Source organism: Carettochelys insculpta, chromosome 11 (genome assembly GCF_033958435.1).
Source record: "Carettochelys insculpta isolate YL-2023 chromosome 11, ASM3395843v1, whole genome shotgun sequence".
NCBI lineage: Eukaryota > Metazoa > Chordata > Testudines > Carettochelyidae > Carettochelys > Carettochelys insculpta.
The window spans coordinates 23,480,394-24,588,005 of record NC_134147.1 but is presented as its reverse complement, the minus strand read 5'-3'; the positions used below and the strand labels follow the sequence as shown (position 1 = coordinate 24,588,005).

At 41.9% G+C, this 1,107,612-nt stretch overlaps 3 protein-coding genes across 9 annotated transcripts; 2 read left to right on the top strand and 1 right to left on the bottom strand.

The window, feature by feature from the left end:
- The first annotated feature begins 25,367 nt into the window (after positions 1-25,367).
- Positions 25,368-84,464, top strand: TASOR (transcription activation suppressor). Of its 5 annotated transcripts, none has more exons than XM_075005600.1 (24): positions 25,368-25,907; positions 34,358-34,503; positions 35,639-35,731; positions 37,272-37,344; positions 38,889-38,980; positions 39,854-40,012; positions 46,025-46,152; positions 47,989-48,026; positions 51,523-51,628; positions 52,044-52,147; positions 52,230-52,333; positions 53,652-53,724; positions 53,811-53,885; positions 57,449-58,165; positions 59,631-60,067; positions 70,041-70,185; positions 71,713-71,769; positions 75,882-76,708; positions 77,913-78,035; positions 81,166-81,325; positions 81,979-82,087; positions 82,268-82,446; positions 82,533-82,688; positions 83,336-84,464. In XM_075005600.1, the coding sequence occupies exons 1-24, from the start codon at positions 25,517-25,519 to the stop codon at positions 83,887-83,889; spliced, it is 5,046 nt and encodes a 1,681-aa protein (XP_074861701.1). In that variant the 5' UTR covers positions 25,368-25,516; the 3' UTR covers positions 83,890-84,464. The 5 variants fall into 5 exon arrangements, with proteins under 5 accessions (XP_074861701.1, XP_074861699.1, XP_074861703.1 ...); XM_075005598.1 differs by having other exon boundaries at positions 75,759-76,708; XM_075005602.1 differs by having other exon boundaries at positions 83,062-83,372.
- On the bottom strand, positions 83,479-130,567 carry CCDC66 (coiled-coil domain containing 66). 3 transcript variants are annotated; one of them, XM_075005603.1, is made up of 20 exons: positions 130,466-130,567; positions 128,435-128,499; positions 122,773-122,798; positions 120,124-120,565; positions 118,731-118,902; positions 118,456-118,562; positions 115,259-115,392; positions 113,397-113,576; positions 112,669-112,758; positions 109,204-109,457; positions 108,884-108,968; positions 107,927-108,088; positions 106,524-106,677; positions 105,879-106,016; positions 100,304-100,803; positions 92,287-92,324; positions 90,205-90,491; positions 89,210-89,337; positions 86,616-86,705; positions 83,479-83,614 (listed from the first exon to the last, which is right to left on the bottom strand). In XM_075005603.1, the coding sequence occupies exons 1-19, from the start codon at positions 130,474-130,476 to the stop codon at positions 86,622-86,624; spliced, it is 3,057 nt and encodes a 1,018-aa protein (XP_074861704.1). In that variant the 5' UTR covers positions 130,477-130,567; the 3' UTR covers positions 83,479-83,614; positions 86,616-86,621. The 3 variants fall into 3 exon arrangements, 2 of the variants coding, with proteins under 2 accessions (XP_074861704.1, XP_074861705.1); XM_075005604.1 differs by having other exon boundaries at positions 83,479-83,611; XR_012646990.1 differs by lacking the exons at positions 83,479-83,614; positions 86,616-86,705; positions 89,210-89,337 and adding an exon at positions 93,619-93,689 and having other exon boundaries at positions 90,405-90,491.
- A 96,310-nt stretch (positions 130,568-226,877) lies between these two features.
- On the top strand, positions 226,878-1,095,629 carry ERC2 (ELKS/RAB6-interacting/CAST family member 2). Its single transcript, XM_075005383.1, has 17 exons — positions 226,878-227,534; positions 308,827-309,243; positions 388,591-388,665; positions 406,083-406,238; positions 416,403-416,570; positions 478,985-479,152; positions 536,616-536,753; positions 557,197-557,337; positions 559,222-559,362; positions 572,235-572,428; positions 587,339-587,350; positions 626,346-626,481; positions 705,205-705,365; positions 847,412-847,559; positions 875,873-876,007; positions 1,011,765-1,011,954; positions 1,095,600-1,095,629. Exons 1-16 carry the CDS (start codon positions 226,878-226,880, stop codon positions 1,011,819-1,011,821), a joined length of 2,904 nt encoding a protein of 967 aa, XP_074861484.1. The 3' UTR covers positions 1,011,822-1,011,954; positions 1,095,600-1,095,629.
- Positions 1,095,630-1,107,612: the final 11,983 nt, after the last annotated feature.

Genomic DNA, 1,107,612 nt, shown 5'->3' with positions numbered 1-1,107,612 from the left:
AAGAAAGCCAAGGAAAAGAAGCAAGTTTGGGCCACCAAAGAAATGTTCAAAGAAAGTCACAGTTGGTTTGAATGCTTAAAAGTGCATTCACATTAGCACAGGCTGCATAGTACAGGTGAAGCAGCATCTGCTGACATTCAGGCAGCTAACATTTTCCCAATTGCATTCCATCAATTAACTGATGAAGGGGAACATTCTACAGAACAAATCTTTATTGCTGACAAAATAGGGCTTTTCTGGAAAAAATGCTGTCGCAAACCTGTATTTCAAGGGACAAAACAAAAGCAACAGGGTTCACAGCCTTGAAGGATCAACTGACATTACTGCTTGGTGGAAATTTGGAAGGAGACGTGAAATTGAAGCCTCTCCTTGTTTACCATTCAGAAAATACAAAGGCACTCAAAGGCGTCATTACTTGTGGTATGTCATTCTAATCAAAAGGCATAGATGACAAAGCACGTGTTTATAGAGTACATAAGCTACTTTTTATCATTCACCTCTAAATATTGTGCTGAAAATAATCTGGATAATAAATGTCTGCTGATCCTTGATAATGCTCCCCGTCATCCTATCAGTGTTGAAGACTATGGTGATAACATTTGAGTGGGGTTTTTTTGCCCCCGAATACCATTTCTATCCTTCACCCAATGGATCAAGGTGTCATTGCTACATTTAAAACTTAGTATCTGCAACTGGTGATGAGGTATCTAATATTTGCATGAGACAGAAGACAAACCAACAATTAAGCAGTTGTGGAAGAACTACAGCATCAAGCTGGCTATTGAAAATAGCACAACTACATGCAATAAAATTACTCAAAGTATCCGGAATGGTGTTTGGAAACAGCTATTGCTGAAATATGTTCATGGTTAGTGTGGTTTTGAGGGTGAAGTGAAAGACATTCAAATTCTGTCATGCAAGCACAAATCAATCAGGAAGGCACAGATGATGATCAAGATCTGTTATTGTCACATGGTCAATGACTGACTAAAGAGAAGTTACTCACCGTAGTAACGATGGTTCTTCGAGATGTGTCCCCACGGGTGCTCCACATTAGGTGTCGGGCTCGCCCCGGCGCTGCAGATCGGATCTTTCCAGCAGTTTCTGCCGGACCGCGCATGTGCCAGCACGCACCGCTCCCCTGCGCGCTCCTGGCCGCGTGCGCTATCCGGTCCCCGCCAGTTCCTTGACCAACCGCCTCGGATGCTCCTGAAAAATACCAAACACAGATCCGAAGCGGGGAGGATGGGCGGGTGGTGGAGCACCCACGGGGACACATCTCGAAGAACCATCGTTACTACGGTGAGTAACTTCTCTTTCTTCCTCGAGTGTCCCCGTGGGTGCTCCACGATAGGTGACTACCCAGCAGTAACCCAAGAAAGGAGGTGGGTAATCGGTTTATGTGCAGCTGGCCCCAAAAGGACCGCTGTCGAGAGGCGGGTATCCTCTTGAAATACCCAGTGTAGGGCATAATGCTTGGTGAAGGTGTCATAAGATGACCAGGTTGCTGCTCTGCAAATGTCTTTTAGCGCGATGCCCTTGAAAAAGGCTGTTGATGCCACCACCGCCCGGGTGGAATGAGCCCTAGGTGGGGCCAGTAAAGGAGTCTTTCGAAGTTCGTAGCACATCTTTATGCAGGACACAATGTGCTTCGAGATTCTTTGTGAAGAGAGACCCCCTCCTTTTGATCTGGGAGCGAGAGAGACTAAGAGTCTGTCTGTTTTCCGGAAGGACTTAGTTCTGTCTATGTAGAAGGCCAACGCCCTCCTCACGTCCAGGAGTTGCAGGCGTGCCTCCTTGTTGGAGCTATGATGCTTCGGGTAAAACGAGGGTAAAACTATAGGTTCATTAAGATGGAACTCTGAAGAAACTTTCGGAACAAAGGCTGGGTGCAGCCGTAAGGTTACCGCCTCCTTTGAGAATACCGTGCAGGGTGGCGTTGCCATAACTGCTGCGAGCTCACTGACCCTGCGAGCTGACGTGATTGCAAGAAGGAAGGTTGTCTTTATCGTAAGGAGATGGAGGGAAACCGTGACTAAGGGTTCAAAGGGTGGTCCCGTTAGCGCCCTGAGCACCAGGTCCAAGCTCCACGATGGTGGAAGCGGTTTCCGAGGGGGGTACAGGTTTACCAGCCCCTTCAGGAACCTGGTAACAATAGGATGGGCAAACACCGTGGGCCCTTCGTCTTCATGCCGAAAAGCCGATATAGCGGCGAGATGGACCTTCAACGAGGAGAGGGAGAGCCCGCATTTCTTGAGGTCCAGTAAGTATTCTAGTATGACAGGCATAGGCACTTCAAGGGGATCTAACTGCTTGGTGGAACACCATGCAGTGAATCGAGTCCATTTCTGTTTGTAGGTCTTCCTGGTGGAGATCCTTCGGCTACTTTCCAGGACTTGTTGCACTCCCTCTGTACATGTACCTTCTAGGGAGCTGAGCCATGGATTAACCATGCTTGTAGGTGCAGGCCTCGGGGGTGAGGATGCACTATGGACCCCTGGGCCTGCATGAGCAGGTCCGGCGCCACCGGAAGGGGAAGCGGTGGACGATCCAACATGCGGAGAAGCAAGGGGAACCATTGCTGTTGATCCCGTGTGGGGACCACTAGGATCATGCGGGCTCTCTCCCTCCTGGCTTTCTGCAGGACCTTGTGGATGAGCACCGTGGGGGGGAACGCGTAAAGCAGTGGGCCCTTCCATGAAATCGTGAACGCGTCCCCCAGGGACCCCCGCCCTAGTCCTGCCCTTGAGCAGTATTGGGGGTACTTCTTGTTGTGCTGAGTGGCAAACAGGTCTATCTGGGGAAACCCCCATGCCTGAAAAATCGGTCGTAGCAGATCGGAGCGGATCTGCCACTCGTGTGTGAGTGCGAAGTGCCTGCTCAGCTAGTCTACCTTCACATTGTGAGCGGCTGGTAAGTACAAGGCTTTCAACATTATATTGTTGGCGATGCACCAGTTCCACAGCCAGACTGCTTCCGCGCATAAGGCACGGGATTGAGCTCCGCCTTGTCGGTTTATATAAAACATGGTGGAGATATTGTCTGTTTTGATCCCGAATACCTTGCCTTGTATGTGGTCTTGAAAGTGTTTGCAGGCGTTGAACACTGCTCTGAGCTCCAGAATATTTATATGCAGTGACTGTTCCGTAGGGGACCACAGTCCTTGTGTCACCTTTTCGCCAATATGTGCTCCCCACTCTATGTGGGAGGCGTCAGTGGTGAGAAAAATGAGATTTGTGGTTGGTGAAAGGGTACCCCTGTTAGCATGTTCTTGGGGTTTACCCACCATTGCAGGGATCTGCGCACCTCTGTCGTGGGCGACACCACCCTGCAGACGGTATGGGATGCCGGCTTGTAAACGCTCGCCAGCCAATGTAGGTTGCGCATATGCAATCTGGCATTCTGTACCACGAACGTTGCTGCTGCCATGTGGCCAAGCAGCAGCAAGCACGTTAAAACTGGCACCGTGGGGCTGTATGTAATGACTTGTACCAGGGAACCGATAGCGCGAAAGTGAGCATCGGGTAGATAAACTCTTGCTGTGATAGAATTTATGCGTGCCCTTATGAATTCTATGTCCTGTGTGGGGTCGATCTTTGATTTCGTAAGGTTGATGACCAGGCCCAGCGAAGAAAACATGTTTGCTGTTACGCGTATCATGCGTAGTACCTCCTCTTTCGAGGCCCCTTTCAGTAGGCAGTCGTCCAGATATGGGAATATAAATACCCCGTCTGTGCAGGTAGGCTGACGACACTGCCAGGGTCTTGGTAAAGACTCTGGGGGCCGAGGAGAAGCCAAACGGCAGAACCTTGTATTGGAAATGTTCTTTGCCGACCATAAACTGGAGAAAACGTCTGTGAGCTGGGTGGATCGTTATATGAAAATACGCATCTTGTAAGTCGAGGGCTGCAAACCAATCTCCATCGTCCAGTGCCGTGAGTATAGAGGTGACTGTGATCATCCGAAAGCGTTGTTTGCGCAAGTACCGGTTGAGGCCTCGAAGATCTAAGATGGGCCTCCAGCCTCCTGTTTTCTTCTCTGTGAGGAAGTATCGTGAATAAAACCCTTTCCCTTGAAGTCGCTCTGGCACTCTTTCGACCGCCCCTATAAGCATCAGGTGGTCCACCTCATGCTTGTGTTTCGCCTCTTGGGAGGCATCCCTGAGATGAGGCCTGGGCGGAGGTCTTGGCGGTGGGAGCGACTGAAAGGGGATCACGTAACCCGTGGCTATGATCTCTAGTACCCACTTGTCTGTGGTGATCTTTTGTCATTGTGAGTGGAACGGTCAGAGGTGATGATGGAACGTTAATTGTGGATGACATTGCGCGATGGTAGTAATAGTGCAGCCCTCGATCTGTCCATCAAACTTGTTGCCTTTGGGCCTGCCCCGAGGATGCATGGCCTTGTTGGGAACGTCGCCTGGGAGTTCTGTACTGTTGTTGCTGTTGATGCCGCCCTTGGTCGTAGCCCCGTTGGTACTGAGCACGCTGAGGTTGGTACGGGTATCGCCGTTGTTGAGGGTAATACTTTTTTTTCTGTATGGAGGGGTATAAATACCCAGTGTTCTGAGTGTGGCTCTTGAGTCTTTACTGGAATGAAGGACCGAATCAGTTGACTCTGCAAACAACTTCTGCATGTCAAAAGGGAGATCAACAATTTTTGCCTGCAGATCCCTCGGGATACCCGATGTCTGGAGACAGGATTCCCTGCGCATGACCACTGCCGTAGCCGTTGAGTGTGCCGCCGTGTCCGCTACGTCCAGGGCAATCTGGACTCCCGTCCTTGAGGCTGCATAGCCCTCTTGCACGATGGCCTTCAGCACCGGTTTCTTATCTTCTGGAAGCGAATCCATGAGAGAAGTAAGCCTGGAGTAATTGTCGAAATTGTGGTTCGCTAGATGTGCTGCATAATTGGTCATTCTCAGCAGCAGGGTGGAGGAGGAGTATACCTTTCTGCCAAATAGCTCTAGCTTCTTGGCATCTCTGTCTGTTCCCCCCACTTTGTACTGGGAAGTCTTCGATCTCCGCTGAGACGATTCTACCACCAGAGAATTTGGTTGTGGGTGACTAAACAGAAACTCCATGCCCTTCGCCGGGACGAAGTATTTCTTATCCGCCCTCTTGTTTATAGGTGGAGCGGAAGCCGGGTCTGCCATATGGTAGTAGCAGACTCCATGATTGCTTCATCGAGCGGGATAGCGATTTTGGATGAGGCCGAAGGCTTCAGGTTTTTGAGGAGCTTGTGGTGCTTCTCCTGCACCTCTGCTGTTTTGGATGCCTTGCGTGAAAGCCACCCTTTTAAACAGCTCCTGAAACTGTTTGAGGTCGTCCGGGTGGGCAACATCCGCGGGGGCCATAGCCTCGTCGGGGGAGGACAAGGAGGAACCACTAGGGTAGACCTCCCTTGAACTCTCAGGGTCCTGCTGCCAGTGGTACACCCTCTCACTAGAGCCTTGCGAGGGAAAATCTCGGGGTTCCAGAATCAGCTTCCCTTGAGACAGCTGTGTTTCCGTCCCCGTTCGTGAGTGCCCGCGGGGGTACTGGGCGGTCGAGGGGGACCTGCCCCTGGGTGTATGCCTGTGGTGCCTATGCCCGGCGTGATAAGGATGACCGTGGCAGCACGGGCACGGTTCCTGGGATGGAGACCTGGACCACTCTCGAGGTGTATACCCCCGATGTCTGGGGGAGCGAGATCGTCTGGACGATTGAGACAATGGTGAAACTGGTTTATGGTACTACTCCAGAGGGTCAAATCCCACAAAGGCGAGGGTGGCCCGAGCCATGGTGAGGCTGGTTGGAGGAACGGGGAAGGAGGCTCCAGGTAGGCTGGGGGAGACCCATGTCTCCTGGTTGGTGTACACAGCATAAGGGGAGGACTTGTTGAGAGCAGCCCTGCAGCCCTGTCCAGAGAAGGGCTGCGGTGCCGGGTTTTCGCTGTTGCCTTTCCCCTCCCCTGCGGGGCTGGCTCCGCCCCTCCCCGTGCCGGGGATCTCGGCCCCGCTGTCGGCGCTGCGCTCGGCACACTCATCTGCGGTGCTGCGCGGGTGGTCTCCTCCGGTGCCTGCAGGCTACGTGCCTGTTGGCCCTGCACTGTTGGTGTCGCGGGGGTCTGTGCTGCTTGCGGCAGTGCCGCCGGTTCTGGCGCTTGCCTGGCTGCCGCTCTGAATGCGCGGGCCGGCTGTTTAGTAATCGGAGGCTCAACCTCTGCCACGTGCGCTGCTGCGCTGCCGCTCGTTTGTGACTGCGGCTGGGGGCTATGAGCTATGCCCGTCCCGCTCGCTGTGACCGCCGGCAGGGATCGGGCTGGAGAGAGCTTCCTCCGTTTTTGCACTGAGGGGATGAGGGACACCGCCTTCCTTTTATGGAGCCCTGCGGGTCCCTCCGGTTGAGGCCTCTCTGGCACCTCTGGCTGGAGGGCCTTGTCAAACAGCAGCATTTTCAGCCGCATTTCTCTGTCCTTTCTGACTCTGGCCGTGAGCTTTGCACAGAAGGAGCATTTCTGGGTGACGTGTGGTTCCCCCAGGCATCTGATACATTGACTGTGCCCATCAGAGGCCAGCATAGCTTCACGGCAGGACTCACACTTCTTGAATCCTGAAGAGGACATTGCGGTGGGTCTTTGAGCTGTTAATAGGGTACTTAGCACCTTCTCTGTGCCTGTTCCCCTCTCACGGATTCCAGCCTGCTGCAGCAGGAGGCCTACTGGCCTTCACGTCCCCAGAGTGCCTCCACTCCTCCTCTCATTTCTAAGACTTTCTACTTAATGTGTGTGTGTGTGTGTGTGTGTGTATTATATATATATATATATATATATATATATATTTTGGCAATAAAGAAACAATTTAACTAAGAACTCTGACAGAGAACTCAAACTCTGGAAAAAAAACTCTAAATACGCTGACTCTGGCCGCAGCCTGAGCAGATTCCGTCTGCAGCCGATGGCGGTTAAGAAGGAACTGGTGGGGACTGGATCGCGCACATGGCCGGGAGCGCGCAGGGGAGCAGCGCGTGCCGGCGCATGTGCGGTCCGGCAGAAACTGCTGGAAAGATCCGATCTGCGGCGCTGGGGTGAGCCCGACACCTAATGTGGAGCACTCACGGGGACACTCGAGGAAGAATAAAGAATTAATTCAGCTGGATGCAGAAATTTTACTTCACACCTTTGCAGAAAGGTTATCAGAAAAGGAGGAGTAAAAATTGGATGAACCACAAAAAATGCTGGATACTAAAACACTCAAAACTCTTCAGTGCATTGGAGGCAGCTACACAAATTCTTGATGACAACGACCCAAACTTAATTCTCTACACTACCATTCCTATGCTACAACAGCAACAAAAGAAGAAAAAAGAAATCAGAGAACTTTTTTTTTTACTCTGTGACTAAACTATAGCCTCAATTACATCCACAGAAGCTAGAATTCAGTGTTGCAACTTAAATTGGCCATATTTCCTTCAATACCTAATTTCAAAAGGAAAACATGAGGTTGTTAAACATGTATGCAAAGGAATTCAAGACATGTGGGATACTAGTTTCATCTTAATTTCCTGTTTTAGTGATACTCCAGTGTCACGAAACCCTAAGGAAATTTTTCATTTGCTGCTGCTTTTTTTTTTTTTTTTGGGCATGGGGGAGTTGTCAAATTACTTCCTGTCAGTTATTATAATTGTAAAGGAAAAAGAGTGAAATTTTCAGCAACATATGAAACTGTTTACCACGCAAATTACAGGGTTTATTTATTTATTTATTTATTTAATTTGCCATTTTAGGTTTCAATTAGATATACACATTCTCCACAGACATGTATGAGATTCTATTTTTATCATGAACCTGCACAGGGAAACCCTCTTAGGTTTTTGGTCCAACACAGCTCACTTTCAACTGTCTCTGCTTGAACAGACTAGACTTCCAGAAACAGATCCCCTTGACGTTTCTGAATTCAACAGCACATCACACAAACAAAATGTTGATATTTTCCCCAGTCCTTACTTTGTAATCCTGAATAATGTTCAAGCAGTCATGTGGCTGAGAAGATTACTAAGCACTGGCTATAGAAAGTCTTTTTTCTGTCTGGAGATCCTAAGAGTCAAATACTGATAGATTAGTCATGTAGTCCGTGATTCTCAACCATTTTTCATTTGTCCCCTAAAAAATTTCTAATAAGGGTGAGAACACCTTTGGCAGTCTTAATCTACAGATCTCCTGGTGTCTGGACTGCAACATGAATGACAATTTTACAAGGACCTCCTGGATATAGTTTATATATCTGCACGGGTTTACAAAGCATAGATTGAGTACCACTGACGTAATCCACATTTTTCAAAAATTTTGAGAGTTACAGGTCCTAAAATATGGATATCTCCAAATATGAAGCCTCACAGTCTGTTGGTAGTTTTTTTTGTGCAATAACTTCTGGAGCAAAAAGACAAGCTTCTAGATCAATCACCGATATTTCTATCCATATTATGCACAGATTTTGCCGTATCATCTTCCACAACAGAGGAAAAGCACTGCAAACCAAAGTATCCACGCAGTAGAAATTAGGATATAACAAATATGTACTTTATCTTAAAGTCACAGATATTGATGATGGACGCAGTTGGATGAGGGCTTCACTCCCACTCCCCTTCAAACATCATTAGTATTGGGAGAACTTTTGCAACAAGCCAGGAGTGATCCAAAGCATTCCCCTGAAATATTTTAAACTGACTTAGCACCTCCTGTATTTATTGTCATGGGGCCAAGTTCTCTGACGGAATAGTTCCACTAACCTCAATGAACTCATAGCAGCAGTGTATATGACCCCATAGCCTAGCTGTCTGTTGATGACTGACATTTTACAACAGAAATTTATTTGATTCTACTAAGGGAACACTTCTCCAGTGTCAATAATCTAAACATATAAGCAATATGCAGTATCAACATTCTGAGAATAGCTATCCATAATCCAAAAACAAGAACTGCCGCTTTCACCTTCCCCCTCCTACCCCAAAACAAATCAACAGAAGACAGGAAATATATGAAGGAAAAATGTCTCCTTGGTCCAAAGTATTCTTTTTTTGGTTTAAATATATAATTAAAGGATTAAGTGGCAGGAGTGGAATCAAGAATACTCTTTAAAACAACCTAAATACTCAGAAGAGAAAAATGAAATGGACTGTAGCTGAAGAAAAAACATATGATACTGGAAGTGGCAGTTACATTTTCGCAGCAAGTAACGCTTCATCTGGATTTTTGTCTTCATGGGAGAATTAGCCCAGAATCTCACTGAGTTATTGCCGCAAACCAACTCCTATGCAAACACAAACACTAATCACTCAAGCTAAGAGGAGTTTGCAATGTGGGCTGTTTAGCATGACTGGGTTAAAGTCTAGTTCTGCTTTCACAGGGGCTGGTATTCCAAACATCTTGCACTGAGGATTTAGACTGATAGTCCAATGCCTTCCCACAATTCTCAGTGGGTCCCCAGAGGGACAAACAAGTTCTCCCACAATTCAGTTGGAAAGACTCAGAACCACTGAAATCTTACAACACAAAAGAATCTGGAGACATGACCCCTACCAAGACACAATAGGTGAGAAGAGCAACAGAGAGGGCAAAATAACTTGCGTAGGGCTTTGAAAGTGATTGCTCTGACCTGGACTAGGCCAACCTATTGTTCTCAAGCCTGTGTGTCAATCACTAACCTAACACTGCAGTGAGCCTCTCTCTGCTGTGAGGATATATCCTAGCAGAGAAAAAATGTAATTGCTCTCCAGTAACTGTGCTTTTTGAAGCATTCAGTATCAAGTGATACAACAATGCATAATCTGAAAAATAAGACTTGATTATCACAGACTGAACTGTCAAAAAGATTGCTGAAGTAGTGCTATCTGGTTATCAAATATAAACCTTTCCATTTTCCATGTGTAAAATTCAACAAAATTAGTTTTGCACAATATTGATTCCTTTCTACCACCTGCCTTGCTCCCATTTAAATCCCTGATGCAAGAAGAGTTGTCAGAGACAGTCTAAATAACCATAGTGTGAACACCACAAATGCCTTATACAATTTCTCAATAATTGAACAGCCAAGGTCTGCAATTAGATAAATATCTTATTTCTGTAAATTACAGCCAGAGAAACTATTTAACCTAATTAAAGTTGGCTACCACTCCAAAGACTTATAAGGAGGATATTAGTAATTAGTTTCTTTTTTTGTAAGCCAGCGGAGGGCACAACGACACCACATTACTTGGTTAGAAATTTTTTAAATATGCAACTTAAAGACGCAAGAACAACCAACCAGATATGAAGTCACAATTTTGAACGTGCACCTAGAGAGTGCCACATTTTAAGTCCAGTAGCATATAAAACTATAATAAAAAATACATATCTAAAACAAAAAAAAAATGTATCCCATAATCATTGCTAAAACCAGCACTTTTCGCTCAGAAACAATCATGAACTGCTATTGTTTGGCTCAGTGTTTCACAAATGGTGCACTATGGAACCATGGGGTTCTGCGACGCAAAAATGAGGTTTCCACAAGAAAATTCCCTTACATCAACATTTTATGATTTAAAAAAATTTAAGCAGTTATGAATTTTATTAAAAAACAATTTCCATTTGTGTTTGCCACAATAAGGCAGTGTCTACACTAGAAAAATAACTTCGAAGTTGCTTACTTCAAAGTACAACTTCAAAGTAGAGCATCTACACACACCCTACTTTAAAGTTAAACTTCACAGTAGGGCCCTACTCCATTCCCAGGAATGGAGTAAGGACTTCGAAGTTGGGCTCCCTACGTCTAAGTTAGCTTCAAAGTAAAGGAAAATGTGTGTAGACTCTCTGCTGCCTACTTCGACGTAATGCCTAATTTCAAAGTTAGTTTCCTAGTGTAGAAGCGCCCTCAGTGTCCCAGTGTAATGCCAGCTTAGCCAGAGAGTGGGGACAATGATGCCACTGCTCAGCACTGTGCATGCACACAGTGGTGCACTTGCCTATTTTATACAACCATAATTCCCTGTACTTGCTTCTCAGGGAGCATGGATCGTTTTGAAGCTGCTTACGTCAAGAATATTCAACATTACCAAGACATGCAAGTCGTCTGTTGTTACCCTTCACCAGCACATACTTGTGTGAAAGTAGGTTCTTGAATTACATAGCAACAAAAACAAAATGCAGAAATCAACTGACTGCTGCACTGGATGTGCAACTCCAACTTTCCAGTATTGAGCTAAATATAAAAAATTTACCAAAAAAAAATTAAGAAAAGTCACTCCTCATGTTGAATGTTGCCAATATAATGCTTATTAGTTTTTGAGCTTTTTTTTTCTTTTTTACACATTTAAATGTGATTTATATTTCTAAATGTGCCATTAAACTGAATGTTGATCTCATAACCTTATTCAGCATTTGTTTATTAGCCTTATTTGTGGTTTACTTTTTCAGCTCCACATATGAGACTTATTAGGTGTTCCATAAAATTCACGTTTAAAAGGATTCTGTGGCCAAAATAAAACTGGGAACCACTGGTTTGGATAATTCACGAAAGCACCAATAGGGTGGCCTGTATGTGACCCAGGGACCTCTTGGTGCCAACTACCAGAGCAGATAGGGCATAAAAGTTACAGGGATCTTCTGTAAGGCTTATTTTGGGCATTCACCATTTTGTTTGATATAAATGGTAGTTTGCTTTCATGTTTGGTCTCTGCTTGTTGAGTTGGTTGATGCCCTTTTTCTGCTAATGCTGGAAAAATGGGGTCATGTGACATATGCAGTCTGTCAGGAGCAAAAGTTACATAAGCTCTGGGCACGCAGTACAATGAAGTGTCCATTGCAGAGGCAGCCCAGAGTCTTCAGAATACCGTCAAGAATGATGATTAAATTGCACGTTTTCAAATGTGTTCTTATCCTCAATGCAGTCTGTGGTGTTCCTACTCACTGCTCTCCTCCTGTTTCAGCTGGTTCCTGATCCTGTTGTGGTGTTCCTGTTCCTCAGATATCCCTGTGAAATGGTGATATACAACTTACCTTGATAACCCATCTACAGTTTGGGCCTTGGCTTTAGCCAATTTGCATGTTAACTACTGAGCTATTTTAATATACCCTATTGCTATTTGCACATCATTAATTGCTTGTGCTCCTTTTGTTAGGAAGGTCTGAGATAAGAACTTATGTACATATACTAGAAAATTAGGTTATTGTGGTCTGTGGCTTGGGGATGGTTAACAGAGAAGGTGAAAAATTATTTTCTTTGAGGTGAAAGATGTTTATGTACCTGTCTACACAAAAACTGAGTATAGCATGGTTTACAATGAGCATGCATTTAAAGCCTAAGTAAACTCCTATGTAGCTCTGTTTTAGGATTCATAAAGTGCCTATCACCAGAATATATATATTGTGTTCAACATTTGCATCAGAACACTTGATGAAACTGTGACATGATATGGGCTCTAGAGCCATCAATCTGCCTGTGATATCTAGCTCTACTACATCTTTTTCCCCAGACACAATCAGCTCTGAGAACCACAAAAAGAGAAGGTAAAGGTGAAAATCTATATTGATTAAAAAAAAAAGGAATGGAATCAAGACACTGAGGAAATTCTTCTAGACCAAGTATCAGCCATATTTTTATGTGGATACTTTATTTGCAATTTTCTTTCAAAAAATTAACTGGCAATGTACCAAATGTTCAGAAAATATCAAAAGAAAGTATGGAAATGTTTACGTGAACAACATTTTGTCTCATCATCAACCAAACCATTATAGGACCTTTCTTATCACCTTTCTGGCTATATATTACTTTCTCATCTCAACTGAAACACCAGAATCTGTTCTCTACCCTCCACAAAAGAAACAGGACATACAGGTACAGATCAACTTGTCAGATGCAATTTTCCAAGTTCTGGAACAGAACTCAGATCCACCCAGCTCCCCTTTTTTTACCTCCAAATTATCAACAGAAAATATAATGAATGTTGAAAGGTACTATGAATTCTGAGTTTAAATCAGTTATGAAAACAACACTAAACAACAAATTTAAAAAAAACTGTTCCAAAATTATTATATATTTATTCGGTAAATCAGCTAAACTAACCAAATCACTAATTTTCCTAAAAGCTCAGTCTATGTGGCTCTGTCTACACTAGAGGGTTTTGTACACAAAACCTGCAGAGCATCCAGATTCCAAGACATTCTAACAATAAATCGACAAAATTAAGGACTTTTTTTTTTAACAGTCTTATCCCGCTGCTCCCTAAGTACGAACGCCTCTGTCGACAGATTCTGTCAATAGAAAGCCAGACTGGATATTCTGGGGCCCTCTGTCAATAGACAGGGCTACGGGGACACTGGGTAGCCCTGTCTGCTGTGCTTTCGGTTGGACTTTTTGTTGACAGAGGGGCCAGTCAGGCTATCCATTCTCTGTTGACGGAGTAGATCTCTCTTGTGATCCGCTTGGCAGTCTGGCCACAATCGGTCGACAGAAGTTTTGTCAAAAGATATCTTCTAACAGCAACTTCAGTTGACAGAACAAAAAGCAGTCAAGTAGCACTTTAAACACTAGCAAAATAATTTATCAGGTGAGCTTTCGTGGGACAGACCCACTTCTTCAGACCATAGCTATACCAGAACAGACTCAATATTTAGGGCACAGAGAACCAAAAACAGTAATCAAGGAGGACAAATCAGAAAAAAATGATCAAGGTGAGCAAATCAGAGTGTGCAGTGTGGCAGGGGAAGGTCAAGAATTAAATTAAGCCAAGTATGCAGATGAGCCTCTATAGCGACTCAGAAAGTTCCCATCCTGGTTCAAACCACGTGTTAATGTGCCGAATTTGAATATAAAAGACAGCTCAGCTGTTTCCCTTTGAATAGTAGTGCAACAATTTTTTTGCGGTAACACGCATACTCTTAAGTCATTAACAGAATTGTCCACTCCATTCTAGTGTACACATAGCTAAGAGAAACACATAAGAAAGTGGAAATACTCTAAATCTGATATTCTTAATTGCTCAGAAACGATGATATAAGCTATATCATCATGGTAGAAGACAAAATAGATATTTCCATTGTATACCAAAACTTTTATTTCCTGATTTAATGTTTGTTGCCACCAATAAAAAGTTCCTGTTCCATTATCGTTCATTGGAATGTTTACTAAAAATTTCCCAGTGATATTTCTACACATAGAAAAAGTTAAATAATATATGCTAATTTTCCTGCTTAATATCAAAGTTAGCTCAGGATTGGCTTATATGCAGCCATTCCAGCTTCTCCCAAGGCAAGCATGAAGAGGCCTTCATACAAAATGCATTTTACCTTCACAGTAAGGTTACTAAAGTCAAAACTTACTGTGGAATAGCCAACAAATATTAAGAAGCATATTAAAAAGTTCACACATTCATTTTTCCAGACATAACTCTTCCAAATATCAGCCATCGGCATTAGATTCAAAGCTTTGATTTTCCTTGGAAGCCAATTCACCTGCATGAGCACAAAGATGAGACATTTTCTCCTTTTTCATATCACTTATAATTTTGCAGAATAGAATATAAACTTAATGATGATTCCCGTTACAAAAACCTTAATTTCTATTAGCACTTTCCAATATACTTGTATTGGTATGATTAAGTCTGGAAATAATTGTTGTACCATACTTCATTTTCTTCACAGGCAACAAAGACCACTTCTACACTACAAATTGATACAAGTTAGTTGATTAAAAGTTACGTTGCATATATTATATGGTAGAAGTTCTATCTCTGGCATCTCCAGGGAACTGGAGGTTCTTCTGCGAGTGTCCCCGTGGGTGCTCCACATTAGGTGTCGGGCTCGCCCGGCGCCGCAGATCGCATCTTCCAAGCAGTTTCTGCTGGACCGTGCATGCGCCGGTACGCGCCGCTCCCTTGCGTGCTCCTGGCCACGTGCGCGATCCGGTCCCCACCAGTTCCTCTAAACCGCCGTCAGCTGCAGACGGAATCCGACTAGGCTACGGCCAAGTTAGCGTATTCAATGGTTTTAGCTGTTTTCTTTAAAGTTTTCAAGTTCTTAGTCTATTGTTAAGTTAGCCAGTTGTTATTTTCAAAAAAAACCCAAAAAAACAAGAAACAACAAGCGGGATGGAATTCAGTCCAGTCCAAGTAACAAGCGGAACACTGGAGGCCAGGAGCCTAGGGCCATTAGCCCTCCTGCCGCAGCAGGCTATCCGAGAGGGGGAAAACAGCACAGAGAAGGTGCTAAGTACCCCATTAATAACTAAAAGACTCACCAACAATGTCCTCTTCAGGATTCAAGAAATGTGAGTCTTGCCGAGAGGCAATGCCAGCGTCTGATGAGCACAGTCACTGTATAAGGTGCCTTGGGGAGTCCCATGTCACGCAGAAATGCTCCTTCTGTGCAAAATTAACAGCCAGAGCAAGGAAGGACAGGGAGATGCGGCTTAAAATGCTGCTATTCGACAAGGCCCTCCAGCCAGACGTGCCGGAGTAGCCGCAGCAGGAGGGACCCTCCGGAGTCCATAAAAGGAAAGCCGCCTCCCTCACCCCATCAGCGCAAAAATGGAGAAAAGTCTCCCCAACCCGATCCCTGCCGGCAGCAACAGCGAGCAGTACAGGAGGAGCGCATAGCCCCCAGCCGCAGCAACAGCTGATCGGTGGCGGCACGGAAAGCCACGTGGAGGCAGCTCAGCCTCCGATGATCAAACAGCCGCTCCGCACCGCAGGCAGGGCGGCGACTAAACAAGCGCCGGTACCGGTGGCACCGCAGGCAGCGGCGCCGACCCCCGGGGAACCGGCAGTGCAGAGCGTGCAGGCACGCAGCCTGCAGGCACCGGAGGGCACCGCCCAAGAGCGTGCCGAGCACGGTGCGGACGGGGCCGAGATCCCCTGCACGTCAGGGGGCGGAGCCACCCCCTCAAGGGAGGGGGAAGGCTGCAGAGAAAACAAGGCACCGCAGCCCCTCTCCAGACAGGGCTGCAGAGTTGCTTTCTCTCAGCCCTCCCGCTCATGCTGCGGACTCCAACTAGAAGGCAGGGGTCCCCCCAGCCTACCCGGAGCCCCCGTCTCCATTTTTACAACCAGCCTCGCCCTGGCTGGGACCACCTTCACCCTTCTTGGGGTCTGAGCCACTGGAGTACTATCACAAATCGCTCTCTCCAGTGTCCCATGTCTCTCGACGATCTCGCTCCCCCAGACGCAGGGGGTACGCACCAAGGGAGTGGTCCAGGTCACCTTCCCAAGAACAGTGCCCACGCTGCCATGGTCGTCCCTATCACGCGGGGCATAGACACCACCAGCATTCTACCAGGGAAAGATCCCCACAAACGGTCCCGTATCCCCGGGGGCAATCACGAACGGGGAAAGAGACTCAAGTATCTCAGGGGGAACTGGTTACGGAACCCCGAGATTTTCCCTCGCAAGCTTCCAGCGAGCGGATGTACCATCGCCAACAGGAACCAGAAGGGTCCAGAGAGGCGTACCCTAGTGGTTCCTCGCTCTCCTCCCCAGACGAGGCTACGGCCCTGGGGGACGTCCATCCTCTGGACGATCTCAAACAGTTTCAAGAGCTGTTTAAAAGGGTGGCCTTCACGCAAGGCATCCAGACAGCAGAGGTGCAAGAGAAACACCATAAGCTCCTCAAAAATCTGAGACCTCCGGCCTCCTCCAAAACAGCACTACCGCTTGACGAAGCAATCTTGGAGTCCGCCACTACGACATGGCAGACCCCTGCAACTATTCCGCCTGTCCACAAGAGAGCGGACAAGAAATACTTCGTGCCGGCGAAGGGCATGGAGTTCCTGTTCAGCCACCCACAACCAAATTCCTTGGTGGTAGAGTCATCGCAACAAAGATTAAAGACATCTCAATTCAAGACAGGGGGAACAGACAAAGATGCCAAGAAGCTAGAGCTGTTCGACAGAAAGGTCTACTTCTCCTCCCCACTACTGTTGCGAATGGCAAATTACGTAGCGCATCTAGCGAACCACAATTTCGACAACTACACTAGGTTAACCTCCCTCATGGACTCGCTTCCAGAGGACAAGAAACAGGTGCTCAAGGCCATCGTGCAAGAAGGCTACGCGGCCTCGAGGACGGGAGTTCAGATCGCCCTGGATGTTGCGGACACAGCAGCATGCTCCACAGCTACGGCAGTGGTGATGCGAAGGGAGTCCTGGCTCCAGACTTCGGGTATATCGAGGGATCTGCAGGCAAAGATCGTCGATCTTCCCTTTGACACGCAGAAGCTGTTTGCTGAATCAACTGACTCGGTCCTTCATTCCAGTAAAGATTCAAGAGCCACACTTAGGACCCTGGGGATTTACACCCCTCCATACAGAAAGAAAAAGTACTGCCCTCAACAAAGACGGTACCAGTACCAGCCACAGCGTCCCCAGTACCACAGGGGTTACGAGCAAGGGCGACATCAACAGCACCAGCAGTACAGAACTCCCAGGCGACGTTCCCAACAGAGCCGTGCGTCCTCGGGGCAGGGCCAAAGGCCACAAGTTTGACACACAGATCCAGGGCTGCGCCATCATTACCATCGCACAAGGTCATCCGAAGCTGTTATTCCACCATCGCTTCCGACCATTCTGCGACCAGTGGCAAAGGATCACCACAGACAAATGGGTGCTGGAGATCATAGCCACGGGGTACGCCATCCCCTTCCAGTCGCTCCCACCGCCACGACCTCCACCCAGGCCCCACCTCCAGGAGGCCTCCCACGTAGCGAGGCTCAAGCAGGAGGTAGACCATCTCATGCTCATAGGGGCACTGGAAAGAGTGCCGGAGCAACTGCAAGGGAAAGGGTTCTACTCGAGGTATTTCCTCACGGAGAAAAAGACAGGAGGCTGGAGGCCCATCTTAGATCTTCGAGGCCTCAACCGGTACCTGCACAAGCAATGCTTTCGGATGATCACGATTGCCTCCATCCTTACGGCACTGGATGATGGAGATTGGTTCGCAGCCCTCGACTTACAAGACGCATATTTTCACATAACTATCCATCCGGCTCACCAACGATTCCTCCGGTTCATGGTAGGCAAAGAACTTTTTCAATACAAGGTCCTACCGTTTGGCCTCTCCTCGGCCCCCAGAGTCTTCACCAAGACCTTGGCAGTGGTGTCAGCCTACCTGCACAGGCAGGGAGTATTTATATTTCCGTATCTGGACGACTGCGTACTCAAAGGGGCCTCGAAGGAGGAGGTACTACGCATGATACGCGTCACAGCAGGCACGTTCTTTTCGCTCGGCCTGGTTATCCATCTGGCAAAATCAAAGATAGACCTCACACAGGACATAGAGTTCATAGGGGCACGCATAAATTCTATTACAGCGAGAGTGTATCTACCAGAGACACGCTTTCGGGCCATCGGCTCCCTCGTGCAAGTCATCACCTTCAGCCCTACAGTGCCAGTTCTGACGTGCTTACAGCTGCTGGGCCACATGGCAGCAGCGACATTCGTAGTACAGAACACCAGGTTACACATGCGCAGCATGCAGCACTGGCTGGCGAGCGTATACAAACCGGCAGCACACACCGTTCACAGGGTGGTGTTGCCCACAACAGAGGTACGCAAATCCCTGCAATGGTGGGTAAACCCCAAGAACAAGCTAACAGGGGTACCCTTCCACCAACCACAAATATCGGTTTTTCTTACTACAGATGCCTCCCACATAGGGTGGGGAGCACACATGGGCGAAGAGGTGACGCAAGGACTGTGGTCCTCCATGGAACAGTCACTGCACATAAATATACTGGAGCTCAGAGCAGTGTTCAACGCCTGCAGACACTTTCGAGACCATATACAAGGCAAAGTAGTTGGGATCAGTACAGACAATACCTCCACCATGTTTTATATAAATCAGCAAGGAGGAGCTCGGTCCCGTGCCTTATGTGCGGAAGCAGTCCGGTTGTGGAAGTGGTGCATCGCCAACAATACAACCTTGAAAGCCTCGTACTTACCAGGCGCTCACAATGTGAAGGCAGACCAGCTGAGCAGGCGTTTCGCACTCACGCACGAGTGGCAGATCCGTCCTGATCTGCTACGACTGATTTTTCACGCATGGGGATTTCCCCAGATAGACCTGCTTGCCACTCAACACAACAAGAAGTGCCCACGATTCTGCTCCAGGGCAGGACTGGGACGGGGGTCCCTGGGGGACGCATTCGCGATCTCCTGGATGGGCCCCCTGCTTTACGCTTTTCCTCCCACAGTGCTGATCCACAAAGTCTTGCAGAAAGCCAGGAGGGAAGGAGCCCAAATGATCCTGATAGTCCCAACGTGGGATCGACAGCAATGGTTCCCCCTACTCCTGCGCATGTCAGACCGTCCACCGATGCCCCTTCCAGTGGCGCCGGATCTGCTCACGCAAGCCCAGGGGTCCATAGTGCATCCACACCCCCAAGGCCTGCGACTACAAGCATGGTTAATCCATGGCTCAGCTCCCTAGAGAGCACATGTATGGAGGAAGTGCAACAAGTCCTAGAAAGTAGCAGAAGGACTTCCACCAGGAAGACCTACAAGCAGAAATGGACTCGCTTCACGGCATGGTGTTCTACCAAACAGCTAGCCCCCCTTTTGGTGCTTATACCTGTAATATTAGAGTATTTACTGGACCTCAAGAGAGGAGGACTCTCACTATCCTCGTTAAAGGTCCACCTTGCCACCATTTCGGCATTCAGACACGAAGAGGAAGGGCACACGGTGTTCGCGCATCCCATGGTTATCAGGTTCCTCAAAGGGTTGGTAAACCTATACCCCCCTCGGAAACCGCTTCCACCTTCGTGGAACTTGGACCTGGTGCTTAATGCGCTAACGGGCCCAAAGTTCGAGCCTTCAGCCACGGTTTCCCTCCGCCTCCTTACAATAAAGACGACCTTCCTTCTCGCAATCACGTCAGCTCGCAGGGTGAGCGAGCTTGCGGCAGTCATGGCAACGCTACCCTGCACTGTTTTTTCCAAGGAGGCGGTGACTCTACAGCTGCATCCAGCCTTTGTTCCTCAGGTTTCTTCAGAGTTTCATATTAACGAACCTATTGTTTTACCCTCGTTTTATCCAAAGCCTCATAACTCTAACAAAGGGGCACGCCTACACCTCCTGGACGTGAGGAGGGCGCTGGCCTTCTCTATAGACATGACCAAGCCCATCTGGAAAATGGATAGACTCCTGGTCTCTCTCGCTGCTAAATCGAAAGGAGAAGGTCTCTCTTCGCAGAGAATCTCGAAGCACATCGTATCCAGTATAAAAATGTGCTACGAACTCAAGAAGACTCCTTTATTGGCCCCGCCCAGGGCTCACTCCACTAGGGCGGTGGCGGCATCAACAGCCTTTTTCAAGGGCATCGCACTAAAGGACATTTGCAGAGCGGCGACCTGGTCATCCTATGACACCTTCGCCAAGCACTACGCCCTTCACAGGGTATTCCAAGAGGATACCCAGCTCTCAACAGCAGTCCTCTCGGGGACAAGCTGTACATGATCCGATTACCCACCTCCAATCTTGGGTTACTGCTGGGTAGTCACCTAATGTGGAGCACCCACGGGGACACTCGAAGAAGAAAGAAAGGTTACTCACCGTAGTAATGGTGGTTCTTCGAGATGTGTCCCCGTCGTTGCTCCACTACCCACCCATCCTCCCCGCTTCGGATCTCTGTTTAGTGTTTTGCAGGAGCATCCGAGGCGGTTGGTCAAGGAACTGGCGGGGACCCGATCGCGCACGTGGCCAGGAGTGCGCAAGGGAGCGGCGCGCACCGGCGCATGTGCGGTCTGGCAGAAACTGCTTGGAAGATCCGATCTGCGGCGCCGGGCGAGCCCGACACCTAATGTGGAGCACCCACGGGGACACATCTCGAAGAACCACCATTACTACGGTGAGTAACCTTTCTGTTCCGGATGATCAAACGTGCCAGATACTGGAGTGGGGCCGCTGGCCCTGCTCCACCAGCCCCACTGCTGCCACTGCAGGCCAAGCAGCTGGCCATACTGGCTGGACTGCCAGTCCCATGGCCAAATGGCCCTAGCCCTGAGCAGGCAGCCAGCTCTGGCCCTGCTGCCACCGGCCCCCAGCCCTGCAAGCTGCTAGCACCAGCTACACAGCTGGCCCCATGGCCACCAGCTGTCCCAGCCATGTAGCAACCAGCCCTGCTTCACCAAACCCAGCTGGGCAGACACTGGCGGAGCAGGTGCTGGTTAATTAAGCATGGTGGTGATCTGACTTCTGGATAACCTGTTTTTTCGCATAGCTGCTAAAGTTTGTATATCATGTGGCAGCTGTACACTTTGCTGCTTGCATCAGTGCTGCATATACCAACAAAGACTGCTTCTGTCATCATAATGACAATGTAAAGTGCAAAGCATGTCTTTTGAGACATTTTCACAGAACTTTGTGTGATCACACCAAATTACCCAGGGAGTTCTGGGAAACAGAATTCAAGTCTAAGATAGGCAATCAGCAAAAGGGATTTCTAAATTATAAAGGGGGTTAAAATGCGTTTCTTTTTTCTGGGGGGGAGGGGGGAACCATGGGAGAATTCACATCTCTTTGCCCCCTGAACTGGGGAATTTAAAACTATGACCATAACAGTTACTGTAACAAGGGAACAGGCACTATGGGACAGGTGCTGGAAGACTCATAAGGCCAACAGAACTAATGCATTGATCTCACTTAAAGTTGGCAGAAAACAAATATAAACAGAGTGCAGTTTTAACCACCCTTGCTTACAATTGCTTAAAATTGTTTTGTGTCTATAATGGGACGAACTACCAGACATCCCACATTCCATGCAGAACTCTCTCATTCCTTTGGTTTCTCGATTAGCACATTTCCATGTAAACCCGCTTCTCTTCCACGATTATTTAGCCTCTGTAGTAAAAAATAATTCTTCCAAATACCAGTAGTCCCTGGTACCTTGATGATATAGACCTTTTTGCTTTGACCAGTCCTGTAATGCTTGTCCTCCTGATTATATGTGATGTCTTGTTAATTAAAATATTCTGTATGAGACATTTTGGTCTTACCCATAAAAGCTCATGACCTCATAAATTTGCTAGTCTTTAGGGTGCTACAGGACTGCTTGTCATTTTATATTTAGCATGTTTGCTTTGTCACAAGGGCATAAAGCATTAATCCTTGCAACACAAACAAAACAAATGATGCTCAGATATTCTATGGAGCAATTTTAACCCCCCTTGCAAGCCGATAACCAACAGCTTTGAAGTAACCTGATTTTATTTTATTATATTAGTTTATAACAGAAAACAAATTAAGGTATTTCAAAAGGAGAGAAAAAGTTAAAAACTGTTACGTTTAAACTGTACCTTTTTCTAGACCCACCTGAAAGAATTCTAAACATGAACTGTTTACTCAAGTTATATTCTTTGAGGTACACAGGAAAAGATTAACTTATTTCTTAATTGTTTGAAAAGCAATTGGTTACTCACAATTTATAGTTTTTCTTAATAAATTTCACTACAAGTTTCTAGCACAACTCATCGACCAAAGGAACCAATGATCATTTCAATAGTTTTCATGTAAATAAAACTGCCCTCAACTCTGATCTTAGGAAGATTTACACACATGCTTAACTTTACATATTTATGAATAGATTCACTGACTTCAAAATAAAAAAGTAAATGTGCAAATCTTTGCATCATTATGTGTTTCCTGTGCAGTTTCCAATTCCACAACAGAGCATGAGGCGGCACAACTAACCACATTGTAAACTGCTATTTCTGACTTCCTCCCTCAAAAACACCAGCAGCAGAGCATAGAAAATAGGTTATTTTCTGACATCTTTTGCTTTCAAAGTTGGAAGTCAAACTGTTCAGAACAAGTAAATTGCAACAAAAACAAATGTACTTACTGTATATTTTATACTTAAGCAGCTTACACAGTTGAAATTTTACGTAGAACAAAAATGAAGCAGCAGCAGAAATCTCAAACATCCACCATGTGGATTCATAAATGTCATGCAGACAATAGTTTTTTCCTCACATTTGAGTTAACAAATTCAGGGAAAGAAATCTTCAACATCCTGCAGTGTATTTATTTAATGTCTAAAACTGTTAACCATAGTCAAGTTGTTTTCTTAGAACTATTCCTGGAGTAAAAGACCAGATTCTAGAGAGAAAATAGGTTCTGAAAATGTCACACACATGAAGGTTTCCAACTTGCCAAGGCAAAAATATAGGACTCAATATGAAGGAAGCTGGAAATTACTCAGGCAGAAAATTTTAGATAATTTTTCTGTTTCTATTCAGGATCTTACACTACCTTCTCAATTGCAGTATCTATGCACCTCAGAAAAGTGCTTATCTTTCTCTCTTCATCACAGAGAAAAAAAGAGAGCAATTGTTTTAAATTATTTCTTAGAATATACTGTGCTGTGCTTACATAAGGAAGATCAAAGTGTGCCAAAGACTGTAAATTTAACAGGAATAAGCTTTAGGTTTTAAGTTTATTCCTGTCTTGACTAGGCACGTGAGAAAGCTGTCTCCCAGCATCAAAAGGTTTTGTGGTAGACAATACTATTGTGGTAGACAATGCTATTGTGCCAGAGATCTGGAGCTGTTGAACACTAACCTTGTCCAGGAGCTTTCAGTGACGTTTAGATATATTTGTGTCACAGTGTTCACAATATTTTGAAAGTGAGGATTAAAAACTTAAATTTGACATGCTATTTTACCTGAAATAAGTATAATGAAAAGTTGAAAGGTTTGATATATTCATTGCAGAACTTGTTGCTGTAGTGTACTGCTGCATTTTGAAGATGGAAGTTTCCAGAATCTGATGATTTAGTGTGTAGGAGAATGCACTGCTATAATATAACCAGAAAACTACAGAAATGTCATTAGAAGGCTAGGTCATCGTCAATCAGAACAGTTCCAATGAACAGTATGTGGTAGAGGACATTAGATGCTCATAATGTAAGATTTATTCTCCTTGTAACTCAGTATGACAATTACTTTTGATGAGATTTATTTTACACAGATAGGAGCAGACCAAATTTGTCTGGAATGTACATACTGGCAAAAAATGAATGACATCTCTAAACGATGTAATAGGGGACAACTATTTAATACGCACAAGTGAAATATCCAGTAGTTACCAAAAATTGGTGGCAAACTCCTCACAGTAGCTCTTATTTTCGGTTTTTGTTGTTGTTGATGATAGTTACTGATGCACTATAAATGTTCACAGATAAGCATATGACTAGACAGCAAGCTACCTAAGCAGCAAACTACACAGCAAAAGCACATTACCAAGATCACCAAGCTACACAGGAACAGTAAATTAAAAACCAACAGCCCTGCATCAGTCCTTGTCTTTCTAAGAAAAAAAACAACACAAAAAACAGAATTCTATTCAGTTTATGCCATTGAACATCTTTGGATGAGACCTTAAAACCTCATCTCACCTATATTGTATATGCAAGCAAGGACAAGCACCCATGCACTACTTTGCTGCCACTTCTTGAGGCAGAGTGGGAAACCAGACCTCAGCCATGCTCTCACATTCTCCAGAAATAACTTTGGAAACTAAGCCTCCACTTTCCTCTGTTCCTAATCATGAAAATGGGTGCTCATCAGACCAATAACTTCTTGTCTGTTATGATTTCTCAAGAGCGGGCTATTGCAATTGAATCTTCTCCTCCATTCTGACTGTTGGAAGGTGGTTTATGGTGCCCCTTTTTCTTTTGTACCCAGTGCTACCGAGGACAATGGCTTATTCCTTGGATTCTGGTGATGCAGGATAGCAACTGGTGAGATTGCAACGATACCTCCTCCTCTACTCCCATTCAGGCCCTTACTAAAGCCTATGCAGCGCTTTGCAGGCTCAGGCATGCATAGAGCAGCCGCAGGGCCAGCAGCAGGCAGTCCCACAGATTTCACCCCACTTCCACCATCGCAGTACAGCTACAAGAGCTAGCACCGAGGTTTCCTGAGTCTACGAGATACAAACATCGCCTTTCACAACACCGCTGTGACCCACGCTACATGCTTCACCCTCCTGGGCAACTGCGGCTGGTGCTACACTTTCCCTTGGGGGCTGCTGTGCTGCCTAAAAGAAAAAAAATCCTCAGAATCTTTGGGGTCTTGGTGCTAGGGCCAAATAGCGAAAACACGTCAAACAGGGACGGGAACCAGCCACCCCCGAAGAGTCAAAGCGTGGGAGAGAAAAGGACAGAAACGCGCCACAGGATGTACCACTTCACCATTCTCGCCTGACTGCGCCACGGTCTCACGCGGTAACCTTGTCTTATTTATAACCTGCCCTACGCGTTGATTGGCCGCGCCTGTCCAGAGGCTGGCCACGCCTCTCCCAGCTGCGGCGCTGCCGCCATGTTTTGAGGTGCGGGGTGGGTGGGGGGCGGCAGAGAGGCGGAGTAGCCATAAAGTGAGCAAACGTAGCGGTGGGGTGGCGCAGCGCGCTAAAGGTTAGCGGTTGGTGTATGGAGCTTGTGAAGGGGTGGTTTCGTAGGAGAAGAGAAGAAATAACTGTTAGCGCTTAGCTGTCTCCTCGCTGTAGCGCTCAATGGCGGATGCTGGGGTTAGTGGTGGTGGTGGCAGCGGCGGCAGCAGCGAGCTAGAGCCGGAGCAGCTTCAGCGGCTGGAGAAGAATCAGCGAGGCCTCAGTGTGGAGAGCAGCGGCGCAGCAGCAGCGGAGGACAACACACAAAATGGCGGCCGCTCTGATAGCACCGCGGCGGAGGCGCCGCTGGTGGCTGCTACCGCAGACAAGGCCCCCCTAAATCTTAACAGCAGTAGCCAGCGGAGGAACAGCGTCTCCACAGCACGTGAACAGCAGCAGCAGTCCCAACAACCCAGCGACGTTCTGGGGGGGCCTGCCCCCCTCTCTAAGCCTCCTGAAGATCTGCCTGTTAGGAGGAATTTTCAGATCCCCAGGAAGAACAGAGAAAAGAAAGGTTGTTCCCTTCCCCCACCCCCCTTCTTCACCCCCCAACCCCTCTTCATCTTATTCATTAGGGAGGCTCTTTATACAGTTCGCAAATCTGCATGCAAAATCCTGCGGGTGTGGAGGAAGCTCTGCCATGGCTCATAATAGAGACGCTTCTGGGGATATTTTAGTGTTAGGCATTTTAAATTCTTTTAGTCTAAGGAAGAATTCTCAGCTTGAATGTGAGATAGTGGCTTAATGGAAAAGGCTGGATTTGATCAGGGTGGGCTTGGAAATCGTTTATTACAGTCCCACTTCTGAGGCACAACACAGAAAATTGGGTTCTCTGGGGGACGCAGGCACGGACAGAGAAGATGGCTCTTTTCTTCTCCCTCGTCTCTCTACAGGAGAAAAGTGTGTCCATATTTAGCTTGAGCTGGTAAATACATGTCTACTTCAGAGACACATGCAGAGAAGATGGCTCTTTTCTTATTCATGGAGAGTGTGCATGTGCCCCAGTCTCTGCAGGAGGGAGGTGTGCATCCTGCATATGCCTCATGCTGGAAATGTTACTTGCTTGAGGCTTCTGATTTTTTAATGGAACATCCTCTGAAAGCCAGTGTTTTCTCATTTTGTTTCTGGGAGTCTCTATTCATTTCTCTTTGTTTTGTTAATTTGCCCAGGAGAAAATTGTTTGGGGTGTATATGGGGTGTTTTTTCCCCTCAAAGTCGCCCCTTTCTTGCCCTTCCCAAGTAGTCGAATAGGGTTCAATAATTTCATATGGAGTTTTTTGTCTTTCAAAGAGTCTGTTTAACTTTTGTAACTTTCATTAAAAATTTCTCCTGTAAGGAGGAAGTGAAGGTAGGTTTGTTTGATTACCCCCTTTCTCTTTATCATTTTGAAGATAGCAGTAATTCTTCAAGAAATACAAAATGTTAATAAGATGCTAGCAGAGGCTGATGTAAAACGACCAGGTTGATTTAAAGTAATGATGTTCTATCTTCCTTGATGGTCATCTCATAGAAAAGTGTCTGGATGAAACATGGCTCTCTCTTGTTTCGCATTGCCCAAGGCCAAGTGTGATTGCTTTAACACTAAACTTAACAGAATCAAATCCCAGAGGCATTCAGTCCGTCAGGTGGCTTTTTAAAATACCTGTCTAGCAATTGATTCCATTGTTAATCTGGATAAATCTTAAATAAGAACTGAAAAACACCTAGGGTGTATAGTACATTACTGGAATTCGCTGATTGTTTCCTGCAGTGTGTATTTTGTGACCAGTGAAGCATTTGAAATGGGATGAGTACATCACTTCCTTTAGGATGGAGAAGTAGACTTACCTGATTCCAACTGCCTTGCTAAAATGAAGAATTTTATTTGGCATTCTTACAAATTTCATCTTTTGCTATATCAGAATATCTTCTTTAAAATCTGAGAACTCCTTTGGCCAGAATTTCACTCATATTTAAGAATCTTTAAAAACATGGAACATTTCTTTCCATTCCATCATACATATATGTTTGTTATTCATGGAAGTTTGGCTATTTCCGTAATCATATCATAGTATAATCTTCTATGATGTCCTTGCTTTACCACATGCCGTAACAAAATTGGACCAGATCAGTAATTGGATGGAAGGCTTCCAGAGAGAACTTGGGTGATTCAGGAAGTTGTGGTATTAAATCAGCACTACACCAGTCCTCAGTTTATTGCACTGCTGGCACTCTAGTCTTTTGGATGTATTCTGAAACCAGTGTATCCTCATCTTCCCCTCCAAGCGCTTAATGGCTGATAAGTATGACTTTACCCTACTTGGAAGGTTAAGGATGTTGATATTGCTGTGCAGCCCAGATATCAACATTGGAAACACCAAGCAACACTGACACCCCTTGCTCTTAGGAAAGGAAAAAAAAATCTCTAACTTCCAGTGGGAGTTATTCTTGATCTGTTGTCTAAAATTATGTTGTAGCTTCCATGGTGCAGAATGTCTGTGTTCCACCATGAGATGACTCTCCTTTTAGTTAGGGGAGACTAATCCCTTTTTCGAGTTCTACCATGACAAAAGCACTATATCAGTGTAAGTCATAACTATTTTTTCTTCTCCATTTAAAAAATACATTAAAACCTATTATTTTGTGGATGGTTTTTAAATAACTTGTGCGAGGGGAAATTAAGAACTGCTTCAGTGCCTGAAGCACGAATAGTTGTTTCTTGATGGCTGAAAGCATGCGAGCACGGCTGAAGCAGCAGTCTGGAGACACACAGAATATGTTTGAACTTGAAATGAGCAAATCAGATGGCGTTAATTGAGAGGATAATATAACAAGACTCATTCTAGTAATTCTTTATGGGACTCTGACAACTGGGGGAACTTTTAATAAACTATCAGTAAATGGCAGGAAGAACTATCTTTATTTGCCTGTTTTCCCTTTTACGGAGAATTCAGAGAGCATAATCGTAAATATACACATGCAAACAGGAAGTTTATTAAATTCATTTTGGCTTGAGGGTTTGTTCTCTTGTGTATATATAATAAGTCGCTAATTGCAACAGTTCAATTTTCTAACTTGTTCATAATTCATATGGCCTATTGCCATATTATCTTGTGACTTTAACCATATCCTGCCAGCTGGCTAACTTGAGCCTGGCCATTGCTTTGAGCGGGCTTTCACCTTGTTGGGATAGGGACAGAGAAGTGGTCAAGAAATCCTGGTACAATTCTTTCTTTGGACTCCCCATTGGAGTAACTCATCAGGATTATCCCCCTCAATCAGAAAGGCATTTAAATAAGTGGTTGAGTAGTTCTGCTGCATGTACAAGTATTTAAAGGTAGTCACATGCTTGAGTACCTTCCTGAATGGGGACTTACCTTTGGGTGTCACTTCTGTCCCTGTATGCAAGATCAGGGCCTTGCTCACTTGTTGTTAAAGTGTCTGGCACTTGTAAGTGTTGGTATGTTGGACAGACTAGGTCATATAAGGATGGAGGGTATTTTTTTTTCCCCTCTGTGTATTAACTGATGCCTTCTTGTGTATCTATTCATTGTTCTTTCTAAACTTTCAGGAAGGGTGTTTTTGCATGCTGTTCACCATTGACAGCTTCCACCCTAGTGGATGAAGTGATTCCCTGGGTTTGTAAACTCCTTACAGACCTTCCAGGGTAAAAGATGTTCTGATAATACAAGCTCAAGACTTGGATCAACCATTGTGATGTTCTGTCTCATCAGTATGTATGTCTTGATGATCTTGCATTAGCAAGCCATGACTTCAAGAAAATGGTACCCTTCCTATCTTGGTAGCAGAAACTTTTTATTCTTGAAGAGCAGTATCATCCAGCTAATTTTTTTTTTTTTTTTTTTTTCTTAAAAGAAAGGAAAATGCTTCATATTCCCAGAAACCTGAAGCTTCAGGTGAAGACAGTGTTCTCCAAGAAAGTAGGAGCATTTTCCTGGCATAGTTGAAAGTATTAAACACCCTTTATTTTTTAATTAAAAAAAAAAAAAAGCAATCTGCAAATTGAATCCGATAACTTGAGAGAATTTGATATATTTACTGAATCCTGTATGGTAGTTGAGTAATGGTGGTGTCCTAGTATTGAGAAAATGTATAGTTGGACAGTCTAGAGTGGTCAAGCACCTATATCTGATTTCAAATATTAAAGTGACATTGTCTGTTTAATTTCCTTTTTAGCTAACAAAATGACTGGTCATAATACATGTCTAGCTTCTTTGCAAGTATAATGACACTTTTTCTGCGCTTCTAACAGAATATCGGCAATGGTAAAGCATAGTTCCTGTATGCCGTAAGGACACTATTCTCATTCCCATAACAGTATGCAGTTAAGAAAAATGCACAATATAAACAACTCAAGATTTTTCTGGTCCAAACATGTCTTTTCAGGGTATTGTTAAGGCCCTAGTAAATTTTGCAGCCATTTTGGCCAATTTCATAGTTAAAGGATTTCAAAAATCATAAATTTCAGAGTTCCTGTGTTTTAACTCTGCGGTTTCATGGTGTGGGGTTACAAGGTGGTTGGGGGGTATTACCATCTTTACTTGTGCACTGTCTTCAGAGCTTGGCCCTTGGAGTTCACCACCACTCTCTGGACACCAAATTCTGAAAGTAGTGCAGGAATCAAGATTGCAGTTCCATGACAGCCCACCTGCTGCTCCTTCCCCAAGGCCACAACCACACTTGGGTTTTGGACATCTAGCTTGCAAAACTCACCCACGAAATGTGTACGATATGGGGTAAAAATGAACAGCATGTGATTTTTTTTTTTTCAGGTCAGATGCATTTTGCACATCATGAATTTGGTAGGATTCTAGTCATTGTACATTGTTTCTTGAACTTTGTAAGCATAATAACAGAAATAAGCTTGATGACTAACATTAGAATGTGAACCATGTGCACATATTACAGGCTGTGGTGATGGTTCTAAAAGAAAACTAGTACATGTTTGTTTAGGCATAGAAACATGATCCAGAACTGGACTGGTGCAGTTAATGTGTATCTTATTGGAACAGAAAATTTAACAGAACGAAGTCTATATAGGAACTATATATTGCCTTGTTCTAAGGATATGTCCTTCCAGGAACTGTATTAAAATATTTTCTCTAGCTTACGCTTAAAGCGTAAGTAACAGGTGACATGGCAGAAGAATGCTTCTTGAGCTTGATTGGGTTTTTCCTGGCTGAAGTTGGGGTTGTTGAATGGCTGCCCCACCCCACCATATTGCTTTTCAACCACTAAACCCCCCATCTAAATGGGTGGTGAGCAAATAGCAGCTTGCCAGCCAGAATTGGGCCACCAGGGTTTGTCCCTGGTGGGTCCTCAGTTCTATGATTACATGTGTTTCTGCTGGTACCTGGCCAGCCCAGCTCTCTTTGACCACAGATTGTTTGCTTCCAGACAGTCCTGTTTGCCATGAACAGCAAGCTTTTGTCAGTGAGAGCTGCAATTGGAAGTACAGGTGAATATAGTGGGAGTGGCCCACCAGGGACTAACCCTGATGGGCTGTTCGAGTGTGGGTGGTTCCCCCCCCGCCCCCCAAATTGCTCACCCTGGTCCAAACAGTTCAATCCAACTACTACCATGGGTAGTGAGTGGGGCAAGTGGGGGAGATAAGGATTTAAGAGCCCTTCTCAAAGCATGCAATAAGCAGAGGGTTGCTTTTCTGATCAGGTGCTATTTCCTTGGGTCTGATTAAACCAACTTCAGTAGAAAAGTGGGCTTTTTTAAAGACAAAATGGAAGGCTGTTGCTCACATGTTACAACACCTTAAACATTACCAGTTACATAATATTTCCCCCCATCTTGTTACATGTGAACAGGCAGGAATTAGTCTATTTAAAATCCCTGTTCGATTACAGAGCATCACCAAGAGGTACACTATAAAGCCTAAACCCTTTCCTAATTTGATTAAATGAAATCCTGTTATACCAAATGAGAACTGCATTTTTTTTCTGCACTTTTCCCCCTTCAGATGAAATGTATGTTTCAGATTTAAAGCACTTTGAACTCAGGAGTTTTAGGCCCAAGATACTCAAACATTTAAGAGTGGTCTCTTTGGGTGTCTAATGTGATACTTTTTTTAAAAAGGGGCCTGATTTCTTTTTCCAGAGGTTGGTTGTTGAACATTCAGAAAATCCAAGGCGTACTTTTTTTTTGGGTGGGGGTGGGGTGTAGTGTCCCAAGTTGGACCCCCAAAAATCTGCAGTGAAGTCTGAATATAGAGACCATGAATCTCTATTAAGAGATAGTATCAACTCTTCAGCTAAATAAAATTTCATAACTTTTTAAAATAATGTAATACTTTTTCAATATCTATTCTTAGACAACAATTGTATGTCTTTCTCTGCATATTAAACTTTGTTCAGAGAATCAAGAAACAACTGTAGTCTGTAAAGATTAGGTGGTAATACCTCTGCAATCCATGTGACTATTTTCCTACTCAAAATTGGTTGTCAATAAAACATCATAAAATGAATGTTAAGCTTTCAAAGAAGCTGTAGTTAGAAAGTCTGCTATGTCTATCAAATCATTTTGTAATACAGGTTCTAAGAAAACACAAATGAGTAACGTAATTAATAATGTCTACACAGAAGTTGAATAGCAGGCAGGATTTCACCATAGGCATTAATGTGCCTTTTGCAGACTGGCATGTACTTCCTCAGTCTGCAGCTGTACCGTACAATAGTGCAAGCGTCATGACCTTTATACATAATATGGAGCAGTTACAGCATCTTTATTTATCAAGGTTACAGGTATTCAGCATCAGTCATAGTAATGTAGCTGGACAACTGCTCGAAGAAAAAGGTGGGTTTTTTGTTTTAAGATGCTCAACAGAAATACCCTAAGTGGTCAAAGTGCCACACAACCTATAGTGAAACAGTTTCCTGCATAATACATTGAATGGAGTGCACATAGAGCTTAATGCAGTCTTAAATCAGACTCCTGTTACTCAGGTGACTTTTTGACAGTTCTTTGTAGGTAATGTGGAAGTTCTCCAGTACTTTCAGGCAACTTAAGAGAGCTCTAATGTAATAGCAAAGCATGTGTTCTCTAAATCTGGAGAACTCTAGATACCATCCAATGTTTGCTACATCTTCTGCTATAATCATCTCCAGTAATGGAGTTAAAAACTAGTTCTCACTTTCCTCTCTCTGGTTTGATAGGTTTCTCCTCCCATTTCCATGTCTTGAACTAATACTGAGAGCTCTTTGAGTTTGGTACTATTTGACTATGTCAGAGTGATTTCTCATAAAATGGGACCATAACTTGGTTGTCTTCAGACTCTACTGTAATATTGATAATTCACATTCTAGGTAAACTTTGTCATTAATAGGGTTCAGATGTATACCAAGTTGGTCCTGTATTAATGCTTAGATGGCATTAATCTTCAGGTACAACTGTATATGGTGCAGTTCTTACAGAGCTCGTCCTTCTACCCCTGAAAGATGACTTAGACTTGTTTCGATAATGTATTCCTCCTGTTTTTGTATCTTTTTTTAAATGTGCATGCTGAAGTTTTTCTGCAAGAACTGTAATGTATGGCTCAGGTGCCCTTAAATAACTGAGGCACCTGACTTAATACTGTGTAAAGAAACAAATCCTGACCCCCTCTTGCATCTAGTAATTTCTTCCTGGAAGGATCTGGTAACTAATTGGATGCCACTGGAAAGCAGACTGTTTGTTTGTTTATTAGTCTTTTCCCATTACATTTTTTTTTAGCCTCATTCTTACAAGTAAAATGCCAGTCACTCCGTATTTGCATTTTGATGGACCCAATTCCATGACCATAAATACAGGATAGTTGCTGCTGTTCTCTTCTAACTGGCTGTTTTCAACAAACTTTCAGTAGCTGTTGATTGATCTGCTCTTGTAAATTGAAGCCTTTGTGGCCCTATTTATTTTGTGCACCTCTGCCAGCCTTTTAAAAACACAACCATACATGCGCAATTGCCTCATCTCTTGTAACCTTTGACGCCTGCTTAAATAATTTATTGCTATTTTAGTAAATATTTTTATTTGTATCTACATTTTGTTTTGTGTTTAAATACTTGTGCACTTTTAGAGCAGGAGGCAAGCAGTGATAGAAGGGGTTAAAGCATTATTTTGAAGGTATCTGGTGGAACTGTTTACAGACTAGCATTCCCATATCTTGCCAGGATAGAGCTGTACTTCAATGCTGCGTGTTTTTTTTTTTTTTTTTGGTTTTTAAAAAAAAAAAGCTGTATAGGGAAAATGCCTAGCACAGAGTGCTTAAGATATCTTAGAAACTCAGCTCCATTTTTTTTCTGGGACTTCTCTCTCCAGTGAGGTGCTTGTGTTTCTTGCTGCTCTGTTCTCTGCAGTGCCCTGCTAGTCTTCTGAACCACGTGCTGCTCAGCTAAAATGGTAGTTGGGGGAAACCAAGGAGTCTGCTACACAGATTTAGGCAACGGTTTAGCACAAAAAAAAAAATCCGAAGTAGCCATCTTTGTGAATGCATAACTATGCTGTAGACAGGACCCATGTTGTCTTGGAATTTCTTAAATTAGAGTATAAACAACCCATCTGAACCTATATGTACCCTCTGTTAAAGACCTTTATTGTTAAGGTAAGTAGCTTAGAGTTGACTAATGTCAAGTTTTTGGGAAAAAACAACAGCTACAATCTGAAACTACTGCATTCTTACAGTGACAAATTTATGCTTAACTGCACATTGCAGCTTTTTCAGTGTGTATGCTGTTTTCTTGGGAGTACTTGAAATTATATCTCACTGGCAAAACTCTTGTAAACTAAGGGAAACTGTAAATATTAGTGAAGGTTGGAGAAACAATGTGTGCCTAGCTATGATACTGATAGACCTAAATTCCATTTTTTTATGTGTAAAATGAACCAAGCCATTAAGCTTGATATTATGAAACAACTAGTGAAGTCATACTAGGAGGTTTTCAAACGTGTACTAATGCTAGCTTTCTTTTCTCTGTACAGCACTCTTTCAGCCGGTAGCTATGGGCTCCCGAGAATTTGAAGATATTGTGAAAATTTTGCATTCATCTTACTTAGAGTCAGGTTCTGTGGCCAATTTCAATTACAAAAGAGCCAGCTTAATCCATAATGAGCTGTTGGAAAAGGAGGTGAGTATGTACAGTTTGCCCTTTCTGTAGTGGTGTATAAGCCATATGCAATTTTAGTGGTTTTGCCCAACACCACTTATTTGAAGCCAAATGGTTTCATGTATAAGTTTTGATGTTAGGAATATCTGTGGTTTTACGGTGAGTGAGACTGTCGCATCCTGAATTGAGTGAAATGAATCGAGGGGGTGGAAATGTGAGGGAGGCTAGTGCCAGGGTTGGTGTCAGATCTGAACTTTGTGTTCCCTGTTCGTCTTTTGGTGTTGACATACATTAATTGGTTGTAAAGGAAGTCATGGTATTTTCTGGTACAGGTTTAGTGTCTTCTGCATAAGCTATGATTTATTTTGCTTTGAAGTCTTACTCTAGCACTAAATCATATAGTAAGTTTATCCGAAGCAGCAGCAAAACAACTTCAGTAGCTGAATCAGCAAATCAAGCTGTGTCTTTCTTTAAAACTAACAGCTAAAACTAAGTCATGAAGAAAATACTTGTATTTCCTTCCTCACTGCCATACCACAAAATACTGCATTCTATAACTAAAACAATGTTTTACTAGAGCTTGTGGATTTTGTTGTCAGCCACTTCACGAAAAGTTAAATTCCTGAGTGTTTGTGACTGTGTAACTTAGCCAAATACTACGAAATTTTGAATCATGGGGAGGAGAATACAGTCTTGTTAATGTGATTTTATTTTAAAAAATGAGGAGCACTAGTTAAAGGACAACTTCTTTTATTTTTATATTGTTAAAATAACTGCTGATTCCAGTGCCAGTTTGCTAGTAATTGTAAGTAACATTCTTGTACATAGGAAGACAGGCTGACAGCAGTGAGGCAAAACTTAACCATTAGAATTTAATAACTTTTTTTGCAACAGAAATTGGAGCTAGGACTTGTATTCTGGAATGCAAGTCCAAAATATGAGACTAAGCTGGATGTTTCCCACTTCTGCCCAGTAGGTGCTAGACTTTTCTGAAATTGTTGGAAACTGTGCTGAAATATTAACCTTGTTCAAATTGGCTTTTTGAGTATCTGCACATGCATTTTAGCAATTAGACTTCTTAGAAGCCAAGTGCTGCTTGTTTGTACCCATATTAGTTTCTTCATTCCATGTATCGAGACTGTGTGTTTGTTAATAGTTCACAGAAAAACGAAGAGAACTAAAATGTGATGGTCGCCTAGAAAAAGAGCTTGCGGAATCCTATGCGTTTCTGATGGTTGATCGACCTCAGGTGAGAGGAGACATTCTTTATAAAATTTCTTTTAAAAGTGTGTTTTGGTGTTTTTCCCCTTGCTTTGGGATTGTCTTTCAAACGGAATAGTTTGTTAATGACTTACGGATTCATTTTATTGATATGTATGCTGTATCTGCAAAAGTCAGTAAAAGACAAATAAAGGAAGAAAAGTATCTGTCACAGAACTGATCTGTTTCACTGTAATTAATGGAGTGCTAATTACAAACGTTTTATTTCGTTTTCTTTTTGGTGTAATACTGCCTAGGATTATGCTGTGTTTATTCTCTTCCTCCATCCATAAGAGGCATGCATTCTTAGTTTTACCTTTCATGTGTTAAAACATATATTTCAAAATACACAAACATTTAAACACTTCAGAGGAATGCTGTTTGCTCTTTTTTGCGGGAGTTTGGGGAGGATCCTAGGGTAAAGTGTACTCCTTTTCTCTCGATATGAATACCAGTGAGACATCTCTGAAAATTGTGTGGCAGGCTAGTTGGGACTATTGCAGAGATTCCCTTTTTCTGATGTAAAAGAGTAAATTAAAAAAAATTACATGCTGTTTTTCTGAGGTGTATGTCCTTTGTGATCAAGACTTTGTTTTAGTATCTTTAGATTCATATTGCCTTCCTCACTAGTGCTCAAGAGCTTCATATAATCTGCGATGCTTGCAGCCAGAATCCTATAGGAAAGACACCATATTGGAGGAGCCCTTCTGTTGCTATCCTTTGAAGGGTGTAGGATGGAGGAAGGAAAGCTGCTGTACCCTTTTTGATACAGAGAGAAGTAATATAGTAGTTACAGATACAAGTGGGTGGCTGTTTGTCAAGCACATCTTGCTTTATATAATTTTTAGGTGGACATGGTAAAGTTACTTAAAACACATTGTCTCCACAGCAAAGATAAGTGTCCACATCTGGTATGCATTAAAGTTTATGCCCTAAGAGTTGTATAGTAACAGAAGGTACATGCATAGTTGAGATTATACTAATTGGCCGTTTCTACACAGGCCGCTTCCTTTGGGAGTGGCATGCTAATACAGGGAGCACAAGATGCTAATGAGGTGTGGATGTAAATTCCCCTGTGCCTCATTAGCATAATGTCACGTGATTTGGAGTCCAGAAGACTGTTCTTCCGGACTCCAAAACACCATGTAGAAGTGTGGCCGCCTGGGGTGGGGGGGCTGGCTTCTGGAAGCTCCCCCTGGGGCTGTGCTTCTACATGGCTTTTTGGAGTCCAGAAGAACAGTCTTCCGGACTCCAAATCACGTGACGTTACGCTAATGAGGCACAGGGAATATGCATCCGTGCCTCATTAGCATCTTCCACTCCCTGTATTAACATGCCACTTCCAAAGGAAGTGGCCTGTGTAGAAATGGCCATTTTGCATTAAGTGTTTGTTTTGGTATGGAATAGACTTTAAAGTATGTATTCAAGAGAAGGAAAAGTTTATTCAAGTATTATTGCCTGTTCCTCGTGTATTCTAACTTTGAAAATATGTATGCATTTAAAATTAGATCTATCTTTATTCAATTCAGGTGCAAAATATATGTGAAAAAGGGCTACAGGTGGGCCATTCCAAAATAACAATTCTCGGCAGTCCTTCCATGGGTAAATATCTTTTTTCTATCTGTAAATTTGCATTCTGCAGTAGGAATTCTCTCTTTTTTTTTTCCCCCCCGCCCATATGGATAACGTGGTATTACTTTTAAGCTATTGTGCCTCATATAGAAATTCCTGAGATTAATGTTTGGGAAAAATCACGCCTACTTGATTTCAGATAATGACCTTTGGTTCAGAATCAATGAAGTTTACAAATAAATGAATTAAAAAAACAAAATTAAGCTCACGTTAAAAATGGCTTTCACAGAGGTAAGAATGAATTACTCAGTTACAAAATTTCAGAGATTCTAGGCATCCATAGGGAGAATTTATTTTGGGAGAAAAATAGAAAACCAGATTTTGGAGGGAGAGAAGCATGTGGAGCCTCTGATCTGTTTAGCTTGAAGTTGTAGTTCTGCACTTGTCTGTAGATTGCACCCGTTAAACCCAGCATAACGATATCTGCCACTTGGCTCAAATTCTTCAGGGAGGCAAACAGTTTAGCATCCTAATAATTCTTTTTCCTAGAAAGGAGAACCCAAACAGGGAGGAAGGTACCTGTGGAGGACTAACACCTTATCACTGCTGGCATAAGATGTAGAGAGGCTGCAGGTTGTCCTGGCTGGTGGCACAGAGCCCCCTTGCCGGGATCACAAGGAGGCCATATCACTGCTGGTCAATTCCTGGCTAGAGTTGGCTCCCATATTCCTGTCTGGTTAGTGAGTGAGCCAGAAACACTTGATCTCTTAAGGCACAAGGTGCTGTGTAGGCTACATTCCTGCCTGTCGGACGAAATCCGCCCTGGTGTCAGGGCTGAGTTTTCATCTCTGGCTATGGGCGTGGCCATCTCACAACTGAATCATTCTGTCCAGACAGCAGCCATATCAGTTCCAGAGTGGCCTCCTCATAGCCAGGTGCTTGCGGTCTTTCAGACAGCATTCGGCAGGAATCTGTGTTATGCCCTGCCCAGACATAGCCTTCCCTATAGCTCGTGCTTTCATGGGTTGGGTGTTCTGATCATGCAGGGATATCTTTGTGGTTCTACTGTCCTGTTCGTGATTTATCACTTACCAGCCAGAATGTAGGAGTGGTCTGATGGTCACCTCCACAGTCAATGCTCATCGTCCTTACAGTCCTGGCTGGAGGACTCTGCTGGGCCAGGACAACTGCAGCCACTTGCACACCTTGTACCTTGATGTCTTGGCTTTCTTTGCAGCACAGAGATACCCTTGCAACCCTTCTGTCAGCTCTGCCCTAACCCTATAATTAAATTTTTTTTAAAGAAAAACAAATTCCACAAAACTTAAGTGTGAAGTGTTGCCCACAGTCTAAACATAATAGCATGAAATGTGGCTGAATGCTGCAATCTCATTCTTATCAAGTGTTTAGTCTGTTTTCCTTTTCATGTTGCAACAGTATCGCTACAGCTTTACTGAATATATTTCTTATAGAAACAGCCAAAATGATTGTCAAGCTAGTTAATCTTCTAAAGGGCTGCATTTAATGTTTTTAACCTTTTTTTGTTTTCTTTTGTGCTTCATCTTCGTCATCAGGTGTATATCTGTCCAGGTATGCTGATTTATTACAGGCTAATCCCCTGGAAGCTGGTGCAACCGGTGATGTGATTATTTTTAAAATAATAAAGGTAATTTCTACTTTGCCTTTTATTTTTGGTAATAAAAATGTAGCCTTTGAAGTTTTCGTGCCTTTATTGATTTGTTACAGAATTTTGCTGCTTGTTGGGGAGTGCTTACTTCACATTTGGAGGGAATCTGAATTCATACAAGCTTTTTCTATAAACACTTGTAAGAAAATGTCAGTTATCTCATTCTTACAGTGCTGATATACTTGCTGTAGCTGCCCTAATGATTCATATACAGATTGAAACTCTCTCGTCAGGCAACATCCATAATCTGGCATGATTTTAATTAGCTGGACTGGCACTTACCATGAGTGTGGCCAAATTTCTGTGGTCCCAGAGGGTTGGTTTACAGCCCCCGAGTCCTGTGCCTCAGTATTCTTTGCTGTTGTTTACTTGTAATTTTGATGTACCCTAAATGTGTTCTAAGGGTACATCTATGCTACCTGCAAGCTCATCCTGGTCAGGGTCAATCTTCTGGGGTTCAGTGTTCTTGCATGCCTAATGGAGGCACATGATGTTGAACTATCAGAGATCGACGGTTGACCCCTGAACTCCCCATTCTTGTGAGGACTAAGGGATGTCCGTCCTGTCGACCTCCTACAGTGAGTACGACCAGATAAGTCGATCATAGATACTTCAATTCAAGCGACGCAATTGCTGTAGCTGGAGTTGCCTATCTACAGTCGACTTTAAGGTCTAGTGCAGACCTGGCCTAAGAGACTACTGAGCAGTAGAAGTGTTGGTGCTGCTGCTAGACAATATTGACATCCCATGGTTTGGCACCAGTCAGGTCCTAAGGATGCCAAACTAGAGGTGATTCAACCTGTAGTAAAAAAAAAAAAAAATTAACACTGAAATTCTTTTTTGGCTCTGTAGGGAAAAAGGAAAAGCATATATGACCATATGGGTGTGAAAACAATGGAATCAACAGTTAAAAGTGCATTAGATCCAACACCGAAGCACGAGTGCCATGTTTCAAAGAATGCAAATAAAGTAAATTCCTTGTTGGCTTACAGAGCATATGAGCTTACTCAGGTATGAGAGCAGCTTGGTTTATTTTTATATAATATGCATATATGAAAAGGCAGCACAACATAGTAGTACTATGGTTTTAAACACTTCATGAAGTCAGATATGAGACTACCTGATTCCTTACTGTAAGAGTAAGATAATCTGTCGGTTCTGAAACCTTACATATACCTTATAATATATTAAAACTTTTGATTCATTATGTAATTAAAATATTGTAATGGGTCCCGTATCTCTTCAAAAAACTCACAATAAGGTTTTTTTCTCTTTTACAAAGTTAATATTTTAGAATGTCTGTGTGGATCCCACTGTAGGTGAGCATACATCTCACATGTTTAAGGGTGGTGTTTTAAAATTTGAAATAGGACTGATGCCCTACTGAGTTGACTCATTCAGTGTCTGTCTTGACAACCACCAGCAACTCAACTGTGTTGCTATAGTATGCTGTTCTGGCACTATTGCACGTACTACACCCATTGTTTGTTTTTTTGACTTTGACAAATCTTATATTTTGCTAGTGAAGTGAAGATCTCCCTCCTCATCAGCATCCCTGGCCAGGCCCTCAGTGCCTGAAAAATTCAGCAGGGCTATTATCCTTATCCTGAGACAGAGCACCTCCTTCATCCTGTCACTGCCTGTGAACTTCCTGTATTGAAGCATTATCCTTGGGATCAGTACTAGCACCTGATTACTTGAAAATATTATAGGAGTTAATTTTAAGGATAGTTGAGACCCTGGCTAATAGCTATCTTTCATATTGGAGAAATACCATTAGCTGTTGGCATCTTGTCAACTTCTGATCCAGCCAAGAAAGCCCTCCCATTTTCAAGGGGTTGCATGATCTAAGTAAAGTCTCTTGTGACAGACACCAGCCACAGCAAAGCCAACTAAACCAGGACAGGATACCCCATATTGCGTTTGAATACTTGTATACTAACCCAACCCAGACTCTTCAAGTCATCTTGGTCTTGCAAGAGGAAAAAGACCCAAAATCCCCCAGTGAAATTCTTCATCCATCTGCATGTGGTTAGTTGCTAGTCCTCGCTGGTCAAACTTGGTCAAGATGTCACCCTTCTTAGTGAAGATCTCTCATGACAGCAGAGATGCTAAGGACTCAATTTACGAAAACAGGCTGGTGGCCAAGATCATCTTGCAGGTGGTGATGGAGGCCTCTAGCGCCCTGGCTAGATACAGAACAACCACGATGACCACGTGCAGAGCATCATGGCTCCAAGTATCAGCTATCCTAAGAGAGGTGTTGGCCCTAACTGAGGACTTACCCTTTGAAGTCTCAAAGCTGTGCAGTGAGGCAGTGCGCTGCACCCTCTAAAGTATTCAAACTCTATCCTGTGCTCTCTGGGGCGTTACATCTCTGCTTTATACTTTAAGAGACTTCTTGAGCCCAGGCTGTTTACCAACTTAGCCATTTTCCTGGCTCATCGGAAGTGCCTGAGATCGACTGTGGGACTCAGTCATTTAAGAATACAGGATTCTGTCATTTGGACTCCATAGCCTTTTTTTTAAAAGCATTCCCTTTTCCCAGACTTTTAGCCAAATCGGGGGAACCCACCTGCATATCAGTCTCCAGGCAGACTGTGTACCCCTTTTAGACTCAGCCTGTGAAGAGGGGGAAGGCCTCAGATTTTTTAAAGGCCCCAGACCTCTTAACTCATCTCACAAGGGTTTGCTTCAGAATGACCTCAGTTTCCCTGTAAGTTAACACTCCCAAAATCATTGACTTCTTGGTTTGGTTCCATGGAGACTGCAGGTTCCACTGGTGCAACTCAGAACTGGAAAATCAAAAAGGTCTTCCAAAATCAAACACTGTTCTGAGAGCCTCAGTACTGATAAGGCATAACAGAATGGCAAGGAGAGACATTCTTGCAGGTAAGTACTCTCAGATGCACCCCAGCCATTGGTACTGCTCTGTATGGTACTAATGGACACATCCATGTAAAAGTGCATATCTTAGCACCCCATCGGAACAGTCTAAATCCTTGCTACAGTTGATTTCCAGGGATACTATCACATCATTATCAGTGCCCTATTTGGTACTGCAAAAATTTGGGTATCTGTAGAACTTATACTGTAGTTCCTCCATTACAGTTCTTTTAATCATAGTCTCAGTGGGTCCCTTGGTACCGAGACTAGTTCAGTTTCACACGCATTTGTGACTTGCATGATTCATCACTTCTTATTTATTGCTCCACCACTACTGTGTCAAGAAGGTGATGAAGGGAACTTCCATCAGTTCAGCCACTTCAGTCTCAATACTCCAGTCTCCTGCCAACCCTTAGTTAGGAACCCTTTCCCTGCAGGCCACAAAAATAGGGACAAATCTAGGACAAGTTTTGGGAGAAATATTAGGTGCCACACTAATTTTCTGTATGCAGCACCATCTGATCCTCCATCCTTAGTGGTCATACTGGGCTCCTTACAAACAGGAGTTTCAAGGCTCTGAGCCTAGGATGCTGGGAGGATAGGGAAACAATTTCTCTGCAGCTCCCTGCAGGCTGCCAACTGCAGGGAGGGCAGGGCGTTCTGCTTCTTACCCAGCTTCCTGCTGTGAGAAAGCTCCCTGCTTGTTGGTCCAGCTCTCTGCTTAGAGGCTGCAAGCAGGGCTCCTTGCCATTCCCAGACAGGCTTGGGCCCTGCTGGGGATCTCTGGTCCAGCAACCACAACTGTAACATCTCAGATTTCTTCATCAGGGGAGACCTTTGAGAAATGTAAAGTTAGACCAGATAATAAGCTACTTCTTAAACCACTCTTTAGCTGATGAATCCATAATGTTCCTCTGCTATCTGTGACTGATGATTTAAAGCACTTCCAAGACCTCATCGGGTGCATGGCAAGCTCTTTTCACAGAGGTCAAGAAGCCACAACAAAAGTTGAGTGTTTTTCAACAGACACTTCTGTTCAGTGAGGAGCTGTTGAATCCAACAAGGACAGTTTGTCACTCTAGCATGCCACCAACTTGCAGAAGATCTAATAAAGAACTCTGAATTTATTTTCTGTCCATCTCCTAATGCGTTGGTGGTGGACGCAGTAAATAAGCAGGGAAGACTAGCACCATGACACAGATGGAAAACATCTCTACCTTTTTTTTGAGCAGAAATCTTATTTTTTCAGAGACACTCTAACTTTAAATTGTTTAGTTCATGCTTTTTTGGCCTGGTCATTAGCAGCGTGTAAGCATTTGTGAGCCTCTCTGGAAGTCACTTCAGGCTGTCAATGCTAAAAGATAACTCTTACCTCAGGTGTTAGTGTCAGCAACATCCAAGGACACAGACCCAGTCCACCTTTCTGATAGCTCTCATGCATATTTTGGTTTCTCAAGTCAGGCAAAGAGTGGTGAAGAACTAGTAAATTGTTTAGCCCCTTTACAGTTACTGGGAATTTTATATCCCTGAGGTAGAGAGGATAGTAGAATATGATGCACTGCCTAGAGATTTCTCCACATTTTAGAGACCCACAGCCCCTCAATAATTTCAGAATTTAGAGGAAGAGAACCATGAACCATCTCGTTGAAATACACAGTTAACTACTTAAGAGCACCAGTTTAGATGGGCTGGTTGAGGGTCTGAAGCCTTTTCACTCTAGCTTGCTTGCCTGTCTGGCTCTCTCATTTCCAACATGTATAGAATGGGATTACCACAGGCAAGTGGTTTTCAGAGATGATGATATTGGGCTCTGCCATCCAGAGACCCCCTCAGGTGAGCTCAAATTAAGAGGAGATTAAGTCCTTCCTTAGCTTTAGGGTTTGTCTACACTTAAGCAGGGATTGATCTCTTTCTGGGAGTTAGTTTAGCAGGTCTAGTAGGGGCACAGTAAATGGACCACTTGTCAGTCTCGTCAACCCCAGTGTTCCATGGGGTCCCAAGAAGTGTGGGAAGTTGACAGGAGAATTTTTCCGATCGACCGTGCTGCTCTGAGGGTGCTGCAGAAATTCAGCTTAAGGTATGTTGACTTTTTGGCTGTGCCATTAACACACGTGAAGTTGCATATCTTAAGTCACCTTTCTCCCAAAGTATAGACCTGCCCTTAGGAGCAGTTGTCTGCCCCAGCTCTATATGAAGAACGGTTTCTATGTGAGTTATTCATACCCAAGAGAAATGAGGCTGGAGACAGAAATTTGTAAAGTCCCAAAAATTTAGACTGACTCTGTGACAATTCTTAGATTCAGGCAGTTGCTGTTCAGCTTTCTGCCAACAAGAGATGCATTTCCTAATTGCTGTACAGCTGACTCTCAGAACATGCTTGTATTTTGTGATTCTCTTAGTTACAATGTTCAGATTGTAGTGAAGGAGTTTCTTCTGGAAAGTGAAAAGCTGTTCACTTGCACCATACCTTGCAAAATGGAAGCCGTTTACCATCTGGGCCCAGCAGAGGGGTTGTCTTTTGCAGCTAGTACCTATTCCCATGATGATGGACTATTTTGCATTAAAGTAGCAAGGTCTGACAGTATCCTCTGTAAAGGTGTACCTAGGAGCCCATCTCTGCCTTTCATCCAGGCAGGGACACAGAGTAAATGTGTTCACTAACCCCATGGTTGGGCCATTCCTGTGTGGGTTAGATCATAGTCATATGTCAGTTAGCCCACTCCCCAGTGGGACCTCAATCTTGAGTTGTCCAGGCTCATGGTTCTCCTCCCCCCCCCCCCCCCATTGAATTCTGGTCACTTACGCCCTTCATTTGTCATGAAAGGTAGAATATTTTGGTGATGATGTCATCCCAGGATACTCTGGGCTTAGGGCTCTCACCTCTGAGCCCCTATGCGCTATTTTAGATGGATGAGATGCAATCATGCACTCATCTGGAATTTCTCCCGAAAGTGATTAGTTTCATGTCACTCATAATATATCCTTGTCTATGTTCTTCCCTAAGCCACATGTTTAACCACAGGAAGTGAGAATTCAGATGTGCCCAAGCTGTTTATATTGAGCACAAAACCATTCCATAAGTCACCACAGCTTTTTATTGCTATCACCATTGCAGTCTTTCTCAAGAGACTGAAAGTACTTCCATTTCTTTCCAGTGCATGTCCTTTTGAATCACAGCCTCATCAGAATGTGCTATAATTTTGTGAAGCTCCCCCTGTCCCCCCAATCTTCTTTCACTGACAGCATGCTCTGCAGGAGCTCATGCTTCTTCCACAGGCTTTCTTTGTGCATGTCCCTAATAAAGAGATCCGTAAAGCGATGATGTGGTCCTTCATCCACACTTTGGCACCCTGTTATACTAGCACCTAGCAGGCAAGACATGATTTGGCATTGCTGTCCTATACTGAGCAGTGGGGAGGGCGCCAACTCCTCCAACGGAGTGCTCGTGAGTCACTTATTGGAATGCACATAAGCAGTCTCTCAAAGAAAAATCAACTGTTACCACCTTTTCACAGCTGTTGCTCTTTAAGATGTATCACTCCATGTCCTTCCCACCCCCATCCTGCCCCACCTCACCTCTGTCCAGCATATTCTGGCAAGAAGGAACTGAGCAGGCAGTGGGTTAGTAGTGTCCTATATACAACCACTCCAGACAACTCCACAGCAGACCCAATGGGTACAACTAAGATAAACATCAGCCAGTAGTGCATGTGGTGTATGCATGCACATATTGGAGGAGATGTGGCCAACACATCTTGAAGAACACCATTTATAAGAGAGGGGTAATTTTTTGTATTAAAAATGCATATGAACTTGCACTTTTTGGCTTGTGCTTGAGACACTAGGCTTTATAGAAAATGTTTTTTCCAGTTACCAAAATAGCTTATGCTGCTTAAACTCTAATCTGTAGTGCTTTTGTATTTTTTATAATTTAATGATTTAAAATCATTCATTCATTTCTGGATGACGATTATTTAAACTTATTTGGCTGGTGATCAAAGATTTGCAGGAGGGCTGAAACAAGTGACACATTTTCTAAAAGAACTCAAAATTGTTAATCAGCTATTATGAAACATAAATTACAGATCAAACTGATTGTACAATTTGATTAACATTTGTACTTTGCTTTCCTTTTAGTACTACTTTTATGAATATGGCTTTGATGAAATAAGACGTAGACCAAGACACGTGTGTCCATATGCTGTCGTTTCATTTGCTTATAAGGATGAAATGGTACAAGTACCAAAGTTTTTGCCCCAAGCAAGGTAAGGTAGGATCTGGTTCATAAAAAAAAAAAAAAAAAAAAAAAAAGTTAACTTTCAATATGAAGCCTTATAATGCCTAACATACTCAGTTTAGCATTACTCTCCCTAAACGGTGGTGCTCTATATATATTTGAAATTGGGGAAATAGAGGGCTTACTTTTCAGGGCATTCTTGCCTGCTATAAGATGCTGAGTTTTGGTTTTGTCGGGGGGGGGGGGGGGGGTGTTGGTGGTGGGTTTTTTTTTTTTTTTTTAAATAGCCAAACCCATTAATAACATAGTAAAACCATTTAAAATCCAGTCTTTTCATAGAAAGAAATGGACAGGTAGCTTCATATATTCTGCCTAACAGCAAATCCTGCACAAATATTTATGGTCTTATAATATGCTCTTCTGTCCTTTGTAACAATGAAAAATATTGTGTTTTTTAAATGCAAGCAAACAAGAGAGACCTATTTTACAGAGGAAACCAACTATAGAAAAAATATAGACTACTGTAATTGAAAGATCATTTTAAAAAAAAATCCTGGTTTTTTGTCACAAAGTAGGCTTAAATATTTGACCAATTGTGGGTAATGGTGTCTCTTTAAAAGAGTTCTAGATGTATTTGTACAAATTACTTGAGTTTGGTAAATATGAGGAACTAGACAGGAGGCAGAAAAATTGACTTATTCCTAGCAAAGGCATTTCTGTACTTGGTCTCCCAAAGTTTTGAAGTTGCAGTCCACAACTTAAGGATTCAAATACAGTGTGATTTTTTTTTTTTCCCCTGCCTCACCACCTGATGCTTCTAAAAATCTCAGCCTTAATTTTATTTTATTTGTAAACTGTTTTTATAGTAGTTGTACCCAATGACGTAACATCGGGGGGGGGCGGGGGGCATAGAAGATTGCTGTTGGGTTGTGTTTTTTTTAAATTAATGCTTGTAAAACCTGAGGGAAACTGGACCTTCCTCTCTCTTTCAACCTGGTGTGGGAGAAAGGGTTTGTCTAATTCTACTCTGGGGTGAAATATCCACCTTCTCACTTTGTTGTAGGCTCCTTTTGAACCTCTGTCAGAAGTACAGTAGTCTTCCTTTGGGTTAGAATTGCCAGAAGGGGAGCGTCTCTACTGCTCCTGAAATATGATAGCTACTATAGCATTCTTACAGTTGAAAGCAGTTACGCTTGTCCAGTATGTGAGGTGGTCTGACACATAGTTAAACCAGTACTCTTGAGGTGAAAAATCCCATTTTATCAGTTAACTGGTTTAACATTAAGTTTAACTAGTTAACCAGTTAAATGGTGGGAGGATGGCTGCAGTGTCCACCACGGACAGGGGCTGCTTCAGCCCTGAAGGGCTTGCTAGGGGCAGACCCCTGCCCACAGAGAACCCTGCAGGGCTGGAGCAGCCCCTACCAATTAACTAGTATCATCCCTACCCTAGTATGGATGCAGTTATTATGGAAGTTGCTTATATGAGATACAAACTGAAGCTATATTAGTATAACTGCGTAGATGCTAGGAGTTTGGTTGTACAGTCCTAGCTCTATTGTCATAACATTTTAAACAGATAAAGTAGTGCAAAACGTGTTTGTAGCAGAACCATTTCTCATTTGCTCTTGTCTGCTTCCTCACAATGAATAAGTGTGGTGTCCTAGCCACTCAAATATAGGATCAGATAATACATGATTTTAAGTGGTGGTCATGAAAGTGTTAGACTTGCCAACTAATAAAACCTACTAAATGTGAAGGATATTTTTGGGATAGGGAGTGGTGGAAAGGAGGGTTAATTGTATATTGAGAGAATTTTTCTTTAACTTTGCCTTGTTTTGTGCTCCTTTGTTTTTTTTTCTAAGGTCGAACAGCTTTAATAGCACCACAGATAGAAGTGCAGGTAAGGATCCGTTGTACTATAACCTATAAATGTTATAGGTATAAATGTGTGGTATATAGCAGTGTCTTGCCATGTGAGCTTTACTCAGGCTTTAACAGGATAACCTGTTTTGGATAACTGTAGTTGCAGAGAATAATGAACAGATACCACGTTGTGGCATAACTGATTGCTAAGGGTACATCTACACAGAGAAAGATCAACATTTTGTGGCCAGGGGGTTTGATTTTAGTGTGCCTAGTGGGGATGTGCTAAATCGAACTGTCAAGCCCTGGTGCTTCTGGAAGTCGGGAGGAGTGAGGGAAGTTGATGGGAGAGTTCATTCTGTCATTGTTCTGCTGTGTGGATGGCGGCAAAAGTCATTTTTAGATCAACTCCCAATATGCAATTCCCATAGCTGATTTGCATGTCTAACAATCAGTTTTACCTCCCAGTGTAGACCTGACCCAAGGATAAATGTAAACTGATCAGAGATGGGTTGATCTGATGACATTTAGATGGGGCCAGTTACAATGGGCTAAGATGTAGCTGGGGGCAATGGGGGGGGTCTCCCTATTCCGCTTGAGGCTCAAAATAGTACTACATGACAACCTGCTGCTGTCCTTGGTTTTTTACATAGATATATTAAAACTACAAGGAAAAAGTTAACGAACAACAACTGTCATGGGGTTGTGTTGTTTTGGGGCAACTTTCTTCCTCTCTGTGTATGTCAGAGCTATTTTCTGTTAGACTAATGAAATACAGCCTCCTGACTCCATAACAGGTAGTTGTTTTTTCTATGCCACCTGACTGTGCACATTTGTTTTTGAGTTTGTTTAAAATATATGTAAATAAACAGTTAAGAGTTAGTGTTCTATACTTCAGTAAAGATTGAGTGTCACCTCATTCACAGTAGAATTCCAGTTTTCAGTTTAAAAATGTAGCCTTTTCTGGTTTTAGGAAGATACTTTAATATAGAATCTGAAACAGTGCTGTTTTTTTTGAGTTCATAGATGAACATGAAACAACTTTAAAGTCTGAACATTCCCCATTTATTTCTAAGGCATGTCATCTCTGCCTAGCAATGGATTGCACACTAGCTAGTAGTTTCATTGCTGTCCAATTCAGCAAAAAATAACTAGGACTGGAAATGGAGAAGGGTTGAAGGTGTCTTGTTAGCTTGTGAGAAACTGTCTATCTCTTGACACTTCCAACCCTCTGTCTTCAATGCAGTAGACAGCTTTATCAAAGTCAGAGATCAGCTGTTGGAGTCAGGCCGTTTATGGCTAAGGCTATGTCTACATTATGAAATAAAGTTGAGTTTATTAAAGTTGACTTTATAAAATCTGGTGTTACGAAGTCTAAGTTGAGTGTCTGCATCTGTTCACAAGGTTGACTTTGTGCACCTCCATTAAATTGCCAAAGTTCAACAGTTGCAGCAGCGTACTATGGGCAGCTATCCCACAGTTCAGCCCTGTTGCGTTCTAAGGGGTTTTGCTGGTGCCTTTATGGGAGAAAAATGCCCTGCAAGCGGTTGTGGGTTTGTGGTGTCATCTTCCCAGACTGCATCCCCCTCATTCCCCTCCCTTGGAAAGCAAATGGCCATTTTTTCAGAAGGAAAAGTAGGAAATCTCGGGCAAAAGAGAACCAAACTCATGGGCTTCAGAAGGAGAGCACCTTTAGCAAATGCGCTCTGGGAGCACCCAGCTGACTGAACTATGGTGAATGTCTAGCTGTCAGCAGCTTTTTACCATGTCAACAGGTTGCTCAACTAGTTTTCCTCCAGTGAAATCACCAAACAGTGGAAGAAACTGAATCCATGAGACTGGGGAAAGACTTCATATTATTATATTAAAAAAAAAAAAAAAAAAAAAAAAGATGGAAAGTAGGGACTCCCGGGGGGAGAAAAACCACTGAACAGCTGAAGCACCCTTCACAAATGTGCTCTGGGAGCACTCAGCTGGCCATGCCATGTCAACAGGTCGCTCAACTAATCTCCCCCATGATGCCCATCCAACTTGAGAAGGAAGGAAAAGTAGGGAGGGAATCGCAAGGTGAAGCACTCAAATAAGCAGTGGGAGCGAGCACCCAGCTGACTGTACCATGTACCCGTAATGTCCAAGTGGAACAAACTGACTCCATGCGACTAGGAAAAGAGGTATGGGAACACCCAGCTGACTATGCTATATAAATTTCAACTAAACCAGGAAAGAAGGAAGAGTAGGGAATCCCAGGGGAAAGAAACAGGGACTTCTAAATAAGGAAGCTGATTGTGCATGTCAACAGGTTGCTCAGCTATTTTTTTCCCCCTTTGTTGAAAATACAGCAAACAGGCCACTGCTGAGACTGTGGCTTCTCTAAGCCACATGCTTTGGGAAGGGAGCGTACTGGAGCCAGAGGTAGGGGCCAGCTGAGGTACCAGCTGACATGGGTTGGTCTCTGGGTGCCTAGGTGGGGGCTGAGCCCCAAAAATATTAGCTTCTGAGGGAGCTATGTTGTGTCTCAGGGACCAACCAGCCACTGGGGGAGCCAGCCCCCTTTGCCACCATCCACTGGCGCTTGGTGAGCCCCAGAAAATAAGAAGTGAAAAAGCCTTCACCCTTTCCAGGCCAGGACATGCTGCTGTCTGAAAGCATAGTACACACTGCACAGCCAACATGTGGTGGAGTGGGAGCTAGCTCACCAGCTGCCTTTTGCCGGAGGGGGGGTGCTTCCCTTAACAAATATGAAGCACAGAAAAGATGTTTGTCAACCTTTCCTGCTAAATCCTGTAACATTGTTTCCACAATAGCATTGTTTGGGCCTTTTTAAATTCAAAGTTGGCATTAGGCCTCATTGCAGTATTGAGGCGAGCAAGTTGACCTTAGCGCCAGTTAAAATTGACCTAATGTTATTTGCAGTGAAGACAGTCTTATTATAAAATCAAGCTAGGTGCCTTAAAATCGACTTTGTGTTGTAGTGTAGATATAGCCTAAATATCCTTTTGAGTTACAAATGATGCTATGCTTCCTTAAAACCTAGCTGTTGCGTATTTCATGTTTATTGTAGAAAACCCTTTTTTTTTTTTTTTCCACTGGGGGGTGGAAATTGGAGCAATATCGAGGGATTTCTGCTTAATGCCGCTCATGAGTGGCAACTTTTTATTTCTCTTCTACTCTCTGGGCAAATACTTCGTACGCTTATCTTTTTGTCTTGTGTGTGCTAACATGTTGATACTGTTTTGGGTGTAGCTCCAGTAGCAGCAGAACTGCATAGACAGGACAAAGTTAACTTTTTTTTTTCCCGTCATACTGTCTGGTTCTAGTCCTAGTAAGACGTTATGAGAGTAAAAAGTACCTGTCTCCTGGATAGTCATGTACTCTTTTCGTTGTCATCAACAATAGGAAACTTCCCAAAACTTAGGCAGGCTGCCTCTGTGCTTTGTCTCACTTTCATTTCAGTCTCTCATTAGTGAATCTTCTCTTGAGGCAACATTTTTTTTTTTCCCTCCCCCGCCCCCATTCTCCCACTCTTAATTCAGATAAAACTAACTACACCTTATGGAGAGGTCAGCTTTTGAATAAAGGGAAACTTGTATGCCATGCTGCATTGAAATCTGCAACACGTCCTTACCTTCCATGTAAACTGTAAGTATCAATTTGAAAACTTTAGCAAATCTAGTGAATTCTGTTAGTTTAACAGAATTCTGGACAGTTTAACTTTCAAAATTTTAACGTGAAGATTTTCTCCTAATTTGGTTATTTAGGAGCACAAGTCCTACTTTGATTTTTTTTTTAAGAAACTTAAGCACTCAGGAAAATATTTGTCTATTAACACATGCATTTGGTTTAAACAAACTTATGTTTTTAGTGACACACAGGCTTTTCTCAACAACTCCTGTTCTGCTGGGAGAAAACTTCCCTGACTCATCTTTTTTACAAGGAATTTTCAGATCAGTGTATTTAAAAACAACCATTCTTCATTTTTTTTTTTTTTAATATTTTTGATACTATGGCCATGGGGTGGAAAAGAAGCTGACTTTTCCTTTCTCTCTGATTTCAGTCCAGAGAAGCTTAATGTTGAAACTGTTATGAGCATTGATCAATTAAAGAAGAAAATTGCACCAGCATTGTTCTATAAAGAAACTTATCAAGGGGCAAAAGAAGGTAAATGTTTTGTCTTTGAACTAAAAATTATATTTGTTAATAAACCTGAATTTTAAGACGTATTTCCTCTCCTTTTCAATAGTGTTCAAGAGTGGAATGTACTGTAGCCTTTATGAAGTTCTGGAAAAGACAAGGTCTGGAAGTAACTTGGAAGGCTTACTTCAAAAATTAGAGAGAGAAAAAATAGTAAGTAGAATGTTTGTTTGACTTCTTTTCTTGTCCAAGTTTCTGTAATATTTCAAGAAAAGGGAGTGAATCTTGCTGGCAGCTTGTCACAGATAGAAGGGCTCCATCTATGCTAGCAAGTTCTTTTGGAAACTCAGAACCCTTTTTTGAAAACACACAGAGCATTGACACACACAATACACTCTTTTTTGATCTGAAATGGAAAGAATGTGGATCTTCTTTCAGAAGCGCTCTTTTGCTCCAGATCACAGAGTGCTTTTTTTTTTTTTTTTTTTTTTTTTTTCCAAAAGCTGCTTTTGGGTGGGTGGGGGGAAGCATATGGTTGGTTGGTTGGCTTTTTTTGAAGAGCGGTCCTTGTGACACTGTGGCTGCGTCTACACGTGCACGCTACTTCGAAGTAGCGGCAGTAACTTCGAAATAGCGCCCGTCACGTCTACACGTGTTGGGCGCTATTTCGAAGTTGAAATCGACGTTAGGCGGCGAGACGTCGAAGTCGCTAACCCCATGAGCGGATGGGAATAGCGCCCTACTTCGACGTTCAACATCGAAGTAGGGACGTGTAGACGATCCGCGTCCCGCAACATCGAAATAGCGGGGTCCTCCATGGCGGCCATCAGCTGGGGGGTTGAGAGATACTCTCTCTCCAGCCCTTGCGGGGCTCTGTGGTCACCGTGGGCAGCAGCCCTTAGCCCAGGGCTTCTGGCTGCTGCTGCTGCAGCTGGGGGTCCGTGCTGCATATACAGGGTCTGCAACTAGTTGTTGGCTCTGTGTATCTTGCACTGTTTAATGAAAGTGTGTCTGGGAGGGGCCCTTTAAGGGAGCGACTTGCTGTTGAGTCCGCCCCGTGACCCTGTCTGCAGCTGTGCCTGGCTCCCTTATTTCGATGTGTGCTACTTTGCTGTGTAGACGTTCCCTCGCTGTGCCTATTTCGATGTTGGGCTGAGCAACGTCGAAGTTGAACATCGACGTTGCCAGCCCTGGAGGACGTGTAGACGTTATTCATCGAAATAGCCTATTTCGATGTCGCAACATCGAAATAAGCTATTTCGAAGTTGGGTGCACGTGTAGACGTAGCCTGTATCTTCAATCCCTGGCCCATTCTTTTGAAAGAATGGGGGCTGTGTGGATGCTCCCTTGAAAGAGCAGATCAATCTTTTGATCCACTTTTTTGTGTGTGGGTGTACTGTTTTGGAAGAGATCTTTTGGGAGAACTTCTTCTGAAAGATGGCTGTAATGTGGACATAGCCAAGAGGAAACTCCTCTCCTAATCTGAAGTGTGTACTTCATGCTAGCTGTGCTTTTTTGCTTGAAAACACAGGTACTCGTTAAACCACTTGGAGACCGAGGCTATCTCTTTCTTCTCTCTCCTTGGCAAATGACCTCTCCATATGGTATGTAGTGTGTTTTATCTTAATTGATTTTTGAAATATAACTGGCATCTCTTTATTAAATAACATAATTCTACTTTTGTGTGTAGAACACCAAACTGGAAGGTCCCGCATTCTACAGGCATTGTTTCTTTTTCAAGAACCAAGAGGTATAGTGACTTCAGGTAAGTCCATCTACTTCTGATTGCTTTCTTTTAGTTGATGTGCTCATCTGCAGAGGTCAGTTTTCGGTCAGCATTGCTCTTTTATAATGTATAAATGTAAAAGAACACCGATTGATTGATTCAGAGTGGTGATTACAGGACTAGCACCAAGAAAAGTCTTTTTACTCTTGTCATTGCAGAAGGTTGGTTTTTTCTTTTGGTTTAATTTTCTGAAAGGGTGAAATATTTATTTCCTCTAACCTTACTTCTGTCACTGAAGATTACCTTTTATATTAAAGCATATCATTAGTTATATACTTGACTCCTCAGTTTTGAAACAAATTATAAAGGATAAAATATATGCCTTTTAGATATGCAGCCATTAATTTGTTGTTTTGAAGTTATACACTTGGACACAAATGATGTTTTCTGTTTGATAAATGAGCAAAGGAAATATGCAATGAGAGAAGCATAGGACTGTCAGTTATCAATAAAGCCAGTAAAAGGACCTGAATTTTTAGTAGAACTTTACTAAATGTACTTGGAATGTAATATTAAAATGAACTATTCAGAGTTGAAGTTTTGTGCTTCTAGTATTATTTTATTGAGCTTGTACTGTTTACAACTTGCTTTGACATAGTCGCTACGTTAATGTAGCTAAAAATCCGGCCCTTCCCTGGCATTGTACGGTACTTAAACAAATAAATTAATAACCAAATCAACATGGTTCACCTCAGTTCCAGGCTTCTGAGCTCACCCTATACCTTATATCCCTTGACATTATCTAGAGTAGCCTACCTTTTATCTGTCAGCCAGGTAAATAGCACAGCCAAACAGTGGTTTATAGAACATTGACAGTCTATTGCCCTGAGGAGTCTACCATATACTCTTTTTAATTGTTATTCCAGTTGATTATTGTGTTTGCCTCCAGAACATCAATTCAGATCAAAATAAGTAGAGACAGATCCTTTAAAAATAGTATTTCGTAACCCAACATAAGTATGGTTGTAATGGGGCAGATCTGTGGTCCATCCAGCCCTGTATCCTGTCTTCTGAACAATGCTGGATGCTTCAAAGTGAAGGAACAGAATAGGGCAGTTATCATGTGACTCCTCCAGTATTGTTTAGTCCACTCAAGAGGCTCAGGAATAGATCTGCTGTGGGTTTGCATCCCTGACCATTGATGGCCCTATCCTCCATGAACTTGGATAATTGGCTTCAAAAAGAGTGATAGTTTTGGACTTCACAACATCTTTTGACAGTGAGTTCCAGAATCAACCCATATGTTCTGTGAAGAACTACTACTTTTTGGTTTTATTGTTAAACCTGTTGTCTGTCTTATTGGGTGTCCCCCGATTTCTTGTTTAAACAGCACTTCATTTTCTCCACGATTGATTGCTACTTGTTTTTAATAGAGCTGTCTGCTATTTCCCCCTTCATTGACTCCCACCTCCAAGCCAAACACTCCGTTTTTGTTTTAGGTTTTGTTTTGTTAAATACCTCCATGTATGGAAGCTCTTCTGTATTCTTAATTTTTGTTGCTCTTCTCTGTACCTGTTCCCTGATATCTCTTTAGAGAGAGAGGTGGCCAAAACTGCATGTAGTATGTTCTACATTTGGTCACACCATAGTTTTATTGTGGCTTTATGATATTTACTCTCTTACTATATATTCCTTTCCCAGTGGTTCCCAGCATTCTGATATTTCTTTTGACTGCTGATTATACGTTGAGTGGATGTTTTCAGAGAAGTATCCAGTTATTTCAAGATCATGTCATTTGAATGGTGAAGCTAATTTAGACCTCTTCATTTGGCCTGTGTGGCTGGGATGATTTCTGATATGCATTACTTTGTGATGTTAACAACATAGGTGAAATTCAGTTATTTTATTATCCAGCTATCCAGTTTAGTGAGGTCCTTTTGACTTCTATCAATCAGCTTTGAACTTTCTATCTTGAGTAATGTTGTGTCCTTTGCCACCTTACCGTTCTTCCTTTTTTCCACATCAATTATGAGTATGTGGAACAGCACAGGTCCCAGCACAGATTTTTGAGGGGGCCTCCCTGTTTACCTCTCTCCAGTATGAAAATGAACTGTTTATTGATACTTTGTTTCCTGTCCTTAAGAGTATTTTCGCTTTTATCCCAAGACTGCTAAGTTTGTGTCGTCTTGCTACCTTCTCAATGGATTTTTGAAATTCCAAGGATACTATATCCACTGGATCGCCCTTGTCCATGTGTTTATTGATCCCTCTCAGAGAACTCTAATAAATTGGCAAAGCAGGCTTTCCTTTAACAAAAACTGACTCTTCTCCAAACAAATCGTATTCATCTGTATATGATTCGTAAAGAACAGAATTTAGTTCCAGCCAACTTGTCTAGTACTGCAGTTAAATTTATCAGTCTGTCATTGTCTTTAGTTGCAACCAATTTGCTTAATTCTTGAAGCTAGGAGGCTTTAAAAAAACAAAAACTAGTTTTACATTAGTGATCACCTGGCACGCATACCTTTTTTGAGAGAGAAATTATATACCACAGCTAGTAGTACTGCAATTTTAGTTTCCTTCAGAATCCTAGAGTAAATAGTGGCTGGTCCTAGTGACTGTTTAATAGGGAGAAAAATAATATCCCTGTTGAAGTCTTTAGGCTGTGAGTTTTTTCTTCCTTCCCCAGGATCTATCATCTATTGTTTATATATGATGGTCATCTTTCTCAAGAGAATATAAACATGATAGGTGTTGAAACAAACAAGTAGATATGGTCCTCTCTTCTACCTTTTTATGTAACAGCCTGTTGCAGTTAAGAGGAGTTGCAGCACACCACACAACAGACAAAACTCTCTTAAAGACAATTAACTCAAATTTATTTCTCAGGGCTTTATCCAGAAATTTAATGAAGACAAGGGTTGTGTGTATGTTCTGTTTTTAAAAAAAAAAAAAAAAAAAAAAAAAAAAGATGGCGTTGAAAATTATACTACTAGTGAAGATTTTTGTCCAGTGATGGATGACTTCATCAATTCCATGATAAAGGGCTAAATATTAGGGCTGGATTTCAGACTGAACTAGGGAATATTTTTGAATCCAGGGTTTAAATTTTTGCCCTTCTCTAATCTTGTCTTGGTTTTTATATTTTGATTTTTGTGAAGGACTTAAATCTGGTAAGTGAAGTCTCCCAGTTTCTTTCTAATTTAGAAATCTTAATTAGAACTGGTATTAACTAAGGGTTTGGCAAGTTTTATTCTCAAAAACTTGTTGGCACAGAATGTGGGAAATAGTAAGAGTATGAGATACTAAATGAAGTCTATAGCATAGTTGAAGGCGGCCTTCATTGCCACAGTGATGAGTGATATAAAAGTGTATAGAAAGGCAATGTAGTGATGAAGGCTTTGAGGCTGATTTTTGTTCATCAGACTGTCATCTTTGTTTTGGTAAGTAGATGCAGGACAGATGATAGACTGGATTTAGATAATCTTGCCATAGCTATAATTGCCAGAATTTGAAAATGTAAAGTTTAACAGCCATATATATTGTTGGAGCTTTCTTAATGACTTTTTTTAACAAGGGGGCTTTCTTTCCTCTCATCACAGTGCAAAAAAAGGTTCCCTTCGCAGCACAGAAAAGTTCAACTAAATCAGTATTGCCGGAAAACCATGAGATTATGCCAAAACTTATGAAGTTTATTCAGTCACTACACTTTGCTTTAATTCAGTCTCGCAAAGACACTACTGCAGAGTTCAATGCAGTTGTGGAAAAACACATAAATGAATATTTGAAGCGAAGCATTAGTGGTTCGAGCAAATATAGGGAATTTGTATTGTACCCTTATGAATCACGGCTGGATGACAGAAAATTTCTATATCCTGCTCCAAAAAACAAATCCCATATTGACAGCTGCTTGCGTAATTACATCTTTGGTGCTGAAGCCTATCAACTGCCTGTTTGTAAAGCAAAAGAATTGATGGAGGGAAATCAGAAAGTTCAGCAGTTCAGTCCCATTTCAGATTATGAAGCCCCAGAAGAAGAAACTGACTTCACGAATGCAAAAGCTGGGAAAAGAAATGGTTCTAAATGTGAAGGTGCTGTTGCCAAGCAAAAATCCCCTCACTGTGGGGATTATGACCCTGATAGACTGAAAGAGCTGATTAATTTAATTCAGTGCAAGAAAAAAAATGTAGGTGGTGAATCTGATACAGAAGACAATAGAAATAAAAGTGGACTGAAACGAAGACTACCCAGTCACTCTGAAAATCTGCGGAAGCACTTAAAAATGAGTGAATCTTCAGAAAATAGTTGCCACTATGAAGGTGAGAAACATAAGTCACGTAGAACTTGCTCCTTAAATATTAAGACTGCATTCAAAATTTTGAAATAAAGTGCTTTAGGTAAGACTATTGGAATGATTTTTGTTGCTTAGTGCTGTTCAGGTTATCCACAGTTCCTTCACTTATAAATATTAGGAGGAAAGATTGTCATTGGACATCTTTCTAAATATATATGACCTCTCTGCCTCTCTTTTTAGCTGCCATGAGCCCCAAGCAACTTCCGTTGGCTCCAATAAAACCTAATGATGATCTGCAGCTCTAGAAATAAATCACTAACTCTTTGAGAATTTGCCTATAACATATTTTGGAGGCTGTAGATATGAACATGTTCTGTGCATTTAGGGTCTTTATACAAATTGATACCCTACATTTTTTTTGTAAAACTTTAGTATTTTAAATAATTGTCTGCCCAGCCAGAGGTTAATAAAGAGCTCATCAGCTTTATCCTCATTTCCAACATCAGCCCGTGGTGAGCAATCAGCCACTTAACTTGCACATCTGTTGGTATAGTTAGGCACAGCTCACTTTGGTTGCACATTGCTGTTCCTGGCCAATAGGCACTATGAGATGTGGCATGGCTCAGGATACTGCTTCTTGCTGCTCCCATTGGCTAGAAAATGTCAGTCTGCGGCCAAAGAGAGCTGCAGGTGGCTGTGCCTGCAAACACACAAGTAAATAATATGTCCGGAGTGCTGCCAGGGGCTAACCCTGGTGAACAGTAGTCTCCCTGAATGCGCATACAAACCTGACACAGTAGCTTGGAAAGGCAAGCCCAGCAGTCATTCCTAATGATAATCAACAAAACATTGAAACTCAGTATAACTGACACCAGCACTTTTAGCTATTCAATTTATCTAGGCAGCAGCTTACCTGATGTGCTTATCGCATTCTTTGCCGGGGGGCGGGGAGGGGGAATGAAGAAAACAAACTTGCAATTATCACATTACTGGTTTGTGTGTTTACTATTTTCCCCACGTCTCTAAAACAAAAGACATGTACACCTTACTGCCTGGGCACAAGATAGTAAGACTCCTGTGTTGCTAAACAAAAGATTTTGATTTCGGAAGAGTGCTGCAAATGTGTGTCTGCCCTTTTTAAAGTATCTTTTGGTCTGCTGCAGACACACACATTTTCTATAGCAGTGGTGTCCAAGACAAATTTACCCAATCACCTGAAAAAAATTAGGAAGGAGGACTGTTTTGGCTTTAGAAATCAGTTCTTCTGGAATCGAGATCCCATGTGAGCATGCAAATGAGGTGTGATATTAAATCCATGCCTCATTTGCATTCCTGATTGGCCACATTTGCATGTCCCAAGAGGGGCAGTATAGCCATAGCCCATGTGGATTATGGGGTTTTATTCTAGAGCCTAGGAGCATGTTTAGAAAGATGACTTGATAATCAAATTGCTTTTTTTTCCCTCTCCCATCCTCTTTTTTGTTCTGAAGGAGGAAGAACCTCAGAATCAGCACAGTCTGTTTTGTCATTAATTACTGGTCTTGGTGGACATGATACTGATTTGAGACAACAAGATGCCTCTGATCCTGCAGTTACAGACACGCATGGTCTCATTAAGTTACTCTTAGAAACACTAGCTAGTGCGGGACGCTTGGATACATCATTGGCGCGATCTGTAAACCAAGCTTTAGGATTGGACCCTGATGAAATAGAGGCTTTAAGGCAAAAACGTGAATATGAATCAATTCCAGTACAGGATAAGGAAGAACATGTGTTTCCTAATATTGCACAAGATGAAAACGTAAATTTCAAGGATCCACAAAGCCCAGTGATGTTGGAAACTGAAACACACGCAGCCTATCCTACTGATGTTGACCTAAGGCTTTCTGCTGGTGAAGTAAGCATGGACCACACACTGCATTTAAAAGTAAGTATTTTCAAGTGAAGAATCCAGTATACTGTACTTATGGTTGTGAGAATTTCTTTTTGATTGGTTCCTATGAATTGTGTCCAAGTCTACTTGGGCATTTGTTTCTCCACAAGCTTGTGCTTTTCTGTTTTCCGGGAGCCATACTTAAGATTTCTGTACACTAACATTTCTTTTTTTTTTTTTTTTTTCCCCAGTAAATATGTGCTCCTGGCTATTAGGTACATTGCTTAAGTAGAGAACCTCTGAAGAGTAAACATACCTCTGTTCTATCCTAGTTTTTCAACTAATGTCTTTCTGCTTGTGGGGGAGCTCCAGTAAAAAGAAATTGGTGCTCCTTTGCTTAGGCATTTAGCCCTCCTGTTAAATTTTAGATTTGCGCCCCCCCCTCCGCCCCCAGTAGGGACTGTTAGCTAACAGTCCATCTTTCTACTTCTTGGAAGGATCAGACACCTTTTTTTATTCAGCCTCTTAAATGATTCATGGTGTTGCTTGTTTGTGGAGTATTGATTTATGTTTTATGGGAGCAGGCATGGCAATGACTTTATAATGGGCCCTGTGTGCCACTCTTGCTTAGTCACCTCTTCTCTGTCTAGAGAATGGAGAGATTTACTGTTTTCAAATTTCTGCTACCATCCCTCTGGGATGACATTAAATCCTGCTGGGATGAGGTCTGCTGCACTTGGAAGCCCAGTAAGGAGAAGCTGGGGTGCCCAAGTTCCCTTCCCACCTATATCTAGGTATTGTGCATTCCTTAAATTCTGCCTTCCAGAACGTTATGGTGCAGGGGATCTTCCTTCTCCCTATTGATTCCTGCAACCAGGTTTTTGTGGGTAGGTTAATGAGCTCCCCAGTCAGATGTGTCCAGTTCTGGTGCGCACAATTGAATGGTTGAATGGATTAAACTGGAGAGTGTTCAGAGAAGAGCCATGAGAACAATTAAAGGATTAGAAAACATGCCTTCTGCTGATCAGCACATTGAGGTTGAGTCTGTCTTAATAAAGAGAACATGAAGAGCTTAAGTGCATTCCATAAGAATCTACATGGGGAATAAATATTAGATAATGGGCTCTTCACTCCAGCAGAGACCAGTATAACACTATGCAATGGCTGGAAATGGAAGTTGAATCCATTCAAACTGGAAATAAGACTACAGGGGTATCCCATCTGCATTTTCATGGGTGAGAAATTCAGGATCTATAGCCAGGCCTACAGTATAAACTTACCTTGGTATAACTACATTTGTTGGGGGTGTTAGCAACAGATAAATGTCACGGTACAGACAGCACTGTGTCAGTGCAGGGGCTTGTCCTATCTACACAAATACCTTCTCTCAAGGAAGCAGATTAACTGAGTTGACATAGTGACACTTTCTCTGAAATGCTGCAGCAGTTCTGTGCTACTTTGAAGGTTGACCTTCCCTCACGCTCAATGTCTTCTGACCACAGAAAAGGACAGTCCACTTCCTATTTAGTTATTGCTAGTGGGCTTCAAGTATATATTAAGGAAGCATGAATAGCAGATGAATTTCCATGTATTAATGGGAATTAAGCCTGGCATTTTTCAAAATGGTGCCCCCCCATTGAAGTCAGTAGGGGGGGAACAACTCCTGTTGATTTCAGTCAGGCAAAGAGTGCCCAGTATTGAAAATACTGCATTGGAAATCTCTCCTGAAACATGACCTACTGGACCTAGAGAGAATGAGTAGCCTGTAAGTCGCCCATACCTACTACCCTACATTATTGTTTGAATGATGGAGTTGCTCCTCCTTACAGTGTTTGGTTGAGAACTCCAGTCCAAGAATCTTCTAGGCAGGTTTTTCAGATTAAACAATGGGAGGATGTCAGCAGTTATTACCCAGTTCCTAAGTTATTAGAGCTTCCTGATGAGAGAGACAAATTGTGGTTCTAATTGTAAATAACACTTATGTAAGCAGTTCTGATTACCTGAAAATGTTTTTCAATGATGTTTCAGTTGTGTGTGGCAGGGTGGGGCCAGGAGAGGAAAAGACAGGAGTAAAAACAGCAGAAGTGGAGCTGACAAAGTGAGAGCACCTGAGGAGTAGGCTGACCTAAATCAAATAGGGCCAGCTGATGCCACTCAGGGCTGCCTTTTTATAAGCCATTCTCCATGCTGGGGAAGGGGAGGGTGATGAAGGAGAGTTTGGAAGGCAGGTGAGGAGAGGGAAGGAGACTTGGAGGAATGCTAGAGACTACAGAAGAGGAGAGGAGCCTCAGCCACCTGGGGGGCTGGACTGCCCCAGTCCAGGGGGGCCCTGAAGCTCAACCAGAGACTGTGAGGAACTGGTCAGCCGGAGGAGCCAAACAAAGGAGGGGACTTGCTGCCACGGCTACCACTAGCAGGAGGTGGTACTGGGGGAGTTGCTTGAGGAAGTGGCCAAGGGAGAGGAGCTGCAGGGGCAAGGGCGAAGGGAGTCAGACCTCCCTGGTAGAGGCCATCCAGGGTCCCTGGGCCAGAACTAGTGGGTGGGGAGCAGGTTCCCCCCTCCTGCCCCAAGCAAGGGTAACGTGGTTCGTATGGTGGGGCCAGTGGACTGAAAGGAGGACCTGGGGCCTAGGACTGAGACTGACCCTTCCACACCAGGATATAAGTTGTGTGTTTTTGAGGCTTCACAGAGTTACCTTCAGGCCTGCCAAAGGAAACCCGTGTGTCACAATTAAATACAATGTGGGAAACATTGTTAAGCAAAAGTGCTGTGTAACAAGCCACTTAATTTTAAGTGGGACCTTAACACTTCTGAAGCCCTAGAACAGAGGTGGTTCTTCAAGTGGTCCCCGTGGGTGCTCCACAATCGGTGTCGGGCTCGCCAGGTGCCGCAGATTGGAAATCTTCCAGCAGTTTCTCCTGGATTGCGCATGCGCTGGCGCGCGCCGCCCCTCTCCACACCCCTGGCCACGTGCACGATCCGGTCCCCGCCAGTTCCTTCTCAACCGCCATTGGCTGCAGACAGAATCCACTCAGGCTAAGACCAGAGTTTTTTCCCACGTGTAATTTGTTGTTTTTCGGTTATTAAACAAAAAAAAAGGAGAGAAAGCAAAGGCAAAGAGAATACCAGCAAAAAAAAAAAAAGGAAAAAGGGGAGCGGAGAAGAACAGAGCGGACGTGAAAGGCCATTAGGCCTCCCGCTGCCGCAGGCTGGTGGTCACTCTTTGCGGAGGAAAGGCATGGATTAAGTGCTAAGTACCCTCTTAACAATAAAGGACTCGCCACAATGGCCTTTTCAGGTTTTACACAGCGTGAGTCATGCTGTGAAGCTGTGCTGGCCTCCGTGGGGCATAGCAAAGGCATCCGACGCCTGCGGGAATTGCAGGCTACCCGGCCGCGTTCTCACTGTGCTCTGACCCCGCCCCTCAGTGCAGAAATGGAGGGAACTCTCCCTGGCTCGATCCTTGCTGTGCATCTGCAGCGAGCAGGCCGAGCGGAGCACACAGCTACCGGCCGTCTTCCCTCCCTGGCTCGATCCTTGCCGTGCATCTGCAGCGAGCAGGACGAGCGGAGCACACAGCTACCGGCTGCATACTCAGGCGGTGGCACCGTCACAGGCGGCACAGACCCCCGCGGCACCAGTGGTGCAGGGGTGCCAGGCATGGAGCGTGCAGGCACCGGAGGGGGATACCCGTGCAGCACCGCAGCTGACGGTGCCAAGCACGGTGCTAACAGCGGGGCCGAGATTCCCGCAGCGGAGGGGCAAGGCAACATCAAAAACCCGGCACCGCAGTCCATCTCTGGACAGGGCTGCACTGCTGTTAACACCAAGCCCTCCCCCTGTGATACACATGCCGCACCGAAGGCCTGTGTCTCCACCGGCCCATCAAGGGGGGAAAAAAAAACCGCCTTCTCCGTTCCTCCAACCGATATCACCACGGCTTGGGCCACCTTCACCATTTTCTGGGATTGGATCCCCCTGGAGTACTGTCACAAGCCAGTTTCACCTCTATCGGTGTCGCTGCGGAGGTCTCGCTCTCCCAGACATCAGGGGTACACACCCCGTGAGTGGTCCAGGTCTCCATCTTCGGACCCTTGCCATGCTGCCATGGTCGTCCCTATGAGTCTGGACACAGACAAACCACAGGCCTGCACCCAGGGGCAGGTCCCCACCCCAGCCGCTCAGTACCCCCGTGGGCGCTCCCGATCGGGGACGGAAACACAGTTGTCTCAAGGGGAGTTAAATTTAGAACCCCGAGACTTTCCTTCACAATCCTCCAGCGAGCAAGTGTCATCGCCTGCGGGAACCCGAGGGTTCAAAGGAGGTTTACCTTAGGGGTTCCTTCTCATCCTCCCCAGACGAGGCCATGGCCCCTGGGGATGTCTCTCCCCGGGATGACCTTAAACAGTTTCAGGAGCTGTTTTAAAGGGTGGCTTTCATGCATGACATTTAAACGGCGGAGGTGCAGGAGAAACATCACAAACTCCTGAAGAATCTGAGACTCCCGGCTTCATCCAAAATTGCTATTCCGCTGGACGAAGCCATTCTGGAGTCAGCCATTACTATATGGCAGACTCCGGCCTCTGTTCCGCCTACGAATGGGAGAGCGGATAAGAAATACTTCGTCCCGGCAGAGAGCATGAAGTTCCTCTTCAGTCACCCACAACCAAATTCTTTGGTGGTCGGGTCGTCCCAGCAGAGGTCAAAGGCTTCTCAGTACAAATCGGGGGATCAGACAAAGATGATAAGAAGCTAGAGCTGTTGGGCAGGAAGGTATACTCCTCTCCTATCCTGCTATTGAGAGTGGCAAATTATGGGCACATCTTTTGCAAACCATAATTTTGATGATTACTCCGGGCTTACTCCCCTCATGGATTCACTCCCGGAAGACAAAAAGCCGGTGTTAAAGGCGATTGTTCAAGAGGGCTACGCGGCATCGCAGACGGGAGTCCAGATTGCCCTGGACACGGCGGCACGCTCAACAGCTACAGCAGTGGTCATGCATAGAGAATCCTGGCCCTAGACGTCGGGTATCTCGAGGGACCTACAGGCGAAGATTGTGGACCTTCCCTTTGATACACAAAGCTGTTTTGCAGACTCAACCGACTCGGTCCCTCACTCCAGTAAGGACTCGAGAGCTACACTTAGAAGCTCGGGCATTTATACTCCCCCATACAGGAGGGAAGAATTTTTATCCTCAGCAAAGACGCTACGCTTACAACCACAGCATGCTCAATATCAACGGGGCTACGGCCATGGGCGCTATCAATAGTGGCAACAGTACAGAACCCCTAGGCGACGTTCTCAACAAAGCCGTACGCCCTCGGGTCAGGCCTCAAAGGCAACAAGTTTGATGGGTATGTCAGGGGCTGCACTATCAATACCCTCACTCAATGCCACTCTCATCTCATGTTCCATCATCGCCTCAGACCGTTCCACTCCCAATGGCAAAAGATCACCACAGACATATGGGTGCTGGAGATCATAGCCACAGTTACGCGATCCCCTCCCAGTCGCTTCCACCGACGAAGCCTCCCACCAGGCCTCACCTCAGGGGCGCTGCCATGAGGCGAGGCTCAAGCAGAAGGTGACCCATCTTATGTTCACAAGTGCGGTGGAAAGAGTGCCGGAATAATTCCAGGGGAAGGTTTTTATTCACGCTACTTCCTATCGGAGAAGAAAACGGGACACCGGAGGCCCATCTTAGATTTTCGGGGCCTCAACCGTTACTTGCGCAAGCAACGGTTTCGGATGATCACAGTTGCCTTGATACTCATGGCACTGGACGATGGAGACTGGGTTGCAGCACTCGACTTACGAGATGCTTACTTTCGTATAACAATCCACCCGGCACACAGACGCTTCCTCCGCTTCACGGTCGGCCAGGAGCGCTTCCAGCACAGTGTTCTTCTGTTTGGCCTCTCCTTGGCCCCCAGAGTCTTACCAAAACCCTGGCAGTGGTGTCAGCCTACCTGCACAGACAGGGGGTGTTTATTTTTCCCATATCTGGGCGACTGCCTGCTAAAAGGGACCTCGAAGGCAGAGGTCTCTCGCATGATACGTGTCACAGCGGACACGTTTCTTCGCTGGGCCTAGTCATCAACCTCGCAAAGTCAAAGTCTGAACCCACACAACATATACAGTTCATAGGGGCACGCATAAACTCTATCACAGCAAGGGTGTACCTACCCGACGCCCACTTCCGCACAATCAGTTCGCTGGTGCAAGTCATTACATACAGCCCCACGGTGTCGATCTTACCGTGCCTACAGCTGCGGGGCCATATGGTGGCAGCGACGTTTGTGGTACAGAATGCCAGGTTGCACATGTCAAGCCCGTAGCATTGGCTGGCGAGCGTTTACAAACCGGCATCCCACACTGTCCACAGGGTGGTGTCGCCTGCAACAGAGGTGCGCAGATCCCTGGCGTGGTGGGAAAACCCCGAGAATCTGCTAGTGGGGGTGCCTTTTCACCAACCACAAATTTCTGTTTTTTTCTTACTACCGACGCCTCCCATATGGGATGGGGAGCGCACATCGGCGACAAGGTAACGTAAGGGCTGTGGTCCTCTGCGGAACAGACACTGCACATATCCATACTGGAGCTCAGAGCAGTGTTCAACGCCTGCAAACATTTTCGAGACTACCTGCATGGCAAAGTAGTCGAGATTCAGTACCGACAATACCTCCACTATGGTCTACATCAATCGATAAGGAGCAGCACAATCCCATGCCCTATGTGCGGAAGCACTCCGATTGTGGAATCAGTGCATTGCCAACAACATAACGTTGAAAGCCTTGTACTTGCTGGGCACGCACAACGTGAATGCAGACCAGCTGAGCAGGCGCTTTGCAATCACACACGAATGGCAGATCCGCTCCGATCTGCTACAGTGCATTTTTCGTACATGGGGGTTTCCCCAGATCGATCTGTTTGCCACCCAGTACAACAAAAAAAGTGTCCCCAGCACTGCTCCAGAACAGGAGTGGGGCAGGGGTCCCTGGGGGACGCATTCATGTTTTTCATGGAAGGGCTCCCTACTTTACGTGTTTTCCCCCGCCGTGCTTATCCGCAAGGTCTTGCACAAAGCTAGAAGGCAGAGAGCTCGCACGATACTCATGGTCCCGCTTGGGATCGGCAGCAATGGTTTCCCTTGCTTCTGCGCATGTCGGACCGCCCACCGCTCCCTCTACCGGTGGTGCCGGACTTTCTCCCGCGGGCTCAGGGGTCCTCAGTGCACCCGCACCCTCGGTCTGCACCTACAAGCATGGCTAATCCATGGCTCAGCTCCTTAAAGAGCACATGTACGGAGGGAGAACAACAAGTCCTGGAATGTAGGCGAAGGACCTCCACCAGGAGGACTTACAAGCAGAAATGGACTCGATTTACAGCCTGGTGTTCCGCCAAGCAGTTAGCTCCCCTTGACATTCCTATACCTGTAATATTAGAATACTTATTGGACCTCAAAAGAGGCGGGCTTTCTCTATCCTCGCTAAAGGTCCACCTCGCCGCTGTATCAGCCTTTTCGGCATACAGAGGAAGGGCCCATGGTATTCGCCCGTCCTATCGTTACCAGGTTCTTGAAGGGGCTGGTAAACCTGTACCCCCCTCAGAAACCGCTTCCACCATCGCGGAATTTGGGCTTGGTGCTCAGCACGCTATCGGGTCCACCTTTTGAACCATTAGCCACAGTTCCCATACGTCTCCTTACGATAAAAACAATCTTCCTCCTTGCAACTATGTCAGCCAGCAGGGCGAGTGAGCTTGCGGCAGTGATGGCAACGCCGCCCTGCACAGTATTCTCAAAGGAGGCGGTAACCTTACGGCTGCACCCAGCCTTTATTCCAAAAAGTCTCTCCGGAGTCCAATCTTAACGAGCCAATAGTTTTACCCTCGTTTTACCCGAAGCCTCACAGCTCCGGCAAGGAGGCACGCCTGCATCTCCTAAATGTGAGGAGGGTGTTGGCTTTCTACACAGACAGAACTAAGTCCTTCTGGAAAACGGACAGGCTTCTAGTCTCTCTCACTCCTGGGTCAAAAGGAGAAGGTCTCTCTTCCCGGAGAATCTCAAAGCACATTGTGCCCTGTATAACAATGTGCTTCGAAAGACTCCTTTGCTGGCCCCGCCCAGGGCTCACTCCACCAGGGCCGTGGCGGCGTCAACAGCCTTATTCAAGGGCATCGCATTAACAGACATCTGTAGAGTGGCGATCTGGTCATCCTATGACACCTTTACCAAGCATTATGCCCTGCCTTGGGTATTCTGAGAGGATACCCATCTGTCGACAGCAGTCTTCTCGGGGGCAAGCTGCACATAAACCGATTACCCATCTCCTTACTTGGGTTACTGCTGGGTAGTGACCGATTTGTGGAGCACCCACGGGGACCACTCGAAGAAGAAAGAAGTTACTCACCTGTAGTAACGATGGTTCTTCGAGATGTGTCCCCGTGGGTGCTCCACCACCCACCCATCCTCCCCGCTTCGGATCTCTGTCTGTCTAGTGTTTTTCAGGAGCATCCGAGGTGGTTGGTCAAGGAACTGGCGGGGACCGGATCGTGCACGCGGCCGGGGGTGCGCAGGAGGGCGGCGCGCGCCGGCGCATGCGCGATCCAGGAGAAACTGCTGGAAGATTTCCGATCTGCGGTGCCGTGTGAGCCTGACACCGATTGTGGAGCACCCACGGGGACACATCTCAAAGAACCATCATTACTACAGGTGAGTATCTTCTCTGTTAGTGGCTTAAAATTCACTGTGATGGGCCCAAAAATAGTCTGAGACCACGATTTTTCTAGCAGTGTTATGAACTTAAGTTACCCTATGTCAGGGTAAAATAGCTTTTGTGAACAGTGTTGGTCAGAAGTGATAGGCTGCGTGTGTTGTGGGTGTTTTTTCCCCTCTTTGACTCATTAAGAGCAAATCCAACACAACCTTTCCTAGATTCATGTCTTGTACTCATTCCAATTGCAACACATAGCGTATCTCATTGAGTATATCAGGTGCCTCAACAACTGTACGTGAAATCAGACCTTCACTAGTTTCTTGAATGAATTCATTCATCTTTATCTCAATCTAGAATCTAGCTAGGAGTCCTACTGATTCTATAAATTGCAGTTAACTTGCAGAATTTATCAACTGACTAAGGACCAGGGATGTTAACAATTAACGCTACACCTGCCCCCCCTGGGCAGGGAGTTGCTCTAGACCTGCAGGGTCACCATGGGCTCCAAGCCAGGCTGCAGTAGTTCCATCCCTGGGGAGAGGGGTGGCTGGAGAGGCCACTCCAGCTCAGCTGGGCTGGAGTGACACCCCTCCCTCTTCCACCCTGCTGCAGACATAGGCCACTCCAGCTGGACCCCCAACCCAACAGTGATGCTCCTGAACCCAGGCCACCATGGACAGGGGCTGCTCTGGTCATGTTGGAGCACCCCTACCCAAAACAGTGTACTCCAGCCTGGCTAGAATAGCCCTGGTGCGCTGCAAGTGGGGGCTCTCCAACCCAGCTGGAGCAGTCCCTGTCTGCAGAGGGGCTCTGTTCCAACCCACTTGGTCTGGAGCAGTGTCCCCAGCTGTCCCCCAACCGGTTTAGTTGGTTAACCAGTTAAACCTAGTGTTTAACCAGTTAACTGATTTAAATGGGTTTTTTACTTCCCTTTGGAGGGTGGTGTACCTCTTCTGTTTTGGCTAAGGAAAGGAACATGAGAAATCCACTTAGACTGCTTGAAAAAGGAGGTGGTGGTGATCATCATCTAGCAATAGTGCCTAAAATGGCCTTGTGAATTACCAGAGACATCTTCAAAAAAGACACATTTCTGTCACTTCTTTTTCAGAAGGTTTGCTGATGTCCTCTCCTCAAACCTAGAAATACTTATGGTGAAATATTTGCCAATGTTCAGATTAATTTAAAGGCAAAAATTCCATTAGACTGGTGAGGTTACCTACATTCCTACAATTGTTGAGGTGGATAAAGTTGTTAATTGCATGTTAAGGACACACAGTTTTCTGAGAGATTTTTTTTTTTTTTTAAGGAACCAAGTACTGGAAGTGTTAGTAGCTTTGATGACTACAGCCCATGTCCTAGCACTCCCGTTGAACATGCTTATCGCAGGCAACATTCCAGCTCAAATAACATAGGAGAGGTGGGAATACATTGGAAGCTGATCCCAATTACAGGTAAGATGCATTACTACCTTTCTTTATGCTGCCTAAAATATAAAATAAATAAAAAGAACCCGTTTTCTAAAGGTCTCATCTTTCATAGATTCCACTCTTGGGTCACACTGTATGTAGTTTTATTACAGAAATAGGCTAAACCATAAGAACCAGGGATGAAACTCTGCTGTGTTTATGCTCATGTCACATCTCATTCTCTTTTTTTGAGCATGTTTAGCTGTATTGGAGAGAAGATTTTTAACCTCTTGGATGTGATGAATGCATAGGAATAGCTTTTTGGTAATATATTGACATCAAATAGTGTAGCCATCTAGAATTTTGATCTTTACAATCAGTAACTTGCTTGAGTCTGTATCTCACAAGATGTATCAGGCTGTCACTTTAATTATGTTGGTACGCTTAGTTGCAAGATTAAACAGGCTGATACCAGCATGGGGTTCAGTATAGAAACAATTAAAGTTTGTAGTTGATCTTATTGGAAGAACACTTCCTTTTCCCCAAATCAAGTTATCCTACTGGAAGTACTTCAAAGTCTTTTCATCTTTGACTATAAAAATAAAACCAATATTCTCAATCTTCAAAGAACCTTCTCATCCTGTCTCTTGATGACTGAGTCGACAGTATTGAGTCCCTGAGAAGCTTAAGAAGTGTTGACTTGAGGGATGTGGATGATGGGATAGAAGAGGTGAGATGTTAAGAGCTCTAAATGCATCTTAGAGTTCTGAGCTCTCTAGAGGGCCGAGTTCTTTCCTCCAGACCCCTGTGACTGACCCAAGTGAAGTGTATTAATCATCACACTCGCTGAGAAAAAGCAATTTGGTTTCTGTTCATCTTCTAAGAATCCTGACATGGTGGCTGTTGGTGAAGTTGGATTTGTCTTTCTAAGAGCACGTAGACTATTTTAATACCTATCTCGATTTATTTCCACAAACTTTCTAAGCTTTTCAATGAGAGGATAGCTTGCATAGCTGGCCTTGGGCATTTTTAAGCCCCAAAGGACAAAACCTCAATACCCATTCAGTGCTTTGCCAAATGGTGAAAAATAGAGAACTGTCAAGTGTGTGTGTTGGACAATGTGAGTGTTTACATTCTGGGATGGAAAAAATTACATATGTGCTGCCAACACGTGATTGTGGACATAGCAATTGCAAGGAACAAGATTATAGTTCTAAGCTGCCTTGTTTATTGTAAGCGATGGATATGGGATTTCTTGTGAGGATTTGCCAGTTGGCTGTTGCACAGTGTACAGCCAGCTACTTGATTTCAGGATTATGCAAGTTTTTATCTGAACTATGCAGTTTTCTCTGAAGTATTCTCTTGGATAAAAAGAGAAGGAACAGCCTTGATCACCAGAGATGAAGGGTGCTGTGTTTTCATTAACAGACATCACCTTCTAGAGTTTATTTTCAAGTTAGCTCTTACTGTATTTATCTACTGATTAGTTCAATAATGCATATAGTTTGTGAGAGGTGCTATATAAGTATCTATCTAGAGAAACTACAAATGCTAACTGCTGCTCTCCCTCAGGAGGGGCAGGAAGAGATGCAGAGGATCAACTGGAAAAACATGGCGTTAACCAAACAGGTGAGAAGGATGGCTTTTTTTAATCATATGCCACTACTTCCCAAATTATCATTTTTTCTGGTATTTGAATTTTTATCAGGAAACTGGGGAGTGAATCAGTAGTCTGCTATTCAGTGAATGGAATTGATTCACTGAAGCAACCCAAGAGGTTTTTTAGACTTTTGTCAGTTATTTGATTCTATCAAGCATACCTTCCTGAAAACATGATCACGTCAAGAAGCATTTGAATTTTCTTGTAGGGACTTAAGATCTTTTTAATACCATCAGTTAGAAGAAGCTTCTTTGCTTCTGTATTGTAGACTGCATCTCATGGTTTCTGGGTTTCTTTATTTTGTGGTGGAGTGGTGGCTGTGGGAAGGAAAGCGTATGTCCCCAGGACAGCAACTTCAGTTTTTCTTTTTTCCTCAAGTGTTAGGGATATAAATTTAGCAATTGGTCTCTTGCTATCAGTTTATAAATAGTAAGGAAAAATAGTAATTTGCCAATATAATTTTCCTACATTTTCAATCTGTTGTGCTTGTTGTGATTTTTAAGTTGCTAATTCTGTGGGTTTTTTTTTTTTTGTTTGTGATGCTTTCCAGTCTTTTGTCACTGAAAGATCTTGCTACTGAAGGAGATCTTGCTTTTAGTTATGTAATTTAAGTGGACATCTTGTGTTGCTAAGCATTGCATAATCTTTCATATCTTAATTACTATATAATCCAAACTCCACAGTGTTTCAGTTTTACCTATCCACTTTCTTGTTTATGATCATTTTGTCCTAACTGAAACCTAGTTTTATTCCTTAACTTAAAAGTTGGGGCTGTTTCTGACTCTAGAAATTCAGTCCCACTTGGTTCTTCCTTGGTTTTCTTTCCTTGATACCTTTGTATAAGAAGACTAAAGAGAGTAGCTAATGCTCTTAAAAATTATAGCTTTTGATGCTATTCATCTTGTACCCTAAGGTGTTTAAATGTTCTGATTTCCCCCCCCCACCCTTTTCTTTTGGCATATAGTACTTGACCTGCTGTTTTTGAAATAATGCATCAAAAATTCTCTTCCGTTTGTCATTATACAATGACTTATTTCTGTAGCATTTCAGAATCTTGCTGCAAATCAACACCGATAGCTTGGTTCTTAATTTTTAGAAAATGTTACTTTTTCAGGAAATACTTTTTTTTTTTTTTTTGTACAAACTTCCTTGTTCTGTCCACTTGAAATAGGAAGTTAGATGTCTGAACAGGAACAAATCATGGAAGTTATTTGCTCCATATACCTTTTTTGACAATTTGTGTTTGTGCCTAACACGTAGTACCCAGGAGAAACTTGTGACCCAATGGTGTAGATATGTGAAGGATGCCACCTTAAGAATGCGCTCACTAAAATTAACTTATTTTTCTCCCTTGTAAAGTGAATTAAAATGTTTTCAGCTTAAAATTCTGACTCCAAAGCACATGTTGGCAGTGTGTCTTGCACATCTGCTGTAGTTAAACTGGTCTTTGCAAGCAATGACGCTTTTCTTTCTTACATAAAGAATACTGTTACTCCCCCCCACCCCCCTTGCAAATAGGCATTTTCTCTTGTTAGCAAACTTGAATAGTAGCTTGGGGAATTCTGTGTACCCAGCCAGGCTGCCTTATTTTTAAAAGGCTGGATCCCTTCCTGGGTTTTTAAAAATGCATTGAACTCTTTTCTCTTGTACAAGAGCTAAACTGATCTTTCGGGTGTTTGTCTCAAATCAAGACTAATAAATCTTGTAGGATATCTTCCATATTTTTGGTTTTGGAAACAGCCACATTGTGTAGTGAAGCATGGGAAACTATATTAAAAACTTATTCCCAAAGGCTCTGGCTACACTGTAGCTGTAACTCATAATAACTTGTGCAATGCAAATTGTGTAAATTATTTAGAGTTAACTTATTTTGAACTTTGTGGTCATCCAAACAGCACTGAAGTTTGAAATAAGTGGCTCTTTCTAAGTTTGCTACCCCTCTCACCATAAGGGGCAGCAAAAAGAAATTGAATACCACACTCAAAATAACACTATTGAGTGTGGTGTATAGCCATGGGGTTGCTATTTTGGGATACGCTTGTAGACCAAAATAGCAGCCACCGTCTGGACATAGCTAACGGTCTGTATTTAAGCATGTAACTGTATTCATATATTGTATGGAAAACTTAAAGCAGTACAATTTTGAATTTTATGGTAATATTAATTTAGTGTCTCTTGGAAGTATATGAAAAGATTATAGCATCATAAATTTCTGGGTTGGGTACAAAGATAAAGTACAAGTTTTTCTGAAAGTACCATTTTTTTGAAAAGCAGCTTCAAACAAATGAAAGCCAACAAAGAAAATTTCACACTAGGGCAAAGGAGATTTAAAATAATAAGATTGTGTAGGGCATGTGTCTGCAGTGTTGCTACACGCTGGTAACTTTGCTCTGCCCTTCAAGGGGAAGAGGATAAGGGAGTATGTAGTGGGTTTTTTTGTGTTTTTTAAAAATCCTTGCATTTTTAGACTAAATCTGGCTCTCTAATTTGAAAATGTATATTGTTCATATTTGGGGAGAGTTTACCTTTTAAAATACATTTCTGCTCTAAAAATGATTTAAATGTTGGGGTAGCAGGTGACTTCCAGATTTAAATGCACCCTGCATAACTGCAAAAAGTACATAGCCCATCTTGGAGCCCAGCAAAACACAGGCTTGGTTCTGAGAAACAAGCTCTAGTCTCTTTTCTGCCTAATACCTAAAATAAAGAGCCTCAGTTACACCAGACAGCCTAGTTAACTAGAGTTGTAATTGCCTGAATCGTTAATTTTAAAAGAAGTCTGTCATGAAGGAATAGAATCTGTTTGGGTCTGGCTGTTGCGTTGCAGCGCTAACAGGATTTTAAAAAGAAACATTCTTTCCTTTCCCTCCTTTGGTCAATTAAGTAGATTGGTATCCTATTCCACTCAACTGATCTGTCTTTGTTTTGGGTTTTTTTTATTAGCTCATAAAAGTACAATGGCATTTTAAACTGACATGCACTTTTGACATACATTATTTTGGATACTGTTTCTGCTCCAGAAATGACACTCCTCAGTCCCATTTCTCAGCCAAATTTAGTGGTTTTATCATCTCATTCACTTTTTAATATTTTTTTTTTCTCTGTGGCAGTGCTTTTAGAAAGCCACTGAAAGAGGAAACTGATAGCACTTTCAGTTTCCCTAGGTACTACTACAGAACGTGCTATCGAATGTCAAGGAACTTTGCAGATTTGGGAAGGAGGAAGTGGATTCACCGAGCTTGAGATGGAGCTAATCACATATAGAAATTAACTATGTCAAACTTGGATAATTCAGTGAAACTTGTCCACATTCACTTAACCAAATTACCTGGTCTATAGACCAAAGCAGAGCTTCTGTTACTGCTGTTAATCTTACAACTTTTTTTATGAACATTGAAAGAAACTTGCTTAACAGTAAGAGGAGGCAGTCACCAAGATGGAATTCACATTTTCATAATTGCATGCCAACTATACTTGAAAGGCTCATTTTACATCCACACAATACGCACTGTGCACCATAGTACATAACCTGCTGGAAGTCTGAAGACTTCAATTTTGAAGCTAGATGGGGAGAAAATGTCAGTGATCTAACTGGTCACCTACTTACTTCAATCTGCTTAAGTATCCTGAGGGTTAGGGTGCTTCCTGTTGTGTAGTAGTGCTCCGCAGATACTATTGTTGTACAAAATGACTTACTTCTGATTTTCATTTCCCTAGCAAGAGTAATGAAATCCTGAAATAGTCTGGTTTTTCTCCCTTCCACCCAGAACCTAGGGACAGGCTAAGCTCAGCTAGTATAAAACTTCTGTACTAGCAGTTCGTATTTAATGCCTTGAACACTGAATTAAGTTGTTAGGTAGAGGTTGATGCTATTTTAAAATTATTACAACCTTTAATGTATATTTTTGTTGACTTTTTTCAAAGATTAGACTTATAATCATTAACTCTTCCTGTATAGGTCTGAAATCACCAGAAGAACAACTGGTGTATTTGCCACCAAAGGATGCCCTTCCTAATGACCCCCGTGTAATAAATAGACAAAGAAGTTCTGATTACCAGTTTCCATACTCTCCATTTTCAGACATACAAAAGGGGACAAAAGAAGATGGACTGTATACAATTCACATGGAGAAAAATGAAGACCAGTGTGCACTAACAGATCATCCTCTTGCATCTAAGCACTCCATAAGTGGAATAATAGAGACTACATTATTGGAAGAATACAATCTCTTTGCAAGAAAGGTTCAGGAGATTTTGCAGCAAAAGAATATTGCATATGTTAGTGGAATAGCCACACCTCTCTTTTCAGTCCAAGAGAGAATAATGAAACTTTCTGAATATATATGTTTACAGGCATCAGAAATCTCTGTCCAAGAGTATATAGAGAGACTGAGTGAAAAGCTCAATAATGTTGCTATGTCATCTTCATGTAGTAGGCATACTCCACCTCTTAACTCTAGTCCAGCTCCATCAGCAGATGCTGTAACTGAGGTTGAATTGAATCCTACACTAGAACAGAGTGTACCTGTTTCAAGTGACTTTGACACTGCACCGTTATCAGAATCACAGTGTAACAGTGTTGAGGAGCCAAACTGTAATGAGCAACAGTCATCGATGAACCTAACCATAGCAAAAGAGGAAGTGGACCATGTTACTGCAATCGGAGAGGTTTTGCTGCCTTCTGATAAAAACGCTCCCAGTAATGATCCACTGGAGCCATCAGAAAAGACTCAAAAATCACCAGATAACTTAAACATTTCAACCCAACCAGCACTCTCTGATTTTATAAGCCAGTTAAAACCTGAAGTATTCAACAGCTTGGTCAAAATCATTAAAGATGTACAGAAAAACACTGTGAAATTTTACATTCATGAAGAGGAGCAAAGTACACTCTGCAAAGAAATACAGGTAAATATGTTTACCATTTGGGAACTATCTGTGGCAACAGAATTAGTGTTGCTCAGCCTACAAAAATCTACGATACAGGCAGCATGCAACAGGGTTTTCTTGCATTCCTTCATTTCCCTTTTCCCATTCCAAGAGAGCAGAAAAATCACTCTGTCCTGCCCTACAATCCCTTTCTGTTTCAGGAATTCCTTGTAATGTCCATCAGTCTGTCCTTTTACTCCGTAGACAGTTGCAGAGGTGCTCATAGTTGTGGCTCTGTTCATTAGCTAGTATGGGCTGTTTCTCCACCCCCCCCCCCCCTCCATTTTCCTCCTTCTTGTCTTTTAGTTATTCCCCAAAATTCAAGGCTCAATGAGCAAAATCGTGTTGAACATTCCCGGAAATAGCGGTGCTCAACAATTGCACTACATCCAGACAGAGAAATGCCATCAAGTTTGAGTGTAAGACCTTGAAAACTTGTCCAAATAGTTCTATATTTAAAAAAAAAAAAGTTGTTATTAATGGTGCCATTAGATATTTCCAGCTGGACAATGGGGTTGGTTATGGAAGAACCCATGTTTTCTTTTTGAAAGTAGTACTTCGGAGCAATTCCTAAGACCTTTCAGGAATAACAACAAAGAGAAACATGATCAAAAGCATTGTATTCTCCATTCTCTTTGGTGTGGAGAATTTATTAAGGGGGGGCTTTGGGAATGAAAAATTCCTGAATTTTTCTTTTGCTTCTTGAAGCTGAAGATGATATGGAGAAATCAAACTTCTTTTACTGCATTTGACAAAAAGGATTTTGCCCACGAAAGCTAATGTCCAAATAAATATTAGTCTTTAAGCCACCATAGGACTCCTCATTGTTTCTGTAGATACAGACTAACATGGCTCTGTCTCTGAGTCATCTGTTAATGTTAAATATTATGGAGTTGAAAATAAAATGCTTTTGGAGTTTAGTTAAGTTATGAAACTTTCAGCAGAGACTAAGGTGGAAACACAAGTAGATGGAGTTCATTCTGTAAAAAATGACAGAAAACTAAAATCTAGTCAGTGGTGTTTAACTAGTCTTTTGAATACAGATTTTAAAAAATAGTACATAGTCTATTTAAAAATGCCTATGCCTTGTTTGAATAGTAGAAGGTGTCTATATGGTAAGCTTTGGAATTGCATTGGTTTAATAAGTTTTTAAATCTTTTTGTTGTTGTTTGTTGTTGGGTAGGAATACCTTACGAAATTAGGTAATACAGAATGCCACCCAGAACAGTTCTTGAAAAGAAGGGCTACTTTGGACAAGCTATTGATAATTATTCAAAATGAAGATATTGCCAGCCTCATCCATAAGGTACATTAAGTATATTTAATAGTACTAGTTTATTGAAACGCTGAAATATACAAAGCTGATTCAAAGTTTTAGTCACCTGCATTTAAGGCTATTCATGGCAGTGTTCATCTTGAGTAAAATGGAATAAACTTCTTTTGATTTACCACTCTTGTAACTCTTGCACTATTTTTTATGACACCATAACTTTTTAAATTTATATTTAGATAGAATGGAAGCACTGCTTATAGTTCAATATTAAGTTTCAGTAGCGTTTGCACTTATAGCAGAGATTTAACTATTTTATTTTAGTACTTGAGTATTCTGATCTTGGGTGTAAGTTGTTTTTTTTTTTTTTTTTCCTTTAAATCTAAACCCAAATGTTAGGGAATTTTGAAACAATTTCTTCAGTTAAGATTATTTTGGACAAAGTCTTATTAAAACAATGAAATTTTGTTCACTGTACACACAAAAAGCTTCCAGAAGATTGTTTTTCATTGCTTTTGAAAAGTGAAAGTTTCTTGTTCAGCAGGTATTGGCTGTTTCATAGAATATGCCATGTACAAATTTTTTTTTTTAAATGGAATTAAGGTCAACTTTATTATGTTAAATGCCCTTTTTTAAGTGCCTCTGTCTTCTGTGGTAAAGGACACCTAGGCCTGTCTGGGTGCTCTTGCTGCTGGCTTCACTCTAACTGGAAATCATGAATCAATGGCTGTATCCCTTAATTGAGAGAACGTGATGATAGTCATGAATGATGTGAAAAAAGCGAATAATAATTTCCCACAACACAAAAATTAGGGAGGGGTGACTCTATGAAATTAATAGGCAGCAGTCTTAATACAAATAAGAGGAAACACTTGCACACCAAGCAGTGTAAACCTTTAGAACTTAACTGCTATGGGGTGTTGCAATGGTCAGTAGTATAGCTGGGTTCAAAACAGAATTACCCAACTTATGGAGTTGAGGTCCATCACTGGCTGTTAGCCGTGGTAGTTAGAGATAGAACCCCATGCTTGGGATAATGGTAAACCTCAGACAGGGGGCGGGGGTGAGAGGGAGAGAAATTGCTCTGTTTCAGATGTAAGGTCCTCAGATTTGTTCAACAGAAAGATTAGGGAAGGGGAGCTGAGGGTATGTAGAGGAAGAAGGGGAAAATTGTTGAGGTTGGAGGAACATGGGGGTGGGGGGAGCGGGGAGTACAAAGAGACTGCAGTTTTACACTCTTCCTGCCTTGAGCAGTGTCAGAATGGCAGTCGGTAGAATGGAACAGCAAACTGAGAAATGTTTAAAATACAGCTGCTTGTGATTTGAACTGGATACTTAATACCAAATGATATTTGTAACTTAATATAGCATTCTTTTAGGTTTCTTGACCTATTTTTTTGGTGGAGTATTTTGATGTTAGAGCTCACTGACAAACTATTAAAATGGGGTAAAGATTGAGTGTGTGTTAATAATTTAGGTTAAAACACAAAGATGTTGCAGCTGTCCCAGAAGGTAGTATTATAGAGCCAGAATATTCCAAGTTAGGTAAATGCAAAATAGATACATCTAAAGCATGGGTGTCCAACCTTTTGGCTTGCCTGGGCCACATTGAGTGAAGAGGAATTGTCTTGGGCCGCATATAAAATATGTAATATAGTTAATGTATATAAATCACACAATAATGTTAAAAGTTTACGATCTTGTGGGGCCACATTACTAGCTGTCCAGGGCCACATGTGGCCCGCAGGTTGGACACACCTGATCTAAAGTGTTAAGAAAATAAAGACAAGCTTGCACTGTATTGATACACAGAGTGAGGGGTCAGAATAGAAGAAATGTATTTATATCAGTGTTGATTAAAAATACTGGTGTTCTACGAACAACTTGCAGGTGTGTTGTGAGCATCTGACACTTTTTTGATATCGTACACTGATGGCATATATTTTGTTGTTAAAACCAGATACAGTGTTACTACTTAATTACTCTGAAACCTGATTAAATTAAAACAAAAAAGCAGTCCAGTAGCACTTTAAAGACTAACAAAATAATTTATTAGGCGATGAGCTTTCGTGGGACAGACCCACTGCTTCCGATCATAGCCATAGCAGAACAGACTCAATATTTAAACCACAGAGAACCAAACATAGTAATCAAGTAATGTTTGGTTTTCTGTGGTTTAAATATTGAGTCTGTTCTGCTATGGCTATGATCGGAAGCAGTGGGTCTGTCCCATGAAAGCTCATCGCCTAATAAATTATTTTGTTAGTCTTTAAAGTGCTACTGGACTGCTTTTTTTGTTTTGATAGTATAGAGACTAGCAGGGCTATCTCTCTGTTGTTGATTAAATTACTTCATTTTATTTTTGCTGTATATCTTGCTGTTTTGGGCTTTTTGGTGTGACAGTTTGCTAAAGAAAATTTTGTATAGGTGTTCTGTATAAAAAGTGTTTATTGTTTTGGCGTTCCATGGTTTCCAAGTTGAAGAAACACTAGTCTGATGTCTTCTGATCTAGGAGCACAAATACAAAATGTCTTAATCAGTGGTTTTACATGGTGTCTCTACAGGATGGTGTTAAGATTGTTTGTTTGTAAGTTCTATCAACTTTATTTCCATTTTAACAATTTTGGCTTGGGACTATAGATAATAGTACTATTTGGTCTTTAGTTCAGCCTGTGGTATGAACAGAGATTGCAAGCTTCCCTGTACAGCTTTGTCAATGCACATCAGTCTTCATACGTATCTAACGCCACAAAGGTTTCATTTAAAGCTGTTTGTGCTGTGTATAGTTTTATGATGCATTAGATATGGGTGAAGGAACTTTGTCTGTGTGGACTTAAATCATGTGCTGATTATCATAGTATAAAAACTTATAGGACAGCAACTAGAGGTATTTTGCATTCACTTTTGTGTAATGTCATCACTTCCCAACTCCCTACCTTCATTCTGCCAACATTTCTCTGATAACTTCATTGTGAGATCAAGTACCTGTAGACTAGTCACTTCTGGAAAAGTCAGTCTCCTGATCCACAATGTAGCTTTCTGATAAGCATGGGAAGTTTGTAATATTTGATTATCTCCCACTCCCTCTCCTTATCAGCCATTCTTATCTGCTTGCATCATACTTGTACACCTCTAAGTCTAACTGTACATTTAACTGTTTAAACAGATACCTGGTTTAGTAACTCTGAAGAGGCTTTCATGCGTCAGCTTTGCTGGTGTTGATAGTTTGGATGATGTGAAAAACCACACTTACAATGAATTGTTTGTGTCTGGTGGCTTCGTTGTGTCTGATGAATCTGTTCTTAATCCAGAGACTGTACCAGTTGGTAAGAAATTTTGTTTAAAATCACGACTTTTAGTATTAGGAAAAATGTCTTTTTGACAGCATTTGAGAATGAAATCTCCTAACCACAGAAGAGTGGCAATGCAAACTACTTGTTGGTTTTATATATGTATGTTTATATAATATATATATAAACACTTTTTTGGGAAGGGCAACTCCATCATGGTTAAATCTGATTTTTTTCATATGCACTTCATTATGTCTTTTTCTGAAAACAGCTGTCTACAGCCAACTCGATTGGCACCACCAAATCAAATTTCATACTGCAGATGTAGTCAGTCTAGTGTCTGTGTGAGTCAGATTGAATGAACAAGTTGCCGCAATATGAAAAATTGTGTATGATGCTACCAAACTATGAATATTCTTCCCTAGGACTGCATACTTCTCTCCATTTTCTCTGTCCTCCATGCCCCCCCCCCCCCCCGCCAAAAAAAAAACAAAAAACCTACAGTGAGTTCACCTGTTAATTACAATAGCTCTCTGTCAAATTTTAGCCCATGTTTACACAACTAAATTGGGCCATTAATAGCAAACTAACTTATGGAAAACCAAAAAATCTGTTTTAAAAATGAGATTCTTACAAAGCTCAGTACTGTTTTAACTGTAACAAAATGAATTATTTTGTTTCCAAAACAGACAAACTTAAAAATTTCCTGAAATTCATTGAGGAACTCAATACCCCCGATGGAAAATGGCAATGGAAAGTCCATTGTAAAATACAGAAAAAGCTCAAGGAGCTTGGAAGGTAATAAGTGTACTCTAAATATTAAAGTATTGAAATTAATTAATATGTTAGAAAAACAGTACTTTCAAAGCTGTATAAATGTAAATTTAAGAAAATATATTTGAAGGGAGTTCTCATTGTGATACATTACATAATTTGAATGTTGATCTAATGGTAAGCCTCAAATCCTCTCTTAAATAGAATGAATGCTAAAGCCCTGAGTTTGCTGACGCTTCTGAATATCTATCAAAAGAAACACATGGTTGAGATTTTGTCATATCACAACTGCGACTCGCAAACACGAAATGCTCCAGAATTAGACTGTCTTATCAGACTTCAGGCTCAGAATATACAACAAAGACATGTTATCTTTTTAACAGGTAAAAAAAACACAACTTGCAGCTACATTTTTCTTATATTTGATATTATGTTACCAAGTCACCTTTCTTTCTCTTTGTAAATTCAGAGAAGAATGTCAAAACATTTTCCAATTATGCTGATAATGGAATAGTAGTTGCTACAGTTGATGACTTTATGCAGAACTTCAAAAATCTTGTTGGCTACCACAATTCAATTACTGAAGAAAACATTCCTTCACCTGGTGTTCCTGAGACACCATCAGGTAATATTCAGCGTATATTTTCACTTTTTCCAGATAATCAGAAGAGTAGGGTGGAGGTCTTAAGTGTAGTATGTCTTTAATCTTACAAAACAAACACTGTAGATTGTGAGGAAATCCCAACTCTCAAGTACTCTCACTTTAAACTGTGTGAAAGGGAAGCTGGGGTGGACTGTTTTAAGGTACCATACAGAAATTTAGTGTCCAAAGAAGTGTGGTGGTGGTCATTAAAAAGGTAATGTGTAAGCCAAATGACATTCCCTTTGGTTCTGAGAAGGGTAAGCTTAATGACAGATTTAGAAACTAGCAAAATGAACTTGGATGTCAGTAGTTGCATTTTTGTGTTATCAAATACTGACCTACTGTATGACTTTAGATGCTGTTTTGACATTAACCCCTTTGGAGCTGGGAGTTGGGATTTCCCAACACTAAACATGAACACAATGCGCAGAAGCTTTTTAGCATCGGAATATTTGGACATTCACACAAAGGGTTGAGTGTGTGTGTTGAGTAAGTGAACAAGAGTGACAGAAGACCAAGCCTTAAGTGATATTGGACTTACAGACCTGAAGCATAACACTGTGAGTAGAGTATAGCTTTTAAAAAAATTGTATATTTCAATAGAGTAGGACTTCTTTTTCTTAATATAGTTCTTGTAGAAAGCGATGAAAAGGACGAGGAAGACATGTCTTTGGATTCAGGGGATGAAACATCACAAATAGAAATCTGCAGTGATGCCTCAAAGTGTGATTCTCATTCAGAAGCTCTGCAGACAGAGACCAAAGGCTCATGTGGAACAGATTCAAAAGAGAACTGTCTAACTGATATGCAGCTGTCTTCTGAAGCACAAACTGGATTGATGGAAAAAGCTTCTAAACTTGACTTGGAGGAAATTCAGCCAGTAACACCTGTTTCTACATCATGTTCTGCTGAAGGAGACAAAAACAATTCAGTAGAACAAGCTCATTTGAACAACTTCCAAGTTTACAGTAGACAGTTAAGTATGTCCCATCAGTTTAGTCATTTCAATGTTCTCACTCATCAGACTTTTCTGGGAACAGCATACCCAATTTCCACAAGTCAAAACCAAGAAGGTGGAAATTATTTTCTGTCCGCTTACAGTCAGAGTATGGATACAGACAAGACATCATCTTCTAGCAATTGGGATGTAAATAGTGAATCATCCAGGCCATATTCAAAATAGAAACAAAACTAAAACTTTTTATAGGTTTGTTGTGGACTCTTCTGTTTCTAAAAAAGTGAATTAACAGTTTCTATTTTATTCTCTGAACAAGATGTTTTGTCCTTTAACTCAAATGTTTTCCTGTCCTATTTAAATCATGATGGCCTGTACCAGTTGACGCATCTGAAAATTGAAATAAATATATATTTTTTAACATTTATTGTATTTGAATTATCTTGTTTGTTGGCACTTTTAAGTTTTTACATTTGTATTTGACCTGTACTTGGCTTCAGTTAGAAGTCTGTTTTAATGTAAAACTGAATGTTTTGCCTAAAGCATGTGAAATAGCAAAGCTTCATTTTTTTAAAGTAAAGTGTAATAGAGCATCCAGGTCACTTTTCTTTAAATGAATATAAAAACTTATGTATTTATTTGATCAACTTTGGACAACTTTTGTACAAAATGTTTTTACATAGCGATAAGGCAGTATAGTTATTTTAATGGAAAAATATAAATACTGGATTTTGGCTAAATACCTCAGTAACCATTGGTGCAGTTCCATTTATAAAAATAAACTCTTCTTCATGCACATGGGAGTTACTAGCAACTTGCTTTGTTTTTTTTTTAATTTATTGTTAAATACCATTTCTAAAATACAGAACAGGGAAGCTAAAAAATTTTATTTCAATACCATTCTGTATACATCTGATATGTGCAGTATCTCCTTATCACAATTGCATGGAAACAGCCTCAGGGTTTAAATCTCAAATATCGCAACTGGCAGAAAGCTGACTTGTTTTGTCTTAATTCAAATTATCGATATTAGTGTAACAGGAAGAGCTATCACTACTTTTAGGCCCAAACTTAAATGTTCTGCTAAATGTGTTACTACCACTAAAATGAGCATCTCCAGAAAGTTTTTTAATTACTGTCCTCACCCTTCCCTTTAAAAATGATATGTAGTGTGCTAGATTCTTCCTCTCCCTGCCCCCCACTAATCTTTAATTACTGAACCACAAATGTATCAACTTTTTGTGCACAGTAACAAACTTTCAGAAAATATTATGGGGATGATAAACTCTGGCATACTACCTGTATCTTGACTTCAATATCAAATTTAAAAAACAAATCAACTAAGTTTTTGGATTATGTCTTCAAAAGGGCTTATTTTTTGTTACATTCAGTTTAGCTTTACAACAGCCATTGGACAAATCTTCTTAAAGGCACTTGTGATTTGTGGCTTAATCATATTGTGAACTGCTACTTATAGTTACACAACATTTTTAAAAGCTAATTCATTTTAAGCTGTTGTCCATTTCTTAAATACTAATTTAATGAAGCTTACTAAAACACTTCTATAAGAAGACAACTTCTAAAAACAGTTACAAAAGCTATTCCCTCCAGAATATCAAACTGTTTTAATGTATTAGTGAGGAACTAAACCACTGTGTGACAGGTTGTCATGCAGATGCAGTTCGTCTCATGAAGACAACCACTCAATTTTAAATGCTTCATTAAGCTTTAGACTAATACAATTGTTTCTATATGGCAAAGTGCACATTCAGAAGCGTGTGGTGTTTCTCATGTGTCTGAGGAAATTATCCAAACTCTTGGCTGTTTGTTAGGCAAATGTTTATTGCCTACACACGTTTAACAAACAAATACTCTGTGGATTTAAGTCAGTTACCTTTTAAAATTCAAGCCTTTCAACAAACTGTCTCAAGGGAAGTCTCAACTGATGTGTAATATAGCCTCTTATAGCAATTTTGAAAAAATATGGGGTAAGACCCTCAACTCCCTGGCATGAGTTAAAGCTAGAATTCCGCTCTATAGGAATTGCTTCTGACAAACAATTCTTTGGCCTGAACTGACTTGAAATGCAGTTAAGAGAGCTGAGCCCAGGCACTATTTTGAATCTATCTAACTTCAAAAACAGAAGTTCAAACCAATTTTGAATGTTTACTATGGGTTCATCAAACCTAGTTCAGAACTATTTTTAGAAAACGATTTCTGCTGTATAGAAGCAGGAACTAATTTTGATATAGCAGGGAGACTCTATCCCTTCACCCTCATTTCAGGGTTGTGGGCTGGCTGGGGACCTGGATAGGTAAAGGAAGGGCTGACAGGAGCCCATGGTTCTACACTGAAATGATCATGGAATTACCTGCACTGTACACTTCTATCTGCTGATACTCCCAGCCTTTTAAGAATACAGCTATCACCTAACAAAACTGTCCACTTGTCCTTGCATAAGTAGACAATAAGCACTGCCATTTCGTTTCAGCTAGCTTATTCAATACAGAACTTGTTCTTGCACTGGGTTGCTCACTAGCTCACACCATTGATCTAAGAGATCAGACAAGCTTTGGGATCTAGGCAACAGTGAAAAGAAGAGATTAGGACTACTGCGTGTGAGGCAAAAACTGGTATGTCACTGAAAATGATTTATTTATACCAAAAATACATAAGTTTTAAATTTGTACAAAGACATCGTAAAAATGAAATCTTTATAGACGGTGTTTTCCTAATACATAATCTTAAGAATTTCATAGCAGAAAACAATTCTGAACAAATGCATTAGAATTAGATTCAAGCATCTTCAAGTCAGAGACCCAGGCCAAATATCCTGTCACATTTTACATGAGAGGTTAGATCTTGACTTAAAAAAAGATTTAGATGCAGTGAGTAAATTACAGCAGCAAAGTGCTGTGCATGACAATTTAAAATGTTTCTGTATGCTCATGTACCTTTTTTTAAAATGGTGAAATAAAGTTCTCTTCTTTATTTATGGTTGGAATTAGACCAGTCTCCAACTCTTTCTGCTTCTGGAGGAGACCCTGGAATAATACATACAAATTGAGTGCTTGTCGTTCTCCACAAACTATGCATAGTTGCCGAGAATCTACTTTATTTCTTCATGTATTCATGTTTTTTATTGGATTAAAGTATATGTAGTTTTATATTTAAAAAAAAAAAAGACCAGAAGTCAAGCACTTAAAATATAACAGCCCCAATATGCTTGCGTGTGCTGTTTGAGTTCAGCGCTCTCTCACACAAGGAATTTGAGAACCTAGCCTTCCACATATAGGAAGTCTGTGGCAGAGCACAAAATGGAACCCACCTCTAACTTTGACAACAGTACCTTAGACAAAAGACAGTTCCTCTGTGCTTTGAATTCTACTTCATTCACTGTCTGTCCTGGGTACTGAATAAGGTAGAAATCCTGTACCACAAATATGGTTAGAAAAGACCTCAGGAGGTCACCTCGTCCAACCCCCTCCTGAAAGCAGGACCAATCCCAATCAGGGCTTTTGTCAAGATGGGATTTAAAGACCTCTAAAGGAGTTTATCCCCCTGCCCCCTCTATACTTCCAGCAATCAATTCTAGTTCTTCACCTCTCTGTGAAATAGTTTTGCATAAGATCCAACCTAAACCTCCCCCTATTGGTCCTTGTTCTGTTTATCTGTCACCACTGAGAATAGTCTCCCCCTATCATCTTTGGAACCGCTGCTCAAGTATTTAATGGCTGTTACCGAATCCCACCTCTCTCCTGTAAACAATATAAGCCCAAATCAGCCTTTCCTCATAAGTCATGTGCTCCAGCCCCCTAATCATTTTTATCTTCCTCTGCGAGACTCTCTCAGGTATAGTCGCAGAGAAGTAGCCATGGTAGCCTCTATCTTCACAAAATTTTAAGAAAGGCAGGTCTGTAGCAGTTTAAAGACTAACAAAATACTAGGTCATGAGCTTTTGTGGGACAGACCCACTTCTTCAGATCGGGAAAATTCTGATAAATGCTCTTCGTCTCAGTTTAACAGAGACAGCAAAAAATGAAATAAACTGACAAATTAGCTACACAGAACAGCAAGGGGTGGGGGAGAAAATTACTTACTGCAAGTGTCTGTTAACTTAAGTGGGCTGTCTGGGATCACTACAAATACCAGAGATAAGGAAACAGTCCTTTTAATGCCTAAAGTAAATGGTATCTTTATTGATACCAAGGTATAAAGTATCAAGCTTGAGAATGAATGCCAATTCAGCTGGCTCTCTTTATAATCAGATGTTATAGTTCCTTTGTTTTAGAATGAAGACTTTCAAGTCTTGAATGCTCAGTTGTCATTTATCAGAATTTTCCAGATCTGAAGAAGTGGGTCTGTCCCATGAAAGCTAATAAATTACTTTGTTATTCCTTAAAGTGCTAGAGGACTACTTTTGTTTTCTCTCCAGGAGGTCCAAATCCTTTCTGTAAGGGGGAGCCCAGAATTGGACACAATACTCCAGATGTGGCCTCACCAGTACTGAATAAAGGGGAATAATCACTTCACTAGATCTACTGGCAATGGTCCAACTAATGCACCCTACTATGCTGTTAGCCTTCTTGGTGAGAAGGGCTCACTGTTGGCTCACATGCAGCTTCTCAGTCACTGTAATTCCCAGGTCCTTTTCAGCAGAACTACTACTTAGACAGTTGGTTCCCAGCCTGTAATGGTGCCTAGGATTTCTCAGTCCTAACTGCAGGAGTCTGCACTTGTTGAATCTTGTCAGATTTCATTTGACCCAATCCTCCAACGTCGATTCCTATCGTTCAGCGTAGCAACCTCTCCCTGTAGTTCAGTGTCATCTTTAAATTTGTTGAGGGTGCAATCCATCCCCTCATCCAGATTATTAAAAAAGATGTTGAACAAAACTAACCCATGGGGTACTCCACTTGATACCAGTTGTGAACCATGGAGCCATTGATCACTCCCAGTTGAGTCCAATGATCCAGCCAGCTTTCTCTCCACCTTACAGTCCATTTATCCAATGCATACTACTTTAACTTGCTGGTGAGGATACTGTGGGAGACTGTATCGAAAGCTTTGCTGAAGTGAAGGTAATTACCTTGCCTTCCCCATATCCACAGAGCCAGTAACCTCATCACAGAAGGTAATCAAGTTGGTCAAACATGACTTGCACTCGATGACTATGCCTGATCACTTTTCTCTCCTCCAAGTGCGTCAAAATGGATGCACTGAGGATCCCCTCCATGATTTTTCCAAGGAATAAGGCAAGGCTGATTTGGTCTGTAGCTCCCCACATTCTCCTCCTTCCCCTTTTTTTTAAAGATGGGCACTACATTAGATTTTGCCAATCACCCAGACCTCCCTGACCACAAATTTTCAAAAAGATAATGGCCAATGGTTCTGCAATCATATCAGCCAACTCCCTCAGGTTCATTTGATTCAGCCCCATAGATTTTTTTTTTTTTTTAAAAGAACCAAGACTAGTGGTAAAAGTAAGGGAAATGAATAAGAAAATACAACTTTAAAAAGTTGGTTACAGATTTAAATCATACGGTACCTGGCGTAATTCTGATAGTCCTTTGAGGATTGCCTGCTGTCGGTCTCTGTTTTTTACCACATTAGGATTAAGAAGCGGATCTCTCACATGATCAGAGCTAAAAATCTGTCGTGCTGTATGGTAAGACTCTAAAGGTAAGTATAAAGCAAATTAATTAGATAAATAAAATCAATGCTATATTTTTTTCAATTTTAATTTCTTCCAATAAGCTTTACAGATGCTTCACAGGATTTGATTTGTTTGTAATTGCAATAGAAAAAATATCAATGCTTATTTTAAACACTTCTTCTATTTCCATTGATTTATCTTTCCACATTTGCAGGAACTTGAGAAGATCAGACAATGAGGGGTTAGACAATAATTAATGCCAGCAGATGCTGAGATTCAAAAAATTAAAGATGCATAACCATTAAAACACAATGGTAGACATTACATATCAAAATATATAAAGTAAAGATCCTTAAAACAAATTAAGTCCTCAGGCAGATTTTTTTTTTTAAACTGTGCATATCTGTAAATTTTATTATGGACAGAAATACTTTACTAGTCTATGATAAAACTGACGTTAATGGATATTTACCAATAAAAATCTAATCCTTCCAAGCCTGTCTTCATACCTTGTAAAAAGAAAGTTTTCTTCCCTGCCAGTTTTTTATCACTAAAACCATTTCACAAATGAAAGTATTTAATTTCCGAAGAAAATTCCAATATATCTGTATACATATGTATTTAATAGAGTACCATGATGCTTCATGATGATACATTGTTAATAAAAAATTAACTTTATTTTCTTTTAGTACCATCCACTGGTGGCCTACCAGGTACAGGCACTCTGTACAATATTATCCTACAAACTGTTAGTGTCAGGCATTTATAAGAGCAAATGTCCAGACAACAGTGTATTATTTACATCAGTATTCACACAACTCTTAAAACTAAATCATTATAAACCACACCCCACCCTCTTAGTATTGGTTTACAGTATGTTCCAGTACCATTAAACTGTCGATATTGTGGATCATGTGTTGAAGGTCTTGTCATTGGTGCATGTGGATCAAGGTAATAAATTTCATTTGTGCGCACATAGGGAATAAAATGAGAAGAGGGTGGTCTTTCAGATTCCATAATGGGAGAAGTTGATTTCCTTTGTTGCATGTCTGCATTGACGTTTTTGTCTCTTCCACTATTGCCATTTGGAATGGTTAAATTAGAAGTATTTATCTGTCTCTGTAGTACTTCATGTAATCTGTTTTTAACTGCTGGAACAGGTGGTGACTTAGATCTGTGCAAAACAAGGTAGCCATTTTCAAATAATATGCTTAATTTTATTAGCACTCTTCATTCTAATGAAATATTGTTTAATATCTTTAAACAAAATCTAAAATATCTTTTCTCCTTTTTGTGCTTTATATTCACTATAAATGTTTTGGTGGGCCCTCAGATCCACTCTTTTAGTGATACATGGCCAGAAACTGAATGGCTCATGCTAATTATGAATTCCCACATGACAATCAGTATTGTGACTGCAGTACTTCCACTGTCACTCCAGGTATAGGCTGCAAAGGTTGACAAAGGGGAGAAAATGCACAGCTCAGGTTATGCTCACTAACCAAAATGGTTCCTTGGGACCCAAGAGCAGTCTCAAGGCTTGGCCAAACCTGAGAATCAGGTTATGAATATTAGATTGCAGACAGTTGTGAGCTCTTTCCTATACTGACTAGCATCCTATATTTTTCCTTCTATAGAATATGACACTTATTTTTTAAAAAAATCAACAAATACAGTAAACTCTGTCTTAACCAGCATTCCATTATCAGGAACTCTGAGATAACTGGCATTTTAACCATAGTCAATTTTCATTGTTTTCCATAAGTACAGTATACTCAAAGTAAATACAAAAACACAGCAAATACAGTACAGGGTTTACAATGTACAATATTGCCGTTGGTAAATAAAACACTCTGCATTTATTTTTGTTGGTTTCTTAATATCTAATGTTATTTTTCTTTAGTGTTTGCTGCATTGCTTGGTATACCTCTCTATTACCCAGAATATTTGAATATCTGGCAACCTCGCAGTCCCGGAGCTGCTGGGAGTGAAAGAGTTTTACTGTATCTGTTTTCTAGAATTAGCCCTTTACTTGTTATTCTCTCTGTACCTGAAAACATGCTCTATGCAATTTATACAAGCAATTCATATTGTTTGAAGCTGTGCTAGTTCTTTTCAAGATAAAATGCATTCTAAATATTTTAATAAGGGTAAATGCACATAAATGTGCTAGGCAAAAATACATAGGCTGCACAAGGTCATGTTCCCTTCTGAAGCATTAGAAAGAAAGACCATACCCTGTCAAAACTTGCCCTTATTTTGGAACAGATTTTGCTCTGTACTATATGCCTTTAGCTCCCAAAGAAGCACATCAAAAGGCCATTTTTGATCTGACTCAATATCCTTCTTATAGAGAGAGTTGGCAGAAAAGGGCCCTTCAGTTAGGAATTTGGTTCATTTTGCACTTGGGTGCTTAAAGCAGTGTGAGGGAGGTTATAGTCACTGACTACAGAGGCAGTTTACGAAAATGTGTACTGCCAGTGTTGCCAATCCCAACCATTTAAAAATCACGAGTAAGATCCACCAATTATTACTAACTAAATTATCCAGTGCATTAATAAATATTTATTTTAATTGGCCTTATAGCATGGAAACCAGTCAACTTCCTGTTTAAAGCTCTTTCCCCCAGCCATAAAAGAATTGCATATTTTTTCTTTCATGACATTTTGACATTTGAAATTCCAGTTATGATGTGGGTAAGGGAGATCAGATCATTCCAACTCCAAAGCACATCCAAAGAACCTTTGGAAGACTCCAAATTTGATCAGCTACCATACTTTTAAGTAGAGGAGTCCAGGGTAGTTTAACCAAGTATAGTACTTGCTGGATTACGTCTTTTTACTTAAGAACGAAATATAAATGATGATTTCTTAATTAAAAGTATTTTAGTGAAAAAGCAAAATCTGCACTAAAAACATATCTAATTTCTCATTCTTAATTGTAGTAACTGACACAGAAATCAAACCTACCTTTCTTCATTTGAATGATTCCTTTCACATTGTTCTTCCTGGAATAAAAACAAAATAAAAATGCCTATTTTAGTTATATACATTTTATTTTTGTAAGACAAAATGTTTGCTAGACCTGAATTCAGGAGAAAAATATACTTATTTGATCCATTGGTCAAAGAGACATTGTTATAAACGCTGTAGACCAAATTCATTGCTGATGGAATTTTCTGAAGACAACTTACACCTTCACAAGGCAAGAAGAACCAGAAAGGCTAGGATTTGTCTACACTATGCAACTTTTAGAAACAAGGCTATGTTGACAGATCCATGCCACCAAAAGTTAGGGGGGTTTACTTTATTGCCAACAGAGCACTCCTGCCACCAAAATCGTGCTCACACTTTCACCTGTCACCATAAAAATTTACTGTTGCTGGGAGTGGTTGAGGGATAAGCATTTGTGAATAACTAATGGCTGGGTCTAGGTCTAAACTATTATATAAATTTGATTTTCTTAAATTTGATTTTATAATGCTGGGTTTTATAAATCTGAATTTGAGTATCCTCACCTCCCCGGAAAGTCGAGTTAGTGCTGCCACACAATTGCCAAACCGACTGTCCAGTGCATTGTGGGAACCTATCCCACAGTTCCCTCAGCCCCATAGCAGTCTGGGTTTTTTCCACTGGTGCAATATGGGAAAAAATCCCCTGCAAGTGGTTGTGGGTATGTGATGTCATCTTCCCACATTGCATTACCTTCATTCCCCTGCCATGGAAAGCAAACAGCCATTTTTTTTCAGAAGGAAAGAAGGAAAAGTAGGTAATCCCAAGTGAAAGAAAATCAAATAGGCTGGCTTCAGAAGGCAAAACTGTGTGGATGAGCCAAAGCCTCTCCGAACAGAACTGATGGCAAAAAGATACGCAAATGCGTGGTGCAATTTGCTTATCTTTTGCTGACTGTTCTCAGCAACCTAGACAGCCTCAGAGAAGTTCTGGCTGCTTGAGGTGGATTAAGCTACTCTTTACTATTACTACGACTAGGGAAATTAGGAATTAAAATGTCAGTTTGAGACTGGTTGTGTGTCCATATGAGTGGTACCCTGGAGTGAGTCCTTCATCTAACTCTGGTGAAGCCAAGAAACCACCTGAGATCTCTGATAACTGTCGAATTAAAGCAGGTGACTTAAAAATCAGCAACTCAGGAAAAGGGTTGGCATATTGGAGAAACACAAAAATAAAATCTAAGGGAGAAAAAGGCTGTAAATCAAAAATTCTCCATGGTATAAAACAGAATTAAAGTAGCTACAGGTGGCTCAAACAATCAAACACTGGACATAGGACCTGGTGTAGTACCTTTTATAGCTGGATCCATACTACTCAAAGCTTCAGGCTGAGCACTATTATTAAATGTAGGTCCTTTTTCCCTGACATAAAGAAAAAAAGGAAGTTACTCGCTTGCAGTAACGGTTGTTTTTCGAGATGTCCCCATGGGAGTGCTCTACTTAGGTTTTGCGGTGCCCCTGCGCTGCCAATCAGGAAGATTTTAGCAGAGCAGTACCCCGTCACACCGCATATGCACACTGAATGTCTCACTCCCCATCGCTCCAGAAAGTGCAAATGCGGTGTGAACGTTCCCTCCCTTCCTTTTCTACCTGAAGTCTCTGTAGACTCCAAGCAGAAGAAAGGAAAGGAGGTTAGTGGAACAGCCAAAGGGACACATCTCGAAGGGTTACTACAAGTAAGTAACTACTTTTCTCCTTCGAGTGCCCTGTGGGTGCTCCACTTAGGTGACTCCATAGCAGTACCCACTGTAAAGAGGTGGGTGTTGGAGTCTCTGTGAAATAGGAAAGGTTGCCTCTGCCAAAGCTGTGGCAGGTAATGGATCTTTCTGCAAAGCATAACACTGAGCAAAGAGATGAGATGAGGACCATGTGGCCACTGTGCGGCTTATCTGCTAAGGGAACATATTCAGGAAAGCTGTCACTGCAGCCATTGCCATGTGGAGTGGGCCCTAATAGTCTGTGGCGGATGTTTGCCTCTAAGTTGGTATGCATCACATACTGATTCTGCAATCCACTTGGAAAGGCACTGTGTTGAAACAGCTGTGCCTGTGTGAGGCTCGGACCATGTCACAAAGAGTCTGGTCTTTGCCCATGAAAGCTTATACTCCAAAATATTTGTTAGTGTGCAAGGTGCCACAGGACTGCTTGTTGTTCTCTTGGATTTCCTAGTTTCTTTGTCCTCTCAAGGTAGAAAGTACATGCCTGCCTTGCATCAAGTGTATATAGCATTGCCTGCTGGGGGGGTGGGGGAGGGGTGTTATGCATTCAGGGTAATGCACAAGTAGGTAATTGGGTTCATTCATGTGTAGTCTATTATAACTTTTGGAAGGGGCCAGAGTATCACCTTATTTTTAGTAAAGACAGCGCAAAGCGGTTCTGCCATGAGGACAGCGATTTCTCCCACCCTTGTAGCAGATGTTATCACTACTAGGAAAACAACATCGACAGATATCATGGTGAGGCAGTAGCTAAGTGCTCGAATGGTGGTCTGGTAAGTGCATCTAGGACCAGATTGCAATCCCATGGTGGTACAAGGACACATAATTGGATGCATCTTTTTTGCAATCCTGTCAGGAAGCATTTTACCATAGGACATGTAAAGAGGGAGCAGTAATTCACAGAATCATGGAAAGCTGACATTGCCACCAGGTGTACTCTGATGGAGCTGAAAGAGAGGCCTGCGTCATTATGGTACATAAGGTAGTCAAGCAAGGTAGCCATAAGGACTGTACTAGGGTATAACTTGTGTGTAGTGAACCATTGTTGAAAACGTGGCCATTTGTTTTGATAGGTGCTTCTAGTAGGAGGATAGTGGCTGTTTAGAAGGACTAGTTTGACCCTGTCAGAGCAGGTGAGTTCCTCATTCTGGAACCGTGAAGAAGTCATGCTATGAGTTTCATGGTCCTTATGTTGAGGTGACACGTTCTGCCCTGATGCTGTGTCAGGCGATTCAGAATCATAGGTAGAGGGATTGGCTGATTTATTGGTAGTGTAGATAGAGGAATCAAGGTTGTCATGGCCAGGCTGGAGCTATTAGGATCACTGCAGCCCTGTCCAAACAGATTTTGTTGATCACTCTAGCTATAAGCGGAATACGTGGGAACAGATAGAGGAAAGGGCCTGTCCAGCAAATGGTAAAGGCATCCCCCGCCCATGATCTCTTGCATAGCCCCACTCAGGAGCAAAATCTGTGGCATTTGTGGTTGTGAGGCATGGCAAAGAGGTCTATAGTTGGAAAACCCCACTTGCGGAAGACTAAGAGGAGAATATTGGCGTTGATCTCCCACTCGTGTTGATCTGAAAACCATCTGCTCAGTCTGTCTGCTCTCACAGTCTGTTGCCCCAGTATATACACTGCTGTTACTTGATTCTTGATGCACCAATTCCAGAATTTGAGATTGTTGCACAGAGTGTGATCAAGCACCCGTCAGTTGATGTATAACAGAGGGCGTGTTTTCTGAGGGCACAGATAGTTCTGCCTCTTATCAGTGGAAAGAAGTGGGTGCAGGCCCTGCGAATGGCCCTGAGCTCTAGGACACTGATGTGTAAACGCCTCTTTCACTGAGACCATGTTTCCTATATTGATGCTGTGCCACTGTGGGCTCCCCACCCTACGAGTGAGGTATCTGTTATAGTCACTGAAGAGTCCATTGACAGAAGGGGATACCAGGAACTTGGTTGGCAGGGGACATCCACCATTCCAGGGATTGTAGTACTTGTGGGGGAAGCACGAGTCACTTCACAGGATTGTGGCATGCAGGTATGTAACTGAGTGTAAGTCAATTTTATAGACAACACATATGTAACCTTGCAAACTGAACTACAAATGTGGTCGCTGCCATGTGCCCCAGTAGCTGGAGACACATCCTGGCAGTTGAGAAAGGAGCCTGTGTTGCCAAGGGAACAAAATCACAGCTTGACTGGAGCCTTGATAATGGCAGGTGAGCTGTGATGGAGTTTAGGATTGCTCCAATTAAGTCTGTTTTGTGTGGGCTACATGATGGACTTCTGTATGTTGATTAGAAGACCCACTCAGGAAAAGCATTCTCTGCTGGTAGTTGTCATGCTAACTGTTGACAGATAGGGCCCTTGATGAGACAGCCATCTAAATAAGCGAAGATAATGAGGCTTTGTTTTTTTGAGAAATGCTGTTACTAACAATGTTTTTTGAGAACACTTGAGGGGCTATGGACAGACCAAAAGGGAAGAACTTGTACTGGAAATGTTCATGACAGCTGTGAAACTGTTTGTGGGACGGGTGTAATAAGAATGGGAAATAGGCATCCTGGAGGTCGAGGGCTCAGAACCAGTCCCCCTTGTCCAATACTGGTATGATGGTTGCCAAGATTATCATTCTGAACGTCATGTTGTGAATAAACTTGTTCAGATTCCTGAGCTCTAAGATCAGTCTCTACCCCCATTTTCTTGGCTATAAGGAAATAATTGGAATAGAACCCCTTGCCCTGATGTTCTGTGGGGATAGGTTCCATACTCCTAAGGACAGTAGCTTCTGCGCCTCTTCTAGAAGTAGGAGCGTGTGAGATGGGTCCCTGAAGAGGGATGGGGGAGGGGATATGGCTGTGAAAGGGATAGTACAGCCCAATCTGATAATTTCCAGGACCCATTTGTCTGTTGTGATTTGGGTCCATTGGTGATAAAAGGGTCTCAGGCGATGATGGAAAATTATCTTTGGCTGCACTCGCAGTCACGGATGTTCGCTCAGACCCCTGAACAATGCTTCAAAATTTGCTGTTTTTGAGAGTTAGGATGGCTCACAGAGGAGTGATTTTGCTGGGGTCTCCTTCTGTTTGAATGCTGTTTAGATCTTTTGACATGTGGCCTCTGGTGTTGTCTATAGTGGTTATAGTTGTAATTTCTAGACCTGTGGTATAATGTAAATTTGTTTTTTGTTAGGTGTGGTATATATTCCCCAACATATGAAGTGTTGGTCAAGAATCTTTTTTGGAATGTAGGATCTCTTTTGTGCTAGTTGCAAAAATCTGTTCCCTATGGAAGAGGAGATCTTCCACCTTTGTTTGAAGCTCCCTTGGAATCCCTGATGATTGTAACCACGCAGCCCTGTGCATCACTATCGCTGTGGCAGTGGTTCTAGCAGCAGTGTCTGTGACAACCATATCTGCCTAGACTGCAATTTTAGCTATTGTTAAGCCCTCCTTTATAATAGAATAAAGGAGTAGCTTCTTATTATCAGGGAGATGCTGCACGAGATCCTGCAATTCACGTAATTCATATGGTCATAATTAGCCAGAAGGGCCGTATAGTTTGTTATGTGAAATTAGAGCACAGGAGACTAACACATTCTTCACCCAAAAGTGTTCAGACGCTTGTGCTCTTTTGTCAGTGAGGGTAGATTTAAACGATGGGTTTTTTTGCCTTATGGTTCAATGAATCCAGAACTAGTGAATTCTGTTGTGGTTGCATGTAAAGGAAATCCATATCTTTCGTGGAGACAAAGCACTTCCTGTCCACCCTGCAATTAGAGCGTGGCACAGAAGCTGGGTTGCATCCAAGGGCCTCTGAGAGTTTGAGGATGGCTTCATTGACAGGCAGTGCTACCTTTGAAGATGATGATGGTTATAGTACGTCTTGTGCCTGAACTACCCTTTTAAATAGTTCCTGAAATTGTTTCAGATCATCCGCCAGTGGAGACAGACAGATCTGGAATAGTGCCTCATCATTGTCAGGATCTGTGTTCATGTGAAGAATACTCAGAGCCAGAGTGAGGTAAGTCCCCTTGTCCAGTGGAACCCTCTTGGGACATTGAGGACAGGTGGGCAGGTGAGGAGTTTGGTGAACGTCTAGTAGCATGTTGTCTTTGAGGCATATTGTCTATTACCCTGCCATGCATCCCAAGGGCATTATTGCGGTGGAAATTGGTGCGAGGGATAAAACCATGGCTGATTTGCCCACACAGAGTGCTGCAGCAGGTGATGGGCCCTATATGAGTGCCAAGAAGCCTGTGAAAGTGAGGGAGATAAATGAGACGATGAGCACCTGCTTCTGTGTCCACTGCCATAATCAGATCTAGGGGATGATGGTGTGGATAAATGCAGGGCATTGTGTGATGTATTAGTTAGCTCCTGCACTGAGGCATTTGGTGAGGAAGTGGCTACAGCCATGTCAGGCTGTGTAAATTTTTGTAAATGTCTCGTTTTATGCTGAACCTTCTTGTGTTGGTGCATCCCCTGTTCAGGCACAGAAAGGGAGTGTGATAGAGCTGGTGGTGGAGGTATGTGTAACTCCTCTGAAACCGATGCCTTAGTAGTGCCATCTGCTGTGGCTACTCTGGTCTCTGCCTCAGCTGATCTGCTAGAGGCAGACCTGCCTCTCTCCGCATTACAAGACCCTGATGGCATTGGGGAACAGGGGGCTCTGGGCAGTGTTGATACTAAGTTTGCCAGAGAAACTGTAGCAGCTTGTGAGTCCTTGCAAGGTGATGGAGCTACCCTCTGAGGGCTTTCATGACACCCACATTTCATCTGGTTTGTCCCTTGGTGGAAGAAGGGACTTCTCCTACAGCACAGTGAGACAATGTGGGCATTTATGGGTCACATGTGCTTCTCCTAACCACCTGGGACTTGAAGAATGTCCATCAAATGTGGGCGATGATGACCTACAGCTGTCGCATTTCTTAGACCAAAGAGAATCTGGCATGGTGATAAAAACATAATCACTGCTGGAATAAACACCATTTGTTTTCTGGGGGTTTTTTGAGGTAAAAAACATTTAATGCAGTCTGAAGACCAAATTCCTGAGGTAAAGGGATACAAAAAATTTAAAAATCCCAAGTTCACTGTTGGGAACACGGCGCTGCTCTGATCTCCATCTCAGCCAGGCACCGGAGAAAAGGAACTGCGGGAACATTTACACTATACGTGCACTCCCCTGAGTGACCGAGGTGTGAGACACTCACTGCGCATATACATTGTAAAGGGGTACTGCTCTGCTAAAATCTCTCCAATCAGCAGTGCGCAGGCACCACAGGGCACTTAAAGAACAAGTTTTTATAAATGAAAATTATTAATTTAGATATGGGTTATTAGACTTCTGAACAAACACTTTATACCCTACTTCCAAGTTATCTTGTATTTTCAATGGTCAATTTTCCTGAATGTTGACTTCAGTGGTAATAACTGCCATCCCTAACTAATGCAATTGAAAACATATCTTCTGTTTTGCAATTCTGTCCTTCACATTCATTTAAGACACATACATGAGTACCTACAGAATTTCATTGATTTAACAGCCTTTGAAATAGTGTTATCTGTGGCATTCATTTTCAGCCAAACAAATAAACGGTCTCATGGCTGGCCACATGGATTTACTGAGGTCATTATCTCCCAGAGACATTTTTAGCTGGAATGTAGAGCTGGTGTGAAATGGAGGAATCAGAAATGTCTGTGCTGCGAGGTGCATGGTATCAGCAGCATCTTTTTTCACATGTGGGAAACAAATTTTTTTAAGCCATGAGCTACGGATGATGTGTGTGTAGTGGAATTGGAGAAGGAAGAAAATGTGCGATTATGAAGTATGTACACTGTTGTCATAAATTCTCACAAACCAATAGGGGCTTTTTTGACTGTGCAAATTAACATTGTTCTCCTGTATGTTTTCCTGCTTTCCCCTCACTTTGATGGACACAGAGGACCAAGTCAGTTTCACAATTACAATGTCTAAGAATACAATGATACAAAAACTCAATTTTTGATGCCAGTCAGAGTCCCTATTTATACAAAGAATAAATGACAGGGAATAAATAGACAGGGGACAGTCCTGACAAGATCAAAATCTAGATGACTAAAACCTGAATGTATTATGCACTAGAATACCCACGTTAGTGTTATAAGCACAGGAGTTGTGCCAATGATCTTTTAGCCCAGACACAAATGAGATACTAAGTGAGCTAAGGAAATGATTAAAAAGAAACCTCTTGCTGTTAAATACTGAATCATTACCTTTGTGACTGCATGTCCCTTACTCTTTGTATTACTGCCCCGGTGAGGTGAAGGAGATCCTTCTGGAGAGACTTCTTTCTTTTGACAGAGTTTGCCAGGATTATTTCTTTCTACCAATTGAAGCATCTCTATCTGTCGTCTTACTTTCTTTTCCTCCCTTTGCTTTTGCAGCTGTCTAGGGTATCTTTCTGATGCCGGGATATACCTTTTCACAGGTTTGTTTATGTTCCAGTCATGCCTCTTTCCATATTTTTCCATAGGTTTTGTTTGTTTCTCTGTTCTTGCAAAGTGATCATAAAAGTCAGTGTAATTGCCATTATTGTCTTTTTCTGAAATTTTCTTTTTATCTGAATATTGCACTCCTTTCTTGCATTCTTTGATGTCAAATTTTTCTTTGTATTCTATGGAAATTTCTGGAGATGTACTCTCCAAAGTTCTTCCTTCTACAACAGGCTCAGTACATGTTTCAGTGCTGATGTATGTTCTGGTGTCAAAGTCATCTAAAAATAAAGGTATCTCTTTTACAATTTTCTTAGCAGACTATGTGATTTCTTTGATTTATATTTCAGCATCCAGACTATAAATGCATTGCTACTCTATTCAAAACATTGAGTGCTACAATATTGACATACTTTTATTTCTTCTCATGTTCCTGAGTAAACAATTCGGGGGAGAACCAAATAAACTCAACCCATGTTTAAAAACATGGGAAGCCATATGTACAAAAACTGAAAAAATATGAATTAATTGAAACTACATTGTCTTATTAGATTTCATCCTGTATTGTGAGTAGCCCCATGACAAAGAACAACATGAAGCTTTTATATGAATATCTAAAGTGTGCTTTGTTCATGATTTGTCGGATCATATTCGCCACTTTAAGTGCTACTGAGTGCAATAGGCATTCCTAATCTGGTTTCTTCTTCTCTGATGAGACCTGCAAATTAGGAGCTGATTCAGTAACCTGTCACTTGGATCCCCAGCAATAAAGGTTAATTGTGATCTAAGTGGAAGGAATATTAACAAACAGAGCCACACCTGAAAAGCTGATTTAAGGGAAAAGCAATGATAGCAGCTGGGAGCAGATATATAAAGAGGAAGGAAACCCTGGAAAGGGTGGAGGTGCAGATCCTGAAGGAAGACAGATTTGGTTACTGTGAGTATTTCCCTTAGAAGTAGAATGGAGTTGACTAGAATTTGTATATATGTAAATTATGGGTGGTGGCCTGATAGAACACTAAAAAGGATGGTAGTGGGGAAGGTGCCTGGAGAGTGTGGTCTGTACCTAAGGCAAGAGAAACTCTGAGTTGTGTGTGTGTGTGCAGCCAGCTCCTCTGCTCTCGTGCCTGGTAGCTGCCACCCAGAGTGGCTCACCACGCAGTCATGTGCGAGTCCCGCCAGCAGGACACTGTTGTCATCTTAAAGTGGCTCCATGCCATCCCCGGTAACAGGGCAGCGGTTGAGCTGGGGCTGGAGGGCAGGGGGAGTTGAATTTTGTTAGTGACATGTTGCACTATTAGGCGTGGGAGGAGGTGGTGCCAGCAGATACTTCTCCCTCTCTGCTGTGACTGTCCAAGGTGATCATGGGGTTCCCTTCTCTGGTGGAGCTACTGGATGGGGACACTGACCCTTCCTGTGCCTCCCTCAGTGGCTCTCTATTATCTGGTATATTTGAACATCCAGCAACCTCCCAGTCCTGGGTTGCCAGGTATGAAAGAGGTTACTGTATATGTAAATAGTACCAAAGGAAATGGCTTGATAGAACACCATAACAATGCACAGTGGCAAGGAAAATGACCTGAGTGTAGCATGTGCCAAAAGCAAGAGAGACTTGCAGGGACTACTCCATTATATCCTCACTTTCTAAGAGAGACAGCTTTCTTTCAGTATTTAAAATAAGATACCTTCCCACCCTATCAGACTTTCACACATTACATGAAGCACACCCAAATACTTAATTCCTTAGACTCTGCAAATATTCACGGATCTCTTTGTACTTGCTATCCAGCCCATAATATAAATTTCTCATTAAAAACAAAATTAATGAAACTTCCCAACCTACCTGAGGCCCAGAGATTAGTGACTGTGCACCTATTCTAGGTATTGGCTACAAAAAAAAGAAACCTTATTGTGACTACTTAAAAATAAAAGGCATGCAATGGCTGTATATTTCCACTACACATAATTTTTGCCATTACTGTGGTGCTAAGGAATGTAAAGGGTTCTTGGTCTTCATATTTCTGGTAGTAACGTTTGACAGTTGGGAACAAATTGGATAATTTGAGTAAATGTTAGCCCAAGGACCCTTCATCACCAACCAATGAGTCCTGTCAGGCCAGACAACCTAATACGTTGCTGTCATAGTATTTATCTATAAAGAATACAATGTGAGGTCTTAAATGAGAGCCAGAATCGTGCTAATCCTTAATATCATTGTGAAATGGAAGTACTACTGATTTATATTTTAAATTATTTCTTTATATTAAACGTATGTCCCTATAATTTGTTTGAAGATGTTACTTGGCAGAAGAAGTTAAAAAAACAGTTTTGCCAAACAAAGGGACGTATGTCATCTGGCTACCTAGGGTCCTATGACGTTTAAGCCTTGTAAGCAAAACACAATGGGAGCTACATTTCCATTTCAAAGCAACAGGAGGATCTGAAGGCAACTTGGAGACATCATTCTGACTCTGGCCTTAACTCAATGAATGTTAGTTAATATAAGGAGAAACAATGCCATATAGTTGTCCATTAACTAAGGAAACCCCTTGAAGGGGGTGGGGGTATTTTCATGAAAATCTGGATCATGGTCTTGTCTGAAAAGCAACAGTTGTAAGACAAAATCACTGGGAGAAAATCTAATTTATCAAATAGGAAATATATATCCATTAACAAGTAATAAGCTTAGACCTAGGATTATGGTTTGTGATACTAGTTTTGTTTCTAACCATTAGCCTTATTCAGTATCTCTCCATATATTTCATCATAAGTTTATTATTTTTCACTATGTAGTTCACTGCTGTGGTGTTGTAAGGGACTTGATTTTGCGTTGCATGAGTCAAATTGAGTGCATAATGCTCCTCTGTAGATAGTGACACTAGTAATTACCATGAACACAGGTGCTGACTCCAATGGTCTTCTGAGGCTGGAGCTCCCATGTGAAAAAATAAGGGGTGCTGAACACCCACTGATGAGCCTCTCCCCACCCCACCCACAGTGGACCCTATCTGTCAGCTTGTCCCTGTCATCACCTTCCCCCCAAGCATCTGGCATGCTGTCAAACAGCTGATGGTGATGAGCAGGAAGCAGGAGGGTAGGGCAGGGCTGGGCATGGGTGAAGCTGAGACACTGCTCTGCATTCCTGCCTTGCAACTGCCTAAAGAGCTTGGCTAGAGAGATGAATTCTGTTCACAAGCACAGGAGAGGAACAGAAGCTGCCTTAGGATCTCACAGAGGGCTATCAAGCAGGGCTGCAGAGCATGAAGTGGAAGGGGATGGCATTAAAAGTCCTGAGGTTGCCTGCCAGGATGAGCAACAGAATAGGTCAGGGAGGGATGGTGAGAGGACAAAGCGTTACTTCCCCTGCAGTGTGGTGGCTGGGAGGCCAAAGAGATGAGACTTGCCCCTTAGCTCATGCTATGGGGAGGCACCAATTGAATATGGAGGACTCTTGGAGGAGGGGCCAAGAAGCAATGGACGAGGGGCATGGCAACCCCAGGAAAACTGGAATTTGGTGCCTATGATTGAACGCTCAGGGACAGAAACTGGACATTACAGGGAGCACTCAGTATTAGTGTATAAATAGCACTAACCTGAACAGAGAGGAGAGGTCTTTAGAAACCTGTAAGAGCTTGTGGAGCCAAAGGCTGTTGGTTTTGGGGAGCTGAACTACAGCAGGGACAGACAAGATTACTCCACAAAAAGGGCATGATGTGCTGAGGTAACTCACAGCCCTAAAGACCATCATAGTCTAGTAGGTGGATACATCAATTAATTTTATGCATGTTTTAGCAGGAGAAATTGTGGAAGGCTTTGCCAATTGTTAAACTCAATGTTTTTGTACTCTTACCCCCATAATCACTAGCCACAAGTCTCTAGTATTTTCACTACCTTGTAAGGGCCTCAATTCATAAGATGTTAGGCCTGTGTTTAAGCATGAGACTAATCCACTGAAGTTAATAGGAATACTCATGTGTTTTAAAGTAAGGCATGTGTTTAAGTACCTTGCTGAACTGGATCCTATTTGTTTGATCCTGAGTAGGCACCACCTTGCAGCCAGACCAATTTGTTATAAAACAGACCATACCAAGTACCCTTTTGCCTATGTATTCAAGCCCAGTAATAGTTAACTTTTTCAGCTTGTTTCCAAAGTTATTAATCAGTAGTCATGTGCCTTCATGGTTCACAAGTCTATGCATGCTTTCCTTGCTAAGGACTATCACATCTTGGCCACTTATAGGTCTCGCCTACACTACAGTTTTGTCAACAATTTATTGTCAATTAAACCATAGTAGTGTAAACTCCGCCTGCCAGCAAAATTTTCCACTTTGCTCATCTAGGTGGTTTTCTTTTGTTGGTAATGTAGTGTTTTTTGGGGCAAATTAGATAAACAAAGCATTAGTGAAGAAAGTGTTCATTACGTTGTTGTAACTGGCTATCCACGAGGTATCTCCAATACCCAACGTGAATGCTCTCCTCATTGTTTTGAACTCCAGTGCCCTGCATCCTGCTATACAAGCATGCACCACTCTCCCCTTTTAAAGCCCCAGGAAGTTTAGAAACAGCTCAACATGGAGAGGTCAGGTAGCTGCAGCCTAGCTGAGTATGCACACTCCCGCCTGAACTACTGGGGGGAGAAGTGGATCTTCTAGTTTTGTGAGGAGATAGGGCAGAGAGAGAACCCTGAAGGAATCATGGAATCAAAACGTTAATTCAGAATTCTGTTCTCCCTGGCACTGGAAATGCAGTAGCAGGCAGGCTGCTGCTGCAGAGGGAGAAGGATAGACTGCTGTACAGCGCAGGTGAGGAAGGTGGGGGCTGATGTCAAGAGTATCCTCTCTTCCTGCCAGCCTACCACTCTGCTGAGCTGGAATGGGGACAGAGGGACACCAGCTGTCGAGGCATCAGATTACCCCTCACAATTGTTTGCTTCCAGATGCTGTCTGAACTTCATAGACAGTGTCCTGACACATTCACTCCCCTGCTCCAGCACACTCTCTCTGTTGCAAATACACAGACTCCCCATCACACTCTATCCCCTTCCATTTCTGAGAGTTTCTTACATTAGTGTTCAGCAATGTCATTTTAGTTATATTACCAAGTGCTTGTTTAAAAAGTAATTTAAAATGTGTTATTTTTGGGGCATATGCAGCAATCATTACATTTAATTGATATTTACTCTTGGTATTCTCACATGCCTATACTGGTGTAAGCAGTCACTTCTTGTTTTACCTGATGCTGTGTAAACAAGATTTCTCTCTACCAAGAGCCTGAGTGAATGAAGGAGCTATTCTACGATTTTTTTTCTTACTGAGCATATTACCCCACTAAATCACACTGTTTTTGGAATTTATACCTGTCTGAACAGCAGTATCTTTCCGAGGAGAGCTGACTGGTTTTACATCTTGATGCAGCTTACTTCTCACTTCACAAGAACAATGATCATGACTTACATTTGAAAGGCCAGTATTATAACTCTCATATGTTTTATCACCTAAAAAATAAAAAAGTGACTTAAGCAAATTTCTATTAATGGTCTACTTATCTAAATCACTATCAAGTTAGTCTTTTTGCGGTATAATTATTAATGTAAGAAATTGGGAGATAGGAATTCTGGGTTCTAGTCCTGACTCTGTAGTTGGCTCAGTGCGACTGTGGCCACACCTCTTATCCTTTCTGGGGACGATCTTCAAAAGAAATTATGGGCCCCAGGCATGCATTTATAAAATATAAATAATACTTCATAATAATAATACTTATACTTCATAATAATACTTCATTTATAAAATATAAATAATACTGCTTGGTATATGGGGCTTGACTAGCATTATCTATGTTGAGCTTTTTGAGATACTTCACTCAGAGTTTAAAAAAACAGTTTTGTCAAGTTTCTGAAGCCAAGGAATGATGTCTGGACTGACTGAATTTTTTCTCAAGTAGTATACACAGCACAGGCTTATTCTACAAAACTAAAATGAAACATAGTAAAGTGTGAACTTGCCTTCGCCACCACCAAGATTCTTCTGCAGTTTTGAAATGTCATGTCCTTTTTGAGCCAACTCTCGAATGCGTTGTTCTTGTTTTAATCTCTGTGCCTGTTCTTGTGCTCTTTGCATTGTCTGATAGAGTTCATTTGTTTTAAGAGACATGATTTCCTATCATTGGAAAAAAGGAGACAAATGCACGAGATCATTAAATCTGAGAATAAAATAAACAAGACTGCATAATCGCTAAGTTTACACCTATTTGTAATTTTTTATATTGAGGTATTTTATTTGTGAGCAGCAAAAACAAGATAAAGGTCTTTATGTGGCACTAACACAGGGGAGCTTACTGCTTCCAAAAGAGGAGAAAAACTCACATTTAGTGCCTTAAAATCCAGCTATATCTTTTAACTTATTTTTTCTCATTCCACACATTAATGTAAAGGCCAGGAGCTAATAGTGGAGCACCAGAACACCATGTTTGAGTCCAGAAGGGGGTCAGAAAGTTCTTGCCACAGAAGACTGAAATAATAAGTAAATAGTGGTTTTTTTGTAGTACCTCCAGAATTTTTGATTTTTGACATGACATTATTAAAACTTATTCTGAAAAAAATTTCAGCCCCAATCATTAAACATCTAGTTAGGCACATTACATGACATGTCAGAAAAGCATCAAGCTACAGACCAATATTCCAGTTAGGTATTCTAGGATGTTACTGAAGCACAAAGCAGTTTTTTTTGTTTTAACTAAAAACTATTTTAAAATGTTATTTTGGGTACAAAACATTATATGAGATGTTAATGTTCCTCAGCTTTATTGAAAGCCATATTTGAGATTTGTGTTCATTTGTGTCCTTCTGTAAAAAGTGCCTGGACATCAAAAAACTTCCACTCACCAAAAACAAAAAACCCTCAAACAGGTGAGTAAACAAAATGAATGATATTGGTGAGGAGATGAGATTTCAGTTTAATGAATGTGAAGTTAGTAACTTTTTTTAATTACGGAAAAGTAGATGGACAATGTCCTTTCTTAAGTAACAGTGGATGGTGGGAGAGTAATCCAATACTTTCCCCCCTACAGTAGGATGCTATTAGTGCTGATAATTTTCTAGGCTTTTTAGTTTAACGAAGAACCACAAGTAAAATTTTTGAAGCAATCCTGCAAGTTCTGTCACTTCTTCCCTTTCATTTTTAATTTACTTTAACAGAAGTGTGGTCAAATCCCCCATATGATTTCAAAAATCTTGAGATTTCTGAATCTTTAACTATAGTCATAAATGGAATTTCAACACTTCTGCCTCAAGCATTCAATAATAGTATTATTTACTCTTTATTTCTGAGTGTTTTGGCAGTGACAGCTCAATGAAACAGTTATTTACTTGCGCAAAATAAAGGCTTAACAATGACTGCGGACACCCACTTCTTTTTGCTTTTGTTTGACCAAATCCTCTTCAAACTGTTTTTGCATCAGTTCCCGTTCTCGAGCTAAGCGGCGTTCTTCTTCTTGCTCTTCCCATTTTCTTTGCTGTTCCTCCAGCTGCTTCTTCCTTCGCTTTTCCTCTACTTGAGCCATTATAGCTTTCTAGTGATGTCAAAATAACAATTATAAAAGTAAAACTTGCTATGCATAATATAAAATATATTACATCATTTCATGTCTCCTATAGATATTATGAAATATATAACTTGTATTCAGATTCCATAAAATTCCTGCTCAATAAGAGAGAGTATTTTCTGCGCCACACAAAGTGAAACGTAGCTCTCTGGCAGGTAAACATATTCACCAGAAAACAGACCAAAGAAAAGTGCAATTTAAAAAAAAAAAAAGTCATGGTTCATGGGAGGGTATACAAACATGCCCCTAATCCTATCACTTTGATTACGTTTTATAAGCTTTAATTTCTCTGGGGAGATAAGGCATCTGGTGTACTGCAATACGTCTGTTTGCCCTGGAAGGTGTTAGTTTTGTTATGACTCCAGTTAGTCACATTGCTCTGCCAGGGAATGTGAAAAAAGAACCATAATGTTTTTAAACATCTCCTGACCAAGAACTACAAATCAGTTCAGCTAAGATATGATGTAGGAGATTGGAGGGAAAGGGACACACAAATCCTGTTAGTTCCCTCAGGATGTGTGTCATTTTTATGAGGCACTTGTTTAATAATAGAGGCTCTTAAAGCACTTGACAAACATTTATTAAGCCTTACACACTACTGCTGTACGTGTTACATACCTGGTTAACCAAGGTAATCTGAGTGAAGAAGTCACGGTTTCTATTCCCTCAGGTACACTCGCACCCGGACTCCTGCCCTAGTCACATCACTACACTTAATGGTTCTTCCCATTTAGTTTTTGTCAGATTAAAACATTATTGTACCTGATGTTCAAACTGTTTCTGCCGCCTCCTGTCTCTCTCTTCAATTTGTGCAGGATCCAAAAGAGCGGTCATTGACCGGAGAAACCTATGAAGAGAATAATTTAACTGCTTTTCAATTAAAAAAAGAGAGAAATCCCACAGTTCTACTTAATTTGAAATATCAGCAAGATTTAAATGCAATACTTTTGTCAATGTGCCTTTTTCATTCACTGGAGTAAATACCAAATTAATATCACTTTAAAGACTTCCTAACTTCTAAAGACATACCAGAAACAAACTGTTTGGGAAGACCACTGTAACTGAGGCATGCACTTACTCACCTAGCTTTTGGGCTTGGTTCTGAAGTAGTATTCTCAATAGCTTTTTCTACGTTCTCCACCTTTGAAGGTATGAGGTGGCCTGAAGCTGCAGGTGTAAAAGGATGAATAAAAGCAGTCAGGGCCTGAGATTCAGGGGACAGGCAAAGAATGTCGGGCTGCTTGGTGAAAGTTCCATTTATGGGGTGTTGTGGAGTAGCACAAGGGTGTTTCTTTAAAGAATCAAAATGTACTGCCCATCTCTCATGCTCCTCAGCCTAAACAGATATGAAGCAATAAAGGAAATGGGAATAAAGTCAGTTACTTTGTCATATATGGTGTGTTTGAGTATTTTGAAAATTTCTATTTTGATAAAGCTAGACAGCAGGACTTGCATTTTTAAAACTCTAGGAGCTTGTCTACACTAGCACCCTTCTTTGAAGGAAGCATAGTAATTAGCCTGAGGAGGGAGGTGCTGCGATGTATATGCAGCACCTCTCATTAGGGTAATTTTTCTGCAGGAACTTCAAAGTTAGCAACTTTGAAGCACCAGCAAGCTGCATAGCTGCAGGCACTTCAAAGTACCGACGCAACTTCAAACTGCTCTTACTCCCAAAAAGTTGCACAAGTACTTCGAAGTGCCTGCGGCTACATGGCTTGCCGGTGCTTCAAAGTTGCTAACCTCAAAGTTCCTGCAGCAAAAATTAGCCATATGAGGTGCTGCATATACAGTGCAGCACCTCATTGCGATTTCCCGCTTGGGCTGATTACCATGCCCCCTTTGAAGAAGGGGGCAAGCGCAGACAAGCCTTAGAGTTGTAGATTTGTTAAACGTATAAATAGAAAAACTGATTCACATGAAAATGACCTGACCAAAATTCACACTGAATCTTTGTGGTGAAAAAATGCTTACAATGCATTGCTACTATATGTAGCAAGACTCAAACTAGCAGGTGCAAATATTAAACTTTCCAAGAATCTTAGCCTTGTATAAAATAAGTAAATACCAATACAGACAAAGCTTTCTCTCCAACTTTATCTCTATGTATGTTATTTTTCACAATGTCTCCATTAAGCCAGAAGTCACCAGTGTAGTGCCCTGAAAGGTATCTTGCTCTATTCAGTGATGATAACCACTTAGCTGCAGGTAAATGGTATGTTGTGCTGGCTCTGCATGGCTAGACAGAACAACAGACTCCAAGAGAACCCCCCCAGAGACCACTAAATCAGAGAAGTCCAGGTTCACTGCAAAGAAAGCAGAATAATAGTTCCCTGGATCACACTGTCTACAGTTATGCTAAGAATGTGCTGCTCTGACAAGGGACTCAGCTCAGTCAGTGATGGTATTCTTTACTGCCATCTAGGCTGGACAAGAACAGTTCTGTTAAGATACACTTTTATACATAAACAATTTACATATATTATGTTGCCACCTTCTGATGTTACCTAGATACCACACATTACCTTGTACATGGCGGCTCAATCAAAGCATTGCTATCCATCATGCTGTCATTTTAGACCCTGTCCTGAACCTGGGTCAGTATATCCCTGTTATCTATGGGGAGTATATTGGTACCAAGATTTTCTGTTACCATCCTCTGTAATGGCCCCCGCCTAGTACCTCTCAGGCATATTTCTAAAATATCAGCCTTGTTCTTACAAAATTCTGTGAGCAGGTCCTACCTCTGGCTCACAACTTTGCTTTATAGAAGCAAAATCTTGACCGTTGTTGCCTAGGCCTCATAGCAGGCATGTAGCTTATGTTTTAGACCCTGGCCTTCCTACAAACTGCTCAGCTTTTCAGTTACCATTCTCATCACTCATCTATGCAGCTTCCTCTTGCTCCCCAGATACTCTCCCTCAAGCAAATGTGATCATGTGCGGCATGCTGCCTAAGGTTTTTGAGGAAGAGGAATTTTGCTTCTTTCCTTCAATACCTCCTTTTTTTTATTTTTGGCCCTACATTGTCAAATGTGCATTCTGACATGACACCCCCACAAGTCAAAAGGAACCCAGGTTTTCCCTGTGGTTCTTATCTGGGTGTGTATCTGCACTCTTCTCATTTGCCTCTCCTAACTTCCACAAGGAATTGCCTTTTTTGGAAGGCCTGGGGGAGGTTCCCTTAGTTTTTTTTTTTTTTGGTTCAGAGGGCAAATACTAACACATCCCATATAAAATCTTGCACAGAATCACCTCCCATAAGCATAATTTTCTCTCTGGCTAAAATACTGTCTGATTTTAGAGAGCCAAAAGAAGTAAGAAGTCCAAGAAAAAAAGGAAATTTGAAAATATGTTATCAGTCCTCTCACTGTTCCGTGAATTTCTTGTCATTCTGTCCCACCCCTCATCCGCCTCCAAGGATGAAAACTAATGAGCAACCTCAGTGTTGCTTCACTTATTATGCAGCGTTTTATTCTTCTCAAACCACAGAAGAAAGAGAGAAAAAAAGTCAGCAAATTCAGAATAAAGGTTAGTAAGAAACATCGCAATGAACAAAGTACAGAGATAAGAATTAAAGGACATTTACAGTATGAACAAAGTGACAAACTATAGGTAACAATAGGCAAAGTATGAGACTAAGAACCTTATTCACTTGCCAAGAAGCTGTGCCCTCGCCTCCCTCTCCTCCAGGGAAGGTAAGTTATCTGATTCAGATGAAAAGCTACAGTAGGATATTTGGGGAAATAAATTTATTTTCTGTGTATCTTTTAGAACAGGTTGAACTTCTCTAATCCAGACCTCTCCAATGTGGCAAACTCCGTCATCTGACATGGATTTTAGTTAGCTGAACGACCCCTTGTCATTGGTGTGGCCAAGTTTCCTGTGGTTCCAAAAAGTCTGTTTATGGCGAGCAGTCCTGGCTCTGTGTTCTGTGCTGCTGTTTAGCTGTAATTTACCCCTAAATGTCTTCTAAAGCCTAGTAAGCAGTTGAAGTGTTGGTAATATGCTAGAAAATATTGTCTTCCTGTCATCCAGCAAATTCTCTTGTACAGCATTGGTCAAACCCTGAGGGTTCTGGACAAGAGAGGTTCAACCTGTATAATATATAGAAGGACTACAGGCATAACACTTAAGATAACAGAACGGATTGTTCCCTTTTGCTGTCAAAGTACTAGATTGTTAGTTTTGTTGATGCTGGCCAGTTGTTTAGTGAATGCTCATTGAATGTCATAAACACTTGAGCTAAACTCCTGATCCTAAGGAAGTAAATGGGAATTTTACCACTGAGTTCAAAGGGGCCAGGATTTCATCTCTGGTTTTTCAGAAGTACTTGGTGCCCACAATTTCCACTGCAATCAGCAGAAGTTGTGGATGCTTATTGTCAACCTTTCAAGGTTGTATGATTTACAACTTATTGACAGACTTCCATCTGAGCAGAACTGAAAGAGAAAGTAAAGACAAAACAGACTGTATCTTACTTCAAACCACTGCTCTAAATCACAACTACCTTTGACAAACTACGTTCTTCCTCCATTTTTTGTAGTTTACCTCTTCCTTTTGTTTGTCCAAATCCAGAAGCCACTTCTTCTGTTGTTCACATTTTACAGTACTAAAGGGATCCTCAACTGGTGGAGTTTCCTGAAATAACACAGATGCTGGTCTTTTACCTGCAGCAGAGTAAATGTCTGCCTTACCCAGAGTCCTGCAACACCATTTCTCATTTTAAAATAAATAGCACTTACATTCATGACCATACTTACATTATTTCACATACTGCTATTTTATCTGGCATAAATTAAGAGGCATCATTTTCATAACAATCTGTCCCAAATTAAGTGTCCCATCAAGTTCTTCTGAATGTTCACCATAAATACAGCTGATAAACTCTCCACTCATCTTTATTTTTATTTATATCCTCAACAATAGTTAACTTTGTCATGTATGTTAGATTTTATTTAACCTCCTAATTTTCCTTTCTTTGCATGAAGTGCTACATAGAGTGGCTCAGAGACCAAGTACTTTCTTTGGTGTTAATTCTACTAATGTTAACTAAATAAATAATATATATATATATATATATATATATATAATAAAAAATATTTAATGCGTGATTTCTTAGAAATACCTCATAACATCAATATCTTTGTAAACACTGGATTCAGATGCAAGAATAAAAATAATAGGAGGAAAAACTCAGAACTGGCATGCTTAACTGAACTAATACAGATGAGTAAATTCTTCTTAGAAACAAGATATTGCATGCAGCTTAGTCTTACCCCTAACAAAGGTGCTGTACCAATGGCAGCTGGCAAGTCAGGAGAACTGATACTCGACAATTGTCCAGTTGGACCACTTGCAACAACAGTGGGTGCAACTTCACTAGCCTCTGTGACCAATGTGGTTCTAAAAATGTGATTTTCATCCATAGCAATGCCTAAATCAGCTGGAAATGTCATCTGCAAGTAACAGAATATCTTAGTCACTTAAAATAAATTCACTTTTTGACTGGTGGTTTCAGTATAAACTCATTTTAAAAATACTTCCAAATAAATTAACAACTTGTAGTTTAGGTTTGTACATGTTTTGGTTCATAGAAATTTCTACCAAAATACATCATGTACATGCAATTATCAGTGTCCAACAAGACAGAAAAAACATGTTGAATAAATCCCAATCCTTGAGGTCCAAGAAGGACAACTTTCAAAGGATTCTAAATGCTACAAATGAAAGCAACAGCCTGCTTAAGGGTCCAATTAAAGGAACAGAATGAAACTCAGTCCACTTTGGTTACATTGCCAAGAGGAGGCCATTATCACTTCTTTTATCATATCAGGTAACAAACATACAATAAAAGCTGGCATCCAGCTAACCAGCACATTTGGTTACCTGGAATGCTGTGGCCAGCTCCTGGGGAGGACTGACTACCTGGCTATAGCCAGCTGCTGCAGCTGCCAGAGGGTGGGGTCACAGAGCAGGCTGGCAGCCCAGCAGAGGCCATCAGAATGGGATGGTTGATGGCCCCAGCTCAAATAACCAGCACATTTTATTATCCTGAATCCCTGGTTCCCTGGGGATGCTGGCTTATAAAGCTTGTACTGTATTGTCACACCTTCAGAAAAAAGAGACATGCTTCCTGTGTTGAGACATATCCAGTATTAAATCTTTGGACAAGATTAATCTTTAGTAACAATTACTTTTCTTTTATATTAGTAGAGAATCTATCCTACTCAGACTCTCCAACTCTACACAGGTTTAGACATGTAGACACTTAGGCTGTGTCTACACTAAGAAGTTGTACTTCGAAGTAAGCAACTTCAAAGTTATTTTTGAAGTAAGCAACTTAGAAGTTGAGCATCTACACTCACCCTACTTCAAAGTACGGCACTACTCCATTTCTGCGAATGGAGTAAAGACTTCGAAGTTAACTCAAAGTAAGGGAAAATGTGTATAGACTCTCTGCTGGCTACTCTGAAGTTAACTTCAAAATTAGTTCCTACTGTAAACATACCCTTACAGATTAACTTGCCTTTAATTGGTTCTACATACTGTATTTACACATCAGGTAATTGTGCTAAACAACAAAACTAATGGGCAACCTCAGTGTTGCTTCACTGATCATACAGTGTTTTATTTTTCTCAAATCACAGAACAAAGAGAGGAAAAAGTCAGTAAGTTCAGAATAAAGGTCAGTAAGAAACATCAGAATGAACAAAGTACAGAGATAAGAATTAAAGGACAGCTACAGAATGAACAAAGTCACAAATTGTAGGTAATAGGCAAACTATAAGGCTAAGAAGCTATTTCACTTGCCAAGAAGCTCTGCCCTCTCCTCCCTACCCACCCAACACCATAAAGGTCCTTCAGGACTTTGTTAGGCCACACTAAGCTCTTTATCATAGTTCTACTAGCAGGGAGAGGAAATAGAATCTCCAAGTGCACAGGCTAGTAACGTGACCTGCCTGCTGGGATTTATCCCTAAATGCAGACTTTACAAATAATCAGTGGATGAAAATTGAAAACTAGCCCTTACAGAGCAATTCTGAAGTAAAAACAAAATATAGCACTTCAAAAAAAGTTAAATCAATTTATTCTCTAAAACACACAATGCTTTCATGGATTGGTTCCTTGATAGCCTTACTTTAGCTTGACTAACTGTCTGCAGTTTTTCCAAATGGGTTTCATCACCATCACCATCTGTTTTCTCCCAATGGAAGTATTTTGTGTCTCGCTCCAAAGTTTCTTTTAATTTCTTCTTTAAAGCTATCTGTTCATCTTTAAGACAAATTTTTGTTAGAAAAAGTAAATATAAATGCAATTTCTTAAAGAGTAATATGCAGTGCAGCAATGTATAAACATAATATAAGTCACTTAAGATGGGTAACTGGGCTTTGCCTGATTAACCTTTGTAACCTGATATTTGTTCTAAGGGTATGTCTGCATAGCAAAGTTATTTTGAAATAATGGCTGTTATTTCAAAATACCTTTGTGAGCATCACATGATGAAATTGCCATCTCAAAATAGCAGACAGCTTATTTTGAAATAGTAAACCTCACCGAATGAGGAACAGCACCTATTTGAAAATAGGGGCTGTGCAGACAGGGAATAGAGTGTATTTCATAATAAGCCATAGTGCACCCAAAGGCTCTGTTTTGACACAGGCTCTATTGTGTCTGGATGCTCTATTTCAAAATGCATTTTATGTGTAGCAACATTATTTCAAAATAAGCTATTTTGGAAAGTCTCTTCCAGAATACCTTATTTTGAAATAGCGGTGTCGTGTAGACGTACCCTAAATGTTGAAAGGCTCTGCCTAAAAGATGGCTACAGAGGGTGTGCATGAGCAACTAAGACAGGATAAAACTGTGAAGAACAATGAGTGATTCAGAAAAATATTTATCAAAAATATCATAGATGTTGCTTAAGAAACAGGTCCTCAATTCTCAATTCTTACTTTGTTTTATGCCGGTATGACTATACTGAACCCAAGTAAGTTACACCAGTTTAGAATTGGTGTGTCTACACTAGACATGGCTATGTCTACACTAGAGGATTTCCTCAACAAAAACCCAAAGAGTGTGCAGATTCCCAAGGTATTCTGTTGACAGTAAATCAACAGAATGCAGCACTTTTGTCAACAGTTATATCCCTCTCCCAGCCAGGCATAATGTCTCTGCCAACAGACATGTGTCAACAGAAATCCAGTCTGGATGTTGCAGGGGGCAGGGCACTGTTGACAGACAAGGCTTCCGGGACATCAGGCAGCCCTGTGTGCTGTATTTCCGGTTGACCGTTTAGTTGAGAAAGCAGCTGGGCAGTCCGGCTGCTCTCTTGTCAACAGAGAAGATCGTCTTCCAATCTGCTTGGCAATTTGGCTGCAATGTGTTGACAAAAGTTTTGTCAGATGATATCGTCCAACAAAAACTTCCGTTGACAAATTGCTATAATCTAGGCATAGCCCATGTAGGATCAAACCCAGAAATATGGTGGAAAAGTCTGGAGGGTTTTTTATTCAGACAGTTTACATCCAGGTTAAACAATATCTGCTGTATAGGACGTAATGGCTTTGTTATTAGGTTAGAAATTGTCACTTATCTTAGAACATCTTATTCTCCTGAAAACATTGATTCAAAAGAGGAATATCAACAGTTATGTTTTAAAAAAAGCCTATACCACAGCGGTGCTTGGAATTTGGACAGTAGGATTGAGTACTAATTCCTACATGTCTATTTTAAAATGGAGAAGGGACCACATTTACATCCCTTTCTACTACTTTTCCTTTCCCTACCAAAATAGTGTTTGTTTTCTACCTGCTGACTCTGCAGTAGTATTTGATACCTGTGAATTAGATTCAGTGTTATGCAGTGACTCTGTGAGCCAGCAAAACAGCCAAAGGGCAGAAATCAGGAAAATATCCACAGCACACAGAGCCTGAGTGGACCAGACTACAGAAGGAAAAAAGGTGAACTAAGGAGAAGAGGAGGAATGAAGGGGGTGGACCTGATCTTCTGTGGGCCATGGCACCATCACAGAATGCTACTGCAACAGAAGTAAAAGTTTTGGCTGCTCTGTGGATTGCCCTAGTCTGCTCCAGGAACTCCACTAGTTATTTCTACACTGCATAGGAAAGACAAGTCATAAGTTGACTCCTGTCAATTCCTACCCCAGCATAAGCACCAGAGCAAAGATGAATATTATTTCACATATATGCAAATTCTGTCTGAAATAAAGCAAAGGAGAGATTTTAAAAATAAAATGTTATTTTAGCCAAGACTAATTAGAAGCTACTACAATAAATTCTTTCACATCTGGCAATCCCGGGACTGGGAGGTTGCCGGATGTTAAAATATGCCAGTTAATAAAGAGCAGTTAATAGCAGAGCCCTACCAGCAGCCCCAGCCACTGGAACTCTGTCTGGGTGGTGAGAGACCCTGCCAGCCCCATGGCTGAGAGCTAGCTGGGGTGTGGACCCCCACCAGCAGCTCCAGCCCCAGGGAGCTGGCTGGGTCCAGGGAGAACTCCACCAGCAGCCCTGGGATTGGGGGGAACGCTGCCAGCAGCCCCAGGGCTGGGAGCTGGCCAGCATGCAAAGCTCCACCAGCAGCACCAGGGCTGGGAGCCAGCAAGGTCACAAAACTCCAGCGGCAGCCCCAGCCCCGGTGACCCTGCTGGGGCCAGGGAACCTAGCAGTCCTAGGCTCGGAGAACCCCAGGGCTAGGAGCCAGCAGGGGGCAGAAACCCATAAGCAGCTCCAGCCCTGGGGAACCAGGCCAGTGCTGGGGACGCCTGGCAGCCCCAGAGCTGGGAGCCCCTCCGTCAGCTCAGAGGGAGGCATGGTAAGCACTGAGTAGGCCAGCCCCTAAGGGGCAGGATGTCGCTCGTGCATTCAGTTCTGCTCTCAGAAGTGGAAGCAGCGTCATGTTTCTGCAGTTATTTGAAAGTTCTGGAAGAACAAATACCAGACAGAACAGTTTACTGTAATTAGAAGAGCTACTGAAATTGCAGAGTCAACAACTGGGATACTCCTGCAGTTAGTTACAAGGTTTTGTCCCACGACAGAGTGAAATGGAAAAGGTTTGTAAATGACCTATGCTCCACCCAGAGAACAAGGGTTTAAGTCAAGTAAGTCAATTCAAAGCTGAAGCAAATGTTTTACAAACAGAAAAAAACACAAACCAATAAAAGAATATTTAAAATGCTTTTAAACTCTAGTCATGACAATAGATCTACATCTTTGTAACTGGAAAAAGATGAAGCATTGTCTGTATTAAGAGACCAATGCTATAACATAATATGATGCTTAATATATATATGACAAACAATATTTGAATGCATACCCAGTTCCTTCTTCCATTGGGACTTCTTTGCTTCTAACAAAATTTTATCCCTTTCTCTTTCGCCTAGAGTACTAAACATGTCAGCAGGTTTCCATGCATTCTTACTCCTAGAAAAAACAAAATTAATTTGTTTTTAAAAGCCAAGATGCCTAACATTAAACTAGTTATTAATTGACTTTGAAACAAATCATGTTCCATTTATTACTAATGTAGTCTTATTAAAAATTGAATAGACGGTACAAGAATAAAAATATTTGGATGACATGTGTACATACATAATAATTTTCTGCTCAGCCTGTTCAGATGCTTCTTGTTTTCTGTGTGAGGCACAATTATTTTCATTTGGGACAGATGAAACTTCACCAACTTTTTGGAGTAATCTCATAGTGTTCTCCTCTTGTGGAGCCTGATTAGATGCAGTGTTATCAGAGTTGTTTTTGTTTTGGCCTACAAAGTAAAATGCATATGTTAATAAATATTGCACTAGTCTATCATTCCACATTGTGTGTAATAGTTTATATTCAAATTCGTAGAGCTGAAGCTCACATGAAGTCAACAGAGCTGCACAGGTTGAACCTCTCTAATCTACCACCCTTGGGACCTGACTGGTGTCAAACCAGAGAATTTGCCGGATCATAGGAGGTCATTATTGTCTAGCAGCATTACCAACACTTCCAATGCTTACTGGGCTCTCAGAAGATATTTTGGGGTAAACTAGAGCTGTTATTTAACAGCACTGAACACTGAGAGAGAGGCTGTAAACAATTTTTATGGGACCACAGGAAATTTAGCCACACACAGGATAAGTGATCATCTGACTAACTAAAATCATGCTAGATTATGGATGTTGCCAGATGAGAGAGTGCCATACTAGAGACATTCATCCTGGACCTCTGTTATATGTTCCAGTACGAGGTATGATATTACACCTACTACATAATCTGTTGAAGCATGAAACCAGTCATAGAAAAAGAAAATCTTCATATGTATGCTACCAAAGATCCAGACTCCACAAATACTCAACAAAGCATCCTAATGAATTATATCATGGGCTAAATCATGTCCTTATGCAAAATGTTAAACGGGTGCATGTCTGCAAGATTGGGGCCTAAAAGAGAACTTAACGCAGCTTACCTTCCCAAACATATCTGCTACAAAACAGATCCATGGAGGATCCTTGCAATTATATATTTTAGGCTCATGTCTAAATATTGTATTCCATTTCTACAGATGCACTTCTAAACAAGAGACTAACTTGTAAAATCTTCATACATTTAGATAAGAACAGTCATGAGAAAAATTTCCTTACGAAAACACAAATATCTGACTCAGTCTTCACATAACTGAAGACAATATACATCAGAAGATAATTTTAATAGGTGTGTAAACACAGTAAAAACTTACGGATGGTGTTAAGTTTTTTGATTGATAATGGAAAATGTGCCTTTCAAAAATTAGTTGAAATATTTTTGTACTCAAAGTGCCTTAGACATTTAATATACCAGATAAGTTTTTTGAAAACTGTATATTTATTCAATAGACTCCCTGAAATTTAAATCCAATGTTTTATTTAAAAAATCTGCTATTCATTTTCATAATACAAACCTTCTAAAGGCTACAACTAAGAGAAAAATTAATTTATTGCATCAGTATATACACATATCTTACTTGTTTCTTCTTGCTTTTCCTCCTTAGTTTGGGATTCAAATTTCGTTCCTTGTTTTACAGTCATCAAAATCTGTTCAAGTTGCTCTTGTGTTAAACACACCAAACTATTCCTTAGATCATCAGCTGAAACACAAGATTTTTGAGACTTCTGTTTGGGCTTTTTAACAGCAATTTTATTAGGGTTCTGTATATCAGGCTTTCCAGTTGCGTTATCTTTTTGGATAATTAAAGAATGTTTTTTATGTAAGGATTCCTTAGATGAATCTTTAGATGACAAAATCACACAGTTTTTTTCATCTTTTATTGACGACCACCTTGATCCACTTCTCGGTTTTGCTAAAATATGTTCATGCTTGACACACGAATTTTGCGTTGACTTCAGAACATGTCCAGGATGTTTTGCTCTCAATGGATGTTTGAGGATTTTAGCTTTATTATCCATCTGTTAAAATAATAACAGTTTATTTACTATAATATCCTGTAACATGTGAAACTATGTGCCCTTAGTTTGTTTCCTGCCTTCAAGAAGTAAAAGCATACTTATTCCGTCATCTCTAAATATTAAGAGCCAATTATGTTCTGTTTTATTAGTAGAAACTGTAGTTCACTGAACAGAATGACTCCAGATGAATGGCAATGTAACAGAGAGGAGGATTTGGCCCCAAGTATGTATTACTATTTTTAATTTGAATGTGAATACCTAAAGCAGTATGGAAGTTAGTTTTACAATATGGTCACCCGTCCTATAATGCTGGCATTCAAGATAATAATCCCACTTCTGCACTATGGGTTCTGCTAGCAAAAAACTCTTGATAAAATTTAAAAACTCTGGTTATGATCATAAGCACTAATTAAAATGAGTTTGTATTCAACTGCCAATTTTCAAACCTTCTGATGAACAAAACAGGACAATTTTCCTTTTAACTTATTTTCCTTTAGCCTCTTGCATGCCAGGGTCTCCTCCCTAATAGTGGGCCCAACGACTTCTATGTTATGTCATGGTATAGGGGCATATGAATGCCTTCCAGCTGGGCAAGCATCATAAATGCAAGGACATTAGGCTTGCTCTACACTAGGAAATTAAGTTGATTTCAGACATGCAATTCTAGCTACGACAATTGTGTAGCTAAAATTGACATATCAGAAATTGATATATCTGACTGTCTTCATTAAGGAAGGTTAATGGGAGCCAACCACAGAGAGATCAATTTCACCATCTTTACCAGCCCCTGATTGGGTTGATCTTCACAAAAGTGAAGACAAGCCCTTGGACTTTTTGGAAGACACACTAATCTGAACAGATATGAAGGGCCCAGGCAGATGTGGACGCTAAGGAAAGAGTCAGCTTTCAGGAAAATATTCTTTAAAAATACATTCACCCAAGATAAACTGCTAACTTCTACAAATTGAAGGACAACCAGAGTCCTTCTCACAGACCTGTAACTCTAAAAAGTCATGCGCATAGTAAAAATAATTTCTCCTCACCTGCTCCATTCTAGCCCACCCCCAAAGCGACCTAGAATCCATAAACATCAGAATACGTTATCTCAGGCTGAGCTGTTATGATCCACAGTAAGTGGCTAATTGTCCCTCAGAAGATTCATGTACAACCTTTATAGATATGAACAGGAATTATATGCAAGCATCTGAAGGCAAAATGTGTTTCTAAGTAAGATTTCAGAATGACAAACTTCAAAGCAGCTGTTTCATTACAATGGCTGCTGCTATGTATTATCTGCACAGGAGTTTCTTTGATACTCTTCTCCACCTCTCTATTGGAGTTCCCCCAAAGAGCTCCCTTGGTTCTCACTCTCTCTTTCTCCTCTTACCTCTTATGTATGTTCTTAGGTGACTTTATCTGGTTCCATAATCATTAGTTAACATTTCTATGCTGATGACAACTCTCAGGTCACTTCTGACCTCTCTACTTATATTCAAGCTCACAACTGTTTATCATGTCTTCCTGAAAGTCATGTTACTTTTCTACAAATTAAACATGGTTAAGAATGAAATTTCTAAAGCCTGGCTTGAATCGGGCATATTTCTCCCCTCTTTGGCCCACCCCACACATCAGTCTGTTTTCAAAATTTATTTTGTTTTGTACTATACAAATCTCCCTCTTTCTCATTTTCCCTTCAGCTATTAACGCTTGTCTGTGCTTTCGTTCTCTTTCCTTTGTGACTGAAACATTCTCTCCTGTGGCCTCCTCATCTGAAATCTGGCTTCATTCTAGTTCATCCAGAAAGGATGGCCTTTTGGTTAAGATACTGGAATAGGACTCAGAAAATCTGGCTTCACTACTCAGTTTTAACAGATTCTGTGTGGCTTCCAAGTCACTTAATGATCACAACATTAGCAAATATGGTTCACTGTACTTGTGTCTTTTTCAATTCTCTTCTGAGAATTTCTGTTAATTATTTTAGGCCCATTGCACGAAGAGTATTTTCCAGAGATAGTAGTGTTCAAGCCACCTTAATGCCATATACGTTGTCAGTTATGGCGAATTTTGACAATGGAACTTCAGTCTCTCATACTCAACACTGACCACCGACACAGCAGAAATCACTGTTTAGATGCATTTTTGAAAAAATATTAAATAATGTATTTTTTATTTTTATCTAAAACTCAAGGAGTCATTATTCCACTTACCTTCACTGTGGATTTTGATTTACCCGCTGCAAAACAAATAAAACATACCCATAAGAAAACTATTCAGCAATCAATAATTATTTCATTGTAAACCACATTATGAAGACAATTCATGGTCCCACCTGGCTTTAAAAATCTGATTGTTATTATCTATTATTATAATTACTATCATCTCTAGCCTAATGGATTCCAAAGAACTTCACCTGCAGTTCCTGCATCAAAAATGTCTGTTAGACATAGCATTCTTTTAGACTGATATAAGGTCTTTATTTTAAGACTTCAGTTGAGGGAAATTTCATTACTAACCTAAGTTAGCTGTTCAAATGGCTAACTACCTTCTTTTATTAAAAAAAAAAAGTATCTTATTTCTAATCTGAATTTGTCTTGCACTAACTTCTAGCCTCAGGCTCTCATTATAACATTTGGTACGTAACAAAACATACTATAAATGTATGGTGCACTATCTTGCTGTGCAGTGATTTGCAGTTTGGACCCTACTACTGCACACTAGAAGTCACAAAATGCACTTTGACATCAATGTGCAGCAGCAGGGTCCACCAAGGGCTTGTCATCTAGTATGGCAAAGGGCTTTAAAAGGTATGATCTGCAGAGCATGCTAACTGCCCTGTATTGACTCTACTAGCCCATTCTAAAAGGTACCTACTTTGTGATAACACAGTTCTGTGCAAGATCCACTCTGGGTAGTTAGCAGAGCATTCTGCAAATTGCAGCTCTCTAGAGCAGGGGTTCTCAAACTGGAGGTTGAGAGGTAATTACATGAGGGAGGGTATTGCAAGTTCTCAACACCCACCCCAAACCCCACTTTGCCTCTAGCATTTATAATGCTGTTAAGTATATAAAAATATTTTTTACTTATAAGGTCCATCAGAGTCAGAGGATTGCTAAATAAAAGAGGTCACCAGTACAAAAGTTCGAGAACCACTGTTCTAGAACACTTTTCCAAACCATGTAAACAAACCAGTAATGTGAGGTAGGCTGTACATTCACATCCTGGCTTGCCACACACTAAGTTGCCCTTTTACTGATTGATTTAAAGAACCAACTATCAGAAATCTCTTTTCTATGCAGATACTTGTAGAGTGGAATCAAGTCACCTCCTGACATTCAGAAATGAATGCAACATTCCAGTAGAGGTTTTACTAATGCCATGTTCCCTCTCCAGTTCATCCACAGTCAGTTCTTGATCCAGTTCGTCCATTACTGGTAGGAGCTCGACAGCATCGAGGGCTGTGTCAACCACAACATTCTCGCGTGAGCACAGCTCGGAGTAGTGCTCAACCCAGCGCTCCATCTGTTTGGCTTTGTCAGCAATGACTTCACCAGATTTGGATTTCAGAGGTGCCATCTTGTTCTGGGTGGGTCCTAATGCCTTCCTCATACCCTCGTACATTCCTCTGAGATTACCAAAGTCAGCACAGGTCTGGATGTTGCTGCATAGCTGGAGCCAGTGGTTGCTGGCACAGCGCCTGGCTGTCTGCTGTACTGTTCTTCTGGCCTCTCTAAGTGCTTCCTAGGTACTCTGGCTCGGTGAGCGTTTGTACTCCAGGAGTGCAGCGCGCTTCTTTTCAATGACTGGAATCATCTCATCGGAGTTAGCTTCAAACCAGTCATTCGTGTTTCTAGCTCTTCTTCCAAACACCAACAAGGCCATGTTGTGAACTGTATCCCTCAGATGTTGCCATTTGGATGTCGCATCGGCACCCCCAGGGCCACTGCACAGATTTTCCTGGAGGGTCTCTCTGAACTTTTCAGCTTCAGAGAGCCATCGACAGCATTGCAGCAGGAAAGGCCCCTGGTCAGGATGGTATACCACCAGAGGTAATCAAATGTGCTGCGGACACACTCCTGGAACCCCTACATGAGCTACTGTGCCTGTGGCTGGAAAGAGGGTGAGGTTCCACAGGATATGCACGACGCTAACATTGTAACGTTGTATAAGAACAAAGGAGATAGAAGCGACTGCAACAACTACCGTGGAATCTCCCTCCTAAACATCACTGGTAAACTGTTCGCTCGCGTCATCCTTGGCAGACTCCAGAAGATTGCTGAGAGGGTGTAACCCGAATCGCAGTGCGGATTCCGCGCAGAGAGGTCTACTGTTGACATGGTCTTCTCTCTAAGGCAGCTGCAGGAGAAGTGCAGGGAGCAGAGAAAGCCACTCTACATAGACTTCATCGACCTGACCAAGGCCTTTGACTTGGTCAGCAGGGATGGTCTGTTCAAACTGCTCCACAAGATAGGCTGTCCTCCACGGTTACTCAAGATGATCCAGTCGTTCCACAAAGACATGAGAGGAACCATCCAATATGACGGCGCATTATCGGATGCTTTCAGAATCAGGAGCGGCGTCAAACAAGGATGCGTGCTTGCTCCGACATTGTTCGGGATCTTCTTCGCACTCCTCCTGAAGCATGCCTTTGGATCTTCAACAGAGGGCATCTTGCTGCACACAAGATCTGATGGGAAACTGTTTAACCTTGCAAGGCTGAAAGCTAAGTCTAAGGTGCGGGAAGTCCTCATCAGAGACATGCTGTTCGCAGACAATGCTGCTGTAGTGTCTCACATAGAAGACCAGCTTCAAAAACTGCTGGATCAGTTCTCCAAAGCATGCAAGGACTCTGGGCTTACCATCAGCCTAAAGAAGACAAACGTACTCGGTCAGGATGTTGCTGAATCCCCATCAATCAGCACTGACAACTATACGTTAGAGGTCATCCACGAGTTCGTTTACCTCGGGTCCACCATCACTGACACCCTGTCGTTGGACACTGAGCTAAACAGGAGGATTGGAAAAGCGGCCACAACTCTGTCCAGAGTCAGCAAGAGAGTGTGGAATAACAACAAGCTGTACGCTCACACCAAAATGCAAGTCTACAGAGCCTGCATCCTCAGCACCCTCCTTTATGGCAGCGAGACTTTGACCCTGTATGCCCGCCAGGAAAAGAGGCTGAACGTCTTCCACTTGCGCTGCCTCAGGCACATCCTTGGAATATCATGGAAGGACAGAGTGACCAACACCGCCGTCCTTGAGCAAGCTGGAATCCCAACCATGCACACCCTCCTCAGGCAGCATCGACTCTGCTGGCTTGGCCATGTCCACAGGATGAATGATGGAAGGATTCCAAAAGACATCCTGTATGGTGAGCTAGCCTCTGGCAAAAGACCTCCCGGACGCCCCCAGTTGCGCAACAAAGATGTCTGCAAGAGAGACCTCAGAGAGGTAGACAGCGAGCTGGACAACTGGGAAGAACTAGCAGACGACCGCAGCAGATGGAGGCAGGGCTTACACAAGGGCCTTCAGAAGGGCGAGATGAAGATCAGACAGCTAGCAGAGGAGAAGTGAGTGCACAAAAAGCACAATAAGGACTTGCCAGACACCCACCACATCTGCAAGAGATGCAGCAAGGACTGTCACTCTCGTGTGGGTCTTCATAGTCACAATAGACGCTGTAAATGAAGTCCTCAATTGAAACTTTAAAGGGCGCGATCCATAGTCTATACAGACTGAAGGATGCCTACTACTACTGTTCCCTCTCCAGCAGTATTTAGTTTTCAGTTTCACCTGAAATAGAGGTATTTGGGATCACAGTAAATCCCAGCAGGCTCTGTGGTCTCCCTCCTTAATTGAGGGTGGAAAAGAGGCAGTTTATTGTCCCGTTGGGCTCTGTTTAACAAGCTATAATTGAATAGGCAGGAACAGCTGTTCTCAAAGAGACCACAAGAACAACAAGTTACACCAAAGGATGCTGGGACAAGAGGAAGGAGTATAATACCTCTGCCATCGTAACACTGAGAAAATAGAGGTAGTAGGATCTTTTGTGATACTAATCTGTCTTATCAGCAGGAGACCTACAAGGAGTAGGACTGCTAACTATCTTTCCAGCGAGGAGCTTAAACACCCCCTTGAAGGACCCTTTTGGTAAGTGTTTGACTTCTGACCTCCTTTTACTGTGAAATAGAATCTTGGATTTAACTACACTGTTACTCAGCAAGAAAAACTACAGCAGAGCCTACCTCTTTAAAAAAATAACTAAAGATCTTTTATTTAGAAGCACCATTATCTTGTTAGCTTAAAATAAACCTAATTAACTCAAAGTGTCTGAAGCTACTGTATATGGCTTACTTTGATTCTTCCTGCCTATATTTCTGACTCTACAATCTCACTTTCTTTTTAATTTTAAATGGCTTATTCTCTCCTCTGTTGCTGTATAAAAGACCCACACTTTTTTTATTGGGTCCTCTTAAACACAAGAGACTCTGAATTAACATCTCACTGTTGCTTTGAAAGTTTTCATATTGTCTAGAAAACTGAGATTCATAACCAGATACAATTCACTGAATATCAGTGCTATTTACAACAGTCTCATGAACTTCATAAAAAGCTTTTCTTGGACATGATTTTGTGTGTTTTTTTTTTTTTTTTTTTTTAATTCCATGCCAATCTAGTGACTAAAGGGCAGTGCTCAATCTTGCTTTGTGAGAGCATTCTTAAATGACTGCTGATTCCAACCCAACACTGAGGCCCACAAAGGTAGGGAAATAGGTAGCACCTACCATCCAAAAGGAAGAAAAGAATGATAGAGTGCCAATGTCAAAGTGGTTAGTAATGTCTATAGCAGGCTGACTAGCATTGAGTGGCTCAGAAAATAATCCCGTTAAGTCTTCCCTGGACAAAAATATGGTAAATACAAAATATGGCTTTAAAAAGGGGAAACAGCAGAGATCGTCAGGCTTCTGACAGCTACATAGTGAACTCCGGTAGATTCTGAGAGAGAGAGAATTAGTACTTAATATAAAATTGCAATGTTTTATTCTGAACAGCAGATTTGGGGCATAGTAATGAATGAATACAAGTTACCGAGTTGTGCTATTGTCTGCTCCACTTATGACATCCTGTATTTTTAGTCCAATACAACATTTGTGCTCGTCAGCAATGTGTATGGCTGACCCTTCAAGAAATAAGACTGGTTCCTAGCTGCCTTCTTAGCAGAAATATGATCATACACACTGATGCTGGGTTATTATTGTAAAAGCAATCTTTACCATTATAGCCATTTAATAATGAACAAATACTGGAAAAGAGACTTTTGCATCTCAGCAGCAACAATGGGATGTGGATTAAATAGATTGTGAACATTTTTACTTCTAAAGTTTTGGTCTGTAGTTAGTGATTCATTCCATGTCTCAAAAGGCAGTGCAGCTTTCTTTAACTTAGAAGGAACTAATTTTACAATAAGTTAACATGCTCAATCTGTAATAAAAAATACAGCACTGTAAAGGTATGGGAGTATTCCTCAAATTACGTCTATTTTGTGTATAATAAATTTATCTTGAGGCACAAGTAGAGCTGAAAGCTGCATTTCTCTTTCGGGAATTCATTTTATACTTTGTCAGATGGCATGTATGGCTGGCAATGCATATGACTTATGGACATTCAAATATAAGCCCTCACCAGTAACATTTTAGTGACTATCAGGGCCCATAAATAATATACTGAATAGTTCCTTGAGTAGTTCTTTCTTGGTACTACGCAAATTAATACCTAAGCAAACATAACCAAGATAGGATTAAAGGTTATAATCAAGATTTAAAATGCACTTGAGATGACTGAACTTAATGGTTTTACACAGTAAAATCTTACCATATGAAGCCAAAACTAGCCTAGGTTTTCCATCCAATATTTCTGTTTCAAGCTTTAATCCATCTCTGTAAAACAACAAAAACAGCTAAATTATTTAGTATCTGAAATCATCAGCAAAGTATGTGAGACTACAACACAAAGAGAGGGGTGCTCTCAGAAAAGTTGGGACTTACCACCTTTTCAAATTCTGAATACTTAGTTTTCTATGTTGATATTAAATAGGAATTTAAGCAGTTCCTTCTTGCAAAAGGCAAACATTGGCAGATAGCTATATTAAAGTGCTGGTTTTAAGCCTTCACATCTCAATGTGGTATCTTTGACTATATTTATACCTTGTCACGGATCAGGTCACAAATCATAAAGAGATGGATGAGATAATTAATAAAGTTATGGACTAAAGGAATATGGGAAAAAATATAAACTCAAATCTATCGCTAGTTTTAATATTAAATAGAACATCAATTGAAATACGTTGGATATTTAACTAAATTGAAAATGCAGAAATCTGTTACAATACAAAGGGTTCGGTACCAGACCAGGAAGGTACAGCTTCTACAACAGAACTTGCCAGTCCAGGGCTTCTGCCCCATGAGGTCCCAGACTCCTGCTCTCCAGGCTGCCACAGGGCTCTGGCCCTGCGCTCCCAAGGCTGCCAAAGGGCTAAGAGCCTCAGCTTATGTGCTGCTGGGTTGCTGGGGCTCTACCCAGGCCCCTATCTGTTTTGGTCCTGCAACAGCCATGGTCAGGCAGCCAGCCAAGAGTACCAGATTTAAGAGGTTCAACATCTACCATTTTTGCAGTACATGAAATAAAAACTTTCAATCCCCTTTAAGGCTTAGTAAAAGGGGTGGGGTTGGTGTGTGGATGGTAGGGGTGAGGGCAGAGGGTTTGGTGTGGGGGGGCAGAGGGCTGGGGGGCAGCTGTCTATGGGTTTTGTTATGAGGGTTCAGGGCCTGGTCTGGAAGGTAGTGGGAAATCCTAGGATTTCAGGCACTTCCTATGTTCCAGGCACAACTAAACCCTGACATTCTCTTAGGGTAAGAGGAAGCAGCATACTAAACTTCGTGGCCATAGCTCCTGTGGTTCAAAAGAAGTTCTGAGACAAACATACCACCAGACAGATACAATCTAAAATATATAATAGCTAATACTGCCCACTTCCGACTTTCAGGTGATATTGTAAATAATATGTTTAGGCATAGTATTTTTGTAGCTAGTATTACAAGGCAAAACAAAAAGCAGTCAAGTAGCACTTTAAAAACTAGCAAAATAGTTTATTAATATTTATTATTACCTAATAAACTATTTTGCTAGTCTTTAAAGTGCTACTTGACCGCTTTTTGTTTTGATAGTGTATAGACTAGCATAGCTTCCTCTCTGTTACTATTACAAGGCAGTTACATTCCCCTACATCAAACATTTTTCCTGCCACCAGTGGAGCCACTAACACTGAGATAGAGTAAAGCAAAAATAATAGTCTAAATTGACCATGGAGAGCATCATCCATGGCTATACACTGCATAGTGTTCACGCTGGAAAAGCACCTTTCGAAAATCCTAATGGAAAAAACTGAGAATAAAGGCTGACAGCTAAAGGTCAGAACCTTCCGCTACCTAGCCCAACGCTCAGGGAGAGATTAAGTGTCAATAGCACCACACGCTAGGCCTCTAGGCTACGACAACTGCAGGTCCAGGCAGGGACTGTTTACACCAAGTCACGAGCCACAGCACGAAGTAGCCAGAGCAACCCACTGAACGCCTTCAACAAACAGTAAACAAAACACTGCGGAAGAGAGCGCATCGGGCGTTGCCGGTGCGCCTGGGAGACGGCACCAGCCAAAGCAGACCCGGCGCCAACGCGTTACTTCGCACTCTTTAATGACTTCTGCTTTCAGGCCCCGGCCCTGATTCTGGCAGCCGCCGGGGCGAGGCACAGCCCTGGCCGGCTCTGAGAAGCGGGCGACTGTGCAGAACCAAGTCACTGGGCCATCCTCGCCTAGCGTAGAAGAGCCCCGCGCCCGGCCCTGCTTACCCCAGGTTCATGGCCGTTCCCTTTTCCGCACCCGCAGGACGCGGCGACAACCCGCACAAAAGAGCGAGACCGGCTGCCGCTGCCAGGAGACCCAGTGCGTGGACGTTGGTGGCACCCACCGCACAATGAAACGGGAGGCGATAGGCTTCGTAGCGGCTCCAGCCCTCCCGCCAATCAGCTCCCCTCACACTGCGAGGCTGGCTTCGACTGCCTCCGAGGCATTGTGGGGGCTGAAGTCCGGAGCTTCCCGAGCTGCGCGCTATCGCGTGGGTGATGCTGTGGAGCCCCGCGCAGGCGAGGCTATGCTAGTAGCTATAGAACTGGTGGGAGAGGGGGTTAGAACGGCCAGCGGGTAGGGCAGTGTTCGGCTGTATTGAAGGGGAGGAGAGTGGGGAGATGCGATACTATTTGTGTTGTTTTGGCTCCTGTACAAAACATTAAGCTGTGCAGGGGGACAATTTAAAAAAATCTGCAGTGAGCTTTGTATGGACAAAATCTGGTGTAGATTTCAGTGCTGGCGTGTGGCCGAAATTATTTTGTTTTGCCGTTGTCGTCGTTAGGAAGGGAAATCCAGGAGGTACAAAAGTGTTTAACAACGTTCGGGAGGTAGAGTAAATGCCCCCCCACAGTTCACTGGGGATACGAGCGTACGAAAGCTGGTTGGGGAAACTGGCATTTTCCAACTTACTCAAAATTTGCAGGTGGCTATACACCTCCTAAATAAGGGCCCAGTTGTGCAGTTACACATGCATAACTAGAATCTACACTATACTTACTAGGATTTGCTTGTTACAAAAATTATTTATCTAGAGGAACAGATGAGAACAGCAGCAAGCACTGATTGAAAATCAGGCTAATCATTTAGATGCACCTGTATGGAGTGGGGTGATGAGCTATAGTCAGGTTTGAAAACATCAGGGTAGATGTTTGAAAGTGGTCAAGGTACTAGGTTTGTAGAAATTTTTGATGGTACCCTGAATGCACAGAGCCTGCTCCCCCTCTCCCACCTAAATTCCATCCCACCCTACCTGCCTAAGACTCTGGGGGGTGTTTGTGTACAGGCTCTGGACTGGGGCAGGGAACAGGAGTGCTGGATCTTAAAAGGAATGCAGGTATGGGAAGAGGTTTGGGGTGCAGGCTCTGGGAGGGGGCAAGAAGTGGGTTGCAGGAGGGGATTAGGGCATAGGTAGTTTGCACCCCCATTTGCTTCAGCTTCCTAGCTTTAGAAAGAGGAGGGGTGAAAGAGGGAGTTATGGGGGCATGGGTGGAGTGCAGCAGTTACCTTTCTCCATTTCTCCCTGGTCAGTGGTTCCTAGATGAGGAAGTGGTTGCAGGGGATTATCCAGATACTTCTGCCTTAGTAGAGGGGCTTCATCTTACTTTGTCCTCCTTGGTCTTCTCTTCTCACCCTCTTTCCTTGTTTCCTACTGAAGACTTATAATTTCAGCTTCATACCTTTTTATTGCCATCAATACTGGTTTATAGGAAATGCTTTAGAAGTAGGACATTAAGCAGCCTGGAACCCACAACTTCCTTGACTTTTTCTTTTTCACCCCAAGTTTCTTTAATAATAGGGCGCACAAAAAAAAGTCAAAACTTTAGGATTCAAATTAAAAACGGTATTCTTTTTTTCAAGGGAGAATTACGTATGGCTTCATGAGTTCATTTGGCTCTGATTCGGGGGAAAAAGTGCTTAATCATCTTAGCTGTGTCTACACGTGCACGCTACTTCGAAGTAGCGGCACTAACTTCGAAATAGCGCCCGTCGCGGCTACACACGTCGGGCGCTATTTCGAAGTTAACTTCGACGTTAGGCGGCGAGACGTCGAAGTCGCTAACCTCATGAGGGGATCGGAATAACGCCCTACTTCGACGTTCAATGTCGAAGTAGGGACCGTGTAGATGATCCGCATCCCGCAACGTCGAAATTGCCGGGTCCTCCATGGCGGCCATCAGCTGGGGGGTTGAGAGATGCTCTCTCTCCAGCCCCTGCGGGGCTCTATGGTCACCGTGGGCAGCAGCCTTTAGCCCAGGGCTTCTGGCTGCTGCTGCGGCAGCTGGAGATCCATGCTGCATGCACAGGGTCTGCAACCAGTTGTCGGCTCTGTGTATCTTGTGTTGTTTAGTGCAACTGTGTCTGGGAGGGGCCCTTTAAGGGAGCGGCTTGCTGTTGAGTCCGCCCTGTGATCCTGTCTGCAGCTGTGCCTGGCACCCTTATTTCGATGTGTGCTACTTTGGCATGTAGACGTTCCCTCGCAGCGCCTATTTCGATGTGGTGCCGTGCAATGTCGAAGTTGAACATCGACGTTGCCAGCCCTGGAGGACGTGTAGACGTTATTCATCGAAATAGCCTATTTCAATGTTGCTACATCGAAATAAGCTATTTCGATGTTGGCTTCACGTGTAGACGTAGCCCTTATGTCCATCCCTAGCCAAGGTAACACTTAACATTCAAATGTGTTTATGTCCTCTTGATTTCATGGTAAGTTAAGCATATATTCTAGTACAGTCCTGAATTTGGAAGTAAGTATTTGGCATTAGACTGAATACTTATAATGGATCATATACTGAAGTTCTTAATCAGACTCCAACTAAAATCAAGACTTGTGCAAATAAGGGCCACAACATTAGGGCTGATACAAACCAGTGGCAGATGGATAATGATGGCTAATCAGGCTGAGTTCATTGTGCACACAAAACCCGATTTAGCTGATGCTATTTGGAATTACTTTGGATAATCAAATATGCCCTACTAAATCATCTCATATTTAACAGACTATCCCCTGTTTTCATCCAAATGTACCTTCCCAGGTATCCATGTGCTTTTGTTTATCAGGCTGTCTACCTTTTTTTAGTTACCGATCTTAGCTTGGTGCAGATCCTCAAAGGTATTTAGGTGCCTAACTCCTTTGGTCTAAGACTTCCATTTAAGGACCAGAATAAAAAAAAATCAATATGCCTGGGGGAAATTTTCCCACTAATCTGCTAAAACTGAATTTATCCCCGTGAATAGAGGAAATACTATATTTGATTACAAGATACAACTTTCTTTTCTTTTCTTTTTTTTTGGCTTCTCTTATTTCAGCACTGTTCCTTCAGCTTTGAATTTCACTTGAATCTGCCAAAAACACCAGCTGTAGCCCAGTTAAATATATTTATCTAGTTGATGATGTATTTTCAAGCTCATAATGATATCTGCAAACAGATTACTGAAGAAAATCAGACTTCTTCCTTTCAAAGATCTTAATATGCATGTTGCGGTTTAACCTTCATCTTCTCAGAGTATACTATAAACGTGAACTGTACTGTCTGTCTAATTTGGATTGTAAAACATTTGGGACACATGGACATGCCTTTTTCCATGTCTTCCCCAGTGCTAAGCACTCTTATAATGTTCAATACTGTATAATATTTTTCTTTCCACTGTTAGCAAGTCTGTCAGAATTACTACCTTACGTCCTCGTCCCTCCTCCAGTCCTCCATCTGGCTTTCGTCAAATAGCTGTGTTTGTGAAATTTGGTTCTCTTTCATTAGTTCCTACTCATATTCTAACTTTCATAGGTACATTTAGTATCTGTTTTTCCCCCTGGCATCACTCGTGTTCAGAACCCCATCCATTACATGCAAATTATTTTACATTGTTTGCCTATCTTTCAGTTGACTAAGACTGGCCCTATGCCCAATACCCTCAGCACTCCATTGGACACATCCTCAGCTTGTTGCTTTGAGGTGCATTTGTTACTGTATACAGAACTAAATATTGATTTGCTGTGCAAAGCCCAGACAAATAGGTTTCATCAGGGATGTGGAAGGCAGAAGAGACTCTTTCCCTATTAGCCAATGGTGAGGGTTGCAGCACCATTAGACCAAAAGCCTCTACTACCCCATCCTTCAACTCACGTCTTCCCTAGGAGGTTGCTTTAGCTACTGGGTTTCCATAGTCATGGATTCACTGCCTTGGCCATGTCCCACCCTGTACCCGCCCGCATAGTGCGCCATAGACCATTGATCTGTGGAGTGTAGGAGTGTGGAGGTCCTCAAGGCAGCCTTTCAAGAGCTGTTTCCTCTTCCTCTGTCCACTTTCTCTCTATGGTTATTGCATGGCCACATGAGAAGAGTTTTGTGGGAGTAGCGAGGGAAGAAGTTACAGTCCTAAATTCCTCAGTATGTTTTCGAATTATTTCTTCAGAACTTCAAATATAGTATTCCCAGCTGGAAAGGTGGTGGTTTTTGGTTTTTTTTTTGTTTGTTTGTTTGTTTGAATATATCAAAATAAAGGGTAGTATCCTTTCCAGTGTCTGTTTAAGCCAGCAGGTGGCAGTACAGTTTCAAGCATCTCAGGCAAAAGATGAATTTTTCTTGATGAGTCAATTTTATGCAGTGTGCAAAGCCATTTTAAAAAGTTTCCTGAAACAGCACTGAATTATTAATTATATTTTTTTTCAAGAAAGCACTAGTCATTTGCTAGACTCTTTCCAGACACTTGAAGAGAAGGTTCCCGCTTCAAAGAGCCTACAACCTAGAAAGAGGTTGCCATCTAAATAACATTTATCTAGCACTGCTATTCCCTTTTTTGGCAATGTCCCATATATTGTGATTCTATATCTGCACAAACAGCTACCCTTTTGCCAAGATGTCACTCTATATTGTATTTATATGTTTTCCATTAATTCAACAATTTCAGTTTTCCTGCCAGATGTTCTGATGGGAGTCGGTATAAAATTATAAATGGCTTTTTGCTTTTTAGTTTGTCCATCTGCCATTTTGTACTCGTGCTTTATTTTTACTACTGTAGTATTTCTCCACCAGAAGCGAGTTCAGTGAGTCCCAGTGCCTGCTGCTGCCTTTAACAGGACAAAGCTGGAGGCATTAATAGGTAGAGGCTTTGTATTTCAGGACACCAAAGATGAGTAAGCTATGCCATGAGATCTTGCCTCAAAAATAGGGAACAGGCAGCACTCTTTTTGAAAGTCAGGGCTGGCTTCCAAGGAAAGATGGCTGGCTATTTTTGTTGCATAATTCTCAGTCTGCCATACAATGTGGAGCAGGTCTGCCATAGAACAGTCTTATTTTGCAAGTCAGATCAAATAGACCTTACACATGACTTTGCTTTTACGATTTAAAAAATATAACCCTGGGACAATCTAGAAAATGTATACTGTACAGAGGAACTGTGGGTCCCAGAATGAGGTAAATGTCGGAGGCAGAATACATTAACTTAACAGTTATTTCCAAATGAATCTGAAAAAATCCTAGAATTCCTGCTGGAAAATAATTCTGCCTTCTAAAATCACTTTCTTCATTGTAGTCTATAGTTGGTGAAAAAGCAAGAATATGCCAAACTTTCACATATGAATCCATACCTGAAGGCTTTTTTCATCAATCAACATGTATATCTGCCACTATCTCTGATTGCTACTGCACATACACACAAGCTCAGAAAACAAGTAGAAGAGGTAGGCTAAAATATTGTCTTTTTAGGTTATTTTTTTCTAACCCTTGCAAGAAAGCTGTGCAAACTTGCTAGCTAGAGAGAAGTATAAAGATGATTGCATGTGGAGCATGTCATCGTTTCCATATTAAACCCTGATTCTGCTCGTTTTCTCCCCTTAATTATGCTTTTGCCAAAACAGTCTGATTACATATTTATCCAGGAGACTCAAAGGCTACATCTACACTTGCTTTCCTCTGTCAAAAGAGGAACACAAATGAGGGAAATTGAAAATGCAAATAAGGCAGTGATTTATGTATCCCATGCTTCATTTGCATAATCTCTTTTCAGAAAATATTCTTTCAAAAGGAGAAAAAAGTAGTGTAGATGAGACTCTTTCAAAAATAAGCCCCATCTTTGAAAGAAGCCTTCTTCCTATTATGCTTCCTGAAACAGGAGATATGGAAATCAGTGCCTCATTTCCATTTTCATTTTCCCCTCATTTGCATTCCTCTTTTGAAAGAGGAATGCAAGTGTAGACACAGCCTACGTGGTAAAGAGAATTAGAAGAGCCAAAATTAAGTTACCTCTCCTGTCCCTGAACCCATCCCACATCTCAAATATCCACTCTAACTTACATCATTACAAGCTACCCCAGAAGTATCATGACCTTCTTCGTTGCTCCCACAAGGCTTGTCCTCATTTCAGTGCTGGGGTGCTATCAAGAATAACCACCAGCTCTGAGATAAGAGGCGAAAGCAATATAGTTGCCTTCCTGTATCTGAACGAGTGATTCTGAGTCACCAAATTTTAAACTGTTCCCTAGTGAGTTAAATGAAAGAATAGTTTTATGCTGTCTAAGACTAAAATATTTGACTAAAGTTAATAAGCCTGGGGGATTGTTCTGTAATGTGTACTCTTTTGACTTTTTCTAGCAGTATGCCTATCTGTCAGAAAACAGCATGCCTGTGTCTACACTGGACAGTACTGTCGACAGAAGTACAATGTAGACACTTCTGTTGACAGAGAGGACTGCTGGTTGCCGAGCAGCCCTGTTTGCAGAGCTGCCAATCCACTTTCTGTCACCAGAAGGCAGTGCAGTCTGGTAGTTCTGTCAACAGAGCAAGTTGTTTGTAGCAGCTCTCTGTCGAAAGAGGTTCTGCTGAGATGTCTGTCAGTAACCTCTGTTGACAGATGCTTCTAGTTTAGACATAGCCCATATGAAAATGTATCTTTCATTGGACACTTATTCCATTATATCTAAAATCTGCCAATGGCTGTACACAAGTTTGACCACAATAAACAGAAGTTACGTGCTCACATCCAAGTGCAGAATATGTCCACTATCTCCCACAAGACTTTAATGTGAAAGTTAGAACTGGAGTAACTTGGTATGGTCAAAGTCAATAGTATTTCAAATTGTTTAATCGAGGACTGAATTTGAGTTGTGGTCTTATAATATATACCACTGAAGAGGCAATTAAGCACCTCTTTGTGCTTTTGTCTGTGTAGTCCATTACAAAAACAAACAGGTAATATTTAATCATAAGTAAGAGCCAAGAGTTATGAAGATAAAATCAAGAATTTTTCCCTTAAGTGATACTTGCTTTTCAGATGCCCAATTCTTTGTGCCCTGAAATACAACGTGGTTATGAAACTCGAGAGCAATTCAAATTGTTGTGTGTTCCCTGTCGTTCTCATTCATGACATGGAAAGGAGTAGATCTACACTGTTATCAGAAATTAATCTTTGCGTGTAAGGAGGAGGGAAGAATGTTTCATCAGCCTCCGTATCTCTAGCACTGCCTCCATTCCACTCACCCTGAAATGTCTCCCACTGCCTTTACAAATTCTGTCCATAATAGAATCTTTCACCCTCCTGGCACGCATGTACTGATATTTCTCAGCCTGTGCTGAATATATTAGAAATGTTTATGCTGTGAAGTACACCTGGCCTTACATACCATTATAAATCACAGGACATGAACATAGATCTAGAACATAAGAACGGCCATACTTGGTCAGACCAAAGGTCCATCTAGCCCAGTATCCCGTCTGCCGACAGTAGCCAATGCCAGGTGTCCCAGAGGAGGTGAACCGAAGACAATGATAAACCGATTTGTCTCCTGCCATCCATCTCCCGCCTTCGACAAAAGGCTAGGCACCATACCTTACCCCTTGCTAATAGCCATCTATGGACCTAACCTCTAAATATTTATCGAGCTCTTTTTTAAACTGTTAGAGTCCTGTCCTTCACAGCATCCTCTGGCAAGGAGTTCCACAGGTTAACTGTGCACTGTGTGAACAAAATCTTTCTTTTATTAGTTTTGAACCTGCTACTCATTAATTTCATTTGGTGTCCTCTAGTTCTGATATTATGGGAACAAGTAAATAACTTTTCTGTATTCACTTTCTCCACAACATTCATGATTTTGTATACCTCTATCATATCGCCCCTCGGTCTCCTCTTTTCTAGACTGAAAAGTCCCAATCTTTCTAGCCTCTCCTCATATGGGACCCATTCCAAACCCTTAATCATTTTAGTTGCCCTCTTCTGAACCTTTTCGAATGCCAATATATCTTTTCTGAGGTGAGGAGACCACATCTGCATGCAGTACTCAAGATGTGGGCATACCATAGTTTTATATAGGGGAAGTAAGATATTCTTCATCTTATTTTCTATCCCTTTTTTAATTATTCCTAACATCCTATTTGCTTTACTGACTGCCGCTGCACACTGCGTGGATGTTTTCAGAGAACTATCCACTATAATTCCAAGATCCCTTTCCTGATCTGTTGCAGCTAAATTTGCCCCCATCATATTGTATGTGTAATTGGGGTTATTTTTCCCAATATGCATTACCTTACATTTACCCACATTAAATTTCATTTGCCATTTTGCTGCCCAATCACTCAGTTTGCTGAGATCTTTTTGAAGTTCTTCACAGTCTGCTTTGGTTTTGACTGTCGTGAAAAGTTTGGTGTCATCTGCAAACTTTGCCACTTAACTGCTTACCCCATTCTCTAGATCATTGACGAATAAGTTGAACAAGATTGGTCCCAGGACTGACCCTTGGGGAACGCCACTAGTGACCCCCTTCCATTGTGAAAATTTACCATTTATTCCTACCCTTCGTTTCCTGTCTTTTAACCAGTTCCCAATCCATGAAAGGATTTTTCCTCCTATCCCGTGACCACCTAATTTACATAAGAGCCTTTGGTAAGGGACCGTGTCAAAGGCTTTCTGGAAATCTAAGTATACTATGTCTACTGGATTCCCCCCTGTCCGCATGCTTGTTAACCCCTTCATATGTGTTTTGAAGATAACACGGGCAAGTGATTCTCTTCCTGATGGACATTTATGGCTAACTTAGTAAAATGCCTGGGGACTGTCTCCACCTGTAGGAGACATTAAGAGGTTTGTATTTGATGGACTTTCCTATACCATATCATTATCTGTCTTAAAGTAGCAGTACAAACCCATCACTATGATATACAAGCACCTCCAAGGAAAATTAGATTGTCATAATAGGGCATCCAGTGGACTTCTTGAAGTCATTAGTCTTTCTGCCTTGGCAAGAGAACAGAAACAAGACCAATCTTTTTTATGTTTCATAAACATAGGATATGTTACTTGATGGTAGACATTGTTTCATGAGCTATATTTTGTCTGGATGTCTGCAGCAAAAATGGTGTGATTAAATGTTGAATTTTTGGTTGGAAGTGTGGAAATGCTTGGTGTCTTGACCTAAATATAACTCCCTTGAATGATGTGTTAACTGTGAGTTATCAGTGAAATGGAAGAACACTAATATATGGGTTGTTCAAGGCATGTGTTTTTTTCCTTCTTTGAAGAGGTGGCATCTATTTAAAATCAAACTTTCAGCATGCACATTCCAAGAAATTCAACATAAACTATATTACTAAATATTCCATTTGCATTTTGGCAAACTGTTGGTCAGTGTTCACAATTGCCTATAATGTGCCAACAGATGCAGTTTTACATGGTTTACCTAAACTCTGTTTTCAGATAAGAGAAAAATCTCACACACCCACATAGTCTGACTTACAAGCAAACTACACAATTCAAAACAAATATAAGGCCTTTAAAGCAGAAGTCACAATGGAGGGGGAAAAAATGCTGCCTTCAAGGTTTGCAACACTGATGAGCTATATATTGGAAAGTTTGATCAAATTCTTAAATGTGTATTTTTTGAGAATTTTTAAAAGCTGCATCTGAAGTGGTATAACTTCTAGATGAAAACATTATAGACCATGCGTGTCCAACCTTTTGGCTTGCCTGGGCTGCATTGAGTGAAGAGGAATTGTCTTGGGCTGCATATAAAATATATAATATAGTTAATGTATATAAATAACAAACTTCCTTTTTTATATTTTTTATTATAACATTAAAACAAAAGAGGGCAATATAAACATAAAACTAGTGGGATATTTGAGCTTGTTTTTGTGAAACCAATGCATCAATGTCTGGTTCGATGGAAGTGGTTGCAATTCTTTGTGAGTTCTCAAGGTGCTCGTCAGAAAATTTTGATCTAATTTTACTCTTTGTGTGCTTCATCCTTGAAAAAAGTTGTTCACAAATGTACGTACTGCCAAAAAGCGATGACATGAATAAGGCGTGATTGTGAAGCGAGGGATATTTTTCTCTGGGAAGATAGGACTTATAAAAGTCTAGTAAAGAGACATGATAAAATTTTTCTTTGAGTTGAATGTCTGATTGCAACTCTATACATTCCATTTGAAAATTCACAGGTAATATATTTATGTCGACTGAAAATGGAGTCGCAAATATACCAAAAAATTGATGATTTTTTTCGAAAATCTTGAAACATATTATCAAATTCCTGTATCAAAACAGAAAGCAAGGCTGCATATTTTTCACTGTTCACAGGACTGTGTTTAGCCAACATATGAAAATGCATAAAATTATTTGCCAGAACTTGAGCTAGCCATAATTTAAGTTTCATTTCGAACACTGTTATGGTTTGAAACATAGCACAGATAAGTTGATTTTCACCTTGAAGACGCATGTTTAACTCATTTACATGAGCGGTCAAATCCACCAAAAATGCTAAATCTGTGAGCCATTTTTCATCTTCAAATTCTGGCACAAATTTTCATTTTGATTCCATAAATGACTTGATTTCATTTTGCAAATTATAAAATCTTTTCAACATTTTACTCCGACTTAGCCACCTTACTTCAGAAAAGTAAATGATGTCCCCATAATCGGCATCCATACTATTAAGGAACTCCTGGAATTGGCGATGATTCAATCCCCTGGATCTTATGAAATTCACAGCTTTGATGACAATTTGCATGACATCATCCATTTTTAAAGCTTTCGCGCATAAATTTTCTTGATGTACGATGCAGTGATAGTTCATCAAACGTGAGTTGCTGGCAGCAATTGCACCATCTTCTATTAGTTTTATAAGTCCTTCTTCTTTTTTACCAACCATAGCCGGGGCGCCATCAGTAGCTATACCAGATATGTTGGCAAAGGTTAAAGAAAATCGCTTTAATGTAATTTTTACTGCTTCATACAAATCGAGAGATTTCGTTGTGTCTTTTAATGGCACCAAAGAAGCCATTTCTTCAGTGAGATTGTATTCGTTATCAATACCCCTAATAAAAATGGCAAGTTGAGCCGTATCTGTAGCATCAGTACTTTCATCTATCGCCAAAGCATAAAATTTGAAATTAGCAGCTTTACTCTCCAAATCTCTTTTGATAGATTTTCCTATTTCTTCAGTTCGCCTGGCTATAGTCTGGCAAGACAAACTGACTTCAGAAAAATCCGTTTTTTTATCAGGACAAATTATATCTGCCACACTTTCCATACATTGCTTAATAAACTCACCATCAGTAAATGGTTTTGATTTTTTTGCAATCAGATTTGCTATCACATAACTAGCTTTCACAATAGAGTCTGTTTGAGTTGTAATTTTTTAAAAAAAATTGTTGAGATGACAGACTTTTTTTCAGTTCCGCTATTTTGTCTTTACGAAACATTCCTTGATATGCATCGAATTTGGCAGCATGTTTTTGCATATAATGTCTTTTCAAATTGTAATCTTTGAAAACTGACACGATTTCCCTACAAATTAAGCATAGTGCCTTATTATTTGTCTTGAGAAAGAAGTATTCATCTGTCCATTTTTCATTGAACACTCTTCCTTCATCCACGATTTTTCTTTTTTTGGGTTCTGTTTTCTTTTGACACGACGTTGAAGCCATGCTCGGATAAAAAAATTAATAAATAAGCAACCATTTATTTTTCTAGTATTAGCGATGTTGTATATGTAATTATATCAATATCATGAGCAAAAAACTATTTGATTAGTTTTTGTACTTATTCCACCACAGCTGCTAAAAAACTATTTTAACTTATTAAATTATTTTAAGAAGTAATACAACAAGCCCAAGTGCAATAATTAAATCAGAAAACTTACATGTCTGCTTCCCAGCAAAAAAAACTTAGCATTTGTTTGCTGGGTTAATAACAATAAACGCCTGTCTTCACAGGCACACACACGTCATATTATCACACACGTATTATCGGTAATCGTTGCGTTTTACTCGCCAAGTTGCACAAGCGCATATAACGTCTGACACACGTGGGTTTCGATTCGACTGACTGTGTGTGGCGGGCGCAGGAGGCGAAGTTAGCTCTGCGCTGCGCCCTCCCCTACACAGCATTCTGTTGTTGCCTACGTAGTCCGCGCTCGAGTACCGCGCAATCGAGTCATGAAAAATATCGCTAAAAATCACATAATAATGTTAAAAGTTTACGATCTTGTGGGGCCACATTACTAGCTGTCCAGGGCTGCATGCGGCCCGTGGCCCGTGGGTTGGACATGTCTGCTATAGACCAAATCTATTAATTTCAGTAGTGCTATCAAGGATGAATTTCGCTCAATGAGTTTAACTTTGTACATGGCTGTAATAACAAATATAAAAAATTATCATGTACATTTTTCATAGATCTTTCTGTTTGATAATATCTTTACTAATTAGGATAAAACTATACATTTAAATGACCCTATTTTAAAAATGTGTAGTCCAAATATGCAGATTACAATATATAAAATGGATTTTCTACATTTTTTTTTTCAAGTTAACATATCCCTTAAGCCAAATGTGTTTGATATTCGTGTGAAGGCCAGATTTTTTTTAAATACTTGAGTTGGATTTCTGCAGGGTATCATGAATCATTCTGGGGATAATATCAAAGTATCCAGTTTCCTTAACAACTATTTCCTACAAAGGATTATCACTACATGCCATCTCCTATGAAAGATGTTCCCAAAATATTCATCTCTCAGAGTGGAGAAGAGAAGTACTGTATCCCACTATTATGGCAGGGCAATTATCTAACCAGTACTGAGAGATGCATTTCTGCTGATAAGAATTCAAAGGCAATCTAATTACGTCCAGCCTCTGAGATGCTGAAACAAGTTATATACATGCTGTAATTTAACTATTACAGCTTTGTCACAGTACAGAACCCTGCAAAAGATAAGCCGTGCTGTAGTCTGTTTCAAACAAGATCTATGTAATGTAAATTTTTATACTTACACCTGCTTTATTAAAATTTGGAGAGCTGTACAGAGAATCCTATTGTTTTAGTTGATGATCTTTAACACATATCGCAATAGAGACAGTACAGTCATAGAGTTTAAATTACAGATTACTTACCTCATTACCACCAGACTAATATAATTGTGATTAATTCCCATTAATGTACTGTAATGTGGAGGATGTGCCTAGAGATTCTAAATATAGTATCAAAGGGGTGAATTAAAAAAAAAAAGTGTAGGGATAAGACATTTCTATACTATGGATTGGAGCTCTTCTCTTCTCTGCCTGTGTTGTATTACCATTCATGAAGTTATTTGACCAAAGAGAGCATATAATTATCTCACTTTGTGTTCTGCATTCTAGTTGGGTTCAGTTCCTCAGCATATATTAACTTTCTTATATTAGCAAATCTTCTGTTTTAGGTACTGATTCTGAACTGCACATTTTCACATGGATAGTGGAATCCAAGGAATTGACCCTCAGTGGAGTGATGAGAGAAATATATTTGCAAAAGTATGAACATGACACCTCAAACTACTGCTTCCCCAACAGTTTTGGTTAAAGTAAATGAGGAGGCAGAGTACAGCAGATATTTGTTTTGGTAATGTAAGAGTTATTGAAATGCCTGCTGGAAAAGAATACTAGACCCTATTTCATTTAATGGTAAATTAATTTTCAACACTTTTGACCTTTTTGCAGGAAGATTTGCATTATATTAAAAATAGTGACTAATAGTATCTTCAAATTATGTGTCTCTTCTGGTGATCTTGAAAGCACCTGACTCATAAGTTGATAAAGCTTTCCAATACCCCAGAGATAAGAAAATAAGACGAGGCTGAGATTTTAAAGGGAATTAAGCACTTAGGCACCTACAGAATTTTCACAGGTGCAGACAAATGTTATATTTTTTTAGACATCTTAGAACTAGCACTGTCAGGCCCTGATATCGTGTGTGGGGCTTATCAGCATTACTGCAACATACATTACAATAGTAAAAAGGGTGCCTATATGTATATTGTAGATACCATTGCCACAACTTCAAAATAAATTTTAAAATAGAGCCATTACTCTGTACAAATGTTGTTTTAAAGAAACCAAGGTGAAATGTTTCACTGTTACACGATATTGATTTAATTTATATAAAATTTCTATATTGCAGGAATGGGGGATAAAAGGTAAATAACCTGCAGACACCAATGAACATGTGTGTGTCCTTCAGTGTCTCAAAACTTTTCTGTTAGTCTATAAGGTGCCACAGGACCCTTTGTTGCTGCTTTAGTGTCTGTGTTTTTTGTGGTGAAGAGCAGGCTTTTGCTAGCTGTACTGTTACCCTCAGGCAGATGGCTTAAGCCTTTTTTTTACAGCATTCTTCAGAAACAGCATCTCCAAGGGTGTCATTTTCAGGACTGTAGAAACATCTCTTGAAATGATCATTAGTTGATTCACTGTGTCAGATTTGGAAGTCCTCGCTCAGTTTTCCTTGGTGATTTTAGACATTGGCCTGCTAAACCCTGCGTTGTAAGTCTAGTCCTTTGGTGGGATCATGCATGAATTTGGAGCAAATAGATGTTTTTTTTTAAAACAAACAAACAAACAAAAAAAAACAACAACAAACACCGGTATGCTGTGAGGTTCAGGGGACTGGACTTGATGACCTCCTCAGGTCCCTTCCATGTCTATCACACAGGTATACCAAAACTTTTTGCCTATTGACCAATTAAAACCTGAGCAAAGGATTTCAGATTTGGTTTTCCATTTTGCTTTCCAGAACTACTTTCTAGAAGTAGCTGGCTCTAGGTGAAATTCTGATTCCATTGAAATAACTAGCTTTTGTCACTGATCTGAATAGGACAGAAATCCCCAAAGTATGGGAACCCCAATAGCGGTGTGGAGGTGCGTTCAAGGAGACATGTCTGTATTAATTTTTTTCTATCCTTAATTTTAATTTCACTTACAATAATAGTGCAACAGAAAAGGATACAAAGAATGGCATCCAGTAGGTGCTGAGAACAATACTCCCAGGGAAGGAGCCTGGGGTCTGAGTGTTTTATCACAGAGCCAGAAAGACTTCCTGCAACCCCTGCATAACTCAAAATGTTGCGCAAGTCAAGCGGAGATAGAAATCAGGGTGCTGCCTGGTTCCTGGCTCCCAAGGGCTTGTGGGATCATTCCAGTTTTAATATATACCAAATACCACTTAAAAATCAAAGTGATTATTTTCAAAGAAATGCAGCTGAGGCTGTCCATGACCTCTATCCTAACACAAGATGTTGAATATGGAAGACAGTGCTTTAAAAGGGAAAATTATCAGTTATTTAAAAAAAAAATGCTAACACTGTGGCCGTTTCTACACAGGCCACTTTCTTTGAAAGAGGCATGATAATACATGCCCCAAATATGCTAATGAGGCATGGATGCAAATTCCCCACACCTCATGAGCATAATGTCATGTGATTTGGAGTCTGGAAATCCGTTCTTCTGAACTCCAAAACACCATGTAGAAGCACAGCCCTGGGGGAGCTTCCAAAAGGAAGTCCTTCTTCTGGAGGCCCCTTCTTCCTGAAAATTTTTGGGAAGAAGGGGCCTCCGGAAGAAGGACTACCTTCTGGAAGACCCCCCCCGCCCAGGGGCAGTACTTCTAAATGCCATTTTGGAGTCCAGAAGAACGGTCTTCCGGACTCCAAATCACACGGCGTTATGCTAATGAGGCACAGGGAATTTGCATCTTCACCTCATTAGCATATTTCGGGCCATGTATTACCATGCCACTTTTGAAGAAAGTGGCTGTGTAGAACGGCCTGTGTGACACAATGCACTCTGTGCTCTTCTCTTTTCATCTGAAGGTGAGGAGGGGACTACTCCTTTCCCCTTCCAACCAGATTCATAAAGTAGTCTATGGTGTGCCTTCGTTTTTTTAAAATGTGAGAACCCTTTCTCTTGCAAGAAGGGCTTATTGCCTATCCCTTCCAGGTGGTTAATGTATCTCGGATGGCAGGAAGTGTTTGGAGCAAATCAAATATGTACTGTCCCACAGTGATATATGCCCCCTTCAGAAGGAGGTACATGGAAAAAAAAGCCAACTGTTTCTGTACCACTTTTATTTAATGGGAAGAAGGATACTTTTGAAAGAGCAGCATCTACACTGGCTTTCTTCTTTCAATAGAAGCACTTTTGAAATTAGAATACGTGAATGAGGTGCAAATATGCAAATTTATCTCATTTGCATTTTCAATATACCTCATTTGCATTCCTCTTTCGAAAGATGAATGCAAGTATAGATGCACCCTAACAGAAGTTGGTCCAATAGAAGATAGTAACTCATCTGCCTTTTTCTCTTTAGTGGAGTTTAGCAGCTGAACACAAGAGAACTTTCTGAGAGTAACCAGCAGCAAGTATTATACAAGTATCAGAGAGGTAGCCGTGTTAGTCTCTAGCTTCAAGAACAACAAGAAGTCTTGTGGCACCTTTTATAGACTAACAGACTGCCAATGGACCACAGACTACAGTTTGACTTCAGCTGTTTGTAAATGCAGGGTCTTAAGGCAACATTATGCTTTATTATGTGTCACTTGGCAGACTCATTCTTATTCAGTTTTTAGCTCTTCACAACTTAACTGTGGATTTATAAAGCATTTCTAGTATTGCCTTGCATTATACTTCAGGGAATGTAAATGTACATTTTTACACATTTTCTTGATTGCTGTACACGAAAAATATAATCAACTTTCTGCAAGCAAATGCAGCATGGAAATGTATTGATCTTTCGCTAGCACATTTGACAATTGATGAAGTGCACATAGGAGCTGTATGCCAATCAAACCTGTTGTTAAAGTCAAGCAAAAAAAATCTAAGAAAAGTAGTAATATGGATTGGCAGTACAGTTGGTATAGGACTTCTCATTCTGATTAGACAGCATATGAGTTCATGGCACAGTACGGGTTGAACTTCTCTCATGCAGCACCATGAGGACCTGACTGGTGCTGAATGAAAGAATTTGCCAAACCATGGGAGGTCAATATTGTCTAGCAGCATTACCACTGCTTACTGAGCACTTAGAAGAAATTTAGGGGACAATTGAAACTAAATAACAGCACAGAACACTAAGAGCCAGGACTGGTGGCTGTAATCAAACTTTATGGGCTCACAGGAAACTTGGCCATGCCCATGATAAGTGAACATCCTGGCTAACTTCAATCATTCCAGACAAGACCTTGCCAGACAAGAGAAGTTGAAACTGTAGTTAGTTTCTACACCCTAACATACTTCCAGTGTTCTAATTAAAAGAGTAATAGCACATGACTTCTGGTATTTCCTCCTGATTATTTTAGGGATTAAGTATGCAAAGGCTCTATTAACAGGCTGTCCTCCCCACTTCATCTCGTTAAAGCTTGTCACCATAAAAACATTCATGACGTGCAAGACTTGTATTTATTTAACTATATATACAGTATATGTCAATTGAAGCCTTTGAGATGCAGTGCTGATAACTCTTGCTTATCTCTGATTTTTGGGGGCACAAGAGATGAAAGCTTTAGAAGTATTGGGGGTAGAGAAGCAAATTCTTTTCAGAATTCAGAAATCAATAGGCACAGACATATGTACTTTGAACAGGGTAAGTGCACAGGTGGGAATAACATTGAGAAAATGATCACAGAAGGAACGGTGGCAGGTCATCCATAGTAGGGGCTGACACCGAGGAGATATGTGGTGGATCACTGGCCTGCTGGCTGCTGTGTGTGAAGTTAGCAGTGGATCAACAAGGCTTCCAAAACTTTTGCTATGATGTCATCAGCATTCAGATATAAATATGGCACCCACTTAAAAACTTGTCACACCAGAAAGCATAGTTGTCCTCACTCATTAAGGTTTATTACAGTAGAATTTTAAAATGAGAGCATGCCCCTTATGGAGCTTTTTACCTGAAATTATTAAATACAGAATTTATTGGCAAGTAGGTGAAGGGGGACCATATCTTCCTACTCCCATTTCACTCTTTTGTTTTAAGATAAATGTAACAAGTGTGGGGCCCGGTTCACAGCTTGCAAAGCTGTTACACTCCATTGAAGTAAATGTATTTTCTTACGCCACTCATGACTCTGACTCCCTGTTCTAGATATCTGTTGATAAGCTGCTTGATACTATAACTACACTTGCCAAAATTAGTAATTGAACATTGATTTCTCTTAATAGTCACCTTTTGTGTACCCAGTTTTGGTTTTTTTATGAATTCCCCAAAGATCACATACAAATGAATGTTCCAGTTGCCCGTTTTGAAAAAGCATCTGCTGACATCAAGGCTGGATTTACATCTTCTCTGCCCTTAGGTACAGCATCATTAATGCCTCCTCTGTCTACAGCTGACTTTTGTGTTTTCATAAAAAATGAAACTTATAACCTACTTTTGACTTTTAGGCACCTCTAGGCATGTTCCTGCTATTCCTAATTGGAAATCTGGCCCTGGTTGAAGCAAGTTTTGCTTCAAAAATAATATACTTTCTGGATATTTATTGTCTGTACATGTACTTGGTACTTTTGAAGTTCCAGAGAGTGAAATAGGTTATTTTTTTCCCCTCCTTTTATTATTTATCCATTCTGTCTCTTCATGGCAGTATTATGGAACTAAATAAACCAACTAAACATTCCTGCATGTTGTCAATTAAAAGTAACACTGTACAAATCCTTTTATCAGGATTATCAAGGCTAAATGGGCTGAAGATGGAATTTTTTGATAGTAACATGAGGAAAGGCAATAGAGTGAGAGTGTTATCACATGCGGAATGGATTATGGTCAAAGAGAAATCAGTATGAATCCCATGTTTATTACGTTCCTTTCTGCATTCAATTTAGAAGAGAAAGAAAAGTGCAGTATCCTGTACTATGTTTTAAAGCACAGTGTTTGGAACAGAAATAGCAACACAAGTGAATAGTTCAGGCTAAGTCTACACTACATTCCCTCATTTGCATTGCTCTTTCAAAAGAGGAAATCAAAAATACAAATGAAGCACTGAATTACAAATCTTGCACTTAATTTGCATAATCTTGTCTGATTGCTTTTTTTGGAAGACCATTTTTCAGGGGGAAAAAGCAGTGTAGACAGGATTTGTATGGGGCAGGGAACTTTTTTCAAAAGAACCATTACCCCTGAAGAAATAAGGCTTACAGGGGTTTCTCAAAAAAGGTGTTTTTAAAAAAAACTTTTCCAAAAAAGGAATCGGATGAGATTTACAAACCTCACTCTTCATTTGCCTAATCAGTGCTTCAGTTGCATTTTCAATTTCCCTCATTTGCACTGCTCTTCCTTAAAAGGAATGTAACATAGACAGCTTCAGGGAGGTAGACTTATTAGTCTGTATCTTCACAGGAAAAAAAGCAGTCATGTAGCACCTTAAAGAGAAATAATGTTGTTAGGTGATGAGTTTTTGTGGGCCTCTCACCATGCGGGGAAGGAGGACAGGACTTCTCACTTCAGTAAAATTTAGCACTGAGAGATGCTGAAATCTCAGTATCTGCTGTATAATGGAAAAATATGGGATTAACTTTGTTTTGGATGTTTTGTAGAATGACAGTGGTAAGAATGAATGATCAGTAACACTGAAGTCTTCAGATTAGCCAACGCTTTCTTGAAGGATACATCATTAATTTCAGGAAAAGCGTGTGTGGTTTTTTTATACAAATTTTAATGTAAAACCATAAAAGCAAAGATTTCCATTTAGCACTCCCTTCTTGTCAAAAAAGCATCTCATCTTCTGCAAAATAGTTACAAATGAGTCAGTTACTTCTCAGATCTTGACTGAAACATATTATGCACAGATCTGACAACTCTTCAGTATGATTTGCAAGCTGTAGAGAATTTCATACACCCCTATGTTCCTAGAAATAAATTAATTCCACTGCAGAGGCCTTGTGGAGACCATATGCATCTCATAAGTCCATATCAGCTTATTGCCAAACCTATAGGCTGGGTCTACACTGACCTGCATTGCCAGCAGCTTCATGGCAATGAGCAGTCTTGCAACTGCAAATGGCTGCTCATTAGTATAATCATGTGGCTAATTAGCATAGCCATGCAAGATCTCCCTGCTGGCAGAGGCTGCTGCCAGCAGTGAACAGGCTGTGTAGACATGCCTTTGCTGGCAAAAACTCCCTTTATTGCCAGCCCCTTTATACTTTCTTTTTTTGAGAAGAAGGCTGCTTTTGAAATTGGGATTTCCTTTTGAAGGAACCCCATCTACACAGCTAGTTTGCAATTTGAAAGCAGCACTTTTGACGTTCCATCTCATTAGCATTTTTCACCTGCTTCATTTACAGGCTCTTTCTGAAAGGGAGGGGCATGTGTAGACATAGCCACAGAGTGCCCTGGTTGATCCTCACAAGAAGTAAGGGAAGACCACAGGAGCATTAGCTCCTATTGGCCTCCCAATATGGAGACGGCATGAAAGCTTGAATTAAGGTAAGTCAAACAAATGTAGTACATAATTAATTTAGGTGGAGCTGTGTATCTCAGTTCAACCTTCCCCTTTAGTATAGACCTGACCTACTGTAACTTCTCTTAAGGAGAGACTTTTTCAAAGACTGCTACAAAACTGCATACTTCTTCCATTTACTGTTCTCTTTTTTCCTGCCAAAAACAGCAAGAAACCACCTATGTTTAGTAAAATTCTGTCTGCATTATAATTTCTCAATGTGCTAGGAGAAAATCAGATTTAAAGCAGCTGCATAGATGTAATAGAAAATGATAGCTTTAGCAAGTGAATGCTAGTAATTATATTTCCATCATTCCCTAGTATATTGTATTTTATCTTCTTGGGATAAAGCCAAACTTATTCGGCATCTGAATTATATAACTTTCTAGGTCTCAGGCTGATGGACTACATTTAAAAAAATCCACGAGGAAAAGAAGCTATAACTTAACACTATAAAAAGGACATGAATGGTAAAATGCATTCTGCAGCTTCTGTAAGCTCTCTAGTGTCTGTGTTTAAAAGAGAACTTTGGGAATTTTAGGTAATGTTTCTGTTGAATGCCTTATACATTCATTCAACTTTTGATTTGGCAGGGGAAAGATATCCACAGAAATACTACTACATGTTGAAGAACATGATGCATTTAAGTGCCATAGTTATCTGGACAAATCTGGTGTCCCTTTGCTTTTATTGTTGAAAACTACTTAAATTGAAGTCAAGTATCGGAGGGGTAGCCGTGTTAGTCTGGATCTGTAACAGCTAATCAGACCCCATCATTTCGTATTTGTGTTGTTGGTATTGTGTTTTGCAATGTGGATTACTTTGCATTTACCAACATTGAATTCAATCTCACACTGTTGCCCGTTTGCCTGGTTTGAGAGCCCAGTAGGCAGTGTTGGTGGTAATGGTACATAGTATTTGCCAGATGATGGGAAGATAATTCTCTCATTTGGTACTGGTGAAGTCTTGTGGGTGCCAGACTAGAAACGTTCAGCCTGTATTTTTATTTTGTATTTAATTCTGTTTTGTGCATTTAAAATGTTATCAAATCATGACCACTTGTTCCCAAGCTACCATTAAGTTTTAGTTCTGTGATCTGTCCGCCTTTATCAAGATGAGGTCTAATACAGAACTCCTCTGTATTGGTTGCAATGCTTTTTCAGTCTTTTTTTTTTTTTTTTTCAATTTTTCTGAGTATTGAATCCTCAATAAGGATGATCTGTCCTCCTTGGACGGCTGCAGGGCTTTGTGGGCAAGTTTTTCTTTTTTCTTTTAACCTGGGCCAAGCTACCACGTGTACATTTTCGTTGCTCAGCTTCAACTTAAATTTTTAAAGCTTTTGGAGCAGAGATCATGTGTTTGTCTTGGCCTTGCACAATTGGGCTCTGATCCCTACCTGAGGGCCCACAATCCTTATGGGTCACTTGGAGAGTCTCTGCACCAAAGGATAAAGGGACACAAATGAGATATCAGGAATGGTAACACATACAACTATGTAGGGGAACATCTTAAATCCATCCTTGAATGTCCAGGAAAATTAAAAGTAGCCATTCTTCCATAAGTGAATTTTATCACCCAGTTACAAAGGGAAACATCTGAACTGGAATTCACTTACAAATTTAATACCATCAATTTAGGCTTGAACAAAGATTTTAACTGGTTAGCACACTACAGGGCAATTTCTCTGCCTTTTATTCACATTTCTAAATCATATGCTGTGAATGACACACATCCAGCTTAATTTGCTTCATTAATTACTAGTGATAGGTAACTTCTTTTGTCTTTGCTGCTAGGTATACCCTGGATTCTATAATTTCCACTTCAACTCATCTGATGAAGTGGGCTTTACCCACAAGAGCTCATAACCTAATACATTTGTTAGTCTCTAAGGTGCGCTGGGACTGCTTGTTCTTTTGACCAAGTGCCATGCCACCTACCCTTTTCCCCCACTTAATCTTTCCAAAATAGGTTATAACCAACCATTGACTTTAACATGCCAGGTCTCTGACTCCATCCTACTAGGTTTCAGTAATACCAACTAGATGAAATTATGCTCCTAAATGGTTTATGTTGACACTAATGAGGCTGACAAGTATCTGTTGATGGCTCATCTAATAAATGAACAATTTGAGTTGATCTTGTTTGTTGTCTTGGCACTGATGTCTCTGCAAATAAAGAATTTATTCTTTTCAGCCACATCTGCACTCTTCTGACAAAAGTGAGCTTTTTCTCTACAAAATCCGGGAGTGTCTATACGGCCAAAGCACTTTGTCAGGAGTTTGCCAAAAAGACCCAGCTGATCAGCCAGCAGAGGTATACCTCTCCCCACTCAAGTACAGTGCCTCTGTTGAAAGTGTTTTGTTGACAGAGTGCCGGTGTAGACACTTCCCTTGACAGAGAGGGCCCCTAGTTCACAGGGCAGCCCTGTTTGCAGAGCTTCCAATTAGTCTACCCAGAGAGGGCTGGGTAGTCTAGCTGTTCTGTCAACGGACCAGATTTCTCTTTTGATCCACTTATGTGTAGATGCTATCTGTCAACAGAACTTTTGTTGGGGAACCAGTCTCCTCAGGGATTGCCCTTCTACTGAGGCAGAGGCCATCTGATCTGCACAGATCCCTCTCCACACAGAAGCACACCAATGTTCCACAAAATCAAAATCCTCTATCCTACATCACTTACCCAGACAGTAGTTCATTTCCAGGCTACTATAGTTTCTGTATAACTTTGCTTGTGAGACAAGAATATTTTCAAAGAAGATTGTTTGTTTGTTTGGACATTGGTCTTCAGCACAAGTCTGAGTTTCTTACAGCTCCTTATCTATGAGCTATTCTGTGATGCAATTTGATTAATTCTTATATGAATCATCATTAATTGGCCAATGACTTCAGAAGCTTATGTAATTTTTGCGGGACAGCACAGATCCTGGCTCCAGACAGATGTTATCATCCTGTTGTCTGTCTGCTTGTGGAACACATTTTCAATTGTTCTAAGTATTGAATCCATCCTTGGCGAGAATGGTCTGTTCTCCTTGGATGACTAGAGAAGTTTGTGGGAAAGCTTGCTTTTTTTCCTTAGGCCACACACCTATCCATGGATGTATCCCATGTATTTGTCCATTCTCTTGGACTGGCTGTCTGAGAGTTATCTTAGTTTCCACACTGAGGACCTAGAAACATGTAACTATATGGAATTTCTTGTGGCATTCTTCTCTGTGGTGGCCATAGCCTGCCCATTCTTCTCACTCCAGCTGTGAAGAATACTGACCAATCTCTTCCCTCATGATTACAAACTGCCAGGCTTCCTCTCAGATTTTATGTATTTCTGACTCTTGTGGCCAACTCCTTTCCTTTCTTCCTCAAACCCAGGGTGCTGATGGTTGTTTAGGAACTCCTCTGACTTTCAGTAACACTTCAACTTGCCCTTCCCATCCAAAAAATCTTCCTTTGATGCAGCCACGAAGTTGTACTTCAAGCACAGGAATTAGTTCTGGTTTTGGGTAGGAAAGAAAATACAGCACATCCACTGCAGGTTAACTTTTGTTCCATTGGCCTTCATGAAATCATAATTATATAATGACCCTGGAAGAAGAGCCCCTGACACTCTGTCTCTGAAGTCACTGATAAAATTCTGCCTCATTAGCTGCTTCTCCTCTCGGCTCTTGAAAATTCAGAAAATGACTATTATACCAAGTCTCCCTGCTTAAATCAGCTAAGGTCTACCCTCGCTATCAGGGAGTAAATAACTATTCAGACTTCAAATAGCAGGGCTGATCAAATTTGCAAGCATCAGAGCCTTCGGGCTCTCATCCAGACACCAAACAGACCTGTCCCAAGTGCTTACTCAGGGACTCACAACCCACGTATGTAGTCTGTATACAGAGAACAACTTGTATGTCATGGGGAAATAAGATAAGTATTTTATTTTCCTGTGGTGCTGAAACTTGCACCAAAGAGTGTCAAGGTTGTGAATGCTGCCCCAGTGCAATATGTCATCCCAGAGAAACATGTTTAAGATTAAGGCTGTCAAGCAATTAAATACACCAAATGCATACCTCAGAATCCTGCTGCCATCAATCATGGGAACTTTACAAAAGTAAGTTTGATTCTAAATGGCATTCTTATGTTTTATGGTCATTTATACCTGTGCAAAGGAACCAGGTCAGAATAGTGGCATTTTACACTCACTGTTTAGAATACAAGGTTCATGGTAACGGCGAATCGGCTCCCAACTTCTTAAAACTCTCAACTAAATGGCTACCAGTTTTATTTTTATATAATGTAAAAATAAATAATAGGTCCTAATTTGCTATCAATAATCATATTCAGTAGGGTTGCACAGGTGTAAATGAGGCCTAAATTCAGCTTAGTAGCCACATGATAGTCCATTGACTTCAAAGGTATACCTGATGCTACCTTTGCAGCCTTGTGTTCTACAAGGGTTCTAAACTGTGGCCCATCAGAGTAATCTACTGGTGAGCTGTGGGACATGTTTTTTGTACTGACTGTCTGCAAGCATGACCCCCTGCAGCTCCTATTGACAGTGGGAGGGAGTGAGAGGAAGGCCTGCCAGTGCAGGGGCTAAACAAGGCCTCTTTACCCAGTTAGCCCTGCCCTGTTTTTGCCCGCAGACAATGCCAGTCCTGGAGGGAGAATATAAGAAGGGGACCTAGCTCAGCTGGGGGCTGACTAGTGAAGAGGCAGGAACTGGTTCTGCTATCCACAGGACCTGAGACAGAGCTGTTGGCTGCAGGAGCACTCAAGCCTCCAGACCTTCCCCCCAGGTGCCAAGGGGGAGAACCAGAAGGAAAACTCCACTGAGTAGATGGAAATTGCACTCTTGGGGATACACCACAAATGGAAGGAACAGATTCTGGTTAAGCAGACAGAAGTCCTACATTCCAGGCTCCCAGTTAACATGGGGACCTAACCACTAGGTCACCCCACTGCCTGGGGGAGCCGGCCACACCAGTGTAGCAGAGGGTCAGCATAAACAAAATGTTTCATCTGCAGCATGGCCCTCTGCAGCTCTCACTTACTGTGGTTCACTGTTTCTGGCCAATGGGAGCTGTGGAAGGTGGTCATGGCTGGAAACGGCAAATCAGAGCTGTTGGGAGCTGCAAGGTGCCACATCAGCAGATGGTAAATGTAAATCAAATCTCGCCAGCAGATTACTCTTCATGGGTTGCACACTACTCTTCTACGGTGTGTCACTTCTTATGTGCAGTTCAGTAAGTGTCTGCCAGAGATTAATCCTGCTGCAATCTTTAGCAAACCCTTCTGCTGATTTCAGTGGTACAGGATTAAAGCCCTAAAGCAGCAGCATCAGAGTTCAGCTCTTGACTGAATAAAGGTATTTGTAGAAATTAATATGGGTAGAAGTCCATCTACTAGATTGAAATCTTCTTTCCAAAACCAGGCTATTGCAACTGGAAAATTGCTGCTTTTTATCCTTATCTGCCACTTTTTGAACCTGTCCAGCCCTGGTGCATAGTTGATGCAATGAAATTTCAGGGTAACGGAGATTTAGCAAACAGGAAAAGGATGCACTATGTAAATGTAATGCTCTTTCCACTCTTTCACATAAATGTCTGCTCTGTGTGTGTGAGAGGGAGAGAGAATCCAGTCTGGTTTTGGACTTGAATTCATCTAAAAAAAAATCTTTGTTGCATGTAAATGTTTTTCTTTGTGCTTTAGAATTTTCAAAGATGAAAATTCATTTACAAAATAATCCTTATCAAACTGTCTTTATGGAAGGGGAATTCATTATATCTGGTGATAATTGTTCTGCAGAAAATTAGGAAAATAACCCATGCAGTTATTCAGACTAAGACACTTCTGAATTTAAAAAAAAATCTGTTTTGTTGTTACAATAAAAGTCATTTTTTTTCCTGTTTTGTTCTGAAAGCTGGTGCTGTAGAATTAGATAAACTTAAACAGAAACATACTGAGACACTAATAAGTCAGGATATTTCTTTTGAACAGGCAAAGAAGCTTTATTAAGGATAGGAGATAAAAATGTGCCATAGCTTTTAGAAATGTTGTAGGTCTCCAAAAGGAAAATATATTTAGCTGGCTGACTACAAGATGAGACTGAACTTGTGATGACAAGCATGGCAAGTCGTCATATTGCCTGCTGTGGCACAAACCAGGCAGTCAACTCTTTCTCTTTTCATATTACTCCAGTCCCTTGTATCTAATAGTTCTGTTTTTAATACTCCTGGGGCAACTGAATTTTGTAGGCGATTATACAAATATCTGCAGGGCATTGCCTCTATAACTGCAAATTTTGCAGGTCATTCAACATAGTGGAGTTTCCAAAAGGGTTTTCTATTTCAGTTTTCTTTAATTTTGTATTTCACACTTGGTCTTATTTTATGGTATATGCTATGATAGTGAGTACTGTTCACAGTTACTAATATCCTTACTCATGTTGACTATTACCGTACTCAGAGTTGTCCCATTGAAACTAGTGGATTTAAGTGAACAGTAAGGTAAAGCATAAGTAATGATTATAGAATCTAGATTAAGGATGATTCTCATCCTGCATCTAAAAATTCACCCTGAAATTCCACATACTTACTCTTAGATTGGAGAATGTATGTGGGGCTTATGGACTAAGCTTAGTTTAGCTTGCTGATTTTATTTATGGCACTTGTTTTCTTTTCCCTCTTAGAAAATTGTTAAAACTGTTTTTCTTCTTATACTATAACTTAAGTGGTTAATTTAAGGATCTCCATATTTGTTTTATGTTTTGGCACATAAGAACACCAGCGCAGTACCTAACTTTTTAGGACTAAATTGAAGGTTTACAGTCTGCCCTGAATAATACCCAGTTTGCAGTTGCACCATCCCTTGAGCACACTCGAGAATGAAATGTGAGTCCATTGCTTCCTTTTTTTTCTTGGTGGTGGGGGAAGTAACTCCTTGTCCAATACTGTCCCTCTGAGCAAGTGGGGTTTAGAGAGACGGGGTGGGAAGAACTAGGATTTCTTCCACTCCTTGCCCCCTTGCTTGCAAGAGGAAGTATTGGGCCACTAGTTCGTCCTCATGCCTGAATTTAGTCTGAACCGAGGACAAAGTGGGAAGGGAGTTGTCTTATTTCCCCTTACTCATCTCTACAGGGGTTTAAGGTCTGTGACAATCTAGACCGTACCTACTTAATACATTTTCTATATATTCAACATGAGGAGGATATAAGGTGCATATCATATTTGTTGTGTAGAGACTGGCTAACTTCTAAACCTCTCCAGTTTATCAGGTGTTTCATTGGGAGCTGGGAAAACTACTGGGGCAGATAGCATCTTAGCTGGCCCTCTTCCCAGCACTAGATTGCTTATAAGTGGGAATTTCAAAAATACAGATGTGAGGCCAGGGCCAGTGGATTTAAGAAGGCCTGAGCTGCCACTGCCTGTGTCCTTTTAAATAATACTGCTGTAGCAGTGTGATAGGAGTTGTGGGGAAACCCGAGGGCTGGGGTCTGCAGAGCTGCAGGGCAGAAGATGAACCTGGAGGTTGTAACCATGTGAGTGAGCAGGGAGGGGAGAGCACATCTGGGAATGGAGTGGAGTGGGCAGACAAGGAAGAGAAGCAGGGAGCTGACCTGTGGGATAAAGCTGAGCATGGTATTGCAGAGAAGGAAGGCTGAAGGAGAGTGGAGGAACTGGGCTGGGAAGGGAAAAGAGCAGAGTTGTGGGGCAGAGGTAGGCAGGGACTGCTGGGTGAAAGGAGCCAATGGCGGTGGGGGGGGGCACAGCTGGGCTGGGGCACAGAGAGGGGAAGGAGCTGGGCACCTGTCAACTTTGCACAGCTCCCCCCCACCACAATGGTCAAGGGTGGCAGGAGGGTACAAGGGGTACCTTCACACAAGTGAGGGGTGGGGTTGTGGTTGACTAGGGGGTCTTCTGATTTGGGGTGTTCTCTGGGTGGAAGAGGACAGGGCACCCATTGAGTGCTGTCCTGGGGCCCAGAATTCCTGTCAGCAGGCCTGAATGAGGCAAATGAAAAGATAGGAACAGAGTCTAATAGCAGACTAATTTAGATTATCTGGCAGATTTTGGCATACAAATCAGTTAGGAAGAGAATGGAGAATTTTTTTTATTTCACTGAATGGTGTTTGTCTTCTGGAGAAAAGTGATAAATTATAGAGAGTGAGGGGTAAATTTCTCATTCCTACAATCCTATACCACCCTGCAAATGGTGGATAAAAATCTTGTAGCTGTTATTTATACATTTTGGGCAGGGACAGAGGACTTCAAGGTAAAAATTAAACAGCTATCTTTTGAGACTGTTCTGCAAAGTCAATCATTGCTAGAAAGCTGAAAGTTCTTACTTACTTTTTTTCCTCTTCTGGGCCAATGCCAGGAATGCAGTAACCATAATATTTGCACACTGGATAGATGTTAATTTAATCACTGTCTGTCTTAGCTAATCAAAGCTCCAGTAATTTGTTACCATAATCTACCCATTCATTTAAACATAGGTATGGCATGGGGGCAAAAGGGACAAGTATTTTATATTTCTATAGTGCTGAAGTTTTACCAATTAGTATAAAAAATATTGATAGATTGCACTGAGGCATCAGTCATCTCAGAGAAACATATTTAGGATTGGGACTGTCAAACTATTAAATTAATTTCAGAATAATAAAATATACTTGTTTCAATTTTTGGCTTTTTTATGTTTTCAAATATTGATTGCTGTTACAGCACAGAATACAAAATGTACAGTGCTCACTTTATTTTTTGATTGCATATACTTGTACTGTAAAAAGTACTATTTTTCAATTTCTCTGTAACAAATACTTAAGCACAGTGGTTCCCAAACCTTTTGGCATCATGCCCCCCCGGCCTCTTCTTTAGCATCATCCAACCCCCCCTTTAACAAAAAATTCAATTTGTAATTTAAAATAAACACACAATATTGATATGTGTGTTATTTAACATTGAAAATAAGCACAAATAGTTTTTCTTGGCCTAAAAATTCAATAACACAATTTAACATGAGAAACAGCAGAAGAAATTTAACGTGAAAGATGATGCTGCATTTTCTTCATAAGTTGGGAAATCCTATGAGACCAATTATGGACCATCCAGGCTAATGGCACAGGCCCCGTCTTGTCGGTGCCTGTCACAGCCCAAGCTGGCCACTTGCCCAAGCCCCGCGCTGCCAGGGCCGCCCACATGAGCCCCAGTGCTGCTGGGACCAACCGCCCACTGAGCCTCTTTGCTGCCAGGGGCAGGCACCCAAGTCATCCACACAAGGTCCCGCACTGCTGGGGCTAGCTGCCTGAGCCCCCTGTGCTGCTGGGGCCAGCCACCCAAACCGCTCACCTGCCAGCCATGGGCCAGCTGCCCAAGCTGCCTGCTCGTGCTGTTGGGGTCAGCTGCTGTAGCAACCCACCCAAGCCCCGCACTGCTGGGGCCAGCGACCCAAGCCCCCATGCTGCTGGTGCCAGCTGCCTGCTCACCAGCTGTGGGCCAGCTGCCCAGACATGCCTTAAATTGAGCGCTCTGTTTTTAGAAATCACACATGGGTACCTTTTGTGTTTTGCACTTTCATGATAGAGATGTGAATTGAAAAATATTAACTTTTTACAGTGCAAATATTTGTAATAAGAGTAATATATAATAAGCATTGTACTTATTGTATTGTAATTGAAGTCAATATATTTGAAACTGTAGAAAAAATCCATAAATATTTAATACATTTCAATTGGAATTCTGTGGTTTAACGGTGTAATTAAAGATGAATAATCACAATTAATTGTCTTCTGAATTAATCACGTGAGTTACCTGTGATTAATCAACAGTTCTACTTAGGATATATTATTCGAAAATATTTTTTTCCTCAGGGGCTAAAAGAGTCAGAACCTAGATCAAAATAACTGTAGGGTAAAGACTGCCTTTAAGGGCTTTGCCAACATCCTGTCAGACTGCATCTGCAATTAGCTGGCCAGGCTTCACGACCAATTGTTCTAACAGAAAAGAAACCTTCTGTTTGGATTAGATAGCCTGGGTAATTAATACCAAGCACTCTTAGCATCAAGGTTGTAGTAGGTTCAGATCTAGTCCAAGGTTTATCATGATGCCAAGGCCACCTGTAGGGACCATGGGGCCAAAGATCCTACTCACCCTCTTGCTTTGCCCTTGCTCTGACCCTATTGCAACCCTTTCCCAAAGCTCCTACCCCTGAGAGATGTGAGCCAGTGGCGGGGGGCGCTACTGGAGAGCCTAGTGTTGGGTGGCAGCTGGGGTTGGGACCCCATGTACCCACCGGGATGGCAGTAACTATGGAAGCAGAGCAACATAGCAGCCTGCCAGCTGTCTCCCAGCTCTTGGAGGAGTAGAGCAGGCTGAGGTGAGGAAGTCCACTTCCTGCAACCACAGTGAAGTGGTGCAACCTGGTTGGGAGATGGCAGTTGGGCCAAGTAGGGCACTGCATTGCTCTGTTTTCTGCAGCTCTGCTACTGCAGCGAGTCAGTGCCAGGGGTGAGGGAAGATGGTGGTGGACTCCTACTGCCAGCCCAGGTAATCTCCCAGGCTGCGCTGGGCCCTGTAACTAGAATCAGCATGGGGATTGTCTGGTCCATAGGATGGTTGGGGGAGCCACTGTAGCCCCCTCCCTCCACCCCGCACTGCCCAAAGTGCAGAGTGTGGGGCAGCCATCCCAAACCAACAGCTCTGCATGATGCTACTATTTGCAGGCAGTTTGATATACATGGAATGAATTTGGTGGTCTCAGTTGAGTTCCTAGTAGACAGTCATCCCACAATAAAAAAGGACGTATTTTGACAACTAAGGGAAATTTTGTTTAGTCATAACAGAGGGGGTCAAAAATTGAAAGCATTCTCTTGCACCTGTAGATGGATTTTCTGTAGTGGGAAAATAGATGTATATTGTTAAGAATGATCAGAAAGACTTTCACTGTGCCTATTCTGTGGGTAAGGGCATGTAAGAGCTATGGCAAAGTATGGTCATGTGACTGTTTGGGTTTGCATATGTCTTTTCCCTTGGTTGTGTTGTTTGTTGTTGTTTTGTTTGAGGAACCAATCCCTACAGAAACTTATAAGTTTTCTACAGAAGTTTAGGTCACCCCCCCAAATAACTTGCAAATCAAACTGCCCTGCTTTTCACCAGGTGAGGGGGTTCCCTTGTGGCTATAGAAGAAGGGACAGATTATACAGTGGACAGGGTACAAACCTGGAACTTGGAAGACTCAGGTTTAACTCCCTGATCTGAGACAGACTGTGTGACACTTTACCTTAGAACTCAAAGATATTTAGTCACACAACTCCCATTGCATATGTTCTACAGATAAGGAACGTAGAGAACCTAAGATCTAGATTGTCATATGGGTTAATGGTACTGCCTTACCTCACATGGATGTTGTAAGGATAAATGGATTTGAGATTGTGAGATGCTCAAGGACTACAATAGTGGGGGCCCTGTACGTACCAAAGACATGTAGAATAACTGGCAGCTCTTTGGTTCAGGAGCAGCATTTATACTCTGAATCTGCCAACCAGAAGGTACAATGGAGTCCATTTACAGAAACAGAATATTTTTATATCCTCGTATATAAAATGTTAAAACATAACTTTATAGGGATCAGGTAGCTCCAGTCTTTCTAGTGTTAATTCAAGCAGAATGTCTGAAATGGAGAGAAGGAATGGTTCTAGAAATGTTGTTTTTTTGCATTTATTGGCCTGGATATTTTTACAATGAGTAAAGAGGTGGTATAGAATATCTTAAAACAAATAAACAAAAAAAACCCTCTTCCCTCAGAATATAAGCTATATAATATTCTTGTTTTTACTAAACAGAAAAAAAAATACAAATTACTCTTACAAGAATGTAACTTGCCTTTATATATCCCTAAATAATTCTCTGAAAATGATCATGACAAAATCATGGCCTCATTTGTTATGTCAAGGTAAAGGAGTAACTTTTTTTCTAGAAAAAAACAATGTAATAAAAATAAATGTGTATAGGAAAGGTTATCCGCTTGCCTGGCTGGGCACGTCAATCAAAATAAATTCACATATGTCAGTTATTGCACAAAGTCAGAGAAGAGAAAAATCCCTTTCCAAATAGCTTTTGTGCAAAGCTTCGGTGCATCAGCTGCTTGAATTCCCTACTTCATTTCTGGCGGGGGGGGAGCACCAAAAAAAGGACAAGTATACAACCAGTGACTACAATTTAAATGAGCTAATGCCAGTGCTTTCACAGGATATACGGAAATGAACATTCCATAATATTGTTTGCCATTATCATTTTTAGTTTAGACTTATTTTCTCCCCACCAGGAGACTCTGATAAGGAAATATTGCCCAAGGCAGTCGCATCCTAGGAAAAGAGTCTTGAGTAGCAATTTAGTATGATTAAAGTGCAATTTTTTCATTCAGTCCATCCTTTTGAGTCCATTCTGCCAATGTGTCAGCTGTATCACAGAACTCCAGACTTTCAGAGTACACAACTTCTTCTGAATATATAATTAGTCAATAGTCACTACCAAGGAGACTTTTATATATGCCCTAGTTGCCTCAGACTTGGTGTCATGGCTTTTACAGTATTCCCAATACCTACAATCGTAGATGAGCATTAGGCCTGTGATCAGATTCACATTTGCATCTCTGTATGGCCGGGAGATGGGTCGGGGGAAGCTGATTCCCACTGTTATATTCACTTCTTACCTGACCATAAAATATTGATGTATCTTACTTTATGATCCTTACTAATGTGTTCATGCTTTTTTTTTTTTTTTTTTGAGGCCACGGCTAAAGCTGTAGTTGAAATAAAATAACCATACTCTAAAATGAGTACCATTCCATATTGTTACAACAGAGACATGGGCAGGAAAATTCAATTACTAGGATACATTTATTTAAAAAAATAGTGTTTACAATGGATACTGATCTATTTGACTCCTGCATTGATTGGCAGAGTCTTCTAAAACTATAAAAGGCCTCAGATGCGGGAGGGACCACAGAATTCAGAACTCAAGATAGCTATGGACAAAGACTGGCAAAACAGGAGCTGGGTGCAGGTCATGGTGTCACTTTTTTTTTTTTTTTTTTTTTAAAAAAAGAAGCCACTGACCCCCGTATGAGAAATGCTGTATTGTTGGTGATGTAAATTGCCATATTTTATTTTCATATCAAATATGGCATAATTTGTGGCAATGAGAACTTTTTGCACTCCCTCTAACCTTCTGAGTGCTGTATTTCTTTGTCACAGTTTGTCCCTGTTTAGAATTTAAACTCTGAGTTTGGACCTGCCTCTCATTTTATAAAGCGTCCAGCCGAGGGAGGTCTAGATCCAGATTGGGGGCCACTGAGCACTACTAAAATTACAAATTGTCTCAGCTAAAAACCAGAAGCCAGCAGTAAAGATGAGAGGACAGTTCCATCATTTTGGCCTTTCGATTTAGTTCTCTGCTGCTTAGTACTAGTTATTTCCATAGTGTTGTCTTCTTACCTATGCATTGTTGTCCTGAAGTTTCACCTTGTTTTGAGGATAATGTCAGATAATTTAGAAAGATTTATTTGCAAGTCTTGACATATGGATGAGCAGAATGACATGCACTTGCTTTCTGGCAATAAGTATTCCTGTGCTGAAGTACAGATGGCTGAACAAAGATATCTGAGGAACAAAGAGCTCCAAATTTTTGATAATGAGACAAGAAATAGAATATATTCTGCCATTTAGTGATTAGCATGATTGTAAGGTTTTGTGAAATGAGGAAACTAAAATCTAGCTGTTTGTTCAAGAATTATTTGATTTGCTGTGTATTCCATTTGTTAAACTTATTCACTTATGACCCTCTCTTTGTGTCTAAAATAGCTTTTATACCTCCCTACCACAAGTGTATATACAGTAAACCCTTGATTTAACAGCAAATGGGGGGAAGGGGTGTCCATTAATGCCAAAAGTTTGTTACATCCGAATGGTTATACTGTATAATGATGCACTGACCTTCCCAGCCCATCACTCACTCCTGTCCTCTGCTCCCCTCTTCCCTTCCCACTTCCTGCCCCATTTGTTCCTTCACACCTCCACCTCCATCTCCTTCTCCCAATCACCAGGAGAGGAGCTGACTGCTGGCTTGGCTCCTTCCATCTCCAGCAGCTCTAAGTGCTGTGGCTCCTCCAGCTCCGAGCCGCCGGCGTGAAGGTAGAGCATGGCCACGCCCCAGTCTGCCAGCGGACAGCAGTCTCCAACACCATGGCAGCTGCTGCTCAGCACCACTGCAGGTAGCAGTGGTCAGGTGCCAAGCATGTGGGGGTGGGGGAGGAGAGCTCCTGTGCCCTGCCACAGCACCCCACTCCCAGCTCTTCTGGCTGCGGTGGCCCCTCCAGTCCTAGTGACCCCAGCCATTCTGGCAGCAGGCCTGGTGAGTCTCTGGCATTTACTTGTGTGGGGGGAAGAGTGGGGAGGCTGGCAGACAGTGTCCGTTATTCCCGAAGTCCGTTATATCAGGGTCTGTTAAATAGAGGGTTTACTGTATATTGATTTAAATATGCAATTCACTACATATTAAACAATAAGTCATTGATTCAAGGCCAGTTTAATACACATTTAAGGTAAATTTTAAGAGAGACTGCTTAATTGGATCCCACTGTTAATACTGGGATGGCTGCACCTATGTGTGTGAAATTTGTTCATTTTTTGGTTTTGAATTATTATTATTATTTTTAAGCAGAGTCATTCCATTCAGGGTTGCATACTTGAGACAGCTGTCCAGAGACCTATTCTACCTTCAATTAAATGTTGTTTCACTCTAAACAGTTTAAAAGGCAACAATTCTGTGTAAGTTTAAAAGAAATACACCTAAATGCATAGTGCCATCTGACTACCAGATAAATCTGGAGGAATCAACTTTGCTAGTTATTCATTTCTGTGGTTAAAATGTGTGCAGTAATTTTTTGCTCTTCCCTCCCAGTTTTTTCTTTTGTGCACCCACCAAATACATTCTACAGCTTAACTTTGAATGTATTCTACATGCCTCATGTGTTTTGATGAGACTTCAGTTTCCACATATCATTTCTTCAATCTATGACAAAAAAATCATAATGATTCACGAACTCCTAACTCCATATTTCTATCCAAGATAGTCTTTTATGGTGGAAAAATGGTCAGTTAAGATCAAGACTTTTTCCCTTTCTGAGAGATTTTTCTGCAGGTCTAAGGAGTTCTTACAACAGTTAAATTAAAATGTGTTTGTATAGTTTATTCCACAGTAAACCCTTTCATGCAGCTAATTAAAATGTACTGACTGCGGTAGCACTTTAGACTAAATAGTTAACTTTGCCTGAAAACACACAATAATACAAACTTATTATATTCATTAATTTGCAAGTATACCTGTTTAAGATATGACTAGAGAACAGATTATGACGAAGGATATTAAATGCAAATAAATAACAGGAAACCTCAAAATATCCCTAATAATACACATGCTGCCTTTGATTTTTGCCTGTCTTCTCTTTCTTACTAATGGGTCCTCCACATTTTCTATCTTAGAAGCTGTAAAGCCATAGAAAGAGGTCACTGGGAAACATTTAAAATGAGTAGGGAGCCATCACAACAAAAAGAACCAGTTGTTAAGAAATGTATTGTCACATCAGTGCCTTCAACTATCAGATATTCTCAACTAGTTGCAGTAGAGCTCAGTCATACAACTCCTATTAATCTAGTAAGTGACTGAAAGAGTGCACAAAGCCCCAACACACTTGAAATTAATGCATTAAAGAACTACTATCTACCATTACCACCAACACTGCCTACTGGGCTCTCAAACCATGCAAACGGGCAACAGTGTGAGATTGAACTACTAAAGACTGAAAAAGCGTTGCAACCAATACGGAGGACTACTTTGGGCATGGGCAGACATGTCCCATTGTGTCTGCAGAGGCTTGAGGGACTCAAGAAGGGGAGCAGGCAAGCTCAGTGGCAGAAGACAGGAGAGGAGATCTGACTTCTACTCTAAGCTCCTGAGGCCTGGATATATAGATGTGACCAAGTCTATAAAAAGGGATCTGTGACTCTACACTTCAGATTTATTTTTGTGTTTTTAATTCTTTATTTTTCCTGCAGCATAGAGATGGGACTGGTAGCAAATGATCCAGGGAGGCAGCCACAGAACACGTGAGGGTGCAGGGCTTAGCTGCCTATGATTATGCCCTGGATTGGAGCCTGTTGGAGAAGGTGGGCCTAGGCTTTTCCATCAGCCACTAAACAGGTATAAATATGGAATATTGGCTTCAGTGTGTATATATCCTGCAAGTTGAGGCTTGAAAACATCACCTGGTCAGAGGGCTGATTCACTGAAAGAACAGACTGATGCAGGGCAGTATGCTAGTAAGAAAGTACCATGCTTGCAGGGAAGAACACAACCTTCCATTACCATGTCTAATCACTAGTTGGCTCTGATGGTGAGTGCTCCACTGTATAGAGCCACATCGTACACAGTGGTATACGACATCTACATTGCTGCAAATATTGCACAGACTGTGAGGATATCTGGTATCTGACTACATTTACATAAGAATGGCACTTGTAAAGTCATATAATTCCACAAAATACCATCACAATTAATACTAGCTGCATTTTCCTTCAACAGAATAGGCAAGGATATGATTGAATGTAAGAGCACCATTGACTTTCATAATGCTACTACAGACATAAATAGTGCTATGTATAAGATCAGTCCTCACCCTGGCACTTGTGGAGGGGGTAGAATTCAGTTCTTTAAATACTCTTCTTGTCCAGGGGAAAAGGGGAGTGGGAGAGAGAGATTAAGTGGGCTTGAAAGAAGTACTTCCCACTCTGTGCCTCTTAAAACACCCATGCTATTGGAAGAAGAGAGGGAGTGTGCTATTCTAATTTGGGGAAACTCTCTTCAATGATACTTAGAGGAGTGGAGAGGCCTGCCAGCCACAGCTTGGTATTTTAAATATTCCTGGCCCTTAGACCAGGGAGGCAGGGCTCTGTCTCCCCTGACGGTATCCTCAGATTTAGTTAATTTTTAGGTAATTTCTGTTAGCTATGGTGTGAACCCAGCATAGCTGATAGGCAGGGCTAGAACAGAAGGCCCTGGAGTTTGGAGAGCAAGTTGAAAATTTTATGTGAGTTTTTATCCACTCCTAAACAACTTTTGGGAGGCTGAAGGGACTCTTACCCTTTTAGCCAATGGTTGGCCTTGCAACATCCCTAAATTCATAGACCCTGCTGTAGTATCTCCCAACCCATTGCATCCCTAAAACATGACTAGCTAGTGGTGTGGTTTTTTGTAGTCACATTCATTTTCAGTTACTTTCCTCACTGGTTTGTGCTTACATGCTCGGAGTCTAATTGATCTCCCTATGTGGAGTTGGCAAGAAAATTTCCCCCAGATCAGGTTTGCAGTCACATTGTCATTTTATTTCGGCTTTTCTCTGCAACACAAACCGCATGTCCGTTACTGGAATCATCTGGGTATATCTAAGTTTGGCTCTGGACATTGGTGCACTTTGGTTCCACCTATTTTTACTTAAAGTATGCAATAGTTTAGCTTCCTGTGGGCTGAAATACTTTGGTTGTTGGGTTTAGTGTATGAGTGCTGGATAGTGCTGGTGGTCTGTGATATCCACTAGGTAAGACTACATGATTTGGTGGCCCCTTCTGATCTTAAAACTCTGACTGTATGACACTAGCTATGGCCTTATCCCATTTGCCACATCTCTGCACATTGCTTTGGAGCCGTGTTTCCCAATTTTATTTGGCCCTGTAGCCCTTTTTTAGCTCAAAAGAATTTTGTGGAACCCCGGATGAGTCTCATATGGCTTAACCCCTCTCAGCCCCAAACCCACCCCCGCATCCTCAAGATTAACATGCCTCAGCCTCATACTGGCTCCTGGGACTAATCCCTACACCCAAAGAGGTTCCCAGCCTAACACCACCTAAACAAACTTCATCTGAGTTAGCTCCTCCCATTACCTCACCCAACATGGCAAATGAACCTACCTTAGCCACCACTGTTTCTCTGACTCTAGGCCCAAGGGTTCAATTTCATTGGCTGCCCTATGGCAATGTGAGAGGCCAGTCACAGCCAACGAAAGGTAAGGACAACACAGAAACCACAGGACCTGTCTGGGTCCCCTTCCAGACAGCCATTGGCTCTCCTTACCCTGCCCCTATTGTATACACACTGGCTACTTTGTGAGTGAGGGGCTCTCTGACTCCCTGCCCTGCCACCACTGAAATAATGGAACTAAATTCAGTTGGTTTAATGTCCAGATCCCTCCTGCCACCCTGCTGGCTGTTAAATCTATTAAATTTAGTTCTACTGTGTCAGCGGTGGCAGGGCAGGGAGCTGTAGAGGAGTCAGTGGTGGCTGTGTTTAGAGCCACAAATGACTCCTTAGAGCTGCAGGTTGCCAACCCCTGATAATTTTCTTGTGGAACCCTTATTTTCACTTTGCAGAAACCCAGGGTTCTGCAGAACACCATTTGAAAAACACTGCTATGGAGGGTCCTTTCATAGGCCATTGTTTTCTGATGTGCTGTAGTCTGGCAGGGAGACATTCTCTGTAGAAAAATCAATCTGCTGTCTAACCAGAAACCACAGAAAACTGTCTATTGTTAATGTGGGTACATTTAAAGAGTTTAGATACAAAACAGCCTTACTATCAGCATTAACCCTTAATTCAAGTAACTTCCCTCATACTTGTTTGCCTGCTACTACAAAAGTGCTGTAATTTAATAAAGTAGTACAAACCATACATTGAACTTGATCAAGATCTTTCTCAACAGTAATATTTCCTCAAAGTCCTTCCTTTAATGCATGTTTAATAGATCTTTGTGCATTTTTAAAATTTGTATTACTGCAGCTCAGGGAGGTATTGGTATTCTACATATCAGTATATCAGGCAACAATTGTGAAATAAGTCATTTCCTAAAAAGCAAAGTCAAATCACTTACTTGGTACATTAATTATTCATGCACAGTTAAGGCATCTAAATACTGAGTTGCAGATTAACTAAAAACGAACATGTCCCAAGCATCAAAGGGCTCAATACAAAGCAGAAATAAAAAGTAGTTGTATAAGATGTCTTATGAACATTGTGCATCAAAAGCCCAAGAGACCTGTCCAAATCAAGTCCAAGCCCGTGTTCCCTTTACAGATAAAATATCACATTGTGCTGTTAAAATCTGGAAAACTGGTGGAATGAACTACCCGAGTGTATTTTAATATTCCAATGTACCAGGGGTCGGGAACCCGCAGTTCCAAGCGCTGCCACCACCGACTCTTCTTGCAGCTCCAAAGGCTGCTGCTACTTAAACAAAAATATCAAATTCAGTTGCCCACCATTAAACCAACTGAAATTAGTTGTGTGTGGGTTTTGTTTGTTTTTTTTTTTTTATTTTGATTTTGTTTAAGCAGTGGCAGCCTCCAGAGTCACTCAGCAGTCAGTGGTGGCAGGAAGCCCTGGAGAGGAAAGCCACGGCAGGGCAGGGAGCCTCAGAAAAGAAAGCCAGCAGGGCAGGGAGCTGCCCACAGTGCATGTGGGGGAAGCACTAAGCCCACAGGGGAGCAGAAGGGAGGGGCGGCCTAGCCTGCCCTTGCCCCTGCCGTAGCTGCACAGCTCTGAGAAGGAGGATGTGGCCAGGGGGAGAAGGTGACCACTGAGGAGTTGCACATGCTGAGGCAAGTTAATCCTGGGGATGGGGGGTGTGGGGCAGAAGTCAGGACTGAAGTAGTTTAATCCTGGGGGTGGGGGGTAGGCTTGCGGGATGGTGAGTAAAGCCTGAAGATAGAGGGTGGATTTGGGGCCTGAGGCAGGTTAAGCCTGGAGAAGGTGGTAACTTGACTTTCTAATGGGTAAAATCAATGTGTGTATGCTGTTCTTAAAATAGGGGTGGTAAAAAGTACAGTTTGACATTATTTATTAAAGACTTTTTCATATTCACATGTATTGTTGCTCCTAAAGTATCTTTTTTTTTTTTGGGTAACTGAATTTGGAAAAAAATGGTCTTCTCACTATTTTGGTTGCAGACCCCTGGAATATACCATCTGAGAGTGCTAGGTTATGTATCGCTTTTTTTTAGCTGGTGGAGAATGAATGCACAACAAAGAATGTCAAGGACCTTATATACCTGTGTGTCACTTGCTTGCAAATACTTCTTTTATGTCTCCAACATATGGAATGTCTAGGGTCATTCTGCAGTTCTGGGAGCCATGTACAGCTGGTCACAAAATTCTTAAGACCACTAACTCAGGAGTTCTCAAACTTCACAGTGCTATGACCTCCTCTGGGTTTTTAAAAAAAAAAAAAAATTCTGTGTGATCATGGAGGCCCACCCAGTCCCTGCCAACTTGGTTGGGGGGTCAACATCCCACTGCCCTGGTGTGTATGTGTTGCGGGGGGGGCAAACCCAAGGGCTTCAGCCCAAGGCAGTGGCACTTGGGCTTAGGCTTCTGGTCTCAGCAAGTCTAAGCCAGCCCTGGCAACTCTGTTAAAATGGGGTCATGACCAGTATTCCCTCTAACTTGTTCCATTCATGTACAGAATAAATTTTATTATGTGCACTGAACATGTGTGGCTTTGTACCACCAATAGAAACACATGCTGTTGGCTGTGAGTGTTCTGCCCATCATCTGGGCTGCATTTGAATCTCTCCTGGGTGGCCACCCAAGCACTCCACTTAAAAAGAACACTGGTTGTGGTCCACTTTAGGGTCCCCCCGTTTGAGAACCACTGAGCTACCTACAAGAAGTCCTGTGGCACCTTATAGATGAACATATTTTGCAGCATGAGTTTTCGTGAGCAAAGACCTGCTTCTGAAGAAGCTTCTGATGCATCTGGAGAAGCAGGTCTTTGCCCACAAAAGCTTAAACTCTGTTAATCTAAGACCTGCTTCTCCAGATGCATCAGAAGCTTCTTCAGAAGCAGGTCTTTGCTCATGAAAACTCACGCTGCAGAATATGCTTGCCTATAAGGTGCCACAGGACTTCTTGTTGTTTTTGCAGATACAGACTAACACGACTTCCCCTCTGAGACTGAACTAACTAGAAACCTTTATTGGAATTGTGGGATCATTAACCTGAGGAAAGAGCCAAGTGGAAAATTAACTCTTCAGTAGTGAAATGTTGCATAATCTGGAGCTGGAAAAGTGTACAGAACACCAGCAAGGCTACAAGTAAGCAGAGAAGTGTTCTATGTAGTGCAGGCCTAGGACAAGGGAGATCCAGGGACAGCAGCATGGTGAACAAACTATTGCTTCCTTCCAGCTGTGAATGTGGAGGTTGCTGTTTTGGGTCTTGTTACAGCTTTCTCTTTTTGTTATCATCTCTGGCTCATAGACCTTGGGTACACTTGAAGATTCAGCTCCATTTTTGGCTTGTGAAGAAGTAGTTCTTTCAGTTCTTCAACTCACTCCCTATGCCCAGAGCCTCCATACTTCTGAAAGGTGAATAGATGTGTAGCAAGACACGGTTACCAGTTTGGTGTCTGGACATCTGTTCTGCTCTCTGCTGTGTTGTTAACCTTTGGCTGCATGCATGCTCCCTTTGGATTGCTGTGCTGGCTTCTGCAGTTAGCCAAAGCAAGAGAGATCTGGCAGCTCCCAGTAACCACAAATCAAGCAAAGTACAAAGGAACTGGAACCAGGTTTATCTACCTATCTCACAATTTTTGCTTTAACCCTCTGTTCAGGCTTTAGCTTCATCTTAGGCCTGTTAGCTTGCTATATGTTAACAAAGTATTGACCGTTGTTCAGGCCTTATGCTTTTAGGATTCACACCAGGCCCTCTCATTACTATAAGATGGTCCTCTCCTACTGCTTTGTCCAGTCTCTGTCTAGGTTGTTCTTGAAGGATCTGTCAGTGCGGGCAGAATCGCGGGCAATAAACCCCCCGCTGACCCCGCACCAGCGTTCCGTCCGGATCCCCACGGGGCCTCAGACGAGGGCAAAGAAGAGACGGCAGAAGCCTGCCGACAGGCAAAGGCCGCTCCGCTCCTCAGCAGGCTAACCCCACCCACCTCCGGCAGGGGGCCTAGAGACCAGCTTTGTGCTAGAGGGGAGAGGCTGGGGAGACGCTAATTCCCGGTAGGTCAGGAGCTGGCTCGCTCGTTAAAGGCAAGGGTGAGACGAGGAGAGGAAGATTGAATAAAATGATGATTATATTTATTAACAGCAACTTACAAACAAACAACACAGTATGTAAACTAAACTTATAGAACTATTCACTAACTTAACTACGTCTAATTATATTCTAAACACTTACACTAAATACCAACAAGAGTTCCATGGAAGGAGTTTGTGAGAGACTTTTCTTATAAAACAAAAAGGTAAAGAGACTTAATGAGTTTTGAAGTGAGTTTTTCTCCGAGCTAGGGAAGATAAATTAGCTTTTTACCCCTATATGCTCTGGATGGCTAGATGAGCCACCCTATTGGAAAACCTTGAGGTCCAGCCTATCAAGGTTTCCTCCCAGCTGAGATAATATATGACGGATTTCCCAGTGGGGATTGGAGAGAGAAAGAGGGAAGGTTAGGAGGAAGAAGAGAAACCTTAGCAATAACAGTTAACTAACAAGGCTTTAACTATGGGCTTATTAATCAATTGCGCAGCTCGGAGCAAATAATTTTAACTCCGGGTTATGGCTCTTAGTTGATCCGGTAAAACTGCAACCTGAGCCACAGTCTGTTAAATCCCCCTACACAGCCCGAATTATTAGGTTTTAGAGTTAGTGTCTCAGGGCGTAGAGGGGTTTTACGTGTCCAATCAGGTGTAAGGGTCCAGTCCGGTAGTCTAGTTGAGTGCGTTGGTCACGTCCGGTGAAGAAGAATCAAAGCGACAAGCAGCGAGAGCGTAGGTGCTGCGAAGGTGGCAGGCTCTAGGCTTCAATTGATGTGTGCGCAGTACTCCACCCTAAGGGTGAAGCCAGTTCGACACACACCAAATTCACCTTTGAGCTGCTTGTCGGTGGCGAGGTCGGGGGTGCCGCAGTGATTGACAGGCTCTGGGTGCTAACGGGCGAGAGCGCAGTACCCCACCCTAAGGGTGAGGCCAGTTTGCCCCTCACCCAATTTACCTCAGAGCTGCTGCCTAAGCTCTTTTAGTGTGAGTGATTCAGCTAGTACCTCAGCAGGGCGGACCCTGCTGGGCGGATGTGGAATTGCTTCAGGGGATCTTCAAAAAGGCAGGAGCTCTTCAAAAAGTCTTCGCCTCAGCTGGTACCAAGTCTCTTGAGCGCTGTGTGGCGCTGCCTTATATTCCCTGATCTTATGCATTATTCATGAGTTTATTTACATACGGACGTTCTGAAGGTCCTGCTTTCAAACAGGTCCTTCTCTAGAAGCTGCCTCACCTTTGTCCAATGAGGAGCCTGGATTTCAAATCCATGATTTTGAAATGTTTGTGAGTTCAGGTTACCGGTAAGACCAACTGACACAGAGTGACCGTTACAGGGGGCTGCTAACTGGCAGCCTATGTACCTTTTAGAGTCTACCTGCCCCTGTAATGATATTAAAGGCCCAAGGCATGTTTCCCCTGGCCCACGGGGACGATTATGCCCGAGGGATGAAAAATCCCTGACAGGATCCTGCCATACTTATAGAGTGAGTTGCAAAAGAGTGATCATTACAAATACGTCCACTTGTGTAAGGAATGATGGTGTCTGCTTAACAGTACAGGGTTAAACAACTGAATCTCCCTTAAGTCCCCATAATCATAAACTTCCGTTCAAATGCTGTTCTATGCAAGGGAAGGGGACAATTCTGGGACTGACTCAAGCAGGGGAAGATTTTCTGTACAGGCAGAGCAGGGATTCCTCTCCATATTTATGGCCAGAAGAAAGGGAGCTCCCAGAAAATGCATGTTTCTGTCTCAATCATCCCGATGAAAGAGGGAAAAAGATACTTTGGTCAGTGACAGCCAAATGCTGCAAGCCCAGGATGAAACTGGACTTACTCTATAGATTGTCCTTCTTCTGCCTTATCAAATATTATAGTTGGCTAAGTGAGGAGAGTTCAAAATAAAATTACTGTTCTGCAGCAAGGTTGAAGCTTACAGTTGGAAGCAATAACAAAGAAATGACTAGCTGACTTTTGATCCTTCTTCCCTATCAGGAGAAGAGCATGGTACAAGTATTGCCATATTTTGTTTGCCAGCTGGGCTGAGGAGACTGCAACTTTAGAAAAATAGTGTTTTAGAAAACGTGTTTCTTTAGGAATAAAGAATATGTTCCTGTTCACTGTTACAAAATTTGTTTAAAAAAACTTTGTTATTGCCTTTATATTGAGTAAGTTACATGCCAATGTACTTATTGCTACATCTGATTATTCATAGAACTGTAATATGAACTTTGGTGCATAATTTTTATCTTTAAAAAAATCTCTAATTTTCTTGTGACAAAATGAACAATCTGCAACCAAACTATTAATCTATCAGGAAATTACATTCATACCATTCATATGGATTGTATGTGAAACAACTTCTTGCATTCCTCCCAACCATCATTCTGCATTTAGTACATAAAATCAGTTTTGTTGAAAACAATACATTTAGATAATTAAGTGAACCACTTATGAACTTTATGTTATGTAATAAAATATGCAACCATATATAAAATGGAAATAAGATTTCCATTAGACCATTTTATAGTGTTGGACAGCTTCCCTTAAAAAGCAGAGGCTTAATGAATGTGTTATGTAGAAGAAAATGTGGTGGGGGGAAAGAACAAGATTCAAAAAACAAAGTTACTGAGTCATGAGTTTGTGCCTGTGTAATGATAAACAGTACTAAAGCAACATTTATGTGGTAGGTAGAAATAGCTGTAGGGGAGAAACTGTAGTGTGAGTTCACTGAAAATATACAGCCTTGGAATATTGAGAGACATTCCAGCAAATCCAGCTTTAATCCCAGTGCAAGCTAAGCAACGGTCAGCACTATGAATGCAAAGAAGCATGCTCAGCCTATTGATTCTGTTTTATGACATTTCTTTTATTGGAATCTAGGCTAAAATACATTTCCCCTCTAAGGCTTCTTTAGGAAGTCTTACTGTCACTCAACTGCAATAGTTTTCTTCTCTAGTCACCATACAAATAAGAACTTAATTCTTGCAGTAAGTAAACTCTGCCTTAACTGGCATTCTATCATTCAAAACTCTCAAATAACCAGCATTTTGACCACAAGTAAATTTTACGTATGTTTTCCATAAGTATAGCATAGTGAAAGTACAACTAAATACAGTAAGTTTACATTGTACAATACTACTGTTGGTAAATAAAGTGCCCTGCATACCTTTTTGTTGCTTCTTAATATCTGATCTTGTTTTTCTTTAGTGTTATACATTGCCAGGTATACCTCTAGTATTATCCAGAATATTTGAATATCTAGCAACCTCCCAGTCCTAGGGCTGCTGAATAGGAAAGAATTTACGGTATTTTTCTTCAACTTTCCTTTTTTAACTTATTTTTTTTTCTACTCTCATACAACTATTCTTTCTTTTTATGCATCAGGTGGTGTGTTGTCTGCAAGGTGATCTAGAAAGGAACTCCTGAATGTACAAGTAAAATAGTAAGTGGGCAGGGTTTGGCTTACCAATTGGAAGAGTTTACATTTCAAAGATGGAAACGTGCATTTTCCCTATTGTGATTTGCCTGTGGAGACTTGTCTAGTTCCTTGTAGATTGCTTCCTAAGGCTTATGCAAGTGGATAAAATTTGTCCTTCAATAGCTGTGTGGGAGAACTTTAGTACCTCAACAATCTACTTCATGTTGAACACTAAAGCAGACAATTTTGCCTTCCAAAATGCTTCTGTTGTATACACTTGGATGCTGATTGAAAGTATTATCTTAAGAGACTCATGTCTTCTAAATTAAGAAAATTGCTCCTCTTTTAAAGCCTTTTTTGTGCTTTTATACTTCTTTTACTATCTTTGTAGCAACAGGAGATAACTAATAAATAGCATCATTCAATTCCATGGTGACTGTCTCCTTTTCTTATTTATTAAACTAATGAACACAAAAAAATAAACAAAAGCCTGAAGGTTCTTAGCAAGAACTAAAACTAAATGTCTGCTTGGAGAAAAGGATTGAAGCTAACGTGGGAACAAAATGGCAAACTACACTGCTGTGAAAATAGTGTAGTTCAGCTGTGTAAAGAGGTGGGAATGAGATTTGGGAAGGTCCAGTTATAAGGTATAATGCCTCTGTGTAGTCCTTTACCATTCAGCCTTTCTGCAAGGCATTGCTCAGGTGCTAGTCTGAACATCTGCCACTTTGTGTCCTGTGGTAGGAATACATGTTGTGGCAAGTAGGTACAGTTATGGAAAAGAAATCTTTTATGCATGCTAAGTGGCCAGTGTTACAAACTGTGGCTCCAGAGACTGATGTGTAAGTAATGTGGGCCCAGCTTGCATTCCAACACCCTCAAGTTACAGTGATTCTTACTGGAGACTTGACGCTCTTTTCTCCAGTTCTACTCATGATAAAGGGTGGATCTTTGCTGCCTCAGCATCAGTGATACATGAGGGCAGGGACAAATGAGGCCAATAAACAGCTGCTTCAGCCAACAGAGTGAAATAGTTTTTGTAGTTGTTGTTGTAGGAGGAAGTGCAGGGAGAGATTTCCCTTTCTCATGGTGGTGCAGCCTCTTGCTTCTGCCCACTGTTCAGTTTGGCTACTTAGGCATGAGATTTTGATCCAAGATTATTATAAGATATAGACAGAAATAAGGCAAAATCAGTTTACCCACTCACATGTTGTGTATTTGAAATTCTTCTCTTGTGATTGGGCTCATGTTCTCCTTAGTAACTGCTACAGGAGGGGAAAACTTCATAGGAAAAAAACATGGCAGAACGAAGTGAGAGTGAATTTACAAATAGAGAGACATTTCTAAGAAGAAGGCACACAAGATCCCTGTTATGCTGGCTTCATTTTGCAGAGGGAAGGAGTGACATGGTGGATAAGGCTGTTATGCCTGATACAGATTGTAGACTATTTTCAGCCAGAAAAATATATTCTATAATTACACCAGGCTGGATAAAAAATTAAACTACAGAACACAAGGTTGAAATATTTCAAACCCTATGAACACTTCAGGTTCTTATAATGTCTATGTACATCTAGATCTTGAAAGACAGTGTGAAACTATAACCCTTGCAGCCTTTAAACATGAATACTTTCCTACCAGGTGGGTAGTTAGTTTCAAGAAGTGGTCATCTGACTGATGTGGATCATCGCCCAAGAAGAGCTCTGGGTATTACTTTTCAACATAGGTGGAGCAAGGAACAGAAAGGATTATCGGGTCCAACAAAAATTTGTGGAGCCCAAGGTGGCACCCTGACAGTGGAGCCTGGCCAGTGGGTGAGGCCCAAAGCTGCATGCTAACAGTGGGGCCTGACTGCTTCAAGCATGGGGCCCTTCATCTTTAGGGCTCAAGACAACTGCCTTGCCCTAAGGCTAGGCCTGATGACTAATCATTTCCTGCTATGCTAATGGTCATATGGACTTGCTGGAAAGTAGAAAGACACTTCATGGTGTTTATCTGAGACAGGTACTCAGTGTCACCAGGAGAAATCCCAGGTGGGCAGTTCAGAACCTCAGTCATCATCTTCTAATTGTCTTTGAGTTTCAGACACAAACTGACAGAATCAGACAGGTCTTTTTATCCTATTTTTGTTTGATTCTCTCAAGTTTGCTTCTATTACGGGAGGTGGTAGCATGGACCAATCAGTAGGTGACCATTATTTCTCTGAAAGATTGGAAATGCCCAGCCAAAAGGTAAACTGTGCAATCAGGGAAGAGATATTCACTTTTGAAATCTTGCATCTGGAACTAGATTTTTTTTCTAGTCTTTCTGTGCAACATACATTACCACACCAGCTTGTATAAGAAAAATTATGCCATAAATGTTGGTGCAAACTTTGAATACCAACCAATTTGCTTTGGGCAGCAATTTACTTCCTGCAAGTTTTTTCTGGGAGCTTTTCTATGGTGCATTCCTTGGCCAATTTTGCAAGTAGACTTCCTCAAGCTGCAGTTTTCCCATTCAATACTCTGCTGGCTGTAGAAGTGTCCAGTTTAAACTTTATATGCAGTAGAACCCTGAGATGTGCACATCTCAGGTAAACATGACTCTGAGTGATGGGGAGCTGGTGCCTGGCTTCAGGCTGACCACCACTCAGGGGAGCTGGGAAACTGACCAGTGCTGCAGCTGTGAGTGAGAGGCTGCTGGGAGCCAAGCACCAGCTCCCCACCACTCACAGGACTGGGGAAACTGAGAGTTTCATGGTTCCTGTCAGGGTGGTGGCCTGACTCTCGGCTGGGGCAACTGACTAGTGCAGCAGGGCTGGTCAGTTTCCCCTCTCCTGTGAGCAGCAGGCAGCTTCACTGGTCAGTTTCCTGGCTCCCCCAGTTATTCAAAATTTGACTTATGCGGGGTTGCACAAGAGCTCAACCTCCATGTAAGTCGTGGGTCTACTGTATTTTATAGAAAGTTCATATATTTTGTAATTTTTTTTAAACTGGTCATTATATAATGCAGTATTTTCTGGAACTGTTGTTTAGCAGACCAGAAGGGATGTAATAAATCTTCAGTTTCTGTTCCTCTTGTTTAACAATGGTAGGACCTTAGTGGGTCTTGCTTAGCTAAGTCTGTGCATTATTAACCAAACGTTGTATTTCTGATTATTCCATTTTGTGGTCAAGTATTCTTATAAACATTCTGTGTCTTTGCATTTCTTTTTATTTCCTGCTTCTTTCAACATGGGTGTATTTTGCTAACTTAATAACATAAACATGCTTGATATCAGACATAACCTTATGTCTTTACTTTATCACCTAAATTAAAAGAAAACACGCATACAACTTTTTTCATAAAATTCCCCATGAAGTAAATCCTGTAATTTATATTTACGATATTTTATCCAGTGCTGTATCATCTATAGATGACTTAACTTTTATAAAAATAATTTCATTATAATATAATATTGGATTCAAGTTCCCCATTTTAATACTATATTTGGAACATCATATATCAGTGTTTGATATTAATTGATTAATTCATAGGAAAAAGGAGATGTCTCATTAGCGGTACCAATGGTTCACTCTATAGGAGAAAGACTGCAGCAACTCTTATTTTCTCTGAAATTTAGTTGTTAGCCTTTGGGGTTTTAGTCTCCCAACCCTCTGTTCTAGCATCTAAAAAAATTTAGAGACTTGGGAGATTCTTAAATAGTAGTGACTCACAAATGTTGCTTTCTTTACTACATATCTGAAGAAAATTAAACTAACCATTTCCAGGATACTGACACTCTCAAAAAGGTTGATTTAATTTGTGGGTAGGACTCTAATTGTAATTTTTTTTTGGTTGATTCATCTGATGTGTTTAGCATTTTTAAAGAAGTTCATAGTTTAAAGCTGGGGGTGGGAAATAGGCAGCCCATAGGCCAGGTGCAGTTCACCAGTATGAGCCCCTGATGGGCTACCAGATGCTTTAGGTACCTGAATGTCCACAGGTATGGCCACTCGCAGCTATTGTTGACTGCAATTCACTGTTCCTGGCCACTGGAAGCTGTGGGAAGTGGTGCAGGCTGGGACACACTTCTGACTGTCTTTTCCTCACTGTAGAAAATATAAACAGCTTCAATTCCCTTTTATTTTTAGTCAGTTTTTCTGCATGTCTGTCAGTACACGCAATAAGCCTGTGTTGGCTTTTAACCCTTCAAAGGAATTTAAAAACAAAACAGTCCATTACAAAATGTTCATTTATTCAAAATTTACATGCATATTGGGTTATTACAAAGCCAAAGCAATTTTTTCATGGTATTAAAAAAAAAAAGGGAAATGGAATGGAAATAAAGGATTCATCTTTGCAAATCAGACAAGAAGCAGACAACAGCGTACTGTAAATATTGCTATTATAATTATTGCCACCTAGCTGAGCTCAGGGGGGCTCTGGTTGCCCCATTCATATAAAATGATCGTAAACAGTGCTTATTGCAACATGGATGCTGTAGCACAGTCTGCTTCAGGATTCAGGAACTGATTCTCCATACTGCAGCTCAGTCTTTTGTGTCTTATAAAAATCTTTAATTGAGCTGTAGTTCAGTGCATAATGCATTTATTTTTGCCTTCACAGTAGCTCCCAATGATGTAACATATGCTTTGCTTGTCTGCTTCTTGCTATACATATTTGCTTTCCTATTAGTTTGAAGATTTCAGAATGAATCCAACACAGCATGTCAAGCCATTCCACTCCCTGCCCCATTGTGAATTGCTTTTCGTCCCTAAGGATCCCAAAGCGTTTTCAACATGGAAAAAAGGAGGTTTAGACAGGAGGCATCTCCTCACCTTCCTCCCACCCTCAGTGGTTGGCAGACTTGTTAAACTTCTGTTTTGTCCTCCCCATCCCTTGCTGGCAGTCTTATTGGAGAGTTCTTGTGGGCATTTCTCCACCAAGACTGGCATCTGGATTTGAAATAGTTCCTTTTATGAGACCTGTCTTTGCTACTCACATGTCCTCATAACAGGCACATTTGTGCTGAAGAAATACATGTGCTTAGCCTTGAATCTGCTAGAAATCATCTTGGGTTGCCAACTCCCCCACCTGAATGGATCAGATGCTATTTGTAGCAATGCTGTCCTGTCCAGGAGAGTTGGATACCCTATATCAGATGTGTATTGCGCTGGTATGGCATAACTGCATTGTCTATCACTATGCTTGTTCTTTTCTTCCCAGTAGGCTAGCAAGAATATCCATTTGTCCTACAGGCAGGGAAACAAGACCAATGACTTGGGGTGGTGGAAGCTTTGCTAGGAACACTGACTGAATTAACACATGGTTGGAGCAGGATGTGAAGTTCTCAGTGGGAGGAGGGAGTGGTTAGCCAGTAAGAAGGTGAGAGAAGCAAAACTTCTCAGTGGCACTGGATCCACATAATGGAGAAGACATAGAATAGGTAGTCCAAGTAGTTAGAACTTGGACGAGAAGAACGTGAAGAAGAGATCTTACTGATAACACTGAACTGATTCTTGGGCATAAGCATACCTCAGACAGAGGAGAAGCCACATCCACAACCCCCATCCTGTAAGTTGTCCTCCTTCAGCCACAATGTGGGTACTGATGGGGTTGGGTAGAGTAGGGTTCCCAACTTCATACTTGCACCAAACAAAGCTACCTTCCCTCATGGTTCCTCTGAGGTCCCACCTGCCCTTCTCCAAAGCCCTAGCCCTGCTCACTCCATGCCACTTTCCTCTGTTGCTCGCTCTCCTTACCGTCTCTTACTTGTTCCTCTTCCCCAGGCTGACTCAGAGGAGTGGGATGTATGGGGTGAGAGTTCTGCCTCAAGGTGTGGGCTCTGGAGTGCTGGGAATAAGGGTTTGGAGTGCTGGGAATAAGGGTTTGAAGTGCTGGAGGGTGCTCTGATCTTATGCCAAGGAGTTCAGGGAGTGTGAGGGGGATCAGTAGTGGGCAGGAGATGAGATGTGGGGGCCTCAGGGTGCAGGCTCCAGAGAGCACTTACCTCAAGCAGCTCCTGGAAGAAATAGCGCATCCCTGCCAGGGCTTCTATGCAGCAGCACAATCTGCTCTTCCACAGGTGCTGCACTACAGCTTCCATAGGTTGCAATTCCCAGCCAATGGGAGCTGCAGTGAGCACTTGGGGCAGTTGCAGAATGTAAAGCCACTTGACTTCCCTAGAATGTAGGATCGGGGTAGGGGATGTATTGCTGCTTCCAGGATATGCAGAGCCAAGACAGGCAGGGAGCCTGCCTTAGCCTCATTAGACTGCCAATTGGGCTTTAACAGGTCGTTTGTCAGTGCTGTCTAGAGCCATTGGAGTCACTTTTTGCTTGAGCATTTCTTGTTGAAAACCAGGCACATGGCAACCCTTCTCAGTGAGTACTTGATGGACATATAGCACGCCTTCAGAAGTAGCCCAGGCTGAGAACAGAGGAAGGGAGTGTTTCAATAAAGAGTTTGGTTCCAGATGGCTGAGACACAGGTAAAGGAATAGAAGATGAAATGAAAAATGGAATGAGAGACTTGAGGAAAGAAATGGTGGGGGGAAAAGAAGAAAAAAAATCAATTTTTTTTGGCGATGGCTCCTGCCATCACTGACACATCCTTCCTTCTCTGACACCTCTCTTCCATTTCAGCAGCCATTAGCAAGGTTTAAGTTAGTTTTAACAAATGTTGCAATGAGTTGGCAGATACAGCATTTTTAGCCTATTGTTCATGATGAGAACTCAGGTAGGGTAACCATGGATTTGTTGCCTCCCCAGTCACTACTACAAGTTCACTGTCAATCCTATTTTATAGATGTGGAAATTTAGGCAGAGAATTTAAAAGATTTGCTCGAGGTTACTGTTACAGGGTGGCACTCACCTACCACAAATGCCCCAGTCTGTCAAAGTGCATTTGCCTGCACTTGCTCTGTTCTTCTGCCCTTTTTGGCTACTCAGCCCCCCACCTGAGTCACTCTGTGTGAATCAAACAGCCCTTCTGGGGTACCTGTCTAACAGAGGCCCATCCCATTGCCCTCTGTGTAGTATCTGAGTTAGCTCTGTCTGATTCTCACTCTGCTTGAAAGTGGTGCCTCCAGGTAAGGCAGTCATCCTTACCCTATGGCTCTATAACCACTACTCGGGGTTTGCCCTTCCAAATGGCACAGGTCTAGGAAAAGCAGCATGATTTAAGTGCCGTTGCACTCTGATCATCTACATGTGTCAAAATGTCTGATGCCATTAGCAGGTGGGTGTAAGTTAGAGCAGCCCTAAGGCTCCAAGTTGGACTGGTGATTGAGCTGCATTTAACAGGCCACGGGAGGAGAGAACAGTAAAGGTAGCATATGTCCAAATCCTGGCTTCCTCTATGCTAGCAAGTTCTTTCAAAAGATTTTTTGAAAGAAGGGAGCTCTTTCGAAAGCTCGCACAGAGAATCTACACACACAAAAGTCCTCTTTTGAAAGTAAATCAAAAGAATGTGGTGCTCCTTTTTGAAATCACTCTTCCTTTGTTTCAGGAAGATCGCCCCCTTTCGAAAGCTTCTTTAGAAAGAAACCATGCATCAGCACTCAAAGAGCAGCCCTAATGGGGCCTGATTTTTTCAATCCCAGGCCTGCTCTTTTGAAAAAGTGGGGACTGTGTGGACGCTGTCTTTTGAAAGAGCAGATTGCTCTTTTGATCCGCTGTTTTGTGTGCGGATGCACTCTTTCAAAAGAAGTTCTTTCGGAAGAGATTTTCCAGAAGAGCTTCTTTTGAAAGATCTCTGTAGTGTAGATGTAGCCCCTATGTCCACCTTAGCTCCTGTGCTAAGTGCAACTCAGCTTCACCATAAAATCTGGACTTTTACTTCAATGGATTTGCAACCTTTTATACCAGCATAAAACTTTGTTGTTTAAAGCTTGGCAAAAGCAATTTAATACAAGGAAATTAATTTCATAATATATTTGTAAACTCATGGAAATAGAAGATGATGATGGCAGAAATAGTCATAGATATTGAACCATAGTTACATAAGTAGATTCTGCTAAGCTTAGATTTTAATTTTATTTACATTTTGTTGGCACACAATATGAATGACTGTTTATTTAGCATGGCATGTTACCCTTCAGTATTAAGTAGCTCCTTTATTTGTCAGGACTGAAAAGAGTGGAATAAAATTCAACCAAAAGCTAACATATCCTCAAGAAATGCTTTAAGCTGTGCTAAGAAAATTAAAAACTTGGAGACATTTTATTAACATTGAAGAAAATATGAACAATTATATTATTAAATGAATATAAACTGTCCAGCCTATTAAAATGTCAGACTTCTTTAAATCTGGAATTAGATTTTAAACAAAAAGTCAAAAATGTATTAACCAGATAGAAATCTCTAGTGTACCAATGTGGGTTTGTAGATTATATTTCACACTGTACAGCTAAATAAGTCACATAAAATGAAAAAGAACTGTAAGGAACTTATGCCAATGCAATTAGTGCTGTGTAACCCTGAACTAGGAGAAACTCAACTTTATTTTTTAACTCTAAACTCACCTCAGGTTTATTAAAAATTTTGCTAGGCTTCCATGATAGGGTGCATCTGGCCCTTCATGGGCCCCCTCTTGGACACTCTGAGGTCCTTCTGTACTCCTACCCAAGAAAGGAGTGAATAAGCTGGGGGTCCTCCAGGCTTGCCTAGAAAGGCTGGATGGGAACAGCCAATCAAAGCCCATTGGGTTCAGATTAAAGGAACTTCAGGGTGAGCAAGAGAACTTCTTAGTGGTTAAAAGGAGCTTGAGTGGGTGTATTTACTGGAGTGGAGATGAGGGAGGACCTTGGAACTTTAACCCTAAGGCTATGGAGGTAAAGGTACTAAGTGGGAAGAAGGACAGGAAATGCAGCACCAACATTTAACTTAAAGAAAGCAGTATGTGGTTGCTGCATTTAGAGTCCCTGGACTGGAAACTAGAGTACGGGGGTGGTCCTGGGTCCCCTGAGTATGTTAAGCCTGAGAAAGGAACATAGTCTCTTCAGAAGCCCAAGTGAAAGGCTGGAATTGAAGGGCCCAGAGATACGTTTAAAAAAAAAAGCCTCATAAGGACATATATCTTGTCTGAACTTTTTGTTGGCTTGGAAGTGATCTGTTCTTTGCTGTATGATTTGTTCAGAATGCTGAGCCCCTAAAAATCCACAAGTGAGGTTGATAACCTAGAGGGGGCACAAAGAGTGGAGGGGGGAAGACTGTATTCAGTGTAGCAAGTGCTGTATTCAGTGTAGCAAGAGGTGAGAGCCCCTTGTTCCAGGTTGGCATGTCTTTTAAATATTTTGAGAGAACCGAGTGCATGTGTCAAATCAGCTTTGTATCAAAACCATGTGGAACTTGTAATGTTTAAAAACTTATGTACTTACTAGGAATATTAGGGGTATGGAGTGACTGCAAAACACTAGTGAACACTCATAAGTTAACTGGAGTGATATTATAAATAAAATTTGCCTACTTCTCCATTATCCTTCACATTTAGTTACTTAAATACATGCAAAATGGAAGTAAAACTTTATTCAGATAGACTAGTATCACTTCACTCCTATGTTGACCTGTTGCCAGTCACTACCCAAGATGCAAGGTAACAGGCCCAATTTCTATAAATGTGCAAGCTCTGAGATATTAGCATGAATACTATCCTCCCATTTAAACTCAGTGACTGGCCAGGCCAGTCTGTTTTCATGACCACGTCTGTGCATGGATCCACTTGCAATTTATTTTCCCCACTCTGTTGTAAATTGTCAAGGATCAGGTTAGTTAACCAACACACTGGTATTCAAATGTGACACATTAACATGTGGTTTGAACTGGGATGTGAATTTTCTGGGTCATTGTAGGGGCTCTTTTGCAGACTTGGCTTAATCTAATTCTTGACCTCCCCTCCGCAACCCCTCTACTCTCTGATTTGCTCACCTTGATAATTTTTTTTTTGATTTGTCAACCTTGATTACTATTTTTGGTTCTCTATGCCTTAAATATTGAATCTGTTCTGGTATGCCTATGGTCTGAAGAAGTGGGACTGTCCCACGAAAGCTCACCTAATAAATTATTTTGTTAGTCTTTAAAGTGCTACTTTACTGCTTTTTTTGTTTTGATAGTATATAGACTAGCACGGCTTTCTCTCTTACTGGTACTGTAGATTTGTGCACCAACAGCTAATGCAGTAAAGCATCTGAAAGGTTAAATTTCTGCTTGGGACTTTTTTTTAACATTTGTTTCTTAATTTATTCTTTTACTGGTCTAGATGATAAGCAGGAAAGGCGCTCCTTCTCCCTAGCAGAACACAACTGGGGAATAGAGAAGAAATTCTTCATGTGGTTAATTTCACCTCCATGCATCTCTGTACCTAAACCCTATTTTCAAAAGGGAGTTAGGCACTTAGGCCCATATCCTCAATCTAGGAATATAATATGTGAATATATTTTTTGGGAGACTAAATCCCAGTGACTTTCAATGAGACAGAAATTCCTTAGACTAAATTGCTTTTGAAAATGTATACCCATAGTCTGGGAGTGCACAGGTTGGCAGGATCAGCAGCAGCATTCAGGCACTGAACATGAGGTACTGTCCATAGCAATATTGACTACCACAACATTCCTGTGAAAACAGATTGTCAGTTTTATAAAGTGCCATTGAGTAAATTAACCGATTTCTATGATGAATCCTGAATTTGATTTTCCACTCAAAATACTATATATCCTTGAGGGCCTCCTGAATATGAATTAGAGTAGGAGATTTTCAGGTTTATAGAATTTATTATGGGAATGCCCATTAGTAACCCCATTTTGGGACACGTCGCTTTTATTCTTAATATAAGTAAATATAACAATGTGGAATATAGGAATCAAAATCATTTGATTTTTGCAGTTATCATTAAAAACTTTAAAAAAAGTAGAATAAAATAGTTCTACAAGCTGTTTTGCAGTGAATTCCATGATTATTCCTTGTATTTTTGCATTCAGCCTGCGTAGCATCTTTTCCTCATGCTCTGTAAACATGAGCTAAAATTGTCCCTAAGCACAACACTGCCAATTTTTTAAAAAATGCTAACAATTTTTGGAAACCTTAGGTGACAGCATTGATTAGCTCTTGCCTAAGGGTAGCAAAATGTGAAGTATTTCTTGTGTATAAGGTAAAGAAATAGTTTCCCGTAATCAGAGTTAACTGCCATTTCTAGGCCTCTGCCTTGATTAAGGGGATGCAGAAGAGCTCCGATAGTCTACAAAACCTTTCCACTAATAATCAGCCTTATTCTCATCAATATACATTACAGAGCATTTCCAGTCCACATGTGGTTCTATATGACTTCTATTGGCGACACTGGTCTTACCACAGTATTCTGTTCTTTTTCCCCTTCTGGCTCTTTAACTCTTCAGAGCCACCTGTGGATCTTTTCTCATTCCAGTTCAACTGTAATTTCAATTAGTGAGAATTGCAGTAGTCAGCACATCTTCAGGACCAGGTTGCTAAAACATTATTCATGTAAGTTAATAGTGAAAATTTCCAGGGCTTTGGATCAGGCTCTTAATGAATAGCTGGTCTCTGCAATCTGGTAGACAATTTCTTAGACAGACATACACATCTGTTTGGTACACTTCCAGTTAAAGTTGTGCTGCTCTTCTTCTGTTTTTAATTCCAGGAGTATTAGCATAGTTATGTGGCCATAATTCTTTTCCTCTAATTTGGTCTCTTTTGTACATTTAAAAGTACGTAAAATACATTATTAACAGGATTCATAGACTCTCATAAATGGAACAAAGTAGGCTTTATGCAGTGAAGAGAACTCCTTCAGTCATTCCCCACCCCCTTTAAAAGTATAACTAAGGTGACCATCTGTCCCATATTTGGGATGCCTACTTATTTTTCAGAAGGGACTAATTGTCCTGTATTTGAGCCCAACCCTGCTGACCTTTTCCCATCAGCAGCTGCACAGCTGCAGCTGTGCTGGAAGGTTACTTCCCCAAGCCTTGGGGAAGTGGGGTGGGGGGAGCATGGGTGGCTGCTGTGTCCCTGCCACTTTCCCAGGGCTCAGGGAGTGCTGGCAGCTGCTGCTTTCCCTGGGGCGGGCTGGTAGCTGCTGCTTCCCTGGGCTCCTGGGGAGGGCCAGTGGCTGCCACAGCCTTCTTGGCTCCCTGGGGGTTGGTGGAGACGCCCCTCCCCACATATCTCCCTGTGCTGTATTTGGGACAGGGAGATATGGTCACCCTAAGTATAATCTGTATGCATATTTTACACAGTTGAGGTGGCCAGATATCCTCCTTTTAAAGGGACAATCTGGTATTTAAACCCACCTTCAGGGGTCCCAACTTTTCCCTAAAATTTAGCAAAGTGTGTCATATGTTCTTTCTTCCCACATTAGTACTGGTGGATTCTGCTGCTGGCTGGATTCCTGCTCACCAGCCATCCACCAAACATTGGTGAGTGGAGGATCCAATAGTCAATGTTGATGATAGGTGTGCAAGGATGGTGCTGGGGCAAAGCTATAGCACAAGGGGCCAGGCTGTCCCCACTGCCAACCTGTCAGTGCAGCCCCCACTGCATGCTGGCTGTCAGCAAGCAGGCCTTCCCCTGCCCCTATTTCCTGTCCCATTTCCAGCTGGCATTGGCTGTTCATTGCAAGCTGTGATGGCTGGTGAATGTGGGCAGGTGCCAGGTGGTGGCCACTTATGTGCTGACTTTGCTGCCCACCCATTAACCCTTTACATGCTCCCTCTCTAGCTGTCCTCTCCTACTTTGCCCTTTCTCCCACTAGGCCTGCTGCTGCTCTATATCCCCTCAGGAGGGACATATCCTACTACCAGAGCTATGCAGAGATCCAGTCCCTGGTCAGAGCACTCAGCTCACCAGCAACCAGCCTCTTTGCACCCTGGACCTGCAGACTTGACAGCAGCTCTTTGTGAAGGAGTTTAGCACCCTCCTCACTACCCTACCCCCACCAACCATCCTGGGTCCTGTCCACAGGAGGCACAGGGCTGCTGTGTCCCATAGGTACCCTCCCCTGTTGAGGCACTTCTGTGCCCAGTTTTGCTGAAGCCTCTGCAACTAGATTCTCTGGGCCCTGGTGCACAAGGCATCTTTAGGGATTAACCCCTTCCTCCCTGCCCTGTAACCAGGGAACAGGAGGCAGCTGGGATGTCAGAGGCCAGCAGCTGCCTGGAGGTGTTAGCTGCCTCTCAACAGTGTGTGTGCAGGAAGACACTAGCTGCTTTCAGAGGTGGGGTGGGATGGGATGGACGAGATGAGTTCAGATGTCTCCTGCAGCTAGAAGTGGATCCCCTCCCTTCCCTTGCACACAGTGCTGGAAGGCTACTGCTGGTCTGGTATTAACCCTGGCAGAAATCTGGAGGGCGGGCATGTCATTCTGTGAGCCCTGCACATGTTGCTTCAGGCAGATGTGTCACCAGATGCCAGGAGAGTTGGGTCTGTACTGGGGCTCAGCCCAGCAAGGAGGGTTGGGTAAGTCAGTCCTCTTCCACTCCTCCCATGTGAGAGAGGTATATGGGACAATACATAATGTGTCACCTCTCCTCATGCAAATCCCAAAGCCTTAAAGACAGGAGGTATATAAAAGGAATCCAACTATGCAATATTTCTCTTTAACAGGGGTTCAGTCAATTGAATGTTAAATTGAATGGTGGTACTGCATAGTCTTGACTGTTGTTGATCTCACCTGAATGAGTAATTTTACGAGGTGCCCTATATTCAGCAAAGGGAAATACGGTCACCCTATGCATAGCTTTTGTTTTTACTTCATTGTGCATTCTTCCTGTTTAATCAATTAAAACTTTTTAAAAACAATTTAAAATTAGTTCTTGTTTAGTGGTCCATCTCATTAAGTATGCTGCCCCCAAGAGTGGTCTAAATCTGATGAAAAGATGGGTGTGCATACAGGCGCATGTGCATGCACACACATGCATACATTCTCTTTCTCTCTTCGCATCTAACCAATTGTGTAGTACTTTTACCATGAAGGCAAAATTCCTTTGTGGAAATCGGCTGACATTATGAATTGTAACTTCTTGCATATCTAATGTAATAGCAGATTCTATTATTTTCAATAAAATATGTATTCCTGAGTTGCACAAAGTTAAATTTGTGTTGCTTATGATTATCAAGTGTGTCACCTTGAAATATACATTTAGAATAAAAACATGGAACAGGATTAAATAGGAGCACTTGGTTGGCCTTCATTATACAAGTCTAGTCTATACTAGTACTAGCTTCTGTAGCTGTATCCTTTTTACTTTTACTCCTTGTTAAATAAAATACACCTTGAAGCAGACTCACCCTAACCTTTTTATATTATTTTTCTCTTTAGGAAGCCTCCTATATCTCTAATAATCTCTATAACTTTTGCTGCATTATTTCTCATTTTGTTCTGTGCTTTGTAATAAAGTGACCCAAAACTTTTGTGCACAATACATTTATATAATGGGTGCATTACTTTACTTTTCTGAGCCATTTAAAACTTTTAATTTAAATTTTAAAAAGTACAATGGTTTGATATTTAATGCTCCAGGTCTAACTTCCATAGTAAATGGTGAAAGCTGAAAGCAGCTCAGCCTCTAGGGAGGCACAGATGAAAGTGGTAGGGACAAGGTTCATGTGAATAATTTTTTTTCATGCAGGTTTTTTTATCTTATTTTTAAAGCACGCACCTGTTGCAGCTTTCAATTATTCAGCAGCAGTGACTGGGCTCCATTCACACTTGAATTCCTATTTAAAACAGGTCTGCTAAACAGCTTCTGTCTTCTCTATTTTTATATAATCTAAAATATGAAAAGGGGCCAGCTGCTATTGAAGTGTTGTTGGCACAGAAAGGGAAGAGGAGACTGAGCTGGTGAGAATAAAGGAATATGTTGCAGATGAAGAGAAATAAAATTAATTTTGTGTAATCTTTACTTTGAATTTTTTTTAATTAAAAAAACTGAACAGAAAAAAATAAAAGAAACCTGACATAGTTTAGGCAGCAGAGATGGAAGAGGAAGATATAAAATAGGATTTTTTTTCTCTTTAATTTTTATTTTTATGTGTGTGTTTGGGCTTAAACTTGCTCCATTTAACTTGATAGGCCCTTTGCTATTAATTTCAATAGGCCCTGCACAGATTCAGATACTGATGTGCAAACTTGTGGAGTTAAGGCCCGCCCCACTCTTTTTTTCAGTGACTTTTTTTTTGGTTCACACAAACACTCAGCCCAGACAAAAGTAGACCAATACAAAAGGATACTTGATAGCTTATGTATAAATGTAAGATTTTCACAGAATTTTAATTAAATTGCCTGCATTGTAAGTTTCAAATACATAGATGGAAATGCCCAGTGGCACTGACCAGGATTTCTCAGCAGTGGACTGCTTCTACCTTGCAGTCATCCTGTACCACTAGAGCAGGGCTGGTACCTATTCTTTCCCTCTCTGGTTCCCACGGTGTGGGAAGGTACATGCAATAGTCCTGGGGACAGAGCCAGTGCTGGGTACAGAGGTAGTTGGGAGTGGAAATCAGTGGGGCTACAATGGATGTTGATACTGACCCACAGGCTGGGTTGGCTATGTGAGGTGAGTTGAGGGTGGAGATGGAGCTCTGCTTCCTTGCCACCACCCATGAGGGCTGGCATGAACCAGTTGGCATTTCTGCTTGCCTCTCTGAACACTTCTCCATGCTCCCTGAGCTCAGTGCATCCCACTGTTTGAAAACCTCTAATACATGGTATGTAAATGAAGAACTGTAGATGTAAGGTATTGCTACATTTTTAGCACAGAAAGTGCTTCAGAAACAAAAAATCAGAAAACATTCTACAACTTGCCTAAAATGTATAAAATATTAAAAGCTAAATTATGTAAAATCAAAATGACACTGCGTATTAAAGTGTGGCTTTTTTAATGTATATTGTTGCTATGAGCTCGATGAAACCTTGTTATAGATTTGAATTAAAATCTCTGAGTGAGTGTGAATGCATCCTTCAACTAAAATAATTATCATGATGTGTTAATTGGAAGCCTTTACCTAAGGCAAATGGAAATTGTGAACTCCCTCAAAAGCTTGAAGAGTGAAAGATTTGCTGAGTCTTGTTCATGGTTTGTGTGTGTTTTGAGGGAAAGCAGAACACTGAGGAACAGAGCAACAGGGAGACGTAAAAGAGCAGGAATGTTGAGCAGTAGCCAGTGAGGGGTGTGACCCAAGAGCTTTTGGGTCTGTTGACTAAAGAAGGTTGGGACTGTAAGCTAAGAAACTACTAACCCTGTTTTGGTTCTTCTTGTGATCAGAGAAGTAGGACTATGTGCATTCCTTGAATATAAATAATATTGCATCAGAGAAAATACCAGATTCCATCAACTTCAGCATCTACCCTTCATGCTTAATGTTTGTGCTTCTAGCAGCACAACACCAGAGAGTAATAAGCCTGATTTGGGAAGCTCAGAATCAGGTCCGAATATACTGAATGATTGGTAAGGTTTGGATCTGCTGTATTGGTCTGGGCCCATGTTGTCTCGAATAACCAACTCATGCAGGGTATCTGCAGAATCCTGACTACTCCCTTTCCTTGAATTCTACATTTGCCCTCCCCCACAACAATTTCTCTCTACCCTACTCCCCACTCATTATTTGACAGAACATATGTGTATGAGGTGGGGGGTTTACCCTCTAGAAATTCTCTACTAAATGGCCCTGTCTATAATAGGGAAATTTTGCCCTTTGATGTTCACATAAGGGCTCCAAATGTTGCTGATGGGTTGTTGGCTATGATTAGTTCTGCTCTGAGCTGGGCTAGATGACAGTCTAACTTGTGGTTGCTAAATTGGCCCCTGGCAACTCCCTTGATCAGGAAGCAAAAGATGCTTTCTCCATGCACTGTCACAGGGATATATCATAGCCAAAGTGTTTAAAATGCTGCCAGCAGTTGGTGACCCATCTACAATAAAACTCTCACTGTGAATATGGTAGAAAAAATTGGTGTTAACAATAGTGAAAACTATTTGTGAAATTTCTCAAGTGTAGACAGGATAGGATTTAACTTCTGAAAATAAATCAAAGTTCCTGTAAAATTCCACCCAGGAAGGTGAAATACATTGTCTGGTATGAGCATATTCTCCAAGACAACAGGCTTGATAAGTCCTTAAGTCGAGAAAGGAGATCACTTCCCATTTGCTTTTTTGACTATGTGAACATTCATTATTTTATACAAAGTCATACTTTTGGTAACTACCTACAACAAAATCTGTTCATATAGACATGCAGTTTTGGAAGAGTAAAAGTTGGATTCGTATCAGATTGTGATAATGTTTGCTGTCCATATTCTAGTATTGCTCTGAGCTCATGGTGAGAAATGGGGATTTCCAGCCCATATTATATTTTGTAACTAAAAGATACAGAAGCAAGTGAGGAGGGTTATAGTCTATACTGTCTATTTTCTTTGTTTTGGATTTTGCCTTCTCTTGAATAGTAACATCTCTGAATGAATATTCATGACGGAAAATTATTTCAGCTGGCTTTGAATAATGCAAATGTCATACCACTGATGGGATTAAATCAGTCTGCAATCATCTTCATTGGGCACAATATTTTCTTATAGAAATGCCACAAAATCTGTCCCAAGCAAGATTGTTCAACAGTGTCTCTGTATCTACAGGGGTGAGCCACAAATAGAATAACATAAAATACAGATTTGAAGTGCTCCATGAAGACACTATCTTACAAAAACATGGTTAAGAAAAGGCAGACAGTGATTTTATTTGCGAAATTCCTGGAGTGAAAAAATCTTGAAGCCATAGTCTGAGATAAATCTGTCGTACAATGATACAAATAGTAAATCTGTTCACAAAAAATATTATGAGCAAAGAGGGGAAGAAGAAGAAGAAAGGGGAAAAAGTACATTTTGCAACATGGAAAATCAGTGGGTAGAGCTAGGAAACAGATTGAACCAGGGAGATTTTCCTGGTTCACCACTATTAAATAAAAATAGGCAATTTCTTAATGCATTTTGCAACATAATACATTTCTTGTGAAACAGATTGCTGTCTGTATACTTGAACTTTTAATTTGGACACTGCAGTAATTAATTCCCTAATCTTTTTTTCTTGTTCCTCTAGTCTTAATTCTTTGTTCCCTAAAAACTAATTTTGAGGCATATATGGATATAGATACTTGATGTAGTCACCTGACTTTGAAAATGTTGGCCTCTAACGAACAGAGACAAGAGAAGTCCGTCCATTTATGGTTTTCATAACCATCAGTCCTGCTTTCTTTCAGACCCACAGATATTCAAGTGAGAAAGTGGAACCACTGAGTTTGCAATGGGTGGATAAAGACAAATACTTGTGTGGAAATCCATGGGCTTGCAGTGCCTGTGGTTCTGCTGCTAGAGCTCTCTGCCTTGTTATTAGGGAGTTTGCTGCTGCCCCTTGTGGTAGGTTGCTCAGCCCTAATGAAAAGCCAGCTCCTCGGGAATGCTGGGAATGTTGAGTCAGGGACTAGCAAGCCAGGGAGCCAGGCTCGCAGGTTACTGAGAGAGACTTGCTGAGGAACAGAAATACGAGGAATAGAAATACACAAACCTCTTCTGACTGCACCAGACTCCCTCTCTCCCTCCCTTCTTAAATGTTCGCCTGTTCCAGCTCTTCACGCTGCTTCTTTCCTCAGCGTAATCAGCTGTCAGCTAGACTTGATGTTGTAACATCCATGTGAGGAGGAAAGCAGATGCAAAGATTTGAAAGGTGAGAAGCTTAAGATAGAATATGACCATAATAGATTTCTATGTATTAATTTTGATTAACAAAATTGTTGTATATTGCTATCTAAAATGGTTTAGTGGCTGATTAGAAAAGAAATGGCAAAAAAGGTTTTTTCCACCCCTTCAGTACATTGCAATAAATGTGACCAAGTGCACATCTTATTCTAGTAGCAATGAGTGCCTCTCCCTACAAAACCATCATCTACCTACCTTTCTTGCAATTTCTTCTAAAAATCAGCCATATAATTTTGATTTTTTGTGAGCAGTTTACAAATAGGCTTTATGAAATAATACTATCCTAGAATTGATGATTGAAAATTCCTAGCTTTGTAGCCCATATAATTTGTAAAGCTTGATTTTTTTTTCTTTAAAGACAAACCGTGTCAGAAAACCCTGATTTATTTGTTTCTTTTTGTAACCAGGAAAAGGAGCTCACAGTCAGTCCAACGGGATATTATTTTGGAGTTATATAATGAATGAATGAATACTTAGTGGTGTTGCACGTTTACAATGCTATGTGGGGTTTTAAGGATCATTTTAGGTGGCTTGGGATTATGATGCAGATGATAAAACCCAGAAATTTATTTATCATGCAATTTTTTTCCATAAAAAGCGGAAGTAATAATGTGAAGGGGGGGGGGAAGGGTGGTGTCTGTTTTATTAGTGTGTGATTGATTTCTAGGCGGCTACCTGCTAAGCTTTGGAATGGATGGAAGGGAATCTACTCCCTTAGCAGCGAACTGATATTTCCCTTTTGATGGACAAGCCAACCGGCCACTTGCACAGCCAGAAAGAGGCTCTTTGCAAGGAGCACGGCCAATAAGCGTAGCTCAGAGGAGGGCAAATCCCACTTGTCAGGGATCGTTTCCTGCTCTAGATTTTTAAATCAAGGGTTTCACTGTACCATTTTTTTAACCAATCAGTTGCGGGCCCGTTCCCCTCTCATCACCTTCAGAGCCCCTTCCCAAAGCTCCACCGCAGGGAAGAGGAAACCTGCTCCAGTCCTCCCCCTCAGGCGGTCGGACAGCGTTCTCCTGCTAAGTGGCTGCTGCGCTGCTCCTTCGCTTTCTCCCTAGGGCGGGGGTGGCGGTTTAGAAAGCCTCGGTCCCCTGTCCTTGCCGCCCCGCCGGAGGGGCGGACGTGCTACGCCAGCTCCCCCGCCCTGCCCTGCCCTCAACTCCTCGAGTGCCTTCCCCAGGCGAAGAGGGAGAGAAGTCTCTGCACCCCGAAGCTCCCGCCCTCCACTCAGTGCACTGAGAGGCTGGACTCAGCTCGGCTCCCCCAGGGCTCCTCTCGCATGCTGGGGTGTGAAGAACACCACCAGCCCCCAGGGCTCTTGCAGCTTCCACGCTCCACCTCCTCCCCTGGCATGGCACGTGTGAGGACTGACGCCCCTCGGGAGGTGAATTCTCCGAGCCTGTTCCAGGACTGCGAAAGCTGCAGTTCTCCGCGCTGCACTGGTGGAGCGGGACATCTCCTCCTGCTTCTGTAGAGGCCAGAAGCTCCCACCGCAGCGTCCCAGTGTCCAAGGGAGAGTGAGTGTACTTCCGCCCCTCCGCCTCACAGCGCCGCCCGCTGGCTCGGGTGAGAGTAGCGCCCAGGGTAGGGAGGAAATGGGCTCAGTTGGGCTCCGTTCTCTGCTCGCTGGGGGAAGGAGGAGAGACATCGCTCCACGAACAACTTCCCCTCTCCAGAGGAGAGGAAAGAGAGCACCCATCTGCTGAAGGGGCGGCGTGGGCGAGAGGTCCCTCCCTGTCCTCTTCCTGCGAGGTGGAAAAGAAACTTCTTCCCCCCCACCAGTGAGACACTTCTTCTCTGGCGCTCTCCTTGTTCTGTGGCAAAGGAGGAAGACTCCTTTCCAGGCTCGCTGCTGTGGTAGGAAGAGTAGGACTTGCCCCAGCTCCCCTTACTGCGCTTGGATGGGTTAGAGAAACCATGTGTTGTGGTAGGCTCTTCTAGGTTGTGGAGGGAAGAAAGCACCCAGAGAGAGTCTTACTGACTTATGTGGTGCCAGTGAGTCAGATCCTTTCACTGCTTTGTGGTCTGGGGAGCTAGTTGAGACTCCTGTTAGCTCTAGTGCCTGCCCAGTTGGTGCCTGAAGCAAGTACATGCTACTAGGATGTCAATATGGACCTTCAATTCCCTAACTCCCCTATGGTAGTACAGGAAGTTGATTCTCTCCAGGTTTTCTCATTGTCCTATAGCAGTAGAAAGATCTCCAATACCTGTGTGTTGGGAACCCACCATCAGTAGTTCTTCACCTGCTCTGTGTGAGAGAAAAGGCACTGCTCCCATAATCTAGGAATGTATACTCTGGGTAAGATCAAGGGTCCATCAAGTCCAGTATCTTGTCTTTTGGCAGAGGCCAGTGCTAGATGGTTCACAGGGAATTACTAGAACAGAACAATGATTGAGATGTTCATTTCCTGTTGTCCAGCCCCAGTTTTTGCTCTTTGGAGTACTGCTGACACCCAGGGCAAGGAATTTCTTTATCTTGGCTGAATTTATCTAATTATTTTTTTTTTAACTGATTTATATTTTGGCCTTCACAATATCTGTTGGCAACAAGTTCCAGAAGGTGATTGTGAGTTGTATGAAGAAATACTTCCTTATGTTTGTTTTAAACCTGATGCATACTAATTTTCTAGTTCTTGTGTTATGTGAAGAAGTAAATAATACTACTTTATATACTTTCTCCATACCATTCCTAATTTTATAGAATCTATTCTATAAGCCCCTCTTATTTTTCTCTTTTCTAAGCTGAGCAGTCAAAGTCTTTTTAATTTTTCCTCGTATGGAATCTGTTCCGTGCAACTAATAACTCTTTTCTCTCTTCATTATCTTTTCTAATTTTAATTCACTGAGATGGAATGATGAGAATTACATGCAGTATGCAAGGTGTAGGTGTGTCATGAACTTGTGTAGTAGTGTTGTAAACTGCCTTCTTACCTGTCTCTCTTCCTAACTGAAAGGTGGTCTTTTTTGACTTTTTCTGCACATTGAGCAGATGTTTTCAGAGAACTATCCACAATGACACCAACATCTTTCTGGAGCTAATTCAGACCCCATCATTTTGTATGTTTTCCAATGTGTATTACTTTTCACTTTGCAACACTGAATGTTATTTGCTGTTTTGATACCCTGTCACTGAGTTTAGTGAGATTTTCTTGCAATTCTTCACAGCAAGCTTTGGACTTAACTGTCTTGAGTGATTTTATTGTGTTGCCCCTTTTTTGATTATTTATGCATATGTTGAATAGCGCGCATAGTGTGAACAGTCACAGTACATATCTTTGGGGGAGACCCTGTCACCACTGTAAAAAAACTGATCCTTTATTTCTACTCTGTGTGTTTTGTTTTTAACCAGTTACTAATCAATGAGTGGACCTTCCCTTTTACCACACAATTGCTTGGGTTGCTTGAATGCCTTTTGTCAGGGACCTTGTCAAAGGCTTCCTGAAAGACCAAGTGCTCTATTACTCTTGTCCATATGGTGGCTGACACCTTCAAAGAATTCTAATAAATTTAAAAGGGAAATCATGCCTCACCAAAAACAGTGTTGACCTATTGTGCTTATCTTATCTGTTCATGACTATAGGTTCAACCTACTTGCCTGATACTGATTTTTAGGCTGTAATTGGCAGGATTACTTCGGGGGCCTTTTTCAAAAATCAGCATTTCATTAGCTGTCCTCTAGTCATCTGGTATAAAGGTTTAAACGATGGGTTACATGCCACAACTAGTAGTTCTGGAGTTTCATATTTGAGGTTCCTTCCGTCTTGTCCATGCAATTTATTACTTTTTATCAGTTTGTTCCACAGTTTCCTTTATGGACACCTCAATCTGGGACAGTTCCTCAGATTTGTCACCTCAAAATAATGGCTTAGATCTGAGAATTTCCCTCACATCCTCTGCAGTGAAGACCAATGAAAAGAATTTACTTAACTTCTCTGTGATAGCTCTGTCTCCTTTTGAGTGCTTTTTTAGGACCTTGATCATCCAGTCCCCCCCCTGGTTGTTTGTCAGGCTTCCTACTTCTGATGTACTTAATTTTTTTTGCTATTCGTTTTTGTGGGTTTTGCTAGTTGTTCTTCAGATTCTTTTTTGGCCTGCCAAACTATATTTTGACACTTTGACTTGTCAGAGTTTATGCTCTTGTCTGTTGGACTGGACTTCCAGTTTTTAAAGGATGCATTTTTGCTTCTAACTGCTCTGTGGTTTGTTTAGTCATGGCAGCATTGTTTGGTCCTCTTCCAGGGTAGGTTTTTATTTTATTTTGGTGGGGAATATATGCTTATTTTGAACTTTTTTAAAGTTTTAAAATACAGTAAAAACCTATCAAGAATGATTTGTTTATGGGTGTTAGCAAAAATGCTTGCTTGTGTAGGGAATGTGGCAGAAGGAAAGCAATGCTGCTGAAGGCTGGGAGGAATGTGTCTCCCAGAGGTCATCTGCATGAGAATGCAAAGGTGTGCATGTGTGATACCTTTTCAGGCAAAGCCTAATGGGTAGCAAGTAAGCCATGAGATTTGGTCTATTGTAAACATGTAGTTGTAAAATCGCAATTTAAGCTGACACTTGGTGCGGGAGTTGTGAGATCTCACCAATGCTCTGGGTTGTTGTGGGGGACAGGGCAGTTGCCATAGCTGTATAAGACATTGATTACACAGGGCTCCCTGCTTTAAAGCATTGTAAAGGAGGAGGGGAGGGGTACTGGTTGAGCTAGCTTGCTGAGTGCCTTGGCCCTGCCTATGCCTTGGCCATATAGCTATAAGACTGGCTTGACTAACTCTCCCCACCTGTTGAAAGATAGAGCTGGATACTAGGGTGTTTGTGAAACCCCACACTAGCGATATCAAGAGCTGAAATCAGAGAGTGGCAGCTGGGGCCACGCAGAGCTGAAATCACAGGGTTCTGCCTCAGGGCGATCCCAAGCAGTGGGGTTAGGAGCGACCATGGCGGGCAGCTGGTAGGAGCAGTGGTGGACGATGGCGGCCGGCCAGTAGGAGCAGCGGCGGATGCCGGCGGGTGGCAGCAAAGGGAGGCTGCAGACAAGTGGACAGCTAGTACTGCCCTGGTGATGCATCTGTGGGCTTGGGTTTGGCAGTGCACTGCAGAAGGTATACCATATAACTGTGTGTGGGGTAAAGGGCCAAGAGCCCAAGCAAGAGACTTGGTTCTACTGCATATGGGGATGGTATCTTGGTAAAGGGGTTTGTCTCTTCTTTGCTTAGATATACTGCATCTGTCACTGTAACCTTGGGGTAGGTTATGGTCATTAAACAAGCCATTTCTATCTCAGACTCTGTGCTTGTGAGGGGGGGAGAACCGCCTTACAGGCACCCAGCACGGGGGTGAAATTGTCTCAGGCCACTGGGTGGGGGCTTGAGACGGTTGGTTGTATCCTTGACAGGAAAACCCCACAGGAGTTGAACCCGGCCCTTCTGGCAGGCATCTGGCATTAATAGAAGGGTTACACTTGTAAGAGGTGGTCTCTGTTCAAATGTTCAAACCATCACTCATTCCAGATCATCTCTCTTTGGAGGTTGTCTATAGGTAAGGTTTTATGGTTGTTACCATGAACATTGTAGGCATTTCACACTCATGAGTGTTCCTTTTAAATTCTGTTTAAATAGCTTTCTCATTTTTGTGTAGTTCTCCTTTTTTGAAGTTTAAATGCGTCTGTGGTGAATTTCCTCGGTAGTTCCCTTCTCCCTTAAACAATGTTACATTTAATTACATTATGATTGTTATTACCTAGCAGTTCTGCTCTTGGGCCAAATACTGTTCTGTATTTAGGACTAAATCAAGAATTGCCTCTCTTCCCGTGAGTTCCCAGACTAACTACTTCAAAAAGCAGTGGGGATTCTCAAACTTCATGGAACTGGGACCCCTTTTTACAAATAAAAATTACTACAGAACCCTACAAGGGAGAACTGAAGTGTGAGCCCACCTGGGCCTGTAACCCATGTCCCAGTACATGATGCTGAAACCCTCAGGCTTTAGCTTCATGTGGTGGGACTTCTGGATCACTCCTGGGCCTCAGAATATCTAAGCCAGTCTTGGCTACCCCTTTAAAATGGGGTCATGACCCGCAGTTTGCGATCAGCCATTCTAGAAAAATCTATCCCTGTATTCCCATCCTGAGATAGCTGAAATCCCTCATAATGATTGGGTTTTCTCATTTTTTCTTTATCTCTCTGAGCACTTCATAATCAGCGTAGTATTTTAGTTGTGCTGTAGAGTGACTATCTGTCCCATTTTTCCTGGGACAGTCCCTTATTTAAGCTGTATCGCAGCTTTCCTGACTATTTTAAGAAAATGGGCAAATTGTCCTAAATTTCGTGGGGCTCCTGTTCCCTGGCACCCAGTGTCTCAAGTCGGCAGCCCCGCTGCCCAGGAGCTCCTCTGCTTGGTGCGTGCCCCTATTTCTGGCACCCCACAGAGGCGGCCCGCACTGCCAGTGAACTCTGCCACAGGGCAGCTTCTTCATTCCCTGGCAGGAGGTTGTGGACCATCCCCATCCTCCACTCTCTCATCAGGAGGGCTGTGGAATGCCTATTCCTGGTGCCTCACTGATGTGTTTGACTTTTTGCCTTTCTGCAGAGAGCGCTACTCCCCACACATGTACAAGCTACTATGTTATTCCTATATGTATCCTGATATCAGCGCGTTAAACTGATTACTATCATTCCATGATGCTTGTTATTTGAGTATCTTCATTTAATACTAGGAACTCAAGTTCACTCATCTTAATATTTAGATTTCTAGCATTTGAAGACGGCACATATAAAATTTTGTTTTTATTTAGTTGCCTGCTTTTGTGTGATGTCATTGGATATGATTTTTTTTCTTTGTTTACTTATCTTCAGCTACTTCCTGTACTTTTTCAGCTTCTATCCTCTTTTCTTAAGCTATGGAGTATCTCGTTTAATAAATCTTTCCTGAGGGGTGTCACTGTCCAAACTGCATGCTTTTGCGCACTTGTTGGCTTTTCTTCAGCCCTTAATTTAAAAACTCCTTTATGACCTTATATATTTTGCATGCCAGCGATGTGGTTTTGTTTTGGTTTAGGGGAGCCCATCTTTCCTGTAGAGATTCCTCCTTTCCCAAAAGATTCCTCAGTTTCAAATAAACCTAAAGCCTTTCTCTTGTCTACTTATTTAGACCCTACAGTTCTGCTTAATTGGCAGTGCATGTGGAGCTGGAAGCATTTCACAGGAGCATTCCCCCCAAGTTAAAAAGGAGGAAGAGATGCAAAGCCACTAAACCCTGTGTGTCTTCTTCAGAGACATGAGCTGTTCCAACTACTTCTCTCCCAGCATTTATAGTACATATATCCCTCCTAGCATTATTTTTGATCCAGTTTAGACTATGAGTAGAGTCAGCAATTTTTATTCACTTTTAAAATACTGTGTATTTTTGCAGTGTTCAGGCTGGTGTGCTCTTGTATCTTTTCCAGTCTTTTGAGTTCTCTAGTGTGTATCCTCAATGTATTTTTTCAATAGAGATGGTAGAGTTTTGTATTCATAGAATCATAGAACACTAGGACCGGAAGGGGCCTCGAGAGGCCATCGAGTCCAGTCCCCTGCCCCGACAGCAGGACCGACCACTATCTACACCATCCCTGATAGACATCTATCTAATCTGTTCTTAAATATCTCCAGCGAGGGAGATTCCACAACCTCCCTTGGCAACTTATTCCAGTACTTGACCACCCTGACAGTTAGGAACTTTTTCCTAATGTCCAACCTAAACTTCCCTTGCTTCAGCATAAGTCCATTGCCTCTTGTTCTGTCCTCAGAGGCCAAGAAGAACAAGTTTTCTCCCTCCTCCTTATGACACCCTTTAAGATATCTGAAAACCGCTATCGTGTCCCCCCTCAATCTTCTCTTTTCCAAGCTAAACAAGCCCAATTCTTTCAGCCTTTCTTCATAAGTCATGTTCTCCAGACCTTTTATCATTCTAGTTGCTCTTCTCTGGACCTTCTCTAATTTCTCCACATCTTTCTTGAATTGGGGTGCCCAGAACTGGACACAATATTCCAGCTGAGGCCTAACCAGCGCAGAGTAGAGCGGAAGAATGATTTCTCGTGTCTTGTTCACAACACACCTGCTAATGCATCCCAGAATCATGTTTGCTTTTTTTGCAACAGCATCACACTGTTGACTCATATTTAACTTGTGATCTACTAGAACCCCTAGATCCCTTTCTGCTGTACTCCTTCCTAGACAGTCTTTTCCCATTCTGTATGTGTGAAACAGATTATTCCTTCCTAAGTGCAACACCTTACATTTATCTTTATTAAACTTCATCCTGTTTACTTCAGACCATTTCTCCAATTTATCTAGGTCATTCTGAATTATGACCCTGTCCTCCAAGGTAGTTGCAACCCCTCCCAGCTTGCTATCATCTGCAAACTTAATAAGCGTACTTTCTATGCCAATATCCAAATAATTAATGAAGATATTGAACAGAACTGGTCCCAAAACAGACCCCTGCGGAACCCCACTTGTTATGCTTTTCCAGCAGGATTGAGCACCATTAACTACTACTCTCTGGGTATGATTAGCCAGCCAATTATGCACCCACCTTATTGCAGCCCCATTTAAGTTGGACTTGCCTAGTTTGTCTATAAGAATATTATGCGAGACCGTATCAAATGCTTAAATAAAGTCTAGGTATACCACATCCACTGCTTCTCCCTTATCTACGAGTCTCGTTATCGTGTCAAAAAAATTCTTGTAGGTGTATCTGGCAGTCTGGCTTATCAGATGTTTTGAATTTTAGTTTTAATGTTAATGGTGGATTTTCTTATGTTAATGGAAAAGTAGGCGACTTCCTTCTGAGAATCATTGGTCAGTGGGGAAAACTTGGGAACTGTAAAATGCATCACAGTCTTAGAAAGTGCATAAGAAACTATGGGTAACTTTGGCTTCAGGCTTGCAAAATTAAAACCCAGTGACTGAGGCTTTACGAAAGTGAAAGCAAAAACATCACCATCTTTTTGTCCATCTCTAGTTCGTACCAGCAATAGTGATTCTTCTGGGTGATCCTAAGAAGAGAAAATATAGATCAGCAGAGAAATCAAATAAAATTTTCAAGAGCATTTTTGGGTTTATTTGGGTTCATCTTTTGTTGTCTTATGTATATTAAAGGCTCTTTAAAAACAATTGTTTTGAAATAATGTGGAGTAGACTTATGGTGGTCTATCACTGCCCATATCCAAGGTGAGAAATAAATTGTTTGTTTTTTCTGTTCTGCCCCGGGGAATCCTTGTAGGCTATCTAAGGAGTTTAGCTAGAGTTATAAACATAGATATTAAATTTGCATTTGTACAGAAAAATAGTGGGTTTGCATCTTCATTCTACTAAATATTGGTTCCTGAGCTTCAACTCTCATGCTCTGTGTTGTTCTTTATGCCAGACAGCTGGTGATTTTATCTGTGTGTAAATTCCAGTGGTAAGGACAGAGGTAAGAGCCTCAGAAGATATTTAAGATTAGTGTCATGTTTTGTCTTTTTTCAGGCAAATCTAGCAATTTACATGATTTAGTTGCCTGTGATTTCTAATTCCTACTTTTTAAAGTAATAATTGGCCAGATATGATTTGGAAGTTGGGAATGGTTGTTGTGGTTCAGTATATTACCTTTTTATGTAGCTTTACAAGGAAGGACTTGTATTAATTTGGGGTTTGACCTTGTCAGGTGCTTAAGTTCTTACCCTCATCTCCTACTTAGGACAATGGAAGTTTAAAATTTTTAGCACCTCCCAGAATTGGCCTTTTTAGATCAGTGTTTCTTAAAGTATGTTCAGGACACTGTTGTTCCCTGAACAACTCTGAGGTGTGCTGCTAGTGTTTGGAAAAATACATGGATGGAATATATCTTCTGTTATTAAAACCAGATACAATGTTGACGAGTATCAGAGAGGTAGCTGTTTTAGTTTGTAGCTTCGAGAACAGGAAGTCTTGTGGCACCTTATAGACTAAAAGCTATTTTGGAGACCGTCTAATGAAGCAGGTCTTTGCCCACAAAAGCTTATGCTCCAAAATAGCTGTTGGTCTATAAGGTGCCACAGATACAATGTTGTTTCTTCATTGCTATGATACTTGGTTAAATTACTTCATTTTGTTTTTGCTGTATATGTTGCTGTTTTTTTTTTTGTTTTGTTTTTTGGTCTGACAACAATTTCTTAAAGAACATTTTCATAGGTTTTCTGTATAAAATATTATTGTTTGGTGTTCCATGGTCTCAAAAAACTTAAGAAACTGCTTTAGAATGCTGCCTGAATGCTGTACTATCTAAACAGCAGCAAGATGGGCACATGGAGTTCCTGCACGAGTTCAGAAACTTACAGGATCTGCCTGTGGTATTTTGGCAATGTTAAGGATTTACGTTTTGACAAACATAAATATAAACTGGGTAAGTCACAGCCAGAGTCAGCAGGCAGAGAAAGCTACTAGTTCTGTTTTGAGTTCTCATGGTGGACATGGATGTCTTAGGTGAAACTGATGGCTGTAGGTAAAGTTAAGTCATATATTTCAGTAGCGTTAGGATAGTGACAGCACTCTGTCATATCCTTCAAATTTCCACCTGGCACATACATGTTTTTTTTTTCCTTTTTCCCCCATGAAGAAACATGGTCCAACAAGAAGTCCTGTGGCATCTTATAGACTAACAGATATTTTGGAGCATAAGCTTTCATGGGCAAAAGCTTTGCCCACAAAGCTTGTGATCCAAAATACCTGTTAACCTGTAAGGTGCCACAGGGCTGCTTCTTGTTGTCAAAGATACAGGTTAACATGGCTACCTCTCTGATACTGGTCCAACGAGGTGATTCTGGTAGAGCAAGTTAGGCCTTGCCAGCCACAGTGTCCACAATTTGGGGGGAGAGAGCTGACTCCCCCCTTCCTCTCTGGCACCATCTCCTGTTGTGCATTCAGTATGTCTATAGAACCCATTTATATATGTCTGTTGATGTTGCTGTTGAAAAAGTTTTCCTACCATGATAGTGTTTTGTAGCAGAGAGTCACTATGCTAATATATTTTTGGGCATCATACCACACATCAGAAATCTTTTGGAGCTGGTGAAAGACTTTAGTTTCCTGTCATTTCTAGTTTAAAGATATCCAGCCTCTTTCCAAGGGAGTCTGGACAGTGGAGAAATATTGATTTTCTTAGGCTCCAGGCAGCAATCTTTATTGGCATATTACCTGCCTTTGTTTCCAGTGGGAACATATTTCCTCTCTTTCCCGCTTGTGGATAGGGTGTATCTGAGGATAAGAGGTTGTTTTACGCTAAGTTCACAAGCTATCCGTGAATGTTTAGGTGGATTTGCCTTTCAGTTGCCTAGAGAAATTCCTCATTTCTGAAATCATGTTCTGGAAATAAGGAGCAGATGAATTTCTGGGCAAATACAGATGTTTTCCAAGGAAGTATAGCACTTGATTTAAGTGAGAATTTGGAATAACTACTTTCTGGCCAGCCTGCCTTTCTTTTAATGACCAAATTACCATTTTTTCTGGTGCTGTTCCATTTCTAATATGTCTATTTGTGTATTTAAAAATTAAATTATTTACATGTCATACTAGTACACTTTATGATACTGCCCTGGCTACTTATGGCCCTGTGCAGCAATAGAACCTAATGGCTCATGTTTGGAGAAATGGAAAATTATGTATCTTAGCAAGTAAAATGGTGTTACAAAGAAGGGGCTTTCGAAAACTGGGGATCCTTTTGGAGGGTCCATGTCTCCATTGGCGGTGCACAATTTGAAAGCCGCACTTTAGAATCACCGTGACCTCCATTATGCTAATGAGGTGCTGCATATTCATGTCAGCGCCTCATTAGCATCTTTCAAACCCACTCATTAACGGGCTCCTTCTGAAAGGAAGGGGCTCGTGTAGACACAGGGTATGTGTTTTTATAAGCCAGTGAGCAAAGTCCTGCCTCACAAATTGTTGCCATGCTTGTGTGTTTTGCCCATGCAAAAGGGGACCCTCATAGCTCTGGTTGACACCACCAACCTGTCCATTAAAAGTCTAGCAGGTGGTGCAGCAGGAGCTAAGTGCTAAGGCAGACTCCCTGCGACTCCCACAAGCAACTGCCAGATCCCTGTGGCCCTTAGGCACATGTAGTCCAGGGAGGCTCCATGCTTTGCCCCCACCTCAAGTGCCAGCTTCGCAGCTCCCATTGGCTAGGAACCATGGCCAATGGAAGCAGTGGGGGTGGCACCTACAGACACAAAAACAGTGTGTGAAGCTTCTCAGGCTGTCTATGCTCAGGGGCTGCAGGGACTTCATGGCTGCTTCCTGGGAGTCGTGGTAAGTGCTGCTTCAGCCCCAAAGCTCCTCCTGCACCCCAACCCTCTGCCACAGCCTCGATCCCCTTCTTGTTTTGCCCAACCTTCATCCCTGGCCCCCACCCAAGCACCCACTCTCCTGCACCTAAACCTCCTGTCTCGGCCCATCACATCCTCTTGTACCCCAGCCTCTCATTGCCATCTCTACCCCAGACTCTGGACCCCCAGCTGAAGTCCTCATCCCCTCCTGAACCGACTGTCTCCCAGAACCTGCACCTGCATACTCTAACTCCCTGACCTGAGCCCCCTCCTGCACTCTAAATTCCTCATTCCTGGCTCTTCCCCCAGCTGCAGCCCTCACCCTGCCCCGGCACCCAAACCTCCTGCCCCAACCTGGCAGAAGTGAGTGAGGGTGGGAGAAAATGGATGATGGGGGATGGAATGAGCAGGGTGAGGCCTTAGAGTAGGGGGTGGGGATGTTCGATTTTGTGCTGTTATAAAGTTGGCAACGCTATTCACAGATGGAACCAGTAACATCCTTTGATTCTCAGGAGCCATTAACTGAATTGACTTGGAGATTGTACTACTTTAATTCCTGGAAATGGTTTCTTCATGTGAAATTTTGAGGGAGACTGCATTGCTGCTGCTCCTTTAGTCTTCAGTGCTGTTATCCCAGCACCTTACACAGGCAATTCCATTGATTTTTAAAAATTAATTTGCCAAGTGATACAAGGCCAAGGTGATATTTCATTGTGTGTAGCTTATACATTCTGTGACTCCTGTTTTCTAAAAATAGACCTCTTAGATCTAAATTTTTCTCTGACCTCATGAACTATGTCCTCAAAATTTTCTCCTATCTTCTCCTTCCAAAAAAAAAAAAACATTTTAAAAGCTTCCTTATGTCATTCTTTGAATACTTGCACAAGATTATCAATATAGTAGAACTTCTTAAAGTATAACTGCACTCAGTCTTGGGTCTTTTTATGCTATTTCTGTAGGAAGATGCAGGTGCTTCTAAATGCTTCTTTTAGCCTTCTTTGGAAGAAACAGTTTTCTGTGAAGGACATATTGACTTTTGATTCTCAAATCTTGGCAGGCATGCTGTTTCTTGTAAAAATTTTTTCCACAAAATCCTTCATTTGTAAATGTGATCAGAACTCCTATCTGCTAAGAGGAATAACTTTGAAAACAGGTGTTAAGTGTTCATATTAGATGTCTAGAATGATGGATCACAATTGCTTGTGAAGTGGGATGGATAATGTTCAACCAGATCAGGCTCAACTTCTACACTAGGGCAGGGAAAGGGAGAGTACCATAGAAAAGTACTATGAAATATGTAACAAACCAATTTGGCTGGCAATTCAGTTATCTCTTCAGAAAAACTGTAAACTCCACTAGCAACACTAACACTGCTCAAGGGAAGTGGTTCTGTACTGACTCAGAGGGAACCTACTGAATCACTGGAATAGCTTCCTACAGCACATGCCTATTCCTTGGAGGGCTACAAATAAGGCTGGGTGAGGTCCAGCCCAGTTGATTTTGGTCACAATCCTGAGAAGTGAAATGAATCCTCATTTTACACTGAAGACAATGGAACTGAAGGGTGCTTCTCATATCACAGGATTGGGTTCCTTATTAACTTAAACACCAGCCTAAAGGTTTATGGTGCAAGTTACATACCCAGACGTATATAGCCTTACTGGCTCACGTGGCTTGTCTACATATTTTTGCTTTATATTTCATAACTTCGTAAAGGTAAGTAAGTGCGGATGCGGAGTTCAAAAAAATGTACATTACCAAGTTGATGTCTTTACACTCTTTGGTAGATTTTTCAATAATCTGGAACATAACTGCTAAATTTTTTTCACATGTAATTTCTCCAGTTTGAAAGAGAAAGTGATACATCAGAATAGAAGCATTTTGAACATCTGATGCTAAAATCAGATGCTATTTCATTGTTTTCCCAACTAGAAATAATGCTCCTATTGCTGAAAGGAAAAATGTATGCAGGATTTTGTTTTGCAAATAGTCAAAATTTGTGTATAATTTTACTGAGAGGACTAGTTCTAAAAAATTCAGTGGAAACTACATCTATGCATAAAGGGGTGGGGTGCTTGATGTGTGTAAGTGCATAATTTTCAAAGGCATTTTAGGAACTTATGTGTTGAAAGGATGACGTTTAAGGCATTTATTTAATAACTGCTACTAATTGCATAAAAATTGTACACAGATTTGTTCAACTTGTTATGAATTCAGTGGAGTACTCTGTGAGAGAGAGAAATCTTGAGGCAGTTTTATTACTACTTCCAACTCTTATCTATGAATTCTTTATATGAAAAGCCTATCTTTAAATTCCCTTCCTGTAATAAATAGATCTCACTGTATGCTTAGTGCATTGACCCTTTGTACTTCCAAAAGTTATTAATTTATAATCCTTGTGTGTATATATAATTAATCATAGATCTTTGATGTGCTACAAACATGTTTTGTATGCCTTTTGATTACTATTCTACCTTTAGCTCCTACATTATACAGATAATAAAATTTATTTTAGATTACTGAAACCTCCATTATGCAGCCCAAGTATGACTTTTCCAATCATCTCTTAATTTCTTTCCTTAGAAAGTAAATTATTTTCATATCATGCCATGCTTATTACTTTTTGATTGAATCAGCTATGTATATAAGTTCATTCTGTAGTTTGTGGAGCTGATGAATTATAATAGTGTTTTGAGACAGTCATGCATGGCTTATTGGATATCAACTGAAAAACAAACACAAAAAGTGATCCTCCATAATGAGTTGATATTGTGTTAAATGATCCTCTTCCAGGAAACAGTAGAAGTGGCTATTCAGTCTGTTTTACTTTTAAAAATCAAATTATTTCCTTTTCATCTTCATCACAAATTTCTGCAAAGCCTAAAATAATATAGTTGCTATATCCATAGTCTTTTACTTCATACATTTTATGGGTCTTTTTTCCCAATCTATATTTGTTACAATATTGTATAGATACAAACTCGGTGATTAAAGGAATTCCTGCTAAAATTTTCAAAATATATATAAAAAAGACTTTAAAGGAAGCCTATCAGTAGAAAAAAAATCCAAATTCTAAAGTACCTGAAAGAGAATATTTTTGTATATATTTTTTTCCAATAAGGAATTAGGTACATATATAAAATCAACCCTGTACTTAATAGCCTTTATTTGTAAATAAGATTTAACTCTTAATCTTGCAAAGGGATCTAATCAGAAAAGGTTCGGAACTAACAAATCCAATTGCAGGACTCGAGTCTTAATTTGTTTGCCAAGACTAACAGCTCTTTAAGCTTTTAGCAGATATTCTCCCCTGTAGTGGTGAGGTGCCAAATTATTTGTACTATTCTATGAGTATGCTGCATCAGTCCCCATTTTCTGTACCTGACTGCTTAAAATGTGTTTGGATACTCAAATACAAGTTACAGTCTCCAACTGGGGCAAAAGAGTGTAAATATTTACAAACTATAATATAAGCATAACACTTCCAGGTTCTCTGTTTTTGTTTTGTTTTTTTAAAGTCTTTCTCTTTTTAGGCCATTCTGCTAGCATTCCTACAATATATAAACCGGACCCTTATCTTCCCACTGAAATATGTGTGGCCTAATATAACAACCATTGTTTTTCACTGCATATTGTAGTATTTATAGAAGCAGTAGCTTTTCTTTAATCTGTCTGGAAGCCTTTCCATACTCCACTTGATTTTAAAAGTGATCTGCAAAAGAATTGAAAAATTGGGCATGTACTATTTTTCCTTCTTTATGATTTCCTAACCATCTTCCAGGCTTGGTGTTAATGCTTTCTAAGCTAGTAATATTGGTCTTCCCTAAGTTTGCTGTTTGACCTTCCCTGATCATATTTTTTGGAAGCTCTAACATCTTAAGTAAAAGAGGAAGTGTTACTGAATCTTTAATCAAGACAGCTTTTAATCTAAAATTTTACTTAATAACTGAAGTTAAATCACCAAATTATATGAAAACCATTGTGCACATTTTTCAGGTTCTGATACATTGTTTTCACAATATTAATTAAAATATTTTTGTCCCCAGAGGTGCTAAATATCACTGTGTACAAATGTCAGATTATTCAGTGTAGCTTTAAAATTGGGAGACCAAAAAGCATGATGTAAAATATGAACTTTTAAAGAACAATTTTAAAGTGATTAGCAGTCATAAAAAATAACAGATTTACTAGAAAGTTATCTGTGTTTTCAGTCTTTATTCAGAGATTGTGCTGTACATTTGGGGAAGATGAATTGTATCTTTAAACAATACAAAGAGAATGAATCCTACTGTAAGTGTGAAATTGAACCCAACCTTAATTAGGATGTAACTAGTGCTTTCCCACTATTACATATTTTAATAACAAATCTAGATCACAGTCTCTCATCTTTGGGCAAATTCAGATTCTCATACAAACTCTGTAAACTGGACCCATCATTCTCAATAAAGACTATGGATCAGATCTTCTGCTGGCATAGATTTGCATTACTTGCATTAATGTCAGTGTGCACTCACTTAAACAAGCTATCTCTAACTGTAGGTTTAACTATCATACATTCTGACCTTTGTCCATTTTATATGCTTACTAAGTTGCATGGTGATAGGTATGCTTTACAAGGGATGTGAATCCAAAAGTATCCACTTTTGCTTTCCCTTTATTTTGGGCTGAATCTTAACCCCACAAATGTGTAATTCTCTGACACAATTTAAATCTGCCTAGTGGAAATCATTATGGCTCCATCTACACTACATTCCTCTTTGGAAAGAGAAATGCAAATGAAGTGCTGATTTACAAATCTCACACTTAATTTGCATAAATCTCTTCCGAAAATGTGATTGGAAGAGATTTTTCAAAAAAATGAAAGCGGTGTAGATGGGGTTCTTTTGAGGGGAAAAAAGTCCTTTTTTGAGGGAACCCTTATACCGCATATTTTTCAGGAATAAGGGTTCTTTTGAAAACAGGGTTTTTTCCTGAGGGAACTCTATCTATACTGCTGTTTTTGTTTTCAGAAAAGTCTCTTCTGGAACTGAGATCGTGTGAGATTATGCAAATTAAGCATGAGATTTGTAAATCAGTGCTTCATTTGCATTTTCAATCTCCCTCATTTTGCATTCCTCCTCTGAAAGGGGAATGTAGTGTAGATGTAGCCAATGTGTGCTGATTTAAGTCCCAGTCTTCTATCTGTTTTGATGTGTGTGGGAAGGTATGTCTGAAAGACTGCTTTGAAGTTGTATATATTAATTAGTTGGATAAGCTGAAAATTTAAGATTTTTTTTTTTTAAGTAGGATTAATGTCAGGCTATAATGTAAAATCCATTAACTTGAAAATTGGGAGGGTTACAATAATAGCTGCTTTATTATATGTCATCTTAAATCTCTAAGTTGAATTGTGATGAGGGAAAAATCAGAATTCATAGCCTGAGAAGGTTATAGTAAAATCAGTGTCTTTGTACCACATTGGGTTTTTTTTTCTGTTTGTAGCTTTCAAATTAAAAACTGAAGATTTTATTCAATGAAATATCAAAGTTAAAATAGTGCAGCACTTGCTAAGCTAGTCATCTCCCTTAGAGACAATACTGCTGGAGAGAATATGTATGTCAGGAAACACTGACTTCTATGTAAAAAGGGTTAGAGAAGTGAAATGTATCTCTTCTCGGTGGAAATATAATTAGAAGCACCTCCTAGTATTTGCAGTAGTAGTCAGTAAATGTATGAAATGCAGAATAGGGTAGGGAAGTTAAAATAAGAAAACTATTGTTTTGGTTCAAAGCAAGGCTGAAGACTACTAAGACTAGGGATCTAATGGACTATCTGTTTACAAAACTAACCAGTAAGCATTTGCTTAATGGTTAGTGCTGTCAGTTACTTGCAGTGCTTCCCACCCAGGTAGGGTGACCACATTGCTCTGTGGCAAATATGGGACACTGGCTTTTGGAGATGTGGGGTTGCTCTCCCCTGTCAGGGCTCCTTGGCAATGGGGCTGCTGCCCCATGGTGAGGCACCCGGGACAGGGGCTCCACAGCCTCCTGATGGGGGCAGCAGGAGGATGGGGGCTCTGCAACCTCCTGGTGGGGGGTGCCGGGGAATGTGGCATCCACCTTGCAACAGGGGTCCCTGACAGCAGGGGCTACTGTGCTGGGGAACAGAGCAGCTTCCCCGTGGAGGAGCTTCTCCACACCAGGACCTGCTTCCCTATGGTGCAGGATATCAGGAAACAAGGCAGCTGTCCTGTGGAGGGGCTCCCTGACAGCAGAAGCCGCTTCCCCTAGGTGTGGGGCACCAGGAAATGAGACAGCAGCTGCTGGCAGAGCTCGCCGGCAGCAGGGTTTGCTGCTGTAGGGTGGTGGGGAATGGGGCAGCTGCCCTATGGAGGAGCTCCCAGGGAGTAGAGGGTGCTGCTCCGAGACACCAGGTGCTGGGGGACAGGAGCCCTGGAAAATATGGGACCATTTGCCCATTTCCTTAAAGTCAGGACACCTGTGCGACAGCTTAAATAAGGGACTATCTTGGTAAAAACAGGATGGATGGTCTCCCTACTCCCAGGTAGATTGGGAATGGCTAGCTTAGGTTCGATCTCTGCTTGCCCCAGGATCAGGCAGTTTCCCTTGCTGCTGCTCTGCATTTAAAAGGGCTAAGGCGGTACACAGGCTGGTTCAGCTTCTGTCCCCACTGTGGAGATCAGGCTCTGTCCCCATCCCTACTTCTGACTCTCTGCATTTATATACATAAATACACACACTAGCAAATTGAACTGGCATTGCTTGGGTATTTAAGTGAAGTAAGGGTTTTTTTCTTTTCAGTTTGGGAAGAACTAGTAGGAGAAATAGAAGTGGGTGGCAACCTGGGTTGCAGCAACCATGAGATGGTAGATTTCAGGATCCTGACAAAAGGAAGAAAGGTGAGTGGTAATATACAGACCCTTGATTTCAAAAGAGCAGACTTTGACTGCCTGGCCATTTCTACACAGGCTAATACACAGAGTAAAAGATGTTAATGAGGCATGGCTTCAAATGCCCTGCACCTCATTAGCATAACGCCATGTGATTTGGAGTCCGGAAGACAGTTCTTCCAGACTCCAGAACGCTGTGTAGAAGCATGGCCCCGGGGGGCGCTTCCAGAAGGAAGTCCTTCTTCTGGAGGCCCCTTCTTCTCCGAAGGAAGTGACCTGTGTAGAAATGGCCCCTGAGAGGACTGAAGGGCAGGATCCCTTGGGAAATGAAGATAAAGGGGAAAAGAGTTCAAGAGAACTGGCAGTATTTTAAAGAAGTCTTACTGAAGGCACAGGAACAAACCATCCTGCTGCATAGTAGGAAATGCAAATATGGTAGGCAACCAGTTTGCTTTAACAGGGAGATCCCTGGTCAGCTTAAACTCAAAAAGGATGCATATAAGAAATGGAAATGTGGACAGTTGACTAAGGAAGAGTATAAATACATGGCTGGAGAATGCTAGGCAGTAATCAGAAAAGCGAAAGCACAATTGGAGCTGCAGCTGACAAGAGATGCAAACGGTAACAAGAAGGGTTTCTTGCAGACATGTTAACTATAAGAGGGTTGTAAGAGAAGGTGTGGGGCTGTTACTGGGTGAGAGAAGTAACCTAGTGACAGATGATGTAAGAAAAGCTGAAGTACTCAATGCTTTTTTTTTTGCCTAAGCCTTCACGGAAAAGGACAGCTCCCACACTAGGTTGATAGACAATACAGTATGGGAAGATGGAGGGCAGCCATCGGTGGGGAAGGAACGAGTTAAGAGCTGCCTAGAAAAACTAGATGTACACAAAACAATGAGTTGATTTAATGCACTGAAGGGTACTGAGGAGATTAGCAGATGTCATTGCTAAGCCTTTCGCCATTATCTTTGAAGACTCTTGGAGATTGGGAGAGATCCCAGATGATTGGAAAAAGGCAAATGTAGTGCCCATCTTTAAAAAAGGAAAGAAGAACAATCCAGGGAACTATAGACTGGTCAGTCTGACCTCAATCCATGGGCAAATATTGGAGGGGATCCTCTAGGAATCCATTTTTGGAGCACTTGGAAGAGGGGAAATTGATCAAGAGTAGTCAACATGGATTCACCAAGGGCAAATCATGCCTGACCAATCTGATTAGCTTTTATGAAGAGGTAACAGGCTCTGTGTACATGGGGAAGTCAGTGGATGTGATATACCTTGACTTCAGCAAAGCTTTTGATACAGTCTCCCACAACATTCTTGCTCATAAGTTGAGAAAGTAGGGATTGGATCTGTGGACTACAAGATGGATAGAAAGCTGACTTGACGGTTTGGTCCAACAGGTAGTAGTCAATGGCTCAATATCTGGATGGCGGTTAGTTTCAAACGGGGTGCCCCAAGGCTCAATTCTAGGGCTGGTGGTGTTCAACATCCTTATTAATGACCTGGTTGAGGGACTGGATTGCACCTTCAGCAAGTTTGCAGATGACACTAATCTAGTGGGAGAGGTAGATAGGATCCAGAGTGACCTGGATAAATTGGAGGATTGGGCCAAATGAAATCTGATGGGGTTCAACAAGGAGAAGTGTAGAGTCCTGCACCTGGGACTGAAGAATCCAAAGCATTGTTTATAGGCTAAGGACCAACTGGCTAAGCAGCAGTACAGTGGAAAGGGAGCTAGGGGTTATGGTGGATGAAAGGCTGGATATGTGTAAACAGTGTTCCCTTGTAGCCAAGAAGGCCAAAGGCATATTAGGGTGCATTAGGAGGAGCATTGCAAGCAGATCTAGAGAAGTGGTTGTTCCCCTCTATTTGGCACTGGTGAGGCCACATCTGGAATACTGTGTTCAGTTTTGGGCCTCCTCTGTATAAAAAGGATGTGGATGTGCTGGAGCAGGTTCAATGGAGAGCACCAAAAGTGATGAAGAGCTGGAGCAAAAGGAGAGGTTGAGAGATTTGGGCTTATTTAGTTTACATAAGAGAAGACTGAGGGGTGATTTTAATAGCAGTATTCAACTTCCTGAAGGGGAGCTCTAAAGAGGGTGGAGAAAAACTGTTCTCAGTGGTGACAGATGGGAGAACAAGGAGCAATGGTGTGAAGTTACAGAAGGAGAGGAGTAGGCTGGATATTAGGAAAAAGTACTTCAACACGAGGGTGGTGAAGCACTGGAATGCATTGCTTAGAGAGGTGGTGGATTCTCCATCCCTGGAGGTTTTTAAGTCCTAGCTCGACAAGGTCCTGGCTGGGATGACTTAGTTGGGGCTGATCCTGCTTGAAGCAGGGGGCTGGACTAGATGACCTCCTGAGGTCCCTCCCAGCCTTATGATTCCATGAAATTTACAGTATTAGGAAAACTTCTACTATAATATCAGCAATCCAATTTCAGAGCACGATTTAAAGATAACCTAAATTTCACTGCTGCCATTCAATATATTGTAATGGTGTATGTTAGCAACATTTTAAAAAATCTGACTCTACCAATATCTATTTTTATCCTTCCTGTTTTTATAATTGTTTTTTAAACTTTTATTTTAAAACATTAAGGTCATGTCTACACATGCACCACCCTTTCTGAAAGGGAAGGGCATGTGTAGACACGGCTAAAGAATCATATTGTGTGGTTGTCTGACTGGTTTTCAACCCACTCCCTTATTTGATCCTTGCTCATACTTCTAGGTAATAAACCAAGAAAGGACACTTGACCATTAATTTTGGTAAACATAATGTCTGGTGCCTATATGAATATGCTTTTTGTTCATTATCTGTTTAGTCTAATGAATACACCCGTTTGTACAACCTATTGCACTTCTCCATTTTTTTCTCACATTTTGTATTTAATGCAGTAATGTGAAAATTAATACTCAAGGAAAATTACATCCTGCTTTGCTTGGTGATGTGTTGAGCCATAATTAAAACAAGAAATATTATAGAGAAGGCTAACAAAAAATCATAAACACCTCCAGTTCTGGGCCACTGGTTATAAAAGCATGCATCCCTGAAAACTTGAATAAGTCCTGCTTATCAATCTATGGTGAGGCTATGTTGTAAGGAATTCATAAAGGGTGCCAAAACGCTTTTATTTGTGAAGTAGGCATACATTTTCTCTAGACGTCTTTGTCAACCGAGGTGCTTAAAAATGTTGGAAAGATAAGTTATAATGGAGAGTAAAGAGAGTTTGGCTGTGTCTTGTTTCTTTCCGTCATTTTCCAGTCCTTTTTAGATCTTTTATTTTTTGTTTTCCTTATACCCTTAAAACTTTAGGGTTTGGAAGGCTTTGTCAGCATATTAAAAATCAGGTTGATAATGTCTCTAACGAACTGGCAATGCATATTATTTGTGTTTTTTTAATAAGCTTTCAGTAAAGTTACAGATTTTAAGGAATGAAGATATTAGCAAAACCTTCAGGTGTTTCATTATTTCTGGACTAACTTGTTACAAGGGCTTAGCGGTGACAGAAGATGCTGTGTAACATGGAGAAGCAAAGTATCAGAGGGGTTGCCAAGTTAGTCTGTATCTTCAAAAACAAGAAGTCGTCCCCTGTACAATCTTATAGACTAGCAGATATTTTGGAGCATACGCTTTCGTGGGCAAAGACCCGCTTACATCTGACAAAGCAGGATTTGCCCACAAAAGCTTATGCTCCAAAATATCTGTTCGTCTATATGGAGAAGAAAGAGACTGTAAAGGGTGTCTGAGATTCCCAAATGGAACTGCCAGGATTATAGTGGTGCAGCAATGCTATTGTAGTTATGGTTGAATCATAACTTCTGTTGAAAGATTGACCTACTGAAGCTGTCCAAAACTGATGTTTGGTTGGATCCCTTTTGAAAGTTGGTGTGCCTCAGAAGGCTGCTGGGTAGGTTTAGAGACCCTTGGGGCACAGCTATGTGCTGTTTGGGCCCCAAGCAGGCTGTAGGCTGAGACCCTCTGAGCTAGAGGGTTTTCTTTCACACCATTTTATATGTTTGAAAGGGCAACTCTTGTTAGTGCTGTAAAAGCTTAATAGTTTCTCAGGTTACTTTGAAATTTGGTGGGTCTTGTGGGGCTGCAGATGATCATCACATAACATATTTGTGATCATTTGACCAAAGACTTCTGGAATTACTGCCCCCCCCCCCCCGCCACAACCACTATCTTCTTTCCGATGTCTTGTTACTGATGTGTTGTTAAGCTAAGATGTCCTAAAGACAATATGAATCTCAGAAGTCATTGAGATTGATGGCTGTGAACTCACCCTTCAGTTAATGTTACTAAAGATCAGTTAATCATAAGCCCTCACCTAAGAATAAAGGAGTTTTGGACTGGATGTCTGGAAGTTGCTAATTGTGGGACAGGGGTTCCAATTTTATTTTGGAAAGAATGTAATCAAAATTGTCTGGAAGAATAATTAGACATATGAATGCATCTAGGTAGGATTGTCATGTGGTTGTTCTTTATTTTTCTGGAAATTAGCAAATCCATTTAATCTGCTATTTTGTTTTTGTTTTTTAACTTGGGTCTAAACATTTGCATTATTACAGCACATTGGGACATCTAATGTTGAAAGTTTCTGTGTCCAGCTAAGATGCTACAGTGTTTTCTCTTCTGCACCTTGAGTGATGATAGATCAAAACTGTTGAAAATACAGCAGCTGCCTGCCCCCCTGTATACAAGTGCACTGCATGTATATGCTGTATGAGAAGGTTTAAATAAGTATAAATGGCTGTTGAAGGGGGGAATGTTGCACAATTGCTGCAGGGAGGGGAGAGGGAAGGAGGAAGGTTGTACTTGGGTTTTGCTGCATTTCAAAGATGGTGATTCAAGTCCAGGGAGGGAAGTGATGATGTTTAGGAGAGAAGTGTGAAGACAGGTGCAGAGGTGATGGGGCCTGTAGGGAAGGGAAGGAGATTAAGAGGAGGGGATAAATATCAATGAAACAAAACTATAGGATTTTTTTCCTCAATAACAAAGACTAAGTCCTAGTTATCCTGAAGTAGTGTCCTTATTTGATCTCGAGGTCCTTTTCTGCCCTTTGTATAGCTTACACAATGAGGTTGAAAAGTAATTGATGACTTTCTTTTTATAATCTAACTATAATTCTCCCCATCCCCTCTGCGCCACCGCCCTTGGAATATTTAGCCTCATTTAACTAATGCGCAGTCGTGGTTTGCACTGGCTGAAGATTTCCAATAATTTTCCATGTGAAGTAAATTATGATGAATGGTCTGAACAGAAGAAACCGGTATTCCAAAATTTTGTTTCCCAGGTTTGGAAAAGAAAAACAATCACTTATGCAAAAAGTTCATTAAGGTTTTTATTTAATGTCTTTATTTTCTAACCTGTTCCTTTAATTTTTATTTTTTCGCATTTACTCTTTGTATTTAATCCGTTCATTTCGTGTTATGTGAAAAAGGGAAATAGGAGGTAAAGTAGGATACTGAAATGGGGAAAAAAAAAAGGTAAACCTTTTTGTCTTCTAATTTTGTCAAAAAATTGTGCATTTAAAGAATAAAATTATTTTTGCAAAACAGTTCAGGGCTTTTTTTGGAAAACTTTTTTTATTGGAAAAATGTCATCCAACTAAATCTTTTTTTTTTACCATGACCACTATCCTTTGCATGACTAGAGTTTGAAAGGAATACTATAACAATGCAGATAAAGAAGTCAAATGTTTGCGAAAGGAGCTGCACGATGGCATCTGAAGGAAAAATCTGGTAAAATCACACATATTACTAGAATATAGCCCCTTGCTATTTCAGTTATATAATAACAACTTGTGGCAAGTAAGACCAACTGTAAACTAGTTAGATTTGCTGATCAGGACACCATATAGTATAGTCATTGATGAAGATAGATATTAGCATAGAAAGTATGCTTATTAAGTTTGCAGATGATACCAAGCTGGGAGGGGTTGCAACTGCTTTGGAGGATGGGGTCATAATTCAAAATGATCTGGATAAATTGGAGAAATGGTCTGAGGTAAACAGGATGAAGTTTAAGAAGGACACATGCAAAGTACTCCACTTGGGAAGGAGCAGTCAGTTTCACACATACAGAATGGGGACAGACTGTCTAGGAATGACTACAGCAGAAAGGGATCTAGGGGTTATAGTGGACCACAAGCTAAATATGAGTCAACAGTGTGATGCTGTTGGGGAAAAAAAGCAAACATGATTCTGGGATGCTTTAATAGGTGTGTTGTGAACAAGACACGAGAAGTCATTCTTCCGCTCTACTCTGCGCTGGTTAGGCCTCAGCTGGAGTATTGTGTCCAGTTCTGGGCACCGCAATTCAAGAAGGATGTGGAGAAATTAGAGAGGGGCCAGAAAGAGCGACAAGAATGATTTAAAGGTCTAGAGAATGTGACCTATGAAGAAAGGCTGAAAGAATTGGGCTTGTTTAGTTTGGAAAAGAGAAGACTGAGGGGCCACATGATAGTGGTTTTCAGGTATCTAAAAGGGTGTCGTAAGGAGGAGGGAGAAAACTTGTTCTTCTTGGCCTGTGAGGATAGAACAAGAGGAAATGGGCTTAAAATGTAGCAAGGGAGGTTTAGGTTGGACATTAGGAAAAAGTTCCTAACTGTCAGGGTGGTCAAACAGTGGAATAAATTGACAAGGGAGGTTGTGGAATCTCCATTGCTGGAGATATTTAAGGACCGGTTAGATAAATGTCTATCAGGATGGTTTAGACAGTACTTGGTCCTGCCATTGGAGCAGGGGGCTGGACTCGATGGCCTCTTGAGGTCCCTTCCAGTCCTGGTGTTCTATGATTCTGTAGTTATAAAGGCAGTGTAAAATGGAGAATTTCTAAGTAACTTTATAAAATACTTACATTTACTATGTGACTTGTTTGGGAGATTGTCAATATTATTTTTATTTGTTGTTGTGGAAAATTGGTTAGTTAAGATTTAACATCATGCAGTGTAAGTAGCATATTGCTGCTTAAACAATAAATAATTAAACATTATAGAAGTTCAGTGTTTGCTGCTGTGGATAACCTCAGTAGTTAAGAGAGCAACTTAGTTTCTATTTTTATAGGTGTTAGTAGCACCATTGGATAGTAGTGCAATAGGGAAGTCTGTGTAGTTCATAATGGTAGTTTGTTTTTGTTTCTGTGGTGATGTCTGACACACAATTATTGCTATTGTCTTGTAACCTGTGTTACATTTTGTTGCCCGAATGAGTCAGCAATTTATTCAGATATTACTGTTTCTCTATGATTTTTAGTATACAATGGTTTGATGGTTGCTTAGTGCAGTTTTTAAATTTACTGTGGAAATAGATGTACTGGGAATCTGTACCAAGCTTCATGTATGCTTTGTTTCTTTTATGGTCTATAAGTCGCAGACCAGGGAATAAATGAAAAACAACACAGTCATCAACATTTTAAATGTAAACTGATTATCCAGTTTATAGGTAGTCAGATGCAACAATGAAGGATGTGTTAGATAGGTAACATCATCTGTGCATACAATGTGTTTGTGACTCATTATGAGGTAAACGTAAACAGGTACTATGTTGAAAATTCCTCACAAGCTTTTAATTCAGTGGAAGTTATTTAGTACTAGCAAAATCCGCACAGGATCTTAACAAAATTGATAGTTCTGTGTAGAAATATGGAAACAGGATGAAACTATAATTCTGAATATAAAACACATCCCGGAGCTTTGTGGAGATTATATTCTTGCAAAAAATTTGTATTATGTCACAAGAATGTCCGAGCACTTGGAAACATAGTAATAAGGCAGAACAAGAATTAAAAGCTTGAGTTTTTCAGCTAAGAAAAATAGACAGTTAAATTAAAATAAAATCCAGTGTGTGAGTCTGAGGTACGTAATGTCAGTCCAAGATATTATTGTCAGCATAGTACAGGTGATGAGATGAGGCAGAAATGTTGAAAATAAAAGAAACCTAATTTAGAACAGCCATCAGGAAGTACTTTCTCTTAAAATAGACTGTTCCCTATACTCTGAGATCTTCAGGAAGACACTAAAGTACCCAATAATTTTCTTTCTGAGCATGCATGCTTAAGAAGCCCCAAATCCTTTTATATGTTTTGTTAACAAACAATATTTTACATTAAAACATTAATATGTAGCTTTAGAAATTAATATAAATACACATTTAAAAGCTATTTAAATAAATTGTTGAGACAGTATATGTGTAGTTTTTATCATTTCTAGTGCCATTAAATAGAAGTTATAAGATTTTTTTTCCTAAAAATGGAATTTAACTGTTTAAAGAACATAGGTGATCCTGATCTATATTTACTATGGACCAAATCCTGCATTCTGTCCCAGGCCTGAGTAAATGAAGTGTAAAGGAGAAATGATGCAGAAAATTTGGGTGAGGAGGAAAAAGAATGCTGTACTGGAGCTGCTCCATGCCTCCTACTGCAGTCTCTGGTGGATGCATGTAGTTGTGGATCCCCTGACTTTGTCTCTAAAGCTCCCTCTAGGGTGATATGCAGGAGATGTTGATCATTGCTTGGCATGATCTCTTTGTCTTGCCCCCGAGCCTCCATGCACTGGAACTGGCTGGGTTTTGCTATGGCTTAGGACACTGTATGGTTGAGGGATGGGGTGTAGAAGGGTGCCTCTAAATTAACACATTTTTGTGCTGGTAGAATTTATTCAAGAGAGTCATTGTAAGTGGAATATAATTTCCATGCTGTATATCCTGTGTATATCCCTTCTCCTCCTCAGCCAAGCTCACTAGCTGGGTTGAGTGCCAGTAGGTTCTGTAAAAGGAGAGGGTGGCTGCTCTTGTGGGTCTGAGGTAAGTGTCCCTTGCTGCTCCTGAGGACTCCCTGATGGCCCCTGAATTCTGATACCTGGTGGATACAGGACGTCCCTGTGGCGCTAGCCTGTGTGGATTACAGGAAGGGGGAGCCTCTCTGTAGGTGTCTCCCAAACCTTTCTTGTCTTTTCCTGGTGGCAACTCTAAACTGCTTTTACTGCAGCTGAGGCTTGTCACAGCCATATAGAAAGGGGCAGAATTTACCCAGTCAATTCATTTGCTTTCATGCAAGGAAACATTTTTGTATGCTGCACTTCATGCTGGCTACACTTTGCATGCAGATGTGTATAATTCAAAATAAGATGGGCGGATATTTCTTGAGTAATTTTTCAATTGCTGTTCTTTCCATTTGTAACCCCCTTCTGTTCACTAGCCCAGTGCGAGGTTAATCAGCAATGGGGAAGCCTTGCAATTTCCTACATAACTTGGGAGACTAGGCCTGAGGCTCCTTGGTGTGCTCTGTGTTGTGTATTAATGTGTGTGTGTACCTCAGACAAACCACCAAGGACAGCCTTTATTCTGTAGGAAAACACAAAATAGGATCTCAGTTCAGCAGCCTGCTCCTCTGCCTGCAGCCTGCATGCTGTGTTAGCTCAGTCTCTGCTGAGACCCTCCTGGGGCAGGGTGCACTTTCTACAGCACAACTCCCCCTTTCAAACATGTTCTAACTCCCACAGTAACTAAGCCCCATGGTAGTCAAGTTCATGTCCTCCCTCTGTGTCACTTAAACTCTTCTCTGGGTGCCCAAAAAGCTGTTTTTGGCCCTACGTGTAGAAAAACACAAAACATGATCACAGTTAGCAGCCCTGCCCCTCTACCTGCAGCCTGCATGCTGCTTCAGCTCAATCTCTGGTGAGACCCTGCTGGGGGCAGGGTGCACATCCTGGTAGGAACTAGGGAGTTCTCCCAGCGTGCTGCAGGTTTGTAGTCCACAATTTGTAGTTCCTGGGCCTGGGGCTGAAATGCACTGCATCTTGGGCTACAAGTTCTTTTTTCATGTTTTTCAGAACATTCACATATAGATTACCTTATTAAAACAGAAATGTGAGCGTATCACAAAAGCACACAGTAAAGGAGAAGTCTAAGAAAAAACAAGGCCTCTTTCCATAAGGTCAGCAATAGGGAATGATGCAAAGAATCAGTGTTGTGCAAGATTCAAATTATTGCTTTTGTAGTCATTAATCATACAGAATTCTTACGTGGTGGAGAGGGAAAGTATTGGACAGATTACATCTTAAAATATGATGGCTAAGTGGCTTAATAAGTGACTTAAAGGAGCCAATATAAATCATATCCATATCAAATTATAATAGAAATGATGGTAATGAAACATCAAGTATGGTCGTGATACACTGTAGGTGAGTCCTGTGTTTTCTGAGAGACACAACCTCATTAGTGCCCCTCCCCCCCACATCTATAGCATTTAAGTGAGCTCAGTTTAAACCATAGTAGGGACTTCGGTAGTCTGTTACCAATGCATGGCTTATTAATGTGGTGGGAAACACATACAAATTAGCTACTCGACCTTTGAGTTGTCATCTGTGGATTCTCATTCCCCATGTATTGTGCTGTTACGGAGATTTCTGACTATATTACAAATTAAAAAATGTTACATGATTGAACAATTGGGGAATTATGAGAAGGGATCAAATTATCCCAACCCCGTTAGTCCTGAAGTGGTGGTGGTAGTGTCTTGTAACTTCACTCGCTGACTGTTTTGGAGCTGAGATGTAAGAAATACTGTGTACCCTAATGAATCAATTGCTATATGCTGTGTGGTAGCAGGGTTTATTTTAAACCATTTCCATTGCAAATCCCTGCAGGTGCTATTTCTGTAGTTCCTGGCACACTTGTCATAAAAACTGCATTCTGGAATATTTGAAAGGACAGTAATACACTGTACAATAGTACAAAGGGGACCAAAGTGAAATGTTTTATCAAGTCGAGATTCATGCTGGCAATGAAATAGTTCTGACGTGGTTTACCCTGTGCTATTTCTTAGATCTACTGAAAACCTAATCTATTCCTAACAGTTGTTTAGAATCCATATAAACCACTTGAAACACACTTGTAGGAGGTCACGGGTGGTTTGCAAATCTTGGAGATTAGAATGGTGTTTGCAATGGTTCTGTTTTTATACTAGAGAAATGTTAAGGGTTACTGCAAGTTTGTACTTGTTTTTGTGTTTTTTTTGCACTAATATCCATAATTGTTTTTTCTAAAATGGTTCAAACAATGGCAATGCTTTAATTTACTAGCTGTTTAAAAATATTTATATTCCTTCCCCTTCTCCTTCCCACAAAACCCCCTCAATGCAAATTTAGGAAGAACATAATGAAACTAGAATAGAGTATCTTGATGTAATAGTAATGTCCTAGGGAATGTTTAAATTGCTGCATTTAAGTGACTTAAACTTGGTGTGCTGCTTCTCTGAACTGAACACATTTTAAAGAAATTATTTTAAATAATTATTGCAGCCAAGTTACTTAATTCCACACAATGCTTGATATGCTTGTTTGTTGTTTAAAAAAGATCAATGAAGGCTCACAGTTATCACAGATAAATGTGGCTGAGATGTTCTTGGTATTATCAGGTTCTTTGTTATTTTATTATTTTAAAAAATTCTCTGTAACTTTAATTGTTCTGGTTATTTAAATCAATTCCAAAGGTAAGACTGCTACCAAAATACCATTATGACGACAAATGCAGAAGAGATTTGACGTGATTTCCTTTACTGGAGAAAAGAATTAATTGTTTATAATATACCTTTTTCTTTGAAGTAGATAAACAACAAATACCAGCAAGCCCCTGGTTCACAGTTCCCTCATCTTGCTAATAATAATTGCTAATTGTCTAGAAGACCATAATTCTTTGAAATTAACTGTATTATTGTAGATCTTTAAATTTATCTTAATAGTAATTTCAGCTTTAGCAAAGGAAGCAATCAGAAGTATTGTGTTTTATTTACCTCGTCTGTCTTGGCCCCCATCATGTCTCTGTCAATGTGGTGTTTATTCAGCTAATGTTATTAAAGAAAAAACGGATATGTTGTGTTTTTGGAAATTCTTGACTTCTGGTTTCAATTTGTGTTTGTGTGGACATCAGATTCATCCGTGATGTAATTTCATTGTGATTATTGATTTAAATAAATTGATTTTAAATGACTGAAGTTACATTAGGGATATATTTGGCCCACAGTGTTACTAAGTCAAAATGCCAAAAATAGTTTCTAGCAAGAAAACAAATAGACCAGTTTTTCCATTTGAAATTTCATGAAATATGGTAATTCGAGGGTAATAATCCTAAATGTAAAATACACTATTATTTTAAAAATAATTATTCCTAGACAAGTTGATGTATGCTGTGCTATCTGACCCACTTTCATCATTGTAGAGTTACTGAATACTGTATTTGTTTTAAGTTACTTTACTCAGTTCTCTTTTTTTTTTTCCTTCAGATCTTCAATTTTTGAGAAGACATCAGTTTTGGCCTGCTCGAAGAATGCAGTGAAACCATTTGCCAACATTATTACCTGAAATTATAGATTTAATATCCAACGTCAGTGTTACTAATTTCTTTTTAAATAGTACCTCACAGTAGTAGAAAAATGTATGGAAGTGCAAGAACCATCAGTAATTTGGAAGGCAGTCCTTCGCGGTCTCCTCGTCTGCCAAGATCTCCTCGTCTGGGACACAGGAGAACAAGCAGTGGGGGAGGTGGAGGAACAGGTAAGACACTATCAATGGAGAACATCCAGTCCCTTAATGCAGCCTATGCAACATCTGGACCAATGTATCTTAGTGACCATGAAGGTGTAGCTTCTACTACTTTCCCAAAGGGCACAATGACTCTTGGAAGGGCTACAAATCGAGCTGTATATGGTGGTCGAGTCACAGCTATGGGAAGTAGCCCAAACATTGCTTCAGCTGGACTTTCTCACACAGATGTCCTTTCTTATACTGATCAGCATGGGGGTCTGACCACATCTTCACATCATCATCATCATCAAATTCCCTCTATGCTGAGACAGGTAAGGGATAGTACCATGATAGATCTACAGGGTCAACTCAAGGAACTACAAAGAGAGAATGATCTTCTAAGAAAAGAACTGGATATCAAGGACAGTAAGCTGGGATCTTCCATGAATAGCATCAAGACTTTCTGGAGTCCTGAGCTAAAAAAGGAAAGAGTCTTGAGAAAAGAGGAAGCTGCCAGAATGTCAGTTCTTAAAGAGCAGATGCGGGTTTCTCATGAAGAGAACCAGGTAAGTAATCCTGAAAGTTTATTTTCACTGATTCACAACTAAGCACCTAATATTGTGCTTAGGCTACTATGACCTGTATTGGAGCAAGTTTGGTATCAAAAGGAATTCTGTGCCTTCTTGTATTTGCCTGTGGCTGCTAAGCAGTAGGAAAGCATGCTAATAAGAACCTGGACGTAGTTTATAATTTCTTTGGTTCAGCATTCCTTCATATTACTGCTGAGGAGAACAACTGTTTGCCACTACCTGTTTTCTTATTAGTGAGATACTCTGTAACACTTTTTTCCAACAGAAGTCTAAATACATTTTGAAGCCTTTACTGAAGAACAAAATGCACCACTTCTGCACATAGCTGGAAAAGTATAAATGAATACATAGGGACATATTTTGCATATATGGATGCATAGGGAAAGAAAAAGGAGACGTTATTAAATCCTGTTGCTTAAATATTATAATATTCTATATTATACCTACCACAAAGTAAATTGGAATTGTGCTCTGTCAGGTGCTTTTTTATAGACCTATGCTTAAGAAATGATCAATTTAAAAATGTTATATCTGAGGTGTAATTAGTAATGTTTCTTTTCTCTGTTTATAAAATGTTTGAATGTACAGTCATCACAATTCACACTATTTAAGGTTAAATATACAGTGCAATCAGTAGAAAATGTAGATAAATATATATAAATATAGCTATTCTGGGCTGTTACCATGAAGCTATATAGACCAACAAACAATAAAGCTGAGATTGCAGGTTCCTATTTTGCACAAATTTCCTACACATACTTTAACTAACAGTCTTGTACATTTAAAGCTGCCCCTTTTTAGAACAATCTGTTGGTTCTTTTACAAAAAATGTAATATATGTTATGTTCTTCCACTTTAGAGATCTCCAATCTGTGCTCCTCCATCGACAGGCAAGCAGCAGCAATCAGGCTTTTTTATGCCTTCTTTTCCCCAATTTTCTGATCACCAGTTTTGCTTTGCCTCTACAGAAGCACTACTAGTAGTGTGTCTCTTGGAATTTCCCAGTGGATTTAGATTTTTGAGTGTATATATTTGTCTCCACAAATATATAAATATTATACCTTATGTGCCTGGGCTAGCCTATAGTGATAATGTCATACTCAGGGCAGACTGGAAGATGTATAGCAGACAGTCTCCCCAAACTGGTAATTTATTCTATAAGTAGATTAATCACATCAGTAACACTTCTTCAGTAGGACATTGGTTAATCAGAAGCCAAATACAATTCCCTTTAGGCATTCCAGCCTTGGCTTGCATCCAGTCAGCCAACTCTAGTATAGTGAGAGGTTATTGAAAATCTATTTCACCATATGTGAGTTTTACTAATCTCAAAGGATCAGATGCTTATCCCCAGGTCAATGTAAATCTCAGATCTTACCCAAGTACCACACTGTCAGCCAATCTTTAGTAAACTAAGTAAAGATTTATTAATAAAACAATGAAATAGAGTTATAAATGGTTAATAGCTAGTTTACATACAATGATTTTGAGTTCTTATATCAGATTTGTAGCAGTGATGGTATAAACTGCTGGCTTTCAAAAGTCACTTTGGTAATTTCCAGAAAGATGGGAAGGTCCTCAGTCCGTATTTCAAGATATTCCCTTTAGTTGTAAATCCAGTCTAGAGAAGTAAAACACGAAAGAGGCAAAAAGTAGTTGTTGTTTTTGTCTTTTTATATCCTTTGCAATGTGCGTGGAAATTGAATGCCCTGAACAAAGATTACAGCGCAGGTGCATGGAAAGTTACTGGACAAAGATGGAGTGAGTCCAGGGTCAGGTGTCCTTATCACGCCCTGACATGTTTTGCTAGCTCACGAGGACAGCCATTGCCCATGTGTCTTCTGAAGTGTCCACATGAAAGTCTTACTGAATGAGATGAGCTTTTCTTCAACAGCCCATTGTGAGCTGAGTTTTCTTAATGAGTCATGAGCTGGCTAGTCCTGATGTGAGAGGCTTTCCCAGGAATATGACATGTTTAAAGTACAAGTGCTTAGCAATGTTCCTAGCATCAGATATGAGGATGATGTATAAATAAAAACAGAATAATTGTACTTGGAAAAGCATACTTTTCCATTTATGAATTACATGATGTAATTTGTGCAATCCTTATGGAAGTTGTGTTACAGTGGTAACAACAGTTATATTAGTGATCACCTTTCTTATAAACAACATCATAACACGTATGTTTGGTGTTTGCTGTCGCCAGACATTTAACCTGGGAACTACTTTGCTTTTAGAAAATGACCATTCTGTTTTCTTTTCACTCTGTTGAGGGAACCTTTATACTCAATCAGGATCTTCCAGATATTAGCAGATTTGAGGTCCATTGTTAGCTACATTGCCAACACGTATTGCCTTTTCACTGTCAAAGTTTCATTATAAGGTGCTTTTTATAGAGTGGATTGCACAATAGACAGGGGTAGACTTGTTCCTTCCAATGCAGAGCAGTACTGCCTAAGAAGAATTGCTCTTTAAAAATACATATGCATGTGCAGACTAACTTTAACTAGAATGGCAGGCTGAATTCTTGTTGTTAGTTCATCTAACCATCAAGTGTGATGCACAGGGAGACAGAACCTTGGAATTCTGATAAATTCTATGTCAGCATTGCAGACTTCATTTTTCAAGATAAGCCTCAAGATTTACGGGATTACTGAGCTAAAAAGGATTTTTCAAGCTATATCTCAAGATTTCTTTTAGTTAAAAAAACAAAAACAGTAACCCCCACCCCAAAAAATAAAAAAATTAAGATACTGAGTAAAATTCAGAGTTTGTATACTGTGGAAAATTCTAACATTTTACTTTCATTCTAAATGAGAATGAAAAACATTGCTATTTTTCATAGAACAGAAATTCAAAAACATTTCAGTTCAGAAATGTCAAGTTTCTGTCCTGTTTTGATCAATTGTTTCAATGTTTTAAATCAAAATTAAATTTCAGCGTTCCCATAGTCAATTGGTTTGTTTGGTTGAAATGTAGCTGACCGTTTCTTTTTTTTCTTGTGTTCCTTTCTGCATTTTGACGTGGCGGCTCTTTCCATAATGAACTTGTTTGTGAAAGTTTAAATTTAGAGAGACTGGGGCTATACATTATTGTCTAATACTCTTTTTTACAAAAATCTAGATGAGCATGTGATATTTATAATCTACTCCCTTGAGTTATATAGGACCAGCCCCAAAAGGGTTTAGAAAGGTGAGAAAGAAGCCATTAGTAAAACAGGCCACACGGTGGATTTAGACTGGAGAAGCAAGCCCTGACTGGAGGATGGAGTGCAGTTGAGACAGAGCTAGTGTAAAGCCAGCAAGCTAACACTGGAAAGTGCTGCACTGAGGAAGTCTACAGTCACCCAGTGCTTTATCGAGGGAAGGATGGCATTATGGGAAGAATATACCCCTAAAGGGAAGGGTGCAGAAGAAAGCCTGTGGAAAGTGGAGGAGGAAAAGCCAGTTACCCTCCCATTTGCAGAGACCTCTAGAGTGGGTATGGGTAATAAGCCAAAGGTGGTTTGCCGTGGTTTGCCACAGTTTGCCCCAGCAGGCTGCCAGCACATTATTTACCTGTGCAGCCACAAGTGTGGCAGCTTGCAGTTCCTGTTGGCCACATATCAACTGTTCCTGGCCAATGGGAGCTTCAGGAAGTGGTGTTCTGGTAAGCGCTCCTTCCTTCAGCTCCCATTGCCTAGGAGCAATGATTTGCAGCCAGCGGGAACTGTAAGTGTCCACACTTGCTGATGCTCAGGTAAAAAAAGGTTGGAGGCCAGCCAGGAGCTAAACCTGGCAAACTACCTCCAGTTTATTGCTTGTCCCTGATCTAGAGGTTTCTTCAACTAGGAGAGTAAGTAAATTAATAATTTTGAGTTGTTGCTTTTGTATTTATCAGGAAATCTTCCTGTTTGTCTCAATCTTTGTAAGAAAGGATATATTTACTGCTGCTTGGGCGCTTAAAGGAGGACCTTAACATTTTAATTACAATTCAAAAAAACTTACATTAATTGAGAGACTGGACTGGAATTCGTTGGAATCTGAATTGAAATTTATTTTCAAGTTTGAGTCCCTGGTGATAGGTATCAAAGATCTTAATTATATTACGCATTACAAGGAAAATTTCCCCACCTTTTGATATTTGCAGTGATCGCAGGCATCCCACTTAATAAACACATGAAGAGGGGTTTTTCTCCTCTCTCCCCACTGGCTTCCTTCCCCCTCTTTTGCTGATTTGTCAGGTCTGTCTTTCTTTTTTTTTCCATCTTTTTAAAAATTCTTTTTCTCTCAGGCTATGTCTACAGTAGCCTGAACTTTCTGCTGCTATACTAGTGTTCTGCCGCTCCCCCATGAGGCAGAAGGCCTCTGTCACCAGATTCTGTTGACAGAAAGCTGGTCTTGATGTTTTGTGGGGGCCCTCTGTCAACAGTTAGGGCTTCCAGGACACTGGGCAGCCCCATCTCCCGTGCTTCCGTTTGACTGTTTTGTTGAGAGAGTGGCTAGGCTGCCATCTGATTGCTCTCTGTCAACAGAGCGGATTGCTCTTTTGAGCCTCTTGGCAGTCTCGCTGCAATCTGTCAACAGAAATTTTGTTGGAAGATATCTTCCGACAGAAACATCAGTCAACAGATCGCTCTAGTGTAGACATAGCCTCAGTCATCAGTTATTCTCCAGAACTGAAGAAGTGGGTCTGTCCCATAAAAGCTTATCACCTAATAAATAATATTGTTAGTCTTTAAGGTGCAACAGCACTGCTTTTTTGTTTTGTGATGATACAGATTAACATGGCTACCTCTCCGAGACTAAATGAGAGGTTGTTTGCCTTTTTTCAGGACCCCAAAAAGCAGGCGCTGGTTTTTCCCTAGCTCAGCTGATTCATTGTTATTATATCTGAGACTAACAAAGCTGAAGAGGTGCTTTATTTGCAAGTTAGGGCCCTCTTTTGTCAGAGAGATTGAGAAGAAGCCTATGCAATGGAGGTCTGTAAGGAAGGCAGCCTGATCAGTCTTCCATCCCATTTTAAAATACTTTCCCCTGTGTGGCTGGGTCCTTTAGATTTCATGTTCCTTAGGCAGAGAAATTGGCTTCCTGTCTCTTCCGTGCTTGTACCAAACTTTTTTTTTTAAATCAGAGTTGCTTGGATTGTCTAAAATGTGGATTGTGATTTTTTTTTTTTTTTTAAATATATATATTAAAAAAAAAAAGGGGGGCAGGAAGTTGTGTAGGATTTTTAAATGCTGTTTCTGCATTTTAAAGTCACCAATACATGACTTCCCAACCAGATATTCTGTGTATATTTTGTCCTGATTTATTGTTACTCTTACTAATCTTCTTAGTTTGAGTTTATTATTCAGAAGGGATATTATAGAAGCTTTGTGTGGGGGATCAGAAAGCTGAGAGCAGGTAATGCAAAAATCTTTCAGTGCTACTTGTTCCCTGCTCTGCTGCCTGTCAGAAGAGGAGACAAAACTAGCAGCATCTATTTAGACTGATGATTCTGACATGAAGAATCAGTACATATAATTCTACTTTTGTGATATTGCAATAATTTAATTACATTGCATTCTAATGCTCATGATCAACAATTATAACTTAATGACATTTACAGGTAGGATTTTTCTCCAATTCAATTATTTGATAATTGATTATCAACATAAATAATCCAGTATGGCATAAAAAAGATGTAATGGGTGAAATTAATTCTTGTTGTTGACTTCTCTGTATTTACACCAAATATTGATGTGTTCCATTGATTTTTTTTTTTCTTCATAAAGTAAACTTCCTACAGAGGTGTTTATTTGCTTTTTGAAAATATATAATATCTTTTTATGTTGAATTTTCTTCTCTACTATGGTAAGAGTTTGGTTCTGATTAATGTGAAAAAATAAACTATAAAAAGGATAATAGCAAATCTTCTGAAAGTTTGATAGGTTTTATGTGAAAGTTTCTTAAAATATGTGCATGTTACAGAAATATGAATGAATTATGGATACTGCAATTACAAGGATAAAAGTGATAAAAGTAAGAAGATTTAACCAACAGGATCAGCATATACAAAGTAATAAAATAACTTGAATTTTGACTGGCTCCTTAAATGTTAACATTTCAAGACAAGTGTCTAGGACAAGAAAAAATAAATTAACAAATATAATAATTCAAATTCATTTGCACCAAAATCTAGCATGATCAGGCAAATATGAATTATAGACTTGACTCATCTGGCAATTTTGGTTGCATTATACAACATCCATGCAATACTTTTTGTGTTTATCATTTTGTTTGAGTGTATGATCTTATTAGGGTTGCCAACCCCACAGGACTGACCTGGATTTTCCTGGAATTTATCATCAATCACCTGGTGACTGTTTGAAAGCAGTCCTGGAGGTTTTAATAGGGTATTTTAAGAAAATGACATTGCATTATGTTGGGGAAAAGAAAATCTCCTAGAATAGCTACAGTCAGCGTTGACAACCCTAGATCTAATCTATGAATTACATGTTATCCATAGTGTATCTGCTGTCAAACTGAGGCCCAATGCTGCAATGAGCTTCACGAAGGTGAAGAAGCTTTACATGGACCTAACTGAATCTCTAATTTGCACTTTACCTGCTAATACAGTATTATATATTAATATAGTTTGTGTATGTACACACATACAATATCACAGTTTATGAAGTTACTGTACCTACCCATAGTAAAGTACAAGGCAACAGGTACTAACCTGAAAAGTGCAAGTACAGTAAGGTCTCGGAATATGCGACCCCAGAGTACGCAACCCTGCTTTTATGCAGCTGACCCCTGATTCCTACAGTAAACCCTGGAAATGTGTGATTTCCAGTTGCACTTAACTCACTCCCCCCTCGGCTCTGGCTCAACCCCTGCCCGGTCCGCATGGCCCCAGCTCAGCCCACCCCCTCAGCTCCACTCATCACCCATGCATAGCTCTTGCTCACCCCGCACCCCTGGCTCTAGCTCACCACCCCTCAGGTGTGACTCTGTTTCAACCTCCCCGTCTCCCATTTAACCCCACTGCATGCTCACCACCTGCACATGGTGTTGGCTCACTACCCCCATGCATTGCTCTGGTTCAGCCCCCCCATCCCTTGTTCAAACTCTTCACGTGCGGCCCTGGTTCCATACTCCTACCCCAGTTTAAACCCCCCAAGTGCAGCCCCTCTTCAAGCCCCCCTGGTGCATGGCTCCGGTTCAACACCCCTGCCCTGGTTCAGCCCCTCCATGCATGGCTCCAGTTCCATCCTCCTGCTCTGGTTCAAACCCTCCGCAGCCTGGCTCACCACCCCTGCACACAGCTCTGGCTAAACTCCACCCCTTGCCCCCCTGCAGCCCCAACCCACCCCAGGCTTAGCCCCCTGCACCTGCCTCCAATGGCCCAAATCCATTGCCAAGCTTAACCCTCCCCAACTGCCCCCTGACCCCAGGACTTACCTTTCTGCTGCTTCCCTGGCTGCAGGATGTGTGTTCCACTGGGGAGAAAGCCAGACCCTCACTTACAGAAAGTTCGGGTTATGCAAGGGTGCGTGGAATGGAACCCTCACGTAACTCGAAGGTCTACTGAACTCTTTGCTTCTCTTACTGGGCTTCATAAGATGTGTTATCACTGTGATAAATTTGTTACAAAACCCCAATAAAATGTACTACCTGAAATATTTTTACTGAATTTTTTTCATCAAGATAATTAGACATTTAAATTGGTTTTTCTCCACTTCAGAACTCAATATGAGACGTATATATTAAGACACTTCTTGGAGCGTGTAGTTCAGCACACTCATACGCCCTATTTTCTGTTCTGTTTTCAACTTTTCTATAAATTTTTTTTTCTTAATAGCTGCATGTTTACTTGCTGGTTTTAACTTTATTTTGGGTGGTATTTTCATTATATTCACTTTTATTCATTGAAGTTGATGATATCTGAGGTGAGTGAGACACAATTCTGGTTATCATCTGCTATAACTGTTTAAGATGCAGAAAGAAGATGAAAAAATAGGCCTATTAATAAATCTGTGAGATCATTCAATGACAATGTAGTAGTGCCTAATATATTTGGAACCTCTTGACTGTCAATCTATTGCCTTCTGTCATAGTGGCCTTTTTATACAGATGTATTTAGGCATTCTTAAGCAATTTATATCAATCATTTTAGAAAATAATTTTTATTATGAATATAACAAATCTAAATTGCTCATAACCTATGATTATGTGGAGTGCATTGAATATTCAAGCACAAAAATGCTATAATCTAAAAATACATCAGTACACAAGAATGGCCATACTGGATCAGACCAAAGGTCTGTTTAGCTCACTATTCTGTCTTCTGAAGGTGACCAATGCTGGGTGCCCCAGTGGAATGAACAGACCAGGTAATCATCAAACGACCCATTATCAGCCCCAACATTCGGAGGCTAGGGACACCATCTCTGCCCATTCTGGTGAATAGTCATTGATGAACCTATCCTCCATTAATTTATTTAGTTTTGTATTTTTTATTCCAGTTAAAGCTTTGGCCTTCACTGCAACCTCTGTCAGGGAGTTCCACAGGTTGATTATACAGCAGTGTGTAAAAATACTTCATTTTGTTTGTTTTAAACCTGCTGCCTATTAATTTCATTTGGTGACCCCTACCTCTTCTGTTATGTGAGGGAGTAGATAACTTAGCCTTATTTAGTAAGTCCACCCCAGTCATGATTTTATAGACCTTTATCATATCCCCCCTTAGTCGTTCCTTCTCCAAGTTGAAAAGTCCCAATTTTATTCATCTCTCTTTGTATGACAGACTTCTAATTTTTTGTCCTTTTCTGAACCTCTTCCAATTCCATTACTCAGCCTTCTGGTTTAGGCAAGTGCAGTATTACTGATGTATAAAGCAGGTATATTTTTTTCACAAAGTGTTTTATACCTCAGAAAGTAGCAATAAGAAAAGATTGATACTGAAACTCTCAACAGACTAGAAGAACTTCACCTTCTGCCTTATCACAAAGGGCCCTGAGTTCTTCAGCTCTGAAATTAAAACATAGACAGTAGATCTGAGAGTGCTACAAGAAGTGTTGGTGATTCAGATGTGGCTTTGTCTTCTGAGTGCACTGTTACTACTTGATGTCAGTATCCAGACAAGATCCAGAGTGGGTAATTTATCTTGTGTCCACTGTAACTAAATTTCGTTTGCCATTTCACTTGGGTACTATATTCTTAATTTTTCTTTCCTGATTTGTTTTAAATCAGTGCTGCGTGCTGTTCAGTGGTTGCTGTCTCATACCTTTCTGTGGCAAAGAAATTATTTTTGTGTATTGTATTTTTGCCTTACGCGTATACAGCTCAGAAGGTGCAGCAGCTAGATTTTGGGAAAACAGCTGTTTTTGTACTTCCTTGGTTCTGGGCTCCCTGAACAACTTAGAGAAACCTCTTTTGCAGCTTCCCACAATTGCTTATGGTATTTCTTATGGCCCTGAGCAGACTTAGTACAATGCCCTATGATTATGTCCCCTACCATCCCTTATTCTTCTTCTGAATAAGAGGTTGGAGGAAAACAGTATTACACAGGCAGCCATTTTATACTGCCAGAGTGATGTGAAAGGGGACAATATGAAGAGAAAATTGGGACCCTCGTGTGTAAATTCCTTTGAATTCTATTGGAATGAAAAATGTTGGCTGCAGTGCAGAAATAACTAGTTAATTGACCAACTGAAATCCTAAATCAAGTCAGGAGAAAAAAATTAAAGATTTTGATTCATGAATTAGTACAGATATCATAGATTGTACATCAAATGCAATTTAGATCCAGGATAGATTTTTCTTCTTCTTTCGTCTGGGGGGATTCTCTTTGATCATGATGAAGCTCTGAGGAAATCTTTCATTTTCTCTGCAGCTCTATAAAATGTTGTTCTTCTCGTTTTTAACCCTGAAGCCATAGGCTTAGTTTGAGGAACTAATTTTCAGAGATTGTCTATATTTTAACTGTCTGAGGTGGCAGGTTGGGTGACAAATGGGGAAGGTGAGAAATATGTTTCACTTCTTTCTTGTGTTTCAGACACTATGCCCCACTTATGTCCTTTCATCTTAATTTTCTCAGTGTTCCTCCTAATTTCTGTCAGATAGTCGACAGTGTCATGCTGAATTAGTTTATAGCAGAGAACTCCTCCCTGGAGGCTGTCTTATAAACAAAACCCTTTTGGGTACCCTGTAGAACATTTTATATTTACATAGAGAGGTGGCTGTGTGGATCAATAGCCAGCCCCACTCCACCTCCCCACACCCCAGAAGGGAGTCTTGTAGCAACTTAAAGACTAACAGTTTTATTTATTAGGTAACGAACTTTCATGGGCAAGCCCACTGTGGGGGGGGGGGGGGAGCATGCAGGAGGGGAAGAAAGAAGGGGGAAAAAAAAGCAAAGAAAAGGGGGCAGGGGGAAGACACCTGTCATTAGTTTACACTTTCCAGATGTCCTATTAAGTGGCATGAGCACCATTCCTGCCAGTATCAAAGGTGGGGAAGGAAATTGTCCTATCATGAAACAGCTGGGTTGATTTGTACTGTAGTTTCCAGGAAATGGATCTTTTGTGTGGAATGGTCAAAGCTGAGATTGACGGTGGGGTGCAAATCCTGGACGCTGCAGTACAAATCAACAATGGTCAAATTAATACCACTTTGTACAGGAAACCCACCGACTTCTACTCTTACCTGCCTGCTTTCATCTTCTATCCAGGACACATCACTTGATTCATTTTTTACAGTAAAGTCCTGAGATACTTAAAATACAACCGTATCTGCTCCAATCCCACTATCAGAGAAAAAAACCCAACAAAAAAAACCCTACAAGCTCTCTACCGTGCATTCATAAAACTTAATTACCCACCTGGACAAGTAAAGAAACAAATTGACGGCCAGACAAATACTCAGAAGCCAGATACTTCATGATAGGGCCAAGAAAGCAAACAATAGAACACCACTTATCACCTGTAGCCCTCAGCTTAAACCCCTCCAGTGCATTATTGAAAATCTACAGCCTATACTGTAACATGATTCCTCACTCTCACAGGCCCTGGGAAACAGGCCTGTTCTTTCTTACAGACAGCCACACAACCTCAAGTAAATATTCACTATCAGCTACATACTGTAGCACAGAAACACTATCTCAAGAACCTATCCCTGCCAAAAACCCCATTGCCAACTCTGTCCATATAATCTATATAGATGCACCATAACCGGACCTAACAACATCAGCCACACCATCAGGAGCTCATAAACGTGGACATCCAGTAATGTGATATATGCCATCATGTGTCAGCAGTGCCCTTGTGCCATGTACATTGGACAAACTGGACAGTTCCTGTGCCAGAGGATAAATAGACATAAATTAGACAGCAGGAATTGGAATACACATAAACCTGTAGGGGAACACTTCAGTCTTGCTGGACATACAATAATGGACCTTGAATTTAGTCTTGATTCAAAGGGATTTTAACACCAGATTACAAAGAGCGACATCTGATTTGGAATTCATTTGCAAGTATGACACATTTAAGTGGTGGTGGGGGGAGGCTTAACAGAGATCTCAATTATCTTGGGTATTATAAGGGCAGTTTCCTTATTTTTGATATTTGCAGGAATGGCACCCATCCCACTTAACTTACTCTTTCCAGAGGTCCTATCAATGATAGGTGATTCCCTCTGCCCCCTCTTTTTTTTTTCTCCAGCTTCTGTTTTCTGTCTGTCTTCCCCTACACTCTCCCTGCTGTACAGTAAACTCTTCCATATCTGGCATTCTATCATCTAGAACACTCAGGCAGCATTTTAACCATAAGTAAATTTTAGTTACATTTTCCATAAGCACAGTGAAGTGAAAGTAAGTAAAAATAAATACAGCAAATACAGTATATGTTTACAGCGTACAATACTGTTTGGTAGATAAAGTACTCTGCATACATTTGTTTGTTTCTTAATATCTAATCTTGTCCTTCTTCAATGTTATGCATTGCTAAGTATGCGCCTCTTATCCCGAATATTTGGATATCCAGCAACCTCTTGGTCCTGGGGTTGCTGGATATGAAAGAGTTTACTGTACATATACCCTGTTTGCTCATTTTTAGTCCACAGTCTGATGCAGTGGGTCTTACCCATGAAAGTTCATTACCTAATAAATAAAATTGTTGGCCTTTAAGGTGCTACGGAACTGCTTGTTATTTTATGTATACAAATAGATAGGCAACAACAGAACACCACTTGTCACCACATATAGCCCTTGGCTTCAGCCCTTAAACCCCCTCTTGCCTGCGACTTGCTGATTTTCCTCATTTCTTGCTTTATTTCTATACTCATAAGAAATGTGTTTGATTTGTCTTCATAAACACATTCAGATGTTTGCAGTGCTGTGTCAGAAGAAGAGAACTTAAAGATAGCAACTAATCATAAGAGGTGCTAAGTGCCTGCAACGTAGTAGTTGTTAGCAGCCAGTGGTTATTCCTGTCTCTCTGAATATGTTCTGCCCAGATACCGTAAGGTCCTCAGCAGAGCAGTTGGTCATGAGCTCTGACCTGCTACTTTAGCTTATTAAGTCTGTGTCCGTTTGTTCAGCTGTAGTAACATTCCTAAGTGTTCTAGGTATATGTTATGCTACAGGCAATAAATGGTTGTTTTTTTTTCTTTTTCCTTTTTTTTTTTTTTTAAATAGTACTTTTGGATTATTTAGTTCATGGGGTTGGCAGTGTATGTACTTTTCAGATTTCCCAATGCATCTGCCACAATGACTTACAGCATTCTGAGATGTTAGGCAACGATTTAAAAAAAAAAAAAAAGTGAAATCAAGGCTTTTCCAACCTTGAAGAGAATAAAAGTTTCTTTGCCAACAGCAGAATTCTGAGGCAAATAAATGTAAATGTTTTTAAATTAAAAGTCAGAGAGCAGCAAGGTCTTGTAAGCTGGTCTCCATTCCAGGCCCCTTTATAATAGAGTAAGAATGAGGAGTCTCCATCTCACATTTTTATAGCATAAGAACATAAGAATGGCCATACTGGGTCAGACCAAAGGTCCATCCAGCCCAGTATCCTGTCTGCCGACAGTGGCCAATGCCAGGTGCCCCAGAGAAGGAGAACAGAAGACAATGATCAAGTGATTTATCTCCTGCCATCCATCTCCTGCCCTTGTACTGAAGGCTAGGGCACCATACTTTACCCCTGGCTAATAGCCATTTATGGACCTAACCTGCAAAAATTTATCGAGCTCTTTTTTAAGCTCTAATAGAGTCCTGGCTTCACAGCCTCCTCTGGCAAGGAGTTCCACAGGTTGACTGTGCGCTGTGTGAAGAAGAATTTCCTTTTATCAGTTTTGAACCTACTACCCATCAATTTCATTTGGTGTCCCCTAGTTCTTGTATTATGGGAAAAGGTAAATAATTTTTCTATATTCACTTTCTCCACACCATTCATGATTTTATATACCTCTATCATATCGCCCCTCAATCGCCTCTTTTCCAGAATGAAAAGTCCCAGTCTCTCTAGCCTCTCCCCATATGGGACCCGTTCCAAACCCCTAATCATCTTAGTCGCCCTTTTCTGAACCTTTTCTAATGCCAATATATCTTTTTTGAGGTGAGGAGACCACATCTGCACGCAGTACTCAAGATGTGGGCGTACCATAGTTTTATATAGGGGAAGTATGATATATTTTGTCTTATTATTTATGCCTTTTTTAATAATTCCTAACATCCTGTTTGCTTCACTAACTGCCGCTGCACACTGCGTGGATGTCTTCAGAGAACTATCCACTATAACTCCAAGATCCCTTTCCTGATCTGTCGTAGGTAAATTTGACCCCATCATGTTGTACGTGTAATTTGGGTTATTTTTTCCAATGTGCATTACCTTACACTTACCCACATTAAATTTCATTTGCCATTTTGCTGCCCAGTCACTCAGTTTGCTGAGATCTTTTTGTAGTTCTTCACAATCCCTTTTGGTTTTGACTGTCCTGAACAACTTGGTATCATCTGCAAACTTTGCCACCTCACTGCGTACCTCATTTTCTAGATCATTGATGAACAAGTTGAACAGGATCGGTCCCAGGACTGACTCCTGGGGAACACCACTAGTTACCCCCCTCCGTTGTGAAAATTTACCATTTATTCCAACCCTTTGTTGTCTGTCTTTTAACCAATTCCTGATCCATGAAAGGATCTTTCCTCCTATCCCATGACCGCCTAATTTACATAAAAGCCTTTGGTAAGGGACTGTGTCAAAGGCTTTCTGGAAATCTAGGTATATTATGTCCACTGGGTGCCCCTTGTCTGCATGTTTATTAACCCCTTCAAAGAATTCTAATAGATTAGTTAGACATGACTTCCCTCTGCAGAAACCATGCTGACTTTTGCCCAACAATTTGTGCTCTTCTACGTGCCTTGCAATTTTATTCTTTACTATTGTTTCTACTAATTTGCCTGGTACTGATGTTAGACTTATTGGTCTATAATTGCCAGGGTCTCCTCTAGAGCCTTTTTTAAATATTGGTGTTATATTGGCCGTCTTCCAGTCATTGGGTACTGAAGCGGATTTAAAGGATAGGTTACAAACCACTGTTAATAACTCCGCAATTTCACATTTGAGTTCTTTCAGAACCCTTGGGTGAATACCGTCTGGTCCTGGAGACTTGTTACTATTCAGCTTATCAGTTAACTCCAAAACCTCCTCTAATGTCACTTCAGTGAGGTAGAGTTCCTCAGATTTGTCACCTAAAAAGGCTCGCTCAGATTTAGGAACCTCTGTAACATCCTCAGCCGTGAAGACTGAAGCAAAGAAATCATTTAATCGCTCCGCAATGGCACTGTCTTCCTTGATCGCTCCTTTGATATCTTTATCATCCAAGGGCCCCACTGCTTTTTTAGCGGGCTTCCTGCTTCTAATGTATTTAAAAAACATTTTACTATCATTTTTTGAATTTTTGGCTAGCTGTTCCTCAAAATCTTTTTTGGCTTTTCTTACTACATTATGACACTTAATTTGGGAGTGTTTATGTTCCTTTCTATTTTCCTCACTAGGATTTGACTTCCACTTTTTAAAAGCTGCCCTTTTCTCTCTCACTGCCTTTTTAACATGGCTGTTAAGCCATGGTGATTCTTTGTGTTTTTTGTGGTGGCTGTTAAGCCATGGTGGTTCTTTGTGGTCTCTTATTGTGTTTTTTTTATTTGGGGTATACATTTAAGTTGGGCCTCTAGTATGGTGTCTTTAAACAGTTTCCATGCAGCTTCCAGGGATTTTAGTTTAGTTACTCTACCTTTTAGTTTCTGTTTAACTAGCTTCCTCATTTTAGTGTAATTCCCCTTTTTGAAATTAAATGCTGGAGTGTTTGACCGCTGCGGTGTTCTTCCCAACACAGGAATATTAAAAGTTATTATATTGTGGTCACTATTTCCAAGCGGTCCAGTAACAGTTACCTCTTGGACCAGATCCTGCATTCCAGTGAGGACTAGATCGAGAATTGACTCTCCCCTTGTGGGTTCCTGTACTAGCTGCTCCAAGAAGCAGTCATTTAAGGCATCAAGAAATTTAATCTCTGAATCCCGTCCTGAGGTGACAGGTACCCAGTCAGTATGGGGATAATTGAAATCTCCTATTATTACTGTGTTTTTTATTTTGATAGCCTCTCTAATCTCCCTTAACATTTCAGCATCACTATCACTGTCCTGGTTAGGTGGTCGGTAATATATTCCTAATGCCATAGTCATATTAGAGGAATGAATTGTTATCCATAATGATTCTATGGAACATTTTGATTCCTTTAGGATTTTTGCTTCATTTGATTCTATATTATCCTTCACATATAGTACCGCTCCGCCACCCGCACGACCTGTTCTGTCTTTCCGATATAATTTATATCCCGGTATGATAGTGTCCCACTGATTTTCCTCATTCCACCATGTTTCTGAGATGCCTATTATGTCAACTTCCTCCTTTGATATGAGGTACTCCAGTTTACCCATCTTATTAGACAGACTCCTAGCATTTGTGTAAAAGCACTTTAAAAACTACCACTATTTATATGTCCGCCTTTCATAGACGCGTTCGATTTTTTTATATGCGATTGTTTCACATCTGATCTTGCCCATATATTATTTCCCACGTTCCCTATCTGACTAACTTCTAGGGAATCCCTATCTATGGAGCCTCGTGTAAGAGAAGTCTCCGTCTGATCCAGGTGCTCCCCCGCACCAATCGGCTTTCCCCCACCTCTTAGTTTAAAAACTGCTCTACGACCTTTTTAATGTTTAATGCCAGCAGTCTGGATCCACCTTGATTTAGGTGGAGCCCATCATTCCTGTATAGGCTCCCCCTACCCCAAAAGTGTCCCCAGTTCCTAATAAATCTAAAGCCCTCTTCCCTACACCATCGTCTCATCCACACATTGAGATTCTGAAGTTCTGCCTGTCTATCTGGCCCTGTGTGTGGAACTGGAAGCATTTCTGAGAATGCCACCGTAGATGTTCTGGATTTCAGTCTCTTTCCTAGTAACCTAAATTTGGCCTCCAGAACATCTCTTCTACCCTTCCCTATGTCATTGGTACTGACATGCACCACAACCACCGGTTCCTCCCCAGCACTGCCCATAAGTCTGTCTAGATGCCTCGAGAGATCCGCCACCTTCGCACCAGGCAGGCAAGTCACCATATGGTTCTCCTGGTCATCACAAACCCAACTATCTATATTTCTAATGATTGAATCCCCCACTACTAAAACCTGCTTCTTCCTAACACCTGGCACTCCCTCCTCTGGAGAAGTATCCTTGGCGCTAGAGGATACCATAGCACCATCTGGAAGGAGGGTCCCAACTATGGGATGGTTTCCCTCTGCTCCCATTGACTGCTCTCCTTCCCTGAGCCTTTCATCCTCCATAACAGCATCAGGACTGTCAGATTGGAGGTGGGACAGCCCTACTACGTCCCGGAAAGTCTCATCAACAAACATCTCTGCCTTCCTTAGCTCCTCCAGTTCAGCCACCCTGTCCTCCAAAGCATGCACTCGGTCTCTGAGGGCCAGGAGCTCCTTGCATTGAACGCACACATAACACCACCCGCCCACAGGGTAGGTAGTCATACATACTGCACTCGACGCAATAAACAGGATAGCCCCCACTCTGCTGCTGGGCTTCTGCCTCCATTTCCTACTCTAATTATATATGAGGGGTTAATTAAATAGATACAGATAGAAGTTGTTATAAAGGATTTAAGTTTAAGGGCAATAGAAGTCACTGGCTCCCTCCAAGCTCCCCTCTCAAAACTCCCTCCTGTTTGCAAGCACCCGGTCGCAAAGCTCCCTGGTCGCTTACTAGCAGGGTTTAAGTGCTCGGCCTCCCCGATAGCTCCTCCCTCTGCCTACAGCTCAGCCAATCAGCACACTGTGTTTCGATTCAAACCTAATCAAGACTCACAGCTTCCAACTGCCTGCCTGAGCACACGGCCTTTCAAACAAACACTCAGCTCAGCACTCCAAACCAAATGTCAGCATACACTGAGGTATGCGCAAAACCAAATGTCAGCATACACTGGAGGTGAAAGGATAACACAATGAGATTCTGTTACAGAGACAGTAAATTCTTAGACAACATCCCTTTGTTCTAGAGCCATGTTTTCCATGATTCTGTAACAGTGTGGTTTGCTACAGAAGTCACCTCTTACTGCATAATTAAGGTTTCCATATTTGGAATGGTTTTAACAGTTGTGAAAAACACAAAACTTCTGTATAAGAAGCAAGTGTAAATGGATGCAGTGTTGTCTCTTTGAATCTGGAGATGACAGCTTGAAACCGTGAGTTTGAGATGGGTGAAAAGTCCCTATTCAGCTGAGTATGATGATAATGTCAAAATCTGATCATAACAATTTAATGTCAAGATTAACTGTTTCTCTGGAGAAACCTCTAGATAATATATTTACCTGTTGCTGCTAGATGCTGTGGCAGATACTGAGTGCATGTGAGGGCAGCAGGAGGAAGAATAGTGAGTAAGTTGGTTGCTGCAGTGAAGCTGTGATCCACTGGTGTAAATACAAGCATGAGAATAGGTCCATTGAAATTTATTGTGCTATTCATATGCTTCAGTTTACAGACATAATTTACTGCCTGAGGATATAACTTACTGGAACAGGAAACTAAGAGTTCATGCATGTCTTCCAAATTTTTTCAAGGTGCCTAGATTGTCTCCTCAGAGCCAAAAACCTCCACTGCTCTTCAGCCACCAGAGACCTACTTCCCTCTGCTTTCTGGATGGATGCCAAAAAATCAAATAACCTCTTCACTAGCTGCCAGAAGTTGTAGGTTCCCCCCACACAACTCCTACAATGCACTTAACTTTTGCCAGCATTAAATTCTGTGGAAAACTGCAAATTTGTCTGTGTAAAAAAATTTAAAGCAATTCCAAAATAGAGTTCCGTATTTAATTTAGTACAGTGGTGGGCAACCTATGGTCCAAGGGCTGCCTGCAGCCCAGTGGGATTCTGTGTGTGGCCCATGAGACATTTTATTTACCGTTGCCCATGCATGGGATTGCCTGATTATGCTGGTTTTCAGCCACCTTTTTTTTTGTCCTACTGGTATTACAAACATGCACTTAAAGCAAGGCCATGTGAAGTGAAGTGCGTGCTTCAGAAAAAGTATATTAGGTTTAAGATTCCTAAAGTGACAGAGGCTTTTGTATCTTTATCTGCTACATTTATTCACACAAATGCAGTATAAAATATACCTCTGACTATGCCTATAGACAACACTGGGCCATGATAAGCAGCTGCTAAAATTTAGCAAAATATTGTAGAGTGGGGTAATTTGGGAAAATATTTGAAAAGGCTATAGCTGAGCATGCAGAAAAAGGAATCATTTTGTGCCTTCAGCAAAGCTCCCTAGGAAAGTGAATAAAGATCATTACTTTATGCCAGCAAAATTAGTTCAGCAAGCAAATCTGATATGGAAGAAGTAGATTGTGGAACAGAAAAGGTAAGCGAAGAAATTAGGCCTCTTTCAGCATTAGATCATCAACGTTATCAGAATATCTATACACTAAAGATGGTGTCAGCATTGGGGAAGTTGGGTGCTTTTTCAACGCCAAGAGATGATTATGTTTATTTGGTATCAGACGGCAGTGAGTACAAAAATGTTCTGTGAATTGTTTGAATGAGAAAAGTTCTACTTATTTTCACTCTTCTCACCTCTTTGTGTTTGGTTTTCACAAATATTTGAATAAGGTTAGGTTATGTTTGCAATGAAATTTCAAATTTATTTCAAGAATATTAGCATAAAAACCTGTTTCAAGCAAATAAAGAAAGGAGCTGAATGAGTATCTGAACACAGCTTTCGTAGCTAAGGCTGCATATGCTATTTCTTTTGTTATATTTTTACACAAACTGTGATTTATGATAGAAACCTACATACTGATACGTATAACCATGGGGCATATTTTTAATGGATGAGAGACTTTTTAACAGAGAAGGGGGACAGACTTCCCAAAATCAGAATTTCTCATCAGACTAGTCTAGCACAGAAACAATTCAATCACCCTGGCAATGCAATAAAGAAATTAAAATTATTTAATAACCAATAAGCATTTATGTAGCTTTTTTGATAATAGCCTATTTCATTTTGTCTTTTGGGAGTGATGCCTCTGGCAAGGCATATGTGGCCCAGAAAAGTTTTTAAAATATTTCTGTAAACAAGATTAACATAATATCTGTTTACTTTCTTCTGAGTGTGACACCACCCCTAAGGGATTCAAAATCTCGGTGATTTTCCCCATACCCAACTCTACTTAATTATAAGAGTTATGATCAGATAATGAACAAAAACAGTAACTTGTGACTCTTGGCTAACCCCAACTAATTCACATATAAATGTTAAGAACATAGAAATGGCCATATATGTACAGATTGGTGGTCCATCTAGCCCAGTATCCTATTTGGGACAATGACCAGCATCAGTCATTTACAAAGAAGGTGCAACAAACCCCATTGTAGATGGCTATGTAAGGGGAAGTTTTATTGCTTTGTAGCTTGCTTATGCCCTGAAGTATGTGTTTGTGTCCCTTCTAAAATTTTTTAGCCTATCTTTGGATGATGTTGTTATCCCTATAAATGTCTAATTGTTTTTATAAGGCCTCCTGAGCTCCTTATTGTAGTGATAACTTTGTAGTGCTGCATTCCATAGGTTAACTTTTCATTGTGTAAAAAATATTTCCTCTTTTAAATTTTTTATGTATTTGTTTTACTTATTGTTTTCTTGTTCTTTTATTATGATAGAGCTCATTTTACACCTTCTACGTCATTCATTATTTTGTATCCTTCAATCACCCCTGCTTTTATTCATTTTTTCCGAAACAGTCCTAGTCATTTCAGTGTCTTCTAATACCGCAGTTTTTACTCATGCCTTTAAATCGATATTGTCATCCAGTCCTATATAACTGGAATACTGAATATTTAGTACTCTGTAAACAGTTCTCAGAGCATCAGAAAAAATGCTTGAAGTATGAATAACTACAAGAACCTGATTGTCCCATGGACATTCTCCGAGCAGAAGACGATTCTAAAATTTGTCTGTTCATTCATAGTGAGTGGAGCCCTATCTGAAAGTCACTTTCTTATTATTTGTCTTGTCATTGGCTAGTGATACTGATAAATTGTCTTTTGGGTACATTTATAGGGACATTAACCCTACTTGACATGAACAATGAGCTCCAAAGATTTTCTGTGGCAAAGCTTCCAAATGCTTATGAAGGTTTCTAATGTTTCTTCTGGTGAAATTTCTCAGTTTAATTGTATTTTAGCCAGCACAGACTTCCCTAGTACACATGCCCTGCTCCTTGGACCTCAGAAAAATTGCTATCTCTGTGAATTGTAAAAACATCTGTTGGAAGATTGCTTAGCAGTGTTGACTTTCACAGTTGCTCCTGTGGAATTGTGGCTTCATAAACATGTTAAAGTTTTTTGACTTTGTGCATTGACAGGTGTTTACTTCCATCTTTGTTTGTTGGAGGATCTTCACAAAGTCTTGGGAGGATCTGAATAATATTGTAACATGAAGATATTGAGTGGAGAGCTGCAGTTGAAATTACATCCTTGCATGACATCGTTATTAAGGTCTTTAGCCAGGGTACTAGAAAAGGTTTTCTGATATAACTATACTAACAAACCCTCCTAGTGCAGACTTAGCATATTCTGGCAAAAAAGGTACGTTTCTCATGTAGGTTATACTGCAGGGGTGGCCAGCCCTCAGCTCTCTTTCGTCTATGAAATGCAGCTCCTGCTTGGAGCCATGCACCCAGACTCCCTACTGCGGCTCTCTGCATGTGCCCCAGTGCCTGAAGGGAGAAGCATGTGGCAGTGGCAGACCTGGTGAGTCCCAGGCATAATGGGCCTTGGGTTAGAGTGGGGAACTGGGGTTGGGGGTGCCTAGCTCTGGAGGAGGGGAGGAGAATTGGGTTAGGCAGGGAGGTCTGGAAGTGCCTGGCTCAGCCGTGGAGAGAGTGGCATTGAGCCATGTATTATATATTTATTTTTATCTGTCTATGTTACATAGGTAGATAAAATAAATATATAATACATGGCTCTTTGTACTCTCTCCACTGCTATTTTGTGTCTTAATTTCTAACTGGTTATACTGGTTCTCCAAGCAAAATTAAGATGCCTGGAAAAACGCTTTCATGCAGGCCTAAGCTGTCTCTGCCCTAGGACTTTTGCTTGTATAGAAACATCATTAAAAATCACTAACAACTGGAAAAGGTTTCTACTTTAAACTCAGTGCTTCAGAGGAGATAATAAAATGGTTCAGAAAAGGGATGAAAGTGCAGGCCTTATATTTCTAATGTAAAAGATAGCTATAAATGGCTGTTCTACAACATTTCTTTTTAAAAAGCAGCTTCCAGCCATGGAGGTTTGTAAGGGAGGTGACAGATCTCATGTAGGAAGGAAGTGAGAAGTCAGGAGTGAGGCTGGTTTACAAAGTCAGAAGTAGGGGCAGTCTCTGGAAAACCCAGAAAGCAGTTTTAAAATGTTGGATTTAAAACTAGATATAAAGAGATGATAAAAACTATCTTGGGGCCACATTTAAGCCCCCATTGTGGCTCCATTATATGTTCCACTGCTATAAAGTGGCCATAAAGAAGCCAGAAAGACCCGTGAAATACTCCAGTGCTGGGAGAAGGTTAATGTCTGAAGTAGGGAGACATGCATTACCCACCTGTGGGACAGGGGCAGGAGAGATCATACTTGAAGTGTCAGGAGCTGTGGGCAGATCACAATGTGCCCTGGCTACCTTACCTGTCAGGCAGAACAGTGCTTGGGCTATGCCAGCCTCCAAAGCACAGGAATAAGGAGACACAAAGCTGCCTTTCCCCTTCTGCACTGTGCGTTCTGTGCTGAACCAAGATGTTCTTGGATTATAGAATGTTGCCTCCTGAAATTTAGTGTTAAATTAGGGAACATCAGAAAAGTGGATTGCAATTTTGGGAGGTATGAATAGCATATTTCATGAATAGCATTCAGATGTATGTTTACTTAGAGTTTTGAGTAAATGGACTCTGTTTCCAAAACAAGCTCATTCATAGATGACCTTACGTTGTAGTAAGTACAAGTGAAACCTCTCTAATTTGGAACTCTCACATTTGACAAACTTTGTAATTAGGCATGATTTTAGTTAGCTGGATGACCACTTATCATGGGTGCCAAGTTTCCCATGATCCCATAATTTTTGTTTCCAGCTACCACTCCCAGCTTGCAGTGTTCTGTGCTGTTATTTAGCTGTAATTTACCCCTAAGTGTCTTCTAAGAGCCCTGTAAGAAGTGGAAATGTTGGTAATGTGCTAGAAGATATTGACCTCCCATCGTCTGGCAAATTCTCTCATCCAGTACTGGTCAAGTCCCAATGATGCTGGAGGAGAGAGGTTCAACCGCTATTATGAAAGTATTGTTTATAGGATAAAGACAGACTATATTTATTTTTTGTGAAACAGTGAGGATGGAGTTATTTTTAGTTATGCAGTAAAAATATGAAATTGTGGTGCAATGGAATATCAGAAGATTCTGTTTTGGAGAATTAACTAATGTTTTGTTTTTTATTTTCTAATGTTTTTAATAATTTGGTCAAAAAGAAATCACTGGAGTAGAGTGCAGTGACAGGATGATGATATTCCACTTTGAAAATGAATAGCTCTGCCAAAGAACAGTGTTTATGTTCTATGTATGCCTTTTATACTCTGTCATTTTATAGTGGCACAGGATAACCATTATAATATCACAGTTTTGGGACTGGATTGTTTTTAGTATTTTTCTTAATTTTATAGCTTCAGAAAATTCTTGTCAGTGAAATTGTTGAAAATGATTTTTAATTATAAAAAGTAAAGAGAAAATATATAAACATTTTAAAAAGAAAAATGTATTTGGATAAAACTGCAATCAAGAATTCAGTTTCACTCCTCCCCATCCTATTTTAAATTAACTGCTTACCCATTCATAATAAAAACCATACAGGCCTTGGGGAAAATATTGCCCTTTGGTAATAGAGCTGAAGACATTGCTTGTTTTAGCTAGCAAGCAGTCTAGATAATGATTTTGATGTAATGCAGTGCTAATGTTGATTCATATGAAAGTAGTTGCTTTATCTAAATGCATCCTAAATCATGAAGTTAACTCGATGTGAATGAGTGAATCCTTGTTTTATGATGATCAAATCATTTTCAGTCTCATTTTTAGATACAAATGTAGGCTGATCTCCCTGCAGGAAATTCAAGGATTGTAAATTCCAAAAGGCAAGACTGGGTCAGGGCTGAATGTAATATGAGTGACTTTCAGCTTGGCCATAATATGGGTATCAACCATATCTCAGCTATTATTACTTAACCATAAGTAAACACAGTGGAGTTTTTATACACTTTTATTACTCTGTGACTGGAGGGTATTACTTAAAAATAACAAAAAACAAGTGACGAGCCAGCTTACATCATTATTTAAAATATATCAACTACCTTGACTGTAGAATACCAAACTTTTATTCTGAAATGCTTACTGAGGCAGAACTCACATTGACTTGAGATTCAGTCTGAGCATTGGCTGACTACTCCTTCTAAGGCAGTGGTTCTCAACCAGGATTAGACATACTCTGGGCATACACAGTGGTCTTTCAGGGGGATACATCATTTGATCTCGATGTTTGCCAAGTTTTACAACAGGCTACATAAAAAGAACTGCCAAAGGCAATGCAAAGTAAAATATCTTACAAACAATTTGTTTATACTTATTGAGTCAGGGGGTGCTGTAGCCCAAGAGCTGATGGGAATAAGGGGACTTCAAAGTAGGCAGGGTTCTTTCGAAAAGGAGCCCCATCTGGACAAGACACGCGGCGGCAAGCCGTGTCAATTTCGAAGTGCCGTGGCCGCCCGCATGCTAATGAAGCGCTGAATATGCATTTCAGTGCTTCATTAGTAAACTTCGAAATGGCCATTTGCGTGGCCATTTCGAAGGTTGGGGCTTGTGCAGACACGGCCAGGATGGTTAAGCACTTGAATAAATTGTCTTGGGAGGTTGTGAAATGTTCATCAATGATGATTTTTTAAGAGCAGGTTAGATAAACCCCTGTAAGGAATGATCTAGTGAGGAAAGGATTTTGCCATGGACCGGGGTTTGAGTGTCTTTAATGTTCTCTTTAGAAATTCAGGTCAGTTCTGCACATTCCCATTCTCCCTTCCCTGGGTGGGGAGGGAAAAAAGAGTGAAAGAAAGTGTGTGTGTGGGGGGGGTGTTACTTTTTGGAGGGGGAGCTGAAGCGTAGACCCAGTAGATGCTCTAGGCTCAGATCCTCACTGGCTGGGTTTTAAGGTAGATGGCATGGATGCTCTAGGTTCAACTCCCTGGCAGGCTAACTGCATCCCCACATCACACTTTGATCCCTAGAGGTGAGCCTCATAAAGTATCAAAGACAAGACTCACTTTGTACCAGACACACACAGGTTTTCAGAAGATCTGTCTAGCATGATACCGAATATTAAGTTATACTCCCACATGCCACTGAGAAGTTTTGTATTCTCACTTTCTAACTCAACAGTAGCATTTATTAAGTAGCGATCACCACAATTAAGGATGTATGAATTAACAAGTAGGTCATTTTATAGAAACACTTTGCCTTTTTATTAGGGCTTGTTGCTCATCTGTTAAATTTTCTTATTAGTAGTTGGAAGAAAATGTTTTTTTCACAAATATCACAGCTCCCCTGACATAAAAGGAAATTTTGAAAAGGGTTGAGCTTCCCACTGATTTCTTAATGATGTATGTTCTTTCAACGGAGAGGATTTCCTTTGGAAATACTATATGTGGATGAAGTTTTTAATAAAAAGCCAAACATTTTCTAAAGTCTGTTTAGCTCTCTTGTGTTCCAAGAAATTACTTTGAAAAACTTATTTACACTATAGTAATTCAAGTAAAAGCAGTGGAATCAGGAAAAGATGGGAGTTAATAAGAACCAGCAGGGCCTTTGAGCAGAACTCATAATAGTGTAATAAGGATAGATAAATATCACAACTCTCCCACTATCTCTCCAAATAGCAAGCAAATTTAAATAATTAAACACATTCATTCAGTTTTCTTTATTCCACTATCCAAATTGTCCAATAAGAAATTTAAACAAAATGCATCAATTTGTTGTAAATACCATAAAGAACAAAATACTCTAGGGCTGCATGTAGGTTCATGAAATTGCAAATATTTGCTCATTTGCATATTCATGTAATTCATTTGCATATTCATGGTAGAAAACAAGCAGTGTAGACATGGTTCTGCTGGCAAAATCCCCCTCTGTTTCCAGTCCCTTATCCCTGATTATGTGAATGAGTGGCCATTTGCAATTTCCTGACTCCTCATTTGCATAATGCTGCCAGCAGCTGGACTGAATCGAGATGCAGCCTACATGTACAGTAGGCATTGTTCAGGTTTCATACCAAAAGAATTATGGGTTATTTCATTAATGAGGTTTTTTTTAAATAATAGTTAGAATCAAGGCCCTACGTCGACAAGATACTTAAACATATGACTTCATTGGGACTACTCACTTGCTTTAAGTAAATTTTCTATTCATGCTGATAATTTTTATATCTGGACAAATTCTCCATATCACCTTGCTTATCTGTTGTTGCTGAAACACCTTAATTTCTTTCTTTTCAATTATTGATTAATTTATGATGGGTTGGACTCACTCGGGATATCACCTGATGAGATGAGGCAGCCTCCTCTGCCATCTTCAGTCTCATTTTCCTAGTCTTGCTTACATGCCTCTTCCAGCTAACCACACAAGCGGGGCACATGTAGCTGCAGAATGATACAGACACTCAGATCAGTTCTGGGAAGACTTCAGCTTCAGTAGTTTGCCACAGCCATAGATGTACACCTCACTTAGAATACAACCCCAAAATTATGTGAAATTCTCCTTTTTTCTCAATGTGGAGGAACATATACACAACTTCCTGTCTCCACAGTTAGAAATGCCATAAACCAGGTTGTATTATAAACAACTGATATATTTATTAACTACAAAAGGTGTATTTAAGTGGTTTAAAGAAGTAGGAAACAGAACAAAGAATATTACTAAGAAAATAATACCAAGCATGCACACTAAGCTAGATTTGCTAAAGAAATTGGTTATAAATAATTCCCAACCCTAGATATTGGTTTATGTAGCGTCCCTTATATGTCAGAGATGTCTTTCTACCCTGAGTCCAGTGGTTCTTCCCCCACCCCACACCTCCTTTAATTTCCTTTTGTTTCCAAGTGTTTCTAAGCACCTCTCTTTGGGCGGGGTGGTGGAGGAGAAACAAATTGAAGATCTTGATTATTTTCCTTTCCATCTTTGTATAGGATTTCCATAAGGTGGGAATTCTTTGTTTTATTTCCCACCTCCCAATGGAACAGGGTAGCAGTCCAAGGTGGTTATCAGGTGACCAGGACACCTGACTCTGTAGTTCCACAGTGTCCACAAGTCAGTGACAGTATGGAGCATCCACAGAAAAGTCAAGCCTTTTCGTAGTCCATTGTCTTTGCTGGTGGGCCATCAGTGCTGTTTGGCTTTGTGATCATAGTACCTGAAGTGGTAACAGTGGGTGTCATCTAAGTAGCATAGTTGAACTACAGTGACATAGTCAATATTCCTAACTGCAGATGCAATAATAATAAATGCATATAAATAGGATAATCCTACTCAGTAAATCATAACTTTTTCAGCAACACCTTACATGAGTTATCTTCTATAAAGTACATCTGTTGTGTCGTATTTATATAATAAGCATAGTGTAATCAATAATATGGAATGTAATGACAGTGTGGCCTAATCTTTTTATTTATGCTTCAGCAATCCATATTTCAAACTGAATAATATCCTTTCAATGGAATATATTAATCTCTAGTGCAACATCATTAGTTGTAGTGCAGTTGAGACAGTGATGAATTTATATGAACTGTTCTAATGCATGTTATTAATAAACCACATAGGTTTATGAGACACTGGTGCATGAGGAGAACTGTCCAAGTGTGCCATGAACTTTTGTCAATTTCCCCTCACCACTGCTCTTTGCAGAGTCCTGGGGGGGTAAGATGGGAGAAGAATGCCCACCCTGTGCCAGCTGGGGCACAAGCAGAAGTCTGACCCCACAGGAGCCCGTTCACATTGGGAGGCAGCTGAAATCCTACTCCATGACCCAAAGTGGCTGGAGGGAGCCTGCCCCCAACCTTCATGCTGTGGCAAGGGGAGCGGGAGGCAGAACCCTGTTGGAGCTGCAGCATAGCTTAAATGCTCGCACCTCCTTCCCCTCTGTGAATAAAAAGTGGGTATGCCATGGAACTGTTTGTCTCATTGAAGCGTGCCCTGTTATTGAAAAGTTTGGGAACCACTGACATAGGGGATTGGTAATGTGATATGGAATCTTTTGATTCTAGAGGCCTAGATTTTTAAAGATATAGAGGTGGTACACAGTGTTGCAAAGCTAAAGTGACTGACGTCTGGTCGGCATTACATTGGTAGTTCAGAAGCTTATGTCAACCTTGTTAGGTCAGTGTACACCCTACACACTTGCTTCTTAATCCCTGCTGGGAGCAGTACTGCCACATTGGGCTTCTTGGCTTTTTGCCAATAACAGGATGAATTGTTTGTATTTAAAAAAAAAAGTTTGTATTTTACCTTAAACACACTCATATGAAAGCTCTGAGAGTCTCAAATAATAAGTAATAATAGGACAGCTGAAGACAGTGCACATGGATCTTCCTGCAGGAGACTGGCTGCCCCATGGTCTCTTGACTCCCCACTAGGACCATGGCTGTGTGTAGCATACCAAGTCCAGAGTCTGGTTGGCTGCTTGGTTCCAGGCAGAGAGCTGCACATAGAGTTATAAGGCTTGGCTTTCCGAGTTTCCATCCTCCCCACCCACTCATTGCCTTGGCATTTTTCACTATCTTGACCCATAGTGGACTATTCAACACCCTGGAGCTTCAAAAAAGGACAAAAAAATTCTCAGAGACACTCAGTTGACTTACCTTCCCAAACGATGAGATATACCTCATACCCTGAAGAATGGGCATTGACCTTCAAAAATGGGACCTAGTCACTTCTAAGAGCAGGTCTATACCGCAAGAGAAATTCAACCAAAGATAGGCAACTCCAGCTACGAGACTTTTATAGCTGGGAGTCAACACACCTCAAACTAAGTTTCTGATGTGGCCCCACTGTGCAAAGTTGACTGGAGAAACTTGTGTTGATCTTTCGCGTAGTGAAGAGGTACCCTGACTCACCCAAGACTGATTTTTGTCTCCTCACCCAGAAAAGGGAGATCAGATAAACAGAACTAAACATGATTTCAGATGCTGCTCCCTCTCTTTTCATCTAAGAAGGAGCTTAAACCTTCACTCTCCTCCAAGCTATAGAGTATGAAACTCACTCATATTAACAAGGCTACCTGCTCACAAGTGAAAAGACAGAAGACACTTGGGGCCTACACCTTACAGTGTTGGGGACTGCTAACTAGTGACATTGAAAAACAACAGGAGCTTTAACTGTGCAGGCTGACCTGATGTTAGAGGAAGCTGCTACATCTCCAGCATCATTGCTGGCTTTGCTGGCATTACGTTCAGCACCAGTACATACCTCAGACCTCATGGGACTGATGTCACCTTGAAGATTATCGCTAGATGTGTGTGCGCTGCCTCTTGCTCACAGGCACCCACATTCTGTATACTTTCCAGTAGGGAATCATCTTCTCTCAAGTCAAATATCTGGAGAGTCTTCAAGCCAATGATGCGTCAGAGTTTCCTGCAGCCAGTAAAGAAGATTCAGAGTTGAAATGCTATTTCATCAATTGCCAGATGACTAATTGTGGACAGGAAGCAGCAAGAACAGCTTGCAGATGAAGAACAGGAAGATCTTGAGCTATTTGACCAATGTCCTTCATCCTCTTCCAGAGATTTGTCATTGTGTTCTCCGAACAAGGCAGCCTTCTTGGCACTTGTATCAGCTCCTGATGTTTTTCTAAGTCTTCCAGGTGCTGCTGTCCCATATTGCTGTTAATCTGAAAATAGAAGCCTCAGTATTTCAGGAAAAATCTTAATAGATAGTTGACATTTTGCATTTTTCTCTTCTTTTAGAATAGCATAATCAATTAATGAGTGTTTTAGAAATTGATAAAACTCTGTGGTGTATGAACACCAGTAATAATTACCCTGGCTTATAAAATGGCTGCTGGTGGTGGTTGTGGTGGGGAAGCATCATGTATCTCAAAAGATACAGCTCCATTCTAAAATGGAGAAGACTGAACAAATATTTGATATCTGAGATTCAGCTTAGCCTGTCATCCCATCTTTTCAGGTTCAGAGTTGGTTTGTGGCTCTCAAATGCTAAGATTGAGGCTTCTGTTTCTGTTTGGCCTGTAGGAAGTACAGGTTGAACCTCTCTAATCCGGCATCCTGGGGACCTGACCAGTGCTGCATGAGAGAATTTGCCAAACCGCAGGAGGTCAATATTGTCTAGAAGCATTACCAACACTTTCGCTGCTTACTGGGCTGTTAGAAGGCAGTTAGGGGTAAATTACAGTAAATAACAGCATAGAATGTTGAGAGCCAGGGCTGGGGCTGTAAACAAACTTTATGGGACCACAGGAAACTTAGCCACAACCATAAGTGGTCATCCAGCTAACTAAAATCATGCTGGATTATGGATGTTGCTGGATGAGTGTGTTCTGGATTAGAGAAGTTCAACCTGTAGTTGCAATTGACTGATCAAAGCTATGCCTGATCAAGAAGGCACCACAGTCTTCACCTGTTCCTCCACCATACAGATGGGGGCTTCCTGAATTATGAAAAATAATTTTTCAACCTATCATAGATGAGAATTCAGAGGATCCCTACTTGATTCCAAGTCAGCAAAAGCAGTTCTTCCTGAGGACAAATTTCACTCTATCCAGGTGATTTATCATCAGTATCAATATCCATCCATCAGCCATAGTTAAAAACTTTCTTCAGACTTCAAGGCTACATGTCCTGCACGTCATGTACACGTGTGACACTGCTAGTAGCTAGGCTTCACTTATGTCCTTTACAAGGCAGCTATGATCCACGTATCACCCCAGGAGACATCAAATGCACATGCATGTTGTGGTCTGAGCTTGCATTCTGTCATGAAAAATGTGCAATGGGGTATCCTTCACAGCAGTCCAAAAAAGACACTGATAATTCAGGCATCCAAAACAGGATGGGATATTCACCCTGGACCATTTTCAGATAAAAATAGCTTAGTTTTCAAAAGGGTATGGCTTTATAGCTGCAAATATCAACCCCACAGAACCCACCTATGAGCCCTTCTGAATGCAGTTTGCACTGTTTTATGCCAAGACTTCTTGTTTGGCCTCCATTATATCAGGGAAAAGGGATAGCAAATCCTGCAAGAAAAGGAACTGTGTAAAAATTTCTAAGAACAAAAGTCCTAGGTCTACATTTCACAGAACATACACGATTGATAGCTAATTAACAAGTGGTTATGAGAAATAGCATAATATACTTAAATGATGGACTGTGATGAAAGTAGAGACTGCTTTGTAACTGCACATTAATTCACCACTGTATTCTGCCTGGTAGTTCATTTTATTTTGGTGAGCATTAGCTGATTTACCTTTTGATAGAACTGTAAAAGACGTTGTGAAAAGACATGATTTAACATGTTAAAATATTCAGGCCTATTTTAGGTTGCCTTGTAGACAGTCAGGTGCATGTTAAATCATTGCAGATTAGCAAATATTAAGACATGGCTTTCCAGAAAATATATTTCATTACCTATGATAGCCTGCTGTTTAAGATTCAGCTTTTAGCTTGCTCTTTTGGCTTAAGAGAATCCCTACTTTAAAAGATATTTTTATGCTAATATTTTTGTTGCTTATGGCTCTAAATTCTGTCTGCTGGTATCTAAAGCTACAGTGTATCGAAGAATAAACTTTTGTATGTAACACACTTCACATGCACAAAAGGGTCTGCACACTAGTTGAACTTTTTGGACAACCTCCCACTGCACTCTATTGAGACAGTGATTTTTTCAGTCATTTCCTGCTTGTGCTTTTGCTGGCTGGAGCTGCTGAGTTATGGAATAGGCAACATTTTGGTTTTGGAGCCTTGTTTTCTTGCAGAACCCTGAGTCTCTTTTCTGTTTTACTAGCATGTGCTGTATGTGTATATTGACTGAGCTAATAAAGGATCCTATGTTTAAGGTCAGTCTGCGTATTTTGAAGTGGTATGTGTACAGCTTTTGAAATTCAGCCTGCAAGAGTATCATAGGTATGTGTATATTAAAAAAAACAAAACAAAAAAAAGCAGCCAAATTCAATAGAATTATTGCCATTTTTCATCAGTATAATGGAGAAGAGAATTTGTTTCTGTGTATATGGGAATTAAAACCCCCTCCAAACAAAATCACAGAGAAGACACTCATCCAAACTTTTTAAAACAAACTGAAAAAGGTGTAAGTGTTGACCATAAGTAATTTACAGTAACTTACAAAGGATGGGGTATATTTGGGAAAATTATTCCGTAAGACAGTAGGGCAAGACACAGACTATCTTCTCTCTGTCTATTCAGGTTATCTAGTATGTGGAGATTTGTGTAAACTAAAATATGTTAAATTTATTAATGAATAAAATGTGAAATGATGACTTAGGTCTGATCTAACACCCACTAAAGTAAATGGAAATTTTCCCAGTACCTTCGGTGCTGGATCAGTCCCATTGATAGCAATGTTCCACTATACAACTTCTACCCCAAGCTTCAGTTTGTCTTATAGTATAGTAATCCCTTGAGATATGCACATTGAACATGAGAGGATGTGGGGTCAAGGTAGTGGGGGGTGGGCAGGGAGAACCTTCAGCCCCATCATTGGGGCAGAGCCAGCCGCAGGGTCCCTGGCTGGGGGTGGGGAGATCCTGCAGCCCTACGTCTGGAAGCCAGCTGAGCAGTGCCCAGCCTGCAGAGCCAGCCCCGGGGTCTCCGGGTGGGGGGCAGGGAGACTCTGCAGCCCCACGGCAGGAGCAGAGCCAGCTGCGGAGTCCCTGGACAGGGGGCGGGGAGACCCACAGCCCCATGACTGAAGCTTTCTCCCTCCCTTCTCCCAGTGAGCTGGGGGAAGGGGAGGGAGGGGGCTCACAGCCTGATTCCCAGCTCCCCACTAGTGGGAACCAGGAAGCTGACCACTTACAAGCTGGCCAACTTCCTGGGTCCGTAAAGTGGCCAGGAACCAAGCAGCAGCCTGTTCCTGTGTTCCCCGTGCTGGTGGGACCAGGAAACTGACCAGCCATGAGCTGTTCAGTTTCCTGGGTCCTGCAAGCCTGGTGAGGGGGAGAAACTGGAACCAGGCTGCCCCCTGGTTCCCAGCTTCCCAATACTCTGGGAGCCAGAAAACTGACCAGCCCTGGTGGGTGGGTCAGTTACATGGCTCCTGCAAGCCCAGGGGAGACAGGAACCAGGCTCTTGCCTGGTTCATGGCTCCCCTCGACTTGTGCAAAAATTTGAGTTACGTGGCGGTTGGAGGAATGCAATTCCCATGTAACTCAAGGGTTTTACTGTACTGGGCAATATTATAGGGTGAGGCCAGTGGAGCAACTTACAAGGGGAAAAGCAGTTCCAAAAAGCAGAAGCATCCCTGGCAGTCAGACAGGGGAAGAAGCTGCTATAAATCAGTTGGGGCCAACTGGCCCCACTTGAGGCTGCTGTGGGCCTTTTAAAAACCTTCACCCAGTCGGAAAGGGGGAGAGCATGTAGGAGAAGGTTGGAGGAGTGAGGAGATTCAAACAAGCGGGCCTCAATACAAACCCTGTGAGATGTTTAGTGGGGTTATCAGAAGCCAAATACCCTGTGAAATGTTTAGTGGAGTGTATCATGGGACAAGACATAGTAAGACCTCAGCTGAATAAAGTGGCAGTGGTACAGAATTGGTCTTGGCCTGTCTGAGAGTGTGAGAATGGTGAAAACAACTAAGAGCAACACCAGAGATGGCAGAGGAGGTGAGCAGCTCCCCCAGGTAACGTCTGGGCTCAGCCAAAGGCTGAGGGGACTGGGTACTCAGCCTGATCAAACCAGGGGGCTCCAACCTACTCCAACCTGGCCCTTTGCTGTAAGACTGTTGACTGAGCAGAGGTCTGGGATCCAGGAGTGACACTGACCCTGCCACATTGGACTCTTTTAGAAGCTTTTTTGGTGCTCACAATGAGCTAAATCCTGGCCACATATGCAGTGCTGAGCCCTCAGGACTTTGGTTACTGATTGGGGCTCCACAACTTGGAAGCTAACATGAACTTGAAAGGAGAAAGACCCTCTGTCTTCCCCTCTCTTGAAGTTGTTGTATCGTACTTACTTTTACACAAATTCCTCTACTAACCCCAGGCATCTTCAGAAAGCCCACTTGTTGAAAAGGTCCAGCTTCCCTCCCCTCATTTGTTTACTGGAGCTGGTTATTTTAAATTCAGATTGGCCTGGTAGCCAACTGATGTGGCTGTGTTTACTCCACAGGACTGCATAAAGTGCTTTCAGGGTTGTGCTTTGTATATTTGGCATGCAGTGTCAAAACATAACATGTAAATCACTAAACAGTACACTTTTGTAAGACACAATTTAAAACTACCTCCTGTTTCCACTTTTGACATGAGTGGTAAGCCGATATTGTGGATTGTTTCTATGAGCAGGAGAAACTGATGTGATATTATCCTGTTTTATGTTAAAAGATTATAGACTGTATTATTTCCCTGCATGCGGTAGGAAATGAAAAAGGATAAAGTTTCTTTGCTTTCAGTTCCAAATGTGGTTTTGGCAGTATACTACCCAAAAACTGCCTGTGGTGGTTTTTCTTTTCTTCTCAGGGTCATGCGAATGATTCTCTAGCTATCTGGGGCTTCCTTTCTGCCTTGTCTATGTACTTCTATGTTTCTGTTGCTTTACTCTCTTCTATACACCATACCATACACTCACATTCAGTCTAACTCCTCTGCACACACAGTTCATTTCGAGCCATCCCTGGCATGAGGCCTATGTTCTAGATGGTGGGTCCTGTTGTTTCAGCTATCTATTACATCCATGAGCTTAAGTGCTTTTTACATTTATCCTGAAGAAGGGTGGCTAAAATGCCCCCAAGCTTCAGCGAAATTCACCGAACCCCAACATATCTCTATTCATGCTCACATGAGAACAAAACTAAATTATTTAGAAAGTGGTTGTGCTGTAAACATTGTGTTAAGTGGTTTGGAGTATCTGTATCAGGGCATGAGGAACAAGGTCATAGCTATAGGAAAGCCTTGATCCTATTCTGGCCTACATCCAGCAAACACTTAAACATGTGGTATGTGTGAGTAGGCCCTTTGATGCCTTGTTGAGCACTTTGGCCTTGATCCAGCACTTTGCATGATCCAGCCATGAATTATGGTAGACAGAACAGTGTTCAAGAATAACTTAAACCTCTCTTCTGTTTCAGCAGGGATCTAACACAGACGTTTAATACTGTCAAAACATTGTTTTAAAATAGTACAATGAGGCTTACAACCTTGCATGACACCTATGTTCTGGATGATGAGTCCTTGCTTTTTAACTGTTAACAGTTTTAAAAATAGTAGTGTGAATAGGGCTTTTGTCTGAAACCTTGAAATGCTTATAAAAAGGGAGAATTTTATTTGATTTTTTTTTCCCCGTCATATAAGAGGCTTTTATCACTTCATTGTCCACCCATCACCTGTATTTTGTGTGTGTGTTCTATTTTTAACAATAGAAACACCTTTCATGGTGGTAATTTAAACAAGACATGAAAGAACTAAAACAACCATTGTCTTTTATTTTAGACAAAAGTTTCCCGAATGTTGCTTACCCACTTCCAGATCTACCAGCTGCCCACATACCCACACTCTGACTCTAGGAGTGGGCGTTGGGATGCAGGAGAGTACCCTGAGTTGGTATTGAATGGTTTTGTTGGTGGGAAGGGCATCAGGGCTGGGGCACAGGGTAGGGGGGGCTCAGGGGTGCAGGTTCCAGGTGGCACTTACCTGAGAAGGCTCCTGGAAGCAACATCTTATCTCTGTTCTGGTTCCCATGCAGAGATGGGCAGATGCAGTTCTGTGCACTGCCCCATCTGCAGGCACTGGCCTCAGAGTTGCCATTGGCTGTGGTTCCCAGCCAATGGGATCCTTTTATAGGGACTTGCTCCCTCATCTGCTCAACCATCATGTATCTAGATCCTCTGTCACCCAAACCTTCTTGTTGAATCTTAGCCCCCAGTGCGTTCAGAACCTTCCGATGAGCCCCGCTTTCTCTCCACCTGGACTACTCCAACCAGCTGCACCTGGTTCCCTGCCCCACTGAGACCCACTCCTCCAATATCTGGCTCCTGTATTCAGAGCCCCCACTGAGCTCTAGTCTCCATATCTGTACCCTTACTCATTACTGTTGCACCCAGAACTGCCCAACTAGGCTGCGGTGCATCCACATTTCCCGCTGCCCACATCCAGATTGACCCACACAGAACCCTCTCAACTCACACTTGGATCCCCCACACTAAGCCCCACTACACTTGGATCCTGCCTGCCCACACTTCTTGCGGCTTTGATACAATATTTTCATGTATATAAAAATATTTTATGTTCACATATTTGTGTCTGGATACTGAATTTTTAAAATAAATTGAGTAGCTAGGCATTTTAGAGGGGATTGGTCATAATTGCAAGATACTCATATTGCCACTGGTGCAATCCATAAATCCGCATGCTTTCTAGTTACTAATTTTTCTGAATTTTCTTATTAAGCTGAATTGTTTTGAGGTTAGAGGATTTTAAAATGGCCTCTTGTTGCCATTTCACTCTCATAGAATCGTAAGGCTGGAGGTTGAGTCCAGTCCATTTTGTTTGTGCTGGACACACAGAATTTTGGACACAATGATAATAGAGAAATCAATACAGAAAACTGAATCGCAACATGTAATAAATATTTAGCTTCCTTTTACTCATTTTCACATAAGGTGAATTCACCAGTAGTATAAATTAAAAAAACATAAGACTGTTCTAAAAGCCTGTAACCAAAGCAATACCTGGAAAAAATATAGAAAACACATGGAGACCAATACTAATTTTACAACCCCATGCACAGGTGCCATGAGTGGCACACACCTATTTTCATTGGCATGCTAGGCAAGAGCTCAGCCCTGCCCCTCCTCCCCAGTGCTTCCAGGATCTTGCTTAAAGCTATGCCACCTGTGGATTAACAAAAAACCAGCTAATACTACCAACCACCACCTAAATGGTAAAGCTCTGCATCTTTACTTGTTAATGAAGCTGTTTTAACTAGGACTATTAAGGACTTTAAAAAGTATCACTGGCGCTTGGACTGTACATAGAGGTCAAAAGGTCAAATTTCAGTACTCCACCTTGGAAAGGAATGCTTGGAAAGGTTAACCTCTCTCATTCGGGACCTGATGAGAGAATTTGCTGGACCACAGAGGTCATACCATCTAGTAGCATTACTAACAATTACTCTGCTTACTGGGCCCTTAAAAAACATTTTGGAATAAATTACAGCTGAATAACAGCAGGGAACACTGAGAGCCTGGACTGGTGGGTGGAAACAAACTTATGGGACCATGTGAAACATGGCCATGCCCCCAATAAGTGGTCATCCACTTGTCTACGTACTAACAACTAAAATCGTCCCGGATTACAGAGTTTACCAGATGGGAGAGTTCCAGATTAGAGAGGTTTGACCTGTAATTAGCATTTCTTTGTTTCCTTCTGTCTCCCCATTGACTAACATTATAGCATTACATTTACAAGACAGGTAGATTTTTGACGTGTATAAGAGAAATAGTACAACATGAAAGAAGTTCCCAAAATATGAACACTTTGTATGATTATCTGCCAATGAAGCTAATGACAAATAAGTCATTCTGACTGGAAATATTTTCACCATCAACCTGAAAACTAGCTTGGGCTGCTTTTACAAAGTGAAATCAGATTTCAGGATTTTGGTGAAATAGTTTGCATTCTTCACCAAAATACTAAGGGAATGTGCAGAGACACGTTTTCTAGATGGGGCAACTGAGTTGTTAGCTGATTTATTAAACTGGGTAAAGAACCTGAATTCCTCATTGGAAAATAAATATATTATCCTCTAGTCTACATTGTGTCTCATACAAAACTGTGTATTTAGATCAAATGTAAAACACTAATGATGTTTCTCTACCTTTGCCAAATACTTGGAGTTTTGCAGACAAAAAGATGTTGCAAGTCATTACATTTAGTTGTTTGTTATTCAGTCTGTCTCTTCTTGATAATCTAGTCATGGAAGAAACCCACACTATAACCTTAAACCCTAATTTCCATTGGCTGAGTTTCAAACCATGTCTAAATTGCTGGTTTTAGCACGAAAAGTCAGGTTTTTGTGCAAAAATCTTGCAAGTGCTGAGTTTAAGTGAAGAAATAGAACCACCTTAAGAGTCTCTTTGCTTTGTTCACTGACGTGCCAATGAAGTCCTGGGTTTATGTACTCCTCTCCTTTAGCTCTGTTCTGTGGGCAGTGTTCGCACTGCTCCAGGATACACAGCAAAAGATTGTAAGTGCTCCTGCTGCCTCCCACAATGTGAACAGAAGAAAGCAGACAGAATGTGCACTGGAGAGTCAGGGAGAGAGGCAGGTGTTGAGATTGTGGTGTCCCCCTCCTCCTGCCTCAGGACTAGTTGCTTTCAGTGGCTTCACCCACCCACACACATCCACCACTGCCACAATAACAATTAGCTTTGTGCACAGTGGGATAACTACCACAGTGCACTCCTCTCATAGGAAATCAAGTGGTGCCTATGTAAACATGCTCTGGCACTTGTGGGAAAACAATGTGACCACAAACTGTTGCTTTTCTTTTCATGATTTTTCTATTACTGACAAAACTGTCAGCAAAAAAATCTCTGCAAGTGTAGACATAGTCTGCCTATTAATACATCTCTCTCACCAACAGAAGCTGGTGCACTAAAATGAACAGGGGATAGTTGTGTGAAGAACAATTGGTCTCTGTTTCTTCCGGTCCTGTTTTCAGCCTTGTCCGCAAGACCCTAACAAAAAAAGACGATCAAGCACTTCTACAGGCAGGGGCGGGCTAAACATGGATCACCAGCCAGCAAGGCACACCTTACATGCCAGTCAGAGTGGCCAGCTGCTGGGGACATGTTCTCTGCAAGTTATGCTTTGGAGAGAGAGGGAGAGCTCCATGCACTCTCCATGCCTGCAGCACAATCATAGAGCTCCTGTAGGCTTTCAGACAGACAACGTGCAAAGTAGCTCCCTCCAGAGGCATGCAGTATGCAGAGGAAACTTGGCCCCCACAGCCAGTCACTCTGAGTGGCAAGTGGGGACATAGAATGCAGGGAGCCTATGTGAGGGTCTTGCTAGGCACCTGATTGGGAGCTGCCTTGGTAAGCATCTCCTGGCCAGAGCCTGCATGTGGCACCCCACTCCAGTGCCCAGGCTCCTTTCTTCCCTGCACCCTCAGCTCCCCCTCCTGCACTTCTGCCCCAGGTCATAATAACTCAAATCATCTTCACCCCTACTCCTGCACCCATATCTGTTCCCAGATCCTACATCCCAACCCTCTGCTCCACATCACAACATACACCCCTGCACTCCCTCCTGCACCCTTTGTATCAGTCAGAATCTTCTCCTGCACCTATACTTCCTCCCAGACTCTGCACACCAACCCTCTGCCCTGGGTCATAATCATCCTTCCTTAGGTCACAATACAAACCCCTTCACCCCAATCCCCTGCCCCAGATCACAAGCCCCTCCTTCACCCAAACGCCATCCTAGACCCCACACTCCCTCCTGCACTCTAATCCACTATGCCAAGTTCCTTTCTGCTCCCAACCTCTATTCCTGACCCCACGCCTCTTCCATTATTATCATGGAGGAGTATGGTTCTTGACCATTTACCAAAGGCTTGGTGTGCCCCTACCATCAAAAATATTACCCACTCCTATGTAAAGGGGCCTCTATGGTCCAAAAGAGATGGAGGAAAAGATATGAGTGTATTGGTACTTGTGCTCTTCTGATATTTTATCTCACAGAGCCGATGAGATTATCTACAGCATGGTAATTTGGGAAGCACTTTATATCTAACTGATGAAATAACCACAGAGGCTGCATCTACACTGAGCTATGCTGCCAGCAACATGATGCAAAGGAGGGCTCTTGAAAATGCAAATGGACACTCATTTGCATATTTGTGTGGCTAAATTTGCATATACATGCAAGTTTGCCTTGCTGCCACAGGCTGCTGCTGACAGAAAACAAGCAGCGTAGGTGTGGTTCTGCTGGCAAAACCCCCCTTTGTAGGCAGCCCCTTATGGCTGATTTTTTCCAACATTTGCATGTATTCTTTTGCGATATATAAAATATCACTGTGCGTAGATAATACAAACAATTTTACTTCGTGTTTCAATGCTTTGAGAAGATTTTGAAAAATGCCCAAGGGATCTGGGAGCAGGCATCATACTGATTTAAATGGGACTTGTGCTTCAAAATCCTTTAGGTGCTTTTTGGAGGTTGTCTCCTAAAATAATATACTATGTTTTAAGAAAGAGTCATAGAACTCTAGTATGACATTTAAGAATGTGTCACATGACTTGAACGCACTCACCTTTAACAATCTCTTGCTGTGTGTCATAACCTCGGGAAGGGATACCAACTGCTTGTAAGCTGTGTGGAAAAACTGAACATAAGAATTATCTATAGCTTCAGTTGTTAGTAAAGTTTGTACCTTTATTGAAAATCCTATGAGCACTGTATGGAAAATTAGTGGGGTTCTGTGTATGACTCTCTAAAACTTTTATTTTTCTATAAGTATTCTGAACCATTCTATAGAATTCTATAGCAGAATATTTTATATTAAGTCATTTTAGGATGTTTAAAATATCTATAAAATCTGTAAAACTACACTGTATTTCTGCATAAGTGAAAGCCCAAGTTTAGTGATATTTCTATAATTTCTCTCTACAGGAAGATATTTAAAAGGTCAGTTGTTGATGTCTTGACAGCTTACTGATTATCCACAGTGCATTCGTAGAATAGGTAACAGTTGCTCAAAGAAACCTGCTGAAAAATATATGTTGAGATTCCATTAAAATATAGTGTATAAAAGCATAATAGAACCTTTTCAAATGGATGAGTTAAAGGGATATTTCCATTTTGAAACAGACAAATTGCTTTGCTGGCTAATTGCTGTATTGTCTCAATAGTTATTTTCTATTACCTTTTGTAATAAGGATGCTGTTCTCATGAATAAGAAAGATGTAATTATTTTAAGGAATACACAGTAAGAAGAGAGACAAAACAGTAAGACTCCAGTCTCTCAGAGAAGTTAGAGACAGGAGCTTATTAGTAATTTATGGTTGGAGTTTACAGTATGTTGTAAAATATGTTTAATAATATATAGGACAGAGTGGAACCTGTTTAGATAATGTTATGTTGCAGGAACCAGAGAATGAAGTGCTGCTTTAGCCTCCTTTAATCATCTGTGCGGGTGTCAAAATCTAAAATAGGGAGTTGTCAATTTCCACCTCCGAATTTTCAGTGCACCAACCTTAGCTGTCCTTGTCCTCTTTATTCTTGAAAAATGCTCTTGGATGTCAGTGGAATTTTTGCCTCAGTATGGAATGAATAAGGGCTGGAAGAGTAGATCCATTGAAATCTTTAGTTTTAATTACAGTGTTAGTGTAGCTAGTCCGTCGTGTCCGACGATGACATCTTGAGCTTGCACAGGCTTATTGTCTGTGGACTCGCGTGTGGCTGAGGAGTCCAAGCTTTGAACAACATGGACGTTCACAGTGGGGGCAAGGGAATTGTCCTGGCTCTGGTGCGGCTGCTGCTGTTGCTTTCTTCCTCTCACGAGCATAAATGAGGCGTATGCATTGCTGCTTTTCCTAGTTGTCATATGCGTGTCATACGAGAGCACTCCAGCCCGTTCAGTCTTTTGCATGCTGCTCTAGCTGATCTGGTTTAAAATCAGCATGAGCAATGATAGCCTTCACGCAGTCTTTATACTTCTTGTAAGGCCTGCCTTGATTCTTTTGCCCTGGGAGAGTTCACCGTAGAGGAGTTGCTTAGGGAATCTTGACTCCTCCATTCGTATGACGTGCCCTGTCCAGTGAAGCTGGGCTTTCAGAATCATAGCTTCGATGCTTGTGGTTCCTGCTCTTTCCAGGACTTCCAGGTTCGTAACTCTGTCCTGCCATCGAATGTGCAGTATTGACCTCAGGCTGCATGTGTAGAAGCACTCCAGCAGTTTTATGTGTTTGCTGCACAAGGTCCAGTTTTCACAGCCCTACAGGAGACTGGTCAGGATTACAGCCTTGTACACTTTCAGTTTAGTGGACTGTCGGATATTGTGCTGATTCAACACTTGCACTCTCAGACGTCCTAGAGCCTGGCTGGCCTGGCAGATTCTGGCATTGATTTCTTTGTCAAGGGAGTCATCGTTGGCTATCACACTGCCAAGGTACCTGAACTACTCTACTGTTTTTAACTCTGTTCCTTCAATAAAGATTGAAGTTGGGCGAGCATCAGATCCTGGAGCAGGTTGACACAGTACCTTGGTTTTTCTTAGGCTGATGGTCAAACCAAAGAGGCGAGTGGCATCAGCAAACTTGTTGACGATGAGCTGGAGATCCAATTCCTTGTGTGCCATAAGTGCACAGTAGTCAGCAAAAAGGGCTTCAAGGATGAGCCTCTCAAGCATCTTGGTTTTAGCACTCAGACAACGAAGGTCGAAAAGTGACCCATCAAGTCTGTATTTTATGTAGACTCCATAGTCCAGGTCCCTAACTGCGTGGCTGAGGACGCACGTGAAAAAGAGGTTGAATAACACTGGGGCCAGGATGCACCCTTGTCTCACACCATTGAATATCTCAAATGGATCTGAGGACTCGCCATTTGAAAGAACAAAGCCAGTCATGTCATCGTGGAACAGGTGTGTGAGGTTAATGGATCTTCTTGGACAGCCAAGTTTTGACGGGATAATCCACAGGGCTTCTCTGTTGACGGTATCAAATGCCTTGGTCAGGTTAGAGTACAGATCCAAGTTCTGCTCTATGCACTTTTCCTGGACCTGACGAACAGCAAAGATCATGTCAGTGGTGCTGCAGCCTGGGTGAAAATCACACTGTGCCTCTGGTAGGCTCTCCTCTGAGAATGCTGTTGATCAGATGATTGAGGATGACTCGAGCCAAGATCTTCCCAGCAATACAGAGAAAGGAGATGCCCCGGTAATTTCCACATTCAGCTTTGTTGCCCTTGCTCTTGAAGAGTGAGATATGTGTCGCACCCTTAAAGTCTTTTGGCATGTCGTCTTCTTCCCAGATGCTGATCGAGATGTTATGAAAGGCTTCAAGTGACACTGGTCCTGCCACTTTGAAAATTTCAGCAGGGATACCGTCCATCCCAGGGGCTTTGCCAGAGCTGGTCTGGCTGATTGCCTTTTTGACCTCATCCATTGTAGGGAGCAGGTCAGGACTGTCTGTTGTGAGTTTCTGAGGGATCTGGTCTAGGGCCACAGGGTCGACAATGGAGGGTCTGTTGAGAAGGTTGCTGATGTGCTCTCTCCACCTATTGTTAATGCTGTTCTTCTCCCTCAGAAGGGTCGTGCCATCTGCAGACAGGACAGGTGTAGTACTTGGCTTTGAAGGTCCATATATAGCTTTGATAGCATGGAAGAATATTTTGGAGTTCTTGGTGTCAGCGCAGTATTGGACTTCATCAGCTTTACTCTATCACCACTCATCTTGCATTTTGTGAAGTGCCATTTGCGCCTGGCTCTGAAGGTGTTTGAAAATATCACATTTGGAGATTGCGGACTGATCGTTTTGCCATATCAGAAATGCGTTCTGTTTTTCCTCTAAGATCTTCATGATGGCTTTGTCATTTTCATCAAACCAGTCTTGGTGAACTCTCTTTTTCAGTCCTAGTGTTGATTTGGCTGACTCTGTCACCAGGGTTTTGAACTGGTCCCACTTTTGTTTTGGGTCTCCATTCAGAGGTCCATGGGACGTCAGCACTTCGTCAAGGCAGGCTGCGAATTTCTCACAATGACCAGTATGTTGCAGCTTCCTGATGTTGAAGGGGGGTCTGACAACCTTGAGCTTCTTGAGGTGACATTCAGAGAAGCACGTGGCTCCTGGAGCCAGACACTCTGTGTGGAGTATGTGGGCATGGAAGAGAGGGATTCTGTCTGTGGGACCTGCTGGGCTGCTGGCTGGAAGCCACCTAGGCAAGCGCCTCCTGGCTAGCTTGTGCCAGGCACCCCACCCTCTTGCTGTCCCCACAACCTTTTGCACTCCCTCCGGTACTCCTTGCCCAGGTCACAACCACAACCCTCTATACCCCTGCTCCTGCACTATTACTCCCTCCCAGGCCCTGCACCCCAATCTCCTGTCCCAGAACACAACTCAAGTCCCTGCACCCCTTCATTAATATCATGAAACAGTGAGTTTCTTGACCATTTATCAAATTCTTGCTGTGGCCCCTCTCGCTCAAAAATTGTCTATTCCTGCCCTAACGCCTCCATGTAGTGGCTGACATGGTATCTATTTAATTTGGGGAGTGGAGAAAGAAAGACTGTTAAACAGAGACAAATTTTATCTGTAATATAACTTGCATGCATGTTCCTAGAATGAATTATCGAAATTATAGAATATAATTATTTTTTAAAAATCATCTTACACTGCAACTAAGTAAAGAAGTATTTTTAGCATTCATGCAAACTACAGAACACTATGTGCAAAAAAAAAGAAAAAAAAGAAAAAAAAAGAAAAAAAGACAGCAAGGGAGACAAACTGAATGTGATGAAGTTTGCCTATTTTAAGGTGAAGTTGAAGGTTTCATGAAACCTTCTTACTGCACCAAAATCATATAAAGCTCTCACACAGATTTCAAAGCATGGAATGAAAAATCAGCTATGTGATGTGTTTGTTTAAAACTATCTTGGTTTAGCTTCTTTGGAGCCTTGGCTATTTGAAAAGTATTTGATTGCATGCCTGATTCCACTCTCACACTGTTTTTTCAGTGGCATATCTCATACTTTAGTAGAGACACTCCTGATTTAGCAAATAAGAGAAGAATCAGGCTGCGTTATTGCTTCTTTTTTTTCCCTCCTGCAGATGTCCCAGTTTCAGCTTGTAGGTGTAAATTAATCCTGTTTGATATTCAGTTATCTATTAAAATAATGTTGAATTGTTTAACAAGACAGCTCACCCACAATTTTCACATATAGATGGAAATAACTTCTGTTTCAGGTTATTTTTTTATTTTTGGTCCAGGAGCAAATTGAAAGATTAGTAGAGGCTCATTCTTTTATCACTCCCATTAAACATAACTACATCTTTACAAGTCTTTCATGACTTTACAATAGAGCACAATTATAACTATATATATATTTGTTCTGACTGAATTTAATTACAAATCTAGCAAGTTGATTTAGATTTTTTGAGTACTCTGACATTTTATTATACAGGTTGAACCTCTCTTGTGTGGGACACTCTCTGATCCAGCAATATGCGTTGTCCAGTAAGACCAAGAATGTTGCTGGACCAGAGATCCCCTCTCCTAGACATTGCTAGCAGCTGCGGGGCTCAGCAAGTCTGGCGGGCAGCCGCATTGGTTGGGAGTGGGGCTGCCACTGGCCCTGGATGTGGAGCCACTGCCACCCGGGGTGAGGAGTCCCAGCAGCCAGTGGCATGGACCTGCTGCTAGCCCCAGCAGGGAGCTGCTGGGTGCAAGGAGAGCCCTGCTGGCTGGCAAAGGGTGGCCCAGAGTGGCCTGACTGCCTCTGGTGTAGCAATCTTCTTCCTTTGGGATGGCTCATTCTACATATGGATTATTTTACATAAAAATTAGATTTGTTATTGTGGCCCAAACCTGAAGTCAGTGAGAATTTCCCATGAGTAAAAGATTGAGGGCTAGCCATCCCTCTCTGTTTTCACATAGGAAAATTTAAAAAGTTAGAAAAAAGAACAGATTCTTAGAGGGGGAATGAGCCGCTTCATGCAACATCCATAACTTTGTGACCCTCATGCAAAGACCGTAGGTTGTTGGGCTGTCAGGAACAGCATTACTATATATGATTTTTCCATTCTGTTCAATGAACTCTTTGACCCCAGCAAATACATTTGGGGCAGCAATTTGGGAATTTATGGGAGTATGTCTCCGAAGAGCCATGATGCCATAGAGATGGAACTGGTATAAGAATGGAATCAATCTGAGTGTCTGCACAAATGTCTAAGAACCCTGCATATATCCCAAAATACAGTGTCTTCCCCTGGATCTTGGAACATCCACAGGGTTGGAGAACCATACTTCCTACAGGGGTTGTCCATTCTGCAAGGAAGCAATCTATACCATTCCTTTTTCATCTTCTGATTTGTTTATTACAGGGAATCCCTCTTTATCTATGATGATCTGGCCCTGACTAAAAGTGATTGGATTTGATTTCAGTAAATAGAGGGCATTTGTGTATTGAACTATTGGATTATGAATTTACAGTCATATGCAATGTCACTGAAGTAGTATTTTTTTTATTGTCTTCAGTTTTATGTCATAGATAGTACTGCTTTCCAATAGTCACATCATTCCTTCTGGGTATCAAAGTGTGAGCAACATAATACCTCCAGCATGTACATGCACCTAATATATATACTGGAGATTATAGTGGGATCAATCTTAGTTGATTTGACCACTAAATGAATTGAATTTATGATGGGAAAAATCAGTTCTGAGAAGCTGTTCTTCTCAATATTATCGATCAGTTCAGGATGACAAGGTGATTACAGAATGGATACTACTGAAATCCCCAGAGTTTACGACTGGGCAGGTGGCGGCAGTGGTTGAGTTGTTTGCCAGAACAGAAATATATCATAAAACATCAACCCAGACAACATTGCTAACAAAAGAAGATACTGTATTTAAACAAGATTACTAAAGACGTGTGCTTCAAGAATTATCATTTTGCACTAAGCATAAGCACATCTTATTGTGTCTGAAACTTGATAACTGTGTAGACTAACTTTGAAGATATTCAAGGTTTGCAAAATTAATTTGAGTTCACAGGGGAAGACTGTGTGCTGCTCCATTTTGTGTGGCACAGCCCTGAATGATGGTATGCAATGGTAGCTCTGTGATATTTTTTTGTTTTTTTACTGTGTGAATAGCAAGCGCGTAGTATACTCTAGCCATGCTCTTTCCACAACAGACTTGATACAGCAGGCCTGTTGGTAGCCTCCCTCGCTCTTCACTGGTGCAATTCTCTGGAACTGATATGCCCCCTTTACGCAGGATCACCCATGGGGACTATAACAAGGCTGCTTGCCCTTGGTCTGGAGAACAATAGGGTTAAAATGACATTGATTACATGTTGAGCCCCACCTGTGAAAAATCAGATGCTTGTATAAAATGAATCAGATTAAAGTGCTGACAAGACCAAGCTGGGGAACAAGCAGAAGGGAAGTGATTGCAAGGAAATAACATGGCTCTTGTAGGCTGTGAGTCAGACAGAATCTCAGAGCAGGTAAGCTAGGCCTCCAGGAAGGGAGACCTGGCAGGGAATCTAACCAAGCAAGGAAGAGACTGGGAGAGCCTGAAGGGAAGTAAAGAGGTGAGACAGGAAGTGGTTTAGGGAAAACAGCTATAAAGGTAAAGGAGCAGACCTACTTGTGTACTATGGGGCCCTGGTCTGGAACCCACAGTAGAGATGTTGTTGAGCCCAGCAGGAGGACTGCAGGATGAATCAGGACTGATTGCAGAAAATCCAAGAGAAGACAGGACTATTTTTGTGTGTTTAAAGATCTTTTGGTGATTTTCAGTTTGGACAATTGTGACCCTGGAAAGGGTTAGCTAAACTATGGACAACTGAGTCACTGGGTGAATTACAGGTAGAGAAACCAGAATAACCATTGGTAGGGGTTGCTAGCCACTTGAGAGAGCAGCAGTGCTATTCCAGTTGTGAGTGGCCATCCAATGGTGAGTGGAATCTTGCACAGTGGCGTAATCTTTCCCTGTAATTTAAAATCACTTTAAGCTCAGTTCAGTTTAACAAAGTTTTTTCTAGTTAAAAGGATTCTTGTGATCTTTCTTACAGGTAGAAGAACCATCCCAAACATCTAGGCTGGCAAAAGTAGTTCCTCCTATATATTCTGTACCCTGGCTATAGTTGCAAGGGTTTCTTTCTGTGCTATATTTGAGTCATCTGTTAAGCAAAATGTGAACTGAATTAACTTTTCAGCTCATGATTTTTGTGTGCTTGAAATGGGACTAAGTAAGTTCAGTGTCTCCCAAATTAAATCAGAAGGCTTTTTGTTTTAATAAACTATATTTATGCTTAAAAGACCATAGAGGTTCAAAAAGTTATGCCATTGTGGTGACGGAATTAGGGAATCTTATGTTCATACCCGACCCCTTCCTTTTGCTTAAACTTTCAGCTGTACTAGATATTCTTTTTCAGGTAGCCTTTGACAAAGGGAATTCAGAATGCCTGATCTTATTTATAAGAGTTTAGAACTTTCAGTGGATGTATTTAGTCCCTTTCTTCACTGAGGTGTCCTGGAAGTTCTTCAACATAGTATTGGATGTTATTTTTCATGGGATGTTAGCAGAGGAGTGATCAGCATTTCTCTATTCAGTGTATTCGTAGCAAAGGATAGAGAAAGCTTCTGCACTGCTTAGGCTAAATTTTTAGGGTTTGACTCTTTGTATCTTGAAGGATAAAAATATCATCATTGTGGGATGAAGTACTGCTCCAAGTAGGTTGAATTTTTACCCTGTCAAAAGCAGCTGGCAAAGTTAGTTTTACTTATCAACTGTGGTACCTAAGTAGTTTGGTGATAAGGACATTAGAATATCCCTAGAAGAAAATTGATAAAAAGTTGATAGTTCAGTAAGATTGGTGGTGAATACATGGCTAGGCTTTTCACGTGAACCTCTTTTTCCCTGTCTGTAATGACAAAGTTTTTTCAATTTAATCGATGAAGCATTATTTAACCTTATAGCATTGCCTTGGGAGGAGGGGAGGACTCCTAGCTTGGTGCAGTTATGATATTGGTAAATAGGAATTACTGAGGAGCTGTCTTCATCCTTCCAAACCACACTCAAATAGGCAGCTTAAATAACTGGCACTGTTCTTCTGGTGGAATAAAATGGGCCAGTACCGTGAGAATCTAAAAACATATTTGAATAGTTTTGGGGTAAATGAGTACAATTGACTTAAGATGGGATTGTTGGTACAGCCCATGATTCCCTCTTGTTCCTTACAGGGAAAGTTCTGTTTAATACATAGCTTTTCATCTGGAAACTATATCAGAAAAGAATAGCTTCAGAGGTGAAGTTATCCTCTCTAAAAATGAATCCCCTGGGAGTAACTACCAACATTTACTTTTTGAGCTATCATCAAAGGAAGGACATGACACACAGCATGCATCTGCAAGGCCATATGATTTCTTTAGCAGAATGTATGCTGAGTATGATGAAACACTGAATGCTTTCATTAGAATTTATTTAACTTGTTAATGTGTTCCTTTTTTTTTTTTTTTTTTTTTTTTTTTTTTTAAACAAATCAGTTTTAATTGTGGAGAGGATATTATTTTTCAGGTAATACATTTTTTATAAATGTATGTTTCCAGGCTTCAGATACTATTTATGAACTTGATTATGAAAACACTCACCAATGAGTTATTAGCTAATAAACTTTTTTTAACTGTTTAATGTTTTCAATATTTGAGTCTTGATATAAATTTATATCGCTTATGACAAGAAAATCAAACTGTAATCAGGATTTCATGCAGGTTTATTTCAGACAGAATTGTGAAGGTCTAATAAGTGCTTATACAATGTGGAACAACAAATACATGCATTTTTTTTCTTTTTTTGAATGTCATTACGGCATATATTTTGATTATATATTTTTTATATGAACAAACTACAGAACATCCAGTCCCCACACTCTCTTTCTCACTCAGGGGTGTGCCCTTTTCTTCCCCTACCCTCCCCCAAACACAGCAGGATACAGTATTTTAAACTGCCAGTGTAAACAGACTTTGAATGCTATTAGTCACTCCTGTCTTGGAGTTGGTTTACCTACAGCATTGGGAGAGCTGTTTCTCAGTGCTTGTGCCATGGTCATACTTCCATGTTAGAGTGTAGCTATTTCAGTGCTGTCATGGTTGCCCTTTACACTGAGAAGTGTAAAAAAGTTTCAGTTTAGTGACAGTTAAGGATGCCTTAAGAAGTACCTCACCTATTTAAAGCCTGAAAGTCATATAAATAACTATATAGAAGAACAAGTAGTCCTGTAGCACCTTAAAGACTAACACATTTATTAGGTAATGAGCTTTTGTGGGTAAGACCCACTTCTTCAGATTATTGGAGTAGACAATTATCATACAAGGCTTATGTGCAGAAGAGGGGGAAGGAAGAAGATAATAAAAAGGGGTTGCCTGTCACTACTAGTACCAGTAGATGATGCAAATTAAGCTGAGCAGGATGTGTACTGTTTCTGTGAATATCAAAGGTGGGGAAATTGCTCTTGTAATGCATAAGATAATTGAGATCTCTGTTAAGGCCTAAATTAAATGTGTAAAATTTGCAAATTAATTCCAATTTAGATGTCTTCCTCTGCAATTTTGTGGTAAAATCCTTTGTAGAAGAATGGCTACTTTTTAAATCCACTATTGAATGTCCAGGGAGTTTAAAGTGTTCCCTTATAGGTTATGTGTATTTCGTTTCCTGATGTCAGATTATGTCCATTCATCCTCTGGTGCAGAGACGGTTCAGTTTGTCCAATGTGCATGGCAGAAGGGCATTTCTGGCATATGGGGTGCATCTACACTAGCCAGCTACTTCGAAATAGCTGGCACAACATCGAAATAGCATGTGTCTCGTCTACATGCGCTATTTCGACATTGAAATAGACATTAGGTGGAGAGACATTGAAATCGCTATTCCTATATGAAGATGGGAATAGCGCCCTACTTCAATGTTCAGCGTCGAAGTAGGGCACGTGTAGATGATCCGTGTCCCGCTACATCGAAATAGCAGGGTCCTCCATGGCGACCATCAGCTGAGGGGTTGAGCAATTCTCTGTCCAGCCCTTGCAGGGCTCTTTGGTCGCCGCATGCAGCAGCCCTTAGCCCAAGGCTTCTGGGTGCTGCTGCTGCTGCTGCTACAGCTGGGGGTCCATGCTGTGTGCACAGCGTCTGCAACTGGTTGTCGGCTCTGTGGACCTCGTGCTGTGCAGGCCGAGTGTGTCTGGGAGGGGCCTTTTAAGGGAGCGGCTTGCTCTTGCCCCAGAAGGGCTAGTCCAGCCTGTGACCCCATCCACAGGCTTTTCTGGCCCCTTATTTCGGTGGAGAGTGCTTGTGTGTGGGGACGCTCCGCATGTCCTTCTGGGGCGGCTCCTTTAGACATTCCCTGTCGCTACTTTGACGTTGAATGTCGATGGCACCAGCCCTGGAGGATGTGTAGACAATACGTGTCGAAGTAGCCTATTTCGATGTTCTTACTTCGAAATAGGGTACTTTGACGTAGTGTGCTAGTGCAGATGTAGCCATGATGGCATATATCACATTAGCAAATGTGCAAGTGTATGAGCCTCTGATGGTGTGGCTGATCTAGTTAAGTCCAGTGATGGTGTTGCTCGTATAGATATGTGGACAGAGTTGGCAATGGGGTTTGTGGCAGGAATAGGTTCCTGGGCTAGAGTTTCTTTGGAAAAGTGTGTGGCTGCTGGTGAGTATTTCCTTGGGGTTAGGTAGCTGTCGGCCCTCTGAGACTGAGTAGAAGAACTCCTACGTTTCTTGCAGGTTGCTGACAATGCTGTAATATATTCTGGCACTCCATAAGGCTTTTCTTTCGCCTCTAACAGTTATTGAAGAGCAGTATATACCCCAGCTTCATCAAACTTGCACTGTAGCACAAAACCTTACCGATATCTTTAATAACATTAAATCAGAATAACTTCCTCACTTTGCGCGTGAAGTTAGATCCCAAAGAGCAATATATGGAGAGTCAGCATTCACTACATAATTAAAGATGCAGCTGAGTTATTGTTCCAATAAAAATCATTTTTCCAAATTATTGTGGAATAGAATTTACTATACACAGTAAATAAAAAGCAGTCCAAATCCTACATTATTTAAAACAGTTACAGGAGACTGAAACATAAAGATTCAGTCAGAGTAAATTTAAAGCAGTGGGTAAAGATTTGCAAAATACCTGAATGGCAAAAGCAGGCAGCATATATTTTTCTGGTTTTGGAGGCCATCTCTTAATTTAGTATAATTCAAATGATTAGATTATCCAGTAGCCTCTTGGAAACACTTGGATCAGTGTGGTTAATGCTATCCTTTGGGGGTATTTCTGGTCTGAAGTTTAGAACAGTGGTTTTCAGATTCATAAAGTGGACCAAATTTTAACAGGGAGATGATTTTATGAGAACTTCTATTGCTGTTTGTATTCAAACAGAATACCTCCCCTGTCATTCATACTCCTACAGCACAGCTCACCTATGGTAAGGGGCAGTGGGTGAAGCTGCTACTTGGTTATGCAGACACTCCAGCCCATGGGCCTCCTGCCTGGACTGCACCCTAATGTTGCTCCAGGATCTGCCCCCCACTCTGCTCAGGCATTGCCCCCACCCCACTGTCTTCCCCACTTCCCTTCCCCTCTTTAGTCATTCCCTTCTAGCCAAATCCCTGAACCCAAAAGTTGTAAATGACACTTGAAAAAAAAACACTCTTCTACAATTTCTTTCTCAAGAAAATGGAGCACATTTTCCATTGCATGCTAGACTGAACACTGGGAATGCAGAAGGTCCCTAACTGGGAATAAAAATGTCTGTCACAGGTTTTTTGATATTCCCTGACATTTGTCAGAGATTTATTTGCAAAATCTTTATAGTAGGGGCAAGTTAGCTGTCCCATATTCTATAATTAAATATTATGAAATATATGATATAGCTCTTTTCTGTTTTATATTTTTTAGCTGATTTATATTTTAAATGAATGTTTAAACTTCATATAGTAATCGTCCAAGATTACTACATCTTCTTCACTTTGAAACAAATACATTGTTTTAAATTAGTCAGGCTGGTTTAGTGTGTTCATAAGAAAGTTCATTGCTTTTTAGAAAAAGGAAACACTATAACTTATTTTGTATCTCCATAACAATATATACATTTATGAAATGTTACCATATGTTTCTGTTAAAATACGTTTAAAAACATTTTAGGCATTACAAAGAATATTGTATCTTACTGAGGTACTGATTTTGGTGATATTAAAATAGTTAATCAAATAATCAGAAGTAAAGAACTCACTTGTTCAGCTATCTGGGAGAAAAGGAGTGCTCTCCCTATAAAGGCTCTTTAAAACTGGGGATTGAAAGGAGAAAGATTACAACAGGGATGGACAACAAGGACAGGAAGACTTTGGAAGTTAAATTTTTTTTGTACTACAGTAATTAAAAATTAAAGTGTTAGGTAAGGGTGGTCTTTTGAAAAGTTTATTGTAAAAGCTGTATGTCTGACAATCCAAGCATTTGGGGCTAAAGTTGAATACTCAGACTGTGCATCTTAAAATCTATGTAAAGATGTTTTAGATATGTTGTTTTATAACCTTCAGCAACAAACTACTGAAATATTTAAAGCAAATTTTGAACTAAGGTCCTGTAGACATATTACAGTAATGCACAATTATTTTGTTTATACTTTCAGTTTCTGAATTTATTTACATCTGGGTTAGCACATGCATGTTAAATGGTTTTGTTAAACCTTAATGTCTCTTTCACAGGTTTAATGTTATGTTAATATGTCTGGCAAGTGGAAGGCTTTTCACTATTAAGTCACTAGATTGCTCCTCCCAGCACCAAAAGATTTTGCCATAGAAGTGGAATGTTTTGGGTTCAGTCCTGAAAACATATTATCATAGTACTATTTTACTACTGTGAATCTCTGTATTGATTTTGAGATGTGGACTTGAGGCAGTTTGCTCACTGTGGTGATGCTGCTATCAATAGCCTGTGTTTGCAGGAGTAGACCCTTCTATTTATTTACTTTTTAAAATTTTCTGGAAATCATTTGAGGCATTATCAAGTTCATTAAAAGTTAAACCCCCAAAGTAAAGTAAGGATTGAAACCTTAAATAAAGATTCTTTTTGCTCGCCAGCCATCATTTATGTTCAAACAGTATGACATGATATGGGATGTGTTGGCTGGTATGTTACCACACAGTAGGTAGGATGCTTGGCAGAAGTGGTGGCCCTAAGCAGGGGGAGCTGAGTGCTCCAGGATACATCTAAACCTAAGTACCCACCGCTGTCTGAGAAAATACAACTTTGCAGCCTACACCTTCCTTCTCCATCTGCAATAAATACACCAATCTTCTGCATTTTGCCAAAACTTTCACATCTCTTGTGAAAAGACACCTTCAGTCTTCCCAGTGGGCACATCCATTCTCTCATGCTAAGATTTTATAGCCTAACCTAAATCCAGTATGTTAGACTTTGAACATATTATTTTCATAAAGCTTTTGGAAGATTAATCACAAGTCTCAAGGCAGAAAGCTGCTGTCATCCTGTGTGGCAATATCCCAGCACTATAGATGGGATATAGGTGTGGCAATATCCCAGCATGATTTGTCATATTGACTATGTCTACACTTGCCCCAAACTTCGAAATGGCCACGCAAATGGCCATTTCGAAGTTTACTAATGAAGCGCTGAAATGCATATTCAGCTCTTCATTAGCATGCGGGCAGCCGCGGCACTTCGAAATTGACGCGCCTCGCCGCCGTGCAGCTCGTCCCACCGCGGCTCCTTTTCGAAAGGACCCTGCCTACTTTGAAGTCCCCTTATTCCCATGAGCTCAATTTCGAAGTGCTGCGGCCGCCCGCATGCTAATGAAGTGCTGAATATGCATTTCAGCGCTTCATTAGTAAACTTCGAAATGCGTGGCCATTTCGAAGTTTGGGGCTAGTGTAGACACGGCCGTTATGTTTGTTAGAAAATTGCTATCTCTGCTTGTTTCTAGTTTTCCCACTTTCTTGGGAGGCACTTTAGTCATTATTTGAGAAAAGTTATTACATATGTTTGAATCAACAGCTTCATCAGGGATAGAGGAGAGAAATAAAGACCCTACTATACTTAAACCCTGTTGAGTGTTACTTTGGTTAGCTGCTCCAAGAGACTACCTGTCCTTCATTTAAAAAAGTAAAACACTTTTTCAGTGTATCTTTTAAGAGGCAATTCACTCAGTGCAACAGCTTCCAGGACCTTGAGGTATTTCAGGCATGGCACTAAGCCCGATTTATCTGCTACTCTTTTTAAGGAGGTTGTTCACAGATATACTTCCAGTATTTTAACGATCAAATAAGCTGTTTTCAAGCTAAAGTATACAGCTTTAACATTTAAAATCAGAGCAATTTTTGGCCTGGCTAACGATCAGCATCAACAACCATGGGCTCAGCACCCATTCATGTTTGATGCCTCCTTCACTGTTTCCTTCCATCTTTCCCTGCTAGTGCAGAGTGGTTTAGGTTCTGTAGACTAACTCCACACCAATCTACTATATCATCTGCCCATTCTCTGTGGGGTCTGCCTCTCCTAGTTGAACCATCCATTATGCCGAATACCATGGTCTTGACTTTTTTGCTCATCGTTCTTTCTACAGATATGCACTATTAGCTCTAACTTGCATTGTATAACCTTCTTCTCAGTATCTTCCTGTATAATTCCTCATTTGTGACCACTTACATCCATCCTATTCTCAGGATTGTTCTATAGCAACTCTGAAACACCTATATCCATCTCTTTGACTCTTTTGTTATCACCCATGTTTCATATCCACACAAAAAGCTGCTGAATACACACATTTTCAAGACGCTCAGCTTTGCCTGCCTAAACAAACCAATATAGTCCCTTCAGTTTTGCTTATGTAATTTGGCTGTTGTTATCAACCCAGTTGTAATATAGCCACTATGTTTCTCATGTCTGGGTCTATTATGATGTACTTCTGAACTCATGCAAAAAGCAAATGAAGTCATAGAAATCCCATATTGAGTTCAGGGTTCTAAACTACCAATACCAATATAGGATCGCAAGCAAATCAAATATGTAAGTACTGACTCCAAAATTCTAATGGGATGAAAGGTATGTTGTTTTAGAGTAGGTTGATTATACACATTTATTTAAATGAGATGTCTGTAAAAGGAAGTCATTTAGTAGACTAGATTTGTTTTGTGGATAGTGTTAAATTCCATTTGTCTAACAAAAGACGTATAATTTATGGTCTTGTCTAGCTACACATGATGCACACTGATACTAATGTTTTATTTGTGAGCATTGGCTGAATATACTTGTGAGGTGTTTTTGAGCAATATTTAATTATTCAATTATACCCACCCCTGTATCTATTACTAACAGAAATGAATAATTTATATGGACTCTATTCAAAACCCATCAATGATATAAATATGTTTTAAGAACAGAGCTACCGTAGTAAGTAAGGTCATTAATGCATGATATCTCGTGGGCATGTCTATCAGTCTGTGCTCCAGACGTTCTTTCATTATTTCTGATTGCCTCTATGAGGGATTTATCTTTAAAAAAAAATTGCTGCTGGGAGGACAGCTCTGTCAAGTGCCATAGTGACAATAAAACTAAATTGGTCCTCAGTAAATTTAAAACAAATACAATTGGACAGAGTGTGTTTGTTCTTTTGACAATACTTGCTTGAACACCAGAAGCTTGCAATCCTTAAACAAGAATTGCTTTTTGACTAAGTTAAATGGCCACTCAGTATCCAAACTGTGAGCAGTATAACCTTTTCTGGAATATGATAAAGGAGTGTGTTTTGGGTTTCATAATATGTGCATTTTATTCAGGTACATCAAATTTTTGGTACTTCTCATTCGTTAGGATCAATATTATCTTCAGCAACAAAGTTTTTTTCATGTGGTCATCAGTTATGGGCTATGTCTACGCTTGCATTACTCTTTTGAAAGAGGAATGCAAATGAGGTACTGATTTACATATCTTGCACTTCATTTGTATAATCTCTTTCCAGCAGATATTCTTTCAAAAGAAAAGAAACCCTTCTTCTTGAAACAAAATTTGCAAATCAATATTTTAAATAATTAGAAGCCACACTGACCCTTTCTTTAGAATACACCTACCCTTCCTTTCTTAGGCTATGTCTGCACAGCAGGGTTTTTGAGAAATAACTTATTTCAATGTTATTTCTGAAAAGAGTGCTCACACTGCAAGAGCATTTTGAAATTGAGTGCAATAGGCACACTAGAGATCCCAATTTCAAAATAAGAGCAATGATGGAATGTATCCCTGAATGCCAATTAAGTCATAAATACCTCTGCTTAGAACACAGAGTCAATTTTGAAATTGAAAGGTGTGGGGGGGGGGGCGGAGTTGGCCAAAGTCGTTTGTTTTAATGGAGTTACTATTTCAGGTTAAATGCCCTATTGTTTCAGAATAATAAGCTTTGCAGTGTGGATGCAAGGGCTTTTTTTCCCCAGAAAAAAGTGCTCCTCCCCCAAAATCTCACCTCCCAACCCAACCTTTAGCAGAAAAAGCTCATGTTGTTATGTCCTTAAGTGAGCATTGCCTTTGAGTCTGCTGGAACTCTGGATCCTTAAAGAATAGAGGAGACATCAGTATGGGCTATGTCTACACTAGCACCCCCCTTTTGAAAGGGGGATGCTAATGAGGCACTTTGGGATATGCTAATGAGGTGCTTCAATGAATATGCAGTACCTCATTAGCATAATAGCAGCCATGGCATTTTGCAAGTGCTGCTTTCAATTGCACGCAGCTCATCTACATGGGGTCCTTTTCAAAAGGACCCCACAGATGTCAAAATCCCCTTATTCCAATTTGGTTGTAGGAATAAGGGGATTTTGAAGTGTTAGGGGTCCTTTCGAAAAGGACCCCAAGTAGATGAGCCATGTCGAAAGCAGCACATATTCATTGTAGTGCCTCATGAGCATCCCCCTTTCAAAAGGGGGTGCTAGTGTAGACACAGCTATGGAGTTCTACTGTCATGTGCTGTGCACTCTGTGCCTTGATATCACAGTTAATTTGTTGGCTGTTTTGTCAGATGCTTTCTGTTTTGTTTTTTTCCCCTCCACCTTCATGGTGGAGAGGAGCACAAGTATTAGAAACTGTGACGTGTAATACAGAGAAGCATTAACTTTCATGGGGATTTCTGGATTAACATATGCTGTTTTTTGGGATGTCATGTCTAGAGCAGGGAGATCAAATACACTGGCCACTCGCTACATGTGGCATATAGGGCACTGTTGTGGTGAATGTTGCTCTTGGAGTAGGTGGGGAGTGCCGTTCGCCTTCTCCAGACACATGCCCCACTGCTTGGTGGGAGAAGTGTGTGGTGGCAGTGACCCAGGCGGTGGCCCAGGCGGCGGCTCTGATAAGTCCCTGGCACTGAATTTAGAATTGGGTTGGAGGTCTGGCTCTTGGGGAGAGGGAGGGCATTTATTTAGGGAGGGGGCTGGAGGTGCCTGGCTCTGGGGCAGGGGGAAGGAATTTATTTAGAATGGGGGTGAGGAAATGTGGCAAATATGGAAAGATGACAAGCAGCAGCCCTTAAAGTCACTAGGAAGAACATCTATAGGCCCAGACTCTTTGGACACTTGAGCAAGAAAAGTTGTTTTAAGAGATTCCTAGTATAGAGAGATTCCTAGTATAAATTTTCCATGGTTTATGGGGAGTCTCCACTGAAGCACAACTGCAAGAGGGTGGCATAGACACCTCCATTAACTCTATTCTAAGGCTAAAGCCATGCTACAGTGGAAGATTGACATCGACCCCTGTACTCCACACAAGAAGGATGGAAAGAGGATGCATATCTGTGATAGGATGGTGTCAAGGCTGTTCCCAACTCTGACATTTCAAGTGCAGCGGGTGGGGCCCATATGAGACCTTAAGAGACCTCCGGACAGAAGCCTGCAGTCTGGACATAGCCTTTGAGTGCAGTTGTGATAAGACTGAAATGGAGTGGAGAATGAATGACTTTGACTTCAGTGGCAACAGGACCAGGGCCTTAAATATGTGGGGGTCACTTACTAGTTTTGCCACTAGCCCATATGACTGCACCATTATGACTAGTGAGTACATTCAGAGTATTTAGCACTGTGCATGTGTAGAAAGACAGAGGCTCCTTCCCCATGGAATTTACCATTTGAATTGCGCCTACAAAAGACTAAAGGAGAGGGGCTGTTGTGAGATCTTATTTTAGGGTCTTGGGCCATGTGAAAATAGATGAAGGCTGTTCTGTGTTGCATTCACTGGGTAATGGACTCAAATGGAACATTATAGGAGCAGGGAACTCAAACTGATATATCTGGCCATACTCTTTTTTTATCCAGCAGTGCCCCCTACACCAATGCTTTTCAACTGGTGTGCCATGTCAAAGTGTGCTGTGAAGTTTCATCAGTTTCCCTTTGCATTCTTTCCAGAGTCATCCTGGAGGCAGGGATGGACAACCCCATGGTAGCTGGGGCTCAAACAGCAAGGCTGCCTGAATCCCTGCTGGTGTGGGGTTCATCAGTTTCCCTTGCAGCAGCTCTGCAAAGAGCCACCAGGAGGAGGGCAGCAGTTGATGACCACGCACCAGCCTTGCTGCCCAAATCCCAGCTGGCATGGGGTTGGTCAGTTTCCCCCATGGTGACGCCTTGCAGAGCCACTGCAAAGGAGAATGCTGATCCTGCATGAGCCTGTTCATGGCAGGAGGCAGCTGAAATGCTGTGGCAAGGAGGGAGGGCAAGAGCTTGTTGGAGCTGGGATGTGCTTCAAATGCCTCATCCCAGGTCCAATGGACTGGTGGGGCTGGTTCATGACCAATCCATTCAGCTAAAAAAAGTGGTGTGCCACGGAAAAGTTTGTCTTATTGAATTGTGTTGTGTTACTGAAAAGGTTGTGAACTGCTGCCTGACACCACTATGTATGACATGACATTGCAGGGGAGAAGATAACCAGTCCTGTGCTACCCTAGCTGTCCAGCTATTTAAGCCATGTTTTGAATTGGATTTTGTTGATATGACAGGACAAATCAACCAGAGCAGAGACAGAGTTTGTCCCTTAATCTTTAAACAAAAATCCATTTACTTTTCTTATTCATAAATCTTCTCATGTTTGTTAATTATATAGGTCATTAAGCAAAGGGTTTCTCCCTTAGACCTTCCTGGAGATTCTGCTGTGGAGTCATAATGATATATTTTGACTTCCGAATAACTTCAGTTACGGTAGAACCTCTATATAATTTAATTGTATAGATAGGATGCCATGAATGAATGTCTGTAAAGGGTTAAACTCAGAGAGGGAGAGTTCTCTATTGGTGAGCAGCTGGGTGAGCTGGTTGGAAGAGAGAGGGATTTTTTGAATTGAAGCAGGTGCCTGCTGCGGAGTCTATTTTGTGTGGCTGGTGGAGAGAAACAGAGATGTTTAGGCCTGAGCAGGGCTTAAGAAATGCAGTAAGTATCCAGACCACAAGGACATCTAGGAATACAGATACGTATGTAGAAGAAAGGAAATGGTTAGTCAGATGTGATCAGGTCATTGTTTGTTTTGGGTTAGGCTGGCTGACGTATCCCCTTGTACACTGTAATTTCTAAACAGAATCCCAAGGAAGTCATTCTCTGTGCTTTTATCTACCTTTTTTTTTTTATTTAGTTGCTCTGTAATACTTAGTAACCAACTATGCTTTATCATGTAAACCTTTTGTTTTCTTCATGATTCACCTTTTTTAAGGCAGTGACTTTATTTCGTTATTCCTAGAGAAGGATCTGTATATAGGTATGCCTAAAACAGAAACGTCAGCTTTCAGGTTGCTTCCTAATTCCTCTTTGTTTTCAAGATCTCTTCTAAGAGGGGGTTAACAGCTTGGGGTTACTCCACAAGGAGATATCCCAAGTGTGTCTTCCTGCATTTTAAAAAGGGGTTTTCTCACTTGGGTGTTGGCAGCTACCTCCCAGGGTCAGGGAATCTGTGACCTTGGGAAGCTTTTAAGCAGAAGCTTATAGAGGTGAGGTATTTTTAAGGTCTTTTGCAGTCCCCTACTTTCTGCACTTGGAGAAGGAGGATCAGGCTTGACAGAGGAGTTGATAAAACTGTAAAGTACATATAATTAAACAGTGAAATAATTGCTATACGCATAGTGCATAAGTTGCAGTATGGTGTACTGCCTTGCTTTCTTGTCTTTCAAATCACTACAAAGTAATATCTAATGTAGTAAAGGCATCTGAATGAGAAGGGATGTTTATTTTTTGCAAGCATAATTTTTGTTATGTGATTTATTTATTTTTTTCTCCCATTGGGGAAAAATACTTTGTAATATTGATTTTGGTGACATATATTGAGCTGTTTTTCTTTATCAGAATATTTGAGGTGGAAAATATTGTTTCCTTGAACATGAAATGCTTTGTGTAGATGTAATGTGTTCAACAAACTTTCTTTGACTCACAAGCAGAGTTCTGACAGAATCTTGCCTGGTTCTCTGGCAGGTTGCTGGAGAACCTGGGCTCTGGGACAGCCCTGTGATGCCAACGTCTCTAGGCTCAGTGCAGTGGAGTTGGGGTGTGAAGATCCTCAGTGCCCCAGCTCTCGTTGGTATTTGGCTCTTCCTTGGATCTGCAGCAGAGAATCTTAAGCCCTCAGAACACCTTAAATAAGGCCTTCCATACTCCCTATTGCATAGCCAGGCTCCTGGAAACTGTGGGGAGGAGTGGTTAGCCCTGGTAACCAGCTGGTTCCAGTGTCTGGAAGTCCTGGAGTCCACCCTGAAGACTGCAGACTGTGGGAGATCCTGGGAGCCTTGTGAATTGTGTGGTAAAACTGACAAGAATCATGTCCTGGCTTGACAAGGTCCTGGCTGGGATGATCCAGTTAGCGATGATCCTTCTTTGTGCAGAGGGCTGGACTCAGTGACCTCCTGAGGTCCTTTCCAGCCCTAGGATTCTATGGATTTCAGTCACTAAGTGCAGGTCGCAGGAGATTATATTGTTTTGGAAACACCATGTGATTGTGTTCCCAAAGCACTTTTGGGGGTATTTTCCAATTCACAGGAAATTTTCTGATAGAAAAATCATCTGTGAAACAGAAATCCAGAGTTCTTCGAGTGGTCCCCATGGGTGCTCCACAATAGGTGTCGGGCTCGCCCGGCACCGCAGATCGGAAATCTTCCAGCAGTTTCTCCTGGATCGCGCACGTGCCGGTGTGCGCCGCCCCCCTGCGCGCCCCCGGCCCTATGCGCGATCCGGTCCCCGCCAGTTCCTTCTCAGCCACCATCGGCTGCAGACGGAATCCACTCAGGCTAAGGCCAGAGTCAGATTACTTAGTGGTTTTTTTTCCACGTGTAATTTGTTGTTTCGGTTATTAAACAAAAAAAAAAATGAAAAAAGAGAGGAGCGGAGAAGAGAAGAGCGGACGTGAAGGCCATTTAGGCCGCCTGCTGCCCCGCAGGCCAGTGATCACTGTTTGGGGTGGAAAGGCACAAATTAAGTGCTAAGTACCCTATTAACAGTAAAGGACTCACCGCAATGGCCTCTTCAGGTTTCAAAAAGCGGGAGTCATGCCGTGAAGCTATGCCGGTCTCCATGGGGCATAGCGAAGGCATCCGACAACTGGGGGAATTACAGCTTACCCAGACGCGTTCTCACTGTGCTAAGCTCACAGCCAGGGCCAGAAAGGACAGAGCGATGAGGAGTAAAATGCTCTTGTTGATAAGGCTCTCCAGCCGGACTTGCTGGAGAAGCCTCACCCAGAAGGGCCCTCTGGGTTGCATAAGAGGAGGGCAGCTTTTGTCTCTCACCCCCTCAGCGCAGGAACAAAGGAAACTCCCTGGCTTGATCCTTGCTGTGCGTTTGCAGTGAGCAGGACGAGCGGAGCACACAGCCACCAGCCGCATACTCAGGCAAGCGGCAGCGCACGTGGCAGAGGCTGAGCCTCCGATGATTCAACAGCCGGCACGCGCGGTGCCTAGAGTATGAGCCAGGCAAGCGCCGGAACCGGCGGCACCGCCACAGGCGGCACAGACCCCTGCGGCACCAGCGGTGCAGGGCTGCCGGGCACGGAGCCTGCAGGCACCGAAGGGGGATACCTGCGTGGCACCGCAGCTGACGGTGCCGAGCGTGGCGCTGACAGCGGGGCCGAGATCCCCAGCACGGAAGGGGGCAGTGCCGGCCCCACAGCGGAGGAGCAAGGCAACATCAAAAACCCGGCACCGCAGTCCATCTCTGGACAGGGCTGCATTGCTGTTAGCACCAAGCCCTCCCCCTGTGATATACACGCCGCACCGAAGGCCTGTGTCTCCACTGGCCCATCCGGAAAAAAAAAAAAAAAACCCACCTCCTTCTCCATTCCTCCAACCAATGTCACCATGGCTTGGGCCATCTTCACCATTTCTGGGATTGGATCCCCTGGTGTACTATCACAAGCCAGTTTCACCTCTATCTGTGTCGTCGCGGAGGTCTCACTCTCCCAGACATCGGGGGTGCACACCCCGCGAGTGGTCTAGGTCTCCATCCCCGGACGCTTGCCCTTGCTGCCATGGTCGTCCTTATCAGGCTGGACACAGACAAACCACAAGCCTACACCCAGGGGCAGGTCCCCCACCTGGCCACTCAATACCCCCATGGGCACTCCTGATCGGGGATGGAAACACAGTTGTCTAAAGGGGAGTTAATTTTAGAACCCCGAGACTTTTCTTCACGATCCTCCGGCGAGCAAGTGTATCATCGACCGCAGGAACCCGAGGGTTCGAGGGAGGTGTACCTTAGTGGTTCCTCCTCATCCTCCCCAGATGAGGCCATGGCCCCCGGGGACATCTCTCCCCCGGATGACTTTAAACAGTTTCAGGAGCCGTTTAGAAGGGTGGCTTTCACGCAAGACATTCAAACGGCAGAGGTGCAGGAGAAACATCACAAACTCCTGAAAAATTTGAGACCCCCGGCTTCATCCAAAATTGCTATTCCGCTGGACGAAGCCATTCTGGAGTCAGCCACTACCACATGGCAGACTCTGGCCTCTGTTCCGCCTACGAACAAGAGAGCGGATAAGAAATACTTCGTCCTGGCAAAGGGCATGGAGTTCCTCTTCAGTCACCCACAACCAAATTCTTTGGTGGTCGGGTCATCCCAGCAGAGGTCAAAGGCTTCTCAGTACAAATCGGGGGATAGGACAAAGATGCTAAGAAGCTAGAGCTGTTTGGCAGGAAGGTATATTCCTCTCCTATCCTACTATTGAGAATGGCAAATTATGGGCACACTTAGCAAACCATAATTTTGATAATTACTGCGGGCTTACTCCCCTCATGGATTCACTTCCGGAACATAAAAAGCTGGTGTTAAAGGTGATGGTTCAAGAGGGCTACACAGCATCGCAGACGGGAGTCCAGATCGCCCTGGACGTGGTGGACACGGCGACACGTTCAACGGCTACAGCAGTGGTCATGCGTAGAGAATCCTGGCCCCAGACGTCGGGTATCTCGAGGGACCTACAGGCGAAGATCATGGACCTTCCCTTTGATACACAAAAGCTGTTTGCGGACTCAACCGACTCGGTCCCTCACCCCACTAAGGACTCAAGAGCTACACTTAGAAGCTCGGGCATTTATACTCCCCCATAGAAGAGGGAAAACTTTTACCCTCAGCAAAGACTCTACGCTTACAACCAGAGCGTGCTCAATATCAATGGGGCTATGACCAAGGGCGCTATCAATAGCGGCAACAGTACAGAACTCCTAGGCGACGTTCTTAACAAAGCTGTACGCCCTCGGGTCAGGCCTAAAGGCAACAAGTTTGATGGGTAGGTCGGGGGCTGCACTATCAATACCCTCGCTCAATGCCACTCTCATTTCATGTTCCATCATTGCCTCAGACCATTCCACTCCCAATGGCAAAAAATCACCACAGACATATGGATGCTGGAGATCATAGCCACAGGTTACGCGATCCCCTCCCAGTCGCTTCCACCGACGAAGCCTCCCACCAGGCCTCACCTCAGGGACGCTGCCACGAGGTGAGGCTCAAGCAGAAGGTGACTCACCTTATGTTCATAAGGGCGGTGGAAAGAGTGCTGGAATAATTCCAGGGGAAGGTTTGTATTCACACTACTTCCGACCAGAGAACAAAACAGGACACTGGAGGCCATCTTAGATCTTCAGGGCCTCAACAGTTACTTGCGTAAGCAGTGGTTTTGGATGATCACAGTTGCCTTGATACTCATGGCACTGGATGATGGAGACTGGGTTGCAGCACTCGATTTACGAGATGCTTACTTTCATATAACAATCCACCCGGCACACAGATGCTTCCTCCGCTTCACGGTTGGCCAGGAGCGCTTCCAGCACAGGGTTCTTCCGTTTGGCCTCTCCTCGGCCCCCAGAGTCTTTACCAAAACCCTGGCAGTGGTATCAGCCTACCTGCACAGACAGGGGGTGTTTATTTTTCCCACATCTGGGCAACTGCCTGCTAAAAGGGACCTCGAAGGCAGAGGTCTCACGCATGATACTTGTCACAGCGGACACGTTTCTTTGCTGGGCCTATTCATCAACCTCGCAAAGTCAAAGTCCGAACCCACACAACATATAGAGTTCATAGGGGCACGCATAAACTCTATCACAGCAAGGGTGTACCTACCCGACGCCTGCTTCCGCGCAATCAGTTCGCTGGTGCAAGTCATTACATACAGCCCCACGGTGCCAGTCTTAACATGCCTACAGCTGCTGGGCCACACGGCGGCAGCGACGTTTGTGGTACAGAATGCCAGGTTGCACATGTCAAGCCTGTAGCATTGGCTGGTGAGCGTTTACAAACCGGCATCCCACACTGTCCACAGGGTGGTGTCGCCCACAACAGAGGTATGTAGATCCCTGGCGTTGTGGGAAAACCCCGAGAATCTGCTAGTGGGGGTGCCTTTTCACCAACCACAAATTTCTATTTTTTTCTTACTATCGACGCCTCCCACATAGGATGGGGAGCGCACATCAGCGACAAGGTAATGCAAGGGCTGTGGTCCCCTGCGGAACAGACACTGCACATAACCATGCCGGAGCTCAGAGCAGTGTTCAACGCCTGCAAACATTTTCCAGATTACCTACGTGGCAAAGTAGTCGGGATTCAATTCCGACAATACCTCCACTATGTTTTACATCAATGGACAAGGAGGAGCACTATCTCGTGCCCCATGTGCGGAAGCAGTCCAATTGTAGAATTGGTGCATCACCAGCAACATAACGTTGAAAGCCTCGTACTTGCCAGGCACTCACACCGTGAAAGCAGATCAGCTGAGCAGGCGCTTTGCAATCACGCACGAATGGCAGATCTGCTCCGATCTGCTACAGCGTATTTTTCGTACATGGGGGTTTGCCCAGATTGATCTGTTTGCCACAAGGTCTTGCACAAAGCCAGAAGGGAGAGAGCTCGCATGATACTCATAGTCCCGCTTGGGATCGGCAGCAATGGCTTCCCTTGCTTTTGCGCACGTCGGACCGCCCACCGCTCCCTCTAATGGTGGCACCGGACTTACTCACGCAGGCTCAGGGGTCCTCAGTGCACCCGCACCCTCAGGGTCTGCACCTACAAGCATGGCTAATCCATGGCTCAGCTCTTTAAAGAGCATGTGTACAGAGGGAATACAACAAGTCCTGGAACGTAGCCGAAGGACCTCCACCAGGAGGACTTACAAGCAGAAATGAACTCGATTCACACCCTGGTGTTCCGCCAAGCAGTTAGCTCCCCTTGACGTTCCTATACCTGTAATACTAGAATACCTATTGGACCTCAAGAGAGGCGGGTTTTCTCTATCCTCGCTAAAGGTCCACCTCGCTGCTATATCAGCCTTTCGGCATACAGAGGAAGGGCCCATGGCATTCGCCCATCCTATTGTTACCAGGTTCTAGAAGGGGCTGGTAAACCTGTACCCCCCTCGGAAACCGTTTCCACCATCGTGGAATTTGGACTTGGTGCTCAGCACACTATCGGGTCCACCTTTTGAACCATTAGCCACAGTTCCCATACGTCTCCTTATGATAAAAAAAAAAACAAAAAACCAACCTTCCTCCTTGCTACTACGTCAGCCCTCAGGGTGAGCTCGCTCGCGGCAGTGATGGCAATGCCGCCCTGCACAGTATTCTCAAAGGAGGCGGTAACCTTAAGGCTGCACCCAGCCTTTGTTCCAAAAGTCTCTTCGGAGTCCAATCTTAACGAGCGAATAGTTTTACCCTCGTTTTACCCGAAGCCTCACAGCTCTGGCACAGAGGTACGCCTGCATCTCCTGGATGTGAGGAGGGCGTTGGCCTTCTACATAGACAGAACTAAGTCCTTCCGGAACGCGGACAGGCTCCTAGTCTCTCTTGCTCCCAGGTCAAAAGGAGAAGGTCTCTCTTCACACAGAATCTCTAAGCACATTGTGTCCTGTATAAAAATGTGTTAAGAGCTTCAAACTGCTCCTTTGCTGGCCCCGCCCAGGGCTCACTCCACCAGGGCGGTGGCAGCGTCAACAGCCTTTTTCAAGGGCATTGCATTAAAAGACATCTGTAGAGCGGCGACCTGGTCTTCCTATGACACCTTCGCCGAGCATTATGCCCTGCCTCGGGTATTCGAAGTGGATACCCGTCTGTCGACAGCAGTCCTCTCGGGGGCAAGCTGTACATGAACTGATTACCCACCTCCTTACTTGGGTTAGTGCTGGGTAGTCACCTGTTGTGGAGCACCCATGGGGACCACTCGAAGAAGAAAGAGAAGTTACTCACCTGTGGTAACGATGGTTCTTCGAGATGTGTCCCCGTGGGTGCTCCACCACCCGCCCATCCTCCCCGCTTCGGATCTCTGTCTGGTGTGTTTCAGGAGCATCCGAGGTGGTTGGTCAAGGAACTGGCGGGGACCGGATCGCGCACACGGCCAGGGGCGCGCAGGGGGGCGGCGCGCACCGGCGCATGTACGATCCAGGAGAAACTGCTGGAAGAATTCCAATCTGCGGTGCCGGGCGAGCCCGACACCTATTGTGGAGCACCCACGGGGACACATCTCGAAGAACCATCGTTACCACAGGTGAGTAACTTGTCTTTTGTCAGTTTCAGAGATAACCCTAATAATTATCATATGATGTCTTTAATAGTAAAGTCCAGATGTCATTGAGACAAGCATTCTCTGATAATATCTACGAGATTTGGTTGGCAACATGAATACTATGAGTTGAGAGCAAGATAAGGATGTGTATGGGAAAGGCAAGTGTGCAATGTGTTGCTTGACATCGCACAGTTGCATCTATGGCTATAACATGTGGGAAAGAGTTGGAGCGGTGCTGAATGTGGTTCTTTTTGGGCAGCATAAGCAGTAGTGGACAAAGTATTAAATTGCTGTTGCCCACAGTAGTGTTAAGTTCTGATATGGCAGGGGTGAGCAAACTTTTTATGTTGGGCCCCACTTTTCATCCCTGTAATTACCAACCCACTCGCCAACCTGTCTAATGCAATCCAAACCAATGGAAATTTCACTTATGTTCATATGGGGAGAAAAAAAAATCCTTTTTGGCACAGATAAGAGAGTAAATATGCAGAATGTAAAAACTTTATTAATTGGTAAATAAATGTGAATATACAAACAGAAAAACAGTTGCATATTTCAATATTTTATGAGATGATGAACCTGAGACCTAGCAGCCAATTGTGTTACGCCACCCTTATGGAGTTTCATGCTCCAACTGAGGGGTACTGCCCTACACTATGCGCACCTCCGCCATATACGGCTGTTACAAAGAGAAGAGGTATTATGAGCATGGACTGTTGGGGAGGGAGATTTGTAGAGGAGCCAGTTGCAGAATTGTGCTTGACTACTTTAATGAAAGTGGGGCGTGGACGAATATAGAAGCAAAGCAAAGATCACATCTACAGCTTGACATCTGTGGATATTCCTTATCTTTTGATGTGGCTCTCAGGCTAAAACTCCTATTTAAGCCATTCTGCTCTGCACAGCTGGTGCTCTTCCAGTCCCATGAGTATGGTGTGCCAGACCAGTATCTCTTCTCAAGCCATATGAACTACTTTTGAGGCCAGACCATTGGGTGAAGTTGAAGCTGTTGTGAAATTATTTATAGCTGGGAGTGCATGTCTATCCTTAATCACACACTTTTTTTCTGTGCTGTGTCTGATTAGTAAAACAGCACAAATTTAAAAAGTAAAACATGTTTTGTGAACATTTTATTAATAAAAGGTCTGTGTTGCATGTTTGCTATTTCTGAAACAGATTCTTAAAACAGGGAGAACAGACAATATACCTTAGGCTTCTTATTGACAGAAAAAGAGAATACAGATAGTTTAATATTCAGCACTAGGGAGTGCAATCAGCCAGTAAGGACTCCATGCTGAGCACCCTCGATATCCGCTTGCTTCGGTGCATTTGGCACTCAGGAGGCGCCCTGCTCTTAATACACAGATGGGTATGGTAATACTTTGATATTGTAATAAGACTGCTATGGATCCGATTAAAAAACACCAAAAGCAGGAAAATTTCACTATTAAAAGACTCTCCTCCTGGGTAATAAAACTGAACAGCACAACATTAAGAACACCTGTGGTTTAATATTTATTTTAATCCTTAACTGAATTTTTATGTTATTTTGGGTTTTTTCTTCCATCTCTATTTTGATATATTTTTTTGTTGGTGGCAGGGAATACAGAACAGGTTTTTGTAATCTTGTTTAACATAATTTTGTTAGTGCTTAAAGTTCATATTCTCAGGTATTGCTGTAACTGAGATTTAGTTAGACAGTCATTGCGTAGTACTGTATGCTAAACAGTAACACGTAACACATTTGTGGAGCTTTACCAACCAAGTGGTGGATATGGGGGTATTAATTTGTTGTCCATTATTATCAAATATATGGCTGTGGCCAAACTCGGCCAAAACTTTGAAATGGCCATGCTAATGACCAAATTGGAGAATACTAATGAGGCACTGAAATGAATATTCAGTGCCTCACTAGCATGCTGCTGGCTGCGGCACATCAAAAGTGCTGCGTTTCGATCGCGTGCGGCTTGTCTACACAAGGGTCGTTTTTGAAAGGACCCCGCACATTTTAGCTGTGTCTACGCAAGCCCCTTCCTTTAGGAAGGGGCATGTAAGTGAGTGAGTTCAAAAGATGCTAATGAGGCCCTGCCATGAATATGCAACACCTCATTAGCATAATGGCAGCCATGGCAATTTGAAAGTGTGGCTTTCGAATTGCGTACCGTGGAGACAGGGATCTTTTGAGAGGATCCGCCAGTTTTCGAAAGCCCCTTCTTCATGTCTGGTGTTAGGAAGAAGGGGCTTTCAAAAACTGGGGGGTCCTTTTGAAAGGTCCCCATCTCTACAGGTGGCGTGCAATTCGAAAGCCATACTTTCGAATCGCCAAGGCCGCCATATGCTAATGAGGCTCTCCATATTCATGGAGGTGCCTCATTAGCATCTTTTGAACTCGCTCATTTACATGCCCCTTGCGAAAGGAAGGGGCTCATGTAGACACGGGGTTTGAAATCCCCTTATTCCTATTAGCTGATAGGAATAAGGGGACTTTGAAGTCTGCAGTGTCCTTTTGAAAAGGACCCTGTGTAGATGAGCCGTGTGCGATCAAAATGTGACACTTTTGATGTGCTGCGGCCCCCAGCATGCTGATGAGGCGCTGAATGTTCATTTCAGCGCCTCATTAGTATTCTCCGATTTGGCCATTAGCATGGCCATTTTAAAGTTTTGGCCAAGTGTGGCCACAGCCTAAGTGTTAATATGTTTTAGAATGTTCATGAACAATACTGTTAAATATGTTTCAGTTAGAGACCTTGGCCTTCACTCACTGCTCAACATCTTTTATTAACCTTCTAAAGAGTGTTGCTAAAGCTTTGGAGGAAGCCATGAAGTCCTTATAAAGGAACCATGCTGCTCCAGAGCCTATATTTCTAGTTAGTTGCTTTTCTGGCCCTTATCATTATAGTGTCTGTGCACCTCAAAGTTATTAATGAATTTTTTTTCACCACACACCTGTGAGACAGAACTATTAATCCTAATTATTTTAGAGATGAAATTGTGGCACAGACTATACTTGACTGTGAGTGAACTTCAAAATGAAGTCAGATCTCCTGTGTCAAAGGCCAGTGTCCTGTGTAGTAGGACTTCTTTCCTAAGCCATGGGAAAGGTATCACAGACAACTCTGCACTATCAGAACAACAAGCAGTCAAGTAGCACTTTAAAGACTAGCAAAATCGTTTATTAGGTGAGCTTTCGTGGGACACACCCACTTCTCTGTTACAACTCTGCACTAATTTTTCTTCCTAATTTTCCATGGAGCAAAATGTGGGATGATGTGTGACTCCTCACTTTGGTTAGCTGAACAAGTCCTTTTTAACCCATGGTTGAATACAAAATGTCCATATATAAAAAAGGTCATTTTTAGCATAGTGCAGATCTTCCCTTAATAGCAATAAGAATTATGCAGGTACTTTCTATGGGGCGTAATAGACATTCAGTTTTACCTTAACTAGTTATTTAGTGGTTCAAACAGTGTGTGTAGGAGTATGGGCTGTTGTATATTGTAGGTATATGATATGCCATAAATGCCGTTTATCTTTGTGCCATCTGCCAGCATTGCTCTGAACCATTTTTATTCAGCCATTACTGAAGCTGCTCTTAAAAATCATTGAATCCAATTGCAGAAATTGCAACAGTGGAACATCTTGCAGTTCTCTCTGACTAGCTGATTGACAGTAAAATGGCAGAAGCTACCAATAGATTGTTGTACTGGTGAGCACTCTAGATTCTTTTTGTTCCTCTGTTTGGGGATAGTTTTCAAATACATCAGAAAATGTGTAGCCTTTTTTAATAATAAAATGTTTATCTCTATGTGCAAACCAGCTAAATGAAAAATTCTGTGTCAAGTATTTCGTGGAGTGCCTGAAAGACTGACACAGTGGATTATATAAAATATTAAAAGGGGAGGAAAAATACTTTTGTTAATTCCTTAAAAACGAGTAGTGTCAGAGTTTTGTCAATCTTTGTTGCACACATTGTTATATTTTAGAGAGGGTCTGGGGACTAGTAACAGGCTAGAGCACCTACAGGTCACTGGTTCAAATCCATACCAATGTGCTAACAGCCTACATTTGCCAGGATCTGTTTGATAGTCTGTGTAAAATGAGCTGATGTCTTGTTCAGTTCTTAACTGAAAAATATGTATAGCACAATGATCATATTCAGCATTAACTAGCATGTGTTAGTTTGCTCTGGTTGGAACATTATCTTAAATTCTTTCAAGTTGGTACTTGCAGTTCTGGTTGGGACAGAGAAGAGGTAACCTTATTTAGCTATTTTACTTGATTTGTGGATAATAATTAGCTTATGACTTTGTATCATTAATCACAAGCTAGTAAATTATTTTAAAAAGTTCTTGTGTGGTAAAACTATAGTTAGTTTGAATAAAAAATGGTGTATGTTTTGGTTAGCAGTAATGTTGGCCTTTCATGTGAGTTATGGTTAATATCTTTATCTGAATGCATTTAAACAAAGAAATAGTTCAGACCCACAAAATATCACTCTGTATTTGAGCCATCTCAGAGTTTAGGTACCCATTGATATTACTCCTTTTTACTTTAAAGGCAGGGCCAACTTGCCTTTTCATTTGAAGTTCCTGAATGCTTAAGGTATATTCTTCTTTGATTTTGGGTTTCTAATTTTAACAAAAAGATAAAACTGTGCAAGACTGTTGATCCTATTCTGGCAATACTATAGATTGGAAAATGAATAGTCAAGTTTTGTGTGATTTCTCTTAATATCTAAAATACTTTATACTCATTTATGAATAAGTTGGAGAATAAATGTTTAGATTTTAGAAAGCAGTTCATACTATTAAAATGTTTTCAATACTGGGAAAAATAGGTACTCTTAAGAAGGAAGGACTTGGTTTAGGCTATAACGTTGGGGTTTTATGATATTTAATGCCTCAGACAGAGAACGGAAAGGTTGTTTTAGGAAACATTGATATAAAATACAAGAAAGTGTTTTGGTTAGAAATCTGACCATGATTTTTTTTCACTGTTTCTTTCTCTTTGATCCTTATTTGTAGAATATAGATTTGGTGCCATCTTGTGGGAAAGTTGCACAGATGCAGCTTACTTATTTTCTTATTCAGGGTACAAGTGGCATTCAAGCCTCAAAGTAGATAATGTAGATGAGTCTGAGAGGGGAAAGTATAGCTTTAATGAAGTTATTCTGAAATCTAAGTGTCCTGTCTTCTGAAAACATGTTTTAGTCTATTTTGTGGAGTTGATAAATCAGAGAGATTTTCTTTAATAATCTCTCATTCATGTTTTAACTCAGGATGAGACATCTCCAGATAGTTATTGCAGGATTTGGCACATTGTTTTTCTCTGTTGGCTTTGTGATTGGAACTGCTAAAACCACTGTATATTGGTCATCTTTATTTTCTGTCTGTAACAGAGCACACAGTGATAGAACTCCTTTTCAAATGATTTGAATGGAAACTGATTATGTATTGTTCAGCTATCATAACTATTGTTAGTTTCAGCAGAAAAGAATAAGAGTTTGAGCCTAAAGAATATTCTCTTTTGTTATTTTGTCTGATAAAATATATGAGGGATGTGCTGTGATTGGTGCTTGAACCATCACTTATTTTATTTCTGGATCACCACATTTTTAAAATTGTAATTTCTCCCTCTGTAACATCAATTCATGTGTTGTCTAATAACTAGTAACAGATATAGGAGGAAGTTTTCAAAAGCATAGAGTTAGGTGCCCAATTTCAGTGAAAGTCAATGAGTTAAACATCTGATTGCCGTCTATGCCTTTGAAATTCTTCCCCAGAGCGCCTGGTTGGATACTTTTGCTGGTAATTAGAGAGCTTTTAGGTTAGTAGTGCAGCACTGAGATTTTGTACCTAGTATAGCAAGGTTGTGACATTTGCGAGTGCAACATTTGCAAATTCAATTATTTGCATATGCCGCTTCCCCGGGGCTCCAAGGCTGGGACTGCTGGTCGCTGCCACTTCCTTGGTTCCCCAGGGTGGCGGGGCGGAGTGCTGGCAGCCTCCACTTCCCCAGGGCTCTGAGACCCCTGTATTTGTGAAAATCAACATTAGTGAAGTTTCTGAACACTGAACCCCCGTGAATGTTGCAACCCTACTGTATTGAAGTTCTTCATAAGTGTCACTCTGACTTTCTATCTGTGGGGTAGCTGTGTTTGTCTGTATCTGCAAAAAACAATGCACAGTCCTGTGGCACCTTATAGACTAGCAGATTTTTTGGACCATAAGCTTTCATGGGCAAAGACCCACTTCATTAGATGCCTGTTTTTAAAGGGACAGTCTCATATGTAAGCCCTCCTGCTGGTGTCATGACTCTTTCTTAAAAACAGGCAAATTGTTACATATTTTCTTTGTTCCCTGCTCCCATCAGTATCTGCAGGTCCTGCTGCTGGCCAGATCACACCGTCCACGTGCCCAACAGTGGTGTTGGTTGTGGGGATCCAGGGACTTAAAATGATGGGGGTTGGTGGGTAAGGCTTGCATGGGGCAGAGATTCAGCACGCAAAGCCAGCCACTCCCACTGCTGGTCCATCAGCACAGCCCTGCTGTCTGCCAGATCTTGGCCTACAGCGCCCCATCAATCTATTTCAGGTCACCATTGTCTATAAACTACAGTGGCTGGGGCGCATAGGCTGGCATCAGGTGGCAGCCAGTTACATGTCCTCTCTGTTGTCCGCCCATCATCCAGTATGTGCTCCCCATCTTGCCGTCCTCTCTCTGCTTTGCCTCTTCACTCACCCACCTCCCACCCCAGCCCTGGTACTCTCCCATATCCCCTCCACTGGGACACATCCCACCTCCATTGCTGTGCAGAGAACTAGCCCCTCGTCAGAGTGCTGAGTTCACCAATAGCCTGGCTAATAGGCTCCTTCCTTCCTTCCCCTACTGCTTGTGGCTGGGCTGTTGTCCTGGGAAAGCCTAAGACTCTCCAGCAGGAGATGCTGTCTGGGAGGAGCCAAGCACTGCATTTGCCAAAGACCTGCTCAGCACTGACTTGGGAAAGCCTCTCTAGACTGCCACTGAACCAAGCTCTGGAGCAGCAGGAGGAGAAGAGATTTGCAGCCTGTTCACTCCCTGATCCTTCAGGTTCCGTAGCAGTCCTTTTGGGCAGGGGCTTAACAGCCTCTTCTTTTGCTTGCTGGGTCCTCTTGCAAGACAATGTGAGGCTGCTCCATCTCCTATGCATCCTTCCCTTCTGAGTTACCTCTCTGGCCAGGCTTTGTCTCTCCTGAAACTACTGCAGTCAGGTTTCCTAGGCCCTAGTGTGCAATTCTTAGGACTTGTGGATATGGGTTAAGTCAGAGGCTAGCAGAACCCTGGTAGTATTAGTTACCATTCAACATTGTGCAGGAAGGAAGGGCTGATCTCTGCAAAGACATAGGCCACGTCATCCCTCCCCTGCTTCCCTGTGGCTAGAGGAAGTTCCCATTTTGTGCCTCCCACATAGTGCTGAAAGGCTGCTCATGGCCACATTCTGTGGCAAACTCTGGCATAAATCCGGGGAAGGGGGGCAAGTGACTCCAAATGTGCCTTGGAAAGTCACAGTGACGGGTACTGTGGGAGGCAGATCTGTCTGTGGGGGTTAAATCAGTCATGGAAGGCAGAGAGAAGCAGGCAGGGAGGGTCTAGAAGGTTGGTCACACCTGCCCCCACCACCCATGGGAGAGCACACGTGTGTGTTGTTTCTCCCTGTATGAATCCTAATGCCTTAAATATAAGAAGATAAATAAAAAGAATCCAGTATTGCAGTATTTCTTTTTTAATGGGGGTTTGGTGAACTGATGTTGATTTGAAAGTTTATACTGCATAGCTCTGATCAATTGCTGTTCAAGCTCCTTGAGTCTGAGTAATTTTATCAAGTGTCTCATATGCATCATCGGGAAATACGGTCATCCCTATTCAGTACCACTAACAATGTCATTTAATTATATCTACTGCCTTGAAGTACTCCCAAGAAGACCTCAGTGATTGAGCAAGCTTTTTTAATTGTAAAAGTCCCTTAGGCTTATTTCCTTTATTTTGCCCCTTTAGCCTATAGACACCGAATTAACCCTCATTATGGTTGAGGAAATGTATGCATATTTCTCTTGGCTGAGGATTGTTTTGGCTGTGTCCATTCAATGTGAAATTGAAGGCTGCATAGAAACTACAGCTTGAACAATAAGCAGTAGCCAGCCTTTCTTATATAAAAAAAAGCTGCCAAGAGCACATAATCTCAGTCCCTTTATTCTGCTGTTTCTTCTTCTGACTGTGGATATACTTCAAGATTATTATTGTAATTAATCTTCAGGGTTCTGAATGGTTTATTGATTCAGTAGGAATACTGAGGATGATCCAGTCCAGAGTCAAAATCTCAGAAGCAACAGTTACAGAACTTTCTATAGAGGTCCCTTTACTATTGAACTCCTTAAAGCAAGATGCCAGAATGACATTTAGGAAAAATACAGATGTCATATTTCTTCAAAACATTCCTGGAAGCAAGAAGACTGAGAGCAGCCCATTATAATTTTGGAGGGGCATATAATAATTTGCATTTGGTTCCAAGTTGTTAGTGATAGTGGGTTATTTCAGTTTTATTGAAATGTCTGGTACAGTTTTACAAATCTACCAGCATTTCTTCTCAGCATTTATTTTATCCAGTCTACTTCCCCATACATTTATGGTAAGATTTATTAATTTTTCACTTTGTTACCATTTTCCAAGTATACTAATAGGATCTGTATTTCGTTTGAAACTATATTTAGATGCTGATTCCTCTTTGAAACATTCTCATGATTGAAGCAGTATGAATGAAGGCAAAAAACAGAAATTAGTTTCCATTGGTTTCAGTTTTTAAGGGCTATTTTCTCACCCAGGTAATGTTTTTTCCCCTTGATAGGGGCAGTAATCTGAGGGTTTTTTTTTAACTGTCTTTCTGTTCTGTCTGTGGTGGAAGAAACTAAATCTTTTTCTCCTTGACAAAGTGTCTTCAAGGTAGTGGAACAAATCCCAGTTCATAGGATGTTGTTCAAGAAAGCGTCTGCATTTAAGTTTTTTTTCCAAGGACCTTAACAAATATCATATTAAACATTCCCAAAGTCACACTTTAGGAGAAAAACACGAAAAAACAAACAAAAAAACCAAACAAACAGTCAGATAAGAAAGTATTGAAAATTACGTGTCCATGTGTATCTTCAGTTTTGCAATATGATCTTGATTGCTCTTATTAATCTCTTTTAGTTAAGTGGTTTGCTGAATCAGTGATTGGAAAAAATAAGTCCTTTTCATATGCATAATCTTCAATTTTATGGGAAACAGACCTCTCAAGCACTCTGAATGTTTTGCACATTCCACATCCCTTTGGCTTTAGAAGTGGTTGCATTAGGCTATGAATGTCACCTTTCTGGTAATGGTGGCTCTTTCCCTTTCTTTGCTTCTTCCACTTGAGGCTCCCCCCCATTGCTTGTTGGATTATCTTAGAGAGCCCTCCCCTGAGTAACCAGATGCCTGGTTCACATGCCTTTAGGGTTGTCAGGTCCCTGGCATCAGGCAACCCTAATGACTTCATATATTTTACCTTGAAATAGGTGACTCCAACCTTCAGCTCTGAAGCCACAAGTGGCTGTTTAAGGACTTCTTTGTGGCTCCTGACACTATAATTGCAAAGTTTAAAAACAAACAAAAAAAACCCTCTCTGATTATTTTGGATAAATGGTGAACATCTAGAAGCTCCAAAATTGAACATTTCATACCTAAATAGCATATGATATGTGATCTTGAAATGTTGGATAACTCCCCCTTTAATACGTGCACTGCATTGTTGGACATGATAGTCTATCTATTGTTTGATCAAGTTGCTAATAAAGTCTTGATTTGGAAAAGGAAATGGAAGCTTGTGTTATTCCAGCTGTGAAGGGGAACACTCATTTTAAGAAAGAAAACTGAAATGAAATGGGAGGTAAACCTGGCATAATTAACATGGGTTTGGGAGTGAAAGTCAGGAAGATAGTGGTACAAACACATGTAAAGTGTGAGGAAGTAGTATGTGTAAAAAGTTTTTGTGAATGTCCTGCAGTAAACATATATTGCATTACAAAGCATTGTGTGCATGCTGTTCTTAAAATAGGGATGATAAAACATATGGGTTGACCTTATTTATGAAGGACAGTCTTGTGTTCATGTGCATTGCGGTTCTTGAATTATTGAGTTTTTACCAAATTTGAAAAAAAAAAGGCTATTCTTGCTATTTGGTTGCTGACCCCTGCCGTAGAAGGAAGGCAAATATAATTCCTTAGGTTTTACAAAAGGGTTATTTAAAAAATTGCACTGTTGCTTTTCACAGAACTGGAAATAGAATATCGGTCTCTAATATGACAGTCATGGGTCTTATTCGTGAATCTCACTGCTTTTTTGCTTTCTGCTCCAATCACTAAACAACATTCCCCTGCATATCCACAGATAGGTTCTAGGAATTTTGATCTCCAAATTTCTTGAGCTGTCGAGATTGTGTAAAATATGCCACTTTCCTTCTAATTCCTGGCCACATGAAGAATATTATAGGATGAGCATCTCTACTCTGATACGCTCTTGTTCTGCAACATCCATAGTCTGGCATAATTTTAGCTAGCTGGATGGTCACTTATCATGGGTCTGGCCAAGTTTCCCATGATCCCATAAAATTAGGTTATAGCCACCAGTTCTGGCTCTCAGTGTTCTGTGACATTATTTAGGTCTAATTTATCCCTAGATGTTTTCCAAGAGCCCAGTAAGCAGTGGAAGTGTTGGTAATGTGCTAGAAAATATTAACCTCCCATTGACTGGCAAATTTTCTCGTCCAGCACCGGTCAGGTCCTGATGATGCTGGACAAGAGAGGTTCAACCTGTACTAAATACAGTGCAGTCATCATTATATACCATTTTCTTGCAGTCAACGCATGTTAGTGGCGCCCAGAGAGAAGGGGGCTGGAGGTGTGGAGAGTGGTACAGGCCAGACCACAGCACAGCACAGACAGCAGCACAGTACAAGGGGAAAAGACCCCAGAGGATAGTGGTGGGTGAAGAGGCCCAGAGAAAGAGAGCTGTTGTTGGGCAGGGGCAGAAAGCTCCACTGGCTCCTTCCTCCCCTAGTGTCTCTGGGCTGGAGTCCAGGGCAGTAGGTAGGACTGGACTGCCGCCCACCACTCTCCCTGGTAGGGATGACCACTGGGATAGGGCCGGAGCAGCTTGAGGGTGGTGGTGAAGGAACCTGCTCCACCCCAAATTCAGACTGGCCTGTGATGAAAATGGCTTGGTAAAGGGAGACACTTGCCTTTGGGAAGTCCCAGGCCAATGAAGGGGGCCTCCCTGAGTCTCTGAGGCCCACAAGGAGCTGCCCAGAAGCTCAGGACCCTTTAGGGACGTTCAGGGGGTCTGTCACACTATGTTTAGAAATCTTACATCGGTACCTTCTTTGTCTTTTGTCAGATCTGCTGTGAAAGTGTTCTTAAAATGAACAAAATATGCTGGATCATTATCTGAGATTGTTGTAACATTAAAATATGTGACAGAATGCAGGTAAAACAAAGCAGGGGACATACAATTCTTCCCTAAGGGCTACAGTTAAATACTTCTTGGAACACACACAAGGAATACAGTTATTAGTTTATAAACTAATTGAATGCATTATTTTTTAAAAAGAGCATCATCAGCATGAAAGCATGTACTCTGAAATGGTGGCCAAAGGATGGAGGCGCATAGAGATGTTTTGCATATCTGGCGTGTGAAATAGCTTGCAATACTGCCACAGAAGTGCCATGTAAATGTCCGTTGTCACTTTCAGGGGACAGTATAAATAAGAAGCTGGCAGCATTATCTCTGTCTCCTGTGAATGTAAATGAATCTGTTTTAGGAATTGACTGAACAAGAATTAGGACTGAGTGGACTTGTAGTGTCTACAGTTTGACATTGTTTTGTTTTTGAGTTCAGTTATGTACCAGAAATTTCTGTATTTGTAAATTGCATGTCCATGATACAGAGATTACTATTACTTTTGTTTCATTTTTACAGTGCAAATATTTGTAATAAAATACACAAAGTGATCCCCGTGAACTTTTTCTGTGCTGTAATTGAATTAAATATAACTGAAAATGTAGAAAGCATTCTAAAACATTTAATGCAATTCAGTGAGTATTTTATGGTTTAACAGTGTGATTAAAACAATAACTGTTTAATTTTTAAAGGTGTGATTAATTTTTCAGTTAATTATGTGAGTTAACTGTAATTAATTGACTTGTTTCTGACTATTATGGGAAGTTGAGGAGCTTCAGAAAGTGCTTCAGGATTGAAATACATGATTCCATGTTTACAAATTATGTGAATTTCACTGATATATTTTCTGAGATAGAAGAGCTTTTGTTTTAGATCATATGACTATCTAGAAGTTTTTGTTTGTGTTTTTTACAACATTTAGTACATTTTTTAAATAATCATGACTATATCAATGGGAAGTAGCAACTCCTGTGAAATCTGCAAATAATCTGACGTTATGCCATAACCTAACATAATTTGGGACTATTGCTTGTGATGAAATGTAGTCTTTATTTAGTGAAATCTCTTATGGACTCTGTCTTCAGTAAAGGCAGCAAGGTTTGTCAAACACTGAATAAAAAACCACTTTATGCTGGCAGTGTGTAGTAGTTACAAGAATATGTAAAGGCCTGTGTAAAAAATATATGCTAATCTGAAAAAAAGCAGTCAGATCAATAGACGTTATCTTTATTCCGTGATGGAATTACAACTTTTGGAACACTAATGTATCCATTTGTACTACATATATTGACTAGAGTATGAAATAGCATTAGAGTGATATGTTTAAATGCTGGTGCTGTACTGTGTAACACAGTTTTTTTTTCTGTTGAAAGTACTTTATGTTGAATTCAGTTCTTTCTTTGCTTGCATTTGACGTTTCTTTATGTTGATTTTGCTTCATTTTTTCCATTTACCATGCTGTTCAGTTTTTGGATGCCAGGAGAACAAAGGTTTGTCCACTATTTGCAGTCAACTTGTTTTGCAAAATTCATTATTGCTTATTGTTCAATTTTTGTTTGTTTGAGATGCAGTAATCCTGTTTACGAAGTTGTTCATAGGTTTCTTTGAATAAAGTAAATTAATTTCTATAGTGATCGCTATGATTTACACTATAGCATAAAAAGTCCCACTGATAAAAGTGGATGACATTTACTTTTAGTGTATGAAACAACTCAGGAAACAAGGGATACTGAGTCTCCAAGTTTTATAGGCACAAAATGTACTGTGTCACTTTGAGATTTTTGCAACAGTTCACTTTCTCTTCATGGCCTCACATTAGTAAATATTTATTTTACCTGTAACTGACACTATTTTGTGTGTGTGTGTTTTCATCCATGTTTTATGTTTGTCCAGTAGCAGTTGAAAAACCTCATTACAAATACTGTCACTGATGCATTTGACATTTTTACATGACCATTTGGTAGAATCATCAATGATTCTATTAGCTTATGTACCCTTTTCTGTCAATATCTTAACAGATGAAAAACAACTTTTAGATCCTTTATTGACCTTTTTTTTTTTTTTTTGTGTGTGTGTGTGTGTGTGTGTGTGTGTGTGTATTATAGCATTTGCAACTGACGATCCAGGCACTTCAAGATGAGCTTCGAACTCAGAGAGACCTTAATCACCTTCTTCAGCAAGAAAGTGGAAACCGAGGAACTGAGCATTTTACTATTGAGCTAACGGAGGAGAATTTTCGAAGACTTCAGGCAGAACATGACAGACAGGCTAAAGAGCTCTTTCTCTTGAGGAAAACTCTAGAAGAAATGGAGTTGAGAATTGAAACGCAAAAGCAAACACTAAATGCCAGAGATGAATCAATAAAAAAGCTTCTAGAAATGTTGCAAAGTAAAGGTTTGCCATCCAAAGGAATGGAAGAGGAGAATGAAAGAGCTCGAAGAATGGCTGAGGCTGAATCTCAGGTTAATAATTTAGAAGTGATTTTAGAGCAGAAGGAGAAGGAAAACTTACATCTTAGAGAGGTAAGTAAAACACTTTTTCATTTTAAGTCTGTTTAGATAAAAGGACATTGGGCAAGGACAATTGTCTTAATTTTGAAAATATATTTTGTAGTATTTTCAGTCTTAAAACTGGAGTCCATTTTCTTTTTGAATTTTCTTAAATTAAGAAGGTTATTGAAATATTTAATTTAAAACTCTTCCAGTCCACAAACACAGAAGCATAAGGAATTACTAGGCTATATAAACAAGTATAAGAAAATAAATTAGATCACATTTTGGGTTTTCCTGATTTGACAGAGTTGTCAACTGTCTACATGTATCAGTTTTACAGCTAAATGCTCCTACTCCGCCACTTCCGTGAGGCCCATCCCTTTCTCTGAGGCTCAACCCCTCCCCCGCCATCCCTTCTCCCTCCATAGCTTGCTCTCCTGCACCCTCAATCACTTTCACCTGGCTGGAGCAGGGGGTTGGGGTGCAATGTCTCGGCTGAGGCAGAGGGGTTCAGAGTATGGGAGGGAGCTCTGGGCTGAGCCTTTGGCAGAGGGATGGGGCACAGGAGAGTGTGTGGGGTGCAATCTCTGGGAAAGTTCAGGTGCAGGAGGGGGCTCAGGGCTGTGGCAGGGGATTGGGGTGAGGGAAAAGGTTTGGGTTTAGGCTTTGGGAGGGCTGGGACAGGGAGTTGAGAGAAAGCAAGAAACTGAGGTGGTGCTGGGTGTTGCTTATTTCATGTGATTTCCGATCAGAAGCACACTGGGGTTAAGGTAGGCTTCTGGCTAACAGGAGCTGTGGAATCAGTGCTCGGAACAGGCAGGATGTGGAGACACTGCCGCTTCCCAGAGCTGCAGCGATATGCCAGCCACTTCCGGGAACAATGCAGGGCCAGAAAAGGCAGGCAGCTGCTGTACTTTTAGCATCCTAAAAATCTCCCAGTTTGTCTTCAGTAGCCTACGGGAGATAGAAGCAGATTTCCAGGAGACTCCTGACAAAACTTGGGGTGTGGGTGTGAAGGGAGGGAGTTTGATAACCCTCTTTTTGTTAGTGTTCCTTTAACAATGATACATTTCCTCTGACAAGTCAAACTTATGGAGTAATTGAGAGAATGAATAGTTACTGATACAGAATATTAAATAAGGAAGAGTTGAGTAAAATGGTTCAAGCTTATGTTTTTATCTCCTTGGTTGTCTTGTTCTTGGCATTAACATGTGCAGGTTTCTTCTTCTGGTGTAAGACTGGCATTGAATCAGCCAAAGATCTGTTGCAGATCAAAGCATTGTGAGTTGAATGTGAGGTTATGGAACTGGCTGGTACAGCAAAAATGGTGTATTTGTCCTGAAAGGTTGGGAACATAAAGGAGCACACATGGTTTCTGATCGAAAGTCCGTATTGACCTTGTCATGGAGTAAATGTTTGTATTTACAGTTTCTTCAGTAGTGGGAGAGAACAGCAAGAAGAAATATTTAAAAAACATTTTTTTACATTTACAGCAAACTCTTTCATATCCAGTATTCTATTATCAGGAATTCTCAAATAACTGGCATTTTAGCATAAGTAAATTTGTTACATTTTCCATAAGTACAGTATAGTGAAAGTAAATACAAATAAATATAGCAAATACAGTATGGGTGTGTCTACACTAGGAACAAACTTCGAAGTAAGGTACTCCTTCACATTAGCCACCAGATTGTCTACACCCTTACTTTGAAGTAGGGAGCCCAACTTTGAAGTCCTTACTCTGTTCCTGGGAATGGAGTAGTGCCCTGCTTCAAAGTAGGGCATGTGTAGACTCTCAACTTCGAAGTTCTGAACTTTGAAGTTCTTTTTGTCATGTAGACACAGCCTGTAAGTTTACAGTGTAAAATTCTACTATTATTGGTAAATAAAATACTCTGCTTACATTTGTGTTAGTTTCTTAATATCTAATCTTGTTTTTCATTAGTGTTATTCATTGCTAGGTATACGTCTCTATTATCCAGAATATTTGAATATCATTGCCAGCTGTCAGATATGAAAGAGTTTATTATATGGGCAAATCAGTATGTCTATAAAATTAAATTAATCTAGTCTTCATCAGCCCCTCAAAGAAAGCCAAACTCAATTCTGCAATTCAAAAAAGTTTGATAACTTTTATATTTTTGTATGCCTCTGAAATTTTTATTAATTTTAGGTGAATTATTAAGGACATTCCTGTTTTGGTGGTGTTTGACCCATCTGAACCCCAGAAGTACTGGAAATCTCACAAGATTCATTCTCGTATGTGTAGACCATTGTTTTCCTTTCTTTGCAACACCCAGCCTTTTTCAAGGAGGTAGACTAAACTTTTTTTCTCTAGCCCATATGTGTGATGTTTCTGTTTCACATTAAACCTGTATCCTGAAGATCTTTCTCAGGCAAAAGTCCCATTAGAAAGAAATGTTATCCATTAGTAGGTTCTGAAGTTAATAGGAAATCAAAGGAGTTGTACCTGCTTGCATCAGCACTGAATTTGGCTCATTGGAGTCTGCCAAAAAGAAGCTTCTGTGTTGTACACTCTAGCTTATCAATCTAGATTTCTGGTTTTGATCAGCTCCTGTCAGAAAAACTTGTGATGTTTGTTTTAGGGTTAAATGATTTATTCATTTTTCATTGGCACTGTTTGTGTAATGGAGCTTAGTATCTCTGTTGTGTATGTCTGTCAGTAAAGCTATATAGGAATGGAATGCGTTTTACTTTAAGGGTTGATGTACTGCTTTGATGGAAGGTGGTGTTTGTTGCTTTGATTGAAAGATGGTGATATTTTTTTCTATTTTTTAAAAATATTTATTACTAAAGGGAATTAATCTATTTCTACTCTGAAGTCACAGATGGGAGAGTTCTTTTGAACATTCCATATTTGTTTGAATAATTGGAAGTGCTGGTGAGGTTTTTGTCCATTTAAAATAGCCTTCTAGTACTGTAAAACCAGATGGTTTATTCCTTGGTTTAGTCGTCTTAGAAGATTAATTTTTAACTGTTGTTTATTGTGACTGTTTTAGAAAGCGGTTGAGACTGATGCATTGTGAAACCAGTGCATGTATATTTTAGGATGTGTTTAGATTTTAATTTCCCTAACAAAGAATTGGGGACTTGAATTAAAATATCATGATTACCATCTCTTACAGATTGATTTGTAGGGCCCATGTTATGTCCCTTGGAAGTGTATTTTTGGACACTATATTGAACAAATTGTTGACCACACCCTTAAAGGTTTTTCTTTAATTCTTTCTTACTTCTGCTGTTTTGATTGCTTGATGTTGCACCTGGGCCAAGTTAAAGATGAGTGAGCCTCTCCACAGCAGCAGGTGAAGGTCGTACTTGTAACTGTGTGCTTTCTGGTAGTATTAATCCTTTGATGGCTAGTTTGTGCAGTAATCTCTATGTGACAGACGAATGGTGTTTTTAAAGAGAAACTCAGTTTCATATCATGTTAACACTCCTTCCTAAAGCTTTCCTTTGACTATACATGACATAAATACAATATGGTCTTCAATGTGTGTTTCAATTACGACGACTGTTTTGGTGTGCCTTAAACACTCCAGCAGCTGCCTTGACAATAGAGGTACAATTCTGTTGGAAAGGCATGTGTTCTGTTTCCCGTAAGTCTACTGTGATTGTTCTTTTATATCTATGCATACACATGATAATGTCAGCTCCGGTAGATAACTGCTGTCTGTGGTTTGATGGGTAGTTTGTTAGGTGGAGTAATTTATGATGGAGTCAGGTATTTCTTTGATGCATTCCTGTTCTGTTTTCAAAGAATGTGCATAAGTCCTGTTTTCCTGAACATAGTAGTTAATAAGTAGAAAAAAAGAGGCAGTTTCCTTCATAGTTCCGAATCTCTCTTCAGCCAACGCTGTGCCCAAAGTGCTGCGTCTTGGTTTTCTCTCAGGCTTATACTTTAAAGGCTGCTTTTGCTGTCTTGTTGGCTTTTTTGGGGGGTTCCTCTCTGCTTCATTTCTGATATCTTGGAGTGTTTTCTGTCATGTACAAATCTGCAACTAGCAATGTATAGAACTCTGTGTTTGCATTTAGACCTAAGGGAAAACTCAGACCACATGACTCAATTACCAGTCTGGCCTTGCCATGCTAATCTGAGGTTTGGGCAATGTTTTATTTTATTTTAGCTCTGGCTAAATGAAAGGCATTAACTGCTCTTTTGTTAAGGGTTAATGGACAGCTATCATGAAAATGAAAAACTCAACCAGACAATTATCCCTTCTCATAATCTGTGTGCTGCCTCTCAAAATAATGTTCAGGTATAGCTCTGACACAGTTCTGGTTCGTCCCAGAGGAATGCTGGAAATTGAGGTTTCTGGAGCTTGCAGACATAGCAAGACACAGTAGGAATATAAGTAACAGGATGCATAGCCTTGTATGAGAAGCAAGTTTTCTAAAAGATTTTGGAAGGAGCAGGAGGAGCTCTCTACATTTACACTACAAAATAAAGTTGAGTTTATTAAAGTTGACTTTGTAACACTGGAATTTATAAAGTAAAAGCTGAGTGTCTGCACTTGTCCACAAAGTCAACTTAGTGCATCCCCACTAAATCACCAAAGTTCAACTGTTGCAGCAGTGCATTGTGGGAACCTATCCCATAGTTCCCTCAGCCCCGTGGGATTCTGGGATCTTTTTTGCTGGTGAGTTATGGGGGAAAAATGCCCTGCAAGTGGTTGTGGGTGTGTGATGTCATCTTCCCAGTCTGCATTGCCCTCATTCCCCTCCCATTGAAAACAAACAGTCATTTTCCTTAAGTCTCTTTCCCCATGAGAGAAATTGCTTGCATCATCCACGTTACGGACCTTGTTACCAAATGTGTTTTGTGCTTCATTGTGTCCCTTTTTAAAGAAAAGTGACTTTAGAAAAATAACCTTACCAAATGTGTTCTGAGAGTACTCAGCTGACTGAACCATGTTAACAAGTTGCCCAAGTAGTTTTATCCTGGTGAAAAAGCACCAAACAAGTGGGCTTCAGAAGCTGAAGCCCATGATACCCAAGTGGAACAAACTGGCTCCATGCGACTAGGGAAAGGCTTTGGATACAATGCAAAAGTGGTAGTGTATCTGGCTGAAGGAGCCAGGTTTGAAGGTGTGGGGGAGGGGAAGAGAGAGAGAGAGAGAAATCTGTGACTTATCACCACATAGAAGTGAGGAATGCTCTAGGAAGGCCATTGCACTGATGTCTCCAACAGGAAGCAATATTAGAAATATTTGCTCCAGACTCATTATGAATCCCTAAGACTAAAACAGAAGAGAGGGAAATAATCCCAGAGGGTGTTGGTGTCTAGTGGCTGCTGGAAGGAGCCATTACCCTGTTAGAAATAGTAGTGGCTTGAGAAGACATGGAAAAGTTAAGGAAGCATTAGAAGATTGAATGGCTACTTAGAAGATCGAAAAGTTGAGGAAAGAATGAAGGGATTCCCTAGCTTCTTCTAGTAAAGAGAGAGAGCCCACAAGCCGCATTCCTTCACAGGAAATCTTCCCCTGAGCCACATGATTTGGGAAGGGAGAGTATGGGTGTCTTGCACACGTGGTGCCACAGGGCAGGCGGGCAAGCGAGTAAGCAAACAAACGAAAAGAAACAGAGCAGCAAATAATGAAGACAAAATAGCAAGCAAACAGCAATAACCATAACCTAATCATGTCTAACTATACCTTTCTCTTTTACTTATGTCTCTATGGCTGATCTTGTGACGGTCAGGATATTTGAGATTCATTCCAATTGCCTGGAAGCCATCCTTTCCCTCTGTCTTTTTTCTCTGCCATCCCAGCAGACAAGCCCCATAAACTGCAATTGTTTTCAGTTCAGAAAAGTCACTTGACTCCCATTTGCTCACCAGAGCTAAAGTTACCTCAGGAAGAGATTAACACCTTCCATAATCATTAATGACACTCCTCCTTTGATTTTTATTGAAGGTGAGCCATTTTGTTTTCAATTGAAAAATGTAACAAAAAGATGTCAAGAAGTGTTCCTCTTAAGACAGTTTGCTTTAGCCGTTGTAGTGCTCTTGAATTTTTCTGACACCATTGTCAGTAGCAACAGTCTGAAGAGACTAGTGGTAGGTCTTTATCCCTGGGTACAGCTGAAAGGGCAGGCCCAGAGAGTAGGTAGCAATTGAAGTAATGATAGATGCTTCCTGTCTGTGTGCTCCAGCTCCCCCATGACTGGTATTGTGGAAGAATAAGTTCTATGTGCTCCCTTCCATCTATTTCAGTTGCCTTCATGTAGATGAGAGTGTGGGAGACAAATATTTCAGTGACCTTCATGGAGATGAGTGTATGGGAGAGAGATGTGCAAACAGTATGTCTGATGATCAGGAATAGCATTACAAATAAAAATTCTTTTTTTCCTATTAGTTGATTGGAAGCAGCTTTGTGAGATATTGATTCTTCACAATCCATTTCACTCTCTCTGCTGGGTTTGCAGTGTATCAAAATGAAGTGGTAATCTTTCAGTCGTATCATAATGATTACTGACTGTTGCATTCCTTGCCATGAGACCAGAAAAGCCTGAATGTTGGAATACATGAAAACTGTGACTTCTAGATAATCAGTAACAGGACTCAAAGCTAAATGGGTAAGGCCATGCTGGGTCATGGAAGACTTTCCTATAGGAATGGAAGATTTGTAGAGAAGCAATTAAAAACATAGTTAAGTCCTGTGGAAGTTTGTAGGAGATCAACCTAGACTGAATTTGAAATCCTGCTTATCTGTCGCAGAAATGGAAAAATGTCGGTGCAGTTAGCTTATTTTTAGGGGGTTCATTTATATTCCATCTTTTCAGAAACTTTAATATAATTCTTTCTGAGAAAGGGGAAAAAAGGGATTCTACACTACTAGCGTGTATCGCACATTACATGAGGTGCTATTTCACAGTCAAATGTTATTCCTTGAACAAAAAGGATTCACATAAATAACCCAAACCATTGTATTAAATGTTGTATCCAGTGTTAAAGGACACAGTATTTGCAATAATTTTTAGAACTTCTTTACTCATGATCATATTTCTAAGCTTAAAACTGAACTCTTGTCTTGTTTGCCTTCATTGTACACACGGGTTCATTTTGTTAGGGTTTTTCAGTGTTAGGTGGATGGTACTGATATTTTTAAGAGGTGAGAGTGCTGAAACATTTGCTTGAAGAAGAAAAGCACAAACAGTGTAATGAACTACATTGTTCTTGCAAATATACACACACAGGAAAAAAAGATCCTGTTAATCATTGCAGTGTCCCTTTTTAAATTAAGCATTTTAAAAGTTTAAAATGTGTTTGAAGTCATATGAAGTCTTATTATGGTTTGCCTGGCATCCAGGATTAAATATTATGATGATCACTAAACATACATTCCAATCACAAAGTGCAAGATGCCTGCCTTATACTTTGTAAATTGGTTATCATGTATCTTTGCTAGGTTTTTAAATAAACATTTTTCTTCATGAGTTTGGGAGACCTTTAGGTGATATGGTGATTTTATCATGTGGAAATCTAGCGCAGATGTTTGTTATTACTTTTTTAAAACATGATGACCACACATGATTTACCCGAAGTACCATTAAGTATTTTTTATTATTGCTATTAAAAACTTGCCTTAGGCAAAGACCCACTACATTTCTAGTAAAGTCAAATGTTAAAATTCCAGAAAGTATTACTGTATGTAGAACACAGCATCTCTTATGTAATGTATAATTTCATTAAAACCAAATCTGAGATCATATATAGTTTCATACATGCAATACATAATGCAATGCAGTACAATGCAAGACATAATCCTTAGTTTATATGCATTCTTATAATAATGCTATAATGTTTAATTTATGGCTACAGTTTTCATACTTTGTAGAAACTGCTTATAATTTGTATGATTTAAACTTGTGCAACTTTTTCAAAAATTCTTCTGTTTTTGGACTAAGTTGGTGAAATAATGAAGGTTCATGATTGGACTTGAATTGGTAGCATGAATTAGTTATTGCATATTTTAAAAATTAAGGAAACATAATTCCTTCTTCCACTGTGAAGAGAACAGATGCCTTGCAGATTTTCAGTGTTTATTGCAAATGCCTTACATTGGAGCCAGTATTAATTTACTAAGGAAATACTTTAACACCAAACATTCCCCCTCCCCCACAAGTTAGTGATATAGATTAACAACCATTCTTGAATAAACCTCTTTATTAGACTCATTAGTGTCTCTTTCCTTTTTCTTTCCACTGTCCAGGCTCAAAATATTCGTGTAATAAGTTATTGAAAAATCCCTTTTATTTGAAAAAAGTAAAGTAAAAAATTTAAATTTGCCCTCCCTAGCCCGTTTTTGTATATGTCTCATAATAAGTTGGTTATAATTGTACCCTTATATCAAAGATCCTCATTAAGGCAATTATTTTCCTTCAAAATGTAAATAGTAATATGTACATTTTTAAGTTGACCTCTTAGGTTTGGAGGAGGACCTTACCATCTTAGTAGTCACTCCAGACATGAGAAAGTAGAAACCTGATTTTGTCCTGGAAAATAATAATTACTCTTTAATTAGTGCTTTTTTTGTGCCAGTACTTGCCAATATTGAGTACTGGCACCTCAGGAGCCCCAGCCATGGGATCGGCTGAGGATGGAGGGTAGGGACTCAGCTGAGTACCAGTTCCCCTTTTTCTTATGTACAAAAAAAAAGCATTGCTCTTAATGTTACATATTCAATCATATTTTCAGTAAGTGTCACTATTCTTGTGAGAGTGCTCTATAAACACTTAGACTCAGTTTTTTTAAAATCCAGAGTCACTCTCAATGAAACTTTTACAAGTTTCAAACTTGTAGCATGATAACTCCACCAGTTTTAAACTACATGGGATACTTCTGAGTACCAAAGGAAGAAATAGTTTGCAGTGTTGCAGATTTGAAGAAATTATTATAGACTCAGTAACACAGGTATTAAAGGAATCCAGAATTCACGAATAAGTCAGTTTTTATACCTTCCAATATGTACACACATTAAGACAGTGGTTGTCATCTAGGGGTATGTGTACTTCTGGTTGTACACAGAGGTTTTCCAAGGGATACATCACCTCATCTGGATATTTGCCTATTTTTTTAACAGGCTGCATAAATGCATTAACAAAGGTAGTACAAACTAAACTTTTATACACGCAATGACTTGTTTATACCGCTCTATATACTGAAATGCAAGTACAGTATTTATATTCCAGTTATTTTATAATTTCAGTAACAGCATGAAATGACATTTTTGCTTTTTTGTGTAATTGTAAACAATTACGTTTTAATTGAGATGGAACTTGTGGCATATAAGACCAATCAGACTCCTGAAAAGGGTTCAGTAGTCTAAAAAGCTTGAGAGCCACTGCATGAGGAAATTTTCTGAGTTTCCTTTAGGGCGTGAGTTATTGGCCAGAGGCTAGATATCAAACTTGATTGATTAATGGCCTAGTTTGATACTGCTAAACTGTCTTTGCATATAAAACCCAATAAAAAGGAAGTTAAAAATACTACAGTCATATTCAATAGGCTTCAGAATAACAACCATGTATGACTACAGGAATTTGAAGTAATTTAACCCAACCGACCTTCCGCCAGAGAGCATACAATACTTGAAATTTAATAGTCAGCTCTCAAACCTAAATGAACACATTTTATTCCAGTTGTATAATCCTGCAGTATACAGGAAAGAACATGCCTGAAAAATAACTCTATAGAATCTTTTATATAAAAGTTGTTAAATCTTTTATAATGAATAGGGCTCCTTTACTGTATAAAGTTGAAGAAGTACTTGCATATTTATAGCAGCCCTGCTCTCAAATTGACAGATTTATCTAGAGATGACCTAAGTAGAGCAGGTTGTTATTTTCCCCCCAAAGAAAACGTTAGAGCTGAATAGAAATTAAAGTTTTGTAAAAGGAATAGATCAGTAAAGTATACCTTTCATTAGCAATAGACTTATTTTTATATAGCTCTTTGCCTGTGCAGATGCAACCAAATTAGGTGAATAAAAAAAAAGTCCATTTTATCATTATTAGGGTGTATATTTCCTTTGTGATTTCTGAACCCCAAACTGAAGCTGCTGTTGGTAGTGCAGCATACTCTAATTAGAGTTAGACTGCTGACAGGAAGAGACAGAATGATCAATTGGCAAATATCACCTGCTACCTTATTATACATGTTGGAATAGCTCAGCTTTTATCCAGTCTTTGAACAATGATGAGCTGCAGGGTCCCCATTTAGGCTTCTAGCTCATAACAGTTACAGTGTGCTGACTCTTACTTAAAAACTTTTAAGAGCTCACTCTCTGCCTCATGGAGATGACTCTTTCCTAAGATATGTAGAGGATCAAGAGAAGAAAAAAAAAGGTAGGAGGACTTATTTTGAACTTTTAGAGAAAGCTGCCTATTGTTTCTATATGTGCATTCGTGAGCTATATGGTTGAAATCTATAAAAGGGGAGAACATTTTATTGCTAATATATTTTTACAGCCATTTAGAATACAAAAGTAACATTAATGAGGCAAAATTGTAATGATTGTAATGGTGATTGTATTGCAGATTTAGAGACTTATTTTATGTGTTCATTATCTAATTTTGGGAACTATATCTATAGATGTCAATGGCAAAACACCTATTAACTCTAGTGGTAGCAGAATTAAGCTGTCACAGAGCACCCAGGCTTGCACTGGCTCAACCCAGAGTTGCTTCAGCACCTACTGCACCTCCTCACAGCCATCCTTCTTTTCCTCTGGGAAGGCAAGCCAAACACAAGCTCTGAGAAACTTGCTGTTGCTGCTGCACGGTCCCCCCAGGTGAAAGGTGGATCTGGAGGTGCACCGCACCAGTTCCAACTGGTGGGATCGACTGGTCATTGGGCAGTGGGACAGCCAACGGCGGCTCCAGGACTTCAGCATGCAGAAAGACACCTTCCTGGAGCTCTATGCTGTCTTTCTCCCCCACACCCCCAGAGACAGGACACCTGGCTGCAGCCCACCATCCTTGTGGAGAAGTGTGTCAAAGTAGCCTTCTGGAAGCTTGATACCTTCGACAGCTACCACTCCATGGGAAACCAGTTGGGTGTGGGGAAGTACACTGTCAGGGCCCTCCTCCTGGAGGTAAGGCACTCTTAGGCTGCAATCCCTGCATGGGGTGGGAATGTCCCACCAAAGGGGGATCCTTGGGAAGCAGGGTTGGCGGTTCAAGGGGTGGAGTGGGAGGAAGGCCTGTCCCCAGCGTACTGTGGTGTCCCACCCTCACTCCCCCAGGGTGGGGTGAGGGTGGCCTCACAGGCAAGGATCTTGGGGAGTTTGGAGAAAGGGTGTGGGAAGGAGGAAGAGACTCCCTGGAGCCCAGGGACTCTTTCCCTCAGTCCCTGACGTGTGTTCGGTGCCCTCCCTTGCAGGTCATGATGGTCATCAACCCCATCCTGTTGCAGTCATCACCAGGTGCAGGATGGCCTCCAGAGGAGGAGATGTGGAGCTCCTGGAGCACTGGGTACGGGATGACTGGGAATGATGGTCGCAGATCTGGGACCAACACATATCCAGCTTTGGTGCTGCCACTGGCACCTGGTGGGATATGATGTCCCCGTTACCCCTGCTGCCCTGCCGCCCCTGACATCACCCCAACCAGCCATCCGGCAGAGCATTGTGTACCTTCTGCAATGGCTGAGGGCCATAGCTGCCCCCGCTTGTCCCCAGGACCAGCTGGTCCTCAGGATCACCTGCTCCCACTGCCAACCAAGACCCCACCGCTGCCCCACCACCTCTGTACCTCTGCTGCTGGCAGCCCCAACCCAGCCTTGATGGAGGCTCCAAACCTGCAGTGGAGCCTCAGGCTGCTCGGGATCCCACTCACCAATGGGATTGTGCTGCTCACCTACTCATGGACTGATGCCACCCAACCCCTGTCCTAACCCTCCTGTCCAATTTCTGATGCCCCTCACACATGTCCCATGCCCTCTATCCAACTTCTGATGTTCCAACTCCCTGTCCCAAGCCCCCCATGTAAATAGTTCCAAGGTGTTTGCACTTCATTTTCTTGTAAATAGTTTTTTTTAATACTAAGTTTCATTTGCACACATTTCTCCTTGTTCCATTAAAATAGTTAGTTGTTCACCATGCCTGCACCCCTTTTTATTGGGCAGGGGTCAGAGAGGGGTGAGGGGGCAAAGGGAGGGGTTGTGTTGGGGATGGGGTTAGGCTGTGGCCTGAATCCCCTGCTGGGGGGGGCTCCGGGGCGGGTTATTGGGAGCCATAGGAGAAGCTCTCCCTCAGGGCTTCCCAGATCTGCACACCACTCTTATGAGCATGGCGGATTGGAGATGTGCCCTGAGGCCAATGTCCACCACCCATCCTGGGAGGGAACCTCCCCCTCCCCCTCCACTATGTTGTGCAGGGCACAACATGCAGCCACAGCTTGGGGGATGTTGTGCTCCTCCACAGCTGAGCGGGTGAGCAGGCCTTGAGGCCGCTGAAGGCACACTCCATCTGTATCCAGGCCCGGTTGGAATGGCATTAAAGAGCTCCTTGCTTGGGTCCAGCTGGCTGGTGTAAGGCCTTATGAGCCACGGCATAAAGGGGTAGGCCATGTCCCCCAGGATACACCATGGCATGTGCATGTCACTGAGTGCCAGCTCATGGCAGGGGATGAATGTACCCTCCTCCATCCTCCAGCACAGGCTGGAGTTGCGAAACACCTGCATGTCATGTACCTTGCACAACTACCCAACATAAAATCTACAAAGTATCCATGGTGATCAATCAAGGCCTTCAGTACCATGGAGAAGTATCACGGCATGAACTGGGATGTGGGTCCTGTCAATAGGCTTGAAGCAGTTTGGGAACCTCACGGCAGCGAATCCAGACACAGTTGTGTCCATGTCTGCCAAATGGATGATCCTGCAGGATCTGGTGCAACTCCCTGTAGTAGGGGCAGGTGGCTGGTCCTGCCCTGTAGCAGTGGCTGGCATCATGGGCCCCAGTGTAGCCCTGCTGGAGCTTCTTAACTTTTTCCCCTACCTCTTCCATGCTTCGGGTGCTGTGGCCCCATTCTGGGCAGAGGCGAGGGTACTGTGCTGCTTACTCTTGGGGTCGAGGAGAGTCTCCTCCTTGCCCCACAGGTCCAACAGAGCCTGGACCTTGGGTCCAGTCCAGGATGGTGCCCAGTACTTAGTGTCGTGGGTGGCTCCTGTAACGCCTCAGGCTGCTCCCTTGAGGGCCCCGGGGGGTCTCAGGGTGCTTGGCTCTCTGCCATCTGTGACGGCTCTAGCACAAAGAGTGGCAGTTGGGGACTTCAGCCTGTAGCCCTGCTGCTTACATGCACTCAGCTTCCTGCCACAGAGTTTCATGGGCTCCCTGTGGCTTTAAGAGGGGCTGGCAGTAGGCACCGTAGAGCTCTGATTGCTGTGGACAGGGTGTCCCCTGGTGCACCTGCATGGTGCCCTGGAGGCCTTTTCTGTCAACAGAAGGCCACCTGGAATGCCCAGACTGGCTTTCTGTCAACAGATGTCTGTCAGCAAAGGCGTTATGTCTCATGGGGAGTGGGATAAGACTGTCAACAAAAGCGCTGTATTCTGTTGATTTGCTGTTGACAGAATGCCTTGGGTATCTGGACAGTGCCGGTTTTCTCAACAAAACCCATGAGTGTGGACATAGCCTAACAGTAGAAGGCTTCATTCACTGGAGCGGAGCTGCTTAGATCATAGATGTGCGTATGTGTGACTATTTGGAATTGTACGCTTTTCGAAAGTGTCAAAAAAGCAGCATTCAGAATCTAATTGCAAACTTAGCCAATCTGTTACATTAACTTTTTCTGTATTTCTGATAAATGTGAGCATCTTTATTCAGTAAGGGTCCTGGAGAAAATGAGGTAAATAGAGTTATTCATCTAATGGAAAAATTGTCTGTGGCCAAAGGGCTGGCTAGGGAATCCTCAAGACTCACCTATTCACATGTACAAAAGAACAGATGAAATGTTTTCAAAATAGGAAGGATCTGCTAATTCTAGAAGCACCTTTGGAGTCCCAGGGATGCCCACAGGGAAGGAGTTTCAATTGACAAGACCATACAACTGAGAAATGTCAGACTCTGGTCTGGTTTTAGAATGTGTGCTAAGAACAGTCCAATTTATCTCACTTCTTTTGGTCCAGTAGGAGATTTTAGGAGGCAAAAGACAGTTTTTCATGTCCATTGGCCCTAAATTATGAATAGCTCTATGTATAAATAAGACTTTAAAGTGCATGATAGGCTTACTTGCAGCCAGTGCAGTTTGTGGTGAACAGATGTGGTTCTGTATTATGTCACACTGTTGCATGATTCAGTTATAGATTTTGGTTAAGAAGGAGCAAAATTATGACAATTGATCCTGGAGGTGACAAGTGTAAGTTTGGATGTGATCAAGTTTGCAAGGGAACATAAGAATGGCCATGCTGGGTCAGACCAAAGATCCATCCAGCCCAGTAGCCTGTCTGCCAACAGTGACCAGTGCCAGGTGCCCTAGAGGGGATGGAAGTGTGAAACTAGAAGCTTTGGAGGAACCCTGAATCTCTTTCACAGTTTAGGTGCACTGGTGGCCTTAGATGCTTGATGGGGTCTTAAAAAAGTATATATTTGACCTAATAGTGCTGCCACTGAAATCCATGGCATCTTCACTGACATTTATAGGAGTCATCTCATGCACACAAAAAACAGTAAGTGTTAAAATAATGGAGCACTTAAAGACTGAACCTCTCTTGCAGGATTTCTCATAGCCAGTTTAAAATCTGAACCGATTAGGGCTGTTGATTAATCATGATTAAAAGTTATTCATGGTTATCACACTTAAACAGTAGAATACCAATTGAAATGTACTAAATATTTTTCTGCATTTTTAATATGTTGATTTCTATTAGAACATAAAATGCAGCTGTACAGTGGTCATTCATATTTTTGTTACAAACATTTGCACTGTAAAAATGATAAGCAAAAGAAGTACATTTTTTCATTCAGCTCATACAAATATAGTAGTGCAGTATCTTTATTGTGAAACTGTAACTCAAGTATATTTTGTTATAGAACTACAGTCAAAAACAAAACAATGAAAAACTTTAGAGCCTACAAGACCATTTATTTCTACTACTTCTTCAGCCAATCACTAAACAAGTTGGTTTATATTAATGGGAAATACTTCTGCCTGCTTCTTATTTAGAAAGTCATCAGAAAGTGAGAATAGGCATTTGCATGGCCCTCTTATAGCCTGCATTGCAAGGAACTTACGTACTGGCTATGGCAAACATTCATATGGTCCTTCATGCTTTGGCCACTATTCCAGAGGACATTCTTTCATATTGATAATGCTTGTTAAAAATGCATTAATTACATTTGTGATTGAATTCCTTGAGGATGAACTGTATGTCTCTACCTATTATGCTTTACCTGCATTTCTTGTTAGAGCAATCTTGATGATGACACAGCATACATTGTTCGTTTTTAGACCATTCATTTCATAGCATATTTAGCAAAATGCAAGCAAGGTGCCATTGTGTTATTTCTGCAGCAGTCAGCCCAACATTCAAGAATCAGAGTGCCTTCCAAAATCTGAGAGGGACAAGGTGTGGCACTTGTTTTTAGAATTTTTAAAAGAGCAACACTCCAATGTAGAAACTGCAGAACTTGAATGACCAAAAAAGAAAATCAAGCTTTTTCTGCTGGCATCCGACTGAGATGATGAAAACGAACAATGTGTCTGCTCTGTTTTGGATCATTGTAGAGAAGGAACCATCATCAGTATGACTCGTCCTCTGGATATGGTGGTTGAAGCATGAAGGGACATATGAATCTTTATCAAATCTGACACACAAATATCTTCTAATGCTGGCTACAATGGTGCCATGTGAATGTACAATCTCACTTTCACCTGACGTTATAAACAAGACGTAGGCAGCATTATCTCTTGCAAATTGTAACCAGCCTTGTTTGTCTAAATGATTGGTGGAACAAGAGCTAGGACTGGGTGGACTTGTAGGCATTAAAGTTGTACTTCATTTTATTTTTTTGAATGAAGTTATGTAAAAAAAATCAGCATTTGGAAGTTACACTTTCATGATAGAGTATCAGAGAGGTAGCCATGTTAGTCTGTATCTTCAAGAGCAACAAGAAGTCCTGTGGCACCTTTATCAGCGGGTCTTTGCCCATGGAAGATTATGCTCCAAAATATCTGTTAGTCTGTAAGGTGCCACAGGATTTGTTGTTTTCATGATGGAGATTGCACTACAGTACTTGTATTAGATGAACTGAAAAATAATATGCATTTTGGTTTCATGGTTCAAATATTTTTAATAAAAATAAAATGAGTGCTTTACACTGTCTATTCTATGTTGTAATAGAAACTAATATGTGAAAATGTAAAAATATTCAATAATATTTAAATGATATTATATTACTATTTAATATCATGATTGTGATTTTTAATCATGCAGTTAATGACAATTCTTAATCGCTCGACAGCTCTAGAACCAATATAAATTTCCAAATTTAAAATGAAGTCTTTCCCTCCTGAATACTGTAGATCCCTTTGGCTGTCCCACTGAAGAAATAACACTGATCATCTCATTTCCTTTAAATATATGTCTGTAGCTTTACATAATACAGTTATTTTCTTTCTCAGAGAGATTTTAATGATCATCATTAAGCTTGGCAGAATTTGATTTTTTTATAATTTTGATGAATATTTGTTATTTTTTCCTATTTTTATTGATTTAAATACTCATAACTGCACAAAATAACATATTTTAAACTTTTAAAATTATGATTTTATCAATTTAAAATTTCACAGTTTCAGGAAGATACGGGAAGGCGTCACACAATGGGTATTAGACGGTTATTTAATGACACATTGAGATACAAAAAGTTAAAGCTTTATAACTGTTTAATATGCAAATAGTCTTTATCACATGTCAGAATATACGCTACTATGTCCCCTTTTTGTCTTGAGAGATGGTGGTTAGCGGCAGTGAGGATCTATGGTCATAATATTCAAATATACATCCTTAAATCAAATTCTAATAAGTTTTCAAGCATTTCTTTTCTTTAGTTTTTCTCTAAGTTTTATTATTGAAGGAAATTTTTTGTTTATATGTGTACGGTGAAATCATCTTTTCCCCACAAATATATAATCTTTCCAAGGCTAACTATGATAGTATCTGTCAGTCACAGAGAGGTCAGTATACCAGATAATTTTTTATTTAGTCCTGTGGTTTTTGACTTTTGAATGCAATCCCAACAGAATTTATTTAACAGGAGAGTCCTGAGGTCATACATATCACAATGTATAGCTCATAGTATGATCTGAAGGACAGAATTGTAGTATCTACCTATGACAGTTATTTTAAGGTAGAATACTGGATCTTAAAAATGTAGGCTTTTAACACCTGGAACTCATTCTGGAAGACATTTATTAAAAGATAGATAAAAGATACTTGGCTGACCAAAAGAGTGTTAATACAAGCTGGTTCATTGCCATTTATTTAAATGCTCTGCAAATGCTTATGTTTTATAAATTCCAGTTTTGCTCGCATGACACTGGATCATTTAAAAAGTTTCCTGCTATCCTCAAACAGCTCCCTTTTCTACATTGTGTCATCCTAGCTGGTTTCTGTTCCTGTCTGCTAGTCTCATTGTGTGCCCTTGCATAAGTCACTTAACTTCTTGCTGCCTAAATAACTAGCCAGGTGATTCCTACTATCTTATGTGAAGCACTTTAGGATCCCTCATTGAAAGGGACTCAGTATATGTTATATGTGTCAAACGATATTATTTTATTTTAAAAGACCTCATCTGATGAGAAATAAGCTTATGAATTTAAAATGTTTGTATTTGTTAATTATGGGCAAATTTCTGGTTGGTTTTACTAAGTGTTTCGTGTGGTAAAGGCAGTAGGGACACTCTTCTTCTCTTTCCCAGGGCAGGACCCTGGGTAGAATACTACTTCCCAAGCAAGGGGTTTTTCTTATTTCTCTTACTCTAATGTGTAGGTACTCTAGCCATGGACCAGGGTACATGCCTAGATTCTGTAGAAGCATAATAAAAAGTCAGTTCCTGCCCTCATACCGTACAATCTGTTGACAAGGTTTTTAGCATGCCTATTATGGCCATAAATGGATGTGGCTATCAGGAGGGAGGCTTGACTGCAGGCCATGGGGGAAGCACTCCCAGCAGAAGTTGTAAGGAGTTCTATGAGCATTCTGCTTGTGTTTGCCTTGGATAGTCAGTCTATCTCAGAGTCTCTCTCTCCCCTCCCGTGACCCCATGGCTGCTACTTTTCCATGTCCTCGTTATCTCCAGAGAGGAGCTTAGAAGTTTGGTTCTGCCTCAGTTTTGAATCAGGAACACAAATTAAAATGAGTAATACATTTTAGGGAAAAGATTAAGATTGCAGATACACTGCATATTCAGTGAATATCCTATTAGTATTAATATTGTGCAAGTGTATGGAAGTATGAGGGCTGAATTTATAAGAGACTTTTTTTTTTCTTAAGAAAAAATCTGTCCCTTGGGTTTGTTCTGCTATGCAAAATAAAATTGCTAAAGAAAATTAACGAGTTACATAAAACTCCAAATAAATTATATCATAAATGCACTTAAAATATTCTTTGTTTTTCAGTTTCTGTAATTTCTCATTCCCACTATATCTGTCATCATAGCAAACTGGATTCAAGTACATTGTAAATGTACCATGACTTACTAATATCCATTAATATATTTTCTTTCTCTGTGTCCTTCTCCTTCTGAGTTCCTACTTTAGTGTGGTGAGGTGTTGTGGGTTTTCTTTTTTTTTTTGGTAAAACACATTAGTTTTCCTGAGTTTTAGGGTAGAATACATTTATTTTCAATTTATAGAAATGCAAACATTCATATCCACAGTCTAGTTTAACTGCAGACTATAAGAGATTCAATTGTGCAACTAACAGAACACAAACACAGAACATTTTTACTTAAAGTTTTTAATTTTTGTAGTTTATATTACATGTTATACATTTGTGAGGTCAGTAGATTCTGTGCATAGTTCAAATGGTTATAACTAGTAGAACAATAGTAGTAATATAAATAATTAAAATAAAAAAGACTGCTTACCCATTTTGCTGCTTCTGGGCTTGATAATTGCGAACAGATTCCAGCTGCTTTTGTTTTTCCATTAAACTGAATCTTTATACTATCATTACTCTGCTATGCAAGTGATCGCTTTCCTCACTCACTTTGAGCAAGCATTGCTTTCAAAAGCTTCCTGAAAGGGGATAGCCCTGCAGAAGAAAATGTACACCTCATTAAAGAGACCATGCTTCTCAACACACTTTTTCCCTCTCCTTCATAACCTACCATTTGCAACATGCCCTTTCTATTACCTCTGACTGCTGTTGATAGCATTATGTGTTCCTTCTACCACAGTACCTGAGGTACTAACTCAGGTACCTAATATGTTTATGGAACTACATGTACGGAGATGAACATGTTGAGACTACATTTTATTTTTGTAAACAAATTTTAAAAATTAAATCACAAGTCTCTCTTTTTCTGATGATGGCATAAATCTGCAATCCCTTTTTGTGTAGTTTTTTATTTATGGAAATGGCTGTGATCCTGATGACTAATCTATGAACTGGTGGCTCTCTTTTCCAAGAGGGTTTCACTTTTTTACCTTAACCTTCAAGCAGATCCTCATTACTAAAAATAATTAGGGGCAGTGAAGAAACTTGGGCTCTCTGGCTTGCATGCATGACATCTTATCCAAATGAGGAAAGCTAAGTTGATTGAAGAATGCCTCATGAATTTTAAGTTATTACTACAAATGTATTTTATGTAAATATCCCACTTTAGAAAAATATTTTCCCAGGTAGAGTAATGTCACTAATATGAAGTTTACTAAATCAACACAAGCTATTTTTGTTAAGGATGAAGACAGAAGATGATCTCGAATCTATTCCTAAAAAGTGATGGTAAGTTTGTTTGGATTTATATTTACCCTTTCTAGTCAGGTAGGTTTCCAAAAGATTTCCTGACTACAGTAGTGGCCTGTGTAATAACATCTCCTTGATTAGATGGTAGGGAAGACGTTCAAAAATAGTGAGATTAATTCATGCTGGCATTTGCCACATAATAAACCCTTGTGATTATTAGTAATACATAAGATTTTTTATGCTTGATTTAAGATCATCCTGTGACCAGGTTTCTCCTTTTTCTGTGAAATTGCTTAATTGCAAATGTCAGGAAAAGAATTAGGGTTAACACCTGTTCTGCATGAATACTTTCAATTAGAAACAGCTGCTTGGTAACCAAGTTGATTATGCTTTTAATTGTGTGTGTGTGTGTGTGTGTGTGCGCGCGCGCGCACACGCCTGCGCACGTCTATATAATATATATCTCACAACGAATGGCTCATACTGTTCTTCAAATTTGACTTCTTTTGAAGTATGGCAGTTGGGTTTTAGCTGGTCTGGGAAAACGTCTTGCTAACGGGTAATGTATTGAAGAGCCCTAGTGAAACAGGAAAGAAAAGATGTAATGTTTTTGATGCAATCATGTGATTTTAAAAACATTTTCAAGAATTTTTAAGAAGTTGACAACCTATACTATGTCTTTCCAGCGTGTGGTTAGTCCAATTATTGGGATAAATGGACAAAATAGAGGGTGTTGTTTTATGTGAGCATATATATGGAAAATTCAAGTAGAAATTATTTCAAACCAAAAGGAGCCTTAGAAAATGTAGGGGTCTTGTATTATTCTTTTGTATTCATAATGTTATATAGGGAAAGTTGTATGCCATTTTCAGGGTTTCATACTGTAACTCACATGTAAAAACAGAAGTAGAGAACAACTTGTATATTTTTTTTCATGTGTCTTCTGAGACACTGTGGAGGAGTCACATTTTAATAGAATGAATGAAAACTAGTCAATAGTCTAGGGAGCAAGGAATGTATAATTTTTTGTGTAAGAGTTTTGCCACGTTCATTGGTAAAATGAAAAAATGCAAGCTAAGGTTTTCAATCTTCCACAAAATAACTCCTTAACTTTATAAATAGTATATATTTTACAGTCATTTAGTCACTGAGGCTCTGATCCTACAAAGACTATGCAGCTGCTTAAATTTAGGGCCTCTGAGTATTCGATGTGTTTCTCAGTCTCTAAAGTTAGGTGGTCTGTGTAAATTTGTTTTTTTAAATTAACAACTTCAGTTGAAAAGAAAGCCACCACAAATCGTTTCTGATATTTGTGTAACTTGCAGAAAATGACTTTATTTTAAGACTTCCCCTAGCAGTCGGGAAGTCAACAGGGATTTTCTCATGCAGCATGGTGGGACCAGGATATGACCTTTAACTCTGACTCTGCCAAGAGTTATACACATGAACAATTTTACTTATGTAATTTGATGCGGGGTAAAGATGTACAATACTTAAGTGTTTAGTACTGGGACCATATTTACCAGTTTAAGATCCATGATACTCTTTTATTTAAACCACAAACCCATCAACACAAGTAGAGTTTTACTGGCACAATTGAGAGAATTTAGCTCAGCAGTTTATTCTGCTAGGTCACAACTGGATTCCATTTATAACTTTACAAGTTATACATATGAGTTGGTGTTGAGGGTGGTAGGGGGGCAGAAAAAAACCCAAACTAAAATGTTCATACCAATCGCTTGTCATTCTTTAAGACTGTCTGTCTGAGTCCTTTGCAGGCACAAATTTGTGTGCCCACATTCATCAGGCTCATTAACTGAGAAATGTGTGTGCATAAACAGATTGATACAAGATTGGAAGTATAGATGTTCAAATTTATATTCCTCATGCTTTAAAAAAATCTTTCCCATGCAAGCCCCGGATTGTGGCTACTGGGCTAGCTACTATATGAAATGGTATGGCCAGGTCGTTGGGGAAATGTCCCCAGTGTACCAAAATCTGCTTTCTAGCTGATAAAACCTAAGATCTACTGGTGCACCTCTGTCAACTGCTTCATCTACACAGGTAAGAGAGGCCATTTGACCAAGTATAAATAATTTGCCTTATAACATATTCTGTCTGCATAATTCATATAGTATGTGCAACTATAAAATATTTTTTGTCACTAGATGGCACTCTTGAATGAGGTTTGTGATTTATTCCCGTGTTGGTATTTCGTTCACAAACAGTCATTTCCAACTTTTTTATTTTCATCACTTCTTTTATAATGTTATATTATTATAAAGTGGCATCAGAGATTCATACTGGGCTTTTATAAGAGCATTTTACCTAAATGGAGAGTGGAATAATTGCACGTGAGAACTGCTGCAAAGATAACGCAATGAATACTGAAGCTTTCTTTGCATAACATGCAAGCTCAATTCTAACAAATTAACCAGATTAACTTCTAACTTTAAGTTTTAATGTTCTGAACATAAACGTTATAGCTGCATCTACAGTAAGCATTATTTCCGAATGCCCAGGCCCTCCTTCGAATGAGTGCACAGCACATCTACACATGCCACATGATTTTTGAAAATGGAAAAGAAGGAACGCACCCCAGCATCCGAAATCGCTCTTCCAAACATGAAGTAGGAAAAGCCGCCCCTTTCAAAAGCTTATTTTGAAAGAAGGTGTATGTAAATGTTCTGTGATCCACTCTTTTGAAAGAGCAGGGTCCTCCATGGCAGCAGTCAACTGTTAGGCAGAGACGTGCTGTCCAGCATCTGTGGGGCTCTATGGTTTGTGCTTGCAGCAGCCCTTAAAGCTGCAAGCACCTGGAAACCCCATTGCAGGAAGCTGAGAGTGTGCAGGCAGCATCCATCACATGTGGTGCCCCTGCATGCCTCAGCGAGAGCCCCAGTGGCTACTGGGGCAGCATGGTCACCAGCCAGGAACATAAGGAGCCCCAGCCCCCCCACCCCCGCCCGAATGTGCCTGGGGGTCCAGCCAGGGGGGAAAAAAAGAGAGCCCCCTCATGGACGAAGTATGAGGTCTGGGACTTGTTGGGCCTATGGCAAGAGGAGGAGGTCCTGAGTGAGATGGGTATGAAGCAGCAGAATGCATGCTCTCCAGACCAGGTATGCAGCAAGGTCAAGGAGTTGAGGCAGGGGTATTCCCAGGCTTGGGACTTGGCCAGCCCTTTGGGGGCTGCTCCCACTTTGTGCCCATTTTACTGGGAGCGCCGAAGCCTCCTGGACCCACAGGACACTGCCTCCCCACGCTCCATACTCGACACCTCTGTGGAGGAGCACCAGACAGAGGAGCCTGATTCTCCAGGACCTTCGGCCAGCCCAACCCTAGCAGGATCAACACCAGGACCTGCAGCAGTGGCAGAGTGGTCCCGCGAAGAGGGGGACCTTGCGATAGATCTCTGTCCCGCACCTCCAGCTGTGTCTTGGCCAGCTGGGCATCCCCCGACCTCAGCAGTGGACCATCAGGTATGTACCTGACGGGGTACACCCTGGACTATAGGGCGGGGGCTACATGCCTGACAGAGGTTCCCCCCACAGTCCCAGTGGACCTTGGCTGGCCACAGCCAGGCTGTGGACTTCAGGATAGCGTCACCACCACCAGTGACCTTCAGCACCCACTCCCATGGACAATGCTCTGGCCCACTCCTGGGGGGGGACGGGATGGCCGGGGCCAGACCACACAAGGCACCCCCCACCCGGGGAACAGGGACCCCCACCACCACCATGGGCCTCCAGGGCTGCCCCACTGTCAGACAGCAGATGGGGACCTGCTGCCCACCGGGGGTCAGGGGGCGTGGGCCACGGGGCAGTGGTCAGTACTCACAACCTGTCCCTCTCTTCCCTCCTATCTCTGCAGCTGTTCCATCCGACGCGCTGGGAGAGCCTCGCACCCTCCATAGTGCCCGACAGCCTCCTGAAGGTGAGGGATGTGGACTGTGCGGTGCCATTAGCTGAACCAGGGCAACCCTGCTCCTGGAGGAGCCTCAGGCAGGTGGTGGACAACCACCACCTCTCCGCTTCCGTCCACTGGTAGGTGGAGGTGGCGAAGTGGCACCTCTGCTTTGAGGAGGGTGAGGCCACCTGGTGCCGGGCGGCCTGGGCTGAACTGATGGGTAACCGGGGGATGTGGCAGGCACCTTCAGGGAGCTCCTGGTCTGGATGACCCCTCCTGCCATTCCCTCCTCTCCCACCCACAGCCCCTCTGCTGGGGCCCTACCCCGCCAGCCCCCCTGGAGAGGGAGAGGCCCCTGCTGGGGCTGATCGCCCATCTGGGGTGGACCCCTGGCCCGATCTCCTCATCCTCCCCACATCCTCCCTGTCCCATTGGGGACCCCGGCACAGGCCCAAATTGTGGCACACACATGTGTTGTGGGCATAGCCAGGCCAGCCCACGTAGAAGTCCTGGAACCAGCCCTGGCTGTCCACCATGGCCTGCAGGACCACGGAATGGTAGCTTTTCCTCTTTATATATTGTCCTCCGCTATGCTTCAGGGTGTGGATGGGTATGTGAATCCCATCGAGGGCCCTGAAGTGATTCAGAAATGCAAAGCCTGCAATGGCTGAGTCCAGGTCCCCGATGTGCATCACCCTCTGGAGGAGCATTTTATTGAGGGTGCACACCACCTGCAGAGGGTGAGACATGCGCACCTGCAAGGGTGGGCAGGGTGTGCCAGGCCCTATCCTAGCCCCACCCCGGATCCCCAGTCTTGGCCCCCCCGCCTCCCAGTGGGTGTGTGGCCTGGCCCTACTTACCTCCATCATAATGGCCCTGACCATGGCCTTGCCCACACTGAATTGGTGTCCCATGGAGCAGTAGCTGTCTAGAGTGACCAGCTTCCAGACTGCGTTTGTGACCCTCTTCTCCACAGGGAGGGCACACTGCATCTGGGTGTCTTCATGTCTCAGCGCAGGGGACAGGCACTAGCAGAGCTCCAGGAAGGTCTGCCGCCGTATCTGGAAGTTGTGCAGCCACCGGTCGTCATCCCATTCCCCCATGACTAGGTGCTCCCACCAAACTGAGCTGGTGTGGAAGCTCCAGAGCCAGCGGAATGCCTGGGAGGCTGGTGCCAAAGGAGCTGAGGGTCTGGGGCATCCCCAGCTGCCCCTGGGGGAGCCTCCCCCAGCAGGAGCTGCAGGGCAGCCACCACTCCTGTGGCCAGCAGGGTGACAACTTCACTGGTGGCAGCAAGCAGGGTCTCTAGCTGCTGCTGGTTCATGCTCTGTCCTGTCGGCACTGTGTCTGCGGGGCTGGTAGCATCTCTGCAGGCCTCATGCTGTACTCCGCTGCAGAATCAGGAAGAGGGCCTTCTTTCGGAAGATTTTTCCAGAAGAAGGCATGTGTAGATGTTCCTGGACCTCTTCTTCTGAAAGAAGCGGTCCTCCATGGTGGCGGCCCGCGGGAGAGCAGGGCCTCTTTCGGTGCCTCCATGGTCTCCAGGTCCTGCAGCTTTTAAAGCTGCAAGGACCCAGAGACCCCGTGGCAGGAACCTTGAGCAGGTGAGACAGGCAGCATGTGCAGGGCTGCCTGCCACACTCCCCTGAGGCCCTGCAGTGCCCAGTGAGCCCCAATCCGCAGAGATGGCCAGCACCCCACACTGCTCAGGGGACCCCAGGAACCCAGATGAGGGCAGCCAAGACCCCGACCAGGCTCCAAAATGGAGGGCCCCCTCCTGGACAGAGCCAAAGCTTCAGGACCTCCTGGGGCTCTGGTGCAATGAGGTGGTACTCCGGGACACCAGCGGGCACCAAAGGAATGCCCCAGCTTTTGCCCACCTTGCCCAGGGCCTGGCTGCCCATGGCCACTCCTCATGGACACCAGAGCAAGTGAGGTGTAATGTGAAGGAGCTGTGGCAGGGGTACCTGTGGGCCTGGGACAGCACCCTGAGATCTGGCCATGCCGCTGCCAGCTACCACTTCTACTGGGAACTTTGGAACCTCCTGGCTGTGGATGGTGCCTTTCCACCCCAGGCCACCGTGGAGACAGCTGTAACTGAGCCCCCTGCTACACTGGAGGAGGAGGAGGGACCTGCCACTGTGGACGTCCCATCTGATGGGAAGTTCAGAGATGGGTCCCTCGTCATCATGCTGCCTTCCACCACCAGCAGCCAGGCCCCCTGCAGTCGGGCATCATCTGACATATACAAAGCCACCCTGAGTAAGTGCGCACCATGGTAAAGCACAGTGGGGGGGAAGGGGACACCTGGGCCTGGGCCCCGAAACCGTAAAGCCTGTCTCCGGTCAAGGCCCAGGGCGCACCCATGCCTGTGGGCAGCACCTGGCTCCCTCCCTCATGGAGTGCCCCCGAGCGTGCTGAGGCCTCTACTGGGCAGCATAGCTGCATCCAGAAGCCCCCACGACCAAGCACCCCTCCAGCCCGCAAGCCTGTTGCAAGGGTGGGCCACCATGGACAGTGCTCCGGCCCTGGCCCCAGCATCATGCCCCAGGGGCCACTGCAGCAAGTGCATGCAGGCCCACATGGTGGCCTCCCTTGGCACATGCCTGTCCCGTGGGTACGTGGAGCGGTTAACCAGCTGGGGAGACTGGGGCCATACCACCCAGGTCCCAGATGTGGCACTGACTCCCCCCTCTACCCTCATCCTCTCTCTCTCAACAGCGGCAGCATCTGAGGGCCAGGGCAGCCAGAGTCCAGCAAGCCCTGTCCAGGCTGGAGGATCCAGCAGTCCACCAGCTGGGCCTGGACCAGTCCCCGTGACATGGCAGCCACGGGTGCGCTGGAGTAAGTGCAGCTGCCGTGAGGGTGAGGTCGCAGCCTACACTGCAGCCCTCCAACACCAGAACAAACTCACCGAAAGGCGGCTGGCGCTTGACAAGACTGAGCTGCGGTGGAGGCAGGACACATGGGAGGAGGTAGTGGGGATGCTGTGCACCGTGTGTGGGGCCCTAGTGGGCCAGCACCCAGCCCCGCCCGCAGCTTCCACCACAGTCCCCCAGAGCCCTCCCCCCCCACTGGACCCCCTGCTGACCCCTTGGCTGCTCCTGTTCCCCCAGCCCATGACCCTGAGGCCTTGGGTGACGTACTGCCTCTGGGCCTGCCCAACTCTGCGCTGAGGGGCCTCGCAGCATGGCTTGTGGCTATGGTGGGCCCCCCTGGAGGATCTCCTGAGCAACGACCTGCCCCCCTCTGGCCCCTCCACTGAGGCTCGGCCAGGTGCTGACTGGCCCTACCTGCTGGTGCTTCCAGCCCCATCAGGGGACCACACACCAGGGGTGGGAGGGGCACCCCTGGGTGCCGGGGCTTGTGGCCTTCCACCCTGTTCCTTGATTAGGGCCCCCACCATTCCTGCCCCAGTTCCCATCCAAATTCAAGTGCCCCTGCCCCCTTACCCCCATGTGTATAATTCACTCTGCAAGAGGTTTTAGTTGTCACTTTTATAATTCCCTATTTACTATTTACATTGTTCACAGTTGTTAAAAGTTGAGGGTTAAATACATGTTTACATTTTGCACCCCCTGTATCCCTGATTACTGTGGCGGAAGGTGGGGGGTTGGGGGTGTGTGGGATGTGCACATGGTGGTGTGTGTGGGGGGGGGGTTGTGGGGAGGGGTGCGGGAGTTAGTAGTCCCCTTGCCTGAATGCCTCCCAAAGTGTCTCCCAGATCCAGAGCCTGTTACGGTCGAGCTGCCTGATGGTAGTGAGGGGCCGGCTCCGCCATCCAGCTCTGGGGCAGAGTCCCCTCACGTGCCTCAATGAGGTTGTTGAGCGTGCAGCAGGCAGCCATGACCTGAGGGACATTCTTCACCCCCACACTGAGGTGCATGAGGAGATACCTGAACCATGTCTTCAGATGGCCGAAAGCATGCTCGATGGGATACCAGGCCTGTGTGAGTCGGTCATTAAACAGCTCCTGGGAGGGTGTGAAGTGGCCCATGTATAGGTGCATCAACCAGGGCTGGAGTGGGTAGGCTGGGTCACCCATGAGGCAGAGAGGCACGCTTTCTTTGGGGCACGAATGTCCTGGCCTCCATCCTGTGGAACAGGGTGGAATTCCTCAGGATCCGTATGTTGTGTGCCCTACCTGGCCAGCTGACATAAATGTCCTTGAAGTTCCCATGGGCATCCACCACTGCCTGGAGCACAATGGAGTGGTACCACTTGCGGTTGAGGTATCAGCTGCCACTGTGGTCCAGGGCCTTGATGGGGATAAGTGTCCCATCTATTGCCCTGAAGCACTGGGGAACCCGAGTGCAGTGAAACCCTCGACGACTGCATCCAGGTCCCCGATGTGCACCAGCCACCGCATCAGCACGTGGTTGATGGCCCTCGCAACCCACAGAGGAACAGGTGCACTCATGGGCATACGCAGAGAGGTCCCTGCCCCCTTCCTCTTCCACTCTCTCCCTCCTTATCACCCCCCCACCCCTCAGGGGGACCCTTCTGGCAACAGCCATGTGCTATCCTCTCTGGGCTAGGCCTGCCCCCCCCCTGGCTCTGTCCTCTCCCAATTGGCGCCTGGGGCCCCCGAGCCCACCGGTCCCCTCCCTTCCGCTGGTGGGGCAGGGTCTGGGGCAGGGCTTACCTGGAGGACAACGGCCCTGACGCATGTGCCCACACCAAGCTGCTGCCCAATGGACAGGTAGCTGTCTGGGGTGGCCAACTTCCATATGGTGATGGCCATGTGCTTCTCCTGGGAGAGGGCCGGCCTCATCTAGGTATCCTGGCATCGTAGCATGGGGGCGAGCCAGCTGCTGATCTTGAGGAAGGTCTCTTTCTTCATCTGCAGGTTCTGTAGCCAGTGGTCATTGTCCCACTCCCCCATGACAACTCTGTCCCACCAGTCTGTGCTGGTGGCATAGGTCCAGATGTGTTGGATGGGTCGGAGAGGGCCTGGCAGGGGCAGTGGGGGTTCAGGATCCATGGGCTTGGGCCTCTGTCTCCACAGGAGGCTGAGGAGGGTGGCCAGGAGGATGGCTAGCCTGTGGGTGAGGGCAAGCCTGCTGTCCTTTGGCTGCTGGGGGTCCGTGGCTGCTGGTCAGCGGTTGCTGGATGGGGACCTGGGTCTGGCTTGCTGTGCACAGATGTGGCAGGTCTTGGCAGCATTTGCAGGGAGGGGCTGTTTGGGTGGGGCCCTTTAAGGAGCCGTATGGCTGGTGGCCCTGGAAGGGCTCCCTGGCTGTGCGACACTGTCTGTGTTGTTTCCTGCCCTGTTCTTCTGGAAGACCACTAGTGCTTGTGTAGATGCGCTCTTCTGGAAGAAGTGGTGGCTCTTTCGGGGTCCTGTTTGATGTGTAGATGTACTCTTCTGGATGATCATCTTCCAGAAAAAGTGCCTTGTGTAGAAACAGCTTCTGAGTGCTCTCCTGTCCTCCCTATCTGCTCTCATTTCCTCCAGCATGGTTCATCTCCATGCATCTAACAGTGCCCTGTCTGTATGGGTGGCTTGTGTGTGCTCCAGGAACATATCTTCCTGTGTGTGTTTTCCCCTTCTGATCTGTGCCAGTCTAACAGCTGGGAGGGGCTGGTGGGCATCAAAGAGCCCTTTGTTGCACACACTGCAACAAAACACTAGTGAAGGCCAGACATTAGGGAGATATGCTTACTGTAGAGTTAAGTTTTGCAACACACACATAATTTCATGAAAGGGAAACAATAGTGATATGCTATATACAAGAACACACAGCACAGTAGGTACTATTCAGATCTTAAGGGGTTCGCTTGATTCAGTTCACTTCAAGTTATGGTAGGGCACAGATTGGGGCATACTTTCAAGCCATGTCTAGGGCCATGGATTCCAAGAGCAGACTCTGCAGCTGTGCATGCTGCAAGCAGAGGGGATATGGTGGCTTTTGGGGCTGTGGGAGTCTCAGTCACTTTGAAGTGCCCATGGCTAAATTCATGCTGGCACTTCAAAGTTGCCGCGGGGGAGAATTAGCCTAATGAAGTGCTGCATATTCACCACAGCACTTCATTAGTAATCTCCTGTCACCCTGATGAACATGCCCCCTTTGAAGTTGGGGGCATGTGTAGACCCAGCCCATGAGTCATACGTATGGTGTTATTTTGAGTTTTACTTTTAACTCATGAAATAAATGCGTTTCCTTCCCACTGTCACATGGTGTTCCTATGTATTGATCTTCCTCCCTCCATTACAGATTTAGTTAAAAACAGACTACCTATCAAATTCAGTGGGAGTTCTGTCAGTTTGGTAGCTGCAGGGTAAGACCCCTAATGTACTGTGAACATACATGTTACTTTGCCTAATAGTTATATTTGTTGACAGTCCACAATTTGTTTTAGAGCTATAGGTTGTATTGTCAAATTCAAAGTCCACAACAGTTTAGCAGAATAAGGTCTTGCCAACCGTTAGATTAAAGATTGGAAACATTTTTTTTTACTAATGCCTTAAATTTTGACACAGATTGGTTACTTAAGTGTATCATTTAATGTCCCTTTAAATAAACTTCTTAATATGTAGAGGACTGAATTTCATGGAGATTTTGATGTCTTTGGCTCTCTTAGTAGCTTTTATTCATAAACGTAAAGTTTTGATTGAAACTTTGGAAATGCCACTCTGTGGTGCAGAAGGATGTCTGGTACTTTGGTCACTGCAGGCAACACATCTGGTAACTATAGATTTTCCATCACTTGATATACTGACATGGGCACAGGTGTCTGGATATCTTCGTTATGCTATTTTAGTTTCAGAAGTGTTGATAAGAATTTGTGCTTATTGTCAGCTCTTGGCCTTTGTTTGTCCTGTGAAGTTATTCTACTTTTCCTAAAATAATAGCATGATCTAAGTCTAAAATGGTTTTCTGTGTGACCCCTTTCAAGCCTATATAGTTCAATTAAGTGTGAATAAGGAAAAGATGTGTAGTAGCGCTCTGTGGTAACTTTTCTTTTAAAGTTTTACAACAATGTTTACTGATTTAATTGTGGGTAGGCTTCCAACCAATATAATTATTCTATATTAACTTTGTTTTTCCATAGTAGACTCAGTACTCCTGAATTAGTCTTGCTACTATCACAGCAAGTATTGTACATATTGAATATAGACATCTCTTTTAAGTTAACCGGTTTAAAAATATTAAGAAACTAGAAAACTCAGGTTTACATTTCACAAACGACAACTTCGTACAAGTTAAACGTGAAAGTTATCTCAGTAAACAATATGCATTGTTTCTCTGCTTGGAGTTTTGATTTTTAAATGTTAGTCTTATTGATTTCCTTTGTTAAAATGATTGTTTTTAGATGGATTTCTTTCTCACACTGATAAGTATACAGTGTCCCAGAAGAGATTCATATGTGAGATGGTAGTTGCAATCAATGACCAATTAATAGTTTAATTTATATGATAGACATCATTTTATTTAACATGGAATTTCTGGTATTCTTTGGCAGTCTGTAAAAAAATGTTCTGAGTGATAGTTTTTATGACTTTTTTGCATGTCATGAATATTATGTGAAATGCAATATAATAAAGGAAAACTCTAATTCAGCCAAGAGTTCTCTCCTCAGATAATTTAGACAAATGTCTAAAGAAACATACTTAAAGCCAGTAAGTTAAAACTGTTACTTACTCTTTCCTTTAAAAGCTCCCACCCATAATGCTGTGCAAACTATAATAGCCTCACCTGGGCAAAAAAGTATATCCTCATATTTCTATACAAGCAACTTTTCTCTCTAGGGCCAGAGTAAAAATTGGATGAATTACAGAAAAGATTTTTGTTTAAATATGTGTAGAATGCTTTCCATATGCAGTACATATTTGTGATTCAAAAAGAATAAAAACAGATTGTCTTTACGATCCTAGCTAAGCTTTGCATCTTCCAACATATTTAGAAAAGTAGGTGCATGAATCATTCATTTCTCTCTTTTTAAGGAACAGGGTAAAGTTCTTCATTACTTTATCCTTTGGCCTAAATAAAAAACCTGACATTTTGTAGCAAGAATTGCTTTTGAGCACCAACCAGTATTCTCAGATGGAGCCCTGCACATTCATTAATGGAACGTCTTGCAGATGTGGATGGTATTAAGAAAAGATTTTTCCAACCATTTTCCAATGACTGACCTGTCAGAACTTTGCCAGGAAAAGGAAATGTATCCTTTTAAAATACTCAATATATTCTGAGCCAGATCAAATGTATAGTGTTCCCAGGGTTGGATTTATACACGGTCGTGCCTGAAAAATAAGAATCTGGAAAAAGGTTGCTTAACGGATGATGGAAACTGCAAGTGAATATTGCAGTAACAAATTAAAGTAAAAGGTAGGAAATATGTTGCATATTTCTGTAGTGATAAATACTTGTAGGATACAGGAATGTGAAATCACCATCTACAGAGACAAATTCACACCTATCCTGAAAAATATAAAGGTAATGAAGATGGAAACAGAGCGGCAAAGGACAGAGCTCATTGTGGGTTTTGATCCCTACAAGAGAAGAAAACAGGCACATAATTGATTTTGGGGGAGAGACTAGTAATGAAAGAAAAGGGAAGGGGGTGTCAATGGTCTTTCATTATTGTCCAGTCTGTGCAGGTGACAGGGGAAGTAATATATTGTTTATCTCCCAGATGCCCACAAAAGACTGTGCTAACGGTCTTCATACTGCTTTAATATCATGCCGAAGATTAGTTAAGATGTTTTTTTATTTTTTTTGTACCTTCATCTTGGCAGACTTAAAAACAGTGACTTTTTAATGTAACCATGCTGCTCCAGGGTCCCATCCGTGCTTGGCCTCTTCACCCCATTGCCCTGCCTGCCACTTACACCAGGACCTCAGGGGATGGAGAGAAGAATTAAAGAATGTTAAAAGAAAATTGAATGAAAGTATGAGACTTGCTCTTCTTGATAGATCTTCCATTCCTGCTACTGCTTTGGTATTGCAGAGGAAATGTGGCTAAGGGTACAATGTCTTAACCTAACTAGGGAATTCCACTACAATTACTGTTCTGCTTCTTTAAATGCATACTTTTCAGCATCCACCACACAGTATGTGTGTAAAGCACAGTTTAACAATGACTGGGATGGATAAGTTGGCTGAGGTTTTGAGTGCTAATCCGTTTAAGAAGAGTTAGCCTTGAAAATACTGAGGTAGAGTTTTAAGAAAGTCTGCTGAAGTTCTTTATGATTTTTCCTTCCTTGTCTACAAAACATTATTGATGAATGAGTAACTACTCTACTTTAGCCAAATGCTTTCTGTCTTTTCCTGCCACTCATTCACACTTTATAGCTCTTTTAAAGAAAAGTGCCTCATTTCATGAACAAGATAAACAGTGCTCAGTTATTAAATCAGTATTGTGTAGTAAATTAGGCTGTTAGTAGGACCACTCCTCATTTGCCATAGTTGGAAAACGTGTGGTGATTAAGAGGGCACATGAGAAGAAAGACAAGTAGCAAGCTGGGGTTAATGTAGGTGTGACCCAGGAGAACTGGGTTACAGGTATTCGTTAGGTGTCTGTTCCTCATTTTCTGGGGGCTCAACTTACATAGGGCTTGATCTTTAAAAATACAGAGAACTCAAAGTGCAGCAGTAGTCAGTGGGAATTGAAGATGCCCAGCACTTGTGAAAGTCAGATCTTGGGTGTCCCAGGGTATGCATCCGATCTCTGAATCATCTAAAACTTAGTTGGCACCTCTGAAAATTTTGAAATTAATGTCTCTTTACCACAGTTCTCCTACTGTAAAATGCGAATATTATCTCCCTGCTTCACAGAAGTGAAATCTCACAAATATTAATTAATGTTGCCGTCAGCATGATAATGAATGCAGTAGAAAGAAAAAAAAAAAGCTATTAATTTCCCAGTTAGCTTTTTCTGTGACACTCATCGCTACATCAACTTTTTCACAAATATTAATTTATCTTCACAAGGCCCCTCAAAGTAGGGATGTGGTAAGATGTGGAATTGAGACATAAAAGCATTAAGGCCAAAACTTTCTCATTCTTGTTCACTTTCAAGATTTCCCCTTCAGCATGTGGCCCGTGCTTTGTTTACTGCAGTACATTAAGCCTTGGCCACCTCTTTGAGAGAGACAATATTGAATACCTACTTCATTCACTAATCACTGCCCCTTTATTTCAATGAGTCACTAGTTCATCAAGGTAGCTAAGCATATTCATGACTAACAATATGAGCTATTTTGTCTGTATCAAGCTTAAATAAGCATAAGTACCTTTTTGAATCAGGGCCTGAATGAACCTGCAAATACAGTATGTGATCATGCTCATAATGAATTAGGCAATGCCGGCATATTCCTAACATTTGTTCATTTGAATCCGAGCTTTAATAATGTTCTTCTACAATGTTTTTTGGTGTATAATTATAATGAAAACTGTTTTCTCTTAGAGGGGGAACAAAGAATAGATAAGTTTCCCTAGCTGGTTATCTCTCAAGGATTGTGTGTGAAAATAAGTTTCAATTAAGTTCTGCTTTTGTCTTGCTTGGTCTTAAGCTTGATTGCGACTTGGAAATGGGAGGATCACAGATCAAATACGTTTAATTTTGTTTCACTGGAGTTTGCTACACACCAGATTAAATCAACTCAGCTCAAGAAGGGGATGTTTATATATTGTTCTGCCCTATGGTATTCAATTTCACTTTCAAAGAAATGAGCATAGGAAAAACAATGCAGAGTTGTATACTTTATAGTAAAAAGTCATATTTCACTTTGGTCTGACATTTTTAATTTTTTAATCAGGGAAAGGAATTATAGGAAGTAGTGTTTAGATTATTTGAGATACGTAATTGTTTTTAGCAAAATATATTTGTACATTATTAACCTGATGAAACCATTTTTACAAAAGAGAAATTCCACTTATTTCAATTTGACTTGAACTGAAGGGTGAAGGGAGGAGGGGAGCAAATTACTAGTAAGTGTCCTGCCTGAGATCACTATGAATATCAAAGATAGGGAAGCTGTCTGTGTCTAATGTGTGAGGTAATTGCTATCTCTGTTAAGATCTAGCCTCAATGTATCGAATTCGAGAGTAAACTTCAGTTCATGTTTCCCTTTGTAATCTGCTGTTAAAGTCTCTTTGTTGTAAAACACATATTCTCAGGTCTTTAACAGTACGGCCCACTCTGTTGAAATGCTCGCTGACAGGTTTATGTGTATTCAGATTCCTAATTTCTGCTTTGTATTAATTCATCCTTTGGTGAAGTGATTGTCCAGTTTGTCCAATATATATATAGCAGAGGGGAATTGCTGGCATATGATGGCATATATAACTTTGGTTGAGGAACACAAGAATGAGCCCCTAATCCTGTTTTTTTTTTTTTTTTTTTTTTTTTTTTTAAAAGACAAATCCAGTGGGAATTACAAAACATTTCTTTCTGGCCAGCATTTGGGCAAGGAACTTAACATACCAAACTTTAAGTAGGAGAGCAGTTTAGTTGACTTCAGTGGGGTTAGGGATATGTTGAATGGGGATCTCAGTATGCAGCTATGTCCCTGTTGATCACCTCATCTCCTGCTTAGTCTGTGGAGCCTGTGGGAGTTTCCAGAGCCAGCATTCTTCTTCCTCGTCACTGCCACCACTTAGGCAAAGACAGGAGGCAAATTATTCTTTGTGACCTAGTGGCCATCTGCTTTGATAGGGAATAGGTAATGGTTTGTAAAAATGTTGTTGACCTTTTGACTCTTTTCCTCTGGTTAAAATGATATGCTTAATTTTAACATGTCAGGATACATTTAGGCAGTGCATGAGTGGGAATTTTGCCTGAGTCAGGATGTGGGGATCAGAACCTGCAAGTATCGTATGCGAGGAATTCCAAGATTATTCTGTAGAAACACTCATGAACAATAATGACTGTTGCTTGACTAGTTTTCCACAATAAAATATACTCATTTTAATCAAATAGTGCTGTTATTTTTAGTGAACATCTGCTATTTTTAACATTCTTTTTGGGAGAAGAGAAAAACCTTTATAAGGAGAGAACAATAAATATTATTGTCTTATAGTATGTTTTAGACATGTGTTAGGATGAAAACAATAACCACGGGCTGGTACTACAGAAATCTTTCTATACACCATTAGAGTGTAGCATTGTTCTTTAATATTCTTCATTACAGTTATAGATTATTTAGAGCCTGTACACTTCTTAGTCAATAAACACACATCCAGGGCATGCAAAAAGTTCATTTTCCATGGGTTTTGGACAAATTAAATTAGATGAGAGAATGCAATGTAGTGGTAATGCAAAGGCTAAAAAGTAACACACATTCGCTGTAACTTGAGCACAACTCAAAATGTTTTCTGTTAAAAGTTTTCTGTTAGAAATAACTGACATTAAAAATACATCAGTATTTTTTTGTCCAAGGGAAACTCTTGTGAATTGCATCAGTGTTATGACAATGCTGCTTTTTCACCAATGTTTTGGGAAATTAACAAAACAAAAAAGCAGTCCTGTAGCACTTAAAAGACTAACAAAATGACTTATTACGTGATGAGGTTTCATGGGGAAGACCTACTTTTTCAGATCTGGAACTTTAAGGTGCCACAGCTTTGAGCATTCAATAGGTGTTTAATATTTAGCTAACATTGCAAATGCAAGGGCCTGATGGATGAGAGATGTTTGTTTTTGTTCTTGACATTTGTATCAGCCTGGACCTTGTTCTTGCTCCAAGTGAGCAGTCAATGGGAGTTCTGAGTATTTGCAATCTAACAGAATTGTGGGAACAACAGCCACAACAGGCTTGGGAAAGTTGCAAGTGGAACCTGGCTCCTCACGCCTGACAGAGTGTGGTCAAGGACGGAAAGGGTGGGACTTAGGGTATTCAGCCCTTAGCACCACTCAGACTATGACATTGCAAGCCCCTACCCCTGCTCCCTCAGAGCCATACTGCCATGGTTTTTCAAAAGGGCCTCCCTTTCCCTTCCCCACTCCCTCATTGGCAGGCCTGTCATAGGACTGATTTCTTTGAGCTCAGTCCTGAAGCCAAATGTGCCCAGTTTTTATTGTCATAGTCTCAAGCAGGTATGTTTTCAGATCAACTTAGCTATAGTTTAGCACTGCTATAACCTGCCACATAGAGGTGGCAATGTGCTATTCTCTTTCGTGCATGTTGGGCTCCCCTATGTTAACTACGTGTGGCTGCATGGGAAGTATGTTTTGTCTGATATATCAAATGCTGCTTGCTGTGATCAGTTAATCTCAGAGGGCCCCATTCTATTACGTTTTCTCACAATGGGTAGTATCTTGCATTATGAGTAATCAAGGGAGTACTTGGAAAATAAGATACATCTCAGCATGAGCAAAAGTGAAGAATCGGCCCTTTGTTAGCAGCAAACACACTAGCCAGACAAGCTCCATTTTGGCTTTTATAGAGTCCACTAGAAGGCTTCGTTTGATGCAGTAATCTCTAGGTATTTTTCATTTGGGTTGACCCGTCTGGAAAACAATTCCTGTCTGCATTTCAGTCTTCCAATTATCTGACTTAGAACACTGGACTCTTTCCATGTCCAATTATTGAGTAAAAGTATACACATTAAGTAGCATCCTGGCACTTGGCTGTCTCAAGTCGAAAAGGGGAAGGGGCATATTTTCCTCTTCCTATTAATGTAATACAGGTGTCACACAACAAAGCTTCATAATTTTTCTGTGATATTTCAAGGTATTCTGACAACACTTCATTATGTCTCGGTTTGGCTCCCTGCTAGATGCCTACAGACATCCTAGCAGATCACACTATTACAGCACTTTTATTCACGGATCCCAAAGCATACTAAAAAAGAAGACTTCATTTATTAACCATATCGTGCAGCTGGGGAAAGTGAGCCACAGGGAAGTTAAACGAATTACTTAAGGTCATGCAACCAATCTTTGGCAGAGCTGGGTAGTGAACCAAGGTTTCCCAATTTATAGTCCATAATTTTAAATACTAGACTACACGACCTCTGACAAACTTTATCTCAGACGATGCTACTGCGGAACAAATTTGGGAAGACACCAAAACAGCCTGGAAAGAAACCTGCAATAAAACATTGGGAAAGAGGACAAAGTGTCAGAAAGAATGGATGACAGCAGAAATTCTGAGAAAAGTGGAGGAACAAAAAGGACAGACAAGCAGCAATCAAAAACAGCAAACAGGAGCAGCCAAGTGGAAGCTCAGAGACGGTATTCAGAAGCCAACAGAAAATTTAAAAAGGCTGTAAAACAGGACAAGAAAAACCTTGCGCAGTAAGTGGAACAAGCTGCAGGACAGAGAAAGAGCTGTGTGACATCAAAGGTAAGCTAGCTGGGTCATAGCATACAGTGGATCAGCCAGTACAGGATGAGGAGGGGGTGTGTGCTAATGAACCCAACTGAGCAGGTCAGAAGATGGAAGGAAGACTTTGAAGAACTACTGCACCACCCTGCCTACATGGAACCTCCGGAGTTACCATCTGTAAATATACCTCTGCAAATGAACAGCAGCAGACCTACAGAACAAACAAACAAACAAACAAACCAGAAAAGCCATTGCCATCTGAAAAGCAGAAAAGCACCTGGTCCAGACAACATCCCCACAGAAGCAATCAAGGCAGCTAGTGAGACATCAGTCAACATGAAGTATAATCTATTTGGGAAAACTGAGGAGATCCCACAAGGCTGGAAACAAGTAGGGATGGCTGGCCACAGTATCAGAAAACCATCATCCAGCATAGTCCATCAAGCTCTTTCATGGAACTTGCAAGGAAAATGTAAAAGAGGAAGACTTTGAACAATGTGGAGAAGATCTGCTGAGGATAACAACTGGGGCACTCCTGCAGTCAGCTGGAAGTTTTGTCTCGAGACAGAGTGAAGTGGAGGAAATTTGTAGAATGTCTTATGGTCCACTCGAAGTATAAGGGTTTAAGTCAAGTAAGTCAAAGTGAGGTGCACATGATAGCTTGAATATGACGAAACAATAATGACTTGAAGCTATACAAAGCAGAAGGGTCAAGAATGAAGAGAACTGAATTTCATAAAACAGAAGAGAGAGCACTTCTTAGGGAGTTTTTAGAAAGAAGTGACAGCTGCACAACTCCCTGTATGTAACTCTGTTGAGCTCCTTCAAAGATCACAGCCTTTTCCTTTTATACAATCTGATATGAAAAATCTAATGAATAAAAATTATCTGCTCTGGTCTGAGTCCTGATTCTCTCTTGTTATATAGGGTCAGAGGTCTTTCTGAACAATAGAAACATACATGTGAAATCTTTTGTGATAGCTGGACAATAGAAGCTAATTTACTTTTTTTTTCATTCTCAGACAAAAACTAAAGATGGGCTACGACTGACTACATTTCAGTAATTTAGTGTACAAAACGTGGAGATATTGTTATTTATGCCTAAAAGAAACCCATAAAATCATGAAATTCAAACTCTAGATTTCTTAAGTTTAACCTTTGCATATTAAGGTATGGAAATGAACAGTTAAGGTACTCAACATGGTGCAATAACTTAACAGTTAATAATACTCATGTTGTACATAAGGGTAGATTGACTGATTTGGAGTACTCAGTTCCCACTTCATGGCCGAGTTATGGTTTTATACATGTCCAAAATCTCTGTTTCCATATCTTGAAAGAAAAACCCACCATGGTGAGGTTAACTCTGAATATTCTGGGTTTCTAATGCTTATTTTGGGCATAAATAAAATATCCCTGAATTTTTAACTCTAATTTTCTTATTCATACTTACAGCCTTATCTCCCATAATTTGACAATGATTTAAGAATTAATTTAAACACCAGGCCAGCTGTGTAATCTGGAACAGTTCCCAAGAATCCATCTTCAAACTGTTTTTGAGTTACCAGAGGCTCCGTAGCATGAGATTACTTCAGTTTAAATTTGAAGATATTTAGTTTGAGGGTTCTTTTTGCACCTATTAACATATGCAACAATAGGAATGGACTCATAAGTGAAACCTTGAGGCTGGTCCTGCACTCCATTTTAGCAAAGATTCCTCAGAGCCTGACAGTGTTTCTGCAAAACTGCAGGTGATCATTAAACAGCAGCTGGGTGTTTACTCTTTTAAATGAGATCATTCGATCAACATACATCAGCTACAGATATGAAACGCAGAAGTGTGTGGAAGAAGAAAAACAAAGGAGGTGCCTAAGCAGAGGTCTGCTTCTCCCAGTAAACGTCTCAGAAGGTATTAGGAAGAACCCTTTTGTGGTAAGTGTGTGTGTGAATATATTTTGAAGCTATAGTCATATTGATAGTTCAGTGATGACAAATGTAAAGAAACGTCACACATCATATGAAAGTTTTATTTTTTCATTTTTCTGTTTTTGTTGAATTTACATTCACATTTTTCAGTTCCTCTGCATCCATCTTCCTTTTTTAAGGGGGAAGGGTAAGAAGGAGCTTGGGCAAGGGTATGATCAATTCATGTTTTGATTTGTTTTGCAGGTTGGTATAATCTTTTTAGGAATTACATTGCTGTATGTAAGAGAAGAATAAGATTAAGGAATTTACAGTTCTTCTTCGAGTGGTCCCCGTGGGTGCTCCACAATAGGTGTCGGGCTCGCCTGGTGCCGCAGATCGCAATTCTTCCAGCAGTTTCTCCTGGATCACGCATGCACCGGCGCGCGCTGCTCCCCGCGCGCCCCCGGCCACATGCGCGATCCGGTCCCTGCCAGTTCCTTCTCAACTGCCATCGGCTGCAGACGGAATCCGCTCAGGCTAAGGCCAGAGTCAGATAAGATAGCTGTTTTTCGTGTAATTTGTTGTTTTTGTCACTTAAAAAAAAGAAAAAGGAAAAGAAAACAAGGACAAAGAGAATATCAGCAAAAAAAAAAAGAGAGAAAAAAGAAAAGAGAGAGGAGCGAAGGAGAGAGGAGCGGATGAGAAGGCCACTTAGGTCACCCACTGCCCCGCAGGCCTGTGATCGCTATTTGGGGCAAAAAGGCACTGATTACACGCTAAGTACCCTATTAACAGTAAAGGACTTGCCACAATGGCCTCCTCAGGTTTTAAAAAGTGTGAGTCATTCCGTGAAGCTATGCCGGCCTCCGATGGGCATAGTGAACGCATCCACTGCTTGGGGGAATCACACATTACCCAGAAGTGTTCTCACTGTGCTAAGCTCACAGCCAGGGCCAGGAAAGACAGAGAGATGAGGCTTAAAATGCTTTTGTTTGATAAGGCTCTCCAGCCCGAGTTGCCAGAGAAGCCTTACCCAGAAGAGCCCTCTGGGTTGCATAAGAGGAAGGCAGCCTCTCTGACCTCCTCGGTGCAGAAATGGAGGAAACTCTCCCCGGCTCGATCCTTGCTGGCGAGTTCAGCGAGCAGGACGAGCGGCGCGTAGAGCCCCCAGCCGCGAGCTCAGGGAAGTGGCAGCGCAGCAGCGCACATGGCAGAGCCTGAGCCTCCGATTACACAACAGCTGGCACACAGGGCACCGAGAGCGCCAGCAAGGCAAGCACCAGAATCAACGGCACTGCCACGGGTGGCACCGGCCCCCGCGGCACCAACAGTGCAGGGACACCAGGCACGGAGCCTGCAGGCGCCGGAGGAAACTACCTGCGTGGCACCACAGCTGAGTGTGCCGAGCGTGGCGCCAAGATCCCCTGCACGGGAGGGGGCGGTGCCGGCCCCGCAGGTGAGGGGCAAAGCTAAAGCAAAAACCTGGCACCGCAGCCCATCTATGGACAGGGCTGCGCTGCCTTTAGCACCAAGCCCTCCCCCCGTGATACACACGCTGCACCGAAGGCCTGGGACTCCACCGGCTTATCCAGAACCTCCCTCTCCATTCCTCCAACCGATGTCACTATGGCTTGGGGCACCTTCAGCTATGGTCATCCTCATCATGCTGAACACAGACACTGCAGGCCTACATCCAGGGGCAGGTCCCCCCCGCTGCTCAATACCCCCGTGTACACTCTCGATCTGGAACGGAAACACAGTTGTCTCAAGGGGAGTTAGTTTTAGAACCCCAGGACTTACCTTCACAATCCTCCAGGGAGCAAGTGTATCATCGACCACAGGAGCCTGAGAGTTTGAGGGAGGTTTACCCCAGTGGTTCCTCCTCATCCTCCCCAAATGGGGCCATAGTCCCCGGGGATGTCTTCCCCCCCCGGATGACCTTAAACAATTTCAAGAACTATTCAAAAGAGTGGCTTTCACGCAAGATATTCAAATGGCAGAGGTGCAGGAGAAACATCACAAACTCCTGAAAAATTTGAGACCCCCAGCTTCATCCAAAATTGCTATTCCGCTGGATGAAGCCATTATGGAGTCAGCCACTACCATATGGCAGACTCCGGCCTCTATCCCGCCTATGAACAAGAGAGCGGATAAGAAGTATTTCATCCCGGCAAAGAGCATGGAGTTCCTTTTTAGTCACCCACAACCGAATTTTTGGTGGTCGAATCGTCCCAGCAGAGGTCGAAGGCCTCTCAGTACAAATCGGGGGGATCGGACAAAGATGCTAAGAAGCTAGAGCTGTTTGATAGGAAGGTATATTCTTTCTCTACCCTGCTATTGAGAATGGCAAATTACGCGGCACACCTAGCAAACCACAACTTTGATAATTACTCCAGGCTTACTCCCCTCATGGATTCACTCCCGGAAGACAAGAAGCCAGTGTTAAAGGCGATTGTTCCAGAGGGCTACGCAGCATCATGGACGGGAGTACAGATTGCCCTGGACGTGGCGGATACGACGGCACGTTCAGCAGCTACAGCAGTGGTCATGCGTACAGAATCCTGGCTCCAGACGTCTGGTATCCCCAGAGACCTGCAGGCGAAGATCGTGGATCTTCCCTTTGATATACAAAAGCTGTTTGCAGACTCCACCGACTTGGTCCTCCATTCTAGTAAAGCCTTGAGAGCCACACTTAGAACCTTGGGCATTTATACTCCCCCATACAGGAAGAAAAAATTTTACCCTCAGCAAAGACGCTACATTTATCAACCACAGCGTGCTCAATATCAACGAGGCTACGACCAGGGGCGCCATCAACAGCAGCAGCAGTACAGAACTCCCAGGCGATGTTCTCAACAAAGCCGTACGCCTTCGGAGCAGGCCCAAAGGCAACAAGTTTGACGGGTATGTCGGGGGCTGCACTATCAATACCATCGCTCAATGCCACTCTCATCTCATGTTCCATCATCGCTTCAGACCATTCCACTCCCAATGGGAAAAGATCACCACAGACAAATGGGTGCTGGAGATCATAGCTACGGGTTACACGATCCCCTTCCAGTCACTCCCACTGACGAAGCCTCCCACCAGGCCTCACCTCAGAGACGCTGCCCATGAGGCGAGGCTCAAGCAGGAGGTGGATCACCTTATGTTTATAGGGGCGGTGGAAAGAGTGCCGGAAAAATTCCAGGGGAAAGGTTTTTATTCACGCTACTTCCTAACAGAGAAGAAAACAGGAGGCTGGAGGCCCATCCTTAGATCTTCGGGGCCTCAACCGTTACTTGCGCAAGCAACATTTTCGGACAATCACAGTTGCCTCTATACTCACGGCACTGGACGATGGAGACTGGTTTGCAGCCGTCGACTTACAAGATGCTTACTTTCATATAACAATCCACCCGGCACACAGACGCTTCCTCTGCTTCACGGTTGGCAGGGAGCACTTCCAGTACAGGGTTCTTCTGTTCGGCCTTTCTTCGGCTCCCAGAGTCTTTACCAAAACCCTGGCACTGGTGTCAGCCTACTTGCACAGACAGGGGGTGTTTATTTTCCCATATCTGGATGACTGCCTGCTGAAGGGGGCCTCGAAGGCAGAGGTCTTACGCATGATACGCATCACAGCGGACACGTTTTCTTCGCTGGGCCTAGTTATCAACCTCGCAAAGTCAAAGACCGAACCCACACAAGATTTAGGGTTCATGGGGCATGCATAAACTCTTTCACAGCAAGAGTATACCTGCCCGACGCCCGCTTCCGCGCCATCAGTGCGCTGGTGCAGGTCATCACATACAGCCCCACAGTGCCAGTCTTAACGTGCCTACAGCTGTTGGGCCACATGGTGGCAGCGACGTTTGTGGTACAGAATGCCAGGATACACATGCGAAGCCTGCAGCATTGGCTGGCGAGCGTTTACAAATCGGCATTCCATACTGTCCACAGGGTGGTGTTGCCAACGATAGAGGTGCACAGATCCCTGGTGTGGTGGGAAAATCCCAAGAATCTGCAAGTGGGGCTACCCTTTCACCAAGCACAAATTTCTATTTTTCTTCCTACCGACGCCTCCCGCATAGGATGGGGAGCGCACATCGGCGACAAGGTGACGCAAGGGCTATGGTCCCCTGCGGAACAGACACTGCACATAAACATACTGGAGCTCAGAGCAGTGTTCAATGCCTGCAAACATTTTCGAGAGTACCTGCACGGCAAAGTAGTTGGGCTCAATACCGACAATACCTCCACTATGTTTTACATCAATCGACAAGGAGGAGCACGATCCCATGCTCCATGTGCGGAAGCAGTCCGATTGTGGAACTGGTGCATCGCCAACAACATAACGTTGAAAGCCTCGTACTTGCTGGGCGCTCACAACGCGAAAGCAGATCAGCTGAGCAGGCGCTTTGCACTCATGCACGAATGGCAGATCCGCTCCGATCTGCTACGGCGCATTTTTCATACATGGGGGTTTCCCCAGATTGATCTGTTTGCCACCCAGTACAAGAAGAAGTGTCCCCAATACTGCTCCAGGGCAGGAGTGGGACGGGGGTCCCTGGGAGACGCATTCATGATTTCATGGAGGGACCCTCTACTTTACGCGTTTCCCCCCACAGTGCTTATCCACAAGGTTCTGCAGAAAGCCAGAAGGGACAGAGCTCGCATGATACTCATAGTCCCAAATTGGGATCGGCAGCAATGGTTTCCCTTGCTTCTGCGCATGTCGGACCGCCCACCGCTTCCTTTACCGTTGGCACCGGACTTACTCACGCAGGCTCAGGGGTCCTTAGTGCACCCGCACCCTCAGGGTCTGCGTCTGCAAGCATGGTTAATCCATGGCTCAGCTCCTTAGAGAGCATGTGTACGGAGGGAGTACAACAAGTCCTGGAATGTAGCCGAAGGACCTCCACCAGGAGGATTTACAAGCAGAAATGGACTCGATTTACAGCCTGGTGTTCCGCGAAGCAGTTAGCTCCCCTTGACGTTCCTATATCTGTAATACTAGAATACTTATTGGACCTCAAAAGAGGCGGGCTTTCTCTATCCTTGCTAAAGGTCCACCTCGCCGCTATATCAGCCTTTCGGCATACAGAGGAAGGGCCCACTGTATTCGCCCATCCTATCGTCACAAGGTTCTTGAAGGGGCTGGTAAACCTGTACCCCCTCGGAAACCGCTTCCACCATCGTGGAGTCTGGACTTGGTGCTCAGCACGCTATTGGGTCCACCTTTCGAACCATTAGCTACAGTTCCCCTCTGTCTCCTTACGATGAAAACAACCTTCCTCCTTGCGATTACGTCAGCCCGCAGGGTGAGCGAGCTCGCAGCAGTGATGGCAACGCCGCGCTGCACAGTATTCTCAAAGGAGGTGGTAACCTTAAGTTTGCACCCAGCCTTTGTTCCAAAAGTTTCTTCGGAGTTCCATCTTAACGAACCAATAGTTTTACCCTCGTTTTACCCGAAGCCTCACAGCTCCAGCAAGGAGGCACGCCTGCATCTCCTGGATGTGAGGAGGGCGTTGGCCTTCTACATAGACAGAACTAAGTCTTTCTGGAAAACGGACAGGCTTCTAGTCTCTCTTGCTCCCAGGTCAAAAGGAGAAGGTCTCTCTTCACAGAGAATCTCAAAGCACATTGTGTCCTGTATAAAAATGTGCTACAAACTTTGAAAGATTCCTTTGCTGGCCCCGCCTAGGGCTCACTCCACCAGGGCGGTGTCGGCGTCAACAGCCTTCTTCAAGGGCATCGCGTTAAAAGACATCTGTAGAGCGGCAACCTGGTCATCCTACGACACCTTTGCCAAGCATTATGCCCTGCATTGGGTATTCGAAGAGGATACCCGTCTGTCGACAGCAGTCCTCTCGGCGGCAAGCTGCACATGAACCGATTACCCACCTCCTTACTTGGGTTACTGCTGGGTAGTCACCTATTGTGGAGTACCCACGGGGACCACTCGAAGAAGGAAGAGAAGTTACTCACCTGTAGTAACGATGGTTCTTCGAGATGTGTCCCCGTGGGTGCTCCACCACCCGCCCATCCTCCCTGCTTTGGGTCTCTGTCTGGTGTTTTTCAGGAGCATTCGAGGCGGTTGGTCAAGGAACTGGGGGGGACCGGATCGTGCATGTGGCCGGGGGCGCGCGGGGAGCGGCATGCGCTGGCACATGCGCGATCCAGCAGAAACTGCTGGAAGAATTCCGATCTGCGGCACCGGGCGAGCCCCACACCTATTGTGGAGCACCCACGGGGACACATCTCGAAGACCCATCGTTTCTACAGGTGAGTAACTTCTCTTTTCTCTACCTGCACCTTCCTTTTCCCATCTGAGCCTCATCGTCGTCATCTACAGCCATGGGCTCAGCGCCCATTGGTGTCTGATGCCTCTCTCATGATTTCTGTCGATCTTTTCCTGTCCAGTGTGGAGTGGCTTAGTTTCCATAGACTAGCTGTGCACCAATCTACTATATCATCCACTCATTCTCTATGGGGGTCTGCCTCTTCTATTTGAACCATCCATTGTGCTGAATATCAGGGTCTTAATATTTTTTGTTCGTTGCTCATTCTGCACATATGCCCAAATAAATGTAACTTGCATTTTCAAGACACTCATCTTAGCTCCTAAGCTAATGAATTTCCTTTTCCAGATCTTATCCATCGCCTTCAAACTCACTCTTGCTTTCTCTATTATAGTTGCTATTTCCTTCTTACAGACTAGATCATACCTTATGTTGCTCCTCAGATATGTGAACTTCTCTACATTCTCTAGTTCAATTCCATTTACACTGATCTTCTTTCCAATTTCTTTATCTCCAAATACTATTGTATCAGGTTCTTTTTCTTAGTAAAAGAGCTAGAGGAACATTGTTAGGATACAAATCAGTGAGTGTAAGAATGATGGTAGGGAGATTCGAAACAAAACCATTCAACATCTCAGTCAGTCAGGTGTATGCACGCATGTCAGACAGTCACGAGGAAGAGATGGAGCTATTCTAGAAAGACTTGACAAAGACGTTGGAGGAGATGCCGAAGAGAGGTGTGTTGATCATCAGAGGAGATTGGAATGTGAAGGTCGGCACAGATAACGAAGGTTGGGGAGAGACATGGGAAGATTTGGGTACAGAGAAAGGAACAAAAGAGGCAAGAAACTACTAGAGTTTGCTATGGAGCATGAGATGGTGATCTGCAACCCAAGATTCCAGCAAAAGGACTGTAGGACATTGACATGGCAATTGAATGATGGAAAGTCCAAGAACATGATCAATATGATTTTGGTAAGAAGATGGGTAACGTCAGTACAGCAGTACTGAACTTTCCATGGAACAGATATAGACCCGGACCACAGTCTAGTGATCTCAGACAACAATATGAAACTCGAAAAAGTGTAATGTGCAGTTTAAGAAAAGAAGCAATGTGGCAAAGCTAGGCAAGGAAGAAATAGGGAATGTGTACAGAGCATCTCTCAAAGAGAAGATTAGGAATGTGGGCACAGAGAAATGCCTAGATAAGAGAGTCAAAGTGGGGATAGCCATGGGGCTAGAAAAAGCAATTGAGCGACTTTCTGGAAGAAGAAAAGATCAAGAAGAAGTGGATTACTCAGGAGATCCTGAAGTTGGTCCAAGAGAATAGAGTGTTGAAGATCAGAAGGGATGTTTCTGAGAGGGCAGAACAGCATTATAGAGTGAAATGCAATGAGATAAGGAAAGTTGCCAGACAAGATAAGGCAAAATGGTTAGAGGAGCCGTGTGAAGAAACAGAGAGGTATTATGGGGAACGTATGACCAGGGAGGTGTATAAAATGATGAGGAATATTAATAGGAAGTGGCAGCCAAAGCAGATTGCAATCAAAGATGAGAACGAAGAATGTGCAGTGATGGACGAGATATTGCACCAATCTATAAAAAGCACAGTTGGACCCATGTGTCTCAGAGAGACTGATGGAAGAACTGAAAGAAAGAACTCCACAGAGCATCCAGAGCAAGACTGATGTTTTTGAAGGAAGAAGTAGAAAGAGCAGTGAAATGACTAAAGTACAACCAGAGCGCTGGAAATGTTTAGATCATGGGAGAGATGATTAAATATGGCAGAGGAAGTATGGTTCAGGAAATACACCAACAATGTAACATAGCATGGAACGAAGGGAAGGCAGGTATGGAATGGTCAAGATCCATGCAAGTGACAATGCACAAGAAAGGAAGTGCATTGGAGTGCAAGAACTACAGAATGATTGCCCTAATGAGTTATCTGGGCAAGGTGCTGCTGCTGATACTGACAGAGAGACTAAGATTGTAGATAGAACAACATCCAGTGGACAAGGAAGCAGAGTTCAGGAAGGATAGAAGTACCATACAGCAGATATTGACACTAAGATTGATAGTGGAGAATGCTGGATGGAAGAACAAGAACATGTGCTCTTGTTTTATCTATCTTGGGAACGCATTTGACAGTATAGATCAGAAAGTGACTTTGGCAGTGTTGGAGTTTTACAGAGTGGATAGCAGGCTGATACAGTTGTTGAAGGATATCGATGACAATACATCAGAGAGGTAGCCATGTTAGTCTGTTCCTTCAAAAACAAAAAGAAGTCCTGTGGCACCTTATAGACTAACAGATATTTTGTAGCATAAGTTTTCACTCATGCATCTGAGGAAGCAGGTCTCTGCCCATGAAAGCTAATGCTCCAAAATATCTGTTGGTCTATAAGGTGCCAAAGGAGTTCTTGTTGTTTTTAATGGCAATACAGAGGCAGCAGTGAGAATGTGCAGAGAGTTGGGAAATTGGTTCAGAACAAGTACAGGTATGAGACAAGGTGCTCTGATATCGCTGAGAATCTTCATCACGCGTCTAGAGGGAGCACTGTACAAGATCAAGGAAGAGGTAAAAGGGATGTCTGTTCGTGGGATAAGAATTAACAGCTTGAGGTTTGCAGATGATGTAGTTCTCAATGAGGAAGATGAGGCGAAGCTAGCGAAAATGGTGCAGGTGCTAAATGAGAAGGGGAAGCAGTACAGACTGATTACGAACATCAATAAACAGCTGAGCCTGAAAGATTATAACCTGAAGCTGTTAAGTTTGCAGTTTCTTGATTTGATTTCTTTTTCATTTAATGTGAGGATTATGCACTACCTGTGTTGTAAAAGTGTTGTATGGGTGTGAGCATATAAGGCAGAATATTGATTATACAGATCATAAATAGGTAATGGAATTGTAAGCATGAAAGACAAATATTAAAGTAATAGAGTATCTTTTTTCTCCTATAGATCTTGTATATGATGATGTCATCCAGTTTTACTTGCCTGTTTCCTCTCAGAAAACATAGGAAAATGTGAGAATCTGAAGTTAAATTGCAGCTGATCTTCCCTACAGAAATACTTCCTTGCATTGTGAACTGATCTAAAGTATCTGATGAAGTGGGTCTGCCCACAAAACCTTATGCTCCAAAATATCTGTTAGTCTATAAGGTGCCACAGGACTTCTTGTTGTTCTCGAAGATACAGACTAACACGGCTACCTCTCTAATACTGATCTAAAGTAAATAGTAACACCCAAAATCATAAAAAAGTATTAAAATAACGATATTTAACCCACACACTGTTCTTTAGATATATATGTTTACATCAAGTGTAGAAAGCTTTTGTATATTGATGTAAATACTACGTACCTTCTGCAATGATTTCCCTTCAGAAAGTCAGATTATAATTAAAAATATGGAGGAGCTTCACTGTGTAGGAGATGTGCATAAGCAAGACCTAACTTCTGGTAACAAACATACTGGTAATACATTTTTTTAAAAATAGAAACTTTCTATGTATGTCCTTGTTGCTATCTCTAAGTGACATATTGTAAAGCTAAAACACAGAGATCAGATAAAAATGTGTATATCACTTTTTAATCTAAGGTGCTTGCTAGAACATGTAATTAATTACGATCTGGTTCTGATTTTGTTTATGTTGGTTTTATAACAGTGAAAAAGAGCAGTAAATAACAGCAGCATGTTATGATATCAATTAATAGAAAATATGAAATGTACTTTGAAGGGAGTTTTCAACCCCCTAAGATGTTGGCTTATTTACCTGTTTCTGAAGAGAGTTTTGGTTCAAAGGAGATAATATCAAGTCTTGTGGCTGTTCATGTGATGTAAGCCAGTTTGCAAGACCAGGTAAAAGACCAGCTCTTTAAGAATGGAGTTCAGGTAATAAAGTATATGGCCCCAGAAAATCTGTTACACTGTGTTCTGTGGAGAGAGTCTAGAGAACTATAAATAACAAGAAAGTGTTTAACCAAGAAGCAACAGAATGAGTAAAATGAGAGGCAAATTGCAGTGATATTATGTTAGCAGAATTAGAGAGTTGGAAAGTTTAACCAGGAACATTTTTATAGTTTATAACTTTTGTTACTTTTTTTACACAGTTTGTAATAATCTACTTTTCTAATAATATTAGAGCTTGATTTTTGCAATGAAGTGATACTTAGCACTCTCATTAATTTTTTTAAATGGGAGTTCCCTAAATGGAACTTAAGGTAGAAAACCTAGTGTTTGGAATACAGTTTCAACTTAATTTTTTGCCACTGTTTAGGTTTTCCTGTTGGAGAAACATTGATTTTCCCCCACTTTTTGTTCCTAGTGTTTTAAATTTAACTGAATTTAACAGGTGGAGCTTGTGTGTTTAGTTGCATCTTAAATGGAGTCTTGTGCCAAAACATCTTTATTCACTGCAGTAGCTTTAATAATTGGTGTCTGGACACCTTTGGGAATAAATGTTATAAGTTAACTACTATTTCAGAGCCAAAGGCAGCACAACTACTTATTTTTTTATAAGAGCTACTAAACAAGTGTCTGTTATTTGTCAGCAATTACATCATACAGTACATAAAATCTGATGCCTCTCAAATATACAGTAGTAATCAATTTCAAGCAAAAAAGGATTATATCCACAGTTTGTATAAATTGCTGTGTTTACACAGGTTGGGGACCTGGCCTATAAGAGGTGTTATATATTCTAGAGACTGGTGAAGGTGATAGGACACAGGCTCATGAGCTGAATTTAGGTGGAAATATGAAAGTCATAGGTCAACTGGCTCCAAAGCAGATGCTGTGAGCTGCACAAAGTACGCCACTGTGTTGAAGATGATTATGGCTGACCTTGTTCAGGACTATAAAGAGCTGATTAGCAGATGTGATGTATATGCAGAATAAAACATTCCAGGCAGTTATCAGGCAAAGACAGGACATATTGGGCTACAGAGACAATGGAAATTGACTGAATCAGTTTGGTAAGTCTATGTACAGTAGGATAGTTACAAGAAAAAATAGAATAGCCACTGTGAATTCTGAAGTGCCTAAAGAGGAAAAAGTGGCAGATTTTAACAAATGCTTAGAGAAATCTAAAAATAATGAGGAAAAAATGGTAATTAAAGTTGGTAAAAGAGCTTTGGAAAGTTTGAATACTCCTGAAGTTTAAGGGTGAACAAGAATAATGGTATCAGTTATATGTGGATATAAGCAGGATTCAGACTGAATATGTGTAAACATGGGAGGATGGGTGTTAACCTCCTCCAGCTCTTTTTGTAATTCCAGAGCTGATAAATGTTGCTGTGAAGATAAAGCACTGAATTAGTTAATGTCAACATCTACTTTTTCATAACTAAGCTCAAGAGTTAATTGGGCTAACTAATCTCTGGAGACTTGGCATCAAGGAGTACAATGCAAATGTAAAGCAGATTATACCCCAGTAATATTAGTACCAGTATTTCATTCAGTGATTTCCAAAAGCTTTACAGATGACTAAATGATGTAATATTTTTAGATAATAAATTCTTCAGAGCAGAGATCGTGCCTTTTGGAAAATACTTTCCAAACTCTGGATGCTATCAAATACAATTTATTAGTTGTGTGAGTTATTTATGGATATGGATTGGATAAATCAAGGCAGAGGGAAGTTACATAATGAGGTCAAGGCCAAACTCACAAGAAGTCACAGTGGCAGAATGGAGAAAAAAACTTAACTGTGGTTGAAAATCCCCTCCTCTGATTTTTCAGTGCTGCAAATTTATTAAGTGTGTTGAAAACTGACAGACCTGTCATTTTTTTGAGATTTTTTTTTTTATTGTTACAACTAGGAAGTCTTTAGCAAACAGTGTTCTCCAAAGATAATGCCTCTTATTAAATCAAGCTCCAAAAATGCAAGTCTCCATGGTAACACATGGATTTGTGTGCCAAACTCTGCTCTTGTAAGTCAGATGTATCTGCCCACAGGTAGTTTCACTGAGGTATAAAAATGGAGTCTGTGTCTTGTCATGAGAAAGAAGAGCTAATATCAGTAATTGTGTTTGCAGTTTATTCATGGTGGCATATATTTTATATGTTCACATCCTTTTGCACTGTAGATATTAAAGGTACCTGTGTTATAGCAAAAAATACTTTGAAGCTTTTCTTTTAAATCAGCGTAACGTGTAGCACAGAGTCAGTAAAAGAGAGAGAGGCATGAAAAGCTGCTTGTGGATTGAACCTTCCAGAAACGTTATTGGTCACATACTGTGATTGTTACCTATATTCCTGAGGGGGAAGAGAATATTTTCTCATCAGTGCACAGATTGCATGAATCTTTTACCCACATGCTGAGATTTTTAACTAGTCAAATGTACCCAGATTGCTGCACAGAAAAGACAGAACAAAATATAGCCATTTAGGATGTCTACACTACTGTAAAGCAGCTGTGGCTGGCCTGTGTCATCTTGCAGGGCTCAGACTTTTGGACTATGGTATAGTATTGTAAACAGTCAGGCTCAGACACGAGCCTGGAGTGTGGGCGCTCATGAGGTGGGAGGTTAGACGTGCCTTTAGTCTTGGAAAATGTCTTTAGGTAAATGCTCCATTTCAGACCTAATGCAAGAAAGCCTAGTGCCATTGAAGCCAGTAGTATTGTACCATCTTAAACCTACACTCCTGCCATGTAGGCATGACTAAATTATCTAAGTCCTTGCACAAGGAGGCACCTGTTATGGAGACATCTCCAAGGTAGGCTCCTAAAACTCACTGCAGATTGGTGCTCAGGCAATGTAAGGAAAAGAGTACAGTCAATTACATGTGTGATTAATGGTGATCCAGCACAGTGTATATCCATGTACTACCATAGCAGGTGGAATAGGAGGGAATGGTACTGTGCTGTTTGCACTGGTATACTCCTTTTTCAACTCTTTCTCACATCCTCAGAGGCAGGATAGATAAGTGCAATCATGTTTGGGAAAGACAGGCACCGCATGTTTTCTTAATGCTTCCAGAAAAAGGTCAGCAGTGTAAGTACTAAGAGCTGAGGATTTTAATTATTACTAATTGGGCTTGTCTACACTACCACCTTCCCTCAAAGAAAGGATGGTAATTAGGGTGTTGGGAGCTTACTAATGAAGTGCTGTGGTGCATACGCAGCACTTCATTAAGCAAATTCCCCCCTCCCCCCCCCACGGCAACTTCGAAGTTTTGAAGTGCTGGGGCAACTTTGAAGTCCCTTTACTCCTCAAAATTTTGATGCAAGGCCCTGGCAAAATTCCAGATGCTCTAGGATTGGCTCTGCCCCTTTACTCCTTAGTAGCTGAAATCAATAATTTCCCTTCAAGGAAAAGTAACCCTTTACAACCCTTTTCAAAACCTAATTTAGTCTTTACTTACATAGCATAGAAGATTTGCATATCCGAACAAAAATAATTTTCCTGCCTCTTTCTGCCTGTTGATTCAGTCTTGGCATCAATTCAAGAGTATTTATGGGCTTTGGTATATGGGTTTTGGCACTTCAGTCTCAAATTGTACCATATGTTAGATCTCACCAGTCAGGAGCATTCTTGGGCTTAGGTTGGAGTCTTCTGGATTGTCCAGGGTGTTGCCCCTGCAGCTCCTGGCTTCATCTGTGAAACATGAAGTGTCTGTCTGTCTGCTTTTTTTAGTCCTTGTTTTGTCTTGTCTTGTCCTGCTGTTAAACAGGACACCTCTCATTCGAACAAAGTCTGGGCATTGTGTATGAAGTAAGCAGGAGGGTTTATTGCACACAGCGCTGCTGGAGTGTCACTTCACTTGATTATATAGGATACTGATGGGCGGAGAGTGAAGCAACAGAGACCGGGGGAGACCCCAGAACCCCTGGATAGAAGGTAACAGCAAGGGAAATTTAGCACAATTAGCATGAGAAATTAGCACAATAAGCTGACAATGTAAGAAGGTTACAATAGTGCTCTCTGTCCATAGTTTACAGAAAGTTCTTTGAACAAAGCAAACATTAATTGACAATAATGTGTAAAGTGGTGATGTATATGTTAGTGTCATGGTGTTATCCTCACACGTATATGCCCATTCATGTTATACCTAAAGAATCAAAACAGAGGGTAATAGAGGTACATGACAATCAAGCATTTGTTCCTGCCCTTCCTCCCACCCAGGACATCCTAATTTCTCACTTCTAGGATTCTCTTCCTGGGGTGTGGTTGCCAGGGTGACACCCTCTCTCTCTCTCTCTCTCTTTTTTCAGGCTGGGATGACTTTCCAGGTGGGCTTAGCCAGGGGTGGAGTTAGAGGATGGACAAGACTCAAGCAAGTGCTGTAGGCCTAGTTTCCACACCCAGATTTAAAGCACTGGTTCTTAGCAGAATATCACAGCCTGTCTAGGAATTTCTACCCTACACCTCTGCTGCAAAAGCATGATCCTCTCTTCCCCTTGTTTGTCTACAGCTTCTTCTCTCTGGCTTTGTGAGGCCCTTGCGTTTACAAGTTGTACCACTATAGCCTGGTTCCTTTATATAGCTGTGGGCAAAAATGCACTCTTCAAATCCCAATCTCTTGCAGATAAGTTAGAGGAAACTGGCTCCCAACCACCTTCAGCCATCTAAGGCTAAGTCTACACTATCAAGTTTTGTCAACAAAACTTAGGCTGACATCTAAAAGTCCACAAAACAACAATCACTGGAGGGTGTTCAAACGTGTTCTCTCTGTTGACAGATCATGCCCACACTAGGGGCACCATAACTGACAGTGTGAACAATACACAGTGAGTATATATCCTACAGCTCAGTGTTGTGGGAAGGCAAAGCTGATCTCTGCCCATCTTGGAATTTCCTCCAGGATCTCCCACAGCCTCCTCAGTTACTAGGAGTGGCCTTGTGATTAGTTCTATGAGCACTTCATGCTGAGGAATGTCAAAGCAGCATATCAGTCCCCTCCTCTATTCCACTGCAGCAGCAACCTGCCTGTGACTCTGCTCCTAGTGTGGGGCAGAACAGGAGCATTTAGATGATTTACTCTTTGTGTTCCCCAAAGGGAGCAGCCCATCATCTGTTAGAAACTTCCAGAAGTTTTGAAAGGTGTACAGAGAAGCACATGTCTGCAGGGCAGCAAAGATCAAAACACTGAACACAGAGATCAGGGTAGGCATTGTGGGAGACTGGTGGAAGCCAGTTTTGTCAAAAAACAAACAAAAGTGTCTACACCAGCTCTTTATCAACAAAGAAGAGGGAAAAGAAAAAGGTCTCTTGTGGAGTAGAAGTTTTTTGTTGCCAAAAACTGGACATTTTTCCTGACAAAAGTTGTCAGCTTTTGTCACCCAAAGGCAGTTTTTGGTAACAAAATGTGATAGCATAGACATACCCTTACTGTTCTGGCAGAGACCAGTTCTGCTTCTTAGTAAAAAGCCCTAAACAACTGTCTCTGACATGGATTTATAGGCTTTATTTCCCTATGTCACCATCTCTTGGACCATCAGTCCAACGTGTAAAAAAGGCAACAGAGAAAGAAACAAGTCCCATATTCAAATGGAATTGTGGTCTGATGTAGTCTTCAATAGCAAACAGAATTTGAAAATGGCAAATAGGTAGATTCACCAAATCATCACATTGATATATTCATGCACTTGTTTGCTCACCATGGATATGAAAGAGCCTTGCTATGGCTATATGGCTGGTTGTGACCTCATTCCCCATCCACTATTGTGGAAGGGCTGGTGTGGGATGAAGTGGGGAGGACTGCACTAACATTGCTGCAGATGCTGTTACCTTGACTGACTTGACTTCTGCAAGCTGTAATTTAGTTTGTGTTTGATCTATGACAAGGGCATCAAAATCTGTTTATCAGGTTTTCTGATTGTATATAAGTTATTCCACTTTTTAAAAAAATGCAGTGAGCAGTTACTGACTTAATTTTTTTTGCAATAAATGGTGTTCCTGTTAGACGCAATAATCTTGACATCTGTGATCTGATATGCAATAGCCAGAATCATTAGCATGTTATCCTAGTTAAGATGATGTGTTATAAAAGTGATTGAAAGATCTGTTGTCATTACAATCTACCTGAAGAACCAACAGTTTCTTGCTACATAGTCTGGACTTATTGAAACTAATCACACATTTTACATGTCACATTGCTGCAAATCTTGACTCTATTGCCAAATTTGAATGCGATGAAGTTAGAAGGTTCTGCCTATTAAAATGTAATTGAAATAATAGAATTCTTTAATTATGTAGATTGTTGTCCTGTAATTTCTAAAACTGATTAAGAACAGTTAAACACACTTTTACAGTGGACTTAGGTGTATCTGTACTGATGTAGCTGTGTTGCTGCAATTGTTAGTCACTCTAGCCAATCCATGCCAATGGGAGAGAGATTTCCCATTGACATAATTAAACCACCAGTACAACAACTGCATTGTAATATACATTCTTAAGACACAAGTGTTGATTGTCGTCTTTTATGGTCTGATTCTGATCTCACTCAGGTTTTATATAGGTATAACCTTATTGATTTCAATTCCTTTTCATTTATGATAGAGAAAATGTAGTCAGTTAGACACCATTGCTGATTTTAGGTAGTCAACATATGTGGTGAGTAACAGTGCATAGTATAATAATGTCTAGGCTGGCGCACACTCACAACCACATATCAGTATAGTAAATATGCCCATGGATAAGGAAAACTGTTTTAAACACAAGTATTGATTGGAAACATCATGACACTGATTTCAAGAGCTTATTTCAAGTATTTTGTACCATTGTCAAAACTGTAGTATGGATGAGGATATAGTGCCATTTATGTATCACCAGGACAATCCACTGTATTCAGATACTCTGTTTCATGGGCTGACAACAATGGAAGCAGAAAACTGAGAGAAGTAAATTGTTCATCAGCTGCATTTGGGTTACCACAGCAACATCTTGTTCTGTTTCCTAGGCAATGGAGATAGATAGTAGCTGCTAAGTGGATATTGTTCCTTTAATTTTAGAACACTTTTTGCTTTTAGTGAGCTGATGTATGAATTTCACAAAACAAAATTTTGTTAGACATAATCATAGGATAAAAAAGCAGTTAAATATTAAATAATATATGAAGGTTGGATATTGGGATTCAGGTAGGGTAAAACCTAAGGATCTGATTTTTATAATGTTTCTCTTCTGTAATTTAAAATTCTTTTAGTTCCTTAGAATTTTAGAGTATACTTTTATAATGATGCATTAATGCTGTTCTCGGAAGAATATTTAGAAAGTAACAAAGTGTATGTTTAACATTGAAATCTTTTGAAAAACAAATCTTTGAAGTATCAGAGGGGTAGCTGTGTTAGTCTGGATCTGCAAACACGATGCGGGGTCCTGTAGTACCTTATAGACTAACAGAAATGTATGAGCATAAGCTTTCATGGGCAAAGACCCATTGGCACTCTCACTGCAGGACAGTCTGGTTATGTGGACTCTCTCCTCAGACCCTACCCCACCAGCACTCCCAGCTATCTCCGAGACACCATTGATTTCCTGAGAAAACTGCCATACATTGGTGATCTTCCAGAAAACACCATCCTAGGCACCATGGATGTAGAGGCTCTCTACACCAACATCCCACACATAGATGGAATAAATGCTGTCCGGAACAGTATCGCTGATGATGCCACAGCACAACTGGTGGCTGAGCTCTGTAACTTTATCCTCACACACAACTATTTCAGATTTGGTGACAATATATACCTCCAAATCAGTGGCACAGCTATGGGCACGTGCATGGCCCCTCAGTATGCCAACATTTTTATGTCTGACCTGGAACAGCGCTTCCTCAACTCTTGTCCACTTACACCCCGTCTCTACCTATGCTACATCAATGACATCATGATCTGAACCCATGGGAAGGAGACTCTGGAGGAATTACACCAGGATTTTAACAACTTCCACCCCACCATCAACCTCAGCCTGGACCAGTCTGCACAGGAGATCCACTTCCTGGACACCATGGTGCAAATACGCGATGGCTGCATTAACACCACCTTATGCCGTAAACCCACTGATCGCTACGCCTACCTTTATGCCTCCAGCTTCCATCCCAGACACACCACATGATCCATTGTCTACAGCCAAGCACTAAGATACAACCGCATTTGCTCCAACACCTCTGACAGAGACAAACACCTACAGGATCTTTACCAAGCATTCTTGAAACTACAATACCCGCCCGAGGAAGTAAGGAAACAGATCAACAGAGGCAGACATGTACCCAGAAGACTCCTACCACAGGACAAGCCCAAGAAAGAAAGCAACAGAACACCACTGGCCATCACTTACAGTCCTCAGCTAAAACCCCTCCAGTGCATCATCAGTGATTTACAACCCATCCTGGACAATGATCCCCAACTTTCACAGGCCTTGGGAGGCAGGCCAGTCCTTGCCCACAGACAGCCTGAGAACCTGAAGCAAATTCCCACCAGCAACTCTACACCACACCACAGCAACTCTAACTCAGGAACCTACCCATGCAACAAACCTCAGTGCCAGCTCTGCCCACATATCTATACCAGCAACACCATCACAGAACCTAATCAGGTCAGTCACACCATCACAGGTTCATTCAGCTGCACATCTACCAATGTAATATATGCCATCATGTGCCAGCAGTGCCCCTCTGCTATATACATTGGACAAACTGGACAGTCCCTATGGAAAAGAATAAATGCACACAAGTCGCATATCAGAAATGGCAATGTACAAAAGCCTGTCGGAGAGCACTTCAATCTCCCAGGACACACAGTAACAGATTTAAAAGTAGCTATCCTACAGCAAAAAAATTTTAAAACTGGACTCCAAAGAGAAACTGCTGAGCCGCATTTCATCTGCAAATTTGACACCCTCAGCTCAGGATTAAACAAAGACTGTGAATGGCTAGCTAAATACAAAAGCAGTTTCTCCTCTCTTGGTGTTCACACCTCCAGATCAACTGCTGGTGGTAGGCCTCACCCTCCCTGACTGAGTTAACCTCATTATCTCCAGCCTTGCTCTGGCCTGCCTACTTATACCTGCCTCTGCAAATTTCCACTGCCTGCATCTGACAAAGTGGGTCTTTGCCCATGAAAACTTATGCTCATACATTTCTGTTAGTCTCTAAGGTGCCACAGGACCCCTCGTTGCTTTTGCAAATCTTTGAAGGAGAGAGTTGTACCTCAGCTGTGGTATCAGGAGAAGTTGTGACAAGAAGAGATTAGAGATCCTAGATATCTCTGGTAGGATAGATTTTTTTTTTCCTCCCATAAATATTTTGCACAACCTTGTGATAAATAGTGCTTTTAGTCCAAAACCAACCTGTTTACTGATGTGCAATCTATACAAGGATAACATCTGTCTCTTAAAATTATTTTCAGTCACACCTCCTAATCAAAATCATATCCCTAATACAATTACTACAGATGAAGCTGCTTGGACAAAATAATAATTCTTGGCTAGTTTTGGATTACATATCCCTTTAGCATTTGAACAAAATGATAATGAGATGCTGTCTTTATTATATGAGTAAAGGGCAGTTCTAAAATTGTGCTTAGTATGCCATGATTAAGAGGGTCATCCTACACTGATTTCCATTTACTAAGTGAATCCTAGTAAGGATGAAATTGTGTGCGGATAGGAGTGTGTGACTGGCGATGTAGACTTTGGTCAAAGAGTTCTAGACACCATTTGACCTGGCATTCTTTTAGTGACTGAGCTGATTAGACTCAGTTGTGAGTTCTTGTTTTGTTTGGTGATTCCTTGAGCTAACATCACTGCTGAGGCAGTGGAAGCTAAGACGTAGGCTACTAGTGGGGACAGTGAACGCAAAAACTGCACTGGAGGCGAGGTTCTCATTACCCACTGAAATCACTGAGAGTTGGACAACTGGTGGCCAATAGTGCTAGAGAAACAGCCAGTTGGAGAGGCAGCAACTGAATTTATTGCTGAATTTCGGTATTTTTCTCTCCCAGAGTTGGAATTCAACCCTATGACCACATATTTCAATTCCTTGCCATCTCTATCTAAGGACAGCCAATTGTGAGTGGCATGATATGGAGCTAGAGGGGAAGGATGTGTTAAAGGGACATCGTTAATTGGACTTTCCCACTGTAGTGTGGGCAATTGAGGCAATGGACACAGCCTAATACACTGTGGCTATGTCTACACTATAGTGATCTGTTGACAGAAGTTACTGTCAGAAGATATCTTCTGACAAAACTTCTGTCGATGGATTGCAGCTGCACATGAAAGTGGATCTCTCTGTCCATCCAGTCTGACAGACTGACCAACCAGAAGCACAGCAGACAGAGCTGTGAACCGGCAGAGGTGAACCAGCAGTCCTGTCTTTTGGCAGAAGGTGCCCCCACAGAGCATCCACATGGCTTTTTTGTCAACAGATTCCGTTGAGAAAGGTGTTCTGCCTCTTCGGGGAGAGGCAGTAGGCTGTCGACAAGAGGGCTAAATTCTGTCAACTGTACGTCCAGAGAATGCAATTTTAGTGTGGATGCTCTGTGAGTTTTGTGGACAAAACCAGAGTTTTGTTGACAAAGTTCTCTAGTGTAGTTGTAGCTTGTGAGGTTGTTTGCTCATGGTGTCATGTGGTTGTAGTGCTTTCCCAAATTAATTCTTGGTTTCCTTTCTCTTGTAATAAACTTTCTCATTTGTTACACACAGTCTCAATATTTGCAAAAGCAGAAATGTTACTTCTTAGAGACAACTGGGATGGTGGTAAATTTTCCCAGATTACAATCAGACATCAAGACCTCATCACATGGGTGATGTGTGAACCCCCATTTGGGGAGGCTAACTGCCTGCCCTGCCCCTTCTGCCCACCTGGAGTAGAGGAGTCCTGATCTCTCCACTGCAGCCAGAGGAGTCCTGGCCAGCTGGGCTGAGCAGCCTCGAACCTCAGCTCATGCACCTGAGCCACCTGGAGGGGCTCCACCATGGCCTGGCCCCAGAGCAGTGGCAGGGATCATTAGTGTAGGTTTCACTTCCTCCAACCGCCATTATGCACTGCTCATACCTCATTGTGCTCTTCACTATTCAAAAAAGATGTTCTGAGCTCAGATTTTACAATTTAAAATTACTTCTGTCCTATGAGCTAGGAATGTAACTTCCTCTCCTCTTGTGAAGATACAAGGAATAAAAAGGAGATGGGGCAGGAAAAAATAACTGAGATGATTATGAAAGCATGATAAGAAGTGATTCTAGAAAAAAAAGCAGATGCTTAATCAATGTCTAGTTTTTGTAGGCATCATAGTAGGGGAAAAATGCTGTCTAATACTTAGGGCTCTTGGGAGACCTGGGTTTCAAGGATGGTCTCCTACTTTTTGTGTGGTGTTAGGTGTTTTATCATTCTTGCAAGAAAAGACTTTGTCACCTGACTCTGGGAGAGGGAGGAAGTGAATCCCATGTGGAGACAGGCAATTCTCCTCCAGCCCAGAATTAAGTACTGAGCTGCTGTGAGGGGTTGGATTTAGGACCCATTCCTTGTACCCTATTAGCTCCTATTGGCTAGTGTAAGTGGCTCCTGATCTAATATGCTGCCTTTTGTGGATTCCGTGTTTAGGTACCTCTCTTTCCCTTTGCATTGGATAGGGAGCCTAGGTGCCTGATCCAGGGTTTGTGGATTTTACTGAGTCGTGAGGCACCTAAAAGTTAGGTGCTGCAACTGCTAAGTCCCTTGCTGGATTTGGGCCTCTGTGCCTCAGATTTGTATCTGCAAGATGGGAGTAGTTATGCCTCTAGGAAAAATTCATTAAACCTTGTGAGGCATGAAAAGACTATTGTTTTAAGGGCTGTACAAGAATCTAACAGAGCAGAAGAAAGTTTTGTAGGAATAGGGGATCTTGCTGGAACTGTGGATGTTTTTTGGGAGAAGCTTGGGAGCAAACGCAAAGGCGATTGTAAAAAAATCACTAAATGGACAATCAAGACAGGCACCACTAGTAGAGCTAAAGAAGGAACTGATGTCTCAGTAGCAATCATCCACAGAGAAGGCATAGAGGTAGAAATTTTATTTTTGTTTTTGTCTTTTTTGTGTTTTTGGTCAGGGTTTCCTGTAACATCAAAGAAATAAAAAATCATCTATAACTGGTGTGTGTGTGTGTGTGTGTGTACACACATACATTTATAATATGTTATGTATATCTACTTCTACACATTGTGTAGCTGAGAAAAAGGGAAGGTAGGCTTGAACATCTCTATGCCCATTGATCTTTCACTGTTGGAATGGAACTTTGGGGCCATCAACAGGTGTCACATTTAAAAGCTGCTCTAATTTATAGTATAAGTCCCACAGCAGGATGTTCCCCCAGTCAGGGAGGATCAGAGTGGCCTAACATAAACCTACATTACATCCCCACGGCCTCCTTTTATGAGCTCTCTTCTGCTGCTGCTGAGGAACATGGGCCACAATGTTTTAGTGTTTTAATCAACGCGTCCTGGCTATTTGATTAACATTGAACAAACAATTCAGTATTATCTAATGCCTGGCATGAAATTAAATATAGTACAGTCAGTCATTTGCATTTGCTCGGTCCACACTGTGTATAAATTGTTCTTGGAAAATAAACGAAGTGATACTAAAATATTAATGAAATCATTCTACTGTGACTTAGATGAAAGATGTGCACTTCTTGAAAACTGCTCTTTCATGTCTGAATCACAGAGTTGAAAGACATAATGCTTAAAGAATTTTGTTTATATCTTTGAGAATCATTTTCATTGGTAAAGCTGAAATTCTCTAACTACAAAACTGATCATAGCAGTCCTGTCTGTTCCAACTTTTAAAATATTTAAAGCTATTGTAAGACTGAAATTGGTGATGCAATTGAATATCTCACAAGCACATTGTGACAGCTTAATTAAGTAAATAAAGAGACAGACACTGGGTGATCTTGTTCTTGATGGTCTTTGATAAGTTGTTAATGGACAGAAATATTTTCCAGTGGAAGGTTAGATTTCATTAGGACAAAGAGGCTTCTACTTTGTCTTTCTTGAAATGTCTGTCTAAAGACAATGTTAAGTTTTCTTTTTGCCAAACACACATTCTAAATAAGATGTAAGAGCAAAACCAGTGTGTTTTCAATAACGTTAAATACTTCTGTATCATTTTTGCTGTAGTGCAGCTAATGTCATTTATTTGCTTTTTCATTTAACTGTTTTGATTTGAAGACCCAAAACATCTCTTCACTACAGATGACAATTGTTTTTAGCATTTGAATGAAATTCCATAGCATAACAACTAAACAGAGCCCTTTTCCCCCCCTCAGACGTTTCCAGGTGTTTTGCATTAGAAAATCAACCATAGCCAACTCCATAAATTAGTTTAAAAAGCTACAGTAGTTCAAATAGGTTTTTAGTCTTTCCCTACAAGTAACCTATATTTTTGCATTCTTTATAAACAGAAGTCTTAATGCAGAAGAATGAAAACTTATTTTAATATCAATGTGGCTTAGGTATCTCAACATTCTGTGGCATAAACTATAAGTACAGGTTGAACCTGTCTGGTCAAGCAACATCTGTGGCCTGGCATGATTTTAGTTAGCTGCATGTTCACTTATCATGGATGTGGCCAAGTCTCCTGTGGTCCCATAAAGATTGTTTACAGCCACCAGTCCTGCCCCTTAGTGTTCGGTGCTGTTATTTAGCTATAATTTACCCTTAAGAGTCTTCTAAGAGCCCAGTAAACAGCTGAGATATTGGTAATTGTGTAAGACAATGTCAATCACCTGTGGTTTTGCATATGCTGTGGTTTGGCACCAGTCGGGTCCTCAGGGTTCTGAACCCTTTCGGAAGGGGCATGGTAATGAGTGAGGTCAGAAGATGCTAATGAGGTGCTATCATGAATATGCAGTGCCTCATTAGCATAATGGTAGCTGCGGTGATTTGGAAGTGCCACTTTCGAATTGCGTGCTGGCTGTGTAGATGTGGCCCTTTCAAGAGGACCCTCCAGACTTTGAAAGCACCTTCCTCCTAACATCAAATAGGAAGAAGGGGCTTTCGAAGACTGGGGGGTCCTTTCGAAGGGTCCCTGTCTATACGGGTGATGCGTGATTCAAAAGCGGCACTTTCAAATCACCATAGCTGCCATTATGCTAATTAGGTACTGCATATTCATGATGGCACCTCATTAGCATTTCCAACCTCACTCATTACCATGCAAGGAAGAGGCTAGTGTAGACACAGCTGTTACGTTCCCCCCAAAATGCTTGGATATTTACCATCTAATTCCCTAACTCCTTTTTTCTTTAAAAAATTAGTGATAATGTCTTAACCTTCAATCTTTTATTTCTCTCATCTGTCCAGGTAATGTAATTGTTAAAATTTTGAAGGGGTTCCAGTAATTTTTCATGCTTTAGATCTCTGATTAGGATAAGTATACTTAATCTAAACTAAATGTACATACCTTAGTAAAGAAGATTCAAGATTAGTCTATTAATATCCAATAAGTTACGCTTCTTGTTATAGAAGTGTAAAAACAATTCATAATTATAGAAGTTGCACTCTTAATCAACTTCTATAATTATGAATTTTTTACATTTCTATAACAAGAGGTGTAACTTACTGGATGTTGAATAGTAACAGAGAGAAAGCTGTGCTAGTCTATATACTATCAAAACAAAAAAGCAGTCAAGTAGCACTTTAAAGACTAACAAAATAATTTATTAGGTGAGCTTTCGTGGGGCAGACCCACTTCTTCAGACCATAGCCATACCAGAGGTGGGTCTGTCCCATGAAAGCTCACCTAATAAATTATTTTGTTAGTCTTCAAAGTGCTACTTGACTGCTTTTTTGTTTTTATTGGATGTTGATAGACTAATCCTGAATTTTCTTTACTGAGCTATGCACATTTACTTTCCTCAGTCCCTCTTTCTGATTTATTAATCCTGTAACTAATCATTATTCTTTTCCTTTATAGTCATTCTAATCTCTGAATGATCCTTCTGCAACTGAAGGGTCTGGATTTCTGTTGACACCATTTCTTTGTGTATACATTTTAGTTCAACAGTGGGATTTTTCACTACACAAGTGTTGCAAATTTGTTTTGGATTTCGTTCCCCTATTTTACTTTGTTTTCAGTGACTTTATTACTGTATAAATAAAGGACAGTAGCTGTCCCCAAATAGGTGAGTCTGTTTGTCATTTCAAAATACTGTGTAGTTTTTCAAATGTATTTGTACTGAATTTCAACTTGTATTGTGGACTGCTCTTCCAAATCTCTTCATGTGACCCAACAGTTTATATTTGTCATTCTTCATAACTGATATACATCAGATTTTTTTTAATTGTGGTACTGGAATGCCTCATTATAGTTTTATTTATGCCATATTCTGATTTATCATTCTGTAGTGTACTTAATCTAAACTGTCCTATTACAGTGTTGAGGGCAATTAAAGTGTTTAGAGAGAGAAAAATATCATACACCATCACTGCTCTGATTTCAATTTGATACTGATTCCCTCTTGAAAGTCATACTAGTAATAATTATCTTGTGTTCATCAATGTGACTATTCAAGTAAGGCTTTATAGTGAGTCATCATCTGCCCTACAAAAGATCTGCCATTTCAACAGACTGCAGTACAGCAGATAGTTAATTTTGGCTGAGGTGCTTCTGTAATCAGTTGGCATCCTTCTGAGCAGTTTAGCTAAAAGAGAACAGGAGCTATTATTCATCTGGAGATACAATTTAGTGGATGAGACTATTTAAAAATAATTTCAATGACAGATTCAGGCTGCATAACCATTCAATTTCTTTATTTTATCACTACTAACACAGAAATGTTCTAAACAAGTACTGATATAATTTATTCATAATCATAAATATTCCTTTAATAAGACCCATTTAGATAAGCAGTAGAACTCTGATGAAACAAACTTAACTTTGCCACTCAGTTCACACTGTTTTAAAATTTTTTTCCGAAGTCTCATTAAAGGAATGTTTGTTTAAAATACCTTTTGTAAAATGTCTGTGGATTTGTGGCAATAGACTTTTGCCATCCAGTTGATGTCTAAGAAAAATGTGACATCACAGAATTGGGAAAAAAAAAGGCCTTTTATGTCTCCAGAAAGAAATGAAGAAGCAACCAGCTGCTAAGACAACTACAGCTTTAATGCACATTTTGCAAAAAATAAGGGGAAGCAGTGTAGTTGCCTAGCATCAATCAAATGTACACTGACATTCAGTAGTTTCTTCTGATTGTTAATTCAGGATTTTTATTTACATTACCATTCAACAGAAAGTAATCCAGCCACACTGGACGTATCAGAGTGCAATAAAAAAAAATATTAAGTGACATTAGGATACAGGCCCTGTCTTTGCTGATTGGAATTTCCTGCTGACATTGGTCACATTAACATTGGCAGAATATTGCAACTTGCATCTTCCTCTCGACCTAAAAGAATACAAAACATTTGTCAAGAGCTACAGTCTCAGCTTCTGGATTTTGGTATATGCATTTTGAAATATTTGCAGAGTTGTTACTTTCTCTTACTTTGTTATTGCAAACCAGATTATTTAACTAGGCTTAGAATAGGAGCATGTATTCGTAAATATTAGCGGTCAGCAGTGTTTATATGGTTTGAAACTTCTACATGGTATGCTGTCCCAAGTCTTGTTCCCTATAAATGCATCTACTTTCTGTTGAAAGAGCAGGTTGCTGAGAAACATGACTAATCTTCAAGAATTATAATCCCATACAGTGGTCCTCCTTAAAAAGTCAGTGTTTACAAGATCAAAATATCAGAGATACAGTATTTAGCCTAAAAATAGAGAAAATTTTGCAGTCTGTCAGATGATCTCCTGTGATAACATGGTAAATTATTTTTAATAATTTAACTGAAGAAATATGAAATATAACACTGCATTGGCTATATAGTAAGATAAATATAGAGAAATGTTTCTAAGCATTCTGTTTCTCTCATATGCTTGACATAATTGAGCACATAGCAAAGAGAGTGGCTGAAAAGCAAATTCTGAATAGCAGAGATGCTGACTACCTACAAATGGAAAAGCCATATCCAACTACATAGCACTTTGTATGTATGAAAAAATGTAGTCTGAAGAACTTTAGAGCTGAGTCTGTACAACGATACTTACTTTGATCCTTCCCCACCAAATGGAACACCCAAGATTCATGAAAAGCCTCTGTCGACAAAAGTTACTTTCAGAAGGGATTCTGTTTGATGGGGTTCTGGGGCCCGCTTTGTCAAGTAAATGGCTGGGTGGTCTGGCCGCTCCCTGTTGATGGAGCGGATCAACAGAGCAATCCACTTTGCTGTCTGGACGTGATCTGTCAACATACATTTTGTTGGAAGATACCTTCCGACAGTAAGGTCTGTCGACGGATCATTCTAGTGTAGATGTAGCTCAAGGCTCCAATTTTTGCCAGCACAGAACTTTTTATTCTCAAAAGGGTTAATTCTCCACATCATCCAAAACTGGAATTAAGACGCAAATAGTTCATTAGCTTCTCACATGGGCCTTTTTTTGGCATCTGTATTTGGCATAATTTTTGGAAACTATATACTTGGGAGGTTGAAAACAATGAATAAGTTCTGAAGGAAAAATTGTTTATAGGAGAGCTGAACTGCAGAAGTTGCGTTGACTAATGTGGATTCAAACTACAGTAAACTCTTCCATATCTGGCAACACCAGGATTGGGATGTTGCCAGATATTCAGATATTCTGGATGATACAGAGGTATACCTAGGAATGCATAACACTAAAGAAAAAACAAGATCAGATATAAAGAAACAAACCAAAATGTTGGCAGAGTATTTACCAACAACAGTAGTGTTGTACACTGTAAACTTATACTGTATTTGCTGTATATATTTGTGTTTACTTTTACTGTACTGTACTCATTGAAAACATAACTAAAATTTAGTGATGGTTAAAATGCTGGTTGTTTGAGAGTTCTGGATGATAGAATGCCAAATATGAAAAAGTTTACTGCACTTGTGACATGTTACTGCAGATCTTTCAAAAAATGTTCTTGAATCTGTAAAGAGTTGGTAAGCAGCACTCTGCACTGATTTTGTGAATGCCAGTGGCAAATTTTCCAGGGACTTTGTGATGATGAAGCCAGGGAGTCTGTCCTGAGCATGTGAATGAATTTGCTTTTGAGAGTGGGCTTTGTTAGTATGATGACACACATCAGTAAAGGCTCTCCTCTTAGGACCTCTTGTATGGAATTCCAGTCATGATCATAATTAGGGCTCTAATCCATTTTCGATTATAAGCCTTGTTTTGATGTGCCTTTCTGCCCCACCTTTAAGGAAATTACTTTCCTGACAAGTTTTCTGTCTTGCTAAGCAGGATGGGAAGTTTTGTAAATTTCAGGTTTATTGGATAAGGATTTTTTTAGTTATTAGTAATTGAATCAAGATTTTTTTTAAAAAAAATTTTTTTAAATGTATCTCACAAATGGCTTGGCTTAGAAATCCTAAATTTGGCTCATTCATTTGCCCTTATTATAAGTTTGCACGTAGTTTTGTAAGACTGAGATGTTAGTATTTGTTATAAATGTTTTAATTTCTTAAAACACCACATTCTCCGTATTCGGATTTATAAGCTTACAAATTCTGCAAAGAGCAGAGAAAGCTATTGAAAGCAGAATATGTCTGGAGCTTATAAACTTCATAGGATTGTAGATTCCCCTTCTGTCCTTTATTTAAAAAAAACCCACCAGTCCTGGTTCATAAGTATTGTGTACTAGTCTGAGTGTATTCCACTTTCACAAGTCAATGATTTTGTACTGTTTTTCAACCACCCAAGGAGTTAGGGTGGAAACTATTTATTCTCAAATTAGCTTATATAAGAATATGCAGAAAGCAATCAGATCTTCCAATTCTTTTGAAATATCTTTTTCAATAGAAACAATCTTATTAAAATGAGAACAATATAAATTTTATTTTTGATAAAAGAAATTAATAAAAAGTCTATTAATATTCCAGAGCTGCCATAGCAACTCCATAGTAATGGTAATATATGCTTTTAATTACAAAATTGATTTTGACACACACACTTCCAAAACTTCCTCACAAAAACCTCCTTTTCACTTTCAATTTTTCGTGTGTAGTCTTTTGCCAGAAGACACTTATTTTTAATAAAGACAACGTGTGGTGGTTTGAAGGTGTTTTTGACATACAAGCAGTAGAAAAATGACTATATACACTCATTCATTAGCCCATTTGTTTAGACGTTGATGCCCCCAAGATATATAGGTAAAAATGGGAAAGCCTTTTCATAAGGGTTACGGCTATACTACATTCCCCTTTCAGAAGACAAATGCAAATATGGCCGGTCGTAAATGCAAATGAGGTGCTGGTTTACATATTGTGTGCCTCATTTGCATAATAGCGGTCACTTATGGTTCCAGAAGTACTATTTTCAGGAAAAAAACAAACAGTGTAGATTGGGTTTATTCATAAGGAAGCCCCGCTTTTGAAAGCACCCTTCTTACTAATATTTTTCAGGAAGAAGGGTTCTTTTGAAAATGGTGTTTGTTTTCGAAGTAACCCTTTCTACCCTGCTTGTTTGTTTTCTGAAAACAGTGCTTCTGGAACAGCGAGTGCCTGCCATTATGCAAATGAGGTGCACAATATGTAAACCAGCACCTCATTTGCATTTCAGATTGGGCACATTTGCATTGCCCTTCCAACATGGGAATATAGTGTAGGCACAGCCAAGCTGACCCTATATTTCAGGTGTATGCTGATTTCAATGTATAGCCAATCAGGATAAGTCACTGGTGCATTTAGATGTTTTATTTACCTGGAGCGTCTTCAGGCATGGAGCTCCACCAGTCCCAGTGGCTCTGATTTGCTGTTCTAGGCCAACGGGAGCATCAGGAAGTGACGGCCAATACATCCCTCCGTGTAGATTCATTAGCCTGGATCAACAAATCTCAGCCATTGGGAGCTTAGTGGCTCTATGCCAGTGCATGCTGCAGGTAAGCAAAACATCCCAGTGTGACAGCAGCTTACCCTGATGGGCTGGAAGCTTAAGCTTGCTGATTGTGATCAACAGCAGCAACATAGATCTGTTGATAAGCTGATCCCTGACCTTTAATGCTTCACTTTTCTACCAGCATATTCAGCTTATGAATGAATATATACAGTAGATTTTTGTAAATTAGTGGATTTCCACTGTGTGTTTAGGCACCATATACTGAAACCTGTTGTATGTTTATGTGCATAAGTTTCATAAGATCAGTTTTAAAGAACTGTTCTTCGATATGGTACGGTCTTCAGAGCCTTGTGTATAAATCGTATACTGTAACTTCACTTATAACCTGGAAGGTACCGTGTGGTGCCAATGATAATTTATTATTTTAGAGTACTGCTGTGCGTTTAATAGTTTATGACTTTAGGTAGTGATTAAGCAAAACACTTAAACATGTTTAAGACCAGCTAAGCACTCAGGCACACCTGTAACTGCTTTGCTGAATAGATGAAGTGAGTCTTTGCTCACGAAAGTTCATGCTCAAAACTTTTCTGTTAGTCTATAAGGTGCCACAGGGACCGTTCATTGCTGTTGCTGAATAGAGACAGTCTTATGCAACAATTCACAGATTCATAAAGTTTAAGGCTAGAAGAGATAATCTGATCATCTGAACTGGCCTGCTGTACGTCAGAGATTCTTCCACTTCACTTGCTTGCTCTTGTATTGAACCCAGTAACTTGTATGGCTAAAGTATATCTTCCAGAAAAGCATCAGTCTAGATCCGAAAAATTCAACAGAGAGTACACCACTTGGTAGTTTTATTCCAATGGTTAATCACCCAAGCTATAAAAAATTTTTGCCTTTTTCCTAATTGAAATTAATCTGTTTTCACTTTCCAGCTATGGGTTGAACCTTTCTGGTCCGAAAACATTTGTGTTCCCGTAGGATCACAGATATTACTGTACCAGAGAGTCTTCAGACCAAAGAGACCTGGCGTGTGGGAGCAGCGGCTAGTTGGAAAATCAGCAGAGGGGCCAGGGTCTGGGAGCCCAGCTGGAAGGTGTGTGTGTGTGTGTGTGTGTGTGTGTGTGTGTGTGTGTGTGTGTGTGTGTGTGTGTGTGTGTGTGTGTGTGTGTGTGTGTGTGTGTGTGTGTGTGTGTGTGTTGGGGAGGTGGGTGGGGGAGTGAAAGCTGGCTGCAGCAGTGGAGCCAGTTTGGCAGCAGGAGGCCAATCCAGGGACAGAAAGCTTGGTGGCCAGGAGTGGAGCCAGTCCAGCAGCCAGAGGGACCAGTGGTCTGGAGTCCGACTGGCGGTCCATGGCCAGGGAGCCTGACCAGGACTGTCAGTGTAGCCCATGGGCTGGTGCCAGCAGTAGCATCAGTGACCATGAGGGGAACCCAGTCAGGAAACTGGTGGCCCCTGGAGAGATCCTGAAGGCTAGTAGCAGGGGGGCCAGAATTTACTTCCCCTGTTCTGGCAAATTCCCTCGTGCAGTATTCCATTTTGCCACAACTTCATATTGGAAGCACGTGTTGCTTTCCTTCTCCACTGCAACTTGAGTCTTTTTTCAGAGTTAATGCTTTCCAGGATATTTTCCCTCATTCTGTAAGTATGGTCTGCATGTCATGTTCCTAGATGTATAATTTTGCATTTGGCTATGTTAAAATGTATTTTGTTTGAATGGAGGAGTAGTCTACCAAGTGATCTAGATTGCTCTGAATGACTGTCCTGTCCTTGTTGTTTACTATGCTGCCAAACTTTGTGTCATCTGGGCATGTTATCAGCAATGATTTTGTGCTTACACCCAGACCACTTTTTAATATGTTGAATAATGTCTATTACTGGTTCCCCCTGAAACTTCATACGAAGAAACATCCTCACTTTGCACTTCTTGAGATTTCAGTTAATGGCATCTTCATCCATTTAATGTTTGCTTTTTTAATATTCAGTAAGGCTGACTTTTTTTAAAAACTGGAGTAAACATGACACTAAAGTATATACCTGTTACATTAGTGCAGTTACCTGTAACGGCTAAACTTATAATTCACTGAAAAAATTAACTGTTTGACAAAAACTGGTTTCCATAAAACCAAGTTGATTGGCATGTACTTGGATTCATTGATGAACTGGGATTTCAAAAAATCAAAAACCATAACTTTAGAAAGCATTTTTCTCTAATATGATTGCCCCACTTCCAGAGGTCATTCATGTTACACCCAAATTTTACACCATTAATTCTGCAATCCTAATTGCATCTTGGGTCTTACATCACTAAAAAAACTGAATTAATGTAGCCTTGGCATATAAAATGTCTTTCAGCAACTTCCTCTGCGTAGTCAAGGCCCTTTAGCAGAAAATTAGTGGCAAGATATTGCAGAATGCCACCTAAAAATATTGTTTTGTTGTCTAGCTGCTGCAATCTGGCATGTAATATGTCAGTGTTGTCAGTTCATAGTTGTCAGAAAAATACTATGTGCTTGATCTCAATTCATTTTTTTTTTTTACTGAGATGATACCTCAAGTGCTTCATGACCATGTTTTGTTTTTTTGAAGAGGGAAAACGGAGAGATGAGAGGGAAGATATTCAGACCGATTAAGAACAATGTCACATTCTTTTCTTACATTGCAGAATTTTTTTAGGATCCTGGTTTAATAGATCTTTGTAATGGTGTTTTTGGCTGGAGGACACTCCAGTTAAGTCGACAATTTAGTTAAGTGCCTATGCTTTTATTTAAATGAAATCATTGATCAGAATGTTAAAATACTGCTGATCTTAAATATTAGAGTTCAGAGAGGCTGAGGCAGTAGAATCCTCCTGTTTTCCAGGAGACTGGAAGCCATCTGCTTTGTGGAGGTGTTGGAGAGAACTGGTTGTTCTTATGCCACAACTTGCTGTGACCTGCAATTTTTCCTGTGTTACTGAGGAATCTTGGGAACTAGGTTTACTGTGAGGCCCTCTCCCATATCTCCTTTAGTCATTGCCATCTTTCTTCTGTCCATTTTAATTTTTCTCTCTTTATCTGCCTTGGCTGTTTTTAAACAGTCACTTTTTTCTGTATTTATTTATTTGTTTATTTTCCTCTCTTGTCTTGAGGCTCATCCTGCCTTTGACAGAGCTAATTGAGTCACAGGGGTGTAAGAGAGAGAGGAAGGATGATTCACTGGCTAGGGTGTCAGCCTGTCCCTGCTGTCCTGTAAATAGGCTTGGAAGAATTTGATTTTTAATTTTGATGGGTATTACAGATGTTTACATTTAACATTTATTCATTTTTTTCTCTAATGTGGAAAATTATACATTCTGTCAAAAAGTAGTGGAGAGGAGACAATAAAGACAGTAGATGTTGAGACTCAAAAGGTCAAAGCTTTGTAAGTGTTAAGCTAATTGTCAATGTCACATCAAAATATGAAAAGTAAATGTCTTAACTTAAACTATGAAGTTCTCAAGCAGCATTTTTCTTTGGTTGCCTATCTGTAAATTTTCATTATTATCAGTGTAATTTTTTATTATTTATTTTATTATTTTTTTTCATTATTATCAGTGTATTTTTTCACTTGCTGTTGTGAGCACATCCTCATCCATTAACTATTCCCTTCTGCTACAACCAAACTAGTACTTGGGGTTCCATTTCAGCATTCAAATCCAGCAGCACAGAAGTACATATCAAGGGAGAAGTCAGCAATTTATAAGTTCTGGTTTAGGTCCCATACACCCTAAAAAGTAAAGTTAAAATCTCAGTGGATCCAATGAAAAGATCTGTCTATTTTTGGCATGCTTATCACCATAGTAACCAGGCATCATCATGGTATCTCTCTCCTAACTAGTATATAGTATTTTGTATAGCACTTGTAAAAAATTGTTTTGCTGTCTGCAGAATTATGGTTAGCTTGTAGATAAAAAGTAGTTAATCTGAAAGTTCAAGGAATTGCAACAATCCAGATTTCTGATGGGATACAGGGGAATAGTTTAAAGATTTTGTAATATAGGAGCTTCAGGCAAAAAGTCAGGGTCAAAAACTACCTTACTATGAAATGTTTCAAAAGGCTACCTGGTGCTTTTACTAAAGAATTCCACGCACAAAAGCGGTATCAATAACAAAAGACATAATTGACAAAAATGTGACAATTGTAACAATATTGAGAATGTCTCTTTGGTAACTGTTTAGTCAAAGCCCCTTCGGTGATCTGAGTTAGAAAAAATATATTATGCACATAAAGTAGTATCAACGTGTCTTGGAATAAATTTCCCTGTGGGAAAAAATATTCACAGAACAACATAAATTCAAGAATTGAGCCTTCTGATATCACCAAATGTTCGAACATTATTGGGCAAAACCCCACAAAAATAATAAATGGGCAGTCATTCTCTGACCTTCGCCAGAATCACAAAGTCTGTTGCATTTTACCAGCAGGGCTAGGAAGAACTTTTAACTTACTCTGAATCAAAGTGATTCATAAAACTATGAGGAAAAGTACTATGAAGCAAGGCTTTATGTTTTGACAGACATCTAGGAGTACTCATCTTTGGCAGTTTATGTCTTTGGCCAAAGAGGTGGATACTCTGGTTTGTTTCCCTGAGCAGTGTATGGAATTCTGTTCATACTTCAACTTACTTTATGTGCCCTCTTGGAATAGTGTCACATCTTAAAATTAGCTGCAGTTTTTGTTGATCAAATAGTAGGTTGATTAGACAGTTTATTTTCCCCCCCCAATTTCCATAGGAGGAGAACCTGATAAATCTGGGACATTGACTTAGTGTTTAACTCCATTGAGACATTTACATTTAATTATTTTTATTTTCAGCTGTCTGTGGAGACCATCAGTTTGTGTTTGAGAGATTTCCTCATTGAACGCAACCTGTACAGTTTTTTTTTTTTGTTTTTTTTTTAAAAAGAAAAATCATTTATGTTCTAAATGCTCAAAACCGAAAGGGTAAATGGGCATTCACAAATTGCCTTATTTTAAATGTACCTTTCAAAAATGTTTTGGACTTGTATTAGAAATTCACTAGTGCCATGCACCATAGTGGCCCAAAAACGGCAGTTTTAAACTTAAAAATTGCAATATATGTTTTAACAAACACATTTTCAACACCCCACTTTTTGCAGCAGTACATGCTACTCTAATTTTCCAGAGCCCTTGTGGCCGATGCAATTTCTAGTAGTTGTGACGTTGCAGATGATGCATTGTATGGCCTTGGTCAGTGGGATTCTACAGGCCGGAAGTAAGAATTTGTGGATGGTACATTGGGATTTAAGTTATTATGCCCTCCTCAGTGGAAGTCATGGGCACTGGGAGAAGTGATGGAATAAGACAAATCAGAGCAAATCTAGCTCCTGTGTGATCAGCAAGTAGTATGTAGTATTATTATTATTTGTATTGCCTTGGCACTTAGAAGTTGTGGACTATGACCCAAGTGTACTAAGTACTGTACATACATAACCACAAAAAAGACAATCCCTGTCTCCCTGTCACAAACTATATATTAAGAGACAACAAATGGATGCAGTCAGACTGTGATTTCAAGGGAACAATGAAACAATATTGGTTAGTTTGACATGCAGTTTTCAGTATACCAATGGCTTATCAGTAACTTTAATAATAAATTGTTCCAAAGGTCACACAAACGGATCATAAGCACGAATGGAACTGCATGTATTATCTACTGAAAGCCATCATTTCCTTCTGGTTAACCAAGATATATGGACTGTAAAAGATGAATGTTTCTGGAGAAATCTCATGACATTTAGTCCTGCCACATACTACTTTTTCTGTGTACTTTGAGCATAAAATGACTTTGTAAAAATTAAAATTTGGAAAGTTTACTGATTTGTTATATACATTCACATGTTTTATAAGTGTAGATTGTTGAGTTAACTGTCTTGCAGAGATATAATACCACATATAGGTATGGCAGGGTTAAGTAATACAATTAGCTAGGAAGCTCTGGGAAAATGCATTTCTTTTAAACCATTTGCTGGATGAGTTGAGTTCTTTTTGGCTAAAGATTGTTTTTCTTTTGTGTAGCAGCTTTTATTGAATTAATTTTTGGCATCTTCGTTTATATGCAACCATTTAATTACTGTTATTTAAAGTATTTTTGTTCACTTACAAATACAAATTATTTGCTCACTCACTCAGAACTAATTTGCTTTCCTTTTTTGTTTGTATAGCTATTTAAAATATTAAATCCTGAATTCTCCAGGATCTGTTTCTAGACATGTCTGCAAGTACTGTAGAAACTGATGTAATATCATGAGACGAATTAGTTATTTTTATTTAACAGATATATTGTTGTAGCAACTAAAATCTGCAACTGGATTGCGTTGCATTATATATAAAGATGTAATAAATGACAGCCTCTGTCACAAAAGCTTAACCTCTAAGTGTAGGTCTACAATCCAATAAAAAACCCTGGGGCACGGATTATTGGGTCTCAGAGCGGAGACACCAGTGTGAGTTCAGATGTCTACACTTCAGTTTTATAATCCCAGTTTATCTGAGTCAGATGAACTGAGTCAGCTCCTTACCTAATAAATAAATGTGTTAGTCTTTAAGGTGCTACAGGACTGCTTGTTGTTTGTGAGTCAGCTGTGGCCATGTCAGGGTTTTTTAACTGGAGAGAAGATGTAACCTAAAAGGTAAGAGTTTGTAATGGTTGGATAAGACTAACTCAGGTGCCAGAATGATAGTGGGGAGATGACGTAACAAATATAATGTATTCACTGTAACTGAATGCTGTTGGGCACTGCCTGGGCAGAAACAGCAAAATGGGAGAGGGATCCTACTGTATGTAGGTTACAGGGAGTGGAATCAGATTTATCTGAGTGGAGCCAAAGGGGGAGCAGTAAATGAGTGGCCCAAGTGGAAGGGGAAGGTATTTGCACATTCAGGAAAAAACTCTCCCATTAGTCACACACTTTCTGCTGGGATGAGATTAGGTCCATCTGTAATGATATGTTGTTGGAATTGGTTTGGCCAACTTTTCTTTTCTTTTCTTTTCTTTTCTCTTCCTTCTGGCATGGTTTGGGAAGGAACATTTCCCTCGTATCCAGATTGGCTAAGGCAGGGCCTTTTTTTCCCCACAGCAGATCAAGGGCTGATGAAGGAGGTGAAGAGGTTAAGATGTCAAGGAACTACATTTTGGATTTCACCTAAGTAATACAATATTCATGTTTCTTCTTTGTAAGCCCAAATAAATGTGCCTAAGAGACTCTTAAACTATAGGAGGGAAAGAAGGAAGGGAAAAGAAGAGAAAAGAACAGAAAAAGCAACTAGCCTGGTTCCAACAACATATCATTAAACATTGACCTAATCTCATCCCATGCACAAGAGTGACTGATGGGAGAGTTCTTCAGAAATGTGCAAATACCTTTGCTTTTCTCCCTGCAGTTTATTGTCCCTATCTTCCTGCTAGATCTGGTTGAAGAAAGGGGACAGAAGGGAAGATAATACATTCACAACATCATTTACCCTCCATTCTTGAGGAATATAGGAGTTGAGCTTTATGAATGTGAATGTGGTTGGAAATGGGCTAGAGATGTAAAATCCCATTTAATTGGTTAACTGGTGCCATGGACCAGGGCTGCTCCAGCCAGGTTGGAGTGCCCCTATCCATGGCATGCTGGGAGCTGGACTATTCCAGCCCAGCTAGAGCTTCGCTGCCACCGTTGGGGGGCACACCATTGCAGATGGAGAAGCCCCATTTCCTGGCATACTGCTGGTGGCGGCACTCCAGCCCAGCTGAAGCAGCACCCATCCACAGCAGCCCCAGGTGTGCAGCAGGCTCTAGTCCCCAGGCACTGCAGATGGGGGCACTCCACCCTGGCCAGAGCAGACCCTTTCTTCAGCAGGGGGTCTCTCCAGCCTGGCTGGACTGGAGCAGCCTCCCCAGCAGCCCCCTCCCATGGGCTGCCATAGACTGTAGCTGGAGTACCACCCTCCTGCAGCAGCCCTATGGGGCTGGAGCAACCCCATGCCCATGGTGGACGGGGGGGGCGCTGCTTCAGCCCATACCACTAAACCATAAGTGGTAAGCCTCGTCTATTTTGGATGAGACTTACTGGTTAAAACCATTAACGTCTCTTGAATGGGCAAGTTAGGACTTTCAGGAGACATTGACTGTCCATAGTGTAATTCCCACAAATCCTGCAAAGAATCATCCAAATACACTAATTCTGAACCCATCAGCATTATTTTAGTCATCTCTCCCTTCATTGCTATGAAACTCTGTGGGAATATTTGGTGGTAATATCCTACGGCATTATACTTTCATTTCAGTTAGTGGGACTGAGAGGGCCAGAAAGCAATAGCCTTTACACAGATGATACAGAATTCCAGCAGATTTTATTGGACCCCTGGAGTACCTCATCTGAAACCTACAGTCATCTGCGGTATTTGAGAAACATTCACATCAGGATCAGAAGGAACATTTAACAGATATTAAAATATTTTTCTATTAATGTTTGTACACTGTTGTCAATATCTATCTCCAGTCTTCAGCATTGAACAGTGGCTGATGTTGTTTACTTTTGTTGTACACATTGTGTAGCAATTGTAACCTCTGTACAGTATCTTTGTTACCTGTAGATTAAACTGTGGAAAAATAACCTACTGTGAATATGTGAAAACTGGAATACAAGAGCTACTGTAGATGGTGCTGCATCAACCCAGTATATAATTAGTGTTCTTAAAATGTCAAATTTGAATTGAATGGCTTTAAATTGCTTGCTTCAAATATTGGTAGAAAAACTCTAAGCAGAGAACTTCAGTAAAAGATTGAAAATGACATTTTTCTTAGTTTCTGAATTAACGCAGTGCACTATAATTGAATGAATTATGATTTGATGTCTGGGCATAAGAAGCAGTGTTGTATTTGGACTAAGAAATTACTTGCTGGCTTTGTCACAGATGACATTAATTATTGACGGATTTCAGAAATAGCGCATGTGCTGACAGTGTTGACTGTAATATAAGATAGAGACTGCAGTGATGCTTAGAGGAATCATAAGAAAGATGCACCTGTAGCATTTGGATTTGTGTACTTCTAAACATCAGACTTTTAATTTGCTGGGGAGTATAGTACATTTATATGAGAGGTAAAATAATGGAAATATGAGTCGTCAAGCTTATTTTTATCGTGTCCCTCCACAGGAACTACACAGAAGAACCCAACTTCAGCCTGAACCAGCAAAGACAAAAGCTCTTCAGACAGTTATAGAGATGAAGGTATGGACTTTGCATGTTTGCCAATGCATGGTGATTTGTCTGAACTCAATTAATACCTGTTAACATTAAAACAAAAACTTAATTGTAGCTTTTATTATAGAATTCATTTTGGTGTAAAGCAAGGGAATAATCTGTATTTCTGTCTCCCACCCACATACCTAAATTTTCCTAAATCTTTGAGTCTTTTTTAGATTCCTTGATTCCAGGGCCACAAGGGAATCATTGTGATCATATAGTCTGGCCAGGTGTATAACACAGGCCAAAAATATTTTTGCAAAATAAATGTTGATACCATTTGCAGTTGTAAACATTTTATTTACACTAACTGCACGTACATTTTTGCATATTGACTAATACTTCTTCTTGGTGCAAAGCTAAGGCTTGCAATTTCACAAATGTGAGTATAGCATTGCAGGAAAGGCATACAAGTATTCTTTGTTTGCAAACCATTCTTGACAAGTTGAATAATTTCCCCTTCCACCTGTTTCCTCAATTAACTATCCCCATATTAGAAATATGACTGACTTGTTGTGAACAAGCTGATTAACTCATTTTGCAGGTAGTAGAACTAGACTATACAAAAATTAGTAAACTTTTTCTGTAATCATACAGTAGAATTTCATAGTTTGCTAATGCATAGTAAACACTTTTTCCATTTATTAATCTACACTTTAGTGGTTCCTCTCCTTACACTCATGTCACTGCTCTTAGTAGTCTCTTTCAAAAAAACAGGCAAGTTCTAAGTGAAGTTTTACAAGGATAGTTTGGCTACTTTGTATGGCATGTCAGTTAAATAACATACAGTAAAAAGTTGGATAATCAATGCATTAGCAGTTAGACAACTTTAAAGGCCTGATCCTGCAAACCTTTACTCACATACATAGTGCCTTGATGGGGCTACTCACTTGAGCAAGAGTTAGTAAGATTGTCACATTAATTTATGAATAGAAAATTAGTGCAGAACACACACACAATCAATTTTTTCACAAGTAAGAATACATATTAAGGACTTGCTTTTGGTTGGATATTGATGTAATTTTGGAATAACGTCATCAAAGTTTACAAAGGTAAAATAGTGTAAATCTGGCGTAAAGGATGTTTGGATAAGCCTTGTGTTTTTATACTGCACATTTGCTGTATGATACAGTACTATAAATGGCACAAACCCGAAAACAGCGTTATCATCCACCCTAAAAGATAAATGACTCTTCAGCAGTCAGCTTCACTGCTGATTATTACTCATTTTTGGATGAGAAATTTTTGCATTATGAAGCTATTATTTCTTTCCCAAAACCATGCATGTGATTTGCCAAACTTGGCTATATTAACTGCTGTCAAAGCTGAACGGATAAATGAATATTAACAAAAGTTATATTTTTATATCAGCTTTTTTTTAACATGGCTTGTGGGTGTATATGCGAATAACTTTTTTGTATAATTCATTATTCTTTTGAATATTATATTTAATTATTGCATCTAAGCCACTTTTTCTCCACCTGTAAAACTCTGGGCTTCTTGCAACCTGCTGAAAGCATGAAAAAACTCAGGGGCAATGGGTGCAATAAAAGAATCTTATTTTTTGTTTGATGCTGAATAAAACCATGTATTCTATTGCTGAATATTGAGGAATAAATTCATTACATGGTTCCATGTGTGCTGAGCCCAAAGAGAATGATCAGGCATAAAAGAAAAATCAATAGCCTATTTTAGACCAAATAATTGAAATCTGCCTTTCATACAAACTTCTAAAAATCATTTTTCTGTTGAAGGTAAGTTGCCCATATTGCTTACATGTCTGTCTAAAACACTTTCACACAGGAGACAATTTATAAGTTTGTCTGAGGGGAAGAGTGCTATGACAAAGTTTGATTGTTTTGTTTGATAAGTGCATTTCCAGCGTCACACATTCAAAAATTATAATTCAGGCATTCAAAAACCATTAGATTACATAAGATTAGTTTAAAACTATGGCTATGTCTACACTAGCTCCCCCCAATCCCTTTTGAAAGGTTATAGGAATAAGGGGATTTCGAAGTGTGTGGGGTCCTTTCGAAAAGGACCTGGTGTATACGAGCCACACGCAATCGAAAGCAGCACTTTCGAAGTGTCGCGGCTGCCATTATGCTAATGAGGTACTGCATAGTCATTGCAGTGCCTCATTAGCATCCCCCTTGTGAAAGGACGGGGGCTAGTGTCAGCATAGCCTATGAGACTGAAAAAACTAATGTTGGGGTTTTTTTATTTGCCTTGTGGCATTTAACTATTTTTGAGTAACAGTGTCTAACATTTCTCCACAGCCTTAATTACTAGAAAATTTTAATCAAAATTGAGATTTTCACATACCTTTGTAGATGCATAAGTTGGGTCTTTAAGAAAAAAACTGCAAAAATCATGAGTCATGGTGAAATTTTGAGTTAGCAAACCCCCCTGAATACAGTAATGATCACTTTTTTCTTCTATCTTATAAAAGAAGTAAAAATTAAGGGCCTCAGTTTTGCCACATTGTTCTATTATAAGTGAGTGACTACAGGAGTAGCGGGCAATCTGCAACTTGTGGACCTTATGGAACCCATCAAGGTTCTGTGTGTGTGGCCCATGAGACATTTCATTTGCTGTTGCCCACATGAAGCATTGGCAGATTTCACTGGTTTCTGTCTGTTGTTTTTTTCCTACCAATATTACTAAAGTAACACATACGTAATGTAAAGGGCTCTTGAAGCAAGATGTGTGATGATTGCACACATGCACTGTGAGAACTGTGCACTTCTGCTGCATCCAATTAAAGTGCTGCTCTTGTTGAATAGGGGCACACTGCAAACTCTAGGTATGGAAGCACAGTTGGCAAAGCTTCCTTACTGTAGGAGACCATCTTGTTTACGGTAATCCTGCAGCCTACTGAGATGGAGGGCTTCTTAGCCGAGGTTGCCCATCACTGGATTATAGTATGTCTGAATGCTGAAGTAAATATCATGCTTGCCTTTTTAATGGATAGTCATTAGCCTAGATTATCCTATATGTCTCATATCTTATATAGCATTATATATTTTATGCGGAACTTGCTGTTGATTCCAGTCTGGGAGTCACTGTATGAGTTGAAATAAAGAACATTGTCCAGTATTTTTGCAATAATTCATCCACTATAGCATATTAGAAAATGGGATATTGTGTTGTGTTGGGATGATCATTTTGAATGCTTAATGTTGAATAAGATCATTTGAAATTTGTCAAGCTCATAGGTACACCTGTGACTATATTAACAAAAATGGACTCTAAAACTGCAAAATAAATTTTAATTCCTCTGCAAATGCCCAAGCCAGTTCTTTATTTAAGAGGCGGGATCAGCCAGCGACACAAGTATTCTGACAATTTTTCTGCCAGGAATTCAGAAAGTCCTGTCCTTTACCTCCTCAGGTTGTTAGGAAATGCATTGTTTCCAGTGAAAAAAGTTTGAGAACAATGCTTTTTACATGCAAGATCTGTGTAATGAGCACTCTCACTGGTTATTGCTGAGTCTGTAATGCAAGAGCGTTCTGAAAGGGTTGTGCACAGATCTGACGTCTGAACACACCCTTTTTGGGACTGGCCCAGTGAAATAGGCTCACCATTGAAGGAAAAAGGGACAAACGTCAATGGCTGAAGTCCATGTGATTAAACACCAGTTTTCATTACAATTTCAGAATGTGTCCTAGTAAATGTACACGTCTTTTAGTCCAAGCAGTATTTGTTCTGAAATAATGTATAACATTTGTTTTAAATGATGATGCTTATAAGCAATACTTTCCCTACAGTGTTGTGAGGGAAGGAGAGAGAGAAACATCCTCTGCTACAATTAGTCTGCACCCCCAGAAGGCCCCCAGCAGTATAAATTTCCTCCTAATTGCATCCTCCTCATTCTTGCCAAATCAATGTTAGTCCAGCAGCAGTTTCTCCTTCCCCATCAACCCTTTCTTTCTCTCACTGTGTTCCTTCCTCTTCCAAAACCTTTCATTTTGCTCCCTTGCCTTCCAAAATGCCCTCATTCTCTTCTCCTCCCCAGACCCTCACTGTCTTTCCTTCCTCCCATAGCCCATCACTTTCTGCTTCCTCCCCACTATGCCTACCAGCCTCTTAACCTTTCCTCCAATATCTTGTCTCTTTTTACAGTTCCAAAGCTTCATTACTACCACCTCAGTTCTGTTCTCTTACCTGACACTTCTACTGTTCCCCAAAGCCTTTTAACTTATCCTCTTTTCATCGAATTCCTACACTGACTCCATGTCTCTTTTCTTCTTCTGTACCCAAATCCTCTTACTTTCCCAATTGTCATTTTCACCCCACCCCTAACTGCTTGCCAAAACTCCCATGTTTGCTTTTCCTAGCTCCATTTTCCCAGATATCAACACCTTGCTCAGAATTCTTTACTTACTTTTTCCTTTCAAATATCCAGACTTCCCCAGATCCCTGTTTTTCCTGCTCACTTCCTCAAACAGCCTCACTCTCCTAATTTCCACTCCCTTCACTCTTCTTCACAATGTTCACTCCTGCGCCTCAGTTTCCCACTACACAGACCACATCTCTGTGTCCCTTCCTCCTCTACAAAAGCCCAGTTCTTCTAAGATGGTTCACAGCATGGGGAAGAACAGAGACACCCCTGAGAGCCAGGAAACTTCAGTGCAGCTTTCTGTTCCACACAGCTCCTAATTCCTTCAAACTTGATTGTCTCAAACTTTCATATACAGATTTACTCCTTGGTTTTAAAGGGTCCCTTCTCCCCAGGTTTCTGGTCAGTGAAAAGGGTGGCACGCAGATATATGTTCTTTATTTCCTGGCATCAATCAAACTCATGGAATGAAATACAAGATATTTCCGTCATCTGACAGAGGACTACATAGGCTATTGTTCCCTGGTTTCTAGGACTGGCAGCCTCTATTGTCTAAAGATCACAAGTCAGGGCTCCAACCAAGAGGTTTACTCAGTAGAACATTTTGTGTTAGTTGCATATGCCTTCTGGTTGCAGAGCACTAGGTTGCTTGGTTTAGATTTTCAAGATGTAATTTGCAATGAAGAAGGCAAGAATCTTACTTTTTAAGGGAAGCTGAGATCCTAATGTAGTTTCCTGATTTCATCAGTTAGTGCTCTAAGGAAAACAAATAATGCAGTTCTCACCTGCTCCTTTTACTTCTAAGCTCCCGTTTTCCCCCAAGGTTCCCCTGTGCTGTCTCTACCCATGTTCTTCCATCTTCCATCTCCTCATCTGTCTCCTCTGGCACAAAGAAGCAGGTAGAAAGCTAGTAGCTTGGACTCCACTTCAGCAGACTAATGTCCTTCCCATTCTGCTGACCTCATCCATTCCAAGCTGGAAGCTAGATGGCTAGGAGAGATTTCACCTCTGACTATAGGAATCCTAACTCTAGCCTCCTGCCCATGCCTCTCCAGCAAGGAGGGCAGCATCCGCTAGAGATGGGGACGCTTCATTGCAATGTCCTTTTGTCTGCAGTTGCCTCTTGTTAGCTGAGCAAATCAAACAACTGATCCTCACCCTAAGTAAAAAGAAGGGAGTATTTCCTGAACACTGATAGCTAAAGTGTCAGCTTCAGTTTCCCCTTAGCTGTCTTCCCTCGCTTTGTACTAGGTGGCTGAAAGCTGGTGGAGACAAACACTGATAGGGGGTTTTGTTACTTTTTTTTCAGTCTGAAATTTGCAGAGGGTTAGTCATCTTTTTCTTCTCTCTCATCAAAATTATACCCAGGCATAAGTGGATTGTTATAGGAGGAAAGTAATTGAAAAAAAAATCTGAAAATCTGAGGTATTTTGATATGTTAGCAAAATGTTAACCGAATAACTGCAGTATGGGTTATAATTTATGCAAAAGAATTTCAGGGGGTAGATGGCAGGAAATAGATTACTGGAAGTCAGGAGATAAGCATTGGGATGGCACTGGAAGAGGGGTACACCAATAGGGCCGAAGTTCTGAAAGGAGTATGCAAGGCTGCATCAACACGAGAGAGTTTTGTAAACAAAACTGGGGTTTTGTAGACAAAACATGCGGAGTACCTATACACAAAATGTATTTTGTTGACAAAAACAAAAAAGCTGCATAGATGCTCCAGGGAGCCCTTTTGTTGACAGAGGCTGTCTACACTTACCCCCTTCTTTGAAGGGGGCATGGTAATCGGGGTGATGAGAGATTACTAATGAAGTGCTGCAATGAATATGCAGCGCTTCATTAGGCAAATTCCCCCTTGCAGCAACTTCGAAGTGTCAAATTTCAAAGTGCTGGCATGCCGTGTAGCCACAGGCACTTGGAAGTGCCTGTGTTCCTTCAAAGTGCCTTTACTTGAGGAGTAATTTGCCTAATGAAGTGCTTTTACGTAGAAGAATAAATGGACGTAAATCAAACATCAGGAATGATAATGTACAGAAGCCTGTGGGGGAACACTTCAATCTCCTTGGACACTCAGTAGCAGATTTAAGGGTGGCAGTCCTGAAACAAAGAAATTTCAAAAATCAAATGGAGAGAGAAATCTCTGAGCTGCAATTTGTTTGCAAATTAGACTCTATTAATCAAGGGTTAAACGGAGATTGGGAGTGTCTCACAGTTTACAAAAACAGCTTCTCTGCCCTGGGTTTTAATATCTCCCCATTAGACTCTGACAATGGCTCATATCGCCCTGTCTGATCTGTCTTGTTTTTTCCTCTTTTGACACGTACTTTTGATAATGGGCCATTTCCACCTTGCTGAATAGACCTTGTCAGCTCTGGCCCTCCCTTTTACTGGGACCCCATTCTTTAAATACCCTTCTGAAACCACCCCTGCCCACTCATGCATCTGATGAAGTGGGTCTTTGCCCATGAAAGCTTATGCTCCAAAATACCTGTTAGCCTATAAGGTGCCACAAGACTTTTTGTTGCTCTGTATACAGAGGCTTCCAGTGTAGCCATAGGCTAAAGTTTTAAGTTTGGGAAACACCGATTTCTCTGATTGAGATGTAAGCCAAAATCATGTAGTACAAATGTAACCCACCTTGCTAAGGATGTGTTCACTGGAATCTATGATGTATGTGGATGGCAAATCTACTATGATTAAACTGTTGAATGAAAAATTGTTGATTAATAATACAATAAGTTTCAGTTAGCGGATGATACTGTAGGCCTGATATTATTCCAGCTTCTCCAGTTAGCTGTTTAGTTTAGTGTACATTGAGGGCATTGGAGAGGTGCGATAGTTGTTGCATAAAATTCAGGTTGGATTTGACAATAAACTACTTTATCGATTGCTAAGATATTATGATTGGTTTCCATAATCAGTGTTCTAGAGTTGCTTTGTCACATCCTCTTCCTGAGTTTTGCTCTTGCAGTGCTAATATAGATGATACATGAGTAATCAAGTGGAATGGAAGAAAGCTAGAGTGCTAGTGACGTAGAAATTTCTCAGCTCTTATGTAGTGGCTGGGCAGGAGTTGAAGAAAACATTCTTCATCTCCTTAGCTGCTTTCTGGAAGGTTCCAGTCAGTGGAAGTGTTCTGGTGATTAACCTAGTTAAAATGGATCATTTGCATCTGATGACAGATGTTGTTGTGTTTCTTTTTGAAAGGACTTTTCAGATTAGTTTTTGTATAAAATTATTCACGTTCGGACTGTGTTCTCTGCATCCATGGTGACTAAATATATCTGTTATTGGGGGATAAATGCTATGTCTTTGGTGTTTGGATTTTGTTTTCTGGTATGTGTGGCAGAAACTGAAGATGTACAGGACAAACTCTTTACAGTAGATCCATGTTTTTCTTGACGGTGAAAAGGAGCAAGCAGGTCTTGGGGTCCTTGTTGGAATGGAATATAAGTGCCTGCTTTAACAAGGGCAAGATGTCAGTTACCTTTAAAGAAGCAGTTGTTACACTTCTGTTGTGGTGCAGAGAATTTCTCCAGCTAGCATGCATCTCAAATCTCCCTTTTTGCGGAATGACATGAATACTGTTATATGAAGTGTTGCTACTTATTACATATGCAAACTTGAGACAAGTTTTATGTAATTGACAAAGCCAGGTGTAGCAATATAGTATCTATCTTTTCTTAAATATTTTGAAGAATAACAATACTACATAGTAGTACTATTTTATCTTCCTTTTTTAAATGTTAGAAGATATAATATGTTAATGCTAGGTTATTTACTGCAGCATGGTTTGTTATAGAATACATATTTGATGCTAAAGAAATAAGTTGAGAAATATAATAGCACCACGCTAACTATCTCCGTGTTCATATACATTATGATGCAGACTTTCATTACTTGCTCATACAGTGTTGTTATTCCCCCTGACTCATTCAACACAGCAATTGAATGATGTACACAAATGAGGCAGGGATATGTAGTGAGTGAGGCAGGTATATTGAAAAACATTACCTTCAGTGGAATTGCACCCACTTATGCTCTGAGTTTGGTATATATGTTGTAATAATTTAATATGGTTTAAATTCTTTGGCTTATCAGACTCTTAGGTTGGTTACTATTGGTAACCTAAACCTAAAAATAACCTAAACATTAAAAGCAAGGGAGGCTGAATATATTTTAACATGATTGCATTCATTGTTTATGTTAAAAACAAATACTACATACTTTAATCAACACTAGGTCAAATCTTATTTATGCTAAGTGCCACTTAAACTAATGAGACTACCTGTGTAAGTTTGGCAGAATTTTCCTACCAATTTAGCAAAATGCACATCTTCATTGTAAGCTAATGACAATTGTGCTCAAGTCTGAACTGTACAGAGACAAAATCAAAATGTATTAAACAAGTTCTTAACTGAATGAAAATAATTTTACCTTACTTGCAGAAACAACCATCTTTATATATTGACCCTGCTTTGATATTTCAGGTATGTTACTAGAAAACTGCTTGTGTGTGCAGTGCAAAGTATTCTTCTTGTTCTAATTGCATGAGTCTTCCTTTTGTCTGGTTTTAAAGGTTAACCTAAATATTTTCCACACTTTTCTTTTAACATCTATGCAGACATTGTCTGTATAATTATGCTTATGGACGTTTACTTTTTTCCTGATGATTTTTTTCTCTTTATCTCTCTTGCAATACCAAATGCTATTATGATTTATCCTATAAGAAGTGACTATTACCTGTTGTCTATAAAATTAACAATGAAGCCATGTCAATTCGTACTAGGTTTGGCAATAGCTTTCCTTTACAGAACTTAAATTTTGAGCCTAACCTTAAGGTGATACTATCTCCTTTGAAAATAAATGTTTTCAGAAGAAAGCAATGATCAAATGCTCAAGTATGAAACAAAAGACTGTTTCTTCTTTGAGTGGCTAGAAACATCACATGTGATATATATGTTCAGGTAAAACTGGCCAAGACAAATTGAATTTGCAGTTTCAAATATTAAATACTGACATTCAACTGCTTGTGAACACTCTACCAAGTTATTCATGGAAATAGTTTGATGAATAATTTTAAGCAACAAATACATTTGGGAATAGTGACACTGCTGACATTTCATGAACAGAAAGAGTCAAAATGCTTTGAATAAATTATTTTTTTGCAGATTATTTGCCCCGCTATGTGTTTTGCCATGTGTGTCAGGCAATATGCTACCAACAGTTTTATCATAATGTTCTGGGATATATATGAGTCATTATCACTGGAAACTAATCTGCAGAGTCAGTCTCTTATTACTTCAACTCCCTCACCACAGTCAGGACAAGCCTGTATTAATTAATGCTTTTAATTTACATTTCGAGGCAAAACTTGAGCATAGTCAGGACCAGGAAATAAGGAATCCAACTCTTCCCCCAGGCCAGATGTAGGCACAATTGGGTAGAGTCATTCGTGGGGGAGGAAAAATACTCCTTCTTCTGAAGCATTAGTTATTGGCACCTATTGGCAATAGCCTACTAATTCTGATTAATAGCAAATGTGAAAATAGGCCAGCGTCCTCCCCTCTTCCCCTGGGCTCCACACCAGTAAGAAAGGGGCCAATTCTGGGGTGTCTCTGTAGCAAGTGGAGGTGTGTGCTACCAGCCAGGCTCCCACTAACTCCAGGGCTCCCTGTCCTGCTCACTCCATACTGCACTGTCTTGAAGCAGGAGGCAGGAGTGTGCTTTGAAAGGGGCTGGCTGGGAGCAAGATGGGTGAAGGTACCCCTCCTGGTGGGGCTCTCAGCCAGTGCTGCTGGTCTCTCACCTGTGCTGATTGAATGCAGTGAAGGAATGTGCCATACCTGCAGAATGTGGCCCTTTAGGGGAAGGGAGGGCATGGGGTCTTCACATAACATTGCTGTTGTCTGTGTGCAGTGCCCCCAGAGCCACAGCTCCCTTTGGTCAGGACCAGAAGCATGGGGCACAGACCAGGTAACCAACCACAGCTGAGATGGTCCCTGCCCTGAGCCTCCACTGGCCAGGACTTCCCCAGCCTCAAGCTCCCACTTCCTCCCCTGCACTCTTCTACACCCTACCCCTTGCCCTGAGCCCCCTGCACTTCCTATCATACCTCCCAACCTCCTGCCACGATCCCCCTCCCGAAAGAGGGTTTGTGATACAACAGAATCTGTAAGATGTTTGTTACTTTCATGTCTGAAATGGCATGACCCAATACAGCAAAACGTCTTATATATTCTGGTGTCCTATTTGAAATAATGCAACCACACACAAAATGTATTTCAAAATAGCACCTAGCTATTTTGAAATAGCATGTCTGGGTCCATAGCACTATTTTGAAATATTGCCATTGGAGCCCATTATGGCTTATTTCAAAATTGTGTGATTCTGTGTCTCAATAGGTGTTTTGAAATAGGCATTATTCCTCTCACTTTGAGGGTTACCAATTTCGGAGTAAAGCACCTGCAATTCCAATATGATTTCAAAATAGAGTGTGCATAGTCTCAACAATAGTTCAGTTATTTTGAAATAACTGCAGTTAATATAAGAACATAAGAATAGCCAGACTGAGTCAGACCAATGGTCCATCTAGCTCAGTATCCTGTCTGATGACATTGGCCAATGCCAGGTGCCCCAGAAGGAGTGAAACACAGGTAATGATCTCTCTCCTGCCATCCATCTCCAGCTTCTGACAAACAGAGGAAAGGGACACCATTCCTTATCCATCCTGGCTAATAGCCATTAATTTACGTAACCTCCATGAATTTATCAAGCTGTTTTTAAAAGCTTGTTATAGTCCTAGCTTCCTCTGGCAAAGAAATTCCACATTTTGACTGTGTGCTGTGTGAAGAAGAATTTCCTTTTATTTGTTTTAAACCTGCTGCCCATTAATTTCATTTGGTGTTCTTTAGCCCTTATGTTAGGGGAGCAAGTAAATAATGTTTACTTGTTTGCTTTCTCCGCACCACTCATAATTTTATATACCTCTATCATATCCTCATTAGTCTCCTCTTTTTTTTAAGCTGAAAAGTCCTACTCTCTTTAATCTCTTTTTATATGGGACCCATTTTGAAATGACTGGGTAGTGTAGCCATAGTCTTAGTGAGCCAGCTTGCTGTGATGGAACTTCTTAAAAAAATCCTATTTCAGCTCTTCTAACATGGAATTTTTCAAAAAATCGTGGTTTGCAGAAAATTTTTGGTTTCTGTGGTTTATGTTCTGATTCCAGATGAAAAATAAATCAGTAATGTGTAATTTTCCCTGGACAGAAATTCTGATTGCTGCAGAGTTTTAGCCACAAAACTCTGTGTAGAAAATAAAAGGAAATGCTCATTAATTAGGTGAACAAATACATAAATAGCTACAGGTAATTTGACTGAGAAATTTCTTATGAGACTTAAACTTTATGATATGGGGCATGAATGGATCAATTATGGGAAAAGTAGGGAGATGTAAATATTTCCCCCTAATGATAAAATTACATATAAAATCAGTTACAGGTTTCTTTGGATTTTGTCATCTTCTGGAGTAACAGGGGAAAGAAGGTGCTAGAAACAGGATATGGAGTTGGCTGGAGTAACCTGGCTTGCTCCTGGATGGAATTTTCTGTATTGTAAGCACAGGTTGGACCTGTATGGTCCCACACACTTGGGATCTGAACCACCTGGAAGGAGGAAGTTTGCTGCAATAGGGGAGGTCAGGCCATTCTGAGTGGCCCTACTCCAGCCGGCAGAGGTCCATGCCCTGTGTCAGTGGGGCTCCCTGTCCTCAGCAGCTAGTGGCTCCCTGCCCCCATCTGCAGGGGTTTCAGCTCCTGGCAGCCAGCAGGTCTGTGTTTCCAAGCCGGCAGGGCTCCCTGCCCCTGGCCAGCAGCCATGCCCCTAGCTGTCAGAGACTCCCTGCTCCCAGCTGGCAGAGGCCCCATGCCCCCAGCTGGCAGAGCTTCACTCCCAGTTGCTGGGGTTCTCTGACCCAGGCCAGTAAGGCTCTGATCCCAGCAGGTGGGGCTGCCTGCTACCAGACCATATGAACTCCTAGCTACTGGCAACCTCTGTGGCTCTGTGGTCCTTCAGACCATGGATGTTGCTTGCTGGACCAGAGAGTCCCAGACCAAAGAGATTCAATCTGTACTACGGTCGTGTGTTTATTCACCCATGTCCTTCTTAAGGCTGTGGTAATTTGTTGTTCTTTTGCTTCTACCCCATTGGATGATTTATTCAAAACAAGAAGAATTAAATAAGCAGGCATCTCCTTTTTTCTTGACTTTCCACTCTACCACATCCTCTTGTAGTAGGTAGTCCGTCGTGTCTGACAATAACTTGTGCAGAGAACCTGTGTGGGAGAATGTGTAAAGTAGAAAAGCTGTTGCACAGGGGCAGTTCCACTCTCTTGATCTCAGAAGCCTGGTTCCAGTGGTACGAAAAGTCGTCACGGCTGGGTCTTCCTAGGCTGCAGTGGTTGGCCATGCCGTCCTTGGTGCCTTGTTATGCCCTTCGCTCTCAACAGAGCATTGCAGAACCACCTTCCTGGTCGTTGGATCTTGCTGTTGATCTCATCCGTCCAATCCGTGGGGGCCGACTTTGCATGCTGGGATAGACAATTCCCTATCTCACCGCAGGTTTCAGACATGATGGCTACCCTCACCTGGTTTAGCCTGCCTGTCAAAGCGGTTTATCACGGTGTGGTGGCTGCATACTACCACTTCTTGGAGCCACAGGTGAAAGCTGGGTGCCAGGTGGGGACACAACAAGTCCCCACATCAGAGGTGCCACCCCTCCCTGGACACCCCATACACCCCACATCCTCTTGTAGAAGAAGGCTTTTGCAGATGGCCCAGTAATGTCTAATTATAGATGTTTTACCTAACATTGAGTAGGTAATTTAATAGCAGAGATTTTTCTGTTAGCTTTTTCAGTATCTTAATTCCCCAAAGAATTCTCAGTATGAATATGAATAATGCTGATCCCATGGTCAAGGTTTAGATATGCTATATTCTGTCCATGGACAAATGCCACATTAGAGAATTTTATGCAGTACACTAAGTAATTTAGATTTTACCTGAATGATTATTACAAATTCCACTTAAAAAAAAAGTCCTTATAGCTGGTTGGAACTGTTAGCTGGAATGGTTTTCTACTGGAATTGATTAATTTGTCAAACTCAAACTTTTCTGTAGGAACATGCCAATTTTGATGGCGTTCTGATGAAATGCAGGGAGGATTCTGCTTGAACGCTACCTGCTAGGCTGGTTTCAAAATGTGCTTGTTTTTTTGCTAGCTTGCATGCCTAGCTCTTCTGCATCACACACCTGGGGAGCCAGGAATACCTGGGAGCCACAGCTCCCCAGCCGCCTGTCTTTCCTTGGCAGGCTATTCATCCCTCATCAAGTGAGGAATTGTCCTCTCCTGCCACTTGCCATTGTTATCTTAGGAGTTTTCCTAATTCCATATGCATTGCAGGCAAACAAGGATACCTGGATAGGTGGCAGCAGCATTAGTATGTTCTCACAGGGATGTATTCCATGTCACAGGACATCCTGAGATTTGAGTCTTTGTTCTGATTCTGAATGAATTTCTGAATTTCCTGTGGGATGGATATTGCATTTTATGGTCAGCTGTGTTTTACTTCCCTTATTGTCTGCTGTTGCTGGGGATGTGATCAAGAAGTTTTTTGGGGCAGTTTACTTGGGGCTTCTAGCAGCACCTCTGATAGCTCTTATGTTCAGCAAGGCATTATAATTTTTTTCTGTGTTATGAATTGGGTAAGAACTTTTGTTAGTTCCCCCTCAGCAGACAGAAAAAGGTAAATTATTCGCAGCATTTACAACAGAGTTTGTGTGTAAAAACAGCAATGCAAATGGAAGACATGGAATAACAGATGCTTATATTTTCTATATTATTTTCCAGTTCCTTATGCATCCAAATACCTTGTTTGCTTTTTTGATCATGGATGCACATTGAATAGTTTAGTGATGTCCAGGTTCTATTGTTGATCTATTACAATTAAATTGAATCCTGTAACGTGTCTGAATAGTGTGCAGTTTCTCTCCAAAGTGCATTACTTGGAATTTAATAATGTGGAACATCATTTGCGACCATGGAGAATATCACCTCCCTACTTCTATTCAGCATTCCTCTGGTTTATGTACCTAGGGATCATATTTGCCATCTTGCTGCAGCATTGCACTTAAAGTTTTTGTATTTGCTTAAAAATAGTGAAAATATTTTAAAATTCAGTAAGTTAGGTAAGACTTCACAATGAACGTGGACATATTTGCCCCATTCCAAACTCCAAACTGCTATCCTATTGTCATGTGAGTGACTTAAACTACACTGGGAAAAAGTTGGGTGTGTGTGTGCCTAATGTTATAGTTTTAGTAGGCAAGAGAATCAATAAACTACCTTTCTTTTTTCCCTGGCCTCCTTTGTCTGATTTTGAACCACATTGCACACTAAGTGGTTCATGGGTGGCTGGAGGAGTTCTGCTGGGCTAGACATTCCTATGCAGCTGTAATGAGGCAAGCAAATATTTACTGAACATTTTTATGAGGCTCTAGGTACCTGCCTGCCCTCTCTGTGTAATCCCGCATTGCTTTTGATTTTAAAATAAATCTTTTGTTGTACACAGAAGTTTTTTCAGAGTCACATGGATGAGGTATTTTTAATTGTTTAGTATGCTGTAGGATTGTTAAATGTACAGTGTGTATTTAATGAACAGTTACATTATTTCACAAAGCATGAGACATTGTATTACTTAGGTAGTGATTTTGTAAATGACTTGTTTACATTAAATGATTAACATAATTTTGAATCCTTTGTTTTGTGCTGTAGATGACTTGTGTTTTAAATAGAATAGGCCTGATAGAAGACTTGCAAGGACAAAGGAAATTAAGTAGATAAATTCACAATGTTTTCCAAGATGTAACATTTTGTGTGACTTTAGTCTTTAACAGAAAGTCTTGTTTTACATAGAAGGAAGGAAAAGCAAAGCAAAGCAAAACAAACCAAAACCCCAGTATACGTGTACACACACACACACACACACACACACACACACACACACACACACACACACACACACACACACACACACACACACACACACACACACACACACACACACACCCCAAAACCAAAAAATAAAAAAAAACAAGCCTAAACTTGACTACCTACAATACTAATGTGGGAACATCTACCCAGTTGTTTTTGTAATTAATTTCAATATATAACCATTTGCGATTTATTGGGGGTTTTAGTCCCATTTGGGGCTGTGCTTGTGTATGCTACAAGTCCCTGTAACTGAGCCCTCCAGAGCTGAGCTGTTACCAGTGTCTGCGCTGCTCTGTTGTAGGGCTGTTACCTTAACTCTGTGCCTTTGCTGTGGGATACCAAAACATCTAGCCATGTGGAAAGGGTTAGTGGGGTGCTCCAGAGCAGGGGTGAGCAAACTTCTTACATCGGGCCTCACTTTTCAGCCCTGCAATTAGCCACTCCCCCCCAACCTGTGGGAGGACCACAGGAAGTGGGTGGGATGCTCCGGAAGGGGTACTGATGGGGATCGGGGGGGTGCCTGGCAGGAGGACCCCAGGGGAATATGTGGGGGGGCTCAGGGGGACTTAGAGCTGCACTATGTTGAAGAGTGGTGGTGGCACCAGGCTGAAAGCAGCCCTGTACCCCCGCAGGCAGCACTAACTCCTCACCAGCATCTTGGGGGACTCTCAGAGGGCACCATTGTGACTGCCTTGCAAAGCTATCAACTCACTGGCTTGGCCCTGCTGCTTGACTCAGGGCGTCAGAAAATTCTTATTGGCCCAGTGGGGCCGGAGTGTGTGAGGGGGGAGTGTTCCCGTGACAATGATAGCAGTGGAGGCCACAGGGGAGGAAGTAGAGGGCTGGGGAGGCAGCAGAAGCTGTGGGAGTAGGGGGAGCCAATCGTACTGTGCCCCCACCTTACAAAATGTCACGTCCCTTTTTGGAGGCACCCCCCTCTTTGTACCTCTCTGCCCCAGATGGCAGGTAAACATGCTCAGTGCTACAGTCATCTCACCAGATGATAGTCTCAAGAAGGTCTCTGTGTTCCAGTCCATCACGTCACGTCACACTAGGGCGATTCTCCTGTGGCACGTTAAGCTGGTTTTACAGGCTGATCTATCGCTGGACAGCAGAAAGCTGCTGCACTGGCACCCAGTGATTTGGCCTCACATGTTATGTCTACACAGCAAAGTTATTTTGGAAAAATGACTGCTATACCGAAATAACTTTGCAAGCATCTGCACAATGCATCCTCTATTTTGAAATAATTTCAGATTGCCTACTGAGTGATTTTGCTATAGCTTATCAAAGTGAGAGTTAGGTGAGAACATACAAGTCCTAATGATTTCTATCCATCCACAAGTGGATTGATGTTTCAGTTTCCAGACAACAAATGAAAATGATAGCTGAATAACTAGGTTTTTTCAGTGCTGTGTTGACACAAGATAGTAACCAGTATATGAGGTGGTATTTCTGTAGCTGCATATGAAGTTGTTACATACTGTTTGCAATGTTCCTTGAGACAGCAGGATCCAAAGCACATATATGCATGTAGGAGTGGAGGAAAAGGATGTAAGCAGGACAGGATTGTAACTTTGTGGTCAGCAGACCACTAGATGGAGAAGCGACCCAACTCATTTGAGAACAGAAGTCTAAATAATAATTTTCTTTAAGCTATTGTCAGGGAAATTAACTGGGATTTACATTAGTATTTAAGTTCTGGAACTATGGGTGTGGCTGTGATGCATTCCCATGCTTAAAGAGGTTTTCAACATATGCAAGGTTTACAGTTTGGTTCACTATCTCTCAGCACCCACAGTATGCAAATTGTTCTACACCCGAGCATCAGTATAAATAAGAACAGAATTTTTTCCAGTTTCTTGGGCTGGGTATTGTTATTGTACTACATTGCCACAATTATTGGTTTTTAACATCCAGGCATCATGTAATTACACACATTCATTCTCTCTCTCTCTCTCTCTCTCTCTCTCTCTCTCTCTCTCAAATTTTTAACACAGGACACAAAAATAGCTTCACTTGAGCGCAACATAAGGGATCTCGAAGATGAAATACAGATGTTAAAGACAAATGGAGTTCTGAATATAGAGGACCGAGATGAAGAGATCAAACAAATAGAGGTTTACAAGAGTCACTCAAAGTTCATGAAAAATAAGGTACAGACTACTTTTAAAATAGCTTAATGGTATTAAAATAATGTGAGCAAGAGCTTTAATTGGACTCTGCAGTTTAAGCAGTACTCTATGAATATGTTTATGGTGGATGTGCAGTATTTGGCACTGAATGGAGTTGCTGCAGGAATCCTTTTTTAAATAATAAAAAAAGCAATTGTAAGTGTTAATTCAGGCAAGATAGAGAGAGGCCAGTTCATCACACTTCATCTGCAAAATCATTAATTCATTTACTACATTTCTCATGCTTTATGCTGTTTCTTTTGCTTTTTTACCCTCTGCATCTTATATGAGGTATCTTCATTTTCTCAGTTTTCTAACTCCTACTTTCACTGCCTAAAAACTCCTTTATGACTTTGTTTGTTTTCCATTCTCAGCTACATTATTTTTATACCATTTTAATTGTTAAATTTTTCAATATCTTGATAGTGTTATTGTGTTTAGCATCACTGTGCCATAAATGGTGCTGAGTTGTTGTTTCCATTGTGAATGTGTGTTTTACATACTGTACTTTAAAATTCTACAGCTGTCTGCATGGCACCTCCCTTTCGGAAGGGACATGCAAATGAATGAGTTTGGAAGTGTAAATGAGATGTGGATTTAAATATCTTGTATCTCATTTGTATATTCCTGCACAATCTGGCTGCTGGAAGAGCCATTTCCAGAAGCCAAAGCAGCCATGAGGAACAGGGCTCCTTCAAAAGGAAACCGCCACTTTCAAAAGCGCCTTCTTCCTATTTTGTTTCAGGATGAAGCGTACTTTCAAAAGGGTAGCTTCCTTTCAAAGGAACCCAGTCCACATGGCTGCTTTGGCTAGCAGAAATGCCTGTTCTGGAAGCCAGATCACCTGGGGATATGGAAATGAGGTGCAAAATATTTAAATCCATGCCTCATTTACATTTTTGATCCTGCTCATTTACATTTCCTTTCCAAAAAGGAGGGGCCATATAGATGCAGCTTAATATTTCTAAAATTTTAATTTTTTAATTGATAGTTTGTAGTCATACTGTGCCTTTCTGTTAAGAATCTCAAAGCATTTCATAAAGGTTTATACATATTCTTAGTCTGAGTTTACAGACAAAGAAAAACTAAATGGATTGGCCAGGGTCACACACCAATTAGGAGCAGAGTTGGGAATAGAACAGCAGGGACATATCTCCCAGACTCACCTGATTATGTTACTCACTTATTTGGACATGGTCAGAATTGAATTTAGCACCTGACTTTTGATGTCAGCTGCACATTTTACCACATTTAATTTAATTTTGTTTAACTGCCATGAGGTCAAAGAGTAGCTCTAACATTTTATTTTTGTACTTTCAGATAATTTTTTGGGATTTGTTTTTCTCAATAGATTTAAAATTGTCTTTTTAAAAATACATACTGTGATGAGTTTATTCCAGAACTTGTGTTCCTCATTATACTCTTGTTTCTTTATAACGGAACAAGGCAATGACATGAGGCTACCTTGTACAATAAAGGTACACGATGATCAGATTTTTAAAGTGAAACAACTGACAGCAATGATGGGGATGATCGGGGAGGGGATGAAGCGTTCCCATAGATAAATCTTGGGAAGTTGAGAAAAGAGGCATTTTATCTGTAAGCTCCTTTAAGATGACAAGGAACAGTGATTTGAGAGGGGAATGCAGGAGAGAAAGGACAGCCAGATGGCTGTTTTATAATGAAGTTGAAACTTTGACCATGATAAAGAGAGTAAAGCTGGCCAAAAGCACCATAGCGATTTTGTTTGTGAAACTATACTTTTTTTTCTTGATTTTTATATGCATTAATTCCTTTTCACACATCATCTGTTTTTATGTGAAAGTTTGTGAAGCTGATAATTTTGAAATGAAAATTGGAAGAGTCACTTGTGCACTTAAATTTGTATCTTGGGATTTGAAAAATTTGTGTGAGGGGATTGATGCTACTTCTGCTCCTGTGGAGCCCACATACTCGGGTGGAATCATGGAAATATTGGTTTGGAAGTGATCTTGATAGGTCATCTAGTCCAGTCTCTTGCACTGAAGCACAGAGGTAACTATTCTAGATCATTTCTGAAAGGGGTTTATTTAACCTGTTCTTCAAATTTCCAGGGATGGAGATCCATAGTCATTTAGGTAATTTTTCTGGTTCTTAACTGTTTAGTGGGGAAGTTATTCCTGTTGTCTAACTGTTTCTGCAGCTTAAGTCTATTACTTCTTAGTAATAGGGAGGGATAGCTCCATGGTTGGAGCATTAGCCTGCTAAACCCCGGGTTGTGAGCTCAATCCTTGAGGAGGCCATTTAGGCATTGAGGCAAAGAGATGTCAAATAGATGTCTTGGTGCCTAGTCCTGCCAAGAGGCAGGGGACTGGGCTAGACAACCTCCTGAGGTCCCTTCCAGTTCTAGGAGATGCATATTTCTATTTCTTTCTTGTTCTCACTGGTTAAGGAGAACTACCTGCCACCCTCCTCTTTATAACAATCTTTTATATACTTGGAGATTATCATCTCTCTCCTCAGTCATCTTTTCTCCATACTACACAAATCCAGTTTTCATCAATCTTGCCTAACAAGTCATGTTTTCTGGATCTTCCATATTTTTTGCTTCTCTCTTCTGGACTTTTCCTATTTGTCCACATCTTTCTCAAACTGTGGCCCCCACAACTGGACACAGAATTCTAGCTGAGGCCTTAGTACTGCTGAGGTATGGTGGATTGGAGAAAGGAGTTTCCCATGCCAGGGCTTGCACCTATAAAGCCTTCTGCCCTTACATTCCTGGGGGGTGTATCTGTTCTGCAAGCTGGCCATCACCCCCATTTTTGCACCAGTTTCTGACCTTGCAGTCCCTCCTGCCATAAAGCGCCACTGCCTTCTTCTGGCAAGCCTGGACAGTGCCCCCCTGCCCTGACGTTTTCATTGTAGGGCAGTCATTCTCATGGCTTGCTTACTGTACCATTCCTGCTAACATATCCCAGAATGATGTTTGGTTTTTTTTCAACATTATTAATTTGTGGATCCTCATTTAGTCTGTGAGCCACTGTGACCACCCTCCCCGCCGCAGATTCTTTTCTGAAGTGTTGCTTCCTCAGCAGTCATTGAACATTCCATCCTGTGTGTAATACTTAGCATATGTCATTAAATTTCATCTTCTGTTATTTCAGACCATTTCTCCAGTTTGTCAAGATCATTTTGAATTCTGAGTCCTTTTTCCAAAGCCCTTGCAACTTCTTCCAGAATGTTATTGTCCACAAACTTTATAAGTGTGTTCTCTATGCCAGGGGTTCTTAACTTTTTTGCCCTCACACCTCCCCTGAAAGTGAACTTAATGTTTATACCTCCTGTCCTTCCCCAAATTAATCATTGAACCAATCAAGACATAATTAAGGTGATAAAGGGATTTTATTTCTAGCCAATTCCTCACGTACACAAAAAATATAAAAATAAATAAATAAAAGTTCGTCAGGACCACATTAATGAGATGGCTGTTGCTGCTTTCGGTCAGTAAGGACAGAAATTCCAGGGACAGTCTTGGACAACGCTAGATGTATGTCATGCCTGGCATCCATCTGATTTCTAGCCTTTGTCTTCAAGCTGACCAATGTTGAAAATCCAGATTCACAGAGATAGGTTGTAGCAAATATGATCAAAGCTGAAAGAGCTTTCTTTGCCAGAACTGGGTAGGCAGCTATTTGAGAGCATCAAAATTCATCAAGATTTTGACTGGAGAATCCTTGCTTCAGCAAAGCTTTGCTCTGCAAATTGATGAGGTCATCCTTCTGCATGTCAGCATCATCCATTGAGTCCAAATTAAAGGTGAAAGGATTTCGAATCCACTCATCATTTTTCAATTCATCTTTAACAAAGTAATTATCAAAAGAGTCCATGAGATTTTACAGATGCCTCAAAATATCACCTGAATGCAATCTGGAACTGTCTCTAACAAACCCTCTCCAGAAAGAAGAACATCTTCCAGAGTAGGAAAATTTGCATATTTGTTTTTTGCCACACATCTCTTCCAAAGAGCCAGTTTTTGGTGGAAGGCAGCAATATTCTCATTTGCATCCAGAACAGTCAGTTCTGACCCTTGAAGTGAAATGGTGAGGTCATTCAATTGCGAGCATATATCTGTAAGATAGGCCAACGACGCAATGAAACCTTGGGTTTCAATCTCTTTACACAGTTTGTTTTCCTTTTCTTGAAGAAACATGGCTATCTCAATTCTAACTTCCATAACATGAGAGAAGACTCCTCCATGTGAAAGCTGGTGTACTGTGTGATATAACACTACTTCATGAGCAGCTCCAACTTCTTGGCAGAGTACTTGGAAGAGTCTGTGGTTCAAAACTCGAGACTGGATGAAGCTCACTCCTTGAACAGTGGCATCCATGGCTGATTTCAGTCTCGGAGAAAGAGTTTTTGATGCCAATGCATGACAATATAAAAAACAGTGGATGACCTCCACCTGTGAGGCCTCCACCTGCACCAAAGGTCCAAAGCCAGATTTCTTCCCCAGCATGGAAGGGGCACCATCAGTGCATGTGAAGCCCAGTTTCATCTTCCAGTCTATTTTTTGAAAAGAACTCCTCGATTAGCTGGTAAACATCAGCAGCTTTTGTGGTAGCCAACAGGGGTTCACAGAACAAAAACTCTTCTTTGATGCACGTTTCAGTGGCGTATCTCACAAAAGCCAAGAGTTGACTGCATTGAGCCTCATCAGTACTTTCATCCAATTGAAGTCCAAAGGCCAGGATAACTTTCTTGAGTTCCTCCATGAGTTGATCCAAAATATTAGATGACATATCCAAAATTCAACAACTGATGACGTCGTTTGACAGAGGTATTTCAGCAATCTGTTTCCTCTGTTGCTTTCCAAGAACAACTTTGACCATTTGAAGGGCACAAGGCTTGATCAGAGTCTCACTGATTGTGTGAGGCTTTTTGTTCTTTACAATGAGATATACCACTTTATAGGAGGCCTCAAGGAGTGGCTTCTGAGTAGATCCTAAATCCAACTTGGGTAAAGTGCCTGATGAGTGGAATCAAGCTTTCTTCTGCTTCAGCGACTCCAGCGAGTCTCCAGAATTTCCTGGGTTCACATTTGTGAAATGTTGTCGGAGTTTGGCAGGCCTCATGTTATCATTACAGAGAACTTTTGCACATATAAAGCATCAAGGTTTTTTGGTTCCATTGTGGTCAAGACAGCACGTGAACCTAAATTTCACATAATCATCACTGTATTTCCTTTTCTTTGACATTTTCTCATCTTCTTGAGGGGACACAAAAATGTAAACTAAACTATTGATTGTGGTAGAGTTAAACACAAAAACAACTACCTGTGCTGAAGACCGTCTGCTAACTGAACCAGTGTGTGTGGGCAAAGTACACAACAATACAGTGCGACGCAAGAGAAAGCGGTATGCCTGACCTTGAACAGGCGTAATGGAGGCGCAGGATGTGTGTGAAGATTGCAGTAATTCTACAAAGTCTCAATATTGTATCTGACCTAACTTTTTTTAAAAGTGTCAGCCTTGGGTAAAAAACTATCACCTCTTGTTGCATCAGCCAATCAAAATGTAACACTGTTAGCAAGATGTTAGTTTCTGTTACAACCAGTTTAAAGCAGTTTGGTGGAATATGGTTGAATAGTTCTAATGATGAAAGTAGACATTATTCTCTTAAGTATCTGATCTCACCTCAAGTTCCGCTATATTTAATTAATAAGCAATTAATGTTAATTTTAATTCATAACATTAATTATAAAGAATTCTCAACTTTAGAATTTTATACAGTGAGAAAGCAATTGCAATAAATTTTCTGGGAGGCACCTCACACCTCCCCTGTATCCCACAGGTTAAGAACCCCTACTCTATGCCATTATTCAAATAATTTATGAAGATAGTGAAGAAAATCGGACCCAAGACATACTCCTGTGGAATCCCGCTCAGTGGACTCTTCTAGCTTGATTGTGAGCAATTGCTAACAACTATCAGTTCGCTTTTTCTGACCAGTTGTACACCCGGGCTATATTTCCCTAATTCATTTATGAGAAATTCCTGAAACCCTGTCAATAGCCTTACAGAAGTCAAGAGATATCACATTTACTACTTCCTACAATCTACAAGGCATGTTGCACTCTCAAAAAGGACAATAGATTGATTTGATGTGATTTGTTAACAAATCCATGCTGACTATTGCTTATCACTTTATTTTCTTCTAGGTGCTTAGAATTAAATGATTATTTGATCTATTGTCTTAGTGGGTACTGAAGTCAAGCTGACTGGTCTGTAATTCCCTGACTTGCTTTTATTCCACATTTATGCCTTGTCCTCTGAGATTTCTCTCATTTGCCATGAGTTCTCAAAGTTATTTATCATGGCGCACAGATCTCTTCAGCCAGTTCCTTAAGTATTTCATCAAGCCCTGCCAAACGTGAAGACATTTAATTTGATGGTGTAAATCTTAACATGTTCTTTTTCTATTTTATCCTCAGATCTTACCCCATTTAGGCTGATGTTCACTATGTTAGTTATCCAATCACTGCCAAATTTTTTCCTGGAAACCAAAACAAAAGGACACACAAAAATTTGGACATTGGTGTGTTTTCTGTTGTTTTTCTCTCCTTGTTCAGTAATAGACTTTTCCTGTCCATGGTTTTCCTCATATATTTGTAAAGTGTTTTCTAGTTACTTTCTCTATTTCGGTAGTTTGATCTTGTTCCTTGCCTTGACCTTTCTCTCTCTGAATGAGAACAGGTTGAGAGTAATTGGTCCTAAAACTTACTTTTATATCTGGCGCTCACCAACCGGTTAGGATTTGCTGCCTCAGAGAAAGGTACAGTAGCTTAATTTTAGGAAGTGTGGGGTCTTCTGGGATAGATTCCAGGAAACTTCAGTATCCGGTGACACCTGCCGTGTTTTAGCTACTGTCTTCAATTTTCCCCATGGGAGAAATAAAAGGTTAAGGCCCTCTTGGCAGCTACCTTTATATTTAAAGTTTTGTGGGACATTTTTTGTGTTCAGTACAGTCTTTTAAAATTCATAAATGGGGTTACCTGTTGGTGAGATGACAGTATACTTTCAGATGTAGTTAACCTACAAGTGTGCAGTTCTCAGTGACTTAATGTAATTACTTCAATATCTCAGACAATATATTGAAGCTTTTAAGGCATAACTAATATCTGAAATCTTGCATATAAAGGGGAAGTTCCCAGGTTTTTGAGAGGAAGAGCTTTAATATATTTCTTTGCTCTAAAGACCAGATGAATGAGAAGAAGACTGTTTTTTGTACCATCGTTTTCATCACAACCTTCAGATCATTATTTTGATAAATATGTCACATTCTGATGAAACACTGTACAACTTCTTTCACCAGCTCTTTCCTTACTCTTATAACTGAGATTTGCAGCAAAAGATACTAGTTCTGCCATTCATCATAGAACCTTTCAAGGTGGAAAAAGTATTTATATGGCTGTCAGCAAGCAGATCTTATTATACCTGATCTGTTGAACCTGAGATTTCTGATAAGATGTTCTGATATATATGTCCTGATTGATGCCAAACAGTACAACAAGGCTCTTTTCATGATTAACATTAGGTGCAAGAATTATCTTTATATTTAAAGAATAGGCATTTAGTTTACATCTTCTCTTAATTTAAATCTAGAAGGGAAGGTGTTTCGGCTGTGTATGTAGAACATTATTGCAAATTGTATTTTGTTCAGCATGAAATATTTTCTTTTTTGTAAATTCCAATACTTTAATAATAAACAAACATCTCCAAACTTCTCCCGAGGTCAAGAACAGAGATAACTAGAGGTCTTGGGATACCATAGGTACCCCCAGAAGGACTGAGACCACGAATTAGGGAAAATGCAGTCTCTGCTTTACAGCCTTGGCTTTTAGCTCATGTGGTAGAGCACAAGGCTTTAGCACCTATGATTGCAGATTCCATCCCTTCTGCTGGCAACCTGGGTCTGTCGGCATAACACATATATGGCATATTCAGTCTAGCAGAGAAGGGTAAGATTCTATCCAATAGAGATGGAAGTTGAATTGAGTCAGACTGAGACCAGAAATTATGGTGTATGTCGTTATCCAAGATTGGCTGTTTTTCTAAAAATGTGATTTAGATATTGTTTTATGGAAGTTCTGTGGCTTGTGGTATGTGATAGAAGAGGTTAGACTAGATGATCAGATGGATCCCTTCTGACCTTTGATCTAGAATCCATATCCAGACATGCAGGTAAATCTTCTTTGAAGTCTTTATTTATAATACATATGGAATTTGTGCTTGTCGTTTTACTTTGAACCTGAGGCTATGTCTGCCCTAGCATCCCCCTTTCAAAAGGGGATGCTAACGAGACACTTCAGGATATGCTAATGAGGAATAGGAATAAGGGGATTTTGAAGTGTGCGGGGTCCTTTCAAAAAGGACCCTGTGTAGATGAGCTGCGCGCAATTGAAAGCAAAGTGCCACAGCTGCCATTATGCTAATGAGGCACTGCATATTCATTGGCATATCCCAAAGTGTCTTATTAGCATCCCCCTTGTGAAAGGGGGGTGCTAGTGTAGACACAGACCATTGGAGAAGCACGAGTCCTCACTTGGGTCACGTCAACATTATTCTTACGTTCACTTTTACATTTAATGGAGTAGGAATGCAAGCACATCAGCAAGGACACAGAATTGTTTAAAGAAGTCAGTATTTTTTACTGTAATATACAAGAAACTTTTAAGAACTAAAAGTACCAGATAAAAATTGTTTCTTTAAAAATCGTGTGGTCTTGTCCTGTACTGGACATTTCTTTTTAGAGGAGAGGTCCCAGTTCTTTTTCCTTTTTCCTTTTCTTTTCTGAGTTTGTCAAAGACACAGTTATCCTAACTTGGATCTTTTCTTTTGTGTTTGGGAACTATAACACATTTTTCAGAACACTTTTCAATGTGGAGATCTTCAAATTAGAAATACATACTAATGATCAGATTCATTTCTGGGCGATCAGGAGCATATCTGTGATGTAAGTAAAGCCATTTCTCTTGGCTGTTGATTTTTCGGGGTATTGGTAGCATCATGAACAAAACAGAAAAGAGCTTCCAATAGAGATTAGATGCCTACAAGGGTCTAGTATAAAACATGTAATAGAATTAAATTGGTCTCAGATCTAGGGCTCATCCTTCTTATTATATGCACAGACTTTTCCAGTGTTTATTTTGTTTACTTTTTTTGTCTTAGTTTCTATACTTGCTTACATGTGCTGGCAAAATAAATGAATGCTGGGGAGGCGAGAAGAAGGTTTACTTCCAAGCTGAAAAATCTTTCTTCTTTAGTAGTTTTGGGTAGTTTTAGTAGTTTCAATGGTGACCTGCACAACACCTTCAAAAGTTGATCTTGGGGAGCTTAAATTCATAACTACTATAGACATAACTCATGGACTGAATAGAGACACTTGATTTATGCATTATTACAACAATCTATAGCTCACTAACCCTCCTTTATCCTCTAAGTGCAAAGATGTTAATTGATCACTTCATTTTGATGTTCTGTTTACCTTTCCCAGACCTAAAGAAGAGCTCTGTGCAGCTTTTAGGTTTGTCACTTTCACCAACATAGGCTGGTCAAATAAAAGATACCACCTCACTCACCTCATGTCTCTCATATCCTAGGACCAGCACAACTATAACAACATTGAAAACACTAAGGGTACATCTACACTAGAAAGTTCTTTTGAAATATTTTTTCAAAAGAAGTGGCTCTTTTGAAATATCCAGAAGAGCATTCACACACAAAAAGCCCCCCGCTTTTTTTTTCCAAAAGAGCAATCCTCATGACACCTGATTTTTTTGATCCCTGTTGTGTTCTTTTGAAAGAGCTGGGGCTGTGTGGATGCTCTCTTTCGAATGAGCAGATCACACTTTTGATCTGCTTTCTTGTGTGTAGGAGAACTCTTTCAAAATAAGTTCTTTCAGAAGGGACTGTAGTGAACACATAACCTAAATGTAATGGAAATTGTGAGTGCTGAGTACCTTGTGGTCAGAACCTTAATGCTTCTCCTGACTACCCAGAAGATATCTGGGTTGCATCACATGAGATTCATTCTCATCTTTCTGAACTCATGTAAGTGTAAGGTGGAGATTAAATGATGCAAAACTGTGTGTTTTTGATTTTGCAGATTGACCAGTTGAAACAGGAACTTTCAAAGAAAGAATCAGAACTTCTTGCCTTACAAACTAAGCTTGAAACCCTTAGCAATCAGAATTCAGATTGCAAGCAACACATTGAAGTGCTTAAAGAGTCGCTTACTGCCAAAGAACAGAGAGCTGCCATACTTCAGACAGAGGTAAGCTGTTTTCTCTATATAATACAGTATAAATGTTTAGTTAATGGTCTGTGTCAGGGTTAAAATGACGTATTAGTTACAAATCTTTGCAGAAGATACACTTTGGACTTTCTTCAGTTTGTTAAAATAATGTAACAGCTTAAACTCTGCCGTATGCTAATACATTTGGCATATTTTCCCTTTTTCCTTTTTTTCCTTTTTGTAGTACGTTCGTTCTGATCCTGCAGTTTTTGAAAAGAACCTAATCATTTCAATAGCAGCCCTGAATGTATTCGTATTGCAGGACTGGACCTACATGTAGAATCTGCAACAGCAAGGGTACATAGCTGTAGGTGTGATTTCCCTTGTCTTTAGTGGAATATCTATATTTCTCCATTCAGATTTCTTCTTAATATTTTAATTCATAATTTCAAATTGTCTTGAGAAAGTTTGGAACCTCAGATCTGTTTTGTCAGACTTATTTCTCATTTTTGTATCTTCTATTGTACATATCAATTCTAAAGAGAGTGGTCATTCATATGTTTTGCACGGTGTGTGTATATATTTAGAGGTTATTGGTGTGAAGTATTTGTTTCTTGTGAGTTTTTCATGTGAAATGTCTAAAGTACAAAGGTTGAAAATATACATGCTGCCAAGCTAGATATTTAAATGTGGTTTACTCAGTTGAAATTTATTCAGATGTGATGAAATAAGCCACTTCAATGTTAAAAACAGTTTTCTCCACAAATTCCTTTCCTGTGGCTGTTTGTTATGGTGGAGACATGAAGCATCAATTAAGAATGAAACGTATTAGTATTTTAGCTATTATGTTAACAAATTTTGAATTGGCGTGCATATTAAAAGTTGAACATGAAAAGTTAGGCACTGTTTTTGTGAAAGGAAAATAAACTCTTCACATTAAGAAAAATATACAAATTATATAAGCTGGTTTCTGGTACGATAGTTGAAACTGTAATCCTAGGTAAAGGAATTCTAGGGGCAAATGGTCACTTTAGTTCCTTGTCTTCATGGGGAAAAGTTACCTAATGTTAATCTCTATTTATAAAGTAAATGTTCTGTCATTCTGGGTGCCTATTGAACTGCATGTCTCACATTCTATCTTCACACGTTATTGAGGTACAAATAAAATTGTGTAGATCTGCCTTCGTCAGTGCTAGGGAATTCCTTTTGCTTAGTCACCACCACTGGAACTATTGTCATTGATAACCCCATAGAAGTTTGGGGGCTGTGTGGAGTCACTGAAGGTTCAAGGCCTGTGGTCAGAATGGGAAGCTTCTCTACATATTAATATCCTGGAGCTTTATGCTCTCTACAATGATGGTAAGACATTTCAAGATCTCATCAGGAACTTAATGATTCCAAGAGTACCACTGCAACATATTATGTGAACAGGCAGTGGGAGCTCATGCTCCAGTGTGCTTTGTCAGGAGGCAATTGCATTCTTGTACTTTTGTGCCAGGGAAAACATTCCTCCTCTGGCTAATTACTTGTCTGTGATCCAGGCTCACTGGGCAGATCACTTAAGCAGGAATTTCTCCCTAAATTGCCAGTGGTCTACCCCAGCCTCCTACAGTCTGTCATTGCAGCTTGGTGCATGCTGACAATTGACCTTTTTGCAATAAGAGAAAACAAGAAGTAGCAATTTGTTTTGTTCCCATGGGGGGTGGGGGAATGTCTCTGTTCAGGCTCTTTGGTCAATGCTTTTCACTAGAGCTAGGAATCAGCACTTTTGTATCCTATTACTCCAATTCTGGTCATAAGCAGGCTCATTTTGATTGCTGCAGTATGGTTGATATGTTTGTTTTCCAGCTTCCTCACATAGAATCATAGAATGCTAGGACTGGAAGGGACATTGAAAGGTCATTGAGTCCAGCCCTTTGCCCTCATGGCAAGACCAAGTACTGTCTAGACCATCCCTGATATACATTTATCTAATCTGTTCTTAAATATCTCCAGAGATGGAGATTCCACAACCTTCCTAGTCAATTTATTCCAGTGTTTGACCACCCTGACAGTTAGGAACTTTTTCCTAATGTCCAACCTAAACCTCCTTTGCTGCAGTTTCAGCCCATTGCTTCTTGTTCTATCCTCAGAGGCCAAAAAGAAAAAGTTTTCTCCCTCCTCCTTATGACACCCTTTTAGATATTTGACAACCACTATCATGCCCCCCTTCATCTTCTTTTTTCCAAACTAAACAAACTGAACTCCCTAAAACCAGTGAATTTCTAGAGTACTAAGTGTATAAGGTATGTAATAATACTCAATATGTTTCTTCAAATTCTCAACTCATGCTGGCACATAATATGTTGTCTTTATTCTCAGAAATGAGTTTATTTTTGTTTTTGTTTTTATACAAAGGTATTCTTAACATTTCATGAATCTTTTTCATTACATAGTACATACCAACTTGTATAAAGTTGTTCATAGTTATAGTAGTGCAAAAGCTACTAGAGAATCAATAATTACTGATACCACTAATTTTGAATTAGTATGAATACTGTGCAGGTGTATAATGCCTTCACTATGTGCATCTTAAAGCATTTAACAAATGTCAGTGAGCTAAGCCTTGCAACACTCAGGGTTTGCCTATGCTATGGGCTGAATTGATGGGGCATTAATAAAGCTTGGGGGTGGGGGAGGGGAGTTGAAGTATGGCACCTAGTATACACATGATAAATCAACCACTGATTGCTCTCCTATTGACTGCAGCACTCCACCCCAATAAGAAGTGCCATAGGAATCAGTGGAAGAATGTTTGCAGTCAACACTCTGCTGCAAAGACACCATGGCAAGGATATCTAAGTACATCTACTTCAGCTATGCTATTTATGCACTGATCTCCAGCCTTAGTGTAGACAAGCCTGTAGTTTATGTTGCATTGGTGTCACATGGGCAGTTTTTGTTAGAGTGAGGAGTAGGGTGGCCAACTTTCTGACTTGAAAACTGGAGTTCATTGTAGAGTAGGAACTTTATGAAATATGACATTCTGGATATGTATTAAAATAAAGAATATTTGTGAGAGAAAAGAGGAAGGAATATTCTCCCATGTGAGACTCACAGATTCCCTGGAGACTTTTCAGCTTCCTTTTTAGCAGGGCCAGTGCGTCACTTGAAAGAGGCCTTCTGTCGACATAACTCAGGGAGTGTCTAAACACATAAAGCGTTCTATTGACAGAGTCTTGACACAAGTCTGCGTTTGTCTCAACAGTGTTATCCCTCACGAATTTGAGGAATAATACTTCTGTCGACAGTGTTCTGTTGACACGTGTACAGTGTAGACACCTCTGTCAACAATGAGGGCTTCCAGTCCACCTGGCAGCCGTTTGCAAGAGCTTCCCGTTAAGCTGTTCTTTTGACAGAGAGCAGGACAGTGTGGCTGCTCTCTGTCGACAGAGAAGATTGGTCTGTTGATCTGCTTGTGCATGTGGATGCACTCTGTCAACAGATGCTTCTAGTGCAGAAGTAACCACAGATATATTGGGAGCATAGGCTTTTGTGGGCAAAGACCCACTTCACAAGATGCTTTCATTTTCAGATGCACTCATTATCAGAAATGGTAACATTAACTTGTGGAAACACATCAGCACCCTAACTTGGTCTCAAACGCTCATATGAGATGAATTCTTCCTGCTGAAATGCATTTGTAAGTTTTTAATATATTTCCTAAGAGTAAATGTGTATGGTTGCTATCTTAAATGTGCATGTTTTTTGTTCTATTTAAGAAAAAAATCATGTTACTTTTTTTCTGTATGAAAGCATTGGTGCCTAACAGATTTCTTTATTCCTTTCGAAACTCTTTTTGGATTTTTGACCATCTCAGCTGAATTACTTTTCTCACAAGCATATTTACTTAACAGAAAAAAATTCTTTTAAAAATCATTTTGGTAATTATACTAAAAACCTGCTGCCTTTCACAAATGCTGTGTTGTATTTATTAATTTTATATTGGACACATCTTAAATTCTGTCATTAGGATTTGAGAATATATAATGAGGAAGATCTATAAACTCTTGAGTAACGTACTTAATGGGACTGTTTAGTAGAGAGACAATAAATCAGTATGTCAGAATTTTAAACAATCTCCAAAATTATTACCATCTGTGACAAAACAATTCAGAAAGCATTAAGAGGATGTGAGTATGGTGTGATTTGGATGAGAAGCAGGGCAGCTTATGATGGGTTAGAGCACCAGTTACCATTGAGAGGTTTAAAATCATTCTGAGTTATGCTTGAATGTTCATTAACCCTTAGCTCTCTAATTTTACCCCCATCCACAATAATCTGTAACAAGTGATTGTATGTTGAAGTGTGGTATTTGTTTTCGAGAAGGATTTTGTGTTACTAATGTTAAATGAATTTGGATTTTTACGTGACCTTTTCTGGAATATTAACAGTTGAAGAGATTTTCCAATGATTTTATAAAAAACAATGGTTAAATGTTACCTTTATGAAGGAATTTTTAATTCTGTTCCAGTGAATCATGTATGCTAACAAGTCATGTTTGCTGACTGTGTGTTATTGACCATGTATTAGCTACTCAGTTGTGTTATTGAGAGAGAGAGAACTTAAAAAGTGTGTTTGTTCTACATCATAATGATAACACGCTGTACCTGAAATTCATTTGAAATCTAAAGCCTAATCAATTTTGGCTGTGCTATAATCTTATTTATGGGGGCATGCGTAGCAGTGCTAGCCAGAAGCAGACCAGAAATCAGAATTGGACCTGGAGAATCATAAGCTATCCTCCTGTTTTCTTCAATTTTCGGGGTGTAATGAGCATAAACTGTATATCTGATGCCAAATGTCTGCAATAAAGCAGCACTGGCTATCAGATTGTGGGGTGCAGAGGCAATGTTCTACTCACTCTCTGTTCATATGCACTAGGAACATTTGGAGACTTTTAGAATGCTGCTGTCCATGGTATAGTTGGTGTAGGACAGGGTAGCCAATTACTTTTTGTCCAGGTCCAAGTTTCTCTGTCAAGGTATAGTTAAGGTCCAGAAACCACAGAAACATCTTCATTCCATAATAACAATAATGATAATAAACAAATAAATATGTTTCACATTCTTTTCAAAAGCATCTGATGGTCCAGATTTGGCCTGTGGTCTGCCTGTTAACTACCCCTGGTGTATGTCGATATGGGGGCATCTCCCCTGGGTCAGCATACCGGATAAGCCCTCAGATAGTAGCACACTATCTCACAGTGGGGAAATTGGATACTCAGTATCTATGATCTAGCACTTGTTCTGGTGAACAGAAGGAATTAAAAATGCTAATGACTGTAATACTGAAAATCACCCTTAATCTTAATAAGTATATAAAACCCAAGTAACACTTATTGCTGTTCAGAAAGAATTGTTTTGAACAAAAGAATGCATCTGCTTTCATGTAGTCAGTTAGGAAACAAGCCTACATTGCTTGAATTGATCCCTAGGCAGACCATGTTGCTCTGGTTTTGATGACATTGACATATTAAATTACATAGCTGAGTTGTCATGCAGCAGAGTTGTGCAGTGGTTTCAAGCACACTGAAAGTACCAAAAAATTTGCTCCTGTATAGGAATAGAGAAAAGTTTTCTGTAGATTTACCTTTTAATCCAAAATCTTCTCATTATGTTTTATTTCAACAGGAAATTTAATCTACAAATAAGTTGTAGACCCATATTGTGTAGGAAGTCCATGATTTAAATTCATGTTACCGTTTATATAATTTAAAAATAAAGTGTGACAAAGCAGATGATATATGAGCATGAGTTAGAACAAAATATAAATAATAATATGGAAGTTTGGATTCTCTTTTCAGATCTTGACAATTTGAAAAAAAGAAACTGAGAAACATTTTACAATTATTAATTATTAATATAAAAATTAGCCACTAAAAGTGAGCAGGTTGTTTATACAATTAAACTTGTGATTATTGCAGCCAGGAGACTTTTTTTTTTCCCCTTCAGCATTCCATCAATAGAAATAGCTTTAACTTAGAAAGCACAGTGTTATCTAGGCCTAATGCTGACGCCCTGTATAGGGGGATATATTTCATCCATCAGTGAGTATCAGTCACAGGGTATTCTGTTCACAGTGTCATCATTCCTGGAGGTAGAATGCTTAATTTTTCATATGAATAAATCTTTTTTTCTTTAATTTGGTGATACAGATGTTGCTTCATCTTGCTTATTAGAATTAAAAGGAAGTATTTAGGATGAAATTAGTTATTAAATATTAATTTTATAAGGCAGTGTAAGCAATCCTGAAATCTAATTAAAATGGACTTGTCCAAGATTATACATAGAAGTGTGTCTATTATTTTACCTAAATCCTGAACTATGTAGAAGCAACTCAAATGAGTTGTTTTTTGTGAGAGTTAGAGTAAAACCATATTTTGTGAGAAATAATAGAGAAAAGATTATCAAAACACATGAATGTATGGTCCTAATATTAAGGCTCTTATCTTACAACAAGAATCATGCTGGCAGAAAAAATTGGGTAACAAAGTTTTTAAGAAATTAGATTATGTAATAGTTGAAAACAATAACATTGTTTACCTTCAGAGACAAGCATACAGCTAGCTCTTAGGTCATAAATGAAATGCTTTATGGTCTGATTTAGTGAATTTCATTTTCCTGATGAACTTCAAATGGTAGATATTATCCATGGTGCGGTAGCACAACTTCATAGACATAAAACAACAATTGAACTGGATGCTTCTCCATGCAAATAATCTTCCTACGTGACAGGTACAAGGATGAATAATTTACTGCCGCAGTGATGAAAAAGAGAGGAAGACCGCTTCTGTCTGCCATTACCACTTACGGGCAATACCCAGCCGCTTTCTGACCAGTGCTAGCACACCTCAGGGCACTGGGACTGATCTACAGCAGCCCTTCTAATAAGGAAAGGCTGTCAATGGCCAGCACATACTGCATATTACCTTCTTAGCCCCACATAATTTAGGCTTATATAACTTTTGTAACCTCTCTTTATAAGTTAGTTCAGTATTATATAATACTATTTCCTAACCAAATACATACAAAGAATCTTTTCTCCTAAGTAACTTGATTCTGTCATTATTTTCCATATTCTAATAGGCATGTCTTAAACAGAACTATAAAAGTCATTTTTGGATTTTTTGTTGTTTTGTCAGCTTAACGGGAGTCTAATTCTATTGTGAACTTTTTTTTTACAGTTTAAAACAATAAATAGCATTCTATCTGTGTAAGATGAAACACCCAGACACAAGAGTGCTCTTTCATCTATTCAAACAAGGAGTAATATCTGTGGGCCAAAGGATTTCTTTCTGAAGTAGATCTGCTATTTCACAGTTTTGCCGTAGTGAGCAGTGGTAGCTGAGAGGTGTAGCCTGAAGGATTTAGTAAATAAAAGTCTATATGGATTGGCTGACACTGACATGTGGTAACAATTTTCTTAGTTTTCAGTTCCTGCAGGGAGGAATTGCAATTGTGGTGCACAGTCAGCCGTGAAAGTTGTGGTCTTATACTTGAGGAGAAACTGAGATAAATTACTATTGTGTATAATAACGCCTAGATAAAAATAAAATTTTGTTAAAGGTTGAGAATATAGAGGCCTTTAAAAGACAGAATTAATGAGATTTTGGAACTGAATAAAATGAAAATGCAAAATACAAAACTTCAAAGTTTGCTGGGTGTGTTTTTCTGGAAGAAAAATAAATTATGAGATCATAATTATTTAATCTCCCTGGATAAATTATCTGTTTCTACTTTTAGTTATTGAACCAGTTGAGATACTAGGAGGCTATTTATTCGGCTGACTCAGTGTTGTCTTTGTTAGCCATTTTGGGTATTGCATCCTCCCTATTGTGTAAGACTGTTTTCTTCTTTTCCTGTGATCTTTCATTTATTGTAATATAGTTTAAATCTTAGTCCTTTCAACAAATCAGTTGACAGGAGTGTTTCCTGTACAATCTTATATTCACATTCTTTGTATACTGCTACTCTATAACTTTGAATTGCACATTACTTCTGTTCTGTCATACTATTTCTATTTTTGTATGTCTAATTTTAAAGAGTGTAATTGATAGAAGAACTGGAACTGGCTATGTAGCATTACGTAATATATATATTTCAAAAGGACCTGGGTTACATCTGTCACATGAAAAATAAGGTGAAAAAATGAAAGTTTTTTAATCCCTCCACCTTTATGAAACACGCACCTAAAACTCTTCATCAAACCATTTCCCTCACCTAATTAAAAACTTTCCAAACACCCACTTAGTTATTGTACTTAGGAGACATGAGGCAGCAGGAGACACGAAAAGAAGGAAAAGTTAATGAAATCTTCAAGGCCTTTGGAATGCAATCTTCCATGTCTTCACCAACCTTACTTGATTTTATTTTTGTTATCTTTTTTAATGTTTTTTTTAAAACTTTGTTATCCTGTTCATTCTACCAGCACTTTTGTTTACTGAGGGACTACACTTGTCATGTTGAATTGATGAGGTGTATTCTTCAAAACAGAACTGTTTTTATATATATTTGGGGAGATATGTAGCACCTAAACCTTAAACCATGGACATATTTAGGTTTACAATAGTTGACAGTTTTCATTGTTAAATATTATGTAAGCAAAAACAAACTACACATCTTAAATATTTAAAAGAGAATGGAGTCAGTAACTATCAGGTGCAAGTTTAGTGTTCTTCAAGTTTGATTTGATAGTTGATGAGAGAACAATGAAGGCAGTAATGGGAGAAGGAGAAAGAAAGCAGTTTTCAATGATCTGAAGCTACAGGCTTGTTAAAGGAAGGAAGACCAAGTTGTCTAGTCAGTCAGAGCAGATTTAGTGAAAAAGGAGCCCTGAATGATAGTGGGTTACAGAGGGGGATAGTTGAGAAAGCCAAGACTGGAGGAATACTGTTACACTAGTGAGTTTTGCTGACAAAACTGGTGGAATATTCACATGCAAAATGCATTTTGTTGTCAAAACTCATCATTTTTGCCAGCAGCTTTCTGCCTCTCAGCCATGAGATATACCAATGCTGGTGACAGATTCGTCAACAAAAAAGATGTGTGGGTGCTATGGAGGGCCTTCTCTCAACAAACCAGGCGTTCAGAACAATGGGCAGCCCTGTCAGCTATGCTTCTGGGAGCCTGTTTTGTCGAGAGAGCAGCCAGGCAGTCTGGCCACTCTGTCAGCAGAGCAGAGCATTCTCCCGATTGGCTTTTGTGTGTGGCTGCACTCTGTCAACAGAAGATTTGTCAGGAAATCTTTTCCAACAGTTACTTCTGTCAACAGATCACTGTAGTGTAATCGTAACGAAGGAGTATGGGCTTGGTGAGCAAGGAAGCAAAGTCCCTCGTAGGAAGATATTTAAGCATGTGCCAACATTTACACATGAGTAGTCTCACTGAATTTAAATGTGTTCAGAGACTTTGCTGAATTGGACCCTCAGTAAATAAAGATTAATGAACTAAGAATCAAATACACAGAGAGTCTTCAAAATATAGAGAACCATTTTCATTTTGGATCTGGAAGCCAATATGAAGTCTTCAGGAATAAACAGGACAAGGGTATTTTGGTTGCTCTTTCAAAAGAGAAGAAATGCAAAAAAGAATGTTAGGATATGACTAAAAAATGAAAGAGTCTTCTTCGAGTAGTCCCTGTGGGTGCTCCACAGTAGGTGTTGGGCTCACCCCGGCGCTGCAGATCGGAATTCTTCTAGCAGTTTCCTCTGGATCGCACATGCGCCGATGCACGCCGCTCCCTCGTGCGCCCTCGGTCATGTGCACGATCTGGTCCCCGCCAGTTCCTTCTCAACTGCCAACGGCTGCAGATGGAATCCACTCCGGCTCTAACGCCTGAGACAGATAAGACAGTTAATTCTACTTGTTAGCTTGTTGTTTTTTTACTATTATACAAAAAAAAAAGAAGCAGGAAAAGAAAAAAAGTGAAAAAAAATAATAGAATAGTAGGAGAGAAGAGGAACGGAGGGGAGAGGAGCGGACAAAGAAGGCTGGTTAAGCCGTCTGCTACCCTGAAGGCCGTAAATGTTATTTGTTTGACGAACACAGTGATTAGCGGCTAAGCACCCTATTAACAGTAACGACTCACCGTGATGTCTTCCTCGGGGTTTAAGAAATGTGAGTCATGCTGCGAGGCTATTCCGGCCTCTGATGGGCATAGTAAGTGCATTCGTTGCCTGTGGGAGTCCCATGTTACCCAGAAGTGTTCGCACTGTGCTAAGCTTACAGCCAGGGTCAGGAGGGACAGAGAGATGAGGCTCAAAATGATCTTGTTTGATAAGGCCCTTCAGCCTGAGCCACCGGAGAAGACTTACACAGAATGGCCCTCTGGGTCGCATAAAAGGAAGGCGGCTTCTTTGACCCCCTCTGTGCAAAAGAAGAAGAAACTCTCCCCGGCTTGAATCTTGCCAGCGGTTTCAGCGAGCAGGACGAGCGGAACGCAGAGCCCTGAACCGTGGGCTGATGAAAGCGGCAGCACGGTCGCGCACATGGCTGGGGCCGGCCCTCTGACTATTCAACAGTTGGCACCGAGGGCACTGCGGGCGCCAGTGCGGCAAGCGCCGGAATCGGTGGCCCCACCTCACAAGGCACTGGCTCTCACGGCACCGACGGCACAGGGGCACCCAGCACGGGGCCAAATGGCGCCAGAGGAAGCTACCTGTGCGGCACCGCATATGACGGCACCGAGCACGGCACCGACAGCGGGGCCGAGATCCCTGGCACGGGAGTGGGCGGTGCCCACCCTGCAGGGGCAGGGGAAAGCTAGGGCCAAAACCCGGCACCTCAGTCCATCTCCGGACATGGCTGCGATGCCATTATCACCCAGCACCACCCCCCCCTCCCCCCCAAGATACACACGCCACGTCGCCGGGCAGCAACTCCACCGGCCTATTTCAGACCCCCCTCTCCGTTCCTCCAACCACCTTCGCCTTGGCTCAGGCCACCTTCACCCTTTTCGTGCACAGATCCCTATGAGTACTATCACAAACCAGCTTCGCCATTATCAATGTCGTCATGGAGATCCCGCTTTCCCGTACATCATAGGTACACACTCCAATCGTGGTCCAGGTCTCCATCACCGGGCCCTTGTCCATTTTGTTATGGCCATCCTCATCATACTGAACACTGACATCGGAGATCTAGATCGAGGGGCAGATCCCCACCCACTCCTCGCCAACACCCCTGTATACACTCTTGCTCTGGGAGAGGAACGCAGCTGTCCCAGGGGCAAATAGGTCCAGAGTCCCGAGACTTTCCTTCACAGCCCACGAAGGAGCAAACATACCAGCAAACTCAGGAACCAGAGGAGTTGGGGGAGGTTTATCCTAGCGGCTCCTTCTCATCCTCCCCAGATGAGGTAGTTGTCCCAGGGGACATTTCCCCTCTGGATGACCTTAAACAATTCCAAGAGCTGTTCAAAAGAGTAGCATACACGCAGGACATTCAAATAGCAGAGGTGCAGGAGAAGCATCATAAACTCCTGAAAAATTTGAGACCTCTGGCTTCATCTAAAATCGCTATCCCACTGGACGAAGCCATTATGGAATCAGCCACTAACATATGGCAGACTCCGGCCTCCATCCCGCCTACAAATAAAAGGGTGGATAAGAAATACTTCGTCCCAGCCAAGGGCATGGAATTCCTGTTTAGCCACCCACAGCCCAATTCTTTGGTGGTCGAATCGTCCAACAGAGGTCAAAGACGCCTCAATATAAATCGGGGGGGGGTCAGATAAAGATGCTAAGAAATTAGAACTGTTTGGCAGAAAGGTCTACTCCTCCTCCACCTTATTACTGAGAATGGCAAACTACGCGGCACATTTATCAAACCATAACTTTGACAATTACTCTAGACTTACCTCTCTCATGGATTCCCTCCCGGAGGACAAGAAGCCAGTGTTAAAGGCGATCGTCCAGGAGGGCTACGCGGCCTCGCGAACGGGAGTTCAGATTGCCCTGGACGTGGCAGACACAACAGCACGCTCAACAGCCGCAGCAGTGGTAATGTGTAGGGAATCTTGGCTCCAGATGTCTGGTATCCCCAGAGATCTACAGGCGAAGATCGTAGATCTTCCCTTCGACAAGCAAAAGCTGTTTGCAGAATCAACCAACTCGGTCCTCCACTCTAGCAAAGATTCGAGGGCCACACTTAAGACCTTGGGTATCTACCCTCCTCCATACAAGAAAAAGAAGTTCTATCCTCAGCAAAGGCGCTACGCTTACCAACCACAACGTGCACAATATCAGCGAGGCTATGACCAAGGGCGCCATCAACAGCAGCAACAGTACAGGACTCCCAGGTGACGTTCTCAACAAAGTCGCACAACCTCGGGGCAAGCCCAGAGGCAGCAAGTTTGATGGGTATGTCGAGGACTGCACTATCAACACCATTGCTCAGTGCCACTCTCACCTCGTGTTCCATCATCGCCTCAAACTGTTCTACTCCCAATGGCAAAACATCACAACAGACAAATGGGTGCTGGAAATTATAGCCACGGGTTACACGATCCCCTTCCAGTCACTACCACCAACGAAACCTCCCACCTGGCCTCTTCTCAGGGACCCTTCTCACGAGGCGAGGCTGAAGCAGGAGGTAGATCACCTCATGTTCATAGGGGCGGTGGAAGGAGTACCGGAACAATTCCAAGGAAAAGGTTTTTACTCACGATACTTCCTAACAGAGAAGAAAACAGGAAGCTGGAGGCCGATTTTGGACCTATGTGGCCTCAACCAATACTTGCGCAAGCAGCGCTTCCGGATGATCACAGTTGCCTCCATACTTACGGCACTGGACGATGGAGACTGGTTTGCAGCCCTCGACTTACAAGATGCTTACTTTCATATAACAATCCACCCGGCACACAGATGCTTCCTCCGCTTCACAGTTGGCGGGGAGCATTTCCAATACGGGGTTCTTCCGTTCGGCCTATCCTCGGCACCCAAAGTCTTTACCAAAACCCTGGCAGTGGTATCAGCTTACCTGCACAGGCAGGGCATGTTTATTTTTCCATATCTGGACGACTGCCTACTGAAAGGGGCCTCAAAGGCAGAGGTCCTATGCATGATACGTGTCACTGCGAACACGTTTGCCTCACTGGGCCTAGTTATCAACCTCGCAAAGTCAAAGACCGAACCCACGCGAGTTATAGAGTTCATAGGGGTGTGCATAAACTCTATCACATCAAGAGTATACATGCTCGACGCCCGCTTCCGCACCATCAAATCCTTGGTACAAGTCATGATGTACAGCCCCGCGGTGCCGATCCTAACATGCCTGCAACTGTTGGGGCACATGGCGGCCGCCATGTTTGTGGTACAGAATGCTAGGTTACACATGCGAAGCCTGCAGCATTGGCTGGCGAGCGTTTACAGACCGGCAGCCCATACCATCCACAGGGTAGTATCGCCCATCACGGAGGTACGGAAGTCGCTAGCGTGGTGGGCAGATCCCAAGAACCTGCTAGTGGGAGTACCCTTCCACCAACCACAAATTTCTATTTTTTCTTACAACCGACGCCTCCCACATAGGATGGGGAGTGCACATTGGCAGCAAGGTGACACAAGGGCTATGGTCCCCTGCGGAACAGACACTGCACATAAACATACCGGAGCTCAGAGCAGTGTTCAATGCGTGCAGACATTTTCGGAAATACCTGCATGGCAAAGTAGTCGGGATCAATACCGACAATACCTCCACCATGGTTACATCAATCGACAAGGAGGGGCACAGTCCCGTGCGCTATGTGCGGAAGCAGTCCGATTGTGGAACTGGTGCATTGCCAACAACATAACGTTGAAAGCCTCGTACTTGCCGGGTGCCCACAACATGAAGGCAGATCAACTGAGCAGGCGCTTTGCACTCACGCACGAGTGGCAGATCCGCTCCAACCTGCTATGATGCATATTTTGCACCTGGGGGTTTCCCCAAGTCGATTTGTTTGCCACCCAACGCAACAAGAAATGCCCTCAGTACTGCTCCAGAGCAGGAATAGGGCGGGGGTCCCTGGGGGATGCCTTTATGATCTCATGGAAGGGCCCTCTACTCTATGCGTTTTCCCCCACAACACTTATCCACAAAGTTCTGCAGAAAGCCAGAAGGGAGAGAGCTCGCATGATACTCATAGTTCCAACCTGGGACCAACAACAATGGTTTCCCCTGCTTCTGCGCATGTTGGATCATCCACCACTCCCCCTACCGGTAGCGCCGGACTTACTCATGCAGGCTCAGGGGTCCATAGTGCACCCACACCCTCAGGGACTCCGCCTACAAGCATGGTTAATCCATGGCTCAGCGCCTTAGAGAGCACGTGTACGGAGGGAGTAAGACAGGTCTTAGAGTGTAGCCGAAGGACCTCCACCAGGAGGACTTACGAACAGAAATGGACACGATTTACCGCCTGGTGCTCTTCCAAGCAGTTAGCTCCTCTTGACGTCCCTATAACTGTAATTCTGGAATACCTGCTGGACCTCAAATGAGACGGGCTCTCTCTATCCTCGGTAAAGGTCCACCTCGCAGCTATATCAGCTTTTTGGCACAAAGAGGAAGGGCCCACCATATTCGCCCATCCTATCGTCACAAGGTTCTTGAAGGGGCTGGTAAACCTGTACCCTCCTCGAAAACCACTACCACCGTCATGGAGTTTGGACTTGGTACTCCACACGCTATCGGAACCACCCTTTGAACCATTAGCCATGGTACCCCTCCGACTACGTACCATAAAAACAACCTTCCTTCTTGCGATTTATGTCAGCCCGCAGGGTGAGCGAGCTCGCAGCAGTGATGGCAACGCCTCCCTGCACAGTATTCTCAAAGGAGGTGGTGATCTTACGGTTACACCCAGCCTTCGTTCCAAAAGTTTCCTCAGAGTTCCACATTAACAAACCAATAGTATTACCCTCGTTTTACCTGAAGCCTCACAGCTCCAGCAAGGAGGCGCGCCTGCATCTCCTAGATGTGAGGAGGGCGTTGGCCTTTTACATAGACAGAACTAAGCCCTTCTGGAAAACGGACAGGCTTCTGGTGTCTCTCGCTCCCAGGTCGAAAGGGGAAGGCCTCTCTTCCCAGAGAATTTCAAATCACATTGTGTCCTGTATAAAACTGTGCTACGAGCTCCGAAAGACCCCTTTGCTAGCCCCGCCCAGGGCTCACTCCACCAGAGCGGTGGCGGCATCAACAGCCTTCTTCAAGGGAATCACGTTGAAAGACATTTGCAGAGCGGCGACTTGGTCATCCTGCGACACCTTCGCCAAGCATTATGCCCTGCATTGGGTGTTCGATGAGGATACCCGTCTGTCGACAGCAGTCCTCTCAAGGGCAAGCTGCACATGAATCGAGTACCCACCTCCTTACTTGGGGTTACTGCTGGGTATTCACCTACTGTGGAGCACCCATGGGGACCGCTCAAAGAAGAAAGAGAAGTTACTCACTTGTAGTAACGATGGTTCTTTGAGATGTGTCCCCGTGGGTGCTCCACTACCTGCCTGTCCTCCCCGCTTCGGATTTCTGTCCGGTGTTTTTCAGGAGCATCCGGGGTGGTTGGTCAAGGAACTGACGGGGACTGGATCACGCACATGACCGAGGGCACGTGAGGGAGCGGCGCGCATCGGCGCATGCGCGATCCAGAGGAAACTGCTAGAAGAATTCCGATCTGTGGCACCAGGGCGAGTCCGACACCGACTGTGGAGCACCCACGGGGACACATCTCGAAGAACCATCGTTACTACAAGTGAGTAACTTCTCTTTCCCACTGAATCTGAATTCTGCTTAATTTTCTTGTTACTGAACTGGAATCAGCAATGTAGATCCATGAAACTGGTTTATAAGGACAAATTAGTGTTTTCTGTCTACATTTTTCTTTTTGTAGTAGCAGGAGAATGGAATATGAAAAAATAATGAAAAGTAACTACTAACTTCTTTATTACAATATGTGTTCCAGTATGGCTAAAATCATACATCTAGAACAGGCAGACTTCGTTGTACTGCAGTCCCCGCTGACAGCAAAATTACTACACGACCCCAGGAGGGGAGCCTGAAGCCTAAGTCTCCCCAAGCCCCACTGGTCCTTGCTAGGGGGCAAAAGCCAAACCCCAAGGCCTTCAGCTTTAGGCAGGGGACCTGTAACCTGGGCACCATCACCCAGGGCTGACACCTTGCACTTTGGCCCCGGTGTTGGGGCTCAGGCTTTGACTTCAGCTCAGGGCCAAAATCCTTTTAAGTCAGCAAGCTTTGGTGATCCCATTAAAATGGTGTTTCTTCCCATTCTGGTGTCCTGACCCACTGTTTGAGAACTGCTAATCTAGAGAACAAAGAATGTAGGCCATATTTACAGGATGGCTGACTCTATCATGGAACGTAGTGACTCTGAAAAAGACTATGGCATTGCAGTGGATGATCAGTTCCTAGTGTGATACTGTTATCGAAAAGGCAAATGCAGCTATTGGGTTTTAAACAGGTGAATATTGAGTAGCAGAAGAGATGTTATATTACCTCTTTATTCGGCACTGGTGTGACCACTTCTTGATATTGTACCGTGTTCTGAAGCTGACAGTTTAATTAGGATGCTAAGTTATAAAGGGTTCAGAGAAGAGCCAGAAGAGTCATACTAGGATGGAAAATGCCTTGTAATCTGTAATGTAGTGCTAAATTTTAGAGAGACAGATTCCTGCCCCTATACACCCTCCCTGTGCCTTTCTCCAGACCTGCCCTAAGTACTCCATTCTATTCACTCTTCGGATATCTCACAGCCATTTTCCAGGGCAACTGATCAATGAATGCTTTTGGGAAGAACACAAAATCTTTGCATGGAGCTAATGGGAGAGAGGTAGGAAGAGGGGAAAATTTTGAAGAGCCAGAAATGTTGCTCAGTTTTGTTTTTCAGGTGCCATAATGATGCTCTAGACAGTTCCAGCAGTGCTATGCTTTTGTTTACAGAGAAGGGCTCAATATATTTACGTTAACAAAAAGGTTAAGGAACAGCTTGATCACCGTGTACAAGTACTTGGTTAAGAAACAGAAAAATGACAATAGCAGATACTTCTATAACAAGATCCAATGGCTGTAATTTGAGGCTAGATCTGTTCACATTACAAATAAGGTACATATTTTTAACAGTGAGGGCAATTAACAGTTAGAAATGCCATTATATTGATATTCACAGCAAAGTTGGAACTATTCTATTGTAGATACCTTTCTCACTTGAGCTAATGGAGTGGTTGATAGCAGCAGTAGTAGTTGGGATATCATTCTCTATGTATGTTGGTCAAACACTACAAAGAAATGGGACACTTTGGCAGGGGCTTTCCACAGATATTTGCTGACCCCTGTGGAATGGTGAGATTCAAGAATCTGCATTTGAGGTTCTAGTAGATAGTATGCTGTACTGGTAACGTACACGTCTGCCCATTTCCCTCCTTCTCTGTTCCACACACTGGTTCCTCACTCCAGTACTGTTCTCTTCATCAAGTCAGTCCCAGTTCTCCTTGACAGCAAGTTCTGGCCTTCAAGTCTTTCAAATCCAAGTCTTACTTGGTTCCATTGCCTTTAATCTACAGCTCCTTGTTCCCTGTCTTTATGTTGATTCAGATCTTGTTCCTCAGTCCTAGCTCTTCATCTGATTTGTCTCTGTCCTCTGCTTACATTCCCTATCCCCATTGTTTTCCAGTTCCAGTTTCCCTCCTAGGCGCCGCATCCAGTCTGTGTTGTCCTGCCTCTGCTTTTCCAAGTCTCCTTCCCCACTCCGTTCCAGTTATCTCCCTATAAACCAAATCCTCCTCAAGTCTGTATCCGTTCTCCCTTCTCCTCCTTTTTCCCAAGCTAGTGCTTGAAGTGATTGGAGGGTGGGGTGGGGTGGAAAAGCTCTCTGCAATCCCAGCAGCAGTAAATTCTCATGCACTTAGTACAAACCATTCACGTTATTTAATATATTACATAAACATTCAGGCTGTGGCCACACTTGGCCAAAACTTTGAAATGGCCATGCAAATGGCCATTTTGAAGATTACTAATGAGGCGCTGAACTGAATATTCAGCGCCTCATTAACATTAGGACACTTCCAGCTGCGGCGCTTTGAAAGCACCGCTTTCGACTGCTTGCGGCTCAGCGCGGCTACACTGGGGTCCTTTTCAAAAGGACCCTGCACCTTTCAAAATCTCCTTATTCCTCTCAGCAGAGGGGAATAAGGGGATTTCAAAAGGCGTGGGATCCTTTTGAAAAGGACCCCCATGTAGCCGAGCCGTGAGCGGTTGAAATCCGCGTGGCCATTTTGAAGTTTTGGCCAAGTGTGGCCACAGCCTCACTTCTTAGCTCATGAAGCTATTTATTCTTGTTTTTAAATAATGCAGTAGGTCACTTGCAAATTATTACAGTGCCATGTGTGTTTTTGGTGCCTAGATGTTTGGGTACAGTGATGTTCAGTGGCATAGCAATCTCTGGTGCATGGGTTGTGATATAATGAGATTGGTTGGAGTAGGGGTTCTCTTTGTGGATTTAGATGCAGTGAGAATCAGGACACCTCTGATTTGGGAGGTGTTTCTAGGAATAGGAGGCTGAGAGTGCAGTTAAATTCAGTAGGGTTGGCTTCTCTTGGTCCAGTGGCACAGAGAGTCTCATAGATTATGGTAAAGCTCATGGTCTATGGAATTTGCTGTCTCTCTCTGGGGATGGTGATGCAGTCTCATTCAGTGGGGATGGGGTTTCCTTCTCTACATGGGGGTGTGGTGAAAATGTGTGCTCAAGTGTCTGTCTGAAGCTGGTGCATGCAATGTACAGTGACATTCAGCATAACTGGAGTGGCTGTGGGGACTGATGTTCAGCAATAATCATTGGAGATTGGGCATAGAGAATTTTGGGTATAGATTCTCTGGGATTAGAGATGGGGCTGCAGGAAGGGTGAGTGCAGTGAGGTTCAGCATGGAGTGGGATCACTCTTGGGTTGAGTATCTCTGTGGAGATAAAGTGCTGAGGGTGCAGTGATGTCTGGAGGGTATTAGTCTGGGAGTAAAGTGACAGTGGGGATGGAGACTCTCTCTTAGTCCCTGGGGCTTCACATGAGCACCTCACTCTGAGCTCTTCCCTTCTGGTGTAGCTGTGAATGTCTCTTCCTGTAAGGTACTGGACAGCTGGTGAGGAGAGTCCATGCTCTATGCAGCTTCTTCTGGCCCCCCTGGCTTCTAGGTTTGTCCATGCCTGCTGTCAAATTGCTGCTTCTGCTCCACTTGCCCAGGGGCATAGTGCTGTGTGTATGGGAGAGTGTGAGAGAGAGAGATGCTGGGGGGCAAATAAATGGACAACAGCTTCCTGTGGGGGCAAGAAGCAGAGTCCTGGGGGCTGTTTCAGGCAACGGTAGAAGAATTGGCTGTTAGATGAGGCAGCTGTTCGAAATGGAGCTTTGTTCGCAGCACATATGCTTGGACTCCACAAGCATCAACAAGTGTGGGTGTCTGTCTGTCTAAGGGGCCAATCCTGCATCCCAACTTTAAGCACTACGTCATGCTACTTGCTCTCACTCCAGTCTTTTTCCAGCTAGTTCCAGTTTCCTTCTCCATAACTACCTCTTACAGTCTCTTTCCACTGTCCACACTACAGATCAGGCTTTTGTGCCTTCTGCATTCAAAGCAGGCTCTCTTTTCCAGGCTGCCAGGGTCGCAGGGGTGAATTATTGAATGCACAAGGTAAACAGTTATCCTTGCTTTCAAGTTCCATCCCTGGCATAGCCTGCAGTGGGATAGTCCTCATGTCCCTGGACTGGAGTATGCAGAATGTTCAGGAAAATTCAGCTGTTACTGTGTAAGATGTCTTTACTGTGCATGTGTGAAGGATGATTGTCAAAGAGCACATCAAGTCAACACTTGCATAACCATAGGGAAGAACTTTTCTTAATACCTACTTAGGTGATTACATTACCCTTATCATTGCAGCATCCGATTTAGTTTAGTTTTAATAACACAACATTTCAAATGGAAAATCTTCACTTTCCAATATTCATAGATGCTGATATGTAATAAAACGTTATTTATTTTGAGTCCATCCATGTTTCTAATGTCAAACCTATTACTGGAGAGCCACAAACCAGTTTTAATCTAATATTTCTATTTATCAAATAAATCACAATGGAATAAACTGGATCAAAATATGCTCAGCTTCTGTTAAACAATATAGAAAGCCATGGTTTGAACATTAAAGGCATGGATGTTTATTGCAAAGTTGCCAGGAGCTGGCAAAAGTATTGAGTTCACTTTTACATTTATACCTTATTAGGATGTTTTGAAAATTTATAAAGCTGTGGTAAATAAAATAGTATGCATTTGATATTGCTTGCCAATTTGCGTTTGCAACTGAGGGAAAGCAGTTCACAGCAGTTTTCCTATCCATAACTGTAAACACAGCTAAAGTTATGTTACCAAGTGCCAGGCCACAAATAAAGACAGATGTGTGGTCAAGCCAGCCTCAGATTTTATTAAATAACCAACTGAACCAAATAAGTGAACCTTAAATCATGCAGGGAATCCTTGCCAGACTTGATGCAGGTTAATATAGATTGGTAACCTGTGCCGTTGCTCAAACTTGCAGATATCTTGGTCTGTGACTCATGCCAAGGCCCACTGCACAGATCTACCAAGGCCCACATAAACTGGTGATGGTTCTGCTTGGGTTCGCAACCCAAGCTAGGTGTACCAGGCTCTTTGAAGTTACCTGCTGGAGGCCTTCTGTGCTCATCAAAAGACTGTCTGGTAGGCGAGGAGAGGAGATATTTTTGTACTATCTACGTGCTCCTTTTGGAGCAGAGGACAAGCACTCTGGAGAACAGTTGCTCAAAGAGAACATTAAAAGAAGCCAGATGTGTTGTTTATATGTTGCCACTGGCTATTCTGTTACCTGGCTTCAGACTCTGAACTATAAAGTAAAAGGGACATAAGTCTGGCAGATACTTCACACTCTCCTTTCCCTGCTCTCCAACTGCAGCTCTCTTCCAATCTCTGCAGGCTTCTCCAGCTGTTTCACTGACCCCCAGTGTCTAAAGAAGGAATTTGTCCAAAGTTTTAAAAGCTGGATTATTTGGTTTCAAAATACAGTTAAAAATGTTTAAAATTGAAACAAATAATCATTTACAGTTGCAAATGTAGTAGATGAGAGGGAATACAGGATGACAGCTGTGAAGTGGCAAAGTGATAATTTAAGAAAATATAAATTCAAAACACATTTTATGACTCCCAATAATACATTCCAGATTGTGTTTTATGGGATAATAATGGTACATCTCAAGTGCCAAAAGGTTATTTCGACTTTGACTTGATGCTTCACAAACATATAAGGTATACCATTATAATAGCTTAATGATAAGTCCTAGTATGAGTTATTGTTGCTGTCTACCTAATTTCTTGCCTAAATACAACTTAGAGGTTTGATTTATATTGGAAACTACTATCAAAAAATCTACAGCTGTCCTTTTCTTAGTTTTACAAGGTGGTGTTTGTATCATACAACAAGGCTCTTCACTGTGGCAAAGCTTTAAAAATGAGTATGAGAGCGTTTTTATAGAAGTGATGAGAACCTCCTGGACATGATTGACTTAAATTAGCTTGATTGCTTTTTATCAATGGCAGCTGCGCTATTTAGCATAAAAATGCAAAACATCTAAAAATCATTTGCCTTGTAGCTCAGTAAAAAGATGGTTTTGGTTAGTTTTAAGATGCTTCAAATGTTTATTCTACACAGTTTCTCTTAAAATGGATCCAGAACATATCTAGTTACAGAGAATTAGTATAGATATTGTAAACTTTGAGAAAATTAATTAAGAAAAATATGCTGCTTTATGAATTGCATATTTAGGATTTGGGTATTTTAACTTTTAACTGTTACTAAGTTAAACAGTTCAGAGATATTTGTTGTTGTGGCATAATCAAGCATCTGTTGTTAAATACTAAAAGAAAAGGACTCCAGAATTTTTAATGTAATGTGCAATTAGTTTCACTTGGCTGAACAGTGACATGGTTGAAAGAAAAATCCAGAAGTCATGTAAAACTAAATTTGTGTCAGAATCAGAAAAGAGAATTTTAGACAAATATTGTTGATTGCAGTCCAACTTTGAAAGCTGACTTGAGTAAGGTCAGTTACTACTGCTATTGTTTTTTAAAATTATGTTCTGTATAGTGAGTTTATACATAGAGAGGGTCCTGCTGTCCTTTCTGGATATCTTCAGTATCATGATTTCTGTTCCAGATGCAAACTCAAATCTGTGCCATTTTATATGAGTACCTGTTTTTCATCAGTGGCATACCTACTATATGACTGTAAGTCCAGGCAAATGCTCCTATGCATTTTGTGGATGCTCAGTGTTAGCTAATACAGGGGAAAGATGTGCCTGTGTGCGCGTGCGTGCACACACGCATGCATTCTCAAGATTTCTACAGAAATCATGTTAACATTACTCTTGATTTTATGTCAAATAACCAGAAACTAGTTATTCTTTATTATCTGGTGCTCTCTCATATTGTGCTTTGAAATGGGGTTTTGAGCCAAGATTTCCATATCAAGATGAAAACCTTTTATTATTCTTTGCATTAGCGTACCCTTAGTTCTTCTTTGAGTGCTTGCCCATGATCATTCCAGTGTAGATGTGTGCTCAACCTGACCTGTGTGGTACAGTATGTGACCTTGGATATTGCTACTTCTCTGTTACTTAGGCTATGTCTTCACTATGACATTAGGTTGAATTTATATAGGTTGATTTTTTTAGCATACAATTTTGTAAAGGCAAAGGTGCACGTCCCAATACTGCACATGACTTCAGTGGAGTTTGTCCCTAGTAGGGTGGTCAGCTTTGAATTTGACAGTGATGCACTGTGGGTACCTATTCTACCATTCCTGCTGCCCCCTTGCATTCTGAGTTATGTGCCCAGTGGTTCTGCGTATCTGTCATCAGCCTTCCATACAGTGCTTATCTCCTCTCCTTTTCTTTCCATTTGACAGCAACAGCAAACAATATTTTCACACTGTTTTTCCACTAGTTACCTGTACAGATGCCATACCAAGGCTAGCATGGTCCAATTCAGCTTCAAATTGTTGTGGCAAGTATTGTGAACACTTCCTGCGTTATTCTGTGGTATGTGCAGAGCCTGGGCAGCAGCTGCTAGAGTGAGGAAGAATGTGAGGAGGACACAGATACAGATGTGCATGAAACATTGGAATGGAACATTTGGCAGATGGTGACAGCAGTCAATCCTGTTCACAAAATGGAATGCTGGTTCTGGTTCTGTGAGACAAACTTAGAGAAACTGCATAGTTTTGCGTCTATAAGATGATCAGCAGTGGCTACAAAACTTTTGCATGTGTAAGGCCACTTTCATGGAACTTTGCAAATTGCTTCCTCCCACCCACTCTGAAGCATGAAACGTGCTCTGACAGTTAAGATGTGAGTGGTAATAACCCTGAGGAAGCTTGCAAAGCTAGACTGATACCAGTCAGTTGGAAATCAATTTGGAGTGCATAAATCTACAGTGAGGACTGCTGTAATCTAAGCAGCAGAGGCAAGCAATGCCTTGTGCTATGAAAGACAGTGAATCGGGGAAATGTACAGGACATAGTGGAAGGTTTTGCGGTGATGGGGTTCCCTAACTCTGGTGAGGCGATTGGTTACTCATAAAGCTGTTTTTCAAAGCCTCCCTGATTAACAGTGCCACCAGACAGCGAGATGTATGTATGTTTCTGTTAATGAGGTGCTCCCTGTATTATGTGTGCTGGCCTGTAAACCCTGCAGCCCTCCCTCACATGTGCAATGGAAGCAATAAAAATACCGTTCTTGAGAAATCATGCATTTTTATTTATTTTTATTTAGAGAACACAAGGAAGCAGTGACAGAAAAGGTGCTGAAGGAAGGAGCTTCAGGGTGGAGATGTATGTCTGTATGTGTGAGCCAGGGCAAGCAGCATTTTGCAAACCACCTGTTCAGCAATGACAGTAGTGGGAATAGTCACAGAAAGGTAGCCATGTTTGTATTTTCACAAAACTAAAAAGCAGTCTTGTAACACTTTAGGCTATGCCTACACTGGAGTATCTGTCTACAGAAGTTACTGTTGGAAGAGATGTTCCAACAAAACTTCTGTCGACAAGTCACATCTACACATAAAAGCAGATAATCTTTTGATCCACTCAGTTGACAAAAGGGCGCCCCAGAGTGTCTACGCGGCTTTTTTTTTTGTCAACAGTTTCTGTCAAAAATGCATTTTGTGTGTAGGCACACCATGAGTTTTGTAGAAAATACTGGGGTTTTGTGGACAAAAGTCTCTAGTGTAGCCATAGACTTAAAGATTAACAAAGTGATTTATTTGATGATACGCTTTCGTGGGATAAACCCACTTCTTCAGCTCTGGAGATTCTGTAAAAGTAAACTGACACAACCAGAATTTAATAGAAAGATAGAAAAAATGAAATGAAAACTGACAAATCAGCTACATAGGACAGAAGGAGCAGGGGCAAAAGGGGCAGAAGAGGAGGAAGAAAATTACTTACTGCAAGTGTCTATTAGATTAAGTGAGTTGCCTGAGGTCCGTACGAATATTAAAGATGGGGAAACAGTCTTTGTAATGTGTACTGTAATTGCTATCTTTATTGAGGCCAATGCATAAAGTATTGAACTTGAAAATAAATTCCAATTCAGATGTCTCCTTAGTAATAGGGTGTTAAAATCTCTGTTTGAGGATGCAGGTTTTCGGGTCTTGGATGCTCCATTGAAATGCTCACTAATGGGTTTATGTGTATTCAGATTCCTAATGTATGATTTTTGTTCATTCACTTTTTGGCAAAATGATTATCCTGTTTGTCCAATAGACATAGCAGAGGGGCATTGCTGGCACATTATGGCATATATAACATTGGACGGTAGATGAGGAAACATTGTTCTAAGTCGGCCATAAAAATGTTAGCATACTGTGGAGCCATGGTGGAGCTTGTCTGTGACCCTGGGCATTTGTGATCTGGTATGCTGCCTGCTCCACTCACCATGCTGGCCAAACAGGAAATAAAACTCAAACTTTTCTGGGAATTTTCCTGTGCACCTGGAGAGCAGCTGAGCTTAAAGTGCTGGCCAAAGTGGTCACTCTGCAGCACTATGTGACACCTCCAAGAGGTCAAGAATGTTGACTTTCACAATGCTGCATCTGCTCTACTCTAAAGTTGATCATGCAAAGATGAATTTAGTGTTATTCCTCATGAAAAGCAGGAGTACTGGAATAGACCTTAACAGCCCTTAAAGTTGATTGAACAGGCAAGGTGGTATGCATTCATTGTTAAGAAAGTTGATGCAATATGTCTAAGTTTGACTTAAACTCCTAGACCATGTCTACACTAGCAAGTTCTTTTGAAACATTTTTTGAGAGAAGGGGCTCTTTTGAAAAATCCAGTGGAGCGTCTACACACAAAAAGCAGTCTTTTGAAATTAAGTCAAAAGAAGGTGGTACTCCTTTTGAAAGCACTCTTACACTCCCGTTTCAGGAAGAGCACCTTCTTTCAAAAGCTTCTTTCAAAAGAAAATGCTTGTAGATGCTCCACAGGCCCTTTTTTCTGAAAGTAGTCCTCATGGTGCCTGATTTTTTGATCCCTGGCCCATTCTTTCGAAAGAGCAGGGGCTGCATGGATGCACTCGTTCAAAAAAACAGATCACACTTTTGATACACTTTTTTGTGTGTGGATGCAATCTTTTGAATGAAGGTCTTTTGGAAGAGATCTTCCAGAAGGACTTCTTTTGAAAGATTACTGTAGTGTAGACATAGCCCTAGTGTAGACCAGACCTTGTTTTGGTTTGGACTTCCCCAAGAGGGGAAAGATTTGGATGAGAGGAAGAGGCCGAGGCCCAGGGAGGATAGTCTTCTTACCTGCAAATTAAAGACAGAGGATTGCCTTTAGCCCAAATAAATAAATACAGGTTTTGTTGGTTCTAAGGTGGACCACAGAAGCACTTATGAAAAGGGATAAGCAATTAGACTTACAGTTTTTTGGGTCCTTAAGTGATTTGCAGACCAGGCTACAAATATTATGCTGTTATAACTCCTAGTAGCTTATTTAACTTCTTTTTTGGATGAAGCACTGAAAGGTAAAGGCATTGAGGAAACTGTGTGTACCTGTGGCTTTACTTAACCACTGCCACTGGGCAAGTCAATCTTTGATTAAGCCATTCAGAGCCTTCTAGTATGAGTGAGGGGACTCAGCAGACTAGCTCACTGAAGCTAGTCTTCATGACTTGTCAAAGCTTCATGCTAAAGGGGAGGCCTGTGATAGAAAGGACTGTTTTTTATACTGTGTGAAGTTGATGTGTAAAATGAGACTTTGAGTTGGAATAATAGCTTTGTATTACAGCAGTAGCTTTTCAATGTTATGACCTCAGGATCAGGTCTTCTATAATTACTTATTCATCAACAAGCAGCTGTGCCCTTGTTTGAAAACTTGACAATAAGTCCTAGCAGTGATACTTGGTCTTTTTCTGGCTCGCCTCTCTTTTGGACAGGTGAATACCACCATCTGTATCAGAGATCCATAATCTGAGTGTTACCAAACTTCTTACTATTCTGAACATAGTTTTCTGATCGTGCTAGTAGCACAAAACGCCACATATGCTCTATGACAGGGGTTGGCAACCAAAATAGCAAGAAGAACCATTTCTTTCGAATTTGGTAAAAAGCAAGAACTGCAATGCTTGTGAATATGAGATGGTCCTTTATAAATGATGTCAAACCATACTTTGCATAACCCCTATTTTAAGAACAGCACACACAATTGTTTTGTAATATGACACGTTTACTGCAGGACATTCACAAACTTTTTACATATTCTACTTCTTCAGACTTTACATGTATGTGTTTGTACCACTATCTCCTGATTTTCACTCCTGAACCTATTTTAATTATGCCTATTTTACTTCACGTTTAATTTCAGTTTTCTTTCTTAAAATGCGGGTTGTCCTTCACAACAGGAATGCCTCAAACTTCCTTTTCAAAAATCAAGATTTTATTAGCAACACGATCAAAACACAGATACAGTATCATATCCCACGATGCACTGCACATATTAAAGGGGGAGTTAGTCAACATTTTGAGATCACGTGTCATTTGATATTGAGATACGAGTTGTTCATTGTTGAGCTTTTAGACATTGACTGTTCATCAAAAGTAATCTGGAGGGATTGTTCCCCCCCCCCCACAATTATAATGTTGAGAGCTGTGTGCGGCTCTGGAGCCACAGGGTGCAGACCCCTGCTCTGTGATGAGCCAGACATAAAAGCACCATTGCAATTCCTTCCCCTATGATGCCCATATGTTCCCCAATATGTATTTTTGTTGTGAAGACCAGCCAAGTGGGATCAGTCAGTATGATCTTTCTGTCCATACATTTACAAGATTTGTAGAACAGTGAAACCACAAACCCTCATCAGGGTTGTCTTCTGTATTGCTGCTATGGTCCCCAGTGTGCTACTAGGCAATTATGCCATCACTCCTTTTCTTGGAGTGATGCAGGGCCAAAATCAATTTGACCTTTCTTTAAGCAGTAAATTAGGCATGTGTAATGGGTCCTAATCCCAACTGAATAACTTGCAAAGCTAACAATTGTATATGGGCAGGTGAATAGTTAATTGGCTCCTTGCAACAGTTTGTGGAGCTCATTTGAGGGTGAGACTATGGATAAAATAGGTCTCTCTGTCTGAAAGACGCTTAAGATTCTGGTAAAAGATAGCTGTCATGGCGGCAGTTTCCTAAAGGGGAGGCTCTGAGATCAGGTTTGTGCAAGTGCAAGGAGGGAGTGAGTAGCTCAAGCAGGTGTAAGAATTTCATTTGGACTTCTTTGTGATACACTGGAAGAAATTTGGATTTTGTGACTTGTTGTGGGTGCTGAGTCAGAGAAGATCTACAATCCTAGGCAGGCAGCTAGAAGGAGGCATTAAAGTCAAAAGTAGTGACAACATCCAACACTGGTGCAACTGGGCACTGTACTTATGTGATCACCACTAAGCATAGTTATCTGCTAGAATATCATGTGTATATAGGAACAGGAGGAAGCTGCAGGCATCAAATATACATACCCTCTCTTCAGCCACACCTAAACAGTTTCATCTAGCTCCATTAAAGCTGGTTGAAAACTGGTAATTGACTTTTTTCTGTTAAAAATGGCTTTTTCAAGAAAACATTTTTCATAAGAAGTATTTTAATTAAACATTTAGTTGTTTTCATTGAAGAAAACTCTTTAACATTAAAAAATTAGGGATAGTTAAAATGAATTGTGATAAATCACAGTGTTAAACAGTAATACTACATCTACACTGCAGAGCTTTTCCAGGATACCAAGGTATCCTGAAATAGCTACTCCACTTCTGTGAAACGCTCCCATTATTTTGAAATACTTTTTGAAATAACAGGCACACTATTTCATCATCCCTGTATACCTTGTTCCAGGAGGAGTAAGGGATGCCTTGAAAGACTGCAGTATTTAGATATTTAGTGCTGTGTAGTAAATGTCACCTGTGAGAAAAATGACGGCTTTGGCACATCTCATTGTAAAGTCAACAGATCCTGGTTGGCTGGCAGGTGGGATTGAACCTGTGAGTCTAGGGTCTAAAACCATGTGACACCACCCTGTGAGCTAAAAGCTATCTTCCTCTTACATAAGGCTGTAGAGCAGATGCCACTCTTCATTGACAGTGGTCTCAGTGCCTTTGGGTTACATGATGAACATACTTTGCTGCTGTTAGGGACAAATTCTGTCCCTTCTTTTGCAAGTGCAGAGTTCCTCTTGACAGCTGAAACTCCTTTCCTGCAGAAGAAAAGGTGAGGTGGAACTGTTGTTTTGGGGGCAGTGGCTGAGATGTGCACTCCCTTAGTGCATGCCAGCAGGCATTGGGTAGGAGACAGGCTGAGAGTGAGGCAAGAGGAGCCGTTGCAATGTAAGTTAGTGTAACCATGGCATTGCAAACCTCTTGGCTGCAGTAAAAGCTGCAGAGTAGCTCCACAACTGCTTTACATCTGATGTTGTAGATAATTCCATCCTCAGTTGTCCTGCATGTGCCCTGCATTTAAATTCTGATGACCTGGGTTCACTGCTCAAGCAAAATTTTAGGGCCCTCAATGAGCTGAAAAGGAGAGTTCTGCAACAAGGATGCCCAGAATCACAGAAAAGAGTACCTGCCAAAGGAGAAGCCATAGGGTAATATGTTTTTCATTAGAAAGCCCTAATTAGCCTTGAAGAATAAGAATATCCACATTAAAACTTTTTTTCCAAAAGATCTGGAGACAAAACAGCAATTTGTTTAGGCTTGAGCACCCAAGACTGAAATTACGGAGGCAGAAGCATATAGGCTACTTTATTTTCATACTAGTATGTGCTAAAGTTTTTCTCAAAAAGAAACCAAGGAAAATAAAGTCAACTGAAATAATACAAAGAAAAAAAGTAATGAAATAATTAAGAAAAACATTTTTGGAGACTTTCATATAAGTGTTCCCATTTTTTCATTTTTAATACTTGAGTTCGCAAAGATGGAGGAACAAATTAACATTGGCTTAAAATTTCTTAGGTAGTTTTAATACCAAACGTAAGTCATCCCTATAGATTTGGTGTGGGGAGAACTGTAACCTGGGAAACAGGAACTCTGATAACCATAGGGACCATCATTTAAAAAAAATGGGTGTAGTGAATAGTTACTTTTTCCCTGTGTGTGTGTGTGTGTGTGTGTGTGTGTGTGTGTGTGTGTGTGTGTGTGTGTGTGTGTGTGTGTGTGTGTGTGTGTGTGTGTGTATAACCCTTTTGTCACGTATTGGCTACATCTACACGTGAAGCCTATATCGAAATAGCTTATTTCGATGTAGCAACATCGAAATAGGCTATTTCGATGAATAACGTCTACATGTCCTCCAGGGCTGGCAATGTCGATGTTCAACTTCGACGTTGCGCAGCACAACATCGAAATAGGCGCTGCGAGGGAACGTCTACACACCAAAGTAGCACACATGGAAATAGGGATGCCAGGCACAGCTGCAGACAGGGTCACAGGGCGGACTAGCGCTTCCGGGGCAACAGCTAGCCACTCCCTTAAAGGGCCCCTCCCAGACACACTCAGCCTGCACAGCACGCGGTCTGAGGAGCCATAGGCACACAGACCCCGGGCGACGCAGGCATGGACCCCCAGCAGCAGCAGCAGCAGCAGCAGCCAGAGGTCCACCCAGCCCTCCCAGCAGGAGCAGGGCTTGCCCTGATCCATGCCATGCGGGAGGCAGCTGAGCACCTCCTTGCTACACCGGAGGAGGAGCTGCCCCCAGGGCAGCAGGGCTCAACCCCCAACCCTGCAGCACCCCGCGCCCCCCCCCCCCCCCCCCCCCGCCTCACACGCCGGCGGCTGTGGAGCTACCCCACCAGCACCGACTGGTGGGAGCGGCTGGTGCTTGAGGAGTGGGACGACGACCGCTGGCTCAGGAACTTCAGGATGAGCCGGCAGACATTTATGGAGCTGTGCCAGTGGCTCACCCCTGCACTCAGGCACCAGGACACTGCCATGCGGTGTGCCCTCCCTGTGGAGAAACAGGTCGGCATCGCTGTCTGGAAGCTGGCCACTCCAGACAGCTACCGATCCGTGGGACAGCAATTTGGTGTTGGCAAGGCCACCGTTGGGGCTGTCCTCATGGAGGTAAGAGAACCCATGGGGGGAGGGCAGGGCAGGGGAGGGGAGGGCGGGGGAGGGCAGGGCCACCCACACCCTGCTCACCCCTCATTGGTGCTCTCCCATGTGCTTTCCCTGCAGGTTGTGCGTGCCATCAATGCCATGCTCCTGCACAGGCTCGTGAGGCTGGGGGACCCAGATGCCACCATCGCGGCCTTTGCCACCCTGGGCTTCCCCAATTGCTTCGGGGCTCTGGATGGGACTCACATCCCCATCCGCGCCCCGCATCACAGTGGAGGACGCTACATCAATCGCAAGGGCTACCATTCTGTGGTCCTCCAGGCCTTGGTGGACAGCCGGGGCCGTTTCCAGGACGTTTACGTGGGCTGGCCTGGCAGCACCCACGACGCCTGGGTTTTCCGGAACTCGGGCCTGTGCCGCCGGCTGGAGGCGGGGACCTACATCCCCCAGCGGGAGATCCCTGTGGGGGACACCACCATGCCCCTCTGCGTCATTGCAGATGCGGCATACCCCCTCCGGCCCTGGCTCATGCACCCGTACACAGGCCAGCTCTCCGCTAGCCAGGAGCGCTTCAACCAGCGCCTGAACCATGCGCACCAGGTGGTGGAGCGCTCATTTGGCCACCTGAAAGGACGCTGGAGATGTCTCCTGACCCGCCTGGATGCGGGCCCCAACAACATCCCCCTGATTGTGGGTGCCTGCTGCGCCCTGCACAATTTGGTGGAGAGCAAGGGGGAGGCCTTTTTCCAGGGCTGGGCTGTGGAGGCCGGCAGGGCCGACGTGCAGCCACCCGCTGCCCCCAGTCGGCAGGTGGACCCTGAAGGGACCCAGGTCCGGGAGGCCCTGCGGGCCCACTTCGATGATGAGGCCGCGGGGTGAACTCTGCCAGGCCCCCCACTGCCCACCCCTTCCTCCACAACACTCCCTGCCCCAACGCCCACACCATGGAGCACCCAACCGCACCCCCCTCCCACTTTTGCTGGACAAATGACAGCACACACTTGTGGCTGAACTTAAACTGCTTTTTCTTTTAGAACTTTTTTTTTTAACTATAAATAAAACAAGAACAAACTATATACAACATGTGTGGAACAAAAGTAATGTGTACAAATAAAACAATAGTAATAAAAAAGTTTGTTCAGTAATAAAAAGAAAACCAGGGATGATAAAGGGGAGAATTATTTACATGGGGGGGATGGAGCAAATGGGGGGCACAAATTAATGTCACAAGTATATACAAGGGGGGGGCCATGTCCTGGGCCCCTCGCCCCTAAAGTCCGGCACTGGGCGTGGGCGGCCAGGAGCCCTGCCGCGGCCGCAGCCCTGTCCGGGGCTGGCTGGGGGCGGGGTGGACCGGAAGATATGCCCGGCGAGTCTCAGCTGGCTCCAGGGGTCCCTTGGCGCTCTGGCCCTCGGTGGTGCGTGGCGGGGCGACGGCGGACGGGACGGCGATGTGCGGAGCAGCTAGTGGTGCGGTGGGTGGAGCAGGCAGGGTGGGCGCTGCGGCGGCCGGCGCGGCATGGGGGGCCAGGTAGTCCACCAGGCGGTTGAAAGTCTCCATGTAGGCCCCCCATGCCTCTTGGTGCCAGGCCAGCGCCCGCTCCTGCAGGTGCAGGTGGCGTTGCTCCACCCGCAGGTGCTGCTCCGCGACCTCCAGCTGCCGACGGTGGATGGCCAGCAGCTGGGGGTCCGTCGCCGTCGGCTGGTGGTGGCGCGGGGTCCGCCGTCTAGCCCGCCATGGGGCCGGTCGGTCCTCGGCCGAGGGGCTTGCCTGGAGCGATGGCCCCGGAGGGGTCTCCGGGACCACTGATGCCTCGCCGGCGCTCTTTTCTGGTCCTTCCGATGGTGCAGCTGCGGGACACAGGAGAGGAGGCGGGGAAGAAGAATGGAGACAGGCGTTAGTGTGGGCCCTGAGCCGTGGCCTTTGTCCCCCCAGCCCTGTGCTGCAGGTTCCCCATCCCCGGGAGATGCTGCTGTGATGGATGGGGTTCAGGGGTCCCCCTGCACTGCACCCCGTCCCCTGGTGGGAGTGACTCTCACTTCACTCCGCCGGGTCTGACAGGAGAGGTTTCTTAGGCCACAGATGCCCAGTTTCTCCCAGGAGTGACAGCACCAGCTGTCAGAAGAGACAGTCCTTCCAACCTGTCCTAGGGAGAAGACCCCAAGGGGTGCCCCTCTGGGGTGTAGCTTTCCCCCTCCTCAGGCTGGCTGCCTTCCAGCTCTCCCTTCCCCTAGCGTCTACTTGTGGCCCCCGCCCCCCCCCCCCAATTCAAAGCCAGCTCGGCTCCTCCCTCCTCTATGTTCAGGGCAGAGGTGTCACCTGCCAGCTGTAGCCCCGGGATCATCCTTTGCTCCTGGGAGCTATTCGGCTCTTGTTGCTCATATCTAGCCTGAGTCTCCCTTTTGCACTCCCCCCACTCCATCACATGCTGCTGCTGCTGCTGCTGCGGGGTGTCCCACCCCCTCCTCCCGGGGGCCCCTCGAGGTTCCGCTCCCCCCTGCCCCGGGGATGGGGCATGGCACTGTCGTGCAGGGTGGCGGGGGGCAGGGGCTGATGCACTGCTGTGGGGGACATGGCCCTGCTGTCTTTGGGGCCATGGCCATGTGAGCATGTGGGGGGCCCTGGACACATATCTATTACCCCCACCCCTCAAGCCCAGGGGTGTACACCAGAGGGGGGTACATACCTGTCGGTCCACTCCCACGGTCCGGAGATCCCCAGGGGGCGGAGGCCTGGCTGTTGCTCCGGGATGGCAGGAGGAGGATCTGCAGTCCTCCTCCTCCTCCTCCTCCTCCTGCCGCGATGGCCCGGGGGTGGGCTCCGGGGGGGGCCCCCGGGGTGCGGGGCTTACCTCCGGGGCGGACTCCGGCTGCAGGGCCTGCTGGGGCTCGTCGGCCGAAGTATCAAGGGTGGCCGGAGGGGAGGAGGTGTGCCGGGGGCCCAGGATATCCCTGAGCTCCCTGTAAAAGGGGCAAGTGACGGGGGCGGCCCCAGATCGGCTGGCCGCATCCCGGGCCCGGGCGTAACCCTGCCGCAGCTCCTTCACCTGACTCCTGACGTGATCAGGAGTGTGGGCAGGGTGACCCCGGGCAGCCAGGCCCTCGGCCAGCCGAGTGAACGCATCCACGTTCCGCCTCTTGCTCCCCATTACCTGGAGCACCTCCTCCTCGCTCCAGGGCCCCAGCAGGTCCCACAGCTCGGCCTCCGTCCAGGAGGGGCCCCGCTGCGGCTTGCCGGCCTGGCTGCCAGCCTGGCTGGGCTGGCTGCCCTGGCTCCTCTTGGGGTGGGTCCCCTGGGGGCGCTGGGGGGGCTGCCGGGCGGCCATTAAAGGTCCTGTGCCTCCTGTGGCTGCTGAGGGACGTGCAGGCTGGCCGTGTGTCTGAGCTGCTGCCTGCACGTTCCCTCAGCTTCCTGCACAGGAAGGGAGGGGGAGGGGACCTTTAAGGGGCCGCTCCACTCGGCCACCATTGAGCTGAGGGGCTGGAGAGAGCGTCTCTCAACCCCTCAGCTGATTGCCACCATGGAGGACCCCGCAATTTCGACGTTGCGGGAAGCGCAATGACTACACGGTCCTTACTTCGACGTTGAACGTCGAAGTAGGGCGCTATTCCTATCCGCTCATGGGGTTAGCGGCTTCGATGTCTCGCCACCTAACGTCGAAGTTAACTTCGAAATAGCGCCCGACGCGTGTAGCCGTGACGGGCGCTATTTCGAAGTTAGTGCCGCTACTTTGAAGTAGCGTGCACGTGTAGACACGGCTATTGCTAACAGCTGCCAGAGCCTGGTGGAATATCTAGGGGCTCCTTTGCATTGAGCCAACCAGAATCAGCTCAAGCCCCCACCCAGTAACATGGAAAATTCATTCAGGTACCACACCGAGAACATCTGAGAGGCAGTACTTCCCCACTTGCAAGCACAGAGTGTAGAACATACATTTTTAATAAAAGGAGGGAATTAATTTTGGCATTGATAGGGGAAAACATCACAAATGGGTCATAAACATTAACCATGAGTAAAAGACCCACTGCCAAGTAGGTTCAGCAGTGTCCATTTTCCTCTTAGGTTTTTAAAACCACCAATATAAATCTCCTCATCATATGCCCAACCCTTATCTGCACCCCTTTGATAGTTGCTGCCCTTGGTCAGTGTAAACGCAGAGTTCAGAGGTACAGTCACACAGTTCACCTCCAATCCTGTGTGAGGGAAGTAGAGATGTATCTTACTCACTCTGCTGGTCACTTGCTGTCCACCTGCTCATTGCTCCAAGTTGTGTCTCTGCACTGCTTCTCTGCTGGCTGTCAGTCATAGTCCACTGCCGTCCATCTCTTGGCTCTGACTTTTGTCCATCAGGCTCATATGATTTCAGACCCCAAGGATTTCAACTCTTAGCAAGCAGGGTAGAAGAAACACAGCTCCAACACAATTAATGTAAGAAAGAGGCTCCTAATGATGCCTATTTAGCTCCAGTGGAAGTAGGGGGATGGAGGGGAGCAGGTGAAAACAATCCAGGCAGGGGAGGGCATGTCTTCTCTGACTCTTCTCTGGTTATGTCTACACAGCAGCATTATTTTTGAATAAACTATTCTGGAAGAGATTTTCCAGAATAATTTATTTTGAAATAGCTTGCTACACACAAAGCACATATCAAAATAGCACTGAGCTATTTTGAAATAGAGCATCCATGCTGATTGGACACTGAATTGCATTTAGGACACTCTGGGTAGGGCTGGAGGTCCCCTATTTCAAAATAGCTCCATTCCCTGTCTATACAGCTCCTATTCGATTTCAGAAGGGGTGCTACTCCTTGTAGAATGATGTTTACAGAACTCGAAATAAACTGTCTGCTGTTTCTGAATTATTTTGAAATAGTAGTTTTGCTGTGTCTGCTCACAAGGTTATCTCACAATAGCAGCTGTTATTCCAAAATAAGTTTTTGCTGTGCTAGCCCATCCTTAGAGCTCTGAAATTTGAACTCCTGATTAGCGAGGTTCTTTCTGATAACTGAGAGTCCTTTCCTTTGGAACAGATTTAGCACAGTCCTGCTTTTCTGTATTCCCACAAAATTATTAACACTGGTAACCATATTACAGCTATCCTGGCATTAAATACAAACATAGCTGGTGTTGGGTCACGAATTAAGTTGATTACAATGAGGAAAATGTCACTCCATCTGCTGAATAACAAACAAATCTAAGCAAACCAGATGCAAACTTTATACATACATACATACATACATACATATATATATATATATATATATATATATATATATATATATATATATAAAAAATCCAGGGTCACACTCTCTCCCTTCCCCCACTTTCCAGCTAGCTATAAGGTAACCATTCTTTCAGATCCTCCTTACATATGGCTTTGGTGAGACTGATAATAGAAAACTGTGACAAGTTCTGGTGTCCATATTTTACAAAGGGAAGGCCATAGAAAGTAGCTACAAAGTGTGATTTGTGCACTGTAGAAAATGCTTTATAGTAATAAACTGAATGAGTTCAGTCTTTTCAGTTTATTAGAATTAAGATTGCATGTGATTTGATTATGGTGTATAAGTACCTCGATGAGCAGAAAATACTTTGTATTAACGAGATCTTCAATTTCTTGGAGAAAGCAAGGCTAGGAGTTAAAGCCAAAATAATTCCAATGACAAATGTTACAAATTTTTAATGGTAAAGGCGATTAACTGGTTGAAGAAGTTACCAAGAGACGGATGGATTCTCTGTCTCTTAAGGTCTTCAGGTCAGGGCTTATGTATTTTTGGAAAATGTTTTAGCCAGACAAAAGTAATTGGGCTCAGTGAATTGGGAACAGTGTGTAATACTGTGACCAGTGTTGTATGGGAGGCCAGATCTAACCATTGTTACATTTCCCATAGAGCAGTGTGGGAAGAAGACAGCAACATTAAGTCATGGTCCCTCTCTCCTGACCTTCCTGCAGCTCTGGGGAAGGACTAACATGTGACACAGTGTGTGCTCCATGCTGAGCCATGTTATCCATGCTGCATGATGTGATGGGGTAAAGTCAAGGCATCTTACACTACCCCTGCTCCCTTGCACAAGTGCTCAGGATGGCTATGATCTGGCCTTTCATGTGGTAGACTCCTTGCTCTTCACTAATACATAACTATACTACAGGTTTTTGAGATTTCAGATGTTGTGCTCTGATAATATTGGAAAGCCAGCCATGCATGACTGTTGATGATCTGGGTGAGGCCAACACTAGGGCTGCATATACACTAGCCGCTTCTTTTCGGAAGTGGCATGGTACTGAGCAAGTTGGGAAGATGCTAATGAGGTGTGACCATGAATATGCCATGCCTCATTGGCATAATGGTGGCCACATGTGATTCAAAAGTGCCACTTTCAAATTTTGCACCACCCATGTTGACGGGGGCCTTTCAAAAGGATGCCCCTATTTGGTTCCTATTTCGTTTTTGGAAGAAGGGGCTTTTGAAGTCTGGGGGCTCCTTTCATAAAGCCCCAGCCTACATGGGTGGGGCATGATTCGAAAGCAGCACTTTTGAATCGTGCGCAGCTGACATTATGCTACTGAGGCACTGCATATTCATGGTAGTGCCTCATTAGCATCTTCCCAACTTGCTCATTACCATGCCCCTTCTGAAAGGAGGGACTAGTGTAGACTTGGCCTAGGAACACAAGCACATTCACGGTCTTCTGTTCTCTTATATCATCTCTACAAGCCAGTCCACATCAGTTAATTATCTTTCATTACTTGGGCCTTCTTAGCCTTAAAATCCGGTTTCCTCAGGGTTCTTCATAAACTCGTTAAACTGAAACAGTTAGAAAGAAACTTTCTTGTCATACTATTATCTCCTTCACTTGCAGAATTAGAAGACTGAACTTTTACAGCATAAGACAGTCCTCCTTCTGTATGGTTATAATTCTGTTTTGAGGCTGGATATGGGCACATTCAATAAAATAGTATTTTTAAATAGAAGATATGTCTGCAGAAGACTTCAAGACACTCTGGCAAACCTCAATGATTCCATGTTAGGGAACCTCAGTCACTTCACTTACCCCATTCCAACTAAACAGGCTTCTTTTCCATCCTTTGATCTGACCAGGAATTTTCTCCTTTACAATAAGTTGGGACTCAGGTTTTCTTCACAAGCTGATTTACCAAGTTTTACTTCCTCCTGGAGCTAAGTCTTGCTTTGTTGTGCCTCTTATAAAGAAGTGATTTAGCATGAGCTGCATGTGTTAAGCCCCTCTTTATTCCCCACAGGGAAGTTTGTTAATCTTCGAGATACTATACTTTGAAAACTCAGCTTGTCACACTGCTCACATGTCATCATGAATGCCTGGGTTAGAAATTTCCGTTTTGATGATTTATAACATTAAGACCACCATGGACTTGTAAAAGTAACTGTAGCTCTTTGGGTTACATCAATCATGAAGAAAGGTTAACAGTGAATTTTCTGTTTGATCTCAACATTTCTAGCAGAAATTATGGCATTTACAGTTGTTCTTGTGGAACCCAGGCATCTCTGCTGCAAGCTTCCAGAACCTTCTAGAAAACAGTGATCATTGTGGCTACTTGCCCATCCCATTGTCTCTGCATCCTGGAGGGTTCTACAGGCATGAAACAGTATCAGAGAGGTAGCTGTGTTAGTCTGTATCTTTGACAACAACAAGAAGTCCTGTTGCACCTTATAGACTAACGGATATTTTGGAGATGAAGCGGGTCTTTGCCCACGAAAGCTTATGCTCCAAAATATCTGTTAGTCTATAAGGTGTCACAGGTATGAAACAGGGAGTTGTGCTGGTCATCCCTTAATTCCTTTCTAATCAGCAAATTTTCAGCATCTCACATAGTACAGGGGCCTTTCTCTTTTTTCTGTCCCTTTGGCTATGTCTACACTAGCCAAAAACTTCGAAATGGCCATGCAAATGGCCATTTCGAAGTTTACTAATGAAGCGCTGAAATACATACTCAGCGCCTCCTTAGCATGTGGGCGGCTGCGGCACTTCAAAATTGATGCAGCTCGCCACTGCGCAGCTCGTCCAGATGGGGCTCCTTTTCGAGAGGACCCCAGCTACTTCGAAGTCCCCTTATTCCTATGAGCAGATGGGAATAAGGGGAGTTTGAAGTAGCTGGGGTCCTTTCGAAAAGGTGCCCCATCTGGACGAGCCGCGTGGTGGCGAGCCGCGTCAATTTCCAAGTGTTGTGGCCGCCCGCATGCTAATGAGGCGCTGAATATGTATTTCAGCGCTTCATTAGTAAACTTCGAAATGGCCATTTGCATGGCCATTTCGAAGTTTTTGGCTAGTGTAGACATGGCCTTTGGGGCATATTTCATTTAAAGTTAGCTGGGTTTTTCTTTTTAAAATGTGAGAGGAGATGCCCTTCCAGGTTGGGCTTTATCTGGAATTGCAAGAGTGGGCTGGGTAGCCTACTTTTAACTGGGGGGGAAGCTCTTGAGGCTCAGCCTGCTAAATTCTCACTCAAAGGCTGTGCCTACACTAGCACCCCCCTTTTGAAAGAGGGATGCTAATGAGACACTTTGGGATATGCTAATGAAGTGCTTCAATGAATATGCAGTGCCTCATTAGCATAATGGCAGCCACAGCACTTTGAAAGTGCCGCTTTTGATCACACATGGTTTGTCTACATGGGGTCCTTTTCGAAAGGACCCCACACATTTCAAAATCCTCTTATTCCTATAATCACATCTCTTCTCACAGCTCTACACAGGGAGCTATCTGAGTTGCCATTGTCAAGGTCTCTGGGTCTGTACTGGTTAATCTAGGTGATGCAGATGTATGCGTAAAGTGGCTATCATACTCAGCTTCAGTTTCTAACAGATCTCAATCTGCAAAACTCAGATTTGACAGCCGGGTGTGGATCCAAGAGCTGCAAAGCTCCAAACCACAGTGAGGGCACTGATCGAGAACTTAAAAAAGAAAACATTCCCACTATGCACGAATCTGTGACTGATAATAATGGCTTTGGATCCAGTGTCAAAGACTTAATCCAGAATCAGCAGTCAGGATCAAGGACTGCTGTGCACAGTTATCAAGAAGGGACTGATTACCTGGAATCCAGCAAGCATGAGGATCTGACACCTTTGACTGTTGTAATTTGTCTAGTGACTTTGTATCAATGAGGTCCCTGGCCCAGATCAATGGAGTCCTGTACTATATTTCTGAACCCCTGATCTTTGCTGAACTACTAAGCTACTGCAATTTCGTGATGTGAGCAAGCAGTTCAGTTTGTCCCTAACAATCTACAAAGGGGGTAGTGTTTTATAAACTGCTGGTCAGATTGTTGGAGCTCTGTTACATGATAGTGTTTTCATGTTGTGTTTCCTGTCTGGCCATTTTCAGATGCACACACTTGATGCTCTGTTTGCTTGTGGGAGAGTTTTTGCTTTCTGATGTGCCGTGTCAGACCCTCTCCTGTAGACAAGATGAGGATATATCTTTTCTCTGACTCGTATTACCAGAAATTATAGATGCCAATTTATGATTCCAGAACTGTCAGTTGAACTGATTCTAGGTAAGAATTGTTAAGGTCTTTTTGGGCTTCCAGACCATCATTCGGGCTAATTAAGCTTCCTAAGGCCAGATTTACAAGAATCAAACTGTTGAGAATCTGTAAGGCTGAGAACCAAAGGCAGGCTCAAAAGTCCCCTTTAAAAATAAGGGTACTATATCCATCTCATTCCTCTCAATTCTGAGATTCATGGGTGTGAAGACTTCTTTACTATGCAGTTACTGTAGGAGAAACAGGTACAGTGTCACAGTATACATCTGATGCTCCAGAAAGGACTGCTTGTTGTTTTCAGAATCTCTGAGTATGTCTCTGCTGCTTAAGTCCAGTGTTACATGCACAAATTGCAAACCCAGGGCTTGGACCTAGGATCTCAGATGGTGCATGGGGGACCGAACCCAGGTCAAGCCAGGACCCCGGATACAAGCCCTGTTGCTTTGCAATATAGTTTCAGGCCCATTAGACTCATGATCCACAATTCCATGGGCTGACTTTTTGTCCACTGGACATTAAAATCTGATGGAAAAACAAGTTTTTCCACACTGCACCACATACAAAGGGCTAGAGTGTCCATGTTTTGGGAGAGTGTTAGGAAGTCTAGGATATGTGTGGTTGGACTTGGGCCTGCATAATATAGTACTTGAATGGGAGCAAGTGTTCAACAGTTTCTAACCTGAGATTACAAATGAGTGCAAATGCTCACATCTTTTTTAGTTAAAGTTAACAAAACCAAGATCTGATAACCTGAGAGCTGCTAACCCTGGTCATACATTGCCGTATAGACATACTATCTGTATCATTCAAAGCCAAAGCAGAGGTACCTGAAATCCCTTTATTTCAGGGAATTAAAGAGCACGTTGTCAAAATTCTGGAGTCCCTATCTGGAGTTAGAGCTCTATGTTAGTGGCAGTGAGACTCACTCTACTAGTTAATCCTCAAGGAAGCGTCTGACTTCAAAACATGATAATTTCCTAAAATTGTAAAGGTTTCAGAGGGTTTTGCTCTTGTCTGATCTGCAAGAATCGTGTTTTCCGGAAATCTCTTAAATTAATCTGGAGAAATACATCCTAACGTTTTTGGGCATCATCTGATTCCCCTGGCTGACATTTAAAGCATCTAGTCTATGTCTGAAGCACAGTCTTCTGAGAAGGGTACCATTATGACAGATTATTGGGAACTAGTGTTTCCTAAAAGTTGTGCACCTTTGTGGCTGCTCAGGAGTGATTCAGATGCTGCCCAGCTGATAAACAGAACACCCACAGCTAGTTTTTTGTTGTCTACTGGTGGTGCACATACACACGTGCCTCCATGCACATAAAATTATTCCACACATGGATAGAAAAGATCATAGGGAACATTCTTGGGTACCCTTCCTCTTTTCAGGAGGATATTATCTAAATTCTACTGTTTAAAGAGCAATTAAGAGATCATGATTTTCCATTTTCTAAATAACTCAACAAAGCTAGCAATAGTCTCATTAGGAGAATTAACTCATTCAGTTACAGCTTGGTGACTAAGATAAATTTACCATTGCCATTCACATGAATTTAAAAATAGAGTAATTGAATCTGTGCTTATACCCCCTTTTTTGTTTACTTACTACCTGTGTTTCAATGATCGCATTTACTTTCATGAATTCATGTATAAGTATCTGCAACGGAAGTGGTATAATTTTACATGGAAAGGGACCTTAGCTGACGCAGCAGGAGGAGAGAGTTACTTTGGCACAAAGGAAATTAAACGAGTCAGAAAAGGATCTGAATGTACCCCTCACAGCTAGTTCCACACATGCAATTACTTTGTACGAAGGTGATGAGAGAAAATTAAATTTAAACTCTATACCAAGCCAGCAAATCTTACAGAAATCTAGTTTTTCTAGGAATGATGCCTTGGGCAAAGTCTCTGTGACCTGAAAAGGCAAAGGCTTACAATTTGCTAAAATTCCCTAACATCAGGAATATATGAGAGAAAACTGTTGTGCTAGCCTAATTATTCAGTAATGTCAAAAAGAGAGATTAATTGTTTCACCTTCTACTAGTTATTGATTTACATCTTTTAAAATTCTTTTAAAATGCACTAATTAATACTCTTAGCACATAAACTTTTTTAAAAAAATAACAAAACTTTATGAAATGGCATAATGACAAGAAATGACTCCCTCAGATATCAACTTGCCCTCCAACTTAACCTCTCTCAATTTCCACCTTATGCTCCATAACAGCTTTGGGAGAACAGACGCGTCCTGCAGCATGTCAGCACCCGGTGGTTTCTCCCCACGAGAGATGGCCAATAAGATGCGGGTGAACCAGGGCCAAAACCCAGGGTCCTCGGAGGGGGAATCCCACCAACCCACTGAGCAGGAGGATAAACGCAGTCACTTCTGGAGCAATATAAGTGCTGAGGTTTACACTCTATTTCCCTGGGAGGTAGAGGTCCGTACAGCAGGAGGGAGACCCAGGCACAGAATAAAGGGTTCTACTAGTAAACAGTTTATTAACAAAAAAGACAACAAGCAAACACACACAACAATAAAACATACACATTAATCTACTCATATTAATTACTATATTAACTATAACTATACTCTAACTTACAATTATTAAATTATACTTCATGACGCTCTCCTGTACACTTGTTTTTATTTTACCGGAAAGGAAAAATTTGGTTAGCGGATAAAGGGAAGAGGGAAGGTAAGGGGATCTGGGCCGGGGCACTACACCCGGCCCAAGTGGCTGGTGGTGGGGGCTGCTGGGTCTCAGCCGAAGTCAGCCCCCTTTTAACCCCAGCCCTTTCCCGGGGCCTCTGGCCCACTCAGGAGAAAATTGAAAGAAGGTAAAAGGACATAGGAAAAGGGAATTGATGCCTTTTTTGCCACCAAGTTACTTGTTATTTAATTACTTTTCCTTATACTATATTTAACTAAATATTAATACTAAAAATACAACTAACTATAACAACTAAATTTAATCGTGTGCTTCACTTGAGCTCTTTGTGGACTTCACAGGCGCGGAGGGGTCAGGCCCCCAGGCTCAGCCCTTCCCCCGCCGGAAGATGGCACAGCAGAAGTCGCAACCTTCTGCTCCCCTACTAGGGGTCCTGGTGCCCACTGAAATGTCTTTTGAGTGAAATATGTAAGTGTGTCTAGTCTGGTGTATGAGGCCCGGGCTTCTGCCATGGGCCTAGTAAAGGTTACGTGTCCTGATGGCAGTTGTAATCCAATCCGGTGGTAGTCTAATTCGGGTAGGTTGTCCGTTTCGGTGAGTCACAGATGGTGGATGTCAGTCCCAGCAGCGCGCAGGCGGTGGTGTGGCCAGAGGAGCAGCGTCGATGCAATGACGTTGGTGAGCCTCCGGTTTCCTCACCGGGTACACACTACCTGTGGCCGAGGCCACAGGCCAGTTCGCCACCCGGTGAGTACGTCTTGAAGGCCCACTTGCCGCTCTTGGAAGCAAGCGCGGTGCTGGGGTTCGCAGAGGCGCTTGAGTGATGGCGCCGCTTCACAGCTCAGCTGCCCCTGAGGTGAGCTGCGCTGCAGTGTTCAGCTCTGAGCGGCGCCGCCCAAGGGGCAGACGCCGCAGTGAGATCAGCTCTTCGCTCTCTACTGAGCTAGCCTTGGGATTAGCGGACGCTTTTCAGCCAGTGCTCTCCCATACTGGGTCTGTAGAATCCTTGTCTCAGTACCCCAGGGCCAGGGACTGAGCTGAGAGCTCAGAATTTATAGAAAGTCATCATGATTATGTATTAGCTCATTATAATATTCATGATTCTGTGCCAAGGTTTTCAGCCAGGTCCTCCTTTTGGCCGAAGGTTCTGGCAACCCTTCCCCTTCGGCCAATTGGAGGACTCCATTTTGAACCTGGCTTCATGAATCATTCATGAGTTCAGGTTACCGGGGAAACCAACTGCCTCAGAGTGACCGTTGGGGGGAGGGGAGCTGCTAAATAGCAGCCTGTGAGACTTTAGATTTTCCATGTACCTGCATTGATTTTGTAGTGCCAGAGGCTTGTTTCCCCTGACACACAGGGGTGATAATGTCCTAGGGATAAAAAATCCCTGACACAGCATATCTTGACAGTCCTCATCTCAAAATGAACTTTGTTAGTAGAGGGGAGAAGTAAATTCCATATCCAGAAATAATAGTCAATGCACTATCATTTTACAGTAGCACCCCAGCAAGGAAGTTTCTTTCCATACATTCAAGAAAGAATGGTCCCTGCTCAGAGAGCTCATGATCCAAAGAACCAGGAAGCACTGAATATCTTATGACAGATTCTGTCTTTACACAATTTTAGTCTTATTTCAAGACCAAGGAGGTATTTTAAGAATCTAACCTTTTATATGTCTGTCCCTGGTTCAGCAGAGCTAAGCCTGCAACTAGAGTGCCCATTGATTTGGAAACTAGAAATATAAAATAGAACTTAAGCTTTTATTTTATTTAAAAATAATTCTGTAACTCTTCATGTAAATAAAGAATTGACAGCAGAAAGAAATGAGTAGTTGGGCTGTACTTTTGTGGCTACGGTTATCTGAATTGTTTCTGCACACATACATCTGATGCCACATGACACAATTAAATGATCATCTAGCTAATTTTCTCTGAAATAGTGAAACTCGCCTTCTGTATAGAATTGTGATAATAGTAGAGTGGATTTGAGGATTGGGGGAGAGGGGCACCACCAATAATCAGCTTTATGGACATATCCAAAAATTCTGAGAAAAACTGTGATGTTTGTCACTTCTTCATTGCAAGAGGCAGTGATTTTCTGCTACAGACCCAAACTTCAGTCAATTTCACAAAGTAAATTTTTCCTCTAAAAATTAAAATATATATGGGTTTTGAGGAACTTTTCAATAATCTGTCCCATGATTATTACATTAAATTACTTCCTATTACATGCATCCCTGAAATACAGAATCAAAAAGAGCCCCTTCTGTTAACAGATAAATATAGCAGGCTGTGTGCAATGGTAAAGATATTTGCAAGTTACACATGGCCTCATAACCAGCAAGATACACACTGTGGGGGTTGAAAGTCTAACATTAAGGGACTTTAGGTTAGACTTATTTTGACATTATCCTACATGTGTAGATGGGGATTTTGCCAGAGCCTTTCTTCAAACTGCAGAATATGTACACAAGGTTAAGTCAGCATGAGTCATCAGGCTTTTTCCCAAAGTAGGGCATTCTGGAATAACTATGGGCCACTTTAATGCATGAGGCCAAAGCAGTCCATGACGTTGATTTCAGTGGGCATAAAGGTAAGAGACAGAACAGAGATTCTCTGGCCACATCTACACGAGAAGCCTCTGTCTACAGAAGTTACTGTTGGAAGGGATTTCCTGGCGAAACTTTTGTCGACAGATTGCTTCTACACATAAAAGCAGATTGAAAGAGCAATCCACTCTGTTGACAGAGAGTAGCTGTACTGCCCAGCCCTCTCTCGACAGAATGACTGACCAGAAGCTCTGCAAACAGGTTTGCCTGGTGAACCAGAAGCCCTGTCTGTCAACAAAAGTGCCCCAGACCATCTACATGGCTGTTTTGTTGACAGAACAGAGAGAGGTTATACCTGAATGTGGAGAGGTATAACGCTGCTGGTGGATGTGCCAGGTTTTGTCGATGAATTAAGTGCATTTGCTGCATAGACACTCCATGTTTTCTTCTGGCAAAAGCCCAGTTTTGCCAGGAAAAGCCGCTTGTGTAGATGTGGCCTCTGAGTTGAGGTTTGCATAGTTCTGTGCTTGCATGGTTCTGTCAGAGTGGTGGGGTGAAACAGTCATTTTGTACTCCAACAAAGTTTCCTTGTGTGCACGCGTGCTCTCTCTCTCTCTCTCCCCCCCTCCCCACCCCCCATTGTGTTACTCCTTTGGATAAAAATCTCAGGTACTATGTCTGCTTTTTATGCATTAAGATACGGGGCTAATTTATCTATTGCCTTCTGAATGCCCTGCATGCTAGACTGTGTGATGATGAGAGAAAAGGAGTTAAAATTAAATGTGTACTATGGTGTGTGCAAATTTGCACCATAGAAAATCATGTGAATATTGGCCTGCATGATCACAAAAAATATAATTTAAAAACAGGTAAAAGAAATAAGGAGCTTGCTGTGGGTACCCTTTGAAGAAGGTGGAGCACAGCCAGACACCTGTCGTTTGTAGTTGCATTGTGGAGTGCTGAATGTGGATATTTTGGATTAAGTTATCATAAGGTGGACATATGATGTTGTAAGGTGGAAGAGCTATGATTATTCTTGAGTGACGGTTGTTCGTATGAGTGAGGGAGTGGTGCCTTGATGCATTCTGATTGCGTAATCCAGGGAAAGAGGTAATGGGCCAAAAAGTTGGCATAACGTCAGTGAAGTCAATGGATTTACATGATGTGATAATTGGCACAATGCCTTACCACACCCAGAACAGTATATTTTCATCAGTGGCCTCTGCAGCGCCTTCTCTCCACTCTTGTTCAGAGGGAGAGCATTAAGCTTGACTTTTGGCAAGGACAAGGGTTTCCTTATGGCAGTTCTAATTTGGCCCTTTAATTTTTGTTATGATTGTATCTCTATCTTGTAAATGTCACTATAAATACCCTGTCAAAGACAGCCAAAAAGGTCCTTATATTATTCCTTTTAGAGAAAGCATCTCACTGCACAAGGCATTATAGTCATCGCTTAGTATGCAATTTAAAATTACATATTGTCAATCAGAGAAATATTGACTGAAGATACATTTTGAAGGGCACTGATTAGTATCTTATGATTCATATGCTTTTAAAATATAAGTAATGGATATTTGCAAAATTAATTATGTAACTTTACATTATATGAAAATAATCTCTTGGCATTTAATTGCTTTTTCACATTACCTTTGCTAATATACAATTGTATATACACTACAGACTCGTATTTTTCTGTAGTTATTCTATTCCTTGTTCAAAATGAATTCTGTGGGGGTTGGAGCAGAAGTTCTGACTCAGGCATTTCTTTCTGTAGTACCTTGTGCTGTTTTTGAATCAAAAAATGTGTCTAACTTGATCATTTCAGATTTTGTACCCATGTAACAACTCCCCCACATCAGTGTGTCAGTTCCATATTTACATAGACACTTATTGAAAAATGCCTATTACAGTCTTAACCAAAATAATGAATTATGCATCATACAAGGTTAGCATTTCTGTTTCAAAGATGAGTAAACCAAAGCACAGAAGGCGGAAGCAGATTTTCCAAAGTGTGAGCACCTGACTTGCATGAAAGCAAATTCTTATGTACATACTTATATACTCATGCAGATCCTTGGCTATGCACATACAGTGGATTTTGTGTGTGTACATTTGGACAACTGAATGAACATGCCTTAGCAGGACAATGGCCACTTTCTGGAAAGGCTATTTAGCTGGCTAATGACTCTGTCCCATGACCCCCTACACGAAACAAGAGTCACGTGAGTGCAGCACAGCTGGGACATGAGGTCTCATAATGGGACTCATAATCAAAACTGTGCTTATAAACAGGAGGACTTCCATGTGTGCTTGAGTAGAGTGAGACCAAAAGACAAGATTGGGATGGCAGAGATGGGGTACAAAAGAATCTTCAGCTTCCTGGGTAACACTGGGAAAGATTTGAAGGATTTGGAAGGGCGAGCCAGCTCAGGCAGGGTCTTGTGTATGGGTGTTTATTTTTTATAGGTCTGCATATTTCTTATGCTTTCTTTGAAAGTAGAGTAAGTGTGTGTGTGTGTGTGTGTTTGGAAATTCTGTTCAACTGTGTGTATGTGTGTGTGTATTGCTTGCTTTCACTGTTGTGCAACTTCCAAAGAGGAAAATATTAAAGAGAGAGTATACAAGGTTGATGGAATGCTGAGCATATCCAGCAGCTACTGGAGAGGTTGGGAGACCTGTCAGTAATTTCATGACTTAGGTTATTGGACAGTGGGAATATCACTGCCCAGAGAAGTCTACACCTGAAGCCTGTGCCTCGAGGTCAAGAGCCAAAGAGACATGGCTTAAACTCCCCCTAGCCTCAACAGGCCAAGATCATCTGGGACCCAACGTTTGGGTCAAGTAAAGCGGCTGGATGAGCATTCAGGAAAGAGAGGTCATCAAGGCTGTAAGATCCCCAATTGTTGGTACCTAAAATGTGTATAGTAAATCCTTTGAAGTTTACCTCCACTAGTATAGTACTGATAATTTGGCTTCCCAAAAAGTGGGGAAGAGGGTCCCTGCTTGTGTACTCAGAGCAACTCAGATGGGAATCCTGAAATAAAAAAATTGAAAGTGGTTAAAAGCTGAACCCATGAAGACACTTGTAGATTCCTGTGGAAAAAAGCAGGCTGTATCGAGACTAAAGAATAACTGCTTGAGGGGAAACATGACACTGAGGTAAGGCCATATGCATTCCAGCTCTTGTCATTTAACACTTTTACTATCTGTTTGTTACTTTGGCTTAAACAAACTGTCTTGTGTCAGTGCATTTTTCAGCTGGTCATAGCAGAGGAAAACACAGCTGGTAAATGGGGTGCTGTAGCATAATAATCCAGTCTCAGAGAAGGATCATGATACTCATTTCTGAGGAAGGGTAGGCCTGTCATTTGACAGAGGTGCTCACAGAGAAAAGGAGAAGTCAAAGGTATAGCTTGTCTCCTGAAATAGCACACAGACCTATTGCCTCTGAAGTACAGGGATTTTATCTACTTCTGAGGCCATGGTTTGAATGTATTTTGTTGTTGTTGTTGTTGTTGTGACTGAACAAGCAACCTAATAGTGGTATTTAGTAAAATATTGGTATGCCAACTATTAATAATAGTTGATCCCAACTATTTATAGTAAATAATCTGAAGCAGCAGCATTGATGCTATTTTCTTAGTACTTCTTATATATAAATATAGTATATATCCATTGTTACTTATTTTACATTATTAGTAAATTATACACTATTTTGGCATGAAGCAGTTCTGTGTACTGACACAAATTTATAGAAAAGCATTGTGGTGTGTTTTAATTTCTGTTTTTTAAAAATAAAATCGGAAGGTTATTGGAGACAGGATTTTCAAAAGTTAAGTTACCAAGATTGATAGTTTTGTAAATTGGTTTTAAGTATTTTGAATTTACAACTATCATTAGGTTGCAAAATAACATTGACTTTGGAATGACTTACTTCCTTTTGCAGTAATTCAGAAAATATTATGACAACTATAGTTTTATAGTGAGCATAAAAATCAGTGAGGTAAGTTCAGTGAGGTAAGTTTAGTGTTGGAAGTTTTATTAACAAAAACTTTAAGTATTAACACATGAGTTACAATTCCCATGTGTTTTCTGAAATTTGCTGGAACTGAACTGAACATTAAATTCTGAACGTTGGACGAGTCACTTAAAACCACCTAATTTTAGTGCTAGAAGTAGCCAAAATGTAAGTATTAATAAAACAGCTTCTTTTATACAGCTGGCTGCATTGTTAAGCCACATATGATCAGAACTTCTCGCTGCACATAATGCGGGGTCCAATCTACATTTCAAACTGAGTGAAGGAAAGACTTTTATACATGATTTAAACTCTCTTCCATTTAAACCATTTTCAGTGGTGTTTAGTTACCCAACATTACTTCCATAGGGAGAGGGCATGATAACCAAGAAGATATTTTTTCTAGAGGAGAGGAGCATAAAAGGAGGAACAGACTCATTGGTAGCACAAGGAGTTAGCTGTCAGGTTGGGGGTCTTCATTAGAGGAGGGGCTGGCTGGGAGTCTTCAATAACAGAATGGAATGATTCACTAGAAAAGTTAATAATCCTATCTCTTACGCTGAAAAAGGATTTTGCATCCCTTGCCTTATAGGATGATGTTGATCTGGTGTGATTCTTATGAAGAAAGCTTTGTGGACCTTCCTTTTTCCATATAAAGGCATTGGACAGTATGGCCCTGTGTTTACAAATTGTGTTCTAGCCAAGATCTCAGGCAGCCTCACTCCCGAGGTGAAAACTTAGTTAATTGCCATAAGGCTCTCTTCTTTCTGTCAATATTTCTTAAGTATTTATTGCTTAGTATTGCTAAGTATTAAAAGGAGGATACTAAATCAAATTACATCTCTAATGAATAAACAACTGTTGAAAATTAAAAAGACTTGCTGAACTAACAATGGAGCTAGATGTACACAACTACAGAATTGAAATTTAGCACTAGAACAGCAAAATGAGTACTTCTTAATGTATGTCTTCACTATGCAGAAGATTGGCCTGTTTGGGGTTAATCTTCTGGGGTTCAATTTCACACATCCAGTAGGGAAGCATGAAATTGAACTATCTGGGCTCAGCAGTTGAACCCGATACTCCTCAATATCACAAAGAGTAAGGGAGGTGGACAGGAGAGTTTTTCCTGGCCACCTCCCTCTGTGAGGATGGCCGTGCAAGTCAACTGTAGATAATTCGATTCCAGCTACACAACTGCTGTAGCTAGAATTGCGTATCTACAATCAATTGTCTAGTGTAGACTTGTCTTGATTTTCTTCAGGATGCTAGCTTAGAGCAAAAGGGCTAAGTCAGCCCGTATCACTAAAATTTGGAGGGATCAGTTGTGATACACTTATAGAAATACCAAGATATGCTACAACAATTAAGAGAGTGTTGATGACTTATATAAAGTATGTCAAAATATCTCATCTGGAAGAACTTTCAACTTCTTGTAAACAAGTTAAAATTTTAATGTAAATGTGGGTATTGAATGTAGATTGGTTTTTATATGGTAAAATTGAAGCATTTAAAACAGATCTTGATCCTGGCATCTTCTTGTATGGGGCAGACTGGTGTGTTCCTATAGACCCTTATAGAAGTCGAGGGGCTGGGGAGGTCACGATCCACTCACTTGCAGAAAATAACAAGACTGGAGCCATATATAATAAAATTGCCAAAGGATCATGGGCAGCATGGATTAGGGACGACTAATGTTGTGTAGACTGGGGTCATTGTAGCTGCCATAGTGCATACGTTTCTTTTTAAGAGGGAATATTTACTTTTAAAAGTTGTATGAACCTGTTTCTCTGGGATGGTCCATCTGACAGATGGTCAAGCCACTTACCAATTAGCCAGGAGTTCAGCAACTGAAAACTTCATGAGTAGTTATACTTGTATCCATTCCACATTTTAAAAGAGCATGAAAAACAGCTGCTGTGTCTATACTTCCATCATGTTTTAATATGTACAAGAGGATAAGCACCCACATTTCTGATGGGGGAGTCTATTTTTTATCAGATGGGGCACCACTTAAGGCAGCTGCACTCAAGTACCCATGTAAAGAGTGGCACCACAGCGGTGGAGCACACTCTGCAGAGCTGGCACAGGAGAGGACAGAATGAGGAGAAGAATGGACAGAACCCTGGCTCTGTGTGTTAAATAGGGTGACCATATTTCTCTATACTGAATATGGGACACATGTCAAAATTACTCATATTCAAACAAGTTCAATGGCAATCAAGCATACAAATGTTCAAATTAACATCAAGTTGATGGCGCCCCCGTTAAAAAGAAATACTATGTAGTTGGCGTCTTGTTATTTAACTTCTTATCTTTAAGGCTTTAGTGTTCACATGAGCACAGGTGAGATATACACACAATTTCTTACTCATACTGACGTATGTGTGTAACCAACCGACCCAGTCCTCCCTGTCCAATGCTCTCCATCCTCCATGTCTGACAGGGTCTCTGGGACAGACCCACCTCATTCTACATGTTAAACCTCTCTAGTCAGGTCTTGAGGGTGCTGGCCTAGGCTTACAGCTACACTGTGAGATAAATTCAAATTTAAGGCACTTAGCTCGATTGTACCAAGTGACTGTCTTCACTGTAAATACCATTAGCTTGATTTAGGGAGCACTAATATCATTAAAGGGCGCAATCCATAGTCTATGCAGACTGAAGGATGCCTACTACTGCAAATATCATTGGAACCGGGTGGGTGTTGTGTCAAATTTGAATTTAACTGTTAAGATGAAGGCTTGTGTGGAAGCACTGTGTCTTTGAATCAACTTCATTATCCTGCAGAGGCAGACTGGTGCTGCTGCACCTGGCTACCAGCTCCCTGCCACTTTCAGGTGCCGGGAAACTGACCAGTACAGCAGCCTTGGTCAGTTTCCCAGCTCCTGCAAGTGATGGGGAGCCGGGAAACTGACAGCGCTGCTGCATCTGGCTCCCTGCAATTCTTGGGAGCAAGGAAACTGACCAGCACAGAACATGGTTCCCTGCTGCATGTGGCTCTGAGCTCCTGTGAGCCAGGCGCAGCAGCACTGGTCAATTTCCCAGCTCCCCCAAGCTGTAGGGACCCGTGAACCAGGCAGAAGTGTGAGCGCTGCCAGTGGTGGAGTGCAGCAGGGCCTGGGGGGAGGGTGCAGAATGCAGAGCTGAGGGAACTGTGGGATAGGTTCCACAGTGCACTGCTGCAACAGTCAGTGTTTGGCCAGTCTAGTGTGGCAGCACTAACTTGACTTTGTGGGAAGTGAGATTACTCAAAATTGAATTTATAAAACCCAGAGTTGTAAAGTCAAGTTTATGTGGTAGTATAGATGTAGCCTTAGAATGGTTCAACCTGTACTGTGTCTTCCAAAGGCAATGTGTTTAGGGTAGGGGAGCATGCATGGCAACACCCCTCCTGCCCCAGTTTCTGCTAGAGTTTGCACCAGAATATGTCTGTCTTTTGGCACTGTGGGGGAGGGAAGGACTGGGAGCTGCTTCCAGCCACAGGGAAGTGTCCGGGGAGGAAGTGTGAATGTGAGACTGACTTGGCCTGTGTCTTTTCAGAGCTCATCTCTTTCCTTGCCTTATTGCTCCCATGTAGCATGAAGCAGCTGTCCCTTCCTGTTCAAATGGTATAAAAAGGCAGATAACACCTCGTGTGCTCCTAGCCATCTCCTGTCCTCCTTCTGCAGCGCAGGCAGGAAGAGGTTAAGAGTTATGAGAAACGTTGTGCAGCAGGGCTTAAGGAGCCAAACTCCAGGGCTTCAGAGAACTAGAGGGAGAGATGGCTCATCAGGGGAGGTATCTAGGGGACAGAACATGTGTGTATGTGTGTAGCTGGTGTGCTCCGGTTGTGATTGGGCAGGAAACTCCCCACCCTCCATCTCTCCAGAGCTTAGCTGAGGGCCGGAGAGGTTTCTCCATGCCAGCAAGGTGTGGGGCTGTGGTACATGCAGGACTCAGCTCTTCCCAGAGAGTACTCTAGGCCAGACACAGTGGGGAAGGAAGGATCCTTGTAGTCAGGTGGTTGGTGAGCTCAGCACTCCTATCAGAGGCTGTTCTCATGCTCAGAGCTGGGACTAGGACATGCCCTGTTGAATGGAGATTTGGAAGAGCAGTAGAACAGGGAGGCAAAGGGGCAAAACAGAGAGAGGACAGAAAGGGAGGAAGCATGTAAAGAGTCAGTGTTTGGGCAGCAGAATTGACGTGTAAGTAGCTGCTGCCTGGCACCTGCACACAATTAACCACAGCAGTTCTCAGCCAGTGCTAGCTGGAAACAGGGTGGGAGGGTATGGCCCTATTGGAAGACAGCTGGCATGCAGTGGGGGCTGTGCTGATTGACTGGCAGTGGAAGTAACCAGCCCCACTGGATCTCACTGATGGGGATCAGATATCTTGCCAGCACCTGGACCCTCCATACTAATGAGGGGAGACAGAAAATACAGGACAGTTTGCCCGTTTTTACACCAAAGGTTGGGACACTTACAAGAGGGTTTAAATATGGGAATGTTCCTTTAAAAATGGGATGTCTGGTGACCCTAGCCAAAAGTCCTTTATTACAAGGTCATAGTAGTAAGCCTCTTTCGCTCCTACATCTTGGAACATAGGCCATTGACAACCATACACCAGTGTCCCCTGTCCTAGGTGATCTTTTTGATTTCTGGCCAGGTATATCCCATCTTTTTAGTGTCTGCCTTCAGGTCTCTATGCCAGGTGTTTCTTAGCTGTCCTATTTTCCTTTTGCTTTGTGGGTTCCAACTTATTACAAGGGATGTCCTGTAATTTTTCATATTTGTACATTGAGATCAGGAGTTGGTGAGTGCTGTGAAAAGGAGCAAGGAATACTCCTAGCAAATGTATGGGAGTACTTAGCATTATGATAGGAGGAGGGGGTGCGATGAGGGTGCAAAGAAAAATACCCCCTTGTTTTTTTAAATACAGTGTTGTCAAACCTTGTGCTAAATGATGACATTCTATGCCTAGTAAAGACTCAGCAAAGTTTAGCGTCTGCTTGCATGGATGGAAGGGAAGGTTGTGACTCTGAAATGGACATTGCCTTTATTTAGCAAAGATTATTATCTCATGATCTAGTCCATCATGTTTGCTTTGTAAAGTCAGGGTTATTTTGTTAAGATGAAGAAATAGTCAGACCTCTGTCTTAGCAAATACTTTTAATTGTGATGATAAAATCATTTTTAAGAATAAAGCACTGTATTCTATACATGTTATTGCTAAAAGAGCTTCGCAACCTTTAAAGTAGTTTCATAATTTTTATACAAATAATATGGCATGCAAGCTAAACATTTAATAGTGAGGGATGCCCCAAAACAGATATCACTACTGGAACTGAACATGACTAGTGGTTGATGACATGCAGACTAATGAAGTTTGACTTTTAATTTGGCCTTTTTTTTTTTGCCACTGATACGAACTTCTCTTTTTTAAGAAAGTATACCCTCATACTGAAGTGTTTATAAAAGTGTTGCATATTGCCAGACCAAATGACAAATTTTTAATGTATTAAATATTTGAAATAAGCAAGAGGAAAAATAAGCGAAAAAATAAAAAGCAGTCTACTTATACTTGAAAAGCTTTGTGTGAGCTATTCCTTCTGCTTTTACTTTGGTTTTTTGGGAAGAGATAATATTCTCTAAATTGCCAAGTTTTGTCAGTAAGCGAGCTTTTAAAGCTAGAAGGAGAGATGGGGCTGTCGGGAACAAATGACTTTGAGTGAAAAAAAATGAAGAGAACATTCTTATGTAAACAAAATTGCTTATATATACACACAGAAGCATACACCTCATGCTGTAACATAATCTGTGTTCCAGTTCTTTCCGGATGTTAAAATAAATGCAGTTTAGACATAAGAAGACATAGAGAAGGATCAAAATGGCAGATAGTTTTTCATAGCATGCTGTAATAAGGGGTTTTTCATGATTTTGTGATGACATTTTTAGGGAAGAAGACAATTTGTGACCTTGGAAAATTAAGCTGGGCGTATACAAGACACTGTGACTTAGCCACTACAAAGCATGAAAAAAAATTAATACCTTTTGGTTTCATGCCATTTGGAAGTTCAGATTTGACTTATGAAATGTCATTCTTTCTTAGTTTGATAGTTGTATCTTTCTTAGATACAATATAGTATCATCTGTATTGTAAAAGGTTGAATACCGTTCAGCTAAGGTAGTTTAACTTTCTGAGAAATGGTAACATTTTGGTTCACGATCATTAGCAGCTGAGAGAAAAATTAAAGCCAGGGGAAATGATTGATCAGCATGACCAATTTTCCTGCAAACACCACATGTATGTCTTTGAATGGAAAATAAAGCAATACTCACAAGGCCACACACAGTATATATGTCTACTCATTCTTTCCAGCTGACTCTGTTCTCTGAGTAGGCTCAAAGAAAGCACTAATCACAGGGACAACTGCTGCTGCCTGTGTGATATGGCAAGGATCTGATGACCATTTGGAGAGAGGCAGACATTGGCCTGCTCACCTCATCCGGAGTAAAGGAATAAGTCCTAGCATGAGAGAGAACACCCTGAAGGATTTTCTTTTTCATCTCTTTTTCCTCTGCCAGCCTGGGAAGGAAATGCACTCACTAGCTTGAACTGGACCTCCTCCCCTGGAGAATAAGAATGAAGAGAGAGAGAATGTGTATGTGTAAGCTTCAGCATGTGTCCCCTCACCGTTTTCTTTTAGCAAACAGAAGGGCAAAGGGGATGTTACACATGGCATGTCATTTATGTACTCTGTCTCATATTCTGCCTTAGATCTGCAGTGGATTTTCTGTCACCTTCAAGTTTTAATCTGAGATCTCATATGTGTTTATATTTAAAGTCCCCAGCATACATTTGAAGCTGCATGATTTAAAAACTGGTTACAAAACAAAAAATTTCTGCACCCCCGCCCCTCCCCCCAAAAAGCCCCAACCAAACGAAGGAATGTTGAACATGATACTGGCAGGCAGACGTCACTGCATCAGTTACTCCTAGATCATATTTTTAAACTTTTATTTACAAGCACTAGAGAGGTGTGTTTTTGTTTTTGTTTTTGTTTTTGTTTTTTTTTTCAGAATGAAAGCTTGAAATACTGCGAAAATTACACAGTTACAACACCTGGGAATCTAAGCACAAATTTATAAGGATATAGGCACAGGCATTAGAAGAGTGAGGTATGTGTGTGGAGGGGTGCAGCAGCACCCCTGATTTTAGGGAGGTCCATGCTGCCAGCTCTCATGGCTCCAGGACTCTGGACTCTGCTTCTGGCCTCATGCCTGGCCCCAGCTCTGGGTCTGAGGGGAGGTAAAGGGTAAGGATGCTGGCTTTCAGCAGCCCCTGTATTCAGAGTGCTCTTGCACTATTGTATAGAGCAGTGGTGTCCAATGGCAGTTGAAAGATCGCCACACTTGTGGTTGTCTTACTATATTCGCTACAAGCCCTCTCCCCTACCAGGCTTCTCCAGCTTCCCCCCGCAAATAAATGCCCTCCCCTAGAGCCAGTCTCCTCCAACTCTCCCTTCCATCAGTGACTCACCAGAACCGCTGAAGTGCTTGGGGCCAGAGGAGCTGCTGGAGCTACCACATGCTTCTCCCACCAGGGGTGGGGCATGTGTGCGGGCAGATGGCGCTTGTGTGTGGCTCTAGGAGGCGCTGCATTTAAAGGCTCTAAGAGTCTCATGCAGCTCCAGAGCCTTATTTGCTACATCAGGGTGTCCTGTTTGTCACGTGGTGAGTGGCAACCATATTGGACACTGGGTTTAGAGGTTGTGTTTAAATCTATTCCTGCCATGAGCCAGATCTGACTCATATGGAAAAGTGTAATTAACCTCAATGAAAGAGCCTTTACGTGAGGAACCATGATCTACTCATTTTGTTGAACAGAATGCCGCACTGTGACCAGGTGCAAATATTCTGATGCACTTGAGTGTGGAGCAAGAATTTAGTCATTAAAGGTTTCAATAAGAAAAATAATACTTTTTAAAGTTTGGGTTCTACCTTAGTAGCAGAGAAAGCCGTAAAGTGTTACGAGAAAATGTGTGGAAGGGAAGTTTGCAGTGCATAATATGTGTATTAGTGTAAGTGTGGGAGTTTGTTGAACTGGTCTATCAGTTAACCCTCTAAAGGGATGTAAGAAGAAGGAACCCATGGACCTACCCTCTTTAGTCATGAGAGTCGGCTGTCTGCAAAGGGAAGAGTGTGCGCTCCACCCATTGAAGAATCATACTTCTCCTACCCAGGCAGAACTCTGAGAGGTACCAATTCTGATTTTCAGAGGTGCAGAGCAGCCTTGGCTTCTATTGACTTTAAGTCTGAAACTGCTGATGCTCAGCACTTTTGAGAAAGAGCCTCATGATGCCTTCCTGAGGAGCAACACTTGTAGGGTTCCTGCTGTAGTGATGGCTCTGACTTAGGGCAATGTAGCAGGCCTCTTGATTTTTAGTTTGTTTTAAAAGTCACATTGAAGCTTGTGTAATGCTTGTTGCCTGCAAGACTGTTATCATGATGTTGTACTTATTCAAAATCTTCATAAAAGGAAAAGAGAGAGAAATCCAATAAACTATAGTGTAAATCTTTTTTCCAGTATATAGAAAAGCAATGAGCCATTTTAAGAGCAGGAAGAACACGCATCCTGAGATTCAATAGATCATCTAAATTGGTCCCAAACTGAGTTTTAAAAATGGCTTTGCAAAGACTTTTGTGCTGAACAAATTTAGCATTACAAAACTCACAATATAAATCAAAATAAATCAGATTTCTTTGCTGATTATTTTGTACTCTTATAATGTGCTGTTTAACCACTAGAAAAATGGCTGATTGATTAACATACATGACCTTTTCTTGCTAAGCTTACTACACTGCTTAAAAATGCCAAAATAATATTTTTCATTGTTACTTAATGCTAGCTTTTTATTGCAAATTAAATTTCTCATATTTCAGTAAACTGTTGATTTACCTACAAATACATTACTTTCTGGTTTTGCAGATTATCTTTGGAACTTTAGATTTGTGAAACTAAAATATCTCACTTGATTGAGGTCCTGCAAACTCCCTGCTGGAGGGAAAACTCCTTTAGACTGCACTGCCATGTACTATAAACATATATTTTCTCTGAATGGATCTTACTGCATAACAGCATGATGAGATCCATTTAACACAGACACTGGCTGGTTTCAGGGATCAGCCATACAAAAACAAGTCTGGTGACAGGGTTGGGGTGCAAAAGAGGCAGGTGCACAGGGGCCCAGCATTTCAAAAGCAACACCAGCAGCAGTGGCCAGAGCTCCAGGCCCCTTTGAAGTGCCGTCGCAGCTGTGCTCTGCTACTCTGCATGGCTGTGAGGGAGCTAGTGCCACAGTGCAGGTGGTGCTAAGGGCGGATGTCCCTTGCTCCTCTCCTTCCAGGGACATGGAGCCAAGTCTCCCCACCCACTTTGCCCCAGGGCCTGCTGTGGCTGTTGGCCTTGTTGTAGAGAAAGAAGGGTCAGAAAAAATTTACCTTCATTTAAGTAGTATTGTGTGTGCACCACTGCTTTTATTTGTTGTATCATGGTAATTTAATCTGAATTCTCTAAGTGGTGATGTCAGCATACAGTATTGGTAGACTGTCTGTGGGCTTCCTCCATCCCAGAATCAACTCTGAGAACAACAAGAAGTCCTGTGGCACCTTGTAGACTAACAGATATTTTGGAGCATAAGCTTTCGTGGGCAAAGACCTGCTTCATCACATGCAACGCTGCATGCTTTCCAGACTTGAGACAGAGACTGTCCTCCCACTCCAGAGGAGAAAAAACAGATCTTGAAAGTAGGCTTCTAACTCCAATTTTGGCATCTCCTTTCCCATTCCAAGAAGGGCCCCAGCTAAATATTTGGGCCTAGTAGCCGTTACTGAAAAACAAACAGAGATTGCTCAGTTAAGATTAAATTGTTTTTATTTCTGTAACCCATGCTTGACTTTGATGAGAGTTTGGGGTGTGCAAGGAATGCAGAATTGAATCCATAAAGCTTAGCTTTAATAGTGGTTTGGTTTAATTGATCTCCAAAGGCATTTAAAAAGTAGGAATTTCTGAAGAGGAACATTTGAATGGATTTATGTGCAAGGATCAAATTTTATGTATTGCTGGTCTATCTTAATGTTTTTGTGGCTATAGATCTTCCAGTGAGCTGTTTATTTCATGACTGAATACAACATGTATTTTTAATTAAACTTCATAACAAGTAACACTTAATGTTTTAGCTATTTTGATCTAAAAAATAACAGAGAAGAGAAGAAAATAATTTGTTATAATTTCATAATGCCTTTACTCCATTTTCCTGGCCAGAACTTCCCCTCCCCCTCTTTACTGCCTGAGTGTCTGCTCACTGCTGCGTAACTAATTGCATTTCAGTGGAGCAGCATGTATATAGAGGGAAACCTGTTCTAAGTGATAATTCAAAGAAACAACTGTAACTCCCATGTAAGTAATAATGGTTACAGTTAAGTGTGTATTAAAGTGCTTGCTGAGTTGGGGCTTTGATGAGGATTTAATTGTTTCTGTGTTTCATTTTAAAAATATGGTTAATAAAGAAAAAAATGTGTAAACACCTGGGATTACCATCCTCCCTTAGGCTTTTGCTTTGGTCCAATAAGTTGCCAAAACAGCAATGCTTAAGGTAGGGAGAAAAATGAAATGCCTTTAATGGGTTTATTTTCCAATGCAATCTAATTTGTTGTTTTTCTTTTCCAGTTCTGCTCTATTTACCATACTGTTTATGCTATTTAAGTAATCTCACTGCATTTTCCAGCAGAGAGAGATTGCTTTTGCTCTTTCCATTTCAGTAACATTCATGTATAAGTTTTTCACGTGCAGAATATTAAGCTCAGCACAGCTGATGTAGCATATTTTGGATTCTTAAATTGCATAGTCATTCCAAGCTTGGATCTTTTGAGTCTAAAATTATGCCATTGCCAGATCGTTTAATTTTCATATTGTTCCTATTCTTTGGTTGCACATACAATGCTGTTTGTTTAAATTCTATATTGTTACATTTTCCAGTTGTGTGTTTACTGTTCAGCATGTAGGACTTCACTTTCTTTTCACCTCTGTCATCATACTTTGCAATCTGTTATATATCTGTATAATTAAGAATCTGTGTGAGTTATTTTGGCCCATATTCATTAAAATGGATAAGCATGTGCTTAAGTGCTTTACTTGGCTAGGATGGTGTTTCTTATGTACATTAACTTAAGTACATGCTTAAGTATTTTGTTGAATCTGAATAATTATTATTTTAAAGAAGCTGTGACAATAAGGAAATTTCAAACACAGTCATGTTTGATTGTTGATGGCATGGATAGTAAATATGTCAAGTTCCCACACCATGTCTCAGTTCAGACTGTGCTCATAGAAAGAGAGTCCGGTGGACCTCTTCCCCTCCCATTCACAACTGCATAGCCCAACTTCTGTTCCACTTGTAAGTATTCAATATCTCTGTGGCAGCTACTGTACAACACTTATTTATATAAAAATGTCTTATGAGAAAAGTTTAACATATTTTAACTGTAATGCAATAGTTGTTTAGTCCTTTTTGAAAAAATGTCAGTCTTTTTGTTCTTCAGTCATCCCTCTTTTTATCTTTTCTGTCCCCTCTTTCCCTCTGACATTTGCTTGTCTGCCCCCTCCCTTTTCTCGTCTTTCTTCTGTACAGTTGTACGTACTGCACTCTTCAGTGTATGTACTGCCCAATCTGTGTGGTTCTCTACTTCTTGGGAAGTACTGTGTAGCCACTGGTCATCTCCCACATACTTACTCTAGTTATGCTGCCTGGTTACTTTACTCCCTTTTCACTGGCCATTTCTCTCCTTTTGATTACGCCAAATAATGCGCCTCAGCTTCAAACCCATTGGTCCCTGAAAATGGCATCTTTTTTTTGACTCTCATATCTGATGTAGTTAGAAGGGCTTGCTTTCCCCCCTTGTTACCTGCACTCTTGTTGATATCTAGAATCCTAACTGCAATAATAAATCTAGCTGCCTTGTAAAAACAGTTCTATATGAGTAGGAACCAGTATCAAGTGACTTCCCAGTTCTCTCCAGATTACCAACAAGTGCTCTGCTGAACATATTTTGACAACTATTTCAATATGTGTTTTTATCTTATTAATACCTTTCACCAGCAACCTATGTTAAGAGAGGAGCAAAGTTGCATGTTTATGCATTCAAAAAGCAGAAAATGACAAGTTAAAGTTATATATGTGATTCCTGACTTGTGGGGTGCTTATTAGTGTAAATTTACCACTATATTAATAATTTTAATGGAAAGACATATTTTTTTAACCAAGAAATAAAAAAAAAACCCCCAAAACACATAATGTAGAGCAACTTTATTAGATACACCTGTCAAGGACTGGAGGAAAGGACCTTTCTTCTTCAGGGACTACAAATATGTTCATATATTATCTTACCAGATGTGGAGTGAATACAGACAGTACTCTTGTAGTTGTTATATTGAGAGCCTTACCAGACATACATCGAAGAAGATAAAGGCTCCTGTGGAAACTCTTCCTTTGTTCAGTGGCACTTTCATTATTCCACTCTACAGATACTCCAAGTATTGAGTAGGCAGGGTGACCTTCTCTAGCTGTACACTTGATGACTTCAGCAAGAAACACAAAATATATTGTTCAGAATACTGTTTTCAATGGATTACATATTTGTAAAATCAAAATAAATGTTCCCTGCATCATTCGTAAGCACCTCAACTTAATAAAGGCTGTTTTAATGAGAAATGTCAACATAGTATGTTACTGTTTTAGAGCTGTTAAATAAACAAATAACATCACAACTCTAAAGGATGTTTTAAATAGAGGGTATATTTACTTCATTCTCTGAAAGAATAAAAATCAGCTTAACCCAAAATGGATGTTTCATATGCAATGGAAAATGGGTGTGTGTGTTAAAATGAAAAAGTTTGTGTAACCTTAACTGTTCTTTACTAGCATTCTTTCCTAAAAGACTTTGTGTTTCATTTACTGACTACAGGTTGATGCCTTGAGATTACGACTGGAAGAAAAAGAAACTTTTCTTAATAAAAAAACAAAACAACTGCAAGACCTCACAGAAGAGAAAGGAACCTTGGCTGGAGAGATTCGAGATATGAAAGACATGTTAGAAGTAAAGGAAAGAAAAATCAATGTCCTTCAGAAAAAGGTAAGACTCCTGACAAAAGAATACGTTGTACAATTTTTCAGAATCTAGCGAGAGCAGTACATTCTTCGGATATACTGCTCTGAATGTGATATAGAACACAGGGACTAAAACAGGAATCCTGACTCCATGGAAGTCGTTCCTACTGACATGGTTTGTCTGATTGACTTTAGTGGAACTATTTCTGTAAGGATTATTTACACAAGTGAAAGGTTTGAGGGTGGGCCTTACAATTATTGAATTCCGTATAGAAAATGCCCTATGATTTTGTGTGTACACACTTAGTGAAGTTAAGGAAAAAAAACCAGTACATTCAGATGAAGTTCTTTGACTTTCAAAAGAATTGGATTCTGTGAACCTTACTTATGTTGAGTGGTGTGACTGAGATGAATGGGACTGCTTAAAGAATAAGATCCCATTCAATGAATGGGCAATAAAATGTGGCTCAGACTATTTTTGGATCACAGATTTCAAAGGTTTGAAGAAAAACCTAAATTCTTTGAGCTCTTATGTCCTGTGCTTTGTGAGTGCAAAAATCGAAGAAACCAAGAGCATGCCCCTAAAAGGAAAACAAATAACATCACAAATCAGTTTATTCCTTCCTGTCCCAAATTTTAAAAAATTAGCAAATTTTCCTCAGATTTTATTCTGGAAGTTGCTTGTACCTTAATACTATCCATTCTAGGGAAGGAAACCCTTTTGGAAAGCTACTAGCATATGGCACTGCATCTGTACTCTGTACAATCTCTCTCTTTTAAAGAAAAAAAGAGAGAGAGAAGAAAGAAGAGAAAACACAAGGCCCACTAGCAGTGTTCCCTCTTATTTATTCCATTCACGGGCAGAATAAATGTTATTGTTTGGACCAAGACACATTCAGATGTGCACATATGATGCTGGCTGTGGGCAGCTGTGGTGCTCTGCTAATCAGCTGGACAGCACTTAAATCTCCCCTAAGGGGTTACGCAAGTACTCATCTTACAGTGAACATTGCCTGCTAGTGCTGGAACAAGTAAGTTTTAATATAATGTAAATTCATGTTCAATTTGTTGCCTGTCAATGTGTGGCTGCTCCATGCTTTGTGATTTACAGTAACTCTTGGCTTAATGTTGTCCTAGTTAATGTTTTTCACTGTTACCTTGCTTATCTATTAGGGCACATGCTTGTTTAAATTTGTGCGATGTTCCCTTATAACATCATTTGGCCTCCTGCTTTGACCACTTTTTGCAGGATTTCTGGAAGAGCAGCCTGTCTTCGTGGGGGGGCTTGGAACCAGGATGGACCACCAGTCCCTGTAACAGCTCTTCTAAGTTCCCTATACATTACTGTATGCAGCTGGGCAGCTGCCAGCAGTAGTTCTGCTGTCCCTCCTGCCACTGCCATTCTGCTCTTTGCCCTCCATCTTAGAATTGCTCCGGGGAGCCCCCTGCTTGTAATGCAGAGGGCAGGGGTGAAGGTGGGGAGGAGTGTTGATGTCAGGATGTCCCTTCTCCCCCTGTTCAAGCCCTACCCCATCTCCCCAAAGCAGGACTATTGTGTTTCCTTCTATCTGCCTCTTTCCCTGCTGCCTTGTAGCATGTGAGGCTACATAACAACAATGTGCTAACCTTTGAGGGCTCAGCAGAGTGCTAGCTCATCATTTAGTAGCAAGACATTCCCAGGGAAATATTCCATCTTCTGACTCCATGACCTCAACCAAGCATCACATTGATCTCTGCTGTGTACAGTATAAAATTGTTTAAAACTTACACTGTGTGTATATATGTATATCTATCTATATATATCTATATATACACACACACTGTCTTGGACTGATGAAAAAAATTCCCAAAACCAAACCCTCCTTAGTTACATTAATTCTTATGGAGAAATTGGAGTCACTAGTTTTGCCTGAAGTAGCGTTTTTCAGGAACATAACTACAATGTTAAGCAAGGAGTAACTGTGTGTACGTACAGTAAACCCTCAATTTAATGGACCCTGACATAACAAACTTTGGAAATAATGGACACTATCTGCCAGCCCCTCTGCCCTGCCACAAATAAATGCCAAAGACTCTCCAGGGCTGCAGGGGCCACAGCAGTGGCTGGGCTCGGAGAAGCCGGGAAAGGGGCCCCATATGCATGGAGCATATAGGCGCTCATCTGCTGCTGTCTGTGATGGTGCTGAGCAGCAGCCATGGTGTTGGAGGCTGCTGCCTGTTGGAAAGCTGGAAAGCTGGAAAGTTCTTCTACGAGTGTCCCCGTAGGTGCTCCACGTTAGGTGTCAGGCTCGCCCCGGCGCCACAGGTCGGATCTCTTCAGAAGTTTCTGCCGGCGTGCGCATGCGCCGGCATGCGCCGCTCCCTTGCGCGCTCCCGGCCACGTGCGCAATCCGGTCCCTGCCAGTTCCTCTTTAACCGCCATCGGCTGCAGACGGAATCCGCTGAGGCTACGACCAGAGTCAGCGTATTTAACATTCTTAAAGTGTTTTAGAGGTTTTTTTTCAGTCTTTTAGATTGTTAGCTTGTTATTGTTTTCCAAAAAAAAAAAAAAAAATAGAGAAAGGAGTAAAGCTTCCAGTCTTAGTAACAAGCGGAGCACTGGAGGCCCGGGGACGTAGGGCCATTAGGCCTCCTGCCGCGGCTGGCTGAGTCAGAGAGGGGAACAGGCACAGAGAAGGTGCTAAGTACCCTATTAACATCTCAAAGACTCACCATAATGTCCTCTTCAGGATTCAAAAAGTGTGAGTCCTGTCGCAAAGCGATGCCGGCCTCCGACGGGCACAGTCAGTGTATAAGGTGCCTTGGGGAATCTCATGTCATGCAGAAATGTTCCTTCTGCGCTAAGCTCACAGCCAGAGCAAGGAAGGACAGGGAGATGCGGCTCAAAATGCTGCTCTTCGACAAGGCCCTCCAGCCAGACGTGCCGGAGCGGCCTCAGCAGGAGGGACCCGCAGGGGCCCATAAAAGGAAAGCTGCTTCCCTAACCCCATCAGCGCAAAAACGGAGGAAGCTTTCACCAACCCGATCCCTGCCAGCAGCCACAGTGAGCGGGACGGGTGGAGCGCATAGCCCCCAGCCGCAGTCACAACTGAGCGGCGGCGGCACAAACGCACGTGGCAGAGGCTGAGCCTCCGATAATCAAACAGCCGCCCCGCACCGCGGGCAGGGTGGCGGCCAGGCAAGCGCCGGAACTGGAGGCACCGCAGCTAGCGGCACCGACCCCTGGGGAACCGGCAGTGCAGAGCTCGCAGGCACTCAGCCTGCAGGCACCGGGAGAGACCACCCACGCGGCACCGCAGCAGAGCGTGCCAAGCGTGGCGCAGACAGCGGAGCCGAGATCCCCGATGCGGAAATGGGCGGAGTCAGCCCCACAGGGGAGGGGAAAGGCAGCACAGAAAACCCGGCACCGCAGCCCTTCTCCAGACAGGGCTGCAGGGCTACTCGCTCTAAGCCCTCCACTTATGCTGCGGACTCCAACGAGGCGGCAGGGGTCACCTCCAGTATACCCTGAGGCCCCCATCCCCGTTCCTACAGCCAGCATCACCATGGCTCGGACCACCATCGCCCTTGCTGGGCTTTGAACGCCTGGAGTACTGCCACAAATCAGTCTCTCCATTATCTCAGTCACCCAGACAATCTTGCTCCCCCAGACGCAGGGGGTATGCAACTCCAGAGTGGTCCAGGTCTCCATCTCCAGAACAGTGCCCGTGTTGCCATGGTCGCCCCTATCACGCGGGACATAGACACCATAGGCATACTCCCAGGGACAGATCCCCCCAGATGGTTCAATATCCTCGAGGGCAATTGCAGACAGGGACGGAAACGCAGATATCTCCAGGGGAGTAGATTCTGGAACCCCGAGATTTTCCCTCGCAAGTATCTAGCGAGAGGATGTATCACCGTCAACAGGACCCAGAGGGGTCCAGAGAGGCTTACCCTAATGGTTCCTCGCTATCTTCCCCTGACAAGGCCACGGCCCCAGGGGACGTCCATCCTCCGGACGATCTCAAACAGCTCCAAGAGCTGTTTAAAAGGGTGGCCTTCACGCAAGGCATCCAAACAGCAGAGGTGCAGGAGAAACACCATAAGCTCCTTAAAAACCTGAGACCTCCGGCCTCTTCCAAAATAGCTATTCCGTTGATGAAGCAATCATGGAGTCCGCCACCACAATATGGCAGACCCCTGCGTCCACTCCGCCTATAAACAAGAGAGCGGATAAGAAGTACTTCGTCCCGACGAAGGGCATGGAGTTCCTGTTCAGCCACCCGCAACCAAATTCTCTGGTGGTGGAATCGTCTCAACAGAGGTCGAAATCTTCTCAGTACAAGACAGGGGGAACGGACAAGATGCCAAGAAACTAGAGTTGTTCGGCAGAAAGGTCTACTCCTCCTCTACCCTACTGTTGAGAATGGCGAATTACGCAGCGCATCTAGCGAACCATAATTTCGACAACTACTCCAGGCTGACTTCCCTCATAGACTCGCTTCCAGAGGACATGAAGCCGGTGCTCAAGGCCATCGTGCAGGAAGGCTACGCAGCCTCGAGCACAGGAGTTCAGATCGCCCTAGACGTAGCGGATACGGCAGCATGCTCAACAGCTACGGCAGTGGTCATGCGCAGGGAGTCCTGGCTCCAGACATTGGGTATCCCGCGGGATCTGCAGGCGAAGATCGTTGATGTCTCCTTTGACACGCAGAAGCTGTTTGCAGTATCAACCACAGTGTCCCCAGTACCACAGGGGCTACAAGCAAGGGCGACATCAACAGCACCAACAGTACAGAACTCCCAGGCGACGTTCTCAACAGAGCCGTGCATCCTCGGGGCAGGGCCAAAGGCCACAAGTTTGACACACAGATCGAGGGCTGCACTATCACTACCATCGCGCAATGTCATCCGAAGCTACTATTCCACCATCGCCTCCGACCATTCTACGACCAGTGGCAAAAGATCACCACAGACAAATGGTTTACTGGAGATCATAGCCACGGGTTACGCGATTCCCTTCCAGTCGCTCCCACCGCCACGACCCCCACCCAGACCCCACCGAAAGGACGCCTCCCACGAAGCGAGACTCAAGCAGGAGGTAGACCATCTTATGCTTATAGGGGCAGTGGAAAGAGTGCCGGAGCAACTCCGAGGGAAAGGGTTCTACTCAAGATACTTCCTCACAGAGAAAAAGACAGGAGGCTGGAGGCCCATCCTAGATCTTCGAGGCCTCAACCGGTACTTTCGGATGATCACAGTCGCCTCTATACTTACGGCACTGGACAATGGAGATTGATTCGCAGCCCTCGACTTACAAGATGCGTATTTCCACATAACTATTCACCCAGCTCACAGGCGTTTTCTCCAGTTTATGGTTGGCAAAGAACATTTTCAGTACAAGGTTCTGCCGTTCGGCCTCTCCTCGGCCCCCAGAGTCTTTACCAAGACCTTGGCAGTGGTGTCAGCCTACCTGCACAGACGGGGTGTTTATATTCCCATGTCTGGAAAAAAACGACTGCCTACTGAAAGGGGCCTCGAAGGAGGAGGTACTTTGCATGATACGCATCACAGCAGACACGTTCTCTTCGCTGGGCCTGGTCATCAATCTGGCAAAATCAAAGATAGACCCCGCACAGGACATAGAGTTCATAGGGGCACGTATGAATTCCATCACAGCAAGGGTTTATCTACCAGATGCCCGGTTTCGCGCCATTGGTTGCCTCGTGCAAGTCATCACCTTCAGCCCTATGGTGCCGGTTCTGATGTGCTTACAGCTGCTGGGCCACATGGCAGCAGCAACGTTTGTGGTACAGAACGCCCGATTGCATATGCGCAGCATGCAGCACTGGCTGGTGAGCGTCTACAAACCGGCAGCACACGCCGTCCACAGGGTGGTGTCGCCCACAACAGAGGTGCGCAGATCCCTGCAATGGTGGGTGAACCCTGAGAACATGCTAACAGGGGTGCCCTTTCACCAACCACAAATATCAGTTTTCCTCACTACAGACGCCTCCCACATGGGGTGGGGAGCACACATGGGCGAAAAGGTGACGCAAGGACTGTGGTCCTTCACGGAGCAGTCACTGCACATAAATATACTGGAGCTCAGAGCAGTGTTCAACGCCTGCAAACACTTTCGAGACCATGTACCAGGCAAGTAGTCGGGATCAGTACAGAAAATACCTCCGCCATGTTTTATATAAATCGGCAAGGAGGAGCTCGGTCCCGTGCCTTATGTGCGGAAGCAGTCCGATTGTGTAACTGGTGCATCGCCAACAATATAACCTTGAAAGCCTCGTATTTACCAGGCACTCTCAATGTGAAGGCAGACCAGCTGAGCAGGCGCTTCGCACTCACACACGAGTGGCAGATCCGTTCCGATCTGCTACGACCGATTTTTCACGCATGGGGATTTCCCCAGATAGACCTGTTTGCCGCTCAAGACAACAAGAAGTGCCCACAATACTGCTCCAGGGCAGGACTGGGACGGGGGTTCCTGGGGGACGCATTCACGACCTCATGGAGGGGCCCCCTGCTCTACGCCTTTACTCCCACAGTGCTTATCCACAAAGTCTTGCAGAAAGCCAGGAGAGAGAGAGCCCGAATGATCCTAGTAGTCCCAACGTGGGATCGACAGCAATGGTTCCCCTTACTCCTGTGCATGTCGGACCGTCCACCGATGCCCCTCCTGGTGGCGCCGGATCTGCCCACGCAAGCCCAGGGGTCCATAGTGCATCCACACCCCCGAGGCCTGCGACTACAAGCATGGTTAATCCATGGCTCAGCTCCCTAGAGAGCACGTGTACGGACGGAGTGCAACAAGTCCTAGAAAGTAACAGGAGGACTTCCACCAGGAAGCCCTATAAGCAAAAATGGACTCGATTCACTGCATGGTGTTCTACCAAGCAATTATCCCCCCTTGCTGCGCCTATACCTGTAATACGAGAGTATTTACTGGACCTCAAGAGAGGCGGACTCTCCCTATCCTCGTTGAAGGTCCACCTTGCCACTATATCGGCTTTCAGACATGAAGAGGAAGGGCACACGTTTTTTTCCCATCCCATGGTTACCAGGTTCCTCAAAGGGCTGGTAAACCTATACCCCCCTCGGAAACCGCTTCCACCTTCGTGGAGCATGGACCTGGTGCTTAATGCGCTAACGGGACCACCGTTTGAACCCTTAGCCACGGTTTCCCTCCGTCTCCTTACGGTAAAGACGATCTTCCTTCTTGCAATCATGTCAGCTCGCAGGGCGAGCGAGCTTGCGACAGTTATGGCAACACCACCCTGCACAGTAATTTCCAAGGAGCTGGTAACCTTACGGATGCATCCAGCCTTTGTTCCCAAAGTTTCTTCAGAGTTTCATATTAACGAACCTATAGTTTTACCCTCGTTTATCCAAAGCCTCATAACTCCAACAAAGAGGCACGCCTACACCTCCTGGACGTGAGGAGGGCGCTGGCTTTCTGTATAGACAGGACTAAGTCCTTCCGGAAAACGGATAGACTCCTAGTCTCTCTCGCTCCCAAATCAAAAGGAGAAGGTCTGTCTTCGCAGAGAATCTCGAAGCACATCGTATCCTGCATAAAAATGTGCTACGAACTTAGAAAGACTTCTTTACTGGCCCCGCCTAGGGCTCACTCCACTAGGGCGGTGGCGGCATCAACAGCCTTTTTCAAGGGCATTGCGCTAAAAGACATTTGCAGAGCGGCGACCTGGTCATCCTATGACACCTTCGCCAAGCATTATGCCCTTCACAGGGTATTCCAAGAGGATACTCGTCTCTCGACAGCGGTCCTCTCGGGGACAAGCTGCACATAAACCAATTACCCACCTCCTATCTTGGGTTACTGCTGGGTAGTCACCTATCGTGGAACACCCACAGGGACACTCGAGGAGGAAAGAGAAGTTACTCACCGTAGTAACGATGGTTCTTCGAGATGTGTCCCCGTGGGAGCTCCACCCCCCGCCCATCCTCCCCACTGCGGATCTCTGTTTAGTATTTTTCAGGAGCATGTGAGGCGGTTGGTCAAGGAACTAGCGGGGACCAGAGCGCGCAAGGGACTGGTGCGCGCCGGCGTATGCGCGGTCCGGCAGAAACTGCTGAAAAGATCCGATGTGCGGCGCCGCGGCGAGCCCGACACCTATCGTGAAGCACCCACAGGGACACATCTCGAAGAACCATCGTTACTACGGTGAGTAACTTCTCTTTATCCTATATGAGTTGCATAAACACCCTCCAGAAAAGCAAATTCTCTACAGACTACATTCTGTGAAAAACCTTAGATTACCTAATAATTCTGTTAAAAAAATCTTCATTCTAGGTGATCCCACTGTTATACACTTTCATATAAAATTGACTAAAATGTAGTGTCTGTTCTTTTATAGCCATACATATATAAATTGATCTGTATCTTTTCGAAATACGTGACTGCTTACTGCAAATAACGATTTTAGAATTGCACTACCACTGCCAGCTGAATCCCAGAGTTAACTCACTGCAATCTGTTAAGTGCTTTCCCTGGAATGTATATGGTATACAGAGCAATAAAAAAAAAAATCCTGGTAAGAAGTAATTGCAAAATGAATCTATACTGAATTGGTTCTTGAATGTTGGCACTTGTGCCTGACTTTGTTATATTTGAATAATATATTGCATCATGTATGTCTGACGTTCACGTTGTTCACTAAGGGCCAAATTCTTGTTTTATTTACAGAAGTAATGATCAATGGGATTATATGCATAAGGATTTGGCATTAAATCATTCATTGGGATCACACAGCTAAATGTTTGCGTAGATTTAGACTATATGGGGTATTTCTAATGAGCCCATTGCCATAACATTTAGGTGTTGATTTACCCTGGTATGCCCAGACATGATTATTGTATAAATATAATAATTTTATTTTTACAGTAGGGATGTGATTCATGGAAAATTCTTTTAGAATGACCTTTGGGTCACATTAACAACTTAGTATGAGGCCTTCTGCGGTGTATGGACATGCTTTGGGTTAAATTGATTCACCGATGACTTATCTGAAGAAAGTTTCGACTGAAACATCATCGTCTCCCCAATTATTTAAACAAATTCTCATATTGATGCTGTAACAGACTTTTTTCTGTTTATTTTTTTTATGTCTGGTATACAAAGTAGAAATTCTACAGGTTTTGATAAAATGCAGACTTTTTTCTACCCAAAGATAAAAAGTTAATCTCTTTATTAAGCCCACCCATATTTAGACTGATTATGTAGAATGTCTTTCTTTAAAAAAAACAAAAAACAAAAAAAACCTTCCTTTTTTCTTTTTTCCTTTGTGACCCAAAGGGATGCCTCATGTCTTCTCCTGGGCTTAGTATATGATTTAATCCTTTTTTCACTAGAGATTTAGAGGACATTTTTTGTCTTCATGTTTCATAAACTTTTTTTGACCTCTGTCTTAGTTCTTAAAAGTTTGGCCTAGTTTAATCAGATACTGTTTTTTCAGAGTCATGTCATAAATAACTGCAATATTCTATGGTAATATTACCAAGTATTACAATAATGTTTTTGGAAAAATACTGTGAAACACGTATTCTCAAAATTTTCCCTACTGCAGGCTGAGAATTAATAGTAAAATTATCTGATTAACAAACTGCAGTTGTTTACAAGGAAGGAATCTCTTTGGAAAATAATAAATTTGAATTCAGCTATCTTTAATGCAGTAAGTTTGTCCTTTCTGAGAAGCTAATTATACTTAATTTTGTCTTCCCCCTTACATGGGTTCTGTTCGATACTTTTATTTTTAAATTTAACCTTCCTGTTTTATTTGTGCTTGGCTACTGCTGGGTTCCTTTATCCTCTTCTCCCCTGGTATATATATCCCTGCCATCATACTGCTGTCCACTTTTCTTTTTTGGTCTCTTGAGTATTTCCCTGTGCAGCCTTTACTCCACCCGGTGGAAGTCAGACATTTAGGTGCTTAAATTTGAGGTTTACCTTTCTCTTGCCAGAATTGTGTGTATTCCAAACACACTGTGTGAAATGGAATATGAACTCTTTTGTTGAAGCATAAGAGCTTCTGCAGAAATAGATTATTAGTCCTTATAAGCTACGTCTACACTGGGACGCTACATCGAAATAGCTTATGTAGCGAAATCGAAATAAGCTATTTCGATGAATAGTGTCTAAACATCCTCCAGGGCTGGTGCCGTCGACGTTCAGCATCGGCGTTGGGTAGCACTACATCGAAGTAGGCGCTGCAGGGGAGTGTCTACACACCAAAGTGGCCCAAATCAAAATAAGGGTGCCAGGAACAGCTGCAGACAGGGTCACAGGGTGGACTAGCACTTCCGGGGCAACAGCTAGCCGCTCCCTTAAAGGGTCCCTCTCAGATACACTCAGCCTGCACAGCGTGTGGTCTGCAGAGCCACAAGCCCGCACACCCTGTGGAAGCAGCATGGACCCCCAGCAGCAGCAGCAGCCAGAGGCCCCCGCACCCACCCCTGCAGGACCAGTGGCTGCCCTGCTCAGTGCTATGCAGGAGGCAGCTGACCATCTTTTATTTGTAGAAGAGGAGCTGCCACCAGGGGATGAGGAAGCAGCCCCAGACCTTGCTGCCCTCCCAGCCACCCCCAACCCGCCGCACATGCTGCCGGCTGTGGAGATACCCCACGAGCACAGACTGGTGGGAGCGGCTGGTGCTCGGCGAGTGAGACAACGACCGCTGGCTTCGGAACTTCCGGATGAGCCGACAGACATTCCTGGAGCTCTGTCAGTGGCTCACCCCTGCCTTACGGCACCAGGACAATCCCATGCGACGTGCCCTGACAGTAGAGAAACGGGTCGGCATTGCTGTCTGGAAGCTGGCCACTCCAGACAGCTACCGATCCGTAGGGCAGCAGTTCGGCGTGGGCAAGGCCGCCATCGGAGCTGTCCTTGTGGAGGTAAGAGGACCCAGGGGGAGCCCTGTGCGGGGGGGGGGGGAGCCCTGTGGGGACAGGGGGAGCCCTGTGGGGAGGGCCGGACACACCCTGCACAACCCTCACCCGTGCTCTCTCATGTCTTTCTGCTGCAGGTCGTCCGCTCAATCAATGCCCTGCTCCTCCACAGGCTCATGCAGCTTGGGGACCCGGATGCCACCATCGCAGGGTTTGCCAGCCTGGGCTTCCCAAATTGTTTTGGGGATCTGGATGGGACCCATATCCCCATCCGTGCCCCAGAGCACAGGGGAGGACGCTTCCTCAATAGGAAGGGATACCATTCCGTGGTCCTGCAGGCCTTGGTGGACAGCCGGGGCCGCCTCTTGGATGTTTATGTCGGCTGGCCTGGCAGCACCCACGACGCCCAGATGTTCAGAAGTTCGGGCCTGTGCTGCTGGCTGGAGGCGGGGACCTACATCCCCCAGCGGGAGATCCCTGTGGGGGACACCACGATGCCCCTCTGCGTTGTCGCAGACGTGGCATTACCCCCTCTGGCCCTGGCTCATGCACCCCTACACGGGCCACGTCACAGCCAGCCTGGAGCGGTTCAACACGTGCTTGAACCATGTGTGCCAGGTGGTCGAGCGCACTTTCGGCCACCTCAAAGGGCGCTGGAGGTGTCTCCTCACCTGCCTGGACGCAGGCCTCACCAACATCCCCCAGGCTGTGGGTGCGTGCAGCGCACTCCACAAGATGGTGGAGAGCAAGGGAGAGGCCTTCTTCCAGGGCTGGGCTGTGGAGGCTGGCAGGGCCGACTTCCAGCCACCCGCTGCCCCCAGTCGCCAGGTTGATCCTGAGGGGATCCGGGTCCGGGAGGCCCTGCGGGCCCATTTTGACCAGGCTGCGGGGTGAACGCTGGCAGGGCCAGCTGCTGGTGAGCCTCCCACTGCGCCCTCCCATCCTCCACAACACTCCCTGCGCCCACGCCCACACCACAGAGCACCCGAGAGCACACCCCCCCCACACTTTTCTTTGAAATAAATGGAAATGTTTTTTGAAGCAAAACAGTGCAATGGTATTAACAGAAGGAGGGGGGAATGATGTACGTGGAGGGGGGGGCAGAACAAAAACTATTTACGAACATGGGGGAATATGTACAAAGGGGGGGGGGCAATGTCCTCGGCCCCGCACCCTATTGTCCAGTGCCTGGTGTTGGGGGGCGTGACCCACGTCTCAGCCGGAGCCCTGGTCGAGGCTGGATGGGGGCCGGGAGAACTGGCAGATAGGGCTGGCCGGTGTCCGCAGGCCCATGGTCCCCCTCAGTAGCAGGCCCTAGGGTGGCAGACGGTGGAGGGACAGCAGGTGGAGCAGCAGGTGGAGCGGAGGGTGGCGCAGCGGGCAGAGTGGCGGGTGGAGCGGCAGGGGGGGCCAGGTGCTGCGCAATGTGTTGGAACATGTGCATGAAGGCCCCCCAAGCCTCCTGGCGCCAGGCCAGCGCTCCCTCCTGGAGCTCTAGCTGCTGCTCCTCCACCTGCAGGCGCCACTCTGACACCTCCAGCTGACGCCGGAGGGTCGTGAGAAGCTGGGAGTCCATGGCCATCTGCAGGTGGCTCCTCCTCTGTCGGCCTCGTCCTGGGGCTGGTCTGTGCTCGGCTGAGGGGCTGGCCTGCTGGGATGGCCCCGGTGGGCTCTCCGGGACCACAGACATCTCGCTGGCGCTCTCTGGGCCCTCCGATGGTGCAGCTGCGGAACGCAGGGGGGAAGAAGAGTGGAGACAGCCGTTAGTGTGGGCCCTGACCCATGGCACTTGTCCCCCCCACCCCTCTGCTGCTGCTTCCCCATCCCCGTCCCCCGGAGATGCTGCTGCTGCTGCTGCTGATGGGTGTCCCCCCCCACGGGGGACCCTAGGTTCCACTCCCCCATCCCCAGGGATGGGGCATGGCGCTGTCCTGCTGGGGGGCAGGGGCTGATGCACTTTTCTGAGGGACATGCCACTGGTGTCCTTGGGGCCATGGTCATCTGGGCGTGTGGAGGGCCCTGGTCATGTCTCTTGTCCCCGCTCCTTAACCCTGGGGGTGTGCACCGGGGTGGGTACATACCTGACGGTCTGCTCCCACATTCAGGGGACACCCATTGGGCAGACGCCCTGCTGGAGCTGCGGGATGGGAGGGCGATGTGGAGCCACCTGTCACTGGAGGAATCCCTCTTCTCCTCCTCCGGTGTCCCGGGGTGGGCTCCTGGGGGGGCCCTTGGGGTGCAGGGCTTGCCTCCGGGGCGGACTCCGTCTGCGGGGCCCGCTGGGGCTCATTGGCCGATGTGTCAAGAGTGGCCGGAGGGGAGGAGGTGTGCCGGGGGCCCAGGATGGACCTGAGCTACCTGTAAAAGGGGCAAGTGGCAGGGGCGGCCCCAGATCGGCTGGCCACATCCCGGGCCCAGGCGTAACCCTGCCACAGCTCCTTCACCTTACTCCTGATGTGGTCAGGAGTGCGGGCAGGGTGACCCCGGGCAGCCAGGCCCTCGGCCAGCCGAGCGAACGCATCCGCATTCCGCCTCTTGCTCCCCATTACCTGGAGCACCTCCTCCTCGCCCCAGAGCCCCAGCAGGTCCCGGATCTCGGCCTCCGTCCAGGAGGTGCCTTGCTGCCTCTTCTCCCTCTGGCTGGCAGGCTGGGAGCCCTGGGTCCCCATGGGGGGTGCCCTGTGGGCGCTTGGGGGGGCTGGCTGGATGTCATGAGGTTCAGGTTGCTGGCTGGGGCTGCTGAGGTCCGTGCAGGCTGTGCACGTGGCAGTGCTTCTGCCTGCATAAGCTCTCAGCTTCCTGCACAGGAAATAAGGGGGCGGGGAGCTTTACGGGGCTGCTGCACGTGGTGACCATAGAGCTCGGGGTTGGAGAGAGTGTCTCTCAACCCCTCAGCTGATGGCCGCCATGGAGGAACATGCTATTTCGATGTTGCGGGACGCGGATCATCTACACGTGCCCTACTTCGACGTTCAACGTCGAAGTAGGGCACTATTCCCATCTCCTCATGAGGACAGCGACTTCGATGTCTCGCCGCCTTACGTCAATTTCAACTTCGAAATAGCACTCAGCACGTGTAGACGCGGCAGGCACTATTTTGAAGTTGGCACGGCTACTTTGAAATAGCCAGCTAGTGTAGACACGGCTGTAGCGGAATATCTTGTCTCCAGGGATATCCAGCATTGCCTCTCTTGAAGTAGTTCCCATCATATACAAGATTTACAGTTTTGTTCAATGGCTTTCAGTGCCCCTACTTTAAAAATTGTTCAGGAACCACTGTTTGAATTCAGAGAAATGCATGGTTGCTGTGAACTGCAGCTTGAAAAACGTTTACACTAGTCATTAGACTTATTTCCATTCTAAATAACACCTGCCTCTTCCCAAAAAAAAAAAAAAAAGTGGTCCTGTAGCACCTTAAAAACTAACAATTTTATTTATTAGGCAGTTAGCTTTTGTGAGTCTTCATCAGGTTGTAGCCACAAAAAGCTCATTAAACTGTTTTAAACAGTTTTAAAATTTTTAGTCTTTAAGGTGCAACAGGGCCACTTTTTTTTTTTTTTGAGAAGCTACAGACTAACATGGCTACCCCTCTGAGGCTATTTACTTGGCTCTGCAAGTAGTCATATCGTTTCAGTGGGACCACTCGGAATAAAGTGCTACTCAGTGTAAGGAAGAGTGTCATAATCTGGCCTTAAATTATTGTTTCATATTGCTAGTTGCTCTGTACATGCTTTATGCACATGAGTGTGTAGTTTTGACCAAACTAAAGAACCACAACACTATTCAATATAATTGTCAGTCTTTGTGGAGACCCGGTATGCACTACTATGGCTTAGATCAAGGTGCATTGACATGGAATAATAATAAGCGTATGTCAATGTTAGAAGTGCGGAGTTACTTAATATTTCTTCCTTTTAGAATCTTTGGCACCAGGGTTTCATTTTAGTTCCAGTAAAACTGGGCATGCTGCTTTAATAACCATGTTTAAACTGGCAAAGCTAGTCTTACACCTCATATCTGTCAGTTTAGCAAGCAGAGGGGAAGACATATTTGTATACTTCTTATCAATATGTACATGGTCTATAGCTGTAGCAAAAAATGTAGATTGAAAAGCCAAGGGATATGCAGTGGTGCTGAAGTGGATGACGAGTCTTTTATGTCTTTCCATGTTCCTAATTTCCTCCTCCATACAGTGGCTAATCCTGATACATTTAGCCCATGGAATTCATAGGTGTTTGAAAGCCAGTTACATGTCACCCTGATATATGACTCTTTGGTGTTCAAAACAGGAGCTTTGTAGATAGAGACAAAAGTAGAGGCAGTATTGTTAAATTTTCTTAGGAGAGAAGCTTTCACAAATACTGTTAGGGAGGTTTTGTGGGGGGGATTATAGTGAGATAATACAAGTGAATTATGAGAATATTTGCTTTCATCTATAACATGCAACTTTTCATGTAAAGTTATATTTTCCATTTCTACTCATTTAAGTTTCATGACTGATGAAGTGTGACATGACTTATGACCCTAAGTCATGAGCTAATTATGATATTTCTGACATTATATTTTAGGCTTTAGAGGCTGTAATACTTAGAATATGCATGCATAGAAGCTGGATGCCGCATGGTTGGTGGTATTGTGCCGTTGAGAATAAATCATAATGTAGTGGGTACTGTGCAGTATGATGTGTGCTGTGTGGTTCAATGTCTTCTAAAACTGGTAAATTCACATCTTGTCTGAAGAAGGCCGTACTGAAACAAACAAAAACATCTTCATCTTGAATTTGAAAAGTTTGAAACTGTATTAATATTATCAATTTAAATAGACAAGAGGTTGACTGAGAAGCACAAAACAGCTGCATGTTTGAATTCAGAACGTTCATGCCTTGAAATAGAAATAACTGGTGAACCTTTGGACTTCCCTTGGCATATAAAACCTAAGCACTAATATAATTTGCCTCAGACTTTTGTAGATTAGTAAATTTGGTGTGTGGTCTCAGAATCCTGCTGCAGGCTTTAGAATATCTAATGATAGCTATTACAGTTGTTAAGGAACAGGAAAAATACACTGAAAGTACCCATGCCTAGATTTTTACATGTACTTAGCCATTGCTGCACTCAGTATTATAGCACCTAACTGATATGGGAGCCCTAATCTCATTTCTAAAAGGGAGCCTAAATCCAGTTGATGGGATTTAGGTTTCTAAGTGCCTTAATTTCCTTCTCAAAACAAGATGAGAGTCAGTTCACCATTGGAATATTGAGTGCAACAGTGCTTAAATACCTTTTCAGAAATCTGGGTCTTAACTTTAGCAAAACATTGTTCGAAGAGCCATGGATGTTACAGTAAATGCCATGTTACCTGGCACTCAGATAACTGGCAACCTCAGTTAACTGGCATCTGCTGGGGCTGGCAATAACAAGGCCAGCTCCCTGGCCAGGCAGGCAACCCCAGGTCAAATAACCAGTATGTTTGATAAACTGGAAATCCCAATTCCCTATGGATGCTGGATAATAAAGCTTGTACTGTACTATAAACTGCCATTTGTTGTAAGAGCATTCTTAAATAAGGTGCAGCATGAATTATGTTTGAAAATAACTAAATCATTGTGGTCTATGTTAGTGCTAGAATGAGACAACAGATGCTGCACTATGTAGTTGTTTCTTAAAACAGACAAGGGCTCTGACAGCAGAGTATATATATTTAAAAATTACTATTACTTGAAAGGTAGTGACGATATTAAAGATGCTAAGGTGAATTTTTGGTTAGTGTATCATATGAAAAAATAGTATCTGTAGAAGTAGATGCCTCAGATTAAAAATATTATCTTCAAGATAGTGAATATCAGAAAATGTTGTTAGAAATTGCTAATGGGTGAAGATATGCAACACAAGTTAATGTTCCTTGGATGCTCCAGAATGGAAAGGAAATACATCTATGAAAAACAGCTCTAGTGTGGACTATCTGAATTGCTGTCCTAGCAATCCTCATTGGTTGTGTAATGGAGCATAACTTCAGAGCATTCAGTAATGCTTGTGAAACAAATTGAGGCTGGCTGAGTAAATAAAAGAAAAACCAAGAAAGCACAGATTAGAGCCTAGGAGGAAATGATTTTCTTGTTCCCCACAATATTCTGAGCCTTCAGAAATGTTTCTTTTCTACTGGGATGAAACTGAGATCTGCAGAGTTAGCCACTAACCCAGTAGTTAGTGCATTTCCCTGGGATGTGGGAGATCTATGTTCAAGTCCCTGTGACTTCTGCAGTCATAGGGTTATAGACAAGTCTGCTCACAGAGGGGTCAGAGAGGGCAGCTGTCCCAGGGCCCAGTGAAACTGTGGTGTTGGTAGTGTGAGCTCTTTAAGTTGCTGCAGGAGCCCCATGTGACACACTGAGGGGCTGTGTGAGTAGAGGTGGCATGCTCTGGATGGTGTTGAGGCTGCCCAGGGGGAAGCTAGCCTCAGCTCTGCCTCTTCTGGAGGCATGGAGTTGGGCTGCCTTGCCTAGAAGTCTGGAGAGGCTGTTTTCTCCACTAGTTATAGAGACAGTCTTTTCTGTTGGATCTGATTCATTTGGTATAACTAAATGTTCACTGGGTCAGAGACAAACTGACTCAGAGCAGAGGCTTTAACTTGGATCTCCCACATCATGAATGAGTGCCCTAAAAACTGGGCTTTTTGCTCTTTGGGAGTATGTCATGAGAATTCCATTCTGTTCCTGGAAAATGTTCCCAACAAATGTTGAGTTGAAACTGATATACTCCTGGGGGGGAAAATTGATTTAAATGAATTTGTATTTTCTGACAAAACATTTTGTCAGCAATCCCTGACCAGCTCTAGCACAGACCCAGTCAGTCCGTCTAAATCAGGGCAGTTCTTAATCTTTGGGAGGTTCATGAAAAGATCTGTGTGGTTATAACAACTGCCTTATCTTCCAACAACACGTTTTAATCTTTTTGCTAAAACTGTGGTATTGGTCCTTATGGTTAAGGTGAAGCTGTAAAAAAAAAAAAAAAAAAAAAAAAAAAATGAGAGAGAGAAAAAATGAAAGCATAAACTAGTGCAGTTTAACAACCTTGCATCTATAGCCAGACAGAAACAATAGCTCAGAGTGTGCCTTTCTCAAGACCCTCTTGACTTTGATTCTACTGTCATTGATTTTTTCCACTATGCTACTGAACCGAACGTTATTGTTATGGATTTTGCCATTTTGTTGTGGCTGAGCATCCAAAATTTTGCTTTGTCTCTCACTGCTGCTAGGATGTGTTTATGCTGACTCTTGCTTGTTAGTTTTCCCTTCAAGACAAGATGACAATCTGTCCCGTTTTAACTGGGACCGTCCCTTTTTTTAGGTCCCTGGAGATCATCCCAACTTAAAAAAAAACAAAAAACAAACAAACAAAAAACAGGCTAATTGTCCTGTATGTTGCAAAACAGGGATCTGAATTTTAGAGACCGCTCCTTAAGCAGCAGGGGCTGCCTCTTACAAGAGGTAGTTGGAGGGGCTGGAGGAGGTGGGCAGGCTCCTTAAACAGATTGTTTACACATGCTGTTGTCGGCAACTCTGGGTCAACGGGAGGGGGATGGAGGAGGTACAAGTGGATCAGGCTGTGTGGCTGCTGTGCACTCCTTGCTCCCACTGCCTGATAAGGATGGAATAGGCTGTGTCTCAGAGATTCCCGCCTCCCTTCCTCCCACAAACACTGCTGGCAGGTAATAGGATTGCGTAGGGATGTCAGGGCCCTATGGTGAGGAATGGGAGCAGCAACTAAGGGGCAAGTGGGGTAGATGCTCTGGGGCTGCACTTAGCTTGGTAGCCCACAGGCAACAACAAACAGGGAAGTCGCTGGAGTAAAGGGCAGCTTGACTCAGGCCAGGGGCTAGATGGGGGATTATGGGTTTCGAGAAGACCCATAAAGGGTTTGAGGACAGGGCTCAGAAAGGGATAAGGAAGGTGAATCATAGAGGAGGGCTGGTGGGGCTGGGTTAACTCTTCTGGAGGCCAGGGCTATTAGATTTTGTGGGGAAGCTCTAGGATCTGGGGTGAGCACAAAATAATGGGTTCAGAATATAGTGGGGTCTCTAGGCTGTGACAAAAGGCTGGGATGTGGGAGATGGGGTGAGGGTGCCCCCTAGTGCATGCTCTGAGGTAGAGCCTGGGATGAAGGGCTTGGGGTGTAGCAGGAGGGGGTTCTAGGCTGGAGCCCAGAGGTTTTGAATGTGGGAGAGGGTTCAGCCTGACCTCCTCATAGATTGGGGGTAAAGGGGGCAAGTGCCAGAACCCCAGGCTATTTAAAATGGCCTGGGAATCCCAGACCCTGTTAAATTGCTCAGACAGTTGTGGCAAGTGGATCCACCCTGTATGGGGAGGTTGACCCCCTGCTCCATTCTTTCTGCATGTGCCTTCCCTCAAAAGCCAGGGCCACAGCCCCCACCCTTCGAGAGGAGCTGGAAAGAGGTGAGGTGATGGGATAAATAGTGTGGGGGTAGGGAGTTTGGCTGCCCTACTTTGCATAGGTGTTAATTGGTTAGAAGGGAAATACTTCTTTTTTACAACTTACTTCTTTTGGAGTTTTGGAACAAACTGAAAACTATCGATATATATTTTTTTAAAAATATCCTTTGTTACTTTACTAATTGGTGCATGCTAAATTAAAAACTGGAAGAGTTTACCATAGATCCCGTTTATTTGTTTGATCTTTCAATTAGAGTTGGGTTTCTAGGTAAGTGATTTCCATCAAGTTTTAGCATATGTTTGAGAAGGGGTATTTGAACCATTAGGCTGCAGCCCTTATTTTAATCTGGCCCTGCCCTGGGGAATTGTGGAGATAGGAGAGGGCTGCAGAATGGGGAAAGAAAGGGTGGTGCAAAGGCAGTTCTGGGAAACAAAGAGGCACTATATTTTATCTGTTGTAAATCCACTGACTCCAGTGACATTTAAATGGGGAGGGCTGTTTTAAATTGGTCTAGTAAATTTCATTTTTTTAATACTGCTGCAAAAATATCAAATGGTTTACATTATTCCAGAACCCATCCCTAGGGCTCTTCCCTTCTCCCAGCCTCCTGTCCAGACCCCTGCCACCCTGTCCCTGACTCCTCCTCGCCTGCACACGCACCCAGCCCTGATTTCCAGCAGCTAACCCATATACCTAATCTCTCCCTCATATGCCCCCAACCTCCTGTTCTGGCTCCTGCACCTCTCTGTCTCACTACCAGCCCACACTCTGGAGGACAGCAAGATGAGAACAAGGCAGACACTTCTATAGAGCAATAACCACTTAATTGTAGGTATATATTTTTAATTTTTACCTATTTTTGATATAATGCAGTATATCATTTAAATGGGTGTTTAATATCATCTAATGTTATTTTGAATGTTTGTACTACATAGTTCTAATGGATTGGCATTGAACTCGGTTAATTCAGAACAATTTTACCAGGTGTCCCATATTTCACCTAGGGAAATATGGTCACCGTACTTCAAGGTTAAGTTAATTGGATTCTAGCACTTTCTACCTATAGTGGTCTAAGGCACGTGGCACCAAGATGCTTGTGACCATTCATCATGCCTTACCATTTGCCCCTCTTCTGCAGATTTGCTGCTTACAACCTTTACTTCCTTCTTTGCAGACGTAAACCAAATCACATACTAGACTACCCTTCTCAGTAGCTGGTAAAAGATAAAACCCGTCCATTATCTAGGAAATGAACCGAGGCAAGCTGGCAGCTATGCTCACCACTTTACCACCAGTGCTTGCTCCTCACACTTGTTAGGGACCTACCTTTCCACATAGTTCCCAGAGGGAGGGAGGGAGGGAGAGAGCCTGTTATCTGAGGGACTTCTGAAGATTTTGTGTGTGTGCGTGAGAGAGAGAATGAGTGTGTGCATGCATGTGGATAAAGAACGAATGCTCTTTGGGACAGGAACTACTATAATATGTAATGTGTTTATACAGTACCGAGCATAATGAGGCCTTGGGTCCCAATGGCGCTATTAGGTACTATTGCTATACTAAGACATTGTAGATAGGCAAGTAGTTGGGGAAAATCTATATAGAACAGAGATAAACAGGCATAGAATAAGTATGAGTAAAGTATAATAAAATAATATTAAAATATGAGCAGCAGTTCATGTGTTTTGTGCGTAAAGGGCAAATGTGAAGGGAGTACAGGGACATTTGGCTTTGATAAGGAATTTTTAAAAGGATAAATACTTAAAAATAGTCCTAAACAAGTTGTGTGCGTTGTAAGCTTATAGTAGCAAGCATAGTTCATCTAAAAATTTGACTATTTAATAGTTCAGAATTGTTCAGATAGAATATATTCAATTCCTTTTGATGACTTGTATGACATTTGAAATGTGAAATTAATGAGACCCTTTAGAATCTCATGCTACCAATGCCTCATGGTAGTAAGATTGCTGCTGCTGAGCTCTGAAATGTCAATAGTAATTACCACTTATATTTAGTAAGTCAGTAGTAACTAATTACATTTAAATAAGATACTACATTCATTCATGCTGAGAAATGACTCCCAACATGTGAATTGACTATTAATCCAAGCAAAGAGAAATAATGGTATTTTATTTTCAAGAGGCTGGAGGAAATTTCTTTTGAAGAAAGTGTAAGAAAACTACAATACATAATATGTCTAACTAGTGATGGAAGAGTGTATATTTTGGAGGATGCTGAGGAATGGAGACTAGTGTGGCACATGGAGATGTAACAAGACTAATGGGATGCAATTAAGAAAGGAAAATTGATTGAATTACACAAAAACATGTGAGGCAGGGGAATAATCTCCTAGAGGACATGGTAGAATGCCTGGGATTTAAAAAACAAAACAGGAGAGAACAGTGCAAAATGTACTTGGGAAAATAATTTTTATATTGGTAGAGAGATGCTCTAACTTTTGTCATTTCCTCATATGCTTAGACTGTTTTCTGTACACTGTGGATTAAACCACGGACTCACTGAAATCAATGGAAGTTTTGGCCATGATTTCAGTGGGGGGGGGTCATGATTTTATCCTATCATCCAAAGAAAGATTGTTGTAAGTATCTAAAAACAGCATTTATAATGAAAAGCCCAAAAGATCCTTAATGATAACCATATCATCTTCTCTGGCAAAATCGCTGGGTGAATTTGCATCTGTTCGCTGTTGATTTATAGAGCTGATTGTCTGACTGTGTTTCAGATCAGAAGTAAATGTAATTAACAGGCAATTTTGTAAAGAAAATGGATTTTCTTCTATCAAACTCGCTAGTTTTATTAATTAGCGTAAATCAGATTGACTTTGTCAGAATTATGAGAGGCAATTTCATTTCAGGGTATCTGTGTGTTACTACTTACTAATACTACAGCTTGAACCTCTCTAATCCAGAACTCTCTCATTCAGCCACATCTGTAATCCAATATGATTTTAGTTGGCTTAATGACCACTTTAAATGGGCGTGACCAAATTTCCTGTGGTCCCATAAAATTTGTTTACAGCCACCAGTCCTAGCTTTCCATGTTGTGTGCTGTTGCTTAGCTGTCATTTACCCCTATGTGCTCTAAGAGCCCAGTAAGCAGTGGAAGTGTTGGTAGTGCTTCTGGACAAATTAAGAATATAAGAATGGCCTTTACTGGGTCCTACCAAAGTTCCATCTAGCCCAGCATCCCGTCTGCCGACAGTGGCTGGTGCCAGGTGCCCCAGAGGGGGTGGACTGAAGACAGTGATCGAGCAGCTTGTCTCCTGCCATCCATCTCCAGCCTCTGACAAACAGAGGCTAGGTACACCATTCCTACCCCTGGCTAATAGCCTTTCATGGACCTAATCTCCATGAATTTATCTAGCTCTTCTTTGAACCCTCTTATAGTCCTAGCCTTCATACCCTCCTCTGGCAAGGAATTCCCCAGGTTGACTGTGCGCTGTGTGAAAAAGAACTTTCTTTTACTAGCTTTAAACCTGCTACCCATTAATTTCATTTGGTGTTCTCTACTACTTATGGGAACAAGTAAGTAACTTTTCTTTATTCACCATCTCCACACTGCTCATGTTTTTTTTATCTCCATCATATCCCCACTCAGTCTCCTCTTTTCTAAACTGAAAACTCCCAGTCTCTTTAACCTCTCTTCATATGGGACCCATTCTAAAACCCTAATAATTTTAGTTGCCCTTTTTTTTGAACCTTTTCTAATGCCAAAATATCTTTTTTGAGGTGGAGACCACATCTGTATGCAGTATTCAAGGTGTGGGCATACCATAATTTTATAAAGAGGCAGTAAAATATTTTGTCTTGTTTTCTATTCCTTTTTTAATCATTCCTAACATCATATTTGCTTTTGACTGCTAGTTGTGTATTCACATTGCTGTTTGAGTTCCCTCCACCAAAAACTAATACTGCTCCCGTACAGAGGTCTGTTTGTGCTATCCTGTGTACTTCTGGTTCTCTCATTAGGACTTCAAGGGGACAGAGTTCTTCCTTCACTGAGGACTCTAGGGCTGTGTCTACATGGTGACTGTTATATATCTCAACATAGCAACGCTGTGGCTTTTCCCCACAGTCAAAATAGTGCTGGCTTTTCGAGGATAGTATTCTGGTTCTGGTTCCCCTCGTTGTATAAGGTGTTACAGAACTTTTGAAAAAAGCTGGTTATTCTGAACTTCAGTGCCGTTTGCATGGCACCAAGTTTGGAATAATGAATTTCAAAATAATTTACACAATTTCCATAGCACAAATTGTGTACATTATTTCAAACCCAACTCAGCATGTAGACATAGCCTATGTGACTGGGTTCAGGTAGCCTAGTTCCCCTTTTTTCCACAGCCCTGGCACTTCCTCCCTGTGTCTCGTAACATTTGGGGCTGATTCACTCTTTATTACATGAAACCTCCCTTCCAATTATTTAATTACTTCAGTTTCCTCTGGGGGAACCAATTGGCATCTCAGTGATCAGATTGCTGTCACTCCTGTTCACCCTGTGCACTCTGTCACATTACATAGGGAATTGTTGCAGAATAGCTGTTCCTGATTAATTCCTAGTGTAAACACTCTTGTTCCAGAATGGCTGTGGCCACACTTGGCCAAACCTTCAAAATGGTCATGCCAATGGCCAATTTGAAGATTACTAATGAGGCCCTGAATTGAACATTCATCGCCTCATTAGCATTAGGATGTTTCCGGCTGCAGCGCTTCAAAAGCACTGCTTTCGAACGTGCACAGCTCAGTGTGGCTGCATGGGGGTCCTTTTCAAAAGGACCCTGCACATTTTGAAATCCCCTTATTTGTCTCTGCTGATAGGAATAAGGGGATTTCGAAATGTACAGGGTCCTTTTGAAAAGGACCCCTGTGTAGCTGCACCGAGCAGCATGCATTTGAAAGCAGCGCTTTCAAAGAGCTGCATCTGGAAGCGTCCTAATGCTAATGAGGCGCTGAATTGAAAATAATCTTCGAATTGGCCATCATTTCGAAGGTTTGGCCAAGTGTGGCCACACCCAATAATAATATCTGATGCTGAATTATCTTAATTTACTTTGGAAACTTGCTGATAAATATGGAAAATAGACTTGTTTATTTATAATTTGTTTTACATATAATATATTATATCTGTGTTCTCTCATTGGCACAGAACTAAGCCCCCATAACTTTTGCATTTCTTGAACTCCTTGATGTTGCAGTCAGGCTTTTCTGGTCATCACTGTCCATGTTACTGTGTACACTGTCACTAGAGTCTCCACTGCTTTTGACTTTTTATCATGCTTGGAAGAGCATCACCCTTCACCTTGGAGTGAAATTATTATTGGTGTTATACAAGTATGAAATTCAAAGACTTGAAGATTTCATACTGTAGGTAAGTTTATCAGTAATGGTAAATGAGAAGTCTTTGTTATTGTTATGTTTCACTGTTCATATTATGGTTACCAGATGTAGTCAGAGCTAACAGTGCCAGTTTGGTCAGATTGCTTTGATAATTTTCTTGTTGCCAAGTAATATGTACTTTTAGGAGGTAGAATTAATGGTGGTATCTTTGAATAAATGGAGAATAAACCCAACTTCAGAGTAGAATCTGAAGCTAATTCACTTACTTCTCATACACCTGAATTTAATTTTAACACCTAACCAGATATAGTGCTAAGATCAAAGTGAAATAAAGTACATGGGGTGGAAAGTTACTTGGAGAGTCAAGAGGAAAATGGCATAAGATTGTCTGATCTTGAAATGTGAAAGAGATGCTGAGTCTGATCTTCTCACTTAGGTGTAAATATGGAGTGAGTCCACTAAAGTCGGTTATGTCGGTGTAAGACCTTGTGTAAATGAGAGAACAATCAGTCCCACTGTTTTTATTGCATAAAAAATGTCATGAATTGAAGACAGGAATCTGTTTCCAATCTTGGAGGGATCATACAAGACTGCCTTAGAGTTTTGTTCTTACTATTTACTCAGTGCCATGCAGGATTGACCATACTGCTGGACCTAAACAGAGACCACCTGGGTATGGCTACTTACAATGCCCATTGCTGTTTCTGACTCAGGGTGAAAAATTGCTAGAGATGTGAATTTTTAAAGAATCAGTCTTAAAAGCAACTAGTTATTGATAAAGAGGATGGAGAGGATGTAAAGATATATTATAAACTGCAGTGAAATACCTGCTGTGAGCTATCCTAAAATATTCATCCGCATTTAGGTCTGGATTTTTATCATGGCTGCCAGGGGAGTCATAAATAACATGATTTTAATGTTTGTTTAAAAAATGCATGACTTTTGAGAGTTTGGGATTTTTGCATGTCAGCGGGAGGATATGATGGTAAACAGTTGAACAAACTTTGAGAGCCGCATAGCTTAAAATCTGGATGGCATTGGAAGATAATAGAAAGCAGGAATTTAGTGATTTAGTTACATACAAGATCAGGTCAGAAAGCTATTACAAAGGGCATCAGTCCATTCCATGTGGTCATGAGATACCCCTATAATCAAAATAACAAATATAAACAAAGCTTGGTTGAGTTTACGGAGGGTGGTTGCTCTGATACAGCAATTTGTGTTACTATTATTACTGCCTTTGTACTGTTGTTACTACTTTTAATTAAAACAGAATAGGCTAGGTCCGTACTACGGCAGAAGAGCAATCCACTCAGGGTTGATCTTTCAGGGTTTTATTTCACGCATGCATGAAATGGCGCTTTCCAGGGTCAAAGTCGACCCCACAACTCCTCATGAGCAGTGAGAATTGAGGAAGGACAATGGGAGGAATGCTCCCATTGACGTTCTTTATAGACTGCCATTGAAGTCAACCTTGGGTGAGTTGATTTTAGCTATGCAATTGGTATGGCTAAAATTGTGTATTGATAGTTGGCTTCTATGTCTAGACATAGCCTGAGAAAGGTTTTCTTCTTCCACACTGGCTTGTGGAATTTTTAAATTAGTAATATTTTGCCTTAACATCACAGCCCTAACAAGTTTTAGATGCACAAGTTTAATTCCCTGGCAAAGCAATTTTAAGCCAGATTGTCCACACCCATGTGTGTAGTGGGATGTGGTGTGCTCACATAAGGAACCTCATCCTTAAGAACCTCTTCCCTGAGCTGCAGGCCACCAAGCACTCAAAAGGGGGCAGGAAGAAGGTTCACCTGCCATCAGTATTGCATCTCATGCACTTGACAGGCTGCTGAGCTTGCTGCAATCTGTACCAGTCCAACAGATGGCAAAATAAGTGTACTCCTTTTGACAGACTGGGGGAGGGCTTGTGCTTCTTGAGTCACAGTCCTGCCTGGAACTCCACCTTGGGAGTCATTACATCTATCCTTGTTGAGACTTTTGACGTGGTCTAGCTGTGTAAAGGCTAGATTGTTCTTCTCTGAGATGAGAGGCATGTTGAGATATACAGAGCGGTTCTACCCCAGCAAAACACACTGCTTAAAAAGTACTGGATGTGCAAAGGCTGCATTCCTGCTACTACATCCTTTTGTGGTGTGCCACTCATTTGTCTCCTCAGAGCTGCCTAGATTTTTGCCCCTCTCAGCTCCTTGCCCTCTGAATAAGGTTAACAGTTTTTCCCTAAATTGAAAATGAGATTGTCAGTGGTCAAGGGAGTTTACTTACAGCACACACATAGTAATGCTTTTTCGTTTATTTTTATATGTGTTAATATAGTTCATGATTTCATCTATTTATAATATAGATTTAAATATATTTTCATACATTTTATATATATCAATAGTCACTGGCACTATTCCTTGCCTTGCTTGTCTTCAGGGTGGGCAGCTGCCTGAGGCCAATTTTATTTTTCTGATGATGCTGTTTTTGTGGGGGGTTTACTTGTCTTTTTCTGCACTTGTAGAACACGTTATAGTTTAAAGAAAGGGTAACTCTCACACACAAGACAGCATTCCTGCTGGAAACATCCAGATGTGGTTTTTTCAGGAGACTGCACATCATTCATAATTGAAAATACATGGTGAGTTGGTGCTGCAGTACCAGGGAGAGAGAGCACAAATTCCACAGCCGTGGCTATGTCTGGGTGGTGTACTGCATTGTGGTCCATCTCCCAAAAACTCTTCTGCCACCTTTCAGTGATGGGCAATCTGTGATGGTTCCAGTCTGAAAAAAGGAATGGAGACAGTTGATTTTACACTAGTCCATTCATCAATGAGATGATTCTCTTCCAACATATTTAAGGTGGACATTCATTTGTGGCATGCAGCTAAGCTGTTTTTCCGTTGCTCTCATTGTACCATATTCTTCAGCAGAATTCACTCAGACTTTTCGTTGCACTCAAAGGTGGGTCTCCAGAGCTTTCTGAGCTTCTGTGTCTTGTCTCAGAAAAAGTCCTGGAACACATGCTGCTAAACACTTACTTTTATCAGCATCTCTGTGTTCCTTGCTTTGAAGGTGCTGGGTAATGTCATTTTGAATGCTGGGCAATGGAGAAATGTGCTCCACGTGTGTCACATAGAAATTTGTTGTGGTCAAATGTTGAGGGGTCTTTAAAAAAACAACCAAACTGCATCTGTTTTCAGAGCTCTTCATTACAATTATACAGATGTTTCCTGGACATTTTTATAACATAAAATGATCACATGGTAACTGTATGCACAAGCCCCCATACACCAAAAAGGAACAACATTATCACCCAGCAGCATCATGTGATAGGTGGTAGCACTGCCTTCTCAGCTGGGCAATGGAAAGCATCAGCTGAGTGCTTGGTTGCCTATCCCTGAAGAAGCACCTCCACAAGCAGCACAGAAGTAAGGGTAGCGTGGTGGTGTTGCCATCCTTATTTTTACAATGGGATTATGCGCATGAGGATTTGACACAAAATCATTCTTCTAATTGGTGACCTTGTACTGAGCTAATATGATATTAATTCAGTGCTTCTACAAGCTGTAACAAGCTACAGAGCAAAGCAAAAATGAACGAAAGAAAGAAAACTGCCAACAGCAAGCTAGCTAGCACTTGCTGTTGAGGGGGTGAAACAGGGAGGAGTGGGAGGAGACAGGTTTGAAAGATGTGCTGCCTGCCATGAGCAAATTCCTCAGAGCATGCTGCTGGTGGGCAGTTCTGCCTTCACAACAGAACCCCTGGCAGCAGCTGCTGCTCTTTCCTCTCCTTGCAGCTGGGGAGAGAGGGTGCTGGCCAAAGAGACAGCTCTGAAGGCAGCAGTCCCTGTATGAATCGGGTACAGCCGAGTTTTAGTTTAAAAAAAAATGTAGGGAAGGCCAGAATAAAGCTGAAAAGGGGATTGTTCCAGCCCAAGCAGGACATCTAGTCACCCTAACTTAGAGGCACCCTGTGAGTCATGTAGAGGCAGAGCAGACCTTGTGTGCCCTGGTGTGATAGTTGCAATTCTTTGCTCTTACTGAAACTAGTATGTAAAGAAATGGATATCTTTCCTGTTTTTGGTAAAGTTTAACACACTGTCTGTAAATACTATGATCCCTCTCTGTTTTGTGACGTTAAAACCAGAACTAGTGCTTGATAGTGCAATGGAAATTAATGTTTGTGGACATTTTAATTTCATTACTTTTGTCTGTTAGATAATGAAGAGTTTAGTGCAGTAAGTTCATAAGCATTAAACTAGACATCAGCTTGTCACTTTAAAAGCCAAGACAGTTACTGGCACCTGTTATCTCATGGCACATAATGCTAAATACTTATTTGCAAATTCAGGAACATTAGATCTTTGATTATAAAGCACTTCATAAAATAGATCTTGGTGCACAGACTTGTATTTATGACTTTCAGTGGCATATAAAATAAAAATACAGAAACATAAATATTTGGTAAGAGTTCGAGTTCTTTGTAAGGTATGTATTCTGGAAACTTCACAAGACAAAGATGATTAACACCAACAATTTCAGATAAAAACTTTAAAAGCGGTTTATAGAGGTCATGAAAAATACTAATGAACATCAAATTACATAAACTTTTATGTTATCCCTTTGAAGACTTAAGTAAACATGATAATATAAACTCAACAAAACAAAACAGTCTTTCTACCACCCACATAAAGAACAAAAATCTTGGTTCTTTTTTTTTTTCCCCTAGCTTCTCTCCCTAGAATCTGAAACAAGGTTCGACGAGCAGCTTTTGAGAAGCAAAACTATTTACTGCGACTCCAGTCTGCCCTATGCCATTATGAAGACTTACAATAAAAGAAATTAAAATTCATTAATTTATTACATGTCCTCTGTTATAAAAAATTAGCTTGCATAAGCAGCATTTAACCTAACAGATTAATTGTAAAGGCAATTATAAGGGGAGCTAGTCTTGTACTTCCCCAACTCCTCAAACAAAAGATAGTGAACATATCCATCAACGCTCAGGAAAAAGTCTGAAAATATATTGTTTTGTAATAGTGCCACTATTATGAAAGTTTCATATGGAAAGCAAAGTATTTTTTAGTACATGCAACATCATTTGAACTCAAAGGTCCCACACATACCCCTTATAGGAAACAGTAAAATAATTCAACCTAAAAGTCACACGAACGTAGAAATTTACAGTGAGATACAGAGCAGAGAAGTATTACAAATGCATTACCAGATGTAGATGAGAAATGAAGTGTTTGGCCCCCAATGTCAAATAAGTTTGCCACACTATATGAGATCTAAAAGCACCTCCAAATTTCTTTATCCTGAGTATCCATTCTTCTTTTGCAAGAATGGCTGGTCTAACAACTCTTCATCTCTTAATTTCCATAATAAATAGGATTTAAGAAGAGTGGGTAAACATACATTTGGCTGTTTAGGATAATAAATCTGAGACATACTAATGACATCACAGAATGTTTTATAAAAATTCAGACACTACACTAAGTTTTTTTGTTTTCATTGTAGATGCTATAAATTAGGCATATGTCTGTATGGCCGTGTCTACACTTGGCCAAAATTTCAAAAGAACCATGCTAATAGCCAAATTGAAGAATACTAATAAGGTGCTGAAATGAATATTCAGCGCCTCATTAACATGCTGCTGGCCATGCCGCGTTTTGATTGTGTGTAGCTTGTCTACACGGGGCCCTTTTCGAAAGGACCCTGCAAACATCGAAATCCCCTTATTCCTGTTATTTTTCATTATGTGATCTTATGATCATTTTATGTGAGAACTTAAGATGTTTGGTTTTTTAATGCATATTTTATAAGTATAGCTTAGAAAAAATTATATAAAACCTTTTCCTGGTAAAATCAGAAAAACTGTGTACATTTTGGGGAATGGGTTCTTGGGTGCTGTAACTTATAACTCGACTAAACTTGTGAAGCTATGTTTATTTACAAAGGATCAGGACCTATAAATATAATTCTTATGTTTAACTTCAAAAATGTCTGCTATATATCATTCTTACTATGTTCAGTGTCCCACCCCATCCAAGCAGTACGTCTATGGATCAGTAAGCAAGGCTGAATTCTGTCATCTGTTGCTTTTAGTGGAAATATTGGTCTATTATCAAGACTATTATAGAACAATTGTACAATTTAGAGAATTTTGACATTTCTGAAGGTATTTCTTGCACTGTGGGGACAAATACACATTCAGAAGTGCAGTTGACAGATAAACTTTGAAGAATTTGGCTCAGGGCTTTTTTCCCTTTCAACTGAGAAGCCTGCGATTTATACACTACTGTAGGAACACTTTATGACTTACGAGTTCTCTAACTCTGTGTGTGTGTGTGTGTGTGTAAAATTTACACATTTTCCGGAGATAATTATTGGTGTGTAGTAGTTTTACTTGATTCCTCCAGCTATAAGCCAGTGTTAAATTTCTGCTGTAAACCCACATCTAGAAATAAAAGTGTAATTAAAAATCAGAATTTAATTTTTGGCCAATTTAGTCACAATAAATTATATAATAATTGCATAGAAAAATATAAATTAGAAACTTGCTACATTTCTATGGTAATGGTGTAGTCTCTTGCTTAAGTGAGTTTGTGGCACAGCCTGGTGTTTAAATGTGAATTTCTTTTTTCCTTCTTAACTCCAGTATCTTCTGCAGATTTTCATAAGAATCAGATCTGGTCCTATGGTATGGTATGCATTAAATGCCAAAATCCAAAACTGGCAGGGTTTGTTAAATGCATTGTACACTATCTAGAAAAGGTATCAGAGGGAATCTTTTGCTTAATACAAATTATCTTGTATTGAATAATAGTAAAATATGTTATCAATAGAAAGCAGAGTGTATATTTAAAGTAGAAAGGGAATTTAGGTGGAAGTTCTGAAGAAAATTATGAAGAGTAAAAAATGGATATACTAAAATGTCTATGTGCAAATGTAAGGAATATAAAACAAACAAGAAAATAGTATTACTTAAATATGATGTTATAATGATAGTGAGTCTTATAACTGAAATATCAATACAGATTACTTAAATAGGAGAGCGGAAAGGGAAGAATTAGCAGAGCAGAAGCTTTCTGTGTCTCATATTTTAATACCCCCATTACTAAGTGAAGTTCTTTGAATAAAGATAAAAAAAATGAAGAATAAATGAAGAAATAAAAAAGGGAAGCATCACATCATCATCATCACAAATATTGTCACATAGCTTGAAAACTGGCTGCAGGCATTTTTTTATATAAAGCATAAATGATCAAATGTAACATTGTGAGTGTAGGGGAGACCTATCTAGAGTGCAGTGCATCAGGAGCATATATTAGGTATGTTCTTCTTTAGTATTTTTATATCTTAATTAATATAATGAAATAAAATGCATAAATAGCATGTTAATGAAATTTACAGGCAATACTACGTTGAAGGTAGTTGCTGACAAAGGAAACAAAAGAGATTGCAAATATGGGACGCTTCAAATGAAAAAACTACATTTTAACACAGCTTAATTTGACTCTTTTATTTAATGAGAAGGGGAAACCTGGAAAGCGCTAATGCTGAGAGGACCCTAAGAGCAATACTGGACAACAAATGACACAAGAGTTTACATCTTGATATGGCTCCAGAAAGCACAGATTCAATTTTGAATTGCAGATACAGAAGTGTCATGTAACAGAGTGAAGGGGTAATAATCCCTGTTGTGGTGACTCTGTTTGGGCTGCATCTAGAGGATTAGGTTGAATTTTGGACATCTCATTGCCAGGTATATAAGGACAAATGGGAAGGAGTTTATAGAATAAAAAATAGATTAGAGGCTGATGGGGTTTGCTTTTGGAAAAGGTTAAAGGTTTCTGGCTCAATGAAAACTAAGAGAGGCTATGGGCCTTTTAAATCTTTGAGGGCGTGTTAATGCCACGGTGGAAGAAGAATTATTTCTCTCTTCATTGGGGAGCCACAATGAATAGCATGAAATTAGACTGGCTGTTAGGTTGTAGGATAGTATCCAAATGGGAGCAGAAGAAGTGCCATTGCCTTGGATTTTTAAAACTGGACTAGGCAAAATATGAGTACATATACAATAGGGATCAGTCCTGCGCTGACAGGGAGACGGACTATAAACCAAACAGGCTGTTTTTCAATTCTAACATCAGTGAATCTATGCCCATGTGCCCTTATGTCCATAAAGCACTAGTAACTGCATAAATCAGGTCCTCTGTCTGTTGCTCAGGAGAGTAGTAGAGGTTATTCTGTCCTGCTTTAGTCATTAATTTGTTTGGTGGGGAGGGAGAAAAATTTGCTGCCAATCCTGTCAGTTTTTCTTAGTGCATCCGAAGCCACATAGCAAGATTTGGTTCTTTCGCTTCAGTATTAGTCACTAAAGGGATTTTTTAAATTATGTGTTTTCGGTGAAGTGCTTCTTTGTTCCCTTCCATGTGACACTTAGGGACCAAAATACAGACCCAGTTTTCAGAACAGATTGCTCATTAGTTTTTCAAGTTGTTGTGCTAATAATGCAAATTATACTGTGTGCACTCTCTACATGAAGATGTATGTTGTCATCTTTGCGTTCTGATGGGTCTGAAAGCCCACAAAAATTCCTGTTTGCTAAATATGTTTAGTTCTAGCTCCCCTTCTACACTTTTCAAGGTCGTCTCCACTGGGAAAAGGAGATTATCTGTCAGTCCTTGTGCAGCCATCAGCTCTTAACCCCCATGCTCCTGCTCTCACTTGTCTTCCACTTCAACCTTGCTTTCCCATGTTTCTGTCACCTGTATTTATATAGATACCTTCTCTACTTCCTCTCTCATCTGGAACAAAACTGTCCACTGTGGTTCTAATTTCTTTTTAAGAGCCTTTGTAATTTCTCTCTTTGGAGAGATGCCTCCAGTTCGTCAATTTAAAATTAGCATTTCTGGAAGCCCCTGAAGGTATCACCCGGAGAAACAAACCATACATAAAGCTAGAACAAAGTCAAAGGCAATAAGGGGTCAAGTTTTCAGATGTTCATTGTACACAACCAGGAGCAGATTTTTAAAAGACCTCAGAAACTCCTGTTGTAACAGTAAGGGTACGTCTACACTATGAGATAAATTCAAATGTATTAATATTGATTTTGTAATTCTGGAATTTATTAATTCAAATTTTACCATCCTCACCTCCCATGTGCTCCTCACAAAGTCGACTCATTGCTGCCACAATCAAATTGGCAAATATTGACTGTTGCACTAGTGCGTTGTGGGAACCTATCCCCTAGTTCCCTCATCCCCATACCATTCTGGGTATGCTTGCTGGTCTTTGACAGCATCTTCCCACATTGCATTTTCTTCATTCCCCTCCCGTGCTAAGCAAACATCCATTTTTCCTATTGAAAGGAAGGAAAAGTAGGGCATCCACACAGATGCCAAAAAAAGTTTACAGAAATGTCTTTCTTCTGTAGCTGAATGCTCAGTTTGCCATCCACTGTGTCTCCCCTCCTGTGATCACATCTGATCACTGAAAACAATACAGGGATCCTGACTGTATTCTCAAAGTTAGAAGAAGAAGAATAGAAAAGTCTAGAAAAAATATTTTTGACATTATTGAAAATAATACCGGGACCCCAATAAGTCTGAAGAAAGAAAAGGTAGGAAAGTTTTTTGTAAAAAAACAGTTACTGATGGGGAGTGTCTTTGGCTTTCCAGTGCACTGTAAGGCTTCTGTGCAATGACTGTGTTCTCGACTGGCCATCCACTGAGAGTCCCACCTCCTGTCATTGCACATGATCCCTGAAAATAAAACAGGGGCCTGGACTGTATTCAAAAGAGAGAAGAAAGAGGATAGAAAAGTCTAGGAATAAATAGGCAGTGCAGAAAAAAATAACAAGTTTCTAGACAGATCTATGAACTCCCTGCAGGGGCTATTTGTAATGGATAGATGCGGTCACAGTGCTAATAGCAAAGAAGGAAAGACATTTCTCAGGTTCTCATACAAACATGAACTGACAGCTGAGGGCATACTTTTCCCACTTTGAAATTCACGATCTTCGTGTTACCTAATTAACTGGAGAGCAGTGGCCAGAGAGGTGCACTGAGGTGTATTGTGGGTTACACACAGGACGCCTCTGGAGGCTAATAAATTCAATTTTAAGACGTGGTGCTTCCACATTGGACTTTAATCGAACTTCTGAATTCGAGCTTGATGCTATACCTGTCAGGTAACTGCAGTACTGTAATCTTGATATTAGTATTCCCTAAATTGGGCTAATGGTATTTACAGGGAAGACAGTCAGATGGTAATATTAAGCTAACTGCCTTAAATTCAAATATATCTCATAATGTAGACACAATCTCAGAGAGATTTTCAAGTGTTCTCACCCATTGTGCTGGTCTGTTGAATACCTGGCCCTGTACAACTACAGAAAATTACTACAGGTTGAATTTCTCTTATCTGTTACCCTTGAGACCTGACTGGTGCCGGACGAGAGAATTTGCCAGACCATGGCAGGTCAATATTGTCTAGCAGCCTTACCAAGACTTTCACTGCTTACTGGATTCTTAGAAGACATGTAGGGGGTAAATTACAGCTAAATAACAGCACAGAACACTGAGAGCCAGGACTGGTGTCTGGAAACAAAATTTATGGGACCACAGGAAATTTGGCAACACCCATAATAAATGGTCATCCAGCTAACTAAAATCATGCCAAATTATGGATGTTGCCAGATGAGACATATGGGTTAGAGAGGTGAAGCCTCTAGTAAGGAGGATTAGCCAGCTAGGACAGATTTCCACATTTTTATATAGCATAATATTAATTAAATTGTAAGATCATTAAGCATGTTTTCCTTTCTGTTTAGAAAGCACCTAATGCATTTTAGATATATCTGAAAGGAGGGTGTCTTGCTTAAAAAAGATCAAGAACAAAATTCTTTATTTCAGAGTTGACTGATGTCCTACGGAGAAGAGAACACAAAATGAATGAGTGTTTTCATGCACAAAATGTATATTATCAGTCTGTGCTTATTTTGGCCAGCTTCCTGTTAGAAGTCAATTTTAGCAATAAGGCCCAGTTCACTCTCAACTAGAGTCTGGCAGCAGAAGCCAGACTCTCAGTTTAGGAGCTCCTTTCCCTTTGACAGCTTTCTTTTTTCTGGGCTTAGTCTGCACACCGACCAACTTTTATATTTGTATAGAAGTGTCAGCACGCTTGAGGGTGGCTCAATCCCCAAGTCTCATTTTGGCTTTCTCGTAATCTTTTTCCTAGCTGCTCTGTGGGAACACAGCAGCCAGTCCCTTCTCTCTGAAGGCCCTGTGGCTGCTTCAGTATTCTGAACAGGAAAATTTGCATCCTATGTACTATGGGGGAAAGATGAAATCCTCCCATAGTATTTAGAGCTTGTTAGAAAATTTTCGGCATAATTTATTCATGGAAAACAGAATGAACACACACACTCTCTCTCTCTCTCTCTCTCCCCCCCCTAACTCTGTGTGTATAGATGTATGTCTTTTTATTGCTAAAAACAGTAAAAATAGAAGAGAAATTTTAACCAGTTCTGTTAGTACTGCTCATTTCCTAATACTTGTTGATAGGGCTTCATTATGGATATAGTTTTGTTAACTCAGTCAGCGGTCATGGTAAAATATATAAAGTCATGGCATGGTCATAGCAGGGCTGAAGCCAAAACTGAGCCCCGCTACGGGGGGTGGGGGTGGGGGTGGGGGTGTCTGAAGTTGAAGCTAGGGACGTCATGGGGATGTATTACAGATACAGAATCCATGACCAAATCATAGCCTTAGGCATGGCACTATTACAGAGTCTAAGTATGAGGTTTTAGCAAATTGGAGGTATATTTATTACAGGTAAACAGAAAATCTTTCCGTACATTTTTGTTTCTTAGAGACCCTTATTAAGATGCTATCCAATGTGTACAAGTACATGTTCTCAGCATAGTTACATAAACTTATTATCTTTTAGTGATTATTTGTAGAACTGTGGATATTTTGTAGCCAAGGGGATTATTCTCCTATTTAATGTCTAACCAAACTATATTTGTTTTTATAAAAGTATAGTTTATTTTTCCATAGAATTTTTATTTTGAGTAGTTTGAGCATTTTACTAGTGCTGAGGGATATTATCCCTACTTTACAAATTGATAAACCAAGGAACAAATAATGTCTGAGCTTAATCACACATGAACAGGGCTGGCCTTAGGGCAAGGTAAGCAAGGTGGTTGCCTTTAGCCCCATGCCTTCAGAGTTCCATGTTCCAATAAATTATAGCATCCACCTCCCATTGTGTGGGCCCCACTGTCAGCATGCTGCCTTGTGCCCCTCAAACTATTTGGCTGGGGCTGCATGTGAAGTCTGTGGCTGATGTCTGAATAGAACCCAAATCTCTTGATTCCTAGTCCTGTGTGTTTAACCACTTCAGTATTCATCCTCAATCTAGTTTACTAAAACTTGTTGAGCAGATCAATATTAATACCTCCTTTAATTTCATCTATGAAATATTATTTACCCAATCGCCAGTCTTTCCAGATTATTCAAGTCAAAATCACTGGTGTGTTTGTCACACAAAATTTATTCTATTGAGCATATCTTTCCTGTTTTTGGTAGTGGTTTTAGAGCTATTCTGGGGCTGATGGGTTGAAATGGAGTGGACTGTGAAATAGCAAAGTCAAAGATACAGTAAAGACACGTGACTACCAAATTTAATGTTTTTTTTGGCCACAAGATAATGTTTCTGAATTCATAAGTTAGTAGTTTCTTACTATTGAGCAGTAAAGCATAAACAAATTGTTATAAATGGCAAAATCAAGTTTAATAGAGATAACTATTAGGTCTATTCAGCAATTAGTTTGACTAATTCTTCTAGAGATGTTCCAGTGGGTGCTCTACTCCAGGTTAGCACTTCAACTAGTGTTTGAGAGACCCAGCCTCCTCAATTCCTTATCAGCCGTTCCAGGCCTGAGTGGTCCAATTGAAAACCTTTGTTTCAAATAAATAAGTGTAAAGATAAATTAGTAAGTTTACATGATGTATTTATGTTATTGTGGTAGTTTTGGACAACTTAAGTTTCCATTGTTAGAATTACATCCCTATATATATATATATATATATAAATTTCCATCCTGTAGTACAGTTAGCATTAGGTTAGGAATATCCTGGTTTATCAGGTTTTTAAAGGTGGGCAACAGGTAGACAGATGATGCCTGTTGCAGATGGGCATGCTCAGTGTGTTAGGTGCTTGGAGGAACCTCATATTCCACAGAAATGTGCCAGTTATAACAAGCTGAAGGCAAGGGTAGAGACCTGAGACTTAAATCATCATGATAGAGATGTTCTTAAGACCAGTCTCTGATCTGGGGCAGGAGCCTTCTTCCCAGTGAGGGTAACAGTTTTCCCCATTACCAAGTTCCTAGAGGCCAAAAAAACCAGAAAAAAATCCAGCCATCTTCCTTGCCTCAGAGAGAGCAGACCAACACAAAATGGTCACCAACCAAATCAATCTCATCGGCGCTGGATATGCTGTGTCTTGACACACCTGTGACACTTTGGGCATCTCTGGTTCAAAAAAGAGCTAGATAAATTCATGGAGGATAGGTCCATCCATGGCTATTATACAGGATGCGCAGAGATGGTGTCCCTATTTTCTGTTTGCCAGAAGCTGGAATGGGATTACTGTCCTGTTCATTCCCCCATAAGCAGCGGGCACCGTCCACTCTCGGAAGACAGGATACTGGGCTAGAGAGACCATTAGTCAGAGCCAGTATGGCTGTTCTTATAGTTAACACAATTCACATTAAAATTTGAATCCAGATTTACTCTAAATTCTTATAAAGTACTGTTGTAGACAAGTGTTAAGCAAATTCACATCACAGATGGAAAGCCAGATTGTGATGTTTTCAAATAATTGAGAAGTGTGTTGTCAGAAATGCTGCTATTTCAAATCTGAAACACTGTACATACACATAGGTTTTTCCTCTGCAGTTCATGTCATGGGTGGGGGCTGGTGCTCAAAGAAACATTTACTAGGTCTGAGGTCCCAGTTAACTAGTGCTGTAGGACTCAACCTGAAGAAAATGTAGTGCTAAAGGGAGTTGGCAACTATGTGACTGGGGAATGTTCTAATAACCGATATTTTGGAGAAGGAGATTTCAATGCAAATATTATATGTGAAAACATCCCTTTGGACCTTATGCTATTCTTATTAGGGTATGTCAGCTTTATAGAAAGCTCTCAGACATATGTAGGAATAGGGAAAACTTTCTCTTTTGGTAGCAAAGTGGATAATTTGCCAGCATTTGAAAGCCTAGATTATTTTCTCTGTATGTAAATGATTCAGAAATGTGATAAGTATTGAAATAACTTACATAAGTCAAGAAAATCTAACATACTTTAAAAATGTTTATAGACCATAGCCTCACTGATGAAGACTGGAGAATAATAATAAAAAATATATTACCATAACCTATGTAATTGAAAGCAGCAAAACATCATTGTTTAACTTTGCTTCATAAACAAAACCATGCATTTTTCCATGAAATGCTGTGTTTTAACATATTTTTAAATCCATGTTTATTGTAATTTTTATATCTAGATTTCTTATAACCATTTATTTTGATTTTTTTTTAAATTTATGTAAGTGTAGGCTGAATGATTTTTTTTTCCAAAGAAGAACAAAAGTTCAGTGTTATATGCTGAATCTGTAAGCACTTTCAAGGACTATTCTTTGACATTACAGTGTTCTGAAATGTCAAACTATTGAATTAAAAGAAGTGCGTAGTAGAAAGATTTTGTTAATCAAAGCACTGATAAAATAAATGTACATCTTTCATGGCTGCGGAGACAGATTGCATTTTGTTCTTACTGGATCAGGACCCTAACTAGTTACTGTAAAGTCTGTTAAAGTAATACTAAAAATTACTTTCTTGACTTCTCTGTCACTTGATGACTACACTCTGAAATGTTTCTGGCTATAACTCAATGCTGCTTCATGTAGCAGTGCATTTTTCTGGGCAAAAATTTAATCTGCATCTTTAAAATTTTTGGCTTTCTTCTGATTTTAACTACGAATGTACTTTATCTCAGCATTTAAAAATGTAATAAAGTACACAGACATTGGTATAACTTTTTGTTTTTAATCCTTCCATTATATATATCAGAGTTGTTTCTTTAGGGATACCAGATTCTCGAGTATGTTTGAGATGTGTCTGAAATGGACCATCTGAAGTGTGGATCAGAACATATGTAATGAGTCACACTAACCAATGTAAAATAAATTGTGTGTAAATAGCCATGTATGGTATTTGCATTTGAGCTATTCGTAATATTGTCTTTGTCAGCTGAGTAGTTAATTTTTGTATCCATTATGATTGTGTTACTCTGGTTGGAGGTTAAAAATTCTTAGTCATAAAATCCAACTCCAAAAACACTTTCCGAAGAAAGAAACCTGCTGAGGGAGGAGGGAGGCTGGAAATTCTCTGTTCATAGGCATATATTTTCTGTTGCATAAATGTGTTTTCTGTTAGATCTTTCTCAGATTCTGTTATCTTTTCATTCTTCTTCATGAGACGTCCCTGTGTATGTGCCATTCCAGTGCTGATGCACCCTTATGCCACTGATGAGAGATTTTTACAGTATTGCCTGCATAGGCTGCACATTCATGGTGCCTGCCTCACTCTCCTATAGTGTCTCAATAACATTCATGTGTGGCCTGGGCTCCTCACTTACTTCTGTACCGTCCCTGCCTTGAGATGAAGTTTAGCAGTCTTGCTCAAGAATTTTTGCTTTTAGCTATATGGTTGTGTATGCAGTTTGCCCAGTATCTTAGTCAGATAATTTTTGTTTCCTCTCCCCCTTGTCTTTCCCTAAGAAAACAGTTTTCCATCCCAGTTTTTTCTTTCAGTTCATATTGTGCCTGGCTAACCAGGTTTTAAGAGAGATACTTATAGAGACAGGCCATCCCTTAGCAAACCACTTCAATATTCCTACTACCTATCCAAACTTTTGAACACCATTTGCTTCCATTCTACCACTGGTGAGCCATCACTGTGGACAGGTGAGACCTAGAGGTCATTCAGTTGGGCTATTTCATCCCCTTCCTGTCCAGACCCCAACTTCTCCAATCCATTTCTCTTCGGGGACACTTCTCATGACCACTTACTCCACCAAGAAGTGCAACATCTTCTGTAAATAGGAGCAGTAGAGAGGAAAGATATTTTAATCCATTATTTTTTAAAAGAAAAGTGGGAGATGGTGACCCATTCTCAACCTCTGATGACTCAATGAGTTAATCAAACAACAAAAATTTTAAATGGTTACCCCCACAATCATAATTCTGGCTCTGGAGCAGAGAGAATGGTTTTTAGCCCTTGACCTGCAGATGTGTATTTTCATGTAACTATGCATCCTGCTCACAGGCTTTATCTCAGACTTGTTATAGGCTCAGATCACTACCAATATGAGGTTTCTGCCCTTGGCCTCTCAACAGCACCCCTATCTTCTCCAAAATTCTTGGGGTGGTAATGGGCCACCTAAGGGGAAAAAAAGGAGTGATATTTTTTCCTTACTTGGATGACTGCCTATTCAAAGCACAGATTCCTGAGGAGATGATCCAAACCCATTCAGATAGTAATTGTATACCCACAGGTCTTTGGACTACAAAGAAACAAAAACAAATCCAGATTAAGTCCTGCTCAATGACTGGAGATCATAGGTGCTCACCTTGATTCCATAACAGATACACATTTCTCCCATTCAAGAGATTCAACATCATAACAATTCTGGTTGTCAACTTGCAGAACAGCCCAGAGGCCACTATCCATGACTGTCTGCCATTTCTAGGCTATGTATGGCCTCTTGGACTACAGTGATCAAGAATTCATGCCTATACATTTGGTGCCAACAAGGATGGATGATCACCATCTACAGACCAAACGTGCATTGTCTAAACAGATTTTTAGCCATACCTACTAAAGTCAAGGATTCATTCATATGGTGGACTCACACCTCACAATCTCTGCTCTTCCCACCCACCCTTCTACTATAATTAACACAGATACTTCCCACGTGAACTGGGGTGGGGCCACACAGGCTCACTGTGCCATTCTGGGACAATGGTCCTCTACAGTAGTGTTTCCCAAATGATGTTTTGTGGAACCCTGGGGTTCTGCAAAGTGAAAATAAGGGTTCCACAAGAAAATTCCATTACAATAGCTTACTCCTCTGCAGCTCCCTGAAGTAAATTTAATTGGTTTAATGGCTGGCAAGGTGGTGGGTGGGGTCTGGCCATTAAACCAACTGAATTTAGTTCCGTTATTTCAGTGGTGGCAGGGCAGGGAGCTGCAGAGGGCCCATCACTAACCCTGCTACGCAAGTGGCCACAGCCTTCTGGTGGGTGTGGTTGGCTCACCCCTGCCAGCGGAACACCTCCATGCCAGTCTTCCTTCTGCTGTGTGGATGCTGCCCAGCCGGTGCCACAGATAGGTTAGTCCCAGGGACTGGTTTTGGGCTGAGAGCAGTTAAGCCTGGGGATGGGGGACAGTTTTGTGGGATTGGGATTAAAGCTTTGGGGATGTGGGTGGTTTTGGGGGCTAAAGGCTAAGGTGGGTAAAGCCTAGAGATGGGCGGTGGATTTGGGGTCCCAAAGGGGCAGACGCTGGGAATGGGGTTCCCCAAAATTTTTGTGAGTTTAGAAGGGTTCTGTGGCCAAGTAAAATTGAGAAGCACTGTTCTGCAGAAATCTCACTATACATAACTCCTTTAAATCTCTGAGTGGCCCACAACACCTGTCTCAGATTTCACCCTTACATCAAGCACTAAAACATCAGGATCATGACCAGCAACATTTATGGTTTTTATAAACAGGCAAGAGGGAGCTTGCACCAAGGCCGTGACATTTTGGATTTGGTGCCTGCCAAGACAATATTCAAATTTCAGCCTCCTTCCTACCCAGTTCACTAAACAGCATCTCCAACCACACTAAACACCAGTGAGGTAAAGCTCAGCAGACCTTTTCCCTCTAGATCATGAAAGGGAGGTAAACAATACCATCCTACATATCCAAAATATGGAGCTACCTGCAACTGAATCTTTTTTAGCAACTGCAACCAACAAGAAATACCTGTAATTCTGTTCCAGAGAAAGTCTGGAAGAGCACTTATTGGGAAACACGTTCATGATGAAGTGGAGTGATAATCTACTATAGACTTTCTCCCCTATACCACTTCTCACAAAGTATTACAAAAAATACAACAGATGGAGAGGACGAGGATCATACTAATAGCCTCTATGACCACATCTACATGAAGCTGTACTTGTGGCAGCTCCATGCTAATTAGCAGTCTCACAATTGCAAATAGCTGCTGATCAGCATAATCACAAAAGATTTCGCTCTCGGCAGAGCAAGCTGCCATCAGTAAAGAGGCCATGTGGTTGTATCTGGGATGGCTAAATGCCTCTCTATTGCCAGTCCATTATCCAGGTTTAGCCAGCAGAGGCCTCTTTACAGCTGGCAGCTCCGTCTGCTTAGAGTGAAATCTCATGTGGCTATGCTAATTAGCTGCACCATTATGTTAATGAGCAACTATTTGCAATTGTGTGAGTGCTCATTAGCATGGAGCTGTCAGGAGTACAACTCTGTGTAGATGTGGTCTATATGGCTAGATGGACATGGTACTCATTCATAACAAGGATGTCTGTTTACTTATCAGTTCTGCTCTCCCACTTCTGAATCAATTTATAACAATTCAGGGGTCATCTGCACCACCCCCACATAGTGATGCTACACCCAAAACATGGGTCCTCAGTGGTTCTCTAATGAGGAGGTAGACTGCTCTGAACAGGTACATAGAGTGCTATAACATGGGTGGCACATGTAAATTCTGTTCTGTTATCTACATATGTGGACTACCGTAGATTCACTCACTAGAGTTCTGCCACACAGTTCCTGCTTCCATGTCTCTTTCACTAATATTAAACTATATTTTAGAACTTAAAATGATCTTGGCTCTGCTATAGCTCCATAAAGGTATCTCTGGCAGCAAACACAGCATTTCACCATAAGACTTTATCCACCCCATCACAAAAGAGTTCCTCAAGGGCCATCAGATCATATACCTAGACATCAGATCGCCCACTAAACCCTGGGATCTTTACTTGGCCCTCATATTCTTTATGCAGCAAACATTTCAGCTGCTGGCAACATTTTCCCTCCTACATCTATCCAGGAAAACTGCATTTTTAGTTGTGATTTTATCTGCATGACATGCAGGTGGTCTTGGAGTGCTGATAGTGTGACTACCATACACTATATATTATTTTAAGCACAGAGGCACACTCCAGATGAACCTGAAATTTCTTCCCAAGATGCACTCATCTTTCCATATCAACACACCTATCCACTTACCAACCTTTTTCCTTAAATCACGTCAACACATCTGAATCTATGATTCACAAACTCAACATGAGGAGAGTATTGACCTTTTATCTGGATAGGACTAAGCTGTTTAGAGATTCCCCTAATTTTTTGTTTCAGTTGCAGAGCAATCCATCTCTAACCAGACAAATCCATCTCTAACCAGAGATTGTCTAGTTGGAAAGCAGACTTGATCTGCCTATGCTAGCAAGTGAAGATGAATCCTTCAGCTTTGGTTAGGGCGCACGTGTCAATGTCTGCGGCATTCTTACATAACATTTCCCTCACAGATATTTGCAAAACTGCCACCTGGGTTTCAGAGCACATGTCTGCTAAACATTAGGCTCCTTTCTCAGGGACCCTTGACCAACAGTCAAAGGGGCTGAATTATGCTGTCTCTAGCTTTCTTACCAGATCTGAAGCCACTGTCTCCTTAAGTGATACTGCTGTTCAGTCATCTGGTGTGGCGCATCCACAGGGAGTTCTCTCTGGCTGCGTCTACACTCGCCCCACCCCATCGGAGTGGGCATGGTAATGAGGTAGTTCGAAGCAGGCTAATGATGTGCTGACATGCATATTCAGTACCTCATTAGCATAATGACAGCCATACAAATTTTGAAGTGCAGACTTTGAAATGCAGACTGGCAGTGTAAGTGCCACAAAACTAATTCAGAGTGAGGGAACGTCAAAGTGGGGCACTTATTTCAAAGCTGCCTGCATCTACACTGCCAGTCTGCATTTCCAAGTCTGCACTTTGAAATTCATGTGGCCACCACTGTGCTAATGAGGTGCTGAATATGCATGTCGTCGCCTCATTAGCCAGCTTCGAACTTCCTTATTACCATGCCCCCAAATGTAGAAGCAGCCTCTCTCTCTTTCTTTCTCTCTCTGAAAGAGGAAGTTACTTCCCTGTCCAGTAACTGATATATCTTGATGTAAAAGACAAGTATCAGAATAGTAGCTGTGTTAGTCTGTATACGCAAAACCAACGAGAAATCCTGTGACACCTTATAGACTAACACATTTTTTTGGATCGTAAGCTTTTGTGGGCAAAGATCCACTTTGTCAGATGCATGTCATGCCTGCATGTATCTGGCGAAATGGGTCTTTGCCCACGAAAGCTTACAATCCAAAAAATGTGTTAGTCTATAAGGTGCCACAGGACTTTTTATTCTTCTTGATATGAGTATCTCTGTGTGAGCTCCACTACATGCTCTCCTCCCTTCTACTTCAGAGTTTGGAGCAGTCTCCGTTGTAGAGAAATAGCTGAGGAATCGGGGTTGAGCAAATGCTATTGATGCATTGCATTGTACGAAGGGCCCATGTGGATCCTGCTATAAAAATGTCTGAGCAAAGGTGCAGAGCCACACCAACGTGTGGAGTTGGGCACCCACAGAGACAGTCATCTTAAAGAACATCAGTTAGTGCACAGATGAGTAACTTCTTCTTAGAATGTTATAATAATTTGCAAAATGCTGTTTGGAAATTAGTTTCTTCAAATACATAAACTTTCTACTACATAAAGAATGAAAGAAATTGTAATTACAAGTTGTGCTTTTCTTGGGTTTTGCTTTTAGAGGAAAATGAAAATATTTTTTTTATTTACTTTGCTGGAATATAGTGATTCATGATATAATGTGATAGAAATTTCAAAAAAACAAACTAAGGCTAAGTCTACACTATTCCAAAACTTCGAAATGGCCATGCAAATGGCCATTTCAAAGTTTACTGTGAAGTGCTGAAATACATATTCAGTGCCTCATTAGAATTAGGGGTCGTTTTCGAAAGAGATAGATAGCAGATAGGAATAAGGGGATTTCAAAGTTGGTGGGGTCCTTTCGAAAAGGACCCACTTCTGGACGAGCCGTGCGGTGGCAAGCCACAGCACTTTCGAAGTGCCACGGCTGCTGGCATTCTAACGAGGTGCTGAATATGTATTTCAGCACTTCATTAGTAAACTTCAGAATGGCCATTTGCATGGGATAGTGTAGACAAGGCCTAAGAGGAGTCGAACAAAATTAGTTTTAGGGATTATCTGTATTAGTCTATGTAACCAACCAGGCTCGGGTTCCCCAGAAACGAGGCTGCACCCAGAAGGTGAGTGCTATATTTGGTTTATTGAAAGCGCATGACATCTGTGACGGGAGCCCCAGAGATGCCGCAGTCACCAGTGGGGGAAAACCCGACGCATCGGAGCTTCGCTCAGGGAGAGGCTCTGTAACAGGCCTCCTAACACTAGCTGATAAAGCTGAACTTGTTAACATAAGATTGCCTAAAATTGCCTATGCATTTCTTATCAGTATTTCTTGTGGCCTACTGCCAGCGTAGCCTTGAAGTCTTGGCAAGCGCGCCTTGTTCTGCAGTAGTTCCCATGGCAGTTATTTTGCAGCTTTTCACCTTGCACAGACTGGTCTGTTTAGATTCTGCTGAGGATTCACAGAGGGGCTGGACTGCACTATTGACCGTTACAATGTCTTCTCGCACTCTACAGTCTACATCTGCAAAACCAGCAAAGAATCCTGTGGATCTGTTAATCTCTAAAGTGTCACAGGACTTCTTGTTAGTTTTGTAATACTAATTTTAGGATTCAGAGAACCAGTATTAAAAAGTGTTTCATGTTTAAATATTTTAAAACCCCATATAAATCCAAAGCAGAGTGGAAAATATGTTGAGCTAAACTAATTTTATTAACAAATGCTTTTAAGCTTTCACAAGAAGGCCAAAGGACAATTTCTCTGGAAAATTCTGTTACACCTTAATGTAGATCTTTGAAGGCGCTATTTTGAAAAGTTGTCTTTATTATATTGTTTTCTTGCAAATTCCAGAATACTGTCTCTTAGTTTTAATTTGGGTAATGAAAGTTCTTCTTTATTTGAAAATATAGGTTTTTGTAGAATTACAAAGAATTTTGGCAGATGAGATTTAATTTAATCTGTTGAGTACTCAAGAACCATTCCTGAGACAGTGACCAAAAAAGTGACAGGATTAGCACTTGCAGTTTATTAACAGGATGCCTAATAGAAAATATTATAATCAGAGAAAATAAGGCTTTTAAAATATAAATAATATCAATTTTAAATTAGGAGAATATGCAAATTTATTAAAATACCAAAAGTTTAAATGAATTTATTTTTACAGAGATAATGGTGCAGCAAAGGTAGATAGGGATTATCTGTTAACAAGTAGATGGTAATGCATGTCCCACCTTGCCATAGGCATTCATGTGAGAAATAAAATTAACATCACTAATGGGCTAGACTGACTGCTAGTATCTGATTATATATATAAAATATGCACACACCTAAATTGTGAGAGAGAGCAGTACTCTTTCATAATCTATGTAATTGTCAATTTAAAAAGCCTGTGAAGAACTAGTTAATTTGATAAAACAAAGCAGCCCAAATGTAGCACTTTAAAGTCTAACAAAATGATTTCTTTAGTGATGAGCTTACATGGGACAGACCCACTTCATCAGATCAATCTCATTTCCAACACAGACTGACATTTATAAGTACAGAGGACCAAAAAAAAAAAAGCAATAAAAACTGACACATCAAATACATAGGAAGGGGATGTTACTTGTCCTACCTGTGACATCTCCTCCCACCCCTCATCCCCCTCCTATGTATTTGATGTGTCAGTTTTTATTGCAATTTTTTTGATACTCTGTACTTATTTCCAATACAGAATGACATTTATAAGACTGATCTGGTGAAGTGGGTATGTTCCACAAGAGCTCATCACTGAATAAATCATTTTGTTAGTCTTTAAAGTGCTACATTTCGGCTATTTTGTTGGAGTACAGACTAACATGGCTACTTCTATGTTACTAGTTAATTTGATGTGTTACAAGATTTTAATATTTAAGCATACTAAGTCCTTTTGCCCTCCCTAAACCTACTGAGAGATGTGTCCAAGATAGCTAACCATGAGATCTTGTCTCTGCTGGCACATCATTATTAAACACTTGTCCATTTCCACTTTTTACTTTAAAAAAAGTGTTTTTTTTTCTTTGTTTGATGTTTAATCTGAATAATTTTAATGGTGTTATCCCAGATTAGGCCAGTACCAGTGTAAGAGGAGGCAAAACAGGCCATTTGTATGGTGCTTTATCTTTGCGCCATGAATTGAATGATCTACCTTAAATCAGTTGTCATTCAGTAGGGATGGTTTTCATTTGCTGCATTTTCTCTTTACCTCTGAGAGAAGAATTTTGTTAAATGCTGTAATATTTTAGAACATGTTTTCTTGGTTAGGTTGGATTATATTTTGAAATTAGTTTTTAAGGGGAAGGAAATCATGTAAATGCTTTGGAATTCGGGTAAGCATTGCATATAGGAAATAAGTACCTTAATTTGGGGTGCCTACAATGGGTAGGTCAAGCTGATAACAATAAAAGAGCACACCTTGACTTTAAATAATGATTACATATTTTTGCAAACACTCTCCAGGTATTTTCCCCCCCTCCATTTGAAAATACATTTTGATGAAGCTGAAACATGCAATGGCTTAGATATTCCACAGGGGGTCATGAAGTAGTTATTGGAATTATTAATACTTGGATGAAAGTAAAGAAACCGGGTATGTACCAGTTAATATAATTTTGGATGTGACTATTACCATGCCATAAAATGAAAATTCTCAACTCATTAACACATCTCCTATTTTTGTTTCTGTATAATAATATACAACTGAACAAAAATATTACTATGTGTAAAATTGAGTTCACTTACAGTAAAAAGCTGATCTACATAGTATCTTCCCAGTGTCTTGTCCAGCCCCAGACGCTTTGCTTCATCAAGGAAAGATAGTTATCCATTAATACTCAGGGAGCTGAAGTATGTAGTCACTCTTGAGCTATAACTCTTTATACAGGGCCAACTACCAGATATAGAGCATGAATCAGGTCAGAATTTGTCCAATTGCTGTGATGCATATTTCTGTGTTTAAATACAAATATGGTAATCTTGTCAACAGTTCCACTGATCATGATGATGAAAATGTATGATGTATAGGTGGCGTGCCTTTTCTAAAGATAGTATTTTACTGTGTCACAGAACAAGTAGGGATTTCTTACCCATAGTAGTGTCATTTAATCACATCATTGTGCTGTAAAAAGTTGAAATCATGATATAATTCTGGTATAGTATTATCTGACATATTGACCTAACCTGGGGGCTAGCAACCAAAATAGAAAGAAGAGCCATTTTTTCCAATTCATTAAAAAACTAAATAATTCAAGAGCTGTAATGCATGAGACAGTTCTTAATAAATAACGTAAAACCATACTTTTTGTAACCCTTATTTTAAGAACTGTGCACACAATGGTTGGTAATGGGATACATGTTTCTTGCAGGACGTTCACAAACCTTTTACATATTCTATTTCCTCCCACTTTGCATGTGGGTTTGTACCACTGTTTTCCTGACTTTTATTTCTGAATTTTCAGGAAAAATTTTCAGGAAGACAGTGCTTCCAGAAGGAGAATTTCCTTCCAGGAGGTCCCCTGGGGGCCACGCTTCTACACGGCTATTTTAGAGTCTGGAAGAGCTTCTTCTGCACTCCAAATCATGTGACCATATGCTAATGAGGCACTGGAAGTTTACATCTGCACCTCATTGGCAATTTCTGGGCTGTTCATTAGCATGCCACTTCCATAACAAGTGGCATGGCAGAAACAGCCTTTGTGTATGTATCTATATTACACACAAACCCTAACTGCTAACTATAAATTATCTAAAATGTCTTCAATTTACTTTCGTCCTTATTAAGTAAACAAACAGTTTATTTCAGATATTTTTTTTCATGCCAACATGCATTCTGGTTTTGTGGTGGTTATACTTTTTTGCTCATTAAGGGTCAGATTTCAGCTGCCATAAGTCACCTGAATTCAGTACGGTTAAATGGGCAGATAATTTGGCTTTAGGTTTCTGATAAATACTCTAATATACTCGATAATGTAGTTCAGCTATAACAGTAATAGTGGATTCATCCTGCTCCTATTGAAATCTTTGTGCGCTTCTGGTTAAAAGTTGTTTTGCATTTTTGCAAAGTATTGCATTATTGTATGAAGTCAGTGCCAATTTTTCTATAGATTTCAGCAAGATCAGGATCTGGTCTAAAGTATACTCTGTTGGAATCTAAAAAAAATAAAGATTTAAGCCCTGATTCAAGACTGTGATTAAGGGTTTACTTAATTTTAAGCACACACTCTTAACTGCTGTCCTGACTAGGGATGCTTTCTGGAATTGGAGCTTTAATATGAAGTCCTTCAAGAGGAAGACTAATTAGTGAAATGAACTGGAGGTTTTGGCACATAAGGGCACATGTCAAGCTCTGATGAGGTAATCATTTTCACATAAAGACTGGAGCACTGATCCATTTAATGATTTTTCACTGGGACTGGATTTTGAATATAGTACTTACACAGTTTTCCAGATTAATATTAAACTAATGAGAGATAATGTTGGAGCAGCTGCATCAAGCTGTACACTAGACCTTTGTGATTAATGTGAAACACATTGGTCACCCATGAGTTTGATGTGCAATGATTTGAGAAGAGCATTTTTTCCCATAAAGGCCCCACTGAACCATTAGGGTTGCAGTTTCATAGCATATTTCTTTTGGCCAGTTTGCGAGCACCTACATAGTTTTCATATGGGAGGTTAAAATGCTATTTATTATTAAAAATGAGAGGATATACTTAATTTAATCAGTGTATTACTGCTTCAAACCAATGTTTAGTTAAGCATCTCAGAATTTGTTTTAGAAAATGTCACACCAACTTTCTGAATGATTAGCTCTACTATACATTGACAACCTACCTGCTCACAGTTTCCCCATTATTTTTTTCTTTTACTCTTTCAGTACACTGTGGCTATGTCTACACTAGCACACTACGTCGAAGTAGCCTATTTCGAAGTAAGGACATCGAAATAGGCTACTTGGATATGTATCGTCTACACGTCCTCCAGAGCTGGTGCTGTCCACGTTCCACGTCAAAGTAGCGACGGGGAACATCGAAAGGAGCCACCCCAGAAGGAAATGTGAAGCGTCCACACATGCAAGTGCTCCCCACTGAAATAAGGGGCCAGTAAAGCCCCTAGCTGCTCCCTTAAAGGGCCCCTCCCAGACACACTTGCCCTGCATAGCATGAGATCCACAGAGCTGACAACCAGTTGCAGACCCTGTGCATGCAGCATGGACCCCCAGCTGCAGCAGCAGCAGCCAGAAGCCCTGGGCTAAGGGGTGCTGCACACAGTGACCATAGAACCCCACAGGGGCTGGACAGAGCGTCTCTCAACCCCTCAGCTGATGGCCGCCATGGAGGACCCCGCTATTTCGAAGTAGTGGGACGCGGATCGTCTACACGCCCTACTTCGACGTTGAACGTCGAAGTAGGGCGCTATTTATTCCCATCTTTGGATGGGAATAGCGATTTCGACGTCTCACCGCCTAACGTTGATTTCAATGTCGAAATAGCACACGGCACGTGTAGATGCAACACATGCTATTTCGACGTTGTGCTGGCTAGTTCGAAGTAGCTGGCTAGTGCAGACGCACCTTATTATAGGATTTGATATAATCTGCATAAACCATAGAAAGCTGGAACATGATATGTTTGAAAGAGTTTTTTTTTGTTCCACATTAGTATTCAGATAGGATTCTTAGAAGGCTCTTGAAGACACTAGTTGTAAAACAAATTTAATAGCCATGAAATAATCTACAAATTTCAGCTTCATATATATATACACACTAGTAAGTTGGTGATAGGAAGTCTGTGGCAGTTGCTTCACCAGCCAGATATATAATATATTACGGAAGAAAACATGTTTTATAAGACTACCTAAAAAGTATGTGATAGAATTTTTGGAGGCACTTTTGTTTGTAAGTGAGCATAATATCCATAATATTTGTTGATTTTTAAATACAGAAAAATCAAAGTAATTCAACCAATGTGTCTTACTTCATGTATTGTGTCAACCTGAGCTGCAGTATCTGTGAGCATAAAAATTTTATCCTTCAACAGTACTCTGTGTATAACCACCACCAGCCAAATTGTTTCATTTGGAGGAGGAAGATAACATCCTTGACAGTGTCTTTATTCACCTCTCTGTTGTAATGAATATAAAACATTGTTGCTGTCCAAGGGCGGCCACTTGGCTAAATAACAGCCAGATGTAAAGTTGTTAATTTGTTCAATGATTATTGCCATAAAATGCATTTATTTTCACCTTTGATATGTATTTGAAGAACTACAGTCCACAGAAAAAGAACAACAGTAGAGCAACCTGACCAAAGGTTCTGTTATTGCAGGAACAGTTGCACAAATAGGAATGTTGTGTATAGTAGTGTGTTAATCTCTTTTTGACATACATAGGTATATCATTCTCCTTGTGCTAATCCACCTTTGAAGGCTGACGTGGACAACAGCTAGAAAAGTAAAACTGCTGTGATGGTTCTGCATTAGTGGGCAAATAGGAATTCAGATGGAATGAGTTCTCACTTTAAGAAAGTCTAATTAAACTCCATATTTTGTAGAAGAATATCAGCTTCAATAATGATTAATGGAAGTTGTGTTACTTTGTGGAGGCATTTTCTCACTATTTGGGGTGGCATTACAATCAAACTTATCCAGAGGCATAATTTTTGAAGGCTTTGCAGGCATAACTTTTGAAGGCTTTGCATCATTTGGGAAACTTCAGAAAGCTAAAGGTATTCTTTTTTTATACCCATTTTACATTGTAGCCCTACTGAAGCAGACAGGTAAAGCAATTTGCTAATATCTTATTAAAGGTTGCTTGCATAACTGGAAATAGAACCAAGGATTCTTGATTTTAATATGGCTGAGGCATTCAATAACATAAATCAAAAAGGAGTATCGTAACGAGGAAGAAACAGGTAAGGAGTGTAGGGGATAGCTCAAGTAAGTTGTACTGATTTTTTAGACTTTGTTTTGGATTGTGAATACACATTATAGTAATTGCCATCTGATCAGCTCTGATTTGGTCTGTCTTCACTCTTGTATATTTTAAATTTTTTTCCTGTTTGCATTCTTAATGTTAAGACATTTTATGTTGTTTGCAGCGTTGTTGCAGCTAGGCTTTGAGTCCATAGGCATAGTTTGACTGTATTATTTGGTGGGCATGGGGGCAAAGTGTACATGCACATTGAAGCGGGTTCCCTTGACTCACTGGCTCTCTGTCCCACCTGGAGTGATACATAGTCTGTGGTGCTCAATGGGATAGCCCTCGTTGCTACTGGTGGCTGCTCCAGCACCGGCTGATGCAGCAGTGTCATGGATCTGGTGCTGCTGCGACAGGGATACCACATGCCAGGCTCTTGCTTCCTACCCTTCAACCCCAGCTCCCTTATCTTCCCCCTGCCCTATCCCACTGTCTCTTCCCCTTTCCTTATCCTCCAGCCTCCTCTGCCCCCCTTGCCTTACCTCCTACCCATCTCCAGACACGCATTGTTCTTCAGGAAATGGGGGGGGCATAAGAACCCAAGAGGTAACATCCAGCTGCTGGGGAAGCAGACCAGAGTACAAGAGAACAGGTACTCTGTCTTGTTCCCTACACTCCCTCTGAGCAGAAATGTATTAGAGATGGGGGGAAGAGGCACAGCGTGAGAAAGTGAGAGCCCCCGCTCCCAGGAAGACTAAGTACAGCCAGCCCTGCAGGGCAGCTTGATGCTCTTGGAAATGTGTGGGCAAGGAGAGTGGCACATGTATCTGTAAGATACCTCCCCCACTGCTTGTGGGGCAATCCCCCCTTGTGCTCCCCCAAACTACACTTATGTATTAGCTGATATTGGTCACAGAATATGAGAGAGAAGGTAGGTGACGTAATATTTTGTTGGACTGTCTTCTGTTGGTGAAAACAGTGAAGACTAAGGAGCTGTTGACAAGGGTGGTTTTGATCAACAGAACCCTGTCTACACAGCTTGTTTTTTGACAATAGAAGCCTCTGCCAGGACAGCAATCTCATGTGACAATGCAAATAGTGTGCAACTATGCAAATAAGTATCTATTTGCATTATTGAGTGCCTCATTTGTGTGACCCGGCTGGCAGCAGCACACCATATAGACATGGCCAATGTCTCTGTTAAGTCTAGGGTTCTTAGTGTCCAGCAGAGGTATAAATTCAAGTTTCCAGGATTGTCTTTTGAAGGTGTTCTGCATGATTCCTTTGAGGTTGAGCATTGAGAGGTCACATACGGAGTGATCACTTTGTGAAAGGTGTTCACTTGTGAGCAATAGTGTTCTTTTTAATCTTTTTCATTTTTTCTGTGTGAGTTCATCTGAGAGTGCAGTGATTGGTTTCACCCATGTGGTTGTAGGTGCATTTAATGCACTGGGTGAGGTATGCTACATGTTGTGATAGGCATATGTTGAACTCAGGAATCTTGAGTGACGTGTTGGAAGGAGCAGTGATCATCAGAGCAGGAGGTATATCAGCATATTTTGCTTCTGTTCTTCTGGCAGAATCTGGTGCCACTTTAAGTCTGTGCCCCCTAATCTTCAGGAGAGCTTGCTTCTGGTGATCAGCTTGCTGAGAATGTGGAGTTGTTTGAAGGTCAGAAGGAGAAGAATGTTCAGAAAAGATATCATGGAATACATTGCCTAGGGCTGTTGTGGAATCTCCATCTCTGGAGATATTTAAGAACAGATTAGATAAGTGTCTATCAGGTAAAGTCTAAACAGTACTTGGTCCTGCAATGAGGGCAGGGGTCTGGACACGATAACCTCTCAAGGTCCCTTCCAGTCCTATCATTCTATGATTCGTGCTGTGGTCCTGAAGCATGAGCTGTAATTGTGTGATGATACTCTGTATGGGTTCTAGAAGGGCTCTGTATATGATTACTTTAAAAAAAATTCAAGTATATAAGGCAAAAAGAAATATTTTACAAGAATGTATTTTAAAGCTGTATTATTTTTGCTCCTTGGTATTTTAAGGTTGTAAAAAGGAATATTTTGCATAGGCTGGGTTTTCTTTAGATAAGAGGTGCATGATATGAAGTAAGAGAAATAAAAAAAAATATAGTCAGTGGTTACTAATGTAGTCCCCAGGAGAAGATCCAGACTACCAATCAAGTGCAAGAGTTATAATCTGCAGTTTAGTTTGTTTGTTCTCAGGCTATAGAAAATGGATAAAAGTGCCTGGTTGGCTGCCAGTACATGGTTTATTTGCCAAATATGTGGTTACATACTTGTTCAACTTAATCCATATCACAGGTTCTTCCTATTAAGAGCCTGCTTTACATGCAGTTACTTTAAATCAGTTACCCACAAAAATATTTTATGGTGTGGACTTTGCTGCAACATATGGCAGGTTTGTCATGGTTTTTTCAGTCCTGAAATCTTTATGTGAGCATGACTTGCATTGAAAGCAGTAGGAATTTTCAGTGCACAAGGAGTGGTTCTTGCAGTGTAATATTTAGGGATATTCTGACATATATATTGTAACTGATACCTCAACAGGTTTTCTCTGTTTTATATCATATTTATATCATAATTGACCCTTCCTGCCTTGTTTCTGTGTTTGCCTTTAACAGTTAAGGACCAACTTTACTTCCTAATGTTCATACATTCATGCCAGCAAAACTGTGACTAAGAGCAAGACTCCTGGTGGAGATAGGCTGTCCAGACTGTTCATTCCACAAAAAGTTGAAGATGAACTAAATTTCACTAGTTGTCTGTAAATTGCACCATAAAGAGATGTAATGCTGTAATGTCTGCAGAGGGCAGTGAGTGTAATCTGCATGTACATGCATGTGTGCAAATGTGTCCACCTTGTCAGACAAGTGTCAGAGAGGTAGCCGTGCTAGTCTGTAGCTTCGAGAACAACAAGAAGTCTTGTGGCACCTTATAGACTAACAGATATTTCGGAGCATAAGCTTTTGTGAAGCATCTGATGGAGCAGGTCTTTGCCTATGAAAGCTTATGCTCCAAAATATGTGTTAGTCTATAAAGTGCCACAAGACTTCTTGTTCTTGTCAGACAATGACTCCTATGCCCAATTCTCTATGTAAACTAAGATAGGGTGTTGTGGAAATAAAATGTGGTTGCGTACAGGCAAAGCCTTTATAGAACATTGGAGCATTTGTCTAGAGAAGCATTTCACTTATTTCCAGATACCGTTTGGGATGTATTTCTACAGGCCAATTCTCATCCAGCTGTAGTAAATGGAAGATTATGGGGGTTTTCTACAATATGAATATCAGGCCCCTGATCCTTAAGTACTGTTCCACTCTCTGCAGATTAATCTGGGAGGCGATGGAGGCAGGTGGCATAAAGCCACCTTTTCTCTTTTACAGCCCTTGGCTCACTAGAAAGCCACTTTGCTCTCCCTATCATTTCTACGGTTGCATGGAAGGGACTCTTGCACTTATGTTCCTGGTCCAACTCAGTTATATACCTGATTATAAAGAGGGCCAGGAGCTGGTGGTATAGAGCCAAATGCACTGTCTTTACATTGCACAGAAATTTCTGTGTCAAGAATCTCCAGGTGCTGTGAAAGGGCAGCTCGCTGCTTACTTTCTGCTGCCAGAGAAGTGCAGAAGGGACACAGCCAGAGGTGAGGACATGCGCTTAGATTTTATTGGAATAATTCAACATTTTAACAAAAATGTTTGATAGCTATAAGATGGTTACCTAATAAATTGCCTGAGTAGAATTAAAATGTAAACGAAATAGTGATTTATGATAGCGTGGTATTTTGCCAAAATTAATTAATACTGGCTAGTAAAGTTTACATGTTGTATGGTGGACTCTCTTCATACTTTATATCTTTCATAGGCTTTTGGTTTTGCTTAATTTGTACCTCATTTATCTTGGTTGTTGACATAATTTAAATGTGAGATGCTTTATGCCATTTTCCTGTTCAGGTTAGTTAACTCTGTTACTCTTATTGCCGTTTGGGTCATGTTCAAGTTAGATAATGGAGCACTCAGAAGAAAGCAAGAATTGTGTCAAAATATGTGTCATTTTGCCAGTTGCAATGTACATGATCAGTACTCCTGGTTGAACCTTTGAAACGCTAATGAGTGCTGGATGCACCTTTGAGGGCTTGGTTTGAATAAACATTCAGAAGTTAAGGCACTTGTCCATCGTTTTTGAGGCTTCCCTTCTTCTTCCACAACATGCTCCAAATCCTCCCTTCTGCCCCCAAATTTTCTAATATATGCCTATGAATATTGAAAGAATTCAACGAAAGAGGAGGTTGCTGTGTTGCTCATCATATGCAGCATAGAAGATCTTCAGTTACCTGAGTGGTACAGCACGGTACACATACCTGTAGCTGTTTTAATAATGCAAATTATTATGGTCCACCTCCCGGATTGAAAGATAAGAAGATATTGATTGATATTGTGATCTATTTTATTTTTAGATTGAAAATCTTCAAGAGCAACTTAGGGACAAAGATAAACAGCTAACCAATTTAAAAGACAGAGTGAAATCATTGCAGACTGATTCCAGTAACACCGACACTGCTCTAGCAACACTAGAAGAAGCTCTGTCAGAAAAGGTAATATTTAGCATGTAACAATGTTTTATAGTACCCTTTTAAGGAGGGGTTGAGGCATGTCCAGAAAAAAAAATGTTGTTGTTTAAAGAAGTCTAGCACTAGTTAAAAAAAATGAAAGAAAGTTTTATCTAACATTACCAAACTAACACAGAAAATAGCCCCCAATGTATTTTTATTTGGTATTATATGCTTTTCACCTGCAAATGACTTTATCCCACATTAAGTGGCATGTTGTTGGAGAAGGTGTGTGACATCTTTAAAGGCTTGAGAGACTGGAAGTTACCTGGTACAGAGGTGAGGCATGCAGAACAATGTCAGGCTAGTGTTGGGGAGTCCAGATGACCAGAAGAAGGCAGGAAACTATTGATACTTGAGTCTGTGTAGTTAAAAAAAAAAATCTGTTCTATTTTGTGTTTGTTTTTTTTTTCCTTCAAGACAAGGCTGAGCACCCTGCATCCATCAAAGTAGTTAAAATAACAGGTTTCATCATGACCCGCTGTGGGCATTACACTAGTTGCTCCTTTGTGGCAGTGGTGGTGTGTGGTTGGGCATGGGTTGTGGGGTCAGGAAGGAATTGCATTTACAAAGGCAAGGTGGGGTTTTAACCTTCTCCATCGCAGTTTGAGGACTTAATAGGGGCAGTAAAAAAGGGGGAGGGGTTAGACTGTGATGTCAGGACTCATTATGTAAGTTTGGGCAGATATCTAGTTCAGGTACTCAGCAAGGAATAGATACAGTAATTGGATAAAACAAATCTGGAAAATATTTAATGGAGGTATTCTTTATAGGAGTGAAAATGGGCAGGGTTGGGTGGGTATGAATGGTATGGCAGGGAGTTACCACCCCGCTTCTCTATAGCTCCCATGTGAGGAGGTGAATGGCAAGATTCCATTAGCTGACTAGGGACCACAATGGGCAAAGGGGAGGACTATGTAAATGTTTATGGTATTACCTGCACTGTATAGTTTTACCTGCTGAGTGTTCTCTGACATTTGGAAATAAAGTTGTGGCTTAATTAAACCACGCCCTTTGTTTCCTGTGCCTCTTTCAACATGGCTGGATAATGCCCAAAAAGCCTGGGATAAAATCCTAGCTCAGTTGAAATGAGTAGAAAAATTCCCATTGATTTCAGTGGGATCAGAATTTCTCCCATAAACCTTCAATATCCAAGAAGTGCTATTGAACTCAGAGGACTATTCTTGTAATTAAAGTTCATCACACATTTTGTTTTTTATGGAACAGCTAGCAAATATTTAAATAAACTTGATTGATTATGGAGCCTTCCCAGTGGTAAGTAGGACCCACTCATAGACACCAGTCTGAATACTGTGAAATGCTGCTCTTTGTTGCTCGGGTTTTCTGGAGTCTATAGGTACAATTAAAACCTGCGTTCGGAGGTGTAATTAGTGTAATCTATTGTAAGTAAATATATTTGGGGCTGTGTGTATATAATGCAAATTTTAATCATATAATGAGGTAGTATTATTTAATCATGTGAATAAATTGGAGAGTATTTAAGGAATATAGCTGCAGATAATAAGTGCACCATGGTGAATTTAAAGTTGCTTTGTTTGAAGGCATTGTCATCAAGTGTGTTTAAGCAGAGAACTGGGAATCAGAAGGCAAGTGATTTAAGTACATTTGTATTTGTAGAGAAATTTCTTTCTTCCATGTAAAATAGACCAGATTCTGAGCACATGTAAATCAGTATGCCATTTCACATCAGCTGAAGATATAGTCCAATATGAATAATACAGAGTTCTAAAAGTTACTTAATAGTAAGTTCAAACACACTTTCAGTTTCGGGCTTTGTCCCTCATCTTTCAATTTTTAATAGTTTATTTTTTGTAGACTGCAGTACTGTGGTTCAAATTAGAGAAGTCCATCAGAATCATTGTACGTGTGAAAGGTTACAGACCATGATGTTTATGTCTGATGTTTTCAAGACCAGATCAGGGAGAAAAGGTTAATGTAGTGGGAAATGCAAATAACAGGACACTTGGTTCTGTGGAACTCTAAACAAAAAGAGGAACTGCCTTGGAATAAAAATAGTGTTCTGGTTTGTTTGATTTGCATACTTCAGGTCATATGTGTTATTCCCTTTTGCCACACATTGCAGATCACATTTAGCTCATTACCTATTATAACTTTTTCAGAGTCCTTAGTTTTCCCTGGTAGAGCCTCTCCTCCCGCTCCCCCTCCCCCGGTAAATATTGCACACAAGTCAGATCTTTAAAGGTGCTTAAATCCCTTAAAGATACAGGCAGGTGCCTAGTGGGATTTTCAAAAGCACCAAGCTATCTAACTCCAATTATCTTTGGATGTGTTGAAATTCATGTTTACTTGTTCCCAGCTTTCCAAATGATCCTGATTCCTTTCTGATAATCTTTTCTTATACTTATTTACCTTTTCAGAAATCCTGGTAACATCAACAAACTTTATAAGCAATTATTCTTTTTATAGAAAATGTGTAAAAATATTTAATCATATTGAACTGAGAATTGATCTTCACAGAATCTCACCAAACCACTTTTTTTATTTTCCATCAACAGTTGTCTTTTGGATCACTCAGTTAGAAGTTTTTAACCTATTTGATGCATGCCATATGGATTTTGATTAGTGCTAAACTTTTAATCAGAATGTCAGGCAGTGGTAAGTTAAGTGCTTGACAGAACTGTAAAAGTATTACATCAACATAGTTACTTGATCTACCAGACTTGGAGTTCTGGTGAAAAAATGATTGTGAATTATTTCAATAAAACCTGGTTTGCTGGAAGACACATTGATCGGCATTAATTATATCATTATTCTTTAAGTCTCTTATCAGCCATTCTATTATTTTGTCTGGAATTAATGTCAGGCTAACTGACCTATAATTATCCATGACATTCTGTTTACTTTTTTATGTATTGCCACTATGTTAGCTTTATTTTAGTTCTTTGGCTCTTTCCCTCTATTCCATAAACCTTTAAAACAGGTGCATGCAAATTATCTAGACGAGCCAGGCTTTTTTGCTTTTGTTTTTTTTTTTTAATTTTAGTAGATTATTTCTTCCTTGGTTAATGTTAGAATAGAAAGCAATTGATCATCATTATGTGATAAAAGTTCATCATCCAGATTCTCTTAAATATAGAACATGAGTGTTTGTTGAATGTTATTGCCTTTTCTGCATCATTATTATTTTATGATCACCAGCTGTCACAGTTGCCAGACAACTGTGAGAGGATCCAGTTGCTGAATTCCTGGGTGTTTTAAGCCCATAGAGTCTGAAAGGAATTCAAACACTGTTGCTGTCTTAGAGCCATTGGGCAAACTCTTGGGGAGCAGATCTTCTAACTATATAATGACCTGTCCAGCTCCTAGAGCAAGTGTTCACCCTTCACATTCTCCCCATATCTTAAATTTTCTCACTCACAGAACTCCACCCAAAGGAGTGAGCCTCATTGTTTACCTCTTCAGTTTGAGATGGTGGCCCAACCAGGAGCGTAAGTCTCTGGACAGCATAGTTTTTAGGGTCACTAGGACTTGACATCAAGGTTATGATCCAAGTAGAGGGCTGCAGACCATACGTGACTTTCGTTGACTTGACCTCACAGTGGTTTGTCAATTTCATGGTGGCATGCTTGCTCACGTTGTGTACAATGGTCATATGAACCATTTTCAGTCATCAGTGGTATCAAGCAAGGCTGTGTTTTGGCCCTAACCCTCTTCAGTGAGGCCATTTTCTGTGAAAGTGGCATGCTAGTAAACGGCCTGAAATATGCTAATGAGGCACAGATGTAAAGTCCCTGTGGCTCATTAGCATAAAGTCACATTCTTTGGAGTCCAGAAGAATTTTCAGGAAGGAGGACTTCCTTCTGGAAGACCCCCAGGGGTCTACACACTGTTTTGGAGTTCGGAAGAGTTTTTTCTGGATTCCAAATCATGTGAATTTATGCTAATGAGGCATGGGGAATTTACATCCATGCCTCGTTAGCATATTTTGGGCCATTTATTAGCATGCCACTTTTGGAGAAAGTGGCGTGTGTAGAAACAGCCTATGATATTCTCTGGCATGCTAACAGATACCTTTTGTGACAGTCACACCAGGACTGGTATCAGATACTGAACTGCTGGCAAGCTCTTCAATTTGAGGAGACTGTAGGTGAAGACGGAAGATTTAAGGAAACAACTGATACCTTCTCTTTGCTGATAGCTATTCCCTGAATGCCATGTCTGAGACTGACTCTTTAGGGTGTGACATTTGTCTTTCAATTAACATCAAGAAGACAGAAGTGATGTACGAGCCTACACCAGCAAAGCCTCACGTAGTTTCTGTTATCACAGTAAATGACCAAAAACCCTAGATAGTGGATAACTTCACCTACTTCAGTAGTGCACTCTCACATGTAATTCAGATAGTTGATGAAATGTCAGATTGCTAAAGCAAATGTGGCCTTTGGTAGACTAGCTACCAATCTGTGGGAATGTAGAGGTCTTAATCAACAAACAAAGCTGAAGCCTTCTCTGATGTATGCATATGAAACCTGGCAATGTAGAGAGCTCATGCTATGAGACTGAATAACTTCCACAGGGGCTATCTGAGAAAACTGATGAGGATAAGATAGAAGACACTGTGGGCCAAGACAATGGGCGGGCACGTCAAGCAGAATGAGCATGGCATGTCACCAGAATGTCAGATGAGTGATTGCCAAAGATCTTTATGGCAAGCTAAAGGATGGAAACCAGCATTAGGGAGGTTAGAAGAAATGTTCACGGATTGCCTTGAGATATCTTTGAAGCATTTCAACATTGACTCAGGGTTTTGGGAAGATCTCATTCATGCTCATTCCACCTGCTGAAGCCTCATTCAGACTGTTCATACAGTCTCTGAACAGAGGAAAACTGCTGAGGCAGAGCAGCTGTGTAAATCTTACAGTATTAGCATATTCACCATTAATCAAGTATGCTATAGTGGCATCTCTTGTTCAACATGCCACATACATCAAGCCTGCTGAATGAAATGCTCCTCCTCCTAACTTTTGTGTTTTCCCGAGAGGACCATTTGAGATCAGGCAGGGAGGGTTCCTCCTTACATCATCAGGCTCCTGCACCAGTTTCTCCTGTCTTGAGTAGCTGAAGATGAAGACCTTCAATAGATAATCTTCTGGCCTTTTTGTACTGTACCAATGTCACTGTCAGATAACTGCTAGATTAGCCTTGTCGGGTGATGCCAAACTCCTGTCAGGTGACTTTATTGCCAGGCAACTTCTCCCCTGACAAACTGTCTCTTTGGGTGGGAGCCAGCATGTCATTTTGGGTATTTTCTATTTAAGTAGAGGACTACCTGGGGTTACCAGTGCTTTATTGTCAGCGCTATGTCACCAAGTCTTGGGATTTCAGTCTAGCAAAGAGGCAAAGGAGAAAACAATTAGTCTCTACAGTCCAAATAGACTCTACCTCAGTCTGATAGACATAAAGGGAATTTATAATTTTACACAGAATTAAATAATTGTACAGACAACTCCCTCAAATCACCACATTATCTAATAAAGGACTTATACCATTAATAGGTTTCTTGTTGTTCCTGAAGCAATCTGTGAGACAGCCCTCTCTGCACTATCCAATGCTGTGGAAGCAAATGCATTGTCATGATGCCTCTCGTTGTTAAGAACAATTCTTGCAGTTGTCAACAGAAAACATCAGCTAGTGTTTTGGCATTTAGACACTCACCATAAAAGTGAATTTTTCACTTTCCAAAAGTGATTATTTGCAGGGTCACTTAAAAAAAAAAGTAAATATCCTCTCTTTCCTGTCCTCCAGAAAAGACTCATTTTAAAACTTTTATGACTAACAACGATAGGGTCATCCCACTCTTTAAAAGAAAAATTATACACATAAGGAAATTTATGATTTGCTCAGCAGAAATTTAATCCCTGATCTACTGCTAATAGTTTCTATAAATTCTCACAGCTATGCAAACTATGGTCTTAATGAGCAGGAGTCAGCACTTGAGCTCTACAAGGTAAAGTGCAGACAGGCTTCTATAGCCCTGTCCATACAGTGTAAAATATGATTTATTCACTGAATGTGGTTTAACATAGGTCTACTTAATATGGTTCAAACCTCCCATTGAAGTAAGTGGTAATTATGTAGCTAGGCACTTTTGAAAGTCCCATTTGGGTCTCTGTGCATGTTGAGGCACCTAAAAAGCCTCACTTAGGGCCTGATTTTTACAGGTAAGGTCCATTGAGACTTATGCTTCTAATTCACAAACTTTTGAAAATTAAACCTGGTGTTTAGTGTACTAATTCACTGCTAGTATAAGGCTGTAACAGTTCCCAGAGCCTGCAGGGGAGGGGTAACCCACTGCAGACTGGTGGCAGCTCCAAGAGCTTCCTGCCCCACATCCTGCAGGCCAAATGGGCCATTAGAGGTTGGGGACAGCCCCCTGAGTCTTGTCCCTACTTCAGCAGTCCACAGGCTTTCTCGGTCTGCAGAAGAGAGGGGAAGCCCCTAAAGGCTGGTCCCATGCAACAGTCTGTAGGCTGCAGAGAGCACTAGAGGTTGGGGGCAGCTCCTGGAGCCACCTGATCTGCCACCTTTTGGAGACAGGACAGCGCTTTGTGGACTGACCCAGCCTCCAGCTGCCCGCCCCAACAGGTGGCAGAATGGGGTGGCCATTAACCCAAGCAAAGATCCCCTGGAGAAGCTGCAGACCTGCGGGGGTGGGCAGCAGCAGCCTTGGGGCTGCCCCCCTTAAGGATGCTCCCTCAGGCTTCAGACCATGGAGGGCAACTGCAGGACAGGGTCAACCCAGAGAACCTCACCCCCACCCAACAAGCATGCAGCCCAAGAGCCACCCTCCCAGGAGGAGCCTCTGGATGGGGAATGCTGCCCTGCCCCTCTGGGAGGAGCTGCTGCCTTGACAGCATCACCCTCACTGCCACAGGTGGCCCCAATTACCACCACACGCCTCCTAGCCCTCTGTTCTGAGACCCCCCCCGCCCTAACTTCTGTACCTCCCACCTGCCTTGACTTCTGCACCTTTGCCTCCTGTCTTGCACTTCTACCTCTTCACCCCCTGCTCCTCCTGTTCCCTGAAGCCTCACACCAGACTTCCTTTTTCTTCATTTTTGAAAAATGCAGTAATTGAAAAACATGTAATTTTTTCATTTATTTTTAAAAATACTTCACTTAAATAACCAAACAACACTGGGTACATCTGCTAGTGAGCTATATAGTCATTAGATTATGGTTTTCAAGTATGACTATATTTTGCAATAGTAGTAGTAGGCATCCTTCAGTCTACGTAGACTATGGATCGTGCCCGTCGTAGTTCCATTTGGAATCATCATTTGCAGCGTCGACTGTGACTGTGAAGGCCCACACGAGAATGACAGTCCTTGCTGCATCTGTTGCATGTGTAATGGGTGTCTGGCAGGTCCTTACTGTGATTTCTGTGGGCTTGCTTCTCCTCTGATAGCTGTCTGATCCTCATCTCACCCTTCTGAAGGCAATTTTGCAATATTTGTAAGTTTTTAAAATGTGCCTTTTAGGAAAGCAGTCCTCTATTCAAATAACCAAATGTTTATTGCTGTTCTGTTGTTGAATATAATTAGGATTGTTCCAGTTTCTGGTGTTAAATATCTTTCAATAATATGCAAGATTCTAAGAAACTAATTACTTAGGACTGCACAGAAATAATTCATAGATCTATTTACAGTTTGTGGGCATTTTAAAATGATCATCTAAATAACAAGTTTCATCTAGGAAATGAAAGCTCTTTAAAATGGCCTAAAGGTGCACTTTAAACTAAGGCTATGTCTACACGTGCACGCTACATCGAAGTAGCTAATTTCGAAGTAGCGACATCGAAATAGCCTATTTCGATGAATAGCGTCTACACGTCCTCCAGGGCCGGCAACGTCGATGTTCAACTTCCACGTTGCACAGCCCAACATTGAAATAGGCGCAGCGAGGGAACGTCTACAAGCCCAAGTAGCACACATCGAAATAGGGATGCCAGGCACAGCTGCAGACAGGGTCACCGGGCGGACTAGCGCTTCTGGGGCAACAGCTAGCCGCTCCCTTAAAGGGCCCCTCCCAGACACACTCAGCCTGCACAGCACGCGGTCTGAGGAGCCATAGGCACACAGACCCTGGGCGCCGCAGTCATGGACCCGCAGCAGCAGCAGCAGCAGCCAGAGGTCCACCCAGCCCTCCTGGCAGGAGCAGGGCTTGCCCTGCTCCGTGCCATGTGGGAGGCAGCTGAGCACCTCCTTGCCCCAGAGGAGGAGATGCCCCCAGGGCAGCAGGGCTCAACCCCTACCCCTGCAGCACCCCGCACTCCCCCCCCCGCCTCACACGCCGGCGGCTGTGGAGCTACCCCACCAGCACCGACTGGTGGGAGCGGCTGGTGCTTGGGGAGTGGGACGACGACCACTGGCTCAGGAACTTCAGGATGAGCCGGCAGACGCCCGGGTTTTCCGGAACTCGGGTCTGTGCCGCTGGCTGGAGGCGGGGACCACCATGCCCTTCTGCGTCATCGCAGATGCGGCCTACCCCCTCCCGCCGTGGCTCATGCACCCCTACACGGGCCATCTCTCCGCTAGCCAGGAGCGCTTCAACCAGCGCCTGAACCATGCGCGCCAGGTGGTGGAGCGCTCATTTGGCCGCCTGAAGGGACGCTGGAGATGTCTCCTGACCTGCCTGGATGCAGGCCCCAACAACATCCCCCAGATTGTGGGTACCTGCTGCGCCCTGCACAATTTGGTAGAGAGCAAGGGGGACACCTTTTTCCAGGGCTGGGCTGCGGAGGCCGGCAGGGCAGACGTCCAGCCACCTGCTGCCCCCAGTCGGCAGGTGGACCCCGAGGGGACCTGGGTCTGGGAGGCCCTGCGGGCCCACTTTGATGAACAGGCTGTGGGGTGAACTGTGCCCAGGCCCCCTACTGCCCGCCCCTTCCTCCACCACACTCCTGCCCCAACGCCTACACCATGGAGCACCCCACCGCACCCCCCTCCCACTTGTCCTGGACAAATGACAGCATGCACTTGTGGCTGAGCTTAAACTTTTTTTTTTCTTTCCGAACCTTTTTTTTGTAACTGTAAATAAATATTTGAACCAAAAACCAAAAACTATGTACAAACATGTTGAACAAAAGCAATATGTACAAAAATAAAACAATACAAAGAAACAACAGTCCTCAATAATCAAAAGAAAACCAGGGAGGATAAAGGGGAGAACTATTTACATGGGGGGGACGGGGCAAACTGGGGGCAGAAAAGAACAGGGTCCAACTATATACAGGGGGGGGGCCACGTCCCGGGCCCCTCGCCCCTATAGCCCGGCACCGGGCGTTGGCGGCCGGGAGCCCCGCCGCGGTCGCAGCCTGGTCCGTGGCTGGGTGGGGGCGGGCTGGACCGGAAGGTACGGTGGCCGGCGAGTGTCAGGTGGCTCCAGGGGTCCCTTGGTGCTCCGGCCCTTGCCGGTGGGTGGCGGGGCGACGGCGGACGGGACGGCGACAGGCGGAGCAGCTGGTGGTGGGGCTGCAGGAGCAGGCAGGGCGGGCGATGTGGCGGCCGGCGCGGCATGGGGGGCCAGGTAGTCCACCAAGCGGTTAAATGTCTCCATGTAGGCCCCCCATGCCTCCTGGCGCCAGGCCAGCGCCCGCTCCTGCAGCTGGAGTTGCTGCTCCGCGACCTCCAGCTGCCGACGGTGGATGGCCAGCAGCTGGGGGTCCGTCGCCGTCGGCTGTTGGTGGCGCGGGGTCCACCGTCTAGCCCGCCGTGGGGCCGGTCGGTCCTCGGCCAAGGGGCTGGCCTGGAGCGATGGCCCCGGAGGGCTCTCCGGGACGACTGACGCCTCGCCGGCGCTCTCTTCCGGTCCTTCTGATGGTGCAGGTGCAGGACACAGGAGAGGAGGGGGGGAAGAAGAATGAAGACAGGCGTTAGTGTGGGCCCTGAGCCGTGGCCTTTGTCCCCCCAGCCCTGTGCTGCAGGTTCCCCATCCCCGTCCCCAGGAGATGCTGCTGTGATGGATGGGGTTCAGGGGTCCCCCTGCCCTGCACCCTGTCCCCTGGTGGGAGCGACTCTCACTTCACCCCGCAGGGTCTGACAGCAGGAGAGGTTTCTTAGGCCACAGGTGCCCAGTTTCTCCCAGGAGTGACAGCACTAGCTGTCGGAAGAGACGGTCCTTCCAACCCATCCTGGGGAGAAGACCCCAAGGGGTGCCCCTCGGGGATGCAGCTTTCCCCCTCCTCAGGCTGGCTGCCTTCCAGCTCTCCCTTCCCCTAGCCTCTACCTGTGGGCCCCGCCCTCGCTCCCCAAATCCAAGCCAGCTCGGCTCCTCCCTCCTGTTTGTTCAGGGCAGAGGTGTCACCTGCCAGCTGTAGCCCCAGGATCCTCCTTTGCCCCTGGGAGCTATTCGGCTCTTGTTGCTCATATGTAGCCTGAGTCTCCCTTTGGCACTCCCCCCACTCCATCACATGCTGCTGCTGTGGGGTGTCCCACCCCCTCCTCCCGGGGGCCCCTCGAGGTTCCACTCCCCCCTGCCCCGGGGATGGGGCATGGCACTGTCATGCGGGGTGGGGGGGGGCAGGGGCTGATGCAGTGCTGTGAGGGCCATGGCCCTGCTGTCCTTGGGGCCATGGCCATGTGAACATGTGGGGGGCCCTGGACACACATCTCTTACCCCCGCCCCTCAAGCCCAGGGGTGTCCACCAGAGGGGGGTACCTACCTGTCGGTCCACTCCCACGGTCCGGAGATCCCCGGGGGGTGGAGGCCCTGCTGCTGCTCCGGGATGGCAGGAGGAGGATCTGCAGCCCAGATTCTGCGGAGGAGGAGTCCCCCTCCTCCTCCTCCTGCCGCGATGTCCTGGGGGTGGCCTCCGGGGGGGGCCCCCAGGGTGCGGGGCTTGCCTCTGGGGCAGTCTCCGTCTGCAGGGCCTGCTGGGGCTCGTCGGCCGAGGTGTCAAGGGTGGCCAGAGGGGAGGAGGTGTGCTGGGGGCCCAGGATGTCCCTGAGCTCCCTGTAAAAGGGGCAAGTGACGGGGGCGGCCCCAGATCGGCTGGCCGCATCCCGGGCCCGGGAGTAACCCTGCCGCAGCTCCTTGACCTTACTCCTGACGTGGTCAGGAGTGCGGGCAGGGTGACCCCAGGCAGCCAGGCCGTCAGCCAGCCGAGCGAACGCATCCGCGTTCCGCCTCTTGCTCCCCATTACCTGGACCACCTCCTCCTCGCTCCAGAGCCCCAGCAGGTCCCGCAGCTCGGCCTCCGTCCAGGAGGGGCCCCGCTGCCGCTTGCCAGCCTGGCTGCCCTGGCTCCCCTTGGGGGGGGTCCCCTGGGGGCGCTGGGGGGGCTGCCGGCTAGCCATCGCAGCTGTGTGGGGGGCTGAGGGTGGTGCAGGCTGGCCGCGTGTGCAGGCTGCAGCCTGCACGTTCCCTCAGCTTCCTTCACAGGAAGGGAGGGGGAGGGGACCTTTAAGGGGCCGCTCCACGTGGCCACCAGTGAGCTGAGGGGCTGGAGAGAGCGTCTCTCAACCCCCCAGCTGATGGCCGCCATGGAAGACCCGGCAATTTCGACGTTGCGGGACGCGGATCGTCTACACGTGCCCTGCTTCGACGTTGAACGTCGAAGTAGGGCGCTATTCCGGTCCCCTCATGAGGTTAGCGACTTCGACGTCTCGCCGCCTAACGTCGAAGTTAACTTCGAAATAGCACCCGATGCGTGTAGCTGCGACGGGCGCTATTTCGAAGTTAGTGCCGCTACTTCGAAGTAGCGTGCACATGTAGACGCGGCTGAAGAGAAACATAATTTTATTCCTATCCAGATAATTACTTAAAAATAAGAAATAGATTAAGAAACTGTTGACTTCCTTAATGTTAACAATAACTTTTCAAATATCTTAGCTTTAGTTCTGACCCAGCAGCCTAAGAGGTTGCTTTCATGAAGCTGATATTCATGAAGTTGGTCTTGCCATACAACTGCTGTAGCCCCATGTAGTAGATAAGCAATTGAGTATGTCAGATAATAAAGCAGTATGCTGCTACAATTCAGTTCCTGCTTCTGTGATAAAGTACAAGTAGATTAGACTTGTGGGGTACTAGATTAGTGCACAAGGAAAGCTTGCTAATGCAAATAAGATTAAAACAAGAGCACATTGTTGGGATTTCTGCAAGTTAGTTGTTAATCAAGTAAAACATGGTGTATTAGGCCTTTTTAACACTTTTTGACATCTGGCCCCCTGTGGCTGACAGTTAACTTAGCCTTCTTTTGTGATTGATTGAGAATACTTTTATACTATTTTACCATGAATAAAATGCTAGATTGAATATTATGTATATATTCAATATAGTTTATTATATAGAGAATATTATTTAAAGTGACTAAACCTTCAAGATAGCGTTGCTGTGGAAAAAATGATAAAGAACGCGTATACTTTAACATTTCTTAATTTACATTCAGTGCAGGAGGGTAGTGTTTAAATTTACAGTCTCAATATACTATTAGGAATTTATTTATTGTTAGGAGTAAATTTGAATTCTTAATAGCATACATCATCTAGGCCTTGTCTAGCACGCACAATGTGTGACACATTAAAAAGTAAACCTTGTTTGTTTCTGTCATACTGTTCAAATAAAAGAGTGGTGATGTTTCTGTTTAAGGGCCAGCTCTGCAGCTTCATCCACACTGACAAATCTCTATGCTGTGGGTCGGAAAACAATGGCCTGGCTTACTTTGATCTGGACCACAATCAGGCTCGCCCCCCCCCCCCCCCAACAGAGAGTTGAGCTGGTGCTTGTGCTCCAGCCCCACAGCATGTCTCCAAGCCCTGGGTCTGGAGTGTGAGTAGAGCTTGTTTTTCTTTTTTTATGCTTCTCAGTTGGGTGCCAGCTCAGTGAGGTGGTTGGTTTTTCACTTTGGTTTTTCACTTGTGTGCCCCTGAACGATTTTCCTGTGGGTCAGTAGCCTCTGACCAAAAAAAAAAAAAAAAAAAAAAAATTCCCCACTTTTGCTGTATGTCCACACAAGTCATACTGAAGCAGCTAAAGGAAATTGAGAGTTTCTGGATCAAATTGTGGCCTCACTGCATCAGTGGAAGTTTTGATATTGACTATATGAAGCCAGGATTTCACTGTCTCTTGAATATGTTGTACAGATCTGGGCAGCCTACCATTGTAAATATTATATCGTCTTTTCAGAGAATCATAGAACCATAGAACACTAGAACTAGAAGAAACCTTGAGAGGTCATAGAGTCCAGTCCCCTGCCCTCATGGCAGGACCACAAACCTTCTAGACCACCCCTGATATCTGTCAAACCTACTCTTAAATATCTCCAGTGATGGAGGTTCCACAACCTCTTTAGGTCATTTATTCCAGTATTTAACCACCCTGTCAGTCAGGAAGTTTTTTTTTTCCTAATATCCAATCTAAACCTCCCTTGCTGCATTTTAAGCCCATTGCTCCTTGTCCTATCCTCAGAGGCCAAGAAGAACAATTTTTCTCTCTGTTCCTTGTAATCTTGTTTTAGGTACTTGAAAACCACTATGATATCCCCTCTAAGTCTTCTCTTTTGTACACTGAAAAACCCCAATTTTTTCAGCCTTCTCTCATAGCTCATGTTCTCTACACCTTTAATCATTTTTGTTGCTCTTCTCTGGACCTTCTCCAATTTCTCCACATTTTTATTGAAATGTTGTGCCCAGAACTGAACACAATACTTCAAATAAGGCCTCATGAATGCTGAGTAGCGCAGAAGAATGATTTCCCATATTTTGCTCTCAACACTCCTGTTAATGCATCCCAGAATCATACTTGCCTTTTTTGCAACAGCATCACACTGTTGACTCATAGTTAGCTTGTGGTCCACTATGAACCCTAAATCCCTTTACGCAGTACTCCTTCCTGGACAGTTGCTTCCCATTCTATGTGTATAAAGCTGATTGTTCCTTCCTAAATGGAGTACTTTGCATTTGTCCTTATTAAACTTCATCCTGTTTACCTCAGACCATTTCTCCAGTTTGTCCACATCATTTTGAATTATGACCATATCCCCCAAAGTAGTTGCAACCCCTCCTAGCTTATAATCTGCAAACTTAATAAGTATACTCTCTATGCCAGTATCTAAATCCTGATAAACATACTGAATAGAACTGGTCCCAAAACAGAATCCTGCAGAACCCCACTTGACATGCCCATCCAGCATGACTGCAAACCATTAATAACTACTCTCTGAGAACAGTTATCCAGTGATTTATACACCCACCTTATAGTAGTCCCATTTAAGTTGCATTTGTCTGGTTTACTGATTAGAAGATCATATGAGACGATATCAAATGCCTTATTTAAGTCTAGGTATACCACATTCACCACTTCACCCTTATCCACAAGACTTGTTTTAAAGGGTTTTAGTCGATAGACAGCCTTTTATCCTTTGTCTTTGATAATTTCTTTGTCATATGCAAGATGGAAGAATCTAAGTACATACAGGAACATCATTACTCAGTAGCTTTTTTATGAAAGAGAACTATGTAATTGTTCAACATTGATTTCAGCCAAAGGTTCTCGTAGTAGTGTTAACTCTATAATATAGAGGTACACTTAACCAAAGGGAGAAAAGGTGATTTTCTCTGACCAGTAAATACAGGATGTAAAATGAGAGCAGGATTGTGAATTTCAGACTCTTTCAAAATTGCACATCAGAAGTGCAGTAGCAAATAATATCTGGTTTGTATCAACATTCTTATTATAAGAAGATAAAACTGAGTATTTATTATTTTATTATGTCAAAAAGTTCCCAAATGTTATTTTATTAAAAGTCCCTTTGATGAAGCCTTGCAATATAGTTAAAAAGCCTTCACTTGAATGTTAAAACCTTGCAACATTTTTAAACATATTATACTAATACAAATGGTTAAATTACAAGACATTCAATATAATATGTTTTTGCTTTGAAGTACTGATGAACCAGAAAGCAGAATAACCTGTTGAACCATATTGTATAACAAGAAGAAACAGTTCAACTTACAGGAAAAGCACTTGTCTTCACAGAATTCGTAAAATAGGGCTCTAATGACCACTGCTGAAACATAGCACATATTTTACATTTACATCTTATGTTCGGATCCAGCAAGAGACATGATTGAATTCTCAGTTAATATTAAAAGATGAATGTAGATACAAATAGCTGATAATATTGTTATCTTTTCAGTTGCAACTTTGCTAGTAGATAAATACACAGCTGCTAATACACATTTAAACATGGAAGTTAGGATAGGCAAGAACGGATTCTCACAGTCATACATGAATATACTCACACTGTACATACTGTGAGGCATACCTTTAGCATTGTTCAGTTATACTGAAAGAAAAACAGGAGATGCTTGATATGGTTTTAATTGTGCTCCAACTTTATTATTATTGGATAATAATTATCTAGGACTTACCCAGCCTGTAAACTTGTGCTTGTACACTTTTACCTCCATATTCATTCAGTATCTCTCTGAGGGGCTTTCACCAGTCCCCTTCTTTTTCCAACCAAGTCTCCCAGCCAGCCCATTGCTGGTACCTTACCATCAATCCACCCCTCCAGTGAGGGTGAATGTGAACTATCAGAAGGGGAGATTGTCTCTCTTCCATGTGAGTCATAGGAACCCTGAAACCTTTCTCCACTCTCCACTCTGGTTCTGTAACAAGCTCTCTTTTTCAAGTCATTTTACCAAGCAATTTATCAGGTCACTATATCTCTTGACTATGGAGTACCTGCACTGGGCTTCCTATTCATTTTCCATTTGAGATTTTTGAAAAAGAAACACCTTTTTCCTGGTCTCTATCATTTGGCTTCTTTTCACCTGTGTTGTTTAACCATTACAGGTTTGTCTAACCTCCAGCTCAGTCTAGGTCACTACAGCATGATTTTCTCAACCTTTGGCCTATCATACCTGAAAAGCTGTTTAGCCAGTTAGTTTTGGGAAGGGGATACAGTTGAGAGTTAGTGTCTTCTGACCTAGATGAATGGGTGAACTTTTCTTCCCACATTTGGAGATCTTCAAGTTCACATTTACAGGTGAACTCATGAGCATGAGAGATCTTCAGGACCACTATCTCCACAACTTCCAAACTTTCCCCTTAATGACTAGACCATGTAACAATATTCCTTGCACAATTAAAGTAATTAAAATATTTTTTTCGATTCAGAAGACCTCCTTTTGCTTGTTGAAATCTGCATCCTGTTAATTTCATTTGGGGTTCTGGTGTAAAGTGAAGGAGTAAACATTCTTTATGCGTCATTCATGATTTTATGGACATCTATCGTTATCACTCTTTAGTTGTGTCTTTTCTATGCTGAACTGTCCCAGTCTTTTTAATGTCTCCTCATACGGAAGCTATTCCATACCCTTTAATAATTTTTGTCATCCTTTTCTCTGTACCTTATGAGAGGTGGTGACCAGAACTGTATGCAATATTCCAAGTGTGGGTGTGCCACACATTTATTTGGTGGCATTATGATATTTACTGTCTTACTGATCGCCTTCCTAATAATCCCTAACATTTTGTTGGCTTTTTTGGCTGCCACATTACAGAGAGTGGATGTTTTCAGACAGCCATACAGTGACTGTACAATCTCCCTCTTGAATGGTAACAGCTAATTGAAACTGCCACCATTTTGTGTAAAAGTAGGTGAGACTATGTTTTCCAATGTGAATTACTTCACATTTATCAACTTTGAATCATCCAGTTTAGTGAGCTCCCTTTAACTCTTTACAGTCTGTTTTTGATTTAACTATCTTGATTAGTTTCGAAAATGTACAACCACACTGTATATCCCCTTTTCCAGATCATATATGAATATGTTCAACAGTACTGGTTCCAATACAGATCTTTGAAGGATACTATTTACTTCTCTCTAGTCTTAAAATTGCCCTTTTTTCCTACCTTTGCTTTCCTGTATTTTAATCATTTACAGGTCTGCTAATGGGGAAGGGGACAAAGGAAGTAGTAGTGCTGGGGCCCAGCAATTTAAAAGGGCTGGGGACTGGCTGGCGGAGGTTAGCCCCAGCTCTGCCCTTATGGCCTGAGCGCCTCCCCCTTCCATACTGTGGAAACTACCCCCTTCAGGGGCCCAGCAATTCCTTTGGCTGCTCTCATCATTTCCTGATCCTTAAAGGAACCTTCCTTCACATCCTCTCACTGCATATTTTGCTTAAAAGCCTCTGATGAAGGACCTTACCAAAACTTTTCTGAAAGTCCAAGTACACTGCATCCACTGGTTCACTCTTGTCTGTAGGGTTGTTGACCTCCTCAAAGAATTCCAGTAGATTATTGAGGCATGATTTCCTTTTACGAAAGCCGTGTTGACTCTCCATCAACAAATTGTATTTAACTGTATGTATGTCTGTTCAGTAATATAGTTCCAATATAAATTTACCTGGCTGTGAAGTTAGGCTGATTGGCCTGTTATTGCCAAGATCATTTCTGGAGCAGATTTTTTAAAAAATTGCATCACATTAGCTATCCTCCATTCACCTGATTTGTAATTCCGCAATTTCACATTTGAGATTTTTCAGATGTCTTGTTTGAAGACCATGTGGTCCTGATAACCTGTTGCTTTTTAATATGTTGATTTGTCTCAAAACGTCCTTTGACACCTAAATCTTTGTGTTAACTCTAAGCTGTTTTGGGCTTAAGTGAAGGGTGGGGCACTGAATGCTGAAAAGACAGATGAGACTTGACCGAGTCCTCTCTGTCTGATAGAAACTCCATTTGTCTCACCACTCAGTTCCAACACCTCTCATGCTGGGAAGTGAATAGATAGCACATGATGGCCATGGAAGGTAGTGTCAGGGAAGGAACGCATTGCAGATATGGGGAGAGAGTTAGGGAAATCATCTAATGGCTGAGGTACAGATGTTGGAGGAAACAAGGCTCCACCTCTTTTGAGTAAAGAGGTTTTTTTATTTTGATAGTTTGTGGAGTGGAAGGGAATGTCTTCACTGGAGGAAGGAGAGTAAAGGGGGAAAGGAGTAAGGAAGGGCTGCTGCAGTGGTAGGAGTTGATTTGTTAGGCTTACCCTCTTCACTTTATTCTCTTCCTTTATGTCTTAAAGGTTAAGGTTATGCATTTTATACATTTCTGTTGTGTTTATTGGGGTGCAGAGGGAACAGTTTTGAAGGCCCTCCAAGCTTCTGAGAAGGATTATGCTGAAAGTCTAGAAGAGGCTAGTTGACTAATAGAGATCCTTAATACAGTTAAATATAAAGTTCTGTAACTCAGTGAATGCCTTCCCCTCTTACAGATAGCTAAGCACTTTACAGATAAAGGCTATGTCTAGACAGTGCCATAAGCTCTAAATAAGCTATACAATTTGTGCTTCCCAAATTGCGTAACTTGTTTTGAGTAGATTTCAAAATACGCTATTTCAGCATGTGGTGCTATCTAAATGGTGCCACATGCAGAAATAAAGCCCTATTTCAAGGCATCCCTGTACTCCTCGTGATAAGGTGTACAGAGATGCTGGAGTAGCTCATCCATTATCTTGCAGACTTTTGAGACAATGGGCTCTTTGCATAGACACAGGCAGCTATTTTGGGGTACCACCATATCCCGAAATAGTGCCCACCATATACTCGTAGCTATAGTGAGCTAATGAGAAGCTACTGAGGTTGTGCTGTCTTTGTTTCAATATTTTTTGTAGTTTTGAGATGTAATAAATTCAACTGAGGGTAAATCATAGTAAAGCAAGCAAAAATAAAACATGTTTGGAGTAACAAGGTATGCATAGAGCAAATTAACATGAGGGCATATTACCAGAGAGGTAGCCGTGTTAATCTGTACTCCAACAAAACAAAACAGCAGAAATGTAGCACTTCTATGATTTATTTGGTGATGAGCTTTCATGGGACAGACCCATTTCATCAGATCAATCTCATTTCCAATATAGACTGACATTTATAAGTACAGAGGACCAAAAAAAAAATTGCAATAAAAACTGACAAATCAAGTACGTAGGACTGAATTAAGTGGCAGAGGGCTGGGGGATGTTAAGCGTGCTGCCTGAGATAGTATGGTGGAATATGTTATTCTGACAATATTGGACTTTCATATGGTCATGTGTTGCTATGCAGTAGTATTTTAAGAGTTGGTGATGCTTTTACACTAGAGAGTTCATGCATAAGTATTAAAAAACTTAAAAAGAACCAATCCACATCAGTAAAATGGCCCATCAATGGAAGCAGAGCTGGAAAACATGGATTAAACTATCTCATCCATTCTTCTGCCAGTGCAATGTTGTTTCTACAGCTCGTTTTGTCTAGTCTAGATGCAGTTTTTCCAAGGGACATGGCTTCTGTCACATTTTTGGGAGACCTATTTCATAGTCTACTTAATCTCTTTGTCAAAAAAGGTTTTTCCTGACATTCTGTTTAAATTGTCCCGTTCTTAATTTAAATTTGTCACCCTAAATATTTCCTCCTATTGATTTCTGTTTATAAACTTGAAGTATTGTTGACTGTTGTTCTCCAATTTATTCATTGCTTAGCTAAACAATGCATTGTCTATTTGTGTTTTACATGCATTTAAAATCAATTCTTTAGCCCATCAATTGTGCCAGTCCATGGCAAATACTTTCGAGTTTGTCAGTGTTTCTGTTGATGAGCCAAAAACAGAATACAGATTTTAGAGTTAATCCCTTCAAAACCACGAAGAAAAAAATTATAATTTTCCTTCTCCTTAGATCCAAATTTAGCACACCGTGAAAGAATATTGCCAACTTTAAGCATGTGTGTAATCTTTACTATTAAGATAGAAAATAGTTTTCTTTTGGGTATTACAATCAAAATGGTACTTTTTCTCTGTCTGATTTAGTATTTTTCTTTGGTGCATCAAAATATAATACCTGTGACTATAGCATTACTGATAATGGGCAGTCGTTGCTTGCATTCTAAGTTATTACACAGTCATTAACTAAGTCTCACTAAGACTCTATTGCCACCTGCACAGAACTTGCTAGGAAGCTAAACTGTAATGTGAAATTTCAAACTGAGCATAGTGGAAAAGCTGGCTTTCTCATTTGACCATTCCTTCATAATTTATGGATTAATAACAAATCAGGTACATGGTCCAAATATTTAGTGTTGTCTAAATATTTTAAAAGTATATGTCTTTTACATTAATATAAAATGTTATGGGTTTTTTTTCTGGGATGATACCATAATTCAGCATTTAGGGCCTGATGCAATGCCCATTGAAACCAGTGGAATATTTCTATTGTCTTCAATAAATGTTGGATAGAACCTCCATTAATTAGACATTTGCTGTCTTTTATTCCCTTATCTTAAAAATTAAGGCAATATTTGTGTTATCAAAGATATTTTAAGCATTTCAACTTAATGAAACAAAACATTTTTCCTTTTCTGGATTGCTGTCCAAAGCTTTCATTTTTACTTCTCTTTCTTGTTGTTAGGAGAGAATAATAGAGCGCTTGAAGGAGCAGCGAGAACGGGATGACCGAGAAAGAATGGAAGAAATAGAATCCTTTAAAAAGGAAAACAAAGACTTGAAGGAGAAAGTCAATGCTTTACAGGCTGAATTAACAGAAAAGGAGGTCAGTCTTTGCAGTAAAGTTAAAAATCTATATTCTTCTGCCTTCCTAATAGATTTCACTGATATAAACAAGTTAATTAGAGAAACTGTCAAATTGTCTAAGTTATTGGTTGTCAACTATTTTAGACGTTCCTAAAGCAGTATATTTTTGAGGATTCCTCAGTATTAAACTCTTACTTTCCATAAAATATTTCTTTCCTTTATTTCTTCTCTGTGTATATTACTTTCTTTGCCTTTGCATATGTCTTACAAGGCTTTAATATTGCACTGTTAGTCCTATTATCATTTTTATTTGGACTAATGGGATTAGCAGGAAGAAAACCTACTAGGAGTAAGTCCAAAAGTATTTGATCCAGTTGGACTAAATATTGACAAGAGGTTTAACTTGGCGAGTCCCTGGACAAGCTAACTACTTTGCAGAGGTTTGCTTGTGCCATTAAATGCCACTTCTCTGTGCTTGTTTCATTAGAGTCTTATGAACTGTTTGATACGCTTAAATCCTATTCATATCATGCCACAAGATACTTCATTTTGGCCGTGTCTACACGAGCCCAAAACTTCGACATGGCCATTTGCATGGCCATGTCGAAGTTTACTAATGAAGCACTGAAATACACATTCAGGGCCTCATTAGAATGCTGGCAGCCACGGCACTTCACATTTGCCACAGCTCGCCGCCGCGCGGATCTTCCAGACGGGGGTCCTTTTCAAAAGGACCCCAGCAACTTTGAAATCCCCTTATTCCTATCAGCAGATAGGAATCAGGAGATAAGAATAAGGGGATTTAGAAGTTGCCGGGGTCCTTTCGAAAAGAACCCCATCTGGATGAGCTGCGCTGTGGCGAGCTGCAGCAATTTCGAAGTTCTGTGGCTGCCAGCATTCTAATGAGGCACTGAATATGTATTTCAGCGCTTCATTAGTGAACTTCGAAATGTCCATTTGCATGGCCATTTTGAAGTTTTGGGCTAGTGTAGACATAGCCTTTTGGGTTTTTTCTTCTTGCATACTTCTACAGTAGGGTCTGAGTGCCCTTTGAAGTAAAGATATTAGATGAAAACTTATAGGTAGTGAAAACTGTGATGAATTTAAGGCAAATGTTTTCTCTCTTCAGATTTGTCTTGTTGGTTTTTTTGAAATCCATCACTATGGTAGTGATGATGATGAGGATGATTTAAAAAAAAAAAAAAAAAAAAAGCCTGTTGCCCTCTTTGCAGGGGCTGCAAAAGCTGATGCTCCAAAAGCCCATGAAAGCTTATGCTTCAAAATATGTGTTAGTCTATAAGGTGCCACAGGAGTTCTTATAATATTGTTGTGTGCAGGTACCTCCAGACTTCTGTCATAGGGTAACTTGCAAAAATAAAATCTAATAATAAACTAAATATAAAGGAATAGACCAATCAACATATGATATAAAGTTGACTATTTTCTACTTATCAAGGATTACATTCACAATACAGCTGAATCATCCATTTCTCCAATGAATTTTTTCTCAGTCCTTACAATAGAGTGAACATTATACATTCAAGAATTAAGTATATCTTTTCATAGATATTCAATTTTGTGTTACACTATTAAAAATGACCTGGTAACGTTTTATTATGCTGTAAATACCCATCTCCATTCCTGAACAAATGTACTATATAAACAGTTATTGACTGAAAACCTAGCTGATATAAAGTCTAGGAGGGGTAGCCATGTTAGTCTGTAGCTTCACTAATAATAAGCAGTACTACCCAGGAGAGATCATGACCAAATCAGTTTGTTTGTCTCTAAGGTGCCACAGGATTACTTATTATTAGCTGACATAATAATTTACCAACTGAGTGGCTAGGCTTAATGCTTTTTCTAACATCATCTCTTTTGTCTTTTTTGGATATTTTTTCAGTCCAGTTTAATTGATCTGAAAGAACATGCATCATCGTTGGCATCAACAGGGCTGAAAAGAGACTCCAAATTGAAGTCTTTAGAAATAGCCATAGAACAAAAGAAAGAAGAATGTAGTAAGTTGGAAGCACAGCTGAAAAAGGTAAGTGCCTTCTCAGAAAATTCTTACTGTGAAATGGACTAAAGTCTTTACTTCTCTGGTATATATGTGGCACTGAAGCAAGAGGTCCATTTTAAAATCTGGCAGTTTTCTGCTGGCTGCTGATACCAGCATCAGGCAGTGTTGACTTTTTCTTAAGAAGCATGTATAACAGCTGTCTGTGAGCCTGAAAAATTATCTTAAGTTTCCTGTCTAAGGGCTACTTGGAAAAACTGTGAGACAACAGGGTGAGAAAAATTATGGAAACCAGCCATTATTATATGTACAAATCTAAATTACTGTTAGAGATAAAGATACCTGTAAATCTTTGTAATGCGTTAAAAGAATTTTCTCATTAATAATGAACTACTCTTTCTAGTGAAAAATGTCTGGGTCTTATGCTGAAATTCTCCTTAATTTTATTTATTTAATTAATTTAATTTTCGAGGTAGCTAAATAAAATATTGTCTAATAGAGCACAGTTTGCAGTTCATTATTTATATCCATAAAGAAGCAGAAGCAAACATGTAAAGAAAAATATTTTAGAAATACAATACTTAGACAATGATTTTATGTGGATTGCTGCATTACAATATTAACTGTTTTACAAATTTTTGTTGACACATTTTCTTTCATGGGTTTCTTTGACTTTTTGCTGTGTCATTTGGTACTGTCTGCAGTCATCGTTTGAACATCAAACTCATGGCATACTCAGTGGGTTTTAGCATTACGTTTTCCTTCTTCAATTATTAAATAAGCCAGTTTTAACCCCCTCCCAGCCAAAATACCTTGGACATGGATTTGTATGCTGATATGTTCTTGAAGAAGTCCTGAGGTCACCAAATGGCAATAGGTTTAAAATAAACAACCTTTGGAACTCTTTGCAAGAAGATGTTTGAAGCAAGGCTGTAGCAGTTCTAAAAAGATATATATAATATTTAAAAGATACATAGATACATTTATCTAGGTATAAAGATACATTTTCATGCTACTTTGGAAAGAGAGGCTGCTGAACTCTCTTTTATATTCAAATTCGACACATTAACGTGGTTTGAACTAGGATGCGAATTTTCTGGGTCATTATAGGGGCTCTTTTGCATACTTGGATTAATCTAATTCTTGACTCCCCCCAACCCTCTACTCTCTGATTTGCTCACCTTGATATTTTTTTTTCCTGATTTGTCAACCTTGATTACTATTTTTGGTTCTGTATGCATTAAATATTGAGTCTGTTCTGGTATGGCTATGGTCTGAAGAAGTGGGTCTGTCCCACAAAAGCTCACCTAATAAATTATTTTGTTGGTCTTTAAAGTGCTACTTTACTGCTTTTTTGTTTTAAAAGATACATACATTCCTGGAAAATAGGTCTCTCAAGGGCAGTTAACTAAGATCAACAGGGATGGTCTCCCTCACTTCTGTTTACTAGAAGTTGGAAACAGGCAACAGGAGGATCACTTTATTATTACCTGTTATCTTCATTCCTCTGAAGAACTTGGTATTGGCCACTATCTGAAGGCAGGATACTAAGCTAGACTGACCTTTGGTCTGATCCAGTATGCCAGTTCTTATGTGGATGAAAGGAGTGCATTATTTTTAAATAAACTTGCATGCAAAGAGCTGTTAAAAAAATCTTAAATTTTTCTAAATATTTGATAGACTGTTTTTTAAATCATGGAAGTTAGGGAATTCATGATTTCCAGAGACCTCCCTGACATTTATTGCTTCAGCTGCTGGAGTCTCCAGAAGTAGAATGAGCAGATACCGGAGACTTGTAAATATTTCAGCACCAGGTGACATCCTCTTCACGTTCTCCCTAAAGGTTTCCAGTGAGAGGCAACAGCATCCTCAGGGGCCCCCAGTCAGGATTCTGGCAACAGCCTTACATGTGGGGATGAGAAAGAGAGTGGAGACGCTCCACAGCTCTCAGCCATCATGGTGGCAGGAGAAACAACATGGAGGTGCAGCAGTAAAAGTCAGTGTCAGGTCACAGCCTCCATGATGTTTTGTTTATTTGTTTATTGCCCATGACCTGTCCATGAATTTTAGTAAAAATAATCATAAAAGAATCTTAGCGTTATTGATAGGCTATCAATTTTGTTTGCACTGGACTCAAATTACATAAATAAAGTAGTAACAGGGAGATAGCTGTGCTAGTCTATATATTATCAAAACAGAAAAGCAGTACAGTAGCACTCTAAAGACTAACAATTACTGGTCATTTTTGTTTTATTGAAAGAAACATCAATATCATTTACTGAAGGTGTGAATACTCTTTATTTGCTCTGTAGTTCAGATCATCAGCTGATGAGTATATTAGTGTAGTGTAAGATAAATATATTTAAATGGTATTACATCTGTGGTTAACTTTCACATTTAATTTTGTTGTTTTTAGGAGATTTCGTTCAACTAAATTAACGTTTAAAATATTTTTCCAGTGGCCTTAGTTTTAGAAGGTGTTTTTTCCCTAACTAAATAGTTATTTAGAATTCTAAAGCACCCATCATCTTATATTCCTTATGAATAAAAATACAAAGGCTTTCTAAATGAAGGTTGAAAATTTAATAATTTTATTATACCATAAATACAATGTGCATTTCCAGTGGGAACTGGCCTAAGATTTGTAGGATACTTGGTATTTTCACAACAACTTGCAGATTCAGCATTCTTGGATATGTTTAGAAACACTGGCAGTCAGTGACAATGGACTGCAAACTGTAATTTTTAATTTGCATTTGCTTTAATAAAAGCTTGAATTTCAGCTAAACCCTAACATATCCTGTGATAAAAGTAACTGGCTCTCCAAAAGTCGAAACCTACCTTCAGTCACTGATTTCAGAATCCGTTTTCAGAGAATTTTAGTGTTACGTTAAATGGTGATGGAAGGGAGCATCCATATTTTTTCAGAGGGTAGGCGCTGTTAAATTAGTACATTTTATTAAGCATTAATTATGATTCTTTAGTTATGTCAATTTTATTCATAGAAGTCAACTAAATTTACCACATATTTTCAACAGTGAATATTTCTGAGAAGTCACAGTCATAAGCATTATACCAAAAAGAAAAGTTCAGTTTTGCCATGGAATTTTGTTCCTTTCCTTTTTCAGTTATTTTTAGATTTCCCCCTATTTTGAGGGTGAGAGAGAAAGAGAAAGGAATATATTTGCTTCTCCAGACATTTTTCTAGGGATTAACTCTAATTTTGCGTATGATATATTTGATGCAGTAAATATCTGCATTTATGGGGAAAAATATGTAGACTCAAAAAAGTAAAATCAACAGGAAAGCAAAAATCATTTAGGTAGACTCTTGAAATATTTGATTACAACAAACTGAACTGCACCCCCATAATTAATTGAAATAGCATATGTGTTTTAAAACAGTAAATAGAGCATTCAAATAGAATAATTGCTCCTATGTTCATACAGTATTTTTGCACACCAGAATTATTTTAAACCATAAGCATGCTTATTAAGCCTTTTGTTGCAATGACTGTGATTTGGAATTGATGGGAACAAAATTAGTGGAGAGCTCCCAACAGTTTTGTGCCAAAGCTCTACAGGCTTTTTTTTAAAAAGCTTATATTCTTTTGCTAAGTATGATGGAGCAGCAGGAAGTACCTCATAGGTGGCTAATTATTTTATGTTGCTTTCCTGAATCTTACTGTCCACATTAGAATTTCTTCCTTTTTGTTGTTTATCTTGGATTTTGAATCTCCGTGCTTACTGACATATTTGCTAAACTACTGTTTGCCAAGCTGTACTGTTCAAAAGTCACATGGAATTGAAGATTCAGGCTTATGTTAATACAAAAGAAAAATCAGAAGTTTAATTATAAAGTTTAATTAATCCTTTTATTATTACTGTCTTTGAAATGTTTGTGACAAATTGCTGCCTTGGCTAAAAGCGCTTTTAGTGATTCATTGCTTGAGACCAGCACTTAATGCATCATCAAAAGTGGACACATTTCTTTATTTCATGGGTTATTTAACTTGAGAAAGGGAAAGTAACACAAACCTTAAATTTTTTACTCCAGTTATTCTTTTTTAGGAGCCAAAGTCAACATTTATGTTTCCCCAGTGCCTCTCGCGTTCACCGAGGAATGTTTAGAAACTTAAATTTCTACTTTTTTATGACAAGTTCTTCTGTGCAAATGCACTGGATTTGTTGAGCTAATGCTATTTTCCTGGATCTTTCCTCTTTTCCTGTCTGTGCTTCACTCCTTCCCAACTTTGCAATGTAGCAAGCTGAACAGTTGTTCAATCAGATGTACAATCCAGTAAGTCCTTTCTGAAAGTGCCCACTGTAACATATGAAAGCATGAGGATCCATTTCCCTGACACTGTGTTGTGTTCTTACTCTGTGGAGCTTTGCAGAAGTTTTTTTGATGATCAGCTGCTTTAGTTTTTCCACAATAAAAGAGTTTTGTGGACCTCAAGGCCATTACTTTTGAATATTACATCTATTAAGCGGGAACAGGATTAACATAATATATTCCCATTTTCAAAAGTCTTTGCTTTCAGGTTCTCAACTTTTCCATAATGTATTCTGTTTTTTTAAAGCATGCAGATGATAGTTGTTTTTTTTTTTGGTTTGTTTTTAACAGTATGCTTGTGGAATACTTTATTAGATCCTTCAAATTCAACCTAAAGCATGGTACTTTATTTATAGTATTTCAACTGATTATATAAGTAATAATACCTAATAAAGGTTTGTTCAGCATATTTTTATAAATTTGCTGTGGGATCACATAAATTCAAAATGCACATGATCAGTTCTAGAATGAAAGATGTACATGTTCAGTATTTATTCATTTTAAAAGCGTATTTTGACCACGAAAAGGCTGAAAATACAGAACGTAGAAGACAAATGACAATGTTGTTCCATTAAGTGAACAAGAAAGTGTAATAATACTTTTTGTTTGGGATTATTTCTAATGCTGTCTTTGATTATAGTTTCTTAAGTAATTTCCTTTTGTCTCTACTATATTCATTTTTCAATTTGAGGAAGAACAAAAGCATATTCTTATCCGTAGAAGATTTTCTGGTTGCCACAAACTAGCACTGAAAGTATGCCATGAGCATCGCTGGGCAGAAATAGTGCTGTAACTGAACTGTGATAACAGCAGTTTATGACCTGCATAAATTATGTTAGATTACATATTAATTCTAAATATAATTACCATGTATTTCTAATCAGAAGATGTGAGAGAACTTGATTTTATAGAGTTCTTTACCAGTATGGTATCATACACTTGAAGTGACCCTGGTCCCACTCAAGTCAATTGGGGTTTTGTCATCACATTATGGGCAAGGATTTCATCCTTAGGGTCTGTTCTGTTGTTGTTTTCCATTGATGGAAATTTAATGTGTATTGATGGGTGAATAGATTCCATAGAATCTACCACATTTACTTCATGAAAATTGTGTAATTGCATTTGGAACTCAGTCATAATTTGTTTATAGAGAACACAAAGCATAAAAATATACCCACTTTCTCATCCAACATACTGTGGTTGTCAAATAGGTCACATTCTTGTATTATGGAATTGTTTCTTTTTATTAGTTTGGGTCATCCGTATGATGATTTTATAGGTAGACCACATGCTTCCGTGCGTATCACCTGCACTGTTACACTGCACACCTTGGCTGTGTCTACACTTGCCTCCTCCTTTTGGAAGGGGCACATTAATGAGGCAGTTTGGAAGATGCTAGTGAGGTGATGCGTATTCATGACATGAATATGCAGCACCTCATTAGGATAATAATGGCCACATGCAATTTGAAAATGCCGCTTTCGGAACGCACACTGCCCATTTAGACAGGGGCCTTTCAAAAGGCCCCCCATGATTTCAAAAGCTCCCTCTTCCTAAAACAAAATGGGGCTTTTGAAGTCGGGGGGGGGCGGTTCCTTTTGAAAGTCACCCATCTACACAGGCGGCCTGCGTTCCAAAAGTGGTACTATAGAATTGCATGTGGCCGTCATGATTATGAGGCACTGCATATTCCTGTCAGCACCTCATGATCATCTTCCAAACTGCCTCATTAACATGCCCCTTCCAAAAGCAGGGGGCAAGTGTAGACACAGCCCTTTTGTTTGTTGCCTTATCCTCAGTTACCTTGTCTCTTGCTCTTATATACCACTCCCCCCATTATTTCAGTTTTAATCACACTGTTGTAGTGATTGCTGTTTGTTGACCATTTACCCTTTTTTGCAAGTAGTATCCCAAATCTATCATTTTTTACTCTTTGCATACTTTTTTTTACAAGTATGATCAGCAATTCAAATCCCTTGGGTGTACAATCTTTTAAATTAAATTTATGAAGTAGGTAGTTATGTTCTATCCTTAATACACATTTTCTTAACTTATTTTTTCCAATGTGTTCTACTCTTGATAGTAAGAGAATAATATTTTTTGAAAGTGATCTAAAGACTTATTGTTTAAACTGCATGTTTGTCATTAATAGGAATTGAGCCAAATGTGAATTTCCAAATCTGCCACAAATGACATTATAAAAGGTGGATTGAAAAATAGAGTCCTGTTGAACTCCAATTTTGACTTTAAACCTTTCCAGCATTTAATAATCAATTTTTAAGTAAACCTTTGTTCTTTCATACTGTCCGTGCCTTTTTCGGCAGAACAATAAACCTTCATTAATTCACATTGTACTGTCAATGCTGGGGTACTCACTCTTCTCACAGAAGGTGTTTTTAAAAAATTCACAAAACAGACAGACAAATCTGTTTTCACACTTTGATAACAAAGTGGAAAAATATGAAAGAGGCCCAAATCCAACTCACCTCATCCATGAGAATATTGAAAATGAATTTAGAGGAACTAATTATCTGAATCATATGAACAGAATTTGGGCCTTGTTTACTTTTGTGTGTAGGTGTGAACACTTTTTAAATTGTGCCCTGATGCATTGTGATGATAAATAATGGTTAGAAAACAGTTATTTTTTTCTGTAATAAGGTATTACAATTAATAGCTTTCCATGCTACAAGCCACTTCTGGATATTGAGGACTTGATTCTGCAAATACTGCACAGGAGCAATGTTAAATCAACATGAGCTCTAAAGTACTTAGCTCTGTCTGAGGAATTTGCTTCAAAAGTAACTGAAATTTAAAGAGATGTTACAATTTAAGAGGACAAGAGATTGTTTAATTTATTATTGGACCAGATAAAATCTGAAGGATCTTAGAAAGTATTTACTTGCATGTACATTTCTGCTCTTTCATTTAATTATTATTTTTGATCAAGCATTAATTTGATCTTTTTTGCTAATTTAAATTAAGATGTATTATTCCAATGCATACATTTGCTACAGAAAAATGAATGCAGTATTGTGTGTATAATATGTAACAAATAAAATCGTTAATATATGTTTTAGCCAACTTTAATATTTCTGCAGACAATTTGCTACTTATATAGAAAAAGTTATTTTGTTTTCATTTGTGAAATGCTAAATAAAAAACATGGTTGATAATGTGAAATGTTTTTTAGAATCAGAAGTTCTATCAGAGGAGTCCTTTTTTTGGATGTTTTGACGATTTCCAAAAAAGTAAAAAAAAACACTATTTCCACAATTAAAATACAGCATAGTATCAGTTCAATATTTGTGTGTAGGTGTTATATGTTCTTTAAAATGCAATATCCCCATTAATAATTGGAATAAAAGTGTGTATTTATATTCAACTTTTATTATTCAGAAACTGTTGTTAGATTGTTACAGTACTGTGGAAATTAAAATAGTAGCAAGTCCCTAAAACAATTAACAAGCAAGCTATGAACATTTATATTTAATGTGTAAGTGGTGTGTTTTAATTAGAAAATTATGTTTTGAACTGTTCAGATGCAGCAGATTGTTTAGTCTGATTAGTAAGCACATTTAACTGTGAAACAGTGTATTTCCCAGACCACAAGAAGAGCTTACCCACCTTGTCTTTCTAATACAATAAACTCTTCCATATCCAGCAGCCCTGGACCAGGAGGTTGCCAAATATTCAAATATTCTGGATAATAGAGAGGTATACTAGCAATGCATAACACGAAAGTAAAACAAGATTAGATATTAAGAACAAAATATATATATACAGATTACTTTATTTACCAACGGCAGTATTGTACCTTGTAAACTTATACTGTATTTGCTATATATATTTGTATTTGCTCTCACTATACTGCACTTAGGAAAACGTAATTATAATTTAGTAATGGTTAAAATGCTGGTTATTTGAGAGTTCTGGATAATAGAATGCCGGATATGAAAGCGTTTACTCTATTCTCTAATGTGGGAGAATTGAATAATTTAGTGTGAACTTAGGCCATATCTGTATGTATCTCACTGCAACAGCACAATTGTTCTGTAGAAGCAAGTCTTGGTGAAGATGCTCTGTACTAACAGGAAAGAGATCTCTCATTGGAATGAAGAAATCCACCTCTGTGAGTGACATAAGCTATGATAGCAAGACACTTTCTCCCACTGGCATAGCACTGTGAACATGAGTGCTTTACGTTGGTGTAATTTAAATCACTCAAAAGTGGAATATTTGCACCTATGAGCAACATAAATTTTGTGATTTAGGCTGTAGTGTAGACATACCTTCACTTTCTATTTACAGCAAGTCTTTTGCAAAGTTTGAACAACAGCAAAATTGTTTTCGTTACAAAGATGTTTTATGATATTGCTCCATCAGCCCTACGTATATTTTGAACTTTTCCTGTTATTCTTCCATTTTGTCGTGGACATGGATTTTGTCTTGCATCCCTTCTGCAAAACTGTCCTTAGTCTCTCAGTTAGTCTGAAACTGTAGAATGGGTAATATCCAGGCAAGTAGGAACAACCTAATAATGGTTTGTATTACCAGGACCTACATTTATTTTCCTAATGTTTAGGTTTTTTTTATTCTGGTATTTGCACTGTGGTTTTTTTATTGCTTTATTTGTTATGCCTCTCCAATGATACAAGTAAACAAGTTTTTACCTGTATGGGAGAGGGAGGACACACCAGCTAAGGGAGGGACCTATGACTTTCCCATATAAACCCCTATGTGACTATGCTGCACCCCATCCTGGGGCTCCCACACTCTTCCCCTCCTCATCCCACATTACCTGGGGGGAAAGAGGGACTGTAGGGTAGTACAGCCACTAGAGGAACTACTGGCAGCGGAGAAAGGAGCAGAAATCCCATCCTCTGCCCCTTCACAGAGCTGTGGCATCTGTGTACAGATCTCTGGGGCCAGGGCTGGCAGTTTTGCTCTTTTCCTGCTGGGAGGAGCAGCAAACAGGGAAAGGAGCAGAAGAACATGAGCTCCTTCAGCTGCCATAATACTCCCTGACCTGTCCCCCAGGCCCTAGCCATGTACAAAGTGGCATTGCAGCCAGTGGAGGAGCTGGGGATTACCAGCAGAGAGCAGGCCCACTGATGGAGTGGGAGTAGTGGACAGTTCTCCCAAGGCCCCGTGATTCAGAAGGGTGAAGGACTGTCGACTGTCACTGCTGTTGTTGCAGTATTGGTGGTGTCCTGAGCCCTTTAAATTGTTGTTGGAGTGTCACTCACTCACTCTGGGCAGCAGTAAGTTATGTCTGGGAAGATGGAGCAGCTCTGAGTAGCACTGAGGGCTGACTGCCCTCAGCCTCATCCTTTCTGCCTGAGGCCTCACTCCTTCCAGGAGCTCAGAGCCCCTCCACCCTCACCTTGCCCAGGTGCCTGACAAGGCTGTTTTCTCCCTGTAGCAGCTAAAAATAACTTACTAATACAGTGGAATGGCCCACAGTAACACATTTGCACCACTGTGCATCACTGCGCAGCATCTCCAGAGCCTTGGTAGCATGGGGTTGGTAGTTGATCAGTTCTGAGCTTATTGGAGTGCCATGGGCACTGGCTCATACCTGGAGTGGTGTGCAGATGCATTCCTCTGAGGGGACCTAACCAGGAGGAACTATACCTCTGGAAGATGGAATTCCTCATGGAATTTGCCTGTATGTAGGATAATTATACCTTCGACTACACCTTTTGTGGGTGCAGCATATTCCTGCATGTGTGTGCCCATTTGGCTATGGTGCCTCTGCTTTGTGGAAACCTTGTTCTGATTTTACCCTTCCCCTTTTAAATTGTCTTCAATATTGGGCATTTTAGGAATAGCTCTTTTGTTGGGGGAGCAATTGGACTTTTATTTTGTCCACGTACTGAGCAGGAATACAAAGGGGAATAGGAAATCTGCTAGTGCCACTTACTTCTCTTGTGCTTCCTGAAGTCACCATGAATTATTATGGGCTATTAGTCATCCAAATAATTTAATTTTATGCAAATATTTTAAACACTAACATTTTGAAAATATTGGTGTTTTATCTTTGACATCTAGTACATGTATGTAATGTCCATCACAGTTACAATAATAAAAATCAGCATCAAACATTTACAATTTTAATTTAAAATTGACATACCGCCTCTTATTAATTAAAACATCCGTAATAATCAAATAGACTATTTCTGAAAACCAGGGTGGATAAAGTGTAGGACTGGGCTTCAGAAAAGTCAGATTCTCTTCCTAGCTCTCCCTTTGAATCCTTACTTGTGTCTACACTGGGCATGTGGTCAGCCAGATATGTGCTAACTCTGTTGAGTTAGCATGCTAAAAATAACAGTGCAGCAACAGTGGCTCAGGTAGCTGCCTGAGTACAATCCTTCCTTACTCATGGTATATACGCATCTGACTAGCCTGAGCCATAGCCCAGGCTGCCAGAGCCACACTTCTGTTTCTTAATAACAGTAGCTGAAGCAGAGTTTGTGTGTGTCTGTCGACCTGCGCCAGGAACAGTTGCTGTGCAGACATACCACCCACTCTGTGACACTGGGCAAGTTAATTTGTCTGACCATGCCCACACTTGGGAATCTTACAAAAATCGTCCCATCAATGCTTCCACTAGTTCAGCCGCATGATTTGTATATTAGGAGGTGCTCTAGTATGAACAATTCTTTTATGCTTAAATTTCTTTTAATGGAACTAGGGAACTGAACAAAGCATGTGACGTAGTATATAATAATAACTTGACGTGGTAATTTTTGTGCTGTTGTGTGTGTCAGGGATGTGTATGACACTCTCATATTTCACAGCCTGGTCCTGCTTCCCCACAACTGTAATGTGCTGTTGGTGCCTCCAGAAGGACTATATGGGTGTTAGCTCATTTACTTCTTTTGGCCACAGAACAATGGGGCAAAGAAGATGAAGCAGTTGAAGCTGTCATAAATCCATAATCCATCTTCTTCCTCTTTTGGGTCTAAGCCAGCATGGAAGACCTTCTTGAAGAAGGTCTCTTGCACAACTGGATTTTGGACCTTTATTGTGCTTAGAAGTATGGTTCCAGCAAAAAAATATTTGATCTGTAGCTAATCCCCACCTAGAGTGATACCAACTTGATATGGATTTCAAAAAGATAAAAAATAATTTGTTGGTAAATGTGTCACCAAAGCAATGTAGTTGAAGTACTATATGTACTAGACTCTGCAACGAGCTCAATAAAGAGACCATGGCACAAGATGTAACATTGTCTACAGAGGAAGGCTGGAGTCAGAAGAAGAAAAAAAAAACAAAAAAAACCCAAATCTAATGAGCTTCTCATGTCATTTCCTTGTTCTTTATATAGTTAGATCACCTGAGTGAATAAAAATCCCAAAGTAGAAAAACAATTTGAAAACACAATTATTTTCCTTATTATCCTCATGCTTAAATTATGTTACATGCAGAAAAAATATTTTTGTTCGGTAATTTAATTTATTTTTCTCCTTTAAAAACAAGACTTTTAACATATACACATTGAAAAAGTTCTACAAAATCATTGCAAAGACTGTCAACCTTCTAACTGTAATAGTTGGTAGTACTGATTTTGTTCAAAACATGCATGTATCATTTTGGCCAGCAGTTGTTTCATTGCTTGCTTGCCTTGTTTAGTCCCTAAAATTAAAAATAAAAACACAAACATCTGCTCTGCTTAAGATAGCAGGAGGACCATTCTAAATATCCTTATTTTTTGTGAGATTTTTGTACATTTAAAAATGTTCTCTGAATTTTCTGTTTAATGTGCACTGCAGTTAAACTACTTGTTTTTTCCCTGCCTGCTCTTTGAAGATGCCAATTAGGAATAATGGGAAACAAGGGGTAGGCTAAGCATTGCAGTGCATTGTTGTTCCCATCTGTCTGTGATTAATTCAGCCAACAGTTTAAAACACTCTGACCAGTCCTGCTCCCACTGAAGTTATTGGGGATTTCTGTTAGTTTTAGTGGGAGTACGACAGGACTCTGTACTACTGTTGTTGTTGTTTTTCATTGTGTTTCTTTCTTGTCTGTGAAATTGCCACCCACTCATGCATGTGTTTTCCAGTTATATTTGTTTGTGCTGTTTTCACCAGTGCGCTTGTTCCTCTGATCTTTCAGGTTAAGTATTAAGATTAGAAAAAAAGGATTTGGGTTAAAACTGTCATCTGAAAGCATTCTTTTAGTTTTACTTTTAAGAACAGCTTTTATTCCTTCTTTTAAATAGGATCCTATGAGATTTTTACAGCTATCTATTGGTTTAATCTGTGGCCAAAGGTACTAGGTCTTTTACAGTGTTAAGAAACTCTATAATGAAACAAAAGTTAAGATTTCCATGGTTATGTTCATGTATGAAAAATCCTAAACTGGGGTAAATATTTTTTTCCTCATAATTTGGATTTGGGAAAATAGACCTCAGACAGATGTTCTGTGCCTTTAGAGGAAAATGTTGCCAACTGACAGAAATACCCATAATCCTTTTTTCATGCAAACGTTCATTCTGAAGCTGCATAATAGCACCACCAAACTATCTAAATGATTGCTGTTTTTCAATACTGAAGGCTCATGAAGCTGAAGAAGAAGCACGACTGAACCCAGAATTTGCAGACAGAATGAAACAACTTGACAAAGAGGCATCTTACTACAGAGAAGAATGTGGAAAAGCTCAAGCCGAAGTTGACAGACTTCTAGAAATCCTCAAGGAAGTGGAGAATGAGAAGAATGACAAAGATAAGAAAATAGCTGAGCTAGAAAGGTAATTTTTATATTATTCACTTCATATCAAAATAATAATAAAGTCAATTCACTTTCCTTCACCTGTTATATTGTAAAAGCAAGTGTTTGTGCAGGCTTGAAGAAGATCTGGTATCTCCTTCTTTTTGGCTAGAGAAGTTTTGGTATTCTGCATATCAAGGAGTGTATATATGGAAATTCCTAGTAAATTTTGAAGATCTGTCTGTAAAAAAATGGATTAGATATTGTATTACGTGAGTAATTTTGCCTTTTTATTTTATTTTTTGTTAGTTTTGCCATGAGTGGCAGGTAATATAGTCAAGGGAACCTGTTGCCTTCCCAAATGACCAGGATGACCCTCCCCACCAGCTACTGGCTGCAGTGCAGCTGCCTGGCCAACCAGTGCTCCAGCCATCTGGAAAAGCTAGGCTCTGCAGTTTTCCAGCCGGCTGCAGCTCCTGGAGCTGGGGCTGGGGTCGCATGGCTGTCCAGCATTGGTGGGTTGCAAGGATGTGCTAGCCTTGGATGTGGATGGTCAGCCGTAATATAGGAGGTTAGGGGTGCAGGATATGGCCAGCTGCCACAATGGGGGCTGTGCTCTGGTGGGCATGGAAGGGGCAGTGTTTGCTTCTCTGAGCCAGACTTCTATTCATCACCCATGACTGACGTGAGTATGAGGTGAATCCAAGCAAGAACCATTCCAGACATTTCTCTTTCTCTGGAACAATACATATATCCCTGAGAGATTCTAAAAAGGTGTTGTCAGTCATCTTAGTCTGTCCTTTAATTCTGGCTTTGGATATTTTTCTGGGGTACCTCATCTTCTTCTGTTGGCAAGTATTATTTGAAGGGGGCCCTTATCCTATCTTACATATAGGGAAGTTGTTCATTCTCCTCCTAATGGAGGGAGAAGGATGGTGGGAAACACTAATCTCATTCCTTTCTAATTGAACAGTACTTTAAAGTCTCTCCTGCAAATTGTGGCTGAGGTTGGACTGTATATGTAAACTTCTTGCATCTGTGAGATTTTTCCATTCCTAGCCCAGATTAGTCACTGTTATAGGAAGGGGTGAAGGAAACAATCTCATGTGTTTGGGTGTTTCACAAGTGTGTATTCGTTGAGTTGTGTTGTGAGAGGAGAGGATCAAAGCACCATATAAATCAAAAAGGAGATCAGTGGGTTCCACTATACCAGTTACTAGATCCTGTCTGTCAGCTGCTTCTACTTTACCAAGCGGTGCACTGTCCCAGTGGAAAAATCCTGCTACAAAACAGACCCACTTGTAATTTCTATTATTACTGGTGGGGAAAAGCGAAGATCTGTTTCTTATGGAAGTGGACTTGTGTGAATTAAAGGCAAAATTTACTTGCTTGGTTTGAAATGTCAAATGACCTTTCAAAAGTTTGGTTATTTATTTACTTTTTACAGTTTAACTGTTGCTAAACATTTACCTTATTTGCTTTTTGTAGGCACTTGACAAAGATCTAGTTAGTAATAATTACTTAAACATGGTGCAGAATAAGATGCTTAATAAATTAATGAAAACATTCTGTTGAATATATTGTATAATGTATTTATTACTATTGTTATAGTATTATAGTTGTATGAGTGATGTGATTGTGCCACAGATATGTGGGATGGATGATAGGTGCATAATGTACACAATGACCACAAGTTACATGTTGAACCTCTCTAATCCAGAACTCTCTCATCTGGCAACAGGTGTAATCCAGCATGACTTTAATTAGCCAGACAATCCCTTATCATGGGTGTGGCCAAGTTTCCCATGGTCCTATAAAGTTTCTTGACAGCCACCAGTCCTGGATCTCTGTGTTCTGTGCTGCTGTTTAGCTGTAATTTACCCCTAAATACCTTCTGAGAGCCCGGTAAGCAGTGGAAGTGTTGGTAATGTGCTAGAAAATACTGACCTCCTATCTTCTGACACATTCTCTCATCCAACACCGGTCAGGTCCCAAGGATGCCAGACAGAACAAAAATCATGCTGGAATACAGGTGTTGCTGGATGAGAGAATTCTGGATTAGAGAGGGTCAACCTGTAACTTGCAGTCATTATGTTCAACCTGTATTGTGAAATTTTTGATATGCATGTGGAAATTTTTCCTTTCCCAGAACAGGAATTATAGTAATGGTGGGCCTTAACATGCAAACCACTGGCATCTACTGAAGTTAGTGGTGCTGAGCATTTCACAGGGTTATATCCCAGTTTTCCTTTTTAAACATTCTTGTTTTGGGAAATTTGGCAGAATAGAGATTTCAGTTCCCACACTGTAAATAATATGTTTAATAGTTTACTTCCAGCATAGTTAATACAAATGATATAATCAAATACAGAGACACAAGTATAAGAATAGATCATATGGTTTTCTTCATGCATATGAATGTGATTTCCTGTATGATATTTTTATTTGATTTATGTGAACCTTAGTCTGAACATAAAGTAGTTTCAGTCATTTACTGACAATTGATTATACAGCAAAAGGCCAGGATTTTAATGATTAGTGGATATTTTACATGTTTTGCTTCAATTTCCGCACAAAAAAACCAAATTGTGTGTATATTGAGTGTGACAAAATTGGTGACGTATTTCTGAGAAACATAGTATACAATATATTTATATAGCTAAGCATGACCAGATGGTGGCTGTAAAATGTTACAATTTTTAGGCCCCCTTGCCCCCATCCCAACCCCAGCTTGCATTGAGATCTGCTAGAATGGATCCTTGCCCCTGGGTGGAATCCAGTGAGACTATACACGTGATTGAAGTTAAGGAAGTGTTTAAGTATTGCTTACATCAGAGCTTGAGTAATCAGCAGTTCTCAGAATTGAGCTCTAGATATACAATGTACATAAGACATATTCCGCAAAGAAGTAGATTAAATATTCAAAAATACAACTCAAATTTTGATTTAGAAATTCTTTATTCATCTGTTTAGTATTTAAAGGTTAGAGTCTCACTGGTTTTACATGGCAACATGGGAAAATAAGGGAGCATAAGACTATTCATCCTTCTGCATGTGTATGGACTTTGAAATGGCGGTGGTGGGGGGAGTAAGTGGCCAAAACACCAGGCAAAGTGCCTCCAGATACAGATATAGTGAAAGGCCTCATTTCAGTTTTTGTTCTCAGGTCCCCCCCATGTGTGTGTTTTTGTGCAAATTAGGTTCCTTTAAGATGGCTCAAAATTTGAGGTGCTTGTAATTCCCAGAATTTTTTGAATTTTTTGTCCCTAGCATCTAAATCTGTGTATGGCTGTGCCACCTAGTGGTGCACCAGAGAAGGAACTGTGACACTGAGATTCCCTTTTGCTCCAAGAGACATAAGTTACTGCAGTTTCTTTACAAATAACAAGCAGTCCTGTAGCACTGTAAAGACTAAGGCCACGTTTACATGGCCCCAGTCTTCAGCCCCACTGCTAGCAGACCTATGCTAAGCAGGTTTCTGGAAATTGCCAATGGCTTTCCATTTGCATACTCACACAGCTAATTAACATAGCTGTGAGAGATCTCGCTGGCTGCAAAGGGTAGTGCCGGCTGTAAACATACTGTGTGGATGTGCCTCTGCTGGTTAAACTCTACTCTGTCACTAGTCCCTTATCCCTGAATTTTTTCAGGCATAAGGGACAGGCAACAGAGGGGGACAGGCAACCACCCTCTGCCAACAGTGAGATCTCGCACAGCTATGCTAATTAGCTGCGTGAGTATGCAAATAGAAAGACATTTATAATTTCCAGAAACCTGATTAGCATAGCTCTGCTAGCTGCGGAGCTGAAGAATGGGGCCATGGAGACATGGCCTAACAAATTTATTAGGTCATGAGCTTTTATGGGTAAGACCTACTTCCACTTACCTACATCTGTTGAAGATTTTACTGCATTGTATAATTCATGAAATGTGTTATGGGACTTGACTATCTGTATTTTTCCCTTCCTTTGTCCTCTGTTCAGTGATATTTCTGAGCATGTGCCAACACTGTCTCTTAGGCTGGGTCTACACTATGAGATAAATTCAAATTTAAGGCAGTTAGCTTGATATTACCAGGTGACTGTCTTCACTGAAAATACCATTAGCTCGATATAGGGAGCACTAATCTCAAGATTACAAAATTGCAGTTACCTGATGGTATAGCATCAAGCTTGAATTGAGAAGTTTGATTTAAGGCTTGTGTGGAAGCACCATGTCCAAAAATCGAATTTATTAGCTTCCACAGGTGTTCCCTGTGTATCCCACAAAGCTGTGTGTGCTGCACCTGGCTCCCAGCTCCTGGCTCCCAGCTATGAGCTGGAGTTGGGAAACTGACCAGACTGCTGCGTTCCTGTGTAGGGGCCAGGCACTGTGCCACCAGGTGGCTTGATCTGCTGTGGGGCCAGGAACCCCATGGTTGCGCAGATCGAGCCACGCAGGGCCGGGCACCCTGCCTCCAGGCTGCTCCAGGAGTGTTTCTGGATGTTTTTTTGGTGGGGGTTGTTTTTAGGAGTTGTTTTTTGGGGGGGTAGTTGGGGTGGGACTGGGGTCGGGGGAGCCTCTGGGGAAGGGGAGTAAACCCTCATATTTAAGAGACTATGGGGAAGAACAGACAACCCTACTAGTCTAGTAAATGAAAGGTTTACTGTACTAGCAGAGCCAGGAAATTGGCCAGGGCTGCTGCGCTGTCAGTTTCCTGGGTCCCCCAAGCTACTGGATCTGGGAAACTGACAGTGCTGCTGCTTCTGGCTCAGAATGCGGGTCTGAGGGAACTGTGGGATAGGTTCCTGCAATGCACTGCTGCTACAGTCAATGTTTGGCGATTTCAGTGTAGAAGCAATATGTCAACTTTGTTGGGAGCCTGTGGGAAGTGAGGATACTCAAAATCTAATTTAGAAGAATGGGCATTATAAAATCAATTTTAATAAACTCAAATTTATTTTGTAGTGTAGACGTAGACTCAGCAACAGATACAGGGACTTGTGTGGGATTTCATAGGAAAGTGAATCCTCTTTCTAGGCATTCATAATCTGCTGAGCTCCATGTGTATTCTTATTCTGACATCTTCCTTCCAGAATGGTATTTTAAAATCGTGCAATATCTAATTTTGTTGACTTGAACTATAAAAGTTGTGCTTCATTATATTATGAGTAATAGTGATTTACCAATATAACACATCTCCATTTCAAAGTTGTTGGGGTGTGTTTATAATTTAGTCCTTTAATCTGAGAGATGAAAACCGCTGACATAACTTTGTGTTTTATAAATTGAAATAGTGGGGCAGTTGCTTAGTAATCTAGAGAACATCAAATGTTTGAAAGAAGAGATTTCTGGTTTAGGATATAGAATCTGGGAAATGTATGTGCTGAATAGCAGACAGGCAGGAATGTTTAGTAAAACTGAAGGAGCTTTTTATGTATATGGTAATTCTTTTTGGCCTGAACTTGATATTTCTGCTTCAGAAATTGCTGAATTTCTGGCCATTTAATGAATATTAGTAACAAATGCCTGGAGGATACACAAGCTACATGTATATTTTCTATTGGTCTGTATGTTAATTACATTAAATATAGATTTATATAAAATAAAAGATTTCATTTTTCCAGTTGGCTATTGATACAACATGATAACTCTAAAAGCTTTTCCCACCATTAATGCTGTTTGGTAACTTACTGCACTGGATGTGCACTGCAGTATTAGACTATACCAGTCAAATATTCATTTTCAAGAGAGTCAAGGGTCAAATATATTGTACAATTAATAGTATAACTAAGTAACAACAATGTATACTATTAATAGCCTCGGATATGGTTTTTCCAGAACAATCTTATGTTATTTAACTTTGTATGAATTCACATCTTGAGTGGTTTGTTAAGCAAATGAGAACTGAGATCTTGTGCTTCCAAAACATGAGAAATGCAGTTATCTTGTTACCCATATTGTGCATGAGGGGCTCAATTGTGGGTGGATAGAGGGGTTAGCAAGTTCCTGGCCTTCCTCAGTAACCAAACAGGACTGGGATGTGTTGTGAGGAGCTTACTAAACATGGAGACTTCTGAGGCAGGGAGTTCTTTAGTTACTGCTCTTTAAAGAATGGCTTTTTGTGTTTGTTCTCCCACTACAGTGTGTAGAGGGTGAAAAACAGCATAGAGAGGCTGTTTCTGCTCATGGATGACTTGGTATTTGAGAAGTGTAAACAGAGTTCTCTGCAAATGCCTGGACTCCATTTGTTTAAACCTTAATAGAAAGGATAGTTGGAAAAGTTGTGGAAGATCTGGCAAGTCATCAAGCGACAGCTGTCAACAATGTGCAGCAGCTAAAGAGGAAGAATATAAGAGATGCTACAAAATGAGATGTTTTGCGATAGCATGCAGATAATCAAGAATAGTGAAAACTATCCAAGAGGGATTGTTATCAGATGACGTCGAGTCTACACTTGTAAGGACTGTGTCCTCAATAGAACAGGCAATATCTTTATACATAAGCATGAAACTAAACAATCAAAAACTTAAATTTAAAATTGTTGCTGGAGCAACAGTCACTGCAGTTCCAAAAATTTATAATCAATCCCAGATGAAGATCTGCAGAGCTCAGATAAGACTCTTCATGAGACTAATAACAATATATTGGATGTTAGTGGGCAGTTCCTTGGAAAATTGGGAAATGATAGAAAGTTCTGGTATAGCCAGGACTAACAACTCTCCTACGACAGTTGCCAGCAATACAAGGATTATACTAGTACAGAAACTGGAATACATCCATGGCAGAAAACAAACTGTCCAAGACACGTATCATACATCTGCCCAGGGCTAGGAATATTGGCAAGAGAGTACAAAGTAAAATCAGTGCCATTGCCAACTCCGGCTGCATCTACACTACAAGATAAATTTGAATTTATTAATATCAATTTTATTTATGTATTAATATCAATTTCTATTAATTGATTAATTATATTAATTAATTCATTAATTAATTTTATTTATTAATATCAATTTTTGAGAGCAGCAAGAAGTCCTGTGCCACCTTATAGACTAACAGATATTTTGGAGCATAAGCTTTTGTGGGCAAATGCCTGCTTTGTTAGATGCATGGGTGTGTGTTTCCAGAGGGGGCTCCCCATCAACTCATGCATCTGACAAATCTGGTCTTTGCCCATGAAAGCTTATGCTCCAAAGTATCTCTTAGTGTATGAGGTGCCACAGGACTTTTTGTTCTTGAAGATACAGACTAACACCTCTCTGATAATGTCAATTTTGTAATTCTGGAATTTATAAGTTTGAATTTGACCATCCTCACCTCCCCACGTGCGCCTCACAAAGTTGACTTATTGGGAAGCATCAACTGTTGCAGTAGTGTATTGTGGAAACCTATCCCATGGTTCCCTCTTCTCCGTAGCACTCGGGGTATGCTTTCCAGTCTTTGAGATCATCTTCCCAAATTGCATTTTCCTCATACGCCTCCTGTGCTAAGCAAACATCAATTTTTCCCATTGGAAGGAAGGAAATGTAGGGCATTCACAGAGATGGCAAAGAAGTTTACAGAAATGTCTTTCTTCTGTAGCTGAATTCTCAACTGGCCATCCACTGAGTGTTCCCACTCCCGTGATTGCATCTGATCCCTGAAAATAATACAGGGGCTGTGAAAAGCTTGAAGAAAGAGAAGATAGGAATGTTTTTGAAAAAAGAGTTGCTGAAAGGAGAGTCTTTGACTTTCCAGTGCACTATAAGGCTTCTGTGCACAGGCTGTGTTCTCAACTGGCCAGCCACTGAGTGTCCTGTCTCCCATGGTTGCATTTGATCCCTGAAAATAATACAGGGGCCCTGATTGTATTCTCAAAGTTAGAAGAAAGAGAATAGAAGAGTCTAGGAAAAATTATTTTTGACTTTCCTCTTCATTGCACAGACATTGCAAACACGGCTGATGGCAGTGAAATCTCATACACTGAACTTATAATGGAAACAAGAATCTCAACTAGCCCTCCTCCCTGTGTTTTTGGAGGGGGGAATCAAAGCTTGAAGACAGATAGGAAATGTTAGGAAAAGGATTTTATAACAGAAATATAAAACCAGCAGGTGTCTGCAATGGACAGCAAGCTCCTGAAAATATTTTTGGTGGGGTTGGGGAAGGTGCTGGGGTCTGCAGCTGCAGAGCTTGTTGAAATATTGAAGTAGCTGAAGTAGTCCCCCTGACTATCTTAGCTGCCATGAGGAGACTCCCCCTGGCAGCTGCAGGCACTACTGGCCCCTTGCTCAAAGTGTGGCGGGGCTCAGTGGTGGGGCAGTTGAAGTAGTCCACCTGACTATCTTAGCGGCCGGGGAGACTTCCCTCCGGCAGCAGCAAGCCCCTGAATACCTTAGTCACTGGGGGAAATTCCCCTGCCCCCAGCAGCTGCAAGCCCCCAAATATCTTAGTTGCCAGGGGAGACTTCTCCCTGGTGGCTCTATGTCCCCAAAATTCTTCCCTGTCCTTGGAGTCCTAAGCATGCACAAGCCAGGACATGGTGCTACCTGGCAGCATGGTAAGCACCGAACGGGAGGTACATCCTTTTATTGGATTGGGGGTTACCCATGTGAGCTGTGGATCCATGCTGCAGGCACAGGGTCTGCAACCAGTTGTCAGCTCTGTGTATCTTGTGTTGTTTAGTGCAACTGTGTCTGGGAGGGGCCCTTTAAGGGAGCGGCTACTTTGGCGTGTAGACGTACCCTCGCAGCGCCTATTTCGATGTGGTGCTGCGCAACGTCGAAGTTGAACATCGACGTTGCCAGCCCTGGAGGACGTGTAGACGTTATTCATCGAAATAGCCTATTTCGATGTTGGCTTCACGTGTAGATGTAGCCGTGATGTGTCAAAGCACGGGAAAGACCCTGACTATGTGGTGCCTGTGAGGGATGGAGGGGGGCTTCACACACAAATGTAAACTTCTGAGAAGAAGTTTCTTGGTGTCTTATGCAAGCATGACCCCCCACCCCCAACAACAGCCTTGTTGCCGTAAGGTGTGGTGGGGCGGCGGCTGGTGCCAGGCAGTGCAGAAGAAAATAACAAGTGTAGAGACGGAACCATGAACTCTCTGCCGGGCTAATAGTCAATAAAGAAAAGACATTTCTCAGGCTCTCATACAAACATGCCCACAGCTGTGAAATTCGTGGTGTTCCTGTTACCTAATTCTGGTGCACCTGGAGTGCAGTGGCCAGAGCAGAGCACTTGAGGGGCATTGTGGGTTACATACAGGACACCTCTAGAGGCTAATAAATTTGATTGTAAGGCATGGTACTTCCACACTGTCCTTTAATCAAACTTTTGAATTTGAGCTTGATGCTACACCCATCAGATAATGGCGATATTAGTGCTCCCTAAATCGAGCTAATGGTATCTGAAGTGAAAATAATCACGTGATAATATCGAGCTAACTTTCTTAAACTTGAATTTATTTTGTAGTATAGATGCAGCCTCCTGTGACTCTCTCAGCCTCATAATGCATCCTTATACTTTTACTAGGAAAAGTTGGAGAATTAAAGGGTATTTCCCAGACAGAAGAATTCACTGACTGGTGTGTGCCAGTGGTGGTTGTTCTAAAGCTCAATGGTGAAATCTTCATTTCTGTGGATGTTACACAACTTAGTAAAAGGATGTACAGAGAAAGACACATGCTTCCTGCAGCTGGCCAGGTATTAGCTGCATTATCAGAGGCCAAGTTCTTCTGAAAGTTAGATACTAGGACAGGTTTCTGTCGTAGCCTCCTTGCTAAAAAGTCTAAATAATTAACTACATTCATCAGCTGGTTTGGATGGTACTGTTTCCTTTGTCTTCCATTTAGCAGATTGTCAGTATCAGAACATTTCAAAGGGAGAGTCTCAGGTTTTCAGGTTTTTCTAGCATTCTCTTCTAGGCAGCTGAGGTGTTGGTACATGACAGTTTTGCAATGACTCCAAGAAGCCAGATTCACTCTGAATGAAAACTATAAATCTGGAAAGGAGCAGATACCTTTGTAGGACACATAATTAGCAAACAGGAAATTTAAGCAGATTCAAATAAACTGAAAACATTAATTGCATTACTCAAACCCCCAAACATTTCTTTTGTAAAAGGCTCCTGGTCACAACAAACCATTGGGAAATGTATTCACTTAACAAACCTTTTAATAGATTGCCATAATGGTCACAATTTGTGGATCTGGGAAAACACACAACAAAATACATTTAATATGCTAAAAGGTCCTCTCCATCTGTTTTGGCACAATACTCTAAGCTTCCCAGTATTAGTGGATTCGTCTTCATGTGGTTTAGGAGCAATATTCGAACAAAAGCAGCTAGAAGGAGATCAGACTTGTTGCATTCATATCAAGGAGCCTCTCAGAAACTGAGAAGTGGTATGCTCAAGTGTAAGAAGGATGCTCTAGCCTGCAGTTGGGGCTATAAACAGCTCAGAGCATATCTTTTCAGCTAGAATTAAACATAAAAATAAACTATGGATGCTTAGCTTCAAGACCGTTGGGTGACCTTCCAGCTAAACTTCAAAGGTTTCAACTACAGGTGATGCAATTTTATTTCAACATTAACCATGTCCTAGGGACAGCTCTCACCACAGTAGACACTTTGTCTAGAACCCCAATAAAGCAGCCACGAAAGGAGAAGATTTTTAGAGAAAGATACTGAAATCTGTATTGATCTTGCTATAGCAACAATTCCATCATCTGCCAGCTGACTTCAGCTAATTACAGAACAACAATTAATTAATTAATTAGAAGGGATTTGGCAGATACTTATTTACTCTGACAAAGGTTGTGGGATCAGGATCAGCTTCCAACAACCATACTGTTACATTGGCAGGAATTAAGGGATTTACTTGGGGCTGATGACCTGCTTCTGAAAGAATGGAACAATGTTATGCCTGTAAGGGTACAGAAAAGGATTCTTTCCATAATCCATTCAGGAAACCAAGGAATAAACAATTACAGAGCATGAACACAACAGTCCTGGGTGATGATTCAGTCTGAGTGGGCTAATTCAGACTTTAGTAGAGCTCTGCAAGGTATGTAACAAGATGGATGGGGGAGGTGGGGCGGGGGAACCCAGTGTCTGGAGCTATTACTCTCTCCAAAACTACCTGACAGAGAATAGCAACATATTTGCTTTTCTGCAAAGGACAGACATAATTGTAGTTGATTACTTTTCCAGATATATTGACATGGCTATGCTTAATGTAGATTTCTTCAGCACAGTACAACCAGAGACTGAAGTGAATATTTGCAAATCACGGAGTTCCTGAAGTCCTCATAACAAGTAATTGGCATCACTTTACCCATAAAACATGCCTGCCATTCACACAGGAATTTGATTTTTAATATTGCACCAGTAATGCACATTTCCTTCAGAGCAATGGCAAGGTGAAGAGAGCAGTGCAGACTTGTAAAAATATACAGTGTGGGTGTGTAAAGCACTCATGGTTTAACAGGGAACATCAATTGTGTCTTATCTATTCCCAGCAAAATGCGTGCTGCATGCCTTCATTCATAGTACCAATTCACTTAGGTCTAAATAGCCCAACTGGAAGGAGTTTTGAAATTCCAAATGTAGAAATTAGGCAGTGGCAAAACTTCAGTGTTTGGCACACAACAAAAGCATTACCTGAACTCAAATTTGGGAACAAAAGTTAGTTTAAATGTTTTCAGACATTGGGAACTGTTCAGAACCAGGCAGACATTCCCAGATGCTACCAAATGCAGACTCCAAAAGGACTTCTCTGGAAGAATCTGGTTCATGTTAAATATTTCCCAAAGTAACAAGGGCAGATCTGGGACCTGTAGGTACTCTCAGGAAATAAGTCCCTCTTCTCCTGCACAAAGTCAACAAAAGTGAGAACACAGCTGGGAAGAATGATCAGACCCCCTCAAAGGCTACATCTTTTTAATATTGGTCAGGCCTATATAAATGGAGTTGGCAAAAGGACACAGTAGTGTAAATAGTTTGGAGGAATTGGAAGTTTGTTTTGAATTGTATGTATATACATTGATCTATTATTTAAATTTTAATTTTACTTTATTTTAAAGAAAGGGAGGTGTTCAGTAGTTATAGAGTTTTTGGTCCTCTACGCATAGCAGCCATTACCATTATATCTTGTATCAGGGAGCTAAATAAATGAGGGAAGTTCCAGTTCACGGAATTCTATAGTTGCGACTTAAAGCATGTCTCTTCATGTTTGTCTTAATACAACTGTGTGTAGCTGAAAAAGCAGCATACTGAGGCTGTCCTTGCTCATTTGTAACTCAGAATTTTGGAATTATAAACAGTTTCCTGCAAAGGTCTGGACTCTCTTTGTTTGAAGTGCCCTGCACACTTCATAGAATGATAAATTCCATCCTATGGAGGAGGGTATTTGAAGAGAAGTCCACAAAGGAAATGGACTAGATTAATAACAAATTTATTTTTTGAGGGAGCTTCTGCTTGGACAGCCCTTTCCATGAATCATTTTAAGCAGCCTATGCAATGGGTGCCCCAAAACAGCCTAATTACTATGCAGAAGAAACCAGTTTAGGAAATGGTAGATCTTTAAGCTCTAAAACAGAGGTTTGGAGGGCCACCCTGAGGGAAGCAGAAACAGATCAAGCACATGTCGATTTTTAAAGATATAAGGAGGTTTAAGCTATGATTTTGTCCAGTTATGTGTGTTGCTTCTGTGAGCTATAATCCCCGAGTAGTTCATCTGGCAGTCTGCGAGTACATATATGAGTCATTCCAGCTTGTAGTTAGATAAAGAGTGAAGTACTATGAGAGGATGAAAGAGTAAATTGCAATGCTGAGCCCTAAAGCCTGGAGTTATGCCAGGGAGAAAAATATAGACTGCTTAACCATTTTATTAAATTGAATCCAGCCACTTAGCAGAACCTTTAGGAATGACAGATTTCTGACAGATTTTATATATATATATATATATATATATATATATAAAAATATATATATTTGTTGAGGCAAAGACACGAGGGAGGTATTTTATTTGATGTGATATCATTATGTTCTTTGTGTTGGACTTCAATTGTATCATGCATATGTGTGCTACTATTGCATGTCTGCCAGCATTTGCATAAAAAATCCTTCGTGGTGACCTAGGCTGGGGCTGGTCCTTAGGTGGCTGTGCACTAGGTAGGGAAGATTAGAATGACAGAATTGTGTCATCTGTGTTCCAGTAACAGTCTTCCTGGGAGAGAAACACCCCAAAGCTATGGATCTACACAATAAGCAGGTGTCCTGTCTTGTTAAGGGCTGGTGGCCAGCCACCTCTGTGCCCATATCAGCCCCAGCTGAGAAGGAGTTAGTAGAGGAGTGTTGCAGAAAAGTTAGCTCTTGTGGCTGATCCTAGAGCAGGGATGAGAGGTTCAAGGAGAGAGGCTTCTGGGCCCCTTCAGCCTGGTTTATTCAAGGCAATAACTATTAATGTGTTAGTTTCTGTGTTTTGTATTTTAAGAATAAAATTGTGCCCTAAAAGAAAGCTTGAATACATTTTTGAGACTGATTTTAATTCTTCCTTTGCTGGGCAAATAGACCAGCAGTCTACCTCCTCTACATTACCAAGCAAGGCTATATGCTCCACATCACCTAGTATATTGTATTCTCCATAGCACAACTGGGTTTTTTGAGGGAGAAATCCTGCGTCATTGGAGTAGCATGCCCCTGTGATCCCCTGCAGCATGTAGAGCAGCACTGCCTCTCACTCCTCTGTAGGTAGTCCATTGTGTCCGACGATGACGTCTTGAGCTTGCACAGGCTCATCGGTTGTAAACAGCCTAATCTGTATTAGCCCATAATTTTCAGTTCTTTTGTGCATGTTGTTAACTACTTCACCCCTGCTATGATCTGAAGAAGTGGGTCTGCCCCACAGAAAGCTCATCACCTAATAAATTATTTTATTAGTCTTTAAAGTGGTACTGGACTGCTTTTTTGTTTTCACACCTGCACGTGTATGTTTGCACATGCTGCCTTAAAAACGCACAGTTGTGAATATTCAGTGTCAAAAACCCTGACTTCTGTGAGAGTTAGACTAAAACGTATTTCACTGGGAACTTTTGCAGTAAATTGAGATGGAAACAAAATTGATGGCTACTGTATAAAAATTGCCAGCATTTAAGCTGTGAATCACTGACACAATTCAGTATGAGAAATACAAAGAACCAGCATGCTGAATTGTTATCCAAAGCTGTATGTGTATGTGTGTGTGTGTATTTTAATTACCACCCCTAAATAAATGCAAGAATGTGCAGCTGTGTCAAATCTAGGTATTATTATAGTTTGACATAAAGCAGGATTTTTTTTTGTCTTGGCTAATTGAAAGGGCACGTTAGATATTTTTGTACAAATAAATTATGAAGCATATGGATATTTTCAGTTAAGTATAAACCTGATTTTTAGAAGCAAAAAAAAATGGAGGCGCAGAAGCATGTGGAAGCAATACGTTTGATCATTGTTAGGTGTGGTACTTAGTGAACTTTTAAAATGAAAATCTTTGAACTTGTAGCCAAATTGTTCAGATGTTTTGTTTTCAGGGATGAAGATGATATGGTGAATGTGGATCATTCCCACTGGTTCAGATAATGGTTTAACAATGATTACTGCATGCTGCCAAACAAATGCCTTAACAATTTTCAACTATTTTATTAATTACAATGTATATATATATACACACAATGATTTCATAAATATATTTCGTTTTTCCATAGTCCATAAGTGACTAGGTAACTTAATTGCTTTGAAGGGTTTTGTTTAGTCCTTGCTTATCAAAGAAATGCAATATGGAAGTTTTAGTTTATGGTCTTTTGAAATAAAGACTGTTGATATATCATCTGCTCACTATACATTGGAAAAAGAAAACTAATATTTATCCTCCCTTTACTCTCTTTTTGCTATCTCCCCTTCTTTCTGTTTGTTCTCCAAACTGCTGCTTTCAATCCTACTCCAACCAGTTTGACTTCCAGGTGAGTACGTTCTGCTCTCTTCTCTTACATCACTCCTTGTAAAGTTAAGCTTGATTTTCTCAATAATATAAATACATTTTAAATAGGTTTCCTCTTACAATTTATATTTCATTGTTTCCATTGCACATTCAGAATTTTTTTCATATGGGAATTTTAGTATTAGAAATTATTGTTAGTGTTAGAAATTATTGAGAGATTACCAGTTGTGTTTCACGATCAATCATCATTATATAAAGCACTAAGAAATAAAAGGATTGGGCTAACACAATGATATAGACTTCCCATACAACAAAAATTGTGACAGTAGGAGACTAGTTATGTTAATATTGGATCTTAAACTGTTTTATTTTAATTAATCACACTGTTTTGGAAAAAATCAAAGAAAAATAGTTCTTCCTCGAGTGTCCCCGTGGGTGCTGCATGATAGGTGTTGGGCTCGCCCCGGTGCCGCAGGTCGGATCTCTCCAGAAGTTTCTGCCGGACCGCGCATGCGCCGGCGCACGCTGCTCCCTTGCGCGCTCCCGGCCGCGTGCGTGATCAGGTCCCCGCCAGTTCCTCTTTAACCTCCATCGGCTGCAGACGGAATCCACTGAGGCTACGGCCAGAGTTAGCGTATTTAATGTTTTTAAAGTGTTTAGAGCTTCTTTTTCAGTCTTTAGCTTAAGTTAGCTTGTTATTGTTTTCAAAAAAAAAAAAAAAGAAAAGAAAAGAGAGTAAAAAGTAAAGTTTTACAGCCTTAGTAGCAAGCGGAGCAGCGGAGGCCCAGGGACGTAAGGCCATTAGGCCTCCTGCCACGGCAGGCTGAGTCCGAGAGGGGAACAGGCACAGAGAAGGTGCTAAGTACCCTATTAACAACTCAAAGACTCACCACAATGTCCTCTTCAGGATTCAAAAAGTGTGAGTCATGCCGTGAAGTGATGCCGGCCTCTGATGGGCACAGAAATGCTCCTCCTGCGCAAAGCTCACAGCCAGAGCAAGGAAGGACAGAGAGATGCGGCTGAAAATGCTGCTCTTGGACAAGGCCCTCCAGCCAGATGCGCCGGAGCGGCCTCAGCAGAAGGGACCCACAGGGGCCCATAAAAGGAAAGCTGCTTCCGTAACCCCATCAGCGCAAAAATGGAGGAAGCTTTCACCAACCTGATCTCTGCCAGCAGCCACAGCGAGCGGGATGGGTGGTGCACATAGCCCCAAGCCGCAGTGACAGCTGAGCGGCAGCGGCGCGGAGACGCACGTGGCAGAGGCTGAGCCTCCGATAATCAAACAGCCGCCCTGCACCGCGGGCAGGGCGGCGGCCAGGCAAGCGCCGGAACCGGCGGCACTGCAGCTAGCGGCACCGACCCCCGGGGAACTGGCGGTGCAGAGCTCGCAGGCATGCAGCCTGCAGGCACCGGGAGAGACCACCCGCGTGGCACCGCAGCGGAGCGTGATGAGTTCAGCGCAGACAGTGGGGCCGAGATCCCCGATGCAGAAAGGGGCGGAGCCAGCCCCACAGGGGAGGGGAAAGGCAGTACAGAAAACCTGGCACCTCAGCCCTTCTCCAGACAGGGCTGCACGGCTACCCGCTCTAAGCCCTCCACTTATGCTGCGGACTCCAACGAAGCGGCAGGGGTCACCTCCAGTATACCCTGAGGCCCCCATCCCCGTTCCTACAGCCAGCATCACCATGGCTCGGACCACCATCGCCCTTGCTGGGCTTTGAACGCCTGGAGTACTGTCACAAATCAGTATCTCCATTATCTCAATCACCCAGACGATCTCGCTCCCCCAGACGCAGGGGGTATGCGCCTCCAGAGTGGTCCAGGTCTCCATCTGCGGAACAGTGCCTGTGTTGCCATGGTCGCCCCTATCATGCAGGACAGAGACACCATAGGCATACTCCCAGGGACAGATCCCCCCAGGCGGTTCAATATCCCCGAGGGAAATCGCGGACGGGGACGGAAACGCAGATATCTCCGGGGGAGTTGATTCTGGAATCCCGAGATTTTCCCTCACAAGTATCTAGCGAGAGGATGTATCACCATCAACAGGACCCAGAGGGGTCCAGAGAGGCTTACCCTAGCGGTTCCTCGCTATCTTCCCCTGATGAGGCCATGGCCCCAGGGGACATCCATCCTCCGGACGATCTCAAACAGTTCCAAGAGCTGTTTAAAAGGGTGGCCTTCACGCAAGGCATCCAAACAGCAGAGGTGCAGGAGAAACACCATAAGCTCCTTAAAAACCTGAGACCTCCGGCCTCTTCCAAAATACCTATGCCGCTGATGAAGCAATCATGGAGTCCGCCACCACAATATGGCAGACCCCTGCGTCCACTCCGCCTATAAACAAGAGAGCGGATAAGAAGTACTTTGTCCCGACGAAGAGCATGGAGTTCCTGTTCAGCCACCCGCAACCAAATTCTCTGGTGGTGGAATCGTCTCAACAGAGGTCGAAAACTTCTCAGTACAAGACAGGGGGAACGGACAAGATGCCAAGAAACTAGAGTTGTTTGGCAGAAAGGTCTACTCCTCCTCTAGCCTACTGTTGAGAATGGCGAATTATGCAGCACATCTAGCAAACCATAATTTCGACAGCTACTCCAGGCTGACTTCCTCATGGACTCGCTTCCAGAGGACACGAAGCCGGTGCTCAAGGCCATCGTACAGGAAGGCTATGCAGCCTCAAGGACAGGAGTTCAGATCGCCCTAGACGTAGCGGATACGGCAGCACGCTCAACAGCTATGGCCGTGGTCATGCGCAGGGAGTCCTGGCTCCAGACATCGGGTATCCCGAGGGATCTGCAGGCGAAGATCGTTGATCTCCCCTTCGACACGCAGAAGCTGTTTGCAGTATCAACCACAGCATCCCCAGTACCACAGGGGCCTCAAGCCAGGGCGACATCAACAGCACCAACAGTACAGAACTCCCAGGCGACGTTCTCAACAGAGCCATGCGTCCTCAGGGCAGGGCCAAAGGCCACAAGTTTGACACACAGATCGAGGGCTGCACTATCACTACCATCGCGCAATGTCATCCGAAGCTACTATTCCACCATCGCCTCCGACCATTCTACGACCAGTGGCAAAAGATCACCACAGACAAATGGTTTACTGGAGATCATAGCCACGGGTTACGCGATTCCCTTCCAGTCGCTCCCACCGCCACAACCTCCACCCAGACCCCACCGAAAGGACGCCTCCCACGAAGCGAGACTCAAGCAGGAGGTAGACCATCTTATGCTTATAGGGGCAGTGGAAAGAGTGCCGGAGCAACTCCGAGGGAAAGGGTTCTACTCAGGATACTTCCTTACAGAGAAAAAGACAGGAGGCTGGAGGCCCATCCTAGATCTTCGAGGCCTCAACCGGTACTTGCACAAGCAACGCTTTCGGATGATCACAGTCGCCTCTATACTTACGGCACTGGATGATGGAGAATGGTTCGCAGCCCTCGACTTACAAGATGCGTATTTCCACATAACTATTCACCCGGCTCACAGGCGTTTTCTCCGGTTTATGGTTGGCAAAGAACATTTTCAGTACAAGGTTCTGCCGTTCGGCCTCTCCTCGGCCCCCAGAGTCTTCACCAAGACCTTGGCAGTAGTGTCAGCCTACCTGCACAGACAGGGGGTGTTTATATTCCCATATCTGGAAAAAAACGACTGCCTACTGAAAGGGGCCTCGAAGGAGGAGGTACTTTGCATGATACGCGTCACAGCAGACACGTTCTCTTCGCTGGGCCTGGTCATCAATCTGCCAAAATCAAAGATAGACCCTGCACAGGACATAGAGTTCATAGGGGCACGTATAAATTCCATCACAGCAAGGGTTTATCTACCAGATGCCCGCTTTTGCGCCATTGGTTGCCTCGTGCAAGTCATCACCTTCAGCCCTACGGTGCCGGTTCTGACATGCTTACAGCTGCTGGGCCACATGGCAGCAGCAACGTTTGTGGTACAGAACGCCCAATTGCATATGCGCAGCATGCAGCACTGGCTGGTGAGCGTCTACAAACCGGCAGCACACACCGTCCACAGGGTGGCGTCGCCCACGACAGAGGTGCGCAGATCCCTGCAATGGTGGGTGAACCCCAAGAACATGCTAACAGGGTTGCCCTTTCACCAACCACAAATATCTGTTTTTCTCACTACCGACGCCTCCCACATAGGGTGGGGAGCACACATGGGCGAAAAGGTGATGCAAGGACTGTGGTCCTCCATGGAACAGTCACTGCACATAAATATACTGGAGCTCAGAGCAGTGTTCAATGCCTGCAAACACTTTCGAGACCATGTACCAGGCAAGTAGTCGGGATCAGTACAGACAATACCTCCGCCATGTTTGATATAAATCGGCAAGGAGGAGCTCGGTCCCGTGCCTTATGTGAGGAAGCAGTCCGATTGTGGAACTGGTGCATCGCCAACAATATAACCTTGAAAGCCTCATATTTACCAGGCACTCACAATGTGAAGGCAGACCAGCTGAGCAGGCGCTTCGCACTCACACACGAGTGGCAGATCCGTTCCGATCTGCTACGACCGATTTTTCACGCATGGGGATTTCCCCAGATAGACCTGTTTGCCACTCAAGATAACAAGAAGTGCCCACAATACTGCTCCAGGGCAGGACTGGGACGGGGGTCCCTGGGGGACGCATTCGCGATCTCGTGGAGGGGTCCCCTGCTCTACGTCTTTACTCCCACAGTGCTTATCCACAAAGTCTTGCAGAAAGCCAGGAGAGAGAAAGCCCGAATGATCCTAGTAGTCCCAACGTGGGATCGACAGCAATAGTTCCCCTTACTCCTGCGCATGTCGGACCGTCCACCGAAGCCCCTCCCGGTGGCGCCGGATCTGCTCACGCAAGCCCAGGGTTCTATAGTGCATCCACACCCCCGAGGCCTGCGACTGCAAGCATGGTTAATCCATGGCTCAGCTCCCTAGAGAGCACGTGTACGGAGGGAGTGCAACAAGTCCTAGAAAGTAGCAGGAGGACTTCCACCAGGAAGCCCTATAAGCAAAAATGGACTCGATTCACTGCATGGTGTTCTACCAAGCAATTAGCCCCCCTTGCTGCGCCTATACCTGTAATACTATAGTATTTACTGGACCTCAAGAGAGGCGGACTCTCCCTATCCTCGTTGAAGGTCCACCTTGCCGCTATATCGGCTTTCAGACATGAAGAGGAAGGGCACACGGTGTTTGCCCATCCCATGGTTATCAGGTTCCTCAAAGGGCTGGTAAACCTATACCGCCCTCGGAAACCGCTTCCACCTTCGTGGAGCTTGGACCTGGTGCTTAATGCGCTAACGGGACCACCATTTGAACCCTTAGCCACGGTTTCCCTCCGTCTCCTTACGATAAAGACGACCTTCCTTCTTGCAATCACGTCAGCTCGCAGGGTGAGCAAGCTTGTGGCAGTTATGGCAACGCCACCCTGCACAGTAATTTCCAAGGAGGCGGTAACCTTACGGCTGCATCCAGCCTTTGTTCCCAAAGTTTCTTCAGAGTTTCATATTAACGAACCTATAGTTTTACCCTCGTTTATCCAAAGCCTCATAACTCCAACAAAGAGGCACGCCTACACCTCCTGGACGTGAGGAGGGCGCTGGCTTTCTATATGGACAGGACTAAGTCCTTCCGGAAAACGGATAGACTCCTAGTCTCTCTCGCTCCCAAATCAAAAGGAGAAGGTCTGTCTTCGCAGAGAATCTCGAAGCACATCATATCCTGCATAAAAATGTGCTACGAACTTAGAAAGACTCCTTTACTGGCCCCGCCTAGGGCTCACTCCACTAGGGCGGTGGCGGCATCAACAGCCTTTTTCAAGGGCATTGCGCTAAAAGACATTTGCAAAGCGGCGACCTGGTCATCCTATGACACCTTCGCCAAGCATTATGCCCTTCACAGGGTATTCCAAGAGGATACCCATCTGTCAACAGCGGTCCTCTCGGGGACAAGCTGCACATAAACCGATTACCCACCTCCTATCTTGGGTTACTGCTGGGTAGTCACCTATCATGGAACACCCACGGGGACACTCGAAGAAGAAAGAGAGGTTACTCACCATAGTAACGATGGTTCTTCGAGATGTGTCCCCGTGGGTACTCCACCACCCGCCCATCCTCCCCGCTTCGGATCTCTGTTTAGTATTTTTCAGGAGCATCCGAGGCGGTTGGTCAAGGAACTAGCGGGGACCGGATCGCGCAAGCAGCTGGGAGCGCACAAGGGAGCGGTACCCGCCAGCGCATGCGTGGTCCAGCAGAAACTGCTGAAAAGATCCGACCTGCGGCGCCGGGGCGAGCCTGACACCTATTGTGGAGCACCCAGGGGGACACATCTCGAAGAACCATCCTTACTACGGTGAGTAACTTCTCTTTTAGCAACTACTGAATCCACGTGTTGGTTTGTGTGAAGACCTTTTTTCTTTTAAAACGTTTTTATTTATATTAAGGAAATCATCATTTACATATAATGTCATGCACTTATTTGAATGCTGTGAGCAGCAATAGCATGCTAAAGTACTGATAAGACATGACTCACTTTTAATACTGAGAATGTTGTGAGTTGTATAACTCTAACAGAGCAGATATGAGCATCTGTTGAGCTAAACTGAGACCCAATATGTAAATAAGCCCTCAAGAGATGCACAAATGCAGTGTTGATGGATATTCTGATCAGAAGTAATTCCCTACACAGCCTCCCTCTCTTTGATGCAGATTATCCTTGCTAGAATTGGTGTAAGTGCATTATTCTTGAATGATGTGGGGGTGCAAAGGTGCCATTTTATGGGACCAAAGAGTATGTGTGCAATCCAAGCTTGGAATATTCTTCCAAGACTTCTTTTATAGGATGTGCCTGTGGAGCAGCCTTTCTATAGATTTATTTTACAGAGAACCAGAATGGGCGGTGAACAGCTTTAACTCTGCCTTCTTCCTGTAGTTGTGCCTCAGTTTTCCAATTTTCTATTCTGTGAGAGGATGAAGTCTGTTCCATCAGAGAGAAATATTAAGGCTGGCTGAATCAATCTTCAGTCTTATTGCCAGATTAACTCAAAATTGCATGCAGGTTTGGTCCGTTTAATTTAATCTCCAGACCTGCAACTCACTCCTTCATCAAGAACAAGACTGTCTCACCTCCAATTCCCTGAATCCAGTCTGATGACCTTTCATGAAAGACTCATGAATTTATCAGTTTTCCAGTCTTGCTGATGATCCCTGGCTCCTTTTCCTTTCCAAATTGTACAGAGCTTTGGTTATTTTTCATTTGTGATTTGCAGTTAGCACTATATTACCAAGCTATAGTACAGTGCAAGAACTAGAACATTCTGGCCTCACAGAAAGAATACTGAAGATTTGTATTCAGAGTTCTTTAATTACAGGGTAGGAGAGTCTGATCTAGAAATGTTTGTCGTTATATGCACCTAGATTTAGAACCAGATGTTGATTTTTTTCAAGACTGTATTTTTAGAAGTGGAATAAATTGCAGTTGGTGTTGGTATGACCAGAGCAAGTGTACAACATAAGTGTGAATGGCAGGAGGACAATGGAGATTTGTATTGGATGTGGGTGAGGGAATCCGGGTAGAGTAAGTCCATAAACCTAGATGCAAAAAAGGTAAATGATAGTACTTCGCTTTTATTGAGAAGCTTTACTCCATGGATGTGAATAGTGACAGAATACAGACTAACACGGCTATCTATCAAAACAAAAAAGCAGTCTTGTAGCACTTTAAAGACTAACAAAATAATTTATTAGGTGATGAGCTTTCGTGGGGCAAACCCACTACATCTGTCCCATGAAAGCTCATCACCTAATATATTATTTTGCTAGTCTTTAATGTGCTACATGACTGCTTTTTTGTTTCTCATTATCCCCATTTTTTAGATAGCTGAAATGACTTTCCAGGGTCATACTGCTTGTTGGTAGAAGGAAGGTTGCTCAACAAATCTTAATATAAACCAAAAGAGTACTAAGAAATAGTCAGAACTTATCAGTATGAAAGTAAGTTAATACATAACTGCATCATAATAGTTTCTAAAGCTTGCTAGTGTACAGCTGAACAGAAAATTATTTTGCACTGAGATACCAAAAATGTGTCTGTTCTGAATCTGGACAAGAAGACTAAATCTTGAAAAAGTTTGTGAAGTGAATATGTGAAAAAACCTACTGTTCAAACAATTTAAAACATTTCATTTAGACATTTTTGAAACACTTGGTTCAGTATGTACCAATTTTAATTTTGAACGTTTTTGAACTATAAATTAGCTTACATTTCAAAATGAAAAATCATTGTGAACTAGAATCCAGAACTTTTAATTTTGACACTTTAGCAACTTTTTTCAAAAAATACTATTTGAAACAATCATTGAAAATCCCTTTTCTGTGAAAAAATATTTCAGTAAAAGGACATTTTCCAAGTTTTATTAAAAAATTCCCAACCAGTTCTAGTCAGCTTGCATTACAAGTAAATAATAGACATTTTTGATCTTACATTACTATACTCCAAGAAAATAATACTAATTTGTATCAACCAGTGACTCAGATTAACAGGGACTCTGGCAGTAAGCATTCTGTGCTTGGTCTTTATTGTTATTAACAGCATACAATGGAATATTTGATTTTTTTTAAAAAATTGATAACTTATCATAGCTGAAGGTGAAGAAAAGACTTTGCTGAAAACTGGCTTTATGTGTCACAGTGCTGAGATCCAGAAAGAATTTTTACTGTACTTCTCCAGATGATTTAGCCCCTTTTCAGATACCTATTTAAGACAGATGAGGTCGTGATGATTGTACTGCAGATGTTTTTTATAACCCTCAGAAAGGAATTCTCTAGCTACTCTGTCCAAAGTTCAGTTAAAGGTGTTTTGAAATCAAAACTTTTGTAATTCAGGTAGATCTAAAATTACCTTATTATACAGTATCCCTATCACATTTACATACAACTAAGTTGCCTGTCACATTTTACTCTATAATTAAACTTTAACTACCTGTTATAAGTAGACCTGGGTTGAAACTCAGAATTTCTGTTCCAAGGGAAACTCAGAATTTCTTTTCTGACATTTTGAAATTTGTTTGTCTAGACTTCGAACAAAAATCATAATTGCAAAATTTCCTATGAAGTGAAATCCCAAAAATAATTAATGTGAGAAATGAAGATTTTTTTTTATTCTGACAAGGTCAGAATGCTTTCTTTCAGTATTTTAACTTTATATAAAAATGAAACAATAAAATGGTTATCAAAATGAAGTGCTTTGACCTGATCAGAGTAAAACATTTTGCCATTGAAATTTTTGACAAAATTGATATATTCCTTCTAAGCATTTTATTTAGTCAAATCATCATTTTCAGGATTTTTTAACCAATTCTTGTTTAAAGGGAGAGAGAGTAGTGTCACAACTAGATGTAGCTTTTCTGTACTTAGCTATGGAGATTCTGAGCTCTCTGTTGGAGAAACTTTGTCACTCCCAATGAAATATTAGTTTCTCTAAGGGCTTGCCTACACTTGCCCCCAACTTTGAAGGTGACATGTTAATCAGGACAATGGGAGGTTACTAATGAAGGGCTGTGATGAATATGTAGCACTTCATTAGGCTAATTCTCCCCTGGGGCAACTTCGAAGTGTCAAACTTTGAAGTGCTGGGATGTGTGTAGCCACAGACACTTAAAAGTGCCCATGCTACTTCAAAATGCCTTTACTCCCCAAAATTTTGAGGACTAAAGGCACTTTGAAGTTTGACACTTCAAAGTTGCTGTGGGGGAGAAATTAGCCTAATGAAGTGCTGCATATTCACCGCAACACTTCATTAGTAATCTCCCATCACCCTGATTTATGTCCCCCCAGTTCAAGTTGGGGGCAAGCGTAGACCCAGTTTAAGAAACTCATAAATCTTCTGAGCATAACACATATGGGCTTCCAGTAACCTGTTGTTGCCCTAAATTATTTTGATATCCCTCATTTTGCAACACACACTTTGGATAAAGTAATTTATCTCACACTTATCTTCTCTGAAATGCACCTGGCAGCCATGTTTTCCTTTTTGCATTCCTGTGGAATGGCTGTTGCCATTGGAAATCAATGAAGAAGGGCTTCGTAAAAGTTGACTTGAAGCTGAAGGATCTAGTGGCTTTGGGGGTTTTGTGTCTATAGGTGATTGCTTATCCCTTCCTTTATATCTTTCGCCAAGCCTTCATCATACTAATCATTGTTCTGTGATGATTTTTTAATGGTTCCAAGACATGAATAAACTTCATCTGAGCTCCTAAACTCAAGAAAAATTATGAACAAGAAATACTTGGAACCCCTCCACCCCCAAATTCAGCTTGATGAGCCCATCTTAATGCACAGGCTTGCCAGGTAGAAAATTTTTGGATATACAGGTTTTTCATTTTCAGGCAAGGTTCCAGCTATCGTATGGCTGGATGGCACATTCAGATGTTTAACTGGCAGAATCTTCAATTTACCTTTGTAACATATCTGTATTTGAAAATTTTAGAAAGTCTACATTTATGTGAATTCATACTTTTTATCTCTATGGCTGTGTCTACACTACAAGCATCTGTCGACCAAAGGTACTGTCGACAGGGTAATCTCGACAGAACCTCTGTCAACCGATTGCATCTACACACAACTTGCTCTTTCTACAGAGAACTGCCAGACTGCACTGCCCTTTGGTGCCAGAAAGTGGAACGACAGTTCTGCAAAGAGGGCTGCCTGGCAACTGGAAGTCCTCTCTGTCTACAGAAATGGCTACACTGCACTTTTGTGCACAGTACTCTGTCCAGAGATTAGTATCAGAGAGGTACCCCTACTAGTCTGTAGCTTCGAGAACAAGAAGTCTTGTGGCACCTTATAGACTAACAGATATTTTGGAGCATATGTTTTCGTGGGTAAAGACCCACTTCATCAAATGCATGGGGGGTTGGTTTCAGAAGGATATTTAAGAATGGTGTCCCAGAAAAAGGCAGGGCCAGAGACTGTTATGCCTCAAATTTCTGAGGAATAATACTGTCGAGGAAAATGGAGAGTTCTGTCGAGACTTTGTTGACTGAATGCTTTAAGTGTGTGGCACTCCCTGAGTTAGGTCAACAGAAGGCCCATTCTGTCAACAAAACTCTCTAGTGTAGACACAGCCTATGTTTTCTTTGTATGTTGAAGTTGGTTAAGATGATCGTTCTTAGTTCCACTACTGAGCACTTAGCCCATTTCCGAGAGTGGGGATCAGTTGATGTAATTTTATGGAGGAGAAATATTGACTAGGTTGCACGTCTCTTGGATCCTAAGTTGTAACAGTGTTCAGTACATTTCTAGCCCTAGAACGGTGAGCATCTCACAGATCTCTCTCTGTGTTCCTCATATCATCCTCTAAGTTAGTCTTCTATCTTGGCAGTCTGGAAAAATACTGGCAATTTTGAAATCATTGCCAAAACTTCAGATATGGCAGTTTTTTCTGTGTGAAAGCTTAGTTCTTAATAAATTGTTTTCCAGCTAAATCTGATTGCTTTTCTTCACATATGGGCTAGTGCTACACTCACCCCTAGTGCCGACAGCTTGATGCAAATGAGCAGTCTCAAAAAATGCAAAAAGACTGCTCATTTGCATATTCATGGCAGAAGAGAAGCCATGAAGCCATGGTTCTGCCAGCAAACCCCTCTTTGTTAGCAGCCTCTTATCCCTGATTTTTTCCAGGGATAAGGGGCTGGTGGGGAGGGGGGGTGTGGAGTTTGCCAGCAGAACCACTTCTTCACTGCTTGTTTTCTGCCATGAATTTGCAAATGAGACACTTGGATATTTGAAGAGCAGCAGTTTTGCACTTTCGAGACTGCTTATTTGCATCAAGCTGCTGGCACTAAGGATGAATGTATCACTAGCCATGAAGTTTGCTTTTTGTGAAATTTGAATCTCCATTATTTTATTCTGTTTTCAGTCAATATTATTAGTGAACTGGATTATCATTGGTAATATAGACAGCTTCTAGGGAAGCTGGGCTGAATTCAAACAATCATAAAGATACAATTTATTTGGAAATATTTTGTTAATTATTGCTGCTGCACTTGAAAAACATTTTATTCCAACTAGAAAAGAAAAATGAATTTGAGATGCTTATTTTTGGGTAACTTTGAATTTAATGTTTTAATGTTGGTCCTATAGTATTTGTATCAATAATATATTCAACAAATATTGAAAAGGTCACATGCAATGTAAAAGTTAAAGAAAGAATATCATGCAGTGTAGTTGCCATGTATTTAATTTCTGTGGTATTTAATGATTGGTGTGTGGAAGTATTTGGCCTGTGGTTGTGGGCGTGATTCCTGTTTTGTTATGTTGACCTAAAGGAGTAGCTGACCTCATTAAAGAAACCTGTTGTCGTAAGTCTGCGAAATTTTGTCCCTTGAGTCTTGGGTAGGGCTACTAGAGTATGATGTGGGTTTATTGAGGGATGCCAGTGATTGCATTAAGTTTTCCAAGGTTGTATAATCATTAGTGTCAGACCTTCACTTAGGAAATGGCTGTATTTAATTATTCAGTTATATTAATTGCTGTATTGCTACCTGCGCCATTTAATTATTTGTTTTGCTTTATGGTTGTTAGAGATTGTGGTTCCTAAATTATAACACAATTTTCTTTTATACTGATGGAGGAATAGAGAATACAGTATCTTATAGAAATAATTCCATGTTTTCTAACTGTTAAATAAAATAAGCCATAAGTACAAGAAGCAACACTTCTGAATTTTTAATGAACCAACATAATATTTCTCATATAGGCTATGGTACATTGAACCACTTTCCTCCATTTAAATATACAGATAAATTGTAGGAGGTGTGACAATTTTCCCTGTCAGCCCCTGTGTGTCCCCGCGCTTCCTAGCAGTTCTCTGTTGTCCCTCAGAGACACGGAGACTCCTTATCTGCCCAGGCCTTCCCAGAGGCAGGTGTCTCCGTTTAGCAAACCATCTTCATCATAGGCAAGTCCAGAATGGGGAGGATAAAGCCAGTCCCCTTGCAGGCCCATTCCTGCTCCAGTGGAGTAACCCTCTGGGGAAGGGTGGAGGGAGTCCAGACCTGCCCTCTACCCTGGACTCCGGCTCAGGGTCCCTAAGAGGACAAGAGGCAGCTGGCAGGGCCTTCACCCCTACCCCAATGTAGCAACCTCACCCTGGGCCACTTTGCCAACCACTTTCCCGTGGTTCATGCTCCTGCTCCTGCTCCACCGGTGCACTTTCCAAAATCTTCCTCCCCTGCTACCGGGTGGGGGAGGCTTTTATAGGGAGTGCAGGGCCTCAGCTGACCACAAGTGCTGATTAGTCTCAACTGTGGTGGATTCCTAATGAGGCCCCAGGTACGTGCCTTGATTGGGTTTACTGAGGGAACAGGAAAGCATTACCCTGCTCGCCGGTATGCCTGCCTTCTTGCCGAGTCCTGTAGCCCCCAGGCAGCAGTCTGTCACAGAGGGTACATGTTCCAGAAAATTTTAATATATTGAAAAATGCAAGAAAATTTCCCAGCGCCCTGAGCTGTTGGACTGTCTAATTTGTTTCCATGAGATATTAAAGCTCAGTGAGATGAGCAAGGCAAGGTCTAAGGGGATTTTAAATTTTATTTAATAGCCTTCTGCAGTTTTGTCAAATGTCAGTTTGATGGTTTCAAGGGCAGTGTGATATCTTGTTCACAGATAACTTCCGTGGAGAAAACGAGATAGTTACATTAATGAGCATTGATAGAATCCTTGATATACTGTACGCTTCAGACAGACTGTTGTCTTGGTGAGAAACATAGTTGTATTTGTTGTGTAACTGACAGGGTTATCATCTTTGTATTATAATGCATTACTTGAATATGATTGCCTTGAAAAAATTCGAAGATTTGCTGAAAAAAGCTTTACTCTTACTTATATTTATATCTATATACATAGTCTAAACATTAGAATCCAATTAACATACTATTACACTTGTTTTATTTACAAAAATTTGGAATCTTAGAAATATCAGTGCATGGAATAACTGCAGCAGTTTACATTTGTGTGCAAAATCCCTTCCCTCCTTCACAGGCACCACGCAGTCTGGGTCTTTCCCGCCCTGAGCCACATCATGTGGGTAACACCCAACCGAACACAATAAAAGGATGTGCCTGCCATTTAGTGCTGACAGTGCTGCCAGGCGCATGTTCAGGGCTCCAAGGATGGGAAAGATATTATGGGCTGTGCTGCTGCCATGGGGAAGTCTCCCCCGGCGGTTAAGGTACTGGTGGCTTTGCTGCTGCTGTGAGGAAGTGTTTCCCAATGATTAAGATATGTGGGGGGGAGGGGCTTTGCTGCTGCCATGGGGAAGTCTTTCTGGGCAGTTAAGATACTGGGGGCTTTGTTGCCACTGGGGAGAAGTCTTTCCCGGTGGCTAAGGGGCTTGCTGCCACCAGGGAAGAACCACCTCAACTGCCCTCCATTGAAACATCCCCACCCTTGGCCCTTACTGGGGCTTGCTGCCGCTGGGAAGATATTTCCCCTGGTGGCTAAGGGGCTTGCTGCTGCCAGGGGTAAGTCTAAGGGGCTTGCTGCCACCAGAAAAGGACCACCTCAACTGGCCTTCCACTGAATCACTCCCCCACTTGGCCCATATTGGGGCTTGCTGGCACCAGGGAAAAGTCTCCGCCCAGCGGCAAAGAAATTTGGGGTTTGACTACCGCCATGGGGAAGGACCGCTTCAACTGGCCACCCACTGCACCCCCCCCCGCCACCCATACCGGGGTTTGCTGCCACCTGGGGGAAACCAAAAATTCTTCTTTTCTGCAGTTTTCTGTCCTCTTTCTTCTGACTTTAAAAAACAATCTGTGCTCCTGCATTATTTTCAGGGATCACATGCATGCAATGATGGGACGTGGGACAAGTGGCTGGCCAGTTGAGAATACAGTTGTCGCACGGAAGCCTTATAATGCACCGGCAGGCCTAAGACCCTTTCCAGTACCACCATAATGAATGGGGAAACCAAAAATACTTTCTTACGTTTTTCTGTCCTCTTTCCTCTCACTTTGAAGTATGGTCTGGGCCCCTGCATTATTTTCAGGGATCACATGCATGAAATGATGGGACAAGTGGATGGCCAGTTGAGAATATAGTCACTGCACCTGTGTTGCCAATGTAATGTGGGGGGGGAGAACAAAAATTCTTTTTTTCTAGCCTCTTTCTTCTAACTTTGAGGATCCCTCCATTATTTCCAGGTATTGGCATATTTTTAGGAATCAGAGGGGATATGAGGAAAATGCAATGTGGGAAGACCAGCAAGCGTACCCAGAATGCTACAGGGATGAGGGAACTGTGGGATGGCTTCCCACAATGCACTACTGCAACAGTCAATGTTAACTAATTTGTGTGTGGCAGCAATGACTCGACTTTGTGAGCAGTATGTGGGAAGTGAGGATGATCAAATTTGAACTTATAAATTCTAGAATTAGAAATTTGATATAAATAAATTCAAACTTATCTTATAGTGTAGATGCAGCCTATGAGGAATAATGCTTATCTTAAAATAGGTGGTGTTTAGACAGGATATAGAGCCTGTTTCAAAATAAGCCATAATGTGTCCAAGAGCTCTATTTCAAAATAGGCTCTATATTTGTAGGTGCTGTATTTTGAAATGCATTTTTGTGTGCAGCTGTATTATTTTGAAATAAACTATTTTGGAATAGTTCTGGAATAGTTTATTTCAAAATAAGGCTGCTGTGTAGGCATACCTAAGGCTGCATCTACACTGCACTCCCCTTTTGAAAGGGGAATGCAAATGAGGCAACTCAAAAATGCAAATGAAGTGCTGATTTACATATCTCACACTTCATTTGCATAGTCACATTTTCAAAAGAGAGTCTTTTGAAGGAAAAGCAGTAATGTAGACCGGGTCCTTTTGGAATAAAACCTTTTTTCAAAAACACCCTTCTTCCTGAAAAAAATTAGAAAGGAAGGATGCTTTCAAAGCTGGGGTTTTATTTTGAAGGAACCCGGACTACACTGTTGTTTTTCTTTTGAAAGACTCTTTCGAAAATGTGATTATGCAAATGAAGCATGATATATGTAAATCAGAGCTTCATTTGCATTTTCAATTCACCTCATTTGAATTCCCCTTTCAAAAGGGAACTGTAGTGTAGACATAGCCTAAGAGTGGGTTGTGATAAAGTACAGTACAGTTGCTTCAGTAGTCACAATCCAAGACGTGAGGATTAAACTGGTCTGAGCCACAGAAGACATTATGAAAAATGTAGCATTGCGAATCTACTCTCTGTTGGTTCCCAGGTCTTTACTTTTCTCCATTCACATTTGTCCAGCATGCAAACACAGCATGTCTCCAGTGCTTTAGGTGGAAGTGCTGTAGACTCAAGGACAGCACTTAGTGCAGCTAGTACTATATCAAGTACCATTTTTGTTTAAACAATGACTCTGGAAAAGTTCCCAGATTACACATCTGCTAAATAAATACCCATGCACAGATGTTTATTTTCAAGGGGGAGGTACTGTTTCTGTGACAAAGTTCTGCTGTACTGACTCATAATGGCTAGACATTAGTTTGCACAATGTGGTAATATTTTCTTGTAGGTGATTGCTGTAACAAAGTGACAATGCCTTATTGAAGTACTCAGCAGCGCCACATGTTCATAAATCAGGCTTCGTGAGATTTTTAAAATGGTGAAATTTTAAAAATAAATTTAGGATTCTTTTTCTTTGTGCCCATAGGATACAGCTGGGTTACAATTCAAACTCTATTTTTAATTGAAAGCTGTTATCACTAGACAGGAGCAACTGGACATTCAAGTACAATGCCAAATAATGAGAGACATTAATTTTGACAGTAGGCAACACTGACCTCTGTTAACATGTTTGTATTCTCCTGTGTCTTTGAGAGCTAGTGATGGGTGTATAAGATCATGTGGAAATAACTAAAATTTCAGCCACCTTTGTTGAACCAGGTATTTTCAGCCATTCTTTATACTATTCAGTTACTTGCCCTCATCCTGTGGTCATCCTCTCAAAGCAGCAGAGAGTGGGAATATGCCCACTTAGCTAGTGGACACAATCTGAGTTTCTAAGAGAAGGGAGAAAATTCACTTACCTCATTATCCTCCCCTAGCTATAAAAAGGAGGGAGAAATGGGTCCTCGTGATATCCTCCTCTAAGGTTCTTAGAGATTACTGAAGAAGGATCTCTGCCAAAGAAAGGTGCAGTAAACTCTTTCATATCCAGCATTCTATAATTCAAAACTCTCAAATAACTGGCCTTTTAACCATATAAATAAATTTTAGTTAAGTTTGCCAAAAGTACAGTTAAGTGAATGTGAATACAAATAAATACAACTATAGTACAAGTTTACACCATACAATACTACTTTTGGTAAATAAAGTACTCGGCATACATTATTGTTTGTTTCTTAATAACTAATCTTGTTTTTCTTTAGTGTTATGCATTACTAGGTATACTTCTCTATTATCCAGAATATTTGAATATCTGGTAACCTCCCAGTACGGGGGCTGCTGGATATGAAGTTTACTTTGTCAGTTGGATAACAAAACACCATCCTTCCCACATAGCACCTGACAGTTAATAAAAATTTGTGTAAGTATTTTAGTTACTGATGCATCTGTAAGTGTCACTTCCTCTTAAAAGCAGTACTTTGGCTACTTGGATGCTCAGGGCATGGTCACGTTTTGTAGTACTATAAAATGGAATAAGGGAGGCTGTGTCAAGAAATCATTAAAGCATTTGGTCATGTTGATAAAAGAATAAAAAATATTCAATCGCATACATCATATAAAATGAGATACAATAACCAGACTAAAGAAGGAAGCCCCAACAGAAAAGAAATCTTCTGTGGAGCTTAAATCATAAACCTCTTAAATTTAGCTCTTGGGCATTCATGGGTTCAGTGCCCACACATTGGTTGTTTTTAGGGTGGGTTAGATTGTGACAATGGTGAACTGGCACATGCATTGTGTGAATTATTCAGTACTGATATAGTATTGATAGTGGCCCACCAAAGGACTAGCAGTGGTGAGTTTTTTCACCATCCCTGAAAATCTCTCTAGAGGTGTGATGCTATGTGGTTTGGGGGAGAATTCCTGTTTGACATTGAGAATTGAATCATAGCTGTTCCAAGGCTGATACTATCTCTGTCATTGACTTTTTGCTTTTCAGCCTCCTGGTTTTGCTCAAGAGAGAAGCAGTCTTGTTTCCTTTGATTTTTGGGCTTAGCTGCTGTTTGATTATTTACGTATAGCAAATAGAGTACCCAGAAGCTGGTAACTATATGCTGCCTTGCTTATTTCTGACATATTTGTCATGGGAGGACATCACTTGAAAATTACTACTGGGGAAGCCAGTTTTGAGCTGACTTTGCAGTTGGTTACAGCCCAGGTGCAGTTTGTGCTACAAAACATTCCTGAGATAAGAGTCCTGTTATCTGAAATTGTATATTGTGTGTTTATGATTGTCTCTTTGTGCCATATTAAGCCTTGGTATAGTATGGATGGGAAAGTGGGGGCAGAGAGCACAAGGAGCTGTTGTTCTCTCCTTACTCTATCATGTACTGTTGCCAGGCACAACAGTACTTCCTATACTATGAGGAGGAAGTGATAGGATACTTCACAACCCTCCCTACACACGCACCTGAAAGGGCCTGACCATGTTAATACCCCAAACATATCTGTCCATGGAGTCCACCTCCCATTTCTGTTTCTTTAGAAAAGTTAGAGGAAGTCTTGTGACAGAAATTCAAGACAGGAATAACAAAGTGTGACAAAAAGGTCATTGTGTATTATCTGCATGTTTTTGTGATGTGGATGATTTAATGAAATCATGGCCTATAGGCACCACAACTGGCACAGTTAGACATTTCTGCTTGGTAAATGGGGAGGTGTTTTTTGTATAGTAGAATATGAGTGAATATGAACAATACTTTAGTAGCATATGCTGTATGTAATACCTTTTTGCTGGCAATGTGGGTAACACCATTGCTATTATTTCAACATGAGCTAATATGTGACTCATTATAACCAAGGTATATAGTGGGTAAGGCAGGTGTTGTGTTTAGGAAAGTATTCCCGACCAATCTAATTTTTCTCATTGTATTTGCAGCATTATTTTGCTCTTGACCATCTTATTTTGGGACTTCTGTTAGGGTCCAATCCAGCTTAATTAAAATCAGTGGGAGTCTTTACTTAATGAGGGTTGATTGTGGCTCTTACAGCCACTGGAGCCAGTCTTTTTCATTTTACTGATAGAAGCATTTGCCAAATAGAAGAACAAAGTGTAATGACATGTCTGAACTGTCATTCCCATAAGTAATCCTATTTGTCTGGTTAAAATTAGAGATGTTTCTAAAAATTTAAACAGAGATCTTATCCAGACCAGAACTTTCCTGAGGTTCAGGAGTGTGCAGATACGAAGTTTTGTTTCAAGTCCAACTGTATTGGAAATGTTGGCTGTGTCAAAGTAATTAATTCTTCATGGTTCTAATGATTCATCTTGTTTTTGCATTTAAAATATTCTGTCTCATTTTTGGTCATCATGTCAAATGGTTTAGACAATGAAAAGTAGAGCAAAAAAGGGTTAGGCATAAGGAACAGATTAAACTACTCAAGGATGTTTTGGACATCAGACATTCTTCAGGTTGAAGAACATAATCCTTTTTTTTTCTGGATTGCAAATGTGTAGTTTAAACAAAATCCTAAAAGTATATAAAATTGAAATGGCAGCACAGCTTAATATTTTTATCTACTAAAATATCTGTCAGGTCTTTAATATCTTATTTTATAGTAAATCCTAATAATTTATAATCCAGGCATCCTTGATTAATTTAGCAGTTTAAGCATTAGAGTATTCTGGAAGAAAAGAAGGCTGCTTATTTCAACTGTGAGGTTGTGGGTTTTTTGGTTTTTTTCAGTTACATCAAAGATCTCAGTCTAAAATGGGTGTGGGTTTTCTTTCCATGATGACGTTGACTTCCCTAGACCAGGGGTCAGCAACCAAAATAGCAAGAAGAGACATTTTTTCCAATTAGGTAGAAAACTCAGTTATTCAAGAGCCATAATACATGTGAATACGAGACAGTCCTTAATAAATAACATCAAACCATACTTTTTGTAACCCCTATTTTAAGAAGCACACACACGATGATTTGTAATGCATTACATGTTTACTGCAGGATGTCCACTAACTTTTTACATATACTATTTCCTTCCATTTTCGGTGTGTGTTTGTACCACTATCTTCCTGACTTTTCCTCTCAAACCTTCGCTCCCTCTGGAAGACACTGAGGGGGATTATCCAATGTTTTGAGACCACATACCGTTTGCTGTTTAAATATGAGTTGTTCATTTTTGGGCTTTTAGACATTCACCATTTATCAAAAATAATTAGAAAGATGTGGTTTTTTCGTTTTTTTGTTTGTTTTTAACTTTGCAATTATAGCATCTGGAGCCACAAAGAAGTCCTTAAAGAGTTGCATGCAGCTGTGGAGCTGCAGGTTGCATACCTCTGCCCTACACCAATTCCTCTATGGGTTTTAAGTCAATAAAACTTTTTCTCTGGCGTTCTGTTGACAAAACTCATGGAGCATCCACATTACAAATGCATTCTGTGGACAGTAAATTGCCAGAACGTGGCACTTTTGTCATCAGCCTTCTGCCTTCTCCCCAGGAGGCAGAACACCTTTCTCGACAGAATCTATCAACAGAAAGCCAGTGTGGAATCCATCAACAGAAAAGTCCTCCATGGCACAGGCCAGCTGGCCTGTGGGGGACACCCTGTCCACAGGAATCAGAGCTCTATGCTCCTGCCTCCAGCCATTCTTAAAGCTGCAGGGAGCCTTAGAAACCCTGTATCAGGAAGCTGAGAGGGGAAGCAGCCCAGCAGCATGCTGCCTGCTCCATGGCCACTCTTTCCCACTAGTCTGAGACATGGTCAGCAAACGAGCCAGCCAGCATGCAAATCCCCCAGGTCCTCTAGGAAGCTGCCGTTGGGGTCCCAGGAACACCCCCGGGGCACAAAATGCAGGGCCCCATCCTGGACCAGACCCGAGGTGAAGGACCTCCTCAGCCTGTGGCACAAAGAGGAGGCCCTGCTGGACCCCTATGCCAAAAAGCACAACACCCTTGAATATGCTCGCTTGGCCACCACCTTGGCAGCATGGGGCCATTCTTTCCGCACCATGGAGCAGATGCAGGCTGAAGTAAAAGAGCTCCAGCAGCGGTACTCCTGGGCCTGGGACACCAACCACCTGCCTCTGTTATATTGAGCACTACACCCCCTCATGGGCAGCAGCACCTCCCCTCCACCCACCCCTTTGGACACAGCCAAGGTGCTGCACCCCTCCTTGCCCTGCAGATGGAACCAGAGGAGGTAGAGGAGCACTCCAGGACCCAGGTGGAGCTGCAGACAGACACATGGTCAGATACCAGCAAGAATCCCCTTGTGATTGCCCTGAACTCCGGCCCCTCCATCCAGGCCATGTCCAGGGCATCCTGGGAGCAGTTTGAGGGACCCTCCAGTAAGTACCACATGTGTCACACAACCCAGGGGGTGGGAACAGATGGGGTGTGCTGCAAGGCTCGCCAACATGTCCCACCCAGAACCAACAGGCGGCCCCCTGGGCATGGAAGATAGCCCTCTGTCAGCCTCATAGGAGGCCATACAAGCCCCAGGCCCTGGAGGAGGGAGGCCCAGCAGGCCCTGGAGGAAGGAGGCCCAGCAGCCCCTCCCAAATCTGGAAGTGGGCCAGCCACATGCGTGTCAGCCTGACCCTAGACACACCGAGGAGTGTGGCTTCTGGCATGCAGGCGTGCCCACAAGCGACAGTGAGCATCCACTCCCACAGAAAGTGCTATTAGCCACATGTACGTGGGGACCCTGGTGATGGCCAGACTATACCCAGCTCATCACTGCCCGTGTGGGGCCCCTCTGTGGTTGGACATCCTCCTTATCTGCTTTATCTGCTAGCCTACTGAGTGGGGGGAGGGCTGCAACAGTCAGTATGGTCCTCAAGGAACCATGGAGTCCCTGTGTGGCAGGGCCACCAAGCAGGGCACACATGCCTGTGCTCCCAGGACATGCCCATTCCTTGGCCCAGGGGCAGTGGCTGCTGCTCATGATGGGGGGCAGGGCCTTAGGGGCTGTGTTGCAGGAATGACTCACTGTCTCTCCTTCTTGTCTTCCTTACAGCTCTCCCATGTGAAGGCCAGGCCAGCCCCACCTCCCTTCCTAGGGCAGCCAGCCCTGCCCCAGCAGCAGAGTGAGGCGGCCCAGAACCAGCACTTGGGCAAGCTGGCACCCCACCACCATGAGGACAGGCCTGTGTCCAGAGGGGCCATCCCCAGCCACACAAGGACCTCCAGAAGGCTCATACTGCTGCCCTCTGCAGGCACATTGCACATTATACAGTTTTTTTTTTAATCTCCAAGTTTATTTTGCACACATTTTTGTATGGTAAAGTAAAAAAGTTATTTGTTTGCCATCCCCATGTCCCTCTTTACTGGGGAGAGTTCAGGGGGGTGACAAGGTGATGGGAAGGGTTGTGGTGGGGGTGGGCTAGGGCTGTGGGTCCAAGGCCCCGCTGGGGGTGCCATGGGAGGGTCATTGGGGGCCACGGGAGAAGCTCTGTGCTTGTAGCCACAGCCGGCATCAGCCCCCCATCCCAGGACGAAGGCCTCCTCCTTTCCTTTCACAATGTTGTGGAGGGCACAACACATGGCCACAGCTTGGGGGATGCTGTGCTCCTTCATGTCCAGCTGGGTAATCAGGCACCTAAAGTGAGCCTTCAGGTGGCCGAAGGCACACTCGGCCTGCATCTGTACCTGGTTGAATCGGGCATTAAACAATTCCTGGCTCAGGTCCAGCTGCCTGGTATAGGGCTTAATAAGCCAGGACATGAAGGGGTAGGTGTCATCTCCCACAATGCACAGTGGCATGTGCATGCCCCCGACTTGGTAGGGGTGAAGGTCCCTGCCTCCATCCCCCAGCACTGCTGGAATTGTGGAACATCTAGATGTTGTGTACCTGGCCTGACCCTCCAATGTACACATTGAGGAACTGTCCCCAGTGGGTGACCAGGGTGTACAGCACAATGGAGTAATATCCCTTGTGGTTGATGAACTTGGACACACTGTGGTCCAGGGCACAGATGAGGATGTGGGTCCCATCTGCCCAGGGACTCTCCAGCAATGCCATGGCATCTGCAGCAATGCTGGGCCCCCGACAGGTGGTGGGAAGATGCCACAAAACAAACCCTCACCACCTTTTAGGTCCCAGAACCCGCCCCCTCGGCCTTTGTCGGGGTGTGCCCCTAGAGGATGCGGACCTACGCTGTCACTCCCCGGGAACACTGAGGTCAAAGAGAGCAATGAGGCAGGCAACAGAGATATGTGAAACACAAGTGGTTTACTAATACACTAGGAAGGAATGGGAAGTATTACTGCCAGTCCTCTTCTAATATCAGTATACACTTACTTGGATCAACATCAGTATACACTTACTTGGATCAACAGGAAGATGACCATTTTTAATACCAGACTGTGACATGGTCTCAGGTATATTCGGCCCAGGGCCAGTTCAAAGGAAAGTGACATGTATGTATATACTTTGAAATAAAATGAGGGGAGGGCGCTACTCCTCTTTACCCTTACCAGGGACCAGGTCTCTACTCCGATCCCAATAGTAATAGTGATTTTTTAAAAGGCCGATGGAGGTTGTCACCTCTCTATCAAGCCGAATAGAAAAGACAAGGAGAGGGGAGGCCACGCCTTCACCCTGGTAAGTATTCTTTGTTGGTTCCAATATTTTAACAAGCTAATAACATTTTTCGCCCTAACTTGGTGATTAATAGACTAACAATTATTACCTATAATTTACTACTAAAGTGGTTTAACAATCCTATCTATTACTAGCTTAATTAACAATCCTATCTATCACTAAGGTTCATATTAATAAAACAACATCTATTAAAACTAACATTTAAAAGAACTATCTATGATAAACAGATTAATTGAAGTGGTAACAGTTCCAAACTACAAGAAGTCTTAGTAAGTCTCTCTTGCACTGCAACTCAGCCAGTGACCAGCAAGACCCGGCCTAAGGTCGGTCCTCGGGGTGCTGTGCCTGCCCTGCCTGACAGGCACACAGCAGGGGGATTGGCCCTGCTCCCCTGCTAGGGGTCCTTTAAGCTACTGGCCAGAAAGGTATTGCCTTGTCTGCAGGCCTGCCAGTAGGTTAGGATACTTGTCTGGTAGAGATTTGTTCCATCTGGTAGTAGGCCGCGGCTGGTTGAGCAGGCGATGAACGCGGTTGCTGCTGGACTTGTGGCGGGCCTTGGGGTTCGCAACACCAGAGATGCAGTACCTGCGCGGACGCAGGCCAGTTCGACCTCTGGCGAGCTCGCTGTCAGGGATGCCACCTTGCTGCCGAAGCCACCGCCACAGGAACACAGGCTGGTGACAGTCTTGCGCCTCTCTTGGGTTTTCTGCTTCAGTCTTCGCCCTGAAAGGCTGGCCTAGGGACTTGGCGGACGCTGTTGCGAGCCACGCCTTCCCGTCCAGAGCTGTTCGGAATGGGCTGCATGCCGTGCTTATATAGAGATCCCTCATAAATATTCATGAGGTAATCTGCTTAAGTCATCTGCATTTAGAATTCCAAGGGGGATCAAAAGGTGACCAATCACAACACTTGATTCCGGGTAGCTGTGACCTCACTGCAAGTCCTTATGAATTATTCATGAGCAGATTCAAATTCCTGGGGGAGCTACTGGTCAAAAAGAACCGTTACAGTGCTGCCAATGGGCAAGCAATGACAATTTAAAGCTTCATGTGTCTGTGGGGATTTTTTATCATACAGCCCCTTCCCGCCAAAATCATGCTGTCCCTGACTCATGGGGGTGATAATGCCTGTGTAGATGGTTTATACACGACACCATCCATTGCCCCAAAGTAGATGGGGGAACCCCAGGGTGGCAAATCTGGCCATGACTGCATCCACATCTGTGAGATGGATGACCCTCCACAGCAGGATGCTGTTCATGCTTGTCGCAACCTGCAGGGGGAGGAGACCAAACGCACATCAGGGACTGAGGGATGGGGCCGTGGGACTCAGCAGGCTCCCCTGCCATCTCTTGTCCCCTTCCCCCGAGCTCTCTGGGAGCATCCCCTAGAGCAAGCCCCCCATGACAACAGGTCTGTGCAAGGGTGGGATGGCACGATCCCCCAGGGATGGGGCTTCTCCACCCCCAACACTGCTTTCTGAGGACCCTCCTTGGGTGGGACACACCCCATCTCCCCATGCAGGGCCTAGAGTGCCTTACCTTCATGAGGAGGACTCTGATGGTGGACTTTGCCACACCAAGCTGGTTCCTGATGAACTGATAGCTTTTGAGGGAGGTGAGCTTCCAGAGGGTGATGGCAACCTGCTTCTTCAGGTTATTGTGGGCTGCAGCCAGGTGTCCTGTCTCTGAAGGGTGGGGGAAAGCCAGGTGCAGAGCTCCAGAAAGGTGGAAGTTCTGGAGCCGCTCCTGGTTGTCCCATTGCCCCATGACCAGCTGGTCCCACCAGTTGGAACTGGTGGTGTATCTCCATACCCACATGGTCACCTGGGAGGGGCGGGGGTCAGTGAGTGCAGGTTGCCTCGTGTGGCAGCTACAGCATGCTCCATGGAGCTGGTGCCAGGCTCACCCCCTCAGAGGAAGGTCATGATGAGGTGCAGCAGAAGCTGCAGCACCAGTGTGGGGGATGAGTGCAAGCCTGGGAGCTGCTCTGGCACCATGGCAAACTGAAAAGCATGAAATCTCTCTCAGCAATCTTGTGAGTCCTGCTGTAGCAGCTGTGTTGTTCCTCGTGGAGGTAGGCAAGTATCAGCATGGGTTGGGGAATGTGTGTTGGGGAGGGAGGGTCTAGTTAAGTGCACACCTTGCTGGGGCTCCCAGAAGGGCTTGCCAGACATGTGACCCTGTCTGACGGTGTTGCAGGGACCATTCTGTCGAGAGGGTGGCCAGGCAGTCTGGCCATTCTCTGTTGACAGAGTGGATCACTGTTTCGATCTGCTTTCATGTGCGTCCATAGTCTGTTGACAGAAGTTTTGCTGGACGATATCTTCCGACAGTAACTTCTGTTGACAGATCCCTGTAGTGTAGATGTAGGTTTACTGGGAACTCAAACTAGACTGCAATCTAAGGTACCAGTCCCATCCAGAGCACTGAAGTAAAAAGATCACCTCCCATGCTGTGTTGATCCAGAGACTAGTGGAAGACTTTTGGGGAGCAGAGTCAACTATTTCATGAACCTCAGTTGTGGCGCTGGTATGCATTCTAGCACAATACAGGAAAACAGCTGGCATACACATCTATTTGATACGGAGCTGAACACAGTCATTAGTGGTTGCCGTTGCCCACCTTCAAATCATAGCTTCCTTAAAACTTCAATAAGATACCATTACCCTTAAAACTGCAAGATTTTGTGATAGAATAAAACAACCAGTTACCTGCAAGGCTGACGGTGACGCCAACATGTGCAAAATAAACAGTGCATGCTTCCTATATGATCTGCCTGCCTCCAAAAGAAAACACACACAGCCCCAGTCCCTGCTGACTTGACATAATTGATTTGGTGACATTCTTCTTTCATGTCCAATGCTGCGCAGTGCCAATCTCAGATGAAGAGAGGCATATCATGGGCAGCGGATCTGTTCTTGCAGCAGCTATGGGGAAGAGAGACAGGCATGCTGACAAATTTCAGAAACCTTACCCTTCGTTCACCTGTTTGCAAACTGCGACGCACATCCTAGATATGCTTAAAAGGCTGCCGACTGGATTTGCTTTACCTCATTCTTCACAAAGTAACTGTGGGGCAGTGATGCAAACTGTCAAAAATGGTGTGAGTGCACAATGAGAAGGTTCGAGGGCTGACTGAAATACTTTGCTACCCTTGATGAAACATCAGTTAGATGGCTGAACAACTATGGAGATAAATTTGCAATGACTGCAGAAGAACATCTTTGTTCTTCAGATCTGTATATTTAAAGTAACGAATTTTATGTTCTAGTAAGTTATCAAAATACAGACATGACTATGTTCCTCTTAAAGTCAGTGGGAGTTTTCTTATTTGCCCATTGTCTTCAGTGGAGCAGGACTGTATGCTAAATCTTAAGAATTTCATGGATCAAATATATTTTTGTTTAACTAGCTACTTTTTTAATGGAATATACATTTATTATTTTTAAGCTTTAATTTAATTGGAAAATCTAAATGGATATAACTCTCCCCCAAAAATCTAAGCTAAGAGATGACATTTCTTGTTTTCCGTGTACATTTTTTATTTTAAAGGGATAAAGTCAAAGCTTCATAGTCAGATACATCCATTTAGAATCCCATGGAAGTGCTTGAGCTCCATGGGATTACTCACATTCATGAAGTTACTGACATGCATAGCTTTTGCAGGGTCTGTCTTAAATCCTTGTAGCATCTTTTATGTGGCTGAATACTTGAACTCAATACGTGTAATAAATTTTCGGGTACAATGCAATATCTGTACACCTGAGTCAATTGATAAGTGTAGAGCTGATAAAGGAGGCTATGCATTTTTGCCAGATTTAAAAATAAAACTATAATACTCTATTTTTCAAGGAACATTTTTTTCAGAAAAAGATTTCATGGAGCAACCTCAAAAAGATTCTTCCTAAAGTGTCTTTTACACAGGATGCTAGCTGTTTGATTTCTTCTTACATTAACATGGACAGTAATAGGATTTTTCATCACATCTAGTTTGGGGGCATGACTAATTTAAAAATGCATAGCTATTTAGACTAAACAGTTATAAAATTAAAACGTGGGGTTTTTTTTGCTCTAAAAACATGGTCTGTCATATTTTTGATGAGACTCATTTTGTACTTTTATATTTTGTTCCTGTGCTAGGAACATAAAACAGAGCATTGTTAATCCTATTTCCTGTTGTATATTATTCCAGACATGGAGTATTGCATATTTTTGCTATGAAATTGGCAGTGAAGTGTAAGGGTTTCTAGTGCAATAGTGAAGCTTTTAATTGGCTCTGACTTGTGGTCCCACTGTAATAATGCTTAATGTGATGAAAGTTTTTGAAATGAAGTATTGCTTAGGGGAATATTAAAAACCCTGCTCTTCCTCTTGTAGCAAGCTTTTGCATTTTTGGAAGTTTTTTAGAAAAACAAGAAAACAATTTTTCTTTGTGATATCAGATGAAGGCTACTATGAACATGAAGCGCTTCTTATTTTTGGCTGACATTGCGTGCTTTTGGCTGACATTGTTTAGTTTTTGGCCAAAGTACCCAGGCACTTAATTAAAATTGGGAACTTAGCAGTGAACTGATTTTCTGTAAATATCAGAAGGCAAGTCATTTGAGAGTGAACTATAGCTATGCACTATTGTATATATAATCTGTTGAACAGAATTGAATGAAAAGTCCCACTGTTTGGATTGAGAGATCAGTTTTTGTAATGTTCTTTCACAAGAAGAATAATAAGAAAAAGATAAAAAGGTAAGACTAGTACTCATTTTAACAAAAATGCTATGATGTTTCTGTATTCTTTCTATTGTTCAAGGTTCTAAAGTGGTCTCTGTCATGGCAGCATATAAGTGCCATTCCTTACAAAAGTTTTCTATTTAAGGTCCAGATTGTGGCTAGTAGTGTGTTGGCACAGGGAAGTTATCAGGAGTAAGACTCTCTCCTCACCCATTCATCTTTGGCCCAAGCATGTCAGGGAGAGCAAAAGCTGTGTGCATGGTATGTACTCTTCTTGACCAGGTGACTGGAAGAAGTAAAGAGGACTAGGAAAAGTAGGCGTGGAAGGAGGACTAGGTAAAGAAGCTCCATCCACGCTGGTCAGCAGTGAGGAGTTGGAGCATGGTGGAAATGTGATATGCCTTGTAAAAAAGCTGCAGAAAATTATTCTCTTTCCTCTCCAGAGGAAGAAGTAACAGAGAGGAAATTTTGACTCTGGGTATCCTGTGAGTTCCTCCTAGGGCATTATAATTTTATTCTGCCCATTGTTGAGGGATCAGAGCAAAGGTTCAATCTACACCTAAAATTTCAGAGAGGAAATATAATTGATAAAAATTCAGTGTTAAAAAGCCTGCCATCTGTTTTAGAAATTTAATAACTAATGCATCCACAAATATGTCAATTTATTCATCTTTTCTTTATGCTAAAGTCCTCCTACACTGAACGTTTGTTTTATACTTTTATCTCATCTGGTCTGTGGTACAGTTGCTATTTGTACAAAAAAAACATGTTGTTACTGGATTGCTTGTATAAAACCTGTGAAATCCCACCTGTCTTTGTCTATTCTTCTTTACTGTTTAACATGAGAAGTGAAATCAGGTGACAGTAAGAGCAACTCAGCTGCCCTTACACATAGGCTATGTCTACATTGTAGAGTTTTGTCGACAAAACTGGGGTTTTGTCAACAAAACTTGTGGAATATCTACACACAAAGTGCAGTTTGTCAACAGAAGCTCTCCACAAAAAAGCTGTATAGATGATCCGGGGCCCTTTTGTCAACGTAGCGGGTCAGAAGATTGATCCGCTTTTACATTAGATGCGATCTGTCAACAGAAGTTTTATCGGAACATCTCTTCCAACTGTAGCTTCCGTAGACAGATGCTTCTAGTGTAGACATAGCCTATCATAAAGAATATATATCTGGTTTTAAAAACATTTATTTTAAACAGTACTATTTTATTTGAACTCTTTGCAGAGATTTTTTTTCTATTTCTTATGCTTCACTGATTACTTTCTTCTGCCACCCACATAACAGATGATCTGTTTTATTCATTTCATAGCAGAGTACAAGTTCAAAATGTGAAAAATGTAACTGAACAAATATTTCTATGTTATGTGTATATTCATGAGGAATAGTACTTAGATAATTTTTTTTTGGCGGGGAAGGCCTGCATAATTTGCTGCATTCTCCAAGACAGCTGCAAATTATGTCTATAAAATGTACATACATTTCAAAGTGAAATGGTTTGAAAGTATTATGGGAACTATAAGGTAATGAAATGGGAAACTATAGCTGGGGTGGTTGAGTTTGCTGCCCTAGAAAAAAAATCTGATTACATTTGAAGTGGAAAATAAAGGAATCTATTGCATTTAAGAAATCGTGTCCTGTAAACTTTACTCTGGTATGCATTAGCTGAATAGAGACTTTTTATACTGTCTAAACTTTTTTTGCAGTTTATTTTAATTGACTAGGACTCAGGTAATGAAAACTTGTCTTTTCTGCTATTGTTTTCTTTGCAACACCAATAGGTGTAGAAGGGTAGTGTGTAAGAGCTATAATTCTAAGGGATGTTTTGATGTCAATTTGAAATGTAAAAGGAAGGTAAAGGTTTTTTGTTATTGTGTCTTTACTTAAAATTTGAAGGAGATCGTTTAGAAACTCATAATTATTACACACTGCAGCTAATTTTAAGCAAACTATTCTTTAGCAAAAATTGAGATTGAAATATGATCACTTTGTCTCAATTTTCCTAATTTATATGTAGTGGACTGTGAATAAGTAACATACTGAACTTCAAGTGACTTTGACATTAAGATCATTTGCCCTGTTGACAGGACTCTCTTGACGGACAGGTGGTTGATATAGATGTTTAAATGAGTCCCTCAACAAGGAGGGCGTGAACCTCCTGTTCACAGATCCCAGGACCCGAGCAGAACCCTGCTGCAACCCCCAGGCAGGAGAGTCCCACCCCGGTATGCCACGAAACCCTGCCTTAGCTGCTTAGAGGGAAGTGGCTGGTACGGATAACGAGACCAGGAGAAGGGTTTGGTAAAAACAAAGTATCTAACGTTTATTAAACTAGACAAACAGTAAATATACTAAAATTAACTATGCCTAAAACTTACAAGATACATTGTTCCCAAATGCTGCCTTGTGTTGAATTTAATTTTATTGTTCCGGAAAGCAAGCAGGTTAGGTAAGTTAAGGAATATAGGGAAAAAGGGTTTAACAATCCCTGTGAGGCTTCTTAATAGGGGAGGCTGAGGATGCCGTCCCTCACCTCTTCCCGGGGGCAGGGCGCTAACCCGCCCCAAGTATGCTTTGACCCCGGGGGCCCTTAGGCTGTCCCTCTTTTTGGCCGCCGCGGCCTCACGGTGGTCCAGCTATATAGTCTGGTCCTGGGGGGCAGCTGCCTCTCTCCAGGCCAGTGAAGCCAGGGAGGTAAAACGGGATTTTAGAGTCCTTGTTTTACAATTATATTTGGGGAATTGACGGTAAGAGGGATAAGGGAGGCCTTGCCTTCACCTTATTATCTTAACTAGTAATTAAATCTATACTTATCTAATGAAAATTAACAATAAACAACTACTCATTAAATGTGCTTTTTGCATAATAAATATTCAGCCTGAGGCTGTAGGCCCGGCTCTGAGGGTCGGTCCCCCGGACACTGCCCCTCCCCCGTCGGGAAGAGGCACAGCAGAGGCGCGACCCCTACTCCCCCAATGGGTGTCCCGGTGTCCCAGACTAATGCAATTAAATGTCAGTTTAATTAGATAAATTACGTGTCCAGTAGTTTGATGTATTTTCAGTAAGTCGTATTTGGTAGAGAAAGTCGCGTCTGGTGGGTTGTCTCAATCGGTGGGTTGCAAAAATGGCGGCACCGCAGATAGGGTGGTGCTGCTGGGGGTGTGATGGCGGCCTCAGGGTTCTGTGACTGGGCACGCAGTACCTGCCTTGCAGCAGGCCAGTTCGCCACCCAGTCACTTCCGCACTGAGGCTGCCCAAGGTGGGCAGCTTGGGAACGCTGGTGCCCCGGTGGTGTGGCGGCGCCTCAGTGATTTCTAGTTAGCTCTCAGTGATTTTTTTATCAGCTTTCGGTGATTTCTTATCAGCTGTCAGTGATTTCTGCTCTTTTGCCTTTAAGGCTAGCCTCAGGGTTCAGTGGACGCTATGGCAGCCAACACTCCCCTGTGCTGGGGCACAGAATCCTTGCCTGTGTCTCCCAAGGGCGGCAGAATGACAGGCAGGCCCTGCTTATATACACTGATCTCATTAATAATTCATGATTCTATTTCCCTATTCGTGATCTAATTACCATAAAGGTGTGGTCTTCAATTAGGTCCTCCTGGGCATGGAAAGTTCTGGAAGGTCTTACCTTCGCCCAATCAGAGGCCTTCATTTCAAATACCTGGTTATGAATTATTCATGAGTTCAGGTTACTGGGGAAGCTAACTGACAAAAAGTGACCGTTGGTAATGCTGCTAAATGGCCGCCTGTGACACTTTAGAATTTCATGTGCCTGCACTGATTTTACACAGCCAAAGGCATGTATTCCCTGGCCCACGGGGACGATTATGTCCAGAGATGTTAAAAAATCCTGACACCTGTATCTACACAAGCCCCTTCCTTTCGGAAGGGACACATTAATGAGTGGGTTCGAAAGATGCTAATGAGGCGCTGCCATAAGTATGCAGCACCTCATTAGCATAATGGCGGCCATGGCGATTCAGAAGTGCGGCTTTCAAATTGCACACTGCCTGTGGAGACAGGGACCTTTCAAAAGGACCCCCAAGTTTTTGAGAGTCCCTTCTTCCTAACACCAGCTTTCGAAAGGTCCCCATCTCCAGGGGTGGCTTGAGATTCGAAAGCCACACTTTAGAATTGCTGCAGCCACCATTATTTTAATGAGGTGCTGCATATTCATGGCAGCATCTCATTAGCGTCTTTTGAACCTGCTCGTGAACGTGCCCCTTCCGAAAGGAAGGGGCTCGTGTAGACCCAGCCTTGAAGTTAAGGAGTACATAAATAATATTCTCACTGTACCACTTACCTTCTGCTGATGGTTGAAGTACAGGCCCATATGTAGGGGGAGACGTCTGTGAAGAGTGCAAACGCACACCCCACCCCTATGTCTGGTTTCTCTCCATTCCTCCCTGCACAATGTGAGACCTTAGGGCACTCTGTGAGCTGTAATTCCTAGGTCAGCGCCCCTGCATAGAGATATTTCTGCTTTCTCTTAGCTCTGTGTTGCTTAACAATTACTGATTCCTTGTGACATGTACTATTGTGTATTTTATAGCATTAACCTTTCCTTACATGTAACACTGTGATAAAAGACAGTGATTTTAACTAAATTCCTAAATCCGTTGTTGTGTAACTGATGACCTTATGGCGGTGGTTCTTCTCACTGTTGTCTGGTATATTTCTTGCTCTTCACTGCCAAATCGTACTGAATTGGCCTAATGACGTTGCTTCATCTCTGGTAACAGGCAGTTGCAGCACTATATTGGTGACCTCTTATGGATGGGAAGAATTTCTCTGTTGGGAACTCTTACTCCTGTCATCTTACAAGATGTCTAAAGGAGGGTCTATAATAATGCATCTGGGAGCTGGGCATGGGTGATGGAATAGCTGGTGTAGTGTTAACAATTGTACCAAACTGTAAACCCTTTATATGATGGAAAACACTTGAAGTCAGGGCATGCAACAGCCTCCCCCACACACTCCTAATTCCTGCACATAGAGGTGTGAGAGAATATATGAGAGTAAGGAAATATTTTGAGTCTTTAATGAAGATACAAACAAAGGCTTCAAACCCTCCAGTGCCCCAAAATCACAGCTCCTGATTATTTGTGTCAGCCTGAAAGAATTCAGTTTATCATAGTCCAGTTACTGTTGTGTGTAATTCAAAACATGATTGAATTAACTAAAGTGCAATTTAAGCAGGAAAATCTTAGATTGCATTGCTTAAGTGAGGTGAGAAAATAAATTGCTGGGGGAAGAGGGTTGTGCTTTTTAGTATATACAACAACATGGAATGTTGGCAAGCATACACGTTTCTTGCAAATTATATTTTCTGGTCCTAGAAGTTGAATATAAAAGACAGAAAAAGTAAATGGTCCTCGAGTCAGGTTACCTTTTCTGTGTTTTTCATCTAACCTCACCAAGATAGCATAAGTTTAGTAACACTGTGCAGTTTGCATCTGTATTTCAGATTTCTCTGTTTTTTAGCTTTATGTTAGTCTTCATTTTCATTTGTTTGCTATTTTATTCTTATAGTTCTGTTTATTTTTTTCATTTCCGGATACCATCCTGTCGTAGTATTTAACTGTTTTGTGTACCTGTATCGTTGATTTAAGTCTGTTTTGAAAAGTATAGCAAGATCAGTTAAAATCATTGTAAATTCTTAACACATTTCATGTAAGAAATAACACAAATAGACAAAACATACATGTAGAATTGATGCAAGCTACATCCTATCTAACTGTTTGCTAAGTAAGTGGTCACATTGGAGCAGAGGGTTTCAGAAAAGGAAATTAATGGGGAAATTGCACAGCACACTTGTTGCTTGTAGTTCACTGAGTGCCTTGTTTTATTTCAGAGTTCTGTTCTCCATTTTAGTAAATATTACTGTTGTTAAGTTTGAAGCTGTTAAGCTCTCACCTTCCATTCTGAAGCTCCCTTGGTGAAAACCTAGCATTCTTGTACCATTACTTCATCTATATTAAGTTCTCTGATACCCTGGATAGCAATTTTGTTGGCTATCCTATAAAAGTGAAGGGTATAGCGCTTCCCAATAGCTTGCCTAAATTGAGCAGCATTTAGGTCATGATAGCTTCCGTTTCCATTTAATGCAATAAGTTACTCTTCCAACTGAGAAAGAGCTAGAGAGACATTAAGGAGGACTGGAAACAGTGCAAAACAGACAGAATGGTCATAAAATATATTAATGAATCTCCACAGACAGTTTCATCAACAACAGCAATAGTTTGCACACACAAATAAAACCTTTGTTCTTCTGCAAGTGATGGTGAAATCAGGGTCTTTGTTACAGATCATTGCTTCATATACTAAAAAAGATAAAACTAACAACCCAAAGGCCGAGTTCATTCTTTCTGGGTCAATATCTAAAAATAAAAACTCTCTTGTTTTTATTTTTTTTTTTTTTCAAACATAATATCATGAAAACCCTTTGATAAAAAGATTATGTTGGAAGTATTTATATAGAAGGAATTATTCAGAGTTCAAATACTAATCCATGTGTTTAGCTTTAGGGGAATTTCAGTTTATCAAAAATTGTCATGAAGCAGATGAAAATACTATATTCTAAGAAGCCACTCATCCACTTGTTAGTAACCAAATTTACATGTGCATATCTATGTGTGGTACATTTTGGTACACGCACATCTGCATTTGAAATTGAAAGATTCTAAGGCCTGTACACCAGATCTTTCTGGAAGATTGAAGCTTTATTTGAAATGCACTTATTGGGGCAGGAAATTACTCTGTCTCATTAAATTGGTTGCATACTCAGCCAAATTGTGAGCTAGACTGTAACTTTACAATGTGGCCTCACTAGAGGGTAGTGCATAGTCCAGTGCCCCAGGAACAGACTAGAGAATTCACTGGGAATCAATGTCACAATTCTCCTCTGCTCTCCCCTTGTTTGGGAGAGAAGTTGCTTTAGCTCTTTTTGTAAAGCAGGTTCTTCTCCTACTGTGTCCCATCTAACTAGTCAGGATGGTTAGTGGAGGGGAGGGGAAAGGCAGAAGTGAGGCAAGCATAGTACTCCTCCACTCCTTCCTCAGTGACTTGTTCACAGCAAGCAGTATCAGGAAAATAGATCTTGTTTTCGTGGTCTATGTCTACACAGCCAAGTTATTTCAAAATAACAGTAGTTATTTTGAAATAACTGGCAGCATCTAGAAGACACTTGCTATTTTGAAATAAAATCGAAATAGCAGGTGCATTATTCCGATTCCCTTAAACCTCATTCTACACAGAATAATGCCTATTTCAAAATCACTATTTCGAAATACGTGCTGTGTCTACACTTGCCCTTAACTTCTAAAGGGGCATGGTAATCAGGCTGATGAGAGATCACTAATGAAGTGCTGTGATGAATATGCAGCACCTAATTAGGCAAATTCTCTCCTGTGGCAACTTCAAAGAGTCAAACTTTGAAGTGCTGGCATGAGTGTAGCTGTGGGCACTTCAAAATTTTGGGGGGTAAAGGCACTTTGAAGTAGTGTGGGCACTTAAAAGTGCCCGCCGTTACACGTCATGCCAGCACTTTGAAGTTTGACTCTTTAAAGTTGCCCTGGAGGGAGAAGTAGCCTAAGGAAGTGCTGCATATTCATTGCAGCACTTCATTAGTAATGCCCCATCAGCCTGATTGCCATGCCCTCTTCAAAGTTCAGGGCAAGTGTAGACAAAGTCACTGAATAGCACTATTTCAAAATAAGACATAATGGGCTCTAATGGCGCTATTTCAGAATAGTGCTATGTGTCCAGAAATGCTATTTTGAAGTAGCTGGGTCTATTTCAAAATGCATTTTGCATGTGGTTGTGTTATTTTGAAATAAGGATATCATGTAGACGTAGTCTCTGTCTCTGTGTCCCTATCCGGGCAGGTCTACACTTAGTGAGAACATTGACCTAAGTTATGCAACTCCAGCTATAGGAACAACATATCTGGAATTGACATACCTTAAGCCAAATTTCTGCAGTGTTCCCACAATGGGAGATTGATGGGAAAACTCTCATTGACTTCCCTTACTCTTTGTGACCCCATGAACTACTGGGGTTGACAGGAGAGTGATGAGCAGTTGATTTAGCACATCCCACTACGCCTGCTAAATTGGCCCCCAAGAGATTGATCTCTGGGATGTTGATCTCCTTGTAAATGTAGCCACGTCATCCCTCTCTCTCTCTCTCTCTCTCTCTCTCTCTCTCTCCACATTTGTCTCAGACTGCAACTTGAGTTCTGGGAACCTCCTACTTTGGAGGGTCCTCCAGACCATGCTCCCTCTTGAGCCCAAACATCTGCATGACAGTTAAACAGACCCCGTGAGTCTGATTTTAAAGGTGGTACTGGTTACAATGATGCAAGGATTGAGGGTTTAGGGCTCCTATGGTAGTACTAGCAGAGAGCCAAGCCCCCCTTTCTTAGGCTGTTTCTACACATGCCACTTTTTTCTGAAAGTGGCATGCTAATAAATGGCCTGAAAAATGCCATTGAGGCACAGATGTAAATTTCTGGTATCTCATTAGCATACAGTCACATGATTTGGAGTCCGGAAGCCCCTTCTTCCTTCCAGAAGATCTCCCGTGGCCGTGCTTCTACATGCTGTTTTGAAGTCTGGAAGAGCTTCATCTGGACTCCAAATCATGTGACCGTATACTAATGAGGCACCAGAAATTTATATCCATGCCTCATTGGCATTTTTCAGGCCGTTTATTAGCATGCAACTTTCAGAAAAAGTGGCATGTGTAGAAATGGCCTTAGAGTACACCTTACTCCTTCCATAAGGGAGTGGCAGGATGATAAGATCCTAGCAATGAATTTGCAATAGCGATCTGGATGGAAAAAGAAAGGGATCTGGTACAAGCCCCTAACTAGTTAAAGAAAAAATGGGGTTATTTGCCAGTTAGTCCCAGACATCTAGTAATAAAGTTGCAGCTTAATTAAACCCATGTCAGATGTTGCCTGTCTTTCTTTCAGTAGCTGATGAATAGATTTTCTGCTGTATTACAAAGCTTTGGACTTACAAATATGTTGCATACCTTTATTTCTTAATGTGCTTTAAAAAAAAACCAAACATGATGCTGCTGTTTCCTTGAGATTCAGAGGAAAGTTTGTAGTGTAAATAATAAATGGCATGACTTATCAAAGGAAATAGGTGGCATGCTCAGTAGAAAATGTAATTAAATTATAAAAGATTGACCAAATGCTGCTGCGTCCTAATGTCTGTGCAGCAAATGTACGTTTTAACTTGACCTTTTCTTCAAGTGTTCACTGCAGAAGCAACTGGGGATTTACCTTATGGGCACTAAAAAATGTTCTCCTCATTGGGCAAAAAAGGATTAGCATGTAGATCTCATTAGGAATTTGCACATGACTTTATAGATAAAAGGAAGCAAATTCCTAACGATCAAAAGAAAGTCAAAGAAAATAATATGTAGGAAACCAAGTAGGTAGAAAACACTGCTCTAATTTTTTTTTGAGCTTTACATGACAGTGCTTGATGATGTAGCATATATGGCAAAAAAAAAAAAAATCCCATTCATCCAGGGGAAATGTTCTTAGTCCAAGAAGGTGAATTCTGAATATGTTAATAAATAGGATTCATAGTAAAATGTGAGTCAACTTTGAATAATTGAATAATATTTTTTGCTTGATTTGAGGAGTCTCAACAAAATAAAATGTTTAATTTGGAGAAAATGTTTCCGATCTTGTGAAATGCTAGCCAAGATTTGATTTATTTACTTAAGTCCTATGGAGAAATTACAATTACATCATTAAAAGTCATGTGGCTCCTCTGGTTTTTTAGTAAGAAAATGTTTCTGAAGACATTCTTCATTCTCAACAATATGTCTATGCTTTGGAACTCTCTACTTTCTTTTTCTTTCTTCTGTCTTCTCCCCAAAAGCCACCCGTCAACAAACTGTAAAAATACGAATGTGCAACATATTTTAGCAAACAGTACATCTGGAACATTCAGAATACTTTATTATATCCATGTATCTTAAATCATGAAATATTACTGCAAGGCCCAATCCTGAAGTCCTGTTCAGGCAAAACTTTATGAAGTCAATGCCTGTGTGAAGATTGCAGGATCCTAGCCCATTATCAAAAACTATGCTTTTTAAAGAAAGAAGTTTCATAACAAACACTATTTGCCAAACATACAAAATACTCAGAAATTTTTTTGCTGTTATGTGATAGCAGTATCATGAGATTGTATCCATTTTAAGCACAAAGAGTGTTAGGAATATGTCTTTTGAGAAAGTTTCAAAGATGAAAGTAATCTATGGGCCAGAATATTTATTTTACTGCTGGACATTTCATTTTGTTTAGACCATTTTGATATTCTATTTAAAAAAATCAGGATGAAATATTATGTTTTTAATTTGATATGCATACATACAATGTATTTGTATCTGGTGATAAATCATATCCACAAGTTTAGATTGTAGCAAGACATATATGGCAGAAGCCATCAGAATTAACAGGTATATGCATCCAATTTTTAGACATATGAAAGACCAAAACAAGAAAGTGGCCAACTTGAAGCACAATCAACAAATGGAAAAAAAGAAGAATGCTCAGTTACTGGAAGAAGTTCGTCGGCGAGAAGACAATATGACGGACAACTCTCAGCACTTGCAGGTGAGTTGATTATTAACTCTGGTTTATTAATTACACTTTAAAATTACCTGAAAAAAGTGTTTTTTTCAATTTGTTTGGTTTGAAAGATGTATATTGAATTTGTCCTGCAACACAGTGATCACTCCTCTCCCATCCACTCATAACCTCGTGAGGTTTGGTCCAATGTGTGCTAGAAAAGGATCTTCCATGTAATGTGAAATCAGAAGACAGAATTTGCTAAATACGTTTAATATTAATCATACGTATGAAATCCTGTCTTCTTTTATATGAATTGAGAATTTAATATCAGTATGGTACAGCCATATATTGCTCTATTCTATTCATTTCACTTGTATTCCTTGTACCAAATTCTGCACTCATTTGTATACTTATGTACACCTACTTATGTGTAAGTAGTTTGGGGAATGCTGAGTGGAATGTATTGGTCTTCCCTGCAGTGTAGCATCATTTTCCCTTTTTGTAAAGGAAAGAAGGATATTCCATTTCCTGACATCTCAAAATGAAAGGAATGTGAATATATTTTTTGTTTTATGTGTGTTTCCCTGTAAAATAATTATAAAATGTGAACCATTTTATTATTCTGTATTATTCATGAAACAGGCAGTGTCTCATTTTTGAAGACAAGTTTTTACTTTGGTTCTAGAAGAGTTTATATAGTTAGTGGATAAGCAAACTTCAGAGAAAGATCTTGCAAAATAATCTACTGAAACAATGTAATGATGTAATGTGTACAAAAGAAATGATATTGTAGTAGACACAAATACACAATTTTGATACCTGTGACAGTTATTATATAGCTTTCTGTGACAGCTGACTAAAGAAACCCTTTGATCAAAAGTATCTCATATTACAAAATTCTATTACTTACATGGGCATCCCTTCTATCAGTATACACAGGTAAAGTTTAAGTACATCAGGTGCTTGTTTGCTTGATGTGTTGGTATAATGGCTCCCTGAATGTTTTCTAATGGAATTTGGTCCATGGGTGCTTTGTGCTGTATTGTGTTTCCATTGTGTCTGCAGGCATTATGGAGAATTTAACCCCATTATTTGCAACCCAGTGTGGACTGTATGGCTGCTAGGAATTTCAGAATCAGTTGTAGGAGATGAAATTTCATCAATGTTCTTAGTAGTTTTATAAACTGCAGTGTTGTGCATTGCACTGTACTATATGTTCTTTTAAGATATCTTGATATTTATGTAGTGTTACTATGGACCATGTAATTTATAAGGCTAAAAATAGATGTGTATAGTATAGAATTACCATGTAGTTTTTAGAAGTTAATTTATCGCAATAAAAAGAATCTGACTTGATAGCTTAAGAGAACTTTACTTTTGCCATTGGTAGTTTGGAAAGCTGTTGTGGTGGAAATATTCACTAAAAGATAGCTTCAGGATTAGTAGTAATTTTAGTGTTAATATTCTTTGTATTCATTAAAGCTTTTTGTTTAAAATTTATATTTTAGAAGACTACATAAGTCAGAAATAAATGTCTGCTTCAGTACTTTAGTTCCTGCATAGACTGAACTCTTTCATATCCAGCAGCCCTGGGAATAGCAGGTTGCTGGATATTCAAATATTCTGGATAATAGAGAGGTATACTTAGCAATGCATAACATACATACATACACCCACACAAAACAAACCCAACATTAGATATTAAACAAACAAAAATGTATGCAGAATACTTTATTTACTAATAACTGTAGTATTGTACATTGTAAACTTGTACTGTATTTGCTGTATTTATTTGTATTTACTTTCATTGTGTTGTATTTATGGAAGATGTCACTAAAATTTACCTATGATTAAAATTCTGGTTATTTGAGAGCTCTGGATAATAGAATGACAGTTGAGAGAGTTCACTGTAATAGCACAAATTGCCTTGAGAAGGAATGCTTAAGTTGTGGTTGTCTATATCGGGAAGCTAAAAGATGCAGTGTTTCTGTTCTGGATGTGTTCTCAAAGTCGGGATACTTGTTTTTATAAACAGCAAGGTATATACTCCATGATAACATTTGTGGCATATTGCTGGTAAAAAGAAGAGGAGATCTTATACAATTGTTCATAGAAACAGAAAGACATCTTCCTAAATGGAAAGTGCTTTAGCTTTCTCTAAAATGACAAATTTGTTCACATAGATCAGCAATGCAAAGGTTAAAGAGGTATTAAAAGATTCAACAAAACAATAAAAGAGGTTATTCTCTTTTAGACCTGGGGTTTTGTATTGGCCCTTGAAAGTTACCTCACTGTTGGTAACTAGATTTCTGAACCACTAGATGTATTCTGGTTTCACTAAAAGTTGAAGGTTCTGGGTATCTTGAAGGAGATACTCAACACTTTGCAAGATGTAATGAAATGTAAGGACAAGTCAGTTGATATCCGTCTTTATTTGTGACTTGGGAATTGACATTATGGGTCATCTTACTCAGAGTAGTATCTGTGTTAGAATCTTCATGGCCCTATGCACATGTTTGGGCAGTTGTAGTCTGTGTTTTCAAGGGGGGTGCTGGGCTGTTCCTTCTCAACTCCCTCACAGGGGTGTCATTTAGGGATGTAAGGGAGGCCACAGCATGTGTCTGCCTGCAGTTCTAGGACAGACTCTGCTGCCAAATCTTTTTCAGTGCTCCTTCTAGAGGGAGGCAGCTCGACACTGCTCCTTACTGTGGCACAATCTAACTCAGAAGTAGGGTGGTCAGAATCAATCCCGTGCTGAAGGTTCCAGGGAAGCCAAGTTTTATCCCAGCTCTAGTAGTATCTGTTGCCGACTGGGTAACTTTTCCTCACTCTTTGCTCCAACTTCTTTCTGTCCACCCCTTGTTGATACCTCTTGTGCCTTCACTGGACTGGGTGTGCTCTCTCTTTGCTGTTTGCTTCCTCAATGAATTAGATTGGCTCACATTCAGTTGATTAGATAAGCAAAGCCAGCTGGGTTAATGGCCAAGTTGTCAAAAGCAGGCAAATGAAGAATAGAGACTTCCTAGAAATCAATGTCAGATGTAAAAGAAATCTTTGAAATATGAAATGGAGATATTTTGGAAATGCAAATGGCTATGTGTACAGAAAAGACTAGACTGACCAGAGTACTGGTACCAGCCAAGAGGTGATTTTGGTTGACATTAGAGACATCTGACTGAAGCTGATGTTGACTTAAAACTTTAGCACCTGGTCATATTAAATAATTGCTTCTCACTGGACAGAGGCAGTGTAGCTGCTTTCCGCAGGTCTCTGTGTTTTTGACTACATTTGTGAGCAAACGGAATTTCTACTTTTTGGCTTTTGCTTTATAATATCTGAGTTCTAAATGGTACGTATGATAAATAAAATAGTTTAGGATGAGATTACTTGTATTCACTCATTTTCTCTCCCAGTGAGGAATTAGCCCACCACCAGAATATGGATACTTATTATAATTTGGAAGGCATGATAGATAACATTTTATATCAGCAGGTAGAATTTTAATCTGCATGGCTTTTAAGTACTTTACAGTGAAATGGACACATAATAAATTCATAGTCATGATTTGGGCATTGCCCCAATTGACAACCAGATTAAATGGAAAACATAGTCAATCTTTAGTCTAAATTCATAAATAGTATATAAATGGTCAATAAATTATTAATAGATATTTTAATATGTGGTGAAGCAATTGTTATAAATTACTGTAGAGTCCTATAGCTCAGTAAATTGCTTTGTTCATGTGGCTTATATCCATCTGCAACACCTTCTACTGGATGTGCTTATAGCATATATTATTGCTGTCTGTAATATGCTTATAACATCTGTTAATAATTTATTAACCTTTTATAAACCGTTTATAAATGCAACCTTAATGTAAAGAGTGACCTAAACTGCTTTGATCAAGTGTAATTGATTCTTGATAACATGTGAGGTCAAAGCCTTCTGGCTGTGGCTCCAAGGATCTCATGTGACAGATCAGGACATATCCTGCAGCTCTGGCCAGATTCCAACCCCTCCCCCTGCACTCTCAGTCAGGGCTCCTACACTGGGTGCTGAGAAGGATTTGGTGATGGAGACCATAGAGATAGCTCTGGGCTGGTTGTACATTCCCCTAGGGTAGTGGTTCTCAAGCAGGGGCATGTATACCTCCTGGGGGTAAGCTGAGATCTTCCAGAGGCACATCAGCTCATCTTGATTTTTGCCTAGTTTTACAATAGGCTATATTAAAACCACTAGTGAATTCAGTACAAACTCAGATTTCATACAATGATTTGTTTATAATATATTATGTAGTAAAAAAGAAGAAAAATAATAATTTTCAGGAATCGTTTGCTGTGGCAGTTTTGTACTTTTATACCTGGTTTTGTAAGCAAGTAGATTTTAAGTGAGATGTAACTTGGGGTTATGCAAGACAAATAAAACTCCTGTAAGGAATATAGTAATCTGGAATCTCCTCCCTAAGGGGAAACCTGAGGAAATCAGTTAGCTGGGTTTCCAGCTAATGTGCACAGCTGGAACAGGGACAGAGGTTTTATCCCTAAGTCTGCAACTGCTTACTTGTGATGTGACAGGTTTCAAGAAATTCAGAACTCAGTAGTTTCTGTGAAAACTCAGCCTCAGAGCATCAGTTTCTTTCTGAAACTTATAGGTCTCATGGCATCCTGTGCATAATACAATACTTTTCACTTGGCTCAGGATGAGACATCTTCATAGCTGGCAAAGAACGGTGTATCCTCCTTCACTTGACAAACTCCAGACCTTAGCGATCATGTCTCAGAAGAGTCTAGCCCCCTGTTGTTGTGGATTGTGCCCTAGGATGTCTGCTAAGGGAATTCACTTCAGTCTCCCTTAGCTGTCAGCTTTATTTGTGATTGATGATTCAGGCATAACTTTTCGATTGATATAAAATTTAGGGAACTTAAGAAATATGAAGAGGCCTGACTTCAGAAAAATGTCTTGTAAATTAAGGTTGTTATGTGGTTTTCAGAGCTTCCCTTGCGCACATCAAGGGCAATCTTGCATGAATCCTGAGATACATCATGTAGCTGTTGATGCATACTACAGAAGTAGGGAGGGGACAGCTGACCTTGTCCATTGTGTTAAGAAGCTGTATGACTTTTGGCATGGCGCAGCAGTCAAGCTCCTTTCTTCCCTGGCTCTTCATTTGCCTTGAAAAGAAAAGGTATTTGAAAAAGACTTGGGCAGAAATTGTAGAACTCAGTATGGGTGGTCTCTCAAATACTTTGTGGTAACTTCAGGCGTTCAGGGGTAGGGAAGTTCTCAAATACTTCTCTTTATAGCCAGTGGGAATAAGAAATATGCATGTTCTGTTCTGCAGAGTAATGGGGTTGCTGGTCTTCTGATAGATGCTGTACCTTTATCTTGGGCTGGTATAAGAAGCTGTGCACATTCCTTCCTTTATCACTGGTACTGTATTGATAAAATGGAAAAGAACTGTGCTGGAGCTGGGCATGTAGTTCCGTACATCTCTTTTTATTGTGCATTTCATTGCATGAGGGATCATGGCATTGCTTTTCGCAGGCCCATGTCATCAATGCCAAAATTGCATAGGCCCCTAGGAAAACTTGAAAGTGGATGTATTGGTAATTTTTGTAAAGGAATGAAGCGACTATTGTAGGTAAGTACCTCTTTTTCTCTTACCCCTTCCCTCCTGTAATTCTTGCTGCATTTTCAACTTTATTTTAGAACAAATTATCATTTATTCTGGATATGGTATCAGCAGGTGACTATCAATATGCAGGTTTTTCAGTTCTGTGATTAAGCATTCAGAGAAGAACGATTTATACCCTTAATATAAATCCAACAGTCTGTTTTACATTGTGAAGACAAAACTATTATCAAAACATGGATACATATCTGAGGTCATAATATCTGTTTTAAGATAATTTTTCAAAAATTTCCATTCCACAGGCATGTTTGAGTATTTTAGTTTTCTTCCTGTCCATCCAAAAAAAAATCCTGTGTTCAAGTTGAGTTTCTGCAGCTTTCACAGAACTTCTCAAATCTGTGTTTTCTCATGTGGATTCTAAGCTGTACACCTGTCAATAAAAAGTTTGAGAAAACCTCAACTGTTTATCTTTCAGGAGTTTTCCTTTTTCTTTTATTACAGAACAAGCTTTCATGCTGTATTATCTAGATATCAAAATAACTTGTCAACATGTATTCCAACTTGTTACTTTCATCAGACTAATTTGCTTGCTAACAAAATATTGAGTTTCCAATCCTCACAATGTCTATGTCTACACTAGCAAGTTTTTTCAAAAAACCCGTGGCTATTTCAAAAAATCCTGCAGAGCATCTACACACAAATAACATCTTCTTTCGATATTAAATAGGAAGAATGTAGCACTTTTTCCAGCAGTGCTCTTCTGCTCCCAGGTGAGTAAGCTCACTTTAATTCTTAAAGACTCTTTCCAGAAAAAAATGTGTAGACACGCGGGGGGCCCTTTGTTCGAAAGAGCAATCCTCCATGGCACTGGATTTTTTTGATCCTTAGCATTTCCAGACCCATTCTTTTGAAAGAGCGGCCAGGATGTGCAATCTTTCAAAAGAAGTTTTTTCAGAAGAGATCTTCCAGGGACCACTGTAATGTCGACATAGCCAATAAGACTAAAATAGTTTGCAGCATGATATCCAGTTAAGAATGCTTACAGTCCAATTCCTGTTTTGATAGACTCATTATTATTTTTGGTAAAAATATGTTGGTTATTTTTTTTAAATAGGAAGATGCCTTTGTTTCCCAAGAATAGTCTTAGCATATCTGCATGTGACTTTCACAGTGGAAGATAGTAAAACATATTCCCAACTTGTGTGATCACAACATTTCCTTTTATTGATAACTTGCAGTTCAGGTGAACAACATTCTTTTCCAAGAGTTGGATGGGTACTTTTGTCGCTAACTTTCTTCACCTTCTAGAAATGAATGGCCAAAGCTGAGGAAATGGAGAAAACTGTCTAAGAATATAGAATATAATCTCCTGTCATCACATGGGCTTATAAACTTGTAAATTAAAATAATATAAAGGGATCTCAGACATAAATAACATACACAATCTACTCTTATTTCACCCAGTTACATAGCTGCTTGAACATTGCTAATGAAGGAACTAGACAGAGCCATTATTTTGTCACAGCATGGCCTTTGCACCCCCTTAGAAGCATGAGATACCAATAACCTCAAATCAGAGCAGAGTGTCTGCAAACCAAACTTCTGAAACTAAATACTTTTACAATTACTTCTGTGTATCCAGTGGATTTCACAACGTGTACAGTGATTACATTTATTATTTGAAAAGTATCTCATGTACTCCAACCACAATATTAAACAATGGAAATTTGCTCATAATAGTAGATATATTTTTCTTATCAAAATGCAAAGTAAACAATCAGAATATCTTTCAAAGGAAATGTTTCTCCATGTGCCTGATTCTTTTATCTATCTATCTATCTAGCTAGCTTTAGATTTAAAATGTAGAATTTCCACTGTAAAATTTGAACAAAACCATGATGTATTATATTCATGCTGAGCAAAATACCTCAGGTGTGTGTATTTATCTGTACAGCAGTACATCTACATATCCCAAGAGATATGTTTTTGGGCCAGCAGGAAGAGAGAACTAAACAAATACCCTTGGCTTATTTTGTTGTTATCTTCTCAACTTTAAAGTCTGTTTTTGCCATTTCTCCCTCAGATTTGTCTTTTGAATTTTTTTGTCTCCTCTGTAAATTTAAACATGTAGGTTGTTCATATTAATTCTCCTGAAAGCACATTGAGTAGAAGAGAGAAGGGAACCCTATCATTTCCATTGAACTATTCTTTTAAGTAAATTTTTTTGAAGTGTAGGCTAACGAAATGGGGTTCTAGTTTTGTAGAAGTATGGGTCTTGCTATGTGAAAGTCTGCAGACATCGGTTCATGCAATTGCTGTATCTAGAATTATGTATGTGGGATTGACTTACTTTGCCTAGTGTAGACTTAGCCTAAGTGCCAGGTGATACAATTTAGCACAAAAGTGTCTTGTGCTGTACAATTCCACTTTTTTTAGGACCCCAACAATTCTTAAGGCTTGAATTCTCTCTTTATTTACTAGTTTGTTGATGCATTGGTATAATTTTTACCACCCTAACAGTAATAGAAATATAAGATACATTGAAGACAGAATGTGTTATCACAGTTCACCCCCTCTTGTCTTTTTAAAATTAAAATATAACTAAAACATAACCAAGTGATATCCCTGATGTACATGTATTATGATATGTCCTTTCTGTCGGGTCAAAAACTCTTATATTAAAATGTTAATAAAAAGAGAAGATCTGAAGATAAGATGATGTTTCACAGACAAAAATGAATACAACAGTGTAGTCTATTCAGAAACAAAAGACCTAATACAACTTCAGTAAAAAATTAGATGTCAATATTCATTTCTGAATTCTCAAACAAGGCAGGATGAAATTCCCCATCTATAAAGTTCCAAATTTGTAGTGATTAAAATTGAAATCACATACTGCTCTCATTTTCAGGGCTTCCAAAATAGTGGGTTACTCTATTCAAAATTAGTTTTAACTTTGTGATAAGGTAGATGAGTCAGTCTTTATCGAAACAGCTCTACTGCTGGAAGGGCGAGCTTTTGAGTTTCATGGAGCTGGTCCTGTCTGGAGAAGATAACCAGACCTAAAACAAGGTGGGATGGATTGTTAAGCATAAGGGGTTCATGCCTGCTGTAAGAGACCACTTAGAATAAAATCTGCACTTAAGGATTAACATAGTTCACCACTGTCCAGGGCACTAAAAACCACAAACTTAACTCATACACTGTTTTTTATGGCCCATTAGAATAATTTTGACTCTTAATTACTCACTGCATGCTAATTGATTTCTTACAGCATGCATGAACCGCTGTGCCTAACAATCTGTACTACCTTGCTTGGACACTCTGGTTACCTCTTCCATACCTAAGAAAGAGCTGAATGAGGCTTGAAAGCTTCTCTCCACCAACAGAAATGGATTAAAAAAAATGTTTCCTCACCTACCCATCTCTGAAATCCTGTGATCAACATGGCTACAAAAACACTGCAAACAGCACAGTTTTGTCTTACACACTTATTTAAAATTGTATCTGTATCCATCTGAGAAGGTTCATGTGAAGGTTTTAGTAATTTTGGTTATGTTGTGTAAATACCATTTTTGGCTTTCAGATGCTGGCTTTCATTGTGGGGATAGAAGGAGCTGAGGTTAGGTTTTTGCTTTTCAGTGTACAGTTCCTCCATGGTCTTACCTCACTGTGTAAGGGGAAGAGGCATAGTGCACTATGCCTTTGGTTGTTGCAGCCCTTTTTTCACGTGCAGCTAGGTAGTGAAGGGGCAGGTCTGCCATTGGTGGGGGGGTTGGTGAGGGGGGATGAGGAGGGAGGAAAGGGGTAAATTGTATGGCACTGGCAATTCAGAGGGACCTTGGGCTCCCAGCTGTTGCTACAGCTACTGCATCAGTGCTAGCGACCAGAGTCCCAGGCCCTTTAAATCACTGTTGGAGCACCATGCTGTGGGCTCCATGCAGCTCTGAGGCCTGGGGCCTGGGTACATTGTGCTCCAGGTGGTGCTCCAGGTGGTGCTCCAGGCAGGCTGCCCTGATTCTACCCCTTCTGCCAAAGGCCCTGCTCTTTCCTCTTCCCTGCACTTTGCCCAGAGGCCTGTGGAGACGGTTGGCTCCCCTATGAAGGAGTGGGGATTGAGAGAGTTGACCCACATTCTTCTCTCCCTTTCCAACTGTGATACATGCCCACAGGGGACAAAAGCGCAGTACACCTTGGACTTTGCACATGCTTTATAAATGGCATGGGAAAGGCTGTCTGTGCCTTCCTCTCTGCATAAAAGCCATGGACAATCTGGCCTCTTGTCTGAAGAACTTCTAACATGGTTGCTGACAGCATAGGTTAAAAATCTGCTCTCTTTTTGGAAGGTGGCAGAATCCAGGTGGATGAGACTGCATATAGAAAGTTTGTTTTCCATTTTTCCACTCATAAATTAATAAAAAAAGGGGGAACTGAAGTAAAGATCCAAAGGCAGAATTTGAGAATATGTCAGGTTTCAAATGTATCAGTGTTAGAATTAGAAAAGAGGCTTCTCTTTAAAACTTCTGAAAAAATGTTTTGGGAGAATGTGGAGTAATAAGTTACATGATTCTTAGAAAGATTGCTACACTGAACCAAGTAACTGTGTTACCTGAACATATCTGTTGTTTCAGCAGCAGTTTGATACTGTGCCTGGAAGACAAGATTATAGATCCAGGGGCTTATTACTCTCTCCTAGGGCTATGTCTACACTAGACCCCTTCTTTGAAGGGGGCATGGTAATCAGCTGGATCGGAGAATACTAATGAAGTTTTGCAATGAATATGCAGCACCTCATTAGGCTAATTCTCCCTACAGCAACTGTGAAGTTGCAAACTTCAAAGCGCCGGCATGCCATGTAGCCGTGGGCACATAGAAGTACCCGTGCAACTTCAAAATGCCCTTAATTCCTTTTGGGACATAGCCATGCTTAGTATTATGGGCTACACAGGCATATTTTTAGCACAAGCATCTTTTCTGATTTTCACACTAAATTTTCCTTACTTAAATTGGATATATTTTGTCAGGTCTTGGCAAATACTCTCTGACCAAGCCAATTTTCAAGTCCAGATGGGCAATCTTTGTAATTTTTGGCTTTCTCTATATGCAGTCTATTGAGTTAATGAACTAACATGAAGTAATGTAAAATCCAATATTTTATGCCAGTTTTCTGTAATACATGTGCAGAATTCTTTTCAATTTATTGCCTGAAAACTAAAGTATGTTCTTGTATGCTTCCGTTTTCATATTATAGGTTCCTTAGGCATTGCAAAGTTTCTTCTTTTCCAGTGGTTAAGCCGAAGTGTGATCAGTTAAAAAAAAAAAAAAAAAAAAAAAAAAAGGTATCGTATGAGTATTGTATATTTTGTCCTTTAGAAAACAAGAATTATGAAAGGAAAGAGCCTACCATGGTAGAACTGTGCATATCAGTGATCTGTTCCTGGGCAGCACTTCCTTTGCCATTTCTCCACTTCTCCCATTATAGCTGAATTTTGCCAGGATAGGAAATGTAACTAGTAACTTCAACCTCAAAGATGTCCAGTCCTTAGCAATATGTATGATTTATTACAAATTTTACACTTTTCAAATATTTGGGGAAAAGAAAGCAGTGGCATTTTTGAGAGCAATCATCATGTATGTACATCTATAATATACACATTTGTAATAAGTGTTTTACTTATTTTTTTAAATTGAGAAAATTATCGCAACTATGATGTGTTGTTTTTTGTTTTGATGCCATACACTGTGAGTTATGATGAGAGTAATAGAAAAAGATGATTGTGCTTCTGGATAATTTATTGCAATAATTTTTAAAAAAAATAATGTGCTTACAAAATCATAATAATCAAAATTACTATATTTAAAGGCACAGATACCTTATGCGTACTTTTATATTAATTCAGACTGTTAACATGGATGAAAACTTATGCATTTTTCTTTTTTAGCCAGTGGAAGTTCCATAAATTCTGGATAAATTCCATATGTGTTGCTGAAATGTGTGTTGAACTTCAGCCAATGTTTTAAGATAATGCTGAAGAGAATTTTTCTAAAAGGTTTCAGATGAAGAGAAGTTCTAAACTATTTGAGAGTCTGCAGAGGGCAGAAAGGTTGATTGGTAGGTCTGAGGATCAATACCAGAAGTGTTTTTCTTCTTTTGGGATTTGTTTTGACATTTGTTTTCATTGCACAGTGTAATCCCCAGAAGCCACAACTACTTTGGTATAAAATGTCCCCATAGACAGTCTAGGAAAATCATATTTGAAGATCAGTTTCCAGTAGGTTCCCAGTCTCTTAACATACTTCTTTCTTTGTAGAAACTGATAGACTAAGAGAAGTGACAAAAGAGTTCTGTATACTGTGTTTTTAACTGATCACTTTAAAATATGTAATTCCTTATAACTATGATGTTTCATGTTTTTTCTTCACTAATAATTATTTACATATACATACACAGTCACTTGAATATTATTCTTAAAAACATGTTCATCTTCTTCAGTATTTATGGCTTAGGAGTACTATAAAGCATTACTAATATTTCATTATATCAGCAGTGGTAATATTGCATTCACTCTGGAGCATCTTTCATCTAAAAACCTGAATGTGGATTTCTGTTTCTTAGCAGTGGTCTGAAATAATCCTTTTCCATGTGTATGTATCTATTTATTTATTTACCTGCCAAGAAAACTCAATATATTGGTCACTGTCAGAAGGAGGATACTGGGATAGATGGACTATTTAGCCTGACTCAGTATGTCCATTCTTATGTACTGTGAGTTTAGATGGGATTGCCCAAAGTAACAAAGTGAATATAGACCAAAAATGTGGGTCTCCAGACTTGCAGGGCTTAAATCATTAAGCATAGAGTAAGATATCCTGATATCACACATTAGGTTAGACTCATATATTCCAGTTACAGTTACTTTAAAATCTATGAAAATTATTTTAACATATGCATGTTTCATTAAACAACATTTCTAATGACTATTTCTAATAAAGATAGTCAGCATCGAGACTTGGCCAAAATTTTGAAAGGGCCATGCTAATGGCCAAATCGGAGAATACTAATGAGGCACTGAAATGAATATTCAGTGCCTCATTAGCATGCTGCTGATCAGAAGTGCTGTGTTTCAATTGCGCGCAGCTCATCTACATGGTGCCCTTTTTGAAAGGACCCCACAAATGTTGAAATCCCCTTAGCTGATAGGAAAAGGGCCCCATGTAGATGAGCCAAGCCACGTGCGATTGAAATGCGGCACTTTTGAAGTGCTGTGGCCGGCAGCATGCTAATGAGGCGCTGAATATTCATTTCAGCACCTCATTAATGTTCTCCCATTTGGACATTAGCATGGCTCTTTCAAAATGTTGGCTAAGTGTACACACGGCCATATAGCTGTGGAGCACATGCTTTCATAAATATTTTGAAAGATATATGTGGTGCGTATGAATGGACAATGTAATTAAAATTATTAATGGAAAGCCACCCTGAAACAATAAGAAACAGTAAAAATTTAATATGATACACCTTTTTTCTTCTATGTATTTATATAATAATTCACAAATGTAGGATACACCTTTTTTTCTTCTATGTATTTATATAATAATTCACAAATATAGGACTCCTGTAATCTCCAGGGATCAATCACATTCAACATGTATCAAAAGAAATAGTTCAGTTAAACAAGCTCTCCAAACCAGCAGTAATTACCAGAGGTTTACAGTGATATAGTTGCGAAAGGTTAGTCAGTGGGGCACCTGCAAATCAAGTCATATGTCAACTCTGCATCAATAAGCTCATTATTATAATGTTAGTATTTCAGCACATCACAGTCCAATATAGCAAAACACACTTAGCTAGCTTTTTCATGCTAATTTTGACTCACAGCTTGTCCAGTATCTTACTGTTATATATTTAAATGCTCTACATTATAGAAAGTATAATCAATGACAAAATAATAATTTGTATTTATAATTATAATTTATATTCTGCAAACTAAAACTACGATACAATATCTGAATCTATTTAAGCAGTTGTCCTTAGTTTAACATGAATTTGGGAAGTTTTATTGTTCAATAAAAATGCAGCTTTGTGATGTAGATTTTCCTGTTTAAGTGTTTGATCAGAAATTATTCTTATGCTGAATTTTTTTTCAAGCAAACCATTTTTTATATTTGCTGACATTCTTTTTTCAGATGCTATAAAAATCTAATTATCTATACGCTGCAAGAATTTAATGGAAAATACTTTGCATCACTTTCATGTAGATCAGAATATTTTTTCTACTCTCTAAAAATAAGTGACTAGATTGATAGGATGGCTGAAGAAAATAGAAAGCTTTAAAAAATCTTTGATTAAAACAGGCCCTCTAAGGCTGAGTGTCATAATTTCTTTTTATTGTGTGTGCATATGTGTGTTGCACATGCTAACCCAGAGTGACTATTTGTCTCGCTTTAATGGCTAGAAGTATACGTATGGAGTTTCGTGTCTGGTATTACCTACAAGCTAAGGCATCCAGTCTGTTAACTTGGATAAAGCCAAGTTACTTAGTTTAAATGGAAATGCTTTGAGTAGATTATCAGGAGCACAGCTCAGTACTGTCTGCATTCCATCCCTGCCATTCTGCTATATTTTTTTTTTATGTTCCAAAAATGTGGGACGGTGTGAAGCTATGGTTCCTACAGCATCCGATAGCTAAAATTTGCATCCCTATCTATTCCAGTAACCAGAGCTTTGCAAGGGGTTGTGGGCTTTGCTGCAGCATCAATTACAGCCTAATAATGTGGTGGCCATCTACAGACAATCTACTTGAATAACTTCAGTTATTAATAATTAACCTTTCTATATTGTTTGCTATTGTAATTGCTAGGTACAGTATACAAAAAATAGATGATAGCTGACTTTCTTTTTCATGAAATAAATTACAACTTACCATTACGGAAAGAAGAAAAATTAATTTAAAAATATCCAAAATAGAATTATTTGGTAAAAGGAGAGTTGGTAAGATATAATGGACAGATAGGAAGCTTCTCTGTAATAACGTTATGAATATTGAGATGTAACTGATTTATCAGCCCTGCACTGGACCTGGTCAGGAATGGGAGTTATGGTTTCCTGAATTATTAGAATTTCCTATGTGATCTATAGTAATAAGGGGCTGTGTGAAGAGCAAGCAGGAAAACATGAAAGAGCTGTAACTGCCAGTGAAGGATGGAAAGAGTGAAGTAAAGGAATGCTAGGGAGGACATTTGGGCTCCTCATTAGATCTGGAAAACATTGTATGCTGTATCCATCCTTTATCTGACTCCCTAAGTAGAAATATGTGGGAGCAGATCTTTGAGTGGTATAAAATGTCATAGTCCCATTGTACTAAATGGTTAATTTAATTTAAATTAAAAACAATGGGACACTGACCATTGATACCAGCTGAGGGTTTGCCACCAGTGTCTGTGGTTATGGACATTGAAGAACAGGCATGATCAACCAGTTTGAAAAGTTTGTCCTGAATATAATTAGTCCATATCAATGTTTCAAACCTTAAACCATATAAAATGTTGCTGAATGGATTCACATATGTTTTGTGTGATCCAACATACAGCAGAAAGGACTTGCTTTCAAATTCTAATGAACTTAATAAAAATTTATCTCCGTGTTATGTTAAACACCCAAAATCAAAAGTCAGTTCCAGAGAAATAAAATGAATTGTAATTACTGAGAAAGTAAGTTTCACTTGTAAAATTACTGATCTATGGTAGCCTGCTTTTATTATGATTATTTTTACTGTGAATTAATTCTGATTGGATGGGGTAAAGGTTTGTTTAATATGTGAATATTTCAGTGTATTCTTAGATTAAATGTTGTCATAGTTGAAACCATGGTTAACTTTTCAAATGAAAGAAACGTAAAACTGTACACTTGGAATTTTTTCACTGATATGCTTTGTTCCTCTGCAGTCTGATAGAGAATTGCATAGGACTTTGCACTTTGCATTTCTCAAGATGGTCGATTTTAAAACTGTGAATAAATTTGTCTCCAATTTTCTATGAAGGTTCATTAAAGATTTTATTGTATTTCCTTCTAAGAAATATTTTTTTTTTGTTTTTCCTCACACTGTCTGAGTGTGATTCTAATGATATGCCAGTCCTAACTGGAAATATATTTGGTTGCATTTATCCTTTTGTTTAGCTAATATTTATTTAATAATACTGTGGAATAGCATATACTTGCTTCTTATGTTTGGGATGCCACCTATATTATGTAAAATTAGGGCTGCTTTTCAGTATGACACTGCTACGTGACTAAATGAGTGTAAAATGTAGTACTGTAGAATATGCCATGTCTGGCTACACTCAAAGAAGGACAGGAGACACTTGATATGTTTTTCATCAGGCTCCATTTTTATAATTAGATGCCTGAGATTACCCTACAGGTAAAAGCATATCGTGCTAGTAACAATATTCATTCAAGAATTACCCAGAAGCTTCCACCCGCTGCCCCTCTTTTTCAGCCCAGGCTCTGTACCAACCCATTTCTGGGACCTTATTTTGTACTTTCCCTTCTAGATGAACGACAAGAAGGGGGAGTAGGCTCCCTGATGCATCATTCATAGGCATCTCAACCATCCCCACCTTCTATTCCATTCCTTTAACCAATACTTTTTAATGTCCTTTTCCAAGTCATATTTCTGGTCACTGTATACCCCCCAAAAAGTCTGATCAATATACAGGTTGGAATGCTCTTGTCTAGCACTCTCTTGTCTGGAAACATTTGTGGTCTAACACAACCATGGGATGTTGCTGGACCAGAGAGCACCTGGACCAGAGAATCCCAGCTTCCCAGAGCCAGTCTGCTTGGTGAGCTGCTAACGCTGGGGGCCTCACTGGCAGCTCTGATGCAGGGAGTCCCATCATCCCTGTGGCTGCAGGGAGACCCTGGATAGAGCCGTGCTGGGGTTGGGGACCTCCATTGGAGATCCCTGGCAGCAGCCGTGCTGCCACAGGGAGCTGGGCTGGGGTGAGGAGTGTCCCAGGGAGCCTGCAGGCAGGGAGCTGGTAGCAGGCCAGAAGGGACAGCCTCCCTCAAGCCAGCCAAGAGGCCTGACCTCCCCTGGTCCAGCATATTCTCTCATATAGGATCACTCAGGTCCCAAGTGTGCCAGACCAGGGAGGTACAGTCTGTACTGTAGTAATAGCCAAACTACAGACAGGGAAGGTTTTCAAGTTGTTTTGGTGCTGTACTTGAGCCTGCATTGATATCACCAGAGAATTAGGAGACTGGACTGTGGGCTCTGTCTGACAGAGTTTAGTTCTAATTTTTAGGGGTGGTTTTATTATTAATATAATATTTATCAGTACTTTTTGGTAAGAAAGAGGAGCTGGTATGCAGCCTGCTCCCTACCCCTTCATTCCCCCTGCCCCCAAACACACTGCCACCTTCTTGCTGTGGGGTGGGCAGGGTCCCCCCCACCCCCTGGCCAGTTCCAATGGCTGGTGGTGCTCCCAGCCCCGGGGCTGCTGGGGTTCCTCTGGTTGGGTCCCTGGAGCTGGATCAGGTGATGGGTTCCCCCAAGTTCCCAGGGCTGGAGCTGACAGCAGGGCTCTACACCCCAGCAGGTTTCCAGCCCCAGGGTTGCCTGTGTTCCCCCAGCCCTTGCAGGGTTCCTGGAGCTGCCAGTGGGGTTCTGTGCAACAACTGACGCAACTGGTGGCTTTCCCTACCATCCAGCTGGGGATCCCAAGACAAAGCTGCATGTGCAGGCACAAAAAAAAGCCTGATATTGATCATACAGGGCCAGTTTGTGCCTGATCCTTATGCATTATGCTGCATGGTGGAGAACGTAAAAAGCTGCCTTCTTCCCAACCCGTAAGCACTCTAGTAAGCATAGCGTATGTCCGATTCCCAGGGCAACAGGACCTCACAGAGATGAGAAGGAAGAGGGAAATAGCAGAGCTAGTCCTAAGCCTATTAGACTCACCAGCACAACAAAAGAAAATGTAATAGTAGGCACACAGTTTTTGTGCGACTGGGACCTTCCTCTCTATTTAAGTCAGGCTGCTTCCCAGGGCTTTCCCTGGTAAAGGATAGATCTGCACCTTCCCAGTGTAGAGCATTTATTGAATAACACTATCAGGATCATAATGCAGGGAAAAATACCCAATTTTGTGCTAAAAGGGAATTCTTGTGTGAAAGACATTACCTCTGTGGATCATGGAAACAGGAGTCATGTACATTTTGTAAATGAACAAATTACGCTAAAAAAAATATTTCACTATGTCACTGATTTGTGCTCCAGACAAATAACTGACATATAATCTGCTTCTGTTCAGAAAGAGAGGTGGGGGATAACAGTGTTGTGACAAAATATTTAGAGGCTGCCAATAATTTATATTTGCTTACAAGGGAAAATCTGTTACCTTTGTACCCATCTATGGCCAGATCTATACTACAGGATAACACCAAACTAAGGTGTGCAGTTATAGCTACATGAATAGCTTTAGACAGAGTTACTGTGGGGTCTATGGGAGAAACTCTCCTGTTTGATTCCCCTTAGGCTTCTTGTTCCAGTGTGGAGTACCAGAGTCAACAAGAGCGCAATCAGTGGTTCTTCTTCAAGTGGTCCCCGTGGGTGCTCCACAATAGGTGTCGGGCTCGCCTGGCGCCGCAGATCGGAAATCTTCCAGCAGTTTCTCCTGGATCGCGCATGCGCTGGCGCACGCCGCTCCCCCGTGCGCCCCCGGCCACGTGCGCGATCCGGTCCCCGCCACTTCCTTCCCAACTGCCATAGGCTGCAGATGGAATCCGCTCAGGCTAAGGCCAGAGTCAGATAAGATAGCTGTTTTTTGTGTAATTTGTTGTTTTTGTCACTTAAAAAAAAAGGGAAAAGAAAACAAGGGCAAAGAGAATATCAGCAAAAAAAAAAAAAAAAAAAAAAAAGAGAGAGGAGTCAGCGAGCAGGATGAGCGGCGCGCAGAGCCCCCAGCCGTGAGCTCAGGGAAGTGGCGGTGCGGCAGCGCACGTGGCAGAGGCTGAGCCTCCGCTTACACAACAGTGGGCATGCACGGCGCCGAGAGCGCCAGCGAGGCAAGCGCCGGAATCGGCGGCACCGGCCCCCACGGCACCAACGGCACAGGGACACCAGGCACGAAGCCTGCAGGTGCCAGAGGAAACTACCCGCGCAGCACTGTAGCTGAGTGTGCCGAGCACGGCACCGACAGCTGGGCCGAGATCCCTGCCACGGGAGGGGGCGGTGCCGGCCCTGCAGGGGAGGGGCAAGGCTAAAGCAAAAACCGGGCACCGCAGCCCATCTCCGGACAGGGCTGCACTGCCTTTAGCACCAAGCCCTCCCCCCGTGATACACACGCCGCACCGAAGGCCTGTGACTCCACCGTTTTATCCAGAAACTCCCTCTCTGTTCCTCCAACCAATCCCCCCCTGCTGCTCAATACCCCCGTGTACACTCTCGATCGGGGACGGAAACACAGTTGTCTCAAGGGGAGTTAGTTTTAGAACCCCGGGACTTTCCTTCACAATCCTCCAGGGAGCAAGTGTATCATTGACCACAGGAGCCTGAGAGTTTGAAGGAGGTTTACCCCAGTGGTTCCTCCTCATCCTCCCCAGATGTCTCCCCCCCGGATGACCTTAAACAATTTCAACAACTGTTCAAAAGAGTGGCTTTCACGCAAGATATTCAAATGGTAGAGGTGCAGGAGAAACATCACAAACTCCTGAAAAATTTGAGACCCTCGGCTTCATCCAAAATTGCTATTCTGCTGGACGAAGCCATTATGGAGTCAGCCACTACCATATGGCAGACTCCGGCCTCTATCCCGCCTATGAACAAGAGAGCGGATAAGAAGTATTTCGTCCCGGCAAAGAGCATGGAGTTCCTTTTTAGTCACCCACAACCGAATTCTTTGGTGGTCGAATCGTCCCAGCAGAGGTCGAAGGCCTCTCAGTAAAAATCAGAGGGATCGGACAAAGATGCTGAGAAGCTAGAGCTGTTTGGTAGGAAGGTATATTCCTCCTCTACCCTGCTACTGAGAATGGCGAATTACGTGGCACACCTAGCAAACCACAACTTTGATAATTACTCCAGGCTTACTCCCCTCATGAATTCACTCCCAGAAGACAAGAAGCCAGTGTTAAAGGCGATTGTTCAAGAGGGCTACGCAGCATCGCGGACGGGGGTCCAGATTGCCCTGGATGTGGCAGACACGGCGGCATGTTCAGCAGGTACAGCAGTGGTCATGCTTAGAGAATCCTGGCTCCAGACGTCTGGTATCCCCAGAGACCTGCAGGCGAAGATCGTGGATCTTCCCTTTGATACACAAAAGCTGTTTGCAGACTCCACCGACTCGGTCCTCCATTCCAGTAAGGCCTCGAGAGCCACACTTAGAACCTTGGGCATTTATACTCCCCCATACAGGAAGAAAAAATGTTACCCTCAGCAAAGACGCTACGCTTGTCATCCACAGCGTGTTCAATATCAACGAGGCTACGACCAGGGGCGCCATCAACAGCAGCAGCAGTACAGAACTCCCAGGCGACGTTCTCAACAAAGCCGTACGCCTTCGGAGCAGGCCCAAAGGCAACAAGTTTGATGGGTATGTCGGGGGCTGCACTATCAATACCGTCGCTCAATGCCACTCTCATCTCATGTTCCATCATTGCCTCAGACCATTCCACTCCCGATGGCAAAAGATCACCACAGACAAATGGGTGCTGGAGATCATAGCCACGGGTTACATGATCCCCTTCCAGTCACTCCCACCGACGAAGCCTCCCGCCAGGCCTCACCTCAGAGACGCTGCCCACGGGGCGAGGCTCAAGCAGGAAGTGGATCACCTTATGTTCATAGGGGTGGTGGAAAGAGTGCCAGAAAAATTCCAGGGGAAAGGTTTTTATTCACACTACTTCCTAACAGAGAAGAAAACAGGAGGCTGGAGGCCCATCCTTAGATCTTCGGGGCCTCAACCGTTACTTGCGCAAGCAATGTTTTTGGATGATCACAGTTGCCTCTATACTCACGGCACTGGACAATGGAGACTGGTTTGCAGCTGTCGACTTACAAGATGCTTACTTTCATGTAACAATCCACCCGGCACACAGACGCTTCCTCCGCTTCACGGTCAGCAAGGAGCACTTCCAGTACAGGGTTCTTCCGTTCGGCCTTTCTTCGGCTCCCAGAGTCTTTACCAAAACCCTGGCAGTGGTGTCAGCCTACCTGCACAGACAGGGGGTGTTTATTTTCCCATATCTGGATGACTGCCTGCTGAAGGGGGCCTCAAAGGCAGAGGTCTTATGCATGATATGCGTGAGAGCGGACATGTTTTCTTCGCTGGGCCTAGTTATCAACCTCACAAAGTCAAAGACCGAACCCACACAAGATATAGAGTCCATAGGGGCACGCATAAACTCTTTCACAGCAAGAGTATATCAGCCCGACGCCCACTTCCGCGCCATCAGTACGCTGGTGCAGGTCATCACATACAGCCCCATGGTGCCGGTCTTAACGTGCCTACAGCTGTTGGGCCACATGGCGGCAGCGATGTTTGTGGTACAGAATGCCAGGTTACACATGTGAAGCCTGCAGCATTGGCTGGCGAGCATTTACAAACCGGCATCCCATACTGTCCACAGGGTGGTGTCACCCACGACAGAGGTGCGCAGATCCCTGGCGTGGTGGGAAAATCCCAAGAATCTGCTAGTGGGGATGCCCTTTCACCAACCACAAATTTCTGTTTTTCTTACTACCGACGCCTCCCGCATAGGATGGAGAGCGCACATCGGCGACAAGGTGACACAAGGGCAATGGTCCCCTGCAGAACAGACACTGCACATAAACATACTGGAGCTCAGAGCAGTGTTCAATGCCTGCAAACATTTTCGAGATTACCTGCACGGCAAAGTAGTCGGGATCAATACCGACAATACCTCCACTATGTTTTACATCAATCGACAAGGAGGAGCACGATCCCGTGCCCTATGTGCGGAAGCAGTCCGATTGTGGAACTGGTGCATCGCCAACAACATAACGTTGAAAGCCTCGTGCTTGCCGGGCGCTCACAACACGAAAGCAGATCAGCTGAGCAGGCGCTTCGCACGAATGGCAGATCCGCTGCGATCTGCTACTGCGCATTTTTCGTACATGGGGGTTTCCCCAGATCGATCTGTTTGCCACCCAGCACAACAAGAAGTGTCCCCAATACTGCTCCAGGGCAGGAGTGGGACGGGGGTCCCTGGGGGATGCATTCATGATTTCATGGAGGGGCCCTCTACTTTACGTGTTTCCCCCCACAGTGCTTATGCACAAGTTTCTGCAGAAAGCCAGAAGGGACAGAACTCACATGATACTCATAGTCCCAACTTGGAATTGGCAGCAATACTTTCCCTTGCTTCTGCGCATGTTGGACCGCCCACCGCTTCCTCTACCAGTGGCGCTGGACTTACTCACGCAGGCTCAGGGGTCCGTAGTGCACCCGTGCCCTCAAGATCTGCGTCTGCAAGCATGGTTAATCCATGGGTCAGCTCCTTAGAGAGCATGTGTACGGAGGGAGTACAACAAGTCCTGGAGTGTAGCCGAAGGACTTCCACCAGGAGGACTTACAAGCAGTATTGGACTCGATTTACAGCCTGGTGTTCCGCCAAGCAGTTAGCTCCCCTTGACGTGCCTATACCTGTAATACTAGAATACTCATTGGACCTCAAAAGAGGCAGGCTTTCTCTATCCTCACTAAAGGTCCACCTCGCTGCTATATCAGCCTTTCAGCATACAGAGGAAGGGCCCACTGTATTCACCCATCCTATCGTCACAAGGTTCTTGAAGGGGCTGGTAAACCTGTACCCCCCCTCAGAAACCGCTTCCACCATCGTGGAGTCTGGACTTGGTGCTCAGCACGCTATCAGGTCCACTCTTCGAACCATTAGCCACAGTTCCCCTCCGTCTCCTTATGATGAAAATAACCTTCCTCCTTGCGATTACGTCAGCCCGCAGGGTGAGCGAGCTCGCAGCAGTGATGGCAACGCCACCCTGCACAGTATTCTCAAAGGAGGCGGTAACCTTAAGGCTGCACCCAGCCTTTTTTCCAAAAGTTTCTTTGGAGTTCCATCTTAACGAACCAATAGTTTTACCCTCATTTTACCCGAAGCCTCACAGCTCCAGCAAGGAGGCACGCCTGCATCTCCTGGATGTGAGGAGGGCGTTGGCCTTCTACATAGACAGAACTAAGTCCATCCAGAAAATGGACAGGCTTCTAGTCTCTCTTGCTCCCAGGTCAAAAGGAGAGGGTCTCTCTTCACAGAGAATCTCAAAGCACATTGTGTCCTGTATAAAAATGTGCTACGAGCTTCAAAGGACTCCTTTGCTGGCCCTGCCCAGGGCTCACTCCACCAGGGCGGTGGCAGCGTCAACAGTCTTCTTCAAGGGCATCACGTTAAAAGACATCTGTAGAGCGGCGACCTGGTCATCCTACGACCTTCGCCAAGCATTATGCCCTACATCGGGTATTCGAAGAGGATACCCATCTGTTGACAGCAGTCCTCTCGGGGGCAAGCTGCACATGAACCGATTACCCACCTCCTTACTTGGGTTACTGCTGGGTAGTCACCTATTGTGGAGCACCCACGGGGACCACTCGAAGAAGAAAGAGAAGTTACTCACTGGTAGTAACGATGGTTCTTCGAGATGTGTCCCCGTGGGTGCTCCACCACCCGCCCATCCTCCCCGCTTCGGATCTGTGTCTAGTGTTTTTCAGGAGCATTCGAGGCGGTTGGTCAAGGAACTGGCGGGGACTGGATCGCGCATGTGGCCGGGGGCCTGTGGGGGAGCAGCGCGCACCAGCGCATGCGCGATCCAGGAGAAACTGCTGGAAGATTTCCGATCTGCGGTGCCGGGTGAGCCCGACACCTATTGTGGAGCACCCATGGGGACACATCTCGAAGAACCATCGTTACTACAGGTGAGTAACTTCTCTTTGCTTTAGCATGTCTTTACTAGACTCACTAAACTGACCCACAGGCAGTGCTTTTTTTCTAGGAAATGAGGTCGTGGAACTCAAGCCACAGCCCCAAACTACCTCTGGGCTTACCCACTTCTCCCCAAGCCACTGCCAGGCTACAGGGAGAGAGAGAGAAAGCGAGAGAGAGCACAACACAACACACATGCAGGCAAAACCCCAATTCAGAAAATAGTCATAATGCCTGACACAAAACACACACACATATCGCAATACACAAAATGTCCATAATACCCAACACAACACACACACAATCCCAATACACAAAATACCCACAAGCCTTACACAAAAGGCACACTCCTACAACCCAGCCACACACAACATAGCCCCAAATACACTCTGAAACACAAACACACGTGTCCCCATCCCTGCAAACAGCAGCACACAAACCCACAGCCCCAGACTAGTGTCCATGTCCCACAACTCCACACCAGGTCTCTGCCATCTCCAGCCCCACAGTGTGCCCAGGCAGGGACTCCTGGCAGCAGCTGGGCATGCTGGGGACCTGCTCATGGGAAGCGGGAGTGGAGGCTGGAGGATGGGGTCACCAGGAATGGGAGAGGCAGGCAGGGAGGTGGCATGGAGTGAGTGGGGTGGGGCAGACTGTGGGCATCAGGCAATGGGGAAGTGGGTAGGACAGGTGGCAGGGCAGGCTGTGCACACCAAACAAGGGGCAGGGGCAGGGAAGTGGGTGGTGGGTTTGTTGATGGGACATGGGGTGGGTGGGATGGCGGGGCTGTGAACAGGGAGAACTATGCATAGGGCACCAGGCAGGAGGCAGCGCTGACTGGGAGCTGGGAGAACAGGCCCCAGAGGGCAGTGGGTAGGGGGATGGACATGGGGAGTGCTGCGGCTAAGTAGGGAGCTTTGGCCAGGAGCTGTGGAGGGTTGGGGCACTTCAGGGTGTGAAACGAGTACAGCTGCTCCCTGCTAGGCACAGGTGCTGCCCAGGTGCAGGGTGTGGACAGTGACTCCCCCATGCAGCCACCTTCCCGGGGGCTGCTGCTTCCTTCCTGCCATCCATGGGTCAGTTGCTCTTTGGCTCCTGCCACACCCAGCAGCCTCCAGGGCACCCTGTGCCTCTCACCTTCATTGCCAGGGTGGCCAGCAGGCTTCACTGCGCTCCACACAACAGGGGGCACATGCAGAGGTAAGTCACACAGCTGCTGCCACCGAACCCCACTGCCCCTTCCTGGGCCTGGCATCCTTCACTACCATCGCCTGCGTCCCACCATCGCTGTTGGGTGCTGCACTGTCTTAGTGCCACCAGGATTAACCCCCTCCCCTCCCTCCTGTGGCCCCAAGCTGTTGCCAGGCTTTAACCCCTTCCCCCACAGTCCCAACCTGCCAGCAGGATTAACCCGTGGCCCCATCCCACTGCCAGGCTTAACCCCGCCCCCATCCCCTTGTGGCCCAAGCATGCCACCAGCCTTTAACCACCCCCCCAACTGCCCCCAACACCCCAGCCAGGATTCACTTACATTTCAAAAGGAGCTCCATGTGCTGCTGCTCCTTCACCGGCTGCCATGTTCACTTCTGCGCAGCTGTGTGGCTTTCCCCTTGTACAGCACAGCAGGGGCAGCTCCCTGATCTGCCATGCTGAAACAGCAGGGCTCAGTTTTATTTGTTTAACAGGTGGATCCCTCCTGCTGGCCATTAAACTGATGTAATTGAGTCCTGCTCTTTCATTAACAGGCAGGGAGCTGGAGGCAGAGTGGCAGCAGCAGCAGGAGCTGCAAGTGGCTGCTTAAAGAGCTGCAAACAACTATGAGCTGCCCAGCCACCTTTATTAAAATGGCAGGTCTGGGGGAAAAAAGCCATGCACAGGGTATCAATGTCCCCAGTGCTGACCTTACCCTATGTGTAAACATAGCCTAAGATAGAAACTGGATTCATCCAGGATGAAGGCAAGATTTCCCCTCTCCCCTACCTTCGTGTAAGTCTATACTTACAGGTAGAGCAATGCCCTGTGGTCAATTTTCCAGAGTTCAATTTTGCACATATGTTGAAGAAGCAGCAAAATTGACCTCTCTGGGCTTGGCCGTTGACCACTGTACTCCTGTGCTATCACATGGAGTAAGAGATATTGATTCAAGACTAAAGAGGCTCAGACTATGCCAGGGAAGTGAGTCAACTCTGAAACATTGATACTAGCTATGCAAATGTCATAGCTAGAATTGTGTAACTGAAATTACTTATTTCCCTAATACAGACGTACCATTAGTCAAGAGCAATGGCAATGCAAATCTGAAGTTGGTATGCTGCCTAGAAAGAAGTAGTCTTTGAAATACTGGACTTGGAGCCAGGTAGGTGTGGTGATGTCCCAGAGGTGATGAGGGGACAATACTCCTTAACTGCATCTACACTGTAGAGTTTTCTCAGCAAAACTCGGGTATTGTTAGCAAAACACGTGGAGCATCTATACTTAAAATGTGTTCTGCTGAAAAACTGTTGACAGAATGCTGCAGTTTTCTCAGGAGACTTCTGTTCCTCCCATACGAGGCAGAATGCCTCTGTCAACAAAACTATAGTGTAGACGCTTTGGGGTGTCCTCTGTCAACAGAGAGGCATCCAGTTCATCAGGTAGCCCTGTTTTGCAGAGCTTCCAATTGGCCATTTTGTCAAGACGGCTGGGCAATGTGGCCTCTCTCTCTCTCAACAGAGAGGATTGCTCTTTCGAGCTGCTTTTATGTGTAGACTCAAGCTGTCTACAGAAGTTTTGTCAGAAGATATCTTCTGACGATAACTTCTGTTGACAGATCAGTGTAGTGTAGGCACAGCCCTTGTGTGGAGGAACAAAGATTTTGTGTCACCTCCAAATGGTATTCTTGATCAAAATCTTCCTTGTGGCTGAATGGGTGTAACCTCAATGTGATTATATACTGAACTTCAGTGCATAAGACTAGGGGAGTAGCTTAGAGCAAAGGGTGTAGAAAAATTGTAAAACTGATGCAGGGTTGATGACCAAAATTTTATTTTATTTCATTTTTCTTTTTCCTTTCAATTATGTAGGCGAGCCTACAGTTCAGAGCTGTGAATTTTTTCAGATGCTGTTTTACAGCCCTTTTCCCTTTTGAATAAATCTTGTTTTGAAGTAAAATTTAATTTATAGGGAATATCAGACCACCCCAAAGGGACAGAAATCACTCTGAGGATACAAGGCATTTCTTGAGACTCAGTAACTCCCTTTTTATACCTTTTCCCAATGAGCAGTGACATGCATTCATCAGAAGAAGTCTGAAAATTAATGAGGAGGCTTGAACTGTTCTGCTTTATTCTTATAACTGTACTACTACTACTTGTACTCCAAGTGGAGTATAAGTCATGTAGAAGTCACTCTCTTGGGACAAAACTTCTAGCTGACTCCAGGAGTACCCCAGTTGTTGTCCTTAAATCTCCTTAGATCTTCTCCATGTTGTCCGAGGTCTTCCTCTTTTGCATTTGCCTTGCGGGTTCCATTTGAGAGCTTGATGGACTATGCTGGATTATGGTTTTCTGAGAGTGTGGCCTAGCCATCCCCACTTTCTTCTCTTGAACTGAACCTCAAGTGGCTCTTGTCCTGCTCTGTACGAAAGCTCCTCATCTGTGACAATGTCTTGCCATGTGATGCAAAGTATGTACCTCAGGGATCTGTTTATGAATGTATGTAGCTTGTGATATGAAGACTTTTTAGTACTCCAGGTTTTGCATCCATACAAGAGCGCACACTTCACATTTATGTTGAAGATCTGCAGTTTCATCTTTGCAGATATCGTTTGTAAACTCCACGCAGCTCTTTTTCCCTCTCCTGGCATTGATATCCTTGTCTGTTCTTTGGTCTCTGCCCATAATACTCCCAAGTAGGTGAACTGCATCACATCTTCCAGGTCATCCCCTCACAGTGTGATGGTGGTGGTGTTGGACTGGTTGATCCTCATTGTATTGCTCTTTCCCTTGTTAAAGCTCAGTCCAGTCATTGAGGCGGTTTGGTCTAGTGTTGTGCCTTTTTCTTCTATGCTTTCATGGTGGTGTGAAAGCAGGGTGATATCAGCAAAATCAATATCCTCTAGCTGTATGAAAATTGTCCACTGAAAGCCCCGTTGATGGCCACCAGTTGTCCTCTTCATAATCTAGTCCACTGTGATCAAACACAGGAAAGGTGAAAATAGGCATCTTTGTTGCACTCCTGAGAGCATTCTGAAGGATCCTGTCAAGACACAGTTGTGAACAACTTGGCATGTCAAAGATTTGTACGTTGAATGGATCAGATAAATAATTTGGAACAAGGTAGCCATGTTTCCAGTCTTGTGGGATTTCTTCACTTTCTTAAAATTTCCCAAATAGATTGTACATTATGTTGACTGTTGTCTCACTACCTGCCTTGATTGCTTCTACATGGATGTTGTCTGGACCAGGTGCTTTTCTGATTTCTTCTTTTTCAGGTCTGTTGCTGTTAATTTGCAGTGGTATGTTTGCAGATGGTAACTTGTGAAGTTCCATATGGGCAATGCAGTTCAGTAGCTTTTCAAAGTGTTCCTTCCATCTACGGAGCTGCTCACTTGGGTTTGTTAGCATATTCTCCTCTTTATCTTGTACTGGCTGATCAGCTGTATGCTGTGACTCAACTGGCTTCTGTGTAATGTTATAGATCTCTTTCAAATTTCTGTGTCCTGCATCTTGTTCAGCTTGTTGTGCAAGTTTCTTCTTGTCCCATCTTACAGCCTTTTTAACTTTTTTATTGCTTCTGAATATAGTCTCTTGAGTTTCCACTCTGGCTGCTCTTGTTTTGCTGTTGTTGACTGCTACTTTTCTGTCCTTTTGTTCCTTCATTTTTCTCAGATTTTCTGCTGTGATTCATTCTTTGTGACCCCTTGTCCTCTTTAACAGTGTTTTTTCGCAGGTGGTCTTTCCAGGGTGTTTTGGTGTCTTCCTAAATTTGTTCCATGGTAGCATCTTTTGGGTTCATCAAGAAGTGCATATTTGCTGGACAGCTCCACTTGGAAACTGGCTCTTGTCACTTTGTACTTCAGCTGCTCCATGTTGAATTTCAGTCCTGGCTTGATCGCTTTTGTGGTGTACCTCTTGAGCTTGCAACTTGTTTTATTTTGACCAAATTGTGATCTGAACCTACATCTTTTCCTCTTTTAGTGCGGACACATCCTAAACTGATACAGATGGAATTAATCTGGTTTTCTGACTGGTGGTCTGGTGAAATCCAAGTGACCTTATGGATCCTTTTGTGTGGAAAAACACTACCACCTATCATCAATCTGTTAAAGGAGCAAAAGTCACTGGTGCACTCTCTATTTTCATTCACGTTGCCTAGGCCTTCTTTTCCATGGTCTGTTCTCTGCCTATATTTACACTTCCAATTTTCTCATTGAAGTTCCCCATCAAAATCAAAATATCCTTCTTTGTTTTCTGGTTCACAACACTTTGTTGTTTCTCACATAAGTCTTTTTACATTTCTCAGCTGCTTTCTTGGTTGGTGCATAATATTGCACAATTAGTACCTTCTGCAGTTTGGTTTAGAGTCTGGCTGTGATGATATGTGATGATAATGCTGTCTACTCCATTAAAGCACCAGATGCCTCTCTTCATAACATCAAGCATACACCTTCTGTGTGTCATGGGCCGCCTTCTTCAAGTCCTTAGTAGATGAGGGTTTCCCCTGTTGCAAGGCATAGCTGCTCAGATTGTGTCCATCTTGTCTCACCCAAGCCCAAAACTGCAAGCTTGCACTGTTTCATCTCCACTGCAATCTGTGCTGTCTTCTCCACTTGACAAATGGTCTGAGTGTTCCTTTTAGCAAACTGAGTGGTTGTCCTGGGTGAGAGAAGGGTCATCTGTGGGGCAGCTTCCTTTCGGTTTTCCTTACCACACTTCATACTCAATCTGAGCTGACTGCCAGCTCCTTCCAAGACTTGAGTAGTTGTAAGGTTCTTTGTAGATGTTTCTGTAAATTTTGTTTTTTTATGGATAGGGTTGTTAACTCTAAGCCAACCCCTTTTACCTTGGGAAGAGGTGGTCCAAATTTGTCTGGTCTCAGTCCTTTGACCTGTCCTGTAGCTCCCTCTGGCATTGCTCAAGCCATTGCTTGAGACACACAAGTCACCTCTACACGACAAGGAATGGACCATGAGGTAGCTTAGAATAAAGTCATATAACAAATTAGACAGAAAGTTTTTAAAACAGGCAAAACAACTTATATTATCTGAAATGTAGAATTATTTTATTTATATTTTCTAGTAAGTTCAGGCCAATCAATTTTTTCACTTGAAATGGTCTGAATTTTGGATGTATAACTGCCAACCTTTAAAGGTGCGTGTTCTAGACTGTCAGTGCAGAAGGTTGGTTTTGGAGAATATATTGACATAATTGCTGCCTATTTTAATGAGGTTTTTAAATTTTTGAAAATGCTTCCATTGTCAGTAGTTCATATATAAGTGCAGTTTTGTCCTCTCCATGCTCCATGGTTGAGTTATATAGTGTTGATTTTAGTGTATTACATTACTGGGCTGCTGTCAAAGTCAGTTATATCTGTTGAAAATGAAGAACACAGCTTTCCTGTATCATTACAGTCGATTTGTTTTTATGGTTGCACTTTTTCGTTGTGAAAGGAGCCTTATGAGAAATTTGCAAACCACAGTTTCTGAAATTCTCACAGTTGAACAATATTATTGGATGCTTGTCTGTTGAATACTTAAACCTAATCATAAAAGGTACCAATTTTTAAATGAAGTGCTCTTCTCTTCATCTGATTTAGTGATGGGCTTACACATTTACTCATCTTTCAGGCATTTTTTCCTGTGCTCCTGTAATTACACTGTGGTTTTGTGCACATGTATAAAACTTCCATTCACAGGTAAACCACATGTACAATGTGAACATCTGTCTTCTAACCCAAATATATTGTAGTTACAAGCAAAAATTTATCCATCTCCTCTATCCATGTTCTGAACAGTCTGTGTTTTTTGTATGTCTTCTATGATGATGGCTTCTATTAAATTTATTGTTCCCAAAACTAGTTTTTAAGTAATAAAACAACTGCTCCAATTCTTTGTTTGAAGAACTGGAACAATGTAACAATAGAATTGGTGTTTTAAGGAGAACTTAGCCAATTTGAAATATATTTTATATGAAGCAATATTTTAAAAGGATTAGGCTTGAATGTCTCTAATTATTAGAATGCCACAATGCATTTATTATTTTTATTGTAAGTTGAGATGCCTGTGACAGGGTGAACATAGGTACATGGGAATCACAAGCAGTTTGAGAATGAGGACTTGAAGTAAATGTAGTCAGTGTAGTATCTCTATTCTGAATATATACACTTTGAGGTAGTAACGTGACTCTTCAATAGTACCTGCTTTCCAGAATCATGTAAGCTGTTTTTGTTTTTTAGTACAAAAACAATTGAGGGTTGGAATTCACTTTTATTTTGTTGTTTTCCCTGGAATGACTGCACTTCTTCAGATTTATTATATGAAGTATGAACAAACAAAGAAGGGGAAGAATCCTGGAATCAGTCAAATGCAGGGCTTGAACTGTTCTCCAGAAGATATCAAGTTCAGACCCCTCCACAGAAGTAGGACAGAGTAAACAGAGTCATACCTTTCTTTTTTTTTTTGTCCATTTTTTTCAAAAACTCACCAATGATGGCCATTTCACAAGCTTCCCTGGTCTATTCCAGAGCTTAAATTCTCTCAGTTTTCTCTAATTTCTGACCTAAATCTTCCTTGCTGCAGGTTAGGCCCATGTCCTCTTGTCCTAACCCTAGTGGACCCAGAGGATAGTTGATCACTGGTCCTCTTTATAACTGCCCTTAACATATTCTGAAGACTGTGTTAGATCTTATCAGTAGTCTTTTTACAAGGCTACATATGCCCTCATGCCAGGTAGGAGGGTTGGGGAGCTTGTCACTCTCAGGGATGAACCTCCTTACACCGTCAAAACAAAAAGGAGTCAACTAGCACTTTAAAGACTAGCAAAATAGTTTATTAGGTGAGCTTTCGTGGGACAGACCCATTTCTTCAGACTGTAGTGGGTCTGAAGTGGGTCTGTCCCACGAAAGCTCACCTAATAAACTATTTTGCTAGTCTTTAAAATGCTACTTGACTGCTTTTTGTTTTGATAGTGTATAGGACTGTTACTCCTTACACCATATTCACCAAAGATATGGTCATTTTCCATCCTCATCCTAAGTTTCTTCCTAAGGTTTCCTCTCCTTTTCAAATCAATGAACCCGTAACTGATCTGGATTCTGCCTGAGGCCATACTCTGATCCCACACATGTGGCATGACACACTCTGACATCTGATGGGCGTTGGCCTTCTATATCAACCGCACAAGGCCTTGGTGCAAGTCTTCTAGGCTCTTCCTCTCTTTCATGGAGCAGTCCAAGAGTCTGCTCATTTAATGTCAATGTCTGTCCAAGAGGCTCTCCACTTGTATTCACACTTGCTATGCACTTCACCAAAGGAAGCTTCCAGGTTCTGTCAGTGCCCATTCTGCTTGGGCTGTCCCCTCCATTACCGCATTTCTCAAGAATGTACCCTTTATGGGCATATGCAAGGTGGCAACATGGTCTTCCAGCAACACATTTACGCAGCACAACGCTCTTTCATCTTAAATTGCTTCCTCCATTTGGGTGGGACAAGCAGTTTTGTCAACTGTTATCATCCAAACCCAACTCCAAAGTGTGACTATAGCTTTATAGTCATCCTGAATCGAACACCTATAGGGGCACTACTCAGAGAAGAAGAGGTGGTTAGTCACCTTGTGCAGTAATAATTGTTCTTCAAGATATGTGTCCCCATGGGTGCTCCACTTCCCTCCCTCCTTCCTCTGCTTTGGAGCATCCTTCTCTATTTGCTAGGGTAGAGAAGGAATGGAAAGGTCCATGCCACACACATCAAATAGCATGAGGAGGTGCTACTGCACATGTGCAGAGTGGGAAACCACACCTATAGAAGAATCTGTGAGCATGGGCACGAGGATGTATTGACACCCAGAGTGGAGCACACATGGGAGGGGATATCTCGAAGAACCATTTATTACTGCATGAGGTGAGTAACTCTCTCTTATCTTAATAGTTGGCCTTGCAATCTTAGGCACATGTACACAGAGCATCTTGCCTTCTGGTATACAGGAATCAGCTCATGTCTTAAAAAACTGATTTTATTATGTAAACAAAGAAAACATACTTGGTGCAACATTACTTGGTCACTAAGTGGTACAGAGCAATTGAAATAAGAAAGATTAAAACACAGATAATTGCTTTCCTGGAATTCAGTTTAGAGAGTTACAGTGTAAGAGTGGTAGTTACATGTGTTCAGTGCAAGAGAAGTCCAACAAACACAAAAAATAACCTGATCATGTCTGACTAAACATACCCTGTTATGCTCAGAGATATATTGTTCCAAGGTTTAGTCCTTCTGTAGGCATGGATGTTGCTGGATTTTCCATGCCCAGGTTCTTGTCTTCATTCATGTCTCCCAGGCTCTCCTCTAGTCATTGAAAGACTGGAACAGGAACAGGGAAGTTACTCCTCCCAATTCAAAAGCCTGCACTCTGTTTCCATTGGCTCTCCTGGCTTCCTGCAAACTCTATTCCTGCTTCCTGGCATTCCTGGACTCTCTCCAGGATCCACTCTATGGTTTTAGCCCTTATAGGTAATACAGTTAGGGTTAGATTTCTAGAGTTAACCACTGTGAAAAAGGCTGAATGGCTGAAATGTCCAGTATTTCCCCTTCCATTCATCACAGTCTTTCTGATACTATGCTAAAGCTCCTTATTTAATTTTAATAATTATTAGCAGGAATAAAAATTAAATGTGTCTTTGCTCTCCTGAGTCGTAGCTATTCACTATGATCCCAATACTACAAGATGCTGAGTCCTTCATATAAGGTACTGAATGTCTTCATTGACTATAAACTCAGTGGGTGGTAAGGATGCTCAGCACTTTACGGTACTGGTCCTTAACACTTCTGTGGTGTCTCTACACAGGCACAAATCTTCAAAATAGCCATGCTAATGGCCATTTCGAAGATTACTAATGAGGTGCTGAATTGAATATTCAGTGCCTCGTTAGCATTAGGATGCTTCTGGCCACGGTACTTTGAAAGCACTGCTTTTGAAAGCGCGTGGCTTGGCGTGGCTACGGTGGGCTCCTTTTTGAAAGGACCCCGCACCTTTCAGAATCCCCTTATCCCGATCACTGAGCAGAATAAGGGGATTTTGAAAGGTGTGGGGTCCTTTTCAAAAGGTGTAGGTGCACCGAGCCATGCACTTTCGAAAGTGATGCTTTCGAAGTGCCACGGCCAGAAGCATCTTAATGCTAATGAGGCACTGAATATTCAATTCAGTGCCTCATTAGTAATCTTCGAAATATGGCTATTTTGAAGATTTGTGCCCGTTTAGACACAGCCTTGGAGAAACAGAGGAGACTGCACACAGATCTAGAGCAAGGGTGAGCAAAGTGGGGGAGGGTGTGAAATTTCATAAAGGGGGCGTAACATAATCAGCTACTGGGTCTTGGGCTCATCCATCTCATTAAAAATGTTGAAATGTGTTAATATTTTTATGTATGTGTATTCACATTTATATACCGATTAATAAAGTTTTTCCATTCTACATACTTCTTTTTTTGCATATGCCAAAAGGAATTTTTTTATAAAACATAATCGAAATTTCCATCAGTTTGGATTACATTGGACGGTTTGGGGGCTGCTAATTGCAGTGATAAAAAGTGGGGCCCAATGTAAAAAGTTTGCTCACTCTTGAGCTAGATGATGGATTTGAGTAGCACTTTATCAAGCTATGATAATGAAACTCAAGCCTGTCATGCCGAACAACTTACAAAATTTTTGGCAAACCTAAACTGCTTTATAGTTTTAGGAGGAACTTCGTGCGTTTGCACAGTTTTGACCCCTAAGCTTTAAAATATGTTGTCTTTGGCCAAGTTTCATTTAGAGCTTTTGGCTCCCATTGAGCCCAAAAGTCAAAGCAACATTTGGAATGTGAGCCAAAGAAAAGGTTTGAATGAACTCCTTCAAACCATAACAGTTAAGTTTTACACAGTTCTAATTATGATAATAGTTTCCCTCTTCTTTTGTTTCTTTTCACGTTTTTTTCACTTTTTTCCATGGCTGAGATCTGTGTGTCTAATTGTTAAGTTATAGGGATGTACATACTCAGTAAACTCATTTTTGTGTGGGTAAAGTGGCTAAAAAATGGAAAAGCTCATGTGTTTTGTCTGTATTTATTTTTATCTTAATTATTTAATTCCATAGCAGATTTTTCAACATGTTAAATGTGTACCTGTATGTGTGAATTTCAGCCCAAAACTGTAAGATATATGTCTTTTGCAATACTTTTTTCTGGTATCTGTTGCAAGGTTAAACATGACACTCATGGTATAGATTTAGAATATGAATTGATGTAGCTGGACACCTCAATAGAAGTAGACTGCTAGCTTGAACTTCTACCACTTGTAATGAGTACCTCTCAAATTCTGGCAGTGAATTTTCTTTGGAGCTGTAGTCATGGCTGTATAATTAAGGATATGAGTTTCTTGTTGTTTGGAATTCCTGGAAATGACTGGCAAAATGTCTTAGTGCTGCTGTTCTGAAAGTGCCTTTCAAATCTACAGTCCAGATATGTACACAACTGTTATATCTGGGCCATTTGTACACATGCCACTTTCTCCCAAAAATTTTCAGGAAAAGGGTCTTCCGGAAGAAGGATTTCCTTCCGGGATATACCTCAGGTGCTGTGCCTCTACATGCTGTTTCGGAGTCCGGAATCATGTGACCATATGCTAATGAGGTGCCAGGAATTTACATGCACACCTCATTAGCATTTTTCAGGCTGTTTATTAGCATGATACTTTTGGAGAAAGTGGCATGTGTAGAAACAGCCCTGGTAAATAATATGCATATGTTATGGGGTTTGGGAAATTCTCTTAATCCATCAAACTCTCCCTCCCCAAATTTTATTTTTCTTATCATGTGCTCAAATAAAAAAAAAATCCCTTACTATTGTCTGCACTATAGATCAAAGTTCATGGCTCCATTTTTAAGGTTGCAAAAATAATTATACATTGTTTCTTTTTGACCTAAAAAGTCTCCTGGTTAGACTCACGTTGTCAGAGTTTTCAAGGTCTGAAGCAGATCAGTCAAGCAATTTTTGAATTAGAGTGGTGAAAATTTAACGTGCAGTCTTAGCCATATATTACAGAACAGATGGACTGAATTTAAGATTCATTTTGAGAAGTTAATTTTGTAGTATTTTAATGTATATATCAACGAGAAGTTAAGTGGAAAGGTGTCACAGGATTGCTGGCCCCTTTAAGGGGAGTCTAGGGCTAACTCTGACAAGCTAATTTAAGTGGAACAAACTATGCTTCAATAAAGAATTCCTGAGCTGATAAAAGGCCATCAGGGCTCAGTGGCCGGGAGGTAATCCCAAGGTGAAGATTCTTCCTAATAGAGAACTCCCAGAGAAACATAGGCCAAAAGCAGGAGGGTTGCATGACCGCTAAATGCAAAGGGAAAGACTTTATTTCAAATTTAATTTGGATTAAACAAAGTAGTGCCCCAGCATGGGAATTGTCACATGTCCAGCAACAAAAGTAATTTTACAAGCAGTCTTCACTGACAATTTCCCAACTTTTACTGCCTTTTCATGACAATTTTCTTTTAATATTGTCATTGTCAAGGGGAATTTCATGGTATCTGCCGCAGTAGGTATCTCTCACGACCAGCTGGCCCTGGGTAGCCAACCAGAGGCCGAGACCCTCTGCCCTATAAGGTCTCCCAGGAAACTACCCTCAATGAGGAACTCTTAGACAGGACCCACCCCCACCCCACCGGAGTGGAAGAAACTGGGGTTGTAAACCTGGGCTCCACCCAATTCCCCTGGCAGGCAGTGGCTGGCCCGGAAGAGCAAAGGCTGGACACGAATTAAAGGATACAACAGAACAACACTTTATTTAAGAACATGAAGTAACAACAAAATGCTAATTAAGACTAACTATATCTATCTTTATACCTATATTAACTAACACAGCTAACACAAGTATTAAAAGATCCATGGTGTAATCCTGTATTGAAATCTTTATTTATCCGGAAGGCAAATGTTTGGTTAGTTGGAAATAAGAAAAACCAATAGGTTTTAGAAATGGTTTAAGAGTTCTTTGAAAAAAGGTAGGGCGAGGGTGCTAGTCCTTGCCTCTTACCTGGGGCCGGGTTGCTACTCCGGCCCGCAATAGTTAGGAATAGAATAGGAGAATTGGGGTAGGTTTTAAAATCCCTTTACGCTTCCTTAAAAGGTGGGGCGAGGGTGCTACTCCTCGCCTCCTGCCTGGGGCCGGGTCGCTACTCTGGCCCAAAGGTGGTTGGTGCTGGAGAGGCCGTGGCTCTCTACCAAAAGCCCAACCTAATTGCCCGGGAGCCCTTGCACTCACTCCGGGTTTAAATGGAAGCAGGGAGGCCAATAATTGGCTAGGCCAGGAAACCTGGCTACTATTTGGAAGGGTAAAGGTAAGTATGGGTGACGGGAGGCAATACCTTCACCATAATAACCCCACCATACAAATAACAGGTTTAAACTTTAACTATTCAAACACCCTATGCTATCTATACTAACCACTACGATAACTAATTTAGACTGTTAACTATGAAATATTAATTAGTGTACAACTTTAAGTTATTTAAGTATGGGTATTCAGGCCCGGCCCTAAAGTTGGGCCTCCGGGCACTGCCCTCCCCTTGGCCCAGAAGAGGGCATGGCAGGAGAATGACCCCTGCCCCCCTGTAAGGGGTCCCGGTACCCAAAATGGGTATGTTCCTTTAAATGTGAGTGAAGTGTCAGAATCAGTAGTATGGGTCTGGGCCATGCCACGGGCCTAGTGAACAATTTTACGTATTTCGTCGTCGATTTGGTAAGAGAAGTCACATCCAGATGGATTGTCAATGCAGACGTTGCAGGTGTTGGTGCTAGGGAGCGCTGGTGATGTTACACGATGGTGGGCCCCTGGTTACGCCGCCAGGTACGCATTACCCCCACCGGAGTGGGGGCCAGTTCGCCACCTGGCAGCTTGGCTGAAAGGCCCGCTTGTCGCTCCTCGAAGCAAACGCGCTGCTTGGGGTCACTGTGGCGCTGGGGCGCTGGCACCACTTCTGCGCCAGTAGGGCCACTCAGGTAGGCCAGGCGCGGTGGTGATTTAATCAGCTCTGAGCAGGTGCCACCAAAAAGAGTCTGACACCGTAGTGATTTCAGGTCTTCGGCGATTTGTGCCTGGCCTCAGAGTTCAGCGGATGCAGCCGGAGCTGCCACGCTCCTCTGTGTAAGGTAACGGATGCCAGTCCGTGTCCCTAAGGGCCGCAGGACTGCTGGCGAGCCCTGCTTTTATGGTGTGAGTTCATGCATAATTCATTAGGTCATTATCATACAAAGATTCTGTGTACCTGCTTTCAACCAGGTCCTCTGTGTCGCCGAAGGTGCTGGAAAAGCTTACCTTGGGCCAGTCAGAGACTTGGAATGTAAACCTGCGATCATGGATATTTCATGAGGTCAGCTTACCAGGGAAACCAGCTGACTCAGAGTGACTGTTGGGGGGGCCTGCTAAATGGCAGCCTATGAGACTTTGGATTTTTCATGTGCCTGCATTGATGTTTTATGGCCAAAGGCTTGTTTCCCCTGACTCATGGGGACGATAATGCCCAAGGGATGAAAAAGTCCCTGAGAGTATCCTTAGCTGAACTGTAAGTGCTTATTTGGAATTAATACTCTGAGGCTGCATCTGCACTAGCAAGTTCTTTCAATATATTTTTCAAAAGAAGGGGCTCTTTCAAAATATCCAGCAGAACATGTACACACAAAAAAGCAGTCTTTTGAAATTAAATAGAAAGAATATGGCTCTCCTTTTAAAAGTGTGCTTCCACTCCTGTTTCAGGAAGAGCATCTTCTTTCAAAAGCTTCTTTTAAAAGAAAACATGTAGAAGTTCTGAGGGCCCTTTTTACTTTAAGAGCAGACCTCCTGGCAGCTGATTTTTCAGTTGCTGGCCTGTTCTTTCAAAGGAGCCAGAGCTGTGTGGATGTTCTCTTTCGAAAGAGCAGATCACTCTTTTGATCCTCTCTTTTGTGCATGGATGCACTCTTTCCAGAGAAGCTCTTTTGGAAATACTTCTTTCGAAAGATTGCTGTACTGTAGACGTAGCCTTAATGTTGTATCACTTTCCATGTGTATTTGCAAATAAAAGACTAAATCTTATAGTCCATATTCTACTTTTGAGTGAAATCATAGCTCTATTGAAGCCAATGGGAATTTTTCAACCAACTTCATTGGGACCAGAATACAACCATTGGACTGATTATGGAGCAATGACAATCTAAAGGTCATGAAGTTTGGTTCACTAAATAGGGCTAACATGCCTGGGGTTTCTCTGGAACAATCAAGTGGTGGGGAATGAAACACAGAAATTTTCAGGGCTGATGAACCTACTAAAGCACACAGGAGGCCCAGATTAGATGATATAATGGGTTTGCATATCAGTTCTCATGACTCCGTTCCTCATCACTGATCAGTCACATGTTTCTCAGGTCACATATATACCAGAAACATTTTCCTGTACAGTAACGTCAGTTAGGGGTGTGATTTTTTTAAACAACATTCCTGTACTAGGAGAAGCCATATAGCAGCAAAAAATTGTTTTTTTTTCTGTATCTTATTGTTTTATTTGGAAAATTCATGAAATCATAGAAAATTCGGGTTGTAAGAGAACTTAGGAGGTCATCTAGTCCAACCCCCAGTGCAAAGCAAGACCAACCCCAACTAAATCATCACGGCCAGGACTTTGTCAAACATGACTTTAAAAACTTCTACAGATGGAAATTTTACTCCCTCTGTAGGTAACCTATTCCAGTGCTTCACCACCCTACTAGGGAAATAGTTTTTCCTAATATCAAACCTAGGCCTCCTCCACTGCAACTTGATGCTCCTCATTCTGTCATCTGCTACCACTGAGAAGAGCCTAGTTCCATCCTTTTTGGAAACCTACTGCCCCCAGCCTCCCCCCCCCGCCCCGACATTTCAGGTAGTTAAAGGCTGCTATCAAATCCCCATTCATTCCTCTTTTCTGCAGATTAAATAAAGCTTCTTCCTTCAGCCTCTCCTCAGGAGTTGTGTGCCCCAGGCCCATAATCATTTTAATTGCTCTGCTGGACTGTTTCCAATTTGTCCACATTCTTTCTGCATTGGTGGGGGCAGCAGGGAGAAAACTTGATGAAGGATTCAAAATAATGCACTGGTATAGAGAACGTGTGTGTGTATATGTGTAGCAATTTTTTTCCAATCTAGATGAGGCCTTACATGTTACTTTTCTCTGCTTTTTGTGATTGACTGTGGTGTCTCAATCTCATAGCTCTTTTATTTGCAAATCGTATGCAACCATTCTGCCAGGTGGAGCCAGCACCAACCAGAGCTGAGTTCTGTATCTAAGGGGTCTTCTCCATCTATCCAAGGCAGAAATGGTTTGAAGATCCACCCAGTAACTGGGAAATTCACCTGCTATCCCCATGTGCCTCTGAGGGGCAATACATCCCCACTCATGAGCCTAAGTGTGGAAAAGAGGTCTAAGTGTGGAAAAGAAACTTTTAATAAACTGGAGGGAAGTAACATGGCATTAATTTGGGAGAATGTTACAAAAAGGGTTCATAAACATAAACCTTGAGTACAAGTCCCAAACCAAGTAGGTTGGGCTGGGTTCTTTTCCGCTCAGGTTCTTAAGTGCAGCAATCTAAATATCTCCTTCACATGTCCAGTCCTTCTCTGCACCTCACTCACAGATGCTGCCCTTGGTCAGTGAAGACCAAGAGTTCAGAGGTTCATCCACCTAGCTGATGTCCCATCGTTGATGGGAGGTAAAGAAGTATCTTACTCACTTTGCAGATTACTCGCCTGCTGCCTGTTCTCTGCCATTGCCCTGTTGGCCACTTGTCATATTACTGCTGCACAGCCTCTCATTGCATATCTCTGCTGCTGCTGTGCTGCTGATCATCCACTACTATCCACCTCTTGGCTGTGCCTTTTGCTCATCAGTCTCATGATTTCAGCTCCCAGTAATTTCAACTTGTAGTAAGCAGGATAGAAGAAACACAACTCCAATACAATTAACATAAGAAAATGGCTCTTTAAAAGGAAGTATTTCTTCACACATTATGCAGTCAACTTGCAGAATTTGTTGCCAGAGGATGTTGTGAAGACCAGGACTTTAACAGGGTTAAAAAAAAAACAAAGTAGCAGAAATGTAGCACTTTAAAGACTAACAAAATGATTTACTCATTGGTGAGCTTTCATGGGACAGACAAGTGGGTCTGTCCCACAAAAGCTCATCACAGAATAAATCATTTTGTTAGTCCTTAAAGTGCTACATTTCTGCTGCTTTGTTTTGTTGGAGTGCAGACTAACATGGCTACCTCTATGTTAGGGTTTAAAAAAAGAGGTAGATAAATTCATGGAGGATAGGTCCATCAATGGCTATTAGCCAGGATGGGCAGGAATGGTTTCGCTAGCCTTTCTTTCTCAGAAGCTGGGAGTGGGTGAGAGGGGATGGATCACTTGATGAACCTCTTCTGTTCATTCCCTCTGTGGCACCTGGCATTGGCCACTGTCAAAAGACAGGCTGTTGGCCTAAATGGACCTCTGGTCTGACCCAATTTGTATGTTCTTGTGTTCTAATGACGCTCCTTTAGTTATGTTCTTTGAACAGTGGTGGGCAGGGTCGGGGGGTAGGGCACATCCAACCAGTCTGAACAAGGGAGGGTATACAGTCTCTCGATCAGAGTAAGGTTCCCACATCCTGTTTCTTTTATCAAGCTCTGAAAGTTGAGCCCCTGCTTAGCAAGGTTCTTACTGCTAACTGTAAACCCCTTTCCTTTGGAACAAATTAGTACAGTCCTACTTTTCTGTATTCCCACAAAATTGCATACATTAGTAACCAAATTTTACTTATCTTGGCCTTTGATACAAACATAGCTGGTATTTGGGTCACAAATTGATTACAATAAGCAAATAACAGAACATCTGTTGGATAGCTGACAAGTCTAAACAAAGCAGGAACAAACTGTATTTACATAGACACACCCAGGGTTTCCCCACCCCGCTCTGGCTAGCTGAAATGGAAGCATTCCTTCAGATCCTGTTTAGGCTTATTTCCCCTGCTCTCTCTATGCTCACTTTGAAGTACTGAATTCCTTTATGGCTGACAGTGAAACAATTTAGAATAAGAACAATTCTCAGAAGTAGTTTGTCTATCTAAACATATGAAGAAGGGATTTAATATAGATTTACAACAAAGAGGAAGTCTACACAGTATGAAAAATGACTTTGGGGACAACACATGCATGTCTATATGCAAAAAGGAAACCTATTTCCATGAAAAGTTATTTCAGATGTGCTGAATCTTTCCACAGCCAGTGTGAGCTGCAAATTGGACCACTTGTTTCTGAGTACCAAGACTTAAATACATTTGTGTTTAACCTGAGCGCGTAAAATATTGATGTTTCAGTAATGCTAAAGCTGTCATTGAAACTGAAAAAAAACAAGCAACATTCATTATTATTTGCTGTTAACTATCCAGTTCATGTCCTTTTACATTATTTTTTCAGCATATTCCTTACAAATGCTGTATCTTTGTATGGAAAACAAAACAAAACAAAACAACAACACCTGCAATATCCTACGGCAGTAGTACAAAACAATACAAATATGTTGCTTCGCTATTTTGGACCATTGTTGTAGTCTAGAACATATCCTAAATAAGGAATGCAACCTAGTGAACCCTGTGACGTACAGCTCCTTAACATAAACGTATAGAAAAAAAGACAATATTAGCTTTATCTTACATTGCTTTTACAGTTTTGTATCAGGACTGGCACCTCTGAAATGCTCTCTTTGATTGTTTTACTTGCTTTTGGTTACTATCATTTAAAAAAAATCTTAGTTTCAATTTCAGATTCTTAAGGACATGGCTAGAATTAAGCTCATTTAGCAAATATGAGGTGCAGTATTTTTCGAAGTTGGTTGGGGTGTGACTGCAGACAGTGCTTCCTTTTGGATCCTATATATGTTTTCTTTAAAAAAAATTGTGTTGATATGTATGTGGCACTATGAAAGCAGCAAAGCATAGATGCAACTTCTTTAACATTTCCAGTAGTATTGTTAAACACTATCCACTCTCTACTTTTTTTGATTGTATTTCCTGTGCTGCTTTCCTAGTATATTTCTTACACCATGCAGGATCAGCCTGGGTCAATACTATGATGCACAAGATAGCTAGGTGAAGATGATGTGTGAGGAGAGACCTGAAGTGCACCTTCAGGTGGCTGAAGGTGCACTTGGCCTTCATGCATACCCAGTTTAGGTGGGCATTAAACAGTTCCTGGGTCAGGTCCAGCTGCCCAGTGTAGGGCTTCATGAGCCAAGGCATGAGTAATGGTAGTCCATCGATCCGATGATGACAAATTTGTGCAGGTCATCTGTTATTGGTCTTATGGTGTGCCCTCTGGTGACTGTATAAGCCAATTCTAGAGGTGCACATTTTGCTGCAGATGGTGCATGGGAAGTTTGCAGTCTGTGGGTTGTGCATTGCTGATGCTCTGTGACGTCGTTCGCGTGCCTCTTGCAGATGCTGGCAGCAGTCTTCCTCAAACGTAATGCAGGTATTTCTGACTGTTGCACGTCACTGTGTTCTGTCACTGGCGGGGTCCTCAAGGTCCCTAGGTTTGATACTGCTGTACTGCAGATTGGCTTTGATGGTATCCTTGTAGTGTTTCCGTGGACGACCTATACGCCGGATGCCCTGGGAGAGTTCACCATACAGAAACTGGCGAGGGATTCTGTTGGCATCCATGCGGCTGACATGACCGGTCCAACGTAGTTGTGACTTCATAATCATAATTTCAATGCTTGTCATCTGGGCTCTCTCGAGGGCCTCAAGATTGGGCACTTTGTCTTGCCAGTGGATCTTCATGATGTTACGGAGGCAGCGCATGTGGAATGCTTTGAGCTGCTTGATGTGACGCTTATATAGTGTCCATGTTTCGCACCCGTACAAAAGAGATGAGAGAACAACAGCTCTGTACACAAGCAGTTTTGTTGACATCCGTACAGAGAGGGGTAGTACCTCTGTTGGAGGGCCTTGTCCTACCCCTTCAGGGGTAGTCTGACCACTCTGGTCCCCGTCTGTCACTCAGCTCTCACTTGTGGCTCCAAGTAGCTGCAGCATGCGCAGCGGCCACACCCCAGGCAACGGCTTTGACAGGCCAGCCAAACCAGGTGAGTGTAACCGATGGGGCTCAAACCCTCGGTAAATTTTCGGATGTGCCTACCCAGCATGTGAAGTCAGTTCCGGCAAGGCATGAGTAGGTAGGCAGCATCTCCCGCCATGCACAATGGCATGTTCACATCCCTGACCGCCAGCTTCCAGAAGGGGATGTAGGTGCCAGCCTCCATCCTCTGGCACAGGCCAGAGTTGCAGAACACCTGTGTGTTGTGTGCCTGGTCCAACCACCTGGCGTACACATCGATGAGCTGTGGCCTGTAGCACAATGGAGTAATACCCCTGGTGGTTGATGAATCTGGCCACACTGTGGTCTAGGTGGGACATGGATGAGGATGTGGGTCCGTTGATCGTCCCAGAGCAGTTAGGGAAGCGCAGGGTAGTGAATCTGGCCACGACCGCATCCATGTCTGCAAGATGGATGACCACCTGCAGCAGGACTGTGTTGATGGCTGTCACAACCTGCAAGGGGAGGAAACCAAACGTACGCATAAGGGACTGAGGGACAGAGTTCCTGGACCTAGGCAGGCTCCCTGGGAGGTCACCCCCTCCCTCCCAGCAGTGGGGCTATGTAAGGTTGGGACAGCATGGTCTCCTAGGGATGAAGCTCTTCCCAATCTCACTCCTTACATCTCCAACTCCACTTCTCAAGATTCCCCTTGGGTGGGACACTGTGCCCCCTCTGTGCAGTGCCTGTGGCCCAAGAGTGCCTTACCTGCATGAGGACAATCCCAGAGTGGACTTCCCCACAATGAACTGGTTCTTGACAGAGTGGTAGCTGTGAGGCCCGGCGAGCTTCAATAGGGTAATGGCAGCCTGCTTCTCCAGGGGGATGGCAGACTGTAGCCAGGTGTCCCATCTCCAGAAGGCAGGTGCAGAGCTCCAGAAGGGAAGTTCGGATGGTCTGGAGCCACTATTGATCATCCCACTGCCCCATGACCAGCCAGTCCCACCAGATGGCATTGGTGCTGTGCCTCCAGACCTGCCTGATCACTGGTGTGGGGGGGGTGAGTGCAGGTGGGCACTTATCGCACCCAGGGTATGCTCCTTGAACCCAGTGGCTGGCATGTCCTCCCAAAGGAGATGGAGGATGGCTGTAATCAGGTTCAGCAGCAGCTGAAGCAACTGTGATGAGGCCAGCACATGTCTGGGGGCTGCTCTGGCACCATGGCTAACTGAGAAGCTCAAAGTCTCTCTCAGAAAGTGTGGGAGCCCTGCACTGGCTATGCTGTCTCTCATGGAGGTAGGCAAACCTCAGCATGGGCAAGGAATGGGCATCGGGGTAGGCCTTTAGGGGATCGGAAGGGATTGCCACCCTGTCTGACAGGGTTCCAGGGCCCTTTCTGTCAAAAGAATGGGCAGAAAATCTGGCCACTCTCTGTCAACTGAGTGAATCGCTTTTTTGATCTGCTTTTGTGTCTGGTTGCAATCTGTTGACCGATGTTTTGTTGGAAGATATCTTCCGACGGTGACTTCTCTCAACAGATTGCTGTAGTGTAGACATTGCCATAATTTCTAGAGCAAATCTTTCAGAAAAAAGTTCTCTCAATTTAAAAACTGTCAGGGAGCAAGAATCCACCAAGACCCTTAGTAAAATGTTCCCAGCAGTTAATTACTCTTGCCATCAACAGAGCACAATTTAGCATCAGCAGTCTCAACAATGCAAAACATAGTGGTAGAATAACCTCTGTATTCCTACGAGTATCACAAGCCCACATTTTTTTCAGGCAATACCTTCGTGCACCATCTCCCATCTTGGAATTATAGACTACCATCTTTGTTCCTAGGTGATATTTTATGTATTTAGCTGTATTAAAAAGCACGTTTGCTATGTCCAATTTACCAAATAATCCAGATAACTCTGAATTTGTGCTTTTCTTCTTCATTATTTATCCCTCCCCTGTTTTTGTGTCATTTGCATATTTGATCAGTGAAGATCTGTTGTTTCTTCCAAGTCATTAACAAAAGTACTAATTAGCATAAGGCCAAGAACAAATCCCACTAGCAACACAGCTGCTTGAAGATGATTCCCAGTTCATAATTACATTTTCAGTCTTAGTAGTTAACCAGTTTCTAACTCATTTAATGGATGTTAAATCTACAAACCTTTTCCCTCCTTTGGTTTAAAAAAGTCTGAATTTGTTAATCATTCCAACATCGTGTAAATCTCACCTTTTCTCATGTGAGTGGGTTGAGAAATTTGGCACTATTGGAAATAGAAGTTTATTGTTCCTGAGGATATTTGGGTGATACAAGATTATTCTAATCTGGGTGGTTTAATCTGGACAATTTGTTCCATATTTTGTGTCATTAAATATCATAAAAGCACACAGATGAAATGGAATAGATGTATCAAAGAGAGTGAAATAAAGTTCAGTATCACGTACCTTCAGTTAAGCCCTTAATATTTTGTATGTGTGTGATATTTATTTGTGATAGTCCTTTTAAAAACAAACAAACAAAAAGGAGGGGAAAGGGGATAAAGCCTTATCCTTTAATGCAAAATGCATGTCTATGGAAGGTATTAAGATGATGTTCAGGGTGGTGTAGCATGCATTTCATCGTCATGGTATTAAAAGATCCCAGTGGGGTTTGATACCTACTAACATCCAGTAACATTAGAGCAGACAGGTGGTATGTGAATGAGGGAAATTTAGTGGTTGCCTCAGGCAGATACTCAACTTAAGCAGCTGTTTCATGCATTCTGGCAACATGACTCAGTTAAAATCAAATAACATTCCTTATCCCAATGTTTCTTTACCTGTGCATGAAACCAGTTGTCTTTCATTTAACAAAAACATGATAATTCAAAGAGCATTAAAATTGTACTGTTTCTCACACAGAATTTATATCTTGCAGCTGTAGAGTAATCCAAGTGAACTGGAGTACAGTTTCACTTTATCAGCCAATCATAACTTTAAACTGTTTTTACAATTCACTCTACAATTTTTAAAGCCAGATTTAAGTCTCTGTGTAAAAAATAGTCCACTTGATTTATGAAACCATAGATTAGTCAATATGTATTTAAAATAGTACTTCAGTAACAACAGAAAAATGACGTTAGAGAATTTACAGATTAAAATATGAATGATGCATTTGGATTTTGTGTTATGCACTCAGTGCCGTCAGTGCTGTATCTGAAAACAGTAGCTTAAAATATACTTAATTTACTCATCCAAGGCCAAATACTGACCTTATGTTAAAAGGCTCATGCTCAGTGTGTCAGCTTGCTGCAAAACCTGGCTCCCCTCCAACCTAACCATTCCTGATGATATCAAAACAAAAAAGCAGTAAAGTACCACTTTAAAGACTAACAAAATAATTTATGTCCCACAAATGCTCACCTAATGAATTATTTTTTTAGCACTTGCTTTCGTGGGACATAAATTATTTTGTTAGTCTTCAAAGTGCTACTTTACAGCTTTTTTGTCTTGATAGTATATAGACTAGCACGGCTTTCTCTTTATTCCTGATTATAATTGAGCATTGTATGGAAGAGTGGTCAACATGCAGTGTGTGTGATTGGATCCCAAGCAGCATCTGGGAGTGAGTGAAGCTCTGTGAATAAGCTTTCTGCTCTCTTTGGCCATCTGAACACACACACTATCCACTCTTATCCTGGTGTGGGTCCTACTCCAGAGGAATCAGAAGACATGAATGGGTCTCTAAATGTAAAGAAAGACAAGTAATGCCTGGGCAGTCAGTGTAGATTTGTTAAGAGGAGATGACCTCTGCCACCATGAAGACCAGATTATTGGATTTTGCTACATGCTGACAGCTCAATTATGTATTTCTTCTGGGAAATCCATGTCTTGATCACTGTAGTTTATTTCTCTGTCTGGCACATTGGACAGGAATGAACTTCCTTACCTCTACAAGTGAATTTCTGGGAGACATCTTCTTCTCGTGCTTAGGCACTGGCTAAAACTTAGTCTCTGCCCCTGTCTAGTGGAAGAGTTGATTAGCTTCAGAAGTATTTCACGTCAAAATAGATCAGTGAATCTCAGAATTTGGTTAGGCCTCTGAGTCTACAAAACATTCCTCTTTTATGCAGCTGTGGCCACCCCAGGGTGAAGTGGCTCATTGGGTCAGGATTTGAATTGTGAGGGGCCAAAAATTATTAGAATTATTTTGTATTGTTCATAAATGACAAAAAGTTCAAATTTTTATACTTACAATAAATTTTCTGTTCAGCTTCATTCTGCTCTGCTGTATTAGTCTTTCATTTTTAAAAGCAGTGCTTTTTCTGTGCTGGTACTTGCCAGTACTTTGTACCGGCACCTCAACAACCCCAGCTGCAGGATTGGAGGTTTGGCTGTATGTAGGGACAGGAGCCAGCTGAGTACAGGCTCCTCTCTGCGCCCCGCGCCCCCCCCCCCAAAAAAAAGCACTGTTTAAAAGCATGAACTAGATAATTTTTATATTTGAAATGGGCTTTTCAAGCCTTCTTACTTTGCAAGCAAACATGGTAATTGTAGTGTAAAACATACTAGAGTGACAGAATTGAAGACTGATGAAATATGACTCTATACATTAGATTTAGCATGAGCAGCGCCTTAGAAGTACACGCACATATTTCACTAAGGCTGCATCTACACTAGCAAGTTCTTTTGAAAGATGCCCTGGAGTGTCTACATGCAAAAAGCATTCTTTCGAAATTAGATTGAAAGAATGTGGTGCTCCTTTCAAAAGCACTCTTCCGCTCCCATTTCAGGAAGAACACCTTCTTTCAAAATATGTATAGATGCTCTGCATGGCCCTTCTTTTGAAAGAGCAGTCCTCATGGCACTTGCTTTTTTTGATCCCTGGCCTGCTCTTTTGAAAGAGCAGGAGCTGTGTGGACACTCTTTCGAAAGAGTTGATCACTATTTTGATCTGCTTTTTTGTATGTGGATGCAGTCTTTCTAAAGAAATTCTTTCGAAGAAAGGGACAACCTTGTGAGTTAGGGAGTTAGATCAAGATCTATACCCACTCAGTCCTTGTATTTTTTGCAACTAATTGATGCTAGTTATGGTATTTGTCTATTATTCTCGTTGAGCTATGAAACATTACTTTTTAATATTTTTATGTCCCATCAGTTTTTTACTAGTTTATTCTACTCTGTTTTTTAAAAGTTACTTTCTGCACTAAAAGGCCGTGTCTAAGCATGAAAATGGCCACTTCAACGTTTACTAATGAAGCGCTGAAATACATATTCAGTGCCTCGTTAGAATGCCCGCAGCTGCGGCACTTCGAAATTGATGCGGCTTGCTGCCACGCGGCTCGTCCAGACTGGGGTCCTTTTTGAAAGGACCCTGGCAACTTTGAAATCTCCTTATTCCTATCTGATGTTCTTTTGAACACAGGGTTTACTTTTGAAAGAGCTGTGTCTACCCTGCTTTTTTTCTTTTGAATGAATATTCAAATGAGGGGGCAGATATGTAAATCTTCGCCTCATTTGCATTTTCATTTTCCCTTATTTGCATGCCTCTTTTGAAAGAGGAATGCAAGTGTAGACACAGCCTTCTGTTATAATTATTCATCATACTATGCTTGGCTCCATGGCTTCAAAGTTATCAGAATTTACTCTGTTGTGACAAATACGTTTTACATTGTTTGGGCATGCTTGTCATAAGTTTCTCAGTATATCATTATCTTATAAAACCTCCCACTGGCAATGTCTGGAGGAGAAAAATAGATTCTTGCCAATTTTCATTCTTGAATCAACATAATTTGGTTTAGTTTTGCTTTTGTAAAAATGTGTGCAATTGCATATTTTAAACACATTTGTGAGTTTTACTTATCTGCGTAGTTTATCACATAAACACATTTCCTACACTTCTTTCTCTCCCCCTTTTGTTTGCACAATATCTGTGATTCTCATCATATTATCACTGAGTGTTTGTGCACATAGTTTATACACCTAAAAATCAGACATCCCTAAAAACTTAATGCTTTTATTATCTTTCTCCTGGAGAGTTATGTTTAGTTGTCAGTTGAATTCATTGGTAAGAAAAGCAGTATTCTTCTATTTGCTTTGTTTGGTAGTAATTTTGAAATTCTATTTGTTATAGTTTGTGTAGGTCTAACTGTGATATTTTTCTTCAGGTGTGTGTTAAATATTAGCATGAGAGTTGGGTTTTTTTTGGACAAGTGAATTTTGCGTGCAGATTGGAAAACTAACAATAGCAAGCCCAAATTCTGTTTTCAGTTACCATGGATGAACCTTGCTGAATTCATGAAATATAAATGATGGTAGACTGTGCCCATTGAGTTTAAAGGGTATAAATTGCTTCAGTCCCACGAAAGCTCATCACTGAATAAATCATTTTATAAGTCTTTAAAGTGCTAAAGTTCTGCTGCTTTGTTTTCTTTCCTGACTTAGGTTAACAGATGTTTCTGTCCTGCAAAAATCTTTGTGGAATAAAGGACTGAATCTTCTCTGTGGTGTCAGGGATTTTTATCCCTTGGGCATTATCATCCCCGTGGGTCAGGGGAAACAAGCCTTTGGCCATTAAACATCAGTGCAGGTACAGGTAGAATCTAAAGATACATAGGCTGCCATTTAGCAGCCCCCTGCAATGGTCACTCTGTGTCAGTTGGTTTCCCTGGCAACTTGAACTCATGAATAATTCATAATCATGGATTTGAATTCTGGGCCCCTGATTGGACACAGGTGGGCAGTTTCTGGAAACTTCCCAGCCCGGAGGACCTGTTTGAAAACAGGTGTTCAGAACTTTCAGTATGGTAATCAAGTCATGAATATTTATGAATCTGTTCTATAAATTCAGGTGCCACCCACCATTCGGTGGGCTTGGGAGCTAGCTATCATAATAGCTGCTGCTGCATAGGGGAGCGTCGGTTGCCGTGGCAACGTCCACTGACCCTTAGGGCAGCTCGGGAAGAGAGCGAAGAGGAGCTAACATCGCTGCGGCACCTGCCCTCAGGCGCCGCCTAGAGCTAATAAATCACTGTGGCACCTGCCCTCAGGCGGTGCCAGAGCTGAAATCACTACAGCGCGCCTGCCCTTTAGGTGGTGCTAACTGGGCGCTGAGGGACATCGGAGCTCCAGGTCACCTCAGGAGCCTATCGTGGCAGAAGCGGCACCAATGCCCCAGTGTGCCCCAGCGCACCCGAGCTGCGCATTGCGTCGGGGAGCGGTAAGCGGGCCCCTTAGCCAAGTCACCGCGTGGCGAACTGGCCCCCACTTTGGTGGGGGTACTGCATACCCGGTGAGGCAACTAGGGGCCCACCACCACTACCATCAGCACTCCCCAGCGTCGGTGCCTGGATCTACACGCACACCGGACATGACTACTACCGGACTGGACCTCAACTCACCTGATTGGATTCACATACCGGACGAGACACGTAATCTTACCTTAACACACACAAATGTCTTAATATACTTCCACCTGGGACATCGGGACCCCCAGTGGGGAGTAGGGGTCGCACCCCTACTGTGGGCTTCCCCGGCAGGGGAGGCACAGTACCTGAGGGCTTGACCCCCAGGGCCGGGCCTGAAAGCCCAGGCAGGTTTTTCCACTTGTACAAACGAAAGCACATTTAATTAATAATTAGTGTTCATTAGTTAAGTATAGTGGAGTTTAGTGTCCTAATTGTTGTTTATAATAGTTTTAGCAATAAGGTGAAGGTTTAACCTCCCTTACCATCTTGCCTATCCTTTTATATATATTGCAGGTGCAGGTGTTGCCTCCCTGCTTCCCCATTGTTGCTTACCTCACGTGGCCTGTGGTAGAGCAAGCTGCCTCCCAGGACCCTATTCAGTTGAGCCTATTGGGAGCAGTGGGAGGCCTCCCAAAAGAGGAACAGCCTCAACCACCTCCTAGGCTCCAACCCTTTTGGGGCAGGTTAGCACCCTGCCTCTGGTAGGAGGTGAGGCCTAGCAACCTCACCCCTCCTCTTAAAGGAAGCAACGGGGATTTAAATACCCATTCCTAAATACACTCACCTATATTTATTAACCTAACCCATTTTGCCTTCCGGAATAATAAAATTTTAAAACACCAGCCAAGGAACGACATGGAAACAATGTTAATTGTAAGTTAAAGTTACTGATAGAACTGTTGAAGTTACTGATAGAACTTTAGTAATAGTTAGCTTTTAAGTGTTAATACTGTTACAATCTAATTTGTGTTACCCAATAAAGATATTAGTTACTTTGTTTTTTAAACGTAACCCTTGTCCTAGTCTCCGCGTCTCTGCCAGCCACTTCTTTCCAGGAGGCCTTAGCGGGGACCAGAGCGTACCGGGGTGGCACTCCCCTATCTTGGGGTTGCAGCAGGGTTCTGGTTCGGGTTCCGGGATCCACGCACAGGGGGTTCATGCACCTCCTTGTTCAGGGACTCATTTAAATATTTAAATATCTGTCCATCAAAAGAGTCCCATCATGTGGTAGGCAGGAAAATTTAAGAGGATTCACACTGGGAAATCTTGTAATTCCTGGGCCTCTTTCTGGCAACTTGTCTACTAACTAAAGTAGAGAAATGAAAGTGACAACTCTGATAAAAAGGCATATATCCTGGAAAAGATACAGCTCTTTATTATTTTCTTTTGCCTGTAGTCAAAGGTAATTTGACATCATTTAGTGTAATGTTTAGTGAAATATTTCTGCACCATTGCACCCATATCAAATAATAAACTATTTAAATATTGACTTGTATTACTGTAGGTTTACAGCAACAGGAGTTACTCTTTTGAAATGTGAGAGAGGTGTAGTTTATCTCATTCCCCCGAGGGTAGAGTATCCCATAATGTTACATGAACATTAAGATATATCATGGGTCACACTATAGATTTTTAATGCAGCACAGTAAAATTATTCAAACAGATTGTCTAAATTTGTTTGAATAATTGGGAGTTTGGATAACTGGGAGTTTTTCTGCTGACAGTTCTGTTATGTGGAGGAAGACATGCATTTATTTTGTGTGCCTATACGCAAAGCTTCTTTAATATTCCATTATCGCTTAGTTTTACAGAACATATGGGATACTGTTAGCATTTACCTTTGCTGATGTACAATGAACTGCAAAAAAAACATTAGTACCAACTCCAAATGGATAATCTGTACACAATATCAAGCTATTGCAATAGGACAACTGTGATGCTCTTAATTATGGGTAACAATTGTATCTCATACTTTTTCATAAGGTACCTTAGACTATGTCTACACTGGAGAATTTTGTCAACAAAACTCATGTTTTGTTGGCAAAACCTGCAGCACTTCCACTTTATGATGCTGTTCTATTGACAGAATGCTGCACTTTTGTCGACAGTATTCTGCTGTTCCCTCATGAGGCAGAACTCTCTCTCGACAGAAAGCAAGTCTGGCCTTTCTGGGGGGGGGCCTTCTTTTGCCAGAAAAGGCCTCCAGAGTGCCGGGCATCTGTCCACAGCAGGCAGCGCTCTATGGTCCCTGCCCCTGGTCATTCTTAAAGCTGCAGGGACTCCTGGAAACCCCATAGTAGGATGTGAAATTGTGGAAGCAGCAGAGCCACAAGCTTCTTGTCCTCACACCCTTACAGCCACTCCTTTCACCTGCTTGACAAAAGATGGCAGAGACCAGCCACCGCACACCCTTCTCTGCCCACTGGGGCCCTCAAGGGACCACCTGGAGGAGTGCCAGAAGCAACCCCAGGGCACGAAATGTCAGGCTCCCTCCTGGACCAGGCTTGAGTTCCAGGACCTGCTGGGCATGTGGGCAGATGAAGAAACCCTCCTCGATCCCTCAGCAAACAGGTGTGATCCCCGCTTCTATGCCCGGCTGGCCACTGCCCTGGTGGCTTGGGGCCAACCCGCCTGCACCATGGAGCATGTACAGGTGAAGGTTAAAGAACTCTGCCAGGGCTATACCCAGGCCCGTGATGCCAGACAGAGGTTGGGTCAGGGACCACCACCTGCCCCTACACCAAGGAGCTGCATGAGTTCCTGAGGGTGGATGACACCTTCCCACTGACTTCTTCTGTTGACACTGTGGAGGAGGCCTCCCTTGCAGCCAGAGCCCAAGGAGGAGGAGGACCAGCAGCGCCCCAGGAGCCAACCCCTGCTGGAGCCAGAGGTGGACATAGGGTCCAAGGCCAGTGGCAGCGCTCTGGTCATCACCCTGGACTTGGGCCCCTCCATCCAGGCCACCTCCAGGGCATTCCCAGACCTCTTTGAGGGACCCTCTCTGGTAAGTACTCCACACAAAACACAGTGCAGGGCATGGCGAGTGGGCGCAGCCAGGGCATGCTGCAAGCCCTGCCAGGCCAGCTTGGGTGGTATGTCATTCTGTGGTCCTGGCATGTGGAACCATGTGCAAACCAGCATGTCCCATCCAGACCCAGCAGACAGGCCCCAGGCACAGGCATAAGCCTGCTGCCAGCCTCACAGGATCTCAGATGAGCCCCAAGCCATGGGGGACAGGTTGGGGGTGCTGCCAGCCCTTAACATGGCTGGAAGTTGGCTAGCCACAAGTGTGCAGGCCTGACTCCAGATGCATGGAGGACTGGCTTCCAGCGAGCTGGCATGTCCCCAGGTGGGAGTCAGCACACTCATGCAGAGCATGCTTTGAGCTGCATGTGTGTGTGTGTGGGGTGGGGGGGTTTGGGAGGGTGCTCAGCCACCACCTATGCACAGGCCCCTTTGTGGGCTTACCTTGGCCACTAGCCCATTGAATTGGGGTGGAGGTCTGTAGTGGTCAGCCTGGTCCCTGAGGCACTGCAGAGTTCCTGTGCAGCAGGGCCCACTGTGCAGGCCACACATAGCTGTGCTCCCAAGACATCCCCATCCCATGGCCTAGCAGGTATTGATGCCTGATGACAGTGGGGGACAGGGCCTTATGGGCTGTGTTGTGTGAATGACTCACCATCTCCCTTCCTTCTCTTCCTTACAGCTGGACCCATGCTGAGCAAGGGCTGAAGTAGCCCCACCTCCCCACAAGGGTGATCCAGCCCTGAGGTAGCACTAGGGTAAGCTGGCGCCCTCCCACCAAGAAGGCTGGCCTATGGCTGGATGGGACGTTTCTGGGCAGACAAGGGCCTCCTGAGGGCCCACACTGCCACCTTCTGGAGGCTGACTGACCTCCTCAAGGGGTGGTGGTAGGATGACTCAGAGTCGCACTTGTGGACATGGGACCAACTGATGTCCTGTTTTAGTGCCACCACTGGTGTCTAGTGGGACCTGTTGGCCCAGCCACCCTAAGGAGGTCACCCTGCTCCCTCTGCCCTGCCCCTTCCATCCTGCCCTCACTGGCCATCTTGCAGGGCATCCTGGACCTCCTGCAATGGCTGAAGGGCTTGCCTGCCCCACCCCACTCCCCAGCTCACCCTGCCAACCCATATGGCTCTGTACCTCCCCATGCTCCTGGTCTCAACCCTGCACTGACAGGGACCCTGATCCCCTGGTGGGAGGGGATCCTGATGCCAATGCCACTCAGGGTCCTGTACCCCATGGGGTTGCGCCCCTCCAGCCCCTCCAAAGATGGATGGCCACCATTCCAAGCACCTCTATTCTATATAATTGACTATTCTTCCTCCTTGCAAATAGTTTTTTATTACAATGTTTATTCTGAACCGTTTATCTTGGTTTCAGTAAAAACCCATTTGAACACCACTCCCACATGCCGCTTCATTATGGGGTGAGAAGGGAAGGGTCATGGTGGGGATGGGGTAGGGTTGCAGGGCCAAGAACCCCACTAGGGTTGCCCAGGGTAGGTCATGGGGGGCCAAAAGCAAACTCTGCCTTACGGCCTCGCAGCTATGCAGCCCATCACCACTCTTCCCCACAACACATGGCCACAGCTCTGGGGAGGAGGCACCTGAAATATGCCTTCAGGCAGCCGAAGGTGTACTCGGTCTGAATCCATGACTGGTTAAGTCAGATATTAAACAATTCATGGAAGAGCTCCCCGACGGTGGACTTCCCCATGGTGAACTGGTACCTGATGGAACAGTAACTGTTGCGGGTGGTATACCTTCCGAGGAGGATGGTGACTTGCTTCTCCAGAAGGATCGAAGACTGCAGCTGGGTTTCCTGTCTTGGGAGGGTGGGAGTGAACCAGGCACACAGCTCCAGAAAGGAGTCCTTCCTCATGTAGAAGTTCTGGAGCCACTGCTGATAATCCCACTGTCTCATGATGAGGTGATCCCACCAGTTGAAACTGATGCTGTGCCTCCAGACCCTCCTGTGGATCTGGGGATGGGGGGAGCAAGAACAGGTGGGACTGTGTGGCAGCAAGGGTGTGCTTTTCAATGGTGGTGTCTGGGTCGTCCTCCCTACTGAAGAAGAGGAGGAGGATGACCATGATGAGGTTCAGTAGAAGCTGAAGCACCACTGGGTGGGGCCACTGCAAGCCCAGGGGGTGTTCTGGCACCATGGCTGTCTGGAAAGAGCTTTGTCTTCCAGGAACAGTCGAAGCCCTGCTATAGCAGCTGGGCTGTCCATCTTGAAGGTAAGCAAGCCTCAGCATAGGCAGGGAATATGCATTGAGGTGGGGGGTGGGGGCCTTTAAGGGCATGCCTTGCCAGGGCTCCCAGAAGGAATTGCAAGCCATGAGACCCTGTCTCATGGGGTTCCTGGGGCCATTCTGTTGAGAGAGAAACCATGCAGTCTGGCCACTGTCTGTCGACAGAACGGCGCGCCCTTGTGATTAGCTTGGCAGCCTGGCAGCAATCTGGCAAGAGAAGTTTTGTTGGAAGATGTCTTCTGACAGTAACTTCTGTGAACAGATCACTCTACTGTAGACATAGCCTCAATGCCCACAGTTCTATCCCTGCGTAAAATTTTAATTACACTATTTTTACTACCTGATCATCAGGTTAGAAGTTCTCTGATCCATGTGTTAACAAACACAACAAACACCTAATCATAAAGTGGTTATATCTAGTACAAGGTAAAGAAATATCTGGAATAACAGTAAGAAATCAGGCCAAGAAATAATTGTCCATTTTCAGTATTCTATTAATTTGTGTATAAGAAAATGTTGTGTATTTTGACACAGCCCAGCTCAGTATGCTAAACTTGGATGTCCCACTAGGCATTCTGCAACTCCTATTTACTAATCTTTTCACCTTCTGCAGTGTTACTGCACTGGTTGGCACCACTGGAAGGGAGTTCTCCCATATCCATGGAGAAGTAGATAAGATTTGTGTTTCATCTGACGTTGAAGTGGTCCAAAGGATCTTGAAGAAGCTTCTGTAGTTGAGTGAATTGTACCTATCATGAACCGGTGAAGGAGGCAAGCGAGTCCTGTGGTTCATGTCTCTAAATTACTATCATCTGGCTACATTTTGTGTTTGTTACCTGTGATTTTTTCCCCGTTAGTGTTGTAACAATTAAGACTGTGAAATATTCAAATCTCCCACAAGTTTCTTTGGAGTTTTTATTTGTGGAAGAGTTTCCAAAGGAATTTTCCTCCCTGAAGAAAAGGAATTTAGAGGTGGGGTAGATGTATGCATGCAGAAGTGATTTTGTAGGTCTTATGCGTGTACCAAGAAACTGGAGAAATTGGATATTTGGAGAGAGAAATTGGTGGTCTTCCAAGCAATATGGGATCCAAAACTGCTAAATCCTTTAATAAATAAACCTTAGTTCAGACTGGAATGTCTTGGCTTGATCCTAAAGATGATACTGTGAAGAACTTATAGCAGTTGACTAGCCTCAAAGATAATTATCTGCACATTCCAGTCTTGTTCTGCCATCAGCAGTGCCTGAAGTCTAAATGAAGCAAATGTTATTTCCGCTACCAGTATATTATATTTAGACTAGCCTCAGACACAAGGATTTTATAGAAACAGTACTTCTTAGTGGAAATATATAAAGAAAAAATATTTTACTATCTGCAAAATTTGCTGGGCATTGTTTCTTATTTACATGTTGTTAACACACTATCCATTGTTTCAGAAACTGTTGGCATTCTTCTAACTAGACCATCAAATGGTGGGAAAGTATATTCAGCTTGCAGACCAAGATTAATATTTTTAATTTTCATTGACATTCTGTGTATTAAAATATATGTTTTTACAGTTCTCCACTGAATATTTGTGTCAAATCCCTTAGAACATGCTAATGTAACTTTGAGTATTTTGCTGGTAATGCATATCAGGCACTCTACAAATTTCATTTACAGTAACGTGTGTGCGTGTGCGTGTGCGCGTGCGTGCGTGCAGACCAAACAGCCCATAAGGTATCACCTGCCTGGACATAGATGGCAAACTCATTTGTTTTTAAAAGTGTTTAGTTAATACGTTTCGTTTATTTTAGACAATGCCTGCAAACATTTTAGACTTAATCATTACGAAATGTTCTGCATATATATCCTGAACAGTAGAGAGAGTGCTGATATTTTAAAATAATTACTTAACCATTACTTCATTTAATATTCCTGACAGTTGTCATCCTCTTCCGCATCATCATCAGTGTCCAAGGTTTGGTTCCTATGGAGCTGATATAGGTGTAGTGTTACTATTTGACAGGGTGATCAGCACACATATTTGTGCATGTTCCTCCAGAGAGAAAATTGTAACAGACTCTAGTATTTACACTTTCAACTTATGTAGAAACTCCCACAAGGTGAAGAATTTTCTAGATTGCTGTTTCTCTGTTCATCAGAGACATTCTTTTCCTGGAGTAAAGGCTTGAAGATTGCAAGTATTACTATTAGTATGAGCCTCTAGTTTTACATGTTCATAGTTTTTTTTTTTTTGTTTGTTTTTTGTTTTTTTTAAATATTGGTCCCTTGAAATGAAGTGTTCCGTGCTTGTTTTCTTCTCTTTTCCTGGAGTGCTTGAGTAATGGGGAGAGATATTGAAAATATAGTTTTCCCTTTATATGAAATTGTACTTTCAAGTTTTAAAACCTGAAATTTGTTATGGACATAGCAATCTTTGACTGCTACTGTCAATTCTTGGTTGTGGAGTGAGCTAAAATAATAGCATTAAGCAATGGGGAAAAAGTAAATGTGAGCCTTATGAGGAAGCTCAGCTAGAGATTTGGTTTGCTGTTTTCAGATTGTGCTAGGAGTGTTTGCACAATAGGTCCAAAAATCACTATTAAATTCTCTAGTTGGAACTTAATTGCATAAAAGTGTATTTAAATCCACCAGTGCCAATTTAAGCTTCATTGTGTAAGATTTGGATGCCCTTTTAAATTGCTCATATTTGAATAATTGTCTGTATGTTTTGTTTGAAACAAACCAAATCATCCTATTTTGTAGATTTGAATTTTTTTCTGTTTATACACTTCTACTTCAAGGCCCCTTCAATCCTGCTGACTCATTGTGCTTACAGTTTCCATGGTTTTTTTTTTTTGAGCAATATGTAGTGGTATTGCCAATGTCTTGATACAATTCTGCCTTGCTGAGAATATATTCTATCTAAAAATTGATTTTGGGAAGATGTCGTAATATTTTGGACTGCCACCCATCAGCATGATATTGAAATGTCTTCCATGTAAAATTGGTTGTCCTAATGAAGTCTCAGTTAATTTAATGGAGTGTCTGGAATTTATTTTAATTTGTCCAGACTGGGATTGTATATTTTAATTTCCCGTTACGTTTCAACAGTAGAATAGTAGAACTTTGTTTCACTTACCAATATAACTTGTTTAATCTTGCTAGTGAAGATATTTACCATTTCTTTTACGGGTGAGTGATTCCTATATACCTACCTTGAAATGCAGTAGGAAAACTTCAGGATGAAAAGCACTATATAAACGGTAGGAAGAGAAGAGCTTCACGTGTGTATAGAGTGGTAGCAGCAATAGAGCAACAAAATTAACAGGAGGTCCTGGAGAAGGGCCAAATCCTTGTATTATGAGTGACTGTGAAGCCCCAGGAAAGGCCATAAAGAAGGTGGGGGAGCCAAGAAGCAAGGCTAAAGAGTTAAATATGTTTGTTTGAAATGATCCATAAATCAGGCTCAGGGGGTGGGAGGTGGGGCGGGGTGCATTTCTTAATTTGGAACACCAGCTTTATAGTATTACTGTAAGCATGGGTGCAGAAAACTGAGGCTCTGAGATACCTAGGAGGGAAAGCCATTTTGCACATTTTTCATTCAATTCTGCATGTTTTGTATGGGTAATTCTGCACACTCTGCCCCTCTTCTTCGCTGCATTGTTGTTCAGTAATGCTGCATGTTCTCTGGGCAGTTATACACATGCTTTCTGTGTGTGCAAAGCTGCACACTCCTTGACTGTGCAAGAATCCCAGTCTCTCTGCCGCAACGTTCCCCACTGAGTTCCTGTGGATCTTTTTTATGCCGCAACATGACAATGTCTTTTACTTCCCTCTCAGTCCTTGCTAACTGCCTGCTGCCTTAGTCTCATGGAGAACAGACTATGCATTCACTCAGGTCTGGTTCCCTCTTCTGAACAGAGTACTTTCTGACCCTTGAGACTGCCTTTTCCTATCCTGGCTGCTGCTGAGTTCACTTCTGCCTGTTTCAGTGAATTATTTTCCAGATTATTGAAGGCATGTGGAGATGAGCCTCACCATTTCATGAAGCAGCATTGTTACAGAAACAATATGGGGATAATTTGATTAAGTGGGAGCTCATATGTCAAACCAGATTTTTACTCAGGAGTTGTAGAATTTTACATATTGATTGCTAAGGTTACTAACATTCCCAGTTTCAGGGGGAGACTCCCAGTACCACGCTCCATCTCCTGGAGGCTACTGCAGCCAAACCAGGAGATTTTGGGCGCTAATAGACCTGTGAGGCAGCAGAATACAAACAGGCTTCCTGCCAGATCTCACTCCATACTGCTCCTGGAAATGGCCAGCACCATCTCGGGGACAGGGCAAGGGGATAGTCTCCACATGCTGCCCACATCCTGCGTACTGACTCTACAGCTCACATTGGCTGGGAACTGTGGCTATTGGGAGCTGTGAGGATGGTGCCTGAGAATGGGGGTTAGTGCATGGACCTCACCCACCGCCACTGCCTTGCCTACAAGCCATTTCCTGAGGATGATGTGCCAGTCACTTGCACAATCCAACATCCAAGACAAGCACCTCTCACCCCCTTCTCACCCCCACCCCTGTCCCAGCCCTGAGCCTGCACCTGAACTCCCTCACAGAGGCTGAGCCCACATCCTTTTCAGCACCCAGACTCCCTCATACAGTCTGCACTCCCTCCCACATTCTCTCTGCCATCCTAACCTCTTGTCCCAGGCTCAGCCCAGAGCTGCCTCCTAGAATTTGAACCCCGGAGTCCAGAGCACACCTGATCTCCTGCCCCAGGTTGGTGAAAGTGAGTGAGAGTGAGAGAGAGCAAGTAATGGAGATTTGTGTCATTGACAGTTGCAAGCTGTTCACTGCAAGCTACCTTCATGATCAAGTTCCTGCAGTCACATTCTGGGGGTGAAATTTTTGCTGTCAGATACTTTTCCAATGTGATTTTCGTGTCTCAGGATCTTGTGTCGCAGCGACAGAATTTTATGGTCAAATATTTCGTTAAACTGTCTGACTTAACGGCCGTGTCTACACATGCCCCAAACTTCGAAATGGCCATGCAAATGGCCATTTCAAAGTTTACTAATGAAGCGCTGAAATGCATATTCAGCGCTTCATTAGCATGCGGGTGGCAGCAGCGCTTCGAAATTGACGCGCCTTGCCGCTGCGCGGCGCGTCCAGACGGGGCTCCTTTTCGAAAGGGCCCCGCCTATTTCGAAGTCCCCTTATTCCCATGAGCTCATGGGAATAAGGGGACTTCGAAGTAGGTGGCTTCCTTTCGAAAAGGAGCCCCGTCTGGACGCGCCGCGTCAATTTCGAAGCGCTGCTGCCGCCCGCATGCTAATGAAGCGCTGAATATGCATTTCAGCGCTTCATTAGTAAACTTCGAAATGGCCATTTGCATGGCCATTTCGAAGTTTGGGGCACGTGTAGACGTAGCCAACCTGTCCAGGCTCTCCTGTACCTCACTCTGGAGTAGAGCTGGTCAGGAAATTCCAAGAAAACATTTTTGTCAGAATGACAGTTTGCTGAAGCAAATTTTGTGTGGGTTAGGGACAGATTTGACAAAAAATTGACTAGAAAGTTTTGACTTTTGACTAGAAAGATTTTTCAATTTTAGGGTCAATATTAGAGAGAGGAGAGTGATCTGGAAGATACAGCCACACAAACACAGCATCTCTTACATAACAGGTGAATGGTTATTTTATACAGTATTTCTGCCTCAGTGACTAATTATTTATTCCAAGTCAAATTGCTCCAATAAGAGAACTTGAGGTACACCACCCCAAAGTAGGCAGGTGGTTAGGACACTCAGTTAGATTGTGGGAGACTCAGATTCACATCCTTCCTGTGAATCAGGTAAAGCAATTAATTATTGGCTACTGTGAGTGGCCTCTTTGTTTTTTGTGATTAAAAACCACCAACAGACCACTGTTCTCTCCTGATGGAGAACAGGAAAAATGTGTGAAATCTCAAAAATATTTGCAGGATGGGAAAATCATTTCTTGCCAAACCCTAGTGTTTACTCTTGCTGGATAGTCTCTGCCAGAAGTGGCTCACGCTGAGCAAATTCTGCTGCTCAGCCCTGTTTTAATAATAATAATAATAATAATAATAATAATAATTAATAATACAGGCAATTTAAAAAGTGCCCTCTAAAAGACCTTTCTCCATTTGGCATCACATTGGCGGGAAAAATATAAGAAAGGAAGCTTGTAAACCCATATTTGAAGAGTACAAAGCCCTATGATTTGGACTGTATGGATGTTTATAGTAATGCTCGCTAACTTGCTCTGCTCTAACTGCCCCACACAGGTTCTGGTGCAAACTAAAAGATACCTAGTTGGTTAACATAGTCCTTTTTCAAACAGGACTGTATTAAGACAAAATAAGTCAATTTTTGTTCACTCCCACAGGATCTATGTGGGGAAGTTTTAGCACAGTGTACTAGTATGTGCTACTCATGTCCCTGTAGTCCAAAATTCAGGGCTGATTACACAAGCCCTAAGTGATGCATAAGTAATGTGTGGGTCCTCTACACTGGATGATTTAAAGCCTCTGTGTGTTCCATGTGTCATACAATGAAGATGGGTATCTGTTTGTAGTTGTCTCCCATGTTTTCTGCCATACTTTTGTAGATGGAATTCCATAAAGCTCTGTTTACAAGATGAACTGCTTTGCCTACCAGCAAATGATCCCTTTTTAAAGAGGAGCTGTTTGCAAATGATATACCAAAAATAAAAACTTTCCTCTTTGATTTATAACGAAAGTGTAAATGCATTTAAAATTATTTGTTATGGAGACGTGCATTATGTACTATAGTGATGTAAGCTTTTTTCAGAATGCTTTGTTTTTGATTCATTATTTTTGTAGCTCTACCATAGTTACAAACTAAAATATGAATGTGTATAGCAAAAGTACAATAAAATAATCAGAGGAAAAGAGATTATTTGCATGAAAAAGAGTACAGACCTAGACTTCTCTGAGTATTCAGTGTTCAGATGGACTTCTATAGCCACAACAATAATAAATGGGGTGTCAAATTTCCTTCTTTTCGGTAGAAGCTATACTGTATTACCAATTGCATAGATAGTTTTATTTCTCTTGCTGCCATAATCGTAATTTTCATTTGTAAGAGCAGCACTGGGACCTCACCAGAGATACGGTTTAAGGTACATTGATTCCAGCTATGCAGTTCTGGTAGCTTGAGCTACATATCTTAGGTTGAATTGCTTTTGTAGTATAGACCTTCCCCAAGAGTGTGGGAATGAATGATGACATATAAAACACACTCACAGCAAGCTTTCTAGAGACTAAATTTAGCTAATTAATTAATCTCTTGTCTAAAGAAGCTTTGCCTACCTCCCAATTTCAAATTCCTAAGCTGTATTTTTAAATATCATTGGCTGAGATCCTGTTTTTGTGAATAAACACACTGCTTGTTTAGTTTGTAAGTGCACTATAAAGGGATATTATCTTTGCCTTCTACTTATTTCCCAAAATCCATTGTCTTATCTAGAGATGGTACTAACCACCTATGACTTATTTTCCCTTTCTGCTTATGACTGTAGACTTCACATCCCTCAAATAACTTTGTATGCAAAGGGGCATTTATAATATTAGTTTACAATGCTTAATTTACACCTGACGGGTAAATAAATATGTCTTCTATGACAGAAGACCTGAATCTTCACTTCTCTCAGTGACTTATACCTCAATACAGGTGACTGGACTATATTTTCAATATATACACTTAACTCTGTACATACGGTTCATATCTACATTTCACAATAGTATTAACGACCAATATGACCTCAGCTAAGAACCCACATGGCATTATATGGTGAACCAGAAGGTACATACCAGAATCAGGACATTCCTGTAACCCTAGTAGGAGATTCTTGGGTCACCCTACATTATTTTAGAATTTCCCATGTCCAGCTAGTCAGGTGCATGCCATCAAAGTGTTCACGTTATCGAGTATTTTTTAGTAATTGCACAAAGTTTTAATGTGTGATGCAAGAACAAAACTATTTTATTTACATAAACTACCCGGTTGCAATAATACATTAGACATCCATTCAGTGCTGCTTTTGAAACTATTCTATGAGAGAAATATTTCTAATTTTAATAATATATCAGGATTATGGATTAAATGTAGCAGGGGAAATAGTTTTTTGCAGAATAACCTAACAAGTGTTTTAAGAATCAACTTTTGGCAAGAAAACTAATTCACGCCCTCTCCCTGAAGTTGACCTGGTGGATGAAATAGTAGATGTGTGTATGATTCTAGGCATGCCTTCTCCAAAGATCAACATTTGTACACACTTTAGTCACCTTTTATACGCAGTGCTATTGACATTCACCAGAGAGGCCAGACTGACAGCGCTGTACTTTAACACTGGCTAAAGAGTTTCTCTTCTCTACGTGCATATTTTATCTAAAGAGTCTCAACACAAAAATCACCCAGCCAAATTATTTTCAGTCTAAAAGCATTCTCCACCAGATATGTTCCATTACCTCACAGAATACTGTTATCTATTGAAATATCTATGAATTTGATAGCAGAGATAGTTAGTATAATAGATATTTAAATACTTTTGGAAATATTAAGCTAGGCTGTATGAGTTATGAATATGCATATGTCAGGTCTAATTCTGCTCTCTCTTATACCAATGTAAATCAGATTTTATGCTGTTTATATAATTGGAGTTGCATGATGTCAAACTCTAGTAACTTAGAGCAGGATATGGCCCATTATCTTTTTCCTATCTCATTACAATTCTCATGAACATGTTCATATGAGGCTGAATGAAAAAAGAGAGGTAATGCAGCAATATTGATTCAGGGAAGAATTACTTTTCAAATTACTTCACAAAAATAAATAAATATTTTGAAAGGGAGAAGTGAAATTACAGGCAAATGCTTTCAGTAAATGTAATATATTGCACATATTTGATCCCTGATTCAGGAAAGTATCACTACCAGGACAGTACTTAAGCATGTTCTCAAATTAAGGTAGTAATGTGTATAGTAGCTTTAGAGAATGTCACTGCACTTTACAGATGTCAGCAAGGACAGTGTTAATACCTATTTTGCAAATTTAAAATGGAGGCAAAACAATGTTAAAATCAACATCTTACAAAGTATCCAGTGATTTTTGGTGATCAGCTTTATAAGGTCACAGCCTGTTAAAGGTGCTGACCTCTAGCTATTACAGTGAATGAATAGAACTTTGTTGATTTTGTGGGGTATTAGATTTTGGCCTCTGGTAAATTAGGGCTTTTTGACATGGTGAAAAATGAGTGTCACTTCAATGATGCCATGGTCCCCATGTGAAGACTTTTATTCCAGAGTAAAAATGCCCTGGTTTATATAATTTTCAGAGTAATATAAGATAAAAATGACAGTCTTTTGGAGCACTCATAGAATAACAGAAATGTGGGACTGGAAGGGACCTTGAGATATCATCTAGTCCAGTCCCCAGCACTCATGACAGAACTAACTATTATCAAGACCAGCCTTGCAGGTTTTTGTCTAAATTGATGTTAAATTTCCAATGAGGAGATTACACAACCTTCCTAGACAATTAATTCCCTTGAATAATTAACTCTACTAGTAACACGTTTCCTAATGTCCAGGCTTAATTGCTGGTGCTGCAATGTAAGCCCGTTGCTTCTTGTTCCATCTTCAGAGGTAAAGGAGAACTATTTTTCTCCATCCTCCTTGTAACAACCTTTCTATGTACTTGTAAAATGTTTTCATAGCCTGCCTCAATTTTCATTTCTTCAGACTAAACAAACCCAGGTGTTTTTTTAAAACCTTTTTGTCAAGAAAACTTTTTAAAACTGTTTTCTAAAACTTTAATCATTTTTGTTGCTCTTCTCTGGACTTGCTCCAATTTGTTCACAATTTTTCTGAAATGTGGCACCCAGAACTGAATGCAGTACTCCTGCTGAGACCTGGAACAATGGAAGAATTGCTTTTCATGTGGTGTTTACAGTAGTTCTGCTCATGCATCCCAGAATGATGTTTCTTCCTTTTTTTTTAATTGCAATGGTGTTACAGTGTATACTCCTAATTAGTTAATGAGCCTCTTTGCCCCCAACTTCTTTACTAGGCAGTCCTTTTGCATTTTGTATGTGTGTAATTGATTATTCCTTCCTACATGAAGCACTTTGTATTTGTCTTTATTGAGTTCCATCCCATTTACTTTGGACAAGTTTGAATTTTAATCTTATCTTGCAAAGCACTTGGAACCTCTCCCAGATTAGTATCATCTGCAGAATTTATAAATGTAGTCTCTGCGCCATTGTTGAAAATATTAACAAAACAGGACTCAGAACTGATATCTGCTGCACCCTATTTGCTGTGCCATTTCAGCTTGACTGTGAACCACTGATAACTTACTCTCTAAGAAGTGTTTTCCAATCAGTATGCACCCACCTTTTAATAGATAGTTAGGTTGAATTTCCTTCAGTTTTATGAGAAATTAATCTGAGACAGTATCAAAAGCCTTACTACAAGTCCAGATATACCACATCTGCCACTGCTCTTCACCCTACCATTCACAAGCCTTGTTACCCTATCAATGAATGCTATTATATTGAGTTGGTATGATTTGGTTTTGATGCATTCATCTTAGTTTGCCATGTATTCTTCAGCAGCAGTAGAAGGATCATTCTACAAATTATTTAAAGTGTTTGAACATTTCTTATGTTCCTCCAGCCAAAAGAAAAAAAAAATCAGTAACATAAATGTAAGGAGCTTTCAACCAGCAGGCTGTAACTACAAAGAAATATTTGAGGCTTGATTCTGATATTTAGACTGATTTAAGTTTTATACTACTGTAATTTTACTGACTTCAGTAGTGTTATTTCTGTTTTGTTTTGTTTTGTTTTGTTTTTATTAGTGCCAGAGATATCAGAAAAAGGTCCTTGCCTAGACTACAAAACTTCATCGCAGTCATCCTTTGCTGTTGTAGTAATTTTTGTTCAGGAGCAAATCCACTCTGTGTGCAGAGGAATCTGCCAATCTTCCTCTGAAATTCAGTTTTTTCAAGCAGATCATAAATTTGGAAATCTGTATTACAAATTCCAGGTCTACCTTGGCTCATTGCACCCTTCTGCACAGTTGAGAGTTGGAAGTGATGAGAGATCTGAATTGATAAATCTGTCACTATCTTGATCCACTGACCAGATGTTGCTGCAGGGACCAGTAATATAAAAGGGCCAGGGGCTCTGGGCCTTTTAAATTGCTGCCAGAACCCCATGCATTGCAGTCCGTGTAGTGCTAAGGGGTGTGTGTGGTGGTGGGAGGGGGAGCACAGCATGTCCCAGGCAGCGCTGAAGCCTGACTGTCCTAGTTCTGCCCTTTCTGACCGAGGCCCCACCCCTCCTGGGAGGGCATGGAGCCAACCTACTGCCTATATTGCCCAGGGCCTGGTAATGTCTGTTGCCAGCCCTGGGCGTGGGTGAAAGTGATTTCTGCTCCTATGCAGAATGTGTTTGGGAGACAGAGTGCTCGTTGGAAGAGCTAGAGAGCACGGTATTTAATTCTCTGGGGAAGAGTAGTTGAATACAAACTTTCAGTTCCATTTGATGATAACTTATACCCATTATCTTCTGCTAAATAATGAGTCTGTTATGAGTGATTTTTTTTATCGACTCACTCCACTATTTACAAAATTATTCATTAAATGTGGATATTTGGATATAATCCATCACTGAAAATAAGTATAATTTCTAGACAAAATTATCACATTCTGGGTAACAGTCAATAATGTATCCAAAAAGCATAGTCTTTTGTTCCTGCTGGGGTTAAAAGTTAAACTCTAAGCCAATGGATGATCTTTTGCCTACCTGAAGTGAACTGATACCATTTTCCAGAACTAGACTCTGTCCAGTTCCAAGAACCTTAAGGACAAGTCTCTAGAATTTAATAGAGATTAAATGAAAGTAAAGTTCTACAGAAATAATTAGTCTGTTATAGAGACTAATAGTGAATTATATCATCTCTGTTTTGTTAATCATCCTATGTAATTCTTCAGGAGTGATATCATTTTCTTTTAAATTGTGTAAGTCAGTTAAAATATCTAAACTATCATACTTTTTAATTAAATTTTACAGAACTTTTACATAGAAGTGGCAGATACCCCCATCATAAAGGCCCATTTGACAGTAACTGGCATCTTTGTTAATAAACTCAGCTAAGAGGCCAATGCACGTATGTCAGAGAGACTTTACCTCTTATCCTTAGTAATGGTCCTGATAGAACCATGCGGGGAAACTTGTGCTGGTTTTTGCCTTGAATCTCTTTTGTATTTGACTAACAAAATAATTTATTAGCTGAGCTTTCGTGGGACAGATCCACTTCTTCAGACCGTAGCCATACCAGAACAGACTCAATATTTAAGGCACAGAGAACCAAAAACAGTAATCAAGGTGGACAAATCAGAAAAAAAAATTATCAAGGTGAGCAAATCAGAGAGTAGAGGGGCAGAAGGTGGGGGAGAGTCAAGAATTAGATTAAGCCAAGTATGCAAACGAGCCCCTATAGTGACCCAGAGAGTTCCAATCTCGGTTCAAACCATGTGTTAATGTGTCGAATTTGAATATAAAAGAGAGTTCAGCAGCCTCCCTTTGAAGACTGTTGTGAAAGTTCCTCTTCAGTAACACACAAACTCGTCAGTCATTAACAGAATGGCCCACTCCATTAAAATTCCGGCTAACAGATTTGTGGATCAGGAGTGTTTTTATGTCTGTTTTGGGCCCATTAACTCTTTGTCTAAGAGAGTTTGAAGTCTGTCCAATATACAACGCATCTGGGCATTGTTGTCCGGGAACAGCTACTCCAAGATAGGCCCAAAAAAGCCAAGAACACAACACCACTGGTCATCAACTACAGCCCCCAACTCAAACCACTGCAATGAATTATTAAAGACCTACAACCTGTTCTTAATCAGGATACCACACTCCAGAAGGCCCTAGGTGACAGGTGTGTTCTCTCCTACAGACAACCCACCAACCCTATGAGGATTCTCACCAACAGCCACAGTCTATACCTCAGGAACACCAGTCCTGGGACTTTTCGTTGCAACAAAGCCCGCTGCCAGCTTTGTCCACATATCTTTTCTGGAGATACCATCACTGGACCTAACCAGGTTATTCACCAAGTCACGGGCACATTCTCATGTTCCTCAACTAACATCATATATGCCATCATGTACCAACTATGCCCAGGTGCTTTTTATATTGGACAGACTTCAAACTTTCTTAGACAAACAGTTAATGGACACAAAACGGACATAAAAACATCCCGATCCACAAACCTGTTAGCTGGAATTTTAATGGAGTGGGCCATTCTGTTAATGACTTAACAGTTCGGGTGTTACTGAAGAGGAATTTTCACAACACTCTTCAAAGGGAGGCTGCTGAACTCTTTTATATTCAAATTTGACACATTAACACGTGGTTTGAACCAAGATTGGAACTCTCTGGGTCACTATAGGGGCTCGTATGCATGCTTGGCTTAATCTAATTCTTGACTTCCCCCCACCCTTCTACTCTCTGATTTGCTCACCTTGATAATTTTTTTTTCTGATTTGTCCATCTTGATTACTGTTTTTGGTTCTCTGTGCCTTAAATATTGAGTCTTTTGTATCTGAATAGGGTTCAACTCCTTGAGGTGTCAGTTTAGTCCATTTCATAAGCAGTAGAATACTTTTTTAAAAGGTCTACTTTACTCCTTATGAAGCAATAATTATAAGGCTGAAATAATGGACCCACTTTTCAGCACTTGTCCTTAGCTGTATAATATCTCTTTAACAATTATGAGTTACTGTATAGCCTCATTCATAAGCCAATATTTGATTTAAAAAGTGAATCAAAGGGTGAGGCTAGGTTTGTCAATGTGGAAGTAGATGTTGGCTCCCAGCCTGTCAAGGTAAGTTAATGGTGCACCCAGATGTTGTATGTATCCGGATTGTAAGTGGGCGCAGAGCCCTTCAGCTCCCAGTGGCTGTGCTTTTCTGATCCCAGCTCTCTGCCCACCCACTTTCCACAGCACCCATTCACTGGGACCAGCAAACTGCAGTCAGATGGAGCTGAAGGACTCCATGTTTATTGACAGTCCAGGTGCGCCAGTGACTAACCCTGCCAAGTGGGGAGCCAATGTTTATGGACCCTGCTGTATATTAAAATTTGGAATCAAAAGAAACACTCAAAAGTTTTAGTAGCTTTATTTTAATGTAATCAAACGAAAAACCTGTATAATAACTGAACAAATATGTATTCCCATACCTTGGAAATTAAAATGTTTTAAATGTCCATTTTAAACTCTCATATCATTGTAATGTATTCATTTAAAAAGTCTTAAAATCCTTCAAAGTTCAGATTATTCTCCAGGTCCCCAAACTCTGGTTCAGTCATAGCTGCTCTTGCATTGTCTTCACAGATATCAGCAATGTCATCTTCAGACTCAGATTCCTTATCATTAGCCTACATAGTGTCATGAACAAATATGGCATCCTCTTCTGACCCATCATGTGCAGTGCATTTCCAAAATGATTTTTCATCATTTCAGAGGGAATGGACGCTCATGAGTTCTTGACCACTGGGCGACCAGATAGATTTTGGACTTTATAAGACTCCCACCTTTTGTTACCTTCATCATTCCTGATCACATCCAATCAGAGTGTATTTTACATGGCCTGTCTCTAAAGGGTCTGTTCAGGTAGACATCAAGCAGCTGTAGAATAGAAGTTAAGCCTCCAGGTGTTACAGCCAAAGTAGTTTTCCTATTTTTGGCCACATGTTTCACCTCATCTGTGTTATGTGCCCTGAACATGTCCCAAATGAGCATAGCAGGTTGCCTGAGAAGTCCTTCCAGTCTCTTATTCGGCACTTTTTCCAGCCATTCAATAATCCCACTTTCATCCGTCCATCCCTTTTCATGTGCACGTATAATGACACCCTCAGGAAACGTCATGTTTTTAGGCAAGCTTTTTCTTTTTAAAAATAATAACAGGAGAGAGCTTTGATCCATTAGCCAAACATGATAAAACCACTGTAAAATGGATTTTTAATGGCCAGTGGTTTTAATTAAAACCGCTTTTTTCACCAATGCCAGCTAACATTCTGTTGCTGGGCAGATCAAATGTTATTGGCATTTCTTCCATATCCCCTATTTGTGATAGCCGAAATGCATAATCCCTTTGTTGTTTTATATTATATTTATTTTATATAACAAAACCTTTGGAAACATTCAATTTTTTTCTTCCAGATCTTTTGGCAGCTTTTGTGCTATCTTTTAACACATTTTTAAAAGAAACTACAACAGGGGTCAGCAACTTTTGGCTCCCAGCCAGTCGAGGTAAGCTGCTGGCGTGCTGGGATGTTTTGTTTACCTGGAGCATTGGCAGGCATGGATCCTCTTAACTCCCTGCCACTGTTCCCATGAGCAGCAGGAAGCAGCATGGACTGAGGGACATCTTGGTTTTGAATCCTTTCTAGAGGAAGGTAGTGGGCTGCGGACAAGGGGCACGATGGAAAAAAGTTGAAGGGTTACAGTGTTCCCTCATAGGTCCTGTAGAATTTGGGAATGGATCAGTATTATCCTTCCTGGCTGTGCTCTGTGTGAGACTGCAGGGACAGCTGTGGCTAGTGGGAATTCCCATTGGGGCTGCATTATGAGAGGCCTGTGTGTGTACACAGCCCTGGCCTCCCATTGCTCCTCTATGATTTGGTGTAGGCCCAGCTCTGCAGAGGGACAAGCATTGCTCTTCCAACCCCAAGATCGAACAATTCGGTACTTGATACATGATGATACTATTATGGACACTTTTTGGACAGTTCCATGTTTTCACACTGGAAGGTGCTGCGTAGCTCCTATCAGTTCCATGTGCACAGAACTGCAGATTACTGAAGTATACACAGGGTGTAGGTTGAACACAAAAGTGAGAATTGCTTACAGTTGATATAAAGAAAAATTACTTTTGAAGAAAACTGAAACAATTTCTAAACCAGTAGTTCTTCAGTATAGTAGAAGATGTCATTTTTAGCTTATTTCTTAAACACTCTTCACTATCGACTAATATTATTGTATTTAGTTAATAATTGCAACTAAGGTAACTGTACGTAAATAGTAGTTCATTATACAACATTTTAGTATGTAAAATTCATAAATGGTTTAAATATGCTACCAAAATATTACATTTTAAGTTAGTGTGATTGCTGTGCATACCAATATATAAAAAAACAAAACATCAGTAAAGGAAATCCAGAATTCATGTACCTGCATTTATCATTAGTATTGTTGTTAAAATGAAGTGCCAACCGTTTTAAGATAACATTACTAATATTGTTCCTGATTGTTGGAAGACTGCTAGGTCTTCTTCATGCAGAAGCATGTCATACTTGAACTGTAAAAACATATGATTCCTGTTCCCCCTTCCTTTTCTTTCTCCCACTAACTGAAATTGTATTATGTTAGCATGAGTTGCACTGAGCCGAATCCAATCTGGAATTAAGAATGCCCAAGGGCATTTTTAACAAACTGTCGTTCATTTGAACTCTAACCCTGTTTAGTTTAACCAAATCTGGTTACTCAGATGTACATTTTTTGCACGTTGACTTCTCCTTCTTTTTGTATCATGGTGTGAAACTGTGTTAATTGGACTTGGAAGAGGGAGAGGATTGTTTAAAACACATTGAAAACTGAAAATGAGAGTTACATGTACAGTAGATTGGCTTGTTGTTCTTCTGTCATCCAGAAGTAATGAATGCTAGTTCACACATTGAGAATAAACATATTTAATGAGATCCTCAAAATATTGCATTGAACAAATGTGCTGGTTTAAATAATTCATTTGCTTTATTATAAAAAACTGGTCAAATCAGGCTTCCCAGAAATGTGAAAAGGAGCTAGAAATGGATTCACAATACTCAGGGTTTCATCTTAGAAGACTGAGCACAAAGGTCAATGAAATCCACAGAATAAATTCTTGCAAAGTTCAGATTAAATAAAATGTTTTTTAGTAATAACAACATCCAGCCAGCAGTCATGAGGGGGCTTCTGGATGTTACAGTTTCAACCATTTCCAGTAGGTGTCGCTGTAAGGCAGTAATGCTCAAGAGATGCAAGGTAGAATAGAGTATAATTAGAAGGAGATTTTCATTACTTGCCTTCAGAAGATCATTAAAATACTTTACCAGTACTGCTCAGATTTTGAAGTAGGTTACTGATAAGAAATAATGACTATGAGAGCAAATTCTACTGGTAATTTATGTATACGGAGTATACTATCAAAATACGTACATGGACTGATAGGAGAATAGGCACTCCACTATGGAAGGAAAATGAATCTACTCTAAAGACTGAATTCATAGAGTTAGGAAGTTGTTGAATATCTCCTTCAGTGCAAACTTTCCTTATAATTTGTAGAGGTGAGAGATGCTATTTGGCCAACATTAAGATGATCCCTCAGCTACTTTCCATGAACAGTAGAGGAGCTGAAGAACTCCTGTGATGTATGGAATAGTATTAGTGCTGGTCTCTCTTCTCCTTCATGAAGAGTGGAGGAAAACAATCCGATGTTACTTTTCTATCTTCTGGGGTGGGGGGCAGAGAAAAAAATCCCCTATGCTCCTTTCCTTCCTCTCAGTAGGGATTGAAACAGCAAAGGAAAGGGATGTTTAACAAAATTCAGAAAGCTAATACTCAGCCTTAAAACCAAATGCCAAATATCAGAGTTTGTACACAGCCCCAATACTAGGGTTTAATGACAATAGATTGGTTGTCTCCCATATCATAATCTCTTATTATTTTAATGCCAGTACCAGGGATGTGAATAGATTCTATTGTTTGATTATGGGCTTACAGTTGATCTTTCTCCTTTTCAAAGAAGTAACCTTGATTGTAATATTAGCGATCACACACATTTACATTTTCTAACAGTGTTTGAAAATCTGTTCTTGCTATAAATAAGACTTTTGATACTGACTTGCACAAGCCTTTCATAAACATACCAGGGAAATACAGTCTAGACCAAGCGTCTATAAGATGGGTGCATAACTAGCTGGAAAACCATTCCAAGAAAGAAGTAATCAGTGGTTCACAGTCATGCTGGAAAGGCATATTGAGTGGTGTCCAGCAGATCTCAGTTCTGGGTCCTCTTCTGTTCAATATCTTCATCAAGGATTTAGATGTTGACATAGAGTATACATTTATAAAATTTGTGGATAATATCAATATGGGAGGGGTTGCAAGTACTTTAAAGGTAGGATTCAAGTTCAAAATGATCTGATAAATTAGAGATATGTTCAGAAATAAATAGGATGACATTCAGTAAGAAAAACTCAGGAAAGTGCAGACCAGTTAGATTAACCTTTGTGCTAGGAAAGGTAATGGAGCAAATAATCTATCTGCAAACACCCTGGAAGATGATAATGTGTCAAATAACAGTCAGCTTTTATTTGTTAGGAACAAATCATGTAAAAGCAACCTGATATCTTTCTTTGGTAGGATAACAAGCCTTGTGGACAAAGGGGAAGTGGTAGACCTACACCTAGACTTCAGTAAAGCATTTGATACGGTCTCTCATAACCTTCTTATCAGTAAACTATGAAAATACAACCTAGATAGAGCTACTGTGGTGTGTCTATAAGTGGTTGGATAACCACTCTCAGAGAGTAGATGTCAAAGCTGGAAGGGCAGAGCAGGTGGGGTTGCACAGTGATCAGTTTTGAGACTGGTTTTGTTTAATATCTATATCAATGATTTATTACTCTAGTGATTATGCTGTTAAAGTTTGTGGATGATACCAAGCTTGTAGGGGTGGCAAGTGCTTTGGAGGATAGTGTTATATTTCAAACTGATCTGAACAAAGTGAAGAAATGGTCTGAGGTAAAGTATTCCACTTAGGACCAAACAATCACTTGCACACATACAGAACAGGAAGTAACTCTCTAGGAAAGAACACTACAGAAAGGGATCTAGGGTCATCATGGACAAGAAACTAAACATGAGTCAATAGTGTGACACTTTTGCCAAAAAAAAACAAAACCCGCAAACATGATTCTGGGATTCAGCTGGAGTATTGTGCTCACTTCTGGGTATCACATTTCAGGAAAGATGTGGAAAAAATTGCAGAAGGTCCAGATGCAAGCAATAAAATGATTAGAGATCTAGAAAACTGGACCTGTAAGGGATGACTGAAAGAACTGGGTTTCTTTAGTCTGAAAAAGAGAAGAATGGAGGGGGATGGGGGCATGATAACACCTTTCGAGTATCTAAAAGGTTGTTACAAGCAGGAGGGAGAAAAATTATTCTCCTTAGCCTCTGATGATAAATCAAGAAGCAATGGGCTTAAATTACAGCAAGGCAGGTTTCGGTTGGACATTAGGAAAAACTTTCTGTCAGGGTAATAGATCGCTGGAATAAATTGCCTAAGGAGACTGTGGAATCTCCATTATTGGAAGCAGTTAAGAGGAGATTAGATCTCTCAGAGATGATCTATATGGTGCTTGGTGCTGCCATAAGTTCAGGTGACTGGACTCAATGACCTCTTGAGGTTCCTTCCAGTTCTAGTATTTTATAATTCTGTGATTCTAAGAACAAACGCAAAGTACACTACTTCGGAAGAAACAGTCAGTCACGTATACAAAATCAGAAATGATGGCCTAGGATAAAGAACTGCAGGAGGGGAACTGAGGATCATAGTGGATCATAAAATAAACATGAGTCAACAGTATAATACTTTTTTGGGCAAAAAGAAGTGAACATTGCTCTGGGATGTACTTATAGGACTGCAGTAAGCAAGCCATGGGAAGTAGTGCTTCCTGTGTTGTAGTATTGTGTCCAGATCTGGGTGCCACATTTCAGTAAAGTTGAGGATCCAATTTCGAGAAAGTCCAGAGAAGGGCAACAAAAAATATGCAAGCTCTAGAAAACACGACCTGTGAAAGAAGGTTGAAAAGATTGGGTTTGTTTAGTTTGGAGAAAAGAAGACTAAGTAGAACATGATAGCAATTTTCAAATACATGAATAGGTGTTACAATGACAAAGGAGGAAGAATTGTTCTATGGTACCATCCTACCTGCTAATCGAATCCTATTGCTGGTTACATGTTTGTGAGGTAACTAACTAAAATCCAAACTTACATTTTGACAGAAAAGCAAAGGAGGTACGGATGTGTAAATATTGTGTTATAAATCTAAATATAAATGTAGATGTTGAGTCCACACAAGCTAATGATTTGGGGTCGTAAGCAGTTTTTTATTGACTTTTAATAATTTATTCTCTTTGATTTTAAAATCTCATGACTTATGTATGTAGATATTTTTAAAATTATACCTACAGTTTTTATCCCCCAAAATAAAGTAAAAATGTCAGTGCGTGAATATCTGGAAGATAATGATCACTTTATATACTTTTAAAATATCCATGAATGATCTGATTTATAGGAAACGTGATGTGAGTTGTGGTGTCTATGAATCACACGATACAACAAATCTGGCTATAATGCTTCAAGAGAAGAAAAATAAAGCTTTTGATATTTGAGTGTGGTTACCATTGTTTGATTCATAGAATACTGTTTGTCCTGCTTCACAAATCTGTTATGTGGGAGGCAACTTACAATATTTGCTCAGCTTGAATAAAAAAGTATGTGATTTATATGTGCTGATTGCATGGTAGTAGGATTTAGATAACAACACAGAGGCAAGCAGCAATTAAAAATGAACTTCAGGAAAACATCTTATTTTCTCTTAGACAGGCTGATTATATGACCGCAGCTGAATTCTGTCAAACTGCTTCTGTACACCAGCAAAAAACCAAACATTTTTGCTAAACTGCCATAGCATCAACAGCGTTGTGGCACAGGAAGAAAAATAAATAAATAAATAAAAGCAGTCAGTTTGGATATGTTCCAGTTGGCTCTATCCCCTATCATTTTTGGGTTAGTCACATGTAATGCATCTAATATTTTTCTGCACTGTTGGTTAATTTATAGAAGTTTAGTTTTTTTGGCGAAGAGAGTGGGTAGGTAAGAAAGCGAAACAGGAGGTGTATCGCAATACATACACAGCACTGTTATTCCTGAATAAAATATTCTGGAAAAGGTAGTCCAGAATATAATAATCAGAAATAGCACAGCTACACATGTAATGCATTTCTAAATAGCGTTCAGTTATTTTGAAAACAGTGTCTACAAGCAATAGAGACTATTTTGAAATAGAGCCTTGGATGCACTATGGCTTATTTTGAAATTGGCTCTAGTCCCTGTCTATATAGTTCCTATTTTGAAATACCTATTTCAAAATAGGTGCTATGCCTTGTACAATGAGGTTTACCAATTTCAAAATAACCATTGTCTTTACTTGTATGTACTGGAAGCCAGATTCTTTGCTCCCACACCTGCAAAATTGGGACCTGTGGATGGCATCAAGTCTGATTGGCTTGCAGTCTTCAGTCTTATTAACTTTGCTGAGCTTCCGTGCCAAGAATCAGGGGAAGCCATGTTGTGCTTTTTAGTGGTAACCATACAGTGACATTTTACCCTGTCACATGGCTTGAAAAGTTCTGTAAATGCAATGACCCACCCACAAGACCATCCTAATCCTGCCAGCCATGTATACTATTTTCTCTTCTGCAGATGTGGAGCTGCTTCTTCAAATAATAATATTTTATATTTTATAACACAGCCAACACATTTTTTAAAAAATGTTATTTTCTTATGGCAAAGTTTTTTTTTGTTTTTTTTTTTTTTGCATCCCTGCAGTAAGTAATTCCCCATAAATGCATTTCATATTTACTGGGAAATCTCCCTGAAAACTGTGGATGGCTGAGATTGAGAATATATTTCATGAATTAAAAAAATAGATATTCAACTGTTAGAACCTTAGCTCTTCCCCTGTTCCACATGCACTGTACCCTTATGAGAGGTTCTCGTCAGTTGTCATATAAAATGTTAAGTCTGAATGAGCTGTTTTAGGTGAAAGTTGTTGTGGTGTCAAGGTCAGTTTATGATGGAAGTGCTTGTTAGACACTGAACTATAGAATTACTACCACAGGTCCTTAATGAGTTCCATAGACTAAGTGGTGCAGGCAATATTTATGGCAGTGGCGCAGGTTGTCGGGCTCTTGGTAATGTACATTAGTTTGATGGTTGTATAAATGTTATTGGTGACTAGATGGTTTCTTGGAAACTTGATCATTTCCTGATGTTTAAGAACTGATTTTTTTAAACCAATAAAAAGTAGGAATGGATTTGAACAATGCTTCCACTTATATTACACTCCATATGATTTTTCTATGTTTATAAAATATTATTGCTATGGAGAATATGGAACTTAAACAATCTATGCTCTTTTAGTTAGAAGAACTGATGAATGCACTGGAAAAGACCAGACAAGAATTGGATGCTACCAAAGCCCGTCTTGCCTCGACACAGCAGTCTCTGGTTGAGAAAGAAGCACATCTGGCTAACCTCAGAATAGAGCGGAGAAAACAGCTTGAAGAAATATTAGAAATGAAGTAAGTAAATTTACTTCTACTGTTACTAAATGCATTCCAGTTTTCATTTTCTTCCTGCTGTATATGTACAGTATTCATATTAAAGCAGCCTGAGACTGAGGACCTCTAAGAAACAATTATTGATTAGGCTCCCTCCTTAATGAAGAAATAGAATAAAAAATCATTGGATTATAAAGGTAATATTTATTAGCAAGTCAACAACACACAAGTGTAGAATTATTTTAAAAAGTGCTTTGTTATAACTTGAAGACCCCGGTTTTAAATTTCCATGATGTTCTGCCTTATTCTGTTGTGAAAAGGGTTCACCTTTGGCACATAGCAAATTTGTCCAGTGAACTATACTAAAAATAGAACATGGTCACAACCTTCAGTACTAATTCTGAAAAAAACCTGCAAACTGAATTTCCTATTAAAGTGTCAGATGAGAGGGAAAGGGAGGATCATCTTTATACAGTAAACTTTTTCATATCTGGAAGCCTATACTTCACAATGCACAACACTAAAAAGCCCCCCCAAGATTAGATATTAAGAAACAAACAAAAATGTATGCAGACTAGTTTATTTACCAACAGTAGTATTGTGCACTGTGAACTTGTACTGTATTTGTTGCATTTATTTGTACTTTCACTAGACTGTATTTCTGGAAAACCTAACTAAAATTTACTTATGGTTATAATGCCAGTTATTTGGGAGTTCTGGATGATAGAATACCAGATATGGAAGAGTTTACTGTATAGATACTAGCAGATCTACCCTGTATTTCTCAGAGAGCAACATGGGATGTGTTCCCCTGTTCCAGCCCGAGCTCTAGGAGCTGGGGAGGCTGGGCCAGTACCATGCTTCCCAGCACCAGCCTGGGCTTTGGGGGTCAGGAGATGGGGTGGGGCAGGACATCTAGGCTATTGCTGAATTTCAGCTTTCATTAGTTCTCTTGCTGTATAGGGCAGGTGCCCATATAGCAATAAAAAAAAGGTAAGTCCATCTAACAAAGAAATTATTTAATATTGTTACTCTAAATACACTATACAGTATAATTCTTCAGATGTCAAACTGAGCAACGGCTATCGTACAATATGTTGGTTGATTATAAATATCTGGGTGCAATCATAACAATGAAATCAATGAAAGTTTTCACCTCTGGTCTGTATTGAAAAGTGAAAAGTACATGGTTCATTGTCGATGACACTACTGTTTAGTGAGCAAATGGGGAATCAAATATAGCTTTTGTTTTCTTATAGCTTTCTTTTGTAAAGACAGTTGCTAGTCAACTACTCGTTCGTCTGCAGTGAATCAAAGGCTGTATAATGCTGTTTGCTGTAAGTGATTGCATTAATAGCATCCCACTTTAGTAGAAAGAATACGTTTTTGGTATGACTGACCACAAATATCAGTTGTTGTGCACAGGCCCGCTGATGATGGTGGTGGTGGTGGGGGGGCAAAGGGGACAGTTGCTCCAAGGCTTGGCATTAGCACTAGTGGTGTTCGGCATTCCAGGCCCCTTGGGAGTGCTGTGGCAGCATTGCTGCACATGGCTTTGAGGAAGTGGCTGGAGGGATGGCGGCATGGCCCAGCACCACAGTATGGGCAGCATTGAGGGGTGAATATCGTAGGCCCTGTCCCTTCTGCCCTTGGCTCTGCACCTTCCAAGGCATGGAGCTGGGGCCTCCTCTCACCTTGACCCATGGCCCAATGTGGCTGATGTCCCCACTGGTTGTGCCAAACCTAAGAAGAGATTGCACAGTGTGTTCTGGCTGTTGTGAGATGTTTGGATGGCTGTATGGAGTCTCATGAATGTTGGAAATGTGTTTTGGAATGCCTGTTTTGACTGAGCTGCCTAACTGTTAAAGCCTATGTCGAGTTTGAATGCACTTTGGACAGAAATGGGTTTTGTAGCTTTATGGATAGAACCCTACCAAGTTTGTGGTTCTGAAAAACATATAATGGACCAGGAGATCTTGTCCCTTCCACACTCATGAAATCTGGTCTTTTGTATTCTTTTACCCTATACTTTGCAGGTGAGGGGGGACCAGCATTTGTGGATTGGGAGTTCCAGCCCAAAAGGGAGTTGCAGGGGGATCATAAGGTTATTTTATCAGATGTGGGGATCACAGTATAGCTACCCTTGCTTCTGTGCTAACTTTACAGCTGGGGAGCATACCATAACAAACTACCCTTACTTCTGAGCTGTGGCTGGAAGTGGCTCTGACTTCAGAATTGGGCTCCCACGCCAACTGCCACGACTCTACAGCTGCTCAACTCTAAAGGCAGCATTGCCAACAGCAGCACAGAAGTAAAAGTAGCAGTACTGCAAGTCCACTTACAGTAACCTTGTGACCAGTGACTTTTTTGTTTTAAAAACAAACAAACAAACAAATAAACTAAAAAAAAGAGGAGCCAGTACTCATCTTGCTTCCCACTCCCAGCCAATCCCATGGCTGGGGCTGCCAAAGTGCCAGTACTCAGTACCAGCAAGTACCAGCACAAAAAAAGCACTGCTTGTGACCACACCACACCACAACTCTTCTTTGATCAGAACCCCTACAATTACAACATTGTAAAATTTCAAGTTTAAATACATGAAATAATGACATTTAAATTTTTAAAATACTAATTAATCAAATTGGACCATGAATTTGATAGAGACCTATTTATGGATAAAGGACCTAATAGATAGCAGAGGACATTGTTGTCCTACCCCAGAGATAGAAAGATGTCGAAGACTAGGATGGGATGTAGAAATAGACAATTAGTGGTGCTCAGAGCCCTTAATGCTGTGTTGACTATATCTTGTAACACAAATTCTTCTACGAGTGTCCCCGTGGGTGCTCCACAATAGGTGGGTGCTCCACAATACGTGTCAGGCTCTCCCGGCGCCGCAGATTGGAAACTTTCCAGCAGTATCTCCTGGATCGCGCATGCGCCGGCGCGCGCCGCTCCCTTGTGCGTCCCTGGCCACGTGCGCGATCCATTCCCCGCCAGTTCCTTCTCAACCGCCATCGGCTGCAGACGGAATCCGCTCAGGCTACGGCCAGAGTCAGATTAGATAGAGTTTTTACGTGTAAATTGTTGTTTTTCTTTCCAAAAAAAAAAGAAAAGAGCGAAAGCAAGAGAGTAAAAAAATATATATATAATAAAAAGAGAGAGAGGAGCGGAGAAGACGCGTGGACGTGAAGGCCAGTAGGCCTCCTGCCGTTGCAGGCTGGTGTCCGCGATGGGTAAACAGGCACGAATTAAGTGCTAAGTGCCCTGTTAACAGCAAAAAGACTCACTACGATGTCCTCTTCAGGCTTTAAAAAGTGTGAGTCCTGCTGCGAAGCTATGCCGGCCTCTGATGGGCATAGTGAATGCATTCGGTGCCTGGGGGAATCACACGTTACCCAGAAGTGTTCCCACTGTGCTAAGCTCACAGCCAGGGCCAGGAAAGACAGAGAAATGCGGCTGAAAATGCTCCTGTTTGATAAGGCTCTCCAGCCTGACTTGCCGGAGAGGCCTCAACCAGAGGGACCCCCTGGGCTCCACAAAAGGAAGGCGGCTTCCCTCACCCCCTCGGTGCAGAAACGGAGGAAGCTCTCTCCAGCCCGATCCCTGCCGGTGGTCTCAGCGAGCGGGATGGGCGGAGCACATAGCCCCCAGCCGCATACTCAAACAAGCGGCAGCGCGGCAGCGCACGTGGCAGAGGCTGAGCCTCCGATTACCAAACAGCCGGCACGCGCAGCACTCAGAGCGGTGGCCAGGCAAGTGCCGGAACCAGCGGCACCGCCACAGGCGGCACCGACCCCTGTGGCGCCAGCGGTGCAGGGCCAACAGGCACAGAGCCTGCAGGCACCGGAGGTCGTTATCCGCGCGGCACCGCAACTGAGCGGGCCGAGCGCGACGCCGACAGCAGGGCCGAGATCCCTGGCACGGGAGGTGGCGGTGCCAGCCCTGCAGGGGAGGGGAAAGGCGAGAGCAAAAACCTGGCATCGCAGCCCTTCTCCGGACAGGGCTGCAATGCTGCTATCAACAAGCCCTCCCCTTATGCTGCACACGCCACCCAGAAGATCTAGGTCTCCACCGGCCTATCCAGAGCCTCCTTCTCCGTTCCTCCAACCATCGTCACCATGGCTTGGGCCACCTTTGCCCTTTCTGGGATTGGATCCCTTGGAGTACTATCACAAACCAGCTTCACCGTTATCTGAATCGTCGCGGAGATCTCGCTCTCCCAGACATCGGGTGGCACGCACCCCAAGAGTGGTCTAGGTCTCCATCCCCGGACCCGTGCCCGTGCTGCCATGGACGTTCTTATCATGCTGGACACAGACACCCCAGGCATACACCTAGGGGCAGGTCCCCCCCGGCCGTCCAGTACCCCCGTGGACACTCGCGGCTGGGGATGGAAACACAGCTATCTCAAGGGGAGTTAACTGTAGAACCCCGAGACTTTCCTTTGCAAGCCTCCAGTGAGCGGGTGTACCATCAGCCGCAAGAACCTGAGAGTTCTAGGGAGGCTTGCCCTAGTGGTTCCTCCTCATCCTCCCCTGACGAGGCCACGGCCCCCGGGGACGTTGCTCCCCCGGACGACCTCAAACAGTTTCAGGAGCTGTTTAAAAGGGTGGCTTTCACGTAAGGCATCCAAACGGCAGAGGTACAGGAGAAACATCACAAACTCCTGAAAAATTTGAGACCCCTGGCTTCATCCAAAATTGCTATCCCGCTCGACGAAGCCATTATGGAGTCAGCCACTACCATATGGCAGACCCCGGCCTCCGCTTCGCCTATGAACAAGAGAGCAGATAAGAAGTACTTCGTCCCGGCGAAGGGCATGGAGTTCCTCTTTAGTCACCCACAACCAAACTCACTGGTGGTGGAATCGTCTCAGCAGAGATCAAAGACTTCTCAGTACAAATCGGGGGGTTCAGACGAAGATGCCAAGAAGCTAGAGCTGTTTGGCTAGAAGGTATATTCCCCTTCCACCCTGCTATTGAGAATGGCAAACTATGCAGCACATCTAGCGAACCATAATTTTGATAATTACTCCAGGCTTACTTCTCTCATGGATTCGCTTCCGGAAGATAAGAAGCCGGTGCTAAAGGCGATTGTGCAAGAGGGCTACGCGGCTTCGAGGACGGGAGTCCAGATAACCCTGGACGTGGCGGACACGGCGGCACACTCAATGGCTACAGCAGTGGTCATGCGTAGAGAATCCTGGCTCCAGACATCGGGTATCCCGAGGGATCTGCAGGCGAAGATTGTGGATCTTCCCTTTGACACGCAGAAGTTGTTTGCAGACTCAACCGACTCGGTCCTCCACTCCAGTAAGGACTCCAGAGCTACACTTAGAACCCTGGGTATTTATACCCCTCCATATAGGAAGAAAAAGTATTACCCTCAGCAAAGATGATACCCGTACCAACCACAGCGTGCTCAGTACCAACGGGGCTACGACCAAGGGCTACATCAACAGCAGCAACAGTAGAGAACTCCCAGGTGACGTCCTCAACAAAGCCACGCATCCTCGGGGCAGGCCCAAAGGCAACAAGTTTGATGGGCAGGTCGAGGGCTGCACTATCACTACCATCGCGCAATGCTATTCCCAGCTAATGTTCCATCATTGCCTCCGACCGTTCCACCCGCAATGGCAAAAGATCACCGCAGACAAATGGGTACTGGAGATCATAGCCACGGGTTACATGATCCCCTTCCAGTTGCTCCCACCGCCGAAACCTCCGCCCAGGCCCCACCTCAGGGACGCTTCCCATGAGGCGAGACTCGAACAGGAGGTGGACCATCTTATGTTGATAGGGGCGGTGGAAAGAGTGCCGGAGCAATTCCAGGGGAAAGGCTTTTATTCACGCTATTTCCTTACAGAGAAGAAAACAGGAGGCTGGAGGCCCATTTTAGATCTTCTGGGCCTCAGCCGGTACTTGCACAAACAATGTTTTCGGATGATCACAGTCGCCTCCATACTCACGGCACTGGACGATGGAGATTGGTTTGCAGCCCTCGACTTACAAGATGCTTACTTTCATATAACGATCCACCCGGCACACAGGCGCTTCCTCCGTTTTATGGTCGGCAAGGAGCATTTCCAGTACAAGGTTCTTCTGTTCGGCCTCTCCTCGGCCCCCAGAGTCTTAACCAAAACCCTGGCAGTGGTGTCAGCCTACCTGCACAGACGGGGTATTTATATTCCCATACCTGGACGACTGCCTATTGAAAGGGGCCTCGAAGGCAGAGGTCCTACGCATGATACGCGTAACAGGAGACACGTTTTCTTCGCTGGGCCTAGTCATCAACCTCGTGAAGTCAAAGACCGACCCCACACAAGACATAGAGTTTATAGGGGGACGTATAAACTCTATTACAGCAAGGGTGTATCTACTCGACGCCCGCTTTCGTGCCATCAGTTCGCTGGTGCAAGTCATTACATACAGCCCCATGGTGCCGGTCTTAACGTGCTTGCAGCTGCTAGGCCACATGGCGGCAGCAACGTTTGTGGTGCAGAATGCCAGATTGCATATGCGCAGCCTACAACATTGGCTGGCGAGCGTCTACAAGCCGGCATCCCACACTGTCCACGCGGTGGTGTCGCCCACGACAGAGTTGTGCAGATCCCTGCAGTGGTGGGTAAACCCCAAGAACCTGCTAACAGGGGTACCCTTTCACCAACCACAAATCTCTATTTTCCTTACTACCATCGCTTCCCACATAGGGTGGGGAGCACACATCGGTGACAAGGTGACGCAAGGACTATGGTCCCCTGCGGAACAGTCACTGCACATAAATATACTGGAGCTCAGAGCAGTGTTCAATGCCTGCAAACACTTTTGAGACCACATACAGGGCAAAGTAGTCGGGATCAATACAGACAATACCTCCACCATGTTTTATATAAATTGACAAGGAGGAGCCCGATCCCGTGCCCTATGTGCGGAAGCAGTCCAACTGTGGAACTGGTGCATCGCCAACAATATAATGTTGAAAGCCTCGTATTTGCCGGGCGCTCACAATGTGAAAGCAGACCAGCTGAGCAGGCGCTTCACACTCACGCACAACTGGCAGATCCGCTCCGATCTGCTACGACCGATCTTTCACACATGGGGGTTTCCCCAGATCAACCTGTTTGCCACTCAGCACAACAAGAAGTGCCCCCAGTACTGCTCCAGGGCAGGATTGGGGCAGGGGTCCCTGGGGGACACATTCGCGATTTCATGGAAGGGCCCCCTACTTTACGCATTTCCCTCCACAGTGCTCATCCACAAGGTCTTGCAGAAAGCCAGAAGAGAGAGAGCCCGCATGATTCTAGTAGTCCCAACATGGGATCGACAGCAATGGTTCCCCTTGCTTCTGCACATGTCGGACCGCCCACCGCTCCCCCTTCCGGTGGCGCCGGACCTACTCACGCAGGCCCAGGGGTCCATAGTGCACCCACACCCCCAAGGTCTGCAACTACAAGCATGGCTATTCCATGGCTCAGCTCCATAGAAAGCACATGTACGGAGGGAGTACAACAAGTCCTGGAAAGTAGCCGAAGGACCTCCACGAGGAAGACCTACAAGCAGAAATGGACTCGATTCACTGCATGGTGTTCCGCCAAGCAGTTAGCTCCCCTTGACGTTCCTATACCTGTAATACTAGAATACTTATTGGACCTCAAGAGGGACGGACTTTCCCTATCCTTGCTAAAAGTCCACCTCGCCGCTATATCTGCTTTTCGGCATGCAGAGGAGGGGCCCACGGTATTTGCCCATCCTATTGTTACCAGGTTCCTGAAGGGGCTGGTAAACCTGTACGCCCCTGAGAAACCGCTTCCACCATCGTAGAGCTTGGACTTGGTGCTCAGCACGCTAACGGGTCCACCTTTTGAACCATTAGCCACAGTTCCCCTACGTCTCCTTACGATAAAAACAAACTTCCTCCTTGCAATTACGTCAGCTCGCAGGGTGAGTGAGCTCGCAGCAGTTATGGCAACGCCGCCCTGCACAGTATTCTCAAAGGAGGCGGTAACTTTACGGCTGCACCCAGCCTTTGTTCCGAAGGTTTCTTCAGAGTTCCACCTTAACGAACCCATAGTTTTACCCTCGTTTTACCCGAAGCCTCACAGCTCCAACAAGGAGGCATGCCTACATCTCCTGGATGTGAGGAGGGCATTGGCTTTCTACATAGACAGAACTAAGTCCTTCCAGAAAACGGACAGACTTCTAGTCTCTCTCGCTCCCAGGTCAAAAGGAGAGGGTCTCTCTTCACAGAGAATCTCAAAGCACATTGGCTACGTCTACACGTGCACCCAACTTCGAAATAGCTTATTTCGATGTTGCGACATCGAAATAGGCTATTTCGATGAATAACGTCTACACGTCCTCCAGGGCTGGCAACGTCGATGTTCAACTTCGACGTTGCTCAGCCCAACATCGAAATAGGCACAACGAGGGAACGTCTACACGGCAAAGTAGCACACATCGAAATAAGGGAGCCAGGCACAGCTGCAGACAGGGTCACGGGGCGGACTCAACAGCAAGCCGCTCCCTTAAAGGGCCCCTCCCAGACACACTTTCATTAAACAGTGCAAGATACACAGAGCCAACAACTAGTTGCAGACCCTGTATATGCAGCACGGACCCCCAGCTGCAGCAGCAGCAGCCAGAAGCCCTGGGCTAAGGGCTGCTGCCCACGGTGACCACAGAGCCCCGCAAGGGCTGGAGAGAGAGTATCTCTCAACCCCCCAGCTGATGGCCGCCATGGAGGACCCCGCTATTTCGATGTTGCGGGACGCGGATCGTCTACACGTCCCTACTTCGATGTTGAACGTCGAAGTAGGGCGCTATTCCCATCCGCTCATGGGGATAGCGACTTCGACGTCTCGCCGCCTAACGTCAATTTCAACTTCGAAATAGCGCCCAACACGTGTAGACGTGACGGGCGCTATTTCGAAGTTACTGCCGCTACTTCGAAGTAGCGTGCACGTGTAGACGCAGCCATTGTGTCCTGTATAAAAATGTGCTACGAACTTCGAAAGACTCCTTTGCTGGCCCCGCCTAGGGCTCACTCCACCAGGGCGGTGGCGGCCTCAACAGCCTTTGTCAAGGGCATCGCGTTAAAAGACATCTGTAGAGTGGCGACCTGGTCATCCTATGACACCTTCGCCAAACATTATGCACTGCATCGGGTATACCAAGAGGACACCCGTCTGTCGACAGCAGTCCTCTCGGGGGCAAGCTGCACATAAACCGATTACCCACCTCCTTACTTGGGTTACTGCTGGGTAGTCACCTATTGTGGAGCACCCATGGGGACACTCAAAGAAGAAAGAGAAGTTACTCACTGTAGTAACGATGGTTCTTCGAGATGTGTCCCCGTGGGTGCTCCACCACCCGCCCATCCTCCCCACTTCGGATCTCCGTTTAGTGTTTTTCAGGAGCATCTGAGGCGGTTGGTCAAGGAACTGGCGGGGACTGGATCGCGCATGTGGCCAGGGACGCGCAAGGGAGCAGCGCGCGCCGGCGCATGCGCGATCCAGGAGATACTGCTGGAAAGCATCCGATCTGCGGCGCCGGGCGAGCCCGACACCTACTGTGGAGCACCCACCTATTGTGGAGCACCCATGGGGACACATCTCGAAGAACCATTGTTACTACGGTGAGTAACTTCTCTTTCCTAATTAAGGAATTAGTTATTTCTGACGGATAAAGCACTGGTTTTAGTTTTTCTGAATTTGTACAGTTGCCAGTGTTTTTGTATTTTAGGTTTTCATAATTACTTTTAACAGCCAGCTTTGTTATGTTTTACATTGTTGCATTTTAATTTCTTGGTATATAGGCATGTAAATGCACGTGTATGTATTTGTTCTATCCTTAACTGGTGCTTCTGTCTTTGAGAAAATTGATTTTGTATATACAGATGTTGTTAAACTTTTTTATCCTTAAAATATTAACAGTGCTTTCTCCAAAAATAAATCCTCCACATTAAAAATAGACCCAAACACCTAAATCAAGAAAACTGACATGAGTAGAGGATATCACATAGACAGCAGAGGGTTTTCTAATGTCTTCTTTTACTGTTTGGCATCTGCAGATGAGTGTGATTAAGAAAGTCCCTGATTTACTACTTCATTACTCCTATTTCTAAGCAGGTGTAATTTTATCAATTTTTATAAACTCTAAAAAGTTGTTCGGAGTTTAAACCTGTGCATTTTCTAAAGTCTCTTCTCACTAGACGTAAGATCTCCCAGGTCCTACCACAGGCATCCAGTCCGATTGGAAAAAAAATTGAATTTTGTTAATGATTTAGGTGGGAATAGGTTTGGGACTACTTTCCTTGGTAAATAAAACAGACGTTAATGTATTATTATTTTACAGTATACCATAAAATACTACTATGTGAGATGTGATATAAGGCTGAGTTAATGTCTGGGAAAATCCTTAAGTGTGGTTTCAGTCCTACTCTGAATTGAATTTCTTGTTAGCAGGGCATTTATATTATTATTCAGTTTGAATGGGATTATCTGATTATATAATTTTAACACAACAGAGGCACACGCCTATATCTGTGAGTTGGTCAGTATAACCTTTCTGCCTTGTGATATGTGAAATGAAAAGAACTTATCACAACTGTCAGAATTCAGGATGATTTTGCAGAGCCAGGAGACAGCAAATAGAGCTGATATGCCCATGTAAGCAGTAAAGTGTATATTAATAAGAAACATCACAGTGTCACTTTTCAAAGTACACTTTTTAGTGTAGACCTTCACTCAAACTTCTTAAGTTTGTTATTTTAAGTGCTTGTTACCACAACCTTATTACTGCATTACTGTATTTTTTAAAAGCAGTTATTGCAACTTTGCATTAAAAAACAAGAAACAAAAAAAAATCAAATCGGTAAGATATCATGCTTTGATAGCTACAGGTGAAAATAATGTTATTAATGCTAGATATTGTTTCTGAACATTTAAGATGTATAATATATAATGTGAATTTATATCTTAATTTTTATAAATACATATCAAGGAAAGTATTTTGAATAAAAGCTGCAGTAATTATGTAACAAACTAAGTCCAACAAGTATAATTCACAAATGTGTCAAAGGAGTTTGACATTATATACTTGCTCAGTGAAACAAAAACATACTGAAACAGCATTTCAAAATTGCATAGCATTCAATTATTTTTATTAATATACATTATGTTCTAATAACCAATCTGTAAATCAAATTAGATCCATATGGGTGAAGAATGACAGCTCCACATAGCAGTAAAACACCAGCATTGTTTTTATACACCTCTTTTTCTCTGATAATATATTAATTTAATTAGCAGAGCAGACTGACTGGCATTTACCATTATTTGATGCTGAGTGGATACAATTTGTGACTGCTGGCTTATAATCAAGTAGGCAAGAATTGTGTACTTAAGAACTTTCATAATGATTTCCTATGCTTACATTATGTTAACCTGCCAAACATAGCTCTCCATTCTAAACCCATCTGGTTGACATTGCCAAGATCCATCTTAATTTACTGAGTATAATCAGTTGTCAGGTGTAGACTGATTCTTCAGTTGTCATTACAAGTGTCCAAGTACACTAAGTTATTTAAAAGCATTTAGAATCAAACCAGTTAGCAACTTAATCTATTCTAATATCTATTTGGGCTTTTAGATATGGACTCTGAGACAGCTCACTAATCATTAGATAAGTACCTTTCAAAGAGGAGGCAGTTCAATTGAATGAGATAAATACCTCCTTATATTAATCGCCTGATAGTAATGTGAAAAAATGATATTTTTTAAGAATTCCACAATATTAAAATTTGGATTAATGGTACATCTACACAGCAGCCTCATTTCGAACTATGCTAATCCAAAATAGTTTATTGTGAAATAGTGCTCCTGTACTCAAAAATGCATTTTGAAATAGCACTCAGACATTTTGAAATACAGCATCTACATGCATAGGCTACGTTTACACTGGCCCCTTCCCTTTGAAAGGGGCATGCAAATGCGGCAGGTCAAAAATACAAATGGGATGCTGGTTTGCATATTCAGTACTTCATTTGCATAATAATGACCATTTGCCATTATGGACGAGCTGCTTTCGAAATGCAAAACAGCCATGTAGATGGGGTTCCTTTAAAAGGAAACCCCACTTTTGAAAGTACCCTTTTTCCTTCTGTTGGCCTTACACTAGGATAGAGTCCATCCTTGTGTAAGCGTGTTCTTTATCCCTCCATTCTTTATTCCTAGATGTATACATTTACATTTATCCATATTAAAATGCACCGTGTTTGCTTGCATCCTGCTTTTACTAACTAATCTGCATCCCTCTGTAGCAGTGACCTATCATATTCATTATTTATTACTTCCCAAATTTGTGTGCCATCTGCAAACTTTTTATCAATGATGATTTGATATTTTGTTCCAGGTCATTAATAAAATGCTAAATAGTGTAGTGCCAAGACCTGGTCCCTGGAGGATCCCTCTAAAAACACACATATTCTATAACAAGTTGCTTTTTTCTATTACACTTCTAGCCCTATCAGTTTGCCAGCTTTCAATCCATTTAATGTGTGGTGTGTTAATTTAATATCAACCTTTTTTTATACAAATAGTCATACTGTACCAAATCACATGCCTTGCAGAAATCTAAATATATTACACCCACACTGTTACCTTTATCAGGTGTCTGCAACCAAAATAGCAAGAAGAACTTATATAACAATTTATATCAAAGGATTTATGACCCATGAGGACCGCGACAAAAATGGGGATAAAATTCTGTTGATTCATTTTCAGGGAGGGATAGCTCAGTGGTTTGAGCACTGGCCTGCTAAACCCAGGGTTGTGAGTAGAATCCTTGAGGGGGCCGTTTAGAGATTTGGAGCAAATATATAAAAAAAAAAAAAAGATCTGTCTAGGAGCCTGCTGTGAGTGTGGCAGACCGAACTTGATGACCTCTGAAGGTCCCTTCCAGTTCTATGAGATAAGTATATGTATATCTCCATATAAAATACATTTTTTCAAATTCAGTTACAAAATCAATACTTCACGAACCGCAATGCATGTGAATATGAGACAGTCCTTAATAAGTAACATTAAACCATATTTTTGTCACCCCTGTTTTAAGAACACTGCACACACAATGATTTGTACTTGTTGGAAATTTGTTATGCCCATCTTCAGGCTTTCCCTGCCTCAGCCTCCAAATCTGCACCCCCATCCCCAAGCTTTACCCCCCATATCCCACAAACCCATCCCTCTCCCTAAGCCTAACCCCTCTCAGACCCAAACTGCTCCCCGTCCCCAGGTTCAACTCCTCCCACAAACTACCCCTGCCCCTGCCACCCCCAGGCTTAACCTGCCTCAGCGGACGAGCTTCTCCAGCTGCGTGTGCTACCAGTGCTCCTCCTCTGCCACCAGCTCTCTCCCACCGGTCCTCCGTCCATCTCCTCAGTGAGGCTGTGCCCCTTCTGCTCATTTCCCCCACCTGTAGCGTGGGTGGCTCCCTGCCTTGCCACACTGAAATAATGGATCTAAATTAAATTGGTTTAACAGGCAGATCCTTTCTGCTGGCCATTAAACCAATTCAGTTTAGTTCCATTATTTTAGCTGTAGCCAGGCAGGCAACCACAAGAGGTGTCAGCATGGCAATGTCTGGAGCTGCAAATGACTCCTTAAAGAGCCATAGGTCGCCCACTCCTGCATTTATCAACCAAATTTGTAATCACATCAGGAATAATTTAGTCTGACATGCTTTATTTTCCACAAACCTTTGTTTATTGTCATTAATTATATTACATATCCTTTATTCTTTATTCACCAAGTCCTATATCAGACTCTCCATTTTCCTGAAATGTAAAAATGTGAGGAAGGGTGTGATTTCTTGTGTGTGGTATGAGCAGCAGTTTCAGTCATTTAGATGACCTCAAATTTTGAAGTTCTTTTTCAGATCATTATGCTCCTACAACAGCCTAGCTTCTTTTTTGCATGGAAACATAAATCCCCCAGAAGCAATACTTTCTTTCAGTCCCAGATGGATGTTCCTGCCAAACTCTTTTCATAGGTCCACATGGAACAAAAATATTTGTAATTGCCAAGAGCTCATGTTTTATATATTGAACATATATGGAATCCCATTTAGTCTTAATGTATTAATAGGAAAAGGGCTCATTTGTATCTAATAGTTTGCATATGTAATATATGAAAACTGCTGTGCTATCTCTGTGTGTGGAACAGTATACTTTTCTCATATTGAGTGGTTTTTAATGCATGAATGGGGTCACTGTTATCTTCCTAACAGTGTCAGTATTATCATACACTGAGGAAAATGCTATCCCTGTATTGAAGAGCTCGCAATCTAGAAGGGCAAAGACGGATGAAGAGTGGATGTATGACTGTATAACATAAAGAAATACAACAGAGTGGAAATTGCACACTTTCTTGTTAATTCCATTTGCAATATAAAATTGCCAACTCATAACCATTAATCATTAACAAAATTCCAAAACAGTAAAACTGATGGATATTTTTGCTTAAAACAAAATCCACAAATTGCCTACCTGCAGAATTAAGTGCCTAAAATCTCCAGTCTACAAAGATGAGGGTAGTAAGCACTACACTTGCTAATGAGTATTCATAGGATCAGTTCCGTACATTACACAGAAACCGAACTTCATTGTTTTGACTTGAAGATCAGCGCATACATAGATTTTGAGACTTTATGCGCTGAATTTTGCTTTTAAGCATCTAGTCAGTTCAGTGATGTGTTAGACAAGACTTTTTGTAAACCTCGTACAAAATTCCCACTAGCTGTTTGAAAGGAAAGTTGAGTAATTTCCCTGTCTCTGATCATTCATACCTGGTGCGGGTAGATAGACACACATTAGCTCTGTTTGGGCAGAGTAACAGTTTGAAAAGGGTGACGGGGCAAAGGCTTGAATTAGCCAAGAATGTACCTAGGGAGTCTAGATGGGATTACCCAAGGAATTCATCAAAGGTGCCACCTCTGCTGTTCTGACTGCACTACTGTTTTTAAAATGTTAGCTTGAGCAGAGCTCAGGCATACCTGACTGCAATTTGCAGGTGTCCATAAAATCTGTACTTTTTCTTTTTTCTTCATAAGATTCTCCAGTAAATTCACATAATGATACTGCCAACTTAAAAATCACTTCTGTTATTACAGAAACACTTGTGGTTATTGTGACTGAAAGGGGCTAGGAAATAAAATATTTGTCTTTGTTCTTCAGTGTGGTTTTTTTGTGCTTTTTTTGGCAGTGCCTGTGTATTGTCATGTTAGTTATTTTAAAGGGAAAAGCGGAACACTCCTGTGGTGGTTTTTTTTTAGGTTTGTTTTTTTTTTTGAACTTGCAGCCCCACCTGATAGGAAAGAAGTGGGGCAGAAAGATAGAAAGCTGAAGAAGCAGAGCATGGGAGAAAGAAAATCCGAGGTTGCTGTATACTGCAGCAGAACTGAACACTTGTCGCCACCAATCAAAGACTGAGCTAATCTGCAAAGCCAGGAAGAGGCCACTGCAATTGCCACTAGAGGCCAGTCACAGGCAGGTGGCTGGTCTCTGAAATTACTTGACTCTCTCCCTGTGTGCACTTCAGAGAGAAAGGGTTTTTGTTGTTTCTGTTTTTTGGTGGTGTATGGCAGGGAGAGACCTTGGATGGATCTTGGACCTTGTGGGGGCAGCGGGTGGACAGTCTCATCTGGGTGATATCGTAGAGAAGTGGAAAACAGGTGTTTCTAGGGCCATACTGATGGTGAAGATATAGGAGGAAAGCAAGGCAGTATATACTCTTAGAATTGTCTTTGAGAGAGCGTACTTAGGAAGGACATACTGGGAAATTCATTCTCTGCTCTTCCTTATCTTTGATGGTTAAGTCACAGTGTGTAGTATGCAAGTTATTTTGTTTCACCTGTTTGTATGGATCATTCATGCAGCAGCAAGGGAGAGAAAAGCACATTGACAAAATAACAAAGATTGACAGGGTGGCCTATGGACAGGTGTAATTCCCGAAAGTACATTTTTACCTTACTTGTTTAAAACTGAAAAGATGATGTTGATATAATGTGTTTGTGAAGTGATGCTGACTGTGTCATTTGTTACAGTTTGCATCACTGTTTTTGTTCATGGAGGAAAACAAATCAGTGGATAATCCAGTCCTAGGACTGGGAAGATGTGCATGGATGTTCCCGTAGAAATATTGATGTATCACTGAATTAGTTTTAAAACAATTGTTCTAACAAGCAGTGTAACTGTGGAATAAATAGGACTGGATGTATATTATGTGATTCCTTATACTGTTTGGATAAACTCTAAATGTACACAAAAATACCAGGACTGCAATTTTTTAGCCTACTGTTCTGAAAATAGATGTATATTAACAATTTTCTCTAAAAAGTTTACTCAGTCCTAACACAAAGCACTGCAGATATCAACCGCTATAGTGGAAAAGATAGTTTTAATTATTTTGCTGTTATGTGAATTATTAAAGCAGTTGATTTGAATATAAGATATTTTACTAAAGTTTATAAATAGTTGTGGAGAAAAGGTGTTTTCATAAACTTGTTTAACATTTTACCTTAGTTTATTTGAGCTATAATTGTATTTCCTATAATGGTCAGTAAATAGGCAACAAATTGTTTGTCTCTTGAAAAAAAAAAAAGCTTTGAAAAGTAGGCTGTTTTTTGTAACCTGTGGACTGTTTCCATTTAATTGTAGGATTCATGCTGAGAGTATAGAGAGTCATATCCCAAGTTAAATACAAACAAAACAGCAGGATGTTGATACAACTGTGACTTCCATAGGAAGTAGTTAGAATGGTAATGTGGTCTCCTTCTAAGGTGGGTGGAAAGTCTCCTGTGGCAGCCTTTTGCCCCACAGACCTGTAGCTCAGCATGCCTTGACTAACTTTTTTGACACCACCTTGCAAACACCATAAAGATTAGAGGCACCCAAATGAAGGCTTTGTTCTCTAGAACAGCAGTTTGCTTGACCAAAATGCAGAGATGTTTAAAAAAAGAAAAAACACTAAGGGAACAGAGGACAATAAAATGCTTCTTTTTGTGAGAAAAGTATGAGGTAAACTATTTACTTGGCAGACTGTCTCAGTCATTTAAAGACACATGACTATCATCCCATGTCTGTTTAGATGAGAGCCCAGTAATAATGCCTTCAGACTGAACTACTATGGTTTCTTGATTACTTTATTTGACAAAATATGCAATATTTGATTATTCTTTCCCACAAGGAAGAAAGAGTACCATCTCATTTCATTTGTTCAAAGTTTATAGTCATAATTTGTTTTCATAACATGATGGAACCTGGGACTGGAATGTGATTAGACCAATTCAGGAAATCTTCAGAATATGAAAAAGGGGCAGTATTATGCCTGGTCTTTGCCTGTGTATTTCTAGGGCAGAGAATGTGCAAGGAGCCTCTCTCACAACTTGTGTTCTCTTTGCAGCAGTGGAGCACAAAAGCAGTCTTTTCACTTCGCAAGAGTTTGACATGTATAGACCAAAAATAATGCCTTCCTCTTCACTAAGGAATGACTGCAGTGCTTTTTTTCTATCGCGGAGGGCAATGCTGTTAAGCAATGTGTGTGCACTTGGGGAAACTGAGGCACGACACAAATTTTAAATTTTTCTTGATTTTTTGCCCCCGAGACACCTAACCACACCCTTAGAGATGCTGGTAGAGTGTCTCACTGGATTTTACCCCGCAACCCAGAGCGGTGTACACGGTGGTCGCTCACAATGGGGTTTACAGGGTTGTGGTAGGATCCGCAGAAAAATGGTGCTGAACACTGTCTGTCCTGAAAGAACGAATGAGTCCCTTTAAAGGTGCAACCACAAGAGGAATTTATTAAGGGGAGAGGAATTACACACGAGGATAAACCTAAATTGACAGACTATAGGTTTTCCCTTTCCTCTACTAGTTTTTTAGCACAGAGTTTGTCTGTTTATGACACCAGCCCTTGAATTATGTAAAACTGAAATGAGCAGCACCCTCAAAATGTCCCACTACTTACAGTGAATCCCAGGAATCCCATGACGTCTTCACTGAGTGCTGTAAGGGGAAAGTAGTTAAAGCACAATATTACACAATCCTCTTTTATAGAGGTGCCAGTTAATGGCAAAGAATAAGAAGTAACCTGCTGCAGGGAGTTATTCCCTCACAGGCAGGGGAGAGAGCCACGAGGCTCTCAACCCTAATTCCGGAATCACCTCTTACGATGATCTGGGCGCTCAACCTCCTCTCAAACAGGGGGGAGCAGATGGAATGGGACCACCTCCTACGACAGTTCCCGAGGTTTGGGGTTGCCTCTTACGACGACTCCCTTAAGGATCGCCTCTTATGACAATTCCTGAGGTTTGGGGTCACCTCTTACGATGACTCCCCAGATTGGACTGCCAGTTAAACAGCTAGTCCAAGGTAAGAAGCACCTTTCACGGTAGTTTCCAAATACAATATCCGTCCCTATTATGGGTCAGTCAAATTAATCCTTGCCTCTTATTGGCGAAGTAAATTATGCTTTTAGAATACTCTGAGGGTTGAAGGTATCTCGGGCTGGCTATAAATAGCACCCCCTGTGCTTTACATGGGCTAATAGAAACAAAAGGTTACACAGTTCGAATTGTTTTAGCAGAACTGGGGCAGTCCCAGCCTACCACCTATAATGCGTTGCTGCTATTGGTTAGCACATCCAGCAGCAAGCAAAGATACAACAATATGTGTAAAACACACACATTAACCAGGTCATTACAAGTACATTTGATTGTTACCTCTCCTTCCTTAGCTCTGTTTCCAGGCGCTGGGCCTGCAATCGCTTCTTTCAGGAGCTAGGAAAGTATGGCTGCACAGGCGCGTTTTTACAGCACCGCGCTAGGCCTGACAGGAAAGAGGATTGAAGAAAAGAACCAGGAGGAAAAGAACCAACTTGGGATACAAAAACCTCCTGTAACAAATTTGCAAATAAGCAAGCAAATTTGTAGTGATTTCAGAACGGCCTTAGTTCTCCCCACCGGCCACGGCAATGGTCGAGGAGGAGAAGGGCAGGACCGCTGCTGCGGTTTGTCCCTGTCACAGGGCGCACGCTCGTTAGGCAGCGTCACCTGCCGGAACAAACCCTCCGAGAAAAACCGGAGCCTTCAAAATGGCTGCAATCAGGAGCTCTTTTTTGTCCCTCGATGACTATGGGCGCAAAGTCTGAGTTCCTGAAGGCGTCCTCTTTGGGTCTTCGACGTCCCTTGGTGGCTGGGGTACGATGACTGACACAAAGCTTGTCACCTTCTTTTCTTCTTTCTTCTTCATCTCAGTCCAGGTCCAGGTCCCCAGAAGGAGTGCCAGCAACGGCCTCAAGCTCCTAACTTTATAGGGCCTGTGAGGACCTGTTTGAAGTCCATATTGCATTTTGGTTGCCATAGCAACCGAGGAAAGCTATATGTTACATATTCAGTAGGTATCCAAAACTAACCAACTAACTATTAGGCTTTCAAACTATAACTTATACATATTAACTGCCCCTCATAAATATTTACACCAACTGTCATTTTCTAACTGTCATTCTTGTTTATTTCATTCTAGACAGTTCTATATGGTGTTTTTCAAAGGGGATTTTTTACAGTAGATTTTTATAAAGTGCTTCTATGGGCCTGATAGGGAACAAAGTCATGAATTAAACAACACAGATGTTAAAATGCTCAGTTCCTAAGGCTTTTGGTTAAGATGTGGGGAGAAACACACAGACACCACAGCCCATGGCCAGGGACATATCAAGCACCTCAGGTGAGGATATTTCAACATTTTCCCCCACCAATTGTATGGCTTTCACACAACAAACTGAATGACAATGGTTCAACGACCTACAGTATGCAGTTCTAAAGGATATATTATAATCATTTTGACCTAGATTGATTTCAATCAATCATACCAGGACAACTAGAAAAAGTATAGTATCAGTTTATTAATCTGGATGCTTCATAATTAAGGGAGTGACTAAGTATTAGCACTGTAAATATGGAAGCTTGGATTCTAGGGGATAAGATCCTCCTTCAAACAGGTGCTGGAAAATGATTTTTTTACTGTACTGTATTGATCATCATTTTCCCATTGTGAGACACTATGCCACAGGGTTGTAGTTATAACAGGATTGAATTTATGTTGGCATACATCATCGTCTTCCTTTTGTAGCATATTTTAATCTGCAACATTCCTAAGGTATCATTCATTCCAGTCGGAAGGGTTTCTTTTCCACTGTGGGCGTGACACTCCAATTGTGAGATAAATTAGTGAGCCATGTGTATTTTCAAGTATATGCAAGGCTGCTCTGTGTGTTATTTTCTGCACTTGTACCCCCTTTACAGCATATTATTACTAGAGATCGTGTTGCCATTATTTCTGTGGTCATTCGTACACCCTACATCAGTCAGTCTGGGGGAGCAGGTGGTGTAGATTTGAAAATGAAAAGGTTTTATGCTTAAGTGATAATTTCTGTGGGAAATTCCACAATCAGTTGTGGTGGTTTAGGGATGATTCTGCTGCATGAACTGACAAACCTCACCACTCCCAATGCACCCAGCCACATCCACCCCAACCTTGCATGCTGAAACAGACAAGTGGAGGGTCTTCTGCAGAATCTGGGAAGAAAGGGGATGCAGATGCCGCTTGGGCTTTTATTATCCCAGTCATTTTTTTTCACACTCCTGTAATCATCTCTCTTATTACATAGGGAATATTGCCCATTTGTTCCTTCTCTATTTCCTTGTCAGAGAAAGTGTAAAGAAAACCCTAAAAACAAACAAACAAAAACAAACAAAGAAAATCCCAAAATAACAACAAAAACCTGTTCTGTAATACCCTTCTTCATAGCATTAACTGCTTCCAAGCAGTAGAAATTGAAGTTTTTCCATCACATGGCAACTTGTCTTATGTTTATTTTGAAAAGAGAACAGATCAATCCCAACTTCAGAAATCTTCATGGTCTTTTATATTTCAGACTCCAGTATGAATTGTACCTCCTATTCTTCCAGGGCCTCCACTGACATTCCCTTTCTCTCTTTAACGTTTACATTTTCAATCAGGTTTTCTGTGCTCTTAAAATATTTATTTTCTCTCCATAAGTGGGTAGTGTAAAGCTCTCTCCCACACCGCCCTCATGGGCTGGAACAGGCTGACTGACCTCTTGTTAATAACCTGATGATTTTTCAAATCTCTTTTCAAGAACCTGTTACATGAAGTCAACTAATGCATGCTGGAGAGGTTAAAGATCATAGCTCCGAATGCCCTTTCGCTTGTACTATTGACCTGCAGGGAATACAAGAGTCTGCATGATGGCACAAGTAGCAAAATGATAGTTTTAACATACAGATTGTAAGAGAAAGGACTGAGACAAGTGCCTGTCATAGGAACTAAAATACTTAGAGGATTGGCAAAACTCATATGGTAAAACCTAATACAGTATAGCTGCATCTACACTACAGTCCTGTTTCAAAAGGGGAATGCAAATGAGGCAAATTGGAAATGCAAATGAGGTGCTGATATTTCATGCTTCATTTGCATGATCACATTTTTGAAAGAGTCTTTCGAAAGAAAAAGAGAAGTGTAGACAGGGTTCTTTTGAAATAAAACCCTGTTTTCAAAAGCACCCTTCTTCCTAATTTCAAGAATCACATAAAGGCTGTGTCTAAACTAGCATTCGTCTTTTGAAAGAGGCATGCAAATGAGGGAAGTTGAAAATGCAAAGGAGGTGCAGATTTACATATCTTGCACCTCATTTGCATATTCTTTCAAAAGAGCTTATTTCGAAAGAAGAAAAGAAGTGTAGGCGTGGCTCTTTCAAAAGCAATACCCATCGTCGAAAGAAACCTTCCTTAAAAAAAAATTCTTTTGAAGATGGGTATTACTTTCGGGAAAAGCTGCATCTATACTGCTTTTCTTCTTTTGAAAGAATAATATGCAAATGAGATGCCAGGTATGTAAATCTGTGCCTCATTTGCATTTTTGATTTCCCTCATTTGCATGCCTCTTTCGAAAGAGGAATGCTCGTGTAGATATAGCCAAACAGTTTTTCCTTTTTTTGTTTACAGGTACTGAAGTCTGCAAACCTTTCTTGTGTAATTTAAAACTGTTATATTTTCAAGAATGATTCAATTTTAAAAACAATCTAATGCCCAAAGGGGAGCCTGTTGTATACATGTTCACCCTCTTTGGGTTTATCACTCTACTTGTTCTTTAATTCTTTTTCCACCCAGAAGTTTTGGGGTTGAATTTGCAAACTTGCATTATTTGAGTAATGTCTAAGAGCAACAACTGTGATAAGGAATGGAAGTTAAGGATATAAAGACAGGGAGGCTGTGAAGAGTGGGTTACATTAGCTGACTAAAGGAAAGGTATGACATAAGGCTGTCTCTACACTAGCAAGTTTTTTTGGGAAAAGCCGGACCTTTTTCAAAAAAATCCTCAGAGAGTCTACACACAAAATGCGCACTTTCTATCTGAAATTGAAAGAGTGTGGACTTTTTCTGGTGGCTGTCTTCCTCTCTCAGATCAGGAAGAGTGCCTTTTTTTGAAAGATTTTCCAAAAAAAAGAAAAAAGGGAAAAAAAAAAACGTGTAGACAATCTGCGGACCCTTCTTTCAAAAGAGCAGTCCTCATGGCACTGCATTTTTCAATCCCTGGCTCATTCTTTCCAAAGAGGAGGGGCTGTGTGGAGGCTCTCTATTGAACAGCAGCTCAGTCTTTCAATATGCTTTATTGTGTGTGGATGTGATCTTTCAAAAGAAGTTTTTTCAGAAGATCTTTTCCAGAAGAACTTCTTTCGAGGGATCTCTGTAGTGTAGATGCAGCCTAAAGGTATTTCTACACAGCAGCCTCATTTTGAAATAAGCTATTCTGAAAGAACTATTCCAAAATAGTTTATTTCAAAATAACACAGCTACACACAATTGTGCATTTTGAAATAGCACTTAGCTATTTTGAAATACAGCATCTACACACACAGATCCTGTTTCAAAATAGAGCCATTGGACACACTATGGCTTATTTGAAAATAGGTTCTATTCCCTCTCTTACCAGCACCTATTTTGAAATAGGTGTTATTCCTTGTAGAATGAGGTTTGCCAATTTCAAAATAAGCCAACTGCTATTTCAAAATTATTTTGAAAAGTGGTTGCATTGTGTAGATGCTAGGGTAGTTATTTCTAAATAACTTTGCTGTGTAGACTTACCTTAAGTGGCTGGTATTATGAGTGAGAGTGCAGAATCAGAAAGAACCACAGTTGCCTAAAATATCTCCTGTTTTTCCTGAGTATTTGTAGGAGGCAGTGTGGGAGAGGAAGGAAAGATACTGTAGGAAGGGGACTAGTGCTGCCTTCTAACTATTGAATTTTGACTAGGTGTTTGAAAAAAAATATCAACCAAGACCAAATATCAAAATTTTGCCTTGAATTTGGCAAATATGTGTTCTAAGCCTAATTGCAATGCTGCTTTAATTCAGGCTATCTGCATGCTCAATGTTTCATAATCTCTTAGTACAAATAATGCTATACAAAATAATATGTACTAATTGTGAATTGGGACGTGTGTGTGTGTGTGTGTGTATAATGACTGAATTATGCCTTATCTGCTGAAACTTTCTTATTATAATTCACACAGGCCTCAGTGACACCTAAGCGGGCACTGATTAAATGCAGGGTCCTGTATTGCTAACCTCAGCCAACAAACTGGTTATTATTTTAGCAGGTGTGTCTGTATGTTAGGCCTTCACAATAGGGTGGGTCAATGTTTCCCTTCTTCCAAGAAAAATCCTACATACTTGAGATATAGAACGTGAGAATTTGACAGTAGGATTTAAGAGATGAAGGCCTTGCCAACAATATGATTTTAGATTTAGTGAAAACTTGAATTTTTGAAATTGGAGAACCAACCAAGCTAAAGGGTACATGTTGTATAAACTAAATTGCGTATGAATTAATTTTGTTTAAACAGAAGTAAAAAAAAAAACCCTTCGAAATAATTTATACATATATATACATGAAAGATTTTTCTCAAATAAATGCAGCATGTAACATGCTGTTATTTGATGTCTAAATAGTGTGCATACTATGGAAAGATTTTAGTAGTCTTGAGTCAAATGAAATCTGTAAGTCATCTATTTTTATCTGCCTTAATACTTTGCATATCGTTTACTTAACATATCAGAAAGTAATGTGGAAACAGTGTAAATGTGCAGAGTAGTATACCTAGAATATTTCCACATGTATTTCTCAAGGTTAATTAATTTAAACTGCTAAAAGAGTATCAGCCTTTTAAAAACAAAAGCAAATTACTTTACTGTAATATGGTTTGTTACAGAAGATAATGGTGTGAGGTACGAAGTATATTTTGCATATATAGCCATTGTGAAAAGTGCAATCACACAACTGTGCTAAGGAACCCAGTGTTTAGCTAATAACACCCCTGCTTTTACTCCAGGACCATTCTTGAGCAGCAGCTACCAAATTATGACACATAGGCTACATCTACCCTAGCCGCTTCCTTTTGGAAGGGACATAGTAATGAGCAAGTTGGGAATATGCAAATGAGGTTTTAGGAAGAAGGGGCTTTCGAAGTCCGGGGCGGTCCTTGCGAAAGGCCCCTGTCTACATGGGCAGCACATGATTCGAAAGTGGCACTTTTGAATCTCACGTGACTGGTATTATGCTAATGAGGCACTGCATATTTGTGGTGGTGCCTCATTAGCATCTTCCCAACTTGCTCACTACTATGCCCCTTCTGAAAGGAAGGGGCTAGTGTAGATGTAGCCATAGTGGAAGGGCCGTTTATGGTAGGAATTAAAATGAAATCGTCCAAATCCTATTAGTTTATGGTCTCTAGAGTAGTAAAAGTCCATGGATTAACCAAGTACTATCATCTTGACCTTCAATAACATTTAAAGCGCTGATTTTCTATTTTATCCTACTTGCAGGATCCTGACCCTGGGTCAAGCACAAGTTAAGAGGAATATCATAAGCTCTGTCCTAATTTATGTACAGCTGATATAAGTGGGTGGCATAGCCATCCCCACCATTGGAGGTATATGTCAGTGGAGATTTTCCTTGTGGATACAGAGGACTGCATTGGTCATTTGTGGCTGCTTTAAGAACCTTAGTTATCAGTAGCCTCTAATTTTTCGTTTAAGGAAACCAAACTAGGAATCATGCCCACTTCTTGCTGTGGCATCTAAAAAGAAGACCCATAGGGCTGCCTCCAGACAGTAGCAAGGGGCAACCTAGTAGTGTTGTAGATGTGTGTCTCGGAGGAGCAGAGAGTATCCACAGAATCCTGTTTTAATTACAGGGATGGGAAAGGAGATAAAAAAAACCCTCTATATTGAAAACATTTTTAATGTGGGGCCCAGATTTGAGGTATGGGGCCAAATTATACTGTATTATGTAGGTATAGTTTCAGAATAATTCCTAGTTTTCAGTGAAATTACTCTGAATTTATATCGGTGTCAGTTGTTCATAGGCTTAGTTTTCGATACCTACCAGACTGAGAATGCTTTAGAGAAAAGGCATTCAATGACAGGTGGATGAACATTCACTGTCTACGGTGATCTCACTTGATAATCCATTAGCACCACAGAATGTTCCAGTGCTTAGTTATGTCTTGCTTTCTTTAAGTCAAGGAGTAATACTCATATTGTAGGGCTTGGAGGATAGGAGGTATAGAAGGAAATAAAAGGAAGCCATACTCTAGGTATGTCTATGCTAGAGTTAGCATGTGTAAATCCCAGCTTGAGGAGACATTCCCTTGCTAGCTCTAATCGAGGTAGTATGTCAAAAGATAGAACTGTAGCTAGGAAGAGGTAGTTTCTGAACCTATGAGTGTGTTGTGGGGCAGCTAGCGTCTCCTGCTGTCTGCAAGCACTGTAGGGTCCTGGCCCAAGACTTAGGTTCCTAGATGTTATACTACAACTTAACAATAATAATAATAAATATTGCTTTGAGCCCAGTGTAGCGAACTGAAAAACCTCCCACCAGTCACCAAAATAGTTCCAATTTATGTAATTTTTTATTATTTAACATTTTGGAGTATTACCATGCTTTTTATGGCTATTCCAAAAAGATAGACTCTGATCTTCTCTGTTACTCTTCTGTGTAGTCTGTTTGCAAATGGGGAATGAGCTATGTGCATGTCTGTGAAGTTTAGAGCATAGTTGGTGCAGTAAATGCAATGTGACTCAGTAGCATAACATGCTATGTAATTCAGTGGACATCGAGTACAATAGCATCCAAAGGACATCCAAAGCCTATACAGCATTGCAGATCTTCATATGATAGCCAGCAACCTAATACACTCTGAACAGAGCAGAAAATACACTAACATTTGTGAGCCAAAAAAGGAAGACTTTTGTCTATCAAAAATATTTAAACTTTTAGGCTGCATCTACACTAGCAAGTTCTTTCAAAAGATTTTTTGAAAGAAGGGGGCGCTTTTGAAAGATCCTGAGGAGCGTCTACACTCAGAAAGCGTTCTTTCAAAAGTAAATCAAAAGAATGTAGTGCTCCTTTTCAAAGCGCTCTTCCACTCTCTTTTCAGGAAGAGCCCTTCTTTCAAAAAAACCCAAAATCCATGCATAGGTGCTCCATGGGGCCATTTTTCCAATAGAGCAGTTCTCTTGGCACCTGATTTTTCAATCCCTGGCATGCTCTTTCAAAAGAGCGGGGGCTGTGTGGACACTTTCTTTCGAAAGAGCAGATCACTCTTTTGATCCATTTTTTTTTTGTGTGGATGCAGTTTTTCAAAAAAAGTTCTTTCAGAAGAGACCTTTTGGAAGGGCTTCTTTCAAAAAATCTCTGTAGTGTAGATGTAGCCTTAGTGTTCGTGAAAGAAATGTGATTTCTATCCATTTTTTTCTCTTAAGGCAGGATTTTTGTCACAGAACACTGAAATAAAACTGCTGAAACAAAAACACTGATTCTTTTAATGTTTTTGTGGGAAATCAGTTCTCTCTATTCTCCTTGTCCCCAACACACCTGGTTCCCTTCCACCTTTGAAAATAAAAAAATGAAAAACTAGGGATCCAATCTGACTAAAAAATGCCTACAGTATTTTCACAGTTGTATTAAGAATATGGTTATATTTTTTGCACTCTTAGCAAGATCTCCCTTCAGTGCTTTCATATAATAATGTTTTGTTTTATCTATTGTAAGCTCTTGTTAGAATATATCCTAAAATGAATCTAATTAACAGATGAAGTTAGGAAATCCCTACTGTAATTTGGGAACTAAATGAATGGGGGCTATCCGTATTTGATAAGCAACTTCTACTTAAGGTTAATGTAACTATTACCTCATTGGAATTGCAACTTTACACTCTTCACATCAAAACCTTTTTAGAATTCAAAATATGTGACAGAACCAGCTGAAGTTGAAAATGGCATTTTGAAATTCATGCTGTCTTTATTGATGCTGACTAGCTTTATAAATGTTTATCTTAATTATGTTTTATTGTGATTAAAAAGATTGCAGAATCTCTGCCATTCCAGTAAAGTGAGCTTTTTCATTTTTTTTCCAGGTGGGGGCAGGGTAGCTAGAATAGTCCTGCTCAAGAGAGAAGGCCCCTTGCTGGCCATATGAATCCACTTACATGTAAATTGCTTGTCTATATGAATTAAGGTGAAGGTTATGAAAGAACTGCTTTTCTGTGTTTACTATAGGATTTTTGACAGTCTCTTTCCTCTTTCAAGTAAATTTGGCTTAAGTCCATAGTCAGTACAGTTTTAAGTAAACTCCTCTTTTGTTACATTAACAAGGTTATAACATCACTGAAGGCAGATTTCCAGCTGCATCAATTGAGAGCTAAGCATGCAGGCTGAGAGGATAATTAAAACCTGAGGGTGGGAGAGTTCAACTATCAAGTAAAATTGGATAAAAAGCTAATTGTCCATAGCAATGTAATACATGTTTCCGAATACCTATGAAATAATGGTAAATAGGAGTAGTCTTTTACTGACTTTTGAACACGCAGACTGAAATTAAATTTCAGAGTACAACAAATATGAAAAATAAATAAAAAACTAAAAAAGTCCTTAAATGGTCCTTAAATATTTAAGTTATTCATTTAATAATATAAAGTTATGTTGCAGAACTTACTATTTTCCTAACTTCACAAAACAGGAAGTATTTTTATATGAGTTCAAGACGTATGATACAGTATATCAGAACAGGCTGATCAGCACTTTGTCAAAGTTTGTAATATCTTAGGGAGAAAGAAAGAAGTAGAGGTACATACCTTTGGTGACCTTCTAAAGATGACATGTAGTCAGGCAAGATGATACATTACTGCAAAATTTAAAAAAAACCAAAATGAGTTGTAATGGCAGCTTGTACTGAAGTAAATGAATTGTGAAGGCCCATTTGTTATTCATTAGGAGAAGCAGAGCAGATTACTGTTCTGCCTTCATAGGGAGCCTTTAAACTTAAGGTCATTTTACACTAGTACCCTTGTGGCACGGACAACATTTAATACATTTTTAACAGCTTTTACATTTCCAGAGTTTGCAACAGTACTGGTTGAGTCATTTCTGTAAGGAAGGTGTTTTAACATAGTTTAGAGTTACTTTGGAGGAAAAAAATAGGGGAAACAAAGAATTGGACTGATGAGGTGACTTTATATACCAAAGGACTCAGCATGCAGAGCTTACTGCTATGAAGTAATGCAAGCTGATTCCCCCTGCTAGAGAAGCAAAACCCTGGGGAGCAGCAAGTTTCTATAGCCTCATAGAACTATAGTTGCTTTATTCAGTGATTGCTCCCTTGGGGAAGGGAAAATCTGAAGAGGGGGATTTGAGGAACCTAGCTATTTTGTGTTGCTCAGGAGTCTGATGGAAAATGTTCAGCATTTCTGGATTGCTTTGGGGAAATACGAACACGGTTCATCATAACCAGTAAATGTTGCTGTGAGCATCCATGGTAAACAAGCCAAGGTAAAATCAAGTTTGGGATGAAGTATAGAGGGTTGCAGAGCAGAATAATGTTGATTGTCTCATTGGCTCTCACATTATGGTCTTACGCTGGGATAAAACAATCTGAGAATTTCTGTTCAACTATGCCAAGGGTTTAAATTCTAAACAAGGAAACCAGACTTAATTGTGTGATTCTTTTCCATATTACTTTTGTCCTAATAAATATTACAATGACTTGAGTTTTGATCATAAAAAGTTTATTTTGGGGATAGCTCACACTGCTGATTTTTCAGCAGAACTTAATGTTGATTTCCCTGTAAACTTCTGCTTGAATACTAGTGACACACAATGGTTTCAAATATGCTTGCAAACAAAATGAATCAAGAGAATGCTATTTTAAATATACTAATTATGCTGTTTCTCTGATTCCCTTCTCTGCCAGCAACCTTTTTCTTGTTCTGCACAGCATAGGTACTTCATTGTAGATCCAAAAATAATGTAATTGTGGCAGTGATATAGTCATTTTGCCATATTACTGTACGCTTTGCGCAAATTAATGGGAATTGACAACTAGCATTTGAACAAAAAAGTTCTAGTTAGGTACTTTTTCATGACATTTTGAATAGCAACTCATATTTTAAAGTTAATAAATATTGTCCCTTATGAACATAGCAAATTTAAATCAAATTTTAATATGCAGCAATATTGGGCTCTTTTGCTATGCATGGAAGAAAATGGAACCATTATAAGAGAACTTAGAAATTAAGATATTGTTACTATTATTAATTGCCTTAATTATTCCAGTAAAATTATGTTTCTTGTTATTTAGTTTGGAAATGTACCATCTTAGTCTTACTTACTAACTTCTAACAGAAGAGTATGACCCTTTTTTATCTTGAGATTTAAATTACAGTATTTTGACATAGTCTTCCTTGATTTCTGAGCTAAAATATTACTGGAGAATTGTTTTCAATGAAACTATTAGGATTGTGCTTAGTGTTAAAAAGTGGCTGGCACATACGAAAAATGTCTTACAGCTGTATATCCAACACCTGTCCTCTGATATTTTTGTGTGTTCAAACCACAAATATGTATGGCTTTGGTCACTTTACGTTGTTTCATCTGCAGGTGATGATAGAGTTGGGGGAAGGGTCTTATTAGCTCACCTGAAAGCAGAAGTCCTAGAGAAGTAACTGGTTTTTAAGGCCTGCTAGTTGGTAACCACTACCATAAAAGCATTCTGTGATGCACATACACAATAGTAATCCTGAGCAGGTCTGATATAAATGAGATTTCCTTACAAACTGAATATCTTTTTAATGTCAGTTATATTTCATTACCTGATATTGGTATTTAGTTTTTCTTTTAAGTTCAATGTTTGTAGCTTATTTGTCATAAATGTAGAACAAAAGTACTCTTAAGTGAGAATTCCAGAATGAGAATGTATTGGTCTGCATTACTTTGTTTGTACTGTGGCTGTAATTGAATTATGATAAATTACAGGAAATATAATTTTTCATTCCTTTGATGTATTAATTTTGGGCCAGATGCTCAGCTGAGCTTGACAAATGGGGAATTACAGGTGAAGAATTATTTGGTGTTTTTTTTGTTTCCTGGTGAAACTCAGTACCATACCAGTCCTTCAGAATAGGTTACAAGACCTATCTGAGTGCTCTAACCTGCATCCACTCTCAAAAGTCCCAAAGGGAATTTATAGCAAATGAGGATCATTAAGCGCTGTCAAGCCAGAGCTGGCTTTTGCCTCAGCCACATCACCTATGTCCCATGTGTAGTTAGGATGGTGGCAAAGTGCTGCTTTGGCATCTTGAAGATCCTCCTACACTAGGGCTATGTCTACATAAGAGACTTTTCCCATCAAAACTGGGCTTTTGTTGAGAAAAACCACAGAGCGTATACATACAAAATGTGCTTTGTCAACAGTTTGTTGGCAAAACCCAGCACATCTGCTGGCAGAGTTATACCTCTCCCTGTTCAGGTATAATGCCTCTCTCAACAATGTTCTGTTGACTAAACAGTTGTTTGATGCTCTGGGGCCATTCTGTCAAGAGACAGGGCTTTCCGGGTCACCGAGCAGCCCTGTTTACAGAGCTTCCAGTTGGCCATTCTGTCAAGAGAGGGCTGGGCAGTCTGCTGCTCCGTTAACAGAGCAGATTGCTGTTTCTATCTGCTTTTATGTGTAGATGCAAGCTGTTGACCAAAGTTTTGTTGGGAAGTCCCTTCTGACAGTCACTTCTGTCAACGGATGTTTCTCGTGTAGACGAAGCCTTGGTGTGTTTCATATATGGGTCTGGTTTACCAGATCAAGAATTGCTCTGCACTGCTGAATGGAGCAAAGAAGCTGAGCACAGCTCTATAATCAAAGCCGTTATTCCACTGATATGAAATGATCATTATACATCAAATGTATTTTAGGTAAAGGCTCTAAAATTTGGATGCTTATTCAAATTTCTTGGGAATACCTGGTAATAAATCATACAGGACAGGTCATCGTTCTTTCCTTAACTGTTTCCACCTATTTAGCAAGGCTGCTATCATCAGCCTCCTCCCGCTGTGTCTCAGACAGGCTTTTACTGGGGCTTCTCTCCTGCTGTGAGTTTTAAGTGGCAGGGACATGAAAAGAGAGTTGTCTGCTGTGCCTGATGTAAGGTGCTACAAATCCCTTCTTCCTTAGGAGGTGTCTTCCACTAAATCCATATCCAACTCTTGTTTATTGTGGAACTATATCCCCTCTGTAAAGAGACCTGTACTGAATGCTTGCTGCCTCCTGTGATGTGACATCTTAACCTTCTGTTCTTACTTACCTCACTACGTCCCTGACCTACTGTGGGGAAAGTGAAAAAAGTAAGCAAGCAAGCAAGCAAACAAACAAAAATCCTGCCCTGCCTCTGCTAATCTCATTGAGAGAGTAAAAGTTGCAAAGAAAAAAGGAAACTACCACAAGCCCGAGTCAGGTTATAAATCTTAGTTCTACTGTGATCCCATGGGCGGGATGGAATGCATTGATGATCAGTGACTGAGAGAGTGAGGGAGATTATTCCTTACGTCTCAACTAGAGTATTGTGTCCAGTTCTGGGCACCAGTTCAGGAAAGATGGGCAGACTGGAAAAAGTTCTGGGAAGAGCAGGTACATTGATTCAAGGTCTAGGAAACATGACTTATGAGGGAAGATTAAAAGAACTGTATTTGAAACCTTCTGTCATGTCCCCTCTCCGTGTTTCAAGTACCTAAAAAGTTGAATGAGGGAGAAAAATTACTCTCCTTAATCTCTGGTGATAGGACAAGAAGCAAGGCAGATTTAGGTTGGACATTACAAAAATCTTCCTAACACTCAAGGTGGTTAAACCATCAGAGGTTGCAGAAGCTCTGTCATTGGAGATTTTTAAGAGCGGGTTAGACAAACTGCTGTTGGGGTGGCCTAAATGGTGCTTGTTTCTGTGCTGAGTGCAGGGGACTGGACTTAATGACTCCTGATGGTTCCTTCCAGTCCTGTGATTCCAGAAGGCAGGGGCATAAATATCCTCCCTTTATGCACATGGCACATGTGCATCACTATCTGACCTACTCATTTCCTGTTTTTCCCCTTGGCTCTGCTCAGTGAAGTACATGTGCCGTTCCCCTCCATCATGACTCAAATGCATTAGTAACCCATCCTCTTTCCCCTGCTTCCCAAACAAAAAGTCATCACATTCAGTAGCAGTGAACACATTTTCTGTCTGGTGAGTTATTGAATGTTAAGAGATAACAGTTTGGTGAAGGTGTGTAAAGAAATTTCACTAACCCACAAGCCCACATTCTCCACAGGAGATAGGAACTTCAAGTGCCCCTTCAAAGGGAAGTTAATTTACAGTAGTGCTTGTTCATCTTGTTCATCCCTGTAATTTCTGATTACAGGACAAGGCATTTTGAAATAAGAATATCTTGAATATAGCACACGGTTACATGATTCGGAGTCGGGAAGAAGCTCTTCTGGACTCAAAATAACCCTGTAGAAGCGTGGCCCCCGGGGATCTCCTGGCAGAAAATCCTCCTTCTGGCAGCCCCATCTTCCTGGAAGTTTTCAGCTTCTTCTGGACTCTAAATCATGTGACCATATGCTAATGAGACACCAGAAACTTACATCTGCACCTCATTAGCATTTTCCAGGCTGTTCATTAGCATGCTGCTTCTGGAACAAGTGGCGTGTATAGAAATGGCCCTTGAGTAATAAAATATTACTACCCTGCATGTGGAAAAAGCTGCCTCTGGTCAATTTCTGGCTCCAGGGTAAATTCATGGTTTAATCCGACTGTCTTTGTTTCCCAGTGGCAAACAGATTTTGGACCCCTTTCAGTGTCCTCTGAAAATGTCAGCATGAACCTTGTTCCAGGAAAATGATTTTTTTATTGAATAGTTGCTGATACTCCCTAACGAGTCACTGAGACCTTTTTAGATAGCAGGTGTGTAAGATATGGCAATTTCCTGAAATATTCTTGAAAAAAACTATTGTTTTAAGTCATACTTATTGTTTTAAATCTGCTGTTGTGGTTCATGATTGATTGTAACCTCCCTAGTATGGAGATGTGATGTGAAGCCTGGGAATTCAAGGGATTACATTGAAATTTTGTCAGAAAAAATGGACTGCTGGGACAATAAATGTGAAGTAGGTTTCATGGGAAATACCAAGACAGAGGTGAGTGCATATCTCCCACTTACGCAAAAAAACAGCATTTTGCAGCTGCGCTCTCAGTGGGCGATTGTCTGCTGATTACCTGTTCCTAGAGGTTGAAGATCTAAGGTCCAAGCTGTATTAATAAAAACAGACTGACCTGTCCCATCTCAGTTCTGGTTCTGAATCGGAGACGTTCATGAAGTTAAAACCACAGAGAAAACCCATATGTAGTTTTGGAGGACTTACACCTACTACTGCCCAGGGTTAGAGTTGTGCTGACTACTGGTAAGCTTTTTTGTGTGTGTGTACATTCTTTTATTGTTTTTAATATTTTTTCTCAAATGGTTTTACCTTAAGACTAAAGGTATTTGCTTAAGGAAAGCTGTGTGACAGCTTGTAACTGCTGACGATTATTCTGTTCAGAGTCTCTGGAGAGGCTTGTTTAGGCATTCTGGCTTGCTGGGAACATCACAGCACAGACAAGGAAGTGTGCAGCCTTCAAAGAGTTCTCTCTCCAAGAAAGGTGACTGCTAGGAGCCAGAAGCCTAAAAGAAATATTCAGAGTTCTTGTTTCTAAGAAATAATAGCTGGGAAAAGAGCAAAATAAAGATAATGATTTCAAGAAGGGCAACTTTAGCAAATTTAGGGCATGGGTAGATAAGATCCCATGGGATACAAGTCGAAGAGGAAAAACAGTTGCAGACAGTTGGCAGATTTTCAAAAAGACATTATCAATGACACAAGAGCAATCTATTCCACAAATTACAAAGGATGACTATAAGCAAATAACACAAGTATGTTGGAGCACAATTAGAAAGGTGAGGTGATGACATGAAAGTTAGACATCTTCAAATCACCAGGACCTAGTGAAATGCATCCTAGCATACTCAAGGAGCTGACTGAGGAGATATCTGAGCCCTTAACTATTATATATGAAAAATCATGGAAGACGAGAGATTCAAGAAGACTGGGAAAAGGCAAATATAGTGCAATCTATAAAAGGGAAATAAAGACAACTCAGGGAACTGCAGACTAGTCAGCTTAACTTCTGTACCAAGAAAGGTAATGGAGTGAATAAGTAAGAAATCAGTTTGCAAGCTGGCAAATAATAAGATCATGTCAGACCATGAAATTAGCCCTGCCCCTGAAATCTAAGGAGATATTTTCTAGATGGAGCTACTATTTTGTGGATGCATAACTGAATAGATGACCATTCCCAGAGAGTAGTTATCAATGGCCAAAGTCATGGTTCTACAGGGATCCGTTCTGGGAGTAGTTCTTTCAATGTCTTCATCAGTGATTTAGATAATGGTATAGAGAGAATGCTCATAAAGTTCTCATATGATATCAATCATGGCATTGGTTGCAGTGCTTTCGAGGATGAGATGAAAATTCAGAATGATCTGGACAAACTGGAAAAATGGTCTGAAATAAATAAGATGAAATTCAAAAAGGACAAATGCAAAGTACTCCACATAGGAAGAACAGTCGATGACACATACAAAATGGAAGATGACTGTCAAGGAGGGTGTATTGCAGAAAAGGATCTAAGTGTCATAGTGAACCACAAGCTATATATGAGTCAACAGTACAACACTGTTGCAAAAAAAAAAATGGAAAAAATCCACCGTTATTCTGGGGTGCATTAGCAGGAGTTTTGCAAGTAAGACATGAGAAGTAATTCTTCCTCTGTAGCCTGCACTGATTAGGAATCAGCTGGAGTATTGTGTCCGGTTTTGGGTGTCACATTTCAAGGAAGACATGGACAAATTGGAAGAAGTCTAGCAAAGAGCACAAAAATTATTAAAGGTCTGGAAAACATGATCTGTGAAAAAAGACTGAAAGAAGTGAGTTTGTTTAATATGGAAAAGAGTCCTCAAAGGTTCATGCTAACAGTTTTCAAGTATCTAAAAGATTGTTGCAAGGAGGAGGGTGAAAAATTATTCTCCTTAAGCTCTGATGATAGGACCAGAAGTAGTGGTTTTAAATTGCAATGAGGGAGGTTTAAGTTGGACATTAGGAAAATATTCCTAACAGTCAGCATGGTGTAGCACTGAAATAAATTGTCAAGGGAGGTTGTGGAATCTTCAACATTGGGAATTTTTAAGAGCAGGTTAGACATATGTCAGGTATGGTAGATGGTGCTTAGTCCTTCTGCAAGGCCAGGGGAGTGGAAATAATGACCGCTATACCTTCCAGTTCTATGATTCTATAATATGGATAAGTTGTTTCACTATGTTCTTCGTGTTTTTAAAGCTTTATCATAAGATGGATCAGAAATCCAAAGCTTCCTACAAGAAGTGGTCCTTTCCAGTTCTATGATCCTATAATAGCTGCTTTCTGAATTACTGAAGTAACTCTTTTAAAAATGTTATAAACAGTTGTGTCAAAAGAAATCTGGGAACATGCCCTTTTTCCACCTAGAATGTAATATTATCACCATACACAAAATCATCTTGTAATCAGCTACATCTTATAATTTTCATAACGACTTTCTGGTATTTCAAATGATCCAGAGCTTGGAGGTTGCTGCATATTTACCTTGGGTATCTGTGGAGAGGGAATCACATAATCTGGTGTCACCTTCCTTAAGGAATCCCAGTTTTTCTGTCTGTGAATGCATATGACAACTACAGCCTGATTGATGTTTCTCAGTGCTCAGTGCAACTGGCAACAAATATGAACTTCTTTGTTCTGGCCAGAAAGTTCCTCTGGCTTGGCTCCTGCTTCAGAGATTTTTTAGATAAACTTTAGCTCCTCTCTCTCTGTTTCAATGGCTCTTGTCTCTTTGTAGAAAAATTAGACTGTGCTTTACAGAAATCTTGTAATAACAAAACAGTGCTCTCTGGGACATCTACAGTAATTCTAGCTCTCAGTTCAAATACAACATCTGATCAGATAGCAGTGCTATGCAGTTTTGACCTACCTTCTCCAGCAGAAAATTCCTGATAAAACACAGAATCCAAGGCAATCCTCCTGAATGTTTAACTAACATGTTGCCACAAATAGCAATCAGCAAATAGGCCTTTTGTCTTCTTCCACACACCCTCGCCAACTGGGGAATTATTACTTAGAGCCCATTAGTCCATATTAATGGTTACTGAATATGGTAAAACCACTGTAGAAAAGTGTACCTACTCAAAGAGAGAGGTTCTGAGCAATGTGTACTTCTCTGAAATATAACAGAGAGTAAGCCGTGCTAGTCTATACACTATCAAAACAAAAAGCAGTCAAGTAGCACTTTAAAGACGAGCAAAATAGTTTATTAGGTGAGCTTTCGTGGGACAGACCCACTGAGAAGTGGGTCTGTCCCACGAAAGCTCACCTAATAAACTATTTTGCTCGTCTTTAAAGTGCTACTTGACTGCTTTTTGTTTCTCTGAAATATGTTATCAGTAGACTCAGTGAATACTTGAAACATTTTTGTGAATATTCACTGGAATAAAAAACATGGTTTGTTTTAGCTCTGTGCTTCTTTTGTTTGAAAATATTTTAGCAAGGGAATTTAGAGGCGTAATTGTTTACAGAAACAGAAGATTTGCAATAAATGTTAGAGAATTTTGAACGCATAAGTAAGCATTCACATCAGGAATTTGATTCTAAGAATTAGGGTTCGTCTACACTAAGCAGAAGATGGACACTGCTGCGGTCGAACTTCCTGGGTTTGATTCAGTACGCCTAGAGGGAACCCTGAGGTTGACCCTGTTTCCTGCAGTACTCCTTGCAACAGGGAGAAGTAAGGGAAGTCAATGGAAGAGTTTCTTTCAACAAGCCCCCACTGTGGGGCCATGCTGGAAATTCGACATATGGTGTGTCAACTCCAGCTGCAAAATTCTTGCATCTGGAGTTACCTATCTTAGGACAAATTTCTTTTGTAGTATAGACAGGCCTTTACTCCAAGCCAGTCTGTGGGAAGAAGCAAGGAGGCAAACCTGGAATGCATGTGAATTAGAAGTGTTGTCCCTGCACTTTGCAGAACCCAGACAGTAAAAGAAAGGTCATGCTTTCTTTTTGGGGTTGCCACTTACCTCCTGCCCTTCCTATACACACAGAAACCTGTTTCTCAAGTTAAGTGATTCTTTCAAGCCAAGCGAGCTGGCACAGGTAGAATTCTGGGCTGCATCTTGGGTTCTGTTTTCACTCAGTCCAGTAACTCACCCATTTTAGAGTGACAAGTCAGGCTAAATCACTTCAGTGCTGATCATCCCCCAGTATCTTCCACCAGTGAACATTGCATAGTAGGTTCCTCAGCTGAGGAAAATAGCAATCCTCAGTCTACCCTAGAATCTTTTAATGTAGCAGTTCATCCCAAAGTATATTTAAATACCAACAGAATATATCTGACATGATGCAAGCTTTGTTCTGATGCATCACATAGTCCTAAAACACAAGTAGTCATACTGAGTTCTCGTGTATCTGTGCATTATTTTCATAAGCATAAGTTTATAGCAGCTGTGAATACTCAGGAGAAGAAGGGAACAACAGATTCCATTTCCTCTGGCGACTGCAGGAGAAATCTACAGTATTAACCTAAGAGCTGCGTCTACACGTGCACGCTACTTCGAAGTAGCGGCACCAACTTCGAAATAGCGCCCGTCACGGCTACACGCGTCGGGCGCTATTTCGAAGTTAACTTCGACGTTAGGCGGCGAGACGTCGAAGTCGCTAACCTCATGAGGAGATAGGAATAGCGCCCTACTTCGACGTTCAACGTCGAAGTAGGGACCGTGTAGACGATCCGCGTCCCGCAACGTCGAAATTGCTGGGTCCTCCATGGCGGCCATCAGCTGGGGGGTTGAGAGATGCTCTCTCTCCAGCCCCTGCGGGGCTCTATGGTCACCGTGGGCAGCAGCCCTTAGCCCAGGGCTTCTGGCTGCTTCTGCGGCAGCTGGGGATCTATGCTGCAGGCACAGGGTCTGCAACCAGTTGTCAGTTCTGTGTATCTTGTGTTGTTTAGTGCAACTGTGTCTGGGAGGGGCCCTTTAAGGGAGCGGCTGGCTGTTGAGTCCGCCCTGTGACCCTGTCTGCAGCTGTGCCTGGCATCCCTATTTCGATGTGTGCTACTTTGACGTGTAGACGTTCCCTCGCAGCGCCTATTTCGATGTTGGGCTGAGCAACGTCGAAGCTGAACATCGACGTTGCCGGCCCTGGAGGACGTGTAGACGTTATTCATCGAAATAGACTATTTCGATGTCGCAACATCGAAATAAGCTATTTCGATGTTGGCTGCACGTGTAGACGTAGCCTAAATGAGTTAATTCAGTAGTAGGACAGAGGTCCAGTAAATGGCTCAATGTTGAACTGTATACGTTTGTAAATATCTCAAGTGTCAGGTTCCTTTGGAAGTTAGGTGCATAGGATAGATGACCCAGGACTGTAAAGAGTATAGAATGAATGATAAATTTCTAGTGGAATGCACAATAAAAATCCATTTTCTGGAAAGGGACACAAACATTCCATACTAAAATGAGTGGAATTTGTCTGTATAACTTTCTGAGGAGAGGCAGGATTTAATATTTATTATAATCACAGGCTTTGGCATTGTGAATTGGCCCAAGGAGTTGCAACTCTATCAATTCTGAGTCCTGGTGTGAAAAACCACCAAAGTACATTTTCTAAAGGAAACTATCAGAAGCCATGATTGTGGTGGGCATTGTCAACAGCCACCTGGCCCAGATGGCTAGATAACAGAGATATCTCTTTATCCAAGCTCTTGGAAGTGCTAGATCTGACTTTGTACTGGATTGTAATGCTAGAGTCAGATCTTTTAGGGGTCAAAACAAGCTGACAGATGTCACTGGAGAAAAGCTTTTGATTAAATGGAGTTAGCTGCAAGAAGCTATGTTCATGTCACAGCTGGGCAGAGACAGATGTGCAGATGAATAATCAAACTTAACAGCAGACACCCTTAAAGGGCTGGTTAATCTGCCAGTAGGGAGTCTGTCTCTTTTCTTCCCACAAGTGCATGAGCTCATAAAAATATAAATGAACCCAATAGCAGCAAGAGCCTTAAGATCTGCGTGCTCATTAGTGAAATTTCAGAGACACATTTCCTGTGGCTCCATATCTTTTTAAAGCTTCATATATTTTAAAAAAAAACTTAGCAGGAAGTGGGAAACTTGTTCAAACAAATAGAAACTCCTTGCCCTGGCCCTGTGCCCCTGCCTCCCACCAGCACCACACACAACTTTTACTTGGCTGTATAAAACTGACAAGACTGAACAACGGACTGGTCGGGCGGGAGGGGGTGGGCAGTGGTGCCTGCTCTCTGGAGAGAGTGAGTGCGGGGGTGCATCAGGGCAGAGTGTTGAGGTGTTGGAGGGTGGAAGAATCAATGCAGGGTCCTAGTGGTATGGGGATCAGGACTGGGGATTGCAGGGTGGGAGGTGCAGAAGTCTGGGCAAGAGGTTGGGGTGGGTTGAGACTCAAGCCAGAGGGATGGGGAGTGTGCTGGTTGAGGGACTCAGGGCAGGGAATTAGGGTATGTTCAGAGGTGAAGGAGTCAGGGTTGGGGCCTGAGGATATGGGGTGCTCATTTGCAGCAGTCAGGACAGGAGGTTGGTGTGTGTGTGTGGCAGGTTGCAGGAGTTAAGGCAGAGGCCCAAGAGTGTGTGTGGGGATTCAGGGCATGTGGTTGTGGGGTGGGTATGTTTGTGTGGAGGAGAGAGAATGGAGGAAGGCCTCAGGACTGAGGCAGTCCCAGACCATGGCTGGAGCTCGGGGCTGTCCTTGGGCAGTGCCAGCTGTGGCGGGGCCACTTGGCTGGTGGATGGCTTCCTGCCACATGCTGCTTTTGTTCCTGCACTGCCCGGTAGCCAGCCAGCATGGTGAAAGAGAGACTGCACAGGCTTCCTTCAGTGCACTCTCATCTGGCCCCTTTAACCTGCCTGGCTGCATGCTGCTTAGCACAGTGCATGAGGCAGCCCCCCACACCAACCTGCAAGACAGCCCTGGGAGCTGGTCGGAGCCTGGCTGGGAACACTCCAGGCCTGCACCTGCAGTGGAGCACCCTAGTGCCATTTGATTCCTTCTTCCTAAATCAGTACTCCAGAGAGCATGGGTCGACCTTCTTTTCACCCCTGAGCGGACACTGCTAGATAGGTGATGAAGGGAGGCTAGGAAGATACCTAAAGATTGTTCCTCAAGGTAGGGGTAAAAGAAAGGGCTTGATCCTGCAAGTTTCTCCCAAGTCTGACCTTGATTCAGCAAAAAATTTAAGCATCTGCTTAATTTTAAGCATGAGTAATTCCATTGACTTAAATGGGCAAATCATATGCCTAAATGCTTTGCTGGATCAGAGTCAAAGGGCTGAGCACCTCCCAAAATCATGTCCCGGAGACAAAGGGCATGGAGGCCTAGAGCTGGATATAACATGCGCCACACCATTGAGTATTTTAGATTACACCGCTTCTCAGAGAGCACAGAAGTTTTGCGAGTTTGATGTTTAAATGGAGGCTTTATTTGTTATTTAATGCTGTATTTTTACATGTTTGATGCTATGGAATATATGTTCAGCTGACTGTTTTCTGTAAGATTTCTCCATGGGGTTAAGTTACAGAAAAGAAGATGATTAATCATCATGAGGCTGTAGAAATAGGGAGTCCACTTATGCAAGCCCAGTTGTTCTTTCTTACATTAGTAAGGGTGAAGTGGGCTGTATTTAGATTTAAATAAAGTTATGAAAATAGGTATCGTCATTCTGTGGGCAAGATTTTCCAAAGCACTTTTCTTTTTCTTTTCTTTTCTCTTTACTGTCTTATGTTATTGGATCACTCTAGTCAAAACATAAAGACTGCATCTACGCTAGCCCTCTCCTTTCGGAGGGAGCATGTTAATGAGGCAGTTCAAAAGATGTTATCGAGGTGCTGACATGTATTTGCAGCGCCTCCTTAGCATAATGGTGGCTGCGCTTGATTCAAAAGTGCCGCTTTTTAAATGCATGGTGCCTGTGTAGACAGGGGCCTTTCGAAAGGACCCCCTGATTTCGAAAGTCCCTTCTTCCCAAAACCAAATGGCAGAGCCTCATTAGCATCTTCCAAAATCCCTCATTAACATGCCCCCACTGAAAGGAGGGAGCTAGTGTAGACACGGCAATAGAGCCAGAGTTTTTCAGGCTTTATACACTCTCACAAATGGAGTTAGGAGTTCAAAGACCAGATAGAGTTGTGCTCCTTGAGCCACATGATGATAAAGATTATGTAAAGCTAATGTCTACATCAGTGCTAGTCTCTCTGTGCCTCAGGGCTGACATTCAGTAGGTCTGGAGTATATTGTGCATCCTTTGGTGGAGCAGATTCACTTTCCTCATGCTCTTCTAACATAGGTAATGATACCACTCCCAGAGTTGAGATGTGCTTATATGCACTGTTGTACACATTGACCATTGTAACAGACTACTGGCCAGAGAGCCTGAGCCAGAGCTCTGTCACACCAGGTCCATCCTAATAGAGTCATAGGAGCCAGCTGATAGCTGGCAACTGTGAGCCCCTGAGCAGAGGGGTTATATAAGGCAGCTGGGAGTGCAAGAAAGGAGAGAGACAGAAAGAGAGAGAGGGGGGAAGGGGAGGAGGCAGGGCATGGAAGGCCCTTCTCACCTCCCCTGTAGCTGGGTAACCAGAGGGGTTTTGGTGATCGACTTTATATAGGAGTGGTGGGAATTTTACACATAATAAAAGCACAGATTCCTGGAACTGGAGTGGTCTCTGCTGAGTTTGTGGAAAGTACAGAGGCATGAGGCCCAGAAGCACGAGAGGCCCCGCTACACCATGTTCATAAATAGGGCCCATGCGTTAATTAAATTTGCATTCTTTGCTATGTGAATTTTCAAACCCTTTTTCAAAACATTAAACATGTAAACTAGGAAGCACAGTGGGAAACCTGGGCAGTACAGCTGCCATCCTGTGCACTAGTCCGTGGGTGTGTATGCAGGCAGATAGCGCATGCTTCCATTGCATTCCTGCTATTGTTATTTGAGAGAGCTAGATTTTAGCTTGGGTGTTGATACACATGCTGCAGGCACACGTCTGAGTACCACACAGACTTACCCTACAGGAGAAGAAAAGAACTAGCTTATGTTCTTCCAGTCAGTCTAGTTCTTCTTCGAGTGTCTCCGTGGGTGCTCCACGTTAGGTGTCGGGCTCGCCCCGGCGCCGCAGGTCGGATCTTCCAAGCAGTTTCTGCCGGACTGCGCATGCGCTGGTGCGCGCCGCTCTCTTGCGCGCTCCTGGCCATGTGTGCAATCCGGTCCCTGCCAGTTCCTCTTTAACCGCCATTGGCTGCAGACGGAATCCGCTCAGGCTACAGCCAGAGTTAGCGTATTTAATGTTTTTAATTGTTTTAAAGTTTCTTCAGTCTTAGATTAAGTTAGTCGGTTGTTGTTTTCAACAAAAAAAAAAAACAAAACAAAGAAAGGGAAGGAATTCAAAGCTTCCAATCCTAGTAAGAAGCGGAGCATCGGAGGCCAGGAGCCTAGGGCCATTAACCCTCCTGCCGCGGCAGCCTTTATCCGAGAGGGGAACAAGCACAGAGAAGGTGCTAAGTACCCTATTAACAACTCAAAGACTCACCACAATGTCCTCTTCAGGATTCAAGAAGTGTGAGTCGTGCCGCGAGGCGATGCCAGCGTCTGATGGGCACAGTCAGTGTATAAGGTGCTTGGGGGGATCCCATGTCACTCAGAAATGTTCCTTCTGCGCCAACTGAACAGCCAGAGCAAGGAAGGACAGGGAAATGCGGCTGAAAATGCTGCTGTTCGACAAGGCCCTCCAGCCAGACGTGCCAGAGCGGCCGCAGCAGGAGAGACCCTCCGGGGCCCATAAAAGGAAAGCCGCATCCCTAACCCCATCAGTGCAAAAACGGAGGAAAATCTCCCCAACCCGATCCCTGCCGGCAGCAACAGCGAGCAGGACGGGTGGAGCGCACAGCCCCCAGCCACAGCTACAGCTGAGCGGCGGCAGCGCGGAGACGCACGTGGCGGAGGTTCAGCCTCCGATGATCAAACAGCCGCCTTGCACCGCAGGCAGGGCGGCGGCCAAGCAAGCACCGGAACCGGCGGCTCCGCAAACAGCAGCACCGACCCCCAGGGAACCGGCGGTGCAGAGCGCGCAGGCACGTGGCCTGCAGGCACCATGGGAGACCGCCCGCGCGGCACCGCTGAGGAGCGTGCCGAGCACGGTGCAGACTACGGGGCCGAGATCCCTGAAGCGTCAGGGGGGCGGAGCCACCCCCACAGGGGAGGGGAAAGGCAGCACAGAAAACACGGCACCGCAGTCCCTCTCCAGACAGGGCTGCAGAGCTGCTTTCTCTGAGCCCTCCGCTCATGCTGCGGACTCCAACGAGAAGGCGGGGGTCACCCCTAACCTATCCGGAGCCCCCATCTCCATTTCTACAGCCAGCCTCCCCATGGCTTGGACCACCTTCGCCCTTCTTGGGCTTCGAGCCACTTGAGTACTATCACAAATTGGTCTCTCCAGCGTCCCATGTCTCCAGAAGATCTCGCTCCCCCAGATGTAGGGGGTATGCACCAAGGGAGTGGTCCAGGTTACCATCCCAGGAGCAGTGCCTGTGTTGTCATGGTCGCCCCTATCATGCGGGGCATAGACACCATAGGCATACTACCAGGGACAGATGCCCACAGACGGTTCCGTATCCCCGAGGGCAATCGTGAACGGGGACAGAGACTCAGATATCTCAGGGGAAGTTGGTTCTGGAACCCCGGGATTTTCCCTCGCAAGCTTCTAGCGAGCGGATGTACCACCGTCAACAGGACCCGGAGGGGTCCAGAGAGGCGTACCCTAGCAGTTCCTCACTGTCCTCCCCGAATGAGGCTATGGCCCCGGGGGACATCCATCCTCCGGACGATCTCAAACAGTTCCAAGAGCTGTTTAAAAGGGTGGCCTTCACGCAAGGCATCCAGACAGCAGAGGTGCAAGAGAAGCACCATAAGCTCCTTAAAAATCTGAGACCTCCGGCCTCCTCTAAAATAGCCATACCGCTTGACGAAGCAATCTTGGAGTCCGCCACCATGATATGGCAGACCCCTGCGACTATTCCACCTGTCCACAAGAGAGCGGACAAGAAATACTTCGTGCCGGCGAATGGCATGGAGTTCCTATTCAGCCACCCGCAACCAAATTCTCTGGTGGTAGAATCGTCTCAACAGAGATCAAAAACGTCTCAGTTCAAAACAAGGGGAACAGACAAAGATGCTAAGAAACTAGAGCTGTTCGGCAGAAAGGTCTACTCCTCCTCCACCCTACTGTTGAGAATGGCGAATTACACAGCGCATCTAGTGAACCACAATTTTGACAACTACTCTAGGTTAACCTCCCTCATGGACTCACTTCCAGAGGACAAGAAGCCGGTGCTCAAGGCTATCGTGCAAGAAGGCTACACGGCCTCGAGGACGGGAGTTCAGATCGCCCTGGATGTTGCAGACACAGCAGCACGCTCAACAGCTATGGCAGTGGTAATGCGAAGGGAGTCCTGGCTCCAAACATCGGGTATACCGAGGGATCTGCAGGCGAAGATCGTCGATCTCCCCTTCGACACGCAGAAGCTGTTGGCTGAATCAACTGACTCGGTCCTTCATTCCAGTAAAGACTCATGAGCCACTCTTAGGACCTTAGGGATCTACACCCCTCCAAACAGAAAGAAAAAGTACTACCCTCAGCAAGGCGGTACCAGTATCAGCCACAGCGTCCCCAGTACCACAGGGGTTACGAGCAAGGGCGACATCAACAGCATCAACAATATAGAACTCCCAGGCGACATTCCCAACAGAGCCGTGCGTCCTCGGGGCAGGGCCAAAGGCCACAAGTTTGACACACAGATCCAGGGCTGCGCCATCACTACCATCGCACAATGTCATCCGAAGCTGTTATTCCACCATCACCTCCGACCATTCTACGACCAGTGGCAAAGGATCACCACAGACAAATGGGTGCTGGCGATCATAGCCACGGGGTACGCGATCCCCTTCCTGTCGCTCCCACCGCCACGACCTCCACCCAGGCCCCACCTCCAGGAGGCCTCCCACGAAGCGAGACTCAAGCAGGAGGTAGACCATCTTATGCTCATAGGGGCAGTGGAAAGAGTGCTGGAGCAACTGCAAGGGAAAGGGTTCTACTCCAGATACTTCCTCACGGAGAAAAAGACAGGAGGCTGGAGGCCCATCTTCGAGGCCTCAACCGGTACCTGCACAAGCAACGCTTTCGAATGATCACAATTGCCTCCATCCTTACGGCACTGGATGATGGAGATTGGTTCGCAGCCCTCGACTTACCAGACGCGTATTTTCACATAACTATCCATCTGGCTCACCGACGATTCCTCCGGTTCATGGTAGGCAAAGAACATTTTCAATACAAGGTCCTACCATTTGGCCTCTCCTCGGCCCCCAGAGTCTTCACCAAGACCTTGGCAGTGGTGTCAGCCTACCTGCACAGACAGGGGGTATTTATATTCCCGTATCTGGATGACTGCCTACTCAAAGGGGCCTCGAAGGAGGAGGTACTACGCATGATACGCGTCACAGCAGGCACGTTCTGTTCGCTCGGCCTGGTTATCCATCTGACAAAATCAAAGATAGACCCCACACAGGACATAGAGTTCATAGGGGCATGCATAAATTCTATTACAGCGAGAGTGTATCTAGCAGAGACACGCTTTCGAGCCATCGGCTCCCTCGTGCAAGTCATCACCTTCAGCCCTATGGTGCCGGTTCTGACGTGCTTACAGCTGCTGGGCCACATGGCAGCAGCGACATTCGTAGTACGGAACGCCAGGTTACACATGCGCAGCATGCAGCACTGGCTGGCGAGCGTATACAAACCGGCAGCACACACCGTTCACAGGGTGGTGTCGCCCACAACAGAGATGCGCAAATCCCTGCAATGGTGGGTAAACCCCAAGAACATGCTAACAGGGGTACCCTTCCACCAACCACAAGTATCGGTTTTTCTTACTACAGATGCCTCCCACATAGGGTGGGGAGCACACATGGGCGAAGAGGTGACGCAAGGAATGTGGTCCTCCACGGAACAGTCACTGCACATAAATATACTGGAGCTCAGAGCAGTGTTCAACGCCTGCAGACACTTTCGAGACCATATACAAGGCAAAGTAGTCGGGATCAGTACAGACAATACCTCCACCATGTTTTATATAAATCGGCAAGGAGGAGCTCAGTCCCGTGCCTTATGTGCGGAAGCAGTCCGATTGTGGAACTGGTGCATCACCAACAATATAACCTTGAAAGCCTCGTACTTACCAGGCGCTCACAATGTGAAGGCAGACCAGCTGAGCAGGCGTTTTGCACTCACGCACGAGTGACAGATCCGTCCCGATCTGCTACGACTGATTTTTCACGCATGGGGTTTTCCCGAGATAGACCTGTTTGCCACTCAACACAACAAAAAGTGCCCAGGGCAGGACTGGGATGGGGGTCCCTGGGGGATGCATTTGCGATCTCCTGGAGGGGCCCCCTGCTTTATGCTTTTCCTCCCACAGTGCTGATCCACAAAGTCTTGCAGAAAGCCAGGAGAGAAGGAGCCCGAATGATCCTGATAGTCCCAACGTGGGATCAACAGCAATGGTTCCCCCTACTCCTGCGCATGTCAGACCGTCCACCGATGCCCCTCCCGGTGGCGCCGGATCTGCTCACGCAAGCCCAGGGGTCCATAGTGCATCTGCACCCCCAAGGCCTGTGACTACAAGCGTGGTTAATCCATGGCTCAGCTCCCTAGAGAGCACATGGACGGAGGAAGTGCAACAAGTCCTAGAAAGTAGCAGGAGGGCTTCCACCAGGAAGACCTACAAGCAGAAGTGGACTCGCTTCACGGCATGGTGTTCTACCAAACAGTTAGCCCCCCTTTCGGTGCCTATACCTGTAATATTAGAGTATTTACTGGACCTCAAGAGAGGAGGACTCTCACTATCCTCGTTAAAGGTCCACCTTGCTGCCATTTCGGCGTTCAGACACGAAGAGGAAGGGCACACGGTGTTCGCCCATCCCATGGTTACCAGGTTCCTCAAAGGGTTGGTAAACCTATACCCCCCTCGGAAACCGCTTCCACCTTCTTGGAACTTGGACCTGGTGCTTAGTGCGCTAACAGGACCACCGTTCGAGCCTTTAGCCACGGTTTCCCTCTGCCTCCTTACGATAAAGACGATCTTCCTTCTCACAATCACGTCAGCTCGCAGGGTGAGTGAGCTTGCGGCAGTTACGGCAACGCCACCCTGCACAGTATTTTCCAAGGAGGCGGTAACCATATGGCTGCATCCAGCCTTTGTTCCTAAAGTTTCTTCTGAGTTTCATATTAATGAACCTATTGTTTTACCCTCGTTTTATCCAAAGCCTCATAACTCTAACAAAGAGGCACGCCTACACCTCCTGGACGTGAGGAGGGTGCTAGCCTTCTGTATAGACAGGACCAAGTCCTTCCGGAAAACGGATAGACTCCTAGTCTCTCTCGCTCCCAAATCGAAAGCAGAAGGTCTCTCTTTGCAGAGAATCTCAAAGCACATCGTATCCTGCATAAAAATGTGCTACGAACTCAAAAAGACTCCTTTACTGGCCACGCCCAGGGCTCACTCCACTAGGGCGGTGGTGGCATCAACAGCCTTTTTCAAGGGCATTGCGTTAAAAGACATTTGCAGAGCAGCAACCTGGTCATCCTATGACACCTTCGCCAAACATTATGCACTACATTGGGTATACCAAGAGGACACCCGTCTGTCGACAGCAGTCTTTCAGGGGCAAGCTGCACATAAACCGATTACCCACCTCCTTACTTGGGTTACTGCTGGGTAGTCACCTAACGTGGAGCACCCACGGGGACACTCGAAGAAGAAAGAGAAGTTACTCACTGTAGTAACAGTGGTTCTTCAAGATGTGTCCCCGTGGGTGCTCCACCACCTGCCCATCCTCCCCGCTTTGGATCTCTGTTTAGTGTTTTGCAGGAGCATCCGAGGCGGTTGGTCAAGGAACTGGCGGGGACCGGATCGCGCATGTGGCCAGGAGCGCGCAAGGGAGCGGCGTGCACCGGTGCATGCGCGGTCCGGCAGAAACTGCTTGGAAGATCCAACCTGCGCCGCCGGGGCGAGCGCGACACCTAACGTGGAGCACCCATGGGGACACATCTCGAAGAACTACCGTTACTACGGTGAGTAACTTCTCTATCCTCTTTCAGTATATTTGGGTTTTCAGTCTGATTTTCTCTTGACTAAACTGAGAGACGCTACACCTTAACCACCACCCCACTCTGAGCTGGCTATAGATATTAGGGAAATGTCTAGAGAGCATTGTGGAGTGAGCCTTCATCCTGGGTTGACAGACTTGGGAAACAGGCTCATGCTAGCACTCTCAGAACAACTGCATAGACAGTGTTCTGAAGTTACAGCTCAGGCTCTGAAATTCACACTGCCCACGCCCCCCCCCCGATTATATTTTATGTTCATCTGATTCAGAATTGTTTATTACAGCACATAAAATATAGGAAAACCAAGGGGGTGGGGGTTCAGAACTTGAAAGATACCTTTGCCCTCTGCTGATGTCATCTTAAAGATTCAGGAAATATATATATTCACAAAATGAATGTTTGAATGTTCCCATAAAGTCACCAGCGTCACTTATTCTTAAAATCAGAGGTTTTCATGTCAGGAATATTTGCCATTAGCATCCCTACATCTAAATGTACACCTAAATTATATTTACCTCCTTCCTGGAAGCCTTATGTTTATCAGCTGACATGTTCCGCCATTATTCAAAGATACATGAGATTTAGAAATCTGTTTTCTGAAAACTCTAGGGTAGACAGTTATGTACAATTTAGTTATTTAGGAAAAGGGCAGAAGTGCAATTTTTCAAATACTAATGGTGCATTTGCTTTTACTCAAAAAGAATGCCAAGTGGGGGATAAATTAGGCTGTTGTGGAACTGAAGCATTTCCTTACCTGCCTTCCCTACACAACAAATTTGTTACCTGTCAGTTTCATATAGCATTTGTTTATGTTTGGCACAGTGGAGGTGGCCTGCACTTTATCATCCATCTGCTGTATTTGCATAACCTTTCACTGTTAATGGCTGCCATCTTGACAAATTAAACTGGTTTCCTATGTCTTTTATGGACTAAGCCCTCTTGGACAGGTTGTACTTTCTTTTAATTCCTGAATAGTGTTTGTTAAGTGTTGTAAACAGTACAGCCATTCATTTTATTGCATTGACATTTGACATATGTACTAGAAAGAAAATCCTAAGAAAAATTGTTTAGAAATAATCAAGAGTTTGTTTAGAAAATGTTGAAGCTAAATTGAGCCTGGGGAGACCAAATTCTCAGGCTCCTCGAGTTTCTAGTCTCCTGGTTCCCTGTGAGTCTTAGTAGACTGACAGGCAGCAGAGAGCCTAGAAGACTTGGGAACCATAGCTAATCTTGGAACCTCAAAATTTGGTAGCCAGGGTTCTCAGGGCTTCCAAGCTCCTTGTGGCAGAGCTGGCAATTTAGAAACCTGGGATCCCTGATTTTGAGCAGTCTGCATGAAAGGGCTGTTCTGAAGCTATAGGCCATAAAAGCCTAGGCTCCCCAGAAGCCTACCAGGTGCTCTGGCAAGCAACCGGATAGGTTTCCAATAGAACCCCATGCCTGTGTTTTCTTGGAAGTTTATCAAACCTGTATGTATCCATGATGTATTTTGGCTTCAACTGATTTGCGTTTTCTGGTGAAAAACTGATTTGTCAGAAAACGCTTGACTGACTAGTTAAAGCCACTTGTTTTGACTGAGCTGGGAATGTCACTGAGTTATACCTGGTTCTCAGGCCATTGTCACTGGACCACACAAAATCTCTGTGTTCCTCTTTTTCCTTTTTATAATATGTCATACCTTTGGTGGAGCTCCTAAGTCTATATATTTTGCCAGGAGTTCTGGAACCATTTGTATGTCGTGGGGATGCTACAAGCAAATGAACCAAATTTTAAATTCTGTATGTACAGAAAACACTTGAAGCCAGAGGGTGTTGCCACACCTGCAGGATCCTTAGTTCCAGTGCCTATGCATTTTGTGCACCAAGAGTTTATAGCTACTTATGGATTCCTTGTTTTGTTTCGTTCATTTATGTGCCAGACTGAAGTATAACCTTACAAAATTCACTGGGATGCTTGCTGTGTGTTAGAACTAGAAACAGTTCCCAAATGTTGCTGTTTCCTAAGCAATTAACTTCCAAACTGGAAATCCTGTCTTCTCCAAATAAATCTTGGTCACAAGATCTCTCCATAAATTTTAGAATGAAACAGTGTGATTTGTGAGAAGTGAAAAAACCAACAAAATATTAAATAGGAGCTTAATTATCCCCATCCTATTTTGGATCCTAGGACTGGACCTCCTGCTGGGAAGTACAATGCTCTCTCTTATTAAAATGACAGCCCCCACCTAGAGATCCAACAGCCCAAATCAAACAAAAGAGCCAAAAATGTTTCCTGTACCACCACAGCAATTGAGATCAGCTGGTGCACTAACAATCCCTTGATTTAAACATCTGGTGGCAGGACATTCTCAGCGGAGGTCCATTGACAAAGGAATTCATTCCCCCCTGGTCTGACAAAGCCAGAGTTTCTCTGTATTCAGGGTACAGTGCAAGGCCTATTTTCTTTCCCGGCAGAAAGTTCAGCTGGCAGCAGCACTGCATCAAAAATGGGGAGAACCAGGTTGGGAGGGATGTGACTGTACAGGCCAGAGGACAAGCTGATCCAGAATATTACCTTGCACCCTCCATAATTTCTCCCCAAAACACATATTCTCTTCCCTGGAGGTGAATCTCTCAGGCTATGTCTACATGACAACCTAAATTCAAAATAACCTATACAATTTGCACTACACAAATTGCATAGTTTATTTTGAGTGTAGTTGGAATAGGCTATTTTAGCATTTGGCACAATCTAAACAGCACCAAATGTCGAAGTAAAGCACTATTTTGAAACATCCCTCACTCTTTCTGCAATGAGGACGACAGGGATGCCAACATAGCTCTGCCATATAGACATAGCCTCAGAGTGTATTGGATCATGGCGATATAGAAACTTGCACAAATTTGACAATTAGGAATTTGAAGATACCTTTTTCCCGCTCTACCCTCCTCTACCAGCCCTCTTGCTCCACAACCTGCAATACCACCAACTGAAAAAATTATATCCCACATTTCTCTCATTTTCTCCAGATACCACAACATTTTAAGACCTTGTAGTCTATCTCTGCTAGTTCTCCAAGTCTGCCACTTTACGCTAAGTGACTCATGGTCTGCTGGAGTTCCTGTGATTTCATTTTTGGAAAAAGCTCCACAGGGCATTGCCATGTCATACTTGTGTACAGAGAGGAAGAAAAGTGCTATTTAGTCAAATAATCTTCACATCAGCTATTTTCATTCTGCCTCAAATTGCCAGTTGTTCTTGAGAGGCATGCAGCCATCTCAGCCTGTGCACTCAAAAAGATGTTTGGCAATGATAAACCTAATTTAAGGTACAACTTACCATGTCAAGCAAGTTGTGCCTTATTTCACACAGAGTAAAGTTTCTTATTTACAATGTATTCAAAAAGTTAATAGCATTCAGAGTAAAAGAAAAACCTTACAGATCTATTTTAGTTTGCAAGCAGAGTTGCAAAGGTAGGATTTGACAGGTCCTCTACATATATGGGCCTAGACTAGTGTGATGACATGGGCAAACTGGGAGAATTTCTGACTTCCAAGCAGGAAAATAACTCAAGGGATTCCACCTAATTTAGAAGCAGGAAAAATTCCAGTTCTCAAAAGGACTGCAAAATTAGTGTGAGTATGGGTTCTTAGGAGGTGTCTTTGTTACCACAAGAGCTGTTTATGGTTTTTGCAGACAAAAAATGTTAGAGACCCTAATAGACTGGTGTTTGTGGAGTGCATATAGCATGAAGCATGTGCAGGTTTTAGTTCAGGATTTTATTTTGCTTTATTTATTGGAGATAATTTTAATGTGGGTACATTTGTTGTTTGCCTTTTATCTGTTGTATATTCCTGTTTTAATCTAATCACTGAGAAATTGTTTCCTAGATGTTTAAGAAGTCTGATGTTTGCTAGGCATAGTGTGAATTTTCATGACTGACACAAAGGCTATGTCTACACTAGCACACTACGTCGAAGTAACCTATTTTGAAGTAAGAACATCAAAATAGACTACTTCGACGCGTATCGTCTACACATCATCCAGGGCTGGTGCCGTCGATGTTCAACATGGCAGTAGCGACGGGGAATGTCGAAAGGAGCCGCCCCAGAAGGAAATGAGGAGCGTCCACACACACAAGCGTTCCCCGTCGAAATAAGGGGCTAGGAAAGCCCACGGACGGGGTCACAGGCTGAACTAGCCCTTCTGGGGCAACAGCAAGCCACTCCTTTAAAGGGCCCTTCCCAGACACACCCAGCCGGTACAGCACAAGGTCTGCAGAGCGCTAGCCACAATCTCGCAGACCAATGCACAGCAGCTATGGACTTCCAGTAGCAGCAGCAGCAGCAGCTGGAAGCCCTCCAGGTAGTCAACCAGGGCGCAAGCACCCTGCTAGGTGCTGCATGGGAGGCTGCCCAGCAGCTCCTGGCAGAGGAGCCCTCCCAGGGGGCAGACAGGGACGCCCCTGACCACTGGGCTCCCCTCTTCCTCCCCTGCTGGTTGCCCCGCTGCCTCTGGAGTTACCCCACCAGCTCCACGTGGTGAGATCAGCTGGTCATGGGGGAGCGGGACGATGACCAGTGGCTGCAGAACTTCTGCATGCGCCGGCAGACCTTCCTGGAGCTCTGCCAGTGGCTTGCCCCCGCACTGAGGCACCAGGACACACAGATTTGGCACGCCCTGCCCGTCAAGAAGAGGGTCGCAATAGCCGTCTGGAAGCTGGCTACTGCGGGCAGCTACTGCTCGGTAGGACACCAGTTCGGCGTGGGAAAGGCCATGGTTGGGGCCGTTGTCATGGAGGTGAGGAGGCCTGGGCATGCATCTACTGGGGGGGGGGGGCAGGGCTGGGGTGCTGGGAAGGGAGGGGTTGGGCAGGGGGTATCCAGGGAGGTGCTCAGGAGGGGGAACCTGGGGGGAGGGGCCTGGGGCACTCTGCACACCCTCATGGACGCTTATGTTCCCTACCCACAGGTGGTCCGTGCGCTTAATGTCACGCTGCTCAGGAGGGTCCTCCAACTTGGGGACCTGGATGCAGCCATCACCTGATTTGCCGCCATGGGGTTCCCGAACTGCTTTGGGGCCCTGGATGGGACCCATATCCCCATCCATGCCCCAGACCACAGTGAGGGAATATACATCAACTGCAGAGGCTACCACTCCGTGGTCCTGCAGGTCATGGTGGACAGCCAGGCCTGCTTCCAGGATGTCTATGTGGGCTGGCCCAGCTGCATACACGACGCCCGCATCTTCTGGAACTTTGGCCTTTGCCACCAACTGGAGGCAGGGGCATACGTCCCCCAGAAGGAGATCCCTCTGGGGGACGCAACCGTGCCCCTCTGCCTCGTGGCAGACGCGGCCTACCCCCTCCAGCCTGGTTCATGATCCTGTACACTGGCCACCTCAGTGCCAGCCAGGAGTGGTTCAATGCCTGCCTGAACCATGCCCGCCAGGTAGTGGAGAGGTATCTTCGGCTGCCTGAAGGGCTGCTGGCAGTGCCTCCTTGCCCACCTGGACATCAGCCTCCAGAACATCCCCCAGGTTGTGGGCGCATGCTGCATGCTCCACAACATTGTGTAGAGCAAGAGGGAGGCCTTCATCCGGGGTGGGCAGTTGACGCTGGCACGAGCTTCCCCCACCTGGCCGCCACACCCAGTCGCCAGTCCCACAATGAGGGGGTATGGTTCTGCGAGGCCCTGCAGGCCCATTTTGATCAGGGAGACTCCTGAGCACCTCCCTGGCCTTCCCCGGAGGGCCCCCCACACACACTGCCTGCACACTGCCTCCACTGCCCACACACCATCCCCCCAACAAGCACACATTTCAGGTTCTTTGGAAAATAAAACTGAATTATTGAAAACTGGTAACGGTGTTATGTGCACAACCAAAACTGCAACCAATATACAAAGGAGGGCAACTATACACAAGGGGGACAACTATATACAAATGGGGGCCCAGCAGATGGCTCGGGCGTCGGCCAATCAGTCTGGGGTGGGTGTAGAGGGGCGCAGCCCCTGGTGGGTACGGGTCACGATCCCCCCTTGTCTGTGGTCCCCAGTGTGGCCGGCTGGGGGCCGGGAGGACTGGCAGGTATGGCCGTGATGCCTCCACCGGCTGGTCTTCAGCCCCAGTGGGCTCCAGTCCTGGGGGGTGGCAGGTGGCGCATCAGGCGGTGTGGCAGGTGGGGCGGTAGATGGCGAGGCAGGTGGTGCAGCCTGGAGCAAGGCAGTGGGGTGGCATCGGATGAAGCAGCAGGGAAGGCGGCATGGGGAGCAGCGGGGGGTGGGAGCCGGGCAACAGCCTCCCGGATTGACCCAGCTATGTCCCGGAATACGACCATGAACTCCTGCCACACTGCCCAGCACCGGGCAGACTCCTCCCGGTTGAACTGGAGTCTCTCCTCGGCCACCTCCATCTGCCACTGGAGAGCCGCCTGGAGCTGGGGGTCCACAGGGGCCATTCCCTGGTTCCGGTGGTGGTGTGACCGTCCCACTAGCCTTGGGGGGTGTCCCCAGGTGCTGGCGGTGGCTGACCTCCAGCAGGCTCTTGGGGACCACGGGGGGTGCCTGGCTGCCTGGGGCCTCGGGTGGTGCAGCTGCAGAGAGGGAGGGGAAGGTTGTTGGTACTGTGCCCTGACCCATGGCCTGTTCCCCCTACCCCCTCTTGGGTGCTGGGTCTCCATCCCCATTGGTGTGTGTGTGATGTCCCTGTTGGCTGTTCCCATTGCATGGTCCCATTGCATGGTCTAACTCCAGGTCTAACACCCACCCCAGACTGATGGGCCGACGCCCGAGCCATCTGCTGGGCCCCCATTTGTATATAGTTGTCCCCCTTGTGTATAGTTGCCCTCCTTTGTATATTGGTTGCAGTTTTGGTTGTGCACATAACACCGTTACCAGTTTTCAATAATTCAGTTTTATTTTCCAAAGAACCTGAAATGTGTGCTTGTTGGGGGGATGGTGTGTGGGCAGTGGAGGCAGTGTGCAGGCAGTGTGTGTGGGGGGCCCTCTGGGGAAGGCCAGGGAGGTGCTCAGGAGTCTCCCTGATCAAAATGGGCCTGCAGGGCCTCGCAGAACCATACCCCCTCATTGTGGGACTGGCGACTGGGTGTGGCGGCCAGGTGGGGGAAGCTCGTGCCAGCGTCAACTGCCCACCCCGGATGGAGTTAGAGCACAGTGCTGTCCATGGGTGTGGAGGCTGATGGGTGCTGATGGCCATGCCGCTGTCCTGGGACCGTGCTGTGGCTGGGCAGTTGCGGGTCAGGGTCCACTGGGGGTGTGTGGGGCTCCCAGTCATGTCTGGTGCCCCTGTCCCATGGCCCGGGGGTGTGTGCCCTGTGGGGTACATACCTGACCAACCATTGCTGCAGATGGGGGAACCCTGGTGGGCGGATGCCTGGCTGGTGCTCTGGGAGGGGAGGTCTATGAGGAGACCCCCCTCCTTGCTGCTGGACCCCTCCTCTGCTGTCCCAAGGAGGGGCTCCTTGGGCGGGCCCTGAGGTGCAGGGCTGGCCTCTGGGCCGGACTCTGGTTCTGAGGCCTGCTGGGGCTCATCGGCCATGATGTCAAGGGTGGCCGGGAAGGAGGAGGTGTCCCGGGAGCCCAGGACGGCTCTGAGCTCCCTGTAATAGGGGCAAGTGGTGGGGGTGGCCCCAGACCAGCTGGCTGAGTCCTGTGCCCAGGCGTAACTCTGCTGCAACTCCTTCACCTTGCTCCGGATGTGATCTGGAGTGCAGGCAGGGTGACCCTGGGCGGCCAGGCCCTTGGCCAGTTGGATGAAAGCTTCCATGTTCTGCCGCTTGCTCCCCATCATGTGGATACCTCCTCCTCACCCCAGAGCCCCAGCAGGTCTCAGAGTTCGGCCTCTGAGCCTCTTTTTGGCCCCCCTGGGGGTGCTCTGGGGGCTGGCTTGATGCCATGGTCCTGGGTAGTCAGGTTGGGGTCTGTAGAGGGTGTGCAGAGCTAGCATATGCACATGCTGCTGCCTGCACACTCTCAATTTCCTGCCACAGGAAATCCGGGTCCACGGTGCTTTAAAGGCTGCTGCGCGCGGGGACCATAGTGCCCCACAGGGGCTGGACAGAGCATCTCAACCCCTCAGCTGATTGCTGCCATGGAGGATCCCGCTATTTCGAAGTACCGAGACGTGGATTGTCTACACACGCCCTACTTCAACGTTGAATGTCGAAGTAGGGCACTATTCCCATCTTCGGATAGGAATAGCAAATTCAATGTCTCACTGCCTAACGTCGATTTCAACATTGAAATAGCACATGGCACGTGTAGATGCGAAGCGTGCTATTTCGACGTTGTGCCGGCTACTTCGAAGTAGCCGGATAGTGTAGACACACCCAAAGGGGTACAACATATATAAAAAGCAGCAAAGTCCAAACATCTTTGGACTCAAGGCTCAAGAATAGTAGTTCTGTGCCTGGCTTGCAGTGTTTCCTGTCCGTGCTTGCCTTTGCTCATGGAAAAATCACACTGCAACTTATAACAGGCAAACACTACTGTTCTTTTCATTTGACTAGAAAATTGTGCAGGTAACTTGGTTGTAGAATGCTGCACCATATCAACTTTCATTAGAAAAATTCAACTGCAAATGCTTGAAGTCAGCAGTGCTGAAATCTGTGAAGAGTTTTCTGTTGTTTCCTTTCAGCATTATTATAGCCAGAAACAATTTGGTATTTTAAGGTCTGTGAGTGTACTAACTTATTCCTCTTCTTTTCAAATCATTATTACAGTATAAAATTATGCGTGGAATAAGAAAGCTGCACAGCTTTGGTCTGAAGAGCCTAACAGTAGTGTCCTCTATTACCTTTACATACATTTTCAGATTTTCATTGAGGAAATTTGACAGAAATGTGAGCACCCAGTGCTGCCTGCTTCTGGAGTCCCTGGAGAGGTAGTTAAATGGAGAGTTTCTTTACTTTCAGTAGCAGGCAAATCAAAGTGAATCTGATATTATTTACTGTTTGTACAGCTTTATAATGAATTTCTACAATGACTAGCACTTCGACACACTTTTCAAAGCTACAGTGCACACACATTGTTCACGAAAACAGTGGCCTATATGAAAATAAATCATGGTGGCTTATTATTTCCTTGAGGGAGAATAGGTTTTTGGCAATACTGGAGAACACCTGTTCCTGCTGTTTATGGAAGATAAGGATCTAGGAATACACCAGTATTTGTTCCCAAAAGACCTCAGTTGAATCTTGATATTTAGGTATTTCAAGTTCATTTTATGTTTCCTCTACAGTATAAAAACTAATTTTCATTCTTTTCAACCTCATTCTTTTGTATTTCATTCCATTCTTCTGAGAGGCACCCCAGACCCTGGTCAAAACAAGAATATAACACCTACAATATAAAACTTGGTATCTGCAACACTGTGTGGATCTACTTGCCACCTTAAATAAGAGATTATGCTGAGATGTTCTGAATAGTTGTTCAGGGATAATCTGTACACTATTTATTCCTGTGATAAAAAACATTGAATTATGCATAAGAACACTTGTAATAACATCCCTTGTTTGGAAATTAAAATGTCAAGTCTTTGTATTTGTTAATTAAAAGTAAATGTACGTGGAAAATTATATATTTATTAATATTTTATAAAAGTCAACCAATATAAGATTTTTGTGAATATGTACAATTAACCTCTTTCCACCTAGTCAACTGGTATTGGTAAACATCAGCTAAGACCCCCTTCTAAATAAAGTGTCAGTCTTCATAATCTTCCCTCAGACATAGCTGGGGGAATATTGGAACTGTGTTCCAAAATGGCATGTGTCTTCGCAATCCTAATATCATCATTATCCAATAGATGCTATCACACAAGTGGGAAGACAAAAATGTATTCCAGACCCTTTTCTGTGCATTCTACATGTGCGGCAGAAAATTTCCATACCCCACATGTCCCTCTACTACATCTGTATGATAGCTGCCAAAACAAATATTTTATTCCATTTATTTTTGTAGGCATTGAACAGTTCCTCTTAGGATTAAACAGTCAAAAGTTAGATAAGTTGGGATGAGCCATGGATTTAAGACAGTTGTAGTGCACATAATTACTTATATAGAAGTTTTATAATATAGATACTTGGTTAAAAGCTGAGGATGTTTGCTCAGCAGAGAGGAGCAAAACCATCATTATCTGATTGTACATGGAATCCAGTGGCTGCTAATCAAAACCAGGGCTGCATCTTATTAAAAATATTTGGCATAGACTTGCTACAATTATAAGTTTTGCCATGTTAAGGGAATCTTTCACTCAGAGCAGTGACCCTTATTGTATTGAACAAACACATGAGTTTTTAATTGGAAACAATAGCTTAACAACCACTTCCCAAGACCATTGAAAGAGAAGTATGTGCCTGTGGCAGTTCTGGCAGTGAACAATGTTTATTTGCATTTATTTGAAGCCATGGCTTGATACATAAAGCAAAAGAAAAAAAATATTAGAAGTCAATATAGAAAGCTACTGTAAATGACCCTCTCCCAAAATGAGAAAAGAAATAATTAGCTAAAACGTGATGCCAATCAGTAGATGTGCTAAATGTGATTTGTGTGTATGATATGTATACGATATGATATGCATAATTGATCCAATTCTGCTCTGTTATACTGGTGTAAATCCAGATTAACATAGAAGACATTAGCCTATTTCGTCCAAAATTGTATGCACTGTAGTCTGTACATCACTACCGTATGTTATGTATTTATTCAATAGGTTTGATCAATAGTATATAATTAGCTATTGTTATATATTATTCATCAGGTGAATGTGCTTATAAAGTAGTCTTCACAAAAAAATCATAATCTGTTTCTTGATAGTTGATAGAAATTGTTATTTTATAGGAGTGATGGAGTAGAGCATCAAAGATATAAATGTTAAATGCCAGAACAAACAGGACATTTTAGGTCCTTTGGGAAGTCTTTCTATAGCCAGGATATGCAGAGTTATAGTTAGAGCTACTGTCACAAATGAATCTTTAGATACTCTTTATGTCATTGACAGTCACCAATAGTTTGCATATGCATAATGGAGTAAAGAATCTAGGCCTAAGTAATCATGTGTTTCTGATGCAGCTGAGTATTAAAATAGCAAGAAAAAGGATGGCCTAATATTTAAGGCACTGGAATAGAAATACAGAAATTGGAGCTCTGTTCCCTCGTTTTCCACAGATTTCCTGTTGTGATGTTGGATAAGCTAACGTTGACTCAAATTTTCAAAAGTGCCCAGTAATGTGGGGGGATCCCACTTGAGGAGCCTCAGGCAATATTTTAAGAGATTCTGGGTTCCCCCAAAGTGAGTCCTTAAATAGAAGGGCGTGTTTTTGAAAACATACACCTTAACCGCTTTGGCACTGCATGCCCTAATACATAGGCACAATAAAACCTTCCAGTCTTGGGGAGATTGTCAAGTAAACCCATTCATGTTAGTGAGACATTCCAAAAGTATAGTGAATACAATAGAAAACTTTAAAAATCTGTTGCGTATGCTGGACCAAAATATTACATTTCTTACATTTAAATAGCACAATTTTAAATACATGAACTTTTGTGGAAAAGCAGTTTAAGGTTTTTAAATAGGAGTGATATACTAAAACAATGGAGTGCTTGTAATGGTGTGAGCTGCTGCATTTTAGAGATATCAAGGTCAGGAACTCCTACAAGTAAAGAACTGCAGCAATCCACCCTTGAGAAGAGAGAAGCATTTATCAACAATTCAAAATGCTCCTTGCTGAGCAAAGGTCTCACTCAGCAGGCTGATCAAAATGCTTTAATAGGGTGCATATGTGCAGGGAAGCAATGTGGGCTGGTTAATAGTTCTATTTAAAAAAAAATATACACATTTGGTAATATGCTTTTTATGCTTTCATTTACTTTCTTTTGGACAAATATCCAATGGGAATATTACATGTGATTTGTTTTTTAATTAATGCCATAATTGTAGTTTTATTGACTTTGTATTATTTTAATATAATATTTTACATAGCGTCTACGCTACATGTTAGTTTTGATGATGATGATGTTTGCCTTGAAATATGTGGCAGATAGCTTTGCTTAAGCCACTAATTGAGGTGATTGGCAGTAAATTGTATGAGAAAGTGATGTTTGTTTGCCCTGCATGTATGGGGCCCTGGGTGAAATGAAAAGAATAAGCTAATAAGCTTGTTAGTTGACTGACTGTTCGAGACTTCCATATTCCTTTTTTATTTTCTTCTATAGAATGGTTAATGAAATATAGCTTTGAAGCCCTGAGGCTTGCATACATTCAAAGAACAAAGTTTGCTTTATCATGTTGTTTTTATACAATTGCAGTAAGTCATTGTAGTTCAGAATTTCTCTGCTGATTTCCTGAAGGCTTACAGTACTTCAAAAATGGGATTCTTCTTTGGCTATGTTATAATTTTACATGCATATTTCTTTTTACCACAGTCCCTAGATGTATTTCAAACTCTTGACAGCACACCATTGTACACAGAAGACAATATAACTGAGGTACTATGGTGATAAAAATGGGGTAATACTCTACATATGCTTTCCATTTGCAAAGGCAGATTTTTAAACCATGTTTCCATATTTTTGACATTGGTAATGTTAATTCACACTTCTGACACCGCACTTTTGTATCTCAGTGCACAAAGACGATCCTGTAATATAATACATAGTCTCACTGAATCCCTCAAATATATTTGTAACTCTTTTACCCATTTATTTAGCCTCCTTGCCACTAATTTTCTTTCTGTCTTTTTGTGTACATGTATGCACTTAAATGTGCACAAACACTAGATATAGACATTTGTATGGTATAATACAGGAAAGGGATGTATTTTATGGTGTTATGTAGTAGACAACATTCATTTCCACATACCAGCAAAGCTACCTGCATCTACTTATAATATGATTTGCAAGTCAATATTGAAAATAAATTTAAATATATATATATGCATGCAATTTTGAGCTTAAAGAACTTGGCTGGAAGTTATTTTAACTGCTAATTGTCGTGAGGATTTTGCTAAATGCCAACCAAGTTATATGAAACACTGGGCAACCTCTTTATCCCATAGTTGTACTGATAGAGAAAAGGTCTCATTTTTTACCACTGAAGATTATATGGTGGTTTACAGAATTTCGCATTTAAAAGATTTTTGGAAGGCACAGTAGCAGACCAAAGAAGTGTGCTTATTCATAAATATTGCAGCATAAGGACAGTGGACTATTTGCCTGTTCTAAGCCCTTGTACATAAGACGGAACCCTGATTCTGGATTTAAAGATACTTGTAAAGAAAACTAGGAATATTTCTGCTTAGTTTTGTCTAAAGAAAACTATAATTCTTAAAATAACTGATTAATGCTAATCTTCATATCTCCAACTTTTTGTTTATGTTTTATAGTGAGTAAGAGGATTGATGTTTTTGTCCCACATCATGATTAGACTTAAAATTGTGTGGGACTATTTACAATATAAAATATTTCCCGTGAAAAATGTACCGTGCTACAATACATTAAAGTGCGGACTTTATTAAACATTGTGCCCTTTCCAGGTATCAAAGCATCTCAGAATGGATACTAAATACAAAGTATAAAAAGGGGCAGCAATAAAAGTCAGAAGTTCAACAGAGCAGATGGTGATCAGACCTGGGCTGATGGACCTCCATTTTCAGTTTTTGCTGAAGTTTAATTTGATACTTTGACAATACCAGTATGGCTGACATCCAGTGCTTCAAATAAACTTATAAATTACAAAAGTTTTGTTATGATTGTAATACTCTTGGTTGGTTTCCAGAAAAAGACAATGACAATCATTAATTTGCAAACAATCTGTAATATTTTGAACGTTTTCTACTATCCAAAAAATGACTATTTCAAAAGGAATAGAAAGGAAATGTAATTTTATCCGCTAATTCTCCAGGTAAGGGTCTGTCTACATGACAGTGATATCATGTATGTGCTCTCTATTCTTTTAGGAGGGATTGTGTAACAAGTCTCAACAAAATGTGGGTATTGTTTTTCTGTTCACTTAAATTGTAAAAGCCAAAAATCTTTCAGCAAATTTTGCTGAATTAAGCAAATCTTTATCAACAGATTGTGAATTCTGAAAGGGTGTGACTGGACCGCAAAGCCCAATCTTCATCAATTTGTTTCAACTAATATTTTCGTAAGAATCTCTTGTTCAAGTGTAGGGTTTTCAGTTTTGGGAGTACGGGTGCTTTGAAGTTGTGGGGGTACTTCAAAGTGCCTACGGCTACACAGCATACCAGCACTTCAAAGTTTGCACTGTCCAAGTTGCTGCGGGGAGAAATAACCTAATGAGGTGCGACATATTCACCCCAGCACTTGATTAGTATTCTCTGCTCAGGCTGATTACCATGCCCCCTAAAGGGGGCTATTGTAGACGCAGCCATAAGCCGTGTCTACACGTGCACACTACTTCGAAGTAGCGGCACTAACTTCGAAATAGCGCCCGTCACGGCTACACGCGTCGGGCGCTATTTCGAAGTTAACTTCGACGTTAGGCAGCGAGACGTCGAAGTCACTATCCTCATCAGGAGATGGGGATAGTGCTCTACTTCGACATTCAACGTCGAAGTAGGGACCGTGTAGTCATTGCGCGTCCCGCAACTTCGAAATAGCGGGGTCTGCCATGGCGGCCATCAGCTGAGGGGTTGAGAGACGCTCTCTCTCCAGCCCCTGCGGGGCTCTATGGTCACCGTGGGCAGCAGCCCTTAGCCCAGGGCTTCTGGCTGCTGCTGCTGCAGCTGGGGATCCATGCTGCATGCACAGGGTCTGCAACCAGTTGTCGGCTCTGTGGATCTTGTGTTGTTTAGCGCAACTGTGTCTAGGAGGGGCCCTTTAAGGGAGCGGCTTGCTGTTGAGTCCGCCCTGTGACCCTGTCTGCAGCTGTGCCTGGCACCCTTATTTCGATGTGTGCTACTTTGGCGTGTAGACGTTCCCTAGCAGCGCCTATTTCGATGTGGTGCTGTGCAACGTCAAAGTTGAACATCGATGTTGCCAGCCCTGGAGGACGTGAAGACGTTATTCATCGAAATAGCCTATTTCGATGTTGCTACATCAAAATAAGCTATTTCGATGTAGGCTTCACGTGTAGACATAGCCATAGTGTATTATTTTGCAGAAGGCAAATATTTCTCTTAAACGTATTTAAGTTCTGGATTGAATATACATTAGTGAGATGTTAAAGTTTATCAGTCTTATACCAGCAGTTGCTGTATGCAGAGAGAGCTTTAATCTGCGACCAAGCATGTACAACTCTTAGCCTGTTCAAAGAGGATTTTTCAGTGATAACAGGCATTTATGACATTCCCAAGTGTTAATCTCGGCAATAAATTTGTTTGTGTTACTTAATACGACCATCACATTATAACTGAAGATTTATTTCTTAAAGTACATTTTTGGAAATATTTGTTTTCTTTTTATATACCTAATTTTATCCTTTGCTTTCAGAAATTTATGGTATGACATGTATGGACGAAAAATGCAGCTGGAGAAGGCATAAACCCTGACTAGGACTTCCCTTAAGTTGTTTTTTACGATAGTGATATGAGACAGTTCGCTTTCCCCGCCCCAGCCCCCTTCAAAAAATAAAGTCTTCTGGGAAAGAGACATTCCTCTACTCTTATAAATGAGAGAGAGAGAGTATTCCTACTAATTTTTTTCATTAGAACTTATTTATTTAAAATATTGTATAATGTTGCATTGCTAGAAACTGAAAATAGGTAAGTTGAGTCACCAAAAATAAATCAATAAATAAATAAAAGATTGTGTCCCGGCCTTTGTCTTTGCTCAAGCAAATAAAGGAGCAGACTGTATCACATTATTCTTGTGTTGTAATAATTAATAGATTTTAAGTCCAGACATGTTTGTCTGGTCTCATCTCTTCTGTAATGTCCATATTAATCCCTGTATTATGTTCAATAGCTGTGCTTAAACTTTAGGATATCTTTAGAAGAGCATCCAACTTGAATTAAAAATTTTCCAGTATTGGAGAATTCCATAGCCTTTGGTAAATTATTTCAATTGTTAATTATCCTTGTAGTGAAAAATCTTTGCCTTCCTTCTAGTCTAAACCTGCCTAGCTTCAGCTTCCAGCCATTGGTTCTCATGGTACCTTTGTCTGCTAGAATGGAAAGACCTTTATTATTAAACTTCTCTTTCCCATTTAGGTACTTATAGATAATAAACTAAGTATATTAAGCTCTGTAAGCTTTTTAATACCAGGTGTGGGGTTTTTGTTGTTGTTGTGGGTTTTTTTCTTTTCCTTAATCATTCTTATAGCTTTTCTCTGAACTCCATCTAATTTTTCAACATCCTTCTGGAAGTGAGAGGACAGAACTGGACACATTGTTCTAGTAGCTGACACTCTAGCATGAAATACAGAGGTAATGTGACCTGTCTATTCCTATTCGATATTGCCCTGTTTATACATCTAGAGGATGACATTAGCCCTTTTGGCCATAGCATCACATTGGGAACTCATATTCAGCTGATAATCCCCAGTGACAACTTTTTTCAAAGTCACCACTCCCTTGGTATCCTCTATCATGTATATATGGCCCATGGTAAGTGGACATCTGGCCAACTAAAATCAGGCTGGCTCACAGATGTTGCCATATGAGACAGTGCTGGACAAGAGAGGTTCAACTTCCTCTTTTCAATTTATTAATATTAAATGCATAATACTAGTAAATTGAAAAGGGGGAAATAGATAATAATGAGTATAAATAAGAAGGTAGGAATTGTAGAAATTTACATGTGTAACAGATTCTACTTCTATGTCAGGTAGGTTCCTTAATCAATGTAGCCTTCTTTTTCAATTCTGAGACTAAGGGTAGGTCTGTACATCAAAGTTATTTTGAAATAATTGCCGTTATTAGAAACAACTATCCTACTGCTACACGATGCAAGCACTATTTCAAAATAATTTTGACGCAGAAGTTGGCTTATTTAAAAATTGGTAAACCTTGTTTCCTAGGAATATTACCTATTTCAAAATAGTTATTTTGGAATAATTGCTGTTCAGACAGGGAATAGAGCCAATTTTGAAATAAGTCATAGTGCGTCCAGTGGCTGTATTTCAAAATAGGCTCTATGGCTATGTCTACACTGCAGAGTGATGCGCAACCAGTGGTTTCTACCCGTTTGGTGGCCGAAATAGTGCGGGCGAGATGGACGGTAGGACCCACGGTTCCCGGGGGGCACCCAACCACACCACCGAGCAGGAGAAGGGTGCAGTCGTTAATAGGGGCAATGCAAGCTCACCTAAGGCCCACCTTGTTCCTCTAGCAGGTAGTGGCTGGAACGGGAAGTGAGGCTCAGGCACAGATTAAAGGGTGCATAATACAAGCAACAGAAAACAAAAGAACATACACCAATCTATATTAACTACTAATTTAACTATACTTAACTCACAATTATTATTTTACACTCCATGAGGATCACCTGTATGGTTGACTTTATTTATCTGCAAAGCAAGAAGTTTAATTAGTAAATTGGTGAAAAGGAAAGAAGGGTGAAGGGGATCTGGGCCGGGGCGCTACTCCCGGCCCAAGTGGCTGGCGGTAGAGGCTTCCGGGGATTCTTCCCGAAGCCAACCTCCTTTAAACCCCAGCCTTTTCCCAGGGATCTTACGACCCACACCGGGATAAATATAAGGGGAAGGAGTAAAAGGAAAAGGGGATAAGGTGGCTTTGATTATGCCTTACGGCATCAAGTTAAGGTTTTACTTTAGTGGTTCTTTTTAACTAATGACTTTGATAACTCTATTCAATTAATAATTCTAACACTAAGACTAAAATTACAACTACCTATAACTAATGTCTTTTAATCAAGTGTGTCCCCAATTGGGAGTATATGGGCTTTTTAGGCCTGGCCGTAAGGGGTCGGGCCCCCGGGCTCTGCCCTCCTCCTGATGGAAGACGGCACAGCGGTGGGTAAGACCCTCCACCCCGCCGTTAGGGGTCCCAGTGCCCACAGCAATAGGAGTGTCTCTCAAATGTATGTGAAGTGTCAAATCCAGTGGAAAAAGACCGGGCTTTGCCACGGGTCCAATAAAGTTACGTGTCCTGTCATTTGGCAGGTGTCCAATCTGGTGTGTTATCCGGTCCAGGTAGGTTTGTCTTGTCCAGTAGGTTGCGTCAATTAGGGGGCGGCGCGGGTGATGTTGGTGGGCTCCTCGTTTCCCTGCCGGGTACGCGGGCCAGTTCGCCACCTGACAGGTATGCCGAGGAGCCCACTTGTTGCTCCTTGAAGCAAGCGTGCCGCTCGTGAGTGGTGAGGCGTGCTGGGGCACTGGCGCTGCTTCTGTGCCAGTGGCACCTTAGGCGAGCTGATGTTTCTCACTCTTAGCCGGCGCCACCTGCAGGGCAGGCGCCGCAGTGATTTCAGTCCCTTCGCCCACGTGGGCTAGCCTAAGGATCAGCAGACGCTACTGTCCACAGCCAACGCTTTCCTATACTGGGTCACGGAGTCCTTGTCTGTGTCCCCAAGGGCCGCAGAATGGACTGGCAGCCCTGAATTTATAGAGGAAACTCATGATATTCATTATCTGATTACCATATCCAAGATTCTATGCAGGTGTTTTCAAACAGGTCCTCTGTGTAGCCGAAGGTGCTGGAAAAGCTTACCTTGGGCCAATCAGAGGCTTGGAATTTAAACCTGCGACCATGAATAATTCATGAGTTCAGGTTACCGGGGAGACCAACTGACTCAGAGTGACTGTTGGGGGCGGGGGCGTTGCTAAATGGCAGCCTATGAGACTTTAGATTTTCCATGTACCTGCATTGATTTTACACAGCCAGAGGCTTGTTTTCCCTGACACACGGGGGCGATAATGCCCTAGGGATAAAAATCCCTGACACAGAGGTCTTTCAAAAGAACTTCTTCCACAAGATCTCTTCTGAAAAAACCTCTTTCAAAAGAGCACAACCACACACACAAAAGTGGATAAAAAAAATCTGCTCTTTCAGCAGTGTGTGTCCGTACACCCCCCGCTCTTTCAAAAGAATGGGCCAGGGATCGAAAAAATCTGGCACCATGAGGACTGCTCTTTCAAAAAAAAAAAAAAAAAAAAAGGGGGGGCCAGCATAGTGTCTACATATGCTTTTTTTTCCAAAAGAAACTTCTGAAAGGCACTCTTCCTGATCCGGGAGCATTCACTTTCAGAGTGGAAAAGTGTTCTTTCAATTGCAGATTGGAAGAGAGTATTTTGTGTATAGACATGCAGTGTGCTCTTTCAAAGAAGGGCCTGATTTGCCAAAAGAACTCGCTAGTGTAGACCCAGCCTAAGTGTGTAGACATTGTATTTTGGAATAGCTAAGTGCTATTTCAGAATGCATTTTTGTGTGTAGCAGCATTATTACAAAATCAGCTATTCCGGGAATGGTTTTGGGGCATCTACTAATCTACTTAAACAACTTCCAATTTTCATTCATTTTGTTTCTTTTCTTTCTTTAACCATGTGTGTAAATTTAAGTAGTGAATTGAAACACTTGTGCTTAAAAGCTATGCATTTAAGCATGTTGCCTAGTCAAGGTCATAAACTTGATCTCCAGAAATGTTGAGCATTCAGCAGCTCTTACTGATTTCAAATGGACCGTACATGCCCACCTCTGAAAATCATTTAAAACTCCCACTGATCTCAACAAGACCAGAATTTTATCCTGCCATTTTATAATCAGTGCAATTTATAAACTGCAGTATTTAGTGCCCATGAAACACCAGTATGTTCTGTGTGAAGAGGAAAAATGACCTAGCAAATATATATATGGAGTAAAACTCATTTGGTGTGAAGGGCCAACACAAAACCCACTGCATCACAATTTTTAATTTTCTATCAAAGACATGTAAATATAACCCTAAGAAATAAAAGAAAGAAATAACATCTTAGAAGGTCACGTAACTAGATGGCACGCTTTCTTATTGTTCAAAGATAGTACTGTCATCTAGTGCAATTACCACAAATGTCAAATTACTGCATCACAATTAAAGTGGGGCAGAAGTTGTATGGGGTTACTGAAGAAGGCTTTCTCAGGTTTATGGGAGGTGGAGCAGGTGAGGTGGGAGACTGTTGCAAAGAGGTGGACTGTTGGCAGCTTTTCAGTGCTGACTCACCCCCAGGAATATGTGGTTTAAAAGGCTTAAAGGTGTGAGCTCTGGCTGAGGGAATTCCCTTTGTTTCATGCATCAAGCAAAGCCAGCACGCATCTTCAATGCCACAGTGGAGGAAAATCGCAGGCTGGGTTAGGACCAGCTGTGGAATTATTCCTTTTCTAAAGAGGACCATGAGGAATTTTTCCCACACCACCAGATTGGCTTCGGTGTAGTGAGGTTTTTTCACCTTCTCCACAGTGAACATCAAGGGCGGACCTTTTCAGGTAAGAAGAAAAGGTGTTAGGCCATATATCACAACTTATTTGTAAGGTGGATTAGATGTCCAGGACAGGTACTACATAGAAAAGGCCTCCAATGACCAGATAAATGGCCTGGTAAAGGACTTAAAAGGAGATAGGTGGTAAAGGAAAAGAATAGGGGAGAAGGTTTTCAGACTCCTCTGTCTGGTATAGAAGGAAGCCATTCTCCCTCTCCCCACCCCCCTCCATTTTCATAGCCCACCTTAACCCTCCTACGAGGATGGTGGATGGTAAGGGCTAAGCCATAGGTTGGCTGGAGGACCTGGATGGAAATGAAGGGTGTGGGGTATTGGTGGAGCCATGCTCAATTATTTGAATAAGCATGGATTTGCCTGGACTGTACACTTTAATTGCTGTGTCATCCAAGACATTTATATAATAAAGTTGCAGCCTGATTAAAATCCTTGTAAAGTGTCCTGTCCTCCTTTTGGTGTACCCGGACAATAGGTAATTAATAATGACATTTGGGAATACGTTTAGTGCAATCTTGAGAGTTCATTATGCAAGGATGGGCTGTGGAGAAGTACATTTACCACGTCCTCTCATGAAAGGCATCTATAGTGGAAATGCTTGTTGGCTACTCCTATTCAGGAGAAATAAACAGACATTTCTATATAAAATCAAGTCATCAGAGACATACAGTGCCTTTCAGTCACCTTGGCTATGTTTACGCAGAGGAATTTCAGGATATTAACATAAGAACATAAGAATGGCCATACTGGGTCAGACCAAAGGTCCATCCAGCCTCGTATCCCGTCTGCCGACAGTGGCCAATGCCAGGTGCCCCAGAGAAGGAGAACAGAAGACAATGATCAAGTGATTTATCTCCTGCCATCCATCTCCTGCCCTTGTACTGAAGGCTAGGGCATCATACTTTACCCCTGGCTAATAGCCATTTATGGACCTAACCTGCAAAAATTTATCGAGCTCTTTTTTAAACCCTAATAGAGTCCTGGTCTTCACAGCCTCCTCCGGCAAGGAGTTCCACAGGTTGACTGTGCGCTGTGTGAAGAAAAATTTCCTTTTATTAGTTTTGAACCTACTACCCACAGTTTTGTATAGGGGAAGTATGATATCTTTTGTCTTATTATCTATCCCTTTTTTAATAATTCCTAACATCCTATTTGCTTTACTAACTGCCGCTGCACACTGTGTGAATGTTTTGAGAGAACTATCCACTGTAACTCCAAGATCCCTTTCCTGATCTGTCGTAGCTAAATTTGACCCCATCATGTTGTACGTGTAATTTGGGTTATTTTTTCCAATGTGCATTACCTTACACTTACCCACATTAAATTTTATTTGCCATTTTGCTGCCCAATCACTCAGTTTGCTGAGATCTTTTTGTAGTTCTTCACAATCCCTTTTGGTTTTGACTGTCCTGAACAACTTGGTGTCATCTGCAAACTTTGCCACCTCACTGTGTACCTCATTTTCTAGATCATTGATGAACAAGTTGAACAGGATCGGTCCCAGGACTGACCCCTGGGGAACACCGCTAGTTACACCCCTCCATTGTGAAAATTTACCATTTATTCCAACTCTTTGTTTTCTGTCTTTTAACCAATTCCCGATCCATGAAAGGATCTTTCCTCCTATCCCATGACCGCCTAATTTATATAAAAGCCTTTGGTGTGGGACTGTGTCAAAGGCTTTCTGGAAATCTAGGTATATTATGTCCACTGGGTGCTCCTTGTCTTCATGTTTATTAACCCCTTCAAAGAATTCTAATAGATTAGTTAGACACGACTTCCCTCTGCAGAAGCCATGCTGACTTTTGCCCAACAATTCGTGCTCTTCTATGTGCCTTGCAATTTTATTCTTTACTATTGTTTCTACTAATTTGCTTGGTACTGATGTTAAACTTATCGGTCTATAATTGCCAGGGTCTCCTCTGGAGCCATTTTTAAATATTGGCGTTATATTGGCTGTCTTCCAGTCATTGGGTACCGAAGCGGATTTAAAGGATAGTTTACAAACCACTGTTAATAACTCCACAGTTTCACATTTGAGTTCTTTCAGAACCCTTGGGTGAATACCATCTGGTCCTGGAGACTTGTTACTATTCAGCTTATCGATTAACTCCAAAACCTCCTCTAACGTCACTTCCACCTGGGAGAGTTCCTCAAATTTGTCACCTAAAAAGGCTGGCTCAGATTTAGGAACCTCTGTAACATCCTCAGCCATAAAGACTGAAGCAAAGAAATCATTTAATCGCTCCGCAATGGCACTGTCTTCCTTGATCGCTCCTTCGATATCTTTATCGTCCAAGGGCCCCACTGCTTTTTTAGCAGGCTTCCTGCTTCTAATGTATTTAAAAAACATTTTACTATCATTTTTTGAATTTTTGGCTAGCTGTTCCTCAAAATCTTTTTTGGCTTTTCTTACTACATTATGACACTTAATTTGGGAGTGTTTATGTTCCTTTCTATTTTCCTCACTAGGATTTGACTTCCACTTTTTAAAAGCTGTCCTTTTCTCTCTCACTGCCTTTTTATATTTTGACATCTCTGTACATCTCATCGCAGAGGTGAAAAAAAGGTCTTGAAATAGTGCTTTATCTTGACGCGTGACACCGTTTAGACGGTGCCAGATGCTAAATAGCCTATTTCAAAATTTACTTGAAATAAGCTATGCAATTTGCATAGTGCAACCCGAATAACTTATTTTGAGTTAAGGCTGTCATATAGACATAGCTTTTGGGAAGAATCACTGCAACTGCAAAGATCACGCCTACTGAAGTTTCTTCATTTGGAGAAGTTACTAGAAAATTCTGGAGAATTTAGCAAAGGAATTAGAGTGTGACCTGGCTTTGTAAAGATAGCTATGCACCATAAGCAATAATATTTTCAATTACTTTTTTCCTACATATTGATTTAGGTATGGTCAAGAGAAACCTGTGAAGAGAAGAACTCTAAAGTAAATTTCAACACAAATAATAAAGTAGGTCCTGTTGGGAAAGAACGGGTGTGCGTGTGTGTGTGTGTGTGTGTGTTACATGCACCATTTACCATTAAGAAGGCAACTCTTAATGATATGGCAGTGATTTTACAATACTTTTCTAAGTTAAGACTAGAAAATAAATGTGATATCTTAGCTTCTGTTGTGGAGTAAATGATAAGAAAAATTGATTATTTAATTGTGATAATGGTGTGAGTGAATGTATTTGCATTAATCAAAATAAAGGAAATAATTCATTCTCACTAAATAATTGGAAAGAAAATAATTAGGAAAGGGACCTGCTCCTCTGTATTAATGGATAATTTCCAGTTCTTGGAATAATTACTATGAATGCAGTTAATTTTTAGAGAAATAATGTTCCCTTTTTAAGTTATGCATATATTTAGGTTGTTTTACACCTCAGCTAACAAACTTGTTTTGTTGAGATGCCCCAGAGTGTGACGCATAATAGAACATAGCTGGAGGTAATGGCTGATCTCAGTTTTATTACAGTCATCTTATACACTGTTAGGGCTATTTAATTAATGTACAAGTAAAGGAAGTTATTTTAACCCATCATCTATTAGGATGTTGAAAGTATCAGATAGGCCACGTGGCTGCATTCAAGCTTCCTGTTGAGTATTTTTTCCTTCTCAGTTCAAATATATTCTTTGTATTAATCTGTGTGATCAAATAACCTAGACATGCCTTAACTAGCACCAACAACAAAGCGAAACACCTTGTAGCTGTGAGACCTCATGAAAACCAGACTTTGGTCTCTCTGACCTTTTTAACACCATTTACACATCCACGGGATCCATTAGAGACATTTTTTTAATGTGGAAGTACTAACCTTTCAGCTTTGTATAAGCTGCAGGCAGAAGATCACATATTTCATGTGATACTTGTAAGAGATGAATAGTAATAAGTAAAAATTACCCGACACATGATGCTTACAATATATATATAATAAATAAACTACTGTAGCATATGCATGGTTCCTATTTGTTTTAGAATTACATTTCACTTACGATAATCACTAAAACAACTTATTATAATGAATAAATAGCACTCTAAAGCAACCTTACACTCAGGAAATTACTCATTACATGTAATTTTCATGTTCAAGAATAGATTGCGAGTCTATCCTATAACAATACAAACAGTGGGTCTACCGCACAATCTAAATTCCAACACATTTAGTAGTCTAAATAATCATCATTCAGCTGAATAGTAAGCTATGAAAAGAGAATGGAAGTGATGTTTCTAGATTGGCTGTATGAATAAAAAATCTGGGTATGCTGACATCTGCTGTCTGAAGGAACAAATATTCTGTGAATTTGTTTATAGCTTGACACACTACTAACATTCGGTTGTCTAATGTTTTGCATAAATATTTATGAACAGTGGCCTGTACAGTTTCACTGTGAATTAAGAAATATTGGCAGTTAAACTGATATAAATCAACAGAACACCAGATACGAACATTTCTTTTGATCTTTGTTTTTACTAAAACCTCGTAAAAATGACCAGAACCGAATAGCACAATCCCCTCTTTTAGGGTCTGATCCTGCTAGATTCTGAGCATTTTGTGGCAGAAGTTGAGCATACTAAACTCCCATTGACTTTAGTGAGAGTTCAAGGTTTTGAGCCCCTCGCAAAATTGTGTCTTCAGTTTTGAATAAGTTCTTGGAATTTGTGTTTTTGTTACTAGAATGTATTTCTTTGAAAATGACAGTGAAAAGAAGTTCATTTTTTGAAAGTACTTCATGATCCATTTTCATTTCTGGCATACCACTGCAGATAGGACATTTTTTCAGTATTTATTCTTATATGATATTTTAAAGGGTGAGGGGGGAAAAGAAATTGGCATGTGTGTTTTCTGTTTGTTTGAAACTGAATATTTACAGTGTTTTATTTTAAAAGATTGGTTGTAAAGTCTTTAAAACTGTAAAAGTGATAATATTACTGTGTAACGAAAAATTATTTTCTGTGGCAGTGTGGTCTGCAGATTTTCTTTGAAAGACTTTGTAATATGACTAAATACATTTGAAATAGTCCGTATAGGATTCTCAGTGATGGGGTGGTTCAAAGATCAACATTATCCTTCTTCATGCCAGAGTTTTAGGCACTAAAATGCACTAACTTAGTGGTCTCATGGTTAATGCTAAGGAATAGGCATTACTGTAATGCAGGCTGGAGGTAAAAAGAGGGTGGATGACTCACCATGTCTGCGTCAGCGAGGGAAGGCCAAAGTTTAATAGAAAATAAATACTACAGCATAAGCCACTTGGGAGGACCCTGACATTTTTGATCCTTCTAATGAAAATGTGAATGTGTTCTAGCAGCTGAGGAATACAAAAGCCCCTTCAATGTTCTTTTTGTTTTTCCCTTTCAAACAGCGTTTTATCTTATCAGAGTAAGTTTTGTCTGATTTGAGGTCCAGCCAGTTTTCAATCAGGCCTCTACTGAGTCAGGCACTGGGAAAACAAGGAAACACAATGGCTTGGTTTTGCTAAACATTGTTAGTTGAGTATGATCAGTATGCTACAGCACATTATAAAATGATTAACTCTTTCATTAAACTGCATTTATTATGCAGGTGTGGTAGAATCTCCAAATTAGGGGTTCAGTTTTTCACCAATAGCAGAGGTTTTGACCTATTTGTATGAAGAAACATTGTACCTGTTCCAAATTTACAGAACAAAATCTTCAAGGAAAGGATCGAATTTTCTGGATATTTTCAAAATAATTTTTTTACATAGTTACAAATGACACAGTACATCAGTATCCTCATGGCACTATGCAAAACCTTGATTACAAGCTCAGCAATATTAGCAAATATTCAGAGTTGACATGTGGACACAGCATGTGTTGTGTTTTGTGTTTGGAGGGAAACATGAGGTTGTAATTAAGTTTTTTGCGTTGTACTTTGAGGGAGATTAATGTGTTGTCTGTAGTTTGGTTCCTTGTCAGTTGTTGGGAAGATCCTGACGCTGTCAGTGGAAATGCACTCTGTGGACAGTAGAGGTGCAGTTAAGAGGTGTCCTATAATTTGTCATATCCTGGCTTTTTAGGGTTTGTATTGAAGGCTGTCACACTTATCCAGCCTTGTCTGGATGTAAAATTTTAATATTAAGAAATCTCTTGAAGATTAGATGTGGAAAATTAGCAGCCACAGTGCTCTTGAAAACTGATGACAAAATATAAGATAATCCTCATCCTTTAATGTTTTCAGTTCTTTCTATCTGAAGTATCCCTCTTTTTAATCCCTACATCTCAAAAAATTACTACAAAGAATAGAATTTTAAAAATATAACATAACCTCAGTGAAATCCTTGAAAATGGTCTGGCCAATGTTAAAATAATTACAGGATTTTAAATCTTGAAAATTAAATGACATTAAAACAAAATGTAAACATTTTATATGGCATAAATCTAGTGTCTACTCTACACTTGTTACCAGATCTCAGGGAGGTGGATTTACAACAGCAAGGGAGCGAAATTTTCAGATGGATTAGTAAGTGTCTACGTTATAGTGGCACAGCTGCAGTGCTTCATCTGTATTACTGTAATGTTTCCAATATAAACATACTATGATGGGACATACCAGGCCTTTTCATGCCCTTTACTGGAAGCTGAATGTTCTTACCCTCAGAAAGGGGCAGCAGAGAAGGCTTGTGCAGGCCAGCCTAGAAAATCTGCATAGAAGCAGCCAACTGGAGACCAGGAAGCTCAGATAAAATGGGCTAAATGGCTGGAGCAGATCTGTTCTTGGCTAGGATTAGATATGCAAAAAAGGGTGCAGCCAGCTGTGTATAGGCTCCTGCACTGGGATCTAGAACAGTGGGTAGACCAAGGCTCCACACACCCACCAACAAAGACTCGAGTGGACAAAGTCCTGGAAAAAGGGTCATGTGACTATTTTAAAAGTGAAGTGAAGAACTGGAGTTTGAAGGACCCAGAGGCAAGGCTGAAGACCCTAACGAAGGCAGAGTTTATTGAACTGTTCACAGTCCCAGTAGGGGGTTGAACTTGAGATCTGATCTTGCTGGAAAATTGGGAGAGTGAGATAGAGTATCCAGGGAGAACAATGCTGAGGCAAAGGAGCAAAGAAGAACACAGCAGAACCAAGGTGCAGAGGTAAAGATAAGAGAACTTGTGCAAGCAATGGGCTATGAAAGGAACTTCATAGAAGGCAGTCAGAGAGTCAGTGCTCTATAACAAGTAGGGAAAACCCTAAAGTTAGTCTGAAAGAGGCTGAGAACTAAGCCCAGAAAGCAGGGTGATGAATAAGCCAAATAAAAGAGAGAAATAATTTGTTTGGTTATTTATTTAGATTTTTGTATGGGCTTTAGTTACTCTGGAAGGGGTTTATCCATTTTGTAAGGTCAGCTATCTACAGGAGGAGCCAGGAATAAAAAGACTGCCACCACATCCATCTGACAGAAGGCACTCACTAGAGATGAGTTACATATAGCATATATCATTAGACTAAAAACAGGGATTTTTGCTTTAGTACCAGTAATGTGAGTCTGATAAGCTGTAGTGTACAGGGGTGATGTTCTTGAAAGCCCACTAGAAAAGTAGTTAGTGAAGCCTGCAAAACATAATTTGGGATACCATCAGCTTCCTGTTTCATTGAAGGTGTAAGCTGGGACAAATAATTGTTAATAGGTATTAAGAGAAAAGGGGGGAAAAGTGAAAGTGAAGATCTTTAGTGCTGTTAGAGAAAATGAAGAAAGGAATTTCTTTGGAAGTTCTGCAGAAAATGGAGACAGCCATTGATTTCAGTAAGAGGTTTATGGCTACATTAATGTGTAGTATGATTTAAATTTATTCTGCTACCAAAAAGCAGCAGTCCTGTCTACATTTGTTTGTTTTGAGCACAATTATTTTTAAACTAAGCTTCTGTTTTTAATGGCAAAACTTTATCTGTGAGATAATGACCTTTATTGCACCAATCAACACTCCATCTGGTTTATAATAAGCAATATGGACTGATGTAGCACTCTGTTATCAGTTAGATAAGGACTCACTGGGATAGTTTCACCTCAGACATTTAACATACTGCCAGTAAACTGTATCTGACCGATAAAGAATTGAGATGGAGGCCCTTGTTACTATTCTATACTTGAAGTTTAGAAACAAAAAATCTCTAAACATTAGAGCACAGTACCTTTTAAAACTGTAGTATTTCTCCTGTGACTTTCACAATTACTGTACTGGTTCCTGAGGTGGAAGTTTGGAGTAAAGAATGCTGGTATTTCCTGTCCTTGGATAAGTGCCAAGACCAGCACTACAGTATGATTTTAAGAGTTTCCAGAACTAACTAAGACAAAGAGGGCACTTCCTGAAATAATGGAGCCCTAGGACTATTTCAGAAGTATATAATATAAGGTAGTAACAGAGAGGTAGCCGTATTAGACTGTACTCCAAAAAAACAAAGCAGCAGAAGTGTAGCACTTTAAAGACGAACAAAATGAATACCCAAATAAATCATTTTGTTAGTCTTAAAGTGCTACATTTCAGCTGCTTTGATAATATAAGGTGGTATAGTTCTATCCAGGACAATTATCTTAAGAATAATGCTATCCAATAAATCTTAATATTGGAAGAAGTTATTCTGGAATGCTGTGGCCACACTAGCAAGGAACGTCAAAAAGGGTAATCGCAATCTGTTACTTCAAAGAGAGTCGTTTCGATATAAAGTGACTACAGACAAAACATAGATCAATGTTGCAATCTGCAACATCGAAGAGACCAACCTGTTCTTTCGAAGGGGAGCAGCTACAAAGCACAGAGCCTCCACTGGAAATAACAGGGCAGGAAATGGTGAAGGAAGGGTCAAATGGCCGACAAGCCCTTCCTGGAGTATGGGCCAGCTGCCCCTGTAAGGCGCACCCCCAAACCCCCTCTCCCCACGCACATGCTGAGGGTGCAGGCTTCTTGCAACATGCAACCTCCAGCTCAGCACCAGCAGAGCATTACTCAGCCCCAACACCTCTGCCTGGCATGAACCTGCAGGACCTCCAGGACGAGGACATCCTGGACATCATGGCCAGCCTCGTGGCCATCCTGATAGCAGTCCACATGAGGCTCCATGCTGCCTGCTACATGATCAGCCTCCTGCAGCACCCCCATGCACCCAGAGCACCTTATTCCTCAGGCCCCTCGTCGCCTCTGGTGGTACCCCACCAGCAGGAATGGTGGAACCACATCGTCCTGGAGGAGGGGGATAATGAGCAGTGGCTCCACAATTTTAGGATGACATGGGCCACCATCACTAAGCCACCAGGACACCCACATGCAGCCTGAGCTCCCCCTGGTGAAAAGGGAGCCCATCACCGTGTGGAAGCTGGCCACCCCAGACAGCAATCACTCAGTTGGCCACCAATTTGGGGTGGGGAAGGCCCCACTGCACAGCCATGGACAGTGCATTAATCGGAAGGACTACTATTCAGTTGTCCTCCAGGTCATTGTGGGTGCCAGGGGAAGTTTTGTGGACATTTGCTTGGGCTGAGTGGGCAGGCCCACAATGCCTACGTCCTGCAGAACTAGTGGCTTGGGCACAGGATAACTGAGGGCATCTATGTCCCTCCTGGTGGGGGACGGTACTATACCGCCATACATTGTTGCCGATGCGACCTACCCACTCCAGGCCTGGCTAACACATCCCTATATGGGCCATGCCAATGAGATCCAGGACCACTACAATGCCCAGCTCAACCAGGCCAGAAACACAGTGGAGAGGGCATTTGAGCATCTGAAGATGTGTTTCAGGTGCCTGCTAATGAGCCTGGAAGTGAGCCTCCCCAGTATGCTCAAGGTTGTGGGCACATGCTGTGCTCTTCACAATCTCTTGGAGAGCAAGCATGAACTCTTTGTGGTGTGATGGGCAGGCAAGGTTGTGCAGCACTACAAGGAGCTGGAAGTGGTTCTGTGCTGCCAGGCGCACCAGAATGGGGTGCGTTTGCAGGAGACCCTCCGGGAGGCCTTCACCTGGGGGCCTGCATGACCTGGCTCCAGCCCACCCCTGTAATCCCCCCACTGGTACCCCTGCCCACGTACACATCCCTCACCTCTGCCCTGCCAGCACCCCTGCCGACACGTGTGTCCCTCACAGTCCCCACCTGATGCATGACACCGACCCATTCAATAAAGGTAACTGTTAATTGTTCAACAAGAGAATCATAGAATCAATCATAGAATCATAGAAGAGTAGGACTGGAAGGGACCTCGAGAGGCCATCGAGTCCAGCCCCCTGCCCTCATGGCAGGACCAAGCATTTTCTAGACCATCACTGAAAGCCATCTATGTAACCTCTTCTTAAATAGCTCCAGTGATGGAGATTCTACCGCCTCCCTTGGCAATTTGTTCCAGTGTTCGATCACCCTGACAGTTAGGAACTTTTTCCTAATGTCCAACCTGAACCTCCCCTGCTGCAATTTAAGTCCATTGCCTCTTGTTCTATCCTCAGAGGCAAGGAAGAACAAGTTCCCTCCCTCTGCCTTATGATACCCTTTTAAATACCTGAAAACTGCTATCATGTCCCCCCTCAATCTTCTCTTTTCCAAACTAAACAAGCCCAGTTCTTTTAGCCTTTCTTCATAGGTCATGTTCTCTAGACCTTTGATCATTCTCGTTGCTCTCCTCTGGACCCTCTCCAATTTCTCCACATCCTTCCTGAACTGCGATGCCCAGAACTGGACACAATACTCCAGCTGAGGCCTAACCCAGTGCAGAGTAAAGCGGGAGAATGACTTCTCATGTCTTGTTCACGACACACCTGTTAATGCATCCTAGAATCATGTTTGCCTTTTTCGCAACAGCATCACACTGTTGACTCATATTTAGCTTGTGGTCCACTATAACCCCTAGATCCCTTTCTGCTGTACTCATTCCTAGGCAGTCCTTTCCCATTCTGTATGTGCGACACTGATTGTTTCTTCCTAAGTGGAGCACTTTGCATTTGTCCTTATTAAACTTCATCCTGTTTACCTCAGCCCATTTCTCCAGTTTATCCAGATCCTTTTGAATTATGACCCTATCCTCCAAAGAAGTTGCAACCCCTCCCAGCTTGGTATCGTCTGCAAACTTAATAAGTGTACTTTCTATGTCAATATCTAAATCGTTAATGAAGATATTGAACAGAACCTGTCCTAAAACAGACCGCTGCGGAACCCCACTAGTTATACTTTTCCAGCCGGATAGAAAACCATTAATAACTACTGTCTGGGTGCGGTTATCCAGCCAGTTGTTCACCCACCTTATAGTAGCCCCATTTAAGTTGTATTTGAGTAGTTTATTGATAAGTATATTATGTGAGACGGTGTCATATGCTTTACTGAAGTCTAGGTATACCACATCCACCACTTCTCCCTTATCCACAAGACTCGTTATTCTATCAAAGAAAGCTATTAGATTGGTTTGACATGATCTGTTTGTAACAAAGCCATGCTGGCTGTTCCCTAGCACCTTACCACCTTCCAAATGCTTGCAGATGATTTCTTTAATGACCTGCTCCATTATCTTTCCTGGCACAGAAGTTAAGCTGACTGGCCTGTAGTTTCCTGGGTTATTCTTGTTCCCCTTTTTATAAATGGGTGCTATATTTGCCCTTTTCCCGTCTCCCACGATTTACCAAAAATGATTGCTAAAGGCTCAGACACCTCTTCTATCAGCTCCTTGAGGATTCTAGGATGCTTTTCGTCAGGCCCTGGTGATTTGCAGACATCTAATTTTTCTAAGTAAATTTTAATTTGTTCTTTTCTTATTTCAACTTCTAAGCCTACCCCTTTTTCACTAGCATTCTCTACGTCAGACATTCCTTCAGATTTCTCAGTGAAGACCGAAACAAAGAAATCATTAAACGTTTCTGCCATTTCCAAATTCCCTGTTACTGTTCCTCCCTCCTCACTGACCAATGGCCCTACCTTCTCCTTAGTCTTCCTCTTGTTACCAGTGTATTTGTAAAAAGCCTTCTTGTTTCCCTTTATGCTTGTAGCTAGTTTGAGCTCATTTTGTGCCTTAGCGTTTCTAATCTTGCTCCTGCATGCTTGTGTTGTTTGCCTATATTCATCCTTTGTAATTTGTCCTAGTTTCCATTTCTTGTAAGATTCCTTTTTTATTTTGAGATCATGCAAGATCTCCTGGTTAAGCCAAGGCAGTCTTTTGCCATGTTTTCTATCTTTCCTGCACAGTGGGATAGCTTGCTTTTGGGCCCTTAATAATGTCCCTTTGAAAAACTGCCAACTCTCCTCAGCCGTTTTTCCCCTCAGTTTAGCTTCCCATGGGACCTTACCTACCAGCTGTCTGAGTTTACCAAAAGCTGCCTTCCTGAAATCCATTATGTCTATTGTACTGTTTTTCCTTCTACCCTTCCTTAGAATTGTGAACTCTGTGATTTCATGATCACTTTCACCCAAGCATCCTTCCACTTTCAAATTCTCAATAATTTCCTCCCTATTTGTTAAAATTAAATCTAGAACAGCTTCCCCTCTGGTAGCTTTTTCAACCTTTTGGAATAAAAAGTTGTCTGCAATGCAATCCAAGAATTTATTGGACAGTCTGTCCCCTGCTGTATTAGTTTCCCAACATATACCTGGATAGTTGAAGTCCCCCATCACCACCAAATTCTGGGCCCTGGATGATTTTGTTAGCTGTTTAAAGAAAGCCTCATCCACCTCTTCCACCTGGCTAAGGGGCCTGTAGTAGACTCCTAGTAGGACCTCATCCTTGTTTTTTACTCCTGTGAGTCTAACCCAGAGACTTTCAACCCGTCCATCTCCTATGTCCATCTCCACCTCTGTCCAAGTGTGTACATTTTTAATATACAAGGCAAACACCTCCTCCCTTCTTTCCCTGTCTGTCCTTCCTAAGCAGGCTGTACCCTTCAATACCAACATTCCAATCATGAGTATTATCCCACCAAGTTTCTGTGATGCCAACGATATCACAGTTGTATTCATTTATTAGTACTTCCAATTCTTCTTATTTCCCATACTTCTTGTGTTTGTATATAGGCATCTCAGACATTGATTTGGTCTTGCCTCCCCGTTTTGCCCTGGCCCTCTTTTTACTCCCCCAGTGTAGCCCATACTCCCTCCCATTTCAAATTCATCTCCCATGTATTCATGCTGTCCACTTACCTGCAGGCTTTGCTCCCCTGCCCCTGTCAAACCTAGTTTAAAGCCCTCCTCACTAGGTTAGCCAGCCTGTGTCCGAATATGGTCTTCCCCCTCCTCAAAAGGTAAACGTCATCTCTGCCTAGCAGTCCTTCCCGGAAAAGGATCCCGTGGTCAAAGAAACCAAAGCCTTCCTGGCGACACCATCTACGCAACCAAGCATTCACCTCTAGGATACACCTGTCTCTGCCTGGGCCCCTACCTCTGACAGGCAGGATTGAAGAGAATATCACCTGCGCCCCAAACTCCCTGACCCATGCCCCCAGAGCCCTGAAGTCACTCTTGACCTGCTCATCATCACACCTCGCAGTATCATTAGTGCCCACATGGATGAGAAGCATGGGATAGTAGTCAGAGGGCCGGATAATCCTCGACAATGCCTGAATAACGTCTCGGATATGGGCCCCCGGCAGGCAGCAGGCCTCTCGAGAGGAAATGTCAGGGCAACAGATGGGCGCCTCCGTCCCTCTCAGAAGAGAGTCTCCAACCACCACTACTCTACGTTTCCTTCTTGCAGGGGTGGCAGTAGACTTCCCAGCCTTGGGGGTACAAGGCTTCTCCTCGTCTGTACAGGGTAATTCTTGGTCTCCTGTACCGAGTACAGCATAATAGTTTTCCAGTACCACGGTGGGAGGGTTCTGAGCAGGGGTGGGACACAGCCTGCTGCGAGAAGTAACCAGCTGCCAGTGTCCACCCTGGTCCACCTCCTCCAGTGGTTTATCAGCCGTCCTGTGCACTGGGACAGTTACCTCCGCAGTCTCCACCTGAATACTATCCAGGAACTGCTCATGGACTCAGGTACTCCTCAACCTGGCCACTTCCTCCTATAGCTCCCCCACCTGCTGCCTGAGAGATTCTACCAGCAGGCACCTTTCACACTGAATATTCCCCTCAGCCTGGGTATCAGTAAGTGGGAATGGCAAGCCACAGTGCTTGTGGAACCACACCAGGATCTGGGTAGAAACATCCATGGTCAGGCAGTCTGTCTACAGGCACAAGTGGAGGAGACAGCAGTAGTGCTGGCACAGGTGTTGCAGGTCTTCCTAACCATTATAGTCCTCTGTCACACTCCCTCTGTCAAACTCCCTCTTTAAACTCCCCTGTCTGCAGCTCCCTGTCCGCTTCGCTCCCCTGGTCTCTCCTGCCTCTGGCTTTTAAGCCTGCTGGCCTCTCTCAGGCCGTCCCCCTATGATCTTGATGAACTATTTACAAGGGGTGTTGGGGTGAACTATTTACAAGGGGGCAAAGGGGGCATCACTCATCCATAAGGGTGGGAGAATGGGAGCCATAGCAGTCCCTCGAGCCATGACCGTCCTGGGTCTGGGATACCCTACTGATCTGGGATGGTGTGGGGAGGACGAGGAAACACAGGTGCGCTGGGGGTATGGTGGCCTTGGACTCACTGGTGGGGGCTGGTGGAGCCATGGCTGGGGTGGGTGCACCTGCTTGCAGCCACCACACCAGCTTCTCCCTCTGAGCTGCAGTTATGCGGGGTGGGAGCAGGGTGGTGAGGGGGCAGGGGCATCAGGAGGGCTGGTGGGGGGCAGAGGTAGGGGGTAGTGGGGGAGCAGGGTCCGGGCGGTGGGAAGGGCTATACATGGAGCAGGCAGGGGGGTGGCGACGGCCTGGGTCAGGGTGTCCAGGTACATTGAGACCCTGTCCCAGGCTGCCTGCTCCATGGAGAGCCATTCTCCCAGCAGGAGGTTTTGCTCCCACCTCGTGGACTGCTGCTAGCTTGTCCGCCCAGCTGTGGTGGTGGGCCCGCCTGGCACAGCACCTAGTCCTGCGGGGTCATTGCTCCTTCCCCCTTACTGGCTGCTGCAGGGCTCTCTGGCATGTCAAGGGGTCTGTGGTGGACTGTGGACGTTGAGGCTGTGAAGGCATAAAGGGAAGGGGTGATGCTGTGAGTCGTGTGACCGGGTACTGTGGGCTGGTGGCCACATCCCCATCACCAGCCCTCCCTGTCTGTAGGGATGGAGCAGGGTGTCCCAGCCACTGTGTGGTCTGTCCATACTGGGCCATTTGTGGGGCTGATCCACCCCCCCAACCCCCTTCCTAGCCACGTGCCTAGAGTTACACATATTTTTATAAGATTAGTAAAATGATGTTGACAGAGGGCGCCCAGGAACGTCCAAACCAGCTTTCTGTTAACTGATTGCTGTTGACAGAGGCATTATGCCTCGTGGGGAGTGGGATATGGCTGTCGACAAAAGTGCTGAATTCTGTAAATTTACTATCGACAGAACACCTTGGGAATCTGGATGCTCCCTTGGTTTTGTTGACAAAACCCCCTAGTGCAGACATAGCCTAAGAGGGCATCAGACACCAGGAACCTGTAATGTTATACTATAACAATGTGGAAGGGAGAGCAGCTTGTGTTGAGCTGTCATATTTCTTGTCACTTTACTTGAGTGAGGTAGGGAATGGGAAAAAAGAGGTGGGGATTTGGCAGATGCTCCTAGAGTGCCACTTTCCTGCAGCATACCACTTAATACTGCTGCGTACTTCCCTATACATGGGGCTTGTGGAAAGGCATGCTTTGGCCCCAAAATCATACGCATTCTGTACATCATTTGTTTATAAACCATCCATTTTGATCTGTGTTACTTCAAGTACCCATGTAGACACACTCCATCTGGATCTGTAAATATGTTGTCTCTCTGTTTTTGGAACTACCATATGTTGTCACTTATGAACCTGTCTGTCTTAGCCTGCAAAGATTTAATTAGGGAAAGGTGTGGACCAGAATCTACCTTACCATGGTGGACTTATTGAGTCTGTATGGCATGCAGACAGGACAAAATGTATTCTACTATGCCTCCCTGCCATGTCTTAGACAGTGTTAGTTTAATAGCTGCAGTATTTTCTTTACTTACCTGTACTGTAGTTATAATACCATAAATTAAGGTAGTTACCAAGATTTTAAGGTTGACCATGATAAATACTTCATATGCAATCTCTTATTGATTTTCATAGGGTATTTCCCATAACTACTTTGACTCATTTCTATAATATTGTGACGGTAGACTTGGACATTTAAAAAAAATTGTAAATATACACAGTTCTCTGTACATGCATGTGTGCATGTATGTATGTGCATGCAAAATGTGTGTGACATTAAAGAATTGTGTATAAGCAATTTAGTGGTAATTTTGTATGTTTAATTTAAGACACAAATTCAGGCCAAAGATTTTTCTTCTCAGTCCTGTCAATCATGGCAGAGACACCATTGTACTGGCTTTTATTTATTTATTTATTTTACTGTAGAAGAAGAGAAGATTCCTTAGCTTTGCTTTATAAGTGACTCAATCGAGTTTTAATATACCAGACGTCTTTGCAAGTAAGAAATATTGCAATCAGTTATAAACTTAGTTCATCTCTGAATTATGTATTGTGTATGTAGGGTGTACTAGAGCTATAGCATGTTTATCTGTTGACTTCTACTAAGATTTAGAGTCTATTTGTACTTTATAACTTACTTTGTTTTGTTTGACATGTATTTTATGTCTTCCATGTGCATGGATACATAAGATACACAATCGTGGGTGAGGGTCTTAAGAGAAAGTACAGCACTATATGCAGTAATAATAGTAGTTGTAAGACAAAAAATAGGACACAATTTCTTTTATTTTATCTTGCAGCTTTCCTTCACTGGTCTAGGGATATTATTAAATTGCATAAAACTGAACTTAAGAAATTGAATTATATTATTCTTTTATTGTATTTAAAAAATTAATTCTTGGCAGTCCGTAAAACTGAAAAGAAAATATATCCATTACCACTTCCTGCTAACTTGCAATTATTGTCCTCACTCCAAAAGAAATGTTTTTGCCAAGTTTACCTCAGCTTGTGTTTCCAGCATTCAAACTGGCTGTTTCTACACATGCCACTTTCAAAGAAACCCTAATAAATGGCCTGAAATATGCTAATAAGGCACAGATGCAAATTTCTGGTGCCTCATTAGCATAAGGTCACATGATTTCGAGTCCACAAGGTGTTCTTCCAGACTCCAAAATGCCATTTAGAAGCGCGGACCCCGGTGGGTCTTCCAGAAGGAAGTCCTTCTTCCGGAGGCCCCTTCTTCCTGAAAATGACTCATGCATCTGATGAAGCGGGTCTTTGCCCACAAAAGCTTATGCTCCAAAATATCTGTTAGTCGATAAGGTGCCACAAGACTTCTTGTTGTTCTCGAAGCTACAGACTAACACAGCTACCTCTCTGATATGGTTAACAGAAGTTACTGTTGGAAGAGATCTTCCGACAAAACTTCTGTTGACAGATCATGTCCACACACAAAAGCGGATTGAAAGAGCAATCCACTTGGTTGACAGAGAGTGGCCAGACTGCTTGGCTGCTCTATCGACAGAATGGTCAACTAGAAGTTTGGCAAATAGGGCTGTCTGATGAACCAAAAGCCCTATCTGTTGACAGAGGGCCCCTGGATCATCTACACAGCTATTTTTGTCAACAGAAACTGTCGACAAAGGCGTTAGTCCTCATCGCAGAGAGGCAGAACAATATCAGCAAAAGTGCCAAGATTTATTGACAAAATCCCGGTTTTGCTGACAAAACTCTCTAGTGTAGACATAGCCAAGATGTACAAATTTGGTGGTTATGCTATAGATTGTAAAACTTCTACTGTTTCTTGGAGTAGTATCCCCAAAAGCATTCTACTCTAGGAGTGTACATATGGAAGTCAATAGGAGTTTTGATATTAACTTCAATAGATCCAGGATTTAACCTGTAGCCTAGTTACATTGGTGTTCAAAAAACGTTAAAATGGTCATAGGAAGCAGGGTCAACAGCTACCATGGGTCCTGGGGCAAGGCATGTGTGTGGTGCTGCCTGGCTCCATGGCCTGGAAGGGGTAGGTCCTTGGGTGGAAGGGATGAGGCACAGGCAGCCAGCCCTCAGCACTGCCCAGACTGTGGCACTGAGCCTCAACTCCAGTTCCCAAAGCTGCACAAATCACCAGGTCTAGAACTCTGGTGGTGATCAAAGGGGCTCAGGGCTCCAGTTGCCACCACTGCTGCAGTAGCAGTGGCATCAGCAGCTAGGAGCCCTGGGCCCCTTTGAATCAGAAGGCCCTGGGGCAGTTGCTCCCTTTGCCTCTTATTCCCACACCCCATCAGCAGGCCTGGTGCTAGGTTAAATTTATATTTCAGAGGTTGAGAGATTTGGATGTGTTTCCATAGGTTGAGTACTTTATACTGCTTTCCAATCATGTGGGGGAAACAGACATTTAAAAAGAGCTTGGCTCCTATTAAGCACCTAAATAAAGACCGGCTTTTTAAAAGTATTTGGCAATTAGCAGGTTCCATCCTCACACTTGAGGTCAAATTTTCAGAAGAGCTCAGAGTGCAGCCTGCTAAATGACAATCTGACCACTTATTCTGGGGCCTGAGTGAATGCTGAGCATTTCTAAAAATTCTATCAGAAGTTAATGCAAATTTCCAAGTGGAATTAGACATCTTCAGGCTGTTGTCTTCTGCAAAGCCATATTTATTGGAGTGATATTCAAGGATTAGGTAACCTCAACAAAATACTTGCTGTATCCCTGTTACCAGATGCCTTACTATGGCATAGAGTTAACTGAAAACAGTTGCAGGTAGCTTAATTTTGTGGGATTTCTGAAGTGTTTGCACTGAAATAATTTTTTTGCCACAGCCAATGTGCAAATATTTGGAAAATACCAAGTAAATTGTTTGATTTGTTTTTAATTCCCCTGTTATTGGCCAGATTACTTCTCTAACCCACTGGCTGCTTTTTAAATGAGTAATATAGCAATAAAAATGCTAGGGGGATTTGGGAAGTTCAAGCTGAAACAGAAGCTGTACCCCTTTTTGCATTCATAAAGCATGACCTTTCCTTGTGTTGGCTCAGCTTTGCTCGCTGTTCTGAATCTATGGTACCTTTGTCTGAGCCCTTTTTTGGGAAGCTGTTTACCACTGAGAGTGCATACTCTGACCTCACCCTGACTGAAGGTGGCTACACTGTCAATACTTTGCCTTCTCCGTAACCTATAATGTCATTCTAAAAATGCAAAATATATAGCTTATGGCTTACAAAATTAACTTTTCCTGTAATATTTTTATTATTGATATATTGTGTAATATTGTAGCTTCTGAAAGACTATAGCAAAAACAGATACGTAGTACAAGCTGTTAAAACATTGAACAATTTGTGGAGACTTTGCAATGGAAATATCATTTATCTTTCAATGAAGTTAGTTCAGGATCAAGCTGAGGGTGATATTCCAGACTCTATGTAACGTAATTGTTCCTTACTACACTGCTGGGCTATATATCCTTTGGTAATGACCATATATTGATGACTGAAAAGGAAGGCCTGACAAACTGCACTGAAAATAATGTCCCCCATGAGAAACTTTGTTTGATAAAATTTTGACCTTACAGTATAACTTTAGATACTGAGCCTTCCGAAAAAAATAAATATTTATTTTTTCTTAATCAGTGGAAAAAAGTGCCTAAGGTGACTGAATATAAATCAACATTTTTGAAATGTAAACCATTCCTAACCTAAAAAGTAAAAACATTTACTTTTTATGCTTCCAGGATTTGGTCCAAATATATGTCTCAGTTCATTTTTTTCGTATACAGAATGAACTTTGAACTTCTGTTTTTCACTCTGTAAGCATTTCCAGTTACGGAATATGTGCTATCTCATAAGCTGATAAGAATTTCTGTGAACTCGCTTCTGTGGAAAGGTGTGTTAAATTTTTCTGAATCATTATAATGCTTTTATAATCTCACTTCAGTACAAGGAGCTCTACCCTGTCATGTGAATGTGTTTTAGCCTTCTAAACTGTAGTAGTAGTGTATTTTCTTAAGTGCAGTCCTATTTATTCTGGGAGGCTATCAGGATAAAATCATATTTAAATAAAATTCATATTTATGTTGCAAATGGCACGGTGGATTATTAAAGAAGAAACATTTGTAAATTGAAACCACTATTTATGTTTTTGTTTATAGTTGGAATTTCTCTTGCTTAGACAATGAAAATAGCCTGGTCACTTTCAATTTTATTTATGGTGCCTACTTCAATTATTAGTCTGTTTCTTATCTGATTCTCCTGCAGCAGAGCGACACCATGCAGTATCTTTTGGGCTTATGTTTTTAGCAGAGAATGTTTTAAATGACTTTTGAACTGTTTTCATTGAGATTCTAATCGTGTTTGGTTATATAAAATTCTACTATTTCTAAAATTATAAAATCATGTCTTATGTATGCTATGTATGGAAGAAAAAGGTATTTTGTTGGTAAGTAGGGTGAAAGAACACAAAGCGGAGTGGTTCTGTTATCTGTGCAGCAAACAGAAATGTCAAAGTCCCTCTTGACACTTAAAATAATGAATACATTTATATTGTTTTGTCAGACTTTATATACAATATATTTTATATGGATAATTTGTACAGGTGTTTCTTTTAAGGAAAATCAGTTCCTTGTAATCAAGTTATGATTTTCATTGTTACAAGAACTTCACAACAACAAAATGTCCAAACTTCATGTTAACACATCTGTGGCACTTAAGAAATGAGGAACCACGAACGAGACAACGAACAACAATTTTGGGTCCCAGGGCCTTCGTTCAGTGCCTCCATGCATGCACAATCTACACCTATGATTTGCCTGACCTTTGGGTGGTGCTGTGTTTGTGCTGGCTGGTGCTCGTGCCGTGCCCAGTGAGGTGCCAGCACGGCCAGGGCTTCCACGTGCTCTCCTAATAGGGATGTCAACTGTCTAATTGCACAAACTCAAAGACTCTTGCCCTGACCCCTGTCCTGCACCTTCGCTGAGGCAACAATTCCTGCTCAGTCACTCTCCCTCCCTGGGCTGCCCTACACCCTTTCTCACTTTCATCAGGCTACCCCTGTCAGTGGGCTTGACCACAGAATTTGTACATTCTTTTCAACCTCTGCAATTTTTATTTGTCTATCAAAAACAAAGTTTAATGATAAAATATCAATTGCTCGCTGAGCAAAGTACATAACTAGGTGTGGGGAGCTTTTCAAGTTGACTGGAATGGTGTATATTTTGAATATTTTAATCCAATGCCTCCCTCCACCAATGAAAGGTACTAACCAGGTAGATACTACTAATAAAACAATATATATATGCTGTTCCTTGGTTCCTCTGCCCCACCAAGTCCAGAGGATATCTTCCTCAATCCCTCTCTGCAGAGGTTCAGACAAGGACTTTGTCAGAAATCTTGTTTTAGTCCATGACCACCATACAAAGAATCCTGGCTCCCTTCAGTCCTCCCTTCCAATCTGCAGCAGTTTATTTGCATGAACATTTCGTTAGACAGTTAAATTACTATTCCCACACACCGTTGTTCACAGCTCTTCATTGAGAGTTCTTTTCATGTCAGCTTTGACTGCCACCTGATTTGGCTGTTGAAAAATTATCAGCATTTTTTAATAACGGGAAAAGGGCATTTTCTTTGTCCCCCACTCCCCTTCCTTCTCTCTTCATGTTGAGTCAAGGCCAAAGTGTTTTTTTTGTTGTCTTCTAGAGTTCAAAATAGTATTCTCTTTCTCTGTTTTATATGTGCAGCAAGCTCACACGTGCACGTATAAGCTTTTGGAAGCAATCAGACTGGACCTTTTTAAAGAGATCTACAATATTGCCATTTACCTCCCTTCACATTATATACTTTTAAACTGAATGGCAGAGAGACTAGCTGAAATTTAGTGAGAGGACAAATTGCCACAGAAGTGTGCCATTAAAAATAGTTAGTGAAATCCTGAGTACTTAGCCAGTTGGTCAGATCTTTTTCTTTTCTCTGTTTTAAAAGCTCTGGGATGCAGTAAAGCATTGGATTTTGCTCTGCTGAATTGAAACTATTGCCCCATTTAACCTATGTAAATTATGAGTATTAGGGTAATGGATGATGTGACGATGCGCAGTATTAGATATTAGAATAATACATATCAGTACAAAGGGAAAGTAAAAGCTGAGTTGGCCCATCAACGCACTAGAAGATCTTTCCAATATGAAGACAAAAAGACAAGCAAACAAATAAAAAAATAACCTCAACAACCCTCATTATGCCTTAATGGAAAAGTAAGATGATAGAAAAAGGGGAAAAGCAGAGTTGTGGACAGTTCAAGTGCCTTCTGTTTGCACTGGGCATATTTTGCACAGTTCAGCAGTCTCATCTAACTTAAGAAACAGCTTGGTTCCCTTGGGGACCCTTTGCGGATCAGAGACATACTGTAGTAGGGAATGTAAACATGACAGAGCAAAGTGCAAGGTCATGTAGAGCGCTGTCTGTTCGCAAAAGAATCTTAAAATTGATTCACTGCTTCTCAGTGAATTCTCTCAGCAGAGAAGTAGTGATCTCTAGGGTCTAGAACTGGATAAATAATCCTGGCATTAAAGCTTTGCTCATACCTCTGCTGCCTGTAAATAACAAATTGGCACCCTCACATTATAAAATGAATTAGTCCAGTCAAGAAATAATGATTTATATTGTTTAAAGTTTAATTTAATTAAATTGCTATCATAAGATGATATGAGTTGTAACCTAAAAATGTTTGTAGAATTACAGTTTTACATTGGTTATTAGAATCCTTCAGAGAAGCTCAGGTGGGGAGTTGTATGACATCAGTGATATAAAATGGTGCCTTAATCCTTCACTGTCACCGCTGATTGAGTACTTCAGTTTTGGAGAGCTCAACTTTAGACATATTAGCCTGATTTTCAGAAGTGCTGATCACCCACCCAACTGTAGATGCTTCTTACCTCTGATATTTAGGTTAAGACACTAACCTGATGTGATATGCTCTAGGTCTTTGTCTACATGACATGCTGCTGCCAGCAGGGTCATGCAAATGAGGTCCTAATTTACAAATTGTGCACCTCTTTTGCATACTCTTGAAAGATCGCTATCCTGGCAGAGGCTTCTGTCGCCACAAAACAAGCTGTGTAGATGGGGTTCTGGTGATCAACCCCCACCTTGTTGACAGCCCCTTATCCCTCATTTGCATGACCCTGCCAGCAGCAGCATGCCATGTAGATGTAGCCAATCTGAATAGCCATTTTGAAAATTGGTTTGGGATGGTTAGTGGACACATAACTGACCAAAAGAATTTGATAGCAAAGAAGCGAACAACTGTCCCAGGCAGTACACAAGTATAGCATATCCTCTCTCATGTGAGAGGTGTAATAGGAGAGACCATAGGATCACATTTGTACCAGCTCAATAAAGCAAGTGCTTTTGTTTATTTTTTTAAAGCCATGTATCCTAAAGAACATTATGTTGCTAATATAGTCAATCCAGATTCCCTTGAAGAGCTAATACTAAAGATGTTACAGAAAATAATGGGAAATAGAACATGCCAAAAGCAGCCCAAAACAAATCAATAAATGCTCCTTGAACTTGAGATATTTATCACTGTGGACTACAAAAGATTTTGTATTTCTCCATAAACATAGCTTATTTCCACTTCTTTTCCATCTTATTTTTCTTATGTTTCATTCACTTGTCCATATCCTTTTGTTCTTTTTAGGAGATTACTCTAATGTAATATTGTCTTATAATTTTGTTTTTGTCTGAAAACAATTAATTTAAATAATTTTAAAAGAGCAAAGTGACAGGTGTTTTCTAAAACATTGCTAGAAATCAGACAGACGTGTCCTGTGGAGTTATTGGCTTGAAAATATTTATGCTTGAGTTATTGGGAGAAAAGACTGAGGGATAATTTTATTTAGCAATGAACAAGATAGTTCACAGAGAATGCTGGAAAAAAACCCATGGTTTAGTTTACCAAAGATTAAGTAAAATTCTGTGAACGTCAAGATGAATCGTTACAGAATTATTACACTACTCTGTACCAGCCCCTCTATCATAAATAGGTGGGGATTTAAGGCTGGATACTGCAAGGTACTGAACATGATGGCCACATCCAGCAAAGCATTTAAGCACATGCTTAGCTGTGAATACATGAGCAGCCCCACTGGCTTCAACTGGGCAATATATGTACTTAGAACCAAGCAGGTGGTTAAGTGCTTTGCTGGACTCAGACCAGAGCTCTCTGCACTTTACAGGATTCATCCTTGATTCAGTCAAGGGAAGTAATCCCAAAGTATTCTCTTACACCAACTGAGTTTTAGGTGGATGCAGATCTCTTTTATACACTTGAACTCCCCAGAATAAAAAGTCACACAGGTATTTGTGTTATGATGTGTGCATATTGACAGGGCTTCTAATATTACTGCTGGTAATTGTTCTGTTTGAGGAAGCCGCTATCGCATGTGAAGAGCCTGTATTTCTTTGAAGGGACGGAGGAGGGCCCTCCTCTGAGTAAAGTCTGAATTAGTTGAAATATACAATATTTATTACATAATGAGACAGCTTCCTTTCAGAAATTTGAAATAAGGAAATACTTAAAAATGTACAGTGTTTGCCAAAGCAAAACAACTTTGTAGGTTTTGGCAGCTGTGCTCAAAGTCCGTAAGTCACAGTAGAGAAAAATGACCAACACAAGATATAGCCAGCTGGCATGTATCTTAATGTTCCCAACACACACTCATCATGTTTTAATGAAGAAAGTTATGCTGTTAAACAAAAGTTTTGAACATAATGCTGGATAGCTCAGTAAATGCAAATTTCTCACCCATTAGAAAATATACAGTACACTTTGGTCTCTCTTATTTTCTTACTTAGACTATTACAGAATATATTTTATTAGAGCGTAACTTGGCACTGCTCTTAATGCAGTTTTTAATTCTATTAAAAAGAAATAATCACTTACATAGTATTACTATATCTTCCATTAACTTTTTCTATTAATAGATTGCATATTTATAGTGCCATTTATCTCAGATCATCAAAATGTTCTACAGACATTAATAAAATTAGTCTTCTACACCATGAAGCAGCTAAGTGATGTTTTACAGTTGAGTTGACTGAGATACGGAAAGGCTGTGACATGCAGAAAGTGACACAGGAAATCAAAGGGATTACTCACATAAACATCGCTAGAATCTGAGCCTAGGTTTTTTTAGGGCTTCTTTATAGGAAGACATAATGGGTCAAAGTGCACAGCTCACTACACAGCTTTCAGTGGATGGTAGGGTCAAAACAGTGATATAGTACATGGCAGGCTAGCACAAAAAGCTCTGCATCACAGTCCTGTGTCTTTAGCGTCCTTCCTTCTACTAGTTTTAGAATTCTGAAAACAATTTAGTTTAATAAAAATTCCAGTACTCTTCTTTAATCAGGATAATTAGCAAGTATATAGCACTTTATATTTTTATGCTTTCTGTGCATACATTAAATTCTGACCCTGTATCTGCAATGAAGGAAAGAGATTTAGAGCCCTCTGCCACCTGCAAACTTTGCATGAACAGTGCTGCAAATTATTTTAGCGGCTAGTTAGAATCCTTCCATATGGCACAAGAGAACGCTGAGAAATGTGGCAGATTACCACTTCAGGGTGCACACAGTGGTTTCAGTGGCATGCAGTGTCACTCTGAGTTATAAGTAGCCCAAGCTGCCCTTTAACATAGTGTCTAAGCCTCAGTTTTCTCACCTGTGAAATGGACATAATGATACTTACCACCTTGGAAAAACACTTGAAATATACACATGAAAATACTGGATAGGAATTAGAAATTATTTTTAGTTCTCTGAACTATTAGGATTCCTTTAGCTCTCTGTACAAACAGACTTCCATTCCAAGTTAGAAATATATTCAGTCATTCTAAAATGCCTTCATTTGTGATGACGAAGAGGCCTGCAAAACCACAATATTGGATTACTCAGATAGTAAATGGCTTCTGTTGACTCAATGAGCATAAAATGTGGTTCTGAGTTCTGCGAGTTCAGTTTCTCACTGATAAATGAAGTATTTTTAAATAGTTATTTGAAGTGAGGCCAGTGGTCATACACGCGTCTTTATAGTAATGGCACCTTATGTTCAATGTTTTCTGTGCTCTGCTGTGCCTGTTGCTCTTGCTGCATAACTACATAAGAACGGCCATACTGGGTCAGACCAAAGGTCCATCTAGCCCAGTATCCTGTCTGCCGACAGTAGCCAATGCCAGGTGCCCCAGAGGAGGTGAACCGAAGACAATGATCAAGCGATTTGTATCCTGCCATCCATCTCCAGCCTTTGACAAAAGGCTACGCACCATACCTTACCCCTTGCTAATAGCCATCTATGGACCTAACCTCCAAATATTTATCAAGCTCTTTTTTAAACTCTGTTAGAGTCCTGGCCTTCACAGCATCCTCTGGTAAGGAGTTCTACAGGTTGACTGTGCGCTGTGTGAAGAAAAACTTTCTTTCATTAGTTTTGAACCTGGTACTCATTAATCTCATTTGGTGTCCTCTAGTTCTTACATTATGGGAACAAGTAAATAACATTTTTCTATTCACTTTCTCCACACCATTCATGATTTTATATACCTCTATCATATTGCCCCTCAGTCTCCTCTTTTCTAGACTGAAAAGTCCCAGTCTCTCTAGCTTCTCCTCATATGGAACCTGTTCCAAACCCTTAATCGTTTTAGTTGCCCTTTTCTGAACCTTTTCTTACGCCAATATATCTTTTTTGAGGTGAGGAGACCACGTCTGCACACAATACTCAAGATGCGGGCGTACCATAGTTTTATATAGGGGAAGTAAGATATTCTTCATCTTATTTTCTATCCCTTTTTAAATTATTCCTAACATCCTATTTGCTTTACTGACTGCCGCTGCACACTACGTGAATGTTTTCAGAGAACATGTATACATGCATACTGTATGAATACTTGATATATATTGATATAAATATGTTTGTCTGTGGCAAAAATATGAATATAATCTGTTTGTTGGGATCCCAGCTGGAAAGTGATTTGTACAGATATTTGAAAATAATTGCACCTTATCCAAAATCTGTTACCCCCTCTGATTGTATGTCTGCACACCCAGGCCAGGCCTGTAGGAATTAGTGTTTCCAAGCCCATGCTTGAGTATTAATTCTGCCTCACACACCTGTCTGTCAGCAGGACTCAGGCTCTGACTTAAGCTCCTGAGTACTTGCTGACCCACATCAGACTGATTTGTGTGTGAATAGGGGTCAAACCTGAGTAAGTGTGCAGTCTAAACATACCTTCAGACTCTTTTTTATTAATTTCAATGGGTTTTGTATTGGACCTTCTGAGTTTAATACATTTCACTGGATGTGACTTTTTAAAAAAAATCTAGTAATCTCTCAGGAGAAAAATCTGTGATTTGGCATTGAGAGGATTGGTAGAATGGCACTTGTTTCAGATTATTCAAAGATTTTTTTTCTAAACTATGATGCATTTTGGAAGACTAAAAGGGAATGATATTGTCTTTATGGGAAGAAATTTCAGGAACAGGAAAATGTCATGCAGAACAACATAGTTTACCATCTGTTTTCAGTTCATCCTAATCTTAACCTTCTGCTTTTCCACTATTGCTTAAATCCTGATTGCCTTAGTCACATACACCATCAGACTGGCTTCAGTGTTAAGGGAACATTCTCTCCCTTCTGCAGAAAAAAAGTAGAGGTTTCTGTTGAACTCAGTTTTTCTCTTTTGCCTCAGTCACCTTCCATAGTAAACTTTCATATGTGTACTGAGTGTCAGATTATTTAAACAATTATTTCTAGATTGTTTTATTTCAGTATTGTTTTGAAATTGGCAAATACATGTTCAATGAACTATTTCTGTGTGGACCAGTGTTGACACCCTGTGGCTAGCTAGATTTAATCACAGATGAGTATTGAATAGGGATATCCTATGGGAGATCTCCCAGACTTCATTTGCTGTTTGAATTCAGTAGTCTTATAGCTGAACCTTGTATTAACTGTGCAGCCTCTTTCTTCTATCATTTCTTCCGGGGTGTATGTAAAAATACTGCAATAATATATTGAATAACAGCTGATTTTATGGATTCTTTTTCTTATTCTCTGATTCAACACCTTTTAACTGTTTCCCTACTAAAGTAAAAATTTGTTGCCAAGTGCACAGAAATTTTATGTAACGACTAGTGAAAGTGTTCTTTAAATGGTCATAGAAGCAATGACCTTTACATCAATTATTCAAGAAGATTCAGTTATGAATATCTAAATCTTATGTATAACTGTTGTGAAGAGGGTATTTATATGGAAAGTGTTGGTGCAGAATTTTACTTTTACTAGTTTTGACATCTGTCTTTGTATTTAATGCAAAGGTCTGCTCTTAGTAAAAAAAAAGGAAAAAAAAACATTGCTGTAATTTTAAAATAGTCCCATTGAAAACAAGGCCTACAAACAACTCAGGCTGATGTCTATTGCCTCTTATTTTTAAGTACAGTACTGATAGTAGTAGTAGGCATCCTTCGGTCTGCATAGACTATGGATCGCGCCCTTTATAGTTTCAATTGAGGACTTCATTTACAGCGTCTACTGTGACTATGAAGACCCACATGAGAGTGACAGTCCTTGCTACATCTCTTGCAGATGTGGTGGGTGTCTGGCAAGTCCTTAGTATGCTTTCTGTGCACTCGCTTCTCCTCTGCTAGCTGTCTGATCCTCATCTTGCCCTTCTGAAGGCCCTTGTGTAACCCGTGCCTCCATCTGCTGCGGTCGTCTGCTAGTTCTTCCCAGTTGTCCAGCTCGATGTCTACCTCTCTGAGGTCTCTCTTGCAGACATCTTTGTAGCGCAACTGGGGGCGTCCGGGAGCTCTTTTGCCAGAGGCTAGCTCACCATACAGGATGTCTTTTGGAATCCTTCCATCATTCATCCTGTGGACGTGGCCAAGCCAGCGGAGCCGACGCTGCCTGAGGAGGGTGTGCATGGTTGGGATTCCAGCTTGCTCAAGGACGGCGGTGTTGGTCACTCTGTCCTTCCATGATATTCCAAGGATGCGCCTGAGGCAGCACAAGTGGAAGACGTTCAGCCTCTTTTCCTGGCGGGCATACAGGGTCGAAGTCTCACTGCCATAAAGGAGGGTGCTGAGGATGCAGGCTCTGTAGACTTGCATTTTGGTGTGAGTGTACAGCTTGTTGTTATTCCACACTCTCTTGCTGAGTCTGGACAGAGTTGTGGCCGCTTTTCCGATCCTCCTATTTAGCTCTGTGTCCAACGACAGGGTGTCAGTGATGGTGGACCCGAGGTAAACGAACTCGTGGACGACCTCTAACGTATAGTTGTCAATGCCGATTGATGGGGATTCATCAACATCCTGACCAAGTGCGTTTGTCTTCTTTAGGCTGATGGTAAGCCCAAAGTCCTTGCACGCTTTGGAGAACCGATCCAGCAGTTTTTGCAGCTGGTCTTCTGTGTGAGACACTACAGCAGCATCGTCTGCGAACAGCATGTCTCTGATGAGGACTTCCCGCACCTTAGACTTAGCTTTCAGCCTTGCAAGATTAAACAGTTTCCCATCAGATCTTGTGTGCAGCAAGATGCCCTCTGTTGAAGATCCAAAGGCATGCTTCAGGAGGAGTGCGAAGAAGATCCCAAACAATGTCGGAGCAAGCACACATCCTTGTTTGACGCCGCTCCTGATTCTGAAAGCACCTGATAATGCGCCGTCATATTGGATGGTTCCTCTCATGTCTTTGTGGAAGGACTGGATCATCTTGAGTAACCGTGGAGGACAGCCTATCTTGTGGAGCAGTTTGAACAGACCATCCCTGCTGACCAAGTCAAAGGCCTTGGTCAGGTCGATGAAGGTCATGTAGAGTGGCTTTCTCTGCTCCCTGCACTTCTCCTGCAGCTGCCTTAGAGAGAAGACCATGTCAACGGTAGACCTCTCTGCGCAGAATCTGCACTGTGATTTGGGGTACACCCTCTCAGCAATCTTCTGGAGTCTGCCAAGGATGACGCGAGCGAACAGTTTACCAGTGACGATTAGGAGGGAGATTCCACAGTGGTTGTTGCAGTCGCTTCTGTCTCCTTTGTTCTTATACAACGTTACAATGTTAGCGTCGCGCATATCCTGTGGAACCTCACCCTCTGTCCAGCCACAGGCACAGTAGCTCATGTAGGGGTTCCAGGAGTGTGTCCGCGGCACACTAGATTACCTCAGGTGGTATACCATCCTGGCCAGGGGCCTTTCCTGCTGCAATGCTGTTGATGGCTCTCTTCAGTTCATCCACAGTCGGTTCCTGATCCAGTTCGTCCATTACTGGTAGGAGCTCGACGGCATCGAGTGCTGCGTCAACCACAACGTTCTCGCGTGAATACAGCTCAGAGTAGTGCTCAGCCCAGTGCTCCATCTGTTTGGCTTTGTCAGCGATGACTTCACCAGATTTGGATTTCAGAGGTGCCATCTTGTTCTGGGTGGGTCCTAATGCCTTCTTCATACCCTTGTACATTCCTCTGAGATTACCAAAGTCAGCACAGGTCTGGATGCTGCTGCATAGCTGGAGCCAGTGGTTGTTGGCACAGCACCTGGTTGTCTGCTGTACTGTTCTTCTGGCCGCTCTAAGTGCTTGCTGGGTACTCTGGCTCGGTGAGCGTTTGTACTCCAGGAGTGCAGCGCGCTTCTTTTCAATGATTGGAATCATCTCATCGGAGTTAGCTTCGAACCAGTCGTTCATGTTTCTAGCTCTTCTTCCAAACACCGATAAGGCCATTTTGTAAGCTGTATCCCTCAGATGTTGCCATTTGGATGTCACATTGGTGCCCTCAGGGCCGCTGCGCAGATTTTGCTGGAGGGTCTCTCTGAACTTTTCAGCTTTCTCTGAGTTTGCCATCTTTCTGGCGTCAATGTGGGGCCTTCCAGCAGGTTTAGAGCGGTACAGCTTCTTGGGTCTCAGCTTGAGCTTGGAGCAAACTAGCGAGTGATCTGTATCACAGTCAGCACTATGATAGCTGCATTTCAGAAGGACGTTTTTGAGGTTATTATGCCTAGTGATGACCACGTCTAGTTGATGCCAGTGCTTCGAGCGTGGGTGTCTCCATGACACTCTGTGCTGTGGCTTCGTTTGGAAGAATGTGTTTGTGATGCACAGATTGTGGTACGTGCACAGTTCAAGGAGACGCTGTCCATTGTCATTCATTTTTCCCACACCAAAGTGTCCTAAGCAGGAAGGTCATGTGGCCCAATCAGCTCCAACTCTTGCATTGAAGTCACCCGAGATGTACAGTTGTTCACGAGCAGGTATTTGCGCTACAGCAGCACTAAGCACGTCAAAGAACTTGTCTTTTACTTCTGGTGTGGTGTGCAGGGTTGGAGCATAAGCGCTGATCAGGTGGACGGGACCGGCGCAAGTTTGAAGCGTGATCCGAAGAAGTCTTTCTGATCTGCCCATGACTAATTCCACCATTTGTAGAAGGGTGTTTCTGACAGCAAAGCCAACACCATGCTCCCTGGGTTCTTCTTAGGCTTTACCGTGCCAGAAAAAGGTGTAGTCCTTTTCCTTTAGAGATCCTGAATCTGCAAGTCGCGTCTCTTGCAGTGCAGCGATATCAACTTGGAGCCTCTTCAGTTCCTCGTTGAGGACAGTGGTCTTTCGGGTGTCACTGATGGCCTGAAGATCTTCAGTCAAGCCGGTCAGCATGGTCTGCACATTCCAGCAAGCAAGCTTAATTGTTGATGTTTCTCATTTCTTGTTGATTTTCTTATTGGTTTGCCTGGTGCCCAAATTTCAGTCACTTTTCAGGTTCAGGAACCTTAAGCCTCACGCACCCAGCGAGGCAGGTGAACTGTGGCGGGACAGTACCCTATTGGCTGGGGGCTGCCCAGCTTGAGGCGGGTGGTGACTATCCAGTGAGATGCAAGGATCTCTCCCACTGTCGAAGGCAACCCCTGGCGCTCGTTCTCTATGCCAATCGAGCAAGAGTTTATAACCGGTATCTGTTGCCTCCCGTGTTGATGCAACGCTGTTCAGTACTGATAAAAATGTTGATAATTAGTAGACAGGGTTCTTCACCATGATATATGGGCATCATGTAAAAGATTAAAGTAAAGGATAACTGTTACTTTTTTTTTGGATTTATAATGAGACATAACAAAGCACCCATCTGTTATTTTGGACACCATTAAAAATCAGCAGCAACAGTTCATAGAACTCTCATAACTACACAATGAAGTGATAGGACTTTCCTTTCCAAAACCCTGGCACCCCAAAACAGTCACTTTTGTCAGAACTCATGCCCTTCAAATGCCCAGGCAAAAAGATGATCCTTGTAGCCCTGCAAGTCAATAATCCCTGGCTGTTTCAAACCAAGAAAGAAGCTTGTTCCACAACTGATTAGCCCTCATAGAAAAAGCAGTAGCCTTCTGTATTAAAATCAGGTGGCTTCAACACAAAGTGCCTTTGCTGACCACCACAAAGGCACATGCCGGAGAGTCTTTCAAGTATATGCCAAGCCATGCAGGATTTTGTAGTCAACAGCAATACTTAAAATTTCACCCAGAAACTGGCAGTCATTCAGTGCAGGTCATGGAGCACTGGAGTCAACTTGTTTCACTAAAATATAGTGCTTAGCAAGTGGATTGCAACCCTCTGTGTCAGCTTGAACTTCAGTCTTCACCAGTTATAAGCAATATCGTCATACTGAATTAAATGCAGTAATCCAGCATTGCAGTAATTGGTCCAAAAAGGGCGTGTGAGGTTAAATTCAACCTGGATTTCCTCACCATGCAATTCCATTGATCCCAGTGAGCTTGCACAGTACTTAAATCAAGACAGAATTTAGCTGTTAGCTGTCAACACTCTGCTTCATTTCCAGCTGCCTTTATTTCTATTACTTACTAGGAAGTCCAATGAGATACATACCTGGGGCACTTTCTGCCATCATACATATTGATGATGTACTGTATATGCATTTTGTTGAAAGAAAATTGTTAGCAATTTCAGTAATTTATTTGCACAGCTTTCAGCATTGCATTTATTTTAAAATTTACTGGAGTAAACAGATGAGTTTTAACTCTGATGTCATGTGGCAGGGGAATGGGGTGTGGTTTGAGGCTAATTGGTGCTTTTGACTCTCCCTAGCTATGCACAACTGACTGGCTCACTCCAGCATTTTCAGTCTTTTGAAGGATTGGATGTCTATAGCAGAGTAGGACTGTTCTCCCTTCTTCAAAATATCCAGGAAGAATCAGGATGGGGAGAAATCAGACCAATTTCCTCCCTGTTTGTACGAATGGAATCTAATAGGTTCCCCCAGGTCTCTCTTGATTGCACGTAACAGAACTTACAGAGATTCACCTTACTACAGTCTACTGTTATTGCTGGCTATTGGAGGGTACCATCTGGAATGTCTGCCAGATGTAGACTGATGTGTCAGTGGAAGAGCAGCACATTCCAGTGAGACCTGCCGAGAACTCTCTGATACAGAAATGGGGGTTGCTGTCATCTTTCCTCCATTAACAAGATTTTTGCAGTAGATTTCAGGGAGAGTGAGTCTGTCTTGCCAGCTCCATACCCTATCTCCCCTCCACTTCTGAATAGCTTTGCCAAATTTCAGGTTTCATTACAAATGTTTTGTATAGCTCTACTTGTTACCAGCTTTAGACCTCAGCATTCCAGTTATTTTAACCACGTGGGGGTAAAAGTTTGATGTGTTATAAATTTACTTTCCCTTTAGAAGAAACAGACTATAGTTCTTTGCAAGTTAATCTATTGTCACCATTAGCATGATAATCTTTAGACTGTTTTTTTCTTTAAGCAAATGATTGGAAACATATTTTATTGTTCTTGAAATAAAGTATTTTATTGTAAGAAATCAAAGTGATGGGAGTTAATACATGTAAAACCTGCAGACAAGAAAGTCCAAGACCTAGCACTTAGGAATTTTTAGGCAAAGAAGAACTCATTTAACCAAACAACAGTTTGAATCCTTTTTGTTAACAGAAGGAAGATATACTTCATCTCTTCTTAAGTGACTTGCTCTTCATAATCTACCATAAAACTTGAAAGTGTCAATCATTCAGATAATTGAAAACATATAATAAATTTAAGGCATGTACAGCTGCTTAAATTAGCTAGATATGAAAAGACAGGAATTTTATTGTAAAAATTGTGTTGTTTTCTCAAGTAAGCTTTATTTCTAAATGTGATGCACCAAAAAAAACCAAAAAACAGAAAACCAAAGAACCTCTGATTTTACAATTAGCGAGGTTTAGAAATTCTTTTCTGTTTAGTTTTTCATCCTTGAGTATTGAGAATAGGAACTACCATGTTTATCATACTTATTTTGACCTTAACCCCCCCCTTTTTTTTTAATAAAGAAAGGCTACGTCTACACATGAAGCCTACGTCGAAATAGCTTATTTCAATGTAGCAACGTCTACACGTCCTCCAGGGCTGGCAACGTCGATGTTCAACTTCGACGTTGTGCAGCACAACATCGAAATAGGCGCTGCGAGGGAACGTCTACACGCCAAAGTAGCACACATCGAAATAGGGATGCCAGGCACAGCTGCAGACAGGGTCACAGGGCGGACTAGTGCTTCCGGGGCAACAGCTAGCCGCTCCCTTAAAGGGCCCCTCCCAGACACACTCAGCCTGCACAGCACGCGGTCTGAGGAGCCATAGACACACAGACCCCAGGCGACGCAGGCATGGACCCCCAGCAGCAGCAGCCAGAGGTCCACCCAGCCCTCCCGGCAGGAGCAGGGCTTGCCCTGATCCATGCCATGCGGGAGGCAGCTGAGCACCTCCTTGCTACACCGGAGGAGGAGCTGCCCCCAGGGCAGCAGAGCTCAACCCCCAACCCTGCAGCACCCCGCCCCCCCGCCCCCCGCCTCACACGCCAGCGGCTGTGGAGCTACCCCACCAGCACTGACTGGTGGGAGCGGCTGGTGCTTGAAGAGTGGGACGACGACCGCTGGCTCAGGAACTTCAGGATGAGCCGGCAGACATTTATGGAGCTGTGCCAGTGGCTCACCCCCGCAGTCAGGCACCAGGACACCGCCATGCGGCATGCCCTCCCTGTGGAGAAATGGGTCGGCATCGCTGTCTGGAAGCTGGCCACTCCAGACAGCTACCGATCCATGGGACAGCAGTTTGGCGTCGGCAAGGCCACCGTCGGGGCTGTCCTCATGGAGGTAAGAGAACCCACGGGGGGAGGGGGGCGAGGGGAGGGGAGGGCAGGGCAGAGGAGGGCAGGGCAGGGCAGGGCAGGGCCACGCTCACCCTGCTCACCCCTCATTGGTGCTGTCCCATGTGCTTTCCCTGCAGGTTGTGCGTGCCATCAATGCCATGCTCCTGCACAGGCTAGTGAGGCTGGGGGACCTAGATACCACCATCGCGGCCTTTGCCACCCTGGGCTTCCCCAATTGCTTCGGGGCTCTGGATGGGACTCACATCCCCATCCGCGCCCCGCATCACAGTGGAGGACGCTACATCAATCGCAAGGGCTACCATTCTGTGGTCCTCCAGGCCTTGGTGGACAGCCGGGGCCGTTTCCAGGACATTTATGTGGGCCATGACGCCCGGGTTTTCCGGAACTCAGGCCTGTGCCGCCGGCTGGAGGCAGGGACCTACATCCCCCAGCGGGAGATCCCTGTGGGGGACACCACCATGCCCCTCTGCGTCATCGCAGATGCGGCATACCCCCTCCGGCCCTGGCTCATGCACCCGTACATGGGCCATCTCTCCGCTAGCCAGGAGCGCTTCAACCACGCGCGCCAGGTGGTGGAGCGCTCATTTGGCCGCCTGAAAGGACGCTGGAGATGTCTCCTGACCCGCCTGGATGCGGGCCCCAACAACATCCCCCTGATTGTGGGTGCCTGCTGCGCTCTGCACAATTTGGTGGAGAGCAAGGGGGATACCTTTTTCCAGGGCTGGGCTGTGGAGGCCGGCAGGGCCAACGTGCAGCCACCCGCTGCCCCCAGTCGGCAGGTGGACCCCGAAGGGACCCGGGTCCGGGAGGCCCTGCGGGTCCACTTCGATGATGAGGCTGCGGGGTGAACTCTGCCAGGCCCCCCACTGCCCACCCCTTCCTCCACCACACTCCCTGCCCCAACGCCCACACCATGGAGCACCCAACCGCACCCCCCTCCCACTTTTCCTGGACAAATGACAGCACGCACTTGTGGCTGAACTTAAACGGCTTTTTCTTTTAGAACTTTTTTTTTTAACTATAAATAAAACAAGAACAAACTATATACAACGTGTGGAACGAAAGTAATATGTACAAATAAAACAATAGTAATAAAAAAGTTTGTTCGCTAACAAAAAGAAAACCAGGGATGATAAAGGGGAGAACTATTTACATGGGGGGGATGGGGCAAACGGGGGGCACAAATTAATAAGTCCCAACTATATACAAGGCGGGGGGCCACGTCCCGGGCCCCTCGCCCCTAAAGTCCGGCACTGGGCGTGGGCGGCCGGGAGCCCCGCCGTGGCCACAGCCCTGTCCGGGGCTGGCTGGGGGCGGGGCGGACCGGAAGATATGCCCGGCGAGTCTCAGCTGGCTCCAGGGGTCCCTCGGCGCTCCGGCCCTCAGTGGTGGGTGGCGGGGTGACGGCGGATGGGACGGCGACGTGCGGAGCAGCTGGTGGTGCGGTGGGTGGAGCAGGCAGGGCGGGCGCTGCAGCGGCCGGCGCGGCATGGGGGGCCAGGTAGTCCACCAGGCGGTTGAAAGTCTCCATGTAGGCCCCCCATGCCTCTTGGCGCCAGGCCAGCGCCCGCTCCTGCAGGTGCAGGTGGCGTTGCTCCACCCGCAGGTGCTGCTCCGCGACCTCCAGCTGCCGACGGTGGATGGCCAGCGGCTGGGGGTCCATCGCTGTTGGCTGGTGGTGGCGCGGGGTCTGCCGTCTAGCCCGCCGTGGGGCCGGTCGGTCCTTGGCCGAGGGACTTGCCTGGAGCGATGGCCCCGGAGGGGTCTCTGGGACCACTGATGCCTCACCGGCGCTCTCTTCTGGTCCTTCTGATGGTGCAGGTGCAGGACACAGGAGAGGAGGTGGGGAAGAAGAATGGAGACAGGCGTTAGTGTGGGCCCCGAGCCGTGGCCTTTGTCCCCCCAGCCCTGTGCTGCAGGTTCCCCATCCCCATCCCTGGGAGATGCTGCTGTGATGGATGGGGTTCAGGGGTCCCCCTGCACTGCACCCCGTCCCCTGGTGGGAGCGACTCTCACTTTACTCCGCAGGGTCTGACAGGAGAGGTTTCTTAGGCCACAGATGCCCAGTTTCTCCCAGGAGTGACAGCACCAGCTGTCAGAAGAGACAGTCCTTCCAACCTGTCCTAGGGAGAAGACCCCAAGGGGTGCCCCTCTGGGATGCAGCTTTCCCCCTCCTCAGGCTGGCTGCCTTCCAGCTCTCCCTTCCCCTAGCCTCTACCTGTGGCCCCCGCCCTCCCCCCCCAATTCAAAGCCAGCTCGGCTCCTCCCTCCTGTTTGTCCAGGGCAGAGGTGTCACATGCCAGCTGTAGCCCCACGATCATCCTTTGCCCCTGGGAGCTATTCGGCTCTTGTTGCTCATATCTAGCCTGAGTCTCCCTTTTGCACTCCCCCGACTCCATCACATGCTGCTGCTGCTGCTGTTGCTGCTGCGGGGTGTCCCACCCCCTCCTCCTGGGGGCCCCTCGAGGTTCCGCTCCCCCCTGCCCCAGGGATGGGGCATGGCACTGTCGTGCGGGGTGGGGGGGGCAGGGGCTGATGCACTGCTGTGAGGGACATGGCCCTGCTGTCCTTGGGACCATGGCCATGTGAGCATGTGGGGGGCCCTGGACACATATCTGTTACCCCCGCCCCTCAAGCCCAGGGGTGTACACCAGAGGGGGGTAAATACCTGTTGGTCCACTCCCATGGTCCGGAGATCCCCGGGTGGCGGAGGCCCGGCTGCTGCTCCGGGATGGCAGGAGGAGGATCTGCAGCCCGGATTCTGCGGAGGAGGAGCTCCCCTCCTCTTCCTCCTCCTCCTCCTGCCACGATGGCCCGGGGGTGGGCTCTGGGGGGGGCTCCCGGGGTGCGGGGCTTTCCTCCAGGGCGGACTCCGGCTGAAGGGCCTGCTAGGGCTCGTCGGCCGAAGTATCAAGGGTAGCTGGAGGGGAGGAGGTGCCGGGGGCCCAGGATGTCCCTGAGCTCCCTGTAAAAGGGGCAAGTGACGGGGGCGGCCCCAGATCGGCCGGCCGCATCCCGGGCCCAGGAGTAACCCTGCTGCAGCTCCTTCACCTAACTCCTGACGTGATCAGGAGTGCGGGCAGGGTGACCCCGGGCAGCCAGGCCGTCGGCCAGCCGAGCGAACGCATCCACGTTCCGCCTCTTGCTCCCCATTACCTGGAGCACCTCCTCCTCGCTCCAGAGCCCCAGCAGGTCCCGCAGCTCAGCCTCCATCCAGGAGGGGCCCCGCTGCTGCTTGCCAGCCTGGCTGCCCGCCTGGCTGGGCTGGCTGCCCTGGCTCCCCTTGGGGGGGGTCTGCTGGGGGGGCTGCCGGGCGGCCATTGAGGGTCCTGTGGCTGCTGAGGGACGTGCAGGCTGGCCGCGTGTCTGGGCTGCTGCCTGCACGTTCCCTCAGCTTCCTGCACAGGAAGGGAGGGGGAGGGGACCTTTAAGGGGCCGCTCCACGCGGCCACCATTGAGCTGAGGGGCTGCAGAGAGCGTCTCTCAACCCCTCAGCTGATGGCCGCCATGGAGGACCCCGCAATTTCAACGTTGCGGGACGCGCAACGTCTACACGGTCCCTACTTCGACGTTGAACGTCGAAGTAGGGCGCTATTCCTATCCCCTCATGGGGTTAGCGACTTCGACGTCTCGCCGCCTACGAAATAGCGCCCGACGCGTGTAGTCGTGACGGGCGCTATTTCGAAGTTAGTGCCGCTACTTCGAAGTAGCGTGCACGTGTAGACACGGCTAAAGGGAGTTAAAATATCCCAGCTGGCATGTCTCCTGCCTCTGTGAACAGAAAAGAAAGAAAAGAAAAAAAGGAAAATCTTGGAGGAGGGTGTAAAACCTAATAATATATTAGTCACAGCCCAGATTGCATAAGGTTGTTATATGTTTCATTTGCTTGTTCTAGTTTTCAGACCTATAGGCAACCCTGAATTTCTGTCTTTGATATAGAAAAAAACTACTGTAATAATAAATACCTGAGAGAGTAATAAAACACATTGCCTAATTTTACTTCAACTTTTGTTTTGAATTATATTAAGAAAAGGAACTGCAAGCATACATAATATATTTCACTTTTGTATGTGTGGTAGAGGGCTCCTTTATAGGGTTTCTTGGGGCAAACCAGTATAGATCCATTAGCTTCAATGGAACTGTGTAAATTCACAACAGCTGACAGTGTGATAAATGCATAACGTATGGGTGAGAATCTGATCTATGTTCAAGTGAGAATCTCCTCTCACTTATATTAGTATAAATCAGGAGTAACTCCACTAAAGTCAGTGATGCTACATAAGTGTAAAACAGTTGTAAGACAAGGAAATCATATTAATTTTTTTCGTATTTCATCAGTTGGTTAAATTGTATTCTCAAAATGTGTAATTAGCTTTTCTGCTCCAAACCAGTCTCTCTCTTTATAAATATATACACATACACACATATGCTTTAGTGTGTGTGAAGGACTATGCTGGATGTCCTCAGTGATAAAAGCCTAGAACTGAGAAAGCTTTGGTCTAAAATTCTCCTGATTACATCTATGAATGAGACATAAGCCCACCTAAGTAACAGTATCTAATGGGCAAGAAAATATTGTGAGAGGCAGTAACAATATCTAATGGGCAGGAAAATATGGTCAGAGGCAATTGTTCAAGGTATTAAGAATTTATTTTATTAAAAGCTCTATATTAAGGCTGGGGAGTATATCCTTTTGAATAGCTAGTGTAATTATAGATGGTGGGCTTAACTGACTCTAAGGAATGATCCAGCGGAAATGTACTGTAGCTTCTGGGTGCACTTCAAGAAAGTGAGTTACTAAAACAACTCAGAGCTCCACACCAAAATTCCGTTCATATCAAATTCCATATCATATCATATATCAAATTTTTGGCTATCTATATAGATTTCTGGGTAGTTTTGAATATTCTGTACTTCTGATATATTGTGTCTTGGTATCTCTGATTATCCTGTAGTTCTGATGTACTGAAATGGCGTATCCTGTATAGTTTAGCAGTATTCCCATCATAGTATTTGGAAGGAGGTATTCCTTCTGACTCCAGAAATAAAGTAATCCATGCCCAATAATGATGATGGATGCTGGTTATCCTGGAACTGAGCAGGATGGATTTGGAAGCCAGACCATATTAATAGTGAATAAGACTATGTTGATCTAACATGGACTTTACTCAGCATATTCAAAATGCTATGGGTAAAGCTCTCAGAGCCTGATATCAGCATTTCAGATGTTCAGTCCCCCATAGCTTAAGTCTGGGGTCATCAACCTTTCCAAGGCATAGTGCTGAAATTTGACCTTTTGACCTCTATGTAAAGTCTGATTGCTGGTGATACTTTCTAAAGACACTAATAGTCCTACTTACAACATCTTCATTAATAAATAAAGATGCAGAGCTTTATCATTTAGGTGGTGGTTGGTAGCATTAGCTGGTCTTTTTTAATCCACAGGTGGCATGGCTTTGAGCAAGCTCCTGGCTGCATGAGGGAGGAGTGGTGATGCTGAGCTCCCACCTCAGATGCTGATGAAAACTGGCTTGCATACTACTCTTGGCATCCATGCTGGGGGTTGCTGACCACTGGCTTAAATTATAATTTTGTGTCTAAAGTACAAATGAAGAAAGAGGCCATAATATCTTCAGTTCAGCCTCGTCTGTTTATGGCACTAAACACACATCTAGCTTCCCTGATTGTTGAATTAAACAAAGATATATGTGTTTATGATCTCGTGGAACCACGATGTGTTATGCCTTTAAACATTTTACAGTCTTTCTGGGAGTGGACCCTTGTTTGTGATAGGTCTTCATATGACCCTGCTACTCTGTCACTGAGTCCTTAGCTTCAACATGTTACCTCTCTCTGGGGCTCCTTCAGCAGATCAAAAAGAACTTAGGTTCCCGTTGGAGATTTACTGTCTTGGGAGCTATGAAACCAGACCAGAGTTTGCAGTGAGACAGGGCAGCCTTTTCAAAACAAGACATTGTTTGTCAACTGGAATACGGTACAGTAAGATCGCAACATTCATGAGTTTAACATTCATGAATTCAATTATTCATGAGCAGCTCACCCGACAGAACAACCACCAGGAGAAAAAAGGTGGTTTTAGCCTGGACACCAAGCGAGGTAGCAGGATGATGAAGAGCAAAGAAAAAAGCTGGCTCTATACAGCATCTGCCTCCGGAGCTCTGAGCGGGGAGCGCTAGCAGCTACCACTTCTCCAGGGCTCCAAGAGAGGAGTGCTGGTGGCTGCCGCTTCCCCAGAGCTCTGGGAGTGGGGAGTGCTGGTAGCTGCCACTTCCCTGGGGCTTCAACAGGGGAGCACTGGCTCTCCAGGACTTGGTAGAGCCAGGAGGAGCTGTCCCTGCCCCCCATATCTCGGACAGGGAGATATGATCACCCTGCTGCCCGCACACACACACTGAGTGGAGACATTGCACACCCCAGAGCTGCGGGCGGAGTAGTGCAGGGCATGGGTGAGGCTGGAGTGTGGGGCAGCAGTACTTGCGCTGGAAGTAGGGCAGCAAGGGGGACCCACTCTGGCAGCCGTGGCAGCTCCAGCAGCTTCAACATGCCCCAAACCACAGCTGTGGCCACCGGTTCCGGCCTGGCCTATAGCGAGCGGGGCACCCTACCCTGTCTCCAGACAAGGGAAAGGCCCGGCCATCGACTGGCTCCCCACAGCCCCACTGGCAGGCTCTGCCTCCCCCCTGCTGCTGTCCAGAGCTGCCTGGGAGCCTGCCGAGTTCCTCTCCCCCAGCAGGGTTAAAATGGGATAAATGATATTTGCGAAATATTTGCAAACTTCAACATTCATGAGAATTCTTAACCAAGCCCTCACAAATGTGACACTGCTCTATATAGGGACATTGGGTTAAAATGATATATTTCAAGCTTACAGGCATGTCTCTCACCTCACTTCTCAATTTTTGCTTGCTCACTTAGGCAGGTCCACTTTGCTCTTGCTTGGAACACAGACAGCATGTTTGCAGCAAAATTTCCTGAGATAAGCTATTTGTCTTGTTTGGAAGGACATTTTACACTTTACTTTCTTTTCTGGTTAAAGTCATAGCAGGTGTTTTTGATAATGAGCAAAGGATATGGCAGAGATAATAGGCTGAATATCTTCTTTTTAAATGTACTTCAAATTGGAAAAATATCATAATAAAAATAAAGGTTAAATTCTGCTTTTCTGTACCTTAATGTAATAAAGGGGAAAGTTTAGCACAATAAATATTGGGGAAATACCAAATCCTGCATTTTTGATTAATTTGAAACTCTTTCTGTGATTAACATATTTGTTAGTGAATTTAATAAAATATTGACAGAATGAATATTGCAAATTTCAGCTTTTTATGAATAATTACTCAAAATAACTAATTATAGCCCAGAAACTATTTTACATTTTATATTAATACATTGTTTTCACATAAATAGTATCATCGTTTCTGCTGGGTAGGGAAACAAGTTTGCACAAGGAAATTAGTTGTATATCAAGTCTTTTGCAGTTAGCCAATATTCCATTGGACTTGAAGGCTGCAAATGGCCTGGTAATATCAAGTGACAAACAAAATTCCTTAACAATATTAAAGCAATATAAACTATTTTCACATAGGATGTTCACAGTCACACATATAGATACAATTTATTTATTCGTTGTACTATACTAGTAGTTAAAGGGGACATAACGATAAAAGTATGTTTAAAAGATTGATTATGGTGACATTGTGCCTTGGTGCCTTTTCAACACCGTGATAGTGTTTCAATTTGTAAATTTTATATGCTAAAAGAAATATTTCTAGCAAGCTGCAAACTTTTAAAGACGTTAAGTCTGCCAAATTATAGCCTCTTACTTTTGCCTGACATATTTTCAGCTTAGACCCATACAGGGGCTGCCAAACTTGTTTCTTTTCATTACCTGTTCTATGTCTGGCTTGAAGTTTAGATTTTAGAAAATGGAAAAAAGCTGTTTGTGAAATCACAAGGCTCTTGAGCTCTTAGTTTCCTCTTAGTATCAACGTTTATTTATTTAGGTTTGGGCTAGGTTTCAAAAGATGAAATTGGAAACAGAGAAGGTGACTTTGAATACCATTTATCTGTATGTAAGCGAACATTCAATGTAGTCTTAATTTAAAAAATTGCTGTTTCCTACAAGAGGGAGGTATTTTTCACATTGTTAAAACATTTTTAGAGGTCACTAGGTGGTCATGTCACCAGCAGGGAGTTGTTGTTTGGCAGGCTGCATTAGCAGTTAGTAACAAATGCCTCCCATGATTCTGTGTTCAAAAGGAGTTGCTCTGCAAGTAACAAATACTTACAACCTGAGAACTGAAGTATAAAAAGTAGTGACAGGGGAAAATGTTTGGAAATGTAAAACAGCATCTTTAGTGGCCAAATTGGAGTGTTCAGGGAGTTAAAGATTACATGTCTACTTTATACTTAAGTTTAGAGTTTACAGAAGCAATAATATCTTAACTACTGCATTTGGCAGTCACATCATTTCTAGTTAGTAAAGCACTGTTAATTTGTGGTCTGCTATATTCCTTGGTTTGGGATGTAATTAGTGTTCTTGCAATAACTGTTATAAACCTCACCACAAGTGTACGTTATGTACTTGTTTTCTGTGTTTTTCTGAGTATTTGGATAATATGTAATCACTGATTAATAAAAATCCTGATTGTATTTACATGGGCCTAGAAGTATGCAAAATAGTTTAAAAAGTAAAGAAAAATAAAAACAAAGCCTCTAGAGGAAAAATAGACCCGATTTACACAACAAGAAAAAGAACTAATTTTGAAAATTGTTTATTTTAATCTTTACAATGTTTAAATTGACAAATGTGATGTTCACATAACTGCTCTGTTTAGTCATAGTGTTTGTAAGGTAACGGTACTATCAGCTGGACTGAAAATAATATCATTTCACTGTAAAGATTGAACCTCTCTAGTCCAGCACTCTCTCATCTGGCAACACCCATAATCCAGCATGATTTTTGTTATCTGGACAACTAATTACCGTGGGTGTGGCCAAGTTTCCTGTGGTCCCATAAAGTTTGTTTACAGCCACCAGTCCTTGCTCTCAGCATTTTGTGCTGTTATTTAGCTGTGATTTATCCCTAAATGGCCTCTAAGAGCCCAGCAAGCAGTAGAAGTGGAGGTAATGCTGCAAGACAATATTGTCCTCCCATGGTCGGGTGAATTCTGTCATTCTGCACCAGTCAGATCCTGAGGGTGTCAGTCTAGAGGGGTTCTGCCAGTATGTGCAAACACAGTTTATTAGCAGTTCATATTAGCAATAATTGTAATTTCTCTCTTATACTGTAAACTACATTTGACTCTAATGAACATAGTATAGACGTTATAACTGTTATCATTTTATTTCAGCTGTGATCAGATCATGTCATCCTGCAGAAAAAGCCCTGTGGAAATTGCTCTGGAAGGAGGCAATCTCCTTGATCATCCCCTCCCAATGTTCCTCCCTGATTGTTCACTTCCAAGGTTTACTTTGATCTGCACCCAAACACTGCCCTCAGGTGCCCTCTCTAATTCCATTTCCCACAAGAGCTTTCAAAACTACACTCCATGCTCCATACAAACACAGCTTCATACTGGGCATTTTTTGGTTTTGTGGTTTGCTTTTTGTTTTGTTTTGTTGTTTTTGGTTGATGGGGCGAGGAGGTTTGACTAAGATCTTCATGGCCAGAGTGAGCCTACTCTGAGTCTTTCATACATAGAGACTATCATGCCACAGAGGCATCTGAGTAGGGTGACCACAATCCCCTATGGCAAATATGGAACACTGGCGTCTGGGGATGGGGGGCTGCTGTTCCATGTCAGGGCTCCTCAGCGATGGTGGCAGCTGCCACAGAGGGAGCTACCAGGGATGGGGTTCTCCACAACCTCCTAGCAAGGGGGTGCCAGGGAATTAAGAGGCTGCCCCATGACAGAGCTCATTGGCAGTGGGGGGCTGCCTCCATGGGGTGCCCAGGAATGGGGCAGCCAACGAGTGGAGGACCTCCCTGGCAGTTGGGGCTGCCATCTCGAGACACTGTGTGCTAGGGAACAGGAGCCCTGCGAAATAAGAAAAAAATTGCCCCTTCTCTTTAAAAAGTTGGGATGCCTGGTAAAAATTAGATGGATGGTCGCCCTATCTCTGAGTCATGTTGAAAGAGGATAGGTGCATGTCAAATTTACACTTTTCATGTTGCAGTGATCTGGACAATCCTTACACCAGCTTTCTTTTACTAGTAAGCTAAAGGGGTTTAGTTTCTGGAAGAAACTGGGATTCACATCAAATTCATTAGTATGTAAGATAGCACACACATGCACGCGCACACACACAAATGTTCAAACCAGCCAACAAACAAGCTCGGATTTTGGGTGACTAAAACAGTTTCTCCGGGTATGGATAAGCTTGATCTCAATAGCCATATAAATAAATGGAATACAACCCTCTCAAGGGATTTGTAAAAGTTCAGTGAAGGAATGATGAACCTCTTTGGAATCTTTACGTAAGACAGTTGTGTTTTGGAGAGAGAGAGAGAGAGAGAGAGAGAGACATAATTTTTGTTCCTTGTAAGTGGGCATAAAGCCTGGGTAGGAGATTATCATATGAACAATGTCAATTAATTTCTAATTCAGTATTTTTACTTGCATGCAGAAAAAAATATTTATCTAGATCACCATTAGAGAGGATACTAAAATTGTAGTGATTGGAGGTGGTAAATATCTCATTACTTAGTTAGGTAATTAGCATCCATCTGGTGCCTTTGTGAATGTAGGCAACTCAGAATTTATTTTATCAGTGGGATCTTCTTGTAAGACATTCAGGCTATGTCTACATTAGCCCAAAACTTCGAAATGGCATGCAAATGGCCATTTTGAAGTTTACTAATGAAGCACTGAAATACATATTCAGTGCCTCATTAGAATGCCAGCAGCTCTGGCACTTCAAAATTGCAGTGGCTCGCTGCCATGCGGCTTGTCCATACGGGGCTCATTTTCGAAAGGACCCTGGCAACTTCAAAATCCCCTTCTTCCTAACAGCAGGTAGAAATAAGGAGATTTCGAAGTTGCTGGGATCCTTTTGAAAAGGAGCCCCATCTGGATGAGCCGCGCGGTGGCAAGCTGCATCAATTTCGAAGTGCTGCGGCTGCCAGCATTCTAATGAGGTGGTGAATATGTATTTCAGCACTTCATTAGTAAACTTCAAAATAGCCATTTGCATGGCCATTTCGAAGTTTTGGGCTAGTGTAGACCACAGCCTGAGTAACAAAACTGTCTTCAGAAAATGAAGGCCACGCGTTTATAATGTTTCATCAGCTTTAAAACATCAGCAAAACACCACTGGTTTCTAGGGATTCCTTCTGTTTCTGTTTCTGACTAGGGAAGGATCATGACCGTTGACAGTTTTTATTCTGTGCCTTTTAGTCGGTGGCATTAGGTTTCACTTACAACACAAAGTCCTCACTCAATATAATCACAATAACTGAAAAACAGACATGCTTCAATCCTTTGATACATTAGAGATGCTTCTTATATAGAGGGATTGTTTATGGATAGAGACTGACTGTCGTGATTCCTCTGCCACCCCCTCTTTCAGCTGTGAAGGAGGTAAAGCTAAATTTCAGCTGCCGCAATGGCTGTTGGGCATTGTTTGCAGATAGTATAAATTACATCTGCTCAATAAGTCCTGCACAGACATTAGTTAGCAGGCTTTCATCTTTTACCATAAAATATGTATTTATAAGACATTTGCTGTAGATCTTTCCCCTTTAAAATACAGACAGACCAGACAACCCTCTCTCAGAGATCAAGGTAAGTTGTCAACATCTGAGTATATCTTTCTCAGTCAGTATAGGCTTCTGTTAATCAACTGCAACTTTCCTATGGGGGGTGAGCTCTGATACTCCACCTTCTGTGATCTTCTGAAGTTTGCTTAATTGCCTCTGATTTCATAGCGTCTTCCATAATACCCTGTAAATGTGAAGTGAGTATATCAGCTTTTATAAGAATCAAATACAGTCCATTCACCCCAAACGATTGGAGATATTTATGTTTATTAGAGTGACTTTCACAAATGTTCATTAACATGGAACTGCCTGCTTTACTTTTCAGTTTATTTGGTCATTAGTGTGCTCAGTGAGCCATACCTACCACTCTGGTAGTCAAAGCAGAAATTCTGAGCTGCCCCATTACAGTGAATGAGTATTTCACTGAAAAGTTCCAGTATGGTAACACAGCAGGTCAACAGCAGCATCCTGTCATGCAGTTGGTTATATTTTGAAGAGCCTGTGCTCAAGCATCAAAGAGGACTCAAGGACCATCTTGTAGGCTAGCAAGTAAATCCTGGAAAGGAATTAGCTTTGCTTGTATTTGCTACCATTTTTGTCATTTCCTCATATCCGGATCTCTGAGTTTATTAGCAAGAGCAGTTATAGGACCCAATGGAGGACATTCTAGCCCTGGATGGTCCCTCAAGGGTAGCTGTACCAACATAAAGGCTATTCAGAGTAACAGAAACACCCTGTGGCAAACCTCAGCCTCATTTCCCCCTACAACGCATAGGTAAAACCAATATTTTGTCCCCTCTAAGGTGTATGCTTTTCTTTTTTTCCCACCCTCACCCATATTCACTGGTAGTTTCAGCCATCAGAGAAAGATAGGGTCAACAAGCACATGCATCTAAGGCCAGGGAGGCAAAGACTCAACTTATTCAGGAGTTAGGTCTCTGCAGCAGGGGGATTACAGTTGAGGATTGTTAACCAGCCAGCTATTCATTCAAGTTGTTGGATACCGTGTCCAAGATTTCAGAACTCCTCCCAGCTGAGTCCAAACAGGAGTTGTCAGCCCTCATTGATGATGGAAAGACTGTAGCAAAGACATTGCACTCAGCTGCAGTTGACTTGGCTGACTCAATGGCAAGGACCCTGTCTTCAGGAGACGTCATAAGAAGTTCTTCTTGGCTCCGAGAGTCTGGCCTAGCACCTGAAGTTCAACATTCCCTGCAAGACCTTCCTTTGGAAGGCAATAGTCTCTTTTCAGAGCAAACAGACTTTAGACTGCATTCAGTCAAGGACTCTAAGGTTACTATGAAGTCCCTTGGCATGCACACGCTGGCACCCCAAATGAAGCCATTTAGGCCTCAACCCCAGCAGCATAGTAATTATGCTGCAAGGCCCAGGCAGGAATAGTTCTGATGCAGGAAGAGAAATGATAGATGGTGGCTCTCCTACCAATTGTTGGGTCAGGTTCGTGGCTCCTCCAAGTACAATTTAGGCCCCGAGCAGGGGTTTTGAAGATGATGTACCTGTCCAAGCAGCGGATCCATAACCATGTTTCTTGAATAGGCTATCTCACATCTACCATGTTTGGTCCTGTATCACCTCAGACCAATGAGTCATTTGCATGATGGGAGTGGGATATTCTCTTCATTTCTCTTCCTCCTCACCCTGCCAACCCTCTTTCCCATCCCTCCTCAGGGACCCATCTCATGAACAACTCCTAATACAGGAGTTGCAATCACTCCTCATTTTAGGGGCAGTGCAGGAAATCCCTCAGGATGTAAGAGGCGGGGGTTTTATTTCCATTACTTTCTGATTCCTAAGGCCCATCCTAGACCTGCAAGACCTCCTGCATGAGGAGACTGAAGTTCTGGATAGTATCTTTGACCACCATCATTCCCTCTCTGGATGACTGGTATACCATCCTTGGCATGAATAACACTTATTTTCGCATTGCTATTTTCCAGCTCACAGGCAGTTCCTGAGATTCATAGTCAACCACAAGCATTGTCCATTCACAGTTCTTCCCTTTAGACTATCCACAACCTCTTTTTTTTTTTTTTTTGAGCAAATGCATGTCAGTGGTAGCAGCATTCCAGTGCAAAAGAGGAGTGCAGGTCTACCCATACCTGGAAGACTGACTGCTGAGGGGTCACTCCCAGGAGCAAGTACATGGCCCCAAATACATTCCAATCGCTGGGCCTCCTATTCAATGTGAGCAAATCCACACTGATAACCTGCACAAAGAATAGAGTTTCTGAGGTGATATTCAACTCCATACAAGTGAGAGCCATCCTCTCAGGCTCCAGGTTTCAGGCCATGGCTGAGATCATCAAATCCTCATGCAGCACAAGTGCAGAAGGCCCTCGTAGGTAGTAGGAAACCCTCTATTAGAGCCATCTACATATATCAATAGCGTGCTAAATGGAAGAGGTTTTTCAGCTGGTGTGCACAGTGACAGATCGTATCGCAACAAGCACCTGTTCTTATTATTCTGGAATACCGTTTTCAGTTTCAAACTCAAGGTTTAACACCTTCTTCAATTAAAGTCCACTTAGAGGCTATTTCAGCTTTTCATCCAGGCCACTGAGGGCACCCCCTGTTCATTGATCCTATGGTGTCCCATTTCCATAAGGATCCGAACAGGATTTTCTCCTATTTCTGGCTGACAGTTCCCACTTGATATCTTAACTTGGGCCTAACCAAACTCAGAGTCTCCATACACTATATTCCATAATGACAAGGTACAGCTTAGGTCACATCCCACCTTCTTACCTAAAGTGGTTTCTCAGTTCCATCTGGGGCAGGATATTTTCTTTCCAATCCTTCTAGGTTGCGGTGGTATATCTGAACTCACTAAGAGTGAAGGGTCAGTGGTCAGAACAGGAACCCTGGCTCCATCTCAACATACTGGAACTCCAGGCAATCCATAATGCATGTTGCGCATTCTGGTGCCATGTCAAACACTCAGCAATTTACCTGCTCACTGACAATACTACCATGATGTACTATGTGAACAAACAAGGGGGAGTACATTCCATGTTCCTCTGCCTGGACATGCTCAGTCTGTGACAATTCTGCATCAAAGAAGACAACGCTCCAATAGCAGTCTGCTTGAAGGTATGCAGAATTGTCTCATGGACCATTTCAACAGGGTTTTTGTCAGCACCCGGTGGTTTCCCCCCACGGCGGGTGACCAATTAAAGTGCGGGCGAGCCAGGGCCAAAACCCAGGGTCCTTGGAGGGGAAGCCCCACAGTGAGGGGAGGAACGCAGTCACTAGCGGGAGGCGATGTAATCACACTTAAGGTTACCCTTATGTCCCTGGCAGCAGGAGGCCCGAACAGAAAGGCAAAGAGCCAACACAAATTAGAAAGTGCAACTAACAACTAATTTATTAACACAAATAGCAACAGGCAAATATACAACAACAACAGTAAAATATGCACATGAACCAGTTCATATTAACTATTAACTATACTCAACTTACAAATATGCATTTACGTTCCATGTGCTCCTGTATTATTTAGTTTATTGTTCCGGAAAGGAAAAATATGGTTATTAGGAAAAAGAAGAAGGAAAGAGGAAAGGGGATCTGGGCCGGGGCGCTACTTCCGGCCCAAGTGGCTGGTGGTGGAGACCGCTGGGATCTTTTCCACAGTCGACCTCCCTACCCCAGCCTTTTCGCGGGACCTTTGGCCCACTCGGGAGAAAAATAGTAGGAAGGGAAAGGGGATAAGGAAAAGGTTATTGTTGCCTTTTTGGCATCACACTTATTATTACTTATCTATGTTAATTACTTAGCACTAAATTACTAATTTAATTACAACGATATTAACTATAAACGATTTTAACTATAACGATTTTAATCAAGTGTGGCTTGATTTGTGTAGGCTATGTAGGCCCGACCTTGTGGGGTCAGGCCCCCAGGCACTGCCCTCCCCCCGTCAGAGGACGGCACAGCAGGAGCCGCGACCTCCTGCTCCCCTGCAAGGGGTCCTGGTGCCTACTCCAATGTCTTTTAGAATATATGAGATGTCTAGTCTAGGTGTAAGGCTAGGGTTTTTGCCCTGCCCCTGATAAAGTTTACGTGTTGTCGACGGCGATGTCCAATTCAGGTTGTAGGTCAAATCAGGTAAGTTGTCCAGTCTGGTGAAGTATGGTCAATATGTCAATCCCAGCACACGAGCTGCTTGTGGGCGGTGGTGTGGCCGGAGGAGCAGTGATGACAAGATGGTGTTGGTGGGCCTTCGGTTTCCTCACTGGGTATGCAGTACCCGTGGCTGGAGCCACAGGCCAGTTCGCCACCCGGTGAGTACGCCTGAAAGCCCACTTGCCGCTCCTCGATGTAAGTGCGGTGCTGGGGTTCAGAGGGGCGCTTAAGTGGCGGCGCCACTTCACAGCTGCTAGGTTTCCCTCAGAGGGGGCTGCAGCTGCAGTGATTTAGCTCTCAGGCAGCGTTGCCTAGAGGCAGACGCTGCGGTGATTTGTTCAGCTCTCTTGAGGCAGCGCCACCCGAAGGGCAGACGCTGCAGTGATTTCTTCAGCTCTGGCCTCAGGAATAGTGGACACTGGTTAGCCACACTATCCTGTGTAGGGTCAGCAGAGTCCTTGCGTGCAGTACCCAAGGGCCCCAACTGAGCTGAGGGCTCAGAATTTATAGAGAGTTTTTATGATTATGTATGAGGTGATTTTAATATTCATGATTACGTGTCGCAGTTTTCAATTAGGTCCTCCTTTCGGCCGAAGGTTCTGGAAGCTCTCTCCCTTCGGCCAATTGGAGGACTTCACTTGAATCCTGGATCCATGAGTTCAGGTTTCCGGGGAAACCAGCTGCCTCAAAATGGCCGTAGGTGCTGCAGCAAAATGGCAGCCTGTGACACTTTAGGTTTTCCATGTACCCGCATTGATTTTACCTCAGCCAGAGGCTTGTTTCCCCTGACACATGGGGGCGATTATATCCCAGAGATAAAAAATCCCCGACAGTTTTCTTTCTGTATTGTGAATGGTCCCTGATACTGAGTGTCCTCTAGACTGTCACAACACTGTGAGACATCCCTGTGGTCAACATGACTGCAATGAGAAAAAACAGAAAGTATCGCCTGTTCTGCTCTCAGAGGAGTTCAGGATTCACCCTTGGGTCATTCTCTGAAGCCTTCCACTGCAGCTGGCAGTTGACACGTCCAGATGCCTTTCCCCCTATTCTGATAATTCCTCAGGTCAGCCTCAAGCTCAGGTCCATTGGACCCAACCTACAGAAACTTTCATCCAGGACATTTTGGAGTACCTACTACATCTTCAGAAACTGGGCCATGTGTTCAGTTCACTGAGCATGCATTTGGCAGCATTATTAGCATTTCATCCCTTATTCAGGGAAAATTAGTTTTTCCAATGTAACAGTGTTCAGATTTCTGAAAGGACTTCTCCACTTACATCATCTAGTCAGAGAACCAGTCCCCTGTTGGGATCTAAACACAATTTTGGCAGCTATAATGAGCCCTCCATTTGCATCCTGTCCACTGCCCCTCCTGTCACAAAAATCTGCATCCTGATGGCCACTCCACCAGTCAGGAGAGTGTGTGAATTTCAGGGCCTCTTTACAAGCAACTCTCCAAGGACAACGTACTTTGTGACCTCATTCAAAGTTATTGGTCAGAGTAGTCTCTCAAGTGGTGTATTTACTTGTGTTTTTCCATAAGTCACATTCATCCCCTCAAGAGCAATGTTTTGGAAATCAGATGATATCTAGACATTTAACTGTATAGGTCTGAGTGATTCTATGCTTTGCCTCACCTTTGAGTCATTCTGTGCTTTGGTCTCTGCACAGACCATCGCTCAATGGAAAACAACTGTCTCTAGACTGCATGTGAGATAGCTTCAGCTTTGCCTCCTCTATAGATATGAGCTGATTCAAAAGAACACAAGCAACATCCATAGAATTACTCAGTGATATTTCCATATAGGACCCTTACAGGGTAGCAACATGATTACCCGTACATACATGACAGCATTCCTCAGAAGGGTAGTCCATCAATCCCTATTTCAGTAGACTCTGAAACACCACTCCTGGATGGGGTATTTCTTGTGAGACACCTAAATAAAATACACATCTGCATCACATCTAGAAGAACCACAATTACATTAAGTACCATTTTTTTGATTAGTAGACTGAAGTTCTTTTATGCAATAAACTGAATCTGCAACTCTTCTTTTTCTAATTGCAATCTGAAACTCTTTGTTTTTCCACACAAGAAGGTGGATGGAAACACAGAGATAAGAGCATTAATTTGATTTCTAGTTAGAGCATCTGGCTCATGCAAGAGGTCTTGAGCTCTCAACTAATATTATAAATGCTGGCATTTTATATCAATTACCAGTCACTACCTGAGTTAAAATTAATAAGAGATAAAATTATAGTTGTCAGGGATTTTTTCATCCCTTGGGCATTATCGCCCCCATGGGTCAGGGGAAACAAGCCTTTGGCCATTAAACACCATTACAGGTACAAGTAGAATCTAAAATCACATAGGCTGCCATTTCGCAGCCCCCTGTAACGGTCACTCTGGGTCAGTTGGTTTCTCTGGTAACACTTCATGCCCAGGTTCAAAATCCAGGCCTCTAATTGGGCACCTGTGGAGAGATTCTGGAAACTTCCACAGGCTGGAGGACCTGGTTAAAAACCATGGACAGAATCATGAATATTAAAATTGAATCATGAATCATGCATAAGGACACCAAATAAAAGGCGGCACAGCACAGCACCCAGTGTCAGTCGGGGGGGGGTTCTGGCTGCGGTCGAAGAGCTCCTGCCTTTTTGAAGAGCTCCTGAATCATTACCAGCACTGCCCAGCAGGGTCTGCCTGCTGCAGTGACAGTGTGCTGGTTTTTTACCTCAGCAGCCCTGAGGTAGATCAGGCGAGCGGCGAACTGGCCTCATCTCTAGGATGAGGTACTGCGCGCTCGCCTGCTAAAACCCAGGGTCTGCCATCTAAAGCGGCAAGCAGGCTCTGAGGTGGATCAGCTGGGTGGCGAACTGGCCTCACCATTAGGGTGAGGTACTGCGTGCCCAGCTGTTGAAGCCCAGAGCCTGCCATCGAAGCGGCACCCTCGCTCCCGCCACCAACCATTCTGCAGGGATGACAATGGGCACAACCCACCTGCCTGACAGGACTGCAGCCATCCGGACACGTAAATTTACCACAGGCCTGAGGCTCAGCTCAGGCTGCACAGACTCTCACAGCCCTAAGGCCTAACTTGGGCTACACAGACTCTTACAGGCCTGAGGCTCAGCCCAGGCAACTCTTATAGGCCTGAGGCTCAGCCCAGGCGACTCCTACAGGCCTGAGGCCCAGCCCAGGTGACGAGGACTATCATAGGCCTGAGGCTCAGCCCAGGCCACATAGACTTTTCATAGGCATGAGGCCCAGCCCGGGCCATACAAGTTATACTATCACAACACTGTGGGCGTTGGGTCCCCACATCGGGGGTTCGGGGTCGCAACCCGGACTGTGCCCTTCCAGGGCCAGGGAAGGGCCACACCCAGGGGCTCAACCCTAAGGCCGGGCCTTACTGCCCAGGCTTAAATTATTACTGCACACTTGTATTAATAGTTTTTCTGTTAATCGGTTAATAGTGTCTATTTAGTACGATTATAGTTAATCTGTTAATCTTAGTAGTGTTTATTTAGTAATGATATTTGATAAGTGTATTATTAGCTCAAGAAATAGGCAAAACATCTAGGTAGAGGCTTGACCTCCCAGTACCCTGCAAACCCTGCATTTTACCTTAACCCCTTACCTGTCCTTATCCTCCAAGCCCCAGCTGGGGAGGTAACACTCCCCCTCACTCAGCTGGGAGGAGGCCCTAGCAGGCAGAGCCCTAGGGCCTCCACTAGGGTGGCCTAGCAAACCACCCGGAGCACAAAGGGGGAAAGGCAAATTAGCCTTCCCCTGCTCGGAGCCAAAACCATTTAAAACTCCTAAGCCTCTTTCCTTAAATTTTCCTTTTAACCATCCTTTTTGCCTCCCAACTCAATAAAAACTGCCATACAGGTCTGCCTTATGGATTTCCTGTGTATTACTATTGTAAGTGTTTAAGTAAAATATTATTGTTGCAACTTAGTATATTAGTAGTAGTAATCACTAGTTTATATAGTTACATTGCAAGAAATTATCTACTGTGTTACATTTGTTGTTCCCTTTTTCCCTGTTCTGTTAATCAATAAACTTAGTAACTGTTTGCACCTGCACAAGCCTTCCTCTTCTCGTCTCACCCTTCTCCCTTAGGGCGAGCCAGCCTCTTGCCTGCCAGGGAAAAAACCCACCAGCCTCTCTAACAGCAGTACGGGGCCCGTGCGCAATCCCCGGGGCCTCCTGCTGGAGGTGGGTGGGGGTGGCCTGCAGAGGGGCGGGGCGACCTCTACTCATCGCCGGGTCTCCGCCATCCCCTCCTTATCCTCGTCCCAGGCCTCTTGAGGATCCGAGCCGTACACTGGTGTGGGGTCAGTGTGGCCTTGGCCCACGACTTTGCCCGCACCGACAATAGTTAGGAAACTTACCAAATTGTTGGAAATAAGTCAGCCTGTGCTTTTATTTGCATGTTTATTTTTTAAAAGTGTGAAAGGCTGAAGTTTCTTCATGCCTCACTCCACAAGAAACTCTTACTCATCCCTAGTCTGCACTCTGCTAAGCTAGGGTCTATCTCATAATTCAGAAAAATACAAATATTTATTAGAGGTTCCCTCTGATTCTTTTTTCTAATATCCCTTTTGGCAGTTTCTGCACGGTCATTTTATTTGGAAGAGTTGATTTGTTTCTAACGTAAGAGGTTGAGGCAGTAGACCATTGTTACATGTATTTTATGCCTCGAGAATTTGAATTTCATTTATATTTGGATTGTAGATATGTGGATTCTATATTTACAACTCTTGATATCATTCTTGAGAGGACAGACACTTTCAGAGAGGTGGAATAATAGTTAATAACCAACACAGAGTCTTTTACATGACAGTAAAAAAAGCTAGAGTCTGCTTTTTTCTATGGATATGCAGGCACTGTTTCTGTCAGCACTGTATCCTTTGGATAGCTGAACTGATGTTTAAGACATAGACTGCTATTTTGTATCACCTGTGGCAAGTAAACAGATGTCTCAGAAGTCTCCCTAGGATTCCATTTCACATAGAAATAGTAATTACGATGCTATTTGCTGTAAGTAGCATTCCTTCTTCTCAGTGGCAGTTCATCCCAGAATGGAAAGTATCACTTGTGTGAGCCACTAGGCCACCCATACTTTGTTTGAGAGCATTTTCCATAGCAACTAGTTCTTACTGTTCTGTCACAATTCTTTCCAGATGTGTTGTTGAATCAAATAGTATTTGAAAAGCTTCTTAGGAACCTTTTCTCTCTTCTATCCTGTGGAGTCTATAGTTTAAAGTCATCATGACCTGTAGTTTTGTATGCTATTTTAATTAATTCAAACATATACAGGACTATTCGTCTACAAGCAAATGCCTTCCATTTGGTACTACAATGAACAGTGAAGTATGCTTTTTCCTTTTGTGGTCACGTTCTCTCTACACTCTCCTTTTATTTCATTTGCTTGGCTATTATATACCACAGGCAGCATTTCTTCTTTGAATTTATGACTTAGATCTGTATTTTAGGCTCTCTGAAAGTAATTTATGGTTATCAAATATGCTTCTGCAACTGTATGTAATTTATAGGTTATGATTTATTCAACTCTGGTAGTGCAACCTCTTTTTTGCCTACTACAATGCAAACTTGGTCATGTCAATACTGTGAATATAATGGACAGAATTGTGTATTTTATAAAATAAGAATCATGATTTTTCTAACATGGTTAAAGTTTGGAAAAAAGACTATTTTTAATTATCACTCTTTTGACTTGCAGATTTGAATCGGAATGTTTAAAGTTTAAATGTTTTGCTGCTTTGTTTAATGCTCTGAAATTCTGCATCTTGTAATATTTTTTGCATCTTGTAATTCTTTGTCATTTTCTTCAACTCTGCTACTTTTGCTAACTACTCGTTTAAGCTGGGTCTACATGTGCAAGTAATTTCAAAATATCCAGCTCTCTTTGGAAAGAATGCAAGGAGCATCTACATGTACAATGCATTCTTTGAAAAGGAAATAACAGGAACATGGTGCAGAATTTGAAATCCCTACCCCAATCTCATATTGGGAAGAACATCCCCTTTCAAAATTCTCTTCAGAAAGAAGATGTATAGACACTCCATGGCCCTCATTCCCCTCAACTGAGAGGAATAAGGGGATTTCGAAATGTGCAGGGACCTTTTGAAAAGGACCACCATGTAGCCACGCTGAGCTGCGCACGTTTAAAAGCAGCGCTTTTGAAGCACCACAGTCAGAAGCATGCGAATGCCAGTGAGGCGCTGAATATTCAATTCAGCGCCTCATTAGTGTTCTTCAGTTTGGCCATTAGCATAGCTGTTTCGAAGTTTTTGCAAAGTGTGGCCACAACCTTTGAAGCTTATTGCAGTATAGCATTACATCCACTGCTAGCACACGCCTTACTCTTGGGCTAAATCCAGCTGTGTGCCATATGGAGGAATCTTGGATGTTTTGGTTGCCTAAAATGTGATTGAGTGATTAAAGACATAAGTATCTGGAAGTTTAAGACTCTTAGCTGACATACAAGAAAGAGAAAGATGTAAGAAGATTGTGCTGCACTGTGATGGAGAAACACATGGATATCACACTCAGGGTACTGGTGGTAGAATAGATAGCAACTCCAATCAACTTTTTCCTGAGTGGCTGTATGTGAAATGAATTTGCTAGTTCTAGTCTGAATTCTGGGGTCAGGTGCCCCTATCACAGAAGTAATCATAAATACTGCTAGGCCATATCTACATGAGTGGCTTTTCCCAGCAAACTGGGCTTTTGCCAAAAAAAAAAAAATGTGCGGTTTCTACGTGGCAAATGTGTTTTGCCAACAGTTTGTCGACAAAACCTGGCACATCTGACAGCAGCATTGTACCGCTCCCAATTCAGGTATAATGCCTATCTCGATAGTATTCTGTCGACAAAACAGCTGTGTAGATGCTCTGGGGCCCTTTTTTTCGACAGATAGGGCTTCTGGTTCACCACACAGCCCTGTTTGCAGAGCTTCTAGTCAGCCGTTCTGTTGAGAGAGCAGCCGAGCAGTCTGGCTACTCTCTGTCGACAGAGTGGATTGCTCTTTCAGTCTGCTTTTATGTGTAGAGCTGATCTTTTGCGATATGTTTTGCCAGAAAATCCTTTCCTACAGTAACTTCTGTTGATAGAGGCTTCTAGTATAGCTGTAGCCCTAGTGTGTTACACACTTCCCATTGGCAGCCTGACTTGGAAGCCCAGGAGCAAATAGTTACTGGAGGCCAAACTGTTTCTACCCTTAGAAATGGCCCTTCATATTCAAGTGCATTTGCAAGCAGTTAGAACATGGGTGCAAAATTTTGTAAGTGGGGGCATAGCACAATTGGCTGTGATGTGTCAGATCATCTATCTCATTACAATGTTGATATGTGTTACTGGTTTTATATGTGTGTAATCACATTTGTATACTAATTAATAAAGTTTTTACATTCTACATATTTTTCTTACACATGCCAAAAGTTTTTTTTTTTTTTCAATTTGACCATAACTGAAATTTCCACTGATTTGGATTGCATTAGACAGGTTGGGGAAGCCTGCTAATTGCATGGGCGAAAAGTGGGACCTGATGTAAAAAGTTTGCTCACCCCTGACTTAGAACACTGCCTGCAGTTCTGTGGATCAGTGGATAACTTCAGTTTTTATACTGTCAGTCTGGTAAGTTTTAAACAAAAACTTAATTTCTTCATGAAGAAAAGTGATTTATAAAAGTTATGCTCCAGACAGTCTTTTCACAGTTTGCTACAGATATGACATGAGTCTGTTATATATTATCCTTCTGGAAGATAATATTAGTCACTTAGAAATCAGGAAATGTTATTTTCATTTACACCATTGGAATGGCATTAATTTTAATTGGTGTTGCATTATTGCAACAGATAGAAATTTGTTCCACATTTTTTCTCTTTCTTGATCATATCAGCTTTTTGTTCCATCTGATGACTACCAATGGTTTTTACTTTTTGTTGCTCTTTTCTCTTTTGATATATTAAAACATTCTTTGGCACTTTTTTAACCTGTTCTGTTTAAAATTTGTCTTTACAACACTTGCCTTTTGGAAGTGCTTAAAGCAAACGTCTTATTATCAGGTACCTATTGTGAGGCCAAAAGAAATGACTCTTGACTAGAGTGCAGACATCGATCTTACTGACCAAATGTCTTCTCTTTGCTGCAATTCAGTGATATTCATTGTCTGGTTTGTATGCCTTTTGAGAAAACCAGAGCAGTCTGTGTTCAAGTTCTTGATCAGTGCATGGCATCTTCCCTATGATCGTACATCTGTCTTTTTTTTTTTAGCCTGAAACAAATTTTGAAACCATTTACATGACAAAGATGAAAGAATAAGATGTCCTATACAAATCTGAATCATTCAATGAAATGTATGCCTCCGGCAGTGCCTGCAGTAGCTCCCTTAATAAGGAAGTCATAATTAGTCAACATGACTCTGCTATCCTACTTCTTTTTTCATGACCAGTTTTGTAAGATACTAATTAGGGAAATATTTTTGTTGGATCGCCTCTCTTCTTGCTTCTGAAATACCTTGGACCTTTCCATGTTTTCTTCATCTCCCAATATTACCCTCCCTCTTGATGTGTTGCATTTTGAAAGCATTCAATTTTGGGTGCTGTACGGATAGCTGGAGTAGGTTGGTTCATCTAGATGGGACAACTGTCTTCAAAAAGTTAAGATGTTCATTCATTGCTAAAGATGGAGCAAGAGCAGAGGGGTTAGTGATAAAAATAAGGTACAGGGAGGATTCCATTTTGTTGCTATAGATGGGCTGCACCTGCTAGAAGGGAAGTATCTCTCCACCTCACCTCCTGTCTTACCATATAGGTAGAGTGATCAGGCTTCCAAACCTCCTGTCAGGCTGCTTTCACATGGAGATGCTGCTGCTGCTGCTGTTGGGAGCCAGCTAATTCCTGTTGTTCCTGCTGCCAAGCCAATCCCAGGATTGTCTATGGTATAAATACCTCACCCTTCCACACACAGAAAGGGTAGTACGGTGGCCTCCCTAATTTATCCCCTAATTGCTTCCTGCCCTTCCCTGTAAAGATTTTACGCAACTGTCCACCTGCTTCAGGCCTTTTCTTCCAGTTCGGTGGACATAGACCCCCCTCACAGAAAGTTATGAGAGCACGTTCTGCCTTAGCTTCAGTTTTCAAATGATGTTAGCCCTGTAGCCACATGAAAAAGTGCATTCTGGTAAACTTACCTATTTGAACAGCATCTTTCTCTGGCCATTGATTATTAGTGTGTCATGATGTTTGAAGCACATGCTTATCACAAATAAATATGGGTTTATATTTATTGTTTTAGAATGGAGTTAATCATTCTGTTGATGGTCCACTTAAAAGTTTAGCCTGCCAGTCTTTGAGGTTTACTGGTGTTGAAATTCTTACACTGGAAAGTGCTGTTGCAGTGATTGTAAGGAAATTAGCAGGGAAAGTCCTGTACTGTACTGTATAAAAATGTACACTATAGTTCTATTTACATTTCCTTGGTAAAGGAAGTGTGTTGTTAATTATTTGTTTGCCCAAAGGATCATGTTCATAGATCCATTATAAAAATCATATGAAAAGCTTGAATGTAAACCCTACTTACTCATGAGAGTAATTACTTTTGGGTTGTACTAAGCATTGACAATTTGGTATATTTAGTCAATTGTAAAAATAAAATGAAAAAAAGGTAAATGTTCTAACGTATGAGAAAAATCTTTATAAAATAATGATTTCAAGTGCTATAAAATTTCAATAAAGCAAACAAAACAATAGTAACTTTTTCCTAAAAGCACTCTATCATTTTGGTAATTTAAAGTATTGGCTGAAAATTATACTCTTGGGATCAAACCATTCATCTTGCAAACTACTTTTATCTTTGCCCATGATAAACACTAGGAGTGATGTTGAAAGACAAGTAGTTTGACAAGGACAGATTGCCTATAGTTTTGTTTTCCTGTTCAGCTTAGATAGACTTTGTGTAGTGCTGCATCCCACTGTAATACAAACCCATGTGTTCACATGTCATTGGTTTTATTATTCCCAAACATTCTTAATCCTTCATGTTGTATGGCTTGCTACAGGCAGAGGTATTTTAGACAAGCAAGCTTGTGTTGGTATGCTGTGCACCAGGGAAAAATGATCAAATAAGAGATCTTAATTAAGAATCTGAATAACCAGAAATAATGATAATTACTTAACATCACTTCTTTCAGAGATTTCTGTTCTGTTGTTTTTAGTTATGCACTCAGTGTAATAGCTTTACATTGGGTATATTTATTACCTGACCCTGACTTAACAAAGGTCACCATTAACAAAGGTCACCATCTCTAAATTCCTTACACAGTCTGAACATGGGTTTTGCCTACTCGTGTGGGCATTCCTATTCATTTGTACCAAATGAAAATATAGTAGTTACTGAAAAGACATGGGCTTTGAGACTGTGATGCAATTAGTTTCATAGACAGATATGTCTCCTTCCAAGGGATCGTTCCTTATCTGTCATTAATGAAACAAAATTGAAGTCAGTAAGTAAAACGTCCATTGTGACAGGGACTAAAGGGGTGGTTTTCTAAGGCACAAAGGGGAATTATGTGTCTAATCTTAATGGAAAGCCGGGGGAGTTCACTGGATAACCAGCTCCCATTCATGCCTTTGGAATCATGTCTAAATTTTTAAGGTTTCCTTATTTATCTTTAGGGAGAAGGTGAATTTGCATATTTTAGGCTGTTGGAAAAATTATTTAATGCTTCCAACATAAAAAACCTCATAGATATTAAATCAGGAGAGTGGTAAAGTGGAAACGAGGGAGAAAAAGACCGAACTGTGAGAAATATGGGAGACAAAGATACAACGCACTCTGAACTTCCATATCAAGTGCAACTTCTTTGTGCTTCTCTGCAAAGTTCTGTTCTCCTTTGAATTCTTGCTCTTAACTCCAAGTTCATGCCACTCCCCATGTTCTGTCTACATTGGCACTCAGCTCCCCATCAACATAACATGGCGGGCAATAGGGTGTGAACTGGTTAGTGTGGAGGGTTCAGAAATCCCCCACCTGTGAAGGAAAGAGGATGATGTGGAGGAGAATCATTAGATGGGTGGGACTGGGGGCAAATGGATATGTTGGTGGCAGAGGAACCCAGTGACTTGATGCCAAGCCATTGGTGCTTCAGGAGCCTTCCTGACATGCTGTTGTTGTTACCCAAGGACTCAGTGCTCTTCAGAGCCCTTGATTCTGGCTCAGCACAGAAACGTGAAGCTTCCTGAGTATTGCTATTTTCTATTATTGTTTACTTTTTCCAAAATATTTTATACAGGTTGAACCTCTCTAATCTGGCATTCTCTTGTCCAGCAACATCCATAATCCAGCATTGTCTTATTTACCCAAATGACCACTTATCATGGGTGTGGCCAAGTTTTCTGTGGTCAACTAAAGTTTGTTTACAGCTACCAATTCTGGCTCTCAGTGTTCTGTGCAGTTATTTAGCTGTAATGTACACCAAAATGTCTTCTAAGAGCCGTGAGCAGTGGAAGTGTTGGTAATGCTGCTAGACAATATTGACTTCCTGTGGTCTGGGAAAGTCTCTCATTTGGCACCAGTTAGGTTCCAAGGGTGCTGGAATAGAGAGGTTGAACCTGTAGTAAAGATAATTGTATGAAAATCATTTAAAAATAGTTTAGTTTTTAAACTGAATATTTATAAATGGATAATACATAATCTGTATGCTCCAAATTCTGCTTTTATCTCCAGAAATACAATTCCACAGTAATCCAATTGAAATCAATAGAAACTCTGGATTTATACCTCTGTAACTCAATGCAAACTTAGACTGGTGGCTCTGTGGTAGAATGTACAGATTTTAAATTGATGTAGGCAATCAACATATTTTCTTTTTAAAGAAAATATTTAAAATACAAATAATGTTCCATTGTTTATTTTCTAACGATGCATATGCATCCATAATGGCTTAGCAGCATGTTTTAAGATACTATGGGTTTTTCTTTAGGGGTGACAGAGAGAAGCTGTTTCAAACAGGATCTCTCATCACTGTCTATCTCGAGCCACCTCCTACTGAACTTAAGGTTGAATACTCTAGGTCATGAGGGAAAGAAAACAATAATTAGAGGGGAAAAGTTGATTGAGCTGTTTTTTTCCCTCCCGTGGTATGATTAGCATGTGAGAAGTGGGCTGTGTATTCTGTGTATATCATTAGTTCAAACATTTCTGACTTGAATTATTTTAATGGCTACATTTTAAATTGCATTTTTTTTATTTTATGCAGAATGGCTTAAGTAAACAGTATAGTAAAGATTCTTATTAGAAATCTTGTTTCTATAAACCATAACGTTGACATTTTATTTCATGGTGCAATTGTACTGTCTCCAACTACCGTCCCTAAAAATTGCCATAGGTTCTGTTATGAAAGCTCAGGAAAATATTGATAGATTAACATAGTTGGGGAGTAAAATAGATGTGTTTACAAAGTTCTCTTTTAAATTGGCTATGAAAAAGTGGCAATCCAGTGTATTATGGTTGTAAGTTTCTCTGAGACTCTTTATAAAGGTTAACTGCAAGGCAGCACTCAGAAGAGCGTATTTATCTTAGTGGTCATTATTCAATGTTTTAGTCTAAGGAGAATTTTTTCAGGGTGGTTAAAACCATTTTTTTGTGTTTTATTAGCTGTATCTTGAATACCTCCTACACGCTGAATGACAGTTTAGGGTTATTAAATCTGTTCTTAGTGCATTCTTTTATCCATTGTTAATCTTGACTAAATATATGTTGGTGAACAACCCTTTTTTCTCAGTTGTTGCCCATATTTGTTAAAGAAATTATTCCCTTTGACATTTGTTTAGGCTGCAGTTTGATAAAATACTGTGTACAGTATACTTTTCTAGTTTGGCATTCAGCAGACTATTTCATGGATTTATTTCTCTTTGCATTATCTTATCTTTCTTTCTAACATTCTTGGGCTCCCTTTTTATATTCAATAATTTTTTTTCAATTCAAGGCAGCCTGTTTCCCAAACTTATAGTATATGCCTATATTGTTGCTTAAAGATCATTTAGGGGTTGTGTTTTGTGAGTTTTTTTGCTTACACTTAAATTTGTGCGGCTTTGCTTATCTTACTTTCTGAAGTCCCATAGCCAACATTTTTGGTGTAAATAGAAATGGTTAATATTCTCTAAAGTTATTCCCAATGACTTCAGTGAGTTTTATGTGAATAAGAACTACAGGTTTTAGGCGTTTGGGAAGTAGCATAGTAGAGCTACTTAGTTGTTTATTGCCCTTTTAAGCAAGATACTGAAGCACATGCACAACATTAAGCACATAAGTAGTTTTGCTTTAGCGTGTTGATGAATGTTGCTGAACGGGATCTTTTTTTCCCCCCACCTAGACATATAGTGCAAGAACTTGCTCCTGGAAACATTAAATTAAGGGCTAGATTCTGCCACCCTCACTGACTTTGGCTGTGTCTACCTTACCACCTTCCTTCAAAGGAAGGATGGTAATGAGGCTGTTTGGAGTTTACTAATGAAGTGCTGCCATGCATAGGCAGCACTTTATTAAGCAAATTCCCCCCCGTGGCAACTCCAAGGTTTTAAGGGCTTTTAAGTTTTAAGTTTTTGAGGAGTACGGGGACTTCAAAGATGCCCCAGCACTTTGAAGTACCGGCGGGTGCGCTGCGGCTAGACGCATGCTGGTACTTTGAAGTTTAAAACTTCAGCGTTGCCGGGGGGGGGGGGGGAGGGGGAGGGGGAATTTGCTTAATGAAGCTCCAGCAGCCTCATTACCATCCTTCCTTTGAAGGAAGGTGGTAATGTAGACACAGCCTTTGAGTAGTAACTTGCTCAACAAGAAGTCCCAATGAAATTAGTGGGACTGCAAAGTATGATCATACATTAGTAACAATGGCAGAAACAGAGGTTAACTAAACTTGGTATAGTCAGGTGTTTGTACATGGTAACACCAAAAAATTGCTCAATTTTGCTATTAAGATAATTAAGAGTCTGTCTTCTAAAAAGTGCATGTGAGTGCTGTATATAAGAAAGTTAAATACTCCACTAAACAAAAGTGGGGGTCCAGGTGGACTATCAACACATACACAATATGTTACTATTAATACTGAAGCACAACATAGTTTCTGTACAGGTTGAGATTAAGCGAACTGCACCTCATCCAAACAATAATACCTGTCTGAAAATAGTCAAAAAAGTTAGCATTGGATATTAATGGTTTGAAATGATAATTTTGCACAAGTGGAAAAATGTCATCACATACATGCTCCCATAAGGTGCATTATTTGGATCCAAATTTATTCTGAAAACATCAGAAATTAATTGCATCCATACAAACCAGTAGTTAGAATTGCCCTTTCTATGGAAGTGATGAATTTTGCCAGTATCTGTGAACTGCTTTGGAATGAATAGGAAAGTAAGATGATGTACTAGTGTCAGATACAGGTTGACCTCTGTAGTTCGGCACCCTCAGAACCTGCCCAATGCTGAGTGAGAGAGGAGGTCAATTTTATCTAGCAGCATTAACATCACTTCCGTGGCTTAATTCTTAGAATACATTTACAGGTAAATTAGAGCTAAATAATAGTGCACAGAACACTGAGAAACAGGACTGGTGACTGTTAATACAATTTATGGGACTGTGGAAAACTTGGCAATGCCCATGATAAGTGGACATCCAGCTAAATAATATCATCCTGGACCACTGATGTTTGCAGACTAGAGAGTGCTGAATTAGAGGAGTTCAAACTGTGTTTCAAATATTAATAAAGTTAACAAATTTGCTTCATTTCTGATGTTAAAACTTTTAAATAATATATAAGTGATGTACTGCTTATGATGACTCTCTATAGCTTAAAATACATATCCTCTGAAGAGGGGTGCTGGAACAATTTTGAGGGGAGTGGGGTTGCTAAGAACTTTTAAATGCAACTGGAAACCCTGTATATAATGGAAACCACTTTCAGCCAAGGGGTACTGCACCATCCACTATGCCCCTAGTTTCAGCACCTAGGCCTTGGGATGTTGTTTGTGGCTCTGTACAGAAGTATATGACTGGAGTGAATGTATTGCCGAATGCCACATACATTTTTATTTAAGCAAAGACTTCAGAAATGAGGGGTGGCAAAGCTATTCTTCTGTGCATGTTGGATAACTGCCAGGATGAATTATTAACTTCATACATTATCTTTTAATCAATAGTCACCCATATTCAAGCTGAGTAGAGAATAGAAGTTAGAGGTATATTTTGTTGAATTTTGGTATATTTTGTTGAATATCAGAAGCTGTGTAGCTTCAAACATGTAGGCCGATGCTACACTAAACCCCGCCTTTTGAAAGGGCTATGCTAATGACCCACTTCCATGCAGTGCCTCATTAGCATAATAGCAGCTGTGTGTGCTTTGAAAGTGCCACTTTCAAAATACACGCTGCTTGTGTACATAGGGACCTTTCGAAAAGACCCGGACTTCAAAAGCCTCTTCTTCCCATTTGGTTTTGGGAAGAAGTGTTTTTGAAATTTGGGGGGTCATTTCAAAAGGCCCCTGTCTACATGAGCAGCATGCATTTTGAAAGCGGCACTTTTAAAATGTGTGCAGCTGTCGTCACGCTAATGAGTCACTACATATTCATGGCAGAGCCTCATTAGCATCTGCCCAAGTGGCTCATTAGCATACCCCGTTCAGAAGGCAGGGGGTGAAATTTTTTGTATCTGTAAAGTAGGAGTGGGAACAAGACTGACTCATGACATTTCAGAATTTTTGCTGTTGACCATGCATGTTGGAAGTAATGCAAGATTCCTGTGCTCACAGTGTTCTGGTACTTCCTGTTCTGATCCAGGATAAAACTGCAGCATATAGGTGCCCAAAAATTACATTTAGGTTTAGATTTTCTGTAAGGTATCCAACTCAGTTCATCCATTATTAGTAACATTTTTAATCACTTAAAAAAGGGGATGTTGTACAGCTTTTTCATGTACGGTGCTTTTTGTGTAAAATCCATGTTACTATTTTTATAACTGCTAAATTTCTCTGGGTGGAATATTGTGTTCTGTTCAGAGAGGAATGGCCTTTATAGCCGAATAAATCATTTCTTTCTCTAATTACTCAGACAATTATTTACATAAAAACTTGCATATCCTCAAGACCAATCTTGCTGTTGAATGGGGTCCAAAATTGTTCAAATAGCTCATGAATACCCAACAAAAAATGAACTGTAGGTGCACAGATAGGAAATCAGGTTTAAACATATAAACCTGCTACTTCATCTTGGGGTGAGATTCTGTAATTCTTACAGTAAGTAGTATTTATTCAAGTAAGTAGCGTCTGAAGACACTGACTTCAGAGTGACTACTTGCTTGAGTAAGTGCTATTCAACATGAGTACAGCTTGCACAATTAGGCCTTCAACTTACTTTTGGTTTCTATATGTATTATAGTTTAAGAAGGCAGACCTCCACAAACTGTCTCAAAACAACAAATGACTCTCCCCAGAGTCCTAAAGTTCTCATTGTCTGATTGGCTGAATGAATCCATCAGGCAAGTGCAATAATGAAGACCATGTTGTATTCAGTGTCTTTTCATCCAGTTGGCTGGCGTCTGAGCTGATCAGCTGCAAGATTGCATAGGGCTTTGCAATCACCTGTCAAGGAGAGTTGTGCAGGCTCAGAACCTAAGCCCATGCTGAGGCACTCCCCTTTCTCCTCACAGCCCTTATATAACTGCAATGCACAACCATATTCTGATATTTGTAGTTGTATCTTCAGCAGTATTTTTGTCTAGTATTTCTCTACGTTTTGGCTTTTTTTTTTTTGGAAGATTGCAGGAAGGACTTCCTTACAGGGTAAAAGGGATTCAAGTAATCATGAGGAATTAATATTAAAATTAGAAGAAAATGCTGATTGATTTAGACACTATTTTGTTAATTAAGAGATTTTTCTGATGTGGCCATGTAAAGCTGGATTAGATTTTTCTTGATGTTAGAAATATTACTCCAATATTTATGTACTGGATTAGTCTGTGGGTTGGATACAAGCTGCTATTAGCATAAAGGATTGTTCTCTGTAAATTTTAATGCTGGAGAATGTTTTTGAATGCATTTCTCTAATAAATTATTTTAAAATACATTTTATTGCCATTGTTTATTAAACATCAAGGAGACATTTTGGCTGCAATAAGGAATAACATCTCTACAGAACTGTATTTTGATACCACCTTTGCTGACTTGGAATGTATTTAAGATAAATTATACTAATGCTTTTAAGTTTGTGAATGGAGAGAGTATCAGACTGTATGTTGTACTCAGTGCACTTCTAGTCCTAATTTTCAATTTGTATCTTCAGGGGGCATATGTTATAGGTCTTAATTCCTAGTTGTGCAAAATTAAGTATGGTACATCTCTGGCTTGGGAGATTTACTCATGGAGATACCTGTCTTTTTAGGTCAATGAATCAAATTTAGTCCGTGTTGGTTAATGAGAAAGTCATTAGCATCTAATGGCTGTGAATATGATATAAGTTGCAGTCTAGTTCTTTGTTCCATACCTTTAAAATCCAGCAGAAGTAAGAGTTACCGTCCTTATCGATGCTTTCCGCAGAGAGACCAAGTTTAATATGCATAGAAGCTGAAATGCCCTTTCAATCTCAGAATTGTTCCCTTTGCCAAGGGAGTATAGTGAATTTTTCACAGCAACTATCAGAACTATATGAAAACTTGAGACTCCAGGTCTGTCCATCTGACTTGTGCTATAATCACTACCCTGCATCTTTAGCTGGAGGTGGTATTTGTTAGGCTGGCTGGGAGAAGAGAATGACTCTTGATGGCTTGGGGGGAAGGAGGAAAGCAATTATTGATGGTAGTGGGGAGGGAAGGAGATGTGAACCAGCTAAAAAAGGGGATGACTATCACCCATAAATGAGGGGTCATAAAAGGTCAGCTTGTTCTGAGATCATCCCCTCTTTTTCATGGAGCAGAATCAGCAGAATCTGATGGTAAATATACCAGGTCATTGGCTATATCTGTTATGGGCATTATGTTAACCATCTTTTTGAGTTGAGCTAGGAAGGAAATTTTCCCTTTCTACCATATTGGCCAGATTCACTGGATTTTTTTTGCCTTCCTCACAGCAAATTCAGGTGAGTGCTGTTCATGCAGAACATGATGGATGGCAGGCCATATGTTGCAAGCCACTGTTTACATACATAGCGGAAGTTCAGTGCAGTTGTTCCATAAAACAAGGCATACAATGCCAGGTGAATGGCTTGGGGAAGGACTTAAGGAGAACCTGTGATTGGTGCAGAATGGAGCCAATCTCCCATCATTATAGTCCACATAGTTGATAAGGTCCCAACAATGCATCTCCTGGAGGGATATAGGTGGATTAATGTCTCCTCTCTTTTTGGCATAGACAAACAAAAACTCAGTCCACTTTACTTAAATTAGTAAAACAATGTTCTGTTTTATTAAGCTGTGTTGTCCTGTAACTTGGGGACTGCAGTGATATTAGGACGGCAAGGCATGGGACACTAAAAGAGGGGGAAGGCTCCTAGTGTCCCTATGTATGACTGTATAAAGTCTATCAGACTCTGACTCTTGGGGTTTTTAACATCTGTGATTATGATAATATACATAATGATAATGCATATTGTTTTGAGCTACATCTTACTTGTTCATTCAAGTAGTCAGAAGAGGTTAATCAAAATTATCCTTGGTAGAATATTTAGTCCAATCTGATTAACTAAACTCTGGTTATTCAAAACTCTTGTTCAGATACAGTTGGATTGTGTACCCTTAGATTGTTATAATATCAATATTCAAATCATGCGTGATCTGTGTCTCTTACTCCCAGTGAAAAGACATCAACAAAGTTTAGACTTTTTCAGCCTTTTCAGGTTGGTGACCTCTTATTCAAAGTAAAAAAAATGTTCATGATCCTTTTACATTCAGTATAAAAATTATCAATGATAACAAAGCAGTATTAATCCTATTTTGTGTATATTTTGAGTGTGTGACAAAATAATTGATATTGAGATTAAAGGTATGTGAAAATTTGGAAATTAAGAATTTGCAGGATTTTAGGTTGTAAAAAAATTGTCAGTGCCTTGAAACCATCTTAGATTGCTGGGGGGGCAAGGTGGGAGGTGGAGGGGGAGATATAATCCACTTATTATGAAACACTACTCTAGATGTTCATATTGGCCACTAAGTTGGAGGACCCAAGATGCAGACTTGGCAAATTTGTTGGATTGTTTCCATGATTTTCAGTAGATTTTCTTGGGTATCCATCTCCTTAAAAAATAAGTTTTCATAATGTCCACTGGTTTATGTTCACTAAAATATGTTTCTGAAATAGTCACTTCTTTCACTAGCTTCCACTGAGCAACCAATTTTTGTCACGATCTTGAACAGTTATTTAAGAAAAGTTTTACTGTATTAGTCTTGCTTTCAGGGTACCTAGAATATAAAATTGTACTGTTTACTACATTAATGGGAATGGGCTCAAAGCCTCTTGTTTTATTATTTGTTGCTATTACAGTAGATTCAGATGAAATTCTAGTTATAAATAGAATTGTGTTAAAACTAAAAGTAAGAATTAACTTGCTTGATCTCAAAAGACTGAATTCTGCAATCACATTTTATTTCAAATGGTTCTTTGTTACAATTACAAATTTAATATTGAGTTTCCCTACCTAGAACTTCTAATAGGAAGTACAGTTTATACCACTGTCGGGATATGCAGTTATAAAAATGTACAGACTGGTCAGAATAGAAATCTAACAAACTCAGGCTGATTATGGAATAGACAGCAGTATGTAACATTTTCCACCGTTTCTTAAATCTGGTTAAATTAGTAGTTATGAAATGTACATACAGTCATACATGTTCCAGTGGGTTTTAATTTAAATATCTGCCTCCTGATGGGATTCAAATTTTCAATTCCTACTCTGTCATATTTTACTTAGAGTAAGGCAAAGTTTACCCAGTGTCCTGGTATGGCTATGGTCTGAATAAGTGGGTCTGTCCCATGAAAGCTCACCTAATAAATTATTTTGTTAGTCTTTAAAGTGCTACTTGACTGTTTTTTTGTTTTGATAGTATATAGAGTAGCACTATTCACTTTGTACTGTATCACAAGGAAATAATGGCATCCGTTGTGTACCCTTTATAAAATATCAAATTAAAAATAAAGAAACATGGGTTATAATGAAATGAATGAGCAGAATAATAAATGAGAATTTTAGTATGTATAAAATGCAGTTGCTTATGTAATATTAATCCATATTGCATAACTTTGAGTTTTCTTTGTCTCCATCAGAAATACTGTCCTCTAAATATTTATATAATACCTTAGAAACTTTAAATAAAATCAGTATACTTTCTTGACATTTTTGCTGGTAAATTTGGAAGCTACGAAAATTCCAGCCTCTTAGCTTACCTTGACTATGTGAAGTTCATGAGTCAAATTCTTACAGCTATTAATGGGTCCAGCTTAGGGTTAATTTAGGAGTCATTTATCCATGTTCTTTTTTGTCATGATTGATCTTACATATTTCTGGAGGCAAACATAGGCCATTACATATTTGATTCTAAAAGCTTTTATATAAATGTGCTTTTTTTGCTGAACTGGAATATCATTTTGTTTTTCTCATTGCACATATTGGACAACTCTAATATAATTTATTTATTATTTAAGAAACTAAGGGGAAGGTGGTACCCTGACTTCAAGGATGCTTAGGAGTGTAAGGGGGAGTAAGAGTGTTCTACATCCCTACATGACTCCCTGCATCTCCTTTGCAGGATTATTTTAATTAATGCTGTGGTTGGCAAATGCAAATGGCTTAAAAGCATAAATCAAGAGGAAGGGGGAGTAAGGAAAAAAAAAAAGGAAGTAACCCTGAGGTCCATTTTTTTATCATTTGCACTTTCTGTCAGAAATTATTCTTGTATTGTGATATTCACTGATAACTTTAAAGCAGATCCTGCTTGGTGCTTATAAATAATAGAAAAATGATGAATAAATGTGAGACTTGTTGTTTGTGTAGCGAAACCTCCAGAAGAGACAAAGAACTCACTGGAAGAATGTATGGCATTAAAGTCTCTCTTGTTAGGTATTGCTGTTATGAATTATTAGTGACAAAATTACTTGGATTAAGAAAAGTAGTTTTTAAAAGTATATGCCTAGCATGACGGCATTCAAAGAAGTAAAGCTGAAAATTGCATTTTATAAATGTCATACACATATTCAGCTAAATGTCATGCAATATTTGCATCAAGCAAGAGCCATTATATTAATTTGTTGGCACATAGCTTTTTCGTGAGTTTACAGTGTGGGAGATCTAGCGGGGCTATTAGGAAAAATTATTTCACTAGGAGGGTGGTAAAGCACTGGAATATGGATTATGTAGAGAGGTGGTGGAGATCTCCATCATATAGTTTTTTTTTTTATTTTCCAACTTGAAAAAGTCTGGCTGGGATGATTTAGTTAGGGTTGGTCCTGCTTTGGGCAGGAGGCTGGACTTGATGACCTCCTCAGGTCTCTTCCAGACCTAGAATTCTGTGACTCTATGATATCTGCCACAACTTACAATTGGATGACAATTCAAAGTGTATATAATTTTTAAAAAAACTATTACTTACAACCATTGTTCTTGAGTGTGTTCTGATGTGTTTAAATGGGAAACAATAATGTTTTAAATTTTATTTTATCAGACAGGAAGCACTACTTGCTGCAATCAGTGAAAAAGATGCAAACATTGCCTTGCTTGAATTGTCTGCTTCAAAGAAAAAGAAGACGCAAGAGGAAGTAATGGCTCTTAAACGAGAGAAAGACAGATTAGTGCATCAGTTAAAACAGCAGGTGGGAAAACATTCATTTTACTCTTATATTGTGGGCAGTGGCTTGTGGGATTTTGATTGTTTTATTCTAACCTCATATTAAAAGTCTTAAAGCCAACCCTAACTTGTGCCAGCAGCTGTACAAGGAGGGTAGGAATAATGTAAGTGTTGCTGTACTATTACCAGTTGATGTCCATTTAGTATTTAGATGCATGCTTGCTTGGCTCGTGTTATATGCAGTCAACACACTTTCTGTTTTCCCTCTGTGATAATAGCGGTCACCTTCCTCATGTGAAATGACATCGAAGAAAAGATGCATTGCTTGAAACCCGTTTAATTATGTGTACATTTGGAGTACATAGTTATTTGTTCAGAAGGTTCCATGTTTTCTGAGAGGTTATCTGGAAATCATAATTGTGATTGAGACAAAGTCCAGAATTAATAAAAACACTTTTATCTTTGTTGTTATAAATACGTTGTAGCAGATGAGTGCTTTCTTACAAGCTCTCGAAATGTTTTGCTACATGAAAAACTGTAAATGTCATTCTATTTTCTACTTATAATTGAAGAAAATCACCGTAGTACACAGCATACAGTATATATGAACATCTCTGACTGATTCAATGAGAACATGCATTGCACATTGATTACTTTCTGATTTAGTCATGGCACTTGTGTGTACTAAAGACTCAATAGCAAGCAAGTAAAGGGAGGATGCTCAGATAACCTAAATGACTATCTGTGTTGTACGTCATATGAGTTGTGTTATCAAACACCTTGTCTCCTTTAGTAGTACTGAGCAAAGAGATGAGAAGGATGTTTTCAGATCGTGACTGGTAGATAGTGTTGTACTTGGTGTTTTCCTTTGTTTGGTAGTGTTGTTAATAGTTTTGTGATTGTTACCTGAGAAACAGGAAAACATCACCAGACAAAGCCATGCTAGTCCCTTCAGCCTCTCAGAGTAATCAATCAGTGGGTCATTTCACAGGTGAGCACGCCATGTTAATACTGTAGTTAGCCAATGTTATGATTCTTTATTCTGAATCATGCATTGCATACTGTAGGTTTTCATTCACTCAGCAATGGAAAATTAAGGAGAACCATTACTACTTAGCTCAGTTCCCTTTAGCTCTGACCTCATGCACCTAATCATTATAGCTTTTTCCCACAGGTCTATAGAAATAGGAAACAGCCCCTGAGCATGAACATATCATCCATTTGTGATGCTGACTTCATCACAGACATTGCTGCCAAGTACCTGGGTTCCAGCCATGATGCACATATGTCTCAGGTCAGTCAGCTGTTCAGGAGACATTTCAGCCATTACCATATACCCAATAGATACGTCAACATTTGTACTTTTTTCATTCTTTTTACTTATTAATCCCAAGATTGTCCATGCTGCAGTCAAGCAGCATGAATTCAAACAACAATCAGTTTTTTTATTTTCTTTCTTTTCTATTTTAGTTATTTTAAATTATAGCAGATAATTTCCTGTGACCACTTCAGATAATTCCCTTCGTTCCTTCTCCTTTATCTTTTCTAACTGCAGAGTGAAACTGCAGAGCACCTTTCTTTTGACAAGGTCCATGATATCTTAGAAATGCACTCTAAATAGCCATACACCTGTAAAGCTGACAGATCCTGGTTGTGAGCAAGGGGAGCACTGCCACCATTTTATTGCCCACCCTGCTGTAGGAGCTAATACCCTGAGTCTCTATCGCATGAGCTAAAAGCCAACTGACTCTTAGCTAAGGCCTTAGAGCAGACTTCACTCTCTCTTCTCAGTGGTCTCAGTGCCTCTGTGTTACATACGTATTGCGGTATATCTCTTAAACCAATTTCTGTGCAAGTATGAAAAACATCCATAATTTCCTTCAGTCAAAATGCAGGAACAGATAGTAGTAAGAAGAAGGAAATAGCTATAGAAGCATTATTTTGGATATTTTAGATTAGAAACTTAACCAAGTACTATATACTACTTCATTACTGATAGTGATAAACAGCTTTAATACACATTGAATTGATGTGAAAATTACCTCATTTTATTGTCCTGGACATCTCAAGAAGAAAGACAAAAATATAGTGAATGTTGTTTAAATAGGCTTCAATTTTATTAAGTAAAATATTCGGGAATCCTCTGACTATAGCTTGTCCAGTGCAGGTCAGCCTTCCTTCTGTAATCTGTGTGATCAGTCTGGGGCAGCATTGATATCAGTTCTCATTGAAGGTCACCACCCTCACCATGTGCAAGAGTTAAGGGCATAGGGAAACAATTTTGTCATCTTGCTGCATCAGACTCTAGAAGCTATGACCTCATTCCCCACCATGATGCTGTCTCCTAATCTGCTTCCAGTTCTGATTTATCAGGGAGCCAGACCCTGAAGAACATCTGTAAAGTTATGACAATATTAATCTTACACCCTAACATATTTTACAGTCCCTGCATTGCTGAGTGGAGAGAAAATCGCCACCTCCTTGCACAAATCAAACCAACCAACCAAACAAAAAGTAAAACCAAAATTCCCCGTCCACTCCAATCTGTCAGTGAAAGGAATATTTCTTTCCAACTTAGAAAAGTGACTTGATGGTGCCAAATAGAAACACTCTGACCCCAGTCTGCTCTAGTCCCAAGCAAGGAACATTTTTCCTACAAGGCACAAGATGGCATATTAGGCGGGGGTAGGCTTGTAAGATCTCCCATTGGGTGCACAGATGCTAATAAGCTTATGCTATACTCCTCTGTCTAGCCAAGGGGCACCCCTTCTCAGGCCCACAAGGATGCTGATGCTCATGGGATGTGAGGAGGAAGGCCATATAAAAGAAGCTGCAGAACAGAGCATTATTAGTTCCTCTTGAGAGCTCAAGGAGTGAAGACTGGGTGGCTGTCAGAATAGCAGTGCTGTGATCACTTCAGTGTGGGGTGCTCACTGCACACAAGATGGAGTCTTGAAATCAGAGCAAAGACGGCACAGGGCCATAGAGAAGTGGTTCAAGGAGTCAGAAGAGAATTGGAACCAGCATAGTAGACAGCTGCTGTCTACAGGGTCCCTGGGCTGAGATGGGAATAGAGGTGGGAATAGGTCTCCCTGCAAAACCCTCAGTTAGTCTCTGGGAGAAACAGTTTGCATAATGAAGAATCCCAGAGGGGGTAACTGGACTACAGGGACTCATCCAAAGGGCTGGAACTAGGAGGGCCCTGAGAGGGTCAAGACACTGTCTTCAAGAAGGAAGGCCTGGTTGGCACTGATCTACTCTTGCATGAGAGCAAACTGAGAGACATTAAATAGGGCACTAAGAGAGGCTGTTGGACTTGTACCCTGGAAGGGGATTGTTTTATTTAATACACAGACTATGTGTGACTCTGACAGAAGGGTGAGTCACTGAAGAGCCTCCATAAACAGAGGTATCCTGAAATAGCTATTCTGCTTCAGTTTGAGCAGTGGCTTGCTAAACCCAGGGTTGTGAATTCAGTCCTTGAGGGGGTCATTTAGGGATTGGGGTAAATAGATGTCATGCATGGTGCTTGGTCCTGCTAAGAGGGCAGGGGCCTGGAGTAGACGACCTCCCAAGGTCCCGTCCAGTTCTAGGAGATGTGTGTATAATGTAAAGAAAAGAAATGTGCCCGTGACTTCAAAATATTTTGTTGCAGGAGGAGTAAGGGATGCTTTAAAATAGCACATTCTTTCAACATTCGGCACTGTCTAGACAATGCCAAAATACCAAAATGGCCTATTTTGAAATGAACTTGACATAAGATATGCCATTTGTATAGTGAAACGTAAGTGCAACCCTGTTACAAGGTCATAGCAAATAAAGCTAGAAATGAACAAATAAAGTATTCCAGTGCTTAGACTATCTTTGCTCACAGGGAGCTTTCAGCTTCTGCCTTGTATTATTTTGTGTTCATTTCCTGTACAGGAATTCAGCCATAGTTTGGATAGCAAAGAATATATCTTGACTCTCATGCATGAAACAGATTTGTCTTCACATTGTGTTGCTGTTATGATCTACAATACTCTGGTCATATCAGTTTTCTACAGGAGGTCTCCCCCCCAAGCATAATGACAGCACCACAGTTCAATACAAGTGGGGCAGGAGTTATTTGGGCTTGCTCTGCTTTGTGGCTGGGGGGAGGGGATGAGGTGAGATCCTGCTGCAACGAGGTGAATGGTGGGCAGCTTTGCACGACTGATGCACCCCCAAAGGAATGTGAAGTTTGAAAAGGTGTAAAGATGCAACCCTGGGTGGGAGAAGCCTCTTTGTTCCATGGAGCCTCCATCCGCTAGTGGAGACAGATAGCGGGTCTGGCTAGGACCTACTGTGAGCATTGTGCTAGTTCCTTCTTTTTAAGGAAGGTTGCAAGGGAAGTTTTCCATACTACCAAATTGGCTTTGATGGAATGAATTTATGTTGTTTTTTTTTAGTTTGTTTTGTTTGTTTTGGGTTTTTGTTTTTGGGATTTTTTTGATTGTTTTTTCTTTTCCACAGTGACTTTCAGGGAGGACCTTTTTGGGTTAGAAGGTGTTAGGCTGTATGTCACAACGTACTTTGTAAGATTGAGCAGATGTCCAGTGCAGGTACTCCATAGGGAAGGCATCTGGGGAGCAGATAAATGGTCTGGTAAAAGACTTAAAAGGAGGTTATGGATAAAGGTTATGGACAAAGGGGAGGGAGTCTAGGAACTCCTTTGTTTGGTATGGCATCGAGCCATCCCTCTCTCCACCAGTCTCAGAGTCCATCTTAACCCTGCTACAAGGCCCCCCATTCTTCTAGCTTAACTTAACCCTGCTGTGAGGCCAGTGGCTAGTAAGGCCATAGTTTAGCTGGGGGACCTGGATGGAAATTAAAGTGGCAGGGGCTGTTGGAACCTTGGGTAATGTTTTGAATAAACATGGATTTGCCTGCATGGTACATTTTATCTGCTGGTTGTCCCAGAAATCTATAAAATAAAGGTGCGGCCTGATTACAAACCATATCAATTGTCTCCTGTCCTCCTTTCGGAATACTCAGACAACACTCATGCCACACTGATCTTCTCTACTGTGTGACAGTGTAAATATAATTTTTTTTTCCTTCTTTTTGATACTTTCCAGTGGGAATCCTTGTGCTGTTCCTGAATTTTTGATCTAATGAATGCTAACTTTTTGCTCATTTTTTAAGTCTGCCTTCCGTTTTATCTTCCTATTAGAAACATTTTACACTTATTGCTCCAAAATAATCTATTATTGCAATAGTCATGTAATAAAATCATTAGACCTCCATTATTACTTCTAGGTGTTGACATGTGGTATAATTTGGGTACCTGAGAAAAATTACCAATCCCCAGCTTAATATAAAATAGCTCACTTGTAATGATTCCAAAATGTTATAGTTAGGGTTAGGTTGTGTTAGCACTCCCATTTACAACTCTGTTTTCAAAGATTAGCACCTTTAGCAAGGAAATAATTTGGTGTTTGAAATTGGGTATGCTGCTTCTCTCTTGGATGGCGGTTTATCTTTTAATGATAAATATTTATTTGGCCTTTTTATGACTGACTTAAGAAAATTCTGTCTAAATCAGCTGCTATTTTGAAAGCATCAGATACAGGCAAATCAGCTCTGCCTAAATAAAACACTCCTGAAATTTTGCCCAAAGTCCAAGCAGTACCATTATATATCTCAGACCCATTTCTTTAGTTTTCTGTTTTCACTGCGATTTTCTATGGCTTGAAACACTTTCTGTCTCACAAATATTCATTGACTCTGCTGTTGTCTGCTCTTGTGGCATCCCAAAATGCATAGCACTCAAGAGAAAATCTAAATCTCTTGTGTTCCAAACACTTCTGGGACATCAAAGAGAGTGAAGCCCCAAAGCAAACAACATTGCACAATGGGGCTATGTCTACACATGCCCCTCCCTTTTGGAAGGGGCATGTAAATGAACTGGATCAAAAATGCTAATAAACTGCTGGTATGAATATTCAGCGCCTCATTTATGTAATGGCAGCCACCCTGAGCATCAAAAGTGCTGCTTTCCAATTTCAAACTAGCCATGCAGAAGGGGTTCCTTTGAAAGGAAACCCCAATTTCAACAGCACCCTTCCCAATTTTTTGGGGGGGAAAAAGGATGCTTTCAAAATTGGGCTTTCCTTTCGAAGGAACCCCATCTACGTGGCTAGTTTGCAGTTCAAAGGTAGCACTTTCGGTACTCCAACTGGCCATCATTCTGCAAATGAAATGTTGAATATTCATATCAGCTCCTCATTAGCGTGTTGACCCACTTCATTTACATGCCCCTTCCCAAAGAGAGGGGCGTGTGTAGATTTAGCCTGGGAGAATATTTCAGACCTCCAACAAAGACATGTGCCCCTGGAAAGAGGAGAAGCATAGAGGGCTATAGGTGGGAGGATCGTAATTCCCCTTGCTTTCCCCAAGGTATCCCAATGATAGGTATGAGGAGCCCTAGAATATCATCCTGAAATTTTAAAGTTTTTTGGGAGAACAGGGTACAGTCCTGTTGGTGGGGATGAGGTTCCCAGATTCCCTGATAAAGAGAAATAGCTGAATGTTCCCTCCTAATATCTCTGTCAGCAGGAGAGAGGGCCCAGGAGTGCCCCCAGTATGTTCCTATCCAGACTAAGATATAAACGTAGGGTTTGAGGGAAGGATCATAGAACTTTGGCAGGGAGACCTCAAACTGTTTTTGGTCTCCTCACATTAACTTAAAATGTCTAGTTGCTTGAATGGTTGGAACGTAAACGTATGTAAATTCACCTGCTGCTGCTGCTGAAAACACTATATAGCAGGATCTGGTAACTCCCATAGTGTATAGTCATATAAGTATCCAAAATCTGCTTCATATTTAAAGAGATATGGGACAGTATGTAATGGAGTTTTATTATTATGTTTTAATAGTTCAAGAGGTCAACTCTATTAAACTCAGTGGAATAACCCAATGTAGTGAGGTTTCTCATAGAGTTTTATTATGATTGGATTAATGCCAAAAGCAGATTCTATCACAGTGCTGTAATGCATCACAGATTTACACTGAGATTGAATTGCCTAAATGCAAATGTGTCTGGATTTACCACAGACTTACACTGTGATAAACTGTTCTAATTGCTCTGGTAGAATCCTAAAGCATCATGGTGTATTTTGTACTTCAGATGGAAGCAGATTGGCTCACCACAACACTTCCGCAAGATAGTTTCAAGAGAACATTAAGGGTGTACCACAAACTGATGAAAGCACAGAAATTCCCATGTGACAGAGAAAAGTACCATATGTTTTTCAATAGCTAGCATAACAGAGCAGCACCTGAATCGTTTTCATAATTGGCCTCATTATGCCTAAGATGCCATCTTATATGCTTCTACCTTAACAATGAATTTCCTTCCTTTTGTTGGTGTCATAACCTAAATGATATTTAATGGCTTTTTATTTTTCAATGTGAATTGTATTATAACAAAGTCAAATCTTTAAAAATAAAAAAGAGAGAGAAAATAACTTACTTCCCATATATGACAGGTTAGCCAGCTGCACTTATTCTTTTTTTGCTGTTTCATCCATAGTCATCGTCAGTGCAAGTATCTGTCTGTTTGCAATACTTTACAAAAGTAAGTTTCTAAATAACTGTGAATTAAGGTCGGGTTTTTTTTTTTTAGATATATAGTTGCACACACAAAATGCTTTTAAAAAATTTCATACTATTTTGAAAATATTCAATTAAAAAAAGGGAAAAAAGATAATTGTGCCTGCAAATCTTTTGCATACGCTGTCAGACTAATTATATATGTAAAATAGGTAGACCTTAAGTGGGAAAGATCTCTTTAAAGTCTATTCTAATAGCATTTAATTTAAAATGATTTCTTTTGGATTGTGGGTTGATAATGATCATCCTCATCCTCATCTTGGCTATGATAAAAAGATTAAAACCAATTAAAATTCAAGCACAGCCCCAGTAAATAAATAAGTACATTAAGTGTCCTGGCAAAAGTGGGTTCCCCTGTACTTTCTGAGATATATTGCTGTCAGAAAGAACCCAATTAGAATTTCAGGTTACAATTTGATTTTGTGGATAGAAAAACTTCCTGTTGTTTATAAATTGAATACATTTGCTTTGGAAATTGTTGATAGCCAATAAACTCCAAACTTTCAAAATCTATTTTTCCACAGTCATTTTTGCGTTATAACCAACCGTCAATGTCAAACAATAAATAATGACGCCACATTAAAAGAGAGATGTATTGTCTTTTCAAATATCTCTGTCTCTTCTATATTTTTAATTGACATATTTACAAATTTGGTATGAAAGTGTCTGTCAGCAAAGCAAATCATAAGTGCATTCTAAACTAAACGTAAATAAAATGAATTATAGAATTTTATGGTTGCAGGACTTCATTGCAAATTTCACATCTTTGCTATTTTTGTAAACATATAGGGCCCAATTATTGGCTATGTCTAGATTAGAACCATCTGTTGACAGAAGTTTTTGTCAGAAAATATCATCCGACAAAAATTCTTTTGACAGATCTCAGCCATATTACCAAGCAGATCACAAGAGTGATCTGCTTTGTTGACAGAGTGTGGCTGGACTGTCCAGCCACTCTCTTGACAGAACATCGAACTGGAAGCACAGCAGACAGGGCTGTCTGGTGTCTTGGAAGCCCTGTCTGTCAACAGAGGGCCTCCTGGCTCATCCAGACCGGCTTGATCTGTCAACAGAGACATTATGCCTTGTGGGGCGTAGGATAAGACTGTCAACAAAAGTGCTGCATTCTTTCGATTTACTATTGACAGAAGGCCTTGGGAATCTGGACAGTCCCCTGGTTTTGTCGGCAAAATGCCGCTTTTGTTGACAAAACACTCTAGAGGAGATATAGCCATTGCTCTTACAACCACGTTGTGGTCTGCACCTTAGATGAGTCAAAGAACTCCAATGGTAGTGCAGACAATGCTTTCAAGATCAGCAGCAGGTGTTGCTGACTTGTATAAAAATGTAGTGTTTCCGTGTGTTAGACAGGGAATGGAATGGAGGCTGGCTGCACTCTCAACCCACAAAGACATTCTCCTTCGGACGTGTGAAGCAACAGCTCATCATGTCTCAGTGCTCAAGAAGCACAAGCAACACCCTAGATAATTGAAACAAACTGAATGAACAGATAAGAATATTACAAGCTCCATGGATCTATGGACTTGCATTAATTGAGATTCATATTGATGATCAAGAAACAGTTTTAAGCCTGAACTTGTAATATAATGTGTCATATGCACACAAAATCCATTTAAAAGTCCAATGAATGTCTGTGTAGCAGATAATGCATTTGCTTATAACAGGTCTCTCTGTACTGTGCAGTTTTCATAACTGCAGGTAGGTTACTTAACTTCTGTGTGCAACTATTTACCCAATTTAAAATATTGATGATGGTGGTAATAATAATGTAAGTTGCTTCTTCACGCTTTTGGGATGGACAGACAAACGTAAGCGTGGACTTGTTTGTATTACGAGGTCTTCCAACTTCTTGAGAACATTTTATTCTTCTTTTCCAAATAAGAAACCTTTCCAAAATTTTTGAGACTGCAGGTGTATGGGATACTCGGGCCGGAGGCAAAACTGATGTTTAGCTATGTTCTTAAACCTCTTAGTTCATTGCTTCATATTTCAGCACGTTAACATATTGTTAATGGAACAAATCATGTAGAAACCAATCAAGGAACTTATAATATTGCAACATTAACCACTAGCAATGTTATCTCTTTCAATCAATCCATGGAAGCATTTCTTACTATCAGCTAGAGCTGGTATATGTACACAAAATGCTTACAGCAGTACCAGAGAAAAATGGAAATGAAAGAGGACTTTTGCATTAGGCTGCTTAAGTACCTAAAAAATAGTGTTCATGTGATATTAGGGGGGTGAAATTCAGAACTCAAGTCAGGAAATTTAATAAATTAGGGTTTTTCTTGCAACAATCATTCATCTATACTGCATATATCCTGTATATTTTATATGTATTAGACTACTGGTTTCTGCGTTTTGCATCTTGAATTGTGCATTAATGCTGCTTTATTGGATTTAATTCCTCTAATTTTTAGGGAATGAGGCACAAAATTTCTAGTTTTGCTTTCTTACATCCACTTTTGTGTACTGTCATTAAACTAATGAGTATGAAGTTCTTTAAGTTCCTTAGGTGGAAGATGTTATAGAAACAAAAAATATTATGACTACTATTATTATTATTGTCATGATTCCAGAACTTTATTAGAAGAGGACTTGGCAGACAGCTGGACCCTATTCTCCATAATTTTTCATCAGAGGCTTATAAGGAAATGCATAAATTTGCTACAATCTTTTGTTTAGTTAGAAAGTGATGTAATTCTTATTTTAAAGTGGTTGAACTTTTTATGAATGATGGCCAACTCTTCCTCACCTTAAAGTATATTTCGTGAAAGAAACAGACTTTCAAATATTTTCTCACAAAAAGTTAAAATAGTGTTGATTCTGATACAAACTAACAAAATACAGGAAGTTAAGCAATACCTGGGGGTGAATTTGCAGGATAGAGTAGTGTGCGTGGATTTAACCAAACAACCAACTTCCCTGGGAGTTATATTGTCCAATCTGACTCTCAGCAAAGTCAGTGGGTGTTTTGCTGCTGACTTCATTATGTTGGGACAGGATCAGTCTCTAAATGAACTGGTATTCAAAGTCAGTGTTTCTTAAACTTTTTGAGAACGTGTAATACCAAACGATAATATTTTTTATGCAGAACACCTATGAAAATTTTCTTCAAAAATTGTTGTGCAACCAAAACAAAAACAAATAGCAACATATACAGCAAAAATAAAATGAAGAAATTTAATCAGGTGTCATAGCAATGAAAAGTAACATTCTATCTGATTTTAATAACAGAAAATATATACATGTACCATACATTGCCGCTAGTTGCTATGCTGCTGTGGCACATCTGTGAGTTGTTCACAGAACAGCAGTTTTCCACTGAACAAAGTTTGAGAAACGCTGTTCTAGGTAATAGTGATATATATATGATATCACTATATCATATATATATATGTGAGACATTGTAATGCCAGGATACAAAGTTGAAGGTGAAGGATAAAGCCCATATTTTCTACCAGCCTCCCAAGTTGCAGGTGAATCTGTTCACTGTGCTTGAAGACAAAAACTGAATGTGAAAATTTGTATATGAAGTATTTTCTAGTCTAGGTCTATACTACGATGGAAGATTGACCTGCTCAGGGTAGATCTTCTGGTTTTTTGGGGGGGGCATTTGTGAAATGGCACTTTATGGGTCTACACATCTTGATTAGCCTAAAATCTTTATAATTTTATTTTAAAAATATTACCTCTGCCCTTCAATCACAACTGCTTTTAGACTATTCTGCACTCTGTAAAATGTTTCCATTTTTTAAAATACACAAACAGTTTGGCTCTAACATATTACTCTTGTGGGAGTATTTTTGGTGTTTAGCTGCTGTACAGAGTGAATTCTCCATGCAGTCTGCAACCAGCTTCCAAGGAAAGTAGTTGTGTTGTATGTGGGGGTGAGGGGTGGTAGAGGGTACCCTGTGTGGGGGGGGGGTGGGGGTGGTACAGGGTACCCTATGTTCCCAGTAAAGCTAGTTACTCCAGAAGAGGTATTTCAAAACATGGCTGTGTTGAGAGAATATAAGCGATGCACACTCAAGAGAGGTAGCAAGGGCTAGGTCTCCTTACAGTTTTTCACAGCACCTTTGGATGTTTTGGAAGGCTTAATAGCTCCATATAGCCCAATTAAGTGTTGTGCCTCTTTCCATCTTTGGTTGCACTCAGGTTCAGGAAAAATAACTTCGCCTTTGTACCAAATGTTCCACTGAGATGAAAAAATAAGCTTTTTTTTTATCTTTTTTTCTCCTGCCTGGCATATAAATTGTGATGGCTGGGCCTTGTAGGAATTATGGACCTGGTATACAAGCCAACACTTATTTCAAGCCAGTCCTACTCTAAAACAGATAGCTGCCTATTTCTCAGCATTAGCCTTACTGAGGGCTCTAAATTCTTGATGAGCCATAGCAATAGCTACTGATACCTTTTTTCCATTGGTGATCCTCTCAGTTTAAACTTGTGCTATAACTTCTGTACAACAATGGAAGCCACATGTAACTTTGTTCAAGCAAGTATTCCAAAATTAACTGATATTTAAAATGCAAGGTAGCTCAAGGCTACAGTTGAGGCAGTCAACTGAAATTGTGAGATGCAGCTTTTGATTTGGCTGGAAGGATTAGGAAAGGATGTTACAAGTACCAAGTATTATAATTTTTTCCTAAAAATGGAAAACATTTGCATTATATTAAAAATTATGAATCTCCATTAAAATATATTTTTATCCAGGAGGCATTTATGAAGTATACCTGGGAAGATTCATTCAGATCTATTTTTAAGTTTTCAGCTACAGTGAAACTTAATGAAGGCAGGCTGTATTGTAGCTAGTGTGTACTTGATTTCATAAACAGACACAATTCTAGTAATTCAAAGAACATTATAAATGAGTTAGACTCAAACCTATCTCCCCCAATTCTGTAGTAAGTTTTAAAATGTTCTTGTAATATTTGACCAAATTATTGCCTTTGCAAACAAGAAGTAGTTTTAGAGAGACCACTTCAACAAAAAACAACCAACCACCAAGCATAGTGTTGCAATGTGTCTCTTGCCCTCTCTCTGCCACTCAGCTCCATTCTGATAAGCCATTTGGTATTTCCTTTCTCAGTTGTTTCTTGAGCTACAGCTACTGTATAGTTACTATTTCGGGATACAAACATATCCCGAAATAGCAACTACATGGCTAACCACTGCACTCAAAATAGCAGTGCTATTTCAAGCATGGTATTCCAGTTCCATAACCCCTTGCTGTACCAGTTCAAAATAGCCATTTATTTTGAACTTTGGTGCTATGTGGATGGCACCAAGTTCACAGTACGTTAAAGAGAAAGAAATTACACAATAAGCATTATGCAAATTGTGCAAGTTATTTCGACTTATGGGTACAGTGTAGCCATAGCTTTGGTGACTAGATTAAAAATCCAGTACTTCCCATTTGAGTTGTATACTTTACCTGGTGCAAGTGGGAGAGCTAAACCCAAAAATGAAACAGCAAAAATTAAAACCAAAGGGTATCATACAGATTTTACAAGACATGGGAAGACAGTTAATGCTGTTAGCCATGTTGTTGCAGCATTAAAGGTCTTGGTTTACTACTGTAGCTTCCAATTCATGTCTGTTTTAAATAATTATTATGGGGAATTATCCTTTTAATGAGTTCTTTCCTGTCATTTAAAATATTGAAAAAGAGACCTACTGTCTTATACCGCTTGTCTGCTTTTAGTGGGACCTGGCCTTAAATGTCCTCAGGCAGTTTCTCTTCTAGAGCTTTAATTATGCTTTTTAACCAACTTCTTTGTGTCTGTGTTCTTACATGCTACTTAGTAATTATCAAGTTTAGTATGGGACTCAGACAAATACTTTTAGCATGACTTTAGCCTATACATTACTGACTATGCTGTATTATTACAGGATATTTCCTGTGCTTTGAGCCATACTGTTAATTCACAGAACTTGAAAAGGTTTAGAAGACACAAACTGCAAATGTAGTAAACCACATCAGAAAAATCAGATGGACCATGTTCAAATCAGCATAAGTTTACTCAATCACAAGTGTCATGAACATTGAAATTTGGCCTCAGTGCTTCAGATATGTGTTTGCTTAGCATTTGTAATCTCAGTCTGCCAAATTTCTAATATTGCAGCTGGTGTCTGTGACAGAACTGTAACCCTTCAGCATTTAAAAGAGAGAGTTACTAGGCATTTTGTCTTCTCTCAGGATAAGTCATTCACATTGTGGAAGATTGCATGGCAACAGGTGTCATAGCTGTTAATATCAGTTATACAGTATTTTACGCAAACCTTGTCTGCCACTGTTCAGCTATTGGTATGGTCAGACCAAAATTTTTGGCAGGGTCCATTGGTGAGAGGGCAGAGGAATGAAAGAACCCAATCCTGCCTACTTTCCATTCGTCATTTCTAGCAATCTTGAGTGGAAAGATTGCACATAATGTGCATTCAGGTGGTTAGGAAGACAGACTGCTTGTGTGGTTATTTGGTCAGTTGAGTGTGGCTTGTTGGCTTGAATGATAAAAACTCAAAAAATCATTGCATTCAGGAAAAAATTTAATCAACAGACAAAAGTTTACAGAGAATAAAAAAGATGTTCAGAAAATCTTTCTGAAATCTTAAGCCAATTTCCAGTATATGATTCATCTGCTGGATGGAGACTTCCACCTAGGCATGGAATAGCTTAAATACGCCTCTTGGGCCAGAGATTATCATGTCAAGTGTCCCATTGATTGAATTTCTGTGAAATGGGATGATTTCTGTTGATTAAATCAATGTTGAAGCATAAAAAAGATGAGTTGATATATTCATAGAGGCTCACAAAATTATTTACATTTTTCAGAATAATGTGGCTAATGTGCTATAGCAGTAGGCTCTATAGTTGGCTGTGCCATCCAAGTCTCTTCATTTTCATGCTATGAGCTTCCCCCAGAATCCTTTCTACATTACATACCTACCTTGGTTTAATGTTGAAATTAGTTAACTTAAATACACCTATCTGTAAACTGTTCTCTTTTCAAAGAGATGATTTTTGTGGGCTCATTCGAGTTTCAGTTTCTAACATTTTTCTTGTATGATAGTTTGTACTTCCATTTCTGGTATAGAATCAACCAAATTTTTTCTGTCCTAAAATATTACTACACAGTTAATGAAGACTCTGTTTTGGATCTAATTTGCATAAGTGGCTGGCAACAGAGGGAGTTTTTGCCAGCAAAGGCACGACTACATGGCCTGTTTAGTGCTGGCAGCAGCCTCTGACAGCAGGGAGATCTTGTGTATATGCTAATTAGCTGCATGGTTATGCTAATGAGCAGTCATTTGTAATTGTGAGACTGCTCATTCCATGTAACTGTGGGTATAACAGGTCCATGTAGACCCAGCCCATCAGAATACTTTACCAACTGCAAAGTTAATTATCTCTCAAGTCGCAGCACAGGAATTAGACGTAGAATAGCCAAGCCATTCTCAATAGAATGTCCTGCCTTTACATCTATCTTGAGCATCATACTTCTCATCAGAAATAATTTATTTTATCTGTCAGAGAAACAACATTCTTGTTAAGCAGTTTGGAGTTAGAACTCCAAAAAAGAAACAAATACAAAAAACAAAAAAACTTCTCATATTTATTGTACAGGAAAGCTTTACGCTATATTCCAAGAAAAAAAAACCTCTGTTAAAATGAAGTTAAGACTGGGGGTACGTATCAGTAAAATAATCATAAAAAAAATTACAGAGATGTTATAGTTATCCTAAACACTTAAATACAAACCCAGAAAATTCGGAGACAAAGTTAAATTTAAATCCAAACATGTTAAAGTGTGAAAATACATAATTAGGTCACCCAGACAAACATAACTCTGTCCTGTGGTGGTGCCGTCCAATAATCACATGATCCTGAGTAAGACATTTGAGGTGACAGATTAAATACAACTGCTTTTCAAAGAAAACTTTAAATATTCCATCCCATAATAATCACAGCATTCCTGACTTCTTTTATTTACCCTTTTATTGTTGAGCTGTACTTCACAACCTTACCTTCATCTTAATATTTTGTTAGTCTTTAAAGTGCTACATCTCTGCTGCTTTGCTTCATCTTAATATTGCTATTTTATGTTGGAATTCTTGTTTCTTTAAAATTATAATACGTGAGCAATAGCTGATAAACCCAGAGAATAATATTTCTAGGCTACATCCACATGAGAAGCCTCTGTCAACAGAAGTCACTCTCAGAAGGGATTTCCCAGCAAAACTTCTGTCGACAGATTGTGTCTACACATAAAAGCAGATCGAAAGAGCCATCAGCTCTGTCAACAGAGAACAGCCAGACTGCCTGGCCCTCTTTTGAAAGAACAGCTGACTGGAAGCTCTGCAAACAGGGCTGCCCAGTGAACCAGAAACACTATCTGTTGACAAAAGTGCCCTGGAGTGTCTACACGTCCATTTTCCTGACAGAACATTATCGTGAGAGGCATTATACCTTAAAGGGCCAGAAGTATAATGCTGCTGGCGGATATACCGGGTTTTGTCAACAAAGTGCATTTTGTATGTAGATGCTGCATGGGTTTGCCTGACAAAAGCCCAGTTTTGCCAGGAAAAACCTCATGTGTAGATGTAGCCCTTATTATTTCAAGATATATAGTATGAACCTTATATCTTATACGTAAGAGTAGGTTCATTGATGTCTTAGAGCAGAGCAAAAAAATCAATGTGTGCTGGTCAGTCTGGTTCTGTTACAATCCTTAAAGATGTTGTCAGTTGACAAGTTGAGTTACTAGTTTAGAAGGCTGTGTCATGAAGACCAGCAGTCTCTATAGGAAAAGAGCAGGGGAATCATAGTTCTCACCCCAGTGCTCATGAGCTTTAATCGCTCCCTTTATGCTACTGCTTCAATTTTCCTGATACATCAACCTCAGTGTGCCATAGGGAGCCTTTCAAGAATTGATATCCAAGTTAATATACAGCCACAGAATCTCAAAGAGCAGTGATAAATGGTTCAAATAAGCTACCAATAAGAAGTCTTGACATGTGACCAGCCCCATCTCATAACAATCCTTTAGAACTGGTGCAAGCAAAGTTGCAAAAGATGAAGGATGGTGACTGGCTGTGTTACCTCTGTTAATGGTACCACTGAAGAGTTATGTAAGATGACTTGATGTCTGTAGCCTGTAAAATCATAATTAACAATACACATTAATACATTTAATGATAGTTAAAGATATTTCTTTTAATTAAGATGATAGATTAAAATTAGAAAAAATGTTAATTATCTGGAGATTTTGAAGACTCCATGTCATTCATGAGAAAGAAGAAACTGACAGATGCAAAAATTGCTAAATGACCCTTTTAAAATGTTTGATTTATTAACTATTATTAGATTTATTTGTAAAGACTCAGAAATTTTATTTTGTACTCAAAGAGCAAGTGCTATAAGTTTAGACAGAACACAATTTATTGTTTGTATATAGAAAAGAGTTGGGATCCTTGATTTAATTTCAAAATGGATCTGAACTTCAATGACTTGCACATCTGTAATATATCAATTAAATTATTAGGGAATTGTAAAGATATTTACCATGTCAATGCAAGTATATAGCTTATTTCCTCAATGTGCCAGTTTTTTGACCTTTGAATTTCATGATGCCTTTTATAGATCTATGTTGAAATTCATAAAGGTAACTAGGAAATTGTGTGGCTGTTCTGAAAGGACAGAAGACATTTGGCGTGGGTTTAATCAGGCTGCAGCTTTATTATTAGATGTCTGGGACTACACAGCAGATAGTAGCTGTGTCTACACATGCAGGCTACTTCGAAGTAGCGGCACCAACTTCGAAATAGCGCCCGTCGCGGCTACACGCGTCGGGCGCTATTTCGAAGTTAACTTCGACGTTAGGCGGCGAGACGTCGAAGTCGCTAACCTCATGAGGGGATCGGAATAGCGCCCTACTTCGACGTTCAACGTCGAAGTAGGGACCGTGTAGACGATCCGCGTCCCGCAACGTCGAAATTGCTGGGTCCTCCATGGCGGCCATCAGCTGGGGGGTTGAGAGATGCTCTCTCTCCAGCCCCTGCGGGGCTCTATGGTCACCGTGGGCAGCAGCCCTTAGCCCAGGGCTTCTGGCTGCTTCTGCGGCAGCTGGGGATCTATGCTGCAGGCACAGGGTCTGCAACCAGTTGTCAGCTCTGTGTATCTTGTGTTGTTTAGTGCAACTGTGTCTGGGAGGGGCCCTTTAAGGGAACGGCTTGCTGTTGAGTCCGCCCTGTGACCCTGTCTGCAGCTGTGCCTGGCACCCTTATTTCGATGTGTGCTACTTTGGCGTGTAGACGTACCCTCGCAGCGCCTATTTCGATGTGGTGCCGCGCAGCATCGAAGTTGAACATCGACGTTGCCAGCCCTGGAGGACGTGTAGACATTATTCATCGAAATAGCCTATTTCGATGTTGCTACATCGAAATAAGCTATTTCGATGTTGGCTTCACGTGTAGACGTAGCCAGTGTGTGCAATGCAAGTAACCCCATGTTTAATCCATAATTACCTGGAGGGGATTTAAATGTTCCCCCATTTTGTCCTCCAGATCCTTCTAACAAATTCATTGCCAGGATTACCATCTGCCTCCTGCACAGTTCTCCCCAACCAGGGGGCTTAAGGTGGGCTGTAAAAATGTGTGGTTGGCCCCCTGCCATACTGATCATAGGAGTCCGAACCATTCCTCTAATGAATACCTCTTTTTAAGTCCTTTCCCAAGCCATTTATTTGGTTTCCGTATGCATCTCTTAAGGAGTATCTGCCTTGAACATCTGCCACAAGGAGGCACCAGCAAACTAGCTTGACTGCCTCATCTCCACAGCGGGTAAAGTTGCCAAACATCTTCTAATGACATCTTTTATATTGGATTAAAAACATAGCAGTCAAATGTCAAAATATTCATATCCCACACCAGTAGGTGATCCCTTCTCTTGCCAAGGGAGCATTTGCCACCTTCAGTTCAAGAAAATCCCTCTGGCAGATTTATTTTCAGATGGGGTACTACTGGTGGCATTTTAGGGGTTAAGGTTTTATTCTGAGTCATCTGTTGATCCAAGGAATGTGTTATCATAAACAGGAAAAAAATCAACAGTTTAGACTGAAAGCTGTCTCAAGAATTTTTATAACTTTTCAAGGATATCTGTATTGCTTTATCCCTGGTGAACTCTCAAACAATGAATCCATACTCAAAAAATCTGTAACTACATTTGGAAGATTAAACAAAAATATTGCCAAAGCTCGATTTAACTCATGCGGAAGGAACCCTATGAAGTGTCCAATCTAGCTGGTAAATAATATCTACTATTTGATTGTCTCAGTAACAGAGCACTTACGTGAAAGATTCAAATCAGTGATAATGCACTCAAAATTTTGATCCTAGAAACTCACAAGACTAAGTGGTTAGGAAACAGCAAAATGAAACCAATAAGTGGACACTTGCCAAAAGATGATAAATATAAGAAATAGGACTTCTGTTTTGCCAAACTTTTACAAAATCTGGCTCTGCACACACCATCTTAACTGCCTGCTATTGCCACTCACTAATCCTTAGAAGTCACTATAATATTCATTTTTAAAAGTCATAATTATTTCACAAAGTACTTGCATAGCTTTCTTTCAGGAATACCCCCATCTAATGGACATTTATATTCACTCTTCATGTTGGTGCACAGTCTGGATTCCATAGCTTATAAATACATACTGTTTACATAAGCTTCTTCATTTCATGCAGAGTTACAACCTTCGAAGAGGTTGTCAGTTGACAAGTAAAATAAATTGAGTTAGTGGAGTTTACAAGTGTTTAAAGCTAAGTAAAGCGTGTGTTGTCCAGTATTTAATTAAATGTAATTTTGTCAGGCTACAAATCAGTTGCAGCAGTGTCCTCCAATACTCAGTTAACATTTTCTGTGTCCTGCAAAAACAAGAAACATTTGAGATTCTTCATTTGTCTGCAGTTGATAGCAGTTTGCAGTGTATATGTAAATATGCTGTTCTAAGACAAAGGAATTGATTGTATTTGCTGATAAGTGTTGAATTCAGATGACTTGGTTAGGAAAACTTTTTAAAGGTTGTCCACCAACTTTAGCCTTGGAGTATTATGGGTGCAAGTACTCCTGAAAAAGCAATTAATGTTGCATGTATATAGACCAGGTTTGAACCAATCCCGATCATTTTATACAAATTCTGTAAGTATTCTGGTTCGTCATTTGAGATACCTACTGAAAATTATTTTATTTCAATCTTTATGTAGGAGATTTCAAAGTTAAAAGGAATTTTGTTTATTTTCCAAAATTAGTTTCTTGAATAAAAAAGACCAAATTAAGCCCTCTATTATTAATAAATCAGTAAGAATAGTACTTTGCACTTTTATAGCACTGATCATGTAAAGTTCTCAAAGTACTTTATGAAAGTGAGTAAATATTACCATCCCCATCTGTGTTAGCATCCACAGAACAAAGATTTTGTAACTTGCCCAAGGTCACACAAGTCCACTGGAGAAGCAGAACTAGAACACGTCTCCAGAGTTCCAACTCCATGTTTTAATCATCAGCCTGCATTGCCTGCAGCATAGCAGTATAGCGTTCACATCTGCCTCCTCACCACCTTACATAAAATAAATAAGCTATGGTAGTGAAATATTCTGAGAATATTTCAAATTCCATTTAGTGAGGAGAGATGGAGTAGAAAATCTAAAGGTAAGTAATAGCTATTGGATGACATTATCTCTATATATCCCTTAGAAACAAATCTTACTATTTTTTCTTCATTTAAACCACATTTGTGAGAGTTTTGTTGTTAACTTGATCCAGATGACTGATCAAAGCATAGTTCCCTATTGCTACTTTGCTAAAGTATTTTTTAAAGACAGTTTTAATATTACAGTTTTACAACTACAGATTGTTGTTAAGCTATCGAGTCTATTACCAGTCAATCAAAGACTTTCATTTAATTTCAGTAGATCCTTGCTTAAATGCCACAGAATCTTAGGAGGACATGAAATATGTCAATTTTCCTTCCAAGGGTAGTCATAAATTCTTTAGTAAATGGGTAAAATTTCAGTTACCCTTCTTACGTGTGACTTTGAAAACTCAACAAATAGTGTTAAATGATCAAAGATAATTCTTTTAAGCGTTAAAGATGATTATACTTATGTTTCTTGATGTTAGCTACTTTTAATTTCATTTTCATTCGTTACATAACTGTAATACAGAAGAGACACACCTACCATTCTTATTTACTCAGTAAACTATTAACTGCTTAAGAGTAAACAGTTTTGGCGAGTTTGCATTATTCAGGCTAACACTAGGAGATATACTTTTTGTTCACGATCTTCATTGATTTTCATTATAAATATTACGAATGTAAACAATATAATAAGAAATAAGAAAATACTCAATGGTATAAAACTGGTCTGAGTAATAAGATCAGTAGGCAATACTTTAACGTAAGAAAACAGGATTAACATAAATAAGGCCAGGTCTATAGTAGGCGATAAAATCTGTTTCAGATATGCAAATCCAGCTATGAGAATTGCGTATCTGGGGTCAATATATCTAAAATTGATTTTTGCCACCACTCCCAAAGTCGGAAGTTGACGGGAGACTGTCAACTTTTCTTACCCCTTGTGACTTCCAGGAGCACCGGGTTGGGAGCCATGCCATGACAGTTTGACTTAGTATATTTCCACCAGATGCACTAAATCAAACCCTGGAAGATAGACAGCTTGCAGGTCAATCATCCCCTAAGTATAAACCTACCCTTAATGATGTGGTTGGGTAGTATAGAAGCAGCAAGTTACTATACAATGAAAATGGAACAATAGTTATGGTATTTTACACTTCTACAGCACCTTTCAGTCATAGCCTTGATATGCTTTACACATATGAAATATTATTACTGCCATTTTACAGATAGGTAAATTAAGGCACAGAGGCATTAAAATTCATGTCATTGTCCCACTATGAAACAAGGTAGAATCAGGAAAAGGAACCTTATCTTTTGAATCCTGGCCTTACACATTAAGGGACCAGGGAAAATATTTCTATGTAAAGTTTCATGTTCATTGTCTTTCAACTACTCTGTATCAAAGGTGCTCATTTTATAAATAAAAGGATCTCTCATTCAAACTGCCAGCCCTGAAAATTCAACCTAATGTCTTAAAATCATACTAAGGTCTTTTTTGCTAATACTTTATTATGAATGAATACTGTGTAAATGGAACTTGCCTGAAATTATGTTGATGGTGTGTGAGCGAGAATCGCATCCATCTCAGTCTGTCAGATCAGAAAAGATCTAATTCTTATATTGTGAGAAACATCTTATGGGAAATATAGTAGAGTACAGAAGTACTGTATTTTTTAATGTTATTTCAGTCTTCGTATTGCAGGGGGCTAACAGGCCAAAACATACTATACAAGAGTTTGGCCAGTTTTAACAGGTCAGTTAAAGGCAAGATTCTTGAAAATATTTAAGAGAGAGGAAGCCGTGCTAGTCTATACACTATCAAAACAAAAGGCGTCAAGTAGCACTTTAAAGACTAGCAAAAAAAAAGTGGGTCTATCCCACGAAACTCACCTAATAAACTATTTTGCTAGTCTTTAAAGTGCTACTTGACTGCTTTTTGTTTTGAAAATATTTAAGGTGTTTGATCAGAATGTGATTTTTTTTCCCATTTCCGTTTCGCATTTCGTACTATTGTGCTCCCAGCATAGGCAAATTAAAGGAAGCCTGTTCTAATGTTCACAATTACTTTGTGCATATTTGTACTGCAACTGGGCATTCACAAAAAAGAAACATTAGAAGAGGTTTATTTATATTTCTGCACCAAATTAGAACAATTACGTCATTCACTTACAGTTCTTATCCCAGGACATTTCTTAATCCCCATCACCTCATTACAGGAGACACTTTCAGGATTGCATATATAATCTTGTTTAGCTTTTGCATTTTTTATGGAGACAGTTGAAAGGTAGGAAATTTAAGGCTGTTCACTGATAAGAAAATAGACTAGTAAACTCTTAGGAGCTTCCCCAAAGGGAAAGATATTATAGTGTTTACAGTATCTGAGTTATTATTTGTCCATTAGTTCCCCGTCTTTTTATCCTTGTGAAAAAGACCTTCCTTCTTGAATATAAATGCCAATACTCTACCTATATTTCAGAAAGGATATGTGGAGATTACAGGGATTTGTCAACAGAAGTTTTTTTGGAAGATCTCTTCTGACAAAACTTCTGTCCACAGATTGTGGCCAAACTGCCAAGTGGATCGAAAAAGCAATCTGCTCTATCAGCAAAATGGAAGCACAGTATACAGAGCTGTCTGGTGTCCTGGAAGCCCAGTCTGTCAATAGAGGGCCTCCTGGAATGTCCAGACCGGCTTTCTGTCAACAGGTCTGTGTCAACGGAGGCGTTATTTGTTTTGTAGAGCAGGGTTCTGCAACAGAATGCTTTGGAAATCTGAATGCTCCATGGGTTTTGTCAGAAAAATGGCCAATTAGGTGATGAAACCTTCAAGAGTAGAAAGAAATTCCTGCGTAATTATGCACAGTTATATGCTTCTCTCCTTTTATCTTGTGTGGAGGGAGCAGAATGGCCTGGATCGTACAAAAAACATTCAATGCTATGCTCAGGCCCAACACTATGGGGGGGGCAGGGCAAGTTAAAAGGTGAATTACATTGGGGTCCAGAGATTCGAAGGGCCCCTGAACTTCTGGCTGCTGCCGCCACAACTGCAGCACTAGTGGCAGTCAGAGGCCCCGGCCCTTTCGAATTGCTGCTGAAGCACTGAAGAGCTGCTCTGAGGGCTGGTAGGGTAGGGTTGCTGCAATCGGAACAGCGCAAAGGGACAACTGCCTGAGACCCTGCCCCGGGGTTTGTGGTGGCTGTAAGCCCTTCTGGCTATGCTGATGAGAAAAATACTGACACAGTATCCCTTCCCCTTCTCTTTTTAAGTTTATAATTAAAACAGTACTTATAAACAAATGTGTACACTGCTACAGGTCAGCATAAACTCCACATTCTGGTTCAGATTTAAGATGCTTACAGTCATGTTATTGAATGATTCTGGCAGTTTAATGATAACACATATCATCTTTTCCTTCCATGTTTTAGGACTGTTCTGTTGATTGAAACTCTCTCATCAGGCACTCTCTTGTCCGTCAACATCCCTGGTCTGCCAGGATCACAAATGTTGCTGGACTGGAGAGAGCTTGGAAGAGAGATCTCCAGCTGCATGGCTGCAGCAGAGCCCTATTGGTGACAGGAGGCCCTGCTAGCACACCACTCTGGTGAGCTCTAGAGGCAGCCCCAACAGTGCTCCCCAAAGGGGTGTGTGCCCCAGCCAGGCTCTCTGACCTGGCTTCCCTCTGCCAGCAGGCTACCCTTCTACCCCCTCCATGCCTCAGCCAGTTTCCCCACTGCTTCAGGGCTCCCCGGTTTCTGGGGAAATGAATTATATGAAACACTGAGATGACCCTCAATATACTACCAAAATATTGATAGTGGATAAATACTTGTTTGCCAGGAGGTTTTATGCCTCTAAGATCTGGCTGCTCCTGCAATGCCTGGGGGTGTTTTGTGGTATTCCATTTGAGGTAACAGAGCTCATCTGCCGGGGGTGGTGGGGGGCTATCTCTTTCTCTCCCTTATTACAACTGTATGGACATAATCCTACTGGGGAGCTCTGACATACTATCTGTTTTGATGGTAAGTATGACTAAGACGTCTCTATTCTAAATAATCCCTGTAATTCACAGCCTCACCCATACAGTGCCATTCCCTAGCAAAAGAGTTATGCATAAAATTTGGTTCTAGTACTAAAACATGTGGTATTTATCTGTTGATTGTTTTATTTTACAAACCTCTTGATTTTCTGCCTTTAAAATATTGCAAGAGTTGGTGAATTTGTTAATGACAAGTGTTAATTTGCATATTTAAGAATGCAGTGTTTCCAAACAGTATTTCAACTCAAGTTTGAAGTAGATTGTTTAATACTAAAACTGCATGGGTACAGATTCCTATGATACCATTTTCATATCTAAATTATATTAATTGCACCCTCCTCTAATTGTGCCAACAAAACCTGGGTGAGGCTTAGAAAACTACTGACTTTTGTTCCTGAATTAGTTCGGAGTAGGTAGGTAATCTCTGGATAACATATCAAGCATGACTGAAATCATTTTAAATAATGACTACTGACAGTAGTAAGTATTGTGTCCAGTTGTAAATGTTTGCTGGATTGGACAATTACATAATAAAAGTATTTTAGTGTGAGCCTCCCAGGTCTGGACTGCAGAGCCTGAAGTGTCACATGATATTAAATAAATGTAAGATCAACCTTAGGGAGTGTTTTATTTAGTATTACCTGGTGATGACTATTTTTTTTTATTACCTCAAAGTCAATAACTGAAATGTCAAATCTTTCAGTGTTTTTTCAGAGTCTGAATCTGGTTAAAATTTATTCTCACTGATCAACATAGTGTGCCTGTATCTGTACTACACAGTCTTCAGATTCTTATGCTGGATTTTTTTAACAGCCTGGTAAAAGGAACAACTTTGCAATTAACGTGCCCCTCAGAAAATACACCTATGCCTCGATGTATGAACGTAATTGTTCAATGAAAACTGTTTGTAAGGTGAAAATTCATAAACTGAAAATGAAATTCTCATTAATTTTAGTGTAATAATTTCCAACTGGTTCCAGACTCCCAAAAAAATCACCCAGTATGTTTCCCACCTATGTTACAATACTATACAATCCTACAAATAAGAACAGTGCTACTTTATTTCTTTTTTATTATATTTATTACCACTATTCAGTTCTTAGATAGTGGTGAAGATGGTTTTGATGCGAGTTCCATGGGATCATCTGCATCATCATCGGAAACAGCTCTGTAGTGACTTCAGCCACCTTAATTGGGGTTTTATATTCAGCTTTTGAGTTTGACAGTTGAGGAACAGCTGACGGTGATGAGGGTTTGGGAGGAGGTAATGAGGTTTAAGGTTGAAGAAATGATAGAATTGAAGTTTGTACTGAAGCCCTCTTTTTACTGTTGTACAACTCCTGATAGCATTGAATGGCTTCATGAATTTGGCACTTGAATGCTAAACTCCCTTCTCAGTTTGGGTCGTTGTCATCAAGAATTTGTGTAGCTGCCTCCAATGCACTGAAGACTTTTGAGGGTATTTTAGTGTCCAGAATTTTTTGTGGTTCATCCAATTCTTCCTCCTCCTTTTCTGATAACCTTTCTGCATCCAGCTGAATTAATTCTTCATTAGACAGCTCTTCACTGTGTGACAATAACAGGGATAGAACATTATCTGTATCTACTTCATTGAATCCTGTTTGAGTTGGAAGTTTCATGACAGAATTTGAACGTCTTTCACTTCACCCTCAAAACCACAGTAATCATAAATATATTTCAGCAATAGCTCTCTCCACACACCATTCAGGATACTTTCAGTAATTTTATTCCATGCAGTTCTGATATTTTCTACAGCAATCTTGATGTTGTAGTTCTTCCACAACTGCTTAGTTGTTGGTTTGTCTTCTCTGTCTAATGCAGATATGTGATACCTCATCACCACTTGCAGATGGTATGCTTTAAATGTAACACTGACACCTTGATCTATAGTGTGAAGGATAGAAGTGGTATTTTGGGGCAAAAATACCACTCAAATGTTACCACCATAGTCTTTGACATTGATAGGCTGACCGGGAGCATTATCGAGGATCAGTAGATGTTTATTACCCAGATTATTATCAGCACAATATTTAGAGATTAATGATGAAAGGTAGTTTGTTGTGTAATCAACAAAAACTTGTTTTGTCACCCAGGCCTTTCGATTAGAATGCCGGACCACGGTAATGATGCCTTGTTTAAGCCTTTAAGCGCCATCGTATTTTCTGAATGGTAAACAAGGAGAGGCTTCAATTTCACATCTCCTTCCAAATTTCCATCAAGAAGTAATGTCAGTTGATCCTCCAAGGCCTGGAAGCCTGTTGCTTTTGTTTTATCCCTTGAAATAAAGGTTCAAGAGGCATGTTTTTCCAAAAAAGTCCCATTTCATCAACATTAAAGATTTGTTTTAGAGACTATCCACCTTCAGCAATTATTTGTTGCAGTGCGGCTAGGGAAATGTTAGCTGCCTGAATATCAGGAGATGCTGCTTCACCTGTAACGCGCAGACTATGGTAACATGTATGCACTTTAAAGCACTCAAGCCAGCCATGACTGACTTTGAATGTTACTTTGGTGGCCCCAGCTTGCATCTCTTCGTTGGCTTTCTTCTTCAGGTCCTCAAACAAAGACAGGGCTTTCTCCCTTATGATGTGGAAGCTCAAAGGCATGTTGCATTCATTATGGCTGTTGATCCAATGTTTTAAGTGTCTTTCAAGTTTACTCATTATTGCATCCCTAGCCTTTGTTATTCGATGCAACTTTTAGCTCCACCAACATACATTTCTGCCATTTCTTTTATCTTTTAATTTTGCACAAAGATCATATGCACTGTTGATGCCACCAAGTTAATTGCCAAACATATGTTTTTTCGATTGCTGACCTTTAATTCTTTTAATAAGTTAAAGTTTGGTAGCCACAGATATTGCTTTCCTTGGTTTCTTGGCTTTAGTGAGAGCTCCTGAAGAAACATTTTCATGTGTGTGACCCATGATGATCACAAATAACAAAGATATTTGAAAATTAATATCACTCACCGTCAAGATAACATGAACACAATGAATCATGTGAATCAACTGGTGAAAGTTGGGCAGCTGAGGGAAATGAGTCAGCCTCACACTGCATACTGCTATATTCCTTTGCGTGTGTTACTTGCAAAGCAGATATTCGGAGTTTGGTTCTTCTTTGTAGTGAAAATATGTTTGTAAATTGAGAAACAGGTATAAATTTCCATTGATTTTTGTAGTGAAAATTTATGAATCAAAAGTTTGTAAATCGAGGGATAGGTGTAGTCCAAGATGCTGTTTTCACCATAACCGCTCACCACTATTACTGTAAATGCTAGTATAACTTCTAGTATACATGAGAATTTGTAGTTCTTTTACTCTGATTTTACAATTGTTAAGTAAGCCTTAATACAATGAAACAGGAAAATCCACATTCTCTTGGTTTACAGTAGAAAACATAAATGTAATGAGCTAGAGTATGTGCCCTGTTAAATGCCTAAATCCCAGTGAATTTATGGAGCCAAATTCTGTACTATGCGATCTTATTTGTGAGGTGTTAATTGACACCATATTTGATTTAGTGATTTTAGTGGGTTGGAGGGGTATCAGTAGAGACAAAGTCTGTTCCACTGGCTTTTCTTTCATTTCTAAATTAGGCCCCAATTCTGCATCTGATTTCTGTTGGGAGACCTTTGCACCCACACACAACTGATCACAGCCTTGTGGACTTACAATCTGATTTATGTTAATATTGTTTAGAATTAAAAGATAACTGTATGTGCTGTACTGTAGATCCTGCCAAGATTATATTCAAGCAATAAGTTTCAGCACTTAAGAATATAAGCGTGACCCTACTGGATCAGACAAATGGTCCATCTAGCTCAGTATTCTGTCTTGTAACAATGGGTGATGCCCCAGGCTTCAGAGGGAATGAACTGAAAAGGCAGTCAACAGAATTGTCTCCCTTTCCCTGTTCAGACACAGAACAGAATGAAACTGATGGCAGACAACTATGATGATGACCATCACCACTACCACCACCACCACCACCACCATCACCACCGGTCCCCTGGGAGGACCCAGCATTCAAATCACCGACCCTCTCCAGATCAGGTCAGTCACCACCTTTTGTACCTTTATACTCACCCTATTCCCATTCTGAAATTTCAAGATAAAATAAATAGTGCAAAGAAATAATAAACAATATAAGTGATATGCTTTTTGAACTGAAACTAATAGCTTTGTTATTTATTTCCATCACTCAGGGAATCTAAATGTTTTCATTTCTTTTTCTGTTTGGCTTTTTGTCTCTTATAATATTTTTTTCACTCTTTTCCTTTTTCTTTTACTTTAAAACAGTCACAATTCAACTGTTTAAATAGAAAGTTACTGAAGAGCTGCTTAATTAAAGCAACTTCATTGTTAGGTACTTCCTTTTTGGAATAACAACCATTCTATGAGTTGGTCAGTATTCCTATTATGAGCTTGTATTCAGTTGTCCCTAAGGTGGTCATGAAAATACCACTGAATTGAAACCATTCATTGGCAACTACAGTATTGTGTTCATTAAGTTTTGGTAGCCTTTAGTAAACAAAATGTAAATGTTCTGGAATATACTTTAGTCTGGTGATTTTTTCAGAAATGGACTAATGTTTCTGGGAATTTTCTGTCTTTGAGTGCCCAGTTTGAAATATCTTCAAGTGACCTAGTTTCAAAATAACTATTCTTTGACAGTTGGCACACATTAGTGTTACTCTTTGGAAATTTGAAAATTGAGCTGCACCCTTAATCACTAATCACATCAGAACTTCTTTTAAAATAAAAATATTCAAGATTGTTTTATAATACTGGTATTAAAATATTGATGTTTTTACAAAATAATGTGAAAAAATAAAGTAAATCAAATTTACTTAAACGTGATTCCTTTTTAATTTTGTAGTAGCACAATTTCTAAGGCAATATATATCACTTTCCTACAATTTTAATATTTAACGTTTTTATCATCACAAAAGTTTGTATTTAGGAGTTTTTTTTGTTTTATGGGTTTTTTTTTTGAATGTTGCTGTAAATAGGCAAATAATTGATCATTGATAGATGTTCAGCCTTCATAGTCTGCATAAAGTGGGTACCTTGATGATATACTTAATGATTTGTCATATTTAAGGTGGATGGGTTTTCGAACAGAAATGGAGGGCTTTTTGTTTCCTGAAACCTTAAGGCCTTGATCTTGCAAGCACTTAAGCACTTGTATCACTCTTTATGCATATGAGTAGTGCCTTTGGAATTAATAGGACTATGCATATGCATAAAAGTTGCATACCTGCTAAAATCTTTCCAAGATCAGGGCTTTCATGTGGATTTCAGAGAAATTCATTGGAAACTAGTAAAAAGCTTGCAGCGTATTGTCTTTTAAGCTGTTTTAGCTCCTGTTTTTATATTACAATATTGTACCAAATTATATTTGACCCTAACTGAGTGAAACTGAAAGGATTACAATTTTTCTTTCTTTTTCCTTTATATTATGCTAATGAAATACCCTGTTTTTCTATTTTGCCCTCTTCAAAATCTTTTCCTTCTTACTTTCTTTTACCTATAGTTCTCTTCCTTTTACCTTTTCTTCTTTCTCCACCACTAATCAGAAGAAACTACCTCCAGAAGGGGCAAGGGGTGGTGAGGAGAGGTGGGTTTGTTGAGAGTGAGACAACCCACACAGCAAGCCAAGACAGCCAAAAAAAGCATCATCTCCTTCTGTTCTTCTGGGTGTCAGTTTCTACATGGGATGGTTTGTGAAATATGCAGTATATTGGGGAAAAAAACAGAGAGGGAGCTGTGCTAGTCTATACACTATCAAAACAAAAAGCAGTCAAGTAGCACTTTAAGGACTAGCACAATAATTTATTAGATAATATATTAATTAATTAATTAATATACCTAACATATTGGAAAAGAGTATTAGGATGCTTTGTCCTTTAGACATTTTGTGGTCTTCTGTCTTCTTCTGATGATGCAGGCAGAATTGATTAGGATATTTTTAATGCCGTATCTTCACATATGATAGTGCCCACTTTTCTGTACTTAGGATAATTTCATTATTCCTGCACCACACTGATGCTGCTAAGTGGTTAAGTGACACACTCAGGGGCTAGGTTTCCAAGCCATTTGCCAAGCAAATAACTATTGCTACCTCCAAGGGAGCAAGAAAGAAACAGCAGAGGGAGGAATTATGACTCACAGTGCCTTCCAGAGTTATATCCACGTTGGTGGCAGCTTATGCAGAGCACCATCCTCTGCTCGGGGCTGTGCTTAGTCACAAAAAAATCTCGATAAGAGCACAGCCCATGCTGATAATACTGCAGTTTTGAGGACTGCACAGGTTGATAGTTAACATTATAGAGAAGCCAAACTTTATATTCAGTAAACTTGTGGTCTTGGAAGAAAAATACAAATTTAGTAAGTTTTTTTTTTCTACAGACACTCAGAGGCTAAAGAGTTAACATGTCCCTACCAAAATATTACTTAAATGCTTCATAATCTGGGGAATCTGGTAAGAGCCTGGACACTTTTGTTGACTCTCTTCTGCAGAATACCAAAACAATGACATGCTTTTTACAGTTTTTGAAGCAAATAGATAGGTTTGTTCATCATAATTTTTGTTATAGTAAGAAATGATGTTAGAGTACTCTCTGGAAAGGAAATACAATGAAAAGGAGCTCATTCTATTTAATAAAACAACCTTAGATTTCAAAATAAATATATATATATGCCAACTCACAGCTCTTAACAAGATTTCCATTGCAGTCAGATAGCCATTAATAATGCCTCCCACATTCAAGTGCAGTGTGCTTAGTAAAGTGTGCCAGCTACAGATGAAAGCATTTTGAGTGCTGGGAATGGCTATTTAAAATTTGGAAATGGTTGTAAGAGTCTATTGCAGCAAGAATTAAATCCAGTCTAGTTGGTGAGTGTAAAGGAGGGGTTTGGAGAGGATGGCAGGGATGACAGAAGGACAAAGATGCTGCTTAGAGGAAGAAGTATGGCAATAAAGCAGTATATTTTCAGGCTAGGAAGAACTGCGGGGAAGAGTTAAAGAGCAGCAGAATAGGAAGAATATGATGAAGGCATCAACAACAGGAAGAAAGGTCTGAGAAAAGCTAGACAGCAGAAAACAGAAAAAAATTTGTTTAAGAAGGAAAGGATCTCACAATTTTATTGACAATACGGTGCTGCATCTGATTTACATTAGTGTATGTGAGTGTAAAATCTCTTCCAAGAATGTTTTGTAGTTAATTTATGTTTGCAGGTAAATTAAATAATTTTGTGAAATGTTGTGTGGTTTGTAAAAACAATCATGAAATATACAAATGTTAATAAATTGAGAATTATCAGCCAGAGTGGGTGGTGGCATTGATAATAGTGACAGAAAATGCAGGCAAAGGGGTGGGAGAAAGGGGTAAGGAGTTCAGTTTGGACCATGTTGAGCATGTCAGTGGTGAAAAATACAGGAGAGAGGCTGAGATGCAGTGTTGGACTGAGGGATTATGGTCAGATGTAGAATGGTAGATGTGTGAGAAATGCATGAAGATGGTAAGCTATATGAGCAGAACAAGTTGTACAAAGACAGGAGGTAAAAGGTGGAGGTAGGGATGAAGCCCTTGTTGGTCCTCCCGTGGAGGTGAGAGGCACTGAAGAAAGACTCAGAGGGAGGTAGGAGAACTAGGAGAGAATGGAAAAATGGAAGCTTTGGGAGGAAGATAAGAGATCATGAAGTACATTGATGAAAAGTGTGAAAAGAAAGCAGAGAGGGTTTCATAAAGATGAAGATGGAGCGCAAGTCCGAAGATTTGGCTGTGAAGAAAGTACTCAATGTGAGATGTTTCAGTTCAGAGAATGAAAGTTGGCCTGGATGGGGTAGGGTGTCCAAAGGGATCTTAGGTCAATTGTGGTAGATGACACTTTGACTGAATTTGCTGGTGGAGGGAAATTGGGCTTTACTGGGGAGCCAGATGGGGCTGAGGTGTTTGAGAATAGAGGAGAGCAGAAGATGCTTGTGCTGCAAGAGGAATGACTCCAAAGAGAATGAGAGACTGAAGAGGACATGCAGCTGAGTCACTAGAGAAGAGGGAGACAGAAGAGCACAGGAAGAGTAGAGAAGATAGAGAAAGGAAAAAGGAAGAGAGCATCTGAGCACCAATAGAGTGGAGGTTTGAGAAGAATGGGTACGAACAGTTGGCAGGAGATGGCAATGTTGAAGGAAATACAGAGATAGTCAAAGAGAATTTGAACAGTGAGAGGTGAGAATAACAAGCTGTGTTTAGTGAAGAGAAGGTTGAGGAAGTGGCCATGTGGGTGATTGGGATTGCTGATCCAGAGTTATCATCAAAAAGGAAAGTAGTGGTAAGAGTGAAATTCATTCATTCATTCAGCTGCCAACATGGAAGACAAAATCACCCGAAGGGAAAGTGGAGGAATGTTAGCTGAAACAAGGTGTCCAAATCAAAGCAGTGGATTGAGAGTAGGTGATGACAGCTGCATGCAGACAGATTAAAAATAAGAGTGCTGGTCAGAGAAGGAGAATGAGAATGGGAAAAGTAGTAAACAGTGGGGACAGGAGACTAGTAGCCTGTTGCATTATCTGATATTTGAAGGTGGTTTAGAGTGAAAGGTAAGAGAAGAGAAAGGCCAAAAAAGAGCATCTACACAGGCAGAGCTGTGTCATATCACGGAGATTCCATTTTCTGTTGCAGGGAAGAGGAGGAAGAAAGGAAAGATGAAGCTGTGCATAGCAGTAGTTTCTCTTTGGATGGAATAAGAATTCCAGAGTATGCCAGGGAAAGAGAATAGGAAGTTAATGAAGGTACAGATGAGTGTAAGGTTTGAAGAGGCGGCCACTGGAATGGGATGGTGTCAGGGGATGATTGAATTTTAAGAAGCTGGTGTGTGGGAAGATTCTTCTTTGAGTGGTTGTTCATGTACATTCCAATGTAGGTTTGCACAGGCATGCTCAGTTGCCAGAAAAATTTTCCCCTAGCTGGTAGCCGTCGAGTCGGAGTGGTGCCTCTGGAGAGGTGCCAATATAACACATCGAAGAAAAACAGTTATGGAGGTTTGTAACTGTTTTTTATGTCAGAGGCAAGGAAGGAGGATGCAGAAATGAGACAAAGGCTTGTGGTTGTGTGTGAGTGGGTGACAGTGGTATGAGGGTAGAGATCGTGTACTTGGAGGAAGAAAGGAATGAAGAAGGGATATGAGACAAATATGGCAGGAAATAAGGTATAGTAATGAGATGAGCAGGCAGGGGGAGCACTGAGTCAAAAAAGAGATGTGATGAGAACGGCATGATGCTGATGAGAGATTATGCAGCCAAGGAGCAGAAAAACAGGAGGCAATAAAATGGAGGATCAATATAGCAACAAACTAGCACATTAGCAAACTGATAGTGTAGCAGTTAAACCATGGCAGCTGGTTAATTGTGCATCAAGCAAATGAATACATCCACAGGGCAATTATTGTTAAAAGAATCTCCAACAGAACTGCATGCTAGCTTTGAATGTGAGAGAACTAATCATACCCTTCATTTTTCAATTATGAATTTTTTTTTCACTGCCTGTGATTTGTTATTGTTTGCCATTCCACACAGTACTCTTTGCTATTGCAGTTTGATTGCCATGTGGTTTTATTATGCAAACCTTTATTTCCCATTCACAACAGTATATTGCATACAGAATTCTGGGTATGTGGTTTTGGGTAACCAAGATCCAGCATGCTGGTAGTGGTGTGAAACCGCAGAATAAACTGGAAAAATAAATGTGTAGATGGTCAACGAGGTATTTTTAATTTTATAAGAAGAAAAAGATGGTTCACATTGTAACACATATGCCACTTAACAGGGACTGCTAGGTTATGTCTACACAACAGCTTAAACTCGAAATGAGCGACGCAATCTGCACTACAGAAATTGTGTACCTTATTTCGAGCCAGTTTTGAAATAGGCTATTTGGGCATGTGGTAATGTCTGAATGGTGCCACGTGTCAAAATAAAGCACTATTTCAAAGCATCCCTTACTCCTCTTGCAATGAGGTGTACAGGGATGTCAAAATGCATGCCCATTTCAATGTGCCCATTGAAAATTATTTCAAAATGATGGGCACATTGCATAGATGTGGGGGACTCATTTTGCGATACCACAGTATCCTGAAATAGCTTCTGCTGGGTAGACGTAACCTTAGTTATCTTTTTAAGGTATCTATCAATTTTGAAGAATAAGCAGAAATTCCAAAACTCCTCAGCATATATTTGCAACTGTAGGGTCCTCTCCACCATAACTAACTCATGATAGTACCTCCTTCTTTAGGGCCCCATTAAAATTTTAATTGGTAAATGGGGTGTCCCCATATGCCTCCCTTCTCTTCTGTGTGGCCCTCCCTGCATTTCCTCCCCCTGCAGGCACCAATCACCCCTGTCCTCCACCCTTTATGCATGTCTGTGTGTGCATGTACTTGCTCGAGAGAGAGGGTGTGTTGTCCATCTATATATAGATAACATATACACAGAATGTAGGTGGTGAATAAACACACATTTTTCACATGATGCTGTTTGCTCAAGCTGTAATTTACGCATTATATTTACCTTAGAGATGCTACGTCAGGGCAAGAATGAGACTTTACACCTCACCCTGTATGAGAAGCAACATATAGGTGTGTGGTCCCCAGTAACCCAGGGGAGGAATTGTGACTCCCAGAAGAGGAGATTACTCCTTTATTGGGTGTAGCCTATTTCTCCCCTTCAGCCTGATAAAATCCACTGGCTGATGTGTTAAAGGACAAAAGTGAAGTTTCTACCTACTCCCTACCCCTCTTTCCCTGACTTTCTGCCCTTTTGTTGGGAGAAGGAGGAAGTAGAGGTATACAACCCCAACTTGTCTTCACATGCCTGGACTTAAAGCACTAAGAAAGATGCATAAGCAATAGGGATATTTTTACTCTCCCATACTCTCTGTGTGGTAACATGAAAGTCAGACGCCGTATGTACATGCTTGGGTTTTATACCTCTGATTTTTCTGTCTTTCTCATTCGTTATTAACACTGAGTAAGTTTTAAAAAGTAAAACAAAAACTCAGTTCAGTGTTAGAAATGTTTGATTCTTTCATCTAGAACTAGCTGTTAGCAAACTCTAAAAACAAATCTGCAACTTTGTGTTTAATTTTTTTTATTCTTTCCCTGTAGCTTGGGCCTTAGAGTTGGCAGCTTACTTAAATTCCACCTGGAAACTTATTGGCAGTCAGTGCAGATCCTGGAGCATTGCCATAATGTGCTCCCAATGTGAAATTCGCCTTATTAAGCATTTGGAGGTAGCTTCAGTTTCCAAGTGGCTGTAATGTGGGTAGCTGCAGGTAGAGTGCATGATACAGGAAGTCCCCAACTTACGAATGAGATCTGTTCCAAAAGTTCGTTTTTAAATTGGTTGTTTGGAACTTAGAATGCATTTTCCCATAGGAACAATATTATTAATGATAGTAAGGTTCCCAGCCTCGCTCACAAAGCCTACTTAACCCATAATGTAGCTGAAATACTGTGTATTTGCAATGAAAAATAGTACAAGTTGAACCTTCTCTGATCCAGAACTCTGTCATCTGGCCAAATCTCCCACAAAGTTTGTTTACAGCCACCAGTCCTGGCTCTCTGTGTTCTGTGCTGTTATTTAGCTGGAATTTACTCCTAAATGTCTTCCAAGAGCTCAGTAAGCAGTGGATATGTTAGTAATTTTGCTAGACAATATTGATGTCCCATGGTCTGGCAAATTCTTTCATTTGGCACCAGCCAGGTCCCAAGGGTGCTTGACTAGAGAGGTTCAACCCGTAGAATTTTTGAAAAATTTAACCTTGAATGCTGGAGTTTGAGGAAAACAGGTTTAATCAGAGGAGGATGAGGAAGTAGCTGGAGACTCTGAAGGAGACTTCTGGGCATTCCCTGGCTGCCACACACACACTGGCAGGATCTTTGCTGGATCCTGCAGCCATCCCCTTCCCTTGTCCCTCCCCCGTCATGGACATCAGGCTGCCCCCATCCCCATGTCCAGTCCTCATGGGCTGCAACTAGTCCCCTCCTTCCCACTCAAGAAAAGGTGGGAATTGGCATGAGCACAGGCCGGAGGACTCTGGAGGAGCAGAGGGTAGCCATTCAGCTGTCAGCTTGAGAAGCAGTGTTTGCCCTTCAGAGCGCTGCTTCCCTGCAACCACTGGCTGACCAACCACTCCTTGCTCCTGTGGAGAACTGTGGCCAGCACTTGTGCTGCTTGCTGCCACCAGTGCTTCTTGCCTGCTCCTCTGAAGCTGCAGGTAAGCTTTTGTTTGTACCGTAAACCCTTGAGTTATGTGGGGGTTGTATTACAATTATTGTAATTATAGGGCCAGTCCCAGCTAACTTCACACTAAGCTTTGAATAGAACACAGTTGCTATAGTTACAGAACCTACTTTTAGCCTCTCTGCCATATTGCCTCTTGGAAGTAATGTGATATGTTCTCTCTACGAACAATTTGCTCCCAGAGCTGATCTTCTTTTATTGTTGCTAATATCAAGCTTCCAAAAATTGTTACTTTGACCCAGTGGTTCCCAAACTATGTTTCTGGTGTAACACTGGTGTTCTGTGAGGTATGGTAAAGTGTTCTGCCGTTGAATTTTAATAATGGCAGTCTCTTTCCCATTCCCGGGGAAAAAATCAAATCTGGGATGGAATTTTCTCAAAATTACAGTTTTCTTGAAATGACTATACAGTAACCAATTTTTCTTAACATTGCTGCTTGTGAACAAGCAACAAATGCTTACTTCAAGTCATCACTTGTGTCTGTTAATAGCTTAGAAGCCTTACACCAGCACTGAGTAAATTTTTTTGATACATGGCCAATTTAAACTATCATTACTATCTGAAAGTCCCTGTGGGACAGAGTAACATGAAAATAAATTTTTATTAAGCAATCTTTTAAAAACAAACATAGGAAACATAAGAAAGGTAAACAAATTGAATCATGTAACAGGAAAAAAATAATTTATAAAAGTAGCATGAATTTTTGACATGCTTGATAAGATATACATTTTTATTTTTTCCCTCACAAAGTTTCATCTTTGTACTTATTCAGGCCACATTTTGAAGCTTCGAGGGCCTCATGAGGTTTTTGTTACTGTTTGTTGAGTTGCATTTACTGTACAATAATTTAATATTAATTAATATTAATATTAATACTTATTAATGTTAATATTTCCATTAGTAATGTTGCTCATAGTTAGTATGATGATGTAAAAAAGAGAGTGTGTTCCGCACAGAGTGCTGTGATGTCCAACTGTTCCATGACTGGAAAAAGTTTGGGAACCACTGCTCTGACCCATATATCCTGTTTTGAAGTTAGTGGGTCCAAAAGGAGCCACGAAACACCAGGGCTATTCACACAACTCTATTTTATGACAAGCCTTATAATCAATGCTAACAATACATATGTGTATGCATACTGTAGAATTCACCTTTTATGCAGACTTACAGGATGTGACCTCTATTTTCCACATGCAATGAGGCACCCGCAACATATCTGCTATTCTGAATGGTTCAGCTCCCTTGAGTTGTTGCCAGGTTGTGCAGAAGAGGTGGAGGGGAGCAGACGCCTGGAACCTGGTTTCTCTTCAGATAGCCTGCAGGACATGGAGGAGGCTGTTAGGGGTTGGGGCCAGCCCCCAAAGCCTGGCTCTCCAACCAGACAGCCAGCAAGCAGGCAGGGGGAGCTTCTGGATGAGGGTCAGTGCCCAGAGCCTTGCCCGCATCTTAACAGACTAAGAGCCATGGAGGGAGGGGAAGATCCCAGACCCTGGACCCTCCCAAACAGTCTGTAGGCCATGTAGGGAGGGGACTGGAGGCTGGGAGTTGCCCCTGGAGCCTGGTCAGCCCCCGGGGCAACCCACCAAATATGCTGCAGGATGGAAGGAGCCACTGGAGGCCAGGGGAGCCTCCCCACAAAAATGCTGGAGGAACAGGGCATCACTACCTCAAGCAAAGCCCCCCAGAGCAGCTGCAGGATGGGGGGCAGTAGCTTCTTGGGTACTGAGCCCAGAGTGCTGCCTCCCCCAAGACAGGCTGCAGGACTGCGGACAGCTAGAGGCTGGGGCCAACCTGCAGAGCCCCAGCCGCCACCAAAAAGCACACAGAACTGGATTTCCCATCCCCCCGAGGAATCAATGGCTTGGGAGTGAAGCACCAGCCCCATGAGGAGGAGCCTGCTGCCCAGACAGTGCTGTCCCATCGCACTGGGAGGAGCTGATGCTGGAGCAGCGCCACTCTCACCACTATGGGCAACCTGGTAATCCCACCACCTCCCCGCCTCCTGTCCTAAGCCTCCTGCCCTAACTTCTGCACCTCCCCCCTCTCTTGATTTCTGTATCCCCTAAGCATACCTTCTACCCCACATTGCCTTAAGACCCCCCTCCCCATAGCTCCCAACCCTCTGCTATAAGCCACCCACCCCACCTCACCTTTGAGCCCTCACTCCAGCCTTCATTCCTCTTCAGTTTTGAAAAATACTATCATTGAATAAAGTAAGTACATTTTTCATTTATTTTCAAAAAATTTCTTCAGTTAAAAAGCTGAGCGATACGTAAACACGCGCACACACACATGTGTTCCTCAGGTCAGTTCTGCAGTCTTTTCCACGTATGGAAGAATTCCTTGACACCAAGTTTAGCTGTAGAAGCCTCTTCCCATCACTTCTTCAGAGTATGCATATTAAGCTGTATGGTACTTATATAGAGGTTTACATTTATCTTATATTGCTTAGTAGAAAAGGCTCCTGTCATTATCACAGTTTGAAGTAGATGTACAAAGCAGCTGAAAGTGGCAAAAAGATTCTGTCCTGTAATTTATAGTAACTTAATAACAAAATTGCATATTTGATATTTTTAATGTTGGTTACTTATGTGAGGTAGCGTGTCATAGGCTTTCATTTCAGGGGCTGTCTCTTGTAGGAAGCTTTGGATTTCTAATTCATCTAGTGATAAAGCTTTAAAATATATAAGTAGATCATGAAACATCTTACTTGTATTATAGAATCAAAGAATCATATAAATGGAAGGGACCTCTAGAAGATATCTGTTCTGGTCCCCTGCACTCATGGCAAGACCAAGCACCATCCAGACTATCGCTGACAAATGTGTGCCTAACCTGCTCTTAAAAATCTCCAGTGATGGAGATTCTACAAATTCTCTAGGCAAATTATTCTGGGGTTTAATCACCCTGGCAGATTTTCCTAATGTGTAATCTAAACTTCCCTTGCTGCAATTTAAACCCATTCCTTCTTGTCCTACCCTCAGAGGTTGAGGAGAATAATTATTCACCTTCTTCCTTGTAACAACTTTTTAAATGCTTGAAAACTGTTATAATGTCTCTTCTCAATCTTCTCTTTTCCAGACTAAACAAACCCAATTTTTCAATCTTCCTTCATAGGTCATATTTTGTAGAACTTCAGCCATTTTTGCTGCTCTTCTCTGGAATTTCTCCACATCTTTCTTGAAATATGGCAACCAGAACTGAACACAGTACTCCAGTTGAGGCATAATCAGTGCAGAGTGGAACAATTATTTCTCATGTCTTGGTTACAACACTCCTGCTAATGTAGCCCAGAATGATCTTTGCTTTTTGTTTTTTGTTTGTTATATTTTCCAACAGCATTACACTGTTGACTCATATTTAGCTTCTGGTTCACTACATTTGTCAATCCCTTTCCACAATACTCCTTCCTAGACAGTCATTTGCCAATTTGTGTGTTTAATAGATTTTTTTTTCTGAAGTGTAGTACTTTCATTTGTTCATATTGAATTCCATCCTATTTACCTCAAATGATTTCTCCAGTTTTTCCAATTAGTTTTGAATTTTCACCCTGTCTTCCAAAGCACTTGCAAACACTCCCAGCTTTGTATCATCCTCACACTTTCTAAACCGACTCTTTATGCTAATATCGAAATCATTACGTATGAATGGTCTTACTGGGTCAGGCTAAAGGTCCATCTGGACAAGTGTCCTGTCTTCCAAGTGTGGTCAATGTCAGATAACTCAGATGGAGTGTACTGAACATGTTATCATCAAGTGGTCCTTCTCCTGTCATCCATTCCTACCCTCTCACAAACACAGGCTAGGGACACCATTCCTACCCATCCTGGTTAATAGCCCTTGATGGACCTAACCTTCATGAATATATCTAGTTCTTTTTTGACCCCTGTTAAAGACCTGGCCTTCACAACATCCTTTGACAAGGAATATACAACCTCTATGGCTGTTCCTACTCTACCCCACAATTCACCAGGCTTGTTACCTTATCAAAAAAGTTATCAGGTTGATTTGACAAGGTTTTTTTCTTGACAAATTCATGCTGTTGCTCATCACCTTATTATCTTCCAGATGTTTGAAAATGGATTCCTTAATTAATTGCTCTATTATCTTTAATAGGACAGAAGTTAAGCTGATTGGTTTGCAATTCCTTGGGCTGTCCTTATTTCCCTGTTTATAGATGGGCACTATTTATAACCTTTTTCAGGCTTCTGGAATCTCTTTTGTCTTGCAGGATTTTTCAAAGATAATAACTAATGGCTCAAGTATCTCCTCAGTTCGCATATTGCTTATTCTGTAATGCATTTCATCAGGCCCCAGTGACTTGAAGACATCTAATATGTCTACGTAATTTTAACTTGTCCATTCCCCATTTTAACTTCTGAACTTTACCCTGTTTTCACTGACAATTCAGTATGTTAATTGCCCAGTCACCACCAAACTTCTTGGTGATAACTGAAAGACGTCATTAAGCACTTCTGCCATTTCCACATTATGTATTATTGTTTCTCCCTCTTTATTGAGTACCCTGTCCTTAATCTTCCTTTTGCTTCTAATCAGGGCTGCCAGTGGAGAAGGGATAAGACAAAGGGGACAGCTGCCCCATGGCCCAGTGATTTAAAAGGGCCCAGGACTCCAGGCTGACACAGCTGCAGCAGCAGAGGCTGAAGCCTGGAACCCTATAAATCACTACTGGAGCCCTTCACAGTACAGTTCAGGCAGCACTGAGCTCTGGGTCAGGGAGTCTAGCCCTAGCTTCACCCCTTTCAATTAAGGTCCCACCCTTTCCAGTTGAATCTGAGAGGAATGGAAGATTGCTCTTGTGCCCTTAAAAATTTCTCTTTGAAAAACTGCCAAGTCTCTTTACCATTTTTTTCCTCTTAGACTTGATCTCCATGGGATCTTACCTACCAATTCCCTGAGTTTGCTGAAGTCTGCCTTCTTGAAATCCATTATTTTTATTTTGCTTTTTTCCCTCCTGCAATTTCTTAGAATCACTAACTCTATCATTTCATGATCACTTTCACATAAATTGCCTTCCACTTTCAAATACTCAATCAGTTCTTCCCTATTCGTCAAAATCAAATCTAGAAGAACCCCACCTCCTGTAGCATTCTCCACCATCTGAAATAAAAATGTCTCCAGCTTATTCAAGGAACTTGTTGGATATTCTGTACCCTGCTGTGTTATTTTCCCAGTGTATGTCTGGATAGTTGAAATTCAGTCCAACATTAATGCTAAGGCCTCTAATTTGGATAAGTTTGTTATTTTAGAGAAAGGCACATCCACCTCTTTTTCCTGGTTATGTACTTGGTAGTAGATCCCTACTATGCTATCATCCTGATTTTTTTTACCACTTTTATGCTTACCCAGAGACTTTTAAGAAGTGTGTCTCCTAGTTCCATCGGAACCTCAGAACAAGTGTTTATATTTTTAATATATAAAGCAACATCTCTTTCTTTTTTCCCTGCCTGTCCTTTCTGAGCAAGCTGTACCTTTCTGTATCAATATTCCTGTAATGTGTGTTATCTCATCAAGTCTCTTACATGCTTAACTGTGTCCTAGTTGTGTTCATTTACGAGTATTATGAGTTCTTCTTGCTTATTCCCCATACTTCTCACATTTGCATGCAGACATTAAAGATACTGATTGGCTTTAAATACTATGTGGAGATATACCTATCTCATAGAACTTGGAAGAGAGCTTCAGAGGTCATTGATTCCAGTCCCGTGCACTCAACGCTGGGCCTATCACGATCCCTGACAGATTTTTTTTTTTAAATTTATTTGCCTCAGATTCCTAAACAGAACAACAAGAAGTCCTGTGGCACCTTATAGACTAACAGATATTTTGGAGCATAAGCTTTCATGGGCAAAGACCTCCTTCATCAGATGCATGAGTGGGGGCTGGGGGTTCCAGAGGGGTATTTAAAGAGTGGGGTCCCAGTAAAAGGGAGGGCCAGAGCTGACAAGCTGTATTCAGCAAGGTGGAAATGGCCCCTTATCACCATTATCAGTAGTATGTATCAAAAGAGATAAAAACAAGACAGATCAGACAGGGGGATGTGGGCCTGTTGTCAGAGACTAGTGGGGAGATATTAAAAATGGTGCCTTCAAGGACTGAGCTCACAACGCTGGGTTTAGCAGGCCAATGCTCAAAGCATTGAGCTATCCCGCCACCACAGTTTTGTTTTGTCTTGTCTTGTCTTGTCTCTCAGTGATCCCTCTGATTATGGTTAGTATGGGAGTATTAAAGTCAGAGGTCACAAGCTATCTGTCTGTCTTATTAATATTTGGGTAAACCTTGCGTATAAACAAATAGGCCAAATTATTGGTCTTATTTTAAGCGTTCTTTATAATTTTTCTGGCTCATTATTAATTGTGGCCACTTTTTTCACGAATACATGTGAAAATATATCTATGACTTCAGTAGGTAAAGCTAGAGGGATTTGGAAGACTTATCCAGCTTTCTCAATGTAAGAAACTCCGCATATGATGTTTGCAAAGCTTTATTCACAAAAAATGCAGAAGAATCTTCAGAGGCCAGTCTTCTTCCCATTTTTCAGTTATAGATGCAGTTCTTCATGCCAATGGTGTACAGAATATTCACTTAAATCAACTGCAGTTGTATGTACGGAAGGCTTGGGGGCTGTGTCCCTAAGATATATTTGACCTTACATGTTTCCTGTAAGTTACTAACATAAAACATTTTCAGAGTTGTTATAAAATATTTAAGATTTCCTGAGTTTAAAAGGTGTAATTTGAAGACCTTTTATTACAAAGCAAGTAAAAGTGTACATCAAAGGAAACAGAAATTGCTAGGAAGGAATTAATATATGTGTAAGTATCATTGTTTGCAATGTCTCAGGGCTTGTGGTTACATGTTTAATGAACCATCACCAGGCAGCCACCATAAGGAAATATGGTGGTAAATCAGTCTACAGAATACTAGTTCAAGAGATGAGCAGGTTATCACCAGATTTATTTACTCCAGATTAAGGGGTTAATTCTTAGCATGCATACAACATAAAAGATTACTATGATGAGCTTTGTCAGGTAGGGTCCTCATTTGCAGTAGTAAAAGCAGAGCAGCTTAGCTCATCTGGGTTCTTCTGTCATCTGTGAATCCACTTTTCTAAAAAGATATTTTATCCCTCCTAGCTAGTATTTTAGAATTATTTTGTTTTAGATAAAACCTTTTTTCTATAGTAGCATGCTGTTGACAATATATATATATATATATATATATATATATATATATATATATATATATATATACTTTGCAGCAATATAGCTTCATGAAGGGATTTGTTGGCCCACTTTTGAACAGGCTAAGAAGGCCTGATTCACTCATGTTCTGTACTTTTTGTAGCTATTTATGCCAATGAGCTACACAGTGAGTGCAAAATGCCACCACATAAGAATGAGACTCTATCACATTCAATTTGCTCTCAGTTGTGTACTGGAGTATACAGTGTGCACAGCAACAATCATTTGTACAGCAAGTCTGTACAAATGGTCTGACCCAGTATGGCCATTCTTATGTTCTTATGTTCTTATGTAAGTCAATTCCTGTTATAAGATTCACATACACATTATTTTAACAATAAGATTAGCACTTTAGTATAGTCCTAGGAAATTGATTAAAAATGCACATGAGCAAAGGCAAAAATTGTAGATCCTTAAACTATGAGGATAATGGAGAACAGATTAACACTCTATAGGGAGGTGACTCTGCAGTAAGCCAGTCGGTGAACAAAATTTTCATCTCTTGTTTGAACCACACTCTAGTGCCAAATGTTTTTAGATCAGTCCCTCACTATTATCCATAGAATCTATAATTTAATAATAAGGTTACTGACAGGAAAGGTAATGTAATATATACATTAAAAGATTTTTTTCAGTGAAGTTGAGATTGGAGACACTGTGTCTAGTTATGGTAATCAAACGTCTTTAATCATAAAATACTGGTGGTACGTAATCGGGGTGAGGGGTAGGAATTAGAGAACGTAGTATGCAATTTATTTTCTAGAGAGGTTGTAAATCAAGTCACAATAATGTCATTGCAGATTTTTAGATAAGGTAAATTGAAATTTGCCTGGTATTGTTTTTAATGACAGAAAAGTAAAAATCCAGCTTAAGTTTTTGACTCATTTGTGCATCATAATATATTAAACTGTTAACTATATTAACTTTCCTAGGCTGATTATTACATGTTCAAAATAAGATCTGTGTACAGGATCACGTTCTCACAACAAAATGGATGCAGGGAAAAGAAAAAAGTGATAGGAATTTTATTAATATTGTTAGATTAATAGATTTGAAAGCCAGAAAGGGCCGTTATGATCAACTGATCTGATCTGATCTCCAGGATGACACAGAGCAGTGAACCTCACCCAGTTGCATCAAGCCCATCAGTTGCATTTAGGTCAATCTTTTAGAAAAGTATTCAGCCCTGATCCAAAAATTTCAAGTGAAGGAGAATCCACCCTGTTCTTGGGTAAATAATTCTGCTGTTTAATTGCTCTCATATTTTTATAAAAATGTGCATTGTGTTTAGTGTGTGTTTGCCCACCTTCATTTTCCAATCACTGGATTTTGTTATGCCTTTTTGTATTAGATTAAGAAACACTATCATGGCCTCCAAGTACCTGCAAGAGAAAAGATTTCTAATAGTTCTGAAGACACTTTTTTTTACTAATGGTAGCATGAGATCTTTGTCAGATGTTCCCCAGATTGAAATCCCCCAAGCGATGTAGATAAATTTACTCCTTAAAAAGGATGATGATAACCAGTAGCCCGTGGGTAGCAGGGTGAGTGTTGCTCTCCCAGGTTCAGGTTAAAGTGGGCATTACTGCTCCAGAATGGACTTGCAGGGGATGGCTCAGCATCCTCACAGAGTTGTGTTCTGCAGCTTGAGTAGAAATTCTCCTCTTAGTTCTCTAGCCCTTAGTGGGGCACACATGTTTTCCAACAAACCAGAAAATGATGCCCATAGCTTAATGTGTGGTGAGGCAAGCACCAGGGCTAGACAATTTGGGATCCCTACACAGGAATATTTCTCCTTCCACCACTGCCCTCCAAAAAACTCATAGTAATAATTGATTGGGGGAGGGGAGGGCTGTTGAGCTGCTCGGGGTCCTAAGCCATTGCTTAATTTGCTATTGTCTAGCTCTGGCTCTGAGTGAGGTTATTCTCCAAATTTAGATATTTTGCTTTCTCTACTTCAGAAAGAGAGATACATATACACTATATGGAGGGCAGAATATGGGACTTTAATTTCATGTTAACATAACTTGTGTTTCCTGGATGAATGAAAATACTCTACATAAGAGAAATTGCCCTGTCTTTCCTCAGCCCTTAATCTAGCAAAACATCTATCCGTTGAACCTTTTTCCTCTGGCACTCTCATCTGGCAACATCAGTAACCCAGCATGATTTTAGTTAGCTGGACAAGCACTTATCATGGGTGTGACCAAGTTTCCCATGGTCCCATAAGTTTGTTCAGGGTCACCAGTCCTGGCTCTCAGTCTTCTGTGCTGTTACTTAGCTCTAATTTACTCCTAAATGTCTTCTAAGATCCCAGTAAGCAGTGGAAGTGTTGACAATGCAGCTAGATAGTACTGACCTACTTTGGTCCAGCAAATTCTCTCATTCATCACCAGTCAGATCCCAAGGGTGCTGGACTAGAGAGGTTCAACCTGCATTAACTTACTATTCACTTAGGCCGTGTCTACACTAGCCAAAAACTTCAAAATGGCCATGCAAATGGCCATTTCGAAGTTTACTAATGAAGCGCTGAAATACATATTCAGTGCCTCATTAGCATGCGGGCGGCCATGGCACTTCGAAATTGACGCGGATCGCCGCCACGCAGCTCGTCCAGACGGTGCTCCTTTTTGAAAGGACCCCGCCTACTTCGAAGTCCCCTTATTCCCATCTGCTCATAGGAATAAGGGGACTTTGAAGTAGGCAGGGTCCTTTCAAAAAGGAGCCCCGTCTGGACGAGCCGTGTCAATTTCGAAGTGCCGCAGCCGCCTGCATGCTTATGAGACACTGAATATGTATTTCAGCGCTTCATTAGTAAACTTCGAAATGGCCATTTCGAAGTTTTTGGCTAGTGTAGAAGTAGCCTTAAAGTCAATTGCCTGAGTAACTCCTACAAAAGGCAATTGGAGCAATTCATATTTTGTCACCTATGAGAATCAAACCAACTGGGAGTTGTTCAGAAGTTGGACCTTCATTGACAATATTCAGACATTACTTTCTTTTCAGCCTGTCATAATTGTGAAAACCTTAAAACTAAGAAATATTCCAAGGTAACTTTAAAGGAATTTCATCTTTGTTAAATGGTAGCTAAACTTACATTTGAATCTCAGATTTCTTTACTTAATTCAGCAACAGGGAAGACATCTTTCTTAACATCTGGCTTTTAGTAACAGTTGACATCTGGGAGCCCCCTTTATTATTATTATTATTATTATTATTATTATTATTATTATTATTCCTGGAATGGACTTGCAACAGTAGTGATAGTGGCAATGTATATTTTCGTGCTAAAGTTCCTCTCTGTTTCAATCACAATTAATTGCCACTCATTTCATTTATTTTTAGATTGAATTAAATGCCAGCAATTTATATTACATCAGTTATATTTCAAAGTCAGGAAACTGAAAAAAAATTGTGTATTTTTAAAATTTAAAAAAAATGAATGAGTGGATTTAAAATGTTAGAAATCATAGATTTTATTTTAAAAAAAAGTTTAAAATGCATATTACATGTACATGTCACATGTTTTTCTATCTACATAGGTGTCTCAGTATCATGTAAGAAAAAAATCTAGGTAAAATTATATATATTGTTATTAATATTTTATCTTCCACCCAACATTTATAAATTACTAACTCCTGCATTCATAAAGAAAATTCACAGAGACAACCATAGCATGTGTACATATACATACATCTATGAAAAAGGAGATTAAAGAACATACTAAAACTGTAATATACAAATAAATATACACAGGGGAAGAACATTTCATTCTTCTAGTGTACCTTTTTTACCTCAAGCCTGTAATAAATGGCAGGAATGCCCTTTATGACAGCACTATCCCAAATACGATTTTTTTTTTTAAATATGAGTTCATGTAAATTCTGTGGACATCTATTACTGTGACAAGCAAAAAACCCTAACATAATAACCCAAAAAAGAGCAAAGAAAGTGCAAAGAAAATGAGAAAAGAAGCTATCTAACAGTGTTCTGGCAACACAGAGTATTTAAGATTTGGTTAAATGATATATTTGATTGATTATACATTAGAAAAATATACTTTGCAAAAAAAGATTTTTTGATTCTTCAGCAATTTTTATTCTATCCTTTAACCATACAGTATGTGAAACTGTTTGATTATAGTAATTATTTCTTTGGTTACTTATGAGAGGTTTAAACTACTTCTTCAGTAAGCTTGGATTCACATCGCTTGCTAACAATCAGTTTTTTTAACAAATATAATCTTTCGATATTTAATCTCATAGTCCACTTTTGACATGACATTTTAACTGGGCGGGAAGAATGTTTCACTTCATTGTTCTTGGTCTGGTTGCTATAGATGCAGATTCTCTCATGTACACAAAAAAATGTTCAGTTGTTTTTTTCTGCTTAAAAGTGAAAAACTAGCCAAGATCAGCATACCTTAAAATACACCAAGGTAACCAACTAACTTTTTCTTCTTCCTTTCCAATGCTAACATCTTCTCTGTGCGTCTTCTAACATCTGACACGCAGGATGATGAGGAAGGTATATGGGCATAGCCATTCCTATTAACGAAAGTTCCAGTTTTATTCTGAGGGGTGAGAAACCATTTTTATATCTATTTCAAGTTGCAGTCTAGTGTTGTTTTAATTTTAAACTGTATTCATAGATGTGTGTTTTGAAATTTCTGTGTAGCAGTGTGTTATTTTCTTATGAGGCATGAGGAATTAAATTGATGTGCTTTTTTTTTTAAACATATATTGCTATCTTGTGTAATGTAAGCTTTTAGGTGTGTTTTTTATTTTTTTCAGTTTCTAGCCATTTGACTTTTTGAGAACCTATTTCATGATGTATATTCAAAGAATTCTTTTCCAAGTAATTTGTACCCACTCTTGTAGCCTTTCTGTGACTAATGATTCCTGTCACTAGTAGATAAGAAGGCCACCTTCTAGCAGTAAATGTTAACCTGGACTTAGCCTACCATGTGATTTTAGCTGGGAAAGCCAATGTAAGAACTCAGAATTCTTTTTTCAGATTTAAAATTAATGTTTGTTGTTTAAAATACTTGTTACAAGTTAGATATTGCATCCCATAGCAATATAATTTCTTCTTGTGCATGAAAAATTGATGCTAATAAATGAAACATTATGTTTTTTGTGAATATTTAAATTGGGAAGTACATGCTTGGTAAGAAAATCTGCAATCTTCTCGTATACTTATTCCACTTTGACTTAAATAATATAATAGACAGCATTCTATATTATGTCCATGAATTTTAAGAATGGAAAATGTAGCTAATTATTATTTTCAACTCTGAGTTTTATTTTGTCATTACTTGTCAATTATGTGTTTAATGCATAGCCACTTCTGGATTCTTGCTTTGTAAATTGTACTTAATATGCAGCTCAAAACAGGGTAGTGGCCCCTATGATTATGACATAGGGCCTGAGTCTCATTTTAACTAAAGGTACTTTACACCACTCTGGAAGCATTAATCCACAGGAAAATCAGGACTCTGGATTTAAGTGCGCAAAACTCTTGTAAGATAAGTGTTGCTTTATACACTGGAACAGTTCTTTTAACTTCAGGGGCCATGTTTATGGCTGCCAGGACTACTCACATGAGTAGCAATTTACAGGCTCAAGCCCTTGTAGAAATGGCCTACATTATTTTTTTCAAATGTTTTAGTTTTCCTAAAATGGAAAATTACATGAATTAATTGTCATTTTACCAATGGATACATAAGACTTAGTGACTTTACTTGATGAGACTCATCTCTACAAAATAAATTTTTCTTTGTGACAGTAATTTCTTGTTAATTGAAAGTGAACTGAACTCGTATATATTCATTGTACCTAATGACTACAAGAGTATATTGAATTATAGATATTCCTATTTAATAGTTTGTATTTAACACCCAAAGGTAGTAAAATAAAATGATTATTCTGAACCGTGTGGAACCAGTCAGAATCTGACCAAACCAAACTTCTTTGTCAAAATACAAATAAAATCATTATTTTTTTTCTGAATCAAGTTAAAATGTTATTTCATGTAGTATAAAATGTATGAATGTATAATGTGGGTACACACAACCTGTAGAAATCTCTGTCATAACAGTGCTATTGCACCTAACATGCATATTCTAAGTGTTTCTGCTCCCAGTTTCCTCTCTTCTGCTAATAAGAGTTTTTTAAAAAGACTTCAGTTCGTTTCACATGAAAATTTAGAAGAGGTCTGGGGTTTTGATGTTTTCATGTTGTGCTGTGAATAATTAGCAAGTGCTATTCAACTAGAATTGCATGCTATTTCAATAAGTTAGTTTTGTGATTTACAAGCAACAGAGTTCTCAACTGTTTGTCAAATTCCTTTCTTCTGTCCTGCGTATGTAAAGCAGATTTTTGTTTACTTTTCAGCCACACATGTATTTTGAGTTTTAGCAAAGTTTTAGACTTGAACTCTTTTATTTGATTGCCAGTGTAATTTATATCCTATCGTCATGTTCCAGAGAACTGATAAATATTTCATTTGATCTTTTTTTTTCCAAGTCTGTATAGTCTAGAAGTATTGCCAAGGTAGCAGAGCGTACCCCTGGTGAGAGACAGTGTCAAACATACAAAGTGATTTCAAAGTTAATACCATTCAGGCCTCCTTATGCAGAAGAATAATGGTTTTAGTATGGGACCTTCAGGATAGGTTATCATGAGGTGAAAACCTCATGACATAGGCCACTTCCTAAGGGGAAAATAATTAATTGGGTATTGATTTGATAATAGGCTTTTGAAAGCAAGTGTGAGTAATAATAAGGCATTTTAAGTTTATTTTGTAAGGATGGGTGTCTTTATGTAGTCCACAAACCAAGCTCAAACAGAACAGGAAAAAATAAACCTAATGCACTGGGGCCATAGGAAGGAAGAAAGATAAGAGCTTGGATCATCATGATGATCTCAAGCATTTGCAATTTGACCCCACTCTGCCTGCACAGGCATTCCTGTCAGGTAGGGTGACCATCTGTCCTGTAATGGTCCTGTCTTTGGGATGCCAGAAAGGCATCTCGACTTTTTTTTAAAGGGACTCATTGTCCTGTATTTGCCTCCTTGCCACTCCAGCCTCGAGGGAGCATGGGCACCTGCTGCTTCCCCAGGGTTCCCAGGGAGGCTGGCAGCTGCAGATTCCCCAGGGCTCTTGGGTAGCATTGGCAACTGCTGCTTGCCTGGGGCTCCTGGGGAGTGTCAGTGACTGCTGCTTCCCTGGGGTTCCTGGGGATCTTCGGGACTTGGAGGAGCTGCCCTTCCCCTCCTGCATATCTCCCTGTCCCGTATTTGGGACAGGGAGATATGGTCGCCTTATGTCAGTTAGTGGAATGGGCACTTCTGTTTTCTTTCTCCATCAGGGATTAAAATAGGGGACGATGGTTTCAAATTCTCATGGTTTTTTCACAGGACCCACTTTTGCCTCAGCTGGCTTAGCCTGGCCCCACCTGGCTAGCTCCACTCACCTTCTAAGATGTGCCAGCTATCTCCTGATATCCTGATTTATGAGCAGAGCAGGCATTGGGATTGGCTTGACTTCAGGGTACATTTTGCCGAAAACCTGTATTCTGTGAGGTTGATGAATCAGGCCGCCAATGGTCTACTTTATGAGAAATGGCTTCTTTTCTGTTCCTATTTAGATATTTAGTTCCTATTTAGATTTTTCTATTACTTAGGACACAAAGGTGTGAATACTGGATGCTATACCTAGACAGTGATAAGTTTGTGAAAGAAACAATACTTCACAAGAATACTTACCAGCTTGGGTGAACCAATAGGAAGCATGGTGTATGTAAAGCCAGTCTTTGTATAAATTTATCTTGGGCAAAAATAGCTGGGCAGTTAGCACTATTGTACTCTATTGCTAAATTTTTAAGTAATAATCCTGTTAGAAATCATTTAAGATATTGTAGCGACAGGGCTAAGGACATTCTTTGACAGGCCTGGAGGGCGGCTCTGGTACCCTGGAAGGGCTGGTGCCTCAGACAGAAGGGGCAGGGCTAGCAGCTGGCCTTCCCCAGCCAAGCCTTTAGCACCACCAGATTCATGCCGACTAGGACTCAGGAGGCAATTTATAGGCCCCAGGGCTCCTGCCCCTTCCCTTCCTCCCCGCATTAGTAGCCCTGTGTAGAGATAAACTGGAATGAATACTGTCTGAGGTTTAGCTTTGGAATTTTTTTTATCACTTTGAGCAAAAGTACTGGGCAACAAAAGCATGTCTGGAGTGGTTGTGTGATGGATAAGGCCTTAAGCTAAGTGAATTTAATAAATATGAAAAGTAATAATCCAAGAAAAATAAACACTGTGGAATGTCTTGTTGATCTTATAAATGGAAATAATAAAATGTCTTTTTACCAAGCAATATTATGTGTATCAATAATATTTCTGTTGAGGCTTCTTAAGTTATAAGACACAGATTCTCTGTTCCAGCATTGTTACACTGCTATATTACACTGAGGTCTGTCTCTGCACACTTGAGAGCAAAATTGGAGCTGTCCTGAGTTAGGCTAACTGACAAAGATTCCCAAGGGACTGTCCATCAATTGAGCAAAGCTGAGGTACACTTTACTCCAGCCACCTCTTTTGGATTGTGGTTCTATCAAACTAAATGAGAAGATATGATTGGTTTCAGATGTATTTTTAGTGCACTCTAGAGGAGAGTGGTTTGGTGAGTCTGCCCCATAACATCTCTATATAGATGAAGTGGATCGAAAGATAAGTAACGTGAACTGGGATTAGCAGAGAATATTAGTTATCCCTTTACATTTATTTAGATTCAGATTCCAACAATGATGAGAAATTAAAGGAATACAGTTTTCTAATTATAATAAAAATATAGTCTTGCTGTGAAGAATTTTACCACAAATTTTAAAATGTTGCTCAGAACTATTTCTGATAGTGATAAATCCCTAGGGATAGCCTGACCATGTCCATGGTCAAAGAAGCTGATGAAAACTGAGAGTGAAGCAAAGTTTACACTGTGACCAGTATTAGAGTGAACAGATGGTTTCAGGCTCCAGAGTTTAAGAGCTCCCAGGAGACCCATCAATACATGGGACAAGACATATCTCAAACAGACTCCCCCTTTCCAAAGCAAAGAGTATGATACAGAAAAACCAAATTTTTCAGTCAGCTGAAGTAATGTTAAACCTCAGATTCAGTATAATTTAATTGTTTATGTTCCCTGTAGGACATTTTTTTTTAGCTACAAACTTATATCAAAAGCTAATTGTGAACATAAGAGAGAAGAAAAATGACGAGTAGGAATGAATGAGAGGGATATCAATATGTAAAATTGAAGGTAGCATGCAGCAGTTTAATTTGAAAACATTTGGACCACAAGTATGTAGATTTCTAGGAAAAGGTCCTTCATCTTAATTCTTGTAGTTCATGATTTTTGTGACCATACTTTTTAGTTGTACATCTCAAACTATAAGTTATGGGTGTGGCAAGTACTCTACTATATATTTTTGTGTACAAATATCCTAATACTGACAGTGGGACATTGCTGTTGAAAATTCTTTTCTCAAGAGCATAAAGGCATAATCTTTTAATTCTTGAGCTGTGATAGAGAATAAACAGCTTTTGAGTTGAAAGAGATATTTTTTAAAAGAGAGAGATTTCTTTTTCTACAAAAATCAAAAGGTTTGCTGACATGGTGTAATAGGAGCTTCAGTGTATACATGCTGGCATCAGAATTAAATTTAAGTTTGTCACAAGAATGGAAAATTGCAGTGGTGACCTAATAATTGAATTTTCAGAATAATGAACCCATGGGAGCAAATGTTTCACTAAATTATGTAAGTGTAAATCTGAATGAATCTATTAAAATAAGTGGATTTATTGCAGATTGACACCTGTATAAATGAGTGCAGAATTTGTCTCATGCAATACAAAAACAATCTGATTTTCTAAAAGCACTAGTGTAGAGGAAGTCTCTTAAAATTGGAAACATATGCAATTTTTAGGGTCTGATTCATAAAAAAATACAGATGTGGACATTAGTATGTTTTGGCAGAGATCCTGGGCCATATCCTCAGCTGGGTTAAATCAATGTAGTTCCATTGACTCCAGCTGAGCTATGTAGGTTACACTATCTGAGGATCAGGCCCTCTTTACAGATGGATACATGCTCAGATCAGAAAATTGATTGTGCACCCATATGTACCCCAGGTATCAGGAAGTGAATAGTTGTAAATGGAAATCAAATATGGGAACACCAATCATTTTAGATCATGGATCAACAGGTCAGTATTTGAAAAGGGAACTCTCTATCTTACCTCAACTTTATTTAACTAAGAGAACTGTGGCACTCAACCTCTTCCATTCTACACTATGATATCAATTCAAATTTAAGGCAGTTAGCTTGAAATTGCCACGTGATTGTCTTCGCTGTAAATACCATTAGCTCAATTTAGGGGAGTACTAATAGCAAGTTACCTGATGAGTGGAGCATCAAGCTCCAATTCAGAAGTTCAATTAAAGGCCAGTGCGGAAGCACCATGTTTAAAATCAATTTTATTAGGCCTCTGGAGGTGTCCTGTATGTAACCCACAGTGCCCCTTACTGCTCCGCTCTGACCACTGCACTCCAGTTAATTAGGTAACAGGAAGACTGTGAATTTCAAAGTGAGAGCAGCAAGCCTGTGGGTGTAGGCTTATGTTTGTATGAGAGCCTGAGAAATGTCTTTCTCTCTTTGCTATTAGCCCTATGAGCACATTACCCATTACAAATAGCCCTTGCAGGGAGTTTGTGGCTCTGTTGCTCCATTTGTTATTTTTTTCTATGCTGCCTGGCACCAGTCGCTGCCCTGCCACACCACATGGCAACATGGCTGTTGTGGGTGTTATGCTTGAATAAGACATCAAGACACTTCTTCTCAGGGGTTTACATTTGTGTATGAACCACCTTGCCTCCCCCACAGGCATCATGCAGTCTGGGTCTTTCCCCGACTCAGCCACATCACATGGGTAGCCCCCAGCCCAATAAAAGGATGTACCGGCCATTCAGTGCTGACCGTGCTGCCAGGCAGCACCATGTCCTAGCTTGCACACGTATAGGTCTCCAAGGGCGGGAAAGATATTTGGGGGTTGTGGCCTCTGGGAGAAGTCTCCCCCAGCAGCTGAGATATTTGGAGGCTTGCTGCCACCCCCCATGGCTAGGATACTCGGGGAGGACCATTTCAACAGCTCCCCCACTAAAGCCCCCCCATGCCCATAGCATGCGACCACTGGGGCTTGCAGTCACTGGGGTAAAGTCTCCCCTGGCAGCTAAGATAGTCAGCACATCTACTTCAGCTACTTCAACGTTCCGGGTGGCTCTGCAGCCACAGACCACAGCATTCCCCCACACCCTGCCAAAAATACTTTCTGGAGCTTGCTATCCATTGCAGACACCTGCTGGTTTTATATTTCGGTTATAAAATCTTTTCGCTAACATCTCCTATCTGTCTTCATACTTTGACCTCCTCAGAAATGGGGTGGGGCTAGTTGAGATTTCTGTTTGCATTATAAGTTCAGTGTATGATATTTCACTGGCATCATCTGTGTTGCCAATATCTGGGGCAAGGTGGGAGTGGGGGTTGGGGGGGGCAGCTCCATGCTTTGAAAGGGCTGGGGTCAAAAGCAGAAGGGGAGGGGACCAAAGGCAGTCAGCCCTCAGTGCCTCCTGGACCACTGTGCAGGCTCCTCCCTCCTCCTCTTCACTCCCTGACAGGTGTGCACAGCTGAAGCAGCACTGCCAGGGGATTTCAAAAGGGCTCAGAGCTCCGGCTGCCACCACTGTCAAAGCAGCAGTGGCCACAGCCAGCGGTCCGGGCCCTTTTGAAATGCCAGGCCTGGGGACAAGTGTCCCCTTTGTTCCCCCTCTGTCATTGGGCCTAACTGAAGGATGTGGAGGGAGGGGTTATAAATATCTAACTCTTCTGCAGTCAGATTTTTTCTGATGCTCGCCACCTTACAAAATATTTTCTGTTCATAACTTTTGAACTTTTCTAGCTTACAAAATGCTTTGCTATTTTGTGCACAAAACAGTTTTAAAATAAAGTTACAGATTATGTTGCTGATTGTCTCACTATTCACAGAGTAGGGACTAGAACTGCAATCTTAAATATTATTTTTTCTCTTAGTTCTCTTTCATTATTTCCTCGTTTTGATATAGAGGTAACTGCAATAGCAGCTTTGGAGCTCCTCTGGGAATGTCTTGAGTCAGAGTGTGGTGGAATTAACTGCTGCTTTTCTTCTTTCATTCACCTTCAACGCTGACGTAATTTCATGTTTGAGAAAAACTTCAGTATAAATCCTTACTATGTAAAACCTTTGTGATTGAAAAAGGGTGTTTCCCACTTGCCATATATTGTTTGTTTCGGGCACAAGTCTGCAATAACTGATGCTCTGAGGAGTCTCTAAAGATCTAGTTCAGAGTTCCCTCCCACCCCACCCCACCCCGGGAAAGTATAGTGAGATCTAGAGGTGTCTGAAGTATTATTTTTCTGAATAGTTTAATGTCATTGTCCAATAACAGGCCTGATTCTGAGGAAGGCTGAGCATCTCTTTTGGGTACCTCCTCAGTATTGTGCATATCTAAGCAAAATGTTAGCATAAATGGTTATGAATTTAAGCCAAGCAAGGAATTAGGAGCAATTTTTTAAGAGAGGAATTGAAGAGTCAGTATCTGAATCTTGATGAATCTTCTTAGCTTTGCATAGCAGCTATCATTCTGATATTCCAGGAGTGAACTGACATTATATTTAGACTATGGCTGTTGTTTAAAACTTCACAAACTTTAGATTTTCTGAGATTGTTCTGGGATTTTGGTTGAGATTTCTAAATGAGGTAATAGACTCATTCTATTTGTGGATCTGACAGCAGTCAGAACTACAGAAATAGGTTCTGATCTGAAAATTCGAACCCACAAGCCCCTGAAAATTGAGTGTGTGCTCTAGCTTGCAATTTTGCCTGACATTTTTTTTACTTTTGTACCAACCTTACTTGTATTGATTTGACCACACAAGTAATCTCATTCAAATTAGTGGGCCTTCTTCCTTAGGCCATGTCTACACTAGCCCCAAACTTCGAAATAGCCATGTAAACGGCCATTTCAAAGTTTACTAATGAAGCGCTGAAATACATATTCAGCGCCTTATTAACATGCGGGTGGCTGCGGCACTTCAAAATTGACACGGCTCGCCCCGACGGGGCTCCTTTTCGACAGGACCCCGCCTACTTCGAAGTCCCCTTATTCCTGTGATCAGATGGGAATAAGGGGACTTCAAAGTAGGCAGGGTCCTTTCGAAAAGGAGCCCTGTCGGGACGAGCCGCATGGTGGCAAGCCGCGTCAATTTCGAAGTGCCGCAGTCGCCCGCATGCTAATGAGGTGCTGAATATGTATTTCAGTGCTTCATTAGTAAACTTCAAAATGGCCATTTACATGGCCATTTTGAAGTTTGGGGCTAGTGTAGACACGGCCTTAGTAACACACTTCTCTTGTTCTCTTCCTGTGTAAGGGCAGTTGTATATGGTCCTCTAGTATAATTTTTAACATTGCTACTTTGGTACTAGTATCCCGAGAGAGAGAGATGGTGGAATAAAAGACTGACTGGATTGGAATGTGTTGTAGGGTCACTCATCTCTCATTAAGAAACAGAGTGGCTATATGGGAAAATCTGATTGGCCAACAAATTTGGCAGCACATGCAACTGTACTGATTGAGGCTTGTTGGAAACAAGATCTTTACTTTAAAAAAAAAACTATAAAGACAACGAGGTGCTTTAAGAATTTAGGCTATAGAGCAATCTATTCTGGGTGACTGATACCACCTGGTTTTCAAAGAGCATGACTCAAGACACACCTCAGGTATGCAGGTGTATTATAACTGTTCTCTTTTCCTTTTCTGTTGTTTTCTAATAAAGTGCAGCTGATGTGAGAAGATAGTTGGGACTTTGCCACCTACTCATCCATGTGTGTCTACAATCCATATGGGCCACAAAACAGATTGGTGGCCAGTACTATAGATTTTTGTCAGCTGTGACATGAATCAAACACTTTAGTGTGTTGGGATATTTTGTACAAATTTTTGTCGTAACAACAGATTGTTAGTCACTGCTGGGTTTAAGGCCAATGCAAGTCCCACGTGCCATTTTAGTCATCCCTGAGGCTAAATGCAATTTAAACTGGGGGCAGCATGTTTGCATAATTTTGGTGGTGCCTAAAATGCTTCCAAGTCTCACCTCCTCCCACTTACCTTGTAAGTTGTTATGCATGTTTTAAAATAACATAAATATGGACTCAAAACAACCAGCTGATTTCTCCTTTGCAGAGGCTACCTCTTTCTACTCTACCTTGGAATCATCCTGTCTGCTGCAGCAGTGGGTGGGGAGGCTGATGTTAGGATAACCCCTACCCAGTACCTCTGAGCTGGGGAAATGGGAAAGGGGGGATCTATGGCTGTGTCTACACGTGCCCAAATTTCGAAATGGCCATGCAAATGGCCATTTCGAAGTTTACTAATGAAGCGCTGAAATGCATATTCAGCGCTTCATCAGCATGCGGGCGGCAGCAGCGCTTCGAAATTGACGCGCCTTGCCGCCGCGCGGCGCATCCAGACGGGGCTCCTTTTCGAAAGCACGCCGCCTACTTCGAAGTCCCCTTATTCCCGTGAGCTCATGGGAATAAGGGGACTTCGAAGAAGGTGGCGTCCTTTCGAAAAGGAGCCCCGTCTGGACGCGCCGCGCGGCGGCAAGGCTCGTCAATTTCGAAGCGCTGCTGCCGCCCGCATGCTGATGAAGCGCTGAATATGCATTTCAGCGCTTCATTAGTAAACTTCGAAATGGCCATTTGCATGGCCATTTCGAAGTATGGGGCACGTGTAGACGTAGCTTATGTGTGCTTCTGCCTGTGGTTGCTTGTGTAACCAGGGAGGCACTAGACTTCTTTGTGCACCTCCTGGGCCGCTTGAGGCCAAGGAGCAGCCATCCAGTGTAAGAATGAGAGCAAAACCAGCTGCTTTAGGCATCCAGGTGGGTCAGTTTCCCCACATGGGTGCAGGAGGTGCAAGAAGTAGAAGTGTGCTGCGCAACCGGTGGTTTCTCCCCACTTGGTGGCCGAAATAGTGCGGGCGAGCCGGGCACTAGGACCCACAGTTCCCGGGGGGGACCCAACCACCCCACCGAACAGGAGAAGGGTGCAGTCGTTGATGGGGGGCAATGCAAGCGCACCCAAGGTCCACTCTATTCCCCTAGCGGGTAGTGGCCGGAACGGGAATCGAGGCTCAGGCACAGATTAAAGGGTGCGATTAATAACTGATTTATTAATAATAAAAAGCAACAGGAAACACGGACACAACAGAACGTACACTAAACTATATTAACTACTAATTTAACTGTACTTAACTCACAATTATTATTTTACACTCCATAGCTACGTCTACACGTGAAGCCTACTTCGAAGTAGCCTATTTCGATGTGGAGACATCGAAATAGGCTATTTCGATGAATAATGTCTACACGTCCTCCAGGGGCTGGCAACGTCGATGTTCAACATCGACATTGCGCAGCACCACATCAAAATAGGCGCTGCGAGGGAACGTCTACACGCCAAAGTAGCACACATTGAAATGGGGTGCCAGGCACAGCTGCAGACAGTCACAGGGCGGACTAGCGCTTCCGGGGCAACAGCTAGCCGCTCTCTTAAAGGGCCCCTCCCAGACACACTCAGCCTGCACAGCACGCGGTCTGAAGAGCCATAGGCACGCAGACCTCGGGCGACGCAGTCATGGAACCCCAGCAGCAGCAGCAGCAGCAGCAGCAGCCGCCTGAGGTCCACCCAGCCGCCCCTGCAGGAGCAGGGCTCGCCCTGCTCCATGCCATGCGGGAGGCAGCTGAGCACCTCCTTGCCACACCGGAGGAGGAGCGGCCCGCAGGGGAGCAGGACTCACCCCCCAACCCTGCAGCACCCCGACCCACCCCCCGCCTCACACGCCGCCGCCTGTGGAGCTACCCCACCAGCACCGACTGGTGGGAGCGGCTGGTGCTTGAGGAGTGGGACGACGACTGCTGGCTCAGGAACTTTAGGATGAGCCGGCAGACATTTATGGAGCTGTGCCAGTGGCTCACCCCCGCAGTCAGGCACCAGGACACCGCCATGCGGCGTGCCCTCCCAGTGGAGAAACGGGTTGGCATCGCTGTCTGGAAGCTGGCCACTCCAGACAGCTACCAATCCGTGGGACAGCAGTTTGGCGTCGGCAAGGCCACCGTCGGGGCTGTCCTCATGGAGGTAAGAGGACCCACGGGGGGAGGGGGAAGGCAGCCCTGGCAGGGCAGGGGGGCCCGGGCAGGGCAGGGCCACGCACACCCTGCTCACCCCTCATTGGTGCTCTCCCATGTGCTTCCCCTGCAGGTCGTGCGCACCATCAACGCCATACTCCTCCACAGTCTCGTGAGGCTGGGGGACCCGGATGCCACCATCGCGGGCTTTGCCACGCTGGGCTTCCCCAATTGCTTCGGGGCTTCGGGGCTCTGGATTGGACTCACATCCCCATCCGCGCCCTGGTGCACAGTGGAGGACACTACATAAACCGCAAGGGCTACCACTCAGTGGTCCTCCAGGCCTTGGTGGACAGCCGGGGCCGTTTCCAGGACGTTTATGTGGGCTGGCCTGGCAGCACCCACGACGCCCGGGTTTTCTGGAACTCGGGCCTGTGCCGCCGGCTGGAGGCGGGGACCTACATCCCCCAGCGGGAGATCCCTGTGGGGGACACCACCATGCCCCTCTGCATCATCGCAGATGCGGCACACCCCCTCCGGCCCTGGCTCATGCACCCGTACACGGGCCATCTCTCTGCCAGCCAGGAGCGCTTCAACCAGCGCCTGAACCACGCGTGCCAGGTGGTGGAGCGCTCATTTGGCTGCCTCAAAGGGCACTGGAGATGTCTCCTCACCCGCCTGGATAAGGGCCCCACCAACATCCCTCAGATTGTGGGTGCATGCAGCACCCTACACAATCTGGTGGAGAGCAAGGGAGAGGTCTTTTTTCAGGGCTGGGGGGTGAACTCTGCCAGGCCCCCCACTGCGCCCCCCCACTTCATCCACAACACTCCCTGCCCCTACGCCCACACCACGGAGCACCCAACAGCACCCCCCCCACACTTTTCCTGGACAAATAAAAGCACGCACTTGTTTGTAAAATCAAACTGGTTTTCTTTTAACTGTTGTTTTAACTAATACCAAACTATATACAAGAACTTCTAACTATTATAAGTGAATAATAAAAAAGTATGCATTATTTACAAAAAAAACCCAGGGATTGCAAGGAAGGGGAGAACTATTTACATGGGGGGGGACGGGGCAAACGGGGGGCGCAAATAAATAAGTCCAAACTATATACGGGGGGGGGCACGTCCTGGGCCCCACGCCCCTATAGTCCGGCACTGGGGGTGGGCGGACGGGAGCCCCGCCTCGGCCGCAGCCCTGTCCGGGGCTGGCTGGGGGCCGGGCGGACCAGAAGATACGTCCGGCGAGTCTCAGCTGGCCCCAGGTCTCCCTCAGCGGTCCGGCCCTCGGTGGCGGGGCGACAGCGGACGGCGCAGCGACGAGCGGAGCAGCGGGTGGCACGGCGGGTGGAGTACTCAGGACGGGCACAGCGGCGGCCGGTGCGGCATGGGGGGCCAGGTAGTCCACTAGGCGGTTGAACGTGTCCATGTAGGCCCCCCGTGCCTCTTGGCGCCAGGCCAGCGCCCGCTCCTGGAGGTGGAGGCGGCGTTGCTCCACCCGCAGGCGCTGCTCCACGACCTCCAGCTGCTGACGATGGATGGCCAGCAGCTGGGGGTCCGTCGCCGTCGGGTGGTGGTGCTGGGTCTGCCGTCTTGCCCGCCGTGGGGCCGGTCGGTCCTCCGCCGAGGGGCTGGCCTGGAGCGATGGCCCCGGGGGGGTTTCCAGGACCACTGAAGCCTCGCCGGCGCTCTCTGGTCCTTCCGATGGTGCAGCTGTGGAACACAGGAGTGGGGGAAGAAGAGTGGAGACAGGCATTAGTGTGGGCCCCGAGCCATGGCCCTTGTCCCCCCCTACCCCTGTGCTGCAGGTTCCCCATCCCCGGGAGATGCTGCTGTGATGGGGTTCAAGGGTCCCCCTGCACTGCATCCCATCCCCCGGCGGGAGTGACTCTCACTTCACTCAGCAGGGTCTGACAGCAGAGGTTTCTTAGGCCACAGATGCCCAGTTTCTCCCAGAAGTGACAGTACAGCAGTCAGAGACAGTCCTTCCAACCCGTCCTGGGGAGAAGACCCCAAGGGGTGCCCCGCTGGGGTGTAGCTTTCCCCCTCCTCAGGCTGCCTGCCTTACAGCTCTCTCTTCCCCTAGCCTCTAACTGCGGCCCCCCCTCTGATTCAAAGCCAGCTCGGCTCCTCCCTCCTCTTTGTTCAGGGCAGAGGTGTAACCTGCCAGTTGTAGCCCCAGGATCATCCTTAGCCACGGGGAGCTATTGAGCTTGTTGCTCATATCTAGTCTGAGACTCGCATTTGCACTCCCCCCACTCCATCACATGCTGCCGCGGCTGTTGCTGCTGCGGCCGCTGCTGCGGGGTGTCCCACCCCCTCCTCCCGGGGGACCCTAGAGGTTCTGCTCCCCCCTGCCCCGGGGATGGGGCATGGCACTGGCGTGCTGGGCGGGGGGGGGCAGGGGCTGATGCACTCCTGTGAGGGACATGGCACTGCTGTCCTTGGGGCCATAGTCATCTGGGCACGTGGAGGGCCCTGGCCACATATCTATTACCCCTGCCCCTCAACCCCAGGGGTGTACACCGGGGGGGTACATACCTGTAGGTCCACTCCCACAGTCGAGGGACACCCGGGGGGCGGACACCCGGCTGCTGCTCTGGGATGGCAGGAGGATCTGGAGCCCGGTGTCGGTGGAGGAGGAGTCCCCCTCCTCCTCCTCTTCCTCCTCCTGCTCCGGTGCCCCGGGCGTGGGCTCCAGGGGGGGCCCCCGGGGTGCGGGGCTTGACTCCGGCTCCGGGGCCTGCTGGGGCTCCTCATCCGAGGTGTCAAGCATGGCCGGAGGGGAAGAGGTGTGCCAGGGGCCCAGGATGTCCCTGAGCTCCCTGTAAAAGGGGCAAGTGACGGGGGCGGCCCCAGATCCGCTGGCCGCATCCCGGGCCCGGGCGTAACCCTGCCGCAGCTCCTTGACTTTACTCCGGACATGGTCTGGAGTGCGGGCAGGGTGACCCCTGGGCGGCCAGACCCTCAGCCAGCCGAGCGAACGCATCTGCATTCCGCCTCTTGCTCCCCATTACCTGGAGCATCTCCTCCTCACTCCAGAGCCCCAGTAGGTCCTGAAGCTCGGCCTCCGTCCAGGAGGGGCCCCGCTGCCGCTTTCCAGCCTGGCTGCCAGCCTGGGAGCCCTGGCTGCCCTGGCTGCCCTTGGGGGCGGTCCCCTGGGGGCGCTGGGGGGCTACCGGGCAGCCATCACAGCTGGGGTGGCTGTCTGTGCTGGCTGTGAGACGTGCAGGCTGGCCACGTGTCTGGGCTGCCGCCTGCACATTCTCTCAGCTTTCTGCACAGGAAAGGGAGGGGGAGGGGACCTTTAAGGGGCCGCTCCATGCCGCCACCATTGAGCTGAGGGGCTGGAGAGAGCGTCTCTCAGCCCCTCAGCTGATGACCGCCATGAAGGACCCCGCAATTTTGATGTTGCGGGATGCGCAACAACTACACGGTCCCTACTTCCACATTGAACGTCGAAGTAGGGCGCTATTCCCGTCCCCTCATGGGGTTAGCGGCTTCGATGTCTCACCGCCTAACGTCGATGTTAATATCAAAGTAGCGCCCAACACGTGTAGCCGTGATGGGCGCTATTTCGAAGTTAGTGCCGCTACTTCGAAGTAGTGTGCACGTGTACACATGGCTCATGAGAATCACCTGTATGGTTGACTTTATTTATCCGCAAAGCAAGAAATTTGATTAGTAAATTGGGGAAAGGAAGGAAGGGTAAAGGGAATTTGGGCCGGGGCGCTACTCCCAGCTCAAGTGGCTGGCGGTGGAGGCTGCCGGGGATTCTACCTGAAGCCAACCTCCTTAAACCCCAGCCTTTTCCCGGGGATCTTATGACCCACACCAGGATAAATATAAGGGGAAAGAGTGAAAGGAAAAGGGGACAAGGTGGCTTTGTTTATGCCTTACGGCACCAAGTTAAGATTTTACTTTAGTAGCTCTAATTAACTAATAACTTTAATAACTCTATTTACTTAATGGCTCTAACACTAAGAGTGAAGATACAACTAATTATAACTAACGTTTTTAATCAAGTGTGTCCCCAGTTGGGAGTGTATGGGCTTTTTAGGCCCAGCCGTAAGGGGTCGGACCCCCGAGCTCTGCCCTCCTCCTGCTGGAAGATGGCATGGCGGTGGGTGCGACCCTCCGCCCGCCTGTCAGGTGTCCCGGTGCCCACAACTATAGGAGTGTCTCTTAAATGTAAGTGAAGTGTCAAATCCAGTGGAAAAAAGACCGGGGCCTTGCCACGGGTCTAATAAATAAAGTTATGTGTCTCGTCGGTTGGTAGGTGTCCAATCCGGTGTGTTGTCCAGTCCAGGTAGGTTGTCTTGTCCGGTAGGTTGTGTCAATTAGGGAGCGATGTGGGCAGTGTTATGGCGAGAGGAGCAGCAGTGATAACGCAGTGTTAGTGGGCTCCTGGTTTCCCTGCCGGGTATGCAGTACCCGCGGCTGGAGCTGCGGGCCAGTTCGCCACCTGACAGGTACGCTGAGGAGCCCACTTGTTGCTCCTCGAAGCAAGCACGTTGCTTGTGAGCGGTGAGGTGCGCTGGGGCGCTGGCGCCGCTTCTGGGCCGCTGGTCCACTCAGGCCTCGGTCAGCTGTGGTCGGCGCCGCAGCAGGTGCTGCGAACGCTGAGGTGATTTCAGCTTCTTCGGCCTGAGCCTGACTGAGGGTCCAGCGGACGCAGCTTGTGCTGCCATGCTCCCCTGTGCTGGGTAACAGAGTTCTCATCTGTGTCCCCAAGGGCCACAGAATGGACTGACAGCCCTGAATTTATAGAGCAAACTCATGATTATTCATTACCTGATTACCATATCCAAAATTCTACACAGGTGTTTTCAAACAGGTCCTCTTCTTGGCCGAAGGTGCTAGAAAAGCTTACCTTGGCCCAATCAGAGGACTCTATTTTGAACCTGCAGCCATGAATAATTCATGAGTTAGGTTACCGGGGAAACCAACTGACTCAGAGTGACTGTTGCGGGGGGGCTGCTAAATGGCAGCCTATGAGACTTTAGATTTTTCCATGTACCTGCATTGATTTTTGCACTGCCAGAGGCTTGTTTCCCCTGACACACGGGGACGATAATGCCCCAGAGATAAAAATCCCTGACAAAGTGAAGGGCCACAGTGCAGGGGTTTGGGGCAGAGAGTGGAGGTGGGCATGGTGCTGGAGCTAGGAGCACAGGAGGGAGGATGCAGGGGGTAGGAGTGCAGTGGTTGGGGCACAGGAGGGACGTGTAGGCATTAGGGGCAATGGGAGCGAGGTGCAGGGAGTGGTGGGAGGGGAATGTGGGGAGCCTATGTAACCCATGAGGGACCAGGAGCAATGGGTGGGGGCACAATGACCCCAGGAGCAGGGACACCACAATGCAAATTTGCCCACGGTGCGATTTTCCCTAAGGTCAGCCCTATGCAAGACACCAAAGAATCCCTCTCATGCAGCTGCTAGGTATTAGGTCTGTCCTCTCTTACTGCTCTAAAAAGTCCCCCTCATCCACATTCCTGAGGGGAAGCTCAGAGAGGGGGCTGCCAATCATGTGACATCCTCCTCCCCTCCTGCCACACAAATAGAGAAGCCTGCTGCCTCAGGAACTGATTGTTTGCAGGTCTTTTGCAGTTCTGCATGAAGCAGCTTTCAAACTCCCAGAGACCTGGGTCTCTGCACAGTGGTGGAGCTGAGCACCAAGGCCTAATATTCATGGGGCTGGGACACCAGCAGCCCATATAACTCACTGAATAGTAAGACTGGAAGGTCATCTAGCCTGGTTCCCTGCACTCATATCAGGAATATTTTTTATCTAGACTGTCCCTGACAGGTATTTTTCTGACATGTTCTTAAAAACCTACAAAGATGGTGTTTCAAAAACTTCTGTAGGAAAAATATGTCAGTAGTTAACCACCTGGACAGTATTTCCCAAAGTCTAACCTAAACATGCATTGCTGCAATGTAAGTCCAATACTTTTTGTCCCATTGTCAGAAATTAAGAACAATTTTTTACCCTTCTCCTTGTAACAATCTTTTAGGTATTTGAAAACTGTTATCGTATCTCCTCTCAGTCTTCTCTTTTCCCAACTAAACAAACCCAATTTTTTCAATATTCCCTCATAGGTCTTTTTTTTTTTTCCTAGACCTATAATAATCTTTGTTGTTGTTCTCTGGACATCTCCAATTTGTCCACATTTTTCCTTAAATGTGGTGTCAGGAATTGGACACAATACTCCATGTGAGGCTTAAATCAGTACACAGAAAAGTGAAGGAATTGTTTCTTGTATCTTACAACACTTATGCTGATGGAGCCAGAATGTTTTGTTTTGTTTTTTGCAACAGTGTTGACTCATTTATCTTGTGGTCCACTATGACACCTAGATTCCCTTCCACAATACTCCTTCCTGGACAGACATTTTTCCATTTTTTATGTGTTTAATGGACTGCCTCTTCCTAAGTGGATTACTCTGCGTGTGTTCTCATTGAATTTCATTCTGTTTATATTAGATCATCTGTCCGGATCATTTTCATCCTCCAGAAAAGCCATTCCCAAATTGCTATCATCCTCAAACTTTCATAACATCTCTATGCCATTATCTAAAATCATTGATGAGTCTATTGAACTGAATTGGACCCAGAACTGATCGCCACTTGTTATGCCCTTCCAGCATGACTGTGAACCATTGCTAATTACTCTCTGAGAATGGTTTTCCAACCAGTTGTGCACCTACCTTATATTAGCTCAATCTAGACTATGCTTCCCTGGTTTGTCAAATCTGACAGCGCGGGCAGAATCGCGGGGGAGAAACGACCTCCCGCTGACCCCGCACCAGCAATCCGTCGGATCCCTCACGGGGCTTCGAGCGAGGGCACAGAGGAGTCGGCAGCAGGCCCCACCAACTGGCGGTGTGCCGCTCCGCCCCTCCGCAGACCAACCCCACGCACCTCCGGCAGGGGGGCCCGGAGCACAGTGTAGATGTGAAGGGAGAGACCGGGGGAAACTGATCACTGGTAGGGCAGGAGCTGGCCTATTGGCTAAAGGGAAGGGTGAAGCACGGAGAGGAGGGTAGAATTAAACAAGGATTATATTTATTAGCACAAACAGTAATAGTCAAACTAACAATACAACAATTAAACTATAACACTATATACTAACTTATCTATAATTTAAAAACTTACAACAAATGTCATTAAGGATTCCATTGATGAAGTCTATGAGAGACTTTCCTTGCTAGACACAAGGACAAAAGGTTTAGTGAGCTCTTTTTGTTTTCTCCGGGTTACAAGGGGTAAGTTTTAGTTTGCCCCCCTCATATACCCTGGGCAACTGATTAGGTTACCCTATCGGATCCCTTGCGGACCAGCCTGACAAGGTTCCTTTCCCACTGATTCTTTCAGCGGGGATTGGAGAGGATGGGGAAAGAGAGAAACAGGAAAGAAAGGGTTATAAAGAGAGAGAGAGAGAGAGTATAACAATAAAATCCTAACTAACAAACTTTCAACTATGGGGTTGTTAAGCAGGTGTGCAGCCCCGAATAATAATTAGAAATTAGCTTTAAGCTATGTTGTGGTAAATATACCACGTGGCCCGGTTTAAGTTATAAAGTTAATATCCTGGGGCGTGGGGATTTTACGTGTCCTGTAGTTTGGTCCGTAGAAGTGGCTGCGTCCGGTGATGGAAGGCTGAGGCGGTGACAGCGAGGTCGATGGTGCTGCGCGAGTTGCAGGCTTTAGGCCTCAGTGGGAATGGGCGCAGTACCCCACCCTATTGATGGGGCCAGTTCGCCCCACTCCCCGTCTGCTCTCGGCCTGTTGTCGGCGGCTGGATCGAAGATGCCGCAGTGATTTTTTCGGCAGTCTCTGGGTGCTAAAGGGTGCGGGCGCAGTACTTCACCCTAAGGGTGAAGCCAGTTCGTCCCTCACCTGAATCACCTCAGAATACACTGCCTAAGCTCTTTTAGTGAGAGTGATTTCAAGTAAAGTGATTTCAAGTAGCCTGTCTCAGCAGAGCGGACTCTGCTGGGTGGCTGCAGCGCTGCAGGCTCAGGAGACAGGAGCTCTCCTCAGCTCAGGAGCTCTTCGCAAAGTCTTCTACTGGGCGAGCAGGTGCCGACTGGACTGGACTGACTGACTGACTCACTGGCTGGCTGACCCCCCAGTGCTGCGGGGCGCCGCCTTATATGTCCTATACTTATGAATTATTCATGAGTTCATTATCATATGAACGTTCTGAGGGGCCTGTTCTCAACCAGGTCCCTCTCCAGGAGCTACCTCACCTTGGACCAATGAGGTGCCTGGATTTTGAAATTCATGATTTGAAATGTCTGTGAGTTCAGGTTACCGGTAAAACCAACTGACACAGAGTGACCGTTACTAAGGGCGCAAAATGGCAGCCTATGTACTTTTTAGGGTCTACCTGCCCCTGTGGTGATATTAATGGCTCAAAGGCTTGTTTCCCCTGGCCCACAGGGACGATAATGCCTGAGGGATGAAAAATCCCTGACAAAATCATGCACAGGGACAAATTTAACCATTAGGTAGTGTCAGCTACAAACTAAAGCCAAAACTTCCAAAAGTAGACATCTAAAATTAGGCTTCTAAATACAGATTTAGGACTCTAACTTCAGGTACTCATTTTTAAAATTTTGTTTCAGGGGTCACTGTGATAAGGGAATATCTTTTAAAGAGACACCTTAGACTTATGCAATGGAATCATCCTTCAAAGTTGAAATTGTTTGCAGGATGAGTACAATTTTAAGTCATCTATGCTATTAAGATTAAGACAACATAGTTTTAATGGTTGTACTGATACCTTGTAACTCCTCAGTGTCTCTGATGCCTCCTGCAAGGGAAGAGAAGGAAAAGGGCTGTTGTCAAATTAACTGCAATACATAGCTTTGTATGTGTTGTGACTGCATGCACAAAGATGTTCATAGTCATTTAGATCTCCATTTTAAAAGTTGTCTTTCCTAGTAGCTCTTTGACATCTGACACAGGGTTTTCAAATGAGGAAATATTGGAGGAAAGTAACTAATAGTCATTGTTTGCTTTCTGTTTCATTATGTCAAATAGTTTGTAAATAAATGTTTTTATATTTGAATATTCTGTTTAGGTAGTGTTTTGGAAAAGTATGGAAATTAAGGTCCATAGGAGGCAAAAGCAGTGAAAATAAAGGAGCTTGAGTGCAAGAATGCTAGCTTTCTGTTTAGTTAGCTGTGCTGGTGTTCCTAGATTGTCTGGAGCTCAAGAGCCTTTCGGATTTGTGATTTTCTAAATGTGCTGCTTGTTCAACTACTTTACTGAACTTCTTTTTTTTTTTCCTGAACAAAAGGAACGTCTTTCCTGTAACTTCCTTTTGCAAGCTGGGAAAAGATTTAGGAGAACTCTTTTTGTTTTGTGATAGTATAGGCTGAATTTCTCTAATCCAGAACTCTTCTTGTCCAACAACATCCATAATCCAGCATGATTTTAGTTATCTGGATGACCACTTATCTTGGGTTTGGCCAAGTGTCCTGTGGTCCCCTAAAGTTCGTTTACAGCCACCAGTCCTGGCTCTCAGTGTTCTGTGCTGTTATTTAGCTGTAATGTACCCTTAAATGTCTTCTAAGAGCCCAGTATGCAGTAGAAATGTTGGTAGTTTGCTAGACAGCATTGACACGATCTGGTAAAACTCTCTTGTTTGGTACTGGTCGGGTCCCAAAGGTGCTGGACTAGACATGTTCAACCTGTATTTCAGTTTTTGTTGGAAATATGTATAGTTTTTTTTAATGTGCAACTTTCAAACTAAGTATGAGATTACGCTCATCCTTTTCTGTAGAATATAATCTGTGGTATTTTTAGTAACAGAGTGGTATTTTTCAGTGGTATCTTTATGTCAGTTCTGCTCTAGGATGGACATGGTGGAGCTAATTTTCATTAAATGTGATTAGCCCTTCAATTAGCTAAATGAACAATTTTTAAAGAAAATGTTTTATGCTGCAAGCACTTTACCGTTCAACCCACACACTAGGGCGACCACATTGCCCTATAGCAAATACGGAACTCCAGCCGGCAGGAATTGGGGCAGGGCTCCTGTCCCATATCAGGGCTCCTTGGCGGTGGAGGCTGCTGCTCCAAGGTGAGGCACCAGAGATGAGGGCTCTACAGCCTCCAATGGGGAGGCACCAGAAATGAAGGAGAGCGGAGGATGGAGGTTCCAGAAGCCTCCCAGCAAGGGGGAGACAGGGAATGAAGCAGGAGCTGCCTCCCTAAGGTGTAACAGCAACGAAGGGTCCTGTGGCACCTTACAGACTAACAGAAAAGTTTTGAGCATGAGCTTTCGTGAGCACAGACTCACTTCATCAGATGTACTGATGCATCTGATGAAGTGAGTCTGTGCTCACGAAAGCTCATGCTCAAAACTTTTCTGTTAGTCTATAAAGTGCCACAGGACCCTTCATTGCTGTTACAGATCCAGACTAACATGGCTACCCCTCCAATACTTGACTCCCTAAGGTGTGTGAGGCCAAGGAACGAGACAGCCTACCCGTGGAGGGGCTCCCTGTCAGTGAGAGCTGCCTCCCTTAAATGTAGGGCACCAGGGAACAAGGTAGCTGCCCTAATGTGGAGTTCACCAGCAGTGGGGGCTGCCACCATAGGGTGTCAGTGAATGGGGCAGCTGCCCCACAGAGGAGTTCCCCTGCAGCAGGAGCTGCTGCCACAAGGTGCAGAGCTCCATTTAACAGTGTAGCCACCCAGTGGAGCAGCGCCCTGGCAGGAGAGGCTGCCACCCTAATACACAGGGTGCCAGGGAACAGGAGCCCCACAAAATATGGGATAATTTGCCTATTTTCTTAAAAAAGTCAGGATGCCTGTAAGACAGCTTAAATAAGGGACTGTCCTGGGAAAAACGGGATGGATGGTCAACCTTCCACAAACACAAAATATATGCTATGAGAGGAAGGAGAATCAATACGAAGACGTGAAAGAAACCAGTTTCTTCATATTTGGTGGTAGCTCTAAGGAGACCAAATACATTTCAGTATTCAGGTGAGACAGTGAAACCAGAGTTTGGCCATGGACTTCAGTGGGGTCAGGATTTCACCCAGCATCTGTTAGGCACTTTAAGTGCTTTGATTTGTTCCAATTCATAGCAGAAAAAAAATCTGTTCACAAATACAATTATTTCCAAAGAGATTTGCACAAATAGCAGGTCTCTAACCTTACTCTGGCTGTCATTAGGTAGGCAAGTATGTTATCTAATCCTTATCTTATCTTTGGTATTTATATGACAGCAGTCAACCTAGTATCTAGGTGTGGAATTTTTATTATATAAATTCAATAAGTTTCCTTCTTGAAACTTGAATCATAGCTATGTAAGTCAGTCAGTTCTATCTGAACTTTGGCCTCAGCTTCTTTGGCTGCAGAAGAAAATGTGTCTGTAAACAATTTGAAAATTTGTTTAATGAAATAGACCTTGAAAGTTCTCAATCCATTCAGTATAGAAACAACAATCACAGTGCCTAGCACAATGGGCCCTGATCCCTGTCTGAGATCTCTGTCTGCTACCACAATGCAAATTAATACTTTTTAAAATTATTGGAAAGTCAAAAAGGACATTATATTTAAGCTGTCTATGAAGAAAGCCTTGTTTGGGAAGCTTACATACAATGTCAGAAAATAGTTGATTTTTATCTTGAATTGAGAAAATCAAATTGTTTAGATGTGATGGCATCTCTAAAACTGTATACTTATCTTAAAAATATAATAGACATAGATTCAAAAACAAATTTGCTGTGATTGTGTTTCCACACTTTTTGTGATTTCTTTCCATTGATGTACTAGTGAATATGTTCGGTAGGATTAATGTTCCTTGAAAAAGTTTATTTAAGCAACTGTTTGTGAATGTATACAGTGAGTGAATCTGAAATTCGAAGTGTAAGTATTCACACTGGAAGCCTGCATCTAAGAGATACATTAATCCAAGTGATAAAAAGAAACAAAACCATGTGATCTATATATCACCCAAAAGTAACACTTTCTTAAATTTCAAAAATTTAAAAAATACACAAAGTGCTCAAAATTGACATTCTACGCACAGTCTAAGAATTGTACATTTTGAATAAATGATACATTTGTGCAAATTGTGAACTATTTTTGGACAGTTTATGGCTGGAATAAAATTGATTCACTTAGTTGTAAGCAATTTAATGATTAATGCGGCAATCCAAGACTAGTTATAGTTTTGCAAGTATAAAGAGAGTTTTATAAATTGGAATAAATAAATTAATTCAACTATTCCCTGTCACTTCAAAAATATTAACTCCTAAATAACCTTCCCTCCCAACAGTCTAGTGCAACAAGTCATCATATTCATCACTGATTTCTTCAAGGATAAGTTTTCACTCATGGTTATTTACATACAGTATTGCACTGATGAGCACAATATTGAACTGTGGTACGGATAGATTGACTAATTTAGGCCATGTGATCTAGTCATGTTCAACATAGCAAACACTCCTGTCATGACATCACTGAAGCCTTTATCTTTCCCATGCAGATTGGATAATTCATTGAATTAATCTTTCTTCACAGTCATTCGAATGGGTGATGAATAATATCACATTTGACTCTGTTGTGTTGCCAACAACTTTAGAAAATTCCTTCTGCCACGTTCCACTTCAATATTATGTTGATGGAGATGGGCTTTGTTACAGAAACACCAATTTTTACTAACAATCCCTTAGCCAATATTGTTGGTTACCCAAGCTAGCCTTTTATTCATCTTAATTCACTCTCCAATAACACAGAAAGTTCAGACTCTCATCATTTGTGCTATATCTTAGCCTCACTCAGAGACCACACCAATGCTGCCAGCTGCCAGCAAAGACTTTGATTCCTCCATCACTTGCATATGAAGTCACTTCAAAGTTTAATAATTTCAGCGACTTAAAATAACGTTTGATTAATCATTGATGGTCAAGAAGTGGTTTCAGACATACACCTGTGCCAAATTACTTGTCATCTGGATCTGCTCATCCTGTTTTTATGCACACTGGCATCCTTGTCTCTTTATTCCATTCCCTTTATGTCAATACTCCCCCTTCAAAGGATATTGAAGCCAGGTATAGCCTAATCTATATGCTGAAAAGTCTGATCCACTTTCAATTTTTCTGAGATTCAGTCATGCTTAAAAAGAACAGTAACTGAGTATTTCTGTTAAAATAATCATCTATAAAATATTTGACATTGTAAATACCAGCAGTATTGTCATTAGACATCAGAATTAACATAATGTTTGTAGAACTGGTAACACATTGATGCTGTCTTAGAGTCTGCACACTCAATATAACCGCAGTGCATTGCTTCATTTTTGTGAATCTTTTTGCAGGGGAAGGTTAAAATCCACACAAAGTCTTCAGAAGTTGATGAGTCACCAGAAACTCTTGGCTGGTCACCATGTGGCCCTCTGGTTGCTCACCACAGGAATAGCATGCCCTGTCCTCTGATTTATCACATCTTCTCCCAAAGAGAAACAGGGAGCTCCTTTTTGCCACATCATTTATTTTGAAATAAAAAAAGAACAAGTTAAAAACCATTTGGAAAAATTAGATGTCTGCAAGTCACCAGGGCCTGATGAAATGCATCCTAGAATCCTCAAGGAGCTGATAGAAGAGGTAGCTGAGCCGTTAGCTCTCATTTTTGGAAAGTCATGGGAGACAGGAGAGATTCCAGAAGACTGGAAGAGGGCAAATATAGTGCCCATCTACAAAAAGGGGAATAAGAACAACCCAGGAAATTACAGGCCAGTAAGCTTAACTTCTGTGCCAGGAAAGATAATGGAGCAGGTAGTTAAGGAAGTCATCTGCAAGCACTTGGAAGGTAGTAAAGTGATAGGGAACAGCCAGCATGGTTTTGTAAAAAACAAATCATGTCAAACCAACCTGACAGCTTTTTTTGACACGATAACGAGACTCGTAGATAAGGGAGAAGCAGTGGATGTGGTATACCTAGACTTTAGTAAAGCATTTGATACGGTCTCGCATAATATTCTTATCGACAAACTAGGCAAGTCCAACTTAAATCGCGCTGCAATAAGGTGGGTGCATAACTGGCTGGCTAATCGCACCCAGAGAGTAGTTGTTAATGGTGCTCAATCCAGCTGGAAAAGCATAACAAGTGGGGTTCCGAAGGGGTCTGTTTTGGGACCAGTTCTGTTCAATATCTTCATTAATGATTTGGATATTGGCATAGAAAGTACGCTTATTAAGTTTGCAGATGATAGCAAGCTGGGAGGGGTTGCAACTACCTTGGAGGATAGGGTCATAATTCAGAATGATCTAGATAAATTAGAGAAATGGTCTGAAGTAAACAGGATGAAGTTTAATAAAGATAAATGTAAGGTGCTGCACTTAGGAAGGAATAATCTGTTTCACACATACAGAATGGGAAAAGACTGTCTAGGAAGGAGTACAGCAGAAAGGGACCTAGGGGTTCTAGTAGGTCACAAGTTAAATATGAGTCAACAGTGTGATGCTGTTGCAAAAAAAGCAAACATGATTCTGGGATGCATTAGCAGGTGTGTTGTGAACAAGACATGAGAAATCATTCTACCGCTCTACTCTGCGCCGGTTAGACCTCAGCTGGAATATTGTGTCCAGTTCTGGGCACCCCAATTCAAGAAAGATGTGGAGAAATTAGAGAAGGTCCAGAGAAGAGCAACTAGAATGATAAAAGGTCTGGAGAACATGACTTATGAAGAAAGGCTGAAAGAATTGGGCTTGTTTAGCTTGGAAAAAAGAAGATTGAGGGGGGACATGATAGCGGTTTTCAGATATCTTAAAGGGTGTCATAAGGAGGAGGGAGAAAACTTGTTCTTCTTGGCCTCTGAGGAGAGAACAAGAGGCAATGGACTTAAACTGCAGCAAGGGAAGTTTAGGTTGGACATTAGGAAAAAGTTCCTAACTGTCAGGGTGGTCAAGTACTGGAATAAGTTGTCAAGGGAGGTTGTGGAATCTCCCTCGCTGGAGATATTTAAGAACAGATTAGATAGATGTCTATCAGGGATGGTGTAGATAGTGGTCGGTCCTGCCGTCGGGGCAGGGGCCTGGACTCGATGACCTCTCGAGGCCCCTTCAGGTCCGAGTGTTCTATGATTCCATGATTAAGATATCCTCACTTTGTAGTGTTTGAAGAACTTACTCTAAAGCTATTAGTACAACCACTCTTCTTTTTTTGAGTATAATAGTCAAGTTTCCCATACAAATTGTATTTGTTTTCATTTTCTTCTCTGAGTGTCAGAACCATATAATTCTATTGAATGCAAAGTTCATTATGTAACTAATTCAAGGGCAAGAGTTATTGGCATTTCACTCGTATTAGTCCTCTGTTTAGGCGTCACATTCTGGATAGTTCCAATAACTAAAATGCCGTGTGGTGATTGCATTTCTCAGTGGAGCTGGTAGCTTCCACAGCCCCCTGGGCAAAGTGGAGGGGGCCTGGCTCCATGCGGCCAGAAGAGTTGAGGCCTCAGGCAGAAGGGGAAGGGCAGGGAGTAGCCAGTCCTACTTTTCAGCATCCCTCCCTCCCACCATCAGGGCTCTGGTGGTGATTTAAAGGGACTGAGACTCCAACATTGCCACTGCTGCAGCGTTTGACTTGCTGGGTCCCAGGGCAGCTACCTCCCTTTGTTTTCCCCTCCTGCCCATCGGTGGGCTTGTCATCTGTCAAGAAGCATGGATAGATGAATAGCTTTGCCCACTGTGATTTAGTATACCTACAATATAAGAAATCCAAGATTCTAAGACTAAGCAAGTTCACATGCAGGGGATTGATCAAGCTTTATTGCTACTGTTTATAGACATTATGGCCATGTCTACACTTACCCTGAACTTTGAAGGTTGTGATGAATATGCAGCACTTCATTAGGCTAATTCTCTCCCATGGCAACTTTGAAGTGCTGGCATGCACTTCATTAGTAATATCCCATCACCCTGATTACCATGCCCCCTTCAAAGTTTGGGGTAAGTGTAGACATAGCCTTAGAATTATATTCTCCCTTTTATTGATTTTACACAGACATATCTCCACTGACTTCAGTGAGTTATTAATATATATTTCACATATATGCCCCTGTAACTTAGACTTGTCAAATCAGTGCAAATTTCAGTGTTGTAAAGAGATGTGTAGTTAAGGCAGTGAATGTTTGTGTGTAGACAAATATAAATTAGAAGCTTATATCTATTAAACTTTAATCAGTTTCTTACTTATGCAAACTACAGCAGAACAGACCACTCTAAATTGGTTTTTAAATCAGCTTTAGCAAGTGGCAGCTCTTTCTCATACAGATAGATCCTTAGGGCTTGTCTACACTGGCATGACACTGTGCTGTAACTTTCTCTTTCAAGGGTGTGAAAAAGCACTCTCCCAAGCACAGCGAGTTGCAGCACTGTAAAGCGCTGGTGTAAAAAGGCTCCCAACGCTGTTAGCTACTCCTCTCATGGTGACAGCTTATGTAGAGTTCTTCCCGTGACCACACTGCCAATTTAAACCACTGCTGCACCTGCACTTTAATGTTTGAAGTGTACACAAAGCCTTAGATTATTATAACCTGTATCACTTGGCTCTAGTGATGGATATATGCTTGATAGACTAGTGAAAGGAGTTCTTTGAGAATGCGGTTCAGGGAGATAGTATGTTCTCAGTTTTGTAAGGGTACCGGTAAATGAAGCTGAATAAATTCTGGTGGCTGCCCAATGGAGCCAGTGCCACTACGTCAATCTTGAGGAGTTTGGTAACAGGTTTTGACTGGACTATTTTCTTTAAGGACTGAGCCTTTTCCATGGAAATCTGGAAGTAACTCATTTTGTCACACATTAGCTACGTCTACACGGGTATGCTACATCAAAATAGCTTATTTCGATGTAGCGAAATCGAAATAAGCTGTTTCGATGAATAGCATCTACACGTCCTCCAGGGCTGGTGCCGTTGACGTTCAACGTCGACGTCGGGCAGCACTACATTGAAGTAGGCACTGCAGGGGAGCGTCTACACACCACAGCGACCCACATCGAAATAAGGGTGCCAGAAACAGCTGCAGACAGGGTCACAGGGTGGACTAGCACTTCTGGGGCAACAGCAAGCCGTTCCCTTAAAGGGCCCTTCCCAGACACACTCAGCCTGCACAGCATACAGTCTGCAGAGCCACAAGCGCACACACCCTGTGGAAGCAGCATGGACCCCCAGCAGCAGCAGCAGCAGCAGCAGCAGCAGCAGCAGCCAGAGGTCCACACACCTGCCCCTGCAGGAGCAGTGCTTGCTCTGCTTAGTGCCATGCAGGAGGCAGCTGATCATCTTTTATTTGTGGAAGAGGAGCTGCCCCCAGGGGATGAGGAAGCAGCCCCAGACCTTGCTGCCCTCCGACATCCACCCCCCCGCCCCCGCCGCACACACCGCCAGCTGTGGAGCTACCCCATGAGCACGGACTGGTGGGAGCGGCTGGTGCTCGGCAAGTGGGACAACGACCGCTGGCTCCAGAATTTCCGGATGAGCTGGCAGACATTCCTGGAGCTCTGCTAGTGGCTCACCCCTGCCTTACGGCACCAGGACACCTCTGTGCGACGTGCCCTCACCGTCGAGAAATGGGTCGGCATCGCTGTCTGGAAGCTGGCCACTCCAGACAGCTACCGATCCATAGGGCAGCAGTTCAGTGTGGGCAAGGCCACCATCGGGGCTGTCCTCATGGTGGTAAGAGGACCTGGGGGGGCCCCTCAGGGGAGCCCGGGGATGGAGGGCCAGACACACCCTGCACACCCCTCACTGGTGCTCTCTCATGTTCTTCCCCTGCAGGTCGTTCATGCAATCAATGCCCTCCTCCTCCACAGGCTCATGCAGCTTGGGGACCCGGATGCTGCCATCTCGGGGTTTGCCAGCCTGGGCTTCCCAAATTGCTTTGGAGCTCTGGATGGGACCCATATCCCCATCCGTGCCCCAGAGCACAGCGGAGGACGCTTCCTCAATAGGAAGGGATACATTCCGTGGTCCTTCAGGCCTTGGTTGACAGCCAGGGCCGCTTCCTGAACATTTATGTTGGCTGGCCTGGCAGCACCCACGACGTCCGGGTATTCCGGAATTCGGGCCTGTGCCGCCGGCTGGAGGCAGGGACCTACATCCCCCAGTGGGAGATCCCTGTGGGGGACACCACCATGCCCCTCTGCATCGTCGCAGACACGGCGTACCCCCTCCGGCCCTGGCTCATGCACCTTTACACGGGCCATGTCACAGCCAGCCAGGAGCAGTTCAACACGTGCTTGAACCATGCACGTCAGGTGGTCAAGCGCACTTTCGGCCACCTCAAAGGGCGCTGGAGGTGTCTCCTCACCCGCCTGGATGCAGGCCTCACCAACATCCCCCAGGTTGTGGGCATGTGCAGCGCACTCCACAACCTGGTGGAGAGCAAGGGAGAGGCCTTCTTCCAGGGCTGGGCTGTGTAGGCTGGCAGGGCCGACATCCAGCCACCTGCTGCCCCCAGTCACCAGGTCGACCCTGAGGGGATCCGGGTCCGGGAGGCCCTGCGGGCCCATTTTGACCAGGCTGCGGGGTGAACACTGGCAGGGCCAGCTGTGCACGAGCCACCCACTGAACCCCCCCATCCTCCACAACGCTCCCTGCTCCCACGCCCACACCACAGAGCACCCGAGAGCACACCCCCCTCCCACTTTTCTTTGAAATAAATGGAAATGTTGTTTCAAACCAAATAGTGCAACCTCTTATTAATAACATAGAAAAAAAGGGGGGGACTATTTACATGGGGGACAGCTAGCAAAACAGGGGTCCAACAAAAACTATATACAAATGGGGGATATGTACAAAAGGAGGGGGCGCGTCCTTGGCCCCGCACCCTAATGTCCAGTGCCCGGTGTTGGAGGGCGCGACCCTCACCTTGGCCGGAGCCCTGGGCGAGGCTGGGTGGGGGCCGGGAGAACCGGCAAATACGGCTGGCCAGTGTCCACAGGCCCATGGTCCCCCTTGGCGGCAGCCCCCAGGGTGGCTGACGGTGGAGGGATGGCAGGCGGAGCGGTGGGTGGAGCGGCAGGTAGCACAGCGGGCAGAGCAGTGGGCAGAGCGGCAGGCGGCGCGGCGGGGGGACCAGGTGTTGTGCTATGCGCTCAAAGGTGCGCATGAAGGCCCCCCAAGCCTCCTGGCACCAGGCCAGCGCTCGCTCTTGGAGCTCCAGCCGCCACTCCGACACCTCCGGCTGACGCCGGAGGGTTGCGAGCAGCTGGGGGTCCGTGGCCGTCCGCGGGTGGCTCCGCCGTCGGCCTCATCCTGGGGCCGGTTGGTGCTCCGCCGAGGGGCTGGCCTGCTGGGATGGCCCCGGTGGGCTCTCTGGGACGAGGGACACCTCGCCAGCGCTCTCCGGGCCCTCTGATGGTGCAGCTGCGGAACAGAGCGGGGGGAAGAAGAGTGGAGACAGCCATTAGTGTGGGCCCTGACCTGTGGCCCTTGTCCCCCCACCCCTCTGCTGCTGGTTGCCCATCCCCATCCCCAGGAGATGCTACTTCTGATGATGGGTGTCCCCCCCCCGTCCCCATGGGGGACCCTAGGTTCTGCTCCCCTCATCCCCAGGGATGGGGCATAGCACTGTCCTGCTGGGGGGCAGGGGCTGATGCACTCTTCTGAGGGACATGCCACTGCTGTCCTTGGGGCCATGGTCATCTGGGCATGTGGAGGGCCCTGGTCATGTCTCTTGTCCCCGCCCCTTAACCCCAGGGGTGTGCACCGGGGGGGTACATACCTGACGGTCCGCTACCATGGTTGGGGGACACCCACTGGGCGGACGCCCTGCTGGAGCTCCGGGACGGGAGGGCAATGCGGAGCCCCCCGTTGCTGGAGGAGTCCCCCTCCTCCCCCTCCGGCATCCCAGGGGAAGGCTCCTGGGGGGGCCTCTGGGGTTCAGGGCTTGCGTCCAGAACGGACTCCATCTCCGGGGCCTGCTGGGGCTTGTTGGCCGATGTATCAAGAGCGGCCGGGGGGGAGGAGGTGTACCGGGGGCCCAGGATGGCCCTGAGCTCCCTGTAAAAGGGGCACATGGTGGGGGTGGCCCCAGATCGGCTGGCCGCATCCCAGGGCAGGGTGACCCCGGGCAGCCAGGCCCTCGGCCAGCTGAGCGAACGCATCCGCGTTCCGCCAACGTTGAAGTAGGGCGCTATTCCCATCTCCTGTTGGGGACAGCGACTTCGACGTCTCGCCGCTTTACGTCGATTTCAACTTCGAAATAGCGCTCGCCACATGTAGACGTGGCGGGCGCTATTTCGAAGTTGGCATGGCTACTTCAAAGTAGCCGGCTCATGTAGACGTGGCTATTGTTCCTCAAAATCTGGAACATATTTGTAGGGGGTAAATCCCAAAAGAAAGAACTGAACTAAAGTATTCTTTCCAGCAGATCTTAAATTTTTATTTTACAAGGGTTTCATAAGGATTTATGAATAATTATAGCTTCCTAAAGATTCAGGCTTTGGACATTGTAGCTGTCAAAATGCTAAACGCAGAGACCTGTGGGTAGTCTACAATCCTACATCCTATGTGTAGAATTTTGTCACTGTAAAGTCTAGCTTGTATGTGTGGGTCCTCAGAAATGCATATAATAGGGGGATTACTTCTGATTTCCTGTTGGTGCTTTTTCAAGCCTTTCCAATTTGGCTTTTCTTCAGAATCTACACTGAGTATTCTATATGCAGGTCTTGTATGTCTGTGCTCAAGAAAATAACCACGCTGCACATGTAAGTGGGAGTGGGGCATTTTCTGGCTTGCAGGGCCATGGGTTATAGTGCTTTAAGGGCTTGGGGTGAGAGAGAGGCACAGAAGTTGATGTAAATGTGAACTGGGTCAGCATGGTGGCACTGACTCATCCCAACGAAGGACCAAAGGGCTGGGGACTTGATAAAGGGCAAGCATGGTGCGAGAAGTATCTTTTCTCCAAACCACATGATGCAGCACCCTCCCCACCTTTGAAAGTGGCAAGATACCAGGTTGGTCAGGACCCGCTGTGGGGATTGTGCTAGCCACTCCTTTCTTGAGGGGCTGGGAGGCAGTTTTTCCCTCATAGGTACATTGGCCAAGGTGACTTCACCTTCCCCACAGAAGGTTTGAGGAGGCTTTGTTATGCTGAGTAGGAAAAGGGGTTAGGCTATGATTTTGCAATTCGTTACATAAGTGTGAGGTGGGAATTCAGTACAAATGATACAGTGACCTGATAAATGGCTTGGAAAAGGACTTAAAAGAGCAGAATATGGTGGGATGGGTGTCCCTTCATAGTTCCTGTGACTGACAAAATAGGGAGACACCCCCTTCCTTTATATCCCACTTTAACCTTTAAATGGTGGGGCAGGAGTGGGTGTAAGTTCTGAGCAATGGGTTAGCTGGTGGCCAGAACTGAAAAAGCAGGGAGCAATATCAATTCAAATGAGAGGATGAACACTATTATTAATTGTCTGCTGTGTTGTTGTAGCTGTCTTGATTCCAGTATATGAGAGATGTGGAATGGGTGAGGTTTATTGGACCAACTTCTGACAATCAGTTCTACCACTGGGAAGTTGCCCAACAGTTTGCCATTCAACTGATAATCTACTTAAGGTGTATGTTTAATAAAAGAATATTTTAAAAACTCACTTTTTAAATTTATTTTAAGCATAAAATAAATTATATTCCAGATACAATGGGTGTTCATGGAACTGAATTTGTCTGGTGATCAAATTACAACTAATTTTAAGAGAGTAGATAGCTCATCTTCAGTGTGATTAAAATGAAAAGATTTTAGATGAGACAAAGCCTATTTGTTCAGGGATTGTAATATTTTGGACTACCTTGACTTTTGGTGAAAGTCAAGAAAGAGGGATTGAACACTAAAGCTACATTTACACTACAGTGATCTGTGGACAGAAATCACTGTTGAAAGAGATTTCCTGACAAAACCTCTGTCAACAGAGTGCGTCCACACACAAAAACCAGTGAAGAGAATGCTCGGCACTGTCACCAGGCCGGCTGGACTGTCCAGTTGCTCTCTTGACAAAAGAAGCACCTGGAAGCACAACAGACAGGGCTGCCCATTATTCTGGATACCCAGTCTTTTGAAAGAAGCACCCCCAACCCCCAGAGAATCCACACAGCTTTTTTTTTTTTTTTTTTTTTTTTTTGACAGAACCTGTCAACAGCAACATTTTGCCTCATGGCTGCAAGGCAGAATGCTGCCAGCGAAAGTGAAGAGTTTTGTCTACAAACTGTCAACAAAGTGCATTTTGTGTGTGGACCTTCCATCAGATTTGTCAACAAAATTGGAGTTTTGTCAGCAAAATTTGCTAGTGTAACCGTAGCCTAGCAGTAATGCTTCTGCAAAAGTCATCCTCAGCAGTCACAGCTTTACTTGTTAGTGGAAAGAGTTTGAGAGTATGTTAGCTAAAAATAGGACCCAGAATAATTGAGTTGGATGAAAAGCCCCTCCCTTTCCTGGATTGTTGGGCTGTAGCTTGCAAATGTATGTTTAAAAATAAGGTGAGAAAGAGACCATTTTTCCTATATAAAAAGGATATATTACTCAAACAAAAAATTGAAATCTGTACTATAATTTAATGGTTGTATGCACCAAGTCAAAATAATCACCATGCAGTACTACATTTTTGCTTCTATGCTCCATTTTACTGAAGTCTTCATAGGTTTTTGAAATACCCATTTTCCTCATATGTTGATTAGTAACAGAGAGAAAGCCATGATAGTTTATATACTATCAAAACAAGAAAAGCCGTAAAGTAGCACTTTAAAGACTAACAAAATAATTTATGAGGTGAGCTTTCATGGGAGCTTTCTGTCCCCCAAAAGCTCACCTAATAAATTATTTTGTTAGTCTTTAAAGTGCTACTTTACTGCTTTTTTGTTTTGATTTCCCTCATAGCTACTTCATCCTGTGGGTCAAACTTTGATCTGATGTTGAATTTTTCAAAAGCTGCCTGCATTGCAAGATTTCAGCCAACTTGATTTTGCAGGTTTAATTTAAATATTGGTTCCGTTTTGAAGTCTGTCATGTCGGTGCTAGGGAATAAGGGGATTTCAAAATGTGTGGGGTCCTTTCGAAAAGAACCCCTCTGTAGCTGCACCATGCTACGTGTATTTGGAAGCGGCGCTTTTGAAGCACCGCGGCTGGAAGCGTGTGAATGCTAATGAGGCGCTGAATATTCAGTTCAGCACCTCATTAGTATCCTTCAATTTGGCCATTACCATGGCCATTTCGAAGTTTTGCCAAATGTAGCCACAGCCATAGGGTTTCGCTGTGTTTACTGATTTAAAAAATTGTAAATTCCTTTGGGCACTTAATAAGAAAAATATCTGTGGTGATTCCATGGGAAACACAAAACACTATTATATTTCCTGAAGAAATGAGGCAGAATGTCCTTTGTCATTAACTTGAAAATAAAAACAATTTGTGGTTTACAAATCTCTTGGTGAAATCTGTTTCTGAAATGTCTCTGTATATAAAACTGAGACCTCCCACACCCTGTGTTGTTATTTTTACCATGCTTTCATGTTCCCAAAATTTTTATCACCCAGGTTAATATTAATGAGGTTTTTTCCCCAAATGCAGAAAGTATATACAATTGGAAAATATGCAGCATCTCTTTGTGCAAATGCTCATTTTCAGAAGGCAAAAACACAGTTTTGAGAATTAGTCAGGTGCAGGAGGCAACTGCTTCGTTCTCCTTCCTTTACAAACTTGCACATTCTGAGATAACTCAGTAGACAAACTATGAAGTGGCAAATTTATTTTCCTGTCAATTATTTTAGATCACATAATCTCATTTACAAACTTGAGCTTGCAGAGCATTTTAAAAATATTCCTGACACCAGTATACCTAATGTTTGTTTTGGGGTGCTAAGCAGATATTTAGTTCTGTCCAATCAATGCCATTTAGAAGAGAATGTACTTATGTGTTAATCACCTGCTGGGTGGTGGTGGGAATCTATCCTTTGATCAAAGGAAGAAATACTGGTTTTACTTTACATCCTGTCTCTCTCACTCTCAACTTGGCCATAGCTGGAGGGATTCATTTCAGGACTTTTCTTTATTCCTAGTATTTTGTTACTTCTTGCATACCACCACCCAAGGCATCAGGACTAAAACCAAACACTCTTTGTGGAGCACCGGCATGACAGACTTCAAAATGGAAACAATATTTAAGTTAAACCTGCAAGATCAAGTTTGCTGAAATCTTGCAACACAGGCAGCTTTTGAAAAATTCAACATCAAATCAAAGTTTGACTGGCAGGGTGAAGTAGCGATGAGGGAAATGGGTATTTCAAAAACCTACGAAGCCTTTAGTAAAATGGAGCGTAGAAGCAAAAATGTAGTGCTGCATGGTGATTATTTTGATTTGGTGCATGCAACCATTAAATTGTAGTACAGATTTCAATTTTTTGTTTGAGTAATATATATTTTTGTATAGGAAAACTGGTCTCTTTCTCAGCTGAGGGGAATAAGGGGATTTCAAAATGTGTGGGGTCCTTTCAAAAAGGACCCCTGTGTAGCCACGCCGAGCCATGCATGTTTGAAAGCAGTGCTTTCAAAGCGCCGCGGCCGAAGTGTGCACATGCTAATGAGGTGCTGAATATTCAGGTGAACACCTCATTAGTGTTCTTGAATTTAGCCATTAGCATGGCCATTTTGAAGTTTTGACGAAGTGTGGCCACAGCCTAAGGCAATAGCTCTGTAAGTTATAGTGTATTTATATGTATTTTCATATTTTCCTTATGCATAGCAGACTTCTCACATAAGCTACTTCTATACTTGCATTCCTCTTCTGCAAGAGACATGCAAATAAGGGGAATTGAAAATGCAAATCAGGTGCACATTTACATAGCTGGTACCTCATTTACATATTCCTTTTTTTGAAAGAGCTTCTTTCTAAAGAAAAAAAGCAGTGTAGACGCTGCTTTTTTAGAAATAAACTCCATCTTCGAAAGAACGCTTCTTCCTGAAACAATATAGGAAGAAGGTTTCTTTCGAAGATGGGGTTTATTTTCAAAAGAGCCACATCTACACTGCTTTTTTCTTTTGAAAGAAGCTCTTTTGAAAGGAGAATATGCAAATGAGGTGCCAGATACATAAATCTGCACCTCATTTGCATTTTTGATTTCCCTCATTTGCGTGACTCTTTCAAAAGAGTAATGCAAGTGTAGACACAGCTATAACAGAAGAAAACAGCAGAAATGTAGCACTTTAAAGACTAATAAAATGATTTATTTGGTGATGAGCTTTCATGGACAGACCCACTTCATCAGAGCAAGCAATGTAAGAAAGTATCAAACTGAAAAAATAGTTGTATTTTGCAAGGTGATTTGCATTTTATTATGACCTATGTAGCTTTGGTCAAGTTGCACAAACAGGTCAGGATTCACACTGAAAACACAAATTCATGATTTTGCATCTGAAAATAACTATTTCAGCAAAAAGGTGAAAATAAATCAAAATTCTATGTGTAAATATGCAAAACGCTGTGAAACAAATATTGCAAATTTCTCATAGCTCTCTTGTTCAGTTTGGGTCCCTTATGTAGTGGATGAAATTATATTTTAAACTTTTCTCACTAACGTATTTCAGTTTAGGACCATGGTGTACCCAAAGGCATGCAGTTTGCTCTAGTGTATGTGGAAATTTCAAAGGCAAATTTGCCACCTCAATAATTTCTCCGTTGACACCCTTCTTGATAAGAATTCTTCCTATCACCTTTCCCTCTTTTGAAGCCTTGTAGGTGAAAACCTGATTCTACTGAAGGTAATGGGAGTTCTACTTCTGACTTCACTGGGTTCAAGATGTCACCCTGTGACTCTAAAAAATAAAAAATCTGCCTTGAACAATATTGTCCCTAGTTCAGTGGTTTTGAAGTGACATCAAGTACATTTCAGAATCTGACTGATTGAGCATTGGGCTGATGATAAAGTCCAATTAGTGATAGAAATCTTATCAATTGGTCATTTCCCTTTTCCATAGATCATACTGACCTTTTTCTTTAACACTTTTCAACCAGCTGCAAAAATTCTTATGCATCCCAGACTTTCATTTTTGATTCAGTCACACATTTCTATTTGGAATACTTGATTTTAGGGAAAGATTTCAGTAAGTAAAGTAGAGAATTACTTTCAATAATGAAAGCAGTTGTAGCATTATACCTCAAGGCACGTGATAGTGAATCAATGTATTTCATTATACAGCCACACTCAAGAATGCAAAAGAAGATGAACTGGTGGATCATATCTTATATATATGTCATATTTATACTGGTATCAGAAGTCCTTAAAGTGCTTTGCAAACTGTTTGCATACATTGCAGAAGCTTTATAAACTGCAGAAGGTACAGACCAACATTTTAAATGAGGGTCCCTACTGCTAATCACTAAAACCTATATTTATATGTTTAAATGAAAATGGCCTGCTTTTAGAGGCACTGAGCATTTATCTCCTAGGCTGAAAATTAGGCATGTTCATTTTGGTGCCCATATATAGATTAGGAACTTAATTTCAGGCACTCAAATCTGGCTATTTTGGCCATCATCCCCCAGTAAAATGCAGCTATCTTTGGGATGGTGGTGGCAAAAAGGCATACAAAACAAAATTTGTGGCAAAGAAAATTTGACAAAGGACACTACCATAAACCCCTGGCTTTTACAAAAAGGACCTTGTAATGTTCTCTTTAACATGTATTTACTGACATGTTGCCTTTGGTGTAATTAATGTTGTCTTTTGTGCTATAGCTATTGCGAGGAGCTATGGAAACATAGTTGTTAGGATAGTATTTTATCATCCAAGGTATAATTTAAATATAACTCAACCAGCCCAAAGTACAGTTTTGCTTGTAATAAGCCCTTACTAACAATAGTAAACGAGAATATTTCTGCTGTTACCTTCAAACTGCACACAGTCTTCTTAAAATAGTCATTGGATTGCAGAACTACACAAAACCTCTTTGGTTAAAAAAATTGCATCATCAGATTCTAGAATCATACGAAGTAAAGAAATCTTGGCTAAAAATGGAACACAAATGCCTGTGTGCAGAAATAGAATATGAAAATTGCGTAATTTTTTTTAAGTTTTGCAACTGCTAATGGAAACTTCTTTTGGAGTTTGTCTTTTGCATTAAGACCAGCAAAAATGCAGCACAGTCTCCTTCATTTGATATTATGATGGAAGTTTAGCACACTGCAATCTTAAGAAAAACAAATATTGTTTGTCAAATAGTTACTTACCACTAAGAAAAATAAGACTTGTAGACTGAATTCACCATATTTGGGGGAAGGATATATCTGAGAAAATAATGCAAAATTTATGAAAATATTGTGAAATAAAAGTGTACCTTAAACATGTTTTTGCATTGTCTATATTTTCTTCACAAACAGGCTTAAAGATTTCCAAACCAACTAAAATTATTTTGGTGGGCATCTCAATGATTAATGATCAGGTAGCTTCAATAAAGGTGCTTTATTTAGTGACAGGCAAGAAGAGGAGAGGGAACCTTAACAAAACGTGTTGAGATGCAGTCAGAATGGTTTGTTCTGTGTGGTTTAGATTGCTTTTGTGCTAGTAGGAAAGATTCTTTCCTATCCAATGTACTATTTGTGTTGCTTTGTGGTATCAACTTCAAGGATCAGTTCCACTGAGATACAGATAAAGCCTCTTCTATTATACAGGTTTGTGAAGCACCAGCAAGTGTTCTGACACTTGCCCATGATGTAGTGTCACAACTGCCAATCATTTGGTACCATAAGTAGGCAGGCACTGTCATGATTGTCTTTAGGGTAAATTCTTGTTTATATTTCCTATACAAAGAGCCTATAGTTGTTATTACACCTGCTAGTGTTCAGTGTCAGTGGCCTCTCACCTCACGCACAATGAAGCGCGCATTTTTTTAAAACAGTCAAACTGACATCAAGTCCACTGAAATGTGATGCATTTGTCCTGCACAGCCACCTTTCATTTAGAGACTACTCCTACTACTACTATAATAATAGTAGTAATAATAATAATAAATAAAAGATCAAGCAAAGGATTCACAAATGTAAATGGCCTCTGGAAATTGCATTTTAAATTTACATGTGTCATTCATTTATAATTGCATTTGATTGAGTCTTCCTTTACAAAAATAGTTGCTATAAGGTACATAGTACCCTCTTTACTGCATGTGTTTGATTGCATCTGTTTTGCATGAAGTTGTTATATATATTTCAGCTGCCAAATACAGTGTCACAAGCAATAAATAAATAAAACACTAAAATGTTCTAAAAGCATGTTTTGCCCAGATGCTTCTTTGAAATACTGGATTAAAACATAAAACTAAGGTTTAAACTATAAGCTTGAAACTCACAGGAAATGTCACACAAGAAAGCCATATGACTGGGAGGTGCCTCCCTACGGCTAATACATGAAATCAAATACATACATATTTGACTTGTAGCACTTGAAAGGTGCACCGCCTCCCTGTCCCCAAGCCAAAAATTTTAATTGCTAAATGAAGTGTCCCCTCATGCCCCTCCGTGTTTCTCTGAGTAGTCCTTCTGAACTCCCTCCCTTTGCAGGTACTAATTGCCTATGACACAGAATATTAAATGTACATTTTGTAATCTATAGTACATTAAGGTATATTTTTTCTTTATCATTTATCTGGTCAACTGAAACAAATGGACAACTAAACATAAATGAGTAATGTAAAGGGTTGTTTGTCCAGACAGTGGTCAATGGAATTCCAGTAATTGTTAACTTGTGTCAGCTAGAAGTGGGTAGCTAATGGAAACGTATATTCATCTAATACTTGTGAAATATTTACAATTTTAAAAATTGGGTGAAATTTGTCACATTATTTAATGACTATTCTGTGACCAGCTATAACTGCCTCACGGTTGCATCTGTCACATTAGTGGATGCGCAGGTTTATGAGGGCACTATGATATGGCTAATGTGGTTAGGAGTATGAAGTATATCAGATGGCATATATCACATTAGTGGATATGCAGGTGTATGAGCCTTGATGGTCTGGCTAACCACATCAGCCACAACATAAGGGGCTCATATACCTGCACATCCACTAATGTGATATATACCATCATGTGCCAACAATGCCCCTCTGCCATGTACTTTGGACAAGCCGGACAGTCTTTGTGCCAAAGGATGAATGGACGTAAATTTGACATCGGGAATTGGAATACACATAAACCTATGGGTTGAACACTTTAACCTCCCTGGATATTCAGTAATGGATTTAAAAGTAGCTATTCTTCTACAAAATAATTTTACCACAAATTTACAGAGGGCAACATCTGAACTGGAGTTCATTTGTTAATTTTACACACTGTGGCAAGGATTCCTCTTACCCTGACTATGATTCAGGTTAGTCTCTTTGGTCTTTCCAATCTCTCACCCCTTTTCTCCTAGGAGCTGGGGCTTGTAACAGGTCTCAAGTGCAGGAAGCCCAGCCACTGCTCCCCTGGCTCCCACCTGTGCTGTCCTGGCCCCAAAGCTGGTCTGCCTTGTTCTCATTTTAGGGCTCTCTAAACCTGTCTTTCCTACACATCTCCTCCAGTCCTCCCTCTCCTCCCCTCCTTCAAACTGTGAGGGGTTTTTAAGGGCCTCTTATCAAGCCAGTAGTGGAGTCAGCTGACCCCAGTTTGGCTGAGCCAGCTCCCACACAGCTGCAGGTAATTGCCCTTGTTGTATTTGGGCTGCCTTTCTCCCCACTCTGAGGGAGCCCTCTGACCTGGCCCTGCCACAACACTTAAACTGGGCTTTAACAAAAATCACAGCTACCTAACCTCAACTACCTTATGCATTACAAGGGCAGTTTCCCCACCTTTTTTATTTACAGGAATGGGACTCATTCTACTTAATTTACTTCATTGACTGGTCCTGCTAGTGACAGATACCTCCATTTTCCCCCTCCTTCCTTCCCCCCAACCGTATAAACCCCAGATTCTACTTGTCTGGTCTGATCATCTGAGGAAGTGGGTCTTACCCACGAAAGTTCAAGTCTATAAGTTGCTACAGGACTGCTTGTTCTTTATTATGCATTTGTCTTGGCCTCAGGATAATGGGTTACCGATCTATGGTTGGGCTTTCTAGCCTCTATTGCATAGTAAATAAATAATTGCTACTAATAACAGTAATTAATATAATATTTTGCAATTAGTGTATCTTTCATTAAATCATCTATTCCTGAGTTCTGGGTTTCTTCTACCATAATTGCTGGCATCAGGGAGTGATCACTGTGATGTGCCCAGCAATTGTAGACCAAACACAGCCCGTTCAAACTATGTTTTGGCAGTTAAGTAAAGGAAAATCTGTGTAATTCCACATGATGCCTTTTAATTGGCTCCAGTGTGTATCATCACCAGTGGAGAATTGCCAGATGACTTCATAATCCCATTGAATTTTGCAATTACAGCTCATATTTTTACTTCAGGAAGACTGCAAGCTGTCTTGTTGTCCTTGTGTCCCTTGCCAAGTTCTCTGTTCACTTATCATCAGTGACTTCATATTAAGATATTTGCTTGACAGCTTAGGGTAGTTGAAGAACATCTCTTGGTAGCTGCTTGCTTCAAACCACTTGGCAGCCCATAAATTGCATCCCCTTTAGCTTTCTGTTCCATTCCTCTAGAGACAGGCTCCTCATTATCTGATTTGCTCTGTATCTCTCAATGATTCAGTACTTCTAGATGGGTCAAATAGTTGGATCCCTTTATGCTTGTGATCACAAATTGCCAATCCATATATTTGATTTCTACTCACTCTAGTTCCCTTATCATCCCTTATCTTGTGGTGTCTGTGGCAGCAATTTCCAAAGTTAATTGTGCAAGAGATCTTCATTTGCTCAGGTGCTATTTGGTATTAAAACTAGCATTCTAGGTCATGTGTCTTTCCCACAATATGATCACCAGCTTGCACTTTGCTCGTTAGAGGGGGTAATGGAGCTATAACCCAATGGTAATGTCACATCTAAGTAACAAAGCTGATGTAATGCAGAATTCAACATGTTTTTTAACATTTCTAGGTTGTGGAAACTGCAGTATGCCTGTCAGGTGTTGGAGGACTTCTGGCTCTTCAGCATATAGTCTTTAGTGAGCAGAGGGAAGAGGCATAGAGTAGGGAGTTTTTCAGATCATATTATATACTCTTTACTGTGCCCCTACCGTTGAAGTTCACATCCCAAGAACAGCTAGGAGAAACTTTTGAACCTTGCAAAGATGAACGATGATAAGGAATGGGAACAGTTTTGAACTGAGGGATTGATTTTTCTGAACATGGAAAGTTGAGCAGTAGGGGATACTCCAAGCCTGAAAGTGCCACATAGGACAGAGTTCAGAGCTGGCTGGCTTATTTCTGAGCTGTGGAGAAGCTAGACAGGAATAGTAGGAGTTCTTTGGCTGTTGTGTGTATCAGTATTTCCAAGTGGGTGGGTTGGGATGGAAGGAGCTGAAGAGGTGTGGTGAGTTTTGGCACCAGGAGGAAATTGATTTGCTTTGGGTAGGGATGAACAAATTAAGGAATGGAGTTAGTGCATTAAATGATTGTATATGGTGATGCTAATGGGATGGATGGTCTGGGTAGGTGAGAAACTGGGACCAGATGAGCGCATTCATGGATTGAGGGAAATATGGTTCTTCTCCCAGTTCTTTAATCATGATTGCTGTATGTCCTTTGGAAAATCCTCCTCATCCCCGCTTTTTGTGGGACTCCCATAGGGCTCCATCCTTGATCCACTTCTCTTTTCGTTTGTAATTTATCTTTGAGTAATCTCTTCCTCAGACACAAATTCAACTACCATTTCTGTGCTGACAACTCACAAGGAGATTTCGAAGTTGCCAGGGTCCATTCGAAAAGGAGCCCTGTTTGGATGAGCTGCGCGGCAGTGAGCCACAGCAATTTTGAAGTGCCACAGCTGCTGGCATGCTAATGAGGCACTGAATACGTATTTCAGCACTTCATTAGTAAACTTTGAAATGGTTTATTGTAGACACGGGCATTAGGAATAACATCATCATGCTGCCTGTGTCACAAGCCCCATAACCTGGTTAGGCAGTGGTTAGGAGAGTAGCATATTCGTGAGTCCTAGGACGTACAGCCCACGTGGCTTTAAACTTGTCCAGGCAATGTTTTCCTCTTCAACACTGCTGTTTTAAGTGTCCTGCTGCCTCTCTTCTGCTGGAAGCTTTCCCTTTGCCATAGTGAGAAACGCTTGCAGTGGGGAAAATCTGGAGCAGGCTGAGGCAGAGAGGAAAGGCCTGGCAACTCCCACTGCTGGAGCCTTTCCAAGATGCTTCCCCTATGTCAAAGCCTTTCATTGTCCTGTGTAGCTATACACTGCATTGCCTGTAGATGCATCTTGCTTTTCACTGTGGCCCATAGCCACACCACCACAAGTGCAGGTAAAGTGTAAGATACAGTCTTTCATATTCATCCACAGAGCTAAAATTCTCATCCAAACTGTCAACATTTTGGATCTTGATTACTGCAAAATATTTTTCATTGCTTTCTCCCATCACCCCAGTCTTTGTATCCATCTCTCCATTGCTTGTCTTCATTTTAAATGTTCTTAACAGCCTATCTCTCTGTTCTCATAGATCATCTCTTTTCACTAATAAAACGTCAATTCCTGCCTCCAAGTAACCCAGGAGTCCAGCTTTCATTGCCCAGTTGTTCAATTCTCAAACAAGAATCTTTGCACTTTCTCCTATGCTGCCTCTAGCATTTGGGGTAGGGGGGAATTCCCAGAAAAAGGCCACTATTGCTACCTCATCATCTTCCTCTTTCTCTGGAGCAAGGGAAGAAGATTGCTACCTGCTGTTCCACCATTTATTTGGGCAGCTGCCCTGCCATTTAAAATAAGCATTTCATATGTAGTTTATTGTGAAGGACCGCAAAAGTACAAAGCACTCCCTGGGCAACCCATTAACCAGATTCAGTGCCACCCAGACTAAGTAAGTCTGCAGATGATTGGGACTGGAATGTCTATGAACCTCAGTGGCAACAGGCAACTGATTCCCCCAAAAAACAAAGAGTAAGTTGGAAGGAGGGAAGATATGTAAAGCAAAAATATGTATTTTACCTTTCCCTCCCTTGAGTTTAGCTAGAACAGGGCTTTGTCTTCGCAGTATGTATATTGTGAACAGAATAGGCAATTACCAAGTGATCCATCCCCTGTCATCTGCTCCTGGCTTCTGGCAGTCAGAGACTAGTGATAGCCTGGGCATGAAGTTGCATGACCATCTCAGCTCATAGCTGTTGATGGATGCATCCTCCATGAATGTTTCTAATCCTTATTGTTTTGGTATTCATGATGTCACTTGTTTATGAGTTAGAGTGACTGTGCCTTGTGTGAAAAAGTACATCTTTTTATTTGTCCTAAACCTGCTGTCTATTCATTTTGTTGGGTGACCCCTTGTTCTTGTGTTATGTGAAGGAGTAAGTAATGCTTCCTTTTTTGCTATCTCCATACCATTCACGATTTTATCGGTGTTTATCATATCATACGCCTTAGTAGTCACTTTTCCAGACTGGAAAATCCCAGTCTTTTTAATCGCTCTTCATGTGGAAGCTGTTCCATATCCTTAATATTTTTCTAGCCCTTCTTTCTTTTCCAGTTCCAATGTATCTTTTCCAATTCTCATTGTACATTAGCTATCGTGTTATGAAATCTTACTGGAGAAAAGGCACAGTTGTTTTACCAGAAGCTAAATTAGGCCAGGTAAGATACAGTGTTGATCTCAATGAGTTGCTGTGATGTTAAAAATTACAAATGCCTTGTCTCCATTAGGATTATCCAACAGATTAGATAGAGCACAATAGTTATTCTGATATAAAAATTCCACCATTGCTGCAGTAAAGATATAGTCATAGTTGGCTCATCAATTTTAATTTGAACTCATCTATGGGCTCCTTTTCACACAGAAATTGATCAACATATCTGTAGTGGAATAATTATTATTATGGCTGTGTTGGTCAGCTTCCCTTTGCAGGCAGGCTTCAAAGCTTCCAATTTATGCTCCTGTGTCATTTAAGCACTCTTGAAAATCCCACTCCTGGTGTCAAGGGATATTATTCTCAATCCCCATCTATTCAGGCATGTCAGGTCTTCTTTCTTCTTTCTCCTCTTTGGGTTAGAGTGTACCACTTTTATCTGTGTTCATGAGCACTTTTTCGCATGAGTAATCCTACTGACTTCAGTGAACTACTCATGTAAGCAAGTACTCGTCAGTGTGAGAAATGGATGTATGAGGCCCTTTGGGAGGAGTGGTCTCAGACTAAATTACAGATTATTGGTACAGGAATTACGTACGTGTTGAGTAATACAACAGTTTAACTCTTATATTACAGTCCTTAAACCATATAATTCCTCATGTCCAGCAAGGGATTTCCTGCCTTACTGGATGACTTCTATAGATTAATGGTGAATTCTTGTAAAACAGACACTCGCTATCTAAAGGATAGTGGAAGTATTAAGACTCCAGTACTTTAAGTGTATTTAATTATTTCAGATACTATTATTTGCCAGGGGACATAGCAGTGGCTTATTCACTGCAAGGATATGATTCTCTTTCTATCCTATTTTTTTAAGTTAGATCTCAAATAGCCTTGAGCAGGGATCTGCAACCTGTGGCAGCTGCATGCGGCTCCCAATGCTGTAATTGCAAAGTGAAAATAAAACCCTCCTGATTATTTTCAATAAATGAATGTCTAAAAAGGACAAAATGAACAACTCATAACTAAGTAGAAAATGATATGTGATCTTGAAATGTTGGCTAACTCCCCCTGGCGTTCTCCAGAGAGAGAAAAGATTCAGGAGTGAAAGTCAGCAAGACAGTGGTACAAGCTCACACGTAAAGTGTGAGGAAATAGAATATGTGAAAAGTTTATGAACGTCCGGCAGGAAATATGTGTTGCATTACAAATCATTGTTTGCATGATGTTATTAAAATAGGGGTTACTAAAAGTATGGTTTGACATTATTTATTAAGGGCTGTCTCGTATTCACATGCATTGCAGCTCTTGAATGGATTGATTTTTTTACCAAATTGGAAAAAATGGTCCTTCTTGCTGTGTTGGTTGCCAGTACCTGGCCTTGATTAAAAGGAAGGATGTTTGGTCAGAGGTGTTGCTCTTCTCTAAAGCAAATTGGAGTTACATTAGATGATAACTTATATAATATTTCTTGGCAAAAATATCTAGATCAAGCAAGATCAATAAGCACATTTAGGCTTCCAACATTTTTGTTAGACTTGTCCAGCATGAGATTGCAGTGATTCCAGTTTGTAAAGACACAGGATTAACATTTATTTTAAGTAGAATTTATTGGCAGATGCTTTGAAGTAATCACTCAGACCATGGCTGCACCATTTGAGGCAAAAGCTTTCAAATGATAATAAAATAGGAATCTTTTGTTATACCCTTTCTTCCTTTAAAAAAAATACCCAAAGCACCTTAACTCCCACCATTGTTTAGCTATATTATTAGAAGGAGAGATTTTATTAACAAGTGCATAGTGTATAAAATTTTGTTCCTATTAAATTGGGCATAGGGAAATCAGGAATGGGTGGAAAGACCTCTGCTAGGTGTCAGAGAAAGAAGTTAAGATCCCTAGTGCCAATTTCCAAGGCAACTGATGAAGGCAATCTTGAATGCTTGTTCTCACTTCAGCAGAGTTGCTGGCAGATGCAGTCTTCTGTTGTTTAGGACAGCTAAACAGAGCAACCATTCGGAAACAACGGGAGGATTTGGCACATATTAATCTACAGGGAATGTGCATACTTTAAATAATTTCACAATATGAACATCTACCCACTTTCACAGTCAGTGATCAAGGGCTTTTCACAAGTAGGAGAACTAATACGTTTCATAACAAAAGACTAGAATGTAATCTGATATAGCATGCCAAAACCCAGATTATCAAACCCTTCTGTAAGCCTTTTGTGCGCACAAATCCCAATTTGCACATGCTAATTGAGGTTTTGCATCAAGCACAAGTCAATCATGCACATGAATTTGAAAATCTTGGTTTGTTTGAATTGCTATGACTTCTTCAGTGTATTTATATTCATTGCATGCAGTAAAATTCAACCAACTCCAAAATTCAACACTTATTAGTCAGTGTTTTAAATAGCTGATGAAAAATATACAATTTCTTCATTTCAAGCAAAGGAAGTTGTCATTTTCCTAGCATAGGCCATGTGTGCCTTCCAATACAAACCCTTTGCATTCCTCCAACATAAGGATCGTGCCAAGACAGAATACTGCTGCATCCCCAGAAAATTTAGCCATGTTGTGGTAATAGATGAGAAGGCCTGATTTATGCCAGAGGCCTGGCTGAAAGCAGATGAGAGATCCAAAAACGGGACCTCAGTGTTTCAAGTTATCTATTCTTAGTAAAGGCAAGGCAGGTTACTCAGAAGTCTTAAAAGTTGAAACTCATCTGTTTTCATTTGGTGGTTAAGACAATGCTGTTTGAAGGTAGAAATCTTACTGAAAGTCACTATACATCAATATTTAGCATCCAATAACTGTATTGCTAGAGAGGCAGAGTTGTGATAGTTACAGTGCCATCGTTGCAGATTAATTCATCAACCAAGTGATTGGTTATTTAAAAGAGTCAAATAAAATATATAGGTATCACCAGATAGGATTTGCTAATCTGTGGGATCTATGGCCTAGTCTGTGTGTTGGTATACACTGCAAGTAAATCACTCCAATTCCCCCTCCTTTGATATATCCAAGCCATTCCTTTTAACATTTGTCATCACACTGCAAGACTTGGAAGGAGAAATAAATAAATTGTGCTTAAGGTTTAAGGATTTTGTCATTTTGAAATTTCCTGAATGTGTGAAAATGTGACACACAAATATATATAAATGTTTTGGTCTGAGATAAGAAGTCATGTGTATCTATGTTTAGTGAATAAAGCCATTTATGTAGTCCAGGTTGACCCTTTCTATTCCAGAGTTGTCTCATCCGGTAACAACCATAATCCGGCATGATTTTAGTTAGCCAGACCACCACTTATGGGTGTGCCCAAGTTTCCCATGGTCTCATCAAGTTTGTTTACAGCCAGCAGTCCTGGCTTTCGGTGTTTCTGTGCTGTTATTTAGCTGTACTATACCTCTAAATGTCTAGACTGCAAGCTTCTGTCGACAAAACTGTTGACAGAAGTTTTGTCGACACAGCGTGTGTCCAGACTGCAGATCTCTTGGAAGTGTTGAGAGTGTTCTGTCAACATCCCTGTACTCCTTGTTCCATTAGGAAGAAGAAATGTCTTGACAGAGGGAGTTTTTCTGACATTTGGCCCCATATAGATGGACCAAACGTCAGAAAAGCATCTCCCCACAGAACTGTCAGCAAAAGATATGCAAATGCATTGGACAAGTTGCATATATTTTGCTGACAGTTCTTGGCAATCTAGACACAGCCTAAGAGCCCAGTAAGCAGTGGAAATGTTGGTAATGCTACTAGATGATATTGACTTCCTGTGGTCCAGCAAATTCTCCCATTCGGGTCAGGTCCCAGGAGTTCCAGACTAGAGAGGTTCAAATTCTGATTTATCATTGCATTTTATTAAAGGCTAAATTCCTTTTGATATTCTTGCCAAGAGTCAAGGTAATAGACTAGATAGATCCAAGGTATATTTTCATCCTTATTTGCAAATATGCTGTCAGGGTGTGTCTACACTTGCATTCCTCTTTTGAAAGAGATATGCAAATGAGGTAGATTAAAATGCAAATGAGGTGTAAATTTGCATATTTGACACCTCATTTGCATATTCTAATTTCAAAAGGGCTTCTTTATTTAATAGGAAGAAGGATTCTTTTGAAGATGGGGTTTACTTTCGAAAGAGCAGCATCTACATTGGCTTTCTTCTTTCAAAAGTAGAATATGCAAATGAGGTACCAAATATGCAAATATACACCTCGTTTGTATTTTTGATTTACCTCATTTGCATACCTCTTTCATAAGAGGAATGTGTAGACACACCCTCAGAGTCACTTATTGCATACATTGGCACCTTGACTGAAGCCATAGAAAATTAATGCAAATGTAGTTGGCATTTGTCCACTCAGATAATTTGCGTATGTAGTTAACTGATTTTTGAATATTTTTGTGGGGACAATAAAACAGTGCACATATGTTTGTAAGTGCATTGCCCTGTGTGTGTGAAAATGTGTTCTCTGGGATGCTGGATGAGAGGAGAAAAAAGATATATGATAAATATTCAGAAAAATGATAGTCTGCTGTTCATCTGCAGTCTGTTATTTCTAGTTTAGTGTTTGAGCTGTGCATTTTCATGCTGGAAGGTTTGTGTGAGTTAGTTAATGTCTCTTTAACTAGCTGTGCGGTGAGAGAAGCCAGCATGATGAGGTGTAGCATGCCAGTTTTCCTTCCCAAAGGATCTAGTTGCTCATATTGCCAGGAAGTTTTACTTACCAGAGTGGTTAACAACTGGCAAAGAGAGCACATCCAGATCTGAAGTATCCTTTACACACGTTTCTACATGGGAATTTCTAATATTAACAAGGGAACAGTAGGAGTGTAGCTGTACTAATCTACTGTTTTATTTATTAAGGCAGCACAACAATTGTACTTGCAAGGTCAAAACAGTCAAAGATGTTATTTCCATTACAATTGCAATATGTTGGTGCTTGTGGTTTGTTGTTTCAGTCGTTTGAGATTTTAAAAGTTAGTGACTTTCCCCTTTTTTTGCCTTGTGACTGCAGAGGTGTTAACAGGCATTCTACCTTGAGTGGTTCCCTACAATATGTGCTAAATACTTACATCAAACAATCTGTTCCACCTTGCATTTTGCTGGGACCCTGGGAGTTCCTTTACTAAACCAGAGGAAGAGCTCTGTGTAGCTCAAAAGCTTGTCCCTCGTGCCAACAGAAACAGAAACTGGTCCTATAAAAGATATTATTTCACCTTCCTTGTCTCTCTAATAGTCTAGGACTGACATGGCTATGTCTACACTATATGTACCCTGGAAGCGGAGGTAACTGGTGTGGGGATTCTAGAAGGGGAACTGGATACCTGCCTCTGCCCTGCCCTCTTCCACCCCTGCTTTGCCCATCCTCCATATCTTTCTTGCCCATGACCCTCCCACCCCATATTCATCCCTCCCCAATCCACTTCACCACTGTAGTGGCGTGGCCTAGGAGTAGCACAGGCTAGGAAGCTCACATTGCTTTCAAGCCACGTTGCTCTGGAGGAGGTGCGGGACCACTCCCACACTCATCCAAGGCAGCTCAGTGCTGACAATGAGTGTGTGTTGGGGGGAGAGTCAGCACATGCGGCTCCCTGTGCAGTTGTCATGTGTTGTCCATGCCTGGAAGTGGAAGGCACGCAGTGACCAGATGTCCTGATTTTATAGGGACTGTCTCAATATTCAGGATTTTGTTATAGATGCCTGTTACCCCTCCCTCATCCCAATTTTTCACCCTTGCTATCTGATCACCTAGACAGGAATGATATTAATTTAAAAAACTGGTTCCACAAAGTTTTTTTTTTTTTTTGCTGTCTTTTAAAGGAAGATATCACCTGTCCAGCTCAGATTGAAACAATCTGTCCTTTGGTAATATGTATTAGTTAACGTCCATATAGATTTTTGAATATTTTAAATTATATGTACATGCTAAATATATATGGGTTGTCTTATGTATTTTTATGTTGAGGTTATTGATATAATACCTACATACAGGTTTGGAGCTATGACTCCCAGTGGTCACCTCCACCTGTCGCTTCGCCCCTCCGCCATCACCGTAGGACTTTGAAGTTGACAGAGGTGATGAGAATGTGCAAAGAACCTGTGCAGGAGAATATTTAAAGTGGAAAAGCCATTGCACAGGGGCAGTTCCACTCTCTCGATCTCAGAATCCTGAGATCAGAAGCCTGGTTCCAGGGGTATGAAAAGTCATCATGGCTGGGACTTCCTAGGCTTCAGTGGATGGCCATGCCGTCTTTGGTATCTTGTCATGCCCTTCCCTCTCCACAGAGCGTTGCAGATCCACCTTCCTGGTCGTTGGATCTTGCTGTTGATCTCATTCGCCCAGTCCACCGGGGCTGACTTTGCATGTTGGGATAGGCAATTCCCTATCACACCGCAGGTTTCAGACCCGCCGCCTATCCTCACCTGTTTTAGCCCACCCTGTCAATGCACTTTATCGGGGTGTGACTGCTGCATGCTACAGTTTCTTGGAAGCACAGGTGAGAGCTGGGTGCCAGGTGGGGACGAAAGGTGCACGAACTGCCCTGAAGAGACATGACAGGTCCCCTCAGAAAGTACAGGAGCACATAATAATTGTCTTTCCTTCTTGCCCAGGGGTTATGATGAAGCAGATTTAAAACAAGCATTCTGCAGAAAAAGCTCATGAAACCCCGTTCCATAGCAGGGACAGCACCGTAGCCTTGATACTTACTCAGTGGTGGGGCACGTGGAATAATGAGCATTTTGGACATGGAGCCTAAAATCCAAAAGCTATAACTAAATTCTCTTTCACATAGTAGGGCCGTGTCTACACTAGCCCCAAACTTCGAAATGGCCATGCAAATGGCCATTTCGAAGTTTACTAATGAAGCGCTGAAATACATATTCAGCGCCTCATTAGCATGCAGGTGGCCGCGGCACTTCAAAATTGACACGGCTCACCGCCGCACGGTTCGTCCCGATGGGGCTCCTTTTCAAAAGGACCCTGCCTATTTCGAAGCCCCCTTATTCCTATGAGCAGATGGGAATAAGGGGACTTCGAAGTAGCCGGGGTCCTTTCGAAAAGGAGCCCCGTTGGGATGAGCCGCGCGGCGGCGAGCTGCGTCAATTTCGAAGTGGCGTGGCCGCCCGCATGCTAATGAGGCACTGAATATGTATTTCAGCGCTTCATTAGTAAACTTCGAAATGGCCATTTGCATGGCCATTTCGAAGTTTGGGGCTAGTGTAGACACGGCCTAGATGCTGTATGTCTTTAGACATGGGAAAGGTTAAATTATTGCTGGAGACTTTTGAAAGAATTTTGCAACTAAAATAAATTCCTTCACCTTAGCTACAAATTATTTTCTGTAAGAGCAATTTAACTGCTGATGAGTTATTCCCACAGTAATAGAGCTCCTGTGTCAGTAGTTTTTAAGGCTTGTTGTGTTTTCTGCTGTCATTATTTTCTCAGTAGGATGATAGCAGCTGTTCTTTGATTGAAACATGAAGAAAGATGTGTTGGAATCAGATAAGCATCACTTCCAAAGCAGCTTTACCTCCCAATTTGCTTGCCTTTGTAATAGTACTAGTAGTTAAGGAATGCTGAAATTGATCTTTATGCGTGATTTGAATTATAATCTTACAAGATATATTTAAAGCTGTTTAAAGATATTTTGGTTTTGTTTCTGTTCTTCTTGGCTCAAAATGCTTTTATAAGACTGTAAACTAACAAGCCTAGAAGAGGAAGGCATCAGCTGACCTTTGAAAGTAGTTCTGTAAGATTTCGCCTCGTCAACTCTTATGATTATGATTTGCCTTTTTTATGGCTTATGAGACTTTTTTTTTTATCTGAAGTGATTTGTGGTTGAACAGCATAAGTTTCTTTTATCTTCTTTTCCAAAGCTGCACTTGTAAGACTACATTCAGCTGCAGATTAATCCCCAAATAGCTTGGTTCAGCTTTCACAGCTGCTGCCAAATAGTCCTTCTTTCACAGGCCATTTTATACTATGTGATGGTTATAATTAACAATTACCCATAGTAAAACTCTTTCTGCTTTTCACAGAATAAAAAATGGGTCGTGATTGACATAAAATACTAGTGAGAATTATTAACATGAGAACTTATAAAAATTATTTTAATGTGAGAAATAATCTATTTAGGAAATGAACCTGAATGGTTTGGAAATGGTGGGGGTTGACAAAAGCTAAGTTAAGTTTAAAGAAGTGGTCACCTACAGTTTCTTTTGGTCTTGTTTTGATTGTTGGAAACATACAACTAGGAATGAATCATATAAAATGGAGCATTAGTTTAACTCTGCTGAAACTCCATTGATGTCAGTAGAATTGCAAGAGGAATAAACTTTACCTGTTATGATGTGATAAATTTGGCCCAGTGAAGGAGATTTTGGTCACCCATCTGTTAACACACTGATATTTTATGAGATGAGTCATAGTAACAATAGAATGTAATATTTTATTTTCGACCCTTATATTATGTTTATATTACTTTGCTGTTCTAAATATCCAGTAGAATCAAATAAATGTTCTAATATTCATATTAACTGGCTTATGCATCTTCATTAACTCCTTTGTTGCTGGGGTTTTCTGACTATGCCAACACGACAGGGTAAATTCAAAATAAGCTATGCAATTTGCGCAATGTCAAAATAGTGTGCCTGTTATTTCAAAAAATATTATGAAATGACAGGCACATTGCATAGACCCGGGGCAGCTATTCTGGGATGCTGCAGTATGTAGATATAGTCTCTGTAGCTTCTCTGCTCTTTGGAACACCATTGCTTCCAAATGCTGTATATATAGCAATGCCTGATACGTGTGGCACCCTGTGAACCAAGTATACTTAGCAGCACTTAAAGTTGTTAAATATTGCACATATTCTGTAGTTGGCAGTAAATTATTACCAGGGCACATACCTGGAGCAATCCATGTTTCCTCTTGATATTTTACTTAAAAAAATGGCAAAACTGCTATTAAAACTCACAGTCCCTGATTTTGCATATACTTAACTTTGCACAGTGTGGCTCTGACCCAAAGCCCTTGGAAGTCTGTGGAAAGACTCCCAATTATTTTCAATGGGCCTCGGTTCATGGCCCTTAAACAGTCCTGTTGACATCATTGGAACTTCTTGCAGTACATAAAAGTAAGCATGTGTATAAGTCTCTGCAGAAGTGGGGTCTTATTTTGCACTGATTAGAATGTTTTGGAAATACTGGGCCAGATTCTCAAGTGTATTCTGGTCTCTTTATATCAAACAAGGATCCAATAGAAAATAAAACTATCACAAAGCTATATATATATTGAGTAAAACCTCTAACTGTTGATTTTTTTAAAAACTAACATTCAGTTTAAAAACATAATAATGGCCATACTGGGTCAGACCGAAGGTCCACCCAGACCAGTATCTGCTCATCCAACAGCAGCCAATGCCGAGTGTCCCAGATGGAGTGAACAGAACAGGTAAGCATTAAGTGATTCTTCTCCTTTCACCTATTTTCAGCCTCTGACAAAGAGAGGTTAGGGACACCATTGCTATGCATCCTGATGGACCCATCCTCCATTAATTTATATAGTTCTTTTTTGAACCCTGTTAAAGTTCTGGTTTTCACAACTTCCTCTAGCAATGAGTTTCACGGGTTGACTGTGCGCTGTATGTATTATTTATGCATCATGTACTTCTTCCCACTTTGTCCATTTTTGGGCCCCCCCCTGTATAAAAAGGATGTGGATTTGCTGGAGCAGGTTCAGCGAAGGGCAACAAAAATGATTAAGGGTCTGGAGCACAAGACCTATGAGGATAGGCTGAGGGATTTGGGCTTGTTTAGTTTACAGAAGAGAAGACTTAGAGGTGATTTAATAGCAGCCTTCAACTTCCTGAAGGGGAGCTCTAAAAAGGAGGGTGAGAAACTGTTCTCAGTGATGTCAGATGGCAAAGCAAGGAGTAATGGTCTGAAGTTGAAGAGGGAGAAGTGTAGGTTAGATATTAGGAAAAACTACTTCACCAGGAGGGTGGTGAAGCATTAGAATGCGTTGCCTAGAGAGGTGGTGGTTTCTCCATCTTTTGAGGTTTTTAAGTTGCAGCTGGACAAGGTCCTGGCTGGGATGACTTAGTAGGGGTTGATCCTGCATGAAGCAGGTGGCTGGACTAGATGACCTCCTGAGGTCCCTTCCAGCCCTGTGATTCCCATAAGTATTTTTGGGACACTGCTCAGTGTAACAAAAGTACACTGAATTACTAGCCTTTTAAATGCAAAGAAATAAAAGTAAATGGGCAGGGGTATATAGTTTTAACCTTAAGGCTACATTCATTATTATTATGACTATCATAGTATCAATAGCATTTTACAGCTTCAAAGCAGAAAACATTTTAATTCTCACATCTTTAGGACAAGAAACAATTGGTTTAAACTGCAGGAAGGTATCGCGGAGGGCAGTGCTATGAAGCACAGGCTACGTCTACACGTGCAGCCAACATCGAAATAGCTTATTTCGATGTTGCGACATCACGTCTACACGTCCTCCAGGACCGGCAACGTCGATGTTCAACTTCAACGTTGCTCAGCCCAACATCGAAATAGGCGCAGCGAGGGAACGTCTACACGTCAAAGTAGCACACATCGAAATAGGGATGCCAGGCACAGCTGCAGACAGGGTCACAGGGCGGACTCAACAGCCAGCCGCTCCCTTAAAGGGCCCCTCCCAGACACAGTTGCACTAAACAACACAAGATACACAGAGCTGACAACTGGTTGCAGACCCTGTGCCTGCAGCATAGATCTCCAGCTGCCGCAGAAGCAGCCAGAAGCCCTGGGCTAAGGGCTGCTGCCCACGGTGACCATAGAGCCTCGCAGGGGCTGGAGAGAGAGCATCTCTCAACCCCCCAGCTGATGGCCGCCATGGAGGACCCAGCAATTTCGACGTTGCGGGACGCGGATCGTCTACACGGTCCCTACTTTGACGTTGAACGTCGAAGTAGGGCGCTATTCCTATCTCCTCATGAGGTTAGCGACTTCGACGTCTCGCCGCCTAACGTCAAAGTTAACTTCGAAATAGCGCCCGACACGTGTAGACGCAACGGGCGCTATTTCGAAGTTGGTGCCGCTACTTCGAAGTAGCGTGCACGTGTAGACGCAGCTACAATGAACAATTTGCGTGCACTAGGGGAAACTGAGGCATGACACACAATTTAAATTTTATTGATTTTTTATGCCCTCGAGACACCTGGCCACACCCCTGGAGATGCTAGCAAAGTGCCTCACTGGATTTTACCCCGCAACCCAGCGCGGTGTGCACAGTGGTTGCTCACAATGGGGTTTACAGGGTTGTGATAGGATCTGCAGAAATGGTGCAATAAACCGTCTGACCCTGAAAGAACGAATGAGGCCTTTTAGGGTGAAAACGCAAAAAAAAAAGGTTCATTAAAGGGCAAAAGAAACACATACAAAGATAAACCTAAAATAACAGACTAAATATTTCCCTTTCTCTACTAGTAGCTAGCACAGGGTTTATCTATTTACTAGCCTAGCCCTCGAACTGTGTAAGCTGCAAAGGGCAGCACCCTCAGAATATCCCTCTACTTACAGCATTTCCCAGGAATCCCATGACGTCTTCGCTGAGTGCTGCAAAGGGGAAAGTTATTAATGCACAGTATTTTACAATCCTCTTTTACAGAGGTGCCAGATAACGGCTATATAAGTAATGTATACCTGCCACAGGGTTTTATCCCACACAAGCAGGGGGAAGAGCCACAAGGCTCTCAACCCTAGTTCCGGGATCACCTCTTACGATGATCACGGTCGCTCAACCTCCCTCTCGAACAGGGGGGAGCAGGTGGAATGGGACCGCCTCCTACGACAGTTCCCGGTTTTTGGGATTGCCTCTTACGACAATTCCCGAGGTTTGGGGTCGCCTCCTGCGATGACTCCCAGATTGGATCGCCCACTAAGCAGCTGATCCAAGTTTGTGACCACCTCTTACGGTAGTTTCCCAAATTCAATTCTATGCCTCTTACTGGCAGAGTAAATTGTACTACTATAGTGCTATGAGGGTTGAATAGTATCTCGGGCTGGCTATAAATAGCGCCCCCTGTGCTTTACTTAACTAGCAGAACTAAGGGTTACACAAGTTAGCAGAACTGGGGCAGTCCCAGCCTACCACCTGTGATGCTGCTATTGGTTAACACATCCAGCAGCAAGCGAAAATACAACAAGAAGCATAAAACATGCACATTAAGTAACTCATTACAACTACACCCTTTGGTTACCTCTTTCCTTAGTTCTGTTTCCAGGCGCTGGGCCTACAATCACTTCTTTAAGATGCTAGGAAGTGATGGCTGCACAGGCGCGTTTTTACAGCGCCGCACTAGGCCTGACAGGAAAGAGGAGAGAAAAGAGCAGGAGGAAAAAGGACCAACGTGGGAGACAAAAAACCTCCTGCAAGCAAATTTGCAAATAAACCAGCAAATTTGCAGTGATTTCAGGAACGGCCTTAAATTCTCCCCACCAGCCACTGGCGATGGTCAGTGAGGAGAAGGGCAGGACCGCTGCTGCGGCTCGTCCCTGTCACAGGGCGCACACTCGTCAGGCGGCGTCACCTGCCGGAACGAACCCTCCGGATAAGCGCTGGAGCCTTCTAAAATGGCTGCAAACAGGAGCTCTTCTACGTCCCATGACACTCAGCACCTTGATGACTATGGTCGCTCAGTCTGAGTTCCTGTAGTCGTCCCACGATGCTGGGGTGCGATGCTAGAGTTCGGTGCTTGTCTTCTTCTTTCTTCTTTCTTCTTCAGCTCTTTTTAGTGATCAGCTCAGTCCAAGGTCCAGGGTCCAGGGTCCAAGTGAGTCCAGGGGCCTCAGGCTCCTAACTTTATAGGGCCAGTGAGGACCTGGTTGAAAACTATGTTGCATTTTGGTTGCCATGGCAACCAAAGAAAGTTCCATGTTACATATTTATAAGGTTTTGTAAACTAACCAATTGTTTGTTAAAATTTTGAACTACAACTTATACATATTAACTACCCCTTATGAATATTAATACCAACTGTCATTTCCAACTGTCATTCTTGTTTACTTCATATTAGACAGTTTTAGACAGTGGTTTTAAAGGGGATTTTTAAATTAAATCTTTTACAAAGCACTTCTATGGGATTGATAAGGAATAAAGTTACGAATTAAACAACATAGATGTTTAAATGCTCAGTTCCTGAGGCTTTTTGGTTAAGATGCGGGGAGGAACACACAGACACCACAGCCCATGGCCAGGGACATATCAATCACCTCTGGTGAGGATATTTCAACAGAAGGGAGGTTTAAGTTGGACATTAGACAAAACTTCAGAACTGTCAGGGTGGTTACACACTGGAATAAATTGCTTAGGCAGATTGTGAAATCTCAGTCACTGGAGATATTTAAGAGCAGGTTAGATAGACCTCTATCAAGGATGGTCTAAACAGTGCTTGGTCTGCTGTGAGGGCAGGGAATGGGACTTGATGACCTCTTGAGGTCCCTTCCAGTTCTAGTATTCTATGATTCTATGATCTTTGTGAGAATATCCCAAATTTACTGATTGGGAAACTGAGACACAAAAGCTGTGTCTACACGTGCACGCTACTTCGAAGTAGCGGCACTAACTTCGAAATAGCCCCTGTCGCGGCTACACGCATCGGGCGCTATTTTGAAGTTAACTTCGACGTTAGGCAGCGAGACGTCGAAGTCGCTAACCTCATGAGGGGATCGGAATAGCGCCCTACTTCGACGTTCAACGTCGAAGTAGGGACCGTGTAGACGATCCGCGTCCCGCAACGTCGAAATTGCTGGGTCCTCCATGGCGGCCATCAGCTGGGGGGTTGAGAGATGCTCTCTCTCCAGCCCCTGCGAGGCTCTATGGTCACCGTGGGCAGCAGCCCTTAGCCCAGGGCTTCTGGCTGCTGCTGCGGCAGCTGGGGATCCATGCTGCAGGCACGGAGTCTGCAACCAGTTGTCGGCTCTGTGTATCTTGTGTTGTTTAGTGCAACAGTGTCTGGGAGGGGCCCTTTAAGGGAGCGGCTTGCTGTTGAGTCCGCCCTGTGACCCTGTCTGCAGCTGTGCCTGGCACCCTTATTTCGATGTGTGCTACTTTAGCATGTAGACGTACCCTCGCAGCGCCTATTTCGATGTGGTGCCACGCAACGTCGAAGTTGAACGTCGACGTTGCCAGCCCTGGAGGACGTGTAGACGTTATTCATCGAAATAGCCTATTTCGATGTTCCTACATCGAAATAAGCTATTTCGATGTTGGCTTCACGTGTAGACGTAGCCAAAATGGCCAAGTGACTTGTACAATGTCAGTAAGGTGTATTTTAGGCTACCACTGAACATGCTTATCTTCCTTCTGAAGTCCTTCAAATTGTAGTGGACATCTCCTTTGGCATTATTTCCTAAAGTACTTTACTTCTTCCAGAAGCTGGTATTACGAAGAAAAATTTCAGCACACTACACTACTCTCCAATTCTGGGAATCTTTCCCTGGGAAAAAAAAAACCAAAAACTATTTGGAGGAGGTGTTGGATATTTTTATGTAAGCTGGGGAGCCAAAATATCTTCTGAGTAATCCCATGCTCAGAGATATTCATGTTGCTCCACATTATTTCAATTGTTAGATTTTATTTCACTTTAGTGGGACTGAATTGTGCAAACTGATCATATTAATAGTGCATGATAGTATGGAAAATTCTTTAATTGGTAATGTTGATTCTTGAATGGTTTTATCGGGAAAAAAGCTAAATGCCAAGTGATTCATTAGAGCACATGATAATCTAGAACAATACATGAAGAAATGTTTTAAAGAGTTATGACATTTTAGATTAAGGAACACTATTATATACTTTCAGCAAACTATTTGATGAAGAGTTAATGTCATTGCTATTAATCACTTGCTATTTCAATTGTAATTTTGAGCAACAAGTGCTTGAACTGAAGGGCTTTTTCTTTCTGGGCCTTTTTTCCCCAATGGTTATATTTTGCTTTATTTGGGAGGAAATTTTCATTGGCATTTATTAAAAATTCTCATGCTTAGGCAATGGTGGGGGTGTTATGTGCCTGTCACTTGTGTCTTTGAATGTGTCTCCCTTATTCTTTAATTTAAAATATATATATATATATATATACACACACACACACACACACACATACACAAATGTATATACATGAAGTTTTGGCATCCTGCCAGCACTTAAGCTTGCAATCAGTAAAAATAGCACCCAGCAGCCCAATACAATGAGATAAGTTAACATTTCATCGAATATACAAAGGAAGCCAGCCCCATTGCACTCTACACTCACCTCTCTCACAAGGTCCTATTGAACAGAGTCAACAAATGCAGACAGTTTTGGGCCACGTGGGAAGTAAATTCCAGAAGTAAGGGCCCCGCAAGGAGTGCTCTGCCCTCTGTCTCATACAGAGCCAATGTAGGCAAACCATTACAAAGAGGTATGCCAGCATTTCAACCACTATGTTACCTTTTCTGGTTAGATAAGGTGGTGTACTACAGTTATCATTGCTACTGATCACTCAATTTTACAGTTATAATTTTGTCTAACAAAAGGAATTGAGGTTTTTTTATAGCTCTCCCATTGGAATCAGTGGCAAAACTTCCCTTGACCTCAGCGGTATAGGATATGGGAAGTGTAGTGAAAAAGCTATTCCTGATCCAAAGAGTAAAAGGATCATGTGACAACAGCAGGGAGACCAAACTATTCGTGTGAACCAATATAACAAACATCATAGAAGAACTTTCAGCTGGTTCCTAGATGCTTTTGAAAGATGCTTGGAGACATAAAATGTTTCTCTAGCTTGTTGACCTACTCAAGCAACTCCTTTCATTCATTACCATATCAACAAGTAGCCTCCTACCATAGGTAGCACCCCCACATCTTAGGTTTTCTGCAAAGTATTTGGTAGTCGTGGGCTACTTGAATACTTTGAAATACAGAGTTCACCAGTTGGAGGTACTGAATCGGGCAGGTTTCGGCAGGCATGATTCATTAATTGAATTTCACATTATTGTAACAAGCCCACATTTGGGACGCAATATAAATTCAATACACTTAGCCTGCCAAGTCATGAAATAATACTGGATGTTGCAGGGTTTGGTGAGTGAAATAGAGATGAAGCTCTGAGAGATTGAATGTATGTGTACATTGCATTTGGAAGTATGAATGCAACATGGGCCTGCATACCCACACTTGCTTTACTCAAGCTAGTATACTTTAAAAAGTATGCACTAGCTTTACGTCAGGCTATCCAAACCCACTAGGAAATCTAGGTATGTTCTTGTTTTTCTAGCCTGCACCAGGCCTATACTGCTACCACCCCTTCATTGCTGTTTTTAGCCTCTCTATCTATCATAGAATTATAGGGTTGGAAGAGACCTCAGGACATCAAGTCCAACCCCCTGCTCAAAGCAGGACCAATTCCAATTAAATCATCCCAATCAGAGTTTTGTCAAGCCAGAATTTAAAAACCTGTAGGGATGGAGACTCCACCACCTCTCTAACCTATTCCTATTCCATTTCATCAGGCCCTGGTGATTTGCAGGCATCTAATTTTTCTAAGTAAATTTTAATTTGTTCTTTTCGTATTTCAACTTCTAAACCTACCCCTTTTTCACTAGCATTCTCTATGTCAGGCATTCCTTCAGATTTCCTGGTAGCTTTTTCAACCTTTTGGAATAAAAAGTTGTCTGCAATGCAATCCAAGAATTTATTGGACAGTCTGTCCCTTGCTGTATTGGTTTCCCAACATATACCTGGATAGTTGAAGTCCCCCATCACCACCAAATTCTGGGCCCTGGATGATTTTGTTAGCTGTTTAAAGAAAGCCTCATCCACCTCTTCCACCTGGCTAGGGGGCCTGTAGTAGACACCTAGTAGGACCTCGTCCTTGTTTTTAACTCCTCTGAGTCTAACCCAGAGACTTTCAACCCGTCCATCTCCTACGTCCATCTCCACCTCTGTCCAGGTGTGTACATTTTTAATATACAAGGCAACACCTCCTCCCTTCTTTCCCTGTCTGTCCTTCCTAAGCAGGCTGTACCCTTCAATACCAACATTCCAATCATGAGTATTATCCCACCAAGTTTCTGTGATGCCAACGATATCATAGTTGTATTCCTTTATTAGTACTTCCAATTCGTCTTGTTTATTTCCCATACTTCTTGCATTTGTATATAGGCATCTCAGACGTTGATTTGGTCTTGCCTCCCTGTTTTGCCCTGGCCCTCCTTTTACTCTCCCAGTGTAGCCCATACTCCCTCCCATTTCAAGTTCATCTCCCATGTATTCATGCTCTCCACTTACCTGCAGGCTTTGCTCCCCTGCTCCCGTCGAACCTAGTTTAAAGCCCTCCTCACTAGGTTAGCCAGCCTGTGTCCGAATATGGTCTTCCCCCTCCTCAAAAGGTGAATGCCATCTCTGCCTAGCAGTCCTTCCTGGAAAAGGATCCCATGGTCATAGAAACCAAAGCCTTCCTGGCGACACCATCTACGCAACCAAGCATTCAACTCCAGGATACACCTGTCTCTGCCTGGGCCCCTACCTCTGACAGGCAGGATTGAAGAGAATACCACCTGCGCCCCAAACTCCCTGGCCTGTGCCCCCAGAGCCCTGAAGTCACTCTTGACCTGCTCAGCGTCACACCTCGCAGTATCATTAGTGCCCACATGGATGAGAAGCATGGGATAGTAGTCAGAGGGCTGGATAATCCTCGACAATGCCTGCGTAACGTCTCGGATACGGGCCCCTGGCAGGCAGGACACCTCCCGAGAGGAAATGTGTGGGTGACAGCTGGGCGCCTCCGTCCCGCTCAGAAGAGAGTCTCCAACCACTACTACTCTACGTTTCCTTCTTGCAGGGGTGGCTGTAGACTTCCCAGCCTTGGGGGTATGAGGCTTCTCCTCTTCTGTACGGGGTAATTCTTGGTCTCCTGTATCAAGTACAGCATAATGGTTTTCCAGTACCACGGTGGGAGGGTTCTGAGCAGGGGTGGAACACTGCCTGCTGCGAGAAGTAACCAGCTGCCAATGTCCACCCTGGTCCACCTCCTCCAGTGGTTCATCAGCTGTCCTGTGCACTGGGACAGTTACCTCCGCAGTCTCCACCTGAATACTATCCAGGAACTGCTCATGGACTCGGATACTCCTCAACCTGGCCACCTCCTCCTGTAGCTCCCCCACCTGCCACCTGAGAGATTCCACCAGCAGGCACCTTCCACATTGAATATTCCCCTCAGCCTCGTTCTTTGCCCTTTCAGATATATTAGTGAAAGTAAACCAATACATTTTTTCTTCCCATGTTTTCATTCATTTTTCTCAAAGTAGCAGTGCTAAAACCAACTCTGTCAGCCTCTCAGGAGGTCAGCCACAAACATAAAATTATTTTAATAGCATTTAATTCTTAACGTATTTATTTATTTTGGGTGGGGGGGAAAGCAGGGTGCTTGTTTTTGTAGGTTTCTTTATAAAAGAGAAAAATTGTGCAAGCTTGCTCTTTAGGGAATTCTTCTGAAGTGGTGGATCATTCCTGACCAAGCTTTTAATTGAATTAAATTATAATAATAATAATAAAAACATTAAAAAGGGAAGTTCTAAGTTCAGTACCTTAAATCTGATGTAATGTCAGGAAAAGGTCTAATGGTGGTCTGTTGTATAACACATCTCCTGGAGGGAATAACCTTTATACTTTATTTGTACATTATAGACCACCCTTTTAGTGCACAAGAATAAAAGATCACTCTCAGTTGTTAGTATCTGGCTCTGATTACAGACATGCATATGTTCATATTTTGATTAATAGTACTAGAGTGGAGCCAAAAGTAGAACTCCAAGTCAAAACTAACTGAACTGTGAGTGATGGGCTTTGATTCCATTTCCCAGATTTAGACCCATTCCTACTGATTCAGTTTCATCTCAGATCAAAACCTAAAATAAACCTGTTTTCCATTCCTGGCTTTGTATGTTGGTTAAATCCCATAAAAATAACTATCAGAATGAGATTTGAACCTCTGGCTATGGAATTCTTGTAAATAAATTTGTCTGGCAAAGTCCTTGACATTTGGGGTATATCTACATTGTACCTGGGAGTTTATCTGCCCTTGTCGGGAGGTTGATTTCTACTAGCAGTGCTTGACCTCGCATGCTAAAAGAGCAGGGTGGATATTGTAGCTCTTATGGTGACTCAGGCTAGTCATCTAAGCTCAGGTGCAGGAAGTTGGGTGGGCCTAAGAGTGAAGTTGCTCTCTGAGTTGCAACATCCTTCTTATTTTTAGCACGCTAGCTCAAGCCCCACTAGCATGAGTCTGTCTGCCAGAGGTGGGAGGTTCACTGCCAGCTGCAGTGTAAATGTACCCTAAATCTCATGAGAACATCTTATAAGGTTCAAGATGGATTTCAAAATGCAAACCACTAACCCATGCTTAGACTCAACTCCGAAACCAGTCTGTACATTTAATCTAGATTCCAACACTGCCTTTCTCAGTGAGCTGTCTCTCTCTTTTAATCTCTCATGCTATGCTTAAAGTTTCTTAATAAATGTATTTTATTCTCCAAGTGTACCATCAGTCTATTTCCTTCATGTTGTTGTCACTGTTCAATCCCTTAATCTTTGTCAACTATAATTTTCCCACAGGTTTATAAATCCATTCGCAAGACAGTATGGAAGAAGTACATATCTGAAATGTTTGATCCCTGAAACAAATTGCTATTTAAAATATGAAAATAATTTCTATTAAAAACTAAAAAAAGACATATTCTAAGATTATTGACTGTTTTTTCTAAAGGTTAAAAATAGTGCATAGTAGTGTATTTGACATTTCCAGGGTCTTACCTGGTCAAAGAAGCCTGTATTGCTGCTGTCATATGCAGGTTCTGTGGGATGGTACCTATATTTAGGCATAAGTACTACTTTTTTAGGTATTACAGGTATCATACAACCACCCTTTTTCTGGGTGGCTTCTGCATTGATTACCATGCTGTGGTTAGTTCTAGATTGCAGGATTTTGTTGATAAAACCTGCAGAGTTGCCAGATTGTGAAGCACTTTTGTCAACAGAATGCAATGCTTTTGTCAACAACGATACCCCACTCACCATGAGGAAGAATGCCGCCATCAACAGAGATCTGTCGACAAAATGCCGGTCTAGCCGTTCTGGGAGGCCTTTTGTTGACAGTAAAGGACTCTGGGATGGCAGGCGGGTTCCCTGGTGGACACCTTGTCCACAGCATGAACAACATGAAGTTCTATGCTTGCTCCATTGCAACAGTTTAACCCCATTGTTCCTTGTCCTATCCTCAGAGACCAAGGAGAACAATTTTTCTCCCTCTTCGTTGTAACCCTGTTTGAGGTGCTTGAAAACCGCTATCATGTCTCCGCTAAGTCTTCTCTTTTCTAAACTCAACAAGCTCAGTTCTTTCAGTCTTCCCTCATAACTCATATCCTCTAGACCCTTCATCATTTTTGTTGCTCTTCCCTGGATCTTCTCCAATTTCTCCACATCTTTCTTGAAATGTGGTGCCCAGAATTGTACACAGTACTCCAAATGAGGTCTAATGAGTGCTGAGCAGAGCAGAAGAATGACTTCTCACAACAATCCTGTTAATGCATTTCAGAATAGCTATTTGGGAATGGCTTATTTCAAAATAATGCTGCTGTGTTCAAGTAGCCTTATATATGGATTGTTGCAGCTAAAGTGCTACTTGATTGCTTTTTGTTTTGATAGTGTATAGACTAGCACGGCTTCCTCTCTGTTACTATTCTCTTAGGAGGTTGAGATGAAGTTTCCGAGCAAGCTGGGAGTAGGAGGATATTTTTCACCATTTTTCATATAGGTTAAATGATTAACTAAACAGGACCTTGAAGCTTCACACCACGTTCATAAACAAGCCTTAGATGCACAGGGTGGGGGATTGGTGGTCCATTGAGCAGCACTTCAGGCTTAATTAAGCTATGTGCTTTCCATGGTGATCACCTCTATACATTGTAATATTCTTGTGATGGAGTTGGTTGTATGTGAGGAAAAAAGAGGAATTCAGCTTTGTACCATTAAATGGTATGTTCTTGACAGCTGCACCTTTGGCATTATATTTCCTCTCCAAGTCGTCAGGACACTTTCCACAAGGACAGAGCTCTTTAGCTTCATGTCCTAATTAAGTTATCTTTTGTGTGATAACATCCTTCCCTTAAAAATTTCCTGGATTTTAGTTGGAAATTTCATTCTTCAATTTCTGTCCTGAAGAAGCATTATCTTGTGTTGCTCTATGTTTTTAATAGTTCCTGTGTTTCATTCCAAAGGTGTCTGTGCTGCATGAAATGATTCACTTTTATATTGTTAATAAAATATGTGGCTAATATTCTAGATGAAAGGCTTTATATAAATGCAAGTATTTGTAATGTGATTTTCCATATTCTCTCTTAAGGTGGTTTTCCGTGTAATTGGTAGGGGTGTCAGAGGTTGCTTCTTGCTCACCTGGTGTTTTCTAATCTAGATATTTCCTTGTCTACCACTGATGATTTTGTTTTTAAATTTAACATTGTAGACCTTTGTTGCTGAATCAACATGGTGACTATGTGGTACAGGTATTTGCTTTCTGGAGGAGTAGTTTTTGAAGTGTGTAAAAATTTTACCTAGGTAGAATGGTAATGAGAAAAATGCCAATAGAAATTATTTTCTGAAGTAAAATATAGTTTTCCATTACATGGACATCACCAAATATTGCTTTCAGTCACCAGATGTCAGGCATGTTTTTCTTGGAAAGGATTGCTTTTTAGTGATTAAAGACATCATCGGTCTTTTGATTAGTTTATGTAAAATCCTATTTCACGTGTCATTTTAGAACTGCTTGCATTTAAAGTAATTTATTAAGTTGATATCTGGATTCCTCATTATTTAAACCTTGACTCAGACATAGAATGTGTTCTCTGTATTCCTGTCATCTTTATGAATTAGGCACATTATCTACATTCAGATGTATAAAACTGATATAATTGGTATTTTAAATATATCTTTGAAGGTTTACCTGAAAAAATGAATGCCTTAAAAAATTTCTACTTGGTCACAAGTGAGAATTGCTTTGAAATGTTGAAGTTTATATACTTAAGATGCACAGAGAATTTGGGTGGAGGTTACCGTTATTTTTAGGAACAAAATTAATCAGGATTTGTGACCAATACTAGATTTCTCCAGTGTTTTTATATTTGCTCTAGACATGCTCTTTTTCTATGTAAACGTACTGTAAATATGAAGCAAAGGTTTTAACTGGAAATATGAGAGAAGTATCTGAACTGAAGGGATTACTCATTCTTCTTTATAATGACAATTTATGAAGATGGGTTAATCTTACAGTGTAAGTGAATGTTATACTGACAGGTTCTCATATGAACAGATTAGACTTCTACCTTAGACATTTTCATCCTACTAGTTCATTCCTTCAGAAGAATGCTGGCTTTTACATTTTTTTAGAAATGATTCCAAATGGCTTGTTGAGATTACATCTTGCATGTGAATTTCAGTTGGGATTATGTTACAACAAAGACTGACAATATTTAATAGGTATGGTTGAGACAGTACTGCAGAAAGAGAGCACGCTGGTCCTAATAAATAGAACAAGATTTTGTGTGTTTGTATTTCACACACAGCAAGTAACTTTAAGAAAATCTTGTGTCTAATGTATTTGAAGAATGCATGTGTACATGAAAGCCGTGTCTACATGTGCACGCTACTTTGAAGTAGCAGAACTAACTTTGAAATAGCGCCTGTCATGGCTACACGTGTTGGGCGCTATTTCGATGTTAACATCGACGTTAGGCGGCGAGACGTCGAAGCCACTAACCCCGTGAGGGGATGGGAATAGCGCCCACCTTCAAAGTTGAATGTCGAAGTAGGGCAAGTGTAGACGATCCGCGTACCGCAACATCAAAATAGCGGGGTCCGCCATGGTGGGCATCAGCTGAGGGGTTGAGAGACGCTCTCTCCAGCCCCTGCGGGGCTCTATGGTCACCGTGTGCAGCAGCCCTTAGCCCAGGACTTCTGGCTGCTGCTGCGGCAGCTGGGGATCCATGCTGCATGCACAGGGTCTGCAACCAGTTGTCGGCTCTGTGGATCTTTTGTTGTTTAGTGCAACTGTGTCTGGGAGGGGCTCTTTAAAGGAGCGGCTTGCTGTTGAGTCCGCCCTGTGACCCTGTCTGTAGCTGTGCCTGGCACCCTTATTTCGATGTGTGCTACTTTGGCGTGTAGACGTTCCCGCGCAGCGCCTATTTCGACGTGGTGCTGCGCAACGTTGATGTTGAACGTCGACGTTGCCAGCCCTGGAGGACGTGTAGACGTTATTCATCGAAATAGCCTATTTCGATGTCGCTACATACATGTAGACGTAGCTGAAATGTGTTATCCAAAGAAAATAAATTGCTTATGGTTATATGTTTTGAGCACTGGCCTGCTAAACCCAGGGTTGAGAGCTCACTTCTTGAGGAGTCCATTTAAGCATGTGGGCAAAACAGGTTAAAAAAATTCTGTCAGGGATGGTGATAGGTCCTGCTGCAAAGACAGGGGACTGGACTCGATGATCTGTGAAGGTCCCTTCTGTTTCTATGAGATAGGTATAGGTATGTTGCCACATTTGGAATACACAGATGTATATAAACCCTTCGCATGTCGGGGCACTTACTGACCTGCATTCCAAGCAGCAACTCAGATCAGTTATAAAATCACATTCTTTGGAGAACAAGGAGACCACTGCTTTCCATGCTGAACCTGACTAATGCACAGTATTGTGTAATGTTTGAGAAGTGCTGACAAGTTGTCCGCAATTAACATAACTCCATTAGAAAATCAGTTTATTTTGGTTTGAATCTAAACTTAATATAAAGTAAACCTTAAGTGTTATTTAAAATTTCTGCTTCATTTTAAGTCTAGACTTTAACACACGATAAAACTAGTGATGTGAACAGAGCCCAGCCTGGGCTGATGACATAAAAGGAACAAATATTTCTGGAATTTGCATAGCAAATGTTACTTAAAAGCAACAGATACGAATAAGGGTGCATCTACACTATGAGATAAATTTAAAGCAGTTAGCTTGATATTACAAAGTTATTGTCTTCACTGTAAATACCATTAGCTCAATTTAGGGAGCACTAATATCCATATGATAACGTTGCTGAAACTGGCTAGGTGTAGCATCAAGTTCAAATTTAAAAGTTCAAATAAAGGCCAGTGTGGAAGTGCCATGTCTTAAAATTGAATTTATTAGCCTCCAGAAGTGTCCCGTATGTACCCCACAATTCCCTATAGTGTGCTGCTCTGGCCACTTCCATCTCTGCTGCTGTCCAGGTGCTCAGGAATTAGGTAACAAGGAGGCTGTGAATTTCAATTCAGGACCAGGAAGCCTGTGGCTGTGGGGTCATGTTTGTATGAGAGGCTGAGAAACATCTTTCCTTCTTTGTTATTAGTGCTTTGAGTACATCGACCCATCACAAATAGCCCCAACACAAAGTTTGTGTTTCTGTCTCTACCTCTGCGTGCTGAGCACTGAGTATTTTTTTCTGCACTGCCTGGCACCAGCCACTGGCCCACCACACCACATGGCATCAAGGCTGTGGTGAAACATTGGAATGTGTTGCCTAGAGAGGTGGTGGATTCTCCATCCCTTGGGGTTTTTAAGTCCCAGCTTGACAAGGTCCTGGCTGGGATGACTTACTGGAGGTTGATCCTGCTTGAAGCGGGCAGCTGGACTAGATGACCTCCTGAGATCCCTTCCAGCCCTATGATTCTATGTTGTGGGGATCATGCTTGTATGAGCGGCTGAGAAACTTCTTCTCAGTGGTTTACATTAGTGCATGCCCTCCCTCCCCCACAGGTGCCATTCAGTTGGGGTCTTTTCCTTGCCCAACCACATCACGTGGCTAGCCCCTGACCCAATAAAAGGACATGCCTGCCGTTCAGTGCCAGGCAGCACTATGTCCTGGCTTGCGTGCGGTAAGGGCTCCAAGAGTGGGAAAGATTTTGGGCGACTTGCAGCCACACAGGGGAAGTCTCTTCCTGTGTGAAAGATTTCTGAGAGCTTGCAACTGCCTGGGGGAAATCTCCCCTGGCACCTGAGAATGTTGGGACCTTGCTGCTGCCCGTGGGGATGTGTCCCCCAGCAGCTAAGATTTCTGGGGACTTGCTGCTGCTGGGGGGACTGCTTTAACTGGCCCCCCACTTAAACCCCTCCACCTTGCACCACAAGGACACTGGGGGCTAGTTGTCACCAGTTGTACAAATTGTGGAGCCTAGCTGCCACCCACAGGGTACAGTTCAAGTGGCCCTTGACTAATGGACCCTGCACCCCAGTGCCAAAAAAGATTATTTGGGGACCATATCAACTGGCCATTCAATCTCCCACATATTAACCCCCCGCCCCCACAATGGCAATGAGAGAGTCACCAAAACGGAGCTCACCATACCACAACTGTCACTCTACAATAAGAACCAGGTTCTAGTAAAACCTAAACTGAGACCAAGACCTGTGAATGCCAGAATGGGAGAAGTAAATGCACTGGAGGGTTCAGAAGTAGACTCTGAATAAGTGAATCAAATAAAGGCAAAATGGAACAGATCATCAAATTCATATTTCATCAAATTTCATCACTGAAAAAGGTGAACCACCTCTTTCTATGTCATTGTCTTCTGACCTCATGTAGAGGCACTAGACTAGACTATTAGACTAGTACTCTACCCTCATTCTGTCTGATGGATAATTATTTATGGACCACCACAGGCAGGTTATGTTCAGAGATGGTGAAAACTATATTCTTCCAATCCTAGAAATCTTCTAGTCTTAAGTGTTAATACTAAAAATAATTTTTTTTCTGGTCTTTGAGCAAACTATTGATCCCATACAAGTTGAGATACCTGCAACTCCGTACAATCTTTTCCACCTCGAATCCCAAGAAATCTGTGTTCCTCAAAAATCTACCTAGCAAATAGATCAGCATATTGTCAGCAAGTTAAAGTAAGACCAATTTTCTCACACATTACATTTGTAGTTTCTTAAAAGGGTTAGCCAATACCATCTCTGATCCCGCTTCCTATGAGTAAAACTTAGTTATAACTTGGTTTTAACTAGCTGCAAACCCCTTTGAGAGACATCCCTACAACACCTTTCCTTTCTACATTGCCATTGCTTTTCAAGAAGGGTAATTAAACTGCAATTGCTGGTATCCAATCCATTGTACACACAGACCTACAAATATGAAGTCACAATTGCTATGTCTACATGGCAAGCAATATTTTGGGATATAATAGTATCCCAAAATAGCTGTTCATGTCTAAGAAATGCACCCATTGTCTCAAAACAGTTTTTGAGATAATGGGCACACTACTCCGGCATCCCTGTACACCTCATTGCATGAGGAGTACAGGGATGCCTCAAAACAGGGCTTTATTTCAGCATGTGGCACTGTTTTGAGAGTGTTACATACCAAATAACCTATTTCAATATCTACACAAAATAAACTACATAATTTGTGTAGGGCAAATTGCTTAGTTTATTTTGATATCAGAGTATCATGTAGGCATAGCCAATGAGACCCCACCATATCTTCATGAGCCAAATGGTATCTGACTTGCACTTTTCTCAGAATAGTTCCCTAATCCTGTTCATACCTGCAGGAACTATGTCTACACACCTTAGGCTTTAAAAGAACCCTGTGCTTTTAATCTAGAAATACAAAACATGTAAGAAGTTCAGACATCTCTAGCATATTGGGATAGACGCCAGGCTGTTCAGTGCATATCTTCATCAAGCACTGTTTTTGAACTTAGCTTTAGTCTTTGCTGTCCACTTTGGGACGATAGTGATACAGTTCATATTTTTGTATATTTTGCCAGGGCTGTTGGGGAGGTGGGTACTTTTCAACAATCTCCCATCAATGGAAATTCATACAAGTCCTAGATGAAGAAAGGAAGTGTATTATGACATTGTGGGGAATCCAGAGCAGTAAGAGGCAGTGGCACTTTGCCCAGCAATCAGGGATGTCTCACATCACTTCGCTTCTGCAGGTTCCACCCTGACCATTTACAGGACAGTCTGCCAGCATACAAGTCACTTTTGTGTCAGTGTATAGTCACAGTCTTGGTCCAGCAGCCTGTCAGCAAGCACCACTACTGGCTTTCATCACAAAACAAAACAAAACTAATCAAAACAAAACTTGTGTTCTTCACTGTCCAGCCCTCTTTTGGACACGACTCTAAATGGAGCTACCTACATAATTCAGTTTAAACACGACACTAGATTAGTTTTGATTAACAAATAAAACATGTTTATTTAATTACAAGAGAGATTCTAAATGAATACTTGTTTAAGGCATTCAAGTCAGAAATGGTTACAAGAGAAATAAAGATAAAAGGACTAAAACGTAACTAAGCAGACTTGGTTGAAGGTAAAATCCATTACCACATGCTCCCAGTAACTTGGTCCAAGTTCTCAGGCCAGGATCTGCTCCCAAATTCTCTTTCTTTTGTCCTCTGACAAAAGAAAGAGATGGCTAGGAAGAGACATCTTGAGGTATTTTGCTGTCACTTTAGTCCAGTCTCTCTTTGAAATGCATTTTCCTGTGGGTTAGCCCTAGATAAAGTTTATTCCTGCTGTGACGTTGAAGCCATGGAGTCTTGTGGTGAAAGAGATTTCATGCTGTTTTTGCTAAAATGCAAATCTGTTCCTGCTCATCTTCCTTGCCAAAGAATGCCATTTGAAAGGTGATTACCCATCAGGTTTGAGGTCACCTGGCTAAAGGCATCACCATCCTCTTTTTCTGAGAAACTGGTTTACCCAGACTTTTCTGGTAAACACATTTCAGAACTGATTTAACTGTATGCTTATAACTTTCCATTAGTGTTGCTACACATATTTCATCATCATATTATAGACCAGTGAGTTATGAGTTTTCAAACAGTACCTCATGAGGCATAGATTATTATAGATTATATTATAAATCATGTCATACACTACAATTATAGATCATATAATAGATTATAAAGATTATTACAATAGCGTATGAATGCAGGGATGTATACAGTCACTGTTACTTACCAGTAACTGTTGTTTCATATTTCCCACCTACCATCATCCCGTCTGCTCTTATTAAACTTTGCTTTATTTACTCACTCAGTGCACATTTTTTAACTAATAAAGCAAGGGTCCTCTGACCTCATCCACGTTCATAGTCCGTCCTGTGCACCTAATTATTTTTACATATGCACATCCAATAGGCTTTTTAGAAGCTATATATTCAGTGGGAATTGTCACCCCATTTATTAGAAGCTATACACACATATGTAGTGTCAGTGGAATGTTGGGAAATAGTTTATCAAAAGAAAAGTAAATGTTTTATGTCCCTTTCAGCCAAATCAAAACAGAATTGCTATTGGAAAGCTGTTGAAAGATGTTCATCAGCTTAGGTATTTTCAGGAGTCCCTTCTTGACTTAAGAATACAAGTTCCACGTTTCTGCCAAGTTTCTACCACCTTTCATTGGGTCACTAGAGCTGTTCCAAACAACTTATTTTATTCATATCTTCCAGGAAAAAACAATTCTGTTGAGAACAAATGTGCCAGGTGTCAGAATAAATGGCAAAATGTTGACGATGTTCTACTAATTTGAAAATGACACTTCAGAATGAAAACACTTCTGCGTGCAACCTTAACAGTGTTCACATCTCTGCCTATAAATATACAAATTATGTTTATAGGTAGTTTGCATTTTAAAATTAATTTAGTACTGATGAAATAACAGATAGGTTTGGAGACTTATGCCATCTATTTAACTGCAATATTGGGAGCAGGACAAATCTTTCCATGCTACCATACTAATCTACTGTCACCTCAAACTGGAAGAGAATTCTCTAGTAGTGAGTAAGTAGTTCCTTTTACAAGCCCATTCAATCCTTGGCCTCTCTGTATTTCAAAACAAAGCAGTTCCTGTTAACTGTCGTAATAGTTTTTAACTGTCCAATAATGTTTAACCATCGAACTCAGCTGAGATGAAGAAATCTTCACATAAGACATCAAACAGACAGCAACAACTTTAATTCACTACCAATTTCGGGTGGATTTGAACCAGTACTTGGATATGAAAGGCTTTGCACTAGCAAACTAACACGTACATCTCAGAAAAGAGCAGCAATATTTAAAAAGAGCAAAAAAGAATGGAATACATATACGTGTGTGTGTGTGTGTGTATATATATATATATATATATATATATATATATATATATATATATGGAAAGTCTAGTGTATGCAAAGTAACATTTCTAATATTGATAGTTGTGTGATCCTTCAACAAAATATTATTGTAAATGGAACTGAGTGATATTGGGTTTATAACTCCGATTCACTGAACCAACATAATATTAATTTTTCCTGTGGTCCAGTTCAGTTGTCTGACCTCAGATATTTGCATTTCACCTACTTATGAAGTTCTTTTATGGTTCAGATGGATTTACCCAGTGAAGTGTTTAATGATTCAACACAATGGGAAGAGTATTTTCCCGTTATCACAGACCATAACTCACAAAACATATTCTCTTTTGATAGATTTCAGATGTCGTGTCCATATTGTTTCACTCACAAAATAATTTTTAACCAGAGGTTGAACTTCTGTGACAATATGCCCATTCATTTATAGGTGATATTTCCTGGCTGTCATGAAGCTTATCTGAAATAGCCTTTTTCAGGTCACTTCCTGATTTTCTTATCCCTTATCCTTATCCCTCTCTCTCTTCTGTCTACCCCATTATGTGCTAAGTAGAAGAGATACCACACGCAGTTTCTATTGCTTCAGATGATTTCTTTTCATATGGGGTTTATCAAATATTTGATTTAGATAATAAATATTCACAACTAATGATTGCACGCTGGATCTACAAATAACTTTTTTCATTTATTTTAATTACTATTAATTTATTTTAATTTTTATCAATCAGAAATATATGTCTGAAATTTCCTAGGCATCTTTCTCTTACATTTATATAGGCCTAAGTGTGCACAGTTCTCTGAATAAGAGATGAGCACCAGAATGGGCATAGCCAGCTGATGGAGCTATAACTAGTGCTAACATAGGCAATGATAACAAGAAGAAAATAGAATTGTAAATGCAAAAAAAAAAACCCAAACCTTGTGGAACTTGTAACAGCCTTGGGCCGTTGTAATATATGTGTGAAGAGAGAACACAGGTTTTCCAGCTTATTTCCTCTGGTGCTTAATAAAAAAGAAAAAAACCTATACTTTACCATGACAGCTACCTACCCTAAAGTGGAATAACACTTCTTCTGAGACAACAACTTGACGAATGCTGAAGTATGTCATGCAGTTTTAACGATTGAGTTCAAGTAAAAGTTGTCGTGTATAAAACATCAGTACAGACATTATCACCCCCATGAGTCAGGGACAGCATGATTTTGGCAAGAAAGGGCTCTGTGAGAAAAATCCCCTCAGACACATGAAGCTTCACATTGTCACAGCTTGCCACTTAGCAGCATTCCAACGGTCACTTTTTGACCAGTAGCTCCCCTGGCAATTTGAAAAAGGTTCCATGAGCTCATCCATAATCATGAGGAAAGGTGTCTAAATTTACATAGAACACTCTGATTGGGTGAGCCTGGAGAAGTACCAGAACCTTCCACCAGGGGCTGGACCTAGTTGAGAACTGTACCAAAATGGTAATCGACTCATGAATAATGCATGAGCATGCTCTATAAAAGCAGGGCATGCAGCCCATTCTGCGGCCCTTTACGAGAAGGCGTGGTTCTGTAGAACGTCTGACAGTCCCCAGGCTAGCACTTTGGGGTGAAGAGAGAAGAACTGAAGACTGCCACCTGCTCTGAGGCGCAAGATTTCCCATCATCTGTGCTCCAGCGGCGGCAGCAGCGCTAACAGCAAGCAGTGTCCCTGTGGGGAAGCGGGTCGGCTGTCGAACTGGCCTGCACCAGTGCAGGTACTGCGCGGCTGGCTTAGCGGAACCCAGGGCCCTCCACCACACCAACCAGCGGCAGCTTCACCGGACTCGACACACCCACCAGACCTGGCACACCCACTGGACCAGATGTATCCTCGCCGGCAGGCCTGTGCCCCTGCGCAGAGCCACATCTAAACCACCACAGTCCATTCAGTGGCCAAGGGACCACTTGTAGGGGAGTAGGGCTGATCCCCCTATTGTGCACCTGCCTGGCAGAACAGGTGTAGCACCCAGAGGCCTAACCTTGGGCCGGGCCTTCCTGGCCTCTGACTGGTTTTTAATCTAAAAAAGACACTTATCATAATTATTTATAATCTTAATTATTATTGTTATAACTTGTTATCTTAGACAAAGTTGTTAGTATTAGTTAATTACTTATATTTTTAAGTAGGTTTAGTTGTTATAGAAGGACTGTTTATTAATTCATCTTATTAGTAGTGTTAGTTATTAATTTTCAGTTGGGGGGAGGAAATTGTTAGCACCGTGTTAAGTACCCTAGAGTAACATATTACAAAGGTGAGGGCGTGGCCTCTCTTTTCCCTGTCTTTCTCTTGCCGGGCTAGATGGAGGGGCAAATCCCCCTTCAGCCTTTTTATATACCGTTTTGGATAGGAGTAGTGACCTGGTCCCGGTAGGGTCGGGGGAGTAGTGCCCTCTCATCCTCCCATTAATATAATTTACATAAATACAAATTGATATTTATATTTTATAATTCCTTTAAACTTACCTTTATTCCTACCTGAGGTCACAATTCACCCAAGTATTGTCATGAATATCCGCTTCTGTGTAAGTATACATTGTTGTTAATGCGAGAACTTAACACAATATTCCTTTCCCTCTCCTAGGGGTTAATAAAATCATTGTCTTTGTCTTTCAAAAGTTCCGTTGTCCGTCTCGTTGCCCCTCCTAGCCCTTGCCTGCCCAAGGGGGTTCAGTGAGGGCCCATACCAACTGAGTGTGCCCCCACAACATAGCCCGCAGAGGTGGGTTCTGGGACCTAAAAGGTGGTGCGGGGTTGTTCAATTGCACCCTTTCACCACCTGGCGGAGGCCCAGCTCAGCTGACAACTTGCAGCGGTGTTGGAGAGTCTCCCCAACAAAAGTGTGTTCAAAATTGTTAATCCTGTGTGAGTTTTGTTTCTCACATTATGATTATTTTAATTTTATTATATTAAAACAAGCTTGACCATAAATATTAAGACATAACCAAATTAGATTTAGTATATTTTTATTTTATGTAATTTTTCTATGTATTTATACTTTTGCTGTAATGGCTGATTTGCAAAAGGTGGCTATTCCATTCAGTTGCTAAATAAACACAAAAGTTAACATTTAAAATTAAAACGTTAAATTCATACCACTAACTAAACTTAGATTTGTCTTCTATACTATATTACTCCTTACTGAAGTTACCCCTGGAGTCTCACAGGAACCAGGGCCAGTTTGGCTATATATAGATGGTGCTCTAATCTTGAAATAAGATACGCAATTTGTGCTATGCAAATTGTGTTGCTTATTTTGAGTAGAGTTGGAAATAAAGCCTGATTTCAAGGCATCCCTGTACTCTTCATGCGATAAGATTTACAGGGATGCTGGACTAGCATACGCGTTTTCTCAAAAATTGTTTTGAGACAATGGGTGTGTTGCATGGATACCTTTGTATCCCAAAATAGCGTCCACTGTCTAGACGTAGCCTTTGAGTCCATATGGAACCCCTCTGGAGCCACTTAATTAGGAGACATCCCTGTATAATGAGTCACCCCACACCATGATTATGATTCAAATAAAATTCTATGCATTATTAACAAATTAAATACAGAACAAAATTTGGATACAGGGCTAGACTCTGAGGATAAGAGCAGAATGAAGAGCGTGTACAAGGAATGCAATGCAGTGAAAACGGTCAACAGGTAGTAAAATGACCTTATTCAATGGCAAGCAGAAGGCAATCCGTGCATTAAGTCAGTAGCTGCTAGTAGGAGGAGCAGAGGATCTGAAAGGAGTCGCCTAACAGCTGTGTGCTTGAATTTTGATTGGCTATAATCCAATAATTGCATAGGCACCTTCTCTGAAGTACAGAGAAGATTCCTGCCAGGATCAGGAGCAATCATTGTGTGATGGGGTTAAGTTAGACCACAACTACATTAGGGAATAAATGCTTTGAAAAGCACAAACTTTTCTCATGCCTCTGCATATATGCCCTAACAATTTTACCTGTGAAAAAATTTCAGTGGAAGCCAACATAGAGAAAAAGCACTTCTACCACATCTTTGTTTTCTGTTACAATTTTCTTTTTTCTACCAACAGATAGAATTTGGTTCACTAGCAATGGAATAATTTTCCTTCAATGCATAACATAATGTATTATATACTGTCATTGCATTGGTGCTTCTGAGATTTTTGTAAAGTAAGAATATAATTCCTTAATATTCTTACAATTTACGTTAGTCCAGATTCTCTAGCTATTTTAGTTTTTAAAGTGCCTTATTTTTATTTAGAGAATATGATTGAAAATAGAATTCCTACATCCCACATTCCACTAGGTTTTATCACATAGTTTCTAACTGCGTGGATACAGAGTTTTATTGATGCATGAATTAGGGATTTTTCTTCTTTAGGTGCTTTCTGGGGTCAATTCCAAATCCATATGTGTGCGCTACATGTATTGTCATTGGAAGGTTTTTCCCCTAGCAGTACCCGTCAGGTCTGAAATGGAGACTCTTGGAGTGGTACCTTTGGGTGTGATGTGTAGAAGTCTCTGCCAGCCCACTGCCTCTTCAGTGACTTCTTACCACCAGTGACAGTTGTTGGAGGAGCTCTCTCTCTTGGGTTTGCAAGTGCTTTCCTGGTGGTCTTCTTTTTTATGTATCTCCAAATAAGCACAAAATTATATAGTATCAGAGAGGGAGCCGTGCTAGTCTATGTACTATCAAAACAAAAAAGCAGTCAAGTAGCACTCTAAAGACTAACAAAATAATTTATTAGGTGAGCTGTCATGGGACAGACCCACTGCTTCAGACCAGTCTGTTTTGGTATGGTTACAGTCTGAAGCAGTGGGTCTGTCCCATGAAAGTTATATAGATGTAGTTTAGTATAAATTGTTTTGTTCATTAAGTTTAAATTGGTGAAGTGCCCCTCCCCTCCATATAACTGATTTCCTGGGATGTGGACATGTCTGTGTTTCAGGGCTTCAAATTATGCACATCATGCTTAGATGATGGACCAATATAATTCCTGTGTCAAGTGCCTGTGTGAAAGTCACTCGGACAGGTGCAAAATTTTCAGGGGCTTTAAACCCAGAACAAAAAAGGAGAGGGGCTCTCAGCTGAAATTCCTACTGATGGAGTCAGCCCTTTGCCACCAGCCAGCCCTTACCCTCCTCCTTTCTCCCTTTACCGGCTCACCCTGGGGTGTTGAACCAGCCTGCTGATAATATTGACTTTGGCCATTAGGCACTACTGCCCTGATTACAAGGGTTGTTATAGAGACTCTGACCATCTGGAAGCACTACCGTGATCCCAGGGGTTGTTGTGTTGACTCTGGGGATCAGGCAGCACTACCTGACCAGTATGAGAAATAGTTATTCAATTGGCTCTGGCTGATAGGCTGCACTGTACTTCTTGTCCTGACAATAGTAAAGAACATACAAAGTTAACTGAACCACAGAGTCTCAAGACACAGGGCACACTCTGAAGTTGGCCATGGGGATTTGACATGCCTTTTTCCTGCCCTGAAAAGTGACGGGATTTATCAGCCTCACGATACAGCCCCATAGGAAGTTTTCTTCTGTTTCTTTTACCACGTAATCTTTGTTGCAATCAATTAACTTTTTAAAAGACAGGTAGCTTGCTGTGAGACCGCTACAAGCCAACTAGTTTGTGTGTGATACTGTTTCATTGTGCATCTGCATGCATTTGTTTATTCTTAATGAAACAGAAAATCACTCACCTGTGAATGTTTTTGTGAAGAATGCAAGACCCAAACCTAAGGTTCTGTCCCTGTTTTTTAAGTGTTTTGCACTGTGGATTTGAAACAGAATGTTTACTAAGAGTAGCTCTTATACAGATCTTGAAAAGGGAGACTTCAAATTGGCTGTTCTTTCCATCAACTCACACACACTCTTGTATCAGAGAGGTAGCCATGTTAGTCTGTATCTTCGAGAACAACAAGAAGTCCTGTGGCACCTTATAGAGTAACAGATATATTGGAGCATAAGTTTTCATGGGCAAAGACCCGCTCATGCATCTGATGAAGCGGGTCTTTGCCCACAAAAGCTTATGCTCCAAAATATCTGTTAGTCTATAAGGTGCCACAGGACTTCTTGTTACACTCTGTCTTTGTGTTCAGTAAGTTAATATGTCCATATTTGACAAGTGAGGATTTGTTCTATGGACTGGCTTTTAAGGTGCACATTTCTTTATTGTCAGGGTCATAGTTATTTGTGACCAGTGCAACTTCCATCAGATGAGACCTGTTTGCTCAAAACTTCTCATAGTTCTGCTTTAAAACCATGTTGCACAAGGCACTGAAGTGTTGGTATCATTGGTTGTTCCTGTTAAAGCCAGTTACATATCATTTTTCTATGGCATCCAGGGTTTGTTGATCTATTAAAGCTTAAGGTTAGTGCATCTTTTATCCAGCACTATGTTGCTGGGATCTTATAACAGAAGACCAGAAATAATTCCACAGGTTGTTGATTTGTTCATATTTAAGCCCTCCCCTTGCAATGCACAGAGTAGCTACGTCTACACGTGAAGCCTACTTCGAAGAAGCCTATTTCGATGTGGAGACATCGAAATAGGCTATTTCGATGAATAACGTCTACACGTCCTCCAGGGCTGGCAACGTCGATGTTCAGCATCGACATTGCACAGCACCACATCGAAATAGGCGCAGTGAGGGAATGTCTACACGCCAAAGTAGCACACATCGAAATAGGGGTGCCAGGCACAGCTGCAGACAGGGTCACAGGGTGGACTAGTGCTTCCGGGGCAACAGCTAGCCGCTCCCTTAAAGGGCCCCTCCCAGACACACTCAGCCTGCACAGCACGCGGTCTGCAGAGCCATAGGCACGCAGACCTCGGGCGATGCAGTCATGGACCCCCAGCAGCCAGAGGTCCACCCAGCCGCCCCTGCAGGAGCAGGGCTCGCCCTGCTCCATGCCATGCGGGAGGCAGCTGAGCACCTCCTTGCCACACAGAAGGAGGAGCGGCCCGCAGGGGAGCAGGACTCAACCCCCAACCCTGCAGCACCCCGACCCTGCCCCCCGCCTCACACGTCGGTGGCTGTGGAGCTACCCCACCAGCACCGACTGGTGGGGCGGCTGGTGCTTGGGGAGTGGGACGACGACTGTTGGCTCAGGAACTTTAGAATGAGCCAGCAGACATTTATGGAGCTATGCCAGTGGCTCACCCCCGCACTCAGGCACCAGGACACCGCCATGCGGCATGCCCTCCCTGTGGAGAAACGGGTCGGCATCGCTGTCTGGAAGCTGACCACTCCAGACAGCTACCGATCCGTGGGACAGCAGTTTGGCGTTGGCAAGGCCACCGTCGGGGCTGTCCTCATGGAGGTAAGAGGACCCACGGGGGGAGGGGGGGGAGGCAGCCCTGGCAGGGCAGGGGGGCCTGGGCAGGGGAGGGCCACACACACCCTGCTCACCCCTCATTGGTGCTCTCCCATGTGCTTCCCCTGCAGGTCGTGCGCGCTATCAACGCCATGCTCCTCCACAGTCTCGTGAGGCTGGGGGACCCGGATGCCACCATCGCGGGCTTTACCACCCTGGGCTTCCCCAATTGCTTCGGGGCTCTGGATGGGACCCACATCCCCATCCGCGCCCTGGTGCACAGTGGAGGATGCTACATAAACCGGAAGGGCTACCACTCAGTGGTCCTCCAGGCCTTGGTGGACAGCCGGGGCCGTTTCCAGGACATTTATGTGGGCTGGTCTGGCAGCACCCACGACGCCTGGGTTTTCCGGAACTCGGGCCTGTGCCGCCGGCTGGAGGCGGGGACCTACATCCCCCAGCGGGAGAGCCCTGTGGGGGATACCACCATGCCCCTCTGCGTCATCGCAGATGCGGCACACCCCCTCCGGCCCTGGCTCATGCACCCGTACACGGGCCATCTCTCTGCCAGCCAGGAGTGCTTCAACCAGTGCCTGAACCACGCGCGCCAGGTGGTGGAGCGCTTATTTGGCCGCCTCAAAGGGTGCTGGAGATGTCTCCTCACCCGCCTGGATGCGGGCCCCACCAACATACCCCAGATTGTGGGTGCGTGCAGCGCCCTACACAATCTGGTGGAGAGCAAGGGGGAGGCCTTCTTTCAGGGCTGGGTTGTGGAGGCCAGCAGGGCCGACGTGCAGCCACCCGCTGCCCCCAGTCTCCAGGTGGACCCCGAAGGGACCCGGGTCCGGGAGGCCCTGCGGGCCCACTTTGATGAGGCCGTGGGGTGAACGCTGCCAGGCCCCCCACTGCGCCCCCCCCCATCCTCCACAACACTCCCTGCCCCTACGCCCACACCAAACAGCACCCCCCCCCCACTTTTCCTGCACAAATAAAAGCAGACACTTGTTTGTGAAATCAAACTGGTTTATTTTCAACTCTGTTCTATAACTAACTAATACAAACTATATACAGGAACTTCTAACTAACTTAAATGTGAAAAGTGTACGTATATATTAACAAAAAAACCCAGGGATAACAAGGAAGGGGAGAACTATTTACATGGGGGGGGGGACTGGGCAAACAGGGGGCACAAATAAATAAATACCAACTATATACAAGGCGGGGGGCACGTCCTGGGCCCCATGGCCCTATAGTCCGGCACTGGGGGTGGGCGGCTGGGAGCCCCGCCTCAGCCGCAGCCCGGTCCGGGGCTGGCTGGGGGCCGGGCGGACCGGCAGATACGTCCGGCGAGTGTCAGCTGGCCCCAGGTCTCCCTCGGCGGAACGGCCCTCGGTGGCGGGTGGTGGGGCGACAGCGGACGGCGCGGCGATGAGTGGAGCAGCGGGTGGCGCAGCGGGTAGAGCAGTCAGGGTGGGCTCAGCGGCGGCCAGCGTGGCATGGGAGGCCAGGTAGTCCGCTATGCGGTTGAATGTCTCCATGTAGGCCCCCCATGCCTCTTGGCGCCAGGCCAGCGCCCGCTCCTGGAGGTGGAGGCGGCGTTGCTCCACCCGCAGGCGCTGCTCCGTGACCTCCACCTGCTGGCGGTGGAGGGCCAGCAGCTGGGGGTCTGTCGCCAGCAGCTGGTGCTGGGTCCAACGTATTGCCCGCCGTGGGGCCGGTCGGTCCTTCGCTGAGGGGCTGGCCTGGAGCGATGGCCCCGGAGGGGATTCCGGGACCACTGACGCCTCATCGGCGCTCTCCAGTCCTTCCGATGGTGCAGCTGCGGAACACACGAGTGGGGGAAGAAGAGTGGAGACAGGCGTTAGTGTGGGCCCTGAGCCGTGGCCCTTGTCCCCCCACCCCTGTGCTGCAGGTTCCCCATCCCCGTCCCCGGGAGATGCTGCTGTGATGCGGTTCAAGGGTCCCCCTGCACTGCACCCCATCCCCCGGCGGGAGTGACTCTCACTTCACTCAGCAGGGTCTCTGACAGCAGAGGTTTCTTAGGCCACAGATGCCCAGTTTCTCCCAGAAGTGACAGTACAGCAGTCAGAGACAGTCCTTCCAACCCGTCCTGGGGAGAAGACCCCAAGGGGTGCCCCGCTGGGGTGTAGCTTTCCCCCTCCTCAGGCTGCCTGCCTTACAGCTCTCTCTTCCCCTAGCCTCTAACTGCGGCCCCCCCTCTGATTCAAAGCCAGCTCGGCTCCTCCCTCCTCTTTGTTCAGGGCAGAGGTGTAACCTGCCAGTTGTAGCCCCAGGATCATCCTTAGCCACTGGGAGCTATTGAGCTTGTTGCTCATATCTAGCCTGAGACTCGCATTTGCACTCCCCCCCACTCCATCACATGCTGCTGCTGCTGCTGCTGCTGGGTGTCCCACCCCCTCCTCCCAGGCGACCCTAGAGGTTCCTCTCCCCCCTGCCCCGCGGATGGGGCATGGCACTGTCGTGCTGCGGGGGGGAAGGGGCTGATGCACTCCTGTGAGGGACATGCCACTGCTGTCCTTGGGGCCATGGTCATCTGGGCATGTGGAGGGCCCTGGCCACATATCTATTGTCCCCGCCCCTCAACCCCGGGGGTGTACACCGGAGGGGTACATACCTGTAGGTCCACTCCCACGGTCGGGGGACACCTGGGGGGCGGACGCCCGGCTGCTGCTCCGGGATGGCAGGAGGATCTGGAGCCCGGTGTCAGTGGAGGAGGAGTCCCCCTCCTCCTCCTCCTCCTGCTCCGGTGCCCCAGGAGTGGGCTCCAGGGGGGGCCCCCAGGGTGCGGGGCTTGCCTTCTCGGCGGACTCCAGCTCCGGGGCCTGCTGGGGCTCCTCAGCTGAGGTGTGAAGCATGGCCGGAGGGGAAGAGGTGTGCCAGGGGCCCAGGATGTCCCTGAGCTCCCTGTAAAAGGGGCAAGTGACGGGGGCGGCCCCAGATCGGCCGGCCGCATCCCGGGCCCAGGCGTAACCCTGCCACAGCTCCTTGACTTTACTCCGGACATGGTCCGGAGCATGGGCAGGGTGACCCCGGGCGGCCAAGCCCTCGGCCAGCCGAGCGAACGCATCCGCGTTCCGCCTCTTGCTCCCCATTACCTGCAGCACCTCCTCCTCGCTCCAGAGCCCCAGCAGGTCCCGAAGCTTGGCCTCCGTCCAGGAGGGGCCCCGCTGCCGCTTCCCGGCCTGGCTCCTGCCCTGGCTGCCCTGGGAATCCTGGTTCCCCTTGGGGGGGGGGTTCCCTGATGGCGCTGGGGGGGCTGCCGGGCAGCCATCAGGTCGGTTGGGGGTGTGGGTGGCTGCAGAAGAGTGTGCAGGCTAGCCGTGTGTTACTGCTGCTGCCTGCACACTCTCTCAGCTTCCTGCACAGGAAGGGAGGGGGTGGGGACCTTTAAGGGGCCGCTCCATGCGGCCACCATTGAGCTGAGGGGCTGGAGAGAGCGTCTCTCAACCCCTCAGCTGATGGCCGCCATGGAGGACCCCACAATTTCGAAGTTGCAGGACGCACAACGACTACACGGTCCCTACTTCGACGTTCAACGTCGAAGTAGGGTGCTATTCCCATCCCCTCATGGGGTTAGCGGCTTCGACGTCTCGCCGCCTAACGTCGATGTTAACATCGAAATAGCGCCCAACACGTGTAACCGTGACGGGCGCTATTTCAAAGTTAGTGCCACTACTTCGAAGTAGCGTGCACGCGTAGACACGGCTAGTGTGTGAAATCATTTTCAGAGTTGAGCTTTATATTCCATTTTGACAGCAGGACAGGATCAGTTTCTGTAAATCTAACAAATAAGGGATAGCTTGGTTTGATTTGCCTTCAACTTCCGCATGACCATGAGCAACCTCTGGTTTATAATGCCAACTTTGGTACCTCTGACCACGTGACAGAGATTTATGCAGTGTCTCCACTGACTGGATGTGAGAAAATGATCTTGTACATTGCAGATTCATCCATCATTCAAATACCAGGTGCACATGAGTACGTCCTTCCACTGAAAATCAGTATCAGAAGCATGAAGTGTGATTATAGCACAAAGCTTGAACAGTTGGTCACTCACATTGTTCATGGTCACATCCACAATAATACTTTCCAGTCTGACTGTTCTAGCATCAGTTCCCAGCATGGTTTTGATATCACACAGCACCATGATAGCACAAACATAATTTTGTCAGCGGATACTCTTCTGATGGCATATGGATTTCATGAGGTAGTAGAAACTCAAATTGGCTTATGTACCACATTCAAGTCCCTCAGGAATGTGTGACTTCCCCGATCTGTTCAGTCCTGTTATTGATAGAATAATGGAAGCCATCACTAGCTGTATACCAGAAATGGTGCTTCATGGTTTCAGCAAAACATATCTAGAACAGGCAGATGACATGGCTATTTACACTTTATCATGAACTATATTAAATTGACGCCCTTAATCTATTTACAGAAGAAGAAAGAAAATCAACTGGAAGAAGACAAATTCCTAAAAGTGGCTAATGGGTTTCTGCTCTTGCTCATCATAAGTGAAGGACAAGAAATTGAGTTCATTAGCTCATTTGAGTGTCTTATCTCCATTGTCACCAAAGAGAGAGGTTGACTTGCTGGCATGAAATACCAAATCAGCAAGGCTACAGAAGTATGCATGCTATCTAGAAGTCTCTTTGGCATCAACACCATATATCAACTCAGATTAAGATGCATATCTATCAAGACACTGGCTTCTCTCTTTGTATGACTGAAACTTAGGCCTCCACAAAAACACACATCCATCAGCTGGACACTACTGCCGTGAATCAGCAATGACATATTGAAGCTATGTTGTGGTTTTATTGCATTATGAATGAGGATGTCATACATCTGACCGACCAGCTTCTAATGTCCTCCCAAATAATTCAGTGCTGGCTCAGGGGGCACCAGAGACTGTATCAGCTGATCCAACAAAAGTTGTATGGGGAAGACTAAAATGAAAACCTCTTACATGGTGGAGGGATAACACAGCTTCTGACTTCAGCTTTAGTATAGAGCAGGCAGCAACACTGAGAGGAGACTGGACTTCTAGAAATTCCACTCAAGTGGGAGAATTCATAAATGGTTAATGCATGAATTATAATGCTGTATACTCACATTTGCCAGTTCCTGTTGACTCACAGAATCATAGTGCTGGAAAGGACCTCAGGAGATCATCTAGTCCAGCCCCCTGCTTCAAGCAGGATCAACCCCTATTAAGTCATCCCAGCCAGGACCTTGTCCGGCCGCGACTTAAAAACGTCAAGGGATGGAGAATCCACCATCTCTCTAGGCAGTGCATTCCAATGCTTTACCACCCACCTGGTGAAGTAGTTTTTCCTAATATCTAACCTACACCTTTCCCTCTTCAACTTCTGACCATTATTCCTTGTTCTGCCATCTGACACCACTGAGAACAGTTTCTCACCCTCCTTGTTAGAGCTCCCCTTCAGGAAGTTGAAGGCTGCTATTAAATCACCTCTAAGTCTTCTCTTCTGTAAACTAAACAAGCCCAAATCCCTCAGCGTATCATAGGTCTTGTGCTCCAGACCCTTAATCATTTTTGTTGCCCTTCGCTGAACCTGCTCTAGCAAATCCACTTCCTTTTTATACTGGGGGCCCAAAACTGGACACAATATTCCAGATGTGGCCTCACCAGTGCCGAAAAAAGAGGAATAACTACTTCCCCAGATCTGCTCGAAATGCTCCTCCTAATGCACCCCAGTATGCAGTTAGCTTTCTTGGCTACAAGGGCGCACTGTTTACTCATATCCAGCCTTTCATCCACCATAACCCCTAGGTCCCTTTCCATCATACTGCTGCTGAGCCAGTCGGTCCCCAGCCTGTAACAATGTTTGGGATTCTTCCGCCCCAGGTGCAGGACTCTACACTTCTCCTTATTGAACTGCATCATGAAGACCATGGGAGTTTTTTTTACCATTTCAAGAAGAGAGGACTGGGCACTTTAACTGAATCCATCTTTTATATTGCTCGTAATTTTAACCTATTGAAATGTTATAATGTCTTTTTTCAACAAAGATGATCCATTAAGTAGTGCTGTCATTACTCGTGTGTTAAATTGCTATAATGCATCAGTTATATACTAAAACTTTATTTCAACAGATAGTAACCAGTTTTCAAATGTTAATAAGGTTGGGCATTTTAGAAAATAATAAAATAAAAAACAGAACTGCTATCCAATATGGAAAATTATAATTAGAATGGAAAATTCCATTATTTTACTCACTTAAAAGTTAGTCTTTCTGAGTGAAAGGAGTGCAGAGAATATTCAAAATAAGACTAGGAAACTTGTTTTGCACTATTGAGTAATTAGAGTGTACAACAACAACAATATATAAAAATATACTGTGATCCTCAGACCCTCTGTGTTAAGGTTTGCCTGGAGTGAATTTTACAGACAATTTATAAGCTCTTGCAAATAGGAGTTTACAGTGGAAACACTGACTCTACCTTAATTGTACCAGAGTAAATAGCACTGCTGTAATGAGGATCTGGCTACAATCCATCTTTTGACCACACCACCAGCTTTTGTATGTAATAAAAGTGGTATTTCTCCTCTTCTACAGTTGATTTCCACATGTAAATCCTAAATCCCTCCCACATACTGGCATGCAGGTGTGTAAAACTCATAATTTCATCTATGTGAGAGAAAGTCTTCCATTTAAAAGAGGTGCTAGAAACAAGCTGCACTGCTATAACTGAGTGCTGGGCAATTTCAAATGTTACAGTTCTAAAAGTTTGTAATATGGTCACTCTGTCACTTTCTAAATAGTTGCTGATAGGAGCAAGTGTGTCTGGCTAAATATGAAAATTAGAGTAAGTGAACAAATACAGAAAAAAATCCTTTTTAGCATAAAGCAGGGGGTTCAGACTCCTGCCCTGATACAGAGCAGGCAGTTCCATGGTGGTGTCAGTAGTCTCTCTCCCCTTTAGTATGGAAAAGTAACACAAAGAGATTCTTGGCATGTAATGTTACAATTTGTTCCAAGGAGTCTTCCACTTCGATAAGCATGAGCGACAAAAATAGTAGCTTTCCACCAGTTAGGAACATTTGGTCATTCTTCACAAGATCAGTGTAGGAGAGAAAACATTTACTCCAGAATTTGGGAATATCCTAATGTAGTTTGTACAGTTAGCAGCATTAGGTGAGCTTGTTGGACATTTTCTGAGAAAAGAGTTTTGTCAAAATTCTGATTCATCAGTGTCTTGCAGGAGGATTCCATGTTCGATTAAAGTATATTGAATTGCTGACAGGCCTATCACATGGCCTGATGTCCTGGTAGGGAGCTCAGGGTTCCAGACTCCAGGGTGCACCCAGCAGTGGACTCCTCCAGAATCCACAGACCTTGGGAGAGCTAGGAGTTGATGAGTATGCTGACTGTGTTCATCAACAAAAATACCATTTTCAGCCACCAGCTCTTGGTCCCTGGGAACATAATGTGTCATTTATACTAAACAGTTTTTTTCTGGAGTACTGGTTAGCAAGAAGCCTTGAAAAAATAGGCTTCGTGCTCCATTAGAATGAAACCAAATTTTGAAAGATTAAAATTAATAAACCAGAGATCTCAGCCTATAGCCATCTCTAAATGTGGATTTATCTAAACACGTGGATTTATTCAATCATATTTTATTGAGAAAGGAATTATTGGTGACTATACCAAGATAATTTCCTAGTGTTCTCAAAAAGCGCCATTAAATGTTAAATGTACACTTTGTCTTCTCACCAGAACATAGAAGGGACTTCATTTTAATGTCTCATCTGAAAGACAGATTTTTCAATTATCAGACAGGTAGCCAAGTTAGTCCTTATCTTCAAAAACAACAAGAAGTCCTCTGACACCTTATAGACTATGAGATGTTTTGGAACATAAGATTTCATGGGCTAAGACCCACTTCATCAATCTGGAAGGTGCCGCAGATTTTTCAGTGTTTACTGTTCAGCAGTTTACTGTTTGTGTGCTGGGCAACAGCCTCTTTGTGTGCTTAAATTTTGCACTCGTTAGCTGTGTGGGTTGTTTGTTTTTTAAGGGAGGATTTTCTGTTTTGCTTAGTAAAATTAACTCCTAATCATATTTTATACCAGGGTTAAAGTAACAAAAAGAATCAGTCACAGCAAAACAGACTTAGGGCTTGTCTACATTTGCCCCAAACTTTGAAGGGGGCATGTTAATCAAGATGACAGGAGATTACTAATGAAGTGCTGCAGTGAGTACACAGCAGTTCATTAAGCAAATTCTCCCCTGTGGCAAGTTTGAAGTGTCTAACTTCAAAGTGCTGGCATGCGTGTAGCTGGAACAAAATTTTGAGGAGTAAAGGGACTTTGAAGTAGCACGGGCACTTCAAAGTGCCCATGGCTACACGCACGCTGGCACTTCGAAGTTGGAAGCTTCAAAGTTGCCACAAAGGAGAATTTGCCTAATTAAGTGCTGCATATTCATTTCAGCACTTCATAAGTAATCTCCCACCACCCTGATTGACATGCCCCCTTTGAAGCTGGGGGCAAGTGTAGACCCAACCTTAGTGTTTTGCCTGAGAAGAAGCTGTGACCAGGTTAGTGGTGAAAAGGTGGAAACTAGAGACAGCAAAGTACTACTGAGAATGAAAGGCAGGATGTAGTCAGTTGATAGCTACCATCTAACATTGTTTGGTTTTGTGTTGTGGGTACTGATCATTCCTTTTATACTTTACATGTCTGTACTGTGCTGTTAGCACATAATTTACGTTATTGGGCTTGTCATTTTGGGTTGTATCAGTTTTGATCCCTCTAGTGTATTCTACCATTAACCACATGATAGCAACACCTGTAGAAAATGCTCCCAAAATTGTGGAGTGAGAGAGAATGCAAGAAAGGGGTGAATAAATACGCATAATGTGCATTACATTGAGTTAAAAGTGTATTAAGAGATAATTAAAAAGCTTAACTATTTTTTCTACTGCCCTGCATCTATACCAACTTCTACTCTGGATATCTGACATGGTACTATGTTGATTCCCCTCTGTAAAGTTCTAGCCATTGCAATTCAAACTTGGTGGTGTTTCTGATGTCCTCAGAGGAGATCAGAATTAAAGGAATCATTGATTTGGAATGTTGTAGCAAAGCTGGTACCAGAAAATTAAAATGGCAAAGTGGGTGAAGTAGTCTCTTTTATTGGACCAACTTCTGCTGGTGAGTGCAACAAGCTTTGACCTTGCAGAGAGGTCTTCTTTAGGGCTAGAAACAAACTTGTCTCTTTCATCAGCAGAAGTTGGTCCAAGAAAGATATTACCTCACCCACATGGTCCCATTGTCTTGAAGGGAATTTATTCCAATCACAACCAATGTTTGGGAGACATTCTCATTTACGTGTTTGAACTCTTGTGAGGCATGATTAATGTTTATTGTATCAACAGTCTGCAAGATTTATAGCTCAAGTATTGGGGCCAAAAGGAGCTATTTTTCAAATGTTGAATGTTAAATTGAGCATATTTAGAAGTAAGGGTGGATGCTGGGTGTTCCAAGATTTAAATCTGTTGGAGGCTTGCAAAACTCAGAATGAAGTTTGTCACTCAAACCTGTCACATCTTTATCCCTAAAACATTTCTTTTTTTTGCTCTGCAGCTATAATTTTAAAACTTATAATATTTGACCTGTTCAAGGTGGTAATCAAAATTTAGAGTTGTTTTGAATCTTTCGGCTACATTTTATTCTTGTCTATTTTATACTAGCTGTTTCAAATACAGTAGGTGTTGCTTGTTGATGAATGATTCTTTGTATTTAATTGATGTCTCGTATTTAACATGGCTATTAAATGCTCTATTTAGTCTGTCAGTTGTTATAATAGGACAGATGATTATTGAGGTTTAAGAGTTTCTTTTGTGTTTAACCTTGGCTAAATTAATTAAATAGTCAAAGGCTGTGTCTACACTACAAAAATCATTTTGAAGTTGCTTACTTCAAAGTATAACTTTGAAGTAAGCAACTTTGAAGTGAGAGTCTACACATACACAGCTTTAAAGTTAGGGAAAATGTGTGTAGACTCTCTGATGGCAACTTCGATGTAGCGCCTAACTTCAAAGTTAACTTCAAAGTTAGTTCCTGGTGTAGATGCACCCAAAGATAATTGTGAAACCAAGAAAAAATTACAATTATTGGTGGAACCAAACCAAACACTAGAAAGTCCTAGCTAGTTACACTTGCAAAATTTTTATCCTATCATATCAGTATGATATCTCATATCAGACCTATAAGCCTTTGGTTGCATATGAATAGAGTTGTCTGTCAAATAGCATACAAAAAATCAGCAAGATACTGTGCAGAGACAGGTAGGGAAGTTAGAAAGAAGGAATGGTTTGTGGCAGATGTCCAGGGTGGCAAATAAGCAGCTGGGATTGTGGATTCAGGAGTTAAGGTGGAGAAATAGAGTTGCTTGGCTAGGCAAATGGAAGAATTGGGGAGAAGAAAACACAATTGTGGTAGAGGAAATCGCATGTTCATGGAAATTCTAGTGGAAACAGTACACCTCATGAGTGCAAGAGTGACAGAAATGGATGTTGGGAGTGTGCCAAGGCTGGGGGTTGGCTGGGTGGATCCTGCAATTGGACAGAGCTGATGGAGCCTGTAGAATGGGGAGACCTAACAATAATATAAAGGAAGAAAAAGCATAAAGGAGAAAACAGAGATAGAAGAGAAATCATCAACATTGATGTGTTGCCCAAGGACAGGGAGCTCGGAGATGGAGAGTGAGAGAGAGAGAGAGAGAGAGACTTGCTTGTTGAAGATAGAATCAAGTTAGTGCCTGTTTGGAGAGTTAGAGAATAGCTGACAGACAGGCTGAGCCGCCTGAGAAAGGTGGAGGAGGGCACCACGCTCCCACAAGGAGCAGCAGCCAGCCTGGAGTGTGCTCCGCATCAGCCTCCTCTGCTCCCCCAACCCACAGAGAAGCTTTCAGAGCTGCCTGGAGCATGCCCCTCAGCAATCCAGCAGCAATTTATAGGACCAGGACTCTAGCCACCACTGCTGCCGCAGTAGCAGCAGTTGTGGCCAGGATCCCTGGACCGTTTTGAATTGCTGGGTTCTGGAGCAGTTGCTCGCTTCCTCACCCCCACTCCACATCAGCAGACCTGAGGAGACGTAAGGCTGGAGTAAACCAAATTAGTCAGATGGGAAGTTGAAGACATTGAGGAGAATGTGTGTGATTGTGACGGAATATGGATTTTAATAAGACAGCAAGCCCCCAAGTATCTTAGCTGCCAAGGGAGACTTCCCCATGGTGGTGGCAAGCCCTGGCATCAAGCCCCCCAAAATCTTAGCCACCTGGGGATACTCCTCCCTGGTGGCAGCAAGCCCCATGTGTCCCTTGCTGGGGGCATGGGTGTGCATTCGGTGGCAGGCCAGTTGAATTAGTCTCTCCAAATTGCTTAGTTGCTGAGGGAGACTTCCCCTCCTGGCTGCAGCAAACCCCCAAGTATCTGAGCCACCGGCGAGACTTCCACTCAGTGAAAGAAAGGCCCTGAAAATATTTTTGGTGTGGGGGCCAGTTGAAGTAGTCCTACCCAAATATCTTAACAGCTGGGGGAGACTTCCCCCCGGCAGCAGCAAGCCCCTGAAAATCTTTCCCACCTTTGGAGCCCTGACTGCATGCAAGCCAGGAAATGGTGCTGCCTGGCAGCATGGTCAGCACCAAATGGCAGGCACATCCTTTTATTAGGTTGGGGGCTACCCATGTGATGTGTCTGAGTGTGGCAAAGACCCGGAGTGCATAGCACCTGTGGGGGAGGAAGGGGGGCACTGCGCACAAATGTAAACCACTGAGAAGTTTTTTGACCTCTTATGCAAGCAAGACCCCCACAATAGCCTTGATGCCATGTGGTGTGGCAGGGCAGCAGCTGGCAACAGGCAGCACAGAAAAAAATACCCAGTGTAGAGACAGAACCACAAACTCCATGCAGAGTCTATTTGTAATGGGTAGAGTTGCTCACAATGCTAATAGCAAAGAAAGAAACACATTCTCAGGCTCTCATACAGACATAACCCCACAGCCTTCCTGGTCCCCTTTTGAAATTCATGGTCTTCCTCTTACCTAATTCCTGTGCATCTGGAAAGCAGTGGGCAGAACAGAGCACTGTGGGGCATTATGGGTTACATATGGGACACTTCTGGAGGCTAATATATTTGATTTTAAGATGTGGCACTTCCACACTGGCCTTTAATTGAATTTTCAAATTTGAGTTTGATGTTATACCCATCAGGTACAGACAATATTATGATATTGATATTACTGTTCCCTAAATCGAGCAAATGGTATCTACAGTGAAGAGCTAACTGCCTTAAATTTGAATTTATGTCATAGTGTAGATGCAGCCTGTGTAGAGAAGGGGGATGGAGAGGACAGCAATACAAGGGGGGAAGAATCTGATGGAATGGGTACAAAAGAGAAGAAAGAGAAAGGAAGGTGGAAATGCAATTGGCAAGAGTAGAAGAGGTGAATCCCAACACCCCTGCTTTAACATGATCCAGGGTGAGGGAAGGGAGAGAAGGGGAGGGTGAAGGCAGAGGAAGTGTCAGCTAGAGTGATTCAAGTCTCTGCAAGCATGAGGAAGCTGGAGCAAGGGATTAAAGTTGTAGCCTTTATGCCATGGAATTCATAAGGCTGTGATGTGTTGTTTTTGTTGTGGGTTTTTTGTTATTTTATTCTTTATTTTTTTAAGAATTCCCCTGACAACAATTTCTTTTTCCAAAATGAAAATTAACTGCACACATTCTTAATCAATAGGAAATCAGAGATATAATAAGATTTATCATTATATAAGGCTGCTTTTAGTCTCTGCTAGTGCCAAACATGTAAGGTAACTATCAGTCTTTTTATTTTCCCAGTTGATGACCTCAAGGGTCTGCCAACTACTTAATTTTTCAGATAATGTGCTTAACTAGCTCTGAATGAAGCTGCACATCATGGTTCACTACCCTTAATTTCTTTCAGAACCAAAATGGCTGGCTCAGTGACTAGCAGTATATCTGTGCAGTTCAGGAGCAGATATTTAATCTGATCTTGTTTGATTTTATGGGTCTCCTAAAAACTTTGTTTCCACATAACTAGCAGCTTAACAGACATACATGATCTCAAGCTGCTAAACATCAAGGACTATTTTGAAAGGGGCAAGAATGCATGATGAAGGATAGCGGGGTTAAATTAATGCATATGAAGAATTTCACTCTGGCTTGTACTTCATTGCCTTTCATTTTCAGGAATGAATACATTTAATATTATACCTTTCTGCATGTTTGTATTGTACAAGAACACAAACCAAACATGAGATGAGACAATTCTTCAATAAATAAAGTGCTTTCATATGTATACAGTTATGCAAACACCAGTAAGATACTAAAAGGAAGTTATTTACAAGTCTGTGTAGGGCTAAACAATAGAGATGTTCTTTAAAAGTAGTCCCTTCTAGAAATAAAGACACACCTTTTGAACCCCCCAAACAATACAGTAGCTGTTTAATGGGTTAATGTATCCTGGATTTAACTTCAGTTTGAGCCCTTTAGGTTGCTGACAGAACCTAATGGGCAAATAAATTACTGGTTCAAAATTTTATCTTCACTTAAATATGAAGGACTTGTCATTCGTTGATTTACTAATTTTACTTCAACTGTAGAGTTAATCAACGTTTTTCTGCACTCTAATTTTATTGGCGAAAAATTAGTTTCTATTGTGGAAGTGGATTGGCTGAAGATAAAAGGAAATGCAATAAACTAGTAAATCTATCTTCCATATAACGTCATTCTTGGGAGCCAGCCATTTTGACTTTATATGAGGTATTAATTTAATGAGGCTAAGTTTCAGTAAGGTCCCCACAGAAGGAAAATACAGTAGCTTTAACTTACCAAGAACATCATTCCCCAAGAGCCTAAGGAAGATATAGTGTGTTTGTATTCTTCCAAATGAGCTTAGAGTTAAAGTTTAAGGCATCTTGATAGCTAAGCTCAGCATAGAGGCAAGTTTGTAAGGAATCAGCAATTTTTTTTGTCTTCAGATAGTACTGAATAACTTATATGTCAAATTAGCATGACCCGAATTCAAGAATTCCCCTTCTAATAGATTGGAGGTGGTGTTTGTAGTGAGAGTTCCCATCACAATAAACATTTCCATTTATTAACTAAACAATGGTTGACAGCCATTGACTTCAATGGAATCAGGATTTCACATGGTTGTTACAAACACCATCTACTGTAGGAGGAGTACTTTGTCCACTGGATAAATACATCCATGGCGCACTTCTGTAGAGTTAGTATACAAATCGAAACTAAAGGTGGGATGTTACTTAAAAGGAGGCAAAATACATTAACTAGTGCTATCAGCTTCTCACTTCATTTTTATGTGCTTAAAAAGCAATGCATTAGTATAGTATAGTATATTTTTTCTTTTAATTTTTATACATAGGTAAACTGTTATTGATACCAGCAAGTATGTGCTATATTTAGAATGGGAAACGTTGCTAATATTGTTTATATCTTACCTAACGGAAAATAAAATAAATGCTTTCAGTGCCCTGCAAGTACATTGACTGGAGTTTCAAAAATTTAGTAGCCCATAAAAATAAATATTAAATGTCATGTCACTCTGGTGAATGGTTAGAGTCTACCAATGATATGCATGGCTGTAAGACCCTCTCTATAAAAACTGAAATTCATCCAGTCATGTCTGAACCAGTACCTTCTGAAGTCAATTGAAAATCTGCTATTAACTTGAAAGGGTATTAGCTAAAGTCCTAAAACTAAGTTCACTTTCATTGTCATACCACTAGAGGGTTGCTTGGACACCATTTTCTTTTTTATTTATAACCTTTTTACGGTTTTAATTTAAGTGGTGTTTGAGGGCCTTAGGATTAATTAATTTTATCTTCACTACACCCCTTCAAGCCAAGGAAGTTTTATTCCCATTTCGGGGAACTGAGGTAAAGAGAGAAAGTATCTGACGTATGTCACGCGGGAGGTCATGTGACATCCAAAAGTAGAATTCAAACTTTGACTTCCATGAGACCATTTAGATAAAGGTCTGTAACTGAACTGTAATGTGAGCAATTTAAGAGATGGAATTGTGAGTAAGTAACAACAGTTTTCAAGTATTGTTCTGGGATGCAAAAGTTTGGGAGTAGAGGGGGAAGCTTATAAAGATCTAGCAGCAGTACTTGCCATGGAGTTTGTGAGAGTGGGAAATTAGAAAGAAGCAGTAGAATCAAGAGCCTTTTTTGTTCATGAATTGTTGGCAAACTGATACATAATTGACAAACTATTTGTTATAAATTTAATAATTTATTTTAAGAATTTCCAAACCCTGGGTTGGCTGTGAACTATTGACTTAGATTATTTGCCATTTCCGTTGTCTGAGTGATCACCTGAGTGTAATGTTATTGTTTCTTCTCTGTGATTGTACAGTTGAAACGTTTAAAATGACAGAAAAATTGATTATTTATAAGTGGTAAATAGTGAATAGTACACCTCTATCCTGATGTTTCAGACTAATATTAATCTGTGTAGAATTTGTTGTACTTTCAGAGATTTGTCAATATTTTCATATATAGCTGCTGACCAAAAGATTATTCAAAAACACCTAATAATATGAGCCTGCAGATTCCAATGACCTGAACTATCTCTGTTTTAATACACAAAAATAAATGCGACTAAATGTATGTATTTTGACCAATTCAAGGTGTTTTAAATTTTATCTCTGATAAAAATAAAAATTGCAAGCCTTGTATAGTGTACTTTCAAATGCACCAATTTTGTGATTGGGATGTCTGGTTTTTTTAAAAAAAATCTAAACTAGAGTGATTGGCATTTGTAGATTTTGACTGTAAAAAAGTCATCTTGTCTAATGTCTAAGAACTTGGGATTAAGTTTTTCTTGCCATGTGTCTGCCTCTGGCTGATTTACTTTAGAAGGCAGCATAGTGATTTCCAAGAACAAGGCTAAGATAAAATATATTGACTTGCCCAATGTAAAATATTCTAGAGACTTTTCCTTTGACAATCTTTAGTGCCTCTATGATTTGGAGCAAGGGGTTTAATTTTGCAATAAGGTGATCTTTGTATCAGAAAGATTCCTTTTGAGATTTTTGAGAGCAGAAACACTGTTTCACCTGGGATCACTCCAGTGACACACCTGCTGAGCCCAGAATACATTGAGGATGGAAGCACCTGATCTCAATGCAGAGAAAAAGGGTCAGAAATGATGAGAAGGTGTAGATTGGGAAGAGCCTGGTGGAAAGAAGACTGGAAGTGGCATCCCAGTTACTTAAGGCACAGATTCCATTTTGAGCCTTCAGAAGAAGATTCCGAACTACCAGGCAGTTTTAACAGAATGGAACCACATCAGTTGGCTTGCCTTAATACCAATGTATTGACAAGCTGCCACATGATCACAGGAATTTCTAGACCATTCTTTCAGAAGGTGTTTGATGGCCAGAACCATGGTGTATATGGTCTTGGATGCACTAGACACAGGTTCCAGGGAGATGGCAAAAACAAATCACAGTGTGCCACTCTTACTGGTTGGCTGCCCTCTGCAGGCATACCTAAGTAATTTCAAACAAAACAAAAAAGCAGTCAAGTAGCACTTTAAAGACTAACAAAAGAATTTCTTAGGTGAGCTTCTGTGGGACAGAGCCACTTCTTCAGACCATAGCCAATACCAGAACAGACTCAATATTTAAGGCACAGAGAACCAAAAATAGTAATCAAGGAGGACAAATCAGAAAAAAAAATGATCAAGGTGAGCAAATCAGAGAGTAGGGGGGTAGAAGCAGGGGAAAAGGTCAAGAATTAGATTAAGCCAAGTATTCAAACGAGCCCCTATAGTGACTTGGAAAATTCCAGTCCCGGTTCAAACCACATGTTAATGTGCCAAATTTGAATATAAAAGACAGCTCATCCGTCTCCCTTTCAATAGTGATGCGAGAATGTGCCTGTGATTCTGTGAATAACCTGCTTAGGTCCAGTGATGGTATTTCCACAAAAGATATGTGGACAAAGCTGGCAACAGGCTTTGTTGCAAGGAAAGATTCCAGGACTGCTATTCTCATGTTCCTCAACTACCATCATATGTGCCATCATGTGGCAACAATGCCCAGATGCTTTGTACATTGGACAGACTTCTAACTTCCTTAGACAAAGAATTAATGGGCACAAAACAGACATAAAAACACTCCAGATCCACAAACCGGTGAATCAATATTTTAATGGAGTGGGCCATTCTGTTAATGACTTAAGAGTTTGCATGTTACTGAAGAAAAATTTTCGTGCCACTATTGAAAGGGAGACAGTTGAGCTGTCTTTTATATTCAAATTTGGCACATTATTTACAGTGAAGACAGTCATGTGGTAATATTGAGCTAACTGCTGTAAATTCAAACTTATCTCATAGTGTAGCCAGCGTGTGAGGTACTAGAAATGTTCCAAAGAGTCTACACTATTCACTTCTTCTCTCTACCACTTCAGCATCCCTCCCCATCCTTTCTCATGTACCCATCCCTTGAGTGTCTGCTTCAACAAGAAATACAGTTCCTTTTGTTCTGGACACTACTAAGCACATTCCCCCTGAATAGAAGTTTCTGTGATCTGCTCCCTACTTCACCACTTCAGAGTTCTGATTGCATGGGCTCTTGTAATGGGAAAGGAAATGAGTATGGCAGGTTGGGCCTGCCCTCTGTACCCTCACAAAGTGAAGCAGAGAAGAGTAGGGCCTGAGATGCATTCACCAACTGGTATATCTATACAGACTACAAATCTCAAATAACATTGGTTACTATGCAGGTAAATAACATAATTTTTCCTATGTGATGTTAGTCAATTCACTAAAACCATATTTTGCAGAGGTAATCACTAATTGCATGTGCTTCATTTTCTGGGTACCTGTCTTGAGAACCAAGGTCTTGATTTCCAAAAATGCTGAACAGTCACAACTGCACCTGATGTTAATGGGAACTGTACTTGAATATATGAAGTGCTAAATAATGCTAGGTTCCCTGAAAAATCAGTTTTAGGCATTTCAAACTGAGCACCCTATGTTTTGACTTTAATCTTTATGTGCCTCTATTATCCTTCTGTAAAATGGGGATAATGTCACCCTTATCTCATGGAGTGTTATGAAAAAAAGTGTTAATATTTTTGTTGCATACAAATACCATAGTGATGAACACTATAGGAAAACTGAGGAAATTAATAATTTTGTCTTCACAGCAAAATGTGAATATTGAATAATAAGGCATGGTACCACGATTGAACAACCATGAAAAAAACAATATTAAATACAACTTTGTCCATTTTGTGCAATGTATGAGGCATGGGCCCTGGTGAAAAGATTTTGTTCATGTAATTGAAGACAGTACAGTACCATATATGCATACATATGTACAAACAAGGGGGTTATATTTAGGTTACTCAGGTAGCCTTAATTCTGGCATTTTTAACTTTGGAGTGCTTTATTCAGGAGACTATAAAGGATACTGGTACAAATTACTATTGTGTAATTTGAGGGAAAACATATCTGTTTGATTGATAGTTGGCCTTTAATCTTAGTGAAATATATTAAATCTGGGTGACCAAAAGGGGGATCAGTTTGCTGATATCTTTGTAATCAGTAAGGCTACAGTTACACTACAGTGATCTGTCTTCAGAAGTTACTGTTGGAAGAGATGTTCCGACAAAACTTTTGTTGACAGATCACGTCTACACATAAAAGCAGATTGGTCTTTTGATCTGCTCTGTCAACAAAAAGGCCCCCACAGCATCTACACAGCCTTTTTTCTGCAGCTTCTGTTGGCAAAACACATTTTGTGTGTAGATGTTCCACGAATATTGTCTACAAAATCCCAGTTTTGTCTACAAATCTCGCTAGTGTAACTGTAGCCTAAGTATTTACTTCTTGATTGGTATGTGAAGTTGAAAGTACGAAGACAGATTTGATGAAAGGACAAAATCTGCAATTTAAATTTCAATGTTTTATCTTAAACGACTAGTTTTATACAATTTTCCTTCTAACAGTTAGATTTTTTGATGTTTCATTCTTTTGATAAAACACAGCTTCGTTAAGTAAACTTTATCTATACACTTAAAGGTCAAAAAATGTATGGATTCTTTTTTTAAAAAAAACTATAAGGCCTAAATTTGTAAACATTGACTTGTAGCTGATAAGGTCATAGAAGCAAAAAAGCAATCAAAGTAAATAGCATAAATTGGTCTAAAAGACAGCTAGACATTTTTATGATGAGCGGGAACATCGAAGGATATGGTGACAGATATGTGGGGTTCAAATAAAATTAAAGGGGACAGGCTTGTTGTACAAATGACCTTTTCCTGCCCAGCAGTTTCTTGTGCCCTTATGAGATAAAATAGTTTAAAGGGTAATAAAGCACTGTCAAAATATTTGACATGTCCTGTAGCTAGTTATTTTGAGCCAATAAAAGTATCTTAACTGACCTAACTGACCAATGTTCAGGTATAAATATGTAGAATTTACAGTCTGAGAAAGCAAAATACCATGCATCAACACTGTTTACAAAGTGATAATACAGATTCCATATAGGGGTTTTACTTGAGAGGATCTGGTTAGCAAATTTGAGCTTTATGACATAAGCAAAATTGAATGAAATTTCAGAATTAAATTTAACGATTTTGGTTAGGAACAACTAGAAATGGAGTTCCAGAGTAACCAAAAACCACCTTGTTACAAATTCTCAACTCCTATAATTTTCAAACAGTTTTTGAGTTATTTGCATTGTAAAAATTTAAAGCTTCCAAAATCACTGTCTGTAAAATGCAGGTGCATGCAGAGAATAAAACATTTTAAATTACAGATTCTATGGCTAGAAGAATGTCTATTCCATAGACCTACACTAATATATTTACTGTTGGTCTAAGGAAAAAAAAAGAAATATTTTTAAAAATGTTGTTACGTGAATATTTTACAAAAATGTCCCCAATGATTCTGGAAAATATGACAGTTTATAAACTTGTCTATGGCTGGGTCTACATGGTGCGGCTTTCCCAGCAGGTCCGTGCTAATGAGTAGCCACAAAATTGCAAATGGCTGTTCGTTAGAATGGTCATGTGGCTCATTTGCATAGCCACACAAGAGCTTGGTCTCGGCAGAGGGGGTGCTGGCAGTAAACAGGCCATGTGGACGTGAAAATTTCAGGCATAAGGGTCTGGTGACAGAGGGGCTTTTTGCTGGCAGGGGCACATCCACACGGCAATTTCAAGGCTGCTCATTAGCACGAACTTGCTGGGAAAGCATGTGCCGTGTAGACCCAACCTGTGCGTATCCTTATCTGCAGTACCATCCTTGTCCTGAAAAGCTATGAACACAATGGGAATCTTGACTGGTAGAGGAGTTCAGCATTGAGCTCAATATGAATATCAGGGTGATATTTGAAGGGGTAGATGTAACTCCCATAAAAGTTTTAGGCTGTGTCTACGCTACAGTGATCTGTCAACAGAAGTCACTGTCGGAAGAGATCTTCTAACAAAACTTCTGTTGACAGAGTGTATCTACATAAACAAGCAGATTGAAAGAGTGACCTGCTCTGTCAACAGAAAGTAGCTGGACTGCACGGCCCTCTCTCAACAGAATGGTTGACCAGAAGAACAGCAGACAGGGCTGCCCAGTGACCCAGAAGCCCTGTCAAGAGAGGGAGCCCCCCTGAGCATCCACACTTTTTTTTTTTGAAAAACATTCTGTTGAGAAAGGCAGTCTGCCTTGTGACAGAGAGGCAGAAGGCTGTCAACGAAAGTGCCGAGTTTTATTGACATACTGTTGACAAAATGCATTTTGCGTGTGGGTGCTCTGTGAGTTTTGTCAGCAAAACTCTCTAGCATAGACCTATGCGTACAGTTTTATACCAGAAGGGACCAGTAGTCACCTAGTATATCACATGCCACCAGCAGCTCCGTGTTAAACCCAGGTATTGAAATGAAAGCCAAAGAAGACTGACCTATTGAATGTCACAGGCAGTGAATTGAAGGTGTAAAAGTGTACCAGCACAACATAAGGGAAATGATTAAATGAGGTATACCCAGATAAATAAGTCAATGGAAGACGGAGTGATTTTAAACAGAAATTTAAGTCCCCTCAGTCCTTCCTCCTGTTCAATCAATCGCTCAGACAAACAAGTTTGTTTAATTTGTAGGAGATAATGCTGCCTGACTCTTGTTTACAGTGTCAGCTGAAAGTGAAAATAGGCAGTCACATAGCACTTCTGTAGCTAGCACAGCAAGGTATTTACATGCCAGATGTGCTAAAAGAGTCATATCGCTTCATGCTGCGAACATCATTTGAAGGGGTATGGAACCCATCACCAACATGGATACATTCAATAAGAGTCCAAAACAGAGTGGACTGACACATGTTCATTTTATTATCTGGGTCATATGCCACAGACAGGTTAATTTTCTTAATTTTCCACACCTTGTCCCTCTCAGGCACTTCAGATTCTTAAACCTTCGATTGAGTGCTGTATCTGTCCTTAGAAATCTCACATGGTACCATGTTTGGCTGTGTCTACACTGAGCCCTACTGTCGACAGTTTGAAGCAAATAACCAGTCTTGAAAATGCAAAATGGTGGCTCATTTGAATATTTGAATGAATGGATGCATATTCATGATGCTAATTTGCATATTTGTGGCAGAAATCAGGCAACATGGATTTGGTTCTGCCAGCAAAAACCCCCTTTGTCAGCAGCCCATTATGCCTAGGAAAAATCAAGTAAAAGGGGCTGCCAACATAACCATGTCCACACTGCCTGATTTCTACCACAAATATGCAAATTAGCCACATGAATATCCCTGCTAGCATATGGATATGCAAATGAGACATCATTTTGCATTTTCAAGGCTGCTTATTTGCATCAAACCGTCAGCATTAGGGCTCAGTGTAGACATAGCCTTTGTGTTTTGTGAGTTTTGCAGTGAAGGTGTTCTTAAAATGAACAAAATGTGCTAGGTCAGCATCCAAGCTGCTATAACATGAAATATATTGCAGAATGCAGGTAAAACAGAGCAGGAAACATACAATTCTCCCTCAGAGAGTTCACTCACAAATTTAATTAATGCATTGTTTTTAATGAGCATCATAGGCATGGAAGCATGTCCTCTGAAATGGTGGCTGAAGCATGACAGGACATATGGGTGTTTGGTATAGCTGGCACTTAAATACCTTTCAGTGCTAGCTACATAAGTGCCATGCAAATGCCAGTTACCACTTTCTCTTGACTTTGTATGTAAGAATAATGTTATCTCTTGTAAATACAAACAGACTTGTTTGTTTTAGTGATTGGCTGAACATGAAGAAGGACTGAGTGGGCCTGATGGCTTTTAAAGTATTACATTGTTTTGTTTCTGAGTGAAGTTAGGTAACAAAAAAAAAATCTACATTTGTAAGTTGCACGTTCAAAGAAAGGAGATCGAATTAGAGTACCTGTATAAGGTGAACTGAAAAAATACTCTTTGGATGTGTCTACACTTGCATTCCTCTTTTGAAAGAGGTATGCAAATGAGGAAAATTGAAAATGCAAATGAGTGTGCATTTGCATACCGGACACCTCATTTGCATGTTCTTGTTTTGAAATAGCTTCTTTTGAAAGACGAAAACCACTGTAGACACTGCTCTTGCAAAAGTAAACCCCATCTTCGAAAGAATCCTTCTTCCCATAAAAAAAGGTCTGTTTCTACATAGGCCACTTCCTTCAGAAGTGGCATGCTAATACGCGGAGCAAAATATGCTAATGCAAATTCCCCACACCTCATTAGCATAACATGACGTGATTTGGAGTCTGGAAGACCGTTCTTCCGGACTCCAAAATGCTGTGTAGAAGGGCGGGGCTTCCGGAAGGACATACTTCTTCTGGAGACCTCTTCTTCCCTAAATTTTGGGGAAGAAGGGGCCTCCGGAAGGAATTCCTTCCAGAAACCGCCCCCCAGGGCCACGCTTCTACATGGCATTTTGGAGTCCGGAAGAACCATCTTCCGGACTTCAAATCATGTGACATTATGCATCCACGCCTCATTAGCACCTTTTGCTCCGTGCATTAGCATGCCACTTCCAAAGGAAGTGGCCTGTGTAGAAACGGCCCACTAGTTTTCTTCTCTCGAAAGAGGCTATTTTGAAATAAGAATGTGCAAATTAGGTGTCCAGTATGCAAATCTGAGCCTCTTTTGCATTTTTGATTTCCCTCATTTGCATATCTCTCAAAAGAGGAATGCAAGTGTAGGCACAGCCTTTTTGTTTATTATTTTACAGTGCAAATATTTGTAATAAAAATAATATACACCTTGATTTCAATTACAACACAAAATACAATACATGTAAAATGTAGAAGAACATCCAAAGTATGTAATAACTTTACTTTGATATTCCAAACTGCAATGAATCATGGAGCTCCCTCTGCCAGCTCTAGGCACGTGCCCTGCTCTCTGGTGGGACAAGTGCGAAGTGGCAGAGGTAGCTTCTTCTGCAGCTCTAGCAGCTCCACATGGCTCACAATGGAGGCTCCAACCATGGGGCAGCTCACGTGGCATGGCCCGACTCCAGCCACGGGGTGGTGTATGCAGCATGGCCATGGCATGGCTCCCACACGGTGGTTCTAGAGGCAGCAGCACCTCCAGTAAGTCATCGGCAGTTTGCGTGAGGGCGGGGGTACCTGGCTGAGGGGCGGTTCCTAGCTCTTTGGGGGGCAAGGGTGGTGATTGGTAAATTCCTTTTGGACACCACTGATCTAGGAAAACAAGAATGTTGCTACTTAAATGGAAATGCAGAATGTGCTTTGCTTTTAATAGCATTGGAATATAGTGCTCTTTGCAGATATGCATTATTCCATGTGTCATGATGATTTTCCTCTTCTGTGTTTGCATGCTTACTATTCGTTTATCTAAAGTGACAAGTAAGTCGAAAGACACTATGGAACATAGTAAAAATTAAGTGAACTCTTAAAGAGAGCTATGGCAATGGAGGAAAATGGTGTAGAATATGATTCAGTGAATGAAAATAATTGGAAAACATTTACTTTCATGTAAGTCTTCATTCAACTTTTATAATAAAGATTACTATATTTTCTCAAAATAAAAGTTTACACAAATTTGGTTCTTCTGGGGGGAAATCCTGGCCTCATTAATGTCTATGGGAATTTTGCCCTTGATTTGAGTGAAGCCAAGATGTCTTCTTTGGTGTTTAGGTAATATGTTCAAAAGGTTGTTTGCACGCACTTACCCATCCATCCACCCACCTACACACACACACACACACAAACAACTCTTTTCTTCCATTTTCTGTGCATGTATAATCTTTATACAGGGAAAAGAAAACTGGACTATTTCTGAAAAATTGCATTAGTGGTTACTCTGTGCCGATACCGGGTAGCTGAAGTCAAATACCATACAAAAACTTAGTTGAGCTAATGGGCTGCTTCCAGCAGAGCATACGTTTTGAATCTGGGGTTTTTTAGTTATTGAGGGTATAGGATTCTGAATGCTTTTATCCTTTTATTGGTGAATGCACTAAAGTGCATGCAGACAGAGAATGTTAAAGCGGCAGTCAGATAAACTTGTTAAAGCAGTGGGAGTTTTTCCTTTCTTTCTACGTGACTTTATCATCACAGTGGAGTTAAAAGGCAATTAGCCCTTCAGCTCTTTTCTGGCCAGTTTACTGGCATTTTACACACAACTGTTGAATAGACAGTGCCATATTAAAAGTTCCAGCAAAGCTAGCCTGGGGATAACAGACTCTAAATTTCAGGTTAATTTAAGTTTCCTTAAGGGGAACTCTTGCCAAAAAGCTGAAGTAAAATAATTTAAATACAGTACCTGTGCTCCATGTACTCATAGTTGATGGAAAATTGTAGTAGTCATACTACATGCTGTGTTACATTTCCAGGGAAATATTTTTATAAAGAGTGTTTGATGAAAATTTATTCCTTTAGTAATAATACGATACCCACTGTGTTACTTAAGGCACAGGATGTAGTGGGCAGAACTGGACATTTCTTCATAGTACCAATGATCATACTTCGCATTTCTGTAGTTTTCATCTGAGGATCTGAAAGCACATTAAAATGTAGGTTACTGAACCTTTTGGTATCCCAATGAGAGGTGGGTGTTGTTACATCCATGTCACAAAACTGAAGCAGAGAGTTAAAGAACGACACTCAACTCAAAATTTTTACCAACATTTAGATTTTATTTTGACTTCTGCTTTTAAAAAGCCCCATGCAAAAAGTTAGAGGTTTATTTTCAATTTCAACAATAACAGTTGTTTTTAAACAAATAAATGTTCCCTTTAAATTATTTGTATGCATGTATGTATGCTGCAGCACTGCATATTAAGGTCTGAAGCCCTCCTGTTGATACACAATGGAACATCATTACACTTGCATATTTGAGATTTTTTTGGCACTTTCTTTTTTTTTAAGAAATCGTAAACTGCATGCAGGAGATGTAAATAAATAATTAGGACGCAAATCAAGCACTTGAAAATTAGGAAATGCCTGCTGTAAGCTTGCTTGTGCAACCTTTATTCTTACATCCTTTACATAAGCAGCGTGATAGCCTTCCATTATATGATCATTTACTATTTTTGCCACAAGGTCCTTTTGTGTTTCGGTGTACACCATAAATGGTACAAAGAGAGTTAGAATTGCATAGTGAGTAAGGTAAGGGAGAAAAAGAATGAAAGAATGCCAGACAGGAGAATTTGTTTTATCTAGGGCTCTGCCCTGTAGGACTCACGTGATGAGACACTTAATCAAAAATGTTTGCATTGTGCAACCCTTATTTGCTGGGTTTCCATCTTGAAACACTTGGGCCCAATTTTCAGAAGTCCTGAACTTTCATGATTGAACTATCAGTCAGTGGAAAATATGGATGGGCAAACAAAACCAGATGGGAATATGGGGCTTTCAAAATCAGGGGATTGTTGTGAAAAGCCCCTGGCTGCACAGGTGGCTGCATTTCACAACCGGTAATTTTGAAGCATGTATGGCTGCCCTTATGCTAATGAGGTACTGCATATTCATGATGTCACCTCATTAGCATATCCTGAAGTGCCACATTAACATAGCCCATCCGAAAGGAGGGTCTAGTGTGGCCACAGCCTAAGAGTAAGGTAGTGTGAACAAATGAGCACAGTGTTGCAAGTAAGGAAACCATGAATCCTTATCCTCTTTGCCAATGATTCAATATGTGACTTTGGGAAAATCACTTTACCATTTTATCTGTATTTCCCCATCTAAGAATTAAGATAGTGTGTACACACCTTTCTCTGTGGGGTATTTTCAGGATAAATCAGTTATTCTGTCTATAACTCTTTGAACATATGAAGGGCTATAAAAATGGCATACTCTTGAAAAATCAACCCAAAGGTGTCTGAAGATGGCGGGGGGGGCAATCACTGAGGAACTCAAAAATTTTGGAGACTTTTGCATGTTCTGCTCTTATTTGCCCTTCGTCTATTTTTCCCAACTGTGAAACCAGGATAAACGTACTTTCTGTCTCACAGGGGAGCTATGCAGGTCAGTTCATTTATGGTCATGTGGCTCTTAGATATTGTTAGGATGGGCAGCACTGAAAAGTCTGTGAAGTAATTTGTAATAATTAAAGGCTGGATTTGGATGGTGTGCCGTTAATCACATATAGGGACACACATTGAAATACTAGCTTAATAAGAAATAATTTATGCACTGAACAGATTCCTGTTCCTTTAACCTGTACAGCCTGTGCACTTGATGAGACATGGAACCTGTGGAAATAATGACATGTGATCATGTAGTTAAGGACTATCATAATGTATTCACCAAAGTGGAGGTTGCATGAGCAAACTTAAAAGTGGCATTACACACCTTTCAAGTGCTTGGTATTGCAACCTAAATATTTTTCTTTTAACATGCTTTTAATGTGTGTGGTTGTGGAGCTACATCTTCACTTGACGCTGGGGTGTGATTCGCACCTCACATGGACACATTTGGGCTACCTTTCATTAAAGTAGCATGCTAAAAATAGTACTGCAGCCACAGCAGCATGGACAAAAGTTACCAGTGACACAAGCTAGCCACCTCAAGTGCATACCAAAGGTGTTCAGGGAGGTTTGTACTTGAAGTAGCAAGCCTATGCTGCGCCTGCCCATGCTACAGTGACTACACTGGTATTTTAATATGCTAGGTCAATAAGAGTGACAGCAAGTATGCTCGCGTAAACTGGGGATTACACCTGTATGTCCAAGTCCGTGTCTTCTTGATTTGTGGAAACAGAGATTTTTAAACGTGTGGAAAAAATAGTTTGTGTGTTCAAAATGTGCAGTTTAACTAAAAAAAATGTAGTTTCAGTTTTTAACAGTTAATGTTTAAGGCTTTCCTGTTTAGGAATAAATAAATAACAGCCGTCACAAAGAGTCAAGTAATCCCACCTGAAAGTTCAGCTCCCCTCCCCCTCTTCTTACTTTCTGAACTGCAAAAAGTACTGCAGATAACTACAGCTTTTCTTTCCAACCTGACCTTCCATGTTCTGAAACTAATTTGCCATACTTCTTCTAAGAGTCTGCTCAAGGACTTCCTCTAGCAGAATAATGTGGTTCTTATTAAGTACATCCTATAAGACCCAGGAGGAATGCATGCAAAGGAAATAAGATGGAGACACAAATGAATTTCCATTCTCAAGTCAGATATATGACATTGACGACCACGATGTATATGCAGGTTATTGTTCAGAAGACAAAGAAAGAGAAAAGCAAATGTCTGACAAATTGTCTGTCTTTATGTGCAAAGATGACAAATGGTCTGTATGGCTTACCAGAAAGAGGAAATGCAGGCTTCAGGCTGAATAGTGATATAGTCAACAAATCTGTTTGAATCACATGCTTACATGTAACTTCTCTTTTAAATAAGCCCTCATTTTAAATTACGTCATTAGAAATGACTTAAAACTTTTACATGAAAAATATTATTGTTTTTCGTTGCTCTAGGAGATGTTTCACTTTTATTAATTTTACTTATTTACTATTCTACCAAGATGTTCTTTCAGAATGGTATTTCCAGAGGAGATTTTTCTGTTTATCTCTTTCTTTAATGAAGTACACTAGACATAAACTATCACCTTGAAAGATGAACTTTTTTAATTTTCAGTTGTATTTCACACTAATTCTGTTGACGCAGAGGGGTATGTCTTTTCTATATGACTATGCATTTTTTATTAAATGGCAATGAAAAGTGACTGAGTTGAGGAATGGGTCATAACAGCATTAATATAATGTTTCTTATGATTTGAGTTGTAGAAGTTTTGGTTTTACTGTATCATGTATGATGTAATTGAGTGCAGATTTCAGAGCCTTTGAATGCATTTGGTAGGTGAGGAAGAGTTATACCAAACACAAACATTGCACAAGGAAAAAAATGTTTACAGACTTTTGTACACAATCATTACATTTTAGTCTTCAGAAATATGTAGAAACTTTGTTAATCAGGCATTCTAATATGACTTTTGTATTAAACTGTTTTAAACCATGAAGTCTGATATTTTCACCATGACTAATCCATGAAATTTGTCAACTTTGTCTGTGATTTACACAAGTTCTATTTATAAGGAGAACTTATTTTAGTCCCAAGGCATGGAACATTATTTCTCAGCATGCTTTTAGTATCTTTTTACTAATATGTATAAACAGAGTGTGCACATTCAATATATTATTTCAAGTTCAGCAAGTAAAACATGACCAGTACTCAGAGTAAGATTCCTCATAGCTAAGCATGTGAGTCTTAAGCCTGTAAGAGGAAAATAATCTATCTCATGAAAGTTGGTAAGAATGGTTGTGATCATGAAGTTTACCTAAAATAATTGGATAACTTGCTCACAGATTAAAAATGTGTGATATTTGTATATCTCTATGTTTTATGCTACATACAGAATTAATTGCTGTCAGCATAAAACAGAGCAAACAAAAATAGATTTGCATCAACTCTTGGTTTAGGAAAAAAAAGAATGGCAGTGAGTATAATTCGTTTTTCCATTTTGAGCAGGGAGGTGGCTATAGAGCATTCACATATTGTAGCACAATACTGTATATGGGAAAAATGAGAATCCTTTATGTAAATGTAATAACATGCAAGTAATACCTTCCAAAGGGGAAAAAAATCTCTTAGTTAGTCCATTCCAGCTGTCCTCCATCACTTGTTAGGGAAAAGGTTTGGGGAAAGGCCAAAAAGCAAACATTCACAGAACATCCAATTTTTAGCAACATGTCTTAATCAGCTTTTAGATAATTGCTTTGCACCATGTGTTCTATTAATGCACAATACATTCACATACTTACATAGTCGCCCTCCCTGTAATGATGAAAATAAGATGACTACTGATTTTACAACTACTCAAACCCATAGTTGACAGGAAAGCCATATTGACTAGTAGAATGAACAAGAGACAAAGCACCTGTCTTTGTCAACTCTGCCTGGAGTTCCAGTCCTCCAAACCTGCTATTTACATAGTTAACCTATCCCTTTTCACAGGCATTTGGGTCTCCTCTTCATGGCCTCTGCTCCCTTTCAGCATGGCTCATGTTGGAGTTACTCAGGCAATTGTACTTAAGGATGATTTCTAAACTGTGGAGAAGAAAATAGTACAAGTTAATGTTAACAAGGATTAAACAGAACCACTGGTGATACCATCCACCAGCCCTCCTATCTTGAAATCCTGCATCCTGCAATGTTCAAGACAACCAGGCCATGTCAACATTAGCCCCCTTCTTTTGGAAGGGGCGTGGTAATGAGGGATTTCAGCAGATGCTAATGAGGCACGTCGATGTAAATACAGCACCTCATTAGCATAATGGTTTCCATGTGCAATTCAAAAGTGCCGCTTTCTAAATGCATGCCACCCATGTAGATGGGGACTTTCTAAAGGACCCCCCTGGACTTTGAATGCCCCTTCTTCCCAAAACCAAATGGGAAGAAGGGGCTTTCAAAATCAGGGGGCCCTTTTGAAAGGCCCCTGTCTACATGAGTGGTGTGCATTTTGAAAGCAGCGCTTTCAAATTCCTTGCAGTCACCATTATGCTAATGAGGTGCTACATATTCATGGCAGCACCTCATTAGCATCTGCCAAAATCCCTCATTACCATGCCACTTCCAAAAGGAAGGGGCTAATGTAGACGTGGCCCCAGAGAATGAATGGATTATAATGCAGAAATTGCCATTGCCAGTGTTGGGAACCCAGCACTCCTGCATTTGAAACGATATTTTCTCCAAGCTTACTAAATGTACTTGTTAGTTGAGAACTGAAGACATTTATTTCAAGTTGTACAGTGCTTTAATATTTGTGAATTATTTGTGAGTGGGGTGTAACCATCTGAAATTAGTAAGCAGAATTTTCTCATTTACCTAACTATAAAGTCTAAATGCATTGTCTGCAAGCTTTCTCAAAAAAAAAAAAAAAAAAAATTGGCACAAGACAAAGCATGTGGAATTTCAGCCCCCAAATGGAACATTTTGAGATTGTTCCAAGTGAGTAAAAATAGCAGTTTATAAGAAAAGTAAAAAATTCATAGAATCATAGCGAAGTTGGAACTGGAAACAATCTGTCTATTGATATTCTGTTTTCATTGAACACTTTTATTGTGGTGTCTGAGAGCTGTAAGATTATTCAGTTCATCTTTCTGCAAATGCAAAACTATTTCCTCCAAAACCTTTAAAATGTTCATTGCTATCAATAATATAACACAAAATACATGAATAATCAGTAAAAAGTTGTATACATGTTCTGTTATTGATTCATTCCAGATATCTCAGCCATTATCGGGCTGATATTTGCATGTAGATATTCAAATCGAAATCTGGGGAATTGTCCAGCAAAATATTGAAGACATGCTTCTACAACAGCCAAATTATCCCAAATGGTTTTGGCTTTAGCTCTCTGATGCAGCAGTTTCAGCATATAGTCATATGCATCCTATATTCAGATTCTTCTCCTTTGTTTCTTTCTTTAGAATCTGCTGTCATGTTATCCATATAAAGCATAATCATCCAAAATAGATGATGGGTTTAGAGAAATCGCCCATAAGTGCTACATAAGTTTCTTTTTCCAAAGCATACATCTATCAGCTGAAAGCACCCTTGTTTTGCCTGTAGAATGTCACGTCTGGAAAGAAGTTGAATTATGATGTTTTAGAAGCTGATCTCCTGCTGTTTGGCAATTTGTAGGATTCTGTCCCAATTCCTCTAATCCAGTATTTTTCAATAGCACCATTTGTAAATTTTTTTCTTCAGTGTGAGGTTCTCTAATCTGGGGCAACATTTATTGATAGCTGAGTTTTATTATTCTCTTACAGAAGGGGCCTTTTCCTCAAAGGAAAGCATAAGGAACAGTCTCCTCAACTCCCCTGGGTAGAATTATGCATATATATGTAATTTTCCTTTGCTCCATTGTCCAGAAGTTTGAGTGTACTTTATTATTATATTAGCTGATAGATGTGTTATATAAATCAGAGACAGTTCATGGTTTGCTGCTGCAGTCAGATTTGTCATAACTTCTTTCTGAGTTCATTGATCCTGGATCCTATTGCGTCAAACGTTAACTGATATGCACCTATGCTGTTTCAGCAGATAGCAATAAGGGACTTTCGAATTTCCTGGGATCCCTTCGAAAAGGGCCCCCATCAGGACAAGCTGCACAGCAGCGAAAAGTGACAATTTCGAAGAGCCGTGGCCAGCAGCATGCTAATGAGGTGCTGAATATGCATTTCAGTGCCTCATTAGTAATCTTTGAAATGGCCATTTGTATGGCCATTTTGAAGATTTGGGCTAGTATAGACACAGCCAAAAAGGGAAGGAAAAAGGCACAAGAGTATCTTTGGAAAAGAGAGAGAAATGTAGAGTAGACTAAACAAAAATAATAGGGAGAAGACGATTGAGAAGAGAAGAAATTGGCACAGGTTAAAAGGAAGGGAAATACAGAGCCACTCCTACATTGTTTGGCCAAATACAATTACAAATAGCAAGTACTGTAGGTAAGATTTGCCCATAAATAATATGTTAATATTTCTCATTAAAGAAGATACATAAGGGAATGGAATAATCAATAGATTTATTTTACCAAGAGATTTATTATACAAAATATGAAATATAAAATTTGTAAGTGTTCTTTCCAGAATATTAATTTGATAAATTCTGTACATCCACTGTTCTTCCATTTTCACTTTAAAATTACCTTAAAGCCTCATTGCTGTGCTTCAAATCTTGAACTCTTCCAAGGTCAATGAGTGAAGTAATTGCTCTGCCTCCTGTAGGATAGAAATATGTAAGATAAATTACATAATTAGTTTTAATTACATAATTACAGTATTTAATGTGTGCAGGTGAAAGGTTACTATTACATTTAGAAGTTATGGCAAGGAACACATAAAATAAGCAACATAGTTTAATTCTTTGTTTCTTTAGGGTTTTATAAAAGGTGTTCAATATGAGCTATCCTTGACCTTGAACATTGGTTGATTATGGCAAATAATATATTGCTGTTACCCTTTATAGAATCATAGAGACACCTTTGTAAATGGTTAAGTGCACTTTACCAAAGACTTCATTTAGATTTAAAGTATACTAAAGTTAATCAGCAGTGGGAACTCAACTGACAGCAATTTAATTTGATTGGGTATGGTAATTGCGTTATTACCAGTAGTGTTTATATATACACAAGGATATTTTTATTGGGAAACTCTAATTGCTTTCTTACTAAGAAGGGAAAAAAATCAAACACATTTGTTATCACAGGCTAAGAGGATATCCTTCACTCCTCTGTGAAATAGCTATTTTTATATACATTAAAGACAATATGAATTTGTTTTACCCTAAGACATTTGCTGATGTGCAGCAAGATTATATTCTTTCTCAGTAATAAAAATAATGCTGTATTTTTGTGTGACTCTTACCATTTACACAAGAATTTGCTGATACCCTGAAGATTTTGTGATGATCACTTCTAATTGTGCAAGGACTGCTACTTAAATACATTACACTCTGTTGTTCCACCAAGAAAATGTGCATAGGCCAAAGCTGAACCAAAGGATCCAGGTTTGCCCATGCTAAAAAAACACATTTATTTACTATACTGGAGTTAGTATCCAGGAGACAGAAGCATGTGTTGCACTCTTAAGAGGCTGGATTTAAAGTTACCTTCTGTACATTGCTGAGTGGAATCTTATTTTATTTGCTAGTGGCCTGATGCAAAGCCCATTTAACAAAATGAGTCAGGCCCTGATTTTTTATGGAATTAGCAATGCATGCCACTTTGCAGGGTTGCAGAGATGCAAGTAGGAACCTAAAGATAACAAGAACAATTAAGCAACTTGTTCACAGTTGGACACATCCAGTCAATGGGATTGGGATCCTGGCTAATAAATGCTGACTTCTCAGATAAATCATTAAAGCAACAGAGTATGAAAAAAAGGAAATAAAAGAAATTTCAAATGGATTATTTACAATGTGACAAGAAGTTTTATTGTCCAGGTATACATCTGGTTGTACAAATACAGCATTACTTCTCCATACTTGTTTTTCCCTTATGCATATTTTAAATAAAATGTTATAATTTTGAATGTGTTGTCTTTTTAAACTAGATGATCCAGTCACTGTTGGAGGCACATATCCATGGCAAATCTCATGCTGTACATTGATCACCTGTCCAACCTTTGCCTAGAGTGTGATTCCCAGTTCCTTCAAGAGATCCATCTTTACCTGTCTAGACAGAGAAGGAGGAGGAGTGAGACATCTGGGATAACCACATATCAAAGTGTAACACCAGAGCAGGTTGAATCTTAATTTTATGTTGTTTTCTAAATCAGTTGCCAATACAGATACTTGGTGATGATTTTCCCTTGGTGCATATTGTAAATGTCATTAGACAGATTGCAGTATGTGTCAGGCTTTTGTCATCTGAAAAATTTCTTATTTGACCTCCCCTAATCTCCACTTACCAAAATTATGCATACCTTTTCTACAGGCCCACAAAGGGAATCTGAATTCCATCTTAGTCCAGCAAGTTTAAAGAAATCAGTTAATGATAATCATGTTTAGTTGTGTCTTTGAACAGATCTCTTGCAAACATGCCTAATACAAAGCCAATAATGATTTGTTAAGAAGTTCAAAAGCATGGAGGTTATATTATTCTTATACAGTTGAATGCAGGATGTCCAAGAAGTACACTCCTTTGCTTGAGGCAGATTAAGCTTACATTTCTTACCCCTTATTTCTCTTCCATGAGAACTATGATATGCACAAAACAGACAGGGTTTAACTTACTATCCTAAGGACTGCCTGTCCAGGAGTCTAGTACAGCCCACACGCAAATCTGGACTACATCCAGCTTTTTTCCTAAGCAGAATGTGAACCTATGACCTTGGGAGCCTCAGGCAAGTGGGCTGCCTACTGAGCCACCAATACCCAGGCCATCAATAAGTTTTAAATGCCAGTTGCAGGCTTCAGAGAGATAATGACTTCAGTGTGTAAAGGTTTTGTTGTGGAAACCACAGCCTCACATATGGTGTGACAGAGTAAATATGCTGAAGCCATTTTAGATCTGTTATGGAACTGAACTGTCTTTATGTAACAGTTTTTGTAGTACATTTCCATTCATGAGATATTATTGAAAGTGACACTGACATATAGGGTTAGGCCCAGACTGTAGATATAGTAAAAAGAAGGTTTAGCAAAAACAGAAATGTTTTCATGAAATTGTTAGAGTGGAAATTTCAGTGTAAACAGTTTCTTTTTGAATTTAAACATTCTCCTGAAGGATTTGCAACCCCTGGAGTGCAATGTTGTGCTAGTGAATGAGAACCAGAACGTAAGACTAATAACTGAGAAACAGATAGTGAAAGCAATGAGTCCATTTTTATCGTGTGTGTTAAATGAAATGCAAGGACTAAACAAGTAGAAATCTTGAGATGTTACCTTTTAAAATTATTTAAAATATAATAATCCCAGGCATCATTAGTAACACAGGTAAAGAAATTTGTTAGTTTTTAAATATTTTAAACTTTCTTATATGTTCTCATGTTGTTCAGATATAAGGTAAAGTTACTCCAGATGAAGCCTTAGGGTTTCTGGTCTGTTTCTGTTTTATTAATATTTTCCATTTCCAATTTAGTAGTAAAAATAAATAGAAGGTGTATGATGTTTTAGATAATTCCCATTCATTTGCTGTTGTTATTAATCATGATTATTATTAGGGCCCTATCAATTCATAGCCATGAGAAAACACACCAGGGGCCATGTAATCTGATCTTCTATGTGCTTTTACCCACAGAACATGAAGTTGCTTGTTCACACAACTATACACACACTAAATAAATGGGAAGGACCATCATTTCTCAAACTAGGAATTCCAACACAAAAGGAGGTCACAAAACTTGTCAAGAGGTAGCCAGAAAAATAAAGTTTTTGATAAAAATTCACAAATCAGTAAGCATTGAATATGAACCTAGAAAGCTTGACCAGCATTATGAAATTATTAATAATACATGCGTTCATTGTTTGTGATACAGTTGAGCCCAGACCTTCAGATGCTTTATCACATATAAGCGTCTACACGTGCTGGCTACTTTGAAGTAGCCGCGCCAACTTCGAAATAGCGCCCGCCGCGTCTACACGTGGCGAGCGCTATTTCGAAGTTGAAATCAACATAAGGCGGCGAGACGTTGAAGTCGCTATCCTCACGAGGAGATGGGAATAGCGCCCTACTTCGACGTTGAACGTCGAAGTAGGGCACGTGTAGCCGATCTGCATCCCGCAACATCGAAATAGCGGGGTCCGCCATGGCAGCCATCAGCTGAGGGGTTGAGAGACGCTCTCTCTCCGGCCCCTGCGGGGCTCTATGGTCACCGTGTGCAGCCCTTAGCCCAGGGCTTCTGGCTGCTGCTGCTGCAGCTGGGGATCCATGCTGCATGCACAGGGTCTGCAACCAGTTGTCGGCTCTGTGGATCTTGTGCTGTTAAGTGCAAGTGTGTCTGGGAGGGGCCCTTTAAGGGAGCGGCTTGCTTTTGAGTCCGCCCTGTGACCCTGTCTGCAGCTGTTCCTGGCACCCTTATTTCGATGTGGGCCGCTTTGGTGTGTAGACGCTCCCCTGCAGCACCTACTTCGAAGTAGTGCTGCCCAACTCGACGGCACCAGCCCTGGAGGACGTGTAGACATTATTCATCAAAATAGCTTATTTCGATATCGCTATATTGAAATAAGCTATTTCGATGTAGCATTCACGTGTAGACGTAGCTATATAGTCCTGACTCGTGAAAGTTATCTTACTGACTTCAGTGTATGCACTTGTGTGAGTAAGGAGCTGCAATATTAGGCCAGATTTTTTGTTGTTGTTGTACTATAATGTTAGTTTTCATAATGACAGCTGAGAAATACTTTTAAGGTCTCTTTGGGGCTGTAGCTGTTCTAACTCTAGAGCTGTAGATTTGCTTGGCAGGCCTTTTGTTATTTTTGCATGGCTGCTCTGAATACGATGAGAAAACAATATGCAACACTTTTATGACTTTGCCTCCAGTAGATACACCACTGAATTTGGTATCCAAAATTTCTAGACTGTGAATGGGCACGTTAAATGCCACATAAACTGGCAAAATATAACATAGAACTAGCAAATTGAATACACAGAAAGTGCCATTTTTAAAAGGTCCTGTTTTTGCCCTCATACTTATGTTAATTAGTACCTTACTCCACAAGTATCCCTACTGATTGCAGCTGGACTATTCACAGATTAGGAAAGCATTCAGTATGAGCAGGGGTAGCAGAACCTGTGCAAAAGTAGACTGGGGAGTCTGAAAGGATGATTGAGCTGCTGGAGTAATAGAGAGTTCAGAGAGAAATTGCTAGGACTATGGCTATGAAAATCCTTGAAGATAAGAGAAATTTCTTAATGGATGGGGGATTATGTACAGGTCAATGGAAATTTTTCAGGACAGGTGTATTATGGGTGTGTTTTTAGCTGTGAGTGATCAAGCTTATTAGGGTGTTATACAAAGACTTGTGGATGGATGTGAATTATTTAGGGATACCGTAGGGGGAGGGAGATACAGTAGTCAAATGATGTGATGAATAAGCAGTCTAAAAGAGTAATGAGATGGTAGCCAATGGGAGGTCTAGTTGTAGAAATGCTGGGCCGGCTTGCAGTTATAGCACCATGAGAACTTATAGGGAATGTTGGAAGAAGATTAATGCCAAGATTATCTCTATAAAGATCAAAATATATAGATTAGGTAAAAGCCCCAATAGAGTGCATCTCTTCCAAAGAAGTGCAGGAAGATACCCATTTTAGCAATATTCAGTGAAAGAACATTAATATGGAGTCTGGTATTTATATTTGTCCTTTCACCAGTTTAAAAATTGTTTCCTTTTAATTTCATTGGCTATGCCTTGCTCTTCTAAAAAAGAGATTGAATAAAAAATATTCTGTACCAGCAGTTCTCTATTTTTCCATACCTTGGCCCCTTGTTAAAAGTAAAAACATCTTTAAAGATCCCTGCATTGCACTACTCTCCTTAATTTAGCTCTGAAGAGCAATATTCACAATCTTCTGGACTGTTCGCCAGTATTCTTGGGTCCTAGGCTAAGAACCCACAATTTATAGCATTCGTAATTTTATATATCTTATCCAGGTCATTCTTATTCACCTCTCGTGAACTAAACAATCTCATGTGGGTGTCTTTCCATGCTTCAGTTACTTTTTTGTTGTCTGTCTCTGGCCCTCTTCTGTGTCTGCTGTTATATTTTTTTATGTGGGGTAATCAGAAATGAACTCAATATTCCCACTTGAGGAGTATCATCAATTTATGTATTGGTATTATGATATTGTCCATATTATTTTTTCTCCTGTTCTTTATGTACTTGAAGATGACAAACTTCTACAAAAGAATTTAGCTGAATATGTAGCACTGATGATTGAAATGACAGCCAAATCTATTGTAGTTGAAGTTACCTCTGTGCCCTTTCAGTACTTAATGATTGTATGGAGGTGACCAATAGGGGTGCCAGATCTGATGGTGATTTTGATGTGGTTATTTGTCCACTAGAAAAAAACACTGAATCCACTGCATCTTTTGGATAGGCTGATGAACATCTGTAAGGTGGCAATGATTTTTGGTCATGGTCAACCTGAGCTGGATTTATACCTGTGATCTAGAGTTGAAAGGTTCTGTATATCCCTTCACCCATCCCCTGAATGAAGGACTTTGAAAGACTTAACACGATTTTTAGTTTATTTACAAGTCTGGAGGAAAAGCAATCTGTTCACATATTGACCCTTAAAATACCAGTAACTCTTGTGTTGAAAAAAAGAAATAGAGATGTCAATCTGAATGTAGCAGCTTGTCAACAAATGGTGATTGAAATTTTGAACAAACATTTAGATGCTATACTATTAACTTTAACCAGCCTTTCAGATAACTTTAATCCAGTCATATGGGAACATGTGTAGTGTAGCAGTCACTCATGAAATATGAAACTAGGGGAACAGCTGAATAAATTCAAACACGTTTTTGAACATTCTAATCTTTGTCTTAAAAGTAGGAAATATTGAAGAAAAATTAATACCACTTTCTTTTGTTTTTGTTATTTTGTAATAACTGGGAAATCTTAAAATTTCTTGCAGTTGCTGTTTTAAAGAACAACTGGCAATTTTTAACACTGTGGTATATTTAGGCAGCCCATACCAACTCTATTCCTTCTCACTCATTAAGGAATGAATCTGGTTTTTGTTTTGTTCAATACTGTATATATATCGCACCCATAAATATTTAAACTAAGTAAATACAGGATCTCAAACACAGAATAAGCTTTGAATATAAATTGGGGGCTGGGAGTGTCTTTTAAAATATTTTATTTGAAGACCAAATACTGTTCTTTAGAAAAAAAAATACTTGACCCAAAAAATGGATGGATTTCCATGTGGTGCATAGCAGCAAATTCTTGACCAGATTATGTCTTGATTTTCACATTTATATGTCTACAGATCTGGCTATAAAGAATCCGTGGGGAGGGGTTTGTGGATACCCACTTCAGAAACACATGGCCAGTGTTCAGCCATATCTGGGGCTAATTTAATTCTCCTCCTTCATTCAAGGTGCCTCATTTTTGCTTACAAATACAGAACAGACTCCCTAGTAATTTTCTTACTTGAAAGCACAATAATTTTATTCCTAACTGGTAACAGCATGAATTGAATGTACATTTATTACTGTGCTAAAAAACCATGCATAATGTGAATGATATTTCTGTGACTAATAGTTGCAACAAATATACCAAACATGTTGCATATTGTAAAATTGTGATTAATAGTGTTCCTATATAGTTTTTTTATATTTAGCCCAATGGTATCATATACCTGATCTTTATGCATTGCAAAATTGAGAAGGAAAAATTGCATGTTTTTATCACGTGGACATTTGCTGATGTCATCCTCTCCCAGATGCCTCAAAACTTTGTGTATTCAGATATATCTATGTGGTGCATGTGATATGAAATTCTGAGGGACAGTTTAGGTTAAAACCAATAGTACAGCCCATCTACCTTGTCTTGGAATGAGGCAACATTTTTGTTATATTTTAGAGTCCAGGGTTAAAATAATTCTGTGCATTCCCATTTAATGTGGTTAAATTAGTCCCTTCTATAAAGTCTTGGTCCTCTTTTGTGTGATATACCTTTTAAATATGATCAACTGTAGAATCAATTTAATTATAAAAGTATTTTAAAACAAAGCCAATTATAAATATAGCACATATGGACACTGTTTATGAGGCAAAATCATATAAGAAGCAAAATAAAAATGCAATGTATAGAATCATTGCTATGCATTACACGTAAAAATATGTTAATGTGAATCTCCTCCATTTACCTTTACAAAGCCAAATATTTTATATCTAAAGAAGTATAGTGTCTACCTTTTATTTAATGTTGTTTTTATCTGTTGCCTGAATACCCAGGAAGTCTCAAAACTACATCCTACTTTAGCAAATTTAATAATAATTTATCCTTTAAATTTTTCTTTCATCTCTTTAAGTTCCACACAGTAATGTATGGATTCATGAGATACTTTATTAGTTCTACTAACTTTGCCCACAGAATTTGTGTATGCCACTGTCCTATGAAGAGTGTCGTAAAGTTTGAACGTTGTTTGAAACGGAATTGTTCAGTGTGCACCCATACTTCAGTGCTATCTCTGTACTGAAATACACTTTGTAAATCACCCTGTTTAAAATACTTTAATAAAATATAAAGTCTCCAATTACTGGCCCCAACAGATAGAGCAATCCTTAATATATGGAGATATACCTACCTATCTCATAAAACTAGAAGGGACCTTGAGAGGTCATCGAGTCCAGTCCCTTGCCCTCACAGCAGGACCTATCATCCTCCCTTACAGATTAATTAATCCTTAAAATTCCTTAATGTAGAGCTTTTTGGCCTACAGCTCTTATAAGTGCCTTAGTCTGTAGATCTGCTTTCAGCCTCTGCTGGTTTTGGTAAGGCAGTGGTGAATCTTTAATACAGACATTTAAAAAGAGCTAGAAAAATACAAATAAATTCTTTCCAAAATGTTAGTTTTTAACACTCAATTTTAAAGCTGCTGAACTGTTTTTCTTCAAAGTTTTTTTTTCCAACAGACTTTTTCAATGAGATTTGCAAAACTGAGTTTGACAACCCTAGCTGTAGCCATTTGATGCAAATTGACGACGGACACATGCATGGAATTAAAGCAGTAGGCTGTCACTTTTTTAAAGCTTTAGCTCAAGGGAGGGGCACTACTTGCCTCTCACCCATACTCTCCCAGGCATTTAATTGGTTCTAGTGCAGGGCTCCTTACCATGTAACCCATAACTTGTGGTATGCCATCCACAGCCTTCCCAATAGGACAAAGCTCTCTCTGGCTACATCTACACGACAGAGTTGTTTGGAAATGAGATAGTTAAAAACAGATATTTCAAAATAAGGTATTTCAGAATAACACAGCTACACACACAAGCTGTGGCTACAGTACATTCCCCTTTCGAAAGGGGAATGCAAATGCATTTGTTCAGAAATTCAAATGAAGCATAGATATACAGATCTCATGCTTCATTTGCATAATGATGCAGGATCTCACTTTCAGAAGAGCTGTTTTTGAAAGTCAAAACAGCTGCATAGACTGGGTTTATTCAAAAGGTTTCATTTTTTTCAGGAAGAAGGGCTTTTCAAAAGCGGGGCTTCCTTTCAAATGAACCCAGCCTACATGGCTTTTTTGGCTTTTGAAAAAAGTTCTTACAGTGAGATCCTGTGTGATTATGCAAATGAAGCATGTGATTTGTAAATCTGTGCTTCATTTGCATTTCTGATTGGCCACATTTACATTCCCCTTCTGAAAGGCGAATGTAGTGTAGCCACAGCCAAAATATATTTTGAAATAGCACCCATTTATTTTGAAATAGCATGTCCTGACACACAGGCTGTGTCTATCCTTGCATTCTTCTTTTGAAAGAGGAATGCAAGTGAGGGAAAGTGAAAATACAAATGAGGCACTTATTTACATATCTCATGCTTAATTTGCATAATTTCTTTTCGGAAGAGATTCTTTCAAAAGGAAAAAAGCAGTGCAGACAGGTTTCTTTCAAAAATAACCCCGTCTTTGAAATAACCCTTCTTCCTATTTTGTTTCAGGAAGAACAGTTCTTTCGGAGATGGGGTATAGTTTCTAAAGAGCCCTGTCTACACTGTTTTTTTTCCTTCTGAAAGAATCTCCTCTGAAAATAGATTATGCAAATTAATATGTAAATCAGTGCATCATTTACATTTTCAATTTCCTTCATTTGAATTCCTCTTCAAAAGAGGAACACAAGTGTAGACAAAGCCATCGTGCCTATTTCAAAATAGTGCCACTGGACGCCATTATGGCTTATTTTGAAATAGTGCTATTCCATATATTAACAGCACCTATTTTGAAACAGCTTATTCTGAAATAGGTGCTATTCCTCCTGCAGTGAGGTTTACCAATTTAGAAATAACACACCCACTATTTCAAATTTATTTTGAAATAGCATGTGCATAGTGTAGATGCTCTCAAAGTTATTTCAAAATGATGGCTGATATTTCAAAATAACTCTATAGTGTAGATGTAGGCTGCATCTACTCTACAAGATAAATTTGAATGTAAGGCAGCTAGCTTGATATTACCATGTGACTCTCTTTACCGTAAGTACCCTTAACTTGATTTATGGAGCACTAACATGGAGATTGCAATATTGCAGTTACCTGACAGATGTATCATCAAGTTCGGTTTGAGTAAAGGCCAGTGTGGAAGCTCCATGTCTTAAAATTGAATTTATTAGCCTCCAGAGGTGTCCCGTATGTAACCCACAATGCCCCTCACTGCTCTGCTCTGGCTGCTGCTCAACAGTTAATTAAGTAACAGGAAGACCATGAATTACAAAGTGGGAACAACAAGCCTTTGGCTGCGAGCTCATGTTTGTATAAGAGCCTGAGAAATGTCTGTCTTTCTTTGCTATTAGTTCTGTGAGAACATCTACCATGTACTTTACAAATAGCTCCTGCAGGGCGTTCATAGTTCTGTCTCTACAGCTGTTCTTTTTTCCTTTACTGCCTGGCGCCAGCTGCTGCCCTCCTGCACCACATGGCAACAACGCTGTTGTGGGGATAGTGCTTGAATAAGACACCGAGAAATTTCTTCTCAGCCATTTACGTTTCTGTACAAACCCCTTCCCTCCCCCACAGGCGCCATGCAGTCTGGGTCTTTCCCGCACTCTGCCATATCACATGGGTAGCCCCCAACCCAATAAAAGGATGTGCCTGCTGTTTGGTGCTGACCATGCTGCCAGGCAGCACCATGTCATAGATTGCACACATTTAGGGATCCAAGGACAGGAAAGATATTCAGGTGCTTGCAGCCCCTGGGGGAGGACCACCTTAACTGGCCCCCCACTGAACACTTCCATGCCCTGTAGCATGGGACTACTACGGCTTGCTGCTGCTGGGGGGAATCTCTCCTGGTGTCTAAGATAGTCAGCAGGTGGGGACTACTTCAGCTACTTCAGCAACTGCAGACAACAGCACACCCCACACACACTGCCAACAGTATTTTCAGAAGTTTGCTGTCCATTGCGGACACCTTCTAGTTTTATATTTTGGTTACAAAATCTTTTTGCTAATATCTGCTCTCTGTCTTCATGGCTTGACCCCCTCAGAAACAAGAGGGTGATGGCTAGTTGAGATTTCTGTTTGTGTTATAAGTTCAGTATATGATATCTCCTGTCATCACCCATGTTGGCACTAGCTGTGTAGTGAAGGAGAAAGTAAAAATTTTTCTATCCTCTTTCTTCTAATTTAAGAATATAGGGATCATATGCAATGATGGGTGGTGGGACACTCAGTGGATGGCCAGATGAGAAAACAGTGGTTGCACAGAAGCACCAGACAGCCAAAAATTCTCCCCATTAACAATTCTATTTTTGAAAAAAGTTTCCTAACTTCTCTTTCTTCAAGATTTTCGGGGTCCCTGTATTATTTTCAATAAAGGCAAAACTCTTTTTTACTGGACTTTTCTATGCTCTTTCTTCTAACCTTGAGAATACAGTCATGGTCCCTGTATTATGTCCGGTTGAGAATTCAGCTACAGAAGAAAGACATTTCTGTAAACTTTTTGCGATCTGTGTGGATGCCTTACTTTTCCTTCCTTTCAATGGGAAAGTGGACGTTAGCACAGCAGGGGAATGAGGAAAATGCAATGTGGGAAGATGATGTCAAAGACCAGTGAACATACCTAGAATGCTATGGGGATGAGGGAAATATGGAATAGTTTCCCACAATGCACTACTGCAACAATCAGTGTTTGCCAATTTGAGTGTGTAAGCAATGAGTCAATTTTGTGAGGAGCACATGGGAGGTGAGGATAGTCAAATTCAAACTGATAAATTCCAGAATTACAAAATAGATATTAATAAATTCAAATTTCTCTCGTAGTATATATGTAGCCGAAGCCTCTGAGTCCAGCCATCCTCCCTATTGAGAGGGGGAAAGAGGATGCAGAATTGTAGGGACCTCCGCTCATAATGGTCACAAGATTTGATCCTGGCCCATGGAGGCCTGTCCTTCTCCCATGAGCCCAAGGCCCATCTCCAAATTGCAGGCCTTTTACCTTTGGGAACCTTTTATTTTATCCTTTTAAACACACTGGAAACTAGCCTGCAGTTGTGGTGAATTAATAACTCGCCCTAGTTACCTCTTTTAAGTACTAAATACATTCCTTCTTAACCCACTGTGGCATGAAGGGGCTGTGAGGACTTAATTTACTTAGCTAAATCTTAGACTTTTATTTCCAAATATGTTTTTATATGAAGCTAAAACATCATTTCAGTTTATATACATCTTACCTTCTTTGCAAATGATACAGTACTTTGATTTCTTTTTAGTTGTATCTTACTCCTTTATTTACTAGAAAACAATAATTTGCTTTATTCTTGGTTGAGAAGTGTTAATTATGTAGCATTCAACTATTTGGGGAGGGGAACAGGGAGATGTAAACAAAGGTTAATTGCAGACAAATACATCTAAAATGTGTGATATTTGTTAAACATATTTTTTTAAAAATATTGTGGAGCTCTTGCAGAAAAAGTTTAACAGTGAATAAACTACTCAGGGTACACATGAAAATATACTTCACCTTATAGAATTTTCTATGGTTGACTGGTGCAGGTAGTTCCTCATTTACTCCCTAAGGAGTCTCTAACACATTTGTTATGGGAAGTTAACAGTACATAAGGCACTTTGGCTGGGTCTACACTTGACCCCAACTTTGAAGGGGGCATGTTAATCAGGGTGGTGGGAGATGACTAGTGAAGTTCTGTGGTGAATACGCAGCACTTCATTAGGCTAATTCTCCCTCGTGGCAACTTTGAAGCTTCAAAATTTTGGGGAGTAAAAGCACTTCAAAGGAGCTTGGGCACTTCGAAGTGCCCATGGCTACACACATGCCAGCACTTCAAAGGTTGAAGCTTCAAAGTTGCCACATGGGAGAATTAGCCTAATGAAGTGCTGTGTATGCACTGCAGCACTTCATTAATAATCTCCCATTGCCCTGATTAACGTACCCCCTTTGATGTTGGGGACAAGTGTAGACAAGCCCTTTGAGTAACAGAATCATATCTTTATTGTCATTCCAGTTTTGCTAAAAGAAATCCATTTCTGTAACCTATGTTTCACTGCCCATTAGTTATAGTCTTTCAAGGTCCCAGGGATGGACATCATGCTGACATTCAGGCGAGTGTAAACCATCATTCGCATTTCCAGGAATTTTTGTGTTTTTGTGTAGTAATTAAATAGTATACTGGTAAACCTCTGTACAGATCTGTTTTTTCTCACAGGAGCAGAACTTTAAAATAATGAATGCTTAGAAAAGGGAGATTCATTCATTAATTCATGATCTAGGCACAAACATTTAAATATGCTTAATAACAGCAAGGTACACTTCTGGAAATAATGTTTTGCAAACAGGCTTATGGAAAGCTGGCTTCTTGTATACAACGATTCATACATGAAATTAATGTTCTCAGTCAAAAGAGTATTAAAAACAAAATGAATGAGGAGCAGCTGGAGTATCACTTAGTTAAAACAGATGGAAAAATTACTTCAAAAGAGATCTTTAGAAATATATGCTAATTCACTAAGTGTTATGGCACTGTATACCTATGAGACATTTAAAGCACAGTGCTGAAGTATGCAAGCTTCCTTTGTTTCATATGTTGCAAACCATATTCTGTTTGCATTGTATCTTCCATCTTCAAAAAACCATCCCTGAGCCTCCTTGACTCTTTGGGTCTCCCTTAATGTAAAAGATCCTCAGGTGTGCTTTTCCAACATCAGCTCTGATCTTAATTCCTTCCAGTCGGTCTTCTATTCTACACTCTATCAAAACCATCCTGCCCCAGGTTACTAATAGAGTTGGGTAAATAATATTCATCAGAGAATATATTTGACAAATTCTACACTATTTTAATTATTTAAATTTTGAAATACCTATTTTCGAATAGCTATTCTGGAATATATTATTTCAAAATAGGGTTGCTGTGTAGAGATGCCCAAAGGCCGTATCTACACTACATCAGTGTTTTGAAAGATGATCTTCTGGGAAATTTCTTCCAGAAGCTCTTCTTTTGAAAGAGTGCATCCACACACACAAAAGCTCCTTCAATAGGGAGTGTCCACACAGCCCCCGCTTTTTGAAAAGAATGGACCAGGGACTGAAAATTCCAGTGCCATGAGGACTGCTCTTTCAAAAAAGGGGCCTTCAGATCTTCTATATGTGTTTTTTTTTTTAAAAGAAGCCTTCACAAGTGACGGGACTCTCTTGATGGACAGGTATTTAAATATTTAAATGAGTCTCTGAACAAGAACGCTAAACTCCACTATACTTAACCAATGAACACTAATTATTAATTAAATGTGCTTTCGTTTGTACAAGTGGAAAAACCAGACTGGGCTTTCAGGCCTGGCCCTGGGGGTCAAGCCCTCGGGTACTGTGCCTCCCCCGCTGGGGAAACCCACAGTAGGGGTGCGACCCCTACTGCCCCACTGGGGGTCCCGATGTCCCAGATGGAAGTATATTAAGATGTTTGTGTGTGTTAAGGTAAGATTACGTGTCTTGTCCGGTATGTGAATCCAATCAGGTGAGTTGAGGTGCAGTCCGGTAGTAGTCACGTCCAGTGTGTGTGTAGATCCAGGCACCGACGCCGGGGAGTGCTGATGGTAGTGGTGGCGGGCCCCTACTTGCATCACCGGGTACGCAGTACCCCCACCAAAGTGGGGGCCAGTTCGCCACCCAGTGACTTGGCTAAGGGGCCCGCTTGCCGCTCCCCGACGCAATGCGCAGCTCGGATGCGCTGGGGCGCGCTGGGGCGTTGGCGCCGCTTCTGCCACAATAGGCTCCTGAGGTGACCTGGGGCTCCGTTGTCCCTCAGGTCCCAGTTAGCACCGCCTAAAGGGCAGGCGCGCTGTAGTGATTTCAGCTCTGGCACCACCTGAGGGCAGGTGCCGCAGTGATTTTTCAGCTCTGGGTGGCGCCCCCTAAAGGGCAGACGCTGCTGTGATTTTAGCTCCCCTTCGCTCTCTTCTCGAGCTGACCTAAGGGTCAGTAGATGTTGCCACGGCAACTGATGCTCCTCTATGCGGCAGCAGCTATTATGTTAGTTAACTCCCAGGGCCACAGAATGGTGGGTGGCTCCTGAATTTATAGAGCAGTCTTATGAATATGTATGGCATGATTATCATTCTGAAAGTTCTGAACACCTGTTTTCAAACAGGTCCTCCGGGCTGGGAAGTTTCCAGAAACTGCCCACCTGTGTCCAATCAGGGGCCCGGAATTCAAATCCATGATTATGAATTATTTATGAGTTCAGGTTACCGGGGAAACCAACTGACACAGAGTGACCATTGCAGGGGGCTGCTAAATGGCAGCCTATGTATCTTTAGATTCTACCTGTACCTGCATTGATGTTTAATGGCCAAAGGCTTGTTTCCCCTGACCCACGGGGATGATAATGCCCAAGGGATAAAAATCCCTGACAACAAGGAGGTGCTCTTCCTGATTCAAGAGCAGAATTGGGGCTTCTGGAAGAAGAGCTGCGCTCTTTCAATTTCCAATCAAAACAGTGCCTTTTGTGTGTGGACACTCCATTTGGTCTTTCGAAAAAGGGTCTGATTTTCAAAAAGAACTTGCTAGCGTAGACATGGCAAAGTGTTTACAGACCTTTCCTCACTACTGAGTCCCTATCACCACAAGTTCTCTGTTCTGAAAACTGAAATTCTACATTTGCAGTTTGTGGATGAATCCTGTCACTTCCACCTCTTCCTCTCTGAGTCAGAGTGACAAAGAAGGAAAACTGACCCACCATAATTTATATTAGTCTATTCTGATCTTGGTTCCTTTGTCTGCACAGGACATCTGTCCACTACACAATAGATTTTGGGATTGGTGGCAGTTACCAACATACATTTCATAGAAAGAGTAAACAAATATAATTCCTAACACTGTGAATCATTTATTCTTTTTTTACATTTGATTTCCTGTGTGTGGGATCCATAATACTGACAGTTTATTGCAAAGAGATACATGATAGTTAGAAACACATTTGCTTTCTTCAGAATCTTGTGTAGTTTTAGTATATGCAAAGATTGTTTGTTTTAGGTATTTATTTCCCTTTTCTAAATTTAACTTGTTGAAGTTGATGTTAAATGTTCAAAGGGTCATGTAAATCTGTTGAATTGTCAGCTTCAAAACTGCATAAAATGTTGACGTTTTCATTAGATCCCAGCACTGAGGAATGTCCGGCTTTCATCATAACACAGTTGTTTAGTTCTACATTAAGCCTAAATACTCTGCCCTTGGGAGATATCTTGCTGTCACCTGCTCCTAAATTGAAAATTATTTGTTCAGCCAAAGTTTTTTTTTAAAGGAATTTATTTTTTTTCTTTAACAGATGTCTTTGATGTGGGACTGAATTCCTTTAGTGTAAAATAAGCCAAGGCCTAAGTAAGAGATCCTACACTGGTGAGATGCTGTTAAACAACTATTTAGTTTAAAAGCATCCTGTTCTAGATAAGCAACTAAAATCTGTCCCTTTTTACCTCTTTCTTTCTATGTTAAATGGATATCTAGATTTTTGGATAAATGTCCCTAAAGAAGCTTTACCAAGAGAACACTTTAAACTCCTCCTATAAGCTCTTTTTTAGTAAATAAAAAAATAATACTATATGAATGCACTTAATGTATTTATACTCACAGTTCTAATTATCCACAATACGAACTGTATGGAAAAAAGATAATACAGTAAATTCTTCCATACCCAGCATTCTGTTATTCAGAACTCTCAAATAACCAGCATTTTAGCCATAAGTCAATTTTAGTTGTGTTTAGATACGTCTAATTACAACAAATACAGTATAAATTTACAGTATACAGTATTACTGTTGTTGGTATATAACATACTCTGTACACATTTTTGTTTGCTTTAGTATCGAATCTTGCCTTTCTTTAGTGTTATGCATTGCTAGGTATATCTCTCTATTATCCAGTATATTTGAATATCCGATAACCTCCCAGCCCCGTGGCTGCTGGATATGAGAGAGTTTACTGTAGAATATAAAGATAAAAAGATAATATAACTTCATATTAAAATATAATCAAACCAGAAGTATCAAAAGTATAATGTTAATTTTAAAATATAAGAAAATATTGCAGACCCTTTAGAATTCAGTATCGATATGCACAGGTATAGCTCTCACTGAAATTAATGAGAATTCTTTCCACTTACACCAAAACTGTATTTGGTCTTGGACTTATATTTCAATCCTAATTTTTTTTCTGTATAAGAGAAAAGAATAAACCACTGTTTATTTTTAAAGGCTCTTGTTGAAACTGGGAGGGAGCTTTCATGAGTAAGACTATTTAAAAGCTTTGCAAGGGTCTCTTGTTTGGGGCTTGTTTTAATTCTTTTCATTAAGTATATTGCAGAGTATATTTTACAAATACACATGGGTGCTTAATATGGAAGTAATATTCCAGCACAAGGGCGAGTGTGGCTAGACCAGGGTATAGGGCAGATGGAGAGAAATGTTGCAGGAGAGCCAGATCTTGAGAAGAGAAGCAAACCTCTCTGTGGTTGCAGGTTTATTTTTCATGGTTCTTGTACACCCAGGAAATGCAAACAAAAATCCCACTGCAGCCACTAACTATACCTCCTGCATGAAGATGAAATCTTTAAATGGTATTTGAGGTCAGTGCTCGGCACTTCTGAAAATCCAACCATGTGTGGATCAAGTTCACACAACAAAAATCAGTGGCCCCTTTTGACTGTTTGTCTGCACTTTACTCAAGATTGAAAGGAAGTCTGTGGTAGAACTGTTACAGTCTTGGCTGAGTTCCTTTTTGTGGACCATCATCAGGCTTCTGTGTTGGACCCAGCCTTTGGATTCCGCAAGGTACCATATTCACTAGGTCTGGGAAGCATCCAGAGACTGCTTCTAAGTGCAGCCTCACTGGCAGATTCCTGGGGTTCAGACTCCATGTCTGCTACCCCTTTTTTGGGATACAGGATCCCACAGTCCAGCTGCATTATGCCTCAAGATCAGTTCTGAACACAGCAAGTCTCTCCAGTTGCTTGTCCATGTTGCCCCCAGAGGTCCCCACACAGGCATTCTGATGTAAAGTTTAACCATTCAGGGCCCATGTGACATTTACAGTAAGGAACACTCAGGCTTTGCAGAGAAGCTTGTTAAATACATGCACACTTGGCCAGTAGAAGAGCACAAGAAAATTACAGACCTGTGGAAAAACGACAAGTCCTTGTACGCAATTCCTTCCCTCAATTTCCTTTAGGGTCTTGGCCTAAGCTCCTGCTGCCTAGTCATCTTGTTATGGTAATAGTACTACCCCATTGGTAGTGAGTGTGTCTTTAAAGGAGTCTGACACCTTTTCTTCTTATATCCTGGCTGTGGGGTATTTCAGTTTTGCAAGCCTTTGGATGTTCAATTGGGCAGATGGTCGGAGTAAGACTGTTTAATTGTTGATTTCATTCAGTATAAGACACTTAGACATCAACCCATTTAACCCTCCTCCCCAAAAATGGGGGTTGATGCCATCCAACATAAAAGTTACCACACAGAATGAAAGGTTACACTCAAAATGGAGGCTGAATTACAACATATTCACCACCTCTCAAAATCAGACTGGGGACACTGACAAAATGGCCAAATTGTCACAACTTGGAAATAGGTCTAGATTTTCTGGGTGCTATTCCTGTGATTTACCCCAAGACCAGTTGACTGTTTAAAGAGACCGTGATAATAATCTTCAAGTTTTGTGTAGGTGTGTAGAACAATCTCAGTAGTAGCAAGCTAAACAGAGCTGCTAGACAAACCACACATGACTGAATAAATAGGATCTTTTGGGTGTAAAATCCTTCTCACTGGATGACTGGTCAATTTAGTATCAGTATCCTCAAGCAGAAATCCCTCATTTAGCACACTCCACAAAGATGAGAAAATGGAAAAATAGAGTTACTTCAACCCAAACTCAGTGCACGCATTCAGATGTTCAGTAAACAGGTAGTATTGCTCTGCCATTCTATTTACTGTTTAATTAAATTGTTAAGTAGGAGAGAGAAGAAAGAAAAATTCAGTATGTATTAAAACTTTTTCATGAGTAACTTGCATTTCTGGTTGTTATATTGGACTTTGGGTGCAAATATGAAATCTTAGATGGTCTTCTGTTTAAATGTTTTTACTTTTTGTTTTTTTTAAAGTGTGTGCCAGCAGATTTAATATCACACATGGGATTGAGTCACCCCAGGCAGACACATGCTGTCTTGGTGTAAACCAAGGTCCAGGGCCACCAGTAACCATAGATCTGCCAGATCTCCTCTTTACTGAAGCAATGATAAGGAGGAACTACAGATCAAAACAAGTGCTGGCTACAGCGAAAACCAGGCAGCCTGGTGATACAGGGATCTTTAGTGTTCTCCACTGAGGCACCTACAAAGCCTTGATGCAAACTGAATTTGCCATCCTCAGGCTATGTCTAGATTACAGCAATTATCTTCCGACAAAACTTCTGTTGACAGACCGCAGCCAAATTGCCAAGCTGATCTCAAGAGCAAGAGCGACAGAAAGAGGACTGCCTGGCCACTTTCTCAACAAAACAGCCAACCAGAAGCACAGCAGACAAGGCTGCCCAGTGTCCCAGAGGCCCTGTCTGTTGGCAGAGGGCCGGCCCCCGGGAATGTCCAGACACCCTTCTGTCGACAGATCTCTGTCAACAGAAGTGTTATGCCTCACAGGAAGTGGGATAAGACAGTCTACAGAAGTGTTGTGTTCTAATGATTTACTGTCAACAGAATGTCTTGGGAATCTGGACACTCCATGGGTTTTGTCAGTGAAGCCCTCTAGTGTAGACATAGCCTCAGTGTAGTTCCTATATCAGTGGAAACTCCACCAGCTCTATTTAATAAATTAACTGTGCCAATCGCTCTTGTAGCAGAGCAAAATAATATTTTCTTTTTCAGTCATTCATTATTTCTATTGCAATGGTTACGAGACCCCTGCCATTGATCAGGGCTCAGTTATGCTAGATACAATACAAATACATAACAGAAAGAAGATCCTCGACATGAAGAACTTTATTTACTAAGCTAAAGTAATTAGTACAACACACAAAATGTTTTTATATGGCAGTACCTGATTGTGCACAGTAAGTTCCTCTCTTGAATGAGGCCTGTGGGCACTACTATAATACAAACAAAAATAGTAAGAAATAGTGGTCTTCAGTAGTGGTATTTAACAACAAGTTCCACTCTATATTGCCTGATATATTGAAGTTACTGTCATAATATGCTTTGGAATAGGAAATAATGGTGGTCTTTCACATTTAATATTGAAGATGCCACATTGTGACAACTGTTCCTTTTTACTGCAGTTTCACTAAGTATAATCTAGAGCAGCGATTCTCAAGGCATGGCCCAGGGGCAAGTATAGCATGTGCCCACATAACTTATCATGGGCCACCTATGCACCTCAAAATAGTAGCTAGATTGAGAACAACTGGCCTAGAGTAGTGGTTTTCATACTCTGTGTCACAGGTTGTAGGGGCAAGCCACTGGCAGACCGCAAGATGCTTTTGTTGTCTGAGCATCCACAGATACAATAGTTTGCAGTCCCCAGTGGCCACGGTTCTTGAAAAATATTATTCCCCTGTTGTAGGGAAGTAATAGCAACAGGGTTGACTAAATATTTCCAGTTAGGGTAGATTTATGGGTGCTCTTAGTATTTCAATAACTTAATATTTTCTGTATAATTTTCACCAGAAAAAATAATGAATAAAAAGTGAAATACAAAGAGCACAAAAAGGATTTTGTTAGCAAGATCTTTAGCCTATTGACTTGAATCATTTACATGTAAACCACACATAAAAATTACCAATGATAAGAATATTCACAATGTTTTTGGTGCAAATCTTTGGTATCTTCCATTACATTGAACAGAGTTGATGTTCTATATCAGAGAACCAGGGACTGCATATCTTTGCTTAGGAACAAAATGAATGGAATTTTAAAAGCCGGTACAGTAACTTTGTCAATCAGTTGGACCATATCAGCTGTGTCAAAACTTACTTTCAGAAGAAGAAATATTAATGAAGATGTCTTTGATACAAAACATTCATGTCATATATGATATTCACATGGGATTTGTCTCTAAATTAAATTTATTTGCAGGGTGCGTGAATTCTGAATATTCAGATTCGGAGGTAATTCAAAAGATAATGTTTCTATTTGAGCAAAAATTATTTAATTACATTTTTTCAGACACTGTCAAAATAATTTAGACTTGCCTTTAGTTAATTATTGAATCAATTCACAAGGATTAAATCCATTCGAGAGGTCACAATTTAGAAGTATACAATTACTTAAAAATTTCACCAAACATCCTGTAGTATAGAAAAGAGCATGTGAAATGTCCCAATGCAGTTTAAATTCTGTAGTAAACAAGAACTGAACTACTGAATCTCTGAAACAAAGTCAATCAGAGCCATAAAATTCTTTCTAGATTTTTTCTCATTTAAAAGTAAAACACTTTTTAATCTGCTTTCAATTTTTATTGTTTTTATTCCACATTTATGCCCTGTAGTCTTTTTGTTTGGAATGAGATAATCTTCAAGTACATATTGGCTGATTTTAGTTAAGTTCTCAAAATTGGGAAAAAATGGTTTCAGCTTCTCATAAATCAATTAGCAATAGTAATGAATATAATGTATATGCTACAAAACCAGCAAGTGACAATATATCTAAATTTTACCACAGAGGCAAGCAAGTGTTTCATATGTTACTTTGTGGAAAAAACTGCAGAATATAGATATCAAAACTCAATAAATAATGACCTTCTGAAAATGAAAACTATCAAAAACAACAATATGTTTGTAATGCTAATGTAAATCCAAGGTAATGAACAGGCATTTTAGCTAAACAACATTCTACTGAAACCATTTAATTAACATTACCAGGGGCTATCTATTTAATAACGCAAGCAGCTTTATAGAAATTATCAGACACCAATATCGGGCTGATATGCACATGCATGACTTCATTATAATTTTAGAGCAAGTGTGAATCTATGGCATCCATGATGCCATATGAAATCCTATTGCCTAAGAATGATTGATGATACCAAATGGAATTCTGTGTCACTTTAACATTAATAGAGCCAAACTTCCTGACAAGACAGACTTGACAATTTTCTGTACAAATATATAAGAAAAATCATTATTTTGATTTAGATCTTATAATAAATTATTTTGTAACTGGAGGTCATAGAGCAGTTTTTAAACTAAGAGGTGGGGGAAAGCCGATTGGTGCGGGGGAGCACCTGGATCGGACGGAGACTTCTCTTACACGAGGCTCCATAGACAGGGATTCCCTAGAAGTTAGTCAGATAGGGAACGTGGGAAATAATATATGGGCAAGATCAGATGTGAAACAATCGTGCATAAAAAAATCCAACGCGTCTGTGAAAGGCGGACATATAAATAGTGGTAGTTTTCTAACATGCTTTTACACTAATGCTAGGAGTCTGTCTAATAAGATGGGTGAACTGGAGTACCTCATATCAAAGGAGGAAGTTGACATAATAGGCATCTCAGAAACATGGTGGAATGAGGACAATCAGTGGGACACTATCATACCGGGATATAAATTATATCGGAAAGACAGAACAGGTCGTGCGGGTGGCGGAGTGGTACTATATGTGAAGGATAATATAGAATCAAATGAAGTAAAAATCCTAAAGGAATCAAAATGTTCCATAGAATCATTATGGATAACAATTCATTCCTCTAATATGAATATGGCATTAGGAATATATTACCGACCACCTAACCAGGACAGTGATAGTGATGCTGAAATGATGAGGGAGATTAGAGAGGCTATCAAAATAAAAAACACAGTAATAATAGGAGATTTCAATTATCCCCATATTGATTGGGTGCATGTCACCTCAGGACGGGATTCAGAGATTAAATTTCTTGATGCCTTAAATGACTGCTTCTTGGAGCAGCTAGTACAGGAACCCACAAGGGGAGAGTCGATTCTCGATCTAGTCTTGACTGGAACGCAGGATCTGGTCCAAGAGGTAACTGTTACTGGACCGCTTGGAAATAGTGACCACAATATAATAACTTTTAATATTCCTGTGTTGGGAAGAACACCGCAGCGGTCAAACACTCTGGCATTTAATTTCAAAAAGGGGAATTACACTAAAATGAGGAAGCTAGTTAAACAGAAACTAAAAGGTAGAGTAATTAAACTAAAATCCCTGGAAGCTGCATGGAAACTGTTTAAAGACACCATACTAGAGGCCCAACTTAAATGTATACCCCAAATAAAAAAACACAGTAAGAGACCTAACAAAGAACCACCATGGCTAAACAGCCATGTTAAAAAGGCAGTGAGAGAGAAAAGGGCAGCTTTTAAAAAGTGGAAGTCAAATCCTAGTGAGGAAAATAGAAAGGAACATAAACACTCCCAAATTAAGTGTCATAATGTAGTAAGAAAAGCCAAAAAAGAGTTTGAGGAACAGCTAGCCAAAAATTCAAAAAACAATAGTAAAATGTTTTTTAAATACATTAGAAGCAGGAAGCCTGCTAAAAAAGCAGTGGGGCCCTTGGATGATAAAGATATAAAAGGAGCGATCAAGGAAGACAGTGCCATTGCGGAGCGATTAAATGATTTCTTTGCTTCAGTCTTCACGGCTGAAGATGTTACAGAGGTTCCTAAATCTGAGCCAGCCTTTTTAGGCAACAAATCTGAGGAACTCACTCAGATTGAAGTGACATTAGAGGAGGTTTTGGAATTAATTGATAAGCTGAATAGTAACAAGTCTCCAGGACCAGACGGTATTCACCCAAGGGTTCTGAAAGAACTCAAATGTGAAATTGCGGAGTTATTAACAGTGGTTTGTAACCTATCCTTTAAATCCACTTTGGTACCAAACGACTGGAAGACGGCCAATATAACACCAATATTTAAAAAAGGCTCTAGAGGAGATCCTGGCAATTATAGACCGATAAGTTTAACATCAGTACCAGGCAAATTAGTAGAAACACTAGTAAAGAGTAAAATTGCAAGGCACATAGAAGAGCACGAATTGTTGGGCACAAGTCAGCATGGTTTCTGCAGAGGGAAGTCGTGTCTGTCTAATCTATTAGAATTCTTTGAAGGGGTTAATAAACATGCGGACAAGGGGCACCCAGTGGACATAATATACCTAGATTTCCAGAAAGCCTTTGACACGGTCCCACACCAAAGGCTTTTATGTAAATTAGGTGGTCATGGGATAGGAGGAAAGGTCCTTTCATGGATCGGGAATTGGTTAAAAGACAGAAAACAAAGGGTTGGAATAAATGGCAAATTTTCACAATGGAGGGGGGTAACTAGTGGTGTTCCCCAGGGCTCAGTCCTGGGACCGATCCTGTTCAACTTGTTCATCAACGATCTAGAAAATGAGGTAAGCAGTGAGGTGGCAAAGTTTGCAGATGACACCAAGTTGTTCAGGACAGTCAAAAGCAAAAGGGATTGTGAAGAACTACAAAAAGATCTCAGCAAACTGAGTGATTGGGCGGCAAAATGGCAAATGAAATTTAATGTGGGTAAGTGTAAGGTAATGCATGTTGGAAAAAATAACCCAAATTACACGTACTACATGATGGGGTCAAATTTAGCTACGACAGATCAGGAAAGGGATCTTGGAGTTATAGTGGATAGTTCTCTGAAGACATCCACGCAGTGTGCAGCGGCAGTTAGTAAGGCAAATAGGATGTTAGGAATTATTAAAAAAGGGATCGATAATAAGACAAAAGATATCATACTTCCCCTATATAAAACTATGGTACGCCCACATCTCGAGTACTGCGTGCAGATGTGGTCTCCTCACCTCAAAAAAGATATATTGGCATTAGAAAAGGTTCAGAAAAGGGCGACTAAGATGATTAGGGGCTTGGAAAGGGTCCCATATGGGGAGAGGCTAGAGAGACTGGGACTTTTCAGTTTGGAAAAAAGGCGATTGAGGGGCGATATGATAGAGGTATATAAAATCATGAATGGTGTGGAGAAAGTGAATATAGAAAAATTATTTACCTTTTCCCATAATACAAGAACTAGGGGACACCAAATGAAATTGATGGGTAGTAGGTTCAAAACTAATAAAAGGAAATTTTTCTTCACACAGCGCACAGTCAACCTGTGGAACTCCTTGCCCGAGGAGGCTGTGAAGGCCAGGACTCTATTAGGGTTTAAAAAAGAGCTTGATAAATTTTTGCAGGTTAGGTCCATAAATGGCTATTAGCCAGGGATAAAGTATGGTGCCCTAGCCTTCATAACAAGGGCAGGAGATGGATGGCAGGAGATAAATCACTTGATCATTGTCTTCTGTTCTCCTTCTCTGGGGCACCTGGCATTGGCCGCCGTCGGCAGATGGGATGCTGGGCTTGATGGACCTTTGGTCTGACCCAGTATGGCCATTCTTATGTTCTTATGTTCTTGGAGTAATTACCAAAACAAATTTTTAAATTGATTTTATAATAAACACCAGCAGGAGGTCTCCACTGCAAGCATGCATGCCCACGCCAAACCCAAAGGCTTTACCATTGTAGACCAATTCTGTTGCAAAAATCTGTCTTGGAAAAATAATTTGATTTCTAATGTAACTGCTTACATAGGAGTGGATATGGCATATAATATAGTGTATATAATGTCATACACCTGTGACTGCAGAAGGGATGACAATGAAAGTTCTTTGATTCTTATCTCCCCCTTGTGCACCTGTGTAGAGTGTCCTAAGTAAGAGTGCTTTCTCAAGAAGCCCCTTGCTGAAGAGGAATTTCCATGTCAATTGTGATCACACTAACCAAGAAATGATAAAAAAGCAACAAAATGCTAAGAAAAAAATGCCATCAGAATTGTGGAAAACAACCCATTCTGTTTTCAAGTGCTTCTGAAACTCCCTTTGAAATGTATCAGAGAGGAAGCCGTGCTAGTCTATACACTGTCAAAACAAAAAGCAGTCAAGCAGCACTTTAAAGACTAGCTGGTCTGGCTATGGTCTGAAGAAGTGGGTCTGTTCCACGAAAGCTCACCTAATAAACTGTTTTGCTAGTCTTTAAAGTGCTACTTGACTGCTTTTTGTTTTCCCTTTGAAATGGCTTCCATTAATGCTTGATGTTTTAAAATACTTGTGACATTCTGCAAGTGAAGGGCCCCCACAGCCTTTGTATGAAGATCAGACTTTAGCAAACAAGATAAGGAGAAAATGACATCTATGTTCTTTAACAATGCCTACAGATTTTGTGTGGCTTAGATACCTACTAGTCTCTCTGTATCTTTACATATAAAAAGTTGCATCTGACGAAGTGGGTCTTTACCCATGAAAGCTTATTCTCCAATATATCTGTTAGTCTATAAGGTGCCACAGGACTTTGTGTTGTCTTTGTGGATATAGAGTAGCACAGCTACCCTTCTGATACATATAAAAAGTGGAGGTTTACAGTCCTGTTCTGCATCTTACACAATCTTGATTAGCAAAGTTATTAGGTAGGCAGAAATGAGAATCTAGTCCCCTCTCTCTTAATCAATGAGGGATGTATTTTAGTCTGGGTGTAAGCAATCTTACTATCTATGAAAGGCTGAGTTTACACTACATTCCCCTTTCAAAGGAGGAATGCAAATGAGGGAGAATGAAAATGCAAATGAAGCACTGATTTACAAATCTTATGCTTCATTTGCATAAATGCTTCCAATTGCATTTCCAGGAGAGACTTTTCCAAAACCAAAAGCAGCTGGGTAGATGGGGTTCCTTTAGGGGAAAAAAACCCTGTTTTCAAAACCCTTTTTTCTGAAACAAAATAGGAAGAAGGGTTCTTTTGAAAATGGGTTTTTCTTCCCAAAGGACCCTGTGTACACGGCTGCTTTTTTTTTTTTTTTTGGAAAAGTGTCTTTTGGAAACACAATCAGAAGAGATTATGCAAATGAAGCATGAAATTTGTAAATCAGTGCTTCATTTGCATTTTCAATCTTCCTCATTTGCATTCCTCTTCCAAACAGGAAATGTATTGTAGACACAGCCAAAAAAGTGAATTATAGCTGAGTTCTCTCACACAGAGCAATACTTCCATATTCCCATGGGATCTAAATATCTGTGCTTGTCTTCCATATGCTGCTTTCCTACCTTTCTTTTTAATGTCTTGGAAGTATTGTACATCAGTGATAGGTTGTCCCCAGAATGGGAATTTGTGTGCTGTGAGGCATGCTGTGTGTTTTTTTTTTTGTTTCAGTTCTGTGTAGAAATCAAGCCAGGATGAATTTATTGAATAAAGTTGCTAGTTTGCCCCCTCACAGTTGAGCCTTAGTGAAACTAAAACAGAGCCCAGTTTTTTATTTGGCCCTGCCTTTATTTCTCTTTAAATGAATGCTTTATTTACATACATATGGTTTGTTGTTTACTCTTTCAATACATAGTTAAAAATACTAAAGCTGATTCTAATAATTAAGGAAACTAAAGGAATTTGGGGAGAATGCCCAGAAATTCAACATTATTTAAATATAATACATGTGTATTTTAAACCATTTAATTTATAGCAGTCTGTGCCTCATCCTGTTAACTAATACTAAAATAAGAGTTATCAGCACATGCTACTCAAGGCTGTGCTGCTAGAGGCTGATCTAGGGGTCCCGGCCGGGTCATGAGTTAACATGTTTAACTTCATGCATGTGTCATCCTTTTGATGTCAATGTGACTACTCATGTGCATAAAGATAACTACATATGCAACTGATTTTAAGGTGGCTTCCTCAGTTTTTACTCATTTCTTATCAGGCAAATATGTATTGACTTTATTGGGAATTTGCCTGTGTATGGGAAGAGTATAAAACTGAATAAGGACCTCAAGATTACCCATGTTGATGATAGAGAGTAGGGAGTCTGTGAATCAGTCTGTTACGCAGTCCCTGAAGAGGGAAGGATGATGAAACTGCCATATATCATCAGTGGGAAGAAGGGCACACTTTGGAAGTTAAAGTCAGATTATAGAGACCCAGTGGAGCTGAAAACCAGTTTATCGAGCATCTTATCTGGACTCAGTCTTGTGAGGTTCTCCCATCACAAATCAAAAGCAGATCATAGAATAGTCAGAATTTTATACACACAGTTCTAAGAGAATCAGTATTTTAAAAAATGCTTTACATTTGAGTCCATTAATGTTGTGTGAGTAGTATTTTCCAAACTGTTGAAATCAGCCTTGTATAGCATACAGTTTAGCTCATCCTAAATACTCTCTTTATCATGATCTGGGAAATGTATGATTCCCACTCTCTGTTTTGTTTCATTATTTCATATGCTATCATCTAAGGGAATGTGGGGGGAAAGATGTTTTGTTTTGAGGAGGATCTTTAGCGGGATATTTTGGGATTGAATCTTTTCACCCTCCCAAAGAAAAAGACCCAGAACGCCTATGAGGAGGACAAGATGATAGGCTAAATCAGATCTGGAACTGCGTTTTGATGAATACCACTGCTGCAGGTAATTAACACCTTTCATTTTGAACAATGATTTCAAGGACTTGAGGGAATTTGGAATGATATTTTGTATTTGATTGCAAGAAGTAATTGAAAGAGGAAATGAAATGTCTAATTTTATTTTCCTGTATCTCACTCCCCCTCCTGTTCTTTCTTTCATTGAAAAACTATTGTCATTTGTGTCATTAAAACACAAAATTATTACCCCCAAGACTTCCAGTGAACCACGGCTGTTGAGCTTTTATGTCAGAAAGCTTTGAATACCCAGCTACATTGGGAACACTTGTAGCCTGTGGACCATGACAGTACTGCAGACTTCTCTCCTTTTCTGACAGAGGAGAGTGCCTCAGGGTGAGCTCACATAGTGACTGCATTATTTTCTGGCAACTGTGGTTAAGTGTTTCTTACTTTTGGTTTTTCTGCCTCATCTCAAATGTGCAATCATCTTTCAAACCTATTATATCACCTTCTGAATTCTGTTCCTATGTCCCTTAGGTTACAGAGTCTATTGTTTTAAAACCCTTACCCCTGCCATACAGATATTAAATTAAGCATTGTAGCTTAATATGGAATGTGTGGATACTTGAAGCAAGATTTAAAAGACATTTTGATTTCTTCACCATGTAAGAATAAATCGCTTCGGACTGTCAAGAAATATAGGAATTAACCTTTTCCAGCATAGAAGCTGGTATTTTGCAGTGAAAAGCATTAATATTAAATCAAAAACTGAACACTGAGCATGTGAAAGGATGAAGATGTATTCTGTTTAAAATATTCTATAAACATACTTATTTTTCTGGGTGATGGAATTAATTATTTTTCAATAGCACTCACCAGCTGCACCATGTGTAAGTAAACTGAGTACTTTCCCACAGCATATGCTGTATATTTCATTATTATAGCATTTTATTTTGACAGGTAGTTCTTATTTTTCTTTGTGTGACGTCTAAGTTCAGCAGATGGATGAGGGAAAAAAACTGGCAAAGAAAGTGTCTATATTGTGTGAATTGAGATATGACATATATATTTTATTGGCAATTACCAGGACATGAAAAACTACTTCCAGACAATCTTCAAGTGACATGGTCCTGAGTCTGGGGGAAGAAAATTCTGTTTTTCCCTACAAGAAATTGTCTATGAAAAAACTTGACATTTTTGTTTAATATTGCTCATATTGAAAAGAAACACAAATATAGAAACAATGTGATCTGAGTGCAGAACTTAGAATCATAGAGCACCAGGACTGGAAAGGACCTCGAGAGGCCATCAAGTCCAGCCCCCTGCCCCAATGGCAGGACCAAGTACTGTTTAAAACATCCCTGATAGACATCTATCTAACCTGTTCTTAAATATCTCCAGCGATGGAGATTCCACAACCTCCCTTGGCAATTTATTCCACTGTTTGACCACCCTGACAGTTAGGAACTTCTTCCTAATGTCCAACCTAAACCTCCCTTGCTGCAGTTTAAGTCCATTGCCTCTTGTTCTATCCTCAGAGGCCAAGAAGAACAAGTTTTCTCCCTCCTCCTTGTGACACCCTTTTAGATACCTGAAAACCACTATCATGCCTCCCCTCAATCTTCTCTTTTCCAAACTAAATAAGCCCAATTCTTTCAGCCTTTCTTCATAGGTCACATTCTCTAGACCTTTAATCATTCTTGTCACTCTTCTCTGGACCCTTGCTAATTTCTTCACATCTTTCTTGAACTGCAGTGCCCAGAACTGGACATAATACTCCAGCGGAGGCCTAACCAGCGCAGAGTAGAGCAGAAGAATGACTTCTCGTGTCTTGTTCACAAAGCACCTGTTAATGCATCCCAGCATCATGTTTGCTTTTTTTGCAACAGCATCACACTGTTGATTCATATTTAGCTTATGGTCCACTATAACTCCTAAATCCTTTTCTGCTGTACTCATTCCTAGGCAGTCCTTTCCCATTCTGTATGTGTGACACTGATTGTTCCTTCCCAAGTGGAGCACTTTGCATTTGTCCTTATTAAACTGCATCCTGTTTACCTCAGCCCATTTGTCCAATTTATCCAGATCGTTTTGAATTTTGACCCTATCCTCCAAAGCAGTTGCAACCCCTCCCAGCTTGGTATCATCTGCAAACATAATAAACATACTTTCTATGCCAATATCTAAATCATGGATTAAGATATTGAACAGAACCAGTCCTAACACAGACCCCTGTGGAACCCCACTTGTTATACTTTTCGAGTAGGATTGAGAACCATTAAGAACTACTCTCTGTGTATGGTTATCCAGCCAGTTATGCATCCACCTTATAGTAACCTCATCTAAATTGTATTTGCCTAGATTTTTTATAAGAATATCATGCGAGACCTTATCAAATGCTTTACTAAAGTCTAAGTATACCACATCTACCACTTCTCCCCTATCCACAAGGCTCGTTATCTGATCAAAGAAAGCTATCAGATTAGTTTGACATGATTTGTTCTTTACAAATCCATGCTGGCTGTTCCCTATCACCTTACCACCTTCCAAGTGCTTGCAGATGACGGTTATCTCATGACAAACAAATGATCTCTGTACACTTTCAACAATGTTATCCAAGCACCATAAGAATTGAAAACATACAGTCATTCTATTAGCTATATTTTCCTTTGCTCATTTTTGAGGTGCAGGGAATGGAGAGGTATGTGTTTTTATTTGCAGATGTAGCCAGCTAGAATTGCAAGTACTCAATTCTACTTCTATAACAATTTACCCATTCAAAAAAGAGCCTACCTTCCTGAAAACTGATCCTGAAACATCCTCAGTGCTTCATTTCTGGGATCATCATCTTTTACATAACTCTGATAAAGTCTGGTTTTTAGCCATTTAGAGCCCAGACCTTTGAGAAGAGTTGTGCAATAAGATCCCAGGGCTTATTTGCAGCCCTCAAGAAATCTTGCAGGAGTAGGCATTTTCAAAGAATTGCTTTAAAGCTTGCCCATATGCAGCAAAATAAGAATTTACTGTTTCAGAGGAGGCTTAACCAGATTTATTATGTTCTTAGTCATTGTCAGAATAAAAGATAATTTTGAAAGATAGTCTTTTAGTAGTAAAAACTCAACTCTGGGCCCAAAGGACCTACATTAGTTGTCTGCTGGGTAGAGTTAAAAAGATGGAAGCTGGCCCAGGTGAGGCCTGCCTGGGAGGAGAGCAGAAGCTCATAACATTCAGGAAGAGAAATCTACACAGCTGAGCTGGATTGCTGGCAGAGAAAACCTCCTTGAAGGAAGATAGACTTGGTCTGTAAGGCAGATGTGAAAGGTAGCTGGGAGAAGTGTTTTCCCAGGGTTCTCCATGGTGGTAGAGAGGCTGTAGGGTAAGGGGCTGGTCTGCCAGGGAAGATGAGAAAACTCTCCAGGAGTAGAATCAGCTGGACGGCCAAAAATGAGAAGAAGCTCTGCAGTGAGCCTGGAGATTATACTTAGAGAGAGTGATGCTGATTCATAATGATCCTGGGAAGAGGCTGTGGGAAAAACCTTAGTCATGTTGAGGTAGGAAATGGTCCAGTGAGGCAGCAAGGATTTGACATAACCAGGCCATAACTGCTTTTTCAAACAGACCACAGACTGGAACCAAAAGAATAGGAAGGGCCTCAATTCTCACATTGGCCCACCAAGGAAGGTGGGGCAAAACCCTCTAGTTTGGACTGTTGAAACACCGTGATACAAGGTGTATGGACTCATTGTGAGTCAGACCCAAGACCCAGTATTAGGGTAATAGACTATCAATTTCCACCAGAATATCAGGGACTGTGTGTGACCTATACATCCAGAGGACCAAGTTGCAATAAGAAACATAATACCGCAGGAACTGATTGTAATATATGCAGCTTCTCTCTCCTGCAGCTGATGTGTTTTGTAATCTGTAGTGAATTAGCTGTGTTATAAAAGGCATTATGTGTCGTCATCTTTCACTGCTGTCATTACTGGTAGGCCTGCATCTCACCATAAAAGGCTGTGTGCTAGCCGCTGACTGCTTTGTTCCACATGCTGGCTGGAATGTTCCATAATTATAGTCAGCAAGTTAAATCACCTTGCGGTACAAATACTGTCTCCATTCATATTTCCTTCACCAGCATTTATAGTGCGTGCTATTGCTTGGCTGCCTGCAGAAGAAGCAACTCATTTAATAGTTAGAAAGATGAACTATGTCAAAGTGCCAGGTGTATCCTAGAGAAAGGCAAGCCTATTTTGACTGAAGATATAATTCTGAGTATGAAAGCTAGCTGTTTGGCTCATTGTTAAAACTGTGCTGTGGAGAGGAAGACTAGGAGAATTACGGTAAATGTTTCCTGCATCATATACTAATTCTGAGTAAAGCACTTAGGTCAGATTTATGGCTCTGCCTTAGAGTACAACAATTACATAGTTTCCTCTAACATCCATCTTATTTTCCTAATTTAAAAAAGGAGATACAAAATTGTATTTATTTTCATTAGTAACAGGCATCAAATATCTCCTTTCTTTTTTATGGTTTGCATGGTGGGAGGTGGGCTTTAATGCTCATGAACTATTATTTCATACAAAGAAAAGAAAGAAAAGACACAAGAAGTACAGACAAAGTCCTGAATGCACCTGGAAATTTTCCATATAGCATTAGGCAATGGAGGAAATGTATAGTATGTCATCACCTAGAGACGGTTGCTCTTCATTAAGATTTTTAAAAGTTCCTAAAATGTTAATTAATTAAATTGCAAAATAGAATGAACTGTGGGCATGAAACTCAGAGGATGCTAAGATACATTTCATTTTAACAAAAATGAGTATGTATAAAATGCTATTCTGTAATAGTGTTGATCTAATAAAAAAAACCCAACCCTAAAATACTGCATTAAATAGTGAAAGGAGAAGTATATGAATAGATAAGAACCAGAGTTCACTTTGTGATTCATGTTCCAAAAGGAAACAGGATACATACAATTAGGGACACAGTCAGAAAGGCATTGTTGCATGTTGTTTCCTTTTTGCCATATTAGTATCTTAATATATGCGTTGATTTTTTATTATTTTGCTTTCTATTCCTTTGAAAAATAAAAACTTAAAGAGCTGAGCTTTTCAACTATTTGAAAATGGAAACGCCAAATGCATTATCAATATAAATTTACTACAAACCTGATTTATAAAAGTAATAGCAATTTAGCATCACTTGTCTAAGGTTGTTATCTCAAGGCCCAAGTAAAAGACAGAGTGCAGTTTGCATTGCAATGAGCGACTATGGATTTGTTGAGCTAAACCAGTGTATCCCAATTTTATTTAGCCTTTTTAAACTCAAAAGAGTTTTGTGGAACCCTATTCCCAGGCTCTACCCACCACCCCCTTGGCCCCCAAACCCGCCTACCATCTCTAGGCTTTACTCACCTCAGGCCTCAAATCCTCCCCACCATCCCCAAGCTTTACCCTCCATCCCTCGAACCCCTCCCAGCCCCAGGCTTAACCCCTCCCAGCCCCAAACCTGCTGTTCCAACCCCAGGCATAACCCGCCTCAGCCCCCTGAACTAACTCATACATGGGGCTAGCTCAGGGGCCTACACTGGGCAGCCACATGCACCTGGCAGAAGGAAGGCTGGCATGGAGGTGTTCCGCTGGCAGGAGTGAGTTGAGTCACACCCACCAGAGGGGTGTGGCTGCTCAGGTAGCGGGTCAAATGAGGGGCTCTCTGCAACTCCCTGCCACCACTGAAATAATGGAACAAAATTCAGTAGATTTAGTGGCCAGATTCTTCCTGCTGGCCATTAAATCAATTCAATTTAGTTCTACTGGTTCAATGGCTGCAGGGTTGGGAGCTGCAGAGTCAGCTATTGTAATAGAATTTTCTTGCAAAACTCTTATTTTCCCTTCATGGAACCCTGGGGTTCCGTGGAACATGATTTGGGAAACACTGAGCTAAATTATAGGAAAATAAAGGATAGATGAACTAGTTTAAGAAACGTTTTCTACCTGCTATCTGTGCTCTAAAAAGCCCAAAGGGTAGTCCTTGCTCCCGTCCCATTTCCTTCCCCATGACTTTCCATTGTTATCTACAGTTTTCTTCCATCTCTTCTGCTGTTTTCCAGAGAACACTCACTAGCTTCGTCTCCACGAACTCCCAACCAATGATCCCTGTAAGCTGAGCACAGAGCAGCTGCCCAGGAGAGACTCAGGTGCCACCCAGCAGATAAGCAGAGCACCCACAGCAGGCAACATTTGTTTCTATTGGTGGTACATATCCAAACATGCCTAGGTGCACATAATAAAATTCATTCCACCCCCTGGATGGAAAGAAATTAGAGAGAATGCTGCTTCCAACTGGCCATAACTCTGATAGACTTATTTGCAGACTTTGGAGATAGCATGTGTCCCAGTTGTTCTTGTTCTGCTTTGTTCATTTAACTGTTGTCACTTACTGGGACAAGTGTAGTCTTAGAACTTGAGAAATGTGAATCCAATAACAAAGGCCAGAAAAGCCCTTCAGAATAATCTTCAAAGACAGGGATTTGGGAATCAAAAAGGACCTATGGGGAACATTGGAAGGAGAGAGGCTCTTTGGATGGACAGCAGCAGCGAAGGATCTGAGGTCTACTAGGGTGTGTCTAAACAGCAAAGTTATTTCAGAGTAACATCTGCTATTCCAAAATAACTTTGTGAGTGTCCCCACAATGCAACCACTATTTCAAAATAATGTCAAAATAGCAAACTGCGTATTTCAAATTTGGTAAACCTGATTCTGTGAGAAATAGGGCCTGGAAAATAGATATTTTGGAATAGAGGCTATGTAGACATGGAATAGGAGCTATTTCAAAATAAGCTATAGTGTGCCCAGGGCCTCTAATCTGAAGTAGCTCTATTGTGTGTGAATGATCTATTTTGTAATAGATGTGCACTATTTCAGTATGTATTTTGGCTGCATCTACACTAGTAAAATCTTTCAGACTTGCTGGAGCTTTTTCAAAAGATCCTATGGAGCATCTACACATAAAATGTGTTCTATCTAAAGGAATTCGAAAAAATGCAGAGCTTCTTCCGGAGGCCTTCTTCAGCTCCTGGATCAGAAAGAGTGCCTTCTTTTGAAAAATCTTTCAGAAAAAAGTGTGCATAGATGTTCTGCGAGACCGTCTTTCGAAAGAGCAGTTCTCCAGGGTGATGACCAGCTGGAGCACAGAGACATTCCAGCCAGCACTATTGGAGCTCTATGGTCTCTGCCTTTGGCCACTCTTAAAGCTACAGGGACCCAGAAACCCTATGGCAGGAAGCTGAGAGCGTGGAGGCAGCAAGCATGTATGCTGATGTGACCTATACCCTCTATCCACACCTGCAACACACGGAGCTACCATGGCTGGCACCCAGCCACCCTGCAACACCCAGGGGGGCCCCTGTGGAGACAGCTGAGGGGCCACAGGATCCCATCTGGCACAAGAAATGGAGGGTCCCCTTATGGACTGAGACAGAGCTCCAGGACCTCGTGGGGCTCTGGCAAGACAAGGAGATCTTCCAGGACACCACGGGCCACCAGCAGACTGCCCCTGCTTATGCTGGACTAAGCAGTGGGTTGGAAACCCAAGGCCACCCTGCCTGGACCACCAGCCAGGTCCAGTGTAAAATGAAGAAATTGGGGCAAGGATATATGTGGGCCTGGGACAGTGCCAGGCAGTTGGGACAGGCCCTGACCACCAGCCTGTATTATTGGGTGCTGCATGGGCTCCTTGCAGGCGAGAATGGCTCCTGATCCTACATCCTCCTGGACACGGCAGCCCCAGAGCCCCTCTGCCACACCAGAGCAGGAGCCTGGTCCAGACAGGGACCAGCCTGGACCCTCCAGCCAGGTCAGCGAGCTGGACCCAGACACAGAGGTGGAGGCCCCATCCAAGGGCAAGTCCAGTGATGGGACCCTCACCATCAAGGTGCCCTCAGCCTCCTCCAGCCATGCCATCTCAAGCCAGGCATCCCCTGACCTCTTCAAGGGACCCTCTGGTAAGTGTCTGGCATGTCACATACCCCAGGCGGGGGGAGCGTGTCCACCCCTACCATGGCCCAAGTCAGCCTTGGCACATGGGTGACAGCCCAACCCCAGATATCTCACCTAGGAGTGAGTCCCCGACACATGGGCCCACCTGCAGGTGACACCCCATACCCACCCCTCTGCACAGGGCTGTGAGCTGCATGAGTGTGGGGTGTGGCCTGGGAAGGGCCAGGCTGTGGCCAGCTCACCTGCCACCCAAGCACGGAACCCCATTTGTCCAGATAACCCCCCTTGCCTGCTAGCTGGTTCCCCAGGAGAGGGGACAGGGGGCCCTGCAATGGTCAGCACCATCCCCAAGGCATCATGCAGGTCATGTGCAGCATGGCCTACCATGCATGGCACACATGCCACTGCTCCTGGGGCATCCTCAGGACATCTCTGTCCCTCAGTCTGGGAGTGGGGCAGCTACCCACAGGAGACAGGAGGCATGGTAACCAGGGCTGGGCTGTGGGACCGACATGGTGTCTCTGTTTTCCGTTCCATCCCTTACAGCTATGCCATCTGAGGGCCAGGAGAGTCCCAGCATACCCCCAGGGCTGGCCAGCCCATACAGGCCGTTGGGCCACAAAGTCAGGGAGGGGGGTCTGAGAGGGCTGGACCACCCCACCATCACTGGATGGAAAAAATCAATCCACTCTTTAGATAGACAGCATCTACACAGCCCCAGCTCTTTCAAAAGAACAGGTCAGGGATCAAAAGATCAGGCACCAGGAGACCTGCTCTTTTGGAAAAAAGCACCCTGGGGCATATACACACTTTTTTTTCTGAAAGAATCTTTGGGAGAAAGGCACGCTGCCTCATCTGGGAAAGGGAGAGGGCCGCCAGAAAAGGTGCTGCATTCTTCCAATTTAATATTGAAAGAAAACATTTTGCGAGTAGACGCTCTGTGGGATTTTTCAAAAGAGCCCCAACTTTTTTACAAAAAAAACTCACTGGTGTAGACGTAGCTGAAGAGATCTTTCACAAAGATCTTCTTTTGAAGGATCCCTGTAGTGTAGATGTGGCCTTTATGTTTTGCAGCAATATTATGAAATAAACTATTCTGGAATAGCTCTTCTGGATTTGTTTATTCCGAAATAACACTGTTGTGTAGCCATAGAATCATAAAATCATAGAAGAGTAGGACTGGAAGGGACCTCGAGAGGCCATCGAGTCCAGCCCCCTGCCCTCATGGCAGGACCGAGCACTTTCTAGACCGTCCCTGAAAGCCATCTATCGAACCTCTTCTTAAATATCTCCAGTGATGGAGATTCTACCACCTCCCTTGGCAATTTGTTCCAGTGTTTGATCACCCTGACAGTTAGGAACTTTTTCCTAATATCCAACCTGAACCTCCCCTGCTGCAATTTAAGTCCATTGCCTCTTGTTCTATCCTCAGAGGCAAGGAAGAACAAGTTCCCTCCCTCTGCCTTATGACACCCTTTTAGATACCTGAAAACTGCTATCATGTCCCCCCTCAATCTTCTCTTTTCCAAACTAAACAAGCCCAGTTCTTTCAGCCTTTCTACATAAGTCATGTTCTCTAGACCTTTGATCATTCTCATTGCTCTCCTCTGGACCCTCTCCAATTTCTCCACATCTTTCCTGAATTGCGGTGCCCAGAACTGGACACAATACTCCAGCTGAGGCCTAACCAGCACAGAGTAGAGCGGGAGAATGACTTCTCGTGTTTTGTTCACAACACACCTATTAATGCATCCTAGAATCATGTTTGCTTTTTTTGCAACAGCATCACACTGTTCACTCATATTTAGCTTGTGGTCCACTATAACCCCTCGCTCCCTTTCTGCCGTACTCATTCCTAGGCAGTCCTTTCCCATTCTGTATGTGTGACACTGATTGTTCCTTCCCAAGTGGAGCACTTTGCATTTGTCCTTATTAAACTGCATCCTGTTTACCTCAGCCCATTTCTCCAGTTTATCCAGATCCTTTTGAATTATGACCCTATCCTCCAGTTGCAACCCCTCCCAGCTTGGTATCATCTGCAAACTTAATAAGTGTACTTTCTATGTCAATATCTAAATCGTTAATGAAGATATTGAACAGAACCGGTCCTAAAACAGACCGCTGCGGAACACCACTAGTTATAGTTTTCCAGCAGGATTGAAAACCATTAATAACTACTGTCTGGGTACGGTTATCCAGCCAGTTGTTCACCCACCTTATAGTAGCCCCATCTAAGTTGTATTTGAGTAGTTTATTGATAAGTATATTATGTGAGACCGTGTCAAATGCTTTACTGAAGTCTAGGTATAGCGCATCCACTGCTTCTCCCTTATCCACAAGACTCGTTATTCTATCAAAGAAGGCTATTAGATTGGTTTGACATGATCTATTTTTAACAAAACCATGCTGGCTGTTCCCTATCACCTTACCACCTTCCAAATGCTTGCAGATGATTTCTTTAATTACCTGCTCCATTATCTTTCCTGGCACAGAAGTTAAGCTGACTGGCCTGTAGTTTCCCGGGTTATTCTTGTTCCCCTTTTTATAAATGGGTGCTATATTGGCCCTTTTCTAGTCTTCTGGAATCTCTCCCATCTCCCACGATTTTCCAAAAATGATTGCTAAAGGCTCAGATACCTCTTCTATCAGCTCCTTGAGGATTCTAGGATGCATTTCATCAGGCCCTGGTGATTTGCAGACATCTAATTTTTCTAAGTACATTTTAATTTGTTCTTTGCTTATTTCAACTTCTAAACTTACCCCTTTTTCACTAGCATTCTCTATGTCAGGCATTCCTTCAGATTTCTCAGTGAAGACCGAAACAAAGAAATCATTAAACATCTCTGCCATTTCCAAATTCCCTGTTTCTGTTTCTCCCTCATCACTGACCAATGGCCCTACCCTCTCCTTGGTCTTCCTCTTGTTACCAATGTATTTGTAAAAAGCCTTCTTGTTTCCCTTTATGCTTTAGCCCTAGAGAGCTGCAGAAAAAAGAGGGAGTCAATATGGTCATTGGAAGAAAAGCAAGGGCCAATTGTAACTTTCCAAGTGTCCCAGGAAGCTAAAAGGTGTGGGCTATGGATATTGTATAAGGACTGTGAGATAAATATGGCCAAAAAATTAGGAGCACAGAAGCCTCACAAAACTCTTCTAGAACAGATGAGCTTTCTGTAGGTGTTGAGGATTTTGAAAAATTGCCTTTGAGATTCAGGTGTGGCTTTTTTTTTCCAGAAGAGTCTGTGGGACATTATAGACCCCCCCATAGGCAAATACACAGATTATATGTGCTTCTCCTCCTTGTACCTGCTACTTAGAAAAATACTCTCTCTTTGTGTCCCAACATTTCATTTAATCATGGAATTACTGTTGTGGGTTAGTCTGTACTGTGAGAATACCAGAAGCACATCAAGACAAAGGAAATTTTTGAGCATGAAATTGGACAGAGTTGTATAGCTCAAGACATTGTTAATCCTTTAGGGGAAAAAGGTTGTAATAAAAATAGCAAAATAATCCAGTTTGGAAGATGTAAGAGAGACATAGAAAATCATTGGCAATATTTCTCCCCATGCAATAGCTTTGGAAAATAAGAAACAATAATGAAAGCCAGTTCATTATTTGTCATGTCATAAAAAAGATGAATAGGCCAAAATGTTTTTAAATTCTTGCCTTAATTGAAATCAGTGTTTATAGGAATTGCCAAAGTCAAAGATGAGTGTGATGGTCTAAAAATGTCAGTAAAAGAACATTTTTGAGCACATCAGATGAAAAACTTTGGAAACTATTCATCTAATTTAACTGTCATCTTATGCCAAAAAAGTTAATATGGTATCTTTGAAGGGTAATGGGTATGAAGAATGTCCTCAAAAAGAAATATTTCCACATGTCTGGGCTTTATCATGCCCTCATTAAAGTTTCTTCTTCCTTGAAGCTTCCTTTTCCTTAGCATAAGGTCCCTTTTCGTTCAGTTCGTATCTGTTTTATCCACTTAGTTTTATCATACTAGCAGAGTGTGTTCAGGTATGCTTTTTAGATCCTGCTCAGATAATGGTAGTCATGGAGTGTTTTTAAATTCCTTCGTTTTATCAGGTCTGTCTTTCTCCTTTATTTGTTTATTGGGGGTTTGGAAGCTCATTCTGGACAGTTTGTTTTTCAGATACAGTGTGCCTGTTTATTGAGCAGTAATGGCTTCTCAGGTTGCATATGTTTATGTCTCAGGAAACAGACATGAGCCAAATGTCTGTAGTATGACTAAAGATCAAAATAATTACGGAATGACAAAATGGCAAGTAACTTAGATATGTCTGTGGTCCTTCCTTCCCATTTCTGTTCCTATATTCTTCTGTACTCCTTCATGTGGGTTCTATGCTCTTTTATAAAACTCATTTTAAAAACAGATACATAACCAAGGAAACTGGCAGTTTGGCACCATACTCTTTTTTCTTGTATACTATTTGTCCATTTCACACCTTTCATGTGGTCAGTATTTTTTGGCCTGTAAATTCTCCATAGAAGGGATTACCTCTTTATTTCTGGTTGTACAGTGCCCAGCACAATGGATCCCCAGTCATAATTGGTATCGTGTGATAACAAAAAAAAAAATGTTGGTGCGTATAGTATGCTGAGTAGAGTTGGAGAAATAGGTTCAGTTTTCAGAAGGGATCTGATTTGGTACGATGTGGGTGGGTCAGAAATGCAAGCCAGGGCCCTGCTATTAACAGACAACTGCAGGCCCCTCAGCATACAACAATGGCCTCAGTGCACGCTCATTAAAGATCTCTTGAGCTATTCTGCCTGGTTGCTTCTTCACCTATTGGTAATGAGACTTAGCTCTGAAACAGATTTCCACCATTATCTGAAATAGGCCAAGTCTATCCCTCAGCAAGATACAGGCTGAACAGGAGATGGGCCTTTGAGAGAAATAATGTGTTTTCTGATGAGGGGAGTTTGGTATTCTATGGGAGAGATAATATACTTTAATAACGTATGGCAGGCTGCCTCGAGTCTTGGATAGGTGCCCCTTTTATTTTTTCAAATACATCTAATAAAAATAACAGAAGGTTGGATAAAGATCCAAAGGAACAAATCCTGCACAGTGCTGACTCCCTCTTGTAAGGGTCTGAGTTAGCTCACTAGAAGTTGAGGGTGTACGGTATCTTACAGGATTAGGCCCAGAGAGACAGATGTTATAATTTTTTGCTTAATGAACCTGAATTGGTTATTTAAATATATAAAATTATTCCTGAAAGCTTCTAATTCCCAAGGAGTCAGTGTTTAATTTACTCGATTTCATATGTATAAACACATATTTTATTTGCAAAACTTAGGAGTGACAAATGATTTAACCAAGTTTTCAACACTGTAATTCTCTCCCTCTCGTATTGCTAGGAAGTGAGTTACCACCAAATGTTGGCTATATATCCATAGTAGGCTTAAATGGATTTACAAAGTAACTTTTTTTTTCAGTCACGGTTGAGCTATACACAAACAATCTTTATTCATGGGACCCACACTGAGGTTTGGAAATGATAGACTGCAACCCAATCTGGTGACAGGTCACACAGAATCAGCATAGCTGCCTCATGGTCCCTACTAAATCTAATGGCTGTGATCACTGCATGCACTGGGCCTGTTCCAGAGTCTACTGAAGTCAATGGAAAACATCCAATTGACTTCAACAGGCTCTCGATCAGGCCTGCTGTAAATGGTATTTTTTGGCTTCTACATTTTCATAGTTGCAGATTCACAGCCTCCACCTCCAACTCTCCCTGCTTGCTGCTGCAGATTGGTGAGGGATTTGGCTGGTAAATAGTAGCTCCACTGAAGTCAATGTTACTGTACTGATTTATGCCAGATCAGGTTCTGGCCCTATGATTAACATCTAGCCCCAACCAACTTTAAGAATCCAATAAAACAGACTTCAAACATCTGTTCAATCCAGTGTGTATGGCTGAGTTTTCAGTCTGTCTTTTCTATCAATTACTGTTTAATTTGGTGTGTTCATGTGTTTCTTTGACCTTCCCTAGGAGGTTGATGGATGTGTTTTTAAGCATCCTTAAATGAATTATAATATATGCCAAATTTATATTTTTGTAATATTTCTGCCAAAATGGACTGCAGTGGATGGTTTATGTCCACGTTACATTGGAATGTGCATGTTCATAAAATTTTATGCCTGTCATCTAACATTTTGCCAACATTCATTTGCTATTACATCACCCTCATGTCTTACTTTAAATAAATTACAATGCAGGTACCAAGATAGGTTCACACATTTTAGGAGGCAAAAAATACTGAATGATCTTTATTCACAAAACAGTTGCAGCTGTAAGGAAGATATAGTTAGAAAGAATTTAGGAAGGTTTATTAAATCGTAACAGTGATCCTTCCAAATTTGTGTTCAACCTGCATTAGCTAGACACCTAAGTGATGTGTTTGAGTAAAGGTACAATAAAGGTACTGAATCTGCAAGGGAAAGTCTCATTCTCTTAAACAATGGCTTCATATGTAGAGGAGTGAAATTTTTGGCAGTAAATGCTTTAAATGTCTATAATCCTCACTAATATGTATATGATCTGTTGACACAAAAACTGAGCGTTGGGGGCCCTTCATTGTCTGAAGAATGCAGTAAGAGGAACTTTCAGAAAGAAATTTATTTCAGTAGTATTTCTTTCTTTAACAGATTTATTACATGTGCTATTGATACCTTATTTGAAAGGTAATGTAAAAAATGTTAAAGTAATATTAATTTTGTAACTTTTATGTTATATGACTACTTCTTCATTTCACTCCTCCGAAAAGGTGTAATAAGATTGTTTTGTTTCACTCTTGTTTATAGGTATTTTCACTTCCTTCTTTGCATAGATGCTACTGATGTATTTCAGTTCACAACAGTGTAGGTGACTCTCAATCCAAGACAATGCTTTTCATTTAAACTACTTGTAAAGATATCAAAATATTTTTCATATTAGCTTTTGTAATTGTTTTTGAACAACCACCTAAACTGAGGGCCTTACTGAGCTGACAGGTCCACTCAAAGAAAAAATCACCTTGAGCCTTGATCCTGCGTGTTACTCTGTGTGGGAGTACTTCTGAATGTCGAACAGGCTCTGCATGGGCACTAGGATGGCTATGAATTCCAATTTTCAACAGGAATGCATGGTCAAAAAGATGTTCTGGTAGCTCTGGCCAGTATGACCAAGTAGGTTATTAAAAATCTGTTTGTTGGGGAGACTTTCCAATGCCGCTGCAACTTGTCAGCTGAGCTGGGCCTCCACCAGGTGGTGAGAGGGCACAATTGAACGACCTCGCACCACCTTTTAGGTCCCAGAACCCACCTCCACGGGCTATGTTGGGATGTGCACTCAGTTGGCACGGGCCCTCACTGAACCACCTTGGGCAGGCAAGGGTTAGGAGGAGCAACAAGACAGAGACAATGATTTTATTAACCCCTAGGAGAGGGAAAGGAATATTGTGTTAAGTTCTCATATTAACAACAATGTATACTTACACAGAAGCGGATATTCATGACAATACTTGGGTGAATTGTGACCTCAGGTAGGTATAAAGGTAAGTTTAAAGGAATTATAAAATATAAATATCAATTTGTATTTATGTAAATTATATTAATGGGAGGATGAGAGGGCACTACTCCCCCCACCCTCCCGGGACCAGGTCGCTACTCCTATCCAAAAAGGTATATAAAAAGGCCGAAGGGGGATTTGCCCCTCTATCTAGCCCAGCAAGTGAAAGACAGGGAAAAGACAGGCCACGCCCTCACCTTTGTAATATGTTACTCTGGGTTACTTAACAGGGTGCTAACAATTCCCCCCCCCCCCAACTGAAAATTAACAACTAAAACTGCTAATAAAATGAATTAATAAACAGTCCTTCTATAACAACTAAACCTACTTAAAAATATAACTAATTAACTAATACTAACAACTTTGTCTAAGATAAGTTATAACAATAACAATTAAGATTATAAATAATTATGATAAATGTCTTTTTTAGATTAAAATCCAGTCAGAGGCCAGGAAGGCCTGGCCCGAGGTTAGGCCTCCAGGTGCTACACCTGCCCTGCCAGGCAGATGTACAATAGGGGGATCAGCCCTACTCCCCTACTTGGGGTCCCTTGGCCACTGAATGGACTGTGGTGGTTTAGCTGCGGCTCTGCACAGAGGCGCTGGCCTGCTGGCGAGGATATGTCAGGTCTGGTGGGTGTGTCTAGTCCAGTGAAGCAGCTGCTGGTTGGTGTGGTGGCGGGCCCTGGGTTCCGCTAAGCCGGCCGCGCAGTACCTGCACTGGTGCAGGCCAGTTTGACAGCCGACCCGCTTCCCCGCAGGGACACCACTTGCCGTTAGCACTGCCGCTGCCACTGGAGCACAGTTGGTGGGAAATCTTGCACCTCAGAGCAGGTGGCAGTCTTCGGTTCTTCTCTCTTCGCCCCAAAGGGCTAGCCTGGGGACTGGTGGACGTTGTACAGAACCATGCCTTCCCGTAAAGGGCCGCAGAATGGGCTGCATGCCCTGCTTTTATAGAGCATGCTCATGCATTATTCATGAGTCTATTACCATTTTGGCACTGTTCTCAACTAGGTCCAGCCCCTGGTGGAAGGTTCTGGTACTTCTCCAGGCTCACCCAATCAGAGCGTTCTGTGTAAATTTAGACACCTTTCCTCATGATTATGGATGAGCTCATGGAACCTTTTTCAAATTGCCGGGGGAGCTGCCGGTCAAAAGGTGACCCTTGGAATGCTGCTAACTGGCAAGCTGTGACAATTCGAAGCTTCATGTGTCTGAGAGGATTTTTCTCACAGAGCCCCTTCTTGCCAAAATCATGCCGTCCCTGACTCACGGGGGCAATAATGTCTGTACTGATGTTTTACACGTGACACTGTTCAGCAGTGCAGCAAAGTTAAAGCATGCTTCCTGCCTGCTCTGGCTCTGAAGATTGACCAGCCAGTCCCTGCGGCTCCTAGGCTTACAGGGGCCCAGATAGGCTCTGTGCACTGACCCACCCAGAGCACTGGCTGTGGTTCCTAGCCAAAGGGAATTGCAGAAACAGTGGGAGTTGCAGGGCAGTGTCTGTGGGCATGGGCAGCTCAAAGACCCTCTCTGAGCCCTCCACATATAAGCCTACAGGTACCTGCTGACCATTTCCTTGGAGCTACCTTAGGAAATACTACTCAGACCCTATACCCATCACCTCGATTAACTTGCCCCCTTTGAAGCTGGGGGCAAGTGTAGACAAGCCCTAACTGTAGACAGAAATTCTGTGTAATAGGAAGTAGAGAATACTACATCAAATTGAAACAGGAAATGGCTGGAGAGTGGACTTAAGTAGGCATACTGTAATTGGCCAGTTTGGAATATGATTATCTGTAATGACCATGAGCAGGAGCTGGCCTTTAGAAAGAGAGTAGCTCCAGCAACATAAGGTGCCCTGTTAGGATGCCAGTACAGACTCATTCTCTGAGACTGGCTTGGAAGGAGGAGTGATACTTTCTGAATCACCATTACCTTTTCTTGCAGCAATTAGATTTTTCTTGGAGATCTCCCTTTCAGTGACCCAACGCAATCCTTCTTAGCTTATGACGTATACCCTATTTGCAGCACAAGGTTGAATAGATTGAATCACAGATTGTTGAGAGCATCAAGAAAAACAACAGTAATATTGAAATTTGTTTTTCATTTGTTTTCTGCTTTTTTCTCTTATTTTGATGCTGTGTTTAATTTACATTTCCCTTTGTGATGTGAAATCTATAAACAGTGTAGTTGTTTATTAGAAACTGTTGAATTAAAACCTATATTTTCTGTCTTCAAAGCAATTTTTAAATAAATAACTTTGTCTGGAGTTCCTTTAGGAGTAAGAGGACAAGTTCAAGTCAGAAGTGTTTGTTGCATCTCGTATTTTAATACACAATATAACAGCTAAGTGTTGGGTAACACAATAGCTTGTTATTATCCCTTTAAGTCCTAATCCTCCAAAATACTGACTTTTCTCTTCTCCAACTGTAATCAAGTTGGTCCTGGATTTTTGCCCTCTGAGAATAACAAAATCGGGACTTTGTTTGTCACCATTTTGCTGCAAAGTACATGCATGATGTCACATTGCATCAGGTTTCATTGCCTAAGATGATAATTTAATTCGCACTACTAAAACACAGAAAGTCCAAAGGATTCATAAGATTACTAAGATTTTAACAAAAATTGATCAAGTTTAGTCCAGAAAAAAGATTAGAGTTGTGCCATTTTCTATTCTTGTTTACAAAAGACCCCAAAGAATGTGTAACAGCCAATTACACCAGAATGATCCCTTTCTACTTTAATGACATAACTGTTCCATGGCTTCTTTCCATATTCTGTACATAAACAGCCTCAAGCTTTTAAATATAATGAAAAATATTGTTAATGTTACAACCATGATTTTATCTAAAAACTATTCTTGATGTTGATAAAACTAAGGAATATCATAAAATGTATGATTAATTAAGCTAACTGGCATTAATGAATAGGTTGAACCACTTATTTCCTGTTGAGTTAATTTATAGTAAATTCTTCCTCATGGAATTCTTGTATTGACACCTGAAAAATGGGGGCACCATTATAGAAAATTAGGCGGAGGAAAAAGTTGGTTCAGCATATAGAACATTATAATTTTATATCATGAAAAGCTGGGAGGTGAGGGTGGGAGGCAAAGTAGTCCTTTGAAAAGTAGGGTGGTGGGATGGCCCTCTTCACCTCTAGTAAATGACACCCCTCCAGGAAAGGCAATATGGGTCAGTAGAAATCATCCGATATTATCATCTGACTTTTTATTATCAGAGTACGCTTTCTTTATCGTAAAGCTTTGTCTAGCCATTTCTTCTAAGTGCCCAACTTACACTTCTTCACTGACTCTTACTCAAGGTTGAGATTGCAAATACAGCTGTTGTCCGTTTGGGCTACATATATATGAGATGCATCTTTTGACAGAAGTGACTGTCGAAAGGGATTTCCTAGCAAAACTTCTGTTGACAGATTGCATTTGCACACAAAAGGAGATGGAAAGAGCAATCCACTCTGTCGGCAGAGAATAGCCAGATTGACCATCCCTTTCTCGACAGAATGGCTGAGCAGAAGCTCTTCAAACAGAGCTGCTTGGTGAACCGGAAGCCCTGTTTGTAGACAAAGGGGCCCCAGAGTGTCTACACAGCTGTTTTGTTGACAGAAAACTGTCAAGAGAGGTGTTATACCTGACTATGGAGAGGTATAATGCTGCCAGTGGATGTGTTGAGTTTAGTTGACAGACTGTCAACAAAGCACATTTGGCATGTAGTTCTGCCCAGTTTTTTCTGGAAAAACCTTCCCATGTAGGCATAGCTTTGGAGAATCATAGACATTAGAAATAGAAAAGAACTGTTAGTTCATTGAGTCCATCTCCCTGCTACTGCAGCATTGTTCCCTAAAGTACATTTTCTAGTATTATGTTACAGTAGGTTATTTATTATATAGTATCACATCTTTAAAAACACCTGTTCGGTGCAAACAGGCTGGAATGAACAATAAGAAAAAAGACACCTCCCTGTCACCTTCTGTCCATCTTTGTACCAACAGGATAAACTAAAATGACTTATGTTAACGTCTTTCTTTTTTTCTTGCGTAGGAGAGATTAGTATATGTCAGGCAGGTAGTCTAATGACTGAAACACTGGACCAAGAGTCAGGATCCTCAGTTTTATAAACAGTTCTGCTGTTGATCTGAATGTCCTTGAGCAAATCATTTTCACACAGGTCTGATGACCAGGGGAGGGGAGAAAGAGGAAAATGGGACAGGTGCACAGGTGTCCAGCACTTCAAATGGGGCTGGAACTCTGACCACAACGTCTGGCCCTACCCCTGTCATTGAAGCAGTGCTCTGCCACTCCATGTGGCAGTGCCACAATCCAGGCAATGCTAAAGGCTGACTGCCCTAAGCCCCAACTCTTCTGCCCGTGGCCCTGCCCCTTCGGTGGTGTGGACCCAGACTCCCCTCCCACCTTGCTTTGGGGCCTGGAGTAGCTATCATCCCTGCTGCTGTCACACTGTTTCTCTTTCCATTGTTAATCTTGTCTATTTAGATGGTCAGCTTTTCAGGGCTAGTAGTGTTTCTTACTATATGTTTGTACAGGGGCTAGCACAGTGGGGCCTCAACTATTTCTGTAACACAAACTAGTGATGATGAAAATAGTTTGTAACTCATCCATCTGCTCTGAGAACAAATATTCATCTCCAATCATATCCCACTGAAGTGCAAAGATCTGTTGTGGAAATACCCCTATTATCACTGTAGTGTATTGTATTTTGACTTGAAGATAAATAAAAAAGCAAGCAAACATGTCTTTGTCTTGGGCACCCCACTTCACTTATCCCTCAGCCAAGATTAATTGTTTCAGAGGGAGGATTTCCATCTTCAGAGTAGGAATGCAGAAATTCCTCCAATTTTGTACATTCTTGGCATCTTGTCTTTGTTATCAGTTTCACATCCTTTGTGTGTTGTGAAGCTCTCTTTGGGGAAAGGGATATAAATATTAAAGCTCCTTGAGAGCCTTTTGCTCTTTTATACTTCAAAATTGTTCTTTGTCTCTGTCACCTGATCTAGCCCCAAAGCTTTTCTCCCACATATAAATGATGTTTTTATAGCCATTTCTAGTATTTGGGAAAAACATTTATTAATTAGATTGATGTTACTTTTGGGTGTCTTCCTTTCCTCCCCAATCCTTTTTTAATGTTGCAATCATGGGATTTTTACCTAAACCGGACTTCATAAGAAAACATTCAGTACTTTGTTTATAATTGAATAATGATTTTAATATAAATTCTGACATGCTTATATGATTCTGATATGGTTGTGGGTGATATAATGTCTGTACCAGTTTAGACTATACAAACACATTTCTGTTATGATTTTGAATTAAATGAGAATTTCTATTTTTTCCCTTTATCATTTACAGTAAGATTATCATTTGAAAGGGTAGGATTTTTGACTATTAATTAAGGGTAAATATGCTTCCCAGCACACAGAAGCTGTATTAATGAACCTAGTTTTAAGTTTAGGTCTTTTCTACCCAGTATTTGTCAAAAAAATATGTAATCAACTTTTCCATGATTCCTTATACTTTGTTTGCCTGGCTCCTAAGCAGTCCAACTAGACTCCTTTCCATTTTGTGTAATGGTAGTTTAGAGCTCTAAAACACAGGGAAAAAGTATGAGAGGATATGGAGTTGGCAATAAAAGGAATAGGCCAAGTGCAATGCAAAAGCAACATACGGTTATGAAAAAATAGAATACTTTCCATAAATGGAAGGTTGATAAATTACTGCAACCTGGGAGTCAAATATTTCTGTGTGGAATTGCTGAGGCATTTTAGTAACCATCCATTAAAATCATGTAAATACTCAAATAATGAAATTAGTTTTACAATGATATTTATACCTACTGTCAAGCAAAAAAACAAAAGTGTTCCATTTATAAGGAATGATTTAATAATTATGCTTTTTTAAAAATCCCCTTTCCTTAGAGGGACACTGCTAGGTTAAATTCAGAGTTGTATTTTTGTTTTGTTTTGTTCTGTTTTGTTTTTTGTTTTTCTTCAAACCAGAGCACTAGATTGCTCACTTCCAGGGACATACCCTCAAGAAGGGAGGGGAGTAAAACTCCACAGGTTTTCTTTGTGGATTTCCATGCTTACTTTTCTCAGGAGTGGAGGGTGAGAAGGGGTCAGTGTGGTTTTCCTCTGTGTAGGTCTCATAGGATCCGCTAGAGGCACCAAGCCATATGTAGGGAGACCCTGTGCCTCTGTTAGTTCTTGGCATCCATTTCACTCCCCCTCACAGCTCCTTAAAAGTGGAGAGTAAGGAATGATTGGCACAGTGCCATGGTCAGTTGCTCATAATTGACTGCTGAGATACATTAACTTTGTGGCAGATTTCCCATGCAGTTTGTAGAGGATAATGGGTATTTTGCCTGTCACAACCTGCTCCTTCCTCACTTTAGGTCTGTGCAGATCTGGATATGACCATAACACACAACAGCTACATCACACACAAGGTTTGTGGGTACAGTTTTTCTTTATGCTAGTCTTGCCCCCTGAAATTATTGAAAGAAGCCAATCTAAAATTTGCTTTTCCTTCTCTTGAAATGTTCTTTATTTTCCCCAGTGTGCTGTATATTGTCTTGGTCTATCTCCACTTTTTCTCTTCAGCTTTTACCTTTTATTTCTGTGTTTTTCCTATTATTCAATGCTCGTCCAGCTACCACTTTCATCTTCATTTCTAGTTTTTGATCCTTTCCCCTTCCTTTAGAGTTCTTGAGATGGGGCCAGAGCATGGAACATACTCACTTTTCATATTCTAGTGATGTGAACATGGAAGGGGGTGAGCTGATGGCTGAACGACTTTGCAGATGTTTCCCTCTATTTGCCTGTGAGATCATTAAGTTGATGGCTGAAATATTCTTATGAGTGAAATGGGGAGGGTAAGATTTCTCAGGGTTGCGAAATTCCCATTCTAGGTTCACATTGAGCAATCTTAATTTTTTCAGAGTGAGCTCGATTATAATGATGTATTTTGTAAGAGAAAAGACTTAAAATGGTTTTAATTAGATAGTTCTTGAATGAAATAAAATGGAAAGGGCCATGGGAAGAGTGGCAGCATTTCAAGCACCCATGAAGAAACAATAAGCCATAAAAACAAATGGGCCTGCAACTGAAAAAAAAATCCTAATCTTTGAAAACAGTAAAAATGTAATATCCATTGCTGAAGTCATGTTCCTGACTTCAAGAAGTGACACACCATTTTATGGCATATTGAACATGAGTCCTACTCAGCTTTCATTTGCCTTGTAAGGTGAGACATGGCTATTTTTAAAGGTGTAATATACCATACTTGGGGAGGGGAGGAGTGCATTGCTTGTTTAAACCCTAAGTCATGCAAATAATCTGTGATAACAAAGGGTGATGTATTTTACAAACTATGTAGCTCTCACCATGCCCATAGGCATATCACAACCATTCCATTAATCAAATGCTCAATGGGAAAGAGAAACTAGGTATGAAAACTTGGTACTAAGTTATGAGCCAAGGAAAACAACATGCATGAAATGAGCCCTTCAGAATAAGTCCTATCAGAAAGTGGACTTCCTCTTATTCCTTTATAATTGTTTCTTTTTAAGATTCTAATTTGTTCTTTTAGTCTGTTTCATTTTATTGTTCAAGTTGGTCACCCCCATACACAACACTTCATTGTATCAGAAGTGCTGATATTTTGTTCAATATGGGGGAAGAAGAAAGGGTAAAAATGTGCCAATATTCAGATCTTGTGAACACCCGTTCATTTGGAGTACTACAGCAAATGCAAATTTCTAAGACAGGTAAGTGATTTTAGAACACATGCTTTGGTAAAGGAACATGAACAAGGAGTTGAGGTGGCATAGACACTGATGTTTCTGTGTGCTGTATGTTGAGATAAATTGTTGCAATGTAGTAGAATAGGATGCCATTTAATATATTTAGAAAATACAGATATTGTTAAGCTGCTTTCATATGTTGAGGCCCTTATGTAGTTCACAGAGAGGAACTGATTTTTAAACCCAGTGTGTTTGTCTTGTATACTTAAAGTCCACAGCAAAACAAATATGTGGATGCAATAACAACAGTAAGTAGATACCCATAACAGAATTAAAAATTGTTCTTTGACTGTTGTAAAGGGTAGTTTACTTTACTGTCAGTGTTACAACTGTCATGCTGCACTAAACCCTGGCCTTGTTTCCAAATGCAACTATCCAAAACCAACAGAAATAATTATATCTTATTATGTTGTCTTGGGTTTATAACCAAATTACTAGAATCACCACAGTAACTTGTGAGTGATGCCTGGAATTTAAAATGCTGCCTTCCATATTCAGAGGATAAATAGATGATTTTCAGAGGTGTTGAGCATCAACATGAGCAATTGAAAGAGGTGTTCAAGTATCTTTACATCAGTTATGTGCTGTTTGACTTTAGTTGGAGCTACTGGTATAAAGCCTCACTGAAAAACAGACCAAAACACGGTGTTGTGTGATGATGTTTGCTGAGTGTTATGCAGATGGATGTGCATGACTCAGTTCTGACACAGCCAGAAAAATTCATGAAGTTCAATGCTAAAGAAATCAAAACCAGCCTACTTCCTAACTCAATATAACTGATGCCTTTTCTGCATAATACTTCCCTGCCAAGTACCCAGTGTGTTAAACATGCTTTTGAAAATATCAAAAGTTTTTGAAACCAACTTTGTCATCTTTTGGAAAAAAATTGTGAAACTTTTTAAAAACAAAAGTCTTCTAGATAGGTTTTTTAAACTAAGTAGCTTGTAAATCCTCGTTTCTTTCATATTGAACATGAGAGGGGGCAAATCAATTTGGACAGGTTTAAATATCCCCAAAATTGGGCAAAGTCCTTAACCATTGTGGAAGATGATAGATTGAATACTTAGTCAACTTGTTGGAGTAAAGGAGCCTGTGACAATTTTTGTCACCGAAGGCATCCGTGCTTATTCTGTGCATAATGTCCTGTATGCCATTTTATTATGTGTCTTACAGCTACCCCAGGGTGGTTAAAAACAGTCACTGAGTTCCCCATGTCATTTTTCACTCATCATCATTATGAATGGTGATAGTTTTAAACCTTTCTTTTCCCATTGGCTAATGATATCTGAGAACTGAGTTTCACCACCCTCTTTTGTTGTTATAGATGTCATGAATTTTCTATTATTTCTCACTGGCAGATTATGGGAAGAGTCCAAATCAAGAAATTTAAATAACAGTTCAGTTTTTCCTTTTATGTTTCTCAAATTCTTCTTCACAAAATTCTACCTGAAACATAGTGCTAAGTTTGAATTGTTTTCACTGTCTGTGCATAGCAACCTAAATTCCTTCTACACTTTCTAGGCTTCCTACATTTACTTTTAAAGTTGACTCTTGTCACTGGATATATATCTTTATTTGCTAGTTATTGATTGCATATTTCAAGATGATATTCGAAGTGAGGCTTAAGTGGAACTTAATTGATAAATAAGTCCTGTGTTAGCCCTCTGAACAAGGACAAACTGAAGCTCTCTGTACAAACTTTGATTAACTAACATTAGTATGTTTCTTAAAAGTTACTGAATATCTTATTGAAAAGACATAAATTGTTAATATAATGCATTAATGTTTCCTGTACAAAACATATTTTCAGCTCATTTCCACTGTTTGTACACAGACAATTGGGAAGATAAAGCAAAATGGGGTCATTACCCATGCATCCCTTTTGGGGGTTAAACAAAAGGAATCTGGATAGGGATACAATCTCATACATATGCATGGACATATAAAATCAGTTAGGCTGCGTCTACATGGGCAGCCTCTGTCGACAGAGGTCACTGTTGACAGAGAAACCTTGGCAGTATCTCTGTCAACAGATAGCATCTACACACAAAGACAGATCAAAAGAGCAAGCCTCTCTGTTGACAGAGAGCAGTCACACTGCCCTGCTGTCTCTCGACAGAATGGCTGACCAGGAGCTCTGCAAACAGGGCTGCCTAGGGAACCGGAAGCCCTCTCTGTCAATGGAAGTGTCTACGCAGGCACTGTGTCAACAAAACACTGGAACAGGGATAACGGGATCAAGGAAGAGGGATAATGCTGCTGACAGAACAGCTGAGTTTTGTTGACAAACTCTCAACAGAGCGCTTTAACCGTGTAGATGCTCAGCAAGTTTTGTCCCCAAAAGCCCAGATTTCTCAACAAAAGCTGCCCGTGTAGATGCGGCCTCTGAGTTCTATGTAGAGAAATTTACCCTCACTGTTTAATGGCTGATTGAATTTACTTTGTGAATAATGCATGCAAATAAACTGATAGATTTGATTTAAAAATTGTTGCAACCATGCAAAGGACATGACCTTATGTCAGTGGTGGTTTTGTGTAATAGGAGTAAGGGACTTAATTCTGTCGAGCTTCCCCTTACGACTCAGCTGGCCCTGGGTAGCCAACTTGCCTGGAAAGCTACCTGGGGAGGTTAAGACCTCCTGTGTATCGGGTCCCAGAGAACCTATAACAAGACTTTGGCAAGCCCCCCTGTCCCCCAAGGTGAGGGAAAGTTTGGGCTTTGCACATGGGCTCCACCCAATTCCCCTGGAAGGCAGAAGCCAGCACGGAAGGACGAGACTAATGCACCGAGTTAAAGTGAAGCAAATCAACAATTTATTAAAGGTCATCAATTGGAACAATAAAATTACAGCCTAAACTATACACAACTATATCTAGACTTATGTGAAGCACTATGACTAAACACTTACAAATATTAACAAATCCATGGAGCTGTCCTGTATTGATATCTTTATTTATCCGGAAGGCAAAGTAGTAAGTTAATGAGAGAAGATAATAGTTTTCCTTTTTTCAAAGGTGGGGCGAGGGTGCTAACCCTTTTCCACAACCTGGGGATGGGTCACTACGCCGGCCCAATTTATTAGGAAAAGGAAAGAGGGTAAAGGTATTTCAAATCCCTATAGGCTTCCTTAAAGGCAGGGCAAGGGCGCTACTCCTTGCTCACAACCTGGAGCTGGGTCGCTACACCAGCCCAAAATGGAAGGTACCTTGGAGGCCACCGGGGTCACTCCTAAGGTCCAACCTATAGCCTGGGAGGATATTGCCCTCTCTTCAGGCTGTGCTGGAAGCAGGGAGGCCAATAAATGGCTAATGCCAGACAAGTCTGGTCACAAAGAAAAAGGTACAGGTAAGTATGGGTAAGGGAGAAAATGCCTTCACCGTAATAATATAATTGTTGTATAATAATGAGTTAAAAATACAGGTCTGAACTTTGAATACTTAACTTCTTAAAACTACTGATACTAATTATTTGAAGTAACTAATTGAACTAATAACTACGGGTTATTAATTAAGTGTACAAATTGGATTGTTTGTATATGGGTATTCAGACCTGGCCCTGGGAGTCGGGCCCCCGGGCACTGCCCTCCCCTTGGCCCAGAAGAGGGCACGGCAGGGGAATGACCCCTGCGCCCTTGTAAGGGGTCCCGGTACCCAAATGGTGTATGTCCCTTTAAATGTGTGGAAAATGCCAATATTAGTGATGTGGCTCCAGGCTACGCCACGGGCCTAGTGGGAATTTTACGTGTTTTTGTAGTTGAATCCGGTGCTTGTCAAATCCTGTAGTGAAGTCTTGTCAAAAGTGAGTCGTTTTCTGCAAAGGCATTGTAGGTGATGGTGTGGCAGGAATGCTGATGACGATGGCAGACCCCAGGTTACGCTGCCAGGTACGCAGTACCCCCCACCGAAGTGGAGGGCCAGTTCACCACCTGGTGGTTTGGCCGAAGGGTCTGCTTGTCACTCCTAGACGCAAATGCGCTGCTTGTGGGCGCTGAGGCGCTGATGCTGGAGAGCGCCGCTTCTGGGCTGCTGGGGCCATGCAGGTAGGTCAGATGCTGCAGTGATTTTAGTCAGCTCTGTCAAGCACTGCCAGGTGCGGCGAGTGCTGCTGTGGTTTCAGCTCTTTCTTCAGCTTAAGCCTGACCTCAGGGTTCAGCGGATGCAGCAGAGCTGCCACACTTCCCTGTGCTGAGTCACAGAGTCCTTGTCTGTGTCCCCAAGGGCCTCAGGACTGCTGGCGAGCCCTGCTTTTATCCTCTGTCCTCATACATAATTTATAAGGTCATTATCATACAAAGATTCTATGTACCTGCTTTCAACCAGGTCCTCTGTGTCACCGAAGGTGCTGGAAAAGCTTACCTTGGGCCAATCAGAGGCTTGGAATTTAAACCTGCGATCATGAATAATTCATGAGTTCAGGTTACCGGGGAAACCAACTGACTCAGAGTGACCTTTGGGGGTGGGGGGGGGCTGCTAAATGGCAGCCTATGAGACTTTGGATTTTTCATGTGCCTGCATTGATGTTTTACAGCCAAAGGCTTGTTCTCCCTGGCCCATGGGACGATAATGCCCACGGGATGAAAAAATCCCTGACAAATTCCTGTAAGTGCAAGACCATTTTTAGTTGGCTGTCTATCTTGTTTATAGTAGTCTGTTAGTTGTCATTTTTTTAAAGAAGGAATTCCAATTGCTTGCCAAAAATGTAGTAATTTTTACTTGCATTGAGGTTATATTACAGATTGTGGGCTTAGATTTTTAGCATTTCAAAATGATTTGGTTGCTTATGGAACTGGAAGATAACATATTTGCTCAGATTATGTTTTGATTTGATTTAGGTTTAGAGAATTCAGTTTGCAGCATGGTTTGATTTAAACCAAACCCTTCAAGCCTATTCAAAGTCCTTTTAAATTTTCCATTAATCATTACTGCTATTGTTTTTATCTAGCACTGCATTTTCCTTTTCCAGGCAGAAGTGTGACTGGCAAAATACCCTGGGTCTTGGAATATCTGGCCTGTCCTGTGACAAGAAGTATGAGAAATTGTACAAGAGTACCCATTGCTCTGAGAGTTTTTGAAACATTAGAAGGAATGGATAAAGTCTGGGGAAACATCCAAACTTTCAGGGTGATTATCCAAACTGAATAGAACCTCTAAACCTTAAATTCCTTTATTTTCTTAGAACATGTATAATGGGAGTTGGACATCTAATCCCCCAAGGTGCCTTTAGAAATTTCATTATGTGCCTCTCTGCTGCTTTAGGTACTTAAATATCTTTCAAAATTGGCCCTGAGTGCTTGCATAAAGAGCAACTCGAAAAGCTGTATCCATTTTTGCCGTTTTGTTTCTTTGCCTTCAGGAGTGCTTTCTGACATTTCTTAGAAGATGTGTGAAAGTGATAGGCAACCTAAGCTAGTGAGTGGGACACATGAGTGGCCCTCCTTCATGTCAGTGGGCTACAAGGTGGTCTCCCGGGATAGAGTAGTTTTGCTAGTTGTGTTTATTTAGCTAGAATATGTGGGGTGTACTGATTTGATGGAGAGGATGTACATGGCTTTCAGTCAATGTTGTGTGCCGTCAGCATACACCTCACTGCACGTGCCTTTGCATTAGGTGCATGTCACTTCAGTAATAGTGGCAGGAAAACAACCTACATGAATGGAAACCTGGTCTGTCTGGCAAACCTGTACATGAGCATAATGAGGCATAATATCTCACAGGCCACATATAGAACCCCAAGGACACAGATGCCCATCACTGCTCTGTGAGCTATCTTAGCTGATTCTGTATATAGGTCAGGTTAGACTGTGACAAACACAATGACTTCACTGAATTACTCCATGGTCTGGGAGCCAATTGTTCCAACAACTCAAATTATCCCTTATTATTGGATTCAAGACAGAGCCAGACCTGGCACGTGTTAAGAAACCCAGATTATTTGAATTGTTCTGCTGATTCCATTCACTTGAAACAGAGGGACTTTCCCTTAATTGGGAAGGAAAACTGTAGATCAGAGTGTTTAACAAGGTTAGATTAAAAAAAAAACGTAAGAGGCCTGTATCTGACAGCGTCTCAACATCAGCCATTCAAGTCAAAGGAGAGTGGTATAGCTGATGGCTTGATATGGCAGTCTGACACATAAGGTAGCCACTAAACCAGCTTTAAAATTTGGAGGTGATGGGTTGGTTGAAGCCAATCTCTACTTACCTAAGACAAAACAAAAAAGAAACTACCCCTGCACTATCGTCCTGTTATTCAGCTCTCTCGCTCTCTCTCTCTCTCTCTCTCTCTCTCTCTCTCTCTCTCTCTCTCTCTATATATATATATATATATATACATATATATGTATATAGAGAGAGCTCGGTCTCGGCAGAGGGGGTGCCAGCAGTAAAGAAGCTGTTTGGATGTGCCCCACCGGCAAAAAGGTCCTCTGTCACCATACCCTTATGCCTGAAATTTTCACGTCCACACAGCCTCTTTACTGCCTGCACCGCCCTCTGCCGAGAGCAAGCTCTTGCATGGCTATGCTAATGAGCCGCGGGACCATGCTAATGAACAGCCATTTGCAGTTTTGAGGCTGCTCATTACCATGGATCTGCTGGGAAAGCTGAGCCATGTAGACCCAGCCTAGAAGACAGTAGTAAACTCGGAACATTTTTTATCCTGCAAGTATACAAACGCATATTAGGTATGCTAAGAATATACTGTTTCAAAAGAGCTCTGAGGCCTGCTTGTAGTGTTTGTACAGAGAGTTTAGTGATACCATTCCAGGTGTATCAGTAATATTTGACAGAAAAGAGACATCGTCACTTGTATTTTCTCATTCTTTGCAAAGTTGTATTCTCTCTGGAGATCTAGTAGCACAAAGCTTGTTTTTCTACAAGTTGCTCTATTTTCAAAGATAATAGGTAGATGTTATAGTTCCAGCTTTTCTTCCTAAGATTACATGTGTGGGTCTATTTGCATTCTCTCAGCTTATGTTTTTTCAGATGCAGAAAATTATGTAATTAGTTGTGGGGTCTCGTACCTTCATTTCAGAGATGTTTCCCATTTAAATTAAAGGCCTGTTCTTCTACCCAATCAGTAATTGTCTAGATCTCTTAAAATCTCCTTCAGCTTGATTTAATTGTTAAACATTAATTTAGTGGCGGGAAAAGGCTTCAAAGGGGGGAAAAAGAACCACTGGAGGGGCTAAATATTAATAGGTTCTTAAAAGCAAAACAGTCATTCTTCCCTTTCTATACTTACAGCCCTTCAGGCCTAGTGGAAAAGAAACAATTGACTGTATTTCAGGATTATATAGGTTTCATTCACTTAAAATGAACTGAAAGCAGCTGTAGGGTGATTTACCTCAAGTCTTTATTATTAACCTTATGAGGCAGAAAGAAAAACAGTGTTTTGTTTGAATCAGAAAATATAATTTTCAATGGTGGTTTTGAAAAGGTTAGATAAAGAGTGTCTCACTTTTCAGAAAGGGAAAAGGGTGAATAGAAGAAATTCTGTTTTGATTTCATTATAAATATTTAAGTCAAGAGAAAAGAGACAACAACATGTTTTTGGGCTTTTTGTTTTGTTTTATTCTATTTCTGATAGATTGTCTTAGTGTTTACTACACTGGAGGGTCTATTCTCTCATTTGTGACTAATGCTTCATCCTGCTAATTGCTTCTAGCAAATCAAATGAAAAAAATTAAAAAAGTACAGAATGAACTTTGTCCTTACTATTATCATCAGTGATTTAACACTAAAACCACCTTTCAATACTTGATACTTCATCCAAAACACAGATTTTTACTGGTACTCTGAGTTGTTGTGGGGGTTTTTTCTGTTCCCATTTTATAGCTTAAAAAGTCAGTCTAATCAAAGTTTGAGTTTTTAAGTAAAAAAGTGATGGGTATATAAAAATCAAAACCAATTGAAAAATGAACTCGAAATGGTTTCTTCTCTACTGTGGATGTTTTATTGGTTTTAATCTTTCATTTATCTGGTACAAATAAGAGAACATTGATTGTATTAAAAATGTGTGTGTGTGTGTGTGTGTGTGTAAACAGGTGACTGCTATCAGATTGAGAGCGTATGATCATATTGGGGATTAAAGGACACACTCATGTCCACTTCCTGTAGCCAATGCCTGATGTGATGATCTATAAGCAAATACATTGTTTGAATTACATTAATTATTGAATAACTTGTACAGTGCAAAAAAACCTTCATGATTTGTGAAAGCAAAACATTGAAATATAAATGAATCCATGAATGGTATTCATGATAAAATGAATCTTAATTAGATTATATAAAAATTACACACCAGAAAAGTGCTCTGGCATTATAGCAGTAATACTTTACTAAACAATCAAGTTTTGGCAGTCAGATGATCTAGGTATGCATGCCAAAAACTCATGGGCACAGGGAAAATGTGGAATGGAAGATTTCTACTTCAGTTCTGGCTCCCCTCTATTACTTATGGACATGGCCCTCTACAGGTGCTTTGAGACAGAAGCAGTAGAGAGGCATTTCGGAGTGACTAAGCATGGTCTTTGTGCTCAGACATCTTTTGATAAGATGCTAATCATTACTACATCTTCTCATTCACCTACCCTTGGAGTTCATTATCTTTTCTTCTAGGAAAAATTGTCTTACCAAGAGGGCTGTGGTCATTTCTGGTTAGAATATATATTCACCCGAGTGCTGTGCTGACAAGCATGCAAATTATCCATTCTGCAATAGTTTAAGTATGGGAGGCAGAAATTTCACTGTGATTAAGTAGTCATTCTTGTTATCAGTCCCCATTTTTGGTTTATAATGTCTCAAAAATGTACTCTTGGCACTGAAATTTCCCATGTGTGTTTTCAGTGGAAAGGCAATTTTTAAAGTATTGAATTATCTGTAAGGGTGGGAAAGTTGTGTTTTTTCAGAATAAAAAAGTAAACTAAGACATTGTTCTATGCTTTACGATCCTTGCTCAGATAATTAATCAGTCTTTTGAATGGAATATTCCAGGTTTGTCCAATGTGTAGACTTTCTTGTATGGATGTGCGATAGCTTGGTTTAAAATAAAGAAGAGAGTGGAAGCGTTAAGAAATATTGTACAAATAATTTGACTGATATTACTGTATGCCCAGTTATTTGCATAGAGAATGTCAAACAGATTGAGCAATGATTCCCTCCCTATATTAGTTTCCTGACTCTCCTCCACCTACATGTAGACATGACATTGAAAAGGGGCCAAACAGCTCAGCCATCTTTCTGCTGAACTCCAGTACTTGAAATTTTAAATTTTTCAGGCTGTTTAGAATTCAGTGATCCCTGGAGTGTGCATCCCACGCATGAAGAAAACACCTGATCTCTTTTGCAGAGGAGCAGTGAGTCAGTAACTCAGATTTCCTGTCTTTTATTCAAACTGCTAGACCAGTGATTTTCAACTGGGCTGTGTCTACACGGGAGCCCACCATTGAAAGAGCAAAATTGAAAACCAGAAATAGATATACCAGCTTTCAGGAGAACATGACCACACGGCAAAGGCAGATCACAGTTCCGACCCACTCTTTCGAAGACCCCATGCCATTATTTTGAAAGAAAGTGTCCACACGTGTGTGCGCGCTCTTTTGAAAGACGGGAGGCAGAGATGCCGTGGACGGGGTCGCGTGGCTGCCAAGCCCTGCCGGGGCCAGCAGCCAGTCACTGCCTTAAAGGGCCCCCCTCCAGTTCCTCCGACCTGCACTAGCCGAGGCTTCCCAAGTTGCCAGGAGCAACGCGGGACCCCAGCTCAACAGCACCATGGCCGACACCCTGCTCCTCGCACTGGATGCAGACATCATGGGCACTGTTGCCCACGTTGTCTGCATGGTCACCACAGCCGCCCCCCTCCTCCTTGGGAGACAGAACAGTCCCCCTGAGGACACAGAATGCACCCAGCCTGCCCCCTGCCCCCGGCATCCTGGCGCCTGTGGAGCCACCTCAGCGGCATGGACTGGTAGGAGCAACTGGTTCTGGGGCAATGGGATGATGCCGCCTGGCTCCGGAACTTTCGCATGAGCCAGGACACCTTCCAGGAGCTGTGTCACTGGCTGGCACCTGCATTGAGGCATCAGGACACCACCATGCAGCCTGCACTCCCCCTTGAGAAGCAAATTGCAACTGTGGTATGGAAACTGGCCACCCCGGGCTCCTACTGTTCAATGGGCCACCCGTTCAGGATGGGCAAGGCCACTGTCAGAGGAGTGCTCATGGAGGTAAGCCAGGCCCAGGGCACACTCACTCCCACCACAGGAAGGGGGAAGGGGGCCCAGGGGCACGGGCACCCCTTGGGGCTCACCAGCCGGGGGGTGAGAGGGGGTTGCTGGCTGGGGGGGCCAGGAGGGGGTTGCCAGATGGGAACACCCTGCCACACCCTCATGAGAGTGCATGGCCTCCCTCCCTTGCAGGTTGCCCATGCCTTGAATGCTATGATCCTGCACTGGGTAACCTGCCTAAGGGACCTGGACACCATCGTCAAGGGTTTCTCCTCGCTGGGGTTCCTGAACTGCTCTGCTGCCCTGGATGGGACACACATCCCCATCCACACCCCACCACACAGCGCTGGCTGCTATATCAACTGGAAGGGCTACCACTCAGTGGTCCTCCAGGCTCTGGTGGACCACAAAGGCCGGTTCTTGGGCATCTACGTGGGCTGGTTGGATTGACCCCACAACTTCAGGGTCTTCTGCAATTCCAGCCTGTGCCAGCGTATGGAGGCTGGCACTTCATCCCCCAGTGGGAGATGCCAGTTGGGGACACCACCATGCTGCTATGCATAGTTGCAGATGCAGCATACCCCCTGCTGTCGTGGCTGATATGGCCCTATACTGGCCATCTCGACCCCAGCAGGGAGGCCTTCAACACCTACCTCAACCAGGCCCAGCATGTGGTCAAGTGGGCCTTTGGGCACCTCAAGGGTGGTGGCAGTGCCTTCTTGCCCACCTCAAGGTGGAGGTGCACAATGTCCCACAAGTGGTGGGTGCCTGCTGCGTCCACAATGTTGTGGAGGGCAAGGGGGATGCCTACATCCAAGGGTGGGCAGCTGAGGCCACCATGGGGTTCGAGCAGCTGGCTGCTGTTGCCAGCCCCCAGGCAAACCGTGACGGTGTCCAGATCTGGGAGGCCCTTCGTGTAAGTCTAACTCCAGAGCTGCATTGACACCCCCCCCGCCCTGGTGCCCACCCTTCACCGTCCCCCCATAGATCCACCCCCCCACCACGTGCACCACCGCACCCATGCCTCCCAACCATGGGATACGGGAATTGGTGCACAATAAAAACCTTTATCAACAATAAACCATAAAAAACTGTGGTATGAATGTCCAACTGTTTACAATGTGGGTGGGGGGGACACCCCTGTATGTTGCGGAGCAGGGAGCCTGAACTTGGAGGAGGGTGGGGAGGGGGCCAGAACTGGGAGGGTCACTTGGGCAAGGGGGTTATGGGCCGAGAGCCACGCTGGCCCCGGGATCCCCTTCTCCCCCCGCCCAGGAGCGGGTGCCACGGTGGGGCTGGGACAGGGCAGGGAGCACCGGAAGGTAGGGGTGTGGTGGGAGAGCAGAGGGGGCATCGATGTGGGGTGGGGTGGAGAGCTCTGTTGGGGGTGTGTGGTGGGCAGGGGACCCTATCAGGGACCTTTCTTTGGGGGGCCCTGCGGGGGGCTCAGTTTTGGGCAGCTGGGGGGTTGCGGAGGGCCAGGAGCTGGGCCACATTGCCTATGTGCTCCTGCAAAGTCCTGTGGATGATGTCCAGGTGGGACATGAGCTGGTCCCAGGCCTCCCTCTGCCACATCAGGTCAGTCTCCTCCAGCTGGAGGTGGTGCTCCATGAGCTCTGCCTGGCAGAGGTTGGCAGGGTCATCCCCCATGCGCCACTGTGACCTCCAGCTGTGCACCTGGCATCTTGCTGCTGCTGGAGGTTCCTGGCCCCTGTGCAACACCTCCAGGGGGCTCTTGGGGACCACCAACGCCAATGGGCTATGTGGACCTTCACTTGCTGCACCTGGAAGGGGTGGTGGATAGCATGTCAGTCTCTGAGCAGGACCTTGGCCCCCATGCCCCCCGGGACTCTGTCCCCCTGAGGCCCTGCCTCCCCCGACCCACCTGGGGCCTGGCTATGGTGGGCATGGCATCCCTGTGGCGTCAAGTGCACACAGGACCTTCCTCCAAGGTGGAACCATCCCCGGGTGTGGGTTGGCCCACGGGCATCCCACTGGGCAACTAGGTGCCTGGAACTGTCCACGGGTCTGGGTGCTGGGTGGCACAAGCAGGTGCAGAGGGCATGTTCGGGGCTGTGGCCAGCTGGGGTGTCTGGCCCTGGCCTCTGGGCCTGTGCCCGGTCCACTGGCAGAGGTGCCACCCTGTCCTACCCGCCAGGGTGCTGGCCCCACTGTGCATTTACTGGGAGGGACCTCAATGATCTCCAGGGATGCCTGGCTCCTTGTGGCCTGGCTGGACGACCGTGACGGGGCGTCGATGACGAGGTCACCCTCCTCGCTGGACCAGTCCTGAGTGGTGTCTGCCCCCTGGCTCGGGCTGGCTGGTCCTGGCTCCTGCAGCTCCTCCGGCTCAGGCTGGTCTGCTGAGCTGTCCAGGACCGCTGTGGGTGGGGCCCTGTCCTGAGGCTTCAGGATGCTGTGGAGCTCCTGATTGTAGGAGCAGGTGGAGGTACCTGCCCCTGACTGCCCAGCTTCATCTGAGACCCGGGCATAGCCCTGTGAGAGCTCTTTATCTTTGCTCCAGACTTGCTCCAGGGTCCTCTCCAGGTGGCCTTGGCTGGTCAGTCCCCGGGCCAGGCGGGCAAAGGCAGCGGCGTTCCTCCACTTTACTCCCATCTCCCAGAGGACCTCATCTTCTTTCCAGAGGCCCAGGAACTCTCGGAGTTCACGGTCCGTCCATGAGGGGCCCCTTTTCTTTTATTCCAGGGTGGACCCCTGGGATCCCTGTGGGGGCTCTGAGGGGGGGCCCTGGGACTCGGGAGACTGCCGGGTGCTGGCCATGTGCCCATCGCTGTCATCGGGGGTGGCTGAGAGGGCATGCTGCTTGGGGCTCATGCTTTCGCAGCTTGCCTGCTCTCAGCTTCCTGCCACGGGGTTTCTGGGTCCATGTGGCTTTAAGAGCGGCCAGACGCATGGGTCATAGAGCTCCGCTAGGCGGGGCAGGGTATCTCCATGCTCAGGCTGGGCACCGTTGTGGAGAACTCCTCTTTCAAAAGAGCGGAGAGTGGAGCGTCTACATGTGCCTTCTTTCGACGTTGTTTATTGATGGGTAGCGTTCTTCCCATGCGGGATCAGGATCCAGCTTTCAGTGTCTGGGCTGCATTCCTTTGATTTCAGATTGAAAGAGCACATGGCATGTGTAGACTCTACCTTTGTTCTTTTGAAAGAGGGGCAGTCTTTTCGAAATACTGTGCATGTGTAGAAACCCCCCTGGTGTGCTGTGACATTGGTGTGCTGTGGCACACTGATGTGCTGTGAGAACGGTCCAAGTGTGCTATTAAATTTCATAAATTTGCCCTTTCAGTGGCTCTCTACAGAGCCACCATGGCAGGTGGTGGGGGGTGGGGGGGCAGGGAACTGATAACCCTACACCAGCTGGGGCTCAAGGAGAAAGGCTGCCTGAGTCCCAGCTGATGTAGTCAATTTCCTCCCCACCCCACCCCGCAGTGGCTCTTTGAAGTGTTGCTGCAAGGGGAAATGACAACCCTGCAGTAGCCTGTTCACACTGGGAGGAAGCTGAAATACTGCTTCTCAGCCTGAACAGGCTGGCAGGGAGCTTGCCCCCCATCTCTGCTGTGGCAAGGGGAGAGGGAGGGAGACTGTTGGAGCTGGGCATGGTATAAATGCGTGTTCCTTCTCCTGCTGCCCCGTGAGTAATAAGTGGGTGTGCTGTGGAATAGTTCGTCTCTTTGAAGTATACCAAATTACTGAAAAGGTTGGGAACCACTGTACTAGGCTACAAGTATGTAAGAATGCTGAGTATAGGTTTCTATGTTCCTCAGAATAGTGCTCTTTGTTGGATTCTCAGTATGTGCCCATTCCATTGCAAGACCTCTGCAACAAAGGCTCTCTGTCTTCCTTTCTCCCCATCATCTTCAACAGTTCCTTTCTCCTCTCTTACTTTTAATGGTCCCTTTTACTGGATGGCCAAGAGGCCCTTGCTTTATGTCGATAAGGTCTGTGCTTTTATACAAGTTGGTTTTCCCCACTCAGGAATGCTCCCTTCTAAATATGGCACCCATAAAATAAAATGCAAATAGCAGAATCATGCTTGTTCCAGGAGATACATTGTCAGACGCAGCGAATGCCGGACAAAAATTAAGAGGATACAACATTGATTGGGCTGCCTGAAGTCAAGGAGAGTGAAGGGAATGTTTTTTTTCAGAGTAAGTGTTGGATCAGAAGGCCTGTTGCTGGAAGGAAAAGGGAGTAAACAAAGAGTTGAAGTTGAGGCCAACTTCATATTTTATTCACCCAACATTATTGCATAAGGGATTAATGACTTTGAACTGTCATAGTCTTTTAAAAAAATTAGTGGGGCTAGTTCAGCTTCATTGTTTGACTACTTGAAAATATATTAGTGCCAGAGATCAAAAGAAAATGTTTATACAGTTGAACAATGTGATTCTACATAACAAATAGGAACGTTTATTTGCAGGGTTTTATGAATAGCAAAGGAAATAAAAGAAAAGTTATAAAATTCTACACGAATCGGACACATTTCTCAACTTTCTTGGAAGGATACAGTTAAAAGCTCTGAATTCTAGTGGTGAATTAAACTCAAATGCCCAGAAAGCTTAAAGACCTAGTCTCCTTGTCAGTTGCAAATATGGCTCTATCTTGAGTGGCCCAATTCCAAGACATATAGGCCCTTATTTTCTAACCTCATGCACAAAAACGTATGTGCAATTTGTTGACTTGTTTTTTACACTATGACACTACAGTAATTGCATGTACAAATTGGGTAATTGTGTGCACAAATGGTGCAATTACATAATTTGTGCATGTATTTATAGTAACAGTAAATAATCATCATATTTCCAGGCTCACATTTTGGTACATAATCAAAACAGAAAAACAGTTATATAGCACTTTAAAGACTAACAGAATAATTTATTAGGTGATGAGCTTTCGTGGGACAGACCCACTTCTTCAGATCAACTTGACTTCTTGATCTGAAGAAGTGGCTCTGTCCCATGAAAGCTCATCACCTGATAAATTATTCTGTTAGTCTTTAAAGTGCTACATGACTGCTTTTTTGTTTTGATAGAATACAGACTAACGCAGCTATCTCTCTGTCACTGTTTTGGTACATGCTACTGTGAAAACCTGTGTCTGAGAAAAATCAGGCTCTAACAGAAAAATTTAATTTCCTCCCTATGGAATAGCAGTCTTAACAGATCTACACCAAGCAAAGTAACATCCTAGAAGGACTGTATACTTTGGTTAAGCATATTAATGGGCTTCCTGTAGGAGAAATACCTTTCCTTTTACCTGGAAGTTACTTCCAATTTTTTTTCTTTTCTTTTGACAAGATGTGTGAGGGATTCTGCTTGTTTTGGCCACGTTGTCTGCTCACAAACAGCATGGAATATACTTTCTTTGCAAATCATGTCAGTAATCAATTGGAATCCCAAATTCTACAGAATTATACCAGGGTTTTAAAGGTGTTTCAGGCCAGCAGCACACAAAAAGGAGAGGCACATTTTGTAAGTGAATACATTTTCATTAAGCAGGTTGTTCATTCAACCAGCAATAAATATAATCCTCTCTGATTCTCAGAGGCCACCTTTCCCCTGTCAGTCTTCATCCCCTTTAAAAAAAATGTAAATTCAGTACTCAAAGGAATGTGGAGTCTGTGTAGCTTGACAAAATCATTGATGAGGTTACTTGAAAGAAATACAATATAAGGGGGTTCTAAAAGCCCACTGTAAAAAAGTAGTTTGAGGTCTGTACCTACCCAATGATGTTTTTACCTCACAATTCAAGTATTCGCATTTTATTTTATCTCTCTTTTAGAAGAGTGATTATTTGGAAGCCAGAAACCTGTTTCTTTTTTCAGTAACATTGTATCAGAGCTCTTGTAATGCTCTAATTTTATTTTAGGACAGGTCAAATCACATTGCTGGACTTTTGCAATCCTTTCATCATTTTAACAGGTCTGTAGAGTATAATGGAGGAGGACAGTTTTTCCTTTTAACGTTGATAATCTTTTATTTTTGCACTTCTCCTGAAAACTGGATTCTGTCAGACAGTATTTTGTAGCCTATGGTGACAGGAAGATCAACAGAAAGATGTTGCTCCATTAACCTCTGAAGTAATGAAATTGTATTGCAGCAAGTCAGCACTCATGCTGCCAATGTATTATCATTTAGGAGGAAGTGAAAATACTTCAAGCTCTTCTGTTATCCACAGTTATTCCAATAAATACACAAATGTCTAAATGTAACAAACATCCCAGTGGGATGTTCAACAGTGAAGAATATGCTGCTATTATGTCTCCTTTTACAGGTAAAATGTTCAGTATCCAACTCCAGCAAAACAAAGTGCAGCTTATTTTTAATTTTTACATGTATCAAATATACAGAACTAGGGCTAGTTTGACAAATAATGCAGATGTTATTTACATGCACTTGTAGAAGTGTTAAAGACAGCGACAGCAAAAAACCTCAGAATTGAGACCCTTCAAATGGAAAGGGATATGAATCCAAATCTCCAGGTCTTTAGCTTTGGGGTCATGTCAGATCCAAATTTATATGGATCGTACTTTCTGTTTCTAACTCACATTCAGCCAAAAAGTCCTGACAACAGCTTTTGCTTTAGATGGTTAAAATCTTGCAAGATTGTCAGGTTTCATGCAATTTCCACTATATGGAATCAAATTGTTATGAAAATGGCTTGTGGCAAAAGCAACAAAATGCCTTTCTCACACCATATCAATAAATAGGCACAAGTATACACTATGAAACTGGCATGACTATATAATCTGTTCTTCTGTTCTTCTGTTAATGGACGTTGGTAGAGATCTGCAGAGCAGTCAAAGCACTTTGCAAAGACAAATAAGCTTTATTCACGTTTTGCCAATGGGTATGTTGAGAAAAATAGGTTGAGTAACAATGTCTTACACCAAGAATAGTCTTTCCTACCCTTTACTGTAACCAAGAGCATGCTACCTTTTCATGAGTCTTATCCATCCTTCCATGTAATGGGCTACATTTTCTGAACTTCTCCGTTGCCTTTGCCCTATGACAGCAATACAATGCTTGGTATTTTCCTACATGAAGAATGTCAGGTAGGTACAGAGACAATGTAGCCAGTCACCTTCACTATAGTCCCCTGCAAAGAAGTAGGGAATGGTTGTAGCCATTGCACTTTACTACAAATATGTGCCCACTTGGCAATCTCCTTCCCTCAGTTCCATGCCTAGTCTTCTAATGTAGAGTAGTCCTTTGGCTAATCTAATCTATGACAACGTCATCACAGAATTGCCCCCAGCATCTGGGGCAATAACTGGCTCCTGTGTGCTGCCCACAGCTGCATCCAGAACATGGTCCAGTATCATAAAAACTGCCATACTGGGCAAGACCAAACATCCATCTAGCCCAGTATCCTAGATGATAAGACCAGTTCCAGCTGAGTACAGCTGACAGGCACAAAATGAAGGCTGTGTGGAACTGTGGCCTGTGTTACTGTAAGTAAACTCTGCTAGGCAGAAGCTAGAATCATTGCACTCTGTAACATTCCAGTAAAAATAACTTAAAAATGGAGGGGAACTGGATAGAGCATAGCACCACCATCCTCACAGCCTGCAGTGTCCTTAGAGAACTCTAACTACATATTCGTTCTTGTGTTCAGAGTTTTTTCTAGGACACATCAATGTCACTGGCTGAAAAGTGTAAACTGAAATTTTTCAATAAACCTGTAGTAGGCCTAAAAGTAGAGCAAATATTTTCCAAACATAAACAACTCTCAGTGGATGAATATGTTTCAACACTCTGGCTCTTTTCTCCCTCTCCTAACCCCTTGCTTGCTCAGATATTAATAGCGTGCATAAAACCACCTATATACACAGTGTATGTGTACATGCATGCGTACATATGCAGACAAAGACAATACATGGTTTGAGGTATAGTATAAAGGTTTTATTGCGTGAGCAAAGGATGACTGCTTTACAAGTGAAGATATTTTTCAGTTAGCCCAAAAATGTTTATCCCTTATGTATCTTTGTGAAAAACAAAACAAAAACCCCAGAGGATTAGGGAATGTTGAATTTCAATTTGTATATGAAACACTGTTTGTTATTGGCTCATGTCTTTTCATCAGGGTATGTGATTTAACAATTCCATTTTCAGAAAAATTAAATTATATTTTTTCTCCTATGTGTAGGTAGACTAAGCCATTAAAGAATGTAAAATATGTCATTTTATTGGCACTGACTCATATGTGAATCAGTGGCCATGTCTACACTAGCCCCAAACTTCGAAATGGCCATGTAAATGGCCATTTTGAAGTTTAATAATGAAGCGCTGAAATACTTATTCAGCGCCTCATTAGCACGCGGATGGCTGCAGCACTTCGAAATTGATGCGGCTCACCGCTGCACAGCTCGTCCAGACGGGGCTCCTTTTCGAAAGGCGCCTGGCTACTTCGAAGTCCCCTTATTCCCATCTGCTCACAGGAATAAGGGAACTTCGAAGTAGGCGGGGTCCTTTCAAAAAGGAGCCCCGTCTGGACGAGCCGCGTGGCGGCGAGCCGCATCAATTTCGAAGTGCCGCAGCCGCCCGCATGCTAATGAGGCGCTGAATATGTATTTCAGCGCTTCATTAGTGAACTTCGAAATGGCCATTTTGAAGTTTGGGGCTAGTGTAGACACGGCCAGTGGATTCTAACCTTCAAAAAATGTATGACAGTTGCTCCTTCTTGTTTGTTTGACATATACTTAATTTAGGATTTCTTCACAAAGTTTCCTGTCTAGGTTTATAACTTAATTTTGGCTTGATTGTTGACATATACTTAATTTAGGATTTCTTCACAAAGTTTCCTGTCTAGGTTTATAACTGTCACAAAAATATCCTTGAAAGTTTATCTGACAGCAGGAGCACCAACCAAGTCCACTGAAATTTAGCAAAGCAGTTTGACTTCTGCCAACAGGCTGGGCTCATAACAGGATGGAATAAAGATGCAAAAAGTGCACATTTACAAAATCCCAGCATAAGCTGATAGTGCCATAATAGCAATAAAAGGAGATCGTGTCAAATTGTAGCAGGAGTTTATAGCATTCCATAAACACAGACACTGGTGCATAGCTGAATATTCTAAATCATGATGTACAAACTGCCTTCATATTATTTCAGATTTAGTTTTTCATCTCAGTGTAGTTAAACTAATTTTCATAAAAATGTTCCCTTGTGAATAATTCCAATTCCTTATCTTGTTAAATAATGTAAAACTCTGATTGGGGTAGTTTTCCTATTGACACACAATTAACTCTGGCTTCCTGCTATGACAGAAGGGGAAGTTAGCTCTTGAGTAATTTCCATTGCCATTCCACTCCCATTGCCAGAGGGTGGGAAGGAGGGTTCAATTGGGTTTTAAGTTGCTGGTCAGCTCCTCACTCCCAGGCTGCGTCTACACGTGCACGCTACTTCGAAGTAGCGGCACCAACTTCGAAATAGCGCCCGTCGCGTCTACACGCGTCGGGCGCTATTTCGAAGTTAACTTCGACGTTAGGCGGCGAGACGTCGAAGTCGCTAACCCCATGAGGGGATGGGAATAGCGCCCTACTTCGACGTTCAACATCGAAGTAGGGACGTGTAGACGATCCGCGTCCCGCAACATCGAAATAGCGGGGTCCTCCATGGCGGCCATCAGCTGGGGGGTTGAGAGATACTCTCTCTCCAGCCCTTGCGGGGCTCTGTGGTCACCGTGGGCAGCAGCCCTTAGCCCAGGGCTTCTGGCTGCTGCTGCTGCAGCTGGGGGTCCGTGCTGCATATACAGGGTCTGCAACTAGTTGTTGGCTCTGTGTATCTTGCACTGTTTAATGAAAGTGTGTCTGGGAGGGGCCCTTTAAGGGAGCGACTTGCTGTTGAGTCCGCCCCGTGACCCTGTCTGCAGCTGTGCCTGGCTCCCTTATTTCGATGTGTGCTACTTTGGCGTGTAGACGTTCTCTCGCTGTGCCTATTTCGATGTTGGGCTGAGCAACGTCGAAGTTGAACATCGACGTTGCCAGCCCTGGAGGACGTGTAGACGTTATTCATCGAAATAGTCTATTTCGATGTCGCAACATCGAAATAAGCTATTTCGAAGTTGGGTGCACGTGTAGACGTAGCCCCAGTCTTGGGAGAGGTGTGTTTGGCTGCATTTTCAAAAGACCTTATTTATTAAACAATTTGTAGTGATTATAGTGTCACTTTCCAACACTATAGCCGTGTCTACACGTGCACGCTACTTCGAAGTAGCGGCACTAACTTCGAAATAGTGCCCGTCACGGCTACATGTGTTGGGCGCTATTTCGATGTTAACATCGATGTTAGGCGGCGAGACGTCGAAGCCGCTAACCCCATGAGGGGATGGGAATAGCGCCCTACTTTGATGTTCAATGTCGAAGTAGGGACCGTGTAGTCGTTGCGTGTCCCGCAACTTCGAAATAGCAGGGTCCGCCATGGCAGCCATCAGCTGAGGGGTTGAGAGAAGCTCTCTCTCCAGCCCCTGCGGGGCTCTATGGTCACCGTGTGCAGCAGCCCTTAGCCCAGGGCTTCTGGCTGCTGCTGCGGCAGCTGGGGATCCATGCTGCATGCACAGGGTCTGCAACCAGTTGTCGGCTCTGCGTATCTTGTGTTGTTTAGTGCAACCGTGTCTGGGAGGGGCCCTTTAAGGGAGCGGCTTGCTGTTGAGTCCGCCCTGTGACCCTGTCTGCAGCTGTGCCTGGCACCCTTATTTCAATGTGTGCTACTTTGGCCTGTAGACGTTCCGTCGCAGCGCCTATTTCGATGTGGTGCTGCGCAACGTCGATGTTGAACATTGACGTTGCCAGCCCTGGAGGATGTGTAGACGTTATTCATTGAAATAGCCTATTTCGATGTGGCGACATCGAAATAGGCTACTTCGATGTAGGCTTGACGTGTAGACATAGCCTATAAGATCCATCTCCTGAGGCATATAAAATAGAACTGTACAAAACACAAGAAAGTAGGAAACAACCTGCTAAGGAAGCGAGAAGTGGAGTGTTGTGACCTCTTTTCCATCTTTGTGATTCTGTGGGTTGAAAATACAGCTGTATATCTACATAATCTCTGGTTGTTGAGCTGCTGCTAAGTCAAATACATCTGCCTATGAAGCAATGGATAAGTTGTGGCCATGGATGCAAAGTACAAATAATGACTTGTTCCAAAATCACTAGTAGTTTTTGGAAACCTCAACAGGATTGGAATTTTATTTTTTTGTTTGGAATGGATAAGCATCTGCACCAAAAATATTTTCCCATCCACATTGCAGTACAGCCTTCTTCAGTGCCCCGGCAGTCTAGACCACATAACCTCTCCTCATAACGTCAAAAATGAATTCCACCTTTCCTTCTAGTTTTGCCATTACCTGCTGTAGAAGGTAGGCTGCTGCATGTCAAATCCAAAGTGCATACGTGTGAATTCAGAGGCACAAGAGTCCAGCAACAGTGAGCTGCAACTCTGCGGGACACGCAACGACTCTGCAACTCTGCAAGTTGCGGGACACGCAACGACTACACGGTCCCTACTTCGACGTTGAACGTCAAAGTAGGGCGCTATTCCCATCCCCTCATGGGGTTAGCGGCTTCGACGTCTCGCCGCCTAACATCGATGTTAACATCGAAATAGCGCCCAACACATGTAGCCGTGACGGGCGCTATTTTGAAGTTAGTGCCGCTACTTCGAAGTAGCGTGCACGTGTAGACACGGCTATAGTGTTGGAAAGTGACACTATAATCACTACAAATTGTTTAATAAATAAGGTCTTTTGAAAATGCAGCCAAATGCATTGACAGAGCTGGACAAAGAAGCCAGGCATCTAGGTATCAGGGAAAAAAAATTCTTGGAAGCTCAGACTTGGGTGTTTGTAGCAGTTAGGGCTTTTTACGTACACTACTCCCCAGCATTTAAGTTTCTGGCTAAATGCAGAGAAAGGAATGAAGGCAAATAAGTATTCTAATATTATAATATCTTGTTGCCCCTTCCTGAATCAAAGGGATCAGCACGCACAAGGTATTGTACTGTGGTTGAGTCAATCAACCTTTCATGTAATCTGTGTCAGAATTAGACTCTGGAAAAGTAATTCAACAGCAGCCAAGGGAAATCAAAGCACAAGTCCCGTTGACTTTTTATGGAAATCCCTATGAAGCTAGCAAAAGAAGTAACAAAGTGTTGTCTGTATTATAGTTTTACAAGTTTGTCTTCAGGAATTAACTTCCATTGAAAGGTTCTGCTGCTTTGCCTTTTAAAAATTAGTGCCCTGTGGATGCACAATAAAGATCAGTCTCATCTAACTCTTATTTAAACTGATGTTCTGCTATCTCAGAGTTGTCTTTGTGACCCACGACCATGGTGGCTCTCTTCATTCCAGATAATAGGACTGTAGTATGAAAGTAAAGCTGATGGTGATGATAAATCTGAGTTGCCAGTTATGTGACAATGAGCTCTTCATACACTGGCAACAAAGTAAAAGCACTTCTACCGGGAAAGAGAAATGGAAAGGTGCTTGGAAAGGTGCATAAGAAAAGGTTAAATAAAGGTGGATAGCTCCAGCTCAACCACAGATAAAATGGGTGAAAAATGAGCAAGAGGAGAGAGAAGGGGTTGTGGGGTAAAAATACTAATCAATTCAATTACATAATGGGGTGTTCTGCTTATTATTTCTCAAGTTCCTAACCACAAGGAAGAGCCATTTTTAGATTAGTTTCATTTGTACTAGGTTAATTTCCAGGTGCAGTTACATGCTAAACAGAAATTGCTTGCTTTTTAATGGTATAGAATGGTGCCCTTTCCTACACTGTATAACTATTTAAACATTGAAATGTATGGACATAGTGAAGTAAATGTACATGATGCTTTACAGTCCCATATCAAACTTTGTTACCTGTCTTTGAGACTTTGTAGGCTAAGGCCCTGATCCTCTATATGCTTACACACATGCTTACCACTAAGTACAGGAACAGTCCTGTAAACCTCAGTAGGGCTATCCGTATGCTTTAAGTTAAGAACACATGTACATCTTTACAGGACTGCAGACTAAGGTCCCATTAAAAATGGATTGTCTCTATTTTATTGTCCCTTCCTTAGTGCATCAATGCTTGTCAGTAACTTCTTTATACATTTTACTTATGTTGTATATGTGCCCTCATCACAGAAAGATAGTCTTTAGTTTTTCCAGTTCAAGAACGCTTCACCGTTCAGAAGAGGTGCATAAGTGTATTTTTAAAAATTTTAAATGCATATTTAAATCCTGTTGAAGTCAAAATATTAAAGCATGTTCATCTGAATTGGACCTTAAGTCTTCTTGATCCTGTACTGAAAACGCTAAGGCCGCATCTACAGGGCACTGCCCTTCAGGGAGACACATGTTATTGAGCAAAGGGGAAACAGTCAAATGAGGTCTGGATTTAAATATCTCACACCTCATTTGCATGTCCCACAAGCTCTTGCTTCCGAAAGAGACTCTTCCAGAAGCAAAAGCAGCCATGTACAGGGGATTTATGTGGAAGGAAACCCACCTTCTAGAAGAACTTTTATTCCTCAAACATTTGAGGAATAAGGGTTCTTCCGGAAGGGGGTTTCCTTCCAAAGGAACCCCATCTACATGGCTGCTTTTGCTTCTGGTAAAGCCTCTTCCAGAAGCAAGATCTCATGGGAATATGCAAATGAGGAATAAGATATTTAAATTCGGCCTCGTTTGAATGCTCCCCTTGGCTCATTCACATGCCCCTTCTGGAAGGGCAATGCTGTGTAGGCATAGCTTAAAAGTGAAGCTGTTCATAGCATTGGACCCAAATGTGTTAAAAGTGTTGTCGTCTTAGCTCACAAAGGTTACATTTCAAAATGTTGCATGCTGTTTGGCTCAATATTTGGAAAACTAGAAGTAGCTATGGCCAGGCCTACAGTAAAGGCGAAGGTTGAATTAAGGAGTTGTCTGTACCTACCAGGAGAATGACCTGTTGAAATCAATCTGTCTGGGGTTGTCAGTCAACCCCTGTACTCCTCACTATTAAGGGGAGTAAGGGAGGTTAATGGGACAATCTCTCCTATTGACCTCCCTCAGTGAGGACAGACCTTATAGTTGACTGCTGATATGTCGATTCTAGATACGCAATTGCCATAGCTAGAATTGTGTATCTGCCGTTGACTTTAAAGTCTAGCGTAGACCAAGCCTAAGATATACAGCTCCGGGTACATTAATTACATAGCTAGAGTCGACATACCTTAATTCAAACTTCCACTCCATCTCTACTGTGGGGGGTTGCAGAGGAGTACTGGTAAGGAGCAAGAGTACTGGTACCAGTGGTGGCACCCTCTGAGTTCAGTTTAATGACTCCAGAAGATCAATGCAGCAGCATCAATCTCCATTGTGAAGGCATGCCCTGTTTCTAAAAGGTCATGTTCAGGCAGCCATTCATAAACATGGTAATGTTCTGTCAGTTGTACGAGATAGTACAGTTAGCTTGTCCAATGTCCAAAAGACAAATCATTTTAGGATTTTAAGAATTCCGTCTTTCCTCTAAAAATTATAATATGCTATAACTTTAACTATACAGATCTAGGAATCTATGAATGAACCATGTAATGAACCATGTAATGCACTATGATGAACCATGTAATATATATATATATAGAGAGAGAGAGAGAGGAACCTGTTCATAGAGTCTTAAATTCTTAAAGATGAAATTCTTAAAATCCTAAAATGGTTTGTCATAGAGCATGTCTTCACAATGGGGATTGATGCTGCTGCATTGATCTTCTGGAGTCATTAAGCTGAACTCAGAGGTTGCCTCCACTGGCACCAGTACTCTTGCTCCTTACCAGTACGCCTCCTCCACCCCCCACAGTAGAGATGGAGTGGAAGTTTGAATTAAGGTATGTCGACTCTAGCTATGTAATTAATGTACCTGGAGTTGTGTATCTTATATATATAATTTAAGAATCATCTGAAGGAGAAGAAAGTGAAACTATTTTGTTAAATGCAAGAATAGGCTTACCATCTCTAACACATTTCTAAATTACCTCAAGACATTTTCCTTTGCTTCATAATTGGAATTATTTATCTTGTGGTAAACATACATTGCAACACACTGCAACAATCAGGTGGTGTTTAGAGAGTCTAAGAACTTCTATTTAAGCAACACATGACTAATATCATAGAATTCACTAGTAAAACAGTGAGCTAATAATTTGTTAAAATCTCAGCAACAACTAAAGCTGAGGGACTTGTATACACTATTTGGCAAGTCATGCCAGAGGGGTAGATTTGTAAAGTGCACTAATTTGATGCATTCTAATTGCCCTGTACAAATCCTCTTGAAAGATATCTATTTTGCATTCACATAGTCCTTTATCTTAATGGGAACTGATTATCTTTTGAAGCATGCCAGCAGGGTCTACTTTGGGCAGTTGGTATACAACATGTTAGAATACTTCACAAATCACTCTTTTCCAGCGTGCTTAGCTGGTGCTGTATAGACAAGCCCCTCTTGTAACTAGAGGCATAACTGTCAGTATGAATGTGCATGGCCCAGGAACAAGGCAGTCAAGCTAATTAGCTACACAAATCTTTAAAAATAAGCAAACTTTGCTTTTGCCCCCCATCTGTTTGGAAAAAAACATGTGCCTGTCACCCCAGGCAAGATAATTTTGTATTAAATCAAATAACAAAATGGCGACCAGGCCAAAAATGGTAATCCCAGCAATTCTCTGCCAAATCACTGGAGCTGTGAGCTCCAAGAGCACCACTTTGTGCCCAGCATTTCCAAGCCAAGAATCCAGCCTTTTCCCCAGGGGAAAGAAACGGGCCCACACATGAAGTACTTCAAATCTGTGTTCCATCTTAACACTTACCCACACACTGGATCCAGCCACCCATCTAGCTTGCTTGCATTCCTGCTCTGTGCCTGAGATCCTTTTTCGTTGAATTCTCCACTGACTAGCATGAGGCATTCCAGCATAACAAAAATGTAGTGACCAATATGCTTGTAGGAGCAAGGCAGAGTGAAAACCACAGTAACCTGAGTTAGTTAAATACAATTCCTGATAGTTTTCACTGTTAGCTATCTGTTGACTCATGCAGGGGGAAACTAAAATAGACTTCTCGTTACCAGGCCAATACACATGGGAGAATTCCCTTTTAATCTCCAATTTTCTATCAGCAAATCTAGGCATGACAGAAAAGGCAAATCCCACAAAACTGGAGATTCCAGTGCCTATCAGGCAATGGATTTCCCTAGTTGTGACCTGAATCTCCTCAGGCTACCTACCCAGAACACGAAATTGAGGATTGGAGAGAAAGCTATTTCTTCTTCAGTGGCAGTGACAAAAACCATATTTTGCTCTTGCCAGCAGCTTTGTGACTATCTGGAAAAGGTAGCTACTACTCCCATGAATTAGCAGGATCAGAATCTATTAGTCATACTGCATGGGAGTGCATACTCACCAGCACCTAAATGGTGGATTGTCAATTGAGTGGCCATATTTTAAAGTGAAAAGCCTGTCACCTTAACTGTCCAGGGATGGGATGAGGGCATCAGGGAAATAGACCAAAAGAAATTGCCTACTCCATCTGTTCAACTAAGCAGCTTCCTTCTTCTCTTCTTCCCCTGACCTATGGACTTGAGTCTACATATGGGGGAGTGTTTGGATCCAGGACTCATGTGGTGGGTGAGATAGATGGTCTCCAAAAGGCTTTGTTGTGGGAATGAAAGGAGGCTGGCAGTTTATGCCAGATTTGGGGGTCAATGAAGTCTTTGAGGGATACGTGCACTCAGCCAGTTGTCATTTGCACCATCTACGCTGACCAATGGCTCCTTCAGGAGATACCCCTGCAGGAATTAGGAAAACTGGAATCAAACACTCATTTTGAGTACCCTCCCATTATTCAGGACCACATGGTCACTCTAACTGCTAAGGAGTAGAAATCTCTTGCACAGAGTGCACAGAAAAGCATAATCCCTGTGGAGGGAGGAATTACCATTTTTAAAATCAGTGTGTTATACATACTGCCTCAATTAAATGACTTGCCTAGGATTTTTTCTTTGGAATCTAACCCTAAATTTGTTGTCATGATATAGATATCTCATTTGTTTAAGGGTGCTCATCATTTAGAACTCTTTTCACATTCTCTGATCTTTTTTTCTGCATGATTTTGCATATCTTTATACCAGACTTCTGAGGAGTGTGGATCTCATTATAGGGAGTGCCAATGAATGGGATTAACCCTAAATGAGATTTTAGTGGGTTCATGCCATCTGTTTTCATTTTTTCCATTAATTCCTAGTAACAAAGTAATACTCTAACTAGTGACAAATTTCTCTTTTAAAAGGAAATAACATTACTTGGGGCTTTTTGTTTTGTGTTTTTGTTGAGCTTTTTTTAAAGTGTACAGTAAGTTGAAGTTAAAACAGTTAAACGAAATGCAAAAATTCATCCAAACTCCATTTGCCAAAGATAAACAGTTTGAAAACAAATTTCACATCTCTGACAATGATGACTGTGTTTATAGTATGTTTCTATTCCCTTACTTCATTCTGCTATCACTACAGGCTTGCACACTGTATTTAGATATAAAACAGAAACACATTGAACTTGCTGAACTAGCTGTTGCCACACTGCAACTCTAATGGGCTTAGTGACCACAACCTACAGGGGCCAGAATGTGTCAACAGCAAAAGGGCCAACCTCAATCACTGGCTGTGTTTTAGAGTTGTTACATGTTTAATTCTTTGCAGCTTAGTTCTCCTGCTGTTTTGGCTGCTGAGAATCAAGGCTCATGTATTGCAGCGCCTTCATTGCCTTATGTAATGCCACAAAGGTCCCAGCAGGAGATCTTTCAGTAGAGCAGACAAGCCACAAGCCAGGGCAAACAGGGCATCACAGCTTCCTAATAAGATGACTTATTAGACCTGGGGCTTGATGCAGCTTTTATTTAACCACTTCATTTGCCAGCTACGAAAAGTTTGCATTGTCTCTAAATCTGAAACAAAACAAATGGTTTGTTGATTTGTGTCCTCTGCTTTGACTATAAATAAACAGACCATATATTTCTGGTGTCATAATTTATTACCAAAATTGTATATTTTCCCCCTACTATCTGATATTCAATCACATGTTAATTTATGGTAGATAGGTATACTTATGTTGGAGAGGTCACTGCTTATATAGGACTTTTGAGTGTGGTTATAGAAGGCCAGTAATGAAGTGGTTAAATTACTGAAAGTGCCAGAACAGCTTCCTGTCTGCACATGCAGAGGCCTTAGGCAGTGCCTGCTGTTTGGGAGCAAAAGAGAGTACCTTGCCTTGTCCAGGTGGCGGACAGGCAAACCATGTTATTAAAAATCAGAGATTGCAGAACCTTGATCTTCAGACAAAGCCCCTAATTAGTCCTTAGCAGGAGAATAAATAGGTTTCTACATCAACAAGGGTGAAAATGGCTCCTTCAGTTTCATGAGATAATCTCTACTATTGTCAATTTATAGGATCATGTTGGGAACTCTTGTCATTTGGGCCACTTAATGATACAATATTTCTGCTCATATAAAATATAAGCAAATGTCCTCTTTCATATCTGGTACCTTAGGGGAGACATAGGCATCTTAACAAATAGCTTTGTGCCCTATTGACTGCTCCTTCTGTCTCTGAGCCTGATCCAAAGCCCATTGATTTGGGCCCTGTGAGAACATATTTTGAAGTGCTTCTTAGTGGAGTTCCTGTAATCCCCTTTTTATTTTCGTATAGAAATTACACAATGAAGAATAGTAACAGAGAGGAAGCCGTGCTAGTCTATACACTATCAAAACAAAAAGCAGTCAAGTAGCACTTTAAAGACTAGCAAAATGGTTTAATAGGTGAGCTTTTGTGGGACAGACCCACTTCTTCAGACCATTTTGGCTGAAGAAGTGGGTCTGTCCCACGAAAGCTCACCTAATAAACCATTTTGCTAGTCTTTAAAGTGCTACTTGACTGCTTTTTGTTTTGACACTGAAGAATATGTTTTAAATTTTGGCATAGTTCTGATTAGCATTGTTTTTGCACCAGACTTGATTTTGTGTGTGTGTGTGTGTGTATATATATATATGTATATATATATATATATATATATATATATATATATATATATATATAAAGCTGGTAAAAATCTATCAAGTAACATCATGGCCTAACTTTTGATTTATAAACATTCCTTGTAGAGGAAGCATCCTTGTCTAAATAGTTTCAAGGCTCACATACTTCATCTAGCTCTATGATAAAATGGTACAGTAGTTTTCAAGGACTCTCCTTGCCTAAACAATTTGGAATAACTTGATTTTATTCATTCCTGTAGTATCTATTATTTGTAAGTAAGGTTAGCAAGTCATAATGTAGTATTACTAGACTGGAAGAGACCTTGACAGAAATTCTAGTCCAGTCCCTTACATCAAGGCAAGACTAAGTATTATCTGACCATCCATGACAGGTGCTTGTCTAACTTACTCTTAGAAATGTCCATTAACAGAGATTTTTTAGACAACCTCCTTAAACGATTTATTCCAGCATTTATTCCTGACTGCCCTTGCTGCAAATTAAGCTTACTTTATATTTCCACTATTTTAAGATTTACTGTAAATAATATGAGCAATGTATATTAAAAGGCACTGTTTTTAACAATTTTATGCTAGTCTCTGACATCTAAGAAACAAAATTTCAAAACTGTTTCTTCTGAAAGTTATCAAGTTATCTGGTAAATTATCAAGATTCAAATTATTAAAACAGGATTTGGGATGCTTATTTTTTATGACTCAGTGTATTATGACTAAGCAGTGGACTTTTTGCATATGTTCACCCAAAAGTTGTTAGACAATTGCAGAACTAGCAGGTGTCATTTACTCTAAGTGGAACTTCTAAGAATTACTATAATTTGCTGTCCTGAAAGCAGGGTGTTTTGTTGTTTGGATTCAGTGTGTTCTGGATAGAATAGGGAGTGCTTAGAGAGATTTCCTCCTGCATTATGTTTTATTGGTTTGAGATGTAAGAAATGGTATGCCAGATCTTTTGATTATTGTAACTAGTTCTAAACAAGAAAAGCTAACATCAGTTTTGACAACAAACAAAACCTGTTTTTGTTCTATCAGTTGTGTTTAAAAGAGTTCAATTTCAAACCAAACACAACTTGTGGTTATTCTGTCAGATATTTATATAGCCACTGGGGCGCCATAGTTACGCACTGCATACATCATTGTATTATTAAAATGTACTTAATGAACATTTTTTTCTTTTCTGGTAACTACTTCATTGCTTTAAATGAATGCATTCCAATAGAATTTGTAACAAATGAGTACTTTGTGTTTGCATTAATGCCAAACACGTTTAACAAATTTTTAACAAGGAACACTGGCATAAAGCCAAACTCCTAGAGGGACACCGAAGGAATGCTATAAATTCAAACTAGATTTTACCTTTTCACTTAACTCAGCAAGTGTCTTAGGTGTCTTTGGCATCTCAGTATTACAAGTTTTCAATTTTGTGTTGGATACAAATATATATTAATTATTTCTTCTTGGTTGACCCTCTTTGGTAGAGACTTTTAAATATGTATAACAGTTTTTGATGGACTGCTATGCTCACTTAGAAGCAGGCAGGGGGGCTTTATTTAATCACAGTCTTCTTTGTGGTTCTAACTGTCTCCTCACCAGGATTTGGCAGTGAAAAAGTTACAGGAACAATATAAGTCCTCAGGTTGCAGTGACAGATTGTGGGTAGCCTATTGTGTTCAATAACGTATTACTGTAAGGTGCAAGGGTGAATGCTGGCCCCAGTGTTATTTAGCCTCTTTTTCACGTGCATCCTCAGCCACGCAGTTAGGGACCTGGATCCTGGAGTCTACGTAAAATACAGACTTGATGGGTCACTTTTTGACCTTCGTCATCTGAATGCTAAAACCGAGATGCTTGAGAGGCTCATCCTTGAAGCCCTTTTTGCTGATGACTGTGCACTTATGGCACACAAGGAATCTGATCTCCAACTCATCATCAACAAGTTTGCTGATGCCACTCACTTCTTTGGTTTGACCACCAGCCTAGGAAGGACCCGAGGCACTGTTTCAACATGCTCCAGGATCTACTGTTCTCCCCGCTTCAATCTTTATTGAAGGAACAGAGTTAAAAACAGTAGAGGAGTTCAAGTACCTTGGCAGTGTGATAGCCAATGATGGCTCCCTTGACAAAGAAATCAATGCCAGAATCTGCCAGGCCAGCCGGGCACTAGGATGTCTGAGAGTGCAAGTGTTAAGTCAGCACAATATCCGACAGTCCACTAAACTGAAAATGTACAAGACTGTAGTCCTGACCAGTCTTCTGCATGGCTGTGTAACCTGGACCTTGTACAGAAGACATATAAAACTGCTGCAGCGCTTCCACGCACGCAGCCTGAGGTCAATACTGCACATTCGATGGCAGGACAGAGTTACAAACCTGGAAGTCCTGGACAGAGCAGGAACCATGAGCATCGAAACCATGATTCTGAAAGCCCAGCTTCACTGGACAGGGCACGTCATACGAATGAAAGAGTCAAGAATCCCTAAGCAACTCCTCTACAGTGAACTCTCCCAGGGCAAAAGGAATCAAGGTAGGCTTTGCAAGAGGTATAAAGACTGTGTGAAGGCCAACATTGCTCATGCTGGTTTAAAACCAGATCAGCTAGAGCCAGCATGCAAAAGACTGAACAGGCTGGCGTGCTCTCATACAACACGCGTATGACAACTTTGAAGAGCAGCGACGCATATGCCTCATTGATGCTTGTGAGAGGAAGAAAGCGACAGCAGCAGCTGCACCAACAGATTCAGGATGCTTCCCTTGCCCTCACTGTGAATGCCCATGCTATTCAAAGCTTGGACTCCTCAGCCACGTGCAAGTCCACAACTGAGGAGCCTGTGCAAGCTCAAGATGTCATCATCAGACACGATGGACTACCTATATATGTGTAAGGAAAATTATAGTGGAGCAGATTTCTATTAGATTTGCATAAAAAGAGCAATATCATTCCTGGTGTTTCATTGTAAGTTTCTAAATATTGATCATGGTTTCCAATTACACTTGAAAGGAAAGGGGGGAAACAATTTTCAAGCTTCTCATTGATCTAAGCTTCAAGATTGCACTGCCATGAACTGATTCTCATCTGAATCCAGCAGCTGAATCCATCCGTAGATGTTAGTTATGCTACCATGGTACTTGTCACTGGAGATCTTGGAAATCACCTCTTCTGTAACATATGCTAATATTGAGAGTTACAAGTATGTGAACAAACCACATACTCATTTTTAATTGCAATTTAATATATGAGAGTAATTTTTATTATGGCATATCAGTTTTAAACAAATACAGAGACTGAAAAATAATATTTAGCACTCATCCAAGATTCTCAAAGCATTTTAAATACGAAGCCTTACAACTCACTGTGAGCTAGTTGTGTATTAACCCCCTTACTCAGGAGGGCAGACTAAAACATAGAAAAATTACATGACTGGTCAGGGTTAGACAGTGAGTCAGTGACAGAATCAGGAGTAGAACTCCATCCCATTTTCATTAGCTGTATTTCGTAGTTTGGGGATGACCACAACTACTTAAGACAGCAACTGCATTAGACTATAAGTGATTTCTATAGCATAATTTTAAAACTGGTAGTATCAGTGGTCTTTAATCATGTTTTTGAATTATTATATTTCAATGAGTTGTTTAGACCAAGAAAATTAAATAATTTATTAGTATGTTGATCACAATAATAAACAAATCTTCATTAGGAATACAAGAAAGTCATTCTGATGCCATTTTAAAGATGGTAAGTCATAATGCTGATAGAATGTTAAGGAACAGAAATGGCCCTACTGGATTTTCATTAATGATAGCCTCGTAGCACAAACATTTGATTAGATACACACTTCCTAACAGTAACCATCTATTTTTTCTCTCTGTCCCTCACTAATTAACATATCAGTTATTGGCTTTTTATGCTGGTACAATGTGTAACAAGTTAGAAGACTGCAATATAAGTCTATGTGAATGAGTATCTGTTTTTGTATGCGGGTGCTTGTTGCAAACATTTGGAAAGCATATGGAATGCAATGGACTTTAACCCAGATGTCAAAAATAGCCTGCATTTTACTGCTGTTATTAAACAGTTTCCCCTTTAACCCCTTTGTGTTTTCCCTCTCTCTCCCAGCTTGTTTCTGCAAATAACCCCTGAAAGGAAAGGAGTGGAGGTAGAAGCCAGTAATCAGGCAGGTGTCTTTATCCAAAAGAAAAATAATCTGAAAAAAACATTATTGGCAATCACATGTTTTATATCTTCAGATCCTTGTGTAATTTTCTTTCAGTGATACCTGACATTCAGAGGTGCTGAGCACCTTTAATTCCCATTCACATCATTTGGAGTTGTGGATGCCCTGTACTATTGAACATCAGGTCCAATGTATCTAGCCAAATTGGAGGGTTTTAATTTTTTTTTTTAGTGACTAATGCTGTATACTGCCTTGAAAAAACACAAATATAGATTGTATTTACTTACACTCAATAGATGTTTGATAGCAATATCCTTTTATATATTTATTTGAGTAATATTCTGCATTTCCCTTTTGTGGTGAAGAGGTCTTTGATGTGTATTTCCAATAATAGAGTTTTCTAGTGACTTGATTGGATGTTTAAGGATTTGGAGTTTTGTACAGGAGTTATATTATTGTACAACAAACACTAAACTAAAAGTGAGAAAATGGACTTCAGAGGGAATGTATTTTGCATTTTATTGCTTTTCCTCAGACTAGTATTGTTTAATCTGAGTTCTTACTCTTAACAGCATAAATAAGTGTTAATTGCAGAGGTGATTTACTTTTAAAATATTGAAGTATATAGAAGATTTTGTATAATTATTTTATTTGTTTCCCAACCTGTAAAAATTGTGTAAATATTTTTGTTCCAATAATTGCAGGTATGCAAACATCTCATTAATTTCCTTGGGTGTTTCCTGTATCTATATATCTCTTTGAATTATGATTTAAAAATTCTCAGTATACAAAAGAATGGGAACTATGCACAGTTCACAAAATGTAACACATGCTATGACTTACAGTTTTCATAAAAAGTTTGCAAAGATTTTATGTGCCAGAACTAGTAACATGATCCACTTTAGGAACTCCTTTGCTTTCCAGCTCTGCAGAAGTCATTTTTGTCCTGTTCCATAGCCTGATCCAAAGCCCACCTAAGTCATTGAGAATCTTTCCTCTGATTTGGATGGGATTTGGATCAGGCCATAAGTGTTTTAACCAAGAGAATTGCACCAAGTTCTTGCCTGAAGACTGATAGTTCATCTGACTATAATTGTATATATAGCCACTGCATGGACATGTACCTGTAAATACAGATTTGTGGAGCTACACTTTCAGCATAACCTCCTCTCTAAAGTGTCAGCTTTTAAAAATAAAAAAAAAAAAATTAGCCAAATAATTCTGTTTACAAGACAGTTTTCCTAGTCTTTTAACATTACCATGAGCAGAAAGATTACCTATTGAATGTAATAATATATTTTATGTCATTTTGAAACAGACAATTTAGAAACTTGTCAGTTACATGACTTTGAGACCAACCACTGAGAATTGTACGCAGTAAATGCACTTTACCTTTTTTATCACAAGCCTAATAAATGCATATACTCTGCAGGGGAATTGTTTGGTTTCCTCCCCCTCATCTGACCTATACATGTACTGAAGAAAACTGACTGCACTGTATTCAAAGATGTTAGGCATTTTATAGTTACTGTTGTATTGTTACTGTCGCAATTAAAATGTCTTCGACCTGACCCACATATCCTTACTACCAAACTTTGTGCCTGGTCCAAAGCCCATTGACACCAATACAAGTTTTTCAACTAACGTCCTCAGGTTGTGACTCTGGCCCATACTGCATACTATTTTGAGAAATCCCATTGACTTCAATAGCGCTACTTATATTAGTAAACATGATGCTTGTGGGTAACTGATTACAAGACAAAAATGGTCATAACAAATGTTTGTATACTTTAACCTTTTATAAATCTGCTATTTGCATTTCTAAAATACCTCAGTCTATGTTCTAGCAAATTGAAATAGAATTACATTAAAATATTAGTAAAGTGTTTTGTTACATTCAGGAGTCTTAATTCTGGAAGGTCACGTGTGGCACTGAATACCCTCACCTGCCATGGAATTCATTGGCTGTGTCTACACTAGCTCCCAACTTCGAAGGGAGCGTGGTAAGTAGAGTGTCGGGAGATTATTAATGAAGTGCCGCGGTGCATTTGCAGCACTTTATTAAGCTAATTTTTCCCCGTGGCAACTTCGAAGCGGCGAACTTTGAAGTGCTGGCTTGCATGTAGCCGCAGCTAACCCACCAGTATTTTGATGAGTAAAGGACTTCAAAGTAGCCCAGACACTTCAAAGCACCAGTGGGTTAGCTGTGGCTACACGCAAACTGACACTTTGAAGTTCGCCGCTTCAAAGTTGCTGCAGGGGAGAATTAGCTTAATGAAGTGCTGCATTACAAATACACCAGTAATCTCCCGACACCCTACTTACCATGCTCCCTTCCAAGTTGGGAGCTAGTGTAGACACAGCCATTGGGAAGTAAGTGCCCTTAGTACTTCTGTGGGGGCAGCAGCAAAAAGCGGCATCTATCTCTTCTTTCAAATAGTTATGTTTTTCTACTTGCAGACAAATGCAAGGAGCATGCCTTCTGTCAGAATAAAAACCTTTAGGTTTGTCCGCAAGGGCCGCATTTCCACTCAAAGACCACATACATTTGCTTAAGACAAGCAAATATGTTTAACATGTAAAAAAAACCGCAATAGCCTGCAGTATCTCACATCTTTAGAATTTGAAAGCAGACACATTCTTTTAGATTTTGAGGTACAAGTAAACTATAGGGCTGTGTCTACATGGAGCCGTAGGGCCGACAGTTTGATGCAAATAAGCAGTCTTGAAAATGCAAAATGGCAGTTTGTTTGGAGATGCATGTGGTTAATTTGCATATTTGTGAGGCTAATTTGCATTTTTCAGCAGAAATCAAGCTGTGTAGATGTGATTCTGCCACCAAAAGCTCCCTTTGTCAGCAGCCCCTTATGACTGATTTTTTGCAGGGGGGTTTTGCCAGTAGAACCACATCTACAGGGCTTGATTTCTGCCACAACATGCAAATTAGTCTTATGAATATGTACATTATCCACGTGAATATGCAAATAACTAGACATTTTGCATTTTTGAGACTGCTTATTTGCATTAAACTGTCATCACTAGGGCTCATTGTAGACACGCCTAGAAGAAATAAACATGGACCTTGGTAATAGGATAATAGATTCAAATTTGGAAATCTTTTAAATTCTTACTCCTTACATAGCAAAATTTCTACTTACTGGCATAAGAGCCTTGACTGAGTAAGAACTGGGACTCTTTGTACATGGCAAGCATGTTAATAATTGAAATGGTTTATTGTGTTACAGTTGTCAGAGGAGCTGGAGAAAGAGGAGGAAAAAAAAATGCAGCACTGCAGAATTAAGCCGATAATCTGTTGCAGTGGATTTCCAAACATAACCATGACATCCTGGAACAGATCATAGAAACAGAAGATGAATGCTGAGGTTTTTAACAGATGAAATGCTGCAGTAATTTTGGTGTCTTCTCCATTATTCCTTGTAGTCTTTATGAAGTCATAAACTGGATAATAATGAAGGTGACTCAATCTGAAATTACAAGACCTTCATTTCCATCTTTAATGGATCTTGTGTTCAGAATATTATTATTTAGCGAAGTTCAGTTAAACAGCTTCTGTAACCAGTTTTGATAAGTTGGTATTGATTTTTAATGCGTAATTCAGGTTCTGTTACATGCAGTATCTTCATCTGCTGATTCTGGCTAGCATATTCTACAGCTACATTTGCTTATAACAGTGTACTAGATTGGCAAAGAGGTATTAGTAACCTGTTATATAATGGGATCTGCATTCATCTTACCCCCAGTTAGAAGAGAGCTTTTCAGAAAAGTAAAACCTAAGTCTTTACCCTCCTCTGTTTTCTTACTTCTACTGTGATTCAAATAATCACATTTCAATATTATAACAAGTGTTAAGCTCTGGGCCAGGTTGGAAATGAAATCAATTTTTGGTACTACTTGCTGTTGACAAGGTTAAGCCTTATGAAAATATGGTGTGTGTCTCTGACAATGCATGGGGCATCTAAAATGATCATCAATAATTTACATACTGAATTTATATATTGGTGGATGGTAAAAACTTGAGGTATGTCTATGTATATATGTGTATACATGCACACATATACAGGAATCGATCAACTTTTTACCATCCAAATGCATATAGGTATTTATTAATAAAAGCTGGGACTCATAAATATATCAAGATAAGAAAGCTGTGAATACAGTATATGCATTAGGCCTCCTATAAATGAAGGACCATTTGTCATTATTTTCTATATTGAGCAAACAGCCTCGGACATGGATTCCAATGAAGTTTAGATGTTAAACAAGAAATTAAAAGATGTCTGTATCAACAAAGAATTTCAAATAAAGATGAATAATTTAAAGCACATGTTAGGAAAAAGAAAAAAATCTGAAGTTATTATATGTAGTGATGAGACACAAATGAGAGTTAAATCTCTACCATTCCCTCAAAGAGAGAATCCTTACAATTTAATATCCATTTTCAGTCTGGCAAACATGTGCAAATGTTCATTTGTTTTATTGACGTATCTCTCTTTTTGTCATTTTTTATACTGGCATGAGTGGCAATTGAATATTTGCATTATTAAAGGACAAACAATGAATTTAAGCATGGGTGGCCTTAATTCTTAGATTTTCTTTGCTGCTGTAAAAAAGGATTCTAAAGTGGTTATTCCTCAAGTGTTGCACTGAATTTAGAAAAATATTATTTTTTGAAATGTTGGTGCAATTATCCCTGAAGTAACATCCCATGTGAGCCATACCTCTATTAGCCCCTTTAAAATGATTGTCTAGAAAACAGTATTTTATTTAATTGTACCATCATTTTTGGTGCAAATAAACAGTAAGTAAATCAAGCAAGCGTCCTTCTTGATGTCATCTTCAGTAAATAGAATAAAATGTTTAGAATTAATATAGCATAGGTAATCCAAATTCATTCATGTTTAAAAAGTTTGTCCTTTAACAATTAATGGAATTTTAGATCTTTGTTTTCAAAACAGCAAAGCTCCTGGGAGTTATTTAGCACATATGACAAATGTTGCACTTGCAAACTCAGACAACAAAACTAGTTTCTTGTGATGAACTTGTTGTCATAGTAAGGGACATCTCTCTGCGTCTCTTACAGTCAGGTCTTTACCTTAACTCTGCAACTGAATACTTGAAGTAGGAAACAAACTATGGGAAAATAGGGTCATAAAACAAAACTGTGTAGTTAGGTATTTCTATGTATGTGCCAATTTTGTCACAGACATTATTTTAAGAGCACTTTTTACTCCACTCATGTTGTGAGAGTATTGATCTAAACTTTTATCAGGGGCTATGAGTGAGTCCCTAAGTGTCTAATTTTTTTTTTCATTTCATGTGATATCTATGATGTTTGGAGAAAAAAAATCTTTTCATATACTGAAATAGAATCTCGGGGTTTACAATAAACACTGTGATGTTGGGAAAATATTTTATTTGAGCAATGTTTAGTAGTCCCACTCTACCTTCTAAATGTAATGAATTAAACCAACTTTTGGCTAACATTTAAGAGAAATCATTATTTTAGTGTGGAATCAGGCTTGTACTGCACATTGTTTCTTTCATTTAAATGTACAGTATGAATTTTGTATTTAATGAATTTTGTGTACCTAGTATGCACGTAACAGCATATTGACTTTCATTTGAAAGTGGGTATAAATGTCCTTTTTCAGCAGTGTTTATGAAAAGACCTCAGATGTGTTGACAAACTATATCTGCAGTGTGTGTGGGGGGTCGGGGTTGGTTTTGTTTTTTTGTGTAGAGCGATGTTTGAATGTGATGTTCTGCAGCAATGGGTCAGTATTCTCTATTTACCTTAAACACTCATTTGATAGTGCTTCATGTAATAATTTCCTCAAGTGAGTGGCATGTTCTGGATTGTGATATTGATATGTGGTTAAGGACATTGATATGAAACTAAGGAATCCTTAGAAATTACCAGTGGGCATGTATTAGACAGTCATTGTAACTTAATGTTTAGTAAAAGTGTGAACTACCAGGGTATTTAGAGATCATAACATTATTATCATGTGTATGGGAAGTACTTGTTGACCAGTTTGTTTCTATTCATCAAATAAACTGTTTCTTTCTGAAATCAGTATAGTGTCATTAAAACTATATTTAATGACTATAAACAAATATAAGATGTTTTCCACATGGTAAATTCATCACACTCCTTATTTCGCTAATTGCTACCATTCAAAGTGATTTATCTTCCTGTTACGGTTACACAAACTGTTTCAAAACTGATAAAAAGGAAATTGCCTCTTAGGTCCCAGACTCACAAACGCTCACCAGAGTAACTTTACTTATGTGAGGTGAGTCACGTTCCCCAAGCGAGGAAGTGTTTTCAGAATCAAGGACTTAGTGAGCAATATACTCCTTGAGTGGTTTTCTAAAACATAATATTTTGTGTGACCCTATATAATTGCATAGAAAATTACATTTTGTTTATATACTTTACTGACCAAGAGCCATAAGGTGTGAAATTCTCTGCACAGTCAGCTCCTTTTTCAGCTGCCTGGTAAGTTGTTCACCTTTTCCATTATGTTCATTTTTTTAGAAAAGGAACTTTTGTTGGACAGGAATTTCTTACCTCATAGAACTCCCTAGATCAACTCAATGCACACGTTGCAGAAGAATAAGAGGTAAGTAAGCATGCATTTAGGCTAGGCTATTTGAAAACATGGTCTGTTTCTTTACCCTCTAAATTAGTCCTCATAGTAAGAGCAATATAAAGATATATAATACTGTATTTACATGAGATATTAAGTTGCACTATTAATTACATGTAAATGATTTTTTATTACATATTTTATTTATGCCTCCCCAGCTTGGCATTGTAACACTATAAACTGAATATTGATGGCTCATAACATCTTCTTTCTGAACCAACTGTAATGATTCATAATTGCTTTTCTCTTTCTTCAGACAACACGTGTGGTGCATCAGAATTCATTCTGCAACACAGCAATGTTCATTCTTAATTCTGCTTTCATAGTAAATCACTACTTGCTTTTAGGAGCATGTCCTGTTTCTTCCCCATCTTGGACAAAGCAGAATCAGGTGGTTTTATGGCTTGGTTGTGCAGAAGGAGGTGATGGATTTGGGGGCCCATGAGGGAGGTTTTTTCTTAGAGGGCTTCTCCTTTGCCTCTGCTGGAGAGGAATTTGAGGGCATGCGCAGATATGTGGAAAGGCCACTGGATCTGTGTCTCTGCCAAGCAGCTCAAAGGTGGAGCAGTGTTACAGCTCTGAGGCTGAGTAAGCCCAAGAGGGGCTCACTGCTCAATGCTACTGTGTAGCCTGGATGAAGCCAACTGATGGACTGTAGAATTTCCAGTTCATGTCCTTGTTGCTTGTGCTGTGCTTTGAGAACAGGATTTGGCCCTGAAAGATACCTGGTAATCCAGGGTTTCCCAAACTGGGGGCCGTGTCCCCCTGGAGGGACGTGAAGCAATTCCAGGGGGGTTGCGTGGTGAGCCCACCCCCACCTGAAGAAAGAGACAGCCTTTGCTTCCGGCTCACAGCTCCTGCCATTTTACGTGGGTGACCTGACGCAGCCGCTAAAAAAAGCAGGCAGCTGGTGAAGACCCATGTGAAGCTAGCTGCCTTCTGCAAAGATGAAGAGTTTGGACTGGGGGGAGGAGGAGAATGGAGTTAGTCGGTGGGCTGGGAGTGCCTGGCTCAGGTGAGGGAGATGGGGATGGGGTAAGAATGGGGGGCTTGTGGTGCCTGGTTTTGTGGAATGGGAGGGGTTTGGGTGGGCAGCTTGCAGGGCTTGGGTGGCCCGCCATCTTCTGGGACTCAACGATGCTTGGGCACCATGCTCCGGCATCGCAGGGTTCAGGCAGCTTGGGCTGGCATCTGGCCCCAGCAGCATAGGGCTTGGGTGGCTTGGGCTGGCAGGCAGGTGGCTGGCCCCAGCAACTTGGGGCTTGGGTGGCTGGCCCCAGCAGTGTGAGGCTTGGGCAGCTTGGGATGGCAGTCGGGCGGCTAGCCCTGGCAGCATGGGGCTTGGGTGGGCAGCTCAGGCAGCTGGTCTGCAGCTAGGGTGGGCAGCTGGTAGGCGGATGGCTGGCCCAGGTGGCGCGCGGCTCAGGCAGGTGTTGGGCTGGCAGGAGGCTGGCCCGGGTGGCTGGTGGGCAGGTGGGTGACTGGCCTGAGTGGCGCGGGGCTCAGATGGGTGGCTCTGGCAGCACAGGTCTCAGGTGGGTGGGTGGCTGTCACAGACAGTTCCGGCAACTGGCACGGGGCTCAGGTAGCTGGCCAGCTGGGGCTTCACCAGGCACCTTCAGGGGGCCAAGAAAAACTATTTTTGTTTATTTTTAATTTTAAAAAACATTTTTATGTCAAATGTTTGTGTTTATTTTAAATTACTTTTTGAATTTTTGTTGAAATGGGGGTTGGATGATGGTAAAGAAGAGGCGGGGTGGCATGAGGGTTTCTCAAAAATCAAAAGGGGGGCGTGATGCCAAAAAGTTCGGGGACCATGGAGGTAAGCTATGTAAAGTGCATCCTGTCTGTCACAAGAACCTATCAGGAAATGTGAAATGTAATGTTTTATAATTACACACATTTGTTTCCATTAATTTCAGATTTAGGGATCACTCCTCTACTCCAACTTTGGAAAAGGGCAGGACAAGAACCACTTGACATTCAAATCAAGAGAAGAAAGTGGAAATGGCTAGGCCACACTTTCAGAAAACCATCCTCCAGCATAGTCCATAAAGCTCTCCCATGGAACTGGCAGAGAAAACATAAAAGACGAAGACCTCAGACAAAGTGGAGAAGATCTGCTGAGATTTAAGAACAACTGGGTACTCCTGGGGTCAGCTAGAAGTTTTGTCTCAAGACGGAGTGAAGTGGAGGAGACTTGTAGATGACGTGTGCTCCACTCGAAGTACAAGGGTTTAAGTCAAGTAAGTCAAGTCTATACTCCAAAAAATAAAACTTAAAAAGCAATACACAGACTAGTCTGCTGCTTTACCCCCTTCTTTAAGCAAAGCCAGTTCTTCCCTCGAAAGCAGTAGTGGGTGACCTGTGGCCCATCAGGGGCAGCCTGCAAGACATTTTGTTTACCATGCCCATACACAGGGTTACCAGTTTTTGCTGGTTTTAATTCATTGTGGGTTTTGTTTGTTTGTTTGTTTGTTTGTTTGTTTGACCAATGGCAAAGCAAGGGCATGCAAAGTGTGGTTCATGCTGATTGGACAAAACATGGACTGTAAAAGCCATGGGTTCACTCTGTGTCCAGTCAAAGCACTGCTACGGTTCATTCGTCACACTCTGAAAATATGTAGTATGTGAGCACAGTTAGCAAAACTGCTTATTCCAGGAGACCATCTTGGTTATGACAATCTTGGAGCCCCATGAGATGGAGGGCCACTCATGCTGCCCACTTACTAACCTACGTTGCCCATTGCTGCTCTAAACAACAAAACAACATGCTCCTATGGAAGTTAGCTGGGGTCCTGCACACGTCCCAGAACAGAAAGTGACTCAGAGACAAGAAAGGCTATATCGTGATGTGGGATACTGTCTGTATTTTACTGCAGGGGGCTTGATCTAATTCTACACATTCAGCAGAGCAATGAATGAGTTTGTCAGGGCTTCTTGAACAAATGGCAAACTTCCATCTCCAAGCAATGTAGCCTGCCATGAGGCTACATATTTGTTTATTCCAAATGGGCCCTGATGCTGCAATGAAGTGCCACAGAAACAGATGTCCACCCACATGAATTTAATTGCAGGAAAAGGACTTGTTTTGTTGTTTTTATATTCTCTCTGCCTTTCCTCTTTGACCTATATTAGCTACCACAGCACAAAAATGTCACTCATATGAGGGACACTATAAATGTTAGTTACACCTAAATAGTTTGTGTCATCTATAAATGCAGCCTAATCAATGTAGATAATAATTAAACTGTATACTAGGTTTTGCAATATAGAAGAGCACATATTCGTGCACACTATAACCTATGTATCCAAAGATCTTTGGCAAAGCCTGAAACCTTTGGATAAACACAGTTTCAGATGAAGCGGGAAGCCAGCTGCACAGCTGTAAAAAGACTGTGCTCTGGGTCTCTACCCAAGAGAAGCCAGTGCACTCCAGATGTTCTGGCAGCTGTAAACTCTTCCAGGTCCTCCATCTCTGGGCTCAGTGAAGAGCAGCCAGCAAACTCCAGATGAGCCAGCCAGCTAAGAGGGCTATGGGAGGCAGTGAAGAGAAACTAGACGGCTCCAGAAAGTAGTGAAGTGATGCTAGATGACTTAGAATTACTTGTCCAACTGTAAAAACGGTGGTACAACCTGAGGAACATAACTGCTGATCTATGATTAAACAAAATTCAGGTAAGTATTTGTCTTTTGTGTATATGAGAGGAAACATACACATAGAATATGCCACAGTGAGGCATATTTGATTTTTTCATTTATGTATATTTTGCATAAATGTGAGTTACCCAAGTCTTGCCAAATATGTGGCAATAAAAATATTGCACATCACCTATTTTACATGGGACATGAGTTTGCTTTTGTCTTTTTAATACCTTTTTAAATAAATGATGCCACTTGTATCGGTGAATCCACATGTGTGTGCATGCACACACACACACACTAAGTAGAGAGAAATTGTGGAATTACACTCATGCTAATTCTGCACTTATCCACTAAAATACTTGCTGGGGGTTCTCAGTTATTTTTTTCATTTCAAACATCAAAAATCACTAGTCTAGTTTAGGTGCTGAAATAGGTTCCCCCCCTATTTTTTTCCATCTATGAGCAGAAAAAATGTTGTTATGTGCATCAAGGCATACGGGGATATGCACCACTTTTGGAAGCACATGCTGCTGCCTATGGGCTCTCTGCTAAGCAGCTGGGCAGCACCTAAATGACTCCTGGGCAGCTGCCCAAATGCTCAGCTTACGGGGAACACTCGTGCTGATGTCTGAAGATGTGGCTCCCCATATGCATTTATTTATGGTGTTTACATTTAACTTAATTTTAATTTGTGTATTTTTAACATAAGTGGCCATATTTTATCTGCGAGCAAAACCATAGGCCATAAAAGCAGAGAAGAAATCTGCACCTGGTATGAAAAATGGTCCATATTATGAGCCCACTGAAAAGTGACAAAGTTGATGCGTGGCAGAGAGGGACCTTGTTATTTAAAGTATATATATCCAAAAAAACCTGTTGGAACCAAGCCATTTGCTACCCTCCACATCCCTCAGCTCCCATGTTTTAGCCCTACTTGTGGCTCAGGTATGCGAAGGCATGTGTTGTGCCCAAGACTGTTGTCAGTCAGGATAAGAATATTCACTAGGGGCTTAATCCAGAGGACATTTTTGCCAACGGAAACACTCCATCTAGCTTTGGATCAGCCCCTGCTACCACTTTTGGTCATGGAGGAATGAAAGGGGCAATATTATTTCCCCCTTATTGGTCAGAATTTGGCCCATAATGCATTGAGACATACTCAGTTTACCAAGTGCTGATCTCTTAGGAAAGAAAATGAATCCATCCCTTTGTGGCTTCGTATGGAAATTAATGTACAGATACCTTTTTTATAGGTTTGCTGATTGCATTTTTGGAGATCAGTACAGGTTGACCCTCTCTAGTCACGAGCCCTCAGGACCTGACTGGTGGTGAATGAGAGCATTGGCTGGACCATGGGAGGTCAATATTGTCCAGCAGCATTAACATTTCCACTGCTCACTGGGCTTTTAGTAGACATTTAGGAGTAAATTACAGCTAAATAAAAGAAGTGAGAGCCAGGACTGTAAACAAACTTTATGGGACCATGGGTACCTGGCCACACACATGAGAAGTGATCCTCCAATTAATTGAAATCATGCCAGATTACAGATATTGCCAGATAAGAGAGTGCTGAATTAGAGAGATTCAACCTGCACTCCACCACTGTCAGTGAGTATAATCTCCCATTTAATTCTCT

Coding starts and splice junctions, on each gene's coding strand:
- ERC2 (XM_075005383.1), top strand. CDS start 226,878: ATGTATGGAAGTGCAAGAACCATCAGTAATTTGGAAGGCAGTCCTTCG. Junction 479,153..536,615: donor TCAATGTCCTTCAGAAAAAG/GTAAGACTCCTG, acceptor TTTTATTTTTAG/ATTGAAAATCTTCAAGAGCA. Junction 559,363..572,234: donor TGGAAGCACAGCTGAAAAAG/GTAAGTGCCTTC, acceptor TCAATACTGAAG/GCTCATGAAGCTGAAGAAGA.
- TASOR (XM_075005598.1), top strand. CDS start 25,517: ATGGCGGATGCTGGGGTTAGTGGTGGTGGTGGCAGCGGCGGCAGCAGC. Junction 71,770..75,758: donor ACATGGCGTTAACCAAACAG/GTGAGAAGGATG, acceptor CTTCCTGTATAG/GTCTGAAATCACCAGAAGAA. Junction 78,036..81,165: donor TTGCCAGCCTCATCCATAAG/GTACATTAAGTA, acceptor CTGTTTAAACAG/ATACCTGGTTTAGTAACTCT.
- CCDC66 (XM_075005603.1), bottom strand. Junction 113,577..115,258: donor AGACAGTTAGTCAAGCTAAA/GTAAGGCTATCA, acceptor TGTTACTTGCAG/ATGACATTTCCAGCTGATTT. Junction 106,017..106,523: donor GAATCTTGGTGGTGGCGAAG/GCAAGTTCACAC, acceptor TTTATTTTTTAG/GTGATAAAACATATGAGAGT.